Below are 1153433 nucleotides of genomic sequence, written 5' to 3'. Positions count from 1 at the left end.
ATTGCATCCTTATATTTTGCATAGTTGAGAAATTATATATTTTTGAACTCATGCCTTTAGAATTCTTTCCCACAGCCTTAAGGGCTGTCCTGAAGATCTCAGTATTTACCATTTAGGTGAGACATTAGACACACTCTTGACTTGACTCCTGGACTCATGCCATTTGTAATTATCTATAACATTAAAACAAAAAGACCAGGCCTTTAGGCCCAGACTTGAGAATGTGACCTTTGGGACTCAATGCTCCAAGGCATGGTAATCATAAAACAGTGACATTCATCCCCACCGCTTCCTGGGTTCACCCTGACCAATCCTAGAACCTGCTATGCAAATGTGCTATTGTTAGAGGCTCATAGAAACTGTCTTGAGAAATAACCACACAATTACCAGGTATTTTTTCCTCCTGACTTTCCACTTCCTCATGACTCTTTTTTTTTTTTTTTTTTTTTTGGTTTTTCGAGACAGGGTTTCTCTGTATAGCCCTGGCTGTCCTGGAACTCACTTTGTAGACCAGGCTGGCCTCGAACTCAGAAATCCGCCTGCCTCTGCCTCCCAAGTGCTGGGATTAAAGGCGTGCGCCACCACCGCCTGGCTTCCTCATGACTCTTAACTGGTATTTTCAGTATTTTCCAATAACGCCCTCCCTGCCCCCTTGATTGTGGTTTCTTCCTTTAAATACCCCCTTTCCCAGCTACTCGGAGCCCACGGTCCTCTACCCCTACATGGTGTATGACTCTGGGCCCCAGAGCTTGCCTGGAATAAAAGTCCTCTTGCGGTTTGCATCAAGACGGTTTCTCATGAGTGATTTGGGGTGTCGCCTCTCCTGAGTCAGAACATGGGGGAGTCCTCACTTTGTGGGGCTTTCATATCATGGAATCCTTAACCTTGGCAGAGAGAACATTTCCAATAACCTTGGTAGGGAGAATATTTCCTGAAGAGTAAAATAGATATGAAGTAAATGAAGTAAAATAGATATATCTTTATACAAACAAGACTTATGCCCACAGCAACCATCAGCACTTCTGGAGGCCCACACCGTGATAGCTCTGTTCCATGGAACATGTCACTCTATCCTTAGGTAGCCAAGCCAGAATTGGCACTGTCCCCAGAGAAAATATTTTCCCCATTATTATTTTACCCCTCCCCCATGACTAATATTCTAGGTCAGGGAGAAGTCTAATCAGCTGAAGGCAGAGGCATGTGTGGTTACTGGCGGGGATGGCTGTCAGGCAGGCGAAAGGCAGCTGTTTTTCTGAAAATGGCTGTGAGTAGGGTGGGGTTTTGAAGTGTCTTTCCCTGACTAGTTATTGGTAAATATTACCTTTTGAACTGCCTGCTGGTCAAGGGGGGTCTACTCCAAATGAACCCCGTACCTGCTGTGTTTCCCCTTCATCAAGAGCCACATGGAGGAGCAATATCCACAAGCTTCAGACTACAGACATCAGGGAAGACAGCCAGCCAGCCCAGAAGTTCCAGAGGCTGCTGCTACAGAGAGGAGTCACCACAGCAGCATGATGGGAAGAGAGGGAAATGGAGATGCAGCCCAAAATAGGAAAGTGTGCTTTAAGTGGATAATGGATAGGAGATCACTATGCCCGAGGTACCCTCTCCTGAGTCACCTTTTAGTGATTTGATTTCACTGCTAAACTGTTTGCCTATAAGATAAAAGCTCAATTAAGGCAAAGAAGGAGTGGTGTTGGGAGAGATTAATGTTTTAGGCTTTGAAATCTCAGATGGGGGGTGGAGCAAGAATCCATTTGTTTTACCTGCTTCCTTTCCTCTGCCTAATTGCTGGCTGCAGGGAAAATCCAGTCTTGAATTAGTATCCGACCCAGGCTGCTTTGCTTAGAGCTGATTAGCCTGGAGGCCAGAAAGGGCAGCTTTGGAGAGCCACTGAAATGGAATCAGGGCATTTCCACAAAAAGGTGACACACTTTGCCCTAGGAAAAAACCAGAGGGTAATTTGCCTGCGCACTCCTTGGCTTGTTGGAAGTCTTTATTTGGCTGTTACACCCATAGGTCACAATCTCTGGGGCTTTGGTACCTCGACTCTGGGAAGTAGGATCCACTTAAAGGGTGGGAATTAGTATAAAGGAGAGAGGATGCGCCTCTCAGCGAAGGGTGATAGCTGTTTAAATTGGCATAGTGTTTGTGTGGCCTTGACTGTTACCAAGTCCACCCTGCATGTCCTGGGGCATTTACTAAAGTATAGAATCTGAAGGCAGAACAGTAAATAAAATGGTAGGCACAAAATGCCAAGCACACAGAGGATTCATCTGTCTCTTGATTATTCTGGCTGCTTTGACCCTCAGGGGGAACTCGGAAGTTTGCAGATCCCAAAGTGGAACTAACCACACCCCTTACCCATTTGTAGTTCCAAAAGCAAACTGAACCCCGGAAGCAAACCCCACCCATGGGTTTTTATGGCCAGCAAGGGTGAAATAGCCTGTTGATGGCACATTCCAGGAAACCTTGAGGTGCTGAGCAGACAGGTGATTTATTGCAGTAGAGAGGGAGCAGTCCAGGAGAGATCCACAGCTAAACGATTTCCTAATGGCCTGAATCTCAGGACACTTTCTGCACTGACTACTCCTCAGAGGGGACGCACTTAGAGGGGGCGGGAATTTACATTGTTAACATTATTGATTTGTTACATTGTTAATTTAAGATAATAGGAGAAAGGACAGAAGGCTATGTTGGGGGTACACAAGGTTGGAAAATTATTTTTCAATAAAAGTGACATCGACACTTGGGATTTCTTTTTCACTTGTGTGTGCTAGTGAAAAGGTCAGCTCAGGAACTTTGGGAAGGTCATGGAACGCTTGCCCCTCTGGAAGGGAGAGGCTAATTAAGATTCCTCAGACCACAGGGCAGGAACCAACCTGCGGGTGGGGACACATTCCACAGGAGAGACTGTTGTCCACCTTCAGACAAGGGAAGTCTTTGCTACCTCATTCCCTAAAGACCAATATGTTTAAAAAGTCACACTGTTCTGCCAATCACATTGTGCCTATATGGCTGCTGCCCTGAAAACGGTATAAAAAGCTCTCTTAATAATTTGCGCATGGTCTCCACCTTTCCTTCCACTCTGGGACTATCCTGGTGCACTGGAACAATAAAATCCTCTTGCTTTTTGCGTTGATTCTGGCTCTACATGGTTCACTCAGGGGGTTCCCTGACAAAGTAAGGCTTCCTGGAGGCTTACATTAGTCTGACAGAACAGTGAGTCCCTGGGACCTGCCAATCTCTGCCTTCCCTCCAGCACTCAGGTTACAGATACACATGACCTCAATTTCACATGGGGATTGGGGACCCCATCCAGAGTCTCATACTTGTGCAGCATGCATATCACCTGTCTCCCCAGTTCCCCCAAACAACTCATAAATGGAAAGTTTAAATCCTTGTGTGAAAGAGGGACAGCAGTCACAAAATCCCATGAATAACTTCTTGACCATGTGAGGGGAGGTCTGCTCTCTTCAGATGAGTGATCTTGGGTTTAACAAGCACTTTCCAGGCAGGCCCCACACCCAGGAATAGATTGTCGAAACAAATTAGACTCAATGATTTTTAGTGACTTTTAAATAAATTTCTTTCTTCTTTCTTTTTCTCTTTTAAAGAAAGAAATGAAACATGAAAGAGGGTGACTAAGGAGGAAGAGGATCTTTGAGAATTTGGGAGATCAGAAAAAATAAATATACTATATGATATCCACAAATAATAAACTAAAAATTAAATTTAAAAATTACACAGAAGACCTCAAAGGAAGAAGGGAAAGGATGAGGTCAAGAGGAAGAAAAGGATTAAGAGGGGGAAGAGAGGGGGAAGAGAAGGAGGTAGAGAAGGAGAAGAAGGGGTGAAGATAGAGGAAGAGGAAAAATAGAATGTTTTTGTCCATACACAAATGGATTCCACACCATTGCAGAGTTTACTGGTCTTAAAGAGTACCATTGAAGTGTTAGAAAGTGCTACCTTGTATAGTTTGGGAGGAAAATCCTTCAGTCAATTCAAAGTGAGTAGAAATTCTTCCCTGAAATACATATTTTTTTTTCTCCTATTTAAGTAACTTCCTGAATATGTGCCTCTAGATTTTCCCGAATTCCCTTGTTAATTTGACACTTTCTGTTGTGTAACAGTTTCCTGGGAGATTGAAATGTTCCATCCTGCAGGGAAGCTCCTTAAACAGGAAGACAAGCAACTCAAAAGAGCTTCAGGAAGTTCCTGAAACTGACCAGACTCACCAGGACTTTCCTTTTGAGTAAAAGCTGAAAGTCTCTGAGTCTAAACAAACAGAGATACTCTACAAACACAATCTCAGACAAGGCAAGCAGCAAAGAAGACTGAGATGGGACTTTGTCTGGAAGAGGTTTAAAGCAGGTGAGTCACCTAGAAAAGTCTGTTCCAACCTGTTGAGCAGCATGCAGTGGGATCTAGATTCCCAGCTTTTGTGAGCTGTTACCCATGTTGGGGTACCGTAGTGATGCAGCTCTTTGTATCATTTCTACCCCTGTGCCCATACTCCTGGAAGTAACCCCAATAAAAATCATGGGTTCAGAGCTCCATCTTTCTTCTGGTCCACAACCAACCTGCAATCACATATCATTACTCCACTCACCAGCCCACAGCTCTGGCTGTCTTTAGGAGGCCTACTACTACCCAAGCCAACAGTTCCATAGGCTTGATACTCCCAGGGACTACCAGGCCAGCCAGCACCAGAAATAACCAGATGTTTAAATAAAGGTGCAAGAGCAAAATCAACAAAAGCCAGTGCAATATGGCACCATCAGATCCAGCTCTCCTACTACAGCAAGCCCTGGGTATCCTAACATATCTGAAGAGCAAGACCTGAAATCTCATCTTATGAAGATGATAGAGACCTTTAAAGAAGAAACAAATAAATCCCTTAAGATCTAGAGGAAAATACAGTAAGCAGGTGAAGGAAATGAATAAAACTGTTCAAGACCTAAAAATGTAAATAGAAGCAATAAAGACCACACAAACAGAGGCAACCCTGGAGATGGGAAACCTAGGAAAGAGAACAGGAACTACAAGCACCGCCAACAGAATATAAGAGATGGAACAGAGAATCTCAGGGTAGAAGATTATTACAATAGATTAAATTGATATGTCAGTCAAAGAGAATGTTGAATCTAAAATGTTTCTAACACAAAGCATCTACGAAATTTAGGACACAATGAAAAGACCAAACCTAAGAATAATAGGAATAGAAGAAAGTGAAGATTCCCAGTTCAAAGGGCCAGAAAATATCATCAAAAAGTCATAGAAGAAAACTTTCCTAACCTAAAGAAAGAGATGGCCATAAATGTACATGAAACTTACAGAACACCAAATAGATTGGACCAGAAAAAAAATCTTCTTGAAACATAATAATCAAAACAATAAATGTACAGAACGAAGAAAGAATATTAACAGCTGCAAGGGAAAAGTCCAAATAACATATAAATGCAGAAAAAAACCCATAGGCAGACCTATCAGATTTGCACCCAATTTCTCACCAAAGATTCCAAAAGCCAGAAGATCCTGGACAGATGTCTTACAGACCATAAGAGACCACAAATGTCAGTCCAGACCACTATACACAGTAAAACTTTTTATGTCCATAGGTGAGGAAACTATGATATTCCATGACAAACAAAATTATATATATTTATCCTATTCCAGCCCTACAGAGAAAACTAGAAGGAAAACTCCAATGAAAGGAGGGAAACTACACTCAAGAAAATACAAGAAATTAATCATCTCAGAGCAAAACCCTAAGAAGAGAAACACACATACACTCACACTCACACACACAGAGTACCACCACCAACCTCAAAATATCAGGAACTAACAATCATTGGTCATTAATATCTCTCAAATCAATAGACTCAATTCACTAATAAAAATACACAGGTAGTCGGGCAATGGTGGTGCTCGCCTTTAATCCCTGCAGTTGGGAGGCAGAGGCAGGTGGATTTCTGAGTTTGAGGCCAGCTTGGTCTACAGAGGGAGTTCGAGGACAGCAGGGGCTACATAGAGAAACCTGTCTCAAAAAACCAACCAACCAACCAACCAACCAAACAAACAAACAAACAAACAAAACCCACAGGTAACAGACTGCATAAGTGGACAGGATCCATCATTATACTGCATACAAGAAACACACCTCAGCAACAAAGAGAGACAGTTCCTCAGAGTAAAGGTCTAGAAAAAGGGTTTAGAAGCAAACCCTTTTTGTTTTTTGTTGTTTCCAAACAAACTAAATCAGAAATAAAAATGGAGACATAAGAAAAGAAATTTAAAAAATCATTAGGTCTTATTTCAAAAGCTGGTGCTTTACAATACTGGGAAATCTAAACAAAATGTATGAGTTTCTAGACAGATACTACTTATCAAAGTTATATCAAGACCAGGTGAGTTATCTAAAAAGACCAAAAACCCTTAAAGAAATAGAAGCAGTCATTAAAAGTCTCCCAACCTAACCCAAACCAAAAACCCAAACCAAAACCAAAAAAAAAAAAAAAATCCAAAAACAAAGCCCAAAAGAAAAACCAAACCAACCAAACAAAAAACAAAAACAAGAACAAAAAAAAAAAAAAAGAAAAAAAAAGAAAAACCCCAGGGCTAGATGGTTTTAGTGCAGAATTCTAACAGACTTTCAAAGAGGAGCTAATGCCAACAATTCTCAAACTACTCCCCAAAATAGAAACAGAAAGAACACTGCTAAATTCATTCTATGAGGCCATAGTTACCCTGATACTGAAACCACATAAAGACTCAACAAAGAAAGAAAATTTCAGAAAAGTTTGCTTATGAACATCAATGCAAAAATATCCATAAAATTCTTGCAAACACTTTCCAAGAATGCACCAAAAACATCATTCACCATGATTAAGCAGGCTTTGTCCCAGGGATGCAGGATAGTTCAAGATATGAAAATCCATCAATGTAATTCACCATGTTAAACAAACCAAAAGAAAATAATCACATGATCATCTTATTAGATGCTAAAAATGACTTTGAAAAAAATCTAACACTCTTCATGTTAAAAGTCTTGGAGAGGTCAGGGAGACAAGGCACATACCAAAACATAACAAGAGCAATATGCAACAAGATAATAGCCAACATCAAATTAAAACTTAAGTAATTCCACTAAAATCAGGGACAGGACAAAGCTGCCCATTCCCCCCCCCCATCTATTCAATATAGTGCCCATTTTCTTCATATCTATTCAATGTAGTATTTGAAGTTCTAGCTAGAGCAATAAGACAACAAAAGGAGATCAAGAGGATACAAATTGGAAAGAAGGAAGTCAAAGTATCACTAGTCTCAGATAATATGATGGTATATGTAAGCAATGTATTCTACCAGAGAACTCCTACAGCTGATAAACAACTTCAGCAAAGTGGCTGGATATAAAATTATCTCAAAGAAAATTACCTCAAAGACTTAACATGAAGAGTGTTAGATTTTTTTCAAAGTCATTTTTAGCATCTAACAAGATGATCATGTGATTATTTTCTTTTGGTTTGTTTAACATGGTGAATTACATTGATGGATTTTCGTATCTTCAACCATCCTGCATCCCTGGGACAAAGCCTGCTTAGTCATGGTGAATGATGTTTTTGGTCCGTTCTTGGACACTGTTTCTAAGAATTTTATGGATATTTTTGCATTGATGTTCATAAGCAAACTTTTCTGAAATTTTCTTTCTTTGTTGAGTCTTTATGTGGTTTCAGTAGCCTACTTTACACAAATGATAATTGGGCCAAAAAAGAAATTGGGGGAAAAACCACCAATTACAATAGCAACTAAAATATAAAATATCTTGGTGTAACTTTGTACTGGCTGGTTTTGTGTGTCAACTTGACACAAGCTGGAGTTATCACAAAGGAGTCTCCTTTGAGGAAAAGCCTCCATGAGATCCAGCTATAAGCTGTACTACAGAGCAATAATGATAAAAACTGGGTGGTATTGATACAGGAACAGACAGATTGATCAATGGAATCGAATCAAAGATGCAGAAAAAGTCGCACAGACCTCTGGACACTTGATTTTTGACAAAGAAGCCAAAAGTATACAATGGAAAAAAGAAGCATCTTCAATAATCAGTGTTGGTCAAACTGGATGTCTGCGTGTAGAAGAATGCAAATAGATCCATATTTATTACTTAAGTCCAAGTGGATTAAAGACTTCAACATCAGAGATGAAGGCATATTCCTTAGTGTTTAAGTGGAATGTTCTGTGGATGGTTTCTCGTTTTTGGATAACCTACCTGTTGGTGAGAGTGAGGTATGAAAGTCATCCACTAACATGGTATGAAGATCAATTTGTGTTTTTTAACTGTAGTAGTGTCTTATTGAACTCTGGTGCCTTTGTGTTTGGTGCATAAATATTTAATGTTTAGAATTAAAAGTGTCTTAGTGGATTTTTGCTTTGATGAGTATGTAATGGCCTTTCCTATCTCTTCTGATAAGTATTGCTGCTGCTGCTGCTACTACTATTCATAAGTTTGGTATTTTTATAGAGTCTCAGATTTCCTGGATGTCTTGTACCTGAGGTTTTCTTTCCTAGGTTTAATATTTTCTTTGACTCAGCTATCCATTTCTTCTACATTGTCTTCAAGATACCTGAAATTCTCTTTAATGTCTTGTAATCTGCTGGTGAGGCGTACCTCTTAGGTTTTTGTTTGATATCTCAAGTGTTTTATTTCCAGTCTTATTCAGTATGGTTTTTCTTTTGTGTTTTGATTTCTATTTTTATGTCTTGAATTTTTTTCTTCTTTATGTCTTTCTACTGTTAGCATGTCTTTTCATGGTTTTTGTTAAGGCATTTATCCATATCTTTATGAAGGCCCTTGAACATATTCATAATTGCTCTTTTGAAGTCCTTATCTTGTGCTTCTGCTAAATTAACATTTCTCTCAGTAGGACCCGTGCATCCTATTGCAGAAGGACCCTTGCATCCTATTGCAGGAGGATTTCTAGCTTCTGGAGGAGGCTTATTGCCTTGGACATTCATGTTCGTGCGTTTGAGCTGGCATCTAGGAATCTGGAATTGTGACGTTTGAGGTGTTCTTGGTATAGATATCTAGCTTTGTCTTTGGTGAGTGCTCTGTTCTTTGGTTGCTGTTGCCTACCCTGGATCATAGGCACCTCTGTTGGCCGTGGGGTCCTGGTATAGAGTGCTTCTGTGGGTTGGCAGGTGATACAAACTAACCACAGACTTTTCCACCCATGCCCCAGTTCCCAAGTAATGACTTGAGGCTTATGATTTGTTAATACATGCCTAAGCCTTAAAGTAGGTTTGTTCTTCAACTAGCTCTTATCTTATTTAGCTTGTTTTTATTATTCTATGCCTACCACATGGCTGGTTACCTCTCCTCAGTTTCACATGTCTGACTTCCTCAGGGTCTGGGTGATGAATCTTTCGGAGCCAGACTATCTCCCAGAGTTCCTTTCTCTCTGCCGATGTTCCACCTTCTAATCCTGCCTCAGCTTATTGGCTGTAAGATTTTATTGACAGGTGATACTTCCACATGGTCCATAAGAAATTATCTCTACAACAAAGAAATGGAGATGGGGTGGGAGGAAAGTCAGAGAAGGACAATGGGAAAAAATTTAAGTAAAATTATCCTTTATTGTTTGAAATCCCTGCTATTTAAGGTCAAAATCTGTCATGTCAGGATAGGTCCTCTGAGCTCAGCTACAAAAAGCTCTGGTACCTTTGTCCACCAGGGCTTCCCCTTCTCTGATCTTGTCTGGGGAGCCTGACCACCAATATTCTACCTGAGAAAGTTCATGTAGTCCTTGGCAAATCTACGAGTTCAATTTCCTCTTTCCAGAAAAGAACCCATCCAGCAAGTATATCTGATTCCTGGATTGCCTCTCCATCAAAATAAGGCATTCACATTACTTTAAACTCTAGCCAATGATTTTTCAATCATTCTGAAAAATCCTTCCCACTCCTAGGTTCATATGTAGTCCTTGGCCACCCTGAACAAAGTATATGCACACTAGACGTTTCATTGAAAATTGGCTAAGAGAGCTGCTTCATTGATTATCGTCTAAAAGGGCTGTAACACTACTGTCCCCTCACCTCTAGCACTCACTCCCCACTGGACCAGGATCTTACAGAAGACACAGAAGCACAGCTGGTCCCAACATGCACACCACACTTTATATTTAACCCTGAATCTAGTTTGGTTATCCCATCCTTGATTTGGGTTTATATCAAGGAGTAGAAATTCAGTTCAACTCACAAGTGACTGTTGAAAATCCAGGTGCTTTCATGCTCAGGGAAGCAGGAGGAGAATCATATAACAAGAACACTGGCCTCTGCAGGTAAAGCACCGACTCGGTAATGAGTTGGTGTGTGTTTGTCTGAGGGGAATAATTAAGCACATTTTATCTATTCTGTGTTGATATAGCTATAAAAAAGCTCCTAAAGAGTTCACCTTCCTGACACAGAGTCAATTATTATTGTCCACGTTAGCGATGATTTATAAAGTTGGGGTGTACATACGATTAGCAGCTAGTGCATATTTCTGCCTCAGGGAGACACAGCTTGAGTTTCCCACGAACCTCTGCGCTCACAACAAATTTGTCAACTGCTCAGAACATCACCTTCCCCGCTGGTGTTTTCTGGTGAGGGGCACTTTATTTAGTACTTGCTGTTTCTTCGATGATACTGAACCTTTAGCCATTGTACCACAACTCAGGGTATAGCCTGAGACTCTGCTACCGGTGCTGGTATAACAGGCTGGCCATCTGAAAGAGATGAAGCTGGACTCCCCCCCCCGAAAGAGCTGTGAAAATGTATTTATCTTTATGAAAATAAAATAAATGTACAAGAAGAAACTCCACATATTTGTGTGTCATTGTTTAGGAGAGAACTCATTCAGACAAGGGAACTCGAAAACCACGCAGTTAAAAATGTGTGTGTGTGTGTATACATACATACACACACACATATATATATATACATATGTGTGTGTGTAAAAAAGTATTTTAGAGTATTATGAATATATCCTGAAGGTATATCTTAAATCAATATTGCAATTATTGAAATTCACTACCCCTTCACACTTGCAATATCCTGAGGATTCGGATTCTTTGCATGGTCCTCTTCTGCTGTCTTTCATACTTCACTGACTGGCTTTCTCAGCCAGATTCACGTCTCTAGCTTAGAGAGCCCAAGAACTCATTCTCAGCTGCCCCTGTGTCTCCAGGTGCTCTTTGTAAGCCCATAGTACCAAATGTTTTCATGCTTCGATGATTCCAACTAAATACTTCCACCTTTGCTGATCCCTGGAGAGACAGATTCACCCTTCCAACCACCAGCTGGCACCTTCCTACAGGCTCTGAACCTCCGAGTTGGAGAAGACTTTTGATGTCCATATCTCCTACCCCATACTAGTTTGGCCACTAGCACAAGCTTTTGTCCAGATCCCAAACCCAAGACATACCCTGACTACTGTAAAAATCTTGCCTTCAAGAAAGTTGCTTTTACCCTGTTCCAAGTTCTAGTTTCTGCTTAACCAAGTGGCATCCTTTTCAACCCTGTATCAATATATATCTACCAGATCTTTCCTTTCTATTTTATTTTTGTGGTACTGGGACTTAAACCCATACCCTTGTGTGTTGACCATTGACCTTGATACAGGGTCTGGCTACCAGGATCCTGCTGCTTGGGTATCATAATGAGCTGTGTGCTTCTTACCAAACTCCTCAATTCACATCTTACATACTGCTTGGTGTCCTCCACATGCTACCCACACAATTGATGTAAATACAAAAATCACATAACTCATTGTCTTAGGGTGTTACTGCTATGAACAGAGACCATTACCAGTGCAACTCTTATAAGGACAACATCTAATTGAGGCTGGCTTACAGGTTCAGAGGTTCAGGTCAGTCCATTATCATCAAGGTGGGAAGCATGGTAGCATCCTGGCAGGCATGGTACAGGAGGAGCTGAGAGTTCTACATCTTCATCTGAAGACTGCTAGCAGAATACTTACTTCCAGGCAGTTAGGATGAGGGTTTTAAAGCCCATACCCAAAGTGACACACCTATGCCAACAGGGACACACCCTGTTGTGTGTTCTAACAGCGCCCCTCCCAGGGCCAAGCATATACAAACCATCACACTTGTCTCCCTATCTGTCTTACATACAATAAAATCTAATCATTTTTACTATGACCTCAACAGCCTGTGGCCTGACCTCATCACTTTCCGGTCATGCCACCCTGCCCATCACTCCCACTTTCAACACTAAATCAGTGTGTTGCTTTTTACTGTTGTCATAGTCACTGCTATTATTCTTAAAACTAGCATGGAAACCAATGGCTTTCATCCTGACAGTCTTATACATACTTTGTTTTTGCCAGTTCTCTCCCACAGACTCATCCTGCCCACATGCTGGCCCTCTTCTCTACCTCCCAGTGTTCTTGCTGCTTCCCATTGAATTCCATGCTGTTCTTCAAACACACAGATTCAGTCATCATTATTTGCTTTGTGTGCAAACTGTAAATTGTGCCATGACTTTTACCTTCATATCACTGGAAATGTTGTCAATGTTTTTGTTTTTGTAATGAGGCTGTCTGAGTAGCTTGGTTGAGATCCTCCACCCCTGACATTTTCTGCATTTCTATGTCTTGATATTTCCCAGTGTTCTTGATGTGCTGAAGTTTCAGTGCATTCTTGACTCTTGTCTCTGGAACATGTGCTGAAGAGCACATCTTGTGTATTGTTCATTCATGAAGTCAGTAGTAGGTGCTTCATGGATATAAGTGAACAGATAAATTGCCTATGTGCCATATCCATCTCATGTCCATAGCCACCCCATGAGTCCAGGAACTGAGGAATGTGGCCCAGAGCATTTATGAGCAAGGAAATGTAATGGGTCCTGTGAATAGAAAGGTCAGTATCATTAGTAGTTACATAAATGTGTGTTTAAATTCTGAGATAACATTTTCACTCCTGATTGGTACCAATTAAAAGTTATTGGTAATAGTCACTGCTAAAGGGGTTGTGAGAAGGGTCATTATTTTACACCATTGGAGAAAGTTTAAATTGCCACTCAAGTAATTTGATAATAAATATTAATGAGAAAAATGTAGATTGCTGGCAATGTGCTTAGATGGCTTCTGTGATATAGATTTAAAACCACACAGCATAGCCTTTGTGCAGATTTTTTGTCTAAAGAAAACTTGGGAAGAGTTTAATATTTGAATGAAATCAGAATTAGGGTAAAAGCAATGATAATCTGAAATTTTCCATAAAATTCACTTCTATAGAACTATGAGTTATTAAATAAAAGAAGTAGAAAGTTAATAAATAGTAACTATTTATTTTAGTATATTTACATATACTTACTATAAATGGTAACTAGAACTTATATTTACTATACACAGTAACTAGAACTGACTCTAGAAATGGTAACTAGAACTATCACTTACTATAAACAGTAACTAGAACTCACACTATAAAGAGTAACTAACTAGCACTGGTACTATAAATAGTAAGTAAAACTTACTCTTACTATAAATAGTAACTAGAACTGACTCTATAAATGGTAACTAGAACTATCACTTACTATAAACAGTAACTAGAACTTAGACTTACTACAAATAGTATCTAGAAATGATACTATATAAACTAGAGCTGACACTATAAATATTAACTAGAACTTACTCTTACTGTAAATAGTAACTAGAACGTACACTTATTATAAATACTGACTAGAAGGGACACTTACTATAAATAGTAAATAAAACCTATGCTTACTATAAATAGTAACTAGACAGTACACTTGCTATAAGTAGTAACTAAACCTACACTATAGTGACTAGGACTTACTCTTACTATAAATAATAAATAGAACTTACACTTATTATAAATAGTGACTAGACGTTTCCCTTACTATAAATAGTAAATAAAACCTATGCTTACGATAAATAGTAACTAGAAAGTACACTTACTATAAATACTAACTAAACTGACACGATAAATAGTAAGTAGAACTTACTATAAGCAGTAGATAGAACTGACACCATAAACAGTAACTAGACCTTACACTTACTATAAATAGTAGTTAGTACCGATCCTTACTATATAGAGTAACTAGGACTGACATTTACTAGGAATAGTAACTAGAAGTGATACTTACTATGAATAGTAACTAGAACTTACACTTACTATAAACAATAACTAGAACTGACACTATAAACAATAAGTAGAACTGATATTATAGTGACTAGAAGTAACACTAGAAATAGTAACTAGAACTATCGCTATAAATAATAACTAGAACTCACACTTACCATAAATAGCAACTATAGCACATACTTACTATAAACAGTAACTAGAACTCACACTTACTATAAATAGTAACTATAGCACATACTTACTATAAACAGTAAATACAACTTACACTTACTATAAATAGTAACTAGAACTGACACTATAAATAGTAACTAGAACTCACACTTACTGTAAATAGTAACTAGAACTTATACTTACTACAAATATTAACTAGAACTGAACTGGCACTATAAATAGTAGCTAGAACTCACCCTTCGTGTAAACAGTAACTAGAACTTACACTTCTCCAATTGTAAGCTGGATGATTTTACCAGCAAGTGTTCTGATCAGAAAAGTTCCATAGCACAAGAAGAGACAAACAAGTAGAAAACCATAAACACACTTTACATGGTTCAGAGAGATGGAGATATTTGTGTGTGCATGCTAAACACATTCACATGCACAAACACCATGGAAAAGACTGTTTGCCTCTTACTGGGAAAATGAAGTGTGAAACCAGAGAACCTGAAAAATGGAGAAGTATTTGGAAGAAAAAGCAGACAGGATGAGGAGGGCAGAGAAGCCAGAGAAAGAAAAACAGTCCTCACAGAAAGGACGTGTGCAGACCCAAAGCACACTTTCCTCTGGGAAACTTGGAAAAGATCCCTTCTTTCACTATGTAGTATGGACTTGGAGTTCCAGAAGGAACTATTTTAATCTTATGCTGTGAATAATACATTAGTAAACATTAAGGTATTGTAAAGTGACAGAGGTATAAGGACAATTGACAGATAGGTTGCTATGCTGAGAGACAGAAAAGACATGGGTTTGAAATCATGTAAACAGTACGTGCAAGGCAAACCAGCGGTGCTGAGATGGTTGCCTGTGTCAGGCAAGAGGCAGCCAAGGAAAAAGAACCCACTTTAATTATTTAAAACTGGAGTGGCAGTGGGGTTTAGAGTAGAAATTGGTTCCATGTGTGATGTAAGATTTGCACTGACAGATGGATATCACTGCGCCAAGAGATTAGGAATAGCGGGAAGCCACCAGCACTCCGTAGCCAGGGCAGTATGAATGCAAAGCCGTTTCAAGGAATTCTACCATAAATTAACTGGACAGGAACTCGGGGTCAGGGTTCTGTTTTGCTTTTCTAGGGGATCTCATTGCTTGCTTTGGAGGAAGATTTTTGAGCTCCGGAGGATGGAGATTTGAGGTTCAAGAGAAGAAGGCTGCCTAATGAGGAACACATGGCAACCGGTCAAATTCTTTATTTCCTAAAAAAAAAAAAAAGTCTCTAAATAGATTACAGAAGCAGAATTGTCTGAAATGCAGATGCAGATTGAGATTGGAACATATTTGGCCTCACAACCCATACTATAGAATGCTGGACACAGATGTGCCCTGATGAAGTGGTCGCATTTCCACGGTAAGGATTGCTGCGGGCGTCGGGCAGTGATCTCAAATGACATAAACAGGGATGTGCGTCGGCTGACCTCCAACTCATCTTGGTAATGTTGAATTCCTGAAGGTATTAGAACTGTGTTCTGATGGAGGAAAGAGTGATGAAGAACGGCTATGTCCAAACATCTCCCAACCGAACGAGGTCCCATAGTTTGTGGGGCCCAAAGCAAAATGAAAACAAGATGCTTTTGGTTTAAAAATATGGGGATTTTAAGACAGTAACATTTGAACACTAGCCCATCTGGGAGGTCTTTCTCAGTATGAGACCCAGTACTGCCACACAAGTTGTATTATAGTGGAGCCGATCCTGCTTCCAAATCTAAAGCAAACACTGAGGCCTGCCCTCAGGATTTGGTGTAGCCTTGTGCAGCAAATCGCTAGGCAACAAAAATCAGAGGTGAGGACAAACCCGAAATGTGGAGACGAAGACTTTGCTCTGGTGCTGTGAGCCTTGCGTAGATCTACTTAGGAAACAAATGCTAAGTGCTATTGGAAATTATGGCTGCAGGATATTAATGCAAATAGGAAGAATGGTCTTGCTAATGCATTTATCTGTCTCTGCAGGTAATTGGCTGGCACTGTCTAAAATCACATTGTGCATTTAATCAGAGATAATGACTCCCTACTTGCAATGTTTTATTCAGCAGCTTCCCTTAATTTTAGAGGGGCCTTTGGTTGGGAAACATCTCAGGGAAGGGAGAAACATTTAGGTGAAGGTTAAGTGGTCTCACATATCCCACTTCTGTTTGTTATTTTTCTCATTGAATTCAGACAAATTATATTTAATACTTTGTATTGAAAAGTACAGGGTTCTGTTTCCATGAAAACCACTGTTGTTGATTATGTCACAGGTAATAATTGCATTTCAGACTGTGAAATTTTATCTCTGCTTCTCATACACGTATGGGATTCTTTATAAGTGGTTCTGAAATTCAGAAGCTAAGTTTATTTTATGCTTTAAAAGTAGGGAACTACTACCCCACCCCATGACACTAGTTCTCAGTATTTACTGCTAAACTTCAAGACCTTCTGTTTCTGTATGGACATTATTTGAAGTTACACGAATCTAGAGAGACTCCAGCTCATATTAGAGTGTGCTATTGATATGGAAATGTGACAACTTACTAAAATAAAGAGATGTCAGTCATTTTGAAGCCAAATAAATAGATGTGGTAAGTAAAATGTTCCCAGCAGTCTAGCTAGCAATATCTCACTTAGCTTGTGTGTATGTGTATGTGTGTGTGTGTGAGAGAGAGAGAGTGACAGAGACAGAGACAGAGAAAGAGAGTGACAGAGAGAGAGTGAGTGACAGAGAGAGAGACAGAGAGATAGGGAGAGAGAGACAGAGAGACAGAGAGACAGAGAGAGAGACAGACACACACAAACAGAGACAGACAGAGAGAGAGAGAGAGAGAGAGAGAGAGAGAGAGAGAGAGAGAGAGAGAGAGAGGCTGTCACCTAAGAGGTTGGATATGGACAACTTTGCCCTTTTGGCATGATGGAGTTGTTTGCTCTTTGAGCCCCACCCTCTGCTGGGCTGCAGGAAGTGGAGAGCCCTGGCCACCAAAGAGGCCCAGTGATGGCAAGAGCTAGCTAGGTTGGACTAGATGGCTCTAGTGTGCTTATGGTATCTTAGTTTTTCTGTGTGCTGGGGAGGTAGCTGCTGGAATGGGCTCATCTAAAATCTATACAATCACAAGGTTACTGTGTAGACATTTTTAAAAACAACAGTAGGAATAGCCGACCCTTCATCTGTTGATAGTACCCTGTGTGTCTATAGTTAATCAACATTAGAGTTAGAGTGATTCTTTACAGGGATAAAAATCAAGTCCTTCTCAGTTTAATTGCATGCGTGTGGACTTATCCAAATTTATTTATTTTTCAAACTCCATAGCATAAATTATATTTCTGATAGGCAGCAAAATATTTTGACATGTATATACATTGCAGCTGAGTTTAGCTCACTACCCAATACGTTATCTTTCCTGGTTACCATTTCTGAGTGTGTCGTTTAACATTTCCCAAATCATCTTTATTTACGTTCTGGTTTGTCTTTATTTATTCTAATTGGAAAATTGTCATGTTTTGTTATGAAACTCGCTGTTTGATGTCTTTGTTTTGATATATTTATACTGTATATTATGGAATGATTGACTGAAGCTAATTAATATTTCATCCTACACGTCCTTGTCATCTTTATGATGAGAACATTGTAGGTCTGCTTGCTTAGCAGTTTGCAGACATCGTACCTGATTAATTATATTCAGTAACCCAGACAACAGACCTTTGCGTCCCTTCAGCTGGCATTCCCCCTTTCTCTTTCAAACTTGAAAGCCACCGTTTATTACTCGTGCTTCAATAACATCTACACTTTACACAGCAGTGAATTCAGAGGCCTTGTGAGTGTGCAGTCAGCCCTCAGTGTGTGTGGGAACAGCTCCATGGGGCCTGTTCAAGAGGGAGGCTCTAACAGTTAGGAGAGGTTTGAGTTGGTCATCTTTGTCACCGACATCATTGCTAGTGTACATTCCTGCATTTCAGCAGCACGTCCAAAATAGATGCCAACAAAAAGCCCAGTGAAGAGCCAGCACACTGTTTAGTTTGATAAGTTTATGTTTTAGTTCACATGTGAAATATATTCAATTTACTTCATGGCTTCTACTAAAATTGATTTTGTGGTATAGATAGGGCATGTCACTAAATAAAAACAATCCATGTCTGGTGTGAGACCCCGAGCTTCTTGTGAATGTGGCGACGTGATAGCGTCCTCAAGGACAGCAGCTGCCATGGGGGTTCACCAGTGGTCATGATTCCCCCTCTTACTGAGGGCAACAGAAGCCAACAGCATCTTCTCCAAGAGTATGTTATTTGTCTCAGCGTTGGGATGACACACCCGACAAGAGACAATTTAAAGGAGGATGTGTTTATTTTGCTTACAGCTCAGGGTCTCATGCTATCAGGATGTGGGAAGGTAAGGAGCACGAGGGGAAGTGGGAGGCATGGCAGAAGTGGGAGGTGTGGCAGGAGCAGGTCCAACAAGTTAGATCGAATCCCCAGGCATGAGACAGACCGAGCAGGAAATGGGACCAAGCTATAAAGCCCACAGTGACCCACTTCCTCAAGTGAGGCTCCACAACCTTCCTGTCTTAGGGTTTCATTGTTGTGAAAGAGACACCGTGACCAAGGCAACTCTTACAAAGGAAAACATTTCATTGGGGCTGGCTTTCAGTTTCAGAGGTTTAGTCGGGTACGGATCGTCACAGCAGGGAGCATGGCAGCACACTGGCAGACATGGAGCTGCAGAAGGAGCTGAGAGTTCTACAGCTTGATTTGAGGGCAGCAGGCATGAGGAATTAAAGGGGGTGGGAGAGTCCGGGGTGAGCATCTGGCTGTTGGAAACGACAGAACCCCAATCTGGGTGGGGGTAGGGGATGGAGAGGGAGCAGTCTGGTGTTCCCGAGCCTCACGGAGGCCAGGGATGACAGGTTCTAGCTCCTGGGCATGGCAGGACGTCACTGGACACCACAGAAGAGCTGAGAACAAACTGAGGGCCCAGGGTCAGCTCAGTCAGCCCCGGGGCTGAAGGGAGAAGTGGGCAGGGGGAGAAAGTGCGCTGGGTGTTTTCCACGATGCCGAGAGTTCTTGGTCCAGTCTGGTGGCTGGAAACCCTGGGAGGCCTTCTCTCAGGAGAGTAGACTTGGCTCTTTAGGGGAAGGCCTATTCCATCATTCAAGCACAGTGGGTCTCGATGAGCAGAGAGAGTCCATGGTTTTAAAGCTTTATTGTAGAAAGGCAGAGAGAAAGAGAGAAGGCAAAAGATATGGAGGGGCAGGCCATGGCCACATGGAGAGAAGGGGGAAAGAGTGGGGAAAAGGGGAGCTAGAGATGAGAGTAAGAAAGGTGAGAGCTTAAGAGAGAGAGAGAGGAGGGGCCAAGCAGCCCCTTTTATAGTGGGCTGGGCAATGTTGCAGTTGCAGGGTAGCTGTGGGGAGGAGCTTACCTGGCTATTGTCAGATAACTGTGAGGGTGGAGTTTAGCCAGAATGCCAGGAGTTTGGGACATTGTTTGCATGACTGATAGTCACAGGATTATGGAGTTAGCGGCTCTGTTGTGTCAGGTGCTTATGTCCGAGGTCGTGGCTCGCTGCTCCATCCCTTGTAGAGTTTTCTCATGGGTCTCAGGAGTAAGCTTCAGTCAACCAAAACACAGGCTGCCTTTCACGGTCCCACACAGAAGGAGACTGAACCACAAAGGGAATTATTGAGTATAGGAGACTCCACAGTGACATCCTTCCTTCAACAAGGCCACACCTCCTAGTAGTGCTACCCCCTATGGATCAGGCATTCACACGCATGAGTCTATGGGGGCTATTTGTATTCAAATCTGCACAAAATAGTGCCACTGTCTGAGTTCAAAGTGTTCAAACATGTGACCTATAACGGCACATTTAACATTCAAATCCCAATAGCCAGCGTTCATATTCATCTGGAATTTTTTCTTTTTGGGGTGTGTGTGTGTGTGTGTGTGTGTGTGTGTGTGTGTGTGTGCACGTGTAACATTTCACAAATGTGAAATATCTCCATTGCACAGAGCACATGATAATATTATTCGTACATTTCTTGTAGTTACAATAGATGCTTCTGAAGTGAGCACTCGTCTGGATTTTCTGTAAGGACTTCTGTTCCTGGCATAATGAAACAGGGAATGAACTGACCTTCTTATTGTAAACAAATAGATGAAAGAGATGAGGTAACTGTAGTCCCTGTGGTGAGGTAGCTTTGGCAGAACAGCAGCTTTCTTTTTGGAGGCTTTGAGTCAGGTAGGGAAAGAGACCCAAACGAGGGCACAGCCCTCCCCACAAGTGAGGCACAGTGACTGTGGGGTAGGTGAAGCACCTAGAACTTTTCATAAAGAAGCGAACAGAAGAGAGTGTTGCATAGAATGAACACCATAGCAATGTGCTGGGAGCCTACCGAGGCACCAAGTACCACAGTGATGCACTGGCAGCCTACGAAGCCAATGAGTATCAGATCGATGCACCAGAAGCCTACTGAGGCACTGAGTACCACAGTGATGCACTGAGAACCTACTGAGGCACCAAGTACCACAGTGATGCACTGAGAACCTACTGAGACACCAAGTACCACAGTGATGCACTGAGAACCTACTGAGACACCAAGTACTACAGTGATGCACTGAGAACCTACATGTTGGGTTGCACAAGCAGGAAACATGAGCTGGCAAAGAGAGTGTAGAGATGAGCAAACCTCAGAGCTTATAGACCAGGAAACACAACAAATTACAATACGCCAGAGCAGGATGCCTTTGCTTCCCTTTCAGGGATGCAATAAAGATGCTCAAAGCATCTATCTTTATCCTTGGGCCTAAGCTAGTCCTAGTGTAAAGGGTGCCACAGAGCCTGCTACTTGGTCCTGGAGGCCCACTAGGTGTGGCAAAGGAATGAAGACAGGATGCACATACAGAAAACCCAGGGTTGAGTTGGCTGTGTTCTCTGCTAGAGTGTATCTACTATGGGGCAACCCAGAGCTTCTGAGTACACCACAGGTTGAGGGGTTAGGTAGCCTGTATGGGAGCAGCCTCAGGTTGCTGCTGTTGGTATCAGGAACTGGTGTGGCAGATCATCTCCAAACCCAGTGACATTACACAGGGACCTGCACATCTGTTGCCATGGCAACTGCCACACATTCCCAGAATCCACTCGGCTTACTTCCCACCTAAGAGTGGCTACGTCACAACCCAAATAAAAGGCGGACCCTTCTGACCTCTGCTCTCTCCCTCTGCTTTCCCTTCATCTTCATCGCCACCTTTGCCCTCTTCCTCCACAATAAACCGCACGTGGAACTGTGTCTGGTGTGGTCTGTCTGTGATTCTAACACAACAGCTGAGATCTGGCTGGGTGAAAGAAGCTATAGTTTCCAGGCTTGGCTAACACTGGTCAATCATTCGTAAACTCTGTATATTGTCAGCGTGCATGACCAGAGGGGGTCTTTCCATCCTTCTGAGACTTCGCTGAGGAAGCCTTGCACCTCCTTGTGTATGCCCATGATACACACTCCCTCAGGACTTCATCTGCTCTTTATACATTCAGTCAAAGCTTCCATTTACTTAAATGGGATTTTAAAATGAATCTCAAAACCACCTGTTGGCCCCAAATTATCAGAAGAACATGTATTTGTTATTTTGTTGTTGCTGTTGCTGTGACAAAATACAGCTTAAGGAAGGAGGGGTTTATTGTAGCTGATGATTTGGAGAGCCGTCCATCACAGAGGGAAGACATGGGTGCAGGTATGGTGCCTGCTGTGCCAGCAAGGGTGTGCAGCAGCAGCTCGGCCATGTCCCATTAGCAGCTGGAGAGTGAGCAATGCTGCTTACTCTTTTCCCCACCTTTATTCATCCTGGGCCCCCAGAACGCCATCGGATCGTACACTTTAAATGACTACATCATAGAGTCTGAGAATCCCAATCAAACTATAATGACCAGATACCCCCCCCCCCAATGAAAAAAGACAAGAAAAATTCAGATACCACGAATAACTGCGTTGAAGAAAACACCGTGGAAAGGTACTGTAGTGTCTACAGCAAAATAAGAAGTCCTGTGCCCCGTGTGACAAATTACCCGGTAAAACAAATGAAAAGGGGAAAAACTCGTTTTTGGCTCACACTTTCAGAAGGCTTAGCTGCCCTTGCCTGACTCCCTGATGTCAGGCAGAACATTTTGGTTGGGGAGGGGGATGGCAGGGGCAGAAAGCAGGAAAAGGAATCTGGAGGGGGCCAGTGCCAAGACATAGCATGCCAGTGAGCATTTCCTCCGGCTGGGTCCTACCTCAGTTTTCCCTCTTCTCCCACTATCACTATGTTATGAGGCCATCCTGCTAGTGACTCATTGCTTAGGTCAGCCTCTTATCACTTCGCTTACCACATCTACCCAAACATACAACTTACGAGTATGCTGTACTCAGTTCATGCTCCGGGGGGCCCACTGACTCCAGGCTTAAAAAGCTGAGCCTCAACGTAAACTCAGGCATGATCCCTCTCTTGAGGGAGACTTGCTGTAACATGTAGAAGTACATTTGAGCTATGTGGCATGACTGAGCTTATTCTGCACAGACTTCTACCTGACGGCGGGTGGTAACAGTGTGCAAAATGGGTCATATTTTAAGATTCCAGTCTGAAAAAAACTAGCCTATATACAAAGGAACATCACCAACTGTTAAGATATATTATACTGGGGCGAGTGACTAAACAAATTGCAGAATATTAGATAGATAGAATATAATACAGTCAGTAAAAGTCATTCTGTGCATGCTCACACGGAGATCTCAAAATACTCGGAGTTTTGAACATGAGAAGAAAGATACAAGATAGCAGACGGATTTCATTCTTAATAAAGATCCCGTCTCTGTTTATATGGGTGGATACATTTTTGTTATACTACAAAATGTACAGGAGATTCCTGGCAAAAGCTAAGCTTGGAGGGGAGTGGACACCATGTAGATGAGGGAAAGCAAGCAGAAGGACTTCCAGCTTTACACAGAAGCAAGTAGTGCATTTCCTTTTCAAAAATATTTGGATTAAGTATATCAAAATAGTAACAGCTTTCGATCAACACTCGGTGATAGGTAGGTTCATGCTTACCGTTTGTGCTTGTCTTTATTTTTACACTTCTCAAGGAAATAAACACAGCGAGGTGACTAAGTTTAGTCAGTTTATGGCTATATGTTGTCCAGATATCTGCCTCCATAATGCTGAGAAACAGGACGTGTGAAGCTCTGCCGTCTGCTAGAGAAAGCCCCAGTGTTCATGGGCAGCACAGAAGCCCTGGTGTCAAGACGGCAAGGCAGGAAGACAGTGAAGGCTTGCTCATGGCTTTCTCAAACCGATGGTGTCTCCCAGGACTGCTTTATACATGAGAACAAGGCATTTAAACTACTTGTTAAGTGGATAGTATCTCCAAAGAAATAATCATGTGTGTTCCAAGCTGTCCTACAGAGTGAGTGTGTCGGACAAAGGAGAAACAAAAAATTTGCAGTCTTGGTGTAGCAGGCCCATCCTTGCTAGGAAGAGGAACTCGCATTCCAACTGATCCTTTGTGCAGACTGAAGTTCTCTGATGGCTGGGAGCATATTTCATTTTTAAACTTTGGCTCTGGACCTGCTAAGCACAAACTATGGAGGAATTTCCAAATGTAGTCCCTGGCTGTGCACATGCTCCAATTAGTAAATCATTGTTTGATTAAAAATCATTGTGGTGCTAAAAATGTTGTCTACTAGAGGTAAATTAACATTTTATTTCCTAATATGGATCTAGATCATCCCACAGATATGAGAACTTGAAAGATTTTTGCTTTATTTGTTAATTTAACTTATCCAGCATCTATATTGTTCTTCCTAAATTCCAGGTACTTTGTAAGGCACTGAATATACAAATGTGGAGCCTAAGGTTTCTATATTCTAGATGCTGTCCAAACATCAAGAAAAAACACATATGCAAACCATTTTTGTTTCAATGTAATGGTAAATGTAACATATTGTGAACAGTTTTAAGCTTTACAAGACAGGACACATTCTCTCTTCTTTACCTCTTCCTTCTTTCTCTCTCTCTCTGTTTCTGACTCTCTGTCTCTCTCACTCTTGTGTGTGTGTGTGTGTGTGTGTGTGTGTGTGTGTGTGTGTGTTGAGATAGGACATCAAATATTCCAGGCTAGTCTCAATTTCACTGTAAAGCAGAGGCTAGCTTTGAACACATGGTCAACACCCCCGGTAATGAGCTTACATGACTGCACCACTATATCTGAACTTACATTTTCTTTTTACACAACCATCTCAGAATTTAGCCCAGTATGAAGTGCTGCATAATTTGAATTCATAATTAGATTATCTTATTTCCTTTGGATCACTAAAGCAAAATATACCAACCAGGTGGCTTATAGACAATAGCAGTTTGTTTCGTTAATTTCCACAGTGGGACCAGTAGCTTTGCAGAGGCTTCTGTGCTCCTTAGATGTCACCTTCCCATCACATTCATGGTCGGGTAGATAAATATGTTTCCCCCGGCTTCTGGAAGGGCATCCTCATGACACAGTCCTCTCAGAGGCCCACTGCTAAATCCACTGCTCTGGCCATTGGGTTTCACCACAAAGACCACGAGAAGTCCTGAGAGGCAGGACTGACCGGGGAAGTATGGGTCATTTTTCTAGAATCCGAAGTTATCATGGGCGGTTGGCTAACCCAAGACCTTAGCTAACTGGATGCTTCAAGTTAAAAAGGCACACACAAACATTATACATTTAAAATAAACTTTTATGGCTTTCTGTCAATTCTGACAGAGTTCCTTCGAGCTTCTTTCTTATATAGCATCTATAAAGTCTGTTCTGTTTGGGGTTTCAGTGTGTGACAGAGCAGGCTCTGAAGAATCATGGCTGCTGTCTAGCCCTCTGTTTCTTTCTCCGTTGACTAGTCTTCCAGTGCTGCCATGTTGCCCCCCAGATTTCCGTCCTGTTTTGGCAAATTTGCATAATTTTGAAGATTTAATCTGCATCGAGTCTCAAGAGAAGATTTGAATTTGTTTTTAAAGAAATGTATTTTCCACCATATGCCTTTTTTTTTTTTTTTTGGTAGAAGGTTCAATTGAAGTTGTAGTATTCTGGCACCAGAAGCCACACACATAATGCGTTGATGGGAAAGCAGCTGTATCCTGAAAACAACCCAGCAGAAGTCCTTGCTGCTTAGCTGAAGCATCTGACTAAGACTGGGGATGTTGGGTTGCTAGATCTGGCGATGGCAGAGTCGCAAGAGAAGCCACTAGTACAGAAGAGTTGATGCAAAGCCACTTTGAAAAGAAGGTGATATACGAGGTAGACAAGGGAGGGAGAACACTTACCAGACAAAGAATAACCCACGAGAAATTATGAAGGTCTAACTTTTAATTATTTTTATGTGTATGCGTTTTACCTGTATGTCTGGCTGTGCACCCTGTGCCTGCCTAGTGCTTATGGAGATAAGGAGTCAGATCCCCTGGAATTGGACTTACATATTGTTCTGAACAACAACGTGGGTGCAGGGAACTGAACCCCGGTCCTCTGCAAGAGCAGTAAGTGCATTTAACTGCTTAGCCACATCTTCAGACCCTTGAACAAGTATTTTTTTTCAATAGAGCTATAGCTAGGATTACCAACCTATTCAGTAAGTTCATTGCGCCAGTCGCCGTGTTGTTACTACTCAAGGCACATAAATTGTAAAGAAAAAAATGATTTTTTTTTGTTCACTGTTTGGTTGGTTCAAAGTCTAATGTTGGAAATCCCACCTCTGGGTACAGGTAGCAGATGGCAGGACACTTGTGGAAAATTGTGTAGTTACGAAACAGTTACATCTTTAAAAAGACAGAGGAATAAGCCCAGTCCTCAAGATCTCACAGTCCCTTACAGTCTTCAGAGGCATACATTGCTGATGACCTAAGGCTTTTCCTATTGCTCCCTATTTGTGATGGTTCCTCCTCCATTAGTACAGCCCCCATTGGCCCCTCTTTGTGATGGTTCCGCCTCCCATTGGTACAACCCTATTGGCCCCTCTTTGTAATGGTTCCGCCTCCATTAGTATAACTCTGGGGACCAAATCTTTTAACATGCAAACCTCTCGGGATAAATTCAACATCCCAAGCACAGCAGTAATTAACGGAGATAATCAATGTGGCTGTTCTTTTCATGAGCCCGTTATTGAACATACTGTCTCGACAAAGTTAACATTCGATCTTACATGGACATAAAGGTGGGGGAAGGAAGAATTCAAAAATCGAGGAAGAGAAGGAGGAATTGCCTATAGATCAACTCTGAGTAGACCTTGTCTGCAACAATAATTCTGCTGATATAATAACGTGGGCATGCTAGGTTTATCAGGGCCTCTTCCACCTCTTTAAAATTGAAAGTCACCAATTTTAGAATTATTTGACTTATTCATGAATTTATTCAACACACATGGCTTCAATCCTTCTTGCGAAATATACTTTATTTAAATATATGAGCACTGGATTTATCATAGTCACAATTTCAATATTAAATTCTTAAAAATACAAATGACTACTATATTATAATGATATTAATTTTTAAGAACCTTCCCAGAGAAAGTGGCACTTAGCGAGAGGACTCATATGATTTATAGTTATTTCTATCAAATTATTAAATAATAGAAGTAGAAGATGTCACGAAGTGTATTTTTTTTTCTTTTACTGAGAAACTGCACACGATTTTATAGTGGTTATAGAGCAGGATATTTCTACACAGACTGCTAAGTTCTTTAGATTTTTTTTTTCCAGTAAATTCGTCTTACGGATGCTTACAGTTCTCTGGCCAAAGCCTTTCTAAGTTGAAAGCTTTTATGGCAGGAGCTAGCAGGCCTGCTTCACACTGATGAGAAATATTCTCTGGAAAAACTGAAAACAAACAGAAATCAGGTTATGGAAAGAGTCTCAGTAGCCGGCACATCTGATTGGAGGATTCTGTTATTGCAACTGAATGATCTCTGATGATCACTGTCACTCAGGGAGAAGGGGGTGTGTCCTGGCTTGAGCTGTAGCCACATCTAACAGGTTCATACCTTTTGGACTCACGTCTTCGACGAGATTTACAAGGACAAGTCATATTGCATGCGACTTCCCATTTTCATTCTGAGCCTTATTATAATCTCTTGACTCATTTTAGGAGTTTGTCTCATGTTTTAGGATAACAACTTAATTTTTCTTTTTTAATTAAAAAAAAAGTTCAGAAAACTATAGGTTTTTACTATGAAATCTTCAAACGTAGTTTTCTATCACTTCTCAGGGTACGCTCCAATACTGTTCCCTGTTTCTCTTTGAGTTGGGTGGCACCTCTCCTTCTGCGATGCTCCACATTATCACAGCTGACCCACCCACATAGCGCAATTTCTGCAGTTCTTTGTCCACAGGTCTTTCTGGGTAATTTTTTTTAAATGCCTTATTTTTACTTTTGTTTGCCGAGTTGGTTGTGTGTCTACTCTCCTGCCCTTCCTTTAAACCCTCCATGAGTCCATGAGAAAGGCTACTCTTTTTGAGTCTTTCTTCCTTCCTTTCTTCCTTCCTTCCTTCCTTCCTTCCTTCCTTCCTTCCTTCCTTCCTTCCTTCCTTCCTCCCTCCCTCCCTCCCTCCCTCTGTCTCTCTCCCTCCCTCTGTCCCTCCCTACCTCTCTTCCTTCCTTCCTTCCTTCCTTCCTTCCTTCCTTCCTTCCTTCCTTCCTTCCTTCCTTCCTTCCTTTTCCTCCCTCCCTCCCTCCCTCCCTCCCTCCCTCCCTCCCTCCCTCTCTCTCTTTTTCTTTTTCTTTTTTAAAGGTTCTATATTTTATTACTGGAGAAACACCCTAATTTAAGACATAAGCAAGTCTCCAGGTTAAAAATGTTGAAATATATCTGGTAGAACTGATCGATAACCACAATTTAGTATAATTCAGTCTTGCCGTTGTGTGAATCCTTATGGACCCAGCTTCATTCTCCTCCAGTGTCTTCTTTTAGAGTTGTACCTGATTTTGTTACCAGTGTTCATCTGGATCTACTGAAGAATAGGACGATTTTGCTTGTTTCTTGGTCAGGAATCGCTTGATTCTGAAAGTCTTGTGAGAAGACATGGCGAGAGGCCGAATCAGTTGGAGGAAAGGAGAAGAGCTGAGGCATCCTTTTTTCCCTTCCAAGGACTGGGGAGGACGCTGTAGAGGGGGAGGGGTGTGGGGAAACCCGTGTCATTTTCTATTTCCCCTGCTCTGGTGAAGAAGCGATTTTTTTTTCTTTTTCTGATGAATTCTGTTCTCCTTTCTTCTCCGTTTGTTTGTTTCAGGTAGCTACAGCATGGAATTCAAGGCTAGAGCTCATTCCCTATGGAAGGACAGATTTCATTATTTTCTGGCTTCCGCTGTTGGGAAGCAGGCCAGTGCCTGTTGATTCTTCACTTTGTGACGGTGTTAGCTTGTTTGTTTTAACGTGGCTAAGTTAGTTTTTTTTTTTCTTGGTTGCTTTCAGATAGTTTAAAGTCAGAACTGTTGATGGAACTCTAAATAAGAATCGCGTCTGTGTTTAAACATTGACTTCAGGCATATTACAAAGACCAAGAAGCTATGTAGCTGCAGTTTTGTCTGAATATAGATACTTCCCAGACACAGCACATACGTATTAACATTCTAACAGGTTATGATAGATGTCAATCTATTCTAGAAACCCCCACTATGGGAGGTCATAGTGGTAAGAAAACAACTGTTCTATTATGAAATACTTCTTAAATATTACACAAAATTCTTAAACACAAACATCAAAGATGAGAACTGCAAATGAATGAATGAATGAATGAATGAATAAATAAATAAATAAATAAATAAAATAGAGAAATAACAGAGGAAGACTGAAGGACCACCTGATACAAAGGCTCAGTTTGGTACCATGAGAATGACCAGGAAGGGACCAGGCCTCCACATCTGTAAGGCAGGGGCCCCAGAACATGCAGATACCAGGGCTCTAGAACTGGGAAGCAAAGTTGCATTGCAATGATGTATAAATTATTTTTAAAAGATCAAATTTTTCATAAAACATATGCTTTTCCTGACAAGCATATTTTTTTCTACTACACATTGGGGTCACAATTATCATTGTATTCCAAGAAGAAAGACGACTGAGGGCCAGTCTTTGAGGAATGCACGAAGAATTGCTTGATTTACAGCCTGGTTCTTTTCCTTTTAGTTTTATCAGCCGGAGAAAAGGTAAAGATTGTGTTGTATCACCACCTTGTGGCCATAATCTATAAAATTTAGCATGAGGATCTACAGTCACATTTTACACATGCATCACACACCTGGACACATGTGCACATACATGTGAATACATGCACAAATGGTTTCAATAACTACTGATGATTTCGTTTCGGTAAGCTTTTCCAATTTTCAGTGGGCTAAGATTTGTGTCTTTGCCTATTGTGATCTGAAAAAATGAAATTCCAAGTGTATCTTAAAAAACGTCTCGTCTATACCTTTCCTAGTTGTACGGTCACTTAGTTACAACATATCATGACAAAAGGCAACTTCAACAACTTAAACAAGAGTTTATTTTGGATTTGGTTCCTGAGGGCTAGATGTCCACGATAAGTGGTGACCCTGATTGGTTCACAAGTGACATCAGCTGGAGGAGGATGCTGGGAAATCACATTGTCACCTTGTGCCAGACACAGAAAACAGAAACAAGAAATTGAGCCTATGAAGCAAGGGTTCTCAACCTGTGGGTCCCGACCCTTTTGGAAATCCTCTCTCTCCAAAAATAGTTGCATTATGATTCATAACAGTAGCAAAATTACAGTTATGAAGTAACTAAAAATAATGGTGTGTGTGTGTGTGTGTGTGTGTGTGACCACATCACAAGGAACTGTATTGAAGGCTGAGAACCACTACTATAAACACTGAAAGCCTATTCTCAGATTGATAAGTCCTCTAGAGAGACTCCAGGTCTGAAAAGTTTCATAATCTCCCCACACTGCACAACCAACTGGGAGCCCAGTGCTTAGGTGCACAAGTCTATGTGGGACATTCACTTTCTAACTACCACCCAAGGTTTCTCCTCACCCCTTCTATAATACAAAAGAAAAACCACTACTTGAGTTTCAGAGCTTCTGCAACCTTCACTTTCTCAAAAGCTAACGAATGCTCTGATTTCTGTGAGATTTCTCTTTGGAAAGCCATGGGTAAGACTAAGCTTTAAAAACCACAGCCCTACAATGGCTTGTACAGTAAGCAGTGAGTGCTTTAGTTATCTCTCACAAGTCCCAGAATGATAGCAGAGACAGCTCAAGTGGCAACTCTTACAAGGACAACATGTAATTGGGGCCGGCTTACAGGTTCAGAGGTTCAGTCCATCATCCTCAAGGCAGGAACATGGCAGCATTCAGGCAGGCACGGTGCAGGAGGAGCTGAGGGTTCTACATCTTCACCTGAAGGCTGCTAGCAGAAGACTGGCTTCCAGGCAGCTAGGATGAGGGTCTTAAAGCCCACGTCTATAGTGATGCATTTCCTCCAGCAGGGCCACACTTCCTAATATTGCCAGTCCCTGGGCCGGGCATATACAAACCATCACAAATTAAATAACATGCAATGTGTCGTTTCTCTTAGGTGTCAGAGATGCTGGTGTGTGTGTGGGATCATTCATGATTCCTGAGGATAGGCAAGCACTTCCTTTTGAATCATCAGGGGTGCCCGTTGAGACCAGCAAGATGACCTAGAGGGAGAGAGAAGGGGTGGGGGGTGAGAGGGAGAGGAGTGGGTAGGGAGGAAGGGGGTAGGACTGGGTGTAGCAGAGGGAAGGAAGAAGAGGGAAATATGATTAAGGCACATTGAATAAAATTATTAAAGATTAAAAGTTATTTTAAAAAATATATTATGGGCTGGGAAAATAATTCAGTGAGTCATCACTGTGCAAGTGTAAGGACTGGACTTCCAATCCCAGGCCCCATGTAAATGCTAGGCAGCCTACATGTAAATGCTATGTAAATGCCATGTAAATGCTAGGCAACCTACATGTGAACTCAACACTAAGGAGGCACAGACAGGAGATCCTTAGAGCAAGCTGGCTAGCCAGGCTAGCGGAGTAGGCAAGCTCTGCTTCAAGTAGGAAACCCTGGTTGAATATATATGGGGGAGTCAGATCAAGAGAGACACCAGAAGTCAACCTCTGGCTTCCATAAACACATGCAGAGGCATTCATACATGCAACCAGCACACCCACCCACAAGCATGCTAAAGTGCATATATACAGGCATAAATCCGTACCAAAAAAAAAAATGTGCTGATTATTGGTCTTCCCATCCTTGAATTCTCAGCACAACCCATGGCAGTGTGTAACTCAATGAAGATTACTTTAAAGTTTGATGATGAACAATGATATGGAAGTAAAATCTAAAACAAAGAAACAAAACAAAACAACAAAACAAAACCTGAAACCCTTTCTCCTCTCCAAGTTGCTTTGGTCCTGGCGTTTCATCAGAGCAATGATAACTTTCAGGCATTTTTTTAAATTGACACTGATTCTGGGAGACTCTAAGAAATGTTGTGCCCCATCCCCACCCCCCGTTAAAGGTAGGACCTGTGGGAGTCAGTTGACTAATAGAGTTTTGGTTGAAGTCTGACTCGAATAGGTCTAGTTTGTCCTTGAATGCATCCTGCGGTTATTCCCCTAATCCAAGGGTATACATCTCCCTTTAATGCTCCTATTTGGATACGGCAGAAGATAAATAGATTGTGGAGAATGAAGGTTAACTATCAAATACTTAATCAAGTAGTGACTCCAATTACAGTTATACCAGATGCGGTGTCCTTAATTCAGAAGACTAACATATCTCCTTGTTTATGGTATGCAACTATTGATAGTAAATCAATACTTGGTACCTGTCCATAAGGACTACCAGAAGCAATTTGCTTTCAGTTGGCAAGGCCAGCAGGATATATTTACACTTTAACTCAGAATATATTAACTCTCCAGCTCTGTCATAACTTAGGAAGGACTTTGTTCATCTTTCTCTTCCACAAAATATTACATTGGTGCACTATATTGACGACATTATGCCAACTGGACCAAGTAAGCAGGAGGTAGCAACTGCTCTGAACTTGTTGGTAACATAAATGTGTATTAGAGGACGGGAAATAAACCCAATCAAAATTCAAGGGTCCTCTGTCTCAGTGGAATTCATAGGAGTGCAGTGGTGTTGAGCAGGCAAGGCTATCTTTTCTAAGGTGAAGAATAAGTTATTGTACCTGGTCCTTCCCAACACTAAGAAAGAAGCATAATATTTAGTGGCTCAATTTGGATTTTGAAGATAGCACACCATGAGCTGAGTATTATCTGACATATCGTGCCATAAACAGGCCATGCATAGCAACAATCTGTTATCAAATGGAAGTAGTATGTTCATGATTGGACCTGAGCAGGTCCTGAAGGCACAAGCAAGTTACATGAAGTTGTTCAAATTCCTATGGTTTCTATTCCTGGTCATCCCTTTTGCTGCCAAGTATTCACCTATAGTCCCATGGGCTATGCTGTATGATCGGTTGACTGTGAACGAGGAGAATTAAGGACTGGTTTACTGATGGTTCTGCACACTATGCAGGCACCACCCAGAAATGGACAGTTGAAGCATTAGAACCATTTTGGGGGATACAACCTGAAAGACACTGCCGAAGAGAAATCTTCACACTGGGGCAAATACATACATTTGTTCATACATTTTTGTTTGGAAGGTGAAATGGCCAGATGTGTGACTGTTCACTGATTCATGGACTATAGCCAATGGATTGGTTGGATGGTCAGGGACCTAGAAAAACTATAGTTAGAGAATTTCTGTGAAAGACATTTGGGAAGAAGTGTGTGGCTAGATCTCTCCAAATGGCTAAAGGATATGGGGATACTTGTGTCCCATGTCAATGCTCATTAAATGACTTCAGCTGGGGAGGAGTACCACAGTCAAGTGAACAAGATCATCCATTCTGTAGAGAGTCAGCCTCTTCCTCCTGCCATCTCTGTTACTGCCTAATGGGCACATGAACAAAGTGGCCATGGTGGCAGAGATGAGGGTTGTGCATGCACTTGATTACATGGACTGTCACTCACCAAGGACAACATGACTACCTCTGTGACTGAGTGTCAGATCTGCCAACCGCAGAGACCAACAATGAGCCCCAGATATGGCACCATTCCCTGGGGCACCTAGTAGCTGGATTATTACATTTGACGGCTTCTGTGGGAAAGAGAATCCTTTGTCCTCAGTTATTCTAGCTACAGGTGGTCTCCTCTTCACATAACACTTCTGCCAAAAGTACCATATATGGACTTACAGAGCGCCTTATCCACCCTCATAGTATTCCATACAGAGTTGCTTCTGACCAAAGAACTCACTTAAGCCCTTAAAGCAACAGACTAAGAAGGAAATAACAGAGTCAGAGAGCATGACTGATCCAGATTACAGGGGGAAATTGGATTGCTTCTCCACAGAGGAGATAAGAAAGATTATGTCTTACACACAGGAAATCCCTTACGGCATCTCTTAGCGCTACCATGTCTTGTGCCTAAAGTCAATGGGAAACTACAATAACCTAATTTAGACATGATGATAATGGGTACAAACCCTTTTGGGTTTGACATGGGCCACTCCTCCAGGAAAACATCTTCTGAGGTGCTTGCTGTGCGTAGAGGAAATATAGAATGCCCAGTATTTAAGATACCAAAGGCATGTTCCTCAAGGGAATTTGACACCTATTCTAAGAAATATGTATTTGTAGATGTACAGGGAATAGGGGGATACATATATCACAGTAGACATAATTATGACCAGGTTAATGTTTTCATCTGGAAACTAAATATAACATAAGGTGATATATGACTGTGTGTCAACTTGACAAGGGGTGGACTTGTGGTGGCTGTTCTTGTTTGACAACTTGAATATGGCTGGAATCAACTAAAACCCAAGCAGCTGCTGGCTACATCTGTGAGGAATGTTTTCTTAAATCATTTGAAGTGAGGAGACCCACTTTTAAGGGCATCTTCTGAAAAGATCTTTTAAGATCCTTAGAGGTGGGATGATATATCTTGAATCCAGATCCTTTGAAGCAGGACGGTCCACCTTTAATCTGGGCCAAATCTTCTGCCTGTCTCTCTCCTTCTGTCTCTTGTCTGTCTGTCTGTCTGTCGCTCTCTCTCTCTCTCTCTCTCTCTCTCTCTCTCTCTCTCTCACACACACACACACACACACACACACACACACACACACATGCACACCCACTCAAACCACACTATCAATTCTGCTCCTCCACAGCAGCTGTCCTCAGCCTATGGATCACAACTCTGTGTGTGTGGAGAGCTGAGCAACCCTTTCACAGCAGTCACCAAAGACCATTAGAAATATCACATATACATTACAAATCATAAGAGTTGAAAATTACAGTTATAAAGTAGCAACGAAAATAATGTTATGGTGGGGGGTGTCACCACAACATGAGGGACTGTATTGAAGGGTCACACAGCATTAGAAAGGTTGGGAACCACTGACCTGGAGCGCCTGACTGGTTAACTAACACAAGGGGTGAGAGCTACATTTTGTGGCGGGTATAGGGATATGCATATATAGTGCAGTTAAACTATACTGACTCGGGAAAATGGCAGGAGTAGGTCTTCCTCTAGGCTCCATGGCTACGGGCGGTTGGGTAAGCGTGCAGTGTCAGGTGTGAATTTCCAACTACTGAACAGGCCCTAAGCACAGTTAGGTGGGCGTTGGTCCCTCCTCCTCCTTGTCAGTGCCATTACTGCATCTTTCAGAATAGCCTGCCGTTCGGATCATTGACCTGGTTCGTAGGTGTTACAGCTGGCTAGAGCTATTGATTGTCTTTTTCCCTTGGCAGCTTACATGGCTTCAGATACTTTGAGAGTTAGTTATCAGGGAAGAGGGTGTAGTTCTGGTGCAGATTGAATCTTCCAAGTATCCTGTCCACAATGTGTCCTATCTTCAGCCATGACCTCTCCCCTTCTTTTTTTGGAAGGAGCTTTCTCAAGCTTGACATTGGGGGTTTTACTAAACAGTCTGAGGTTTTGGGGGAAGTATTGTCTCTTCAAGTGGTGCAAACTTATATATATGTGTATATATATATAATGCAATATATAATATAAATATAATATAATATAGTGTTATATATTATATTATGTTATAAATTACATATATATTATATATTGCATAGACATAAACATATATGCAATTTTAAGTAAACAAAATAATATACATTTTCAAATGCTCTAGTGATAATTACCCCTTACCTTTCCCTCCATGTTTCCTTTCATCCTATAATAGTTTTAAATGAAAGGTAAACGACTACTTTGTCATGTAAAACATACGAGATAAAATACCGAAGGAAACCCGTTGTGAATGTTGGCTAAGAATCTGTAGGGAGGAGAGCGCACACTCAGATTTTCATATTTATCAAAACGAGACAAGCATGAAACTATTGAGAAACATTTAAAAAAAAAAACAGACACCTTACGTTTGTTTTACACTTCTTGATTTAAAAGGTTCATTTGATCGACTGCTAGAAAGTCGGTTGGTGACGGTTGGAGAGGGAAAACTTGGACTGCAGAATAATTTCCTATCCAAATTGCCAAGCTGCACAGAAGTTAGTTAATGCTCTATCTTGTTTCCTCAGTGTTATGACCTCTTAACCTTGGTTTAAAACTCATTTTAATGTTCATTTTACAGAACATGCTAATGCCTTTTCTGAAGGCCATTGTTAGGAGAGGCATTTAAAATATTCCCCACCATAAAGGAAACACTATTTAGTAAACACTATTTAGTAAAGAAACTTCAGGTATATGGACTCGCGACATAGCTTAGCTGTATACCACTTCCCTAGCATTTGTGAAACCCTGGGCCCAATTCTAGAACCTCAAAAACCAGACATTGGTAAGGAGGAAATTGATGCTTCACACAGAATGAAAGAACAGGTAGGGGCTGGTACCTAAAGCACAGTCTGAGAGGGCCAACTCCTTAGAGTTCCATCGGAACTGCCTTTGCTCAGTCTTAAAGGGTCCTCTCTACAGTGCACCTCCCAAGAGCCTGACGAATATTATAGAAGAGGAGGAAGAAAACCTGTAAGAGCCCGGGGTTCAAGGGCATTGCCAAGAAACACCGCCTTCCTGATGTGCCGGGGTCATTGTATTCACAAACACATAGCAGCTGTGGTTGCCTGCTTGAGACCTTCACAAGGGCAAACGATTCGGAATTCAAGCACGGTTGGGTAGAGTCTCACCAGGTTCCATGTCAGAAGCCGTAATTTCAGCTGAGCTGTTACTGGCAGTTAATGGATGCTAGAGAGTAAAATTAAATTTTACTCAGGGATGTGGCCCCTTTTAGTTTGCCTGCATTAGAATGGATGGCCCCACTCTCCTGTACATATGGACGGCACGAATTGGACTCCATCCATTAAAAAAGAGAGGTTGTGAAGTTGGGGAAAGTGTTCGAGGTGGGGAGCCTGGGAGGGGTAGTGGGGCGAGTCTTACCAAAATCATTGTGTACATCGATAAACGTCTCAAAGAACAAAGAATAATTTAAAAACACCGAAATCCAAAACTCGAAAAACAAAGCTACTTCTGCCAGGATCATCAGGCAGCCACAAGGGGGCAGGCAAAGCTAATTTTGCAGCTGAGCCTTCTGGACCCAGGATGGAAGTCATATTCTGCAGATAATGATTCAGAAACAACCCCAAAAGTAACTCACCAAATAACAAAAGCCTCAGTGCTCAAAACCAACTTTCCCTCACGGGGCAATTTCTTAAAATAAGAGCAAGAGCGGGAAAGACTGGCGAGAGCGTGCGGTTGAGCTTGCTTCAGCGAAAAACGCTGGCCCGTTGGCCATTCTTGTGTGGACGCAGGGAGCAGAGCATCCCAATGAAGAGTCCCGAGTGACTGGAAATTCCATTTGAAAAGAAGAGGGAATAAACACTGACCTTCCAGAAACTTCCCACTGGAGAAGGTGGCCAATGAGGACAGAGCAACACTTTACATAACTGTATGAAAGTCCCATGCGTAAATGTAGCCGGCTCTGAAAGGTAGGGCGATTCTATATGTGTATGTAATATATCTGTATAATCTTTATTTTATTTTAATATATAGTTGTTATGGGTTGCATTCTAGCAATTACTTAAAAAAACTTGAAGTGCTGATATCAAAATGCATCCAATATTTCTCACCTCCTGGTCTTGCGACACTGTACTGTGGGGTAGGTGTTGTTTCCCCTCTGATCCAGAACTGGCCCAAGAGCCAGGGCTTGCTCCCATTGCCCAGCCATGCGAAAGGTTAAATTTCCTAAGAGGAAACCTTGCTTCTGTCGAACACATTCTTATTTCACACTATCATGAGGCAAACCCAAATCACAAATCAAACCATTCATAGACATTATGATGGTTGACCTGGCTGGACATAGCATCATTGAAGATATTGGCAAGGGGGTGCATCTGGGTATTTCTGTCAAGGCATTTCCACAGATAATTAAAGAAGGGGGATGCAGGCAACACCATCCATGCACTGGGAATCAGTGAGGAATAAAGAGAGGAACAGGACAAAGATAACAGACTTGTATTCATTTCCCTGTTCCCAGGTCTCTAACAACGCTCACTGCCCTGATCCATCACCTCTTCCTTGCCATGATGTCTGGACCTTCCAGAGTCAGAATAAATCTTTCTTCCCTGGAGCTGATTCTGTCAGAAACATCTGTATTGGTAATTCCCCTTTTTAATATCACCCGGGAATTATTCATAGATCTCTACTTCCATGGGCTCAAAGGGTCAAAATGTATTACCTGAGGCTTCACTCCTTCATGGCTTAAAACCTGATAGAAGGGAAAGAGAATGGCACAGTTACATATATGCATGTGTATTTGCATATATGTAAATGCGTGTCTATATAACTCAGATTGCAACCATGAGCAAAACGAACAAGGCACAGTGTGAAGAATAACTGGAGGGAAGTGCTTTCTGTAGTGAAGTAGGTAAGGCCTCTACTTTCCTCCTACTCTGAAGGAAAAGGCCCAAAGGACACCCCAGCAGTGCAGCAAGGCCACGTGCGTGAAACTGATGTGGCCAAGACAGAATCTCAGGGTAGAGTATCCATGAGGGCCTGGAAAGACGATCCAAATCGAATCTCATGAGATCCTGTCATCCAGCGCCACAAAGGTTGGATTACCTCGTTTGTTTGTTTCCTGCTACATGGACACTTTTGCAAACCTCAGGACATGCCACTGGGACTGGGGAACATGAGATTGGTCACAGGCACAGGAAACGTCATTGTGGCTGCAGTGGTGGTGGAAAGATGCCTCAGTGGTTAAGACTGATGCTCCCTTGCAACCCCATACAATGAACAATATCAATTAACTGGACCATCCAGAGCTCCCAGGGACTAAACCACCAACCAAAGAGTACACATGGAGGGACCCATAGCTCCAGACACATATGTAGCAGAGGATGGCCTTATCTAACATCAATGGGGGGAGTCCCTTGATCCTGTGGAGGCTTGGTGCCCCAGCATAGGGTAATGAGGCAGGAATGTGAGAGTGGGTGGAGGAGCGCACTCACAGAGGCAAAGGGGAGGGCAGGGGTGTGGGATGTGGGGGTGTGTGGAGGGGTAACCTAGAAGGGTGATATCATTTGAAATGTAAATGAATAAAGCGATTAATAAGAATTGCAATGCTCCCTTTTAGAGGACTCGAGCTTAGTTTCCAGCACCGACAGGTCACAACCACCCGTAACTTCATATCTAGGGAATCTGACATTCCTCTGGCCTCTGTAGACACCTACATGCATGCATATACACAGACACATAAGAAAGTGAATCTTCCAAACAAAAGAGAAAGAAAGAAAGAAAGAAATGAGTAACGTTGTGGGTGCCAGGCAGAGCCGTCAGAGTTATTGTCGCCAGCACGTCACACTGACAAGGACTGCTTCATCAGGCTACCAAGGTAAACAAACGTACAGGCCTAAGTAACCGACCTTCAAAGTACATTAGCAAATGAAGCCAGTGATAGAAAATACAAATTCAGTAATTAGCAGCACTTTCTGGGAATCTCACGAAACCGAACAAAAACATTAGTACTTAAACTCGGCACAGCATTGGCGACTTTGCTTCCGATTCAGAAAAGGAGAAGAACTCATCACTTAAGACTGTCAGAGCTCGGAGTCTAACACAACGGTCGGCTGGCTGCCTGGCGGTTTTGAGGCGTTGGGTTTGAATCCTAGCTCTGCAGAACAGATGCTGTAAAATGTTCAGCAAAAGAGACCACACTCAAGTCCTTTGAGGAAGTAAAAGTTCAGAACATCGAAACTTAGTTTAAAAAAAATGAAAAACCAAGGTAATGAAGAGTAAGATGTTTTTATTGGGAAAGGCGATGGTTTTAAAACCAATACTTCGAATGCATCTGACAAAACTAGAAACAGAACATATCCAGTCCATGGTAAGTATGAGAAACAAAATAGCACAAAAGCAGAAATCAGCAAAAAAGGAAAATATTAGTTGTCTATCTGCCGAAACAAAATAGCTGAAAAAAGCAAGTTAAGGAAGACTAAGGTTGACTTAGTTCAAAGGTACAATTCTTCATGAAGAGGTGCTATGGCAACCAGCATTGAGGGGGCTGCTCACACTGGACTTGCTATTGGGGAAAAAGGTTGAGTGTTACTGCTCAGACATAATCCTGCTTCCAGTTTAGTCAGGTCCTCTGAGTGTCCTCTGCCCCACCCATGGAATAGAGATGCCCACAGCTAAGGTGGCTTCACCTTAGTCAACCGAATGCAGACAAACATGGATGTCATGCCCAAAGATTTTTCCTCTGTAGTGATTCTAGATCTTATCTGGTTGACAAACAATATTAATCACCCCAACCAACAACTGAGAAAATTCAAGTCAAAGTAAAAAAAAAAAAAAAAAAAAGGTGTGTGTGTGTGCCTGTGTGTGTATGTATGTGTGTGTGCATTTGTGTGAATCTGTGTGTGCCTCTTTGTGTGTGTCTGTGCATGTGTGTAACTTTGTGTGTGTATGTGTGTGTGTGTGTCTGTGTGTACATATGTGTGTGCACGTGTGTGCCTCTTGGTATGTGTTTGTGTGTGTGTCTGTGTGGGTATGTGTGTGTGCATGTGTGGGCCTCTGTGTGTGTGTGTCTGTATGTGCATGTATGTGTGCATGTGTGTGTATGTATGCATGTGTGCCTGTGTGTATATGTATGTGTGTGTACAAATGGGGTTCATAGAACAATTTCCAGAAGTCTCTTGTTTTCTTTCACCATGTGGGTTCAGGGGATCCATCTTTCTAACCCCTCCCCTTTCTCAACTTTTAAACAGTGCCAGAATTTATTGATTATGTTCCACATCACTTTTTTAAAAAGGAGAATGGCTTAATTAGTGTTCTATTCCTGTGTAGAGACACAATGACCAAGGTAACTTATAGAAGAAAATATTTAATTAGGGGCTTGCTTGAATCTTCAGACGGTTAGTCTGTTAGCATCATGGCAGGGAACTACAGGCAGAGGATGAGGGAAAGAAAGATAGAGAGAAAAAACAGACACATACACACACACACAGGCATGCACAAACACACACAGAAAGAGAGAGAGACAGAGACAGGGAGAGAAACCGGGCTTGATCTAGAGTTTTAAAATCTCAAAACCCACCCTGAGTGACACACCTTCTCTAACAAGGCCACACCTCCTAATCCTTCCCAAAGAGTTCCAGTACTCGGGGACCAAGTATTCAAATGGCCTATCAGGGCCATTCTCATTCAAATCACCACAGAGGGCATAAAGATTTTTATCACGTATAGGTCCTAGAGGGTATTATACCAAGCTTTGTGGTCACATAGACCGGAAGAATCCTAGAGAGTGGAGAGAGAGAGAGAGAGAGAGAGAGAGAGAGAGAGAGAGAGAGAGAGAGAGAGAGAGAGAGAGAGAGAGAGAGAGAGAATGAGAGGTGGAGGGAGGGGGGATACAGAAACATGGGCAGGAGGCATACCCTCTTGATTGGGAGTTTTACTGATGTGGTAGGCACGCAGGCATGAGCTATGCCCATATCACATCTGCCTCGGTGTACCCTGAATATGATGCTTTCATTCTGTGAAGATAGCCACCTGTTCTGACCCAGGCAACCCAGAATCTTCTCCTTATCTGTGTAACCAGTCGTATCTGTGGTCTGTCTGGCCAAAGAGGACCAAGTTCATACCAAGCTCTTTGTGATTAGAACAGGAGGTCTTGGAGGTCATTATTCTATTTGTCACAAACCGTTTTTTTGAAGATGATACGCCCATCTGCTTCCTTTTTGTTGAATTAGTTTGCATTTTGTCTTTTTATTTAAAAAATTTTTTATTTCATTTTGTCCCAAGTATGTCTTTTGCATATTAGTCTTTTATTCTTGTAATTAATTATTTTAGTTTCTTACATTTTGAATGTTACTTTCCTTCCCGGCCCCTGCTCCATGAGTTCTTCACCCTCTCCCCTCTCCCCTTTGGTTCTGAGAGGGTGCTCCCCCCCCCTACTCCCATCTTACCCCACTAACATTCTCCTTCCCTGGAGCATCAAGTTTATACAGGGTTAGGTGCATCCTTTCCCACTGAGGCCAGACAAGGCAGTTCTCTGCTACATATGTAGCAGGAGCCATGGACCAGCCCATATATGCTCTTTGGTTGGTGGTTTAGTCCCTGGGAGCTCTGAGGGGTTTGATTAATGGATATTGTTGTTCTTATGGGGTTGCGATCCCCTTCAGGTCCTTCAGTCCTTCCTCTAACTCCCTGACTTCAGTCCAATGGTTGGCTGTATGTATCTGTATCTGTCTCAGTCAGTGATGGTAGAGCCTCTTAGAGGACAGCCATGCTAGGCTTCTGTCTGCAAGCACAGCAAGGCATCAGTAAAAGTGTCAAGGTTTGGTGCCTGCACATAGAATGAATCCCAAGTTAAGCCAGTCTCTGGATGGCCTTTCCTTCAGTTTCTGTTCCATTTTTGGCCCTGTATTTCCTTTAGACAGAAACAATTCTGGGTCAAAAAATTTTTAAGATGGGTGGGTAGCCCTATCCCTCAACTAGGGGCCCTGCCTAACTTTTGGAGGTGGTCTCTTTCTCTCCACTGTTGGGCATTTTGGCTATTGTCATCCCCATTGGTTCCTGAGATCCTCTCACATCTCTGGTGTCTGGGACTTTCTATAGGTTCCCTCTTTCCCCCAGTTCCCACTGCTACAGATTTCTATCATTTTCCTGGCACTCTGGGCTTCTCTCCTATCTCTCCCCATATGTGATCCTGCCCCCTTCCTCCTCCCACCTAGATCTCTCCCTTTCTCTGCCTCCTTTAGAAAGTTCACTTAAAATCCCTTTCTTTGAATAGATAAATGTAATAGTTTCTCAGATTTATTATTTTTTAAAGTCATTGTATAGAAATGTCCTTTTCTCTCTAGACAAGTTTTCTCTATTATCATCTCCATTTTCTGAAGCTATTTTCTTCTCTTGGGATTCATGGAAAAGTTCAAGTAGAGAAAATTATAATCTGCAAAACTTTTATCATTTCTTTTTTTTTTCCTTTAAAGACCAAGTATTGACTGTTCCCTGGAAATCTGACTCTCTTTCCAGACACAGGACTGTATTTATTTGGACACTAGATCTGTTTTCTTGACCTTATTTTTTCTAAATATTTATAATTTATTCTTTGAGAATTTTACACATGTATGCAATATATTTTGATTCTACCTATTCTTCAACAACTCCCAGACCCCTCAAACATGCAGCATATCTCCCTTATATTCTGTATGACCTGTTCTGATTTTATAATATTCCATTGAGTTCAATTAGTGCTACCTATGTGCAAATGGGCATGGGGTCATCCACTGACACATGTAGTGTTACCTGTGCACATGAGTGTGGGCCATCTACTGACACATGTAGTGCTACCTGTGAGTACATGGGTATGGGCCATCCACTGGAACATGTAGTGCTACCTATGTGCACATGGGTGTGGGGCCATCCACTGACACACATACTGCTATTCATGTGTACATTATGTGTGGGACAATTCAGTGGAAAATGGACAAACTGCCAGCAGCCATTCTTTCTCTTCCCACAATCAGAAACTGTAAATAGCTCCATAGGTAGGTATAGGGCTTCCCAAACTATTTCTTCATTATGTTTAGATTATTGCTGTCTTGATCCTGTACAGGTCTGGTACAGCTACTGTGAGTGTGATGATTTGAATGAAAATGGCCTCCCTAGACTCACATATTTGAATGCTTAGTCACTAGAGAGTGGGCTTGTTTTTGAATAGTTAGGGGATGTGAACTTGTTGGAGAAGATATGTCACTGGGGGTGAGCTTTGGGGTTCCAAAAGCCCATGCCAAGCCCATTTTGTCTCTGTCTCTGTCTGTCTGTCTCTCCTACCTTCTGATCAGCATGTAAGATTCTCAACTGCTTCCATGTGTGTCTGTCTCTCAACATTATGATCATGGAATTGCTCTATAAAACTGTCAGCAATGGCCCAATTAACTGCTTCCTTTTACAAGAATTGTCTTGGTCATGCTGACAGTTCCCACCAGCAGGACAGTAATTTTTTTTTTTTTTTTTTTTTTTTTTTGGTTTTTCGAGACAGGGTTTCTCTGTATAGCCCTGGCTGTCCTGGAACTCACTCTGTAGACCAGGCTGGCCTCGAACTCAGAAATCCGCCTGCCTCTGCCTCCCGAGTGCTGGGATTAAAGGCGTGCGCCACCACGCCCGGCTTAGGACAGTAATTAAGACAGAAGGTGGTATTAGGACCTGGAGTATTGCTGTGATGAGCCTGACCATGCTGGTTTTTGGACAAATATGGAGGAGGTTGGGATCTTAGAGCTGAGAAGTGGTTGAACACTTTAAATAGGACTTAGCTGTCCCCGATAGTAGCAGCATGGAGGATGTGCTGAGGGCCATGTCAATAATGCAGGCCTTGTTCAAGGGGTATCAGAGGGGGAGTACAGTTACAGCTGGTGTTGGTGGGGTTTGTGGTGTTTTGACAAGGAATATTTCTGCTTTTTGCCCTTGTTCTAAAAATATACCTGAGGCTAAATTGAAGAGTTCTGGATTAATGGCACTGGCAGAGGAGATTTCAAGACAGTCTAAAATTGAGTCTATTCCATGGTTATTAGTGGCCACTCTTACAATAGATCTGCAATGGAAAGGATCAAGCAGGGTAAAGAGAAATACAAAATAGACAGTTTGAGGATAAAAGACCATCTGGAAATCTAATGTTGGAGCCAAGTCCTGTGCTCAATGAGATAAAGTTTGAAGAAAGGCCTGGTTTAAAATGGAACAAAGGGAATAGGGCTCTCAGGGCAAGACTCCACTCAGCTAAGCTTCCAGCTTGTGCAAAGGAAGTAAAGGAAAGCTTAGGCAGCAGAGGGAACTATCAACAATGGAGAACTAACTGCAAGCAAGCCATTCATTACACGCTTTCTTTTATAAGTCACCTTGGTCACGGTGTCTCTTCACAGCGATAGAACAGTAACCAAGACAGTGAGTTCATGATACAACAGCCTTGGTGTATCCACACTACAGTGTTTCCCAGCATCCCTCCCTGTCTTCTGGATCTTAATCATTTCTCTTTCTTCTCCACAGATGTCTCCCAAGCTTTGGGGGAAGAGGTGGATTTAAATTCCCCATTAGGGCTGAACAGTTGCCTACTGCAGAACAAAGGTCCTCCCATCAGAGAAGAAAGCTGCATGGATATATGGGCATGGCCATAAATATGTACAACACAATTGGACAACTTGATCCTTTTTCTTTAGAAAAATAACAATACTAGGTATTTCCTATGTAGTAAAACCTATGCCCTCTGCTTCTATAGGCTTTTCCATCATGAATTCCTTCCTATCAACCATGCCTTAAGTTGAATCATAACATGGATGGTTACCCATATTAACTTGACTTCAGTTTTGAAACCTTAGATCTAAAATCTACAAGAATGGTGAAAACCTTGTATCTATTGAAAAGACAGATAAAACATGAAAATACAAACATCACATATCAGAGAGAAATATAGAGAGCCATGGGCTGGTGCCTAAAGAGAATTTAGGGTTCTAGCATTAGCTATGCTGACTGACTGAGTGCAGCTTTGGATAAGATGATTTGTTGCATCAAGAAATTTCTTCTCTGGGGCTGGAGAGATGGCTCAGTGGTTAAGAGCACTAACTGCTCTTCCAGAGGTCCTGAGTTCAATTCCCAGGTGGCTCACAACTGTCTGTAACAGGATCCAATGCCCTCTCTTGGTGTGTCTGATGATAGCAACAATGTACTCACATATGTAAAATAAATAAATAATAAATAAAAAAGAAATTTCTTCCCTGAAGGTAGGAGAGGTGATTGAATACTTAAAGGTGTTTACTTTGTAATCATGAGGACTGGTACTAGAGTCTGGACCCCAGCACCCACCCATATAACAAGATGGACATCACTCACACCTTTGTAACCCAGGCTCTGAGTGAAGCAGAGGCCACAGGGTAGGTTTAGAACACAGACAAAATTGATTTCAATGTTGTACTGAAACTTGCTCTCATATTGCTTTATCTACTCCCATTGTTGTTGTGTAGTGAAAAATTACAACTTTGTACACGAAATACCCATTGCAACCACCACATAATTGTTGATTTGTATAGTTTCCTTGTAACTCCCACAGGATACAGAAGAACCCAAAGAGTTAAAATAAGAATAAATGTATGCTATACCTTGTATTTATCTGTGTTTGTAAGTGAGTATTGATTGGCAAATTCTATTTCCACTTGAATCCAAATAATAGGCCTGATAGTTCTAAGCAATATGATAGATCATAATATTGTTTCTGCTTTTCCCCCATAGCATTTATGTGAATAATTCATTGATAAGCAGTGGATATACTATATCAAAAAACCATGCATTGACATCCTGCAAACATTTATTGATGCTCACACAGGGCACGGAGTATTCAGATGCAAAGTCTCTCATCAGAGAACTAACCTTCAGGGAAGAAACCAACAAGTAAGAAAGTCCAGGGTCATGCTCTAAGTGAATATTTAGAGGTAGATACAATGTATCATGGTAAAATACTTTACAGTTCTAAAATATCAGGGAAGCCTTCCCAGAGAGAGTTCAGAGAGACGGGAAGGCAGTTAGAGAGAATTAAACAGGCAAGAAGTTATTTTCTAAATGATCACCTTGGGTGCTGCGGAGATTGCTCAGTGGGTAAAGTGGTTTCACTGTAGGCATGTGGACCACAGTTTGGAGCGTACAGAAATGTTGGGTGGGCACAGCTTGGAAGTCAGAAATAGGGGATTCTCAGAGTAAGAGATCCAGTAAGACTGGACATTTTTGAGAGCTCGGGGTTTGATTGGTAGAACTTGCATCATGATAAGGTGGAAGCATGATTAGGGATAACTCCTAACATCAACCCCGCACAAAGCATGCATGCACACATTCATGTATACACCACAAACACATAAAATCATGCAATAGATACAATGCATACAAACCAAAATACACATACACAAAAGCTTGAATACATACACGCATGCACATACCATGTAAACACACAGACACACACACACACACACGCACGCACACACACACAAAGAAGAAGAAGAAGAAGAAGAAGAAGAAGAAGAAGAAGAAGAAGAAGAAGAAGAAGAAGAAGAAGAAGAAGAAGAAGAAGAACAGGGGGATAAAAAAAACAAAACAAGACATCACTTTGTCTACAAATATAAACTGATGCTTACAGAGGCCAGTGTAGGATAGAGAGGTAGGGATCCTGGAAGGAGAATGTAGGAAGCTGTTAGTAGCAGGAAGGCATGCTGTCCCTGAGGCATGAGGGGCATGAACACAGAGGCAATGTGGGCAAGCCATTAGCTTGCTTAGATTACAGAAGCAACTGGATGTGTTGATCAGAGGTAAAGGGCAGGGGTGATGAAGAGCAAAGCCTGCAGGATGTCTGTCCTGCAGGATGCAGTCTGTCCTGTGCAGGGCACGAAGAACACTGACTTCAGTGAGAGAGGCAACCAAGAGGGAGGAGCAAATGGAGACGTGACAGCAGTCATGGCGCATGGACTTTCATGGGATCAGAGATGAACTCTTGGTGGGTCCCACTAGCAGCTCTGCCCAGAGGCCTTCTCATTGTCCCCTTTCTTTGCATGTTAGAGGCAAGCACACACTTTCCCATGTGCCAGGTGGCCTGGCTAGGCCCTAGGAGTACCAAAGATGTAATGAGATATGTATGATTCCTTCCCTGTGGGATTTAATTGGAAGGAAAAGCCTTTTCATTCCACCACTGTGACAAACAGACATCACGATGAAGCCTATTAGATGGACTGGCTCTATTAAATCCCAGGAAATTTGATCATAGGCAGAGATCTAAGTCATACTGAGTTTTCAGGGAATCAAGGACTTTTCCTTCTTGTCCTTTTAGTAAATGAACTTCCAGGATGACAATACCAAGGTAGATGAGGATATTAAAACATGTTAGATGAGAAACCTGGGGGAGTGGGGTGTGAGACTGGTGCCACATGGTTGCTTCTGTGACAGGGTCAAAATACAACTCCAGGGAAGCTATGGACCTCACGGGAGAACCTTCTGAGGTTGATCTGCTAAGTGGTCATGTAGTCAAACTGACCTCTGAACATTTATGTTCATATCCATATGTTTGAGCTACTCTCAACTTGACTCAGAGAGACTTCTCATTTGTAGAGTAGTGGTTGATGCAGAGACTCATAGCCAGTCAAAATAAGTGACTGTAAGTGTTCAGACAGAGACAGAACATTTGCATCACCACCACCACCACCACCTGCTTCAGCCACAGATGGAGCATCTGCACCATCACCACTGTCTGACTCTGGGATGCCACAGAGAAGAAGACAGAAGGAATGAAGAGGAAGAGTGAGGAGAGGAAATGCTGTCCCCTGGCCACAGCGTGACTCTTGTATACATGAACTCGCTGCTGCTGCTTCGTGGAATGGTTGAGGTCATCCGTCAGAGCCACACTGAACATTAAAGCCTTGTGGGAGAGGGCAAGAAGTTATATACAGTTGTACCTTTATGCCTTCACATTGATTCCAGGACAAAAAAGAGACAGCCTATCAAAAACACTTGCCCTGTCAAAAAAAACCCAATCCAAACAAAAGAACAACAACAGCAATAAACCTCATTGCTCCAAAGACGAGATGACACGCTGAAGTTTACTCAGTCTTTAGAATATTTCAGAAAAGTCCTGGAAATAGGGAACTTATTACTTTACTGTCTTTATTTCTGTGAGGGACTTTGGTCTACATTCAATAAAAACATATCGTGATTGCCTTTGCCAAGTACCTCATGGCAACACACGAGGTATGTTAGTTTGTGAGTTGTTTCTGATGACACATTCTCAAGTGGGAAGAGAGAAGGGGATAAGAGATCAGCAGCAAACGCTGACTGGAAAGCTATAGTGGTCCCTGCTTCATCCAGCAGAAAACCTCTTTTTTCTGTAGAACAACAAATGGCTGATAAACGTCGAACAACTGATAAAAACTTTTTCTAAAGAAGCAAATAAAATTATCCCTAAGTGAAATACCTGACCATGTATAGACTTCCTGCTCCTTTGCTTGTCTACCTGGCCCCCAAATGCATAAAGAGGCAGGAGAGACTTAGTGCTGAGGCAGCTTTCAGTGGTAAGAACGCCTGCTCCTCTTGAATTCCCAGCACCTACTTTGGGTGACTTACAACTGGCTGTAACTACAGCCCTCAGAATCAGACACCATCTACTGGCCTCTGTGGACATTGCACTCACCTGGTACACACACACACACACACACACACACACACACACACACACACACACTAAAAATAATAAAAGATATATTTACAAGAGAGATGAGAGACTAGTAGTAGATACAAATATATTGATGAAGTATTAGAAAAGAACAGCTAAAACAGTAGCAGAAACTCTAAAGCTTTATATGTGCACATTTTAAATCATCATAAACTGAAAAATTAGATGTCAACGATACCTTTCCAGCAAAACTGACAATAAAAACACAAAATCAAAAGCACAGAGGAGCCAAAAGCTACCTGGAAAATTGATGATGTAATAACCAGAAGCCTCCCGCCCAAACCTGCAGAGTCGTGTCTCAGATAGTGTTAAGGAACACACAATTGCCATCTTCCACAAATGAGAATCAGTGTGGCTTTCAGAGTGCCACGTGGCCACCTTTGAGTCTCTGCTAGACTCACCAATGGTAGAAACTATAGCTCGTGTTGAAGACTGCTTCAGTTTTCCCTGCAGCTGGCACATCTGCATCTGAAAGCCTGACACCATTCTAGACTTTTGCTTTCAGATGAGGGGGAAGGCCTGGTTCACACTGGGCTGGTTGGCTGCAGAGGTGATCAAAGCCAGTGGCTGAGCCCACAACCAGGTTTCCTTCTGGTGCCTTCCTGACCTGCACGTGGTTGGCAGGAGGTGGGAAGGCTTTGCGTATATGCAATAGGTTTCTCCTGCAGGCTGTGGTGGCTCAGCCTGCCTTCCCAAACACAAGGCAGCAGGCAGGCCCTGGCTCTGGTTAATTCCCATGTGGATCAATACAGACAATTCTCAAGGCACTACTTTATCCGACTTGCTGTGGCCACAGAAGATGTTCTCCATTGTCTGAATCAGGCAGTTTTCTTATTATGGGATTGTCTTGGACCCGATTAATCGGATATAGCAGAGAATGTGTGTTATTACTAACCATTAAGATGCGTTTGAAGTTATAAACATTTACTCATCAAATCCTTTTGTATCACCAGTCCTAGACCAGAGAAAAGTTCAAGAGGCCAGGGAGAAATGGACGGAGGACTTGGGAGAGGCCCTTTCCCCTCTGATATTTACATCTTAATGGAAGAAAAGTGAGCATAGCAACCAATAATACAACTTCAGACGATGCTTAAGGTAAAAAATAAAAAATAAAAAAACCCAAACCAAACAGACACAGGAAAATAAGAATGATGTAGGGTGGACCAATGACACAAGCCTTGGAAGCAATGTAAGCAATGCTGGGCGAGACTGCACTTGTGTGCGTGTGTGTGTGTGTGTGTGCGTGTGCTATGCATGCATATGTGTGTGCTGTGCATGTGTGTGTGTTCCTGTGTGTTGTGTATGTATATGAATGTGTGATGTGTATGTGTGTGTGCGTGTGCTATGCATGCATATGTGTGTGCTGTGCATGTGTGTGTGTTCCTGTGTGTTGTGTATGTATATGAATGTGTGATGTGTATGTGTGTGTGTGTGTGTGTGTGTGCGTGTGCTATGCATGCATATATGTGTGCTGTGCATGTGTGTGTGTTCCTGTGTGTTGTGTATGTATATGAATGTGTGATGTGTATGTGTGTGTGTGTGTGTGTGTGTGCGTGTGCTATGCATGCATATGTGTGTGCTGTGCATGTGTGTGTGTTCCTGTGTGTTGTGTATGTATATGAATGTGTGATGTGTGTGTGTTCTGTGTATGTGAGTGTTGTTTGTGTGTATGTGAGTGCTGTGTATGTGTGTGCATGTGCTATGTATGTATGTCTGTATGTGCCTGTGTGCTGTGTATGTATATGAATGTGTGTGCTGTGTATGTGTGCCTATGTGCTGTGTATGTGTGTGTGTGTACTGTGCATGTTTATGTGTGTGTGTATGTGTATGACTGTTTGTGTCTCTGTGTATGACTGTGTGTCTATCTGTGATGTGTGTTTGTGGGGGGGGTTGTATAACTGCTCTATCACTGACACACGTTTCTAAAACAATTTATTATTTCTCAAAAATTATTGAAAAGAAGACAGAGGCCCATTGGACACACAAACTTTATATGCCCCAGTACAGGGGAATGCCAGGGCCAAAAAATTGGGAATGGGTGGGTAGGGAAGTGTGGGGGGGAGGGTATGGGGGACTTTTGGGATAGCATTGGAAACGTAAATGAGGAAAATACGTAATAAAAAATATTAAAAATTTTTAAAAAATGAAAAAAATTTTATGCATGGCTTCTATTTCTCTATCATCTTTCTCCCTCCCTTTTTCTGCTTGGACTTCTCAATTAGCATCCTCCAATTACCTTCACTTCATGACCTCTTCTCCTATATATACTGTTGTGTACCCACACCCACACCCCTCACCTACTGAGCCCATTTAGTATTGTTAGGTATATGTGCATAGGGCTCACCACTTGGAATTGGACAATCTACCTGCAAAATCCTTTTACTTAGGTTTAAAGTTAGATGAGGAGCAAAGATGAAGTTAGTCAAAATTCTACCATGGACAGGAGGGGTCTCCGAGGACGGATGGGCAAGCTATGACTGCAGTGAGTGAGGGAGTGGCTTGCTTTAGGGGGTGTGGCCACTGATAGGTTACTCATGCCTCATTGGACAGCCACCCGGTGCATATGGGCATCATGAATTGGTCTCAGATGCTAATTAATAGTGAAAGCAAAACTAAGAAGAAGAGATGCAGTTGTCAGGTGGGGCGGGGGGGAGGGGCGGGGAGGGAGGGACTTGGGGGAACTAAGGGGAATCCGAGGAAAATAGTGGTGAACAGATATGATCAAGTCGCATTCTGTTGATGTATAAAACTGTCTAAGAACCTAGGAATGTTCCTGTCCAAAGGAAAAACAGGGACAAAAACAGAACAGAGACTGAAGGAAAGGCCATTCAGAGACCGCTCTACCTAGAGATCCATCCCATCTGCAGACACCAAACCCAGACACTATTGCTAATGCCACAAAGCACTTGCCAATAGGAACCTTGTATGGCTGTTCCCTGAGAGGTTCTACCAGCACCTAACTAACACAGATACAGGTACTCACAGCCAACTATCAAACTGAGCCCAGGGACCCCAATGGAAGAGCTAAGGGAAGGGCTGAAGGAGCTAAAGGGGATTACAACTCCATAGGAAAAACAACAATATCAACTAACTGGACCACCCAGAGCTCCCAGGGACTAAACCACCAACCAAAGAGTACACATGGAGGGACCCATAGCTCCAGAAACATATGTAGCAGAGGATGACCTTATCTGACATCAGTGGGAGGGAAGGGAGGCTTGATGCCACAGTTTAGGGGGATGCTAGAGCAGTGAGGTGGGAGTGGGTGAGTGGGTGGAGGAGCAACCTCATAGAGGCAAAGGGGAGGGTGGAGAGGGAGATGTGATGAGGGGTTATTTGAAATGTAAATGAATAAAATGATATATATATATATCATATATAATAGGAATAAACAAGGACGTCATCATGAAACAATTACCACAAGATTACAAGATTGATAAGATGGCTGGGAAAACCTCAGTACCCCACAGCACATTTAGCTAATGGTTTTAGATGAATGCATGTTTTATCCACATAACAAGCCATTGTATTAATATGATTTTCTCGAATAGAAGTTTTTTGTCTCAGCGATACATATCAAAAGTCTTTGGAACCTAAAAGTAAATTTTAAAATTGCTTTAAACATCATCGTCAAGGTCCTATGCTTGGGATTTGAACAATTGAGTGGATGCCAACCAAGGAAGTTGAGGAAATTCTGTAGGTATGGAAAAAAATTAAAAATTATTCTCTTTAGACTCATCAACATCAAGATAATACATATCAATCCTGTGTGTTCAGTGACTAAGGAAGGCTTCTTAGAAATGTGCATTCACACAGTGAGATTTTCCTAGGGTTGGGATGCAGATAGAGATGAGAGCTGAAGATTTAACCCTGCGTCCTTTCAGCAGTGAAAGAGCCCCTGAAGGACCCAACGGTTGGAAAGACAAAGTCAGTGGTGCCAAGTGTTGTGTCTGGCCAGCCTGGAAAGGCATTTTGGAAACCTGGAAGAGAAGAGGGGCTAGGCGACAAGAGAAAATGATGCAGCTAAGACAGGCATTCTGATCAAAGCTCAATTTTACTGTTCCGCACGCAGTTATGAAGCAGGAAAAGGTGGCCCGATTCCCGCCCAATAATCTCGGGGTCCAGTAGCAGGGTGACCACATGTATGGCTCCAAACAGCAAAGCAGCAGGTTCCAGCAGTGGGCGTGGCAGAACAATTGAGCGGGAAGCTCCACCTATGAGCAAGCAGGTTTCAGGCTGGGGGAGGGGAGACTACAGCCAAGAGCATTGCTAGGAAGAGAGAAGAAGAGTGGGAGGTTGGAGGATTGCAGAGGGCACAGGCCCCACGTTTGCTAATGAAGCCTGTGTGTTGCTTGGACAAAAGAGCCAACAGTCGGGTGTGTCCTTTAATCTATGTGCACAGTGCAGGTGGCTTGTGTGTTCTGCTCCCGGGAGCCTCTCAGGTTCTCTTTAGACATTGCTGTCATGTGACAAGACAGATAAATGTACAAGGTCACTTCAGGAAATAAAGCTCTACTTGGAAAGGGCATAGTGCTCCTCCTTCATTGGCCAGACACAGTCATGACGTCACTGGTGTTGGAGAGAAAGCCCTGGCAATGGTAGTATTGTGCACAAGGAATCTGTCACTCAGTTCTTTAAAGAATGGAGACAAAAATGACTTCTGAGTTTGGGGCTTGACCAATTGAGTGGATGCTGTTGCCAACCAATGAAATGGGGAACATACTAGGTATGGGGGAAAAAATTAGAAAATAATCTTTTCAGAATAATTTAGGGTGCGAATGAGGAGAGAGTGGTGGCGCTCTTCAGCCTTGAGCTGTACACAGCAACAGAGCAATTGTTGGTAAGTTGGAAGGTCAATGAATCAACTAAATTGAAGCGTTTACAATTTAGTTGATTCATTGACCTTCCAACTTACCAACGGTGGGCAGTGTTCTTCATGTCATTTGCCAGTGTGCTTCCTCCCATGACACAGCTCAGATGTTTATCTCGGGCACACAGGTGTGAATTCCCAGGCTACCATCCTGTGCACTACCCAGTGTTTCTTTGTTTGCCTCTAAAATTTTCTTTACTATGATATAATTAATTTAAAGAAATGTGGCACATGGAGATACTATATAAATTATTAGTAGATAATTGATAGAATTCTCTTTAACAATGGGCATACACCAGAGATGTCAAGGATTCTAATATGCTATATATACATTTGTTATAAACCACATAAGGTAACATTTTCTGAACATAGCCCAGAAAAGGGTCTTCCTTACATTTTCTTGGGAACTTCCTAGGACTCAATCATTTGGTGGAGAGAATGTCATGGTTGGAATTGTTGACAATGTCACAGATGACTAAATACCAGAAAGGCAAAAGAGAGTGCAGAGGGTGCCTTTCTGCAGGCAGAGGAGTCACAGTTGTGCGGTTTCCAGAGGTCAGAGGAAGACTGTGTGGCACTCGGGTATAGAACAACTGATGTCACCAACTGGGCACATTTTCTCAACACTGGGCTTCACTGTGTACAATATGCATCTCTAATGCCTCCCAGGGGTGTTCAGAAGATAAATGAGAAAATGTGAATAATTTGTTTACTCCTATTCCCTGAAAAGATAGCACACATTATGCAGCCACATCATATGCCCATACTTCCACAGAGATGAAACCAAAGGGAGAGTGTGATGATCCACTGACAGGGTAATATGGGATATCTAGCCTTCCACATCTGGGGATGAGAAAGAAAATGTTACAGCCCAGTGTTCCCTAGCAAACATCAGGAGGCTCCAGTCGTAAAGCCTGGACGGTGGCAGCGAGCGCTGCACGTGAGCGAGCGCTTTAGACTGCCTCTAACCTGTTTGTGTGGGAAGGAAATTCCCTCCACCAAAAGATTGAGTCCTAGGAAATCCCCAAGAAAATGTAAGGAAGACCCATGACTTTGGTGCTTTTCTGGGCCATGTTCAGAAACTGTTACCATATGTGGTTTATAACAAATGTATATATAGCATATTAGAACCCTCAGTGTCTCTACTGTATGCCCATTGATGAGAAAGGGTAATCCCCATAAATAAACTCAAATTAGAGTCCACTTTTAATAGTCTCCAACCTAAATCCAAAGGAATGTAAACAGTTAATATTTTCACCACCCTTAGAAACATACCAAGCCTGAAAGTGAAAACAGAACACGCAGTTAAAAGGAATGTTATAGCACAATGTTCCCTAACAAGCATAGCAGCCCCAACAGTAAACCCTGGACGGCAGTGGCGCTGCATGTGAGTGCTTTCGGCTGCCTCTAACTGCCTCTAACCTGTTTGTGTTGGACGCTTTCACTGTTTTCTGGCCACACAAAGTTTAAGGGTCATCGGGGGTAATTTATGCTGGATACATTAATAGGCTAGGTTTTAAAATGAAAATAATGAAACTGAATATAAACCAGGACCCATACTAGAAGACACCCAGACTAACACGGAGTCCACGGCTCCAGGAAACGGTCTTTAGGAGGCTGTGGGCATAGGAGGAAGTCTCATTTCTTTAAGCACGTGATTCTTCAGAGCTCATAAGAGTTGGTCGGGAGGAGAGGAGCAGCGACTTGAAAAGCCAGAATTCTGCCAAGGTACTGTGCAAATTACAAGGCAATTGATGGGTTCTTCTGATGCCTTAGCAGTTTGATCACCAAAGATGTTGACTCCCTGCGTTAACTACCCACCTTGCATGGCTAGGGAGCGCTAAATACTGGAACAGGCAAAGCAAAAAGAAAAACAGTGTATGTGTATGCATCATGCATGTGTACAGATCAGGAGTTAATCTCGGCTGTAATTCCTTGAGAGCTCTTCCTATTGATTTTTGGGGGACAATGTTTCTCACTGCAAACTTAGGCTCCCTGATTAGGTGGCACTGGCCAGCTCAAGAGCCACAGGGATCGGCCATCTGCTGCTTTCCAGCCCTGGGAGCCTGATTGACTAGACCTATCTCCAGGATCTCAATAGTAAATGAAAGCTCACTACAAAACTCATAAAGACATTGGCAGAGAATGGCTCATTTTCTAATATCAGAAGTTTTATGGAGTTTCAAAGTTGCTGCCCAAGTTCTTAGCATGTTCGGAAGCATGGCTGAGCTGAGATAAAGACAGTCATCAGGGAAGTCTAAAATGGGGCATCGTGTCAAGGTTGTGCTGATTTTAGCAGAAGTCACTGAAAGGCATCAAGTTGTGTCACATCCTCCTCCAGAAAAGTCTTACTAGGTCAACTGACATTTTTCTTTATTTTTAAGAGGTTTATTTATTTTATTATATCTATCTATCTATCTATCTATCTATCTATCTATCTATCTATCTATCTATCTATCTACCTACCTACCTACCTACCTACCTACCTACCTACCTACCTACCTATCATCTATCTATTTGAATGTTTTGCCTGCAAGTAGTACCACACAGTAATCTTCAAGGTTAGACGAGACTGTTGAATCACTTGGAACTGGAGTTACAGATGGTTGTAAGCCACCATATAGGTACTGGGACCTGAACCTGGGTCTTTTTCAAGATTGAGCATGTGCTTTTACACACATAGCCATCTCTCTAGGCCCAGGTCATTTGTTCTTTCTTTGTTTCTTTTTTTTTTAAGATCTATTTATTTATTTAGTATGTAAGTACTCTGTAGCTGTCTTCAGACACACCAGAAGAGGGCATCAGATCTCATTACGGATGGTTGTGAGCCACCATGTGGATGCTGGGATTTGAACTCAGGACCTTTGCAAGAGCAGTCAGTGCTCTTAACCGCTGAGCCATCTCACCAGCCCTCATTTGTTCTTATTGTATGACTATTGTGTTCAAATCCCTTCTATTGTCTTACCCTCTGTCCCAGTCCTGTTAGTCAGAAAGGATTTTGTTTCTATTTCATACATGACACAAATTCCTGCTTCACAGGATCTATTCAATGGTCCAGAACTTTTGAGTAAAGCAAGTCCCTATAGGATAATCTACTAAATAGGGATGAGTTGACTGCACCAGCCCTGAATAGCTGGGTCGTTGTTGTCTATGTCACAGGTCTTGAGACATTCTTAGAGGTCATCTCCAGTAGGAGTCAGGGAACTCTATCTTCAGTGGTATGTGAAGGCCTTCACAGAGACCCGTGCGTCATGAACAGGCTGACAGATGCAGAGAATTTGAAGAGATGAAGCACAGTAAGGAGTGGCTCTGATGCTTGGGCTACCGCAGCCCCTTCATCTACCTCGAGATTAGGACACCAACAGGGAAGACAGTCAGAGAGAGAAGCCTTGGGAGGATAATCACGCTGCTCTTTTCAGAAGCGAGGCTGACTGTCGTCGTGTGGAGCACACACACATTTAGTGACAGGAGGAGGGCAAGTCACAGAGCCATGGTGAAGTTTGAGCTCTTGACTCCATCTTCACGGCTTTCATAGGTTAGATCTGTCCTTTTCAATGCCAGTGCCAGGTGCCTTATTACCTCACGTGTAAGACGAGAACAAGGGTAGACCCGACATCACAATGTCAAGTGTACTTGCAGTTAATAACAGATACTGTATTGATAGGAAATAAAATTAAGTCATGCATCGGATACTTCTGGACAACTAAGTTGTGAGTTTGTCACAGATAGGCATGGGACCTTGCATGCTTTGATTCCCTGAGGCCTGACTTTGTTATGGACTCATGGTGGTAGTACCTCTCATTACAATGGTCCTTAAAATACTTTCCTTCTACTGTGTTTTAATGTGGTTTTAAAACTTGTTCCATCAGAATACAGAGACACTGGCTTTCTACAATGTCATAGACTCAGCCCTGCCTGCTGGGCTCAGCCTGCTTCAGGCAAGGAGCCTTTGGTACCCTGCTGCCTGCAAACTACAGGCCACACAGAGACTTGTCAAGGATACCAGGGGTCTCTGCATGCATATGTAGTTGGAGACATTGCACAAAATCGCAAAGAGAAGGATGGTCAGTAGGACTTGCACCTTGGGACCTACTACTCTGTGCTTCCAAGAAGGGGTGAGGCTTTGTGTCCCAAGCTGTCTGTGGTGCCCAGGGAGCAAGATGCAGATGGGATGCAGCTCCCTGGAGGAACATGTTCGTAGCCCTCCTGATGGTCTCTATTGATAGGTAGGGAGAACATTCTATGAAATGACAAAGCAAATACTGAGTCCTTGGTGACTGTCCTACTGTGTCTGAGAACTGACCGTCTGTTACATCACAGTGTCTTTTTGGTTTGAGACATTCAGTTTTTAAAAATCTCGAATCATAGCTGGGTATGATGGTCCATACCTACAACTCCAGGGACAGAGGAAGGAGGACCAATAACTCGTATCCACCGCTGACACAGAGCAGTGCAAGGACAGACTGGGCCATGTGAGACTCTGTCTCTTTGTTTATATACTTAGTATAATGGAAGGGCTATAAAACTACCTTTGTCACAGACTTAACCCTGCTTTGCCTGTGGGGCACTTGACACCCTGCCTTCAAAGAACTCTGTTACGGTTTTATGTCTCAGGCCATAGCTACCTATGTCAACTCCCTATGAGAAGAGAGCCATCCATTTCGGTTAAGCCAACTTTTATGTACATGTCTATTTGCCATATTCCAATCAGTCATTCACCATGCCCAGTGCTGATCGACAGTGAAGCAGCCAGCAGTGTGTCAGCGTTTCAACCTGAAGTAAGAGGCATTGGAAGCTTTTGTGCATCGGGAAGTTAGTGGTCAGTCATCCCAATAGGCCAGAGCTTTGCAGATGGTTCTATAGCCTAAGGAGCTAAAGGTGACAGATGCTACCCAGACGATCTCAATGATGACCAATTTCTATGTCTTTTTGGTCTACAAATTGTCGAAACAGTGATGTATGCTTTTTCCACTTGACATTTGTGAAAAGGTTAAAAAATGTGCTTACTTTTGATAGCACTCAGATTGAACTCAGATTTAATGCTGATCACTCAGATTGAACTTGAGTCGGTCAAACACGATTCCTTAACTCAAGCCCAGGTCTAACCCCCTGACTGTGCAGCCTGATCCCAAAGCTTAGAGTGGTTCTTTGCCTGAGACACTGTTGCCTAGAAATTCTTCATGATGTCATCTTTGAATGTAGGTTTGTAAGTTAAATATGATGGGATGGTGGGACATGAGTAGAGAGAGCAGGTATATTCAGTGTGTATATCTAGCCCCGTTCTCAAGTAACATTCATTGTGCCCAGTGAACAAAGGATTCTGATACCACAGTGCTTTAGAGTTAAAGGGAACAGAGAGATTCCTAGGTAAATATGTGACTTAAGAAGGTACACAGACAGTCTGCACAAGCTATGTTTCCTGTGTAATCCTGTGCTTCCTTTGAATAAAGAAAGAAGCTAATGTCATCCTAAGAGGTCTTTGTGAGCAAGGATTCATACTGCAGCGTGTCTTGTGAGCTCCCTGACTGGCCAGGCCATTGGCTTACAGAAACAATGGTGTCACAGAAGAAAGGGAAGGGTGGAGCAACCCATAGCTGCTGTTGCTTTCAGGTTCTACTTGCTCATCTATAAGTCAAAGTTGGCTTTAGTAGGGGATGCGAATATGGAAAATGAAAAAAAAATCAGCATTAATTTTGCATAGTTCCCTCGTTATACATGCATGGGCTTTGGAGAGAGACTTGCAATTATCGGAACAGGGTGGCTGTTTGTTAAATGATTGCCTGACAGACAACACAAGGGTCTGAGTTAGAGCCCCAGGTGAGGTGCATGCTTGCAGCACCAGAGTTGGGGATGTAGAGACAGGTGGATCCCTGGAGCTCTCCAGAATGGCAATGTATCTAGCCTAACCAGTGAGATGAGACTCTGTGTCAAAGGAGGTACACAGCACTTCTGAGATGGACATCCGAGGACAGGCCTCCCTGTGCATGTATCCATGTATCCATACATTTATGTGCATCTGAACACATAGTGATGCAACACACACACACACACACACACTGAACAAAAGAAACATTACGTGTACCATTTTGAGAATATTTCCTATAGGTTAAACAAATGGTCTCATATTTACATTTAAAGACAGCTTAGCACAGTAGAAAGCTGGGTAGTAAATTGAACGTTAATAATTTAGAATGCTAATTTTGCTTTCTGTTAGAATGGCATAAGATGAACTAAAATGGGGGGGGGGGAGCACATGATGATAGGTGCCAAGACAGACTGTGAAGAAGGGAAGCTTTGTATTTAATTCAATGAAGATACTCTTCTGAATTTTAACCTACGAGCTTACATTTTCATTTTGCAGTTACTTTGCTGACCCTGCACTAGGCCTAAGTAAGTGCCCAAGTCTCCGGTCCAAAAGATACCATGTGTAGTCCAGGTTCAGTGTCAGAAAAAAACACTGTCCAGAGCTCAGCTCCTTTGAAGGGAAAGTGGCCGAAAGCCCAGGGTGCCCAACATCACAGGCCTGTGCTCCCCTGGAGATGCTCTTTCATCGTAATTGCTCTGGGAGGTTGGTTTCCAGGAGCACACTCTTGCCGTGCTCCCTTTTACCTCCACACACTCTCATGCCCACTGCCATCCTCCCTCGTGAGAGTCACGGGGACAGAACTGCAGAAGCTACAGAAAACCAGGCTTGAAAGCAAGTCCAAGGGAACAGAGCATCAATGTAGCCCTTTTCAAATAAATACATAATACAGTGACAAATAGGAATCTGCTTCTTCAAAGAATAATGCTTTGGAGATTTGGTGACCCGGTGGCCCTTAGTTAAAAATAAAGATTGAAAAGCCAGGTACAGAAGCTGGGAGGACTTCTGAGACCACAGCCATGGGTCTGCTCTGACATGGGAGAAAGGGTGAGGGGGGGGTGGTCAGGAGTGGCCAGAAATAAACCATCTTTGGAAATGGGCTTATGTCCATGAGCCAGTGTTCTCTGAGCATAGATTACCCAAATGGAGCACACACTGTGCCTTAAATAATCATCGCGTAGGCACAGACTGTGACTTCAATTATCAGTCTGGATTCAGTTAAACTCATAATCTGGATCAGAGTAGGATTTGCAATTTGAAAGGATGTCTTTTTAAAAATCCAATTTAGTGAGATACCATTCAGAAGCGATGAGGGAGGGAGGAGCAATAAACAGCTTAACAATTATAATTAACAATCATATGCCAGTATAAAAAGCAGAAAATGGGGTAGACTCTTGAGGACTGTAGGAGAAGTCAGAGAAAGCAATAAATAGGGACTGCAATTAAATTGCCTGTGTTTTTATTCCACACGTGAACGTCCAGGCAAACCGTGTCGGGATTGAACAGGATGCTATCTCTCCTTGTTGAGTTATACCAGTTCTTGTTTTAATTGCTCGCCTCTGCTCATCCACACCCAACAGAGATGGACACCCCATGTGATAGACTGCCGATGTATTGTTCATAAACTCCAGGCTAGTTGAAAACTATTTTGGGTTTCTTACTCAAGTCAGATTTCAACTTTGATTTTTTTCAAAGGTTAATAGGTTGGTACAGTGGTCTGTTATGTCAACAGAGCCCTGGGAAAAAATTAATCATGAAAGCTATACAAAAGGTCAAAAGGAAGAAATTGAAAAATCCCCCAACAAAGAAACTGCAGACCAGGTTTTGTGTGTCCCTAAACCCATTTTTATCCAAATGTAAGATGCCAGGCAAAGATGGTTAGAGGTGATGGTAAGACCTGGCTGTGGTCACTGATGGAGAAGACTGACAGAATTTCAGTAGGACATAGAAGCACATTTCAACCGCCTACTGTGATGCTATGCTCTCAATGCAATAGAAATGGAGAAGGGATCTCTCAGTGTTATTTCAATGTTAGGTGAAACTCATGTGGTAGGTATTGGCTACTGTAGAATGTGCAAACACTGGCTACTCTACAGGGGAGAATCTTAAGAGCTGTGCATCACACAGAGCACAGTGTGTCTGTTGGTCTGCTCCTATAGCAACAGGACAGGTGGGGTTAGGGAAGCTGGGATGGGCAGAGCTCTGTGCCATCCTGGGCTGTGTCAGTAATGACATTTGTGGCTCACAAACTTCACACATTACTCTATGTGTATCTTGGCAATGGAAGGAATAGGGAGTCAGGTCAACACTGGGGAATGTCTGTGTGTGTAGAGTATTCTAGAGGCAAAAAGAAGACTGAGATATGCTAGTGTTGGCCAAGCTTCCAATGTAGAAGACAGATTTAGCATTGGCTATTGAATCTGTTCCTCTCCCATTTAAACTAGGTGATGGTTTAAGTAATCCAGATCATTCATGCTAATGCGAGTGCTACAGCTTCAAACATCCAAAAAAGGAAATAAGTAGAAAAAAATGTAAGTAGAACACCAGAAGATAAGAAACTGAATAGATGACTAAAACACAACAATTAATTTGTATGACTCAAAATATAAGTAGTGGAAGTCTACACATAAAACTGTAAGTATGGAAGAGTCATCTTCAGAATGACAGAAGATCTTAATTCCCTTTTTTTTTTTATTTCCTAGGACATGGTTTGTTCCTTAGTGGAAACTTGCTGACACAACATTTGAGTTAATAACATGCTCAGCACACACTCTAGTGGAAAATGAGTTGCTAAACACAGTTGAGGCGGCTTTGTTACCCATCTCCACTCCATCACTTCCAGGGTCTTTTTGAAGCCACACTGATGTTCTTGCTGTCTCTGTGAATTCAGGAATAATGCTGGCTTCACTGATACTCTGGCTCGTACCAGGTTATAGTCAAGCTGTTGGTTGAGACTGGGTTCCTGTCAGTGTGGGAGGATCTGCCTCTTAGTGCTCTATGTGTTGTGGAAGGATTCATGACACTTTAGCTCTTAGAGCCAGGATGAGGTGAGAAAGAATCAGTCTTCAAGTTCTCTGTGTACCTTTAGAACTTGTCTCTCATAAGAGGAAAACATTTTTTCGACTTTAAGCTTTCATGTTTTTGCATAAATTAGTATTGTATAAATTTGTCATCTATCTATCTATCTATCTATCTATCTATCTATCTATCTATCTATCTATCTATCCATCCTTCCATCTATCTACCAATATATTTCAAAATAATCATCTTTTTAAAAGTACTGGAGGCTATCCAAAACACATACATTCGTCCATGGATTGACCCAAGACTCCAAGTTCCTCCCTTCTCTTCCTCTTGATTTCCCAAGCTGGTCTATTTACATATTACACCTGTATATCCTCTCCTCAGGTTGATGTGGACATCTGTCTATCTATCTATCTATCTATCTATCTATCTATCTATCTATCTATCTATCTATCTATCATCTATCTATCTATCTATCTATCTATCTATCTATCTATCTATCTATCTATCTATCTATCTATCTATCTACCTGAGACAGGGAATGCTTATATAGCCCTGCCTGTCCTACAACACAGCATATCAACCAGACTGGCCCGAAATACCCAGAGATCCACCTGCCTCTGCCACCTGGTTGCTAGGATTAAGGTGTGTGCTACCACACTTGGCTCTGAGATTTCTCTTAAAAATTACTTCCACTTTTGTAAAGTTTCCTCAAGACCCATCTCCAATGCATGTTGGGTTCTACTTGTACATGTAACATTTTAGTAATTTTTTCCCATAAAAATTGTCAGTCTTCCCATCTGTTTTTGGTCCATTTCAAAGAAATCATCTTTTAAAAAGCCCTGGAGGCTGCCCAAGATGCACATATTGGTCCATGGATTGACTGGAGGCTCAAGTTCCTTCCTTCCTTCGCTTTGTCTTGATTTCCTAAGCTGGCCTATTTACATTTCACAGCTGTCTATCCTCTCCTCAGCTAGATGTGGACACCCGTCTGGTCTGGTCTGGTCTGGTCTGGTCATTATGTGACTGATTTTTCCAACTTCTCTCCTTGCTCAAAAGCACAGCTTCCCTCATAGTCTGTGGATCTCCTACCATTGATCCTTACCCTCTCCTGACAGGCTGTGGTTTCAGCCTCAGGTGAGCCCTTTACTCTGTAAGTGCCCTAATGTTAGAGTAGGAGAAAAGCCAAAGGGATTCATTGATATGCAAATCTCCAGGCTCCATTCTGTGGGTCTGCAGACAGCCTTAAGAATTGGCTTTTGTTTCAAGCACCAAAGTGTTCTCTGATGCCTGCAATCCACAGTTATGCCCCAAGAGACAAAGTTGTAGCTATTTAACCTCCCTTTCTAATTCCAAACCTTCTTCAGTTTTCACAGGTTTCCTTCCTCAGCCTGCCTCACTCAGTCCCTACAGAAGAATTACTAGTCCTCCAGCCTTCATATAACTACCTGGAAAGCTTATTGGAATCCCTGTACATCATCCACTTCCCTTTTATGTCTGTCTTGGAATTAATTAATTTTTAATCATTGTATAATTATATACAGTAGGCACACAGATATCAAGCACCTGGTTCATTGAGTACTAACAACTGTAATTTTTTTTCTGAGTAATTCATACCATAATCAGGCCATTGGACATTATATCAACGTAGAAGGCTTTCTCTTGTCCCTTCTGGTCAACTTCTATCCTCTCCTGGAAGCGAGCTCTGTGCTCATTTTTAACTTTCTAGATCAGCACCCTGCGTCATGATAAAATTAAGATGGAAACATACCATTTTAGTTCCTTTGCTTCTGTTTTTTTTTTTATGCTCCACATGATGTTTTTAACATTTGTCAGTGTTTGGCATCAGCAGTCTTTAAAATGTCTATGTCTTTATGATCTGTAGTCCACTACATCATGTTTTTTTCAATTTGTCCTGTCAGTTGTGATAGCTGGTTGACTGATAACAAATATTAAGACTATGCCCACCTTCAAAAGTTCTGATTAATGGGTTCTGCAGGGAAGGAAGCATTTGATATTGTCCAAAGCTTCCCACCTAGGTCTAATTTTGATATTTTGTGAGGGTAAAGCTTCTGGGTTGGGAGCAGATAGCACAGCCACCTGTACTTACAGACCTTCCCACTCTACTCTCCTGTCTCAAAGGGAGGGAGTCCTCCCTTCTGCCTCTTGTTCTGGACCATGTTTCATGAGTGTGAGCTTGTCTTGTTGTTTGAAGCAGTTCATATTTCACTCTCACTGTGTGAGCTAGTGGAGGATGTTGTGGAGCCTGTAAAGGTTTGAAGCAGGTTTGAACACAAGCGTTTCTTCTTGATGTTTCCTACCCTGTATCTTTTATCTGGCTGGTTTCAGGCTTTCTGCCTCCACTGGCTTATTGATCACCCTCTATGTAGAATTATGATGAAGTTTCTTCTGTTTAGAGGAAAGAAAAAATTAGCTTTTTTTTTTCTTAGAAACATGTCAGTCACAAAGCAACATTTTTACTTATTTCATCTTTCCCAACAAACTGTAGTTTCCCATGTTACCCTTCAACTCACTTAAGAGACTGGCATTGGCTTATACCACATGAGTGAATGGTTTCAAGGTCCCTAAAGATTTCTTAATCTCCTGAATAGAACATGTTAGTTTAACTTTTCTTCCCTCCTGCCTTCCTCCATCCCTTCCACCTGTCATCCTTGCTGTCTCCTTTCCTCTTCCTCCTCTTTCTCTTCCTCCTCCTTCCCCTTCTGCCTTTTCTTACCTTCTCATTCTTGAACCAAGGGCCTAGAACTTCCTAGGAAGTTGCCCTACTTTACTCCTGAGGTAGCTCTCCATTACACAATTTAATTTTTATTGTGATAAATTTCTTTTACTTAACAAAGTAATCATTTTTAAAATTGCAATTATTAAGCCACATTAAGTTTCTCTGAATTCTTTCTGTGTATTCTTCTTCGTCTGGTCATTTATTGGTGTAGGGAGGGGGAAGCTGTTTGATGTCAATCAAAAACTAATATCTGAAGAGTTTTGTGTTAAAGACAAAGAAAGAATAAGATTCTAAGTTCTAGTCATTTTCTAATAATGAAGGTTGATTTTTATTGTATGTTGTTGTAAAAATTTTCTCTTTGGGCAATGTCTATACTCTTTAGGTCTCAATAATAAAAAAAAAAAATCTAAAGTTTGATTTCAACGAAAGTTCCTGCTGGGGAACAAATGAGCTTATTAGATTTACTTACAGAGCACGGGTGACCACAAAACAGACACACTGGAAAGTCTGCACCCAGCACTTATGATGGCTTCCTCACATCTGGGCACTGGAGCTTCACGTCCTTCAGTCTTCTCCAGCCTAGAGACCTGGAGGTCATGTGCAATTTAAGCAAAATCACATAGGAATGACTGAGAGGAGTAGCTGGATACTCAGGTGTGAGTCCAGTGACTCTTACTTCTACAAGGGAGCATCAACAATCCAGCAGGCCCTCTGTGACAGTCTTTTGCAAGCATGAGCATCAGAACTCACAGAGATGGAGGACAGAGCTGTGCACCTCAGGTTATACCTATTTAAGGCGCTGTGTAAAATCCACGGAAGAGACTATAAACGAACGGCCTTTTCAATCTTCTTGACTGGGCAAGTCTCGAGTTCAGAAAACTATTTTTGTGTTTAAAATCAACAGCTCAAGCTTCAATAAATGCTATATTTTATGGTGCAAAATTCAAGGAAATTTAATATTTGGAAGAGGTAAAAGGATTTCTAGGAAAACAGTATTTTATTAAGTCTGAGGAAATCATAGGGCTCATGAGGAAGAGAGGGTGGGAAGGATCTTCTGAACAGAAAGTCTGGTGTGAGAAAAAGCAAAGGGCTCTATTCCCTTGCTAACTTTCTCTTTCTGTGCTTGGGGAATGGAGAGGTCTAAGGGATTTTCTGTCCCCTAAAAAGCCACAAAAAATCTAAGGTGATGTAAAAGTGATTCAAGGAGCCCAGGCTCCATCCCAAGTGAGCCACTGAACTTGGCCTTGCTGTCTGCATGGTTCTGGCCTTAGGGGTATTAAGGAGCTGTGGAATCTCATGATTACGAAGAGCTGCTGCAACTGGGTGATGTGTGCAGAAGTGTCCTTGAATAGAGGTCTTGAGAGGCCATGGCTACATTGCAGCTCTCCATATCTCTAGTGTGTATTCCTTTTTCTTTTCTCTTTCCTCTCTCCTTCTTTCAGGGATGGATCAACTAATAGAGTTCTTCCCCAGTAGATTCTAAGCTGTCTATATGAATCCCTTTTTTTTTGTAATTAAGAACGATCCACAAAGACACATCAGTTTAGAAGTGTTTACATATACACAAACGAAGCTGACGAAGTCATAAGAAGTGATTCATCATGCATAGCAACAGCATACTCACTTTCTTGGAAGACAAATCTTTAAGATTTTGTTAGAAGCTGACATCTAGGATCCTCTCACTTTGGAATTGTCCTCAGAGTGTGTAGTGGTTTAAGTGATACAGCCCCCATAGATCTCAGGCATGGTTTTGCTAGAAGAAATATATCACAGTGGGTGGACTTGAGAATTGAAGCCATCCCCAGTGTGTCTTTCCCTCCTGTTTGTGGTTCCTGAACGCCAGCTGTTGCAGCCTTCCTCCTGCCTCCTCTGCTCTGCCTTTATAGACTCTAGCCCTCTGAAATCATAAGCCCCAGATAAAGCCATCTTCTGGTACATTGCATTGGGCATATTGCTTCATCTCAGCAAACTAAAAGTGACTAATGTACACCATGATTTGCCCATCCATTAGTTTCTTGGATGAATTCAAAGATGTCTGACCATAGTACCTTCTCTTCCAGTAGCTCAACTGGTTTTCAACAAAAGCTCAGGCCTTATGTTCAGCGTCTCCTCCTCACCAGAGAACTACCACAGGAACTTGGAATCCATTACAAGGAGGAATTTATTCCCTGTTATGCTGAAAAAAAAACCACCTTAATTTATCCTATCAGTACATTTTCTCATAGCATCCACCAGAAAGATATTAATAAATGACAATTATTTTCTCTAGACCATGAAGAATAATCTCCGGAGACTATTTCTTCACCAGCACATCAAACACAGCAAAAGCTACCAAAAAAGCAAGAGCACAAATGGCCAGGCACAGTTGGAACAATGGAGATAGGTTTAAAGGTCATATAAAATTTGGGTACAAATAGACAGAGGAGAGAGAAGCAGACTGGCCTACATGTAGACCTGCCATCTCTTTCTGTCTCCATAAAACTCAGAATAAAATCTAAGGCTATTTCTCATGGTTTAGTCTCCCGTTCTTTCCATCCTGAGCCCAGATTGATAATTAATGACCCTTGAGAGAAGGCTACTTAACTTTGCCTTTTCTGCAGACTTCGGGGAACAGAGGACACCAAGATGCCCTTGCTCTCTAATTAGAGAGGTTGGAGCCTATTGATCATCATGGAGATAAGCCTGTGACCTACTTCAAAGGAGCAATTTCAGCACATGGCAGGTGACACCTGGTCTTCTACGGGGCTGTGACTGTAAGTGCAAGAATCTTGTGCCACTGGGGGTTCATTTTAAAGAAAAGAGTGCTCTCCAAATCAGAGCAAGAGACCAATCTTAAGTAGGAGCTGTCTTCTACCCTCACATAAATCCTTCACGTTGATCCTCCAATCTTAAGCTGCATATCTGGTCTAAAAGAGTGTAATTATTTTGCAAAGTGTTGTTTTGTTTTTAAGATATAGAAATTATATTTTCTCCTTTAATTTGTACTGATTAATTCTTTGTCCTTGCAAAGCAATATAATGGTTTTGGAATTTTGAGTTACAGTAAGAAGTAATTTTTATAAACATTGAAAGTTTTTTTTTCTTTTTAATATCCCTGACAATTCGTTTACAGCGATTGTCTTGTTGATTGGACTGGTTTAGATTGGATTGCAGTGCTTTGTTGTTTGATGGAGCAATAGTTCCATTACGACAGTCCGGGTGCAACCAGAACGGCTGTATCATAAGAACAGGGGCTTGGTGCGTTGGCTTCAGATGAGCCTGCATATTGGACTGCTCTAATTTTCAATATCCTTTCTTAAGTGATATATAAACAGTGAGCTTTAATTTTTTAAAATTATGATAAAATACATGTAACATAAAATTTAATCTCAACTCTCTGAAAAAGATACTAAGTGAATCTGCCTTGCTGTGGCTACTGCCCCTCCCATTACCAGAGCTCTTTTATCTTGAAACATCCAAACTCCATCCTTCTAATCCATTGAGAACCCCCTATCGCCCCTCCCCCCCCCCCCCCCGCCTCCCCGCCACAGGAAACTGCCTCTTGACTCTTACTCTATGTGTGTGAACTCTACAGGATTTAGAACAGCAGAACTACACAGTATCTGTCCTTTCTTAAGTAGCTTATTTTCTTCCATGTTGTTATATGTCAGTTCTTCGGTTTTTAAGGACAACATACACACCATTGTCTACACAGCCACAGCATGTACTGCTTATGCATCATCTGCTGGTAGTCATTTGGATGGCTTCAGCTTCTTGGCCATTGTCTATCTTGCTGCCGTGAACACAGGTGTACAAATATCTCTTCAAACCCCAACTCTCATGGAGTATATGAAGGGTGCATAACCTGAAATGAAAGTACCAGGTCATAACTCTTCTTTGACCTGGATTCATATATACTATAGACAAGGGGTAAAGAGAGCCACGTCCCTTCTTTCACAGGAACCGTCATGAAGGTTCTGGAGGCAGGGGACCAGGAGGGGATAAAAAGCAGACCAAAAACCTAAGACTTGGAGATTTATCTGTGAGAAGCTTGAGGCAGATGAGGACTGCCTGTCACCCTGAACAAGATCACTAGGAAGTATGGAATCTTTTGGGGACCATGGGGAAGTTCTTATTCCATTCTCAACCATAACCACCCTCCAGGGTGCACTCCAAAGCTTGGTGCTGCATGGTGCTGCATGGTGCTGCATGGTTCCACACTTTAATTTGAATGTGGGAACTGTAGGAAGAAAATAGAAACATCTAGAAGGGTTAAGGAGAGGGCTTCCTTCTGAACTTAAGGATGAAAACTCCATGCCACACATTTTGGGGGGATTAAACTTGTTCTTTTCATCAGTTTACAAATATGTAGAGGGGAAAACCAAGAGGCATGTTTGTTTGTTTGTTTGTTTGTTTGTTTGTTTGATCTCGTGAATGACATTTCTGTGTATTCTTTTTGGTCACCAACAGTGAGCCCAGCAGCAGAGTTTCTGAGGCTGGTGGAGGAAGTCCCATGGTCCAGGTATTCACCTGCCTGGTCCCCAGGCAGATCTCCACAAAGAAGAGACAGCTCTGCACCTGACATTGGAGCAACACCAGAAATGCTTAGGGTGAGAGGGGACTCAGAGGGGAGCTGAAAGAGATGGTTGGAGGAGGAGTTAGTATTTACCCTGGGAGAATCACTTGTCAGAAGTGATCTCAGTAACAGCACAGAGATAGACACTGTGCGTGCGGGTAAAGAGGCAAACTTTCTTATCTACAGAATCTCAGAATCCTCAACTGTCGGATCAGGGGTGGGGCAGGAGAACAGTGGTTTCTCAGCTATGTCTTTCTAAAATGTTCTTTCCAGCCACCCTCAAATAGTAAAGTATCATCTTAATCTCAGAGGAAAACAGATGCCAGAAATATGTTTTTTCTATGTAAAATTGTGACAGGTATTGGGTGTTTGCTTTCATTCACTCCCACCTATCCATGCATGACAGAATTCACAGTGTTGACATTCACAGCCCCAATATTTCCTGATAATAAAGAGCCCATTAGTTCTAGGTGTCCAACAGCCTACTCAAGTTTGGGGACCACCATGATGACATAAGACAGTGCCTACATCTGCTGTGCTGCCATCTTATTTTCTAAATCTCCCAAGTTTAATGCCTGGGTATGGACCACCGGATGCCTTAGATTTCAGTAGAGGAATGTGCAGGATCCTGGGCTTAGGGGGAAAAAAAAAGAAACTTCGACCTTTACCCTGCTCACTGCCCGGACTGGTTTCTGTGTGCTGTTTACATGTAACACATGTTTTGCAAACTCAGGTCATAATTTTGGTGAGGTTTTATGGAAGGGTTTCAGTTTAGAAGGCAACCCCCATTCTCTTACAATTAAATCAGCCTCCCTTAAATTCCAAGTTGAGTTGTTTTGCAAAACACGAGGGTGGTTGTATCTACCTACAGCTTGCCTTTCTCTGATATGATTGTTGTTAAAAATGTTCTCATAACATCACCTGGGGGTTATTTGGCAAAGATAGGAGGTTGTAATTCTTTTCTTACTTTAAGTTATTAAAGAGCCAAATTCTATTTTTTAAGCAACAGTCATTGCCTCCTCTCATCTTCAGCGTTTATGAGTTTTGCTGATATTGCTGATCGCTCTTTAACATTGTCAAAAATATTTGTTGAATCCCTCTGGATAGCTCCCTGTTGGGCACAAATGAAGTGACTTGTGTTCTGGGTTCAAAGAATTAACATGTTAATGACTAGAAATTTCCCTTCTAAGTCCTTCTCCTTCTCTCTCTCCTCTTACTTCTCCCTCCACCAACTTTCTCTCTCTCTCTCTCTCTCTCTCTCTCTCTCTCTCTCTCTCTCTCTCTCTATATATATATATATATATATATATATATATATATATATATATATATATATATATATACTCACATACTTACTCCCTTCCCTCTTTCCTCTTTGGAGCCAAATTGCATTGAGAATGAAATATCCTGGAAAATCCTTTGGGTGCTACAAAAACTATCTTTACATATTTGCTCTAGAAATAGCGTGAGCAGGTTGGTGGCCGTTTGACAAGAACTCTGCAGGGAGAGACTTGAGGGACTCCAAGATAGGATCAATTCCTCCCAGGTTTCAGTAACTGCCTGCTCTTTGAACACAGACCCACACAGGACATGGATGGAGGAGGAGGAATTTCCACTCCAGTGCCTGACTTTCTAGCCCCAACACTCTTGTCACTCTGTAGCATCAGATACTGTGGGACTGGCTCTGTGAATACTTCATTTATATTGCGTTCCCCATCCCAGGAGAAGCCTTCCTTTTCCACTGGCAGTACGGGGCCTCAGAGACACCAGCTTCTTTTCTGGGTCCTAGCACCAACCAGAGGCAAGTCCCCTGTCTCTGGACTAGTCTTGCTCCAGCAGAACATAAAGTGGAATTAATGAACCTAAAAGTGCTTCTTGTTCTGTCCTCTGCTCTCCTCTGGACCAAGTGAGGTCTGCGAGAGTGAGATTGAGGCCAGATAACAAGGGAGAACTCTGCGGATTCCTGCTCTGGTTAAGCTGGCTCGTCTCAGTACACTTGTACAGTTGTATGAGGAAATGGTTGATGGACTAGATTCAGTGTCAGACAGATAACAGTGATGTCAATTGCTGTCATCGTGTCAACATGATATGTCAACACTCAGAGTCACCATGTTGCCAGGAGCCAGGCACCCTACTAAGACTTGGCCTAGAGAAATAGGTATCCCAGTTATTCATATTTAGCTCTATGTCACACAATTTTATTGTTTGGATTCCCAAGCTCTTCTGGGACAACACCTGCCTTATCTTTGTTCCATGGCATTTGAGAATTTCCTCTTGCCTACTGGCTGTGAGACAGCCAGGGCCTGTAACTAATCTGTCTCAGTATAGATCCTGGCTCACCATCAATTAGCGGTGACCTTGACACATAACTGTCTCCTCTATGTCTCAACTTCTAATCTGTAAAATGATAGGCCACCTCAGCACCACGTTAGCTGCTGCTGCTGCTGCTATCAGTGCTGCACCCATAATTATTTTCTTATCTGTCATTCCTTTTTTAAAAAAAGACTTATTTTATTTCTAAATCGTGTGTGTGTGTGTGTTGTATTCCTCTGGAACTGGAGTTACAAGCAGCTATGAGCCCCCCATATGGGTTCTGGAAACCCAACTCAGGTCCTCTTCAAAAGAAACAGAGCACTATTAACTGTCAAGCCATCCATCCAATCATTAGCCATAAATACACACACACACACACACACACACACACACACACACTCCCCTAACATAGAATCATCTAGTGCCCCCTAACATAGCAGCCTGTCTTAGTTAAGACTTCTTCTTTTTTTAATAATAATACATTATGAACAAAAACAACAAGGAGGAATGGGTCCATTTGGCTTATAGATGCTGAATCCCAGTCCATTGAAAGAAGCCAAGGCAGAAACTCAACCTGGGCAGGATCCTGGAAGCAGGAGCTTATGCGGAGGCTGGGGAAGAAGGTTATCTATTGGATTGTGCCCCAATTTTCTTAGATATTCCAAGACTCTAAGTCTTCACTGCTCCTTTGAAATGATAAGCACCAAGTTACAAGCACATGGTTATGACTTGCCCTGGTCATGGTAATCTGTCATGGAAGAAGAATTCCCAACTGAGACATTTAATTAGGGAAAAATTGTCCTTCTTGCTGGGGTTCAGACAAAATGTTCCTACATTGGCGACTTTTCTGGACTTCTTTCTCTTTCTTTGTGATCTCAGTAGTCTTGAACTCTGGTCTACCAAATTATTTACAGGTTAACAACCATTTAGTGTTATTGATATGTTGCTGAATATATACCAGCTGTTTTTCTTGTTGTTGAAACAATATGTGCTTGTTTACCTGTGATAAAGTTATATTTTCTGTGTCCATTTCCTGCATCAGACTTTGATAGTGTATAATAATACATTTGTGTGTATTCATCTTGTGGAAATGGAAAACTGCTGAATTAGTATACAGTGAGTACCCTACAAATGTACAAGTGGGTATATTTTACATCTAAGACATTTACTTTCAAAGAATAAAATCATAAATAATTACTTTCTTTTTTTTTTAATAGTCATAAGGCCACACTTAATTTGCTGTCAAACTTTTCAAAGGAAAGCCAGAGAATCCAGAACAATGAAATTAAAATGGTATCCAACCCAGGCCTAGAGAGCTGAGGAAACCTTCCTAGGAGCTCACAGTGACAAAATGGTTAAGGTGACATCATGAATATGATTTTAGAGTTCAGGCTCTTAACTATCACATTACACCGAGGAACTCACCCATAAACCGACAGGAACATTTCTTTGAAGAAATTAAAACAGATTGGGAGAGCTGGAATTTGACTTTGAGTCAACCCCACATTCTACAGTGTTGCAATTCATGACAGATTCATTTTTGTGATTCTACATTTGTGTGTAAATGCGTGTGCGTGTGTGCATTCATTCACCGGTGTGCCTGTGGAAGTTAGAGGTTAACCTTGAGTGTCCTTCCTCGGATATCATCAACCTTGCCTCAGATATCATCAACCTAGCCTTTGTGGTCAGGCTATCTCATTGGCTTGGAGCTGCTAGTACCTTCATGGGACTCAGTCTTTTCTCCACAGATTCTCTTTGGAGATTAAAGAGAAAGAAAGAGAGACATAGTAGGGTGTCAGAGCTATGCCTACGAGTTGATCGTTGTTTTCATGAATGCTTTCTGCTTTCTTTCAGCTAGTTCATTTTCACTGGACTCACATGGCCAAACCAAACCCTTCCCTTTCCTTGCAAGATGAAAGAAAGGAGCCATGATTGAGCCACTGGACAGTCCAGCCAATGATTCGGATTTCCTGGATTACACAACTGCTTTGGGAAACTGCACTGACGAGCAAATCTCATTCAAGATGCAGTACCTTCCCGTCATCTATAGCATCATCTTCCTCGTGGGCTTCCCGGGGAACACAGTGGCCATCTCCATCTACATTTTCAAGATGCGGCCGTGGAGGGGCAGTACAGTCATCATGCTGAACCTGGCCTTGACGGACTTGCTGTATCTGACCAGCCTCCCATTCCTCATCCATTACTATGCCAGTGGTGAAAACTGGATCTTTGGAGATTTCATGTGCAAGTTCATCCGCTTCGGCTTCCACTTCAACCTCTACAGCAGCATTCTCTTCCTCACCTGCTTCAGTCTCTTCCGTTACGTTGTGATAATTCACCCGATGAGCTGCTTTTCTATTCAGAAAACTCGCTGGGCAGTGGTAGCTTGTGCTGGGGTGTGGGTCATTTCTTTGGTAGCTGTCATGCCCATGACTTTCCTGATCACATCAACCACCCGGACCAATAGGTCTGCTTGCCTTGACCTCACCAGTTCAGATGACCTCACTACTATCAAGTGGTACAATCTCATTTTGACAGCCACCACTTTCTGCCTGCCATTGGTGATAGTGACACTTTGCTACACGACAATTATCAGTACCCTGACTCACGGTCCTCGGACCCACAGCTGCTTTAAGCAGAAGGCTCGGAGGCTGACTATTCTGCTTCTCCTTGTGTTCTATATATGTTTCTTACCCTTCCACATCTTGAGGGTCATTCGGATCGAATCTCGCCTGCTTTCAATCAGCTGCTCCATTGAGAGTCACATCCATGAAGCTTACATTGTTTCTAGACCATTAGCTGCCCTCAACACCTTTGGCAACTTGTTGTTATATGTCGTGGTCAGCAATAACTTCCAGCAGGCATTCTGCTCTGTAGTGAGATGCAAAGCCAGTGGGGACCTTGAACAAGGAAAGAAAGACAGTTGCTCAAACAACCCTTGAGTAATGCCATTTTCGTCAAGGCCAGAGAGATGGCTCAGTGGTAAAGCTCTTGACATGCAAATGTGAGAGTCTGAGATAGACTCTTCAGAGCCCACATAAATTGTGTGTGGTAGCAACTATCTGCAATCCCAGTGCCTCTGTGGTGAGATAGATATGGAGATAGAATCCTTAAAGGCTCGAATGCTAACTGGCCAACTCTACACAGTGACTAGCCTCAAAGAGACCTTCTTTCCAAGGAGATAAAAGGGAAGGACCAATGCTTAAGGCTGTCCTTTGAGCTCTACATGTTCACTGTGACATGTATCAGACCCTGACACAAACAGCCACGCATCATTCACACATACATACTTATCAAATATCAATCAGTCTATCCTTCCATCCATCAATCAATCAATTAACATGCCCTGATAATTTGTATATAACTTCCAAGAAATCCTTAATACCCTCTCAGTTGAGCCCCCAGTAACTACAGAGTATTCAGGTCATTATGAACCAAAGCCATGAGTAAGGGCCCTTATGAGATCTTTGCAATATGTTTTTTGATATATTTGGGTAGAGAATGGGCTACACAAGTATCAATAAAGTATATAGAAAGATTAGAAACTATGGAACTCAGAGAATTTCTGTTACCACCAACTAATTGCCTCCACACATAAACTAGTGTTTGTACACCAAAGCCCGGACCTCCTACTGCTTTAATGCCAAGATGGGAAGGCTCAAACAAACCAGAACCAAGCAAAAGTCAAGACACAGAAGTATGTGGCTGAGCCGGATATACCGCTTTCTGCTACCAGTAAGTGGATATTTAGTGAGGATAACTCCCTGGAACACAGATGCATGGAATCTGCGAAGATCTAAGCAAAGTATTCCAACCTGGTGATCGTGGAAAAAGTCTCTGGCTCTCAGATTGTTGACACTGACAAGAGGAAGTACTTGGTTCCATCTGACATCACCGTGGCTCAGTTCCTGCGATGATCAGGAAAGGCATCCAGCTTCCCTCCGAGAAGACCATCTTCCTGATTGTGGACAGGACAGTCCCACAGTCCAGCCTAACTATGGGACAGCTTTACAAGAAGGAAAAAGAGGAAGATGGATTCTTGTATGTGGCCTACAGTGGAGAGAACACTTTTGCCTTCTGAGGCCCTTGCTGGGCTAGGCTCACCCTTCCTGCTTGTGTATCTTGTAAATAACTGGCTGTTCTCAGTTACTCCGCCAGAGCCTTCACACAGACCTGCTAGTGCATTTGTAACTGGATTTATTTCTTACTCTATGGGAAGGTTTTGTTTCCTTAGATTAGTAAATTATCATACAGGGAAAAAAAAGAAGAGTATTCTTTCATGCCTAGTTTCCTGTGCTTTCAGACTTTGGGGCTTGTGTTCACTGGAATCCTAGATTATCCAAGGGCATCTTGTGCTTTTTAATGTTTTTACAACTCATTATCTTTATCTTCCTTTATTGGTCTGAGTTGTCCTTTCAGTTCTGGCTAGTTCTCTAGACTGAAGGAAGACATTAGTTTTTTAGTCAGAAGAAAGACTGTGGAAATGGCCCAGTCAGCAAAATGCCTGCTATACAAGCACGAAGGCTTGGGTCTGGTCCTTAGAACGCCCACACAAAAGCCTGATGCAAAGACATGCACTTGGAAGCCCAGCTCTGGGCCGGCAGGAACAGGCAGGTCCCTGGAGGGTGAGGGCCAGCCAGCCTAGCCTACTTAGTGAGCTCTAACACAAATAGAAACCCTGACTCCAGAACTGACGAACCACAGCAAGGTGGCCCTCTGGCCTGAGTTTTCAGTGTCGTAGGCCATCTTAACAATTACTTAATTTATAAATCATATTAAGTTTTATTGGTAATTGTCAACATTTCCTGGGGAAGGAAATTGGTGAAATAGAACTACTCGTAAGTATTATATATATATATATATATATATATATATATATATATATATATTAGGTGCTAAGTCAAATCTAACATTGTTTTGATTTCCATGGGATAGTTCTCCAGGAAACATTTATTCTCTTTAGGTATTGTAATCCTTTAGTACAATAATAAAAAAAAATTATAACTGTAGAAATTGCTAAAGTTATTCTTGGGCTATGTCGTGCTTAATTAGCAGTAAATATAAGTCAGTTAATATAAATATTTGAGGAAATGCATGGTCTAGATCTTTTAAACCTTAAAGAATGTGTTGCTATGACTAATAAACTTACATACAATTACTCTCTGAACTGATCATTTGTTCCCATAAAAATGCGTCTTATACATTAGTATATTGAAAATAATGGTTCTAGAGCAAAAGGAAGCTTGAAAAATTAGACGTTGAATAATGGTTGAGGCACAGGGCTTCTTCATAGGAAAGCGATTATCAGATTCTGTGGTTCTGCATTTCGCCCTGCCTCTGGGCAGACAGAATTCGGAGATGCTAGACTGCATTTACCCTATGCCCGCTGTCAAGTACTAGCAAAGAGCCAGGACACTACTGAGGACCTGGGAAAATGCAACCTAAGATGTGGGAGACCAAAGCTGGGCTTCTCTGACTCCCCGGCGTCCAGTCGCTGATGGAAACTGCACAGAGGAGTTGGAACGGGGGGGGGGTGCGGGGGGGGTCCACGGACCTGCCATGAGGAATCGGAGCCTGGGGGCTCTCAAACTCTTGGACATCCAGGCGCCACTGGGTCTCTGGGAGTTGGGAATGGAGTTGGGTCCAAGAGCTGAGGAGGCTGGGACCAGCGGGATGGAAAATTTGGCTTAGATCATAAGTGATTTTTCTTACCTTAGCAGTGGTTCTCTGAGAGAGGAGAGGGGCCTTCTGAGGGAGACTCAGATGCAGCTCTGTAGATGAAGGCAGTCTCCATGCTCCCCATGGTGATTCTTGATGAAAGAGACAGTCCTTGTTTACAAGCTTTTTATTGATTATTCATCGTGGAAAATGGGTGCACACCACCTCCTCAGGGTGGACCAGAAATGGATTACCGTTTGTAGGAAGGAACGTCCAGGAAGGAAAACTTACTAGCTAACTCTCGGGGCCGCTAGATCATTAGTATGGAGAACTCTTTTCTGATCTATGTGACCATAGTTCATGTTTCCATGTAGGGAGTGTGGTCATGTGACAGGAGCTTGCACACACACACACACACACACACACACACACACACACACACACACACCTATTATGAAAATGTATAGAGAATTTCTTTGGCCCTCTTCTCTCCCCACCAAAGTACAGGGATATAAACATTTTTTTTTTCCTTCCTGGCACAGATTGGCTGACTGTATGTTTGGCCTTATTTTGTTATTTCAGGGACCTGACTCCAACACTTAATCCCACTTCCTCCAATTTTTAACATTTTTATTACCCTGGATAATTGACCCTAGCTCTAGGGCATGCATGATTTTCCATTATCCCTGAACACCTCGCTTGATTCAGCTTTTTGTCACTCTGTTAGCTGACCTGTATCCCGCGGGGACAAGCAAACACTGATGACAGTCTGCCCTCCAAGGCCCTGCTTATTGAGCATAATCACAAAGGTCCACGCAAAATTGAATTCAAAAAGTTGGTTTTATTTTCCAAAGTATCAGGTTCTGGACTAATTGGGCTAGAGGTTGCATTTTGAACTGAATCCCCTCCCCTGCAAAAGGACAGATAATGATACGGGCTACAGTAGGACCATCAAGACCTAACTTCTTACAGACCTCCACCAGCAGAGAGTAGATAAGAACAAAAGAAAGGGATCAAGCTGTGTGTATCACAAGGAAAGTGACATGCATGCTCAGCCATGAGGGGAGTGGCGTGGCACTCAAGTCTGGATGCACCTGAGAAACCCAAGAATAAAGAAACTCTGAATGCTGGGTTTCTTTATACAATAACTCTCCCATTTTGATTGTATGAGTGTCTCACAGAAATGTTCAAAACCACAGTTAAAGAAAATCAGAAAATGGATGTTGTACCTTAAACATACATGTCACAGTGATTAATGTCCTAGTGTCTTGTTCTTGTCTTTATCTGTCTCTTCCTATGTCAATGTATTTAGTTTTTGCAACAGTATTTAAGGACAAGATACACACACACACACACATATGGAGAGAGAGAGAGAGAGAGAGAGAGAGAGAGAGAGAGAGAGAGAGAGAGAGAGAGAGAGAGAGAGAGAGAGCTTTTCTTTTTAAAAGTCAGTGGTAGAACCTGGGCATAGTGGTACATGCCTCTAATCCCAGCACCTTTAATTTAAGGCAGATGCTGATAAATCTCTGAGTTCAAGTCTAACCTGGAGTACATGGTAAATTCCAGGCCAAGTTGGGCTGCATAGAGACACCTATTATTAATAAATAAATTAATTAATTAGTTAATTAATGAGTAAATAAATAAACATATAAATAAAATAAGTAAGTTGTGAGTGGTAGAAAATTGCCTGGCCTGTGTGAGGTCCTGGGTTCCATTTCAAGACCACAAATAACTTCTAAATTTTATTTACTACTAATCCATATTTCAATCAAAAGTATGTTTTACAGTTCTCCAACTCAAATAAAAGTCAGTAAACAAACACATTTTACAGGTTGTTTTTGGTATACCACCCCTTGAAGATGTATTTATATATTTGAGTGTATATGTGTACATGTGTGTGTTTGTGTGTATGCATTTGTGTTTCTGTTTGTGTGTGTATGAGCATGTGTGTGTGTGTGTGTGTGTGCATGCTCACGCTTGACTTGTGTGGATAGGTGCTCCTAGTGACTGAAAGGTGTCAGATCCTGAGGCAGGAAATTTGACATCTTCTCTTATGGGTCAAGTTCTTGTTCCTCTGGGGTTAACAGCCAAGCTCAGAAACTCCAGGGAGGAAGACTGTTGCTTTTCTGTTCCATACCTTCCCAAATCTATTTTAGTCCTTAGTCTCTTTTTGCATTTTCTTCAACCAGTAAAGGCCATTTTCATTTTCCTTAGTGTGGCTCTGAGGAATGGGACAAGATATCAATTAACTCCAAGGCCTGGGAGCACTGAGTCTAAACATTCACTTCTGGTGCCAGCTTGCCTGATACAGAATGAACATGAATGTTGTGAAGATGGAATCATAAACATGTTTAGAGATGAGAGATCCTTCCAACACTGAGATCTTAGAAGAAAAATACACCATAATATGCACTGATAGGTTTTAAAAATATATTTTCCTTAAATTGTAAATAAAGTACTAGCTACATTGATACAAATTGCATCTATGTATTTTAAGGACCTAGCTACATTTATACAAGTTGCAACTGTGTATTTTAAGGACCTAGATACATTGATTCAAGTTGCAACAGTGTATTTTCTGTTGTTCTGTCTTCTATTTCTCATCCAGTCTTATACTTGCTGCCAAATGCATCCACTGAATTCTTAACTTCAGATATCACAATGTTCCATGTGTGGAATGCAGAGATGGTTCTCTCAGTTGACTGAGTGGACGTGTTTTTGCTTTTAAGCTGTTTGTCCATGTCCTGCATGTTTCAGAATGGAGTTTTGTTATTTTAAATAAGTTGTCTGCACTTCTAAGATTTGGATTACTTCCAGGTTGGCTTTTATTTTGCATATTTCCCTCAAATATATTGGTCACATGTAGTGATCTTGTATGACTATGTTTTCTTAATTGAATAGTAGATTTTTATTGAATAATGTCTAACTTCTCCAGGACCTGCCTCCAACATAGCTCCCTCTCAATATTATGTCTATATTTTGTCTTTTGTTTTAGCTCACTTAGTCAAATTCTTGCTGCACCTATGTATATGTATTTAAGACCATACACTAGACCAAGAGCAACCTACTGGGAACCATATCCCCAAAGGAAAACGACTGTCCTTCCTCCTGGTACCACTGAAAGCTTATGTTCACATTTCTTAGCATACTGTTGGTGAATTCTTCTATAAGAAAAAGGAAAATACAGCAATGACAGATACATCTTATCCAGTACTAAGGATAAACTTGGATTTGTCTGAACCTGTAGGCTTCATGTGTAGAACTACAATACTACACTGCAATGTATATGAGAAGAGATCTCTAGGTGCTCACAGTGATGGAAAGACCAAGTTACTCAGTCCACAGTGATGTCCCCATTTGATATCTGTGGCAGCAAAACAGGAAGCCAAGAGAAAGGTACCAAGATTAACAAAAGAGAATTAAGTTGGCAGAAAGACTGGAAACTCCTGTCTATCAGGGCAATCTGTAAAGTACAGAGAATATGCAAAAAAAACAAGTATTTTACAATGCAGGAGTAGGCAGGCATTATGAGAAGAACCTAAAGAGGCTCATGAATCTGTGAACCAGGAGCTTTTGAGCCTTGGACTTGTTATAGCTGGTTAGGCCATTTCTATTCTTGGGAGTGTCATTTTCTTTCTTTATAAATGGTCTACATTTCTATTATCTACATGTCCCTGATCTAATATTTTTGTTTGAAAAATCGAATCTGGAAATCTCACTGTGCACCACTGAAGTGGAATCCACACTTATAACAAGTCAACTGCCCAGGCAACCAGGTTCTCGCTGTCCTCTTGAGGATAAAAGTTAGGGGTCATGAATAGCAGAGCAACTGAAGAAAGTCAGTGGGACAGATTAGAGACTCCAAAATGAAAACAAAGGACAGAAAAATAAAAAAGTTATAAAAACAAACAATGCAGGAGACAGACATACCATCACCAACAGAAGACTGTAATTAACGTTTTCGGCAAGATGCAGGAGCAAAGACAAAAAGAGCCCTGTAACCACCGAGCAGGGGAGACTGGGGTCCTGCAAATGCCCTCTGTTGATTGATTGCCCATGGTCAGATGGTGCATAGCTCTGTCCTGGGGATCTGCATTGATTGCTCATGGTCAGATGGTGCATGGCTCTGTCCTGGGGATCTGTGCTGATTGCCCGTGGTCAGACAGTGCACATCTCTGTACTAGGAAATCAGGCTTCCTGACAACTTTGGCCCATTCGTTCTGGCTGACATTTAGAAGGGCATTTTAGAAGCTGGTGGTAGATGATAGCAATGTTATTTCTAGACTTCAGTTCAGAGGAACAGCTCTGGCTTCTGTTATTTTGTATGTGATTCAGGGTTTTAGAGGAATGGAGTTCTTTTGTAAATGCCCTCCACTGTCATTTTTTAGAGCTGTCCTGTCTTCTTACTTTTATCTCTGTGATTATTGTGCCATATGGCATATGTACATGTACCATACATAACAACATGCAATTTATTTTCTATGGTTTAGAGATGTGCTTATCACCTAACACAACTGAAAATGATCAATCACACTAAAGTAATATTTTAAAATAATGCTTTGAGTAATCATGGCAGCTTGGAACTTAAAAATCCAAACACAGAAGCAGGAATTTCTGTTGAGTTTGTATCATGGCTTTCTCCATCACAAGATTTATAGAACAGAGGGATATATGGCCTACATACCTAGAATCATAACATAAGCTTTAACTTCTAGTCAGAATTAAAATCCCTAGTATGTGCGAACTACTGTGTAGCACACAGCTGTGCAAGTTTCCTGGGAAAGTGACATGGGAAGTAGCCTAAGACATGTCTACTGTTTTCATAGGGTAAACATGTCAATCAAGTTTAGGGGCAGTAAATTTCAGTGTGGAAAACATAAAGTATTTTAAAAGCCCTGGACTAATAGGCTTGGGAAAATATACATAGCACAAAACAAGCCAAAGGAAGGAGCAATCCAAAGCCTGGGGAGAGTTAGCTACTGAGAGTAGTTAGCTATTCAGGAGTGAAGGTAGCCATGAGTGTCTCTTGTCTTAACAGACAAGCAAGGGCATAAGCTAGGCAAAGGAACATTTTGTGAAAGACATGGCCATGAGAACCACCACACACCAAGAATTACAATTAATCCAATTTTGTCCCCTTGATAGTAGTAAAAGATCATCATTGCTTAACTAGTAAAAAAAAAAATCATTTAGTCTAGATGGAACCAAGAATGAGAAAAGGAAACAGAACTGTGGCAAACAGAAACCATGAGGTGAGATGGAGCGCCAGCTGCAAATATGTCATTAATCATAATAACTATAAAAGGAATAAATATTCTCGTTTAAAAGTGGCTTCAAACAAGCTGGGCACGATGATGGAAGCCTTTAATGCCAGCACTCAGGAAGCAGAGGCAGGCAGATCTCTGTGAGACCAGCTTGGTTTGCAGAGTGAGTTCCAGGACAGCCAGGGCTACACAGAGAAACCCTGCCTCAAAAAAACCAAACCAACCAACCAAACCAAAAAAAAATGGCTTCAAACTATTCCTCGGGTATAGATTTACATGCATTTGTAAGGTTTTGTCTGTTAACTGTTGACACGTGTAAAATGTAAAACACCAAGCTTAGGAAGAAATGAAATAAAACACACAGCACTAATGGAGGAAAAGTCAAAGCTCAAACAAGCCTGAGAGCAACTTCTGTCAGATATTTTAAAAAGCAGATTATTTCATTTATGCTCATAATATTATGAATAGAAAAATAGGGGGTAGTTTATCTTGGTTAGAAATGACAAGAAAAGATATAAAAGGGAAAACTTATAAGCTAGCTCCTACAGACAGATGTCAAAAGGGTGAAAAGGAAAAAAAAAGCTGAATTCAATAATATACTTCTGAAAGATAATATTATAACACAACCAGAATGAGATTATTTTCAAGAATTTAGGATTAGATTGATCTTTTAAAACAAACTCACATAATTTACTTTGTTATTGAGAAAAATGTAAAAACAATATAAGCAGCCTAATAAGCATAGACATTTAATAAATGCAACAGACTTCCATGATGCACGCTCTTGCAAATTTCTTTAGCCTGGCTCGCTTCTGAGAAACCTGCTACATGAAGACAAGACTGAGTTATGTCTGTCTGGGAGTATTATGCTAGCGGTTTGTATGGACATTTTAGTACAAATCTTCGTTTTATTTTTTCCTGGAGTAAATAACGAGAAACCGATCGCTTCCTAGAAGCTGGTTACGATATATTTGCTTTTATTAGATGCTGGCAACGATTTTCAATGTGTCACTATGTTTCTCCCATATACTTGGTTTTGGAATTCAAGTTATATCGTGCTATTAGACTAACGCTGTGTGCGTCTACTTGATAAAAATCACTGCTACCCTCTGCTCCCCATTTTTGCAGTTCCTGTGAATTAAATACAACACTTGCACTCTGCCAATGAGCTGGTATTTTTATTTTTTGATTTTGAGGTACAGTCTCACCAATTTGGCAAGCCTTGAGTTTGCCATCATTTTGCGTCAGTTCCTGAATTGCTCGGACCACTGGCCTGTTTGAGGAGGCCGGGTTCTTGTTTTATGTGTGCTGGTTAATTGTGCATCCTATTCAGTAAAGCTTATCTGGGTGTAGTCACAGATGGCGTTTCTGTCTTTTATGATATAGTCCTTTGAAGAGATAGCCATTTTAGTCTGGATACAGCTTGATTGGCAGGTATAGTCTGTATTTGACTGGCAGGTGTAGTCTGTATTTGACTGGCAGTTGTAGTCTGTATTTGATTGGCAGGTGTAGGCTGTATATGACTGGCAGGTGTAGTCTGTATTTGATTGGCAGGTATAGGCTGTATATGACTGGCAGGTGTAGTCTGTATTTGACTGGCAGGTGTAGTCTGTATTTGACTGGCAGGTGTAGTCTGTATTTGATTGGCAGGTATAGGCTGTATATGACTGGCAGGTGTAGTCTGTATTTGACTGGCAGGTGTAGTCTGTATTTGACTGGCAGGTGTAGTCTGTATATGACTGGCAGGTGTAGTCTGTATTTGATTGGCAGTTGTAGTCTGTATTTGATTTGCAGTTGTAGTCTGTATTTGACTGGCAGGTGTAGTCTGTATTTGATTGGCAGGTATAGGCTGTATATGACTGGCAGGTGTAGTCTGTATTTGACTGGCAGGTGTAGTTTGTACTTTCTGTTCCTTTAAGAAATCAGTGGTTACAAAGTTTTTCTTGATTTGTTTTTCTGTCTAGAATTTCTAGGTTTAGCCCTTATGCCTAATTAAGCTTAATTGACTATTATGTTTAATGAACAATTTCTAGTAAATTTTTATGTATGATGTGAGGTAAGGATCAAGGTTCCTTATTTAGTACATGAATATCAAATCATTAAGGCAAAAACTAGTGAACACACTCTCCTGATCCTCACTTAATTACTGAGTCATTTTTGTAAATAAGTAATTATCCTTCTGGGTCTATTTATTCACTATCCTGTTCTGTCCTCAGCCTTTCTGCCATATTTGGCTAAGAATCATATTTACATATTAAGTAGTTTTGCAGAAAAGTCTGAAATTACTTAAGGTGTTCCCAAATAGTTGTTCAAAAAAATTTGAGTCCCCTTATCTCTCCATATAAATATTAGAATGACCTTATAATATTCTCTAAAAGTCCTACTAACATTTAAGCTGAGATCACACTTAATTAATTAGTTAAGAAATATCAACACCCTTGACAATATCTAACCTTCTGATCCATGTGTTTTCCTTGTTATATAAGTCATGTTTAATTTCTTTCTGAAACCTTTTTGTTGTTGTTGTTGTTGTTGTTGTTGTTTTGTTTTGTTTTTAGGATACACGTCTGCTACTCTATCCTGAATAGAAATCAAAGAAACAATGGATTTGCTTGCAAAAACATAAACAAAACTAAGCTTATAAAAGACGAGAACAGTCAAGAGATGCCCGAAGAATGTAACTATGTAGGAATGATCCATCTCGGCTGCAAAGCTGTACAGAGTATACAAGCCATGCCTCAGTTCAGGGGTGGAAACACGAAACATTAGACGATCATGGGAAGTCGAGAGGCAGATCTCTGTGCATTTGGAAACTTGGTCTGAGTTCTAAAAATGAATTATTTATTGTTTAAGACCTAAACTTGTTTGTTCATCCAATGGTCGCATGCTAGCACAGATAGCTGCGGATACAGGCCAATGCAAATATAAACTTGAAACATTATTGGCTTTTTTTGTTGTTGTTTGTAAATTTTTGGTAACTCAATTGATTGGTTCTCGATTCTGAACAACTGTACAGATGACAGTGACCTGTCAAACTATTAGCTGTGCACAAAAGGATAAGCTATCTGGCTGGCTGTGTTCCCAACTCTAACACACAAAGGCTATTAAAGTTAAGATAAACACAAATTAAGCCTGGCTTTGAAAGAAAGGAAAACAAGGGGAATAACACTCACAGGAATTTTCAAATTCTGCATTATAGGCATTTTGCAAACCTTCCCCCCTGGTTCTCTGGCTGTGCTGGAGAGTGTGTGATACAAATTAGAGCCCCACCCCTACTTTCTTTCCGCAGTTTTCTACTTTGCAGGAGGCTCTTTCTAACTCTTTCACCTCTAAAGCAGTGGCTTCAATAGCAAGCTGGAGAGCTTGCTTTAACAGGGTGCCAGGTCCTCTTTCTAGAATTTTTGAGTGAGTCCAGCAATGTACACTTCCAATGATGTCACTGCTTTGAGGCTACACTCAGAGTCATTTCCCAAGGTTCCATTGGAAATAAGTGCTTGGCATTATGCTCCACTGGAGGGGTACACTTCTCTTTCTTACCTTTTGGCCTGGGTCAGTTTGGTGGTATGACATGATTTTATCATTCCCAGGTTTTGAAATAATGCCTTCACATAGTGATGCATTTCCCACTAAAACTTAGTAGATCTCATACCTCTCTGTTTCCAGTAACTCCCATGTGTGAATAACCAGAGTTCTTCTCTCGACATAATTCTCATTTGATTCATATCTTTGCTCTCTGCTGTCTACATCCTATGGACACCTCTTTCAGCACGACACCGTTCTCTTCAGGTCACCTCACTAGAGAGCTCTGAGTTGGAGAACAATCGCCTGGGTTTGATCTTAGCTTCAGAGCCCCGACCTTCTGCAGAGCCTTCACTCCTGAGGGGCCTTTGCTGCTCTAAGTATTTTCTCACTCTGACTTTGTATTGTTGGTTTAGAGGCTAGAAATAGTTTTGATAATTTTTTTAAATCTCTTAAACTTTGGTATTTCTCCTTCTCTTTTCCACCTCAGCTCTCAAGACTACCTCTTCATGCTTGGAGACAGCTTTTTATACTTTGTAATAGCAGCAAGGATAATACAGCATAGAAGCCAAAGGAGGATAATACAGCACTCATGACTGATTCCTGCAGAGCCCCCTTCTTCACGACATGAGGTCTGCTTTCAGAATTACAGTAGGCAACATTTTATGCTACTGCACAATAGATCTCCACATTTCTAGATTTCTCTTTTCCTTTGTCCAGTCCTATCTGCCCTGAAAATGTCATGTATTTTCAGAATTTTCTAAGTTAGCTTCCCATTAGGTATATCAATTTTTGTATTTTTTTTCAGCTAACAAAACAAACACCCACCTCCAATTTAGTGGCTCATACAGTAGGGCCCTTTTCTTGTTAAGTGGAGGCTGATTCCAGAAACCCTGGCTGGTAATGTCTTATTGTAGGTGACATAACAAGGGACCATAGACTGGGATATTTATGAGTTACGGATGTGTATCTCTTTCCAATCTGGAGACTTAAAGTCTAAGATTAGGGAGTCAAAATGGCCAAGTTCTATGTGATCTTGTTTTTTGGTGATAAGTGCCATCTTTTTGCTGGGTGTTCTTGAGTTCTTTTTTTAAAATTTCTATCTATCTATCTATCTATCTATCTATCTATCTATCTATCTATCTATCTATCTATCATCTATGCATTTATTTATCTATTATCTATGTATCTATCTATGTTTCTATCATCTATCTATCTATCTATCTATTGGTTATCTATCTACAAATCATCTATCATCTACCTATATCTATCTACTATCTATCTATCTATCTATCTATCTATCTATCTATCTATCTATCATCTGACTATCTATATCTATCATCTGTTTATCAACATTTATCTATCAATCATTTATGTATGTATGTATCTATGGTCATTAATCTACAAATAATCTATCCATATCTATTTATCTACTATCTATCTCTCTATCTATTGTCTGACTATATCTATCATCTATTTATCAACATTTATCTATCAATCATCTATGTATGTATGTATCTATCTATCTATGAGGTCTATCTATCTATGAGGTTGGTCTGATGCTGCTGTATTCAAATGCTAAATTTTGCACCCCAAAATCTGATTGCCCTCTCCCCATGAGGAGATCCTCAAGGATACATGTATCAGCTTTTGTTGTATAAACTTTGACCTCCCCCACCCAAGTTGTTTCTGATTGGTTAATAAAGATGCCTACAGCTTGGGTTGGGCAGAAGAGATGAGCCAGAGTAAAGGTTCCCAGGCTTGGCTTCTCAAGCAGAGACTATGAAGAAAGAGAAGGAACAAGGCAGAAGTCACCATGGAATCCACCATGTGAATTGTGATTTCTTGGGATTATAGACAGGGAGTAGACAAAAAGTTGACGTTTGCCCAGCTCTAGTGCTTTAAGGCTGATTATAAATATAGAAGTTTTGTGTCCTTTATTTCAGAACTATAGGATCTAAGTGGGGTAAAAAAACCCAAAATAATATTTACCACAATGTATGTATGTATGTATGTATGTATGTATGTATGTATGTATCATCTATCTATCTATCCATCATTTATCTATTATCTATCTGATCTGTGAAGACAAGGTCTCAGGCTATAGCCCAGGCTGGCCTATAACTTATGGCAATTCTATTGCCTCATCCTTCCAAGTGCTGGAATTATGGAGATGAGGGACCCTACCTAAATATCAATTTATGTTGTAAAGACATAGATCAGACCTTATGACCTAAAAGCCTCCTACAAGGCTCCCTTCCAAATGCTTTTGGGAGTTAACACATGGCTTTTGGTAGTTACAAACAAGACATTTATGGCAAAAGGCTATTTGCTTCCATGCAGTGACTCAGACTGGGCTACTTTTAACTGTGGCTCTACCAGCTCTGACAATCTCAGATTGCTTACATATTTATGGAAAAGAGCTCAACATGCAAGCACATACTTCTTTTGTAAATTCTATATCACTTACATTTATGCTCCATGGAAAAGAATTGGCCACATGGCCTCTTGTAGATGCCAGGAGGATTTAACTGCATCAGTGGCTAAGTAGCTACTACTCATAGCGCTAGGGTGCTAGTGCAGCAGTGGGCTGGAGAGGGTCGTGGTGACACGTTAGCTTTCTTGGCTATAAACATGATAACATAGTAACACTTGAGATATTGGAAGAGACAATGTGTAAGATTCCTATAAGGCTCTTTTTCTTTCCCCTAACAAGCCACAACAAATAAATATTGAGAAATTCAGCTGCATTAAAAACATTGAGTTTATATTCATCAAAATATATTGCTAAGAGAGTAGAAAGTTCTTGAGCTGCCCATGTATATGTAGAATGTGTGAAGATTTCTCACATGGGTAAAAAACCAACGAGTTCAGAAGAAAGCATAGGTAAAAGTCATCAAGATCAGAAAGTAAGAAAAACAACAACAAAAAGACAAAAATAAGAAAAGCTGCTCTTGTTTATTCAAAGTCACAGAGATGTAAAACTTGAGCCAGTTGCCTTCAAAGAGAAAACAAAAAACAAAAACACTTAGAAGGGCAATGCAAAGAGCTCTATGGGTGGTGTCAGCAATCTAAGGAGAGGCACAGCCACCACAAGGATACCTTGGTGTTAGCTTGTAAAGGCAATGGGCGCAAAGACATTCATTTTATTACTATCTTCAACACACACACAGACACACTCACACTCAGACACACACAGAGACAGACATAGACACATACACAGACACACAGACATACAGACACACACATTGCACCCCAAGATGTGATCAATTCCACAATATATACAGTTAAGAAAGTAATATTTTAATTATGATGCAAGAACTGTAGAAAAGTTGGTCTTTTGTTCTTTGTTTTGTTTTATATTTCTTTGTTTGATTCCCTGCCCCCAAGTCCTCAAGACAGGGTTTCTCTCTGTGTACCCCTGGCTGTCTTGGAACTATCTGTGTAGACCATGCTGTCCTGGAGCTCACAGAGATTCTCCTGGCTCTGTTTGTTGCTGTTGTTGTTCTGTTTTGTTTGAGGGGTCAAACTGTCCCTGCCCTAGAGACATTTTGTCACTTCGGGGGCTGCACTGTTTTCACTGCCTGCACAACTTTGTTCCGGTCCTGCATTCCTGCATTTATCTGAAGCCATGGCTGTCTCATCACAGATCAATGGGAAATGCCAGCTCTGAATGTGCCCACATCATCATTTTTATCCTTTTGTGTTAAAATGATGTTGCCAAGAGAGGTTGGAAGTGCAGAACCACATAGTCCTCTCCACTCCTCCACCAGGCCTCTGGAGGAAGCACGCACCTTCTGTTTGTGTCAGAGGGGTTAATTACCAAGAGCTGATGTCACTTCCAATAATTACTAGAAATCAAAAATATACAGAAGGCACCACGAGGGCCTGGCAGCTGCACTGAAATCAGTCTGTCTCTGACTATGTAGTGCAGCTGTTCCCGCTCTGTATGTTTCTCAAATCACCTTGGATTTTGGAAACCCAACTATAAGAACCAACAGATTTCTAGAGCGCTCATGGAGCAGGAAGGAAAAGATGACAGCACAACCCTGCATGTTACCCACATGACTGTTTCCATTTTCTCACTGGACTTCAATTCTAAGACTCTCCTTCAAGAGACAAAACGAAAGGAGGAAAAACCAAAGAAACAAAAGCCCGACCCTTGCCTGCACTCTTTCTGATGGAAACAATCCTTTGTTGTAATGGAGTATGACACGGAGCCTAAAGGAACAGCCGGCAAGCAGCTTCACGCTGTGGGATGTGGGGAGGAGAGTGGGAAAGCAAAGCCTGACTGGATGCTTGCCTGTTTGGAACTAGACTTCACATCATCTTTAATGGCTCTTTAGACATATCTTTAAGTATTACAATGAGAGACCACAGTTCTTCCCATTTCCCCTTCGGCAAAAGTTGTTCCCCAGTTGTACTTAACCTTGACTCAAAATCCAGGTACAAAATGACCAGTAGAGGGCAGAGAAAACTGTGCTAGAAACCCAAGTGCCTCTGATGCCAGTTACTCTCGAGAAACAGAAGCTTGGGCTGCCCTAGCTATAGTTAAGAGGCTGCAGGCTTTATACGTCCTCTCTCTTTGAAACATATCTCCCCATCTGGAATAGGGATCCAATAGGTAAAACTCGTAAATGTATACATTTGCCCACAGAGGTGAATTGATCCTTCATTTAATATACAACTTAGGCTAGCCCAAGTCATCAAATCTTTTATATTATTGGTGTTGTTGTTTAAATCTTTGCCCATTCGAGTTCTTCATGAAAAGCCACCTATGGCTGGCAAGCAGGTTAATTGGTAAATGTACTTGCTACCAAGCCCCTATACCAAGGGCCCACATAGTGGAAGGGGAGATGGACCTTAGTGAGCTGTCATCTGACCCTCCCATGTGTGCTATAGGATGAGTAGGCACACATATACACAGAAACCAGTCCACAAAAATGAAGGTAATGAAGAATGTAATCTGTATAGCAACCTTGAAGATGTTTTATGATGCTGCCACTTTTCTAACTTGCTTTGGTTGGGAAAGAGTCCAGGGGAAGGAAAAGAGGTGATGGGGTGTCCTGTTTTGAGATTTGATTTGACAGGATAGCCACATCCTGGTTTCATGATGTGAGACGTCCTGTGGCCTGGGCTTGCTCGGATGAGGGTTAAGGAATCGCTGTGGTTTGCCTATCTGGTCAGTTGGTCAGTTTCTCTCCCCCACTTGTGCTGATGAAAAGGATTGTGACTGGCTGCTATTTACCTTCAGGTTTTGTGTGTCTTCCCAGAGAAACAAACATGAGCCTTAGAGTCCGGTTGCACCATGGGTAGAGTCCAGCTGCATGATGGGATGGACGGGAAGAAATGTTGCATATTTCTTTGCTAGAAACAGTCCCTCTGTGTCTAGTGAAGTATAAAACACCTCCATATGATGAAAATCACTGTGAACTCCTAGCAGACTCTAATAAGCATTGGTGCATAAAGAGAAAATAACCTACCCTGAGGCTGCACCTGCCTGGAAAAAGGATAGAGAGAGCGTGCGGGCTACAGAGGAGACAGAGGGAAGGTTTTGTTTATTATAACTCACAGCCATTAACTTCAAATCTGTAGGAAGAATAGAAGTCAAGAGAGGCATTGTCAAGGAAGAATAGAAAATTATCTTGTGAGTTATTTGGTTAAATGGAGCTTGTGACAAATTAGAAGGGAAAGCAAGCCTGAAAAAATGAAGTGGAGAAGGCACCCGTTTTAATAGTGCACATGGTAGGACTTGAGGAGGCAGCCCTGTTGAATAGTGCACATGGTGGAAAATGTCATCACGGCCATCACTGTGGTCTTCTTTCCTCACAAACAGGAACACAGCTGGATGCAGTGGGATGCAGTGGGATGCAGTGGGAGCCTTTGAATGAGATTTGCATCTCGACCAAGCGGTCAGGCTTCAGCATCCCAAAGTTTAAGGACTCTTGCTTGCAATTACAGTGATCCAACTCCAGTAAAAGAATCAGTTCATGTCATTAATTATTTACGTGGGCATGGCTTGGAGCCTTCTGCAGTGAAGGCACTTCAAGTCAGAATTCACTAGGAGTTATGAATGAGATAATGATGAACTAGATAATGATGACGGTCATGAGTGTAGTAACAGTGACCACACAGCAGGCATCAAAGTGGTACTTTATAAGAACACTTTGCATACATGCACTGAGCTAACCTTTACAACAGAAGACTTCTCCGTAAAACTGGACACTATGATTATGATTGCAGATGGAGCTAAGGGACCTGTCCCAGGTCCCACATGGAGCCAAAGCTTTGTTCAGGGCCTACAAGGTTGGTTACAGGTTGAGCTGCATCTGTAAAGCAAGGAGGATGCTCCATTAGCATTTGCTGTTCTAGCCCCCCCGCCCCCCGATGCTTATTATGGGAAGGAGATGAGGTCATCTGTAAGGCCATGTTTTCAGGAGGCCCAGACTAGACCTGGATCCCTACAGAGGTTATGAAGAATGCTCCATTAATGCCAACACCAAACAGATGCCAACACTCACTTTTCATGAGCCTTACCTTCCAGACTGTGGACCTGGGAATACACAGCATTACCTCAGGGGGTTTATTGTAAGGGAATCAGACATCTGTGCAATCCCCTCTGTGATAAAAGAAATCCTCCATGCCTTTGAAGATTCTAAGCACCTGGAAGATGTTGCTTGGAGCCCTATTAGGAAGTCAAATTGAGCCCTGACCTGATGGACCCAGGACTTCCTGCCCCTCACTTCAATCTCACAACCACCTAGATGTTTTCTTACAGTAAGTGATCATGTCAGGCTTGTTTTCACTCGGACTCAGTTAAAACGATGTCTGCCGTACAGTGCTGAGTATTTCTATGAAGGTTAGTTTTCATCCTATTAATCATTTTAAAACTAAAGCTTAATTGAAAATTCTGTGGCTTTCAGCACACACCAAATCCAAAGAAACTCCTTAACTAGAAAAGAGTGTGGGCGGGCCCTGGCAACAGTGTTTGCTTGCACATAATTTGCTCATTATAGTGTTCCAGTCCCTAAGTTAAACACTTGGAACAGTCTCATATTGAATCAAATCGTATGCATTTGGCCCTGGGCTTACCTGGTTTATCCGAGCACTGGCCTGAAACAGTTTAATGATTTGCTTGCCATGATCCCTTAAGCCTTGACTCTAAGGCTGTGATCTGCAGATCTGGGCTTCTGTCAGTCCTATCTGGGAGTCTAGCTGTCACATTTATGTTTATGATGTCACTTGCCTTTCTCAATGTGTTGTATTTGTTCTTCAGATGTAAATGGAGCAGATGTAAACTGTGGCAATAAGCTATACATATATAGTCATTCTATTTTTATATCTATATGGACTTGGAAGAGGGAAACTCCTGACTCATCAAGAATGTTACTTCTTCTTCGTCTTTACTTTCAGAAGAGTTTCTTCTTCTTCTTCTTCTTCTTCTTCTTCTTCTTCTTCTTCTTCTTCTTCTTCTTCTTCTTCTTCTTCTTCTTTTCTTCTCCCTCTCCCTCTCCCTCCCCCTCCCCTCCCCTCCCCCTCCCCCTCCCCTTCTCCTTCTTCTAACCATCATTTCTGAGTTGCATCTTCTAAAAACTGCTATTTGGACCGAGCTGGGGATGATCTGGCAACAGCTTCAGCATCCTGAAACCCATAGCTGTCTGTGTGAATGCAGTTGTGCAGATGCTTGAGTTTAAGGCTGAAACATTTGCTTTCCGCTGGGCACCCCTTTCTCTGAAAGGATGGCTGACAGACAAATTGTGACGATTCAATGCTTGTCAGACATTCCCTGAAACCCATCAAAATGCACCTGTCATTTCTAGAAGCCCAACTGACAATACTTACTTCCAATAATAAAGTTCAAGGTTTTAAATGAAAATTAGAATACAGCCAAGTTACATTTAATGATGTCTTGATTCATGAAGGTGTTTTTTTTTTAATTTGTGGTCATAGTAATAAATAATAGCATTTTTGGTAGAGAATAACAAAATGTATCAACATTAGGAAAATATATAAATTAGTGAATTTCCAACTGGCTGATGTATGACATCTGAAAGTCAACGATGAAGATCTAATCTAGTCACAGACGAACTCCTGGGTTTTAATGTAAAAGAAATGAAAAGGTTGTTGATATGATTCCAGATTTCACTTCACAATACACCTTTAAAGAACTGTTATCCATTGAGTTTCAGTGTGATGTAAAATAGAAACACCCAAAATTATCTGAAAAGCCTTCAAAATATGCCTGTCTTTCCCAGACATGTCTGTGTGTAGATGGATGTTCTTTATAAAATTCAACCAAAACAACATATCAAACCACATCAAATTGGAGGCTTCTGTCTTCTACAAAGCCAGATAAGAAAGAGGTTTTACAAAAACTGTAGAATAAGCCTTGTTCTCATTACCTCCTCCTTTGGTATTTATAATTATTTTACATAAAAATGCATTATTAGTGTCAATGTGCCTGGAACCTCCTGGTCTAGAGCAGGTTGAAACAGGACACAGAGTAGGACTCTGGTGTGGTTTTAAAGACTGATGGTGTCTGGATGCTCTACCTCTCTAACTAAACTGAATGCTGATGATGTCTACCAAAAAGTCCTACAACTTTCTTGCTCATTCTGAGGGGTTAAAAGCTGCTAGTTTAGGGGACTAACACCTGCAGCCTAACAGCAGGGGATTAAGTAAGGTAGCCTTTGTTCTATCTCCACAGGAACTGTGTGGTTCTAACTTTCAGCCTGCTAGTGGAAGTCTCAGGAAGGAAGGGGGTACTTTGAAAAGTGATTTTAGCATTTATTTCTAAGTTGCTAAAAGTTACCCATGAAAGCTCTCTAAATCAAAGGGGAACAGCAGAAAGATCCTAGGTGGCACAAAGGAAGTTCATGATATTCTCTTTGTCCTCAGCACTTACATATCATTCAGAGAACATGATCACATGTTAAAAAATTCATCACGATTTATCCATAAATTCAAACCATAAATCGAATAAGAATCTTACAACAGTGAATGTTTGCATGCATATCCATTAGGAGTAATTATCTGGCAAAACATTCATAAGCTGTCACAGCTCCACAGTTGCATTGAGGGTTAAAAACATAACTAAGTTATTAGTGAAGTTTTATATAGATAAACCCAGTCAACATTTTATCTTCTGTCCTAGCACTTATAATAAACTGTTAGTTCCCTTTTTATGACCTTAGGTTAATGGTTTTTACAACCTCTTGGAATGTTCTCTGAGTAGTAGAAAATCTATTTACTATCTAAGAGGAAATCAACTGGTGACACATGGAAAATTGGCAGAGTTCTTACGGAAGTTTTGAATATCAGAAAAGATGTAACAGCAGTCCCACTATAAAAGAGTTTCATAAATACTGATATAATTTCAGGAAATTTCATAGAATCATCATTAAGAATTAAGAAGTCATCTATTTGTCTATTTAGCATCACTACAAGTTAGTACATTTTTGTAGATCTACAGAGATCTGCTCCAAAGGGGTGGGTTAATACCTAGTGATTGTCATATATGTTTAATAATAACAGGAAAAGAATATTAATAGCAAACCCCTTCAGCTCCTTCAGTCCTTTCTCTAACCCCTCCATTGGGGGTCTCTGTGCTCAGTGCAATGGTTGGCTGAGAGCATCTGCCTCTGTATTTGTAAGGCTTTGGCAGGGTCTCTCAGGAGACAGCTATATCAGGTTCCTTTCAGCAAGCATTTCTGGGTATGTACAATAGTGTTGGGGTTTGGTGACTGTATATGTGGTGAATCCCTAGGTGGGACAGTATCTGGATGGCCCTTCCTTTAGTCTCTGCTCTACACTTTGTCTCTATATTTGCTTCTGTGATTATTTTGTTTTCTTTCTAAGTAGGACCGAAGTACCTACACTTAGGTCTTCCTTCTTCGTGAGCTTCATGTGGTCTGTGAATTGTATCTTAGGTTTGCGGAGCTTTTGGGCTAATATCCACTTATCAGTGAGTGCATACCATGTGTGTTCTGTTGTGATTGGGTTACCTTACTCAGGATGATATTTTCTAGTTCTATCCATTTGCCTAAGAATTTCATGAAGTCATCATTTTTAATAGCGGAGTAGTACTACATTGTGTAAATGTACCACATTTCTGTATCTATTCCTCTCTTGGGGGACATCTGGGTTCTTTCCAGCTTATGGCTAATATAAATAAGGCTGCTGGGGGTAGCTAGGGCGCAGGGTAGGCTGACACCCGCCAGCTACCAACGACACCCGCCACAGGATCTTGAGACTTCTGGTGAGTGGAACACAGCTTCTGCTCCAGTCCAATCGTGCGGGACCTGAGACTGCTTTGGTTGGGGAGGCAGAAAACCGGCCTGAGTAGGGCCACAAGCCTTTTCCGGTCTGACCAGCACCGGAGTAGCTAGGGCGCAGGGTCAGCTGACACCCGCCAGCTACCCACGACACCCGCCACAGGATCTTAAGACTTCTGGTGAGTGGAATACAGCATCTGCTCCAATCTTTAAACAGTGACAATGATAACAACTAACCCCAGAGATTACCAGATGGCGAAAGGTAAACGGAATAATCTTACTAACAGAAACAAAGACCACTCACCATCATCAGAACCCAGCACTCCCACTTTGCCCAGTCCAGGGCACCCCAACACACCGGAGAAGCTAGACCCGGATCTAAAAGCATATCTCATGATGATGGTAAAGGACATCAAGAAGGACTTTAATAACACACTTAAAGAAATACTGGAGAACACTGCTAAACAGGTAGAAGACATTAAAGAGGAAGCACAAAAATCCCTTAAAGAATTGCAGAAGAACACTGCTAAACAGGTAGAAGACATTAAAGAGGAAGCACAAAAATCCCTTAAAGAATTACAGGAAAACCAGACCAAACAGGTGATGGAATTGAATAAAACCATCCAAGACCTAAAAAGGGAAGTAGAGACAATGAAGAAAACCCAAATTGAGGCAACACTGGAGATAGAAACCCTAGGAAAGAAATCTGGAACCATAGATGCGAGCATCAGCAACAGAATACAAGAGATGGAAGAGAGAATCTCAGGTGCAGAAGACTCTATAGAGAACATCGACACGACAATCAAAGAAAATACAAAATCCAAAAAGATCCTAACTCAAAACATCCAGGAAATCCAGGACAAAATGAGAAGACCAAACCTACGGATAATAGGAGTAGATGAGAATGAAGATTTTCAACTCAAAGGACCAGCAAATATCTTCAACAAAATTACAGAAGAAAACTTCCCAAACCTAAAGAAAGAGATGCCCATGAACATACAAGAAGCTTACAGAACTCCAAATAGACTGGACCAGAAAAGAAATTCCTTCCGACACATAATAATCAGAACAACAAATGCACTAAATAAAGATAGAATACTAAAAGCAGTAAGGGAAAAAGGTCAAGTAACATATAAAGGCAAACCTATCAGAATTACACCGGATTTTTCACCAGAGACTATGAAAGCCAGAAGGGCCTGGACAGATGTTATACAGAAACTAAGAGAACACAATTTCCAGCACAGGCTACTATACCCAGCCAAACTCTCAATTACCATAGATGGAGAAACCAAAGTATTCCATGACAAAAACAAATTCACACATTATCTTTCCACAAATCCAGCCCTTCAAAGGATAATAACAGAAAAAAACCAATACAAGGACGGAAACCACGTCCTAGAAAAAGCAAGAAGGTAATCCCTCAACAAACCTAAAAGAAGACAGCCAAAAGAACAGAACACCAACTCTAACAACAAAAATAAAAGGAAGCAACAATTACTTCTCCCTAATATCTCTTAATATCAATGGACTCAACTCCCCAATAAAAAGACAGAGACTAACAGACTGGCTACAGAAACAGGACCCAACATTTTGCTGCTTACAGGAAACTCATCTCAGAGAAAAAGATAGACACTACCTCAGAATGAAAGGCTGGAAAACAATTTTCCAAGCAAATGGTAGGAAGAAACAAGCTGGAGTAGCCATTATAATATCTGATAAGATTGACTTCCAACCCAAAGTCATCAAAAAAGACAAGGAAGGGCACTTCATTCTCATCAAAGGTAAAATCCTCCAAGAGGAACTATCAATTCTAAATATCTATGCTCCAAATACAAGGGCAGCCACATTCATTAAAGATACTTTAGTAAAGCTCAAAGCACACATTGCACCTCACACAATAATAGTGGGAGACTTCAACACACCACTTTCACCAATGGACAGATCATGGAAGCAGAAACTAAACAGGGACACAGTGAAACTAACAGAGGTTATGAAACAAATGGATCTGACAGATATATACAGAACATTTTATCCTAAAACAAAAGGATATACCTTCTTCTCAGCACCTCACGGTACCTTCTCCAAACTGACCACATAATTGGTCACAAAACAAGCCTCAACATATACAAAAATATTGAAATTGTCTCATGCATCCTATCAGATCACCATGGACTAAGACTGATCTTCAATAACAAAATAAATAATAGAAAACCAACACACACATGGAAACTAAACAACACTCTTCTCAATGATACCTTGGTCAAGGAAGGAATAAAGAAAGAAATTAAGGACTTTCTGGAGTTTAATGAAAATGAAGCCACAACATACCCAAACTTATGGGACACATTGAAAGCATTTCTAAGAGGAAAACTCATAGCTCTGAGTGCCTCCAAAACGAAACTAGAGAGAGCACACATTAGCAGCTTGACAACACACCTAAAAGCTCTAGAACGAAAGGAAGCAAATTCACCCAAGAGGAGTAGACGGCAAGAAATAATCAAACTCGGGGGTGAAATCAACCAAGTGGAAACAAGAAAAACAATTAAAAGAAACAACCAATCGAGGAGCTAGTTCTTTGAAAAAATCAAGAAGATAGATAAACCCTTAGCCAGACTCACTAGAGGGCATAGGGAAAGTATTCTAATTAACAAAATCAGAAATGAAAAGGGAGACATAACAACAGACCCTGAAGAAATCCAAAACACCATCAGATCCTTCTACAAAAGGCTATACTCAACAAAACTGGAGAACCTGGATGAAATGGACAAGTTTCTAGACAGATACCAGGTACCAAAGTTAAATCAAGATTAGGTTAATGATCTAAACAGTCCCATATCCCCTAAAGAAATAGAAGCAGTCATTAATAGTGTCCCAACCAAAAAATGCCCAGGACCAGATGGGTTTAGTGCAGAGTTCTATCAAACCTTCAAAGAAGATCTAATCCCAGTTCTTCACAAACTATTCCACAAAATAGAATCAGAAGGTACTCTACCCAACTCATTCTATGAAGCCACAATTACTCTGATACCTCAACCACATAAAGACCCAACAAAGATAGAGAACTTCAGACCAATATCCCTTATGAATATTGATGCAAAAATCCTCAATAAAGTTCTCGCTAACCAAATTCAAGAACACATCAAAAGAATCATCCATCCTGACCAAGTAGGTTTCATCCCAGGGATGCAAGGATGGTTCAATATACGAAAATCCATCAATGTAATCCATTATATAAACAAACTCAAAGACAAAAACCACATGATCATCTCGTTAGATGCTGAAAAAGCATTTGACAAAATCCAACACCCATTCATGATAAAAGTCTTGGAAAGATCAGGAATTCAAGGCCCATACCTAACCATGATAAAAGCAATATACAGCAAACCAGTAGCCAACATCAAAGTAAATGGTGAGTAGCTGGAAGAAATCCCACTAAAATCAGGGACTAGACAAGGCTGCCCACTCTCTCCCTACCTATTCAACATTGTACTTGAAGTCCTAGCTAGAGCAATTAGACAACAAAAGGAGATCAAGGGGATACAAATCGAAAAAGAAGAAGTCAAAATATCACTTTTTGCAGATGATATGATAGTATACATAAGTGACCCTAAAAATTCCACCAGAGAACTCCTAAGCCTGATAAATAGCTTCGGCGAAGTAGCTGGATATAAAATTAACTCAAGCAAGTCATTGGCCTTTCTGTACACAAAGGATAAACAGGCAGAGAAGGAAATTAGGGAAACAACACCCTTCTCAATAGTCACAAACAATATAAAATACCTTGGGGTGACTCTAACTAAGGAAGTGAAAGATCTGTATAACAAGAACTTCAAGTCCCTGAAGAAAGAAATTAAAGAAGATCTCAGAAGATGGAAAGACCTCCCATGCTCATGGATTGGCAGGATCAACATTATAAAAATGGCTATCTTACCAAAAGCAATCTACAGATTCAATGCAATCCCCATCAAAATACCAACTCATTTCTTCAACGAATTAGAAAGGGCAATCTGCAAATTCATCTGGAACAACAAAAAACCTAGGATAGCAAAAACTCTTCTCAAGGATAAAAGAACCTCTGGTGGAATCACCATGCCTGACCCAGAGCTGTACTACAGAGCAATTGTGATAAAAACTGCATGGTACTGGTATAACGACAGACAAGTAGACCAATGGAACAGAATTGAAGACCCTGAGATCAACCCACATACCTATGGTCACTTGATCTTTGACAAGGGAGCAAAAACCATCCAGTGGAAAAAAGACAGCATTTTCAACAAATGGTGCTGGCACAACTGGTTGTTATCATGTAGAAGACTGCGAATTGATCCATTCCTATCTCCTTGTACTAAGGTCAAGTCTAAGTGGATTAAGGAACTCCACATAAAACCAGAGACACTGAAACTTATAGAGGAGAAAGTAGGGAAAAGCCTCGAAGATATGGGTACAGGGGAAAAATTCCTGAATAGAAGAGCAAAGGCTTGTGCTGTAAGATCGAGAATCGATAAATGGGACCTCATAAAGTTGCAAAGCTTCTGCAAGGCAAAAGACACCGTCAATAAGACAAAAAGACCACCAACAGATTGGGAAAGGATCTTTACCTATCCTAAATCAGATAGGGGACTAATAGCAAATATATATAAAGGACTCAAGAAGGTGGACTCCAGAAAATCAAATAACCACGTTAAAAAATGGGGCTCAGAACTGAACAAAGAATTCTCACCTGAGGAATACCGAATGGCAGAGAAGCACCTGAAAAAATGTTCAACATCCTTAATCATCAGGGAAATGCAACTCAAAACAACCCTGAGATTCCACCTCACACCAGTCAGAATGGCTAAGATCAAAAATTCAGTTGACAGCAGATGCTGGTGAGGATGTGGAGAAAGAAGAACACTCCTTCATTGTTGGTGGGATTGCAAGCTGGTACAACCACTCTGGAAATCAGTTTGGAGGTTCCTCAGAAAATTGGACATAATACTACCAGAGGATCCAGCAATACCTCTCCTGGGCATATATCCAGAAGATGTTCCAACCGGTAAGAAGGACACATGCTCCACTATGTTCATAGCAGCCTTATTTATAATAGCCAGAAGATGGAAAGAATCCAGATGCCCCTCAACAGAGGAATGGATACAGAAAATGTGGTACATTTACACAATGGAGTACTACTCAGCTATTAAAAGGAATGCATTTATGAAATTCCTAGGCAAATGGATGGATCTGGAGGGCATCATCCTGAGTGAGGTAACATATTCACAAAGGAACTCACACAATATGTACTCACTGATAAGTGGATATTAGCCCAAAAACTTAGGATACCCAAGATATAAGATACAATTTGTTAAACGCATGAAACTCAAGAAGAATGAAGACCAAAGTATGGACACTGTGCCTTTTCTTGGAATTGGGAACAAAACTCCCATGGAAAGAGTTACAGAGATAAAGTTTGGAGATGTGAAGAAAGGATGGACCATCTAAAGACTGCCATATCCAGGGATCCATCCCATAATCAGCTTCCAAATGCTGACACCATTGCATACACTAGCAAGATTTTGCTGAAAGGACCCAGATATAGCTGTCTCTTGTGAGACAATGCCGGGGCCTAGCAAACACAGAAGTGGATGCTCACAGTCAGCTATTGGATAGATCACGCGGCCCCCTATGGAGGAGCTAGAGAAAGTACCCAAGGAGCTAAAGGGAACTGCAACCCCATAGGTGGAACATTATTATGAACTAACCAGTACCCCAGAGCTCATGCCTCTAGCTGCATTTGTATCAAAAGATGGCCTAGTCGGCCATCACTGGAAAGAGAGGCCCATTGGACTTGCCAACTTTATATGCCCCAGTACAGGGGAATGCCAGGGCCAAGGGGTGGGGGTGGGTGGGTGGGGGACTGGGGGGGAGTGTATTGGGGACTTTTTGGATAGCATTGGAAATGTAATTGAGGAAAATACCTAATTAAAAAAATAAAAAAATAAATAAGGCTGCTATGAACATAGTGGAGCATGTATCCTTATTACATGTTGGAGCATCTTCTGGGTATATGCTCAGGAGTGGTATAGCTCAGTCCTCAGGTAATACTATGTCCAAATTTCTGAGGAACCACCAAACTGATTTCTAGAGTGGTTGTACCAGCTTGCAATCCCACCAACAATGGAGGAGTGTTCCTCTTTCTCTACATAGAAAGGACAACAATATCAACCAACCAGACCCCTCCCCCCCCCCAGAGCTCCCAGGGACTAAGCCACCAATCAAGGAGCACACATGGCTCCAGTTGCATATGTAGCAGATGACGATCTTGTCAGGCATCAATGGGAGGAGATCTTATGAAGGCTTGATAGATGCCCCAGTGTAGGGGAGTCGAGGGAAGGGAGGTGGGAATGGGTGGGTGGGCAGAGGAATACTCTCAAAGAAGCAGAGGGAGGGGGAATGGGATAGGGGGTTTCTGGGAGGGGGGAACAGGGAAAGGGGATAACATTTGAAATGTAAATAAAGAAAATATTCAATAAAAAAGGAAAAAATAATATTATTAGCAGGAATCTTTCTTAAACTTATTTTCTTCGGGCCTTTCTTATCAGAGGGCCATTGTAGAGGTTGATCTAAGCCAGTCATCTCAGGAAGATCACAAGCAAGCAAGTTATTAGCTTGTCCTATGATGGCTTCTGACATCAATGTGTAGATTTCTTATGGTCATTCTAAATAAATAATTAAAGAAACTTAACAATGTCAATTTTAATATCCAAGATGCTTTATCCACATTAACAAAGCATTTTTAATACCCAAGTGCTGCTTTTATGAGACTAAAGTTCTAGGACTTTGGTAGAGAGCTAGCTTTCACAACTGTCACAAACATGCTCTGTCATGATGGAGTACCAGCTTGCATTTTCTAATCAAATATCTTCCAGCCAAACCAGTGATTAGCATTAATAGTCCTTTCTGTGCACCAAGAACACCCTTGGGTGTTTATCTGTACCAATTCAGTTAATCCCTGCAAGAAAGAGTTAGATGTCACTTATATTTGCACATGATGTGTGTGTGTGTGTGTGTGTATGAGAGAGAGAGAGAGAGAGAGCATGCACATGCATGTGTGTATGTTGTGTATGATTGTCTGTCTGCCCATCTGTCTAGATGATCTTATAACTAGTAATCGATAGAAGCAACACTTGAGGTCATGATAGAATTCTGTACAGGATTCTACTGGTTCTAGGTCCATCCATTTAATATACGGTAGAAAATTGACGTAACCACATTAAAGTCATTGTAGAAATGATAGCTGTTCCCTTCTTCCCTCAGATAAACATCTCTATTGCAAAATAGAACTTGTGTCTGTCACTTAGATGGGTTGGTCCAGTCAGCCTCAAACTCACTCCCTGCTACCCCCTTCGTGAGAGGAGTTACTTAAACACAATCAGATAATTGCCTCTGGCAAATAAACAGAAACAACTCAATATTTTCCTTCCAAATAATTGCATGCTAATCAATTGATTGGAGCAATTTCTCAGCATCAATAGCTCTTTGACAGCCTATGTTAACTGTCTTTAAATTGCCAGGTTTGGGAAGAATTTGAAGTTGCTGTTAGCTTATAGCAAGCATGCCTGTATCCTTAGGTACAGGGGCTATGTTATCGGTTTGTTTTGCTGTATTTTAAAAATAGTCTAATGACATAAATGTCCCCACACTCTTGTATCTAACCCTAGTAGTAATCTCAAAGCACATTATAATTTTTAGAACATGTTACAAAATTGTCAGAGGAATCGAAACAAGCCACCGTTTGCTGCCCTGAGAACGCCTCTCTGAATTTGCTTTTTTCTGACTGAGGTGCTAAACGGTTATCATTTGTGTAGTCTAGAAGATTTGTAGACTATTTGTGTAGTCTCCTATGTGTAAATGATCTCTCAGGTTAGTCCATGTCACCAAAGATTTTCTTCAATAAGACGTAAGTCATTGTTTCTCCCCACCTCGGCGTAAGGTTTAGATTAATAGAATATCAATTCAGGAGTAGTCCCAGGAGACTGAGAGGTTACCCTAATTTTCATACCCACTCCCATGAAATTAGGGAGTGGGAATGGGTATGGAAATGACCTACATTATGTTTTCTTTTCTCTATGTCCCTTTCTCTCAGATCTGGTGTTAGTTGATGTACAAGAGAAAACGTTTTTCTTTGTGTCTCAAAATTTCTGCTCCTGAGCTGCCAACATAGAATGACTTAGTCAGGGTTTGTATTCCTGCACATACATCATGACTCTAGTGGCTATTCCTGGTTGTCAACTTGACTATATCTGGAATGAACTAAAACCCAGAATTGGAAGGCTCACCTGTGATCCTAATCTGGAGGCTGGGAGATACAAGTTTCTGACCTGGTTCTTGGTGTGGAGATCTTGAGTGGCTATGAATCCCAGAAGATTAAGACAAGGAGATCTCTGAGTTCAAAGCAAGTCTCAGATCCAGGCCTGGTGGCACACACCTTTAATCTGGGCCACACCTTCTGCTGGAGACCTACACAAGAAGGGAGATTTACTCTCTCTTCTTCGACTGCTAGCCTTGTGGACTGAGCAACTGCTAGATCCTTGGATTTCCATTCACAGCTGCAGCTGACCATTATTGGGAGTTGGACTACAGACTGTAAGTCATCAACAAATACCCTTACTATATAAAGACTACCCATAAGTTCTGTGATTCTAGAGAACCCCGACAATGACCAAGAAGCAAGTCGGGGAGGAAAGCATTTATTCAGCTTACACTTTCCAAACTGTTGTTCATCACCAAAGGAAGTCAGGACAGGAAGTCAAGCAGGTCAGGAAGTGGAGGAGCTGATGCAGAGGCCATAGAGGGGTGCTGTTTACTGGCTTGCTTCCCCTGGCTTGCTCAGCTTGCTTTCTTATAGAACCCAGGACTACCAGCCCAGGGAGGGCACCACCCACACAAAGCTCCCCCCCCCCCCCGCCCCATCACTAATTGAGAAAATGCCTTACAGCTGGATCTCCTGGAGGCATTTCCTCAAGGGAGTCTCCTTTCTTTGTGATAATTCCAGTTTATGACAAGTTGACACACAGCACCAGCCAGGACAGTGGCCTTACATCAAGATAAGCTGAACAGTGACATACAAGGATTGTCTTAACATAGGTTGAACATTAGACTTTTTCATTTCATGTAAATCTCTCTCCCTCTGGAAACTTCCACCATGTTCTCTGTGTATCTGTGTGTATTTTCCACCCCCACTGCCTCCTTACACCCTCACGTCCCTTTCCCCCATAGCTTCATAATGTCTTCTGGGGCCGTATGCTTTAACATGTCCCTATGTAGTTTCCGTTACACTACTACTACCCCTGGAGGCCCTAATTTCTGTTAGCTTCAGCTTTTCAGTGTGTTTTTCTAATTAAAAACAGTTCTTTCCTTAAGAGGAACTCTGGTGTCAATGACAACATTATACATTTTTAACCATGTTATAGCTAAAATATATTTAATTAAAAAAGCAACAAGCAGAGAAAGTGCTCAGCTCTGCTTGGAAAGGGTCATTTTCTCCATCAATCTGAGTTGATGTCACAAAATTATCACAGACTGGGTGGTTTAAGAATAACTAATTATTTCTCACAGCGCTAGGGCTGAGGCCTTCAAGGTCAAGGGACAGAAAACAAGGTGTCTGTTGAGGGCCTCTTCCTGGGTTGCAGAAGTCCATCCTCTGTGTTCTCCCTCACGACTGAGGGAGACAGAAAGAAAGATGATCTTTCTCCCGTGTCTCCTTATAAGAACACTGATCTTACTCATGCAAGTCCCACAAGGGTCCATCTTATAACCTGTTCATCTTCCAAGTGCCTTTTCCTCAAGTCCTTTGTTGTTGACTATCAGGCTTAAACATATGACTCTGGACAGGCAGGGGCTACGTTCTATCCACCGCAGTCAGGGAAGGAAATATCATTCTATTTTTTTTTCCTATGGGAAATAAAGGAGCCAAGACTGGGGAGAACAATATATTAGGCAAACAGAGCCTGAGGACAGTGAAAATAAAATAAGCGGCAGACTGTAGGGTGCAGACCTTTCTTATTGCTAATATACCCAAACAGAAACAACTTCAGGATGGAGGAAAGGCTTACTGTGTCTTTCAGTTTGGGGGATACAGCCCACGATGCGAGGAAGGCATAGCCAGAGACCGGTTGTGAATCATCAGCTGATCCTCTGTGCCTGTCAGAGAGCAGAGAGTCAGGAAGCAGAGAGGATGGGAAGTTGTACCAGTCTAGAAAACCCAAAGGCTCATGCCATGACCCCATGGCCATTTATTTCCTCCTTCAAGACTCCTCCTTCAAGACTCCAACCCACAATGACTGGGTAGAAGCGGCCATTTCATGGTTCTTATAGCTAATAATTAGTTCAAGGAAACAAGAGCGTCTTCGTAAATCATGCGGAGAGATCTAGGTGCGAGCACATCCAGGATGTGTTCCTCTTTTTCCTTTCCCCTTCTCTCTTAAGCAGACCAACTCTCTATCTTTGGTTCCACCTTACTTGAGCTGCCATGCTCCTTTCGCCCCCAAGCTCTTACGTAGTTGTTTTAACAACGGACTGAGACAAAGGACACACTATATGCGGCTGTCGGCTCAAAGAGGATAGAGTAAGATGTTCGGACGAGGGGCAGGAAGCTGTGTGAAGTCTCGGTGGGGGCAACGTTCTTGCTTTACTCTTCACTCAGCTGTTTTTTCAGACTGCAGCTAACTAGTGAGCTACCCAACTTTACTGATTTAGTCTGTAGGAGGAAACGCTCTCACCAGGAAAACCTCCCTTTCACGTCCCTCTATCAGGAACATGTGTAGTTCAGTTTCAGCGACCTTTCAGCGTAGCGTAGGGCTTATTACAAAAATGGAGATCAAAATAGCAATATTTTATTGATAGAGATCAGAAAATCTAGTTGAGAAGCTCCACATTCAGGAGAATGGGTTGTAATAACGTTTAGTTATTCCGGACCATCTGTGCGAACATGGAAATAGCCTCATTATATGTAAACACATAATAATAGTAGTTATTAAAATTTGATTCTCTTTGTACTGTACTCAAACAAAAAGGGAGGCAGAGAAACTTAAGTGCATCTCCTCTGAATTCAAAATCAAAGAACTAGTAAGATATAAAAGGAAACGGCCGAGTTTGAAAATCCTCTTCAAAAATCTCCAATTTTTTTGTGAAAATATCCAAGATGCCCCAGAGATAGAACAAGCTGTTGATCTTAGTTAACATCACTGCCCAGAGCCGACTGGGTCGTGTACGAAGAAAGCCACAGTCGCTGTTGCAATCAGCATCTCTTGGAAGTGCTTTCTGCCGTGTCCTGCCACACCCCTGCACTGATTGAATGACATTGTGCCTGTCAAAGACCTGACATCTACTAGGCCCCTAATGAACTGCAGCATCCATCCATGATTGGGCAGGCAAAGTGTTCGCTGATCACGCTGGATTGTCACATCTATGAGTTCTTCCCTGGTCTACGTAGTTGTAAAAATGATAGTGTTGTTTTTGCCCTAATGTCTTCCAGGGACTCAGGGACTGTGTGCAACACTTTGTGTCAGGGGCTCAAGGACTGTGCGTAGCACTTTGCATACTCGCACATGCATGGGTTTGCTCACGTATATGTCTTCTGCAAAGCATCTGTCACCATCTTCATTTCACAGAGGAAACCAAAGCCAGTGCTCAGGACTGGGATCTATAGGTCAGTTCCTTACCTCATGTTCTGTCCAGTCTGGAGAATAATCTATGAGTGCTGTAATTTTTTATTTTAATCCAGTGATCTTATTAAGTATATAGCAAGCCAAAGTAAAAGAATGAAAGTACATAGTAGGTACACATCTATAAGAACAACCACACAGGACACAGAGAGTGCACAGCGGAGAACTGGCAGGGAACCCCTTCATGGTGGTCACTTGGAGTTGTCAACAGAGCAGAAGGCCCCCAGATGAGGCTGCCAAGTAAAGGAAAACATATTAGAAAGGTAGCTTCAGGGCTGGAGAGATGGCTCAGTGGTTAAAAGCACTGACTGCTCTTCCAGAGATCCTGAGTTCAATTCCCAGCAACCACATGGTGGCTTACAGCCATCTGTAATGAGATCCAATATCCTTTTCTGGTGTATCTGAACACAGCTACAGTGTACTCATATAAATATAATAAATAAATAAATAAATAAATAAATAAATAAATAAATAAATAGGGAGACCAGGCAGTCAGCTGGAGTTTTTGAACGAACTTGCTCTCTGTGGCTGGATTTCCCATGGATGAACCTGAAGGACCACTGTGGGGTGAACACTCGTGTCTGTGGGGACTTTTCCACTGTGAGGGGTGAACACTCGTAACCGATGTTGTAAGTTGCTTACCTTCAAGCTGTTGTGACTGGAGTCGTTTTTCTCTTCTCTCCTGTCACAGATTTTGGGGGTCAGCCCACCCCAGAAAGGAGGCATGGAGATCACAAAGCTTAGTGTGCTTGCCTGCATGTGCCTGGTGGGTCCATTCCCACTCTGGAGCTAGCTTTTCAGTGAACTCAGACAACACACTACAAACCAGGTGCATTCCAGGTCAGGCTCGCCGCAGCTGGCTCCCTTCTGACCTCCTCATCGCTCTGCTCTTTTGACATCGGATTTTCCTGGGAGGCTTGTGACTGGTTAAACAACTTTAAACCTTTCTTTCAGTGAACACTGCAAAAACCTAGCAACACATGGAGCCATTACCTCCAGTTTCATTATCTAAACAAACAAACCATCTTCTTATTAGGTTTAGTTGTCTTGTTCGTTTTTCTTTTTTTCCCCCACATTTTATTTATTTATTTATTTATTTATTTATTTATTTATTTAATGACGTATTTTCCTCAATTACATTTCCAATGCTATCCCAAAAGTCCCCCATACCCTCCCCCCCCACTCCCCTACCCACCCACTCCCCCTTTTTGGCCCTGGCGTTCCCCTGTACTGGGGCATATAAAGTTTGCAAGTCCAATGGGCCTCTCTTTGCAGTGATGGACGACTAGGCCATCTTTTGATACATATGCAGCTAGAGACAAGAGCTCTGGGGTACTGGTTAGTTCATAATGTTGTTCCAACTAATGGGTTGCAGATCCCTTTAGCTCCTTGGGTATTTTCTCTAACTCCTCCATTGGGGGCCCTGTGATCCATCCAATAGTTGACTTGAGCTTCCGCTTATGTGTTTGCTAGGCCCCGGCGTAGTCACACTAGAGACTGATATATCAGGGTCCTATCAGCACAATCTTGCTAGCATATGCAATGGTGTCAGCGTTTGGAGGCTGATTATATGATGGATCCCTGGATATGGCAGTCTCTAGATGGTCCATCCTTTTGTCTCAGCTCCAAACTTTGTCTCTGTAACTCCTTCCATGGGTGTTTTGTTCCCAATTCTATGAAGGGGCAAAGTGTCCACACTTTGGTCTTCATTCTACTTGAGTTTCATGTGTTTTGCAAATTGGAACTTAAATCTTGGGTATCCTAAGTTTCTGGGCTAATATCCACTTATCAGTGAGTATATATCATTTGAGTTCTTTTGTGATTGGGTTACCTCATGGTCCATGTTGTCCTGGAACTTGCAGTTATGGTCCCAGTCTCCTTGGTGCTGAGAATACAAGAACCAAACCACCACACCCACCTCCATCCAGTAGCCTTTAAATTTTATTACCCGAGTGTGTGTGTGTGTGTGTGTGTGTGTGTGTTGCATGTCTATCTGTCTGTGCTCAGCCAAGTCCAGCTTTTTATGTCTGTGTATATGTGTGTCTCTTTCTATGTGTATCTGTCTCTGTGTGTGTGTCTTTGTATGTCTGTCTATCTGTCTGCCTGTGTGTGCTCAGCCAAGTCTAGCTTTTTATGTGTGTGTGTCTGTGTTTGTGTGTCTGTCTGTGTGTGCTCAGCTAAGTCCAGCTTTTTGATGCGGTACTAGAGATTTGAATTGGGTCACCCTGTCTGTACTGATAGTGATTTTACCCACTGAGCTATCCTCAGTCCCAGTAGTCTTTAAGCTGGGTTGTCCCCACTTTACTGAAGCCCTACAGAATGATCTTCACAACCAACAGACACTGTGATTGTTCTGTGACCCTCATACATTTTTCATCAGAGCTTTAAGCATTCTTGCCATCCTTTGCAAATATGTGTGGAAGTGAAGAAAACAGGAAAGCTACATTTAGTAGGTGAGACCTAAGGTACTGGAAACATGGAGATGAAGGTGTTCAGCGCCATTGTAAAACATCATCACTAATAGCTTAGATGATACTTAATTTCTTCCCATCAAAAGCTTACAGCATAGAGCCAGCAGATATTCAATGGTTTTGGTGAGGTCCAACCTCTGGGTCCTGAGATTGAAGGGGATCATGAGAGGCTAGCAGTTAAAAAAGATCAAAGGAGCCATGGGCAGGTAAGACACACTGTATTTACTGGGCACAGGCTGCCAGATCTAGGTCAGCAGATGCTGAACGGCACCCAAGCTCATGCCAACAAATATAGGCTATGGACAGACAAGTGCAGGAACACATGCAGAACATCACACACACACACACACACACACACACACACACACACACACACACACACACACACAAAAGTAAACATACATCTTTAGAAATAAGATTTTCTTTGAGTTATCACTAATCGTTGATTGTTTTCTTTTTATTAGATATTTTCTTTATTTACATTTCAAATATTATCCCCTTTCCTAGTTTTCCCTCTGAAAATCCCCGCCCTGCTCCCCAACCCACCCACTCCCATTCCTGGTCCTGGCATTCCCCTATACGGGGGCATAGAAACTTCACAGGACCAAGGGCCTCTCCTCCCACTGATGAATGACTAGGCCATCCTCTGCTACATATATACCTAGAACCACAAGTTCCACCATGTGTTTTCTTTGGTTGGTGGTATAGTTCCAAGGAGCTCTGGGGGTACTGGTTAGTTCATATTGATGTTCCACTTATGGGGCTTTAGTCCCCTTCAGCTCCCTGGGTACTTTCTCTGGCTCCTTCACTGCGGACCCTGTGCATCTGTGTTCTCAATGATGGCTGTGAACATCCACTTCTGTATTTGCCAGGCACTGGCAGAGCCTCACAGGAGACAGCTCTATCAGGCTCCTGTCAGCAAGCTCTTGTTGGAATCTGCAATAGTGTCTGGTTTTGGTGGTTGTATATGGGATGGATTCCCAGGTGATGCAGTCTCTGGATGCTCTTTCCTTCAGTCTCTGCTTCACACTTTGCCTCTGTAACTCCTTCCATGGGTATTTTGTTCCCCCTCTAAGAAGCATCCACACTTTTGTCTTCCTTCTTCTTGAGATTCATATGCTTTGAGAATTTTATCTTGGGTATTCCGAGCTTCTGGGCTAATATCCACTTATCAGTGAGAGCATACCAGCAGCCTCACCTCAGGCTGGTTGGCGAGCCTGGTGGTTTCTTCAGGATTGAACTACAGTTGCTGGTTCATGCCTGGTGTCTGCCAGCTAAGAGGACTATACTGTAGCTGCTGAGTCATATCTGGTGTTTGCTATGGGACTGAACTGCTGCCAAAGAAGATGGAGCTCGCCCCCAAAGAACAATGCTGACCAGGTCAACTTCCCCCATATCCTAATAACTTTTCTCTTCCACTGCCTCCTGGGTGCTGGGCTAGAGGAGAGGTTGAACCCTATTAAAAGTAGGGTGCCAAAAATGTATGCCTACAGTCACTATTGATGTGAGGAACGAGGTTAGGCAGGGTAGAAATCGTTACCTGTATCTGATCATCATGTGGTGATGTTTAGAATACAGAACTTACAGAACACTCAGGCTTCATGTCCCCTTACTGGGACTATAACATGGCTGGTGAACCTGGCTACTATGGAGGCTGAGGCAGGAGAACTCACAGGTTCAGCATTTGTGTAGGGAGTTAAAGGCTCTTTTGGGTACTATTGGAAAGGCCTTGCTTCGAGATAAAGATGGAAACCTGGAGAGCTGGTTCAGCGGTTAAGAGCATGGGCTGCTTTTCCAGGGGACCCGGAGTGTCGCAGATATCTTCCCTGCCTTGTGTACCATGAAAAGAGTCACGTTTAGTGTTCCCCACCCCAAGACGGTAAACCTTCTCTTCAGAGAATTATCTCCACAATCATGTACTCACCCAGTTCTAGAAGTCAAAGGAAAACCTGCATCCACCAATATTTACTTAGTGCTGTTAGCCGATCTAAACATTGAGCGGCCGTTGGCAACCTTACTGCCTATCGGGAGCGTTTATCTTCCTTAGGAGGCGAGTTTGTTTGACTGTGTTATCTCAGACTTTCTTCATTATAAGCGAAGGTATTTGCTCATATAAATATTTCAGGATGCAATCTAACGAGCCTCGGAAGGAACGCTTGAAGGGAGGTGGACTTGTGTCCAGACTCTCTTCCTCCAACACTTAATTTGGATCTTCCTGTTCTTTGAACAGGAACCACAAGGCAGAATTCTAAAAATACTCCCTGCCTACAGTCTTCCCGATCTGCAGTGTGTTTTAGAGAGGGCCCAGCGGGGTTCCAGTGGGTGCTGAAGGAGAGCTTTAGAAGTGGTCAGAGGAGGTGGCTCTTGCAGTGCAGGGCCCTGCTGGGCCATGGGAGGAGGCATGCACAATGAGTATCTTGGCATTTTGAAGTACATTAATCTTTTTTTTGTTTGTTTGTTTTTTCATTAATCATGGACAAAAGTAGTAGTGGTTTTTTTTTTTTTTTTTTTTTTTTTTTTTTTTTTTTTTTTTTTTTTGTCGTCGTCATTGTTGTTGTTGTTGTTGATTATTTTGTGAACGATGTTGAGGAAAGCAGGCTGGAGGGTTGGAGAGTCTAATAGCTTATTTTGCTGATTATCCTAAAAGGCTATCTGTGTCGCAAAAGTGTCCCAGAGGAGCCGGAGCTTTCAAGAGAAGGGGAGGTTCTAAGCATCACAAGGCAGAGCAGCCAGAAGCTCCTTAACAAAGGGAATGATGTGGGCCAGACCACCCCACAGTGGTCCTAACCTGTGCTTCCAAACGCCCCCAGCTTTGGAGCGATGCGTTGGGGGCCTAAGTCGGCAGAACGAAGGGCAACTCATCTGTCACAGAGCCCAGAGTAGGAGCCCGGTTTCAGTTAGAATTCCATCTGCTCTTGGTGGGCCAGGAGGGCATCAGACAGGGGGAGGAGACAGGGGGAGGAGACAGGGGGAGGCGGATAGGGGGAGGCGGATAGGGGGAGGAGTCAGGGGGAGGAGACAGGGGGAGGGAGAGTTTTATGGCGAACTTCTTGGCAAATGACAGTGTAATCATCTTTAGAAAAGTTTGTCTGTAGGGAATGTAGTCTCTAAAACACTAAAATTTCAATTAGTTGTAGAGCTACAAAGGGGTGAATTTTAAAGTCAAAGTTCATCCTATATGTTTTCATGACCAGGTCATACATGTAAACAAAACATCGGGATCATATTGTCCCTCCATTATTTCCCTTTTCCTCTTCCGATCCCCGCTGAACTTGTTCTTCTTCCTAGATAGTCCCCCTCCTACACGTGTCACATGTGTTTAAGCGTCTATGCATGCATGTGTATATCAAGTTGTTACAGAAAGTGTTAATATAATTATTCTGAGACTTTTGCTCTAAGACACACAAAACCATGCAAGTATCATATTTTTAAAGCCTCCTTCTGTTCTTGAATTACATTGTGGAGTCATTAAGTAAGAGATTTTTATTTCCTTAGAAAAAACATTTTAATGACCCTTTTTGGTGATAGCAGGTAAGGCCCCAAGGGGTAATCTGAAATGGGGAGATAGAGACATAGGAGTCAAATAATGCTACTATGAACTAATAAGAATTTTCCATTTCAGCTGCTCAAGAAAGAAAGCAATTTGAGGAAGGCTGAACTCTGAGGAAAGAGACAGCAAAATGAAGAGAAAGGTCTGTGGAGAGATGAACAGCAGGGAGGACGGCTGGGGGCTGGGAGGAAGATCTGCCCCACCCTGCTTATGCCTGGAAGCAGGTAAATATACCCAGATATAAGCTGATAGCATCTTCACAATGCCCTTCTATAGTGTATGCATCTATAAGCAGACCTCCTGGAGCATTAGCTTTGTGGTAAGCTGAAAGGATGGCTGTTTCCTTAGACCTTTCAGAAAAAGAAAGGTCTGTGTCTCCTCTGTGGTCTGACTGTGTGTTAGAGTCAGTGCTGGAGGGAGCGGGGAGAAGTAGTGAAGGCTAGACAATCTCTCGTTTTTTTTGAGAAAAGCTGAGGAGAAGGCAAATCAGTGGCAAGATAGCCTGAAGGTTCAGAGGAGAAGAGAGAAAAGACAGGGAGGTTGAGATGGAAAGGCAGAGAGTCAGAGAGACAGAGAGGTAAAGAGGGAGAGAGGGAGAGAGAGAGGGGGGGAGAGAGGGGAAGAGGGAGAGAGGGAGAAAGGGGAAGAGGGAGGGGAGAGAGAGAGAGAGAGGGGGAAAGGGAGAGGGTGGAGAGAAGGAGCTAGAGGGAGAGAGGGGAAGAGGGAAAGACAGAGAGGAGGAAAGAGGAAGAGGGAGAGAGGGAGAGGAGAGTAAGGGAGAGAGAAAGAGGAGGGATATTTCCATTTAAGATTAAGCTAAGGACTGAAGCTCAGTAGGTAATGTGTAAACCTTGCAAGCATGAGGGCCTGAGAGTGATTCCAACCTCCCAGAACTCATTAAAAACATGTGGGTGTGACAGCACACTTGTAATCCCAGCAACAGGCAGGTAGAGTCACATATCCCTTGGCTTCACTGGCCAGCCATCTTTCCCATTAGACCCTGGTCCTCCCTAGCTCACGGATAGGAGAGTAGATGGTACCTGGGGAGCAACTGCTCAGGATGACTTTGGGAAGCATTTAAACACAGGCGCCTGAACACCCAGGGCCGTGCACACATGCAGAGGAAATGTGCAGATCATGCTGAGAAGTGTGTCCTGGGAAAAGCGTAACACCAGATCACAGTGACACCACTCTGGGTGGAGTGAGAGTCAGTTTCAGGCACTCACAATAGCTCCAAGTGCACACCTATGGATTTAACCCCAGCTCTGCTCCTCCTAGCGCTAGAAGCCTGGAAACGTTGTTTAATGTCACAGAGCATTCTCAGTTTTCTGACACACCTCCCTCCCCTCCCCGACCCCATTTGTTTGTATTTGACACACTACACGGTAATGGTTGGCTGTGTCGGCTCTCAGCCCACACTCAGCATGTACAGCAACAACATGTGAGGGCAGCTGCCCAGAGGCAATGGGCTTTTGTCTCAATCACTGCTTCTCAAACAAATCTAGATGAAGAATTTGACAGTGGGAAGTAGGTGAACTTCTGCTCATTCCTAAAAACCCCCTTTCTCTCAACTCTAAGTGAATCCTTTCTTGACATTGCCTGTCTTCAGTAGTCTCTTGGCTGCAGTCATGGTGGAGTGACGTTGGGCATATGACATGTTTTCAAGTCTGTCTTCCTCCGGTATAACCTGCCCCCACAAGTCTGAAGCAGGCTGAGCCAGACCTTGACTTTGCTTACCACTAAGGAGATCACCTAGGGTGGAGCCTGCCTCCCTAGATCACTCTATTGTTCTGCCATTGCCGCTGCTGCTACCTGCTGGGAGTCGGCCTAGCTGTTCTGAGTCTACATCTGATCCTACACGTGGTCACGTCCAGCTTGGCTGGAATGGGCCTCCCCTCTCCTTTATAAAGTGTGTCCGCCATTAAAAATTTGAACCTTGAGCAGACTAGCTTGTCTTGGTTCCATTATTTCTCTAACCGCCTAGATTCCCTCTTCTCTTCCAGTTCCAAGATGCCTCCCAGGCTCGAACCCGGACATGATAGCTGTAGGCTGGCCCCCCACACTCCAGCAAGTCTAGGAGAATGTTCTTGCGCTGTGCCTGCTTGCCTTGCGCAGCGAATCATCTGATGGTGGCCACTGTTCCTAGACAATCCTTCAATTATTAATGGCAAGGGAAGAGGACTCAGACACTACCTAGGGGATCTACCAAGCATGACTTACTTACCACATGACCAAAATCTTTGCAACTTCAGGCGTATCTGAAGTCTTAAAGTAATATAGAGCCAGTCCTTGGAAAGAGAGGATTGGACCTTAGAGCTGAGCACTGGTAACTCATGTCTATGGGGTCCTGTTTTGCAGTGCTCAGCCAGTCCTCTGATGCTGTGGGCTGAGAGACGCCTGTTACGTTTGAGAGAAGTTGGTCTTGTTCACTAGGGCAAGGAGCCTTTTCCATTATAAACATGAACTACAGCTCTCTCTGGGTTGCTACCAAAACTTTTCTCAGGAACATCCATCACAAAAATGTGTTTTCCTAATTGTTTTAGCACAAGGATTTCCCAGCATACTAACAAAACTGATTTCTCTTTGTTTAAATAAGAAGTTGCATCTTAAAACAGAACAAAATCCAACAAAAGAAACCAAAGCCAAACTAAACCAAAACACTGATGGCTGGAGACTGACTATATCTAGTGGAAAAGGAATTTTCACTGTGCAATCATTTCCAGAGGTCACTGTTTTCTCAAAGGCCATCACCACCTCAAACAACTACACACACACACACACACACACACACACACACACACATACACACACACTCACACACACACACATACACACACACACACACTCACATGCATGCTTGTACACAAACACATACACACATAAATGTACACTCACACATATACCACACATACTTTCTCACACCACACACACACACACACACACACACATTCTCACACATGGATACACACCCTCCCACACACACATGCATGAATGCAGTCTCTCTCACACACATACACCACATACATACACAAACACAATTCATATGCGTGCAGTCATGCACACATACACACTGATGCAGGCATGAATCGGAGGCACATACCCAACATACACATGCAAAAGGAACAGAAATATTATTTATGCTTTATTTATTCTATTTTAATTCTCTCTCTTCTGTCTCTCTGTGTCTCTGTTTCTCTGTGTCTATGTATCTGTCTCTCTCTGTCTATCTTTCTCTGTCTCTCTCTCTCTCTCTTTCCGCGCGCACGCACGTGTGTGTGTGTGTGTGTGTGTGTGTGTGTGTGTGTGTGTTTGTGTGTGTCCACACAGGAGTGTGAGTACCTGTAGAGGCCAGAAGAGGGCATTGTATTGCTTAGAGCTGGAATGACAGGTGATTGTGAGCTGCTGCTGACTATTGGGAACTGAACTCAGGTCCTCTGAAAGAGCAGCAAATGTTCTTAATCACTGAGTCATCTCTTCAGACCCTAAATAATACACATTTTAGATGACATTCTCATATCACTGGTTTCTTGTTTTTGCTTCCTTCTCCCTCCCCGCCTCAAATGACAGTAAAATGTAAATAAAATAATGAATCTCTAAAATGTAATATTATCACAACAAAACAGGCAGAGAGTTGCTAAGCCCATCGTTTTTTTTTTTTTTAAATGATTATATTGCTAAAAGCAAAAACACTAGAATCAACTTGAGGATACTGTAAGATAGAAACCAGAAAAAGAACAATATTGTTTCTTTATTGTTTAGAGTTGACTTTGTGTTTTTTATAAGTATACATGTAACAATAATACATGAAAATATTGAATGTATGGTTTGGGTTTGGGTGCTAATGTAGGCAGCAACCCAGCTCATGCCCAGCATGCTATGGGAGAGCTTCCATTAGTCTTTGGTCTGTCTGCTTTTGGAGCCATAGCTTCTTGCAACTTAGAGGAAGGGTGTCAGCTTGCATTCTGGGTGCCTTAATTAGTGTTTCCAGCAAATCGATATGGAAAAGCAACTAAAGGGAGAATGTGTGGGAATGTGAGCACTCTGATCACAGAGGAGGAAAGCTGTCGGCCAGACAGACGCAGCCTCACTTGACAGGCAGACGGGAACACTGATGGAGCAATGGGATTGCCATTTCACATTGCCCAACAGATGGGCTCCAAGTTAGAAGTCTGGCCAGCAGAAAGTGGGGACCAGTCATGAGATCTCCTCTCAGCTTGTGGGGTTACAAATTAGCATATGTGTTTTATTCTATTCCAAATTAGCATTTGCATTTTGAATGACAATTAGACACCATTCAGAAGAGCAAATTTTTCTTCTGTCTTATTAAAGTTTTCAAGTTATTAAGAAAAATATCTTGCTGTCTTTCTCTGTGTGTTGTCTCTGTGTCTCTATGTGTCTGTCTGTCTGTCTCCGCGTGTTCGTGTGTGAGTGTGTGCACGTGTGAGTGTGTATGTGTGAATACGTGGATGCAGGTTGCCTCACAGCCCAGAAGAGGTGGTGTCAGATCCTCTGGAGCTGGAGATATAGGCAGTTGTCCATTCCCAACATGGATACTGGGAACTGAACTCAGGTCCTCTGTAGGAGCAGAATACACTCTTAATTGCTTGAGCTGTCTTTTTAGCTCTATTAGGAAATATTTTGTGTGTATAAAATCTATGAGAACATGACAAACATCTGTATGCTTTCCACCAGCATGGAAACCACACACTAAAAGTGTCCTGTGTGTATCTTCTCTTCAGCATCCTATCTCTGCCGAGGTTTCTATCTGGAAGTCCATGCTATTTTACTCCTCCTATGTACAGGAGGACTTTGGCCCTTACACAAATGAATAATGGTGTTATTATATTGCATATTCCTTTTTTCTCCTTGAGTTCAACAGTATCTTTTGGGAGAATTAATTCATCTATCCATTTATCTCTATATCGATGATATATGTGGCTGCACCTAGAAAATTCTAATTTTGTCAGCGTTTCCTTTGGTAGCACAATAGCTGGCTTCTTAGGTCCTCACAGATGATCAATTCCTTTTATTTACCCAAGTTTTCTCTGTTTCTTACTCTGCACAATGTAATAATCATTCTTGTGTAGATATTCCCTGTGAAAATGTGCTTTTCTGGGAGCATGTGGCACGGTGATATGGAGTATTCTAATTATCCTAATCCAAGCTCTCTTATTATCTATGTGCATTTGAGTCTTCTTCAAATGGTGACTGACTCATAAGGTGTGTGGTTAGAATGGATGTTCTGTACTGCCTGTATGATCCCGGGTGGTGCTGATGCTGCCCACCCATCGGTTGCCTGGGGGGCTTATGAGATCTTGTAGCTATCTATTCCTCAGACTCTTATTGCATGCCTTTTTTTTTTTTTTAAAAAAAGGATTTATTTATTTATTTATTGTATCTAATGAGTATACTATCACAGTCACTGTCTTTAGACACACCAGAAGAGGGCATCAGATCCATTTACAGATGGTTGTGAGCCGCCCTGTGGTTGCTGGGATTTGAACTCAGAAGAGCAGCCAGTGCTCTTTACCGCTGAGCCATCTCTCCAGCCCCTCTTATTACATTACTATGTCCATCTACTAGTCTGCTACAGGCCCTTGTGTCCAGTATAAACAGAGCCGCTTTGTTTTATTCCTTAGTACAGAATGGACTATTTGTTGCAGCACACCCCTCCTTCTCTAATGAATTAGATATGATACTTTCTCTACAGAGTCTTAAAATGGTCAAGAAGCACTTTGAATTTCATATACAGGCAAAATGAAATGTAAGTCTTGGCTAGACACTAGCTCTGAGCTGTCAGTGGGCACACTGTTCTGGAAGAGAGAACATGGCCGGCCAATGGGAAGGAACAGTATGCCATGCCCCTGCATGTTGTTTTTTCTCGATTAATCGGTGGAAACTTGTTTGTTCTTCTTTTGTTTCTGATATATGCACATTTTGTTTTATCAAGCAGTAGTAAATGTACTTGGTGGGACACATATGAAATGAAAAGAACTCTTCCCACTTTCAATCCGACCTTCCTCGGTGGCATGTTTCCTAGTTACCGTGGCAGATAGACCTGCTGGGTGTCTCCTGTGACTCCTGTCTGCTCTGCCAGTAGACCACACATGACAGGTAAACCTGAACTTGTTCGCATAGGCTACGGCAACAGTTTTGATAGGTTTATTGCTCTTTTGTTGGCATTGGAGAAGCAAAGAGCTATGGTGGGTGTTGCGAAGTTGCGAACCACTCACATTCCAGAACTGGGTGCTCCACAATGCTTGCCTTCAGAAACTTGAACCAGTGGCCACATCATCACCAGCTCCCAATAAATCTCTCAAATGAGGTCTGTTGCATCGTGTAACTTTGTGGCACTTCGTCCCTCCAGTTGCTCTAAAAACCCCTAACAGTGGGGACTCTATGTGGCAAAGTTCTCCCTGTGCAGGCAAGCTCTCAACAGCTGAAATAAAGTTTTCAGTCTTCAAGCTACAAGGAGCTGGACTTTGTCACAACCTGAATGTTTGAAAGTGCCCACTGTAGGGTGGGGACCATACGAGAATACTGCTGTGGCCTTAACCTTCCTCATAGCCTTACACGTGGGTGAACCAAGCTATACCCAAGCTCCTGAATCTTGAAGGCTGAGATAATACTCAAAGCATTTTAAGCATCTGCCTTTGAGGGAACATCTCTGCACAGCAACAGAAAATTATTTCAGGACCCTTCCATAAACACTATACATGCAAAACTCTATGCATGCGGTGATATTTAATTCTGATTGCTAGCTTGGTTAGATAAATGTCTAAGGCAGTTTTTAAAATGTGATTGACTGGGGGAGGGACACACCCTGAATGTGTGCAGCATCATCCCACGGACTGGGCTCAGGGGCAGAATAAAAACAGGAAATGGAAAAAGTCAGCTGAACACAGCCTTCCTCCTCTTTCTCTGTGCCCTGGGCTGCTGACATCTGAGCAGGGAGTCTCATGCTTTCACAGCCACAACAGTAAACAGCTGTACTGTCATGCTTTCTGTGCCATGACAGACTGTCCACCTCAAACTGTGAGCCAGATTGCATCATTCCTCCACGAAGTAGCTTTTCCTTAAGGGATGGCCACAGTTGTTCATGAAAAGTAATCTCTATGTATGACTTTTTTCCTCTCTCTCTTTCTCTCTCTTTCCTCATTCAGAGAGACTAAGAGTTAGACAGATTCCCTGGTAGACAGACAGACAGACAGACGGGGAGTGGCTAGGTAATGAAGGTGGCGAATTTTCAAAGTGGCCAGCTTCTTCACCCCCTCTTAGTTGAAACAAAAGCCTGGTGGATTTAAAAGAAGGATTTGCAGCCTTTTGTCCCCAGTCAGTGGACCGGCTCAACTAGTTTAAGCTTGGTTTGATGTGACATGCATGACATAGAGTCCTACTCAACAATCCAATAATCCTCAGTTTCCTCAAACTGACCAACCCTAAATTAGGGGAGCACAAGTCTTCAGGAACATTAAAACTCACAGTCCTGAGAAGTCTGTGATTTTCTGCTTCCCAAGTCCTCCCTGTAGTTCACAGGGAGCCCTTTCTTTGTGTTTCCTCACCCTAATACATGCCTTTCTCGGGCTGCTGCTTCTGCCTCTGCTGTCTGTGGTGCTTGAGACGTCTCTGCTACATCCGTTGTGCTCCCAATTTTTCTTGCCTTGTAGCTCTTCAACCGGCAGAGGAAATGGGCCCAATCAAGACCCCCTAGACTGCCGCTTTCTTCTTTCTTTCCTTTTACTAATTTCGACACCATTCCACATGCTTATTTATACATCTGCACTTCTGTCAGGTTCTATAATATTCCAGGGAGCCAAGGAGTAAGTTGCATTTAACCAAGCCCCATTTAAGGGATTTTTAAGGTGCTTTCCCTGACCCTCAAAAGTCCCCATTCTGTCACCAGAAGGGTATGAAAGTGACCTGAGCTCCACTTTTCCTGAGTGCAAGTTATTTTTGTAAGAACCCCGTGCTTTATTTCCTGTTGATTTGCCTTCACATCTTTGAAGCTCTTCTTCCAGCTGGGGTTTTAATAGAGTAATTAACTGCCTCAGTATGTCCAGGACTGGGGAGTTTCCTTGGACACAGGATATTTAGTTTCCCAAGAGAAACAGCAGGACAGCTGATCACTCTGCAACATCAAAAGCTCAAATGAAAGAGTCAGGGCAGAGGCCGTAGTAATGACAGGTAACTCCCTAGAATCTTGGCCAGCAAAGAAAGCAGTCTCCAGGCCTGACTCCTCTGGCCAGTACCACTGCCCCTTGTCGCTGCTCTCAGCTTGGTGTTCTCTTTGAGGCCCCTCCTAACAGTAAATATGCAAGTGTCTTTCTATAATGAGAACCAAAGGAAGATTTTGGATTTTAGAACAATAATCTGCCTCTCCTTTCAAAGAGATAAGCCATTCCACCTAGAAGAATGGCGATCCACACAGGGGTTGGATTATCTCCCTGTAAAGCTGCAGGCCCCCTTTATTATCACCTAAAGAAAGCTGCCATCAAGCTGGAACAAACAGCCTAGGCAGACCGTCTCCAAGAACTGAGAGGCTGTGAATTATAAAGGCTTCAGAAATGTGCTAGACAGCAGATGCCACCCTTGTGTGAGCCAGGCCGGGAGGGGCCTCTGTGGCTCCGTATTCTCATCTGTAGACACAGTGTGTAACAGGTGCTCAATAGACAGGCTCCGCCTCTATCCTCCCAGCAGAGGGCAAGGGTGGGGGCTCATCCCAAGAGTGCCACACATGTGCACTGTGATTTGATATGACCAGGGAATGAACTGCTCTGGGATAGGGGTGATGAGGGGAACCTGGAAGGGGGCGGGGCATGGCTCTGTATCATCCCTTTGTGTCAAACTGAGTTTATTGAGCGCATGTTATTTTTATCCAGAACCACAGACCTGACAACTCTTACCATTACAGGAGGAAACATGGTCGGTCTGATGAGGATTTTTCTTGCCCACTGAAAGATCTCCCATTATCTGTTTACCTGGTTACTCTTTTGTGTTTCAGGGTACTTGCTGAAAACTATCGTAGTCTCTTTGCGGGGGGTGGGGGGGATTAACTTTCACACACTCAACAACTATAAATTAAAGTACCCCTTTAGTTTTCTTTTATCCTGGGCTTTAAAAAAATTCAATTCACATACACTTTAACCCAGAACAGCAAATGCATCTATGTGGCAGCTTTGGACCCTCCAAGCAGAGCTGTGATGGCAGCCATGGCACTCAGAAACTCTCGGAGACACCCGTTCCTGGAGCTTGCTATTTCAGCGGTCAGGGTGAGTGAACTGAAAAGGGACCTAGGCAATGGCAGCAGACATGCAGACATTCTCCTTTCATTTGTGACACTTCTAAATTGACACATAGATGCCTCTGTGTGTGTGTGTGTGTGTGTGTGTGTATGTGTGTGTGTGCTGTGTTCATTTTCAGGCATCCTGTTTGCAGAGGACATGAAGAATGTCTTTGGGGGAAAGGACAGCAGATAAAACACATGACAGCCAGGAAATGGTAATTACAAAAGACCACTGAGAAATTTTAAAACCATCAAGAATGTGGAGACTCAACTATTTCACACCCAAAGATGTTTCCAGAAAGAGCAGCCATTATGCTACTACTCCTGGGAGTCATGGCAAGAACGGAACTTGGACAACACAGCAGGTACAGCACATAATTTCCCTGGGGATTCGAATAGTGGAAGAAGTACAGTGGCGCACTGGGCTGTCCAGGAGACTTTCGTTCTCTTACTTAGCAGCTTCCCTGCTCTTGGCTCAGTTCTGTGCTGATACCTTAGGGAGCCAGAATATTAAGCCTTACATACAATTTGCATGATTGTCTTAGGGAGAAACCAAGACTGCGTGTCTGAAGTGCCATTCACTCTTTTCATAGGACTCATTTGGTCTCCTTGGTTACCTCCTCCCTGGTGAGTTCTGAATCTTTCACAAATAAATGGTGCAAGGTGGGCAGGAGAGAACTCTGAGGCCTTCCCCCCACAACACAAATATAGATTATCCAGGTTTAGTGATCAAAGTAGAAAAGACAAGCTTAAATAGCGAAAAACCACTCCACCGTGATACATGTTCCCACCGTGCTCTTCATTCCTTAGCTCTGATTATCACCTCCTTCACAGTCTTACTGTCTTTACAATACTTTCAGTTTCCTTTTTCTCCTGAGCAAGGCTGCTCACACCAACACTGGACAATGAGCCCTTTGCTTACTCCATCCCAGCAGCTGGATAGTCAAATGCCAGTTTAGCCAAGCACATGTTTTGGTCCGTGTGTTTTTCTTGCTTTATTACATGTGCACACATTTCAAGTGGGCATGCGAAACCACCCAGAGATATGCTTATCAATTCTTAGTATACCTCCTGTCTTCACCTTTAAAATGATGTTTTGATCTCTCTTTTTGTACCTCTCCTCTTAAGCCTTTCCTTCCCCACCTTTTGATACTCTAGTGATAGAACCTAGCTATAAGGATCTAGGAAGAGAATAGGAAGCAATCAAAGGGGAATTCCATCTCCTTCTCCAATTGAATGGACCAGCCAACAGAACACAAGCCTAAATTTTTCACCTTTAAGTACAGTGTCTAGACTCTGCTTAGGTCTCTCTACCACTAATCAACCACATTATCTCTTTTCCCAACAACCACGCACATGGAAGGATCTCTCTTGCTTCCTGTGTGAACTCGTCAATGTGAATTAAAGCAGGATAACAAAATAGTTGGTAGTTCTTGTCCTCTCTGTAGCTACAAAGGCATCACTACCCTCCCAGCAGACATCTTAGGGGAATGCCCAGAGCTTCAGACTTCCACATTTTACTAAACTGCATGGAAAGCTAAGGACCACCATCTTGCCAAATAGCTTCTCTGGTTTTCCCTTACCTAATCTCTCAGCAGTTAGATGGAGTGCAGCATTCATCCCTTCTTCATACATTTCCCCCTCAGTATCCACGATGACGACGTCCTCTTGGTTTTCCTTTACTTCACATTATACCATGGCAGTTCATGCTAAATCTCTTGCACGGATCTTTTCTCTCTAACCAATGAAATGCTGACATATCCTTAGACATGATCCTCTCTTCCCAGTTTGTACACTTCCTAAGTAGTTTGGATGCCCCATTTACATGCCATGTGTCATTCTTGGGAATATCAAGCCATTTTCAATGGCAGAGAGTTACATTAAAGACAGATGATTGGGTGCTTTTGAACAACATGCCTCCCAGTCTTTCCTAGTCAGTGTTTGGCATTAGAGGTGAAGGTCAGCGCTCATATAACTCAGACGTGACTGTGTTCAAGGTATGTGTTTTCTGATTCACGTATCTCATATATAATTTACTGGGTCCTGAGACTCTACCTGGGAAGTTTACCCTTAGTTAGCCCGCTTCTCTCTGTTCTTCCTGCCACATCTCCTTACACCCAAGCCCCATTGTTATTGATTGAGATGACTCTACTGATACTTCAATGGGTCTCCTCCTGCTTCCATGTGGGCATTATCCTCACTAACAAAGGAAGAAACCAAAACTCAGAGGAGTCCATCAAATGATTTGATTCATTTAAACATATTTTTTTTTTGTACCTGATTTATCTCTCAATGGATGCCTGAAGTAGTAAGGTGTCTCCGTTAGGGTTTTCATTGCTGTGCTCGGACACCATGACCACGAACTCTTCCTATAAAGACAGCATTTAATTGGGGCTGGCTTACAGGTCCAGAAGTTCAGGCCATTATCATCAAGGCAAGAGCATGGCAGCATCCAGGTAGGCATGGTGTGGGAGGAGCTGAGAGTTCTACATCTTCATCTGAAGGCTGCTAGCAGAATTCTGGCTTCTAGGCAGTTAGGATGAGGGTTTTAAAGCCCATGTGTGCAGTGACACATCCACTCCAACACAGCCATACCTGCTCCAACAGGGCTATACCTTCTAATAATGCCACTCCCTGGGCTGAGCACATACAAACCATCCTATAAGGTAAAGGAATAACTGTGTCATACCTGACACCAAAACCTTGTTCTTGGTCTTACTGATCATAGTACTTTCAAGAATGATCCAGAACACAGACCATTCTATTTAATGTGGACAAATTATATATATATATATATATATATATATATATATATATATATATATATTCCTAGTAAATTACATGAATATATAACATGCTTCTTAAGACCCCCAAACACAGCCTGACAACCATGGGGTGCTTTCTTAAAGATGACAAACAGAGCTATGGAATTTCTCACAAGGAGCCTGGCTCCTTTTTCTTTACTATTATGTCCCCTTCCCTAGGAGTCACAGGCCTGGCTGTTGGCACCTCATCTCTGCAAACGTCACTTTGACTTTGAGGCTTCAGCCCCTTCACCTCCCTGAAGCAAAGCCTCCCCCTGGATTCTCGAGTCGTCTGTGATTATATTTGTTGTCTCACTGCATTGCAATTTTTATTTTCTGCAAACAGCTTTGTTATTGACATAACTGGTATAGTTGATACATCTGCATGTACCTACTTAGAAAACCCATAGGAATAGTCTAAATATTTAACTTCCCTTTGTAAAACTTGACCATTTTCTTCTACTAGGTTTGTTTATGGCGAATCTGGGTGAAGGAAATTGAGTGTTAGAGGGAAGCTTTCCTTCAATGCAGCCGCTGAATGACCATGCATGACCTGTTTGTTAACTTTTGTAAAAGATGTTACAAATACGATCCTGTCCGTACAAGTTAAAGCCCATCTTCTACTTGTATAGCTTGCTCATTCTTGCCCTTAGCCCTGGGCAGTGAGACTTTGTATTTTACCCACCACAGAAATATTACCTGAGTCAGAACTACAGTTCCTATCACTGGAGGCCTATTGGTTAGGAACCCAGAACATGCAGCATCTACTCTTGAGACTGAGACTGCTCAGGGCCTGAAATGATTTTCCATTTCTTGCCCTATAGGTTCTTGGGAGCCACAAGGGCATCATTGTTACCAGTCGAGAGACACATGCTCTGCAGGAATATTTTAATATGAGAAGCACTAGGCAGAGAAGGAGGAGGAAGAAGAAGAGGAGGAAGGGGAAGAGGAGGAAGATGAGGAAGAGGAAGAGGAGGAAGAAGAGGAGGAGAAGGAGTTGGAGAGAACAAACATGCTAATCTTCTCCAAGAGAATGCTGTGTGGTAAGGTCTGGAAAAACAAAACACTTTTGTAACATCTCTGGTGCCAAGTGTTTACCTTGCTGTGTTTCTGGGTGTTCCAGTTCCCAGTTCTGAGACACTTGTGAATTAACAAGATTTTCTACAATTGTACATGGTTGACCCTGAGATATTTTGCAATACTTATAATTTACATTACTGTTAAATGTACTGTTAAATGAAGACTTAAATTTAATCCATGAAGGGTCACTCCAATTCTTTGTATGACCTATAACTTTAACTTTTGTAGTTTAGGTAATCCTTGAAGCTTAATCTCTAGATTATATTTAGAGCACTATTAAAATATTTTTAAGTTTATGTGACTCTTTAAGGATATTATGAGAGTTACAGTTTTGTACATTTTGCTTTAATAGGCACATTTAAAATATTTTAAAGAAAATAACTGTGAGGATAAGATTCAATTTCTTACATCTAACTTATTCTTTCTATGAATATATATTAAAATTTAATGCAATTACATACAAATTTTATTTACTCAGAAATTATTGTCAAAGTAGGATACAAATGATGAGAAAATATTAATTACAACAGCACCATCTGTAAATTTTGCTAAAGTAAATTAAAGAAAAATACATTTTTAAGTACACATAGAAAACCATGAATTCATTTTCTCTTTAGTTTTTTTACTAATCTATATTGCCAGTCGGGCAGAAGCTGTGTAAGGAGGATTCTGATAGCTTGTGGGAAAATGCTTAGAAAATAGGACAAGAGACCCAGGACCTCAGTCCTCCAAACAGAATGGTCCTCAGATATGTTCTCATGCCCTCTCAGGTACAGTAAACCATACTGCATGTGCTGTGATCATCTTAGTATTATTCAAATGATGTTCCTAAGTATGGTGTCCTTGTGACCGTGTACAGCCAAGCTCATGTGAACTTTGCTCATATGATCTTGCTTAGTCTCAGAGTAGAAAGCATCTGACACCCTGGATAGAATTGGCTATTGCAGGAGACTTTAGTGATCCTCAGTTTTGGCTCCACTCTCCCAGCTTCATGCTACGTACTAGAGTGTTCACACTGGTTCATTAACAATATGTGGGCTTGTAGAATGGAATGGAATGACATTCAGTGACTTTTATCCTTATTTATAATCATGCTTTGTATCTATATCATAGCTTTGTATCTGTTTGGTTCATATAAGGAAAACTATGCCTGGATAGGATAATAAAGTGTGTTTTATTCAACAGATAGCAAGAATAAGTAAGCAATGCCTAACTATGAAAAAGCTGTATGAAATATTAGGGCCTCTGTTTGAACTGTAACACAGATTCTCATGGCTTGGAATATGTGCCAGCCAATAACATTGCTTGAGTGTATAGTAGTGAAGATGAGATTCTGGCTAAAAAGCCAGAAGGCAGAGAAAGACAAGTTTATTACATTTTTTTCCCCAGGAGCTGAGGACCTAACCCAGGGCCTTGCGCTTGCTAGGCAAGCTCTCTACCTCTGAGCTAAATCCCAAACCCTGACAGATGGGTTTAAATGATGGCCACCATACATACAAAGATAAATGGTGCAGCAAAGAAGGGATGCAGGGTACAGGTCTAGAAAGATGAGTCACACATTCAACCTGGCTTTGGAGTCTACCTGATGTCAGAAGGAATAGTCACCATATGGAGAGCTGATGGTCCGGACAGAGATGATTTCAGTGAGAGATGTCCTCTCAAAGCTTCTGTCCTGGAACACGTGATCCCTGGCTGCCAGAACTATTCAGGAAGGTTAGACAACTTTTAGGAGCTGGAGCCTTTCTGGAGAAAACAGGCTTTGAAGATTTCTAGCCTGGTCTCACTTCCTGCTCTCACTCTCTGCTCCCTGTGTGCCGATCTTGGATCTAGGGCAAGGCATCTGAATATATCCTTCCTGTTTCCTGCATTCAGCATGTGGTACCTAAGGTAGACACAGGGAAACAGAGCCAAGCACAGTGGGTGGGAAGTGCTATTGCTCAAGCTTCTTTTCTTTCTCTGAAATCTTTTTATTATTTAAAATTGTGTGTGTGTGTGTGTGTGTGTGTGTGTGTCTGTGTGTCTGTGTGTGCATTTGAGTGTAGGTGCCTATAGAGGCCAAACTTCTAGAGCTGAATTTATAGGACATCATGAGGTACCTGGTATGGGTGCTGGGAATCAGACTCAGGTTCTTGGCAAAAGCAGCTGTGGTCTTAGCTGTTGAGTCACCTCTCCAGCCTCACAGGCTTCATTCTTTCAAATGAGCACTTTCATACACGGTAAATCCCCAAAAAGGCCGAGAAAATAACACAAGTTTTCCATTTTAAGAAGGGTCAGCATGCAATTACAGGGAGGGGCTGTAGGCAGCAAGAGTGGAAGCTGTAAATCAGGAGGATGGGCTCTGTATGCGTGAGCCCCTTACTTACGAGTGTTTAATGTCTTCCTCCGACACTTTAGAATACAGTATTTACTCACTGCAAGAGCCTTGGCGTCTGCCCTTCTCCTGGCCATAAAAAATAATAGACAATGTTTGTGTAAAATGACAAATGAGGCAAGGCAAATACTACACCTGTGGAGTACAAATCCACCCACGCTCCTTTTGATCCCTTATCACAAGGATATTTGGATGGGTCGGAGTAAAGAGGATTTAGTTCTGTTTCCTTATCACAGCCAATCGCACAAGCAAGCAAGAGAAGTAGGCAAACACAGCTTGATTTCAGAGGAGCAGGGCAGAGACTCTATCCAAACCCTTATCCTTTGCAAAATCTATCTCCCTCTTTGGTCTATTGTGTGATGTCAAATGCCATCCTTGAAAGTATTTGCATTTCAAGGCATGACCGAAGGTGAAGGTGATGGAATGAATCTCTAATTTGAACAGCTTAATGCTAGTAAGCCTGTGGTGGGGCTGTTGGTGTTGCTCAGCATCCAAAGGGTACTGGTTCCCGGCACCTCTTGGATTCCAAAAATCATGAATTTTCAAGTCTCCTGTATAAAATGAATCCATAATATAATGTAAACACTGCAAATAGCTGTTGAATGACACTGATTAGGGGGAAAGCTGCACATTTTTAAGTTATTTTCAGTCTGTGTTTGGTAGAATCCAAATGCTCAGAACCTGTAGATAAAGGGAGCAGAATTTGTCTGCTTCGTCCTGGTAGCCTGAGGTCTGAGGACTACCATTTGCCAAGTGTGGGGAAGCAGGTCAGAATGGACCTGGATCCTAATGACACAGATGATCCCCTTTGGATCAAATGTTACACATGACCACTGCACTCTGCTGTGGTTCTGTTGGCTTCTCATGATTCCACAATCTGAGCAAATGTTCCCAGCATGGGTCATGATGAAAAGTGCTTAATTAGCCACTTAATGAAAGACCACTAATCTAACATCTCACCTCCTATGTCTCCCGTGCCTGTTCCTAGGAATAAATTAACCAGATGGACGCTGTAGGAGCCTGGAGATGACTTTTTTGGAATTAGATTCTAAGGGAGCATATGCTCTGATCTGGGGAAAGAAACTTTAGACCAAGACTAATGAGCAGTCAGTGCTCCAGAACCATGATAAGGACAAGGATGGAGCTGAGACACTTGACTGGAGGCTAGGGGAGTCTACCATGTCCTAGAGTCTGAAAAAAACCTTTCGAATCCTTTGTCTTTAAACAGTGAGAGCCTGTGACTGTCTGGTAGAACACAGCTCTTGCTTGCTAGGCAAGTGACTGGGTTATTCAAGGGCACTCAGTCTCCAGGAAGTCAGGTGGCACCACCCTTAGGCATGGATGGTTTCAGAGCCAACAAGGAAGTGCACTTCCAGTAACCCAGTTTCCATCAACCAGTACTCTACGCGCTACCCTACTGAATGTCAGAAATGGGCTTGTTTTAATGAAAAAATAAGAAATTCTTTCCTACGATATGGATCGTTCAAAATGTGATTACATGGGAAAGGTTCAGGGCTCCTCAGAGTCACTGAGCAGCAGGGAGATTTCTAGAGGTCCCTGCTTCAGCCCCTACATCTTACGAGAGAAAAGTACAAAGTCCAGTCATGCCTGTGGCTTATGTGTGTCAGCCATGTGAAATGACCAACTGGTACCATCCGGACAGATTTCTAGTCTGAATATTGTCTCTAGAATGCAATATTTAGTTTGGCGGAACCTAGACTGCATAGTCAGGAAGGTTAGACAACTTTTAGGAGCTGGAGCCTTTCTGGAGAAAACAGGCTTTGAAGATTTCTAGCCTGGTCTCACTTGGACTAAGTCAGCAGGTCACCGAATGCTGGAACACTGTGTGCATTGCTTTGACTGTCTGTCGGCTTTACTAAGTGATTTTCAAGAGGGTGACTGCTTATAGCACTCTTTGTAATTGAAGAGTGTGATTTCTTCAATAGTTATTCTTCACTCTCCTCTCTTATTTTTCAGGAGTGATTATTCTTTACAACCCAAGGAAAACTACATTGCCCACCCTGTACATATCATTGTACATATACACAATGCATATACATAGTAGGGTCAATGTGTAGGGAACAGCAGCTGTGAAACCTGGAGGTGGCTTTGGCATGGAAAGGAAAGAGAACACTGAGAGGATTTGACTTGCACCTCCCCTGTCACCTGTGATGAGGTTTTCTTTTTGGGTCAGTCGTTCCCAGATCTCAGAGCAAGTAGATGAGTATCAGCATCTCAAAGTTTCCTTCTGGTCTTCAAGGTCAGCGGTTCACATTTCCAGGGTCCTCAGAACACAAGGGAAAAATGATCTTTCCCCTTCTTTGACACGTCACTAGGAAGTCATTTCTGTTTCAATAGCATCAGCTCATCTATGGTACCATATTGGGGGTGAGTACAGTTTTTTTTTTCTTTCCATATCTTGGTAAGCCTGTAAACATATTTCATTTATTTTAATTAATAATGCAACATATATTGATGAAATACAAGGTGAAGCTTTGGTATTTGATGTTTGCATACATGGAAGACTGATGAAACCAAACTAATTAAATTTTCATCACCACCAAATGCCTACATTTTATCTAATGAGAACACTTGAAATCTACTTTTATGAAATCGGTAACTTACAGTATGTTAATATTAGTTATACTATGAGATACACTCTGAAATATATTGGTCATGTGGAAGTGACTAATTGTGCCTTTGATTGATGCCCCTTCATCTCACAACCTCTCTACCCCATCCTTGCTAGCCACGACTCAATCTTCACCAGCACAACTTGACTTATTTAGACACCACACAGGAGCACAATCATATAGCGTCTGCTTTTCCGTGCTTAACTTTGTTCATTTGACACAACGAATGCCCTTCATGTCATTTGTGCTACTCTTAGTTATTATTAGAACAAAGTACCTGTGAGTAGGAAGTTCATGAAGGGGTTTATTTAGCTTTCTTTTGCAAACTGATAAGGCCAGTACTAGCTTTGATATGGTGAGGACTTCAAGCTGACGGTATCACAATGGAAGAAAACAGTCTGGTGACCCCCAAAGGAAGAAGAGAACAATTTCAAGGCCACATTCCCAGGGACGAGTGTTCGGGGCCCAGGAGGGTTATATAATGTATTTAAAGGCAGTTAGAAACTCCTGTGACCCAAAGGCCTCCCAGAAGCCTTCATGTTTTCAAGGTCCCATTGCTTGAGTGACACACTCGATCTGTATCCAAAGTTTGAGGAGAAGTGGAGAGTTTCAAACTCTAGCTCAGTGGGGGATGAATTTAACTGAACGTATTCCTTCTTGTAATTGGAGAAAAAACTCACAGGAGCTCTTCTTCCTCTGTGGGAAATGGAGATGAGGAAGGAAAAATGTCAGAAGTCACTTTAATTTGTAGTACAGAACTGAGATGAAGAATGGGAGAGAGGTTTCCTGAGAAGGATACGTGGTATAGTGAGTGTTGTTTTTAAAAATCCCAAAAATTCAATTTACCAAATGAAGGCTCAGGAGCTGGCTGCTGTGGTGAAAGCCTGCTAGCTCAGGGAGGCAGAGAGAGCACCCAGCTGACCTTCCTCCTCAGCTGATGTCCCGGAAGAAATAAGATCCTGCTCCATGCTGTCTTAAACGCCCCGCAGCTCAGACTTTCCTTTCTCTTTCCTGGTTTTTTGTTTGGTATTGTTTTGTTTTGTTTTGTTTTATGTTTACTCCCTGTTAACTGGTTGCTTTCTCTACTTCTTGACTTTATTTACTCTTGTTTACAGAGAGCTTTTCTAGGGCTGAGCCACACTACAAGAAGAAACAGGTTTTTCCAGTTCACAATCTTGAGGTTCACAGTGTGATCAAAAATATCCTGCAACAGGTGAGTATCACAGAAGGTGGGGCACGAAAGAAGGAGAGGAAAGTATCTGCTTGCCTGTGGAGCTTTCTTAGGGGCCACTACACTTCCCATGGGCACAGAGCCTTTACAAAAGCTACAATGACAACTGAACGTTGACCTCTCAGACTTTAGAGCAGAAAGCCCCTTTCTTTTCTGAAAGAGAAGCCTCTCCTGTCAGGGTGTGATTAGTTTTCACAAGGAAATAGAGTTTTTGCCTGGCTGTGCTTCTTCTTTTGCAGATTAACATCAACACTCAAGAACTATTTGAGGTCACTTATAAGACCTCAAACTGGTATTCATCTCCAGTGCCAGAGCTGGGCAGTGGGCAGTTGTATGTTAGTTCCAGAAGCCAGTGGTTTCACAGTCAAGGAGACCTGGAGAAAAGCAAGGGGAGATGTTAGCAGGCTCTCTGAGAGTCAAAAAAAATTCATATATGCACTTTCCTGTCCCTGTAGACTCAACTGTTAAAGGAAGAGTGTTGGGGAGGCTGATTCTCCCTGGCATAAGAACTCTTCCTGTATTTTTAAGTCTGTCCACTGGGAAATCTGATTTCAGCAACTAAATCATGAAGGAGATGGTTTGACAACTCCTGAGAATCTCATCTGTTCCCTAATTCCACTCCAGAGAGACAAACTTATTTATTCCATCAAGACCAAATATTTCTACCGGTATAATAATATTGAGGTCTCATAGCTAGGTTATCACACATTTGGGGATTTCTTCCAAGGACATAAGTTTAGAAAAGAAAGTATGGTTTTTACTTATTCTTTGCAACACAGTTATTTGTAATTGCAAGGCCACTGAGGTAAACTTTAGCATCATAAAAATGGAAATAGTATGGAAACAATGTACTTTCTCAATGGATCATTAAAATAATCACAGTTTAATCAATAGAATAATAAGAAAAGAGGTTTAAAGTTAAAGCATAGTCAGAAAATAAAATACAAAGTATCACCCATGTTATGCTTACAAGATTTTAAATGTGTCTATATGGACTAATATGAAAAAAAGATTAAAAGGAAAAAAATAAAAAGCTACAACAAAAAAATAAGGCAACTACCCACTGGTCAACAGTTGGTCCTAGATGCTCAGTTCTTCTCATGTGAGGAGCTTGCAATCTGATTCTAGGGCATCTGGCCTGCAGATAGGGGGCTGGCAAGCTCTGGTCTCTGACAGTGGTTCCTGAGTGTTCCATGGAGCAGTCAGTGGATGCACTATGATGTCACAGCATGCAGTATAAGCAAATAATAAAAGACAGAGATTCTTGTGATTCTTGCCAAACGACTGTTAAATCCATCTCATCTTCAGACCATCAGTGGGGTTCTGACAGCTCTCAGTGTGTCAGTATAAAATAAGATCTCCCATGAGGGAAAAAAACACGCATTGCCTATGCAGAAAACCTCTCACCACAGACTCACACATCTTTATCCTCTACCACTCATGGCCATTTGATGTGAGCAGATCCTGTGCTGCAGAGATATGTAATTTCTGATCCTGACTCACAGTTACTGTGCTCTGCTAGCTATAAAGAAATACTTCTCCACTGCCCAGGGTGCAAGCTGGAGGCTTAGGAGTTTCTTTTCTTTTAAGATCTGACCAGAGCACTGTGCCTTCTTTGACCTTCCTGACCTTAGATGACTCCCACCTCACCTCAGCTTCTTCTGTTTGCATTTTCCTTTGGTTACGCACACTGTATTCCTTGACAGTTAGGAATGTCTCCCAATCATTATTCACTGTGTTTCAGAATCCACCTGAAGACAACAGACCCTGTGTTGTCAGCCCTGGGATCTAGTCTCATTCAGTCTGAGATGAAATTTTCCAACAATCTGGACCCCTAGAGCCTCTTTGAGGCAGATCCAGTTTTGACAAGTGGATGTTCACAAATAATTAATACAGTATTGTGAGAACCAAAATATGTTTGTCTCAAAGCTGATTCGTTCAACTCCTCTTAATAAAATAATACATGTTGGCTAGCTAAGTTTCCAAATTTGCTATTTTGACTATAAAATAGTTTTCAAAAACATTCATGGAATGAAGGGAGAAAGAACATAAAATTCTGTGAAGGACCCTGATGGGTCTCCCTGAGTATGATGGGATGCTTGATGTCTGTGCTTCAATACAATTCCTTCTATGGTTCTTAATCCATAAGGACTGAGAGCTCTCCCATAATAGCCTGCTGTGCAATCTGCTAGAATCGGAGCTGTTGGTGACCCTCAGATGACTTTCTAAGATGAAGACGAATTGGAGCCCAGACTAGAGCAAACATTATACATGTTGTGTCCCAAACTCGGGAATCAAGTTTGACGGTATCTAACGTAATATTTTAGAAATAAAATGTAGAGCAAAAAAAAAAAAGGTCATCACTGACTGATAAATATCAACCTTTTAAATGCAGGCATCAGCCGTCACGGTGGTACGTCTAGCAATATCGAAGCCTAAGGCAAAAGGAAAATCAGTAATTCTGATCCTGACTTTATTGAAAAGTTTGATATTAAGTTCCTTACAGATTTTTGCATTTGTTTAATATTGCCTTAGTTACAATTTATCAACATTTTATTTATCTTAATCAGTTAATCAGTGTTTTGTACTCTGCCTGTTGTTACTCTTATAACAAGTTCCTCACCAATTTAACCTCCCCCAAACCCCTACATCCTACCATGAAATGGACACTTCAGTTCTTCCCTGAAATTGGACTCCAGCTTTGCCAAGGAAACTGAGAACACCATTAATTCCAAAGAAGCAAGCTAACCAAAAAAATCCTTCCAGCCCAATCTTCCAGAGCCACATGCATGCTGATGGAATTGGTCAGAGTAGAACACGATTACTTTACGAAGATGGAAAGTTTGCAGCTGATTGGAATAGGATCCCCTGTGCCTCAGATTGCTGATCCAGACCAATACAACCCCAGTCTTGGGATTGCCTTTAAGAGAGTCAGAAATTGAGGAAGAAATCATTGAAGCAGTGAGAAATATACCCAGTGTGCGTGTATGGTGGCAATGTCCAGTCTCCAAGACAGAAACGCACAGAGCTTGTCTACTGACGGTGTTTTGTACTGAGAACTTAAGGAGTTCAACATTGTGAAACATTTGCCTAATATCCCATAAATGTCCATAATGGTGAGATATAGTCAGGGCTGATAGACACAAATTTTAAGTGTAGAGTCAAAAATGTGGGCAGGGTATACAAACTGGCAAGACCACTGGAAAGGAGAGCATAAAAGGATATCTAAACAAAGGGAGGACAAAAGATTTCTGAAAGTATATATTATGAAGCGCCCCCCCCCCCCCCGGAATAAAACAAACTGGTTAGTATGAGAGTTTTACAAATTTCCTTATGTGTTGTTGCCAGGGAAGTTAAATCAGGATGAGGGAGTTTAAAGGGCAAAATTAGCTGCTCTTACAAAGGATCTTGAACAACAGCATCAGCCCCGAAAACACAAAGCGGACATAGGTGACACTGGAGGTGACATTTGGTACCAGAGGCCATATCCTTGACAATCAGAGAGAAGTCCTGCCAATCTTCAGTCAGGGTGTTGTCTTTGTAAGACAGTGAGACCATAACAGTGACTTACTAGGTGACCAGGGTCTTGTACAAAGTAGAGAAAAGACACAGGAAAGTGGAACCAGGGTACTCAAGGCTCGGGGGCTCAGCCCTGACCCAGAGATGCCTGGATAGTGATCCAAGCAGGGAGGAAGAAGCAGGGGTCTGGATGAGAAAGGCGGGCTTGGCAGAGCACCCAAGTAGGAGCATTGTCGTCCTCTGAATGCGGATGCTCGGCAGGGCAGTTTTGGGCACAGAGGGAAACTACTTGGCCCAATGCGAGGAAAGTTCTTGGCTCCAAGCCCTGGCACGGAAGGAAGGCTGAATACCCATTCTTCCCTCACAGAAAACCTGAAGTAACTCTAAAGCAGTATAATAGACGTTTCCTAAGAGAAAGAAAATAGGAGCTGTACTAGGAGTGACCTGCCGTGGGAAGGATAAGCAATCCACTTGCAGTTAGGCTTAAACGCACGACTCCAGGTATAAAATCACAAAGCGTGGGAGGCATACATGTATTGCTATAGGAAGATCACATTTTCTTAGGGATACTCTCGAATAATTATTTATAAATCCCAAACAAATAATGTATTCTGATCTTTCTTCCATCCTCACATGTTACTTTGGGTAAAATTTGAGAGGTGTTGACAAAGAAACAGACTGGGGTGGGTGGGTGGGGGGAACGACAGCAAGCAAATGCGCATGCTCCATCGCCGGCAGCGAGGGCGTTCCTACGGAGACAAGGCATGGTTTATAGTAGAATTCCTTGATAAATCATTTTGGTCCAGTTTAGTGAGCACCCAGTTGAAGAAGCTGCACTGCTCTGCCTTGTGGAGTGGGAGACATCTAAGTTTCAGGGAGGTTCATTGATAAGAGACAGCCTGTTAGTGACAGGAGAGCTTACGGGAGGATGAAACCCGCGTGGAGACCTCTGGGTGCTGAAATTGTAAGGAAGAAAGTCACTGTTGTGTGGCCTGCCTATGCTGAGTTTCAACTGATTCTCGGAAGTCCCTGTAGGATAGGACAGCAAGGCTGCATTTAAAGTTATCTGCTGCGCTTCGTGAGGTTGGCATGGATAGCCTCCTCCCGGCTCACCTGACCACCAGTTAATCATCTAAATCCCCCGAGGAGCCCAGTAACTACATTTATGTAAGTCTTAACCTTCTTGGGTCCTCTCTGAGATGCCAATGGCCAGGCTCTGGGGCATGTCTCTAAGTGCCCCTTTTCCCTCTTAATCCTTGATCTTAAGCCTATATTAAAATATCTCCGTTAACCTCCAACTCTGCTTCACAAAAATAATTGACCCAACTTCTTCAAACACAAATGGCTGCAGTGAATGGTATTTTGAAGACAAAACAAAACAAGCCCCCACATAGTCAAGACTGTGAATGTGCACAGAGGGCGAGAAGTGAACAGACCGGGGAGGGAATCTAAGCTGCCGAGGGACTGAACCAGAGAGGCCACTGAGATGAGGCTCAGTCACAGCCCTTGAAAACCCTTGGTTCCCATGGCCGTGGCAGGCAGAGAGAGGGATGTACCACTGGGCATCTCACGTGCGAGAGGCGCTCCAGCGCTACACTTCACAATTACAGTGAAAGGTGACCCTTTAAGGCTGCCGAGAGGAGGGCTTAGAGGTGACTGACATCGAAATGAGGGCGTAAATGCCATCATGAACCACATAATGGCATAATAGAGTTTCTTTTCCCAGAGTAATAATAATGCACTTGAGAGAAAGCTTTTATATGAGTAAAGAGACCATTATTTCTGAATATTTAATGCAAAATTGCCATAGAATAAAATGATCATTAAATATGTAAATGCTATTTACGTGTGCTTATTACTTCGATAACTCATCTCTTATATAACGCGATCTCTGTGCCCTAATTTGTCACTTGGTCATGAGCCCCACAAATCAAAATCGAGGACAGCTTTACACAAAGAAAGCAAGTTGAAGAAATGTACACACAAGAATCTTTCCTCGCCGCCAGCAGCCGATTCTGGTTGAGGGAGAAAAGATGGAAGCTTGTACCCCCACAGAAGACTGATGTAATACCAGATGCTAAAGGATTATTTGGATTAAAGCTAACTTCAAACATCCAGTCTCAAGTGGAGACAACTGGTTGCCATAGTCTCTTTAATGCACCATTAAACCAAAGATTAAGACATCTTAAAAAAATGGGCCTCTGTTCATCACAAATGAGCCAATTTTCTCTTTTTCTCAGGAGTGCTGTTTAGGTTTCGTTTGTTATTGTTAAAAGCAAATAAAACGGAAGCCAAGGTCTGTGAAAGCCCCATCCCCCACCACAAGCTCACTAATGTGTGTTTCTTGGTGTAACAAAGGGACCAAATCTTGTTATTCTAAGAAAGGTCTGGTGCTTGCAGCCCTTGCTACATTCCTAGAAAGGCACGTGCTGGCCAAAGCCAGAGTGGCAGTGTCAGATCTACATTTGAATAGATTTCTAGGTGGATTGCAGACACAGTGGTGGCTTTTACATTTGTATTGGCAAGCTGGAAGTACCCTCCCTAGAGTCTTTGTCCCTGAGAATTCCAAGTAAGAATTGTCTCAAAGGAACATTGTACAAAGGTGTGGTGAAGCCTTGCCCCAAACCCTCTTTAGTCATCATGGCTTCAGAGACAAACACACTCATGTCCGTGAGGTCCACCTTTCCCCGCATCTGTCCCATGCAGTGCTCAGACTGTTAGGTCTTCTGGCATAAGGATTCCTAGTCTCAGTCTCCACCCTCCTCACAGACACAGAGGCAAGGGCATGCCATACAGTTCTCCAGGTCACCTCTTTTCAGTCCCAGTGGCTTCTGAGATTTTTCTGAAAGCTCTGGCAGGTCCCCTCTAATGTACAATGCCAGCTAAAAGCTTTGAAGGGCTCTTGGATCCTTTTTCTAGCTGGTCCCAAGTCATATGAAATGTGAGATTCAATCCCTGTAATAAGCCCAACTCCATCTTCTGAATGGTGTTTGGGCTTTTCTGTTGGCACCCTTTGCAAATCCTGAAGTTTGGAAACTAGGTTGCATTCATGATGAATGAGAAATGATTTTTTAGCAGGGCCACTAGCTCCATCATTTTAATGTCTGTCTGAATGCTTTGCAAATAATGTTGCAGGGCACTTCCAACATCCCTAATGCTTTCAGGGGAGTGTGCCTTTTGATGCTATTAGGACTCAGTAAGTGGAGCCATTGCATCCTGGGAAGTGCAGTAAGGTGTCTTCAGATTGGTTGACTTGTTTTACCTCCAAGGGGAGGTGAACAGATCCGTGTGGAAGACTTACCTGGGTCTTCCAAGGCTTTCCTGGTCCTTTCCCAGTGATCTCTTGCAAGCTTTGTAGAGTCACTGCTGTTTACGTTTCCTTGTTTACAAGTAAGAGACTCCAACTCTAGCCAACACCAGGAGTGCTGATTGTTTGTCCTTGCCTAACTGAAACATTGTTTGGCTTGTTACTAGGGTTGTTATTGTTGAAGGGCAGACTTCTGACATGAATTGATAAGGAATTAAGTTACATCCTGGACACTGCCTGTTCTCTTCTCTTCTTTCACGATGCATTTTTCCCTGGCTGCCCCATTTTGGAGAAGGATTCATTTCACTCTTAAATCTAATGACATAAACGTGAAAATACTTTTTTTCCAGTCACCCAAGAAAACAATTTTGAATGAGTTCAATGGAACCCAAAGGATTGGATTGTGTTCCTGACCTATGCATTAGCTGAGAAATGGATGCTCCAACAGCCCAGAATCGCATAATGCCTACATCTATGCCAGCATTTGCCACTGGCATGAGGGCCCTGCAGTCTTGAGGCAGGGTATGGGAAAGACACTGCCTCCCAGATGTTGTCGATTAGACACTTTGAGTTTTCTGCCACACATTATAGGGGGAGAATATGACAGGACATCACAGCACCTAAATTCTAACTGCATTAAAGGCTCATTGTTAAGATGTGAGTGCAGAAAAGCATGCAAAAGAGAAAAAAAACAACAACACAGCAATCTCGCCACCAAGAGAAAATCATTGTAATTATGGAGATGTGTAAACTTTTAAAAAGTAATTTTCTAAAGAGCATTTTTCCATATCATTAAATACACTTCTATAATGTCCTTTCCAATGGTTACATAGTTTCCCATTGTATTGTAGTGAATTGTGTAACCCATCATATGTCTATAGATCTTTAGCTGAACTAAGTTATCAACATTGTACATAGATGACTTACATATAAATCTCTGTGGTCATCTGTGATAGTTGGGGCTTGTTAAATGCCAAGAGGTGAAGATGAGATATGCCTGAACATTAATGCATGAATGTTTTCCAAATTCCCAACATGCTGTCGTCTCCAGTGCATTAATTTATGCTTCTGTCAAATGCACCCTTTGTTTCTTCATCAGACACACATCTTCTGCTTGCTTATTTGATGAATAAAACCGATGCTATTGTCGTATGCTTGAGTGTTTTTGTGAACTGACAACATTTATCAATGTGAATACTTACACTTTTAGATCACTGTTTTGTGAACTACATCCTCAGGCCATCTCCTCCCTTTTAAGTTTGCTGTCTTAGTTTTATCAGTGACTTTGCATACTAAAAATAGTATCAATGATATTCTGTAATCCATATAAAATTTTAATGAGTTTGATTAATATTTTCACACAGTTTCTAAATGGAAATTCTTGTCTTCACTGTTTTTGTGGCCTCGCTTTCCATTTATGTGTTTCCGCCTTCACGCACTTCTTACAAGTACCTCTGTCACGCCACGAAGGAAAGGAGCAGAGGGAAGAGGAGAGATTCCTATCTCTGTGCCAGGCAACCCCACGACTGGGAGGCCCATGCTTGGCTCTGCTCAGCAGCTGGCATGCCTTATGGCAATCACACAGCTGTCCTTTCCAATGCCATACCCAAGGGACAAGGTGATAGTAACTTCCGATTCAAAGTGATGTCATTTACAGTGCGCTTCCCATATGGACTCATGTCCCTTTCATTTGGCTTGTTCATTTCTGTTTATAATATGTGTGCCCGCACTGGTCTCGGAAATGCACTGCATGAAAACCGTTGCTTGGTAGCATATTTTCTCTTTGGCAGAGTGAACGTTATGTCTCACCGTCTTGCTCACTCTGAATCTGATGACTATTTTATTTATTTTATTTTATCGTAACTCTTGGATGCATTCTGGGGAAACCATGTAAGACCTTCGGAGTTTTTTCCCCTTTCTTTCCTGTTTTTTTAAATTGGAATTGCTCTAATATGTCAATTACAAAATATTTTCCCATCTCAAAAGGACCGTCTTTCTTCTGTGTGGCTGTTTTGGTGTTTCTGGCATTGCCACAGCTTTCTAGAGAGCTTTGAGGAGCTCCGACTCTGGCATTTCTACCCTGCCAGGAGAAAGAGGGTGGCTGATAGCTCCCTCTGTTGTCTTCTATCTTTAAAGAAACGGGGGCGGGGGGAGATAATTTGCAGGCATGAGATGAAGTGTGTTCCTTCAGGAAAATGGGCCAGAACTCACAGTGGTGGAAGGGGTCATTTTCTCCCACCTCAAAGCAAATTCTTTTGGAGCAGCAGGAAATGAAGTGGTGTTCACACTATCAATTACACCAGCTGTTTACCTAATGAACTCAGCTGCAGAGACAACCATGTTCAAGACCAAAAGAATGTAATAAGCTTCCGTAACCCTGCGGTAACAAGCACCTTGGCAAACGCAAGGTCTGAATTCATGTGATTACAGTCTAGCTGCCAGGAAGGTGCCATCCTATTATTGACTTATAATACCATGTTGTTTATTGGGATAATTATGCTTTGCCACCCCTCAGGGGCTCTAAATCAGAAAGAGTAAGCAATGAATTCTCATTCATTCAGCATGTGAACAAATTTCAAGTCAGAATAGATCTCGTCAAGAGCTATTATACCGTGTGGAGCCGTCTTGCAGGCTTTAGTCCCTTCCCCCCCAAATTATAGGGTCTCAGAGGGCATTGTATGAATCAGTGGGAATCTGGTTCTTCTAAGTTCAGCGAAACAAATTTCTGTTTTGTCAGAGCAATTTTGCCTGGAACTTTCACTCGCCCACCCACAAATGTTAGCATCTTGCCCTTCATGCAGAGACTGTAATAGCACATACATTAAAATACATTTTTGTATGCATTCTGTATAGCCCTGCAAAAAGTTATTATTATAAATGAGGAAATGGAGAGTCAGTGTAGAGTAGAGGTGCTTTAATGGGGGATATACATTAAAAATTATTAAAATTATCTCTATTGACTATAATGTGTTTACTTATTAGATTTCTTAATAGGTTTCTGACCCCTTGGTGTTAAACATCTTTTTTAGTTAGCTCTCCATTGCTCCAGTCGCCTGCACAGATCAATACTGATATATGCTGAGGATTTCACCATTGTCCACTGAATGGTTGGAAAATACAAGTCTAGAATCTAGGAAGTGTTGGGATCCGATATAGGGACCAAAATTAAAAATTAAAAACTAGAAATTTGGACCTCTCATTCATTCCTGATCTCCATTTTTTTTAAAATTCAGAAATATAGACTGCAATGTTAAATAATAGTACATGTTAAATAATAGTAGGTTTTTGTTTGTGTGTTTGTTTTCACTTTTTGTCTTTTTTGTAAGGATTAAGTGAAATTCAGCTTAGAAGAGGGCATTTGAAATAAATCACAAAGTATTGATAAAATGAGTTATATTTTCTTAAATATGTGTTAGTGAAAACCAAGTAGAACAGAAAAAATTCATATTCTACAAGAAACACACACACACATACACACACACACACACACACACACACACACACACCGTAACTACCACAAAGTATTAGAGAGTCCTGAGAATGCCTTTGAGTTTCCATCTTTCCGATTCCTGGTTTTAAAGATTTAGGGCACTGTGCAGTAAGAATAATTATTAAAAAAAAATGGGTTTAATGCTAATTTTTTCAAGGAGGAAGCCGTGTCATCAAGCTATGTAAATCTATTTATTTGTTTATTTACTTATTTACATCCCAGAGTCTATCCTCCCTCCCAGTTCCCCTCCTCTTTCCATTTTGATTTTCTTTTCTTTATTAATGGTGGTGATGGTCCCAGGCCAAGATTAGGTTATCTCACAGTCTCACTGTAGCTTCAGAGTGTGAGTTCTGTTCATAAGCATGTAGAGTGATCTATGTAAATTAGAGTCATGTAGAGTGATCTATGTGAATTAGAGTCATGTAGAGTGATCTATGTGAATTAGTCATGCAGAGTGATCTATGTGAATTAGTCATGTAGAGTGATCTATGTGAATTAGAGTCATGTAGAGTGATCTATGTGAATTAGAGTCATGTAGAGTGATCTATGTGAATTAGAGTCATGCAGAGTGATCTATGTGAATTAGAGTCATGTAGAGTGATCTATGTGAATTAGAGTCATGTAGAGTGATCTATGTGAATTAGAGTCATGTAGAGTGATCTATGTGAATTAGAGTCATGCAGAGTGATCTATGTGAATTAGAGTCATGTAGAGTGATCTATGTGAATTAGAGTCATGTAGAGTGATCTATGTGAATTAGAGTCATGTAGAGTGATCTATGTGAATTAGAGTCATGTAGAGTGATCTATGTGAATTAGAGTCATGCAGAGTGATCTATGTGAATTAGAGTCATGTAGAGTGATCTATGTGAATTAGAGTCATGCAGAGTGATCTATGTGAATTAGAGTCATGCAGAGTGATCTATGTGAATTAGAGTCATGTAGAGTGATCTATGTGAATTAGAGTCATGTAGAGTGATCTATGTGAATTAGAGTCATGCAGAGTGATCTATGTGAATTAGAGTCATGTAGAGTGATCTATGTGAATTAGAGTCATGTAGAGTGATCTATGTGAATTAGAGTCATGTAGAGTGATCTATGTGAATTAGAGTCATGTAGAGTGATCTATGTGAATTAGAGTCATGCAGAGTGATCTATGTGAATTAGAGTCATGTAGAGTGATCTATGTGAATTAGAGTCATGCAGAGTGATCTATGTGAATTAGAGTCATGCAGAGTGATCTATGTGAATTAGAGTCATGTAGAGTGATCTATGTGAATTAGAGTCATGTAGAGTGATCTATGTGAATTAGAGTCATGCAGAGTGATCTATGTGAATTAGAGTCATGTAGAGTGATCTATGTGAATTAGAGTCATGTAGAGTGATCTATGTGAATTAGAGTCATGTAGAGTGATCTATGTGAATTTGAGTCATGTAGAGTGATCTATGTGAATTTGAGTCATGTAGAGTGATCTATGTGAATTAGGAACCTTACCTGCCTCTCAAGCAAACGTCCTGCTGCAGGGCTACAGTTCCTTCTCCTGGGGTTCTGTTTGAGCTCCCATCTCTCATCGAGTACCTGCTAATTAGTTGGCTTCCTCTCCAGTGAGCCCTTGGGTAGCCTTACTGTCCTGTCCCAGTCTGAGTTGTTCATCTCTTTAGAGAGGGACAAGGACTCATGGGAAGATTTTAAAGTAGCACAGAGCATCACTTCTGCCCAGATCTGGCTGTGACTCTTCCTGCGTGTTTCCCTCTTGAAGGTTTCCAAGGCCCTAGTCTTCTGAAATCCCCCCATTCAAAGATGCCCAGAAGAGGCACCTCCCCTGTCAGACCTCTGAGAATTCCAAGCCTGTAGCTTGGCACTGGGCTGTAGCTTGGGGCTACGACTTGTTTAGCCGTGAGAATAATACAGATTTTGTTAAGTGTTGGTTTCTGTCTTCACAAGTTCCCATACGATTTGCATGAATTGCCATATTTTATCCAAAAAGCTTTATGCTTCCTGAGGAAAGGATGTCTGAGTGCAAGGTTTGTGCAAGGTTTGTGCATTTTCCTGCATCCGGTCATGCTCCGTCCCTTCTGAGAACTGGTTAGTTACAGACTCTGCCGAGACGGAGACGTGATTCATATTCATGCTCAGAGCAAACAAGCCCTCAAGACATCCTTGAATTTGAGGGTGAGGAAGACGCCTGGAGGAGGCATTTCAGTGCTGCCAAAGTGCAGCTGAGAGCCACCACATCTGCGAGAGAGATGAGGAGGAGGACAAAGATATTTCTCAGCCATGGGTTTTATAAGCTAAACCCTGGGGATTAATTCCCGGTAATGGAAGAAGAAGAGGTATGCTGGCCATGGGCCTCCTGAATAATTTTAGTGACTTTCCTATGAATAAAATAATTCTACTGATTTGTATCTTTACTTAGGACTAGGGTCTTGCAAAAGGCAGGCACTGCAGAAAAGTACACCTGGCTTTGGTTTCCATGGTAGAAGATATATCCCCCAAATGATAACACTGGGTGTGCCATGGTAAGGACTCTTTAAAAGACAATAGCAAAACTCTGAGCTACGCACAAATATTGTAAACTAAACAAATTCCACCTCCACTGGGCCCCAGCACTGTCTCATGCTCTTCCTTCCCCTTCTGCTATTCAGCAGGGTAATTTCACATATCCACCAGTGTTAGCATTCTGTCTAGGCTCTGTCCCACAGTTACCTGGCAACAGCCAGGTTGCCTGAGTCACTATAAAAGGGGCTGCTTGGTCCCTCCTCTTACACTCTTGCCTTCCTGTTCTAACTCTGTCCTCTCCCTCCTGCTCCCTCTTTCCTCATTCCCCTCCCCCCTCTCTCCACATGCTCATGGCCTGCCTCTCTCCTCTCTCTCTCTCTCTTTCTCTCTCTCTCTCTCTCTCTCTCTCTCTCTCTCTCTCTCTCTCTCCCTTTCTCTGTCTCTACTACCCTCTCAACTCCCCTTCCCATGCCCTGAATAAACTCTACTCTATATTATACAGTCATGTGGCTGGTCCCTCATGGTGAAGGGATGCCTCAGCAAGGGCCCTCGTAGGCACCCCATTCTCCACACCTGACTACACATCCATCAAACCTATTCTTTTTCTCTTTATTTTTATTAAGCACAACAACCAATCTCAAAGTTACATGCAAGCACAGCAGCATTGTCTCACCCTCTTTGGGCAGGTGACATGAAGCCCAAATGCACGGTCGAGCAGCACTGCTAGGTCAAGACTCTCTTGGCACCTTGTCTTTCAACCTGGTGGCTGACTTTTGCTAGTGCTGTGTTAGTTTTCTAGGGCTGCAACTGTAACAAGGCACTATTAGAAAGAATGTTGCTTGCTTTTTGATAGTAGTTTTGCTTTTAGCAAAAATATCACCCAGCATTCCCAGGAGTGTGATTATGACTGCAGTTATCCTCATTTGGCACAGGATGTGAATTTCCCCTTTGTTCAGAAAGAATGACATCGTCCTTTTGTCTAGTGTATGCATACTCTATATAGTATTCACCTTTGAATCATATAGAATCATTTTTGGCTCCAGATCAATTTTCCCAGGCTGAGACAAGGTATTTAATTCTATCTGTACTTTCAAGTATTCATTAAGGGTCTTGGAATGCCTGGTTGGGACTGTTATATGCTGGACTGTCATGCTTACACACAGAAGTATGGTCATACAGTACTAGAGGCAAGAAGTATGGAATTAAGATTTGATTTCTTTTGGAGGAGCGTATGAAAGACCTGTTTCATACATCCTCCAGGCTTCTGATTCCTTGTTGACAAACGTGGGCATTCCCTGGCTTCCTGGTACCATCTTGGTCTGTCTGCATTGATTGGGCTCTATGCGATGCTGTTTAAGTCCCCCACTTTATGTGGGTACTAAAGCTACTGAATTATGCACTCACTGGCCTCTAGTGTGACCTCATATTTTTGTTCATTTGTTTTCTGAAGCAAAGTTGGTTTTTTCCTAAGAGGCAGCTTGAACATAGATTTAAGCATGGGCATTAAGAAAAGAGAGAGGCTCTTTGGAAGAAGACAAGTCACACCCAAGTTCTGACAGGAATGGGGGGAGACAGGTAGAGACAAAATCATGGACAGAGATATAATCAGAGACAGAGGCAGAGGCAGAGGCAGAGGCAGAGGCAGAGGCAGAGGCAGAGGCAGAGGCAGAGGCAGAGGCAGAGGCAGACGCAGACACAGACGCAGACACAGAGGGAGAGCAAGTCCATGACACCATCTGAATTAATAACAGCTGTAATGGCCATGCTTCTAAAGATGGTCACATTCTGAGATTGGGGTTAGGATTTCAAGATGTGAAATCTGGAGGGTACAATTCAGTTCATAACAGGCCTCTGTCTTTACTCTGTGATTGAGCTTTTGGTATATTTCCCCTCTTCTTTAAGGCTATCCCTTTCACAGATGTATTAGAGCTCACCTAATATTTGCCGCCTTGGAACGCCATTCACCCAGACATTGAATCCAACGGCTTCTTTTACTCTGACTCTGAGCAGCCTCCCAGTGGGCACACACCCTTCACATCTCAACAACAGACGCTTCCCATGGCCTTTGAGCCCCAGTTTTGTTCTGGCTGCCTTCCCTTGTCCTCTACGAACTGGCCCAGCCTCCTCACTTGGTTAATTCTACAGACCGCAGTCTGTCTTCCTCTGTTGTCACTTCCCTGATGCTCCTGCACGGAAGGTATGTGAACCACTTGTCTTTTGCTGGATGTGACAGTTGCCCTTAGATTAAATGTTAAACTGGGCAGATTCTGGAAGTTCTTAGATGCTTCACGTTAGGCCTTGTCACAAGCTCCTACCATGACGTTTTCTTTCTACCTCACTGGCTGCTCATCTCCATCTTCTTTGCCTGTCTCTCTGTGAGCCCTTTAAAACGTCAGTGTTTCTCAGCAGCCTCTTCTGAAAGCTCCACACTTGCTCCTCTGTGGGCTTTACTACCATCAAAGTTCCAACTGCCATCTGTCTGCTCTGACCCTCAAATACATTTCGAGTGAGCATGGCTCTCTTGAGTTCCAGGCTGACATGAACTATTACGAGTGGACATTGTCAGATATGTATCCACAGACAGCTTAGACTCAATTTGTTCCACCTGAATTCATCACATGTCACCCAAGTCCATCTCTCTATCTGTATAGGATATCTCAATCAATGGTACCAGTATTTGACCACACGTCTCAGCCAGATTTGATTTCTTCCTTAACTTTCCCTCTTCCACAAGTCACATGCAATCATTCCTATTCTTTATTATTATTATTATTATTATTTTAATCTTCCAATTCTACTTCTGGCAGTAGCTTATTTCGGGCAATTAACATCATTGTCCCATACTGTGGTGGTGGCAGCAGCAGGTCTCCTTGTCTAAGGTTTTGCTGTAATCTGATCCATTCACATCACAGCCAGTGACCTTACTTGAAGCAATACCACTCTCCTGTTAGAAGACATTGCCAGTGCCTCCAACTGCTTCATGATAATTAAAATGCAAGCTGCAGGTGTGGCGAGTCAGTCAGTCCAGCACATGTGCCTGCCGCTCCCTGCTCACAGCTCTTGTAACTGCTTGCTGATCTCACAGTGATTTCCAAGTATTCTCAGGTTTCTAATGCAGTGTCCTGATTCCCTCATCCTAAAGCTTTTGTGAATACTGTTGTCATTTCAGACAACCATGCTCTTCTTGTTACACCAATGCCTGCCTACAGCTGCAAACTTACACCCCCAAAATGGAGTACAGAGTTAAACAGAGAAACGTCAACAGAGAAATCTTTAATGTCTGAGAAGCACTTAATGAAAACTTCAGCATCCCTAGTCACCAGAGAAATGCAAGTCAAAATGACTCTGAGAGACTATCTTACAGAATGGCTAAGATCAAAAACCCAAGGAGCAGCACATGCTGGCGAGGATATGGAGCAAGGTGAACACTCCTCCATTGCTGGTGGGAGTGCAAGCTTGTACAACCACTCTGGAAGTCAATTTGGCAGTTTATCAGAAAATTGGGAGTAGTTCTACCCCAAGACCCAGCTATATCACTCTGGGCATATACCTCCAAATGCCCCACTATACTACAAAAACACTTGATCAGCTATGTTCATAACAGCTTTATTCATAATAGCCAGAAGCTGAAAAAAAAACCCAGATGTTTCTCAACTGAAGAATGGATAAAGAAAATGTGGCTCATTTACATAATGGAATACTTCTCAACAATTAAAAAAAAGGCATCACTAAATTTTCAGGCAAGTAGATAGAACTTGAGAATATCGTTTTGAGTGAGGTAACTCAGATCCAAAAGGATATGCATAGTATGTACTCACTAATAAATGGATATTAGCCATAAAATACAGGGCAACCATGCTACAATCCATAGACCCAAAGAAACTAAGGTAAAAGGAGGACCCAAAGGAGGATGCTTGAAACTCACTCAGAAGGAAAAATAAAATAGACATCGGAGGTAATTGGAGGGAGGGAACTTGGTGGGAGAAAGGGTGAGGAGGAAAACAGAGATCATGATCAGGACTGAGAAGAGTGGGGCAGAAGATGGCTCAAAGAGGAAATAGAAATCTGTAGGGGGCATCTTTGGGACTAGCAGGAGACCTGGGATGAGGGTGGTTCCCAGGAGTCTATGGGGGTGACCCTAGCCAAGACTCCTAGCAGCTGGGAATATGGAGGCTGAAGTGCCCATCTCTTGAAGCCAGGTAGGACCTCTAGGGGAGGGAGGGGAGCCCCAACTCACCCATAAAATCTTTGGCCCCAAATTTCTCCTGCCTAAAAGATGTACAGGAATAAAGATGGAAATGAAGAAATTGATAACCAATGACTGGCCCAATGTGAGACATACCCTATGTGAGAGCTCCAGTCCTTAACACTGTTACTGATACTGTGCTATGCTTGCAGACAGAAGCAAAGCACAGCTGTCATCTATGAGGCTTCATTTAGCGGCTGCTGGAAATGGGTGCAGAGATCCATACACAAAACTCAGAGATCATGATATTCTACAATCCATAGACCCAAAGAAACTAAGTTAAAAGGAGGACCCAAAGGAGGATGCTTGAAACTCACTCAGAAGGAAAAATAAAATAGACATCGGAGGTAGATGTCTCAAAACTCAGAGCTCAGAGAATCTTGTGGAAGAATAGGTGGAAGGATTGAGAGAGCTGGAGGGGTCAAGCACACTATAAGAAGACCTATAGAGTCAACTAACCTGGGACCATAGGGGCTCAGAGGGAATGAACCAATAACCAAAGAGCATGAAGAAACTGGTCCTATGCCCTCTACACATACGTAGCAGATGTGTAGCTTGGTCTTCATGTGGGTCCCCCAACAATTGGAGGGGAGAAATAATGGGGAAAAGGGGTTGTGAGGGCAGAATTGGAAGGAGAGTAGGGAAGGGGGCTGCTATTGGGATGTAAAATGAATTTGTATGCATGTATGTATGTATGTATATGCATGTATGCATGCTCAAAGTAGGAAAAGCAATCTGTGGAGTGGGAGAAGACAGCCTCAGTACTGCAAAGAACTATGGAGCCAACATACACATGATTTCTTCTGAGTAAATATCTATGGGTGAAATGTCTTTGCTTTAGGTTAAGACCTGTTCAGCTTTATATGAAAATAGAACAAATAAACCAGCCATGTCTTCCCAAGTAGGTGTGCTGTTCTGCCATAAGACTGTCTGAAGATACCGGTCCTTCACATCTGGGCCCATGTGCAACATCATCTGGAGTTTTAATCACTTGTGTGATTGTGAAGAAAAGTCTGTATTTGGGTTTTGTCTTAGTCAGGGTTCCTATTGCTGAAAACAAAACGAAATGAAACAAAACAGAATAGAACAGAACAACAACAAAATAAACCCAACCACTATAACCAAAAAGCAAGTTAGGGAGGAAAGGGTTTATTCAACTTACACTTCGACATTGCTGTTCATGACCAAAGGAAGTCAGGACAGGAACTCACACAGTGCAGGAACCTGGAGGCCAGAGCTGATGCAAAGGCTGTGGAGAGCTGCTGCTTACTGGCTTGCTTCCCATGGCTTGCTCAGCCCTCTCTCCCATAGAACCAAGGACTATCAGCCTAGGGATGGCACCACCCACAATGGGCAGGACTCTCCATCTTTGATCACTAATTGAGAAGATGCTTTATAGCTGGATCTCATGAAAGCATTTTCTCAAATGAGGACATTTCCTCTCTGATGACTCTAGATTGTGACAAGTTGATACACAAAGCCAGCCAGTACAGATGTGAACCTGCCCTTCATTTGACTGAGGACTGAGAACCTCTTCAGTTGCTTATTGGCCATTCGTACAGTTTCTTCTGACTTGTCTACGTGGGGTAATCAATCATCTCAGTCAGCTGTCAGCGCTCCCTACAGATTCTGAGGAAAAGTTCTTTGTCAAATATTTACAGAGCAAATATTTTCTCCCTATGCCTACTGTGCATGCCTGTTTTCTTCTCTGGGTCTTTTGATGAAAAATAAAATTACTGTGATGAACTCCAGTCATCGGTATTCCTTTTCTTCACAGTGAAGTGTTTTCTGCACCCTGCCTCAGAAATCTTTACCTAATTGTAGATTGGAAACAGACACTCATTTTCTTTATTCTTCAGTACTTGTCTCTTGGAGCTTTCTAAATTTATTCTTTTTGTAGATATTCCAGTCATTCTGTGAGTGCAAGAAGATAGCAACTGTGGCTTTTCTTCTTTTTAAAAATCTTTTGTTGCCTATACAATACAACTTTTCATGTAAATCTGTTCGAAAGACTTTCTTTGCCCATTGAATGACTTGGCAACTTTGTTGGAAAACAATTGATTGTGTGTAGTTCTGCATTCTGCTCCACCAGATCTATTTCTATCCTTGTGCCAATAGGACGTGTCTCTGATTAATGGAACTTTGCATTAGGACTTGAAGAGTAGAGTAGTATCAACCCACAACTTTGAGTTTCTGTCAAAGTGTTTTGATAATTGATTGTATTGTTTTAAACACACACACACACACACACACACACACACACACACACACACACAAAGCCTTGTTGCTTCCATAGATAGGGTTGTAAGTGCTTTGTGATATCATTGACTCACACTTGGAAAGACTTGAGGTTTTATTTATTTATTTATGTATTTATTTATTTAATGTATTTATTTATTCACTTTACATTGCAATCTCATCCCCTCCCAGCATCTTCTCACTCAGATCAGTACCTTCCCCTTTTCCTTCCCCTTCTGAGTGTTAGCCCTCCCAAATGCCCCCTCCCCCCACATATACCGAGTCGATGCAGGTCTAGACACACCCTCTCCCACTGAAACCAGACAAGACAGGCCATTCAGAGGAACAGGGTCCACAGTCAGGCAAGCAGCAGACTCAGGTACAGCTCCTGCTCCAGTTGTTGGAAGATCCACACGAAGGTCAAGCTGCTCATCAACTACATATTTGCAAGGGGCCTAGGTCTGACCCATGATCGCTATTTGGTTGGTGATTCAGGCTTGAGGAATCCCCAAGGGTCTAGTTTAGTTGATGTGTTGGTCTTCTTGTGGAGTTCCTGTCCTTTTCAGGTCCCTCAATCCTTCCCCTTACTCTTCCATAAGACTTCCCCAAGCTCCATCCAGTGTTTTGTGGTGGGTTTCTCTTTCCATTGGTTGTTGGGTGGAGCCTCTCAGAGGACAGTTTTGACAGGTCCCTGGGTGCCAACATCACAGAGTATCACTAATTGTGTCAGGGATTAGTTCTTGCCCGTGAAATGGGTCTCAGTTTGGGGGGTTGTTATTGGTTGACTATTCCCTCCATCTCTGCTCTCTCTTTGTCCCTACACTTCTTGTAGACAAGAAACATTTTGGGTTGAAGGCTTTGTGGGTGGGTTACTGGCTTTATCCCTCCACTGGGAGTCCTGCCTGGTTAGAGGAACTGGCCACTTCTGGATTCCTATCCCCCCACTGCTAGGAGTCGCAGCTAGAGTTGCCTCCATATACCCACTGAGGCCTCCACCCATCCTAGGTCTCTGGCACATCTAGAGATTGCTCCCTTCCATATTGTCCTCCCCCTTTTTCCCCTGCTCTCCCTACATCTGATCCTCCCACTATGCCCCACTCCCCTCCCCATCTCTCCCCAAAAGTTCCCTCTTTCCATCAACCTCAGATATCCATTTTGTTTCCCCTTCTCAGAAAAATTCAACCAAACTCCCTTTATCTCTTCTTTTTATTTGGCTTCTTTGGCTCTGTTGATCATGGTGTGGTTATCCTGAACTTTATGGGTAATATCCACTTATAAGTGAGTACGTACTGTAAATGACCTCACTCAGGATGAAATTTTCTGTTTTCATCCACTTGCCTGTGAAATTCATGATGTCCTTGTTTTTAGTGGCTGAGTAATATTCCATTGTGTTAATGAACTACAATTTCTTTATCCATTCTTTAGTTGAGGGAAATCTAGGTCGTTTCCAGTTTCTGGTTATTACAAATAAGGCTGCTATGAACATAGCTGAGCAAGTGTTCTTGTGGGATGCTGAAGCATCTTTTGGATACATGCCCAAGAGTGGTATAGTTGGGTCTTCAGGTAGAACTATTCCCATATGTTTAGAAACTACCAAATTGATTTCTATAGTCGTTGTACAAGTTTGCACTCCTACCAGTGGAGAAGTGTTCCCCTTGTTCCACAACCTCACCAGCATGTGCTGTCCCTTGAGTTTTTGATCTTAGCCATTACCATGGGTATAAGTAGAAGGATCTGTCATTTTGATTTGCATTTCCCTGATGACTAAGGATGCTTAACAGTTCTTTGTGTGCTTCTTAGGTATTCAAGAGTCCTCTGCTGAAAATTCTTTGTTTAGCTATGTACCCCATTTTTAAATTGGGGTATTTGGTTTCTTGATGTCTAACTTCTTGAGTTCTTTATATATCTTAGATATTAGTTTTCTGTCAGATTGACAAAGATCATTTTTCCAATCTGCTGTTTTGTCCTATTGATGGTATCCTTTGACTTACAAAAGCTGTCCCGTTTTATGAAGTCATACTTATTAACTGTTGACCTTAGTGCCAGAGCCATTGGTACCTCCTATATGAATGAATCAAGACTTTCCCTTGCTTTCTGTTCTATTAGATTTAATGTATCTATTTTATGGTGTAGTCTTTGATCAATTTGGATTTGAGTTTTGTGCAAGGTGATGAATATTGACCTATCTGCATTCTTCCACATGCAGACATCCAGTTAGACCAGCACCATTTGTTGGAAATGCTTTCTTTTCCCCACTGTATAGTTTTGGCTTCATTGTCAAAAATCGAGTGTCCATAGGCATGCAGGTTTATTTCTGGGTCTTTGATTTGATTCCATTGATCAACCTGTCTGTTTCTATACTGATACCATGTAGATTTTATTACTATTGCTCTGTAGTACAGCTTGAAGTCAATACCTCCAGAAGTTTTTTTTATTGTTCAGGATTGTTTTAGCTAACCTGTGGTTTCTGTTTTTCCATATGAAATTGAGAAATGTTCTTTCAAGGTCCATAAAGAACTGTTTTGGAATTTTGATGGGGATTGCATTGAATCTGTAGATTGCTTTTGGTAAGATGGCTATTTTCACTATGTTAATTCTACTGATCCATGAGCAAGGGAGATCTTTCCATCTTCTGATGTCTTCTTCAATTTCTTTCTTCAGAGACTTGAAGTTCTTGTCATACTGGTCTTTCACATGATTGGGTAGTTACCTCAAAACATTATAAACTATTTGTGGCTATTGTGAAGTATATTATCTCCCTAACTTCTTTTTCAGTCCATTTATCACTTATATAGAGGAGCACTACTGATTTCTATGAATTAATTTTGTATCCAGCCAGTTTGCTGAGGGTGTTCATCAGTTGTAGTCTCTGGTAGAATTTTTAGACACACACACACACACACACACATATACATATATATATATATATATATATATATATATATATATATATATGTCATAACATTTGCGAATAGCAATACTTTGACTTTTCCCTTTCTAATTTGTATCCCCGTGATCTTCTTTTGTTGTTTTATTGCTCTAGTTAAAACTTCAAGTACTATACTGAATAGATAGGAAGAGAGTGGGTAGCCCTGTCTTGTCCCTGATTACAGTAGAATATCTTTCTTTCTATCCGTTTAATTTGATGTTGGCTATTGGCTTGGTTATGCACCTTGTATCGCTGCTCTCTTAAGTCTTTCAACATGAATGAGTGTTGGATTTTGTCAAAGGCTTTTTCAGTATCTCATGAGACATGACGATATGGTTTTTTTTTTCTTTTTGTTTGTTTATGTGGTGGATTACATTGTTGGATTTCAAATGGTTTTCACATGGATTTCATATATTGAACCTCCCCTACATCCATGGGATAAAGCACACTTGATCATGGTGGATGATGTGTTTGATGTATTCTTTGATTTGGTTTGCAAATATTTTATTGAGTGTTTTTGCATCAATGTTCATAAAGAAAACTGTTCTGAAGTTCTCACTCATTGTTGAGTCTTCTTGTGGTTTAGGTATCAGGGTGACTGTGACCTCATAGAATGAGTTTGGCAGTGTTCCTTCTGTTTCTATTTTGTGGAGTTTGAAGAATATTGTTTGTTAGCTCTTCTTTCAATGTCTGGTAGGATTCTGCACTAAATCCATCTATTTGGCTCAGGGCTCTTTTTGTTGGGAGACTTTAATGACTGCTTCTATTTCCTTGGGGTTGTAGGACTATTTAAATAGTCCTATATCTGATCTTGATTTAGTTTGGGTAATTAGTATTTTTATAGAAAATCATACATTTCAAATAGACTTTCCAATTTTGTAGCATACAGGCATTTGAACTAAGACCTAATGATTCTTTGAATTTTCTCAGTGTTCATTATTCTGTCTCCATTTTCACTTTTTGTTTTGTTAATTCAGGTACTATCTCTCTGTCTTTTAGTTAGTTTGGCTAAGGGTTTGTCTATCTTGTTGATTTTCTCAAAAACCAGCTCTTGATTTTGTTTATTCTTTGTATTGTTTTCATTGCTTCTAATTGATTGATTTCAGCCCTGAGTTTGACTATTTACTGCCTTCTACGCCTCCTGAGTGTGTTTGTTTCTTCTTCTTTTTTTCTAGAGCTTTCAGGTGTACTTTTAATTCATTAGCATGCAAACTCTCCAATTTCTTTATTTGTATACTTAGTGCTTTGAAATTTCCTCTTAGCATTGCTTTCATTTTGTAGTACATATTTGTATATGTTGTGCTTTCATTTTCATTGAATTCTAGAAAGTCTTTAATTTCTTTCTTTTTTCTTCTCTAACTCATTGATCATGAGTAGAGCGTTGTTCTGTTTCTACAAGAATGTATGATTTCTATTGTTCTTGTTGTTGCTGAAGTACAGCTTTAAATCATGGTGATCTGATAAAATCCATGGGTTATTTAAATCTTGTATCTGTTGAGGCTTGCTTTGTGGCCAATTACATGGTCAGTTTTGGAGAAGGTCTATGAATTGCTGAGGAGGTATATATATATTTTTTTTTGTGGGGGTATGTGAAATGTTCTATAGATATCTGTTAGATCCATTTGACTCATAATCTCTGACAATTTAGTTCTTTATTTAATTTCTGTCTTGATGACCTGTCCATTGGTGAGAGTGGAGATTGAAGTCTCCCACCATTAATATGTGGTTCAATGTGTGATTTAAGTTTTAGTAGTTTTTTTTATGAATGTGGGTGTTTTTGCATTTGTGGCATAGATGTTCAGAATTGAGGCATCATCTTGGTGGATTTTTTTTCTTTGATGAGTACGAACTGTCCTTCCCTGTTTCTTTTGAATACTTTTGGTTGAAAGTCTAGTTCTTTGGATATTAGAATGGCTACTCCAGCTTGTTACCTGAAAAACGTTTTCCCAGCCCTTTACTCTGAGATAGTGTCTATCTTTGTTGCTTGTGTCTTTCTTGCTTTGTGATATAGTGTCTATGTTTCTTGTTTGCATCAGAATGATGGATCCTGTTTACTTATTTAGTCTGTTAGTCTGTGTCTTTTTATTGGCAAATTGAGTCCACTGATGTTGAAAGATATTAATGAGCAATAATTTTTAGTTCCTGTGATTTTCATGTTAGTGGTAGGAGTGTGTGTGTGTGTGTGTGTGTGTGTGTGTGTGTGTGTGTGTGTTTCTCTTCTTTTGGTTTTGCTGTGAGATGAGTAATTTCTTGTGTTTTCTTGGGTGTAGTTACCCTCCTTGTGTTGGTTGGAGTTTTCCTTCTAGTAATCGTTTTGGGGTGGGGGGTTAGTAGAAAGGCATTTTTTAAATTTGGGTTTCTTATGGAATATCCTGGTTTCTCCATCTTGGTAACTGAAAGTTTTGCTGGGTGTAGTAGTCTGGGTTGACATGGTCTCTTAGTGTCTACAATACCTCTGCCCAGGCCCTTCTAAATTTTAGAGTCTCAGTTGAGAAACTGGGCCTAATTCTGATAAGTCTGACTTTATATGTTACTTTGTCTTTTTCCTTACAGCGTTTAAAATTTATTCTTTGCTCTGTAGATATGGTGTTTTGATTATTGTGTGGTGGGTAGATTTTCTTTTCTGGTCTAATCTGTTTGGTGTTCTGTAAGCTTCTTTTACATTTATGGGCATTTGTTTCTTTAGGTTAGGAAAATTTCTTTTAAGATTTTGTTGAAGATGTTTTCTGGTCCTTTGAACAGGAAGTTTTCTCCTTCTATTCCTAATATTCCTAGGTTTTCATCTTTTCATAGTGTCCCAAATTTTTTAGATATTTTGTGTCATGGACTTTTTAGATTATGCACTCTTTGACTGATGGATTGACTTCTTCTATTGTATTTTCTATACTCCCATCTCTCTTCCATCTCCTCCTGTATTCTGCTGGTGACATTTACATCTGTAGTTTGTTTTCTCTTTCTTAGGTTTTCCAACTTCAGGATTTCCTCAATTTATGTTTTCTGTATTGCTTCTATTCCCCCTTTCAGGTCTTGAACAGTTTTATTCATATCCTTTACCTGCTTGGATGTATTTTCTTTTTTTTTTTTAATTAGGTAATTTCCTCAATTACATTTCCAATGCTATCCAAAAAGTCCCCAATACACTCCCCCCCCCCCAGTCCCCCACCCACCCACCCCCACCCCTTGGCCCTGGCATTCCCCTGTACTGGGGCATATAAAGTTGGCAAGTCCAATGGGCCTTTCTTTCCAGTGATGGCCTACTAGGCCATCTTCTGATACATATGCAGCTAGAGGCATGAGCTCTGGGGGGTACTGGTTAGTTCATATTGTTGATCCACCTATGGGGTTGCAGTTCCCTTTAGCTCCTTGGGTACTTTCTCTAGCTTCTCCATTGGGAGCCCTGTGATCCATCCAATAGCTGACTGTGAGCATCCACTTCTGTGTTTGCTAGGCCCCGGCATTGTCTCACAAGAGACAGCTATATCTGGGTCCTTTCAGCAAAATCTTGCTAGTGTATGCAATGGTGTCAGCGTTTGGAAGCTGATTATGGGATGGATCCCTGGATATGGCAGTCTTTAGATGGTCCATCCTTTCTTCATAGTATTACTTTATTTTTTTCTTTAATTTCTTTACCTGTTGAAATTTATTTATCTGTATTTCTTAAAGACCTCTATCATCTTTATAAGACAGGATTTAAGATCCTCTTCTTGTGCTTCATTTTCTTTAGCATATTCAGGGTTTGCTGTAGCAGGATAGCTGTGCACTGTTGGTGCCATATTGCCCTGGGTCTTGTTCATTTTCTTCTTATGCTGTCCTTTAGGCATCTGGTTTTCCCTGGTGTTGTCTGGATGGTCTTAATGGCAGCAGATCTTTTTGGGAAGGTATGTGTGTGGGTAGGGGGGAACCATGAGCCAGATCATGGAGGTTAGGGTACCTGACTCTGTTGGGCACCACTGGCAAGGGATTGGTGGGGCAGTGTTTCAAGATTGTAGTTCTTGGGCTATCCCAAGGTCTCCATGGGGATTCAGGACAGTCTTGGCATCCCGCAAGGCTTCTTGGGACCAAAGAGCAAGTCTAGCACTAGACAATGGAGTTCACAGGACTGTGAGCAACTCACCTTTGCATGCTGTGTCCCAGAAAGACCAGGCTGGGGTGGGATTTATAAAGTATGGCTTCAAGCTGGGGTCCCTGAAGGCTTCCACAGGGGATCAGGATGCTCTAGCAGTCACAGAAGGCTCCTCAAGACCAAAGAGCAAGCTAGACAATGGGTTTAGGGAACTGCTCGCAACTCATCTCTTCAGGTTGTGTCCCAAGCAGACCCACACCTTAAGGTTTTATAAACCACTCATTTACTTCTTCATCTTTGCTACCTGTTGCAGAAAGATATGAGGAAGTCAGAAGTCTCAGTTACACAAGAAAGTTTCCATGGCGGATGGAGTTGTCTCTCACCATGTCTTTCCCAGAGTTATGGATTGTCTTCCCCCAAACTGTGAGCCAGAACAAAATATCCTTTCACCCTCACACTGCTTTGGTTGGGGATTTTGTTGAAATAATGAGGGCAGTAGTTAATATTGCGCAGATGTTTGGACTATAGTGACAGGTAGTGAAGGGTAAATCGTGATTTTCCAGTGATAAGTATTTTTAAAATTTCCAGATGTCTATGTCAAGACAATCTACAACTCAGGAGTTGACCAGCTTTGTGATGGGGGCAGAAGTGACCTGCATTCAGTGGAAGCTGTAATTCACATTTTGATATTTTCAGGCTACCAGCAATAATCAGTGTGACACTCCCATGATATTGGGCAGTGGCAGCAGGTCACATCTCCTGCCAGCTATGCCATTAAGAGGGGAAACAGCACACACTCTACAGCCCACTGTGCTGCTTACATTTTTTACACAGATGAACAATAAACTGCAGAAAAATTTTCAACATTTATTCATAAAACAGTTTTTGTATTAGAGAATTTTCCCAACTGTAGGACAGTATAAGCATTTGGGACATATTTAAGGTAGGCTAGGATAATCTGTGATGTTCAATAGGCTAGGGCTGTTAAATGCATTTTGACTCACAATAGTTTCAACTTATGAGAGGTTTATAGAGATGTAATTCTGTTATAAATTAAGGCACACCTGTAGAATTCCTGCACTTCACAGTCAACAAAGAGTGCTTGGAACTGGGCAGAAGATTGTCTCACTGTGGAATGGATGAAAAAAAAATCACCTGAGAAGTTTCATTTAGTTTGAATGCTGTGTTCTGTAGTCATTTAGCTAACAGCAATCAGCTAAATGACTCCATGCTCCATCCTTTCCCAGGGGCAAGAGGAAGAGAGAGGTGGAATGTCAGCTCGATGGCTACATGGACTCATGATTAGCCTCACACATGTCTAGGCCAAATGTAAGCAGGAACATTGGTCACGTGTACTAACAGTTCTCTGGAGGTTAGTGCACTGCCTTTCAGAGGAACCTGACAGGGCACACTACACTAGCTGGTCACCACCTGCTGAGAATACAAACATGCTTGGAGCAATAGATCTAATTTAGAAACTAAAGAAAATAGGATGGCAGGGGATGTGCAATGAAGAGGTAAAGCGAGAGGTGAAACAAAGGGTGACTCTGGATCCCATTGAGAGGACACCGTGGCCTTTTAGGTGATTCTCTGGTTTCAGCAAGTCCAATGTTACTTTGTGACTAGAGACACATATAGATTTCTTTTTGATATCTGGTAGAACAATCCACTGTAATTAGGTACTCACAGAAGGCAAGCTCCAAACAGTCACCATCTTCAGAAGTATTGAAGCATTATGGCACATCACAACAGTGGCCAACAGCCGAGTAAGAGCCCTATGTAGATAAAGAATTCCTGCAATCACTGATGTAGCGAAGCAACCCGGAAAAGCTGAGCAGAGCGAACAGATCATTGTTGCTCATCTTTACATTTACATCAAATGCAAATCTCTAGTTTATGTTAAATAGGTCTAGATAGCACTAAAGGGAATTGTTTTGTCTGAGTTAGAGCCCCTTATGCCTGAGCTTGGTGACAATTTGGAAAATATCTGGAGTGTTTAGGAAGACAGATACTCTTACTGTGCAGCCCCTAATGGAACTGTAAATGGTGCGCCCTTTCTCCAGGAGCCACTTGACAGTATGCACTAAGAGACTTCAGGATGTTTTATTCCCTTCAAATCAATCATGACATGAATCAATTTTCCCATTACATGATCCAAAGGAAATAATCACCCGTGTAGAGAAGATTTCATATACAGGAACGTTTATCAGGGCTAGAAAAATCACAAAGCTCGCAAAGGTTTAATAAAATAAAAGAATAATAGTTAAACAACATATGGAATTCTGTGAAACATTATATACCCATTATAAATAACGGCATTGAGGAGTATGAGGAGATATTTAGGATGTGTTGCCTAGTGCAAAAATCATCTGAATTTTATCTAACAAAACTGATAAAACTGTGAATATAAATTTCAAAGAGGGGCACACTCAGATAAGTTCGGCTCTATAATAATACTTTACAATTTCATTGTAATTATTAAAATATGAAGAAGAAGAAGAAGAAGAAGAAGAAGAAGAAGAAGAAGAAGAAGAAGAAGAAGAAGAAGAAGAAGAAGAAGAAGAAGAAGAAGAAGAAGAAGAAGGACAACAACATCATACAGGTTTGTAGGCATTGTGATAGTAAATGTGTAAGGGCATACAATTCAAAATCTGAAAAACGTGGGAGGGGGGGCTTGGGTAATTCTGTGGAGCAATAGGATGGAACGTGCAGAAGCTCATGCCCTATGGCTAGGTAACCCCATGCTGGAATACGCCTCCTGGAGACATTCTTACACTGGACCTGAGCAGCATATATGTGGTTGACAGAAAGCAGAGCACTTGGCACATTCGGCAGTGGAGGAGAGAAGGAGTCTGTGATCATTGATGACAAGTAAATGGCATATGCCTCGATATATCTGAAAAACAGAGCTCAGCAAAAAAGCAAAATTAAAATGAGACTCTTGAAAAAGGCCATGTATATTAAAGAATACATAAAACAATTTAACCCAATGTACATATTAAGTGGTATGTACTTGATGCAGCATATTGTCTATTTTTACCACTAAGCTACATTCCTACCCTGAAAACAAGACCTTCTTATGTTGACAGTCATTGATGAAGCTGTCTGTGACTAAAGGTGTATATATTTAATGTGCTGTACCTGAGATTAGAAAATTAAAGCCATATATTAAGATTTTACATCAACACAGTGCAACTTTGTAATAAATATGCAACGGGCATCAAGAGGAATGAAAAAACTTAAAATGTTAACGAAGAGACACTCTAATAATCTGTCAAACATTTTAAAAATTGTAGGTGTGTTATGGCACAGAGCAGGGTGAGGGGAGTATAGGGGACATTGTGTGGAGACAGGCTGTTTATATTGCTGTAGCAAAATGCCTCACATGAGGTCACTTAGGAGCAATAGAAATGCTTCAGCCAGAGCTCTGCAGTCTGGGTTGTTCAAGATCAAGTCCCTGGCAGATGCCTTGTCTGCAAGGGAAGAGCTTGTCTTCTGACTTATAGAGCCTAGAATCTTGGTGAGTACTCACATGGTGAGGGAGCAAGACAGCTCCCTGGGGCCTCATAAAGAGGGCATTAATTCCAGTAACATCGTTGGGTGTCATGATTTAGTCACTTCTATCTTCTAGTTCCATCAAGCTGGTGATTACATGTTAGCTGAATTCAGGTGACAGGTAAAAAGCATCCAGACCATGTAATAGAGCAAGGAGCTCAAGGCTCAGTCATTGAAGGGCCAGTGAGTGGACTCTGAATATCCACCCTATGGTCATAAAGTTCAGCTTAAGAGATCTAGGAAGTACAAAGATGAGATCAAACCTCCTTAAGCACCACTAATATGGCTTGGGCTAATACCTGTGCCTACATGAAGTCTCTCAGAGCCTTGGGTACATCAAGAGTTCTTTGGCTAACAGAAGCCTCTAGAGGTCCAGTTTCCAAAGAAAGGGGAGTTTGGAGCAGTTACGTTAAGGTGAGCACAGGGTCTTGTCCTCAAGTCTGTAGGTAGCTGACTTATTTTGGGTGTAGATAGAGTTGTGAATGGAGAATGGGTCAAATGTCCCAGATAACGTACCAACCTATGTACCCTAGTCTTCTGCACTCCTCCTTGGTGGTTAGCTTTGTGACAATATGTCTGGGACACAGAGTGCTCTGAATACACAAGGTTTCCTAGTATGACCTGAGGGTGTTTCTGGATGAGATTTGCATTGGACATATGGCATGGATTCTCCATGGACTTACTAGATTGCCCTCCTCGTTGTTGGTGCACATTATCTACATTATTATCTACATAGAGGTATCTCCCATAAACCACTTTACTGTCAAGCGGGGTTGGGTGAACATTGGCATCTGGCCTCTCACTAGATGGTTACTCCCATCTTCCCAGGAAGAGCTTCACAAAGCCCTTCCATTAAACACCAGAAGAAAAAATGCTGAGAATGGAGGGATACATCCCCCTTCCCCCTCTCCCATCTTCCCAAACTGGAATATTTCTCTTCTCCTGCCCTTGAGTTTAGGTTTACATCATTTACTGCCTGATCTCCAGGTTGACTACAATAGCATCACGTGACCTGCTTCTTCTCAATGACAGACGGACTTAGCTGCCTCAATAATTAATGTGAGTATATACTCTGCCATTCTTTCTCTCTGAATGATCCTAAGTAATACAGATTTCTAAAACAGTGTATAAATAGATGGGCTACAGGAAAATGGAAGCAGTAAGATGTTTGTCAATAGAAAACTAGAAAATGAAAATATGGTGCACACAGATGCACGCATACAGAAGCATACATACATGTGTGCACACATATATACACAGGGATTTTACAGAGATTTTAAGAAAAGTAAAATTATTAAGTGGGGAGCAATAGCTATATAGAGATTTGAGGACATGCCTTAGGAAGAAAGAGAAAAAAAACAGTGAATTTTTTAGTAGGCTTTCAAATTACCTGAACCAAACAAATAGATTATATATTTCCCTATTTTCTAAGCATTGTGCATATAAAGAAAATGTTACTTTATACTGAGAAAAATGTTATCATAAACGAAAAAAGAAGCCCTCAAGTAAAAGAGGGAGATGCAGAGACAAGCTAAGGTATTTCCAAAGCCTTAAATTCTCTTCTTGTTCTGTGCTTACATGGTTCATGTTGCTCTGCTCCATCACAGGCCTTGGGCTAGAGTCTGCAGAGGAAAGATAGAAAATGCCACCCTGCTTTAAAATAGCTCATCATAGCTCTCCACGGTAGCAAGAAAATGGAACCAGTGTCTTTCAATATAAGAATAAATAATAAAAATATAGTATGCACACATACATGCACATGCACACAGGAATTTTACCGAGATTTTAAGAAAAACAAAATTATTAAATGTGCAGAGAACTGTGTAACTAGAAAGTATTACTCTAAGTAAGGTAACTCAGTCTTGGAAAGACAAATATTCCATGTTTGTTGAACATGGATCCTAAGTTTTAATGTTTCCTCTATATGAACAAGGAAGTGGGTGTGAGTACAGGAGCCTATGAGAAAGGATCAAAGGTATTGTAGCAGGAAAAAGCCATCTGTAACATGAAGTGGGAAGGGTGGTATGCGGGGTGGAAGGGGAAAGGATGGGAGGGGGTCGAGTCTCAAGAAGAGGGGATAAACATCAAAGGCAAACGTTGTTTTAAAAATTCCATAAAGAAACTTAATTATTTGTAAGCTAGCATGAAGAAAAAGAAAAAGGAAAAAGAAAAAAAGAAAAAGTTCATAGTCTGTTATGAAAGGGTTTCAAACAGTACTTATCCTGACACTCAGGTTTGTATTGAATTTATTTCATTATTTTGTTATTATTATTATTTATTATTATTATTATTGTCTGTGTTGAATGCATATATCTTTATCTATGTGTACCTGTGTAGAGGTCAGGTTAATTTAGGTTATCTTCATTAGTTCATCTCTATTTAAATATATTTTTATAAGTTTTCTGAGAATTTCATACAATGTACTTTGACCATATTCACTGCAACTCCTCTACCTAACTGCTCACAGATCCATTCCCACCTCCCCTCTCCACTTGACCTGTGTCTTCATGTTGAATTCATTTTATATTTAATAACCCATTACTTCAATTTCTGATACCCACTTACACATGGCTGTGGGGCCATCTACTGAGTGTGATCCACCACCAGCAGGCCCACAAGTTACTCTTCCTCAGAAACCATCCACTGTCCATAGAACCTTAGATGGAGGTAGTGGCTCTCGAGGCACTCTCTATTCCATGCTAGAGTGTTGGCTGCCTGGATGGTGTGCAGGTTCAGCTCCTACGAATCTCATAAGTACAGTCATTCATCTCTCCTATTCACAAGACACTGTTTTGCCTGTGAATACTGTTTTCCTAAGTGGATGCTGTGTTAAAGTGTCTGTCTAGTGTATTTGAGGCAGGGTCTCTCAGTGAACCTAGGGCTAGCTGGCCAGTGACCTCTCAGTATTTTCTTATCTCAACTCCCTCCCAGCTAGTACTTGAGTTACATGGAGTCATAGAGGCAGGCAATCGTATCCTGCTTTTATAATGGGAATGGGAATCTAACAGGACCTCATGCTGGCACAAGCAAGCATTTTATTCACGGAGACATCCACTCAGTCCCAATATTTCATTTTTGTATTTGAAATTAATGGAAGACTTCCGTGGGCATAATGCCATATCTGATGGAGGTCTGTTTACCAACCACTGCTTTTAATGTAAAAATTATATCCTAAATTCCTTTTGTGCTGTAGCTGGGGAATGGCAGGAGGTGTGGTGGCATAGCATTGGTCAGAAAAGTGTCCTTGGCTACTTCCTTTAAAAAGGCCACTCTCACACCGGCTCACCTCGGATTCCCCCACCAAGAATTTGTTAACATTACCCAACTCTTGCACTTTGCCTCTCTTTCTCAATCCTTCCAACCTCCCTAGTCCGCCTACCCCAATCCTCAAGGAAACAGCCATTCTTTGGATGCATCAAATCCCTTTGTCCCAACATTTCCATCAGAGAACCATTCTGCAACTTAACATTTTTTTTTGAAAATAGACTTTTTTTCCTCTGTTCCCCACTCCTAGGGAACTAAGTAGATCCTCCCACACAACCTTTCTTCTTCACCTCATCCCTTCTTGCCAGTCTCCTGAGACCCAAAGGGTGTGCTGCTTAGGAATCAGATGCTCCTGGAAGACCCAACTTTCCGACCTCCCGTGGACCCTCTCATATCCCTGCTCTTCCAATTCATTCCCTTCCCTGTGTGTCAACTCCCAATACCCAGGATCCCCAGGGGTCACATTTGGCAGAGACTCAGATCCAGGGCTACCCAGGAAGCTACCAGGTAATCTATAACCATCACACACTCTACTAAGATGTAGAGAAAGCAACAGGAACTGTAGCTGTCCAGCAGCCATGGATGCACTGCGTACCTGAGAGGGAGGCTGGAAGTGAAAAAGGATGGTTGGGCGAGAGAAAGATGAAACCAAGACAAAGGTTTCTGATCAAGGCTCTCGGAAGTTTTAATTTTCAGCTCTGTATTTATATAGGCAAAACCCACAGACCTATCCTTTCTTTCAGCTGGATTGAGTTGCAAAGCAAGCTCGGCAGGCAGTCAACTTCTCAAAGCTCCCATAGGAAATTGCAAATGCAGCGAGGCCAGGCTAAGTTGTAAAACCATCCATGGTTTGTTTAGCTTACTCAAGGCTAGGGGAAGGGCACAAGGAATTAAGGAACAGAAAACTCATTTAACAAATACCAGTCCAGATAGCAACACCTAGAACAACAATCATTCTGAACCTAGATGCCTACATGCCAGCATAAAATCTGATAGCCAGGTCAATATGTCTCCACTAGATCCCAACCACCCCACTGCAGTAGGTCCTTGGAATTGCAATATAGATGAAGCACAAAACTAACATTTCAAATTAGCTGTTATGGATATGATCAAGGACCTTAAGTAGGGTACGCATAAATCCATTAACGAATCTATGAAAACTCACAGAACCAGTGGAATGAAATGGACGAAATGGTTGAAGACATGAAAGTGGAAATGAGGCAAATAAAGAAAACCCAAACTGAGGGAAATCTAGAAAGGAAAAGTTTAGGATCTTGAATAGGAACCTCAGAGGAAAGCCTCACCATCATAAACCAAGAGCTGGAAGAGAAATCTCAGGCATTAAAGACAAGTTATCAGAAATGGATACCTTGGCAAAGAAAATATCAAATAGAAAAAAACATCCTGGCATAAAACATTCAGGAAATCTGGGAGACTACAAAAATATCAAATCTAAGAATAATAAAAATAGAGGAAGGAGAAGAAATGGTTCAGAGGCACAGGAAAGGTTTTCAACAAAACCACAGAAGAAAATTTCCCCAGCCAAAAGAAAGGAGATGCCTATCAGAGCATCAAATAGACTGGACCAGAAATATACCTGGTTTCTCAATGGAGAATGGCATCCTAGATTATTATATCCAGCCAAATTTTCAGTCCTAGTAGATGGACAAAGAAAGATATTCCACTAAAAACACATTTTAGCAATATTTTCTACAAATCCAGCCCTTCAGAGGGCATTAGGAGGAAATCAAAGCTATCGTTTGTTCTCCCCGGATTGATGGCAAGGCTAAAGATAACTCCTACACAATTCATTGAACACAGAGAAGTTGAGCTGGTGCCTACAATGAGCCTTCACCCCTACTGAGTATTGTTTATAGTACTTGTAGATATCCTGCACCTTAGTAAGGAAGAAAGGTAAACACCAAGCAGGCTAAAAATCCTTTGGTCTACAATAGTGACCTGCAAGCAAAATGTGCTAGGACATCAGTGGTACAAAGCCTGTGGAAACGACACGGAAATCGAGGCAGAAAGATTGTCAGAGTCACAGAGAATGAAGGACAGCAAGGTGACAAAGCCTTTTCCACATAACAGGGCCTGTGTTCCTGTGAACTCTCAGAATCGTGTCAGCATACACAGGCCCTACACAGCTTTGTACCAGATAGGGCCCCAGCCCTGAGAGAACTTGACATGATAGTCCCCATCCCTAACCTAAAAGTTATCTCCAACTAATAAAATCTGGTTTTCTTAAATAAACTCTCACGGGGCATAGAAAGCACTCCTAAGGGTAGGCCCCACGCTCTGCAATAGCTGGTGAACATAAAACATTCTGTGGTAGTTTTGGAGGGTTCGATTTTTTTCCCGTTATACTTTGGGCTTTTAAAAAGTAATATTTTTTCTGACCCTACACATCTTTTGTTTATATGTTATAGTCTCCAATTTTGCATTTTAGGGAATTTCTTTGTGTACCAATTGCAATTGCATGTGTCTCTACATCTATGTTTGCTGTTTGTTTTGTCTTATTAAAGATTGCTTTATTTCTTTTTCTTCCCCACATCCCCTTCCTCTCCCTCTCCTTTTTCTTCATCTTCTATTTTATTATTATTATTATCATCATCATCATCATCATTATTATTATTATTATTTAGATGATTGTTTTCTAATGAGAGCAAGAAAAGTTTTGGATTGGGAAGGGTGGAGATGTAGGGAGGATCTTGGGAGAAGGGCAACCATTATGTTCTGATTAAGATGGGGGTATTCCAAGGTCTCTCATTGTCTCACTGTCTGCACATTGTCTAGCCATGGGTCTGTGCCAGATTTCAGTTATTAGAGCACATCTTCCTTACTGCCAATGCTTTTGTAAAAGATACTGTAACATTTATTTATTTTCTAGTTCTTTCTCTTTGTCTTCCAAGTCTCAAGTATAATATATCCCCCCACAATTCACTTGATATGTGCCTTTTACTCTCTCTCTGGTAGTCTTGAGGTCAGTGTCTTGCTCATAGTGAATACACTTAAAATATTTGTTGAAGGGATAGCCACGTCACACAGTTTGAGGATTCAAGTAAAATAATCTGGGTGAAGGGAAATTGTAAGTAGCCTTCAGATACGAGTTAGTAGATGATTGGCCGGTCCTTTCTCTCGTTCATTAGATATTTCTGCAATGCCATTGTGTGTCAATCATTGGTGTAGGAGACTCCAGCCAAGCAGGGCAGAGTTCCTGTCCTGGAAGAGTCACTGTCTACAAGGACAAGGCCAGTGGGAGTCATGTTGGGAGACACATGGGCAGAAGCATGGAGGAAAGGCTCCCAGCCTCTTTCCAGGGGCTGCGTAAAGGTTTACATGTCTACCTATGTTGAGACCAAGTCCTAAGGTGAAACTCCGGAAGCATAGGAGGCAACAGGGTCTGAAACAGGGAGTTTCCAGTAGAAAATCCTGACATGTCAGGGAGAGCACAACATGTTCAGGGCCTGCTGCTGCAGGACCTGGGGCACCATTTTAACCTGTGTTTAGAGAGCAGCTTCCTCAGGCTCTATGATACGATAGGAAATGGCTTTGATCAACGCACAAGAATTCCTTAATGCCTCTGATCGGGATGCCTAAAGATGGCTAGAAAACATAATTTATTTCATTATGTTTTCACCTCAATTAAAAACTATTTGGGTTCAAGTAGTACAGAAGTAAGTCAGCCTGTTAACGAATAACATAGGCTTTATTCCATTTGGATTTTTTAAATGATATTTGAGCTAATTTTATAACCTGAGTTTCTTGTTTTGGCTAATTTTCATTAAAAAGAAAAAACAGCAAATCTACTTGAGAAGTAGCTCTCTGTGGATTTCTGTCTGCTCTGCTCCAGGTAACACAAGCTGAGCTTGAGCACTTGAGAGGGCTTTCTCATGGGAGAGATGAATGGGTTCAGAAGAGTGGGACTTGCCCACAGAACCCAAGCAGAGGGTCTGCCTGGTCTGTTTGTATTTGCTATTTTGTCCTTCACGGCTTCATACTCAATGATCTACTTTGATCACTTCCTGCCCCTTCAACTTCGCTCATGCTCTGTTTCATCTCACTGTAATTTCTTCCCTACACCACCAACCTCTCGGTCTTCTTTGCTGTGTGGGGCAGGGTTCTGTGCAGTTTTACAGTGCCTGAATGACACTGTAACTTGTTTGAAAAGGAATGGAATATATCACAGTTGAGGAAAACAAAGATCACACTTATTCTGTAGAAGAGTACCTTCTTAAGACAAATATGTGCAAACAGTTAGAAACTTTCAGGCTGCAGAAATGAACTCTCCCTCCAAGAGAAAAAGCTGATGTTCAAGCCTGGCTCTGATGCTGATCGTTGCCCCAGAAAAACCATTTAGCTGCTTTGGGCCACAGTTACAGCATCTGTCAAAGCCAAATCAATAATATTTACCGAGTGGCCACAAGGCACGAGGACCCCCAAGTGAGGCTCTGAGGTTATTGAGTCAAAAGCTTTGCTCACCAAGCACTCACGATCTAGCTGAGCAGGACTGAGACCCAGGGCAGGCAATAGCAGCCAGAAGACAGAGCAGTTGCCTGTGTCTGGGGAGGTACCATTTGAAACAGGAGAAGGAAACTCACGTGTCTGTGACTGAATCATCAGGATTGATGTCTGGGGACTGGAGCAACTGTTTCCAAAGTAGTAAGTGAAGATGGCTTCTCAGTGTGGGTGGCTGGAAAAATCCCTTTTCTCTGTTCACTTTTCATGGTTTACATTGAATACTGTCATGTGTCATGTGTCATGTGTCATGTGTCATGTGTCATGTGGGATTGTAGGAGAGGTGTGCTCTCCATCCTTTGTATAATACATGGATAGACACACAGAGTCACACATAAATGTAAACACACACACACTCACAGTCACACATAAATCCATACACACTCATATATAAATACACACACTCATACACTGCCACATAAATATATACTCACACATAAATACACACTCCCTCACACACACTCACACATAAATACACACTCACACATAAATACACACTCACACAACACTCGCACATAAATATACACTCCCTTACACACTCACACATAAATACACACTCACATAACACTCACACATAAATAAATATACACTCACACATAAATACAGACTCACACAACACTCACACATAAACACAGACACTCACACATAAGTATACACTTACACTCACTCATACTCTCACACATAAATACATACTCTCACAAATACACACTCACACATAAATATTTACACACTCACACACACGATAACAGCTAAAGTACACACTCACATACACTCATAACACATTTACGCACACACATAAATACACAGTTATACATAAATACTCTCACATTCACACTAACACAAAATAGCGGGGAAAGTACACACTCACACACACTCACACACACTCACACACAATACAAACACCCATAGACACTCTCACTCACACATCCACAAAAGCAGGTAAAGTCCTTGCTCCTTGTTCTTAGTGTCATATGGCTACTGCCCAGGGCCAGGGAAGATGTGGGCTGTGAGGAGTGGAGCTCTGTTCTACACTCAGTCCTGTATCCATCATTGACCCTTCACAGTGGTTGTCCCATCAACAGGCATGACTTGTTCTTTGTCTAGGAAGTCTCTGCTTTCTGTAGTCCTTCCCATCTCTGGGGTCTTCCTCTCTGCTGTTCTTGTCAGCATTTCCTCAGCTGTTTCCATGTTCTGAACACCTCAGAGTGAGATCTGAGCACTGCACTCCTCTTTGCTGTGCTTCTAAAAATGGGGTTGTGGAGCTGGCCATGTGGGAGCTTCAGGTTTTCATGGTAGACGAAGAAAGAAGGTTAAAATTTAAAGTCAGACACTTAGTATTTGTGCCTATACCCAGATAGGTGTAGGTGTCACCCCTCACCAAGGAAACCTCTCTTTTCAACAGATGGAGAGACCTCTACAGAAAACAACTAATAGAAACAGAGAGTTGTGGAACTCAGCCCCAATGGATACATCTATGAAGCACTCCTGCATCCAGAGTGCATCCAAGGCTCTGGGAACAGTTCGGGAGAAGGGACAGAATATTGTAAGAACCAGAAGATCAGGGAGTTTGCTGTATCTCCTAGTAACATAAGAAGCTATGCCCATAGCGTCTGACCAGTGTGACTGCCCAAATGTGAACTGAATGAGAACAACTCCAATAGACATGCAAATATGGCTTGGGGAATTCTCAAGAGCTTTCATCCCTAGACAAAGAATTATGCAACTAGGCACTAAAGTAATGTTGATAGTGGGAGAAATTATCTTTCCCAGGAAAGACCATACCAATTGTGTACCTAATGCCAAATGGATAGCCCTGAAAGCATATATATATATATAAAAGTAACATTATAGAGACTTAAGCAGGTTATATTTAGGAACAAATATGTAGATACATGTATGCAACAACAATTGATGAAAAAGGAGGCATGAATTTGAAAAAGGAAAGGGAGGGTTTATGGTAAGGTTTGGATGAATGAAAGGGAAGAAATTTTGTAATCATAAGCTCAGGTTTTTTTTAAAGATAGAGACTAGGAATTAGAACCCCTGTCTCTTCATAAAATTTGATTACATCCCTCAAAAGTATTACATTAACTTTGCTCCTAAGTCTTGATCTTTAAATAAACTGGATTTTAAAGAAAAGACAACCTTGTCTAACACACTAAGGCTAGGAGGTTTTCAATGGCAGGGAGCTCAGGACAACCAATGAAGACACTGAAGGGCTAGTAACACAGAAAAGGTGCAGATATGGTTTAAGGTACACAACCAGTATGCTGCTGGTACACAGACGTATGAAGGGAGACTCAAAGACACTCCAGCTTCTCACATAAATGCCATGATAGATCAATGGGATAGCAAATGTATGGTGGTTTGAATATGTTTGGCTCAGAGAGTGGCACTATTTGGAGGTATGACCTTGGAGTAGGTGTGTCACTGTGGGTATGGGCTTTAAGACGCTTGTTCTAGCTGCCTGTCTTCTAGCATTCTTCTAGAGTAGTCTACAGGTCTTCTAGAATAGTCCTAGCTAGTCTTCTCCTAGCTGCCTTGAAGAGGTAGAACTCTCATCTCCTCCTGCACCATCCCTGCTTAGATGCTGCCATGTTCCCACCTTGAGGCTTGAACCTCTGAGCCTATAAGCCAGTTCCAGTTAAGTGTTGTCCTTATAAGAGTTGCCTTGGTCATGGTCTGTTCACAGCAGTGAAACCTTAACTACGACAAAATGGTACTGGCAAATGGAATCATCATTATTTTGCTGTACATGGAAGATGATCACTGTTGGGTTATTGACAAATGATGTTAAAATACCGAGTTTATTTTTTGTTTCTTTGGATAGTTGTGTAGAATAGGAGAGAGAATGTAAAAATAAAGTGTGATTATTTGTTTATTAAAATGTTTAAATGTGTCTATAATACATTGAGGGCTGTGCTATGTGGTAGGAATACATATGGAGCAAAATGGACAAAGGATCCTATTCTTGATGAGCCTCTGAGTTGTCAGTCATAAGACTGTTAGACTGCAATGGTCTGAAGCAGAGAAAAGACAAAAGTCCTAGATAAACATGTAAACACAGCTTAAGTGATGCAATTGATACAATTAATGTGAAAATCTGGCTGATGGCTGTTAACTAAGGCCTGGAACAGAGAATTAGACCTTTCCCTATCTTCAAAAAGACATTCTGTAGATGCAGGAGTAAGGGACTTTTCCTAGGTAACTTCACTAGAGGTATCCACAGGAGGCATGAGAGAAATACAGACTTGAGGGGCACCTGAGTGTGGGAGGAGAGGAGGTGACACAGATAATAATATGCAGGATGAGGAGCAGAGATATTGGTCACATTTAGTAAAATAGATCTTTGAGAAACTGGTGAAGGAATGTGAGAGAGCCAACAAAGGAAAAGCAACAGCTGAAGAAGTTGGAGTTTTGAAACTCACAGGAGGAATGCATTTGAGGTGAATGTTTTAGTAGGTAAAGTAGGTTTTAGGAGACCCAAACTGATTCAAGAGAAGTTGACAGTAACGTAGACTCTTGTGAGGGAAGTTTCAATATGAAAGGCATCTGCTACTTTACTGGAGAAGCTGAGTTTGGGCCTGTCTTAGTTACTTTCCTATCGTTGTGATAAGATACCATGACCAAGGCATCTTATAAAATTTAGCATTTAATTTGAGGCTTATCATTCCATTCTAGAGGGTTAGAATCCATGACCATCATGATGGGGCGGGGTGAGGGGGTGGCATGGAGACAGGCGAGTTGACATGGTTATGGAGTAGTAGCTGAGAGTTACTCTCTTGAGACACAACCATTAAGCTAACTGGGAACAGCATAGGCTTTTGAAACCTCAAAGCCCAACATCCAATGACACATCTCCTTAAACAAGACCACACCTCTAACAAGGCCTCCTAATCCTTCTCAAATAGTTCCACCAACCAAGGACCGGGTGTTCTTTTTCATTGCACCACAGGTTCCTAGCAGGCAAGTCCAAGCACTGGTGTCAGAGAGGACAGAACCACCTGACTCGGCTTCATGAGATTCTGGTGCTCTCTTCTGGCCTCTACACACATGCCGTGTTACCACACAGGTCTCTCTCTCTCTCTCTCTCTCTCTCTCTCTCTCTCTCTCTCTCTCACACACACACACACACACACACACACACACAAATACATACACACACATATACAAATACTCACACAATTAATAAGGGGATGTAAAGAGGCATTATAAGGCGTTTCTCAACTGTGCATGTCCCAAGCCTGGATACATAACAAAGAGTAATTTGAGCACTTTGTGACTCTCTCATGACTCTGGTGACATTTTTTCCCCTATGACTTTTCATATAAAGCCCAGGATGTAATGTGAAGAGTAAAAGAACCCAATAGCAGAAGCAGTCGGATTGAAGAGAGCACTAGTCTTAAAGGTGGTATATCATACTTTCTTACCACTGTGCACACGGAAGGATTAAAGAACAAAATGCCCAGTGCTGTCTTGCTATATTAAAGCAGGGCCTGGCACGTGCTCTTTCTTCCATAGTGCTAGTAGGAACTGGCTTTTTAAGAACAAAACTCTAATGAACACATCTTTGTGGTCAATGCATTTAAAATCTCTAAAGTTCTTGAACAGCCTGTTGACAGCAGTTTCTGGGGCATCCATACCTCTGAGGCACCATAAATCATGAGTAATCTCCTTGGATCAGAACAGTGTGGGTGAACCTCAGCTGGACAAGGCCTCGAGGAGATTTAAGGGATTAATAACTCAACCTTTCCTCTGTCCACATGATGACACAGCTTGAGTGTGTCTGTGGCACACCCAGCTTTCCTCTTTTGTTGACTGGAGTCAAATGGCCTCTTCTCTCCTCCTGTGGTAGTTTTGCCTGGGCCTCCTGTCAAGCTCACACTAATTTATTTGTTCGAGTCTGCTCCCATCCAGCTCTCCACAGAGGTTACAAAATTAAAACTTGTCAGTTCCCATAACTGCCTGACCTTTTCAATTGGAAAAGTTCAGAGACTGGCCCTTGGGAGGCTCCACAATAATTCTGCCAGGACCAGCTGTGTCCTCAAAGAGTCAATGTAAATATTTTAACAGGTAAATAATCAGTCAGAGGTCTTGGGCCAACAAACTACCAATGTGGAGCAGGGAGCAGGCTATCCCACGCAGAGTTGTCATGAAAGAGAAACCCTGTGGCTGGAGGCATAACTCACCCGCTAGGCTGCTTGTCTGGCTGCAGGTAGCTCTCGGCTCAGTTCCCAGAACCTCACAATCCAGGTTCAGTGATGTTCACCTTTAATCCAGGTATTCAGATGTTCAAGGCCATTCTTGGCTATATAGCTAGTTTGAAGCCAGCCTTGGTCACATGAGACTCTCCACTTCCTGTAAAGAAAGCAATGGATGTGCCATTCATACAATAAAACCTTGCTGGCCGAGGAGGTTTGAGGTAGGAGGATCGAAATCCTGATAATTGGTCTTTGAAGGGGCCTAGAGAGAACAAGTGGGAGCATGCACGAGGCTGCTGTGTTTCCTGGGCTCTGCACCGGGGAACTCTCTCAGCACTGTGGTCAAATGTAATCTTTGAAAGGGACTCAAAAATGGAGTTTTTCTCACCCTCAGAAGTCAAGAAGTGTTTCAGTGAGAGAGGGAAGAAAAATAACAGGTGAGCTTTCATGTTCTGAAGTTATCAAGAGACCTGAATAAAACGGAGCTTGCTGCGGTTGAGATCTTTGTCAGGAGTCAGGATAGAAAAATGATGCTTATATCTGGGTGGTCAACAAAGACGCTGGAGCCACAAGTAGGGAGAGAAAGGTTGTATAAACACCCAGTTCCAGAGAATGGAATATCCAGCATCAAGTTTCTATTTCAAACTGGGTGAGAGATTAATTTAAAATGGACTGGAAAACTAAATAGAAAAGAAGCTTAGAAACCCCACGAAACTTAGAAAAAGAAAATAGTCTTTGTGACTTTGCATCCAACTTTCTTGGATATGATACTGAAATTGTAAAAATAAGGACAAAAAAAAGAGAAATGGAACCTCACCACAGTGAAAAGCATACATGCCGCAGGGATGTGGCCACAGGAGAGGAGTGGTAGCCTGCAGAAAGCGGGAAAGATGCAAACATCGGGCTTGACTTTAGAGTGATCCGTGATCAATATTTAGGATATGAAAAATATTCTTAGAATTCACCTGACATGATGAGCAATAAGGGCTAGGAAGATAGCCTGATGGGCAAGTTTCCGTGGGGCAAGGGGGAGGACCGGAGCTCAGATCGTCAGGTTGTCAGATTGGCAGATTGGCAGTGTGAAAGCCTGGCTGTGAGTATTCAGGATCCCAGTGCTGGAAAGGCAGGGCAGAGACAGGAGAGTCTCAGAGCTACCTTCCAGCCAGTCAGTAAATGTCAGTGGGAGATTATGCTCAACAAACAAAGAAACAAACAAACAAAACAGAGTGTGAGGTCAGCGAGATGTGTTAGCAAGTAAAAGTACTCAGAACTAAGCTAATGACCTGAGCTACATGTCAGGAATCCACAGGGGAGAACTGACTCCCCACATGAACAAGTGTGAGAAAGTACACCCCCCACAGCGCCCACACACAGAACACACACGCCACATACCACTCCACCAACACCCACATGCATGTACACACATACACATAAAACATACACAGAGCATGCACACTCACAGCACAGCTCATGCACACATAGCACACACACACACACACACACACATACATCACATATACACCACACATACACCACACAATACACTAACACTGCTCTACACACAGTATGCACACACACACACATAGCACACAAATGGCACACAAACACACATACCATACATACACACACACATAAAACATACACAGAGCACACACACATACACACACAGAGCACAGCACACACACCTATAGCACATATCCACATGTACACATACACACACCACATCTACACCATGTATACACCATACATACACACACAAACACCCTCCCCCACAGCACACAAACATTACACGAACACACAGAACATACACACTAACCACAAATAGCATATACACAAAGCACACACACATACACACAGCCTACACACACACACTATTATCCATGAAAGTCAATTAAAAGGAACTATTGATGCATGGGAAACATAAAGTTAACCTCAAAAGCATTAGCCTAAGCAGACAAAGCTGAGAACAAAGACTGTGTATGCTATGATTTGATATGATTCTATTTAAGGACACTATTCAAAGTAGAGAAATCTGAGTGTAAAAGCAGAAAGTAGTTTGTAGTTGGGAGAGAGGGGTTTGAGAAGAAACTGCTCAATAGGTGTGGGGTGACTTTGGGGTGATGAAACTAGAATAAAAGGTAGAAAACTAAAGAAAGGCAATGTTTTGCGATGGAGCTGTCTCCTTTAAATAGCTTGTTTTATCTTATGCAGATTTCACTTAGGAGTTAAAATGCACACTGTTTACAAATTCTCAAATTTTTACAAATACAGCAAGTTCTACAGAGCAACCCACAGTTTTGGGAAGCATTTAAACTTCACAAGAGAAGGACGCATGCTTCCCAGGGGTCAGCCATGAGAAATCCAGGAGGTCATGTGTGAGGCATGGCACACATATTCCATCCTGTGCAGAAGTCACGCACCTGTAGGGCTCCTCTGCCCACTCACCTTCCCAGAAAAGCCTCTGGCTACACCCCGACTGTTCAGTTACTCCCCAGACAAACTTACCTGCATCGTATGTTCTCAGCTGGAGACTCTGCAGAGTGAGGACGGACAGTGAGCAGAGCATCAGATAATGAAGAGACTTCATCCCTGCTGTAGGGAGTCCATTCTCTAATGCATTAATCAGACTTGTTCTTCAGGACTCAGCTTGGCCAGTAACCTCTCTGAGTAGAAGTCTCCCCAGTGTCCTTAGCAGAATCCTTCATCCCCAATGCTAACTCAGCCTGTTCATGCCATCATCCTCATTTCCCCCAGCCATTGTCAAGGCTCAGTGCCCAGTACAATGCCTGGCCTGTAAAGAGTACATGCCTGGGTGGCAATACCCTTGTCAGGTCACAGCTACTCTCTGTCTCTGCCTCTATTTCTGTCTCTATTTCTGTCTCTCTCTCTGTGCTCTGTGTGTGTGTGTGTGCTGTGCTGTGCTGTGTGTGTGTGTGTGTGTATGTGTGAGTTTGCATGTGTGTGTGCTGTGTATGTGCCTGTGTGTGCACCTGTGTATGTGTATGCTGTGGGTGTATATGAGTATGTGTGTGTGCCTCTATGTGTGCCTGTGTGTATGCTGTGTATGTTTATGTGTGTGTGTGTCTTGTGTATGTGTGTGTGCTATATATGTGTGTGCTGTGCATGTGTGTGCTAAGTGTGTCTGCCTGTATATGTGTGTGTGTGTGTGTGCTGTGTATGTTTGTGCTCTGTATGTGCCTGTGTGTGTGTCTGTGTGTACTGTGTGTGCATATATGTACATGTGTGTGTGTGCCTATATGTATGTGTGTATGTTGTCTATGTGTGTGTGCTCACAGAATATAGTGGCTTGTAGAAGACACTTTCTGTGCATATCATTCATCTCACCAGCTCACTGCCTGTCAGTTCCTGTGGGGACATCACTCTTACTGTCACCAAATCTTTATTCCTTTGAAGAATAAACTTATCATTCAGAAGTCAATTACTTCAGGCTAATTCTGTCAGTGGAATGCTCTGGGACCTACTTTATTTTTGGGCAGCTCCCTGACTTTGAGGTAATGGCGGCTGATGAAGAATGGAGGGCAAGCCGCCAGCTGCTGGAGAACTGAGGAGGGTCACTTGGCCCTTGATACTTGGCAGTGACTCTCTCACCTCAAAGACATCAGTAAAGACCTTGAAAGCCATCAGTTCTTTGTAGCATCACTCTGGGAGAGAAATGGGAGAGACAATAGAGAAGACAAGTAGTGACACCAATCCAATCCCAATCCGGAAGTCCAAGTCTTCATGTGTGTTTGTTAAAAGGATTCTGTAAATGGCCACAAAATATCTGGGAAGTGAATTAAGAATTTACCGTGGAGAGAGGCCCTTGGTAGTAGAAGCCTTCCAGGTGCAGCTTAGAAGGGCTGAGACTGAGCCACACAGTAGAGTAGACATTACAGGCTGGTACCTGCAGTAAGTGGTACACACTTCAGGAGGCCAGCTTGCTCCAACTAACATTTAAGTTTTGAAATATTTTTCTTTCCTTTTGTATTGCTACCACCACTGGTTAGAGCACTTGTTCTAAGAACTTTCAAATAATTTTGTCATTTATCTCTTTTCATAGGATGAGCCATAATGTGTGTGTGTGTGTGTGTGTGTGCATGCTACAATTGTTTTCATTAATGACTTGTGTTGAGCCTAGCCTGTCCAAATGCAAGAAGCTATTTACTTACAAGGCCTCTACTTTACCTCACCTAGCTGCTTTCTATTAGGAAAGCTGTTATGGAATAAATATTAACAGAGTGTGATGCTGCAAAAAATATGGAAAGCTAGAATTCGTCACTCAGGTGTCGATCACTGGGACAAGTGAGCTGCCAGTGAGTGGCTGCATGATCAATATGCAGTCTAAAACGATCCTAAAATCAACATAAAGTTAGTCACTGAGCGTCATCGTCGGCTTGCCATTTTAAACCGTATCAGTGTTCAGATTTTCTTTCTCTGTAGGATGCGCTACTTTCTTCCCCACCCCATGTCTGTTAGCAAACTGCTTACTTGGGTGTGTAAACACATTTGGCACACTTCCAAACGGCTCATTAGGAAACGTTATTAAATGTAGATGCAGAGTATTTAGGTCAAAGGAGAAGTTAGACACCATTTAGTGGCATCTTTTCCATAATTCATTTCTTGACTACTCTAGATTATTCTTGCGAACATGCCCACCTCTGAGACACTTAGGTCAGAGAAGGAGTAGCTAAGCTTGGTATGACCAGCTTGCTCCAACTAACATTTAAGTTTTGAAATATTTTTCTTTCCTTTTGTATTGCTACCACCACTGGTTAGAGCACTTGTTAGTTCTAAGAACTTTCAAATAATTTTGTCATTTATCTCTTTTAGTAGGATGAGCCATAATGTGTGTGTGTGTGTGTATTCAAGGTCATACCAATGCTAAGTTTGAACTGAGGTCAGGATATCAGCAAATGATTTTTGTACCAAAGGGTTTTACAAATGGTGGACCCTGTGAGTCACAGAAGAAGCACACCACTGGAACGCTTTCAAGCCTGTGACAAACAGTTTTACTTTTTTCTGTGTGATTCTCCTTGTGGATAACTTACTCTGGGTTTGTCCCCACTGGACTCCTGGCTGTTTTGGAGCTTTGCAGTAGCATCTTCTATCCTCCAGCACTTCGCACAGAGACCTTCAAGCACCAGGATGACATTTTGAGGCCTGTACTTCAAAGCTGATCCCACCTTGGTCTCTCGAGGTGCCCAGGCAGCAGCAACCCCCCAACACCATCTCAAATAACGTTTCCTTAAACTGCACTCATTCAGTCATGACTTGGGATTTGTATTTTTGCTTTTTGTATCTGCAGCTCTACTTATAAAATTCTTCTTAATCACGCGGGCTGCCAGATTAGAGTCTAATGAGAGCTGGGAGTCACAATATGGTTGCTCCAAACCTTTGCATTCAGCTCACATGAGGAGGGCTGAGTTAATTGCTTAAGAAACATCTGTTGCTTTCTCCCAACCCCCACATTTGCCTCCCGATTCCAACTCACGAAGCACTGTCTCCAAAAGCCCCCAGCCACAGTCTACACCTTGAGCACTCCACTTTGGTGGATTATGTTTTGTAACTGAAGTAGGTGGTAGGTATCATACACAAGCCAGCAGCCACCGTGGACTTGAAACGCGGTTTATGTAGGTTCCAGTCGGAACAATAGGCTATCCATCGCCTTGCAGTCTGCTGGTGGTATCGGCGTTCAAAAGTCTGGGCTCTCTTCTTGCTCCATTTTTTTTTTTTTTTTGGATTGAATCCAGGATTCAAATAAAAGAATAAGAAATAGAAATCGAATAGAAATTCGACCACTAGAGTCAAGGGCAAGTGAAATTGATTTTAAAGGTCTGGCTTTAAGCCACAAACATGGGGACGCTAGAAGGAGTCTGTGCTTGGAGTCTCGGTGAAAATCACAGCCACTACTGAAGGAGATGCATGTAGTAGAATGCAGACCTTGGAGGTTCATTTTTAGCACGCCGAGTGTGGTGGAAGCTCTGATAACGACAGACTCATGGAAATTAAAGAGAAATTGCTCGCAGAGAAGTTCTGCCTGTCTGTAATGTAGGCAGAGGTACTCAAATCTGGGAACGCAACAGAGTGGGAGGGAAAACAGCTTATATCCAGTAGCTACGCCCCCCGCCCCAACCTAGTGCTTCGTAAGTCATGAAATCTGTCCTGTGTAAGCTGGCTGCCCAAACACAGATTTTGTAACTTGACCTTCATAAGGAAAGGTGCGCTGTAGGAGATTTTTCAAGAGGTCGTGTGGTCCTGTGTCTGAGAGAGGTAGTTCTATAACTGGAATACAGAATGTCTAATGCGGGCTTTCCACCATCTGCCTATAGAAAACTGCTCATCATCTCTGAGCCCTTATTTCTTCACCTTCAAGATGGGAACTTATAGTATATAAGTGGTACACATGCATAAAGTCAATTGTGTATTAAAGATGTTCAAGGCAGTATTTACATTTAAGATTATATATAAAATTTCAGCTATGTTCTTATTAAATATTAATACTATTTTATCCACATATTCTAGCTATCGACTTAATTGCTGTCAGAAGCCATCTCCCTAAGATAGCCAATGAAGAATGAATTTTTTTTTTTTTTTTTTTTTTTGGTTTTTCGAGACAGGGTTTCTCTGTGTAGCCCTGGCTGTCCTGGCACTCACTTTGTAGACCAGGCTGGCCTCGAACTCAGAAATCCGCCTACCTCTGCCTCCCGAGTGCTGGGATTAAAGGCATGAGCCACCACGCCCGGCTGAAGAATGAATTTTCATTCATAAATAGTGTCAACATAGAAATTAGTTTCAGTCAAATTCTAATCATAAATTCTAAAGTTTACATAATTAGTCTTACAAAGGAAAATGAAACAAAATGCCCGTGTGGCTATGGGTAAAACTCAAACCACAGAAGAAGGCTCTCCAGAGAGCTGGGCATAGAAAACATAGAAAAGCTGGACTACTTGAAAATTAAGACATTTTTAGACATACAAAAAGATATGAGGAGAGGAAAGTAAGCCAAGTAGGGAGACATACTTGTAATACTACAAAAGATGCCTGTTCAGGCCCTGTGACGAATGACTCCGAGAAAGTGTGAGACTACACAAGACAGGACAAAAGATGTCAAGAGGTGCATTAGCGCAGTTAATAGCCAAATGCTCAGTCTAAAGAGCTCTCAACATTACTAGTCACCTGAGAAGCATAAATGGCCCATTTGCCCAAGCGAAATGCAGTAATGGCTAAAGATGAAAAATTACGAACAACAAGTATCATTGAGGCTGTGGAGGAGGTGCGGGAGGCAAAGAGAGAGCATGCATGATGGAAGCCACTAGGCAGCACACTAACCCTGGGCCTACACACCTCCAGGTGCTTATTTCAAAAGCCATGGCCTCCAAAATGTCTATGTAAGAATGTCCATACAGGGCTGGAGAGCATGTCTCAGCTGTTAGAGAGCTTGCTGTTCTTCCAAATGACCAGAGTTTGTTTCTGAGAACCTGTATCCTACAGGTCACATAACCACCAGTAACTCCAGCTCCAGGGGACCCAATGCCTTCTCTTTCATCTGCAGATATACTTAGATATACACAGCCCCATAGACACACAGACCCTCACACACTCATTCTCATAGATAAAAACAAAATAGATCTTAAGAAATAATGTCCATATTAGCATTAACAGCTACAGACTGCAATTTAAACAGTCACATTTACAACACAGAATCAAGGAATCAATTGTGATGAATCATGACATCATCCTAATGAGTATTGTGGGCTCATGTATAACAGTATAGAGAGATCACACGCGAGCACACACACACACACACACACACACACACACACACACTCGACTCACATATATTTTCTTAAACAAACCACCGAGAAAGGAACACACTTCAGACCTTTGTTTGGTGGTCATATGTAGAGAAAACGGTTACTTACCAGAGAGGGCAAATAGGAATTTTATGGTAGGCAACAGTTTTAGCTACAGATAATGCAATGCCATTTTTCAATTACATTTTATTTATTTTATTTTATTTTATTTCATTTCATTTCATTTTACTTTGGATCTTTTCCTGCATGGGTGGCTATGCACCATTCATGTGCCTGGAACCTGTGGAAGTCAGGAGAGGGCAGTGCACCCCCTGGAACTGGAGTTACAAAAGGCTGTGAGCTTCTGTGTTGGTTCTGGGAACCACACTTATGTCCTCCGTAACAGCAGCCCTGTGCTCTTACCCACCAAACCATCTTGCTTGACCCATAATGTCATTTTCCTCTTTATCCTCTTCCTTCTTCTGTTAGTGACAATTTTTCAGCATGCCATGCTTCACTAATGATAAGATAATTACAATAACTAAGGGCAATAGAGTTAAGAACAATAACAAACTATAGAACAGCTTAACCTGTTGAGTGTTCGCATCGGTTACCCCGTTGTCGTTTCTAAACTCTGAGTGTGTGTGTGTATCTGAGTGTGTGTATACTCACCTGGGTGCATCTTGGAGGGAAAAGAGTGTCACTTGTCCTTTGACTTGTCCCTCCTGTCTCCCTGGACACGTCAACAGTGGCTGATATATAATAGACACTCAATAAATATTTACTAGATGCACGGATGAATAAATGGCTTGCATTTGATAAATTAAAGGAAAGTTAATTTAATACTGTATGTGAGGGCCAGGAAAATGAAATGGGCTCCTTCCCAGGGGGTGTAGATATTATGATTGATCTACTTTTATGTGTCCTCCAGCCAGTTCTTCTCAAGCAGGGTTTGTAATTGGAGAGTGTGATATATGAGCCACAAGCCACAGTGGGAACCGGCATGTGAGACCATGAGACGTAAAGGAAATTAATTTCTGAGCCCACCAAGTTATCACTGAACAGGATGCTCACATTCTTGCAAACACGATTCTCAGGCAATTTCTTTGGAAAACAAGAAATATTCTTTTTCCTACGAGACCTCTCCAAAATAGTTGAATGGGGCTTCTTACAGGGAGAGGCTTGCAGCAAATGAAAATATTAATAAAAAAAAAATAACAGAGGGAAGAGCTTCCAAGCCAGAGACAGTAGTAGCTACCTTCTTGACTTCCCAGAGGCCACTCCATCTTGAGCAGCCAGAGTGAGCTTCCTTCACACTGTGAGTTCAGCCTCATTTATTATTTGCATATCGGTATTCCAAACCATGGCTTCATCTACTTCCATCGAGAACGTACTCCTCTCTGGATTTCTATGGCAGCATCTTCATCCTCTTCTTAAGCTAAATGTGTGCTCTATGCACTAGAGTCGCAGTGTGATAATGTGTGAAACTGTGTTAAAAGTTCCTCAAGCTGGGCTGTGGAGATGCCTCCATGCTCCCCCATGGGTAGAGCACTTGGTGTGAAGATGTGTACACTTGAGCTTAGATGCCCAGAAACCACATAGAGCTGGACATGGTAGCTCTCATCTGTAATCACAGCTCTGCAAGATGAGGGGTGGCAGGTGAGTCCCCAGAAGCTCACAGGCCAGCTTGCCTGACAAACCCAACAACACCGAGAAATCTTGTCTCAAACAACGTGGAAGGCCAACCCCAGCATTGCAGTTTGTCTCTTGATCTACCCACATGTGCTATGTCAAGTAAGTTCTCATATTCTTAAATGTAACCATGGATGCATACACACACACACACACACACACACACACACACACACACACACACACTTAAATGATAAATATTTTTTGATGCTTAAATTGTGAGATTTGATCAAACAAATTTTTTAATCTGGTGAGTGCAAAATTAAATATCTTAATTTTTCTAATAGATTAATGTCCATAATATGGGAGCATCATAGCTTCAAATGCAGTTAGATCAGGGTTGGTAATGGATTGTTATAGTTTAATGTTAGCATCTTAGGGGAAAGGGTGAGTTAAAAGCAGACTAGACTCTGAACACATGTTCTTTTGCTCTGGCTTAGTGTGGTTACAGGTCTCATTTTCTTCTTTTGCAAAATTAAAATTCTTAGCTTGACCAACAAGTTAATATTTGGTGTGACACAGAATAAAAGGTCAGGAAATGGCTTTGTCATCATGAACTTGTAGAAAACCGCATTTACCAACTCTCACGAGCCAGCAGTTAGCTGCTATGGGATCAGAGTGGCGTGGCTTTCACTTAGCTCTGATTGTGCTGGTTCGTAGAATGCCCTCACTCATTCACCAGCTGTGGAGAAAGCTATGCTGACTGCCATCGCTGACCCTGTCTCTGTAAAGCAACTTTGCCCCGATGCTTCATATTTCCATCTGCACAATGGATCCTAACACCATGGTGTCCCTGACACCAGCCATTGTTTCCACCTCTGGTTGTCTTGGAAACTGGAAGCAAGTGTCATTGGATGGCAGGAGGCAGGGAGGAGGTCCTTGGGTTGCTGGTTGGGAGCTGAGAGATGGAAGAATGTCATGCGCCAGCTGGCTCAAGAAGATAAGAGGATTGTTCTTCTCCAGGCTAGGAGGTGTCACACTTAACAAGGACATGGGCAAAAAGCTGTGTAGGCAGCATTTTCACTTGGTGCCAGGGAGTGCACATTTCTTCTGGATTCCTGTTTTTATCCATTACCATACTTTAGAAATTATTCTCTTTCTTTCCTGGAGGAGGTAGTCACAATTTCTCTAGTTCTTTCAGACATCTCATTCTAAATGCAAAGTGTTAAACATCGGGATGGAAGCAGACATGGACTTAACCATGGCTGAGGCTTGATAGGGGTGCTTGTGCTTTGAAAAGCAACTTAGAGTTTCTTTGAAAATAGCAATAGTTTTGCATGTAGATTGTGTCATTATGCCTCTGCTTTGGCCGTCTGCGTGTGTTTCCTTGCTTACTTTCCCATCTTACTATTTATTTAGGCAGAGTTTTCTGTAGGTCAGGCTAGACTCAAACTTACCTTGAACTTACTGTATAGTGAATATAGCTCTTGACTCTTGATCCTCTTATTCTTACCCTAAACATGCTAGGGTCACAGGAATGTGATATCCTATCTATCTGTGTCTTACATCTTTGGTAGAAAAGCCAAGGGTGGAATTCTGAGCAGCAGAAACAACTGGTCTTTCTCTTGCTAAACGGCAGTAGCTTCATATGGAATTGAACATTGGAATGGGAACTTTTCTGTGTCAGGGTTATATAAGATATTTATTTTTAATCACATATCACTAACATTTAAAGATGATTTTAAGAATATTTGATGAATAATTAAAAAGGTAGCTTTTGAGTAAAGTCGTGCTCCTCCATGTGTGAATAGGTCTTATCAATCCAGTCAGCTGGAGTCTTAGAAGGAAAGAATGAAGTTTCCATTTTGTGTAGAACTGAATCTAAAACCCTTTCTTTCTTCTTGTTCTTCAGATTGGAGACTCAGGACCACGAAATCAGCTCTTACCCAGGGTGGTCTTATTTCTGTCTTCCCATGCCTCAAATTTCTGAGCTTGTTTCTTTTCTCTTTTCCTGGCTGGTAAAATCATATTGTCCCTGGAATCTCCTGTTTCCTAAGAGGAGTGTTTGGGGAGATGCCCCAAAGATAACCCCTCCTGGGGAGTGCATCCCTGCAAATTCATTTTTTGAAAACCACTGAAAGGGACATGACCTTGTGTTATTGAGACCATGGAGCATTCCTTTCCTATGAGACCATTAGCTTGGCAAATTTTGCATATCTGAGGTTGCTTTGAACCTTGGGAGAATGACCCTGAAAATTGAATATTATTCAGATGCTCTCAAGCTGTGGTGAGTGTAGTCTAAAAGGCAAGGAGCCTAGCTGGCTTTCTATTGCTGTGACAGACATTATGACCAGAGGCAATTTGGGGAGGGGACAGTTGACTTCACTTTATGACTCTCAGGTCATATGCCATCACTGACAGAATTCAGGGTAAAAAATCAAGTCAGGGAACTGGAGGTAGGAACCAAAGCAGAAGCAATGGAGAGCTGCTGCTTCCTGGCTTGCTCCGCTCCCCATGGTCTCCTCAGCTGCTTTCTTATGGAATTCAGGACCATTTGCTCCGGAGTGACACTACTCACGGTGAGCTGGGCTCTCTCACATCAATTATTTTTCAAGAAATGTCCCACCGAGGTTGCTACAGGCCAGTCTTATGAAGACATTTTCTCAATTATGAGTCCCACTTCACAGGTAACCCTTACTTGTGTGTTAAGTTGGGAAAGCAAAACCAGGACCATTTATCCCCTCGCTGACTTGACACAACAATACAACACTGCTAACCAATAAACTTCCTTGTTTGTAACCAGGATCTCATATTAATACCATGATATAAACATAACTTTAGAAGTCTTACAATCTTAAAATGTTAACACTGTAAAAGTGAAGTCTCCTTTAAAGTTCAACGTCTTGCTAAAATAGTTTCTCCACCATGGGTTTCTGTAGGATAATAAAACCAAGTAAAATTGTTTTTTTATTCCAAAAGGGAAGAACCAGGGCACAGCGGCATTCAAATAAAAGCAAAACTAAACTTTCACACAGTAGGAAGCCCAGGGTCAGACATCTGGGATTTACTCAAGATCTAATATGCAGTCCCAACGTTCATGATCTACCATTCACAGCACGCATAGTTCATCTATAGACTTGGCATTGGAGCTCCACAGTGTGGGAGCTTCTAGCTATGAAAACTGGGAGGTTCTTTAATCTGTGAATTTAAATGCAGATATGACATTAACGGTAGGATAACCCAGAATGCTAACTCATAGCTTGCTCTTAATTAGATCTTGCGTGTCTTTACTTCTTGACAGATGCAAAGAATTTCAAACTATAATTAAACTTCCAAATCCCCTGTGAGGAGGTGGCTTCTTATTCATTTTACAGATGGGTGAACTGAGGCCAGCAGAAGACACATCACTGGAAGTGAACTTGCAAATCTATGAGAAAACATGAACAAGAACCTATGATTCTTTGCTCCCTGGGGCCCAGGAAACCACCAGCTCAGAATTCTGCTCTAAAATTTTGAAAGAAGGAATTGGTGCTGAAACACTTACACCCCCGTGCAGCCAAAAAAATATCTAAAGTAAGGGAAAGGAATAAAGTGAATCTGTGTGAGTTTCAAGGCACTGCTTCAAGTACTGTTTATAGCAGCCTACATTTGCCCTAAATTTTACATAGTCATAATACTCCTCTGCGGTGTTTGTTAGTAATAAACCAAGTTTTCCGGATTCTTTCCTGGCAGAATTTTAATCTGGAAGATTGGGAATGCATCCTGTAAAAAGACATTTTAAAATAATATATTTTCAGGCAACATTTTGTAATGAGGTAAATTTGCGAAATTCTAGATCAATCACCATTCAAACATCTCTGGAATTTGTTCTAGATTTGCCTGGAGCCATGCTCACTTCTCTGATATACTTAGAATACACAAACCAGTCTTCAAAGTCATTCCTTCCCCATTACAAGGACTCAGAAGTTAGTGGAGACCAACACTTGCGTGATGACCCGAGTAATCTCAGAAAATACAACAAAGGTCTGCATACAGGTCTATGGCGAGAGAGGTAGGGAAGAAGTACGTTAACAAGAAAGGAAAGTAGCCTCCTACATCCCTGCTGTACAGGAAAGGATATGAATGGAGCTTTTACATTGGGGCATGACACAGGGTAAAATACCACAAGCAAGGGAATATGTATACAATGCTATATGTGCATATGTGCTTCAAGTATGGAGATTTGGGAAAAAGGCAGCAACACAGCACGAGAGCATGCCCAGGCCAAGGATGAACGAGGTATGATCTGCTACGGGGGCTACACATTTATGCACAGGTCACACATTTGTTCAGGGTGTTAATTTCTCATTAGGAAATTAGTGATATGTTAGGTTCTGGGATTCTTCAATTACGAAATAATTCATACGACGCAAAACACTGAGTGTTTTGCTTGCCTGAAGGTATGTGTGCCATATGTGTGTCTGGTGTGCAAAGAAGCCAGAAGATGTTAGATGATCTAGGACTAGAGTTAAAGATGCTTATAAGCTTCCATTGGGGGTTGGGACTGTAAGTGCTACTACCAGTTATGGTATCCCTTATGCCCCTTACAAAATAACTTCTAAAGATTCCTTTCCACACCATGCAAACTTCTAAGGGATAGAAACAAGCAGAAGTACCGTATAGCTTATGAACTGCAACAGCTACCAACGTGGCATGAGATCCCTAAGGGTGCAATAATCTCTCTCTCTCCTCCCTCTCTCTCTCTCTCTCTCTCTCTCTCTCTCTCTCTCTCTCTCTCTCTCTCTCTCTCTCTTTCATGCACACACACACACACACACACACACACACACACACACACACACACACTGGTGATAACCAACAGCTTCCTAATTAGACTTCAGCCTGCTTAACAAGAAGGAAGTCAAGTCTGGTGCTAGAAACCTATCCACCCACCTAGGACTAGTGAAGCCATGGATCTTAGAGAGAACCTATAACCACCACTTGACTAAACCAGCATAATTTCTAAACACATTCAAAATATTTATTCTTATACTTACAGATAATTAGAGGTCTCAACACCCACCAAGGGAAAATTTCCTTGCAACAGATGTAGAACAGAACAGAAAACCCACATCCAATCAAGATGAACAGAGCACGGGGTATCCAGTCCCAACTGGTATACCTATAATACAACTCCAACAGCTAGGGTACAGGAATCATATAGCAGAAGCAGGAGCAGAGCCATTGTGAGAACTAGAGGCAAGGGAAGGGCATTTAGACGTTTGTCTCCTAGAAATGTTAGAAAAACTGTACCCATGATGCATCATCAGCATGGCTGCCTAAGCAAGACACGGACTAGGATGATAGCAATAGGCAAGCTGAAGTGAACGGGGGAGGGAATGGGGTCTCAACCCTAGATAAGAAGTACAGGCAACCAAGGAATGCTGAGAGTGGGAGAAGTTATCTTCCACAGGTAAGAATCAATGCCACGTAGTCAGCCTTGAAATCAAATACATGCAGTTAATACTGTACAGACACATCACGTTCAAGTTATATATTTAGTAGTAGTGTGTGGGGGGTAGGGGTGCGTGGGAAAACTTAAAGGGAAGAAAAGCAAGGAAAAGTGGCATAATTACTTTAATTCAAAATATTTTAAAACTTAAAAAAAAATAAAGCTGCAAGCAAATCAATAATACAGAGAGAATTTATGGTCTGTCAGGTGATAATAAATGCCAAAGAAAAGAATCAGAGGGAGAAGTCTTGAGACCTGGCAAGGTTGGAATGGTGTGTTGCTATTGAGGTGGTATTTGGTTATTTTTTGACAGGACTAAAGTAGGGAGAATCTTCCAGACAGAAGGAAAAGCATACACAAAGGTCTGGGTCTTAGAGTGAACCTGGGTACCTGGGAATGGATAGGAGCTGGGTATGACTGGCGTGAGGGAGGGTAACTGGCTGACAGTAGGTAGAGGGGTAGGCACAGATACAGATGGGCTTCTTGAATCATTATATATACATATGTTTTATATATATATATGTGTGTGTGTATGAATATGTACATATATATTATACTATATATGTATATATCATTATAACATATGTATATATGTATATGTACATATATAGTATTATAGATTTAAGGGGTGTTTTGGAGAAGGGAACATTTTGGAGGGTTTTAATTAATGAGTAATATGATCTGACTTTTGTTTAAAACAAAATGGAAAAATAAACAAAATAAAGCCTTGCTTTCTGTCTACTCGGATGAAGACAGCCTGATATAAGGGCCAAAACTGAATGATTTGAAACCAGATGGAGGATACTGCAGGAAACCAGGCATGATGCTCTGAGAAGTGCATGGGGGCAGGAACGGAGGGTTGGTACACAATGATAGAGTTCTTGGTTATTTCAGGACTTGCTAACTGAGTTCTATAGGGATAGAAGAGAAAGTCAAATCAAGCATCTTAGGTCTCATTCCAAAAGAGATTACAATGGTATTACCTGATCTGAATCCCTGTGATTTCAGAGCACATGGGGCAAATGGTAGGTTCTTATAACAAGGCAGGAAGGAGGAGACGTGTGCAGACCAAAGCTAGGAAGCACACACTATGGGAGTTGGTGACGAATGAAATGCATTTGGTGTGATCACAACATGACAGGAGGAGGCAGATCAGCCAAGGCAGGAGGTGAGAAGGTTTTGAGGTCTCCCTCTTGAGATAGCGCTGGTCCCTGGAAAGCAGTCATTAAAACCCACACTTTCGCTCTGTTGCTTGGGAGGTTGAGTGTAGCTAGGAATGGGCGGTAACAGTGCTTCTCATTTACTGCATGCTTTTATTTTCACCTGTAAGTACTCTGGTTTATTTTAGACACATGTATGTGTGCACGCACATGAAAATGTTGAATTATGATCATCTTAACCAAAAAAATATTTACACTGGACCTTTGATTGGTGTTTCACAAATGTTTTGGATAGGTGGTTTGAGGCAGGGTCCAAACAAGATACGAATGCTATATTTTATTTATTTATTTATTCATTTATTTATTTATTTATTTATTTGCTTGTTTGTTTGTTTGTTTTATGAGGCAGTGTCTTCATTCTTGCTTCAGACTGGCTGTGTAGTTGAGATGACCTTGGATTCTTGACCTCTAGACACCAAGCCTGAGCCACTACATCGCTTTTATAGTGAGGATTTCTAGACCTTTCAAAGGATGAGTTCGACATTACACCATCCTAGGATCTCCAAACCTGAACAGGAGGGGAGTAACAAAATGTTTGGTGATAAAACAGACCAGAAGAAACACATGTAAATGTGGAAGATGGGTAGTGAAGGGTTGTTTGGGATATGGGAAGTTCAGCAGCTTCCTGCGGTGGCCACATTCTAGAAGCGGGCTCATTAACTAGGCGTTTTGTCTTTGCCCCAGTAAGAGTGACAAATACAAACCACCCTTTGCATTTAATGTATAGAATGAGGACACAAGAAAACCCTACAAATACATTTAACTTCATTTAAGAGTCATGTGGGATAGCCAGGCAGTGGTGGTGTGTGCCTTTAATCCCAGCACTTGGGAGGCAGAGGCAGGTGGATTTCTGATTTCGAGGCCAGCCCGGTCTACACAGTGAGTTCCAGGACAGTCAGGGCTACACAGAGAAACCCTGTCTCGAAAAAACCAAAACCAACCAACCAAACAAGGAGTCGTGTGGTGTTTTCCCTTAGTTTTCCTTAGAAGATTAGGGATTATTAGTATTATGTTTCTTAGGGATTATTAATTAGTATTATGTTTCTTAGGGATTATTAATTAGTATTATGTTTTCTTCACAAAGGTACTTTAAGGTCAATTCTCTTGCTTTCCGGAGACATATGAATGATATGTATGAATTCCTTCTTTGAGTTTCCTTAGCTTAGCTAGGTGTCAGCTAAATTTGCAAAGGAAATTTTCTTTCTCAAATAAATTAGAAGAAATCTCTAATGGAAATTCGGCTTGAGCCTTGTAAGATTAAGCATGGGGAGGTTATCGATAGATTTCATCGTGGGCAACAACCTTTGTCACAGGACATGTTATTAAAAAGGACCAGCCTGTAGAAGGAACTCCTTTGGATTATTCAGATCAGCTTGATTGTTGCTGGAGATAAAATCTCTTTGTATCTATCCTTGTCATTTTGCCGGGGACAGTTCAGAATACCTGTGTTCAAGACCTGAACACTGTATGTCATATACTTTAATTTCCATCTCAGTGCAATTAAAAACATCAAAGTCACCCAGCTGGGAAGGTGAAGCCTCCTTAATTTAGGAAGTCATGAATCAACCACTCTCAGCATTTGCAGGGAGACTTTATTTCCACTGACCCAGATGATCCTACCAATGGCCTGAGGCAGGATTCCAGGCAGCCCTGAAATGTGCCTGGTGATCTGAAGACGGGCGAGGACAGATGGGAACCTAAGCCGCAGCCTTGGCCTGAGGCAAAAACCACCTCCCTTGAGTTTATAAAAAGCACTTCCCACTCTGTCGCAATTACAGGAATTGGGAAAGGGAAAGTAAAAATGGTCTGAAATAATTTGAGCAAGAAAGGGGCTGCCTCTGTTTACTGAAATGGGAGAAGGAATTTGCTGATAAGTTTCGAGAAGAAAAGAGGGAGGAAGATTAGGGGAAATTCATGTGGAAAGAGTCTCAGAAACGGCGGACGACAGCAGGCTAAATATTCTCTGGCTAACCATAGTAGGCAGTTCTCCAAAATGCCTGCTAATGATCTCCCCATCCCTTGCATGCCCTTGGTTGTTAGTCCCTCTGATAAGCTTCTTTGATTGAGCTGATACAGGTGAGGAGATGGGTGTTGCTTCTGAACTTGAATTGTAAGACTGTAGCTTCCATCTGGCTAACACTTTCTCATTGGGGTGTTCACTTGGGTGAAGCCAGCTGTGAGTGAGGCTGTAGGCTTCCCTAGGGAGAGAGACACACGCAGTAAGGAACCAGAAGCAGGGACTGCAGGAACAGAGGCCTTGGGTCCAATTTGCAGTGTGTTGGGCCTGTACCACACTTGACATCCACTGACCACCACTGATTGGGAAGCAGTTTCTAACTTACTAAGCGGGCAGAAGATCCTAGTCCCTGGGGGATCTTGTAGCTTTGAGGGATCATGAGAACAGTAGCATTGGGCTCAACAACACACATGTTCATTAACACACACAAGCTAAGATAAAGCTTCGATAATATGGGATGATTTTTATCACAGTCAATGACTAATGTACAAAGTAACCTGGGATGGCTTTGGAGAATATGAAACAAAGAGTCATTAGTAACGAGCCAGGACGTTATTAAACCTGGGAACTTGCTCTCATGGGAAAGATAATGGCTACTGATTCAGAACTCACTATAGTGTGAGAGGTATCAGCCGCCTTCACCAGCATGTGATGGGAACTCAGAAGCACTAGAGGAGGAAGGAAAGGGGGTGGGTGTTAAAGATGTGACCTGACTTAGAGGCTGTTGGTCTAGGGTAGCTGTTCCAGTTACCCAGATGCAGGGGGGCATATGTGATTGGTTACAGTATATGTTGTCCTTCCTTTTGTTGATCCTAGATTGGAGTGGATTAACAATGAGTCGAATTCCCAGTTATCAATGATATCCTGGACATTTGTGGTTAAATGTTATAGGAGTATTATGTATGGCTTCCTGGGTTGCAGAGAGAGAGATCGTGGTTTGAATTATAGGTAGCAAGTTAGCCTCCTGGCCCAATAGGATTAGAGAATGGGGCAGGCTGAAGCACGTTGTGAGCCTGACTTCTACACAGACTAGCCATGGTCTACTGGACAGTTTGTCTCTTGGAAAGGATAGGTATGGGAAAATGGTATGCTGAGCTACGCTAAGAAGGACTCCACAAATGGACTTGACACTTGACCAGAGAAGGTGTGAGTTAGTTTTGGATTGCTTTGTCCTGGAACACAGCAGCAACTTAGAGGAGGAAAGATTTATTTTTGGCTCATGGCTTTATTCTATCCTTGGCTGGCTGACTCTATTGTTTCTGGGCTGCGTTGGGGCAGAAGCTCATGTCGAAAGGAGAGAGGAGCAAAGCTGTTCACACGGTGATAGCTGGGAATCAGAGACAGATACAAGATGGTTCTGGGAGACAGGTTATAGAGTTCTAGACAGGCTGCTGTTGAACCACTTTCTACCTGCTCGTTATCCAATCAAGCTTTGAGCCTGGCAATGGATTAGCCAACTGATAGAGTAAAAGCTCCTATGATATTCTATACCCACAAAACATTGGGAAGTAAACTTTTAACCTGTGAGCCTTTGCCTATGTGGTACCCATGGCAGAAGGGAAAGAATTGATAGAAAGTTTTGCTTTTCTCAAGGTCTTTGGGAACACCATGAGAAATGGTGGGGTCACACTGTGCTTCAGAAATGGGGGCCTATGACCGATCATTGCTTGTGGTCACATTATAGCTCTGTGGTCACAGTATAGCCCCATTTCCTGAACCCGGGAACAATTTTGTAAAGCGTTTTCTCTAAGATGCCCCTCTATAGATTTCCATGTGTTTTGCTTGGCTCTCTGTCACGTTCATCTCCAGAGTCAGTGTTTCTGTGAACTCGGACCACTGAGGTGATTTTATTCTCCAATCATTCTCAGGAGAGCCTGTACGTTACAGTCTGTATGAGTAGAGTAGACCCTTTTCATATAAATAATTTTTCACAGTGAGACATTGAGTGGTCTTTCTTCCTTTGCTTTTTTACCTGCTGCTTAAATAATAAATTGCCCTCGTGTGTGTGTGTGTGTGTGTGTGTGTGTGTGTGTGTGTGTGTGTGTGTGTGTATAGCTTTTCTCTTCGGGTAAAAGTCTACATAGACTCAACAGCCCCTTTTAGGAAGTGTTAGGAAGTGGTGGCTTTCAGAAGGGGTCCTGGGGCGTGGATAATAGCAGCAAGGCTTGTAATCTTCTCCTGTGTTAATGAGGGTCACATCCTACCTGACTCTCAGGTCTTGCACACCAAGTTTAAACAACTCTGGCCATAATTAGCAAGGGCTGAGGGAGGGGAAGGCCTGTACCTTTAAAAGTAGACATAGTTGTGTCATGAACGGTGCTGCGGCAATTATTTGCAGGCCCGATGGCAAAGATGGTTAATTAAAATATCGATGATGGCTGTAAGAGCGATGACAAGTGGGGGGTCCTCTGTTAATGAGAATGGTGGCCTTCTCGCTCCCTCTCCCCTTACTCATCAGGAATAGCAGAGCAGAGCCCCAGGGAGACTCCAGCTCAATTAGGCCCCACAGGCACTGGGAGCTGCCAAAGGCCTGGGTGAAGAGAAAATTTAACCACCTAATTTGGGAGAGAAGCAGAAAGGGCATGGTCTTTAATGGAATACGCCACTGGCACTTGAGGTTCGTATGTGATGGAAAATGCCACTTCAATGCTGTCTTCAAAGAAGCTGAAGTGAGGCCAGCCAGAGGGAGATGGGCTTTGAAGTCACACAGGCCTGCTTGGATTCTGATTACAGAGGTGATGCTACTGGACATGTCAGAGCCTTTGTTTTTTCATTGAAGACATAGAAAGATGACAATGACCTCAATAGGGGACATTTGAGTGTATGTGATATATGTGTATAAATATATATACACACATATATCATATATAATATGCATTACTATATGTGTGATATATAATATTTAATTTGTATATATCATACATAATATATTTGAGAGTATGTGATGTATTATATATATGATATCAGATATATGAGAGTATTTGAGATACGATATGTAAGAATATATATGTATATAATGGATGGTTTAGTATGTCAACTTGACAGAAACCGGATTTATAACAGAGAAAGGAACCTCCCTTGAGGAAATGGCTCCATGAGATTCAGCTGTAAGGCATTTTCTCAATTAGTGATCAAGGGTGGGAGGGCTCATTGTGGGTGGTGCCATCCCTGGGCTGGTAGTCTTGGGTTCTATAAGAAAGCAAGCTGAACAAACCAGGGGAAGCAAGCCAGTAAGTAACATCCCTCCATGGCCTCTGCATCAGTTTCTGCTTCCTGACCTGCTTGAGTTCCAGTCCTGACTTCCTCTGGTGATGAACAGCAATGGGGAAGTGTAAGCTGAATAAACCCTTTCCTTCCCAACTTGCTTCTTGGTCATGATGTTTTCTACAGGAATACAAACTCTGCCTAAGACAATGCATATAAGTAGTACATATATGTTATAATATATATGTGTGTATATACATTAGAATCTATCTATCTATCTATCTATCTATCTATCTATCTATCTATCTCTCACATACTCTCAAAGGGCACTGTAACATTGTTAAAGAACATATAGTTGTACTACCTTGTGTCCCAATACACCTAAGCTCATGGCTCCCACTGCTTTTTCATTTCCTATTCTAGCCATCCTCATAGCGGATAGTTGTACTCTTATCTCTACCCACTGACACATTGAAAATGTCTGCCCCATACCCTAGGCTTTCTTAACACTTTTGTATTATAGCCCTTAAGGTACAGCCCCTCAGGGAACAAGGACCATTCATTTTTATCTTCTTATCTACTTCCTATCAATATCCTTAGTCACCCTCAGTTAACAGATCAGTCCTGCCTCAACTGCCCATAGAGATGCAGGGTCATTGTAGCTGGGATCCGCCCTTTTTACAGAGCAGTGCTTGTTACTATGTTACTATGTTACTATGTTACTATGTTACTATGTTACTATGTTCCCATTCTTCCTAACGGCTCTGTGAATCTGCCTAATTAAAGAAATAGGCAGTACTGAATCTAGGTCTTCCAATTAACTTCAGTTGTCAACTTGACACAGCCAAGAATCACTTGGGATGAAAGTTTGAAGCAAGGAATACATCCTGGCTATGGGGATGTCTGTGAGAGATTGTTTTGATTTTTAGTTGATACAAGAAGACTGAGCCATCATGGTGAGCACCATTCTCTACTCAGGGGTTCTTGAACTGTATAAAAGAGGAAAAAAAGAGATGAAAGCAAGCTGCGTGCATTGATTCACTTCTTCCTTCTCTAGACTATGGCTGTGACCAGCCTGTGCTTTGAAGCCCTGACTTTCTGGCAATGATGTGCGTAGCCTGGGATTTTCCCTTCCTTTCCTAAGTTGCTTTCTGTTACTGTGTTTTTATCACTGCCATGGAAATGAAACTAGAACATTAAGCAAAGCTATGATATATTTATATTTTCCATCCTTCTGGCAGTCATTAATGTCTGATTCTGCATCATGTGTGGTAAGGTACGAACATTTCAGTGCCAAAATAACAAAACCAAAAATCGAAAGGCATGCTGTCTTCTGTTTGCCACAGGTCAGCTGAGGCTCATCCCACCATGTAACTTTCCTGTAGTCACCCAAACCTGGGCAGTCGCTGGTGCCTCAGACATCCTCTGAACATCATGAGCTGTGGGAAAAAGGAAAGACAAGTAGTGCTATTTTTTTTAAATTCATTTATTTTATTGTATGTATATGTGTGTACCTGTATTGTATGTATTTGTGTGCATCCCATGAATGTAGGTAGATGGAGTCAGAAGAAAATTCCCAGGAACTGAAGTTACAGGCAGTTGGGAGCTATGGGTGCTGGGAAGCAAACCCAGGCCCTCTGTAAGAGCAGCTGAGAGCTATGGGTGCTGGGAAGCAAGCCCAGGTCCTCTGTAAGAGCAGCTGAGAGCTATGGGTGCTGGGAAGCAAGCCCAGGTCCTCTGTAAGAGCAGCTGAGAGCTATGGGTGCTGGGAAGCAAGCCCAGGTCCTCTGTAAGAGCAGCTGAGAGCTATGGGTGCTGGGAAGCAAGCCCAGGTCCTCTGTAAGAGCAGCTGAGAGCTATGGGTGCTGGGAAGCAAGCCCAGGTCCTCTGTAAGAGCAGCAAGTACTCTTTAAGTGTTGATCCCTCTCCCGGGCTCCTAATACTTGCTCTTAATGCACCCGCCTAGAAGTAACACACTGATGTAATTTGCATTCCATTGTTCAGTGAAGCTGTACAATATAACCTTTAACTCTCAGAGAGAGAGAATCATGACAGTCTAACTTCAGTCTGGTGTTGTTTGCTTCATTCAGTTGGTGGAGAAATGCTTGTGTGTGGTAGAGATCTAATAAGCCTGAAAAGTGATCATAGACATAGAAGAAGGATTTTTTTGTTCTATGTTAGATGCAGAGGGAAAAAAATGGACATTTACAACAGTTTGTGCTTTGCAAGAGATTATTTAACAAGTGATGTTGGAGCTTAATCATCCATAGCCCATGGCTGGATTATGGAAAACTACGAACTTAGCAAGAAGAGAAACGTGTGAGCTTTGTTTCTGTTTGTACATTTACCGTTGATTGTAAAAGTCTTAGTCAGGCTTACTGTTGCTGTGATGAAACACCATGACCAAAGCAACTTGGGTAGGAAAGGATTTATTTAGCTTATACCTCTATAGCATTGTTCATCATTGAAGGATGTCAGGACAGGAACTCAAACAGGACAGGAACCTGGAGGCAGGAGCTAATGCAGAGGCTACGGAGGGGTCCTGCTTACTGGATGGCTCCCGATGTCTTGCTTAGTCTGCCTTCTTATAGAACACAGGATTATCAGCCCCAGGGCCACCCACAATAGACAGGGCCATCCCACATCAATCACTAGTTAAGAAAAAATGTTATAAGACTTCCCTCCAGCCTGACGTTATGGAGGCATTTTCTTAATAGAGGTTCCCTCCTCCCAAGTGATCCTATCTTGTGCCAAGCTGATGTAAAACTAGGCAGTAGAGTAAACCACTGGCAAGGACGCATGCAAGCCTCTAAGAGTCATCCATGGGATGTTGGGCTGCCGTGAGCAGCTATGCTTGTGTGCTAAAGGGGATGAAAGAACTAAAGGACTTTAAGGTGGTAGGGATCTTTATTTTCTAAGAAGAGTAGAGAGAGCATTTTGTAGTGACCCAATACCATTAAATAAAGTTGTCAGTGGCTGAGTTCTTGGCTAGATCTGTCCCAGGGTGTCACACCGACTCCTATTTGTATTTCTAACTATGTATGTTATTGTATTGTTTACAAAAAGAAAAAGAATGTTTAGCCCTATACATTTTCTTCTAGTTTATGTAGCCCATATAAATGAATTTTAGCCATCTCCTTATCTAGTGGCGATTCTTACTCTCCCTGCTACGTAAAAGATATGAAGTAGGCTCTGTTGGGAACATATAATGTAATAGAAGGGTTAACACTGAAACCAGGGCAGAGATTGCAAGATTTAGGGAGAGTGAGCATGTCTCCACATCCATAAGAGCAGTTGATTTGTGCTAAGATGTGAATTGGTTGTGAAGTTGGAAGGGACAAGAAGAATGTGCAAGCTTCTTTGAGAATACAGTACATCTGGGAGGTAGATGGTTGTGTAGGTGAAGCAACGTTTCACAGATTTATGACCAGGATAGATGTGGAACAAAATCTGTAGCATCATTTAGCTCCCCAGTGATGTAAATACTGCTAGTCACAATATGTGCTTTTAAATAATATGTGATTGTCAAGTTGTCAGATTCTATGATCACATAGGGAACATGTGTATGTGTGTGTGTGTGTGTGTATGTGTGTGCATGTGAGACAGTTTCTAGACTAGGTTAGTTGAGGTTAAAATATGGGTGACACCTTTGGCTGAAGTTTGGGCTGAATTAAAAGGAGAAAGAGGTAAGCATCAACTCTCAATGTCCTCTGGTTCTTGAGGACAAAAGCCATGTAACTGTCTATCTCAAATTTGCTGCCATGATTTCTCTGCCCTGATGTCTGCACAAACTCTGATCCCCCTTTCCTGGAATTGCTTTTCACTTGTTCTTTGTCACAACAATGATTAAGTAACTAATATACCACTCTTCCATCCAGCTTACTCTCATATAAGAGATAAAGTCTGTTACATGTTAGTCTTGCAACATGACCTGAGCCAACGATTTTGTTCAGTTGTGTTCATCTTGATATTCTTGTAGAGTTTACATTTTCAGAGCTTGGAAATATAGAGATGAAGATAGAGTTCCTGGTCATTCATATTTCAGTAGGATTCTTAGAAATCCATAGATTTGCATGCATCTAAAAGAGGCCAGCTGTTTGAAAGAACGTGAGACACATCCCATGCTAATCAACGAAGATTATCACAAGTAGATGCCAACTACCTTCTCTACCTTCTCCAGCAGCCTCACTCTCTAGTCCTCATCTTTAGGTCTGGGGAGGAAAGACTGTCAGCTACTTCTCTATAGCTGAGGTCCACGGACTGAACATGAACATCACTTGGCAGAATAGCTTCACAGTCCTCCTGGGCTCTATGGCTTTCCTTTAGCTCTGGACCTTCCACAGAAGAGTATTCTGAGAGACAGGAAGATCGGTTCAAGGAAACTGATCTGAGCGATGTGTGTTTAGAAGTGGCATTAGTCATGGCTGAGACTTTGAGCCGGAAGTATTCATAGAGTTGAGATGAGTTTCCATATTAAAGAGTGGAAACAGAAGAGTGGACAACTACCAGAACCTTCTATTGTGATTATGATTCTCAGTACTAAAAAAGGCTGGTGGCCTTGTGAATAGGTCTTCTCGGAGATAATGGTGGGACTAAGTGAGCATTCTGCAGTGCTTCTGCCTAAGAATGACTTCTTTTTGCTAGCAAAGAGTTAATCCATCACATTTGCCCATTTTTGATTGTTTACGGGAAGATTTGATCATGAAAAGCCAATGAGAGTGCTCAGGAGTCTGATTCTCCTTGTCTATCTAAATTACCATCTCAGGAGGTAAAGTGAACCAATTTACCTTGAGGCTTTCATCAAAGAAATCCATAGACAGTCAAGGAATCACATGTTAACAAGATAGTGAGTCCTGAAGTAGGAAAACAAACTAAAAAAAAAAAAAAAGGCAAACTCAAAATGAAATCTTTTGCTTCGTGATAAGCTCCTATTCAATTCAGGAAGAAGAAGAAAAAAGCAAAGATAGCAGTAGGAGAGACGTAGATATTTCGGTTAACCAAATATTAGCTTAGTGTTTCATGTCCTTTAGAATTAGATATGGAAATGCTAAAATTACACAGGACAAACAAATATCCCCAACTTCAGTCCCTTGGGTGGATGAACTCTTTTGAGGTTAACAATAAGTAGTCAAATACATTCTCATTCCAAAAGTGAGTTGAGAGCTGGGCACAGTTTCCCCAGAGCACCGGATGCACAACTTCTCTGTTACAACACAAGACAATCACACAAAACCTTACAGTCACTATCTTCTGTGACTTCACTGTTGTCTCAGTCACTGTTCTATTGCTGAGAAGAAACACCATGACCAAGACAATCGTTATAAGAAAAGGCATTTAATTAAATGCTTGCGTATAATTTAAGGCATTTAGTCCATTATCCTCATGACAGGGAGCATGGTGGCATGCAGGCATATGCTGGAGCAGTTATCTGAGAGTCATTGGGATTAGCACGTGCTTTTGAAACCGCAAAGTCCACCCCAAGTAACTCTTCTAACAACACCACACCCCCAACTCCTTCTAATGTTTTCAAATTATGCCACACTTAATGACTAAGCATTCAATATGTGAGCCTGTAGTCATTATTCAAGCCACCACAATTGTGACAGTACCTGAATGTCCAACTGAATTGTCTTCATCTGGGATCATTGCATGGTGTGTAGTACACTAGACTCCTCCTGTAATCCCTGCATTTCCCCCTCACTCTCCCTACTATACTGGATGAAGAACTGTGTGCTCAGTCAATGTGGCTACTTTTGTAGTAGAGAGCCTTGACTCCGCAGGATACCAAGGTCACTGGTGCTTTCACATTCTATCATCTTAACTCCGTTCCCACCAGTTCAATGAATCGCCTCATTAACTTCTCCCTAGTCCACGTGGGATAATTCTCCAATAATTCCATAAGAATTGAATATAACACAGATTTATCAAGAAACAAATCTGAGACTGGGTCTATAAGGAGAACATGCAGTGTTTGTGTTAAGGTCAGATGTTACCATTAAACAAGGTTAGACTTCAAAATACATGAAGAAATACTTATAAGGGTGAAGTTGGGCTGAGAGATTTTGGGTATTGGGGGAACAAAGGCTTCATCTTTGAAGTAACTGCAGATTATATTGGATTCTAATTCTAGTATTGATCTGCTAAATAGTCATTAGGTGATTCTTCTTTTTATTTCATTGTCTGTGGTAATTTCTAAATAGGAAAATAGTTTATAATACCTTGGTAATTCCATAATGAATAAAAATAAAACAACTATAGAAAGCTCCATTGGTAAACAAGGTGAGTCAGCGAGAAAGTCTACATGGAAGGTGGAGGATATGGTACAAAGAGCAGGACAAGAGCTCTGGAAACAATGGCACCAATGTGCTCTTGGGTTGTTGTTAGAAAGTATTTCAGGCAATCCCATTAGTTTATAGCATATGATGGAGCTGGGTGCCAAGATGTCACAGATAGGAGGGTAGAATCTTCTCACAAAGTGAACTTCAGTTTGGATACATTGTTGGGGTGTAAGGAAGGCATTTGGGTGTAGCTCTTCTTTAATTTATAAGTAGGAGCTTAGCTATCACTCTCTAGTTGTTATCCATCAGGAAATAGGACATAGATTTTATGGGATTTAAGTTACTCCAAAAGAAGTGTTTCGTTCATTTTCCCATTGATGCTTTGGTTTACCCTATTCACTCATCAGATATGCATCCATAGAGAGCCCCTCTTGTAGGCACCAAGGTCAGTGTCATTCATAAGTGAAGACCATGCAGAGGCTCAGCCTTCACTCTTAGGATCTTCAGCTTTTGGTACAGAATCAAACATGGCAGAGAGGCCTCTGATCTTCAGTACTCTGGAGCCAACAGTCCAGACTTGAGCATGGGCCAGATGCCAGGGCAATGAGCTGGTGTGAGGTCAGGTAGAGAAGATGGTCTTTGGTCATGGTACAAGGAGAAGGAAAGACTGTCTCAGCTTAAAGGGCGTAGTAGGAAGTGAAGCACAGAAGAGTAAACTGGGTACAAAATAAGACAAGAAAGGTGGGGTATGCATGCTCGTATTATTGAAAGCTCCCATGAGGTTGTTCTAGCGGAAGAAGAATAGTCTCTTCCTGCGTCCAGATTCTGAATTCTGAAGAGAATTACTAAACACATTTGAAGTAGTTTTGTCCAGATAGACCCTATTCTTTTAGCTTTGCATTTAATTACTGACAATGTCTAATGAATGTTTTGAAAGTGGGAAGGGAAGATGCTTGTACTGGCTGGTTCTGTGTGCCAACTTGACACAAACTGGAGTTACTACAGAGAAAGGAGCCTCCCTGGGGGAAATGCCTCCATTAGATCCAGCTATAAGGCTTTTTCTCAATTAGTGTCAAGGGTGGGAGGGCACATTGTGGGTGGTGCCATCTCTGGGCTGGTAGTCCTGGGTTCTATACGAAAGCAAACTGAGCAAGCCAGAGAAAGTAATCCAGTAAGAAACATCCCTCCACGGCCTCTGCATCAGCTCCTGCCTCCAAGTTCCTGCCCTGTGTGTGTTCCAGTCCTGACTTCCTTTGGTGATGAACAGCAATGTGAATGTGTAAGCTGAATAAACCCTTTCCTCCCCAGCCTTGCTTCTTGGTCACAATGTTTTGTGCAGGAATAGAAATCCCAACTAAGAGAGTTCTCAACAAGAAACAGTAGAGGAAAATAACGGGAAGGCTTAAATTGTGATCACCGCAGACAACAGATGGAGAAAACGGTAGAATCCTGTGGAATCTCTACAGATGCTCTGCCAAGTCATAGATTAGTGAGTTCTATCAGTGCGCATGGATGTGGGTCACCCACTGGGGCATGGGCACTCTTCTAGGGGCCAGACTGCCAAAGCAAAATGTGTCTCCTTATCCAGCTGCCCTCAACTGCCAATACCTCCTCAGCTAGAAGTGGGGCTCTGTGAGCTCCTTGTTGGAGTTGTTAGCTGGCTTGATTTTGTGAGGTGAGCACAGCTTCTGGGAGTTCACATGTGGAACAGCCATGTCTCATTCAGAGGACATCATCTTACAGCTCTACTCTCCATCCAATGAGCTTTAAGAAAATTGTTAATAATGCCAAGCTATGTGTGCTGCACCGTGGCATGACAACAAAGGCACCACATATCTTCCTGAATTGTTTAATCTCATTTAAAGATGGCTTTCTCTCTTAGACAGTGAAGACACTAGCGAAGTCTGAGCTAACCCTTGTGTTCTGCTTCTGTGTTCAGGTTGGGAGCAGTGAGGGGTGGCAAGGGATCAGAGGCTGTACACGTGACTCACAGCTGTACATGTGGAAGCAACCATTACCAGTGACTTCTCAGAAGAACAGTTATATATGCACTTCTGCTTGAAACTTAACTGGCAGGCTTCCTGGGAGTGATGCCCTGATTTGCAAGGATTTAATGACTTCTTGTCATCTAACACCTGTAGTGAGACAGGCAAGGAGGGCATTAGCACCTGGCAGTGCCCTAGATAAAGGAAGTACTGTGGATTTGTAAAGTCACTATCTCTCCTGCCCAGGAAATAACTTTCTGTTCTGGTGCTATATTCATTGGCAGCTTGATGTCAAAGCCACTAGCGATCTTACTCAGAAATAATTTAAAATTATATTCCTCAATTAAGAAAAAAAATGTTATCTATTCCCAAAGATTTCTTCTTCATTTCCTTTGCAAACACTACAATGAGTTTAGCTGGTCATAAATTAACCTTGGAAACAGTTACATTTCTGAGGTTCTGATAAAATTTTCATTTCTTTATTATTTTCCTCCCGCTGAACAAACATTATTCATAGGAACTGCTGACATCCTGAAAGCAAGCCGTCTCTTCAGCTTTCAAACACTAATTTGTGAGGTATTAATTTCCTCTTCATCTTCATGTCTCCTTATTTCACATGCAACAACTGTTTGAATAATTTAAACGATCAGTCACAAGCAAGCATTCACCAGAACCATGAGAACTTTGGCTTTGAAAACTGTTTCTGACTTAGGGTGGCAGATGTCAGTTGCTGATCACTCCCCATCCTACCTCCTTTTGCCACAGATATGGTGTTAAGGAGTGTAATATAACATATTATTATATATCACAATTGCAATAATGATATGGACCTAAAGTCACAGATCATTTGAAGTGTAAAGATACTATCACAGACCTGCAATTAGAAGTAGGCAAACAAAAGCAGATACATCTACACATCTTCAAATCACATGAAAATCCACCTAATGTGTTGGATTTATAATTCTGATCCCAAGGAAATCACTGCCTATCATAACAGAAAATAAAACTGAATGAGAAACACAGAAAGCCAAACCTCTAGGAACCATAGTAATTATCAACAATTACATTGATAATTGTAATAAATTTCAAACTAAAAGACAAAGAAACATATGTTAAGAAAATTAAACTATATGTTTATTGTAAATTAAGAAATGTTTAAAATAAAACTAAAATTGAGTGTAGTTCAGTGATAGAAAATTGGCTTACTATATGTACAAGGCCCTACTTTGATTCCCAACATTGTAACTTTAAAGTAATAATAGTAATAATAATACAGAGGATTTAAGATAAAATGATGTTAAATGATACAAAATATAATTTTATATTGAGAAGGGGAGTTTCACTAATAAATGTTGTGGAAGTAATGAACACCAACAGGTAATCAAACACATAAGATAAAAATGGTCATTAATTAGTAGATTCTCAATTATAGCTGCGACATCTCTGTCTTTGATATGGTACATTTACATACACAAATAAATGTATTCTTATCATTGATGCTAGTAGAATTAAACAATTGGATATAAAGATGTATAATACACTGTAGTGAACTGTGTAAAATTATACATGTGTCTATAGGTGACTGTAGAACTTAATAAGGTAATATGACAATAGATGGCATTTCCAGGCATCTATGAATGCTTCACCACAATGCATCACGTGCAAAGCTCTAAGGGAGGCTCAATGTAGTCCAAAAATTAAAAGTTGTGTAAGAAGAGATACTTAAACCCAATGCATTGGTTAAAAGTAATAAAACCAAAACAGTTTTGCTTTAAAATAAAGTAAAACAATGGTTAATAGATAACACCAGTCCATACTGGGATAAACTTTAATAGAAAGTGAATATAAAAATGAAATGCTAAAATATACAAGGCTATAGTCAGTAAAAGATACTTGAAATGGAGACTTAAAAATGAAATTAACAGTGACAGAAATTGAAGAATATTAAGCTGAGAAATCCAATGCTTCCAACTATGGAAGTCAGTATTGATATTTGTTGGAAAACTAAAATCAGAGTCAGGAAGTAATCTTACTATACCATTGTCTGGAATATACCCTGGGGGGGGGTCTAGGCCAGCATACAGCAAAGACACCTGCCTTTCGTCCAGGTAAATTGCATGTACCTTAATTAGCCACAATTTGGATTCAGTCTAGATGCCTATCATTTGATGTACGGATAAAGAAAACCAAGTTTTGCACAGATACCAAGCAGAAAGAAATAATGTCATTTGCAGGAGACAGTGGATGGAATCGTTAACCCTGATATTACATAACATATGTCAGGTCTAGAATGACAACTAACACACATTATTTTCTGATATGTGGGACCTAGATTACTATATACACATGCACTCATATATGTGAACTGAATGCTTTCAAAGATGCATAGGACTGCTAGAAGAAGGGTGGACAGGAGAGGGTAATATGCAGTGGTGTCTCAGGGAGTAAGAAATACTCATGAAACAATGTCATTATGAAGCTCATCAGTTTATAGAAGGAATGCACATTAATAATAAAATGTTTTAAAGGGAAAATTTAGATGTGAAACAAGAAAAAAAGTGTCTTTTACTATACATATATATGAATATTAAAATATATATGAATAAAAATATATGTATATAATATACATATATACATACAATATTAGATACATATATTCACATATATCTGAATACAAAATGAAAATGTCATTAAAAGGAATGAATAAGATGAGAATGTTTTATGAAAAAAGATGAAACAAAAGAAAAAGGAAAAAGATGAAACAACTTTAAAAAATACTTGAAAGTTAACTAGGAAAAATTTCTAGAATCTAGAAAGGGGGAAGAAAATGTACTGAAATCCAGACAACAAAAGACTCAAAGCAAAGATTAAAAATGTAAGAACAGCCACTTCTCTGGTAACTTGACCCACTGAGCTCTAACCTCTTTGAGCCATAAACAAGTGGACATGTTGGATAAAATAATGTGAAAATAATGTCTTAAAACACAGCAGAGTCCAAAAGACTGAAGGTCAGTCTCTAAGCTCTAGAACAAAGAGAAGACGCAGGCAGAGGCTACAGAGGCCAGGCCAGTGTACTGCAGAGGAGAGACGGGATGAGGAACAAGTGGAAAACTGTTGGGGATCATGTGGGCAGGAGCAGGAGCAATTACAGGAGAGAGGCAGAGGGACAGGGATGACTGCTGGGAAGCCCCTGGGGCAGAAGAAAGTACAGCAAGGAGACGGGAGCAGGATGTTTCCAACAGAGCTGTCAGTTGTGCCCTTAAACATTTTAAAGCTAAACTAATCTTCTGGAAGTGGTTTTGATAAAAGACATGGAATCTGCTCTTATGGAAGATTTCTAGTGTGGCCCGAGTCCCCAGCATATAATAACTGTGTGGGGGAAGTGTCTCTCCGGTTGAGGATAAAGCTTGATAGAGACTCACCTGGGAAACACCAGCCAATAGCCATGTTGGGAATGTTGGATACGTCCATTACTCCTGAGGAAGGAGGGGGTTCTGGAGTGATGCGTATTATTTTCTTTTATTTAAGGGTAGATCTTTTTATTTTTTTTCCCTCACATATCTTTTTATTTTGACAATATTGAATATTTTTCTTTGCAAGTTTTTAAAAGTTGTCACCAAAGCAGCCCTCTGTCTTCTCTGTTAGATGATGTAAAATATGGATATGCTGGGTATGGGGACGGATGCCTGCTAGTGTGTTCAAGGCTGAGGCAGTAAGGTTGCAAGAGTTGGAACCCAGCTTGTGCTGGACTATTTAGTATCAACAACAAACATATCGATGCTCCTTAAGTATAGATATGTTCATTTCATGGACACCTATTTTCTGGAAAATATTCTGAAAAACCAACAACTACTGAAAAATGTAAGAATAGTAAAATTGCATGAATCTATTAAAATTATATTTCATATCATGGTTAATATGTTAATATATGCATTTCCACTGCATGAATTATATGATGCCAATTTCCCAAGACACATATCATTTAAAACTTTACTTTAATTGCTACTGCATAAAAATTTGGAAGTAGATCAAAACAGTCTTAGACTCTATAATGTATGGATTCTAAATACCTTGTATTTTCCAAATTACCTAAAATCATCATAAAAATTAACATTGTTTATAGAGCAAATTACATTGGATTATTTTGTTTTTATTGGTTCACAAATTTATACTCTATATAATTATACTGACAGATTTTCAATAAATCCGTCACATTTTCAGTGTTATTTTTGGCACAATAATATACCATCTTATCACTATTTTATATTTTATGGGTTTTAGTTACTCATGGTTGATAGAACTCACAAATATTAAATATTGTCTTCAGTAATCATACTGCCTAGTGTGAACACAGTCCAAGAATGGAAGAGTGCGCTTATTTTATATTTCATGGCTTTCAGTTACTCATTGTTGTTGGAACTCACAAATACCGGTGTCTTCAACAATGTAGCCATATTGTCAAGTGTCAGAACAGCCCAAAGATGGAACTCTGTGAGGGGAACTCTGAATGCTTGTGAGAAAACTCCAAGAAAATAAGACAAGACTCTTGTGAGCTCAGTTTCTTCAAAACCATGGAGTTGTCCTTGGAATGCTCTTTGGTGCCTTCCCAGATGTAGCAGAGAAGAGAGAGGTCAGTTTAGATTATCTGGCAATTGTTATGTTGATTTGCCTCTATGGAGAAACACGTTTTTGCCCTGTGCAGCTTGTCCTTGTGATTATATGTAGCTTGGACTTAGGAGAACTTTACTCTGGGGACTTTTCTTAACCTCCAGAGTATAAAATTACCCGATGCAGCCGGGCGTGGTGGCGCACGCCTTTAATCCCAGCACTCGGGAGGCAGAGGCAGGCGGATTTCTGAGTTCGAGGCCAGCCTGGTCTACAAAGTGAGTTCCAGGACAGCCAGGACTATACAGAGAAACCCGGTCTCGAAAAAACCAAAAAAAAAAAAAAAAAAAAAAAAATTACCCGATGCTCTGAACAAAGTTTCATGAGACTTAAGTTTAATTCTCCCAAGTCCCAATGTCTTCAGAGTGACAAATAGTCTAAAACAACAGGGCAACCATGAGGAATGGAAAGAGTACACGTTTTGAAGGTCTTTACACCCTACTACACCATACACTTTTGTAGCAATATATGAAGAAACCGAAGCTGTAACTGAACTGTAAACATCTACCCCTGGTGCCTGTCTTTCATAGTGCCTAAGGTTCTCTTTCTGGATGAGAATAGATACAATTGGTCCTACGCAGTTATGAAACCTACAAACTACCATACTAAGCTACCAGGCAAGAATTTCTCAGAGATTTAATAATGTTATAAATGTCATAGAGGTAACCAGCTATTCTCTGAGTGGATGTGTGCCTGTTCTACCAGAAGAAATTCATGTCTACTACTGTAAATCCAGTCAGGAACTTATCCCTAAGAAGAGGGACCTGAAGTGACTTACTATTATCTTATTTTATTCTCTTTTATTTACTAAGTTGAAACAGCACTAAGCTTCCTTCTCAATACTTATATTTATACCCACACACGAATGCTATTTTATGTCTTAATTAAAGAAGTGTTCTCTTTGTAATGAGCAACAGTGAATGTAGAGACTCATAGGTGCTCGAGTGAGAAATCAGTGATTGAGGGCTGAGCCTTAAGCAACCTATTTAGTTCAGCTTCCCTCATACTCAGAGATCATTGTAGAAAAGCGATTGAAAAGAATCTAAGATATAGAAGATGGCAAAAGGGGCTAGGAAATGCTATTTGGTGGTGGTGGGGGGGGGCGTGACACAGCTGTTGAAGTCGTGGTCTCAATGGGAACTGAAGTGACCTCTACTTGCCTGTCTGCGGTCAGGCATGGGCTAGGGAAGGCATTGTGAGGTTGAACCACTGGTTACTTGTTGGTTCTGGGAGAGGCGCAGTCATTGTCTTTGGTTGTAGGCTCACCAATGGGGCCACAAGACCCCAAAGGGCAGTTCTAAGCCCCTGATGATACATGTGGCTCTATCTAACTTCAGTGGGTCATAAAGCACAATAAAAAGTTGTAAATGTGGAAAAGAGATTTGTAAGGAGGAAGAAGAGGCTGCATAGAGAAGAGAGGAGAGAATGGGACCAGGGTGGGTTACGAGAATATCCATAGTGCATCACATATATACAAGAGGTTATTGAAGAGCCCATTTGCTTAGAGGAAAATATGGAATGGGAAATTCTAGAGATAAGTAGTTTATTAAATATAAGCTGGATGCCATTCCAAGCAGTGTTATGAAATCTTACACCTGCTTCACCTTGCCTGGGATATGAATCACTGCATACCGAGTATTCATATACATATACTATCTCCCCATTAATTTCCTAGCTGTATTAGCTGCACTTCTCATTGCTCTGACAAACACGACCAACAGCAACGCAAAGGAGGAAGGATTCATTTTGGTTGATGGTTTGAAGGTGCAGTCCATCGTGGCAGGAAAGGCATGACCTCCGGAGTGGCTCTTACCTGTCGCAGCAGGAGTGTAACCAGTTTGTGCACCGCTGGGTCGATTAAGGAGTAAAGAAATCATGCTTAGTAGGTTCTCAGACATCTTTTCCTTTCTCACTTTTTGTCCAGCTGAGCCCTAAGCCCAGGAGATATTGACCTTTACATTTCGGGTGGATCTTGACCTTGTTCATCCTCTTTAGAAGCTTGTCACAGATGAACCTACAGATGTGCCTCACTAATGTTCTTGGTATTCTTGCTCAGTCTGATTGAAATCACAGTAGGCATCATAATTGTCAGGCCCACTGCACTTGCATCTTGGTGCTGGGCTCAACTAATTCTTATTTTACCTAATAATAGTCCCAAAGATCAAGTGGTGGTTTGACAATTTTGAAACATCAAAGAGAAACTGTAAGATACCTCATTTACATGAAAAAAGAATGAGTTGGGTCTTGTCATGTGTCCCCATAAACCTGAGGACTTGTGTGGGGCTCAAGGCAGGAAGATTGCTTAGAGTTCAGCAAAAGCCTAGGACATACAGTCTACAAACATGAAAATTAAAAGTGAAAATAGATCACTGAGATCTACAATAAGAATGAGATGCATGTCTAATCTTCACCTACTTGGAATCTCTGATCGTAGCTTCCAGGATAAGGGCTGTGTGTGGGGAGACTGGGTGCACTGCTAAGATGAATGAAGAGTGAACCTTAGGGTTTCTGGGTTTTTCTCTTAGATTAGGTTTTCCTTGGAAGTCTGTAAAAGCTCCCCCCTCTTTCTGTCTGTCTGTCTGTCTGTCTCTGTCTCTCTCATGTGTGTGTGTGTGTGTGTGTGTGTGTGTGTATGCGTGTATCTGTGTGTACATCTCTGTGCTGCCACACATGTATGCCTGTCAGTGTATGGTTCTGTGTTCTGAGGGCACGGGATTACATGTGTTTAATTCTCACTGTTTTCTGTAAGAGATACAGTTGTTAGAAAGTCAAGTTCCCCTTTTGTATGATTCCCACTAGAGAGGAATTTGGTCAAATGGCATTTTCTTATGGATAAAACAAACAAAAAAAATCTCACTCATAAGCAATACAGGAAACTGCAGTTTCAACTTCCATGGAAGAAAAAGAAAATGACAAATTGTGTTACTTGAGGGACTTGTATATGAGGGAAAATTTTCTACCCTGGAATTTCCCTCCTTGTTACATTATAGGAGCTATTTGTTTGTTTGTATGTTTTTTGTTTATTTATTTGACTCTCAACCACATCACAGTTTAAATGAGTGGAGAGGATGGCATTAGCAGCCATTTTTGTTTGCTTTTTTTCTTCTTCTCTGGCTTCCTCTTGACTTTCCTTCCCTTGTCTTTGGTGGGATTCACAGGTCCTCCAATACACTCCTTGTTCCCTGCACAAGCTTCATCTAGCCTTTATCTCCCCACTCCCCCCAGCAGGTGGCATTCCTTATTTCATGTACAATTTTAAGGTTCTCAGAGGGGTGATGCAGAGAAGCACATTTTTAGAAGTTGATGTGTTTGAGAGCCTGTGAAAAAGTCCCTGACCTCACAGACTCTAAATGGCTTCAATACTCATATTCCTCTTCTTTTATGGCTTTTGCTGTTTCACATTCAATAACCACATTCATATCCATCACATGACTTTCCAGAGTTTGACTAAGCTGATCCTGTGGATTGGATTTCCATAAATCTCTTCAAGTACTTAACTTTTTTTTTTCATTTTGTATCAAAGTCTGATAAAAACACCATGGAAAAGAATTATTCTTGACATCACAACAGTTTAATATGTTAACTTATTCATTAAATTGTGCTTCACATCAATGGGAATCCTCGGTTCTACAAACTATCATTTTTAAATAGCAATAAGGGTTGATAATGTCACAATATAGTCTCCTAATAACCAAGTTCATACATATTGCACAGAAACAAAAGAAAAAACACCTCCTAGGAGAAATAATTTGCATCTATCGAATGACTATCTTACACCTAAAATGGGGCACCAGATAAAGATTTCAATTTTTTTCTAACATTGATTTGATACATTAAAAAAGATGAAGGAGGAGGAGGAGAAGGAGGAAGAGAAGGAGAAGGTGGAAGAGGAAGAGGATGAAAAAGAGGAGAAGGAGGAGAAAGAGAAGGAAAAGGAGGAGGAGGAGGAGAAGAAAAGAAGAAGAAGAAGAAGAAGAAGAAGAAGAAGAAGAAGAAGAAGAAGAAGAAGAAGAAGAAGAAGAACAGAATGAGAAGAAGAAGAGAATGCAAGCAAAATCCAGAAACTACTTCTGAGAGAAAAATCATGGTCACATGATTCAAACAAATCATGACAGGAGATGGAGGATGTGTAGTCATGACTAAGTCACACAAAGCTGCTTGTCAGGACATTGTTTTCCCAGCAAGAGCACAGGATTTGTAGTCCTGATCTCTGGCCTGTCATGAGTTCCCACAGTGAGGCAGAGCATAGATCTTAGAGAGTCCCTGTCAGCGTGCTGAAGATAGACAGTTGCAGTCTTTCAGGTGGAGATTGAAGAAGGCTGGCTCCGTAAACACCTGCATGTCTGTGTCTGCAGATTCAGCATTCTACCAGGCTATCCCAGTCTTCATCTAGAAGTGCAGAGGCTTGCAAGCCTGGCTGGTGTTCACAACAGGCCAGTCCTCAGGATCCTCCGCAGGGGAGGTCAGTTCTGTCAGTAGATTGGGAAGATGGGTCCATGGATGTTCTGAGAGGCTACAAAATTCAGAATGCCCCTGTTTGCCCAGGAGTGCTCATTCATTCAGTTTCAGAGAATTTGTCCAGATGTGTCCTGGTGAATACGGCGAGAACAGAGCTGATGTTGGCTAGTGTCCACTAGAAACAGAACAGTATAAAAAGGGAAGCCAAAAGTGTTGAAGAAGGAACCACTGGATGCTCTCCAGAAGTCATGAAGTAGGCAGAGCTGACAGCCACAGCCAGCCCAGTTACTCAGCCTGGAGGCATTCAGGTGAAGTTCTAGTGACTGATAGAGGCACAACAATGACGGAAAAGGAAAGCCTAGAATGGCGGCTATGTTCACATCAGTGCATTCTTGCCAGCCTCCAACACAGCTCTCCATGTAATCCAATCCCTTCCCCCAGTCAGTCTTCAGACCCTCAAGCCTACCTGAGCCTCTGATCCTGCCTCATGGCTGACATCCCTCCTTGTGCTTTCCTAAGTGGCTAGAAGCATGTAGTCATGTGTTTCAGGGCTGCCCTTCATCCTGAGGCCGAAAGCTGCATCCTGCCCATGATCCTATATTACACTGTTGCCCGGCATGAATTTTAACCATCATCTTTCTATCTCTGGGTGGTCTGCCTCTTGCAGCCCTACTTTCTTCTATAGTTGCGATGTGATCCGTAGTCCTTAGTCTCCGATCCGTCAGCCAGATGTCAAGTCTGGGAAGGAATCTGATAGTCTGAGTGAAGTTGTTTATTTATTACAGCTTAAAGCAGTTCCTCTCTCCAGCAATGGCCAGAGGAACCCAGTGAAGAACAAATAAAATATATAAGAACTGTCACAATGTGTTGTTGATGAAACATCAGTGACTCGGGGAAGTAGAGAGGTGGTGGGATTTCATGAGCAGAGCTCCTATTGATCACCCTATCAGCTTTCCTAGGGGTCAGCTACTGATTCTGAGTTTCTGGAAGGCTGAGTGCCCCATTGGAGTTATATGTTTATCCCCTCAGTCTGCATATTGGATTGTTTGGGGGTGGAATAGGGTTGGTATCCAGCTAGAGGTGTTTGAGTGTCTCCCCTGAATTCATGTGCCATTCTCGGACTCCCCTCTACTACACTCTATCTGAACATTTCATTCTAGTGAGAGGCCCCATCGCTGGGGGCAGAGCTAAGAGTACACTGGACTGGTCCATGGCATTTTCTAGGTCACTGTAGCTCTACAACGAGTTGGAAAAAAGAGAGGCAGAAATCAATAAAGACTTAATTTCATATTCTTGCAATTCCCAGTCCCAGGGCTGATGCCAGGCAGCATACAGTAGTGGGAAAAACTCCAAGGCTGAAAGACCAGGGGCTCTGAGCAACTTTCCTGTAAATGAACGAGAACTGGGAATCCTTTCAGCATCTCCGAATCCTCCCTCCAAATGATCAAGTGTAAGAGAATGAAAATGCCAGCCAGTCTATCACAACATAGGCAGGCCAATCAAGAAATGGCTGAACAGCATTAAATGCTGACACAGCAAATCTCAATCTCCTCCTATGTCAAATTGATGAGAAAATATATGACATTGAAAAGGACTAGGTTTTTATTTCCTTTTATACTTATGGACTAATAAATTTTATCAGTATTAATTTTCCATTGTTTCTTTAACAATAGACCTTTCCCCACTTATCACAACAGCTGGCAGTGAATAATAAATACATTTTCTAGTTTTTCTCGGCAGCTAGATGTGGCTAATGTTTAGATTTCAGCCAGTGAGACAGGACTGTAAGCAATATCTGCGATTCCCTCTGCTTCAACTCCACTATCTGAAGTAAAGGTAAGATGGCTGCAGCTACAGCAGCCACTGTGGGCCAGGAGGTGGATGCCGTGTTAGGATGAAGAAGCAATAGGAGACGGTTAGTCCCCTCTCTGCTCAGACATTGTGTTAATCGTCTGACTAAATGAAGACTTTTACTTCAAAGTTTTGAATACGGTTTTGATAAAGAAACGCACCCCCAGAGCTCCCAGGGACTAAACCACCAACCAAAGAGCACACATGATGGGACTCATGGCTCCAGCTGCATATGCAGCAGAGGATGGCCTAGTTGGTCATCAATAGGAGGAGAGGCCCTTGGTTCTGTGAAGGTTCTATGCCAGGAAATGGGAGTGGGTGGGTTGGTTGGTAGGGGGAGGGGGAAGAGGATAGGGGGTTTTCAGAGGGGAAACCAGGAAAGGGGATAACATTTGAAATGTAAATAAAGAAAATATCTAATAAAAAAAGAAAAGGAAAGAAAAGAAAAGGCAGAAAAAGGGCATCAAAAATTTTTTCCCAAGGTCTCCCAGCTAATAATTAGCATGAAGAGAGTTTATACTCCAGAATTCTGGTGTCATAGCCAGGACCCCTGCCAAGCATGGCATCTGCCACATGTAACTGGGGGTCTCCAGGAGGAACTTGTTATTTCTTTCTCATTTAGACCTAAAGATGAACATTTCCACAAAAATAAAACAATAACCTATTTTATCTAGATGTAAACCCAAGTATTCAAAGTAAAAGTGAACCTTGAAATTTTTTTTTAAAAATAAATATCTTCATGTTTTCAGTAACATAATTTTCTTTAAGTGTTGTCAATATTAATTTGGTAAGGTTATCAGTTATTTTCTCCAGTATCAAGGAAACTAGAAGGAGACAAAAATAAATGTGTCTGTCTTAGTCCATAACAAAATGTGAATAAAATGTGTGTGATACACATACATACACATACACACAGAGTCAGACACACCACACTCTATAAAAATAGAAACAGGCAGACAGACAGACAGACACAAACTCACACACACATACGTAATCTCATAATATGTAAACAGACACCCCCTACACCTACCTAAACTGTGAACACACACACACACACACACACACGTACCATATACACGCCAATCCACTTTCTCATGCTGCTTCTGCCAGGAGAAGGGAGGGAGGAAATGCCTGGGTGGGAACTGGAGGAGTCACAGGAAGTGGGGGGCAACCTCGGGATTGTTGTTCCTCTTCTAAGGAATCTAATGCAGTTAGAACTAATGTGTTTTGGGACATAAGACTTCTCACACATCCTTAGCTTCCTGGGCCTGTCACTGCTTCCTACAGCAGCACCCATCATGGAGCTGGGCATTCGGTCTCCAGGGAACACTTTACATCCCCACCTCTCCATTTCTATCAATGCAGGACCCTGGGGACATGACGACTGTGATGCTCCTGAATGGAGCTGTATGGGCGCAGAGGCCATGCTAGTCTTCCCAGTTCACTTAGCACTGGCCTGAGCATAACATGGAGATGGCGTCTCCTTCTCACACCGTCTTGCTCTCTGCTCTCACCCAGAGGGAAGTCCATACCCTGTGCATTCAGCAGTGAGGTGTCAGTGAGCCTTTTGATATAATCCCCAAGGTCCCAGAGGAATAGTGTGAAGGTAGTAGGGGCTACCTCCCAGAAGTCCTTGCCAAAATGCACAGTAAGTTTAAAAGAATCAATCAGATGCTTTCTGACCTGTTTTGATTTTCTGTTTGAAAAAATACTGAAGAGGTGTGTGTGTGTGTGTGTGTGTGTGTGTGTGTGTGTGTGTATGTTTAGCACTCACACAACTAATGGAAGAGGTTAAGTTTTTAGGTTTCCCTTTCTGGCAGACCACTGGGTCTTAACCACTGAATGAGTTCTCATCCGTGCCTGCTATCCGCTTCCCTCTCCGCTCCTCCAGAGCCAATCATCATAAAGAGACCTGCATGTTTTGAGAGGTCTCATCTCTACCAACTAAGTAGCCGTGGTTAATTGTCCACTTTAAATTTACATCTGTGTGTAGCTCAAAAATTACCAGAGAAGTCATCCATCTCTCCAGCTCACTAGTGCGATGGAGAGGAGGAGAGGCTCACCCTGAGGAGAAGGGCTCCCGATCACGGCAAGTGTGATCTCATTACATTGGGCCACCTTGGTGGATCAGGAAGAACAGGTACTTCAGACTGATAACATCTGGCTTCTGGTATAAATGGCAGGGTGATCTGCACTACATGTGAAGCAGAATGTAGATATGAACCATGTGCTGTGTCAACAGTCAGGTCTGTCTTGTGACCTCCATGGGAACCTCATTCCATCTGTGGTCTTCATTTTCTCAGCTATATAATGAAGACCTGGAAGGCCATGCAGTGATGTCATTTCCTGCTGCACAGTAGATGCCAATCACAGTGAAAGAGATACCAAAGCCACTCCTCTGCTGCAATCTACAAGAGATGCTGGCCTGCTGCGTCAGGCACTCCATAAACACTGGGGCATGATGGCTTTTGCAGCCCCAGAGAAAGCATTCTTAAGTCTGAGAAGTGGCTTATGTAAAGCTGGCTTAAACATCAAACATGTAGGACATCAATAAAATAGGCTTTCGGATCTGATTTAGGGGGTCTCAAGCCTTTGGCCTTTGGCTGCTTAAAAGGATTGATCTTATCAATGTGCTGTAAGACTTCTACCCTCTCTGATCTTCTGGAATGTGAGAGGAAGACTTTCTATTCCCCCCTCCCTACTCCTTTCCAGAGCAGTGGTTGCTGCTGTGGATTGAACGAGCAAGCTCACGGATCCTAGGGCAGTGCAGTGCGGTTTTGGTTCAGTTTTGTGCACAGTAGCTTGGTTCTCTGGTTGTAGCCATAGAACAGGCAATAATCATGTAGGAAGGTAGTGGTTTAGAGACACCGCAATGTTAAGCGCAGCATCCTTCTGAACCTGGATATAATGGTCTCATGGATGCTTTGCGGAATCTCCTGGCCCCACTCATTTACTGACCGGAATGTATTACATGTGCTCAGTGTTTTAGCTCCTGTCCTTCAAGCCAAGTTCTTTGACACATCTTTTTGTGATAGCAGAATTCTGAACCTGGCTGAGAAGGTATCTGCTCCACAAAGATAAAAGTCTGCCATTCTCTCAACAGCTAAGGTCCTAAAGCTAGTTTAAAAATTGAGGTGTTTCCTCCTGGTTTCTTTGCTGTTGCTCTTTGAATTTTTTTATTTATTCTTTATCTGGAAGGTGAACGGTAATAAAGTGCAATCCCGTTGGTCATCACTAAATGAGTGTACTCCCCAAGATGTCCTGCCAGTGTTCATTTCTCAGATCCACAACCAGCTCTGCCTAGTGTGCACTCCTTGTTCCTTAAAAGGTAGAGTGGACATGCGGCTTAGGGCTTTAATCTTGGAGGTTGTAGCCTAGCAGTCTCTAGCTATGTTCAATGTTACAGGAATTTTTGTTTAAAAACAACTGTAGAGACGAACCATGTTATGCATGATTCAAACCTCATGTTAATGGTTCCCAAATTCAAAACTGGGTGAGAGGCTCATCCAAGGACAAAAAGATCTCTCTTTCTTTAAATAGACTAAAGTTCAATTGGGCGAAACGCACTGCAATCAGCAGAGCATCCAAACTATGGATTTGGTTCTCCTGTGCGCTTCTGTGGGTTCCAGGTTCCCAAACTGACCCACTGGGAGTGGCAAAGACACTACAGACTTTCGCCTCTTGGAAACCTCTTTCCTGACCCCCTCTACAGTGGTCTTTTGGATATATTTCCACCCCCACTTAATATCAGTGATCAGAAAATGTCTAGAAAAGAAGGAGAACAGGACAAAAATTCCCAGCTGGATTGAAAATGAAGATAGAGGGGAAGCATGTGTCCAAATGAAGTCACATAAAGCCAGAGGTTCTCATCATGGCCCAACTTCTTCCACGTAATCCAAGAGAAGGAGGAGGGGCCTGCTTATCCCCCATCATAAAAAGGAGCAGGCAGAGGGTCACCATCTGACCACTTGGCTGTTGTAGTCCTCAGTGACAGTCCCCTCCATGGCCCTATCCTCTTTGGACCACCGGTGTGCTCTGTGCTCTCGCTGCAGCCTCCGCTCCTCACGCCTCTTTTGGCGGTCCCTCTGGTGCTCTAGCTGTTTGGTGTGATGGTAGCGTTGCTGGAAGAGATCCTTTGCATACTCATAAAGCTGCATGTCCAGGAAATTCAACTCCTCGATGTGCTGACGGGCTCCATCATTGATGTCCACGTTGGATGCCCGTGTGATGTTGAACTGTGTGAAAGGAGAGATGAACTTCAGGTTGAATGTCCTCTCAAAGAGAAACTGTGTCTTCCTCTGGAATTCAGTGAGCCCAAAGAAGGCCATGTTCTTCAGATTGTTCTTAGCGCTCTGCAGCAGGATGGTGTTCCGCTCGCTCTCATTCATGAAAGTCAAGTTGTAGCAGCCCACCAGGCTGAGGTCGGCCAGCATGCGCACTTGGCGGTTGTTGGCCAGGTTGTAGCTACAATCCATGAACTCCCGCAAGCTGACCCCAGACCAGTCATCCCCAGGATAGCAGGTAGGCAGCTCATCTGGGGTGGGGCTCCTTCCGTCGCACATATGGAGAGAGGTTTTCCATGTGGCCCCTCTCTGGACATGCTTCCATTCGCTCAGGTAACGTGACACTGGGTCCCGCAACATCGTGATGTAGTAGAAATTCCTGGAAGAGATTAGAGGAGAAGGTCAGCGGCTGACAACAGTTTATGGAGACGTTTTTACCCCCATTGAATGTGGATAGGGGTGCGTGGGAGCTGAGTGAATCCTCCATTCACTGCTTCATTTCCTGAGCACTTAGTCTGGATAAATACTGATGTCTTCAGTAGTAAACACAAATCACCCATCTGACCTGGAAAGGTTCTACCCTACCCATTATCTGTTTTATTTGAGCCTTATACCAAACTTTTGTATTGTATGTATTGTGCGTATGGGAAACATACAAGGTCATAGAACCAAAATTGCAAGACCAAAACCTAATCCTTCTTCATATTTTCTCGTGACATTGATACTCGGATTATAAGCCTTGAAGGGGAGAGGTTAAGTGCCCATCATACCCTTGTCACTTGAAGTGATTCAGAAGAAAATGGAGGTCTGTTTGTCACAGAAGCCACAGAAGAGACTCTGCAGAAAAACAGGGTACACACAAGCCCTCTGAGCTCCATTTCTGAAACCCTAATTTACCCATTGCCTTTCCACAGGAGATAGTTTGATTCTAAGTCAGTCCCAGCCCAGTCCTGCCTCACTGCTACAGGCATGCTCTAGGAATAGAGGGCCAATCAGATTAACTCAGAGTTGCTCTGGAGACACAGGTTTGGTTTCCATGATGCTCTGGGAAGAACCTCAGACAGCCCCAGTACAATGCTTTGCATGCTTCCAAGTGGACAGAAAGTGGCCTGCTATGCCCTGAAGGGAAGGAGAATTGTGTAGTGTTTCTGCCACCTGCTTGGAACTCAGAGGAGAAGACACAGTCACAGGAGCTTCATCTGTCTTAGTGTATGTTCTCTGAAGAAGCTTGGAACAAAGTAAACAGACATTTTGACATGGATACACACACACACATACACACACAGATGATGCATAGAAAGATCAATACATACATATATACGTACATACATATATAGATACATAGAGATAGATACATGATAGATAGGTGATAGATAGATAGATAGATAGATAGATAGGTAGATAGATAGATAGATAGATAGATAGATAGATAGATAGATAGATAGATAGATGTGATAGATACAAGGCAGGTGATAAATGCATAATGGATACATAGATGTGACAGGTTATTGGAAGATGATAGTTACATGGCAGGAAACTAGATATGATGGATATATAATAGATAAATTGGTGATGAATAGATTATAGTTACATAGATATAGATGATATATAAATAAATGACAGGTGAAAATAGCTGGTAGATATTTAGAGAGTAGATAATCTGTTGAATAACATCTTACTACCTCTGCATCATGTATAACTTGCCAATCACTGCAATCAAGCAGCTACAGATATTATTTATTTAGACAGAAATGGCAAGGTCCAGCCCTATTTCAAATAAAGGCTGTATGTTTGTAAAACTGAAAAAAAATTAGGAGAGGTTGGGACACATCTCTGCCTCTCTGTGTTGTTGCAGCATTCTTCTCCACTGTGGCTGCAGGTGGACACTTTCACATCAGGGAAAACTCTAGGACCCGGTTGGATGTACTGTCACAAACTCCAAACAAATTGCCTTTAGTAGGGGAATATTATCACTGCTTGTGAGATTTTGAAGAGAGAAGACAAAAACTAAGCCACATTTTATGTTTATAAGAGCTCAGTGTCAACAAAGAAGATTATGGAAAGAAACCTCACAGCAAACCAAACTCATAGAAAATAAGAAACTAGTATTTTTTGTTTTAAGCAAAAAGCCCAGAGGTGCTTGGTGAGGGTCTGAAGAAAGGATAAAGTATGGGAGGCTGGTGTCCAATTAACCGAGATACCATGCTCTCCTGTACCACTTAGGCAAAGTATCTTTCAAGATTGGGGCAAATTTTTTTCAGTGTTGTCTTACGTGGCAATGATAAATGTTTTTATTTAAATAAAAATACTTAAATGACTGGATGCTATCTCTTTTTTCATAGGCTAACACTGTAAAATGCCTTGCATGCTTTCAAGTGGTCAGAAAGGGACTATCCCTAAAGGGAAGGAGAATGGTACAATGTGTACCCCTTGCTTGGCACCAGAGAAGACTCACATGAGCTTGATCTGTCTTAGTGTGTGCTCTTTGAAGAAGCTTGAAAATAAAGTAAGCAGCCATTTTGACATGAATACACACAGGATAGATAGATAGATAGATAGATAGATAGATAGATAGATAGGGACAGATTTGAGTATACACTAGTTCTTTTAGTATTTATTTAGTGTTAAATTATTTGAGAAGAGAAGAGATTGTCAAAGGTGACACTGGTAGCGAGTTACAGAACTTGGATTTAACCAGATCTGCCTTAATCCATGAGAATTCTTCCTTTGTCATCATAGCACAACAGGAAAGAAAGCTTCTGGAAGCAACATTCAACTTAACTTAGAGCTTGCTCTACTTAGCCGAGGTTAACGAGATAGAAACTCTCTACATACTCAGCTATAACAACAAAAACAAATAGTTTGGAGGCAAGTTATTTTTATTCTGATTTTTAGAAATAATTGATATTTTCTTTTAAACTATACCTTTGTCTTCTTTTTTTCAATTCAGATCCTTAGCAGTAGGTAAATCAAACGGTTCAGAATGTGCTAAAGAAACGTCAGAATCTTAACTGACACTCAGAAGGAGAACCTTTAACTCCAGAAGGAGAATTTCTTGAATCTTCCACCGGCTCTCCAGCCTTCACCCGGCATTGCCTGTCACCGTTTTTCATAACTTTTTTATTTCACATGATGTTCAGACGGTGCCCCGGTGGAAGAATGTGTCCTAAAGTGTTGGGAAGGAATCAAGAAATGCATGACATGACTTCCATGCATCCATGGCTTTTCAAGTTCAGCCCAGAGTAGGTTTCGTTGACTCCAGCTGGGTGTCAGGGCTCCTGGGGAGCCATTGTTGACCAGGTTCAGTCCAGAGTGGGTTTCCTCCCCTGAAGCTGGGGTGAGATGACCTCACTTTGTGCCTAATATGGGAATGCTTGACCTTTCACTCCCACAGCAGGGTGATCTTTATTCTGCAAATAATTTATAGTAACTGTTATGAATATGGTAATGACAAGGATGTAACTCAGGGGTTATGTTTGCCAAACACACCAGAGCAAGAGAGTTTAGAGGTGTTCAATTGAGCCACAGTAGAGCACAAATGGACTATTATTAGCTTTCCTGTTATTTAAGCCAGCCAGAAGACAAACAAAAGTACTTCAACAACAGCAAGATCCAATGACAATAAGATTCAAGTTCTGTTATCTGTTTCAAATCTTTTATTAGACAATATTTAAAAATAACAGAGTTGGTGATGTGGTACGGAAGACAGAATTCCAAAGTTAGTGATATCCAGACCCGAGTTAATCTGCGGAACTATGAAGGAAATGTTTTGATCTCACTTGAGAATACTAGGCATAGAATTCTTAGTAACTTTGCTTTATTAGGCATTGAGTGGACACATGATCTTAAAGGAAATTTAAAAATGATCTTATATTCAAACTAAATGTTTTAACTTTATATTGCATTTAATAATGCCTAGTGATGTTTAAACGAAGTCTCAGGCAATTTTGAGGTTTCCTAGACAAAGGAGTCAACTTGTAAATAAATTTAACCTGACACTGAGACATAAATTTACAACACAACTCCTGTACCTATGCCTCAGGGACCACTTGGAAAAGGAGGCAGAAAGATGACAAGAATCAGAGGAACAGGAAATTTGTTGACAGACTGTGCCTGTTCTACGGGTGTTAGAAAAGCTACATTCATGGGGTTTCACCAACATGGATGCCCAAACATGACCTGAATGAGGAAGACAGCAACAGACAAGTTAACTTGAATGCGGAATGCTCACAAGCTCTAAGGAATGCTGAGAGCTTTCCTAGGAAAGAACATGACAATTGATCATCCAATATTAAATAGTCAGCTCTGAAAACACAAAGATAAGTGATGCTATATGGACTGAGGTGATTGTATTCTACACACACACACACACACACACACACTAAAGAAAAGGAGCCATGAATTTGAAAAGGAACAAGGTCACTATATGGGGAGCTTGAGGAGAAAAGGGAAGGGGGAAGTATGTGATTATATTTATAATAATAAAAATTAAATTGTAAGGTACAATATAAGAAACTAGAACACTTTCTCTGATGTGTTCCAAGTTGTCTTAGCTGGCAACTTTGGACGCCAGAGGCTAACAGATTTTGATAAGTCGTTTAGTCAAAATTTTCACATGTATATTTCATCACTTTTGTTCTGTAATTCAGCTGTATTGGTTGGTTTTGTGTGTCAACTTGACACAAGCTGGAATTATCACAGAGAAAGGAGCCTCCCTTGAGAAAATGCCTCCATGAGATCCAGCTGTAAGGCATTTAGTGATCAAGGGTGGGCGAGCCCATTGTGGGTGGTACCAATCCTTGGGCTGTGAGTCCTGGGTTCTATAAGAGAGCAAGCTGACTAAGCCAAGTGAAGCAAGCTGGTAAGTAACATCCCTCCATGGCCTCTGCAACATCTCTTGCTTCCTGCCCTGCTTGAGTTCCAGTCTGACTTCCTTTGGTGATGAACAGCAATGTGGAAGTGTGAGCTGAATAAACCCTTTCCTCCTCAACTTGCTTCTTGGTCATGATGTTGGTGCAGGAATAGAAACCCTGACTAAGACTGCAGCCAAAACACAAATCAGAAAAACTGTAAAAGTAAAATTATAGAATTGAAGGACATCCAACTAATGAAGATAAAAAGCAAATTGAAATTATTTTTTATCATCTGTAAGTTTTCTTTTTTATGGTTTGTTTCTTTGTCACATTCAAAATTTAGTAAATTGTAGTGAAATGATGTCTGTATCTGGGCTGCACACCTGTCTGACTTTAACAGAACAAAGTTCCATAGCAGTTGTCCCTTCCTGCTGTAGTTTTGATCTGGAATGCTTTCCTTCCCCCAACTCCCATGTGTCCACAGCCCAGTTCTCACCACAGTGTCTCTGCAAGATGGTAGAACTTGTTCATAGCAAAAAAGCTAACTCCTGGCAATGTGTCCTGGGATGGGTGTGTCCTTAGATAGTTTTGTCCTGGGATGGGTGTATCCTGGTATGGCTGTGTCCTGGTATGGCTGTGTCCTGGGATGGGTGTGTCCTTAGATGATTTTGTCCTGGGATGGGTGTGTCCTGAGATGGGTGTGTCCTGGGATGGCTGTGTCCTGGGATGGGTGTGTCCTGAGATGGGTGTGTCCTGGGATGGCTGTGTCCTGGGATGGGTGTGTCCTGAGATGGGTGTGTCCTGAGATGGGTGTGTCCTGAGATGGGTGTGTCCTGAGATGGGTGTGTCCTGAGATGGGTGTGTCCTGGGATGGCTGTGTCCTGGGATGGGTGTGTCCTGAGATGGGTGTGTCCTGGGATGGGTGTGTCCTGAGATGGGTGTGTCCTGGGATGGCTGTGTCCTGGGATGGGTGTGTCCTGAGATGGGTGTGTCCTGGGATGGGTGTGTCCTGGGATGGGTGTGTCCTGGGATGGGTGTGTCCTGGGATGGGTGTGTCCTGGGATGGTTTTGTCCTGGGATGGGTGTGTCCTGAGATGGGTGTGTCCTGGGATGGCTGTGTCCTGGGATGGCTGTGTCCTGGGATGGCTGTGTCCTGGGATGAGTGTGTGGGAAGTTGGGTCGCTTCCTGTTTCTCTGTTACTTCCTACCCATTGTATTTGAGTAACAGTGATCTACCCATGCTCTCACCACCACATTCCACCTTCCCACAGGCTGAAAATGAGCAGTGTAACCAACAACGGCTGAGACCTCTGAAATGGAGCCAGAATCAACCTTCCTTACTCCTTTTAAAGATTTTTGTCTCAGGCACTTTGGTTTACTGATAGAAATCTAGGGCATCTCTGTATCTGAACACTGGAAACTCGTTTTCTTCTGCTCCCATAATTGTCAATTCAGGTGCCAATAAAAGTATTCACTTTTTTGAGATGTGAAACTTTAGTTTTTAAGCCTACTTGTTTAGTAGTGGAGTAGAATATAACAGGTGTTTTGAAATGATAAATAACAAGGACAAGCCTAGGTCTGTGGTGGCCATAACACAAAGGCCTCTTGGTGATTTCTGCTCCTTTAACTCCATCGCCTACACCTAGACTGAATAGACTGAATATTCTCCTCCAACATCTCAACCCTCCCCCTCTCTCCCCTCCCTCTCCCTCTCCTTCCCTCTCCTCTCCCCTCCTTCTCTCCTTATTTGCTAATAAGTAATCCACTTTCCTTATTTCACCTAACCAGACATTCATATATAACCCACCAAACATTATTTGAACCTTCCCTCTCTCACATAAGCACTGTGGCTAGGTACTGGGAAATCTCTGGGATTAAAGATATTGTTCCCACTTATTATGATAAAGCGAAAGACGTTCTAAATACCAATTAAGGGGCAGATCTGCCAATGTCCTTGAACCAGAACAGTTCTTAAGAAATGTAACTCTGTCTTGTTGGGAGCATCCTTTCCACAGAGCTATTACTTGCCATCTACTTCATCAAAACTTGGGTGAATTCACTTAAGAAAGCTTAGAGTGAACTCTTTAGAATTGCCAGACGTGTAGCCCCAGGACAATAACGACAAATTCATGTGTGTACAGAAAAATCGGGAAATGGATGCTGTTGTCAGTTCAGTAATTATTTTACTTGATCACAAGCATATGGTATAGCATGGTTTATTGAGGTTCCAAGGCAACAGAACACACATTTTTCAGTGTTCTCAAATATTAAAGTATTCTAAATACAACACATGGGAATTGCTCTCTTCTTTCACATCGAAGACTCTTTCCTGTGCTCACCTCTGCTGCCCTAAGTCATGGCTCATACCCCTTTCCCTTGACCTTACTGCCTATATTGTTTCTTTGCACTTCATAAATTTCATGAGAAAATAAGCCTTATATATCTCTAAGACTTCAACTGCCTTTCTGAAAAGCACCCATTGTACCTTAGATCTCACAGCAGCTAAAGGCAGTGACCAGCTCATAGGAGATGCTCAATAATTGATTGCTGGACATTGCTGGACCAAAGACATTGAGGATTGGATGGAGTGCATTCGTTTGGGTAACTAAGGCCAGCGATACCTTTAATAACTCTGCCTTTCCCCTCTCACATAAAACAGGCTTTCATTCTTTTTAAAGACAAAATTGTGCACAGAGAGTAGAATGGTGTGGCTTTGATTTTGTTGGTTGAGACAGAGAAGGACAGTCAACACAGACAAGGGGCAACATGTTGACGATTTCTAATACAAGGGCTAATTAGTAACAATTTGGTTTATTTTAATTATTATTAAGATAATGGTTTTCCTCCAACTGCTTTAAGAAAGCATTTCACATACAAGTTTATTGTATAAATTGTTCCTTTTTTCAAATAGTCAATGGTTTTATTGATACATGCATATTAACAGTTTGCTGTGTGCAAGGAACATTTCTGAAAAGTGTGGAGAAGATGGTTTTAAAATGCCCTTAAGTGTTGATGACTTAGGTTTGCTGGGTTAGAAAATTATATTAATTGACAAGTTATTGGTGTAAGGAGTGGACCAAAATATTTAAGAATGTTCTCTTCCTTGAAGAATCACTAAAGTAGCTTGTCCAGGCCATGGGGATCATGTTGTAGATTAATAAATGTTTGCTTTGCATATAGTATATACAAAATATATATAGTAGAGACTACAAGCTCACGCATGGTGTTGAAAACAAAATGTTCCAGGCTCTGAATCACACTTCTAACTGTTAAATCATAAAAGCACTGTCTTAGGAAGATGTGTTTAGCAATAGTATTAGAGATTGGTTAAAGTAGCTAGAGGCACAGAGAGACATTCTGAAGCTTCAGGAAGAGACCAGCAGAGAAAAACTCCTGAGGGTATGGTGATGGGTTCAGGACAAATTCAAAAACCTGACTTGGTGGATGGGTTTCCTCTGCCTTTGGTAGCCACTAGCAACACCTCTTTTCTCGTAGCTTCTATTTAATATTTCTCATTCAATGTTGTGATGGAAGCACAGTTAAGATGGCACGTGGTTGTAATAAGGAGTTTAAGATACTTGAATTGCTTTGTCTGGGGTGACTGAAACAACATTCATTCTTGTCTAAGACAACGACTTGACAATTCAGTAAGAAAGCAAGGGAAAAAATTTACAAAACACCAGGCTCCCAAATTTTAATGATTACACTCCTCCCATATCTAGCTTAAACCATATAAAACCAAACAACAAAATTATTGTCATAGTATCATACTTCAATAAAAGCCATGTAAGTGGGAACTCCCCTGCTCAGGTGTCTTTGTTGTGGGCTTTCATCCTTGTCTCCCCAGCTAAGCTTGAGCCCTCCTGTACACTACCTGTACTTGTAGCAGCCAGTGAATGCCTTCTAATCTCATAGGCTTCATTATAACCTGAAAGAGAGAACCTGGCTCTACCTGTCTTTCTGCAGAACTTAAGTCACATGACCAAACAAATCATGGATGCTCCATTGGCCAATGTCTATGGAAGGAATAAATATACAAAATTTATCAGCCACTATTTTATTGATTCCTCGACTGTGTAAGATACGTGGGAAATAAGAAATTTCTCCTTCCTTGTCTTGCCCTACAGACTTTGATATGAGTGTTTTCTATGTAATCAAGTTTGTTCAAAGTCAGTGTCACCTGAACACCCGGAGCTTTTGTAAGGGACAGACTTGGGGGAGGGGGGGCTACTAAGGGGATTCTTGTTCTTCACTGTGGGACAGGCATGGGTGAAGTGTCCATTCTCAATATAAGTTGACACATGTCTTCTAAAAGAGGCCCTTAGCCCTCTCTGCCCTTCTATGTGCTGGAGTTGTTCACCATACTCAGAACGGGATCAATTTCTCTGCTCTCTTTAGTGTCTGTCATATGGTATGGTGGGATGTCTATTCTTCATGGTCTCTGTGTAGCATGATCTTCGCAGTACTTCCAGGGATATGTTCATCAGCGAGTGCTTGACACTCAGTCTGTCCTTTGACTAGGTGATGAAAGGGTCCTTTATGGAAGCCTTGAAAGCAAGTTAAGGGATATAAGAGTGTGCCAACCCTGTCTTTAAAGCACAGTGCTGTGGGATTCAGATGTGTGGCTCAGGTTATCAGTTTTTTTTTTAATTGTTTTCCCCAGTAAGAAGCTCAAGAGATAATTGTTATATACAAACAACATGGAACTTGTGAGACAGGAAGTATGGAGATATTTAAAACAATCTGCAATTACTTACTTCATGTAAACCAGTCTGCCCGTATATTCTTACTCACTCTCCCATCCTCTCTTCCTCTCCCCTTCCCTCTCTCTCTCTCTCTCCCCCTCTCACTTTTTAAGAATCTGATCTCATTTAACCTCTTTTCAACTTCATTCTAGATGAGTTGTGTTTTATTCATTATTCTTCTATAGAGTACAATGTTCTTCCATAAAACCATAGCATTTGAATTATGCATGTCTAATACATGGGGATGGTCTCTCCACTTTGCATAACTAAGCAGTACGATTATTATTATCAATAATGTGACGAGACTCCCAAGCCATAAATAACATGATGCTAACAATGAATTACAGGAGTAAAATTTCCCAGCCAAGGATATTACATTGCAATACTCCCCCCCACCCCCGTTTTTTTCCGTTTTGTTTTGTTTTGTTTTGTTTTTCCAGACAGGGTTTGTCTGTGTAGCCCTGGCTGTCCTGGAACTCACTCTGTAGACCAGGTTGGCCTTGAATCCAGAAATCCTCCTCCCCCTGCCTCCCAAGTGCTGGAATTAAAGGCGTGCATCACCACCGCCCGGCTACATTGTAATACTCCTGTTACACCGTCAAAATACCTGGATGAAGGTACCACCAGTGTACGTGACTTCAGGGCAGGACGAGAGGGGTCATCCTCACGGCTGATATTCTTGAGTTCCGGTGTGCATGACCACCTGAAGCCGAAGGGAGCTGACACCAGGCTTTGGCCACTCCCTCTGGACAGTGCCCAACTGTGAAGATGAACCTTCCAGGGACATTCCAGGACAGTCAGGTGGGGCTTCGTGACATGCGGGTATGGCAACATTTTCCTCCAAAAAAGATTTATTCTTCACATAATGAGCAGCTGGGATATCAAATTAAGAGACTCGACACGTGGGCTCTGGTCCCACTCTCCGGGGTTGCTGCAATATTGAAGCTGGCATCTGGATCACCGAGACTCCAATCCCCCACCCGCTCCATGTGGGCCTTCAGAGAGTGAGCCACTGGAGATGCAGCTTGCTAACTTTAATTATGGGAAGCCACGGATGCTAAACTAACCAAACAAAAGTAGGAAATAGGAGGCCCCAGAACCGTAGGTCATTTCAGTCGCCGCTAACTCCTCCCTCCCTTGAGTCAGGGGATGCATTTATCAGTACGGTGGATTTTTAAGTCCTGTCACGTCAGTTTCTTATATTGACGTGAACCTATGAGCCTCAGACTCACTAAAATGCCATGATTTTCTGGTGCTTGTCACATTTGCTTTCACTGTACCCCAAGCGGCTGCCGCAAGCATAAATTTCAGGGAATGCATGTTCCAGGGGCTTGTTTTTGCTATCTTGCCAAGCACAGATCCTCTCAGTACAGTTTCAGATGTGCGGAGGAGGGTCCTGCTCTCATGCATTATTCAGAGTCTTCCGTGATTGCTTGGTTCAGAGGCGCCCTGCTTTGCCCTGCGTCTCTGGGATTTGGGCACGAGGACTTCTCAAGGCATTCTGCAGAGCTGTGGTTTATGCATGCGGGTATCCACCTGGAGCCTTGGAGCCACCCTGGAGTGAGATAAGGCCCCATTCAGTCTCTCTAGCAGCTCTAATCCCAGCCGGGCAAAGCTGAACAGCAGATAGTACACTCCGATTGTGTTATCAGGCCTGAAGTGTTCAGCCGAGCGCGCTTCTTAGCTAATTTCTCAGGCGCTGCTTTTAGGGAATGTGAGAATTACACGTGGTGCGAGCGATGAGGTGTCTATTTGTGATTTTTTTTTTAGCGCTGGCCAATTTGGAAAGGAAAAGAAGTGAATCAGGGTATTTAAGAGCCAGGCACGTGTTCCAATATTTAGATTCACATTTGACAGCTTTGATGCCGATTTTTCCCCTAAAACATCACAGGGTTTTTTAAAGAAGCGAGAGAGAGAGAGAGAGAGAGAGAGAGAGAGAGAGAGAGAGAGAGAGAGAGAGAGAGAGATCATCTCTGTCTAGATTTTTGCCTTATATATTCTGTTTTGTTCTTACGTATTCTGCACCAGGGCTTGGTGACCACTGTAGCATGCTAAGCAAAATTACAGAGCCACCCACGCCAGATCCTTCCCCCTTCTTACCCTTCAAAGCAAGCACTCTGGAGGACATTCCCCAGACAATTACTAGGTGGGAAGCTGACTGGAAATGTGTAAAGTTCATGGAAAATGGAAATCCTTACTAGGAGCAATATTGGGTAGCATTTCTTGAATGGCTGCTGTGTTCAACTATGGACCAGTTTAGCCACTCAAACACTTCTTGGGCTTCCCAGACTTTCAGACAGTGTTTGCGATTCCAGAAAGTGGGCTGGTTTTGACATGCTCTTCCCTCATCTTGTCAAAGGCTGCTGAGGAGATGCATTTTGTGACTAAATAGCGTAGTGGCCCAGGTTTTGTTGAACTCAGAGCTCTAGAAGCATCTCAGGAGAGATGTCTGTTTGCCCGTGGCTAGGTCACAGAAGACCCGAGCCAGGCAGCACAGTGCAAGGACCAGGTGGACAAAGCTCAGGAGAGGTGAAGGGCTTCAGTGTCACATGGCTCCAGGGAGTCCTCCAGCTTCCTAGAGCTCTGCAGAATTCAGTGGACTGATTTCTCCAGCTCGGCACACCCCACGCCCACACACCATTGTCCCACAGACTTACACTGGAGAAAAAGGACATTGAGGAATGCAGAAAATCGCTGTAAAAATGTCAGCTTCTAATTTTACCAAGGAATCCAGAGGTCAAAGCTTCAGTGATAATACAACAGCAAGGCTTAGAAATGTCTGTGCAAGAGAATCTGGGAGACCTCAAATACCCCACAATGGTATGGTTTTCTTTTGGATTTAATGTGAAGTCTCCCCTTCTCTCCTCCCCTCCCCTCCCACCACACCTCAAAATGCTGCAAAGTTTCAGAACAGTATTTTACACTGCTGGCTGGATTCTTAGCTTGGCTATTGCAAGTCCTTCATTGGGGAAGAGGAAATTCAAAGGATACGTGAAATTCCCCTCATTTGGACAAGGTATGGGCGCATCCTTTTGTGAATGTTGGAAAATTCCGTTGAGATGCAGTGAGAAGAAAACAGAGAAAGATCTGGGCTGGGCTCCCGTTCAGATCCACCTGCTTTCCAATGGGATCTGGGAAAGTGGTTGTAGAAAGAGGAACCCCTGCTCCTCCATCTTATTTCCTGGGCTAGCTAAACTATAAATAAATCCTTTGTATGATCAACTAAACAGAGAATCACAAAAGGCCCAGGGATACCTAAATACCTAAAAGATCAACCTATGCAGATTTTACACTTAAGGTCCTCCCTTCCTCCATGAATATCAGAGCAATGTAAGCTGCTTAAACACAGGGGAATTGTAAATATTGAACAACTTATGATAATGATTCTTAAGTCTAGAGTGCTTTTTTATTTGCATAATACTTTCAGTTTTCAAAACACTTTGCTCATCCACTCTTTCATTTTGTCCTCAGGATGTGAGGATGTGAGAGAGAGTCAAGGACACACTTGTAGCCCAAACAGACACAAGATGAAGCTGATCAGAAGAGATGAAAGGATTTTCCTAAAATTGAAAACCAAGGAAGGAGTAGTAGTGACAGAACCTCCTTTTCCCTCTGTCATCTATGCTGCCTTACTCTGTCCATTTGAACATATTTGTGATCATGCAATTCACAACAACTGCTCTACTGGGTCATTGGGGGAGTAATGGACATGGGGCAGACATGTCAGATGAAGTCCGAGCTCAAGGACACCTGGGGTCATTTGTGACTACCCCATTTCCTTTACTTTGCCCCAAAAGAAAAACTCAAGATTAGCATTATGCACACACACACACACACACATGCACACACACATGCACACACACGCACACACACACACAATTTTCTCTTTAAAATTAAGAGAGAAAAGAAGGACTCAGGGAAATGAACAAAGATGGCCAAGAATATGGATGCTCCTTTTGGAATCTTCACAGACTGTGGACAAAGCACTCTGAAGGGATAGCCTTGCATTCTTAAAGAGACAGTGCTATGGATTTTGAGCTGCACATGTGTGGAATGTCCAGTGGTCTTTCTTCTCTGGATGCAAACAGCTATCCACGGTGAGGAAGTCATGGATGATGATGGTGATGATGATGATGAGACATTGCAATCCTGTTATTTCCTCCTTGGTGCATTGTAATAGAAAAGATGAACTTTCCCTTATCAACTCAGTTGTTACTTGGAGGTGTAGTTCACATAGTAAAGATAGATGTTTGATTCATTTTGTTTCTTGGTTTCCAAATAGCAGGTTATTGTCCTATCTTTTCCAAATGGCGCTTTCTGTTGTTATTGTTGACTTTAAAAATGTTTATATCATTATAAGCTCATGAATCTAAATACTTTAAATACACTGAAGACAGTGTCCTGGTTGTTCTTAGGAAGACTGTTTTAACCATCGGCAGCTTTATTCAAGATGGGTCCTTAATCCTTCTGATAAAAACCCTAGTTGTATGCAGTGGAGATTTTTCACCATGCTTGCACATTGAAAACGCTCCTTCTAAAATTAGACAAAGGAAGGCAGTGGCAAAGCTTGAAAACTGCTTCAGTTCCCAAAGAAGGAAGTGACTTCTGCTCAGCTCTCCTCCTGGCCAGCACCACCTTGTGCCACAGTCTCCTTCAGCATGTTCTTCCAGGCAGCAGGACTTGCTGTTTATGCTAATCGACCTGTGCACAGAAGGCAAGTGTGGTAGACAAAATCTTTAGCTTTTGTACGTCCTCTTGAGCCCCAGAGCCTCATGGGGTTCTCTCATTTCCGCATTTTCCTTTAATCCTCAGAGACCATCTGATATTTGTCTCTGTGCTAGGAAGCATAGGCAGGGGGAGTAATTCATTTGTGACTAAATGCCAGTGTCATTCCACAAACTAATCTAGGAGAAACCAAATTATGCTGGAAGTAATGTGGAGCTCTAATCAGGTTCTCTCCAAAATCCACTTACTCACGATAATTAGCATGAGTTCCTTCCAGAAGCCCAGCGTGCCACATGGACACTCAATGGGATCCTTTCAGCTGCAGTGGGCTCTGGAGCACTGCTGTAATTTTGTCTAATTAATAAAGCAGTGACAGAAATCTAAAGCAATATATGCAGTGTGTGTGTGTGTGTGTGTGTGTGTGTGTGTGTGTGTGTGTGAGCAGTTCATCCTGGTTCCTTTGCCTTCGGTGTTCCTTTCCTTACCCCAAGTGCCAAGCAAAGTGACATTAAATTGCAAATATTTCTCTTCAGTCATGTCTGATGCATTAGAGAGGTGACACCTTTCAACATTTGTTTCTTCAAGATTTTAACAAACTAAAAGGAGAACATTCACCTGTCTTGTGTTCTCTATGATACGACGATCTGAGAAAATAATCTTTTTAAAGATAAATGTAGCTTGTGACTGAAAGAGGTGACTTGTACGTTTGTGTGATCAATAAATAAATGGATTAAAATCAGGAGGGGTATCTTCTTGAACAGAATAATATCCTATAACCCCTGGCCATTTGCAGTGTCCCTAACGTTATTCTGATTCGTGATAATTTCTTTATGTGATTATCAAGGGGAAAAATTCATCAGTCCGTGTGTGTGTGTGTGTTTGTGTGTGTGTGTCTGTCTGTCTGTTGTGTATCTTTGTGTGTCTGTGTGTATGTCTGTGTGTCGCTGTGGGTAGGCCACAGGCCAGCACTAGGAATATTCCCCACTTCCTCTCCATAGCATCCGAGGCTAAAGCTTAGCTTAAACCAATTTGTCTAGAGAAGCCAGCAAAGGCACTCCAGGGATCTGCCTGTCTCTCTCCCTGCCACTGTTTTCCCCAGCACCAGTATCACAGATCACTCAGATACCCATGTGTGCTCTGCAGACACTTAGTGATTTAACCATCTTTCCAGCACCACCAATTCTTTTAACATTGACACCTGACACCTGCAACTATCCCTGCAACCTCTATGGAGATGATGTGTATCATGCGATGTTCAACCGGATTAAAAAAAATAAATCAAAACCATCAAAGTAGCCATCATTAGCAAACCAGTTAGAAGCTAAGTGCTCATTTTCTGTTTTGGTAGATTACAGCCACAAGAGGGCTCTAGAATCTTCCCAAACACGAGATGAGTCCTGAGAACTGGTGTTTTAGTAATTAATTTCCTCAAATCAATATTACCTATTAATGTACATTACAGAGACAAGCTATAGACTTCTGACACTTTATATTCAAGCTAAGGGGAGAATTTCATATAGAAACTCAAGGGGCCCACAGGGTTTGTAAGTTAAAACCAAAATTAGCTGCACCTGTGATTTCCTGTGTCTGCTCTAGCATAAAAAATCCCAACACTGCAAATTTCACCAAAGGTTAAAACTGCATCTGAAGCACTGTGCACATGAGGGAATGCGATGACCTCCAATGGATTTGAAAGGCTGCCTCCCTCCTCTGCCACAGGATGCACCCCAGAACAGCCATGGAGGGCGGCACAGCAGTTAAAATGCAATGACCCCCTCTGGGGTTCTGGGAGTTTGCAAGCCATTAGTTCTGGAGGCATTTGGCTCCTGCTGAGAACCTGATCGTGTGCGTGGTGTTTGCAGACTGAGCCAGAAGAGTGCTTCCAACCCAAGGCAAGGCGCGAGCGTTAATCTCCTGCTCAGCCCTGTTTAGACCGCAAGACTGGGCAGACTCCAGTGCTGCACTTGGGTGGAGTTGTAACAAGTAAGGACAGACGGGGATGCAGTCTCAGCAGAAGAGAGAAGAGCACCTACCCTCTCTACACAAGAAAAATCTGAGAAACATCCCAAAGCATTTTAAAAGAGTAATTTAAAATCTCCTCAGCACAAACTCAGCAAAGTCCTCTGCGTGCTGACCTTAAATGGCTTTTTTTTTTTTTTTTTTTTTTTTTTTTTTTTTTTTTTTTTGGCAATGGTGTCTTCTCAGACAGAATGGTAAAAGAGTCCCACAGAAAGTTCAGCTTGGGTAACAGTGCTATTCTTCTGGGGACAAGGAGCTTCTGTAGCTTTGGGACCCAGTACATTTCTTTCTAGGTAGCTTGCTCTCAAGGAATGCATCTCCATGGAGTTCAGTGACCTGGACTCCTCATATCTGCTCAGGTAGCTAGCTGTGATTCTCCTGATCATGGACAGATAGGATCGACAGGAGCTGTTCCCAGGTCCCCAAGGTGTGTTCCACACAGCAGAGCTCTTTCTCATAAAACCATTTATTATTTGGTAGACACCTCCAGTTTTAAAATAAACTTATTCTCGGTGCATTGAGATTTTTTTAGCAAACACATTGGAAGGTCAGTGGTTCACTATGTCCAGGTACCAGCTTCACAGCTCAGTACTGCTCCTTGTTGTGGCCAGCATGTCTTCTGAGAAAAGGTGCCACACATATTTTCAGGAACATGCCAACAATGACTGAAGCTGCTGGCCTTTCATGATAACCCATCTTCTTAATCGCGTTGTGAGTCTGCACTCTCCCAGTCTATCCCAGAATAGTTTTTTCTTTCAGGTATCAATTCTAATCTTCTCTCGTGACCTCTCTTGCTAGAGAGCTCCAAGGACGACTCGACTCGGGGATTTAGACTAGCCCATGGCTGCTGAGAATACTGGCAAACAGACTGGCCCTTCTGAAAGGCAGTTAGGACTGAGGGAGCCAGATTAGGAAAAAGAGAAAGGCTCAGACCCAGCAATTGAACCACACAGTATTGCTTTTGAAAAAGGCACAGCTACTGAAGTTCAAGTTTATTTCTTTGAAATACATTTTGACTTTAAACTAAATTAACCTAAGTCACCATTGATCTCACTAGTGAGAGGTGTTGTGAGTTAGGCTGGCCGACCTCTCCCCTCTGCCAAAGATATTAATGTTCAACTAGTGTCTGTGAATGGAGCCTTACTTGGAAATACTAGTTCTGCAGGGAATGGGGTTAAAGGAAGGCTTTAGAGTGGACCTTAATCTAATAAGATGGGTCGCCTTAGGAAGATGTTTAGGTAAAGACAGGCACGCACAGAGGGAAGATGAGAGATGAGGATACAGAGGAGTTCAGAGGTCTTTATGCCAAGGACTGCCGGATTGCCAGAGGCCTCAAGGGAAGCTGAGCAGATTTCCTTCCTCATGGCCCCCATAGGTACCAATTGTTATATAATATCTTAATTTTTGAACTTCTGTGAGTGAATAACTCCCTGCTGTTTAGGTTTATAATGCTTTTGCTGCAGCAGCCTTGGGAAATGTTTATTGGAGAGAAACACGAGAGAAGTAATCCGCCCTGACTGTCCACATGAGTGAACCACCGTTTATCAGTGACTATAAACAGATCTGTCAACAATTATTACACATATTAAGGGGAAATTAATAAGCAGACTAGTTATCTGGAAGAAATAGGTGATTTGATACAATGAAGGGAACTTAGGGATGTGATGGCTGCCCTGAGACATCACTGCATCTATTAAGAGTAAGAGGGCAGGCAGAGCAGAAAACGGTTCTTAGAAAGTGGTTTGCATTCATATCTACATGTGTGCAATCAGCCTAGAAAATAATCAATAGATAAGGTAAATATTAAGATCCAGGTAACCTACCAGATAGAAAGGGAAAAAGATATAGAAAATTAAGATTTTAATGTAAGAGACAAAGATACTGACTCTATACACCAAAATTCATTTTGAAGAAAATTCCCCAAAAAGAGAAACATGAAACCAACAGGGGAAAAATAACAAATGTAAAAATATAATATTTCCAGAGCCTGAAACAATGTGTTCACATCGAAAAGGCTTAAAGAGCTTAAAAGTGTACATAAATTTTTAGAACCCAAAAGGGAAAAAGTGAAGATAGAAAATCTTCCAGAAAAGAGATTAATAACAAGAAATAAAAATCAGATTGCTCATAATTTTCTCATAAGACTCCCAGAGCCTGGAAATTATTTACAGCTCCAAACATCCAAGGGAAAAAGTTTGAGACGTTGAATTTTATACATGGCCAGGTTATTGATTGAGTACACAGTCAAAATAGTAATAATAAAAAAAGATATGCTCAGAAAGTTTATCACTCCTACATTCCCTATAGAAAACAATTGTTTGAAAAAAATACCAAAATTTATTTAATGGCAAGATGAAAGACCCTAGAATTGAACAGTGATATGCAGGGATGTCTCTAAAAGAGGAAGACCTGCATATCTTTAAGATAAAATATATCTGAGAGGATGAACAGCTATGAAAATCCATAGGCTGAGTATTTTAAACAATAATGAAAAAGGCAGAAAGTTTATCTCTTCAAATGATAAAAACAAAGGGAACAGAAACTCCAGGGAAAATGAAAAGCTAAAAGGGGAAGCTACAGCGAGAGTCCAGCAGAACACAGCAGCACAGATGGACGGATGGACATCGTCCTCATTGGGCAAAGGGAGACCTCCACTTCTGCATGACATAAGGACTCGGTGCAGTTCCTGTTAGTCCAGTCTGCACTTGGGAAGTAACCACACAATGACATTATGCTTGCTGTTTATTTATTTTTTTATTTTTCTATAATAACTCATTCCAGTGCATGAGCTCAGAGATTTCACCTGCCTTGAAGGCCCCATGCAAAGCCTGAAAGGCTTTCAGGTTGAGGGTAAAGTGAACAGACAGAGGGCATAAAATGAGGTGAGCACACTTACTTGACTCCCACACTGAGTGGGAGTTTACTGTCTCATTTTTCAACGTGGGGAGTTGAGAGACTGTCCATTGTTGGAGAAAGAAATATAGCTTTTACTCATAAAATAAAACCTGGTTGTTTGGCCCATATTCCCTTGCAGAGGCACTCGTGGCAGGGAGGGTGAGTGAGCGGGAGCTGAGTTACAGAGAGTGCTATACTGACGTTTCTTAGTACCCTCAAGGCAGTCTAATTACACTTTGTAAGGCCAGCTGTCCTAAAGTTGGAGGCAGAGTCCATATCTAGCTGCATCTGTGTCTCTAACATTACTTCCTATTTTGAGGTTTCTTCCTTTTTGTCAGATGCTAAGATAGTTGTGGGATTGGTTAACCTGCCCTTAAGCTGCTATCTTTCTAGGAGTAAATTACAGAATTGATCTTGATGCCCAACTGTTTCAGAAGCAAGGGCTTTAAATATTGTTCCTCTGCCAGACCAGGACAGAAAATAACAAGGAGGCAGAGCTGATCCCCCAGATGGCGGGCTCTGAGAAGAGCGTCAAAAAGATGTCTGTTGTGACTACCTGGGCTTCCAGCAACTTTAATGATGGAAAACTCACAATCCTAATCCAGGTTCCAGGTTCCTCAAGGTTCTGATGTGTAAGAATCACTTGGTGTAAAGAACTTTAAAGAAAATCCCAAGACAGTTATCAAAGATGTGCCCTTACTGTTCAAGATTGAAGCCCAAGGTGTGTATGTATGTGTGTATGTGCCTGTGTATCCATATGTGTGTGAGCATGCTATATGCTTTTGTTGCCATTTTTAACACAAAGATAACTATTTATATCCAGAAGAAGAAAGAACACCATAATTATTGGAACACATGACTATGTGCAGAGATTCCCCTAATACCTAATGCAAATTTGTGTGTATGTGTGTGTGTGTGTGTGTATGTACGTATGTATGTGTGTGTGCACATGTGTATGCATGTTATATATTTCTGTTGCCATGCTTAATACAAAGATAATTTAGATCCAGAAGAAGAAAGGACACTATAATTATTGGAACACATTACTGTGTGCAGAGACTTCCCTCATACCTGGAGCAACAGATGTCTCCGTGTTAGAGAGCAGAAGGAAAGGGCAGATGAGGAAGCTGATGATTGTTACAGCAACCTGCTTTTCTGTGCAGCTCGCCATTGTCCCCACACACTAGCAAGGAGGAAAAATGCCACTGAGAGGCATCTTTAGACTTCGCAGGGAAATACCTTCCAGTCAACAATGTCTGGATCAGTGGGTTTTCACAAGAAGTTCTGCACTTCATACTGAAAGGCTGGGGTCATATTAAAGCAAGTGCTGGATTGTTTTCTGGAAGACATGAAGTTGAGGCTGGAAAGTGGGATTTCAGAGTGGAAACAGAGAAGAAGGGAGAGCTGTGAGAGACGAAGGGTGATCGTGATAAGCCAAGTATCGTGTGGAAGGCATGGCAGGAAACCCTAGCCATGGGGACATTGCTGGACGCAGAGTAACAGAGATCTGAAGACAGACATGCCTCGTGATAACCGTGTGCGTCTATGACGTAAATCCTCTCAGCACATCTGCTCTTACACATCAGGAAGTTGTGCTACCTGAGTAAACCCTGTGTGTTAGGGAAGAATGGAGCATAGAAAGGAGGCTGCATTCCTCAGCTGAGTCCTCACATCAGGGGCAAAAATGGCCCCCAAATTAGAAACCCTGGCTTCAGAACAACCTTGGGAAAGGCATGTGCTACAGTGCAGGCATGCTCGGGTGCTAAGTTAGCTCTCTCTGAGTCCCACCCAGGAGACATAAGCCATCCTTTGAACACAGACACTTCCCTGAAGTTGTACCCATGACTCATGTCTGCTCTGGACACGTTCTTTTTGCTTGCTTGCTTTCCCCACCTCCCCTTTATTGTCTAAGGGAATGGTGTTGGCTTTGTTTCCTTTTGAGGCAGGAGCTCACGCATACCAGGCTGGCTTTGACCTTCCTTTGTACCCAGGAAGGACTTGAAACTGTAATCTTCTGGCCTCTGCCTCCCAAGTGGTGGTAGAGCACCCTATCTATCCCATTAGTGAGTACAGGAATCAACCCAGGCACCCAAATACATGTGTTTTAATCTAGTAGAAATACATTACAACGGTAAGTACACTGGTTATTATGTATGCATCATGTTCTCATTTGTTTTTAATGAAGTCTCCTATTCATATGTTTTTAATTCCTTAATCCGTGGAGGAGATTCTTAGATACTATGTTACAGCCCCTGACTGTTCCATTCCATTAAATTATTCCATATTTTTTTGGTACTATGCAATGAGTACATTTGCTTCCCAACATAGAAAAAGTTGAATAATATTAAGTTCTTCTTTGATATTCTTTTCACAAATAACTACATTTTTTCCTATTTACATAGAGCTAAAGGCATTTATTAAACATTTCCCAAAGAGGGTTTTTTTTTTTTTAAACACTCCAGCCAAGTGAGTAAAAAAGAATTGCTATTCTGATTCAAAGATGATTCGGGAATAGGTCCCACATCACATCAGAAGCAGAAAAAACACAAGTCCATTTCTCCTTGGTCCTCTCTGCCAAGACAGCACGCCTGAAGGTGTCTTATCGCTTCCCAGCTAACAAGGTGCTGAATGGATGTTCCTTTCACAGGCCTAAGGTGAGGAGCAAGAATGGCTTTTCACTTCTGCAGTTGGCTTTTATGTCAGTAAAAATGTTTCTTTTTACTTGATTAACAAGTGACGACTCACACACCATTGCGGGCGGGCGGGTCCCTGGCTCCCTGGCTCCTTATCACCGCTCCTAAACAGACCTCATGCCGTTGGGAGGTCTTCAGAGAATTTAGTCTTATTTAGTCTCTATTATTCAATGATGAGTGTATTGTTTGCAGTATAGAGGCAGATAATTAGACGACGGGAAAATCTGAATCTTCATTTCTTATTTTTGACTTACACACGTGAAAGGGAAAGAGCCAGAGCCCTTGCCTACGGCTAGGCTCCATGGGTTCTCACCCCTCTACATACGCCCCGGTACTAACTCGTCAGCAAACACACAGCACTCCAGGCAACTCAAGCCTCCTCTCTATGATCAACTTAACTAGAAATCCATTTTAAACATGGTTTTTAAGATTTGCTCATTAGCCAGAAGCCAAGCTTTGACACCACTTACTGGAGTAAATGACTTAATCCTCTTGGAGGTTTGCTTTTCTTGGGTCTAAATGGTGATAAAAATAATACCAACCTCCAAGGGTTTCCAGTGAGAACTCGGAGACAACTCAGGCTCGGCACAGTCTGTCACCATCCCAGAAGGCTTAGCGGCAATGGGAGGACGCAGCAAAGCCCAGAGGCTGGCGTCTGTGCAGCCCTGGTTTATGGGTAAGTGGATGACGTCACCTGTCTCTTTCCTTTCACTTCTATACCCTGCTGCCCTGCCTTATATTGAAAGACAGAGGGGAAGGATTTCTAATATTGATCAGAGCCCGGGACAAGATATATCTGTCATTTAGAGGAAAGGATGGATAGTGACCTTAAAATTAAACCAGCCATGTGGGGCTCCCCTTCACACTCTTTCTCTTATGCCGTTACGTAGGAGTGTCTCACTGTGGACTCCAGGTCTAAATCATGTTTCCCAGTCAGCTCGTACCTAATTTCAGCCACTTCATCCCTAATCAAATGGAACTTGGTTTTTTATCGGGCATTTTATCCTCCTTGACTGAGAGTCCCACCACCAACATTCTTATATCCCAGCTGTGATACTGTCATAACAATCCCCAAATCTCACACTAACTTCCTGGCTCTAAACACTTAGAATTCTGTGAAGGCCTCAGAAGCCCAGAGAAGGATGGTCCGTGGTCTTCATCTTTCAGGGGGCCCAAGGGCTTACATCTTCTCACAGACCCCAGCATGCTGAACCCAAGATCCAAAAACATTAGTCCCACTGCAAAGCAAATGTGCTGAGGCCTTCTATAGCTGTGTCTTGTGTGCAGAGGACTTGCAGTTAAGTTCAGAACCGTAAATCGAACTGTCGTGCCCTCTTGAAGCTTGCGGCGGTCAGGTATAGAGCTTGGTGCCTTGCGTGTGCCCTTTTGGTTTGGCCTGTGAACCCTTTACACCTCACATGCCTAGCATCAAGCATTCTGAGTTTCTGCTTTCCCAGACACGCTGGGGTCAAGGGTCCCTCTGAGCTGGATCTGAAGCTTCTACATAGAAATTCTATTACAGTTTGCATATACAAGTGCGTGTGCGTGTGTGTGTGTGTGTGTGTGTGTGTGTGTGTGCATACAAATGCCTGCCACACTTATAGGGAGTCAGGGGGCACATTGTGGGAGTGGTTTCTTTCCTTTCACCATGTGGGGTTCAGGGATCTAACTCAGATTCTCATTTTTTTCTCCAAGAACCCTTATCTACTGAGCAATCTCTAACTTCCTAATGAATTGCCAGATCACTGTTAAAGTCAAAAACTACAAGCTTCAAGTTAAATAAATATACATTTATTATTTACTTATATGATTTCATATAATATCTACATATAAGTATTATATATTTAATTGGAAACTTTTATTCATATATTATGACAGGATAAAAGATACCATATTTTTTAGAAATTCTAAATATTCCCCCATAAGGGAGCTCTTCCTGCCAATGTTACCTCTGTGAGAGCTTAGCCTGAATCTTTCTAGGGCTGCTTAAATACCAAGCATAATTCTTGGTTAGGAAGAGTCATGTTAGCATTGGATTACAATAAAGATTTTATTACTAGACTTCACTTTTAAAAAAGAAATACATTATTACAGGGCTAACCAGAGCTATAACTCACACATGATGCATGTTCCGTTCCTGGCTCAAGAGCCTTTTCTCTGTGTAAATTATCAGGGCAATAGCTCACCGAGTTAGGGATGAATTCACGTGTTTTCAGTTAGAAACTAGCATGGTTCTTGTTGCATTCTGTCCTGTGGCTTCAAGAAGAGTACTGTCACCAATGTGGGAAAGGCTTTTTTCTCTTTCCCCACTCAGTCCCTACACTGTCACACTGCAGCTACAGGCCTGGCTTCCTTCCTTCTTCCTTTTGAATCCTTCATAGAAATTGTCTCACCATTGACTTTCAAATCTGCCTTATCTTCAAGACAACAGCAGGCTCCCCAAAGACGTTCTTAATCTAGTGTGAGGTTCTCTGGAATGTAGGTTACCTTCTTTTTATTTTTTGTTTTTGGTTTTTAAAGCCTACTTTCAAAATTATACTTTTCAAAAAAGTGACCTATTGATGGCTTCCAAATGCCTGAACCCGTATTTTCCCTTTCACCTGCTCTGTAAGCACTGAATCAGTCAGGATTGGCTGGCTCCTGTGCACTTCCTAGCCTGCCTGTCTCTGCCTCTCAGCATCTTAATGAAACCAAGGCTGCATTTATGCAAGCAATATGGTCATCATCCCTTAGCAGAGTCCACAGCCCTCTGAACCAACACTGGCTGCTAGATCCAGAGGTAAGGAGAGCTCCAGATGCGCATTAGTGGTGACATGCGTTGACCTGGAGGGAACGCAGGCGACTTTCATTCCCACTCGTTCATCAGAAGTAGCCATGTGGCCCCACCCAACCCTAGTCAGGTCAGGCCAGGCAGTTCTGTGGCTCCTATGGGGGAAAAATGGTTAAAAGCGCTCATGAGCATCAAACGTTCTTTTCTTTGAATCCTTTTAATATTAAATACTGAGCTCAAATCATCTGTTTTCCAGCAGAGCCCAGCTGGATGGCAGTGGTCTCCTTTTTCCTTTGTTCTTATTTTCTGTTCCATTTGTTTGGTACTGTCAGACTGATACATATTCTAAGTTATTCTTTCACGAATATATGTCGTACATCCCCAGAGACCAGGAATTATATCTTTTTGGAAGTCATTCAACCACAGTTAAGAACCCATAATAGATATGTAATAGCACATCCAGGCATTGATCACCCTTCTAAATCACAGTTAAAATCTGACATCCATAATACCACACTTTCACTTCGTACCAGTGATACAAGCGCTCATGACTCCTCGAAGCTGGAATCCTGGAGTAGTCAGTTGACTTCTGCTGGCAGTCTTTGCCAACACCAGTTTACGAGGCTCTTGTTAGAATTTCACATGCATCTCAAATACAATGCACATTGCCTGACATGTCTACTGGCTAATGCTTTCTATGTTCAGGACAGTGCTACATTAAATAACCTTACAGATGAAGACATTGGTTGTCAGTGAGGGAATTGTGGGTTTTTTTTTTTTAAGTGGAATCCAACATTCTAATATAACGCTAAACTTTTGTCAAGATTATTGAAAGAGCTGGGTACGAGGTAGCATATGCCTACAGTTGGGAAGTATTTGGGAAGCTTAGCGAAGAGTGACACAGAGTTCAAAGCCAGGGCAAGCAGCAGGGTGAGCATCCTATATCAAAATGCAACACAAAACAACTGTGATTTTTTTTTTTTAATCACAGTTTTGGATAACTCTACTTAGTCAAAAAGGGATACTTATGTTTGGTGTGAGAGAGACATAGAGAGGATAGATAGGCAAGAAAGCGGAAATGGTGGGATTTGAAAAACAAGATAAAGAATGAAATTCAGGAAGCAAATTAAGGCGGATGAGGAGGTACTGAAACGTTCAAGGAAGTTACACCTTGGATTGGGGATGAGGAATGTTTATTTCCCAACTTACTGCCCACAAGATACCACAAGCTGAATGGAGTACACAGCAGCCACTACCAGGTCACAGATCAGACTCAAGATCAACATGTGGCAGAGAAGGGTACATGCCAGTTCAGATGGTTTTCCATATAGCTCCATACTCCCAACCTTAAATCCACATTGTGTGCAAGTCCTGTGTCAGTGCCTCACCTAGACCACGTGACTTCATCCCATCCTGTTGCCTACATCAGCCTTCTTTCCAAAGAAAACCATATCTTGGGGTCATAGAGTCTAGTACTTCAGCATAGGGATTCACAGAGGTCACCATGTGACACACAGTGATTCTAAAGGGGATCCAAGTGTCATGGGGAAGACAGGATTTGGCACAGAGGGTAATCAAAGCAGCCATGTAAATTTTTTTTTATTTAATTTTTTTATTAGGTATTTTCCTCAATTACATTTCCAATGCTATCCAAAAGTCCCCAATACACTCCCCCCCCCAAGTCCCCTACCCAACCACTCCCACTTTTTGGCCCTGGCATTCCCCTGTACTAGGGCATATAAAGTTGGCAAGTCCAATGGGCCTCTCTTTCCAGTGATGGCCGACTAGGCCATCTTTTGATACAAATGCATTTAGAGTCAAGAGCTCTGGGGCACTGGTTAGTTCATAATAATGTTCCACCTATGGGGTTGCAGTTCCCTTTAGCTCCTTGGGTACTTTCTCTAGCTCCTCCATAGGGGGCCCTGTGATCCATCCAATAGCTGACTATGAGCATCCACTTCTGTGTTTGCTAGGCCCCGGCATTATCTCACAAGAGACAGCTATATCTGGGTCCTTTCAGCAAAATCTTGCTAGTGTATACAATGGTGTCAGCGTTTGGAAGCTGATTATGGGATGGATCACTGGATATGGCAGTCTTTAGATGGTCCATCCTTTCTTCACAGCTCCAAACTTTATCTCTGTAACTCTTTCCATGGGTGATTTGTTCCCAATTCAAAGAAGGGGCACAGTGTCCACACTTTGGTCTTCGTTCTTCTTGAGTTTCATGCGTTTAACAAATTGTATCTTATATCTTGGGTATCCTAAGTTTTTGGGCTAATATCCACTTATCAGTGAGTACATATTGTGTGAGTTCCTTTGTGAATATGTTACCTCACTCAGGATGATGCCCTCCAGATCCATCCATTTGCCTAGGAATTTCATAAATTCATCCCTTTTAATAGCTGAGTAGTACTCCATTGTGTAAATGTACCACATTTTCTGTATCCATTCCTCTGTTGAGGGGCATCTGGGTTCTTTCCAGCTTCTGGCTATTATAAATAAGGCTGCTATGAACATAGTGGAGCACGTGTCCTTTTTACCGGTTGGAACATCTTCTGCATATATGCCCAGGAGAGGTATTGCTGGATCCTCTGGTAGTATTATGTCCAATTTTCTGAGGAACCTCCAAACTGATTTCCAGAGTGGTTGTACCAGCTTGCAATCCCACCAACAATGAAGGAGTGTTCCTCTTTCTCCACATCCTTGCCAGCATCTGCTGTCAACTGAATTTTTGATCTTAGCCATTCTGACTGGTGTGAGGTGGAATCTCAGGGTTGTTTTGAGTTGCATTTCCCTGATGATTAAGGATGTTGAACATTTTTTCAGGTGCTTCTCTGCCATTCGGTATTCCTCAGGTGAGAATTCTTTGTTCAGTTCTGAGCCCCATTTTTTAACGGGGTTATTTGATTTTCTGGAGTCCACCTTCTTGAGTTCTTTATATATATTGTATATTAGTCCCCTATCTGATTTAGGATAGGTAAAGATCCTTTCCCAATCTGTTGGTGGTCTTTTTGTCTTATTGACGGTGTCTTTTGCCTTGCAGAAGCTTTGCAACTTTATGAGGTCCCATTTATCGATTCTCGATCTTACAGCACAAGCCTTTGCTGTTCTATTCAGGAATTTTTCCCCTGTACCCATATCTTCGAGGCTTTTCCCTACTTTCTCCTCTATAAGTTTCAGTGTCTCTGGTTTTATGTGGAGTTCCTTGATCCACTTAGATTTGACCTTAGTACACGGAGATAGGAATGGATCAATTTGCATTCTTCTACATGATAACCGCCAGTTGTGCCAGCACCATTTGTTGAAAATGCTGTCTTTTTTCCACTGGATGGTTTTTGCTCCCTTGTCAAAGATCAAGTGACCATAGGTATGTGGGTTGATCTCAGGGACTTCAATTCTGTTCCATTGGTCTACTTGTCTGTCGTTATACCAGTACCATGCAGTTTTTATCACAATTGCTCTGTAGTACAGCTTTAGGTCAGGCATGGTGATTCCACCAGAGGTTCTTTTATCCTTGAGAAGAGATTTTGCTATCCTAGGTTTTTTGTTGCTCCAGATGAATTTGCAGATTGCCCTTTCTAATTCGTTGAAGAATTGAGTTGGAATTTTGAAGGGGATTGCATTGAATCTGTAGATTGCTTTTGGTAAGATAGCCATTTTTACAATGTTGATCCTGCCAATCCATGAGCATGGGAGGTTTTTCCATCTTCTGAGATCTTCCTTAATTTCTTTCTTCAGGGACTTGAAGTTCTTGTCATACAGATCTTTCACTTCCTTAGTTAGAGTCACGCCAAGGTATTTTATATTGTTTGTGACTATTGAGAAGGGTGTTGTTTCCCTAATTTCCTTCTCTGCCTGTTTATCTTTTGTGTACAGAAAGGCCATTGTCTTGCTTGAGTTAATTTTATATGCAGCTACTTCACCGAAGCTATTTATCAGGCTTAGGAGTTCTCTGGTGGAATTTTTAGGGTCACTTATGTATACTATCATATCATCTGCAAAAAAGTGATATTTTGACTTCTTCTTTTCCGATTTGTATCCCCTTGATCTCCTTTTGTTGTCGAATTGCTCTGGCTAGGACTTCAAGTACAATGTTGAATAGGTAGGGAGAGAGTGGGCAGCCTTGTCTAGTCCCTGATTTTAGTGGGATTTCTTCCAGCTTCTCACATTTACTTTGATGTTGGCTACTGGTTTGCTGTAGATTGCTTTTATCATGGTTAGGTATGGGCCTTGAATTCCTGATCTTTCCAAGACTTTTATCATGAATGGGTGTTGGATTTTGTCAAATGCTTTTTCAGCATCTAAAGAGATGATCCTGTGGTTTTTTTCTTTGAGTTTGTTTATATAATGGATTACATTGATGGATTTTCGTATATTGAACCATCCTTGCATCCCTGGGATGAAACCTACTTGGTCAGGATGGATGATTGTTTTGATGTGTTCTTAAATTCGGTTAGTGAGAACTTTATTGAGGATTTTTGCATCAATATTCATAAGGGATATTGGTCTGAAGTTCTCTATCTTTGTTGGGTCTTTATGTGGTTTAGGTATCAGAGTATTTGTGGCTTCATAGAATGAGTTGGGTAGAGTACCTTCTGATTCAATTTTGTGGAATAGTTTGTGAAGAACTGGGATTAGATCTTCTTTGAAGGTTTGATAGAACTCTGTACTAAACCCATCTGGTCCTGGGCTTTTTTTGGTTGGGAGACTATTAATGACTGCTTCTATTTCTTTAGGAGATATGGGGCTGTTTAGATCATTAACCTGATCTTCATTTAACTTTGGTACCTGGTATCTGTCTAGAAACTTGTCCATTTCATCCAGGTTCTCCAGTTTTGTTGAGTATAGCCTTTTGTAGAAGGATCTGATGGTGTTTTGGATTTCTTCAGGGTCTGTTGTTATGTCTCCCTTTTCATTTCTGATTTTGTTAATTAGAATACTTTCCCTATGCCCTCTAGTGAGTCTGGCTAAGGGTTTATCTATCATGTTGATTTTCTCAAAGGACCAGCTCCTCGATTGGTTAATTCTTTGAATTGTTCTTCTTGTTTCCACTTGGTTGATTTCACCCCTGAGTTTGATTATTTCTTGCCGTCTACACCTCTTGGGTGAATTTGCTTCCTTTCGTTCTAGAGCTTTTAGGTGTGTTGTCAAGCTGCTAATGTGTGCTCTCTCTAGTTTCTTTTTGGAGGCACTCAGAACTATGAGTTTTCCTCTTAGAAATGCTTTCAATGTGTCCCATAAGTTTGGGTATGTTGTGGCTTCATTTTCATTAAACTCCAGAAAGTCCTTAATTTCTTTCTTTATTCCTTCCTTGACCAAGGTATCATTGAGAAGAGTGTTGTTTAGTTTCCACGTGTGTGTTGGCTTTCTATTATTTATTTTGTTATTGAAGATCAGTCTTAGTCCATGGTGATCTGATAGGATGCATGTGACAATTTCAATATTTTTGTATATGTTGAGGCTTGTTTTGTGACCAATTATGTGGTCAATTTTGGAGAAGGTACCGTGAGGTGCTGAGAAGAAGGTATATCCTTTTGTTTTAGGATAAAATGTTCTGTAGATATCTGTCAGATCCATTTGTTTCATAACCTCTGTTAGTTTCACTGTGTCCCTGTTTAGTTTCTGCTTCCATGATGTGTCCATTGGTGAAAGTGGTGTGTTGAAGTCTCCCACTATTATTGTGTGAGGTGCAATGTGTGCTTTGAGCTTTACTAAAGTATCTTTAATGAATGTGGCTGCCCTTGTATTTGGAGCATAGATATTCAGAATTGATAGTTCCTCTTGGAGGATTTTACCTTTGATGAGAATGAAGTGCCCTTCCTTGTCTTTTTTGATGACTTTGGGTTGGAATTCAATCTTATCAGATATTATAATGGCTACTCCAGCTTGTTTCTTCCTACCATTTGCGTGGAAAATTGTTTTCCAGCCTTTCATTCTGAGGTAGTGTCTATCTTTTTCTCTGAGATGAGTTTCCTGTAAGCAGCAAAATGTTGGGTCCTGTTTCTGTAGCCAGTCTGTTAGTCTATGTCTTTTTATTGGGGAGTTGAGTCCATTGATATTAAGAGATATTAGGGAGAAGTAATTGTTGCTTCCTTTATTTTTGTTGTTAGAGTTGGTTTTCTGTTCTTGTGGCTGTCTTCTTTTAGGTTTGTTGAGGGATTACCTTCTTGCTTTTCTAGGACGTGGTTTCCATCCTTGTATTGGTTTTTTTCTGTTATTATCCTTTGAAGCCTGGATTCGTGGAAAGATAATGTGTGAATTTGGTTTTGTAGTGGAATACTTTGGTTTCTCCATCTATGATAATTGAGAGTTTGGCTGGGTATAGTAGCCTGGACTGGAAATTGTGTTCTCTTAGTTTCTGTATAACATCTGTCCAGGCCCTTCTGGCTTTCATAGTCTCTGGTGAAAAATCCGGTGTAATTCTGATAGGCTTGCCTTTATATGTTACTTGACCTTTTTCCCATACTGCTTTTAGTATTCTATCTTTATTTAGTGCATTTGTTGTTCTGATTATTATGTGTCGGAAGGAATTTCTTTTCTGGTCCAGTCTATTTGGAGTTCTGTAAGCTTCTTGTATGTTCATGGGCATCTCTTTCTTTAGGTTTGGGAAGTTTTCTTCTGTAATTTTGTTGAAGATATTTGCTGATCCTTTGAGTTGAAAATCTTCATTCTCATCTACTCCTATTATCCGTAGGTTTGGTCTTCTCATTTTGTCCTGGATTTCCTGGATGTTTTGAGTTAGGATCTTTTTGGATTTTGTATTTTCTTTGATTGTCATGCCGATGTTCTCTATGGAGTCTTCTGCACCTGAGATTCTCTCTTCCATCTCTTGTATTCTGTTGCTGATGCTCGCATCTATGGTTCCAGATTTCTTTCCTAGGGTTTCTATCTCCAGCGTTGCCTCAATTTGGGTTTTCTTCATTGTCTCTACTTCCCTTTTTAGGTCTTGGATGGTTTTATTCAATTCCATCACCTGTTTGGTCTGGTTTTCCTGCAATTCTTTAAGGGATTTTTGTGCTTCCTCTTTAATGTCTTCTACCTGTTTAGCAGTGTTCTCCTGTATTTCTTTAAGTGTGTTATTAAACTCCTTCTTGATGTCCTCTACCATCATCCTGAGATATGCTTTTAGATCCTGGTCTAGCTTCTCCGGTGTGTTGGGGTGCCCTGGACTGGGCGAAGTGGGAGTGCTGGGTTCTGATGATGGTGAGTGGTCTTGGTTTCTGTTAGTAAGATTATTACGTTTACCTTTCGCAATCTGGTAATCTCTGGGGTTAGTTGTTATCGTTGTCTCTGTTTAAAGATTGGAGCAGACTCTGTGTTCTACTCACCAGAAGTCTTAAGATCCTGTGGCGGGTGTCATGGGTAGCTGGCGGGTGTCAGCTGACCCTGCGCCCTAGCTACCCCTGTGCTGGTCAGACCGGAAGAGGCTTGTGGCCCTACTCAGGCCGGTTTTCTGCCTCCCCAACCAAAGCAGTCTCAGGTCCCGCGCGACTGGACTGGAGCAGAAGCTGTGTTCCACTCACCAGAAGTCTTAAGATCCTGTGGCGGGTGTCGTGGGTTGCTGGTGGGTGTCAGCCGACCCCGCGCCCCAGCCACTCTGGTGCTGGTCAGACAGGAAGAGCGCCATGTACATTTTTAGCGCTTTCCTGGAAACTGCGCTCATGACTCTTCAGGTGTCATCTTCTTTGTTCTTCACAAGTGATTGAGGTTGTCACCTCCACTTTTCAGAAGCTTAGAATTAGAGACATAGAGAATCTGAGTCCTTAAGCCTAGAACTCATAACTTACTGAGACAGATGTCATGCCTGACCCAAACCCCTTGCTCTTGCTTTTTTTTTTTTTTTTTTTTTTTTTTTTTTTTTTTTTTTTTTTGAGTTTACTCCGGTGGCAAGCCCACAAGCAGGGATCTCAGGGCAATCATCTTGAGTGAAGATCCAGACATAGCAGAAGTCGGGTTAGAGAATGTGGAGACCTACAGGAAGCTGTCCAAGCCCAAGAACAAGTCTCACATGAACTCAGTCTGCAACAACAAACTGACTCATAATTATTAATCACGTACATCGGTCAGCTCATTCGGGTGCCTAAAACCACACCGTAAAACTGGTTACGAAGAGCTTGCATGCAGCGTGCATGTGTAGGCACTTTCAAATACTGATGTCTTCTATTAATCTACGAAATTGTTTTATAGTGTTCCCTTTGATGTTTTCCCAAGTAGATTACAGGGCTGTAGCCTGGCTGGGCTGCAGTGCTCTTTCCAGTTTGGCCTGAGATGCCATTTGCTGGGAACAGTTTTTTCTCCTCTGCCCCCAGCTACCTACCCTCAATGTCTGTAAATTTATGTTCCAGGGCGTTTCTCTGCTTTATTCCGTTCACCTTTTTAAATACTGGGGTGTAATTCTTGATTATATGCTCTGGGATGGAAGGGACTGGGTCTATTTGTTTCTCCATGTGTCTCTAAGATTTGGTGACTATTCTATAAAATTTCTGTGAGTTTATGAATATAAAAACAAACTGAACTTCAGCTCTCCATTGTCCTGGGGCTTAGAAAGTATTTGAATTGTTCTGTGAGGGATGTATTGGTGACTCTCTTGGGAAATGTACAGTGCCCGGTTTTCTTATGTATTCTGTTTTCCACCCGGGTTTGTAAGGTGGGATCACCCACATCTCCAGCCATAATTTTATAGTTAATATCCTATAGAAATACCCATAATTCCACACATTTGCGAGATAAACAAAATGTTAATAGAGGACCTGAAATAGATATTTTTCAACCTTCTTTTAAAGGCCAGGACCATCCAGACATGTAGACATCACAAAACATATGCAAAGTATTAGAGTCCCTGCATACCTGGAAAACAAGTGCATAGTTTCTTCAGAATTATTTTTAATTGAACGTCATCTAGATATGAATGTCAAACAGTAACTTTATAATTTGGTGGATGCTGTCTTGCCTCCACAGTAAACATACCTTTATGGAAATTGGTTGCTACAGTGCATTAACCTCTTATTGGGGAGCCAGGGAGAAATACCAAGGTCTGTATTTTGCTTCTGTGGAAATATGTAATTTTTTTCATATAATTAAGTCTTTCTTGTGTTGAATGAAAGATGGGGTATCACAGCCACTATTTCCTTTAAGCAGGGGGAGAATGTAATACAGAATGTCAATGAAAAGCTGATATAGGAGTTTTTAGCACACAGTGAGATATAGCTGGGTATGGTCCATTGTGCTGTCGTTATAATCATCTTCACTATCATCACTGTCATCACCATCATCATCATCGTCATCAACTTATTCTCTTGGCATTACTTAGGATCATAAATCTCTAAGACATGTTCATGGTCAGAGATACCATGTAAACTTACTTTAGGTAAACAGCAACCTTAGCTTCATTGGAAAGTTTCCCCCTACCCTTAGTTTCCCCGTAAACCGATTTCCTCATTCACATATTTCTGAGGTCGTGTCTGTATGTGCTTTAGCACAGCAGCTTCCGATCTTTGTGAGACAAGGTAAGCTGTCCATGCTTGTGTGCACTGGCATTTGTGTTTGTACGAGGGAAGATGGACTATGAAGAGGCGAAGTGATCTGTACCTAAAACGGCGGAGTTGGAGTCATCTCTGTGTCCCAACTCTGATAAAACACCACCAAAGCTGCTGTACCCGTGGATTTCTATATAAAACACTCAAAGTGGTTCATACGGTTTGTGCTCCCTTTTCTGTTGCAGTGAAAATGTCCCTTCCTACACTGTAGAGAAGGCCAGACCCTGAGAGAGAATTCAGACAGATGGGGAACAAAACAAAGGATTCCCGGAGTGGAGTGCTGCGCAAAGCCTGGGCAACCGCAGAATCACAAAGCACACTGACTGAAGGAAGGAGTCTGATATCGTTATTAAGAAAGACAAAGTCATGTTCTCTTTATTCCCGGTCGTGGCAGTGATTAATCTATGGGCTTAATAAAGAGGAGCAGCCGGACACAGGACAGTTCATTCACAGAGAATGGATGAGTCTCTGTGCAAGGAACACAAATTTTAGGATTAAATCTTGTAAGCCCCTGTCTCTGCCCCTAAATATTAAGGTGTAGTCTGCACTCCTCTCACCTCGCACCACACAGTCTCAGAAGGCCCACAGACGATCTCTGGGTTCCAAGCACCCCACTTTTCTCTATAGAGTTCAGTTGCCTATGTTCTCGGGTTGCATGATTCTCCCTGCTGACTCCCACCTCCACTTCCGGCCCCACAAGAATTTGCTTCTCTACTCCAAGTCTTACTCAGCACAACGTAGAGGAAACCCCTGGAGGGATGCAGATGCAGCAGCTGCCCCATCACTCCAGCCTGCGGGTTTGGAAGCCCTTGGATGCTAGCTTTCACGCAGAGGACCTGCAACAGCTGAGAGCAGGACCCAGCTACCTTACCACCGACCCGTCCCCTCGCAGAATGACATCAGAGATGTCTCTTCAGGAGAATCCCTTTCTACCTCAATGTAGAAACCAGCGAAGCATATTCCATCTCCTTTACTAAGTGCTTGTTTAGGAATATTATGGGCTAGAAACAGAATCAGCACTGTTCCCTCACTGTAAAGATTCCGGATGCTGCCTGTTGGGCAGGCCCTAGCACGGAACCTCTTGTCCTTTCAAACTGGACATAAAACTATTAATAAAAACCAAACTGTGGCAAGATTTCAAATTCAAACATATGTCTGCTTCTGCTTTTTTTTTTCCCCAGAAAAATTGAGTCCTAATTTTGCCTTTAACTCTGAGTCTTTGTGTGTGTGTGTGTGTGTGTGTGTGTGTGTGCGTGTGCCCTCTGGGTACAGTGAGGATTGATGGCGCCTGTTTCCTAATAATCCTCCAGTCCCTCCCTGGTAGTAAGTTAGGGATATGAGCCCATTAGCTGCAAATGTTGCTCCAGTGGCCTTCAAGGATTAATGCTCCCTCCCAAAGCTCAGAACTTCCAGGTACAAATATGGTTCAGTGAGTTAATGGGCTAATTAGGTAACTGTCAACTCTGCAAAGGTGAGAAGGGTTATTGTTTCTGTGCTTTATTAAATTCCAAGAAGTAACAGCCATGAAAAGGAAACACCTAGAGGATTCCAGAAAGGTAGACTCATGTCATCTGCAAAAAAGAAACCAAGAACCAACTGATTCCCGTCCGGCATGAACCCAGGACAGAGAAGCCATCACTGATGATGTCCCCTGGGTAACCCCAGCACCAGTGAAGTTGGGCAAAGACTGGCAGTCATGATTTAAAAGTCCCTTTGATGTGCCTGTCATAAAGAACAATTCAAAGTCAGGAGAGCAGGGTTGTGGTTTATTTCCACGTTACCATTGCACAAGAGATTATGTGTGAGCTGCGAGCCGGGCACAGTCTAACATGCTGTGTAACCAAATGGGAAGCAGAGTGAGCTATTTCACAGAGCGGCATCCCGGTGCCTTTTTGGAAACGAGACAGTTTTATGGGCATAGAGAAGAGCAAGGTGAGCATATTCGAAAGCGTGGATTTTCTATAAATAAGAGCAAGGCGAGCCCGGCGCAGAGCATCTGAGTCGCTGCTGCCATTAACAAGGGGAGACATGGAAGATGTTCAACTGGTTGGTTACCATCAGGGATTACACAGCTCAGACAACCTGTTTCTAAGGAGAAAATTTAAAATTGCATGAGCCTCCGCATGGCTTGGGAATATGCTCAATCCCTCGGCATACCAGCACATTTTGAAGAATTGGAAATCCTACACAGAACAGCCACAGACGGAATGATGGATAATTAAGCATTCCCAGTTCCATAGGAAGCATGTTTAATTTAAGATTCTCGCCAACATAATAGCTAATAAGACTTCTGGAAAGAGAAAAAGTGTGTATGAAGAGCCGATGAAAAGTTTTCCTCACACAATGAGTTTCGGTTGAGAAAAGAAGGAAGTTTCTCAGTGGAACAAAAAGGTTGCTCTCACCCTGCAGTAAAATCTCCCCTTGGCAAGCATGGTTGCTTTGGACTTTGTAAGGGTGGGGGCTGAGCCTCTCTACTGTCTCTGCAATAGTGGTAGTTCCTTCTTTAATAATCCCGTGTCCACTCTTCCCACAAATCAAGAACTCTTGAGAGATCTGAGATATATTAATAATTGGTCATTCCTGCAAAATACCACAATTGGGTGAGTCAGGACACAGCCAGGTTTGTCCATGAGATATAAAGCAGTATCTACTTGGGGAAGGGTTTTCTCAACTTTTCCTTCCTGTTAATTTTTTTTTTGGTCAGGAGTCCTTTCTTAAATAAAATATTTTGAAGTGTTTCTTAAGCTAACTTGTAATCAAACGGAGAAATGAGGTTTTGAAGACATTGAAAGACAGCCCGAGTCATTAGTGACATTCCCCAGGTGGTCTGGCCATGATAAATATGTGGAGTTCTGCTCATATAAGATTGCACATCTCATTATTATTAAGTACACTTGACTTGAGTTCTCTGTTTGCAGCTAAGACACTCTTATAATTCACAAGAGATAGCCATGTTCAGATTCCAAGGCCCGTATGTTTCAGAGATATTTACATGTAAATCTATATGTTGACTAATCAGAAACAGCACCAGGCCTGGGAAATGATCCTGTCTGCTGACAGCAAAGACTCAGGCGAGTCAGTCAGACTCTGTGTATGACAATAACCTCAAGGCCAGTGAGCTGAACACCCACCATCGCTTTCTCTTGTTAATGCTCTCCTAGATGCCCAGCTGTGCTCTCACCTGTCTTAGTTACTGACAAGATCACAAGAACATCTCTACAACTATGTAGGAGGATGCTCAGGAAGTGAAAGCTTAATAATAATATGCAAAATACAAACACAAATACCATAGAAAAGGAAGTCTGACAGCTGTTTTCAACTACGAAATCAAGTGAGAAAATAAACACCTCTCAAGCAGCAAGATAAACCTCAAAAGGCAAATGGTATATTGGACAGCATTTGTGTTTATGATGTAAAGCCCTTTATACCTAATCCGTAATTATGTGCAAAAAATATTAGTATTCTTTCAGACCTCTTAAGAACCTGGACCCTGAGGTTTCTTCCATATTTGGGTTCACTGAGATTGCTGGAGAAGGATCAAACAAGGACAACTGGAGTGGCCTGGAATAAAGGTAGGAAAAGAAGAAATTGGATGTTCTGATGCAGAAGCCAAGAGGAACAGCTAATGGAAATGGAGTTGAGAGCCATGCTCCTGAAACAATAATGCAAGAATGGAGACAAGCCATGAAGACTTTGTGAAGAAGGAGATGAAAACATGACTTATTGTGCTAAGGGTTAGGGATTTTATACTTTGCAAAGACATGATAAAAAGAGATATGGCCAGGATGAAAACTCTAAAAGTGAGGTTATTTTCTTTCTCTTAAGGAGATGATAAGACATGACTGTGCACCATGCAAATGATACAAGGAAGAAAGAAGTTGGTGTATCAGAGAGAAGCAAGATGGTGGCAGGAAACCAGTTCTTGAGAATGGAGTTAACAATAGAGTATTTGACCTTCAATAGGGTTCAGAAAATGTTATTTATTATCCCAAGAAAGGGTGGAGGAAGGGTGCATTGGTAGGGAGGTAAACTGGAGATTTACTGATGAGAGTCTAAGTGAGTTGCTGTCTCTGGACTGCTATCTTAGACAATACAATGAAAAAAAATCAGCAAAAAAAGAATTTGCCAGAAAAAAGCAAGTATCTTCTATATTTTCCTTGGTGTAGATTTCAAACTGTTAACCCTTAGATAAAAGCACAGAATGGGATAGAATTTGCCTGTGATTGGAGGACACTCTGATTGTTGAGTGAGCCCCTAAATGGCTTCTTTAGAATCAATGGGGCATGCTTTGGAGCAGTGCAGTCCTGAACTTCATAAGAAAATCAATTCTATGATCATTGTTGGAATAGTTGGTTGTGTGCAATGGGAAGAAAGAACTATGGGCTCGGGAGACACAAGGTGCACACCCTGCCTAAAATGGATACAATCATCAACAGTGATGACACAATTATCTTGTCACCACCCTTTCCCCATCTGTGTACAAATTATCAAAATAATAACTTCATGTTACATATTTGATATGAAAATAAAATTGTGTGACAACAACAGCAAAAATAATAATGCCCCCCCCCGAAAGGAAGAACAATTGTTATTTGTGTAATATCTGCTATGAATAATAGTTCTAAACTGTAACACATTTTCTATTTTTCCACATACACATATCACATACTCATAGACACACTGTTATAAACTCATCTGTGTCCTTCAAGAATTCACATTTGTGATCTCAGTACATTAGTAAGTTACTGTGTTTCAGATGCCTTAAAAATCAGAGTCAATTAAATTAAAGCTGTTAGTTGTGGGCACTAATCTCATGCCCTATGTGTCCTTATCAAAGGAACAAATGGGTGCTCAAGAGACATCAGAGAAAAAATATGCAAGACCAGAGGACCCCATGAAGACACAGGAGAAACTGGCTTTGACAAAGTTAGGAGAGGAACTTCAAAAGAACAAAATCTATTGACACCTTAATCTTGGTCTTCTAGTCTCCATAAATATTACCATATGTACTTTATTAATATATGTAATATGTATTATTTAAGTCTTCCTATGATAGTTTTTTATAGAAGCCCAAGCAAGCTAACAACAACAACAACAACAACACACACACACACACACACACAATCTCTTATTCCTTCTTAATCTTACAATGTGGATGTTAGAATTCTCATCTTACAGTGAATGAGGACATCACAGCTCAAAGAGTTCGGTAACTTCCTTAGGGTTAATATGCCCAGTAAATGCTTACACAAGGCACTGTAATAATAAGTTACCCTTTAGTTAAAGATAATAGTAGAATATTAAAACTGTGGAAATACAACTTTCTAGAAGGCTGCTTAAGTTATTTCTCACAAGCCCCTTCTAAGTGGGATCCCAGCTAAAGTGCTATGATGTCATAGGCTCCCAGCTAATATGCTATGATGTCATAGCTTGCTGCTGGTGTTTGTGTTGCTGTTTGCAGGGCTCTATATCCATTATCTCTCTGAGGCTTATTAGCATTTTTAAATGTCCTTATTGCACATTCTATTGGTCCCTTATTGAAATTCTGCCTTTCAAACTCAATTAACCAAATTGTTTATTCTTGCTGCCTTTGTTCTCATCTCAGGCAAGATAATTCCAGGGAACAACAGTTTGCCAGTAGAGCAACCAGGTACTCATCTGAGGACTCCAAACAGGACCACACTGAACAGGACAACGATGCCATCAGAAGGCCCCTGTGTCAGCACAGCCGAATACTCTATGGCCTTGCAAACATCTGGTCTCCCTGTTTTGCCCTGCAGCTCTCTACTTCCATTAAAAGAGGAGCCAAAAACCTCCCTGGTACATCTTCGCCAGGAACTGGGTGACTTCCAGCTAAAGGGTCAATAAATATAATTAAAGGGCTCATCCAACTGGATCTTTCTCTGAGTGTCTTCCCATGGAGGGCCAATCGTCTCCAACTCATAAACGGATTTTTAAAATCGCAAGGTCCACGAGAGGTTGCTGATGTCCTCAGCCTATCGATTTGCCTAGTTTGATGTTTGGTCAGTTGTAGTCAATCCTCAACCAACGAAGGGCATGCCTCTATTTGTAGAGAGTTAACAAATAATCTTCATTGCATTACTGTCTGACTAATAGGCCCTCCCAAAGGCCTGCCTGTCTGCTCCATTCTTATATACAAGTAACAGGGTGATGATTCAGGTTGACAACAGAAGGTCAGGGTAGCCACCTTCTTGGATCACTACTGCTCGAGAGCTCTTTGCCTTCTTCCACATACCACTCCTATTTTTGACTAAAGCTGTCAAAGCTGCTATAGTTTATTTCTCATTATTAAAAAAAACCCTAAATTTGATGAATTCAAGCCCACAGTCTGAGACTACTGTCCTATCACTCAATTACATCACATCTTACCAAGTCAGCATGGACACGGTATGCATCTGTTTGTTTAGAAGCGCCTCCACATTTCGTGGTGCATCTGCATGGCAGAGTCTGAACTGTTGTCTGTTTTTATGCATCCAGTGCCCAGTGATCCTGAGAACTGCTGCCTTATTTTCATATTCTTCAAAAAAAATGACAGTGTGGTTCATCTAAAAAAGGTCTTCTGCGTCTGAAGTCCTGCTGAGATCTGTTTATCATTGTCCTGTGAGAAGGGAAAATATGAGCAGGTCTGAAGCCTTCCTAGGTAAAGTTTCTATCTCCTTCACACAGGGGTAGCAACAAATCAAGATGTCATTCTCAGTGATTGACTTAGATAAAGTGAAGGCTGGACGAATTAGGTGTGTTGGCTGCTGGATCAAGTGGATCTCAAAGGCTAGAAATGGGAGGGAGGAGCAGCTGGTAATATCAAGGATAAACCCAAGCCAATTTGGCTTTATGTTGCTTTTTTTTCCTTCCAAAAAAAAAAATCCCCAAGTCTACAGATGTGCCAAAGAATAGACCACAGCTGGACATACAGTGACGTCCAGTGGGCTAGGCTACTCTGCCTCACTGCCGTGGAGAAGCAGCCCCTCCAGAAATCAGCTTTGTGCCATTGGGCAGAAATTACCCAGGGGATGCTTGTTGCCAAGGAGACGGGAGTAGAAAGATAAAGTTCTTCAATGGAAACTGGTCTCTCAACACAAAATCTTTTCTTTTCTCTTCAGGCCCTCTGGAGACCATACTTGAAGTAATTCCCCAAAAATAAAAAAGTCAGAAACTTGAGTGAATACAAGCACAGCCTTTACACAAATTCTTTATAGTCACATTTTTATTGAGTGTTTGTTTGAAAAACTCAAGGGTAGTGTTAATGACGGAGTAATAAATTTCAGTGTGTTGCAGCTAAGACGAGCTGGGGCTAAAGAAGAGCAGCTTTCAAATCCAACCTCAGTCCATTTTGGCGATGTGACCTTGACGAATTTATTTAACCCCCCTTGTCTTCCAAACCCCTCAGATATATAACAGAAACAGACATGTTGTGGGGATGGAGATGGTTTAATGATCAAGATGTCTAGTAGCTCACCACTGCTTTTGACTAGAGATCTAGGGGATCACATGGCCTCTTACAAACACTGCAGGCACGCATATACATATTAGTGTTTGTGCACACGTACATGTCCACGCAATACATGTACATTAAAAAAACGCAAAAATATAAATGGCTTCCTTTAGCTCATAGAGCTAGTAGAGGAATTAAGAAATGCTTTCATTGGCAGCCAGCATATTCAATGTACTTAAAAAATACATCAAAATAGATTTTAAAATTAGATTGAATCATTAGTATGACCAATCATTATGACGGTGATGTCACCATGATGAAGTATCCAGCTACTTTGATTGGCAGTGAGTTACAAATCTAGGGCTATGGAATGCACTTGCAAAGTTACCAAAAGTGTGAGGATCTGAGAGATAACGAGGGAGTTCATACTAGCAGGGCTTTGCTATAAATAGTTTGGGGTGTGGTGGGAAGAAATTTGAAAGAATCTTGGGTGAACATCTTTTTTCAAAGAAACACTCCAGTCAGTTCTTAAGGTGGAAATCACAGACAAAAGACAGTATGATTTGTCAAACTATAAATAAGAAAACCCATCCACCGGAAGAAGCTTCGCTACAGTGTGTGTGTGTGTGTGTGTGTGTTTGTGTGTGTGTGTGTGTATGTGTGTGTGTGTGAGTGTGGTGTGTGAGTGTGGTGTGTGAGTGTGTGAGTGTGTGTGTCTGTGTGTGTGTGGTGTGTGTGTGAGTGTGTCTGTGTGTGTGGTGTGTGTGTGAGTGTGTCTGTGTGTGTGTTTTTGTGTGTGTGTGTGGTGTGTGTATGTGTGTGTGAGTGTGTCTGTGTGTGTGTGTCTCTGTGTGTGTGTGTTTGTGTGTGTATGTGTTGTTTGTGTGTGTGTGTGTATGTATTTCTTCCATCTGGGAGAGAAATGCTGGAAAGACACTTAATATTCATGACTGACACAGTTTCTCTGTATTGTCAGTCAGCTGGAACCAGAGCACACAGCTGGTTAGCAAGCACAGCTCTGCGTCACGGTTCCTCTGGTGACCTTAAGCAGCGAGTCAGGCATGGAACACTGGAACACTTCCTGCTGGCTTACTTTTTCTCTTCAGAGGTGGGGAAGTGACCAACATCTGCCCCGGAATAGCCAGCCTCCTTTCTTCGCCTTTCAAGTTCTTATCAGAAGCCAACACCAGATCATGAGACTCTAAATCCAATTATCAGTCTCCAGAATAAGGGAGAAAAAGGCCCACATAGCCGGTAACATTTCTTATTTGCAGGCAAAGTAATTTGTTAGATAGAAGCATCACTCTTGTTTTTACAGCACCAAGGTGATGAACAGATACTTGAAAAGGCCTTCTTTGAGAAAATTTGCCATAAATATTCAGGAAATCTAAACTTTTGGGGAAAAAGTCATTATTAAAATACATCTATTTTTTTTTAAAGGCTATACATTTCTTGAGTCAGATCCTACTAGCTTTTATGACACGCTTGCTTAGAATTCTAATCTGAACAAACATATTTATCAGATTTTTTTTTTTTTTGCACACACATAGGATATTTCTGGATGCCTAATTACAACCTCAGGATTTTAGCTTTTTATATACTAAGTGAAAGCCCAGAGCTTTCCGCTTTCTTCCCTGATCAGAGTTTGGAATAGAGGCGCTGGCACATGAGAGGACGCCACTGATGTGTCTTACTCTTCCGGAAAGAAAGTCAGTGACCCGCTGCCATTTCTTCCGGGAGCTTGAAATCTGTCAGAAATGTGAAATCAGAAACAGAAGGAAATGCACGCCTCAGATCCCCTTCTATAACTAATTTGCCTTGGCACATCGCAGTATTTAATCAATAAGAAAATATTTGGGTGGAGAAGACTCAACAAAAAAGAAGCATATTATCATTTTTAGACAATATATTATGAGTTGGATGACTCTTAGGCCATATCAATGCCCTTATTCCCACCTGAGGGATCACTTAAAACCAGCTTATATGTCCCTGGGCAACACCGTGGCAATAAATTCCCAGTGCTCCAACCTTCTGAGAATTGATCGCAGATTTATCCATCTCTGCCTTTTGGTTATGGAGCAGACTCTAAAGATCAGGATGACGGAGTGTGCTTGTGATCCTGCAGTACGAGAGACTTAATTAGACATCAAATGTGCACTGCCTAATGATGGCTGTTTAAATTATGTAGGCACACACTACAACTCTCAGACCCACACATGGGTAGGAAGCATGAGGTAAAAATACAGTAAATCCCCCTTTGACACATCGGGACGTGGGGGGAAATACCTCGTCACCGGTGGCAGCCTCCCAACTCGCCCCTCTCCTCTAATAGTCTGGGCTGTTTCGTATTTCACAGTTCATTGCTGCTCATTCTGTCTCCTCACAACCAAGTCTGCTCCACTTCGCATTTATCAATTTAATACCTTGGCTAATTTCGTCCTAGAATAATGTTTCTGTTTATAGAAGTCTAGCCCCTGTGGCAGGCAGTGAATACTCAGGGGTTTCCGGGAAGCAATGTTAATGCACACTGAAGTGGTAGGAGAGGCCCGCCAATCACAGCCCAGCACCGCTTCCACTGCCTAGTCCCTCCCCCCCTCCCCAGCCTTGGGGGTGTGATTAGGATCCTGCCGTGTGCAGCTGTTCTTAACACATCCTGGGACAGAGAAGGCAGGGGGTACCTCAGGACCAGACCCAGCGACCCCAATGAGAGGAACAGCACGTAATTAATTATTTCAACTGAAGGTCAAGGACCATCGTGTGTTATCAGGACGCAAGGCACTGATTGCTCAGGGCCAAAGACGCCTTCCATTCCCCTCCACGGCTTGAACCACACATGACCAAGGTGAAGCAGGATTTGATCTGCTCAACAAATTGGTGTGTTGCCGAGAAGGAAGAACTCTGGCTGATTAACGGAGGATTGATGACTGCGTATGTTCCCAGGTAGAACCATCTGGGCAGGTGTCTTTTAACTAAGATTAATAAGCATATGTCACCACACGTTAAGAGAGGCACAATGGTGGAGAATCAAAAATTTCTGAGTCCCAACTGTCACGCTGCCACCGAGCAAAAACGTTTTTTCCCAGATAAACAAATCATTGTTCCAGCTTGGATAGAGAAAGGTGACCTAGACGCACCCAAAATAGTTTATACCCAAGGTAGATAGCTCTTCACATCCCTGGAAAAGTGAGCATAAACCAGAGGCTTCTCTGCCCAGGCTAAAGTATAGGGTGTAAGATTTCCTCTCAGCCAGAAGTCTGCATGCATATGGCCGCAAGTCAACACCCAAGCTTATAAGGTTCTGTCTACTGCCAAGCAGCAGGGCATTCACGGGTTCTTCTCAAAGATTGGAGGATGAGGGACCACGGGGACCTGTAATTGCCAAGGACAACTGCAGATAAGTTGAAGATCATGAAGACAAATCGGGAGTGTCTCAAAGCACGCCACAGATTGCCCCACGATGCCAATTTAAAGTTTCTTCTACAATATGAACTTGGGCCAGCGAGCCCTGAACTGCCAAGGAACTCTGAGCCCACATTTTGTTTTCGTGTCTTTTATTTTTTTTTCAGTTTTTCGAGGCAGCATTTCTCTGTATAGCCCTGGCTGTCCTGGAACTCACTCTGTAGACCTGGCTGGCCTTGAACTCAGAAATCCGCCTGCCTCTTCCTCCCAAGTGCTGGGATTAAAGGCACGGGCCACCACACCCAGCTGCATTTTGTTTTCAAATGCAGGACCAAAGTATGTTTCCTCTCTGTAGCCGATGTGTGTGAATATTATTTTACATCTTTCTGGGAAACTGTGGGCAGCACCTTCTCACAATGACTGCAATGACTGCGAAGTCCCCGGGACTTCTAATCTTCTTGTCTACAAAAAATGATTATATTCATGTGTAAACCATATATTAAAATAATAAATATATAAGAAATAATAACTCCATCTGTATTCCCTGTGAAATCTTGATATCAATGAAGACAGATAGATCTCTTAACATACACCTCTATGTCTCCATGAATTGAAAACAGTCACCTCACTGGAAACAGAATGCAAACGTGAAGTCCAGGCACACCAGAGAGAAGACCGGACAGAGAAAGGTCTGGACAGGGCTATGTTTCCAAGCTAAAGCATATTATTTTTCCCCCATCAGGTTGCAGTCCTTAATGTGTCTCACATGAGACATAGGAAAGGTGTTATTTCCCTAGATTATATACATTTTTACTCTTTATACTCTGCCAGAGTTCACTCATGTCTCGCGTTTGATGGCTTGGAATTAACCCCCTGCGTGGGTGGGAAGGCTGCATCTAGGTTATCAGAGACCAGGGATAATCAATCAAGAACCCGGTCATGGGCAAAAGCTAGCTAGGTAGTAATTACATCGCATGCACTTGTCATGCCTCACCCTACACAGAACGGAGAGTCATTAAGTATTTGTTATTGATGAAGAAGGATCGAGAATTGGCAGGGACCAAAAGACCAAAGGTCAGAAGGGCAGAAACCAGCCTAGCAAAAAGAAGCATCCTAAGCATCCTCATGAAACAGAAGTTCCGCAAGGTCCAGTCATTTGGAGAAGCAATGCTGTTGCAGGAGGGAGTCATCTCTCAACCTACGCAGAATCTACTGTACTCTTTCCATTACCAAACTCAGGACCTGCTGCTAGGAGTGCCCGTAGAAAAAAGGTGTCTCCTTGACAGCATCTAATATCGGTCAGGAGCAGAGAGGACGGAGAACATCTGAGCACTGACTCACGATTGACATGACCAGTAAGGGCATTCATGGTCCCCTCAACTATGACTACATTTCTCTCTTCCTCTTTCTCCTTTAAAACCCACCCATGTACCTACTTCTGTACATCTCCTTCAAATTCATGGTCTCTTTCTTCAGTGTGTGTGTGTGTGTGTGTGTGTGTGTGTGTAATGAGAACAGTAACAAAATTCTTTGGGGACTAGTGTATAAGCCAGTCAAAGTCTTCATGAATAGCCTGTTGTCAGCTACTGAATCCTGGTATGCAAGCCTTCATGCCCAGGGATAAAGGAAGTCCACTTCATTATGTCCTCGAGACATACTTACCAAGTACACAAAACTGAAAAGCCACCTCAGGGTTTTTTTTTTTTTCATTTTTCTGTGATGTGTGCACACACACGTGCATACATATTGTGGGTTTTGTTTGTTTGTTTGTTTGTTTGTTTAGTGTGATGTATGACACATCACATGCCTATTGAGGTCAGAGGGTGACTTGTAGGGACATAGTTCTCCATATCCACCTTGTTTTGAAGCAAACTCTTTCTTATCTGTCATTTTGCCTATCCTCCAGGTAAAGGATCCAGGAATACCTGGGCAGGAATCCTGCCCACCCAGAAGGCCATCTGGGGCATTTCAACACTGAGCCATAGCCCAGTCCTGTAAGCATCAAAGTTCTATCTCAATGTATTCTGAGGTTCGCTTAAGAGGGGTAAGTAGGTTTTAGAATAATTTGATAAGAAACTAAGTAAATAAATAAATACAAGTAAGTAAATAAATAAACGTGCTGATGAATGTTTGCATAGTTCTCAAATGTGGCAGACATTAACAAGAATGGCTAAGTCTGATTATCAAATTAGATTGTTCTCAAACTTTCTAATTCTGATACTGCCCCCTCAATTTTAACAGTGTTATAAATATTATATACGGCATATAATTGATTGTGTAATAGAATATTAGTTCAATTTGAATCTTGATTTTATTTTTAAGATTTAATCATTTTAGAATTCTAATTGAGTTAGTTTCTGGTGTTCTTTCACGTTTTGCTTTTTTTTTTAATTCATCAGATTGTTTTAATTTTAAGGTTTTCACAATTTCCAACAATAATCTCAAATGTTGCATAGAGCCTTGAACAATGTGTCTTAAACGTGTGCTGTCAGCCCATTTGAATGTGCAGGTCATGAAACTTTGGCGACAGTGAAAGGTTTTTTTTTGTTGTTGTTGCTGTTGTTGTTTTATTTTCAATGGAAAACTAGCAAAAGTCAACTGTGAATTAGCCGTGTAATGAGTGTTTGAGGAATCCAGAAGCACCTGCCTGTGTTCTGTCATTCAACTTCACAGAAGGCCTGGTTCTGAGCATGCAACTTCACTGAGGCCTGGTTCTGAACATACAACCTCATGGAAAGCCTGGTTCTGAACATACAACTTCATGGAAGGCCTGGTTCTGAACATACAACTTCATGGAAGGCCTGGTTCTGAACATACAAGTCCACAGAAGGCCTGGTGCTGAGTGTGTTCACTTTGCACTATGCAGCTCTAATGTCACAGGACGTCAATGGACATTGGTTTACAGACATCAGCTCAGATCCAAGACTATTACTGGTTATGAGCTGTAGTGATTTTCCTATGCACAGTCTTAGGATTTGGACAAAACTTCCAACAGTTTCTGAAACATAGCCTTAAACATACCTCTGCAGTTTTGTACTAATCATTTGAAGCGGCATTCTTAGAGTCAACAATTTTAAAATCAAAATATTGACCCACTCTGAGAAACTGAAAAGACTTGTCATCCCATAGGGCCGGCAGTCAGCTCAGGTGACTCTTTCTGTAAAAGCAAATGAGCACAACTCTCTCATTTGTATGCAAATTTGCTTTTGCATTTAGTAAGTGGTAAAAATTTATGCCTACAAAGGAATTGTTTGAAAATGCGCTACTTGATGATTTATCATTGGTAAATGTTTATTTTGTATCTATTTTTATATACCTTTATATATACCTATATAGCTGAGGTAGAATCAAAGTTTCTCAGGCAAAAGCAAATTGTGAGTGGGAAAATTTTAAGACATGATATAGGAGAGGGCATTTGAGTGTGCATGTGTCTGTATGTGTGTGTGCATGTGTTTCTAGTGTGTTTGTGTGTGCATGTGTGTAGAAGTGTCTATGTGCATGTGTCTGCATGTGTACATGCAAGTGCATGTCATTTTTGAGTTTGTGAGCAGACAGAAGGGCTGTCCAAACAATGAATCTTAAAAGACTATACCACTCCTGGGAATATACCCAAAAGATGCCCCACTGTACCACAAGGACATGTGCGCCACTATCTTCATAGCAGCTTTCTTTGCAATAGTCAGAAGCTAAAAACAACCCAGATGTTCCTCAACCAAAGAATGGATACAGAACATGTGGTTCATTTAACACAGTGGGGTGCTATTCAGTTATTAAAAACAAGGACATCATTTTTGCAGGCAAAAGGATGGAACTAGAAAATATCATCCTTAGTGAGGTAACCCAGACCCCAAAGGACATGCATGGCATGCACTCACTGATAACTGAATATTAACCAAAAGTACAGAATACCTAAGATACCACCCTCAGACCCTAAGACGTTTAACAAGCAGAAAGGCCCAAGTGAAGATGTTTCCTTCATTCCCACCTTAGCACGGGGAAGAAAATAGACATGGGAGGTAGATGGAGGGAGAGAGATGGGTGGGAGAGGGGACGGGGGGAGGGGGGAAAGGATCAGGTATGGGGGAACAGGAGAGAAGCCCAGAAGGCCAGGAAAATGAATGGAAATAAGCAGCCATGTGTGGGTGGGAGAGTAGGATGTGGGGGTACCCTCTAGAAAGTACCAGAGACCCAGGATGTGAGAGACTCTCAAGACTCAATGGGAGTGACCTTAGTCAAAATGCCCAACAATGGGGAGAGAGAACTCATTTCCAGTAGATAGACAGGGCCTCAAGTGGAAGGATGCGGCTACCAACCCAGTCAAAATTTCTGATCCAGCTTTGTTCCTGCCTAATAGAACTGCAGGGACAAAAGTGGAAAGAAACTGAAGGGAAAGCAGTCCAATAACTTGCCCAACGTGGGATTCATCTCATGGGGGCGGGAGCGCATGCCACCAAGGCCTGACACTATTAATGATGCTATGATGTGCTCACAGCCAGGAACCTAGCATGGCTGTCCTCTGAGAAGCCCTACCAGCAGCTGACTGAGACAGAGGCGGATACTTAGACCCAACCAACCAACTGAAGTGAGGGACCCCTTAGGTTGAATTAGGGGAAAGATTGAAGAAGCTGAAGGGGAGGGCAACCCGTAGGAAGACCAGCAATCTAACTAGCAAGGATCCCAGAGATCCCCCAGAGACTGAGCCGCCAACCAGGCAGCATACAGGGACTGGTCCTAAGCCTTTGGCACATATGTAGCAGAGGACTGTCTGCTCTGGCCTCAGTGGAAGAAGATGTGCCTAATGCTAGAGAGATTTGGGGACCCAGGGAAGGGGGAGCCACCCTCTTGGAGGTAAGGGGGAGGGTGAATAGGATGAGGAACTGTAGAAGGGGGCGGGAACAACCTCTGCAATGTAAATAATAAAATAATTTTTATAAAAACTTGACAAATGGGACCTCATGAAACTGTAAAGCTTCTGCAAGGCAAAAGACACCATCAATAAGACAAAAAGACCACCAACAGATTGGTAAAGGATCTTTACCTATCCTAAATCAGATAGGGGACTAATATCCAATATATATAAAGAACTCAAGAAGGTAGACTCCAGAAAATCAAATAACCCCATTAAAAATGGGGTTCAGAACTGAACAAAGAATTCTCACCTGAGGAATACCAAATGGCAGAGAAGCACCTGAAAAAATGTTCAACATCCTTAATCATCAGGGAAATGCAACTCAAAACAACCCTGAGATTCCACCTCACACCAGTCAGAATGGCTAAGATCAAAAATTCAGGTGACAGCAGATGCTGGCGAGGATGTGGAGAAAGAGGAACACTCCTTCATTGTTGGTGGGATTGCAAGCTTGTACAACCACTCTGGAAATCAGTCTGGCGGTTCCTTAGAAAATTGGACATAGTACTACCATAGGAACCCGCAATACCTCTCCTGGGCATATATCCAGAAGATGTCCCAACCTGTAAGAAGGACACATGCTCCACTATGTTCATAGCAGCCTTATTTATGATAGCCAGAAGCTGGAAAGAACCCAAATAAATGCCCCTCAACAGAGGAATGGATACAGAAAATGTGGTACATTTACACAATGGAGTACTACTCAGCTATTAAAAAGAATGAATTTATGAAATTCCTAGGCAAATGGATGGACCTGGAGGGCATCATCCTGAGTGAGGTAACACAATCACAAAGGAATTCACACAATATGTACTCACTGATAAGTGGATATTAGCCCAAAACTTAGGATACCCAAGATATAAGATACAATTTGCTAAACGCATTAAACTCAAGAAGAATGAAGACCAAAGCGTGGACACTGTGCCCCTTCTTAGAATTGGGAACAAAACACCCATGGAAGGAATTACAGAGACAAAGTTTGGAGCTGTGACGAAAGGATGGACCATCTAGAGACTGCCATATCCAGGGATCCACCCCATAATCAGCTTCCAAACGCTGACACCATTGCATACACTAGCAAGATTTTGCTGAAAGGACCCAGATATAGCTGTCTCTTGTGAGACTATGCAGGGGCCTAGCAAACACAGAAGTGGATGCTCACAGTCAGCTATTGGATGGATCACAGGGCTCCCAATGGAGGAGCTAGAGAAAGTACCCAAGGAGCTAAAGGGATCTGCAACCCTATAGGTGGAACAACATTATGAACTAACCAGTACCCCGGAGCTCTTGACTCTAGCTGCATATGTATCAAAAGATGGCCTAGTCGGCCATTACTGGAAAGAGAGGCCCATTGGACACACAAACTATATGCCCCAGTACAGGGGAACGCCCGTGCCAAAAAAATTGGAATGGGTGGGTAGGAAAGTGGGGGGGTAGGGTATGGGGGACTTTTGGGATAGCATTGGAAATGTAATTGAGGAAAATATGTAATAAAAAAATTAAAACAAAAACAAAAAACCACTGAGTTTTGAGTGTCTGCTCAGCAGCTGGGCTTACTGCTGAAGACACCAATGTTTCTGACACTTTAACTTGAGTATGCAGAGTTGCAACTTAGAATTCCCTACTCAGCCAACCGCTCATTTCCTCTTCGTGGTGATAGCACCCACAACTGTTCATGTCGGTTTGAACTCAGTCTGATATTTTTAAGGTTGTATCTAGTTTGAAAACAACACAACTTACTACGTTTTACTCGAGGTCCTGCCCCTAATTAAGATGGACTTAATAGTGTCTTCCTAGTCTCTTAGTTAATATAACGGCAAACATTGGACAGAACACACAGGGAAAACTATACAACAGTTCTGAAAAGTTAATAATGGTAGAACTGGAGTGAGAAGTGGAGCTCAGCAGAACATGGCTTCCCCGTGTATCTCTGTCACTCCGCAGAGCATGGCTTCCGGGTATATCTCTGCCACCCAGCAGAGCATGGCTTCCCGGTGTATCTCTGCCACCCAGGAGAGCATGGCTTCCCGGTGTATCTCTGCCACCCAGCAGAGCATGGCTTCCGGGTATATCTCTGCCACCCAGCAGAGCATGGCTTCCGGGTGTATCTCTGCCACCCAGGAGAGCATGGCTTCCGGGTGTATCTCTGCCACCCAGGAGAGCATGGCTTCCGGGTGTATCTCTGCCACTCAGGAGAGCATGGCTTCCCGGTGTATCTCTGCCACCCAGCAGAGCATGGCTTCCCGGTGTATCTCTGCCACCCAGCAGAGCATGGCTTCCCGATGTATCTTTGCCTTACGTTTCTTCTCATTTGTGCTCAGAGAGCCCTCATTCACCTACACAAACGGAGTATTCTGTGACACGGCAGTGGGGAAGCTGATCCTTGTGGGACAGATTGTAGATGGAAGACTTAATTGTTGTTGCTGTTGTTGGAATTGTTGGTCTCTCCTCCCTAAGCATTCAGAAAAATGTTCCCGTTCTAATGGGAGCCAGAAATTGGAGAAAGAAACCTTCCTTCTAACTAAGGAATTATGACCCTAAGAATACAAACAGGAATGGATAGTTATTGTGTTTACTTTGTTTCCTGGACCCAAATCAGGACTTGAACAGAGAAGTGAATACAGTCCTGAGTTTCTTACCTCCTCGGCATCCAAGGGAACCCTTGTGAGCAAGAAAGTAGGAGAAGGGCGGGGCTAGAGAGAAGAGAGCCAGCTAAAGCAATCTCAACAAGCTATGTATTAACTCTGGGCTCACCACCAAATCATGTATGACCATAGCCGAATCTAGAGAATATTAAAGTATCAAAAGTTCTGAGAAGTGAAATATCAGGTAGGCAGCTGCCTGTCCAAGACAAATAGTGATGAAGAGACCCACAGATGTTGGAAATGATCAGGTATTTCAATCAAAATCTCAAAATGGTGTATAAGAACATTTAGCCTATATACAATAGGGCAATTTGCCTGATAAACTATATTTTGTAAAGGTCAGCAGTCTCCATAGCATCCCATAATGTGGCATTCAGAATCCTTAGGACCCAAAGATGAATTCTACAACATGGAAAGAAACCTGAAATGTCCCCAAATACCTCAAGGAAAACTATTAAAAATGAAAAATCATGAAAAGAAACAATGACTCTATTTATCATGGATTCAACTGGAAATAATCTTAAGATTCAATAAACTCATGAGTCCCCAAGAATGAAAATTCAAAAACAACAACAAAACAAACAAAAGCAAACAAACAAAAAACCTCTACACCCACGGACACTTCTAAAAATTAAGGAAAGAGAATCTTACAACCAACCAGAGCAAAGAATTCAATTATATTTAGAGAAAGACTTACCCAAATGGCCACTGTTTTCTTACCAGAAACTATGGGCACCAGAATACATTGTTTAAATGTGAAAGGAAAAGAATTGTCAACCTAGAAGTATAAATCTAGCAAAATAAATAAATGTATACTGTAGACATAAAGTTGAAATAGAGATCATCCCAGAAGAAGGAAAACTAAGAATATACGTCCTTGGCAGACCTGTTCTAAAGGAATATAGCTTTTCTAAGGGGGAAAAATATCAGTATGAAATCTGGAACACCATAACACAGGAAGAGCAAGAGAAATGATTGACGTCTGAATAATACAGTATAGTGCTTTTTCCATACCAAGCATTAAATTTGAAAGATAGTTGAAAGCAAATGGTATAAGAGTGTGGCCAGAGTTGTACAAATCACACACACACACACACACACACACACACACACCTGCATGCAATACAGGTACAGTGGGAAGTTAGATCGTTGCAGACACGTCCTTAAAGGGAATATTGGAAGCCCAGTCTCCTTTGCTCTGTATTTCTTGGGGCCATTGTGGGATAATTTTGTCTATCACATGCTCACACTGCCATGATGTGTTGCTATATTATGGGCTCAAGTCCTTGAACAGCTCCAGTCCCCCAACCCCACCCCCTCGCATCAGTCTTCCCTCCTCTAATTTGATCTTATCAGGTGTACTGGCTATTCCTGGTTGTCAACTAGACTATATCTGGAATGAACTACAATGCAGAATTGGAAGGCTCACCAGTGATCCTCATCTGGAGGCTGGGAGATACATGTTTCTGACCTGGATCTTGGCATGGAGATCTTGAGGCATAGTGGCTATGATTATCTGAAGATTAAGACAGGGAGATCTCTGAGTTCAAGGTCATCTGGGATTAAAGGTGTGGAGGCACACACTTTTAATCTGGGCCATACCTGCTGGAGACCTATATGAGGACATTGGAAAAGGGAAATTTTACTCTCTCCTTTGCCTGGTTGCCTTGCATGAATGAGCAACTGCTAGATCATTGGACATCCATTTACAGCTGCTGCTGATCACTGTTGGGAAGTTTTGGACTAGAGACTGTTAAGTCATCAACAAATTTCCTTACTATACAGAGACTACCCATAAGTTCTGTGGCTCTAGAGAACCCTGACATCAGGTGTTTTGTCAGAGCAGCGCAGGTGGAGCAACACACCACTTTCTCACGCAATGACTAAGACTGGATCACCCACGAAAGTATGAAACGCAAAATTAGAAAATTTACAGAAGAAAGCAAGTATAAGGTTTACCAGACTCAGTTCAGTCCCAGGAGACCCATAGGATGACACATAAGGAAAGTGTCGAGCAATTGAACATCAAACACCCGAATCCGGCATTTGTTCTGTGAGTTATGCTGTCAAGGGAATGAACAGATAAACTACAGCCTGAGAAAAAACAAGTGCAAATTGCATGTCACTCAAAAACCTTGATTATGATATAATAATGAGCTCTCACAATGCAATCTGGAGACAAACAGCTCAATTATAACAGGCAAGATATTTGAGTGGACACTTGATAAAAATACACAGATGAAAGTAAGCATACAACGGTTCCCCAAATTAGTAGCCATTAAATGAATGTAAATCTGAATCATGAGATGTTGTCACACAGCTGTTATAAAGGCCATTACAAAGCACCTATCTATCACATATGTAACACACATGAACGCATACATACACACAAGAATGAAAATGCCAGGTGCTAGCAAGCTGGGAGCTACTGTAATTTTCACACTTGGTGCTGGCGGGGCGGAAACTGGTGCAACTTTTTTTTAAAAAAGAAAATGTTGGCAGCTTTTTTTTTTCAGGGTCTTTTATTTTATTAGATATTTTCTTCATTTACATTTCAAATGTAAGTCCCCAAAGTCCCCTATACCCTCCCCCTGCCCTGCTCCCCAACTCATCCACTCCCGCTTCCTGGCCCTGGCATTCCCCTGTACTGGGGCATATGATCTTTTGTTGGCAGCTTTTTAATGCTAAATGCAAAACTGCACTTGCTATTTCTTGGCCTGATCCACCCCTCTATTCCTAGGTATGTATTTCAGAGAAATGGGGAACTTTGGTTCATGCACAAATGCATCCACAAATGCTCACAGCCATTCCATCAGTAAGGGTTAATAAACATTAAAAATAGTCAAGGGTCCAGGAATGACTGAGGAAACAAATGCCGCACCTTTCTTTCCATGCTGAAACACGAAATAATCGATCTTTACTGCAAATTGGATGGATTTCAGAGGAACTAAACTAAGTGGACGAGAAGCTGACAATGACACACATTGCATTCTTCCAATCTTGGGAGCATGTTTCAGGGCTTAGAACAAGGAAAAGTTTTGATCTATTAGGATCAGCATAAGGGATATCTCAGGGCTATGAGGTACTTTCCTTTTCTGATTGTCAACGCCATTACAAGGATCTTCAGCTGTGTAAACAGTCAGTGAACTGTGTAGCCTCCAGAAGTCAGTGCTACCACATACAAATGTAAAAACTGGAAAATAAAGTCCACTGTCACCTCTTCAAAGTAATGCTAAATTTGTAATATTACCCCAATAAGGATGTGGTGTGACATGTGTGTGTGTCTCTCTGTGTGTGTCTGTATTATTACTGCCTGTAACTCTCCATTTTTCTCTAGCCAATCATAGGGGATCCATATAATGTCAAGTACCTGTCGTGACAGGCTGCATAAATTACATTTTTATCTGACATGAAGGCCTCTTAGGGAAAGAACAACTGGGAGACATGCACTAACGAACTGCAATTGTAAGAGTTTTCGAGAGGGGGCGTGCTTGAAGCAGCTGCTGGGGAAGTGCAGCGTCAGGTAGAGAGGGCTGTAGGAAAGAGACATTCAAGACCTGAAGGGAGCAATGAATCATCTGTGCACAGAGCTACCAAAGAAAGCATGCACATTTCAGGAAACAGGAAGGGAAAGACAGCAGAGGTAAGAAGGGCCTGGCACTGTGGAAGCAGAAGGCGGGGCCAGCAGGCCCGGGTGGAGAGGCAGTGGAGTTAGACAAGCAAGAGAACTAGGGCCACCTGGTGAGTTTGGAATTATCCATTAGAGGTAGAGGTAATCGGCAGACACACAATGAAAATTCTGACTCTTCCTAGCGTGGGAATTTACATACCACATATGCACGTGTGTACAGATGCAAATTTACAGTCATGCATATTTTATATTCTATGCATTATATTCACATCTTTGATGTCTATAATGATGCCGGTTGTGTAGAAGGTGTTTGACTTCTTATGTGCTTCCATTTGCCCCTGTCTACTCTTCTCTCTACGCCTGCTGCACTGGTGTCTGTGAGAGGCTCTCAGTTCCATGTCTTTTCTTACAACCTGGTTTTTCTTCATCTGTCCTATCTAAAACTGCCAGTCATCACGCATAACCCAGATATTAGCTGTTAGTGACAACTCCAACAGTGGGTGAGAAGGAGAGGAGACCAGAGTGGATTTGGTAGTGCTTTCACGATTGGTTGTTTTTGGAGTTCACAACCAGAAGAATTAGGACGAACCAACCTTTTTGTGGTTCCACAGGTAGAATATGGAAGTTTGCCCTTCACTAGTCTGACTTGTCTCTTTACTTGATCAGTGACAATTAGGTATTTGGGGGAGATTTCCATCCTTCCTCCTGTGATTTCAACACACACTTTCTCACTAGTGCAAGTAAACACACACCTCTTTGCACACTGCTTTCCCACCAATAAACTGCTTGAAGGTCTGTTTGTTAAAAATAAGTACCAATCTTCAAACACAAGTTTTCAATATTGGGGATATGTGGGAGGATTTGGATGGAGGACATAGCAAGGGGAAATGTAATTAGAATCTGAAACACAACACAGTACAACCAGTGACAGAAAGATAACCTTGCTGAGTTCTGTAGTTAGGGCACTTACACTCTCTTATCTTCACATGGGGGGGGGGGGTGGGAATCTATGATTTCAAAATATGGAAGACAGTTTTTTTCCACTTTTCTGAATATTAGCTTGCTGGAAGGTACATCCAATTAGAAAGGCAAGCACAGCTCTGTGGATCAGCTGACAGAGTTCCATTGTGGGAGCTCTTTTATGTCTTCTTGACGATAGGTATCGTTCGCCAAATGCCTTTTGAACAATACTTTTAGCTGAGTAATTAGTTGCTTCAGATGGAAATCCGTTTCTCCAATGCTTCCTATGCAATGCCAAGTCATTTCATCTGTCTGCAATAAAAGAATAATGTCATGACCATGCTCTGGCCAAATTGGAGCCTAAAAGAGCCCCACCATGTTGCGTGAGCACATGAATGTACGTGATAACACATTTGCGTATGGTATTTTATCCTTCTCTCTCACTACTGACTAAAGGTCTCTGAGGCCCAGTTCCTGTGGAGTGGGTGGCTCTTTCTTCTCTTTTCTTTGTTGTTATGTCTGTTTATTGTGTCTTAAAGCACCAACTTTGAGTCAGGCTAGTCAAGTCGGCCATGCCATTTCTAAAGAGTTTTCATTGCTGCAATTAATAGTCTCCCTAGATCCCCCCCAAGAAGGCTCAGCAGATATCGATACAGTAAACATCTACTTATTTATTCATATCAAAGAGCCTTTTTCTCAGCAAGAAGCAAGTTTTAGCCCCAGCCTCCAATCTCCCAGTAGTGAGGAATCAAAGCACCACAGCTGCTGGAAAAGCTTGGAAATATTAAAATCAAGGGAGGCCTCCAGGGCCTCGCTGTCCTCTGCTCTTTCAACTGAGTCTTTCTTTCTTTAGGGTATTGTTAAATTCCTTGATAAGCGCCGAGCTGTAGCCTGGTGAGATATTCTGAAGATCACTGAGTGTGAGGGTTTTAAGGCACACTTTCCTCAAGCTAATCAATAGCTGCTTTCATGGAGTCCTGTAATGCAAATTTCTCATCCACCAGGCCCTTCCAAAACTTCTCTGGTCTTTCTATTTTAGGGTTCTTATTTCTACAAGATCATCTCCCAGTAGAACCCGTTGCCTCGCCTTGTGTCTAATTGCTGTGCAAGGCTGCGTTCACTCCCATTGTCCATAGACTAGAGTGTCAGTGACTAGGCACTGAGACTCTCTCTGCTTCTTCACAAGGCAGAAGGCATGTCTTTGTTTCTCTAACATCCCACGTTAGAAGAAGACATCATTTGAAGGCCTCACCACTTCTCAACAGAAAAATATAAACTACTTCAGATTTGAAACTTAAAAACAACAATAGGAGTTAAGACAAGGTAAAAAAAAATGTGCACAAGTTACTACAAGCCTGTGTGACATTAAAGTACTGCATCAAAAAGTAAAAAAAGCCAGTCATCCTTCTAGGATGTCAGATAATCTCACGGGATGAGAAGTAAAGAACAGCCCATCACCTTCTGCAGTGGCAAAGCCATTTAGGTCAGGAAGAGACTGGCCACGACACCTGGATTCCTAAGGTGAAAATGGATCGATTCAGCATTGTTCCGCGCATACAGAGAAAGTGTGGAGCAGGCTGTCCTCTACATTATACTCCTTTCTGTGATTCAGTCTGAGTCTAAGTTTCTAAAATTCTTTTTCTTCAATAAATAATAACCTCTATTTTGCACTCATTTGATTACCTGGCTCAAAATAATTTCCTAAACTATTTGTATATTACTTCCGGTCTGGTGTTTCTGTCTGTTCTTCCAGATGACAAGTTCTGGCTTCTTAGAGTCTGTCTATCCTGCCATAGTTAATAACTGCTCATTTTCTTCTTCTTCTTCCTTTGCTAAGAGAAGAAAAATTGCCCACTTGAGGTGTTTGGAGGGTTTTTCTCTCTCATTTGGACTGAAGCACTTTAAGTGAGTGTCAGAGAAGCTGTCCTCTACAGGCCGGGGGGTGGACAGGAAGGTTCTGCCTGATGTCCCACCTCTCTCTGCTCACTGGCAGAGCTAACTATCTGTTGGAAATAAAACATCATGTATCAGGGAGTGATAATAAGGTATTTATGTCTCACTATAGATAAACTTATCCAGTGGCAAAGACTTGGGAAGAGATAGCCACATATAAGGAAATTAAAGGCACACCCAAGACAATAATATACTCTGTTTCTCTATTTGTTATTTATTTCAAGTCCAAGTTATTATTTTAGAAGCCCTTTGAGTTCCAAATATCCCTTGGTATAGTCTCACTGTCACATCTGATTGGTGGCCAGTTAGTAGCTTGCAGCTTCATATCTGTGCACAATGAAAGACTCTAGAAGGAACAACGTTGGTGTGATTGGTATACGGGCACCATGGGCGGAGGAGGTACAGAAGACCATAATCCTCAACTCTTGGATGATTTTCATTCCCTCTCATTTGTTAAATAATTCAGAAGCCACCTTTGCTTGATCATTGGCATATATTACTGAAGGAAATTGGGGGCAGCCTCGGGGCTCCATGGGTAAATTGATTATGTTCTCTGAAGAAAGCCACCAGTGCTTGGAAAAGAAAGAAAAAAAAAGTGGGACTTAGACAAGCTCTAAAGTTCACAATCAATGCCGAAGCTAATATATTGCAAAATATGCCTTATCTTTCTATTTGTTTGTCTGGCAGATTTCTAAGCCATCTATGTATGGCCATTTCTGTTTCACATGAGAAGTTTATAGTAAAGCTGAGTGGATATTGGACATAATTATTTGGCAACATATTTATGAAAATAAGATTACGTTTTTTTCTGAGTTTCAGTCCATGATTTTTCCTTCAAGGTTTGACAATGACTAATAATAATGCCAATAAACACCAGCAATAATGGGTTTGTCATTCCAAGATAATAGCTAAGTGGAAGCAATTTTAGCTAGACATGATCATCTTTTGAAAACAAGATTTGAATTTACTAGAAATGAAAAAAGGACTAGCATTTTTCCTTAATAATGGGAAGAAGATTATTTCTGAGGCCCAAAGACAACATAAGTTGTTTTGAATTGCGTTTCATTTCATTATTGATATATTTTCATTTGCTGAACTGCCTCCAAGTTACAACCTGCCCCGGTTTTCTGTTGAGAGCTTTATCTTTCCATTTTTTATAGTGCGTTCTCTTCAAAAGAGGAAACTTTCAGAGCAATTTGTTTAAGAAGGCACAGCTAGCGAATATCTAAATAGTTGCTAGGCTGGCATCATCAGGGCACAGTTTTCCTCGAAAACAAAGCTTGGCCCTTGGCCCTGCAAACCCAACAGCTTTTGGAGAACTTTGCTCAGGACTGCTGTGTGAGGCTGGGCAGGTTGGTTGCTTCATAGAGATAAAGGGCAAGGGGGCTGAAATCCAGCCTGTGTGTTCCACTTGCCAGCCATGTGCCCTGGCATAGGATGGCATCCACCTGGGAGGAGAAGTGCCTTTTTCTAATTCACACACAGATACTTTAAAGGGCAGCGGCAGCCCGATTCAGCTTGGCAAGTAACCTGGAGTAGGAAAACTAATGTTCAGATTAACGTTTATGAAGAGAAGAAAAAGAGACACATCTCTCTATGAAAGGGATGGAAGTGACTGAATAATGAATCTCTCCACAGTCACACAGACGTAGCTGCTTGGTATGACAGAATCGAAGTCATCTTTCCCCAGATTCAGCTTGTTCATCAAGAAGTTGGGTTAATAATATCTCTGGAGAAGCAGCTGCCAGTTACTAGGTTGTGGCACTCGGCAGCCTTTGGCATCAGCTGACAACTTTGAATGCAATGATGTCATCTTCCCTTCCTGCCCAGTGAGAATGCCACCCTGTGAGAACCAGTGCAGCTACACAGGCACACGCACACATGCGTGCAACCAGGATTACTCATGAGGCCGAAATGCCAGCTTACACCCAGGCTGCCTTCTGCCTGCTGCACACATGGTCAAGGTGTGGCCTTGACCTTAATCCACGTGCAGCGGCAGCAGAATCAAACTGTCCTCATTCCACACGCGGGTTACCAACCCAAGAGGAGTCAGGGGACTCTGATGATTGTGGGAAATGGTGCAGGAGTTGTATGTCTGTGCAGCTTTCTGCTGAGTGACTCTGTAGCACTCACTCGGGTCTCAGAGGGAGCCACTCCAAGGCTAAGAGCTTCATCCAGATGGATGAAGGAAGGAAGGAAATGATTTTCAAGAGGATGACTTCAGCTTGGCCCTAGGAAATGGACTTCTTATCAGGAATTAATGTCAAGAACTGCCTTGTCCAATTCTGTGCCTCCCGTTCATTTCTTCCTATATCATTTGGACTTCGTAACTAAGGCTGCCAGCTGCGGGGTGGAAATCACTCCTGATGTGAAGTGAGCTGGGGCAGATAGTTACCACACAATCTCTTCTAGTAGCTCATCATCTCTCTGAGCCTAAATGCCCATAGTTCTGGGCCAATAGTAAGCTACATATACTATGCCTGCCATTGAGACCAATCCATCACATGATGACCTCTGTTCACGTGGCTTCTGATCTCTTTCTCCCATTACTTCATGCTAACATCCTTTTTTACTCATCCTGATAAGATCAGATCAAAGCTTCAGGAAATAATCTTGTCACTTAGTCAAATATCCTAATAGCATTTTCTGTCTGGAATTGGCCAAATGTGTGAGTTCACAATCTGTCATGGCTTTTTTCCAGTTCTCAATGTTAATAATGGTCTTAGTAAGTAGGACAACAGGGATCAAGACAACATATAGGCAAGACTGCAGTTTTGGGAAAGAAAATGTCCATGATTAATCTTGGGTTATGCCCCAAAGGCAAGCAGGCATCCAGGAGTGAATCCCCAGTGCTTTCTGATCTGATGTCATACTCACACCTGTGGAATACATTTTGCCTTCCTCAGGTTACTGTTCCATCTCTGTCCTTTCTTCCTATCAGACCCATCCTGGCAAAGGTCGGCTCCTCAAAGGCCACAGTCAAATGGTACCCAAGAGAAACTTCACCCCTCCCCTGTGCCTTCAGATGAGCTGTCTTTATTCCCAGAGGTGTTTTTTCTCATGTGCCACTCTAATACAGTTGTTGGTGTCCTCAAAAGGCTTCGGCAACACCCATTCTACTGAACAGATTTCCATGCAGTGGATGCTAATTTTGTTCCTAGAGAATGAATCCCCATCGGAGGGATTTCACATGACCTCCATTACCTTAGAGCAAATCCTAAACTTCTCGAGATGGCACTTGATACCATCATCTATGTGAGGGAGAGGAGCCACCTTTGAGTCGAGGTTACATTCAGCAATGTTTTCCAAATCCAATGCTATTTTTACATTTCTCCATAAACAGTGACATGCCTGGATGTTTTGAAGGTTTGCTTGACCATCTATTAGTCACTGTATGTATGATGCTTCCAGGACCACCTCTGCCTCTCTCTGCAGGACCACCAGAGAAGATACTTGATAACCACCCCTTCATCTCCTCTCACTGGTGTCCCTGAAGAAGTTTTTAAAAAATAGGCTTACTTAACAGTTTATAGATATCAGTGCATATACTGAAAGTCAGATTGATCTCAAATAACTTAATGAGATACCTTAAGACCTTGGAAAAGCTAAAATCATCAACCACAAATTAGTATATGGAAAAAAAGCAACAATTAAGATCAGGAGGAAGTTAATGAAACAGAAATGAAAAACAACACAAAGGGATAAGGAAACAAAGTTGGTCGTTTGGAAAGATTAAAATGAATGTGCAAATATTTGACCAAACGAAACAAAATATGGAGGAGGAATATTCAAGTTAATAAAATTTGAAATGGAAAAGACACATTGCAAAACTTTGCTGCAGAAACTGAGAAAATAACGAGGAGACACCCGAGAAATGTATGTCCCAATGAATCGGGGAATCTGAAATAAATGGCATTATGACCATAGTTTCTAGTCATTTATGACCTAAGCAAACTAAACCAAGATAATAGAAGTTATTTATTTAGATCTATAACATACAATAAGATTAAAGGAATAATAAAAATTTATACCTGCTATAAAAGCCCAGGCCGAGATGTATTACTCAGTATTACCAGACCTTCAAAGAAGAACTATATCCAACACTTCACAAACTATTCCATAAAATAGAAAAGAAAGGAATCCTACCAAACTGTTCTCAAGGAGCTAACTAATATCACCCTGATACTAACACCAAACAACAAGCACTCTCTCTCTCTCTCTCTCTCTCTCTCTCTCTCTCTCTCTCTCTCTCTCTCTCTCTCTCTCCCTCCATTATTGGCTAACATCCTTGATAAATATAGATGTAAGAATTCTCAATATAATGTTTGAAAGCTTAATTCAAGAGCACATCAAAAAGGACTGAATGGAAACAGGCAACTTTGGGGGATAGGAGGTTGGGGGTACCCTCCAGAATGCACCAGAGACCCGGGAGGTGAGAGACTCTCAGAACTCAAAGGGAGGGACCTTAGCTGAAATGCCGAAGAGTAGAGAAAGGGAACTTATAGAGCCAAACTTTCAGCAGGAAGACAGGACATTAAGTGAGGGGTGGGGTTGCCATCCCACAGTCACAACACTGACCCATAATTTTTTCTATCTGAAAGAATTACAAGGATGAAAATGAAGAGGACCCTGAGGAAAAGAAAGTCCAGCATCAGGCCCAAAGTGGAATCCAGCTCAAGGGAAGGTCCCAAGGCCTGACATTATTACTATTTTTGGCCTGACACTATTTTTGTGAGGCTATGGAGCATTCACAAAAAGGGACCTATCATGACTGTCCTCCAAAAGACCTAAGCAGCTGGAAGAATCAGATGCAGATATTTGCACCCAACCAATGGACAGAAGCAGCTGACCCCTGTTGTTGAATTAGGGAAGGCTGAAAGAAGCTGAGGAGAAGGGTGATCCTGTAGGAGGGCCAGCAGTCTCAGTTAATCTGGACCCATGAGATCTCTCAAACTTTGAACCACCAAACAGACAACATCCAGCAGCTGATATAAGGCCCCCAACACACATACAGTAGAGAAGTGCTGAGTCTATGTTCATTCAGAGATGATGTACTTAACCCTCAAGAGACTGGAGGCCCCAGAGAGTTTAGAGGTCAGGTGGGGTGGGGGGTGGGAACATCCACATGAAGACAGGTGGGTGGGGAGGAGGTATGAGATGTAGAACAGTTGGAGGGTGGATGGGGGGTGATAAAACATGGAGTGTAAAAAATAAACTATTTAATTAATTAAAATATAAAAATGAAAAAAGAACACATCAAAAATGTTATTAGCAGTGATTAAGTTGGATTTATTCCAAAGATATCGATCTGATTCAACATATGCAAACTAATAAGGCAAACTTTATATGCCCCAGTACAGGAGAAACACTAGGGCCAAGAAGTGGGACTGGGTGGGTAGGGGAGCAGGGGGTGGGTAGAGGGGACTTTCGGGATAGCATTTGAAATGTAAATGAAGTAAATACCTAATAAAAATTGGGATAAAAAGAAATCGACAAAATCAAGTCTCCTTAAAAATGCCTAAAAAATACCCTAGAGCAGATGTAAACAAGAAAGTTAAAGACTTTATAGTGAGTGCTCACACCACAGACGAAAGCACCTGAAGAGGGAACATCATCCTTCATCACGAATACGGTATATTATTATGAAGAGTTAATATGGAAATAGCTATAATACTAAAACACGCAGATATGATAAAATATCTACCAAAATCCCAGTGTCATTTTTTAAAGAAATAGAAAATACAAACTTAAAATATATACAGAAGAACAAAATATCGTACACTGCCTAAACACACCCGACAAAAAGATTAATCCTGGAGGTCTCACTATACCTGAATTTAAGCCATACTTCACAGCCATGACAGTACCAATATGGTAGTGGCACAGGAATGGCTAAGTGGAATAGAAGAGAGAATTAGATATAAACCCACACATTTGCATCCTTCTGTTTTTGACAGAGATGTTAATGAAGATACACTGGATAAAAGGCAATCTTCTTCAACAAATGGTGCTGGAAAAACTATATAGCCATATTCAAAATAATGATACCGGATCCCCACTTTTACACTCTGCAATGCCTACTGGATCTAGCACTTCAATTTAAGACCTAAAATTCTGAAACTGTCAGAGGAAAGAGTAGGGAAAATACTTCAAGATATAAGGAAGTACTTTGGAAGATGAGTCTAGTTGCTCCAGAGACAAATTATTGATTGACAATTAATTAGGATCTTATAAAATTAAAAAGCTTTTGAACAGGAATGGATACAAGGAAATGAAGAGGCAGCCTGTGAAATGAAAGGAAACCTTTGCTTCTTATATATTTGGCATATGGTTAATATATAGAATATAGAGAGAACTAAAAATTATATCTAAAGGAAATTAAAAAAGACACAATGCATGAGATGATGAAATGAACAGACAGTTCTCACAGAAGAAATATTCATGGTCAAAAACATGAAAAACATTATACTTCACTAGCAGAGGAATAATTGGATCATATTTCACTGTACATAGATATTAAATGGTCACAGAACAAATTGAAAGAGACTGCAGAGATTTTCGCTCACCCTTGTCAGATGGCAGTCATTAAACGGGTGGTGCTGATGATGTAGACAAACAGGAACCATTATTTATCACTAGTGGGAACGAGAATTTGTCCAGTCACGGTGGAAATTAGTATAGATCTTCTCAGGAAACAAATCCTAGATCTATCATTTACCATAGCTATATCATTCTTGAATATTCTCTCTTTTAAAAAAAATTTTTATTGGATATTTTATTTATGTATATTTCAAATGTTATCCCCGTCCCTAGGTTTCCTCTCTGCAAACCTTCTATCCCATCTCCCCTTCTTCTATGAGGGTGTTCCCCCACCCACCCACCCTCTCCCACATCCTCACTCTCAAATTCCTCTACACTGAGGCATCGAGCCTTCACAGAATCAAGGGCCTCTCCTCCCAGTGCTGACAGACAAGGCCATCCTCTGCTACATATGTGGCTGGAGCCATGGGTCCCTCCATGTGTATTCTTTGGTTGGTGGTTTAGTCCCTGGGAGCTCTGGAGGGTTTGGTTGGTTAATACCGTTGTCCTTCCTCTGGAGTTGCAAACCCCTTCAGCTCCTCCAGTCTTTTCCCAAACTCCTTCCTTGGGTTACCCATCTTCTCAATGAACTCAAAGGTGACATATTACAGAAATGTTGGCCCCAGTGATCTATTGTTGCTCTACTCACAATAACTAAGCTATGGCATCAACACCAGGGTTCATTGGTGGAGAGCTGACAACATCCAACCAAATTAGATGGCTCACATCGCTGTAGCACCCGGGGATTCCGTAGTCCCCTCTGGATCCAATAGGCTGGGACGAATTTGCACCCTCTCCCCACACAAACACAACTTAAAGAAATCTTTTAAAAATATATATTAGATGTTTTCTCTCATTTGGGAATCTTTATACATATAAACAATCATCACGGAGCTAGAGTGGTAAAGGGAGAGACAAGGCAGGAGAAAGGAGAGGGAATGCATTATGGGAGGTGTAAGCTTCTACTGGCTGGTTTTGTTTCAACTTGACACAAGCTGGAGTTGACAAAGAGAGAGGAGCCTCCCTTGAGGAAATGCCTCCATGAGATCCAGTTGTAAGGCATTTTCTCAATTAGTGATCAAGGATGGGAGGGCCCATTGTGAATGGTACCATCCCTGGGCTGCAAGTCCTGGGTTCTATAAGAAAGCAAGCTGAGCAAGCCAGGGGAAGCAAGCCAGTAAGTAACATCCCTCCATGGCCTCTGCATCAGTTCCTACTTCCTGACCTGCTTGAGTTCCAGCCCTGACTCTTTTAGTGATGAACAGCAGTGTGGAAGTGTAAGCTGAATAAACCCTTTCCTCTCCAACTTGCTTCTTGGTCATGATGTTTGTGCAGGAATAGAAACCCCGACTAAGACAAGGTTCAAAATATATATGTATGAAATTTCCCTATGAAGCCATGTACTACATATAACGAATACATATCAATTTAAAATTTATTAAATATGTATTTCTAACAATATAACCTTTGATTTATTCCTATTTTATTTATTATAACTATGTTTGTACCACAATAATCTATATATTGGATGACAGCTTTTATTCTTCTGGGGCTTATAGTTGCCCGTGCACTGAAGCGTGGCATACCACAAACCCAAGTAAAGTAAGGCAAATCTTTTTGCCTCTGGAAAACAAATATCCAGATTCTGTGGGCAGGAGAATCAAGCAGATGATTTATGTGGCACCGATTCTGAAGTCCTACCCAGTTTCACACCCATCTGGGGTGTGTCTTCCGTTTTAATTTAAAGGGCCTACGCTGCAGGTTGGTTGCTCAGAGGTTTTTGACTAGGATGTGAAAATCTATCTATGTGTGAACTGAGATGTCCTCACCTGGGTTTCCTTAACAAAGCTCAAGCATGGGCAAAGGGAGAGAAAAGACTTGGCCAAACATAGAACACATAAAACATAAAAATTTCAAACCAGACAGTAGCAAAAGCTTAAACAGAATCTGATGAAACCATGTAAGTTTTTGATGTGTCAGAGCTAGATTTCATCGTATCACAAAGACCTTAAAGACCCTTGTTACAGCTGCAAGGTAAATGAACGACCATGTGGGTGTTGTTGATGTTGTTGTTGTTGGTGGTGGTGGTGGTATGTGTGTGCGTGCGTGTGTATTAGGTTCATTCTATTTAGTCTTTTGGTTGACATCTAATCAAGTTGTGATCATGAGTATGGAGATCAGCTTAGTTAGGCTCTGCTCTGACTGCCTGGGAGGGGATAGAGAGCCTGCTGTGCAACAGGACAGGGCTGCCAAAATCTTGAAGGCTTGGCACCTCGAAAGAGGCAACAACGCTCATAGTCTATTACAACATCCCTAAAATGTACATATGCTCTCTCAGCTCCGAGCTGGGATCATTAGGTTTCTCCACCCCTACCCCGTCAGTCATTTTTGGTCTGCTCTGAATAGGTTAAAGATGACATCATGGTTACATCTAGGTCTCCTGAGTCCTTTGAACGGTGCCTCTTGCTTACCATGCACCATCTGATTTGGAGCGGTGGGTTAAGGAGCTGACGGGATGGCACTTCTTTCGGACATTCACTGATTAAATGTGTGTGTCTACCCACAGGCTACTTTCACTACCTGGATGTTTTCCACAAAAAAAGTCTCTGTTTTACCAGTTTCAACAACTTCCGCCTGGGCTGCCTGCCCTAGTACACTGTTAACGGGATGAGTAAGGCTGAGAGCAGAGAGAAGAAGTTCAATCAGCATAGCAACATTGAGAAAATTAACAAATAAAATGGTCCGGGGACCCCAGGTCTGTCTTGGGGTACTGATAGGAAGGTTACGTACAAATAGAGAGCAAGAGGTACATCACAGCTGTCCTGGTTTATGAAGGAGAACTCCTGAAAACAAACTGTGTCTACAGAGACTGACTAGATTCTCAGTCCCAGGGAGAGACTGGAATGTTAGAGGTCCAGAGCCTTAGCTTAGAGGAATCTACACCACTGAACAGCCATTCCTTGCTTAACTCTGTGTCTGAACTTACGTCTTATGATTGATAGGTAGAAACCAGTTGGCATCTATTGATTTGGCCAACCACTTGCTCCTGCCAACTCAAAAACTGAAACTGCTTTTGCACTAAAACATGGAATTTGGGGTAACCTAAATCTGTGTTCTTGTTCTATGCTTACTCAAAATGGCTTCAAAATAAACTATCTTCTTTTCCCTTTAAGAAGAGAGTTGGGAGTTTTACATCAACATGGTCAAGGTGTGATTCTGCCTATCACTGATCAATGATGACTGTCTTCTCAACTCTGATCTTGCAAGATGTTTTCATAAGGTTTTTTTTTTTTTATATTTTAGCATCTTTATTTTCACAACAATTTTATACATGCATAAATTTGATCATATTCATCCTTGGTCCCTCTCCTTCCCCCACTGAGCACCTCCTAATTCCAGAGTAGTCTTTCTTCCTCCCCATCCTCTCATGGTGTGTGTGTGTGTGTGTGTGTGTGTGTGTGTGTGTGTGTGTGTGAGTGTGTGTGTGTGAGTGTGTGTGCGTGTGTGTGTGTGTGTGCGAATGTGTGTGTGTCTGTGTGTGTGTGAGTGTGTGTCTGTGTGTGTGTGTGAGTGTGTGTGTGTCTGTGTGTGTGTGAGTGTGTGTCTGTGTGTGTGTGTGTGAGTGTGTGTGTGTCTGTGTGTGAGTGTGTGTGTGTCTGTGTGTGTGTGTGCGTGTGAGTGTGTGTGTGAGTGTGTGTGCGTGTGTGTGTGTGAGTGTGTGTGTGTCTGTGTGTGTGAGTGTGTGTGCGTGTGTGTGTGCGAATGTGTGTGTGTCTGTGTGTGTGTGAGTGTGTGTCTGTGTGTCTGTGTGTGTGTTAGTGTGTGTGTGTCTGTGTGTGAGTGTGTGTGTGTCTGTGTGTGTGTGTGCGTGTGAGTGTGTGTGTGAGTGTGTGTGCGTGTGTGTCTGTGTATGTGTGTGTGAGTGTGTGTGTCTGTGTGTGTGCGTGTGCATATGCGTGTGCGTGTGCGTGAGTGTGTGAGCGTGTGCGTGTGTGTGAGTGTGTGTGTGTGAGTGTGTGTGTGTCTGTGTGTGTGTGCGTGTGTGTGTGAGTGTCTGTGTGTGTGTGTGCGTGTGTGTGTGTGAGTGTCTGTGTGTGTGTGCGTGTGTGTGTGAGTGTCTGTGTGTGTGTGCGTGTGTGTGTGTGAGTGTCTGTGTGTGTGTGAGTGTCTGTGTGTGTGTGTGTGCGTGTGTGTGTGAGTGTCTGTGTGTGTGTGCGTGTGTGTGTGTGAGTGTCTGTGTGTGTGTGTGCGTGTGTGTGTGTGAGTGTGTGAGTGTGTGTGTGTCTGTGTGTGTGTGTGAGTGTGTGTGAGTGTGTGTGTGTGTGTGAGTGTGTGTGTGTGTGTGTGTGTGTGTGAGAGAGAGAGAGAGAGAGAGAGGGAGAGAGGGAGAGGGAGAGGGAGAGGGAGAGAGGGAGAGGGAGAGGGAGAGGGAGAGGGAGAGGGAGAGGGAGAGGGAGAGGGAGAGGGAGAGGGAGAGGGAGAGGGAGAGGGAGAGGGAGAGGGAGAGGGAGAGGGAGAGGGAGAGGGAGAGGGAGAGGGAGAGGGAGAGGGAGAGGGAGAGGGAGAGGGAGAGGGAGAGGGAGAGGGAGAGGGAGAGGGAGAGGGAGAGGGAGGTGTTTGACTTGGACTGCTTACAGGACCATGGGTGGGAGACTATTTACTAAAGCAGTGGCCAGTGGTCACACCAGCAACTACCAGTTGCTAAAAACTCCTCAGGGAAAAATAGGACTTCATGAATACCTCTCCATGATAGATTTTTTTTTCTTGTTATTGTTTGAAAATCTCATATGTGCATATGAAATGTGTTGATCAAATCACTCCCTATTTCCCTCTCCTACAATGTCACCCCTGTGTCCCCCAACATCCCTCCTGTGTATCCCCCAAATCCCCTATATCCTCCCAACACTCCCCATCTCCTCCCAATGTTCCCTTGTGTCCCTGGCTTCCCAAATGCTTCTCCTGCATAACCCCAACATCTCCGTGTTCCCCAACATCTCCTGTGTCCCCTCAACATCTCCCCTGCATAACTCCAATGTCCCCCTGTGTTCCCCTAATATCTCCCCTGTGTACCCCAACATCTCCCTCTGTCCCCCCTGTGTACCCCATGTGCTTCGTTTGTGTCCCCCAATGTTCCTCATGTCCCCCCAATGTCTCCCCTGCATACCCCCAACATTCTTCCTGTGTCCCCCCAATATCTCCCTGTGTCCTTCCAATGTCCCCTTCTGTGTTCTCCCAACATCTCCCCTGCACACCTACAACATCCCTCCCCCAACCCCGTGTCCCCCTGTATTCCCCTTGTCCTTCTCAGGAGTCCTTCTCAGTTTCATGTGCCCTTTATTTAATTTTAAGCACAGAATCAGTATGATGGATGCTGCCTTTATGTTCACAGGCATAGGAACCCATGAAGGTGGATGGGCAGCCTCTTCTGAGACTGAATCCCTGAAGGAAATCTACTCTCCTCCCAGCAGCCATAACTGACAGCAGCTCCTTGCTCCGCTAGAGGTGAAACTTGTGGAGCCCCTGTCCTGTCTGTGCTGGGATTTTGTCTGGCTTGATCTCGAGGTCTTGTGCATGCAGTCACAGCCCCTCGTGAGTTCATGAGCTCAGTAGCACTGAAGTGCTGGAGTTTTGAGGAGCCCAATCATGAGCCAAACTGTGCTAGTAACCACTAATGCAATGCTTCGAGCTCCTGACTGCAATGGCTGTGTAATTCCTAGAAGACAACATTCCAAAACACTTCTCCCCATCAGTGGCTCTTGCTTTCTCGCTTGCCTTCCGTCTATGGCGCTCTCTTCCTCTTGACGTGGGCTATAGAGACATTCAATCTAATGCAGAGTACTCAGGTACTCACAGCGTTCTGAGCAGTTGGAAATCTCTGCATTTTACTGCAAAAATAAGATTCTATGATCAAGGCTAAATGTAACACTAATCTCTGGGCATAAACACAAACATTTAGAAGGTAGTTTGGTGGGAGTAAGAATTAGGAAATCAATGGTTGGTTTGCTAGCTTTGAGAACAGCACCTGTGGCTTCTCTATCCAAGGGGGTTTGACCAGGTTTATAGTCCCACACATGAATTCCTTCCTGTGAAGTAGTGGAACTCACATACAATCTGTAAGCTGTTACTTCTATAACAGGGACAGCCAGACATTTCGGTTGTACAGCAGTACACAACTGGGTAAGAGTGTTGACGCCTTCCTCCAGTAGGTGGGATACTACCTTCCTTTACCATGAGAGTTAGTCACCAGGAAGGGAGCTTCCAGCTGGATTTCTCTCTGCAACCAAAATATCATCAGGAATGGAGTTTGCTAGCTAGTACCTAGTTCTGGCAGGCCACCTCGAGCAACGTTAACTTTGGAGGCCTTGGAAGACTCTCTGACACCTTGAAAGATATTCCATCTCTGAGACTGTAATTTTTGTTTCATCCGCTACATTTTCTTGAGTCAGCAATATTCTCTCACACAGGGGACTGTCCAAAGTCTTTCTTCACTCATGAAGTTTACATTAGCTTACAAAGTAGCTTTTCTTATATTCTTACTATTGGGTATTTTCCCCCTAATCCGATTCTGCACCATTCCCTGTCCCTACTCCATCTAAATGACTCTACTTCCAGTATGTATCCTCTACCTTATATCTCCAGGTCTCAAGAACTTTTCAACAAATATACACAACACCTCTTCTCCCCACCATGGTTCCATTATGAAACTTTCCTGTCCTGATAGGTCCTTCAGCATAAGCACAGAAAACTAAATGTTTTAGGCTAGGCTCCTCAGACAAAAAGGAACATATAGCCTTTGTCTTTCTATGCCCAGGTAAACGCACTTATCACAGTATTTCCCAGTTCATTCCATTTTCCCAAAAGTTTTACATAGTTTCATTTTCACTTACAGTTGAGTGAAATCCCATGCATATATGTGTCATAAATTGTTAATCCATTAGTCAGTATATTGCTGAGGAGACTAGCCCGGTCCCTATGAGATAATGACTTCTGTTCTAGGGTGCAGCTTGCTCTCATGAGTAATTATCCATCTGCATGGTGGCAGTGTTTTGCTCTTATAATTTAAGGTAGCTCAAGAGGAGAGGTTAAAGGCAATAACTTATCTGGTGCCTGCAGCCCAAGTAAAGGAGACAAATAGTAAATGAAGGCATAGATGCCTGGTTTTTTTCCCCTGCTTCAGTTACCTCATGGACCCAAGAGAGGAGTGCAATGCATTTTAGCAGAATCAGCCCCTACGTTCCTGTTTCACCATCAATGGGAAACATTCAAAGATGATTGGGCAACCACAGATCTCAAATTCTAATTCATGCATGATAAAAGTGACCCTGTTTCAAATTCATATTAACTTTTGATAGTTAATACTAAATCAATAATCAGCATCGACTTACTGATTGTTAGGTATTCCACAGAACACACTAGCTCCCTTTCAATCTCTCTTCCTATTTCATTCCTTCTAAGAAAACCAAGCACTTTGCATTAAGTTCTTTTTTTTTTTTTTTTTTACATAGTGCTATGGGCAAAAGTGTGTCTTATAGGCCTGCCATTCATGTCAAATAAATATAATATCCAATTAAAAGTCACTTGGTTCCAGAAGGCAGACATGTAAGTGAAACATGAACATGTTAGGTCTGTGTAAGTTTATAGCCGTTTTAAGAATGAGAGAATAGAAGTATTAAAGTTACACTCAAGAGAAATTGTTTGGGGATTTGTAAGTAGCAAAACACATAATCTAGATCCACTTTCAAATAACAAGTCCATCCATGAGAACTCCAGTCTGGCTCAGTGGGCAGGAACACCAAGGCTCAGAGTCAATAGCTGGGCACACCTGTTCTGCACAGTGTATCATTCTGTACAGTAAGTGGTTGGCCCCTAACTCACAAACTGAAAGTTAGTGAGAATGTCTGTCCCTAATACCCGTAAGAAAGATTCAGACTGGTGTGATGAGTTTTATCCAGTACTTTTCTTTTATTAGATATTTTCTTTATTTACATTTCAAATTTTATTTCTTTTCCTCATCTCCCCTCTGAAAAGCCCCCTATCCCATCCCCCCCCCTGCTCACCCAACCATCCACTCCCACTTCTCTGTCCTGGCATTCCCCTACATTGGGGCCCTTCACAAGACCAAGAGCCTCTCCTCTCATTGATGTCCCACAAGGCCATCCTTTGCTCCAAATGCTATCTTGTACTTCCGAATCTTTCAAGGGCAGAATTGAAAGCCACTGACAGCCAAATGCAACAAGAAATATTGCACTGACCTACAGACTTCTTCCTTTCCCATTAAACCAACCCATGTGTAGACGCATTAAGGAACAATTCATTCTCAATAACTGTTCTCAAATAACTAGATCCTTTTTAATTGCTGGCATAATTAACTTAATGAAGTCATTGTGCAGCTCCACATAAGAAAGGGCTAGAGTGGAGTAGTAATTTACTTTTCTCAGGGAAAACTAGGACACACATGTGAGCATTCACACACACACACACACACACACACACACACACAGACAAACATGTGTGCACAGAGTCAGGAGCAAGACACAAATTAAACATAGAAAAGCCCCCCAAAGACTAATTGTCTATATGTTTATCTGCTTTTATCACCAACCTTTAGAAAGTAAATATATGCTAGGGATTTCATCAGAACAGTAATAAATATTAATAATGGGCAATTGATTAGAGGTCTTAAACGGCTCTTCCAAAACAACATGTCAGCAATACTGTGGTCCTGGGATGAACAGAATGGATGTCTGCATTAAGGGCTTCCTTTTGTTTGGGTCTTTTAAGCTAGAGATGTGCTCAATGGTCTATCTAATGGCCCTTTAACTCTCTCTGCTATTTCTGTGAAGGCAGCTAAGATGTCTTGTAAAGAAAATAAGTGTTTTCGTCCTATGCTGAAATGATCCTTCCAAGTCCCTTGCCTTACATAAAAGCTGTGAATGTGTGTGTGTGCATGTACACTCTCGTGTGTGCGTGAGTGTGCATGTGTGTATGTCTGCCTTTATCTTTATGCCTTTATGCCTCTGTGTGTGTCTTTGAGTGTTATCTGTATGTCTGTATGTCTCTCTGTGTATGTGTCTGCGTGTGTGTCTATGTCTATATGTCTTTGTGCGTGCCTACATGTGAGTATGTGTCATTATGTCTGTGTATGTGTGTCTGTGTGAGTGTGTATATGTCAGTGCACGTCTCCATGTGTCTGTATGTGTCTGTGTGTCTGTATGTGAGTGTATGCATCTGTGTATGTCTCTGTGTCTGTCTCTGTGTCTGTCTGTCTGTTTCTCTGTCTGTCTGTCTGTCTGTCTGTCTGTCTGTCTCTCTCTCTCTGGGTGCCTGTGTTAGCTTGGCTACCTGGAAGTGGGGGTTTCTTAAGGCTGCCCTTATTCAGGGCATGGTCAGGTACAGCAGTGACACTAGCATCTCAGAGCTCTGACATTGCAAACCTACTACATTTCTGAAGCAGAGCTTCCCAAATTACACTTTCTGTTCACCACTCTTGAGGTAAGGAAGGGTCTAGAGCTTTGCGTGACTACAAAGGGCTGTGGATGCCCACCAATGAGTAGCATGTTGTAGATGGCAGGAATGCTGGCATTTTGGAGTCCACATATGTGGCTCACACAATCCCTTCCATGGTTGGCAGAGCACTGGAGGGGGTTGTGAGCTGCTTCTTATAAGGGAAATGCTCTTGGTGTCTAAGAAAGCAAAGTGGTATGAAGATGCTTTGCCCCGCCAGGCATTTCGGCTTACGTGGTCAATAAGAAATCACTCTTCCCGAAGTTTTATCACACCACGGTGAGAAGACAAGAAATGGAATTTGAATATTTGCGTTTGAATTCTATAACCTAACAACCGTGTCTGAGGTGAAATGAAGAAAAAGCTAGATAAGAATAGGAAAGCGACACAGAGTTTGTAATCATTTGCTAAGAAAGGCTTATGCGTGTACTTAAATGTACTGCTTGCAAAATGCCGGCCCCAAATCACCGCTGGCAATTACTTTTCTGCACGGTCAACTAGCCGAGGGAGTGACAGTAAGCATTCTTTCTTCTGCATTCACAGTATTCATTTCCCTTTGCCTTAATCGGTAGCTTCAGAGGCTGTCACAAATGGTATCGGCATGCCAAGCAAGTGAGCCCAACCATATAAGCACCTTCGAGGTAAACAAGGAGTGAGGCTAGGGCTGGTGATTACAAAAATAATGAAAGCATCCTTCCCTCCAGACCTGGGAGAAGAGCATGAATCTGAGAGTCTACTGTGTCTGTTGGCATGAGCAAAGACAACAGAAAACAAGGTGATAGATCTCAGGGCATTTATTCCCAGTGTCCAGCTCATACACGGCTATCAAGAAAAGCATCTAAATCATGACTTCCAGTATGGAGTGGAAGAACAAGGAACTGGTCTGATTTCAAAGTTAGCTTCTTTCAGTGACACAAGGCTCTCTCCCTCTCAGTCTGGCCTTGCTGATAAGAATCTATTGGCCAGAGCTCTCCTTTTACACCTTCAGGTCCTGAATGCTACGTTGCCAACTTCTGGGTTCACCGAGGTTTGGTAACATCAACCTGACTGGCATGTGCCAGGAGGAGCATTCCTCAGACTTTGACCTAATTTCTTCATCCTGATCCCTGTCACATCCACCTGCTCCTCCATCCATGAGCACTCATATTATCCACGGACACAGATTTCAACAAAGTCTGTTCTTTCCAACATCTACAATATCTATCATATTTTATGGTTATGACTTGAGAGGTCATCAGGTCAACTTGGAAGCTGGAAGCTGGGAACAAGATGTAGAATAGGTTATAACCTTATAACGGGTAACATTTTATTTTTATATTTTGGCTTTTTTTTCTTGCAACAAAAACTGTACTTTCATGACGGCAACTGTCAGACCCTTTCCCAAATCATCCATAGCATGAAATAGGTGTGGCTTCTGTCCCGTGGCTATGGACAGAAGCAGTCTTCATTTTCTGAAATCTGAAGTGCGGGGATGCCAATATGTCCAAGGTTTTGTTGGTGTGCAATACCATAGTGACTAAAGTAGTCATGCCATGAAGTGCATAGGAAATACTTACTAAAAATCCATTGAATTGATCATTGAAACTTGCTTCTGACTACCTGCTATAAAACTAGCATTATCTTCTTATAGATATGTACCCAGAAGCCACCTGGAGAGGATCCTGACATGTGCCTGGGGATTCCAGTAATAATAGATGTTGTCTAATAGTTGATGGTTACTTATTAACTAGACATTTTTTAAGTTATCTATCTCAAAATGTTTGATTATAGCTTCCAAAAATAGAGAGTATTAACTTTACTCTGCACAAAAATATGTTAATATCAAACGTGCTTTAGAAAACTTACTCACAAATTAGCTCTATTCAACAGCAAGCTCCCGTTGGCAAATGCTGTGCCTGTTGGCTAAGTGCACTGATTCTTTCAGACCAGCAGGGTTCTGTTGGGACATAATTCCTCGAATGCAACCAGAAGAGGTCTCAAATAATCTTGTTGAAGGGCAAGCATCCTAGCCAGCAATAGCTTGGTCACTATACATTAAATTTGGGTGACAAAGGGGGATGGTTTTCATCAAAAATGAAGAAAGAGGGAATCTGGTACGAGGTCACCTCAGAAATATCTCTCCATGATACCCCAAAGGGAGGTGATTCTTAGAGAAGGATGGCGGTTCTTCTGACAGATTGATTGCAGGCGAAAGGATTCCCTTCAAAGATGTCAGAGACTTTCCAAGTCCCACAAACAATTAGCTGCAATCACACCATCAGTCATCTACAAATGGGATCCCACCTAGGCTCATAAAACCGCTACTTAACGATTTTGTCAGGCAACGCCCCCCGAGGGAACCTCTGACTGGAGAAAGCTAAGGAAAATAGACATATGCTTAAGACCCATCCCACTTAAGGGATTGAAATAACACGGAAAACACAATTAGCACGTATAATGAGTGCCTTGGAAATTTGCCGTATTTGGGATTCTGCGTTTTCTTTTTTTGAGATGACTAACACCGTATTGTCACATTTACTTTTTCACATTGTATGCTTTCTTCTTAATCATTTGTTTTCCTTCGTGAACTAAGGCTTCTAAGTGTTTCTCGGTGGATAATTAATTGTTAGTCTTCCAAGTAGTGAGAAAGTAGGAGAAAATCATAAATCAGAAATGTAACCTCTATTTTTCTCACTTTTTTTACACTGTTAGGGGTGAAAAATAAAACAAGAATGAATCAGAAACCAAGCTGTGGTTCTGATTGACTAACACATCTTCTCTCCCAAGTGTCTGCTCAAAGATTATATGCAAAAATGTGGAAGAGTTTGCATCCTATGATTAAGGAAGAGTCCAGAGCTGCTCAGATTTCACAAACAGCAGCGCATTCCTTACAACACCATTGGTACCCATCAAATGATCTCTCATTTTAAAATAGGACATGTCCTCGCCATTTTCTGAAGCCTGTTTCATAGTAAAACACCTGCCAATGCTCATGAAAGGGAAAAATTGCTCCTTAAGGCTCTGAGTCTATATTTAGTACACAAAGCTTTTGTTGAATACATTACCATATTCTCTGTCATGCGTTTGGTTCCAGCACGTTGGGTGAGCATAAGAGGTACAGCAGTGGGAAGCAGAAGGCTCATCTGCCAGGGGAAGCTCTCAGGACTGAACCTGAGGTCAGGGTCGAAAGCCCAGGGAAGGCCTTGGGAATGAGAGAGGATGTGTGCTAGAGCTTCGCACTTAAGAATCCAGCCCCTCACTCTAGAGAGGTGTAGGACAAGGCTGAGAGCTCTGAGTGGTCAAACGTTTGCAATATGGCCAGTGCCACGTAGGGACTGAATTCTTAATTTTTATGACATTTGGTTTCAATGAACTGGACTCCTATATTGCTAATGATCACCCTGCTGAATGGCACAAGATCTCTTTATTTATCTGCTTTTTTGTTGAAGTTAATCTTTTTTTTAATGTTCTTTTTTTAATTGGGTATTTATTCATTTACATTTCCAATGCTATCCCAAAAGTCCCCCACACACTCCCCCACTCACCCACTCCCACTTCTTGGCCCTGTCATTCCCCTGTACTGAGGCATATAAAGTTTGCACGACCAATGGGCCTCTCTTTCCAATGATGGCCGACTAGGCCATCTTCTGATTCATATGCAGCTAGAGACATGAGCTCCAGCTGGGTACTGGTTAGTTCATATTGTTGTTCCCCCTATAGGGTTGCATATCCCTTTAGCTCCTTGGGTACTTTCTCTAGCTCCTCCATTGGGAGCCCTGTGATCCATCCAATAGCTGACTGTGAGCATCCACTTCTGTGTTTGCTAGGCCCTGTCATAGCCTCACAAGAGACATCTCTATCTGGGTCCTTTCAGCAAAATCTTGCTAGTGTATGCAATGGTGTCAGCTTTTGGAAGCTGGTTATGGGATGGATCCCTGGATATGGCAGTCTCTAGATGGCCCATCCTTTCGTCACAGCTACAAACTTTGTCTCTGTAACTCCTTTCATGGGTGTTTTGTTCCCAATTCTAAGAAGGGGCAAAGTGTCCACACTTTGATCTTCGTTCTTCTTGAGTTTCATGCGTTTAGCAAATTGTATCTTATATCTTGGGTATCCTAAGTTTCTGCTTTTCTTCTTAAGGACGTGGCCAGTGGAATAGACACTAGAGATGGATTGAAGAAAAAGTCGCTTTGCAGTACTGAAAATTTCAGAGACTTCTGCGAGCGTCCACAAACAGGTCAGGCATTCACAGAGAGGTAATCAATGAGGCAAAGACCTAGCAAAACCCAGAAGCACAGGCCGGGACCTGATTCCTTCCATGCGAGCTGGAAGTAGGAGATAGCGCCAAAGTAGAGTAAAAGAGCAGACAAGAAATAGACTTGTCATTCTGACCTCTCAACTAGAAAGAATTCTGCAGGAACAGAAGCCAGCCGATGATGGAAAGCTTGTTCAGAGCAATCCCGGATGAATGGGGGAGGGGCGCTGAGCAAGACGGCGGGTGTGTGTGAGGGGGTAGGTTAGAAGTACTTCCGAGATCTCCCTATCCATCTGCTTTGTGCACCACACACCCAATCGATGCGAGGGGATGAGTGGGCAGCGGGCACTTATCAGGGATATTGGATTTTTATCGCTATGTTAGCAAGCAAGAGTGTGACCTTGGGAAGCGCGCTTAACTCACTATCTCGACGGCTTCATCTATTTAAGGCAACGGTAATGAGAGTTGGTTTCAGGTGCTTTGGGAGCCTCCGATGAAAGCGTAGATATAATCCTCACTAGCTCCTCTTCCCTTCTCCATCGGGCCATGCTGAGCTGAGCTCTCCACTTCCTAAGACCAATCGCTTTCGAACCAGTCTAGTTTCTGTTATAGAATTTCTTTTTTTTAAACAGTCCAACTCAACCCTTTGTAAGGCTTCTTTGGACGTATAACAATTGGAGCTAAAATTAGTGTTATTCCCTTTTTCCATAGAACAGGCTTTGAAATGGTTCATGGGAAGCTATGTGTGAGGAAGCGCTTAGACTCTGGAGCAGTGAAGGAGGAAACGTTAAATTAACACTACTACAAAGTGCTCGCCGTCGTCAAAGGGCACGCGCATGGTTCTGTTAGTGTGGCAGTAACACAGTCTGCGTTTTGCATTCCTCCAGTTTTGTTCTTTATACCGTTTGTCTTAGTTTCCTTCCTGTTACTATAATGAAATGCTTCGTCAAGAGCCACCCAAAGCTCGATTCTGGATTTCACTTTGGTAGTATAGTCCATGAAGGGAGTGTTGTGCAAGCAGGAGCTCAATATAGCTTGTCACATCCCTTGACTCAGGAGCCAAGTGCCAAATACACACTGCTGCTCAGATCCTTTCTTTATATAATCAAGGATTCTAGCCAGGAAGTGCTGCCATCCATAGTGGGTGGGTCTTAACACACAAATTAAGACAATCGTATTATGCCTCCACCTAGATGCATACAGAGCCATCTCCCCTTGATATTTAGGGATAATTATCACACCACTTTTAAATCTAATTTTTTTTTGTAACCTCACAGTTACGTGAGAATAATTATGTTTGAAATCCATACTGGAATATTGTGCCTTGCAGTTTACTTTCTTGCCCAAATTTATCTCTCTCTCATATATATATATACATATATATATACACACACACACACACACACACATATATATATACACACACACACACACACATACCAATGTATGTATACGTACACATCTGTGTATGTACACACAGACACACACACTCCTTATAGTTAGGAAAGCTTACAAAGAACTGTGAGATTCCAGCACTGTTCTAAATGTATTACAAACATTGACTCATTTAATCAACAACAACAATACAATGTAGCTACTTTTAGCACTAATGCATCTGTGACCAAACTGAAACAAAAGAAGCTTTAAAATCTTTGCCAACTCCTGGAGTTCTCAGTGGGGGAGTCAGATTGGGGATCAGGGGTCAGAGTCAGCTCTAAAATGGTGGCTCCCATTTCCTTGTGTTTATATGAAAGCAAACGTCTGAAATCAGTTTTAGAGAACTATCTGGTTTGGAATCTTTTCAGTTTGTAATTTTTCCACCCCAGAATTGCTTTTCCATACCCTCCGGCTCTGCTCAGACCTCATCTGCAAAAGTCCCAGGAGAGCACTGTGCACCATTCCATACACTGGGGTCCCTTTCCTCGGTTCGCTTACTGAGTTATTCCTGGAATAAGGATGACACTGGGACACAATGTTGGTTCAAGTTTCCATTTCATGAAAAACAAGTAAGAGAAATAGAGAGAAGACTGGGGAAGGGAGAATGGAGAAGGACAGTGGAGGGAGTCAGGAAGTGTGGGGAGGAGCTGTCAGCCTTGAAAGCCTCCCTAGGAGCTCAGTTCTCACAGGGTAAATTTAGTAACTGCTAATTATTTAGAGTCAGTGACTTGAGTGGTTAAAGAACAGGTTGGACTTCAAATAAATATACCTTGTTCTGCCAAAAAGAAACAGTCTCGAATAAGGCCATTGAGCCCATGAATAATCTTTTGTTAATTTTATCCACAGGGTGCAAGGACAGAGAAGAGCAAAGGATAAATCTCCAGCTGGAGTTGACACAGAGCCGGCCTACAGAGAACAGCACAGTTCATCCGTCACGCCTCCTTCTGTTCTGAGCACGGGCAAGGGGAAGGTTCAGGGTCACGTCCTGACACTCTCCGTGGACAGAGCACCTCAAGGGATAGTACTCATTCAAATGTCTGGAGATTGCAATTGTCGGCAGCATAACTGTTAGTCTCTTCATAAATACCCCATGGTGTGCTTACTAGTCTCTGGGTTTCTTGGTCTTTAAACCTCACACTCACTTATGTGGGTGTATCTGTGGGGTGGGTGTGTATGTATGCGTGCAGGTGGGTAGACGAAAGTGCTATAGCACTCATGAGCGTGTCGGAAGAAAACTGGAACAGTTGGTTTTCTCCTTCCATCATGTGGGGAATAAAATCAAAGTGCTGTCCTTGGGTCACTCGGTGTAATGGGAAAACCTTTACTTACTGAGCTGTCTCAGCCTGGTCTTTAGTTTGAAAGGTTCACTGGATTCCCTGTTCCAGAAGAAGACAGAAAAAAACTGCCTACATCTCATTTATCCTGTGGCCACAAAAATATGCCAGAAAACAAAAGTTGTATGTGTGTGTGGGTGTGGTGTGGTGTGGTGTGCTCTGTGTGTGTATATATGTGTGTGTACATCTGTATATGCACTAGCATACCAAGACATGGGATTGAATGAAAACAAAATCAAGCATCTGAAAATTGTGTACTTTCAATATACAATGTAACATGTACATAACTGGCAATTCTCCAAACAATAAGTGTCTACTTTTTGTGGCAACATTTGAACTGAAAGGTGAACATGGGGACAAGGGTTACATCACAGTTTTGTGAGGGACAGTCTCTGGGAAACTCTAATGTAAGAATGGCGACGTCACCAATAGGCCTTCAACTTCATCCCTTTCTTCTAAGGAGGGTGATACACTGATGCTGTTCCTGGAAGGTGGGTGCAGAGATGACTATATTTATCCGGAGTTAAAATGAAGATGGAACAAAGTGCATGCAGAAAATGGCAGTGGGATACAAACAAGTCAGTCATCCAGGAGAGAACTTTTACCTGCCCCAGTCTCCCTGACTCAGAGACGACAAGACTGCCTTACCTGAGGACTCTCCAGAGAATGCAAATAGATAGAGGAGAAAATGAAACCATCAACGTAATAACAACACGACTACTTATGGAGTATTTGGATACGGACACGCCCTTGTGGTCAGTGAAAACCTGGATGTTTCTAGAATAAAATTAAATTAGATAGCTTACAAAGAGTCACTATCAGCCATCTCAGCAGGAATGCTTGAGGCTGAAGGAGAACCATGCCTTAAGAGAGAAAGGGAAATGATTTTCAGTGTGCATCTTTCTACCCACCCTACTCAACAACAGGAGGCTGGGGAGGGAGGGGGCACAAATTTTAGCCACTTAATTATGGAGGTTTTCAGCTACAAAGAAAGATGCTCAAAATGGGGAGAGGGAGGAGGGGGAGGATAAAGAGAAGGAAGGAAATGGGGGAAGATGCAGAGGAGGAGGAGGAGGTAGAAGAGGAGGAAGAAAAGGGGTAGAGATGTCAAAGCTTTCTTGAGAAGGAATACAAACATTAAAATATCGGAAATGATAATTAGGTGATATAAAATTTAAATTTAAAAAGAGGGCTCATTAGATTGAAATCAATGGAAGATTTTTTCCCCTCTAGCAATGTAGTGATTTACGATGCAAGATTTCATGATTTAAAGGTATATGCTTAAATTATTTTCACAATTAAATCTGAATATTCTTCTTAGTTTTATATCTCCTTATGTAATCCTGGCACTGAAATGGAGATTGAAAGGCTAAAACCTTCTGTCATCATTATTTGGATAAAGCATTCTCTAGCATAGCATAAAACTCAACAATGCAGTCATGTAACTCAGTAGTCAGAGGTAAAATGGAGAGACGGGGGCCTAGTAAGTTCTTCAGCTTTCTTTGCAAGTCAGTAATTCTACGTAAAGACAATAGGTCAGGACCTGAAGACAGGAGTACACAGTCGGCTTCGTAACTGTGATCATAAGAAGAGAAACCATTCGGTGAGAGCTCACATCTGAAGCTTGAGAAGGAAGCCTTTTATTTCTATTTTTAGGTTCCTACAATTAAAAACTAATAATTTCCCATGGAAATGTAGTACTTTAATGAAGTCAGAAACTTTGAAGATTTCTGACTCTTAGGAGGGCAGATAATTGCCTTTCAGAAGTGCAATAGTTAGATCATTAAAGGTTCTTCCACAACAGCACACTGATTTTGCTCCTGACAAATATTGTTGATAACCTCGAAAAGGAACCGTTCCAGAGGGCAATAAAGGACACTCTAAATGCCCCTTTGTTTTCCTTTGATGGTATTTATTTAGTGTGTGTGTGTGTGCATGTGAGCATGTGTGTACCTGTGTGTAGGGTGTGTGTATGTATGTCTGTGTATGTGTGTGCACGTACATATTTGTGCCTTTCTGTGTGTATGTGTAGTTAAGAGGACAGTTTTCAGGAGTTGGTTACGTTCCTATGTAGTCTTGGGTGTTGAGCTCAGCTGTGGCAGCAAGCATCTTTAGTTACCCCATTGAAACACCTCACTTGCCCTCACAAACATTTTTAGCAGCGATGTACTAGAAACAATCACTTTAACGCTAACAATGAAAGAACCATATCCAATATATATATATATATATATATATATATATATATATATATATATATATATATATGTATAGGCACACACATATATACACACACATATATATGTATTTTTATATATAATGCATATATGTACACCTTGGTGAACACATTATGAATACACATATGTGGAAGTACAGTTTTTGCTGTTAAACATAATATTCAGGAAAATGATTGCATTGGTAGTAATTAGTTATACAGTTATATACCTTAGAAACAAAACAAACAAACAAACAAATCCCAATAAACCATGCCCTGGCACTGGGAACTCCTCATAATGACTTCATTTATGTCAGGTTCTATGAACATATCAGGATATTAGTTTCCTGGGACCCTCATAGATGGCTTAAAAAAAAGAGAGAGAGAGGACTTTCTTGTCTTGTTGGATGGTTCTGGGTCTGTGCTCTGTCTCTGTCTTCTGGTGGCTGACCCTACAGCAGGTCTATGGCTGCCCCCTTCCAAACACTGCCTCAGACTTTTCATCCCTTTCTCAGAATGGCAAATTGGAATTTGCGGCCCATCCAGATATTTTAATTTTAGTTATATCTACAAAAACTCGATTTCCAAATAAAGTCATAGGTTCCACATGGACACTTGCTAGAAGAAGACCTCCCTTCAATAATTACAGTAATTTGGCTTTAGAATTTTGCAATTTTGTTTTAAAACCCGAGAAAACATTCAGAACAGGAGATGGGAACAAAACATCCTCTGTGCCACTCCCTTAAAGCAAATGCACAGCCAAGTGAGCCAGAGGCAAAGAGATGGAGAGAGGATGAGGACTTGATGTGGAATTTGGTCTGTGGAATAAAGCAAGGAATTTGAGTTTTAGGTTTTTTTTTTCCCACATTATTCAAAGATGTTCCCGGTGGTGCTTTTAATTTTTGTTTAAACAGAAAAATATTAAGATATGAAGTGCTCACCATGTTATCCTTAAAGAGCTAGTGGCTAGGTTCTCTTGAAACTTTGTAATGCTTATTCAGATTCCCACCTGGGTTGCCATTTCCGAGGAAATCTAAGGATCTTTCATAGTTTCCAGCTGGCCTGCAGGGTGGTGGCAGAGTCTCTGTTCTTTCCTGAACTTCTGTACGGATCTATTCCTTCAGCAGAAGGGGCAGTGATCTGATTCACACCTGACTCTAAGGACTATGGGATGGTTGGTCTGTTAGAATAGAGTTTCTTCTCTTCCCAAAGGCCTGGGAAACACTTTAAGCAATTATCTCAGTAACACATTTTTGTGTCTGTGGAATGACAGAGCCATGGCCTAGGCCATGTGCCCTCTTCTTCACTTCATACATTCAGATTGGTGCAGCTGGGATGTGGCTCAAGCAAGCACACACCTGAGGATGAGGACTTTGGGATGATAAAAATGCCAAGAGGTGCATGCTGACAGAAGCCTGATATAGCTGTCTCCTGAGAGGCTCTGCCAGAGCTGAACATATACAGAGGCAGATGCTCACAGCCAACCATTGAACTGATCACTGGGACCCCAATGGAGGAGCTAGAGAAAGGACAGAAGGAGCTGAAGGGGTTTGCAACCCCATAAGAAGAACAACAATATCAAACAACCAGAGCTTCCAGGGACTAAACCACCAAACAAGGAGTACACATGGAGGGACCCATGACTCCAGCCTTATATGTAGCAGAAGACAGCCTTGTCGGGCATCAATGGAAGAAGAGGCCCCTGGTCCCATGAAGGCTTGATGCCCCAGTGTAGGGGAATGGGAGGGCAGGGAGGAAAGAGTAGGTGGGTGGGTTGGGGCACACCCTCATAGAAGCAGAAGGAGGGGGGATGGGATAGGGGTTTTCTGGGGAGGGGGGAATCAAGAAAGGGGATAACTTTTGAAATGTAAATAAATAAAATAGCCAATAAAGAAAATATCACAGTCATGAGGACTATGTCAGTGGAGGCTGGGGTGGTGGGACACTCATTCCTTACAGGGTCTGGTTTCCTCTGAGCTTATAGCCATGGGTGACATATCTATGGTAAGACAGTTTCCCCTGGAAGTCTGTGACTCTTTCATCAGGTGCCAGCCTGACAATGAGTGATAACTGCTTCAAGTCACTTTCCTGGCATTGGGTAATTTACATATCCAAATGAGGAACTTTGAAACTTTGCAGTTGCTTCACTCATTTTCTTGTTATAATAAATCAATGGTAATTATTTTTGGCAAAACACTTCTGGAAGTTCTTTGTTCTTCCTAAAAAATGCAACACAAAATAATTTCTTCTTCAATTTAACTGCTGAAAGTCAAGAATTGCAACTATGGTTGCTTCCATGCCTGTGCATGGACTAAGACAGTATTATACAAATCTATTTATGTATATTATACAAATCTAACTATGGATTTGATACCTAGAGATATTATAAACTAAATAATAAGAATGGCAAATGGAGATAAAGATAACAGGGGAGGACAATTTCTGAAAGGAAAGAAATCAATAAAACAGGAGATAAGCAAAAAATAGATCTGAGAGATTAAATAGAAAACGTTTTCACTAACCTGGTAGGAAGAAGAGACTGAGAACTAGTACTCATAAATGCGTCTTTTATTTTGCCCCAAATGGAAAATGGTGGACTTATGTTTAGCATAGAACATATTTCCAATAGTATTGGTAAAATTCAAATTTCTAATTTTTGTTCATTTTTAGTCAGTTTTGATGGCTTCTTTAGTATGAAAGGTGGCTGAGGCTCTGATGAAATCCAAGTATTTAAGCAATTGAGTAATTTCGTTTGTCTACCAGAGGAGATGCACTGTTAGAAACACCCAAGAGTTTCAGGAGGCAACCAAGTGCTTACTTCAAGGAAGGCTGTTAAATCTGGGGAGAGCTTGCAGCACTCTGGGGCATTGGGAATTTACCATTTGCTCTTTAAACAGGAGAAATAAAACCCATCATTTGTACTTTATTCAGAAAGTTTTTATTCTATCTTACAAAGAACAAGTAAGAACAGTATGCAAGATTTGTCCCCCTAAGAAGGATGGAAACTCACTGTATAATTCCTGGAGAAGACCAGGAGAATCTGTGTGGAAAGGAGGAACAGAGGAGGGTGTGCTCAAAGACTGAACTTGAGACCTTTAGACACTGGCTTAGCCCTGGGCAGCTAACATAACAACAAAGCCGGTATTGATTGGTTTTTATGTTCTGGTCATGGTTATCTCATAAGCTAGGGCCAAGAGATCTTTCCAAATCAATTGAGAACTTCAGCTCTTAGCTTGCATTCCTTGCCTCCAGTGTCTTCAAGGTATCCATTTGAGAGACTCTGTTTAATATCGTCTCATCCACACACAAGGAGCATGCAAGCCTGAGTAGGTAAAGCAGGCACGCGGCCTTCATTTCTCCATTACAGTCATGGGTTCAGATAGTGTATCTTGTGGGATTTGTGAGACATAGGTCTGCTTGTACTCACTAAATAGGAAGCTCACAGTCTGAAGATGCCCAGGAGCAAAGGGAGCAGGAGCGGCTTTCGCCCCATATCAAGGGTGACCTCTGAGGTTCTGCGGAGCTGGAGGGAAGGCTTGGTGGTTACGAGCACTGGTGCCCAGCATGTACCCACACACATGGCAGCTCACCACTGCCTGTAACTCCAGCCCCAGGAGATTTCACCCCTTCACACAGACATGCACAAAAGGCATAATATCAATGCACATAAAATTAAAATAAATAAATCATAAAAAATTCCTTTGAGAGCTTGTGGTCAGATATCTCCCATCTCTCTAAAACTTACCTTACTCCTAAGAGACTTCCATGTCTGAATGATCGATGTAGCATTTGTGTGTGTGTGTGTGTGTGTGTGTGTGTGTGTGCTTGTGTGTGATGTGTTTAAGTTTTCTAGTTAGTTCAGAAATAAAGGCTTTCACTGTACCAGGGTCCTGCATATACATTATTACTCTGTATCTTATCAATACAGCTCTCTCCCATTCCCCTTCCTCCCTCTTGATGGTCCTTTTCAACAGTTTTTGATCATACTGTCTCTTTTAGCCTCTGTTTCCCTTCTTAAAACCACAATAAAAGTCTCTCATTACCCTCAACTGCTACATTAGGGAAGTTTGCTCTCTAATAAGCAAACATATGTTGATTACAGATAGATAGATAGATAGATAGATAGATAGATAGATAGATAGATAGATAGTTGGTGGTTGAGCTGAAAAAGATCAATGGTGATGTATTACCAAGAACAGCTATGCCATTTGTTACAAAATCATGAAGAAAAAAAAACCTGAGTTACATAACATTTTAAAACTTTTTTTAAAAAGAAAATTCTTATTTTGGTAATAATATTGAAAACATCTCAAATTTTCTGTGTATTCTCTAGCTAATTATAGGTTATATAAAAGAATAGATCTTACAATCATCTGTATTAGACCTATTTTAAAATACAATATAGTCATATATATTGGTCACTCAAAACGCAGAAGAAGACAGAAAAGAAAATGCATATTACTACAGTACCAGCAAACACAAAATACAACTGTGCCTGCCCCTTCCTATGTACTCTAGCAGCATGCTGAATTTTGAGGGCGCATATAGGATTAATTGAATCTGATGGGCATCCGCAATGCTCTGAGACGGCTCTGGGATAGCAGAGAGGTGAAGAGCTGGACCACTGTTAATCATAACATCCCACTTAAAAGCTGGAAGGCATCAGCAATCTGCTCCTGCCATATTGGTTCACTTAGCCCTTCTGGATGGGATACCGGGGAGACTTTCCAAAACAGCATCAAGACAGATGGCAGGGAGGCTGGGAAAAAATAGTCTCGCGGTATAATGGAAGTCAAACCAAAGCCTTTTGAAAAATATTATTATAATTCCTTGACAAACAACTGACATCAAACCAACAACATCTATCAGTAAGCATGGGAAGAATCCGCGGCACAAGGGCCCTCCAGGCCTCTGCCAGGCGCACAATCTGCTCACTTCTGCTCCAGCCCGCAGGAATATTGACTCCTGTGTCAGTCCGTTCCTAATGCCACTTTGTAAATCAGATAGTATGACTCCATTCACAAGACTAGAATTTTTTAAAAGATATTTCAGTCTGAAAGTAGATCTTTTTTTTTTTTTTTTTAAATCGCAGTTAATGTAGAGCAAGTATTTAAACACTATGGTTAATTTATAATGATAGCTCATGGTTTCATTTGGGATTCGTATGGAAACTCAAATGACATTTTTTTATTGGATATTTTGTTTATTTACATTTCAAGTGTGAGTCCCTTTCCCAGTTTCCTCTCTGGAAGCCCATCCTCCCTCCCTGTGCTTCTATGAGGGAAGCACATACACTACTCCCTTTCACCTCCCCACCCTGGCATTCCCCTACACTGGGGCATTGAGTCTTCCCAGGACCAAGGGCCTCTCCTCTCATTGATGCCGGACAAGGCATCCTCTGCTACACATGCAGCTGGACCATGGGTCCCTCCATGTATATTCTTTGGTTGGTGGTTTAGTCCCTGGGAGCTCTTCGGGGTCTGGTTGTTTTATACTGTTGTTCTTCCTATGGGGTTGCAAACCCCTTCAGGTCCTTCAGTCCTTTCTCGCACTCCTCCATTGGGGACCCCATGCTAAGTCCAGTGGTTGGCTGGGAGCATCTGCCTCTGTATTTGTCAGGCTCTGGAAGAGCGTCTCGTGTAAAACAATGGAATACTGATGTCTAGTGGGAACACCTATCGCTTTATTCTACCAAGATTATGGGAAACAAGACGTTTCATTTGTTCTATGGGTTCACCACAGTTGGTATTCACTGCGCATCTCCCAGTTATAATTGTTTTTGTTCTTATTAAACCCTGACTTCAAATATTAAGCTCTATCCAGTCCTTTGTATTTAAAAAAAAATTAAATTCAATTCTATGTATGTTTATTTCTGTATGTGCGCGCGCATGTGTCTGCAGAGGACGACAGCACCCAGAATAATACGTCATCAGATATCTTTAGGAGTTACTAGTGTTTGTGACCTATTCAACGTGGGAGCTGGGAACTGAACTCTGGTCCTCAGTCAGAACAGCACATGCCCGTAACTGCTGCGCCATCTCCCTAGACCCTGCTTAGCTTTTCTTTAATTTTACAATTCCAGAAGGCAAAATGAGGACCATATGGAAAAACTTAGGGCCTGCATGTCTGGGATAGGAAAGGCACATTATAGAAGCACAGTGGAGGTTACCTGCGCGTGAAGAGAGTGGACAAAAGCAGAAAAGGTTCTCAGTGGGCAATGAGCAAATTAGAAGAAATGAGTTCTCATGATCTGTTGCATGGTACAGTGATTATGCACACTGCATAGTTTGAAAATAGTGTAATAAGAAATGTGAATATTTCCCCCAGTTCATCCCAATTCTAGCGCTGTTTGGGGATAGTATGTGTTACTCTATAATTATGTGTAATTTTTATGTATCATTTAATAAGTTAATTTAAACGTGAAAAATGTAGATGGGATGGGTAATTACGTGATCGTTCCTGGCTAGTCTTCTTACTTCCCCTGGGTTTCGGAAAGAACAGACATGCTCTGCTTACAGTTGCACACATCTAGTTGTGACATGTAGAGTGGATGATGACCCTCACAGTACAATTATTTTAACTAGACAAGTCATACCCACTATGATGGTACGACTGTGTGCTACAAAGTAATACTCATGTTTCCTGGGCTTCCTCCCTGTGAGGCACTGAAAGCATCTGCAGATGAACACAATACTGTGAATAACATCATCCAGAAGGAAGCTGTGTCCACACCAGAGTCAGCTGCCAGGGGCCTCTGGAGTAACACTAGGCAGGAGGTTTCAGGGGGGACCAAGGGGCCTCCTCCAGAGTCAAGCCAGACAAAATGCATTCACATGCGCCAGAGATATTAAGAATGTGTTACTGTAAATTAGTCTTAGCTGACCATAAGAGATCATAAGAAAGCTGATCTTTGCTTTCTATAGGTCGGCTCTTGCTGACTTCCCTTTTCTCCATGCTCAAGCCTATGTGTTAACCCAATGAAGGAGCTAGAGAAAGCACCCAAGGAGCTAAAGGAGGAACAATATGAACTAACCAGTACCCCCAGAGCTGTGCCTCAAGTTGCATATGTAGCAGAGGATGGCCTAGTAGGCCGTCAGTGGGAGGAGAGACCCTTCGTCTTGTGAATATCATATGCCCCAGTACAGGGGAATGCCAGGGCCAGGAAGCAGGAGTGGGTGGGTTGGGGAGCAGGGCAGGGGGGAGGGTATAGGGGACTTTGGGGATAGAATTTGAAATGTAAGTGAAGAAAATATCTAATAAAAAAAACAGTGGATCAATTTGCATTCCAAAGAAAAGAGGTAACTTTCACCTTGTTCCTTGCTGATACTTTAGCTTCATGGGAGTTGATTCGTTGCTTTTGAAGGAACACAGGATTGTATGTGTCATAAGGAAGGGGACCAACACTTTACAATGACTGGACTCTTTTTTTTTTAATTGGATATTTTATTTATTTACATTTTAATTGTTATCCCCTTTCCTGGTTGGTTGGTTTCCCCTCCTCAAATCTCCTATCTCACCCACTCCCCCTGCTTCAATGAGGGTGCCCCCCCCACCCACCTGCCCACTCCCACCTTACCGCCCCAGCATTCCTCTACACTGGGGCATCAAGTCTTCACAGGACTGAGGGCCTCCCCTCCCATTAATGCCAGATAAGGCCCTTTCAGTCCTTCCCCTAACTCCTTCATTGAGGTCCCTGTGCTCAGGCTGATGGTTGGCTGTGAGCATCTGCATCTCTATTGGTCAGAATCTGGCAGAGCCTCTCAGGAGACAGCTGGATCAGGCTCCTGTCAGCAAGAGCTTCTTAGCATCCATAATAGTATCTGGTTTTGGTGTCTGCATGTGGGATGGATTCCAGGTGGGGCAGTCTCTGGATGGCCTTTCCTTCAGTCTCTGCTCTACTCTTTGTCTCTGTATTTCCTTTGGACAGGAACAATTCTGGGTTAAAATTTTGGAGATGGGTGGGTGGCCCCGTCCCTCAACTGGGGGCCATGCCTAACCTCTGGATATGGTCTTGAACAGTTCTCCCTTCCCTTTGTGGGGTATTTCAGCTAATGTCATCCCCATGGGGTCCTGGGAGGCTCTTGCTTTCCTGGACTCTGGACTTTCTGGTTGCTACCACCAAGGTCCCCATCCCCCATTGCTACTCACCTCTGTTCAATTTCCTGACCCTCTGTACATCTCCTACATCTCCTTCCATACATGAATCTTCCCCTTTTCCCCCTTCCCCTCTTTTCGTCCTCTCAAGTCCCTCCCACCCTCTACTTCCCTTGATTATTTTGTTCCCTCTTCTAAGAAGAACTGAATCATCCACTCTTTGGTCTTTCTTCTTGAGCTTCATGTGGTCTGTGAGTTGTATCATGGGTATTCCATGCTCTTTTCACTTATCAGTGAGTACATACCATGTGGGTTCTTTTGTGACTGGGTTACTTATCTCAGGATGGTATTTTCTAGTTCCATCCATTTGCCTAAGAATTTCATGAATTCACTGGGTTTTTTTTGGGGGGGGTGTTGCACATTTTTATTAGATATTTTCTTTATACATTTCATATATACATTTCAAATTTCAAATGCTAGCCCGCAAGTTCCCTATACCCTATCCCCGCCATGCTCCCCTACCCACCCACTCCTGCTTCTTGGCCCTGGCATTCTCCTGTACTGGGGCATATAAAGTTTGCAATACAAAGGGGCCTCTTTTCCCAGTGATGGCTGACTAGGCCATCTTCTGCTACATATGCAGCTAGAGACACGAGCTCTGGGGGTACTGGTCAGTTCAGAATGTTGTTCCACCTATAGGGTTGCAGACCCTTCAGCTCCTTGGGTGCTTTCTCTAGCTTCTCCATTGGGGGCCCTGTGTTCTGTCTTATAGATGACTATGAGCATCCTCTTCTGTATTTGCCAGGCACTGGCATAGCCTCATATGAGACAGCTATACCAGGGTACCTTCATCAAAATCTTGCTGGCATATGCAATAGTGAATGGGTTTGGTGGCTGATTATGGGATGGATCCCCGGGTGGGGTCATCTCTCAATAGTCCATTCCTTTGTCTTAGCTCCAAACTTTGTCTTTGTAACTCCTTTCATGGGTATTATGTTCCCTATTCTAAGGAGGAACGAAGTATCCACCCATTGATCTTCCCTCTTCTTGATTTTCTTGTGTTTTGCAAATTGTATCTTGGGTGTTCTATGTTTCTGGGCTAATATCCACTTATCAGTGAGTGCATATCTAATGACTTTTTTGTGATTTGGTTACCTCACTAAGGATGATATCCTCCAGATACATCCATTTGTCCAAGAATTTCATAAATTCATTGTTTTTAATAGCTGAGTAGTACTCTATTGTGTAAATATACCACATTTTCTGTATCCATTCTTCTGTTGAGGGACATCTGGGTTCTTTCCAGCTTCTGGCTATTATAAATAAGGCTGCTATGAACATAGTGGAGCATGTATTCTTATTGCCAGTTGGAACTTCTTCTGGGTATATGCCCAGGAGAGGTATTGCTGGATCTTCCAGTAGTATTATGTCCAATTTTCTGAGGAATCTCCAGACTGACTTCCATAGTGGTTGTACAAGCTTGCAATCCCACCAACAATGGAGGAGTGATCTTCTTTCTCCACATCCTCACCAGCATCTGCTCACCTGAATTTTTGATCTTAGCCATTCTGACTGGTGTGAGGTGAAATCTCAGGGTTGTTTTGATTTGCATTTCCCTGATGATTAAAGATGTTGAACTTTTTTTTTTTCAGGTGCTTCTCAGCCATTCGGTATTCCTCAGTTGAGAATTCTTTGTTTAGCTCTGTACCCCATTTTTAATGGGGTTATTTGAATTTCTGGAGTGTAGCTTCTTGAGCTCTTTGTATATATTGGATATTATTCCCCTATCAGATTTAGGATTGGTAAATATCTTTTCCCAATCTGTTGGTGGCCTTTTTGTCTTATTGACAGTGTCCTTTGCCTTACAGAAGCTTTGCAATTTTATGAGGTTGCATTTGTTGATTCTTGATCTTAGGTCCTTAGCTCCGACCACATTCTGTCTCTACTACTCCTTTAACCACTTCTGTTCCCTTTTGTTCTTTCCGTCTATGCTGGCTTCCTCCTTTTTTTTTTACTATTATTTTTTTATTAGGTATTTTCTTCATTTACATTTCCAATGCTATCCCAAAAGTCCCCCATACCCTCCCCCCACTCCCCTACCCACCCACTCCCACTTCTTGGCCCTGGCGTTCCCCTGTACTGGAGCATATAAAGTTTGCAAGACCAAGGGGCTTCTCTTTCCAGTGATGGCCGACTAGGCCATCTTCTGCTACATATGCAGATAGAGACACGAGCTCTGGGGGTACTGGTTATTTCATATTGTTGTTCCACCTATAGGGTTGCAGACCCCTTTAGCTCTTGGGTACTTTCTCTTGCTTCTCCTTTGGGGGGCCTGTGTTCCATCCAATAGCTGACTGTGAGCATCCACTTCTGTGTTTGCTAGGCCCCGGCATAGTCTCACAAGACACATCTATATCAGGGTCTTTTCAGCAAAATCTTGCTAGTGTATGCAATGGTGTCAGCTTTTGGAAGCTGATTATGGGATGGATCCCTGGATATGTCAGTCTCTAGATGGTCCATCCTTTTGTCTCAGCTACAAACTTTGTCTCTGTAACTCCTTCCATGGGTGTTTTGTTCTCAATTCTAAGAAGGGGCAAAGTGTCCACACTTTGGTCTTTGTTCTTCTTGGGTTTCATGTGTTTTGCAAATTGTATCTTGTATCTTGGGTATCCTAAGTTTCTGGGCTAATATCCACTGATCAATGAGTACATAAGAACTCAAGAAGGTGGACTCCAGAAAATCAAATAACCCCATTAAAAAATGGGGCTCAGAGCTAAACAAAGAATTCTCACCTGAGGAATACCGAATGGCTGAGAAGCACCTGAAAAAATGTTCAGCATCCTTAATCATCAGGGAAATGCAAATCAAAACAACCCTGAGATTTCACCTCACACCAGTCAGAATGGCTAAGATCAAAAATTCAGGTGACAGCAGATGCTGGCGAGGATGTGGAGAAAGAAGATCACTCCTCCATTGTTGGTGGGATTGCAAGCTTGTACAACCACTCTGGAAATCAGTCATATCAGCCTTATTTATAATAGCCAGAAGCTGGAAAGAACCCAGATGTCCCTCAATAGAGGAATGGATACAGAAAATGGAGTACTACTCAGCTATTAAAAAGAATGAATTTATGAAATTCCTAGGCTTCCTCCTTGATAGGTTGGGAAGTTCACACTGGGGAGAAAAATGTGTGATTATTTATATTTATTTTAACCATACTTATTTAATAATTACTTTATTTATTTAAATGTATTAATTATTAATATTCATTTTAACGTATTTATTTGATAACTGTTTGATTGTTCAAGCTATAATGGTTGAAAATACCTTGGAAAATACTTATATCTAAATTTCCTTATTTAAGTAAGATATCAGGTGGTTCCCAGTGATCGTGAAAGCGTAGATGCAGTTGAATCCAAGTGTGGGGAGGATCTCTGGCACTGAGTAGAGAATATATTGTCATAGATCTATGTCACAAATATGTGGATACGTAACAGGCCTTCAAACACAATGCTGCGTTATTTACTGTTTCATACGTGATTCCTATGCAAGGTTCTGAATCAGTCACAAAGCAGATCTGCCATGAGACTGACACATCGAAGACAACAACCTGATTTATACGTCACCATGTTCTCTCTTCTCCTTCTGATTTGAGAATTATGAGACCTAGCACCAGTAACTGGGAAGCCTTAAGTAACAGGAGCTGGAAAGTACAGTGGCGGCAGACTTGGTGTTGCTGGGACAGGCTGGTCAGCCACAAGTGACCCTTTCATCTTGGCCACCCTGGAGCCATGGACAGCTCCGAGCCTGGGCTCCAATGCTTTTGCTCATACTAAATGGAGATTAGAAGACTGGCTCATCCAAAGGGGGGAAAAACAGAGATGATTGTCACAGAAGGAAGGTTGCTCAGAACCAGAGACAAGCTGCTCCTTTCCAACTGAAAATGTCAAACCCTTCTTCATATGGTTCTTAGCAGACGCGATTTATGTGAAGCAGCTGCCAATCCTTAACCTCCCCCTCCCAGTGCAACTGGGAAGCTTGCTCACACAGCCATTAATATCATGTTAGCTTTGTTTGATATCCTGACTAGAAAATCATCCTTTCCCTCCATGTGGGAGTTATTGATTTACCCTGTGGTTTGCTTTAAAATCTCCTGGTTTCTAAATATGATTGCTGTTTCCCTGCAGTGTCATAGAGATGTGATTTTTTTTCTGTTTTTCTAGAATTGTGGCTTTAAAAAATGAACGCCGATATCATTATTTTGTATAATTAATATATGCTAATAAAATTTATTGAAAACAACACTGATTGTAACCTAACTTGTAATTTGAATTGATATTTTCCATGTTCGATGAAAATCGCATTAACAGAAAAAGGGAAAATAATCAAAATGAGATCCAATTTCATAAGCACCAGCACAATGGCTTATCCACCAAATTAAATGAATTTTATGAACAATTCAATGTTTGATTTTATTATACTTTTTCCTCTTCTTATGTGATGTACAACTAACAAAAGTATTTTTATTATATCAGAATTAATAAGAAAAAAATGGGCAGGATTGGGGTGGATCCAAACAACAGTGTCAATGGAACTATTAAAAAGAAGAAACAGAGATGAGAGAGCCTGGCTCCACAGAGTGACTCGCTTATTTCCAAAAGTGGAATCAAAGAGCATGATTTATAACGCCATGCTCCAATAGATCATAGCTGGAGAAGAAGCTGTAAGCACCAAACATTACCCGTGATATGACTTTTCTAGCACCAGATTGATAAATCTTCAAAAATTAGGCCTCACCACAATGTATATTACAACAGAGAAGTGTTAGGCAATCTCCTGACTCACAGCCCATCCGTTGTCAGGCTAACAAAGACAAGACCGCAAGCTGTGGTCTGGTTTTACTGCATACAGTACACGGGCTGAGAGCACTAGAAAGACTATAAAGAAACATGTCCCCCTTCCACACTTCAAAAGCTAATAGACGGGCTCTTCAGTAAGCAGGATTTCTGCCGTCATTACCGGATTTCACTCACAGTTCCTACCAGGGCACAATAGGACTGCTTAACGGCCTCATCCCCCCTTGAAGCTGGGTCATCTCAAATGAGTTCTTTCCCAAGACAGGTGCTGAGTGCAGGGACTGCAGCCAGACCAAGGTGAACAGGTAACTGGTTTCTGAGTGGCTTTCAACACCCTGCATGTTTTGGAACCACCATTTTGAATTTCTCAGTTTTGCAAAATTGTTTTTCCTTTTGCCTGGCTTTCATGAAACAACTCCGGGGAGGTGGGGGAGAGGGAGAGAGAGAGAGAGAGAGAGAGAGAGAGACTCAGCCAAGGATGACCCTAGACAATGGGAACAAATCACTGTCTTGACCACAAGGAGACCGATATCTGATCTCTCTCTCTCTCTCTCTCTCTCTCTCTCTCTCTCTCTCTCTCTCTCTCTCTCTCTCTTTCCCTCTCCCCATGTTCATACAGCCAGACTCTCATGTTCAAAGCTAGTGATGAGGTTTGGAAAGGACATGGGGACCCTTATTTCTATAATGTATCTCTGTAACTGCAACCGATTCTTGTTTCTTGGCAAATCTCTTTGAGGTGAAGTTGAAAACTACAGAGGATATATCCTCTATTCCCAAAGAAGATCTCTCTCCTCCCAGCTCTGTAAATCTGAACCTGGGTCAGTCCATTTCATTTTCCTTTTATTTATTCTTTGAAAAAGTTATACATGTGTCTATTTTATCACTGCCCACCTCCTCCCTTGCTATTCCTCTACCACCCACAAAGATTTTCTTCCAGTTTCATGTTTGCTTGAGTTTACATCCCTCTAAGTCCGTGTAGTGTTGCGTGCGCATGCCTAGATGCAAAAACATGGAAGGCTTTTCAGGAAGCACATCCCAGAAGAAAACTGACTTTCCACCTCTCAGGAGCCATCCGTTGACAATAACTCCCAACCTGTGATTGGGCCTTTGTGACCCACCCACTACCTCACCCATGCTGGGATTTTCAATGGGTTGATTTTGTGCACACAGACACAACTCCTACGAGTTCTTGCATGTAACTGTCCTGTATGGTCCAGAAAACAGTGTTTCTTTGTAATTCTTCATTACTCCTGTGTTTTGTAATCTGTCCACTCCCTCTTCACAAGGATTCCTCAAAGCCTATTCAGGGATGTGTGTGACATAAGTGTGTCACTCTCATTATCTGCCACAATGGTGACCCATTCTGTGTCTTTGTATAAACTGGTATTTACTATGGAAAGAAGCCACTCTAGTGAGGGTTGACAGATGCACTGTTACATGTATAATGCTACGACCTCCTCATGAGATGCTTTGATACTATGTCTCAATCGCAGATTAGCAATAGGATGTTTTAGAGGATGCTGCCTCTTCCCTGAGTGTCCTTGACTAAGGTTTTAGTAGTCATAGGTTGCAGCATTGGGACATTCTCGTAGGTTCATGAACAGCAATGGAAAACGTTATGTTACAATTTCCTACTGAAACTTAGTTCAAATAAAATATATACTCACTTCTAGCACATTAGTAAGACAATAAAATATCTTGGCGCATAGGAACAATTATTTAAGGGAAGTACACATAGAAATCAGCATCCTTTTATGAAAAAAACATGACCTCAGAATTTAAAATAAGTCTGAAGATTCACCTGAAATTATCCTGGGTTATTGGAACCTTGGTATTTAATTACAGGCTCGTGTTGCTTTGAAACATGTCTGAGTTAGAACTCCTATAGCTACAGGTAAACTAATTACTGCCTGCCCTGGCCTCAACCACAAATACATTCATAGTTACATTTGCCTGGTATGTCTTTCCTGTATGCTTTAATCTTTCAATGACCTAATATTTTAGGTGTGACATTTGTAATCACAATCTAGCTGTAGTTTGATTTTCATTTCTTCAAAATACTTCTGTTTACAAGCTAGAGCTTTGGTTTCATTACTAAATATTAACATGGAAATACTTGAAAAATTAAGCATTATATAGTATTGTTCTTAGCGATTCTGCGTTTTATTCGTGTTTTCCTCCATTTACATTGAAATTTGTAAATCTACCCCTGTGTTCTTTGCCAGTGGTTGGAATGTGAATTTAAAATTTCTGAAATTTAAAAGCTTTAGGAGCTGTCGTTATTAATTAGCAATCATTTAAAGCTAGTGAAACATTTTACTACCATCAGAATTACTGTTTTCATAACCTCCTCTTCTTTCTCCTCCTCCCTCTCCTCTTCCTTCTCTCCATTTTTGTTTCCCAGCTTATGGAGTTTTGACAAACTCCCTACAAATGAGGCTATAACCCAGTTCCACATAGGGTGTTTCAGAAAGGTGGTGTTTTAACTTCAAAGACAACCAAGCTCAGGCTGGTTTGTATAGATAAGGAACATTTTGTTAATTTTTAGAAAGTAAAGCATCACATAGGAAATACAGCGTCATGAGACAGGAGAAGAAGAGAAGACAACATGGCCTCTGAATATTCAGTGTGTGGTGAGCTCATCCGTCTCTCAACCCACAAGTTTGACAAACAGATCTCTGTCGACTGCCTGATGTTTCATTGATATATTGCTTGCTAATAAAAATCAAGTTGCCTTATTGGTAAGGCATTTGTCTTCACTGACCACATCACACATTTCAGAGGAACCAACACATCCTTTTCCACTTACTTTCCATCTTCTCACTCAGCAGGACTCAAAACTTTCTGAGCATCCCAGCTACAGGTAGGTCAGAGGTTGTGGGTCAGTAGAAAGACTTGGAATCCGAAGCACAATCAAGCCCTCTCAGTTGTTTTGTTAATTCTGCACCCAGAGGTCTTTAGTCAGTGTTGTGGGGGAGGAATGTGGTCATATCTGACGGAGAATATAGAGAAACCTACAGAGAAGTTTCAAATTTATATTTCATATTTTAGTTGGCCAAGTCTTGATGGTATGGTACCCCAGAATGAAGTTAGTCAAAAGAAATAACAACCATGGCACATTAGTTACGTTCTGCTTTGTGTGACAAAGTATCTGCCAAAAGCAACTTGAAGAAGGAAGGGCTCGTTGAGCTCTCGTTTGGACCTGTATGCCATCATGGTGGGGAAGCATGTCAGCCGGTCTGAGAGGCAGCCGGTCCTTTTCCATCCACAGTGAAGCGTCAGTCGGGTCTCAGGTCGATTTCTCCTTTTTGTTCATCTGAAGAAACTAACCCGTCAAACAGTGCTGTCCACACTAAGGGTGGATATTTTCTCACCAGCTAAACCTCTCTGAAAGCACTCTTAAAGACACACCCAGATGTTGTTTTTTTAGGTGGTTCTAAATCTGGTCAGATTGGCAATGTGAAGATTAGCTATTTTATCTGTATATTAAGTCTGAATCATTTAATCCCATGAAGTTGGAACGAAATCATCTCTGATTAAGAAGCTCAGACTAGACTAGATTAAGTAAAAGAACAAGGGAATCTTACAGACTGAAGATGTTGTTAAGAGACAACGTAAAGGAAGGTACATTAAGCGAGCTTCAAGGCTTTAATAATGCCACATAATGTCAAATGCCAGCCAATTACACACTCTTCTAAAAAAAAGACACATCTCTGGTGGCAGTGGACTGTTTTCCAGATAGAAAGTTTCTTTAAAAACAAGAATGGGCTGTTTGCCCTTGTGCATTTATATTTCAGTGGAAGGGAAGATGCTTAAGGCTAACCGAGTGCTTTTGCTTAGCAACATCACAACCGTCTCTCCTAACCTCCCAGAGTTGGGTGCTAGCTGGCACCTGGCACCTGGCACCTGACAGCTGGCACCTGGCACCTGGTTAATCAAGAATTGATTCAGTCCCAGTCTTGCTGCCAGGAACTGAGTTGGTCCATTTTCTGAGCACTTACCGTCTCAGCTGATCTCGGGCCAGCCTCTATATTAATTTAGAGAAGATGAAATCTGCTCATTATGGCTCAGTGTAGGTTTGACTTTAATCTCAGGAAAGCCTACCTTCGTGAATACTATGTATTTTCTTTAAATGTGAGTGGGTCAATGAGATAAGAAGCAATGAACCATTTGTGTTGAATATAGTTATATTCCATACACCCAGAGGAGATACAAATGCATCCAGAGCAAAAGAGGTCATTGGGACTCCAAATGTGCATCATATTCTTGGTTGAACAACTGGTACTCCATCCCAACTTGCAGTGGATGCTATATGCCCCATCCACTCTTTTATAATTATCCAGTAATAATCACAACTGGCTGCCTCAATACACAACAAACACATAGAAACCAAAGATAGGAGCCATGTGGGATGAATACTAAGCTTTCTTTCATCATTGTCTCCATGAAGCCCAATTCCTCCAAAGAGGGGCTTTTGTTTCCTTCCAAATCAATGTTGTGAGCACCTGAGTCATAGATAACTCTTCCAACAACATTTTATGTCAGGAATTAAATACAACGCATATAGGAATGCACAACAGAGTCAATATTCCATGCTTACCAGGAGTGTACATCTTAATGTGTAGAGACAGATAATAAGTAAGGTAAATATATTAATCATATAGCTTATTAAAAGGTAGTTTGTTAATATAGAGAAAAGTCAAACAACAATGAGAATGAAAAAGTCTTGGGAAGGGAGACACATGGGTGGCAAATTTAAAAGCGATGAGGAAAGAAATAGACAGCCTTCACAGCCTCGGATGTCTCAATGCTTGGTCTCAACCAGTGGAACTGTTTGGGAAGGAGATTTGGAGGTGTGGCCTTATTGGAGGAGGTGTGTCTTAGTTATCCCCCACCCCGTGTGTATGTGTGTGTGTGTGTGTGTGTGTGTGTGTGTACACGCGCGTGCTGCAGCTAGATCAGGATGTAAATCTCTCAGTTAATACTCCAGAACCATGCCTGTCTGTTTTTTGCCATGATCATCATAGAGTAATAACTGTCTAAAACTTTAAGTAGCTCCCCAATTAAATGCTTTCTTTTGTAAGGGTTGCCTTAGTCATGATGTCTTTCCCCGGGATTAGAACAGTAACTAAGGCAGAGCCCTTACCATCCTGCTGTCTTACTGTCTGTTCATGGTGTTCATGGATTTAATAAATTCCATACCACAGAGTGCAATCCATCTTAGTGTCTACCTTGAACCCCAAAGCCAAGACGTTTCATAAATGACTCACAGTTTGGAAGAATATGCAGGGTGCTGTGTTGAGCATAGCCTAATAGAGAAGTAAAGGAGATAAATTTTGCAGAAAATTGGTCACAGGATGAATGCTGTCTTGGACTGAAATGCCACGGGTGGCAATAAAAGGTTAGATTCCTCATATACTTTGAAGGCAGAGTCAGCAAGAAGAGATTGGGGCTTTCATGCAGACTTCAAAAGGAAGTATGAAGTCAAGAGGTTTTAGCAACTCAAGTCAGGACAATGGAAAGGATGAAGAGGCATCACTGAATGTATCAAGATGGATGAAGGATGGTTTCCCCCTATATCAGAGCTTGAGATGTTTACAAACCTCAATTGGAGATGCAGACCAGGCAGCCGGTTTTCTTAGCAAGATCAGGGAATAGATCTGAGCTGAAAGATGGTGAGTGGTAACTGAAGCTGTGGGATTGGAGGAGAATTCCAAGGTGCCACTGTAACATAACACACAGGCCATGTTCAGTAAGAGAAGCAAAAGGAAACAGGGATCCTTCAACACAGAGGTGAAAGAGAGCCAGAGGGAAGAGAACAAAGACTGAGAAGGAGCATAAAGAGAGAGAGGAGGTACCAGCAGGTGGTCTTTGGGAAAAAAAAAAACACTTCCAGCAGGAGGCATGGCAATTGTGACTAACACTTCTAAAGGATCTATCAAGATCTAGGTCAATAGTAATATTGACAAGAAGAGCTTTAGTGGAACAAAAATGAATTAGAATTGATTTAAGAGAAAGGAGAACAGAGAAAATAAGCATAGATGAACACCACTGGGTTTTGCTGAAAAGAAAGCAAGAACAGGCACTTAAAAGGCATATGCAAGAGATTTCTTTATATTTACATATATATATATATATATATATATATGACATATATGATACACCGTTACATGTTGAAACTCAAATTTCCTCTCCCTCCACTTAACTAGTGTATTTCAACAAAGTTCTGTTTTCAGTGACTGTAGGAGATTTTAATCTTACCAGTAAGGGGAAAAAATACCCAACATACCTGCCATTTAAAGCATGGCAGGCTATTATTATTTGAAAGACACATCCTGATTTCAGAGGAGTTAAAATGCTTAATTGTTGTTTTCTAAAGTGCCTACTGTAAGGAATTTAAAAGTATCCACGACTTGGAGATGGTTTTTCCATCCTGATACATACAGAACCAGTCTTTCCCTTTTAATGGTGATTTACCTCCTTGCAATGAATTCATCTATACTACAAAACACAGCAATACACACCCATGAATATACATTCACCTTACTACAGATGGATGAGTTTGTGAAAGAAGTTTCTGGAAGTGTAAGTGTGATCATGAATAATCACAGTGGTCGTGCATAAAGACAGGACTAGCCTCCAGAATGTCTAAGAATCTGGCATGGCCCATATCCTTGCCCTTCACATGAAGCTGATAAAATGGAGTATCTGATAATATGGGAGAGGAAGCAGCGCAGTGGTCCCTAAAGACTTCTCCATCGTGATTCACACAACCTGGTACTCTATTACCTATCCTGGCAAGAAGAACTCCGTGACGAGTGACAGCAAAACTAGAGATGACGTCATGCTGGAAGTTAGGAGAGGCTCACTAGCCAAAAATGTAGGCTAGTACCTGGAAAAACATGGAACAGATTGCCCCTTAGGGACAGACGATAGGCTTATTATATAACAGATCATTTCCTTATATTCTGAGACAGTCTGACTAATACAGGAGTTATCTAACATTCAGCAGACTTGTTCTTTGAAATAATTTCTTTTATATAAACCATTTTATGTAATTTTATATAGTCTGTTACTAACTCTTTTCTCTTTAGATGTGTCATTTGCAAAGGGCAGATAAATAGTAATTTTCAATTTCTACTGCATTCACATACATTGTGTGTATTTTTCTAATTAAATTAGTTAACAATTTATCATTTTCCTTTGGCCAACCAGTTATGGACTTGCCTCTCATGAGTTCTATAATTTTTCAATTTGCCAGTTAATAAAATAACTTTTATTCTTTAAACATTATTTTTCTTTTTCTCTTGGAAGTGTAAATTATTTTGCATGTTTGCCTATGAATCATTTCGTGCTTGAATGTCATTTGGATGTATATTTTTGTTCCCGGCTTATTATCTAATGAGTTAAGGAATGTATTCGAGGTTTCCTGAAACCATTCTAATTGTATTTTCTGTGTTTTTCTTTTTTCTTTTCCTTTTTAAACAAACTTTGAAATGTATCTTTTTTTTCCAGACTTGAACATAACAAATTCTGGATCTAGTTCAGCTTCGGTGGATGGATGGACGCTTTGTTTAGAGATGATTTAGCACGTTTTGTAAATGTTTTGAGGATTTGAAGAATAGAATTTTTTGGTGTGGGGAAAGAGCCTGCTGTACATGTGTACATTCAGTCCTTGTTGTTCAACTTCTTATATTCTCTATCATTTATTTTTTATTAAAGTGTATTATTGACACATTACACTCTAATTTTGTCTTATGTGTCTGACAATTTCTCTAATGAATCTTGGTGCTGAGTTTTTGGGCAATTAGACATTCCTCCTGGCCATAATTTCATTTACCCTATTTTCTTATGTACCGCTATTTTTTGTCTATATTTGGCCTGGCTTTCTATCCACTTGATGTCATAATTTCTATTTCTGCCTTGTGCTGCCTCTGGAATGTATCTGTCGGCTTGGTGACTTCTCTTCACTAGTTACCTTTGATTCCCTTTGTGAAGTATTGCAGGAGGCCTTTGTGTGGTCTGAGAGAGCCTTTCTCTTAGATGACCCTGAACTCTAAGCCCAGTTATACCATGGAAATAATCTGTCTCTGCTCCTCTGCTGTCACCTTTACCTTGTCTTCGTTGGTGTCCCCATAGGTGGCAGGGAGATAATTTCCCTCTGTGGGGTGCAGAGCAGCCAAAACTTTGAAGGTGGAAGGGCCCTCTCTTCCTTGGCGGGAGTGAAGCTCTGGGCTTCTATTATTGTTTGTCTCCCCAGAATCTAGTGCTGTTTTCCGAGACACTGTCATAAGATCATTTTTATTTTGGATGGGTTTTTGTATTTCATGTCATTCATAAGTCTGAAGTTTCTGATACTGTGAATATTATAATCACTGTCAGATGGTCTACAGCTGTGACTGGAGTTACTGACACATCCCAGCCCAACAACTTTCCAATGTGATTTCTGGACCTGCACATTTTCCTCTCTCCTAATCTCACCCCAAACACATCAGCCCTTCTCAGATGCTTTTTTTAAAAAAAATAAAAAATAAAAATACTATTACCCGATTACCCCGAGGGATTCTGTGCACTCTGTGTTCTTTCCGGGGGGTGATTTTTTAAAAAACATTTATCATCATTCACATAAACAGCACACTGGAGCCTTATGGAAAACACCCTCAGATAAATGGCCCTCTGTTCAGCGTGTTGAAGGTCTGATGACTTAACTCCTGTTGTCAGCTTCATATACTATGTTTCTCATTTGAATGAATATAAATGTCAAAGCCCAGCATCCCAAACAGCCCTGCAGCTTCGGAACCTTTCAGCTTTTGGGAGGGAGGGCCAGACTTTGTTCTACATGATGCTTCTAAACTGCTAATGATTAGCACCTTAAAGCTTAAAGGCACTCATGGCTCCTTGTGTAAAAAAAGCCACCCATTAGCAGAAGCTGCAGCCGGATGTGTGAATGAAAGGAAACAAATTTCTCCAGACACCATGTCCTGGTGAGAGAATCAAACAGAGGGTGTGCTTTCACTTGATCGCTCCATGCTAATGCTGCTTCAGGCATTGCTCATTTTAGTTTTGCATTAGCAAATAATCTTATTAAAAAGATGGCCACAATAATGCTGATAGATGGGGAGGAAGCACGCCTGGTTTAAAATACTCATAATTTATAATCAACTGTGCTTTAACAATGTAAAAATGTCATTTAAAATACTGTGTATATTTAATCTATTTCTGAGGGAGTAATTACATCTATATGAAATTCTAATGATTTGGATGTAATGTTCATCAAAGGATTCTCCATTTTAATTCCATCTCCTTCCACTTTAACAAATAGTTACTTTAATCTATAAGAACTTCATTCTTGAATACTCAATGATTATTAAATGTCAAAGTCAGGATAATGAAGGTGGGACTGTGTAGAAGGAATTGTAATTTTGCCATTTCTCACTGCCAGATGGAGGCCTTAAAGCACTGGCCCTAGGAAGGAAGTCCACGGAGGAGCTGGGAGGAAGTGAGCTCTCATTGTTTCTTGCAGCAACGGTTATGCAGCATCTCCTACAATGTATCATGCACTCACTAGATATCTTGGATTGTTGTCATGTGTCAGTCAAAGAGACACAGATTTCTGGGTATATTTGGGGATGGCAGAGCTGGTCTCTGTTCCTGTGGAATTATCATCCAAAGGAAGTGGACAGGTTGGAAGTAAACAGGCCACAAATAAAATTCACTAATAAAACCTGAATTTATTTTAAGTGCAGTCAGATGCCATGACACGGTGGGCACATGCCAGGAGGATGGCCAGACCTGTGTCATAGCGATGACCTCATCTGGGTGCTTCTGTATGGTTACACCCAGGCTAACTTCATCAGCGAAGAAATCTCCCTTTCTTCCCTGAATTTCGTGGGGTTATCAGATCACCCTTCGGCGTGACTAACATTAAGTTTACTTTAGAATATGGACTGACTGGTTTTATTATTATATCAGGACTTGGATTTGGATGAACTCTAAACTGCAAGATGCAAAGCAGGCTCTTTTAAGTGCAGACAGTCTCTAATCTATAATAATTTCATTTATGATATTTCAACTTCTCCAGGGGGCAAAGCACTGTGCTTTCTGTGGAACTTGTACTTCAGATTTGGAACTTTAGTCTCTTTGTAAGGTAGAGATATGCGCGTGATAATGTCTCACGGTGCTAAGAGAGAGAGGTAGCCTGAGATCTCTCCAGCCTCTCCATAATGAGAGTCCATGTGTGACTCGCCACCAACTGCCCGATTGCTAAGCTAGAATCTGTAAAGATTTGATATTTAACTACAATTTTTACTTATATTCTCAACTAATAAATTATAATTGTAACTTAGGCAACAACTATATTTAGCAGAACTAGAGAACATGGCTAGCCTACTTATGAAAATCTGTCCTCCAGGGCTGGTGAGATGTCTCAGTAAGTAGAATATTTGCCACTCAAGATGACATATGAGCTTGATGCGCCAAATATTGAAAAAGTGGAGAGAACCAACTTTATAAAGCTGCTTTTTGACCCATAACACACATCACATACATACATACATACACACACACACACACACACATACACACACACACACACATACATAATTCTGAAAGTAGACTTTTTAAATTTTCAAGATATGTATATGTATATATATATACATATATATATATATATATATATATATATATATATATATATACATATATATATATATAAAGGAGAACCAATCAGTTATAACTGGATAAAACTAATGTTTGACCGGGTGAAATAATTTAATTCTAGTGATTTTTATCTAATGCTTATTATGCACAAGACACTTTTCCGGTTCTAAAAACCCAATTATAAAGTTAATTTTAAATGGCTGGATAGGAGACACATTTGGGGAATTGAGCAGGGCTTGATAAATCCTAAGAAAACATTGAAATAAAAGGCAATGAGTTGAAATGAAAGATGACCAGAGAGGAGCCTGGGGATGGATGTCAGACTTAGTTTGAGCCACTGCTTTATTAATGATCCAGAAGAAAAGCTGTATTACTGAAATTTCCAGATGATTCGAAATAGGGAATTGTCATGCTCATCAGTGAGAACAAAGATGGTAATATTATGAGCAAAGACAGCAGCCGCAGGAAGCAAAGGTCAGAGTACATATAAAGTATAATTTTATAAAATTCCATGCGTGAAAATCATTGTATTCCACATTGGGAACAAGTTCTCAAGAATAAATGAATCCTGAGTTGAGTACCAGAGATAAACTGACAAAATAATAAGATGTAGCCAAAGACTATTACATATGTATATATATATATATATATGTATATGTATATATATATATATATATATATATATATATATATATATACTTTAGAAGTCATATTGTTATTCAAAAAGACAACTATTTCACAATGCTTTGGGCATAAACCATTTTTGTAAAGTTTAAAACCAAGTGTCTTAGACAGGATCTCTATTCCTGCACAAACATCATGACCAAGAAGCAAGTTTGGGAGGAAAGGGCTAATTCAGCTTACATTTCCACACTGCTGTTGATCAGCAAAGGAAGTCAGGACTGGAGCTTAAGCAGGTCAGGAAGCAGGAGCTGATGCAGAGGCCATGGAGGGATGTTACTTACTGACTTGCTTCCTCTGGCTTGCTCAGCTTACTTTCTTATAGACCCCAGGACTACCAGCCCAGGGATGGCACCACCCACAATGGGCCCTCCCACCGTTGATCACTCATTGAGAAAATGCCTTACAGCTGGATATCCTGGAGGCATTTCCTCAAAGGAGGGTCCTTTCTCTGTGATAACTCCAGCTTGTGTCAAGTTGACACACCAAACCAGCCAGTACACCAAGCAAAACAGCTTTCACAATGGAAGAGGAATGCTGACCGCTGAGATCATATGTGGTCTGCTCCGGTACCACCACCACCACCACCACCTGCCATCTTGCTTCAACTGCATTTGTCTCTAATCAGATAATATATATGTATATATATCTGGATCAAGACTGAGGAGATATAAGGATATCATTGATTAATGATAAGCCTGAGCTCCCAGAACCTCCAGAGCATGGATTTAATATCCTAATGGCAATTCTTTCAGGCTAGTGCCAATGAAGCCATAGGCATGCCACCAACCACTCCAGCCTTGCCTTTGTGTTACTCAGAGTATCCTTTTATGTCCATCACTGACCCCAGAAGAGATGGTGGGATGGAAGGCTGCTTTAGGGTTTTCTCCTAAGACATGCTCTGTTTCTCGGGAGATGACCCGTCGTGTAAGGTAAGGTCCACATTACTCAGGAAATGTGAAAGCACACATTTGCTAATGGGCACACTTAGGGCTCTTTCATTCTCTTCCCGACCCGGACCAAGCAGAGGGAACAGAGCTCTCCTATCACCACTGCCATTACTTTCACAGACCCTGAAGAAAACTGTTCCCAGAGCAAGTTTATCTTGTAGGCATGTACTGAGATATGGAGTCCTGATTGACATCATGATTGTGGAAGGCGCCTTGCATGCGCTGTGTTCTCCAATATCACTTCAGACATTGATGAGGCCACGTTCTGAGATCCATGACACAGAGAGAGGGGACATCAACAGCTCCCATCCCTTCAAGGTCTACCTACTAAGTATTTTGATTAGTATAACATCTAGAAAGTGTTTGTTTCCTTGATGAATACTTAAAGCATTCCCCGAATTATATCTAACACAAATACTGTCTATTTATATTTTAAGAAGCCAGAATTAAGCTGTGAAGATCATGTTAAGGAAGAGGACCCAAATGCTAGACATGCATCTGACAATGATGAGTTAAATATTAGTCTATCAGCTATTATTGAGCACTAACTAGAAGTAACCTCTCTGTTCTCTAAACTCATATAGTAATAATAATAATAACTGTATCTTGCCTAACTATTATGCTGTGCTTCCTAAATTATTTTATGCTCTTATTTAATGAATTTGTACTGATCAGAAACCTTTTTGTGGAGCAGCATGGTGGGTGGGCAATGTTACTGCTGTCAAAATGCTTGGAGCCAGTGGGCAGGCGAGGAAGAAGAGAATTGCAGCCAGCCTTGCCAGAGTTAAGAATTCTTAGCAAGGTTGTAGGAAACATATCAAGGGATGTCTGCTATGAACATGAGCAGTCAGGGAGACTCCCGGGGGAAGAGCAGCTGAGCTGAAATTTGAAAGATGTGTAGGAATGAGTCTGTGATGAGGTCATGCAGGTACTGGCTAGAGAGGCAAGAGAGAGTGTGTGACTCTTTGGGAACAAGAAAGAATGTAAATCTACAAAGACTGGCTGGTATCAAAGTGGGAAGTGACCTAGCCATGAGGGCCAGGGTGAGAGAAGGGGAAGACTGCCCTGCAGCTGTTCATACCTAGCTGGTTAAGAGGCCATTTTCTGAGAGCTGGGTTTTGAGGGAAGGGGTGGTTGCTGAAAGAGAGACACACTGAAAATAAAATGGTCATTTTTCTGTATTGAAAATAGATTTATTTCACATGGTATATTCTGGAGATGGTTTCCTTCCCCCTTCAGTCTAGATCTAAACCTTTCCTGCCTCTCATTAGAAATCAAACAGACATCTAAGAAATACTAATACAATAAAACAAAATTTTATTTTTACAATGAACATTTTTGCTTTGGTATAGAGGGCAGACTGGAGAGAGAACACTAAAAGCAAGTCTAATGATCCGGGTACAAAGCAATGGTGAGTTTGTCTAGCATTCTGCAGTTACAAGTCTCCAACACAGATGTGGATGCTTGCAGCCAACCATTGGACTGAGAATGGGGACTCCAATGAAGAAGTTAGAGAAAGGACTGAAGGAGCTGAAGGGGTTTGCAACCGCATTGGAAGAACAATAATATCAAATAACCAGTACCCCCAGAGCTCCCAGGGACTGAATTACCAACCAAAGAGTACACATGGAGCAACCCATGGTCCAGCTGCATATGTAGGAGAGGACAGCCTTATCTGGCATCGGTGGGAGGGGAGGCCCTTGGTCCTATTAAGGCTTGATGCCCCAGCATAGGGGAAGGCTAGGGCAGTAATGACGGAGTTGTTTGGTGGGTAGGGAAGCATCCTCATAGAAACATGGGGAGGGGAGAGGAGATAAGATGTTTTCAGAGGGGAAACTGGGAAGGGGAATAATATTTGAAATGTAAATAAAGAAAATAACCAATTAAAAAAAAACAAAAACAAAAAAATGAGTCTTCCTCTTAATGCACAGGATTGGTCCTCCTGAGCGTGAATGCACACCTAAGATCTCCTGTGTGAAGGGGCTATGGTGAATATTCCCATAATGCTTTCTCTTATTCACAATGAACTCTTAAAACAGGCATACCATGTGACAAAGAAGAGCGAGCGACAAAAGGAACGAATATCTCAGATTGAACACTGTAAGTGGGAAGGTGAGTGGTAGTCCTAAACAGGTAAACACATGTTAAAGCCCCCTTGCTACAATCAATAAAGACATCTTTAAAACTAAGCCATACTCAAGATGAAATGGTCCATCACCAGCAGAACCACACTTCGAGAAAAGTTAAAGAAAAGAAGGCGTGTTCTACCAGGCAACTGTTCAACGCACGGGGAAGAAAAGACAAGGTTATTTCTATTGGCAGACAACATCGTTATGCAGGTAATTCAACAAATTCTCCAACAAGAAATATGGGAATAATTGAGTTTGGAAAACATGGGCCTGAGGGCCGGGATTTGCAGTTAAGAGCAGCCCAGATGAAACATAGTAATAACTCGGGGTTATCGATAGAAAAATAGATTTTAATACCACAGAGGGTAGCTATCTGCCCAACTCTAGTGCTGTTTAAGGATTACTGTAAACATAAAGGTCGTGTGTGTGTGTTTTATCCAAGAACTAAATGGTCCAAGGTAGGGTAGAAAACCTGGATTAGGATTAAAACTTTCTACAACATAGCTACATGATAAAAAGCATATACTGAAAACCCACATATACAGTACAACCCACATATTAGTAATAAACACATGGATTTGAAATTGAAAACGAAAAGCATCTGCAATGATCAAAACTATGCAATACTTGGACATAAATCTTAGCAAATGATGCAAGACGTCTGTGAGATCAAACAAAATCGGAGACGTGTTAGGATAGGAAGGGCCTCCTTACAGTTTAAATGATCTCTAAGTAACCTATGGATTTTTCAAAATGCCAGTCAAAGCCTTCAAGACTTCTGAAGGAATTCTAATGCTCTTTTAAACTTTATGTGGAAATGTAATGGACTTAGAACAGCCAAACCTATTTCAACCAAAAAATATCAGATAATAAAAAATGACCATTTTTTAATTAAACACAAGAACTTAATAATAATCTAAAAATTAAAGGAGGGTTCTTGACATAAAAGTAGGGAAATGCATTTACAGAGCAAGAGTCTCTCTCTCTCTCTCTCTCTCTCTCCCCTCTCTCCCCCCATCCCCTCTCTCTCCCCCCTCTCTCTGTCACTCTCTCTCCTCTCGCTCTCTCTCTCTCACCATAATGTTATACACACACACACACACACACACACACACACACAAAAGAAAAATCAGTGAAAACTTGTATTTCAAAGAATGGGTTTTTTTGTTTGTTTTTTGTTTTTTAATTTTTAATATTTTTTAGTTATGTATTTTCCTCAATTACATTTCCAATGCTATCCCAAAAGTCCCCCATACCCTCCCCCCCACTTCCCTACCCACCCATTCCCATTTTTTTGGCCCTGGCGTTCCACTGTACTGGGGCATATAAAGTTTGCGTGTCCAATGGGCCTCTCTTTCCAGTGATGGCCGACTAGGCCATCTTTTGATACATATGCAGCTAGAGACAAGGGCTCCAGGGTACTGGTTAGTTCATATTGTTGTTCCACCTATAGGGTTGCAGATCCCTTTAGCTCTTTGGGTGCTTTCTCTAGCTCCTCCATTGGGGGCCCTGTGATCCATCCAATAGCTGACTGTGAGCATCCACTTATGTGTTTGTTAGGCCCCGGCCTAGTCTCACAAGAGACAGCTCTATCAGGGTCCTTGCAGCAAACGCTTGCTACTGTATGCAATGCTGTCATTGTTTGGAGGCTAATTATGGGATGGATCCCTGGATATGGCAGTCTCTAGATGGTCCATCCTTTTGTCTCAGCTCCAAACTTTGTCTCTGTAATCCTTCCATGGGTGATTGTTTCCAATTCTAAGAAGGGGCAAAGTGTCCACACTTTGGTCTTCGTTCTTCTTCAGTTTCATGTGTTTTGCAAATTGTATCTTATATCTCGCTTGTTGTGGTTCTTTAGCTCAGGTTTTGGGTTTTTCCTAAAGTTCTCACAACAGGAGTGGGAGTGTCTCTGACTCCCTTGTCCGCTCTTGGGCTTCCTTTCCTCTGCTGAGTTGCCTTACCCAGCCTTGATATGAGGGCTTGTGCCTAGTTTAGTTGATAGCATTTGGAAGCTTGCCCTTTTTGGAAGGTAAGCAGAGCAGGAGTGGATATGGAGGAGAAGGGAGGTGGGGAACATTGGGAAGACAGAAAGAAAGGTAAGCTGCTGTTGGAATATGTTGTATAAGAGAAGAAAATAAAATAGAAAAGACACTACATCTTCCTTGTCTACTGGGCAAGGCAAATTAGAAAAGGCAGACACTACTACAAGTCTGTGAGACTGTAGAATCCAATACCCAGTACTGAGAATGGCTCCTAGCAGAAGTGGTTCTTTTGCACTGCAGACACCTTGAAAGGCATGTTGCTGGTACAATCTAGAATATTCCAAAGCTCCTACTTCGGGAAACCTATAGCAGTGAATGCATGCATTCATGACCCGTACAGCAATGCTTTCAGCAATTTCATTGTAAGACACACAACTGGAAAGAACTGGATTGCCCACCAAAAGGTGAATGGATAAGGCATAGTTGATATACAGAGTAAAATACTACTAAGCAGTAAGTAGACTATTTATTCCCACAAAATATGGAGAAGCTACCAAATGATAGTATGAGGTGCTAGAATCCAGACAGGAGAAAGGTCTCAAGGATATATATTTTATGATTTTACTCATATAATACTCTTCCAAATTGAGACTAACCTATAGTCAGAGAAAGGAAATCAAAGTTTGCCTGAATGAGGGTAGGCAAGTGAAGCTAAGGAAAGAAATTATGGATGGTCCCAGGAGAATTTGGGGACAACAGATATGTTCACTGTGTCCATGTGGTGACTGCTTTCTTGGTCACAAATATGTCAAAACGTATCACATGATACATTTTAAATATGTCTAGAGGTATGGCAAGAAACCTGACAGATTTAACCAAAGGTCCTTTGTTTTATTTCATTTTCCTACTGACATCTGCCTATGGCAGCGTTATTAAAGTCAACATGTATCGTGTCTGCTTTGTAAAACTTGCAAGTTTTTTCTGTGTGTTAGGTGCCTACACATGTGTGTTCTAAATGTTTATAAGTGTTACTATAATGCTGTTACTATAATGCACACACCGACTTGTATAGAAACTCTCTGGAGTGTCATGAAAGGGCTTCGGGTACGGAATGGAGGAGTCTTCTTGGGGAACGCCAATGATCTCTAGAGGGGGCGAAAGCAATTGAGAAAAGTGTTCTCTAAAATAAGGATGTAAAGAAGAGAGGAGAAGAGAGGGAAGGGAGGAGAGGGACTCGTGGGGATGAAGGGTGAGGGAGGCTGTGAACGGCTGAAAGAAAACCTAGAAAGTATTTTGCAGTGGGTTATTTATTATTATTATTATTAATTATTGAAAAAGTTCTGTAATCATAAAATAGGAATTAAAGGAATTTATGATGAGACCATTAAAATGATCTTGAAGCAGTACAGGAAATGAATGTAGGATAAAATAGAAATGTCATGCAAAATGCCTTCAATCACCAATTCCTGCCTAAACCAAGGCAACACTGATGGTGTAGGGAAAGAGGGTGCTTGCCAGGAATGAGTAAGAAGAGCAGCCTAATCCCAATTGGGCTGTGGATGCACAGCGCCATAAATCTGAAAACCCCAATTAGAAAGCTCAGAGGACCATCAGAGTGTCTACAGGTGCCGATAGAAGGTAGGACCTAGGGGTGAGAGGTGAGCGAACCAACATCGATCGAAAACGTTATCACTTAGAACCAGGTTCAGCTTAAAACACCAAAAAATGTACGGTGACGATGGCTTAGACAGACAGACTTAGTAGATTCTTCCACTCAAACCCAGGCACGAAAGCTGGAGGGGTCTTAACAGGCTTCACTGGGCTGCCAACTGTTCTGCCGGTCACCACACCAGGGATGAAGCCTTTCACACCCTCCTGTGTGTGTCCATGTGTGTCTGAGTGAGAGTTTTAGGGACAGGGGAGATGAAGAAGCAAGAAGAGCAAAGGCTAATAATGTACAGGGTTCCAACCTCTCTATCTTTGCACCACTGGTTATGGTAAGGAGTCCACCCGTGCTATTTCTTAGTTGCTTTTTCTGCCCCGCGAAAAGGTTTGTTTTAACTCACAGTGTTTGTTCATCATGGCAGCAGAGCCATGGTGTCCAGGGCTAGAGTCAGTCACACCGCTTGCTCAGTCAAGTCCAGGGACCAAGGAGCTTGAGCTTAGTTCCTCTTTCCTGTTCGTCCAGTCCAGGCTCCAGCACTTGAAGTAGTACAACCACATTCACGGGGGTGGGGGATGGGGTCTTCCCAGACCAATTAAGCCAATGAAAACACTCCTTACAGAGATATGCAGAAACTCCCATTCTGAGTAATTCTCGATTTTGTTTACTTAACAACACTAAACATCATATTGTAATTGCAAGGGCAGCTTAGGAACCGGCTCTGGCATGCTGTAACACATTATGTAGATATGGCCATGCACCTGCTAAAAACTAAATGTCTACCATGGAGCAGAGGGCACCGAGGATTCTGGGAAAACAAATAGCATTTCAACAAAGTTCTTTAGGCCACACACCTTTGTGCTCACATTATAGTTTAAACTTCATATACACCAGTCTAATCCCCTTTACAGAGCGTGATAAAAGAAGCTCTCAAGAACTCATGTAAATTATTGAACGTCACAGCAGGATTAAAATCTAGATCTGCCTGGACCCAAAACCTGTGTCCTCGCCACTGGCCCAAATAAGAACTAATAAGAGGCAAGGCCCCGACAGGGAAATGTTCTTAGGAAAGCATAGCTAGGAATGTAAATGGAGTCTGGAGACTTGTGCAGAATACTCCACAGAGAAGAGCAGAGTGAACTGGCAGTTGTGAGGTTGTGTTTTTAATGAGAATCAATGTCTGTGGGACAGCTCTGGCTTCTGCTACTGAACATTCAGACCATTAACATTTATTTCTTATATATGAACAGCGCCTCAGCTAGCATCCGGAGTCCCTGGGCTCTGAAAACCAGAAGTTTTTCCTAAATCACTTATTGGCAAACCATGATTTAAATTGAGCAGAGGCTATATTTGTTATTTAAGATATTTTATTTTTCTATTCATAAATTCCGCTGCAGTGGCATTAATGAACTCCTCTAGTGAGATGTCATACCACCCCAGGGTGCTATGGAAGGGACGTAGGATGCTCAATATTGTCTTTAAAATTCTGAGACTTTTGTCTAAGAAATATAACTTCCTAACATTTCCGATGAGCTAACACAGTCTCTATAAAAAATATTTCTCCTATTGATCAACAAATAAGGCCACATTCCTTGTAAAGGTTGGAGACATCCTGAGACATTGGAGTGCAGAATAGAGCACTATTAGTCCATGGCCAAACAGACTTGTTTGCATTTATCTCAGAAGCCAGCACATGAGCTGCGTTTCCTTTCTGTAAAATGAGTATCTCTAAAGACACCCTGGCTGTAAAGTTTCAGGAATTATCATTAGGGAAATACTGTGATAGATGCAATCATGCCAATGCACTCCTTTCAATTTAGCCATGGGAGTGTCCCTCAGGGACCAGGCTTTATGTATGGCAAATCCCTTGAGACGCAAGCTGACACCCACACAAATTCCCACTCACCACAGCAGAGGGGACACGGCTATTAAATAGTCGATAATATAAAAGCAATAGGCCTTGTTATAAAATAAAACATCTATGTACCCCATAGTCAGGTGACACATCACAGGAACATCAACTGTTTGCTGTGCCATCATAAGAGGGATGACCACTGGCTGGCAACCACCCTGAGAGGAGCTCGAGGAATGCAAACCAAACCACACAGCTTTCTGGGTAATCGTGTTTCCGGAGCTTCCTCTGTCTACTCACTACAACACTACAGATGGTTTGGATTTTCTTAGATTTCTGCCATATTTATTTTATCATTGAGATCAACCGGACGTTGCGCTATCGCTACATTGTTTTTCAAGGATCGTCATGGAAGTGTGGTAGAAATGGCAGAAAGCATGACTCTCCAAGCGATATACCAGTGTCCAAATACTGCAGGGCAATCTATGCTTCTTCAGATTTATTTTATATGAATGAGTATTTTTTTCCTGCGTGCATATCCGTGCACCTGGTACTCACAGAGTTCAGAAGTGGGCATCAGATACCCTGGAACTAGAGTTAGAGGAGAGACGGTTGTGAACCACAGTGTGGGGTATTGGCCCCAGCCAGAAGATTATAAATAGAAGAAAAACGTTACTTCTGTAGTGTGTTGTGTCGATGAAAAAGCAACAAACAAAAATCAAGAGTTCGTTCAAAGAGAGCAGGAAAAGGGATACAGGTCTCTGGGGGCTTGCTTCTCTCTCTGTCTCCCCAGTGGCTCTTGGGGATTCAGATCCAGAGGAGATAACTTAGGAGGTTAGCATGGATTTTTCCTGTGCGTAAACACTGCCGTTGATGTCCATATTGCTGTGATCAATTCCAAAAGGAAGGGACCTTGGCTTGGCAAACTTACGATGTGTTTTCGTTCATAAAATAGATTCTACACAAGGCTGAAATGCTTGGTGACCCATGACTGCATCTTAGAACCTGTGCGTGCCTTCAATGCCCAAGTAGCCCGTGACCAGAAAGAGAAAGAGTAGGCAAACACAGGCGAGCCAAAGGGAGGTCTTGATCTCTGGAACCCTCAAAAACAGACTCCAAATTTGTTAGTGTCTTGTCAGGGAGGGAAGGAGAGGAGGGAAGGAAGGAATGGGTGGAGGGAGAGAGAAAGAAAGGGACCGAGGTACTGAACCTCTCCCCCACTCTCTCCGGAGGCTGGTCCGGAGCTTGCCACCCTCTAGCTTCAGCCTCCTGAGTGCTTGGGTGTGTGTATATACCAGTTTGTCTAGTTCACAGCATCCTCTTTAACCCTGAGGAGTGCAGCCGCTTGAGAAATCACAAGTACTGAGCAGACAGAATGCAAAGACAAGACTGAGAGGGAGACCATGCGCGCCCGTGGGATTCGGGGTCTTAAGCATTCAGGTGAGAGAATATTCTCTCTCAGAGCTTCACTCACTGCTAGCTCCGGCAGAAGCAGCTCTGGTAGAAGGGCTGCTCAGTAGAAGACAGATGTACAGTCAGGAAAAGTCAAGGCACTACATTATTTAACTACATTTTCTCTAGTCCCGTGAACAAGAGCATCTGCCGGAAGACTGATTCACCAAAAAAGCTGAGTGTGGATCTCATAGTGTAAAACAGTAATTACCATGGCCATTACTCATTTTAAAGTCTAAGCAAGCTGGCTTTAATAAACCACAAACCACATATCACCAATGCTCTCTTTTTATTACAATAAAATAGCACTTTCAAGATTGTAATTGCTTTATAGTCCTGAAAATAGAGTGTTCATGAGATTATTTCCACAGGGTTCAAATATTTATGGAAATCCTAATAATTTTAAAAGTCAAAACATAAACATAACGAAAAGAAAAAAAATAAAGCAACCTGTTTTGTTTTCCCGGTTGTCTAGAAACCAAGAATAGATGTTGGTACCACTTTTATTGGCTTCTTGAAGTAGTAGTCTGCTTGTTGATGTCTAAGAGGGCATTTTTGAAAAGAATTTGCCTGGGATATTTCTATAGTAGCAATCTCCTTCAGAAAGGGACAACTTATTAAAGCATTTCTTATTTCACAAAGGCTTTCTTATTTAAGAGAAACTGTTATAGGTGGGAGGAAAGAAAGGAACAAGAAGTGGTAGGGGAAAAGGATACAAAAGACCATGACAAAATAGAAAACAGTAACTGGCCTAATACAGATAGAGGGAAAATCCACCTTCTGTTCTCTGACTTGATACATTTTAATTCATGTCTCCTGCATCCCCACTGTTGTTATTTGGAAGTTAGACTAGACACTATTTACTTATTTTTCAGATTAACTCGTAGTATCTCAGGACATTAAGCAGACCAAGTACATAACATACAAAGATGGATACTGGCCACAAGTTCACATTTGTGAACTTCATTTTGAATTCAAACCCTGGACACTACAGCTGTTTTGACAAACTGTCCAAATTGAAATTGGTAGTTACAGAAATCCAGCATCCAATTATTTTTTTGACCTTTTCCCCCACTGTCCCTATCATATAGGAAAAAAAAATGTCTTGACTGTCACTGGAAGGGAGTCACAGTTTCTAACAGTTCTTTACCAGCATGTTGGCATGTCTTGCAGTCTCAGGATCCTCTTTGATTAAAAAGCTGCCATGTCAGGAGAACGTTGATCTGTGGGATGCATACAAATGATTTGGCCTGGCATTTACTTATAGACTTAATAGGTCACCCTAAGAGATAAGGTTTCAGAAACAGCTAGCTACACTCATGGCATTAAATATGATGAGGGTGATAAACATTAAATAAGTTGATAAATTAGGTAGTAATCATTGTGGTAATGCTTTAGTGTGTAGCTGGGATGATGGTCTAGTCTGTGGTGTTCTGGCAGTATCCAAGGCTGCAGATTATGAGCTGTGTGAATGGCAGGCAGGAGATTGAAGCCCCAAGAGTGTCAGGAGCCTGAGACAGGAGTCTGGTGAGCAGTAGGTTGTTTTCTTTTTCATTTTATTAGATATTTTCTTTATTTACATTTCAAATGTTATTCCATTTACTGGTTCCCCCCCAAACCCCTATCCCCTCCTCCCTCCCCCTGCTCACCAACCCACCCACTCCTGCTTCCTGGCCCTGGCAGTCCCCTTATTGGGGCATAGAATCTTCACAGGACCAAGGACCTCTCCTCCCATTGATAACCGACTAGGTCATCATCCTCTACTACATATGCAGCTAGAACCATGATTCCCACCATGTGTTTTCTTTGGTTGGTGATTTAGTCCCAGGGAGCTCTGGGGGTACTGGTTAGTTCATATTGTTGTCTTCCTATGGGGCTGTAAACCCCTTCAGCTCCTTGGGTCCTTTCTCTAGCTCTTGCACTGAGAACCCTGTGCTCTGTCCAATGGATGGCTGTGAGCATCCACTTCTGTATTTACTGTTTTCTACTGAGGTGCAAGGAGAGTCTAGCATGATGATCTCCCACAGGTTAATATTTAAAATGGCACATCTCTGAGCATTTTCTTAAACTTTATATATTTACATGGTACATACAAATGAAATGAAATGCACTTTATCCACAAATATGTGAGAGTGATAAGTACTTTTGTGGGATTCTACATTATCCTCCCATGAGTATTCTTAGGCATACACATCAGCCTAAATCTTTTACTTCCAGATCGTCACCAGGGAAGTTTGGTAACATTTTGTAATGCCAATTTCTTTGTGAGATGATATCAATGGGTCTCACCTCATGGCACTTGGAGAAAAAAGAAATCAGCCATGTAAGGCTCCTTGCTCGGTCCTTATTGGTTACGATACAGCACTCCGTGTAGCAGCATCTCCTCACCTTGTTCTCTGCTCCAAGGGATGCAGGAATAAGGACACATATGTGTGTGTGTGCTTCCATGTAAGGATTAAGTACCACTGTCTCTATGAGTGTGCAGTGTATGGCATAAATTTAAAGTGCATCAGAAAGAAATCTACCTAGAGACCACTTGAGAAATATGGTTCTTCATACCCACTTCAGACCACTATTTATTCTCTCCTGAAATTGCTCCCTCTGAGAGAGCCATCCATCCATTACAGAGGACCCATTGTGCTACACATTTGGCTACCTATGTACACAATTTACTTTATACAAGTGGGCAGCAGAGTCATATGAGCCACCAGGGCCCTGAGCTATAAAACCATCATTGTGTCTTCTTCTTAACACCATCTCTTTCAGATTTGTGGGTTAATTGGAGTGGTTTACACTGCTCACAAACTATTTCTGGATGGTCTCAGACACCCCGTGGTTAGTTGTTCTGTTTTTTATACATAACTTTTTATCCAATCCCCATATTTCATGACAGTTTATTCACTATGAGACCAGGTTGTCATCTTGCCTATTGGAAGAAGGTGCTACCACAGGTATCCTTCTGCTCCAGACTGGACCTGTGGGTCTGGTTTCACTGGGGACTCGGTTGTGTCATGTGATATTTTTTTCTGGAAACTGTCTTAATGAGAGGATATTTTGCTCAAGCAGACACTTCAGAGGATGTTTAGCTGAGAACAGACACATGATGTTTTTCGGGAAGCTGTTGGGTGGAAGGGCGTGTGATGTTTTGTTGACGTGGATATTTGAGAGGACCCATAATGTTTGGAAAGAGTATACATACAGCCCAACAGAAAGTGCATGATGTTCTGACATTGGTTCACCTTGTTGATTTTCACTGGGCTTCGCTGACACTGGTCCTTGCTGACAATGTTCTGGCCTTTCTTTGACTTGCTGTCTTCCTTGAACTTTGCTTGTCATGACTTCACAGAGAGAAGCACACCAAAGAACTTCTGGTGGCATTGCGGGCACATGTTGTGAACTCTGAGCTGATCGGTAGAGCATTGCAGTTATTCTGGATCAAGCCTCTGCTGCTGGTTCGTGTTTGGTGTTTTGCTAGTGGACTGGACCGCAGACAACGAAGATTGGAGTTGCCTCAAGAAATTACTTCTAAACAGGTCTACGTTCCCCCTAGTACTATTAGTCATTTTCCTCACCTACCTTTTGTTGGTGAGCTATAAGTGAGGTTGCAGCACTTAAGAACCCTTATTAAAGTAGGTTTTGAAAAATAAACTTAATGCCTCGTTAAAAATATATAAAACTAAATGTATCCTTCTTGGAACAACAATAGAATAAAATAGTCAGAGATAGTTGTTAATTTAGATTGTAGATGGAGAGATAGATGATAATGATGATAGATGGATAGATAGATAGATAGATGATAGATAGATGATAGATAGATAGATAGATAGATAGATAGATAGATAGATAATAGGTGATGGATGGTTAATAGATGATAGATAGATTAGATAGATATAGATATGAATAGAATAGATAGATGATAGAGAGATATTACAATCAGCATTTTTCTTCAGTTAAAATTATGGACTTGGTGACATGTCACAGAATGACCATCTAATGGTGAGTCTGGGTTGAGCTCATTCCTTGATCTTGCTCATTGCTGGAAGTGAAAGGTAATTTCCTTCATTTAGCTTCCCAGGGTTTCTTTCTCTTGTAACTTAGATTGCTATGGGACAGCTTTATTTATCTGTTCATGTAAACCTGTACTTAAAAGTTATTAGCCCACCATTTCTAACTATCTGTAGAATGTTTCATATAAGAGGAGATTTGAAAACTGTGAGTAAATTAATTATGTGTGTAGTTCAAGACATAACTGACTCTGCATAACTCTCAGGAGGAAAATATGATCACTCACGCTACTTAGAAGAGGTCTTGACAAACTGAATCACTGAGAGAGGGTGGCCTTTAACTCATAGACGCGCTTACCGATGTGCAGTGTGCTCCTGGTGTCCAGATTTCATGGTCTATATCTCATTCTGGTTTGAAGTTTCATGATGGCAAATATCTTTGAGTCCTTTTGGCTCTAGTAATCAACCCCTTCCCCATATTCCCATAAGTAGCTCTAGTAAAGTTCATTGGTCCAACAAAAAAAAAAAAGGAAAGGGAAGAAAGAATTAAAAATTTTAGGAAAAAAATAGTATGAGAAAGAGGACATCAAATAATCATAATGATATAAATTGGCCTTGTTGAATTTGATCTTTTATATTCACCCAGTGATGAAGCACAAATTTCATTATTATTAAGAAACAGGATGCACATTTTATCAGTTTGAATTCAAAAGTGCAGAGAGCCCAGGAAAGACAAGGAAAGAAAGCAGTAAGATGTCCCAAATTAGAAAGGAAAGGAACAAGGAATCCCATCTATAATTGATAAAGTGGGAAAGTTTTAAGATTTCACCACACGTGTTTCTGAAAACACAATATAAATCAAAGAAGAAGCTAAAGAAGTGCTCTATGTAATGATCCGCTTAAAATTTGCTGAGGGCAGCCAGAAGTGGTAAGAGAGAGCACAACTCTCAACGTTCATTCTGAGGAATAGATAATGACTCCATCAGCGGGATGTTCACCCTCAGTAGCCATGTGGCAGGTAGGTGCTTGCAGCAGAAGCAGCCCACGGTGACTCACAGTGGCTGCTTCTACGAGACAGAAGCAACAGAAAAACTTTCTTTTAAAATTGAGATAATTTTATAAGGTTTTGAAATACACTCTGATGGTTCCAATTAAGAACTTTGCCATATTTTTAAAACAACATTTTCAGTTTTAGTCTTTTAGTGTATAGCTATTTTGGGTCCTCTGGAGAAGTAGCCAGTGCTCTTAACTGCTGAGCTGTCTCTACTGCCTGAATTCTGCCATATTTTATCTGGTTTTCTTTTTTTCTTTTCTTTTTTCTTTTTGGTTTTTTGAGACAGGGTTTCTCTGTATAGCCCTGGCTGTCCTGGAACTCACTTTGTAGACGAGGCTGGCCTAGAACTCAGAAATCTACCTGCCTCTGCCTCCCAAGTGCTGCTTATCTGGTTTTCTTAATTAAAAGCATTTTCTCAGGTTTTTGTGTTTCTGTATGTTCATCTATGTGTGTGTACATGTATGTTGGTGTGTGTGTACATGTATGTTGGTGTGTGTGTGTACATGTATGTTGGTGTGTATGTGTGTGTGTGTGTATGTATGTGTGTGTACATGAATGTTGGTGTGTGTGTGTGTGTGTGTGTATGCAGCATCCACTGACGATGTGAGCATGCACATTGTTTTGAAGCCAAGGCTTCTTATTTTGCCCTAGGATCTATCTGTCTTTACCTCCCCATTCCTGGGATTATAAGAACAAGACACCACATTTGGCCTTTTTCATATTCATCCAGTAGGTTAAACACAAGTCCTCAGAGTTGTATAGCAAACACTTAATGGCTGAGCTGCTGCTTTAGTCCATGGTTTTAGAAAGGGTCTCGGAGTTGCTAACTGCTGAAGGAAACCTCAGATCCCTGATCTGCCTGCCTCTACTGCTCAGCTTCGACGATTATAGGTCATGATGATTGGGAAACGAACTCAGGGCTTCATCCTGATCCTCACTGGCAAGCACTCTTTCAACTAATCACAGTCCCAGACCCCAATACTCTTTTTAGCTTAGAAAGAGAAGAAAAGTGTGCATAGCTAATTCATGCTTGGCTCCCCAGAGTCACAACTGTGTTAGTTGATGCTGGTGTTGCGTTCTCTTGATTTTTTTATGGGTTTATAAATCATAATCCTATAGCTTTTATATCTGAATAGCCAATGATCATGCATTTCTTTATCAGCATTTAACCATGCCCATAGACATAGCTCAAGATCATTCTAGGCTCTTTTTGCTATTTGACCCCAGCAGTTTGGGGTCAACATGCTTATGAATCCTTCCATTAATGGACAGTTGAGCTCTTTCCAACCCTCGGTATTTTAAGTACCCATATCCTTATGTCCAATGACCTGAGACATCTGTATCCAGGTAGATGTGCATGCACAAGTGTTCTATGCCAGCCAGGTCTTACATAAACTAAGATGTTTATTTTTATTGCAGCATTATTCACAGTAGTGCTATGGATAGAAGAGTGATCTTCAGTATTAATCATCGTCAGTGGACAAGGAAAATGGAGTATAAGGGAAAAGGGAATACTACCCAGCTGTACAGGGATACAAGCTTGTCATTTGTGGCAACATGGGAGAGCCTGCCACATTACGTGAAAAACGTTAAACACAGGATAGAAATGCTGCTACCTTACTCAGATGCGGAATCTGAAGACTTCATGACATGAAAATCTGAAAATGGAACAGGGTGGCCTAGAGGCTGGACGATGTGATTTTTTAGTTTACAGGCAAAAAAACTGATGGGTAAGTAAAGAAATTCTGCGGTTTATGAAACTAAGGAATGAGCACAGTTAATACTCATTCATACTGTGTGTCCTGGCTAGTTTTGTGTCAACTTGACACAGCTGGAGCTATCACAGAGAAAGGAGCTTCAGTTGAGAAAATCCCTCCATGAGATCCAACTGTAAGACATTTTCCCAATTAGTGATCAAGGGGGAAAGGCCCCTTGTGGGTGGGACCATCTCTGGACTGGTAGTCTTGGTTCTATAAGAGAGCAGGCTGAGCAAGCCAGGGGAAGCAAGCCAGTAAAGAACATCCCTCCATGGCCTCTGCATCAGCTCCTGCTTCCTGACCTGCTTGAGTTCCAGTCCTGACTTCCTTTGGTGATGAACAGCAGTATGGAAGTTTAAGCTGAATAAACCCTTTCCTCCCCACTTGCTTCTTGGTCCTGATGTTTGTGCAGGAATAGAAACCCTGACTAAGACACTGTGTATGTAAAATTAGTGAAAGAAGAGAATTCTGTATTTTTTCTCAAGAAAAAAAATGATAAAAATTTATGGTGGCAGATGTGTGAATTGACCTGTGTAATACATAATATGAATAGTTACTATGTCTCAAAAGAGACATCTCAACATTATGAATCTTAGTGGGAATTCACATTTCTTTTTATTGAACACTTTCTTTATTTACATTTTAATTGTTATCCCCTTTACCATCCCCCCCCCGAAACTTCCTATCCCCTCCCCTCCTCCTGCTTCTATGAGGGGGTTCCCCCTACCCACCCACTCCTGTCTACCTGCCCTCGCATGTTCCTACACTGGGGTATTCAGCCTTCACAGGACCCAGGGCCTCTCCAGCCGCATATGCAGCAGAGGATGGTCTTGTAGGGCATCAAAGAGAGGAGAGGCCCTTGGTCCTGGAATGCACATATCTAAGAAGTATTCTTTATAAAGTTTTGTAAGAACTTTATGAGTACTATTTTTACATCTTTTCTATTCATCCCTCTTCTTCCTCCAACTCTTTCTAACACACCCTGTCAAATGTATGACTTCCTTAATTATTATTATTGTTTTACAACACCCTACTGAGTTCATTCAGCACATATATATGCTATATATATGTGCTATATATATGTGCTATATATATGTGCTATATATATATGCTATATATAGCCATATATATATGTGTGTATATATATATATATATATATATATATATATATATATGTATTCTATCAGAGTCACCAAAATAGAAAAAAATACAGAGTATATAAAAAAGTGGGCAAATCTATCACTTACTGATAATAAATCAGCAATAACTTTATCTTAAAATAGTTGTTTTCTATTCAGGCAAATTTACCATTTATTAAGATGAAAGCAGTTTTTCATACCAATGAACTAGATGTGTTTCTTGTTCTTTCAAAATACAACCCAAGGACATCACAACCTGACACATGCCGAGGGATGACTCTACAAAATAATGAAAAGTCTACATTTTCTGCAACTAAATGGTTATATTTCTTTAGGAGCAAAGAAATCTTTCATGTAAAGACACTGCAGCTCATAATGCTCGTGTTCTCACTGTTGTGTGCTGACAACGGCTACACTAAAACACACTGTTGACTGCTCACATCGGGGCTACCGTGAAGTTGCAGGATGCAACATGATAAGGCCTGCCAGAATGCATTGTATGTTTGATTTTGAATTAAGTTTTGGTTGCTACACAAACACAGAAACCCTTTTCTCTTGCCAATTTTTCATGATCCTCACATTCAGCGACACAGCACATATAGGGTTGTGACCCAGCGGGATAGAAAGCCTTGTCTCTGCTGTGGTGTTAGGGTGAGTTGCTGAGTTTCTGGAGCACACACCTTCGGCTGTGCTGTCTACCCAGTGAATGTCTAAAGCTAATTAAAGTTTCAATCAGCAGCATATGAGTGCTCCTGTCTCTGTACCATTTATGATGCAACATTCTTGGGCTTTAGTTTTACAGACTTGATGAAGCAGCATGGCTCTGCGTCTCTGAATCTCCTCTCACTCAAACACTTGGCTTTATGTTGGTATGTCCTTCTTCTAATATTCTTTGCTCCACTTCAACAGTGGAGTTTATTTTTCTGTAGTATATTTTGTGTAGAAATTGTCTACACAATACCAATCTCCTGTTTTAACAGGCATTGAAAATATTGCTTTCTAGGTTGTCTTAATATTTTGCATATGCCATGGCTTTACTCAGATGTATCAGTCTGTTCATGTTTGCTCTTTCTCCCTTACTGAAACTCCTTCTGGGGCCCTCGGAGCACAGCTGTAATCTTAGCTATTCCAAAGGTAGGGAGATTACCATCTTAGGCCTATCCAGGCAACACAGTGAGTCCCTGTCTCAAACTATAAATGGAAGAATGGATGGATGGATGGATGGATGGATGGATGGATAGATGGATGGATGGATGGATGGATGAATTAATGAGAAATAATTTGGCTGGGGACATAGCTCAGTGGTAATGATGCTTGCCAGGCATGGACATGGACAGGTTTTAATTTTATCCTAAGGGGAGGGAGGGAGGGAGGGAGGGAGGGAGGGAGGGAGGGAGGGAGGGAGAGAGAGAGAGAGAGAGAGAGAGAGAGAGAGAGAGAGAGAGAGAGAGAGAGAGAGAGAGACTGAAGCCATAAAAATCGTTAGGATTTTTTCCCCCTTGAAATCTTAATTTTCCTGGAGGTCAAATTTTACTTTACCGATAACCAATTATTCACCATCACATACCAGAGAGCTCACCTTTCTCACTGCATTGCAGATTACCAACAGATGTCCATGTTTTCAGATGTGTGAAAGTTGTAGGCCCTTTATAGGTCCATGTTTATTTTTTAGAATCAGATCTTTAAAATTATTTCTCTTGACTAGTATTATATTAATTTAAAAAATAAATAATAGTAAATTTCAGAACCTGAGATTTTTTACTCTGAAGGCTGGGAAGTTTTCAATTTCCTGTGTTGCTGAGTCCCCTAGGTTCTCTCAGGAAAGCCATGGCTGCCTCCACCAAAGCAGCAAGCTGAGTAACTTACAGTTACAAAGAGTCACAGGGATGTTGAATGCCAAGGCCATCAACAGTGTTTTATTTAAAACATTGGGAAAATTACTCAGCAGCATAATCTCCCTCGTAGAAAATCAAGTTCACATAGGAGTAGTGCTCACGTTCTATTCCTGGAGAGGAGTTAAGAATGGCTTTAATGCATCTTCTGGAGCCATTGTGCCTTGCCAGGTAAATAATGTGCATTTTAAACAACCCTGAATCTATATTTACAGTCATATGATAAATGGTAATGGCTCCAAAGAGAAATATTAAGATCTAATGGACATTTAAAACAGCCCCTCAATATGTATTTATGTATGGGACCCAAAGAGACTCAAAGGCAGTTTAGTTCTGTTTGATCAATGACAATCAATGTTTTTGAAAGATGTAGAATATTTAGGGTCCATATTTAAAACTCCTATAACAAGCAGTCCTACATGCTGTGATTCTAAATGCTTCTTGGTAGCTTGGGACAGATGTGGAATTCTGAAAATTTTCCATTAGCATCGCACCAAAGAAAGGCCAAGAAAATCTAGCACAGGAAAATCAGATAACTCTTCATAGCAATGAAGCCCTGGTTCAAACAGGGAAAGCCGCTATGTCCCTTTTATGTCTTCAAATGGATTTTCATTTTATGTTGCTCAGTAAGAATGATTTTGAAGACAATTTCTCCTGAAAAAAAAAAAGCTTTGAAGCATCCCTGTTTTTAAAAGTCCCATTTGATACAGGTTGCAAAGCTCTGCTTTCCCTCTTGGCTTTGTCTCCCTGTAAAGTCACTCACTTTGCATTGTTTGAATGGAAGGATCCACTACTCACCCTGAGGCCTTTCACTACCCTCTGTACCTGCAAGGGGGAAGCCATGTACATGGAAGAGCCATGGATCCAAATTTTGCATCAGATTCTTGGAAAGCCTTCACTGGTTAGAGTGCCAGGAACCTGGGTGAGCTTTCTGGAAGCCATCCAATATTCGCCCATCAATATGGAATGGAGTCACCTTGATTGATTTTAGTCTTACGCCAACTTCTTACTCTGAAAAAATAAACTGGCTTTTGATACTCTCAGAAGCCTGAGAAAACAACCCTGATGACTGGCTCATTGTCTTGCTATTTGGAAGTACAATGTGACCTTCAATTCAGAGACTATAAAAAAATAGAGACATATGGTTTTATTCCAGATGAGCCTTGTATTTCATAGAGTTCATCAAATGGAATTACAGTGTAGGAGGTCACCATCATGACGAACTCAATACCGCAAAACCATTAAGTGACGTAAAGACATTTGTTACCCTCTTTACCCCTACATTCAGAATCCTTTCATGATATTTAAACAAAAACCATCTATGGAAATACCGATGTCAGGGGCGTTGCTTTCATACCTCTTATATAAGTGTTTATTTCTTAAATCTCTGTATAATTCTCTCTGCCACTTATCTGTGTGGTCCATCATTGCCTACAAATGTAGGCAATGCTAGATAATCGGCCATCTCTTGGCTACAAAGTAAAGTGAGGCGCAAGTTGGCTCACGGAATGGATAAGAAATGAAATGAGACTACTTGATCATGTTACTGCTGTATAAGTACACTATATTAGAATTAGCTCTCTGCATTACAGAAGCTGGACTCCTACACAGTTTATATATCCAATAGTTATAAATCTTCACCTCCCAGAGAGAATAGAAACTCATCTACTCAGTCTACTATAATTATCATCATTGTCATCCTTTTTACATAGAACATAGCAGAGATGAGAAAATAAAAAAAAGAGGTTGATCACAATGTAGATTATGAGTTCAGAACATGGGACCATAAATAAAGGTGGAGTCATAAAGAGGTCACAGAGAGATTAGGACACCAAATATACTGGGAAATACATGTAAAGTCTGGAATGAGACTTAAGGACATAAAGAGAAGGTGTGTGGGCAGGCAGCCCCTGAAGAAGTTCTGTGGATGTGCAGGTGTTTAAGTGATACTTTCCATGTTGGCTTAAGTAGGAGACATCTTCAGAAGTGAGGAGAAAAAAATATGTATGCATCCATGGTAGAAACCAAGAAGTTCACAGAAGGACACAAGGGAAAAAAGCCAAGAGGAATGAAGACCATCTTGGAAAAAAAAAAAACCTGCTCAAATTCTGCTTTTAGAGAGAATTACCTAATTCATTTATGTGCTTTCCACACCAAATGATTCATGTAGATGTTCAAATGTTAATTCTTCTTGTTATTTTATTACCATATTGCTAAATTATCTGCATATGTAGGGAGTTAGGAATTATGAATCATTTGAATGCTTGGATTTTTATTTTTTACTGTATAACCATTTGACTTCCAGGTGCTGTGGCAATCCAGGCTCTTGTAAATCTTGGGCTGTGTAAGTTAGGGGTCATAGGCAGAGGTACGGTCAACTAGAGAGGGAACTGAGCCTCACAGCTGAGGTAACTGCCCAGTACAGCTAAAGAGCTAATTTGATGTGGCATTGAACAAGGAGAGAGCTTTCCCACCTCATATTTGATCAGGCATTTGGTTATATATAAGGCAGGTCCAGAAATAAAATAGACTTAGGATCAATCAAGTCATGGAAGGAATGATAAATATCAGAGAGATGCACTGCTCCAATAACACCATGAAGATTCAACCCAAGCAGCTGAGTCCTATTTCTTCTTCACAGGGGATCAGTTAACTTAGAGATGATTTTACTGGGAAGAGGAAGTGAACCCCCAATCCAGAATTTTCTTTCTTTTTAAAATTTTTTTTTAATTTTAATTTTATTTTTTATTAGATATTTTCTTTATTTACATTTCAAATGCTATAGTTCCCTATACCCTTCCCCTGCCCTATTCCCCTACCCACCCACTCCCACTTCTTGGCCCTGGCATTACCCTATACTGAGGCATATAAAGTTTGCAAGACTTAGGGGCCTCTCTTCCCAATGATGGCCCACTAGGCCGTCTTCTGCTACATATGCAGCTAGAGACACGAGCTCTGGGGGTACTGGTTAGTTCATATTGCTGTTCCACCTATCAGGTTGCAGACCCCTTTAGTTCCTTGGGTACTTTCTCTAGCTCCTCCATTGGGGGCCCTGTGTTCCATCCAATAGCTGACTGTGAGCATCCACTTCTGTGTTTGTCAGGCACTGGCCTAGCCTCACACGAGAGAGCTATATCAGGGTCCTTTCAGTAAAATCTTGCTGGCATATGCAATAGTGTCTGGGTTTGGTGGCTGATACTCAAACCACTCTATATTAGCTACGCATTAACTTTTTAGTCATCGAACCATAACTAAAACCATGCCTCAACTCATCTCTCAGTTAGGCTGACTTTGTGGGAAATCATTTTTTTGCCATCTGCTATCAACCTACTTCTCTTCGTGATGTGAATGATTGGCAGGGGATGTGCCTGGCACAGAGGAGCAATGGTGCAGCATCCTGCTGCATAGTGAATGCAATGTGTTATCTGCCCCTGTGTCTCCACTGCTGTCCATGTCCACCCAGGACAAGCCAAGCCTCTGCATCAGTTACTTTACATGTTGCAGGAGCTAAATATAAGACAATAGTAAGTTGAGAAAGGAAGAATCTGGCTTGATTTACAACTCAGGGGAAAGTTCAGCATGGAGGGATGGCATTGTGGCACAAGCGTGAGGAAAGAGGTTAGCTTACATCCAGGAAGCAGAGGAGTGGTGACAATTCATGTCCTATTAGCTTTCTCCATTGGGAGTCTAGGACTAAAGCCCAAAGGGTGTCTCCCATATTCAACGGGATCTTCCCACCTCAAGTAAACCTAATCTAGATTGCCCTTCAGACAGGGTAAGAGATTGATCTATATAATATAACCTCAGGAGCTTGCCCAGAGGCTTCTCCTAAGGTGATTCTAGATCCTTCAGGTTGACAATGTCAACCATCACAGACATCACTGTCCGATTTTACCACTCTAGTGTCTGGAGCCTAAAGATATCTTCATAGGAGGTGATGTATCTACTTTATAATGCCACCTCTACCTCTCTCCTTCCCCAGTGGCCTTGTCACTCTGTATCATCCACAGCCCCTTGCTAGATAATATTTCTACCAGTGAGTGAAAAATAAGAATCACATTTCTCGTAGCTCGACTGATGTCCAGTGGTCAGGTTTGGTCACACATCCATCAGGTAGTCTTCCAAGGTGGACCCACATTATTTCTGACGACTCGGGCTCCTGGATATTCAAGAAGGCTGTAAAAGCCTGGCCTACAGGTATGGAGATGAAAGACTTCCTCTGGCGTGGGAGAGACAGAAGAGAGAAGGCTGGTGATTTGAAAATAAGTGAAGGATGTGTGAAGCAAATTGAATATTATTGATTTCCTACATCGATATTTTTCTGACCTTCATCTTTGAGACAATTGGTCTGAAGAGACAAGATAGAGGCAGAAGTGTTCTTAGCATATGCATGATTTTGAAAGTCGGATTATCAACATCCAAAGCTCCATGTTATGTTCTATTCAAAACAAGGGCAACATTTTCATATGGCCTCACATTTTATAGAAAAACCAATCTGAAGTCATTAGCTGTGTTCAGATAGCTATGGCCAGAAGGAAGAAGAGGAGCATCTGCGTGTAATGTTGATTCCCTGGACACACGATACACAGTGTGAGCGTACAAACGGGAGTCTTGGGATGATTTCTACCCGCTGTTTTCTTGAACTTGTGACACCAACACTTAGTGCTTTTCTGCAGAATGGCTGAAAGGTTCACAAATCCAATATCCCCAGGAGTTATTTCATTAGATTTCCTAACTTTCCAGCCTGTGTGGAATGCCCTCATGCCTCTGTGCCTCTTATTGACTGATGCTGATTATGCCTTCAGCAGCCCTCGCCAACTCCAGTTCTTCATTTAGATTATTAGTGGTCGATAGAGGGCTTGGGATGGTTTACTGTTAACTGTTCATTCAGAGGACTGACATTGAATTCTTCTCCTCTCTACCGTGCTGTGCTTAGCCTGGCTTTCAATGAGCACAGGAAAGGGAGAGAAACATGCGAACCTTGGCTTTCTCCTTCACTCTTGCTGCATGCAGAATAGCCAGAGTATCACTGTAGCCGAGCCTACAGACAGTGCTAAGGGGGAAACGTACAGAGTGCGCCATTTCTGACTCTGTGCCGCTTTTACTGTGGGTTCTTGTTTTCAGATCTGCTCGGGAGTGTCACAATGCCAAGGGAAAGCTTGAAAATGTGAATGCATATGAGCTATGGTTAAGCTTGACAACTGGACATATGTGTTTCCCCCACCCTTCCCTGAGATATGGATACAGCAGGTCTGGAGTGAAATATCTACCACTCTCCTCTAGTGTTTAAAAGTTATTCCGGTTATTATAATATAAAGCTGAGCTGGACTGTAGTCTTCTCTGAGCTGTTTGAAGATGCTTGAAGTTATTTCAGGTCCAAGGACAAGCTCAGCTGCAGGGTGAGTTTAAGTTCTGCCCTGGCAACTAGTTGAGACTACAAGATTATATTTCAAAATTAAAGGGGAAAAATAAATGTGTTGGAGGTATATCTCAGTGGTACAAATAGGAGAGAAGCAAGGATAGAGGGGAGACAGAAATCAGGAAAATCTTGAGTCTAATTTCTTGCCCTTCCTTCCTTCCTTCCTTCCTTCCTTCCTTCCTTCCTTCCTTCCTTCCTTCCTTCCTTCCTTTCTCTCTCTCTTTCTCTCTCTCTCTCTCTCTCTCTCTCTCTCTCTCTCTCTCTCTCTTTCTTTCTTTCTCACTACAGTTACTAACAAATCACAACTAACTTCCCGAAATGACCAATAGCTGTCCCCCTCACCTCAGGGCCCTCACATTTATGTACCCCCTGAAAAGTTCCCAGAATTCCAAACATTACACAATTATAGAAATCATCTGCAGGAGGGGGAACCCAGCTTCTGCTAGAGTACGAAGCAAACCATAGTCACCTGTTGTGGACAATCTGACGCAGCGCCACACCCCACACCTGGGATTAAAACGGAAGCACACTCTTATAATAATTAAGCACAATTATAATCTTCTGTGCATGAGAAGAGGGTCATGAGACTGCCCCATTGTCAAACGTTGTCTGGTGGGAGCACCAGGGTCACCTCAAGCAACACATCCTTTTGTGCCGCACACTATGTGCTGGCAAGCACACAGTTGCTTTTCCCTCCTGTTTCCATTCCAGTGGTGTTTAGCTTCCCCCAATCTTTTTCTTTTGGGGGGACTGGCGACTCAGGCTAGTAATGCCTTTGCCTTCTTCTCAGCCTATACAGAACCTTGAATCTTGTGTACAGGAACTGGATCATCATGTTCTGGAGTATGATTTGACATGTTCAAGAGAAACATGCTCATTTTCTTATGGTTTTATATCTTACACATGTTTAAAAAAGCAATTTGAGATGACATGCATGTTTATTGAGGACAGGTTACTGATGGGGTATTCTTCCAAGAAACTTCTGACAGACAGGCATGGGAATAACAAACACTGGCAATGAAGTATATTCCAACATCTAGGAATAAGTCAGTGAGAATTATTTGTACTGACTAAATGACCGGCTTGGTTCATATCAACTTACACTTCGAAAAGTTACTTCTAGTTGTGTTCCCATGCAACTTTCAGAACCCTAAGAGATCAAAGAGGAGACATGGGGGATGACTAAACGGGATAAAATGAATTATTGAAGCAGTGAAATCATTCAGGGAGCTAGTACAATGGGTGAGAGTGTGTCTTGCTACATTTCTACATCAAATGTGTCACATCCCAGACTTTGGGCTCTGATGGTATTGCAACACAGGTTCATGAGCTGTAGCAAAGGTGCTACTATGATGTGGGGAGCCAATGATGAGAGAATGAGTATGTGAGAGCAGAGGACACATGTGCTAGCCGTGCACCTAAGGCTACAACAAAAATAAATTTCTTAAGTGCCCCAGAGTCTCTGAATGAAACGGTCATGCTTAAATGGTTTCCTAAAGGAAAGCAGTTGATGATACCCTAGGTAAATCCCAACAACTTGAACTTTTCACAGCTTCATTTCTGTCCCCAAAGGAGACATCAAGCTATGCATAAAACCCAGTTGGATGCTTGTTTAGGAACTGGAATGGCTTCTCCATCCTCCCATCCTCAACTCAGTCTCCTTGGGGCTCGATGTCCAGTTTTCGCAGGTTTTGTCTTGTTCTCTGATTTCTTTCTGGCTTCTTGTGTGCTAAACTCCATGGAATCAACTCTTACATACGCTAGATCTGGTTTGTTGTCCAGGAGTTCTTTGCTTCAATTCTCTGAGTCCTCAACTCAAGAGCAGTATGGCAGATCCAGTGCAGACTCATGGTACTGCTTCGGCGTCAGCTCAGTCGTCATCACTTTTGACTCTGCTTCTCACCAGGTTATAGTTCATTAACCTGGAATTATGGTATCACATCCCATCAATCTTCTCACCTAGCTGCTGATGTTTGCATTTGGCAAGGGATTTGGAGCTGAATAACTTGGGAAAGAAACCTTTATGCTAATCAGATTGGATGCACATGTGCGTGGAGAAAAGCTGACTTCCATGTCAGGGCTTATACTAGAACAGAGGATGATCATTCTAGGGATGTCAGACATAGACTACCACATGATCTGCTTAATGTTAACGAGAGACGACGTGGAAAGCATCAACAGGCAGGATACATTGACGTCGCATCCACCCTGACCAGCAGGAAAGATGCAACACCACATTGTCCTTCTTCAAGCAAGTTTATTCAGGAGCACTTCGCATTGCAATGCAGGAACAGGAATCCCCCGAACAACCCTGGGGGCGTGCCTTAAATACCCTACTGACTCCTCCCAATCACCCCAGTCATATAACAGCAGTCCATTGGTTCACAGCAAGTGACGACACCTCAGGCGAGCTGGCGAGGCATGGCGTCTGAGCTGTGCAGGCGGCTGGGATGTGGCTAAGTCTGAGGTAATGAGGAAGTCAGGTGCAGGTCATAAGACCTGGCAGCCATCCTGGGTGCCATCTTGGGGCGGCGGCCCCACCCGCTCCTCACACATTGACTTCTTTCTGCCTTGGATAGGGTGTAGAGTACAGAACTGCCTAAGATATTTAGGGTTATTTAGGAAATGTTTCTTTTGAACCATTTTGTGGAAAGGGCTGGTGTCAACATTCTGAAGCCGTGCTCTTTGTGACAGAAGGTAGCCTTGCAATAAGTAATTCCAACACCAGGAACATGATGGAGCAGTTTCCAGTTGAGATAGGGTAAGATTGAAGTCTGGGAAGTTACTGCATCTTCTTTTGTGATCGCCACTTTAGACACACACAAACATGCGTGAGCATTTGATGCTGAACAGAGAGCAAGTGCTCAGGCAGGCTAAGTGTGAGCAATGAGCACACAACTTTATTTTCATTCTTCACTTTTAATTAGGATGCACTGGAAAAAATACACCTCAGTTCCTCGTCTCACAACCTCAACGAACACAGATGAGAAGAACTGTGTCTGGGGTTCACACACTCTAACACTCACAGTTTGCCATGCCATTGGTTAAACACTGCCTGTAGGCTGCAGCCAAGCAACAGATTCAGTGGAGGGCAAGGCCAGTCTCAATAGAACATTAGCAAGGTCTGTCCTAAGTGAAAGTTATTCCAAAGACACACTCAGTTTGCAGTTTAGAAGTAAACAGTTTTCCTGGTACTAGAGCAGAGTATTAGAGTTTGATTTTAAAGTTAATAGATACAAGTCAGGGGGCAAATGCGATCGATAGCATACATACTTTAGTCTGGGAAGATATTGGATAGTGAAGATCCCAGAGTTCCATCATTTTATAAAACAAAGAAAGAAGCCACGGAGCCACTGAGTGGGAAGAAAGTAACAATAGCAACGCCTTATACATTATTAACTTTTATAGCTTAAAACCACCTCCATGTATATCATTGCTGCTGCGTAACTCGAGTCTTCCAGAATTTAATTGAATTGCCCAGGTCTCCTACCCTGTTCATCTTTCATCTCCCTTTCCTCGTTTCCTACTAACACACCTTACGATTGGGTACTCAGGGTATTTTATGTGTAACATTTAAAAGCCCCTTAAAGAGGCTTAAATCAAATGATCTTAGTTTTATTTCTCCTGCTTCTCTTCTAAAACTAAAACATTATAACCTCTTTGCTGGAGTTCTAGCTTAGTCACTAAGGGGTTTGACTCACAATCAGGAGGACCTGTGTTTGGTGTCTGGCTACCAGGACCTATGTAGAAGAGCCAAGACCAGTGACACATTCATACAATCCCAGCACTGGATAAGTGGAGAGAGATGTTTTGCTGGGGTTCACTGTCCAGTTGGTCTAATTGGTTTAGTAAGCTTCAGACCAGTGAGAAACTCTGCCTCAAGAAAAAAAGACGATATTGTTCCTAAGGAAGTGTTTGAAATTGTTTTCTGGCTCTACATGCACCTGAATATAGAAGTGTACCTCTATTCATGCAAACATGAACACATACACACGCACGCATGCATGCACACACACACACACACACACACACACAAATAGTAACCTCTGCAGTTCCTTTTCTCTATATTCACAAGCAACTGATTTCACTATGTAGATTTGTAGTAGAGAAATGGACTGTGTAGTTCACTCCATTGTGTTAATGCCCAAGGTGGATGGCTTAGTTAGGGTTTTACTGCTGTGAAGAGACACCATGACCAAGACAACTCTTATAAAGGACAACATTTAATTGGGGCTGGCTTACAGGTTGAAAGGTTCAGTCCATTATCATCAAGGTGGAAGCATGGAAGCATCCAGGCAGGAATGGGGATGGAGGAGCTGAGAGTTCCACTTCTAGTTTTGAAAGCAGCTAGAAGACTGGCTTCCCAGTAGCTAGGACAAGGGTAATAAAGCCCACACTCACATTTATACACCTACTCCAACAAGGCTACACTTCCTCATAGTGATTTCCTGGGCTAAGCATATACAAACCATCACATGGCTTCTGCCAGAAAGTATTGGGTAACCCTCTCAGCACTCTGACAGGTTCAACATTGGGCTTTAAAACCAAGAAAGGACATGGCATTTGTTAACATTATTCATTTAGCTTATTTGCATAGTGTTGGCAATGTTTCTTTTAAAATGTGTGAACATGGGATTATTGATCCTAGAGGTCCACAGAGGATGCAAAACCACCATGGTGGTCTTACAGACTAGGGAAGAAGTTGGAGGAAGTAGGGTGGGTCCTCTTTAGTGACCTTCCCTGTCTTCCTCTTTCCCTTGGAACTCAAATGTGCTTGTGTGCTAATGCTGCTCCTAACTGACTTCAGCTGGAGCTTTCATTCCATAGACACTGAACATCTCCTCTCAGCATCTTCCTCTTCACTACTCCAGTTCATCTGCCTATGAACTCCAATGGCCTCTTCATTCTTCTTCTGTTATTTATTGCACTGTATGGTGATATGCTGTTTTCTTCAGTGTCTTTTCAAGTGTAGTGTGTGTGCGTGTATGTGAATGTTTGTGGGTTTGTATTTGTGTGTTGAATGTGTGTGTGTGTGTTTGTGTGTGTGTGTGAGTTAGTGTGTGTGTGTGAATGTGTGCATTTGTGTGTGTGTGAGTGTGTGTGAATGTGTTTGTGTAAATATATGTGTCTGGGTATGAAGGTGTATGTGTGTGAATGTTTGTGTGAATGTGTGTGTGCTGTAAGAGTGTGCAAGTGTGTACTGACAGAGAACAAGGATGACCTCAGATCTCTTCCATCATCACTTCCCTCTTACATCTTGTGTTTCTCACTGACCCAGGGGCTGGCTGCTTGGGTGAACTGATTGGCCAGGAGCTCCAGAGATCTTCCTGTCTCTGCACTGTCTCCTGCCTCCTACCACAAATGCTAGTGCTATTGATAGGCAGGGTTGCATTAAGCATACTTGCACAACAGGCACCACACTGACAGAATCACTCAGCCCTGAATTCTTTTTCAATTGTTATTCCCTGAATTTCTGTTAACTACTTGATAAATTATAAGCAATTTGGCCACTGGGGACTCCTTTTCAATCGCAAAGTATGTGCTATATAATGGAGCACTCTGAATATTAAATCTTGACTAACTTTCCTTCCCATATTTGTGGGCTCCATAATGATGAATTTTATTTTTGTTCTCAGGAAAAAAAACCCACCAAGGCAAGTTAAACTGTATATTTAACCACTTTCAGTAGTTATTTAAAATCTAGCCCCTTCTATTTTTATCCTTAAATACCATAATTAGGATTTGTCTATACATTCTGTAGAATCTCAATGAGCTACCATATTATTCTATTAGTCACTCTCTACATTGTCAGGCCAGTAATTAACATTTCACCTGTCTTGAATTGTGCACAGTGTCTTCGAGGAGAGGCAAACAAAGTGAAAAGCTGGTTTTAATAGCACACCAAGCCAGCTGTCAGGAGAGAAATGTTGTGACTTTGGTAAGTATAGTGCTTCTTTTGTTAGATGGTAATTTTGATTGATAGATCAACCCAACTATTTAAAATAGCTGATTATTATCCAACACATTTCTTTTCAGGAAATCAGCTAAAAATTATTCTGCTAATTATCTGTTCAAAACCGTTTTGTGAGTAAACCATGTATACTTAATTATGACCATATTATTCTATGAGGCAAGTATATCTCCTAGAGCAGAAGTGGTGTTTCTTCCTCTGATCCCCATGTGACTCAGAGTCCTGATGCCCTTGTCTTGTGTGAGAAGAGAGTTTTCACTCATTAAGTCATTATTCTGCCTAAGAATTAAATTCAACTACACAGGAGTGAATCACTGGGTCCAGGAGAAGGGTAACATCTATTTTAATCCAGAAGGAAACAGTTTTGTAAGTGTCCTTTTCCAGTGTGAGAAGCACACCCTTTGGAACCAAGGGGAATTACAGCCCATCCCCTCCTACCGTGAATACTTCTGTCTCACCCTTTCCTACAGTCTCAGACACCCACAGATGTCAAACACAGGACTCAACATGTATCTGTTAGCTTGAAGACTAACTGATCCATTAGGTTAGATTTCACTTATAAGATAAAGTCACCACCCACAAAAGCTGGAACTGGGCACATGATGAGAAGGTCAAGTAGAAAGCATCTAAGGAAACTGCCACCGAGCTGATGCCCTAGCAACAGGCAGGTAATTAAGAAAAGAACGGTCATGTCCCAAGCAAGACAAGAAAGCTTACAGAGACATGAATGGAAAGCAGTTTAGAACCAGACTTCAGAAGTTCAACTGCACCCAACAAAACTATTCTTTGAAGTTGCTAACAGGACTTGACTCTCTTTGTTCAGTAGAAATATGGAATTTACCTAAAATCTGATTAGAATATAGGTAGTGTTTGTGTTGGGTTTGGTATACTACACTTTGAACACTCTAAAAATTCGTTTCATAAGTCTGTAAAAACATTAGAGGATACAAGCCTGTAAAGACAAATGAACTAATGGCTTACTTTTCCAACAGTCGCTGGTATTTTCCTTCACGTATTTGTTTTAAAGCCTTTATATGCTTCTCTTCAAGCATGTTTTATCATTGATTAAGAACTTCATTACAATGGACACACACATATGCACGCACAGATACACACACATAGACATATAGATACAGAGACACACACAAAGATACACAGATACACACAGAGAGACATATAGACACACAGAGACACAGACACACACATACACATACACACACACAAACACACATTCATAGACACACACAGAGACACATAGACACATAGACAGAAAGACACACACACAGACACATACAAACACACACAGGTACACACACACAGACACCTACACACATACACACATATACACACAAACACAGAGTCACATATACACACACAAACATACCCACGCTGTGTCAAAGAATAGCTTTGAATTTAAAAAAAAATTCTGTCTGGAAATTGTTAGTACTTTCTGTTTATTTTTGGTCATGAAATCTCACAGTGGTATGCCCAGCTGTGGGTGTTTTCTGATTTTATTCAAGACTCAGTAGGAATTTTTAATTAAAAAGATCTTGTATGTTTTGTCTCTAAAAAAACATTTTATAATTGTCTGTTTTCTAGTTTGTTTTTTCCCTCTATACTTTCTCTTCTGTTAAAATGAAATTTTAAATTGCTATATGTTTGAGTATATATATTGATTATAATTTGCCCAATATTTTAACTCATTTCTCAACTACTTATTATTTGGGGATTATGTTTCTTCTCTTTTTAAAAACTTTTTAAATTTAAAAGTTTCAAACTAGAACATATTAGCTTAGTGTCTATTTGTATAAATAAATGGTTTTTTAATTATACACATAAAATTCCTCATAGTCCTCCTCCCATTCTGCACTATGTCTTGTTCTCATTTTATTAATGTATTATCTTTTGAAATCTTTGGAGTTTAATAACAGAATTGTTCTAAGGGGTTTTCTGTTCCTTGAATTCTCTGGGATCTTTTTTTGTGAGGCAGTTTCTCTATTTTTTCAAAAAAATTAAATATGTATTTATCAAATATCTGGAAGGCCTGTCTTTACAGTTCTATTTAAGAGGAAATGCAAGGTCGCCTGGGAGTGTGTGCATGTGTGAGCACATGTCTTGTAGCGTGTGCATGTGTGTGCTCACACTGGGACTGTCTGCATGTGTGAGCTGCACTCCCCATGCTTTGGCTCATCAGGAACAGAACTTGAGTCTCCTGTCAGGCTTCAACCTTGTTCTAAAGGCTAAAGGAGGCAATGGGGCACTCAAACAGGCTTCCCTCCCATCTGCCGGTGCCCTGATCAGTTGTCCCAGTTCTACCCAGATTTGAGGTCTGCTTCCTGAGAGAAAAACATTTTCACGCTCTCGCTCACTATGTGCTGGTTTGCAAGCACACAGCAAGGACGACGTGAGGACGTCTATAAACACACTTCCTATCTCCCTTTCACTCTTGTCTGGAAACTGCTGGCCAGGGGCCTTCCCTGCTGTCACGTAAGCATTTGATTATATATCCTCAGGGGGTTTCACTGAGCCCGTTCTGCCATCCATGTCTGGTCTTCAGTGGGAGAGCTCTGTCTGCCATTTGGCTGTGTATGGTTCCCGTGTGTCCAGTCACACCAGCATAGCCGTTTTGCTGAAAGTGCTTTGTGGGCGAGGTTCAAGTCCCTCACTCAGACTTTAGTATGAGTGGCCATTCTCGACCCTCTGAAATGGGACTGACTGACTCCTTTGAAAGGCTCTAGGGACAACCCGGGAATTTCTAAGAAAGACGATCTCTACACGTAGTCTTCATGTTTCGAGTACCCACCCACCCCTCCTGCTAGCCTGACCTACGAATTACAAACTTTCCACGCCGACCTCACACTCCCACAAGCAATTCCTTAAAGTGAACCGCTCAGTGTACGTGTTCTACAATTCGCATGTACACTTGTAAATGAACATGGCAAATCTTGAAACTTCTCATGCCCTGAAAGGTTCTCGGCAACGATTATAATGCCTCTGTGGCTGTAAGTTCATGGTAATAGATTTCGATAAGATGGGACATGGACGTGGTTGTAATATATCATTGACAGAAGCTTTGGTTAGTTATCATTATCTATTACTTTTAGATAATTATTTTTCTATTATGTTTCATCACTACTATTATGAATGTTGAATTAAATATCACATGAGCCTTCTATATCCAAACAATTTTATGTATGCATGCATTATAAATATATAATTTTGCATTTTTCTTTCAGAAATGTGAGAAATATTAAAATGAACTGCAAGTTCCTGTGCTGTGCTGGGCACCTGTGGGTCATATGGCTCCAGCAGGGTGTTCTCAACTCGGTGGCCTCTCTTGGTTCAGAGCTCCTGAAGTGTCTGTACTGGACTCGCTAAGTTCCTTTGGTGGGTCATTACCACACCAGCCCCACTCGATGACAACCCACCCTTCTAGAGAGCAGCCACAACACTCAGCAACCCGGTATAAATAAAACTCTTGAAATTTATAATTAATCAGCCAGATTTATAGATCAATAAATTCTCAATTCACAAGATGCCCACACCAAAATTTCTGTCAAATTGATAATTGTACAAGCTGCCCACCTAGATTAGACAAGTTACCCCATTTCTTCTATCGCTACATGACAACACAGCTACCTGTGGCTGTTTAAAACCACACGGATTCTGAATCATCCTGCTCCTCAGACTCCATCTTGCTTCCTCTCCTCCTCATCACCCTCTGAGTCTCTGCAACTCTTCGCTCTGCCTCCCCTTTCCCTGTCCAAACACAGGCTTCTTGTTATATAAATAATTAAGTTAATTAGATTAATTAATTAATCAATTAGGGAAAAATCCAGCTACACAGGTATTTTATGCTTATTTTTTGTTGTTCGCCTCACTATTAAACATTTTAAAGGACAATGACAACTGGAACACCTTCAAGGAGCATTGTCTACCACAAATAACATTATCAGAAAGTTCCCAAGTTTAAAAGAACTATGGGTATTTTATCTATCAAAGACTCTGTTGACATATGAAAGTGGTTTTACATTCTGTCCCAAAGAGACAGAATATAAGAAAAGTTTTGGTGCTTGCTTATTTTCCTGTTTAACATAAACAAAAACACTACATGAATTAATAACAGTAAGAAGCATAACAGATATGGGGGTGCATGCCTGTGATCTCGGCATAGAGACAGAGAGAGGACCTGCTTACAAGTTCCAGGGGAGCCCTCCACAGAGTGAAGTCCCACCGTGTCAGAGGTGTGCAATGCAATGCCATCTGAAAAGATTTTAAATTGACAGAATTATACTGAGATGGCATGGCCTTAATACATGTTCTTACCACCAGACACCGAGAACTGCTTGGCTCTCAGGCACCAAACATCAGGAACACAAGCATTTGGAACCCTGTTCCAAAGATAGTCCCAATACTTCACCTTCTAGCTATGGTATTTTTGTTGAAACTAACCTGTGAATGCATGCCTTCCCCTAATAAACATCTTCCATATATCAAGTTTATGGAGTCCCCCCCCCCCCCCCATTAAATGTAAAACAATACATATGGTAGTCTGTAGACAGGAGAAGGCTCTGACTAATTCAGTTCAGTTACTTTTAGCATTTTGGTTCCTAAGTTATAAAAGGTTTCTGAGAAGAGAAATGTATTGCATCTAGAGTGAAATTGGAAACCCTTTGATGTCAGTCATGAGACAACTCTGGATACAGGGCTGGGAATTGGGAAAGAGAGTAAGAAAGGACCAACCTGCAAGCCCGCATCACACAGATGTGTGTGTGTGTGTGTGTGTGTGTGTGTGTGTGTGTGTGTGATGCAGGACAACCAGATTTCTTACCTATCAACTTTGCAATAAGAAAAGAAGTGTTATCTTTTACTTTTCTGAATTGAAGCAGTAGAAGAAGTGAGTTTCCTATGAGGATCTAAAATAAATTTGAATTAGGAGTATTAATGAACTCCAGTCCTGGGGGAATCACTATACTTGAGTATGAAACCTAGGTTCTCAAATCGGAATCACCATCGAGTCCATTGGCCTTCTCAGGCAAAGGCTCCAACAGGAACTTGGTGAGGGAGAGATGGAATAGCTTCTCTCAAATAGCACATCAGAAAACCCGCCCGGCAAATAAAGGTGCCTTTTGTCCTACACAGTCACTTTTACAGTAGCAGTTGCAGTTGCATAATTCTGACTACAAGTCACAGAATAAATAAAACACAAAAGAACTAATAGGAGGCCAAAATTAGTAAACAAGTGAATGAAAAATATACATTTTTTATTTACACACTTGACTAAGAATAGCTATGCCAGAAAAAGAAAAGATAAATGAACATCTGTTATTCCATGAAATGTTATTAATATTCATATAGAAATAGATGCTGCTGAATCATTCAGTATAGAACCTTAATATAGTTTAATTATTTTCGTCTTCAGGATTTGCACAAGCCCTCTGAAAGCAATCTGTGATTAGAGTCCCCAGCAGATTTAGAACATGTGGGCTTCCTAATATTGGTGAGTGTCCTTGGTTATACTCTGGAATCTAAAAGATCCCCAAGGCTACATAATTCCTAAAAATTAAGAAGCCATTTCTTCTTTAACAATGTTTTTTAGTGAATCTGAAAAATATCAGTCTTAGCTAATTAGCAATGGAGTAACCTTTGATGTTTTAAATATTTGTCTTGGTCTTAGTCACCATGGGCATGATTCTGCTTGGTAAGGTGATAGAATTCAAGTGTATTTTCTGAATGCCATTCTCTTCCTCCCATGTCCTTGAAGATGCCCTGAACGCCCACCTCCACCACCATCACCTGGTGGCAAACGGCTGGAAAGAGTCCAGTGAAGTAAAACAGCACCCCAAGTAAGAGTAAGAGCCAGGGTCTCATTTGGGAATTTATTTCTTTTGCATAAATTCTAAATAAAAAAACTTTTCTCTAATATCATCTCACTAGCTAGTCGGAGTTTAGGATATTCCAAAATTTGAACATGGAACCACACCAGCCAAACAAAACCTCCAAAATGGGAAAAGTAAAAGAACAGAAAAGAAAATGAAGAGAAAGAAGCATAGGCCAGGGTTGCCCGATCTGGCCAACCCACTGTCACAAGAAGCTAGGCCAACTGTGCCATCTCACAAAGTCAAAACCTTAAATCATGTGGTTTATTTAAATTCTGAGTGCTTCTCCCATCCTTCTGTTTCTCTTTTTATAATGATCAGTTGTTTAAAAAAAAAAAGAGGTATTTCATTGAACCAGTCAACTGTGCAGAGGGGCCACAGAACTCTTGTCAGAGTGAAGGCAGTGCTGGCTACTGTCTTTCGTCTACTGCTTCCTCTCCTGTTCAAATCCCTGATCTGTAGTAGCTTGTCGCCAGCACAATCATTTACACATGGCCCTCTGACAACTTATCAATCACGAGCAGCTGCAATTTAAATATTTTGGCTTAAAACACCCCCTCCGTATGTCAGGACACATTAGGCTGAAACAAACATTTTGCTAAGATGTGAAATGAAGCAGGCACATTAAAGCCTACGATCATGCATTGGGATTTATCACTTTCTGATGTACTGTTTAGGTGACCAGTGGGATAGATGATCTAGGGTTCCAGAAGAAAATGGAAAATGCCCAGAACCTGCTGGATACCAGGAACGGTTAGACTCTAGATTCTTTGTTTTACATTTATTTGTTTTGTTTTATGTATATGTGGGAGAGATGCAAGCATGGCACAGTGCTTCCCTGGAGGTTGGAGGACAATTTGATAGAACTAATCATTCCCTTTTACCACATGGGTCCTGGGGATCAAACTCAGGTCACCAGGCTTGATGGCATGTATCTGTGCCTGCTGAGCAGTCATACCAGCCCAACTTCTTTTATGTCCCTATTATGCTTTACATTGGCATTTATTCCTAACTTAAGGAATAAAACCTGTAAAAATTGTCATTGCTGAGCAGTAACAACAAGAACAATAAAAGACAAAATCCAACTTATTTTCTTATATCTCCAATATGTGTTCGTTTCACATGAATACTGTTGCACGTGCTTGGAATAGATTTTCTCATTTCTCCATCCCTGGGTAGTTTCCAAGAAGACTTGCGATAGTTATATAGAAGCACTTTGGAAAAGTGATCAAAAAATGCACTTCAACAACTTCAGAAGTCCTTGGCAATGCCGGAAGGGTAGTCTCTGCCCAAGCAATTGCAGGTAAGTATTATAAGATGCCAGAGCCAACATCACTTTCTCTGCGTTCCCTCCTTGCTTGGGAGATGGCTTTCATTTCAGATGATCCATGCAGGTCCTGGGGCTCACCCTGGAGAAGCCTGTGTTATATTTATAAGATATCCCATTATCTAGTTTCAAATACCAAGTCGGAAGGGAGTCGGGCAATAGTGTGCAGAAAAGCTTTTGTTATGAAAACTCAAAATACCAATCTATCAAACAAAGATGATTTGATTGCATTCTGAATAGTAAATCACACACAGCAGACTATGTCTGCATATAAATTATAACCTGAGTAATGAAACCAAACGTTTTGGTATGCTTGCACTTTTGCCTAGGGTTCAGAATCCATCAGTTACTCATTTCCAATGTTTTTTTTTTTTAAATGATAGCTTCCCTTTAAGTTTCTATTTCATTTAATGCAAAGGGGAGTTCATGCTTGAAACTTAATATGGTAAGGATGGGAAGGCATTAGTCTCTCTCTCATAAAAGCTCAAAGACTGAGTCAAATTTCTCAATCCAGGACCTAACAGTTTTCAGTCCTTGTGACATAATTTCTGCCCACCGCATCCATCTACACTTTTCTCCCCTGCAATTCAGGACTTGAACACTTATAAAGGGCACCCAGGGCCTTCCTCAAACAGGCCAATTTTTTCCTACTTGTATCCTTTCCTGGGAATCTTTCGTCGGGCAACTAGGCTATCAAGCAGCCAAGTTGTCAATACCGATATAGAAATCAAGCTGGACATGGAATAGCAACATAAGGAAGAGGGGGCCATGACTAGCACTATCTGTAATTAGTATTCTGCTTCTCAACACATATCCACCGACAAACATATAATTCTGAAGAAAGGAAGAAGAGAGAAGAGACCAGTCTTCCCCCTTGTTTTTCCTACAGATCTGTCTCTAAAAATGAACCAAAGATAAACACAGAATCCCCTCCATGCCTGTAAAGTAGGTCTTCTCATTTACATATGTCAACCCATCACACAATTACACTGGGGAAAAAAAAACCCTCTCGACACAATTGATGATCCTGGCCTTAAGAAATGAATTAACAGACTTGCAAGGCCCCTTTGATATATTAGCCCTGCATTTGTACCAGTTCCCATATCATGGTTACACCATGAGCGACAGAACAGTTACACAATCTGCATCAATGATGACAGTTTATTACAGAAGTTAAATTGCTAAAGATCAATAGTTTAGCAATCTAGAAGTTATGGGAGGTAGGGGAGGATTTGGACTTGATTGTCTCAAAAAAAAAAAAAGGATTTAAACTCTTGATCCTCTATATTCTATCTACAAAGAGGCTAGTTTCCAGCACCCTTAGAGTGGCCTACAAGCGGTTAGAATTTGCAGGGTTGGTATTCCACGCATGCCACTGTAAGCAGCTCTCAGAATATTCCCATGAAGGATGCATTTTGATTAAGTTCATTTTACTGAAGATGAAACTACCTGGGGCAGTGTGCTGGGTGAGTGCAGAACCCTGCGGGACTCTGAAGGATGGCAGGACTCACTGTGCTGTCTAGTCTCAAGGTACTGAGCTGGGTGAACAGAGAATGCTGTGTGACCCTGAAAGGTGAGAGTACCCACTGTGCTTTCCAGCCTTGTAACTGACCTAACCACATCATGGGCACCCAGCAGAGGCTCCAAATAGTAGACACTGCTTCTTCTGACTGGAAGACAGAAGGGGCCTCATGACAGAACTTCAGCACACTTGGGAACATAAGCCAATGGTCAGCTCTATGAAAGTGTCTTTGCATCTGCTCACCTCAACTTGTAGGAGACAACCTCTCTGATGACAACTGCTCTAGGCACTGGTCTAGATCTATGAGTATAACAGAATGATTTTATTTCTTTTCTTTTCTTTTTTCTTTTTGCTTCTGTTGTTCTTTTGTGTTTTTGTTTTTGTTTTTGTTTTATTTTTATCAGTTGTGTTTGATTCCAGCCTAGGTCTCTGAGATATTCATCACCTGATTCCTAGCTAACCAACATGTCTCAGGTATGCGCTCCTACTTGTGGCTTAAGCCTCAAGTTGGACCATTCACTTCTAATAGGGGAGTGTCTGTGAAAGTGAGGATTATTACAGCATGCTGTTACCTCCTATGCTAACCACGGCGAGGGCTGAGGAGAGCATCAGTGCCAGGAACATGACATCTGGCCCTTTGCAAGGTGACAGACAGCTTATTTTATGAAAACTATGAACACGGTTCCTCACGCCAACGCAACCTCAGAGGATGTGGAGTGCATACACTCGGGACACAGAAGAACTCATGGGCAAGAAGACTTTCAGATTCAGAGGTGGTGGATCTCACAGCTTGCAAGCTTAGAACAAACTTCTACATCAAGGAAACATCTTCTCTCTATTATTCTTTAAGCAGCAATGTCCTTCATAAGGCTTGAAAAGGTTTAGGCATCAGTTAAAAATGGAAAGCAGGAAGTATCTTTAATCTGCCACTCTTTGTATGCAAGGCATTCTGAGTTAGGGTCTCTCTCCCACAACCAGCCACGTGGCATCAGTCACACAAATCCTTGTGGACTCACAAGCACACCACCGGTTCATTTGTTAAAGTTTGATTTATTTTATGTGCATATAGATGTACAGTGTGTGTGTGCCAGTGCCTGTGGGAGTCAGAAGTAATTAAATTTGTAACTGGAGTTATGAATGGTTGTGAGCCACTGTGTGAGTGCAAGGGATCAAACCTGGCTCCTTTGTAAGAACAACAATGTTCTTAATTGCTGAGCCAGCTCTGCAGACCTCAGATTCATTTTAAAGATGGCATTTACTGCAGTGTTTTCAAAGATGGGCTCGTGTTGACCTTCTGACCTTCATTTCCCACAAACACAAAATGCCAAAGTCAAGGCAACTCTCAACCTTTGAGTTAACCCTTTCTGAGTAGCATATGAACATAAGCTGCCCAAAATCAACATAATTAACTTATAGTCAACTTTACACACACACACACACACACACACACACACACACACACACACACACACACACACATACACCAGCTCTACAATGCGTTGCATCATAAAAATTCATCCTAAACTCAGAACTTCCACCCCAGGGAAACTTTTAATAGACTGTGTTAACCCACACAAATATGCTGTTATGGATAAAATAATTTATGCACTGGGGGTGGAGGGTGTACATTTGTTTCACTGAGCATACTATATTTTTCCTGCAGAATTATTTTTATATTCATTATGCTGGAAATATCCACAAAATGAAAATTTTGTGCAATCAAATTTATAAGAAAACAAAGTTTCGTCTGGTATTTTCAGTATATATTTGGTATTTGTGGCGCTTCTTTAATGAAAAAGAGGAGAGAGCCAGAGGACAGGAGACAGCAAGCATGCATAAATTAAATGGTGCTGCTACCTGCAGGGAATGTTAAGTACCCCAAACCATATTTTATATATCTGGTTATCTCATATATTGGACTACATAGTTGTGGAGAGCACCACAGGTAACTATACACAACAGATGCCTAATAAAATATCTCTACAGAGGCTGGAGATGATGGCTCAGCAATTACAAGCCCTTGCAGAGGAGCAGAGCAACATTGGCTGGCTTGTCACCACCCGTACCTTCAGCTCCATGCTATCTTATGCTCTCTTTTGTCTTCTGAAAGTCCCTCCAAGCACATCATTTGGGTGGCCCTGGCCTCTGATTTTTACTAAGCACCGTTTCCACAAAATTCACCAGCCAATAGAGTATAATCGTTAAAGATGTATAAATAATCACTGTGAAATAAACAACAGTCTGTTCTTTGCCTCTATTGAAACAAACCCCTTTACTTGTGACGGTTATCTTGAAAGGTCATCAATTGCTTCAATTAATAAACGAGAAAGAACACATTTCAGGCAGGCAGGCGCCACTATGATGAGCTAGTGTGTGTTAGAGCGATTGGGGGGCGGGGGGGGGGGGGGGAAGAAAGAGAAACCCAGTGGTTTGTGCACTCTGAAGTCAGCTGGAGCTAGAACTGGAAATGGAAGGCGGGGAGGGGCAGCCTGCTGTGAGTAGCCTGCACTGCGCTCCTGAGGCCATGGTGATGTCTTAGCTCATCCTGCTGCCCTGCCGAGGTCCATGTCAGGGTCCATGGCTCTGGAGCAGCAGGGGCTGTGTCGATGTCCATGGCCCATGTTACCACCAAAGGCCATATAGACACTGGAGGATGTGAGAGGTTAACAGGTGGCCCTGCTTCTTGTCAGCAGTGCACTGGTGTAGGCAGAGAAGAGATGCCATCACTCAACACCTCACCACTCCCAGCATGCAGAGAAGCAGCCCTGCCCCTCACCTGGGCAAAGTGGGAGAGCTAGCCCTGGTATCCTGGGCACAGGAGAGCTGGCAGGCCCAACAACTCAACTCTGCTACTACCCAGGCCCAGATCCAAGGCATTTATGAGTTGACCCAGTCCAATATTTATCTCATCTAGAAACTGCTAGAGTTTGCGAAGTCCTACATATTCAAAGCTGTGAGAGCTCCCTGACACACGGTAACAACAGGATAGCCAAGAGGATCCCCAGTGGGTGAGGATCCAGTACGGAGAGTGTAGCAGAAGCTGAAGGCTATAAACCAGACCAATGACTTATTTGCAAGTAAAACTGTTGGGACAGTAGTGTATACTGTGTGGCACACCATGACACACAGCAGCTCCCATGGTGAGATATTTTTATTTTATTTTATTTTACTTTATTTTATTTTATTTAGTTAGTTTTTGTCAGGGAGGCTACAAGGGGGGAGGGGAGATATGTCAGGGATGGGGAAACTCGTGGGATTGGGGTGCATGGTGTGAAATTCACAAAGAATCAATACAACGTTGTAAAGAAGAGGCACAAGTTCTAAAGAAGAGGCAAGCTGTACATTCCAAAAATGAAGTGATTTTTTCAATTTTAAATATATCCCCAAAACTATATCCCTGTAATTTTTTTTTCTGTCAGAATCATAAATTGAGCACCTTACATGCTTTTTTGACTGTGTCTCTTCTGACTTTTGATCGGTTCATTGTGACTTTCATACTATGTGCCCGAGTCCCTCTAATCTCCCCAGTCCCTCACATCAACTCTTTGCCCTTGCAATATCCCCCAAAACAAACACACAAAGCATGGAAACCATCTCATCGTGGAAGCTGTTGTATGTCGTCAGTGTGTCCCAAAACACACCCCTCTGTCCACACATCTTCACTTGCAAGTGTTCACTGCAGTGAGTCGCTGGTCTGGCTTGAGGTCTCTGACTTCTGGGACACCATCAATACTGGATCCTCACTGGGACTCCTTCTGATTATCCTGTCGTTGCCCCATGTCATGGAGATCCTGCAGCTTTGGAATTCCAGGACTGGCTCTTTCGTGCAGTCAACCATTTGCAGATGATATAGGTTTTGGGTTGGGCTAATTCAGAGCCCTAAATGTGGACCTGGGTCTTAGATGAACTGGTCAGCCTGCTGGCTCTCCCTCATCTGCACCACCAAGGCAAGGCCACCCAATGCTATCATTGGCCAGAGGCAGGGTCAACTCTACTGCTCTCATGTCCTCTGGGCTGCTCACATGCACCCATACCTCCAGAGTCAGCTCCAATGTGCTGCCTAGTCAAGTCACTGGGCCCACTTTCCCAAGTGCTGCAGACTGTGAGGAACTGCCCCACACCCCACACCCCTGGGAGTTACCTGTGCCTTTGCCATTATGTCAAGTTCCACTGTGTAATCCAGGCAAGGTTCAGGGCCAGCTCTCCTGAGTGCTACAGCCAGTAAGAGAGCAGAGATAGCTCTCCAGATTTCATGACCCTAGGGCCAGCCCCTCGAGGAGGCATCACCCTCACACCAACTCCATTTCACAGCAAATGAGTTATGGGGGTAGCTCTCCCATGCTTCCACTCTTGGGCCTGGGTCAGCTCTACCGTGATGTCCAGGTTAAATACAGGGCTCACTCTCTCAAGTGTTGCAGCTTGGATGGATCAGGGCTAGCTCTTGATTGCTGGAGGTCACAAGGGGTCTGGACAGGGGGCACTACCTCTGTGTCTGTGCCACCTCATGCAGATTCAGGGCAGGGCAGGCTCACCCCCATCCCCACCACCAGGGCCTGTTTCACTGTGCTGCCTGGGTGAGGTACAGGACCTGCTCTCCTGAGTGCTGCAGCTGGTGGCAGATGAGGTCAGCTCTCCAGAGCACTGCATCCAGTGGGGGGCTGGGGCCAGTTATGCCCAGGCTCTGGACATCCATGTGGTCTCTGTTGGCTAGCCTGACCACGGACACCCCCATGTTCTCCAGGGGTAATATGAACCACTATGAACATCAGCACTGACCCCTGCCTCTGCATAACCACAGACTCATAAATAGCCCTTAGCAGCAGCTTTGGCTAGTATATCACTACGCCCCAAGGAGGCTGGCCACTCACAGCTCCTCTCTACCCCGAGTCTCCAGTTCCATCTCACTTCATAATGCTTAAGTTGTTCCACTTTTTTTCTCTCCCATCTGGCCAATGCATACTGGCACATTGTAGTGGCTACCACTGCAGGCTGGCTATGCAGCTGGCAGGATCTGGGTGACATCCTCCATCCATGCTGTGTGGTGTGGCAGCAAGCTGGTGTCTATGGTCCGCCTGTGCCAGACCCTGGAAGGCAGGTCTGTGGTTGGCATGACAGTCTACAAGTCTCTGTCTGTCTCCCACAGGCACTGGAGGGCAGGTCTGTGAGTGGCATGGCATTCCACAGGTCTCTGTCTACCCCCTTCCTCATTTTGATGCCTGGATTTGATTTTATCTGATTTTTATGAGTCCTAGGCATAAAACAGCTTTGGCCACCATCAAGATAGGATGAAGAAAGGACAGCTATACGTTCTGCCCTTGACTGATATAAGATCAATACCACCAACACCATGGTGTCTCTTTGCCCATTGCCAGGGGGTGGGTGGGGTAGGGGCTACAACTCATTTTTAGCATTCCATTCTCTGACTCACTCTCTAGTCCTTGAAAGTTGTCAGAGAACTTAGCATGTCACCAGTGTGGATTTATGCACACTGTCCTGGAAGTTGAGGAAATTATGGACTTAAATATCATAGCTGTTCTTTTTCCCATTATACCTTTATTATCAGTTAAGAGGATATTTTGGGGCTGGAGAGATGGCTCAGCAGTTAATAGCACTGGCTATTCTTCCAAAGGGCCTGAGTTCAATTCCTAGCACCCACATGGCTACTCACAACCATCTGTAGCTCCATTTCTAGAGGATCTGGCACCCTCACACAGACACACATGCAGGCAAAGCATTAATTAATGAATCAATTATTAATTAATTTTTAAAAGAGAAAGGATGTTTGATCTGTTAACATATGGTTTTGCTTTCTTTGTCTCTTGGATCCATCACATACACACATACACACACACACAGACTGACATAATGTTTGTACTTTACAACCTACAGAGAGGATGCTTCTCGTTGTGGAATGCATTGAGTTAGTGTATGTTCCATATATCAATCAAATTAGTGACCTAACTCCACCTTTATTCTCTTTGAGGTATGAACACTGCACACTAGTGATATGGAGCCAACTAGACAAGTGATTGATCAGAACTGCAAACACATGCTCCTGACGCAGAGCTGAGTACCACAGTTGCATGCCGTGTAGACTTGGGTCTTCTGTCTTTCTGCGACAAATACTTAAGAGCCAACAGCAATTCTATTTCTATCTTTTATGTGTCAAAAAACTGATGTAAGAAGAGAAATAAACTATGTACCTATAAATCCCTTTGACTTAAATCCTTTTAACTTAAGTAAAATAATCAATATCTGGCCTATTAACGCGAAAATGATTGGTTCAACCTCCGCTATCACTTTTCATTGGTTTTTTCTGGCATCCAAGAAAACAGAATAGTGGTCATGATACTGATCTACTAAGCAACAGAAAACTGTCAGATTAAGGAACCAGCCCTGCCAAACAGGTCACTTGTAAACGCTGTGTGCTGTGTCATGAATTCTCTTTTTACGTATTGATCTTTTTTTTTTCATATGCCTTTGCTTCAAGCTAGAAAACAAAATCATCTATGTTGTGTAAGTATTTTTGTGTGGTATGCAATGTATTCACATGGATTATATGCTCGGGGAATATCTAACAGTCACTATCCTGGAAAACAAACCGTTCAATACATCTTATATGCTCAGAGGGTATTTAACAGTCACTATCCTGGGAAGGTAGCCCTCCAATACATCTCACAGTTTCTTTCTCAGGTGGGTCAGCTGCTACCAGGTGTGCTGACGCACACCACTGTGAGGTGCACTGTAATTAGCCGTACACTTCATGTCACAGAGCTCCACTACAGAATGATAACAGGTTAGAGCTATCAGTTAAACTATCAAGTGTATGAAAAGATGTCGACCGTGAGAATGATGTCACCATGGGAATATTCCAGCTCTCGAGGAGTCAACCAAAGTCTGGTCTTAGCTGAGGCAACCGGCTACTCTCAGACAAGAATGTATTTCTATGAGACATTGACAGTAAGCATCCCTCATCCATAAGTGTGCGTTTAGAGTTTGTTTCTTAGCTTTAAACACCAGAGCAGGCCCTCGAAGCAGCCAGCCCGGCTCTCAGACCTCATTCCTTCTCTTCTTCTAACTACAAGTAAATAATCCGCTTCAAAAGTCTTGCAGGAAGTCAGATATTAACACCGACACTCAAGTAAGTTACTCAGCAGTTAGAAAGTTCAACGACCATAAAGATGGTGTCTCTGGCTGTACAGAGACATAGTTTAAAGAACACCATTTTCTGAAACTCTCATGCAAAATGAACAAAAGCACATTCGGAAATACAAAATAAAGATGATAAAACATCATTATTTCACCCATATTTTCAGATATAAATTCTAGAGTAGGAAATACAGAACCTCGACAGTCACGGTTCAGTAGTTTATTGTGACAGAGTGTATGTATGTGTGTATATGTGTGTGTGTGTGCATATGTATGTATGTGTATCTGTGTGAGTGTGTATGTGTGTGCATATGTATGTATGTGTGTATGTTTGTGTATGAGTGTATGTGTATGTATTCAGGTATATGTGTGTGTATATATGTGTGTGTGTGCATATGCATGTGTGTATGAGTGTATGTTTGTGTGTATGTGTGTGAGTGTATGTGTATGTATACACATGTGTGTATATATGCTTGTGTATATATGTGTGAACATATGTATGTATGTGTATATGAGTATATGTTTGTAAATGTGTGTAAATGTGTGTGAGTATATGTGTATGCATGCATGTGCATGTGTGTGCATATGTATGCATGGGTGTACAAATGTGTGTATGTGTGTGTATGTGTGAAGTTGGACTTTTAACCCACTTCACCAAAATCTAATTTTTCCAAAAGTACACCTGTCTAACTACCTCTAGATAAGTAAGGTCTGTTAGAAATGTGCTTAGTCCTCCAGCTTTACTTTGCCCATTTGTTAATATGAAAAGATCATTTCAATCAAAAAATGTACGTGGAATAAATTGGCCCAGAAATGCCTATTCCCATGAAAACCAAACATACTGTTCAAATGCAGCCTCACACATCTCAGTCCCTTCAGAGTCTCACTCCATGGCTTGTGATTTTACTCCTACAAAGCTCTGTAAACCAGAGGCAGGAGTTCTCGTCTTCTCTTGTGCTCAGTGATGTGGATTTTATTTGTTTGTTTGTTGTTGTTGGTAAAGTTACTTTCTGCTAGAGAACAGAGACAGATCCCTCCCTTGTGCACATGATAGGTGGTTTATTAACAGCCGTATAAGTTAAATATGAGGGGGTTTTCTTAGAAGCGGTGGTTTTCTTATCAGTTTGTATTTGTACATGTATAGGTCCCAAAGAAACCTAAATACATATGTGTGCATATGTAAATATGCATGTTCTGTGTGTATGTATATGTAAATATCTATGTTCTGTGTGTATGTATATGTAAATATGTATGTTCTGTGTGGATGTATATGTAAATATGTATGTTCTGTATGTATGTATATGTAAATATGTATGTTCTGTATGTATGTATATGTAAATATGTATGTTCTGTGTGTATGTATATGTAAATATGTATGTTCTATGTGTATGTATATGTAAATATGTATGTTCTGTGTGTATGTATATGTAAATATGTATGTTCTGTGTGTATGTATATGGAAATATGTATGTGTGTTAGGATAGATGGCTAAACTCTGCTTCTGCTATGCTTTGGCTGACATTTGCTTCAAACAAAATAACAGCAATCAATTAACTGTGCATGTGTCAGAGTAATGTCAGAACCTTAATACCTGGTAATATCTAGGCTGTTACAATGTTGCGATGGGCATACAAAATTAGGAAGACTACATTCTAGGATAGTGTCCATCAGCAACAACTCTGCCAAGGCATACCAGGTTTAATTAAAATATCAAAATGTGGGAGGAAACACAGTTTGACAGATAAATGTGAATATTATGGTATTGTCATTGTGTTTTACTAATGAGATTAGATTCCTCCTTTAATTGACATTTCCATCTGAGTCACAGATAAGACAGATTTTATGGGAGAAGTTATATATAGCTGGACTCTTGCTGGATAAATGAGTGACATTTAAATATCATAAATAATATACCATTCAACTCCTCTCACAAACCCATGGCAGTATTCAAAAGAATACACTGGTATTTTCAGTACATGAAGTACAGAAAACACCACGTATAATGTATAGTTACCTCATGGAAAAACTGTTGCAACAAATTGTTTCTATGCAATGCATACAGAGTCTTAGATAGAAAAGAGAAAAACATAAGACTCCCTGCAGGTAATTTAATTTGTGGTTTATAAAAATGAATGGGGAGGGTGTAAAGTTGCCTCTGACAGTGTGTCAATGATTTTCTCTTTCAAATAACACTAATAAGGTGCTTTTCTGGAATTATTTTCATTGGGTACTAACAAAAGACATGAGAAAAAAATCCATCAACTGATGCAAGGCTGCATCATGATCAAGACAAAAGAAATAAGCCCCTCATTTATTTTAAAATATCAGTGAGAGGGCTTCTTTCTCCATTGGCCTTTAATGAGGTTTCCGCCAGGAATTCACCCCAAGCACTTTAGCTTAATGAACAACATTTGCTATTATGAAGTCTCTTTTGTATCAGGTCTACACTCCAGGTGCTGCAGCTGCCGGAGCCTGGGCATGATCCACAGCACGCCTTTCTCTGAGAGTCGTGGCCAGCCTCTAGAGTCAAAGCCGCTCTCCCCCACTTACCCAGTTTACAGCTGGCATTTTGATAATTCAGCATATCTCAAAGAATCATTGTGGCCCTACAAATCTGAAGGCACAGAGGCAAAGGATAGACTCAGAAGAGGAGAACAAAGCATTTGACTCTAGCAGGCAAGATTTTACCAAGCATTGTGCATATAAAGAGAGAATAAATGACGTGAAATGCTTTCAAGATTATTATCCTTCCTAAATATTTATGTACAAATGCCATTTCACTGAATTCCATAAGTATCTGTGGCCATAAAGAGGGGTTTATAAGCCATTACAAATACATATGTCTGAATATGGGCAAGAGTCTTTATAAACTAGATGAACCTGTGTCCTGATTGCTTTCAAAAAAGAAAAGTAATGTGTATACCATGAATTGTATATTATTAGTTTCAAATGTTTATGAAATACTATGGCTCAGACACAAAGATGAATACTAAATTTTCCTGGCCTCCAGAAACTTAGTCTAAGGAAGAGCTAAGATTCTACCCCAGCAGTCACATTAGATAGAGCCCTGGCTTAAGTAGTGTGCAGCCCTCTCACTGGAGGAAATAGTTGTCCTATCTAGTGAAGGGTGGGGATCCTTCATCATAGACTTTGGAAACAAAGAGGGCTTTTAGCAGATGCACAGGAGAACAAGCATACTATCGAGAGCAAACAGAACCAAGTTCTGCAAACCCAAACATCATGCTTTAAACTCTGGGCAACATAAAAATCACTGCACTGAAATCAAACAGGAGGGCACATGAAAAGCTATGTTGAAATTCTAACCTGCACCCTAGAGCAGCCTGGCTTTGTTCACTTTCCATACCAGGCTTTAAATAAATTGGGTTTCCTTTGAAGAAATCATCTGTCACTAAGAATATGTATCTGAAGGTCTTTCATTGAAAGCACACAGTGTTTGTGGGGATATTTGGGGATTGGCGTTGAAGGATAATTAGAGACTAGACATGCCCTTCAAGCCAGGGCAGACAGTATAGCAATGGTTCCATCCGGTGGTGGGATTCATCAAGCTTCTGCAGAAACAGAGGACAGTAACGGGACAGGGAGAGGGAGAGGACAGACAGGCAGAGATGATCAGTATAGAGCTGTGGAAGCAGGGACGATGGGAAGATACTGTTAAATGCCTGAATGTGGGGAAGGAGAGGTGTGGCCTTGCTGGAGTGGCTGTGGCCTTGCTGGATGGGTGTGGCCTTGCTGGAGTGGGTGTGGCCTTGTTGGAGTGGGTGTGGCCTTGTTGGAGTGGGTGTGGCTTTGGCTGAATAAATGTGTCCCTGGGGGTGGGCTTTGAGGTCTCAGAAGCTCAGACCAGTTCTCTTCCTGCTGTCTGCCTGTGTGCCACTGTGCTTTCTGCCATGATGACAGTGAACTAAACTTCTGAACTTCGAACCAGCTAAATATACACACTATCCTTGATAAGGGCTGTCTAGGTCACAGCAATGAAGCCCTAACTAACATAGGAAGCAAAGTCTCCATACACCATCTTCCCATATCCCACAGAGGTGGCTGCAGCAAACAGGCCTCACTATCTGACACATCATTCTTATTTTGATCAGCAGAAAAACATTCCTGGGTCTTTTATTTTTGACATCTAGTCAACATAAATACAATTTCTATAATTAAATCTAATTATTCTTATTAAGGGAAAAATTACAGACTCCAGTATGCATAGTCTCAAGAAGCCAAGAGGCCAAATTTTAAAATGGCACCTTCAAAGATTAAAAAAAAAAAACAAAACAAAAGAAAACAAAACACAAAAAAACAGGGGAGGAGAACTTAACAAATAGTTTCCTTTCTACTGCAAACTTTTGAAGAATTAAAGCGATGACTACTAATTTTAAACAGTGTATTTAGTGTCATTCGGCTCTCCCCTAATGAGGGCAGCAATCCAATCTGTTTTATGGACTCTGAAACAGTCAAGCTCTTGGCACTGTCTGACTTGACCCAGTTGTTCCCAACCGTTTTTCTGATTTTGTTTATTTTTGTTTTGTTTGTTTTTTAGCATACCTATGACTCGAGCAAATAGTTATCCTTAATTCGTTATAGAGATTTCACTAATGTAAAAGTCCCTGAAGTGAGTAGACGAGTGTGTCATGTTGCTGACTCAACACACATCTGGACTTCATACGGATATGGTCCAGAGCTGTGGGAAAGCCAGGACAGTCCCCAGCTCTGGGAGAGGACTATCTATGGCCCTGCTAAAGCATGCATGATCAGACCTGTGTCATGAAAGTGTCTTCTTCGAATTCTAAGCAGGGGCAAAGTGTCCACACTTTGGTCTTCGTTCTTCTTCAGTTTCATGTGTTTTACAAATTGTATCTTATATCTTGCTATACTAAGTTTCTGGGCTAATATCCACTTATCAGTGAGTACATATCATTTGAGTTCTTTTGTGATTGGGTTACCTCTCTCAGGATGATGCCCTCCAGTATCCAACCATTTGCCTAGGAATTTCATAAATTCATTCTTTTTAATAGCTGAGTAGTACTCCATTGTATAATTTGGAAACAATCACCCATGGAAGGAGTTACAAAGACAAAGCTTGGAGCTGAGACAAAAGGATGGACCATCTAGAGACTGCCATATCCAGGGATCCATCCCATAATTAGCCTCCAAACGATGACACCATTGCATACACTAGCAAGCGTTTGCAGACAGGACCCTGATATAGCTGTCTCTTGTGAGACTAGGCTGGGGCCTAGCAAACACATACGTGGATGCTCACAATCAGCTATTGGATGGATCACAGGGCCCCCAATGGAGGAGCTAGAGAAAGTACCCAAGGAGCTAAGAGATCTGCAACCCTGTAGGTGCAACAACATTATGAACTAACCAGTACCCCGGAGCTCTTGACTCTAGCTGCATATGTATCCAAAGATGGCCTAGTTGGCCATCACTAGAAAGAGAGGCCCATTGGACATGCAAACTTTATATGCCCCAGTACAGGGGAACACCAGGGCCAAAAAATGGGAATGGGTGGGTAGGGAAGTAGAGGGGAGGGTATGGGGGACTTTTGGGATAGCACTGAGGAAAATACGTAATAAAAAATATTAAAAAAAAAAAAAGAAAGTGTCTTCTTTGTCCTCAGACAGGAGTTCCTCAGGTGTGAACTGAGCCTAGCACTTAATTCCTTGTCTAACTACACACCCTCTCCTCTGGGCAAAGGGCGATGACCTCCACTGTTCACAGAAGACTGGAGGATGTCTGGACTCCTTTATTCATTGGGGTTGAGCTGCACAACACTTTTAGCCTGACAGGGTTTGGTGACCATGCAATGAGGCGACAAGGTTCCTGGATGCCACCCAAAAGCAGAGAAATAATTGAGGAGCCAAGGACAGTGGGTCACCTGCTTGAGTCACCTGCCCTGCTAGGGTGAGGTACTAGGAGAGGCTCAAGGTCTTTCACTGTGGCAGTCTTCTCCATCAACAAGAGATGGCTTCATTCAGGCAGGGACCGTCCTGGAGGGTCAGGTGAATAAGACAAGGAGTCATTTTTCTTATTTTCCCAGAGTCTAACCTCCTTGTATTCTTTACAGACTTTTTTTTTTCATGTTTTTACCTCCACTTACAGACGTAAAGCAGAGCCTTTGGGGTCCAAGGTATCTGTATTTATTTTATTATCTCCCTTCAACAAAGCCTCAAGACCTGGAACATGACTCTTGGTCCTTTTAATCCCACTCCTGAGTCCTGGAACAAGACATGCCCTCAAATGGTTGATGAATGAATTGTGATATCTATCTCAAGAAAAGCACTGGGCAAGAACATGGACTGCATGAAGCTCTGTTGCCACAGTAGCCAGCATGTGACCTCAGAGAGTAAAGATGGCTGAGGGGGCAGACAGCACGTGAGTTATTCATGTTAAATACAAAATGAAACACGGCAAGAGCCCAGTGACCGGGAACACACCAAGAATCTACTGTCTTGGGCTTTACTTTGCATAAATTTCTGAGGAAGGTTTGCCTTTAACCACTGCATTATGGGTAGGAAAAGTAGAATAATGTGGGGGATCCCATGTATGGGTGTCTCTGTCCTGTTCCTTGTTCACATTATAAACTTCTATAGCCCTTGGAGGTGAGTTCAGACTTCCTTGGTCTGCTTATCTTGGGATTAGCAAGGAGGGATGTTACAGTAAGCTTAAGGAAGCCAAGAGAGATATTTTTATGGGATGATATGTTTCTCATTGTAATGGACAGTCATCAGCCAACTTTGGAGATCTCTGTTAAGATGCTAAGAGGTTGGCCTCCACCCTTTAAATGCTATCAAGACAATGCAAACCCAGAGATAAATGTTGGTCCTATCCAGCAACCTAACAAGAGAATAGATTATATCTGTAAATCATGTCACTACATAGAACTGAAATAATATGCATAGAAGAACATTGTGCTGAGGAGGCAAGCCAGACAGCCGGTGTTGTGATGACCAAGCACACAGAGCCACAGGGCTCATTTTCTTGCTTGCTTTGGGATGTTTCTTTTCTTCTATGACCAGCTGATGAGAGGGATGTAATTTTCCTATCATCTCAGAGCTCAGGGTGAGCTTGGGGTTGACATTTTAATACATCATTTTGCAAATAGGAAAAGCATCATGCTGAAATTCTGCTCTCTTCCTACCTACAGGAGATGGCCCTCATGCAGTAACAGTGAGAGTGCCTGAACTGGTCAGAACAACAATGGGCAGTGTTGTAACCAGTCATTGTGCACATAATGAGAGGAGTCAGAGTCTGAATCGAAGCAATTCCGTCCGGGTCAATCCTCCACATGGCTGCTGAACTGAGTTTGGTTTAGATTTGAGTTTGAATATTACCTAAATGATACAGTATCTTAAAACAGGGACATTATCTGCCATTCTAGGACCAAGTCCTAAGAAGCATTTTTCTAAGTTAGAAAACTCAAAATGAAGCCATAAATAAGTAAATATTTGACAAAGTACAATATTCACTTAAATCTAAAATAAGAATCCTATGAGTTGGGTGTGGCATATGTGGAAGAGCAGAGGAAAATAAATGTAGTCAAATATTTACAAAGCAATGTCATAAGATGTAGAAAGGATTTTCATGCAGTTATCACATGGGCACAGAGTTGCTCATAACTTCAAAATAAATCATTTTGGTACAAAAATAAAGCCCAGGGAACTAAAATTATAGAGAGCCATCTGTTTTACTTCACTTTTCTTGAATAAAATGTTATGTGTATGTATATATGTATTTGTATATATACATATATATGCATGCACATAACATATGAATACATGTATACATATATAGGCTGTATCTGTATAGACACATACATACGCATGCCTAAGTTATATTTAAAACATCAAGAAATATGTACAGCCACTGTAGAAACACCACTCCAGCTGTGCCCTGTTTGTCGAGTAGCTTTTGATCCAGACAGCTACTACATCTATTGTCAAATGCATAATTGACAGACACCTGAGTCCTCTGACTCCTCTTTTCATGGCGGTTCTTATCTTCCATTTTGCTTCATCTCGGTTGAGAAAAATGTAAGCCATGGAAATTACCTGCTTTAATACAGGAAGATTTGATGCTCAAAGGACACTATTACATGCGTTCTTATGCTTTTTCTTCATGTCCTAGAGCCCAAGGCCAAGCTGATGGGATCCCAGCCATGAACAGAGCTGACCCTCGCTCTGCTCCATCGCGCCTGCATCATGATGCGGTATTTGAAAACAGGCAAACAGGAGACCGCCTTTGCTCTTGCTCTGTGACCTTGACTCCCCTTTTTGTTTCTAGCTCGCTGGGAGAGTCTCAAGCTATGCTATGCTGATTACCACACCCAGGGAGAAGGTGCCGCAAGAACCAAAATAACTTTTCCGAGGAACAAGTCGTAGGCATCTAAATTACTCCTTTGACAGAGTAATGGATCTTGCCGATGAAACGGGAGCAGAAGGCGTCATTTATCTTGACTTCACAAGACCCGTCAACGTTTCTGGCTCTTTTCTGAAGAACGCATTCATAAATAATTTGGAAAATTATGAGTTAGACCTTAAAACCTTTAAGGTAGACTACCACACCTGCGAATGGCACTCCAAATGTAAATATTCATGGCAAACATTGGTCAGTATAGGGAAAGGAATCTTAAGGCAGCTTATCCAGGAAATACCTTGAGCCTGGTGCTATCAACTACTGACAGGAGCATCTCATGTCTTGATGATTCAGTTTTACCTAACTCAGTAACTACACATGTGTTCAGTGGGACCATGATGGGGCTGGGCATGCCAATGATGGTGGCTGTCCCTGAAGTGTGGGGCCTCTCCTAAATCTATATGTCAAAGTCCTTGTCTTCAACACTTCAGAATAGAACCCAGTTTCAGGCTTGTTTTTTTTTTAAATGAGAATGATTGAGGCCCTTAGGGTAAGTAGCCCCCCAGTATGACTACTGCCGTTATAAGCAAACACTTAGATGTAGACATATACAGAAAGAAAACCTCGTGAAGTTATCAAAGGAAGATGGCTATCCACAAGCCAAGAAAAGAAGCCTTAGAAAAAAACCAGCCTGATTTTCTTGGATTTAGAGACCCTGAAACTCTGGAGAATAAATTCGTATTGTTAATGCTGCTGGGACTATGGTGCTGTGTCCCAGTGGCCTGGAAGAGTTTATGGAGATCCCCATGCTAAGAAGCAAATACCTACGGAATGCCTATGGTATTCAGGTAGCTCGCACTGGGCCAAGAAAAAGCAAGCTACAGGGAGAGTGAAGTACAGGGTGGACAGGTGCATGGCTCTCTCCAGGACTGGATCTGGCTGATGCAGGGGACTGACCCCTGATATAAGAGGGCTGGAGGTACCCAAGGAAAAGACTGTCAGCACAAGGGGAGATCACAGGGGCTAAGAGTGACCGTGGAAATGTGTACTCCAACCTGCTTCCAGCTGGTTTCCAAATCCGATTCTAGTCCTCATTTAGCTTTCGAATAACCTCTCTGCCTCATTCCTTGTGTTCTTAAGGCACACATGCCCAGCCACATGCCCAGAGAAGACCACATCTTACACCAAGCAGAAGCTGGAGAAATGGATTCTTCCACAAAATGGTAGAAGCAGAAGCTTCCAAAGTGGAAACAGCACATCCTTTTGGGAGAGGTGATTAATCAACGAGAAGCCTCTTTTGGGACATTTCCATTCTGGAAATATGAGAATATTCACACTCATTTGGTCCTTCAGGAAGCCTGGTACACAGTGAAATAAATCAAATGTCCATCCTTTAGAATTGCATATAAAGTAAACTTATGTTGCTTTTTTTTTAAGTGGCATATATTCATTGAACATTGTAGGGAGTTTCACAAGACGAGTTCGTACAGATAGCATGCTGTGTTCATGTCCCTCCTCTGCCTCCGGTCTCTCCTGATCATCTTTCAGTGTTGACAATTAAGCATACATATTGGTTTCCCCTTGATTTCAGTTTATCAATGAATACACATCTCTATGTGTATACCAGGTACACATGCCATGGCCCGTGTGTGAAGGTCGGAGGACAGTTTTGCTCCTTGTACCTTTTCGAAGGAGAGCCTATTTTCCTCCTGACATGCCAGCTAGCACAGCCCAAGAGTCTCCTGTCTCTGTCTCCTGTCATAGCATAGGAGTGCTGAGATTTCAGATATAAGCTATTGAATCTGGCTCATGATGTGACTTACACGGAAAAAAACTCAGGCCCCCAAGGCTTTCTCACATTCCTTTACCTGTACAGACATCTCAGTGGCCCAAAAGTTATGCTTTTAAAATTTTAAATCATGGTGATTACATTTTTATATAAATCAGAGTTCAGATATAGATTTAAGAGGATGCAAACATAGAGAATTAAATTTGTATTTTTAAAATTACAATTTATAGTTGGGGAGTGTTGTATGTGTGTTATGGTGTGATTCTTGTTTTCGTCTGTAAAGAATTTACTCCCAGGGTAAAGTCAGGACTCCTGCAAAGACAAGCAGAACAAGGAACTTCACCTTGAACTGGAGGGATGACTGGGCGTGGCGAAGCATTAGTTAGAAAACTGCAGTATTTCATCGTGAAATCTTGGTTGCTTCGTGGGGAAGCATGGTGAACTGAAACACGACAAAACAGTAAGGCGCAGACAGATATAAACTCACAAAATCTTTCTCTGGAGAGCGAGAGGATACAGTAGCACACAGAAGAGCTCAGTGGCACGCTTGGATGAAAGGTGAATGCAACAGGCCAGTGAGATATGGGGATAGGGTGTTCAGAGGTGAGGGCGGGGCGTTCAGAGGTGAGGGCGGGGCATTCAGAGGTGAGGGCGGGGCGTTCAGAAGTGAGGGCCGGGAGTTCCCAGATGAAGCTAGGCTAACATATTCCCAGTAAGCACTACTAAAAACCCCCAAACACACAGAGATTAGAGAGACTCATGTCTCTTAGGCTTCCCCAAAACGTGTTTTTTACTTTTTTGCTTTCCTTTTTACACAGTCCTTTTGACATTGTGACATGAGATTGCCACTATATAACATTTTCACCTACAAAGTTCAGACTCATGATCTGCACAATCAAGTTACAAAATGCACTGCAAGAGTCTCATAATGTTTTGAGACTTTACCATTTCATGTTGAGCCATATTATACCCAGCTGTCCTTATCTACATGGGACACTTAGGCCACAGGTTGAGCACATCTGGAATAAAGTGAACCAAGGAATATGGAGCCCATTTGAAAGGTTATAGGGAGGGAGTCTTCTTAGCCAGGGGCTAAGTCAGAATCTGCTCTCGTGAGGGTAGCAGCCTGCTATTTTACACTTAGCTCCCAGAATGCTCCAGGCTGGTTCATTCCTTCAGGACAAAGTTTGGGGGGAAAATACCAGAAACTTGGAGAATTTGGCATTTCGAGGTCATCCACTAAAGGGTGACTCACTGTGATCAACTTTTAGGATCTGATAACTTTGCTGTTAAGTAAGAACAAGTCTCCCAATATTAGATGATTCCTTGCCACATGGAAAAGGGAGGAAAAACAGTTTAAAAAGAAAAATAAATGAAGAAGAAGAAAGAAGAGAAATATTTCAGAAAGTTTTTTTTAAACCTAATATTAAAAAGTCCTTGGAGAAGAAAAAAATATATTATGGTCATGAAACAAGAATTGCCTACTATAAAAAGGAAGAACACTATATTAGACATTAAAATTTTAATATCACAAATTGAAACTATCAGTAGGAGTGTTAGAAAATATAGGAGAAGCTTAAAACCTGTCCAAGGTACTATGACCAAAAAAGTCAAGAAGTGTAGGGCTCAAGAGAAAACACAATTAAATCAGAGGATTCACTGAAACAGACTTGGGAGGGTTAAAAAAATGACTATCGGAAATTATTTTAAAAGAGAACAAAAGAAATTTATAGGACAGAAAGTCACTTCAAAATCAATAAAGAAAATATCTCAGAAATAAAGTGCAGGGGTTCTAAATGAAATTGTCCACGAACTGCCCACTAAGCAAAATGATAGATCAAAAGCAACGCTTAAGTATATCGTTTGGAAATTTTAGTGAGGGAAAATTCTACAGGCTAAGAACCAGGACGTCACAGTTTACCCCCTATATACAGCTGAACAGTGCCTCCCAAAGATGGCTGCTCCCAGTTTTTGAACTTTATAAATGATAGCACATTTATAAACGGAGCTTTACAAATGTGGTTAAGAATCCTTTAGGATGAGACGATTCTAGATTGCCTGGTGGATATTAAATGCCATCACTGGTGTCCTTAGAAGAGACAAAGAGAAAGAGAAATGATGATGAGGTGGAGCAGATACTTGAAGATGCTGGCCTTAAAGCTGCTATGGGAGGTTCACAAGCATAAGAAGCTGGGAGCCAAGGGCTTCTGGGAGACACATGAGCGCTGATGTCCAGTCTCTGCTGCTTTGGTACCAGTGTTAGTCCTCTGATGTTCAGAACTGTGAGACCATACGTTTCTGGTGTTTAAAGATACCCTATTTGGCACAACTTGGATATAGCAAGCAGAGGGAAATAGTGTGCCTCTGAAAGCCCATGAGACAAAATTAAATAAGGATTCTTAGATATTCTAGGACATTGGGCGGCAAAGCACGCCCTTGTACGGCATGGGATATGATTTATCATCAAGTAAATGAGTAAGAAAATCATAAAGTGTCTGCAATATTTGTCCTCTATTTGAATATTTGAATATATATTTGAACTCTTCTTACAGAATGTGCCGGAGTATGTGTCCCCACCCACACAGAGGGATCTAAAAGACATCTGGAATCTAGACGTGGAGGAACCAACACAGGAGGGCCATGAGTGGTTCTCACTGGATGGTAGAGGAGAAAGGCTTGGGAACAGCACCGTGAAACAGTCTTCAGTCCTGCCTAGGCTGGAAGTCCTAGCTTGAAGGAGAAGTGTTGCCAAGGAAACAGGTGGGACTCAGAGGTGAGCTGGTGTGTCTGGCCGCTCTGTGAGGCTCATAGAATGGTTGAGGAGGCAGCAGTGACAGGTGAAAAGCCGAGTCAGGGAATAAAACAACGTTAAACTCTGCATTAGGCCAATATAATGCAAGAAAGGAAAGAGGCTAGAGGCCTGAGCCTACTCGAACAATGCATGATACAATAAGGTAATTATTGCCAAGTCCTTTGGTAATGTATCTGTACTGTGGCAGGCAGGAAGTGTATAGGAGGAGGTCCAAGGGACAAAACCCTCCTCATATTCCATACTGTGGAGCTAGGGCATAATATTTATCATGAAGAATAAATATCAGCATGTGCCTGGTATTTAGAAATATGAAAATAAATGCCAGAGAAACATTTGAAAGAGGTTGTTGTCAGGGAATAAACATTACAAACAGCACCGGTGGCATTATAATTCATGGAATATAATTTTTTTAGGTATAACTTTGCTTTTAAAAAATTAAGATTGGATAAATCCCTCCCGTGTGGGATGGGATGCCCTGTGGCCTTCCACACTCCATTTTCTTGTGTCTAAAGCACAGTCCAATAGAATGTGTGCATTTGTGTGAGAGACTATTCAGAAGTGGCTACGTTCAAACAAGATCCAATATGGTTGGTATGTTTATAACCTGGGTAGGGGGTCTAGAACATGGGTCTAGAACACAGGAAAACATCAAGAAAACTACTGAGCAGGGTCTGAAAGAGACATTGTCTCCCAGAGGAATTCACTTCTGCAGAGACTCTAGTCTTAAACTCCTGGTCTTCAAATCTACACAAAAATACGTTTCTGTTAAACTCTCCTAACCTGTGACACTTTGTTAAAGCAGCCCTAGGAGAAAAACATGCTGTAGTTACTGTGTAGCGATTGTCAAATTTAGGAAAGGGATACAGCATACATTCTAGACGTGGGTTGAATTGCTGCTGTCAGTCACATGGGGGGCCTGGGGCAGGAAATGAGAAGTCCTTGAAGAGTATAAAGGAGAAGTCCTGATTTGGGTTGAGCATAAACGGCAGCTTTGGGGCTAGTACACATGGAACTTTCCAGACGATGAGTCGAGCTAGCTGTTCTCTACCATAAGGAATCAAGAAGGGATGTGGTCTAGAGAAGATTCTCTTGAGGTCAGCTTTAGACAGAGGTATCCTTCTAGTCATGACTGTCTGATCCTTAGTGTTTGGTGACACCAAATTCATAGCCTCCCCTTGGTTATACTTGGCCCTGATGGGAGATTTCAGGAGGTTCGACTAAGGAACAGACGGATCAGGGTGTCAGTGTCTCCAAGGAGCACAGCTTTGATCACGTGACAGCAAGCGCTTTTGGGTTGCACAAACAGCATGGTCTCTAACCCTGTTCGCTTCCAGAGGCTAAGGGGATGATGCTTAAGAGCCTAAAATGTTCCTTTGTTTTTAATGCTTTAATCAAAATTACATCAAGAATACAAGATGAGAACCATATAACATTTCACTTGACTAAATGTTTAAAGCACACTCCCATCTGTACATGTACACTCTATCCAGCACACACGTTTTCCTTTGTGCCATGAATTCCATCTCTCAGGTACTTCCTGCTTCTCAGGTACCACCATTTCTCTTTTCCCCTGAATTATTATTCTCACTAGTACACATTCCTGCTAGGAATTCTCATATCTTAACAAAAAAATTTTTTTCTCTTGATCTCACATTCTCCTCTGTTCTTCCTTCTATCAAACTCCCTGAAAAGGATGGCTGCCTTCACTCGCTTTGCTTTTTATCTGCTATTCTCTCATGGAGCTGCCTTAAACAGACTTTTGTCTCCATCGCAGCACTAGAAAAGCACCCTCTAAGGGCATGGCCAACAAGGACCTCCTTGTTCCTGACCTTAACCTCTCAGCAGCACTGGCCACGGCTGGCCCCTCCCATCCCCTTACAGCCTTTCCTTCTCTGGTTTCCAGGACACCACATTCTCCTTCTTTGTCTCTTTCATCTCTAACCTCCCTTTCTCCGAGTTGAATTCTTTTTTTTTTGTTGTTTTCTTTGTTCTGCTGACTTTTCTTCTTTCAGATTGCTAAATGCCCAAGTAGCCCCAGGCTCTTTCTGTATTATATTCCGTAGGTGAGCTCACCACGTCGTTAAAAATAGCCTATGAGTTGATGATGACTCTCAGATGTAACTGTCCTGCATCTCCTTCTCTGGAATCCATGTTGGAGAGCATGAACCTAATTAAGCTCCAGCTTCATCCTCTTCCTCACAAACCCCATTCTCTCCCGTTCTTTCTTGCTTTCAGGAAGGGAGGCTGAACTGTCGGAGTCAATCAAACAGTCTTGATGATCCTGTCTCACTACTTTATGCCTTAGGACAGACTGTCTTTATTATACATCTCTTTTATTAGAGTTTTTTTTTGCTATTTTTAAACACTATCTTTTTCCTAGCAGGATTCAGAGCCAAAGATGATAGGAATACAAAATTAATAGGAAAAGCCACTAAAGAGAAGAAAAGGTTATTTTCCTCCAAGAATAAGTAGAAATCAGGAATATAAAATAACCATCCAATTGTGCCTCATTCTCTGATTACCAACTCCTCAGAAGTTAAAGATGAAAATGGGGGTGTACGCCATCACTACAGAGACTAGGAGAGGCAAGAAGTTCTTCTGTGTGGGCTCAGATAGCCCCTGGATAGAGCCACTGAGGAGGGAGCGGTGACATCTTTTCTCCAAGTACTTATAAGACCCAAGTCATCAACAGTCTGTTCTGGAACATGTCAAGGCAAGCACTCTAGGGAGAGGGGGGAAGCATCTAATTACCTCCCCAGGGTCCATATAACTGAGATTTATAATGCCCCATCCCATCACCACCATCCTTTGGTTACATAGCATTAAACATAGCACCATCTGGGACTTAGCCAATGCCAATCAGTGTCAGCATGGGGTACTTACCAGAGAAGGTGGTCACACATTTGTGGGCCTCTGGCATAAATATTTTATTTTCATACACAGTGCCCTTCAAGTTTCCTTCAGAAAGCACCACAAATAACAGGTTTTAGCACATCAGGTGATATTTTGCTTCCTGGAGCATTTAAATTAATTTTCTATTACCAATGCAAATGTGTACCTTCCAATTTACCCACTGCACAATAAAACCTAATTTAAAGCAATTAATGTTCATTAATGGGCCCATCTGCATGTTTATCACTTTATCTTTAAATACTTGAGACATGGTATCCACAGCTTATAGCTCACTTCTTATCAGCATGGATTCGTCTGTTCAAGGGTAAGTCTAAAGCTTTCTATGCCAGGGTTTCAAATCTTTACAGGAAAATCTCACTGCTATTTGCTATTACAAGAAAAAGTTGAATACCAAGATGATAAACATACTTAAATGCAAAACAGGGCCACACTCCTGTCTCTTGTTCTCTGCCTCTTTGCCCACGACTGGATTGGCACATCAGTGACATCAGTGAGCCGGTGCTGGCCACCGGCAGTGGCAACCACCTAAGCTTCTATGTTATTCTCCATGCCACAGAAGGGCACTGAATAGGAGAATGGTTCAGAGAGGGTCCCTGTGTCAACAAGTGGATCTGAGAGTCACTGCGTTACCACTTAGTAATGGTCCTAACCGTATGCACTGGTGAAGAGTGTTCGAACTTCGGGAGCAGGAGGATTTTGTTTCCATACTAAAGGAAGGTGTTCCCCCACCGCACCCCCAAAGTCACTCGTATAATGTTAGAAGATAAAAATAGGCTGTAACAAACAAACAAACCAAACAAGGTCTTCCTTATCTCCCCCCACCTCTCTCTCTGTGTGTGTGTGTGTGTGTGAGTGTGTGTGTGTGTGTGTGAAGACAGAAAGACGGCATGCTCTGTAACTGCTCTGGGTTCTACAGAATGTATAACATAGCAGCAGCTGTATGAAGGAAACTGCAAGGATTACAACGTGTTACTCTGCATAAATTCTTTAATGCAGAGGTTGGTAAATGGCAATGTTTTATAGGATGTTATAGTGAGAAAACCGAAACAGTAGGTACCTTGGAAAGAACAGACATTTTCACTAAAACTTTCTCCAGGAGCCATGACTAAGGTGCTAAAATGGGGCCTCTGGGTGTAGAAACATGAAGGCTGGCAGGAAGGCACAAGCAGGTGGCTTCTTGTCACCGCCTCTTACTGTCCTAGAGGAATCATAGCAAGAACTCTTTCTGCAACACTACCGTGTCTGAAGCCTAACAGTCAAGTGTATGTGCGATTCTTAGGGGGAAAAAAGAGATATGTTGATATCATTGTAACAAATACATTTGCATTTTAAAAACTAATGGTACTGACTATAGAGCAACACATAAGACTTCTATTTGTGAAGGGAAAATAGCTAAACATGTCCACATGTGTGATTTCAATGAAATTTACATTTACCAATCATTATCATTTCTGGAGAAGGCAAAATGCTATTGTGCTTGTCACCGGAGGGACAGATGGAGGAGTGCTTAGGAGGCTGACAGGCAAACTGACTGAAATGAGTCAAATTTACGTTCCTACCAACCTAATGGCAAGCAATTATCTCTGAACTAGATAACAAATGCGCTTCTTTATCCTAAAACTTGACATACGTTATAGAAGTTTCCAGAAGGCATATTTTCTGTAAGGAAGCAGCTGCTTCGGTATTCAACACTTAGTATAAGAGTTTAATTGGATACTGACCCTCCTGGACTCTTTGGTTCTAACTGAGATATTAAGAGAATAGAACATTTACCTGAAGTTGTCTGTTGCCTTCTAGATCTATTTCTCTGTTTAAATATTGACTTACAAATGCAGTTTTACTTCATATTCAATACCATTTACAGACTTGGGCATTGGTAAAATATGAATTACTTTCTATGAAATCCATAGTCATACTAATTTATTAATATCACAAATAAAACAAATAGAAGTGGGAACTTGGTGTTTACCTTGAATTGAAGATTGTTGGCTTGTCAAAGAATGTTACTCAGACATGACTAAGTGTCATCTTATCTATTAAAAGTGGGAATTTATTTTGGTATATATCACCATAGGTGACAATATGTAATTCAATTTTATTCATATAAATTTTGTGGTATTTAAGGTTCTCTGTATTGTCAGTTTTGAATATTTTGTTTCATAAACATACTCTGTAAGATACAGTAACCAAACAGAAAACTGTATCCTATATAAAACTGCATTTATTGAAATAAAATACAAGACCAATTTGAATTATTTTCACATCTTTCATAAATGCATAATATATAGGCAATTTGGCAAAGAAGTAAACACATAAAATAAGGTAAGTGGAAAATATGAATATATATTAACATGTTTTTTATTACAAATACCAATATATTTATAATACAATTCACTTATGTTTGAAATAAGATATTAGAATAGAGCACATTGTTTTAAGATACTTATTTTGATACTTTGGTATCAAATAAGAATAGAGAAAGTATCTTCGACCACCTAAAACTTATTATAAAACTAGTTTCATGGTATAATAGTCTTAATCTAGGAAAAATAGAGAAAGAAAAGACAGAACTCAGATGAAACTGTGACATTCCACTGGGTTGATGATGCATAATTTTAGTTCCAAAGGCAAGGCAAAAAGGAAAGAGAGTGTAAAGAAATAAAACGAGTCATCTACTAAGCATGGCCAGATACGAAAAGTGTGGAGAAGAATTTGAGTTGTCCGGGTTTTATTTGGCATTAGAGATTAATGACAAAATAATGCAAAAGAAGGTAAGTGTGCAATCGCATGCAGCAGAGAATGGGAAGCAGAGACTACATTTCCAGGATATTGACACCTCCCCCCCCCCTCCCGGCTAAGGAGTAAGGTAACACTAGCTGGATAGAGGATGGGAAGATAGTGTCAACTCCCTGTCCCTTGATGTGACACTCTCAGTAATCCCGGAGGAGTGTTTACTGGTCAGAAAGAGTGAGGGATGAGTTCTTAGAACACAGAGGGGTACTTAGTGAGGCACAGATCTCCCAGAAAGCACTAAGCACACAGCCCAAATCAATCACTGAATTTTGGGGATTGTCAGTTGACTCTGTCTTGAGCAGTCTTCTCTGTGACAGAGCTCAGAGGTGGGGGTAGGACTCAGATAAGGATGAAGAAGAGGGTGGTGAAGATGCCATGATGATAATTGCTGCCAAGAGTCATGGAAAGCTATTTGCATGGATGAGGTCACCTTCCATCTACTGTCCTATTCTGTATAAATATCCCTCCTGTTACAAATGAGAAGGTGGAGATGTCCTTTTCTGCCACTGTCTGTATTTTTATATGATTTGTTTTGCTCTGCTTTTTGAAACACAACTTTACATTGTATCTACACAACCTAATGTATCTCGGGCTGGGCTGGAGTTTACTTTCTAGCCCAATCTGGCCTTGAACACACGGAACTCTTTCTACTCTGGGCTCTTCAGGGCATGAATTATCACATTAAGGCTGTGGATTCTTTTTTATGTAACTTTATTGAGGCATAATTATATATCATAAAATAAACTTGTTGCATGTACAGATTTGGATTGTATTTAATAAATGTTTAAAGTGGTCAGCTCTCACCTCATCAGTTTTAAAATGTTTTTGTCGTTCTAAAATATCCCCTTAAGGCTTGTGTGTACTGAGTACCGTTCCAGCTCCCTAAAGTGGCTTTATAAATCTTTCTGGTATAGAGATCTCACACAAACAGATTCATGCAGTATGATGGTTCTTCTCATATGTCCATTTCCCCCTTAGAGTAACATTGTGCTGATTCATTCATTCTGTGGTATACATTAGTAGTTTGTTATGCTTTTTATTGATGAATACCATTTAGGTGTGAATATGGGTTTTTTATAGATGGAAAAAGAATTTGGGGGTTTTGTTAATAGGTTTGTATACATTTATTATGTTTTTCTAATACATTGACTTTATAACATGAAATGTCTCTACTTCTAGTAAAATAATTTATCTTAAGATTTATATTATTGGATATTAATATAAGGACTCTAGTTCTAGTACTATTATTGATATATATTTCACATATATATTCATCTAGAAATGTTTATAATTTTAGGCTTTTATATTTAAATTTTTATGCTTTTTTGTGTGGGCTTTTGTATGCAGTAAAATAAGAACTAAGGGTTCAATTTTACTCTTGCCATGTGGGTATTCAGTTTTCCCAACATAATTTATTGAATAGATTTTCTTTTCCCTGCTGTGCATGAACAAATAGTAGCTGAGATCCATTTAATGTTTGTTAAACTTTTACTATTTGTTGAGTAAAGTATTTATTTTCCATAGCAATTTACAATTTTCAAAACACTTCTGTGTCTATTAACGTTTAATTCTTACAGAAATTCTGACTTAGGTGTTGTTCCACCCAAATCCAACTGATGATGATTTTGTATCATAAATAAATGGAAGAAACTTAATGGGAATTGTGTTCTGATGTATTGATATACTCCACACTATAAAAAGGAGATTCTCTTCATTAAAAATTTAATTGTCTTTTAATTCCACAGCTTTTGTGTGAAATAAAGGTACATAATGATTCAGTACAGTTAACAGAGAAAGCAAATTTCTAATTGAGTTCACAAGACATAAGGGATTAAATGAATGTTAGTACATCCATAAATTACATGCTCTCTAGTTATCAAGAGTGGCATTATGTTGAATATTTGTATGAAAATATATTCACAATATAATAAGTAGAAAGAAGTCTCAAAAGACTAGGCATAAACAGAATCAGGTAATCCAGAAATGGATGGACGCATAAACAAGTCAATTGATGTTGGCAAAGATACTAATGAGAATCAGTAGGAAAAGCATTCATATCCTCTGAATGCTGCTGAAGCATTAGATATAAACAGAAGAAAATATGTGGGCCATTATTTCATATACTGTTTTGAAATTATTATAAGATAGACAATAAATATAAAAGCAGAAAGATAAAACATCTAACAAAATTCAGAATATTTTAATGCCTTAAGACAATGGTTTTCCTTCATTAGTACATAAAAAAAAGCAAGAAAACAATGTTCACAAAAACCTCCACAATACTATAGTTACTTAATTTAAGAAAAATAATTAATGGTTACTAAATGCTATTATTCTGCTAAATGGATAAATTATTCAATTGATCCCTAAAAACTTGTCATTATACCCACAGATAAACACTTCTTTCAACCCTCGTCAGAAAAGCTTCTTTTTGCAGCACATGGCAATTAACACAGAGAGCCATCACCATTCAATGTGAAGAGAGTAAAAGTTGCTCAGCTGTAGTTTTGACATCTATGTCCCAACCCTCGCGCCTTAAGAGTCAGGGATCATTGAGGAAGTGTGTGGAAAAGACTGTAAGAGACAGACGTAGTGAATGACCAGAGCAAAGCAGTATTTTTTGGACACAACCAGCACGTTTCAAGTATGAACTGACAGCAGTTGTGACTGCACAAAACCTGCACAAGACCAGGCCAAGCAAAGCTCAGACTGGAAGAGGGGCATGGTCAGGCAGCCTCAACACAGAGGAGGGACATTGTCAGACAGGAGGGGCATAGTCAGGTAGTCTCAGCATGGAGGAGGGGTGTGGTCAGGCAGCCTCAACCCAGAGGAGGGACATGGTCAGGCAGTCTTAACACAGAGGAGGGGCATGCTCAGGTAGTCTGAGATGGAGGAGGGGCGTAGTAAGGTAGCCTCACACTCAGTTGAGTAGTTACTGGGGGTTGAGTCAATTTTCTTCAGAAATATGTTAAGAGTCTAGCCAAACTGTAATAGATGACCCTATGTGTGTTCACACCCAAGCAGCATTAAGTGCATCTCATGTGTTTAAAAGAGAAGATATTATGTGGGAGTGAATAGTGGTGGATATGCGAAGAACTAGATCCCTACGGCAAGCCTCAACACCACAATATCACTTGTTACCCAAGAATGTGAAGAGGAGACACTGTTGCAACAAGTATGGAAAACTGTTTGTCAATATATATGAAGGCTATATATATTCACACTGTGCATAAGAATGGACTCAAGAGAAAGAGAATCTTTCTCTCTCTCTCCTTTCATCCCTTCTTTCACCACTCCTCTCTCTTTGTCTCTTCTCTCTCTCACGCATACACACACACATACTTGCACAAGTGCACTCATGCACATGTATGTGCACATGTGTATACATGTGCACACACACTGAGAGAGAGAGAGAGAGAGAGAGAGAGAGAGAGAGAGAGAGAGAGAGAGAGAGAGAGAGAGAGAGAATTCAAAGAAGAGTAATCTTGGGCCATGCTACATCCAAGTTTTGACAGCATGTATACAGTCATTCCTGATTCCATTTCAGAGCAGGTATGTCACTATTCTATGTATATTTTCATTAATCTAGTCAGTTTGTTCTGAAATCCAGTCTGTGGAATGTGCTAAAGTCTTGAGTTGCAGAAACATCAGTTCTGGTTCTCAGAAGGTACAGTGTGTGGGAGGAGCCTCTATCTCTGTTTTTGCTGCTAATGTGTCCCACTTCTTTTAATGCCTCCTCCCGTGTCCCACTAAGAAGTTCTCAACATGGATCCATGGCCAGAGGAATTTAGCAACTCACACCTGCAATCCCCAGGACTTGGGAGGTAGAACCAGGAGAAGAGAGAGTTCAAGGTCAGGCTCAGGTATATTTTAGTTCCACATCTGCTGGGACTGCATGAGCTTTGTACCATAGAACCAAGCATGTTAAAACAAAACCAAGCCCTAAGATCCCAAGGCTATTCACATTGTCTAATAGTCAACTTGTATTTGGGAGGCAGAATCAAAGTGAATAATCAAAACATAATCCAAAAAGTTCATGGCTGAAGTCTCCCAGCAATTGGGAAGTCTCTCTTGGTTTCTGACTGGGAGAAGCAACAAAATGGTGTCCTCAGGATCCGTGTTCATCTCAGCAAAGGGTTAAAGGGTAAAATCTAAAATAAAAAAAAAAATGTGGCCTGATTTGAAACTATTTTTAAACACTTTCATTTTCTTTAAGAACAAACAATTGACAGCCCAAAACTGGTTACCAGTTTCCTGGTGACTATTATGAGATGGTTTTAGTTTATTGAGACAATGAGACAGCCCTTAGTATATAACACTTGCTGTGGTGTTCCTATAGCCAAAGTTCAGTCAAATATGAGTTGAGCGTAGTCAAATCGTACATCTCAAAACGTGAACCTTTACAGCAATTACCAGTGGTATTGTTAACTGCAGCAATGTTTTCAGAGAGCCTTCCCTCACAAAGGTCCTTAAAGACTGGAGGCAATTCACATCACAGATTCCTAAACACCTGTGTGACTGAATTCAATCTTCCTTTCAAAGAAACATACAAAACAATTTGTTCTGATGTTCTGCACAATCAGGAGCAAATAGGTGAGATGCTTTCAAACCAGAAACGTGTACATCACTCATGCAGTACAAGGGGCAGATGGTTTTTATACCATCAGTATCTTTCCTTGTGCACACCAAGTACATCAAAGCAAATCGCAGCTCAAAAATAAGAAAAAAAAAAAACCAGAAGAAAGCAAATGACAGAAAAACATCAAAGAGAGTGGAAGACATGAGGGAAGAAAAAAGGTTAAAGGAAGGAAGGTGAGAGAAGGAAGGAAGAAGGGAAAGAGGAAGGAAGGAGGGAGGGATGGAGGAAGAAAGGGGGAGGGAAGAAGAGAGGGAGGGAGGGAAAATGGAGGGAGAGTGGGAAGGAAGAGGAAGAGAATAAACAAAGGCAGTAAATTAGAAGAAAGAAGTGGGAAAGAGACTGCACACACACATACACACACATGCACACACATGCACACACACACTTATACACACGTGCATATGTTTATAAACCATTTTACACAGAGGTGTTTACATACATATATGTGTCTATCTAAAGATATTCAAATATGACTGCATTATGTATAATAGTAGAGGTTTAACAAAATATGTGTGCATGTAGGAATATATTACTTTAGCCCAAAATTTAGTGTCTTATTTTATATGAAGAGAGGCATATGGTATTTGAGTTTTCTCACAAGTTAGAGCACTACCCTGCTACAGTTTTGCTGAATCAGAGGAGATTTTATGAGTTGCCCAGGTTACCTGAGGTCCATTGTTGATGCAAATCTATTACCTTGTTTCTGTGAGTATGATGGTGACTGGGATGAACAGGAAAGGCTCTCTGATTTCATATTACATCTGACTCCTCTGCTGCCTTGGCCTTTGGATCAGTTCCTAATCAGCACTGTCTGTGGACCTGTTGATTACCATGGAACACTTATCTGGAATATAATATGGGGTTACTTATCCAAGACTCGCCCAGTCTCTCTGCCAAGCTAATGATACTCTTCAACTTTCCATAACTAGATATCTAAATTCAAATAGTCTTTAATTTACACCAATTCAACGTATATTTTTACAACAGAAATTTAAGCCAGACCTTTGCAGCTGGTAGTCACAGCTCTCACATCTAGCCTCAGACTCCTGACTCACAGTGGTTTGGCCTTACCATGCTACTCAGTAGAACTAACACTTCAGATTTTGATATTTGATCTTTATCAGGGTAACAGAAGGCAGTTGAAATTCTCTTCTGATACTGATCACAAGATCAAGAGAAGGAGCCTTACACTTACTACAAAATGGAAATTAAGGAAGGTTAGTTCTATTAAATGCATTTTCAATGAACTTCATTTTCAATAAATGGATTTGTAAGAATGGAATCCATTATATGTCAAGAAACATCTCTATGATAATATACGTGTGCGTGTCTGTAGAGAATGAGAGAGGATGTGTTATAAGGATGTATTATATTAAGGGTAGAAGTTTAATATAGTAATGTGCAAATCCTGATATCCATATACAAAGTTAATATCTGACATAGTCTTCAACAAACATATATATCAATTATTATGCTTCTAAACCTCTGGTTTGTATCATGAATCCAAAGGTGAATATATTAATCATTCCAAAAATCACAGAGAGGAGACTTCTAGTAAGAAAGAATGTACTGTGGAGATGGAGAGCCAGGGAGAACACGGCTTCTGTGGGCATGCGAACTTTAGTCCTCAGCAGGAACAGACATATAAACAAGTAATTGTGTATAAATAAAGGGGTAGAAAGATAGCTCATCACCTGAAGTCTAGGCATAGGGGTAAGGTTGTTAGGGACAGGAAGTCTTCTGGGGCTTGGTGTCTGCCAGCCTAGCTTTATGTTCAAGGTTTATGAAAAACCTTGTCTCAAGGGAAGAATATAGTGAGTTATGGAACAGGACACCTGTGTATGTGCAAGGTACATGCTCTCTCTCTCTCTCTCTCTCTCTCTCTCTCTCACACACACACACACACACACACACACACATTTATACCAAGCACACATACACACTCACACACACATTTATATTAAGCAGACACACACACATATACCAGACACTCACACACACACATTTATACCAAACACACACACACTCTCACACACACATTTATATTAAGCAGACACACACACATTAAATATAAGTACAATCAGTCTGAGCAGGTCCAGGACTAAAGAGAACAGAGGAAGGAGGGAGGACCACAGCACAGCTGATGGTGGGAAGAACCAGGGAAGTGTGTTTTAAGAGGGACCCTGTTTAGCTCTCTTTAACAGATGAATATGGCAGTTCTGCAAGCAGATATAGAAATATCAGCTATGGCATAAGAGAGCATTCTATGGCACTCAGAGCAATGGCAAGTTGATTCTGGTACTTGGGATGCAAACAGGAAGAGCATCAAGTCTGAGTGTGGATGCCATGCTGAGGCTGCATCTGAGGGCAGGCAAATCCTGAGATCATCTGTGATGACAGTGTGGAATAGAAGGACTCTTCCTGGATTCCTAATGGACAAGCATAACTTCTATGATCAGAAATGTATTCCTTTAATTAGAAAATAAATAAAATGGTACAAAGGCATAAGAAGAGACTGAGATTACAGTAATGAACTAAGGGACACACAACAATAAGTAAACATTTTCTCACTTCATGCCACATAGTAATGGCTGAATAAATATCTATCATAGGGGCATAGAAAGGAAGGGGGTTTTAAAATACAGATTGCATCTTAATTATAGTTGGTGCTATAGAATAAAGTTAATAATATGTGGGGAATCATAGGAATTAAGTGTACAGAACACATGGGTAAAATATCAGAAAAACATTACCACCTGCCTGTGTTAAGTTTGTCACTTAACTTCTCTACACACAGCAAGAATTTACAGGATGGTGAACACACAAGATTTGAAGTCCATTTATGGCTTCACACTGTGCTTCTCTGAATCGCTCTCCTGTTTCAATCTCTCCTCCTCAGTCAGATGCAGTTGTCTGCTTTGAGTTAATGCTCCACCCGCCTTTGGATTTGAAGGGAGTTCTACTGCCCCTCTTCATATTCAGAATTCCTTTCCCAACTGTTTATGCTGTTAACTGTTTCAAGGAAAGCCTCAACCTTGCATCCCAGTAGTGACTCAGTGATGTCTCCCATGTCTGAGGAGTACTGCACAGGACCTTCACAACTTTACCCCACCCCTGGGGAATCTTACAGGTGAACAAGGAAGAACTTAAATGGGGGGCAGTTTTGCCAGACTTTGGACGTTCAAAAGAAATGAAAGCAATGATGAATTGTCTTTCAAGACAGGTCAATCACTCAAGAAAACTCATAGCATTCTAGCCACATGCCAGCCACTGCTCTTCCCATGCTGACACAAACAAGAGAGCAGGCTGCCAGCAACCCTGGTCCCATGCAGCTGAACTGCTAGACAAAAAGTGCACAGGATAAACAAGAACATGATGAGTGTGTAGATTAGAGGGTATGTAATGTGGGAAACTCAGAGCCGGGTACAGGTCACATCTGAAGAATGGTGTGACTAGACACGGAATAGTGTGGTCTGTGTAGTACTCCTTAGACATGGGAGACATCACTGATGACTTGATGTGAGTAGAGTGAATTAGCTATGTGAGCTTGGGTTTCAGGAGAACATCTGGGAAGGAATAACTAGCAGGGAGATTTCTGGGAAATTTAAAAAGAGCAAGGACAGGGTAATGCACAAGACGGGTATAGCAAGTAATAACGGAACATGACGGTGAACTCTACAGCATATTTTAAGTCATAGTAAGCACAGCTGCTTTCACTCTGACTAAAAGGATCCATTTGGTGGTTCATCTTTCAGCTACCTGAGCAGATGTGTTAAACTGATAACTGAATATCAGTTATCTGCAGAGTGGTTAGAGATGGAAATGGAAGGCAGAAGTATTTGACATATTAACTGTAGGGTAAGTCATGAAACATGATGGGAATTTAAAAGGACTTAATTGTAGAGCAAGTAGCTCTTCAAAAGAGAACTATGGATTCACTGCAAGCCATCCATAATAAAGGAACGAGGACATTCATGGTGATGTTCCTATGGCATAGAAGCATCTGCACATGGTGAGAGACGGCAAGACAGACAAAGACTTCTACTTCATGGGTGCTTTATTTGAAGTGCATTTTCAAAATTCAGCTGACACCCGATCCTGTACTGTTAAATGTTTAATCATTGGCTCTGTAGGGGAGGAAAGTAAATCTTGCATTTGCCAATTTCTCTGGTGTAAATACTACATCACGGCCAATTGTGAGACAAAGATGAAAGCTATATTCAGTTAAAAGGAGCTGGAACTATAGCAGCCAACACAAGAATTTTTAATGTATTTTGGGGGGATACATTTTAAGGGTGACCCAATTGAATCCACCTAAAACATCTTTTGGGGGATACAAAAGGATAAAGAATAGTAAAGTACAGGCAGGATGTCAATAAATGCCTGGTTAAAGGGCCAAGAACATCTCTTTTTTTTTTTAACTTAAACCGAGGGTAAGCCTGAAGATACAGTTCAATGGTACAGCACTTACTTTGCACATTTGCAGACATTGGTGTCATCCACACTACTGAAAAATAAATAAATACATAGAAAAATAAAATGTAAAAACAAAAGGAAAGAAAAGTGTGACTTTAAATGGCTAAATAGTTTTCAAACATTTCTCCATTCATTTGTTACTGGGGTCAAGTATCTCCTTCCCTCTCTCTTTCTCCTTTTTGTATAATGTGATAATAAACCAGGACCAGGTAGAAACTTTTCTTTATAATCTTTTCCAGAATGGATGCAATGAGTAAAATGTTCATGAAATTATGGAAGGATTTCAGTTTGTATTTAAACTTGATTAAAAATAAATTGTCCCCTTTCAGCTCTCCTTAAAATATCATGTCTACATGACCAACATATGTTTTGACGATTTAATTTGGTTGTCAACTTGACCAGATCAAGAATAACCTAGAAGACAACCCTGTGGCTGTGCCTGGTATAGATTTTCCAGATTCTGTTGGCCGAGGTTGGAGGACCCACTGTGAATGTGAGCCATCCCCTGGGCTGAGATGCTCTACTGAGCAAAAGGGAGATGTGGTCCAGTGAGGACCAGCACCTATCTCCTTATCCTTCCTAATGGCTGGCACAGCACGGCCTGTCTCCTCAAGCTCTTGCTACCATGTCTGCTGAAACAAAGACTTCTTTCAGCTATTCTTGCCAGGCATTTTGTCAATGCATTGAGAAACCTAATGGAAATGCATGCAGTTTGATTTTTTTACAAATGGTTACAGTGGTGTTTCACACTTGTTTAATTCCTTTTTCATCTGTCAGAAATCTGAAAGACAATGACGTCGGTCACTGTTGAGGGGTTTGCTTACCATGGGTACATTTAGACAATCGGTCTTTTCTATATAACTTTATTTATTAACAGTAGAACAAAAAGTATATGTTCTTTCTTTGCTCTTCTTTAGTTGGATTTAAGGTTTGGTGTAGACAGGTCCTAATCTATAGCTCAAAGTAGGTGACTGGTACTTGCCCAGCACAGCCTTGAACTCGTGGCAATCCTAATTTAGCATTATTCTCCAGAGTGTTGGTTATTCAGCACCACACCTGAAGAGCCTATCTTCTAGTATGAATTCTTAATTATCTCTACAAACCATCCATGTTATGTTAACTAGACATAGGATTTAACATTCAGAGTGACAGGATATTTAATAAACTCCACTTAACTTTGATGTGCCACACATACATGGAAATAATATGTCTTTGAATTTTATAAGATAGTCTTATTATCTTCCTGAATATATTTTTATTTATCAAACTAAGAACTGCATTGCTGTTGTTGTTTTTTAAATATATTTCACTTGAAAAACATAAACACTGTTAGCAGATTTGCTTGGGGTAAAATTAAATTTGGAATCCACCCACAGTGTCTGCTGCACGCTGTAAAGAAGCCCACCTAAATCTAAAAATTCTGAGAAAAATCTCTGCATCCCCTACCCACGTGTTGTTAGGACAGCTGGCTGGTCTTCCTGGTCCTCAGCTCAGTACTGAGTGTTCTCTCCCGATGCAACCGAACGTTCACTCCAAATCCAAGGAGTGTTCTGCCTTCAGGATGTCAAAATTATGACTTGAAAGAAAGAAAGCTGTTATATTTTCCTCAAGTAAAGCCAGGATGGAGCCTGTGAGGCTCTTCCAAGAGGCATCGCTCCATCCCAGCACTGGGGAACCTCTCCCCCAGGGCCCATCTATGAAATGAGGACAATACGGAGAATTATGCATTCACATAATTGATCCACTCTCATCCGCATAAAGGGATGGAAAAGTCTCAGATTATTAACAGTTCGGTGCTTTTACAGCTCCCACCGACCACCCACTTACCGCTGTCAGATTCCCCCCTAATTGAATTACCGCGAGCAGCCCGGATGACCTGAGTTGTCCAAGCGCTATTTATCACATTTTGTTTTAAGTGAATTACATTTTAAAATGAAAATATTCTCTCCATCTATTCTCCCTCTCATAGTAATTATATTCTTCGTGCTCTAATGTCCTCGTGACTTTTATTTTCAAGAAACAACTATTAACTTTCACATAGTCAGTGACCTTGCTTGGATGACTCTGCCCCACTCAGATGACCTTGAAGCAAAAATTATAGAAGCTGCGATTGGGAAGCTCACCAGCATCCAGTAAACTATGAAGAGGCTAAGAGCTCCTCATTCCTCAGCGCTGGCATCCATCATGGAAAGACACATAAAAAAGAAGGGCAAATTCCAATGACATACATCCAATAAATTGGAGACTCTTGTCACGGTAAACGCCATTTCAGCTGTTCCTAATCACAATGCATAATGTGCCTACGTTACTGATTATTTATCCCCCTTACTTCCGCTTTTATGAGAGATTCTTCCATTCTTGGTATGCATCTTTGCATGTCCTCAAGTTTTCTCTGTTACAGGATTTTCTGAGTCTGTCGGATGGCATCTTAAATATTAGCAGCACATTGGTTTTGCAATGGCATATGATGAATACTCACAGATGGAATAATTCTGAAAGGGCTCTTAGCTCCAAGTAGACTGTTGAACATCTCTTCAGTTGTTCATGAACTGTCTTCAGTTCAGGGAGCTACCACTGGGCAGTTTGTATGACAATTCTTCCCTCTTTATGATAATAGATGAGTTCAAAGTTCCCTTGCCTGGATCTAACTCTAAAGTGCATTCACAATCAAGCATGAATACCTAGTTTGTTTGTGAACAGAAATGGAGTGGTTTAATATGGAACACATTTGTGCCAGCCCTAGTTTTCTCTATTGGAAGTGTTCTGTTAAATATTAAAATCATAGCACACAGATATGAAGTTTAGCACACAGAGATTCTCACGCATGTCCAGGCCCTCACATTTAAACAGCACATCTCACGTGAGCATGATACAAGAAGTTCAGCAGTAACTCGGGGCAGACACGGCATGGAAGAAATCACAGCATGAGATTAAAGCCCATGGCTCAGATTCACATCCTGTTAGGCAGCTGCTCACACTCTGTGCCGTCACATGATCCTATAGGCCTATTTGGCTAAAAGTAGATGTCATGTTAACAGTAGAATTTTGCTCCGGATTCTTTTAATACTAACCCCCCTTTTTTAGGAGAAGCAGAAGAGACGTCAGCAGCTTTGTAATATCCCTGAGATGCCCATGGGTTTTCCTCTTTGTAACCCTAGCTCCCTGATGACCACTGTTTTAACCCATGTATTGATGCCAGGAAGTCTTTTAAATAGTAGTTTAAACAACTTTATGTCTCTTGATCCTTTTCCATTTCCCCCTTCAGATGAATTCAGCACACGGATTAGAACCTGAAGTGAGCGTTTTGGAATCAGAATGGATTAGGGTTACATTATTTACCCAAAATGTAATTTTCTTTAAGACCATCCATTAAATGATTGTCACATGTGGAACATGTTTTCTCTGCAGAGGAAAAATCCTCCCCAGAAGTTTCTTTTCTGAAATTTGGTTTCTGTAGTTGCCGCACTCATAAACAGGTGGCAGACTTGGAGGCTGGTTTTCTAGACTTACATTTTCATAAACTGTCTCTGATCCTAAGTCAGAGCGAGCCACTGGTTTTGGCTATTCACTCTGCCATCATACCCTCCATTTGCTGGACACATGGTACAAAGCCAGCCCTCATTCCATTTCTCCACGAACATCAGTCAGTTTCCTCGGCTGCCTGTATTTTCTGTCCTTCATGCCCCTGGGACAATCTCTCGGTAGACCTCCATGTTCAGAAGCGATAGCGTACTTTAAGCTACCAAGAAAGGAAGGATCCACTGCCTGCTAATACTTTTTAAATGGGGTTTAGAAGATCACTAAGCCTTAAAACTATAATTTCATTTCTTCTTGCTGATAGTTCTAAATGCTGTTAATTGGGTAAAGACGTGTTTCAGAGCAGGGTGCATTTCTTAGGAAGAGGTAACACATGATTAAAGTCTATATGAAATACTATCAATTACTTTCTAAGAATGGACTCGACAGCCCCACTGGCACCTGACATGGAATCGTGTTGAAAAGAGGAGGGAGAAGAAAAAATATTTTTGTTTCCTTTTGCATCATTATCATTTACAATGTTATAACCATAATGATTGTCTCCTTGGGTTGTCTTAGACAGTTTATAACAACAAACAAACACCATTATTTGAGGTGGTTCTCAATCTTCCTAATGCTGATACCCTCTAATATAGTAATATAGCTCCTCATGCTGTGATGACCCCAACCATAAAATTATTTTCATAGCTACTTCATAACTGTCATTTTCCTACTATCATGAATCATAGGGTAAATTTTTTGGTGTATTTTTGAGTTAGAGGTTTATCAAAGGGGTAACAAGCCACAGATTGAGAACTGCTGGTTTATTGAGTCTTCAATAATTAGGACTTACATTTAAAAAAAAGAACAAAACCATTTACTGGATATCTAGGAAGACTCTCCTCCACGAGGGAAGAAAACACCAGAGAAATCAGAAAACAGCAATCGCTTCCGCAACTCAGAGGACATTTTAAGCACAAAGCTCATTTTTAAACATTCACATTTTTCTACATTTTTTCTTTTTCTTTTTTTCTTTCTTCTTTCTCTTTTTCTTTTTTCTTTCTTTTTCTTTTTCTTTCTTTTTCTTTCTATTTTCCTTTCTTTTTGATTTTCTTTCTTTTTTTCTTCACGAGCTCTTTAGTCGACCTGATTTAGAGCAAACACTTTCTTAAATGGGCACACATGAATAAAGTACTAGAGTCTATACCTCATTAGATAGAAATGGTAATAGAAGAAAGAAAAACTCAAAAGCAAAATATAACTAATGAGGCATAGACAGAAAAAAAATATGAGCCCTAAACTATTTCTTGAATTTAGATGCTTGACTGACGGTAGGGATGTGAATATTCTTAGGGTGGGATGGATGATCAAGGAGACCTAAAACAGTCGAATCCGAAACTCTTAGGTTTCTATGCCAGGAGGAAATAACAGTGTGGCTAGGTGAGTGCTAAAGGTTTTCCACAGCATATCTACATAGTTAGGGCCTTCAGCAGGTCTGAGGGTTCTAACTCGACAGTGCAAGTTAGATTAAGGAAATCTCTGACTAACCATGATCTGGTCATTAAGTATACACTGGACAGTATAGAGTACACACACACACACACACACAGAGTTCATGAAATTTGCTCAGAAAAGTCACCAAAGAATAAATAAATAATAGAAAACTCTGGTGATATAGACTCTCATTTTCAGATTTGTTATTAATATGGCAAATTAATCTTAAACATATTAATCTTAAACATATTGACTTAAGTATTCAGTTTACAACAAACATATGAAAAATAAGCAAGCACATATGGCCAAACCTAGGAGGAAAATACTTTTAAAACTTGACAAAGACACCCTCAAAACCTCACTTGTTGCTAAATATTCTAAGCAACAAGTGTTTTTAAAAACAACAGTTTAAGGCAATACGCAAACAACTGTCTAAGGCAGTGAGAATTTTTTTTTAATTTAACATAATAAAAGACACTTTCTTTCAGCAAAAGAGACTTAGTTAGCTTAAAGACTTTTCCAATAAAAATGAAATGTTATTTAATAATTTGGGGGAGGGGATGTACTATCAGTTGAGTGGTGCTGGCTGGAAGTGCCCTTTTCAGGATTCTCATTCACCTAACTGAGATAGGTCCTTGTTAGCCACTCTAGATCTATACTACAGACGGTATTTTTAGTAATGATGAATTCTGTAAACGTGTCTACTCTGAGTCATTAACTTCTTATACAAGGAAAGCTGGCTGGCACTAAGAAACACCCTGACGCAGGATTCTATGGGTCGAGGACTGGGTGTTTGACTTAAAAATTAAAATCTAAGAGACATAGTTGCATAGGTGAGTTCTTAACAACTAAGCACACGTTAAACCATTTAAAATTTAAATATAATTACACCATTCTCCCCGCTCCCATTTCTCCTGCCAGCCTGTCTCCAAAAATAGTAGACGAGAGAAATTCGGAGAATATAACTTTAAATTTAAAATTGCCACATGACTCAGCATGTGATTTCATCAGACAGAAGAAAACATAGTGAGCATTAAGTATGTGTTAATTAAAATTTTTTAGCTAGAGGACTCAAATTAAAAGAGACGAAGGACAATTAGCAATCCTTGAAGGCCTGTATATACAATCAAGTTAACCAACATAAGCATAACAGGAATCCTAGGAGAAAAGGAAAAGAAAAGATATTCAAGGTCATAATGGTGAAAACTCTCCAAATTTGATGGAATCTATTAATCTATATAGCCAGTAAGATAAAATTTGTGAGACAAACTCAAGAAGATCCATACCTAGACAAAGAACAAACAAACAATAAAACTTAAAGACAAAGAGAGCCAAAAGTAGCAGGAGATACCATTTTATATTCAAGGACACACATTATATTCACAGCTGATGTATTAGCAGAAATGGTGGGGCCAGAAGGCCGTGGGATACAGGTAAACAGCTGACTGTCAAACAAGAATCCTACATACAGTGAGCATATCATTCCAAGATGAAGTGAAATTAAGATACGTCAAGAGAGAAATGGAAAGTTTTGGGTTTTTTTTTTTTTCCTGACCTACAAGAAATACCAAAAGAAGTTCAAGTTGGAAGGAAAGGACACTAGATTGTAATTTAAAACACTCCTCAAGAAATTAGTTAAGAAAAATAAATATAACCACATGGGTAGGTATTTTTTTCTCCAATCTAAAACACGAGGCCTTAAACAGCTACCATAGTCTATACTGGTACACACAATAAGTAGACACAGCTCTTCAACAGTGATAGCACAGAGCACAGAGTCAAAGCCAAGCTACATAGCAGTAAGTATTGTGCACTTCAGAGATTACGTTGGTATAAATCCTAACTAGATTGTCCTACCTTAATATCTATGTAGACCTCCTGCCAACTATTAAGAAAATAATTCAAGACATAGTGAAAGAACAGACAAGGATATTAAAATTTCACAGTGGAAAATATCTATTTATTACTTTTAAAAGCCTGCAATAGGGAAGACATCCGTGATCCAAACTATACAAGAAACAACAAAATGATATATGTGAACCCTACACCATTAGTAATTTTGTTAAAACTATATATTTAAATGATATGCAGAGATTTAAAGAGTTTTTATGGTGTCTCAGACATCTTTCAAAAACACATATATATGAAGTATTGGGATATAAAAGATATACCAAACACAGGAAGGTACTCCAATAGAGGACATGGGTGGGGTTATCAAACAAGTTTCAATAATTTCTTTTTCTGTTTGCTGTTTTGCAAAGCTATGTCCATGTTTTCCTTCTGTCTTTCTGTTAGGTACAGATCACAGGCTGAATGCGCTTCGTCTGGTACTTTAGGCATTTCCACTCATTATCAAAAGATATGTTCCCTTCCTGTGACTGTTACCCACCACGTGGCTGTTTCCCACCACGTGGCTGTTTCCCACCACGTGGCTGTTACCCACCATGTGACTGTTTCCCACCACGTGGCTGTTACCCACCACGTGACTATTTCCCACCATGTGACTGTTACCCACCACATAGCTATTTCCCACCACGTGACTGTTTCCCACCACGTGGCTGTTTCCCACCACGTGGCTGTTACCCACCACGTGACTGGTTTTTACCCACCATATAACTGACTCCTTTACCTAACTCAAATATCTTGGCTCTTTTTCTCCTTTTAAGCTCCCATTAGAATATATATAAAAATATTAAAATGTATAATATAAAAATATAGTAATTCTGTAAAACTGATGATCTGTAATTGGTGATTTTCATACTTTGGATACTATGCCGCAGAATTGTAACTATTAATAATTATAATATTGATATGGAAATAGTTGGGTGGCCTTGAGAACAAAGAAATCCTTCTCTAGAAGCTGGGGGCCATGATGAACAACAAAAGCCATCCTAACCCAGGGGCTTTCCGGTTCATGCTTATATAACTGTGAGTGTATTCCTTAAATGGTATAAATTAAAAATAAATGGCTAGGGACTCTTCAAACTTACTTTTACAACACATTCCATTTAATCCTCAAAAGTGTAGGGAGAAACTTCAGCAGTGAGGATTGCGGCGCGCCTTCCTAAGACTAAACAAGAAACAAAGCTAAACTTCATGTGCTACACTGAATCACCAATTTAATGTTGCCTTATTACAGAGATACTTTCATCCATGGAGACTATATAAGGCCCTAATGTGTCTTAGTTATGGTTTTACTGCTGTGAACAGACATCATGACCAAGACAATTCTTATAAGGGTAACATTTAATTGGGGCTGGCTTACAAGTTTAGGGGTTCAGTCTGGGTGGGAACATAGCAGCATCCAGGCAGGCATGATGCAGGAGGAGCTGAGAGTTCTACATCTTCATCAGAAGGCTGCTAGCAGAATACTGGCTTCCAGGCAGCTAGGATAAGGGTCTTAAAGCCCATGCCCACAGTGACACACCTACTCCAACACAGTCACACCTTCTAACAGTGCTACTCCCTGAGCCAAGCACATACAAACCATCACACCAGAGAATCTCATTCTTCTCTATGATAATTTTCTAGGTTGGAGTTGTGTATATCTGGGGTAACCAAAAGAAAAGGGTGCCATACATTAGATGAATAATACACCTGTTTCCTTCTGACTTTTCTAGGATAGATAGTGAAAGTCCCAGGTATAAGGATTGCTCTCTACCCTGAGTAAACCAAGATAGTCAGACACACAAGCTACAGAAATCTCTCCGACGACTGCATATAACTAGATTCTCTCTACAGATAAAGCTGTCACCCAGGAGACAACAGTGCTGCACCTGAATTTTTCTTCAACAATCCTAAGTGACCGGGTCTCAACCAGTGGATGGTCTCCATGTCGACACATTAAAAGCTACGCTTCACAGGCACCATGGAAACACCATGCAGAGACAGAACAGAACAAGATCTCAAATGAGGCTTTAAATAAACCCAGGAACTCTGCCACAAGGCCCCATCACTCAGGGGAAAAGGGAGGATGGTTTATTATTTGTTTACATGTTTATATGTGTTTAGTCTGCTTTCTCTCATAAGATATCTTGCCCATGAAACCATGGGTCTTCTCTTTTAACTCACGACTGGATATGAAGCATCTTGCCAACATCTGGCAATTGGAGAGTATCCCATGCATGCTTTGATAAACTCATGACCCCATGACTTCTGAGGATTTATCTTAATTGCCATCTATAGTCTGCCTTGCTTGTCCCTTGTCTTAATCCAGATGTTAGTCAGCAATACATGTCACTGCTGTAACTAGGCTTGACACTATCCCACTGACTCCACAGAGCATGCCTTTGAAGTCGATAGCCCCCTTTTCCAAAGAAGGAACGAAAGGTGAGCTAGATGAAAAGACTTCTCTGGGTCTCAACGTTAATCTCTGCTCAGCACTCACAGGCTGTCTTTCCATCATCTGTGCTATTTGGGCAGAAAGAGAGACTCTAGCGCTCACACAGTGTGGGGCAAAAGATATCAAGAGCTCCACAGACGCTCCATAACACCGGCCACTTGTCCATGTTTGCTACCCATATTGCTTGTCCTACCGATGTGATAAGGTAAATATTTTTCCTACCTGGCGTATGAGGAGACTCACCTGGGCCTCTATCCAAATGAAAAAGTTCAAATTAACACAGGGTTTTGTGAAGCTGCAGAGACTATAATAATAATCTTCAAAATCACCAAATACTAGCATTTTTTAAGTCTACAAATAATATGACATCCTGAAGAATTTTCGTCTTTTAATTTGTAAGAGACAACCAAGACAGGGATTTTCATTCATTTTCTTTAATTTTTAGTTTATTTGTCCATAAACAATAGTTATGAGTCCTTCCCCCCCCTTTTAAGTCCCTCAGGATTCCATGCATGATATTTAAATTTAATTCCCTAAAGCAGAATAGCTTTATCTTCAAACAGCAGAAGGTAAAAGACTGGAGCAAACATCTTCAAATATATATAAACTCATGGCTGGCTTCTCCTGAACTCCTGCCCTCCCCAGCTCGTTTAGAACACAATTTTCCAAATGCCACTGCTTTCTGGGATCTGAGGGAGGGGAAGAGAGCAGTTTCATTTCATTAGATTTATGTCAACTCCATTCTGAGTTTCTAGCATTAGGGACTCTTGGAAAACCACGCTGCTTCCCCCAGAGCTGCCATGCTGAGGCTCTGGCACTGTGAAGCACCAAAAGTAAATAAAACGATCCTGTAGTGCTGTGGGCCAGAGGAGGCCAAAGAGATGGGACGAGGAACCCAGTTGATGTGCCCAAACCCCTACCCCAATGGCGTGCTGCTGGCTTTTTCAGTAGTGACAGCTGAACAAAGCCAGATTCTCGCCTCACTCTGCACAGGCAACTTCATCCAAAGTCAGTTGGTGCGGGGGCCATGTTTGAGAATGAGGGCTGGCAATGGTGGGTGCCGCTGAGTTCTCCGCACTGCACACTTGCTATGCATTAAGGACCTTCCTACCCATTTCTACACAAACCAGAGCCCATTTGCCACCATCACACAGCAGCCCATGTTGAATGACTTCCTCGCTCGCTCTTTGAAGCATTTTGCGTGTTGCCAGTGAGGAGCACATTTTGCAAGTCCCTGGCATAGACACGTGTACTTTCTTCTTGGCTTCGGCATTGCGGGAGCCAGATGAGAGAAACTGTGCCCAGGGAAAGCTTTAGATTTCATCAAATCGTGGATGAAGTAGTCTGTGCTCCTGCAGTCAAGATTTTAAGGGATTGTTTTTCCTTAATTAAAGGAGCAGAAATGCAGATGAGGCTGAGCAGAGCACAGGACTGTGGATGAAGCTCATTTTATGGTCTTTTCTCTCTGTTTTTTTTTTTTTTTTTTTTTACCATTGCCTGATGGCCGTTTCTATATCCTGTGAGCAGACCCATGTCATATTCATTTGGGGTGAGTTTTACATGGCTTGTATGTCTCCTCTATCCTACACTAGAATGGGGCCATCATATAATATTTCTGACATACAACAATGAGTCTAGAAGTCGGGGCAAGGAAGGTCCATTTATTTATTACCACACCTCCATTCTGTGACCATCTAGCTGCCATGGAGAAGATGGGGTGGTATATGTTCTTTCATGAGAAATCTAGATTCTAGCCATTGGGCACATCTGTTTACATTGTTATTGGAAGCCCATGAACTATACTCAGAATGTGAGGAGAACACAGCAGACAGGTGAAAAACTCTGGTGGCTATAGCTGGAAAGGCTGACAACGGAAGACCACGTCAGAACTGAGTCCTTGCAAAGCCACTCGTAATATCTGAACAATTAGTGAAGCTCTGGGGGTGGTTCTAGCGGGGTAGTGACCCAAAAGAAGGGAAAGCATAGGAAAGCGTGATGTAGCAAGGACAGATAGGACTTCCAAGCAGTTTGCCCTGAAGATTTAAGGGCTATTCTGAGAACACTAGAGTCTTAAACTGAAGAGGTACATAAGGTCTAAGCAAGTCAAAATATAATAATTATCTGTTTTCTTTCTTTTTTATTCTTTAATTCTTTTTTTTGCAGTCCAGTCTTTATCCCCATCCCTGTCCTCCCTCTGACTGCTCCTCATCCCATACCTCCTCTCCCCACCGTCTCCAAGAGGATTTTTCTCCCCAATCTGACTCCCAAGCCTCCCCACTCCCTGTGGCCTCAAGTCTCTTGAAGGTTAGGTGCACCTTCTCTCAGGGGTCTCTCACTGAGTCCAGACCAGGCAGTCCTCTGCTGTGCATGTGTTGGGGGCCTCATATCAGTTAATGTATGCTGCCTGGTTGGTGGCTCATTGTCCAAGAGATCTCTGGGGTCTAGGTTAGTTGAGATTACTGGTCTTCTCTTATGGGGTCTCCCTCTTCCTCAGCATCTTCCAGCTTTTCCCTAATTTAACTACAGGGGTCAGCAGCTTCTGCCCATTGGTTGGGTGTAAATATCTGCATCTGACTCTTTCAGCTGCTTGTTGGGCCTTGTGGGGGTCAGTCATGCCTAGCATAATTATCTGTTTTCATACAGCAAACATTGAAAAAAAATGTATCCCCGAGAGAATCACACTTGCTATTCCTTTTTAATTAGCTTAAATGGGGAACATAATAAAAACATTGATTTTCTATGTGCAAATGGATAACAAAGAATGCACAAGGGAACCAGTTGTGAGAGCCTTGCTGAGAGGCCATAGAGGCCCATATTAGGGCATTGTTGTTAGGGCCAAGGGAAAGATCTTCTCAAAACTCTAAGTAGGCTACAAAGGAAGGACATCGTGCTTGGTTAAAGGAGGGAGAAATGAGCTTCCAGTAGTGTCTGGGCTCTGAGTTATATGAGCCTGAAACTAAGTAGGAATCAGAAACTAAGGTTAAACTATATGATGCATGATTTTATAGACATAGAAATAATCTCGGAAAGTTGACGAAAAATCCCACAAAGAACTTAAAAGACAAGCTAATCAGTGACTGGGAGAAGACAGAGAAGCAACACAACACGGTTTCGGAGCACGGGGCGCAGCTCCTCTGGCTGTGTTCCCTGCTCTTGGGACTCCTTTCCTCCTACTGGGTTGGAGGGCTTGTGCCTAGACTTATTGTAATTTGTCATGCTGTGTTCAGTAGATATCCCTAGGAGGCCTGCTTTGTTCTGAGAGGAAATGAGGGAGCAGTGGATCTGGGTCTGGGAAGGGCTTTGAGGAGGGGAGGAAGGGGAGTTATCATGTAATATATGAGAGAGGAAGAAACAGAAAGGATGTAGAGGGCATGTCAGATCCGTGTGTGAGCTACAGGGTGGGAGGACCTAGGATCTTAGTAGGAAGTTTTCTCATAGAAAAGGTTAAAAAAAACAGAGCCCATATAACACTGCTGCTTAGTAAATCTATCACAGCATATAAACATTTGTCCAAAGCAAAGACACTAAGGAAATTATTAATAAATACTTAGGGCAGAGTGAATGCATGAAACTTAAGTTTTCTGTATTCCTATGACTACAGCTGTCCTGGCAGGTGCAAAGCAACCCAAGGAGAGACAGAAATCAGCCCTCCCTTTGACTGTTATACAATTGAGACGCTGGGAACCAAGGAAACCTAATTTTCTCTAAGAGTCTCATACTGGGATGTGAGAGGTGGGTTGTGACTTGTCTCTTGGAAGAGGTTTCAGACAGTAGAGTTCAGTCTGGAATTAGGAGCTGTGATAGTGAAGGCAGAGTTAATGATAGGCAGGACCATGCAATGGACAAGTTAGTGATGGATGGGACCATATCATGGACAAGTTAGTGATGAACAGGAAGAACCATGTCATGGGCAAGTTAGTGATGGGCGGGGCCATGCTATGGGCAAGTTAGTGATGAACAGGAAGGACCGTGTCATGGACAAATTAGTGGTGTGCGGGGCCATCCTTACCAAAGACTGCTTTCTTTTGCCTCCTACCGTCAATGTAAAAATAAACTTACTTTCTGTATCATAAAGATAGAGTGGTGTTGTATGTCCTTATCTTTTCAAATATGGCTACATTAAAAAAATCTTCATTCTCTGCTTTATAATATCAATTATGCCTTTAATTGGCATATTGAAGACAGGTAGCCACGCCTGACTCAGTAGAGCTATCAGAGCTCCAGTTTTGACCCCACCATTTCCAGAAATATTATCTTTGGTTATAAGAGAAGCATTTGTTGGACAGCATTTAAGTTGTAAAGGAGCCCAAATCTCTAGGTCATTTAGTATCGATGACATTAAACAACTGATTCTCTCTCTTTTTCTTCCCTTACTAATAACTTTTCTCCATAATTCCATGCTTCCAGTGTCAGCAGTGACACGGGGATGGGCTTGGCTCAAATGCAGAACACAAAGGCAACTTCCCCTTCCCACTCACCACAAACACCTCCTACTGTGCTCACCACAAACACCTCCTACTGTGCTCACCACAAACACCTCCTACTGTGCTCACCACAAACACCTCCTACTGTGCTCACCACAAACACCTCCTACTGTGCTCACCACAAACACCTCCTACTGTGCTCACCACAAACACCTCCTACTGTGCTCACCACAAACACCTCCTACTGTGCTCAGTTTGAGGACAATAAGAAAGTAGCATAGAATAGAGACTTGTAAAGAAAGAAACATGGACTTCTTGCAACTCTGGTTTTAGTTTTGTTTCTATTTTTATGATCGAGATCATGACCTGGGCAACTTGGGTATGAAAGGGTTTATTTGGCTTAAAAGTTTCAGTTTATTATTAGGGGATCCTAAAATAGGAACTCAAGGCAGGAACCTGAACACAGGAATAGAATCAGTGACTATAGAGGAATAATTCTTACCAGTTACTCCCATGGACTCCTAAATTTGCCTTCTGATACACTCCAGGACCACCTGCCCAGGGGCAGCACAACACAGAGCAGGCTGAACCCTTCCCTGTCAATCATTAATCAAAAACAAAAAAATGCCTCAAAGATTCAACGACAGGTTAATCTGATGGGATTATTTTCTCAATTGGGGACCCCTCTTCTCAGATCACTCCAGCATGTGCCAAGTTGACAAAAACTGACAAACACATTTCTAGAGGTGTGAAAACCAAAATCAAGAGCAATGGGGTCAGAGTCTCTAGTCAGTCACCTCCAGGAGGATCATGTCTCTTTTATGCTTCTCCCCCTCCAAAGCCCTGCATCAGCCACCTTTCTCACCCCACGAACAAGCATCTGTTGAGAAGCGAGTTCAGAGAGGAAAGGCTTATTTTGCTCCAGTCTGAGCGATGATGTCCATTGGCACGAGGAAGGCATGGTGAGGTGCCGCTTATGTGGCAGCTTCTTCTTCACATCTCAGCAGAATAGGAAGCAGAGAGATGGGGCAGGAAACGGTGCTGAGCAATAAACCTTCAACGACTGCATCTAGTGACCCAATTCCTCAATCTAAGTAATTAGTCCCTTAAAGCCTTCCTTGCCTTCCCAAACAGCGCCACCAGCTGGAGATGAAAGGTTCAAACACAGAAACCTGTTGGGGACATTCTGCACCCAAACCGTAACAGACGCCATCTCTAAATACTGCCACAATGAATATTGAGAGACTCAAACACCATCTCCTTACCATCGGTCTCTGCAACATGTGTACTTGCGGCATACAAAGCATCAGTGGGCATCTTGAAGTAAACACTAACAAGAATCACAGCCTTAGAAGCAGCTCCTTTATATACAGTGCCTAGATCTAAGTCCACAGTATTGCTGGAACTCCAGGCCCCCATGTTTGAATGTAAGTAACAAGCTAATAAACAGCTAATTGTTTCTCCAACTCACAGTATTTCTAGAGTCACCACTCTCTAGTTCCTTCGGGGGCACGGAGCATTCTTTCATTCGACAGACACACAAAACTCAGTGCCTAAATCAACCTTTGTGACTAAGGGTTTCATTCCTAAACAAAGAGAACTGTGTGCCGTTTGTTCCTGACCCAAGCTGAGATTTGTTTTGCTTTCTGCAGAGGTTCTTCACTTCTGCTTTCCCTGTTGTGTTGGTACATATGCCTTCTCTTTATATTCCTGCCTTCCTGTGTGGAGGTCTGAGGAACATCAGTTCCATGCTGGCTGCTTCGTCGGGTGGGGTGGGAATCTGCTTCCCTGTGTTTTGACTCACTGCAGGAAGGAAGGAGGCACAGTGCCAGCTCTCTGGGTGAGAGGAGTGACAGGGAAGCAAGATGAAAGGGTAGAAAAGGAATTAGGAGAGGTACTGGCTGTAAGAGTGGCTTGCAGCCCAGTGAGGGGGAGACACTAGCAGATATCAGGCTGATTCTGCTGTAAACATGGGCTGAGCATTCATGTGTGCCCAGCTTGGCTTGTCTATCGATGCCTTGCCTGATGTAGTCAGACGATGCACCATATGGGCAGAGGCACTCATTCTCTTAATCCTTACTGTAGTGTACAGCCTGCACTATCAAAGTGCCACCAACACTGAGGATAAAAAGAAGCTGTATTGTCACTTACAGTAGTGACTTCCTTATGGAAACTTCTCAGGGCCAGAATCCAGTAGATGCTATATAGTGTTCAAAGAGCTCACAGGGCAGACACTGAATGGCCAAAGCAATGGCTGTCTTCCTTTACCAAAGCATAGACTTCATAGACCCCTTAGAGGGGGCCTAGCTTCTTTTTGTCCTAAGGTCTGTGCTTGTAACTGCCTTTTGAGGAAATGTCAAAAGTCTGACTTGTAAATAGCAAACTATATTTTGGTATTCAGAAATTATATTATTACTCTGGGCCTCTTCAAACCACTTTTTATAAACTGATCTTTTAAATTAGAAAAGCTCAGCTTTAGGTCACAACTTAGTCGGTTCCTGCAACTGTAACAAAATAGCTTAGACTAGGTAATGCATAAGGAAAAAAAAAACTTACTTCTCATAGTCTATAGGTTGAGAAGTCCCAGCAGTATTTAGTGTGTGTTCAGATCCACGCTCACTTGGTGAAATAGAAAAGAGGCAGAGCAGACAGCCATCTTTAAAGCCCTGAACTCATTCAAATGACAGAGCTTTGGCTGCCAAATTATTTCCTAAAGTTGCCACCTTTTAATTCTGATTTTTGGACATTAAGTTTTATCATGAGTTGTTCAAACCATAGTAGCTGCAATCAACAGAGCAAGTCCGTCACCCTTGACTCCACTGACTTCGTATGCGTTTCTAGGTACGTGGGCATTATGGGACTCAATGGCAGGACTCTCTCCACCTTCTGGGAGAGTCAGCATCATTTTTTTAAGGTAAGGATTTTATGAGCTCTAGAGCATTGGCTCAGGAACCTTTTCATCTATGGAAATGCTTAAGAGATACATTGCACACTCACTGAAGTAAATTGAAATTAATTATGGTTTTGGAAATTTTGTTACAGTATCTGGGAAAACAAACTTAAGAGATATTTAAGAAATACAATATGGCTTAATTTTACTGATAGTAATTTATTGGGGGAAGTCTGCACTATGCCTTGGGCAAACCTATGAGCTGCTATAGACTGGGGCTGAATAATCTCTAAATATAACAGACCCTTTTTAGGGATTGGAAGAGAACGCCAGAGAAATGAAGTATTTCCTCTTCCATGGGGATTGCATTGTTCACCCTTAAAACTTGCTTTTTCTTCTCATTAAAATTTAAGACTATTGGACACAGTGTCTTCTGTTATTCTTTGGAGAGAACACATAGCGTTTATGGGTGATCTTTCACAATAAAACCTTTATCAATCCACCACTCATTGATATGAGTAGGCCATAGGGTACTGGTGTTAGATTCAGGAAAGCGTTGATAGACAATTACCAGGAACGGTGGAGAGGAAAAGTCCACTAGCCATTCTAGAAAAGCAAAACAACAACAACAACAACAACAACAAAACCCCACTGGGTTTTTAACTAGTTTTATCTATTTCCAACCCTGCCACTGAAACTAAAGGAGCTTGGTTGAAATATTGACACTTCCCCAGCAGACAGCTGACTTGCTTGTCACCTGTGTCTAAAGACACATGTCTCACAGTAGCAGAGTCCATCTCTGGTGGTTCTTTGAGCCAGTCCTATAAACTGCTCCTTTCACGTGTGAACACTTCTGTTTTTAGAACTTAAAAATCATTCATTCCTAATCATAACGCTGAATTGAACTGTGTCTAAAACATAAAATTCAAAGTGATATTTTTTTCTTCCTATCTCTATTATAACTGTCACTATAGAAACAAAACCTTAGAGGAGACTTCTGGTTTCTGGATCTCTCAATTTTCTCAATAATTGTATTTTTAATAATGTCAAAAATGGGGACTATAATTAAATCCCAAAGCTTATGTATTTCAAATCATCTCTAATTGGTAAGGGAAAATGAGGAATTCAGATTAAAGTAAACCTCAAGGGACATGAGAGTCCAATCTCCGAGGAGGTAAGGCCATTTCAAGTCACAGGTGTCCCCCAGGTATTGATCAACTTCTGTTGCAATGACCACATTTGGATTGCTTATTAGAGCACACAAGGTGAGAGACAAGTCTGCTCACAGAGAGAAATTTTAGAGAGCTCTATATGAGGCTCAGGCTCCAAAGTAGAAAAGTATAAATAATTTGTAACCCCAGGAAAAGAGCATGAGACTTTGCCATCTTGTGTGAGGGAGAAACTCGATTACTTATTAATTAATTATCATGATGAAGAAGGCACTTGTGACCGATATCCATACTTGCACTGAGAACTAGGAAATATCAAACAAAGAAAATAAACGTATGCCTCATAGTCTAGCACATTTTCTCTAGAGGTATATAACAACCTCAAGTTATAAGGCAAACCGTTCTCAAGACAAAAACACAAGGAACCTACAACTTAACACCCAGCTCACAGACACAGCACAGACGCGATGAACAAGAAACCTCAGAGTGTTCTAGAATGCACAAGGCCTGGAACTATGCCAAATCAAAGCAAATCACATTTTAGAAGCATAACTTAGGTATGTTTCATTTTTAAATTAAAAATACAGTGATATAAAACAGCAGTAAGTTCAACTTCAAATGACAGAGGCCATAAAGCGAAAATCAGTGAACTCAAATGCAGGCCTCAAACAATCAACTTGAAGACAGAAATACTGAAGAGAACAGTAGTTGACAGGGTTAAAAAATATACAGAGAAAATGTGAATTAATAAACATGGCATGCCGGATCAAACTGAGAAAAGAGAACTTTGAAAGCCCATAATAACTAATATATCTAACAATGTGTTGAACACACCGACTTCTTATCCAAAATACTCAATGACATCAAAGCTAAATGAGCTTTTAAAACATCTATGTTCATCCATACCAAGAGACATGGAATAGAAACAGAAGAAAGTGAGTATCACTTACAAGCAGAAAATCATATTGATGAGTGATAATTTGATAGAGCTACAGATATCAGAAGACAGTGTCCAAACCCTGGGAAAGAAAAACACCACCCTAGAAACCGTCAACACAAGGAAAAGTAAGTTTCTGGAACAGAGGCAAGCTAAGGACATCCTGAGAAAAGCAAGTCTGTGCGTGTTTATTATATACAGACTCTCCCTAAATGAAATTCTAAAGGACATGCTTCAGGAAGAAAGAAATTAGACCAGATGGAAGGGCTGAAATGTAAGATTGGGTTCTGAGTAAAAAAAAACTGGCAGATGCGTGGTACACGCAAACAAACATACATGGATGTGCAAAATGGTCTGCCCTGCGAGGGCCTAAGGAAATTACAGCAGAACGGGTTTGCAAAATAATGGTACATAAGTAGGGAGGGAGAATCAGCAGAGTCTAAAGAGACCACTATAATATCTTCTATATCATTTAAGATAAGGACCAAATAATGGCTAGCTTTAAGCTGTGTTCAGTACCAATGTCAAAATAATCCATGGAAGCAATGAGAAAAATAGTTAATGAACTTCAAATATAATTACAAAGTTGTAGTGGAATAGGAGGCAAAGTGAGAAAGCGAAAAACCAACAATGGCGAAAGATACATTGAGAAGGAGAAAAGGGAAAATAAACCCATAATGAAGCATCCTGTTCCAGTATCTCAAAAGTTGGGTGAATACATACAAATATACAAATGCCACTCGTGTACTCGCCCGTGAGTGTGGATATGTGTATGTGTGACTATGTGTGCATGTACGCATTTTAAAAGGATGGACATAGTTACATCTACAAATATTAACTCAAAATATCATCAAGAGTACAGGATTCCAGGAAATCAAACCTATGAACATGGACAAATAAGGCCTCTATCCAACAATGCAAATATTAATTAACCAGCTAAAGTCAAGGATAGAAAGCCGGTAAGAAGGACACATGCTCCACTATGTTCATAGCACCCTTATTTATAACAGCCAGAAGCTGGAAAGAACCCAGATGCCCCTCAACAGAGGAATGGATACAGAAAATGTGGTACATTTACACAATGGAGTACTACTCAGCTATTAAAAAGAATGAATTTATGAAATTCCTAGGCAAATGGATGGACCTGGAGGGTATCATCCTGAGTGAGGTAACACAATCACAAAGGAACTCACACAATATGTACTCACTCATAAGTGGATATTATCCCAGAAACTTAGGATACCCAAGATATAAGATACAATTTGCTAAACGCATGAAACTCAAGAAGATTGAAGACCAAAGTGTGGACACTTTGCCCCTTCTTAGAATTGGTAACAAAACACTCATGGAAGGAGTTACAGAGACAAAGTTTCGAGCTGTGATGAAAGGATGGACCATCTAGTGATTGCCATATCCAGGGATCCATCCCATAATCAGCTTCTAAACGCTGACACCATTGCATACACTAGCAAGATTTTGCTAAAAGGACCCGGATATAGCTGTCTCTTGTGAGACTATGACGGGGCCTAGCAAACACAGAAGTGGATGCTCACAGTCAGCTATTGAATGGATCACAGGGCCCCCAATGGAGGAGCTAGAGAAAGCACCCAAGGAACTAAAGGGAACTGCAACCCTATAGGTGGAACAACAATATGAACTAACCAGTACCCCGGAGCTCTTGTCTCTAGCTGCATATGTATCAAAAGATAGCCTAGTTGGCCATCACTGGAAAGAGAGGCCCATTGGACTTGGAAACTTTATATGCCCCAGTACAAGGGAACGCCAGGGCCAAAAAGGGGGAGTGGGTGGGTAGGGGAGTGGGGGGGTGGGTATGGGGGACTTTTGGGATAACATTGGAAATGTAAATGAGGAAAATACCTAATTAAAAAAAAAAGAAAGATGCAACAATGTAGCCTTACATCGACACTCTACTGCTACATAATGAAAGAAATGACCAATGCACCAATATTAGGAGGTGTTTTCATGCTCTCCCAGGCACTGAGAGACTAGGCAAACAAAAAGTCAGTAAGGTGAGAGAGATTTAGATAGCACAAACTTGATTAAAATGTACCAAACAGCTCAAAACTACACCTTAATTTTAGGAAGGTATGAATTATTTATGAAAATTGCTGTCAGGAGAGGCCATAAAACATGCCCTTTAAATAAATATGCATTAAAATGTTACAAATTCTCCTCAGCATTTGTTAGCTGAATCCCACACGATTCAAAACAATTACAAGATCGCTAGCATGTAAGGAATATTCTTTATACAGAAAAATCGGGAAATAATGAGAAAATTGCTATATTACCGAAATTCAATGCAATGTCTATCAAAACTTCAATGATAATCTTCAAAGTTTAGGAAACATCCCAGAATTCATTGGAAAGCACAGACCACAGAAAAGCTGAACATAGCGAGCAACAAAGGTGTCGCAACCCAACCTCAGATTATACCTCAGAGCCATTGTCATGAAAACAGCGTGCCACACGCATCAAGCAGGTTAATGGCAGAGAGTAAACATAGCCTGCATTTCTACGCCCACCTAAATTTTAACACAGGCATCAAAATAGACATTAAAATCGGTGCCAGCCTCTTTGACAAGCAGGGCAGAGAAGTCAAAGGCTACCGACTGTCATCCCTTTCACTTGGTGCAGAAATGAATCCAAACTGGAACTAAGACCTTATAATGCTCAAAACTTTGAAACTGCCAGAGGGAAAATATAGGCAAACTATTTCAAGTTGTATGCATAGGTAAGGTGTTCTGAACACATCCAAAGGAAGTAGCGGCAAGAGTTGAAATGAGGGAGTGGAGGGAACGGAAACGGTTCTGAAGCGGGTGCAGATGGATCCTGGGCTTGGCTGGATCGTCCCCTTAGAGAGAGTTCTTGCTTAGGATGCACTAAACCCTGGGTTTAATCCTAGGCATCCCAAAATCCAGGCATGCTAGCAAACACTAGTCACCCCAGCACTCAGGAGGGAGGTGTAGGAAGAGCCGCGGTCTAAGATCACCCATGACTATATGACAAATCTGAGACTTGGGTGCACACACAATAACCAAACTCCAAGGGAAAAATAGGGGGGAAAACTCTTTTAATTGAATGTTAGAGAAAAATGAGTCAGTATGTAAACTCTCACAAAATACCGGGAATGTAAGTTTATATAATCATTTTAGTAAATGCTTGGGTATACCTTGTAACATTGACTATAAACATGGCCTATTGCCCAGCAATCCTATTTCTGGATTCAGATCTAAAGAAACTTCTACATGTGGGCACAAAAGTATTGGCTCAAAAAATTTAACTGTCCAAGCTGGAGCGAAATCCAACCTAAGTTAAGAACAGAATGAACCATGAGCATGTTATATTCCTTCAATGGTATATTTTCCAGCTGCGTAAACAGTCAATACTCTAATCGCATGCTTAAGTAATAAGTAAAGCTTAGCATAAGTAATGCTTAGCAAAATGAAAGCAGGTAAGAGAGAGAATGCACCATTCTACTTACCTGAAATCAACATATGATCAACACTAAAAATACGTATCATTATGGTCATAATTGTGCCAGCACAAAGAAATCTATGTTAACAGTACAGGTGCCTGAGGTATTATCTCTGAAGACTACGCGGATCCTGGGATCAGAGAGAGTTTTTCTAGAGTACTGATATGGTGCTAGCTCTCAAGTGGATTATAGCATGCATATTTGCAGTTTGTTTTTATCTTGATAGCTGTATACACATTATTCAAATGCATACATAAGATATATTTACATCAACACATATCCATATGTATAATATTTATATAAAATAGTTTTCACAATAAATACAAATTTTACCAAAAATAAACAAGCACAAAAATCACCCAACATTTATATAGCATTCAAGAACCCAGCAACCACAATCCGGCCAAAAGTGAATAGATACTGAGTACTGGTGATTTCCTTCTAAGACAGAAATGTGATGCCCAAAGCCAAAACATTTCCCCCCTCATAGAAAATATATATGATATATATACAAATAAAAAATATGATAAATAAAAATATATGTGACATTATGGAAAACATAAATCTTAGCAATGTTTACTTGGCAACAATATTTTATTTTTGCTTGAGTTTTTGTTATTTTGAGGAAGGTCTCTCTCACTATGAAGCCCAGGCTGGCCTTGAAACTTCCATCCTCACCTCCCGGCCTCAGGAGTGTTGAGTGGCAGATCTGTGTAACCACAGCTGGCTCAATATTCTATTCTTCACTTAGACTTACTTTCCTCCCTCAGGTAACCCATATGTTACTGTGGGAACCTATACCCTGCTACAGTAAATTGTCAGGCACAAATCACTACAACATATCTGTGAGATGTAGCCTCCATAGAAGAGTTATTCACATAGACCAGTGCATGCCCAGTCCTCATGGAACAGGAGAGACACACAGGTAGTCTACACCTTGTCAAACTTTTCAAGTAGACTGAATTACAGTTTTCTAATGTTTTGCCGACCAGAGATAACATTAAACTCTTAAAAGTCAAGGTAGGTACTGATCCTGATACATGCAACATTAGAAAACTGTAACTAGTCAATCGGAAAAGCTTGAAGTCTACCCAGCTAACAAGGTGTTGACTACCAACACATCTATTCTGGTCAATGAGAACTGGGCATGCCCTGCTGTACTGGAGTAAATGTACTGTTGTGACTACATCTCAGAGATGTGTTCTTGCAGCAATTCATACCTAAAGTGTTACCATGGCAGGATATTTTAATAAGCAATATCCTTGGCTAAGAATTTTCCTGAGATCCTGTTATCTATCCCTAACCCCACATGAAGGCTCAGCCAAGGTTGTACGAAGAAGGCATGTTATCCAAAACTATCAAAAGAAGAAGAAAAAGGAGAAGGAGAAAGAAGAGGAGAAAGGGGAGGAGGGAAAACAGAAGGAAGAGGATACAGAGAAGGAGGTGGTGGTGGGGGTGGTGAAGGAGGAGGAGGAGGAGGAGAAGGAGGAGGAGGAGAATTTACCACTCACTGGAGAGTCCACAGATAAGACTAAAGGGATCTATTGGATTACTAGGGATTTCAAGTGGTAGAAATCCAAGATGTAAAGGAAAGATTAAGTGATTTAAAATAATGAATGACACAACAGAAGATGTACAAATTATGCAAAAATTCATGAATACTATCCTGGAGCCAGGAAAACTTGAAAAACACCCACCTGGAAGTAATAGATATAAAATACTTGAACTGTCAAGCTTCAAAGATAAATTAAACGGCTAAGGATCTGAATGGAGAAAGACTGAGGAGCTGGAAGATGTGGAAGATACAATCTGTAAGAAAGCAGAGCTGAGATGAATGTGTTAATTAAGTTATAAATTACACAATATAAAGTCAACCTTTTAATCATTGTGAGCGTCCAAAAAAGCTATAGTTAATGCGACTACAAAACTGGTGGTAGGAAGAGCCATAGGGAGAACAGAAGTAAGACATTTTAATTTTTATTTATTTTTACCCCACCTACAAAGCAACAGAAACAATTTGTGATTTTTTTTTTAAATGTTGTCTGATCAACCCTTATCTGAAGTCCACCATATTCTTTAGCCTGCCCATTTTGGTTAACAGTTTAATCCAGTTCTTCTGAGAACTTGGTTCTTGATGATAAACTTAAGCTTCACAAAATGATACTGTGGAATAGGAAACAAACATGGGAATGAGTAAGTCAATGAGCCTGAGGAGTCAGTGAACTGGGGTAGACACAGCTGGAACCAGCAGGAAGAGGAAGAGGAAGGTACTCCACCCACCCAAGTAATGGCTCCCTTGCACAGCTGCTGACCAGCAAACCAACAGGCAAACACCAGAACCTCAGTCAATCACTCACTTTTGCTTTCCAAGGCCAGGGGAATCACACAGATGCAAATAAATAAATAAATAAATAAATAAATAAATAAATAAATCTGTAGTCCCATTGACACGGAAAGCCTCAATTTCAAATAAAGGCAGCAAGCTGAAACAAGGGGGTTAATGGACACGCCATTCTACAACTCTCTTAACTGTAGTTTCCAAGGAAACAGGACTCTTGATCAACTTCAAGGTCTAGATTTGATGATAAGTCCGGTACTCACAGCTTTGCTTTGTTTTGAGCCTATCCAAATACGTCCTTATTTAAAATTCACCTAAACTCTTTCCTCCCTCTAAGTCCTATAAGAACCCCTATCTTTTCCTTTGTTTAGAAAGATGCACATAGCTTCCATGGTTTTCAGCAGTCTCCTTTGTTGTCATGGTGCAGTAAACTTAACTTTGCTGAAAAAAGTTCATATCTGGTGCTCTTAGATGGATGGAGTGGGGGAGGTGGGCGGGTAGGGGAGATGATCAGTTAAGGTCAATCAAGCTAACCACAAAAAAAACCATGATTTAAAAAAATGTTTGCCAGGAGATATCTAGAGAAGAGTGCAAACAAACTGTGAAAGATTCATTGGAGGAGTATGGTTGGTCTGACGATGAAAAGAGATGTTCACATTGTTGATGGTAGCATGAAGAAAGGCCAGGCTGAGAGATGGGGGATGTATATGCCTCAAGTGCCAATAATGACAAGGAAAGAGCTGGAGGAATGTGCAAAATTAGGAGACCTCTTGTTCTTGCTGTAGCTACACTATACTGATAGACAAAGCTTTGTTCAATCCAGGAAGCTGAAGGGACTCCTAGGAAACTGAGCACAGCTTAAACCAAGTGCCAGTGCACAGCCTAAGATCCAGCTGCCTCCCAGGTCTAGGGCTGAGTGCCTTTGGCTGTATTTCTAGCAGCCAACTGGCAGCCATAAATGTCAAGCCCTGATCAGTGTAATCCGTTCAGTTCTTCCTGCTCAGTTCACAGCCAGGAAAGGTGGCATCAGGACAATTTCCTATGTTGGGGATAAATAATTGCGGGTCTCAGGCAGGCATTCTATCACCAGTGTTCTTGTCACAGATGGCTTTAGGTCTAGCTTGTGGATGACCACTTAGGTATCTGTGGAAATTAGACCTCTCCATAATTAACACAAAACACAAAATTGAGCATCATCTCCAATTAGTAAGTTAACTTAGGCTTTCTGTTGGGCTTTTGATTAATGACAGCACATCCTGTATAATATATTTACCAATTGATTAGCAAAGCATAATAAAACTGTAGCTCCTGACAGACACGGCTCAAGAGACTTCCACCGTGAACTGATTTTGGGTTTGAGCTTCCTGCTCAACCAATGAGAAGGAAGATGGCTTTCAAAGGCAACTTTCAAGGCACAGGACAGTGTAAGAATGTGCTTATTAGAGTGATGAGCTACCTAAAAACGACTTTCTAAGTATCTTGATAACTGTGGGTTAACCGGCTCGCTCGCTTATATCTTCATTTTGGGTTAATTCACTTTTTTTTGAGAGCGAGTCTCCTAAGTTGGATTTGGTACTACAAAGATGCCCTTTCCTTGGCTTCTGATTACCAGGGTTACAGGTGTCTGCTATCATGCCCAATCACTAACTAGTTAATCTTTAGGTTGCTATAATTACCTGGCTTCTGTAGGTCCATTTATGCTACCATACAAACAACAACCACATGTTGATTTTCTCGACTAAGCCACTTTTAGCAATCATAATGACAACAATAATAAATAATAATTAAAATAGAGCAATGTTGAAATAGAAGAGTGGGGTGATTGTTCTAAATTTACTACTCAGGAAAGTGCCCATGAGGACAGCGTTTTCTGGCAACGTTAGGAGTGCTTTCTTTCTCCAGCACAAATAAGCCATGCGTGGCACCTCTCCTCATCCTCGGTAGAAAGCTCCATCATCCGTGTCTGTGAACTTTGAAGACGGTGCCAAGTACAATTCACCTGCCAGTCTCCACAGGTGTCAGCTAGGCATGAAGAACATGACAAGGAGCCTCTCAGGAAGGGAAGGAACCTGTCAATCCAGCTGCCTTGGATATTTCACAGGCAGGACATTTAAAAATGTTTGGCATCCCAAAGTTTGGTTGTTTTCACAGATACTGCCAATGATATGTTGCTAGGGTCTGCCACCTGCCAACCTTGTCCAAGCTACCTAAAGAGGAAACCATGAGGGTGTATGTGCCATCCGTGTAGAATATAGGATATTAAAATAAAAAATATTCCAGCTCTTTGATTTCCTCTGATTTTGTGGGTAATACAATAACCAGAATGAGATAGCTGAAACCAATAAAATCTGATTTATAGCATTAAAGGCAATCTTTATAGCACTTATTTATGGTACATTACATCTAAAATCCAATTTCACAGGCTGCTGTTTGAAACTTTCTGTTCAATCATAAATACACCACATACACTGCACCTCAGCCCCGTGGAGTTAGATTATATAAATGTCTGTATCCCCAGAAGGTATTAAAATTTGGTCACTATTGTGGTGAGGGAGCTTGGCAGTCATTTTCCTAACCAACTCTTCAACCAAAAAGATCCAGTCAGCACTCAATAAAGACTGAAAATGATAATGTTATTATCACTAAACCAAAGGAGAACTAAGCCAGCTAACTCTCTATTGTGGAATGAAACTAATTGAAAAGAAGTAATATAAAATGGGGCAATTGACGATCTTCAAGGATACCTGCATTAATATCATGAGGTACATTTTCAGGCCAGTGAACAAATGTACTTGCTTGCGTGACATCAATGGTGCTAACAGGAGGCTCATGGGTAAGTCTACCCATGGCACTTTGGGAATATAACCTAAGTGCCTACCTTCATACACTTCAGTGGAGAAGAATATGCTCTGTTCAATTACTATAATCATTGTCAAAGAGAGGGCAAAGGATACAATTTGACTTTCAGCAAAGAACTGTAATTTGAATCTTAAGCAACTTCACTTTGGTTTAAAAAGAGTTTTGCCTTAAAAAAAAAAAACTCTCCATATGTCCATATGCCTTTCTTGGCAGGTATTGGATAAATGCAAATGGAGTGGCCGGAAGCCTCACCTGGACTGACAAGCAGGCAGAGTTCTTTGTGAGAGACTGCACCCTTTGACACTTGAGTCTTGTTTTCTAAACATGGTCATCCATAAATGGGCACCGTGCGTCCATCACATTGCTTTCTACTTGTGCTGCTGAGTCTATCCAGAATGCCATCCAAGGTTCAGAGGTGATAAATGATAAACAGCAGCAAGGACTGGCACGTAGATGCTGAACCCAAAGAGCTGATATCTACTAAGCCTTTACGATATGGCAGGAATTGTTCCACGGCAGCACCACAGAAAGCTCAGAGCACCCTGAAGCTAATACAGTCTGAGAGTCATGCTTTAAAAGAAGACACAAGTTTAAAATACAAAATGACACCCACATTTACTGTTATTCAGATAATAAGGCCCCAAATTAAGGGCCTTGGGTGAAACTGAGAGAGCCCTACTTTAGGCTTAAATGGGCTTAAGGCTCATTAGTGATGGGAATCAGCTCGGATTCTGGCTTTTTAAATATAATTTCCAATGTTCTAGCCATGAATGGAGGGAAGTTACTTTCTTTTCTAATTTTTTTATTAGATATTTCCTTTATTTACATTTAAAATGTTATCCCCTTTCCTGGTTTCCCATCCAGAAACCCCTTATCTGATCACCCCTCCTCCTGCTTCTATGAGGGTGCTCCCTCACCCACCCACCCACTCCTGCTTCCCCATTATGGCATTCCCCTACACTGGGGCATAGAGTCTTCATAGGACTAAGGGCCTCTCCTCCCAGTGATGTCTAACATGGCCATCCTCTGCTACAAATGTGGCTGGAGCCATTGGACACTCCATGCGTACTCTTTGGTTGGTGGTTTAGTCCCTGGGAGCCCCGGGGGGTCTGGTTGGTTGATATTGTTGTTCTTCCTATGGGGTTGCAAACTTTCAAAATAAGGAAGCCAAGTTTCTTCAATATGATCATGTTAGGAATCTGCTCACTGGGGTACTGAAAGCTTGAGAGTCTCTGAAGAAATTTGAGTTTCAGTTTAAGCGAGTTGGGATTTGGGCTGTGGTACCTGGACATGCTACCCTGAGTTGTCCTAATAAGATATAAACAGAGCTGCTGAAACAAGAGTGTTCATCAGCATCTTTCAGATGAATCGTATGAGAGGACTGTGGATACTCCTCCAGGAGTTTACACTCAGAAGATGAGTCACGTACCCAAGAATTTTCCAAGTGATGAAAATTGGTACCTTCCATTCATAATCCATGACCTAGAGAAGTGGAATCCATTCTTCAGTCTGTTCATCCCAGTTTTCCCCCAGTGCTGCCACAAGTAAAATTCAGGTTTACTTTATGATCTCAGCGAATCCAGTGAACAACCCACCCACCCCTTCTCGATAGCCTGGGGCTGGATTGACAGCAGCCACAAAATCCCAAAGGTGATGAGAAAGAATTACGGAATCGTTATATGAGATGTACAGAGTGATTCTTAAATTGTAACTCAATCATGATAAACACTATATTTACATTAGCTTCACTAGTATTACAGGATTTAAAATTGTTCAGTAAGTGTAGTTAACATTAACTCATAAAGGTACCCACATTTTCATAAACTAATAGAAAAATGGAATCAATGAATATGCTAAGAAGCCGAGGAAAGGACTTTACTGCATAGGGCAAGAAATGCTAACCACTAAGGGCATGAAGTGGCATTGGAAATTGAGTTAGGAGGGTTTAATCAAGGTATTTAAATGCATTCTACAACAGAGTACAACCTACACTGTCTATTTAAGTCTGATTCAATATAATAATGATGGACTTTTATTACAGGAGGGCTATTCAGTGATGTCTACAAAATGATGGTAGACAAATTATCTCCATGACATGCTACAATAGTCATATCCATAAATTAGCTTAAGATGCCAGTGCTAAGTATCGTAAGGTCTGGAAGACTTCAGTGCACTCTGAACTCTCATGTCTTAGAAATACATTTACAGAAGAGGAGATGGCCTTTTGCAACCATTGCAAGATGAATTATCACACAACCATTATCCTTTGTATATGTCCTTTGTTTGAAAGTCTATAATGCTCTATTTATTCAATAATAATTTTAACACTTCCTATGTGTCCATCAAGAACAAATTAATAAGTTCCTAGTCCAATGTTAAAAATTTCACCAACTTCCATCTGTGGACTTAGCTTGAAGAAAGCAAATAGAATTAATATAATCACCCACAGATAGATAAAATACTAACTTGATCTTGGGGTTCATGAGGCTCTTCTGGTAGGTCTGTGTCATCTATAGAAATGTTGATCAGAGGTCCACAGTTCTCTTGTATAATCTTGAATAAAGTGAGACTTCCAAGATATTGAAAACTTGGCCCAGAATTGAATGGTTTCTGTTTCTTCTGTCAAACACTCTCAGTTAAGTTATGTGCACTGACATTTGTACAAGATTTGTATAGAGATCAGTGATTGATGAGCGAACATTGGCAGCTTTGCTAAATAAGAAAACAAAATTTTAGGCACAAAAACTTCTGAGGATCTTGTAATAAAAGGCAGTCCTTGATCTTAGATGACAAGAAAGAAAGCCCTTAGCAAATGCAGTAGCAGGACTCCCTCTCAACTCTGGCTTCTACTCCATCATCTAAGCTGATACCTCAGAACACAGAGCAACAACTCCATTCAATGACCACGGGAAGAAGGCACCTACAACCAACTGTCTGGAAGATTTTAGAAGAAAATGCATGTTCTGTATTTTCAACATTTGATATGATAGATTGCTAAGCATGAATTCCCTAAGTTTATTTCTCACTCCACATTCCATAGGCAGATGGCTCAGAAAATGCGATCTAACACAAAACAAGCAAACAATAACATTTCTGTTAGTAAGTGTCAACTTCGTTTATATCAGTCCCTGAAGAGAATAGTTCTGATATTCTTTAATATTTTAGCATAAAATTTATCTACTACATGAAAAGGTTTTTAAAGGCCTAATAGAAGCAAGTCATTTAAAAATCATCTTACCAAAGAAAACTTGGTCGCATGCATGGGACAGCTGTAAATATGAAAGTAATTCTAACTACATTCTGTATAAAGAGATATGCTCAATCTCAGACTTCTTAGTGTGCCATGTCCCAGTGTACTCTGTGTCTGAAAGTCTTAAAATGATCATGGTTCACCCAAGTGAAGCCATGTTCTCATGAGTCTCTTGATTATATCTATTCAGCTGCCTTTATGTCATTCTCTTAATATTGACATAGAGGGGACCTTAGAGTTGAATTTGTCTCTTCTCTACCAACTCATTTTTAGATGTGATTTATAGAGACCCAGAGAAGTCTAGCGAGACTATGGAGTCCACATCCTTCTGATGAATGGCCAACAAAATGAAGCTACTGTCCTGGGGACCACTGTCCATCCCTGTTGCTCTCACTGTGCCATTTGACCCATTATCCTGTGTGATGCTCTGCCTGGTTATAGGAATAGCATGCTCTCTAAATAGCTACCCAAATACATTGTACCTGCTTCTTTGGGTAGTCATGGGCCTATATATGATATTATGAACTAGCTTTCTTTGGTCTAGCCTTCTGCACTATAGCTGAGATCTGCTGAAAGAAAACTGAAAAAAAAAAAAGCCAAATTCACAAACCATAAAGCTTCATCCTAATGTAAGAAATTTTCAGAATCACTCAGCTTAAGTATGTTCTGTGATGTTTACCCTTAAGGAAAATGCATATGTCTTGTCAGGAATCTGCGCAATACTAAAAGATCTATGCCACAATTTACTCACAGAAAAAAAAATTGAACAGATTATAAAGACATAGGATATATCAATGTTAAGTGTGATCTTATTAAAATATTACTATGAAGCAAACCTGAAAGCCAATAAAAATTCATCAATATTTATAATTTTTTTTCTAATACCAGGGGTTGGAGAGATGGCTTAGAGGCTAAGAGTATGTGGTGTCAAGAGTATATCTTCCAAAGGACTCAAGTTTGATTCCCAGCACACACATTCTGCAGTCACAACCTCCTGTAACTCGAGCTCCTGGGTAACTGACAGGCTTTTCTGGACTCCTCAGTCACCTACACTGAGGTGCACACTGAGTCCACACAAAAATGTACAGATACATTACATTTAAATTAATAAAAAACAATCTTAAAAGATACTGTACCAAAATAGCAACTGTAAGAAGAAATGGTTAAATAAAGCTAGAATTCTCTGTTTGCATAATTAAAAAAATGGATTTTAAGGAGCCAACAAAATGGGAACACATCAGTTCAATTCCCGACAGTAATTTTTACACAGATGCACTTCTGAGTTTTCAACAGTCTTATAGCAATTTATGGTACTAATAAGAAATTGGATTTTCAGAAATTAATATACTTTCCCTCCATGAAGCACCATTCTGTATAAAGATACACAACATGAATTTTTTCCCATTTTTCATGCTTGTTCCTGTGTCAGGGAAGACTTGGAACACGTACCTGTCACCACTGGTGATACCACCTGCTTCCATACCACCCTTGAACACTGAGGTGATTTTCAGATTCCGTTTATTCTTGTTTTGTTTTTGTTTACTTGTTTGTTTTAAAACAGGGCTATGCTACATAGCCCTGCCTGGTGTGAACTAAGTATGCATACATTTCTGCCTGGCCTCAAACTAACTACAACCCTCTTGGTTCTACTTCTGCAATAGTAAGATTACAGGTCCCTAAGCTCATTCAATGCTAACACACTCTACTAAGCCTTTCTTGACACCCCTCCTTTTGTACCCAGTTATCCAATGTTCTTTGTGTTCCTGTCAGTCTCTAGCTCTAAAGGTTACTTTTTTTGCTATTCTAAGGACCTTGAACATCTTAGCTAGGTGAAATTCTTCCATGTCTACTCACAGCCTAGCACCCACCATGACAAATACGTTGTTGCTCAGTTGGACTTGACTAATATTCCTCATCAAACATCATTTGATTGGCTGCCTCCCACAATGCAATTAAAAGAAAGAAATTTCATAGTTAAGCCTTGTTTTGATTAATTTGCTCTACACAGCACAGGATGAGGAGGAGGCAGTCAAGGATTTAAAGTTTAGTATTTACTGCTGAGTTCACAATACCAGTGTTCTAATAGAAAATGAAACCATGCAGGCAGGTTTTTGTTTTTGCTTTTTTAACCCAGAAGACTTCCTTAAAAGAACTGCAATGACATTCTTATAGAGGCAAGGATATGACGATTGAGTGGAAGGAGACTTAACAGTTTTATATGTTTATGGTTCCTTGGGTTTGTAGGCACAGGAATGAAGAAATTGTCTTATCACCTCACACCACTACAACAAAGTTTTTTTGACAAACTAAGTTCAAAGGTAGGTCACATTCTAGATGCTGGAAAACAGCAGAGGAATGGACAGAAGCAGCAACACTCTTGGTCGTGCAAAGTCAGATTATTTAAGTTTGTGATCCAGCTCTGCCACAGCTGAGCTGTAAGGTCCCAGTATGTGATTTAACCACCGTGTACCAAAATGTCTTGATCTGCAAGAATACCATCAGCATCATAGGACTTGCCATGGATATTGTAAGCAGTAAAATTGCAAAGGCATTCAGTATATGTATAGCCCATATTGTGAGTGTAATCAATAAGATCTCAAATTCCTGGAGCTATTCTTAAAGAGTCAGTCGTGAATCAATATCCATGTAATATGCAGCATATCGATATGTGTTGAAATGTAAGGGAGGCCTGGGGTGTGAGGAGATAGCTTGTTGTATAAGGCCCATGCTACACACGAATGGGGGCCTATTTCAGGTCTCTACCACCCAATATAAAAGCCAAGCACAGAACTGCACATCTGGAACCTTAGAGACAGAGAGACAGAGACAGGCGGGTCCAGGAGACTTGCTGACTAACACATCTAGTTGAATCAGTTTGCTTCAGGCTCAGTGAGTCCCTGACTCAAAAACACAATAAGGTGGATTGCAACAAAGGAAGACAATCAACACTGACTGCACACACACACACACACACACACACACACACACACACACATGGAGAGAGAGAGAGAGAGAGGGGGGAGAGAGAGAGAGAGGGGAGAGGGGAGAAGGGAGAGGGGAGAGGGGAGAGAGGAGAGAGGAGAGAGGAGAGAGAGAGAGAGAGAGAGAGAGAGAGAGAGAGAGAGAGAGAGAGAGAGAGAGAGAGACCTATCTAACAAGGTGACTTTGGAACAGAGTAACAGAGGCCTGACTATATAAGTCTCTACAGCATTATAGAAAGAGGAACCAACATGAGTGAATGTTCATAGAGGGAAGATGGCATGACATTGGAATATTAAAGGAACCAAGTGTCCCAGTTTCATTTCTATTTCTGTGATAAAGCACTACAAAAGAAAGTACCTTAAAAGGGAAAGGGGTTTATTTCAGCTTATAATTCTCAGTTATAGCCCATTATTTTAAGGAAGTTAAGTCAGAACTCAAAGCAGCTAGTTACATCTGGTCAAGAGTACAGAGAGATTGAATGTGTGCACTTTCAATTGTCTGTTTGCTTGGGTTCAGCTTAATCTTCCACTCTCACACAGATCGGGATCATATATCTAAGGTATGATGCCACCCACAGTGGGCTACATCTTTCCTCACCTAGAAATGTAATGGTAACAATCCCTCCCAGATCTGCATAACCTGATTTATATAATTCCTCATTTAGGTTTTCTGCACGTTCTAGGTTGTGTGTGTCTAGTTAACAGTTAAAGTTAAACATTGCACTGAGGAGACCAAGAAGAGCATCTGAAGCAAGCCCCTGAGGATTAGTGTCAGGATTCCAGGTTGAGGTGAGATGGAAGAGTTGGTCACACCAAGGCTTATAAGTAGGAAGTGGAATTCTGAATTGCATTCCAAGTGCCATCCTTAAGGTCAAAGAAGTGGCTTTGAAGACAGGAACTATGTTATTAGATGTCCACTTTAATCCCCAGAAGACTCTGTTTTATTTTTGTGGGTACTAGAGAATCAAATGCAGGACTTTTCACAAGCGTGGCACGTGATCTATCACTAAGTTACATCTACAGCTCTTTATATGTCTCTTTGAAAAGATACATCTAGGTGCTGTGAGAGAGGAGTCCAGTTTGACTCAAAGGTTTTGGTCTTCCCTCATTAAACCACAGAGTCATTATCAATTAAACCATACAAAGTGGGAGGAAAACATACAGGAAGTGTTAGTTTGACTTGTGTTGGGAGAATTTTCAGTTTGAGATACCCATGAGGAACCTAGCGAGCAGATGCATGGTTGACTCCAGAGGCAGCTTGAAAAGCTTGCACCAAAAGCTAAATTTATTATAACCGAGGAAAACCTTAAGAGCTATAAAATTTGGGATGAGTGGGGACATGGAAATTAAGACAAGTACCTTCTTTCTCAGCCTTAGAATACAACACACAGATAGAGGTGGGATAGTTGTGCAAACTACAAAAAGGACCTTGAGGGAAACACCGAGAAGGTGAGAAAAGGGTAGAGTCAAGCAGATTAAGTGCTGCTCGAATGCCACTGTGGCTCTTATGCCAAGCCCCTCCTAGTTCTCCTCTATGAGCTTTTGAAATCGTTTTCCTATTTCTTAGGTGATTAGTTAAGATTCTTAAATCCTTACCACATTGTTCCTTCTGGAGGCTATTTCTATAAATACTGATATAGTCAAATGACTTCCCTCCTTAGAAGTCTTCGGTGTCCACTGCCTGTATATGCAGCCCAATGCCTTACCTTCAAAGCCTTACCTATTAATGCCCTAATTTTTCTCTACCTTGTGCTCATGATATTTTTAGTTCAGTCAACAGTCAACATAGATCATCATGATCCCTAAACCTTCATAAGCTGATGTCTTTTCCATGATACCTCTGGAATTTAATTCTTCTTTCTGTATACCCAAGAAAAGGTTACTTGGTTCTTCCATGATTCACTGAGACACTGCCACCCCACTCTCTGACATAATGCTTTTATTGTTTTCTGCAGAAGTCTCTGTGATTTATACTATTTTCATTGTGTTTTGTTTGGCCTTGAATTAACTTAACATTTGTTCCCTGTCCTATTTCACTAAATAGATAGGAAGATCTTTGCAAATAGAGCTGCTAATGTGAAGAATTTGATAGGTCCTAGTATACTGCTTGCACTAAATAGACAGCCATACCTTTGTTGACATAAAAAAATATTTCTTTTAATACTGCTCAAGGTGGAAACAAACAGATAAACTCTCTGGTGTTCTCTTTAAAATGTTCAAAATGGCTGTCCTGCCGAAAGCAATCTACAGATTCAGTGCAATCCCCATCAAAAACCCAACTCAATTCTTCACTGAGTTAGAAAGGGCAATTTGCAAATTCATCTAGGATAACAAAAAACCTAGGATAGCAAAAACTATTTTCAACAATGAAAGAGCCTCTGGTGGAATCACCATCTGTGACCTCAAGCTGTACTACAGAGCAGTTGTGATATAAACTGCATGGTACTGGTACAGCAGCAGACAGGTAGATCAATGGAATAGAATCGAAAACCCAGAAATGAACCCACACACCTATGGTCACTTGATCTTTGACAAGGGAGCTAAAACCATCCAGTGGAAAAAAGGCAGCATTTTCAACAAATGGTGCTGGCACCACTGGCAGTTATCATGTAGAAGAATACGAATTGATCCATTCTTATCTCCTTGTATGAAGCTCAAGTCTAAGTGGATCAAAGAACTTCAGATAAAACCAGAGACACTGACACTTATAGAGAAGAAAGTGGGGAAAAGTCTCGAAGATATGGGCAGGGGAAAATTTCTAAACAGAACAGCAATGACTTGTGCTGTAAGATCAAGAATTGACAAATGGGACCTCATAAAATTGCAAAGCTTCTGTTAGGCAAAAGACACTGTCAATAAGACAAAAAGGCCACCAACAGATTGGGAAAATATTTTTACCAATCCTAAATCTGATAGGGGACTAATATCCAATATATACAAAGAGCTCAACAAGCTGGACTCCATAAATTCAAATAACCCCATTAAAAATGGGGTACAGAGCTAAACAAAGAATTCTCAACTGAGGAATACCGAAGGGCTGAGAAGCACCTGAAAAAAAAATGTTCAACATCTTTAATCATCAGAGAAATGCAAATCAAAACAACTTTGAGATTCCACCTGACTCCAGTCAGAATGACTAAGATTAAAAATTCAGGTGATAGCAGATGCTGGCGAGGATGTGGAGAAGGAGGAACACTCCTCCATTGCTGGTGGGATTGCAAGCTTGTACAACCACTCTAGAAATCAGTCTGGCTGGTTCCTCAGAAAATTGGACATAGTACTACCAGAAGATCCAGCAATACCTCTCCTGGGCATATATCCAGAAGATGTTCCAACTGGTAATAAGGACACATGCTCCACTATGTTCATAGCAGCCTTATTTATAATATCCAGAAGCTGGAAAGAACCCAGATGTCCCTCAACAGAAGAATGGATACAGAAAATGTGGTACAATTACACAATGGAGTACTACTCAGCTATTACAAAGAATGAATTCATGAAATTCCTAGGCAAATGGATGGACCTGAAGGGTATCATCCTGAGTGAGGTAACCCAATCACAAAGAAGTCACTTGATATGCACTCACTGATAAGTGGATATTAGCCCAGAAACTTAGAATACCCAAGATATAATTTGCAAAACACAACAAAATCAAGAAGAAGGAAGACCAACATATGGATACTTCATTCCTCCTTAGAATAGGGAACAAAATACTTACGGAAGGAGTTGCAGAGACAAAGTTTGGAGCTAAGAGAAAAGGATGGACCATCCAGAGACTATCCCACCTGGGATCTATCTCATAATCAGCCACAAAATCCAGACACTATTGCATATGCCAGCAAGATTTCACTGAAAGACCCTGATATAGCTGTCTCATGTGAGGCTATGCCAGTGACTGGCAAATACAGAAGTGAATGCTCACAGTCAGCTATAGGATGGAACACAGGGTCCCCAATGGTGGAGCTAGAGAAAGCACCCAAGGAGCTGAAGGGGTCTACAACCCGATAGGTGGAACAACAATATGAACTAACCAGTACCCCCAGAGCTTGTGTCTCTAGCTGCATAAGTATCAGAAGATGACCTAGTCAGCCATCATTGGGAAGAGAGGCCCATTGGTCTTGCAAACTTTATATGCCCCAGTACAGGGGAACGCCAGGGCCAAGAAGCAGGAGTGGGTGGGTAGTGGAGCAGGGCAGGGGTGGGAGAGGTACAGGGAACTTTCGGGATAGCATTTGAAATGTAAATAAAGAAAATATCTAATAAAAATAAAATAAAATGTTAATCTTACTTTTATTTCACAGAAAACTTATATAGGGATAGATAGATGATAGATAGATAGATAGATAGATAGATAGATAGATAGATAGATAGATGGATAGATAGATAGATAGATTCTTCTCGTTTACAAAATGTTGATAGGTAAGTTGGAGAGGAAGAGAAAAGGTAATAAAAGAAAAGAAAAAGAACAGATAAGCAATAGTAATAATAAAAAGTGGAATTGACACATCTCTTCTCTTCCCTTGTTTGTCAGCCTGATATGTTTCTGTAGATGATCATATAGGTAATACCCTCGAGCTTTACTTGATAAGGTTAAAAAATTTCTATGATATTCTAGTGTAGTTCAGACAATATGTCTTAAGTTTTTATTTTTTCATTTCTTTTCCAGCACAGCTATAAGCTTCTCTGGGGAATGAGCTATAAAACAAAGATCTGGTACTATCTGTCTCTTCCATTTCAGGGAACTACAAATTATGTGCTTTGAGACAGGAGGAAGTGAAACATTGATTGTATATAGTATTCAAGAGCTAAGAAGGTATTCTCATTAATACCATAATCAACACAGTACTTTTATTGGAACATGTTTCAAAATCTTTTTTTTTTATGATTTGACAAATGTAATTTATTCTCTAATGGATTTCAAGCCACAGGCATAATTTGTGTTTTCTGTACACCAGACTATGCAATTACACACAGGAACTCAGGAAACGCCAATAAGTAACTTAAACATTGGCTATCAATGGATTGATTGAGAGAAAGAATAACACCCAATTCCCAACACTCCTGGGTGTTAAGATAAAACCACATTGGGAACAATGGAATCAGCAATGTCCTGAAAAACCCTCTAACATGTTTGATATTTAATACATAAGCTTCTCTTCTCACTCCACATTTTTGTTTAAGATGAAATAAATAACTCTATCTTGGCATAGAATTACTATAAAAACTGTTACTGGATTTTTTTTTCTTTTAGCCCAAACTCTGCCAGGCATAGAACTGGGAGTTTTAGATTTTAAAAGTTTAATTTTTCAAAATAACATAAAAGGGTAGCAAATTTTGTACCCAGATGCACATCAATCACTGTAGGTCAAGGCACAGCCTCTCTTACCAAGGCCAGAGTAGCTGGCCAGATAGGGGAATGGGATCCTCAGGCAGACCACAAAGTCTGGGACAGCCCATGCTCCAGTTTTGGGGGACCCGCCTGAAGACCAAGCTGCATATTTACTATTGTTGGTGGCTCAGTCTCTGGGAGCCCCCGTGGGTCTGGGTTAGTTGACTCTGTTGATCTTCCTGTTGAGTCCCTGTCCTCTTCAGGTTTCTAAATCCCTCCCCCAACTCTTCCACAAGAGTCCCCAAGCTCCACCTAATGTTTGGCTCTGGGTCTTTTCATCTGTTTCCATCAGCTGTTGAGTGGGGCCTCTTAAATGACAGTTATGCTAGGATCCTGTCTGCAAGCATAACAGAGTATCATGAATAGTGTCAAGGATTGGTTCTTGCCCATGGGATGTGTTTCAATTTGGGCCAGTCATTGGTTGGCCATTCCCTCTTGTCTCCCCTCTTTCTTTGTCCCTGCACATCTTGTAGGTAGGACACATCTTTGGTGGAAGGTTTTGTGGGTTTTGTGGTTTTAGTCCTATTGTTTCGCCGAGAATCCTTCCTGGCTACAGTAAGTGGCCACTTCAGGATCCAGAATCCCCCACTGCTAAGAGTCTCAGCTAGAGTCACTCCATAGCCACCCTGGGGCCTCTCCCCATCCCAGGTCCCTGCTATGTCCTAGAGATGCATCCTCACTGCCAACTCTCTCTCTTGTTCCCCTTATACCTGACCACCCTGCCCTGCTCCCCACTCCAGCTCCTCTCCCAAGCAATTCTCCCCTCAATCTATGTCTAATATCTATTTTATTTCCCCTTTTGAGAAAGATTCAGCTCCTTTCGGCCCCCTTTGTTATCTGAGTTCTTTTCAATCTGTGAATTATAATCATGGTTTTCCTGTGCTTTATGGCTAATATCCATTATGAATACACACCTTGCATGCTCTGTTTTTGTCTGGGTTACGCCACTCAGGGTAAATATTTTCTAGTTCTATCCATTTGCCTGTAAACATCATGATGTCTTTGCGTTTAATAGCTGAGTAGTAGTCCATTTTGTCAGTGAACCACAATTGCTTTATCCATTCTTCAGTTGAGTGACATCTAGGTTGTTTCCAGCTTCTGGCTATTATGAATAAAGCTGCTATTAACATAGTGAGCGCATGTCCTTGTGGTGTGGTGGAACATCTTTTTGGCCTATGCTCAGGAGAGGTATAGCTGGGTCTTGAGATAGACAGAGCTATTCCCAGTTTTCTGAGAAACTATGAAGTTGATTTCTAGAACGGTTATACAAGGTTGCACTCCCACCAGCCATGTAGGAGTGTTCCCCATGCTCTACATCCTTGGCAGCAAGTGCTGTTCCTTGAGATTTTATCTTAGCCATTCAGATGAGTTTGAGGTTGAATCTCAGCGTTGTTTTGATAGTCCTCCTTTATAGAAACAGTAAATGCACTGAGCAAGAAATTAGGGAAACAACTGTTACAATAGCCACAAGTAACATATCTTGATGCAACTCTAACCAAGCAAGTGAAAGATGTGTATGACAAAAACTTCAAGTATTTGAAGGAAAAAAATTGAAGGTGATACTAGAAGATGGAAAGACCTCCAATGCTCATGGATAAGTAAGATTAACATAGTGAAAATGGCAATCTTACCAAAAGCAATCTACAGTTCAATGCAAGTCCCATCAAAATTGCAACATAATTCCTTACAGACCTTGAAAGAACAATTCTCAACTTCATATGGAAAAAACACCCCAAGACACCCAAAACAATTCTGTACAGTAAAAGAACTTCTGGAGGTATACCATCCCTAACCTCAGGCTGTACTACAAAGCAATAGTAACAAAACCTGCATTGGTATAGAAACATACAGGTTGATCAATGGAATTGAATCACAGCCACAGCAATAAACACACATACGAATGGACACTTGATTTTTGACAAAGAATGCAAAATCATACAATAGAAAAGGGAGAGCATCTTCAACAAATGGTGCTGGTCTAACTGAATGTCTCCATGGAGAGGGATGCAAATAGATCTATATTTATCACCCTGCACAAAAGTCAAGTCCAAATGGATGAAAGACCTCAATGTAAAACCACATATACTAAATCTAATAGAATGGAATGTGGGGAATAGCTTTGAACCCATGGGTATAGGAGACAACTTTCTGAACAGAACACCAATGGCTCAGGCACTAAGATCAACAATTAATAAATAGAAATCTCATGAAACTGAAGACCTTCTGAAAGTCAAAGGACACCACCAACAGGAGAACACAGCAACCTACAGAATGGGAAAAGACCTTTACCAACCCTGAATCCAACAGAGGACAAATAGCCAAAATACATAAAGAACTCTAGAAGTTAGACAACAACCACCCAAATAACCCAATTCTTAGAATGAGATATAGAGTTGAACAGAGAATTCCCAACCAAAGACTTTCTAACAGCCAAGAAACATTTAAGGAAATGTTCAACTTCGTTAGTTGTCAGGGAAAAGCAAATCACATTAAAAATATTTATGTTTCAAGCTAAAGCGTGTCTTCATGAAATTGTTTCCATTAAATTCATAGGCATATTTTCATGTAACAATGATTTTCTATGTCATATGCTTTCCTTATAACTGGTGGACATCTTTCTATGGTCTTATATAAAGGAGGGACCAGTCAGCACATGTTGGGATGCTGTAGTAGTCTTAGTGATGCTTTGATTGGCACAGTTCTCTATTCTCATGGGTCATCACAAGATGTTATAGTTTGGTCTATTGCCAAACCAAATTCAAAATAATATAGAAAACGAGAAGTAAAAGCTCTCCAAGATAAAGCCAGTATGGAAGACCTTTCTTGGCCATTTGGTACCAGTCATTTTTGTATTTATAGTCACCAGAAATAGAACACTTACACACGCAGCTCGTTTAATTTATCTGAGTTGGGTTTGTTCTTTGCTTGTTTGGGGGCAGGGATTCTGGTTTCTGTGTTTGTGCATTTGTTTATGGGGGCTTTGGTTTGTGTGTTTGTAATTTTGTGTGGGGGTATTATGGTTTGTTTTTGTTTGTAGGTTCTGTCTGTGTGTTTTTCTGGGGCTTTATAATTTATGTGTTTGTTTGAGGGTTCAGGTTTTGCTTGGTCTTCAAGCAAGGAAGAATATTCCTTGTCAAGGAATATTCTCTTAAAATACAGAAATCATTTACTGTATACATGGGGATGGAATAATTTGGATTTCACTAAATACTCTAGCTAATAATTTGAGTAAAAATAGACTGTAGAACCCATGAGCAATGTATGGGACCAAATAAGTATATAATATGAGTATATAAGTATATAATATTATCATATAATATGAGTTTATACATATATAATGAGTATATATGTATATAATATCATCATATAATATGAATAAATAATATGAGAATATAAGTATATAATACTTCATAGACAAACTCTGAGGAGTGAACTTCTATGGTGTCAATTATGTAACCCAAAAGGCAAAGCTACAAATAAGGTCTGATAAGATTAACCTTTGGCTCTCTGTGTTTGTTCACCTACTTTTACACATCATCACTGGTGCATTAGGCCACAATTTTTAGAATTTAATCATTCTTTCAAGACAATATTAATGTATTTTATCCTCTTCCTATCCATATGGATACTGTTAAATAATTATCTGCTATTCTTTCTTCACAAAAAATCAGTATCTTTGTAGGAACTGATAAATCTCCGCTGATAGGTAGGAACACCCTGAGGCCAAAGAACTGAGAAGCGGCACAGTAGAAGCTTTAAAAATTTTCTGTTGATAAAATATTTAAGACTGACTGAGCTGGAAAACTTCCCAGAGAGAAAATGTTTAGTAAATGATATAGAAATCTTTAAAACTGTCAATATTGGGCTATTTTAATGACCCTTCCCTTTGTGCACCCCTCACTGTAGCCATCAGGTTTCCAAATGTCAGTTTGAACCCTCTGGTCAAACCCTGTTTCAGGAAATCTACTTATGGAAGTGGCACAGCAGGCCTTAAAGACCATTAAACCTGCATCTGCTCCCAGACACACAAACCTTAAATAGCCTGAAAGCATATAATGTCCTATCCCAGCATACGAGAAATAAAGACAGAAGCAACAAAACGTGGAGTAAAAATATACTTCGGTAAAATTTTAATTTAAATGTGTGCAGGTATATGAGTGCATGTGCGTATGTAGTCTCTCTGTGTGTCTCTGTCTCTGTCTCTCTGTCTCTGACTCTCTCTCTCACATGTTCAGATTTACTGGAGATTCACAGCACTTAGTACAATGTTGAAACACTATAAGCTCAGCTCGTTAGGGACGTGTGTTTTACATTATTTATAAAGAACTTCTTATACTCTTTTTAACAGGGTGTTATCATTGAGGTCATATGCACCTGTGCAACCTTTAGCTGGACAAATGTTCTTTTACTCCAAAGTATAGGGATGCATGTGTTCAAAGAAATGATATTTAGCAAAAGTAAAGGGAGGAAGCAGCCCACATACGCTCGATGCATCACTGTGGTGGATTTATAAAATGGTATTATATAAGAAAGCATGCACAAATGGACAAAAAATTCCAAAACACTTTGATTGTAAACTAGAGATAGCTATCTAACTATCACTCAGTATGTGTCACCATCCTCAGCTAAAATCATTTCCTGGTACCTTGACTCAAAAGACACTCAGCATCTCCATCATCGAATGCACTTAAAAATTAAAGGAAAGCTGAATTAAACCCACTGTTTCTATTTTTAAAAAATGTTTTTACAAAATAGCAAATTGTTTCCACTCAGTAAAAATGATGGATTATTGTATAGTGCAAAAAAATTAATGAGCAGATGGAATACCAACCCATTATTCATTAAAATATTGCACTGGGTTAATTCAGCAAATAAAAATGGAGAACAGACCAGATGGCCATTTATAGTTCTCTTGATTTCTTAAGCTACTTCTTTACAGCCAGAACCGCTCCTATATTTAACTTGAAATGCACAGTTCCTACCATATGCACAGTAAGCAAGCATTCATGTGACCTTGTAAACTTCTTGTGTAAAGCGGCAATGATTTTTATGATTTACTTAAAGGCATACCACATACTTACAGCCCAAGTTGCTCTCATAGTCCCAGGATCCCAGTGATAGCTTAGGCTTTCTAGACTTGGTAGATCCTCACCATTATTATCTGGTTTCAAGTAGGCTTAAGTAGGCACAGGGGTAAAATTGTGCCAAAGGAAATGATCAGCTTCGTTAAAAACCTCTGAAGTATGCCAAGCACACATAAAATTATTAGGCTAGCTGGCATTTCTCTTAAGGCAACACTTTTATTTTTATGAGACCTTAATTCAACAACTTAACATGTTTTAAGAATCTTTCTGCTGGTGTAGAGCAATCAAAATGCTCATCTGTGAAAATAGAATCAAACACTAGGAACCTATTTTTGAAGCCTATATTGCAGCTCAACATACATGCAACAGCTTCTTTCTTCCAAGTCTGCACATTTACCTCCAAAGCACAAGGATGCATGTGTTCAAAGAAATGATATTTAGCAAAAGTAAAGGCAGGAAGCAGCCCACATAGGCTCCATGCATCACTGTGGTGGATTTATAAAATGGTATTATATAAGAAAGCATGCACTGTCATGGCAACCGGGGTGATCTCTGCGAGCTGGGAGGGAGCAGGATGGAGAGTCGGTGCTGTATAATTTCTATATGGACTTCAGAGATTGTAATGCGCTCTGTAAGGATGGAAATCAGCACAGAGCTTGCTTTAGAGGATGGTGAGAAAGAAGGGGTTCTCTGGCCACAGTCATTTCTAAGGGATTCATTCTTGATCTGTTAATTACAAAAACTATGCAAAGGTTGACAGTCAGCATTTATGAATTTCCTAGCAAGCTGACCATGCTTTCATTATTTACAATCTTAGAAGATAAATAAACACCATAAAAAATAGTCCTTCATGTTTGGTTCATATACAGTCCTGAAAATGAGTATGTGAATATGTGACTTTATAGTTAACAATGTGCAATGCAATCAGTATATGTCAACATACATTTCTCCTAAACCTTTCTCTAACCTCCATGTGCAAATAGAGTCCTTGGTAGCTTCCCACTGACTATTACCCTGGCAGAGAAGATGTATTCTATGCTGTGCTGATTCTCCTAAGCATCATACTCCCATACCCTAATTTAACTTGTGGAACCCCTTTCTACAATTCTCTGTGTGGTTTGTGCCCAAAGAGTATTAGCTCTGTGGTGAGATCTGAATAGCCGAGACACTGTTGTTCCTAGGGAGCAGAATGGGTTGCATGAGACTAACAGACCTCTTCAATCAGCATCCCCTCCACCCTGGAACCTTCTAGCAAATGACAGTAGCCTTTTGATGTTGTGCTTCTTATTATGTCTCTTCTGGAGTTCATGACTGGTCTTCTCTGAGACTATGGAAACAAGGGGTCACCCTCTTGCTTGCTGTTACTTAGCCTTAGCCTATCAGTACCAGCTATGTGATTTCAATCAAGCCTCTTATTATTATTCATGTACGCTGTAACCATTTTTTGAGCACATATATATGCCAAGCATAATTCTAGAAAAGAAAGACACAGTAGTAGTGAATAAAACAACCAAGGTTCACAGATATGAAGTGTCTCTTCTAGCGAGAGTGAAAGGGTTGATTGGAAGTTTACAAATGCAAATAGAGTAACTGCAGATATTCACAGGGACTGTGGGTCAGGTCAGCAGAGCGATGGGATGGAACACCTGTAGAAGGAAAAGACTCCTTCAGGAATTCCCAAGGATGATTTACCTCTAGTTATAATTTGTAATCTCTAGCAACATACTTTTAATTGGCACGGGTTGGGTGAGAGATGCCACAGACCATGTTGTAATATATAAGACATTCTTTTCCCACAAAGCATTATTCAACACAAGGCATTCGAGGTGAGAAGAAGACATTCTAGGATGACCCATAGCAGCTTCTTTGAGGAAGTCCCACTGAGGTCACAAAAACTCACGTAAACAAATGTGAAAGTCTTAAAGTATGAACTAGTCAGAGTGACTGAAGAAAGTTGAGAAGAGTAAAGGGGCTAAACTTAGCCAGTGTGGAGAATAAAAGCCAATGTGTGGTGAGGTTAGGCAAAAAATACAAACTCTATCGTTCCCGGTCATAATAAAGGGTCAGCATTTTATGCTAAGGACAAAGATAAGCCATTAAAAATTTTAAGCCTCAACCAAAGAACAAAAATGGGCTATACCTACCTAGGCTTCCCTATACATATGTAGCAGATGTATAGCTTGGTCTTCATATGGGTCCCAAAGAACTGGAACAGGGGCTCTCACAAAAGCCATTGCCTGTCTGTGGGATATGTTCTATTAGCTGGGGTGCCTTGTCTATCCTCAATGAAAGGCTATGCACAGATTTGAAGTGCCAGGGTGGAGGGATACCCAGAGAGGTCCCTACCCACTCAGAGGAAAGGGGAAGGAGGATGAAGGAAGGATTGTGGGACGGTGTAGTCAGGAGGGGGCAGTGAGCAGGATGTCACATGAATAAGTAAAAAAATTAAATTAAAAGTTTTAAGCAAGGAAGAGGGAGATTCTATACTCTTCACTCACAGTGTTGGCAGAGAACAGCTTACAGAAGGAAAAAGGTAGACACTCGTGGGTCAGAGAATGGTAGGCATGGTTCTAGAGACACAGGGTACCCGGAACACATCCCTACAGAATTGTCAAATGAAACGCAAGAATCCAATCGGATGTGGATTTCAATGACATTTTTGACACAAATAAGTCCCGAGCAATATTCATGATTTAGCTATAAAAAAAAATCCATTGTTTTTTTCAAAGTCCAAATTTAACTGGATTTCCTATATTTTTATCTACAAAATTTGGCAACATTCTGCATTCATGGGTGGATGAATATGCACATATGCAAAATGGTACATATTTAGAAAATGAGCCAACCTGTTACATTTCCCAAGTTCAAAAACAAAAGGATCTGCATAAGTGATTTCTATGTGTGGAAGAGGATTATGTATAAATATACATATTTTCATTATTTTTAGATAGATAATTTGCTAAAGTAATCTATTTTGATTTTTATTTCTTTTCATTATTTAAATGACTCAAGTTAAGTTTGAAATATCCTTCTGATGATTCATAGACATACACACACATATATGTATATTATATTTTCTTATACATATTTTTAATTTTATATGCAATATATATATCTTACCATATATATATATATATTGCACTTTATATGTAGTATGTATTATATAATATCTTACCATACATATTTTGTATTTTATATGTAGTATATATCATATAATCTTACCATACACATATTTTGTATTTTATATTTAGTATATATTATATAATATCTTACCATATCTTTATGTGTACCTTCCTGGTTTTGAACTCTATCAACCTAATACCTAAATTCAAAATTCTCAGATAAGTTTCTTCTCCAATTTTATTTTCATGTGTAAAAGTGATATTTTTAAGTTCTGTCACTTCTTTCGAAATTTCTCTTTTATACAGGCATGTGTTTAGTTCCCCTAGGTTTGATTTTTATCAATATCTGATTGTTGCTAATTTCTTGCATGGTCACAAAGACTTGTGTCCCATTCCCTGTAAACGTCAGGCTGTTCTCTAATTTGAATGTCCCAATTTTGTGTCTCATTGTATGGAATTACAAACTGGTGAGTCCAGACCAGCAGGCACCAACCTTGGACATTCAGAGTACTCTTTTTACAATGTAAGCAATGCACAGCATCATTTAGAACCTAAAGATGCCAGTCAGACTGCTGTGCATTCCTCCTGGCTGCTACTCTTGGAGGCAGCGAGACCCTCAGCCAGGAACCAGTCAAGGTCACTAAACTTTTTAACTGCAGATAAAAGGCAACAACTTCAGTCACTTCATTTAGGAAAAACAAACAAACAAACGAACAGACAAAAAGCCCAACAACAACACTAATATTTATTGACTTAGATGAATGACTTTTGCCCGGATGACAGCTTTTGTTGATGCATGTTTTTGTTATCATTGCTGTTAGTTTCTTCCTTTTTAAATAAATGGTATTGCTATGTTTTATGCTGTTGTTTTAAAAGTATACAAGTAACGGGAGCTATCAGATAGAAGCTAAAAACTAGCAGGTGATATTCTTGAGATGGTTCTGACATGGATTAAAATCTACGACTGATTTGCTCCTTAAGGCAAGGTTGAGGAGAATTTCAATTTAGGAAAGGTTCCTGCTGTTAATATCCTTTTCCTGTTAATAGTATATATATTCACTAGGAATTAGCCTCCCCTTTTGAATAGATTTCTGCAGAAAAACAACAATGTACTTACTGTCTTGTAGTGATGCTACAAATCATGATTTCTTAATTCTTAATGATGATCCTACAAGAATTTCTAATAATACATTAGCAATTATTAAGCTCTTTTATAGTGGGACGGCTATTAAGTTCTCTCTGATAATCAAAACTTCAATGAGAACTCTGCCAGTCTTCAAGTATCATGAGTTAATTGCTTCTGAGATAGCAAGCAGGCATCTGCAACTTAGCACACATTTCAAGAGACTGTAAAATCATCCACCCAAGGTCATAAAATGGTAACTATTTACTATAGGTTCAAGGACAGAAGATAAAATATTGATTAGGTTTATCTATACAAAACATCACTAATAACACAAAAATTATGGCTTTTACCTTTCCATGAACATGTAGAGCTGGTGACAGATAATGAATGTTTAGCCAGAAACTTCACTCCTAATGAATATGCATGTAAACATTCTAGGTTGTAAACTCATTCAATTTATGATTTGAATTTATGTGTTGACTTCTGGTGAACTTTTAACTATGTGATCATGTATTCTGTAAGACTTATAAGTGCTGAGGACAAAGAGAGGAGACAGAACTGAAGAGAACTTTTTACAGAGACCCGAACTCAAGAGGAACTTAGAAGTAATGGCATTGTGACATCAGAGCAGGAGGAGGGAGCATGACTGGAATGCAGAATGCAGAATAACTTAGAAATTATAAGGCAACTTAAAAAACTAACAGAGCAATGTGCAGAATGCAGAGGGAAAGAGGAAAACAAAAAGAAGCTGCAGAGAACAGAAGGAGCAGGCAGGCTTCTCCTTACCATGGGACAGAACAGGTCTTTCCTTAGTAGCAAGACAAGCTTAGTCTTACTAAAGAGAACAGAGCTTTCTTCCTACAGACTTGAGTTTAATTCATTTAGCAATAAAAGGGTAGAAATTTTTTCTTTCTCTATGCAATAAAGATTGGAGCTCATTCTTCATCCAGAATGAATGAGTTATTTCTGCACTGGTGCTTGGTCTTGTGCTCCATATACATATGTAAGTATGGATGCATGTGTGTAACTATGTATGAAATTAAAAGATAGCATGAAAGCTGGACCCAACTGGTTTAATGGAGATGTATAAATGCGTATGCATGAATCTGTATATGAGTTTATGTGAGTTCAGTCCATATTTGCTTGCATAAAAGTTTTTCTTTCTGCAATCATGACTCTTTTCTCCTGGTTTGATAGACATTTATTGCTTCAAACTTCCCCCAGCCTGACAAGTGAGAGACATCTGGACAGGAGAAGAAAGGCCCTAGCAATTAATCCATTATTTAATCCCTTGCTGGTTTTTCGAGACAGGGTTTCTCTGTATTGCCCTGGCTGTCCTGGAACTCACTTTGTAGACCAGGCTGGCCTCGAATTAAGAAATCTGCCTGCCTCTGTCTCCTGAGTGCTGGGACTAAAGGTATGCACCACCACGCCTGGCTATTCCTTGCTAATGACAGAGACTTCAGCTTCTGGCCTCAAAGAAACTCAGACAGGCAGGTCAGCTACTGCAGCAAATTGGTGTAGACTTAAGGCAGGTACATCTGCATTTAATACAGGTAAATACAGCAAGCTTAAATATCTTGCTCTCACCAACCTTCCTCCCCTCCAGCTTACCTTCAAGAGAGAACCAAGAAAGAAATAAGAACTGCCAGAGCTGATCCCTGGACACACAAAGTAAAAGATTATTTGTCTCATAGATCTAAAGAATAAAGAGCAGGGTGCTAGCTTTCTTCATTTTGGAGAGAGTCATTGGCTGAATAGACAGGAAATAAGCCAAGAGAGACCACATTACTCTGTTGTGAAAATTAAAGGGCCTCTGGACAGTACACTGTAACAACCCATTCTCCTGAGAACAAGACAAACACAAAAGACTAGCATTATTGCTCTCATAGGTTAGAGTCTCAATAGCCCAAGGAACCTCACTAGGCCACAGGGCTAATGTTTGTATCATCCCACTGACAGATGAGGACCTGACTTCAAGCACGTACATCACAGGGGATACAGTCAAATCATATGTAAGCAACAACAACAGGATAAACAGACTATCTGCCCATTTCAAGATTTTTTTTTCATAGTTTAGCAATAAATTATGTTGAGGGGAGTGAAAAACCTTTTTAGAATAGACTGGGAAGCCGGGCGTGGAGGTGCACACCTTTAATACCAGCACTCAGGATGCAGAGGCAGGAGGATTTCTAGTTCAAGGCCAGTCTGGTCTATAAAGTGATTTCCAGGACAGCCAGGGCTATACAGAGAAACCCTGTCTCGAAAAACCAAAAAAAAAAAAAAAAAAAAAAAAAAAAAAAAAACCAAACAAAACAGAATAGACTGGGAGGGGTTACGGGGAGAGTAGGACCAGGAAGGCGACTCTGAGAGCCTCAGTTGCACTAATCTAAGTGAGGTGCGGAGAGCTGATACACTGGCTGAGTGGAATTTGAACTCAGTACAGCTACTTAAGGTCAGAGTCTTTCGTTTACACCATGTTCTCAAGTCACACACTCAGGGTGAGGTGCCATTGTAACTCTGAAAATAATTTCTCCCATGAATGAGATAATAAAATTAAGTGTAAATGTAAAAGCAAACATTGCAAAGTCATACACATACATGCATGCACCCCCCACACACACCATGCTGCACATACACACCACACCATACACACACCACACCATACACATACATACACACACACTCCACTTACCACACAAACCACACCATACACATATATACATACACACTACTTACCACACAAGCCACACTACACACACACACACACATACACACACACACAGTTATAAAATATATCACATTTGCTTTTGATTCTTGCAATTGGAATGGAGATGCCATACTACACCATGTGCATTGTGAGTAAAGTCTTATGCCTCTTGGAAGGTAAAGAAATACGGTGTTACAGCATTTTTCTTCTACTTGTCTTTAAAACACTAAAGGAAATCCACAGACTTCAAAAACAGAAGTATTTCAACAACTGGATAAACTGAGGCTGGAGGATTGCTCAGTGGTTAAGGAGCTTGATAGTCAAGCAGGAGGACAAGCATTTAGGTCCCCAGAGCATGAGCAGATTCTCGGCCTGCAATTCCAGCCTTGAAATGTAGAGAAAAGGCACCCCATGAATGAGCTGGCCAACAAGAGCTACCACCATATCCATGAGCTCTGGGTTTGATTGAGAGACATTGCCTTAAATGAATACAATGGAGAGCAGTTGAGGAAGGTTGTGACATCAACTTCACATGCAAGGGCACAGATAGACTTGAGTGAGCATCCTCATACATATGTGTTCACACACATGTGAACTTGCTTACATAGACACATGTACAGCACACAGGCATACATATGAAAAGCAGAAAAATAAATAAAAGAATTGTTTAAACTAATGCACTAAAGACTCATTGATTCAGAATATTTGAGAAAGATAGTATACAAAATGGAGACAATTGGTTAAAACGTCTAAATTGAAACACTTTTGTACATTACATATCAATTATTTTAGAAGTAAAAATAACAAAATGTAAGTACTAAAAGCTGTCAAGCATATTCCCTTTAGGGGCTATTTTAATAACTGAATAATATCCATAATTAACCAACAAAATTGTTTATATGCAAATGACTTTGGAAAGCATTTGAAAATATTTTAGCACATTAAAAACGTGCTATTCTTATTTAGCTCAAACTTCATGTGGCACCCCTTTCTCCACAGAGAGCAGACAGGTGAAATGTAACCCAGTCCTAGTTAAATTATCAGAAAAGTCACAGTGGTAATAATTTACTACTATAATCAATGATGATGCTAGCAATTATTTATTTTCATCTCCCCATAGGAATTTTCTTAATATGTTTTAGGTATTATTTGATGTGTATTGGTGTTTGCCTACATGTTTGCTTCTGTACCACATACATGCCTGTTCCCTGAGGAAGACCGAAGCGTCAGATCCCTTGGAACTGGGACCCTCCATGAGGATGCTAGGAATCGAACCCCGGTCCTCTGAAAAGGAAACCAGTGCTATTAATCCCCCTTCCATCCCTCCAGTCCCGAAGAACATTGTTTAATTTGTGTCCAACAGACTCTGTGCACAGAGGAAGAAAAAGGCCAGGGTAGTTGCCTAACAGCAATTTAATAGCCCAGCTTGGATTAGAACCCAGGTCTTCTGATCCTGAAGATGTCACACCCCTCTACATTCTCTTTGTGATAGACAGACCACAGTGATGCATGCACCTCAGGTCAGATTAGCACTGAGGTAGCTTTCAGTGCCAGAGTCTATATTTCAGTGCTTTCATACATCCTGGATCTGCTCACACCTTACTCTATGGTCCCAGTACTTCTACTGTGTATCTCATTTAATACTGCTGTTGAATTGGTCTGCACGTGTCTCCGTAAGAACTTCCCAGGTGGTGAGTGCTGACTCTTCTGCGCTGTGGAAGATTAATATTTCGTTCTCTCTATCGATGTCTGTGCACGTGCATGATAGCGCACACATCACAAATTAGGGTGCACAATCAAGCAGTAACTGAGCAGCAGAGCATCCTGATACATGTAGAGAGGAAGGGGAGCCTCCAACACTGCTGTAAGTTAGCGTTTTCATCCCGAGTTCTCCTTATGTGCTACCTCACTCATGCTTTGCCAATATAACTTTCTTGCCAATATAAATTGAGTTTCTGCCCCTCTTCTCTTCCATATATGAAGTTTATTCCTCTTTAAAACTCAAGCTTACACATCACCTCTTCGGAGAATCAACAGATAAGGGCCCTCTTCTTTATGTTAATGACACCTTGGCCAAGTCATTTCTCTATGATCTATAACAAGGCATCTATAATGAGGGGCAAGATCGCCTACCTCATCCAGGAGGCTGTACCTCCACCCCTGTTGTACATGGTCACTTTGATGTTTTTGTTATCCTTCTCTCATCTGGGCAAGCATGTTTCCCATCATTTCACACCCAGCGGGACACCTGGTGCAGCAGGTGATCAATACATGATCATTGGCTGAGCCAGAGTGGGGAAGCGTGTGGATCTCCAGGAACTGATGGGTGGTTAGGCCTGACTGTGACAGGGGCCTTCCCAAGCAGCCTTTCACCACGTCTCAGCTCCTTGACCTGTAATGGAGGCTGCACACCAGAGCACGTGCAGCTTCGTGCATTCTTTAAAGTGCTACACACTTCCATTTCGACGTCATGCTCGTCTGCAGTGATAACTCCACCAGCCTTGCCGATGGAAGGTGCGATTTATATCAGTGAAAGCCTTTCTGAGACTTGATATTTAGAGGTGCAGGAATGCAAATGACATTAAGCCGTAAGTGGGCAAAGAGGTATGAGTAAAGAATCTGTGTGGCATAAAAACTTACAGCTACAATTAGGGCTAAAATGTTCCACAATTAAATCAGGATGAAGTGAGCGAGTGGCAAAGGTTGCACATTAATCAGTAAGGATATGCAAACCAAAAGCATGTTTATTGCTTACAAAATCCCTGACTCCCCGAAGCACCTATAATTATTAGTTATTTATAACAACACTGAAAGTGTTGACACTGTATACTACTATAAAATGAAACATAAAATAATAATGCCTGTCTTAGAGAATTCCTTCAAGTTAATGAGGTGGTTTTATAAAGGACCTTGTGGAGTTTTAGGTGGATGGACTTTGAGAACACAGAAATAATGTTTATAATCTCTCTCTCTCTCTCTCTCTCTCTCTCGCTCTCTCTCTCTCTCTCTCTCTCTCTCTCTCTCTCGTTAATAAAATGGAATCATAGAGGCTCCAAGCAATTGCTGGAGAATGGATGAATTTCAGCTCCCAGAAGACCAGGAGCCATGTGTGTTCTCTCTCCATGGGAAATTTGGATTAACAAGCATAATGGTTCCCAAGAGCAAAGACTTTACAGTGCTAACAGCCATGGACATCTCAAGACAACAGGCTGGTTCTTGACCCACCCATGCTAAGTTAACCAGTCAACAAAGCCACCCAACGTACAGAGCACACAGTTCACTATGCCAGCAAGCTTTCATAAGAATTGGCTAGGATTATAACATTCTTAAGAAAACCCTCATCTGTGAAATAGCAAAATTTAAACATTCTTCTCATGAAAGCAGGAAAAGGATATTTACCTGAACACTATAGGCTTGGAAAGGTACCTAAAATATCTGCCATGTCCTTTGCCCTACTTGGTAGCCTAGAGAGTCAAAGGGCAGAAATTTCAACAGATCCCATGAAGCAAAGTGGATCACAACTCGCTCATCCTCCCATGTGTAATATATTGTTGTGAATCTGAAACTCACTTCTGTGTTATTCAAGTGTGATACAGCCGCTCCAGTTCTTCCAATACTTTTGAAAATACCACAGCATAGGGTGAGGTGGGGGTGGGTGAATGGGTGGGGGAGCTCTGTCATAGGGGCAAAGGGGAGGGGGGAGGGGAATGTGATGGGGGTTGATAGAGGGGGTATCATTTGAAATGTAAACAAATACAATTAATAAAAATAAAATAAATAAATGTTATTTACCTCTTAAGCAGAGAGAGAGAGAGAGACCCATGAAAGCAATAGATAGCTCTTTAAAACCATGATTTTTTTAACTGATAAAATGTCCATGTCTCTATAGGCAGACGGATCATGAAAGGAGAAGGATACAGACCCCTCTCGAGTGGAAGAGCACACCTCCGAGAATGAATGAGCAGCACAAGGTGGACTTGATCGATTAAAATAAAAGTGGACAAAGTTCTTTGCACAGAGAAAGGTGAGGTGGGTGACTCTGGGCAGAGATGAGGAGGAAAAGTTTATCTCAAGACACATTGTACAGGATTCCGAAGAAGCCAATAAAAATGAGAAGAGGGAAAGAAAATAGCACAATAGCTGTTGCCTCCTGCCTCATTGCTCCTATGAGTGTGAAACTTTGAAGATGCAGCTCACACCACTCCTTGTATCTGACAGTTCATCTTTGATCACAGCGGACAACCAAGCAATGTGCTTCTCCTGTTCTAGGGTCAGGAAAATGCATAAGGCCATAAGCCAAACGTGAGCTGTTACTGCTGCTGTCTGAAGGGGCTACAGCCCAATTATATTATGGGCTAAAGACATTTTAATCCCTTTCCTTTTACTTTAGAGGAGGTGTAGATACGGATGAATGATAAATGTGCGTGGCAAATCGACCCGATGACAGAGTTCTGAGCTCTCCGCACAGAATACCCTCTTCGCTGTTTTATGTACTTGTTTATGTACTGCGCATGCACTTGTAACAACATCATGGCCTCTAACCTTATCCCTTGAACACGTTGCACCACAGGACTTGTAGTTTCTTCTCTCTTCCAGGTTGCAGTTAGAAGAGAGAATGCTTTCTTAAAATGCACGTGAACAGATCGGCCTTTCCCCACAGATTTAGTGGGATATTTAATCAATGTACGTTCTTTCAGTTTGGAATTTGTATTTAGTCTGATGTTCTAGCATAAGCATCCCCAAGGTCAGCTATTCCCTATACAATTTATGAAGAGGGGGGGAAAAACTATACTGGGAGAAGATTTAGGGTGGTAAACCCAGTTACCATTTCTGCAAACTGAATTAGGAACCCTTGGCTTTGGGGTATCCACATCGAAGCAACCCCATACCAACACTCATGACCTTGCCTTTCTCCTTTGCTGTGCTTTTAGCATATCTGCCATAGTCTTCAAGAAATCAACTCCTAGGTAAACAAGGAGTGTCTTCCAGTATTGTGATTAAAGGACGCTTAAGCAGTATGACAACAAGACATTCGTTACACAAGGTGCTAAGGTAAAGCAGCCAATGGTCTGTGAAGGAAACAGAACCTCATCCTTTGCATTTCCAAAGTGCTTTCCAAGAGGGACTTTAGCCATGAACTGAAAGGGGAAAATAGACTCAAGTAACTTTATAAGACAAAAGGATGAGAGAGGTGGACTCTCATCACTTTAAAAACACATGAAGTGCTCACAGTCTGAGTTTTTACCAAGCAAAGAGCTCTTGACCAGGTAGAAGAAAGGTTCTTCAAAATGCAGCAGCCAGAAGCACTGTGCTAAATTGCCTGATTACTCATGCTCTGTAGAAACTTTGAAGATGCCGCTCACACCACTTGTTGTATCTGACGGTTCATTTTTTTACCACAGTAGACAACAAAGCAATTTGCTTTTCCTATTCTAGGTTAGGAAAATGAGTAAGGTCATAAGCTAGACATAAGCTGCTACTATTTGTACCTGAAGGGGCTACATCCCAATTTTATTATTATTTTCTCTTATTTGTAAACAGATAAATAAAGGCAGGAGAAGAGTCAAGACAAGATTGTCACAGGGACCAGCATGTCAATAAGCTCAAGACCTTGGCTTGGCACAAAGCCAGAGGATTAGAGTGGGGAGGTGGGACTGGATAATGGCATGGGAAGGTACACATGAGGCTCATTATCTGTTTCTCTTTCCAAAGCCCAGAGGCCTCCTAATGAAGCTGCATCAGGAAAGAAAGTGAGAACCATTGGTATCATGCACGTCTCCCCCAGACATGGCCACGAGTAAGAAGGAAAGAGAAGAAAGGAAAAGATACACTAGTGCATAGTATATCAAAAATGTGTGTGACTAAGTGACATCATTCATGTCACATGGGCCATCTAATGAGTAAGGCATCCTAAGTGTACAGTTAGGTTTGTGTAAGTCACCACTTTCATGTCACTCAGCCCTACACACTCAGCTGAGACAACAGAAGCGGACCTTGCTGCTTCTGGAGTTCTGACATCGCTGCCTCTCCCTCATCACTACCTGCTCCTACAAAGCTCATAGGTCTTCTACGTAAGAACAGTGAAGCTAAAAGTAGGAACTAATCTCAGTCTAGCTTCCCTTATGCATATTGTGTGCACATGATGAAACACAAATGATCTTTTTCTGGAACACAGTTGCCGGAATGGGTTCTCTTACGCTATTATACTGCAGATAAAAAAAAAATTCCTTGTGCAACCATGTGTTCTAGATTTTAAAAATTCAAACAGTTAAAGACAGTGTGAAAAGGGCAGTTGAGAAATTATGGGTAAAGTTATTTCTGCATAAGCAGGAGTCCTGAGATTGGATCTTTAAGACCCATGTGGAGAAGCAGACACAGCTATGCCAGCCTGTAATCACAGCCCTGTGAGCTAGAGTCAAGATCCCAGGGACTTGCTCAGCAGCCAGGTTCAGTGATGAGATCCTGTCTCAAAAAAATGAGATATGGAAGCAATTAAGAAAAGCATTCCAATGTTGACTGCTGGCACATGCCCACACTCATATGCAAGAACATATATACATGCATATGTCACACAAATAAAGAACTTAGACTGGATGTAAGTCTAGGCTTGCTGGTTAAACATTATCTCAGAAGTTCTGCATATCAAAGAGCCTCCATCTACTGAGAATGTACTGAAGGCTTTGTGCTAAAAGCTTACAGAATACAAATCGTCTTGTTGAATTACCGTAAAAAGGTAACATTTTGCTCTGAGGTATCAAGTCATCTCCCTAAAAGATGGTCACTGGTCAGTACAAAAACACGCCTCTGAGAACCAGCAAGCATATTGAGCAGCACACACTCAAATTCCTGCACCAGTACCTTTCACCAGCATGCCGTCCCTATATTCCATTATTTAAACCTCAAGGGTGGCTGGTTACACAAGACACAAGCTATAAGGCTGTTTCTGACTATAAGCCTGTGGAGGGTCAGGAATGAAACCCACACATCTCAGTTTAGGAATATGCACAAAGGAACCGTGAATACATGTGTTTTGATTAGGATGGCAATAATTAAAAATGAAATCATATGAATGATCTTACAAAATAATGATTAGACCAATTTAATGAAGACCTCTATCACCACTCCACTAAAAATACATTTCTACATGTTGATGATTTAATCGAAGATTTGCTGTATTACAATTCCCAGCTGCACAAAACCTATTCTCCAGCATGATCATTATAATCTCGTGCTTTATTAAACATCTGAAAGGAATGGTATAACGGTCCTTCAAGGACAGCTCTATTAGAAAAAATATAATAATCTACAGCATAATGTGCTTAAAATGCCTTTTAAAACAGTTTTGTCATTAAGGTGATCAGTGCCTGGTTATTTTCACTGAAAGAGCCTGAGATCAGCCTGATTGAAGGGACAGCTACACACCATTTTCCTGGCCCATGAAATGAACTGAAGGAACATTCCTCGGTGTTGTCTAGCAGTCTGATTTCACTAGAATGGGAATCTTTAAAATCAGGAACCCAGAGTTCTCAAGAGGAGAAGAATCAATAGAATGTGGGTGCATTAAAGAGGATTCGTTAGACTGGCTTGAAACTGGGCAAGGTAAATCTAAAACTAGCCCCATTAATACCAAAAAAACAGAGAACTCAGGGGCAGCTCAGTTCACAAAGATAAAATACCTTAAAAATGCTTAGACACTGAGGTCAAGAAGGCCCTTGGAGAGCTAGTGACATTGAGTTTACATTGGAAAGCCACCAAAGTTGGAGTTTGGTGTCGGTGAACAACAGCAGTAGCAAAGTCCCATGCACTTACATAGCAAGAGGAGAAAGGCATGCACGAGATACTGCTCTTTTCTCGAACATCCTTGTATCTGGGCCACTCACTCGACTCCACTCAGAAAGAAGGTCTTCCCCAACAGTAAGATTGCTCAGGAAACACCCTCAGAGCTGTCTCGGGAGCTGTGTCTCTGAAGTGACTCCAAAACCAGGTACTTGACAACAAAGATCATAAGGAAGTCTCAGCACAACACACACACACACACACTCACACTCACACACACACTCACGCACTCACACTCACACACACATACACACGGACACACACTCAAACACACATACATACACACTCACACACTCTCTCACACTCACACACACACACGGACACACACACACTCACACACACACTCAAACACACACTCACACACACATACATACACACTCACACACTCTCTCACACTCACACACACACACGGACACACACACACTCACACACACTCTCAAACACACACACACACTCTCACACACACTCAAACACACACTCACACACACATACATACACACTCACACACACTCTCTCACACACAAACTCACACACACATACATACACACTCACACACTCTCTCTCACACGCACACACACACACACCTAGATTAGGAGGAATAATGACACAACATTATAGTCTAATAAAATTCAACTCAAATATGATTAAACAAATATCGCCTAAACTAATCTCATAATTCAGGCTGATGCAAGAAAAACTGCCTTCTGAAGTCAAAATATGATTTTCAAAACCACAAGTCTGTCACCTGGGCCCTTGACTCTTCATTGTCTGACTCTGCCTGCCCTTGGGGGTTGGAGGTGAAGTGACATGGAGTCAGTGCCACAGACTCTGGGAACAGGTGAGAAAAGCTGCTGCAAGCTCATCTGAACACTGCTCCAAGCTCCTTTAACACCCTCCACCCTTGTCCCATTGGTCCCAAGAAAGCATCTCTCCTAAACAGCAGTTCCTGATTGGCTGGCATTGTCTGTGCCAGCAATCCTTGATCTCTCAGGCCTTGGTCCTCAATTAGATCCTCCTGTAGGAGATGTCTTTGTGGCTGTGCAGCCCCCAGCATTTGCATAGAGGTGGCCCCGTGATTTTGCCACACAAGTCCACCATGCACTTTGGCTTTTTAACAAATATATTATCAAGTGTTTAAAACAAATTTTGTCTCAAAGTTTATTAACATTCCTCAATCATGCCTGAGATCATGAGGGACACTAATGGTCCCCCAGGGGAATTACAGGTTAACATAAGCTAACATTTCTCTGATGGCTGATGATCTGTAGGTGCTTTTCAAGTCCAGAGCCTTTAAACCTCGTGTTGACAATAATTCCCATTCTTCAGGTGAGGAAAAGAAAAACTGAAAAGATCAAGTAACTATCCAGAGATGACACAGGACCTAAATGGCTCCAAGATGACTGAAAGCCAGATTTGAAACAGGCCCGGCCTCTTTGTACTCCACTTCAGTCTTTGTTCAGCTCAGATTCCCTAACCCGCTGCTTGCTATGCTGCCTGAACTCTCTGTAAATGAGCCTGTAAGTGGTTTGAGAAGATCATAATATGGTTCAGCAGGAAGCAGGTACTGATGACTGCTATCCACCTGCTGTGAGACTGAAGGCAACTTAGTAAATCTCCATGAACCTTAGCTTTCACTTCTTAATATGAAAATAATGGCATAGTCTCCCTTTTGAGGAAAATCAATAAAATACATGTAAAGACCCTATTCCAAAACTTAGCCCTGAGTAAGTGTTCAAAGCAACTCTCTGGCAGGAATCTCAATTAGAATATTATTACGTGTCAATGAAGATATGTTTTTTCAAGAATGGACTCTTAGAGCTAAGATCAAAGGAGAGTGGGTTTGAATGTCATACTTGTTTATAAGAACAGGAAACAAAAAGAGCCCTGGGGTAGAAAACAGTCAAATAGATCAGAATGCAAAGGAAAAGCCTAAGAAAACTGGAAAAGAATTTAAAGCAAAATGATAATGATAATAATAATAATAATAATAATAATAATAATTAATAATAATAATACCCAGATGCACAGCAACATCCGCTGGAATCCCACTGCATGTTGAGCATTTGTATAGACCATAATCATGAGGTAGCCATGAGTATTATGATCATTTTCCTACACAGTCAGTTGAGAGACAGAGAAGTTAGTGTCACCCCCAAGGTCACACAGGGAGGGTAGGAAACTGAGACTTGAACCCTGGCTTCTGTACTGCTTAGTATGTGCTCTTGTGACTGCATTGCTCAGCATTCGGTAGAAAGGGTCAAATCACCCACGCATCCTATGACTTAAGGCACTGCCCAATATAGCAGGTCACTAGGTCCATGGGTGGCTAAGATCCCAATACAGACATCATTACCCTTGTGTTTGCAGAAACTGTGGAGAGATCACTTTGCTTGAGTGGATGTGGGAGAAACAATCCAGGGCAAACTGGAAGAGATGCTAGGATACAGTTTGTATTGGAAGCTCAGTGGAGACAGTTTTTCTTCAGCACATTCTACTGGACAGGTTTTACCTTAGCTTGTCTTTTGCTTTCCTGCTCATAAGCAACACCATTCTTGTCAATCAATAGCTATACAGAAACATTTTATTAAGATTTTCATACAATCTTGATCATATTCCCCTCCCCCAACTCTCCCCAATTCCTCTCTACCAACTACCCACTCACATTTATGTTCTTTCTGATTTTACATCTAATTATATATAACTTCCCCTAACAGGTGAGCCCTTCAGTGTTCGCTCTGGTCACAAACAATTCAAACTTGTCTTTGTCCTGGCTATATGACCCTTCCCCTCCTTTAGACATCCTCATCTGTGAAAATTGGTACCCCAGGATTTACCAGGCAGGGTACTTATAAGGGAACGAGATTATGCCAGTCCAAACGTCTGGTATTCTGTAAGTGTTTGTTGACTCTACTCTTCAATAGCCAGTCTGTTTCCAGAACATCACTGTTGGCAAATCCATCTTAATGTTAAAGATCACCTATAAATCACCAGGATTAAGTAGTTCTAAAAATTGGATATGACAGTGGATATAGGGCCATCTCTTTTCAGCATACCCAACAATGCTGTGGCCACTGCTGTCAATGAACCCGAGCGCAGCACAAATATCGGGAGCCATTATATACGATTAATGTCACTTTCAGCAATAGAAAACTGCTTTTCTGTCATTTTTATGAGCAATGACTAGTCTGTACCTGGGCCACAGGTACTATTGTTCACCTTTTTTCTTATAGAAGTGCATGGTCAGGAACACACACACACAGAGAAGAGTTGGTGTCAGAATCAAGATTAAAAGGTGCCTCACACCATGGCTGGAAAACCAGCCCAGCAGTTAAGAGTGCTTGCTGCTTGTCTTAGTCAGGGTGTCTATTGCAGAGATAAAACACCATGACTATAGCAACTTGGAAAGGAGAGGGCTTATTTCATCCTACGGCTTTTAGTTCATCATCCAGGGAAGGCAGGGTAGGAACCTGGAGGCAGGAACTGATACAGAAGCCAAGGAGGAACACTGTGTACTGGCTGGATCTTCATGGCTTTCTCATCTTGATTCCTTACACAACCCCAAACTCCTACCCAACGGTGGCACTAACCCATGGAGACAAGGTCTACCTACATCTGCATTAATCAAGAAAAAGCACAGCAGGCTTGCTTACAGGCTAATTTTATGGAAGCATTTCCCAGTTGTAGTGTCCTCCTCTAAAATGACTGTAGCTGGTATCAAATTGACAACCAAACCCAACATGGATTCTGCTCTTTCTGAGTGAGAACCCCAGTTTGGTTCACAGCGCCAACATGGCTTGCTCACAACTTACTGTAACTTCAACACCTTCGGCATCCTTGGGTACCGTGCTCATACAATGCCCTTACATACAGGCAAAGCATCTATACATGTAAAATAGACATAGATAAAATATTGTGAACATACCTCACCTTTATGGCATAGTCTAATCAAAACTGTCCCACAAGGATTAGAATAAGGTAACCTTTCTGAATAAATAATGTTTTCAATTAGCCCCAAATTACATTCAAATGGGTTCTCTCCTAAAGGTTAAAAAAATTAATGTTCTCTCTCTCTCTCTCTCTCTCTCTCTCTCTCTTTCTCTCTCTCTCTCTCTCTCTCTCTCTCTCTCTCTCTCTCTCTCTCTCTGTGTGTGTGTGTGTGTGTGTGTGTGTGTGTGTGTGTGTGATATCCTTGTGCTGAAGTTATAGGTAGTTTTGAGCCATCCAGTTTGGATCATGTAACTAAGCTTAGATACTTTGGACAATGAGTAAAAATGGCCATAAAATCTATATAAAATATTGCTTTTCATCAAGGGGAATTTTAAGTTAAGGAATCAGGTCCATAAATTTAATGATCCATCTATACCTGTAGCTACTGCCCTGGTAGTATAGGAAGCCATGTCTCAGGCGGTGTCACTGTTGACTGGAGAAATTTGCTGTTCTGATATGCACTGTAGTGTGGAAGGGTCAGGGCACAGTTTGGAGAGATACATTGCAAGCTCTCTAAATGGATAGAAGAGAAGGCTTCTTCAAAGAGATGATAAATATACTTAAGGTGAGCGATATCATCGTCATCTCAGTTGACTACTCTTAAATTCATACATGAATTGAAATGATCAGTGTCCTAGAAGTGCATACAATTTCTATTATGACACAATCAAATTAAGAAGCAGCAAGGAAACAAACAGACCCTTGTAGCCTGTTTGTTCAAAATATATTATAATTTTGGCAGTGTAATTGCAGACACATGAAAACCTCGGATGGTTCTCTTAGTTTACGAGTAGACAGATCCACTCTCTCCCCACACTAGGCAGAGTCCAGCCATACCGTTCTCCAAATTTATTTCCATTGACATTAGAATGGCCCAGGTTCCAGAAGGTGAATTCTAGAACCCTTTCACCTTGATAATCTCTCTGAACACAACCATTTCTCTAATTCAGAGACTCGGCAATTGAAGGGTACTATGATCTATGATAGTAACTGAAAAGGCTAAGATTTGGAGAAAATAAATTGTTTGAAGCCATTTCTTGCTTTACAGACACCTCCTAATTTATTTCCTCTGTCCAGCATTTATTGTTGGTGACATCTGTGAAGCATCTGGTGCAGGAAGTCACATCTCTTTCCAGCTGCGTACGTGTGCTCCAGTGCATGGTCCCATCGCATTCCCTTTGGGTGTGCTGTGCTCCATTCAGGGCCTGACTTTTATTTTTAAAAAACCATCTGCTTGAAGTGACTTTATTAATTCACTTTGCTGTATTTCTTGACATGTCTACAAATTACAGTTCATAAATTTTCTGATAACAAATTGTTCGCAGGGCTCTAGGCAGAACATAATGTGAGAGTCTAAATATAGAAGTGGTGTTTACATCTGTACACAAGTAATTCATACATAATATAACCATGTTTGCCAACACCATGAGCATCAGTGAAGGAGCCAGAGCAGCACAAACCTGATGCTGTAGGTTTCCCAGCAAGCACCCAGCAAGCCCTGCAGGAAGGGCTACGACTTTATTCTCATTAAACATTTCTACATTATTTTACAATTTTCTTTAGAAATAGTTAAATTGAATATAGAAGGGACCTTACTGCGGGAGTCAGCACCAGGCTGGCTGCTGGTCCTGAAGTAGTCATTCTATACGCTGTTTGTTTTTATTGAGAAAAAACGCTGACTCTTTAAGGTGTAGGAGAGGGTAGCTTAACTAAGGGATGCTGAGAGTGGGGAAATCATCTCCCTCAGGGAAGCACACAACTGGTTATCCAATACCATATGATCAGCCCTGTACACATACATGCAAGCAACAGTACCCAGACTAAAGAGTTTCTATTTAGGAATATATATGTGGACACATATAGGCATATAACAATGGTTAATGAGAAAAGACCCATGAATTTAAAAGAGATCTAGAAGAAGTATATAGGATGGACTGGAAGAACAGGAAAATGATGTAATTATACAATACTAGCAAAACCAAAATGAATAACTATAAAATAAGATTATTTAAACCTAGATATACCGTAATGTACCAAGGTTAAGTTGCTTAACATATGCATCAAATCATCTTCCTACCAATTATAATTTTGTTTGTATGCTTGTTTGTTTGCTTGCTTGCTATGGGAGACCCTTACCATATACTCTTAGCAACTGTGGAGAGTGTGCAACACTATGATCTAATATAACTAGCTTGTTGTAAAGTAGACCATTGGTCTTATGCCTACTGTCTGTTTCCTTTGTGTCTAAGTTCATCTGAAGACAGTCACACAGCATCCCACTCTGTCTAGAGACTGCAAACTTTGCAATCAGTACACCCTTACTCTTTCCCCTGGGAGCCATGTAAGGGAGAGTGGGATGCTAGAGAAAGAGGAGGAACCCTTGTATCTCACAAGCTTATGGCAACAGGTTTCCATCCAGACTCACAGGTTCCCCACAATTCACCCTCACATAGGAAGGTGATGCTAGGATTCCTAACCAACACATGAGCATTAAAAATTACACGTGGGTTGACAAGATAGCTCAATAGGTAAAGGTGCTTATGCCAAGCCTGAAGATGTGAGTTTGTTCCTAGTAGTGCACATGGTTGAAAGAGAGAACAAATTCCTGTAAGCTGTCCTTTGACCTCTCCAAGTATGCTGTGACATACACACTAGCACACATACCACAGACATGTGTGTATATACAATCAATCATCAATCAATCAATCAATAACTTACTGACATTTACAAAGTGAACTTCGGTTTTGTTACAGCTAGCCTAGGAGGCTTCACCTTAAAAGCTATTTATATTCTGAAAATGGATATTCAGAAATATATTTATACTTGTATATGTATTGGTACGACGTAGTTGTCTTTTTATCGTATTATTGGCTTCTGTTACCATATATGCATTAAATTGAAAAATATTTGTAAAGAAATAGAGGACTTTTATTTTCTTTTTCCCTAATTGGAGGGCAGGCAATGATTCCACCTCTATGAAACTCTCTCTCTTTGGTTTTCCAATACTTCATTACGATTTATTTATTCTGAATGATTGTTTCTTTCTCCTGTTCTACACTTAACATCCCCTTTAAAAAATAAACGTGAAACCTAAGTCTCACTCTCTTTTCTGTCTCGCTCCCTAGCTCCCCTGGGCTCTGAGGTTCACTCTACCTACCTACCACATTCATATCCAGCTGGCTGCTAATCCACTTTGCATTTGTAGGTTCAGGCTTCTGTTTTCCTTATGGAGGCAAGTCAGAAGATTACATTTGGGGTATATTTACACATTCTTGCAGAGGCCCAAACTCCTCCTGGTGTTTCTAATATCATTAACCTGGCCACCATTTTCAGAATTATTCAGATTCGAGACCACAGATATTATCAATATTTCTCCTTCCCATCATACTGTCACTGGCATGGTACTGACATCGCGGTGGTGTAACTGTCTGTATCCTTGGCATAGCTTTCTTCTTCAAGTCACTATTTAACTTATTGTGGATAAAAGTAAGAACCCCGTTCACTGCACTAACCTCCTGTATAAAATATTCAGGAGGTTCTCTGAGTCAACCACATGATGCCTCAGTGCAACGTAGAGAAATTAACTTGACCTGGAAGGGTCTATCAAATGAGTGCACAAATGTGCAAGGCTATCTTCTCAGTTGAAGGGTACCTACCCATCCTAAGTCCAGAAAGCATAGACGATGTCCTAGATGTTCATTTGCTTTTACAGCTTTGGGTTTTTTTGTTTGTTTGTTTATTTGTTTGTTTTGTTTTGTTTTGTTTTTGCCATTGATATCAGAAAGCCAGTCAATCCTACTGAATGTTGAACTCCAGTAAGATTTCCCGAGTCCCCTTCCATGAATGCTTCAGGGGGGTCTCTAACCCACCTACAAGTCACTCTGCACTCTAGACCCCTCCTTAAGGCATTCATAGGGATGTGCCTTGATGAGTTGATCTGTGGTCCTACCATACTTTGGATCACACTGCCGGCACTACGGTACCCAGGTGATCACTGCAGGCCTCCACGCATCAGCACAATGACTTGTGTAGCATAGGCGCTCACTAAGTAAGTGCTGAGTGTTGAACAAGGATGGTCGCGTCTTCAGAAGGAAGTAGTGCTATGAAGCATATGCAGAGCTCAGCAGACATGGAGGACAACCTGCTCATGGGGTTGACTATAAGGAGATTATCCTGTAAATGCCTCCTTCAATGAAACTTGGTGTGTTATGGAATCTCTCTCTCTCTCTCTCCTGCCCCCTCTGCTGACTGTCAAGATCTCATGCTCAGAAGTAGTTCATGGCTCCTTGGTGTAAGCTTTGCCCTTTCCCAACCCTACATCCTCCTCTACACAATCAGACTCATCTAAGCCTTATGAGACTCCAAGGTCATTTATTATGAGATCTGCTTGGAATCCTAATTTCATCCATCACAGCTGAACTTTTCCTCCACCACACCCCAATACCAGGGGCTGGATGGATTCCCTTGCTATATATCCCAAGGCTTCAACGTACTAATCTTGTCTCATATTTGACTGTGCTTTAAACACTATGTTCTTTCTCAATATTGTCCCAAATCTTCATATATACATAGGCATCACCCTTCCTAACCAAATGCCAGCTTCCTGTAAAACCAGTGCCAAGATGCATCCAGGTGTCTAGTGTCTGCTTTTCAATGCAGGAGAATTTCCCCTTGTGTCCCTACTGCCACAGACATGGAGATTTGACAGGTCACTTGACTTGGTCCAACAGTGAGCAGCTAGTATGTATGTAAAATACCCTTGTTCCTTAGGAAAGAAGGTCTGAGTTAGAGTCCTGTTTCTTCCTCTCTGGCCCTCTGGGTTTCAGTGACCTTGTTTCTGACCATAGATCCAATGTGTGGTAGGATGGAGCAAGCTGTGGTGAATCCAGAAGGCACTGAAGCACCTTTGGAGACATTGGATTAAGCTTCTGCCTGTGAATATTCCTGTGTTGAGCATGTAAGTCAGGAACCACAGCAAAAGAGATCTGCCCCTGGTGATGCAACAAGGCCATGGTCAGAGAATGAGCAAAGCACTTCCGAAGGACGGCATCCTTTTAAGAGGAGAGACTCTGAAAACGTCATCACGGTCCTCTCCGCGTCTCATACGTGTGTAGTGTGCATTGAAGTAATAAATACACCCTGGATTGCTTCAAAAATCATTGAAATAAACCAAATTTCACTTTTTAATGTAGGCAATAAACTTTTTCCCTAGGATATCCATTAAGATTCCTCTAACTTAAAAAAAAAATAACAGCTGACTTATTCTGTATTCCTATAGCTCAGAATAAATAGATCAACTAACTTTAAAGTTGGCAGGTTTACAGTTCTCACAGAGAAGAGAAATTAAAGCCAAACTGAAGATAAAAAAGTAAGTATCTTTTTTTTATATTTATGAAGTCTTAAAATTACAGAGCTGAACATACAAGGTCAATACAGCACTGGCAGAGAGCTGGAGTTAAACATTTCCTATATTAGCTTTATTTCCTCCAGTGAGGAACTCCTGGGAGGGGAGGCAATGGGAGCTGGGCAGCAGGCAGACAGCAGGCTATGGCCTGGTGCTCTGTGCAAACGCACTGCCCTGAGAGAACACTGCTGTCTATAGGTGCCCCCCACCCTTGTCTTCTTGCTTTTCTTCCTTTGTGCCGGAATAGACACACGTCACTGTGCATGTGTGGAGCTCGGAGGAGAATCTACTAGAGTCCTCTCCTTCTATCAAATGGATGCCAGAGACTGAATTCAAGTCATGAGCCTTGGTGGCAAATACTTTCCCTCTACCCTGACTCTCTTGTTACTCTGAACAAACTCAACTCTTGACCAGATTTTAATACCCCATAAAATGTACAATTATCTTATGTTAATCAACTGTAAAGAGGTGTCAGATTTACCTTGGATGCCATGTTCTCTTAAGTCCTTGCAGACTGATACACCCCTCAATCCTTTCTATTTATATCCCATGTGCTTGTGTTTTTATGACCTCCGTCCGCTCCCTGAGGCAAAGCCCTTGCGTTTCTAAACTGTCACCTCAATGTGGCTCACTTCTTCCACAAGCTCTGTATCGATAAAAACTTGTTTTGTGGAGGAACAATGCATTTTCATTCGTCCTCTGACCTTGTTCAAAGGGGTTCACCTGACACTAGCACCTGTTTTGGTGCTGAGAGAAAAAAAAATCAACAATGCCGCTTGTTCACTAAGTAGATAAGGCCTGTCTAGCACATCACGGAAGGTTTCACCCTCGGGGGAAACATTTCAGGAAATGTTAAGGACCTGCCTCTAAAGCATGACTGAGAATATTAATCTTTGTGATATTCGTCTCTATGATCACTGGAAATTTATTAACATTTAATTGTCTTGAATTTGAGTTTGGTTTCCAGGAAGCCGCAATAAATTAGCATATTCTAAGTAAATCCTTGTAAGATATTAGTTCTTGATCTCAAAGGATAGTTGATTTAGGTTGTTTACATGACAGATTTAGACAGAGTTAAAGGTTAAATTATGCCTTTGAAGTATAACTATATTTGACAGCTGATATTCATAATTTTATAATTACTAAAACTATGATTAGAATTGTCTAAATATTTTATGCTAGGAAATGTGCCGTGTGATTTCTACTCTCCTTCCCTGGAAGATGACCTGACTCTTGAATTTTCATTACCCCCTAAAATTATCACCTTCAAAACAGCATTTATGAAAAGAAATTAACATAAACATTTAAATGAGTTTTTTCTGAAAAGTTACTTGTTCATATAAAATTGAAAGTCAACAATGAAATTACTTACATTAATCATTCCTTCATTCACTCAACACATAATTATGCTAAGTTTGGGGGAATTCAAGAAATAAACTCAAGTCCTGTCCCGATCATTAAGGAATCTAGCGAGGGAAGCCAATTTGTATTTGTTGACTTCGGGAGCGTATACACACCAGTGTGTTCAAAGATGAGAAACCTTATATCGGCATTGAGCTGGAAGCTCCGTGAGTCTGGAGCCCACCTGGGCAGCTCACTGTGATTGCCTGGTATTAGAAGCATAATAGTAACAGGTACATATTAATGTCTGATGTTTTCAAAGGCAGCTGGAGAAAGGCAATGCTGGAAGCGAGGGACAGCACACAAGGGTGGCAAATGAGCTGGAATCAGCGCCCCCCACGCTTCGCAGCCTAGGAAGAATGCTCACCTCAGCCTGGGGAAGGTAGAGTCGACAGCACAGGGCTGAAGCGTGGATAAAGAGGTGTCTCCGAGTTGGCAGGCTTGACAGTGTGTCCCAGCGAGACAAGGAGGGGGTTGTCAAGACATGCAAGGGTGAGACAGTGTGGCGTGTCAACCCATGAATGCCTTGGTGTAGCTGGCAATGTAATAGTGCAATGGATGCCGTGAAGGCTTTTCTATAGACTGTCACCAAGGATAAAACAAGGCTTCTGAATTCATCACAGCGAGAGTCTATCATTAAACCGGTCAGTTTTTATCATGTTAGCGCTAATTTTTGTCATGTTAGTCAGAAGGTAGAGAAGCCTGGAATTTATTACTCAAAGTTAAGAGTTTCTGAATACTGAAATTTTTGTTGCATCCAAGAAAAGCTTAATAACTTCTGTAGAAGACTCATACCAGAGCCATAGTTGTTCTATAGCATGATGAGGTTGAACAGGCTAGTCCTCTGTACTGATAGGGGCTGCTTCAAAAGCTCCAAACTCCATGATACTGTTCTCCTCATCTGAGCAACTATACCAACTGTGCACTGGATAGAACAACTTAACACACACATCCAGGTAACAGATAAACGATACCTTGGATGGTACAGAGTCGGTTGTTCTATGAAGGCACTTGGGAATGATTTCTGCTGAGTGCTTTGGAAGAATAAGACCACAAAGACAAGAGGCATTTGCTTCACCCCAGGAGAACTGAGAGATGGGGAACTGGCCTTGTTTGTAGCATAAGCCTGGGAGCAATGCACAGCGTGGACAGGCAGATTCTCTGAAGGGCCAGCGCTGACAAGAGAAAATATAATAACGCTCAGAGAGGATAATCATGAATGGCTTCAGAGGTTATAGGGAAAAATGTAACTAACCGCTAACTACATGTGTCAGTATGACTGCTCTCTGAAGGCTCCAGGTACCTGATCAAAATTTTTGACTATGTGTGGGAGCTTTATATAGAATAGTTTTTTTTTTAAATAAATAGCCTGAATAAATTAAAGGATACTGACAAGTCTTTGAAAATGCTCTAACAAACCCCACTACTTTGAATGCTCATTTTAAAATATTGATTTAAACCTTTTGAAGAACAGTAGACAACTTAAGACAGATTGCCCTTCTTGTAGGTCTCATCCAAACACTTGAAGTTCCAGTTGACCATAATCTTTTGCCAAATAAGACTGCACCTACGTGATCTGATGGCTGGCTTCAAACTACGATGCTTATTCTCTCTGATTCTAGAGCGGATTACTGTTCTCAGTCCCCAACTACATGATATTGGCTTGGGTAATTTTGCACTGAGGCATCTGCTTACTTGATGCGTAAATACATCAGATATGATAGATGATCTATAAGGAATAGATATACATACTTACTATATGCACAAACATAGGTCACACATACACCTGTATGTGTGGCTTTATATTATTATATTAATATATCATATATTTATAATTATATGTTTTCATTAAGTTCTGTTTTTCTGGTGAGCCATAATAGAGAATGCAATTTTAAAAGGGTGGGGGGGTACTGGCGAGATGGCTCAGGGGGTAAGAGCATTGACTGCTCTTCTGAAGGTCCTGAGTTCAAATCCCAGAAACCACATGGTGGCTCACAACCACCGGTAGTATGATCTGACACCCTCTTCAGGTGTGTCTGAAAACAGCTACAATGTACTTATGTCTAATCATAATAAATCTTTGGGCCAGAGTGAGCAGGGACTGAGCAAGCAGAGGTCCTAAAAATTCAATTCCCAACAACCACATGAAGGCTCACAACCATCTGTTCAGCTACAGTGCAACCATATACATAAAATAAATAAATAAATCTAAAAACAAAACACAACAAAACAGGGGACTACTGTGCGAAAACATGAAAAGTTGACAAAGGACTTTGCTGACAGACAAGGGAAATGCCACTGTACATGACAAGATTGTGAGCAACTTGGGCAAGAATGGGGGGAAGGTTAAGCTAAGGCCACAGGTGACTCCTGCAAGCACTGCAGCTCTGGATGTCCGAGATCCTGTAGTCAGCGGCCTGAGCTGTATTGATACAGCTTGTAAACCCTTGGAGGAGAAGGAATCTGGAAGCTTTGGTTCCAGGCATCATGCAGAGAAAGGGTGAGCGCCGCTGTCTGAACCCAATTTCGAATAAAAAAAACATTAGACAATACTTTCAATTAAACATTAGCTTGCCAGGGTGCAGGTGAAGGGGCGCAGGGAAGCGCTATTTGTAAAAGGAAGTAATTAGACACAGTTTGAGGGGACAGAGCTCGTCTTTCTATAAACTTCCCACCGTGTAACTTTTACACTTTCCCCTAAATCCGGCTTCACAGTGAATGAGAGCAGAGAAGACTTCCTTGGGTGCCTCTGTGACAGCTTCATCTTTCAAGCAAATCTCCGGGATAAGAAGAAGGATTTGTGGGCCTTAAAACACTCTGTGCTATTGTAAGACATGTAAGCCCAGAACAAACCGTGGCCAGGCCGTGGCAAGGCCTCAAACTCCAACTTCCTCCACCTCGCAGGTAAACACATTACTCAAGCTCTGGCAGAGCTCCAGACAACTTGCCGAACAAAGAAAGATGAGGCAGAAACTATCGAGGCAACAGAAAAGCACCAAGACTATACAAAGAGCAGAATTAATTAAAACGTTCTTCAGCGAACTCTCTTTCCTTTCCCTCCCCTTGCTCTCTCCCTCGCACCCTTGGCCATTTACATTTAGTAACAACAAGAATGCCATCGTGGTCAATCTTAAGAAAAATAATCTTGTCTTGTCTGCTTAAAAGGCAAGATTTAAAAAATCATAGCTATCAAATTAATATTTTGCCTCTAATGTCAACTCTAATGAAAAAAAATGCCTTACTGAAGGGAAAGCTGTTTCCCGTGCCTCTTAAAAAATAAAGAAATGCCAGACTGAGGGTTTATGTGAGCCCACCAAGGAGGAAAGGGCTGTGAGAGCTGCTGAGGGATTTGCTATGGGCTGATTGGGTACCAACCTGACAACCTGAAAACCTGAGCCTAACCTAAGAGCACCTTAACCTTCTCACATGCCCCATACCACCCAGGGGTTTCTTGGCTTGGTGTCTTCTAGAAAATTGCATTCACCTGAGATACACAGTATCTACTATAGCTCTCAGTAAGAGCAAGGCTTCCCTACTGGCTCCCACTGAGAGAGCCCAGGTTTCTCCAAGGACACGATGGTCTTCTGAAAGATGCCTTGAGTCATGAAACAGAACACTGTGTCTTCTTGCTCCTGGAATTCACCACTTACTGCCTGGGAGTGAAGCTGCAGCTCCAGGTCCTATTCTTTTGTACTGTTTGGAGAAAGAGGACACAAGAGCCCAGGAGCTAGAGTAATGTGAACATCCTCAGCCCTCCAGGAACTTGCTTTCCATGGCTCCAGGCTTGGTACTGAAGCACACATTCTAGGGTAAATGCCTATTGTGACTCGAGAGTTTATTTTAAATTGAATCTTTAATATGCAAATGTGAGATCCACCTGGGGCATCATAAGAATGAAATCCATCCTGCATCCTGACTTGCACTCTTACATTAGAAGGAAGAAGAGTAATTTTTTAACCCACCCCTATGATGGTTTTATGCAAATTCTTCAAGCTAGGCAAATTATTTTTGTGTTAAAAAATTTCAACCCCATAAAAACAGGAGTGAATTTATGTGGCATTTTAAAACGATGTTGGGCACATTGTAAAGCTATTTCATCTCATTTATAAAGAAGAGTGAACATAAAAACAGGCCACAGCATAATTAATAGTGAAGTGATTTATGGCACCACATCCTTCGCCATGCATATTTATGTATTTTGTGTAGACGGGTGCAAGTTTTCCCTGCCCGCACTCCCCTACCCCCATCATTCCTTTCACCACAGAACGGAAGTGGAAGCACCAAAACTCATGATGGAGCATTTAGGTTCTCTCTGACACACACGTGTGCGTACAACCACGAGGTTCACACTCACCTTACTGTGACAATTCCCGTTTCTCACTCTGGAATTCCCCAAAGGCTCCTAACAGTGCCAGTACCTGTTTATCTCAACAGGTTCTGCCCTGCTCCATTGAGGGCACTGGGAATTTTTGCACATCCCAAGTGAAGCTGATACACTGATAGATTAAGGCCTAACCTATAAAAAGTACTATCTGATTGGCAAAGCGAGTGTGTACCTAGCTACTATTATTAAGCTCGGTCATTGCATGTAAGGCTCTTCTGTTTTTAGATCCTCCTAAAAGGTTTGAGTAGTAACAATTTAATGGGTATGTCTTGAGCCCCTACTATGTGCCAAGGCCCAAGAAATTCAAAGATAACCCAGGCACATATTCCTTGCCTTTAAGGTGTTAGATTGGGGGCGGGGGTGCCTTTTCTGTCCTACCGCACAGATTTCTACTTGTTCACGATGTACGCAAACATGTTTTCCTAAAGAGGTTTTTGATTTTCCTACTTAGACTCTCTTTTACAAATTGCATTATGGATATGGGTAGGAACCAGTAGGCTCATTCATTTATCTTCCTAACATCTGTAAGAATACTAGTAACAAACTGATTTTAAAACTAATTAACATTTCAAAGAACCCACTGAAAATAAGTAGGACACCGTCCGTCTTTCCTTGCGGAGAAGCGGAACATCAGCGCTTACCAGGCTTAAGATAATGGCAATTGGATGCCATCAGCACCATGTCACACCATCGGGTCTGCCTGGAATCATTGGTCTGTATCTCAATATTATTCGAGATAAGGTCTGAAATATTTCCCAAGCTTTTCAAAGGAGACATTGTGACTAGAGAAGTACAGAACAGTAAATATGCCTGCTTCATCTTGGAGCTGTACCATTTGCTTTCTCCTGACTACATTCAGCCGAAGTGTCTGCTGACAATGGTTTGATGAGGTAAATTGACATAATTGTCCTCTTCTTCCACGGGAGAACATGAGCACAGTGAGCTGCCTTATCCGTCTCACAAGCCAAATAAGGGGCTGAAATCGGAGCAAAACTTGACCCAAAAGATCAACTTTAATCATGCATGGAGCTCAGCACAGCTGATACAAAGCAGACACGGGCTTTGTGCTTGGTACTTTATACACAGCGACATTCAGATTGTGTCAACCAAATGTGTTTCCAAACATTTCTGTTACACCTTTCACTCTAGGAGTATACGTTTCCACGTTTTAGTTGACAAAGACACATTTGATTCTCCAGGGGATATCAATTGTAAAGGAGTTTCATGATTTTTAAAAGTTTCACGGATTCTTCTAATAGAAAATATCTTTCAAAGAAATACACTGGTGACTATCTAACAAGGTACATGTTTAAAACAGTATGTCCCTATTTAAGACTAATAGCATGAAACCATCTTTTAATGTGTTATCATTATATCCATAGAACAACACATCTCTTGGTCCTTATCGGAGAAGCCTCTATTTGCAGGAGAGGCAACTAACATAGAGACACAAAACTTGCCAAGATTCTGAGACTAAGAGACCATAGGATGCTCAGCCTTAAGCGGGACATCTAAATCACAAAACCTCTTCCCAAGGCTCAGAGATCATGGTGGAAGAGAACAAGAAAGAGTGTAAGGCAGAGGTGGTGGAGGGCTACAAGGCGGTGTGTGCCTCCTAGACACAGCAAGGCAGCTGCACACAGGAACACAGGGCAATTATGAGAGCATGCATAAGATCACCAACTCAAGCCTGGCCAAATCCCATCTTGATGAGAGGTAGTAAAACTGAAGTCCTTTCTTTTGATGGGGAGTTGTTGGCAACTTATAGTGACTATGGGAGAGACAGATTGGGGAATTAGTTTCCTTTAAGCCTTTGGTAAGCAGAGCTTCCGGTGGAAAGCCACACAATCCAGGACATGTGAACAACACAAATTGAACTTAACAAGCTTATTAAAAAAAAACAAAAACAAATTTGAGGCAGTGGGGACAGATGTGGAAAGAGTTGGTGGTAGGGATAAATCGGTTCAAACCACACTGAGTGAACTCCTCAGAGAACTCATTAAAAATACGACTTTAATCCAGGCTTACTGAGGTGCCCACCCATGGTTTCTAAGCCATCCAGGACAATCAGAGACCCTAACATGCATGCCCTCCAGAATACTAGTATTGACAAGCTAGTGACATGGTTGGTTGTGCACAGACAAGAGGAAAGGGAGACAAGGAACTCAGTGTTAAATAAGTATGTGCACTCAGATCTTTCCACATGGCAGACCACAGAGGAAGGACAGTGAGGGGTGATGGTGATGGTCATAGTGTGCTTAGTCGAGATCTGCATCTTACATGTCCGCTTACGTTTTTAGTTCGTCATTTTCAGGGACAGTTCTAGATCATCTACTTTACGATAGGAGTGTTCTAGGTAAGACTTCCTGTCCATGCAACGAGGAGCTCTCTATACAGCACCCCTCCCCATCCTTCCGTGAGCCCACATTCCTCTCGTATGTAAAGTGTTTTGTTGACTCTTAAGTCCTCTCTTTCTGGGCTAAGTTTCTGACTTCCAGAAGTCTTGCATTATGGTATTCAGTGGTACAGACTTGTCCACAGTGACCAACCTGCTTTGCCTAGCCTCCAGTTCAGTGCGTTAGTTCTCGGGTTAAACACAAAATCCCAGGACTGATCTCACTGTACAGATGCAGTAGGGTCCAATTCTCCCGTGCTCTGAGGACTTGGCCTTTTGTTTCTACAGCTCATTATGAGCATTGTTTGGGTACACGGTGTACAGAAGCCTGTAGGGACTTTTTCACATCAATCAGGATCACGTCATGCCTGGACTCCCTGAGTCTGAACTAGTGAAGACATGGTTCATGGTTCACTCAGTAGTTTATATTTATCACTGTCAGGCTTCATATCTGTAGTTGGAATACATCATTCCATATTATTAGAAGAAAAATGATTCTGTCATCTATTCTTGGCCCGGGCTAATGAACAGTTATTTAAATAACTCACATGAAGACATGTTTTAAATTTTATTTTCTATTCTTCATACTTGTGTCATGCATAAAACTGATGAACATCTTTTTATGTGATGAGAGTATAGCTGTATGTACTTCCACAGAAAAGGAGAAAATGGGAGTCAGATAGACTAAATACTGAAGAAGACAGCCCTCATAAAATGATGAGAAGAGAATGTCTTGGCTAGGAAACTGGACACACTTCAAATTGATTACAAAATATAAAATGGCTTGCAGAGCTCCTGCATGATATTGTACAGCTAAGACTTGGCCCGTGAGGAGTCAATAGAACTGTTGATGGCTTCTTCCTTCATCTCCCTAATGATTTTTTTCTAGAAGGAACAAACTTGCAAACACACATGACCTGTGGCATTGTAAAGTGACTTCTCACAAGCAGGATGGGTATCTATAAAGATAATGCTTCCGAGTCTCACCATCTTCTGACTACGATGTCTCTGGGAGGATTGTTCTTGGGGTCTTGTGAAATCTGAATTCCAGGACGACCCAATGAGTAGGGGTTAAGGTAGCACCAGAGGCCTTATTCTAACCAGACTTGGCAGGAGACGTTAATTCATGTCTTTCAGGAGTTTGTTCTTAACTGGATACATGAGGTATTCTTTAATGCAGCATTAGAAAAGATCACCCAAATCACATGTAGAGGAGATGGGAAGAGAAAGAGTCATGCCATGAATGATCCCGCCCATGACAGCATTCTATCCAAAGAGCCAAACTATGGAGAAGTGAAGGATGAAAAGGCATAGTGTCCTCTTCCTGAACTAGTTGCTTATTTTATTATTTTCATTTTTTTCTATGGCAATAGGTGCCTATCTAAGCAAGATTCACCATTATCATTTTTGTCTTTGACATTTCCTCTCTCTGATACCATCATTGGCTAGAAGGACATGAAGGACAAGTATCAGGAATATTCTAGAATATATATGGAAATATCTTGAAATTTTGAGCCTCAGTGGTCCTTTTCCTCCTTAGTACTTTACTCAACTTACTTGAACAGAGGTCTTGTATGCACTTAGGAGACAGGGGGGCTATTTCCACACTGACTGTTCTGCTGGAGTTCCTAAATAAGAGACTATAACAAGTGCAGGGCACTGGAGTTGGAGAGTGTCAGAGAGACCACAGAGGCCAGGCTTTTCTTTCTTAATATGCCAGAAGATGCCCTTTACTCTGAAAAGGGGAAAATGATATTTTTTTTTCTAGATTGTGTGCTTAAATAATCATTAATGAAAGTGGCAATAGGGCTGAAGATAACCTTCTGGGGTGACATAATCTTAAACCTTGCATATGGACACTATATCATCATGCTGTCCAACATCCGCCTACATGTCTCCCTACATCCCCCAAAAGCTGCTGGATAATGAAAGGAAGATATGCTGTATCCATGGCTTATGACGTCCCCCTTTGTTTGCAAGTCTGGCAATCCTACCCACAAACGTGAGGGAGTAACTCTGTCATGTCATATTTTTAATGAGTCAGTCACCATGCCATTTTCTGTTGCCATACAAACATAATTTGCTAAGTATTTGTTCTAGAGGATTTCCTCCCCGCAAGGATCCTTTGAGTCAAAGGTGTAAGGCCTATGAAGACAGTGTAACACAGAGGATTGATGCAATATAGAGAAAGAAGGCAGGAAGTAAACATGTGAAGAATATGTAAACACCATGACAGTCTTCACCCCGGATGTGTGGTCCTTTAATTGACCTAAGTGAAGTCCTGGGTAAATCGAAGAAGTACTTCAAGAAGGACTGATTTAATGAGTGAAAGCTTACGAAGACAATGGTCGCTGGTAGGTTTAGCACAGAGGACAACCACTGTGTGTTTGGCCTCCTGGATGATCGCTGTGAGCATCACACATGTTGCTATCATTCTCATTACAGCTCACAACTGTACAGCTCCTGTTCCTTGCTTCTGGGCATCATGCATTGTTCTTTTATTATCATCATTTGAATTTTTCTGCTTAATGCTCAGTTCTCCTTATGTGTCAAGCCCTAGCATCTGCATGAAGACAGGGTACTGTTAAACACTTAAACACGGTGTGTTTTCAGACTTGGGTTCTGTAGCCAATAATTCTACCAACTGGTTAAGTGATTATAGTATGCAACGTTTTGTTTGAGAGTCTTCTTGTACATAAAATGCCAACCTTGTAATGAACAGCCTCCACTAACTTCCCCATCACCAAGGATTTGGTTGAGTATATCCAAGATTTCAAGGAAATATGTGGCAGATATCCGTGTGTAGATGGAGATTAATCTGTTTCTGGGGTCACTCTAACTTTACTCGTGGCTAGCACATGATCCATCATGTTTTTGCCCGCTGCCAACTCCCTTGGGAGGACGCCATGTCAACTCTAATACCATAAAGTCCTCAGAACAAGAAATAAATAGGACTGCCTTGGGCTAATTAAATGGTCCAACACTGAGCAAGAAGAAGCAATCCCTTCATGAGATTTATTATAAAACAAAGCTGGTTCCACAGAATGAAACTTGCATTGAGGTTAAGGTTGTGCTCCTTGGTAATTAATGGCACAGCTTAAAATGTCAATTTAGGAGATTATCTCCAACTGGCAAGCCCTTGACAAATGTAAACAACACTGAACTAGTCTCCTGCGGCTTGAAAGGCATTGTGAATACTCAAGTAGGTGTCAATGATGTAGGAAGACATTTCTCTTTTCTCTCTTTTTAAATTAGAAAGCATATATATGTGTGAGTGTGTATATGTATATGTATATATATGTATATATAATGCAATATATTCTGATTATGGTTCTCCTCCTCCAGGTCATCCAAAACCCTCCCCTCTTTCCCACCCATGCAAATTTCCACACTCTTGTTTTCTCATTAGAAAACAAATAGGCATCTAGACAAATGTAATAAGATAAAATGAAAACAAACAAGCCAGGATAGGACAAAACAAATAGAAAAAAAATCCCATAAAAACATAAAACTGGAGACCATAACATATAAACAAAAGACCTGCAATATAAAAAATAAAATGCCTGGACAAAGCATATTGAGAGGCAAACCCTCCAAAAGTGCCACTGAGTTCATTCTGTGTTGACCATTTATGGCTGGTCATGGAACCTGTGCGCTTTCCTGTGGTTTGCATACTCGGTGAGACTCCCTCCTCCCTTGGAGAAACTCATTTGCAAGAGATTACTGTTTGGAATTAACTTCTGTGTTAGGAATTATGTCCACTGTGGACGGACGACATTTCTAAATGCAACCAACCATTCATATGCTTAGAACTTAAACAAATATTCTAATTCCAACATACATATACACAAGGACAAATTTTAAAGTAAGAAAAATGTATGAACTCCTAGGGACATGATAAAGATTTGACACTTGACTTAAGCCTCATAACTACATTGTATAAAGATCTGAGAGTGGGTTTTCAGGGGAAAGAATTTATTTCACAAAAGTGCTTATAAGAAATAAATACAAGCCGGGCGTGGTGGCGCACGCCTTTAATCCCAGCACTCGGGAGGCAGAGGCAGGCGGATTTCTGAGTTCGAGGCCAGCCTGGTCTACAAAGTGAGTTCCAGGACAGCCAGGGCTATACAGAGAAACCCTGTCTCGAAAAACCAAAAAAAAAAAAAAAAAAAGAAAGAAATACAAAACTTATACTAGAAAGTCTGTGGCAAGCAAGGCAGTCAGACTGAATCCGCCCAAGTCAGTTATGCATCCAGACCTAGATCTGAACTGAGGCAGCAAAACTCAACCCACTGGAAAATTTAAAACTTCTCCTGACTACCCAGGAGTGACTTTCCAAGTCCTGATCCTGTAAAAAGAATGCTCTGTAGAGATGATGGAGAGTTTTACTGTCCCTTTAATGGGTCTCCCAATGACCCATTGCCAACACTCCATGCATACTATGAATTAGAGAGCCTGAGAATGAAGCAATAAAGTGTGTTCTTAAAAAAGAAAAAAAAAAAAGCATATTCAGACCCAGAGCTACAGGAAAACACTTGCACACACATCATTTAGGCCACAAGAGAGAATGTGTGACCAGCATGGGCAGCGTAAGCAGCGTGGTCAGTGCGGGCAGTGTGGGGAGAGTAGCCAACGTGGGCAGTGAGGGCAGGGTGGGCAGTGTGGCCAGAGTGGCCAGTGCAGCTAGTGTGGTCAGTGGGCAGCGTGGGCAGCGTGGGCAGCATAGGCAGCGTATGCAGTGGACAATGTGTGCAGTAATGCGGGCAGCGTGTACAGTGTGGCCAGTGTGGCAGTGTGGAGCCAAGGATGAGGAGAGCAGTCAAGGCTTTATCCAGGGAATGTGCTCAGACAGAATATTGCGTTGCTGTGGCTGGGTGAAATAAGAGGATCTCGAGGAGCACTTAGCATCCATCTCCATTTTCATTGGAGAAATGCATTAAGATGGTGGAAAAGCAACTACAAACCAGTTTCAAAAGGCCTAGCATGAGCACATGGCTAACATGTGGGCACCGTCACCTCGGCAGCACTGGGTTTGGAATTGGCAGTTAGGAGAGACACAAATTTGAGTTAAGATTAAACTTTCCAGAGAAAAGCAGAAACACCATAAACAGGAACAACTTACTCAAAATCCATAGGTTCTTCTTTTCTCTATTTGCCCACCCTGCCATGTATGCTTCTCTGCAGAAGGAGGAGACATAATTTTCTGTTGAAAGACTCCTTTAAGAAACAACTTCCCTTGTGTTTTGCAAATTGTATCTTGGGTATTCTAAGTTTGTGGGCTAATATCCACTTATCAGTGAGTGCATATCAACCAAGTGATTTCTTTTGTGATTGGGTTACCTCACTCAGGGTGATGCCCTCCAGATACATCCATTTGCCTAGGAATTTCATAAATACATTCTTTTTAATAGCTGAGTAGTGCTCCATTGTGTAAATGTACCACACTTTCTGTATCCATTCCTCTGTTGAGGGATATCTGGGTTCTTTCTAGCTTCTGGCTATTATAAATAAGAGTGCTATGAACATAGTGGAGCATGTGTCCTTATTACCAGTTGGAACATCTTCTGGGTATATGCCCAGGAGAGGTATTGCTGGATCTTCCGGTAGTACTATGTCCAATTTTCTGAGGAACCTGCAAGACTGATTTCCAGAGTGGTTGTACCAGCTTGCAATCCCAGCAACAATGGAGGAGTGTTCCTTTTTCTCCACATCCTCGCCAGCTGTCACCTGAATTTTTGATCTTAGCCATTCTGACTGGAATGAGGTAGAATCTCAGGGTTGTTTTGATTTGCATTTCCCTGATCATTAAGGATGTTGAACATTTTTTCAGGTGCTTCTCAGCCCTTCAGTATTCCTCACTTGAGAAAACACAAGAAAATCAAGAAGAAGGAAGACCAAAGTGTGGATACTTCATTCCTCCTTAGAATAGGGAACAAAACACCCATGGAAGGAGTCACAGAGACAAAGTTTGGAGCTAAGACAAAGGATGGACCATCCAAAGACTACCCCACCCGGGAGATCCATCCCATAATCAGCCACCAAACCCAGACACTATTGCATATGTCAGCAAGATTTTGCTGACAGGACCCTGATACAGCTGTCTCAAGTGAGGCTATGCCAGTGCCTGGCAAATACAGAGATGGATGCTCACAGTCATCTATAGGATGGAACACAGGGCCCCCAATGGAGGAGCTAGAGAAAGTACCCAAGGAGCTGAAGGGGTCTGCAACACTATAAGTGGAACAACAATATGAACTAAGCAGTCCCCTCAGAACTCGTGTCTCTAGCTGCATATGTAGGAGAAGATGGCCTAGTTGGCCATCATTGGGAAGAGAGGCCCCTTGGTCTTGCAAACTTTATATGCCCCAGTACAGAGGAATGCCAGAGCCAAGAAGTGGGAGTGGGTAGGTAGGGAAGCAGGCAGGGGGAGGGTATAGGGAACTTTTGGGATAGCGTTTGCAATGTAAATAAAGAAAATATCTAATAAAAAAGAAAAAGAAAAAAACGAAAAATAAAAATCACAGATTTCTCGTCAGGGCATGGGTCACGCACGCGTTCGTGTGTGCACACACACACACACACACACACACACACACACACACAGATACACACAGGAACATGCACAAAACACAATGCAAGACAACGTGTCTAAACGGAGAGGACAGCAAGCTGGAGAGGTGGGGGAGCCATTGATCCAAACCAAACCTTCTGCAATCCACAGCCACCAAAACTGCAGGGCCATTAAAATTCCATCGAGAAGAAAAAAAATGCAAATTTCAAATACTCACAAACACCCGGATTTTTTTTAATTTTAAGTCTTGAGTTTTCTATGTGATCTTAATATTGCTACAATCAGCTCCATGTACTCAAATATTTCACCAGTATAGTTCCTAATATTTTTAAACAAAGCTATTTTGTTCTCTCAAGTTCCTAATAAATTTATAATGCAGCAGATCTCTATAATTAATATATAAAGCAAGAGAAAGTCACGGCCATCATCTTTTTTTCCCTCCAACAAGTATGATTAGAATTGCTTCATAAATTATTCACATATTCTGTTAGAATAATAAAAGGGCATCCCTTCCTACAAGAATCGCATTATTTACTGGGAGTGTGAATCAAGTTCCTTGCAAATTTTGTTTTGATAACAGGTAAGACAAGTTACTTCTAGCAACTAGGAATGTTTGGTTCATCCTATTTTGAAATTTGTGGCATAAGCATCCAAGTGTCATATGCACTGGTTTCAGTTGCATCTGTTATAGGTGACACACAGCCTTTAAGGCATGCCAGGCTTGCTGCAGAATGATAAGGCAGACAGAAAAGAGTTTTTATCTCCATTTTCCTCTTAACTTCTCTTTTCTCCTCTCTAAAGCATCAGCAAGTGCCCAACCCACCCACCAGGATGAACAGGTCTCCTACTATGGGCTTCTACACCCAGAGCACACTTCCTCACACGATCATTTATAAGGCAGACTTCCGGCGTTCCACCCACCACTACCAATTTATCAGTCACAACACTGATGGATTTATCGGTGTCCTTGCATTTTAAAACACATTAATTAAACTAACCGATTTTGGCTAACAGAACTTTTTCCTGTCATGTTGTAGTTAATATTTAATGATGTTAGTAAGCCTGGCCATTTAGTATCTCCGGGAACATATTCTCTACCACCAAAGGCATTTAGCGTCTTACATGTAACACCATAGGAAAGGGAGTCCATGTATTTAAGTAATATAGTGGGTGTTTGAAAGGCAAACGTTGACACAGAAGAAGAAAATGTTATCTAATGGAGGAAATACGGAAGTGACCATACGTGGGTGAGAGAATACTTATCACCTTTAACCTATGGCACGCAGTTCTATCAAAGTCTTGGAGATGAGAACAGAGTTTTCATCTACAGACCAGCCTATGAGCTGCAGGACGGACGAATGGCTTCTCACATCTTAGCACACAGAGCAAAGGGCCTGATGAATGTTTAAAGGTTGATTACGTGAACACAAAAGGCTAAAAAATAATATGAAGGTGCTCAACCTGTACGGATACATGAAAATCCACTCCCACCCTGATGGTCACTCTGTTGGCATCTTTCCAAAGCCACAAAGCTTTGCTGCATTCTATAGGACACAATCTGAGTTTTCTTACTTTTTTATTTTCATTTTTTAATATTACCTTCTAAGGAAAAGGAATTATTCATCACTGACTTGAGATACCTCATGACCACCGTTTACCTGACTGCACTTCAGATCATTCTCATAAGACATGGAAATTGGCCAATACCAACTGAGTAGACCCTAGCTTTGACTTTTCATGGTCAAGAAACTCCATACTTGTTGGAAGGGGAGAACCAGCAAAATGGGATGAAGGGACCAAGAGCCTCCAAATGTCTAGAAAAATCAAACGCCCCTGTGGAGAAAATCCCCTGTACTTGCTCATTCCGATCTGTGCAGAGATTTCTTCAAAGAGTGCTGATGTGTGTTATGCATGCAGAGCTAGCGTCTTGTTTTTATGTTGTCTATAATAAATTATAAGGGTAACAGCAGGAGCTTTTTCAATACTATTTGTAAATGCAGCCAGAGGCTATTAAGTGATTGGTGTATCAAATAAATATAATTAGTAAATAGCAAAATAACATGTTTGTAAACTGCCTTTGGAAATACGTGATTAGACCAAAGGCAACGATTTCTGCCAGAGCTTCTAAGTGTTTCTGAGAGATACCAGAAAAATAATTTAACAATTTTCATAACGACTTCAAGAAAATTTCTATGTAAATCTGCTACGAAGGTAGGTATTTACTTCGTCCAAACTTTTTTCAATGTTTTATGTGGAAAATTTAAGTGTGTGTGTGTGTGTGTGTGGAAGGGGGGGGGGGTGTGCTCAAGTGCACACCATAATTTTTCAGGAGAGTTAAAATGTGCTTGATTATTGACTATAAGTTTTTAAATTGGCATTTGATGAGGTTCAAAAGGAGCTATAAATATACCTCCACATGCAGAGTGCTCTCAGACTGTGGAGTTATTCTCAATTAGTAACACTTAAAATTATTGCACCAAGTCAATCAGTTTGAAAAGAGGTGAGAGCTCTTTGCCCTCCCCCACCCCAGCACTGGGAACATTTGCTCTTGAATGGCAATTTGCTCCCTCCCATGGAGCAGTGAGACCCCAAGGCCAAGGGCACTCTCCCACTAATCAACCAATCATACCCTCTCCTCCTATCTCAGCTCTCAACCCCCAACCTGCATTGCCCACTTACATGTGACTCCAGGTCCTCAAGTAGATCAAGACAGCCACACCCAGCTTTCAAGCTCTACAACAGTTAGCTGGGCCAATGTGAATTAAATTTCTGATCCTTTCCAAAGCTTCCTTTAGGAGGTCTCCCCCTAATATACAACTAAACATGTCTTATGTTGAAATGCTCTATCTTTTTGACCTGCTTTGCATTTCTTTATACATAGACTCTTTCGTATCTTTCTAGACAATATCAAACTATGCTGAGCAGAGAATGCACAAATAATGATGAATGATAATGGAACTAATAGTCACTAACACATATTCTTTATTTATTAACACATATTAATATTAATAAAAACTTGTACTTATGCCTAATCAATCCAGATGGAATAGCTGATTAAATATAGTTTTTGAAGCACAAGGAACAGAGGTATCTAAACGTCAGTTTAGTCAGCTAGGCAATAAAATCTGAGTTCATAAAAGGTAGGTACACATAATTACCCTTGAGATATTTAACAGTTCATTCAGGTTATGTACTTAGAATATATTAAAAAGGGATGTGGCTCTGATACCTGCGATTAGATGCTTGCTTCACTGAACTTCGTAGCCACACACTTTTTAAATCTGATTTACTCAATAGGCATAGAGTCCTGACTATAAGTCACATAATCATCCTGGATCCTATTGATAAAGAAACAAAACAATAAAATATGGTCCCTGCCCTCAAACAGCTCCTGGTCTTGGCAACACACAAGATCACACCTATATTTTTATCTCCCATAAGTTGGAGCCTGGAGAAGAATCATATGTAATACAGGAGAATAAATAGTTTTAAAACAGCCAGAACTAGCTCTAAGGGGTTGGTTAGAAATGCCTGATGTAGGAAAGAGTGCTGAGAGAGAGGGAGAATATTGGGTAAGTGACTAGGAGAGCGCTTATGGAAATTTCTGGACAATCCAAGACCAAATAAAGATCCCTAGAAGAATAATCTCCATTCCCCTGGGGCAGTATGCTAAAGCCCATATTTATCTGTGCACTGCAGAGGTGTGAATGCCTGCAAAGACCTCGGGGCCAGATCAAATGAGACTGCTGCTTTCCAGTCTGGGGGCCCCTGGGGACGACTTTAGTACTGAGCACTTAGTCATCGTGTTTGATGGCTTCTGTGGCCTCATTTATCAGGGATCTACAGTTAAATTTAATTTTCGTGCGAGCAGAGGACAGCCATGGGAGCCGGGCTCCTCGGTGCTGATCTGCCCCCGTGGATGTCTTCTGAAGTGGAAATGATGGATGCCACATGTTCTGGCTGTGATTAAATTTGCTTTGACAAAGCAGCATGGAAATCTGATTTTCAATAGACTTCTGCATTTCACCTAGTGCTGAGCAAACAGATACAGAACATACTGCTTGCATGGCTGTCAGGCCCCTCGCTAATTCATTGTGCCCATCTAATGAGCCTGTCCATTAAATTATTATTCGTCAATAACACACAGAATCATTTTCTCAAACTCTGAGGAATGGGGAGTTTGTGTTTAAGTAAATAAACATGGAGGGTTTGACAACCAACGTCTGGAGTTTTTTCCTAGGAAGGGCCAAATAACTCATCAGTCTGGATGTCTCAGTTCTCCTGCAGAATCAAAGCACCATTTAGGAAGATCTTAGTTTCCCTTCACTTAGCTCCCATTTCCAATGCAAACAACATCATCCAATTACAACAGAGAATGGAGCTACAAACACTGACACTTTAGCTCCCTGGTTTATCTTTAAAGGAAAGTGAAGCAGAAAATCTCATTAAGTATGCATCTTATGGTAAAGTTTTTAACCTCCTGCCTAGAAGCGCTGCCTATGGGCACCTCCTGGAAAGGGGTCCACTTTGAGGAGAAGCCACAGAACCCTCTAAAACAGGTGAGTGGAAAAGAGGGCGACCATGGATGTTTTTTCCCTCCATGCTGTCTTTCTCAATGGTTAACAAGCTTTGCTTTCTCATGACGTTAGGAAAGGACGTCTCTGTGAACCTGCCATGGTTTATCTTCAGAAAATCACTACTCAAATTCCAAGTGTAGTGAGTCCTTCAAGAACAGCTTTGGCTTCAAACAGCACTATCCTTTTGGACCTTCGTGGTCACCAAAAATTTTGCCAATGGAATCCACAGGTCTTAAATATTCCTCAGTTGTTAAGTAGCTTGGCTTTGCACTGCACTTGCATATCCAGACAAGCAGGGAAAGCTGTAAAACTTTTAACTTCTCATTAAGGAAAACGTGCTGGGTCCAAATGTATTTCTAAGGATTAAATGAGACAATGTCTGTGTGAGTATAACCCTATTATCTTTCTGTGGACACCCACGTACCTCATTTTTAAGAACTTGTTTCTTAAAAGTATACGGGAACTTGCTATCAATCTTCCTGCTACAGTCCTTCCCACCTTTTCACAGAATAAAAGGGGATCCTCATGAGACTGTGGTGTGAGTTAGGTCTAACCCAGGATAGTCCATCATACTCCTGCTTGGTATACATTCATTGCCCAAAGGTTGCACTCTGTTGTAATTTATATAGCTTTGGATATCACATTGGCCTCAAATTCCACAAGTATTTCTTGACTAGCCTTACCTGGAACAGAAGTGACAATCTCCGTGGTACACTCGAGGAATCTGTTTCATCGATGATTGGTGATTTGTTCTAGTTCATACAATTAGCAGGGTGTTCCACAAGAAGACCCACAGCCAGTCAACTGTGTCTTTGAAATACAGCCCTACAGTATTTTCTTAATCCATGTAGAAGAGACTGAGAGCCCTCTGGCCATCTTCTGGGTGCTGAGAGTCCTTCTAAGTTTTCAAAATAAGCTTTATTTTTAGTTTCCTTGACCTTGGGCCACCAAGATACTTTACTTACTCAAATGCATTTTTGTTGCCAAAACACTTGTGCCCTCAAGGAAGCTGGCATTTCCATATTACTTGCTGTAACGTGGCCAGCGGGTTGGCCCTTGACCTTGTCTTAGCAAAAGGATGATCCCGAGTCCAAGAGCACTAATGGATCACCATCAGTCCTCTGCCCTGCTGACCTGCACTGCAAAAGCAATAAATATAAGAAGCAGTCCAAAGCTGAATAGCATTACCATGGGTTGAAATACATGTTCACCGCATCTAGTACAAAGGAGACGGTCTCACGACACTCTTCCAAACCTGGGTGTCATAATGGTCTGACTGTTGAAGCAGGAAAACAACCTTCCTCAGCTTGCTGAAAAGTGGGAAGTGGGTACCTATAAAATACAGTTTTAACCAAGGGAAAGCTCATATATGTTAATATTAAATTGTCATCCAGCCAGGAAAATGGAAATCTCTTAAAATCTAACAATTTAACAGTTAGGACAACACAGGAGGAAGAAGGATTTGTCAATATTTACTTTTAGCCAATAAGTTCACTGCTTGCTAGAATGAGTAACGTAAGTCTGAGGCTACTGAGAATGGTAAGCGGAGAGAGGGAATACAGATACAGCTAGAACCCAGACACAAGGCAGTCTCACTCTGAACTAGCCAGTGAGGTTGTCTGAACACTTGCCATCTGAAATGTGATCAGTGGGCCATTGGCATATAATCATGAAAACCTTGCCTGGGATGCAGACGCATCACATCTACAGGATCTGCAATTTGACAAGATCCCAGATGACGTCATGCATCTAAAACTTGGGGCGATGATCATTAGGTGAAGATTGGTTGTATTGAATGTGTCTCAAGAGGGGGATGAATGGCAAAGAACTGCATATTTCCTTAGCAACAAGACCAGGAGAGCAAATTGGGATATTGGTTCCACTTGCATCAGTTCTTGATTATAAAGATCAAGCCGTATTTGGAAACAGGATGATGGGAGTATGTTTGAAAGCCATCAGAAACACAAGAACTGGGTCTGGAGACGGAACAGCTCTGTGTAAAGGCAGAATTAAGATGAAGTTCTGAGACTTCTGTGAAATAAGGAACCATTCTGCTTGTAACTACAGAACTATTCCATATCCAGAGATGACCAAGCCAGCTCCGTCACCAGCAGGGTCTCAAGGGAGGGAGTGAGGATTGAAAAGGCAAAGACAATAGGCAAACATTATAACCTGACTCCAGCCAGGGCTGAGGCTGAGGCAGCTTTATGTCGCTCCAGCCTGCTTTTCTATCATTCTAGGTGCATTCAAAACACATGGTCGGTTCTTAGATCAAAGACAGAGTCATCAAGTGAAGTAGTAAACAAGGAGATCACACAAGAAAGTAATCAAGCAAAGTAGCAAGCAAAAGGACCAGACAAGATAATAATTAAGTAGAGCAGTAAGCAAAGAGATGACATAAGGTAATGATTCAGCAGAGCAGTAAGCAAAGCCCCATGGCCGCTGTTTCTAATATTCTTATCTGAACCTACATCCTTGTCCAAGCCCAGTGACAAATGCCAAATTTCCAGAAGCAGCACCAAAAGCTCTCCACACAGAGACAGTGCCGCTGTGCACAACACATGAGCTGAACTCATGCCATCAGAGCCATGAGGTTTCAACTCCTCTCGATGAACTCTAGGGAGCTTCAGAAAAAGAAAACAGCAGGGCAGGCAAGAAGAACAGAGCTGGACCGTGTTTCAGGTCCTTAGTCACAAACTTTATTTGCAGAAGAAACAAAAACCAAGCCTATCATATTTTGTCAGTTAAAAATCTTTGAGTGATTTGACTTGTCTAGTCATTGGTTTATGTAGGGTTGTACTACTGATATTTCCTATGTTTTAAAAATGAATTTGACAGATGTTATAAAATCTTGACAGATGTTATAAAATCTTTACTAATTCCTTTACAATAGAAAAACCTCAACTTACTATTAAGCTGAGGTTTTTTTGTAATAAGAAGGCACACTAATCTCTCCAACAAAAATAATTTTCAATGCCACGATTCATATTTTGAAAATTTCCTTAGTAGTCGACTTAATATAGGACAGCTAAATTTTTTCATGCATACTTCTGCATTAAAAAAAAAATTAAAGTGTTATTTTTGTGGAAAGCTGACAAGAAAATGTATGCCAGGACGGGAAAGCTAATAGTGTTATCAAATAATTGTTGATAATTTTCTTTGATTTTGTACAAAGACTTACAAGGATCAGATTATCCTAAAGGTCTAAAAAACGCAGTCTATCTTTGTTACACGTGTAAATGTTTGCACACGAGAAGTCAGAGGGCAACCTACAGAAGTCAGTTCTCTCTTCCCCCATGAGGGTCCCAGGGATGGAGCTCAGCTTGCCATGCCTGTTGCGAATACTTGAATACTTTGACACTCAGAGATGCACGGCCAGCCCCGTATTTCACAAATCTTTAAATTTAATGAATAGTTACCCAGTGATGATTCTTGACACTATCCATCAGTCACTGGGAACAATTGGTTCACTGACTTATAAAGACCTTCTCCATGTTTGTACATGTTATGACATACCATAAAAATTACACTTGTCAATATCTCCACTAATCTAATGAGTAAATTCAAAATATCAAATATCTTGTATGCTTTAGGAGCTAACATTTTTTTTCTAAAAAAAAAAATTAAATTTTCTCAAGACAAATTTTATCATTTGCAGCAAAATAAAATCATGTGTTTACCCTGAAGTCATCAAACTCGGTTTGAAAAGATAGGTTTGAACTCTTAGAAGAATGCCTTCCAAATATCTGAGTCAGAGGGATCATAATTTGTAAAGTGTTGTTTCAAGGGAAAATTATGTTTTATGTATTCTATTCAAAGTCTGTTGCCCTGGTGATGTTTCTCCGCTATAGCATTCTATCTGGATAGCGGGGAAGTATTTATCATGTATTTCCTGCTTTCCTGCTTCATTACAAGGAACGTTAAAAGATGTATAATCACCACTCAAAATGTAATACAATTAGCAATCTCACTACTTTGTCAAAGTCATCCTTAAATGAGCCGGGCACTGTGGCACCGGTCCTGCATCACAATGCAGAGCAACTGTCCAGCAGAGGCTTGCGCCCACTGTGATGGAGAGTAGGGCTCGCCCACTGTCTTCCATCATCAACAGACATAGGAAAGCATTAAGACTTGAACCTGAGGACAGTTGGAATGTCGTGGGCTCCACTGGGCATCTGCAAGCCACTCTGACAACAAACCACGTCCCCATGGCATCTCCTACGACATCTCTACCTTCCTCCACTGCCACTTTCTTACACCACCTTTCTTGCATGGTCTTCACCTGATTCGTGATGTGTTCCTGTTTCTTCTTCTCAAACCACTCTTATTATCTCAGCCTTGAACTCACAGCCCTACAAGGGGCCCCAGGTTTCCTACAAGTGCCTTGGAGAAATCTCTCCCCTTCCTCCTACTTTAATTTCTGCCCTGTATGAATCATAACTAGAGAGATATTACATATACATTTGTTTACCTCTTGCTTTCTTCTTTCACCAAAACTTATGCACCATGGGATCTAAGATCTCATTTCCCACTACAGTACAAATATATTGAATAAATGCTTGCTATCTGACTGACTGAACTATGGCTTTAAAAACTTATTAAAATACTGGTTTTTACATTAATTCATAAAAAGCAGTCTTTGAAGCCAGTGATATAAATCATTATATATATATGTGTGTGTGTGTGTGTGTTATGTTTAATGATTTTGACATGTGACCAACACAAAATTTCCCCAGATATCTTATTTTATTACTTGTTATAATAAATCTTTGAATTCCTGTGTACATTCGACATTTACAGAGAATTAGAGAATCTCTATCCCACCACAGTAGTAGCCACTGTTCCAGAGAGTGCAACCTAAAGAAACTTGGGGGAAGTGACTACAGTATCCGAGATAGTGATCAATAAGGGCTGAACCAACCAAAGAGCATACACTGATGAGACCTGAACAACAACTATAACAATGATCACTATTACCAAAAGTAACCCAGGGAGGTAGAAGTCCAACTCACTACCATGGGACACAGACATGGTGACCATGATCAAGGAATCATTTTGTCACAGCACTAGCTACTCAATATCAGCCTCTGGAAATGGTAGGAGCAGAAAAGTGAATGACTGATTTTCTGAGTGTTGTCTTTGACACCTCCTAATTTGGGCAGGATTAGAACATACTGAGTTAAGCTGGTTTCTAGCCCTTCTCTATCACTGCTGGGTCACAGCAGAAATAAAATAACAGTTCCACAGCGCCCTGCTGGTAGGAAGGCATCATTCTAAAGTCTCCATGTGACACCCAGAGTGGCCTTTCTAAAATGCAATCTTGACCATTCCACTGACCTTGTTTATTGTTATTATTATTATTATTATTATTATTATCTTATTTATTCACATCCCAAATGTTCCCCCCTCTTGTCCTCTTCCTCCATTCCCTATCCTCTTCCTGGATATCCTCCCACCCAGGGGCATGAATTCTCTACAATATTAGGCCCATTTTCTCCCACTGAGGCCAGACAAGGCAGTCCTCTGCTACATAAGTGCTCGGAGCCTTGGACTAGCCAGTGTATGCTCTTTGGTTGGTGGCTTAGTCTCTGAGAACTCTCAGGAGTCCGGATTAGTTGGGACTGCTGGGCTTCCTATGGGGTTGTCATCTCCTTCAGCTCCTTCAGTCCTTCCCTTAACTCCTCCATAGGTGTCCCTAACCTCAGTCCAAAGGTTGGCTATAAGTATCTGCATCCATCTCAGTCAACTGCTAGTAGAGCCTCTCAGAAGACAGCCATGCTAGGCTCCTCTCTGCAAGTAAAACATAGAATCAATAATAATCTCAGGGATTGTTGCCTGCCCATGGCTTGGATCCAAAGTTAGGTCAGTCAGTCACTGATCAGCCATTCCCTCAGTCTCTGGTCCATTTTTGTCCCTGCACGTCTCTTAGACACAAGCAAGTTGAGTCAAACATTTTGTAGATGAGTTGGTATTCACATTCCTCCACTGGGGGTCCTGTCTGACTACTGGAGGTGGTCCCTTCAGGTTGCATGTCCACACTGTTGTTCATTTACCTGTTTTCAATCTGTACTTTTGTATCTCATCGATGCTTAATCCCAAGCATGGCAGCAGCACAGCACCCAAGACCATGGTTGAGATCTTACGCTCCTGCTGGCTCTTTGCCCATCAAACCTTCATCTACCCTTGCGTCTTAAACACTTTCACACACAAAGCACATTTCCATCCCTTGAGCTAAGATTTTTCACAACTTTAGCTATGTGCTACTCTATCTGTTTAGTGTTTATCCCAGCTAATGCTAAAATCCCACGAATTCAATCCAGCCACTGTCGTAGTCAGGGTTTCTATTCCTGCACAAACATCATGACCAAGAAGCAAGTTGGAGAGGAAAGGGTTTATTTGGTTTACACTTCCATACTGCTGTTATCACCAAAGGAAGTCAGGACTGGAACTCAAGCAGGTCAGGAAGCAGGAGCTGATGCAGAGGCCATGGAAGGGATGTTCTTTACTGGCTTGCCTCCCCTGGCTTGGTCAGTCTGCTCTCTTATAGAACCAAGATTACCAGCCCAGAGATGGCACCACCCACAAGGGGACCTCCCCCTTGATCACTAATTGAGAAAATGCCTTACAGTTGGATCTCATGGAGGCATTTCCTCAACTGAAGCTCCTTTTCTGTGATAACTCCAGCTGTGTCAAGTTGACACAAAACTAGCCAGTACAGCCACCTACCGAAGCCTTACCTCTTCATGCACTTTGTCTAATGAGGTGTCCTTATTCTTATTTTTACACACTGTCCCCAAGATACTGGTAGCATATGCATCTACAATTCTGTCACCGTGGATTTACTGGTATATCCTGCAAACTAAAGCCCAAAGTCCTACAACCAGGACCACTGCCCCTGGTTTGTCACTAGAATCAAGTGTCGTGCCTGGTCTAAAGCATGTGAAATCAGGAGCTATAGAACAAGTGGATGAATAGACATAGACATGCATCTCTGACTGCTGCTCTCAGCTCTCCAAGGCATTCTAGCTAGGCAGATAACCATTCTACAGAAGTCTTTTCAAAGTCACACAAGATTACCTATGGAATAATGGAGAGCAAACAGATCTAACAGACCCAACCCATGCCTGTGCGTTTGCATTGAAACACTAAGAAGCTGTTTATAACTTTGCTTATTCCATATTCCAGTGGCTGGAGTAACCTGGTGTCTATAGAGGTGAAAGTTATCCTTCTGGAGAAGACCCAGGGTATTTACAAAGTACAGAGTCCTCCTCTAATCAGGAGGGCAGAGTTATGAAACCAACCAACAAACAAAAAATGGGATGGAGATTATGGTACAGATATATTCCAATTCCTAACCTGAAATCTCTTCTTAGCAGCTTAGAAGTCACCTCTAGGCGAAACAAAGAAGACAGTTGCCTTTCCTTCTTAAAATAAATTAAACCATTTGCCTGTGGAAGATTGGTGTGGGTAAAAGTGGCATTGAGAGTAACACTGGCAGGTCCTTTCACACCTAAACACAGTGAAGTTAATTAATGCTGGAGGAAACATAACTCAAGCAAGAAATGAGAACTTAAAAAATGAATAACATCCAAGCGAAAGTTCAAAAAGGTATTTCGACCACCAAATAAGAATGAGGTTCTATGAAAAAAATAAATATTATGAAATAACATGATTAAGGTGCATAATTAAAACTGTATCATTTCAAAGTAAAACCACAAATAGGGCCAATTCTTAACATTTTTAATATTTAAGAACAGAGGGAAGGGAAACATAAGTCATAAAATAAGGTTAGAGAATATATCCAACTGAGGTGAGGACCGCCAATATTTTTATCAATAGTCCTAAAAGGAAAAGAAAAACTAAAAGAATCAAACAACAAAAATAATGGGAAAATATAATTAAGACCAGGTTAAAAATCAAAGACTCAGTATCTGAGCATGGCCTTGTGAGATTTCAGAGCAATCAACATTAACAGAAAATCTTCAGTGTTCAGAGAAAAATTAAAGAAAATTACCTACCAAGTTATGAGTGTTAGACTTCTCACTGTTGACACTAAATGCTGAAAGGTAATGGGATGATCTGTCCAGAGCACCAAAGGGACACACTTAGAATGCTGTGCCAGCCTAAATTATCAGTTAAGTGTGCAGATAAAACTTTAACGTGCTCAGGGATCCCAGGGTTCAAACAATGTTACTCCTAGGCATGCTTTCAGAAGTTATGAGAGATGAGTTCCACGGCAGGGATATCCATTGCTTGCCTTATTAAAAACTGTAACACTCAGTAAAATGATATGAGGTATCAAGCTACGAAAAGACATGGAGGAGTCTTAAATGCGCTTTTATGAGTTAAGTCAATATGGGAAGCCTACAGACTGTATCACTCCAGCTGTGTGGCTTTCTGGGAAAGAGGAAGCAATAGAGACAATGAAAAGCTCAGAGGTCACTCGGGCTTCTGGGCAAGGGGAGGAATGGGGGGCAGATGGACATGGGACTTTGTAGGCAGCAAATTCAACATTGTAAGGGTGAAGAGACATGATATGCTTCCGAAATTCATAGAGGGCACAACACAGAGATTGAGTCCTGAGATAAGCTGAGTCTTAGCTAAGGATGATGTAGCCGTACTTTTCATCAGTTGTATCCGGTGAACCACGAGAATGCAAACTGACAGTGAGGGAAATGAAGGACAAGGTGGGAAGGCTGCCTGCCCACTCTGTGAACCTGTTCCAAAGCCTGGGACTATGCAACAGAACCCTCTCTTAAAGAATAACATTTTTTCACCCAACTGCTCTTCCGAAGGTCAGGAGTTCAAATCCCAGCAACCACATGGTGGCTCACAACCATCCGTAAAGAGATCTGACGCCCTCTTCTGGAGTGTCAGAAGACAGCTACAGTGTACTTACATTAAATAAATAAATAAATAAATAAATAAATAAATAAATAAATAAATAAATAAACTTAAAAAAAAAAAAAGCCCCACAGGGCAAGAAGCTTTCTAAAAAAAAAAAAAAAAAAAAAAAAAGAATAACATTTTTTCAGGGGACCAATCACTGGGTGAGTAGGCGGGACTTCTGGGTTGGAGAGAGGAAGAGAGGCAGGAGAAGGGTGCTTCCTTTCAGACAGGGGAGAGCATGGAGGCACAATGTAGGTAGCTGGAGGCCCCTGGGTTAGATGGCTGATCCGCCAAAATCTGCCACCCAAGGATTTATAACTTAGAACATCTTATAAAATTAGGATGCTAGTTTCTGGCCCAGCTACTGTGTTACTTGTTCATTCTAAACTAAGATTGTGTGGTGTTTCCCTTCAGGGGGTGACTCATCTGGGTTCTACAAAAAGGTATGGCAGGGAACCCCAGCCAGCCACAGGAATTTGGAAGCATGGAGCTTGCATGGCAACAGCCTGCCATGGGAACTTAGGGAGCGGGCTGGAGAGATTTCGGAGCTCTAAGTCAGAGAGTCTGTGGGGCTGAGAGCAAGCCAGTCTGTCTGTGCCTAGCATGGAATCCTTTTTTTATATTACACCCATTCTAAATTAATCTGTCAATCTTTTGTTTTCAAACCACAACTTTGACCAAGCTGTGCTGTCTATGGTCTTTACTCTGCTTGATTACTTTATTTATCTAGCTAATTATTTTCTTTTTCTATGAGTCAACATTGTCTAAGACATTTATGGAATTCACCTGTTGCTTTTTATTGTTTTCCTGGTAGCAATGCAAGCTCTACAAAAACAGTGTTGTGTTTATTTTTATAAACAAGCATTATATTAGCGCCTACTGCAGTGTCTGGTTATTGGATAAGTATAAAAACAAAACGAGTCTCTCCTCAAGAGTAAAGAAATATGAGGTCAAGGATTCTGGGAACAGGAAATATTATTCAAGGTATTTGTAAAAACTGATTCCTAACTGAAATGGAGTCACATGCCCATTCATATTGGGATAGAAACCTCGTAGGGTATAGAAAAAAATTTCAAAGATATTCAGTAGATATAGAAACATACACAAACACACACACACACACACACTCCACTTGGTATACTCTTATCCCTGCTAATATGATACAGTAGAAATACATTAATGAATGTCCCCAAAATATACAATAGAATATTTCTAAGTAGTATAAAATGGCAAATACCAACTTCCTGATGTCAGTACCATCATCAGTTCTTATGTCAACCTCCAGAAAGATCAGGTATGCATAAGACACATATACTGAAAGTAAATTAAGTTAGTTCAGAATGGTCTTATAGGTAAACCAAATAATTACAATTTTGTTCCATAAGGCAAGCAAATATAAATCTTGATGGTATGAAAATAACTAAGCACAGGGCCCCCAGTGGAGGAGTTAGAGAAAGGACTGACGGAGCTGAAGGAGTTTGCAACCCCATAGGAAGAACAACAATATCAACCAGAACTCTCAGAGCTCCCAGGGACTCTGAAGTACAACCAAGAAGTACGCATGGAGCATCAATGAGAGGAAAGCCCCTTGGTCCTGTGGAGGCTCGATGACCCAGCATCGGGGAATGCTAGGACAGTGAGGTGGGAGTTGGGGGGCGGCACCCTCATAAAAGAAGGGGTAGGGAGGGATTGGATAGGGGATTAACAGAGGGGAAACTGGGAAGGGGAATAACATCTGAAATGTAATTTATTTATTAAAATAAAACAAGAAAACAATGGACTCCAGACTCAGGGAAATGGAGGAGTACAAGCAGAGAAGCCTAAAGATTTCTATTCCCTCCCCTTTGTTAGACATCATGGTTCAAATTTCACAAAATAAAGAGTAAGCGGATTCAAATGGAATAGTACAAAGTAATCAATATAATTATAAAATGCAACAAATTCACCATTTTAAAGACATTGAGGGGAAACTGGCAAAAATAATAATAATAATCACCTAGCTCTTCACTTCCCACACCACTGAAGACTCAAAACGTAGCATCGAAGCTTTCCAAACCAAGATCTGGGAGCATCCATCTGTAAGTCAACATGATTCAGAAAGTAGAGCCAGGAATTTTATTTTGAGAACATCTTCACCGTGTTATTATTTCTCATGCTTTGTAACTGAGAAAATTGAGACAATGAAATTGAACAATTCTGTTAAAGTTGCACAACTAATGACTTGCACAGGTGGCATATCAGCTCATTGGGCCTGGCTCCAGACTCTGTGTGTGTAGCCACGTTACCTCTCAGTCTCCTAAGCTGCTTAAAGACAAACAAACATCATGTCATCAACCAAGTTTAAATTGCCCTAGGGCAGAACTGTTTTCACTCATCTTTAGACCATACGTTCAGTCATGCCCTTAGAAGACCAAGATCTGAAGTGCCCACTCTTTCTTCTTATGCCCCTCAGTTATTACATGAGGGTTATCACATGAGGGCTCTGGATAAGTACAGAGATAAGACCTATAAGTCACTATAAGCCAGTCTTAAAGTTAATTTAGGATAAGAGCATATGTCCTTGAGTGACATTCTCCAGGAGACACTACTAAACACTATACCAGGATTTCTTTGTTTTTCTATTTTTCTTTTGTTGAAAATAGATTTTCATATAAATATGTATATATATAATGTTCTTATTATGGTTTCCCGTCTCAACTCCTCTGAGAGCTACCCTCCATCTTCCTTCCATCCAAATCCACCTGCTTTATCTTTCTTCTTAAAAAATAAACAGCCATCTAAAATGACATAAAAACCAAACAAACCAACTGAGATAGAAAATAGAAACACAGGAAAAGTAGCCAGAGAAAAAGCACAAGAAAACACACATAGACCCAGAGACACACATACTCACCTACACAGCAATCCCATAAAGATTGCCAAACCAGAAGCCATACATAGCATATAATCAAAGGACCTGTATGTTTATAAAATGCTCTGACAATACATTATAAGACAAAGAAGCCAGAATTCATTTTGTGAATTCTGGCCATCTACTGCTGAGCATGGGGCCTGCCCTTAGGAGTAGTTTGTATCCCCGGTTTGTTTAAGAGAACTGATTTTTCATTTGTGAGTGGTTATCAGTTGGAGATAGCTTCTGAGTTATGGATGGAAACTTGTATCCCCTTCTGCCCTCAACACTGCGACCCCATCTGACACAAACCAGAGAGGCCCTGTGCATACTGTCAAGGTCTCTGAGTTCATATGTGCACTGGCGCTGCTGTGCATAGAAATTCTTGTTTCTTTGGTGTCTTCCATCCCCTCTGGCTCTGGCACACTTTTTTCTACCTCTTTTTCTGCATGGGTCCCTGAGCTCCCAGAAGAGGGATTTTATAGTCTTCCTATTTAAGGCCGGGTGTTTCAAGGTCTCTCACTCTGCGCATTATGTGGTTGTGGGTCTCTGTATTTGTTCCCATATATTACAGGAAGAAAGTCTCTGATGATGGCTCATGAAGGCATTGATCTATGAGTATAGAAGCATGTCATTAGAGGTCAGTTTATGGCTATGTTCCTTTAGTAGTGTTTGGTTTTCCCCTAGGTACCTGGCCTATATGATTTAAGATTCACGGCCACCTGAGCAGTACCAGGGGTGGGTTCCATCTCCTGAAATGGGTCTTAAACCCATTCATATAGTGGCTGGTTACTCCTGTAAGCTTTGTGCCACTATTGTACTAGTATGCCTTGCAGGACAGTTATCATGAAAGGGTTGGGGCTACCTTTCTCTTTGGTACCATGTGAAGTTCCTTCCAGTACCACTAACACTGGGAAGTAGGGGTGAGGTACGCTTCAGATAGGCACCAACTTGACTTCTCCATGTTCAATGAGTTATATAGATGTTTTCTATAACAATAGGGTCTTATTGTCAATTTGTGGAAAGCATCCAAGAGCCTTGGCAACAGCCTGGGTTGTTTGGGTGTGTGTGTGTGTGTGTGTGTGTGTGTCATGGTGCCTCTTCGGTCAAATATTTAATTAGATATCACAAATTCCCAGAACTGGAAACTTTATTTAGTAACTAGAGATGTCTTTGGGGCTCTGTTTCTCCCATTATTTTGTGAGTGCATTTATATCCCCTGTATATATTTTAGGAAGCGTCAACTGTTTCCACAGAACCCCTCAAACGGCCCTGAGTTTTAGCTGTCTTGTCCTCATATCTGCTCCCTCACTTACCCCTCTCTCTTTCATTTTTACCCTTCCATCCAGTCCTATTCCCACCTCTGTCCATCTCTGCATATGTATTTTAGGTCTTCTTCCTAGGGAGATTCCTCTCCTCTCCCACATTCCCTTAGTCTATACCTAACCTCTGTGGTTACGAGAATTGTAGATTGTAATAAAGACTTAGCTGCTGACATTCACAGTAAGCAAATACACACAATTCTTTCTGGGTCTGGTAACTTCACTCAGGATGATTTCTTCCTTCTAGCTCCATCCATTTATCTGAAACTTTTAGGATTCGTTTTTTTATATTTTATTATTTATTATTTTTACAGCCCAGCTGCTGCCCACACTCCCAGTCCCCCCTCCCACAGTTCCTTATCCCATTCCTCCTCCCCTCTGCATCACAGCGGATTTTATTTTTTAATAGCCGATTAATACTCTACTGCTAAAGTGTACCACATTCTTTTTCTCTAATCACATCTATGGACTTCTATGTTGTTTCCAGTTTCTGGTTATAATGACTAGAGCATTAGTAAGCACGGTTGAGCAAGTGGTAGGATGAAGCATGCTTTGGGGGTATAGCTGGACCCTGAGGTAGATCAGTTCCCAAATTCCTGATGCACTGCCAGCTGATTTCCACTGTGGCTGAACAAGTTTGTACTCCCAATAGCAGTGGGTGAGGGTTCCCCTTACTCTGCACCCTTGGCAGCATGAGCTGTCATTTGTTTTATTGATCTCAGCCATTTTGACTTGTGAAGGATGAAATCTCAAAATAGTTTTGATTTGCATTTCCCTGGTGACTAAGGATGTCGAACACTTCCTTAAGTGCTTCTCAGACATTTGTGTCTCCCCTTTGGAGAATTCCCTGTTTAGAGCTATACCCAAACTTTTAATTGGCTCGATTATTTTCTGAAATACCTGTTTTGTAACATGTGATAGGGAGAATGGTGACATCAATTAGAGTTAAGATCACCATTCACTAATGAAGTGATTCAAATGCACTGTTCACCTTGTACATACCAAGGATTCCCTGCTTGCCGATGCCCTTCCCCTAAGAACACAGAGTAAGCATGAGCTTCACTACCTAGGGCTAAGTAAATTGCTTTTAAACAAGTGCTTTATCATTTTAGACAACTTACCAATAAAATGGTAAAATAGAAAGCACATATTTGGATCATAAACTCCTTCTCTATTCTAAAGTCATCTCAGCCAAAAATAAATGTTTTCTAAGGGAGGGGGAGGGACTGGGATAATGTTCCAAAACAGAGAGACCTGTCTGTTTTTAAAACATGAGAAATGATTTTAAGCATGAATGCTGTTTCACAAAACAGAAAAATTATAAGACCACCTGAAGGGATTTTTTAATGGCCATTATAAAATGGGCTTTATCACCAAGGTGTTCAAATCCATTTAGACATGGTTGTGAGATTCTTAAAAAAGAACAACATGGGAGAATAATTAACATTTTTTTCTGTTTTAATATGGACATTCTAACACTTAAAAATGAACATATCTACCTAACAACTCAGTTAAGATAAACTGTTGTTTAAAGGAAGAAGTTAATATAAAGAATGCGTGCCAAATTGATTTTTACCATGTGGAAGCAGGACAGGGGACAGATGTATATATGTGATACCTCTTATGTTTTGTAAGTAATGTCAAAGGTATGATGTGGCACATAACCTATAAAACCTAAAAGTACTTCTACAAACATAGTCTCAGAGATATTTAATTATTGGTCCTATTCTGTTTTCCATAAATAAGGAATACAAATTAATTTGCAGTCATGTTCACTACTTCAAGCAAGACATACTTAATATTGCCTGACCTTGACCTGAATGGCACTCAAAATGGTTTCAGTCTCATTACCTTTATTTTGTGAAAAATTTGTCTTATTTTAATAAAGACTTATTTTGGAAATTGTATCTCCTCTAAGAGGATTGGATCTCTTCAAGGAAGTCCGAAATGATGAGGCAAAGAGAAGCTTGACATCAGATGTTCAATAGCTATGATCAGAGTAGGCATTACAATGAACCTTCCATGCCAAGGAAAACTAAAAGCTTAGTGTGGTAAGCCAGGTCACTCTCCTCCTTTATGGACTTTACACTAAGACAACAACCTCACTCTGGGAGGCTTTAGTTCCCTGTCCCAATGCTGGGGACATGTTCACATGACTTTCTTTGCCCAAGAGATGTCTGTGCTAAGCAAGCTTTTTAATCACTGATCTAAATAGAACCTGCCCTAGGAGCCTAGAACAAGGAAAACATGGAGCAGACCTGAATCAAGAACACAGTAGCCCAGATGTGACCACAGAGGCCACACCCACCATGAAGAAAGCCATCCTTCCTTCTACTCGCACTGGATCCATGCAACTTGTTACACACCACAGCTGGAGCAGCAACTGAGGGCAGCACTAACAAGGTTGTGACTCTTTAGATGGCCAGCCCAGCAAAGCCAGACAAAGATGTATGTCAAGATAGATCGAATCCATGCTAAATTTCAGAAAGGCAACTGCTCTTGGTACATAATCATTTTTACCTTGAGGAAGAAGTGAATTTAATTGCTGTTCTAGGCTTGTTTGTTGTTTGTTTTTAAATAAGTCCATTCACTGAGTTTCTGATCAAAGTTAATATTCTGAGGTTCTGCCGTGGCTTTAACCTTTTCATAGGAAACTGACAACATAAAGTAAATATCTATCAAAAAACTACAAATTTAGAAACATTTCTATTTTAAAGGAATAGAAATGATTTCCTATGTGTTCTCATCCAGGCTGTTAAATAATATGTAATCATCTAATAGAGTATTATCAAGTATCTATTAATGCTCAATAGATGCTAGGAATATAAAAATGAGGAAATATAGGTTAAGTTGTCAGTCAGTCCACATAGCAAGTATTAATGTTGATGATATTATTATCTTCCCCACTGTCTTCTATACCAATAATAGTATACTACAATATAGACACAACAAAGTAACTGCTAAAATAGAACTCTGCAGGCTATTCCTATAATATTCCTACGTTATATTATATAAAGAGTCCCAACTCCTTTTAGGGAGTCTAGCCATTGTCTTAGAGTGAAAACATGCCTAGTGGGAAGAAATGATTTTTGAGATGGAGGACCATACGTAAGTAGCCCAGCACACATAAAGGCACAAACCCTAAAGAGATACTCAGTCAGTGCAAGGAAACCCACCCCATCCTCTCCATTTTCATGTTGTCAAGAACCTTACTTGCTAAGTCACTGCCTTGAATTATTCTGCAATCCCGTTCAGTTCATTTACACTAAAAGGAACCCCTTTCTAGGCTGCATCCCTAGTCACTAAGTATAGGTCATCTCCTTGATCATTACAAAGAAATGATAGGAAAATCCACAGATATTACATACTCATTAGTTACATATAAGCCATTCACTCAAGTTGTCAAGTAATCGGTATTCACAGACTAGTGTCATATTCTCCCCAAAGTTCTCATGAATGTGGCTAACCAGTGTGATGAGGAGATGCCAGCACCCAACCCCTAATTCCAGACAAATATGTATGTCAAGATAGATTGAATTGATGGTAATTTCAGAAAGGCAACTGCTTTTGGTTCATAATCATTTTTGCATTGAGGAAGTGCTGAATTTAATTTCTGTTCTAGGCTTTTCTTTTTCTTTTTCTTACTACTAGTTTATGCTCATCAATGTTAGTATTTTCCCCTGGACTGGTTGCTATTAGAAAATAACATTTGCATGCCTAATTTAATTTCAAATTTAATCTGTCTAAATTGAAACTATTTGATTAATAACGCCTCCTCAAAATAACCAAGGATGTAACTAAAAGATAAATTACTCTTGATTGCTATCCTAACCCTATTGGAGTTTTCATAATGAGTACTATATCCTGGTTCCCTCAACAAAAACAATCTTATGTTCCATAGTCTGGAAGCTAGAAATCCAAGGTCAAAAAACCAGGGAGGTAGGTTTCATTCCCAAGCATCCTCTTTTCTTTCGGTTTGTTAGTAGCTACCTTGTCTTGGTGCACACATGACCCCTTATGTGTGCACACAGAGAGATGGGATAGAGAGAGAAGAAGAGTCAACACCAGGGAGAGGGAGAGCATGAGAACAAGGCAGAGAGATCTGTTCTTATGAGGCCACTGGTCCACTCAGATAAAGATAAATAATCTATTTGACCTAAAATAACCATGATTGTGTCCTAAAGGACAGCTATGTTGGAGACTGGGGCTTACCATTCTGAGGAAGACACAGTTCAGCTCACCACAACCACCTACTGTAGGCACACACATCACTATTCACATCAGGAATTGATCTAAGAAAACGGTTGAAATTGGAAGTCTAAAACTTGCATATCTCCCATCAAATACAACACAACATCCTGCTGACTCTGTCTATAATAAACACCCCAACCCAATCAATTCCACCGTGCTCTACTCCATGACCACAGTTCTGAAAGTTACCAGGGTTGTCACAATGCAAAGCAAAATGCTAACCTTCTTCTCCTCCTTCTCATTGTCTTGTTCGTTTCTCCTTGATCTAACTACTCCTTATGTTTCTTTCTTTCAAATGTATCCTTACTATCTAAACGTTACCTAGTTAATTAACTAGACTATATTCTCTAGTAATTAATATATGTTGGATACAGAAATGCATGTAAATTATAAAAGATCTTTGGTTAATCTTACAATAGATACTGAGGTATATATATATATTTTTTTTTGTTGGTTTTTTTTTTTTCCAGACAGGGTTTCTCTGTGTAGCCCTGGCTGTCCTGCACTCACTTTGTAGACCAGGCTGGCCTCGAACTCAGAAATCTGCCTGCCTCTGCCTCTCGAGTGCTGGGATTAAAGGTGTGCGCCACCACTCCCGGCTAGATACTGAGGTATATTATATCATGATATTAAATCAAGTGTTTTTCAATGACTTAAGGAAGGTATTTATGGGTTCTTTGTCAAATGAAAATCATCTGGTTTCTCAATATTAAAGTGATAGGGCTATAATAAAGCACCCTCAGTAATCAGCTTCGTAAGACAGCTTGACTCATGGTTTACAGGCCTCCAGTCTGTGGTTGGCATGGTGGTTAGCCTCATTGCTTTGGTTATGTGTCAAGGCAGCATAATACAGCAGGAATATACCACATATGAAAACCATTTACCTCATAGCCATGAAGAAAGAATGAGTATGAAAATATCCAAAGTTTCACAATCCCGGTCAATGCAAGGCTGCAGTGAACGGAAAACCTCCCACTACGCTCCATCTCTTAAGCATCCACAACCCCCAGTAGCAGCAAAACTGAGAACAAAACTTTTCACAGATGGGTTTCAGGGGAATCATCAACGTCCAAACCGGAACACAATTTTAAGCGTAGATTTTAGTAGACAACCTTTCCACTACTAAGCTAAAGTTACAAAACTAATTCTTTATCACTGTGTTTCTATTGTCCAGATACCTCTCCACTGGCAGGAGAACATGTGAGCATGGGCCAAAGACAAAGCATGTAAGGAACATGGTATAAACCTGAGCGGATAAACTTGCAGAAAAAAGGCCAATGGGCAACACCTGACAGCTGCACATAAACATGTCCTTATTTTCTTAGCACAACTATAGTTACAGCAGATAGGCAATTAAACTTTACAAATGCATATTATATATGATCTCAAACTCAAAATAAAGGATCTGAGACTCCTCAGACCATAAGTAGGGCACAGGCACTATCTAGTTTTCTATATGGACATGAACAGGGACACTTTGACTTGAGAAATGAGCTCTAAAGTCAAGCTATTCCCAGTTTCTGTAAGTCATATGAGAGACCATGGGCATCAGGAAAACCAATGAAGACATTTAGTTCTGTGGTTTACATTCTGCCTCAACATCAGGGAGACTGCCATATTTGCAAAGAGAATGGAAAAGATGCTCAGGCAAGAACCATGTGACCATACCAAGTTGTTACAAGTAAGGGATGGTTCTAGCATGTGAACACTTGTACAGCTCTCAGTGTGAGAGGGGCAGTTCCAGAAGATCTTCGGTATCCAAAGTCCCATCACCCTGCTGCCATCAGAAATATGGCCCCCCTCAATAGACGTTTGATTTCTCTTCACATGATCTATCATCTGAAAGGATACAGTAGAACACTTAAGCAAAATATACTGGGGAGAGAGGAATATATGAATGAAAGAAGGAGAAGCAGCTAGTGCCACGTAGTATGATAGGCAGGAGCCCAGCAACAAAGACAGAGAACAGACAGTTCGCTGTTGCCATAAAGAGGTTGCAGTCCAATGACTCCAAAGAAAAGAGGCAAGAAAGAGATAGAGTTCAAAGATGTGTAAGGTGACATGAAGAAAGAAAAAGTCAAATGGCTGCTTAGACAAGAAGTAACGGAACGATGCACAAAGACCCACTTTGAGTCGATACACATATAATATTCAAAGTCAGGCTTATACTTAAATAAAACAAACTGGAAACAGCAAAATTCTTTAACTGTCTATAGTAGTGAGAATAGACATGGAAAGGAAGATGAAGTACCCAATGAATATTATTGGTACTCAGAAAGAGGAGTGAAAAAAATGTTCAAAGCTATGATAGGAGAATGAAATGACCAAAAAAACCCAACCCCTCCCCCCCCCCCCAAAAAAAAAAAAAACAAAAAACTTGACTCTTTAGATCTTTTCCTGGGGGTTGAGGTGAGGGAATACAGAAAGATCAAGGCCAAAATATATTGTGGAAATCCACTGAACTTCAAGAAGAAGGAGAGACACTAAAGCTATCAGGTGAAGGAGGGGCAAGCAAGACATTTAGAGGGGAATGAAGAGTTTGCTCTCAGATTTATCTGAGACAACGCATGCAGCTGTGTAATTCAGGAATGCATTTCAGGGGAATGGGTTTCTTTTTTGTCTTTTAAATCATTTTAGAATTATGCAATTAGAGAAACAGACAGCTATTCAATATTTTCAAGTTTATCAAAACTAAAGGAAGAAAACTCCCTCGAAATCTTAGAGCCACAATATTACTGTACGAAAAGATCTGTCCATACAATGAGGAACACCCTAAAGTGTGCACATACAAACATGGAAAAGTAAAAGAAGAGAGAGAGAGAGAAAACACATCATTTACAGATGATATAATTGTCCACATTGGGAAACCATTGGAAGCAGCAAACAGCAAACTAATGACATTTAAAACGATGTTTGATAAAGATGAGAGAGACAGAATTGACTCAGAAGGTCGGCATTTTTCTATAATGAACTACTACTAGCCTAGGAATTAGAGGGCTGTTCACTGTCAATAGACTCATGAAGTGCATAGAATCAGAAGAGAATTCCTAAGTGGAATTCTATAGGTGGAAAACCTATAGGTAGTAATGGGCCTAAAATATAATAAATGTATGGTATATACACATAGATGGGATCAGATGAGGTAATTAATCCTTCTGTGACAAATTTAAAATTCGATAAGACCACAGTGAGAATCCCAGTTGGTGTTGTAATGGATACTAATAAACTTAATCTAGGATCTAATTCGAAAGTTTGATTAAATTGTAAGAATAGTAATTTTAATATTGAAAGAGAATAAAAAACATACAGAGCACTTCCCTTAAGAGAGAAGTTTTCACATATATCAATATTATAGTAATGAATACAATGTCTTATGAGAAGCAAAATGGGACAAATACACAATTGTGTCTTTTTCCATACTATAGTTGGCATCCAAAAACAACCGAGAAAGTGTCCAGGGATTCTGATAAAATTGGGTCACTATTCATTAACATGAGCTCCACTCCATCAAACAATAGATGAAGGTGTGGGTTCCAAACAAAAATATACAAAACATAGTAAAATTAACAAAATAATATGTAAGTAGACTTCCACCCTTGGGACTAGGGACTTCTTTAGCATAAGCTGCAAGGTACTGACAAAGTACATTGATTGATTTGATTAAATAAAATAATGACCTCTGATCAACCACAGAAACCATGTGCAAACTTAAACAAACAAACATGATGGATTAGGAGAAGTCTGCGATTTAACACCGACAGGAGACTACTGTCTAGCATGCTAACAAATCAAAATATAGCCAACAGAACTTGGAAACTCAATAAACAGAAAGCAGGCTGGGACTCTGCGCAGGAAACGCCATGGAGGAAATAACTCATCAGCTAGAAGGCTCAAAGGATAATAACAACAGAACAATTAATGTTTTTCTTTTAACCTAGAAACGATGCTGCCGCTCATGTTCATATTCATAAGCAGGGACAATGCATTTTATAGACCTAAGATTCAAAATCATGCACGAAGCAAGGGTGTGGGCTATGGCTCACCAGGGCCAAACAAGTATAAATGTGAGCAAAGCCTGAAATCAGAAAACCTGCACTAAAAGGACTTGAGCTGAGTCCTCTCTTGACTTAAATATCCAACACAGTAATGGGAGCCTGGGATTAATATTGCTCAGAGGAGGATGCAGAATATAAGCCTTAATAACATACATAATTGTTTACGTAATGGTGAGCTTCAGTAGACGGAATGGGCTGGTTTCCTCATCTGCCATAGCAAGAAGCCAGTAGATAAAATCCAAATACCAAGCCTGGTGCCTCAGGAAACACGGGCCATCTGACCTTTAATGTTCGTCTGGTCTCATTTTTGGCTTTGGCTATGTCTAGGTCCCTTATTTCTTAGCAGGAACAAATCCGACTTTCAGTTCTTTTAGAACTAGCATTCCTTTTTGTTCACGTGAAATAAAAACCAAGTGAACCAACAGTCTTCAAACCACATACGACACCTTAAACTTTAACCTTGTTTCAGTTTATTGAAATAAACTTTTGTTTCTTTTGTTCCCTGTCTTTTGCTCTGTCTCACTGAGAGCAACACCTGAAATGATTCTCACCAAATAATAATGGCTCCTAAACATGAAAATTTATGCTCACTTTCATTATATTTTTCAAATTGAACAATTTTTAAAGATGCCTGACCCCCATAAAACTGAATTTATTATAATTAACAAAATAAGATAGAAATACTAAGGACATGACAGTGACGATTGAGACCACTCTTATTACCTATAAAGCTATACAATAAGTCAAGAGATGGAGGAGGGGAAACCACACTGTCAGTGGTAAGACTTCCTAGGATTGAATTTACGTGTGGAAACTGAAAGCAAAATCATTATTATTCCTTGTGAAGTGTATCTTTCTCTTGAGAGATCAAAGCTTCCTTCCCTCCTAGAGTTCAGAGAGGCACAGGCCCACGGTTTTCCAGCCACGTTCCAAGGTCAAGCCTTTGGGACAGTAAATGGAAACAACTTCACATCTGTTGCTGGCAATCAGTCACCCCTATTTGACTCAGGGTACATACCATTACCTTTTACATTAAAAGGCAAAACTCGCCAAAACATTGTTCATGGTGCACCAAACTGCTGTGCAAAGTCCCCAAAAGGCTACAGCCGAGCAGTCCTTGCTATCTGTAGTTATTTGAGTTAAATGAAGTCTGACATATCCCCTCATGGAAATAGTAAGGAGAAACCTAATTTTTTTCAGTCTATTAAATTTAATTCATTGTGTATGTTTTCCTTCCTTATCAGCCATTCAAATTAATTTTTCTCCTTGTCAACAGACTGACAGTCTCACACATGTTTAAATCTGAACACACAATATTTGTGAGGAGTATCCATACCCACGGGTCTGGAAAACTACATGTGCAATTCCAGTGGGTCTTTGCAAGGCTCTAACAATTACACAAAATAATTTATCCCTGGGCGATCGCGTACAGCTGTAGCTAAGTTCTCCTGTCAGTTTCTAACTCGGCAGCGGAAACGGTGCCATTCTCAGGGGAGGAGTGATTGTTTCTCAGTTACATGCTACAGCACAGGTAGAAATAGTCTAGATGCCAGAACATCAGCAAATACAAATACGCGTCCTGTATAACAGAGGAATAGCACTGGTATACACTGTATAACTGTTTCCCAGGGCCGGGAGACAGTAACCATGTCACAGAGGCAGAAATGACTTGCCTTCCTGGTCACTAACTGCAGGTGCTATGAGTCAGTAGTCACCACCTAAGCGAAAGATGGTATTTGGTAGAAAAATAAGTAATAATTGCAAAGGGTGGGTTGTTACTCCATTTAAGCGATGAATGAATTCCGGATTCGACTTGTGGAGGCAGCCTTTGTAGGGCGTTTCTCTGCGCACACAGCATGGGATTCGTGTTCCTCACATTCTGAAGCTAACAAACATTCCCAGGATCCGAAATACTGCTCTTGGAAGGTAAAACTCACTCCAACATCCTCTTATTTCATATTTATATCTGCAAAAATGAGGGAGCTGATACTTTCTCATTCTTACATCTTAAGGGTATTTTGAGGACAGAAGGAAGAAAAAAATGTGAACGTGGTTAAAGCCTTTGGAGAAGTTCTGTTAATCCAAGCTATTCCTATTATTATCACCGCCAACTCTGCAGCGGTTTCAAGCCCCAAATCTAAAAGCACTTTCAGACATCCATTATTCAAATCTGATGGGGGAAAAAAAAAAAAAAAAAAAAGGTCCTGCGTTATTTAGCTATGTATTAGAGGTGGGTAAACTGAGGCCCGACTAAGCATGAACCACTTCCCCAAGGTCACACAGTAGCAGAGCAGGCTAAGAAACAGAAATATTGATCTGTGTGTAACAGCTCACAGACACAGAGGCAAAAAGAAACTCAGAACTATTAATATCAGAGGGAACCTGAACCAGCAGCTTTACACTTAAAAAATCCAATTAAAGGCACCAGTACAGCAAAAACCTTGAAGAAATGCCCTGTGCTGGAAAAAAAGATATGCATAAAATCCCTTTTCACCATTTCCTTAGTCGTATTTCTTGATATGATGGGTATTTATTATTAAGAGTAAACCAGAGGTGTATATTTTTTCTCTGTGTGCTTAGAAAGAGCTTTTTTAAAAGAACTTCTAAAGTTCCTGCATTAAATGTCAACGTTTAACCCTGAGAATTTCCCCCCAGTGCAATTTTAGAACAAATGAAGGCAAATACATATCTTCCTCCCAACATGCTTTGCCTAATTTATTTAAATATAAGTGCTTCCTGGGTGTTTTACATCTGCCAATATTTCTGTAGGTGACATAGAGCAATGTAAGAAAATGTAAGTGCTATAGCACGGGCTGGACAACCCTGATCCAGCCTGAGCCGGAGCGACAGCATGAGAACTGGCAGACACTTAGCTCCAATGCAGAGCTTCAGGCAGAATGTTCTATGCCACACTGCTGTACACAGTGTGAGAGAAGAGTCCAAGGAAGGGTTCCATGGGACCGCATGGAATGTAAAATAGCAATGACAAAGGAACAAATGTGTTCCACGTTAAAGACGTTTTCAGATGCTTTGGGGGTATCATTTTGGCAATTTTGGAAACATTTTTGTCATGCTGAAAAAAGTCAGTGTTTACACTGGGATAGGAAGGATCCATTTGAAAGGCATAAATGCAGCGTAGTACCTTGGTCAGAATGTTAACATTGGAGTAATTACTCAACAGTGGTAAGAAAGAAATAATGATTTCACTCATTTATTATTTTAATTTCAAGTCTTATTTTAGCAGTTTCATCAAATAAGTCTAGTGTTGTTACTTGTTTTAGATTTAGGAAACAGAGAGGGCCCCCCCAGTGTCAGAGATTTAGACGCAGATACGGGAGATTAAAGTTCAAGGCAAGCCCAGCTACAAAGTAAAATCAAAGGCAATTTGATGAGACCCTATCTCAAAAAATAAAATGGCGATGCCGCCTTATTTTTGAGCACCTGTTTAATATGTGTAAGGCCCTAGATCCATTCCCCAGGGATTCAAAGAAATGCATTTACAACAGATTTTATATACTTCATCTACTGGGTAAGCTGACACCTCATCCTCCAGTATCTAGGTCTTCCCAGCCTCCAACACTGAGGCTGAAATACATGTTTTCTACACACCACCTATCCTATGACATTCTGTCATAGTAAGCCAAAAACCCAAGACAATGTGTTTGCATATAAACAGAATTAACACCTGACATTGCTCATAGTGAGTGCTCAGTAGATATGAGCTGTTAGTATTGATCCAAGCATCTCAACCTTGCTCAGGCTGCCCTTCACTTGATATTGATGTTCTAGAAAATTCTCTACTCATCCTCCCCTCTCCCCCACGATGATTCCCGAACCCACCAATGTGGAATGCCCTCCCATGGCTGTTCCTATCAGATCCCCTTTAAGATCTAGTAACACCTTAGATTCTGGGTCCTGTTTCTTCATTGTTTGCTCCTCATTATACCTATCTCTCTGAGTCATCTCACTGAGAACTAAGCATACTGTTTTCTCATTGTTTATTGTTCATTCATTACCACAGCACAATCTAATACTACATGCATGCACAGATATTGCCCTGACTTCACCCGCCTGCAAAACATACAGAGAAAGGGGTTGCTCTAAACAGGTGCTGACATACTGTTACATAAACATTCTAGAGATGTGTACTGTGCAGTTGACAGGAAAAAAAAAAAGGAACTACCTCAGTTTCTTTTTTTATTGTTTATATCCACTCAGTCCATTGGACTTGCAAACTTTATATGCCCCAATATAGGGGAATGCCAGGGCCAAAAGAATGGGAATGGGTGGGTAGGGAAGTGGGGGGCGCTATGGGGGACTTTTGGGATAGTATTGGAAATGTAATTGAGGAAATTATGTAATAAAAATATATAAAAAAAAAAAGAAAAAGAAAACATGCCATAGTGCAGGAGGGGTTCATATCTTCACCCCTAACCACATCCATAAAGCCACTAAAAGCACTTATAAAAAGAGAAGAGAAAACGCCGTTTTTAAGACAGCCTTACATTGTGGCCCAGGGTAGCACCGGACTCAACATCTTCCTGACATAATGCTGGTGTTTAGACAAGTGCTACCATGCCAACTAAAAGGAAAACACATTTTACTACCAAAATAGAAGCTGAAGATCTATGCTGGTCAGAAGTTACCACACAACAGTGGGAGCTCATTCTAGTCTTAGTCCTTTACGGAGCAGGTTCTGTAATCTGGCCCCACCAACAGTTGGAGCTTCGTTAATTTAATGTCACTAGTGATAGAAAAAAAATCATGGTTTTTAATCACCCACATTGATGATGCTAAAATGGTGTTCTCGGTTGTGTTTAAGGCATGTGGTTTGGCTAAGATATTTTTGATGGGTTTTACTCCTTGTCCCACATCAGAGGGCTGCCATTTGTCCTTGTTTCAAGCATGGACACTTGAGGACCCAGTGTAGCATGAAGCCATCTGTCTGTAAACATGTCCATAAACTCTTCTTTTCAAATATATGTTTGATTCCTTTGTCTCTTTTTTGCAATTTTGTAATGAAGTCACAAAAAAAGGAAAAGAAAATCTGGGGCTCCACCAGACTGCAGCATCTCTGTGTCTGCTCTGATCTTGCTTCATAATAAATAGGCGTCTAGAAGGCTATCATAGGAAAACTCTCTTGTGAGAAAATGCCAGGAGAGGACCATGCTTTGAACTACTGTTTCTGCTGTGTCAAACTGGCTGCTCTGTTCCCCATTTAGAGAACCCCCAAAATGCCAAGCATGGGAAAGAATATGAAATAGCTTTGAGTGTACAAGGACAAGGTGGGATGGTGGGCACCTGACTGAGTAGTGAGTTGGACACATCAAAGTAGCCTACCAACTAATAGTTACCGTGTGGAGCCTAGGTTACCAGAATCATGAAACTAGTAGAGATAATAAATTAGCATGCCCTGTGTTAACCAAAATTAAGAATTCAATTTGGTGAAGAACAGTAAGCCATTTGAATCCTGCCATCAACTCACTGAGGTAGGGTTCCTGAGAATTACTTGAAAATTGGTACCCATTATTCCAACTTGACTTAAGAGGAGGACATTAGGTATAGCTCTAAACCAGCAATCATGATTTATGATCTATGTATTTGGTCACCTGTCTAAACAGAGAAAAGGTAGAACAGCAGCAAAGGTATAAGGAGCAACATGAATGAAGGTTCGAGTCTTTTTTTCTTTTTTTTTTAAATTTTGCTTCAGGCACCACTAAAATTATGTTAGATGAAAACTTTCACAATACATGTTTGTCAAAGGTCCAGGTCACCCACTGAGTAAAATCCAAAGCAATCAAATTCAGGTACCACATTAAATTCTGTTTCTTTTGGGTTTTTTCCTACTAAGTATGTACTAGATAAATAAGGAAAGAAGATACTCATATATAGCGCTTTTGTCTTGTTTTGTGGTCAGTATGCAAGCAAGATGGCAAGAACTTGAGCTCTCCGCAGAGTTTGGTTCAAGTCCTAGTTGGTGGAGCACTCGCCAAGGGCTAAGATCTGCCCTAAATGCTTTGAATCATTAATGTTCACAAATATTCTCTGAGGAAGGTAATTAGTGTGTCCACATTTATAGACAAAGACAGCATAGCACAGTTGCACAGCATGCCCAAGGACAGCACCTAATAAGCAGAAACAGCCAGGTTTTGAACCCTGGGGATTTGGTTCCAGAATCTCACCCCCGAAGCACATCATCTACTCAGAAAGAAGCAACGATTAATGTGAAAAGTACAAGTGACAGGAGGCATGGAATCCACTTTCACTTCCTCAGAAACCAATTTTACATAATATGGGTGTTCAAAGAATAGGCACCCTTCTGTTAAGCAAACAGATCATTAGCTTCCAAACAGCAGCATAGGCACAATTTACTAATGATCTCATCAGCCAAAGGCATCAGCAGTTTGACAGATGTAAGTTTTCCATCTCTCTCTCTCTCCCTTTCCCTCTACCTCCCCCCTCTCCTCCTCCTCCTCCTCCTCCTCCCCCTCCTCCTCCTCCTCCTCCTCCTCCCCCCCCCCTCCTCCTCCTCCTCCTCCTCCCCCCCCCCCCTCCTCCTCCTCCTCCTCCTCCTCCTCCTCCTCCTCCTCCTCCTTCTTCTTCTTCTTCTTCTTCTTCTTCTTCTTCTTCTTCTTCTTGGCATTCTATATTCAGAATTTCTAAAAGTTCACTATACCAAATAAAGAAGTTGCCAAGACATATGATGATTTGTAACTCATTTCATTTACTGATGTCTATAACCTGGTAAATTGTTGAAGTCATGCTATATTTTAGGGTTTTGTTATTAGTGGAGCTTTGCTTTGATTTACTTCATGTTGATCCAATACAAGTATGATTACATCTATGAATAGAAATTATTCTCACACACGTGGTCAGAGTGGTCACTCTTCAGATCCAGTCCTTTTTACAACAATCCTAGTGTATCAGGGCAACTTATTAATGTATTATGATACATTCTTCCTAAGTAAAAGAAAAATGTTCAAGATTACTGAGTGTTAGAAAAAAAGAGATTCTACTGTAGTCACCATCTTCTTCATCTAGATTCCTGCAATAACCAGCTAACATGCTCATATCTATAACTAACACTGACTCTCAGTCTAGTTTTTCTACAGCAGACAATATGCTCTCATGCTACATTTGAATATATGCACAAGAGTACTGATCACATATTCACTACAAAACTTGCACAGGATCACTACAAACGACTGTGGTAAGATCTACTAGTTCTTAATCTTAAAATGGCGTGGATGTATATAAAATGAAGTCATGCTTTGGGTTTTTAATTTTTATCTTTTTTTTATGGTTAGCCACATGTAGTATGATCCTGAGTAACAGCCACCAGGCAGCTGGCTAACCTCTGAGCAAATGTTCACATTCCACAGCATACCATAGACCACAACCATATGTATGTTCTGCACGTTGTATATTCTCAACACACTTTCAACTTCACAAGAGCTGTATCAGTCATATCCACACTGGAAGCCATGGAACATCTACAGATGAATGTTCGGACCAACATTGTTCACTAATCAATGAATAGAAATGATAAAAATTTCTATTGAGAACATATTCACAATATGGTTGAATTATAGAATATCACTCAGCAATAAAAATGACGAAGTGCTGACCTATGGCACAACCTGAATGATAGGCTCAGAAGAGGAACGTCCACAGAGGCCTTACAATAGGTGAGTGATTTCCAAGGACAAGCAAGAGGGGAGTGGAAACTGATACTTACCCTTGAGAAATGTAGCATGCATGCCATGAGGGGTTCCTTCTTGGTGTGATAAAAACGTTCTGATATTTGGTAGGAATGTTACACAACAGTGACTCTAAGTAAAACCACCAAGCTATGTACTTAAGAGACATAAATTTGTGATACCTGATTTGTATCCAAATAAAGCTATTAATTAAAAAACACAACAAGTTTACCACAGAGATGGCTCAGAGACTAAATATATTACCAAGTGCAAATGGAATGTGCCACCAAGACTAAAGACCTGAGTTTGATCCTGGAGCCCTACATGGTAAAAGGAGAGCACCAAAGCCCTCAAGCTGTCCTCTGATCCCCCCCATGTGCAGCCTGGCCCATGCATACACACACAGTCACATGTTCATTCACACACAGAGATGTGTTCACATGCCCACACACATAATAAACAAATAAAAATATATATTTTAAGGAATTTTATTGATTGGGTTGGAAGTATAGCTCAGTTAGTAGGCCACTTGCGACCATGTAAGAAGCTCTATGTTCGGTCCACAACGTGTGCAATGGGTATGGTACTATACATCTATAATCCTGGCACTATGGAGGTGGAGACAGGAGGACCAGAAGTTATCCTCAGCTACATAGTAAGTTCAAAGTATGACTGAACTACATGACATTTATATAAGTTTGATAATGATCAGGGAGTGGTTTTAAAAAGGTAGCAACCTCACAAGAGACAGCTGTATCAGGGGCCTTTCAGCAAAACCTTGCTGGCGTATGCAATGGTGTCTGCATTTGGAGGCTGATTATGGGATGGATCCCCAGGTGTGGCAGTCTCTAGATGGGCCATCCTTTCGTCTTAACTCCAAACTTTGTCTCTGTAACTCCTTCCATGGGTGTTTTGTTCCCAATTCTAAGAAAGGGTGAAGTGTCCATACTTTGGTCTTCATTCTTCTTGAGTTTCATGTGTTTTGCAAATTGTATTTTGGGAATCCTAAGTTTCTGGGCTAATATCCACTTATCAGTGAGTGCATATCATGTGAGTTCTTTTGTGATTGGGTTACCTCACTCAGGATGATGCCCTCCAGATCCATCCATTTGCCTAGGAATTTCATGAATTCATTGTTTTTAGTAGCTGAGTAGTACTCCATTGTGTAAATGTACCACATTTTCTGTATCCATTCCTCTGTTGAGGGACATCTGGGTTCTTTCCAGCTTCTGGCTATTATAAATAAGGGTGCTACGAACGTAGTGGAGCATTTGTCCTTATTACCAGTTGGAACATCTTCTGGGTATATGCCCAGGAGAGGTATTGCAGGATCCTCCAGTAGTACTATGTCTGATATAGCTGTCTCCTGTGAGGCTATTGCCAGTGCCTGGCAAACACGGAAGTGGATGCTCACAGTCATCTATTGGATGGAACACAGGGCTGCCAATAGAGGAGCTAGAGAAAGTACCCAAGGAGTTAAAGGGGTCTGCAACCCTATAGTTGGAACAACAATATGAACTAACCAGTACCCTCTTAGCTTGTGTCTCTAGCTGTATATGTAGCAGAAGATGGTCTAGTCGGCCATCATTGGGAAGAGAGGCCCCTTGGTCTTTCAAACTTTATATGCCCCAGTACAGGGGAACACCGGAGCCAAGAAGTGGGAGTGGGTGGGTAGGAGAGCTGGGGGGGGGTATGGGGGACTTTCGGAATAGCATTTGAACTGTAAATGAAGAAAATACCTAATAAAAAATTGAAAAAAAAGGTAGCAACCTAGAACACTTCACCATCTGCCTGCCACATTCTTTTCCCCAGGACTATCCTTTCTTGTAGTGACTTACTAAGACTGGTGGCAACACTGGCAGCATTGAATATATTAGCTACCATGCTGTATGAAATTGTTCTGTGGCTGTGTTCAGAGCACAGGCTATCTCCCCTTTCAGGTCCTCAAGAGTGTTACCTGATTTCATGTCTACTTTTCATTTATAATGCAGCTCCCTGCCAGGTACTATAATTCTGGCTACCACACCACCATTACCCTGGCCTGATTATGGCTGTCCCTAGCTATCTCCTCCAAACTACAAGATCTGAATACTTTGGTGTTGCCACAGAGTGGATGAAGTCCACATAGCTCTGACTTTCTCATTTTCCAGTTTATTGAAAATAGCATTTTTCTTATATAATATACCCTGATTACCATTTTCCATCCTTCTACTCTTCCTACTTTCTCCCTACCTTCCCTCACATCTGGATCCATCCCCTTTCTGTCTCTCATTAGGGAAAAAAAAAAACAGGAATCAAAGGGATGATTAAATAAGGCAAGTCAAAAATAAATGAATTAGAATAGGACAAAACAATAAGAAAGGAGCCTAAGAGAAGGCACATGAAACAGATATAGACCGAAAGACATCCTCACACTGAGGAATCCCATAAGAACATTAAACTAGAAGCCATAATATGCAAAGGACCTGTAGAGTAAAAGGAGAGAAAATGAATATATAGATATAAGAGTTTAAACGCCCTGACACAACATTATGGTCATCTACTGCTAAGCATGTGGATACTCGGGCTATCTTAAACACCATCAGGCAGCAGGTGACTCCCTTTCAGCATTACGAATTTCTATTAGTTCCAAATGATATTCAAGTCTTACCCCAATGGCCAATACCTTTGAGAGTTTAATTTTATCAGCGCTATCAGACATACCAGGCTCTTTCACTTTTATGTTACTGTGTGGTAAAAATTACTGCAAAGTAATTGACTCTTCTGGCCACAGTCTGGACTGTGAGCTAAGATAGCATGAGCTATATACTTCCTTTGCTGTGTAGTATCGTGGACTTGGGATGCTAAAACAGTATTTTGTAAGTCTGACATCTCACATTGATGGTTGGAAAAACCAGGTAGAAATAGGTACAGTTGCATCTCTTTCCATACAACCTCTGATGTGAATTTGGTCATGGCAGTCTCAAGGAGTCAAAGCGCCTACTAAGAGGGAAAGGAACTCAGGTTGTCATTTCTGAGACTGCTCCAAGTCAATCAGCAAGAAAGTCTGTTCAAGGAGCCAAAAGGGACACTACCTGTGGGTGTTTATACAAGCATACTAATAAAAGAGATGAGGGGCTGGTATTGGCCATCTTGCAAACATGTCTTCCATAAAGTGGTTTCATGAATATTAGACCTTGTCTCTTCACTTCCCAGACTCCAGGAAAAAGAAAATAGCTCAAATCAGAGACAAAATAAAGACCAAGAACAAAAGGCAGCCAGTGTCACCAAAGGCAGATCATTTATAAACGTGATACAAGGATTTTAGGCAAAGCTGGATTTCAGAGGTCTGGTCTCTGGGATGCTCTGTACCACAAAGAAAGCTGCTGGCTCACTGCCCTTACTTTGCATGCTCTTTCCTCAGTTGCAGGGAAGCCTCAGGATGCTGCCATGCATGCAAGTCCCTCTGCTTCTCTTCAGTGCCTTGCATGGCACAGCTAAGCTGAGAGAGTTAAGGACTGTGTTCTCACCTTACTTCTTGGCATCATACCAGCAAGAGAAATTTCTGCATTACAAACAGCCCTCAATGGATTCAATTAAATCTGTGCATATATCAGATATATGTGCATATATCTATGTGTGCATATATACATATACACATGTATATGCATGTATATTTAAAAACCAAGTATTTGTGCAATGTAAAAGAACATATTTAAAAAAACACAGATGTTCAGATCTTGGCCAAACATTTACACAACTAACAATTTGTGGCCCTATGAAATCTCATCAATTATACTCCCCCAGCCCCAGGCAGGAATGATATTGGAGTATTCATTAAATAGCTCTTTAAATAAAGAGGCAATATGCTCTTTTCATTAAGCCCTTAATAATCTTAGCATGAATGGGACTAAAGAAATGGCTAAAAGAAGCCATCAAGCAAACAAGAAGATCTCTGTGTTCAGTCTGTGACTATTTCCCTCATCAACTTTTTCCACCTAACACAGAAAAACACCAGATTTCAGTGTTTAAGGCATTGTTAAAATTCTGAAGAGGCAACATCAGAGAAAAGGCATTTTCTCTTAATGAAGTCTATTATGTCATATTGATAATAAAGAACTGGCTAACTGATCACATAATAAATAAACAAAAGCAAAAGGTTTGTAATAACTCTTCCAAGTGGCGACCATCCTAGAGATAAAAATTGATGACACAGCATCTCTTGTGCTAGTGTTGAAAGAGACAGACTTTCAATTTCAAAAGAAAAAGACATTCTCTTGCCATTATCAAATTCTACCCCAATAAATCCTTGGACTCATTTAACAAGAACTAGGTGTTATAAATGGGCTGTGTATGTTTTTTGGTTTTTTTTTGTAAAGACATAAAAAGATCCCTCAGGGTTCTTTTGGCAAAGGGAAGAACATAATATCAGTCACAAAATAAAAAAGATGTCAAGAAGGAATAGGAGAATAGAACAGCTGCCAACTGAGGAGATGAGCAACCTCGTGAGGGGAAGAAGGCTGGAGCCATGGGAACCTACGCTGTGTGCAAGCTAGGCTTGTCTCAAGGCCACAGAATGTTTTCAAGATCACACTTTTACTTTTTATTTGCGTGTGTTGCTATGCTTTTGATGGCTTCAAGACTCAATATTTCCCAATTTTCACCAGAACTTCATAACATGAACATTTCTAGACTGTGATGGTTTATTGTAACCAATGCCAGGGATATGAAATTACTATGGGAAAAAGTTCATTGTGTGTCAGAGCTTTGAAGGTTACATCTCATGCTTACATCTCATGCTCAATGGACCTTATAGCACTGGGCCTGTGGCCTGGCAGCCCATCAGACTAGGAAAGAACAATTGAAGGACCTACTCACACTGCAGAATCCAGGAATAATAATAAAAATTTAAAAAGGAAGATAAGACAATATCTCAAATTCTCTCTAAAAGCATGATCCCAAAGAAGCAAAACTTGCCCAGATGCCCCATCACCTAAAAGTTCTGTCACCTTAAAACAGCACCAAGCTTAGGATAAAGTGTTAATAAACGAGGCATTGGGAAAATCCTAGGCTAAGCTGCAGGAAGAATACCACATTAAGGACATTATTTAGGACATGTCCATATGCCCCACATATCTTTAGTTATAATGAGCTCTGAGTTTTTCTGATAAGTGGTCATTGTTGATATACTGGCAAGACTCAAACAGAAATTACAGACATGATAGCCAAGTTGTGACTCTTAACTGATGGCTTTTAGTAATAATCAAGAAATATATGGATGATGTCTTGTGTACTATTTGGAGGTATCACCTGTCAATAAAAATCTGATGGCCAATACATTGAGGCAGGATTAGAAGGAGGGACATCTGGCAAGGATAGAGGAACTCTGGGATAGATTCAGCCACTAAGTGAGTTGCCATCTAGACTCAGAGGATGTCAGACATGTGGAGCTGAGGAGAGTAAACCATGTGGCAGACATAGAATAGAATAAATGGGTTAGTTGAGTTATGACAGAGTTGGGGAATAAGTCTAGTTTGAGGCCTAGGCATATATTATTAAATAAATAAGCCTCTAGGTCATTATTCAGGAACTGGGGCATGAGTGGAAAAACCCAAGCATACAATTAGATAATTTATTTAATCAGTCTCTAGAAATAAAATAAAAACTTTGTCCTTAAATATATATTTTTATTTCTTAGTTGGTTGATTGGTTGGTTTTGAGACAGGATATTAAACATCTCAGGATAGCCTTGAATTAATTATGTAGCTAAAAATGACCTTGAGCTCCTGATCTTCCTGTCTCTCCTTTCTCAGTGATGGAAGTACAGGCATGGGCTACCATGTGCTGCTGAGGATGCAAATTGGGGATGAAACCTGGGCTTCATGCTTGCTCAGCAAGCATCCTAACTTAATTACAGCTCCAGCCTTCGTATATGCTTTACATTTGAGCTATTTAGATTTTGCTTTAATAAATAGTAACATTGTTCTGTATTTTTTGATTGTCTCTGTTTAACATGTGCCATTTGAAGTTAAAAAGATATAACCATAAAAAAAACGAGCATTCTTTTGTAGAATTCTTTCAGCAAAAGTGTCCTCACACATTTAATATTTTGCTATGAAAAACAGCACACACATAAGGATATCTTATCACTCTTATCATAACTAAAGTTTAAGAGGGCAACGCAACTTATTTGAACAAGTGAATCCCAAAGTGACTCCAAAGAAATGGTGACCTACTTTATGCTACATATTGTCACAAAGAAAAAAAACAGTGACCTTGAAAAACAGTTATAACATTTAACTTCAATAAGCCACTTTAAAGCCCATTAAGTGTGCTAAACTTAAATAATCATGTATGTGTGTGAGAAAGAGAAAGAGTATGTGTGTGTGACACAGGGTTATATATGAGTATGAGTGAATGTGTATGTGAGAGAGACTGTGTGTGTGCGCGCGCGCTCGCAAAAGTGTAACAAATTGTTATGCTTAAGACTCAACTCTCATTTTTACTAAAGTTATACTTAAAGAGGTGTTAAAGATTTTGTTTGAAGGGCTGGAGATAAAGCTTTGTATGTAAAGGATTTGCCATGCAAGCATGAGATCCTGTGTTGGATCCAGGTTGATCATACATGCCTGTAAACACATTACTAGGGAGACAGACACAGGGAGGTCCACAGGACACTTGGCCTAAGAGTTTAGCCTAATGAATCCATAAGCTCCAGGCCAAGAAATGGTCCTGTCTCAAAAAAACAAATGCCCAATGAATAGCACATGAGGCACACACACACAGCACACAAATGCACTTGTGGATATATGAACATGCACAAATGCCAAATCTTTCACTGTAATCCTTGAAAGAATCTGAAAATGCTGAATGTTTACATAGTCACTTACATAACCTCCTCTACATGGTTAGGATTTCTATAAAAAATAGCTATAGTTAGATTTTCATATTTAAGAACAGAGAGAGGAAGAAAGAGAAAGACAGAGAGAGAGAGAGAGAGAGAGAGAGAAAGGAAGAAAGGAAGAAAGAAAGAAAGAAAGAAAGAAAGAAAGAAAGAAAGAGAGAGAGAGAGAGAAAGAAAGAAAGAGAGAAAGAAAGAAAGAAAGAAAGAAAGAAAGAAAGAAGGAAAAGAGAGGAAGGAAGGAAGGAAGGAAGAAAGAAAGAGAGAGAGGAAGGAAGGAAGGAAGGAAGGAAGGAAGGAAGGAAGGAAGGGAGAGAGAGAGAGAGAGAGAGAAAGGGAAAGCCAATTTGACCAACTTGTAGGTTTATGTCTCCAAGAACAGAAAGGAAGCAGAGTATTCAGCTTTAAAAGGGGCCTCCTTGAACGCAACAAAAACCATGACCTTGAAAACTCAAGTGAAGGGCAAATTTTCTGAGCAAAACGCTGAGAAATCCAAGTTGCCTCCCTCAAAAGTCAACACTGGCAGCATGCCCTTGGCCAGCATGGAGACAGAACTTAGCAGCATCTGTCAGAGTGGAGGGCATGATTTTGTCCAGAGCCACCCCAACTTGGCAGCCACAAGCAAGCAATGGCATTAGCAAATTGGAGAGAAGTCAAATGTTGTTCTTCTCTGGGGAAACTGAACTCTTTCAGCTCCCGTTTGGAGAGTAGAAGCTCCTCCAAGTCCCCGACTTTGTCAGAGAGGAAGGATTTCCAAAAGGAAGCTGCTACACTTCCTATCAGTATATAGTATATATCAGGATGACTCAAATCAATTTTAGTTTGTGCTTAAAAGTCACAGAGAAGTTCAAATTAAAAAAAAAAAAAGAATCCTTACACATGTACAAGGATCTCAGTAAGTGCCCTTCTTCCAAAGATAAACTGTCCATGTTTAAATGGTAAACACACTCTGAGACATCTCACATGAGGGAGGAGCTCCGTGCAAGTAACTCTCTCAAAGGAAGGATGACATGTGGAACTCCCAGAAGGGCAGCACACTAAACCTACTCAAGGATATGGATGCTCACACAGGACCAGGTCAGGCAGAGAAGAAGATATGCCTATAGCATAGTAAGACCACACAGTAGCCTCAGCCACACGACTGAACAACTGGGATATGCTCCTTAAAAGAACATTGTTGGAATCCAGTGGGATTCCATCCTCAGTGATGTTGGTTAGGACATCTGAAATTCTCCCTAGTCGCTGGAGAAAGAATGTTAGTCTGTGGGATGGGTGAATTTAGGAGCAATAGCAGAAAGAATGGCTGTACTGGCTGGTTTTGTGTGTCAACTTGTCACAAGCTGCAGTTAACACAGAGAAAGGAACCTCCCTTGAGGAAATGCCTCCTTGAGATCCAGCTGTAAGGCATTTTCTCAATTAGTGATCAAGGGTGGGAGGGCCTACTGTGGGTGGTGCCATCCCTGGACTGGTAGTCTTGGGTTCTATAAGAAAGCAAGTTGAGAAAGCCAGGGGAAGCAAGCCAGTAAGGAACATCCCTCCATGGCCTCTGCAACATCTCCTGCTTTCTGACCTGCTTGAGTTCCAGTGCTGACTTCTTTTGCTGATGAACAGCAGCATGGAAATGTAAGCCGAATAAACCCTTTCCTCCCCAACTTGCTTCTTGGTTATGATGTTTGTGCAGGAAAAGAAACCCTAAGACAATGACCATAGCACCTGGAGACTAACAGAGCAGCTAGAAACATCTGTGAACTGGGGGCCCACATTTAGTGGGAGTCCCCAGCACAGTGCAGGCTAAAACAACCATGTCTACCTACAGTTCATAGGTGAGAAAGGACGAGGGAAATCAGGTTTCTCCTCTATAGATAATATATGCAGCCACTGTGATTTAAACATTCAGTATCCCTCACAGGCACCTATGTTTAAATCCCTACTGATGATGCTGTTTAGGAAATTTATAGAACCAAGTGAACCTTTACATTTAATAGTCCTGTCTCAGTTCTGCGTGTTCTCAGCTTATAGCTGTGAGCCTCGTACTCCCGCTGGCATGTACTCCCTGACATAATGAACTGTGTGTGTCCCCTTGACTTGTAAGCCAAATAAAACCATGCCCTCCTGAATTCCTTCTTGTTGGGTCACAGCAACAAGAGAAGTAACTGAGGCAACACCCTTGAAATTGGTAAACACAGGAGCGCTGAGAATCATCCAGGCCTTGCTCATAGGGTGAGATGTTGTTCTATAAAGCACGCAATCCCAGCCGTTCAGTTTTACTAAGTGAAGACTCAGGAGCCTAATGCTGTGGTGAAAGCCTGCTAGCTCAGAGAGGCAGAGAAAGCACCCAGCTGACTTTCCTACTCCAATGATATTCCAGAAGGAAAGGCGCTTTCTCCTTCTGCACGGTGTCTTCCTTAAATACCCTTCAACTCAAAGACCCTCCTTTCTACTTCCTTATGCTCACTTCCTGTCTGCTTTGTTGCTTGCTCTGCCTCTTGGCCTGGGGTTGACTTTATTTAGCTCTTGGATTAATGGTGTGTGCTAGGGCTGAGCCACACCACACGTAGTTGTGTGCATTAAACCGAAAGCTCTTGCATAAAGTGTGTGCTAGGGCTCAGGCACAACACAACGCGGTTTTTTTTTGAGTTCACAATATTGGGGTTCACAGTGTGAGCCGTGAGATAACAATTCCTAAAGTGGGATAAATGGAATGGGAGCCTTAGTAACAAAATTTGGGTTCAAACCAATTTCCCCAATTCATTTTAACAAAGATCTACTAGCTCCCCTAAGTTATATATAGGCTTAAAATTCAGAGCTGAGTGTATCAATGATGACAATGTTGTCTTCTGACCTACCAGGAAGAGCACCATAAAGGGTCAATTATATAGTAGCTACATTGGACTGGACCAGTTGTTCTCAACCTCCCTAATGCTGCAACCCTGAAATAGAGGTTGTGGTGACCCCCCCAACCAGAAGTTATTTGGCTGCTATTTCCTATCTGTGATTTTGCTACTGTGATGAACCATAACATGAATACCTGAAATGCCACTGAAAAGAGTCAAGACCCACAGGTTGAGAACTACTGAAATATAGAGATATTTCATTGGTTAAGAGTACTGGCTGCTCTTCCAGGAGATCCAGGCTAGATTCCCATCCATAACTCATAGCCATTTCCAGTTGCAGAGGATCCAATGTCATCTTCTGACCTCCAAAGGCACATCATGCCCGCAGCACATAGACAGTCATGCTGACAACACACTCATACACCTAAAATAACAGAATGCCATTCTTTCGCAATAGTAGATAATCAAACACAAACAAACGCTTCCTAAGTGTGCATATTACCTACTAACAGGACACAATGCATCTGTGGATCACATGCTACCAACACGGAAGGCAGAAAAGGAGCACACGGTTTCCCACTTCGAATCATTACACAGTGTCTAGATTTCCAAAGTGCTGGGAAAGAACATGAATAAGAAAGATTCAATTTTAGTTGAACTCAATTAACTTTTATATGGCAGGCAGAATTAGCTATGCACCAAATACTTTGGAAAGAGCCAGAGCAGCAGTGGAAAGAGAAAACAAACTTACAGCTTACATAAATCCTGACTTATTGGGAAGAACTTCCAAGGAAGCCCGTCCTCGGGACATGTTAGATGTATGTTGTCTCAAGTTGTTTACTTGGAAAGAATTATTAACAGGCATTATTCATGATTCACACAAACAGTGAATTAGTCCTTTGGGTAGGTGATAAAGAAGAAATGATAAGGTTGTCCTGGAGGAACAGGTGGGGTGGTTTGAATGGGAATGGCCCTCATAGACTCGTAAGCTGGATTACTTATATCCCAGCTGAATTGTTAGGAAGAATGTGTGTTAGGAGGTGTGGTTTGTTGGAGGAGGTGTGTCTTAGGAAGTGGGCTTTGAGGTTTCAAAAGCTCACGCTATTCTCCTTGCCCCTCTCTTCCCAAGCTCCCAGCCTACCCCATGCCTCATTCTTGTGGATCAAGATGTAAGCTCTCAGGTACTGCTACAGCTCCATGGCTGCCTGCCTGCTGCCATGTTTCCTGCCATGATAATTATGGACTCTAACTATGTGAAACTATAAGCACTCAAATACAAACTTTTCTTCTATAAGTACCCTGGTCATAGCGTTTTTTCTCAGCAATAGAAAAGTAACTAAGATGCATGGCAAAGGTAGCTAGAACTTAGAGATCTAGCCATGAAAGCAAAAGAACATGGGTATTTATTATCTTTTTATCAGTATTACCAAACACCCAGGAAAAACAGCTATAAAGGAAGTATTATTTATATTTTCTCAGTTTCTAAAATCCTTGGCATTGTTGGTTCTGAGTCCACGGTAAGGTGGATTCTCACAGTGATTGGAGCATGCAGTACACACCAACGTCTGACAAGAAGCACAGAGAAGGTATATAGGGAAGGGTCCATGGTAAGAAACAGTTGAAAGATACTCCATTGACTTCCTTCCTTCACTAGGCTCCACCTTCTAAAATTTCCAGAACTCTGTAGAATCACCACGCTAGAAGGAGATAGCATCCTCAAAGCATAACTTATATGCCTGACTATGCCTTCAATAAAGGCTTTAGTACATAACTGAGTGTAAAAGAGATTATATATAGACATGTGGCCTGATGGGGAATGGGATAATAGGGGATAGTTTATCATGAGAACTTGTCACAGGGGTCCATATGCAAGCTCAAGACTTGAGTGCTAAGAGATAACCTACCTACTACCACTGTTATACATAGGTGCACACGAGGGGGAAGCCCTGTTCACCATGGTCCTGTGAAAGCCCCACACACTTGCAAGGTTCCAGATGTTTTACTCCCTTTAAGATGATCATTATAAAATTTGCAAATGGCTCTACTGTCACAATCCTTTGGACCCTTTGGAGACACTGCATGTCTCTCCCTTCCTTGTTCTTTTACAGATGGCCATATGAGATGTGTCCCAAAGTCCCTGTGACTTCCTGTGGCACATTGAAACATTGACAATGGGAAGAAAGACCAGATGGTATACATATGGCTCTAGGAAGAAGAAGACAGAAAAAAAAAAACTTTCAACAATAGCCAGATTTTTTTTTAAAGCTTTATAAAATGTGTTAGCAAAAATATAATGGGGGTAATGTCCTCAACTAAATGTTGTCTCCATGGAAATGAATTAGTTAAAGTTTGATATTGAGATGAATGTGAGCCTTCTTTGGAACTTGCCCAAGATGGCAATTTCTTCTAAAAACTAACTTAATCCCTCGTGATTCCCCAGCCTACTTATCAAGGAAGCCATTCAAAATGTAATGAAAGCAAGGGCAAATGCTGAGTGCATGGGAGAACTAAGGGTTCTTGCATGGTTCACCACGGGCTCAATCAGGCTCTCTCGATGTGGTTCAACACTGACTGTAGGAAGAGCAAATCACACAATGTGCTCACAACTTGGAGCTCCATAGAAGCTCACTGTATTCAGATAATAATAGAAACTGAATGTGGGGTTATCAACAAGTCTGCCTACTGCCCCAAAAAGGCTGTGAAAAAAGACCTATATTTAATGCATTGACACTTTGTGGATATTTTGGGGGAGTTCTATCTTTGGACCAGATGATGCGGGCGTTCTCAGAAAATATTCCTCTCAGATGACATCATTACCATGAGAAGCAATTGTTTGATATTTGGGAATAGAGTCTGTACCAATATCATTTAAATATCCTAACCATTTTCAACACTGTAACACTCATATTAATATTTTAAATGCGTTTTCATTCTAGTCAATGCAAAACAGTCATTTCATAAATCATTCAGCATTATAACACTGTTCTTATTTTAATAATCCTAATGCCACTAGAATTCAGCCCTGCACATTTATTTTTACTTTTGTCCCTTAAAAGTATGTGGAAAATAATTTGCTTATGGTTGAGCATCTCACTCTTTATAACCATTCAGACTTAGTTCAGTTTCTGAGGTTTATACGTGTGTTCTTATACTTTACATTTTTCTTGAGGATTCAACCAGTAATAACGCCAATGAGCCACAATGACCAGCAGGACACAATCACCATATAGGTGCAGAAATGGTACACATGCCATGGCAGTAACCATCAGCCCTCTAATTGGACCTAAGATCCTCTCATAGGGAAATCCTACCTGGTATTGGAGACCTACCTAACTACTCAGAGATAAACTAAACCATACATCCTAGAGAAGTGTAAGGAGCCGTCCTCACATTTGCCATTATAAGATGGCACTGACACCTGTGTTCTAAGTAGTAAACAAACCATCTGCACATGCGCTGGGGTAGTTTCCCACCCCATGTGCTCTGCCTTTCCCGTGATGACAACTCTGGCTGATGGGCTGCAGCCAATCAGGGAGTGACACGTCCGAGGCGGAGGACAGTCCTCCATAAAAGGGAGGGGGCTCCGCCATCTCTCTCTCTCTCTGGCTCTCTTCTCCACTGGCTCCTGATGGGGTAAGCAATAAAGCTTGTGCCGCAGAAGATTCCGGTTGCCCTGAGTGTGTTCTTACCAGGGGGAACAAAAGCGGCGGGCAACAAATGGTGCCGAAACCCGGGAGCTACTACATCACGGGGAAGGAGCGGTTAATGAAGTGTTCCCGGAAAACAGACTGTTGAGAAGGATCCGGTGTGGATTCAGAACTCTTCAGCTGGGGAACGGATGTGCGTTCATTACAGCTTTACAAGGTATGTCTGGTCTTGAACTTTCTCTAGTGTTAAAAGCCCTTTTATTTCTTTTCACATGTCAACAAGTGGTTAAGGCAGGATGGAGAATTCTGGACAAAATTCAAGACAGTCTATCAGAAGTAAAGCGGGGAGAGAGAGCAGGAAAAAAGAGAAAGCATGGCGCGCCAAATAAGTATACAGGCCTTTCCACGGGTCTTGAACCCGAGGAAAAGTTAATGTCAGGGAAGAATACCTGGGGAGAGATTAGAAAGAAAGAGGAGAAAAAACAAAGGAAAAAAGAAAAGTTAATGTCAGGGAAAAATACCTGGGGAGAGATTAGAAGGAAAGAGGAGAAAAGAGATGAGTTTAAAGAGCCAGTTCTTAGTAGCTGTAAATCAGATGAAAAAATTAGCCCTTCTGAGAAAACAGACTTGGAGGAGGGAGCAGCTCGTTATGAGAGAGAAATGCGAGCTTATAGGTCAAGAAAGAAGCCAAAAGCGGCTGGCAAAGGCCAGCTTGCTGCTCGGCCTCTGGGCAGTTGGCTTCAAAGTCATAGTGCACCTCCGCCCTATGCGGAGCCCCCACCCTGCGTAGTGCGTCAGCCCTGTGCAGAGAGGCAGTGCGTGGACTCGTTCATTTCAAGAGAGGCACAAAGGAAGATACAACAGGCATTTCCGGTCTTTGAAGGAGCTGAGGGTGGGTATGTTCACGCTCCGGTAGATTATACACAGATTAAAGAGCTTGCCGAATCGGTTCGTAAATATGGAGCCAATGCTAATTTCACCTTGGTGCAGTTAGGCAGGCTTGCTGGCGAGGCATTAACTCCTGCCGTCTGGCAAATGATTGCAAAAGCCGCTCTCCCCAGTGCGGGCAAATATATGGAATGGAGAGCTCTATGGCAAGAGGCTGCACAAACACAGGCCCGAGCAAATGCTGCCGCTTTGACTCCAGAGCAGAGAGATTGGACCTTTGACCTGTTAACGGGTCAGGGAGCTTATACCGCTGATCAAACAAATTATCACTGGGGAGCTTATGCCCAAATTTCCTCCACGGCTATTAAGGCCTGGAAGGCGCTCTCCCGAACAGGTGAAGCCACTGGACAATTAACAAAGATACAGCGGCTGAACGTCATTGTTCAGAGCCAGATAGGCCCAAAGAGATGGTTAAATGGAAAGATGTTTTAAATAACAAATGGAAAGGCCCGGATCCTATTTTGATAAGATCCAGGGGAGCTGTTTGTGTTTTTCCACAGAATGAAGACAACCCATTTTGGATACCAGAAAGACTCACCTGAAAAAACCAGATGTCCCTCATCATGGTGATGCCCAGGGCGACAACAGCAAAGGGAAAGCAGCGTTGGGAGATACAGAATTGGACGGCTAAATTTGAACAGACCCTTTGAAAATTGAGACTTGCCCCACGCACTTGGACCTGTCCCTGACCTAAGGACTATCTTTTCAACATTTTCCTTCTTTAAAGAATGGGTGGGGGTGGAATTATTTGGAGCTGTTCTTTGCTGTGGATTAGTGTTGCTTCTCTGATTGGTCTGTAAGCTTAAGGCCCAAATTAGGAGAGACATGGTGGTTATTTCCCAGGCGCTTGCAGCACTAGAACATGGTGCTTCCCCTGATATATGGTTATCTATGCTTAAGCAATAGGTTGCTGGCCACTCAGCTCTTGCACCCCACGAGGCTAGTCTCATTGCACGGGATAGAGTGAGTGTGCTTCAGCAGCCCGAGAGAGTTGCACGGCTAAGCACTGCAGTAGAAGGGCTCTGTGGCATTTATGAGCCTATTCTAGGGAGACATGTCATCTTTCAAGAAGGTTGAGTGTCCAAGTGTCCTTCCCCCAGGAAAAACAACACGGGAGCAGACCAAGCCCCCTTCGGGTGATGAGCCTGGGAGGAGGTTTTGTGTAAAGCCCCTATTTTACACACTGGGGATTTGACCTCTATCTCCACTCTCATTATTATGGGTGGCCTATTGCTCTTAAATAAAAGAAAAGGGGGAGATGTAAGGAGCCGTCCTCACATTTGCCATTATAAGATGGCACTGACACCTGTGTTCTAAGTAGTAAACAAACCATCTGCACATGCGCTGGGGTAGTTTCCCACCCCATGTGCTCTGCCTTTCCCGTGATGACAACTCTGGCTGATGGGCTGCAGCCAATCAGGGAGTGACACGTCCGAGGCGGAGGACAGTCCTCCATAAAAGGGAGGGGGCTCCGCCATCTCTCTCTCTCTCTGGCTCTCTTCTCCACTGGCTCCTGATGGGGTAAGCAATAAAGCTTGTGCCGCAGAAGATTCCGGTTGCCCTGAGTGTGTTCTTACCAGGGGGAACAAAAGCGGCGGGCAACAGAGAAGAACATATAACTGCCATTTTATTATACCAGCACGAACCCTAACTACACATACTAAATTTCTATCTTTAAATCCGCAGACAAATGTAGTCTTCACCCTGCACCGAAGGAGCTTCTCTTTGCAAAAAATGGAGACCATTACAAAAAAAATCACAACCCATTAAAACACAAACATAGAAGCTCACTGATGGAACTCTAGGCTTCTTTCATGTGACAAGGAAGCCCAAGAGTTGAGTATGAGAGGAAGGGCTGCATGAGGCCACCCTGTCCTGTAGAAGACAGCAAAGTGCAATTTGCTTTTGCACATAGGAATCAACATAAATACTAAGTAGGGGAAACAGAGTGCAAAGGTTGATTGAAGGAGCTCTGCAAGCAGAATTATCTGATAAACAACTGATTCTGTCAAAAATCCCAACAGTGGTAGTACATGCCTATATTCCAGCACTTGGGCAGCTGAGGCAGTGCACTGGAAGACAGCCTAGTTCATAGCAGGCTCTAGGACACCTAGGGTTACACAGCAGAAGCAAGAAAACAAATTCCAGAAGTCTAGGAGGGGAACAAAGAAGAAAGGGATTAAGAGTTTCAGGGAGCTGAAAGAGTAGAGAGAGGAAGAAGGGAAGAGGAGGAAGAGGATCGAGTGTTTACATGTCTATACACAAATTATTCTGACACTAATGACAGCGAACTCTCATAGAATACTAGCTACTGTGACTCATATTAATATTACTTAACACTTAAACCTCCCCAGAAAAAGAGACACAATATCTTAGTACTTGTGAGCCATGCTACTGAAAATGAGAGCTTTTTGAATTTTATAAAATAAAAAAAATATTAGGGAACAAAATGAGTTTCTGCAGAAGTTAGGGTGAGAACTATCATAGTTATGCACAAGATTTAATTCTGTTTCGTAGTTGGTGCCAAAATAGAAACAGTGTTTTATTTTATTTTCTACTAATTTGAGAAAATGTGTGTTTGTATATTTAGAAAAATATCCATAGAACAGCATATTATGAGTTTGGTGTGTGCCTTGATGAATTAAGAGCTACCAATTAACATGAAGAGCAATTTATTAACTGTAGATTGTTCTTAAAGCATTCGCTTTGCTATAAAAAGCCTGGGCAAAAGCTGAAGTTATAATGTCAAATCATAATTTCAAAGGCTGCTCTTTGGGGGGTAAAAGCTAATAAAGGCTAGAACTGCTATTGTCTTTTGTGCCAATAATAGAAAGATATCTTTTAGAGAATCTCTAAGAATGCTTTGGTTAACACCAAAGCCATTGTAATATTATTTCATTTAACTCACAAGTACCACTGAGAATTCCCTCCTTTGCTGGCTTGGTACAGTATGCCTGAAGTACTAAATCTTAGGAGGTCTATATAGGAGAGTCAGGAGTTCAAGGTTATCCTTGGTCATCCTTGGTACCTATGGCGGTTGAGTCATTTGGGGGACTCAAAGATCCAAGGTAAATAAACAAACATCTAAATATGATATATGCTGCTAATCTGCATCTTCAGTCAATAAGGCATATAAACTATTGTACATACACAGTCCCAACTAATCTACTAACATTTTGAAAAGTGACAGCTTACACTAGATTGCTGTGACAAGGTAAGTATGTCACATTGCTTGGGTACTATAATCCCTGATGTTCATGCAATGATGAAATTCTTTATGAGTCCATTCCTCAGAAAACAACTCCATCATTAACTTACATATGACAGCAGTACTATTGTGTACCCATTCTTGAAAAGTAATCTACCCCCCACAAAATCCTAGGGCACCCTACATTAAATATACTTACATGCAAGAGACAGAAGATCAAATGAATGGAGTGAAATGGAGGCATTCAAACCAGTCATGAGAATCATTTTCTACATGTGTTCTACTTCAACAAGAAAAAGTGCCATACAAACTCTCCTGATCTTTCATCACCAAAATGATGATTTGATTGACAAAAGGTTTCTTGGCCCAGCTATACCCACCAAGTTCATTTTTCTAATCTTTATAAATAATCAACCACTTGACAGAGAAGAAACTAGAATTCATCATTTGAAGGCATGAGGCAGAATTGCCGTTCAATCAGAAGTTAGGCATTAGTCAATGGGGAACAATGAATCAATTTACAGACTAAGTTTGGGGAACTCATTTCTCTTACTGAAGTGCCTTGGTGTATAAATATCAACAAATGCATGATTCAAACTACTGTCTAATGTATGTCACCAATAATTTAAAGTTTTCGTTTTAAGAGGTATCAGTTTTCAAGCAGAGTTGTGAATTCTCAGCCACGTATAATTAATGTTTGTAGTCGTATGTCACTCCAACACAGGGCAAAATATAAACAGCAAAATCTCCATTACTTACCTGAGATATGGGACAGAAGCCAAGTTCGCCGGATCCATGCACATCCAAAGAGAGGAAGCCAAAGAGGGGAAACAAGAAACAAAAGATCACTTGGAGTACAATAAAAATGAGCCATTTAGAGCTAAAACCATCCACCCCCTGTTCAGAAAGCTTTCAGTTTTTATGAATTTGTTGAGGTAAATCATTTTTTTCCTGCCAAATAAACATGAGTTAATTTTTCTGTAATGTGGCTGACCACTCAAATTCGACACTCTAGGGAGCAACACAGCTGCTTCTGTTCACAGTGATGGATGGACACAACCTGCCTCACATTTTGAACATAGTTCAACAAAACGGAAAACACTGAGCATGGTCGCATTTCCAGTGCACACACAGCCAGCCAGCGGGAGGACTCTACAGTCATGTGCAAGCTCATGTTAAAAAGGGAGAATGATGTAAGTTTACATAACATGGACATGACCCAGGATCTCATCCACTTCTGTTCCACTTGCTCAGTCGGGTATTGATTACAATCAGGAAACATGTTACTCATTATGGCACAAAACACCAATAGTGGCTTTTGCAATTTAGTGCCTAATACCCTACAAGACCGTGATGCCTGTCTTGGTGAGCTAAGGCTTCTGCCTCTACCAAAGGTTCTCCTGATGTGAGGATACCAGAGAATACCAGTCTCTGTTAGGATTTAAGTTTGTTTGCTTTGGAAGGATATCTTAGTAGAGGTGAAATTTAATCACAAAATGTTTCTTAAAAATAAAATGCAGGATAATCTTCGAAGGTGATGGGTATATACTCACAACTCTATGTTTCCTACCACATCAGCATGCCATGCCATGAAAACCCTGCAGGATGTACACTACCAAGAAATAATCCAAAGCGCTACCAATATGTCTATGTAGATCAATAAGCTAGAACAGCATACTGCACTGTTGGGGCAGAAGATGTATGCATAGGTGAAATATACAGTTCAAGGTTACCAGTGAACTTACTGTTCAGTTTGTCTGGACCTACACTGCTCTAAAAATTAAGTCTATTTCAATATAGCAATATACACGGGACAAAATTCCCTTGTGATAAAAGCTTATCTAATAAGTGAGTCACATTATCCACAAAGATACATAGTAATCTAATGTGATGTGTGATGGTATAATATGAGCCACAACATTTATAAAAACAAAATCTCAAATTTATAGCCTAAGTGTGAAGTCACGATGAATCCTTTACTTACAATCAGGCTATTTTTTTTTCCCAAACTAAAACTCTGACAGTGTCACATTATTTAAATTCTTTAGTTACTATGAATGGCTTTGGACATATGATGTACACAACCTTAATAATGTGTTCTGTTGCTTCTCTCGACCCATTGCCTTCCCATTCTGAGTTGTTAACATACCCTCTCCTTGTCAGTTTAATAAAGGTACCATCTCCCTCCTACCACCAAGCCTATGCGTGTGCTCTTCTCTGAGTGAAACATTAACTCAGCTTTTCATTCATGTATTACTATTTACCCTTCAGACTGGGAATATGGCTCCAGGGTTAGAGTGTTGGCCTAGCATAAAAAAAGGCCCAAAATTTGACTCCTCAGGACCCCCAAACCTGGGAGGTGCCATACAGGTCTATAATCCCAAATATTTCCAGAGGTAGAAGCAGATGGATCAAGAGTTCAAGGTAATCCCTACCAACCAACTCTTGATCCACTTGGGCAACAGATAACCCTAATTCTTTTGAATATCATCAATAATCTCATCATCTAGTATCCAGGACACTAAATTACTAATTAAAAAATAAGCATTGCTTATTATATAACCAATTGGTAGAGTAAGAGATTATTTAAATATGTAACATGTTGAAATAGCCATTGGTTGTGTAAATAGGTTTTTGGCTTATTTGTGGGATCTTCTTTCTTCTACCCTTTATCAACCCTCTACTTCTTCCCTTTCAATCCCCTAACGCTAGGTTGGAGAGAAAAAAAAAAGATAGAGGGGAGACAATATTGTTAGATTACTTCCTGCTGCTTAGAGGGGTCGATTTCCTTGGGGCCAGCTTGATCATTACCGTCAGGATATCTAATTTTTTTGTGTGTCTTTGCACATGACTACTTAGCAAATTGCAACAAATCACCACCAACAGCGTGCAGCCAGCCATTAGGCCACCCAGCCCTGGCTGCAGAATTCCAAGCACCACACATTCGCAGAAACTATCTGCAGCTGGCAAAAACAAACCCTAGCTAGAGCATGGGGCAAATCATAGTCACCTGCTGTGAAGCAGCCCCATGTCCCTGCACCTGGGATTAAAATGAGACTATTTTCCTAAAATACTTGTGTGTGTGTTTTTCAAATAAACCCCAAATTCTCACTTACAGGTTGAGATTCACCAAAGTCATAAAAAGTTATCAATAATGTCACAAAAATAACAAACATTCCACTTTCCCTTGAGTATAACGGTGATAGGAACTGGAATATGTCTATGCAGATTAATCTCTCTCATTTATACTTTCCTACAGATCTCTTTTCCCTATGTAATTATACTTAATGTTTGACTGACCATGAAGTCAGGGGAAGGAGCCGCAGTATGGAATTGACAGAGAGTCATTCTTAAACTGGTCAGGATGTAGACAGATTAAGCTGTCTCTGTCAGCAAGTGACCTTCATTGAGTCATTTGATCACTTTGGGCCTCTAACAACACTCCAAGGAGCCCAGAGAAACTGTTAACCCTATAGAGCAGAAAACCATATCCAAGCCAATTTTCCTAGAAAAGTTTTTTTTTTAATAAAGAAAAGAATGTAAATCGAAAGAGATTGTAAATTACTATCACATGAACAGGAGGTAGATTCTGTTTGGCTTCAAGGAGGCAGATTTGAAAGCTAATGATCTCAGTATCATAACTGCTTTCTTGAGCAGTCTCCTCTGGGAGACCTTACAAAGAGAGTAGATTGACAGTCCAAAATAATGAGCTTTTGCCTGCCCCAGGGAGAGGACCCTGGATAGCAGTGCCATAGGTAACTAGTAAATATCACCACTGCTGTAGAAATAGGCAACTCTCCTGTTAGTATTAATAAGGATATTTATAAAGTGTCGCCAGCACATGAAGCTGTGACTGGCACGCTTGAGGACACGAGTGTGAAGGGAAGAGAGCTTTGCCTAGACTTCCAGAGATGTTTTATTGTGCCCCTTACAGCCTCGTCTTTTTGGAGTTGATGAAGCACAGAGCATGATGAGCTGAGAGCGAGGAAGCAAGCATGGTGTGAGGAGGATAGAGGAGAGCGAGACATGAAGAGAACAAAGGAATGGAAGGACGCAACGGCAAGGGAGGTGAGAGCCTGGCCACAGAAAGAGGATTTGGGGAAAATAATTAGTTTCCCTTCTGAGTTCATCACATGGCACCTGCTGGTTTCTACGGCACTTCACACGCAGGATGCCGCCCCTCTTCATATCAAGCCTGTGACACAGGTTGGCAGGGATCATCGCGCTTGATTCATTTCTCTCTGAGTGACCACCTCGGGTTCTGCAAGTTTTCTCAAATCCCAGAGTTGGTCGGTAGAGTAGCAAGAAGGGCCTGCATGTGTTTTCTGAGGACAGATGGCATGGGGAAAAGCAACAAAGACAGTCCAAGTGCAGAGGTTGGGGGAGGAGGGGCGGGGCATGAGCTCCTGTAACTCGCGTGGCTCTAACTCCTGAGGGGAACAGAGGTGTTCGGAAAAGCAGACATCCGCAACTTCTCTGAACTCATTCCATTCATGTTTACTTGTCACCGGTCCCTTGATAGAAAGAATGAACCACTTCCTTGTCTTCTTACATGAGAGGAAAAGGTAGATACGGCTCCTATTGCTGACTGCCTGTTTAAATCAATAAAAATGATTTTGAAAGCTTTCACGGTCATAAACTTCTCTTAGCATCTGTGATAAGGGTTCTAGGGTTCTTTGATTTCAGACAGTTCTTTTTTGCAACTGAAATGGTGTCTAAGACAGAATACACAGCTGTATTTGTTGGTCTCCTCTGGTCCTGAATTCATTATATAGGAGAATTCAAGAAATCTCCATTTCTTATCAACATCCCAAATCCTTTGTTATAAAATTTAAAAATTAATTATTTAAATTGAAAAAGATCTTTTTGATATAAATTAGTATTTTTCCTTTCAACTGAATCTGAACCACTTCAGTTGTCTTTTAAACTGTGGGTTTTTTTTTTTGGTGTTTATTTATTTATTGTGTATACATGCACAAGTGCAAGGTACATGTGTAGAAGTTAGAGAACAACTTTTAGTATCAGGTTCACGCCTTCCAGCAAGTCGGCTCTGGTGATTGAACACAGGTCCTTGGGCTTGGTGGCAAGTACCTGCATATATTGAGCCATCTTGGGCTTGGTGGCAAGTACCTGTATATATTGAGCCATCTTGTTTGCCATTTAAACACATTGCCGTCTTCAAGAGAACCTAAACATTTATTCACCATACTGAGAGCACTTTACAATGAACTTGCCACCTAGGACACTATACACATGGATTGTCAACTGCTGGCTGTCACTTCTTGTAATCACTCTGGATTTTCACAAAATGCAGAAGAGAGACTGGTATTAATCATAGAAAGTCAGGGCCAATGAACGGTCAAGTTGAGAGAAGCTGAAAGAAGACAGTGGCAATGTGAACTCCAGAAATCCAGAAAAGCTTAACATTGGTTTCAGGACAAACAGCAGAAGTAATGAAAGCCACCAGGCATAGCTATCTTCCTCATCTTATGAGTCACTGGTCTGAAACTGGTTCTTTGGGTCCATTACCAACCAACCAACACACACACAGTCACTCACATACAAACACACACTCACACACACACACATGTACACATTCATACACATGTACACACTCACACATACACTCTCCCATATACATCACTGGAGTAATCATCTCATCTCTCCCTTATGGGGTTGTTGGAAACAATAGAATTGGGAACCTGAAACAAGTACAGAGTGGGAGACACAAACTGCATTTTATCCACAGTAGTATCAGACCATGTTTACTTGTATCAATCACATGACAACTGGGACAGCGATAGTGACTGACAAGCACTTGTTTGAAGTAAGGTCAGATTTCATCCAGACAGGAAGTGGGTAAGCAATTGGAATGGAGATGAGTCTAGGAACTATGTGGGTGTTAATGGGCTGCTATTGAGCAGCTCTCTCAGCTTCCTCTGTCCACCTCATCCTTTGTATATCTCTAAGCAATGCATTTTAGAGCTATTCCAGCAAACACCCTTCTCCATGTTCCTGACATCCTTAACCCTTCTCTGCACATTTACCTTTTCATATCTGCAGGCAGTTAATGAACACATATCAATTCCAGTAATCTATCCTCATTTAAAATACAAAGTTTTAATTCTAGTTTCTCAAATGATCACATCAGTTATGCATTCAACACGTATCGACTGAGCACCCACTGTTCTGAGCTTCGGGCACTGAGCTAGGTATTTTTTTTCTCCTCTCTAAGCAAACATTAATTAGTTACAAACTATTAGCCATACCTAATTAGGATAAAATTATTTATAGGAAAAGTTAACCCCACCTTTTGACACTTGAGCCTTCTTGGCACTCAAATAGAAACTTTTTGTCTTATTTTTTTTTCAGTTGTTAATGAAGCATGCAAAAAATGGATGACATAGTACTTTGTTTTCAGCATGCATGAGCCTCTTAATCATAAAAATTAGTTATTCCTTATGTCCAAAGGTATAAGGTTCACATGGTTACCAGCTCTTGAACCAAGATAACCATATCCTATAAACACACGCGAGCTCTTTAACCACCAAGTCTCACAGTTGTCAGTGAACCCCAGAGCACATGGAGGGTACAGAAATTGTAACTTTTGTTATCAGTTAATTGCAGCCAACATGCTTTTCTCTCTTTTGTATTTAAAGATTTTCATTTAATATATTTTGATCATAGTTTCCATCTCCCACCTCCTTTCAGGATCCTTCCCACCTCCCTATAGAGTTCTTACTCTTAAGGGTGTCTGTTGACTGTTCAGTTATATCAGGCTTCATGGTGCATTGTCTTAATGAATTATTGAAGCAGTAGCATCTTGGGGTTGGGGGTTGATGTTGGCCAGGAAGTGTAAAAGCTTAGCTTGTTGGGAGTGATAGATAAAGAAGAAGGAATGAGGTGGGCAGGTCTGAGCTGTTGCCTCTGTGTCGTCACAAGGAAAAAATCAAAAGAAATGCTACATGAACAGTGTTATGATAAAACACATGAGTTCTTGGAAAGCAAAACATACAGGATGATGAAAAGAAACTCCCCTCTCCCAGGAGCTCATACCCAACATTAAGTATCTCTGACTTGCATGAAATCCTCCCCCCAACAATTTACTCTAATTGCCCCTCCGTGTGAAATGCTCTGAACTAGTTACAGAAACCTGAGGACACCATCAAATCAAGGCTTTGTCATCCTCAGCTCCACTGCACGAGCTTTGGATGTCAGCTTTTCCTCAGGGATTGGCTTTCTATCGTTACCAGCACAAACCATGTATCTCTAGCCCTGTGGTTCAAGCCAGGATACCACAAAAGTATCCCATCCAAGTGAGCAACATCTGCACACACTCACAGGATGTAATGTCACCACAGGTGCTAAACCGTCTCAAGGAATTATTCCAGGCCCTGTTGTCGGTCTTCTTCCACAGACCAGTCATTGGCTATGTCTAGGAAACCCAAAGGCTGTCAAGAGAAGTCGATCTAATTATGTATGAGCCTGGGGTCTCAAGGCCCCAGCAAGATAGAGATTAACACTGCCTATCATCTTTCTCTCTGCTTCATTTCTTACATCTAACAGTTTAGCAGGCTAGGATGATGCACAATTGTCCTTTAAATGAAGGTAGGGCTTACTCTTCTTGGATGTTTCCTCTTATCAAGCACATGTCTACCATCTGGGAAGATGTTGGCGAGCATTGGAAGGCAGGTGAACCTCTAAAATGGTTGGAGTCTTTTTTTTTTTTTTTTTAGACTTATTTATTTATTATATGTAAGTACACTGTAGCTGTCTTCAGACACTCCAGAAGAGGGCGCCAGATCTCATTACGGATGGTTGTTAGCCACCATGTGGTTGCTGGGATTTGAACTCTGGACCTTTGGAAGAGCAGTCGGGTGCTCTTACCCACTGAGCCATCTCACCAGCCCGGTTGGAGTCTTAAGACAGAAAATACTGAGGTTTTTTTGTTTTTGTTTTTGTTTGATTTGCTTCTTTGTCTGTTTTTATGGCTCTCTTTGCCTTTCCCTCACTTCCTCACACGAGGATTTTTAGAGGGCGTGAAGCTAATTATGGTAAGTTTTATTCCATCTTGCAAATTTGTTTTGGCACTCAAGCACAGCTATCTGCTGCGTTTGCGGTGCTGAGCCACCCTGCTTACCAGAAGACAACATTGAAGTGATTTCATATTTTTTTCCTGAATGACAATTAAAGGATAACTTCAGCCTCCAATTATGTAATATATACCATTAACAAAGAAAAAGAACTAGTCGGAAAGGCTTTTCCTTTGTAATGTTCCAGTTACTGGAAATGTGCATTTTTTTAGGACTATATTGTGTCCAGTTTTTTCCATACAGCAACCTTAACAGATTCTCATGGTCGTGGAGAGAACAGAGGTTTCCAGGGCAATGGAAGAAAACATGTGAGAAGTGGCTTAAAGACACATGCATCTTTATTACCAAGCAACTACATTATTTTCCTTGTGTTAATGTACAAGGCCTTAAGGAACACATACATTTGCGGAGCCTATTTTAATAGCTCTGTCAGCCGACTGTCATTGCTGATTAGCATGCCCAAAGTTCTGTCAGCACAGGCTTCCCTGTTCCAAGGCATTGCTAAGACCACGAAGCATGCTTGTAAGTCATTGCTCATCTGCGTTGTCCCAAACCAAAGCAGTAGAAGCCTGAAGAGTATAAATAGCTCGAAGAATTGAGTCCATTTAGAATCCAAGAGCATTCGAGATTCTCCATTGGGTTTTGGAGCAGAAATTTTCAGATGCAAAAAATATGAACTGGAAAGTTAATTTAGAAATAACAAAAACAGTTATTATCAATTATGCCAGGGCAGATCTGCATTTTAAGTCTGCCTTTTCTTTTTGGAGAAATTCCTGGAACTCTCAACTACTTTCCTATAAGGCAATAAGCTGAACACTCAATCAGCGGTCAAAGCAGGGTCTGTAGGTCTCCCTTGGGCATTGTACTCAACTTCTATTTGAGTTTATGCATTTTTAAAAAGGCCCATGCCTTAGTTTCTCACCCAAATGTTAGAAATGTGAAAAGTACCTGGGACATTACTCAAAAGCAACAAGTGAAATAAATCTGAGAGATAATAATTTCCTGTAGCATAATTCCCATTTGAACAAGCCTGCCTGGAGCAACTACCATAGAGATGTCCTCTCTCCTGCCTTTCTAATTTCCTTTCGTCACAGCCAAGTTACTCTTTTGATTAGTCTGATGATTAAAGATAGGCAAATAGCTCCCAATTATTAACTTATACCTGTACTACTATATGCTAAATGCTGGGATTCCTCTTTCATTCTCATGAAAACTGCAGAGAGCCCGCCATTCCATGAGTGCAGATTTCCTGCTGTTCCCTGGTGACGGCTGCCTACCTCTACTTCATCTGTGGAATCTGCTGTCATACATTTTTCAACAGTCCCAGGACCATTTGAACACAATCACTAAGCTAGTTTACTCCGTGTTCATGCCATCTCTCTCCTCCATCCTTCCCAAAGAACCCTCTGGGGTATAGACACAAGTATCATTTTCCCCAGGCCTTGTTCTAGCCTCATACAGCTATTATACACTGTCGCTATTAACACTAACACCTCACCCAACTCAAGCAAGCATCTGTCTCAGTACAGTGCCCAGTGCAGAGCACTGACATTAAGATGTGTCCAACAGAAAAAGAGACAGGAAAAGATACATAAAATGACGAGGATCCATTGAACAGGAAAAAAAATCAATGAAGCAAAAATGGGCCACTTCCCTCCCATCGATTGCCACTGTTCATTGTATATTGACAGTCAGGTCCACAATGTTCTATACCTTTTATTGTTCACCCAAAGGCTATGGAAGACCCAAGACCATGCCCTTCCTATTCTATTGGGTTGTAGCCATATAATGGAGAGAAATTCACATTGGAATTTTTTTTCTTTTCAAAAAAAGAGCATTATGATTTCTCACTTAGCATGAATTTCAGCCAACAAATTCTCGAGTAACATCATGCATACTCTTTTTTTTTCTTTATAAAATATGGTAGCTCTCATTCCATGACCTCTTGACTCCCTCCAGCCACATTGTCAGTTATGGCGTCCAGTGGAAACCAAACTCCACACTTTCCTGAATCCCAACTCCCTATTCCAGAGAAATCACATTTCTCAAAATATGCCATCATCCATCATCTTTGAAAGCCAGGAGGTAGAAGTCCCTGCCAGGAGCAGACACACATTTGGGGTAATCGTTCACTGCCTCCAAACAGCAAACTGCTCCCTACCACTGGAGCAGAGGTGAAATGAGGAGACGTCTTCCCCGGGAAAGGTTGCAAGCCAGACACTTCAGATTCCATCGCAAAGGCAATCAGGTGTGTGTCAAACTCCGCACCTATTTTTAGCAAATGCGCATGCATTTTAAAAGAAACCAGTGTCTACATTTTAAGGGATTATTTACTGTGATGTGCTATGCAGTCAGCTAGGTTCCGGGGCGTGTTGGCACAAATGCTCAGATAAAGATAAACTCCTTTACATACATGTGTGGAATATGAAAGAACTCAGATCTGGAAACATACATCATCCTTTATCTTTTAAATAAGAAAATGGACAAATAACATGAGTCCCCATTTCCTTGTTACCATTCCACTGTGGGTACCTAGAGCTGAGCCTATAATGTCACCATCAACAACAGGAAAAGAGTATCCTTTGTGTCACTAAACCCACCCATGTTCAAGCAGACACTGCTTGAAAGACAGCATTCCTGATGCCTTACAAGGAGATAGAACAGGACACAGTTGACTTTGGAAGGGAATGGTAGTCTGAGATTGAGCAAAATATCCGGATGGTCGGAATAAAGGAGTAACAGCTGCAAACTCAGCCATCGGGGTTGTGTTGGTTAGATGTTCAGTAGACGATCTTCTGAACTGAAGCTTATTGGCTACAGCAGAGAGTGTGTTCTCTCACAGAAGACCAGTCACCATCTAATCCTCCTGAGCATATTCTCACCTTATATCCTCCTCCTAGTCACAGCCCTAGAGGGTGTGGCAACTAGGAACATCCAAGCTGTGTTTCCTGCCTGTTAAGACAGTAAGTTAACAGATTTCCTGTAGCCCCCAAGAAACCTTTGTTTCAGTTAGAAGAGTAAGTTAGAACAGCAACACAGTAGACTGGCCAGCGACAGATAGTGGTAGTCCAGGGTGCTCAGAGGCAGAGAGAGCCTTCCTGTGAGTTTGGGGAAAACATGGCTGAGTTCCCAGAATAAAAGCCTCTGTTAGACTTCATTTTTAAGAAAAATAAAATAAGAGAGTCAGATCAAACAATGAGAAGAGAGTCAGAGAAGAGAGATATGAACCAACACCCTGACTTAAACAGACATTATCTGGCTGAAGATGAACTGCACACATAAACATTAGGAAGAAATAAGACTGGACAGATCCACCAAGAGGCAGCTGCATACCTAGGCTCCCTAGATTAAGAATTTGAACTTGTGTTCCATCCAATAGCTGACTGTGAGCATCCACTTCTGTGTTTGCCAGGCACGGACGTAGCCTCCCTAGAGAAAGCTATACTAGGGTCCTTTCAGCAAAATCTTGCTGGCATATGCAATAGTGTCTGTGTTTGGTGGCTGATTATGGGATGGATCCCTGGATGGGGCAGTCTCTGGATGGTCCATCCTTTCGTCTCAGCTCAAAACTTTGTCTCTGTAACTCCTTCCATGGGTGTTTTGTTCCCAGTTCTAAGAAGGGGCAAAGTGTCCACACTTTGGTCTTAGTTCTTCTTGAGTTTCATGTGTTTTGCAAATTGTATTTTGGAAATCCTAAGTTTCTGGGCTAAATCATGTGAGATCTTTTGTGATTGGGTTACCTCACTCAGGATGATGCCCTCCAGGTCCATCCATTTGCCTAGGAATTTCATAAATTCATTGTTTTTAATAGTACTCCATTGTGTAAACGTACCACATTTTCTGTATCCATTCCTCTGTTGAGGGACATCTGGGTTCTTTCCAGCTTCTGGCTATTATAAATAAGGCTGCTATGAACATCGTGGAGCATGTGTCCTTCTTACCGGTTGGGACATCTTCTGGATATATGCCCAGGAGAGGTATTGTGGGATCCTCCGGTAGTACTATGTCCAATTTTCTGAGGAACTACCAGACTGATTTCCAGAGTGGTTGTACAAGCTTGCAATCCCACCAACAATGAAGGAGTGTTCCTCTTTCTCCACATCCTCGCCAGCATCTGCTGTCACATGGATTTTTGATCTTAGCCATTCTGACTGGTGTGAGGTGGAATCTCAGGGTTGTTTTGATTTGCATTTCCCTGATGATTAAGGATGTTGAACATTTTTTTCAGGTGCTTCTCAGCCATTGGATAATCCTCAGTTGGCCCCCAATGCAGGAGTTAGAGAAAGTATCCAAGGAGCTGAAGGGGTCTGCAACCCTATAGGTGGAACAACAATATGAACTAACCAGTACCCCCAGAGCTTATGTCTCTAGCTGCATATGTATCAGAAGATGGCCTAGTCGGCCCTCATTGGGAAGAGAGGCCCCTTGGTCTTGCAAACTTTATATTTCCCAGTACAGGGGAACACCAGGGCCAAGAAGTGGGAGTGGGTGGGTAGGTTAGCAGAGTGGGGAGAGGGTATAGGGGACTTTCGGGATAGCATTTGAAATGTAAATGAAGAAAATACCCAATAAAAAAGTGGGAAAAGAAAAAAAAGAATTTGAACTTGTTTCTTTAAGGTCTGACCACTGGGAGTTTGGCCATGCTCTCTGTTTATATATGGGCAAAACAAATTGGATTTGATGGGGTTTTTGTTTGTTTGCTTTTTGTTTTTTGCTTTGCTTTTGTTTTTGAGGGGCAAACACAAGGGCAGGATGGTGGACCTGAAAGAAAAGGGAAGCGAGTGTGATCAGGGTGAACTGAACAACAACAACAAAATAAAATTAAAAAAATAAATAAAAGCAAAACCAAAAAAAGAATTTAAACTTGACCTAAAAATGCTTGGAAATCATGTAACTGGTTTAGGACTGGCAGATATGACTGTTGCTCTCAAGAATTTCTCATTTTCTTGTAAGGCTAAAACAGAATGGAGCTAATGCATGCAGCCCCAGCCCTCTAATGCTTGGGTTGCCCTGGGCTTTTTCTTAAACAGTAAGATGCAAGTAGAAGTAGCATCTAAGCCAAGATCTTCAAGACTCTATGCTTCCACAGACCCTCAGAGAAGCAAACCCCAAGTAACCGCTGCACCTTCAGCCTTGGCTCTAGGAGGACCAGCTACACACCTGACTGCACCAAACTCAAGGCAGCTCAAGCCTCAGTCCCTATACAGTCACAGCCCAGAAGATTAAATGCGTGTTGCTGTAAATCCTTGAGGTCTGGGGTGCTGGTTATCAGCTGCTGTATTACACCAAGAGCCAAGTAGGGTAATACTCACATCTCATGACAAGCCCGGCTATGATTCATTAACCAAAATAGTAAGAGAATGGTCAACTCAGACTCCATTAGGATGGACTTCAGAAAGAAATTAGTTCTTTGGGTAGGGTTAATATATCACACTGTGTTGATAAAGTAGGGACAGGTTCTGGATAAAGTCATATTCTAGTAAAAGTCGTTTGAGTGTTTAGATTGCTTGAGAAAACAGAAGACCAGAAGAGGGTTGACCATCTGGATCTGTAGGTTGAAGTGAAACGGAAGCGCAGGAGTGTCTTCCTGCTCATGACTCCCTCCCTCTCTGAGTGCCCCGTGACTCCCTTTAAAAGCACTCAACAAAGAAGGGAATCTGCTCTGTAGATGGCTGAAATATAGGAAGAAGCAGAAGCTAGTACTTATTTGACCCTGAAGGCAGAGTGCACCCTAGATAAATTGTCTTGGTTCCTGCAGCTGCCGCTTCCGATTTTCAATCCTCCAAGGCCTGGCAGCTCTTGCTGCCTTTTGCCCCAAAGATGTGATTTTGAATCATAACAATAAATTCCCCTTTTTGCTTACACTTGAAAAAAGTTTCCCTGACTTGAAACCAAAAGAGATTAGGAAAATTCACGTCTGCTATGGACCATATATGTGCCAGGCAACAGGGAGGCAAGGGAAATAGAAGTATAAATGGATAAACATTAAAAACAATTCCCATGGTACAAAACATCACAGACACTATGCAAATCTAGTACTGGAGGAGCATAAAGAGTCATCTTGGAATAGATGGTTTTTAAGCAGAAAGTTAGAGTGATGGGAGATGGCCAGGTAAATAGTTTCTCCAGGAGAGTATAATCAATAGGTACAGATTCCATGTTGGTGGCCAGTCAGACATTTGATGGATGGCCTAGGGCTTCATAACCAAGGGATTGATAATATTTGGAGAAATTTTAGTGGAGTCATTAAAACCAGAAGAAGACATCAGTTGGTTCAGGACATAGAAATGGGCAATTCATTCAGCACTGTCAGAAGAAGCATGAGGGAAGAGGTGAGGCTGGACGTGGAGGGCATGCAGGGCGCAAGTGAGGACCATTGTTTGTTTTTGTTTGATTAAGCGCGAAAGGCTTCCTACTGTAGACATGAGGGATGGTGACATGGACTGACATATCTTAACGGGGATATCTTTTGTGGGAGAGAGCTAGCAGGAAGAGAAGCACAATGAAATTGGGAAATAATGTGTCAGGAAGATAAAGACAGCCCATTCAGAATGTGCAAATTTAGTCAAACTAAACTGTTCTTATTATAAACCAACTGATTGGGAGGAAATTATTTTGGGGGAAAAATGCATTGCCATCCTCAAAAGGAGTTCTGCAAACTAATTACTATTCCTAACTTATTCATCCCCAATGCCTCTCGCCAACATGGGCCTTTGTAATAGATTCATATTTCAAAATGTGGAATAAAAATTATGTGCCAACTAACAATGACACAGAGCCTATTCTCACAGATGGGGTCACGTGGGGAAGCCTTAGGACTGTTAAATTATAGACTTGGCTTCCCGTTACAACCTGTGTTTCTATCCTGTGTTGAATGGGTACCAAATACTGAAAAATTAATTTTTATTAGCTTTAAAGTTTCTTCTTTGTGCCTGTCATATTCACTAGGAATGTGGGGTTCCTTAGCTAATTTTAAAGGAAGGAGCATGTTAGCATGGAAAGAGGACTTACTCTCTGTTATATAATGGCCAGTGCACTGGAAGTAAAGTGTTTCACGGGCCAGCCACTTTATAGACCCCTTATAGGGATGCTTGCTGTTATTGATAAGTCTCTCTGCTACTATTATAATTGACATTGCTACCACTATTCCAACCATTTCCTTCATCTCTGTGACCAGCAACATCACCACGATGACCTTCACAATCTCCAGTGCCACAACCACTATAACCACCTCTAGTTCTGTCGCCAGGACCAAAGCTCCACCTGGTGCCATCACCAGTACCACCACTACTACAACCACCTCTCAGCCCATCCCCCTCATAAAACATCCTCCACAGACATCCTCACCAAGAGCTACTTTCTTACCCTGATTTAGAACCATGAGTTGGTTTGATTTAAACATTTAAAACCTGGATCTTTGCGTTGCAACCAGGTTCTAGGCTTCTTTAGCTGCCATTATACCCGTTTCATTCTTTGTAATGGATACTCATTATATGAATGTGGGCCGTTGGTAGGATGGAAAGTAGAAAATCCTTTCTCAGGGTGGAAAGTAGAGTAAGTAGCCACGCTGCTGTGATGGTAGTGACCTGCCTCTCAAAGCACATTGGCTGGCCGCGGGATGGATTTTTAGATATGAACTTCCAAAAATAGCATGTGCAGCCAGGATTTTATCTTTAATGTTCCAGCATTGATCAAAAAAGGGGGGATTCAACTAAGCCAATGACGGAGAAAACTAATTTCATGGTAAAATAATTCTAAAATGTATTTAAGGTGTACAGGCAAGACCATTTTCAAAGAAATCTGCATCACAAAACATGCATGGGAATTGCAGACTCCATTCAGACAACCCCCAGCTGCTAAAGAAAAACTGTTATTCTGCATCTCCTTCCCACCACTTCATGTAAACAATTTTATGAGCCAGAAGAAAGGGGAAAAAAAACCCAACCCCTAACCATATAAGCCCTTGTCAAAAAAAAGCAGCACAGTATGTTGTAAATATTTTGCTTTGGTTCTTCCATTAACAAACATTTCTTCTCTTTAGTAGAAGACATGAATAAACAACAAGAAAACAGTGGTGGTGGAATTACTCACTAGATTTCTTGAAGGCGATCAATACAAAAAAGTCATTTAAAATGAGTCTCTTCTTAGCTCAGTGAAGCCATATCTTCCTGTGAGCTGTTGTATTTTATGTCTAATGCCAAAAGACCCAAACTAAAGATTTTGCTTCTTAAAAATGTCCCAAATTCTAAATTATGTCTTCCACAGCCTCTGCAAATAGGGCACCATTGCATGTGTATGGTAGATTTTTCTTATTTATGATGACAGCACCCTGCCCCAGCTGGTGATTGTTGGCAAGGACTGAACGTGCAGGGGAGGCCATCATTCAAATGCAGCTTTGCACGACCTGCCTTCCGTTTTCAGTTCTCTTTCCCCTGCAGAAAAAGGAGCGGATATGGAAAATATCATGTTTTATGGTGTGTGTGTGTGTGTGTGTGTGTGTGTGCTTATATGTAAATCTGTGTGTGTAAGTCTGTGGGCAAGTGTGTGTGTAAGTGTGTGAGTCTGTGTAACTGTGTGAATGTATGTGTGTGTACATATGCATGTAAGTCTGTGTGCAAGTGTGTGCAAGTGTGTACATGTGTAAGTGTAAGTGTGCAAGTGTGTGAAGGAACATGTGTGTGGGTGTGTGTAAGTGTGTGTGTAAGTGTGTGTGTGTCCTGTTAAATGCTGCATAAACTGAAATGGACCATACATACTCACACAAACACACTCAATAAAAAATTAAGTGATCACAAAACCAAATAAATGTTCTCTACATTCAATGGTTTGTTTTCTACAAAATTAATTCCATAAAGGAAGGCATTCTTTTCAACCTTTCTAGGACTGAAAGTCTGTGAGAAAAAGAAATGATGCTCACTTCACCTGCCTACAATAACACACCAACATGATCTTTCCCCTAGCTCCTAAGTCCGAATTGTTCATCCTTTTCCTTGAATTTAAGGTGTAACGTTGTCCTGGTGGATTGATGGATTTCATGCAGCCATTTATGCCATTTTAAAATGCAAATGGATGCTTAGGAAAGTCAACAACAAGGAATGTTTAACTAAAGAAGTTCTGGTCATCAGGCAAACACTGCCCTTGGGTGTCAATATGCAGAAAGGAGAGGCTAAGGAGCACTCACTCCCTTAGACCAGGACTTGGGGTTTGATGAAGTGATCTTTGGATTTCTGATTCCTAGGCCAGTCTTACCAGTGACAAGGATGTCTGTTCCCAGTTCAGACTCAGCCCAACCTCACTCGCAGCTTCATTTAAAGGAACACTGGAGTCAAGATTCACTCTGCCCGACTTTCTTTTCCATTCTGACTGTGCCATAGAGTAACCTCATGGCTTTGAACACAGGACATGCTGTCTTTGCCTCAGTGTCCTCATTTGTAAATGGTACCAAGCAATAGCACTCTAAGTCAGTCTTGGCTAGGATTAGGTGAGTTAGTAAGTAAGAAAGGGTTATTAATGGAATGCAGAGTTAGTGCTATAGCTATCGTTATCACAGTTTACTATGGAAATTAGTTTCATTGACATCAGATATCAGTCATTTAGATTATGGGTTCTTCCTGGTGAAGGGTCAGTTCTGTATGTCCACATAGTATGAGCACTGCCCTGCACTTGGAGTAAGGGGGATGAATTAAACATATCTAGTTTCTAGTTTTTACTAGCATCCCTCCGAAGGTGAAGATAAAAAATGACCAGAGGCACAATTATAAAAGAATAATGAGAACTCCAAAAATAACCCATTTTTTCAGCATGATCTTGCTTGCCTTTTCCTATGAGACTAATTAATGAGGAGCAGGGCTCAGGACGGATTTAAGCAGAGAGGGACCAACTGCTAATGTGGCAGCACCACAGGCTGTCCTGAAATCTTGTCCACCGTTCTGGTGTTGACTGACAATACCATGAGGGTTTCCTTCCCATTCCCACTCAGAGGCAGCATACAGGGCGTCACTCAGAGGCATACAGGGTGTCACTCAGAGGCATACAGGGCGTCACTCAGAGGCATACAGGGCGGGCGTCAGAGAAGTCAGAAAGGATAACCAGCACTTGGAATTTGCAGGAGGCGAGATGGCCTCCTAGGGAAGAACACGTGTGTGTAATGGAGAGGATCTGAGGTCAAAAACCACAAAACCCATGTCAAAATCCACATGCACAGCAGTTCCAGCCCTAGGTGAGGGGAGAGGACTGAGATAGGCCAATCACTAGAATTTCCTACCTTCCAGCCTGGGTCCTGGTTTAGCGAGAAACTCCAGCTCAACAGAGTAAGGTTGAGAGTGACAAATATCCTTGCTTGACACATGTATGTTCATCAAACACACATACATGTGTGCACATACATTTGTGTGTGTGTGTGCATGCATGACCACCCAAACACACAGAAACGCAAACATACAGACACCATACCCTCACACACACACAAAACTTGTGAGTGATATGAACAGACACTGTAATGTGTGCTAGGCTGAATTCAAGCAAGCACAGCCATCATGCAAAGGACTGACTGTGTAGCTGTAGGTACGCATCAGGAAGCACACACTGAGAACAGATGCATGAAGGTAAAAGGATGGAAGCCAAGGAACGCCATAGCTTGGGCAGCTTAGGCATATATTTTCCTACCTGTTTTTATCTAACTGCTTTATTTTTCTGCTAAGAAGTACAGAAAAATAGAATTTTCCTCAAAGGCTGCTGTGCCCCTTCTACTGTGGCCTGGATGTTCTATAGGCGACACCTGCCCACTTCCCATAACAGACGTCTCCAGCTTAATGGCAACAATACAGTGGATGTCACTTTTTGGCTATATTAAGATATAACTGAAAAGATGGAATCCTTACATTTGCAGCATAAAATTTGATCTGTGTGTGCATGCAATATGAAATGATTGATAAAATCAAACTAATAACAGTCACGAGCTTGGTTCCCTTCCAGGGTCTCCCTTATTCTCTCCTCTCTCTTGTCTCTTTCCCATATCCCTTTCTTCCTCCTTCCTCTCCCTCCCCTTTTCCTCCTACTCCTTCTTCCTTCTTTTCTGCTCCCTCTCCCTCTCCTTTATCTCCCTCCATCCCTTCTTTTCATTGCTTTTGCCTCTTTGTCTTGAAAAATGAAAGAAATGCTGACATTGTAACATGGACAAAACTGAATGCTATTAAATTTAGTTAAATAAACCGGATATGGAAAACCAAACACAACGTGACCCACATGTGTTTGAAACTTAATGAATCAGGCACACCGAAGCATAAAGCACAATAGTACTCACCATGGCCAGGGAAGAGTTAAAAATGAAATGGTTTCATGTGGGAAAAATGGTCTGGAGCCCACCCTACAGTAGAAGTGACTATAACCAACAGCATTTCCTGCTTAAAACTTACAGAGATAGCAGACATTAGGTGTTCCCAAAACAAGACACACACAAACAAAGGATCCCTGAATTTTCTTTTAGACTCCCACTGTACGTTGAAAAGCATAGGAAACTGAACATTTCAGGGAAAATTTATAAATTGATTAATTCTATGATCCCAAGGGATTATCACTGATATTTTGGTTTATTGCCTCATTATTTTGGTCAATGCAAAACTTGAACACGATGCATAGGTCACACTGTGGGTAGAGCACAGGAAGAGTGAAGAAGTGGAACAAAGTGAGCGCCCTTGTCAGCACCGCCATGAGCGAGCAAGAGACCTGGGCCTGGCCTCAGACCTTTGCCCTGCCCACCGTCTTTCACACCATGTCTGCCTCAGCTCTCCTTCTCTGGGCCTGAATACATATGATGTGAGTTCCCTCTCTAAATAAAACAGTTACAGTTCATCTCCAAATGTTACATAAAGTTGCATCCTTAAAGGCTTGGCGTTTATTCTTCCTGTCCCTGTGTGATCCATCAAAGTTCAAGACCAACCCAACTAGGATGATTTTCACTGTGGTGACTCTTCCGTCCTATCAGGGGAGCTCCCTATATTTCTTGATCCTGTTGTCAGTGAACATTTTACATATCTTCATGATTTTCTAATAATAGTGTTTTACAAGGCATTTGCATTGCATCCCAGAGTTTTAATCTGCTAATAGAAATTCTGGGTTTGCAAAGTCCAAGTTACAAGCAATCCTCGTGTGTTCTCCATGCTATCGATGCTTCCCACTAATATAAGTGGCTAAGAGCACTCTTCTAAATGGAACACTTGGTGTTATACACACCCTGATTTCTATTTATGTATTTATGTATTATGTATGTATTTATTTTTATACTTTTGCCACTGAAGTTGTTGTTGTTGTTGTTGGCCGTCTACTTCTGGGCATGCAGTGTGACCTTCGGCATGGTTTGTCTCCCTAACAAGACTTACTTGAAGGAAACTAAATTTTCATTTGCAAGTGGTTATCAGTTGGAGATAGCAACTGTGTTAGGGAGGGGGGGTGTGTGTTCAAGTCTCTTCTCAAATCTAGGACCCCACTGGATACACACTTCATTTAGGCCTAAGTGTTCCAAGGTCTCTTGCTCTCTGCATATTGTCTTGCTGTGGGTCTCTGTGATTGTTCCACTCTGCTGCAGGAGGAAGCTTCTTTGACGATGGCTGACCAGGATGGTTATCTGCCTCCTAGGCCAGAGTGCCACTTCTTAATGTTTGCCAGCATGCTAGACGTGTTTACTGACACTCGATATATTCCTTGCTCCTCGCCTTCTCTTTCTGTGCTCAAGTGTCTTGCCAATATATTATATTTATTGTAGATAGTCTTGAAAACTATGAGCTGTTTTCAAGTGACTTGAAGACCGTAAGAACCTCTCAGGGTGTCTATCTGTTCTTTGTCGTTTACAATGTTATTGCAACGTCTAGAGAAACTATCCTGGTCAATAGCATCGCTGGCCACATAACTGCCCACATCAGAACCTGCCAACCAGACTACTTCTCTCATGTTCCACTAGGCTACCTACCAACAGGTGATGAAATTTTACTGAGAACACACTTAAATGCACAGCAATTTCTGGAAAACTTGTTCTCTTTCCACTAGAGTCTACATTTAGAGCCTCTACCTTGTTTCTACTCTTAGCTCAGACAACCTATGATACCACGGATATTTCTGTACAACAGTGTACAAAAGTTTCTTCAGAGTATTTACTCAGAGCTCTTATTTTGGATCTTAGGGGTGTGAACGCTTAAATTTCCCAAGAAATTCCACATCTGAGAGAGAATTCTTTATTGCTATTAAAAAAAAAAAAACCCAATTCTTTGGAAGAGTTGCTTTCGAGAGTACATATATAAGATCATTTTACTCATGGTTCCTCACTTCCAACCACTGTCTAAGCTAGAATAACAATATGGAAAAGTCTGAATATTTTAAAAAGTTGGTCTACTTCATCCTTTAAGGGTATCTTAATATTTCTTTTCTAAAGAAATCCTTAAACAGCATTATCTTCATATACAAGTTCATACAACCCTTTAGATATTTTTATTAATGTTGAATATACAAACCAACTCATGAAAGCTGATCCCCTCCTAACTAGGACCATAATATAGGTTACCATTTGTTTAGATTGCCTTTAGAACTACTTGCAAAACAAATTAAATCTGTATGTGTTTTTCTGTCTGATCTCACACATTGCCTGATAATACAGTTCATATACTTACTACCATGTCCTTATAACAGAACACTTGTCACTTGTATCCTCTTGACTCTGCACATGAGACTTTATGAAATTCTTAGTGCTGGACATAGAAGGCAGCTCACTATATATATATATACATATATATATATATATATATGTATGTATATGAATACATATATATGTATATGAATGTATATATGTATATGAATATATGAATATATATGTATATGTATACACACACACACATATATATATATATATATATATATATATATATATATATATATATATTGCAGCAGATCTCTAACCTGTCTTCTCTACTCAGCTGATACAGTCACAGGCATTTGGGGGCTTTCTTTAAAGGTAAGTTTTAACAATGAAAGTCTGCTTCTGCCCCCATTTAAACTTCCCCTTTGTCTGAGCATACCTGACTAAATCTGTACTACAATGCTGAACAGGGGCTGGCAGCGTCCATTTCCACAACGCTCTTGGTCTTTAAGAGTCCTGTGATCACTTAAGTATTGGGGGTTGGTTTACAGTTTCTAATTACACTTTTTCATCTAGTTTACTCAAAATTGCTCCTTGGAAATCTTTTTTGTTGTTGTTGTTTTTTGATTATTTGTTTTTCGAGACAGGGTTTCTCTGTATAACCCTGGCTGTCCTAGAACTCACTTTGTAGACCAGGCTGGCCTCAAACTCAGAAATCCGCCTGTCTCTGCCTCCCAAGTGCACATTATTCAAATTCCTTTTAATTAGCCTATTAAGAGTCTAAGTTCTTGGTATGTTTTGTGATATAGTGAGTTAATCTACTTCCTAATATTAAATTGGCTTTGTTTTCCTTAAATAATACAATTTACTCATTTCACATTATCTTTTTGTGCTATGATTTGTTTACCTCTCATATATATATATATATATATATATATAAAATCTTGCCTTGCCATATTTCAATCATAAGGCTATTCTTGCTTCATTGCGTCATGCAGTGTGTTTGGGATCAGTTACTCTTCTTTCATTGATCCTGCATAATGTTTGCATTACAGTTCTCTAAGTACCTTGTAGAGCGCTTGGCCCTGATGTAAAGTTTCAAAGTTGCCTACAGTGGTGAGAACTCTGGAGAGGGCCAGCTCCTGGTGTTTAAGGGTTTGATATTCTCCATACCTGTCTATGTGTCTTCTCGTCCACTGTGCAGCACACAAAGATACTGAATGGGTGAGTGAGTAAGTCCCAACATAAATCTATCCCTATTGCTAATTTGAATAAACGTAGGTTAAATCCCACCCAGATGCTCTTTCAGCTGCTTCCGAACCAGTAATTAATGCAAGGGAACCAAGATGTAAATTATTCAGTGCTGCAGCAAAGTAAATTTACTCTCCTCTAATTGGGCGATTCTCCCATTTTGCAGAGTTGCTTATGTAAAGCTCAGATAATTAAAAGCCTGCACGCAGTCAGTCGCTCCATTGCCCCTATTATGTTCTTTTCAGTGCTGACCCTGAGCAGCTTGTACTTGGCAGTAGATGCCGGACTCACATGAACTCTCTGAAAAGGCATGTTCCTCAACAGTGTTCTCAACTCCACCACTTGCTTGGAAATAGTTACGCGGGCCTGTGCTGGATCACCCAATCACATCAATAACCCTAACCACAAAGGCTGCCTGCAGATAGTAACTGGAGTCAGACGAGCAGTTTACTTCACCATTGTTTGACATAATGGCTTCCCCAGTTTATCACTTAAGAATAAAGATGTCAAGGGCAGTGCCCAAACTGATTGACTTGGAGAGGCAAACCAGGGGCTCTTGTCTGTCAGGTCCTTGTTCCACCACTGAGCTAAATCTTCGGTCTCCTTAAAGGCTGTTTTTAAAGTCTGAAAACACCAAGTTGTTTCCTAAACCTAAGTGCTCAAAGGATATGACCCAATTAAACAAACAAAGTATAACAGGACCGTAGAAAAAAATCCCAGGCCCTAAGAAGGAAAGAATTGAAGGATAAAGGGTTAAAGAATGGCTTTCCTCTACTTTACACCATCATGGACTGAGAATGCAAGTAGCAATCCAGTGGGGCTCAAGGGTACATGCTTATAATCCCAGCATTGGGTGGCACAGGCAGGAGAGGTGTCAGGAGTTCAAGGCCAATACTGATTACACAGTGACTTCAAGACTAACCTGGGTTACATGAAACTGTTCTCTCTCTCTCTCTCTCTCTCTCTCTCTCTCTCTCTCTCTCTCTCTCTCTCTCTCTGTCAGTGTATGTTTTTTGTATATGTGGAGAGAGAGAAAGAGAGAGATCAAAACTAGAAAATGATTTTCTGTACTAACTTGCTAAATTCAATGTGTTTGTATGAAGTCAGATTTCTCTATCCATTGTTAGGTTTGCTTTCTACTCTGTCACTGAGCTTGGTTAATGAAGAGTGGGCCTTGTGCCTAGACTGGGCATCACAGTAGAGCTGGCTCCGGAGTCATGGATGCTGGTGACCCCCAGAGCTTGGGAGTGGAGGAGCTAACCTGAGAATGGCAGCATTGGATGGCCTGGCCAGAACAGTGCTGGAGAGTTAGTCCTGGTGGAGCTGACAAGGGAAAGTCACTGGGCTGACCAGCTCAGCTGCCACTCAGGCCCAGTTCCAGGGCTCTGAGTTGGCCCACACCCAAAGTCTACATCATCTGTGAGCTGTTGGGATGGTTAAAAGGGCTGGTCTTGCCTACACCAAGCTGCAAGATCTCTAGGACTCTGGGCATAACCAGAAGTAGTCCCAGGAGGGTCTACTATGGATGCTCATACTGATGGTGTCACAGAACCCAGAGATTTCGTACCAAATCAATGACTCTTTGCAATCAACATTGGGAAGTGAAGATGTGTGGACAGACTGTGACACACCAAAGCTTCCATGATGAGATGTTTTCGATGCTTTGCTTAGCTTTGTTTGGCTTTGGTTTTTGTGTGTTGGTTGGTTTTACCTATTTCTGTATCTTCTAATTTTTGTGTGGGGAGGTTTCAAAGGCAGTGGTGAACAAGAGAGGGCAGGAGATGAGTGGGACAGGGTCCAAGATGGGAATCTCACAAAGAATCAATACAAAGATTTTTTTTAAAGAAAGAACCAAAGGTGGGAGGGGATATGAGAAGGAGTAGATCAGGGAGAAGCTGGGAAAAGAGTGGGGACTGAATGTAATCAAAATACAGTGTATACAATTCTCAGATAATTAGCAAAAAAAAATGTATTTTAAAGGAAAAAAACACAGAATGATCCTGTTCTGAGAAAAACAACATTGTTTCACAGAAATTAATTTTTAACTCCGATGTCATGTATAATATCTTGGCTCCATCCTTAGATGCAAATAAAAGATTCTGATTCCAATGAAACACATGCTTTTAATAACTGCAATATAGTGAATTTAGCCACTCAGAACTCTTTAAAGTAAACCAATTTGCTCATTAATCATCATTACACTTGCAAGGAGAATCAAGCAAACAACCTTCCAGAACATTTCTCAGGTCAGACTTCAAATCGTTCCTGCAACTTTCACACACTGAATTTTAAAAGGTGGCTTACAAATATATGCACACACTGTAGCCAGTTAATTAAAGCATATTTTAATTACACCCTTATTCATTTATCATTTTAACATTACCAGAGTAAATGTGAATACTGATCTGCTCCTATACAGCTTGGAGGGCATCCATCTCAGGAAGGAGCTATAGCCATTTATGTGCACGGAGCTAGAAAAGGCACACACGATGCAATCCTAACAGGAACTGGGGGGAGGAGGAGGGGGGGGAGGAGGGGCAAGAGGAGGAGGAGGAGGAGAAGGAGGAGGAGAAGCCTTTCCCCAGTGAATGCACAGGGTGAACACCCCGTGACAAGGTGATAGCAGAAGAATCAGCAAAGCCCATCTTCTTCCAAACCACAGGCTTAGTCCTGATATCCAGCATCTTAACGGAGCTATTTAAGATTGAAATTCTAGGTTTACATCTTTTTAGATTGCTGAACATTGATTTATAGGCCACCCTGGAAACAATATGAGCCTCACAGTGGACTTAGCTCTTTCTAGTAGAGATGATCTTCAGCACGTATTTTCTCAGTTCATACTAGGAGGAAAGCGTCTCCCTTTCTTTGGTGACTCCTATAGAATCAGTCTTGTGAGTTACAATCTTGGAGGATTACTGGCTGCCAAGCCCAGTGTCTCTATATCAGGACCCACTGGGAACTGCAAATGCTCTCTCTTTTTCTCACCGTCTCTTTCTTACAAACCTCCTCACGGTTACCAGTGTCTGTAGCGGTCTCCATTTCCCTGGTGTGTTCCTGCTTGCGTGGAACTCATATATCAGGAAATGGAAATAAGATTCGGGAATTTTAAATCTCAAGCTGCAATTCGAAAATCATTCTCTTTCTCTCTTGTCTCCGGAACATGACAATGTAACCTATTAAGGAGGACAAGATCTTAGAATCCATTCCAATTATTTAAAAAAAAAAATCAAGCTAGCCAGAAGACCTTGACTGCAAGCTGCTCCGTACCACATACTGTCCTTGTGCATGAACCTGAACTTGCTCACCATGCAGAGAAATGGACCCATTTGAAGAACTGAGAAGAAAACAGTCTTTTAAAAAAGACTCTAGGGATCTTAAATTGTTTGCTATTTTTTTGCATATGTGTATGTATGTGTGCATGCTCTCGTGGATGTGGATGTGGGTTCCTGCAGAGTCTAGAAGAGCCTGCCAGATCTTATGATGCTGGAGTTACAGGTGGTCCTCAGCCACCTGGTGTGGTGTCTGTAAACTGAATTCAGATCTTCTGCAAGGGCAGCAAGAGCTCTGACCTCTGAGCCACCAGTCCATCCCTATCTGCCGGGTGTGTTGATACCAGATGGACTATCACACGTGAGTGTAATACTGTGAGTCCTCACATTTCAATCATTTTTACCCTAAGCAGAATTTGTATGAATACATGGTTAAAACAGAAAACTACAATTTGACCTTCCCAGTCCCTAGCACTTCCATAAGTTCTTGTTGCCCTCCAGTTACACTTGAGCCTAGTTTTGACTCAGTTACTGACTTAGAAACGAATCAAAGTGAGGCCACACCCGGCACATAGAATATTAAGTGGGAACTACGCTCGCCACATACAAGAGTACGGGGAAGAAAAGCCTGTAGCTATGCAATATTATTCCCTTTTAAATATTATTCTTCTTACATTTCCAAAAGTGTTGCTCAGTGGCAGCAAGCAACCACAAACCTCCCACAAAACAAGAGTAAAACAAAACAACTATAAAAACACGTTACCTAGAAGACTGGCAAAGCAGTTTTAACCACCAAATGCTGAAGCCAGTAGGCTAAAAAGTATTCTGACCATTCTTATTGAGAGAAAATAAGTAAGCCTGAGAAACAACTGACAGGACACCTCACACACACACACAAAGATAAAAAACAAACAAACAAAAAACCAAAAAAAACACAAATTTTACTGCAAAAAAGTGCCCACGTGCAATTTATATCTGAAGTAAAATATTTTAAATCTTCTAACACAAGAGTATCTAATGATGAGATTTCCAGGCCTAAATTAACAGAACCACTTCTCCTTGATACAGAAATAGACTCCTATTGATCAAAGTCTGCAGAGGGCAAACCAGGCAGTCTTGTCTGCCCATCTGCATGTGTTTTGCCAGCTCAGAATATCCCTAAAGAGGAACAGAACTGCTGGGAATCAATACTGTCCAATCCAATTCCTTTTCCTGGCTATCAAGGAGAGCTTGGTAATTAAGAAGCAATTCCATTAAAATGTCTGGTACCTACACTACAATCAACAGGGACTCCAGTGATCCCCGTTCATGAAATCTTATTTGTTTGTTTGCTTTATACATCACATTTATGCAAGTGCCACATTGTTACCAAGCAAATAACAATTTTCTCTTTTTGCCACCTGGGCAACAGAAGTTGTAAGTTGAGAAAAATGGCATGTAGTGTCTGAGGCTTGAGGGTTTTGCCTTTGTGTTTGTTTTATTCAATGACTACCCTGGGGTCGGAAGCTGGGAGTATTAAGCATTTTTACAATTCAGTTTTCATCAACTAGCTAAAGATAATATTAGTCTGGTCGTACTTGTATCAGAGACTTCTGTATGGAGAGGATAGGTCAGGAGTAGGTACTTGAAATATGGAGAATCCACTTAGACTTGAGCTTTGTACAAGGAGATAAGAATGGATCAATTCGCATTCTTCTACATGCTAACCGCCAGTTGTGCCAGCACCATTGGTTGAAAATGCTGCCTTTTTTTCCACTGGATGCTTTTAGCTCCCTTGTCAAAGATCAAGTGACCATAGGTGTGTGGTTTCATCTCTGGGTCTTCAGTTCTATTCCATTGATCTACATGTCTACTGTTGTACCAGTACCATGCAGTTTTTATCACTATTGCTCTGTAGTACAGCTTGAGGTCACAGATGGTGATTCCACCAGAGGTTCTTTTATTACTGAGAATACTTTTTTGCTATCCTAGGTTTTTTGTTATCCTAGATGAATTTGCAAATTGCTCTTTCTAACTCAGTGAAGAATTGAGTTGGAATTTTGATGGGGATTGCATTGAATCTGTAGATTGCTTTCGGCAGGATGGCCACTTTTACTATATTGATCCTGCCGATCCATGAGCATCTTCTGAGATCTTCTTCAATTTCTTTCTTCAGATACTTGAAGTTCTTATCATACAGATCTTTTACTTCCTTAGTTAGAGTCACACCAAGGTATTTTATATTTTTTTTTGTGACCATTGTGAAAGGTGTTGTTTCTCTAATAGACCTCCACATAAAACCAGAGACACTGAAATTTATAGAGGAGAAAGTGGGGAAAAGCCTCGAAGATAAGGACACAGGGAAAAAATTCCTGAACAGAACAGCAATGGCCTGTGCTGTAAGATCAAGAATTGACAAATGGGACCTCATAAAATTGCAAAGTTTCTGTAGGGCAAACAATACAGTCAATAAGACAAAAAGACCACCAACATATTGGGAGAGAATTTTTACCAATCCTAAATCTGATAGGGAACTAATATCCAGTATATACAAAGAGCTCAAGAAGCTGGACTCCAGAAATTCAAATAACCCCATTAAAAATAGGGTAGAGAGCTAAACAAAGACTTTTCAACTGAGGAATACCAAAGGGCTGAGAAGCACTTGAAAAAATGTTCAACATCCTTAATCATCAGGGAAATGCAAATCAAAACAACCCTGAGATTCCACCTCACACCAGTCAGAATGGCTAAGATCAAAAATTCAGGTGACAGCAGATGCTAGTGAGGATGTGGAGAAAGAGGAACAAACCTCCATTGTCCTCTGGCCTCCTAACATGTCATGTGATACCTGCATGGTCATGTGACGCCTGTGTGGTCATGTGACACCTGCATATCCATATTCACAAACACAAACACATATACACATATACTCAAACACATAACACACAAGGAAGAAAAATTAAACTAACACTATTAAAAGTATCTAACTGTTGAAGTTAAATGATTACAAGCAATGATTTTCTTTTCAACTTATTTCATCCATCAGTTCATTTGATAGAGAATCAAATCCATGGCCCACACAGTGGACACTTGGTAAGCATTTATGTAAATGTAACTTTTATCCACCAGATAATTGTCATCTCAGAGGCTAACTGCTGAATGACCTCACACTTTCTAGTTCTTTCTGAATTGTAGCTGACTGGCTCAACTCAACTGTTCTGGCTCAAAATTCCTCTCCAAGCTAACTGATTCAGTCCAGCTTCCCTCTTAGCTCCTGACTGAACTGCTTGGCCTAACCTCATACTAACTTTGGCAATATGTTCTAATCTTTTGGTTCCTTTGGCTTGTTCTCATTCTCTGGATTATTCTGTTTTCACTTGCGTGTCCTAGGAATATCCTATCTGTGACTCAGTCTGTCAAATCTCTCTCTGGTTTGTCACTTTGTCTGGCCTTGATTAGACCTCACTTTCAAATATAGCTACTTCTTTCTACATTACTTTCATTGATTGGGATTGAAGGTATGTACTAAGGAGTATCCATATTCCAGCCAGAGGCATTGAAGGCATGTGGTGTGTCTGCATTCCAGCTGGATCACACAGACCCAGGTCTTAGATGTGATCCTTAACTAGAGCAGCCATGTTGTGGGAATAAAATTCCTCTACACATTTAGTAGCTGCTATGTACCTTGTAGGGCTGAAAATATTACGCTATGGGACTAACAATTAGCAGAGAACCGTTTTCTATAATATTCTTTGCTTTCCGTGGTTTATGTTGTAACTCCATGTCAAATCAATCTATTTTAAAGGAAGGTGACACTGGCTAGTAGATATAAGTAAAGTCAGTCCTCATACTGGCAGACAAAGAGGTAGAGAAAAGGGACAGTACTAACCCAGGAAACAGGAGGGACTTTCATCATTCTCCCTGACACAGCTATTTCCTTTTAGATCTGTTTATGTCAGTATATCAAGGATATCAGTAGGCCTTTGCTTGGCTGGCAATAAGGTTCTTATCATATTTGGGAGTGTGAGAGTTTTCCTTGCTGATAACAAAATACCATAAATAAAAACAAATGCAAACTAGTTGTTGTTAAAAAATTAATGTTAAAATATCCCTTCTCCTTAGGCCTAAGCCTGGAGCTCCCAGTAAGGACTCCATGCCTCCTTCCTGACTCACACTCAAGCCCACTGCAAACCTGATTTTTCTGATGCAAATAAATAAGTCTCTTTGTCCATCAAAAATAAACAGAAATAAGTAAGGTTTTAAGTTGCAAACCGAAAACTCTGCTATGTCAGCAGATGTCCAGCCACCTGGAGACAGAGCATCACACACAATCAGGATTCAGTGCTACAGCAACGCAATATAAAAACATCGACCTGACAAGTATTCAGCATTGTGAATAATCAGTGAGTGGTGTGGTAATTAGAGACAAATGCAAACTTGTCTACATAAATGTGTGCAACTAATGTTAGGTTTATACAGCAAAATCAAATTTCACATGATTATATTTTTTTCATTAAATCACCCACAAATCAATGCCTATTCTCCCTCACTCAAACTCTCATCCTTGCATCCCACAGGGGTTGAGAGTGAGGCAAGTGTTGATACATATAGGACATCTTCTAATCTCCAGACCCTTGATCTACAGACTCCAATAAAGGACCTAATAAAAGACTTCAGGTCTGCTGGCCAATGAGTTAATTCTACAGGACCAGGGGAAACTGGGGATAAGAAGGAGAATCCAAAAGAAGGCAGAATGGTAGAAAAGACAAGTGGAATTATCTGTAGGATACACTTTTCATATCAATTTTCCAAGTACCTTAAATTGTTTTATTATAGCAACAGAAAATGCATTAAGGCACTACATACAGCCTTAGGGGGGAAAAAAAACCACAATGTCTCTATCCAGGGGCAAATTTGGTCAGGTTTATACATATTCACTTACAAAATACTGAGATAATTAGCAACGGAAAGCCAAGTGTTAAAATATCCCTGTTCCTACTGTTTAGGAGGCCAGATCCCCCAGGAAGAACATTCCACACCCCACAGTGACTAATATTCAAGCTACTGCAAACCTGAGTTTACAGGTAAGAACAATTCTTTCAGTTCATCAGAAATAAGCAAAGATAAGCAATGCTTTATGTTGCAAACAGGAAATGTTGAGTCCCCAGCCCTGCCACAATTCCCTGTTCACATATCTACACAGGCCAATCATTCCTCATCTCCCCCATGAGGCTTGGGGAAGAGGATAATACCACCCATCATGCCTGCAGAAGAGACATCTTCTGTCTGCAGGGTCTCTCAACTCCCACAAGCATCTATAAAATGACACCAGGCCGACCAGTGAGATGCAAGTGGAGTCAAGCCTCATCTTTGCACTTCCTCCTGTGTGGTAAAGCATGGCGTTCCTGTGCCTTCTCTCATCCTGTTGGGAGGAAAAGGAGGAGCCACTTATCATGGTCGGGGCAGCTCTGGTTCTGAGGGAAGGCAAGCAGCCATGCAGTAAAACAAGTCTGCAAGACTTTAGAGACAGCCACATGCCATAGATAATGTAAAACCTTTTCATTGTCCCGAGGAAAAAAATCTATATGGCATATGGCTTATATTTTTGTTTTGTTTGTTTGTTTGTTTGTTTGTTTGTTTTGGGGGGGCTTCTAATTGAATTAGAACAGTTGGAAATCCAAATAAGACAAAGACACTCAGAAAGCCAAAACGGCCTCCTAAATATTCACTTTTTTTTTACAAAAGAAAATGTCAATGACTTCGAAAGTCAGATTTGCCATCGTGCCTGTTAATTTACAAGCTGTCCACAAAATATTAATGTTAAGTTTCATTGCTTTACTGTGCCTGGATTTTTGTCAATGAGGTGGGGAGGCTTTATAACTCCTTTGCACCAGGAGAAAATCCCTCCTTCCATCGTTGGGTTGCTACTGCTCAGCTGTGCCATTTACTTGTGGCACATAGTCAACGATATGGTTCCAAACCGTGGCTTTTTATCCTCTGGTTCCAAACCTCTATGAATTTAAAGGGTTTACTGTAAAGATTGTTCTGATGTTTATGTTCTTCTTGGTTAATTAACACTCTGCAACATTTAATTTTGCATAAATACCAGTAAAAGAGAGGGGAAAAATAAAACTGGATGTAAATTTTATGCTTATTGCAATGTGAAAATTAGGCCATAGGAAAAAAAAAAATCCTGGCTGGATCCAAACTCTCCTCATGCCAGCAAGAGGCTTGAAAAAAAATGTGAAATTAGTTTTTCACAAATTCAACAGAGGTAAAAATGATCACATTAAACCACACTAAACAAAAACAAGTCAATGAGGCTGCTGCACAGGACGCTCTGTACAAATGAAGAACCTGTCAAAACATTCCAGCATGTCAGAAATGTACAGGATCCTAGAGGAGAAAGGAAAGCTTTCCTGCTATAAATCTGCTATTCTGAAAAAATCAAGTCCCAAGCTCTCATTATCATGAAAACATAGGTCTTCTCAATTTCCAGGACTGTATCCATGATGTTAATTTGCAGAAAGTACGTGCCTGCTAGTGCCTTATCCCAAGGTGCCTACTTGATTACAGTGTTTGAAGAAGATGCCCTAGAAGGACGAAACTGTACACAAAACAATCAATCCTGCACAAGACGGCTTTGCAGAATCATTTTTAGACATGCATAAATCAGAAATGCATTTGTGTTAGCTAATCACTACTAATGAGGCTTGAGCAGTGAATTCAAACTTCAATATTTAGCTAAAAATTTGGAGTACACCATCTGAATTCAATCAATAACACTGCTTAGAAAGCTATGTTACTCTGTATTTCTAGTTTCTGTACAAAACACCCAGGGCTGATTGAATATTATGGGATATTAACCTTTAGACTAGAACGAAACTAAAATACGAGAACATGCAAATACAATCTTTGCTGATACCAAAACTGCAAAAGAGAAATGTATTTTGCCAGTTGAGAATAAAATTAAATTATCAGTTTTAACATTATTAGGTTGATCTTTAAGTAGTTGAAAAATAGGAACCATGACTAACTCCCATCAATATTTATTATTCCTTATTCATTCATTTTTATTTAATCTCACTTCAACAACTGCATGCATGCATCATAGACTTCCATACTTTACTCAACCCTTCCTTATCAGGAGGTCCCCAGCACAGCCAACCTCGCTCCTCCCACCAAGTCCCCTTCTCCATTACTCTTCCAATCTTCCCATTTCTCCAACAGCAGGTAATTTTTAATGTTATGTTAGAAGAAGAATAATCATGAGAAAGAGTCAGAAAAAAATAGCTTAGGTATAGCTGCTTCCTTAACCCTCTAAACCTTATGTTCCCATAATAGCATTTGGTTGTTAGGACAGAGAGGCACTGGTGTCCACTGAGGCCTTCTCATGGAGCTATGAAGAGTCACCATTGTGACTTCACCAGCCACAGGCAGATGCTTATGGAACACAGGATAATTGAGAGCTACTCAGACTGTTTGGCCAGTATCATGATCCCACGCCTTTAGAAGACAGGTCAAACATTCTACAACTGACTACATCTGTACTATGACCACATTTGTTTCATTTTGGTCAACGACATTCACTACCTTATTTCAACAATAAAAACACTGCTGTGGCATAATTTCTTATTAATCATGAGTATGTTTCTATGGATGGGTTTGTAAGGATTGTCTTGGGCAAAGATTATCACCTCTCCTTATTCTGAAACTAGTAAATATTTGTTTTAAGAAAATGGCTAGGCAACCACATGTAGTTGGTAAAATAATTAATAATAATAATAATAATATTTCCTCCTTAGTCATTCAAATATCAACCATAAAAAGAAACATACAGGTAAGCAAGCAGTGGGTCTCTATTGAACACAAAATATTTAAAGATATTTTTATCTAAAAAGAATGTCTTACAATAATTCTATTAAAAAGTCAAGTATGGTGAGATTTTTCTTCACAAACTTCAGTGTTCTATTGAGATAAATAGACAAGTTTTTAAATAAATCTCAAATCAAATCATAGAAGTTCTTATGTCAAAAGCCACTGGGGAAAGAACAAAGTCACCATCCATCAGAAAGACCCATGAAACTGATAAAATAGAAAATTGTCTACCCCTTCAAAAGGCTCTTCATCTCATCCCAGCCAAAGTGCACCTGACTCTGAGCTAGTGTGTCTGAGCTGGTGTGTCTGAGATGGTGGGTCTGATCTAGTGGGTCTGAGCAGGTGGGTCTGAGCTACTGGATCTGAGCTAGTGTGCCTGAGCTAGTGTGTCTGAGCTAGTGTGTCTGAGATGGTGGGTCTGAGCTAGTGTGTCTGAGCTAGTGTGTCTGAGCTAGTGTGCCTGAGATGGTGGGTCTGAGCTAGTGTGTCTGAGCTAGTGTGTCTGAGCTAGTGTGCCTGAGATGGTGGGTCTGAGATGGTGTGTCTGAGCTAGTGTGTCTGAGCTAGTGTGTCTGAGATGGTGGGTCTGAGCTAGTGTGTCTGAGCTAGTGTGTCTGAGCTAGTGTGCCTGAGATGGTGGGTCTGAGCTAGTGTGTCTGAGCTAGTGTGCCTGAGATGGTGGGTCTGAGCTAGTGTGTCTGAGCTAGTGTGTCTGAGCTAGTGTGTCTGAGCTAGTGTGCCTGAGATGGTGGGTCTGAGATGGTGGGTCTGAGCTAGTGTGTCTGAGCTAGTGTGTCTGAGATGGTGGGTCTGAGCTAGTGTGTCTGAGCTAGTGTGTCTGAGCTAGTGTGCCTGAGATGGTGGGTCTGAGCTAGTGTGTCTGAGCTAGTGTGTCTGAGCTAGTGTGTCTGAGATGGTGGGTCTGAGCTAGTGTGTCTGAGCTAGTGTGTCTGAGCTAGTGTGTCTGAGATGGTGGGTCTGAGCTAGTGTGTCTGAGCTAGTGTGTCTGAGCTAGTGGGTCTGAGCTAGTAGTTTTCTAGACTCACTGATCTGCCTCTAAGAGAAGCATTCTATGGAGCCAGGAAACTTTCCCCGATGGTGAATAGCTGCATTTTGGCCAGTAGAAGCCATGACTATGGGGGATAAACAAGAATAAAATTTATTCTCTATGCTGGTATTACTCTTGGATTTGTTTTCAAAATCCAGGGTTTGGACTTCATCTTTACATTTTATAGGCCAAATTAGCAATAAAATATAATTTATAGCACCTTTAATCATATAGAAATCTTAAATTTCAAGTTGAATAACCCATTTTTCTAAAAAAAAAAAAATAGTGGAAGATATCCAACACTGCCCAATATATATGGAAAGTGCTCTGAAAACATATCTATACAAATAACATTATATATGGTTTACTTAGGTGTATTTAGGAGCACACACACACACACCACAGACACAGCAACACTACCACCACCACCACCAATAACAACAACAACAACCACAACAATCAATGAAAAAGTGGACAAAAATTTAAAAGAGAGCAATGAGGGGTATATGGAAGAATTTGGAGGGAGAAAGGAGAAGGTAGAATAATATTAATTAATATCACAGCAAACAACTCTTAAAAATATATGGAAAGTAATCTATATTCTTTATTCTCTTTTATACAAAACCTAATTTCAAAAAGCATAGCATAGTCTTATAATGTTTTCAAAGATTTTCACGATATGGATTAAACATGGAATGTACAGACCTGACTGAACACACACACACACACACACACACACACACACACACACAAAGGTATTATCATTGGAAGGTAAATCTATCTGAAATTTCACATAAGTCCAGTTCATTCTATAAAGAGGTGTTTATAGTGTTGTAACAATGGAGCCGCTGTCAACCAAGGGGACACAGCAGGACTATGGAAGACATGGCAGCAAACATATCCAAGCAGACCTATCACCAAATCCTGCATTTTATTTTACTCAGACTGGAGTGATAGATCACGAAGAGCTTCGCCTCTTTCTGTGGTAGAGAAGCAAATCTCTATGAGACGATCTCCTGTACTCAACCATGTGAAAGGTTTCTAGACTCTATTTCCTCAAACTAATAGTGAGAAGCCATTCAAATAAACACTAAGGCTCGTCTAAACTACACCCTCATTCTGTGCCCTTTAAAGCACACGCAGGACATGTAAAGATGAAATAAATGTTTTTCTAGTCTCATGAGGAGAAATTTAATTTCAGAACAGCTTAAGCCCTGTTGAAGAGCTATGAGAGCAAGGAGAAAGACTGCCCGGGTAGAAATGAGTTGGGGAGGGGAAAGGGAAGGTAAACCAGCTAAGTGGATAAGGAGGTAAAACCACAACAGCCTGATGAATGGGGAGGACACGGGAAGATGAGAATGTGACTCACTGGAAGCCCAAGAGGTTGACGCTTGCTAAGGTCTTAGCTGTATCTATTAGGTGCTCTGTACTCCACTCCGTATGGAATACTCAGAAGTCAGCTAGAAACCTGATGGTGATGGAAAGGGGACTGAAGTTAAGACCAGAAAACACATGTGTACTGGGCATTATGCTAAGTAGATTGTGTATATTGGGTCCTATGCTAAGCACGTTACATATACGGGGTGCTGTCCTAGGTATAGTGGTCTTTAGTTACAGGTCATTAGAAAGACCACAACTATGAGAATGATAACTCAGTGGATAAAACACAACAGCTTGTTACACAAATCTGTTGATCAAAGGTCTGATCCCCAAATGCACATGAAAGCAGCCATGAAGGGATGAACAAATACGGTGATCCCGGAACTTGGGAAGTAGACATAGACTGTACTTAAGTAGCCTCACCAGCTAGACTAACCATAGTTGTTTAGCTTCAAATTCAGCAAGAGACCTTCCTTACCTCTGTAAAATTTAGTGAGAGCAATATATGCTGGACATGGACTTTGGGCCTACACCCAAACACAGCACACACACATATAAACAAGAACACAAATGTGAACATAAATACATGCTTGCATGCACATCACACACACACACACAAACACACACAAGAAATTAAAAATATAAACCAGGAAAGAGTTATATACCTAGAAAGAATGTGCACAGGCTACTACTAGAGAGATATTTCAACCGTCTAAAAAAGGACATTGATGGTAATTACCATCTGAGGAACTTTGCAATTATATGTATCCATATTAGAAGCACATGATTTGATACAATAAGATGTGTATTTAGGTGGCTGAATTTCATATGCAGCCCAGAACTTTCATGCTAACAAGGTCAAACGCAGCGTATATATTTGAGGTTTAAGTCAGAACTCAGGACAAGTGATAATAGCTCTGGCTTCAACAGCTGCATTGACTGTGCCATGGACAATTAGGAGAGCCTCCACAGTGACAAAACTTGCTAGCATGCTCAGGGAGAAGTATACCATCGTCGTTGATGGTAATAAAATGGAAACAACAAACCGCAGTGCTCTGGAGAGAGCCACACAAAGGCCAGTCATCTACAAAAGGAGAGGAGGGAGAAGGAGGGGATACAAGAATAGCTTGACTTTACATAGATATAATGGAGAGGAATGCATCAAAGCTAATGTATCAGTGAGCTTTGCAATAGGACACAGCTCAGCTGGCAAGCCTGTCAAAATGCTTAGGCTGGTGTTTGCTTGAGTTATAGAAAATGGAATGACAGCGATTCCTAGAAAGTTATACCTAAAATAACTTATCATTTTAAACTTCTGATTCCTCCCAATTGAATATAGTTGTCCTCATGTACTGTAGAATTAGTTGTCTTGGTGCATTATAACTAACCAACAACATTCTACTTTCAAACAACAGGGCTTACCTACAAGACTTTCCCAGGTATATCGTCAAAGGGAACTTTTCAACTGCCAAGACTGTCTATGAATCTGGTAAGAACAGAATGGGTAGAATAGGACCAATCAGGTTCAGATGGAGGGAGTGAAGAATAGTAGACAACCTATCTAAGAAGGTCACACCTCAGACCGTCTACATCCTGACATGGAAACTCCCCTCCCTAGGGATGTGCTGACCCATTCAGAGAGCACTTTCTTTATTAAATAGAGGTCATCATGGAAAAGCATTCATCTTTGAAGCTGTTTGTTGGAAAAGTCAACATGCATAGTATGATGTTGAAGATCAGACTCAGTTCATCTGTCTAAAGTACATAAATGACCTAAAATGTATCAGTTAAGAATTCATTTTTATAATTGTTACAAACATTTAAAATTGAGATCCTACCTATATAAACTCAATACATTGAAAAACATTTAAAGCGAGCTTTGTAATCTAAAATTATTATTGTTTGTAACAGGCAATTATGAAATAAAATAGAAAAGTACTCTACTCTCATGGGACCAAAGATTTTAGTGAATTTTTATTGTGGTTTCTCTTTTAATGGAGCCAAAAAAATCCATAATCTTCTAGACTTCATTATTTCCTCCTAGCATATGATAAGTATAAGTGCAAAAAAACCTTAATTTGCTTGTCATATAACTTTGTTGTGCATTCTAATGTCAAGTGGTTCTTGACACATTTTTTATTTGCCAGCTGATTGTGTTATTTTGTAAAAAGATGAAAACATTATAGCTTCAGCGATTTCTTCCTCAGTAAACACTGGTGATATCTGCTTCGGTGCCTTTCAGCACTAAATTACACTGAAGAAAAGCCAGTGTAATAGGTTTGACCTATTATTTTTACCTATTTCTTTCCAATTTCCACAACCAATTGTAGCACTGAGCTTCGCTAATGCGGGGTAATTCATTTCTGACTCTCTACGGTCGACCTTTAAATATGCTGAGGTCAGGCGCTGCATTCGATACCCCTATTTTGAACAACCTCCCCTTACATTTAGATTATGGTTTTACTTACAGTATGGTGTGCACTAAATCTTAGGATCTGCAGAGAATATGTTTACAAGATTCAAGAGCAATTTGAAATGAGAGGAGGAAAAAATAATAAACTTCAAAAGTGCTGTTCCAGCGGACACCATCCATCTAATCTGTTTATTACAGACAGCCAGATCAAACCTATGGTCTCACATCACCATCCTGAGAGATGTCACGTATAGACGTAGCACAGTAACAATATCTGTTTTATAAACCGTATAATTGTGTACTTTATCACATTCAACCCTTTTTGTTGCTCATAAAGAGGTGAATGGCATTGAACATATTCCAACATTAAGAAAGCCTATCATTTAGACTTCATGCTGAACTCAGAAATTATGGTAAAAATTGCCATTTATGTACAAATCCATTTGTGTTCTATTACAAAAATAACAATTTTAAGATTTTACCATTCTCAAATCGAGATCAATTGCACAATTATTAGGCTGTTATGATTGCAAATTTCTGTTCCACAGACAGAAACAAGGAAACCCTCACTGTTTAAGTGAGTTTTAATTAAACATACAATGAGTCTTCATTGTAATATAAGTCACCTTTTGGCCTGGTGCAACGTCATGGGCCACCCAAAAAACTGTGTGCCACATGGTGAAGACTCTTTCTCCTAATTTCCCCCAATGACCAGGAAAGACTGTATCAAATAATACAAAAGCTGCCTTGGACGACCCCAACCCCAGGCACCGGGCTAGAGCATGTAATTAACTTGCTATTTGCCAAACCATTTATTTAAAATCAGATTTGAAGTGTGAAAACGAGGCTCCTTTCCACGGCCTCTGCTTCCTCCAATGCCTCCTCATCCTCTTCCTGCAGTTGCTATACAAAGGTACGAGGTGGGAATCTGCAGGGAGGAAGCAAGCCACAGGAAGCTTAAGTGAGGTTGTACATGTACACACTAGATAGCACACACCGGGAGAGTAAAGCTTAAGGGGAGGGTTAATTTTACAGGGTCTGAGAGGATAATAGCAAGTCCAAGGGTGTGCTCTGCTCCAAGAATGGAATTAACCCTTTGCTCACAGTTAGGGCTTGCTGTCCACGAAACAAGGCTGCACATTGATGTTCTTTCTGGGAACACAGGACTGAACGCATCCCAGTTAGCACTTGCATTCTAGTATAAAAGGAACACCAGTAGACAGATGCTATACAATTCTCAACTGAATTTAATGGTGCAGTCCCTATAATCTATGATTTTTGAAGAAAAACACTGTAAGAATTATTATCTTTAATACCTCATGATTAATCAAAATCAACCTACTTTTAGTTTGTATCCTGTGAAATTTTCTTGTTTCTTTCTCCTTCCTTTAGGCTTACTGAGAGGATTGGGATATTATTATTATTATTATTTATCTTTAATTCATTCTTAGTATCTTTTTTACTAACTGAAATTATTTTCATTACTTTTGAAATTAGTCAATATCCTAACCTAATTTAGTGTTGAAATTTACATTTGGACCTTGGTTTAAAACAAACAAACAAACAAACAAATAAGGAGCAAAAAAAAAATCCATTGCTTTTATCTAGGATTTCATATTTTGCTTATTTTCCTTATGAAATTTTATCATTTATAATACTGTCCAAATTAGTTTCCTTCTGGTTGTACCCTTTATTTAATTAGATCTAGTGTTTCCTGGTACCCATCTCCAAAGTCTCACCTCCATGGGATGCCACAGAAATTCCCATGATTCTCACCTTCCTAAAGTTATTTTCTGAATTTTTTAGTTACATTTGCAAAAATGACTTCATGTTAGCCTCTAGACTGATAATTTATAGAAGATACAGATCCTGGTTGCAAGTCTTTTTTTTTTTTTTTTTTTTTTTGCTTGTTTGTTTTTTGCTTCAGGTTTAGAAGTCAATTTTCTATGGTATACTATACACCCTGGGCTGAAGAACAGTGCGGTGTGTAAGATCTATCTTTCCACTTCTTTTAAGCAGTAAGGTTTTGGGTTTTTGTTTGTTTGTTTGTTTGTTTTGTTTTATTTGTTTGTTTTCTAGACAGGGTTTCTCTGTGTAGCCCTGGCTGTCCTGGAACTCACTTTGTAGACCAGGCTGTAGACCAGGCTGGCAAGTTTTATTCTTTATTCAACCTCTCCGCCCACAAATTTTAAGAGATATTGCTGCTTTGATCAGGCTTCTGTATTTTCAATGAAATGTGTGAGATCCTAACACCGCAAGCTACTCTTTTATTGTATGACATTGACTCTCATCACTTTCCTGATTCATCATTCCTAGGATTCCAGGTTGTACGTGGAACAGTCTCTGGCCTTCCATTGATATTTCTCATCTATTTTGTGATACTGTGTTAAATTCTTGAAGATGGGAGTCTTCCCAGTTTATGCCATTATATTTTACATATCAAAGATGTTTTTTAACTTGGATCCCCTCTTCCTTATGTAGTAATCATCTTTATAACTGTGATCCTGATTACGGATATAATGTATCATATTTCTCTAAAGATATCAATTATATCTTTTTAACAGACTGTCAATCGTTTACTTCATTTAGAGCTAGCTTTTAGGTGATGTCATACATCTTTCTATTAGCTATTTTGTGCAACATGTTTGTTCACTTCAAATAATGGGAGATCCCCTGGTCCTGCTATTTTAGGCTTAGAGAAGAGCATGCATTATGCCAAAGGCTCCATGCTGCTGCTGTGCGGAAAACGTTATCCTGAGACACAATCTCTTCCATTAATGTTCCAGATTCTTGCCTCTAGCTCCCCCGAAGTGTATTTAGTGTTTTAAGTCTTTGTACTAGTTTTGGCTGCTGTGAAGCATAGACTTAAGTGGTGTCTTATTGACAACATGCATTTATTACCTTTTAACAGATTTTCTAATGCTGGAAGCTGGATGTCTGAGATCAGAGCCGGAATGATAGATCTCTTGGAGGTCATGGTAGGCCTTTGGAGATGGCTGCTTTTTGGGTTTTTTTGTTTTGGTTTGGTTCGGTTTGGTTTGGTTTTGGTTTATCTACAGAAAGCAGAAGCAGAAAACTGGACTTCTGGGCGCTTCTTGTAGGGGCACTATTTGCTTTCCTGAGGGAGCCAGGACCACAGTGCATGACAAAGTATGCACCTGCAAACATCATTAATAGTGAGATTAGAGCTTCAACATGTGGATTTGGAGGCACACAAGCACTGCACACATCCATATTCTTAATCTGTCACTCAACACCCGACAGAGAAGGAGGGGCACTAATCATTCCTCCCTACATCTTGTTTCATATGACTCTCTCACTCCTGAATATTTCTTCTATGAGTATCTTGAAGGCAGTGGTCTCTAGATTCCATTGCAGACTCTGCTGCTCCAATTAGCTAGTTAATCCCTTCTATTTATATGGGTCAGATTGCCCAGCTATCCACCATCTTTTCACTTGACTTTTATACCTTCAGTTTTGTTAGCAAACTCAATGGATTAAGAGTGTGAAGAGTGTGAGGGGGCTAGGACCCCTCTCTGTCTCTACATGAGGGAAAATGCTAACTTTGCAATCAGAACAATTCCTGTTTGTGCTGTGGTATTTTCCTCTGTGTGTCTGGGTGATTGTTTTTCTCTTGTCACCACCAGAGAGTACCAGAGGTAATATGATGTCTGACCTCCAGTTTTCATGTGCTGCTGCTCTGTTAACAGCGTTATCCCTATCCTTTCAAATTGTTATTAAGTAAAATAGGGGTCACTGGAACGCCAACTTGGTGTACCTAAAACCTCTTATCTGGTAGTCAGAATGACTTCTGACTAATGGACTCTAGCACGGACACCCTGGACCAGGAGATGATTCATATTCCAGGTTGGGTGAGGGAGAACGGCGTGGTATTTCACCACACCATCTGTTACTAGAATAGCGTTCAACCAGAGAGTTATTGTTCACTTCTGAGGTCCTTCCATTTAGTATTTTCAAATTCCTGATGGTTAGAGTAACTAAACCCTTAGAACAGGAAATGGTGGGTAACAGAGTCTACTGAGTATCAGCTTATCAACTGATCAGCACTAGGTCATTTGAGTTTGTTGTAACTTGCCGTGCTGTTCATTGTTTTCTGCCTCTTTTCTACTCATTTAATGGGAAAGCAAACTGGCTGCTCAACACGACCCAGGTTGAGGGCATGAATTTGTCAAACAACTAGAGTCCTTTTGATCCATTGTTGCTAAAATGGCAGCCCTGACTCTGGATACCACAGAGGTCTGTGGTATCTACATACACACATGCCTAATTTAGGGTTAGGTATCACACCTATTGTGAGACATATTCCATTCTATTCATGCAATAACTTAGTAGTCATCACAAAAAGCTTACAGGGTAGGGCTCTGATTCAGTTTACAGGAAACTGAAGAGCAGGCCAGAAAACTAACTTCCCATTATAGCAGAGACAAGAAGTAAACACACACAATCCGGTTACAGAATCTGCACCCTCACTCCCTAAGCCCGCCGTCTCCTTCTTGTAACTTACAATGGATATTTTTGAATTGTTTCACAAAGTACTAAACATATGTCCTTTTGTAATTACACTAAGCCTTTCCCTACATGTGTAGAATAGAATAATCTTGCTATAATTAAAGGCATTACTACATTCAGTTTAAAATTAATATCATGTTTTATGTTTACAAATGCACTAATTATTATCATGTCAATGGAACCATTAACAGATTTGCTTTTTGTTTTTTAGCCTTCATATTTATTTTACTGAATGGGTGTTTTGTCCACCTGTACATCTGTGTACCACGTGGATACAGTGCCTGGAGGCCAGCAGAGAGAGATGAATCCCCAAGGATGGGATCTACAGACGGTTTTTGAGCTGCCACGTGGGTGCTGGGAATCAAACCAAGGTCCTCTGGGAAGAGCAGCCAGTGCATTTTACTGCTGAGGCCTCTCTCCCTCTTCCACAATCTTCTATGTGTTTCACTACCATGAAATGGGTGAAGGAAGTGTGTGGGGTGATGGTACCTACACTGGACTATGCTGTTCTTTCCAAAACCTAGTTTTGCCTAGTACTCAAGGTTTTTAGGAGTCATGTATGACAAAATAACTTTCAAAGAATTGCGTGAATTCAATTGTACGAGTTTCTGGAGTACAATATGTTAACTAAGAACATGTGTACTGTCTATGTAAAATGATCAAAGCAGGGTAGGGGCAATATTTCAACATCCTTAGACATTTTTGATTAACATAATGGTCATACATATTTATATAGTACAGTGTCTTGTTCAACATACATTTACACATGTTGAAATAATGAATATGATGCTTCTACCTAGATTTTAAAACCTGTTCTACTAAAATTTTTAGAACAACCTACATGCATATAAGGTATTTTGATCATATAGATCATATACCTTTCTATATTCACTGTGACTGCTCCCAAATATTCTCCAAACCCACCATGCTCTCTGAATCTCATGTCTTCTAAGTTTTTTTTTTTTTAAATAACCCATTAAGTCCAATTTGTGCCACCCACATTCTTGTTGGTGTGGAGTAAGGTCAACAACCAAGGTCCACACTCTTAAAGAAAACCAACCCACCACCCTGGAAGCCATCAAATATCAGCAGCTCTTCAGCTTAGAGGGGAGGATGCTGATCCCTGTCCTCTTCCATGCGAGAGTGCTGACAGGCTTGGTCTTGTACAGTTCGTGCTCAGGCAGGTGCTGTGCGTTCATGACTGCAGCTATACTGTCATGCACAGAAGATACTGTTTCACTCTGGTTCTCTCCTCCTTGGCTTCTTATACTCATTCCATTCCTCTTCTACCATGGTCCCTGAGCCTTGAAGGAATGGGATGATTGATATCTGTGCCCCATTGGGACTGAGAATAGCAAAACCGTTCTTTGGACTTTGTCCACTTGTGAGTTTCTGTGTTAACTGGTGTCTGACCAGGTCTGAGAGCATCAACAATCTATAGATATTGAGATAAGAATCCATAGGACAGCTTAGTTTACTATGTCCATGTACCAAAGCAATAGGTTCACCACAGGGGAAGCATTACTGGAGTGGAACCATTGTGAAATCTTCACAGAGTCAGGATGTTTGTATTAAAGTGGCCATCACTCCTTTGAATAATAATTGTGAATCACATTAGAATGTGTTAGTTATTCTATGACGAGCTACAGCAGCACACATAAGAGAAAGTGAGAGAAGTTTTAGAAAATTAGAAGTCGGCATATCTACTATAGATTCTGGTTCTTGGTTCTACGCAGATCTCACTGTGTGAGCTCTGAATGTGTCTTTACCTCCCTGGCCTACTCAACCCATATGCTAAGAATTCCACACGAGAGTGTGCAGCAGAGTGAAAGGTGAGTCAGGATCCAAGGGTCTCAGCAGAATATAATTATAACTCCTGCATGCAATAAAGAATCAAAAGGTTCCCACTGCCTATATCACAATGGAGGAAGAGGGAAATCAAAATCATTATCATACAATGAATAGAGTATACTAAGACACCGGAATGAGCTAGAAGTGAAAATATATATCACTCCTTGGGCACAGTGGGATCTATATTGAATGAACAAACACTCGGCAAGAAATATATATCCAGAGCAGTGAACTCTTCAGAGATGAATGCTACTGACATTTGCAAAGAGTAAGAAGCCATGACATCATAACTGAGTGTCCCCCAGTGAGCTCACTGTGAAGTGTTTCTCATCATTGAGACAGGTTGGAGGTTTCTAATAACATTCATCTATTCTTCTGACTGTCAAAGGAATTTACTGGGCATTTACACAAGCAAGAAAAAAAAATTAGAAAAGAGAGCAGTTCTCACTCCTCTTAATACAAAAACTATCCCCTGTAGGGCTTCCGGGCCAACAGAAGTTCCCCTCAAATAATTTAAGCACCTTTTCATCAAACATATTGAACCATCAATAACAGGTTCTCTTTTTCCCTTACATATCATGAACTGACTGAAGCAAGAACGATACCGAATGAGACAAGGCGAAGGTTTGATCCATAATAATAAATTAGTCCTTGTATTCAAATCTCTCTCCCTTTATCAAAAGTGGTTTGGATGGTTTTTATAAACCTTGTTTGTGATCATATTTTTTTTCATACCCAACAGACAGTCATGAAGAATCACAGTTGTCCAATCATCTGAATGTCATTTTAAACATTAAGCAGCCACTGTGTTCAGTGATGCAATAGCCCTTCTGGTTTGAAGACACAGCGGAGTCAGAGGGAGAGAGACTAGAAAGAAGAAAGTATTACTTTTTACTTGTCTTCAGAAAATGTTAAATCATCCAAGCACAGACGAGTGAGAGAGAACAGTGAAGAGGTGGAATAATGAGCTGATAATAACACTCAGTAGTTCGTAAGCAGCTGGTGAAGATCATGGTGTGGTGTGGAGGATGGAGCACCCTGGGGAATGTCATAGTGTGGTGTGGAGGATGGAGAAGGAAATCACTGTGGGCTGGTGGTCAGGGAGAGCCACAAGAAGGGAAGGGATTACCAAGACCAAGCAGGAGAATGAGATTGACATGATGTGCAGAAGAAGGTGGGAGGCATCTTACCAAAGCAGGCAAAAGCCCGTACAGATCAAAACTGCAAGAAGCTGGATAAAGAAGCCAGAAGGGTGTAGACCACGGTATGGCTTCATTTGTTTGAAGACTCTTGATGACATGTTTGGTAACTATCCTGTCTCTCTGGAACAACTCCCAGACGTGTATTGACAATGCATTTGTGAGGAGCAAGATGTGTTAGGAGAAAAGAGACAAAGCTTTTGTTCCACATTCCAGTCTCCTGCTTACAACTTCAGCAAAAAATAGGTTTAAGTGATGAATGTAGCTATACAGTTCTGTTATCTCTTGCTTCCTAAAAATTAAAATTGATAATAGTAATAATGATAACACAAAAGGTTTAGAGAATGAAGACGCAGGGATTTATTTCTTCACAGTGCTCCAGAGTAGAAGTCCAAAGCTAAGGTTCCACACAATAGTTTTGATGCGATCTCTCCTGTGGCTTATTATAGTCAGCCATCATCTAACTACATATCCTGGTTCCTTTCTCTCTGTGTGAATGTGTATACCTTATGTCTTTATGTATACTCACTTTTGTGTTCTTGTGCAGACACAAGTTGCATGCAATTAGGATTCACACTGATGACCTTATTTTAACTCTGTCATTTCTTCAAGGAAATGACATCTGAATAAGTTACTCTCTAAACCAATGGGTGTTCATTCTTCAGCAAGTGCAGTAGAGAACTAATGTAACTCATATGAGTAACATGGGAATGTATACAAATCCACATATATTGAGCCATTTAAGCAACATTGCAACACTGTGACAGACATGCAAGCAACAGATATGTTAATAAATGTTATACTTAAAATAAGGATTTATACAGTAAGTACATATGAAAATTTAACCTCCAACATTCTGCAATACAGGGGAGTTGTAAATTTGCATCAGGAAATGAACATTGATCTTTCTAGTCTCTCTATAGGACTGAAGAAATATATCTGTAATTAAACATGGTGGCGTTTTGTTAAAACATAGTAATAACATGAAGAAGATAAGGCAGAAAGTTATGGTCAAACATCTAGGACTTGGATACTGACTTCTAGTTCTGGAAGAAGTCACATCCAAAGAGAATGAGAGTGGGGGGAAAACTAGGAAGGACCAAGATTGTGGCTTCTAAAGAGATCTGTTCCAAGGAAGAACAGCCAGGAGTTCACACTTGTGAGCAATCAGCTAAATAAGGCCTGAGAAGGTCCTATTTGATGTGGTACTTCTGAGTATTCCCACGGATTTCAGAAGAACAATGTGTATTGGTACAGGATCATTAAATACAGATCTAGTGAGCTGAAAAATGAATGGGAAATCAAAGATCAAGAAATTCTATTTTAAAAGTCTAACAGCAACATAAGGGAGACTTCGGGGAAGTAAAACAAAGAGTTTTATTGTCTGTCTGTTTTTAAAAGATAAAACTAGAGTTTTAGTCAGCAGAAAAAACTAAGTTCTGTCAGATGAGTGAGACAGTGTTCTGTGGAGGTCTGTGATACCTGGGCATACTTGCTGGGTACTGTGCTTGTTATCCTTGCTCTCAGTGAACACTAAATTTAGTGGGAACATGGACAGTTACTCAAACAATACTTACTATAATCTTGATTTATCCAGGGAAAAGGAATACAAAGAATAAGAATCCCAACACACCCTTAGGAATCTGGAAAGCTCGTTGAAAGGTGGAAGCTGGCACTTAGACTGGCAGGGTAAGTTAGCCTGGGCTAGCAAGGCAATGAAGTGTTTCACTCAGAAAAATATGTCCAGAGCTATGGGTTAGTTCACCTAAGAAGACACGGAGAGACCCCCATCCCCATAAGCAAAGGCAGCAGAAATACTAGCAAGGTTATGCTTTAGGAATGGTGCAGTAACAAGAAAAAAGATCCCATGAGTTTGAGAGACAACAATGAGGGGCCCAGGAGAGGAAGTGGAAGGAGGGAGGGGAAGAGAGAGCTATATTGTAATATCAAAAGTAAAACAAATTAAACAAATGGAAGATCCTCACTATGGGTTTCCACCCACTCAGTCGTCTCCTGAAACCACACCATGCATTGGCCACATTTCCTGGCCACAGTTTTCATTGTCACTGTGGATCTCCCCAGTAGTCCAGGGAATTTTTCAACATCAAACATGGACACCCCATGGAGGAAATAAAAGAGACTAAGAAAAAATGGGCTGAGTTTGAGGGCAGATGGCAGGATTGAAAATATAACTACAGAAAAAAATGTTTTATAAAAATCAAGTCATACAGGCAAAAAATGATTTTGTTCACCAACACACATAACTACCTTACAGGCATCGTTTGATCAAAAATGGGGCACAAAACCTAAAGTCATTTCAATAAGCTTGTAATTTGTGAATAAAGGTAGTGAAGGGGGCTAGTAATCAATCATGGAGAAAAATAAAATGTGAACAAAAGTGTTTGTGGGTAAATTAGATAATGATGAGAGTATGCAAATGAATGCAACTGAATTAACACAAATGAAGAAAGGTTAATTCTAATAAGGGATCCAAAAACCAGCCGCACATGCTCAACAGTGAAGGCAGTAGACTTGTAGAGAGAAGCATGAAGCATGGGAGACAGGTCTAGACCTGGTGAGAGCTCTGGCAAGGCTAGCAGTAAGAAAGGACTGTGCTCTGGTACCCACTGTAACTTTCCTCCATGCCCTTGGTACATGCCTCCTCCTTAGAGTGAACTTTAACTCTATCTTGAGGTAAATGAATCATATAGATGGAGGGCAGAGTGGAGGTGTTTAGAGAGCCACTGGACCAGACAGCTAAAGTCAATTCTGATCCTGACATTAGTGAAGAAGGAACCTGAGTCATTGCTATGACAACAGAGCAAAACAAGAAAGTAAACAATGGTGCAGTGTGTTTTTCTGGTAGAATTCCTGTAACAAGTCACCACAAGCTAGATGATGAAAATAAGAAAATATATTTTCCGCACAACTCTGGATCCAGAAATCTAACACCACAAACGGAAGTCAGAATGTAGTTTCTTCTCAATGAGAAAGAAACTACTTCTGCCTTGGCAAGGTGGAAGGCAAGGCTTGATGCCTCAAAGATATCCTCTGAACCGCTCCCATGCATCATGGCATGTGTGTATATGTGTCAGTGTGTAAACACACACACACACACACAGACGGAATGGCAAATGGCAGTCCTTGGATTACAGATTGTTCCCTCTCTGTTCGTGGTATCCCTTTTATACTCTGCTCTGTCCACAATTCCCTATCTATGGGACAAAGGTCTTACTAAATTTGGTTGAGCCCTAATGACCTTCCTTTACCTCATTCACTTCTATTTCCAAATGCTGTAACAGTCTGAGGTATTGAGTGTTAGAACTTCAATATATGAGATTATGGGCTACTCGGTGTAGACCGCCACACACCAGATTCCAGGACTTTCAAAAAAATGCACAATTGATTTAAACATTGAATAAAATACAGCCTTCCATACATTTGCCTGTATTTGGAAAATATAGCAGTGTAGCAGTGTTCGGGTGATAGTCCCCCCATGGGAGCAAATCTCCTTGCCCCTTGAGAAACTATAACAAAGATAAAATTTTATCTGATTAGAACTAAGAGTTGTGCCAGACATTGGTGGCACATGCCTTTAATTCCAGCACTTGGGAGACAAAGGCAGGTGGATTTCTGAGTTCAAGGCCAGCCTGGTCTACAGAAGGAGTTCAAGGACAGCCAGGACTATACAGAGAAACCTGTCTCGAAAAACCAAAAAACCAAAACCAAAAACAAAAACAAAAACAAAAAAAGAACTAAGAGTTGTATTATTGCAATGTTTGCCATTGCCATTATATGGAAGTAAACCATTTCCCAAGACCCACACGCTTGAAGTCTGATCTGCAGGGTAGTACTACTGAAAGGTGGGAGGCCTATAGTTTATTGTGGGCATTTCCTCTAAGTGGATTGTGGGCTGCTGGCTCCTTCTAAGTCTCTTTTGCTTCCTGGATCTGGTAAGGAATTTTGTTCCCCATGCTCTAGGACAAACATGATGTCATAACTCAGGTCCTATCAAAGGTGTCATGTGATCATTTACTGGAACTTCTAAAACTATGAGCCAAAGTCAACCTTCTTTCTTTTGTAATTTATCATCTGGGCTATTTGTTGCAGTGATTGAAAACTTACCATGACACATTATTGTACCTCAAACAAACAGAAGGAACACAGAATCAGAAAAACATACAGACGTAGAGTTATATATTTATTATACATTAACTATTATATATATATATATATATATATATATATATATATATATAGAGAGAGAGAGAGAGAGAGAGAGAGACAGAGACAGAGACAGAGACAGAGACAGAGACAGGAGAGACAGACAGAGACAGAGAGACAGAGAGAGAAGAGAGAGAATATGCTAATTTAGTCTGTAGGTTTGCCTGGCTTTTAACTTCATTTTTCTTACTATTTATTAGCTAAATAGGTCTGCCCAGGATTTAAAGCCAAAAACGAGGTGGAAAATTACCATGCACTCTTCACTTATGATTTTCAATATTTTAAAAAGAACTTAAAGACCTTTTATTTTATACATTTGCTAGTAATTGTCTTTATAGTTTTATTGGTATTAATTTCACACAACCCATTTAGAATGTCAAGCCACATATGCAGCTTGGTAATAAAGTTATTATTGCTTCACAGAGATATAATTATAAGTAATTTTGCCTCCTTCACGTCTGTCCTCACTCTCTTCTTGTTTCTGCCCACATCTTACAGAATGAAGATAGGCTTGCTGACCTTTTGCTGACGAGCATTCAGCATGAAGAAACCTGGTCGAAGCTGGTGCAACTTTCATATTTTAGCTCCATTAGTTTCTCAGAGCTAGTCTGGGCGCGATATTACTGCTATGCAAATAAACTTCTAAACTCAGAGGAGAGCACAAATGCTACAAAACAGTAAATAATTCACATAGTATACAGCCCTGTCCAGCCAATGAACCATGTTTCAATGCAATAGATTTTCCTTTATTAACAATATAGCAGAGAGGATATTATTTAAAGAAAACGAACAAAAGGATAAGAATAACTTTTTTTAAAACCTCATGATTAAAGATCTGGCAATATACATCAGTAAATACAATACTATAAAGTTTCTGAGCATTAGGTGAGCAATTTAAAATATGCAGGAGATGGGATCTGTCTCCGTAAGTTAATTTGTATAGTTCTGCAAGCTGTGTTCCCACAGCTCTGAAGGGCTTTGTGACTCTAAGTCCTACACACTAGAGCTCCCAACTGGCCCACATGGAAGGCAAACATAGCATTTTTGCAAATATTTTAATTCCAAGTGTCAAAGGAGGGGGAAAAGAAACATGTGAGCATGGTTCTAGGTCAGGTGCTAGGAAGAGGCAGAAAGGAAGTGCTTTGTGGTTAAAGAGTTCAGAACCGAAGACTATGTGTCCCTGTGTTCAGGAATTTTAAGCCTGGGCAATGTACATGTTCATCACATGTCTTACCACTAGAGTACAAAACCCATCCAGAGCCTGCAACACAAAGAGGGAGGACTGCCTTGTCCAACTCATTTCAAAGTATGTGCGCTGGAGAAATTAAGTCGAATTTGTACAATGTCCTTTTAAAAGTGCCATTATCTTGGTAGGGAGTGGGTGGTCTGAGAAGGGCTTTGAGTATCCAGCTGTCCTGCAATTAATGATCTATGAAGTCTCCTGTAGATAGTTGGAAAATTAATAATTTCCCATGATTGCTTTCTCCTGTGTGCAAGTGTTGGTTTTACTCAGGGTGCTTGGTTTTTTACGCATATCCTGAGTTCACTGGTAAAAAGATTTTGAAGGCAAATGCAAGGCATTGTCATCCTCAAACTAGACTGTCAACAAACTTCCAGCATCTGGAATCATATTAAAACAAATTCTACTGATAAACGAGAAATGCCCAAATTAAACAACTCATCACTCCACTTTGTAATTTTGAAGGAGATGTGAACAGGTTTATAGACAAATGACTTTTGATGGGAAACGTTAAAACCAGTTGGAACTTCAAATCTGAAGGAATTGGATAGCTCCACTGTCAATCATTTTGGAGGCTAGCCAATGAAACTAGAAGGTGGAACTAAATGGTGAAAAGAGCAATTATACTCTCTTGAGGTTCTTTATTTAGCCCTGGGCTTTACAGAATCTACCAAAGGAATGGGGCTAGGTGTTAGGGGGGAAAAACGCTTTTGAAACAGAAAGACAGGAAAAGATTCAGCAAATGTGATCCTGTGATTGAGCAGGGAAACGTCATGTGGCAGGGCAGAGAAGCAGCTTGAGTGGGAATGGCTGAATGCATCTATCACTTTTCAAGGATACTAACTAGTGATTGGTCTCCATGGTGTTAAAACAGACATCCGAGCCTCTGAGAGAGGAAGGGAGAAGCACTTTGAACTCAAGCTGACCCCTTGAGAGGAGTCTCTAACTGTGGCAACAGAGACTACCCAACAGTAAGTCTTGAAGACTGCTGGACCCACCACAACAAAGGGCTGCCGAAGACTGGGCTTGACAGCTTATTGTGATGTCATGTCATTTGTATTCCCAAGTGGTGACGCATTGTTGATGTAGGCAATGCACTTAAGATAAATAACTCCCCCAGAGCCCAGGATTAAGTTTATTCTAATTAGAAAGATAGGCAACCAAAATCCCGAGGGACTTTGAGCCTCAAACTGAGAAGGCACGGTACCTGGATCGAGAACTCGAGACTAAGGGCATAGATCGCCATGCTGAGGCATTAGCTACAGGGTAGCCTTACACAGGAGGCACACAGCAGGTGCCCTATATCGAACAGTGAAAGCACAATCATGGACATCCACTGAGATTCTATGAAGGACCCCTCTATTTTACTGTGCCTTTCTATCAGGGGTTATTATTTGTTAAGGGGTTTAAATCTACAACAGAAAAAAACATTTCTGTGAAATTCAGTAACATACAATGGTTAACAACGGAAGAATTTTATAAACTATGATTTCTCAAATAATTCCTGCTTTTTCTCCAACACAGCCCTTGCATTAGTCTGACAGAAAAAAACAAAAAAGAGTCTACCTTTTCTCTATAATTTTCTATTGAATATACACCATATCTGCGTTACCTGAATTTTTAGAGGGTTGGGAATTTAAGCCTAAAAAGCACTTTGTGATTGGAATTGTAGCCTTACAGCTAAAGGAACCAGAGATATCATCTTCTTGGTCTTCAAATAATGTTGTCGCATGTGCACCAACTGGAAGTGAGCATATTATACTGCACTTTTTAGACATAACCTGGGAATAAAATTATATACAGGAGAAATCACAGTCAATCACATTAACAACTATTGAGGTTAGTAAGCTCTGTATAAATCTGTTAATTCTATATAGCGGAGTTGCTAAAGCAGCTTATATAATGTCCTAAATAGCAAGTATTATCCCAGAAGGCAAGGCATTCACTCCAAGTTCATCCTTTTGAGGCATTGAGCATATATTATTTTATCTTATTGATCTGTGAATTCAGATCTTCAGGATTGCTTGCCAATGCTGTTTGCTACATTCTGAGCCATCGTACCAGCCAGCTAGTATTTGCTTTTACGAAACCGTGTGTTTCTTCCATTCGTAACCTTTCTAGTGTTTAGTCACTGCTTTTATCAGGACATCTTTATTCCGTCTTAGTTGGAATTTCGTTCATTTCCTTCCAAGACTGTTTACTTGAAATCTGTTCTTACAATGTCGGAGAACAGCTGGTCACTGCCCTTGGTTGAAGAACTCTCTCACATACAGGGCTCCAAGATAAGGAAAGCCCTCATCAGCAATTTCATCTTCAGGCTGAATAAGCCCCTTTTCAATGTTGCGCTAAAAAGATTTCCATACCTTTAAATATCATGCAGCATCTCCATGGACTTCTCCATCTGGAATTGGGGCACACAGCTTGCTTATGGCCCCTACATTCTCGAGGACCACTCCCAACCCTTCACTGTCCTTCACAACTGTCTTCTATGTGATGCTGAGGATGCTGAAGCAGCTTTCTCTTCATAGTGAGTGCTTTGGCAGCATGGGGCATCACTGGATTCGCTACAACCATGGTGTTCTTCCTGATTTGCCAAGAAATTGCTATACTTGTAAGAATCCTTACAGATCATTTCCTGTCCTGGCCCAACCCTTTGTCTCTTTCCTTTCTCTGTGTGTCCCTGATTGATAGGTTATCCTCCCTATGGTGAATGCCCAATCCCTGGTGTGATGGTTTGTGTATGCTTGGCCCAGAGAGTGGCACTATTTGGAGGTGTGGCCCTATTGGAGTAGGTGTGTCACTGTGGGTGTGAGCTTTAAAACCCTGGCTTCCTGAAAGCCAGGATTCTGCTAGCAGCCTTCAAAGGAAGATGTAGAACTCTCAGCTCCTCCTGCACCATGCCTGCTTGGATGCTGCCATGTTCTTGTCTTGATGGTAACGGACTGAACCTCTGAACCTGTAAGCCAGCTCCAGTTAAACGTTGCCCTAGCTTGTATTGGTCATGGTGTCTGTCCACAGCAGTAAAACCCTGACTAAGACACCTGGTAACTTTAATGTGACTTTATTTGGTAACAGAGCCTTTAAAGAATGGTAGAGGTTAAAGCAAATCTTTGAGGTCAACCCTAATAAGACTGGAATCCTTCAGAAAGAAGTCAGAAAAACAATTCAGGCATGACTTAAGACACCACAAGAAGACGCCAATTATAAGGTAAGTGAGAGGCATCCACAGCACTGTTGAGGATTGGATCTCAGACTCCAAGACTTTCCAGATCTCGGGAAACAACTTTCTTATTTCTAAACCTCCCAGCTTCTGAACTTCCATGCCTTAATCTTATAAAACTCATTTCTCTGATGGTGTTTATTAAAAAAAATACCAATACCACATGTTCCACAGTACTGGAAAGGATTCAGTAATTCTATGTTGTCCCAAACACCTAAACTCAACCTATCCATGAGTAAACATTATACAATCCTAAATTGAAAGATACCCCATGACATGATTAGTGGGCTAGAACTTAATCTATAAAGGGAGTCTGAGAAAGTCAAGACCTACTGTTGATTGTAGAAAACCAGAGGAATATGAAAACAAAATATATGCATGCATTGGACTCTCAAATAGGAAAAAAAAGCCTTAGGGGGAAATTGGCAAAACTCATATAAAACCTATACTCAATAATATTATACCAATGTTAATCTCTTAGTTTTGATAAGTTATGCAACATGCTAACACCTAGAGCAAACCGAGCAAAGGTGTCCAGAAACACTCAGTTCTGGGTTTGCAATGTTGTCGCAGGTCCAAATTTATTTCAAAGTAACAAGTAAAACAGTAACACATCAGGCTATAGAGGATGCATCCTGTGGCGCACATGTGAGAAAATAATGCGTGCTGTCAAACATTTAATATTAAATAATAAAATAATCGAGCTAATACATCACCAACAGGAGAGAGAAGCAACACATTTCATCGCTGGGTAGGATCTGCTCTATATTAAGAGAAGAAGAAGAGAGGCAGCGACATCCTTGATCTACCGTGTGATAACCACGCACCGGGCACTTGACAAGCATCTCCTTGAATCCTCACTATAGCACTGCCATTTGTAAAGTGTGACAACTGATAAAGAAGCTCAACGACATTTAAGTCGCTTATCCAAGGTCACACAACAACTGACAAACCCAGATCTCAGACTCAGGTCTGCATAATGCTAGCACACTACCCTTGATCTACTGGCTAAAAATGAGTTATTTGTCCCCACTAAATTTGAATGAGCCTCATTTTGTCCGTTTGTCTCCATGGATCACATTCTCAGCTGTGTGTTGGAATGACTCAGGGGACATTGAGACCTTCTAGGCCTGGATGCCATATGTAGTTGACATGATCTGACATCAGGCCTTTAATAGTGCTGCAGGGTATTTTGCACGTGGAGAGAACAGCTCCACCCCTCGCCCCTGCATCCAGTCTCACCTCTCCAGTTTAAGGTTAAGGTCACAGGGCCATGAGCACTGAGGCCTTGAGACCTTCTGAAACAAAGAACCACGGCTATCAGCCGTCTGGAGTTCGCATATAAAAATCAATTCAATTAAATATATGTAACATTTATTTATAGAAATACCAAGTAAAGAAGAAAGTCTTGTAAAACTTGCAAAACTGGGATGTGGCTCATAGGTCCTGCCATCAGCCAGCTATGGAGCACGGACGACTTAGAGGCCGTTGACTTAGGGGAGAACTCTCACAGTCCTTCAAACACAGAACAGCAATCTTTGACTATAGGAGTCAAATGAGTTATAGTCTCTGATTTTCATTTCCTCTGATCTCTTTAAAATGGCAAGGGGAAACTATCATGCTATGTAAGACTCTAATTGAAAATAAACATTTCCCTACTTTTGAGTGGAATTAAAGCTGGGAGAACAGAATAGCTTCAAGGTGAGGAATGGAACGGAAAGCTACAATGGGGATGTTTGGAAGCCATTCCACTTGCTGAATTGTCAGCCATGCAAGCACTTATAGACAATTACAACCTCAGAAAAACAAATAAAAAGTGTGTAAGTAGGCACTTCGATACTTCTTCCTAATTATAGGGTTTATGAGCTGGATTCAAAACACACAGACAGAAGCACTGCAAACAATAGTAACCCCGAAACGAGGTTATGAAGTTGACTAGCTTTAGGTAATGACACAGCTGGGACAGGCTGAGAAGCCCCCTGTGTGTAGGACTTCCTCTTCTCTTCACTATCAGGGCTTGGAGGGAGCGGGCCACTTCTTATTTCAGCTTTCGGTTGTTCCATTCACAACAATTTACTTCTGACATGATGCTTTTCCACTTTGATTTACAGTATAGAGATCTTCTTTCTCTGTCATCCTTGGTACCCTCTTCCCCTCTCCCCCTCCTTCACCTCCATCCTCTCACTCTCTGGCCTTTGAAGCATCCATTCCACAAGCCATGGGAATGGGAATAAGAGCATGCCGCTTGACAGCCAATCCCAGCCCAGTGAAACACCCATCTACCTAGCAAGCCCCTGAAACGTCCCCTATTGAACAGCCCCTAAAAAATCAGCACCAGAACCACACGTCCTCCTGCCCTGAGACTTCATCTGGCAACTGGGTTTTACGTCACACCTTCAATTCAGAGAGTGATTTGGTGTTGAAGGAGAGCGTTATCTGCTTCCCCTCTGAATGTACGTGAGCAGGGATATACAGAGGGGGAAGGTGTGAGGATCCTCACAACCATATATGCACCCACCTCTACACACACAAGCCAGAAGATTTACAATTAACATATGCCCATCTATCCCAATCTGTCATGTTAATTGACAATAGTACTCCACACTTACATAGCCTGATTCACTATTCCGACGTGCACAGTGCTTGTTAGAAATTACACTGAAGGTGACGATATTTTTTTAAGACTCATATAGAACCATGTCCTCGTTCTTTTGACACAGCCTAGAGTCATCTTGACAGGAGAGCCTCAGAAAGTGATGATGAAGTCCCCTCGTCAGATTGGCCTGTGGGCATGACTACGGGGAAAGGTCTTCATTATTAATGGGCATAGGAGGCATATTGTGGGCAGTCCTCTCCTTAGGCAGATGGTGTAAACTATGTAAGTAAGATGGCTGGATCTAAGGCTGGCCTGGGAGCTGGCACACAGTTTCCTGTATGGTTCCTGCTGTTCTCCATCAGTTAGCTGAGTTCCCTGGTGGAAGTAAGGCTCTGTACAATAGCAAGCAAGCCTGCCTTCGAGTTCCTGCCTTGCATTTCCACCTTGACTTCTCTGGGTGACAGACAGTGAACTCAAATTTAAGGCTGAAATAAACCCTTTTCTCTACCAAGCTACTTTGGGCTAATCATCACATAAACAGAAACTAAAATAGAATAAGATATGATATCAATTTCCTATGTGATTACTTGCCAAGGACAGGAGATATGTATATACCATCTCCTAACTCACATGCCAGATCCTCATGCCCAGTTTGATGATATTTGTTATGAGAGATTAAGCTTCCTCAGTGGACTCTGAGGTTTTATATGAGGTTTTAAGCAAACATCCTCGCTTTTGCCACCGTGCGATGACATGGTAAGAATACTCCAATGTGTAAACCAAGAAGGGGGTCTTCACCAAACAGAGATCTTTCTTGACCTGAATCTTGAACTTCTCAGCCTTCAGAGCTGCGAGGTATAAACCTCTGCTGTTTAAAAGGCACCCATCCCTTGGATTTTTTTTATAGCCACTTGAATGGATTATGATATCACCTCAGGATTTGCAGCACAAGTTCATTGGATATAAAGATGTTTTTCTGAGAACATGAAGATATTCCCACAATTCCTTACAGTGTTTCTAGGTAAAGTCCTAGACGATGACATTAGCATTTATAATCCTTTTAATTTGTGTGATCACAAGTTGTGTTTGGAAACTGATTAAGTGAAACCGTTTGCAGGCACAATCACCGAGCAAGGATTTGTTGGAGCCGAGTTTACTGTAATAAGAGTAACTATAAATCGGGAAGTATTAATTTTAATTGAATGTTGCCATTGTTCTAGGATTGATTTGTTTGGCGATGTCTCCTTTGGGGAATGGAAAATTTTCGCTAATAAATATAATCATTGTAATGGGATTTCATATTGCTGAGCCAGTTTCCAGCAGGCTAACACATCACAGAAACATATACTCATGATGTGAATCTGAAAAGTCCCCAGAGTGGCTTTGCATCTAGTCTTCATGAAGTGTAAAATTGGCATAACAGACTTACATTATTTAGCACACATGGATAAGTAGGATTAGCAGAGACAAGTTCTAATAGCATATTTAGGGAATGGAATGTCTGGGAAACACGGGCAGAAGGAACACTCTATTAGCTCCACCGTGGGTCCCCTCATCTCTTTTGTTCTTCAACTCTGGTCTAAGCTCAGCCCCAAATCCAAACTGATCCTAACAATACATGAGTCAGATGAATCACTCTTCTGAAGTGGACACCACAGGTAGAATAAAGAAAGATCCCTAAACTGGCTGATGAGTATCAGTCTGTGCTCTGCTTCAGTGTTGGCCCTATTGCTAGCCCCCATGCAGACACATTTGTGATGCAACAGCTCATCCCTCTCTCTGTGTTATCATCTTATAGAAACCCACATGGTGGGTGACTCCAGCCAGATGCCCTGATGTCACCTTCTCAGAGAGTTCACTTCTCTTACCATCTTTGTCGGTCACTTCCCCCAACAGCAGCACAGCCTTCAGCCAATAGACACCACACGATTCATTTTATCCCATAACCTGAGAACAATATTGGTTATTATCATTGCTTTCTATCGTCTCCTTTTCTAACAAGCTGCACTGACTGTTGTGCTTTCAGTGTGAAATGTTCTCCCACAAGCTCTTGTGTTACACATTTGTTTTCTGGCTGGTGGCACTATTGAGGAAAGCCATGAGATCTTTTCAGATAGACCCACTGACTGGCACTGGAAGGTGACAGTGGGGCTGATGGATAGGAGTCAGTCACGCTTCCCATAGCTCTTGTCTTCCTGAATGGCAGTACAACATAGCTAACCATCTCACGCTTCAGCTGCTACAGCTGGCTGCCACTCCCACTACCACGTCTTTCTACCATGATGGGACTGCACTCTTGCAAACTGATCACGGCTGCACATGGACCTGTAATCTCAGCACAGTAGGGGCAAAGACAGAAGAGTGACTGGGGCTTTCTGGCTACCAGCTTACTGTGCATTCCCTTGCACATACAGACCACATGCAAGAATGTTGCTTCTATTACAATAGTGTTGAATAAATTATACTGTAGGGCTAGAAGCTTAAGAAAGCAATTGAAAATCAGGAGATGGAATTTTAAAGTCACGGATGAATGGGAAATTTTGTTTTATAATGTTATGTCTTTCTGATTTCTTACTTGGAGCCCCTTATACTATTTGTTTTATTAGTTCCATATAATTTCAAGCATATGTAACATAGCTCATCGAGAGGAAGTGGAAGCTGGGTTGAGTTCTCAGAAATAAATGTTCTAAGAAATTATTACCTCCATCACAATTCACATGGCATGAAGTCATTAAATCCTTGTTCCCATGGCTATACATCACTCACTGGCAGTCACTCCTTCATCCTCTTCAAAAATCTCACAAAACTATGACGTACTTTCTACCATAGTTCCTTCCAGACACTATTTGTAACTGTTGAACTGTACTCTGCCATGATATACATGCACCCTTCATAGAGTCAAGGGATTTATACCAGTCCCTCACACCTTGACATATTGTTGTACATATCCTAGAACATCTTTTGGAGAACTTTCAAGTCAATCCAAACCTCATATTGCACCATTCAAAATGATACTTCTGCTTGGTAAAACTATTCCTCAAGATATGGTCAAAGAGACACAGAGACCATGACAGAACAAACTACATGTGCTGAGTAACCCAATAATTCAGAATAGTTGGGGTGGGTTCCCGGGCTGAGGGCATGCAGCCCAACATATTACACAGCATAGCCAGGCGTGTGTGGTACATCTGCCATAGCTCCGACCCACTGAGACTAAGAGTACACAGAACGGCAAGGAGTGCAGATTAGCAGTGCACTGTAATTTTGTTTTAATTACCAAAAAAAAAAAATATGTCTAAGATAAATAATGTTAAAAAGAAATCAGTGTTATTCAGGAAAGCATGAAATGTGCAACAACATATTCAGAAGGAGGTGATAATTATTTCATGAATGAACGATCAAACAAATTATTTAAAGATACGGAAAGCTGGATTGTGAAGAAAATTAGCCAAAGTATGAAAGCATCTTTTGTTCGGTAAACCCACATTTATGTACCCAAGAATTAAACGTATAAACTGGACATGTAAAGATGAAAAGACACTGTTCTTAATCCCAGAGAGCGTGTAGTCTAGCTTTGGGGATGTATCTGCAAATAAATAAATATGTCGACTCTTTTGCCAGAACTGTTTTTAAAAAATACCATGGGAACACAAAGATAGAAGACATCAACGCTGCCTGGTGAGCACCCTGGCTAGCTTTAATGGTCAGTCAGGCAGAAGCTGAACTCATCTGTGGAAGCCGCAGCTGAGGAACTGCCCAAAGCGGATGCTCTATGGTGTGTCTGTGAGGGATTGTGGTGGTGACTGTTAATTGATTCAGGAAGCCACGGCCCACTCTGAGCAGTACCATCCCTATGTAGGCAGTCCCAGGTTGCACAAAACAGAGAGCTAAGCAAGAGTCAGTGAGTGATAGAGACAGCAGCAGGATTCCATGGTTCCTGCCTCAAGATGGAATGTTACCTAGTAGTGTAAGATGAAATAAACCCTGTCATTGCCCAAGTTGCTTTCTATCAGAGTATTTTTAAATCACAGCAACAGAAAGGAAACTTGAAGAGTGAGCTAGAAGCACTTTTACTCGTGGCTACAAAGAGAGAACTTAAGGCCCAGGCGTGGAGTTGCACACCTGCACCAGCAGCACGTGAGAACAAGAGTTAGGAAATCATGAGTCCTTGTTTCAAAAAGAAAAAGGAGATTGAATTTAAGAATCAAGAGAAAGTCATTGGGCTATCTGAGCATCTTCGTGAAGACACCAAGTGTTGCAGTGAGAAGGAAAGTCACTTATTTGAATAAGTGCACACCACTGAGTACCACAGATATGAAATCATAGAAGGCCTGGGTACCATGCTCAGGAAGAGTCTCATGTTTGCTGCACTAGAATATATATATATATATATATATATATATATATATATATATATTCCAGAGCAGATGTTCTGCCCAGGAAATGAAGACAGGAATGGGCTAATGGGTGATTTGATACCTGTCCATTGTATTACTATACACGGCACAGGAAATAAGCATAACAAACAGGTCCATGACTGGATTCTATAACACATCGGGCCATTGGTGATCAACTTCAGAATGAATACTTGTTGTTCTCCATGTAGAAATTGTGTGACTCTTCAACAAGCTGACAAAGTATGCCAAGGACATTTTCAAGATTGAAATGACTCATCTACTAGAGTGCATGTAAACGGCATGTTAGGGTACATCCAACATATCACAAATGTCACTGAAACATAAGACAATGGAGGATGGTGAGAGCCCTAGAGAGGCAGACATCACCCAAGAGCTTTCTCAAACCCAAAAACATGACTCTCTTTCATTGTCTTCAAAGATGGACCACAACTCCCCCATAGAAATCCTTGTAACCAGGAGAAATGCCCAACACAGTCCCTGCCGATGCAGAATGAGATTAGCTAGAGCTGGCCATTGGACAGGCAGGAAGTCACTGTGTGGTGGCTGCTATAGTTCACTCGGAAGTGTAAACTGAAGCCCCAGCTGGAGCAGAAGTCCACAGGCTATTTGTGAATCTGAGCTATGGCTGTCATAAGAACTAGATCATCAGGCTCTCTGTCTTAGAGGTTATAACTCTTGATCCAATGGTTCTTTCTTTGCTTTGTGTCACTGAAGAGCTAATACATGACCAAGCATTTGCTAGAATATTCCATTCCCAGGAGAAGAAAGGAAACATGAGGGAGAGACTGGATTTCACAATACCTGGAGGTATCCTATAAGGATATAAGACCTCTGATTATGCCCTAATTTTTAGGAGGTTACTCTGCTCTACCATAGCTCCAAACTGGGGAGGGACTACGTCTTTAAGAGACATTCTCCAAAAGACAGCATGATCTTCTATGCAAATCCATGTCTACACACCCCTCCCTCTCTTTGTTTCTCTCTCATCAAAATACCTTTCGTTCTGCCATAACTATACCTCACCACTCTGCCTTCTCTGTCTAGGTCCAGTGAAATGCAAAATAGGCAGCTTTGCTTCCTGTGTTCCACTTTTCAAACTGATCTTCTCTTTTCTCCCACACTTTTATGCAGCTTTAGTACTAACGTCTCTTCTTGCCATAGACACTTGAAGCATGGCTTCACATCAAAACAGAAAAGAAACTCATAATTAGTGATTTACATTTGTTGACTAATTATATTTCAACTGAAAAGCATTCATACTAAATTGTTACCACTGAATATTTTTATGATCTTTTCTTTTCCTCTATAATTACAGAATAAAAGGCTTTTCTGCTCAATAAAGGGATTTCAGGCATCTGCCTATTCAATTGACACTAGCAGAAATGTTGGACTTAGAATCTGCAGAAAGCCTCAAGACAGCCCATCAGTCAAGGAGGCAGTTATTGAGGCGCTCTTTGCCCCCATGCCAAGCTCCAGGCTTCTGGAGGTACAGACATGGGTCACGTCTCTCCTGCCTCAAAAGGACAGCCAGTCAGCAAGACAAGGTCTGATCTTTGCAAGGTGGGGGCCACAAGGTTTCTGAGGTGTGGAATGACTCACGCAGCCGAGAAGCCAGAACCCAGCATGAAGCTAAGAGCGTGGCCCTGATGCTGCCTGGCTGATTTTCTTGTGTGCCTGCAGGCTCGACTTGCCTCCCCTCCTCCAGCCATTTCTTCTCCTGCTCAGTGTTTGCAGCATTTGAGTCATAGCTGAATCATCCAACTCCATGCAACTCTAATGACACTTGCCTGAAACAGGCAGAGAGGAGGTTTGCATGGTGGAACCCAGCAATGGAGCAGACTTATCCCTGCTCACAGCCTCAAATTCCATTTCCAGGCTTTTTATTAGAGCTTCTTAAAGATGAAACTCAGAACTCACTGGAAAAGACAGAAGGCACATAATCACAACTACAATTACAACTATACAAACACAAAGAGGGGGGCTGGACTCAATCTTCATGATTTGTAGATTGCCTCTATGTAAAATAACTTACCCAATAAATTTATTTGCAACACCAAAGCACTTTTGAGGTCAGTCATGACATATACTCAATGTGGCAAAAAAATAAGAAATAAAAATAAATGTAAATTAGTGGATGCTTATCTTCCCAACAGAGATCAGCAGCTTTCCTCGTGGCTCCATATATTAGTTGACTCCGTAAGCAAGTGTCCTCTTTACAGTCTACTCAGTGCCATGTTTTCTGCAGTCCTGAGCTTTCTCTTAGCAATTTTACTGTTGGAGGTGGTGTGAGGAGTCATATTAAAACCGTTGTCTGATCTTCCCCAGCTCACCAAGGCAAAAACGAGCCTTAGGGCAAAGCTCTGCGTTACATGGCTTCATTCACGCCTGCGTACAAGTGAATCTGTGCTGTCACTTAATCATAGCACACATTTATGTAAGGCACCTCTGCAAAGAAACACACAGGAAGCAAGGTCTTCATTCAGCAGCGGATGAATATGTCATGACCCAAAGAACTAAACCAATATTCTCCCTAGAAACATTGGTATGCACTAATTCAGAGATTAGGGAGACTGCATAGAGCATAACAGCTATGAATAATGAAAATAGACCTTCTCTGTATAAAAACATATATATGCATATGTGTAAATATGTATGCATGTACAATATATTTAAGTCATTGTGTATTGTTATATAATAAGTAATATTGCATTATAGATATTTTTAGTACATTGGATTCTTTACCAGTTCTTGCAATCCATATGTGGATTTATTCAGTAGATAGCAGCAGCCATTAAAGTAGTACAAGATAAAAGAGCAAGCCCATTTGATAAATTATGTGGAAGTCCACACACTCTAGGATCTCTACCAGTAGCACAACCCAGGGTTTTTATATTCACTTATTCTTTTCCCAGCTAACAAGGAGGAATAATATTGCATCAGAATTTAGGCTCACAAAGGCAGATACCTCTGCCAGTTTTGCTCAGAGCTCCTGGGTCCTGACATGCGCGCCTTACTGGTAGTAGTCACTCGGTAACTGAGTGAGAGTATTGAGAGTATTAATGCACTACGCGACATCAGCTCTTACCTGCATAAAGATAGAGCAGAAGCAAACTGCACAATAAAGCTGCACACTCTGCTCATTTCTCGGCTAATAATTCTTCCAATGCCTGCCTCCTGGCTAAGAATTGCTGAGTGTGAGCAGGCAGGAAAGAAAGAGGCCCATGCCTCCCCAACAATAAGCAAGCCGGCAAGCCCTCAGAGGGCCAATGAGAGTGTGTGAGAGAGAGCCATCAAAAACTGTACTTGGGAAGTTTATTGTTCCACCGAAGGATTCTTCCCTGAAACTGTCTAATACCTTTATGTTCTCCAATCAATCCATTTATGGAGTTCAGTTGTTCAATAAATTTGGCTTGTAGAACTAGCAGCAGAAATTCTTTAAGTGCTTCAGAGACGGTCAGTAGCAGGAGATGCTATGAAATGAAAAGATCTCCCGCAATATTGAGGTTGCTCATTCCTAGCATTGTTGCAGTGGATGACAAAATTTCTACTATTCCAGCTTTTTATATCTGTCTACCTGGGACATCAGCCAATCCAGCTCTGTGTGTGATTAAAACACTTAACAGGATTGTTTTTGGTTTGTTTTTTTTTTCCAGTTAAATGTGACTATGCTTTAACACATGCATCCCAAGATATTGGCAATACCAACTGGATGAGAAGAGTCAGTTTGGGCAGGTGCCATGATGCCACTAACTGAAGAAGCTAAGGACTGATCTGCAAAGCTCCTAAGTAAAAAAAGCAATCTAGTTTCTGGCAAGGAGATCAGCAATGGCCATTTCATATAAATGAATCTGTCATGATTTCATTTGAGCACAAGCTTGATCATCCAAAATAGCAGGAAAAGCAGACTATGCTGCGGCTTTTCTTTATCTGTTTTTGATAGACTGCTTCTCCTTTTTCCCACCCTACACGATGAACTCCAACTATGAAAAACTGTACTGTGAAACGGCAAGAAAATTATTCTCAATTTTAATAGTCAACTAACCCAGGGAAGAGAAATTGCTCCCTTTATTTTGTTAGTGCTTTACAGATTCCTAGCACAAGATCAAGCACAAATATGATCCTCCCCGTATGCATCTTCATCAACATGAGATAAGCGGAGGATGACAGCCTATTGAGCACATTCTTTGCTTATTGGTATGCCCACCTGTTCCAGATCATTTGCAGGGCTGCCAATAACAGAAGGAAGTCACACAAACGAAACATGTCTTTTCCAGTAAGATTCTCTTGCAAGATTCACAGAGAAAATCAGCCATTATGTGCTAAAGCCAATCACAGATCATCACCGTGCCAACACACACAGCAAGTCCAATATGCAAGCTGCTCCTGTCTCCCTCTGTGCTGGATATTCCACTCACATGGTATCTCCACTGCTTCATTAGGCAAGAGCAGCAAAGAGAGCCTTCTGAAATGGTATGCCATTCACTCCAAATAAGAGCAGAGCGCTTTATTCTTTTTCTTTCCTTCAAAGGGCAATGAAAATCGCTGTGGCTTGGCAAGTGGATAATAGAAGTGCATCACTGGTCTCTCAGAGGCTTAAGAGTTACATTATCCTGTATGCCTTTCATCAACAGATGAGGGAGGGGCTCCAGGGCCCCTCATGGATCCCTAAGACTGCTCATCACCATCTCCCGGCTCAACTGTACCCGACATTATGTACCAAGGCACATTCCCCGAGGAACTGTAACTTTTTGATTAATGTTACCCTGTGAGATGATTCAAGATGGTGGCACAGGTCACACCATTGCCTAAAGAACCACAATTGTAAAACAGCAATGTCTGAGCCTCTGTTTGCTTAGTTGTGCGTAAAATATTCAATTTTGAAAGCTTCCTTCTTGAGCAATTGACTAATATAATTACAAGGGCTGAGGGAGAAATTTGCATCTTCAAGTCATATTTTTCTCTTTCTGGAAAGAGTTTTCCTCAAATTCTTACAGGGTTCTAGGAAAGGCATTTACCAAAATACGAATACTTTAAATATCTCAAAGTCAGATTTTTGTACAAAATGAGAACCCATATTTATCTAGCTAGAAACACCATTAGAACATGAAGGTTAGATTTTAAATATGGACGGATTCCCTGTGTACAATTACATGCAGCCTATTTAGGGAGTGTGTCTGAGAACACTAGTAAATGAATCAGGAAATCGGAGCCGAAGTCAAAGTCCAAAGCTAGCTAAGATGGTCCTTACACCTCTCTGGGTCCATATTTTGATCCTCGTGCATATCTGGGTTCCTCTGTTGATGCTTATATTTCTCTGGATCTCACATTTTGCACATGACAATTAAAAGACCCGACTAAGTAACATAAAAGTCTGTTAAACTATAAATCACACCTTCTAAACGGACAAGGAATGATATAATTGTTTTATTTAATATTTAATATACTACATCAAAATAATTTTCTTTATTTGGAACTGGCACAGATAAATTTTCTATTTTAAAAAAAATCCATATGATATACCCTCACATTCAGAATGCCGTATTTAAGTTATGACTAAACCAGACCATTAGTTGAGAACTTAAGGACTGTAATAAAGTCGGTAGAAGTCACCGTGCGGGTGTGAAGATTCTAAAAGGCTTGCTCTTGTTTTTCAGTTTGCCAGTCTTTAAAGGAATCTGCCTACTGTCCGGGTTAATCTACGTAACACTTTTCTGCTTGTGTTTAACACAATTGCAGTCATGATATGCACTCACGATCTGAACCTAAGCTCCAAAGGTCTATTTCTCATCTTGGATTTTGCTAAGTCAAATACTAGACAGCAGTAGGAGTCAAAAGCTTCATAGGAAATTGTCTCTGCATCATCAGTGCACAGGAAGGTTGTAGACCTATGATGGCTGCACATCTTAAGAAATAAATTTGATAAGTGTTTGATTAAGAAATAAATTTATTAAATAAATCTTAAGAAATAAAAAACAAAACACAAAATGGTAACAGCACATGTTATCTATACGAGTCTTAAACATTTGCCAAATATTACTTAATTTACACATTACTCGAGTATTCAACAAAACATTCATGGAGTAAATACCTATACCAATCCTATTAAATGGTATTCTAGTAAAAATCACTCTGTCACAATATCTCCCATAAATTATCAAGTGTAATGTTTTGTAAATATCAATGGATTGTTTGAAATTCTTGAATTCAATGCATTGCCTTTTCTCTCTTTTCCACCTCCAGTTCTGTTTCTGAAAACACAGGACATGGGTGTCAGTTGCTCTCCTGATCATTCTGCAGTTAAAATACATTTTTTCACCTAACCGTCTTTATTTTTCTTTGTAATTTATATCCATTCACTTTGCTTGCAGATACAAAATGCGGCTATTCTGAAATTGAAGAAATCACGTCTAAAAGCGATACTGTTGCCAGGAAGACGAGACAATACTGAGTCTGAAGCCACATCTCAAAATCCAATTTAAAACCAATGTTATCTGATAACAGTGCCCAGAAGCATCTCTCCAAAGAGGACCTTCAGCAGGAAGTGCTAATGCATAGATTGAACTTGAAATGTCTAAGTCGAATGAAATCCATTTCTTTAAAAGGGTGTTTAAAAATGAGTGTGTTTATCCGGTGTCTACGAAGTATCAGAAAAAAATCCAAAAGTAATCCATTCAATATTTTCCCATTCATTTCTCTGTGATTACGATGCGGTTTTTACTGTTATTAGTTTCTTTACTCCTGCTTCTATAATATAAGAATTTCTTCTTTTTCTTTCTGCTCCCTAATGCTCCTTTTCCTCAGATTTCTCTTCCTCTTAACTATGAGCATTGTGACTGTTTCAACCCAAGGATCTTTTAAATAAACCTTCGTCTCCAAAGGTCGGTGTTCTCTCTCTGCTAGAATTACAGTAAGCCTTTAGGATCAAGGGCTCCCATATCTGAATATTCAATGTTTCGAGTACACAGCTGCCTTAAGAGAAGGGACTGAATCTTTGTACTGTAACCCAGCCAAGGATCCATGGTTGGTGAGGTCATGGATCCTTGTGAAGAACTCACTACTGCCTCTTTCCCAAGCCAGTATAACCTAGCTGCATTTGAAATACTTACTCCTATACACAGACAAGTGTAGCGCTCACCCCTCATCAAAGAGGCTTCTGTTTACAATGGACAGAGACCATTACAGAAAGCCACAACTGATAAATGAAGAAATCTACCGACAGTGGAGAGCCAACCCCAGTGGATACACCTAAAACACAATCTCTATACTCAAGGTTCAAGGAACATGGTGGAAGAGGAACAGAGAGACTATAAGAGCCATAGGACCAGGAAGTCTGCCATGGGATGCTAAACCCAGAAAACTATGTCTGCCTCAACCAGGCCTGAAGAAATCTAATGCCAGCTAACATGCCAATATGGACAGGGGAAATCTCACAGGACTCTCACTCCTAGATGAAGAGTTACAGACAAGAACTGACTGCTGAGAGGTGGGGAGTAGTCTTCCCCAGGGATGAGCCCCTAAGTGTTATCCAGTACAAAGTGGTTAGCCCTAAAAACATATTTATAGAAACAACACTAACAGATGCAGCAGATTGTATTTATATATTTATTCCCTCCTTTTCCCTCTTCCTGTCACTTACCCTATCTCTCTGTCTTTTTCTCTGTCTCTCTGTCTCTCTCTGTCTCTGTCTCTCTCTCTCTCTCTCTCTCTCTCTCTCTCTCTGTCACATACACACACACAAACACACACACAAACTAGTCATTGATATGTATGTAATAATAGGAATTAAGGGAAAAAGAGGTCATACATTTGAAAGGGGATGAATGGGAAGAGGAAAAGTTGAAGGGGGTAAGGAAGGGAAGAAATTGTATAATTGTATTTTTTTATTAATCATTTTATTCATTTACATTTCAAATGATACCTCCCTACCAGGTTATCCCTCCACAAGCCCCCCTTCCCATCTCCTTCTGCCTCCTTCCCTTTGCCTCTATGGGGGTGCTCCCCCACCCACTCACTCTTTTCTGCCTCACCCCTCTAAGCATCCCCCTATGCTGCAGTATCAAGCTTCCACAGGACCAAGGGCATCTCCTTCCATTGATGTCAGATAAGGCCATCCTCTGCTACATATGTATTTGGAGCCATGGATTCCTCCATGTATACTCTTTTGTTGGTGGTTTAGTCCCTGGGAGCTTTGCGGGGTCTGGTTGGTTAATATTGTTCTTCCAATGGGGTTGCAATTCCCTTCAGCTCCTTCAGTCCTGTCCCTAAGTCTTCCATTGGGGACATTCCGATGGTTCGGTGTGAGTATCTGCATCTGTATTGGTCAGGAGCTGGTAGAACCTCTCAGGGAACATTGAAAGAGTTCAGTCATTTCTCCAGTGGGCTTACCCTGACCCTTGGGATACTGATAGAAAGCATTCTGTTCATGTTCCCCATACCTAGCTGAGTTGTCTCTCCCACCCTTTCGTATTTCAGATTCACACTCTCTCCACCCCTATGACCACTTTCCTCCTTCAGATCCTCATCTTTCAACACAAATTCCATTTGGGGCTTTGCAATGTCTGATTGTTTCCTCCAATTCTCTATAGTTTTTCCGCTAACCTGTTTTCTAGTTTGATGCTGTGTAGCTTTTCTAACATTTAGCCCCATGTACGACTCTTCCTCCTGTACTTGCTAGACGAATTCTCCTTTCGGGCCAGGATCTGAACCTCATTCACTTCTTTGCCTCATCACCCACCATCTGCTCAAAACACCCATTGGATCCAACATCCTTACCCTTGAATCTGCCATCTCATCTTAGCTGTATCAGCCTGTGCAAGCTTCTTTCCTGAGGGATGTTTTCTCCACTCCAGCTTATGAAAGTCCTAAGCATTTCCTTAAAATTCTTCTCTGCCGCAGACCCTCTGGGTCCCTGTGTCTGCGTGGAATGGGGTCTCTCGACGCGGGTGGGCAAAGCGTGGATGAATGAGTGACAAACAGACACACACAGGAGAGTTCGTGTGTAGAATCTGAATGTAATTTTGTAACTCGAGCATCAGAGTTTTTATGCAGAGGACAATAAGGAAGTTGGGTGACATATTCGCAAGGTACAATTGAGGTAACCGGAATCTTACATAAAACAGAGGAATGCAAACACAAAAGGTCTAACGAGAACCACCTGGGATAAAATTCATTGATAACAGCTGGGATCAACAAGGGCTCCACCTAAGATTAGAAGCTCCACTAATCTTAGAAGCCAGGGTCAAGGGCTTCGAGTCCTTGCCATAGTTCCTATTTTAGTCTCTCGTATAGTCCACCTTCCCCTTAGGCCATTGTAAATACGTGTGTATGGGTGTAACTCTGCTATAGTATCTATTCTGGTTTCTCCTTTGGTCTGAAACTTCCTTCTTCCTTAGTGATGGTAAATTCCTGTGTAAGGGAGTGACTTAGCTTTTACAATCTTGCTGAATTCTAAGCCCATGATCTTGCTCAAGGACATTTCTAGGACTGTTGGAACACTGGTGGAAGGCTTAAGCCATGTCAGAATTCAATTTTAAAAAGCACTTATAATAGGAAAATACTGAAAGAGAGCACGTGGATCCATACACTAGACTAACTCGGGAATGGAACACGGGAATGAAAAATTACTGTATGGTTAGGGAACGCTAGACTCCAGGAGGAGAGCTTCTTTGAAACTCTTTTGCCTCATGAGTGACTTTTAAGCCTCTCCAGTGACTTTTAAGCTTGTCCAGTTGACTCGACCGGGGCGTAGCACTTCTCACCTCTGGGGCTCGCTTAGCTGTATTTCTCTCAGTGTTTACCAGATCCTGATGGACAGTGGGCTGAAAGTTGAGATGCTAGAACTGTAGCGTATTCATTTCTAAATGCATCTGTTGATCTTAAAAATGATTAAACTATCAACACACAATATTTATTTTAGAATATATTTAATTATACTTTCTGGAATAAATTGAACCACAGATTGTTTTGTTTTTCTCTAATTCTACCAAGGATATTTTTTTAAGTCCTCTTATGTTGAGGTTAAAGAGGAATAATAAAAATATTTCAAAACCCTCATTTCACAGTATAGAGTCAGAACTCAAAAGAATAAATTTTAATATACCATTGTGTCATTATATTTTAAACCTATAGAATTCAGTGATTTCCAAGTTGTAAGAAATTTGAGAAACACAGCATTCATATTATAACTAGACTTTTTTCATTGTGAAATTAACTCATTATCATTATGGTGCCTTTTATTTCAGTCTTATTTGTCTATGAGTATTTTAACAAAGCAATATTACTCTCTACACATGTGCCATTTGTTCATTAAGCTGTTACTAGGTACTTTATATACCATTAACTATCATGTCTAAGTATGGCTAATATCCCCTTGGGTGTAACTGGAATGATTTGACTAACAACAATCACAATTAACAACAATAGAATTTTTCAAAGTTTTAACTTTTAGATGTATCACCATGAATGGAAGAGAACAGTATCATATTTTGTTTCATTTCCTATCCCAGGAAAGGCTTGGGTTTTTGTTTTTGTTTCTGTTTTTGTTTTTCCGGTGTTATCCTTACTTGTCTGGCAGGTGGTAAAGCCATTTCACCACAGCTGAACTTTTGCTTCTGTGAGAATCGAGAAAGTTGTCCATGGTTGCAAATGCTCAATTTCTGTTCTGATTTCCTTGGAAAGTTGCTCAATGCCTCTGCTTATTTTTAATTGCAGAATTTTACACTTTCCTTACTGATTTACAACAGTTGATCATATTATGCTACAGCGAGTCTCTTAATCTCTCAATGTGTTTTTTTTTTCTTTTGTGTGTGTGTGTGTGTTTCTCACAAGTTACTGCTTGCTCTGTAAGTTTGTGCATGTTATCTTTGATTGTTTTGATTTATAGAAGAAGTAGTATACATGCATCAGAATCCATTCTTCTTTGCGGTGGTTCTTCCTTTGGCTTGGGGAGAAAATGTCTGTCTCCACGCAGACATGGATAAGTAGTGATAAACATTACAGGACTTCTGAAATGTTTTTAAAATGTTCAGCAGTGTATCCCATGTGGCATCTATATGACATGTTCCCTGTGGGCTTCTTCCCCACACATCCAAAATCCTTTGGCTTCTGCTTCTGCACATAGCAAAGACTGTGTGCAGATGATGGCACTTTGTTTATCATTCTGTGTTCTTTTCTGACTTCACACCCCTGAGTAAGTCACTTCCCAACATCTAATTCCATTACCCATGAAACAGGGCTAGAGCTATGTGCAGATTGTTTTGAAAGATTAGAGATGATTTGCTGAGCGATGGTTATCATGGCCTAGGGAAAGGCAGGAGTACTAAATAGAAGTTCCTATTCATTATTTTTATTGACCTGTACTTCATCTTGTGTTAGTTGCACAACAGCAAACATTTGGAAATTGACTCTATGCCCTGAAATATCAGCCAGAGGAACACCCTTCATACTTACTTACCACAGGAGCCTAATTACCGGCAGAACCCGCCGAGCTCTTACAACAGGAGACATGAATGACCAGGTATTTGCGCCTGGACAGTGAATAAGACACTATAGAAGATGCAATGATAAAGAATAAGACTGTTTAATTCAAGTCTTCTAATCCCAGTGAGCATAATGTAAGAACCTTCGTTCATTAGGCAGTCATCAGGCTCTGTAGGACCGCACTCAGTTCTAGGACTGGACTCATCCCTGTGTGCTTTCTTCAGGCTTTCCCACTCAACGCTTCCTCAAAACATGTCGGATATAGATAAACGTAACAAGTTAAAAGATTGTTCATGGAGTGATTTGACTCTCCAGCTTAAATGCTCTCTCCCTTGTGAAGCTATCCCTGTTTTGCCCCCATAAGGCCACTCTGGCTCCCTCATTATCATTATCTCCCTGGTAGGGTTCTTCAGTCATTCTGTCCCGGAATCTAAGAGACAGACATTTCTAGGTTCAGAGCATTTGCAGGTTTTACACAAGTACTTTGCCTCCAAGTGTCTGTCCATCCCTCACAGGCCTTCTATGACCTTCTGCTCTGGACTGGACCCAAACTCCTAGCAATCACAATGCCCATTCAATGAGTACATGCAAGTGGTAGCCAGTCTCTGTCCTCACAATACACTGATTAGCTGAACACACTTGCCATGTTGCAACTGGTATTCTGTGATCAAACACTGTGATCCAGTGCAATGAATGCTTTCTATTCATTTTTAATGTCTACCCAGACCATTCTGGTCCCAAGATAGTAAAACACAGTCCCTAGAAAGATGAAAATGAACTAGATAATGTAGTTTTATGAAATTTAGTAAAATGTAAAAGAAGTGGTAATGCTTACCCTGGTTAGGAGATCATTGACTCTGTGCTCATACATCGTGGTATAAGTCTCACGTAAGTCTAAGGATGAAGTGAAAGTTTTACACTGTGTTCATATTATGATCTATATGTGATGTCAGATTAATGTCTGAATAAAAAAATAAAACTGATTTTAAAAACAGGCTGAGACTGCAATTAAACTGAACTAATCCAAAATAAACATAGCAGTTTAATGCCATTTGTATTTCAGCTCCCTAAACAGACTTGGTTCTCGGAACAAAAGAATTACATGTTTCAAGGAAGATACCTGAGCATGGAGTCGAAAGTTGAATGGGAAAAATTAATCAGCAGTCTTTTAAATCAAATGCAAGCATTTCCTCTCCCAAACTCTCCCATTCCTCCATGAGGTGATGAAAGAGGAGATAAGCTGGCTCTAAACTCACCTCTACAATGTCCACCCTGGAGTTAAAAACTCTTCAACTCTTTAAACAAGACCAGAGGAGAGAGTTGCATGAATACATATGCCATTCTCTCACACCAACAGTTCTAGACTGCTACTATTGCACCCCAGTGGAAACAGCCATCCCTAACTTTGCCTCTTAGCTATGCCACAGGGAATCTGAGAGCAAAGGAGGTGGACACTGGAGGGTGCATGGGATAGCTAATAAATGGGTTTGTAACATTCCGTCTAAAAACAACAACAAAACCAAAAACAAACAAAAGAAACAAATGAAAAAAATCATTGATACAAGTATCCGCGTCTGGGAGGAAACTTCATAACTTGCTCCTATTTCTTCGATTCCTGTGGGCACCTCTGGAAGCAAGCCATGGAACTAAATACAGAAACTAAAAAGGGGCAATGATGTGGGACCTTTTCTCTAGGCACTCTGGCAGCCATGATTAAATAATATCCACATGTTCCAGTATCTTCATGACCCACCAGTCCACAATATTTGTAAACTTGACAAAAGCTTGTCTGTGTAAAATAATGCATCCTGCTATTCATAAGAAGCAAGTATCGAAACTGTTTGCATGGTAGTATGTATGGATATAAAGTAGGAGAACTAGCTTTCATTTTACAGGGGAATTGAAACATGCATGCCAATTTGGCTTCTCTGCTGTTGGTTTTCTGTTTTAGGGTCTGTCTGGAGCAGCTGACCTGACCCCATCTCCTAGCATCCCACTATCCTGTTGTCATGTGTGTTATGGTTTATTTTGGAATGTGTCATAGGTTTGTCTTGAACCCTTGGTTCCCATCTGATGGAGCAGTTTTGAGAGGCAGATAGAACCTTTGGGACATGAGCTATACACAGCATGCGGAGGCATGGATCTCTGAAGGTTTTATTCTGTTCAGGTTCTCATCTAGGTTTTTTTCTTCCTGGTCCCTCTGCCATGGTAGAAAGCCTCCACACTCTCCAGATAGCAACTTTACCCTGCCCACCCCCCCAAGATGGACTGAGTCCTATGAAACTGTGAGCCAAAACTTCTCCTTTAATTTACATCTGCTGGGGATTTAATCACAGTGATGAGGAAACCAGGGAATGCACTGTGGGTGAGGTTACTGCAGATTTTAGAGTATCCATCTTTGGCCAGCTTCTGGCCTTGTTGGCCCAGTTTGATATTTGAAAACATCCCAATATTTTCCTCTAAACTTGTTTCCCTATATTTCTATACAAAATATCTCCCATTCCTCTCAGGCCACATCTTCCGATTTAAAATTGTCTCCAAATCTTTCATCACAGTGACAGGTGAGAATCTGAAACAAAAGGTTCAGAAATATAACAGCCCACTCTAAAATGTTAAGCAATCACTCACTGTCATCAAGGGAAGAGGCATATTTAGCCAGGTCTTTCCAGGACACACACACCTCCTGAGAGCATATTAGACGCTTTTGGAAACAATTTAACATTTTTGGGTCACACAGTATGAAGTGATTTTTGTGTCCTGTGGACCTATAAGACAATGAGCATCCTGCAGAGAAATTTATACTGGTTCCAGGAGCTAGTTGGCAGCCCACTCTCCTCCCCTCAAAATAAGGTGTGGTTGCAAAGATAACTTCTTTATCGTTTATGCGGGGCTAGAGAAAGGGCTGGATGTTAAAAGCGTTGGCTTTTCGAATGTCTCAAGCTGCGATCCTTCTCATACAAACAGCAGATGCTGAAGGAGTCACTGCTTTGCAGAAACAGTTCATTTTAAATAAATCAATTAGAAAATGTTACTGAAGACAAATAAAAATATGGAGGCATTTCTCATTTATATTCAAAGCTAAGGATTAGGAGAGCAACCCAATTATTCATCCAATCTGCCCATTTAAGCACCTGTCAACTAAAGGGATTAATATGCCTTCTGTTTATGGAATTAGGGGCAACTCTGTCACAGTCTATGCCTGAAAACCATTAACAAACACATCTTCCAAGTATGTATTAGCATTTCTTAGCTGTCGCTACTGTAACAACCCTGATACAAGTTAATGAATGTATTCACATTTCATAGCTACATTGTTGCACATAGAGGGTGAAGCCTCCCCTGCTCTCCTAAATTAAGAGGTATACCCCCACAAAATGAGAAAGGCGGAATCAAAGAAGAAAGAGTTGCTTCAAATACCCAGTTCATAAAAGTTAATTATTCCCACATCGATATGTTTTTTTCTCCTTGAAGAGACAAATTAAAACAAGGGTAGGAAGGAAATGATTAAGTTACAAAAGTGTAAAAATGTAGAGAACGCCATAATGTGGGGTAGGAGTTACTGGAGACACCATATGGAGCGTCTGCAAATGAGTATCACTCAGATGGTAGCAACACCTGCTTTGGCCTTCATTTTGGTGTGAAATTTTAGAAGAAAGGTATCAATACTTTACAGAGTCTATTTGAGGATAAGTGAACCATTTTGGCAGGGGTTTATTTCCAGTGACAAGTAGATTAAATATATAAAAATGTCCTGCACATACAAACAGTCTGATGGTTAACATAAGCATTCAAATCACAATGAATAATTAATAATTTTAAAAAATGAGCCTATTACAAATCAGGAAAAAACCCATGAACAGGTACCTCACTAATAAAGATGGATGAATGGCCAATGAGCGCATGAAAAGAAGTAACTCCCCTGTGTCCCCTCATACACACACACACACACACACACACACACACATACACACACACACACACTGATTGAGAGGAAGCTGAAGGCTGGGGAGAGGTAATTATTACCCCGCCTAGGAACATGAACTAAACAGGCCCTCTTACCCCAGACCCACTGCTGAAAGCAAAAAACCAACTCCTGTAAGTTGGAATCATTTTTTTAAAGATGTATTTATTTACTTTATGTATATGACTACACTGTAGCTCTCTTCAGACACACCACAAGAGGGTAATGAATCCCTTTACAGACAGTTGTGAGCCACCATGTGGTTGCTGGGAATCGAACACAGGACCTCTGGAAGAACAGTTGGTTGTAACCCAAGTGAAGGAATACTTCAGCCACAGGATATGTGAACTTCCGAGGGAGAGTGGGGTGGGCTGGCCAGAAGTAAAACCTGCCTTCTTTCTGTTCCTTTTATGTGGGCTGCCACCAGATGGTGTGCTGCAGAGTTAGGGTGGGTCTTCCAGTCTCGAATAATCTGATTAAGAAAATCCCTCATGACCACATCCAGCAGTTTGGGTCCCAGTTAATTCCAGATACAACCAAGTTGACAGCCAGTATTAGCCATCACAGAAACATATGTAGTATTTATTATATGCAAAAGGTTGTCCTAAGTTATATGTTATCTCATACAATCCTCATAAGTGATTACTTTGTGTAATGGCTAAGTTTTTGTGTGTGTGTCAACTTGACACAAGCTGGAGTTATCACAGAGAAAGGAGCCTCCCTTGAGAAAATGCCTCCATGAGATCCAGCTGAAAGGCATTTTCTAAATTAGTGATCAAGGGGTCAGCCCATTGTGGGTGGTGCCAGCCCTGTGCTGGTAGTCTTGGGTTCTATAAGAGAGCAGGCTGAGCAAGCCAGGGGAAGCAAGCCAGTAAGTAACATCCCTCCATGGCCTCTGCATCAACTCCTGCTTCCTCACCTGGTTGAGTTCCAGCCCTGACTTCCTTTGGTGATGAAAAGCAGTGTGGAAGTGTAAGCTGAATAAACCCTTTCCTCCCCAACTTGCTTCTTGGTCATGATGTTTGTGCAGGAATAGAAACCCTGACTAAGACACTTGGTTTTTACATTGTTTTAATTTTTTGTTTAAAGTTCATTTTATAGATAAAGAGGTGAATGGCGTTGTGACTGGGTCTACATCTCATAGCTGATGTACGCACCCAGATTTTATATAGACAATTCATGAGTGTAAACATAGTTTGCAGCAAATTTAAAGAATTCTGGGTCAATTAGAGCGTGGGTTAATGAGTATTTTAATCACATACTCTGAACTGGTGCTGCACAAATGTAAATAATAAGATGAAAGTCCATGGTAAAGTATTTCTGATGCAGGAATGTGTATGTCTAGATAGCTACATGAACAAAGCGATATGAATCTAAGAAAACGTGGTTTTAGTAAGATTCCCTGGGCTCACTTAGACCCTTTTAGAGCACAGACTTATGGGTGACTTGGGGGAAGTTACCCAGCTAGGAGGGCTAGGTATCTCACAGCTGACATTTGAATAGGGAGACAGATAATGAGAAAACAAAGATGGGTATTAAATCTGTATTGACATCCAACTTGAAGGGCTTAGAGGGTCAGACACAATTTCAAAGACCCCTGCCGGCTGGAGCTAAAAATAGAATCGTGCTCAATAGCAACAAAGGAAGTCTTCTGTTGAAAGGCACTCAAATAAAAGAGGGCTGGAACATTTTGGTATCCGGTCAATCTCCACTCCTATTTAGCTACTTTCATATGATATATCCTTTATGTTGATGAAAATAAACACCCATGATCTGCACACTTTATTTTGTGTTGTTTTTGTTTTATTTGAAGATATGGCCTGAGCGCTGGAGAGATGTCACACCTAAGATGTCACACACAAAATCTCAGTGACGATTCTGCATGTTGTGGGGACTGGACTACAGATAGGGGAAGACTATGCATAACCTACTGTGGGTTTTCTTGTTCTATCATTTGTCAAAAATATTCCTCGACCCCAGGCAGAAACCATGCACCATTGCTGGGGTTGATTGCTGTCATCTAGTCCCAGCGATCTCTGATCTCACGATTCCCTCCTGTCCTGCTCTATCTGCCAGGTTCCCCTGTTACTAGATTTCTACTTCAGCCCCTCCAGTTCCTATCAGCCATGAAAATTCCTGCTATCAAGCCTCTAATGATATCTGCTACCTACTCTCTAATCCACCAAGCCAAATAATCAACTAACAAACATCAGATTAAACTAAGGCATGTTACTGGATATTATTTAGGAAATATATGATAGTCCTCTTTTCTGCTGTGTGCATGTACACATATGTGTGTCTGTGTGTATTTGTGTGTGTTTCTCTGTATGTGTGTGTGTGTTGAATCCAGAATCTTCAGAATGACGAATGTGCTCACCATTGTAAAAAAATAAAACATTAAGCGTCCCACGCTGAAAGAAAAGTAAGAGTCAAATATTTAGTTAACTGTGTGAACAAACACCAGAGGTGGAAAACGGGATTCCCTTGAGTAAGTTTCAAGCCCTGAAGTAGAAGGTCTGGGAATCAAACCTGCAAATATGGCGAGGTCACTAAGTACAATCCTTCCAAAGCAGGAAGCCATTCTTCCATCTTCGACTGCATTGTGAGTGAAGGAAATGTGTTTCTGCTATAGAAAGCACACAAGGAGGGATATTAAATGCGTGCCATTGTCTGTTTTAGTTACTATTTTACTGCTGAGAAGAGACACCATGACAAACATAATGCAACTCTTATAAAAGGAAGTGTTCAGCTGGGGGATGGCTTACAGTTTTAGAAGATTAGTCCATGATCATCATGGTAAGGAGAGACAGGCATAGTGCTGGGGCAATATGAAAGATGTATATCTTGATCCATAGGCCTGGGGAGACAGAGACAGAGAGACAGAGACACATACATAGACAGACAGAAAGACAGGCAGACAGGCAGACAGACTAGGTCTGGCAAAATGGCTTTGTTTTTTATTGTTTTTGGTTTGGGGGGTTTTGTTTGTTTATTTGGGGGGGGGTTGTTTGGTTGGTTGATTTTTGTTGTTTTTGTTTTTTATGTCTCCCTAAGATTCTGCTGTAGGATTTTCCCTTTTTTAAAAAGAAATAATTTGTTTATGTATTTATACCCCAAATGATGCCCCCTCCTACTCACCCCATCCCTGATCCCTTCTCCCTTTCACCTCTGTAAGTCTCTGCAGGATTAAGCCTATCATGGAAACTGAGCTGAATACCAGCTAAGTATGTGCCAGGGACCTTGGTCCAGTCCATGTATGCACTGTAGGTGGTGACTCAGTCTCTAAGATCTCCTAGAGGTCCAAGTTAGAGTGAACTCTGTTGGTCTTCCTGTAGAGGTTCTCATTACCTTCAGGTCCTACAGTTTTCCCCTGGACTGACTCTTCCATGAAAGTCCCAATATGTTCTGTGGTTCATACAATATGCTGTTTGTATCTGCATCTGTTTTAGTCAGTTGCTGGGTGGAGCCTCTCGGAGGACGGGTGTGCTAGGCTCCTGTCTATATGCATGACAGAAATACCATTAATAGTAGCAGGGGTTAGTGGTCACCCTTGAAATTGGTGTCAAGTTGAGTCTGCTATCGGTTGGCCATTCCCTCAGTCTCTACTCCATCTTTATCCTTGCATTTCTTTTAAACAGGAAAAATTTTGGGTTGTAAGTTTTGTGGGAAAGTTGGTATCCCAATACTTCTATCATGGGCCCTGCCTGGCTACAGGAGGTAAACTCTTCAGGATCCATGCACGGGATGGATCCAACTTGGATAAGGTGACCCTCATTGACTCCTGGAAGCCTTCTCTATCCCAGGTCTTTGGAACATACTAGAGATGTCCCCACCCTTACCCACAATAGGTGTATATTTATATTCATCCTCTTGGCCCTCTCTCCTGTCTCTCCCCACATCTGATTCCACCCCTCTTTTCCCATTCACTCTCCCACCCAGTTCCATCCTTCCTATGATTGTTTTACTCCCCCTTCTAATTGAGATTTAAACATCCTTACTTGGGCCTTCCTTCTTGTTTAACTTCTTTGGATCTGTGGGGTGTATCATGAGTATCCTATACTTTATGGCTAATATCTACTTATCAGTGAGCATATACTATGCATGTCCTTTTGGGTCTGAGTTACATCACTCTGGATGATATTTTCTAGTTCCATCAATTTGCCTGAAAAATTCATGATGTCCTTGTTTTTAATAGCTGAATAGTATTCCATTATGTAAATGAACCACATTTTCTGTATCCATTCTTTGGTTGAGGGACATCTGGGTTGTTTCCAGTTTCTGTCTATTCCCAATGAAGCTGCTATGAACATAATGGAGCAAGTGTCCTTTGTGGTATGGTAGAGCATCTTTTGAGTATATGCCCAGGAGTGATATAGCTGGGACTTCATAGAGGACTATTTCCAGCTTTCTGAGAAACCATCCAGAGTGATTGTACAAGTTTGCACTCCCCCCAGCAAAGGAGGAGTGTTCCCCTTGACCTACAACCTCACCAGCATGTGCTCTCCTTGAGTTTTTTATCTTAGCCATTCTGATTAATGTAAGAGGGAATCTCAGGGTTGTGTTGATGACTCAGGATGTTGAACATTTCTTTAAATGTTTCATGGCCACTCAAGATTCCTTTGTTGGGAATTCTCAGTTTAGCTCTGTACCCCATTTTTAAATTGGGTTATTTGGTTTATTGGCTTTTGAGAGCTCAAAGTCCACCCTCAGTGACACACATCCAAAAAGGCCATATCCAACCCTTTCCAAATAGTTCCACTAGCTGGGGACCAAGCATTCAAACATATGAACCTATAGGAATATTCTCATTCAAACCACCGTACTCTCCTAATTCAGACTCTAGCCATTGACATCCCAGGGAAGAGGGAATGCACCACTGGTGGGACCCATCACTACCTGCAGAAATCTCTTAAATATTTTGTGGGTTGGCTCATATCTGACTATACTCCTTGAACTTCTAGAACGGGTAATGATCCAGTTTAGGCTAGTCATTAAAGTGTTTTCTACTTTAGATATTTCAGCATCTCTATAAATAAAATATAAAGAATAATTACATGAATTATGGCTGTCTTTTATGGCAATCATATAACTACCTCAATAAAAAATTCACAATGCACAGAGGCAACGCAATTCACTGTAAAGATATCAACTAATTATAAACCCTATCACAGATAAATTATATGTGATTAAATTTCCTCATCTATAAAATATAATGGTTAGATTAAGTCTAAAGTCTTTTGATTATAATCTAATCAGTTTTAACTCTGTAATCTTACTTACATATGATAATTAAAAATATGAATGCCCTTTTAGAAAATTAAAAACAGATTTTATTTTGCTCTAATTGTAAATTAAAGATGCTTAATAATTGGTAAAAAAAAATAGATACATTTTCAGAAACTCAAATTGATGTGTGTGTCAGTTAACAACTGCCATGTAACAAAAGATCATAAATTGTGTGGCTTCAAACAGTCCACACTGATCACCAGGGAGTTTCCACGGGTCAGGAATCCAGACTAGAAAGACCTGGTTTTCTACTTGGTGCTCCCTGAGACTATAGTCTAGGGACCAGGTAAACAGAACACTGTTCTAGAACTTGTTGTGGGGAAGGTTGGGTAGGTCTTCCAGGCTTTAATAATGAAAATCTGGTCTTTATATTGTGCCACGTGAGTTTTCTCTGTGTTCTAGATCTTTTTCCCCATTCTCTGAAACAAACCAAGTACAACATGATATACCAAATCTGCAGGAGGAATATCCTCCCATCCTCCCTCCAGCACAGCAGCAAGAAGCACGTCCTAAGTTCCAGCCCATCCCCAAGAGCTTCGGAGGGTACAGAAGCCAGCCTCTCTTAAGTCAGTCATCATTCCCAGAGGATCTCACAAAGAAATACAAAGTAGCTACTAAAAATAACCTCACATCCTTTAATTGATTTAAAAATAATAGACAGTTAAGAACCAACATGACAAGGAAGGCTGCTATAGGAAAAATTTCTTATTCTAGAAGCCATGGCAAGGACATGCGTGGGAATCACACAATTCTTGTCAGGAGACACTGCCTGTCACCACTTTCCACAGTCACAGGGGCCTACGAGATGGGGTCGTGGCCCTCACCTTATAGTAAGCAGAGTGAGCAAGAAGGTAAGTGGTTTCTACACAGTTAGAGTGAATGGGGTCTGATCAAAAACATAAAGGACATTTCCTGTACATCACCAAGGGGAGTGTTGCTTCCTTTCTTCCACATCGACTGACTGTGACCTGTTGAAGAGATTACTCAGCTAATGCTTACAGCCTCCAGCCTCAGTTTGATCTAATCTAACAGGCGTGCTCTTCCAGCAGCCAGAAGGATTAACTACAGCTGCGCTGGAGGGCGCTCTGTGTAAGTCTGAAGATGGCGACACAAGTGTGCACACGACAAGGAACATCTCACGGTTTATCTGGTTTGAGGGTTTTTTGTTTGTTTGGTCGGTTGGGTTGGTTTGGTTTGGTTTAGTTTTTCGTTTTTACATTTTTTTCTAGCAAGAAATGTTCAGGATTGCTTGGTAATCAACTTGCTACTTTGCTCTGATAAAAGGCCCTGGAGGCCTGAGAGAATAAATACTGTATGTGTCTTTCTTATGGAAGACGCAATAGAGTGCTGCCTGCTAATAAATTGAAATGTAAAAGACACTTAACAATTCATAATGGTTGATCAAAAGAACTGGGCTATTTATATGCTTCTTAAGGGGGTTTGACTTAAGTATTGTTACGATGTAGTGAACTGAGATGGAAGGAACAGATTATAAAGAAGCAGATCGAAAGGAAAATGGAATTCTAGAAATATTTAATAGGGTAATAACTTTACAGACTATTATGGAAGGTGGGTCTTAAAATCGGATTATAAATTGACTCCAAGAGCAGTAATTCCCGAGACTCGGGTGACCTTACACCTCCAGAACACCCTAGTTCCTCATATGTTTTCCAGTCAGATCCACATTGTCACCATTTTCAAGTGTTGAATTAAAATAAGCTCATCACTAATAGGACACTCACTTGTCACCCAAGAGCCCCTGTAGCTTAGAGACTGGCATACACAGCAGTACTCAGCCAGTACGGTGCTGACCAGCCAAAGGGGAAGGAGATTGCTACTTTGTTTCCACAACAGCAAACCTGTTGATAGGATGTTGATAGGGCTGTTGATAGGATGCCCTTGATCTGGATTGGGGAGAACAAGAGACCAGCATCTATCATACCATAGGGCCCACATGAAAAGATCCTGTCAGGGCCATCCAAAGGATACTTAGCCTCAGTTTAACACAGTTTAACCTAAGTATCTAAATGCTAAGGCCTTGGGAGTTATAAATGAAGGAGGAATGGGCAAAGGGATCAATTTGTGAAACCTTTCGGATGAAGTATAGGATTTTTTAAGGAAAGGATTAGAAAGAAATAATTAGCTGCACCAAATAGCCTCTAAGTGTTCTCTTGGGAGGAGCCTGGTGCACCATAAAGCTAGACATCACTTTTACAATTTTACAGGTTAGAAAAGAGAGACTCAGGAAACAGTTGTCAATGCCCACGCATGTCAGACCCTTCCATTTCCTTCTTAGTCTCTCCTATGGCTTCTTCCTTCCCTCTCCTCTTTCTCCCACTGCATGCAGGCATTGTGAATATCATACTACATAATACTACATAAAAATATGAAAGAATTGTAAAGTCTTGTCAACAAGAGGTTAATATTGTTGGAAATGAGAGTCACCCCTGTTATCAGCCAGGTATGATTCATGGATGCCTAAAATTATTAATAGTACCAAATCCTCTACATAGAATTAGTTTTCTATACACACAGTAACCATGAGTTTATTAATTAGGCACAGTAAGTAGTCAGCAGTAGTAAATGATTAGATGAAACAATGAGAAGTCTACAGTCATAAACCTTACATAAGTAGGCTTTCTCATAATACTTTGCACTATTTTACTATCCCGCTGTACTTATGATAATGTAAGTGCCTTTGATGCCCACGTAATGAGGATCAGTGAGGCAAATGATGCACAGACAGAGGTGTGTCCCTGGGCTACCTGAGGACAAGCACAGTGCTAGAGCAAGACTGTGATGATGGTAATGAGTAACATTGTATCAAACAAGGGCAAGAATTGATGGCAGTATTGAGTAACATTGTACCAAATGAGCAGGGAGTACACACAGAGTGGGTAGCTGGTCAGAGTCTGAAGAAGATGGAGCAAAATTTAAGCTTTCTATTGAAAAGGTTATAAACAGCTTAAAAGGCAGAAATTATTTCTGGAATTTTCCATATTTTGAAATCTTCTGGCCATATGTACATGATGCCTCAGAAAGGGAACCATGGGTGAGGTTGTAACATGTAAGTCAAGTCAACGTTGGAAACCAGGTTTCTGGATGCTTTACTTTAGGGCATTGTTAGGAGATATTTGACTCACTGAGGGTGGGGGAAGGAAAATATGTGAACCAAGGAACATGGACAGAAAGCAGGAACAAATCCATATGATAACACCAGGCTCCGTAACACAGCGTCTACTCAGTATTGAGTTTAGCAATTTGACTTCACTGATATGTATTTATTTAATAGAATCAGAAATAATTGCATCTGCCAGAAGCTTCACTGGGATACCATAACAGCAACAAATACCTTCTGTGTCCATCTCTAGGAGTTTATAATATTATTGCCATTATAAAAATACACTTTATTTCTCAAATCAGTGGCTGGCAAAAGGAATAATCTCTCTCCAAACCTTCCTTTCAGTCAGCCATCTCTCGGATAATATAACCACATGAGCCAAAGCCTTTCTTTACAGAAGACCATAAGGAAATAGATGAGCAAATGAATGCTTAATAGAAAAATCTTGGTATGAATAGGGGGAGATGGAAATCATTTTAATGTTTCAGCCACCTTCAGCACTTAAATTTTTCCTACAGTGAATAAAATAAAATAATAAAATATCTCTATTAGTTTTCGCACAGTACATAAAGCTGAATGATTTCGAGTATTTGCTATTACAATTATCTCATCTTCAAGAACATTTTTCTCTTTAGAAGATTCAAGCCTCACTTTGTACAAAAATGACTTTGAATTTTGAGCATCCTGATAGTCTCCTGTATCATAACCCTCTACAATGGATGAAAAGACAGAGCACAAATTCCAATAATAATATCATATCCTAAGTTCTTTATTTCAATAATTATTGGAAATAAATAAATAAAAAGCTGTGGTCATGCCTTGCTTCATGTTTTACTCAATAAAATAGAGACAATTTCACACAAACCTTATTTCTACTGGACATGCACCATGTCACTTCTGAAGTTAATTCTTCAACATGAGCTGTGACTTTATAGAAATGATTTAGTCCCGGGAGGACAAAGTCTTGAAAGGATACTACCACATCCAAAGCTAAGGTCAAAGCTGGGTAGGAGGAAGAATAAAGAGAGGCATAAGTCTTAGCTATAGCTGAGCACAGTCCCATAGCCACTTTCCCCAAATTGTTTAGATACTGCTGTACTAGTTATGCCAGGCTCATTCCATTCTAGAACACACTGGAAGACTGGCTGTCTCTGATGGTTACTGACGTATTCTCTCATGGAAACACTAAGGTCTATGAGGAAGCAACTAGGAAGTAAAGAAGCTAACATACTAGACAGTTTCTACTTTTCTTCTTTGTGCAGATGCAGGCCACAAAGAGAACCTGGTGGTTATCGAATCCCCAGATAAATTGAAAATACAGCATGGGGTGGGATGTAGCTCATCTTCCATCTGTGTGAGTCAGATTTCCACCACTGTGACAAAGGAATGGAAAAGCCAACTTATAAGGAAGGTCACTGTGTTTGGGTTCCTGATGTCAGAGGCATCATGTTCCTGTCTCACAGTCCTGTTGCCATGGGCAGGAGGACTACTGTGTGAATGTCTCAGTGCAAAGCAACTGACCTTTTGGCAGCTGGGACACAGTTGGCAGGTTCCTATTAAGGAAGGGCAAGCGTCCAGCATCCTAACTCTCTTCCACGAAGCATCACCATCTCTCGGTCGCTACTGACTATCATCCAATCCTTTAACACATTGAACTGTGGAGGACATTAAGATACAAATATGGTGGTTTCATTTGTGAGTGTTTGTGTGTTTATTTTGTTTTTGTTAATTTGTTTTTTTTTTTAAAGAAAGAGAAAAGGAAAATTGTGTCGATAGGGAATTGGGAAGATAGAAGAGGAACTGGAGGAAGAGAAAATATGATCAAAACATGAATTTTTGAAGTTAGATGGAAAGCATATAGATATATTTGCTTAGTCATTTAAAATTAGTGTTCTATCCAAAATGTCCTAGACTACATGACTAACATCATACCTGCCATAGTTACTTTATGTTGTGCCGCTTTCTCTTCTCAGTTGAAACAGCCCTTGCTGGACAAAGGTTTGTTAGCACTTGGGAAGCAAATGAAATTTATAAGGCTCAGGAAATACACAAAACCTCACAGATGCTGAGAAGTTCCTAAAACATACAAGATTCACAAGGTGATATGAGCAATAACAGAGAAGGCACCTCTATGTGCCCAACGAAGCTGCCTGCAAGCATGGAAAGAGCTGCACATCCGTGGGCGTGGGCATTGCAGTGATGCAGCTGTCGTGTGATGCAGTCATCCATGCTTCTATATCATTATAGCCCCAGCAAACTCACTGGCACAATGAGTGAGATGTGAGTAGAAGACTTTCTCTGCCCTTTCATCGATTCCCTGCTTGGGGTGGATGGACATTTGGGCATGCCTCCCCAAGAAAGCTCACACTTTACTGTACAGTTGTCACCCTAAGAGCTGAAGACACCAGCATCTAAGATGCCCAACATAGTGATTTCAGCCATGGAAGCGAAATCCAAGTCTGTTTAAATCCAGGGCAGTGTTTCTTCATCTCACCCTATAACAACTCAGAAGCTCTCGGCTATTTTATAAAGGATGACAGGGTTTCAGTCTTGTTCTCTAAACAAGCCAAGCTCCCAGCCTTGTCACTGGCTCTTGAAGACAGATTTCTGGTTCCAATAGAGAAATTCAGCCCTCCTGCTCTCACGCCTAAAGACAGTCAAAGTGCAGTGCCACAGAGTTGAAATTCATAAGTGCTTACTTCTTTAACAACGAAACTGACAGGACTTTTACCACCAAGCCAGCAAACATTTTACACTCTGAGCATTGCCAAAAGAATGTGCTTGCCCTATAAGTGAACATTTGTTTCCAAATTCATAGCATTCATGCAAAGGTAAGGGCTTTAAAGAAAGGATTCAGTGTCCTAAATGGAAGGGAAGATATTTAACTTAACTTGAACCAATTATTTCTAAGTTGGCATGCTACAAATTTTAGCATATCTCCAGACAAGCAGAAATCCCCTAGATGACGATAACAGTCTCCTCTCTCTTCTTCGGTTGCCTCTGGGTTACTCTTCCATCCCAGTAGGAGCTCTTCACGCTGAAGACAAGTGATCCTCTTGCAATGCAAAGCTGCTAGGTTAACTCTACATTGAAAATCCTTGAATGGCTTATGCAGTGCTCCTTAGATAATAGCCCACATCATCAGCAGTCACAAGGGGGCTGCTGCTTCTTCCTCCAGCATCTTCTCTCCTCCTGCATCTTCTCCTCCTTCCCTTGTCCTTACGGCTCTTGAAACATGTTTCAGTTCCTCGATGATGTCATCCTCCATCCTACTGCTGGCCTTTGTATAAGGAACATACTCAGTTGATGTTCTCAAATCTCTCTCCCAGCATCTCTCCAACTTCATTGGCCCGCTGATTGATCTCAGGTCATGCATCTCTCTTCAGGACGGGGTCACTTTTCTGAGACTGTCTTGGTCTGCTGTCTTTGTCATATGTGTTCACAGAATTGTGGTCCTTCTCGGCACTTCCTGTTTATTTTAATATTGTGAAGAGTTACCAAGAGTCCACCTCAGCTGTCTGTGAGCTCTCCAGGGAAGGAACTGCCTCCTTGTCCCTCTCCTTGGTGATCATTGTGTTCTCTTCCTTGAGAACATGGAGTAGTGCAAAGCAGGTGCTCTTCTGTATTTAGTGAGAGAATCTATTCATAAATGGGATGAGTATTCTCTTACGTAGTTTCACTATGCCAAAGGATAACGATAGAAAGACAAACTGGAAATTTAGAGAACAATTAGCATACAGTTATAGACCAAAGCAACTGCTAAATACAGCATACAAGATGCCAATAAAATGTTTACATGAAGCTAGAATTTCTCTTAGAGAGAATACCAGAAGCAGGAGGAAGAGAGGGGAATGGACAGAGTTGGAAATGGAGTTGTTACAAGAGAGAACAGATCTTGTTTGCACTGGCAACACTAAATACATTGTGATATATGTTTCTGTATTCATTCTACACTTTGGACAGTGTGCTTCACTTCTGTTGTTCCTCACTTCATTTTCTTCTTAATTATGAAGTGATGTGGACAAGGTAGATAAGATTCACATCACTTTACAATTGATCAGGAGTGTTCCTGAGAGAGATGTCCCTGAGAGCTAAATGGAGAACCTAGGGCTATAGTCATGTCCCCAGTGCCATCCTCACACTATGCTAACACAGTGGCTGTCTCCTCTGATGAAATATAAAAACTACTACCATCAAGTCAACACAAGAGTGCTAATAAGGTCTTACATGAAAATTTCTTGGAATGAAATCTGATGCCCTCAAAAGCCTTTCAACTTTGATGGCAGAGCTATAGGTATATATCATTTATTTGTTTGTCCTTGTATCCTATTCTTCCAGTCAATTCTTACTGCTTGCTGTAGTTAGGTTCTATAAAATCACCATAAAGACTGAATTAACAAATATTGAACCATTGCTCCTGGGGAAATACAGAATTAAAATCCTATGGGCCCCTGCCCACACTTCTATCAGCTAATCAATGTATAGTCTATTTTATGTGTGCTTCTATTAATGGTATATCACACATTGAATTCATGACCAGCTACACCATTAACTGAAGCCTCCATGAGTGCATCTTAGACATGTGTTTTCTATACTAAGTCTACTTGCATTTTTAAACATTAGCCAGCACTTTGGGATGAAGTGTGCTATCATATTAAACAGAAAAAATATACCATCAAAGAAAGGAGGGACACGTGACAAAGCATGGACTAAACAGAATATACAAAGGATACTATTTACATTTTGAGAGATGAGGCAGGAATACAGAACAGTTCCCTTTTTTGACACCTCTGGGAATATGCATATCCAGAAATTCTACATATTTGATATTCTTCAAAATATGATACTGTACTGACTGGTTTTGTGTGTCAACTTGACACAAGCTGGAATTATCAGAGAGAAAGGAGTTTCCCTGGAGGAAATGCCTCCATGAGATCCAGCTGTAAGACATTTTGTCAATTAGTGATCAAGGCGGGTGGCCCCAGCCCATTGTGGGTGGTGCCATCCCTGGACGGGTAGTCCTGGGTTCTATAGAAATGCAAGCTGAGCAAGCCAGGGGAAGCAAGCCAGTAAGTAATATCCCTCCACTGTTACTCTGTGTGAGTTCCAGTCCTGACTTCCTTTGGTGATGAGCAGCAGTGTGGAAGTGTAAGCTGAATAAACCCTTTCCCCTCCCCGCCCCCCAGCTTGCTTCTTGGTCATGATATTTTATGCAGGAATAGAAACCCTGACTAAGACAGGGAATATGACTTAGAAATTAGAACTCCAACACATTTGAGTATGCAGACAAATTCTCATCTACAGAACCAGCAAGTATAAGCCTAAGTTATTAAAATCCATAACCAGTGAGTAAAATTGAAAGAAAGAGAAGACAAAGTAAAAGGAAGTGGAGAATGTCAGCCCACATATCCCCAGGATAAATATTCACATGTAAGAATGCAATGCCACCAGGTACATATATATGAAGAAGCAACTTGGAAGATAAAACTGTTTAATAAATTCCCTGAGAATGGCAAAGAAGGAAATGAGGAGAAGAGGAAGTGCCCCAAATCCTATGAGTAATGGTGTCAAGCAGCTCAGAAGGGAGGTTTCAGAAGTCTGGCAGCAGGAAGTGAGTGGTCTGGAGCTAAGCAAGCAAACTGCAGTGTGAAGAGACAGTAGACCTACAAGTTCAGACTCTAGCGCGACAGGTATTAAGCCACATGTATCTGGTACTTCAGGAAAATAACAATATTGAGAAAGTTGGGCCAGTGGTTCTGAGAATGTATACTGCCTCCTCAGTGAGTATAATTCATTTCCTTGCATCTAAGAGGTGGCACACAACTGTAACTCCAGTCAAGGACAATGCAAGGCTCTGGGCTCCACAGGTGCATGCACATAAAGACTCGAGCACATAAAGACACATATGCACATTATCTTAGGGTTTTACTGCTGTGAACAGACACCATGACCTAGTAAAGTCTTATAAAGGACAACATTTAATTACAGGTTCAGAGGTTGAGTCCATTATCCTTAAGGCAGGACCATAGCAGCATCCAGGCAGCATGGTGCAGACAGAGCTGAGAGTTCTGCATCTTCATCTGAAGGCTGCTAGCAGAATATTGACTTTCAGGCAGCTAGGATGAGGGTCTTAAAGCCCACACCCACAGTGACACACCTACTCCAACAGGGTCACACCTTCTAATAGTGCCACTCCCTGGGCCAAGTATATACAAACCATCACACACATAAAGACAAGTGCCTATAAAGGCACATGTGTGCGTACATAGACACACACACAATTAAATATAATAAAAGTTAAAATTACAAAAAAAGTTGGCCTATACCAGATTGGAAGAGATGGACAGAGACCAATGGCTAGGTAACAGGTCAACATTCATCCAGAAGGGACTCATTAGCCTGCAGAACAGTCCTGCAAACTAGTAAAAGAGGAAGCATGGGTTGGTGACCATCATCAACCATGAGCTCTAACAGGATTTGATGACAGATTAAGTTAAAGGAAAGAGTGGGCAGTAGTAAGACAACCCCAGGCTCTTATGTGCCACCTTTGTTCTGTCCAAGCTGCTATAACAAAAGACCACATTCTTCACACCTCATGAGGAAAGGCGAACAGCTTTCTTCGACCTCTGAAGGCCAGTACGATGAAGATCAAGGCTCCAGCACATTTGATGTCTGATAAGGGCTCTTCCTACTTCAAGAAATGCCTCTTCCCACAGGAACTTCATGCTTCGGGAGACAGGGAAACTCAGGGGCCTCTTTCTTTTTTCTTTTTTTTTTTTGGTATTTATTTCATTTACATTTCCAATGCTATCCCAAAAGTCCCCCACACATTCCCCCACCCACCCACTCCCACTTCTTGGCACTGGCATTCCCCTGTACCGACGCATATAAAGTTTGCACGACCAATGGGCCTCTCTTTCCACTGATGGCCTACTAGGTCATCTTCTGATGCAGCTAGAGACATGAGCCCCAGGGGGGTACTGGTTAGCTCATATTGTTGTCCCACCTATAGGATTGCAGATCCCTTTAGCTCCTTGGGTACTTTCTCTAGCTCCTCCATTGGGGGCCCTGTGATCCATCCAATAGCTGACTGTGAGCATCCACTTCTGTGTTTGCTAGGCCCCGGAATAGTCTCACAAGAGACAGCTCTATCTGGGTCCTTTCAGCAAAATCTTGCTAGTTTATGCAATGGTGTCAGCGTTTGGAAGCTGATTATGGGATGGATCCCTGGATATGGCAGTCTCTAGATGGTCCATCCTTTCGTCTCAGCTCCAAACTTTGTCTCTGTAACTCCTTCCATGGGTGTTGAGGTCACCAATACCATGTAGGAGCCCTCTGAACTAATGGCCTAACTGACTCCCAATCAGTTTATCTATCAGCTGATGTTTTTGAGAAGACCTGATAAAATCTGCCTATTCAGCAAAACAAACAAACAAACACCCAAGCAAGCAAGCCCTGATCTCATACAGTTTCTCAGCTGTTACAGTCCTGCTTTGGACAGCGGGCCGGTGGCCAGACCCCTGTGGATGCCCGCAGGCATGTATGCTTTAGAAACCTGTGATTTGTTGTCTCTTCCATCCTAACTACACTGTTTTCCCAGTCTGAGGTCTTTGCAGCCTCAAACTCACACCATTCACTGCCCCACCCTACCCCTATTTTACAGATTACTTCTTATTGTAGTTGTCACCAATTTCATCTTAAAAACAGGTCCCTTCCTCATTTTGTAATGAGCTCTCATAGGCAGCACATTCCAGCTTTTCTCTCCTGCATCTTGACTTTTAGCATCACCACTCACACACTTTAGAGTGATTGTTAAGTAAAACAGGGGTTGCTTGAACAAGCTCTGTGATGGGCAGCAAGGGATCTGAACAACTTAGATTGTTGCTGAGTCACTGCAAGCTGCACACAGTGTGGCCACACTGCGTAAAGGCTGGCTTGAGTCCTTAGACCGGCTCACAGTGTTATCATGCTACTCAGAATACCATGTGGCATTATCAGATATTTGTTTCTAGAATCCTCTGTTATTGATCAAGCAAAGGTAACAGAAATTATGGAGAGCAAGCCCTTGAATGGGCATGGTGGTGCCACCTGTTTTCCTATTGTAGGTTTCTCTTCTATGCAGCACACATGCCTCGTCCATGCAGCACACATGCCTAATCTATGGTGCACACACGTCTCATCCGTATAGCACATATGTCTCGTCTGTGTAACACATGTGCCTCGTCCATGCTGCACACACACACTTCATCCATGTAGCACATATGCCTTATCCATGCAGCACACAAGCTTCATTTATGCAACACACATGCCTCATCCATGCAGCACACATGACACATCCATGCAGCACACACACTTCATCCATGTAGCACACAAGCCTAGTCTATGCTGCACACATGCCTCATCTGTATAGCACACATGTCTCGTTCATGTAACACATGTACCTTGTCCATGCTGCATACACACTTCATCCATGTAGCACATATGCCTCATCCATGCAGCACACAAGCCTCATTCATGCAGCACACAAGCCTTGTCCATGCTGTACACATGCTGCTTTGTAACCTTGATCTCCACTCCCACATCCAGAATAACCACTATATCCACCTTTGGTTTGTCATTCTTTCTAACAATGAGGTTATGGAATACTTAAGTGATCCATAATTTTCTCACAAAATTAACCCTAATACGTTAATGTTACTTTGTTTGTTCATTTGTTTGTTTAGTTGATTAGGAGAGGGGAATGTGGTTCAGAGCATAAGACGCTTGACCTAAATTCTGAGCACAGGCGTGTGGATGTCCAGAACCTGACAAAACCTAGCAGGAGTGGTGGACAACCTTCAATAGCCACAGACTTAGAGGCAGCTGCTTAGGTAGACTAGCTAGCAAGCTCCTGGGTCAGTGAGAGACTTTGTAACAAAAAATATGATGAAAGCAAATTAAGGAAAATATCTGCTATCACTTTTGAGCCTTTACATATAAGCGCAAACATAGTAAACAGATACACATACACACACGCACACACACACACACACACACACACACACACACACACACACCACGCGCAGAAACAAAGAAAGAAAAAGGCCAAGTGCAGTAAGTATTAGGAACTATAGAAAGGTATGGAATAGATGGGATTTTCATCTTCTTATTATCAGGATCTCAGCCCAGCTCAAGCTCTCACCAGCTTTAGGCCCGTGGGCCCACACTAATTTGGAGGGTTGTTTGACACAATCTGCTTTGTTTGCAAAAGTCTATGAAATTGTTTTAATTAATTATTCCTTATAACTACCATCTTCTCTGGGAATTAATATTGCCTAGCATATTCATGAAAAATACATTTATTAGGCATAAATGTAGTGTCAATCTGTCAGAAACTATACAGCATATCATCCCTGTGAATATTAAATTCTTTTCATTACAGTCCATGGGCTCTACCACTCTTGGAACTATAGCCAGCTTGTTACTCAGATAACTCAGATGGTGATTTTGACTCAGTCTTCATAGCCATATAGAATATCCCCATACTTGCTCTATGATTTAACTTTTTAATTTAAGTGTAACACACACACACTAAGTTTGATGTGGCCAAATTATATGCTTAAATACCTCAAGTTTTATTTTCTGAAATGCAAACCACAGACAAATCTATGGCAGCCAAGGCAGACCAGAGGGTAGTTTCAGTTTAAAAGCTATCAAAGTCAACCAACTGGTTGTTTATTGGAGAACTGGTGGCAACTTCACTATGGAGACTCAATAGTTCTAAGATTGGGAGCCCAAGGCCACAGCAGATACAGATGGCCAGCAGTCAGGAGACCTGGCACAGGCCAGTGGAACTCATCTGTGCAACATTTGTGTGGTATGCACAAGGGTGTGGGGTTGATCCCTAATGAGAGAACAGATAGACAGCATCACACACACACACACACACACACACACACACAATCACACACATGGGAGGGGGAGAGGGACGGGAGGGGGAGGGGGAGGGGGAGGGGGAGGGGGAGGGGGAGGGGGAGGGGGAGGGGGAGGGGGAGGGGGAGGGGGAGGGAGAGGGAGAGGGAGAGGGAGAGGGAGAGGGAGAGGGAGAGGGAGAGGGAGAGGGAGAGGGAGAGGGAGAGGGAGAGGGAGAGGGAGAGGGAGAGGGAGAGGGAGAGGGAGAGGGAGAGGGAGAGGGAGAGGGAGAGGGAGAGAATAATCACCTGTAAACGACCTGAAAGCACAAAATAGAGGAGACAGGCTGTAGAGACCTCCCTCTTGGATGATGATACAGAGTCCCCTGACACTGGTCAGTCCAAAATAAACAGAGAAGCAAATGACTGTAACTGCAGGTCCCATTGGTCTGGGCTTATCAGCATGCTGTTCCCAAATGTAGAAGAAAAGAATGCAATACAAACTTTAAAAGTCCTTGTAAAATATTAGCATCCCCCACCAGATTCTGTTCAGTCTACATGGATTTTTAGCTGTATTTATAATTCTCTACAATTTTGAACAACCGTTTTGATTTCTAAATGAAAAAGAAAAGTATTGAATCAATATATACAGACATGATAAACAGATCTGTGGGAGAAATGATTAGCACAAAGAATAGGCTGATGGTTCAACCATCTAATCCTTTGTGTAGAGAAAAGGATTAAATTATTAATTTTGCAGGTGTGGATTATTTGCTTTGAAGATCATCCATGGTTAATTTAAAAATCAGAACCATTCAGTACACTACTGATTATCTTCCCATAGTGTCAAGTTTGTACTCAGGGAGCATAAACTGATCATAGTCTTGGACAAACATAATAAGGGCGTTATGAAAGGATGATTTTCACAAGTCATGGGTGCATCCCAAAGCTATATATTAATGTATTAGCTATGCTAGGGCTCCTTTTCTTCACGGGAGGCTGTCAAGAATTACCTTCATTGGCAAGAGAGGCAAAGGCTTTAAAATAAAAGCCTTACAAACATCCAATCAACTTGGAACTACTTCTTAGGCATTTATATTTAGTCTAACACAATGTGAGGCGCTGTAATTGACAAGAAAAAAAAAAGAAGTAAATAAATGCCATGCATGGGCCTTCTGGTAACTTAAAGTGGAGTTGAACAAAAGATCTCACAGCATCGTGTAAGGTTGTAAGGTTGAGGTCAAGTGATGAAGCTTGCAGGTTAGAAACTGTATTTCCATAGAAATACATAATTTCTGCAGCTGATTCAACGGGTGAGGTTTCCTTAGAGGGCATTCCTCACGGAATTGCCCCAGAGGGAGAATCTTCTACTCCTCTGCCTGCACAAGATCATCTGTCATGCCACATGAGCATAGATTGGTGTTTTCAATGTAATTGAAAAGAATATAGGGTTCCTAAAAACCTAATGTAAGTGGTGAAACCATCAAAGCAAGAAGTAGAAAGCAAAAAACAAGAGGGGAAACCTAACTCATGGGGAAACATCAGACAAATCCATAGAGAAATGTTCTAGGAAGCACTTTGATCCGACTCATCAAAGACCAGTGTCATGCAATCACCACACAGGACTATTCTACACCAAGGTTACCTAAAAGGCTCAAGAGCCTTTCCTGGACTGAGAGAAGAAAGCTGGTGAGTTCAGTACTTTTTAGAAAGAAAACTAAAGACTGTGAATAGAGCTTCACACAAGATTCAGTCTCAGTCACTGCAGAAGTCTTACATATTACAGTAGAGGTAGAGTTGCAGAGGAGAATGTTTGTTCCCAGGAGATGCAGCTGTTGAATTTAGGGGTGATATGTCATGTCTGCAAATGAGAAACAAATGGAGCAGAAAATAACCTAAATACACACATACCACAAAGCCTTAAAGAGAGAGGAAGCAAATTTGACCTTGGTGAATCACAGTGGAATAGTTGTGGGGAGAAACATCTCGAGTCAGATGGGACAGGGTTAGGTGGTAGATGGCACTCAGATGTGATGCGATGGGCTGACTACACTTTAGCTTTGAAATAAAACAACTTTATGTACCAGAAAAATAAGTGATGGCATTAAGAGACAGAAATCACAGAATGTTTAAAAGGATAATTCTATGAGTCTCATGGTTACCAAAGAGAGGAGATGGGAAGATATGGTTCCATAAAAAAAACAGAATGAAAGAAGGACCTGTAGTAAACTCAGACTGTAGATGGATTATTCAACTTTTTAGAATCACAGTATGATTATCATGTACAAACATGTTCAGCTGCACCAATAGTTAGCCTGGGAAACATGCAGCCATGGATACAAGTTGGACATGTTTAAATAGATGTTTCCCCAGTCAGTTCTCTTCCAACAGATCAAGGCACATTCCATTACCTTTCTGGATTCTAACAAAATTTGAACACATCTATAACCTTTCATGGCTGGGTCACTTATTTATGGGCTACAAAGCTCGCTAGTAATGCCCAATAAAGAGCAAGTTATGAGAGAACAAGGATAGTGTTTGTCTCACTGACAATTAATATCCAGCTCCTATACAGAATCCAAAACAAAACTGGCAAACACATCAAAGGAGAGAAGGTCAAAGTGTTCATGAACGCATTATTTGGAATAGTCATTGTAGATCAAACATAAAGCATGGTATTGAATGAATGCATGTCCCTATTATTCATTTGCACAAATATGAACATACACCTCTTTTTCTCTCTCTTTTCTCTCTCTCACACACAGGAGAGACAGAGTCAGAGACAGAGAGAGAGAGAGAGAGAGAGAGAGAGAGGGAAAGAGGAAGAGAAGGAGGAGGAGAGAGAGAGAGAGAGAGAGAGAGAGAGAGAGAGAGAGAGAGAAAGAGAAAGAGAAAGAGAAAGAACTTTATAAGCTATGGTTTGAGTGTGGCTTGAGGGTTCTTCACAGTGTCCGTGACAATTAATGGCATGATCTCCTAGGGTAGTACTCTTGTAGGGAGAAGAAGACGCAAAGCCTAACGGGAGCTTTTCAGCTAAGTGGTGTTCTGAGGTATTTCTTCTTCAACCCCCCTGATTGCTCTATTGACAAGGTGGTTATTCAAGAAGAAAGCCAGGCCCAGGCCCATCCTCTTTCTCCCTGATCTGAGTTCATAACATGAACTACTTGCTCTAAACATGCCCTCATCATTGCAGACCACCATGATGTGCACATTTCTCAGCAGGGCCGTGTCGCATCAGTAGCCAGACTCTCAAACCTCCAAATCTATAAGCTTAGCATACTTCCTTTACTTCATAAGTGGCCGATCTTGAGTATTTAATTTGAACATCAAAATAGTGACTGATACATATATGCATGGTAACCATTTACTGTATAAAGAAGTGTCAGTTCTTGTTTTTATGGTTGAAGAGAAGGGGATTTTTGTTTGTTTAGTTGGTTGGTTGGTTGGTTGGATTGTTGATTTAATTTAATTTTTATAGATATGAGGGAGAGGTCAGCCAAAGCCATCTAGAGGAGTTCATAGTGAACATAGCCAGCAGAATAGACCCGGCCACTGGATGGAGGGGACAGGGAAGTGAGAGAGAAAAAGGAGACAGACAAGAGAGGGGACCAGGTAAGGAAGAACCAAAGAGACAAAGAGAACCAAAATGCCAAGAATAAGAAATACTGTTTCATATAGCATGAATAACTTGTATGACATTATACTGTGGGAAATAAGACAGATGTAGGTTGACAAATATCATAAGGTCTCACTGCCATGTTGAATCTGAAAAGTTTAAACCCACAGACGCAGAGAACAGAACAGAGGTTGTCACAGTTTGAGGCAGTAGTATGGTGGGCAGAAATGCTGACAGAGTACATTTAATTATCAGATAAATAAAGCCTGGGGTTCTAGTGCATACTGTGACTACAGTTCATAACACACCACTTCAAATTGCCAGTTATCTCTAAATAAACATTAAAGGTTAAAGGTTAAACAAATGTTCACCAGGTCAGGCTAAGGAGAACGGACCCACTGGCAGGGGCCGTAGTCTCGGGGTGAGCACCTCCTCTCTGAGCCCCTTCAGAAGTGAGTCCCTGTCCATGGAAGGCAGAAGCCCAAGTTATCAATGTGTTTTCCCCTGATGTCTTTTTATGCTGCTCTGCTTAAAATACAGTAGCTATACTTGCTCGCATGATTACTTTGTCTGACTTCTGTCAAATCAATATTTATTCACAAAAAAAAAAAAAACCTTCTTTTCTTGTCCATAATGGCATTGGGTCGATCCATGCCACTCTAAAGCAATATTACAAGGGTTTTTGTTTTTGTGTTTTTTTTTTTTTGTTTTTGTGTTTTTTTGTTTTTTGTTGTTTCCTCCCTGAATCTTTTTTCCTAGTCTATACAACGCACACCTACTGCTTGTGTGTTGGTTGGTTGGTTCTTTGTTGGGATTTCAATTTCTTTTATAAATTTATTTTTATTATTTTAAAGTCATGAATATGTATGTGAATAGGGTAACCTAGGAGACCAGTTGCATCGGATGCCCTTGTGCTGGAGTGACCAGCAGGAGTGACCAGCCTCACACACATGCAAGGGAGCGACCTCAGCTCCTCTGGAGGAGCAGGATGTGCTGCTCACTGCTGAGCCATCTCTCTCTCTCCTCTCTCTCTCTCTCTCTCTCTCTCTCTCTCTCTCTCTCTCTCTCTCTCTCTGATTTCAGGTTCTTTTATGCATCATGGTTTTAGACCCACATTGTTCTATAGCTTTGTTTTGTTTTGTTTTTAATTTTCCTATATGCACCGCATGTACCAAATAGGAGCCCTAGTGAAGCTATGCATGAATCTTAGATCTCATACCTACTTGATGAAGGTCTTGGACATGCTACTTGACTCTTATAAATGGACATTGCATTATACTTTTCTTATGTAATTAATTAAATAAGATAATTCATGCAAATTATAGGACATGAAAAATAGAAAGATCTAAAAACCATTCTTATTACTATAATTATCATTAGTATTTTTATTTCACTGTAGAAGATAATAACCCTGAGACTGATGATAACATTAAATATACTCACTGATAACAGTACTTAAGAGACAAAGGGGTTCAGTGAATAAATTTTGGGAGCCAGTGTATCCCTTCTAATTCTATAAATATTCATGGAGGAAGAGAGTAACATCTCTGATGACACAGCCCATCAGTGGATGAGACCTCATCTGTGCAGGATCTTCTGGCTTCCCAGCCAAGAAGAGTTTCTACCTACTTTCTCACAGGGTTATGACACAATGAAAGGGTTGAAAACCCTTTGATGGCCACTGTCATTGTGATGTCTTCCTACAACCAATGTCCTAACAGCAGCAAGTAAACAAGTCAGGAAAACCAAAAGCTGGATTTGAGATCCTGTTGCCTCAGAGAATCTAGGAAAAAACCTCTTGTAAATATTAAAACATATTCTTTCATTGGACTTATAGCTTCTCTACAGGAAGTAGCCTCATTTGTATTTGGAAAGTACTCCCTGTGAGAGTCGCTTTTGTTTATGCAAATCTGAAACATGTTTCCAAAGCTTTATCTCTGTGGCATACAACAGGAATTTTGACCTTACAAGACTTCAAGTCTGAGTTAGTAAGTGAATGTGATTGCCTTCTTACACCTCTGAAATCAGCATGCAGAAGCTGAGGGTACTGGGAAGGGTTCCACTCCCACTGCATTGAGACTCCTTCTGAGACAGACAGTATTAATAGGAAGCCTTGGAGTTCAGCTGAACTACACATAAGTCTTGAATGAGGTCAAGTTACAGAAGCCCATGATGTACAACTTACCACAAGGAAGAGAAACACTCCTTACTGGGTCTGACCATGGGGTGCAGATGCTAAGACCGAACTGTGTGAAAGCAGCAGCACGGGAAGAAGCCACTACTCTCCCTTAGCAGAAGGCGGGACTCCACTCTCAGTGATCCATGGGAATCCTAACGGCACATGCAATTCATCCATATTTTTCTCTATCAAGGATGACATTTATAGTCATGCTAACATAGAAAGGGGAAATCTCACAGGACTCCAACCCTATACAAAGGACTGCATGCCAAGGAAAATGCCAAGAACAGAATTGGGTGGGTATAGTCTTCTCCAAGGAAGGCTGTACCTTCCAATCAGTTATCCAATACCAAGTGGTCAGCCTAACATCATGTACACACGAGTAGTGCCATAAAGGCTGAGAAAGTTATGTGTATACTCTAGAAATATATAAGATACCCCTGTGTGTGTGTGTGTCTGTGTGTGTGTCTGTGTGTGTGTGTGTGTATGTGTGTGTGTATGTGTGTGTGTGTGTGTGTGTGTGTGTGTGTGGTGTATGTGTAACAACAATAAAAGGAAAACAGACCATAAATTTGAAGGTAAAAAGGATTATACATGAGAGGGGTTGAGGAAGGAAAAGAAAGGGGAAAATGATGCAATTATATTTTAATTTCAAAAACAAAGACAACGTTAATATAAAATATGCCATGCCTTAGTTAAGCCTTGGTGGCAAGTTTATTTTGCTCACTTAGCTTAGTGCCTACAGTAATATCATCCATGTTTCAATTCCATCTGTGCTTATGGCTGGAGTCTCACCACTTACTTGGTGGAAGCCTGATTATGTTGCTCATTCGGGGTTCCATATGCCTGTGGGGCCATACTTACCAAACTGTCTAACTTCCAGAGCTTCCAAAAAATGCATCATTAAAGAAACTAAACGCTTTGATCTCAAAACACCGAAGACGAAATAAGTAAATACATCTAGGCACAAATGCTGAGTTAAATTGTTATGGAAAAAAAGAGTCTTGAAAATGTGGGCATAAAAAACTTGTTATCTTCCAAGGTCCTCTGGCACCACTAATTGGAACTAGGGTCACACACAGTGGTATTCATAAATAAAATCTTTATCAATAGCATATAACTTGTTAAGTCTCTGGATGACATCTTCTATATTAAGCAAAATGCTTGCATTCAATATTCATTCAAGGTCAAGTATAGTTAGCATATTACAAATTTCCAGTGATTCCATGGCACTTGTTAATTGGCTTTAATATCATTAAGATATATTAATAAGCAATAAAGGCAAATAATTGAGAACCAAATTAAGTATTCTGCTATATACACGCTGTGACCCTGTCACAAGCTCAAAGAGATATATTCTTAGAGAAATTATGGCAAGACATTGAATGTGTTTTATTGACAAACAATCTGATCTGCTCAGGGGCTAGATATTGATTCATTGTCTTAATTTTTTTGCCCATCCACATATATACTCTTCCAGACATCAAGATAGAGTAGAAATAATATAAAGACGATTCCTATCCAGATGGTGGGTGCCAAACGCAGACAAACAATGAAAATAGACCAAAAAAAGATTCTCATGGTAGACCATGATAAATAAATATGATACTAAAAGACCTGAGGGTGTGTGAGGAGAGAAGGTAGAAATGCAGGGATTTACAGACTTGTCAGGCAGTGCCCATTGGCAGGGTATCATTTCTCTTTAGGTTTACGTAAGAATAGAAAATATAAGAACTGTCAGAAGAAAAGCGTGTGTAGCCGGAGGAGGGGCAGATGTACAGGTGCTGATGGGAGTTTTCTATGAGAAAGAAGAAGTGACATAGCATGGCTCTAGCATGGTGCTCGAGGAGGCTCACAGTCTATAGGGGATATGGAAGAGCTGGGCAGGGCACAGCTACTAGGATTCATGTGATACAGAGGACTTAAAAGTAATAAGATTTATAGAATTTCTTGGAAATTAGCTGACGTAAGAAATTAATGACAGACCATCTGGACTAGAGAGTCAGCAACAAGAAAATGATTACACAATTTTAGAGTGGGATAGGGGTTTTTCAATTTTGTATTTCATCTGATATTTTCCAGGTACTGGTCATGAAGCGCAGAATGAGGACGGGACTCAGAACTCCAGAGGAGCCAATGAGGAGGGGCCTCAGGGCGCCTTTATCTCTAAAGTCTTGTTCTAAGATGACTGAATGCTTACAGCTTTTTCCATCTAGCCTTTACTGGCTTTTTCACAGTCCTTGTTCTATGATGCACACCTGAGAGCTGAAGAAAGCTCTCCTCAGAGTAAATTTAGAGGATGTACTGGCCAGTTTTGTGTCAACTTGACACAGCTGGAGAAAGGAGCTTCAGTTGAGGAAAGGCCTCCATGAGATGCAACTGTAAGGCATTTTCTCAATTAGGGACCAAGGGGGAAAGGCCCCTTGTGGGTGGGACCATCCCTGGGCTGGTAGTCTTGGTTCTATAAGAGAACAGGCTGAGCAAGCCAGGGCAAGCAAGCCAGTAAAGAACATCCCTCCATGGCTTCTGCATCAGCTCCTGCTTCCTGAACTGCTTGAGTTCCAGTTCTGACTTCCTTTGGTGATGAACAGCAACATGGAAGTATAAGCCCAATAAACCCTTTCCTCCCCAACTTGCTTCTTGGTCATGATGTTTGTGCAGGAATAGAAACCCTGAATAAGACAGAGGACAATGCACCTTCTCATAGGATGAATGTGCTGAAGGTCCTCCAGCCTCATTTCTGCTCAGCCTTTCAGAAGAAAATGGGAATGGAGGCAAAGTAGGTCCTGCAGAAGGGAGCGCTGAGGGAAGCCCAGGCAGTCACAGTCACGGGAAATATTCTCAGAAATGTAGCCTTAGCAGTGAAGCTTAAGGGGAAGTGTGAATGACTTAAAGTTTGCCAACTACACAAGATAGATCTACAAAAGATTAAATAGAACTTAATATTTTTAAATAATACATGAAATTCAATTTCTAGTGTATTTGATACCATTTTCAATTCTATTGAGACCAATCAATTATAAACTAATGAAAATTGTACAGAGACAAAAATGATAATCATATAAGGATTCTTAATAGAGTACTGAACCATTTAAGGCTCTTCTCTTTGCTGACAATGATTGGGCTGGCTGACACAAATCATTTTTCTGCTTGTGTGCAGGAAATCAAAACAAATGGTTCTGTAATGCTCTTCCTCCTTGTTTGGTAATGATGTGTTCCCCGGAATATAGGGGTGTTTGGTAATATCAGAGCCTAAAACAGAGGAAAAGAAGATCTGAATTGATACCATAATAGCATCAGATAACTGAATCCAGAAGTCAGTGATCATCAGAGAGCATTGGTTCCAATGTTGGTATCTGTATTGGGCCAGCCATGATTTGTATGCCCCCAGGATAACACTGGGAAAAACCCAGGCACTTATTTCCATCAAACTGATGGGAACAGACATGATGGAAATGAGCAGAGAATGCTTGAGGAAGAATTTGCTTAACATTCAGTTTCAAATAAACACTCTTCTTGCATCGCCTTACATCACATATTGGTTAACAACATGCACAAAAATCTAAAACAGCACCATTTTCAAATTGGCAAGGAATGCAAGGAATGAGACGCAAGAAATTGGATGCTGAAGCCTCGATAAGCATCACGTAAATGTGAGATTTATAGCATATATAAGCGACAATTACAATTTATTTTATTTTAATAAAAATAGTACTCATCCCAAATGTTTTTTTTTCAGTCTGAGGAATCAAGCCCAGAGCCTTGAGCACACAAGGCAAGCAATCTATAAATAAGCTATGTGTTATTTTAAGGCATTTCTACTCCTGTTCAAAGTATACACTTTATGCATGCCCTCCTAATGTTGGAATATTTGAAGATCATGTCCCTTAAGTTTCCAGAATATGAGTGTTGTAGTGGGTTAATGATGGCTCTTGAAATAACATATATGCATCTTACCCCACAATTACCTTCACAGGTGTGAACATTATAAAAACAAAGATTTTTAGATAATTAAAGATCTCAAAATAATGTCATCCTGGGTTTTCCAGGTGGGTTCGGCATCCAATGGTGAATGTTTTTATAATAGACCACAAATGAGGGATATGAAAAGAAGAGGCTACCTGAAGGAAGTAAAACAAATGGGAGTGGCCCAACAGCTATTGGCCATGTAGCACAGCGAAGTTAGAAAGTCAAGCAAGGCCTAAGCCGTCTGCAGAAGCATGGTCCTGTCACGTCAGACACGGTTCTTGATAACTGTATGGGAATAAATTTCTTTTCAACACAGTAATAAAAAGGAGAGAGAAAGAGAGAGGAGGGAGAGGAATTTCAGTGAAGAACTACAGAAATGACTGAAGCTAAGGCAAACAATCATGAGACCAGAGGGAGGAAAAGACCTGGGATGAGAGAGAGGAGGGAGAGGGGAAAAGGGAGACATGATCAGATATTGGGGGGACAGGAAAGAAACCCTGAGGGCCAGTAGAATTAATGAAAATATGCAACCTTGTGGGGAGGCGGAGGGGAGGGCCCCTCTAGTATATACCAGAGACCTGGGAGGTGAGAGACTCTCAGGACTGAAAGGGGAGGGACCTTAGATGAAATGCCCTCCAGTAGGGAGATGGACTTTATAGAGTCCAATTCCAGTAGAAAGACAGGGCATCAAGTGGAGGGATGCAGTTACCATCCCACAGTCAAAATCTCTAACTGAGAATTCTTCCTGTCTAAAGGAATTTCAGGGACAAAAATGGACAAAAGACTGAGTAAAAGAAAGTCCAGTGACAGTCCCAACTCAGGATCCATCTCCAGGAAAGGCTCCAAGGCCTGACACTATTACTGTTGCTATGATGTGCTTACAGACAGGACAGCATAGCTGTCCTCTGAGAGGCCCAACAAGCAGCTGACTGAGACAGATGCAGATACTTACACCCAACCAATGGAGTGAAGTTGGAGACTCCTGTGTTTGAATTAGGGAAAAGCTGGAAGAAGATGAGAAGGATGGCAACTCCATAGAAGACAGTCTCAATTAACCTGGACCCTGGAGATCTCTCAGACACTGAGCCACCAACCAGGCAGCATACACCAGCTGATTTCTTCACAGTAATAAAAAGGAGAGAGAAAGAGAGAGGAGGGAGAGGCTCCTAACACATATACATTCGAGTACTGCCTGGTCTGGCCTCAGTGAGACAAGAGGTACCTAACCCTCTAGAGACTTAAGGCCTCAGAGAGGGGTGGGAGTCTTGTTGGGGGTGGAGGTACCAGGGTTGGGGACATCCTTTCAGAGACATGGAGAGGAGGAATGTGATAAAGAACTGGTGGAGGGCAGACTGTGAGGGGGTAATGACTGGACTGTAAAATCTCAGTAGAGAAGTCTGTGAGCATTTTCATAAATGGTGCTTGGAAAACCTGATATCTACAAGTACCAAATGCAAAATCAAAATGTAATTTCTTTCTTATACATGTGTAAAACTAAACAACATCTGTTTTGTACTTTACATAAAAGTCAACTCAGAATTAAAGACTTAGATGTGATACCAGAATCCACAAAACTCACAGAACAAATGACAGAGGTGAGGCTCCATGGTGATAATTTGGGGAATGACACCAAAACCACTAAGAACAAAACCAAAAGGCAAGCCAGCAAACCCTCATCAAACTAAGATGTTCCCTTACACTGGGGTATAAAAGGAAACATCAGGGAAATATACAGTGGTTTCTGCACCACAATAGCAGTAAAAGCAATAGGAACCTGTCATTAAATGGGCAACAGACAAGGTGCAATGATGTCTGAAGAAGGCAAAAAGGCTCAATGGTTGTAGGAAAATCAGCTCATCACTGGTCACCAGGTAAATTTAAATCAAGACCCATACAAAGTATCACTCCACACCTGATAGGATGACTTCTCATCAAATTGTCACAAGTGTTTTGGAGGATGTGGGTGTGGAGAAGGGGGAATGGTTACATGTCATTCAAAGAAATATAAATTGCTTCAACCACCATGTAAAACACTGGGGAATTCTCAAGAGACCTAAGATTGGCACTACAAAAAGACCTACCAATCATACTTTTGGACATATATATGAAAGAAAAAAATCACCATCTCAAAGAGACATATGTACCGCTGTGTTCATGGCAGCCTCACAATAGACAAAAAGTGAAAAATTCTAAATATCCCCTGACAGATTATTAAAGTCTTTGACTAATGCCCCATTTTCCCCATCGGACCCTACAAACTTATGTTCTCTCTCTCTCTCTCTCTCTCTCTCTCTCTCTCTCACACACACACACACACACACACACAAACACATACACACATTCTAGTCTATAAAAAGAAAATCTTACTATTTGTGAAAATGTACATAGAATTACAAGACATTATCCTAAGCAAGCCAGAAAAGGAAAGACAACATGAATAACCAGACCTACATGGAGAGGATAAAAATGATCAAACTAACTGATACCAGGAAAGGAGTGACAACAAAGAACAGGTAGAGGGAGGGAGGGGATAGCCTGTCTTCATCACAAGTACAAATTTGTACTTCCAAGGTGAGTAAGTTACAATGATCTAATACACAGAATGGTGACAATATAATGTCTCAGATAGATGATATTTAAAGCAGTCAATCTTAAATATGCTTTTAAAATTTTTTATTAGATATTTTCCTTATTTACATTTTAAATGTTATTCCCTTTCTGGTTTCCGCTCTGAAAACCCCCTATCTCATCACCATTCCCCTGCTCACCAACCCACCCACTCCTGCTTCCCTGTATTGGGATTCCTCTACATTGGGGCATCAAGCCTTCTCAGGACCAAGGACCTCTCCTCCCACTGATGTCCAACAAGGCCATCCTCTACTACATATGCAGCTGGAGCCATGGGTCAGGCTGTGTGTACTCTTTGGTTGGTGGTTTAGTCCCTGGGAGCTCTGCAGGTACTGATTGGTTCATATTGTTGTTCCTCCAATGGGGCTGCACGCTTCTTTAGCTCCTTCAATCCTTTCTCTAGCTCCTCTATTGGGGATTTTATGCTCAGTCTAATGGTTGGCTGAGAGCATCTATCACTGAATACGTCAGGCACTGGCAGAGCCTCTCAGGAGACAGATATATAAGGCTCCTGTCAGCAAGCACTTGTGGCCATCCACAATAGTGTCTGGGTTTGGTGACTGTATATGGGATGAATCCCCAGGTGGAGCAGTCTCTGGATGGTCATTCCTTCACACTTTGCTCTGTAACTCCTTCCATGCATAATTTGTTCCCCCTTCTAAGAAGGACCCAAGTATCCACTCTTTGGTCTTCCTTCTTCTTGAGTTTCATGTGGACTGTAAATTGTATTTTGGGTATTCTGAGCTTCTGGGCTAATATCCAATTATCAGTGAATATACACCATGTGTGTTCTTTTGTGATGGGGTTACCTCACTCAGGATGGTATTTTCTAGTTCCATCCATTTACCTAAGAATTTCATTAATTCATTGTTTTTAATAGCTGAGTAGTATTCCATTGTATAAATGTACCACATTTTCTGAATCCATTCCTCTATTGAGGGGCATGGTGAATGATCATTTTGATGTGTTCTTGGATTCAGTTGGCAAGATTTTTATTGAGTATTTTTGCATCAATATTCATAAGGGAAATTGGTCTGAAGTTTTCTTTCTTTGTTGGTCCTTTATGTGGTTTACATATAAGTGTAATTGTGGCTTCATTGAATAAATTGGGTAGTGTTCCTTCTGTTTCTATTTTGTGGAAATTTTAAAGAATATTGGTATTAGATATTCTTTGAATGTCTAATAGAATTCTGAACTAAAACCATCTGGTCCTGGGCTTTTTCTGGTTGGGAGACTTTTAATGTCTGCTGCTATTTCTTTAGGGGTTATGGGACTCTTTAGATGTTTTAACTGATCCTGATTTAACTTTGGTACCTGGTATCTGTCTAGAAAATTGTCCATTTTATCCAGATTTTTCAGTTGTGTTAAGTATAGGCTTTTGTAGTAGGATCTGATGATTTTTTGAATTTCCTCAATTTCTGTTGTTATATCTCCCTTTTCATTTCTGATTTTGTTAATTTGGGTACTGTCTCTGTGTCTTCTGGCTAGTCTGGCTAAGGATTTATCTATCTTTTTGATTTTCTCAAAGAACCAGCTCCTGGTTTGGTTGATTCTCTGTAGAGTTTGTCTTGTTTCAAATTGGTTAATTTCTGCCCTGAGTTTGATTATTTCCTGCCACCTCCTCCTCTTGGGTGTATTTACTTCTTTTTGTTCTAGAGCTTTCAGATGTGCTGTTAAATTTCAAGTGTATGCTTTCTCCAGTATCTTTTAGGAATCACTTCTCATGATGATGATAGAAGAATTTAAGAAGCATATAAATAACTCCCTTAGAGAAATACAAGAGAACACATGTAAACAGGTAGAAGACATTAAAGAGGAAAAATGAAACTCCCTTAAAGAATTACAGGAAAACACATCCAAACAGTGAAGGAACTGAACAAAACCATCCAGGATCTAAAAATGAAAATAGAAACAATAAAGAAATCACAGAGGGAGACAACACTGGAGATAGAAAACATAGGAAAGAGATCAGGAGTCATAGATGCAAGTGTCAACAAAAGAATATAAGAGATAGAACAGAGAATCTCAGGGGCAGAAAATATCATAAAAAACATTGACACAACAGTCAAAGAAAATGTAAAATGCAAAAAGCTCCTAACCCAAAACATCCAGGAAATCCAGGACAAAGTGAAAAGACCAAACCTCGGGATAGCAGACATAGAAGAGAGGGAAGATTCTTAACTTAAAGGGCCAATAAATATCTTCAACAAAATTATAGAAGAAAAGTTCCCTAACCTAAATAAAGTGATGCCCATGAAAATACAAGAAGCCTACAGGACTACAAATAGATTGGACCAGTAGAGAAATTCCTCCTGTCACACAATAATCAAAACATCAAATGCACTAAACAAAGAAAGAATATTAAAAGCAGTTAGGGAAAAAGTTCAAGTAACATATGCAGGCAGGCCTATCAGAATTACATCAGACTTCTCACCAGAGACTATGAAAGCCAGAAGATCCTGGACAGATGTCATACAGACCCTAAGAGAACACAAATGACAACCCAGACTACTATACCCAGCAAAACTCTCAATTATCATAGATAGGACAACCAAGATATTCCACGACAAAACCAAATTTATACAATATCTTTCCACAAATCCAACCCTACAAAAGATAATAGATGGAAAACACCAACACAGGGAGGGAAACTACACCTTAGAAAATGCAAGAAAGAAATTTTCTTTCATCAAACCCAAAAGAAGATAACCACACAAACATAAAAATAACATCAAAAATAACATGGAGCAACAATCATTATTCCTTAAAATCTCTTAACATCAGTAGACTCAATTCCCCAACAAAAAAAGATATGGACTAACAGACTGGATATATAAACAGGACCTAGCATTTTACCGAATACAGGAAATATACCTTAGTGTCAAAGACATACACTACATCAGAGTAAAGGACTGGAAAACAAATTTCCAAGCAAATGGTCCAAGGTAACAAGCGGGAATAGACATTTTAATATTGGATAAAATCGACCTCAAACCTATAGTTATCAAAAAAAAAAGAGAAGGAAGGACACTTCATACTCATCAATGGAAAAATCTACCAAGAAGAATTCTCAATTCAGAACAGCTATGCTCCAAATGCAAGGGCACCCACATTCATAAAAGATACTTTAAAGATAAAAGCACACATTGCACCTCACACAATAATTGTGGGGGGACTTCAACACCCCACTCTCATCAATGGACAGATCAGGGAAACACAAACTAAACAGAGACACAGTGAAAATACCAGAAGTTTTGGACCAAATGGATTTAACACATATCTATAGAACATTTCATCCTAAATTAAAAGAAAACACCCTTTTCTCAGCACCTCATGGTACTGTCTCCAAAATTTGCCATATAATTGGTCACAAATCAGACCTCAACAGATATAAGAAAATTGAAATAATCCCATGCCTCCTATCAGATCACTACAGATTAAGGCTGGTCTTCAATAGCAACAAAAACAACAGAAATTCCACATATACATGGAAGCTGAACAATGCTCTACTCAATGATAACTTGGCCAAGGAAGAAATAAAGAAAGAAATTGAAGACTTTTTAGAATTTAATGAAAATGAAGACACATCATACAATGAAAACAGTGCTAAGAGAACAATTCAAAGATCTTAATTATTCTATTCCAATCACACACTCAAAATAGATAATACATGAGGTGGTAGACCTCAATTAACTTGAATGGGATAATCAGTTCACAATGTATGTGTATCAAAATATTAAATGTATGTCTGGAATATATGTTTATGAATTCAAGTAAGATATATATATATATAGTTGAAAATTATTTTAAAAGAACATGTAAATATTAGATTAGCAGAAACTTTGAAGGCTGATAAAATCATGTATTCATAATTTTGAGGAGGATGGAGTAACACATAACCAAATACCCATTCACAAGATAATGACTAGATCAGATTGGGCTACATTCGCAGAATGTAATGAAGTGAAAATGAATAACTATACAGTGCTCTATATGAGAATCTCAAGTGTACAATGGCAAGAAGATAAGTGCCTTGTTTTCCTACTATAGGAAACCTAGCAAGACCAAGCACTACATTGCACTGGGTAATAATAAAATTTGTAAAGAGAACCGGAATGGTAAAGAGCACACCTGTGTACTAGGTAATGTGGAGGGGCTCATAAGCACCCCAAATGTATGAGGCCATAGAGGAACACTCCTAACTTCAACTGAAATGACTGTAGTCTTGTACTTTAGCTGGGCAAAGGGTAGGCTTTTCATATCAATATTGTACTTCAATAATTAAATATATGTTGTATAAAATTTGCACACATGGAAAATTATATATATTTTTTTTTATTAGAAGAAAACTTGAATATCGATCAGAACATTGGCAATTTCATTGTTTGAAGGGGAGAGAGAGAAGCTACTGATAAGCAGCTCCCAAGTGTTTCTGCTGAAGGTAACATTAGCAACCAGGGCTCTGGGCGTTCAACCCATAATATATTAGACTCACATGGTGTGGTGGGAATTTTTTCAAGGAACAATTTTTAGATATAACCAGAGACCAGATAAATCAGAAATTTTGAACCTGGAAATTAGTCATCCTTTTATTTTTTTCCTTTCATTTTTGTTTCTAGCATCACCAGAAGGTGCTCACATGCATCCAGGATCGCACATCAGTCGTGTGCACCAAGCTTTTGATTGTACATTGAGAAAATGGGGGCAGAGAAGTGCTTGTAGTCTTAGTTAAACACCAAACTTCAAACCACCACTCACTCATCAACACAATTTGATTTTAAGGAATTATTTTTTTCCTCAAACTTACATTTAAAATGAGAATAGACTTATGTGGAAGGAGTAAGTCAGAAAAACAAGTCTCTGAAAATAGCCAGCATTACCTTGGCCTTTCCTTCCTCCCCAGTGTTCTCCAAAGCAATATTAACCTAAAGTATCACTGTCTTTCCTTTCCTCTCTTGGACAACAATGCCCCAACGCTTCATATCTTCTGCTCCACTTACTGATGTGCAGAAAAACCCAAAGACATGCTGGAAGAGGAGCCCCAACCTTCCATTCTAAGTTCTTCAATCACCTGAGCATCTGCTTCTGAAACGACAGAAAGAAGGATGCTGCCAGACATGCAGGCTCACTGTGAGGAGCACGGATTAAAAGCACAACCCGGAGAGTTTTCTTTCCCTGAGTTTTGCCCGTACAGAATCCCGTGGCAGCTCCAGTGTCGGCAATATCATGGGTTCCCATATTATATTCACACGGCGTCATCAGACAGCTGTTAACAACACCTCAGGCAGTGGGGTGTTTTCAGGCATCTGCTTTCTGCTTCACAGGGCAGAAAACCTGGGAAAGGAGGCAGCGGTCCTTTGATTCGATAACCAAGTACCTTCTGCAGTTGGCTGCAGAGGGAAATCCTCTCTGGTTGCTGCCCCCATGTTCTGCCAACAGCAATGCTGGCCCCTCTGTAATAGACTGCGAATCATTTCACCCCGGGAGCAGAGTATTTGATTTCAGCTCCAGAGAAGGAAACAGACCTAATGAAAGGTACTGAAGTCGGCTTATTCTATTTCAAATAAAGGGCCCCTCCCTGGGGGACTACTACCAGTTGGTGAATGCCAGGAAGCTGAGATCTGTCCGCTGGTGTAGCCACCAATGAGTTGTTGATTCTCTGGTGTGTAGCTCCACATCCATGCCCACTCCATATGGGTGGCTTTGGTTAAATGTGATACATCACAAAACAAAAGACTAGCTTGTAGGAAGAAAAGTTTATAAGACAGGGATTGGTGTAGTTAGGGGAGATGGAGGATAAATTTGACAAGGATATATATATATATATATTATATATTATCTTTCTAGATTATATAGATTCTATATTATATAGATTCTAGATTATATAGATAGATTATATAGAATAAGATTATATAGATTATAAAGATTATTAATAAAAATTAATTAAGGAGTATTTGCACTCTGATTCCTGCATCCCGTCATTGCTGCAGAACATAACATGAAGGAGGTACTCTTTTCTTTCCAGACTCAGTCCTTCTAGGTCCAAACACAGAGTACACTGTAAGGGGGCTCTGTGTCTCTCCTAGTCCACAGCAATATTAAGACAAATGTACCCTAGTCCTGAAAGACATCTTCCCTATTTTCGCATCAGTAAATAGAGATTGGGAAGTTTGTCAAGACTCCGAGTGTTAATCATGTGAAGCACTGGGGCTGGACACAGCTCCCCACTGCTGCTGTAGCAACTGTCCCGTGTGACTTTGTGACTCTAATCATCTTCCATTTCCTCTGTGATCCCCGAATGTTATATATAGGCTGGGAAACGATAAAGAAGCAAACAGACTACTTCCCAGCACATACAAATGCTAAATAAGTATTAGTTGAGGAAGGAGGAAGAGTACATAAATATGACTGACAAAAACCAAATTGTTACTCAGTTCCATTATGTTTCTGTTAAAAAGAATTATGTTATAAATGCAGAGTTATGCCGTACAATTTAAAATGAAGAAGGACATTATGTTGTTGTTGTTTTATTTTTTTTAAAGCTCCTAGCATCAAGCTCTGTGGCTCAAGTATGGATTAATGCTTATGAGGTAAGAATGCCTTTTTTCATCAAATGACTCTCAGCTGGATGGAAAATATGTCTGGTTCAAGTATAATGAAGCTTACTGTAATAGGCTTTCACATGCGACATTCTTTGGAATAAAACAGCCTTTCTTGAAATGTTGGTTATTTACAAACACCCTCGTCTTCAGTCCAAAGAGAGCAGTGTTCCTATGGTTGGAGATTCTGTGGTATTGAAGTGGGTAATAAGTTTCAACCTGAGAGAGTAGAATAAAGAAAAATCTAGATTAGCATTATTATGAATTAGTATACTAGTCAGAATTGGTATATTAGAGAAGAGAGACACTTGAGAGAGAAAAACTGAAACCGCCAGTAATGCTGGGCTCTGTGTGCTGGACTTGGTGGGCAATACTGTATGCAGCTGTGTGAGTATACAGTAGAAATCACGAGAAGAAAGAAAGACAAGGCATGAGCAACTAACAAACAGACTGAGCTGTGAACACAATTTCAAGGGCTCAAGCAAGACCAGTGGGTCTCATTGCTTGCTCCCTCTACTGTGACTTGCATGCAACTGAGATGTAAGCCCTGAGCTGTTTGTAGCAGCAATAATAATGGCTAAGGTGCCTCTTTTCTTCTTTACATTTTGCAGAGCTCCACACTACTCATATTGTTCTAGGTAAGGTTGGCCTCCAAGAAACAGAATCAGCCTAAGATAAGAGAAAGAATCAATAAAAGCTGAGAATTAAGAAACAGAATTTATTCTTAAAAGTCCGCGTGGTAAGACTGTCTTGGTGCCATAGATAACAGCTTTGGTTGGAGCCAGCTGCAGATAAGTATTTAATTAAACATACAAAATACAGGGAACAAAATGCACAAAACTTTTGTAGGAAAACAAATTTGAATCCTACCATTCTGAAATCAAGAGATTTCGGAATACAAGTGTGCTCCTTTAAACTATCTATCTTTGATTAAATATTATTTTAGTCCTGGCATTGTTGCTTACAAATTTTATTTCTGGATCAAATAATGTTTAGCCATATAGAGTCAGGGTATTTTGTCTTCTTCAAGTTAAAAAACTATGGTTTTATTCCATATTGCTTTACCTTGTCATAACAAGCATCCCCCTCTGTACCCAAGAGTATAGGTAATGACTGCTCATGGCTTAGTTTCACAGTTCATTCTGACAATCTTTTTTTAATTTATTTTGAGTTGTCATTATGCACTGTACATTTTGTATTTGGCCCAGTGTTAAATAATGACATTTCCCTTCGAGAATACATTGTACGTTGTGCAGATTCTGCCTTATGCCTCCTCTTTCCCACTTTCTACCCCTCTATTGGTCCCTTGCACCTCTACGCAGTTTTACTTCTATCCCAATGTCTTATGCACACACACGTTATTTTACACATCTATATAAAATCTAGGACCCACAACTGAGAGTAGACATATTTGTAACACCTGTCTTTCTGAGAAGGGATAGCTTCACGCTTCATAATTATCTCTTGCTGCATCCATTTTCCTGCAAGTGGCATAACTTTGTTCTTTTTGGCTGAAGGTAAGGCCTTGTGTGTGTGTGTGTGTGTGTATGTGATATGTATATATGTATGTGTGTATATGTATATGTATATGTATATGTATATGTATATGTATATGTATATGTATATGTATATATGACACTATGCTAATTTGGTTAACAGTCCCAGAAGAGCCATATAATATATGAGAAAATTTTAGTACCAGGCATGAGAAACTTCCTTTCCAGTTGTTGACCATGGGAACTCAAGTGACTCCCTAAACAATAAACGCTATTGTTGTCAAAGTTGGTTGCCTCCCAGAGATGGAAAGTAAATGCCTGCTAGTGAAGACACAACACATTTCAGCCAGAGGACATGGAGGAATTGCGCTGGATCTAGCCCAAAAGCCTCCTCCCTGAAGATTGGCTTTCATACTACCAAGAGATGCTAGGCAATCTTACAAGCAAGAAAAGAGGTCAGTGGTCTCGACTAGCTATGAGGCCTATGAATCACAGCAATGATCAGCACAGCAAGATAAACTAAGAAGTCTAACAGTGACACTTACATTTTAGTAGTAGCAAACAGCCCTCTAATTGGACTTAAGGTTGATCAACAGGAGAGAAATCAAGTCTGGTATTGTTTTCCTGGTCAACAACATGTGGCCAGTGAGGTCATGTATCTTAGAGGAGGACCCATTACTTCCACTTTCCTAAACCAGTGTAACTCCAACTTGCATTCTAAATGCATATCTTTAAACCCACAGACTGTAGCTCTCATCTCTCATCAAACAAGCTTTTCTTATAACAGAGCCCTTTATAGAAAACTACAACTTTTCAAAATGTAGAGAGCAATTGACCATGAAGTATGCAGCCCCAAATGATACATCTACAACACAACCTATGCATCTAAGCTTCTGCATGGGATGTATTAGAAGAGCTAGAAGAATTGTAAGAGCCAGGGTACCATAGAGACCACTGCAAGATTGTGTCTTCTAGATTTGACAGCAAAGGTATGTGCATGAAATCCAATACCAGTTGACATGCCAATCTCATATGGCTCCAACCACAGATAACAAGACCAATACTCCTAACAATCCAATATCAGCTGACATGCCAATCTCATATGGCTCCAACCTTAGATAATAAAGTTGCAGGTATCAATGGCTGTTGGGAAAAGAAGAAGTAGGCAGGAGCTCTATAGCAGGTTATCCAATCAAATGTGGTCAACTCTAAAAACAAAAGCAATGTTAAATGCATTCATCAGATCGTGTTTGGAAGTTTATTCTGTGAGTGTGTGTGTATTTAACAATAATAATCAAATGCAAAGAGGCCATGAATTTTAGAGGGAGCAAGGGGGACACAGAAGGGACTGGAGAGAGGACAGGGAAGAAATGATATGATTATGTTTTAATTAAATTTTTTTAATTTAAAAAATGCAACATCTTCCACTCCCACCTAAGGAAGGAGCAAGACCAATTTATTAGTAGATAATCATTAACAGCATCCCCTTAGGATGCTCTGAGGTTTCCCAAGGGTTTTTTTTGTTGTTATTTCCTGATTAATGCAATAATAGTCTCATAAAGTAGTCTTACTATGGTTCCCAACTATCATTAAATTTACCTTCAGGGCTTTTGACCCACCCAGGTGTATTGGCTTATTGGCAGTGAAATCTATAACACAAAGTCTCTAATTTCTTCTGAGAAAATTTCTTCTTCCCTGTGTATGAATAAAGATCATATTTTCTAGAAGAAAACTGTAGTAATTAGCCTTACTAAATTTAGAAATGTTCATATTTCTTATGGCTTCATTTTTTTTCCTGTTTAGAACTACAGATCATAATCAAAGTGACATTTGTATAATGTATGCAATGTAACAGTTGACAAAATGTTTTGACAAAGAGGAATCGTAAAATACAAGTGGACAAGGACAATTATCAACTCCTTATTAGAGATCTCTATTTACCTATGAACTGCCCATGCTCAGCACAGCTAAGGGAAAGAGGAAGTCCACGAGATTCTCCTTAAATGGCTTGCCAGGCTGGTAAGAACCTGTTCAACACCTGCACAGTGCCAAAGGGGCAGTGTGGCATGAGAAATTAGATAAGAACACTTTAGGAGCATATATAACCACACATTAAAAACATACTTATAGATGAAATCATACCAAGATTTCTATATCCCATCTCTCAACACGCTTGTATGTATATTTGGGACAAATATCCCATGGGTAATGATAGGTGTCTTTCCTTGAACACAAGCTACATCTATAATGCTGTTACCCAGATCCTGCCCTTGGACCATGGACAGTCTGACCAAAGCTTCACCCGATTTTGACCTAGCAAATAGAGTGCCTGAAACCTACTGAGTCATATTGTAGTGAAAGTAAGAGTCGGTCTTAAAGGTTTAAGTATTAACTTTGAAGAACTTGGGGCTAGAGAGAAGGCTAAGAATGTAGGATGCTTGCTGCCCAAGCACGAGAATGTGAATTTGATCCCAGATACCCACGTGAAAATCCAGGCATGGTGGTCTTCATCCTAGCACTGGGCATGCAGAGGCAGACAGATTTCTGGGGATTACTGGTCCAACTGTCTAGTCCAGTCAGCAAACCTCAAATCTCAGTTAGAGAGTGTCTCAAAAGAGAAAGGCAGACAGATATCTCCTGACCTATGACCTCCATGAATACCCCCCACACAACAAATAAACAAACAAATGCCAGATAAATAAATAAGTAAGAGGTTTTATTCGACCTTGTGTCAGTAGCCATTTTGCCTGCTAGGCAGGGTCAAAACAGGTCAGGGTTTGCAGGCCTGGCAGCTGCAGGCAGGCAGGTTTCCTGGCCTGCTGAGGCATGGAGTGGTAAGAAGAGATATACTTGAGCCTCAATGTGAAGGACCAAATGTTCTATGAACTTTCTCAGAAGGAACAGAGAGGCCTCTGGATGGCGACAGATATCCTATGTGTATGTCAGCCATTGTTTCTGCTAGCTTGTTATTTTGCTTCCCAAGGCACTGTGGAGTATAAAAGGGTTTTTTTTAAAAATAATTTCAGAGCTGGGCATGGTGGCACATGCCTTTAATCCCAGCACTTGGGAGGCAGAGGCAGGCAGATTTCTGAGTTTGAGGCCATCCTGGTCTACAGAGTGAGTTCCAGGATAGCCAGGGCTACACAGAGAAACCCTGTCTCGCAAAACCAAAAATAATCATCTTCATCTTCATCATCATCATCATCATCTCAGGGCAGCTGTATTTACTGGACATCCCTCCCAAATCCATCTGTGTGTCTTCTTTCTGCCTTTCCTCTTGTTGATCCTCACTCCCCCCTCAGGGGACTGTTCGACTCCGTGCCAGCAGGCATTGGCACAACCTTGGTAATTATAAATTATGAAACATTTATTATCTTCAAGGAAGAACATGAATGTACATTAAACTCAATCGTGATAACCTGCAACTGTGAGCAATAGCCTCTGAAATGAAGGGAAGTTCCCTGATAATTTAGAAAGTAAACACAACTCACAAGGCTCAAGTAAGTAGCTCACATGTCCTTGGTAGCTCATGGAACTTACACAGTTCATGAACCCCCTCCCTACGGATCTGTAACCAGTAACGATTGCTGAGGAGAGACTCTCTGACAGTGGAGATGCCTTCAGGTTCAGACCTGAGTCCGAGAAATGAAACTTCTGTACATTGTTGCCCATGGTGGGGGGGGGGGGCGCTTTCTGATGACATAGCTGCTTTACATTGAACCATTCATGTTCCTGTAAGTAAACCATTACCTGCACTTGTGTGGAGTTCTTTGGTTTGTCATCAGTATCCAATCTTGGATAAATAAACATCATGGATGCCAAGGAAAAGTCACATGACACCTGCCCCTCCCTTGATCTCATAGAATCTTATACAATGTCTAAGAGCATAAACATCTGTTAATATAAATATCCATTAGAATATAATCTTAATTTTCCAACATCATTTATTCTTAATTTTTATTGTATGAAAGTATACTTAACAATTTGTCCAGTTTCACGATTTTTATTAATTTTTATTTTGGAGGTTATAATATGATTGCATTATCTCCTCCTTCCCTTTTGTCCTCACAAACCCTCTATGTACCCCCATGTACTCTCTTTTTAAAATTTTAACCTGTTTTTCTGCCATTTTGTTGTTGCATATATTTCTAAATATGTAAATAAAACCTTCTCAGTCTACATAATATTTCCTATGTCTTAAGAACATATTCAATGACATTAAGTATACTCGAAAGTGTGTAATGATCACCACCATCCACGTCTAAAATTTGTTCTTTACCCCAAACTCTGTACCATGAGGTACTCATGAATACTATGAGTGGGTGATTGTATCTGTACTGGGTTTATAAACAGCAGGACCACCAGAGAAAAACAAGGAGAATATAGTATAGATTTAACATTCAAATCATCATTATTGATGTGGCAAAGGCCTGTCTGTCTATCATGGTTTAGGGCTGGCTTGTTTCCCTAGGACTTGTCTGCCCACAACTTGTCACTGTGAAGGATAAGGATAACATCACCTTTGAGATGTGGTCTAAAGGAACCAGGAAGGTCACTGCTCTTTGTACCGCAGAAGGGATTAAGGAAGTTGTCTCAGTTAGTCATCATGTGACTGAGGGATCATAAGGTGAGGTCACCACACAGCTAACCTCTTTGGCATGGGATGCCCCTCTCAGTAGTCAGCCTTCAAAAGCATGCAGTGCAAAACCATCTTTGCTTTATAAAGTGCCCCCAAATGGATATCTTATAGCACAAGAGAATACAAATTAAGACACTGTCAAACTCCTTTCTCTTTTTCCAATGTTCCCATGCTTTCGCCTCCCTGTGATGATGCCATTAGACAATAAAATCAGAAGGAACGATGCGTGTCACTTCTGCACAGCATCCTTTAAACTTCAAATTTTGAAATAGCAACAGGTTCCTAGAGAGTTGCAAGGAACCTACAGGAAGACCGTATATACACTCCTGTGATTTGTAATGCATAATGTGTGTTACATTCATGCAGAATGTGACATACCATTCAAATCCAAAGTTCATATTTACACAATCCATAGCATCACTCACTACAATCATTCATGCACGGGTATATAATATAGATCTATTAATTTTATTCTGTGAACAACTTTAGATAACTGTCATCCATGCCCTGATGTGACCCCACACCTAAACTCTTCCAGCCTCAAGTCGACACTTCATTCCTACGATCTTTAATGTCAGTACTATAAGTAGATTCATACAGTGTGTGATCATTTAGGGATGGCTCACTTGGTATATTCAGCATGTCATAGCATAAGTCTGAGAGGGCTTTTCTAAGTATTAAGGCTCTGTATAACATCTGTTGTGTCCTGGTTTGGGAGCTAATAAAGCTGCCAAGAACATCCATCTGCAGGGTTCCTGTAAGCGCATGTGCTTGCAAGTCCCTTGAGCAAATGTGTATTAGTTAAACATTCTAAGTAGCTGCGTCTTCTCTACTCCTCTTCTGCCCAACTACATCAGTGCAGTGGAGGCCTGTGATTGGACAGGGGAAAGGGAGGCAGAGCTAAGAGTTGCCGATACATAAATCTGATTGGTTAACCATAATTATAAGCTTTAATAAGAGTCTTGATTTTTACCGGGTTACTGGGTATTGTGATATGCAACCGCGAGGGTGGCGGTTCCATTTGGTTACTAGATTGTGGGACAGAGCCGATGGCAGAGAGGGAAATAGCGGCTCCAGGGACACTTGAATGAGAGCAATCAGGCGCAGAGGGGGAGAGTAAGCTGGAGAGAGTAGCTCGGCGAGAATACACTGGTGCCTGCACTAGCGCGGGGACATACAGGTTCACTTCTTTAATATTTTTCGCAACACTGCATCTTGTACCAGTACGATGCAAATAACAACTCACAAGGAGATGGTCAGTTGAGGTGAAGAATGCCAGAAGCCTGGTTCCTGAATCACTCGATAGTGTGGCCTGCTGTTGCTCAGAAAATCCTACCATAGAAAGTTAAACTGGAGGAAAAAATTTATCATATGCAGATCAATGCACCTGAGCAGTTTGACCTATCAACCTGACACCTTTAGCAAACCAAATAAAACACAACTGGTGTGATGCAGTCTAACCCAAATACTAAACACATACTGTTACCAAATTATGTTCAATAGAAAGAGTTTTAACAATTTATATGTGGGTGTATGCAGATAGATCTATTAATTTTATCCTGTGAAAAACTTTGAATTACTGTCAACCATTCTTCATTCATGCTCTAACCTATCCGCATACCTAAAATCTTAGAGCCTCAAGTCTGTTCTTTCCTTCTACAATTATTAATTTCAGTACTCTTTTTCAAATGGATTAATGCAGTGTACGATTGTTACTGTCTAGATATTTTTCCCTTGGTATGATGCTCTTCTTGAAAGATAAAGCAATATCACTGTATCACCACACTAACGTAGATTGTACAGAGAAACCTTAGTGACACTCAGAAGATGGCTCGCCCACACCCTGTTTCCGGGCTTTCTCTCTCTTACTTTGTTTTTCCACTGAATGTAACGCATAACTTTTTTTTTAGCAGTTTTTTTTATTGGATATTTTCTTTACTTACATTTCAAATGTTTTCCCCTTTCCGGGTTTCCTCTTCAGGAACTCGCATCCCATCCTCCTTCCCCCTGCCTATATGAGGGTGCACCCACTCCAGTCTTCCCGCCCTGCACTGGGGCATCGCACACCCTTTGTTCACCAGTTCCCAAGTTCCCAAACACGGTGTGGTTGTGGACATAGGCTATAATGGGGTTACCCAGAGGGCTTGTTACAACCAGTTACTGGGTCCCATTCCCAGAGTCTGGTTCGTTTGCGATTTTAGCAAGTTTCCCAGGTAGTACAGATGCTGTTGTGTCTGGAAACCACACTGAGAACCACTGGCCTCAAAACTCAGAAGCCGCCATGTACAGTGTCTTCAAGCAAGAGAATCAGTATCTTCAAAGACCACAGCAAGGAATGCCAAGTGTGAGCCAAATGAGTTGAAGGAGCCCCACCTTGTAGCATTACTTCTGCTGTGGCACAAAGGAGCTCCGCATTGTTTTCCAGTGAAGCAGTGGCCTTCATTTTCTTTGTCTTTCACTTCCGGTGGGACCTTGGCTGACACGTTTTAAAAGTTATCTAATTTAATCTCTTCCAGAAATAATGAACCTCCTCCATACCCTAGATAAATAGCAGCTCACACTCTAGCACCCTCAGAATAGGTAACTTACTTTTAGTATCTTCATATAATTGCCATTTCTGTTGGGGAAAGTCCAGTGAAATGATACCTGACAAATACAGAGGTGGATGCTTGCAGCCAAACATTGGACTGAGCACGGGGTCCCCAATGGAAGAGGTAGAGAAAGGACTGAAGGGGTTTGCAACCCCATAGGAAAAAACAACAATATCAGCCAACCAGACCCCTCAGATTTCCCAGAAACTAAACCACCAACCAAAGAGTACACATGGAGGGACCCATGGCTCCAGCCGCCCCAATGTAGGAGAATATACCAAGGTGGGGACGCAAAAGTAGGTGGGTGGGGGAACGCTCTCATAGAAGCAAGGGGAGGAGGGATGGGATGGGAGCTTCCCAGGATGAAACCAGGAATGGGGATAACATTTGAAATGTAAATAAAGAAAATATACACTAAAAAAAAAAGAAAAGAAAAGAAAAGAAATTGATCCTTTTAAATGACATGAATTAGGATCCAAACTCAGATATGAGAGGGTTATTTCTCCAACAGTCATTTAAAGTTATCTTTTAAGGCATCTCACGTCATTTCCTATTACATATTGTTTTTTTAAAAAAGAGACAGGAAAAAAATCAAGTCAGTTACAACTTTGGGGATCCTTATCTTCTACTAAGGAGTCATGTTAGTGGGTATTAGCCTGCACACCCTCATTTGTACTGTGAGAACAGGGGACTCTGAGCCCTCCTAAATATTCCAGATCAAATGACACATACCAATTCCTCCCCAAAATGGCACATACCAATTCCTCCCAAAAATGTATAATTATTAATCTTCCCACTTTCATTTACCAAATATCCTTGCACGAGGTTTCCAACTTTGTTCTTTTTTTTTCTTTTTTTAAAATTAGGTGTTTTCTTCATTTACATTTCCAATGCCAACTTTGTTCTTTTAAATTCCCAGAAGTATCTAGTATCCAAACGTCCCTTTACCTCGTTCCATTGAGCTTAAAATAACACAAGAACACCACAATCAGAGAAGTTCTGGCCTTTACGAAGTTTAAAATCTCTATAATGTCCCTGCCCACTTAATTCCCCAAGAGGAGGGGATGTGACAAGATATGGCCAGTTCTGTCCCCACTGGCCAGGGCTCAGGGGTCGCCATCTCATACCTGAACTCTGCCTTGGGAGTAATAGAAGCTTAGATTGATGAAAAAGTAGCAACCTTGGAGGTGTAATCTTTTCTCAAGTCTCATAAAATTAATGTCATTTGTCCTGTGTTGCAACAAAGAGACGCTGACTAGCAAGTTCGTCCTCCCTCTGTTTCGCTCACCAGTTCACCAGTTCGCTCACGCTGAAAAGTCCTGACAGTTCCACCCTCTGGTCCATCCCGATGCTGGTTGTAGCATCCCTGCATCATGACATCCTTTTTCACTTGAGGTTGCTTGAGAATTCCCCAGGCAGCCTTGTAGCTGGGGCCACTGGCCAGTCCTTTGGTATCAGCCTCAGTTCCTGTTCCTCCAGCCTCTGTTCCCATCTTAGGAACAAGACCTACCTGGTTGAGCATCTTCCCTGCTCTCTGCACTGGCCTGCGAGGAATGTTTTTCATTTTGAATGAGACTGCTCAAATGTGGATCTGGGACCCTGGCAAACAGACCTTGGTGTTGGTAAAATTCAGGTTCCCACTCACCTAACCTTCTGAGGGTATTCATTCACAAGCACACTGCCCTGAACATGGCCTGCAAAGGTGACAACAAAGTCATCACCCAGTGCTATAGACTGCATCCAGAGCCAGAGCAGAAGTCATTAAGCCACGCTTAGTAATTTTCCTTATATTTAGCAAATTATGAAACCTAGGAAATATATAGCAAATGTGTGTTCTTTCTCCTAGCTAAAGCCCTTCATGTCAAAAGTCCATATACATTACTTTTTGTTTCCTAAGAGCTTTATTGGGCGGGGGCAGTAATAGGGTCAGAACGCAGGGTCTTGAGTTTGCTCTATTAAGTAATATATACCCGATCCGAAATCTCCTAGTTTTTTTTTAATTTAAATATTCCTCATCTATTTTTGTGTGTTATACTGCTAATTCTTCCTAAAGAATCCAGGCCTGTCTGTCAAAATGTCTAATTTTGCAGGCTTGTCTGATTACTTCCTCTGATTAGATTGGGTTTACTATATTTGGCAAGAACATGACCTGCGTGACACCACATCCCAGCCAAGGACACCTAATGCAAGATTGTTTCCCTCCTGGTGAGTCACCTGTATAAGACCCATCACCTCTGCACAGGCACAACCTGCCAGAGAGCTTGGGGCCACCTGACTGCCTTGTTTCTCAGCATCGTTCTCCAAACGAACCTACTGATCTTTATGCCATGAATTACAATGGTGCCATACTTTTTCTGCTTTGTTTATTATATTTCCTGCAAAGATAAGATTGTCAATTAAAGTCATCTAAACATCACTCCAGACTTGTTCTCTCAAGTTTTTATTTACTATCGTTTAATCTAGTATTGCCAGTATTCGTTTTTGACATTGTAGTTGCCCAAATTTGGCAAGTTGTATTTACTTAATGCCACCTCCCAGGGGCAGACACACTTGCAGGTTGAGTGGCTTTCCCTTGGGCTGCTTTAATAATTCAGTGGGCTTTCTCTTTTAAAGGAATTTGAAATTGCTATATAGTTTAAGTAGTTAGGAAAATAATTGTTCACCTGGTGGGAGCTTGAATACAAACAATACAGGACATGCACTTGGAGACATCGCCTCATACTATGCTGCTATATTTGATACGAAAGAGCTCTTTAATTCAACTTTAATGGGGTTTATTTCAAGACACTGTTTGTATAAATTAATAATGCTATGATAAAAGGTAATGTTAGAAAAATTAACTAGAGTCTCAAAGCCTCAAAAACAACATCAACAAAAAGATTTTTGTTTTTAAGCTATCCTGTTTTTTTTATTTTTCATTATTGCATGCTTACTAAATGTATCATTATTTCTTATTTCCAACTAATAAACTATGATGTCATTCCATTTTCTTGAGACGCACATATGAGTTTGAAGAGATATGAATTTAACAAGCTATACCATAAAAGCAAGTGGCATCACAAAGACAAAGCTTACGTATTAATCTGTGCTATTTCAGTAATATACACATGATGAATGAGGCTTCCAACACCAGGCAGAATGTCATTAATGCTTTTTACCACCCGAACGTACCTGTGCTCACATCTCTAAATCTTCTCTTCTTCACACATAGCTTCTGAGCTTCATTCCAGGAATTTCAAATTCTCAAAAACAAAGTCAGTGAATCCTTCATGGATGTAGCTGGTATAAAAGCAAATGTATACCCATGCTCTGCCTGTGACTGGTCCCCACGCCATATTTGCATAAACATTCATATCAGCACATGTCTGTTAGCTAACTCTCTTGAATGAATATATTCATAGAACTTCATTGTGTTGTCTTCTCACACTTTAATTAACTAACTCTACATTGTTTGGCACCTTTGTTAGGTGACCTTTACTGTTTAAAGCAGCAGGCAACAATGTACATGTATGTGTTTCCTTGGGGACATGGAGAACATGCACTAAGATCAACCACTTATAGTAGAATTACTGCATCAAGAAACCAGAGTGTGTTGGATTGTGAAATTTGTCCGTAGAGTGTGAACCACCAGCCTTTCCTCTGACGCTTGGTAGCATAGTGATGTAGAAATTATTTATCCCTACATACTTCAGGATGACAGGGGAAAGTTAAGTTTAATTTTTCTAAATAAGAGATTGGGAATCTTTCAATGCTTATAAATTTCTACATTTTTGTCAGTAGCTACTGCTTTGTATTGTTATTGAATTATTGGCCCTTTGTTTGTGATTTTGTAAGAACTGTTTATAAATAAGAAAACAAGAGCTGTATCTGCAGACTAGATTTATCTCTTCTTTAGTTTGTTATTTGTCTTTTGATTGCTTACAATGCCGTCTCCCTGTGCAGTCACATCGATCACTCTGTCTACACGACAGTGGGTGACTCTTTCCCCATTTGTTAAAAAGCACTGTTGGATAACACTTTATTTTAATATTTTGGCAATCATATTTTTACTTAAGAGCCATTTATTTCTTGCCCTTTGGTATAAACAATAATGAACTCTATCCTCACTTTTCTACCGAATATTTACATATTTATATGAACATCTGAACAAATAGTACATATCTCATTCTTCCCGCTAATGTAAACCATCATTCATAGTTGCACTAAATTTTCATGTTTTGTTCCATTGATTGGTCTCTCGATTGATACACAAGAACTCCTTTTATTAATGTAATCTATGCATATATTGGGTCTCATAGTCCATCTTCTTCCCCTAGAGTTAAGGATCTGGGCTCTATAGCTAGAGACTGAGTTAGAATCCTGTTTTAGCCTCAGACTGTGGAAACTTTGCACAGGTAATTTAAATCTTTCTGTGTCTCCACGACTTATTGTCTTGAGGATAATAACTTCTCCACAGAAATGTCTGGGGAAATGCCTGATAGGTTCATACAGAATGTTTATAACCATGTGGGGTGGGTGGTACATGGTTAACACATGTTGACTTTTTCATCTGCAAACCTTCTCAGGCTCTGTTCTTGTTATTTAGCTTTTTTTCCCCTGGACATCGGGAATGACCTGATTATTTGCAAACCTTCCTTTATAATAAGCAGCCTCCAGGATGACAACCCACAACTTCTAAAATTCATGTTCTTGGCCAGTCTTCTCTCACATTGACTAACCCTGATCCATGTAACCAATAGAAGATTTCAGATGAAGTAGCATGTGGCAATCAAAAGTTGATTAACAAACATGTATGCTTCCCCCTACTCTTTCTCTGGATCGCTCGTTCTAGGGAAAGCTAGATATCATGCTATGACTATTTAAGCAGACTTTTCAAATACCACAGAGAAGGAATTGATAGCCCCCATCAGACCTATCTCTACCCCAACACCCAGAGGTAGACCTCATGGGACACAAGGGAATTTTCAAGACCACCTCTAGGCTTTGAGTGAAACCTCACAGAAACTTCAGATGAGACTCATTGTGAACCATCCAACTCTGCAGCAACTAAATCCGTGGCACACTAAAACTACGTGAAATAACAAATATCCCCCATCTTACAACACTGGGTCGGAGCAGATTCACTCTACAACAGGGTACAATACATATAGTTATAGACCTTCTTACCCATAACATTGTTTCTTGGAATGACATCGAATTTATAGATTGATTTATGGAAAACGACCTCACAATTTAATATGTTCTTGCTACTCAGGAAGAAATTCTGTCTTCCCGCTTGTCCAACATATGTTTAAAAGATATTTTCACGTTTGTTTTTCTAGGTCTAGTATATTTCCCCCGTTGTTTTGTAGCTACTTTAATACTTCTCATTATATTCGTTAACTTTACGCTTCTGTTATCAATTTCAATGCAATAATTTTATTAAGTTTGTATCTAGTCAGCTCGATAAAGATTGTCATTTTTAGTAGCTAGATACCAAATAGATTTTCTTTCTTTTTTTATTCTTCTCTCATACAATACATCTGCACCACAGTCAACCCTCTCTCCATGTCTCCTCTCTCTCGCAGATCCACTGCTCCCCCATTTCTCCTTAGAAAGGGGCAGGCCCCTCAGAGATATCAACCAAACACAGCACAACAAGATGCGATGCGTCTAGGGACAAAGCTGCATAGACACAAGTATATATTTATGGCGTTTAAAAACAGTGTGGGTCCACAGTTCCTTTTGACTGCTGTATTTTCTCCTTGGTAATTTCATTGGCTGAGGTAATGAGAAGGACAGTGTGGCAGAAGGCTCTACACAGGACCAGGATCATCACCGCTTTTCCTTCTTCCTTTCCCATAGTAGTTGCCTAGCTCAAGATTGCCAAGTACCTCATTCTGGATGAAATATTTAACATTTTCATTTTATAACCTATCGTCTTCATAAAAGTATAAATAATTAAAATATTAAATTGTATCCGATAAAACCCTGCTGTCAGGTTCTTAATGATATAACTAAAATTTTAAGGCATGGAGGTTGTTTTCACGATTCATCGTCTTTCATTTGTTGTTCTTAATCCTACTTACCCTTCAATCAAAAGACTTTCTAAATTTTATTTTATTGTTTTTTAATACACTTTTTAAATTTTTAAAAATATTTTTATTAGGTATTTTCCTCATTTACCTGCTATCCCAATGCTATCCCAAAATCCCCCATACCTTCCCCCTCCTCCCCTCCCCACCCACTCCCACTTCTTGGCCCTGGCATTCCCCTGTACTGAGGCATATAAAGTTTGCATGTCCAATGGGCCTCTCTTTCCACTGATGGCCAACTAGGCCATCTTCTGCTACATATGCAGCTAGAGACACGAGCTCTGGGGGATACTGGTTAGTTCATATTGTTGTTCCACCTATAGGGTTGCAGATCCCTTTAGCTCCTTGGATACTTTCTCTAGCTCCTCCATTGGGGGCCCTGTGTTCCATCCAATAGCTGACTGTGAGCATCCTGCTCACTGCCCCACTGCTGGACACCTCCTTCCACAATCCTTCCCCCACCCCTCTCCTGGCTATCCACCCCCCCCCAGATACTGTCACACTTTCTCTCAGTGAAGGAGACAAGGCAGCCAAGCTAGAAGAACCCCCTACACACAGACATAGCCAAAAGACATTTATCTCCCTCACCATGAATAGCTGAATTTGGAATCACAGAAATAAATAAATAAATAAAATGTTTCTAAACTTAAAGAGTTTAAAATTGAAAGGTAACAATATCTTACTTAGGAAAAGAAAATGTGACTAAATAATTCTTTTGTTTAATAACTTTAAAAGTAATATGACTTCTCAAATGTATTGAGAGATAATTTTCAACAGGAAACTAGATAGAGAGGAAGCATTAGGGTGCTTTTTTGAGGGCCGGGAAAATGAGCAAGCTACAATGCAACTGAGAAGTTGATTTTTAATAATGTTAGACGCCTACAAACCTTCTCTCTTCAATGCACTGCATTAAGGGGATACACAAACAGGTGCTGGACACCCTCTGAGAAATTTCAATTTCATTATTATATCCGTGTGAAGGAGAGACAGCAAACATAACAACCAGGTAGAGTCAAAGGTTCGTTATCACCTGGACTTGTTTACCGTTGCCTTTTCCCCTCCTTATCTGTGGCTAACAGAACAACTGAGCACTTCATACAGAAAGCAGAATGAACGTGGGAGCTTAGAGCTGCAGGCACAACATTTTACAGATTCTAATTCCAGAAACAAATCTTGTGCATAAATGATAATGCTCCTTGGGAAGACCCTTGTCTGTTCTTTGCAGACAAATATTGTGCCAAGCCTTTCCAGAGTGACTTATCACAATGCCAGGTTTATAAGCAGGTTTGATCAACACTAGCCAAAACATCTCACACTGAACAGCGCAGGATTTACGAGAGTACCAACCGTGACGATAACACATAAGCTGGCTTTTTCTGTGCTTAACTTGGAACCACAGACACGTTTGACTCAAACCTTTGCAAGTCTCAACATCTGTTGTGAACATTGAGAAAAACAATAGACTTGGGAAACTGCATTCATTTCAATACTAATTTCAGTGGCCTGACTTAATGCAGCTACATGATCTATATGAACACTGGCAAGAACTGGAAAGGTTATCTCATCCAGGTAAGAAGTGTTGTGGTTGCTGAGACGGTAGATTTAGATACACACTTGGATGCTGTAACCATGTTCAAATATCCTGCTTTGCCCGGAAGCAGCATAGTGTAAAATTTGCTCCAGTGCCTTAGTACACAACTAGAGTTTCCACTTTAGTTCATATGCCCTCTGTCTAGGGTTTGCAGAATTCTCTTTTGAATAAATGCTATTAATTTCCTGCATCCACCATAAAAACACATTTGACATTTACATCAATAATACTATGAATATTTTTATAACGTCAGGTTTATCTTAATATTTTGCTTATCAAACATGATGATGTATTGACAGGAATACTTCAGCCTTCTTTTCTTGTTCTTTTTTTTTTTATGTTCCTCTTTAATTTTGCTGACCAAGTTTAAAAGACTGGGTTTAAATTATTGATATATGTTGCAATCAAGTCCAGCAGCCCATGATGAAAAATAACATATGTGTGAGAAAGATGACTTTCAAGGTGAGACTTGCTTTGAGCTAAAGCACCACCATGCTTTCAGAGGCTAAGTGAACCTGTATACCCACTCTTCCTGGGGATTATACATGATACTTTCAGGATACCTTCTTCAAGAAGTCTGTGATATTCTACTTAAATCCTTACAAGGTCTATATTACCTATTGTTTTTTAAGTTCATTCATGTATGAAGTATCTTCTGATGACTCTAAACTCCTCGTTGTCTCTAGTCTCACTTCCACTAGTGTCATGGCCCTCCCATAAGGCCTTTCCTCACATTAATGCCTTTAATTTTTTTATTCTTTTTTTTTAAATATTTTTTATTACATCTTTTCCTCAATTACATTTCCAATGCTATCCCAAAAGTCCCCCATACCCTTCCCCCCACTTCCCTACCCACCCATTCCCATTTTTTTGGCCCTGGGGTTCCCCTGTACTGGGGCATATAAAGTTTGCGTGTCCAGTGGGCCTCTCTTTCCAGTGATGGCCAACTAGGCCATCTTTTGATACATATGCAGCTAGAGTCAAGAGCTCCGGGGTACTGGTTAGTTCATAATGTTGTTCCACTTATAGAATGCCTTTAATTTTTAAGAGACACTGAGTTTAACCAGGATTATCTGTATGTCCATGAGTCTAGAATTATCCATCAGGGCCACATAGGCTCTTCAGTAGGTACACAGCTGAAGACAATACTGTCCTACCCAAGAATTAAACAGAAAGCTCTTACCAGCTCATGGTTGGTTGCCGATATGCAGTCTTGTATAGGTTCCTTATAGGTTGCTCCTTATAGATTCCTTATAAATTATGACTCCACTCGCTGTGCCAGAAGACAGCAATTCCCAACATGTCTTCATATTTTATAAACTTTGACTCCTCTTTCACAATGACCCTTAAGCCCCAAAAAGGATGGTGTAAATGTCCTGTTTGGGACGGTGCACTCAGCTACCACTTATTCTCAGAATCTTGAGCAGTCTTTCATTGTAAAGAGGTGCTTCTTTGAGACCAAGAGTAGTATTTATCTATGGTACAAACCAATGTCTAAAAGGCAGCTTGGTGCCAAGTCATCTCACAAAATAACAGTATTAAACTCTCCCTGTGGCCTAAGACCTCCTGAGCCATGCTCTTTAAAACTAACTAACTAGATTGATAGTACCAAGTATGAAATCCTTCTATAGTGGGCCTCAACTCTAATCTTGGAATAGCAGGTTACATCTGTAACCTTGATACCACGGCTGCATTCGCAGGGATATCTCGCCTGGCAGGTTGGTATTGTTAGCATAGTGCTCACAGCTGGATTCAACTGTTCTTTTCCCCTGCAGTAGTCTGTGCAGTAGCATCTGGCAGGCAGGAAGTCTCTGACTCAGAGCTGCTTGATTTCTCTATACTTGGTAACCAAAGTGTTGTCATTTACAGCAACAGTATTATCAACTAGTTCTAAAAGACAACAAGAAGAGTAACAAGAATCTGCATGAACCAATCCTGGGCAATCCCCAGCTCTCTGTCCTAAGATACATATACATGATCAAGCACATTCATTGTTGCTCTGTTCACAACAACTATGAAATGGACACAGTCTAGACGTTCATCAGATGATAAATGGCAAATGAAAACATGGTGATACACATGAACTAACTCAGAGATTTGCAGGTGAATATGTGAAACTATAACAAAATTACACTGAGAAAAATTACCCAAGCTGACAAAGACGCTCCCTCATATGCACACCCCCGCTTCAAAGCTTTTACAGTTGTGTATTTAACCTGGGGTACCTGCTAAAGGAAGAACACATGGAAGGATCCACTGCGAGGGGCAGTGCCTTAAAGGAAAAGAAGTAGCAGAGCGTGGGTGATATGAAAAGAGAGAAGATGATTTTGGAGCTGGAAAGTTGAAGTAGACTTTGAGGGTAGAGAAGGTGAAAAGGAAAGGAGGTTTAAACAAAATTATTATCATTATTTTAATGTTAGCAGCACTGATGGGCAGCAGTATTTGAGAAGGTAAAGAAAAATACCTAATCTAGCATCTACATTGTTGAAATGTGGTCTGCTGCTATGTATTACAAAGCTAAATTCTGTCCACGAGGGTCCAGTGGCCTATGAGTGAATTCTCACATTTACCCGCTTTTGTTGTGCAAGCCCTGTTCCTTAATTTAAATCTGTTCCTCAATCTAAATCTATAGGTTAAATAAAATATGGTACAGCCAATTACTGGAGGGATTAGAGGTAGACGGGTTTTGAGTCACCCGGTTGGGTGTTGCCGAGAATAAGGAAGAAGAAAGGGAGAGGAGGATGCCACCACAAGAAAAGATGGACCATGAACATGTGACCAATAAAAATAGCAAGTAATAAGGGACATATGGATGGGAAGTCAGTTAGAATAGCTTCAAACCTGCCCAGTCTAGGTTTACATCTTGTAAATAAAACACCTGGATTATGTCTCTTTTATAAGGGCTAGCAAGGATATAGAATCCCTACCACACTATACAGTTCTGGAGAATTTTCTTATGTGTGAACTAGATATGGATTTCAAAGTCTTCCAAGCATGTGATCCATCTCTGGGATGTCCCTTTAGCAAGAAAACCGTGACTTTGTACCAAATAAAACCAGGCAACTGACAAGCACCACAGTCATTTTTGAAAACCTCCCTTAGGAAGGAAGATGAAGAGAACAAGCACAGTCGAGTCTTGACTGGCTCACTCTAGCCAACGCAGAAGATAGACGTGTGAGTGAGAATGGGTTATTTTGATGTCTGACTTAACTTATTAGACCAATCTCTACTATGATTATGTGTGAGCTTGAAATTATGTTTTACTTTTTAAAAATGGCTGAAAATTTAAAAATGGAATCAGAATCAAACATTGGTTTGCGTATTATGAAAGTTTGAATTAGAATGGCTCCCATAGGGTGGTATAACTGAATGCTTACTCATCATGGAGTGGCATTTCTTGAGAAGGAATAGGAGATGTGGTTTTGTTGAAGGAAGTACGTTACTGGGGTTGGGCTTTGAGGTTTCAAAAGCCTGAGCCAGCCCACTGTCTCATCGGGCTGACTGTCGATCCAGATGTAGCGTTATCATCTACTTTTCCAGCACCACATCTGCATCTTGCCATGCTTCCCACCATGATGAAAATGGACTAAATCTCGGAAACTGTAAGCCAGCCCCAAGTCAATGCTTTCTCTTATAAGAGCTACCCTGCTCATGCCGTCTCTTCACAGCATTAGAACACTGGCTACAACACATATGAAATCAAATCTTCCATTTAAATTTCGTTGGCATTTGGGGAAAATGTGACATTTAGGGTATCACTAGTCAATTGAGAAAATACTTGAATAATATAACTTGGTCAAAGATGTTTATTATTGTTTTTAACCCATAAACTTGTTGAGTCTTTCTCTAAGGGTTGTCCATATTTAATCATCTTTTCGCTTTCATTATTAAATCGATCAGGATTTCTCTTTGATCTTATTTTTCTTTGAAGAAAAGGTCTGGCTGCTAAGAACACAGGTGTTATAATGATCTTAATGAAAAGGGGAGTCCCCCATAAGTGCCACCCCCTTTTAGTGTGCTTTGGAACTTAGCTACTGGGTGAGCTGTAGATGCTTCTCTGAAGGCAAAGTAGACACAGGGGTGGTCTATGTGAGGATGGCCTCAGATGCCAGTGAGGGAGTGGCCCCTGAACAACAACAGGACGCTTTACTGACTCCAGACGTACTTGTGTTAGCTCTAGTAACCTTGAAAGATAAACCTTGGAGGTAAAAATGCTATGAAAGTATGTCTGCCATTTATATCCCATCCAGATTTGTGTTTCATCTTACACAGTCATTGATTCGTACTATTCCAAATACTGGAACAACTTCCCTCAGGCTCCGAGGCTCTCTAAATATGATATGACCACTGTGGATCTTGGTGTTATATGAATATCCAACACCTCCTGATGCAGAGTAATTGGAACTTCAATAATGAGTCCTCGACTTGACTCTAATGGATTTCCGAATGTTACACCTCCCTAGATGGCCTCTCTTTGGCAGAATCTATATATAGCATTCTTCAGATTTCTGGGAAAGGGCTAGTATCATACTGCAGAGAAACAAGTGTAAGTGGGTTTCCATAACAGGATTAGTATATGGGGATAGCATGTCTTCCCACATTTCTGCTGACTACAATAATAAGAAATCACTGTCTACCTATTACTGATATTTTATTTATTTATTATAAAATATTTGATGAATGCTTACATCATGCCAAGGAATGCGTAGATGCTGGAGATTAGGATGAATAAGATTTGGTCTGTATTCCTTAGTGTAATTGCCCTGATAAGCCTACCAGTAGCTGATACCAGGAACCAAAAACTCTATTGTATTCATGTTCTGGGATAGGAAGCACCTACTGGAGAAACATAACCTAATCATGAAAACTATGACAGAGTGAAGATAGATGCAAAGTAACAGTCATTAGCTGAGAACTAAGACATGACTGCGGAAAGGGGATATAGCATAAAAGAACAGAGAACGGAAGTAGAAGTGTTCCTATGCCCAGCATGCATAAGATTACATAGCTAAAGCTAAAGTAACCCTGTGGCCATCCTTTCTAATTAAACTGTTATTTTCTATTAAAATTAACTGTATCATGATCAGAGAAAGTGATTTATTATATATTCGTAGTTATGAAATCACCTTACATTATAAAACTATAGTATTAGAAAAGGTCCACAGACGTGAATTTGTCATGCTATGAAGTTAATAACCAAAGATTATTTCATCAGTATGAGTTCTAAGAGAGGTAGCTGGAGACCAGTAGAGAGGACAAACTGGAGCTCACGTGAATGATTGGCCTTAACGTGCTTGAAGTGGTATTTCCATCATATGTTTCATAACAAAACTAAAACTTCAGCATATAAAGACTGGAAAGCAGGCTTCATAAATTATGTCTGTGAAAGTAATTACCAAAAAGCTTGATAGCTCAATACAATGCAGCTTTGTCATCTCACGGTTTCTGTGGTTCAAAGTCAAAGTGCACCTTATTTGTTTCCTCCACTGAAGATTTGACTCACGGCCACAGTAATAATGATAACCAAAGCCTTGGAGCAAAGATCTGTCTGTATTAAGCATTCACACATCTGCACAGCTCAGTTTCTTCCTGGTTGTTGGATTCAGATGGCTCCCAGTTGCTTACTGTGTAAAACTTTCCAATACTACAAGTTACTTTATCCAGAACCCAGAATGCAGTCATGTCTCCCAGCAGTACGGGAATTCACTATTGCCTATAACATAATCATAGAAGTAAATTCATTTTAAAGTTATCAAATCTTAAATATTAGAGAAAAGTTATTCTAGATGAGAGGGTATATAAGACCACTAATAAATACCAAGAGGCTAGGGTCACTGGGCATCTAAGAGCTTGCTTACAGGATGATGGATGGTCCATTTTGCATGTCTTGGTCATGTTAAACACACTCAAGCTTAGCATATTTACTTCTTTAGCAAAGATATATAAACACAGAATTGCAGTTTTTCATAACAGTATTTAAGTCGTATTTAGTGTATTCACAAGCATACGTGACTCCCATAGGAAATTGCTCTATAGATAATATATTAACTAATCAAAACCACTCTCCCTGTACAGAATACAGTATGTGGTGCGTAGTAAAGCACTGTCCTGTGGTACACAGCAAAACAGCAGTGGCAAACGCACGTGTGTGCATCAGCTTTCCTGATGCTTTGACAAAAATGCAACAAAGCAAAAGAAGAAAAGAAAGATGTAGTTTTGGATCACGGTAGATGACACAGTTCTCTCTGTCACAATGAAGATCTTGTGGTCAAACAAAACAGTTCATCTCACAGGGACCAGAAAGTGGGGACTGAGAACATGTGTGTCTCAGACTTTCTCCTTTTCCCTTTTCATTCCACAGGAGCCCCAGACTATTGGATGATAACACATTCACAGTGGATCTTGCTTCCTTAATCCTCTCTAGAGACCCCTCACTGCCACACTTAAAGGTGTATTAATCTCCTAGGCTTTTCCCAACCCAATAAAGTTGACAATCAAAATGAACCATCGCAGTGGAGGTAGCAGACATAATTCCTTCTAAACAAATCAAATGACTGCATACCTAATGGTTTTTAATCCATTACCAACATCTGTACACTACTTCAATACATAACATCAGACTCTTGGTGGTATAGGCACATCCACTTAGATATTAATCTAATCTCTAAGACAAGCACACATTTTAAAAAGCTATCTAGCCTGATACCAGCAATGCCCTGAAACTACAATATGAACTGGAATATTTCAGGTAAATTGCCATATTTTGTTTTCTAAGTAATTGCATTTCTCAAGAATTGATGATTGCCCTGTGAAAACAGGCTGCAGTGAGCACACTTTAAGGAGGATTCCTCCTGCATGCTGCCTGCCTAACTCAATGCAAATAAATCTATAAAACAGAGCAAAGAGCGAAACGTTCCCAAAAACCCCTTGTCCCAATGTGTGTCACCAGAGATGATTTCATCTGTGCTGTGGGAGAGATCACTACAAACCCAAATGTTTCTTCAGTATGAATCCTGAAAATAACTTTACTGGAAACTATGACCGAGTTCTGTTACTTTTGTTCAAGTCTGATTCTCAGACAACAGGGGAGAAAAACACTCTTATTATTTATATGTGGGCAAGTCAGTAGTAGGAGAGAGCAGAAAGATCATGTAATAGCATTTCCCATCTAGCTATGAGCAAAGCAGACCTTCATATAATACCCTAATCAGCAGCTTGTCACAGTGATGGCGCTCCAGGAGACCAACACTCTTCACAAGCAATGACCTTCACTATGTGGAAACATCCAGCATGAAAGACACCTCAAAAGAAGGAACTAAAAAAGACACCAGCTGCTTCTTTGTAATAGGGGACAGCTCAGGGCCACAGGTGCCCCTCACCACTGCAGAAGAGGAATGAATTCAGTGAACAAACCAAAATGCAATGGACCACTCACTATGTTTAAAATGTAACCAATCAATAACAAAAGTAAAAGCAGCAGCAAGGCATGGATCTATAAATATTCATCAAGCAAGACAATGAGGTACAACAAAAAAACCTCATAAGCTTTGGTGTCTCAGCTCTGTGTCAGCTACCAACTATTTGACCTTGGGGAAATCCTTAGACTCTGAGATCCAGTTTCATCACTGCGGATGAAGATACCTACTTTCCAGAATATAAGTACGTAAGCATATCTTCCCTTCCATTTATTCCAATTCCAAGTCAAACTAATGAATAAGAAAGAATTGTATCGATTGTTAAGAATCAATTTGAGAAATTGCAATTTTCTCTCTACCAAATGAAAATACAGCCTAACTCGGGACAGCCTTCTACAGTTCTTTTGAAAATTAGAGCATTGGTATGTTGAAAGATCATTTTGATGGCATCCTCCTCATCCATGTCCCTATATACCACATCCTGGAGATACAGGTAAAACCTAAAGTAGAATATATCCATAGCAAAGGATCCTGTAACTAAGGAGTTGCAGGGAAGAAATAGGAGAGTGAAAACATAAACTAAAGCTAGGCGTTGGAATGGAAAGTTAATGGGCTGTAATCGGGAGACAAATATATCCTATCCCCACAAAGACACAAATGCCCTCTCTCTGAACCAGACAATGTGCTGTACTATATGACAAAGGGAAGCACAGGCTGCTTGTTGGCTCTCATAAGTGAGGATATTATCCTATCAGGAGTAGAAGGAGGTCTGAGTGGCAGGATGTGAGACCCAGCTTGCAGATTGAAGATAGCCATAAACTAACAAGCAGTTTCAAGACACAAGAAAAGAAAGGAACATGGCTTGTCCTCTGGAGCCACAAAAAAATAAAGAGTGTGGCCCCTTCAGCACTGTGGTTGCTGTATCCCATCTCCAACTTACAAACAACGCATTTCTTTTTGGTAACACTTTTTGACCCCACGATTTTCTGTTTTAGCGGCCATAGGAAACTAACACAGAAGCGGTGACTGGGTAACAACATGGCTTATCACCGTGGCAAAAGAGTAACAGATAAGACCCCATGGCTGTCAGTGATGCTGATGGGCCAGAAACCCCCTTTATTAATACACAATTATCTTTAGACAAGAAGGAAGTGTCTGAGAGCTTGGCTAGGTTAATTTTTACCTTTTACGAGGAAGATTTAGTGTCAAACTAATGACACAGACAGAAAAACGGGAGATACAGCGATCAGGAAACACTGCATTCCGTCCTGAAAGACTTAGAAATACTTCTGAAAATACATCGATTCCCTTCAAATTAGAGCCACAGAAGAAGCACTCCTTCCTGAATGACACAAGCCCATGAGTAGCGAGAAGACAAAACCTGCCCGTAGAGATGATTTGCACTTGACACAGCACAGCGTCTCTCTAGACAGGGTGGCATTTTAACTAATAATTAAGCATCAAATGAACCATTTGAACATTTCAGTGCCATGAGCAGAAGAAAATTAAATTAAATCAGAATTAACATATTAGGTCCAGGCTGAGTAAAGACAGATTATTGCTTTGTCTAGATTCTGCCTCGTTAAGAAGCTATTCTTCAAAACATCCAACTCCGGAAGCACACACGATAGCCTGGCATTCGCAAGGAAACATGATAACTGGATCATCTGAGCTCAGACACATGCAGAGAAGGATGTTCCACTGCTCACAGGGGTGAAGGGAAGATATGGATGTATTTCATATTTAGTTCAACTCAATCTATACAACTGATGGACCAATGCACATTAGATGCCTAGACTTTGTGGTGTAAAAGGCACAGTCCCTCCCTTTCCTGACACTCGGTTTAGAAGAAAGAAGCATAGTGGGGAAGTAAGTAAACATGATGAAAATATTCCAGAAATGTGAGCTACCGATAGATCTCAGATCACTGAATCCAACAACTGATGGACTTCTGGCATCAATCCTTATCTCTTCCCTGGGAGAGTTGACATTCCATCCTCCTCTTTTTATGGGATTCCAGTCACTACTGTCCCAATTTTGCCTTAATTATATCCGAATTTAGAGGAGGGGCATAATTAAGTCATCACATCTTAAAAATAAATAATAAATAATACTAACTGCATCCATAAATAATAATAACCCAGAGAAATTATTAGAAACATGGAGTTAAGTAGTACAAACATTTTCAAGACCTTCTTCTGACTTGGTTTCTCTGTTGAATGGGCATCTGGCAAGCTACAGAGACACCCAGGATTACCTCTCTCTTGTGTGGCACACCACTGCCATTTTTAAAAGCCCATATATAAAAATAGTGGGGAAATAAGCAAAATTGGAGTCTTTTAATAATCAGTAATTATGAAGATGTAAGTAGCACACAGAGTCTTTGCTGAGTTGTTAAAACCTGTGTGCTAAGCTTAAGTGTCCATTACTCTGTGACATTTTCATCATAAATAGCCATGAAAATGGCGATAAAGCAAAAAGAACTCACAGTGTTCTGGACACCAAACACACAAGCTTACTCCATCCCAGGCATCAATAGTCTGAAGAAGGGCTCATGTGCACAGGACACAGTGAGCCCAACTAAATAAGGGACAGAGCCACTGCTGGGCCATGGATAGGCTTTGTTCTTCCATTGTCTTCTATTTCTATTTGTAAACTTGAGAGAGTGGCTTGTGCAAGCCATTAGTGGCCATCAATGGAGACCCTGCCTTCGGGGGAAATCAAATCCAAGAAGAGGCATCAACCCCCACCCCCCTGAATTTATAAAGCTATAGCTCTGTAGGCAGCCAACCGAGACAACTGGCCCCAAGTGCCAGCCAAAACTGCCCCCACATAATTACAGACTCCAGAAGTCAGAATTGTCATGGAAACACTCATCACAACTATAGCTCAAGAGATGGGTGTGGGTAGAAAGTAGACTCCTTTTTTCAGTGGGACTGGAGAGCCAGGCATGCAAAGGTATGATAATTTCTCCTTTATCATAAGGTATTGGACTGTGCTGCTGACAAACATCAGTCAGGACTGTCATTGGAGCTGGTTGTAGCAGGAAGGCCTACAACCTGTACAGTAGGAATCCTCCATACTTTGGAGGGCGAAGGACTGAAAGTTCAAGGCCAGTCTGGAACTGAGCAAAAGAATGTGTCAAAAGAAAATGAAAGGGAATAACAAAGCTCAGTGCAGAATGTTTGCCTTGTGTGTACATCCTTCAGTATAACAAAAACAGAATGTCACCAGGGACACAGTGCCACCCACGTGATAGGTAAATCACTACTTGAAACATCTGACCCTCCTTTATCAATAATAGACCTAGGAGAATCTAGATACTTGTCAGCCTTTCCAAATTATAGGCAATCCTGTGACACCTCACACTGGATACAACCTTGGCCTTCTCCCTTGGCTTTTCCTTAGTTTCTTCTGCTTACAGAATCCTAAATCTTAACCATCATCTCCCATCCCAGCTACCCAGTCATCAGCAACAAACAACTTCTTCCCATCATTAAGTCCTCATCCTCCACAGGAACATTAGCCCATGGGTATCTGTTTAGGAAAGTATGTCCTAGGCCTTAGTACTCCTAACGATCTAGCCTCCTACCAAGCAGACAGAAGAGTCAAGCAGCATCAACTGAGTACTTGAAGATTTACGATAAAGAAGCCCTATCTACTATAGCATAGTCATTTTGGTTCGTTCTTGACAGTCTCAACCTAGCTTTAAAGCCCTGTGATGTGTAGATTGTGTAATATTAAGTGAAGCTGTAAACTCTCAGGCAGAAAAGCACGGTCTCCATCATATGCAGAACTTAGACAATAATATATGTATATATGTAAACAAATGTACATGTAGATACAGTATAACATGAAGGAATGAGAACAAGAAAAGCTATCAGGGGATGAGTAGGTCATGAGCATGAGTTATAAAAGAAAATATAAAGTTAATTATGATTATCTAATTCTGACTGTTATGGACATTCCTTCTGGACTGGGAGTCAACTCTATAAATATATTTGATATTGAAAGTATGAAATCCAAATCAAAGCTCTACAGCTTCCATCTCAAATCGCTTTCTAACTGAATATACACTTTTTTAATTGTATAGTCCTTAGGTCTGGTTGACTTCAATAGATGGTGGTTCCTCCCCACCCCCACACACACATTTTTTGTAATACACTTTAAATCATAAAGTATTTTCCTTTAAAAAAGACTCTGGATGGATGTTCTGAAGCTCTCCTGTTTGTAAAGCTAATCAAATCCATAGCCAATGACTGTTTTATGGGCCTGTAACACCTGGGTCACTGTGTACTTGCCCTTTCCACCCCATTGCCAAATGCTGGAGAATTAGAAAGAACATAGGAATCCCCGAGCCTGTGGAGTCACTTAAATTTGTCACTCTGTACAAAACTCACATATTCTCATTAATTTCATTCCTTTTGCCAAACATAAACTGGTCTCTAAATTCCAACCCTCTCTTGTCCCATGTCTGGGTACAGCCCCTCTAAGGCTCTACTTAACAATCATCTTCCATTGTAAGTAACAATGTTCTGTCATCATTCTATCAATGTGACAAAATAGCATGCCCTGACATCAAGAGAACTTGCAGTTCTTACAACGCACCTATCAAAGACCACACTTTGCAGAACTCATTTGTGAGGACCCACTGCCTTCTTATTCCCCAGATAGAGCCATGGCTTCCATTCCCTCCTATTTCTTCTGTAAACATTGGAATTATTGCTGTCTCAAAAGCTTGTTAACAAGAGAAAGAAAGGGACAGGCTTCACCAAAGCTTCCACCCTTGTCCTTAATACAGAGCTACAAAAAGAGAGGGCAGACTCAAGGGCCTAAAGGCTCCCTATACACGGTCATGTTTGCTTTGTCTTGTACTTAACTTTAACACCCAACAGAAGGCAATTCCAGAGAATAATCATTTCGGGTTAATGATTTGCCAAGAAATAACATGTGTATTCAGTGGAAGTGCCTCCGTACCTTTTGCCTTATTTTTTTTTTATACATGTCTGCTCTTTCTAGAGAATCACCTTAGCTTTGTCTGAGTCCAGCTGTTCTAAAGGGCAGACACGGTGATAAATATTAACCTATGTCTCCAATAAGTACAAGCAACATGCCCAGATTTGCATTTGCTTACATAAACAAACCTAAATCAATGTTTGTCTGGGTGGCTGAGTTAAATGGCTACTAAATAAATTTCACAGTCCGAGTTATAAATAACAGAAACTTCCTTTGCACAGTCCTGTGTGCTGGATGTTCAAGATCAGGGTGGTGTAAACAATGTCTTATGAAAACGTGTGTCTGGATCAAGAGATATAAGCAAGAAGCTTATGGATATTGTTGAATGCAATTCCCCAGGGGCCTCCCCTCCTTACTACTTACTGTAGATTTCAACCCATGAAGCCATAGTCCTCCCAGTTGGGAATTAAGGATTAGTTTGATGTGAGAACTTTGACTAGATTTAGGGATGGCTGGAAGGCTGGTGGAACATTATTTCTGGGTATGTTTCCAGAAAAGATTGGTGTGTGGTCAGTTAACCGAGTAGGGAGGCTTCACCTTCCATGTAGGTAATCACTATTCAATCAAGTGAGAAATCACATGAAAACAGAAGAAAGGAGAATTTGCCCCTATCCCTCCTTTCCAGAGTAAGTCATACGTTTCCTGATGTTGAAAACCAGCACTCCAAGTGTGTTGGCTTTTGGAACATGTGTCTTGCCCCAGCTGCCATGCAAGTTCTCTTGGGCACTGGGTCTTGAAGTCAGGGCTGAACTTTTGGCTTCCTATTTCTGAAGCTTCTAGACAGAGATTAAATTGTAATAGTGGCCTTTCTTTTACTCCATCTCACAGATTGACTATCATGGGCCTTTTCAGATTCTATAATCATTTAAGCCAGTTTCCTAAAAACCTCTCTGTATGCATGTGTCCTGTTTGTCTATCTCTCTGGAGAACCCTGACCGATATACAAATAAAACATAGAAAGCATTAGTAAGCAAGACAACACCCATGTTTTATGCTAAGCAATCACCACTACCTACGTGCAATGCCTTCATCTTGTCTAGCTACAATCTAGCTGATCACAAGACTATTCTTCAAGATTTACAGGTCTTGCAGAACTTTTCAAATGAGATGGCCAAAGAGATCCACTCAAGATTAACAGAATTAAAGTCAATTGTCAATGAAGCACAAAGATCATCCAAAACAAGGGAACCTTACAAATAATGTCACACAGAGAAGATTCTTGGGGGAAATAACCACATACTCAAACTCTGTCAAATCCAGAAAAGATTCTAAGAAACAAACTAAAAGCCCATTAGAACTTTACAGGTAGTGGAAAAAAAAATATCAAGATGGTGAAAATTTTTTATCAAAGTCACCAGTTAGTCCACAAACCTAGAGCTAAAACTAAGATTCGAAAGTGTATCCTACTGTGGCAGGTTGAATAAGAATGGGAACACAGGTTCATATATTTGAATAATTGGCCATTAGGGAATAGAACTACTTGAGAGGGATTAGGAGGTGTGGCCTTGTTGGAGGAAGTATGTCACTGGAGATGGACTTTGGTTTTCAAAAGCCCAAAAAAGGCCCAGTGGCTCTGTCTCCCTGCTGCCTGAAAATCTGGATGTAAAACTCTCAGCTACCATTTCTGCCTGTATGCTGGCATGCTCCCTACCATGATGAAAATACACTGAACATCTCAAACTATAAGCAAGACCCAATTAAATTTTTTTCTTTTCTAAGAGTTGCCAGGGTCAGAGTGTCTCTTCACAGCAATAGAACAGTGACATCCACCATCCTATAAGAGAGCACACACCCAAGTCTTCACTACTTTTAAGCATTATGAAAATTGTGATATATCTTTATATAGCAACATTTTAAGTTTTGGCATATAACTTGAGAAATTGAAACATGGAAAAATTAAAGAATATATGTCAGCCATGATTAAAATTGGATTTTGATAAAATAAATTGCATATGTTTAACATTATTATTTGGATATAGCTTCCCTCCTCTCTGTAGACTATAATCCATTTAGTAAACAAGGTTCCCTCCAAGTTCATCATCACTGTGAAATTTTAATCCAATGATCTCCTCTTAGATTCCTTTCTCCTTTCGTACAATAACTTTAAACTAAAGAAAGTATTTTTAAAATAAAATTATGTGTATATATTAGCATATCATAAGGTAGATAACGAATACAGGGAGATGTTTTAACATACAAAAGTTGTTACTAACATTAACGTCTGTCAACTTAAATGAATTTTATAATATCTTAAAAATCTGTCTTAACCAATTTAAATGACCAAATTTAAACACTCAAAAAATAAACTTTTCTTTTAAATTCCACTTATAATCCCTATAGTTCATTTTAAATGTTCAAGATTATATAAAAACATTTCCTTAGGTCAGAAAATTCTGAAAGGACATAATTTTTATATATTGCATTCTAGTGCACTATTTACCAAAACGTTTCTTAAAGTATAGCAGTCATATATAATAGTTAAACACAACCTGTCACTTTATTTGTAAAGCAAGTCTTCTAAATTATACATCTGAATTAAGTAGGAAAACCCTCATTTCTTTTCATTAAATGCCTGAGATGTTATGATACACAGCAAAACTGTAGTAGTGAATGAATAGTAGATGGAAATTTTTCTTTAGATATTTAAAATCTAACTAAATCCCTGGGATTTTAAGTAAATCATCAAATCCCAGCTGTATATATCAGAAAAAATAAAAAGTAAAGAAATGCAATACAAAATTAAGAAACCACAAACAAGTGGTTTAAAATGGCAGGCATGCGTTGCCCCCAGCTCTGGATGTTAGATGTCTCAGGTCAATGACTGTGAGGGGGACTCTTCCCAGATGTCTACACCAGCTTCTGATAGCCTCGTATCTTAGTACCTATCTCTATGTCCACATTTTCTACCTTTTAATAATAAAAAAACAACAGTTGTGCTAAGTGAGGGCTCTTTTTAACATCATAACCTCATCTATAAAGACCCCAACTAAATAATTCTGTGGTCACATGTACTGGGGGTTAGAATTTTACCATGCCTTTCAAGAGAAGGCCACAATTTATCCAGGAAAAGATTCTGAGTATTAGGAAATCCTGAAACTATTTTACTAGAATTTCTGAATTTATCAAAATTACAAAAGGGGTACAGGGTACAGTATACTCCTACCTTGTAGATACCGTCCTAATAATGAGGCTGTTACAACAGTAAAGATTTCTGAGATGCTCAAATGGGTTTCAGTCACTCTTCTGGCTTGTTAGTGCTCAAATGCTACGGCTGTTAGATGCTATGGCTGTTAGCGTCATCTGAGTAGCTTACTGCCCTCTCCTGAGGTAAGCCTCCTTTCATAAACACGGAAGCTTTGAGTAGTGTCCAGTTTCCCCATGCATTTCATTAAAATGTGTAATCTTATGTCTTTTGTGTTAAGGTGGTGGTTATAATAAATAAATAAATAGATAAATAAATAAATAAATAAATAAATACATCTCAGTAGAGATTCACATGCAGTAACTACTGACTGAGTTCTTAGCTTACAAGGTACTATCCCTGGTTCTGATGAAATAGAGAAAATTCTCTATCCTTGTGAACCATGTATTTTGCTGGTGGAGGAGATAGGAAACCCAAATGAAGCATAAAATATATATCAGGATAGATGGTTATAAGTGTGACACAATATAAAGAAGGGAAGAAAAATAGAAAGTGCCAGAAGGCAACAGATTGAGATTTTTAAAAACTTCTTCAGTAGAGATAATGCTGTGTGCAGACAGGAAGGAAGCATGGGGTGAACACTCTAGACAGAAAAGGGGGTAAAGCTGAGGTCCCAGGTGAATGTGTTTCCATTATATCAAACACATAACTGTGGAAGAGAGAGCACCTACCAAGAGACGAAAACCAGAAAAGTGCTACGTCATTGGTGTGCAAATAATGAAGAATGAGATGAACACTGTTGGCAGTCATATCAAGAAAGAGGCAGATGGCTTAGCCTGGGGGAGGCAGTGATGGTGACCAGAAGTAGTCACCTCCACCTTACGTTTCCTAGAACTACAGAATTTGCTTAAATAGTCACTTCACACATCAGGAAAAGAAAAATGTTGAAAAATCAACTTAAGATTTGAAGCCTGGACCACTGGGAAGTAAGGAGGAGTAAATCTGCAGGGAAGTAAGTTCGGAGGATTGCTTTGAAGGTGTAAAAGGAAGTGACCCATCAACTACCTGCCTGTGAAAAGTTGGTGAATATGCAATGAAATATGGGAAGTGGTGGAGAAACAGGCATGCCTGAATGATTGGCTTGGAAGTATAAATTATAGCACTGAAAACCATGAGTACCGGGAGGTCATCAATGGGAGAAGTGGAGGGATGCTCTAAGGGCTGAGCCCTGTGACATGTCAACACTAGTCGTCTGTAGAGGTGAAGGGGATCCTGTGAGGGAGACAGAAGAATCAACTGTAGGTTGGTGAAAGCCTAGGAGACTATGATATTCTGAACATAAAGTGAAGATTGGGCTTTGAAATGGAGAAAGTGATCCTGCATTGAATATTACTGTTAGGTGAACAATATGAGAGTTGCCAAGTGCACTGGTCCAGTCCCATGCAGGTTGTCACTGACTTTGATGAAGCCGTTTTAGTTGAGTGATAAAAAAGTTAGTCTGGTTGTCGTAAGTTTATAAGAGAAATAAGGGAAAGAACGGAAGCAATAAATTGATTTAGTAACTTTACTGTGAATCAGGGGAAAAAAAGTATATAACCTTGAGAGTAGTGTTGTGTCAACCCAGTACTTCCCTTATAGTAGGGAAGAGCAACAGCAATCACAGTTATTGATGAGGATTAGGAAACAATGAGGACATTTTGATTATGAAGCTCAGAAAGAAGGGAATTGTTACACCAATGGCCGTAGGGAAACAAAGCAATAGGCACTCCTACTTAGGCTGAGGTATTGGTTTGCTTCAGATGCAAAAGCATTTGCTCTTTCAGAGTTTGTGAAGGTGTATGCAGGTTGCTGAGAGGTAAGGAAGTCATTACTAGTCTTAACTAGCTGTGAACCCTGTAAACTTTAATAACATAACGACTGGTATGGTAATATATGCCCACAAGTGCAAAACTAGCAAAATGGTATAGGTGCAACCAATAGTTTCCAGGTTGGATTTAAAACTTGCTCCTCAAGAGAAAATGTATACCCAGCACTGTAAATATGGTCAAGAACCAATAGATGAGGACTCAAAGACCCTAAGGTAAACCTATAGATACTATTCTGCAAAATAGAGAATGCAGCAGACAGTAGCTAATTTGGAACTTCACAATTGATCAAAGTTCACAGAATAAGTGTTCTTAGAGTGTCCAGTTGCAAATCAGACCTCGCTATCACTCCTCTCACCAAGGAATAGGGACCATTAGAGGGGAGGAAACAGAAAAACTTTAAAAGCCAGAGATCGTAGAGGAGAACAGCAAAACCCTGTCTTCTAGGCATGACAGAACCATTGCATTCAAAGGTCATAAAAGCCCTGGTTGCTTGTATAATGGCTGCACGAGATCAAACAACATTCTAGCAGAAAGCAGGGAGGGCCCACAGGTGACTACCTCTAACAGAGGAGCTACTGACAGCCACTGGATTTTGGAAGATGGCAACTCAGTTTGATTTAAGGATGTGCCCTCCCCCAGACAGTCATACTCCAGTGGACAGCCCCACACCCGTAATTACATGGGCACTCCAAATTTGACTTGTTGACTTATTTTTTAAGAGGACATGAAATTGGGTAGGTAGGAGATGGATCTTAGAGAAGTAGGGGGTGATTAAGATACATCGAATAGAATCATCAAAGAATTAATAAAGATATAATATTTTAAAACAAGATCTAGACTAGAATTCTGAGGAAGGCTAAAAGGAAAAAAACTTAAGAGAGGAAATGGCGGTAAAAGAAACAAGAAGAAGGCAAACAAAGTATATAATTCTTGTGAAATTGAAGCCACCATATCATGGCAGGAACGGTGCTGGTGATACACAGTAATGTGGGGTCTTCGTTTCAAGGGCTGGGGCAGAGTCAGCTGGGTATCAGCTTCACCATGGAGGGGGGGAGCTCCAGCATATTTTGTATCATAATTTGAAACTATAAGCAAGGGTGTGGAAGGGCTTGCTTCCTTGATCTTCCTTTTTCATTAAGTAAGAAAGCAAATGAAAGCAATCTTACAATGCTTTATTTTTTAAGTGTTGAAATTACTAGATCTAGCCAAGGTATATTCGTTATTTACCATAATCAGGATGAGATGAAACCGTGTCATCTGGCCCAGGGCCACCAACATTGCTGCAAACCTGTGCTCTGGGGACGAGTCAGGAATCCATATTGTAACAAAGGAGTGAGACATGCATTGGTCTGACCTAGATCACTTTCTACACCAAACTGACGTGATGGGTCATGACACAGAAGCAGGAACGGCTGTGTGGAAGCAGAATCATGGTGAAAGACAACAGATGGGCATGAGGTCCTGCTCACATAGGGAAGAGGGGTCCCAGCATCCTCACTGTGCCCTGACTCTGGGGATGCTGGAGCCAGCTCAAAATTCTCCACACCAGCTGCGGGGCCATGCTGAGGCTAGCAGCTGCCAACAGTGTTGAAGTCAGCTGAAATGCCTTCTCGAACAACAATAAATAAGGCACACTTGAATGTCAAAAAATATTAAACTGGAAAACAGCAATGCGGTGAATCTCTGCCTTGTCTCAAAGATTAAAAAGGCCCATTTTTTTGCCCTTCTGTATTGTTTCTTTCTTGGCTTTTGGGACACATTCATGCCTTGACACAGTCTATTTCCATAACAACACTGCTAAGTACAACCTTGAAAAGCAAGTCAAACTTAAAAGGTTGGATGTCCTCAGTTCTCAGGCAAAAGCTTGGAGGTGAGAAACAATAAAGCAGAAGGTGGTGTGATGGTTCTGAAGCTCAGCATCAGGAAGACAAGTGCGCACGCAAATCCAAGTGATGGGGAGCAATCCCAGAATTCAAAGGGAGACAGTAAGACAAGCTTCAGAAGAAATACAGGAAGTGTCAAGATTCCTGAGAGTGTAACACTGTGGCCTTTCAGGACAAAGGAAAACAAACTCTTTGGAAATTGTATATTCATTCTCCAAAGCACTGAGTAGAGGATAGGAGTCCCTTCGTCTGACTCCATCTTTTCCTTCCCGCACATATGGCGAAAGGCATCACGTGGGCGTAACAGCAACAGCACTGGAGCCTTCAGGCTGTGGCATAATCCGAAGTCCAAACCACAGCTCTACCTCTGACATCGAGAAAAGCTTGCCAGAAGCAGAAGTTTTACTTCCCAGTATTTACAGAGTTCGAGTATGGTGTATGTTTGTGTGTGTGTGTGTGTGTGTGTGTGTGTGTGTGTGTGTGTGTGTGTGTGTGTAAGAAAAGTGCTGTAGAAAAACTATTCTTGATTCCTTCACAACTAAATCCTATAATGTCTCTGCAGAAAGCAGAACAATTATTTCCGGTATCAACATTATATATTGAGGTTAAACACAGATGTCTTTATCAACTGTAATTCACCAACCAAATGCCCTGTTGAAAGATAACATCAGAGAGTGGCTGGAACTGTCATGTACTTGGGACAGTGGCCATACACTAGGACGATGTGGCAGCCACTTTGATAATGCCAGTCTCCTATTATTTAAACAGAGTTACACATGACCTGCTGATTTCACTCCTGAGACATACTCAAAATAAATGAAATACATGCTCACACAAACCCTCCTTCATAAATGCTTATAAAAGGGTTTCAAAATAGGCCAAACATGGAAGAAAACCAGAGTAAGTAAAATGTGGTAGATCTACACAGAGGAATATTGATTATAAAATAAAATAATAAATACCTGCCATATTAGAATGCATCCTGCAATAATAGTAAAAGAACCAGTTATACAGCACTCCATGTTTTTTTTTTTCACTTACATGGTTGTTCAAAATATGCAAGTGCACACATACAGAAACTGGTTTAGTAGTTGATAAGAACTAAGGGAAGCTGGGAAAAATAGGAATTGACTGCTAATGGGCACAGTTTCAAGGTTAAGGAAGAACTTTGAGTGAAATAAAGTCTGAATTTGAATTCTAATGAAACAACAACTATGTATTATAAGTCATTGCACTGTGCACTTGAAGTAGACAATTTATACCTCCATAAAACTATTAAGACGAAGAACAGATATCAAGGCAAAAGAAACATTGCTATTCATGAATCTATATAACAAGAGTTAAAATGTGAGTGTTACAACTTGGGTATAACGTGTGACCAAAATCTAAACAGTAATTATTTGTGACTTAAGAAGGTCTGTCTGCGTTATTTTTTCCTATCTTGCTTCATATAGAATAAAGGAAACAGAAAGAATAGCAAAGGGGGGAGGCATGTTTGTTAAAATGAGGGAAAGAAATGTCCAGGAGCCAGAAAAGCAGCATCTGCTCCTGCTGGCTGCGCTGAAATTAAACTCTAATTTAGCTTTCAGCTAAAATTATCATAATTGAAATAAAACTAAGAAACTACACGTGACTTGCCATTTTTGCATCGTTTAGTGGGGAGGAGGCCAAATGGCAACTTTAGAAGAATGGGTTTCTTCCTCAGATGTGAGATGGACAAAGACCTCTGGCCATCCCTATCCTGCTGAAAGTACCCAGCTCTTCCAAATGCAGAATAAATAATTTGGATTTGGACAAAACCCAAGATGGTAATAGAGCTGAGAACCCTGGGATGACTTGGGACTTCAGAAATGATTTCTTCATCTAACCATTCTTGATTCTCACTTAAAACTTTCACACACAAAAAAACCACAGACGCCCAATGTACATGTATGATTATAAATAGTATATATTTTGATGTTGTGGTCTACTGTGTGTGTATGGATATATCTATAAAATAATATGCATAATACATATAGATATGCATATCTGTCATATTATACTTATCATTCATAATATCTGACTTCTCATAAATGTGTTTAATACAAATTGTAAATATTAAGGGAATAAGGATAATTTTTAAGTACAGCCAGAAGAGAGAACTGCAAGATTCTGGGAATTAGCTAAGTAAGTCTGCCTTGCTCCACGATGTTGTCAACTCCTGTGTTTCTTACAAAAGGCAGAAAGGAAACACTGTCTTATTATAAAGAAAACCCGCTGACTTCACACACAACTTTGAAAAAGTCCCATCTCTCTTGAGTATCTATTTTCTCTATTTAAAGAAGTAACAACTGCACTTGCTTTTAAAAAATGAGGAATACAAACATCCTTAGTTAAAGGCTTGAAAAATACACATAATCACTTCATTACCACAGAGCATTATTATGTTTTAATATAGTCTAATTAAAATAGTTACATCTCGCCCTCCTCCCTGTACTCCAGAGTATCCTTCTCAACCCTCTGCATAGCTTCACTATCGTGTTCATAGCCTTGTTTTATTGTCTTATTATTTTGCACAAGTGCGCGCGTGCACAAACACACACACATACACATACATATGTAATTTTAAATGGTGTTTTATGTTTTATCAGGTGACTGAGATAACTGAGTAAAAAGAAAGGACAATGTGCATATGACAGATATATATATGTATATATATATATATATATATATTACACAGAATTTAAATTTTATCACATGCTCTAATATAGGCATATGTCAATAAATATTGTCTTCCATTTTTAATTTCTGAAGGATATCCCATATTAACCTAAAAAAATGAAAGAAAACCTCAACAGTGTTATGACTTTTAATGTCAATAAGAGTTTAAAAGCATAGAGTCTTATTCTGAATGAAAGTTCTATTTTACCAGGCAAAAATATGCTATGGTTTTTATTTATTCTGCAAGTAGTGGTAATAATTGCTTATATTTAAACATTACTATTTCCACAGAAATAAGTCTCTTTCTTCGGTTCATTTGTAAATGCTTTGGTTATAACCTTAATATCAGATGTTAAGCTCTCACAGAAACATGTCTGAACCTCCCAAGAATAAGTCATCTAAAGCCTTTGTGCAGACACTGGGTGTACAATGTTATGAGTCGCTGATTTTCTCCTCTACAGTTGATATATATTCAGCAAGAAGAAAGACTTCGTGTTTAGTAACAATTGTACCTAATTTCTTCTCAAGGTCAAATGCACTCAAATAAAAATGTTTTCTGTAACAGACCTAACATTAGACCTTAGAAACTTAAGAGTTTCTGATATGTTCTTCTTTGTTGATGTTATGATTTGGGGTTTTAATATTAAATTTACAGACTTAGTACATTTTGAATTACAGAATGTATGCTTAGAAACACATAAAATAAATGCACAGTTGAAGGAAAAGTAATGAAATGAAGTCTTGGCATCTAAGTCCCAGACCAATAAACACATGCCTTGTTGATTCCAAATTTATCTGCTTTCAATGTGCAATTCAAAATAAAGCATGATGGAGCTGATGTGTTGCTCTATATGCATGAAGTTTATTTCCATTTAGACTATGTTCCCAGTGAGAAGAGTGAGCACTGTCGAGATGACAGATGTTGGTCCAGTTCTCACAACCTCTCCATGACACGTAGTCTGAGGACTTGCTCTGAAATAAGGATCAACAGGTAGTGAATGGGTTCTGTCTACTAAGGCCAGCAATGGATCTACACGCAAAGCTTTACAAAGATGAAACAGGACAGGAAAGGGGTTCAATATCTAAAGGCATTTGCTACTAAGCTTGACGACCTGAGTTTAATCCTCTACGCGGCAAAAGGGGGAGATCCACATTGTCCTCTGACTTGTACATACATTTCAATGTACACACACAAACACACACACACACACACATACACAAAACATCAAAATAAAATAGTGGAAGAAAATTAAGGTCTGAAGCAATCGGTTCTTCCCCTTCTACTGCTACCCAGACTCCCCCTCCCACATGACTAGTTCAGTGTGGCTATTCTAGCATTGCTTACCAACAAGAACTGCCTCAGCAGGAGTCAGGAAATCTGTAGAATCATAGGGGAATGGGAAGGAAAGACATCACTCTATAGCTTCTTTCTCCTTCTCAGCCATGCCACACGAAATATCTAGCAACAGCCGCAACTTGCCACCAGGATTCCTACTTCTTATTGACCACATTGCTGAAAGGAGACCCTAAGAGAACATGAGGCTATCTGTGAGCTAATGGAAGACACATTGCACTTTGGCAAGGCTTCCTTCTTTGCAGCTGTCCTAAGACACTGCTTCCGTGTAGATTTGAGTCAGGAAAATATCCTGAAAAAACGGATTAGATGATCCATGTGCTCTCCACAGTGTCAAACTGCATAAGAGAAGCAAGGATGCTTTTCTAAGGCTGAGCATGAGAGATATATAATCAGAAATTGAAGGTGTGAGAAGAGATGCTATGGAAGAAAAGCCATAAAGTTGGTCTAAGCCTAGAGCAACATTGAAGGTCAAAGTTTCAAAAAAAAATCACTCATGATAGTGAAATAGATGATCTCTACTTAGGAAATATATGCAAAGTAATAAGTTCCTTTTTATTGTTAAAGCAAACGTCCCCCAGAGTTTTAATGATGAGTGTTATAAATAATAACTCTATGAGTAACTTTTTTTGAAAAACAATCTAATGAACCTGCACAGAAAGTACAAGCATGCTGTGTGACAGCTAGCCCCCACACAGCTCAGCCTATAGAAACAGGAGTCGGAGAGAGATGGTGAAGCTGACCACTGCTTTGTTCTGGAGATTAAACCCCAAGTCCCTGGAGACACTGGACAAAGGCTGAGTACATGATGGTTGTTCAGGTTTATCTTGTTTACAGAAAAAGACACGAAGACACAGTAGCCAGCATGGTGGTTAGCACAAAAACATATTAACCTGCTTCTGGTTTCCACTTGGAATCATTACAAAATTAGAGAACAGGCAACACTATGGATCTCAGGCAAGTGAGTTGTGTCAGCCAGGATGCTAATAAATGTTCAGAAATAAAACTCATCAATGAGAAACAATATATGCAAGTCCACTAGGGGCCCAGGTAATTTATATTGAACCTGGCAAGGGTCTATAGTGTCTAGGAAGATAGATGTGGAAGAGAACGCACCTGAGTGAAAGTGAAAAAGACACTTATGAACTAAGGTAAATAGATGAGAATTGTCTGAAACAGAATCAAATCAGTGTCCAATGCAAGTATGAATAATATGGGGATATTCAGAGCTGGGAATTGATTCTTCCTGGCAGCAAGCCACGAGAAGAGGTAGTTTTGGAATCTCAAAGAATGAGAATGATTTTTAAACTGACAGAGAATACATGTTTCTCACCCTAAACCAACCAAAACGAACTTCTCAAAATGTTGGATACAATTCTTTCTCAAAACTCCATTCTAGTACATGACTGATCTTGAAGAAAAGAAAAGAAAAAAAAAAAAACTCTTAGAATTCTGAGAAAATGAAAGGGCATAGGAGCCATGAGCTAAAGTGCCTCTCAATCTAACACCTTCCCGCAGGTACCAGGTAATAGCTGGTGATCTAGATAATACTGGGCTATGGGCAGCACCACCCAAAAAGGAAGGGGATATTTTTTCTATTGACAAATATATTATACAAGTGGGAAAGAAGAAGTCAAAGTATCTTTATCTGCACATGACTCAATATTATACATGAGTGACCCATAATATTTCACCCAGAAATTCCTACAGCTGATGAGCACTTTCAACAAAGTAGCTGGATACAAAATAAATGCACAAAAATCAGTAGCTGTCCTATAAACAAATGACAAATGGACTGAGAAAGAAATTAGGGGAACAGGGGAACATCTTTTTTTTACAATTGTGTCAAATAACATAAAATATATTGGGGTAACTCGAACCAAGCAATTGAAAGACCTAGACAATAAAAATTTTAGGACATTGAAGAAAGAAACTGAAGATATCAGAAGATGGAAAAATCTCCCATGCTAATGGATTGGAAGGATTAAGATAGTAAAATTGCATCCTACCAAAAGCAACCTATAGATTCTGTACAATCCCCTTCACAATTACAACACAATTCTTCACAGAAGTTAAAAAGACAATCTTCAAATGAAAACACACACACACACACACACACACAAATGCTAAGGTAATCCTGAATAATAAAAGAAATTCTGGAAATATCACCATCCCTAATTTCAAGCTGTACTACAGAGACACAGTAATAACAACATAATGGTACAGGCAGCACAAAACTAGACACTTCAATCAATGGAATCAAACTGAAGGCCCAGACATAATACCATACATGTATGAACACCTGGTTTGTGGCAGAGAAGCCAGAAATATACACTGATGAAAGACAGCTTACTCATCAAATAATGCTGGCCTACACTGAATGGCTATAGGTAGAAAGATTCAAATAGATCTGCACTTGACACCCCAGAAAAAAACTCAGCTCTAAATGGATCATGGACTTCAACATGATACCAGGTACACTGATCCTGATAAAAGGATAAAGTGCAGAATAGCCTTGAACTAATTGACACAGGAAAAGTCTTTCTGAGGAGAACACTGTTAGCACAGGCAGTAAGATTGACAACAACAACAACAAAAAAAAAAAAAAGGAAAAAAGAAAACAAAAACATGGGACCTCATGAAACTGAAGTTTCTGAAAGTTAGAGGATACCATCATTCAGATAAAGCAGGGGGCCCATGGGATGGGAAATAGTTTTCCCAATTATGCATCTGAAAGAGGGCTAATATCCAAAATCACAAAGGACTCAAAAAATTGGATATCAAGAAAACAAGGAATTCCTTTAAATTATAGGATACAGATCTAAACAAAGAACTCTCCAAAGAGGAAATTTAACTGGCTGAGAAACACTTTTAAAGTTGTTCATCATCCTTGGTCATCAGGGAAATGACAATCCAACTACCTTGAGATTATCACCTTACATCCATCAGAATGGCTAAGATCAATAAAGCAAGTAACAGGTCATGCTGGTGAGGGTGTGGAGCAAGGGGAACATATTTCCTTTACTGATGGGAGTGGAAACTTGTACAACCACTATGGCAATTAGTGTGGCGGTTCCTGACAAAGTGGGGAATAGATCTAAGTCAAGATTCAGCTATGCCTCTCTTGGGCATATATAAAAATTATTATTCTTCCTACTACAGAGACACTTGCTTAGCCATGTTCAGTGCTGCTCAATTCATAATAGCCCAAAATAGCAAACAACTTGAATGTCCTCAACAAAAGAATGGATAAAGAAAATGTGGTACATTTATATGACATCATGAAATTCACAGGTAAGCAGATGGAATTAGAAAAAAAAAAAAGTCATCCTGTTTGAGGTAACCCAGAACCAGAAATAAAAGTATGTTATGTATAGACTTACATATAGATAGTAACTGTCAAGTCAATGATGACCAAGCCACAACACCTAAGACAACAGAGGTTAGGTTTAGAGTAAGGGACAGTTTAGGAGAGTATATCTCCTTAGGAAGGAGAAATAGAATAGTTTGAAATGAATAAGCAGGGGGTTGAAATGAGAGGATTGAATGGGTAGGAGGAGGGTAGAGGAGGGCTATGGAGGAAATATGGGGAGAGATAGTAAAAATTAAGTGCCACTTGAGGGGTAGTATGAAAAGCTAATATAAAGAAACTTCCAGATAGGCAGGCAGGCAGGCATGCAGGCAGACAGACAGACAGACAGACAGACAGACAGACAGATATGTACATACATACATGCATACATATGTAGATACATAGATGATAGATACACACATAAATGGTACATACATACATAAATGATAGATGATAGACGGTAGATAGATGATAGATGATAGATAGATAGACAGACAGATAGATAGATAGACAGACAGATGCATATATAAGTGATGAGAGAGAGAGAGACCTTCGGAAGAACAGTCGGTGTTCTTAACCGCTGAACCATCTCTCTCCAGCCCGCAGCTGGTATCTTAATAGCTATTGCTCTAGTTGGTGTGAGAGAATAGCAGAAATAAACACAGGGATGAAGGATTAACTATCTCATGGTTTAATGTGATGAGTCACCTTTGGCTGGCAGAGCAGTGGATCAAATATTTAGCACATGAGCACATGTGGGCTATTTCACACTCAAGCCACAAACATCGTGTATGCTTGTTCCTCTTTTTGCTGCCATTTCATGCACTACAGCCTCTACACTTGGAGTCGCTGTGCACATAGGCTTGAATGTCATAAACACACATTGGGTTGACACTAGCATCTGAAGGGACACTTTCCAAAAGGTTTGAGTGAAGATGGAAAGTAGGCACTGAACTTAGTCATTCACGAGGTCACCGTCTCCACTCATATTTGTTGCACTGAGTTGTCTTTCCACAAGAGGGTTGTGGGGTAGCAGAAAACAACTCCATTTCAGACTAGAGAGTTCATACACCCTGCCTTCACAAAGTAAACTGGGTTATCTTTGAGAAGCCACACCTTTTCTTCTACACATATGTAATATATACAATGTACATACATGTGGGGCCTTGCCTACCTATCCAAATGCAATTTTGCAATGTTCAGTTAGAAAGGATTGTCTCAGGGATGGATTTTCCCGGGGCTGGCGAATCTGGTGATGATGTGGATTTGTAATCCCCGACGCTTGTGAAATGAGACAATTCATTTTTCTTTGGTTTTTAGTCTTAATCTGAAGCCCCTGTTGATCTTGAACTCATGATATTTTGACTCCACCCTCCTGAGTGTTCTACATATTTCCTGGACCATGAAATCGCTTTGAGTTGTTTTAACTGGTCATTCAGGACAAAAAGATTACTAACCGATACAACAGCCATCATCTCCAGAAAATCACCATTGCCTAGTAACTGGAGAGAAAAGCAGCATTTTTTGATGTTCTGAGATAATGCTTTAACCTATCCTAACACCATTGTAAGTCTAGGTGTGTTTTGTGTGATATCCTAAACTCTTGGCTGGGGATATATAGCCAGAGGTAGTATAATTGTCTAGTACCAGTGAGTCAATAACTTTAAGCCCCTGCTCCACAAAGATTACACATTCTTGTGTGCTTAACTTTTGAAAATTAAATATAAACTTTTATGGTCGTGCATTTCTTACTAATAGTGACTCAGTCAAATCTGTCAGGTGGTACTATATAACGTTTTCTGACTTCTGTCATGAATGCTGCTACATGATCCTTTTACGTGTTTAAAAAAAATAACGGGCTGGAGAGAACACTGACTGCTCTTCCAGAGGTCCTGAGTTCAAATCTCACAACTATATGGTGCCTCACAACCGTCTGTAATGGGATCTGATGCCTTCTTCTGGAGTGTCTGAAGACAACTACAGTGTACTTACATATAATAAATAAATAAATCTTTAAAAATAAAAAAAAAGATACCAGCTGCAGCAAGGTGCCTCATGGAGTCACACTGCCTCCATGGTGACTCCCTAACTGTGGGCTGGTATCACCATTGATGGTTGCATAGTAATGCACATATATGAATTCCTGTCATAAATATGGTGCACAAGGCCGTGGGACATGTTTTGCCCCCTCCCACCCCTAAAATGAACAGTGAAGTGAACACAACAAAATTAAAACCAGAAAGGTGATATGCATTAAGTCAGGAGTAAACAAAGGAGCCATGAGAACCCAGGGCGCAACCTAGAACAATATTGGAATAAAATTTGAGGAGAGTCAATATTTGCTAACTATGCCAAGTGTGTATTTGATCAGAAACTATGCTTAGAAATTATTTTAAATTGTTTTTCTCTGGCAGAAAACTATGCAAATATTTTGTACAAATATAGAAGAAACATGCCAAATATAATTTATCTTTCTTTCCCTCTAGACAAAGGTTAATTTTCCTTATCATTCCAGTAAGTCCCTTGATTTTCTATCAACAATAGTCTCTTCAGTCAACATAGGAGCCTGTTCCCATTGTAACAGACTATTTCATGTACAGTGTTCAGCAGAAAACTGTCAACAGAAAACTTCCCAGAATGGGAGGTGAATTCACAAACTGTGAACTCCAAAGAACAAAGTCATCGATGCAAAACTGTCTGTTTGGAGGGGATCATCCTAGACCCCATACTCAGAAGTACACAGTTGTAAATGGGTAAAAGTAGTAGGTTGGGGACTTCACTCAGTGGGTAGTGTTCTTACCCCACATGCAGGAGGCCAGGGTTCAATCCCCACGGGTCATAAAATTGGTCAGAGTGGGGCATGGTCAGAGTTGGACATGGTCACAAGTGGGACATGGTCAGAGTGGGACATGGTCAGGAGTGGGACATGGTCAGAGTGGGACATGGTCACGAGTGGGACATGGTCAGAGTGGGACATGGTCACGAGTGGGACATGGTCAGAGTGGGACATGGTCACGAGTGGGACATGGTCAGAGTGGGACATGGTCAGAGTGGGACATGGTCACGAGTGGGACATGGTCAGAGTGGGACAAGGTCAGGAGTGGGACATGGTCACGAGTGGGACATGGCCAGAGTGGGACATGGTCACGAGTGGGACATGGTCAGGAGTGGAACATGGTCAGAGTGGGACATGGTCAGAGTGGGACATGGTCAGAGTGGGACATGGTCAGAGTGGGACATGGTCAGGAGTGGGACATGGTAAGAGTGGGACATGGTCAGGAGTGGAACATGGTCAGAGTGGGACATGGTCAGAGTGGGACATGGTCAGAGGAGTGGGACATGCTTTTGACCCAGCAGTTCCCACCCATTCTCAGTCCCATAGCGAGCTCAATGCCAGCCCAGACTAATCAAAAACTTATCCCAAAAGAAATAAAGGAAGGAAGGAAGGGAAGGATGGAAGGAAAGGAAGGAGAAAGAATATCACCTTGGAAATGGCTTTCATTTCTAACTGGCTGCTGTGAAACAGATAGTGTTAGTCTACACTACCTTTCATTTAAATCTCCAACCTAGTATTGAACTAGTATTAGCTAGTTAATTACAGGGAAAAAAAAGGTCAATAATTTAACTAACCATCATTTCATTTTTAAGGTATTGGGCCAACTATTATTCCCATGTTCTTCATTGATAGCCTTTTTCAAGGACCAGCCAGCGTTCATTCTTCTGACTGATTCAGCTTATTGGAATAAATAACAGAAATAGAATCTCTGTTATTCTTTAGTGATACAGTGAATAGCACGTTTGAAGATAAAAGCATTTGAAGATGGGAAGATTGATCACATTGGCGATTATGTAACTAAAACGTTGTCAGTTAAGTGAAATGAAGGCCAGCCTAAGGAGCATGAGAACATTCTCTCAAAGACTGAAAACTATCTATGAAGGCCAGCACTCACATTTTATTTTTTTTTTTTTTTTTTTTTTTTTTTTTTTTTTTTTTAATATTTTTATTACATATTTTCCTCAATTACATTTCCAATGCTATCCCAAAAGTCCCCCATAGCGCCCCCCACTTCCCTACCCACCCATTCCCATTCTTTTGGCCCTGGCATTCCCCTATATTGGGGCATATAAAGTTTGCAAGTCCAATGGGCCTCTCTTTCCATTGATGGCCGACTAGGCCATCTTTCGATACATATGCAGCTAGAGACAAGAGCTCCGGGGTTCTGGTTAGTACATCATGTTGTTCCAACAATAGGGTTGCAGATCCCTTTAGCTCCTTGGGTACTTTCTCTAGCTTCTCCATTGGGAGCCCTGTGATACATCCAATAGCTGACTGTGAACATCCACTCCTGTGTTTGCTAGGCCCCGGCATCGTCTCACAAGAGACAGCTATATTTGGGTCCTTTCAGCAAAATCTTGCTAGTGTATGCAATGGTGTCAGCGTTTAGAAGCTGATTATGGGATGGATCCCTGGATACGGCAGTCTCTAAATGGTCCATCCTTTCATCACAGCTACGAACTTTGTCTCTGTAACTCCTTCCCTGGGTGTTTTGTTCCCAATTCTAAGAAGGTGCACAGTGTCCACACTTTGGTCTTCATTCTTCTTGAGTTTCATGCGTTTATCAAATTGTATCTTATATCTTGGGTATCCTAAGTTTTGGGCTAATATCCACTTATCAGTGAATACATATTGTGTGAGTTCTTTTGTGATTGTGTTACTTCACTCAAGATGATGCCCTCCAGGTCCATCCATTTGGCTAGGAATTTCATAAATTCATTCTTTTTAATAGCTGAGTAGTACTCCATTGTGTAAATGTACCATAATTTCTGTATCCATTCCTCTGTTGAGGGACATCTGGGTTCTTTCCAGCTTCTGGCTATTATAAATAGGGCTGCTATGAACATAGTGGAGCATGTGTCCTTTTTACCGGTTGGGACATCTTCTGGATATATGCCCAGGAGAGGTATTGCTGGATCCTCCGGTAGTACTATGTCCAATTTTCTGAGGAACCGCCAGACTGATTTCCAGAGTGGTTGTACAAGCTTGCAATCCCACCAACAATGGAGGAGTGTTCCTCTTTCTCCACATCCTCGCCAGCATCTGCTGTCACCTGAATTTTTGATCTTAGCCATTCTGACTGGTGTGAGGTGGAATCTCAGGGTTGTTTTGATTTGCATTTCCCTGATGATTAAGGATGTTGAACATTTTTTCAGGTGTTTCTCTGCCATTCGGTATTCCTCAGGTGAGAATTCTTTGTTCAGTTCTGAGCCCCATTTTTTAATGGGGTTATTTGACTTTCTGGAGTCCACCTTCTTGAGTTCTTTATATATATTGGATATTAGTCCCTTATCTGATTTAGGATAGGTGAAGATCCTTTCCCAATCTGTTGGTGGTTTTTTTGTCTTATTGATGGTGTCTTTAGCCTTGCAGAAGCTTTGTAGTTTCATGAGGTCCCACTTGTCAATTCTCGATCTTACAGCACAAGCCATTACTGTTCTATTCAGGAATTTTTCCCCTGTGCCCATATCTTCAAGGCTTTTCCCCACTTTCTCCTCTATAAGTTTCAGTGTCTCTGGTTTTATGTGAAGTTCCTTGATCCACTTAGACTTGACCTTAGTACAAGGAGATAGGAATGGATCGATTCGCATTCTTCTACATGTTAACAACCAGTTGTGCCAGCACCATTTGTTGAAAATGCTGTCTTTCTTCCACTGGATGTTTTTAGCTCCCTTGTCGAAGATCAAGTGACCGTAGGTGTGTGGGTTCATTTCTGGGTCTTCAATTCTATTCCATTGGTCTATTTGTCTGTCACTATACCAGTACCATGCAGTTTTTATCACAATTGCTCTGTAGTAGAGCTTTAGGTCCGGCATGGTGATTCCACCAGAGGTTCTTTTATCCTTGAGAAGAGTTTTTGCTATCCTAGGTTTTTTGTTATTCCAGATGAATTTGCAGCACTCACATTTTAATAAGCACATCCTCTCATCCCACAGATCATCCTATCAAAGTGCATTGGATGTTATTACTTTTCAGTGCCGATGCCCTCAGACACTCCATCTTATCTCTGCCTTTAAAATAAATTAGTCCTTCATTTCTCAACAACTGAAGGAAGAAATGTACATCCAAAAAGCAGCAATTATACAAAAACTGAAGTCAGAACCACTTTCTGTTCTCCCCCTCTCCAACAGCTTGTAAGCATAATTAATCAAATCAAGCTTCCCTCTCATCGTGGAGAGCTGTAATTTAAAAAAAAAAAAAAAAAAAAAAACAACCAAATTACAGCATCCTTGGAGCAGCATGTATAAAGTATATTAAGAAAATGTGTACATGAGCAGGAGCTCATGCCTGGTGATAAATTTTATTTTATCATGACTTCATATTATATATCATAATTACTATATTATATTATATTATATTATATTACTTACTGCCTGTGAAGGAGATAACTTAGGGTTTGAAATTGTGAATAACTGCAAATATTCACAACCAATTAAAATATTTCCTATGTCTCAATAAATTAAAAGACTAAAATCAATGGACACTGTGTGCTCAGGGTTAGTCTCAAATATGTCTAAATCAGCATTTTAATAAACAGACATTGGCACCTTCCTAAGCTCATCATACATGTATAAAAAATGGGGGGAGAAGGAGGAGGAAAAGGAAGGAGGGGCAGGAGGGAGGAAAGAGAGGGAGAGAGGAAGGAAGGAAAGATGCAAGGAAGGAAGGAAGCAAGAAAGCAAGGAAGAGGAGCAGCTGCCACAGTGGAGGTATTAGATGAGAGCTGTCTAACTTGTTCCAAATGTCCAGATATAAAATGTTACCGGCTCCTGCTAAGATAATGTTTTTCTCACTTGGCAGGAATTAGTTAATCATGACTTCTGTTCTTCCAATTAATGTATTGATACTATTTCTTCAGTGTTGAGGACACATTCTGTCTACGCACACATAATTGCCAAAGATTATGAGTGCAGGGAAAATTACCAATACAATTACAAATATTACCAATAACAATTTGCTCTCCAAGACCCACTGTGAGGGAGAGACCTTTAATTTCACTGACACATTTTTGCACACAGCCCCCTCGAACACACACCCTTTCTTCAAATCCTCTTAGATTAATTGAATTCAGAGACTGAGGGAAATTTCCTTCCCTGTATAATTATTCCTCTTGGAGAATATAATGCCATTAAGCCATCAGTTTGATGTCCAGGTTTTTAAAGCACAGATAGAGATGTCTGACTCTCCTTTATGTTGATCTGAATCAAGGTCGCCTGTCTGTTTTGTACCCAATCCAGGAACAGCTCCTGATAAGGCCCTTTCAACAGCTGCTCCGTATAAATGATGGTGACAAAAATTATTTGTTAGAGTCAAGATTTCTTATCATGTAGAATCCAGTTTTTCTGGGGAAGTAAATATTTTTTTTTCTAAAAGTAAAGAGCTAATTTATTTGAGTTAAGCACTTCCTGACAGCGATGTAAGGATGTTAAAGAAACGATCAACACGCACAGAGAAGCAAGAAGGGCAGACTGCAGGACAAGCAGAGAAACTGACATACACGATGGAGCACCTTCACCGGTATCAGCAAGATTCTTCCAGCTCTTTCATGGGAACATTCGACCTGTGGGGCTGTGTGAAACTCAATTTCACAGGCTCGCTTGAATCAAGAATAATTTGGATGGATGAATTTTTAACTCGGGTAAATAGAAAACCTTGGGATAGGGTAACAACTTACATTCAAGCTAGTAACAAACCAACCTTGAAACAATCATGTGTGTCCAGGGAATGGTATGGACTTTGTGTATGTTCTGTGAGGTACCTATTACCTACAATAGAAATAACATGTGATAACTTTGATGTATAGAAATGTGTGAGGCTGGGCCTGTAAAGGCAAACGGGCAGCTAAGAATTTATGCTGCTCCTGCAGAAGCACCAGGTTTGGCCCCTGGCACCCACATGGGAGAGCTCTCAACATCCTCTGACCTCAGCTCCAGAGGATCCAATTCCCCTGGCCTCCACAGGCACCTGCAGTCATCAGGCACATAGTTAAAAATAAAAATAATCTTTAATAGAAATTTCTATGGGTTAAAAACCCACTAACAACTTTTATGGGACTTGGTATTCTAAAATTAGCTTTAAGAGATTTATATGAGTATGATAAGACAAAAGTACAATATTGTCATTTAGTACAGGTTTGACATTTGTATGCAATGTGTGTCTGTGTATAATTATATAGAAATCCCATATAAATTCTGTAACATAAAACATGGAACTTGTCCAAAGTATTATACATCCACGTTTTAAAAGTCCACAAACGATACACTTTTGGATCATTTACATTTCAACTTAAAAAATATTGTCAACATATGTTGCCTGACAATAATATAAGGGTTAAGATATTTACAAAATGTCGCGAACCTAAATGTTTACCTAAGGAATAAATATAGCTTTTCCCAGAAACATTTATGAATATTGACTACATCAAACAGCTATGAATAATAACATTTGATAGTCATGTTCAAATTATCACTAGTGCTCCCATGAATTCTTTTTCCAAATACAGAAAGCCACTTGATCTTCCATCAGTAATAAAGATCTAGGTTGATAAGGCTCACACCTGAACATAAAAGTCTGAACTTTTGATAGATAAATAAAGATGAAGTAAGGTAGACAGAAAAAATACCGAGCATGAATATGTGGAGTAAATTATCCAGGAAGGGTTCTCAGCAGGTGAGCTTTGCACACTCACACTATATGTACAGTCACTCAGTCTCTCTCCCCCGGTGCCCAATCAATGAGCTCATAATGCCCCCCAAAGACATCCCAGCGCAGAGATGATTATGTCTGCACCCCTCCCTTGTCACTCCCTGCTATTTACTAAGGCAGATCTCCATTAGATGGTCACTTGACGAGACCTTGGCACTGATTGCAACACATACTTTAATACTCCTTAGGTCTAATCACATCTTAGATGCAAAGAAAGGCATTTTGAACCCCATTAATGTCTAATTGAAGAACTAGGAAGGAAATATTTAGAAGCAGAGGGGAGCAGTGTGCTGCCCTTTGCTGCTTACTTATTCTGGATGAGATGTAGCTTCAGTCTCAAACACCAGCCACTAGGGAACTCCATTTCTCAGCAAGGATTGAAGTCATAGGGGAGTCAGTCAAAAAGGAACTGGTGTAGGCCAAATGCTTGAGCCAAAGCTGGATATGTTTGAAAGCAAAGGAGTCTGTTTTTAACTAAATTGTCCTGGTACCAGTCATTCAAAATTTAGACGACTAAAATAAATAAAATAATTATAAGCAGAGTGGCAGAATAGTGGCTGGGCCAGTCCACTCTTCACCTGATTAAACCATGAGTGTGTGTGGTCAACTTCATCCTTTTCAAACACCTAATCATTAGCATACTCCCACTCTGAGCCCTGCAGGGTCCTCTTCCCTTCGCTCTTCCCTCACCCACAGTGTGTAATCCTTGAGAGTTTGTTTCTAACGCTCCATAGATCTCCTCAAAACACCTCCTGCAAACTTATATGCTTCTAAGTGAAAGAAGCATTGTACCACCCACTAATCCAGCCCTACAGAGGATACTAGAGGGAAAACTCCACAAGGAGGGTAATGACACCCAAGGGGGGTTAATATAACATATATATTATGATTCCACACCAGCAAAACCAAAAGAATGCACATGTGCTTACACGCACACATGAGCACACATGTGTACACACACACACACAAACATCAAAATAACAGGAACTCAAAAATAAATCATAGCTCGGGCTGCTGAGATGGTTTAGTGAGTAAGAGCACCCGACTGCTCTTCCAAAGGTCTGAAGTTCAAATCCCAGCAACCACATGGTGGCTCACAACCACCCATAATGAGATCTGACGCCCTCTCTGGTGCATCTGAAGACAGCTACAGTGTACTTACATAAAAAAAAAATTTAAAAAAAAAGAAATCATAGCTCATTAACATCTCTCAACATCAAAGGTCTCTAATGCCCAATTTAAAAAAAAAAAAACACAGGCTAACTGAGTGGATGCATAAACAGGATCCACCATTCTGCTGCATACAAAAAAACACCTCAGCAATTAAGATAGACATATCACCTGGAGGGCATCATCCTGAGAGAGTAATCCAATCACAAAAGAACTCAAATGATATGTACTCACTGATAAGTGGATATTAACCCAGATACTTAGAATACCCAAGATATAAGATACAATTTGCTAAACGCATGAAACTCAAGAAGAACGAAGACCAAAGTGTGGACACTTTGCCCCTTCTTAGAATTGGGAACAAAACACCCATGGAAGGAGTTACAGAGACAAAGTTTGGAGCTGAGAGGAAAGGATGGACCATCTAGAGACTGCCGTATCCAGGGATCCATCCCATAATCAGCTTCTAAACGCTGACACCATTGCATACACTAGCAAGATTTTGCTGAAAGGACCCTGATATAGCTGTCTCTTGTGAGACTATGCCGGAGCCTAGCAAACACAGAAGTGGATGCTCACAGTCAGCTATTGGATGGATCACAGGACCCCCAATGGAGGAGCTGGATAAAGTACCCAAGGAGCTAAAGGGATCTGCAACCCTATAGGGGGAATAACAATATGAACTAACCAGTACCCCGGAGCTCATGTCTCTAGCTGCATATGTATCAGAAGATGGCCTAGTCGGCCATCAGAGGAAAGAGAGGCCCATTGGACTTGCAAACATTATATGCCTCAGTATAGGGGAACGACAGGGCCAAGAAGTAGGAGGGGGTGGGTAGGGGAGTGGGGGGAGTGTATGGGGGACTTTTGGGATAGCACTGGAAATGTAAATGAAGAAAATACCTAATAAAAAATAAGAGTAAAAAAAAAAGTATGGAAAGAGGTTTTCCAAGCCAGGAGACCCAAGAAACAAGGTGGAGTAGTCATTCTAATATCAAATGAAATAGACTTTCAGCCAAAAGTCATCAAAAGAGATGGGAAGGACATTTCATACTCATCGAAGCAAAAATCCACCAAGATGAAGTCTCAAATCTGACCGTCTAAACATGCTCCAAATGCAAGGGCACCCACATTCATAAGAGAAACATCAGTAAAGCTCAAATCACACATCAAACCCCACTCATTAATAGTGTGAGACTTCTACAATCCCATGCTCGACAAATGACAGGTCATACGGACAGAAACTAAACAGAAATAATGAAACTAACAGAGGTTATGTTTGAATCAACTGGATCTAACAGACATCTACAGAACATTTCACCCAAACACAAAAGATTATAGCTTCTTCTCAGCACCTCATAAAACCTTCTCCAAAACTGGGCCTAAACAAATACAAGACAAACTGAAATCATTCTTTGAATCCCGTCAGACCACCATGAGTTAAAGTTGGACTTCAGCAATAACAAAAACAACAGAAATGACTGGCCCACACTGAGACCCATCCCATGGAAAAGAACCAATCCCTGGGACTATTCATGATACTCTATTATATATGCAAAAAGGATTCTAGCATAACTGTCCTCTGAGAGGCTCCACCCAGCAGCCATAACTTCTGTGTCCCTGTTTAGTTTCTGTTTCCACGATCTGTCCATTGATGAAAGTGGTGTGTTGAAGTCTTCCACTATTATTGTGTGAGGTGCAATGTATGCTTTGAGCTTTACTAAAGTGTCTTTAATGAATGTGGCTGCCCTTGCATTTGGAACATAGATATTCAGAATTGATAGTTCCTCTTGGAGGATTTTACCTTTGATGAGTATGAAGTGTCCCTCCTTGTCTTTTTTGATAACTTTGGGTTGGAAGTCGGTTTTATTCGATATTAGAATGGCTACTCCAGCTTGTTTCTTCAGACCATTTGCTTGGAAAATTGTTTTCCAGCCTTTCACACTGAGGTCGTGTCTGTCTTTTTCCCTGAGATGGGTTTCCTGTAAGCAGCAGAATGTTGGGTCCTGTTTGTGTAGCCAGTCTGGGTTGGGAGAGTTTCTATTGACTTTTTAATAATTGTTCTACTCTCATTACATACAAGTCTCATGTGTATAAACTTATCTTTATATTGTATATGTACTTTCTGGTTAAATAATTTACATATGTACCCTTGTGAACTATTTATCTACTTATCAACTTTCCATAAGCATTTACTAATGCCCTTTAAAACCTTCATTTTTAAAAGTTATATAAATTAACAATATAATTCCACAATTTATTAATCAGTTTTACTAGGCATTTATCTCCACTTGGTAGAAAAGATACAAAGTCAACCAATATCCAACTTCATTAAACTTCATTTGTGTGTGTGTGTGTGTGTGTGTGTGTGCGTGTGTGTGTGTGAAAGACACTCTCTTCTGGTGACTTAAATTGTCTAGATATCTATAGTGATATAGATATCATATTCTATATCACTTCATATTCATATTTGAAAAACTTTAGTATCTGATTTATCCCATTAATACCTGCCCTCCAAATATCAATGTCCACAGCTTTAGTTTTTAAGCAGATTTGCATATGGCGTCCTGCTTGCCAGAGTGGCTAACCTTCTGACATTGCAATATGACATTCCCACATTTATACTTGTCTTGGGGCATATGTGGCCTGTGGGATATCGAGGTTTCCCTACATTCTTATCTTCTGAAATTCTATCCAACACACACACCTATGATACCCACATGTGCCTGTATCATACATACATGTCTGTGGCATACACACATGCCCATGGCATACATACATGCCTCTGAGATACTCATACCTGTACATTCACACATGCCTGTGCACCTCATCTGCCTTGATTTTCCTAAACAATCTTCAAAACCAGTGAACACGAAATCTACAAACAATGAGGGGTTTGTTTGTCTGTTTGCTTCTCTCTATCAGGTGATATTAAGAATGGGAAGTCCTTCATTAACTAGGTCAAGAATCACTTCTTCAAGTTTTATCTCCATATTTTCCCACATGACATGTAACACATACTTCTTCTGCTCCTGCCATTGGCAGGGCGGGCATTGTGTTCGGTAACAAGAACAAACCAAGAAGGAAGTCAAGTGTAATTCGGCTTTCATGGAACTTTATAATCTCAGTTTGTCTCAGCCAGTAGGCTTCAAATTCCATACCAACAGCTTCTGTGCTGTCCTTAAATCCTCAGTGCCTTAGATGAGCTTAGAACCTAGTAGAGGTTACACTCAGCAAGAGATGTGCCCCAGTGAAACAGGACATGAGGTTCCAGTGTCCCTAGGGGAAGAAGTTCAGAAATAAGAGCTGGACAGCAGAGTCGGATGAGTGAAGCACATTGATGTTTCATACTTGCTGATTAGATTATTTCAAATTTTAAATGCAATTAAACTTAAAGGGCGTTTTGCTTTTCCCTTGTCTCCAGAGGATTTTAGCAATCTTTACTTTTTCTTCCTGTAGTGTGGATCTCCTTCACTTGCTTCCTAGCGTTTGGTAAAAGTGAAACCTGCTGAACTAAGAGCCTGTCTTCTGCTGAGCTGTTACTTCGTGCCCTTAAAATAGGCAGAGGACAGAAAGGTGAGGCACAATAACCTATTCTGTGTGACAGGTCAACTAATATCTATAAAGTTGAAATGGAACCCAGTAATAAAACAATTTTGCCGTGGCTGTAGAACAACGTGGCCGCTGCTTCATCTTGATTTAGGCAGCAGACGATTAGGAAAGTCTCAGGATTCAAGAAGGTGCCCAAGAAGATGGTGTAGCCTCCAGACTCCGAGTGTGCTATGAAGTGAACCAGCACGGACCCCTGTGTTCAATTTAAAAAGCGATACTCCTAGTTGATGATCTTAGAAGAAAACGTGCCTTGCGATACTTATCTTCCCAGAAAGCCTTCTAATGGCACCCAACAGCAGGTTCTGTTGTTATTCTTGTTCTTGTTTGGGACGTTTTGTTTTATTTTCAGATAAGGTTTCATGCATGTAGCCCAGGCTGGCCTTGACTTCCCTATGCACATAGCCCAGAATGACATTAGCTGATCCTCCTGCGCCCACCTCCCATGTACTGGGATTACAGGTGTGGGCTGCCATGAAGAAATCGGTAGATTCTTTTCTTTCCCACCCATTTGCCCAGTTTTCCATGTTTACCTTTCTTCTCCAATCAAATACTGTGTTTGAGTATTCACAGGCAACATTGAGTTTATTGGGATGCAGACACATCTCATTTCAAAATTTCTATTTCAGTTCCATTAAAAATACTAACACGTTAGCCCTCTTATATAGAGGCAAAAAAAAAATCCATAAGTGACTATGATTAAGAAAGATGTGTTTAAATGTAGCAAAGCTGGACATTTCCATTATTCTCTAAACATCATATCCAACAACTAAAATAAGAAATTTGTCATTTCCTCATTTTAATACAGAGTTCATTCGTTGAAGCGTCAAAATAACGACTCCCTATAAGTTTTCCTAGGGGTAGTTTTGTAAATAGTTTTTAATGGAATTTTAGGCTTGGAAATAAGCTATTCCATTCATTTATACCTTCAGAATAACGTCTCAGTTTGTGTACAATGTATGTGACAGTATGCCAGGCTTCGTAGGGAATAGAAGCTGAACCAGTACTATCTGGTTGCCAAGGAGTGCCTCTGTGGGTACGAGAGATTACGGATGCCAGGGTGATGATAAAAGGTTACGGAGGTGCAGAGAAGGAAATGAGTGTCAGACACTTGGGAATCAGAAATGTCTTTATCCAGGATCCAGCTCTCACATGCATGCTCAAAACTAACTCCAAACGGACAGAGAGGACAGCTCAATCTCTAAGCATGAACATCAGACAGGGCGGGGCATAAGCAACGTGCAGTACAGGGAGTATTCTGTTTCCCTGGGCCTCCTAAAAGAGGAAGACTGAGAACTAACGCTCAGAGAGCAGGCCCTGCTGATGCTCGAGTACCTGGAGCATGGGCGAGCCATGCTGTGGGGTGTTTGGAGGTTTCTGAATGAGATTCAAGACTCAGCTTTGGTTAGTTAGAGAAGAAACAAAAAGCAACATTTCTTTCCCAGAGAAGAAAGGCAAAGAAAAAAAAAAAAAAAACAGGTGAAATTCAGGGTCTGACGAACTAGGAAAGAGGAAAGTCAAGGCAATAAAAGGGCTGTTGCACCTCAGCTGGGTGTGTGTTCGTGGTTAATCGCCCTTTACTGACAATAGAACCTTTTCTGATGAGAGCTAGGTTAAGCCTAGATCTTTTAGAATAATGACAACATTGTTAATATTAATAACTAACATTAAGTTCTCACCTAGGGATATGGCCTGTCTAGTCCCAGATTGGTGGTCAAACAATGGTGGCGGGTATGGGCGGTATCTTGTGGAATGGTACCTAAATACAATCAGAAAGTGGTTGGTGACCCCCACGAACACCGGTGCATCAGTTAAAATGTCTTGCCAGATCAGCCATGTTTGCATCTTGCAGAGTTCACATCTGGAAATACTGATGACTGCTCTTATCTTCCAGTAGTGTGCATAGCACCTTCTTCCACTGTGAAAGCTTCCCAGGAAGATGTTTCTAAGTCAGCATTGGCTTGATATCAACAGAGACTATGCCTCAAGGGTGTGGCGTCTTCACCAACAGAATCTTACCGTTAGGCTCTCCAGGGTAACCCAGAGTGAAGGCGATAGATAGCCTGTGAAACTTGGTGAGCCTGTGCAATGTCCACAGAGAACTCCAAAAGTCATTGTTTATTCCTGGGCTTAGTTTTATATATGTTAGTCTGTGGAACTAGCTAACATGCAAGAACAAGAGACTACAGAATTCTCATCCCTAACTGGGACAGCTACAGCAAAAGCCCTTTTTCTTAGGCTCAGGGATCATTGGTGAAGAGGGGCCAGAAAGACTTTAATTGCCAGAGGCAATGGTGCCTTCCAGATATGGCAGGACAACTGTACATGTGAAATCACAGGGACTGTGACAGCATGCCCAAGCCTGTATAATGTCAAGCCAGACCAAATTCCAACATGAAAAGGAGAGGTGGCATGAATTCTTACCCCTAGCTAAGAAGCCTTTGGAAACTGATGGCTGCTAAGAGACGGAGAGTCGCTGTGAAGACTACAGGCACTGGCCAGGCTGCTGTACTCCAGTGGAGGGCCATACACCCAAGAACATGAGGGTAGCACAAACTAGACTTAATGAGTATTTAAAAAATAAGACACAAAGTTGGGTAGGTGAGGAACAGGGCTGCATCTGGGAAGAGCCAAAGGAGCGGGTGAATATGGTCAAACACACTGTAGGGAATTCTCAAAGAACTAACACAAATGTTACTGGTCACAGCAAAAACCCAACTGTGTGGGGAGAGAGCTAGGAAGCTCATCAGAAAGGGAACAGCCCTAGAGACTGACAGATTTGCTAGAAATACATTCGATAAGAAAAAAGGATTTGGCCAGGCGTGGTGACACAGGCCTTTAATCTCAGTACTCGGGAGGCAGAGGCAGAGAGATTTCTGAGTTCGAGGCAAGCCTGGTCTACAAAGTGAGTTCCAGGACAGCCAGGACTACACAGAGAAACCCTGTCTTGAAAAAACAAAAAAAAAAAAAGAAAAAAAAAGAAAAAAGGTTTTGCACTGTCATATATATATATATGTATATATATATATATACACACACACACATATACATATATATACACACATATATACATATATATACATATGTATGTATGTATACAAAGATAGTATACATGTATGTGTATAATAAGTTTGCTAATTTGATAATATACAAACAGTGTTTTTCTAAATAACAGGAATTTGGGACAGTTTTTCTTTCCTTTTCTGGAGTTCACAATATGCAGACAAGCCTCAACTGTGCACTCTCTCATCTAAAGTTATCTAACTATATAGAATTAATAATAATAATAATAATAATAATAAAACAAAGCTATCTTCCAAGAACCCATTCTGAAACCTCAAAGTCTAACTCTCAGATATTCAATGCTAAGCTACAGGTATTGGGAGCTGATATTTCTGCAGAGAAAAGCCGATATATTTGATTGTAAATACGATCAATTTTAAGGAATCAAACCTGATGGGAAATTCCTTTTAAGAACGTTGAGTGGGGGAAGCTGGCTGCGTGCTTTGAGGGAGAAGTTCATGCTTTGCCCCCCAGGACTACGGAAGCAGAGCCTGGAAGCGACTCCTGGAACCCGGCACTGGGAGGAACATTCAAATATCCGCAGCTCCTCAAGTGAAGCCCAGCAAAACCTCCTGCGCTCATAGAGATGCCCTGTTTGTATCATCCCACCTAGCCACCACTGGCCACACACAGCTCCTATCACCTGACACGTGGCAGGTATGATTTTAAACACGGTTTTGATTCCTGCTTCACATATACATTAATTTTTAATAGCTACCTATGGAGAGTGGCTTCTAGGTTGGGGACGGTTGGGGACTAGACTACAACCACTCACTTGGAAGCTCAATCTCAAAGATTTAGTGAAAATAGAACATTCTGTTAACATCTCTCGTGGGAGAACAACAAAGGCCCACAATTAGCAACTTGTTCTTGGAAAAATCAAAGCCCCTCCTCCTTGCAGAAGTACAGTTATATTTCCCGGACAGTTGGTGGATCAAGCAGTAGGCGGGATCGTTCCCACTCCCGGCACAAGTGAGCAGCTCGCATCAGAAATCCTCGTTAGTGTAGGCTAATGATTTCCATTTGATACTTACTAAACACCAAAACCTATCCATAGAACAAAAAGTATAAACACGAGGTTCAATAAAGCCCGTCAGGCTTTTAATAAGACACATGGGAACTTCCTAATCCAGATTTCCGTAGGCAAACTCTTTATAAAAGGTTAATCAAAGTGCCGGGCCAGGCGGCAGCATCTGCATCAGGATCAGCACAATTTTTTTTCCAAGCCAGCAGAACATCTGTACAGGGGCAAGATGGGTCCGCGGGGAGAACTCTGAGCCTTAAAACACGAAGATTTGCAACGGCACGGACTGTGGTTGTGTTAAAAGGCTTTTCTTTAGCGGGCACTTCTAAATCACAATGACATTTTGGGGGGCCAAAAGACAGGAGAAAAACTACCTTGATGCCCTGATGTTTGGTATTCCCATTAACAAGAATAAAGACCTGAACGTGGCTTACTCCATAAGGACTAAATACTTCCAGTGTTAAATTTTGAAAAGCAAAAGGTTTGAGAAGGTATCATCAAAACCACAAGGCATAAGTGGAAGTATTTTTATTGTGTTATATGTAGTCTGTTTAAAAGGTGCAAAATGCCTTCTGTGGACATCTGGCGAAACAGCTGGTAAGGAAAGCCTGTGTTGGTCGCCCTCCTTGTAACTTACTACAACCTTAGCTCTGAGCACACACTATTTACTGAAACAACAACAGCAAAAATAAAATGAAGTAAAAATAAAAAGCACAACTACTAAATCCCGATGGTTCTTGTTTCTTGTTGTGACTTCTTTAAAATAAATCCCATTCTGGTTCACACAACTGAGAGGAAGTTTAAAATCATACAGAATTACAGGGCTGCCATTCAGGACCAGGCAGGACTCCTGGCATAGCCTTCACTGCGGATTTTATTTATATAAAATCATGGTTCTCGCTCAGAAATAAAAAACCCTGTTTCTATTACCAACAGTCATATTTCCATCTTCTAAACATGTAATATATAACATCAGAGGAGCCTTAAAACAATCTGAAAGATAAACCTTGCCGACAAACGGTCAGAGATAATAAAACAATCTAGCTTACTCTATTATATATAATTATCTAAGCTTATACCTGTGGCCTTCTTTCACAAAACTGTAATTTGAATAATGTTTCCATCAACCCCTTCAATAGTCTTGATCTATTTACATTAACTCCTCTGGGATCAGCAAATTACTTTTTTCTTCCTTTAACTTAAAGTATCGCTTGTCAACAACAACAACAAAGACCACTGTGATGACCCCAGCAATTCCGAACAATTACCTTGCACTTCGTGTCAGAAATATAAACACATAGAAATTTCCTGAAATATCAAAGAGGTGGAAATCAAAATACTTACACAGAAACTGTTCTGAAATTAACCAAACGCTGGGCTGGTAACAAATAAAGGTGATGATGGTAGTTTCCTAAATAACCCCGTGGGTTTGAATAAGACTTACAAGAAATGCTGTGTATACTGTTCTCTCTGTAGCAAATATTGCCTAGGGAAAGAGAGGGGTGCCAAGTTTGGCTTCACTGAACTCATTTCAACTGGAAAACCCAAAGACCACGATGCCATGCCCCCTAGGCCTTGGTAGCTGCATTAGTGGCTTCCAGAGCAACTGTGGCTCTACGTGTCTTGAACTGTTATTTAAAGACTACAACCCATTATTCTCAGACCCATGGGAATGTCAAAGCCTTCCCCCGTAGTCTTTAATACCACCCAACTCCAACATTCTTGAAAAATCCAGGTAAGAATGGTGTGGTGTGTGGGTAGCTGCCACCTTCCCAAACTTTGTTCTCAATTTATAGAATTTCTAATTAGACCACAAGACCATCAGGTTCCTGTGAACTCTTATCTCTGTCAGTCCCCACGTAGTGCCTAGTTCAAGACAGTGTTCAACCCCTACCTGTCACACGAATTTTTTTGTTAACTAGTACCGTATTTGTGGGGAACAACGGTGAATGTGCATTGGTGACATGGGTGGTCGCAGTCATGCCATTGACCTCAATGCCTCAGACCCATGGGAATGTCAAAGCCTTTCCCTGACAAGCTCAGAGGAATGGCAAACTGCTCCTTGGTGCAGTGATAAGATGTTTTGAACAAATGACCTTTAGCTGAATCCAGTGAATGAAGAAGCTAGCAACCATGATGATAGTTCCAAATGATTGTAACCTGAAACCGCTCAATATAGAGACCTGTGTGTGTGTGTCCTTCTTTTAGTTCCCTATTACCTGTCACCTGTCACCCTAGTTAACTCAACCCCAAAGTTGTGCAGGTCACAACACATACTGATACTTCTTTTTTAATTTTTAACAAAACTTCAAATAAACGGGAATTTTAAATTACATTTATTTCTCTCTGCAGGGCAAACATGCCCTGAATAAATGGTTTGGCTTTACCAATGTTCTTTACTGAATTTACCTTACAAAGATAAAGTAAGTGGGGCTGGAGAGATGGTTCAAAGGTTAAGAGAATTTTTACTCTTGCAGAAGACCAGGGTTTAGTTCCCACTGCCTACGTGGTGGTGAATGGTGGTTAATTTATAGCAGAGGACACCCTCTTCTAACCTCCCCAGGCAACAAGCATGCATAGAGAGTGCATACATATATGCAGGTTGAACACTCATAGTCATAAAATTAAACAATAAATAAAAATAAATCAAGCAAATCATCCTCGTATTTAAGCCTCAGTGCTTGATTAATACCAAGAAGTCAAAATTAACTGTTACTGTGAAGTCGGGTAAACATGGTTGGAGAGGCTCAGCAGTTCAGAGCCAATGTTAACTGCAGAGAATGCAGCTGTGGTTCTCAGCTCAAAACCATAACAACTCCCATGTCAGCAGGATCAGATGCCCTGAGCATGCTTCAAGCACACACAGCAATGCACATACATGCTTTCAGACAAAATAGCCATGCATATAAAATAAAAATAAATAAATAAATAAATAAATCTTCAAGGAGGCAGAGAGAAGCCTGAGTGGTTAAGGGTGTGCACTTCATTTCCAGAGGGCCTGAGTTCAGTTCCCAGCATCCACATTCGACAGCTCATGCATGCCTTGTACTGCAGATGCGCAAGGAGCCATCATTTCCAGAGGCACTTCAATCACGTGTGCATACCTATCACACATATAAAAGAATTAACTAAAGAATGCAAAAATTTTGAATGAGTATGAACCTTCAAATGCACACACACACACACACACACATATTCCTCTGTGCACATTATATTGTTCTCTGACTTTTGAAGACTTCATATTAACATTCCATGAGAGTGTGCCCTAAGTTCACGTTTAGAGAATAATATTCCCAAATCACGTATAGGGTATTTTATAAAACAGGTAGCCCAGGACTGTTGAGTTTCAGAAACGAAATGTTCTTAGATATTTACAGTTTCAGAAGTCGAGGCTGTCTGGAATGAGTTTATTTGTGGAAAATGCAGCTTTGTTCTTAACACCCTGTGATACAGCTTTCCATGGAACACCAGTTTGACAAATGGGACAAAGTTAGGTGATCAGCTACTCAATAAGTATTGGCTTTATGAAGAAGAAGAATGTTGGTTTTTTTTTTTTTTTTTTTGGTTTTTCGAGACAGGGTTTCTCTTTATAGCTCTGGCTGTCCTGGAGCTCACTTTGTAGACCAGGCTGACCTCAAACTCAGAAATCCGCCTGCCTCTGCCTCCCGAGTGCTGGGATTAAAGGCGTGCGCCACCACGCCCGGCTTGAATGTTGGTTTTTCTGAAATAAAAAATCAGTCATTCACATCTTCCTGGATAGTGAGTCAAATCATTACTTTATATTGGATTTATTGGAATGAAATCCTGCCTTAATGCACTTCTCAAAATCAATCGTGTTCTTGTTCTTGATCCCCCAGCAGCCCTTTTTCTCCCGGTGGTACGTCACTAGCCAGAAATTCTGTCGCTGCACAAAGCATCGTTTCCACAGTTCTTCCTTGTTAGAGCAAAGCATCATAATTGCTGGGAATGTGCTTGCTAAATAAATGCATATCTCCTATTCTCCTTTCCAAAACAACCAATATTTGTACTGAAATTGAAATTTTATTATTGAGACAATTGTGGCGGTGCCTATTTACACTCCCAGCCTTCAGGAGACTAGGGCAGGAGGATTGCTGTGAGTTTGAAATCAAGCTGAGTTCCACACTGAGTACCAGGTGGTTCAGAGCTAGAGCAAAACTATCTCTAAAGTTAATTATAAAACTAAAGAGAGACACTTACTTACCCAAGACTCATTCATCATCTCCCTAGCACAAAGATTTGCCTTACTGCGTACTCTACACTAAAGAAAGCAACAGTCCTATCTGCAATCTCAGACCAGCCCATGAACGCTGAGAACACAGAGTGCCTCATATTTGATCTTCATCTAATCACCAACACTATGAGAACCTGGCTGGAAGTATCCAGCCTTCGTTACTGTCTCACTGGATAATTATCACTTAACAAACATCAAAAAATATCTCAATAAATGAACAAAGAGATATCTAAATAAAAAAACAAACAAACAGATATATCTCAGGGTTTTTTTGTTTGTTTGTTTGTTGTTTTGTTGTTTTTTGAAAATGGACCACAGAAGATCCATAGTCTGTGGAAGAAGAAAAGAATAAATAAAAGTAAAGTGTACAGACTGTTGTGTTAACAAATTTTTAAAAATTTAAAATGTGTAGATAGAGCCAAAAGGTATCAATTGTCATAGACACAAGTCTGGGAGGTTTTGAAAAGTCCTCAGAAAGAGCCTCTAAGCCAGTGTTGAAAACAGAAACAAGACAATGGCTGTGCGTAAGGCCAGGGAGGTGGTTATCCAGCGACAGCATAGGCCTGAGAGTCATCAGCTCACAGGGTCAGGGAGGGTATTACCCATCAGCAGCTTCCGCCTGAGAGGTGTCAGCCGGCAGGACCATCAGTCTGAGGGTCATATGAAGCTAGAAGGACAAGGTGCCAGAGGTGACATATGAAGTCAGGGTTAACGTTCTGCTCGGTGGATGTTACAGGTCACTCTTACGACTTTAGCTCTTTCTAAGGGAGATTATAAGCCACACGTGCACCTGAGCAGAAGGAAGAAACGCTCTGGCTTCTGCTTCAGTGGTATTGGCTTTCTGTAAATAGGTCTGAGGATGGGAAGACAGAGGAGGCCAGTTCTGTTCTCTAATAGAGGCAGGAAGCAGTGACATCTTTGACCTACAAGGAGGTGCAAAGACCTTGTAGATGGAAACGAGTTCTTGACTGTTCCACGCCGACCACGACAAATGCCTGGAGTACTGGGTCCACTACAGACCGCTCAGCTGTCACAGCATCCTCGCTACACCTTCTCTTGTTGTATTAAGTGTTATTCTCCTGCCCCTCCTCATATTCCCTTGGCCCTCCCAGCCACTAAACCCTTTGACACTGCAAAGAAAGCAGAATATTCATCACCATGGATCATACTACAACTTTTTCTCAGCTATTCATATTTCCTGAGCTTTTTATTTAATTCTAAAAATAAGGTTCCAAATGAAACTGTGTAGATAAGTATTCACATATTTATATTGTTTATATATTAATTGTATCTTATTTTATATCCTTTAATTCTTTCATCTTTTTTTTTCATTTAGAATCTGTGCCTTCTTTCATAAAATTAAACTTAGTCATTTACATTGATTATTTTCGTGTTCAGGTATATATCTCAGGCACAGATCAAAATCACCCTTGGCTTTAAAAAAAAAAAAAAAAGATTGAGTAGCCCTAGCAGCAAACTTCTGATTCAGGAAACCTAAGAACGTGTATTTTTGAAGAGTTCCCACCTGATGGTAATTCTACAGGTCCGGGAGACTCCTGAAATATAGCACACAAGGCTTTAAACTTTTTAATTACTTAACTCTGAGGCTTCAGCCACTACATCTACAAAACAGACATAGCCATCACTTTTTATAGGAAAACTGTGACAGTCAGATACAACATTTACCAACCACAGGGCCCCTAGAACGTAGTAAAGATTAAATATTTGCTGTTATTTTTCATAAAGAAAGCAAAGATTAAGAGAAAGAAAGACATTGAAAAAAGTTAAGAAGGAAAAAAAATAATACTTAATCCCTATTAGCTATTTTTACTTTCTTATAATATTTAACATATAAATTAGCAGCATGGAATATTAATAATTATGTATAGTAGAAAATTGATTTTTGTATGTCATGAAGATTTGAAAATTATCACAATGATTTTCAGCATGTAGCTAAATTTCATGAAAATAAAAATAAAACAAATCACCCATATTACTGGGAATGAGGTTAGATTTTCTTCCATTTTTAAGAGTCTCCCTAAATTACTTTACACACATAGTTTTATATTAAGGAATGATTTATATTGAGCTATATACGGATAATGCTTTTTAAAGATCTTAATATACCTCTAAAGATATAAAGCTCCATAAGAATCTTAAATTAGGCAAATATTAAAAATTATAATAAAGTACTACAAGATTTCTTGTCTCTTCTATTGGAAATAGATTCTTCTCTCATACAATATAGTCCACCACAGTTTCTCTCCCTCCCTTCCTCCCAGCACCCTCTACCTTCTCTCTTCCCCAGATCTACTCTCCTCCATTTTTCTTCAGAACAGAGCAGGCCTGCAAGAGACAGCAACCAAAAACAATGACACAGTAAGAGAGGACAGAGCTCTGTATCAAGGCTGGACAGGGCCACCAATAAGAGGCAGAGTTCCAGTAGCTGGCAGAGAGGGTCAGAGACACACCAGACTCCCACTGCGAGAGGAATCTCACAAAACATCAAGCCAACCGCTGTAACATGAACACAGAGGCCTGCTACAGACCCACGCAGGCTCTGTGCTTGCCGCTTCAGTCTCTGTGAGCCTGTGTGAGCTTGGTTGTCAATGGACCATATTATCCTGGTGTCCATCATTCCTTCTGACTCCTACCGTCTTTCCTCCCCTTCCTGGGTGGAGTTTCCCAAGCTCCAAGGAAATAGACCTATAGAGACCCCAGTTTAGACTGTCTCTCTGTATAATATCTGGCTGTGGGTCTCTGGATCCATTCCAGTCTTATGTCTGAGAACACCTCTCAATGAGGAGGGCATATGGCACTGACCTATGAGTATAGCAGAATATTGTTAGGAATCATTTCATTTGTTTTCTTCAGTCATGTTTGGCTTTACCCTAGTTCTCTATGCTATCCAATCTCCTTTTCCTAGTTATCCAGGTATGTATGGCATGGGCTTTCATCAAGGCACGGGCTGCAAGTTAAAGCAGACATTGGTAGGCCACTCCCACAAGTTCTGTGCCACCATTGTCCCAGCATTTGTAGCAGGCAGGACCGATTGAAGGTCAAGGGTTGTGTGACTGCGTTGGTGTCCAGGTTTCTTTTTGTAGCCTGCCGAGGATCTTCCTGGGCCAGAGGAGAATTTAGTTGTAAAGACTCCATACAGGCATCAGCTCTACCTCTCCTGCTCAATGAGTTGGGTGCTGTCCTTGGCAATACATCGCACCCCTGTCAGTTTTGAGAGAGCTATATTCTACAGTAACATAAACCTGGATAGGTTAGGGATCTCCACAAGATGCCCTCAGCCAACAACTCAATTGAATGTAACCCAGTCCACCAGGGGAAGGAAGCCTTGTCTGCAGAAAAAAAAAAGGGGCAGCTAGCTTAGACTGTGTATCCTCCAGTACTAGGAGTCCTCATTATGGTCACCCTCATAGATTCCAGGGAGTTTCCACTGAACTAGGATTCCACACTACTTACACTACCATCTAAGTCCAGCTGTCTCTCCCCAAACCACACACACACACACACACACACACACACACACAACCTGATTCCTTCTGTTCCCATCCTCCCCTACTTCCAATCCACCCACAAACTCTATTCTATTTCCCCTTCCCAGGAGGAAATGTGTATTCTTATTTAGAACCTTCCTCCTTACCTAGCCTCTATGGGTCTGTGGATTATAGATTGATTATCATTTACTTAACACAGCTAACCATGCACTAATAAATGAGTACATACCATATTTGTTTTTCTAGGTCTAGGTTACCTCTCTCAGGTCAGGATGAGTTTTTTTCTAGTTGAATCCATTTGCATGTAAATCTCATGATGCCAAGTCAGTTTGTTTGTGTGTTTATTTGTTTTAATAGCTGCGTGATACTCCCTTGTGCAAATGTGACACATTTTCTGTTTCTATTCTTTAGTTGAAGGACATCTATGTTGTTTCCAGTTTCAGGCTATTATGAATAAAGCTGCTATGAATATAGTTAAGCAAGTGTCCTGGTGATAGAATGGAGTGTCCTTTGGATAAGTACCCAGGGGTGGTATAGCTGGGTTTGAGGTAGATCAATCCCGAATTTTCTGAGGAAGCACCATATTGGTTTCCATAGTAACTTTACTACTTTTCACTCCACCAGCAATGAAGGAGCGGTCCCCTCACCCCATATCTTCCCCAGCTCGTGTTGTCATATGAGTCATTGATCTTTGGCCATTCTGACATGTCTAAAATGGAATCATAATGCAGTTTTTTATTTTCATTTCCGTATGACTAAGGCTTACAACATTTAATTGCATCTTAGTCATTTGAGATCCTTTTATTGAGAATTGTCCGTTTAGATCTGTATCCCATTTTTAACTGGATTATTGGTTTTTTAATATCTAGTTTCTTGAATATATATCTATATATACATATATGTATATATAATGAGAATATATTATATAGAGAAAATATATATTACATGGAGAAAATATATATTATGTATAACATATAGTATTATATATACCATATATAATACTATATTATATATATATATATATATATATATATATATATATATAATTGGATGTGGAGTTTGTAAAAATATGTTCTCATTCCATAGGCTGCCTCTTTGTCCGACTAACAGTGTCCTTTGCCTTACAGAAGTTTTTCAGTTTCCTGAGGTCCAGTTTATTAATTGTTGGTCTTAGTGCCTGAATTATTGGTGTTCTATTCAGGCAACTGTCTCCTGTGCTAATGCCTTCAAGGCTATTCCCAACTTTCTCTTCTGTCAGGCTCAGTGTACCTGGTTTTTTGTTGAGTTCTTTGATCCACTTGGACCTGAGTTTTGTTCAGGGTGACAACTGTGAATATATTTGCATTCTTCTTCATTCAGACATCCAGTTTGATCAGAACCATTTGTTGAATATCCTGTCTTTTCCATTGTATAGTTCTGGCTTCTTATCAAAAAATCAAGTGTCTATATTTGTGTATATTTATGTCTGGGTATTCAGTTTGATTTTTGAAAGACTTAATATAAATCAGGTTTATTGTGTATTAAATATTTAGAATTATCCCTTAAGAAGAAAATTTCGTTTGTAATTTAAATTGTGAATTGGTCAGGGACTTCTTGGATGTCATATAGACACTCATCTGACTTACGTTAAAGAAAATGTTGAGGACTAGGAGATAGGTAGGTAGGTAGGTTAAGTTGAGTGTGTCATATTCTGGTGCAGAGAAGTTTGTCTTTCTAAGGACCTTCCCAGGATAGCTCTACTCTAGCAGCTGCTGGGAACGCTGTATAATTCAGTATAATTTATCTCCGAAAGGTCGTTCCTCCCGTTGGGTAGCACAGTCTAGTAGCTAGTAGGTGCTTCTCCCTCCCTAGTGTGTTCTCTCTCTCTCTCTCTCTCTCTCTCTCTCTCTCTCTCTCTCTCGTATTTTTGAGGGCAGATTACTACACACTGTGAACACTCTCACAGCACTTCCCTCAGACCTAGCAAAGATGGCCATGTCCTGATGAAAACAGAGGCACTGGATAAAAGTTTACACACATTGTTTTTGTTTTGTTCGGTTATGTGTTTTTATAAATGTGCATTTTTTTTCTTTATACTCTGATTTCAGATAGCGGGGCCACATATCCACAAACTTCTATCCAATAAAGAGATTAAAGGGCCTTCTCTGTGTACTGTGAGCTGCTTAAGGAAAAGTTTAAAATGTGCTAAGGTACAATTTGGAATCAAACCATCGCCAAGTCAACGTTGAATCTTTGGATAAACCCTACTGCTCATTTTTATTGTTATTCTGCATGTTACATCGAAGAGGTTCTCCTGTATGTTTTATGGGTTGTCACCAACTACAGCTACTCAACATTGTTTTCTGCCTTAATGTGGTGTGAATATTTTCCTATGGTATTAAATTTTTACATGGTTTAATTTTACACATCTACATAAACAAACTCTACCTCCTTACATGCACCCAGCACTTTTGAACATCTTAGGTGTATAGGGAAGGAAAGAGGTAATTAACAGAGGGCATAGGAGGACATTCTAAGTGAGAAGGACTTTGGAGGTAAGTAGTTAAAAGAGATGAAGCATGACAAGTTAAAGGAAAGGAGGAGAAAACTAATTAGTCAGGTTACATGGCTATCAGCTCCTGCTGTCCTTGGAGATTGCCACTCACCCACTTCAAGATGTGGGTGGCCTGTCTGGTCTCCGGCTAGAAAGAAGAAAACATAAGAGGGAAGGAAATGGAGACAGGAAAAGAGAGAAGGGAGTAGGGGTTAAAAGAGAAGGATGAAGGAAGAGAGGAATCACATGAACTCAGAAACCCACCGTTTTGCTGTAACCAGCTAATGGTAAGTCTCTCTTGAAATGGAAAGATATTTTTGTCTTTAATCTGGAGCAATTCTCAAGACACCACCATCATCTTCAAACCTTGTCAGATGCCCACACTTGGGTGCATACTCACATACCTAAATGAACACACAAACACATAGATGCTGCATCACACACACACACACACACCTTCTACCTCTAGCAAGACAGATTCTCAAACCCACAGCACACCTATTAAATCCATCATTATTTAAAACAATGGTAAATACTACGCAAAGAAATTGATGACATACAAGCCAAGACACTAATTCCTCATACAAGGCAGACAGATACTATAAACTAAAAGCCCAATTACTTATCCTATACCATTTTTTAAAATCACACATCATATGTGACCAAATTTCTCCATGACTAAATCACTGATTTGAAGTAAGGCACAATTTTAGTTTCAAATTTAGCATTGGAAAATCCAGTAGAATAAATGGTACTAGATAGCAAGCATTCCTTACTCTCCTTGCAAGTAAAATTATTGCTAAAGAGTATATCTTAAAGGCCATGGAAAGTGCCAACTGCTCCTTGAAATGTGTATGTCTGCAGCCCAGTGATGATAAATCACCACACAGCAGAGCACCACTTCTATGCTCTGAATTCCACTGACAGAGTTCTTGAAGCCCTTCCATGCCCTTCCTGTTCTTTCTTTATGAGTCGATTACCTAACTCTACTAAGACCTCACAAGATTCAAGGATGCACAGAGTGATGAAGTGTGGAGCTAAAGTAAGAATACAGATTCCATTTCAGAATCCTTATGATAATCACATGATTGTGATACATATACCAGCACACATTATCATTGCCTGAAAACTCTTATTCTTCTCTAAAAAACAAAACAAAACAAAACAAACAACAACAACAAAAAGCATTTCGACCAGAATCCTCTGTACTGGACCTATGAAAGAAAAGCATCAAACCGAAACCAGTAGCTGGATAGGATCCAGCATCTTTTAGGTTACAATACTTCCCATCATCATGCATAGCATAAGATCAAGGGAGCCAGAGCCTGGATTCTTTACCCAATCTTTCTCTTTCCGGTGAGATTTTAGAGAAGAAATAAAATTGGGTGAAAATGAATGTCTCCAGGGAGATATGCCTGGGTCAGATAAACAAACAAGTTATTTCGTAGAAAGACATAATTTATCAGTTGGGAATGCTGTGTCTCCTAGATAATCCTGCTAGTCAAACTATTAACTAAAACCAGGAACATCAATCATCAAACATAGAGCTGTCAGAACTGAAGAACCTCAGCTAGACAGACAGACCCAGAATCCATGCTTTACCAAGCTGCTAGGGTCATATGTACACACGTTAAAGTTTACAAAGCATCACTCTACAAGGGAGAAAGTCATGAAAAGTTCTTAAAAACTATATAATATTGTCTGAAAAAGCAAAGTGTAGAAATATCATATACGTATTTGTTTTGATACTACAGAGTATATAAATTGTTATAATATTCATTGGTTCTGAAAATAAAACTATAAATCTAGAAAGTGGTTAGTGCCTTAGTTAGCGCTGGGGGTGTGGGGTATACAAGGACAAAGAATAGGCTTACACATCCTTCTGATTGGGATGTGACATATATTTTGTATGCTCAAGCATATTATAATAAAAATCTTGAAAAGTGCTGAAACTAACTCACAGAACTGAAGGGCATACTCTGGAGTTGAATCATAGCTTGGCTCATCTTTTCTACAGTCCAGGTACACAGAGAATTGAAAAGGACTTATTTAGCTACTCGTGAAGTTACTAAGCAACGTGGACAATGGCTAATGCACGTGGGTAATAAATAATGCTTCAACCCTTTGGAAATGCAAAGCTATAGACATTAAACATAAATAATGAGCATGTAGGTCAGATATTTTCTTACATGAACAGTATAGCCTATATCCTATAGAACCATCACCAACGTCTCTCTGGAGCACTATAAAGGACGTCAATGTAGACCACAAGATGCTTAGGCACCACAAGGAGACTGTCAGGACTGACAAGGCCAGCTTACCCATGAGAGATTTTTGAAACTAGGGTTATCTAGTTCCAAATTGATACCCACAGATAACCTGGCTTATACTCTTTATTTGCAATTTTACATTAAACAACTACAGATATTAGACATTCACGCTGACCTACAGATTCTAAAATTCTGTTAACAAACACATATTTGGTTCAGCAAACAAGCAATATTCAAATTTAAGCGAAATCAGCTGATTATGTTTAGAGACCTCAAGGCAACCATTAACCAACTTTCAAGATATAAATTCCTGACGCGCCACAGGAATGCTTAAGAGGGCTGGGCTCATGAGAAGATGCCCATCAAATCCAGCACCCAAGATTCCCAGTGATGCGACTTACACTCTGAATTGATTCTTAGGCTCAAACGGTCACTTGTTTGCTACAGATGTATGACCTTGATATCTGTGGTTCGTCTCTCTGTCACATAGACTTCTTATTCTATCTAAGTATCAGTAGTTGTTCTAAAAAAAAAGAATGAAGAAATGGAGGGAGAAAAAAAGGAAGGAAGAAAGGAGGGAGGGAGGGAGGGAGGGAGGGAGGGAGGGAGGGAGGGAGGGAGGGAGGGAGGGAGGGAGGGAGAGGTAAGCTCATGGAGGTATACAAGCAGAAATTTGCATGGGCCTCAAACTGCAAAAGAAAGACTAGGTTAAATCTGTCCTCTAGACAGTTCTTTTGCACTGAAAATAAATCTATTAAGGCTTGACATCATGTGGTACAAGAGAGACAAAAACATAATTCACTTTGTATTGATTACAAAACACATACTGTCTTCAGAGAGTCTGACTCTGGTTGTTCAAACAATTTAGTGAAAGTCTACTTTCTATTTCATTTCTTATTGAATAGAATGCATCCTGAATCTTTCATCTCCTCTTTTTTTTTTTTTTTACACTGAATCTCTCATGTTGTACGCAGTCATTCTGTAAGTTTACAGAGGAGACCCTGATGGAGCACAGTTATGCCCTACTTCACTGATAGTGATAAGTGTAAAAAAGGAGAAGAGATAAATTTTATAATGGATGAAACAATAACTTTCATTGGCAATCTTTTTGTCACAAACACCGTCAAAGGCTAGAACATGTGGTTAAGGAAAAGTGGTTCATTTCTTGAAGAAACGATATTTCATTGCAGCCATTAACCACCAGGTAAGAGACTTGTCAAAAAAGGAAATCCCTGTGACACATTAGTTCCGTAGAATCACCTAGGAGCTAGCACTGTACACAAACAAGCTTGGTGTTGATAGACAGTGGGAAGCCACTGTGATAATAGGCTGCCAACCACCTGACTGAAGACACCATGACAAGGAATTGAAGAGATCCAAAGCTATGGCCTCACACTGTCAATGCCACAGGAGCAGAAATTTCCAACATTCTAGGGAGTAGCGATCCCTAGGCCTTTTCAAATGCAGCTTAATCGCTTCACAAAACATAGTAGCACTCTTGTAAAATCACAGTATTGGTAACCTTAAGACATAAGATTTAAATGAGAACAAAGACAAGGCTTCATGGGGCAGCTCTGGGATGTCTCAGAACACAGCAGAGGCTCAGTGGAGGATTTCCAAACTGTACCAAGCTACTCCCAACTCAGAACAAAAGATACAGCCTGACCGAATGCCAACGAGCACTCTTCTGTGAATATTCAGATCATAAAAAGAAGGGGTATAAAGTAAAGAACTCAAGATCCAGGTAAACTGAACTCAGTTTTCAGTTCCCAGTTTGGAAACATGATTTATGAACCAAAACGTTTTCTAGGTCACTATGTGATTTAGATGCCTCTGAGGTGAGTTTAGATGCTTCTGAGGAGTGTGCGTCTAGCACTCGGAAAGTTCCCTTCTGCACCACTTAGGATCTGTGTAGGAAAGTATGTAATATTTACATCCTTCCACTCTTCAGCTCTAAGTTCTATGGCACCACAGCAGACATATCTCTTGTTAACTGCTATATTTACCATGGCCTAGAATATATCATACACTCAACAAAGATCAGAACCAACAAACTCAATAGAATCATTAAGTTAAATAATTAAGCTTGTCCCTTCCTTCACTAGTTAAGTGTAGAAACTGACAACTCTGGTTCACTATGCTAGGCCCACCAGATCCACTGTGTGTGTTCTCTCACACAGCCATGTTTATTCTGCGGGTCTAAAACCAGTGTATCTATATTCATTAGGATACAGATTTGGTTATTCTACCAGGGAAGCACAAATAGCAATAGCATTTTTTATTTTTATTTTTTTTAATTAGGTATTTTCCTCAATTACATTTCCAATGCTATTCAAAAAGTCCCCAATACACTCCCCCCCCCAGTCCCCCACTCACCCACCCCCACCCCTTGGCCCTGGCATTCCCCTGTACTGGGGCATATAAAGTTGGCAAGTCCAATGGGCCTCTCTTTCCAGTGATGGCCGACTAGGCCATCTTTTGATACAAATGCAGCTAGAGTCAAGAGCTCTGGGGTACTGGTTAGTTCATAATAATGTTCCACCTATGGGGTTGCAAATCCCTTTAGCTCCTTGGGTACTTTCTCTAGCTCCTCCATTGGGGGCCCTGTGATCCATCCAATAGCTGACTGTGAGCATCCACTTCTGTGTTTGCTAGGCCCTGGCATTGTCTCACAAGAGACAGCTATATCTGGGTCCTTTCAGCAAAATCTTGCTAGTGTATGCAATGGTGTCAGCGTTTGGAAGCTGATTATGGGATGGATCCCTGGATATGGCAGTCTTTAGATGGTCCATCCTTTCTTCACAGCTCCAAACTTTATCTCTGTAACTCTTTCCATGGGTGTTTTGTTCCCAATTCCAAGAAGGGGCACAGTGTCCACACTTTGGTCTTCATTTTTTAAACTTACTTAGATTATCAATGAGATTCTCAGCAGGCGTGACAGCTCTGATAATGTTGACAAAGGTTCAGTCAACTTCTATCTAGAGACATAGATATAGAAGAAGCTATGTTCACACCAGTGCAGTATAAGTCAAAGATGTCTGTCTACCTTTGGCCTGAATTACTTTACTTCTGACCCACCTAATAAGATGTATAAAAATAAAGAAGAAATAAGCATAAGTATTGCCTTAATGGCATGACTCCAAAGTCTCACACACACACACACACACACACACACACACACACCATTTTTGCTCTGTACTCTGTACTCTGTTGAACAGTACAGAATTCCAGTGCAAAGAGCCTGAATATTCTAGCCATCAACAGATTCTCTTCCTATCTAAATAAAGAATATTTATTGAAGAAATAAGCATTCTCTACCGTACTATCATTACTCAAATGCCATATCCTCTCAGGAGTCCAGATATTATCCACATTTTCTCCATATTCTAAAATTATTTAACTATACACAGATACCATGTTAAAATACAATGTTTTTTTTTTAAATAAACTTTGTACTATCTCTCCATTCATTCATATCATCAAGTCTTTGAGAATTTCAACCACATCCAATCCCATTCGGTACTAACTGTTCCACTTTGATAAGGCCTGACAACATTCCTCAGCATAGTGGGCATTATAGGTCTACTTGATGGTGAGCATAAACAGGTATAATATCTGAAAACCACCAAATTACATTAACATTTCAATACATTTATTCTGAAGATGTTGTAAAAGTGTGATTGCTGATACTCATGAGAAAGTTGATAAAGTGTAACTCCCCCAAAGTAATGTTCAAATCATTTATAAGACTTTGAATGAGGTTAGATCACCTATTATTTATATTATTGCAGTTACCTTTTAAAAACTAGGGTTAAAATCACAGCCGATTCATTTTACAAGCTGATTAATTACAAGACTTGATCAAAATTAAGCAGTCAATGTGAAACTTCAAGAGAAATTATTGATTCTTCTCATGAGCAGCAGCCAATTAAAACAGTGTGGTGCGAGACAACGCGAGTTCTTAGTGTTCTAATTTTGGGTTTTTTTTCCCTCTTCATTTTCTAAAACAAAGAACATTTATATAAAGACTTCAAATTAGCTCTTGACTTTTCCTATTCAATATCAACCACTTACCAAGTGCCAATCATTCTCGCTGAACCCTTCTTTTAAAAGGAGCCTTGCCAGTGGCAGGGCCCATGAAGAGATGAGGCAGTCACAGTGACTCTCACTTTGGTGGCTGCCATTTCTTCCCTGATAAAACCCGTGGGATATTGTTATAACAGCAAACTACATGATGGGTCAAAGACAAGAAATCTTCTTTTGCCGTACAGACAAAAGACAAGGAAGCCCCAAAAAGGTGTTTTTCTAGGGATGTGGGGTAAAAGACTATTTAGAATATTGATTGTCCTCAGTCTTTAGTTTCTGTTACCTTCCTGGCAGTTCTATAACCATTGGGAAACTGATATTGGGAATCATGGTATACATAACAGGATCCCAAGAAGGCTTTCCAGAGATGTGACAGCCATGTCTTTAAACTATTATCCATATTAACTGAATACTCATTGTTGTTTAAGCTGAGAATCAAGCACACATATTTATCCAAGTTAGTGTTCACATCAAACTGCAGAACCCGTGCCCTTGAGGCTTTTTCAGTTTCTATATAACCATCACTTTATAGCTCTAGAAACTATTATTTTCTGTAGCTGGCAACAGTCCAAACTGCCTATTGCCATATGTGCTCCAATTATTATGAAAGCAGTATCATAGTATTAAGAGAAAATAATTCACCTATTAATGTATGGTCCAAATATAACTACTTCCATATTTTAGTTTTTATTCTCTCTGGTTTTATTCATACTTTCCATAGCTACAGTTATAGCATAAGCATAATTTTATGTTCTATTTTCTTCACTTAAAATACAACTCATGACATTTTCATACTGATATATCATCTTCACAGTTATTGTTTTAATGAATGCATATATTCCAATTGATGAGTACAATATACTTAACCATCAACCTTTTCCAATGACATCTGGAAAACTCTGTCACCTTAATGAAAACTTGTATTATCTTATTCAGTAATATAAAAGCTCTATTACTTGTTTTTGTATCTAATTGGATAATAAACAAGAGGGCTGTTTGCACAGCACCTGGTGGGGACTCCATGTTGTAAAGGACGTGGTGAGAAATACCTAGAGGCATAAAATGCATCATTCTGGTGGTGACCAATTTATAGTGCATCATATACCTTACTACAAAATAGAAGATAAAATCAACTAAGCTTTAGGAGAAAATTATAGCCATATAGACCACACTATCCAAGGAATGTTTCCTGAACCTGAATACAGACAGCATTTGTATGACTGAAGAGACATAGGAGGAGGCATTTCAGAAAGGGAATAATATTGTTCTTAACTATGTCAAAGCAAGGCCATGGAATATGTCCCAAGCTGAATCAAGATGGACTCTGCAAGAAGAACATTTGCTTCTTTCCAGCTATCAGGATAAATGGAACTTGGTTGGCTAGGTCTGCAGTGCCTTTAACCCTTCTGGCTGTTTCCATTGAGCCTTCCGTAACCATGAGACAACCCGTGCCTATTGGTTAAGCACCCAGTGTGTGATTTCTCATTATATAGAATTCATAAAGATCTAACATATATCTGTTTTAAAACGAGATCCCTAGACACCACAGTTGGCCAATCACTAGAATCTGTGAACATGGACCGTGACTCTCTACAAATTGCCAGGTCATTGTGACACACTTGAAAACATGGGAGCCTTCCACACAACTGCTGCCAGTTGTTGTTATAATATCAGTGTGGGATTTTTTTTAGGCTGTGTTAGCTAATGACGATTGTTGAGGAGCTAGAGAGATGGCACAGCTATTAACGGTGGATAATGCTCTTGCAGAAAACCTGATTTTAATCGCCAGCACCCAAATCAAGCAGCTCAAGGCCACCCACAACTCCAGTTCCAGAGGATCTATTGACAACCTGATTTCCACATGTACTCATAAACACAAACCTGCACTCAGACACACAGTCAAATGAGAAGAGTTTAAAAGAGTATAGAGATTAATCTCCCAAAAGTACCTATGTGTGTGGTGTTCAGTAAAATTAAATAATGATGCTCCTTCTAGGAACATGATATTTTTTCACATCTTGCTATATTGGATTTTCTCAGTAGCTACATACAATATAAGTTGAATATTTACATTAGTGCACATTTCCCAATAAAGAATTGAGGTTCAGAATATTTCCAGTTTGCTGATTGTCACACCAACAGTGAGATGCCAAGCAAAACTAGTAGCTGTGTTTAATAAGTAGCTGCCCCAAAAGGGTACCCTGGGTGAAAAGGTCAACCCCAATGATCAGGAAAGACTGAGAGATGGAGTCGGAGAATAGCATTCTGTTGGATGAAAAGGATCAGACAGAGGAGAGTCCTGGGTGTGGCCCCCACGGAAAGGGGGATGGGTCTGGAAAGAAGAATAAAGGGTCTAAAATCGATTTTCTGCCTCTGTAACAAGATGCCAGGACACGTAGACAATAGAGCAGAAAATTGATTTTAGACCCTTAGAACAGTTACACAGATAGGTAAGTCCCTCATGCTAGTGTCTGAGGATCTGAAATCATGGTAGGCATGAGGAAATAAGGCAGGAGAAAGAGATACGAGAGAATGCCATCCCACATCCACAGCCATGTTTCAGAGATGACCTGACAGACACAGGGAGACTTGGCAATGTAATTTTATATGTTTGGGAAATTAATTGAGAACCACACAACCGCAACAAAGACAAGACAAGGAAAAAAATGTCACTAGCATTTAGATTATTTAACTTTACAACTACTGAAATTTCATGAGAGTCAGGATCGTCACCTTGAGCCTTACATGAAAAGCTGAAGAAAGCGAAAGGATGGGGTTTAAATAAACAAATATCTCAGAAATGCTTTTAAGCAGGATTGCTTAGAGACATATCAAACTATAAATTAATTCTCTACTCTAGATGCATAATCCCTTCTTAATAACATACAGGTAAATACAATAGGATGCAAGGCTGATGGCTTACAGATATTGTTCTTTTGGTCAGAATTTTCAATAGAAATAGGGAAATGAATCAATGGAAATTTTCCAAAATTGAGAGTGTACAGCTGAGGGCTGTATGATTCAAATTCCCCAGATGACTATTGGTAGGGCCCATTGTGGACTAGTTGTATAAACATAAATGAGTCTATGATAACACCCAAAGCTCAAAGAGTAATGACAGAGGTGGAAGAGATGGGCCAGTCAAGCATGAAATTGATTTTATAATAACAAATATCTGTTGCTGTCCAAGTGCTAAGTAAATAATTCTGAAGCAGGGGGTAAAGATAATAAAAACAAAATCATTAACTGCTTCCCCTAAATCAAAAACATAAATAAATCTATTGTCATGCTGACCCTGAAGCCTGTTTGACGGCTAATTAAGGCAATTACTTTCATCATGACATAGCTCTTAATCATAGCGTATACCTTCAGCACAGTTTGCTCACAACGTTCTTCAGAGTAGGTTCCTACTCCACTTCTCCCCAAAATGTACACTAAAATTGTGTGAAACACAATTCTCAAGCAATACAAGAGAGGGGAAAGTCAGAAGCCAGCCCAGGTTGTAGTCTACAAGTAGAACCACAGACCTTGGAAGACCTTTAAAGATCTTAAATGATGTCAATGGAATTTCAGTTTTTGTTGTTTAGTTTGTTTGTAAGGATTATGATAATCGTGAACTATGGTCAACCTTAAAAAGCCACTTTGAATGCCATTTTGTCATTTACATAGTCACGGGTGATTAGACTATGATCCTACCAAGAGAAGCATTTCTGGTTCAATGCTCAGGTGGGTTAGTTAATTTAGTCAGTGTCTTGACAGCACACCTAATTTTTCAGGAACACATTTATAAATCTGAGAATTTTGTCCCAAATGAAAGACAGAAAAAACATAGAGGAAAAGTATCAATGACATGTTTTCCACATTTAAGGAGAAATATCCAGGAAAGTACTTTATTCATTGTTTCTACATGCATGTGGGTGAAGATTCACGTATTGACTTTTATCTTGGCACCCTATCATCTTCATCTGTGTCTTGAAAATTTGTTTAAATTCTACGTACATATCTGTGTATGTCTATGGCACATGTGTGGGTCTCTGTGAAGTCCAGAAGATGCTATGCCCTGAAGCTAGAGTTACAAGCAATTCTGAGCACCAGAAGGGAGGTCAGAGAATCAGACTGTTCTCAGGAAGGCCATAAAGTGTTCTTAACCACTCAACCATTTCTCCAGTCCCCGAGGTATCCCTGAAGCTTTTCTCTCACTTGGATCTCTCAGCAGGGGACCCAGCTGCAGCAATAACAACCCTAACCTCAAGCCATTTGAAGAGGTAAAGGTCAAAGTCTAAGTGACCACATATCCCTGCATATTCAGGATAGCACAGGCTTAAACCTGTATGTTCTTGCCCTCCTCTGGTGCCTTACAAAAGTGCAGATTTGAACTAAACCTTACGTGATCACTCTACTTTTAGCCATCACATGCGATCTAGACTCGTGGAGCAACGCCATGGGATCATTGTCAATCAGTGTAGTCAGGCGGAAATAGAGTTCTAGACTCAGAGTCGCCAGAGTAGAAGCGCCATTCTAGAAGCGTCTGTTCTATCAATAACTCACGGGCCGCAACCTGTCACAAGCATGACTTATTGCAGGCCATCCTAGAAAAGCCATCTTACCTAGGTGGCCAAGAACTTGAATTGTTTGGTGACAAGCACTAGTGACTAAAGTCTCTGCCTCTTCTGAGCTGTATGTAGTTCTCTACCTCATGAACCCATACATCGCACTCATCTCATCTGACCAGGATATTGCACGGACCCTTAGGTTTGCCTTTATAAGGTGTTCACTGCGTTTCTTCTTTCTAAATTTAGCTCTTCGATGTATATGTTGCATGATGCCACTTGGCATTCATCAAATGTCTTCTTGTTAAATACAGGGCCAACTCTAGAAGGATAACTCTACGAACAGGACAGGCTGCCCAGTCCTGGAAACTCACAGTCATGCTTAGTATTCTTTAGGGTATCTTTTGCTTCCCTGTGGCAGTAATTTACTGAGTGATTCCTTCTAGAACTTCCAAAGCTAATATCCCCAAGGTATGGTTCACTCACCTGGTAAGACCTACTAAAGAAAATCTCATGCAAATTTAATATAGCTTATCCGTATAATTTAATTTTAACTATATAGCTTATAGTCTTTTTTTTTCAGTTCAAACTCTGGTCTTAATTAAATAAGCATGATACATAAAACCATATATAAACTACTGGCAATGTACCTTACATATTTTACTTTGAATTTACTTTCACATTATAGCTACTCAAATGTCCTCCCTTAGCCAGAATTTCTAATCTACTACTGGACCATTCAGAAATTAACCTTCCTTGTTCGGACTAGAACTGAAACCACATCAAGCTGCCCCTGCTCCTGCATCTTGAACTCTAAAACGGAATTAAGTAGAAGGAACATAGAGATGGAAATGCCGGAAATGTGGGCCAGCAACAGAGCTAAAACTTCAAATGCATTTCCTCATAGAATATTCCAGAAGGTGGCAAGCTATTACATTATTATTGCCATATTTCAGCAACACTGTGAGTTAAATGGCTTTTTATGGACTAGTCTAGAGACCACACTACCATTTATATCATTGTTATTAGGCAGAAATATGCTTTAAAGCCTAATATATAAGTTGCACATTCGCCTTCAGAATATGATTTCTTGAGTCAGGTTTATCTGAATGCTACAGGTCTGAGGTCAGGATGATTTATGAACTGCTCTGTAAATCCTTTCCTCTTAAGGCCATCACTCTTCATCGTGGCTGTTTTGGATTCTCAATAGCTTGCCTGCAGTCATTCAACCAACATGTACTGAAGATTTCATATCTTCAAGGCAGTGTCCCAAGTGATGGCGTTAGGGGGGTAAGTGAGAAAGCGCCTATGCCTAGCACTCGATTGATACCATCCCTGCCCTTCCACAGGTTCTCTAAAGGCAAACCAAACCTTAAATCCACAGTTTGTCTGTATGAGAGGTCTCTTAGAATGATATAGGCTCTTGTTAACGCCATTGGTTGCCTTCTAGAAAAAGAAAAGACTAATGCAGACACCACACACACACACATTTAGCTATAGAACTAGGAGAAATTGAAATGGGTCTGAACGAGAAGCCTATCTGGGGACTAGCTTTCATAGCAACAAAAAGAGCCATGTGAGCTGCCAAGGGAGAAAGGCAATCGACAGCCATACCCAGTTGCAATGTCAGTGAACTACAGCAATGACCAGCACTGCATGTATTCCAAAAGGGGTAATAGTGGCGCCTCCATTCTGGTGGTAGCCAGCAGCTGATTAACTGGACTGAAGTCCCATCTGATAGGAGCGAATTCCTGCCAGCCACTGTTAAATCTACAGTGTAAGCCAGCTACACATGGCTGCTGAGGCCATAGAACCCAGAGGAGAACCTAGTTCTAGCAATTTCTTTAAAGGTTTTACATCCTCACTGCATTCTCTACTTATCCTCGTACCCACAGACAAGTGTATCTCTCACCTGTCATCGGAGAAGATTTTGCCACAGATGAAAACAATCACAGAAAGCCAAAACTGATCAAACAACACGGAACAACTGTGCCTGTGATACCCGCCATGGTGAATACATTTACAGCGCATCCTCTTACACCTAAGGTTCAGAAAATATTTCAGAAGAGAGAGAGAAAAGATATAAGAGCCAGAGAACCAGCTTTACTGCTCTGAAACAGATGGAGGAAGATTAGGAGGGAGAGGAGGAAGAGGAGGAGGAGAAGGGGGAGGGGAGGGGAGGAGGAAGAGGAGGACAGTAGGAGGAGGGGGAGGAGGTGGAGAGGAGGAAGGGGGGAGAAGGAGGAGGAGGAGGAAAGCGGCAGCACTAGTAGTGGAGTGGTAGTATAGATCAATAGAAAGAGTATATTGATCCCGGAGTATTTGGAGTAGAGAGGGATGAGGACAAATATGATAAAAATATGTTGTATGGCCTCAAAGAAAGGTAAAAGTGTTACTTTAAAAAAAGAATAAAGTAAAGTTTTTTTCTAAATTTTTAGGGGTTAGGACACAGATCTGTGGTGGAGCATTTGCCCAAGAATGTGTCAAGACTTGAGTTTGACCCCCCAGTAGAACAAAAAATAAAAGCTATTGAAGAAATTCTCTGTAACATTTAGTCAGTTATCACCATATTACTGGATACAGGTTTGCCATATTCTCATGTTATATAAAACTGAATAATGCTGAATTGAAATGGTTCGATTTAAATATATCATTTATAGTATCTATATTATATATGGTGAAATGAAAAATCTGAAGTAAACAGCCAGAGAAAGAGAGAGAGACAGAGGCAGAGGGAGAGAGAGAGAGAGAGAGAGAGAGAGGAAAGAGAGAGAGAGAGAGAGACAGAGAGAGAGAGAGACAGAGACAGAGAGAAACAGAGAGAGAGAGAGAGAGAGAGAGAGAGAGAGAGAGAGAACATCACAGCTGGCCAGTTATGTAGCTGGTTCCCAACAGCATCTCTGCTTTATGGCAAGGCAACACTGCCTGATAAACAAAATACTAGAAATAAAAGCATCCCGTGATCCATCCACACTTGACTTCGGAGCTTGAGTGATCCTGTAGCTCTCATGCTATTCTTTTAATATGTAATATTATTGTAGCCTATCATTAATCCTATATGCCATAACAATAGCCCAGAATTCACTGAGTGCTCATGCTGCTCAATGTGTCTTCAAATCAAGAGCCAGACTAAAATTAGATAAGCTTAAAAGTTATGGAAAGGTTCACAGCTTCAGGGCTTATTATATTTGTGTGTTATTTTTACATTGCTTGATGTGTATAAAAGTATGTTTAAGATAAATCTATACTACCATTGAGCTAGATTTATGAAATCTTGGAGCACACATTATAACTTTTTACAATAGGAAATTAACGTTGAGTTGTATGAGTTTTGAAGAATGCAACGTCTCTATAACCCTATTCACACACAATATGACTCCTCACGTGTACAGCTGAGAAGCATCCCCCAGCTAGCACAGATGCAGGAGTGCAGAGATGCTGAGCTCTTTTATCACGAGCTGTACACCCCTGCATTTCACAGGTGTGCATCTCTGCAATGATTTAAACAATCTATAATAAAAATGTGTTTATTTTCTTTAATTAGCACCATGGTGGAATTGACATCATAATGATGGAAATTACTGACTCAGAAGAACACTGGGCTTCCAATCTCAAGAGACTGTTCCAAATGATCTGACGATATGTGAGACCCTTCCACAGCCACCATCCTAACCGTGTGATTGAAAGTAGAAAGGTACATGGGTTGATCAGATGCCCATGGCAGTCTAATGACTCTCCTAATTGTTGAGATTTCATCCTGTAGAGGCACTGGGATGCAGCCATGTCTTCAGCGAGCCCCCATGCGGCAATCCACCCCCTCAGCCACCTGAGGATTCCATCCTCAGGACATCTAGCTTTCTGTACACAATCCTTGTCTTCCAGAAAGACACCACACCAAGGAACGTAGCCACTGACAAACTATGATCAAGTACTGGAACTCAGAGGTATCTGCTTAGATTTTTCTAAGGCCTAATTCTTTTCTAGTTCCACTGCCAATTAGTATCCAATTAAACGCAGTTCCTTGGGCATTTTTATGGCTAGAATACTCAGAATCGGTTCCATGAAACTTTCCTATGAGGAAGAGCCTTATGTATTAAGCCAAAGGTAGCCAATATCCAGTAAAGATAATGTGTCCTTCACCACCACCCCTACATACAAACAACTCCTGGTTTTTTTTTCAGTATAATATAATTTCTCATCCTAGCCACATCAACTTTATAAATTTTATAGCATCATATGGTCATGCTATAAAGTCGGCATTATACTTTTAAATGAACAAAACAATTTTATGTAAGCATGAAGAGAATTAAAAGAAAAAAAAAGCTAGTAGTTCATTATAAAATTTAAAGCAACTGCACAGTCTGTCATGGCACAATGCCTTGACAAATCCTAATACAGACTTTAATAGCATAAATGATATTCAAGCAGGAGAACAGATTTTTTCCCTTTTCCCACAGAGGAAAAACAAAGAGAGTAGCTTGAGTTGAAACCACAGATAAGTTACACAGAGAGAAAATACTGTACGTTCTCTTTATGTGGAAGTTTCTTTAAAAGTCCATCTGAATAGAAGTTCCTTAAGAGTAGGAAGAAGGGGGATGGATGCACAGAGGAAGGGATGGATGCAAGGAGGATGGAGATGGATACAAGGAGGAGGGAATGGTTGCAGGGAAGAGATGATGGGTGCAGGGTAGAGGGAAATGATGCAAGGAACAACGGATGGATACAGGGAGGGAGGATGGAGATGGATACAGGGAGGAGAGGATGATTGCAGAGAGGAGGGGATAAATACAGGGCGAATGGAGAAGGATACAGAGAGGAGAGGATGGATAGAGGGTGGTGTAGATGGATACAGGAAAGGGGATGAATGCAGGGAGGATGGAGATGGATACAAGGAGGAAGGGATGGTTTCAGGGAGGAGGGAGATGGATACCGAGAAGAGGGGATAGATACAGGAGAGAAATGGATACAAGGAGGAGGGGATGGATTCTGGAAGGAGTGGATGGATACAGGGAGGACAAAGATGGATGCAGGGAGGAGGGAGATTCATACAGGGAGGAGGGTATAGATAAAAGAGGAAGGGATGGATACAGGGAGGGGGGAGAATAACAGATAATGGGTATCAAAACACAATTAAAGGTAATAAAATCTGCTTGTTCTAGTCTTATGATTCTAAATAGCTCTGAGTAACTTGTTACATATTTCATGAGTAACAAGAAGAGAAGAGCCCAAGAGCTCCAGATACAAAGTAATAAAAAAAAAAAAAACCTAGGGAACTACTAATTATCCTAATTGGATCAGTATATCATGTACACATACGCAAACATTTCACTATACTCTATAAGTATGAATAATCAAAATACTCATCTGTAAAAAAAAAAATTAAATCACACCTAAAGATTTAGAATCTGCTATACAGGGTTAGGTGAAGACATCTAAAATACCCTCCCTGTTAATCTATATGACATGAGAGAAGCCAGTCTCTTGGAATAGTTAGAATATATCTCGCTGCACTGAAGAGCTGATGTCACTCCTTGAGGCAGGTTCTATATTTATTTTGTTCAGTTTTGATTTATCAGTAACTGAAATGTGTCTGGCATGTAAAGCATTTATTGAATGGGTACTCAATAAGTGCTTGTGGAAAGAATGAATTTCTAATGAAAATCTAAAGCCAAGTATGTTGGAGTACATTTATCTTGGCTAATGCTGACAGTCACTGAAGGCAGCAGGATCCCAGGAACATGGAGGAGCGACATAGGAAGAGGAAGGGGGTTCATGGGAGAAGACAAGGGACAGAGTGAGAGTATCATTGCAGTGAATATGATCAAAATACAGGCATGAGATATCATCATGAGATACATTTTATATGACATTCTAATAAAATATTAAATAACATAAACTTAATTTACAAAAATTTAAATAAAACAAGAGCTATCAAATGACATGTACATAGTCAAACTGGGAATGAATACAAAGTTCGCATTTGGGTCTCCCACTCTGATGTCTGGTTAGGTAGAGTGCCATGGAAGACTGCCACCCTTCATATGTAAAAGATGAACAAAACATGAGTGTTTTGTTTAAGAAAACAACTGTTACAGTAAGCCATAGGCAATCAAATGCCGAGATATGGACCCCAGTCTCAACTGATACATCTCATATGTCAAATGCTTAGAGATCATTGCAGAAAAGGGGGTGGGGGGGCAGAAAGATTCTAAGAGCCTGAGGAACAGAAAGTTAGCTGTGAACAATTGTGTCTCGCAGAAATGTCAGAGAAACTGCACCCGTGAAGTCTCATCAACATGGCTGCCTAAACGTGAACTGAACAAGGTCATGAGGTCTCAATCCTGAACAGAGAACTACAGGCAACTAAGAAAGGCCCAGAGTAGAAGAAATTACCTCTCCCAGAGATGAGCACGCCAAGTGGTTATCCAATACCAAGGAGTCAGCGTTGGATTCGGACCGAGGTAATTGTATGCACATATTTAGTTATTTATCAAAAATGAAAGTAAAAGATGTCAGGAATGTGAAAAAAAAATCATTGTAGGCTAAAAAGGAAAGGGGACAGGGAAATGATGGATTTTTTAAAATATCTTAAAAGTGAACTTTAATTTTCAGTTTTTCAATGGGACTCTACGATTGTACAAGCCACGAAGAGACAGACACAGAGAGCCAGCGGCCATTTCCTGCCCTCCAGCCTGGATTCTGTTCTAGGTGGTCGCAGACTCTCTCCTCCCCAGTCCACATTCTCCAGGCAGGTGGTTTTCAGAGATGTGGACGACACTCTTGGGGACTATAGAGGCGTGTGTTTACCAACTGGAGAGCATGGAAGATCCGTGGATTTAGAAGGACAGCATTTCCTTGCAGAACATCAGATGACTCAGCAGACAAAGTGTTCCGAGACTTAATCTCCTCACTTGCTAAGCCCGGGCAAGAGCCCTTGAGCAGAGGATACAGTTTCTCTCACAGGCCTAGTCCTGATAGCAGGTTTTGTCACTCTGATTTACAGATAAGGGAAAAAAATGTCAAAGAAACTTAACAAAATGTCTACTGTTCCTCTGCTCCAAGGGATTTCAAGCCAGATGTGTTTGTGTTTTATCTCTTTACATCCTGCTGCTACTCTGGGAAACACTCAGGACTTGCAGGGCGACATCGCCGGATGCTTAGGTGACTATCTACGCAAAGATATGAACTGTGTCTCTGAATGACATGGGAGGACAGTCCCGAGCCATCCTTCAGGCCTCGCAGGTGTGGAAGTTCACCTGAATCCAAAGACACTCTGTCAAAAAAAAAAAAAAGAGTCTGATTTTGTTTGTATCAGATTATGCATCTGCTGTTCTAAAAATTCCTTAAGTCGGAACTTCCACCTTTACTGTGCAAAAATAGCCTGTGCATTTCAAGGGATGTTAAACGAATCACAGTCGACAGCTACATATTAATTAAACTGAGATGGCTTAAAGAAAGTTATTTTCTATTGAGAATGTACAAGGAAGAGTAAATAGGACTTTGCAAGGGAATGATAAGGGGTGGAGCGGGTTGGATGCTAAGACCTCAATTTTCTACACACGATCACAGTGTTGTTCCATATTTATATAATGGCTTCAGAGGGAGGATCTGATATGTGGAGGTTATTAGCTGGTGAACTTCTCAGTGAATGGTAGGAAATGTCAATTTCCACTTATATTTTTCTTAATTAAAACTTTTTCACTGTTGTTTTCAAATTTCAGCATTTTGAAATGTCAACTTGCCACCCTTGGAAAAAAAAAATTTTTTAAATCCATGCAAGTTTTACCCCTTTGCCTTTGAGAAGTGACCAGGGTGACAGAGGGCTGCTTTGGAGAACAAGAAAATCTCTCATTTACCCTAAGTTCTTCCTCCTGAACTACAAAATAAACTTGGGAGATGAGGTAGGAAATAGCTTGGATTAAGAGTCACAGAGGTTTGAGCTCAGAAAGGACCAGTTCTATTTGCAGCCTTTCTTGAGGGCAGGCTCTGCCTCACACACAAGGCATCTTTAAAGAGACCAAATTGTTTGGTAGTTGGCAACAGAAATACAACTAATTTTCCATGGCCACTGTGCTCTGTGAATCACCTCCCCAGTGTGGGCAAGACAAGGCCAGCCAGAACACTTTCCTACCATGGTAAAGCATTTCTGCATCACAAAGGCAACTAGCAGAACACCTCACAACCTCTGCAGCATCCTCTCCTATCACAGAAGATACATTTCCTCCTGTGGGCTCTATTCCGCAGGAAAGTGGAAGAGACCTCGCTCCTGACATTACTTCCACATCCCTTGCACATTGGCGGAGCCAGCCAAATGACTCTCAGGGACACCTGAGAAAATGCAGAAGACGCACTTTTAACATTCTTTGCGATGAAAAAGGACGGTATCTATTAAAGCAAAGATGGATTTATGTCCCAGAAACAGAGCCCCTCTGGTACACCCAAATGACTACCATGATGAAACCAGGAGGCCCTCCAGTGTTCTCATGCAGCTAGGGTGGGGAGAACCGGAAACAGCCGACCATCCCTCCTGCCTTTGGATCCTATGAGACAGATGAGTGTAGGTGGTTCACACACCACGGAAGACCAGGACCTACCCCAATGAGATGCATAGTTGCTACTGCAAGGAATTCTCTCGCCCTTCAGCAATGAGGAGATCCTTATCTTTAAAAACTCTTTGTCTATCAGGAAACATTATAAACAGAAATGAAATATTCAGATTTGAACCCAGGAATCTTGCAGACACCTATTAAAAACACAGATATTAGCTATTGCCACATATTTTTAATCCCTGCTAGAGTTTGTTTGATTTAAAATACTGAAGACTGCACACCACAGAAATCAAAAATATCTTCATTTTCTAAATGTTAGTTTGCATTTTCAAAGATATTTTTCACCCAAAATATACTAATTTTTTAAAAGAGAGTTTGGGCTAGAGAGGCATTTTCAGACATCAATACTTTCTACCAGGGGCTAGTATTCTAATTGAAATAAGTATTTCAGGATTCATTTAGTGTTCGATTCATTATATTAATATGGTTATTTATAGCTACTTTCCCTTCCTCTGTGAAAGTGGATCAACAATAGAGAATAAAATGAAGAAAATCTACATGATTCATTCTTAACATGGGTCCTTGGACCATTGGAGAGATGAAAGACTTGGGAACTCATTAATTTGAATGAGAAAAAATACATCTTTGTTTATCTCTATTGGAAATTTGCCATTTTTCTGAATTATGGGTGTAAATCTTATGTTCTCATAATGTTAGCCAGTCCTGTGTCATCAAGAGATTCCTATTCATTTGTATATTGTATTAGTTTATAACAGCTATCTACTTTATAATATCACTATTCATCATTGGAGGAAGTCAGGACAGCAAATCAAACAAGACAGGAACCTAGAGCCAGGGATGATGCAGAGGCCATTGAGAGATGCTAACGACTGGCTTACTCACCTTGCTTTTTTGTAGAACCCAGGACCACTGGCCCAGGGAAGACACCACTCACTATGGGCTGGGTTCTCCCCTGTCAATCACTAATTAAGCAAAAGGAAAGACCATCCAGAGACTGCCCCACCTGGGATCCATCCTATAAACAGTCACCAAACCCAGACTCTATTGTGGATGCCAAGAAGTGCCTGATATAGCTGTCTCCTAAGAGGCTCTGCCAGAGCCTAACAAATACAGAAGTGGATGCTCGAAGCCAACCATTGGACTAAGCACAAGCTCCCCAATGGAGGAGTCAGAGAAAGGACTGAAGGAGCTGAAGAGCTTTACAACCCCATAGGAAGAACAACAATATCAACCAACCAGACCTCCCAGAGCTCCCAGGGACTGGACCACCAACCAAAAAGTACACATATATAGAAGAGGATGGCCTTGTTGGGCATCAGTCAGAGGAGAGTCCCTTGATCCTGTGAAGGCTCGATGACCCAGTGTAGGGGAATGCCAGGGTGGGGAGGTGGGAGTGGGTCAGTGAGGGAATACCCTCATAGAAGCAGAGAAAGGGGGAATGGGATAGGAGGTTTCAGGGGAGAGGAGGTGAAACTGGCACAGGGGGATAACATTTGAAATGTTAATAAAGAAAATATCCAATAAACAAAAAAGAAAATGCCCAATAGGCTGGCCTACAGCTGGATCTTTTGAAGGCATCTTCTCAAATGAGTCTTCTTCCCTTCTGAAGACTACCCCTTGTGTCAAGTTGGCATAAAGCATAGAACCAAACGAACAGTACAAACTTCAGCTGTGGTAAAGGCTGAATGAGTAGATGGCTGTACTGCTTTTAGTAGTACTCATAACCAAACGTCAGAGAGACGTTTATATTCTCTCCTGCCTGAGCCTTCACTTCACCAATCTAGTTAATAAGTAAAGAATGGACGATGTCACAGAACAAATACAATATATATATTTGATCAAAATTTTCCTCATTTTGTCCCACAAGGATGTGCTTTACTCGGCAGGCACATAAATAAGCCCCAGGCACCAGCATAGACTGTTCATGCGTTTCACACTTTCTCCTTTAAATAAATAATTCTGTCCAGTGATTCAGCCTAAAAAGTCCAAACTATTTCAAAAGATTCCTGTATCCAACAGTCTGCAAAATATAAAAGGTTTAACTTCACTTAATATTTCCTTTTATATTTTTTGCCTTTTAATGACCATCTTTTTTTTTCTTCTCATCATCTTGATTAGAAACCACAGTTGGGGGCCTAGAAAATACAGGAGTGGATGTTCACAGTCAGCTATTGGATGTATCACAGGGCTCCCAATGGAGAAGCTAGAGAAAGTACCCAAGGAGCTAAAGGGATCTGCAACCCTATTGTTGGAACAACATGATGTACTAACCAGAACCCCGGAGCTCTTGACTCTAGCTGCATATGTATCGAAAGATGGCCTAGTCGGCCATCAATGGAAAGAGAGGCCCATTGGACTTGCAAACTTTATATGCCCCAATATAGGGGAATGCCAGGGCCAAAAGAATGGGAATGGGTGGGTAGGGAAGTGGGGGGCACTATGGGGGACTTTTGGGATAGCATTGGAAATGTAATTGAGGAAAATATGTAATAAAAATATTAAAAATCAAAAAAAAAAAAAGAAAAGAAACCACAGTTGTTGGCTCCTCTCTGTTTCCTGAGAAAGGAAAAAAAACCTCACAGTGATGAGGTTGCTATAGTACATTTGAACCACGCATCAATGACAGCTGTGATCCACCATTTTGATAACCTTTATATATCTGAGATAAACAGTCCCAGGGATAAATCTTGTCATTGTCATGGAAACACGCACTTATGTCCTACAAGGATTATATGATTCCGTAGTACTTTCATGGCGGTAGCTGATCCTGCTCCCAGCTCCTTCACAGAGACACTTGATTGTGGCGGCCCATGTGCTTGTCACAGCTTCCTAATGGATGGACCGGACAGGGCTGAAGTGGATTAGTCCAGAGTCATCCCGTCTGTTATTTTCATATTTCAATCTTCAGATAAAAAGCGCAAGAACCAACTTTCCCACAGAGCCAAAGCCTCCACATCTTTCTACTGCCGCATCCCTTACCAAGGAGAATGCCTTAAAGACCCCATTGTGCGGCTATTTCCAGCCTTTAAGATTTAAGATTAGAAAAGTAGACGTAACAGGCTTGTGACCCCTGCAAAAGTACCCCACAACCAGAGCAGAGGAAAGTAAGATTCTGATGTCTTTGTGCAAATGTACCATGCCACATCCTGGTGCACAGCTTTAAAGCCACCAAACTCATCCTCATGCCCATACAATGCAGAAAACAAATCTATAACCAAGTATATTACACACACACACACACACACACGACATCAGTATGTAATTCATTTTCCTTTTTTTCATTTACCAATCCATATGCTGTTTTGCGGTTTGGATACTCTGATATCTTATTTCATCACCCATTCATTTCAAGTCACCAATGACTTACAAATATGTACCCTTAGAATTATGGTATATTATTAAGTGGTTTGTAATAGTCTTCCAACCACTAAGGAAAGAACCAATTCTGGTTATATGTTATGAAATGTTATTCGTATTTAGTGATGAGTGTCTGGAAATTAATAATAAAGTATTTAGGATACAATTCAAGGCAGGTAAAACATTATTTTTAACTGAACAGTCTTATACCATAAAACATAACAGGCTCCAATATATAAACTTTCTTCTAAAAAGATCCCATTTCGGGGGGAAGGATAACATGTTCTTTGCCCACCATAACTTGATGGAAAGGCACCATCACTGAGCACAGCACACACTTTGGTCATGGGACAAAGAACAATCTAGTTAATAGTGACCTGAGAACTTTCTCCCCACTGGCTAGCTTTCCTATGACCATAAAGTGCTGTATATGCTGCTAGTTGCAAGGGAATCAATAGTCGGATCCAGCGCTGAACCTTATTGACTAAAAAAATGACCACCATGGCAATATATGCCCACGGTGCAATGGTGGTGTGAATGGAAGGAGCGATGACAACATCCTGTATTATTCTGGGGGTCTCTAGGTCACTTCTAACCAAAAACTCAAGGGAGGGTATTCCACACCCAGCATTGGGCTTTTGATTTGACAACCAATGAGTTCTCTTATGTAGAGCAATGAGCTGCTTGTTGCTCCACAGAAGAAACCAGGCCTGGGACTATAAGGCTGGTCAAGAACGCATGCTTGAGGAACTCACAGAGCACGTGAGTAAACCTGGTACTATTACTTTTGCTAAGCAGAGATCATAGAGAACTAATTTCCCATCTCTATAACCATAGATTATTGTAGCTCTCAGATCTGATCAGAGTGGACAGCAGTGAATACAGAAACTCACAGCTGGGTAAAGGACTGAAAATAAGTGCTGATGGAGTGCTCGGGTGCAAATGAGGCATTAATATCACCCCCCCAGAGTCTGGGAACCAACCATTGTGAAGTGGGGTGGAAAGATGAAAGAGCCAAAGTCTGGGGAGGTTAGAACCAAGCAGTGCCTTCCGGTCCTCACAGGACCATTGCACTCATAGATTCACAACAGATGTGGATGCCCACAAGAGATCAAGCCAGTCAACAGGGCAACATAGGGTAGGGGCAACTCACAGGTTATCACCCTTAACTCAGGAGCTATGGACAGCCAATGGCTACCTGGGGAGGAAGAATCAGTTTTCTTTAAGGAGGTGGGCCTTGATAGGATAGGCACAGCACAGTGGATGCCTCCACGGCCATGAGTACATAAGCAACACAAAATTAACTTGGTAGAAACACAAAAATAAGTAAGTAAAGTACAAGCAGTTGGAAGGAATGGGAGGATGGGAGAGTATGAATCTGGCAGGAATTAAGAGAAGAATAGGGTAAAAATGATCAAAGTATATGTAGAATTACCACATGATCAATAAAAATTACAAATAAAATATTTTTAATGTTTCCATTGCAAAGTAAAGAAATTTAGTCATGAATAAAAGTCTTAAAATAAGACACAAACAGACTAAAATACAAAAGAAAAAAAAAACCTAAAACCCAAAAGCACTTAAGTTCATCCAAGCTAGGACATGAAATACTGACCAAATGACTCAAACAAAATGGCCAAGAATATTCAGACAGCAGCTGACCAATGTTTCATTCCGTGTTTAGTGGTAGCAACAAAGGAAGATTCAATATGCAAGAGGTTCATAGTCTTTACTTACTCTGAATATCCCTGAAAGTCAAACAGAAATGATATCAAATCAACCCTGTAAAATGACTGTGTAGAAAAAATTGGTACATAACCAAACCATTGTTTAATGTAGCCATTGATTTAACGCCAGATTACAATACAAATTTAAGTGAAACAAAAATAAGAAAGGAGATATCTCTTTTGTATGGCTCTTCTCTGGCTTGATATGCTAATCAGTGCTTGCCCCATCCCAGTAAAATAGCTGCAGGTAAACTAGGAAAAGAAAAACAGACTGGGGCTGGAGAGATGGCTCAGTGGTTAAGAGCTCCAACTGCTCTTCTGGAGGTCATGAGTTCCAATCCCAACAACCACATGATGGCTCACAACCACCCATAATGAAACCTGATGGTCTCTTGTGGTGTGTCTGAAGGCAGCTACAGAGTACTTACAAATAACAAGTAAATAAGTGTTTGCCAGGCGTGGTGGTGCACACCTTTAATCCCAGCACTTGGGAGGCAGAAGCAGGCAAATTTCTGAGTTCAAGGCCAGCTTGGTCTACAGAGTGAGTTCCAGGACAGCCAGGGCTACACAGAGAAACCCTGTCTCAAAAAAAAAAAAAAAGAAAAAGAAAAAAGAAAACCAGACTGAAAACCCAGCAACTGCAGCTTATGTGTGTTAGGATAAGAATCTTAGGGAAGAACCAATATAGGTTACAAAGACGACATGCTATATAGTTGTATCTTCTATGGTCAGATACTGTTTTTATAGATAATTTACAGAACTGTAACACACACACACACATTTCCACAGCTCTACAATTAGAGAAAAATCGCTGTGAATACAGCTCAAGACTGTTCCCTTAGATTTTACATCTTATCTTTCCCCAAAGCTTGTCATTCAGGAATCCTAAGGTCTTTGGCACCTGCCCCAGTGGACTGCCACACCCTCCTTTGTTCTTACCTGGATGGTCACAGTGGTCACCTATGGCATCCAGAGGAACCTCTCCAAATCTGACCCAGTAAGACCTGACATAAAATCCTCAGATATTTCTATCACCTTTGGGTCAAAGTTCAGGTGATCAATAATGCCCTACAAAGATTGTCATGGCCTGACCCTACGGAATTGTTTACCCTGTATACCACACCTTATGCATGTGTGGACATAGATACAACGTTGTCTAGGTGACTGCAAATGAGTGCAGGTAAAATAGTTCACAGGTCTTTTCTCTTTCTGGGTTCTTGCACACAAGGGCCATTTTCCTGTTGATTTGGTTGACTTAGACTAGATAAACCTTCTTGGAGAGTTCCCCACTCCAGAGAGCATTCTTATAATTCACTCATTAGAATGGATGCCCTCTCGTCCTAGTTTATAGCAAAGAGATTTTGTGACTTTCATTTCTAGTCCTCAGGTCCCAGGCGTCAGAGCAGAGAGATTACAGGTATATGATCTTAAGTAAATGGGCTCAGTAAGGTCATTATTTATTCAATGTTGAAGAAGTATCTATTTAATATTTACTAAGGTAAAACACAGCATTGGATGTTAGAGCATACTAATAAAAATCGTGGTTTTTTCTGATCAGTAAAGAATTGAGGAGCTAGGGAGACAACCCAGTCACTAAAATCCTTGTCATATAAGCATTAAAAAAAATGTAGTTGTAGCTCCAGCACTCATGTGAAAACTCAGGCATGGTTGTGTGCATCTGTTTTGTTTTTTAATTGGTTATTTTATTTATTTACATTTCAAATGTTATTCCCCTTCCCCGTTTCCCCTCCACAAAATCCCTATCTCATCCTCCCTCCCTCTCTATGAAGGTGCTCCCCATCTACCCACGCACTCCCACCTCACTACCCTGGCATTCCCCTACACTGGGGCATAGAGCCTTCACAGGACCAAAGGCCTCTCCTCCCATTGATGCCAGATAAGGCCATCCTCTGCTACATATGCAGCTAGATCCATGGCTGATCCTCCCCTACCATGTGTACTCTTTGGTTGGTGGCTTAGTCCCTGGGAGCTCTAGGAGGTCTGATTGGTTGGTATTGTTCTGCCTATGGGGTTGCAAACCCCTTTAGCTTCTTCAGTTCTTCCACTAACTCCTCCATTGAGGTCCTTGATCCCTGGCTTTCATGCACACATGCAAATTCATACACATGTAATACCGTCCACACACATATGCACCTACAACTTACACAACAGCACTTACATGCAAAAGAAAAGAAAAAACAAAAAGCAAGCAAATTATCTGCTGAGTGCCTGGGAAACAAGACTGTGCCATGGACCTACTGAGTGATCTCTCCTTTTATTTATTCTGACTGTGTGAGACTAGATAGACTTGGAATTGACTCACAAGTTACTGAGGCTCATGAAATAAGTGCCACAGCCAAAATCTGAATACAATCCTTCCTAATTCTAGTCCCCCATGGCCCTTTATTCTGCATCCTCTGTTTTCCTATAAGTTTCTTCATGTTTTCTTTTCTCTCCCTGACATCTGTCAGGAGACCTGGGAACCAGATAACAAGATGACCTTGCTCATACCACTCTGTGACAGTGATTCGGAGGCCATTCTATCCAGGATTTAGACACAGTCATTACTGGATGTTGTTCTGTCAGGGCCACAAATGTTTCTATTTTCCTGCTTCATTCAGAGAACTCAACAACAGACAGGCTAAATCCCCCACAGTCTCATCAGGCTTCCGTAAGAAGAAAAAGAAAACAAATAAAACCTATCATTTCAAAACCTCTAGGCCTAGAAACCGAACCCACTGCATCTTACACACATAGGGAACTGCAAAAACCATCTAATGAAATGTATAGTTTATGGCAATGATTCAAATATTGGTGATTATGGTGGCAATACTAACAACATGGAAAGTGATTGCAGGAGAATCCCTGCAATATCCGATGGCTCCAAACAATAATAAAATGAAGGGAATCTTACAAATGTCTCTAGAGTACGTTGTACCCCAAAAGTAGCAGCCCTTATAACAGAGGTCTCACCTCACAGCCCCCTGAATGGATTTCCAACTGTCCCTCTATTGAACATCCTGTGGCCATCTCTAGACCTTACTTCTCTTTAGCCGTTTTCTTTATTAACGAATGTATGTTTGTGAGCACTTCACACGTAATGGAACTGGTACCTGATCACAGGGAGAAGCTGTCTCTGCATTTTAACATAAATATTTACATAGTTCCTAGCATGTGCCGTTGCTATTAGCATTTATCAAGCAGCCATTCAGTGTCCCAGCATAGCAACTAGGAGCTACTATTATCCTCATATTTTTGTTTTACCACCAACTAATAAATGAACACATTTATGGTGTTAAATGCAATGTTTTCACATATGTATGCATTGTAACAAAAGTCAAAGCAAGATAATGAGTATGTCCTTATCTTAAGCACTGATCATTTCTTTGTTGTGAAATTTTCCAAAATTCTATCTTCCAGCAATTTGGATTACACAATGCATTGTTGTGAGCTATAGTCTTCCCAGTTAGTCCATATTCCTATAGTATCAGTGGTCACAAAACCGCAAAGTAGACAAGCATACAGAGCAACATTCCAAACCCAGTCACCGGTAACAGCCTGTGTTCTAACATCCCGCCATACCTCTCACAGAGAAAAGCTAATCTACATAGTACACTTGAATAAGATGATGGGTGTGTTACTGAAAATCTGCAAAGGGTCTATGCATATTCTTTGAGTCACGGAGCTCTGTAGGTCATGTACAATTGCTCCAGTGGATACAGTAAACAGAAAAGAAAGTTCTGTGGATACTAGAGTACTAGGACTGGGAACATGGAATTCTCCTCATATCCCGTGATAAATCAATGTATCTATGGGTCCTGTTACCACTGCTTAATTATGTAGAATCAAGTAGGCACACTCTTGATTCCGTAGGATCCCCAACTCTCTGACAGCAACCGCCCTCTGGAAAACATCCACCGGGCAGGCATTAGAATGCAGCTACAATATTCGTCTGTCGTAAACAGAGAGAGTTCTTCTTTGTGAAATTCCCCACCTTCAGTTGAAGCAGATCCCAGAAGAAGCCAACATGAGTCAGAAGCTCTGCTTTCCTCATTTGTCTGGATGATTCCAGATCATACCTAAGGTCCAGATGGAGATACCCAGACATAGTTTCTGTTTTCAGAAGCATCCATACCGGTTTGGGTGATAAAATGCATTCACAGAGGGGAAGGCTGATAGAGTTCTTACTGCATCCAAGAGGGAATCTTCTCTGCAGAGAAGCAGGCACCATTCACCTCAAAAAAAAATCTCTGAATTTGCTTCACCTGATTTATGAGCTTTCATCTAAAATTCTGTTCATTTGCGAGGTCACCTCACAGACATCCTAGTGAGTTGGGAGGCGTTAACAAGCAAAAATACTAATTAACTATGGAAAACTCATACAAATCTTTGCGGGGGGGGGGCAGGAAACAGTGTCTTGGTCTCCAGGTATGCTCCATTAGCAGGTGAGACAAGGGTGGATTGTTGATGCCACAGCCCCACCCACAATCAGCAGGACACCTGAAACGAATAGCATTAAAAGAAGAAAGGTGTACCTCAAGCCCTAGGTTTCTGGGGTTTCATTCCTTGATCACCTGTGGGTTCATTGTGAGAGATGACACTGTGATAGGGGTCATTAAAGAGGCTGTGCTCCTGAGGGTGGTCCAGAGACTAAGAATGAACAGAGGAACTGTGGTCTTAAGTCCCCTTTCTAGGCACCCTTCTGCTGACCCACTTCCATCTCCTAGTCTGCCTTTTAGAGACCCCAAGACCTCCCAATGCTGCCCCACATGGGGGACCAAGCCTTCAGAACATGAGCCTTCCATTATCTCAACTACTGAGCAGGCTGCTAAGTCCTCGGGGTAGCCTGTGAGGTAGAAATCAATGCCGTGTTTTAACAAGAAGAAGAAGAAGAAAAAACGTCTGAGATTCAGAGGTCACAGTTGAATTGATTGAGTAATTTAATAAATCAAACAGGAGAATTCTAGTTCCAATGTCTACCGTGCTTTGGAGATGACAAAATGTTTTAATATACACACTGCAAGACTGTCCAAGTTCCAAATTACAACTTTTGCTTCCATTTATTATGCAGTGGAACTCCATTTATGTTCTGGTCCCAAGTGCATCACCTGATAAAACACCTTGCTGAACTGAACGATGGCTGGACCGTAGATGCCATCGTCTACAAAGCAGGCAGCACCTGTGTGTTTAACTATTCATTCCCTTCTTCTCTGCTTTATGAAGGACAATATCAAAATGAATGTGTCAACAGTGGCCCTAACTTAGCTTAGGAGAGCCATGCTGTCATTAAGCATGACAAACTCTCAGCCTCATCCTGGCCCAGCTGGGAGTCAGATTCGGACTTCCTGTTGGATAGAGTGTTTCTGGCTTTTCCTGTTCTAATCTCCTTTCTGACTGCTGTGTGGTAATCAGACTCCTAAACTGAATGCTCTGCCTTGCTTCAGCACCAAAGCCATGGCACCATCCAACCATAGACAAAGATGTCTGAAAGCCATGAGCCAAAGTAAGTCTTTTCTCCCTTAAATTGCTTAGTTTAGATATTTCTGTCACAGCACAGACCGACGAAACAGTGTAATTAGGACATAAAGTTTGAAAGTTATGTTGTTATCAGGATCTAACAAACCATTGGAGCTCTAGGTGCTAGGTGGGCAAGCTGAATGGCATTTTCCATGGCGCCTGGGTACACAAAAGAAATGCCTGAAAAGAATGAATGCAGAACAGATTTTGAAACTCATCAAATCACAAAGGAGAAGGCCGGCCCTGAAACTGCAGTCTTCAAATAATGAAACGACAATAGCAGCTTTAGTGCCTTTCAACAATCAAGCATGGCCATCCTTTCGACATGCAGCATGATGTTGTCATTGGCAAGGTTTTTATCAAAACGTCCTATGATGTTTTAAGTCAGTTTACTACCTTTTGTCGAACCAAATTCATTCATTTTTTTGGCTGTATGAGGTCTGAGTGCTCCAGATTGCATGGAGCAGTTGAATGGATTGCAAACAAGATCCAACTCCATCCTACACACAAGAGAAATGCTTGGACTCTAAGAACTGACAACGTGAAACTGAAGGGACAGAAAATTTTCCATGAAATATACATGTTTGTTAGATAATCAACTCAATTCTCAGAGCTTTTCATCTCAAACTGGAACTCTAAACTCATTAAAACAAAAACAAAAACAAAAAACCTCATCTCCTTGGCCCCATCTCATAGGAACACTGATCTTCCTTCCTTCTGCCTACTAATAGTACGTGACTATTTTAGGTATTTCATCTGAGTTGAATCATGTATGCATGGATATTTCATGTGTAGTTTATTTCATAACCATGATGACCTCAAGATTCAAGTCCTGTGCCTCAGAACTTTATTTTTTTCAGGCTGAAGAACATTCCATGTGTGATTATCTTTTGTTTACACGCATTGTGCTTGGGCGTAGGTGGATATTTACAGTACGTCTAACATTCAGCTATTGTAACTGAGGTTATTATCTCCAGATATTCCACAACAAAAGGAGTCCAAACCCCACAAGGCAGTTGTCTCTGACTCACTGGGAAGATGAATGCAGAGAACACAAGTAGCTGGATGACTGTCATGTCACTGTGTCCTTAAAAGCTCCTTTGCCCTCTTCTCCCAACTCTATTTGAAATTCTAGGTAAGCTTTCTAACCACTTCTCCCTCTTCTTTCTCCTTTTTCTCACCTCCTTCTCTGTTCATTATGCATTCAGAGTACCAGCTTCCCTTTTTACCTTATCTTATGTTAGTCTTTTCTCTCAGACTCTCAGTTTGTGGCAATAAATACTACATTTTCCTAATCGCTGCTGTCTCCTCTCCTTGCTAAGAATCTGTTGTTAGGAGTCCTTCTGGCTCTGTTGTACTACAAGGGGCATTGAGCCACCACAACTGCAGAAAAGCAACTCCTTAGAAACTGGTGGCAGGAAGAGAGCAGGATTCAAAATAAAGAGACCTGCTCCACCTCCCCAGAGAGCCAGGGGGAGGATTGAGAATAAAAGTGATCTTATGCAGACAAGTGGGGACCACAGAACCAAGACCAGAAACCAGGAAGGGGAAATGGAAGCAGGGATGGAAAGGACCTGCACGACATTTACAAAAGAGAACATCAACAACAACAACAACAAAACAAAAAACATATTTGTCATGCATGTGGTTTCAATATAAATTTATGGGCATAGAATTCCTTGTAAATTGGGGATGGCATGTATGTGTGTTCGTAACAAAAACACAATCCAATTTTAAAAGTATGTTGCACAGCAATTTCAGGTGTTGTGGGCCTATCATTTCTTATTTTCTATTGTTAAATGTTAATTTAATAATAAATTAAAGAAATATATTCCCGAGTGACCTGCCCTGCAGGGAGCGCCATCTTGGCTCCGGGACTCCGCCGAGCTTAGTCTCTACAGGTCAGAGTGGGGACCACGGGGGCAGACGGCTTCTGGGACAGGCAGGAGCCACAGAGCCGCTGAGGCAGCACCCTTTTGGGGCCGCAGACTTCCGGCACCCTCCCAGCCGGAGGACAGAGACCTGCCCTGCAGAGAGTGCCATCTTGGCTCCGGGACTCCGCCGAACTTAGTCTACAGGTTAGAGTGAGGACCACAGAGGCAGACAGCTTCTGGGACAGGCGGGAGCCACAGAGCCGCTGAGGCAGCACCCTTTTGGGGCCGCAGACATCCGGCACCCTCCCAGTCGGAGGACAGTGACCTGCCCTGCAGGGAACGCCATCTTGGCTCCGGGACTCCGCCGAGCTTAGTCTCTACAGGTCAGAGTGGGGACCACAGAGGCAGACAGCTTCTGGGACAGGCGGGAGCCACAGAGCTGCTGAGGCAGCACCCTTTAGGGGCCGCAGACATCCGGCACCCTCCCAGTCGGAGGACAGTGACCTGCCCTGCAGGGAGCGCCATCTTGGCTCCGGGACTCCGCCGAACTTAGTCTTACAGGTCAGAGTGAGGACCACAGAGGCAGACAGCTTCTGGGACAGGCGGGAGCCACAGAACCGCTGAGGCAGCACCCTTTTGGGGCCGCAGACATCCGACACCCTCCCAGCCGGAGAACAGTGACCTGCCCTGCAGGGAGCGCCATCTTGGCTCCGGGACTCCGCCGAACTTAGTCTGTACAGGTCTGCTGACAGAGGATACTCAGAATCCCCAGAAGAACAACCTCTGAACAGAGACAACTATAACAACTCCAGAGATTACCAGATGGCGAGAGGTAAAGGTAAGAATCTTACTAACAGAAACCAAGACCACTCACCATCATCAGGACCCAGCACTCCCACTTCGCCCAGTCCAGGGCACCCCAACACACCTGAAAAACTAGACCTGGATTTAAAAGCATATCTCATGATGATGGTAGAGGACATCAAGAAGGACTTTAAAGAACTACAGGAGAACATGGCTAAAGAGTTACAAGTCCTTAAAGAAAAACAGGAAAACACAACCAAACTGGTAGAAGTCCTTAAAGAGAAACAGGAAAACACATCCAATCAGATGATGGAAATGAACAAAACCATACTAGACCTAAAAAGGGAAGTAGACACAATAAAGAAAACCCAAAATGAGGCAACACTGGAGATAGAAACCCTAGGAAAGAAATCTGGAACCATAGATGCAAGCATCAGCAACAGAATACAAGAGATGGAAGAGAGAATCTCAGGTGCAGAAGATTCCATAGAGAACATGGGCACAACAATCAAGGAAAATGGAAAATGCAAAAAGATCCTAACTCAAAACATCCAGGAAATACAGGACACAATGAGAAGACCAAACCTACGGATAATAGGAGTGGATGAGAATGAAGATTTTCAACTCAAAGGACCAGCAAACATCTTCAACAAAATTATAGAAGAAAACTTCCCAAATCTAAAGAAAGAGATGCCCATGAACATACAAGAAGCCTACAGAACTCCAAATAGGCTGGACCAGAAAAGAAATACCTCCCGACACATAATAATCAGAACAACAAATGCACTAAATAAAGATAGAATACTAAAAGCAGTAAGAGAAAAAGGCCAAGTAACATATAAAGGCAAGCCTATCAGAATTACACCAGATTTTTCACCAGAGACTATGAAAGCTAGAAGATCCTGGACAGATGTTATACAGACACTAAAAGAACACAAATTCCAGCCCAAGCTACTATACCCAGCCAAACTCTCAATTAACATAGATGGAGAAACCAAAGTATTCCACGACAAAGCCAAATTCACACATTATCTCTCCACGAATCCAGCCCTTCAAAGGATAATAACAGAAAAAAACCAATACAAGGACAGGAACCACGCCCTAGAAACAACAAGAAGGTAATCCCTCAACAAACCTAAAAGAAGACAGCCACAAGAACAGAATGCCAACTTTAACAACAAAAATAACAGGAAACAACAATTACTTTTCCTTAATATCTCTTAATATCAATGGACTCAACTCCCCGATAAAAAGACATAGACTAACAAACTGGCTACACAAACAAGACCCAACATTTTGCTGCTTACAAGAAACTCATCTCAGAGAAAAAGATAGACACTACCTCAGAATGAAAGGCTGGAAAACAATTTTCCAAGCAAATGGTCTGAAGAAACAAGCTGGAGTAGCCATTCTAATATCAGATAAGATTGACTTCCAACCCAAAGTCATCAAAAAAGACAGGGAGGGGCACTTCATACTCATCAAAGGTAAAATCCTCCAAGAGGAACTATCAATCCTGAATATCTATGCTCCAAATACAAAGGCAGCCTCATTCATTAAAGAAACTTTAGTAAATCTCAAAGCACACATTGCACCTCATACAATAATAGTGGGAGACTTCAACACACCACTTTCACCAATGGACAGATCATGGAAACAGAAACTAAACAGGGACACAGTGAAACTAACAGAAGTTATGGATCAAATGGATCTGGCAGATATCTACAGAACATTTTACCCTAAAACAAAAGGATACACCTTCTTCTCAGCACCTCATGGTACCTTCTCCAAAATTGACCACGTAATTGGGCACAAAACAGGACTCAACAGATACAAAAACATTGAAATTGTCCCATGCATCCTATCAGATCACCATGGACTAAGGCTGATCTTCAATAACAAAATAAATAATAGAAAGCCAACCTTCACGTGGAAACTGAACAACACTCTTCTCAATGATACCTTGGTCAAGGAAGGAATAAAGAAAGAAATTAAGGACTTTTTAGAGTTCAATGAAAATGAAGCCACAACATACCCAAACTTATGGGACGCAATGAAAGCATTTCTAAGAGGAAAACTCATAGCTCTGAGTGCCTCCAAAAGGAAACTAGAAAGAGCACACATTAGCAGCTTGACAACACACCTAAAAGCACTAGAACAAAAGGAAGCAAATTCACCCAAGAGGAGTAGACGGCAGGAAATAATCAAACTCAGGGGTGAAATCAACCAAGTGGAAACAAGAAAAACTATTCAAAGAATCAACCAATCAAGGAGCTGGTTCTTTGAGAAAATCAACAAGATAGATAAACCCTTAGCCAGACTCACTAGAGGGCACAGGGAAAGCATCCTAATTAACAAAATCAGAAATGAAAAAGGAGACATAACAACAGATCCTGAAGACATCCAAAACACCATCAGATCCTTCTACCAAAGGCTATACTCAACAAAACTGGAGAACCTGGATGAAATGGAGAAGTTCCTAGACAGATACCAGGTACCAAAGTTGAATCAAGATCAGGTTAATGATCTAAACAGCCCTATATCCCCCAAAGAAATAGAAGCAGTCATTAATAGTCTCCCAACCAAAAAAAGCCCAGGACCAGATGGGTTTAGTGCAGAGTTCTATCAGACCTTCAAAGAAGATCTAATCCCAGTTCTTCACAAACTATTCCACAAAATAGAAACAGAAGGTACTCTACCCAACTCATTCTATGAAGCCACAATTACTCTGATACCTAAACCACAAAAAGACCCAACAAAGATAGAAAACTTCAGACCAATATCCCTTATGAATATTGATGCAAAAATCCTCAATAAAATTCTTGCGAACCGAATCCAAGAACACATCAAAACAATCATCCATCCTGACCAAGTAGGTTTCATCCCAGGGATGCAGGGATGGTTCAATATACGGAAATCCATCAACGTAATCCACTATATAAACAAACTCAAAGACAAAAACCACATGGTCATCTCGTTAGATGCGGAAAAAGCATTTGACAAGATCCAACACCCATTCATGATAAAAGTCTTGGAAAGATCAGGAATTCAAGGCCCATACCTAAACATGATAAAAGCAATCTACAGCAAACCAGTAGCCAACATCAAAGTAAATGGTCAGAAGCTTGAAGCAATCCCTCTAAAATCAGGGACTAGACAAGGCTGTCCACTTTCTCCATACCTATTCAACATTGTACTTGAAGTCCTAGCCAGAGCAATTCGACAACAAAAGGAGATCAAAGGGATACAAATTGGAAAAGATGAAGTCAAAATATCACTTTTTGCAGATGATATGATAGTATATATAAGTGACCCTAAAAATTCCACCAGAGAACTCCTAAGCCTGATAAACAGCTTCGGTGAAGTAGCTGGATATAAAATTAACTCAAACAAATCAATGGCCTTTCTCTACACAAAGAATAAACAGGCTGAGAAAGAAATTAGGGAAACAACACCCTTCTCAATAGTCACAAATAATATAAAATATCTTGGCGTGACTCTAACTAAGGAAGTGAAAGATCTGTATAATAAAAACTTCAAGTCTCTGAAGAAAGAAATTATAGAAGATCTCAGAAGATGGAAAGATCTCCCATGCTCATGGATTGGCAGGATCAACATTGTAAAAATGGCTATCTTGCCAAAAGCAATCTACAGATTCAATGCAATCCCCATCAAAATTCCAACTCAATTCTTCAACGAATTAGAAAGTGCAATCTGCAAATTCATCTGGAATAACAAAAAACCTAGGATAGCAAAAACCCTTCTCAAGGATAAAAGAACCTCTGGTGGAATCACCATGCCGGACCTAAAGCTCTACTACAGAGCAATTGTGATAAAAACTGCATGGTACTGGTATAGTGACAGACAAATAGACCAATGGAATAGAATTGAAGACCCAGAAATGAACCCACACACCTACGGTCACTTGATCTTCGACAAGGGAGCTAAAAACATCCAGTGGAAGAAAGACAGCATTTTCAACAAATGGTGCTGGCACAACTGGTTGTTAACATGTAGAAGAATGCGAATCGATCCATTCCTATCTCCTTGTACTAAGGTCAAGTCTAAGTGGATCAAGGAACTTCACATAAAACCAGAGACACTGAAACTTATAGAGGAGAAAGTGGGGAAAAGCCTTGAAGATATGGGCACAGGGGAAAAATTCCTGAATAGAACAGTAATGGCTTGTGCTGTAAGATCGAGAATTGACAAGTGGGACCTCATGAAACTACAAAGCTTCTGCAAGGCTAAAGACACCATCAATAAGACAAAAAAACCACCAACAGATTGGGAAAGGATCTTCACCTATCCTAAATCAGATAAGGGACTAATATCCAATATATATAAAGAACTCAAGAAGGTGGACTCCAGAAAGTCAAATAACCCCATTAAAAAATGGGGCTCAGAACTGAACAAAGAATTCTCACCTGAGGAATACCGAATGGCAGAGAAACACCTGAAAAAATGTTCAACATCCTTAATCATCAGGGAAATGCAAATCAAAACAACCCTGAGATTCCACCTCACACCAGTCAGAATGGCTAAGATCAAAAATTCAGGTGACAGCAGTTGCTGGCGAGGATGTGGAGAAAGAGGAACACTCCTCCATTGTTGGTGGGATTGCAAGCTTGTACAACCACTCTGGAAATCAGTCTGGCGGTTCCTCAGAAAATTGGACATAGTACTACCGGAGGATCCAGCAATACCTCTCCTGGGCATATATCCAGAAGATGTCCCAACCGGTAAAAAGGACACATGTTCCACTATGTTCATAGCAGCCCTATTTATAATAGCCAGAAGCTGGAAAGAACCCAGATGTCCCTCAACAGAGGAATGGATACAGAAATTATGGTACATTTACACAATGGAGTACTACTCAGCTATTAAAAAGAATGAATTTATGAAATTCCTAGCCAAATGGATGGACCTGGAGGGCATCATCTTGAGTGAAGTAACACAATCACAAAAGAACTCACACAATATGTATTCACTGATAAGTGGATATTAGCCCAAAACTTAGGATACCCAAGATTTAAGATACAATTTGCTAAACGCATGAAACTCAAGAAGAATGAAGACCAAAGTGTGGACACTGTGCACCTTCTCAGAATTGGGAACAAAACACCCAGGGAAGGAGTTACAGAGACAAAGTTCGTAGCGGTGATGAAAGGATGGACCATTTAGAGACTGCCGTATCCAGGGATCCATCCCATAATCAACTTCTAAACGCTGACACCATTGCATACACTAGCAAGATTTTGCTGAAAGGACCCAAATATAGCTGTCTCTTGTGAGACGATGCTGGGACCTAGCAAACACAGGAGTGGATGTTCACAGTCAGCTATTGGATGTATCACAGGGCTCCCAATGGAGAAGCTAGAGTAAGTACCCAAGGAGCTAAAGGGATCTGCAACCCTATTGTTGGAACAACATGATGTACAAACTAGAACCCCGGAGCTCTTGTCTCTAGCTGCATATGTATCGAAAGATGGCCTAGTCAGCCATCAATGGAAAGAGAGGCCCATTGGACTTGCAAACTTTATATGCCCCAATATAGGGGAATGCCAGGGCCAAAAGAATGGGAATGGGTGGGTAGGGAAGTGGGGGGCGCTATGGGGGACTTTTGGGATAGTATTGGAAATGTAATTGAGGAAAATATGTAATAAAAATATAAAAAAAAAAAAAAAAAAAAAAAAAAAAAAAAAAAAAAAAAAAGAAATATATTCCCTACCAGTTCAAACACCTCTACAATTTCCTCAAATATCAACAAAATACTTGTAAATCTCTACATAGCCATCCTAATCCAGCTGGGTCCTGGGGCATAAGTTCACTCATTTGAAATGCAATGATCCAATTATTAAACATTTAATGAACTCTGGGGGACAAGCTTGTATACAGTGCACAAAGTCTGTCCTCACTGTACAGGACAAACAGGAATTATATCTGCCTTGTAAGTGTACAAGAAATGCATGCTATATTATAGTGTAAATAAAAAAATGATATAATGTGTTAGAGATCTACTGAGGATTTCCATCTAAATCAAGTGTGTGGTTAGAAGGGCTCCTAGACTCTTGGCAGAAGAAATGTGAGAAACAAGAAAGACCACACACTTAGCGAAGAAAAAATTCAGAGTGCACAGAAACACACATAAGCAGCCTGAGCAAAGACTGCGACCACAGCCTCTTCACACTGCAGCTCTTGCCTGAACTCAGCAATAGAAGGCTGTGTTGGCTGGCGTGTCACTGATGTTGGGAGGGGTGGCACCTGGACCCTGGAGGACCAACAAGCCAATTAAAGTGACAAAACTAGGTGATGGAGTCAATGTAGCCACATTAAGGGATAAATGAAGGGTCCAAGAAGCCCAAGTCCCAAAGGGTCTTGCCAAGAGGTTTCATGGAGGACATAACTTAGCATTCTTGGTCCTTATCAACACTGTGTCTGCTTAAGTCTCTCATGTAAGGCAGGATGATAAGCTGTCAGACCAGTTCCTTCCTGGGTTGGTGACAGACCTCACTCAGCCTTTCCTTTTCCCCAACAGGGGACTGATGGAGAAATTCCAATCTTAGGGACCATTGTTTCAGTAACCAACCAAGCAAGGGGATATGGAAGGTTACAAATATGAGCACACTGAGAAAGGTAAAACTTTAATTCTGCCAGTGAGCCTGGGATAGAAGTCTCAGGGAGTCTATAGGATAAGCATTCAATTAACGCTTATTTTTATACTGGACATAACAGTATCTTTTTAAAAGAAAATAAATTATAGGGAATTCAGCGATAATGTTAATTATATTACATTCTCATTATATTCTTAATTAAATCCAAGTGTTACATTCTGTGACTGATTACCATTACATAGCTGCCATGCGAGAACCCAGTTAAAAGATTTATTGGAAATACACCTAACTCTATGAAAGTAATGCTAACACACTACAAAAGTGAGATGGTCCTTCAAACTGACTGATGTTTTAAAATAAAAAACTGGAGCATAAGGTAAATATAGTTTCTATATCTACATAGACTTCACTCTATAATGCTGTCATATTGATTTTGTTTCTTCAGTCATTCAGTCATACATATACACAGACACACGCACACAGACATGTACATATACACATTTGCATATACACACACTCACATACAGGTGCACACACTCTTACACATGCATACATGCTCATTTACATACATGCACACACAAACACACATGTATGTACACTCACACACATATACACACATTTACACATGCTTACATATACACTCACACTCATGCATACATATCCATTCACACAAATGTGTACACACTCACATACATGCACACACACATTTATATGCACACACACACATGTATATGCACTCACTCATATACATGCACACACACACACAGAGGGAGTTAGCAAGGGAAGTTAGAAGAGGCTGCACAATGGCAGGTGTTTCTTCTATCAAGAACCTACTAAAGAGACATAGTACTACCAAAGAGGAGGGACAAGGATCAGTGATGAGTTCTAGGGTACAGCACAGAGGAAAGACTCCGTGTGGAAAGACTTTATGTAATCAGGAAAAAACCTGTAAATGTCTGATTGGCTACTCAAGTTGTCACTCACTCAGCCCTGGAGTCACGAAGTACAAAACAATCTCCCTAATACTCATCAAGGCTGGCTGTCCCTTGTCCCCTGAGTTTGTTTTTAGCAGTCACTAAGCAAATCTACTACCATTACCAAGAGTCCCACAGAAATCAGGTGTTGAGGCTGCCACTATCTGGGCCATAAAGTTATAAATCTTTATATAAATGTAAATGCTTTCCCTCCCGAGGGGAAAGCCGAAGCTCTGTGTGGTCCCTTCTCTGGGGATCAGAAGACAGTCTCCATCATCTGTTTGCCAGTCTCTAAAAAAACCACTCCTTACATTTACTTGAAAGGGTGCATTCATGTTTCTTCCTCGCACATCAAGAAGGAAACAAACACTGAATTTTCTGGAAACCAGAGGAGCTTCAGGGGCAGAGTCTCTGGTAAATATTTCAATCAAGTCTGTATTAGGACACCATTTTTGAAGTATCTGCCTTAAAATGATGTCATCTGAAAACTAGGTGAGAAAATCACTTCAATCGTGTCTGATTCCACAGGACGGCGTCTGATCAGACTAGGAAGCGAAGCGACCTCACCATCTCTTCAAATACATTCTGTAAATGTCCTCCATAATGCATCCCAATCTACACCTCAGAAGTTCTTCCTGACAGCTAACTCATTCCCCTCCATTTCAAATAAGCTCATCCCTGGCAGGCAGGGAAGAAGCAAGCAAAGAATTCCAGGCCAACTCCTGGTTTCACTGGCTGATAGGCCACAGTGGCTGTGTGGGGCTTCATGTGGCTAGGACATTTTGTGTTTTAGTGGTCAGCACAATAGACTGGGCTAGGTAGTATTTACAAATGCAATCTTCACTAAGAGAAACTAGCTGTCACAACTCAAAATAGGAAGCCATATCAATGCACATAATATGTATGTTATTAAATTGAATATGATGTAGTTTCTTTGTACGCCATTCTTTTACTGATTAGGCCTAGCCTATCTATCTTAAAATTCTTAACTCTATTGAACTTGTTTGCACTTGTAGAGAATAATAATGTGTAATGTGGCTTTTCCATGCCCCCTCCCACATTATTGAAATCCAAAAAAACAGATAGACATGTGAGGACTTTTATTCATAGAAAAATTAATCAGACCATCCTTAACTTTTGTGTCATACCAAAAGCTAGCGTGAACAATACACTTAGTTGGAAGGCTATAGAATGTCTCCTAGGCTGTTTGTCACTAGTGATTTCTTGAGTTTGCATTAGTGGCTAAGACCCCTGTAGTGCCCGTGTAGAAGCCAAAGACTCAGGACAGTTGGAGAACCAGACTGCTGTGGGCTATACATAGAACAAGAATGGCCTAACAGCCTCTGCAGCGAACACCCAACAGAAGCCAGAGAGAAGACTAAAGTAGACCCTTGAGTCTTGGCATCTGAAAGATCTCTGTAAATTGGATGGTATGGCTGAGAACATCTAAACCATGAGCGAGTTAAGGAAATTCTGAATGGATGGCCTTGAGCTGTCAGAAGAAATGAAACAAATAATGAAGGTGAACCAGTTAAAGACACCACCATGTCACTGCAATGCTGTGTCCCTCTGAATCTGTGTCCTTCCGGCTTGTGAACCCTGTGCACAGCATCAGCATCCAACCTCAGTGTGATAACTGCAGGGCAAACTCTAAATAGGGTCCCAGAATAACCTCGCTGTCCATGGGAGGATTCCTTAGCAATGCACAGAATCAGGACCATAGCGGTCAGTCTCCCCTACAAGTGGGTTACGAGGCAAAATTTCGATATTATGGAAAGTGATTAAGATTAATCGTTGATACATGCTGTGACTTCGAAGCACAGAAATGTGAATATCACTGAGAGTTAATAAGTATTAGCAGCAGCAACAATAATTTTATTTTCAAACATGGTTACACCTACCTTAGAGAGAAAACCCAATGTATTTAAATTTCCCGTGAGAAAAACTGACAACGCTTCATTATCTGTGTAAGGAACGCATCATATCTGGAAGACTTCTGTTGCAGGCCACCCATAGATTTCAATCCCTGGCAGAGTACACCTCGATAATTAGCACCAGAGGCACCCGATTTCAATTTTCTTTCTTCCGGTAAAAGCTTAAAACTGGCTTGTGTAATGTTCTTGCCACCTGCAAACACCCACAACTGGGTGACAGGCACAGCCACTGATGTTTATGTTCACTGAATAACACCTGCATCGATGAAGTGCACAAGAACTCAACAACTTTGTACTGAGAAAGCACTTAGCATTGATGAGCTCCCACAATGGCCTCTCCTATTAAAGCTTTACAGAGGCTGGGTGGTGGTGGCGCCCGCCTTTAATCCCAACACTTGGGAGGCAGAGGCAGGCAGATTTCTGAGTTCGAGACCAACTTGGTCTACAGAGTGAGTTCCAGGACAGCCAGGGCTATTTACAGAAGCAGCTTCATCAATAATGTGAGTACAGTGGCCACCATGAAAGAGAAAAAGAAATTTTTTTTTTTTAAGAAAAAGATCTCTTGTCTGCAATTGCTTGCTTGGTTTTCTATGGCAGAACTGAGTTTGATACGGTACCTTCATTTTACTGTTATCATCCAAAGAGGAAGCTTTGTTACTCATCTCTCTACTTACTACAGACGTGAGGCTTCCTAATCCCACTAAGTCTCATAGCCTTCACGAACCTCCATCATACCAAGTTCCCCCTCTCCATCCACGTCCAGTGACTCTTTAGCGTCCCCTCTGAATGAGACTGGTGTATCCTCCCCTGGGAACTTCATTATTACCGAGTTTCTTTAGGTCTGTGGATTGTAGCATGGTTATCCTGCACTTTATGGATAATGTCCACTTATAAGTGATTATGTACCTGCCATACCTTTCTGGCTCTGGGTTACCTTACTCAGGATGATATTCACAAGTTCTGCCCATTTGCCTGCAAAATGTATTATGCCTTCATTCTTTAATAGCTGAATAGTATTCCATTGTGTAGACGTACCACATTTTCTTTATCCTTTCTTCAGTTGAGGGCATCTAGGTTGTTTCCAGTTTCTGGCTATTACAAATAAAACTGTTATGAACATAGTTGAATGACTGCCCTTGTGCTATAGTGGGGCATCTTTTCGGTATACGCCCAGGAGTGGTATAGCTGGATCTGAGTTAGAACTACTCCTAGTTTTCTGAGAAACCACCAGATTGATTTTCAAAGTGGTTGCAAATTCTTGAGTCATTTATGTATTTTGGACATTAGCCCTCTGTGGGATGTAAGGAACCTAGCATAACTGTCTCCTGAGGGGTTTCATCCAGCAGCAGACAGAGGCAGATACAGAGGCCCATGGCCAAACATCAGGCAGGGCTCAGGGAGTCTTATGGAAGAGTTGGGGATAGGCATGAGCAAGCCAGAGGGGTCAAGGACACCAAAAGACACTTACAGAGTAAACTAACCTGGGACCATGGAAACTCACAAAGCCTGGGTGACCAACCAGACAGCACGCAAGGGCTGGACCTAGATCCCCTACATATTTGTAGCAAATGTGCATCTTGGTTTTCATATGTGTCCCCTAACAAGTGGAGCAGGGACTACCTTGGTCTCTGTTCCCTGTCATTAGATCTCCTTCCTTCTACTGGACTGCCAGGTTGGACCTCAGTGGAGAGGATGTGCCTAGCCCTGCTAGGACTAGATGCCCCAGGGTAGGGTGGCACACAAGGTGTGCTTCTCTTCTCTAAGGAGGAGAGGGGAGAAAGGGAGGATGGATTTGTAAGAGTGGAACTGGAAGGAGAGAAGCCAGGGAGGCTGTGACTGGGATGTAAAGTAAATAAAATAATGATAATAGTTATTGGTGGAAATAAACTTGCATCAATGGGGCTGGAGAAGTGGCAGAACTGTGGAAAGCACTGGCCGCCCTTTCAAGGAAACCAGGTTTGATCCCCAGCGTCCACAGGGTTTCCCAACCACCTGTAACTCCAGTTCCAGGGGATCTGACACCCTCTCCTAGCTTCCAGGAAAAACATCTACGTCCATAAAATAAAAGAAGTTTTTAGATGTAAAAAGGAAGAACCCGCATGTTGAATGTATATCACTAAATCCACAAACATAGAGGCTAAGGTGAGGAAGGAAAGGATGCTATAATCTTGACTAATTACTCTTTGCTCACTGAGCTTCTGTGTAAGGATGATGTCACTTCCCCAAAGGAACAGTTAAACTATTTGTGCTGACATCCAGACCAGCTTTGTAAACCACTCTGTTATCTTTCTACATTAATCTTAATTTGAATGAATTAAGGTCCTCGGGGGGCATCCTTTTCAGTTTGTTTATCCTCAAGACCACCTCTCTGGGCATTAACAGAAGGAGATAGACATTTCTTAAAAATCTGGATAAAACCCCTTTTTAAAAAAATTCTGTGAGACTAATTAGTAAATCCAAGCCAATTTAATTTTGATCTATATCCTCAAGTAAGTCAAATTTAAATATAATCACTTAACCAACCTGAGAAGCACTCCAGGGAAAATTTACTCAAAAGTTTCTTTAGAAGCACCTCATACCTCCTGAAGAAAACGCTGCTCAGACCAGATGTAGCTAAAGCCACCTCCCCTCCACCCCTGGGATGCTCGCAAATTTAAAGGGTTGTCTAATTACACAAGCAGAAGCTATTAACAGCCTTGTCAATTATTTAAACTCTGACAGCTTTGTTGTCGGAAAAAAAAGAGCAACTCTATCCCCAAAGGCTCAGTCCATTGAGTGGTATTATTAAGGTGGTTTAACAAAAAGTTTTATTAGTTAAAATAATTCAATGAATGTAGTAGAGCAAGTTTCGTTACTATGTGGCTGAGCTCATCATGACTACTAGAGATGCCTAAAATCCAATCCTTGTCTTCAAAGAGCTTGCAGAATACCGTGAAAATCGAGAAAAAACATTCAAGGAACATTTTATAAATAAAGGTCAAAGCTCAGAGCTAATAATCACAGGAGAGATTTGTGCTACTCACCAGATTAGCTCCTATCTACTCTTGGCCCGACTTAGAAACTGGGTGCATCAAGCACACTCCAGAGCAGCCCCATGCCCAAGGACTTAGCTAAGGCAAATAGGAATCCATGTTTTCAGTAGCAATTTTCTTTTGGTCTTGGTTTCTTTTCTGTTTTGTTTATTTTGTTTTGTTTTAAGAGAGAGAAAGAACAGTCCAGTGGGTGAAGAGGGTGGCGGATGATGTGGAAGGGGTTTGGAAACAGGAAAGAAGATAATAAAAATATATTGAGTGAAATTCTCAAAGAATAGATAATACAACTTTTAATTTAAAAAAGAAATAAACAAACCAATAAATACAATGACAGTATTTTTCTTACAGAACCTATGTCTACTGGAAAAAAAAATAGCTGCAATGAACAGAGTCATGAAGATATCACTTTAAAGTCCAATTTCAATTATTTTATGTGTATACCAAAAGCTGAATCGTAGCCCATGGTTGATGTTTGGTAGAACTGTGATGCTGTTGCCCACGGCCACGACATCAGTTTTTATTCTCATCAAGAGAGTAGTAGTGTGTGTGTGTGTGCAGTGTGTGTGCCTGTGTGTATTGTGTCTGTGTGTTTGTGTAGTGTGTGTGTGAGTCTATGTAGTATGTGTGCTTTTGTCTGTTTCTCTGTGTCTGTGTATCTGTGTCTCTATGTGTCTGTGTATCTGTGTAGTGAGAGTCTATAGTGTGTGTGTGTGTGTGTGTGTGTGTATAGTATGTGTGTGTCTGTGTAGTGTGTGTGCTTGTGTGTATGTTTCTGTGTGTTTGTGTATCGGTGCAGTGCGTGTCTGTGGAGTGTATGTGTGTGTAGTGTGTGTGTGTTTGTTTGTGTAGTGTGTGTGTGTTTGTTTGTATAGTGTGTGTGTGTGTGCTTGTGTGTGTCTGTGTGTTTGTGTAGTGTGTGTGTCTCTCTGTGTTACTGTGTGTCTGTGTATCTATATAGTGCATGTCTGTGTAGTGTGTGTGTGTGTGTGTGTGTGGTGTTTGTGTGTTTCTGTAGTGTGTGTGCTTGTGTGTGTGTCTGTGTGTTTCCGTAGTGTGTGTGTGTATGTAGTGTGTGTGTGTGCTTATGTGTGTGTGTCTCTGTGTGTGTCTGTGTATCTGTGGAGTGTGTCTGTGGAATGTGTGTGTGTGTGTAATGTGTGTGCTTATGTGTGTGTGTCTCTGGGTGTGTCTGTGTATCTATGGAGTATGTCTGTGGAATATGTGTGTGTGTGTGTGCCTGTGTGTGTGTAGTATATGTGTCCATACACACATGGGCATGCATGACGGTGGAGGTCAGAAGTCAACATCAGATGTCTTTCTTCATTGTTCTATTCTCTGTTATATTTTTAAGACAGGGCCAGGGTCTGGCTGGATTGCCTGGCCATCAAGCTCTAAGATCCTCAAGTCTCTACCTCCCCAGAAGTGGGATTTCAAGCATACACTGTTAGTGTATCCTGCTCTGCACATGGATGCTGGTGATAAAGCTCAGACTCGTATGCTTACACAACAATCCTGGTCCACCTGAGCCATCTCCCCAGCTCTTCACCAAATTCTTATCACCACTTGTTATCTTTATTTAACCTAAAAAAAATGGTGTGGGGGGGATGTTTGGCCAGGAAAATGGTTCAGAAGATAAAGGCATTTGGCACCCAGTGAGCTGAGTTTGACCCCAGGATAACATAGTGGTCAGAGATAACAAACTCCCTTGGGTTGTCCTCTGACCCATACACATATGTGTGCCACATACAGACACACAATAAATACCTGCAATAGAAAATTCTAAGTAGGAATCTAGCCATTCCAAACAACATGAATGAACCTGGGAGACATCGTCCTCAGAGAAGAGAGCAAGGTGCAGGAGAAAAATGCTGTATGGCTGCATTGACAGGAGACACCTAAAATTGTAGTTTCAGAAACAGGCTAGAACAGTGGCTAGTAGAGGGGAGAACCAGTGGCTGGTACAGGGGAGAACCAGAAGGTTAGCATTAAAGTGCCAATAAGTTTAATCCTGCAGATGAGCAAGTGCTGGAGATCTACCATACTTTGGCTTCTCAACCATCATCGGATGTTCCTGTGTCATGAAACACAGAGTTCCCGGTCCCTTGGCTATCTGCTCTCTCATACCGTGCAATCTCCTACCCCACAACCAGTCTGTGATCTTACACGCGTTCTCTGACCCTTTTCTTATTATGGGGCTAAGGAAAGGAGACTCTTATCCCCACCACGCTCTTTGGATCCATCCTGCATCATCCCCTGTTCTCACGGCTGCCCTTCCCTGAACCAACAGTCCTCAAACTCTCATGATCATATACCCAGCAGAAAAGAATGCTCAGTTTAAAAAAAATCTCATATTTTAAAGTTGACATTGAAAAATATTCCACATAAAATATTCCTAGCAAAAATATTTTTTCTTACATTTGGGGAAATTTTATGACAACATTTCAAATATAGCTACTACCTCATTCTTTCAAACATGCCCAGTGCTTAAAGCATGTGAAATCTCTACAGCCATCATCCAATTAAAAAAAATGCACAAATGATTTCCCCCTTAACATCAATAAATTATGCATCATTCTTTTTCTCTTTGAGATCATAATTCTGTTCTACTTCCCCCACAAACTTTAAACTCAATATATTTTGTGTTGAATATGTTTATTGATCACCTTATCAAACATCTTTGCAAAAAGAACACTGGTCAATTTAATTTTTGTTAATCTCCTGAGACTATAAGGTTTTGAAGTGATAACATTTTTCTTATATACTAGGTTCCTATTAAATTACCTTCATATATAATTAATAAACACAACATACCATACTTTATACTTTGTCAAATATATTAACTTTTTAAAAGAGAATTTAGATGGAACCATTAATTAAAATAGTTTTGATTTTTCTCAATTATGTAATGGACTCATGGATAATAAAACAATTCAAGAACAAAACAATGTTTTCTATCAAGCTGACTTCCATTTTTCATTTTTTACATCAGTGCTTGGAACATTTTTTTTTACATAAATAGGAGATAGAAATGGAATTTTTATTAGGGTGATGCCACTCAATTCTTTAAACTCCTTCTGAAGCAAAAAAAAAAAAAAAATCAAACAGTGATCCAGCAACAACAATTATTTTTAATGATCTATCATCTGACAGTTCCATTAAGCACGCGTTTCACTTTATGGGGTGGGGGGCCTACAATGCACCTGAGTTGCAAAGGGATTTATGGTTCTTTCATTTGAGCTGCTCGCTTTCTTGATATAAATACTATTACTTCTCCATGGGACTCAGGGAAGAACAGCAGGCAGCAGAAATAAGATGCAGGTCTGCCCTCTTTTGTCACATATGAGGCCATAAATCAACCAGTCTATTCGGACCCACCTACCAACCTCCAGATTGGCCATTCTAACTCAACTCAAACACTTCATGAAAAAAAAAAAGACACCCTGGGCTCTTGATAGGATACCTTAGCCACCCCTACCGCATCTCCCTGCATCCCCTCTGCCTCACACATCGTCCACCCTGCAGCCAGAAGTGGCTAATAACTTAGGTTGTATCTGAATCTCCTGAGCATCTTTAGTAGTTTCTTGGCACCAGGATCAAGTGTAAGCTCCTACATCAGGGCTTGCAAGAAAACAGAAGTCTGTTCTCTGCCCAACCCTGAGCTCAGCTCTTTCAGTTTTTGTAACACTCTTAAGTTCTGGTCAGTCAGGGCTTGTTAACATTTTTCCAGGGCTCCAAGACCTACAAACATGCTCATTGCTCTATTTCCTTTTCTTATCTCCTACTTAACTAAGAAGTTTGGTTTAACCATCATTTCTTCTAGAAAGCCTTTCTATCATTAAGGGCATAAATGAAAGTCCTTGTGTATTTTGTAAATACATTATTCATTACAGTCATTCTTGCGTGCCATTACTAAGGCTTACTCCTAATGGGGAACGAAAATCTGTATTTTTGAGTCCCATTTCCTGAGCCTTCCCTCCACCCCTTTCACATCCCGCCATGCTCTCAATTCCTCTGTCAGAGCCTATGTGACATGTCATAATAGCAAGCTGTTTACTTCCTCATGCAACTTGGAGACTTTCAACTCCATGCAATGAGAACCAGACCTATATGTGTTTTCATGCTGGCAATATTGTAAGCACCATATAAATGACAGGTGGATTAAAACATTCTCTTATTACTTCACGAGAAAGATTTTATTATCAGGGTAGCCTCCATTGTCTGATCCCAATTGTTTGAAATACATCATTCCCCGTATCCCTTGAAGGCAAATTCGGGGCTCCTCTCTAAAGACTCATAAGAGTATCAAATGTTCCGAAAAGACTAACTCTGAAGATCTAAGCATCAAGAGATTGCTTGTCTTTGTGATAAGGGTCTCGGGGAAAGAAAAGAAAAACAAAAGAACAAATCCCTTGAGACGATGGGAATATGGCTTTACTAGAATTCCATTTAGATAAAATCATGTCATCCATCTAAGTAGCAAGTAGGAATTTAATTGCTTTAAATGTTTCCTTTCCCCCAAATGCTCCAAAGAGGCTTAAAATAGAAGTTATTAATTTCTGACAAATTTATATAGACTATATTCATGTCTGCCTTGCCTCATATAAAATTCTTTGTTTGATAACATTCATTATTTTTATCTGCATGCTCACAGTAATTGACTGTTAAGTACTTCAGATTTCTTTTGTACAGTAAAAATTAGCCAAAACAAATGTATAATTGGTTTTAATAAAACAAATGAGTGCATTGCAAAAAGCATTGTGTATGCTAAGAACAGTTAAATTGCATGCACTAAGAGTTCTCCTTATTAAACCACCCATTACAATTTATTTCATAGAGAGCATTTTTCATATCAAGTACAAAAATGTGATAAGCCAACTGCTATTAAATGATGGAGTTCATTCAGTGTAGCCAGGTAAAATGACATCATAGCAACACCATAAAACATATCACTCAGGTTATTTTTGACAATCAATAAGCCCCATGTAACCTTCATATTAACCTTTATACACCCTGAGTTCACAGACATAAATACAAATTCTGAAGGTAAAATATCTGTTCCGGCCTTCTCAACTTTAGTGGCTTTGTAGTTCATGTTTTGTATTCCAAGTTTATTACCACAGGTTTAATGAATTCTATTTTTTGAGCCAGGTTTCCTGAAGATACTGTGCAAAGATAAAGTTGTCCGTGCCTGGCAGAAAGCATAGAACTTGCTGTATTCCTTCTTAATCCTCTCCCCAGCCCCACCTCTTCATACATACAAAGGTACAATCAATCGCTGCCATTTCTTTGGTTCTGAATCTTGCTGTTGCCACATTTTGTGCCACTAACTTTTACCAGTTACCGTGTGTCACCAGGCTCATGCATAACCATCTTACCAGATAGGCAGCTTGTATTCTTCCTATCGGGACCAAAGAGAGTCAACCATGGTCTAGTCATTTACTGCACAAACATCTATGGAGAACCTACTGTGTGCTCCTGACAAGCACCGTGCCAGGCATGTGGCCAAGCAGAGACAGGAGGAACAGCGACCTGGACTCTATGCATCTCCAGGCATGCAAATCTACCTAAGTCATGACTGTTGTTTTAAAAAGCAAAACATAGGGTGGGGAGCAGTAACTACCAATGAGGATGCTTGAGAAGACACTCGAGAACCTACTATACTATAAGTTTCCTGGAAAAAAAAAATGGTGTTTTCAGGAGTTTGAATCGTTTCACCTTATACGGGAGGTGGTAATCCTTAGGTTATCATTCAAAAATATTAGAGCCAGGTATGAATACCTTCTTTTGTGTTATTTGTCAAGAGGATTCCAGAAAGGTCACTATACAATACAGGATATTGGCATGGCTCTTAGTGGCCTGACACACCCTGAGAGTAGCATCCTATTGTTGAAGATAGTGTGTCCTTTGGCAATGGCACAGGGAAATAAGCTAGTACTGACCATGAAACCTTCCCCCTGCTGCCTAGGTTTTATTGGGCCAGGAAGTGCTATGTGGAATACTGGGAGGAAAGCCATCAACAGGCTTACCCAGCTATGAACCCTGCAACCTGCAATAGCAGCCAGCCTGGCATGACGCCAGTGGGTGCATTAATGGCATGGTTGTTGTGGGAATAGCGAGCTGCTTTCTGGTTGGATTTAAGGGATCCTCCCCGGGAGGAACCTTGTGGTGCTAAACCGAGACAAGAGTGAGTGGCTGGTGAGTTCATAGGCGCTTGAGGAGACCCTGCTGCTGTTATTTGGCTCAACAGTATCAACCTGCCTTCTAAACATGTGCTTTAAACCCACATGTCAGCAGAGCTCTCAGTACTCTTAGGAAATCTTTTTGTAATGGATGGCAGTTAATGCGAAGATTCACAACTAGCCAACGTTTGGAGAATGAATGACTACTGAGCGCTTACCCCTAAATGGGACATCTTTATCACTCACACACACACACACATACACAACACACACAAACACATACATGCATATGCACACACACACACACATGCTCTGAAAAATATGTAAGCAGGCTACAGAAAGATCCTAAGACCCAGAGGCTCCAGGGGACGGCTGGGGAACAGTGACTTCTGGACATGACACAATTGTTGCACTCAGAGCAGCCATGGTTGCCTGAAAAACCTGCCCAAGATCAAGCCAATTGACATCACAGCAGAGATAGAGGAGAGGCTCATGAGTCTCTGCCCAAGTGAAAGCAGTATCAGATATAGTTGGCTGCAATGGGAGGAAAAGTCACTTTTCTTTGGGGACATAGACTTTGGCAAGTTGTACAAGTGCCAGTGAATGACCGTGCACATGTTTGAATATGGATTGCAGGGTGTTGGCACAGTGGGTTATTTTACAAAATAGAGCAAGATGCTGGGAGGGAGGAAGATGTAGATCAAAGTACATTGTGTGTATATATGAATGTGAAGTTCTCAATGAATAAATAGAAATATTATACTAAAATTAAAATAGAAAGTAGATATGCTTCCACTAATTTCAAACATCTCTGAATTAACTACATTCAATATGAACTCAAAAGAATGAAGTTGTCATAACAAATGGGACAAGAGACTCAGAAATTGTCTGGAATAACAGACAAAAGAGCTTTGAAGACAATCACGTCTAAAATTGTATCTTTTAGAAGCCCAGAATTTATCTACGAAGCAACCTTGGATTGAACTTTTTTTATAGGCACTTTGGCTCCCAAATGCATGAAGAGAGGCAAGAGTGGATCTAGGGAAAGCAAGCAGGTTGCTGAGGCTGTTCTAGAGGGCAATGATGTCTGACGTAGGATGAGATGAAAGAAATGAAAAGTAGTGTGTGGCTTTGAGATGCACAGGAGGTGAAAGGCATGCCAAGTGAATATGGCCAAAGTACATTATACGGATGTGTGTGAAGTAAAAAGAAGGTGCAAGATGGGTGACAAGTCAGAGTGAGCTGTGAACTGGACAATTCATGTGTGACTACAGCTGCTTTTCTCCAAAAACATCTGAAGAGACAGCAGCAGTTGTCACTGAGGCAAGGAGAACAGAGCCGAATGGGAAGAAAGAGGGTGCATCTAAAAAGTGCAACTTTAGACGGTAAGTCTTGAGACAGTTGACTGGAGATATCAAGATGGTATCTAGAGATAATACTAAATAGTATTATCCTGGGGTTAAAGGTCAAAGAGTGTTGCTGAGTGTTCTGAGAGGAAGAAGTACAAAGGTGTATCAGCCAGATGAGGCCAAGTGAGGGTTCCGGTGGCCTTTAAAAGCTGAGTAGTCGTGAGGTCAGAAGCAAACCCAGAGGTACGGCATCATGTTACAGATGCATTCTAAACATGATGATCACCAAGGACAGAGAACCAGAACCAAGAGTAGACAAACACAGGTCAAGGAGTTCAGGTACAGCTCTGGTAGTAAGAGAGGGAGAAGCTCAGCAGAGGGTAGAAAACCAGGAGTACACAACTAGTTTTGAGAGAAGTAAGATAAAGAGGAGACGAGGAGAGTGGGAAATGTCCCTGTCTGCGATAAACTAGGAACAATGGTGTGAATTTATAGATTTGGTCCAGAGAAAACAGCCAACGTCACTTTGATGCACTCCACCTTCTTGGTGTCGTAAGAGGCAAGGCTCCAGCTGATAGAAACTGGGGGAGTTGGGGATATGAAGAAGATTTAGAAAAAGGGGAACAGAGAAGAGGCCTGATTAGAACGTGTGACAGACTCCCACTGTAGCACTGATCTGAAAGGGCAGGTGTGAACCGGCACTTAATGGTAGACCTTGGCAGCCATTCTGTGTGTCCCCACTTCCCCGTCCCCCACAACCACTAGGAATACTCAGCTGCTTGGGTGCTCTCGAGGAAATGCATGGCAGACTCACATCAGAGATGTTCTATAACCAATAAACTACAGAGACTTCAGCATTCTACATAAAAAGTAAGTGCATGAAGATATTGTTTATTTCCCAGTCGTAGAGTATGGATGTCTTGTCCTTAATTTTTATACATTTCTCAACTTCATTTGAGTTGTTCAAAATTACTAAGTATGGGAGTAGAGGTGAAAACTCTGTGATGTAGAAATAATAGAGCGATTCCTAAAGAACACTAGACTTTTATTTCCAAAACTTTATCAATAGTGAGTACATAGGCAATACTGTATGTAACATGAAATGATCTGCTTTATTAAAATTTAAAAATTGCAGCAATGGACAAAATCCAGCAGCTCCGTTGGGCAATGCTAAGCTTTGGACAATGGTCTGTTGTCTGTTCTCTTATTTATTTTTAATAGATTAAAAAGCAAAGACCCAGAAACAAGAGTCATGCTCACACGTCGGCATCTCCTTTATAACCAAATGTGTCCATGAACCACACTGTCTTTCCTAGCAGACACAGTAGGCCAGATACCCACCCTACATGGTCCCCTTAAAGGGATTTCTAGCTTCTGTCTGTTTCTGCCTCCTGGATGCAAATTATCTTCCCTGCTGTTACCTTGCCTGAATCAATTCTTTCCACAGTTTTATAATCATCTATAGACTTGTTCAGACCCCATTGCCAACCTCCCGGAACCAAATAATTATTAGCTTCCTGCCCAACCTTTCCAAATCCCTCATCCCTATCAAATTTCATTTCTGGATGAAAGCTTCCAGGTAAACACAAATTGCTATCATCTCATCTTTTTTCCACTGTGAATCATTGTCTCTTTTATTATCGTCCCAATTTCCTTTCGTGTTTTTGTTCTTCCTCAAAACCAGCTCTATTTTGATTTGTTGGGTGTCTTCCTCCAGTCCTCCTCACCATATCTCTTTCCATTTCAGATTTATTTTGCTGGAGATCTTCAGACTATGGTTATTTCTTAGGTATTTCAAGCCCTTTATGATAAAATAAATGGCCTATATTTGTCAGGTTCAAAAATCACATTTCCCACTGGCTTTGGCTTTCAATAAGACAGTAATAGCTACTACAGAAAGCAAAAAGAATAAAAAGAACAAAGAACGAATATTACAACACTGTAACATCCTACCCATCTTGGTAGACATGACAGTCCTTTATGCATATGGTATGTTACATAGCTTCAAGGAAAACATGACATTTACCTGGATAAGATTCTTCTCTGGCTGCCCACACAGTTGTCTCACTGAGGGAGGAAGTTAAAACATATGCTGTTCTAATTTTTCTGTTGTTATTTTATTTCTTATTTTGTAGGAAAAAAAAAATAAAAATTTCTGTACCACAATTAGAGAAGACAGATTCTCTAAACAAAATGCAATGCTTTATCAAAGAAAAACAGATGTATTGATCAAGAAACAGATTCTCTTAAATTGGCATTTAAAATTAGTTGTTTAGTATACTCTCAATACCATGGAATCAAAGCTTTAATGCTTTCTTGTCTAGTATGCACAAAACGCACAGATCTCTTCTTTGGCTGACTCATGCCACAGTAGAAAAGATGGTCTTACACACCTAAGCACATCACTGTGGGAACAAATTTGCCATTTCCCTTCTAAACACTTCCTCTACAAGCCTCAGTTAAGACTGAAGACTTCATAAGAGTATCCATACAGTACTCTTTACTGACATATTCTTTAAAAGGTAACACATGTATGTATGTATGTATGTATGTATGTATGCATGTGAGTATGCATGTGGTGTGTGTGTGTGTGTGTGTGTGTGTGTGTGTGTACACACACACTCATTCCATAGCATGGATGCAGAAGACAAAGGATAGCTTGTGTGAGTTTGCTCATCCCCTCCACTGTGTGGATTCCACAGATACTACTCAAGCCATTAGGCTTGAAGGCAAGTGTCCATACCCAACAAGCCATCATGCTTCATCTTCAAGCACTGCCCAGAAATGATCATCTCTACAAACTTTCCTCCTGATTCTCTTCTGCTCACCAACAAGCATCCTTTACTGCAGGCTCCTTGGAAGTGCCATGCCCACTTCCTCTTTCTTCCCAACCAATTCTGACAACATCAGAGCACAGACTTCCTCACTGCCGCTCAGTATTTCCTGCCCATCTGTACTGAGTTCTACATGACCCCATGTAGGTCCTGTCATATCAAGGGTCTGTTCTCTCCCTTTGTTCCCTCCAGCAAGACTTGCTCATTCTCTCAGACTCACTGGAAACTCCAAACACAGCTCAGTTCTCAAAAGGAACACGAGATAATTTTTCTCAGAACCAGTTATGAGTGCTCATGGCCAGGAATACAGATTCAAGTTGCCCAAATACCATATTCCAACAAGAAGATGATTTCATTATGGTTTTATGATTATAGAACAAAGTAAGTTAAAAAATCAACACATTTTCAACTACACCAATGGGAATATGGAACTCTAGTTACAGCAAATTGGAGAAATCCCTGCTACAGGTTTCAGGTGCTATCTAAGGCCATTTTTGGAGTTGGGTTAGAGAAAGCCAGAGGTCTGTGAATGTACTACATATGGGTTTCATCTCACAGTCAGAAGGTTGTTCAATCAGACACAAGGGGAGGCAGTGAATGGCTCTTGAGGAGCCCATGATAATATGTCTTCCAATCTGCAACTGTATGAAGGGAATGAGGTTCTGAGCAAGTAAAGTCCTGAGGGAATGTGTATTGTTCAACACGAGCAGAACATGTCAAGGACCTGGGCCTCAGACTCATGGGAAGTTGGCAAGCACTTGCTAAGATCAAGCTCAGGTTGTTAATGAACAATAGACCAGTGTGTACAAAAACTCATAACTACAGCTTCCTCCCCCCAGATTTACAGCCTGAGACTGCTCATCTATGGATGCCTCTTACTGAGACTAGTTACCCCTTTCCCTGAGCAAGATGCTGATGTCCCAGGATGCTAAGGAAGTGGCGCCATTCCACCAGAGCATGCACAATGTGTCTGTCTGTCCTTCCTTCATTCCCTCACTACTCCAGTCAGGTCAAGTCTCAGCCACACTGGATGCAAGACTTCAATTTTCCATAATCATGAAGTTCTAGTCAATCAATCAATTGGCTTTGTAAATTTTTTTGGAGGATTCTACTCTTTGCTGCCATTACTGTAGATGATAGACAGACACGCTACAAACTGAGCTATATCTTCAAGCCCATAAACTTTTAGCACAATAAAAATTTTGAACACAGGCATAATTTTTTCATGGAATTTCACTTCTGTGGCCAACATTAAAGTGACAGAACTCACAAAATCAGAGGAAGAAAATCAGTACCTCTTCTGGATGCCACAGCCTACATTGAGGCACACAAATTGAGCCAACAGTTAATTTTGCCTCGAGAATATTTATGGCTTATTATATAAAAGAACAAAAATGGGTCCTGAAATGGTTCGGGCTTTTGTTTCCAGGTTGCATTCTGAAATTTCCTAAATTCAGAAAGCATCTTCTGCCAGCACTTGCCTGAGGTGTGTGGACATAGGACCACTGATTTTTCAGGTCTCCTCCCCAGCACTGGTGGGTCATGCCCACTCCATATTTCTTGATTCTTTGGCCTTCTACTTCCTTCTGAGGCTGCTTGGAGAATTGGTGTGATTTGGGGTCTAGAATTTAATAACTTTTTATTTTACTGTATCAATCACCTTTTTCTCAGTGTAAATATACAGTTCCTTGGGAAACACGGACGATACTTCATGGTTTCACAGAGCTTCGTACATGTGTTAGAGCGGAGAAAACGCAAGCTGTAGCCACAGATCAACAGCAGTGTATTGTCTTTGTATTCCCCCACATTAAACACGTCCTTTATATGTCTAATTTTTAATGAAGAAGAATATTCATGGCATCGGAGAGCATATGAAATCTCAAGTCTCAGGTACTACAAAGTTGTAATGGGGCACAGATGCAAGCCTATGTGTACGGGCATTTCCAATGTTTGCATTCACATCACAACCACGGGATTAAATGGCCGTGAAATATGGCTATGACCATCAAACCTGAGATAGCCCTTCAAAACCTGAGATAGCCCTTGCTTGACCCTTTATGCCAAAAGGTTGACAACCATACACATTATAAAGCTTGATGCAATGACTTCAGTTCTCCTGCATACGTCCTCTTCTCTATCCTTAGATGACTGAGCAGAGAGGCAGGACAGGGGGAATCAAAGTCTTATAATATTCAATATTGGAACTATCCGTGAAATAATCTAGTGCTATAAAATCAACAAGGGTTGGGAGTTAAAAAGGGAAGACTTGTCCCTATGTCATTGTACGCTAAAGAGTCTTTCTGACTGTGGAGTCAGTGTGCAGAGCACTCTGCTCTCTCTTTACCTAGATGGTCAGTATTGCAATTAATGTAAGAAGACATTACAGAGCTTTGCCCCCAGCAGTTTAAACCCATGTTGTGCAGAGGGGAGATGAATCATAGATAAGAAACAGTAAGCTTCCTGGCTAACTAATCATTTTAATGCACTTGTCTTTCACTGTAGAATAGGAATAAGGTTTTCTTTTTTTTTTTTTTCATTGTCTGAAAAGTTGAAATTTCCTTATGTACAATCCCTCCTGTAACCCTCAGATAAACTCAAGTTCAACCCATGAAGTCTCAGCACTGAGCTCCTTTGATCAAGCGATGGGAGATGCAAACCTGGAGACTTGACTGAGCCACCCGAGTGCTGCCTCTGTCTCACTGTGACATCTGTCCTCGTCTGGCCATCCTGGTGCCAGTGCATTAACTCAACCGGCTTCCTACCTGAGACCTCAGCTTAATTAGTACCATTTATCAAAATGACACCTGGTTTAGAGGCTAGATCAAATTGATTATTGTTGCTCTGCTGGTTCTCCACAAACGTTTAAGTCCCTAGTTTTAGAGGAAAAGATGGAAAACATTGATCCCAAAGTTACAAATACAGTCTGATGACTAGGGTTAGGGTTAGGTTAGGGTTAGGGTTAGGGTTAGGTTAAGGTTAGGGTTAGGGTTAAGTTAGGGTTAGGGTTAGGGTTAGCGTTAGGGTTAAGTTAGGGTTAGGGTTAAGTTAGGGTTAGGGTTAGGGTTAAGTTAGGGTTAGGGTTAGGGTTAGGGTTAGGGTTAGGGTTAAGTTAGGGTTAAGTTAGGGTTAGGGTTAGGGTTAGGGTTAGGGTTAGGGTTAGGGTTAGGTTAGGGTTAGGGTTAGGGTTAGGGTTAGGGTTAGGTTAGGGTTAGGGTTAGGGTTAGGGTTAGGGTTAGGGTTAGGGTTAAGTTAGGGTTAGGGTTAGGGTTAGGGTTAGGGTTAAGTTAGGGTTAGGGTTAGGGTTAGGGTTAGGGTTAAGTTAGGGTTAGGGTTAGGGTTAGGGTTAGGGTTAGGGTTAGGGTTAGGGTTAGGGTTAGGGTTAAGTTAGGGTTAGGGTTAGGGTTAGGGTTTGGGTTAAGTTAGGGTTAGGGTTAGGGTTAGGGTTAAGTTAGGGTTAGGGTTAGGGTTAGGGTTAGGTTTAGGGTTAGGGTTAGGGTTAGGGTTAGGGTTAGGGTTAGGGTTACACGTGTGCCTTTGAAAAGCCTCTGCTCCTGTGTGGTTGTGTGGGGCATATTCATTTCTAGAGAGTGGCCATAAATAGTCAATACCTTTGGTCAAGATAAAATGAATAGTAGCTGCTTTAACCATGAATTTCATGTCATAATGTTCTATCTTCTTTTTCAGTGTCAGGTTGCCCAAGGTAGCCTTGAAACATCTATGTAGCAAAGAATGACTGAGTACTTCTGGTATCCCTGCCTCCATCCACCTCCTGAGAGTTGGGCTTAGAGGCTTGTGCCAACAGGAAAGTTTTATGCTTTCAGGGGTTCTAACACAGTGTGCTAGGCTAACATTCTACCAACCAAACTATATCTTCAGCCCTGTATACTCTAAAGCATACTAGACACATAAAATCATCATGTAATATCAAAAAGGGGGCAATAGATTTTGTAGCTGTTAATCAGTCAATGTGAATTATTTCAAGACTAGATGCTCCTATAATTCTGCCTGCATATAAACTTAAAAACCTTGGTTTGAACATTGTTTACTGCTTTTATGTTCCATCAATGGGAATCATATCAAGATATCTATCTTCTATGGAAGACACCTCAAGGACACAGGCATGCCACTATATTTCTTTAATCAGCAAAGCGTTATACAAAAGCTGTAACTGTGAAGTGTGCTCTTCCATTTAAATCATATGTTAGGAGAGAGATCATAGAGTTTACATAGCAAAATTATAAACAACTACCTTTCAAACTTAACGACATTGTAATGGTTTTTATTTCTCCAAGTCCTGCAACCCTTCGAGGTATCTCCTCTTTAAAATATACTCAGATCCACTCATCACTTGGTTTCAAATGTTCTGAGCTATTTAAATTACGGCACCAAATCTGTTTCTAAGAGGGTCAGATCCTCTTGGCAATCAATCATCTCGCGCCGGGCTGACACGTCTCCTTGTTTCTTCTCTTCGGCTTGATTATTTTCGTTTTCACTGAACAGTGCAGGAAACCAAAGACCCAACACAAAGCACTTAAAGATCAGCTCCTCATTGGCTAAACGTCCAGCACTAACTTCAAACTCTCCGCGAATGACTGTAAGCCTAGCAGCTCGATACACACTTAAGTTTCTTTGTTTTCCACCCCACCGATGTTCCTGTTTTTGATATGTTCTCGAACTTTATGACATCTAATTATCGTCGATTTTAGTTGTAGGCAGAGAAAAAATATGGGTTTGGAAACTGAAACATCTGGGTATGAAGAATTGTCAGGTAGTCAAATAGATCCATCACAGTAAGATAAAGAGGAAAACAATAATCAGGTCACTTCCTAAAAAGGAAAGCAACATCTTTAAAGGGCTATGGCTGTGGTAGCCTGTTGCAAGGAGAGATGGATGGATGATAAATTTAAGATATATGGCTTTGTCTTTTCCAGCACTGCCTCCTCCACTGAAAATGAAAGAGACTCGGTCAACATGGCTGTCAAAACAATCGTTATCATTGCACTGAGAAAAACATTAGCAGGCAAAGTGTCTTGCCCCAAGAAAACTCTACCACCCTGTTCAAAACCATAGCCTTTAGGATATTAAATATATTATTTCCTTCCTTTGTAGTTATAAACACGTAAGTTGGTCCAAACTACTTAATGGTGGCTCTACTTTGCCTGGCATTGGAAATTCTTTTATTATTATTTTTTTTATTAGATATTTTCTTCATTTACATTTCAAATGCTATCCTGAAAGTCCCCTATACCCTCCCCCTGCCCTGCTCCCCAACCCACCCACTCCTGATTCCTGGCCCTGGTGTTGCCCTGTACTGGGGCATATAAAGTTTGCAAGACCAAGGGGCCTCTCTTCCCAATGATGGCTGACAACGACATCTTTTGGTACATATGCAACTAGAGACACGAGCTCAGGGGGTACTGGTTAGTTCATATTGCTGTTCCTCCTATAGGGTTACAGACCCCTTCAGCTCCTTGAGTACTTTCTCTAGCTCCTCCATTGGGGGCCCTGTGTTCCATCCAATAGCTGACTGTGAGCATCCACTTCTGTATTTGCCAGGCACTGCAATAGCCGCACAAGAGACAGCTATATCAGGGACATGTCAGCAAAATCTTGCTGGCATAGGCAATTGTGTTTGTGTTTGGTGGCTGAATATGGGATGGATCCCTGAGTAGGGTAGTCTCTGGATGGTCCATCCTTCTGGCTCAGCTCCAAACTCTGTCATTATAACTCCTTCTATGTGTATTTTGTTCCCCATTCTAAGGAGGGATGAAGTATCCACACTTTGGTCTTTGTTCTTCTTGAGTTTCATGTGTTTTGCAAATTGTATCTTGGGTATTCTAAGTTTCTGGACTAATATCCACTCATCAGTGAGTTCATATCACGTGTGTTCTTTTGTGATTGGGTTACCTCACTCAGGATGATATCCTCTAGATCCATCCATTTGCCTAAGAATTTCATGAATTCATTGTTTTTAATAGCTGAATAGTACTCCATTGTGTAAATGTACCACATTTTCTGTATCCATTCCTCTGTTGAGGGACATCTGAGGTCTTTCCAGCTTCTGGCTATTTATAAATAAGGTTGCTATGAACATAGTGGAGCCTGTGTTCTTATTACCAGTTGGAACATCTTCTGGGTGTATGCTCAGGAGAGGTATTGCTGAATCCTCTGGTAGTACTATGTCCAATATTCTGAGGAACTGCCAGACTGATTTCCAGAGTGGTTGTACCAGCTTGCAATCCCACCAGCAATGGAGTAAATTCTTTGGTAGTTCAACTGAAAGGCTCCAGGAAAATATACCCACAGTCATTTGTTGCGCCCTCTAGTGTGGGTGGCATGTAACAACAGTGTTAGCATTTGTGAGTACTTCCCTCAGATCATTTCATTTGCGCATTTACTTTTAAATGATTCTGAATATAGTCATACCTGTCAGGTGCAACCAATTAAGTTGACTGTCTGCAAAGAATGCCTGTGATCAAAATTCACATTTTAAGCTCCCAAAATACTTATGATGCTTGGCTGAAATATTTTATTCTTAGTGACGACGTCGATTGCTAACTTACAAGCTAATATACTGCTGTGCATAAACCATGCATTCAACTTCAGAATAATTCAATTACCCTTTGGAAAATTTAAATGAACTCCCAGTAACCATGCAAACACGTTCCACTTAAACAAACATAAAAGTCGGGCCACATTATTTAAGAATGGCCTAAAACAAATCTAAGTAAGAGAACAAGAGAGGATGGGCCAGGAATTCATTTTTAGAGTAAAGATACTAATCAGGAGGAATCTGTGCAAAAGAGCTCTTTTCCTGGACATGGTGAGACAATTAGAGGAGCCACACCCTTAGGCCAAACACTACCTTTCTCTGATAATATAATTATATTATATTATATTATATTATATTATATTATATTATATATCAGATATACATACTATATTTCATTTCTCTGATAATATATTACATGTATTATATATCATAATATAAAATAGATTATAAAAACCACCACTTCTAGTCTGTCTAGAAAAAAAAAAAGACCACAATGAAGCCTGGGTAAGTTAGTTCTGGTAACTTTAAAGATGCAATGAACACTTCATCTCTATGTCCTGGAATTAAATTCAGTGTTGACTTCCAGGTTTTACTTTCTCCTGTCCAAACTATCAGTGTTAACAGTGATGGGGCCCTGGAGCCTCGTTTGCAATCATTAGCCTTAAGAACCGCAGGATAACTGAAGGCACCGTGGAGGCTAATATCCTGACATAGACATTAGAACATCTTGAAAACCCACAGGTGACATGTAAAGGAATTATGAGAGCCACTAGGACAGACAGCTCGCTGCCAGAGCACTGAGACGTGTTCCGGCATGTTCCGTTAATTTAGACTGTGTGAAAAGAGGGGAGGGGAGGGGATCAGAAGGGAATGAAGGAAACTAGAATACGTCATTCAAAACTATGTTTAAAAAAAAACTAGCTAGTTCTGAGATAAATTGCTCATGGGTATAAAGAGAGGATTGATCTGAGCCCCCCAAAATATAAATTCAAGGACACCATTTGACCTCTAGTGTAGCAATCATCAAACGAGTTTTATGGTTATTATCAAATCTGTGGTGTAGAGGTTATTATAGAATCTAAGCAACCTTGTTTGCTTCGCTCCCTGTCCCTCAAGTTAGAGACTTAAAAAAAAAATTAAGAAAGGAAAAATTAAACATTTTCCTACATCCATTCCAGACAGAATATGTGAGGGCTTCTTTTGTGTTGCCACAAAGCATAGGAATTCTACTCTGAAAGCCACCTCTCTGGGCCAGTCATGAAGGTCTATAGAGAGATGATTCTTGGGTTCAGGCTTACACGTTGGCACCAAAAATGTTCTGGTAAGTGTTGATCGGCCTGCCTGTAATTCCACATACTTAAGCAACTGAGGCAGGAAGACCACAAGTTTGAGGCCATGCAGGTCATGGGGCCTTGAGTAAGCTCAAGGACAATCAGTCTCAAAATTAATACAGAGATGAGGACCAAAATACATAACATTCAACTTTACAATTTAAAGGCACGCGCGCGCACACACACACACACACACACACACACACACACACACACACGCAAAGGCTACAGCAGCTCCTAATCAGACATTCTTCGCCAAGTTCATCTGTAAAATAGTTGACTGAAATACACACACGAACTACATGGAGAGTCATACCCCCTCAACATAAAATAACTGTATCGTTAATCTATATGGGTAATGCATGCTTCCATGTAAATGAAAAAAAAAAGTCTCAAAGGAAAGGGATTAAAATGCAAGAAATTAATGTAAAGGTCTCAAGTTTTGAGTGTTAATTATTCATCTAAAATTCGCTAACACAATAATTCTCTATAAATAAGTTCATTTTGATTATTCCATACTGATTCAGACGTTGGGGCAATTACTACTTATTAGATCTGAATAATGTGTTACTATTTAAAGAACAGGGTTCTCAGAGACAGTCCTCAAAGAAGGCGGTGAAAAGAGCCAAGTTCATTTACCTATTCTTATTGCAGGGGCAATTTTTTTCTTTTTCTTTTCTTTCTTTCTTTCTTTTTTTTTTTTTTTTTTTTTTTTTTGTCAAGATGTATGCACATGGATGCTTCTCTGCATTATGTCTGCACATCAGAAGAATGCACTGGATCCCATGGTACCACAGTTACAGACAGCTGTGAACTGCCAGGGGGTGCTGAGAATTGAACTCAGGACCTCTGGAAGAGAAGCCAGTGCTCTTAAGCACTGATAAGAACCCTCTAGACAAAGGTGGGCAATTTTCATTAAGGAGAGATAGGCACTGCTGTTAACTTTAAAAACCTTGGTACCCCTTAGTTAGATACTGACCTTGTACCAGTAATTTTCCCTCCTTCTTTGAGCTTCACTACATCCTTTAATTTCCTGTAGTATTAATCTTCAGACTCAGGGAAATAAAGTTTATTTTGTATCACAAAACATGCTGCTCATCACCTTTCAACAGACGTCCGTAGCATGTGCTGAGGCTGGGGGAATCATTGAAGTCCATTTCAAGGCCTTTATCTGCTCTTTGTCTTCTGTGGTTTGTGCCTCGTTAGGAAAGGAAATCAATTTCTTCTCTGTTACTTCATAAAGTGGCTGGGAAGGGAATCGTATTTACCTCAGATTGTTTTCTGAAGGTTTAAATAAGAAATTTGATTAATGTTTTACAGTCTCCTGGGGGGGGGGGAGATAATCTTGTTTTTAACAAACCTTTCTCTCACTGCATGATCTGCATTTCAGAATATTAACAATGTTTAAGTCTACATTCAGAGTATTAACAATATGTAAGTCTACATTCACAATATTAATAATGTTTAACTCTACATTCTATTATTTATAACTCTTCCATCAAAAATCTAACATAAATTTGCAACAATAATTCAGCATCGAAAAAGAAAATTGATGTTAAAACTAAAGTTGGTTGGGCTTTTTTACCCTTTCGAAAGGGAAAATACAGTAACGTTTTTGATCATCTCTTTTAAGGGACAAGCTAACTCAACAACGCACCTTAGCCATGCATCCCAGGATGCATCATCTCCCATGCCATTCACATCTTACAGCTTACTGGTTTACCCTTCAACCACTGTTTGGAAGGCACATGATGAAGAGCATCTTCTCTTCAACACAGTTCTTTGGACTCACATCTTACCCCGCAAACTTCTTCAGACCACAGAACTACCCAGTGCTTGCATCATGCCTCTCTCTGTCCAAGTCTATCAAGCCCTCCCGCCTCCTCTCTCATCAAAATTCAAACAGCATTCACTCAACACGTAATGATTATCAGTTATCAGGAGAATTGTTCTTATTTCCTAGAAGAGCAAACTGTTTAAAAACCAGAATCCATAGCTAGAGCTCTGCAGATAGATAGAACAGGCCACAAGCAAGGAAACCAAAGTGTGAGAGCTCATTTGTGGGAATAGGAAGATCACAAAACCATCTTCCAGGATGGACGCTGCACTTTGCCCTCACAAATAATCTTAGGGAGAAAACTCAAGCCACTTAAAAAACGTCGGACAGATTGATAATTTAGATAATTAGCAAGTTAAGAGAGAATTGTCTATAATTATTTCCCCCAAAAAATTCTTCCCAACTTTTACTATTCCTAATCAATCAATAAGTAGGAGCAGGCCAAACTACTTTCCCCTTCCAGAGTGGCAGTGGCACCTATCCCTTCTATAAAATGAACATCCTTATTTTGCTTTGTTTCTATGGTATGGGGAGGGCTGGAGGACTGGTGAGACATGGGGAAGCTAGATTCCTTCTTTATTAGTTTGTATCTTCTAATTCATTTCATATGAGTTCAATCAGGAAGGAGCACAGAAGGAAATAGAAGAGAAGCTGAGTGACAGAGGGATCAGATACAGGGATTGCTTACAAAGACAAAGCAGGAAAATAGGAAAGCTTAGAGGTGGTACAATGTCCTAAGACCAGGCACCCTGGGACCATCACTAACACAGGGGGAAATAGCAGTTACACAGCCCAGAAGCCACAGAGGGTAGCCTGACAGCCTTAAACCAAGGGGTCCAGCCAGCCCTTGGCACTCTGGTCCCCCTCCCTATATTACCTGTTCTTGCTTCCCACTGGCCAAACTCAACCAGAAGCCAGAAGCCTTGAATGACTTGATATAGACTACAGAGGTCAGACTTCCAAACGTTATCATCTGTGGCACTTCTGAAGTCACACACTGATGCCCTCAGTGACTAAAGTGATAGCATTTAGAGATGTGATATTCAGGAAGTGTCTTGGTTAGGGTTTCTATTGCTGAGACAAAACACCATGACCAAGCCGGGCGTGGTGGCACACGCCTTTAATCCCAGCACTCGGGAGGCAGAGGCAGGTGGATTTCTGAGTTCAAGGCCAGCCTGGTCTACAGAGTGAGTTCCAGGACAGCCAGGGCTACACAGAGAAACCCTGTCTCAAAAAAACAAAACAAAACAAAAAAAAAACCCACCATGACCAAGAATCAAGTTTCGGGGAAATGGTTTATTTGGCTCACAGTTCTATATGTCTGTTCATGATCAAAGGAAACCAGGATAGAAACTCAAACAGGGCAGGAACCTGGGGGCCGGAGCTAATGCGGAGGCCATGGAGGGGTGTTGCATCCTGGCTTGCTCCCCTGGCCTGCTCATTCTGCTTTCTTATAGAACCCAGGACCACCAGCCCTCACTGGGATAAGCACTAACCATCAACCACTGATTAAGAAAATGTCCTCTGGCTGAATCTTATGGAGGCATTTTTTTCAATTGAGCTATCCCTTTCAGATAACTCTAGCTTGAGTCAAGTTGACATAAGACAATCTACAGGAGGCAATAAGTATGATGAGGTCCGATATGGAAAGAGTGGGTCTCCATGAGGAAATTGTAGTCACGTGAAAGGAGACTTTAGAATCTCTTTCATCCACAATTATCTACCATGATAAGGCCGTATGGGCACTCAACCGGACAGTGCCAGTTTCTAACGTCTATAGATCAGGAAGAGAACTCTATGAATCAACCCCTGTTAGACTTGATCTTAGATTTTTGTATCAGACAGAAACCAGGACTCTGAGAAAACACATTTGTGCTGGTGACGACGCCTCCAGCTTATTTTGATTGATACGGCAGCAGAGGCAAAGAAGGCAGAGGCAGGCAGCAAGTTCCCTCAGAAAGGCACACATACAGAATTGGACACTCAGATATCCACTTACACCCTACCAATAGCATGCTTCTAAGTAAAGGCTGACTGGTTTGTAATTGCATGCTACTGTTAAATACTTTGTTACCAACTCTGCTTTAGTCTCCTGAGGATAGATGGCCTGTGGGATTGTGTTTGTGTATTAGGGGAAGGTGGGATGTGCACTAGGGGAAGGTAGGTGTGTTTTAGGGGAAGGTGGGGTGTGCACTAGGGGAAGGTGGGTGTGTATTAGGGGAAGGTGGGGTGTGTATTAGGGGAAGGTGGGGTGTGTATTAGGGGAAGGTGGGATGTGCACTAGGGGAAGGTGGGTGTGTATTAGGGAGAGGTGGGATGTGCACTAGGGGAAGGTGGGTGTGTATTAGGGGAAGGTAGGTGTGTTTTAGGGGAAGGTGGGGTGTGCACTAGGGGAAGGTGGGTATGTATTAGGGGAAGGTGGGGTGTGTATTAGGGGAAGGTGGGGTGTGCACTAGGGGAAGGTGGGTGTGTATTAGGGAGAGGTGGGATGTACATTAGGGGAAGGTGGGGTGTGTATTAGGGGAAGGTGGGGTGTGTATTAGGGGAAGGTGGAGTGTGTATTGGGGAAGGTGGGGTGTGTATTAGGGGAAGGTGGGGTGTGCACTAGGGGAAGGTGGGTGTGTATTAGGGAGAGGTGGGATGTACATTAGGGGAAGGTGGGGTGTGTATTAGGGGAAGGTGGGGTGTGCACTAGGGGAAGGTGGGATGTACATTAGGGGAAGGTGGGGTGTGTATTAGGGGAAGGTGGGGTGTGCACTAGGGGAAGGTGGGGTGTGCACTAGGGGAAGGTGGGGTTTGCTGACAAATGCCATCCAGTCATGGAGCAGCTTTCTAAGGAGTTAAAGTAAATGTTCACTTTTGACCCTGCATTATGATAATTTTAGGAAGTGCATTATGATGATCAACTTCTTAATGCAATAACTGTGATGGTTTCAGTAACCATACATCCCCACGGCCCCAAACAGAATGCTTCCAACCAGAGACAGGCAAAGGGGAGGAAAATTCATGACATTGTCAGACTGCATGATTTCAACAATGACAGAATTAAACTCGTGAAACCAGCCTTAACATTTTACATCATAAGGCACAACCATCCAATTTGTGAATTTATAGAAGCTTTGGGCCAGATAAAATGCCATAGATTTACTACGGGATAAAAGCTATATAAAAGCAAAAGGAGTTGAAATAAAGTTTCTTTAAAGATTTTTTTTTAATTAAATTCCAAAACCGAGGTATATTCAAAACAGATCATCACCAACAATCTGGAGAGCTAAATACGCTGACAGAGAAAAGAAGTGCCCTGGTTCGTTTCCTGCTGCCATGATAAAACGCTGGCCAGAAGCAACTCGGAGAGGAATGGGTTTATTTCTTTACAGGTTACAGAAGGAAAGCAAGGCAGGAACCCAAAGCAGGAACATGGAGTGGGAACTTTTCATGGCTTGCTCAGCTTGCTTTACCATATAACTCAAGATCTCCTGCCCAAGGATAGTGCCACCCACAGTAGGCAGAGCCTTACCCCAACTAGGACATGTCCACTTGTATGTCAGGAAAAGCAAAGGTGACTTTATCTGTGTGATACACCGCTACTCCACCTTGCTTCCTTAAAAAGGTGGCTTCTCTTGGCACTGTAAAGGTAAGGAAACAAATCAGAAATTTGACAGCTTTAATAATGCTTCAAAACTATGTAAAGACCTACTGGCAAGGTTGGCTGATAGGAGAGTCTAATGGTTTGCTCTAAGAGTGTAGCCTCCGGTAAGCCAACCACAAGCCAGTGGAAGACCGTACATCTGAGACTCTTGGGCCTTGGTGTGATGTTATATGGTTAGCTATGTTATTTTAGTTATAAAAGGATGGATGGACAGATAATACCATCTATTTCACTAGATTATTAAATGGGTTGAGTAAGATAATACAAGCAAGGAGCTAGAGAAAGGACCCAAGGAGCTAAAGGGATTTGCAACCCTATAGGTGGAACAACAATATGAACTAACCAGTACCCTGGAGCTCTTGTCTCTAGCTGCATATGTATCAAAAAGATGGCCTAGTCGGCCATCACTGGAAAGAGAGGCCCATTGGACACGCAAACTTTATATGCCCCACTACAGGGGAACACCAGGGCCAAAAAAATGGAAATGGGTGTGTAGGGAAGTGGGGGGGGGGACGGTATGGGGGACTTTTGGGATAGCATTAGAAATGTAATTGAGGAAAATACATAATAAAAAATGTTAAAAATTTTAAAATAAGAAATAAAAAAATACAAGCAAATCTTTTAGTTTTGGGCTCCCAATAATCTCTGAAGAAATGAATTTGAGTCTGGGTACAGAGCTATAACATGTAGAGTCAAAGCGGGCTAAGTTAAAGCATCAATGCTTATGTGACCACCAGACTTCTGAGCTCTGAGACTATTTCTCTCACCCATGACAAAAATAAGCCTCTACTGTGCAGTTTGATGAGGAACTGAATGAGTGGATATGGGAAACATAGTGTAATTATTCAACCTAAGAAAAACTATTGTCTTCATACACTTGTGAATTCAGAGCTCTTGCTTCTTAGACCAGATCTGAGATTTAAAGTCAGTTTCCCCAGTGTGAGCTCCTAATAACGTGCTACCTTCTGGTGTCCCCCCTACATCCCACTCTTCCACTAAGGATGAAGAGGAGCAGCTGACAGGGAAGCAGATAAGGGATGTTCCAGAAACGCACCCCTGATTTGGAGAAAGAGCCCAGCATGACAGAAAGGACAGGGTAGGGACAGTGACGTATGTCCCAGAGAAGATGAGTCCCAGAGTTGGAGTTTATGGAGACAGGAAACAGGGAGGCAGTAATGGGAAAATGGACTCTTGTGCCTACTTTCTCTATCCCTCAAGCTTCTCCTTTACTTTTTGTAAAATTCCCCTTGAGTTCTGCAACCTGTCTAAGTATGTAAGAAAGTCATTCCAGATCACTGATCATCCAACAGTCAATACAGCAGCCATCTAAGCTATTCTCGGAACAACACTGAGTGCGGATATTATTTGCCTCATTAAAAAGATGATGCATTCTGCTTCTCAGAGGGCTGAGTAATTCAGAGATGGACATCGGGCCAGAAACAAAGGCTCCAAATCTCAGGTCCAGTGAGGTGGCTCAGTGGGTAAAGGTACCCGCTGCCAAGCCTGAAAACCTGAGGTCAGTATCCAGATTCCAACTGGTAGAAACAGAAAGATAAATCCCACAAGTTGTCCCCTGGCCGCACATGCAGCCCATGCCGCCTATGCAGACACATGTGCACACAAAGTAAATAAGCAAGAGATGAATGTCACCCCAGTGTGTTTGCCTTCATCATAACATTAAAGGCTAACTCCTCTTTGCACTGTTTCCCGAACCTTCTACAGTGACTGTGTACTTGACGAGTAGATTTTAAAAATAGAAAAGAAATCCAAGGGTTTAACAACAAAATAATCTATACTACAGAGCAATTGAACATTTAGATTTACAAAATTTGAACTCATGCCTTCCCTTTAAGTCTTTTTGAACACTAATTTTTCACAGTAGTATAAAGGAGCACATACAATTTTATGTTACCAAGAAATAATTTTGACCGGTAGCACTTGGGTGACATTTCTTTATGTGATTTGATGGGTAAACCCACAGCCGTCAGCACTAGCATTCGATTTAATGTAATGAACAATGATTTTTATCTCCAAGCTATCTAAGTTGTGTCTTGTTACCCATAATACTCAGGAATTACTAAGCCGCAGTTGAGCCAAAAGCTATCTCTCAAGATATGACACAGTAGACTAGAGTCCCCGCTGCCTCGGAGAACATCACGGACATGCAGTGCCTCAAATTGGGCAAAACAGGCCCATATTTTGATTTATGTCATTATGAGGATACAAGGAGACCAGGGCTCTGTAAGGCAGCTGCTGCCCAGCCCCCCACACACCCCCCCACCCCCCCCACCCCTCCCACCCCCCACCCCCCACCACCCCACCCCTCCCCCCACACCCCCCACCACCACCCCACCCCCCACCACCACCCCCCACACCCCCCACCCCTCCCCCCCCCACCCCCCCCCCCACTCTCACCCACTTCCAAGGCTCTGCTTCCTGAACTCTAACCACTCCGAGCCAGGACTCTAACCAAGCCCTCCCTCCCAGTCCAGGAAACCAGTCTCAAGATGAAGGAGTGGCAGAAGAGGCAGAAAGGGGTTGGGAACATCCCCTAAATAACCCACACAGAAGTCAGCCCCAACTGTTTGCTACTCACAGTTCACCCTGCATCAGGCCTCTCACAGTCTCGGGATTCAGCTTCCACGGACAGCACCTACCTCGCCAGCTCTTACTTTTGTTGCTAAGCTTACACCCTCTGCCGTTTACTTTCACATAGCAAACACCTCTGTTTCCCTTAGAAAGAAATGAGATGTAGGGTTTCATTAATTTATGTGTATGCAGATTACAATAGTGTAACCGGTCCCTGTTTGTACCCCAGGTAGGGATGCTCAATATGCAATCATCCTTCCTTGTCTATTGGGGGACTGTAACCAAAAATAGTACCCATCCCCACATAGATTGTCTTCTCTGTACGTACCTATAGTAGAGTTGACTGTAAATTGGGCACAGTAAGAAAGAGATTAATAGGTAAAATAGTAAAATGAATACCATAGACTATGAAAGCCATGATATGAATGTGTTTACTCTCTCTCCCTTCCTCCCTCCCTCTGTCTTTCTTCTGAACAGCTATGGTGTTCATAGCACTCTTGCAAGCTGATGTGAGAAGAAGCAATACCTCCATAGTGAGGTGGTGGCTACTGCTGACCTTCAGATGATGCTTTGCGGGGGGACAATTATTTACTTTAGATTTAAAATCACCAATTCATGATGACGTGGGTAGCTGGATTTCAAAGGCTAACAATGTGGATATTTGGAGAGCCTCAACATTTCGAGGGTTTTTGGCTGAAACGGTTTAGAAAGAATGTTGTAATCAAGGGTCATTTCCTTTTTCTTTCAACTCAGTCAAACACTGCCATGGAGGCTGTAAGTCTTCAGTGGACACAGGTTGGGTATAGTGCCCAGTCTCTGAGGATTGCATCCCTAAGTTTGTCCTTTCGTACCTGTGAAGTTTGAAACGCAGCAGCCAAGGTTGGCAGCCCTCAAAATGCTGTGCTGCTTCGTATCTTCACTCTCTCCTCCCCCTGTGAGTAACTCCGTGAGTCCCTCCAGCTAACACATATCAGCATATTCTTCACCTCTTCACTAGGCATGTCAGCAAGAAGGCGTTTCCACCTTCTTGTCTCGCAGCCTCTCCAAGAACTCTTATATTTTCAGCCCAAATCTGTTTCTGAATCTTCATGATTCACTCTTTCATGCAATAAATGGTTTGTTGCCACCTGTTTTGAGGGATCACTCGCTGAATCCTTCATACTGACTTACTGATAGCAGAAACAACACACCATGGTTAATTGGAACATTGTTGGTTGGTTATTTCCTCAACCCACAATTTTTTTTATATTTTCCATCTCAACCAAGCATCTTTCATATACCAGAGCTGTAACTTGCAATTTGAGGTGAGACTGCAAAATTAACACAGAAGTCTTTGCTTGGCAATTTCTCATTCAGAAGGCTTCTTCTTACCACAGATCTTAGCAATCTGAATACACATTTTTTTATCCTGTTATCATCAAGTCAAGAGTGTCCATCTTTTCATTCAAAAGAACAAGTTTAAGCTTCTCTTTGGTATATCTGAGTGATCAGCATGCTAATTCTCATATGCTGGGGCCACCATTAAATAAACTAAAGCCTAGTTGAAAAGAGATACTATGACACTATGATGGTTGATCTGATAGCCAAGGAAGGTGCGGGGAGACCACTAGGAAGACAGTACACCCAGCATGGACACTGTGTGGGAAGGGAGCATTCACATGCTGGACTAGCCGTAGCCAAACAAAGTGAAATGTTCAACATGGTGTGCAAATACAAGCCTCTGCAATATTTATTTTGGAATTTCCTCTTTAATATATTTGGATTCCAACTGCCCGTAGGAAACTGTAATTGAGACGGGGGTGGGGTGGGGGTGGGAGGAGCCTGTGGTGTGGAAGAACAACAACACTCTATAGATGAATATTCAAATCCCTTTAAAACAATATTTGAGAGATGGTAGCCCCCACAAAAGCCTAGTGTGGTTAGTACACAATCTATAAAAAAAATAATGCTTTAATTTTATTTATTGATTCTTAGGTTTAGGTACTAGCTGGTGTGTCAACTTGACACAAGCTTGAGTTATCACAGAGAAAGGAGCCTCCCTTGAGGAAATGCCTCCATGGGATGCAGCTGTAAGGCATTTTCTCAATTAGTGATCAAGGGTGAGAGGGCACATTGTAGATGGTGCCATCCCTGGGCTCATAGTCCTGAGTTCTATAAGAAAGCAAGCTGAGCAAGCCAGGGAAGTGACATCCCTCCATGGCTTCTCCATCAGCTCCTGCTTCCTGACCTGCTTGAGTTCCAGTCCTGACTTCTTTTGGTGATGAACAGCAACGTGGAATTATAAGCTGAATAAACTCTTTCCTCCCCAACTTGCTTCTTGGTCATGATGTTTGAGCAGGAATAGAAACCCTGACTAAGACACATGGTTTGGGGAGTTTTGTTTGGTTGATTAGTTAGTTGGTTGGTTGGATGGTTGGTTGGACGGTTGGTTGGTTTGGATGTTTGTTTGTTTGTTTGTTTGTTTAAGCGAATACTTCTACAGCCTAGACTGGCCTCAAACTCAGTATGTGGCTAAGGTTGGCATTAAATTCTTACTCTTCCTATCTCTATCTCCCAAGTGATCATATTAGTAGGTGCTTGACACCATATCCAACTAAAATAAAGCTTTAAAAACAAGGTGGTGCACAGCTGCAGCCACAGCCTTCAGGGAGCAGAGGTAGGTGCACAGCTGGGAACTCAATGCCAGCTGGTATTAAATCTCCAGGCCCAACCCTGTCTCAAAAAAACATTTTTAATTACTGTTAGATGGCAAGTGTTCGCTATAAGAACTCAAACTATCTGGGGAAAATCATCCAACATAGGGGCTACATCCCAGGAGAGAAGTGGCCACAGAGGATATGATATACCTCCTGGGGACTTGGATATAAATGAGCAACTGTGCCATGGTTGTCCTTATGATTATCCACATCAACCCTAGCACCAAATGCAAGCTTCAATAAGTGATGAATTTACAAATGAATGTAACTCAGGATCCTAACCCAGCTGATACACACTTATAAACTAGTAGCATGTGCTTTATAAAAATCAGGAAAGTAAACAGCCACCGAAGAACAAATGCAAGAAAGACTTGAAAGGAACGTTCCCAGGGGTCCTTTTAATGGCCCCAGGTTGGCAAACTCTATCTCTGTAAAGAGAGTGAGTTAATAAGAGAAATGAAACGAACAGTTCTAGTGAAAAATTCTTAATGAGTGTGATGGTTTGTATATTCTTGGACGAGGGAGTGGCATCACTTGGAGGTGTGGCCTTGTTGGAATAGGTGTGACCTGGTTAGAGTAGGTGTGTTACTGTGGGTCCTCACCCTAGTTGCCTGGAAGTCAGTCTACTAGCAGCCTTTGGATGAAGACGTAGAACTCAGCTCTGCCTGTGTCATGCCTGCCTGGATACTGCCATGCTCTCACCTTGATGATAATGGACTGAACCTCTACACCTGTAAGCAAGCCCCAATTAAATGTTGTTGTTTTTTATAAGACTTGCCTTGGTCATGGTGTCTGTTGACAGCAGTAAAACCCTAACTAAGACAATGAGTATCACAGATCACTACCAAAATAGGCAAAGGCCATGAAAAGCTTATTGGTGGAAAAACATAAACAACTAATAAACATGTGAAAATGTATTTAACCTTGTTAGTTATAGAAATCTGAGAATAAAAACTATGATTAGATACTACTTCATATGCGCCATATTACACACCAATGTATGAATTCTTGGTAAGAATCCAGAGCAGGCGCATCCTCGCACATGAGTGACTTAGGTATAACTGAAAGAATAATCTGTTAATAACTAGTAAAATTAAAGATAGAAAGGTCAAAGGTCAAACAATGATGCCCCAAGCTAGATGTCTTGGAGAAAATGCTCTCTCATGTGTGTATATGAGAATGTGAACAACATACCTGTTTGTATTTTAAAAATATATTCACCCATCACCAAGAAAAGAGATGTCTACTAATTCAATACAATACAGATCAGAGGACAGCAAAGAAAAACTGAGCATGCTCTAAGTGATCAATCTCCAAAACAGTGGTAAGCTGAGAAGCAGGCTGAGAAAGAACTGTGTGTGTGTGTGTGTGTGTGTGTGTCTGTGTCTGAGTGTGTGTGTATGTTTCTGTGTGTGTCTGTGTGTGTCTGTGTGTGTGTCTGTGTGTGTGTGTGGTGTGTGGTGTGGTGTGTGTGTGTGTGTGTGTGTGTGTATGTGTCTGAGTGTGTGTGTATGTTTCTGTGTGTGTGTGTGGTGTGTGTGTGTGTGGTGTGTATGTGTGTCTGTGTCTGAGTGTGTGTGTATGTGTGTGTGTGTCTGTGTGTGTCTGTATGTGTCTGTGTGTGTGTCTGTGTGTGTGTCTGTATGTGTGTGCTTGTGTGTGTCTATGTGTATATGTCTGTGTGTGTGGCGACTTCTCTGTAAATTTTCCAAATGGATGTGTTTTAGTTACTCTTCTGTTGCCGGGATAAAACCCCATGACCAAGGCAACATAGGAAGAACTTCTTGGGGCCTGTGGTTCCAGATGGTTGGACTCCACAGCTGTAGATCTGCCTGGCAGCAGGCAGCAGGCATATGTACTGGCTTGAGTTGGAACTGGAAGCTAGGAGCTCACATCTTGAACCACAAGTGCCAAACAGAGAGTGAACTGAAAATGTCATGAGGCATTTAAACCTCAAACCCCAACCCAGTGACAGGGACAGGGAAAGAGATTCCTAAACAACTATAATCTCAGCACTTGGGAGGCTGATGCAGAAAAAGCAGGAGTTAACATAAGCCTAGGTTATACAGAGATTTTGAAGCCAACTCATTTACAGTCAGAAGTCCGCTAAAGGTGGCCGAGGAGCTCTGAATTAAGTTACCTGGCTGTCACTACAGCTGCCGCAGCACACATAGACAAATAAAGACTTCACAGCAGCACAATCTTTAAGACAGAACAGCTAAGAATATATCCTCAAAAAGAAATCACAGGGAAACAAGGGAACAGGGCTCCACAAAGCAGTCGTGTGTGAAGATGCCCCCGTAGCACGTGAGCACCCGCTCATTACAGTCATGTGTGAGGATGTCCCCATGGCACCTGCTTCTTTACAGCTTTATGATGGGAACTTGATGTCAATTACATATACAAAGGAACAAAATTTTAAATAATATCTGTGGCTGTCTGTAGTGGGTTGGCCTAATGTCACTTGTATTCTGATGCTAATTTGGGGCCCCCAAGACTGGTTACCCCAAAGAGGAGTCTGAAGGAAAGACACCGAGGAAACCTGCCCCCAGTTAATTGTGACTGGTAAATAAAGATACCAACAGCTAAAACCTGGGCAGAAGAGGCATAGGTGGGATTGAGGATTGGTGGGCTTGGGGAGAGAGGATCATGAGGAGGGAAGGAGGAGGACAAGCTGCCATGGGTTAAGAAAGAGGAGGATACGGCCATAAGGGTTGCCCAGTTGGGGCTAAGAGCAGCCCAGATGAAACATAATAAGTAATAATTTGGGATTATCAATAGGAAAGTAGAATCTAACAGCACAGAGGGTAGACAGCAGGCCAGTTCTTGTGCTGCTTAAGGCATATTATAAATATATAGGCTGTGAATGTGTCTTTCATCTTGGAACTAAATAACCAATGTTGGGGTAGAAACTCCAGGCTGGTATTTTAATAATTTTTTACTACAGCTGTCCTGTGAAATCCTAAGGGGTTAAAAATCATGTCTGGGGGTAGAGGTGGGGGTGGGTTGATCTCTTTCTTTCTTTCTTTCTTCTTTCTTTTTTTTTTAACAAGTCAATATTTGTAAGGTTCCAGATAAGCCTGTACAAAATAGCATAAAAATCCCTTGACCTAACTCACAGTTTACACATTAAGTCAAACCAAAAATAAGTTATCAGCTGTTCTGTCAGTACAAAAAAAAATCAATATTTTCCTATCATACCATCTGCTTTAGCAGTGCAAGTTAATAAATTTAGGTGGTAAAATTTTCTTCTCTCTTTGGATTCTAGAGAGAGAAAATACAATTTCAATAGTTAATGTAGGCACTAGATGGAGGAATGAAAAATGAGATGCTATTATTTGAACATGTTGGTTTGTTATCAACAGTAATGGAATTCCTCATCTCTGAAATCACAAGCTATGTTGCATCTGTGATCTTGTGCTTTCATTTTCTGGAGGTCCTGCTTCTGAACCTCTTTTCCATTTACACCCCAAAAAGTCTCCAATCAACACACCAAAATACTTCAAATTCTGTAAGTAATGTAACATATTAAGACCCACGTTCAAACCTGGATGGATTTCATTCCGCATTGAAATAAAAAAAAAAAAAAACAGATGCCCACATTTATAGAACTTGAGTGTATATACTATATCTGTAAATAAAATTCAAAGAATTTTCTTAACTTTCTCTAATTTCACATTTTTTTTAAAAAACCGTCAGAAAGGTCCTACTGGTACATACCTTTTGAATAAAACAAGTGAAATATGACCTTAATTTTTGAACCACCAAAATATCCTCAGCAGAAACAGATTTTTTTATCTTGATAGAAAATTTCAAAACAAAGAAATGAAAGGCCTGGTGGCTGTCCTAGTGAGCTTCAGAGACAACATGACACTGCTCTGAGCCTTCCCAGGGGGCCCTGGCTGAGAGACAGCTTAGGTCAGAGGGCAGGGCCACAGTTGTGAAGGACTCTTATGATGGAGGACTGATGTAGGAAGACGTCACCCACTGAGGACAGCATCATCCTTAGCAGGTGGGCCTGGAGTGTGCTGGAAGCCTGCTGAGCAAAGCAGCAGGCAGAATTCCATCATGGTTTCTGCATTCAGGTTCCTGCCTTGGATTGCTTCCTTAATGATGGACCTGAGCTATCAGTGCAGACGGAATGTTATCCTGTCCTAAGTTGCCTTTGGTCAAAGTGTTTTATCACAGCAACAAAATGAAAACTAGGACAGTGGCTCACACTGTCATCTTGACATGAAATGAGAGAATTAAAGAAAATTCAAGGCTAGCCTGGGCTACAAGCCAAGTGTAAGGCCAGCCTGGGCTACTAAAAAAAATGATTCTCTGTCAATATCCAAGCCACAATAAAACACACAATAAGTTCCTGGAATGTGTCTGGTGTGGGTCATCCTATACTTTCCGATATGCACTGCTTTAGTACCTAGAACTTTAAAACTCATGTCTGCATTTAGTTCAAAGTCTTTTATACTATGTTTTTAAAAAATGCTACAAAAAAGGTTTTAAGTTTTCTTTACGTTAGTTTCCCACTAATGTAGCTGACAGAAACAACCAATTCAACTGATTGTATCCAACCACATGCTTTAATGGATTCGACTAGATTGTTCCATCCAAGTGGCAAGACCTACTAACAGGACCTACTCTGCTATGAGAGACTGTGACATTAGCAGACCTTGCCAGCTGCTGGCATATTTTATGGTGCCAGGAAAATGGCCCGTCCTTCCTGCAACTTTGCAGGTCCCATTTATCTCATGCTGCGTGGTCGTTGCAAGTTAATATCTATAAAAGGTTCTGTGTTTTCTGGACAAAGAGAGGGTGAGAGAGAGAGAAAGAGGAGGCGCACTATATCATTGCAATGTGCGGACATTTAGGTGAGTTCTGTGCAACTTGAGTGTAAAATTTTAAGTTTCCCAGAAATGCAATATAAAAGGAAAGTACCTACGGTGTCATACATCCAAATCCAAGCCACATCCACTTTATTATCTTCCTCTCCCCCGTTGGAGAAGAAAATAAAGGTTCTTGTAATAAGAAAGTTGTGTGGGGGTCAGGGGGTTGGATTTTTTTTTTACAATCTAAAAGAGGTCCGTAATTCTCTTCCCTGGAAACTGGAATAGGTAGTTCTTTCCAGAAAGGTACTGAACTGAGATTCGACAAGGCTATTTACATAAACACAAAGCATGCAGCTAAGATGCTGTCCACTGCACATGCTCTGAAGCCCAGAGAGGAGGATGTGTCAGTCTGCAAAATGTGGGCATGCAAGGCTGACTGAGGGCTGATCATCGATTGCGCTAAAGTACCCAGAAACCTCTAGGCCAGAAGTTTCTTACCGGGTGAATCATAGCCCTACTGTTAAAAAATGGAACTGTTTCCATTGGTGTTCATTTCTGGAGCGGCCCCAGAGTAGGGAGAAGGAAGGAGAGAGTGGGTGGGTGGGGAAGCACCCTCGTAGAGACGGGGGAGGGGATAGGTGGTTTCTGAAGGGGAGACCTGGAAAGGGGATAACATTTGAAATGTAAATAAACAAAATATACAATAAAAGAGAAAAAAAATGAAAATGTTGGCGAGAATAATAGTGACATTACAAACACACAATTAAATGGGCGATGTGAAGAAAGAAGGTAGAAAAAAAAACTACATTTACTCTCCTGGACCTATGAAGGCCATAGGTGTGAGAACAGGGGTTGCTGAACTATCCAGGCAGTCCCCCCAAACAAGCCCAAACCAGCAGGGGTCGACAGAAAATGATTTCTGCTTTTGAAAGTTTTTGTTTTACTACATCTCAGTGTCTTAGTTACGGCTTCTATTACTGTGATGAAACACCGTGACCAAAAGCAACTTTGGAAGGAACTGGTGTATTTCAGATTACAGCCTGTGGTCCACCATCCACAGCAGTCAGGCCAGGAACTCAAGTCAGGGACAGTGCCTGGACCCATGAACGCAGCAGGGGCCACAGGGGGATCCCTGAGCGGAGCAGGGGCCACGGAGGGATCCGTAAATGGAGCAGGGGCCACTGAGGGATCCGTGAGCGGAGCAGGGGCCACGGAGGGATCCCTGAGCGGAGCAGGGGCCACGGAGGGATCCGTGAGCGGAGCAGGGGCCACGGAGGGATCCCTGAGCGGAGCAGGGGCCACGGAGGGATCCGTGAATGGAGCAGGGGCCACGGAGGGATCCGTAAATGGAGCAGGGGCCACGGAGGGATCCGTGAGCGGAGCAGGGGCCACGGAGGGATCCGTGAATGGAGCAGGGGCCACTGAGGGATCCCTGAGCGGAGCAGGGGCCACGGAGGGATCCCTGAGCGGAGCAGAGGCCACGGAGGAGTGCGGCTTAGTGCCCTGCTTGCTCCCACTGTTTGCATTCGCTTAGCTTGGTTTGTTTGGCACAGCACCCAAAACCACCAGCCTGGAGTGCCACCACATACAATGATCTCCGCCCTACCACATCAACTGCCAGTCAGGAAAATGTCCAACAGGCCTGCCCACAGGCCAATATTAAAGAAGCAATTGTTTTCAATTAAGGTTTCGAATGGTTCTAACTTGTGTCAAGTTGACAGAAAGCTAACCAGAGTACTAAGCTAATTAAACTTGGGCCTACAACATTTTGTCTCTGATTTGTTTGTTTGTTTCTTTTTTTTTTTTTTTTTTGGTTTAGGTTTTTTTTTTTTAATTAAAATATACTTACATTGATTTCCCCTTCTCTTTCACAGCAGTCAGTCTCTCTCTCTCTTTCTCTCTCTCTCTCTTTCTCTCTCTCTTTCTCTCTCTCTTTCTCTCTCATATTCATTGCCTCTATTTCTTTCATTGTTATTACACACACACACACACACACATAAATATATATACATACATATATACAATATGCTCATGTGTTTTTTTTTTCATATAAACACATGTATCTACATGGTTTCCCACTTCTCCATCTGACCTAAGTTCCTTGGGCCTATTAAAAAACCTTGAAAATGTATTCTTGCTAAGCCACTAGCCTCCACTAATCTAAAAGCTAAGAGTCACCAGATAGCACGTAAGACCTATAACGAATCTTCCTAATTTGCTGAAACTCACCTACTTGCTGTTGCTAGCAATGTATTTGGAAAGTGTCTTAACTTAGAATTTTCTTCATTCCTGTACTATAAAAACTTTATGACATTATCATACTGAGACATGGGAATTGATGTAAACTGAATCTGTGATCCTAGGCCATGGTCACCCATATTTGGGTCTGTGATAAACTATCTTTCATTTGTTTCATATGTGTGTATATGTAAATAGATATGTGTACATATAATGTATATGCATATATTTTTACATACACACCACTGTGTAAATGTGTTTATGTGCATGTGTATGTGTGTGCCTGTATATGTGTATGTATATATACATATATATTATGCACATAAACACACACCACTGTGTAAATGTGTGTATGTGTATGCTTGTGTGTGTGTGTGTGTGTGTTTAAACAAGGGATTTGAGAGGCTTTTCTATACTTGGATAGCAAGAAAGTAAACATATGAATGAAGAAATTTCCTGAGAGTACCCAAGAGACCATGTGTGTTCATCTGCTCCGTGAAAATGTATTGAACATTTGCTGGGGCCTAGAGAAATAACCAAGACCCAGAAGATAGGCAGTCAGCAGCCGAAGAGCAGTGAATGGGTATGACATGCTGCACCATTGTAAATCCAGTGAAGGAAGTTGAAGAGGATGGTGTGATGAAGTGTCTACATAAAGGTAAAGCCACCATTACCGTACCTGTGGAACACTCATGAATGGCCTTTAAGAAGTGGTAACTGGCATAGATGCCTAAACAGTGCAGACGGAGCAGGGGCCCCATGCCTGAAGACAGAGCCTAGTCTGGATGGATAAAGACTGAAGTGTTCGAAGCCATAGGAGTTGTGGGAGAAGTGGTAAGAGGCACCATGGAGACAGACATCACAAACCACGCTGACACTGCCAGGGCCAACAGTTTCTTATTTGATGGTTACCAGTTCTCGCCAAATAAACACCAGACATTTTTATTATCACTAAATCCATCTATTCTCATGGCTTCTTGTCTGTAACAGAATACAAACTTGGAAAATAGTCTAGGGATAAACAGTATCTCAGGAATTGTTTTCCTGTAAGAAGCTATCAAAACAGTCAAAAAGCATCAAGCATACCTTGAACAATCATGTTTATTCCATACCTCCATCCCTACCTGCATGGGTAGCAAGGACGCTCAGTGGGAGGGACCTCATTGTAGTAAGACTCCAACTAACGCTAACCTGAGCTTGCTCGCATCAGCTCCTCCTTCCTCAGTTCTAACAGCTGGAAGATGGAGACACTTTATAGTGAACCCACACTGCCAGTTACATTCTTCTATCAATTTCCGAATCCCATCTCCATTGCTACCGTCAAAACCACACACCAAACACACTTGAATTACAGCTGAAAGTGCTATGGTAGCATTGTCTCAAGTTGTATTGATAAATCATAAATTACCTTTTGTGTAATGTTGAAATTCACAGGAGTAGTAATAAACTCAGGAAAAGTATGATTTAGAAAATGGTATTCTGGATCAACTGAGAGACCTTGCTTCAAAGAAAAAGGTAGAAATCTATCAAAGAGGATGCAGAACATCAACTCTGAGAGCACACGCGCACACACACACACACACAACACACACCCCAAAAGACCAATAAGAAAATAATAACAAAAAATGTATTTCCACCTTCCCCCAAAATCTGTTTCTAGCGCTGCTCTGAAAGTTCTATGCTTGCAACGTGTCTGTGTATGGAGGAAGTCTACCTTATTCTCTCGGGTATCAACTACTAAAAACATAATGGGAGTGAACAGAGGTTCTCAGCTCACCGAATAGCCTTCCCACCAAGAAATAAATATATGATATTTATCTAATTTCTAAACATAAAGGGCTTCCAGGATTTAACACCACTGTTTTTGAGTAAAATAGCAATTTAAATGGTAAATAAGAAAAAAAAATATGTCTCTCTTGTGTAGTGTTCTCTTCAAAATCAAACATATTAAATTGAAACGCATGCCCAAATCATCAGATCCTAGCAGTCATCAAAAGAAGAAAAGAGCCTTTGACTGAAGATATCTCTGAAGTCAGTTGAACCATAGGGCATTGGACAGATTATTATAATATTAAATGTATGCACATCCCACTCCAAGAATGCATCCTATAAATATAATCACTTACATATATTGTACTTAAAGATAATATGCACAACACAACTTCATTTGCAACAGTAAGATCACAGTCTCAAATCGTACCCACAGCAATATGATTCAAAAATGTGTGGTATATATGTTCCACTGGGCTCTTACCAGGGAGCTAGCAACGGCTTGCATCATAGTGTTTTAAGTGAAAAGTTAAGTTGTAAACTAATATATTTTTCAAAACTGAGAGTTCAGATGAACTAAGAATTTTTAGACAGGTAGGACAAGAGGTGTGATATTATTTTATAGTTACGAAAATGGCATATATTTGAAATCGTGAAAAAGAAGTCAACAAATAGAAGTATATCGGCGGCTGACAGTCACTTAGGCTTTCCATGGCTTGATATGTGCTTATTTTAAGCAAAATTACATTTTGTGACATTTTAACACGATACCTATCTTAAGCTTTAATACCACCCTCTTTTATTAGTCACATCACAGTTCAGAGTACCGATATACTCAAAGGCATTCAAACAGGCTCCATTTGAGGGGGAGATGTGTGTCTCTCTGTTTAGCAGCAGGAACCCATAATGAGCTATGAGAAAGAAGGCTGAAAGGGTTGTGGATGGCTTGGCCTGGGATCTAACATTTACTTCCTGCTGTCTGACACCTGTGAACACCACACAGGGTGAGGGACTGGCAGACAGGCTCTCCATAGGAGGTTTGCCATTATCTTTACTACAGCTGGGGAAGAAAGAGGCTGTGGCATGTGGGCGTGGCCTCCAGAAAAGTTCCAGACTTCCTGTTCTGGGAACCCAAGCAGTCTCCTGAGTGTGTCAGTCCTAAGTCCCCAGAAAATCAAAATGAAAGTGGACTTCCTAAAACTGTGAAAAGCCTGGTTTGGAGAAGTACTCAGGGGTAGTGTGTGCTTGGCTTTGTGAGGCCTTGGGCGTGCTCCCCAGCACTGAGCAGCCAAAGAGAGATGGAAATTACCTGTGCGCTCAGGAGGGTCTTGCAGGACAGAAAGCAACATCGTTTGCCACCTTAGTGGAATCCTGGATAGGAGCAGCTGCACCGTTGCAATCCAGTATCTCAGAATTATGTGAGAGACACTGATGTGAAAATTACTGGGCAGTGAGCCGAATGCTGTAACTTGGTGGGATGGAGGCTAAGACAGGCACTCATGGAGACCGGGCAGTGGTGTTGACGGCTGTAGATAATCGGAGCGGGAAAGAAGGACTGTGGTATTTGATGGTATCAGTACAGTTACACAAAAAGGAAGCCGGCTGCCAAAGGGACAGAAGCTAAAAAGCATTAAGTCTTTTGATAGGGAACTTCAAATGGATGTGAGGGGGTACCCGAATAAAGAAAGCATATTCCCCCTTCAAGCCCCAGAGTCATTTCATGGGACATCAAGGCATTAAATGCTGTTCCCTGCCATGATTCATTATAAAAAGTTTCATTGGTGTCAGGTCAATTCATTCTTTAAAAGACATTCAAGAAAGGATTTAAGGGTGAAATAATCTTTTATAGCTGCTGCAGTGTGTCACAGCAGTCAGCCACGTTCAGAAGTGAATCTTAGAATACTTGTAGTAAAACACACACTCTGGGATGGTTTGTCCACCCAGACGCTTCGGAACGTTCAGACAGTCGCAATTCTAATTTCAAAAATAATCTCTCATTTTATCCAAGTTCTTAATTTTAAGAGGGCATCTTTGATGCAAGCACTTGATAAATGGTTTAAAGGGTTTGTTTGTTTGGTTGGTTGGTTTTTTTTGTTTTTTTTTTTTTTTTTGGTTTTTCGAGACAGGGTTTTTATGTGTAGCCCTGGCTGTCCTGGGACTCACTCTGTAGACCAGGCTGGCCTTGAACTCAGAAATTCGCCTGTCTCTGCCTCCCGAGTGCTGGGATTAAAGGCGTGCGCCACCATGCATATTTATGACATAGAACAGGTTCAACTCTTAATATATACATATATATATATATATATATATATACATATACCTACATAGATAAGGAAAGTGATTTTATATTAAGGTATATAATGAAACTGTGCTATTATTACCTAATAAATATTAATATTCATTCTCATCAACTTTATGAAAAATATTCAGATGATCCCCGCACAGTACTTGGAGACTATTATAAAACTCTATAGAGCCCTGCACTTGTTGCTTAAAATCCTCTGATTAGATCTAAAACACCACATTCAAAAGAACACTAACACCAATGTATTATATGGTTCATGGGGCCATGTGTCTTGAGCACTGGGAGGGATCCAGTGCAATAGGAATTAAATTTTAATGTAGCACCAGTCACGCAGAGGCACCAAAACATAACTCTCCATGAAAAATGGTGGACTTTTACCTTCCATATAAAATTTTAAATTTTCCTATTTTGTTAAATTTCTTTGGGATTTCTCAAGCAAAGACCAATATTAGTCATCGAACCCCGGGGTAGAAGTTTTCATGATTCCAAACAGGCTAATCTAGCATGGTCTCCTCCATGCGAGGAATTTAGAAATCTGAAATGGAAGCTAATTAATTGCAAGGCAGATCAGCTCTCATCTAAAAATTCTGACGATGCCATTTTGCAGGCTGAGCTTCCTTTTAGGCGAGAAGGTTCACTCCTTCCATCGGGTCCCAAATCGCTCTATCTGTTTAGTCCCCAACATCAGTGATTCTGAGACACGCCAGAGCTCAGAGTGAAACAGGTGCATGCGAGCAGCTGAACAAGGGACAAATACCCAGCCCCGTGCACAGCTGGGGTGAGGTAATAGACGTTTGGCCTGTTGTCATTCATCAACTGTGTCTCTAATCTCAGAGACACCCAGGTTGACTACCACGGCCACCTGCCACGAACTCGCAGCCATACGTTTCTTAGCTTGGGCTTTGTCCTAACAGGCCCCATATAGAACTAGAACACATAAAAGTAAATGTGATCACAGGATCCATGCTATGCACGAATGAGAATTACAGGCCAAGGCCAAGTCGGAGCACATACTGAACACAAGCTAACGTCTGAAGAATTCAAAATGAAAGGTTAGAGGTATCTGAGCTGTATCAGGTATAAGGTACAGTCTGTGATCATCCATTCAATAAGCAGACATACTAAAGAAGTGAGAAAAGGGACATACTAAATAAGTGAGTTCATTATTTACTAAATGTTAGGTAAGGCAGCATAATGAAATGGTTAAATGGGGATAGCAAAGGAGATCGGGGTGCAGAAGAATGACCTCATGCTGAAAGTTCAGCAATAGTCTCTCAGATCATTTGCATAGATGTGACCAAAGCACACACACCGGAGAGAACAACTTGAAGGAGAAAGATATATTTTGTCTCCTAATTTCAGAGCGCCCCCCCCCCACAGGCCATGCACTTGAACTAAACCTCCAAGTGTGAGTGTGTGGCAAAGGAGTGTGAATTGCAGGCCATGCAAGCAGAGAAGCAGAGCATGAGGAAGAGCCTGGGGACCAGGGATGGCCTTCCAAACCAGGTCTAAATGCATCTAAATCAGGAAGAGTTTGAATACACAATCCATCTTCAGAGGTACCACCTCCAGCTAAGCAAGCCCCCTCTTCCCCAAATAATGCCAACATCTAGGGGCCAAATGTTATGCATATGAGGCCATGGGAGACATTTCCTCATAATGCAACATATCCACTATGAGTGCAAGCTCGTAATGCAACATGAGTTCCAAAATATTTACAATTCCAACAGTTAAAACTCCTAGTTACAGAATCTCTGATATTCAAAGCAATGCTTAGTTATGAGCCCCTAAAATATTAATATCAATTTACATACCCAACATAGAATGGAACAGAGTAAGAATTTCTAATCCAAAGGGGAGGGATGAGGTGTTGGCATCAGGGATAGAAGAACCCAGAGCAATATATATATATATATATATATATATATATATTGAGCCCATGCCCAATATCCAGGGACTACAGTGTTATGAGATGAGCTCCAAAGGGTTTGCACAGCCCCACCCTTCAACCTCTGTGTTTACAGGCCCATTATAATTTTGGCTGGCTCCACTCATTATTCATCTGTTTCCTTAACAGGCATTCCATGTTCCCAGTGAACATCTCCAGCAACTTCAGGTCTCTCCTGCAGCTAATGCTTTGCCTTTAAGCTTCATGTTTCACGCAGTCAAGGTCTGTCTGCAGGAAATCTGACTGAGTCACACATTCTCTGACCTCCTGGTCTCCTCTAAAATCTGTGGAGAAAATGCAACGGTCCATAACCGTTGCGTTCTGCATGACCGCACAACAAACATCACATGGGGAATGCCAAAGCCTACTGCCAGCCAGAGTCGCTGCCAAAACTGCTTGGACCACAGTGGCTTTGGGTTATGTTGGGCAGGATGGTAGAACAACTCCTGTGGGAATCATTCCGAAGGCATCATCTTCCTAATGGTGGGTTTTCCAAAGTGTTTTCTATTTTATAATTCCACGCCTGCAGTAGGTGAACAGGTAAATTCTTGAGATACGCTCAAGCAATGTCCCTGTTGTCCAAATATAAAGTGCTTAGATTCTTCATGATGACACAAACATCTTTTATAACCATCATTAGCCACCACAATTTTACGGTGTTTTTTACTTACCAAATTGCAAGTCTTTCATGCCTTTCTGCTGTGCACTTGACCACGGATTTTTAACTGTAAACCTGGTTAGCTAGCAATATTCATGCCACAGCCTAAATCTTAGACCATTCTGGAATTTTCTCTGACAGATTAGTTACCTATCATCTTCAAGTTCAATTTCCTGCAGAATCTTAGGATGTGGATAAACATATACAAGTTCTTTACCAAAATGTAACATAAATAGCCACTACCCCAATTCTTCCAGCCCATAAGCACAATTCTAGCCTTCTAGATCCCATTAAAATCATTTAGTAAATCCTGTTGGTGTTATTTTAAGTTTCCTCTAATTTGTTTCTACAAGACTCTCTGAATTGGTTCCTTCAAATAAACCAATTCAAAATGCTGAATAATTGGTGGTTTATTCATAGCTACAACTGTACTGCTCATACCAATCCTATGTGTCACTTACTTGTGTGTACTTATGACCAAAAGGGCTGAGAAAAAAATCTAAATCAAGAAACACTTGTGCATTTGTGTGATGTGAGGACTATGGGGGTCACTATAGTCAACCACTACTTTCCAATAGTTGAGCACATCTTTGGGCTCCAATCACAAGTCCATGAGACATGAAGAAGACATGGGGCTGGGCTATCCTTGTAAAGTTAAGCTTGAAAGCTTGATCTTAAGGGGAGCGTGTTTGAGAGAAAGCATGAAGTTCAGTGCGGTCTGTAGTTTGTGAAGACATTATATTCAGGGACTTGAAATGCATGGATGCCCTTCACTGAGGTGTCAGAAACACGTGATAGACCTAATACCCAGTCCATCATTTATATCATTAAGATAGGACACTGTCATCCGTCCTCACGAAAAGACTTGTAATTCTACATCTGACTTATGTCCTGGCTTTAGATTATATGCCATCTGAAAGCCACCCTCTCAAATCTGTTCTCTCAATGTAAATACCCTGGGTTGGCTGTGAGGCTATAAGTCTGCAGCCCTGTCAGAAATCTGAGAATGACCCACATGAACTGAAAACATATAGGAATCCTGACACAGCCCCCCTTCAAGCCACCACGTGAAAGAAAATGCAACACAAACTTAGTTCAGAAACAACGGTAACTTAATCACCGGGTGCAACAAATAAATCCTAACTTGTAAGCCTTATTAAATCTAAATCCTGAAGGACCCGCCATTGAAACTGGGAGACACTTGCAATTACATCTTGTTCTCACTCTATCCCCTTCCAAAATGACCGAACTCTCTCCTGCTTCCTCTCTCCCTCCATCCAACCCAGAAGTCCCTCCAACTCACCCAGTGACTGGCTCCTTTAATCATTAGGGGATTGGTTCACCAGAAACCATCGGAGTAGGTGACTCACTCCTTGTCCACAACCCCTCCCAGGAGACAGAGTTAACATCAAAATTCAAACAGTACCAGGCCCATCCGCAACACTTTCTGTTCCTAAAAAGAGATGAAAGGTCTGCTACTGTGAGTGGTGGCTTCTCTGAGAAAGTTTAATTTTAGTTGTATACTCATTTAGCTGGGTAGAAGCTATTCTTTTGATTATTGCCCTGGTTAGAAGGCCTTCCTAAGTTTACTCCTCATAACAGCTTTCTTGGGAAGGGTTCCCTGGTGACACCCAGTGCAGCTGAGGAACTTCTCTCCATGGGCACAAGCATCCCCTTCAGGGGCCATTCACACAGCACTTTACTAAGCCTGTGCTCCAGGCTGCACAAATACTTACCAAAGTTGCCAACCGTCACCAACATGGTTGTCAAAACCCAGTAAATCACACATCAGTTCTGTAGCCCTGGACAGGTATCTGTTCTCTTTGCTATATAAGAAGATATGCAGTGCAGGGATATTGTATAGATTTCAGTCTACATAGTACCTTTTCACTTCCTACCTGACTTGAATTTCAGACAACCAATCGAAAGCAGAGAGGACGCTGAGAATAGGTGATTTGGGAAGTGCTAGTCAAAACCCAGTGGACTATCCACGTGGGTCACCATCCAACCAAGCCAGCTCAAGAGTAGCAGAGCAACTAACAGGTAATAAAGTGATGGGCGTGGTCAGAACCAAAGAAGACGGATTTGGACAACAGAGAGGGAGGCAGTTTCCTAGGAGTGCTGGGGTCACCAGTACAAACTTCCAACATCTTTCCTAGGCTCTATGGAGGAAACCATCCGCATGCAAATACAGCATGACACTGCAAACTAAATCATTCTCTCATTTTCAGGCACACCTGTACTCCCAGGAATACACTCAGACAGCACAAAATTACACCATAGCTCCATGGAAAGAACGGAAGTAAAACTGGATCTAGAAGAAAAGAAGTCATCTGGTTCCTAGGATCTATAATCTCAAGGCTGTACAGGAGAACATACAGCTTGCATTAGCATTTATCCAGTCTTATCTTTTGCTATGTGGCAGGCACAGCTTTGAGATACCTTGGGTGTTTTCTTTTACTTACATTGATAATTACTTGACACAGACAATACAATGATATCATAGCTTGGCAAAGGAAGAAACTGAGGCACAAGAAGGAAAAGGTACTTTAAGCCATCGGTGAGCATCTACAAGGAAGGAGGCAGGCGAGAGTTTACAGAAACAGCTAGGAGATACTGCTCAGGAATCAGCTTGATGACAAATAGCCCTGAAAGAGTGGCGTGGACCACCCTCATGGAGAACTCCTATGAAATCTTTATTGTCCTAAAAGAGAAAGGGCAGCATGATCACCCAGGACCACATTTTACAGCAAGCTCTACGGCCCAATGTGTGATGCTGCTTGCCGTTATTCAGGACAAGATTGTAGTTCCTTCCTGACATAATTTATGGACACGCTTGAAGATATGCAGAGCTGCAGAGATGGAGCGAGCATGCCACTGGGAGTGTACTTATGCACAGAGACAGGATGATGTTCTGGAAAAGATAAAATATTTCTGCAAAGAGCTTTCCTCTCCTCTTGCTCCCTCTTTCAACCTTCAAGCTATACCATAGTTCTTTCCAGAACGCAGGGAGCTCAAAGATGGCATTAAAGATTTTTTTTTCTGTTACTCGTTGCTATTTTCAGGAAGCAGGGAAATCTGGGGAAAAAAAAGTTCAATCTTCTAACATGACATCCTCAAATAATCTAATTTCTTACGTGGCTCTGTTAATGCTATTTTTGTTTCCCTTTTTAGTTTTGACATTTCCAAAGAGAAAATCCTTGAAACTAGCAGACAAATGTTGAGCTACTAATAGTAAAAGCTTCGTTTTTACCTCCAATGTATTGCTCTCTTGAAAGAAGGAAGGACTTGGTATCTGGAATCAATAAAATTGCATTTCAAAATAACCATTCAACATAATATTCACATTAATTCCATGGGCAGCACATGACCTCTAAGTCTAGTCAATAGCAAAACATTAATTAAAGTCTGAAAATGGGATCAATTTACCTAATAGGAATGATAAATAACTGTTATAAGAGAGGCTAAAGGGAATTAAAAATAAAATGATAAACCTAAAAGTAAGCTTACAGTAACAGAATAAAACACCGTGCCCAGGATCTGGCAAAAAACAGAGATCTTTCCTTCCTTCCTTCCTTGCTTCCTTCCTTCCTTCCTTCCTTCCTTCCTTCCTTCCTTGCTTCCTTCTTTTCTTCCTTCCTTCCTTTTTTTCTCCCTCCTTCCCTTTCTTCCGTCCTTCCTTCCTTTCTTCTTTCCTTCCTTCTTTTCTTTCTTTCCTCCCTCCCTTCCTCCCTTCCTTTCTCCCTTCCTCCCTTCCTTTCTCCCTTCCTTCCCTTTTTCTCATCCTTTCTTCCTCATTACCCAACAGTTCATCCATATATCCAACACACTTTGATCAAATCCACCTCTTTCCCCTCTGATTCTTCTCGTACCCCACCCCACCCCCCAACTTCTCCTTCCCAGTTTCATTATTCTCTGATTTTAAACCCATGAGTTCACTTAGTGCCTCCGGTATGTGTGCAAGAGCAAAGCTGCCCACCAGCAAATGCGCAGTGAAGAGCCCAAAAGAGAACTGACTCCTTCCGTAGCAGCCATCACCTGCAGCAGCTCCTTACCCATGAGGGGATGTTGGGCCCTCCAACATTCATGTTGGAAATAAACTTTCGATTCTAAAGTAAACAATTTCTGGATACCTAATAAAGACCAAAGCTACCAATACTGTACTACACATTTAAACTTGTTGACAGGGCACATACTCCATGCACACAAATGGTAAGTAGGTTAGGTGATGAGTGCGTGACTCAGCACCAGCTGGCAATCTTCTCAGACTATGGACTGTATCAAGGCATTGCACTGTACACATTTATTACGTGAACTTGAATGCTTTTAAAATAATTTAGTGCGTGTGTGTGTGTGCATATGTATGTGCATGTGGGGGGGGTGTCTGTATGTGTATATGACTGTGTGTGTACATGTGTATATATGTATGTGTGTGTACATGTCCTCTGTGTGTGTGTGTGTGTGTGTGTGTGTGTGCGCGCGCGCGCGCATGCGTGTCACTGTATGCATTTAGATTCCAGAGGACAAATTGTGAGAATCAATCTTCTCCTTCCACCAAGTGAATCCCATGAAGCAAACTCATGCACCAGGCTTGGTAGAGAGCACCTTTACCCACTGAGTCATGTGACTGATCCTACATACAAGTTTCTTTGTCAATTAAACCTCGATAAAAATGGAGTAAAGTAAACTTAACATCAATACAAAGAGAAACACCCGAGCAGATGTGCACGTACCTCCTTGGATTTAAAACTGACAAAATTAGAGTCCCCAAACAAATTTCTTTAACTGCATTCTAACTTATATAAGACATTTTGGTCTGGCTACATGGCAAATAGGTTTTAAAACAACTCATTCCCTGGGAGCAGATTTGTGTGTGTGTGTGTGTTTCTTGGTTTTACATATTATATGCAATATGAGATGAAGATCCCAGAGGAACAGCTGGAGTCTGTGAAACTGCATTGAAGGATAGGAAGTAAGGTATGGTACGGATGGGGGTGAGCTAGGAAAGGTCTTACTAAGAATATGTGTACAGATTAGAGGATTACAGGAAGCTGTGAGCCGAGTGTCTGCTAAGTCGTAAATGTCCCACAACTCATGACTATTGTCCCTATTCCTGAAAAGTGAGAGAGTCGTCCCTAGAATGCACATTTTAAAGCTTCATGACCTCCTAAAGGAATTCACTTAATGAAGTAGCAGATTACCAAATGTATTAATTAGCTCCAGTGGCCTGAAAAAAATGTATTCAATTTCCAAAATAATAAGATGACTACCAAGGGTTATAAGAAATCCCATAAGACGCTCCCTGCCCATCCCTCAATGTCCTGTTCGAAGGCACCACACTCAGTCACGCCTACCACACCCAGTGCTAGCTCTGAGACACGGGATGCTGGGATGTGTCGGCTTTTGCTTTTGTTGTGTTTTTCTTTTTTTTTTTAAGTCTGCAACACCTTTTCCAGTTTTTGAGAGTGTGCGCATACTCAGCGTGAGCCTAAGCGCTTCAGCCACATCCCCCACACAGTTCCTGACCTCCTGTAACTGAAAGGCATTCTGGGAGCGCAGCATTTTTGTTTCCCCAGTTCCCCATTATCTGCATCGAGGCTCTGTTAGAAACATCCCAGAAATGTTCCGGTCTCTTTCGCATTCTCTGCATTCGCTCAACGATTCATTCCCTGTTTTAGTCATCTGCGCCATCTTAATGGCATTTCCAAGTAACAGGGAATCAAGAGTCCTGTGGGAGCTGAAAGTGCCGGCTGAAGGGAACTGAGCTGCCAAGCAACCATCCCTTCTGATTTCCTTAAGCTTTGGCGTCGATTTTACTCCACTAATAAAAACACAAGCCTGGGAGCTGGAGTCATGGCTCAGCAGTTAAGAGCACTTGCTGCTCTTCCAGAGGACCAGCGTTTAAATCCCAGTTCCTTCATGGCAGCTCACAACTATCTGTAAATCCAGTTTCAGAGAATCTAACACCCTCTTCTGGCTTCCACAGGCACCAGGCACACACATACTGCACAGGCATACATGCATGAAAAACAGCCATACACACACACACACACACACACACACACACACACACACACATACACACATACACACACACACACACACACACACAAGCACATTTATCTGTCATGGGACAGAGTCAAGAAACCCATTGGCTTTACCAGACAAAATTTAAAACCTCTGAAGAAGTGTCTGGGCCACAGAAACCTTCATTTGCCCCCTTTGGATTTAAACAAAAGCCTATGCCAGTGCCATCCGAAGAACCTACAGAAAAGGCTTGCTGAAGATAGGGCCAACGTCGAGAGTGATGAATTTGGAACTTCTGCCATCTGCCCAGAGGAATAAATCACTCTTCAGGACACTCTGGCACCCCTCAAGACCCCTTGAGCTACAGTGCTTCTCAGAGAGCGCAAGGAAAGGTAATCCTTCAAGCTGGCCCTGCATTCTGCCATTTTCCCCTTTTCTAGCCCTTATTTTCTTTCTGACTGAATGTATCTCTATTCTAAATCACTATCAATAATTTCTTTTTTTTTAAACTACTATATCTGATTGACCCCCACAACCCTTGATAAAAAATATTCAACTCTGCATTTCAGTAGTAATAACAGTACTGGCCTTTACAACACTCTTTTCTCTGGAGTTCCAGAAATAGAAGTAACCCCAAGTCCCCAACGTCAGTGTACTGTCTGCCGTGGAAGGCACATGGCCCATGACACAGAATGAGTACCAAGCCAAAGCCCGGAGTTCTGAGGCTCAGCTATGAGCAGCCTTTTGTTCCCTATGTTGGAGAGGCAAACCTTTTTCTTGGTGAATGCCCTACTTCTGATTCAAGAATAGCCTGTTATACTCCACACTTAAATCAGTCTTGTGCATAGCAACTTATCTGTCTGGTGCTTAATGGACTCAGGGGAAACAGTCCTCCACCACAGCCTTTGGCACCTGAATCGGTGAGTTAGCATATACTATTTAATCAAAGGACTTTGTGATTTTATTATACGTTCATTTATTTAGCATTGAAAGTGATGGCATTTTCACACTAAACTTCGTGATTATTAACTCCCCTGTCCCACTGCCCTCCATTGTTCCCCAGCACAACCCACTCACGTTAGACCCCCTGAGTGAAGTGCCACATTTTCCTTATCAACTCATCTGCTTAAGGGTACCACATTTCCTTGTTTCTTAGCTGCTGGGGGTGGTGTGGCAGTAAATATAGACATCTTCTGCTTTCCTTAGCACCTTTTATCTTCAAAACAATCGTTGGCATTTAGACAATCCTTTCTTATATCTTTGGCCAGTCCCTCTCATCCCTCTCACACAGACATACAAAGCGTACTCATTCAATTATCAAATTTTAAACATCCACTATTGTGCGTGCTATTGTTATAGAATTATTAGAGAGTGAATAAGCTGGAGCTCACAGAGAGAAGACAGGTGAGTGAAATATGTAATGGATGCTAAACTGAAAGGAACCTAGCCAAGGCAGTGAGCACCTGTATGATAGAGTAACCTAGGCCAAGTCGGTTAGGGGAGAAAAAGAGTGCTTTTGCTAGGTAGAAGGCGGGGCTCATGAAGGCATTCGGGTGGGGGCGTGAGGAGGAGGAGGCAGTGCAGGGAAAGGAGCAAGCTAGTCCCGGAAGTGAGAGGGACCCTTCCAGATGCACAGACCCACCGACATGAAGCACGGTAGAGCCACAGTGCAGAGCCCTTGAACACAGTGAAGAGTTGGGTCCATGGAAGCAATTGAAAGCGGGTTGAGATAGATTGCTTTATCAGGAAGGTGGAAGCCATGCTGATAGAGAAACTGAGATCAAAGACCACCCAGAAGCTGGTTCTGAACAGAGAGCGAATCCAGACGTGTGTCAGGGTGCTCGGAACTCTGTGAGAAACCCACACCAGAGCAGGCAGAGTGGGGAGGAGTCGGCTGTGAAGTGCACGAGGGTGGGGAGAAGTTTCTGAAATGAGGAAGTTTCTGGATAGAAGAGGACAGCAGCATCGGATGTGGAAGGAGCTTGGAAAACAGGAGGAAATCACAGGAGGCCACCTTAGAGAAGAACCAGGCACCAGAGGCAGAGCCACTTTCCTGTGCGCTCATCCCCAGGGCCTGCATTTGCTGCAGCATTGAAAGCTAGTACTTCTCGAGCACTGGCGGCCTCCTACCCTAGCTAGCTTCATACGACTAACCAGATGGCGCTCTTAGTGTTCCGAAACAACATACACTCGTCCCCCACCTTCAAACTTCATATGCTTCGGTACCCGCTTCCTGTGGCAGAAAGAGAGTCCCTAGATCTTTACATCACTGGCTCCTTCTTGTCACTCAAGTCCCTCCCCAAGGCCGCCTCCCTGAGAGGCCTTTCCTGGCCACCCTATATCTGTGTTATTTTCATTTTGTGGGGTAACTACATTTGCTTCTTTTCTGCTTAATACCTGCTTTCTGCTGTCACCCACCCCTGTAGTACAAGCTTGGTGAAACAGCTTGTTTTATTCATTATAGAATCGCTAACACCTTGAGCTGAACCTAGCATATAAATACTACATCAATATTTATTGAATCATAAATTAATCAATAAATACTGGAGTATGTCAATAAGTAATGAACACATAGGCACAGTGGGAAATTTTTTACCTTCATGTAATATAGATGCCTAAATTAAAATATTGCCTCATATTTCCCCTTTCCTCTTTCCAACCCCAACCACGGACCTTCTTGCTCCCTCATTCTCTGTGTGTGTGTATGTGTGTGTGTGTTGTGTGTGTGTGTTCAGTATATAAATGTGATTATACATATACGATTTGGGGCTGACATTTGGTAGTAGATAACCACTTAGGGGCTCATCCCTGGGAAGGACTCTTCCTCCATCTCTCCAAGTTCCTTAGATGTCTGTAGTTCCTTGACTACATGTTGAACCTTATGATGTTTCGGCAGCCATATGTCGATGTATCATGAGTACAGCCTTCCTGTTATTTCTAGGAGATACGATCTCACAGCAGCTTATATGCTTTCCACCCACGCTCCCCTGCTTCTCCCTGATCCTTAGCTGCAGGAGTTGCATTATAGGTGTATCCACTGGGGCTGACTACTCCACAATCACTTCTCTGCATTTTTTTTACAGATTGCTGAAGGCCTCTGAAGCCTGGAGTTGCACCTTCTAGAAACTGGAACAATGTAGACACCAAAAGATACTTAACAGAGGAGCAGATGGATACATGACAGTTACTTGCAAACACATCCAATCCTGTGAAATACTATGTAGCTTCCATTTGGATATCAGCTTTGGACCATTCATCTTTTAAACACTTAGAGTGTACTACCTGGTCCAATGACTGCAAAGTAAGGGACTGTCTTAGTTAGGGTTTTATTGCTGTCAAGAGTCACCCTGACTAAGACAATTCTTACAAAGGAAAACATTTAATTGGGGCTGGGTTACAGTTTCAGAGGTTCAGTCTTCCTCCAACAAGGCCATATCTCCTAATACTGCCACTCCCTATGGGTCAACCATTTAAACACATGAATCTGTGGGAGCCACACCTATTCAATATATTATGAATTTTATTATGAAATTTCTTCCCTTTTGTGGGGTTAAATTCGGGAATCCTCCATCAGAGTACATCACTATTCACTTTCCATGACTTTTTGTTACTTTCTTTTTTTTTTTTAATTTATTTTATTAGGTATTTTCCTCAATTACATTTCCAATGCTATCCAAAAAGTCCCCAATACACCCCCCCCCCAGTCCCCTACCCACCCACTCCCACTTTTTGGCACTGGCATCCCCCTGTACTGGGGCATATAAAGTTGGCAAGTCCAATGGGCCTCTCTTTCCAGTGATGGCCGACTAGGCCATCTTTTGATACAAATGCAGCTAGAGTCAAGAGCTCTAGGGTACTGGTTAGTTCATAATAATGTTCCACCTATGAGGTTGCAGTTCCCTTTAGCTCCTTGGGTACTTTCTCTAGCTCCTCCATTGGGGGCCCTGTGATCCGTCCAATAGCTGACTGTGAGCATCCACTTCTGTGTTTGCTAGGCCCCGACATTGTCTCACAAGAGACAGCTATATCTGGGTCCTTTCAGCAAAATCTTGCTAGTGTATGCAATGGTGTCAGCGTTTGGAAGCTGATTATGGGATGGATCCCTGGATATGGCAGTCTTTAGATGGTCCATTCTATCTTCACAGCTCCAAACTTTATCTCTGTAACTCTTTCCATGGGTGTTTTGTTCTCAATTCCAAGAAGGGGCACAGTGTCCACACTTTGGTCTTCGTTCTTCTTGAGTTTCATGCGTTTAACAAATTGTATTTTATATCTTGGGTATCCTAAGTTTTTGGGCTAATATCCACTTATCAGTGAGTACATATTGTGTGAGTTCCTTTGTGAATATGTTACCTCACTCATAATGATGCCCTCCAGATCCATCCATTTGCCTAGGAATTTCATAAATCCATTCCTTTTAATAGCTGAGTAGTACTCCATTGTGTAAATGTACCACATTTTCTGTATCCATTCCTCTGTTGAGGGGCATCTGGGTTCTTTCCAGCTTCTTGCTATTATAAATAAGGCTGCTATGAACATAGTGGAGCATGTGTCCTTCTTACCTGTTGGAACATCTTCTGGATATATGCCCAGGAGAGGTATTGCTGGATCCTCTGGTAGTATTATGTCCAATTTTCTGAGGAACCGCCAAACTGATTTCCAGAGTGGTTGTACCAGCTTGCAATCCCACCAACAATGAAGGAGTGTTCCTCTTTCTCCACATCCTCACCAGCATCTGCTGTCACCTGAATTTTTTATCTTAGCCATTCTGACTGGTGTGAGGTGGAATCTCAGGGTTGTTTTGATTTGCATTTCCCTGATGATTAAGGGTGTTGAACATTTTTTCAGGTGCTTCTCTGCCATTCGGTATTCCTCAGGTGAGAATTCTTTGTTCAGTTCTGAGCCCCATTTTTTAACGGGGTTATTTGATTTTCTGGAGTCCACCTTCTTGAGTTCTTTATATATATTGGATATTAGTCCCCTATCTGATTTAGGATACGTAAAGATCCTTTCCCAATATGTTGGTGGTCTTTTTGTCTTAATGACGGTGTCCTTTGCCTTGCAGAAGCTTTGCAACTTTATGAGGTCCCATTTATCGATTCTCGATCTTACAGCACAAGCCTTTGCTGTTCTACTCAGGAATTTTTTCCCTGTACCCATATCTTCGAGGCTTTTCCCTACTTTCTCCTCTATAAGTTTCAGTGTCTCTGGTTTTATGTGGAATTCCTTAATCCACTTAGATTTGACCTTAGAACAAGGAGATAGGAATGGATCGATTCGCATTCTTCTACATGATAACCGCCAGTTGTGCCAGCACCATTTGTTGAAAATGCTGTCTTTTTTCCACTGGATGGTTTTTGCTCCCTTGTCAAAGATCAAGTGACCATAGGTATGTGGGTTGATCTCAGGGTCTTCAATTCTGTTCCACTGGTCTACTTGTCTGTCATTATACCAGTACCATGCAGTTTTTATCACAATTGCTCTGTAGTACAGCTTTAGGTCAGGCATGGTGATTCCACCAGAGGTTCTTTTATCCTTGAGAAGAGTTTTTGGTATTCTAGGTTTTTTGTTGTTCCAGATGAATTTGCAGATTGCCCTTTCTAATTCGTTGAAGAATTGAGTTGGAATTTTGATGGGGATTGCATTGAATCTGTAGATTGCTTTTGGTAAGATAGCCATTTTTACAATGTTGATCCTGCCAATCCATGAGCATGGGAGGTCTTTCCATCTTCTGAGATCTTCTTTAATTTCTTTCTTCAGGGACTTGAAATTCTTGTCATACAGATTTTTCACTTCCTTAGTTAGAGTCATGCCAAGGTATTTTATAGTGTTTGTGACTATTGAGAAGGGTGTTGTTTCCCTAATTTCCTTCTCTGCCTGTTTATCCTTTGTGTACAGAAAGGCCATTGACTTGCTTGAGTTAATTTTATATCCAGCTACTTCACCAAAGCTATTTATCAGGCTTAGGAGTTCTCTGGTGGAATTTTTAGGGTCACTTATGTATACTATCATATCATCTGCAAAAAGTGATATTTTGACTTCTTTTCCGATTTGTATCCGCTTGATCTCCTTTTGTTGTCTAATTGCTCTGGCTAGGACTTCAAGTACAATGTTGAATAGGTAGGGAGAGAGTGGGCAGCCTTGTCTAGTCCCTGATTTTAGTGGGATTTCTTCCAGCTTCTCACCATTTACTTTGATGTTGGCTACTGGTTTGCTGTATATTGCTTTTATCATGGTTAGGTATGGGCCTTGAATTCCTGATCTTTCCAAGACTTTTATCATGAATGGGTGTTGGATTTTGTCGAATGCTTTTTCAGCAACTAACGAGATGATCATGTGGTTTTTGTCTTTGAGTTTGTTTATATAATGGATTACATTGATGGATTTTCGTATATTGAACCATCCTTGCATCCCTGGGATGAAACCTACTTGGTCAGGATGGATGATTGTTTTGATGTGTTCTTGAATTCGGTTAGCGAGAACTTTATTGAGGATTTTTGCATCAATATTCATAAGGGAAATTGGTCTGAAGTTCTCTATCTTTGTTGGGTCTTTATGTGGTTTAGGTATCAGAGTAATTGTGGCTTCGTAGAATGAGTTGGGTAGAGTACCTTCTGATTCTATTTTGTGGAATAGTTTGTGAAGAACTGGGATTAGATCTTCTTTGAAGGTTTGATAGAACTCTGCACTAAACCCATCTGGTCCTGGGCTTTTTTTGGTTGGGCGACTATTAATGACTGCTTCTATTTCTTTGGGGGATATAGGGCTGTTTAGATCATTAACCTGATCTTGATTTAACTTTGGTACCTGGTATCTGTCTAGAAACTTGTCCATTTCATCCAGGTTCTCCAGTTTTGTTGAGTATAGCCTTTTGTAGAAAGATCTGATGGTATTTTGGATTTCTTCAGGGTCTGTTGTTATGTCTCCCTTTTCATTTCTGATTTTGTTAATTAGAATACTTTCCCTATGCCCTCTAGTGAGTCTGGCTAAGGGTTTATCTATCTTGTTGATTTTCTCAAAGGACCAGCTCCTCGATTGGTTGATTCTTTGAATTGTTCTTCTTGTTTCCACTTGGTTGATTTCACCCCTGAGTTTGGTTATTTCCTGCAGTCTACTCCTCTTGGGTGAATTTGCTTCCTTTCGTTCTAGAGCTTTTAGGTGTGTTGTCAAGCTGCTAATGTGTGCTCTCTCTAGTTTCTTTTTGGAGGCACTCAGAGCTATGAGTTTTCCTCTTAGAAATGCTTTCAATGTGTCCCATAAGTTTGGGTATGTTGTGGCTTCATTTTCATTAAACTCCAGAAAGTCCTTAATTTCTTTCTTTATTCCTTCCTTGACCAAGGTATCATTGAGAAGAGTGTTGTTTAGTTTCCACGTGTGTGTTGGCTTTCTATTATTTATTTTGTTATTGAAGATCAGCCTTAGTCCATGGTGATCTGATAGGATACATGGGACAATTTCAATATTTTTGTATCTGTTGAGGCCTGTTTTGTCACCAATTATGTGGTCAATTTTGGAGAAGGTACCATGAGGTGCTGAGAAGAAGGTATATCCTTTTGTTTTAGGATAGAATGTTCTGTAGATATCTGCCAGATCCATTTGATTCATAATTTCTGTTAGTTTCACTGTGAACCTGTTTAGTTTCTGTTTCCATGATCTGTCCATTGGTGAAAGTGGTGTGTTGAAGTCACCCACTATTATTGTATGACGTGCAATGTGTGCTTTGAGATTTACTAAGGTTTCTTTAATGAATGTGGCTGCCTTTGTATTTGGAGCATAGATATTCAGAATTGATAGTTCTTCTTGGAGGATTTTACCTCTGATGAGAATGAAGTGCCCTTCCTTGTCTTTTTTTGATGACTTTGGGATGGAAGTCAATCTTATCAGATATTAGAATGGCTACTCCAGCTTGTTTCTTCATACCATTTGCTTGGAAAATTGTTTTCCAGCCTTTCATTCTGAGGTAGTGTCTATCATTTTCTCTGAGATGAGTTTCCTGTAAGCAGCAAAATGTTGGGTCCTGTTTCTGTAGCCAGTCTGTTAGTCTATGTCTTTTTATTGGGGAGTTGAGTCCATTGATATGAAGAGATATTAGGGAGAAGTAATTGTTGCGTCCTTTTATTTTTGTTGTTAGAGTTGGTGTTCTGTTTTTGTGGCTATCTACTTTTAGGTTTGTTGAGGGATTACCTTCTTGCTTTTTCTAGGACGTGGTTTCCGTCCTTGTATTGGTTTTTTTCTGTTATTATCCTTTGAAGGGCTGGATTCGTGGAAAGATAATGTGTGAATTTGGTTTTGTCGTGGAATACTTTGGTTTCTCCATCTATGGTAATTGAGAGTTTGGCTGGGTATAGTAGCCTGGGCTGGAAATTGTGTTCTGTTAGTTTCTGTATAACATCTGTCCAGACCATTGTGGCTTTCATAGTCTCTGGTGAAAAATCCGGTGTAATTCTGATAGGCTTGCCTTTATATGTTACTTGACCTTTTTCCCTTACTGCTTTTAGTATTCTATCTTTATTTAGAGCATTTGTTGTTCTGATTATTATGTGTCGGAAGGAATTTCTTTTTTGGTCCAGTCTATTTGGAGTTCTGTAAGCTTCTTGTATGTTCATGGGCATCTCTTTCTTTAGGTTTGGGAAGTTTTCTTCTATAATTTTGTTGAAGATATTTGCTGGTCCTTTGAGTTGAAATTCTTCATTCTCATCTACTCCTATTATCCGTAGGTTTGGTCTTCTCTTTTTGTCCTGGATTTCCTGGATGTTTTGAGTTAGGATCTTTTTGGATTTTGTATTTTCTTTGATTGTCGTGCCGATGTTCTCTATGGAGTCTTCTGCACCTGAGATTCTCTCTTCCATCTCTTGTATTCTGTTGCTGATGCTCGCATCTATGGTTCCAGATTTCTTTCCTAGGGTTTCTATCTCCAGCGTTGCCTCACTTTGGGTTTTCTTTATTGTGTCTACTTCCCTTTTTAGGTCTTGGATGGTTTTATTTATTTCCATCACCTGTTTGGTCTGGTTTTCCTGCAGTTCTTTAAGGGATTTTTGTGCTTCCTCTTTAATGTCTTCTACCTGTTTAGCAGTGTTCTCCTGTATTTCTTTAAGTGAGTTATTAAAGTCCTTCTTGATGTCCTCTACTATCATCATGAGATATGCTTTTAGATCCGGGTCTAGCTTCTCCGGTGTGTTGGGGTGCCCTGGACTGGGCGAAGTGGGAGTGCTGGGTTCTGATGATGGTGAGTGGTCTTAGTTTCTGTTAGTAAGATTATTACGTTTACCTTTGGCCATCTGGTAATCTCTGGGGTTAGTTGTTATCGTTGTCTCTGATTAAAGATTGGAGCAGACGCTGTGTTCTACTCACCAGAAGTCTTAAGATCCTGTGGCGGGTGTCGTGGGTAGCTGGCGGGTGTCAGCCGACCCTGCGCCCTAGCTACCCAGGTTCTGGTCAGACCAGAAGAGGCTTGTGGCCCTACTCAGGCTGGTTTTATGCCTTCCCAACCAAAGCAGTCTAAGGTCCCGCGCGATTGGACTGGAGCAGAAGCTGTGTTCCACTCACCAGAAGTCTCAAGATCCTGTGTCGGGTGTTGTGGGTAGCTGGCGGGTGTCAGCTGACCCTGCGCCCTAGCTACTCCGGTGCTGGTCTGACCGGAAGAGGCTTGTGGCCCTACACAGGCCGGTTTTCTGCTTCCCTAACCAATGCAGTCTCAGGTCCCATGCACAACTGGACTGGAGCAGAAGCTGTGTTCCACTCACCAGAAGTGTTAAGATCCTGTGGCGGGTGTCGTGGGTTGCTGGCGGGTGTCAGCCGACCCCGCGCCCCAGCCACCCCGGTGCTGGTCAGACAGGAAGAGGCCTGTGGCCCCACTCAGGCCGGCTTTCTGCTTCCCTAACTAATGCAGTCTCAGGTCCTGCAAGATTGGATTGGAGCAGAAGCTGTGTTCCACCCACCAGAAGTCCCAAGATCCTGTGGCGGGTGTCGTGGGCAGCTGGCGGGTGTCAGCGACACTGCGCCCTAGCTACCCCAGTGCTGGTCCGACCGGAAGAGGATTGTGGCCCTACTCAGGCCGGATTTCTGCTTCCCTAACTAATGCAGTCTCAGGTCCCGCGTGCAATTGGATTGGAGCATAAGCTGTGTTCCACTCACCAGAAGTCTTAAGGTCCTGTGGCGGGTGTTGTGGGTAGCTGGCGAGTGTCAGCCGACCCTGCGCCCTAGCTACCCCGGTGCTGGTCCAACCGAAAGAGGTTTTTTGTTACTTTCTTACCCCATTCCAACCCTGAGGTTGGCCACAGGATTTTTGTCAACCAATAGCCTATGCTCAGACATGATGCATGTCATGAAAGACCTCAGCTTTAATCATGATGGCAAAACTGATGCCGCACTTCTGGTCCACACTGAGTCAGTTCTGGAGTCTACAATATCCACATATGGATGAGACCCACCGTCATCCAGCAGCCAGAATTAAAGCAATAGCCAACCAGAGAGGTAAGTAACACGTGCAGATAGCAAATACTTCCTGGAATAAGTTGCTGGAATGTAAGGGCTATTAATGTGGGAAATGTCCATTGACTCTAGGACTCCCAGAGGACACTGAATACTCTGAGATGGGAGCAAAGATGTACAGACCATATGGCAAGCCTCTCACAGACAGACTCTATATCCACATCCTCTGTGAGAGACAGTCCTGTGGCCTTTACTTCCCCTGGTGGAATGTACCCACTAGAAAATGAGTGAATGAAATCTTCACAAATTTATTTTCATTATTAAATGGCATTCCACTGGAATCCACTATTCTGAACCCTGATAGAGCTCCCATGACCTAAGCAGAGCCACTTAATCTTTGATCTCCACTCACACCTACTTTAAATGCTTTCATTTAAACATAAAGGAACATTAAAATTATATTGATGATGATAAAATAGTCAATTTTTGTTTATTTTGCAATTCTATATAGATTTGATAAAGCCATGAAATGTTATGTCTAAAAAACAGTAGATGAAGAAAAGTGAACTCTAATGTATTCTTCACTCTTGTTTAATTAAGATTATTGCCTCAAGAAAGACAGTATAAATATGTGAATTTAAAAGTTTATTGTTGCTAGCTAGAGTTATGCATCTTTGCTGTGAAAAGTCATAATGTGGATATCAAAATTTAAATGAAATATGAGACAGTATATTAAGAGAAAGATTTTAATTAGCATGGAAGTAACCTAGCCATGCATACTCATGGTGTTAAGCAACTCTTCCAATTATGGACAGTAGATATCCTAAGTGCTGTCATCTCAAAACAATGGCAAGCATATATTCATTACGATAATGATAGAAACAGAAAAAAATGGTTTAAAATTACTTTGCTATGACTCACAGCTAATATTGGAAGAGAAATGACATTTTGAGAAATAACAAGGTAGTTACCATCCAACTCAATATACATGTATATAAGATAGCCTGCAGAGCATAACAATACCTAACTGAGGAAACATATACATTATTTCTAACTTACTAATAAATAAAAAGGCTTGGTTCTGGTCAACAGGGCAACTTTGGGCACGAATTTCACGGGCAGTCCCATGGTCCCCAGAGAACTCTCCACACCGCAGGTGCCCTAGCACACCCAGGATCTTAGGAACACTGGTGAGTGGAACACAACATCTGTTCCAAAACAACTAGAAGGGGCCTGTGCCAGCAGGAACAGGGACACAGGAACCCCCCACCCCCAACTAGCAGCTGGGGTTCGTTCTGATCAGCACCAGCCCCGGGCCACCTTGGGAACGAACTCGGCAGATGGTCCCACAGTCCCCAGAGGACTCTCCATGCCACAGGTAACCTAGAAGACCCAGGATCTTAGGATCACTGAGGAGAGCTGGCCTCCAGAGAGGGCTCTTACCCTAGGGCTCAGGTGAGAGAGCCATCTTGTATCCCAGGTCTCTTAGAGACCAGTCTACGCATGTGGGCCTCAGAAGCAACAGAGCTTCTTGGACAGAGTCCCTTCAGGCCTTCATCCTCAGCCAGGAGGCAGAGCTGAGACCCAGAACTCTGTGTACCTTCCCTGCAAGAGGAGAGCTTGGCTACAGAGAGTGCTCTGACCACTGGGACTCAGGAGAGAGTTGGACTCCCAGGAGTGCTGACAGAGGCTAACAGAATCACAGGTGGAACAAGCTCCAGCCAGAGACAGCTAAAACATCTAACACCAGACATTATCAGATGGCTAAAGGCAAACTTAAGAATCTTAATAACAGAAACCAAGACCACTCAGCATTGTCAGAACTCCAGTACTCCACCACAGCAAGTCTTGGATACCCAACACACCTGAAAAGCAAGATTCAGATTTAAAATCATATCTCATGATGCTGGTAGAGGATTTTAAGAAGGGCATTAATAACTCACTTAAAGAAATACAGGAGAACACTGATAAACAGGTAGAAGTCTTAAAGAGAAAACACAAAATCCCTTAAATAATTACAGGAAAACACAACCAAACAGATGATGGAATTGAATAAAACCATCCAAGATCTAAAAATGGAAGTAGAAACAATAAAGAACACCCAAAGGGAGACAACTCTGGAGATAGAAACCCTAGGAAAGAAATCTGGAACCATAGATGCGAGCATCAGCAACAGAATACAAGAGATGGAAGAGAGAATCTCAGATGCAGAAGATTCCATAGAGAACATCAGCACAACAATCAAAGAAAATGGAAAATGCAAAAAGATCCTAACTCAAAACATCCAGGAAATTCAGGACACAATGAGAAGACCAAACCTAAGGATAATAGGAGTAGATGAGAATGATGATTCTTAAAGGGGCAGTAAATATCTTCAACAAAATTAAAGAAGGAAAACTTCCCTAACCTAAAGAAAGAGATGCCCATGAGCATACAAGAAGCCTACAGAACTCCAAATAGACTTGACCAGAAAAGATATTCCTCCCAAGACATTATAATCAGAACATCAAATGCACTAAATAAAGATAGAATATTAAAAGCAGTAAGGGAAAAACGTCAAGTAACATATAAAGTCAGACTTATTAGAATTACACCAGACTTCTCACCACGGACTATGAAAGCCAGAAGATACTGGACAGATATTAAACAGACCCTAAAAAGAACACAGATGCCAACCCAGGCTACTATACCAAGCAAAACTCTCAATTACCATTGATGGAGAAACCAAAGTATTCCATGACAAAACCAAATTCACACAATATCTTTCCATGAATCCAGCCTTTCAAAGAATAATAAAGGGAAAACTCCAACACAAGGAGGGAAATTATGCCCTAGAAAAATCAAGAAAGTAATCCTCCAACACGTAAAGGAAGGTAACAGCAAGAACAGAATCCCAACTCTAACAACAACAACAACAAAAAACAGGAAGCAACAATTACTTTTCCTTAATATCTCTTAATATCAATGGACTCAATTCCCTAATAAAAAGACAGGCTAACAAACTGGCTACATAAACAGGACCCAACATTTTGCTGCATACAGGAAACCCACCTCAGGGACAAGGACAGACACTATCTCAGAGTAAAAGGCTGGAAAACAATTTTCCAAGCAAACGGTCCAAAGAAAAAAGCTGGAGTAGCCATTCTAATATTGAACAAAATCGACTTCCAACCCAAAGTTATCAAAAAAAGACAAGAAGGGACACTTCATACTCATCAAAGGTAAACTCTTCCAAGATGAACTGTCAGTTCTGAATAGCTATGCTCCAAATGCAAGGGCATCCACATTCATTAAGGAAACTATTGTAAAGCTCAAAGCACACATTATACTTCACAATAATAGTGGGAAACTTCAACACCGCATTCTCACAAATGGACAGATCCTGGAAACAGAAACTAAACACAGACACATGGACACTAACAGAAGTTATGAAACAAATGGACTTAACAGATAACTACAGAACATTTTATCCTAAAACAAAAGGATATACCTAATTCTCAGCACCTTATGGTACCTTCTCCAAAACTGACCATATAATTGGTCACAGAACAGGCCTCAACAGATACAAAAATATTGAAATTATCCCATGCAAACTATCAGATCACCACGGAATAAGGCTAATCTTCAATAACAACATAAATAATAGAAAGCCAACATTCACATGGAAGCTGAACAACACTCTACTCAATGATAACTTTCAACGAAGAAATAATGAAAGAAATTAAAGACTTTTACTGTTTAATGAAAATGAAGCCACAACATACCCAAACTTATGGGACACAATGAAAGCAGTCCTAAGAGGAAAACTCATAGCTCTGAGTGCCCTAAAAAGAAACTAGAGAGAGCACACACTAGCAGCTTGTCAGCACACCTAAAATCTTTAGAATAAAAGGAAACAAATTCATCCAAGAGGAGTAGAAGGCAGGAAATAATCAAACTCAGGGCTGAAGTCAACCAAGTGGAAACAAAAAGAACTATACAAAGAATCAACCACACCAGGAGCTGGTTCTTTGAGGAAATGAACAAGATAGATAAACCCTTAGCCAGACTAACTAAAGGGCACAGGGACAGTATCCTAATTTTAAAAATCAAAAATGAAAGGGAAGACATATCAAAAGAACCTGAGGAAATCCAAAACACCATCAGATCCTTCTACAAAAGGCTATACTTAACACAACTGGAGAACCTGGATGAAATGGACAATTTTCTAAACAGATACCAGGTACCAAAGTTAAATCAGGATCAGATTAACAATCTAAATAGTTCCATATCCCCTAAAGAAATAGAAGCAATCATTAATAGTCTCCCAACCAAAAAGATCCCAGGACCATATGGGTTTAGTGCAGAGTTCTATCAGACCTTCAAAGAAGACCTAATTTCAATTCTCTTCAAAATAAAAACAGAAGGTACTCCACACAATTCATTCTATGAAGCCACAATTACTCTGATACTAAACCACATAAAGACACGAAGAAGAAAGAGAATTTCAGACCAATTTCCTTTATGAATATTGAAGCAAAAATACTCAATAAAAGTCTCACAAACCGAATCCAAGAACACATCAAAACGATCATCCATCATGATCAAGTAGGCTTCGTCCCAGGGATGCAGGGATGGTTTAATATATGGAAATCCATCAATGTAATCCACTATATAAACAAACTCAAAGACAAAAACCACATTAGATGCTGAGAAAGCATTTGACAAAATCTAGCACCCATTCATGATAAAAGTCTTGGAAAGATCAGGAATTCAATGCCCATATCTAAACATAATAAAAGCAATATACAGCAAACCAGTAGCCAACATCAAACTAAATGGAGAGAAACATGAAGCAATCCTGCTAAAATCAGGTACTAGACAAGGCTGTCCACTTTCTCCCTACCTATTCAATGTAGTAACTTGAAGTCCTAGCCAGAACTATTAGACAACAAAAGGAGATCTAGGGGATACAAATTGGAAAGAAAGAAGTCAAAATATCACTATTTGCAGATGACATGATAGTATATATAAGTGACCCTTAAAAATTCCACCAGAGAACCATAAGCCTGATAAACAGCTCTGATGCAGTAGCTCAATATAAAATTAACTCAAACAAATCAGTGGCCTTTCTCTACACAAAGGATAAACAGGCTGAGAAAGAAATTAGGGAAACAACACTCTTCACAATAGTCACAAATAATATAAAATACCTTGGTGTGACTCTAACTAAGGAAGTAAAGTTCTGTATGATAAGAACTTCAAGTCTCTGAAGAAAGAAATGGAAGAAGATCTCAGAAGATGGAAAGATCTCCGGTGCTCGTAGCAGGATTAATATAGTACAAATGGCTATCTTGCCAAAAGCAATCTACAGATTCAATGCAATCCCCATCAAAATTCCAACTCAATTCTTCACAGAGTTAGAAAGGGAAATTTGCAAATTCATCTGGAATAACAAATACTAGGATAGCAAAAACTATTCTCAACAATAAAAGAACCTCTGGTAGAATCACCATGCCTGACCTCAAGCTGTACTACAGAGCAATTGTGATTAAAAAAAAAATGCATGGCACTGTTATAGTGACAGACAGGTAGATCAATGGAATAGAATTGAAGACCCAGAAATGAACCCTCACACCTATGGTCACTTGATCTTTGACAAAGGAGCTAAAACCATCCAGTGGAAAAAAGACAGCATTTTCAACAAATGGTGCTGGCTCAACTGGCAGTTATCATGTAGAAGAATGTGAATTGATCCATTCTTATCCCCTTGTACAAAGCTCAAGTCTAAGTGGATTAAAGAACTCCACACAAAACCAGAGACACTGAAACTTATAGAGGAGAAAGTGGGGAAAAGCCTCAAAGATATGGACACAGGGGAAAAATTCCTAAACAGAACAGCAATGACTTGTGCTGTAAGACAATTGACAAATGGGACCTCATAAAATCGCAAAGCTTCTGTAAGGCAAAAGACACCATCAATAAGACAAAAAGGCCACCAACAGATTGGGAAAGGATCTTTACCAATCCTAAATCTGATAGGGAACTAATATCCAATATATACAATGAACCCTAGAAGTTGCACTCTAGAAAATCAAATAACCCTATTAAAAAATGGGATATAGTGCTAAACAAAGAATTGTCAACTGAGGAATACCGACTGTCTGCGAAGCACCTGAAAAAAATGTTCAACATCCTTAATCGTCAGGGAAATGCAAATCAAAACAACCCTGAGATTTCACCTCACACCAGTCAGAATGGCTAAGATCAAAAATTCAGGTGACAGCAGATACTGGCAAGGATGTGGAGAAAGAGGAACACACTCCTCCATTGCTGGTGGTATTGCAAGCTGATACAACCACTCTGGAAATCAGTCTGGCGGTTCCTCAGAAAATTGGACATTGTACTACCGGAGGATCCTGCAATACCTCTCTTAGACATATACCCAGAAGATGTTCCAACCGGTAAGAAGGACACATGCTCCACTATGTTCATAGCAGCCTTATTTATAATAGCCAGAAAGCTGGAAAGAACCCAGGTGTCCCTCAACAGAGGAATGGATACAGAAAATGTGGTACATTTATACAATGGAGTACTACTCAGCTACTAAAAAGAATAAATTTATGAAATTCTTAGGCAAATGGATGGATCTGGAGGATATCATCCTGAGTGAGGATTGTAATCCCAATTACAAAAGAACTCACATGATATGCACTCACTGATAAGTGGATATTAGCCCAGAAGCCTAGAATACCCAAGATACAATTTGCAAAGCATATGAAACTCAAGAAGAAGGAAGGCCAAAGTGTGGATACTTTACTCCTTCTAAGAATGGGGAACAAAATACCCATGGAAAGAGTTACAGAGACAAAGTTCTGAGCTGAGACTGAAGGAAGGACCATCCAGAGACTGCTCCACCTGGGGATCCATCCCATAGGCAACCACCAAATCCAGACACTATTGCAGATGCCAGCAAGATTTTGCTGACAAGACCGTGATATAGCTGTCTCTTGTGAGGCTATGCCAGTGCCTGGCAAATACAGAAGTGGAACCTCACAGTTATCTATTGGATAGAACACAGGGCCCCCAATGAAGGAGCTAGAGAAAGTACCCAAGGAGCTAAAGGTGTCTACAACCCTATAGGAGGAACAACAATGTGAACTAACCAGTACCCCCCAGAGCTGTGTCTCTAGTTGCATATGTAGCAGAGGATGACCTAGTAGGCCATCAATAGGAGGAGAGGCCCTTGGTCTTGCAAAGATTATATGCCTCAGTACAGGGGAATGGCAGGGTCAGGAAGTGGGAGTGTGTGGGATGGGGAGCAGCGCAGCGGGAGGGATTAGGGGTCTTTCAGGATAGCATTTGAAATGTAAATGAAGAAAATATCTGATAAAAAAAATAAAATAAAAAGGCTTGAGAAGATTAAGAAACTTTAATGCTCTACCTAGTTTCCCAGAAAGACTACTATGGCATTACATATAAATTATAGTGAAAACCAATATTCAATGTAATCTTGACTACTTTGAAATTATACCTACTATATTATAGCCCATACCTCTAGGTTTTATAATATATCACATTCTCCAAGGCTCATTAAGTAGGATAGAATATTATGTAATGGATAAGTGATGACCCTAGTTGAACATTCAAAATACAAGTCTCCTCCCCTCACAGCCCCCATAACCCAGTGCTCCCGAAAGAAGAGGAAATACAACAGAAAATAGTTACGTACCCATATCCTTAAGTACGTGCTGTCAACATCAGTATGTACTGCCAACACTGCTTTACTAATGCAACATTTAGGATGGTAGAAAAAAAACTGACAGGGAAAAATGAATGCTCAGTGAATATAGACTCATTGGCAGGTATTCGTTATCAATGGAGAGAAAGAAATTAGCACTGAATTCAGCTATTCAGATGATAAGTTCTGTAGTCGCCGGTGGAAAAAGACTTGACAAAACAACTTGGAAAAGCTGACCCTTTGTGGAATGGATGGAGTTCAGAGCAACACCAAAGCAGCCACCCACCAATCAGAGCACAATTTCTCCACAAAACCACAGCTTGCCCAAAGGGGCGGGCCCACTGCAATAACGCATTTAGACTCTTGGAATTGGTCACAGAGTCACTGAGTTGTGCTTCATCAAGATTCATACACCTGTCAATCACATGCCAGAATCTCCCACGTTATCCAATGTGAAGTCTCAGGGCACTGTGATCTTATCATGGTAGAGTCGGAATTTAGAGTTACGGTGACCTGGATTCACTAAGTCTTTAGGCAGACTGTTTGAAAACTTGGCTCTTTTTTTCCCCCAAACTGTAAATTAGAAAGATGCCCGGCACTTAGGAATTTGGAGATTACGATTGTGTGTGGTGTTTGTCATCTGATGTATCACCAGGACATTGACTCCTGGGCAGGTACACAGTGAGACATGTAACATGAAAGTTGGTGAAGATGAATAGAAGTCAAGCAAGAACTAAAGAGAGCAGGAAAGTTTCCGACAGGAAGCGACCTCAAAAGTAGACTTTTATGTGCAAACTGCTGACGAAGAACAGTTTCCACCCTGATGCCCCAGGCCAGGGGCCTCCAGAGCAGCACGGGTTCTGGAGAGATGGGGAGACAAGATGGCCGCACCCTCGGTAAATCAGGTCTGACGCACAGCTAGGGCAGCTGGCAGCAGAAGCGGTCCTTGCAGAAAATTATGCCACAGAAAGTACTAATCATACTGTGGTGCCTTCCATCATCACCCGACCCAATGTGCCTAACAGCATTGTGGGGCCAACAACTTGGAACACCAAAGATAATAACACACACACACAAAAAAAAATGTCCTGTGGGCCCATTCTGAATAAAGGTGAGGAAGATACTCCTCAAGTTATGAGCAATCGCACATAGATCTAGAAGAGAGGAGAAAGGACTTACTGACCAGGAGAATCTGATTAGAGGAAGATATTTGAAGGAGTATTTGGAAGCAGGCAGGTGGGGATGGCAGTTTCCCTCTGAGAAGTGTTTTTACATGCTTGCCCAGGGAGTCTCGGGATGCATGTAATTTACCTGCATTTTCAAATATATTTTAGGCACTTTTTTAAAGTCCTTCGGTGTTTTATGTCCACACAACTAAGGACTCCTTTGTAGAAAGACATCCAGACTTGGAATCGCATCAAGATTTCAAGGCCAGCTACACAACAGACACCAAGAGCATAATGATGCAGAATCCAGTGTAAGCTTGCATCTGTGCGGTGCGGCTCAGGAGGAGAAAGTGCAGCCGAAGCAGGGCCAGGGCTCTTTAAGTCACAAGTGCAGCCTCCTCCTGAATTCTTGCAGCACAGGAGGAGAGGAGAGAAGTTCTAATGAAATCCCAAGAGCCCACTCTCCCCAGAGCATGCACTGCGAACTGTGGTTGAAGAAACTTGTGTATCTGAGACTTCTCCCTGCCCCCTTCCATTTTTACAGTCTGTTTTCATTTGTCTATGAAAGATGGTGATGACTGCAGGGAAGGGGCTCACTCACTTGCTCGACACTGGGAGGAAGTAAAACTACATGCACAGGCACACACACACATGTGCATGCATACGCATACACACGCGTACTTGTTTACACATATGCACACACATACACTTGCACGCACACATGCAAACACACATGCTCATGCATATAAATACATTCATGTGGGCCTGTGTATAGATGTATATGCACATACCCAGATAAATGTACATATTTTTGTGTACAGGTGTTTACTATATCTATTAGTCTACCTATAGTCATGCATCAGATGCATGAAGAAATGTGTGCTCATCAAATATCCATTTACTTCTATATACTCATACCTGTTTATACACAGGCATGAGCACATGCACATGATAAATAACTTGACTTAGAACTACTCTGTACATTTTGTGCACATCCACTCAATTTGAGGAGAGCAGATGGACTCTGCACATGAGAATAAATGAATGATAAATACTCTCCCATGACCAAAATAGCATGTTCACAGGAGGTAAGCAGAAAAAAAGAGACAGATTTAAACTCAGAAAGCAAGGTAACTTCAAGCACCTTGATTTCCTCGGTCTCCTGTAATAGAGGCATACAATCTTGTGTTGAGCAATTACCTCCCAAAAAATGACATGCAGTGTATGTGTTTGTGGGTTTATCCACCCAGATACTTGATATACCAATATGGAAAAATATAAATAGATATATATGTATTTATATCTCTATTTACATATATGTGCAAATATACATTTATATGTAATATATGTGTGTATATACATATATGTATAGATCCTCATATACATATCTGTAAATATACGTATATGTGTATTGTGTATGTTTAAATGTATATGTATGTGTATGTATGTATGTTTGTGTATAAATATATATATATATGTATATATATATAGCTAAAACACACCATGGCTAAAATTTATAATGACACAGAGTTTGTTTTTCTAACATTTGGACTATTGGAAACATTTTCTGTCCCTGATCTGTGAGGAAGCACTGAATTATACAAAAGTCAAAATAGTCAGCACACAGCAGCTGGTGCTTCTGAGCCCACCGTGGCCCTTCAGCTTCAGAACCTGGAGATAAGGCTCCTCTTCGATGAGACTCAGATCCAGTTGATAAGCGGCATAAACAAGAACACACACTACTGACTGTTGGGAGAAAGGGGGCCTTGATACCATCACGGAGATGAGTGGGACCAGTGTACAAGTATGCCAGTTTCACAGCAAAGACTTTCAGGCAACACAGATCCGTCTTCTGTGCTGGAGACTGGCTGACCGCAGGCTATTGCTTCTCAAACACAGTTCCTTGTTTCTATTATTACTTCTTAGGACCCCATAATGAAAATATCATCCATGTAAGCTACAATCCATGGTGTCCTCAGACCTGTGGTTCCACAATATCACAATGAACTTGTGATAGATTGTACGAAATTATTTTGATGTTTGAAAATGGGGAAAGTAAAACAAACCTCAGTCGAGGTCATTCATCTACTGAACTCCCCCAAGTCTCTGCTCTGTGCCAGGCTGCTGGGTTAATGTCAAGAGTGAGATCCCTGCCCTTATGCAGCTGGTGTTCTCCTGAAGAAGGGAGACTAGTTACAAAACAAAAACAAAAACAAAAGAGCAACGGTTATGTAAATGACCATACAATAAGCAATGGTTATGTAAATGAGCACACAATACACAACTGCTATGCAAATGACCATACAATATATACAATGGTTATGAAAATGACCATACAGTGTACAACAGTTATGTAAATGACCACACACTATGCAATGGTAATGTAAATTAATATACAATATACAATGGTTATATGCATGTCACATGAACATAGAAGCAAAACTGTCCAGATGAACAAAGGATACTAACAGGAGTGAGGGGTGAGAAAGTTTAGGGGGGACATGGGGAGATGTTCAAAACGCATTATATAATTGTATGATGAAGTCCTTATACATGAATATAACCTACGAAAGGAACTTTTATTTGCCTGATAGAATTGTAATCTAGGAAATTTACTGCTGAATAAGCTCACTCTTTTGTAGTTCTTTCTGAACTCTGGCTGGCTGGTTCAACTCAGTTGTTCTGGCTCAATTCTCTCCCCAAACTGACTGATTCATTCTGGCTTCTCTCAGCTTCTCACTGAAAGGCTCTGCTTGGCTTCAAACTTAATTCTGGCAATTTGTTGTGATCTTCAGGCTCCTTCTTGTCCCCTGGCTTCGCCTGCCTCTGCTGACCTGCCCTGAATTGCATGAACTCACAAAGGATCTCACTGCCTGGACTCCCAACTGACTGGTTCCTAATCTCAACTCCACTCAATTGGACTGAGGGAACTGACTCTCCTGCACTGCTCTTCAACAACTAGTGTTGAGCATATCTAATCTTTGACTCATTCTATCAAGTCCTTTTCACTTTGTCTGCCCCTCAATTAGAAGTCACTGTTCAGGATTAAAGGTATCTACTAAGGGTGTGTCTAGCTTCCAGCCAGAAGAACTAAAGGTGTATGCCACATTTGCATGCCACTCAGATCACACAGACCTGGAAGGTCTTTGGATGTGATCACAGCAGCCATGAGGCTGAACTAAAATTCTTCTACAATAACCCAATAAAATGAGTAGCATGCAATGAAAGTGTCATAAAATATAAGTAGATTAGTAAGATCAGCATAAGTGAGAGCAAGAGGAGTGAGGAGATAGAAGATAGGTGTCTGTGTTATTTAACCTCTTATTGGAGCTCAGTCCTTTTAGCTTGCATGATTGAGTGAAAATTTGTTTCTTCTTCTTCTTCTTCTTCTTCTTCTTCTTCTTCTTCTTCTTCTTCTTTTTCTTCTTCTTGTTTTTTGAGACAGGGTTTCTATATAGCCCTGGCTGTCCTGGAACTCACTCTGTAGACCAGGCTGGCCTCAAACTCAGAAATCCACCTGCCCCTGCCTCCCAAGTGCTGGGATTAAAGGTGTTCACCACCGCTGCCCAGCTAGTTTTTTCTTCTGATGCCTGGTTTATTTCACTTAACATGAGAGCCTCCAGTACTATCCATCCACACTGCCACAGATGGAAGGATTCCATTGTTATGGCTGAACAATATTTTACCGTGTACATAGGACACATTATTTAGGCATTCACTGGTCGATGGGCACTGAGGTTGAGGATTTGCATGACATGACTGTCGTCAACAACAATATTAATGTATTTCAGAACAAAGAGCCTTAACACATAGAAATGATAAATGTTGAGGTGGTATGGATGCTGAATACACTCATTTGAGTTTTACATATATGTATATAAATATATGTGTGTATACATACATATACATATATATACATATATATGTGGAACTAACATGTTGTACCCCATAAATATGTATAGATACTACATGCTATTTTTCAATTTTCAAAAATAACCTAAAAATGTTAACAGATAGTTAAAGAGGGCCTCTCAAGACATAATCTTTTGAAGAAGACCCAGGAGATGAGAAAGGCAGGCCAGGGAGCCTGCAAGGACAGTTGTGTCAGGCTGTCAGAAAATGAAGAAGAGGAAGGCTGGGAAAGGCTGGCTGTCGAGTGTTAAAGTGCTTTTCCCAGTGGTTCACAGAGTTCAGAGTAAAGAGAGTGACAGCCTGACTTTGGGACACAAAGGCAAAGTCTGGGAGCACAGGAGAAACGTATTCGGGGGGGGGGGGGGAATCACTAAAACTCACAGATTAAGATATCTGAGATAACGAGAGTAAAGACTGCATTTCAGGGCTCCAGTGGGTTTTATAGTTAATATCTAGGAATGATGGCTCTACCTTGATAAGAAAAGGAAAATGTAATCATTGAAGACTTTGTGAAATTATTTCTGAATGTAGTAAAATACACAAAACATAAATTTACCTTTTATTCATTTTCATGTGCGAGTATAGTGTACATATGCGTATGCCTGTCTCCACATGTGGGGTGCACATTGGATGTGGTACATATTCCCACACATATGTGCTCATGAGCCTACAGAGGTTGATGGCGGCAATCATCCTCAGTCAGTCACTCTACCACCTCATTCAGGGAGGCAGGGTCTCTCCATCAAACCTGAAGCTCGCCTGCATAACTGGTCTCCCTAGCCAGCTTGCTTTGTGGTTCCCTGTCTCTGCATTCTCAGATTGGAAATAGCGGTGAACCTCCATGTTCTCCTGACATTTATTTACAAGGTGCAGGGGGGCCAAACACATGGTTCTCGGCACTTTAATCATTTTACCGTCTTCTTAGCTTAAAATCTTCTATTTTAACCATGTTTGAACATATTCAAATGCTTGTAGGCTTCACTGACACCCATTTCCAGAACTTAAAGTACAAAAGTACATTAAAAAACAAGACCCCCTTTTCTTCCTTCCATCTCGCCCTGGCAACCACCAATCTCCTTGAATTGTGTGTGTGTGTGTGTGTGTGTGTGTGATGTGTAAGTGTGTGTGATGTGTAAGTGTGTGTGCATGAGCATACACATGTGTGTGCTTGTGTTTATGGATACACATGCATACCTATGCAGAAATGTAGAGTCTAGAGGACAGGTTTCAGTCTAAACTTTTCTACCTTGCTTGCAGCAGACTATCTTTGCCACTGTGTGGCCAGGATAGCTGGAAATCCTCCTGCCTCAGCCACTTATCTAGGATTACATGCATTAAGCCACTATTTTATATGATTTCTGGGGGTCCATTCTCAGACTTATATAGCAAGCCCTTTTACCCATTGTGCCATCTTCCCAGGACAAAATTTAAATGAATAATTTCCCTTTCTTCCAGGGACTGGTAATGGTGATTGAACCTTGGGCTTTATACACACAAGGTGAGAGTCTTGTCACAGAGCTATCCTGTTAGCCCTCTGATCACTCAAAGAATACCCTCTCAGAGGAGAAGGGGGTGGAGGGTATAGACTCTGTGAGTGGGAGGATGGGACAGGGAGTGTATGGGATGTAAAACTAACTAATTAATTAATTAATTTTTTAAAATATAAAATAAAGTATATATGTAAGCAAAATCGTATAACAATTTATCTTTTATATGTCTGGCTTATTTTGCTCAGCATAATATACTCAAAATCCACTTGTGCTGATGTGTCAGTATTGCCTTCAGAAGGAAAGACTTTTATGATGTGTCCATGGAAAGAGTAATGGAGCCCAAGGTAGAGACTGACTGGGCTCAGGAAGCAGAGGTGCCAGGCTAGCACAGTCATACTATTAGGAGTGGGAAGGGATCTGGAAGACCTGCCAATGTATTCACAGCGATTTCTTCTGAGACTCACGGAGCAAAGTAAAAACCATCCACAGAATAACTCAAGTCTCTCACAGTCACCGACACAGAGGTGGAGCCTCATAAAAATCACACACCTCAGGTCAGTGTCTCTCACCAAACGCGAAGCTACCTCAGACAACAGCAAAGGTGGAAGGAACATCAACTTAGAAGCTAGGTTCCCCCAGGCTCCAGCGTGGCAGTCTGTAATTTCCAGTCTCCTGTTTTCTATTCAATCATTTTCCAAGAAAATGAAGGTTATCAAAATGATAGTTATTATCCACAACATTTGGTAACAGAAAAAGAACAGGGCTGTGTCCTGTGCTCATTGCTAGAGTTGTCAGGAGTCAGAATTTAGGCCCTTCCCTTCGCTTCTTTAATGCAGCCAGGAGGGGTCTACTGACAACAGCTATCTTCCACAAAGTAGAAATCCTTAATACCCGAATGTTTGGCTTAAGAAAAAAATTGCAGAAGCCTTTAAGAGGGAATACAATAATTTAGGAGTGGAGAGTAGGCGGCTGATGCTTCTCCTAATCTGTGTGCCCTGATTTTTAACTACACAGACATCTCTGGCTCATCAGAGTGCCTTTGGAACCAAATTGAGATGATGACTGCTTCTCAACGAAGCGCCTGGAGAATTTTGTTAAGGACCTTATTTGGGTACACGAATATGGTATATTATATTTGATATCCTGTCTGTTGAGGGTCACAAAAAAAACATCGAAGTCTTCTACGTTTCTGTCTGTGTTTGTGTAATGGAAACATGTGCACGTGTGTGCATACATAAGGGAACCAGATGTCAACATCGGGTGTCCTCCTGTTTCACACTCCACCATATATTTTTTTTAAGACAGGATCTCCTGCTGAACCCAGAGCTCACAGATCTGGCTAGGCTGTCTAGCCGCTGAGCTCCAGGGCACTCTGTCTACTTTCCCAGCAATAAGACACAAGGTGCATGCCGCCATGCCTGGACTTTTCACGTGGCTCCTAGGGATTGAGCTTACGTCCTCGTGTTTCTGTGGCAAGCCCTTCACCAAAAGGATCATCTCCCCAGCCCAACTCTATGTCTTTCCTCACAACAGGAACTCAAGAGAAGAAAGAGGAAAGTAAGAAGAGACTCTTACAAGCTATGCTGCCACCTGAAGCAGGTATAACATCAAATGTAGTGGTAATAAAACTAAAATAAAATCAATACTTCTCTTCATTAACATGCTGCTTCACAAACAGAATATTACCCATGAATGTCTAATTACAGTTTTCCCTCGTGAAGTTCTATTTTGAAACCTCTGTCTGAGCCCGCTGATCACATTAGTGAGCAGAGTTATTTTAGGAGTAAAGGATTCTTGCCTTATATCATTAAGACATTGTCTTTATGGCCCAGAATACTCTTAGCAACTGCTGGAATGAGTGCCCGGAAGTCAAAATGCATTTCAGGGTCCAACATTATTCCAGTTGAAGGGGGCATTTAAAATCGCAGTTTCGGAATGGGTGAATTCCCAGGAAGAGTTCATTTGAAGTGTCTTAGGTGAACAACAGGGCCTTGTCTCAGAATGGGGAACTCAGTCAGGAGCCTTGAGCTGATGCTCTGACACCTCTGCAGCCACCTGACTTAGCAGACATCCCCACACTTCTCCAGTGGGTAGTTTCTCACCTAAGGACATCTCTTTTGGCTCATGCAGCACATAAAGCAAGCTAGAATATGGGAATGTGCTTTACTCACTAGGAATCCCGGGCCTACAGATCATTACTCAGTAAAGAGAACCACCTTATAAAATCATAAAGTCATCAAGTAGAAATACTACAATGGCTTACAGTTCAAAAATAAATATGTTAGAACAAACCATGGTAGAGGCACGGGTTATAAATCAGGGTTCTTTTTAGTCTAGAAAAAATAGCTTTAATAGGATTAAGGTTCTAGCCAGCTCTAGCCATTCTAAGACAGAGGAACCCTCAAAGAGAGTGAAGGTTGAATAGTTTGAGAAGCATGCAGAATGGCCAAGGAGCTCTAAAGTGGGTACAATCTTGCCTTCCTATGATTCGCCTTATAAGTATGGCAGCTCTCCTAGCAGCTGGCTGGGTTGAGGCAGAGGAAAGCCAGTGAGCCTCAAAAGCTGCCAGTGAACCCCAAAAGCTGCTAGCTATTGAGCTCAAATGAGGCAGAAAAAAAATCTTTCTTGCTTAGGGAAAATATGTAGAAAAGTTTTTCCAGTCATTGCTAAGTCTGATAATTGCGCTTGACATTTTAGGAGCATGACTCAATAGCTGAAACATGACAACGGAAACAACCTGCAGTAGGAAATATTTAAATGAGCATACATTCAAAGTCCAACTGCTCCTTTTGTGCGGAAAGACACCTCCAAAGTTTCCCACAGCTGTGAGTTTTTAAAAGTTCTAGGATGCACCATGAATTCTGAGCAGGAACCATCTTTCTAATCTAGGACCAAATATTATAGAAAGTGAAATTGTCACATTCAATTATGTTGAGTAATTTATGGAATGAGATAACGAAGCATTTCTCTACTACATGCAGAGTAACAGTTTAACAGCCCAAATTCAGCCAGCCAGCCCTGAATAAATAATAAATGCACACAAAAACATAACGTGAGTGTTATTACTTTAAGGTGGATGCTATTTTATAAAAGTATTTCCTAAAACAATGCTCCATTGCAACTCCATAACGCCTGACTAATGTAGTCATTCACTCCTATGCCTGTTTATAAAGTATCTCTATGGGGTGGGGAAGGGTAAAAGGTGAGTTACTTTATACAACTGACTTTGGCTCAAACCTTGGACTCACCAATCTACAGCTATAAAATAATAAAGCCTGAGCTTTAAGCTACTGGGAAATGAATGCTGAAGGGACTTGTCTCACACAACCGCTGCGACAACTAAGATATTCCATATGCAGGACTCGGCTTGGAGCCAATCGTGTACAGGTACTTAATCATTCTTATTGTTTCCATGTCAGATATTCACTATAAACCATCTTCTTTTCAGGATACTATTGATATCATTAAGAACAGCCAATGTTTTTTTAATAAATATTCATTCACCCTCTCTTGTTTCTTGTGCTGTCTTTCTAGCAGGAATCCATAACATTTAATGAATCAATCTATTAATTTTTCAAATGCACAAACAGCAAAACTTTGGTAATCAAGACAGAAGACTTCTAATAATTCTTAGGAATGGAGAAGAGACACACATAGTTTTCGCCATCCTCGCAGGAAAAACTGAAAAATATGAAGACATCAAGAGAAAGACTGAAGAAAGCTATTCAGTGGGGAACGGGCTGCGGCTCAAGAACAGGAAGCTGAACTTCTTGTGCGAGCATCCTCAGAAAATCCCAAGTCAGCAGTACACAACAATAACCCAGACCTGGACAGCACAAGGACAGGTGGATTATGGGGCCTTCCTGACTAGCAGATCTATCCAAAATGGTAAGTTACAGATTCAATGAAAGACTCTTTATCAAAATAATAATAATAAACAAAAAATAATCGTAGTAATATAATAATAGTAAGTTGTGGGGCGCCACCCCACATCGTCGCCATTATAAGATGGCACCGACATCGCCTGCCTCTGGAGATGAACAAGTGATCCGCGCATGTGCTGGCATTAACCGTTCATGGTGCCAGTTGCCCGCCTGACAACGTCACCTCGGGTGACAAGAATTTGGCCTATAGAGAATCGCCACGTCCGAGGCGAGAGAAATCTCCTATATAAGGGAGGCGGTTTTCGGGCTTGGGGTCTCCGCCTTGTGAAGCTGATGCTCTCCCTCTCAAGACGCATTAAAGCTTGCTACAGAAGGATCCTGTTTGTGTGCCGCGTTGTTTCTTGCTGGCGGGAAAATCAGCGCGGGACATTTGGTGCCGAAAAACCCGGGAATTGTGACCAGACCATCGTCAGCACCTTCGGAGACCCCTCGGCGACGGGGAGGGTTCAGAACTGTGGCTAGACTACGCATCGGAAAGGTATGCCTGAACATGAACTCTTTTCTTTAACTCTTTCCCAGGTATTGGGTTTGTCCGGATTGTGGTTTAGATTTCCAGAGGCCATTATCATCGCTATTTTAGCTCTTCTACTCTTCCTCCTGGCCAGTTATATCTGTGAACATAGGTGGTGGTGTTAACAAGTTTCCAACAGCACATCAGTCCGTTGTAGTTGTCGTTGTAGTTGTAGTTGTAGTTGTAGTCCGTTGCACTCCATCGCGGCGCCAAATTAGTCTCTTGTAAATGAAAGAGCAGAAAGGCGAGCCGTACTTTCGGTTTCTCGCTGTTGCCGTAAGTCGGACGTAGATAAGCCGTGGGCCGCGCCAAGACATCTTTTTGATTCTAACAGTGACTTAAGGCGGACGTAGATAAGCTGCGGTTACTTTTGACCCGTTATGGGGTCGTCACAGTCAATCCAAACATCACTTGAAAATCTCCTTAAGAAAAGAGACCTAAAGCTAGGGGACAAGGTTCTTAAGCACTTTGTTGAGGAGGTAGATAGAGTTGCCCCTTGGTATGCCGTTTCTGGCTCCTTGACCTTGGCCTCATGGAAAAAATTGGGGAAGGATCTTGATTTGTGCCCCGACTTACGTATGGGCACCAAAGCAGTTTGGAAGATGATCAAAAACTGCCTTGAGGATGAAACATGTGAGGAAGTCAGAAAAAAGGGACAAATAGCTTTGGAGACCGTTCAGGATGGCATGTCAGAATCTGAGCGTAGTGAGAGGATGGGTGCACGTGCACAAACTAGGAAGAGGATCCCAAAGAATAAAAGTGAAAAAGGACCTCCCAGGAAGCCTAAGAGGGCGGGAGAGAGGGGAACAAGCAGTATACCTGCCTCCCCACATGAGGAATCGGACTCCGAGGGAGTACCGATTTTTCAACCTATATCTAAGCCTGGGTTGTACCCAACCCAAGAGCTTGAAGCACTCAATATTCAAAGCTCTGAAGAGTCATCCGGAGCAGAGAGTGGGAGACTAGATACAGAGGAAGAGGAAGAACTTGATGAGGAAGCAACCAGATATGAGAGAGAGAGGTATTATCCTGATGAGAGGCCGTTAAATAAACGGACCTCTAAACCTGCCATTTCAACAAAACCTAATGCTTTACCCAGGAATCCCGTACAGACAGTTCCCTCTGCCCCACCACCTTATGAGATACGCCCTAAAGCTTTCTCATTGTTACCTGAAAAGGTGCATCGCAAGCTCAGGCTCGCTTACCCTGTCTATGAGCAAGATGGTGGGAGAGTATATGCTCCTGTTGATTATAACCAAATAAAGGAGCTTGCAGAATCAGTTAGAAAGTTTGGAGCAAATGCCAGTTTTACTCTAATGCAGTTAGATCGACTGGCATTAACCGCCCTGACGCCCAGTGACTGGCAAACAGTGGCGAAAGCTGTGCTACCAAGCATGGGACAATACATGGAATGGAAGGCCCTATGGCATGAGGCGGCACAGGCCCAGGCTAGGACTAATGCCGCAGCCCTGACCCCAGAGCAAAGAGACTGGACCTTTGAACTCCTTACAGGACAGGGTCCTTATGCAGCAGATCAGGTCAATTATCATTGGGGAGCTTATGCCCAAATATCCAGTACTGCTATACGAGCATGGAAATCACTCAACCGTAAAGGAGAAACTAGTAATCAGCTCACCAAGATTATACAGGGACCTCAGGAACCATTCTCAGACTATGTGGCCAGGATGATGGAGGTAGCAGGAAAGATTTTCGGGGATCCTGATTGTGCCGGACCCTTTATAGAGCAATTAATCTTTGAACAAGCCACTCAGGAGTGCAGAAGTGCAATAGCGCCGAGGAAAAACAAGGGATTGTCAGAATGGCTTAGAATATGTAGAGAGATTGGTGGACCGTTGAGTAACTCTGGGCTCGCCGCAGCCATTTTACAGGCACAAAGGCGACCTCCCCCTACGGGGGGCAGCAGTCGCACCTGCTTCAACTGTGGGAAATCAGGGCATCTCGCAAAAGATTGCCGAGCACCTAAGCAAAACCAGAGAACTCTTACCCTATGTTCCCGATGTAGAAAGGGTTACCATCCAGTCAGTCAATGCAGATCAACTAGAGACATTAAAGGCAACCTCCTCCCGCCTGCTATCCCTGTTAGACAGGAGCCAAAAAACGGGCCTGCGGGCCCCCGGCCCCGGGGCCCTCAAAAATACGGGACCCAATTCGCTGGGACCAGTCCCCTGAGCGAGGAGGCAGATCAAGCCAAGGCACAAGAATGGACTTGTGCGCCACCACCTCAATCTTATTAACACCTCAGATGGGGGTTCAACCTGTCCCTGCCATGCCCTTAGGGCCTCCCATACCGGACAACGCGGTGGGACTTATCATTGGCCGTGGTGCCCTTACCGCATGCGGACTAATAGTCCATCCAGGCATAACAGATAATCAACACATCCCAAATATGCAGATTCTATGCTCCAGCCCTCATGGTGTATTTTCTATTAAAAAAGGGGACAGGATTGCTCAGCTCCTCCTCCTCCCGCTGCTGGGAGAATTACCCAATCAAGATAAAAAACTTATGGGATCTTCAGAAATGGATTCGGCCTATTTGACATTGTCACTTGATTCGCGCCCGAAATTAATCCTTAACATAAATGGTAAAAATTTTGAGGGCATTCTTGACACCGGAGCTGATAAGAGTATTATTTCCACACATTGGTGGCCTAAAGCTTGGCCAGTGACAAAATCTTCTCATTCTTTACAAGGCCTGGGGTATCAATCCAGTCCAGACATTAGTACCAACCGGCTGGGCTGGACGTCACCAGAAGGTTTAAAAGGATGCTTTTCCCCCTATGTTCTACCCCTACCTGTAAATCTCTGGGGGAGAGATGTCATGACAGATTTAGGACTGACTCTGACCAATGATTATTCATTACGTCTTAGAGAAATGATGGAGAAAATGGGTTATCAAGAAGGCCAGGGTTTGGGACGCCATGAACAAGGCGAACCGCGCCCAATCTCACACAAGGCCAATAAGGACAGAGCAGGCCTGGGTTTTTCCTAGGCGCCACTGAGGCAGTACGACCTATACCATGGAAAACGGAGGATCCTGTGTGGGTTCCTCAGTGGCCGCTAACCTCCGAGAAATTGAGCGTTGTAACACAAATTATTGCAGAACAACTAAAACTCGGCCATATTGAACCCTCTACTTCCCCCTGGAACACCCCCATATTTGTAATAAAGAAAAAGTCTGGCAAATGGCGTCTGTTACATGATTTAAGAGCTATAAATGGACAGATGTCCCTGTTAGGGCCTGTACAGAGAGGATTACCTATGCTGTCCGCCCTTCCTAAGGGCTGGAACATCCTCATTATAGACATCAGAGATTGCTTTTTTTCCATACCGTTACACCCTGCGGATAGACCTCGCTTTGCCTTTAGTGTCCCCTCTATCAATCATACAGAGCCAGATAAGAGGTATCAATGGAGAGTCTTGCCCCAAGGGATGGCCAATAGCCCTACTATCTGCCAACTGTATGTAGACCAAGCACTCGCCCCGATAAAGAGACAATTTCCACAAATAGTGTCTATCCATTACATGGATGACGTCCTGCTTTGCCATAAGAATCCATCTGTACTGCAACAGGTTTTTCCTGTGTTACAGAAAACATTAGAGCAATGGGGGCTACAGATAGCCACTGAAAAGGTGCAATTGGCAGACTCTGGACAGTTTCTAGGTTCTTTTATACAGCCCAACATTATTAAGCCACAAAAAATAGAAATCAGGATGGATAATTTACATACTTTAAATGACTTTCAAAAATTGTTGGGAGATATCAATTGGCTTAGACCTTTTTTAAAAATCCCTTCAACAGAATTGAAACCCCTGTTTGATATCTTGGAAGGGGATTCTCATATCACCTCTCCTAGAAAATTGAATCCTTTGGCAGTGGAGGCACTTAATAAAGTAGAAAAAGCAATAAGTCAAGCGCAGCTTGTTAGAATAGATTATTCCAAGCCGGTTTTGTTATGTATCTTGGACACTCGAGGCTTACCAACTGCTGTCATTTGGCAAGAGGGGCCCCTATGCTGGGTTCATCCACAAGCCTCCCCTGCCAAGATTATCGATTGGTATCCGGCCGCAGTAGCACAATTAGCATTAAAGGGATTAAAAATGACAATCAAATACTTCGGCCTTGAACCTAATATCATTGTCATTCCCTATACCCCTAATCAAATACAGGTGTTAGCTGCTGCTTCTAATGATTGGTCCATTCTATGTGTCACATTTAGTGGAAAATTTGATAATCATTATCCAAAGCACCCATTGTTACACTTTGCCCTGACCCATCCATTAGTTTTTCCCAAAGTAACAAGTCATTTCCCACTTAAAAATGGTCTTGTAATTTATACAGATGGCTCCAAAACCGGGCAAGGGGCCTATGTAGTTAATAACATTACCCATATCAGACAATATTCGGAGGTTTCCCCTCAAATTGTTGAGTGTTTGATAGTATTAGAAGTTTTACAGCAATTTGATTGCCCGCTCAATATTATTTCTGATTCCTTGTATGTGGTTAATGCAGTTCGCCTGCTAGAAACTGCGGGCCTAATAAAACCTTCTAGTAGGGTAGCACAAACCTTTGAACAGATTAGAAACCTTCTATTACAAAGAAAACATCCCTTTTATATCGTACATATGAGAGCCCATTCTGGACTCCCTGGCCCCATGACAGAGGGTAATGAGCTGGCAGATCAGGCTACGCGACTTGTGGCCACAGCACTATCCTCACCACTAGAGGCCGCCAAAAATTTTCATAGTAAGTTTCATGTTACCTCTGAAACACTTCGCCGGCGCTTCTCTTTAACAAGGAAAGAAGCCCGCGAGATAGTCACACAGTGCCAAAACTGTTGTCAGTTTCTGCCCACACCTCATTATGGTGTCAATCCGAGGGGACTCTCCCCCCTACAAGTTTGGCAGATGGATGTCACTCATATTGCATCTTTTGGTAAGACGCAATATGTTCATGTGTCTATTGACACTTGTTCTGGTGTGTTATTTGCAACTCCACTTTCAGGAGAAAGGACATCTCATGTAATTCAACATTGCCTCGAGGCCTGGAGTGCCTGGGGTAGACCAAAATGTCTTAAGACAGACAATGGACCTGCTTATACCTCAAATAAATTCAAACAATTCTGTGCACAAATGCAGGTGACCCATATCACTGGACTTCCTTATAACCCTCAAGGACAAGGCATCATTGAAAGAGCTCATCGAACGCTCAAATCCTATTTATTTAAACAGAAAGGGGGAGCGATAACAGAGTTGCCCCCTGGCCCAAGAGTGGCACTATCCATGGCACTCTTTACTCTAAATTTCTTAAACCTGGACGATGCAGGAAGGAGCGCTGCAGAGCGCCACTGCTCGGAACCAAAGAGACCAAAAGAATTGGTAAAATGGAAGGATGTGTTGACTAATCAATGGAAAGGCCCGGATCCTATCCTAATAAGATCCAGGGGAGCTGTTTGTGTTTTTCCACAGAGTGAACAAAATCCTTTTTGGATCCCGGAGCGGCTAACACGAAGTATAAACCAAGAAGATGATCATTCTCCTGACCTTTCTGTGGATAACCCTAGCGCCAACGATAAGGACACATGAGTTTCGATGGGGAATCATGTCAACCTTCCCACTTCCAATGCCGGTGATGTATAACGCCCAAGTTTTCCCTCGCTTGTTTATTACTGATAAAGAATTAGGCCTTCCGTTTTTGCCCTGGGATTCTCAAATAGAACGAGTAGTGGATAATAGAACTCACTACCTTCTGGGTAGCCTATGCTTTAGCATCAATGGGACGGTGCCCAGTTATATTGGGTTACATACTCAATCTATGTCAAATATTATTAATGGATGGACAAATGCTACACATTGGGGCGGGAATTTTACAGAATTATTTGGGCTAATTATTCTGAAGGTCTCAGACAACCAAAGTTGGCCCCGTTCTGCCATGCAAAGGAGGACTCGCATTCCCCTTTGCCTTAGTCAGGATGCCAATATGCGTATGGCCTCCTTTTCTTTAGATTGTTAGTAATGCTTCCTTGCCAAGTAATTCCGATAAGCTTGATTGTATGATGCAACCATGTTATTATGTTCTGTGCTGGAATGCTTCTGAGTTCCCCTTGGCCCTGGTAGCACGCCTGCCCCGATTTGTGCCTGTTCCTGTGGAGGCCCCAAGTTCAATGGCATTATTCAGAGAAAGGAGAGATTTTGGAATTTCTGCCGTAATTGTGGGCATCATCGCAGCCACCGCTGTAACAGCATCGGTTACTGCTTCGGCCCTGACCCTTTCGGGCACGGTGCGGTCGGCTGCCACCATAAATAAATTGTCCTCTACGGTGACCACGGCCATGGAGGCTGGACATCTAGCTTATACCCAGATTCAAGGCAGGTTATTGCTAGTGAATCAACGCATAGATTTAGTCCAAGAGCAATTAGATGTTTTGTGGCAAGTTGCCCAATTAGGGTGCGAAAGAAGATTGCCAGGTCTTTGTGTGACCTCTGTACAGTATGACAATTTCACACGGGCTGCTAATCTTTCTAAAGTTTTATCCCAGCATTTGTTACAGAATTGGACAGTTGAATTTGACCAGACCCTGCGGGAACTCCGAACAGCGATATTACAAATCAACTCCACCCGCCTAGACCTGTCCCTCACCAAAGGCCTCGCCTCCTGGATTTCTTCAGCATTTTCTTATTTTAAAGAGTGGGTGGGGGTGGGAATGTTTGGAGCCTTTTTCTGCCTCGGACTGGGCTTTATGCTTTGGCTAATTTGCAAAATTTATAGTAAAAGCAAGAGAGAAAAAATTATGATAACTCAGGCACTCATGGCCTTAGAGCATGGAAGGTCAGTGGAAGTCTGGCTTGCGGCACTAAAACGGCAGTAGATGTTAGCAGCCGGTCGCCGGCCAGGCAGCTCTTGCACCCTCAGCATCTCTATGCGTCGCACGAGGATGAGTGCCCGGTTTGAGCAGCCCATGAGGGTTGTTGAGCTAAGCATCGCACAGAGAGATACCCCCGCTCTCTCTGGGAAGCATGCCGTCTTGAAAAGGGTTGCCTGTCCTAGTGTCCCTTCCTCAAGAAAAACGACAGAGAGATCGGTCAGGAGTATGTCGGGTCCCACCTAGAGCCTAGACAAGACCCCTGCACATATCTTTTGTTTTTAAATTATCTTTGGGGATTCGGCCTCTACTTCCGCCCTCCTTGAATGGGTGGCTGGCTTGCCTTTGTATAGAAAAGGGGGAGATGTGGGGCGCCACCCCACATCGTCGCCATTATAAGATGGCACCGACATCGCCTGCCTCTGGAGATGAACAAGTGATCCGCGCATGTGCTGGCATTAACCGTTCATGGTGCCAGTTGCCCGCCTGACAACGTCACCTCGGGTGACAAGAATTTGGCCTATAGAGAATCGCCACGTCCGAGGCGAGAGAAATCTCCTATATAAGGGAGGCGGTTTTCGGGCTTGGGGTCTCCGCCTTGTGAAGCTGATGCTCTCCCTCTCAAGACGCATTAAAGCTTGCTACAGAAGGATCCTGTTTGTGTGCCGCGTTGTTTCTTGCTGGCGGGAAAATCAGCGCGGGACAGTAAGTATAGAACCTCAACATGTGCACTGTGCAAACACAGTACACACACACACAATAACATACCACACATACACACACTCACACTAAAAAAAAATAAAGGCTGCCATCATCTTCAAATAAAGGAAAATATAATAGATAACACATAAACAAAGATTGAGAAGGTAGAAAAGTAAATCATAACCTACAATTCAAACTCAATAATCTAATGCAAAAGACAGACACATAACTCTAATTCAAGGGAAGACACTGTTGAGTATTAGTGTTACTATTAGTGTTACTAGTTACTACACTAATAACTAGTGTTACTAGTAATAACTAGTATTACTAGTTATTAGTGTTACTGTTCAAAGTAATAGTGACTTAGTAGTCACTAAGAGTCTGACTTAGTAGTCATTCCCATACATTAATTCAGGAAGAAGAGGCTGTGGATGATCCCTGCAACAAGGATGATACCTGCCTCTGTGCCACATACACACACTGAAGCCCAAACCCAGGGCATTGTGCTCAATGAGCTAAATCCTCAACCTATTGTAATGATGTCTCTCTTTTTATACAATATTTTTGACACACTGTAGCAAGTAGTAGCTCAGGTCTGCAAAACTGTAGCACTTTAAAGGCTGAGATAGAAGAATTACCAAGAATTTAAGGACAGCCTGTATCCCATCAAACAAACAAAACAAAAAATGAAAACCAAAAAACAAGCACATTAAAAGTATTCTTCATACCATGGATGTAGGAACCGTACATTCTAAGTCCTCACAGTGCACAGGCAGCATGAAGCACAGAGTCTGTAGATTGCAAATATGGAGTGTGTGACTAGGAAAAAAAGAATTAAAGAGGACCAAATGATGTGTCCAAGGCAAACTGACACCACTAGGACCTTCAATGCAAAGTAGAAACATTGGTACTATTTGGGACAATGGAGAGGATGGGGAATTTGGTCACTGATTGGTCAGTGTGCTGCTGTTTTCACAGAGCACAGAGGTAACAATAACCTTCAGAAATATGTCATTGTGCTGCTGGCATCAACAGGACGTGCTCTGATAAGAGCACAGTCTCAGCTTCTTTCATGAACGCCCTTTGCCCAGGGCACACACTCACACTCAACCATTTCCACCCACCTGGGTTTAATCTAATCATTTTTACCTTTTTCTTGTTTGTTTGGTCTAGTTTCTCATTGACCAATCTATGCACATCTCTACTGGAGAGCCCTATGATTAAGAATATCTGCTGCTTTTCCCAAAGACCAAATTCATGGCCTAACACCCACATCTCACAACTGCCTGTTATCCCAACTCCTAGGGATCTGATCTCTGCAAGTACCTATACACACAGGTATGCGTGCACCCACACACACACACACTCAAACTCACAGAGAGACAGACAGACAGACAGACAGACAGACAGACCGACAGAAAGACAGACAGAGACAGAGACTTACATTCACAAGCACATTAAAAAATAAAAGAGTGACTTAATAAAAGAATCTGCTATTTGGAGTTCTTTATATAAATTGCCTATGCAAGTATATTATAGTCTCCATCCAGTTCAATTTATGAAACTTCTTACTGCTTCCAGCAAAAGACCTTAATGTAATATCTCCATTTTTTGGCATTTGTACAAATACTGGTATAATGCAACTTTTTTAAAATATCACTTTTATATATAAAACCTTGTCAATAACTTCTAGTAATTTAAATAAAAGACATAAAAGTTCATGCTAACTTCATCAGGAATATTCTCATCAAGGAGAAGTGTCCCACCACCATTGGATAGTTCCAAACTTCCTCATTGTCTACACTATACCTATAAAGGTGTCCAGAAAAAAACCAAGGCCAATGTTATTGTGGATTGTGATGATGACCTGAAACAAAAAAATCTGACACCAAATAAAGAATTTTCATAGACAGATCTATTGATGGTAACCTGGCAAAGTTACTGAAGGTCTTCTCTAAGAGCGTTCCCCACTTTCCTAGCGAGGTACAACCAAGATATGTACCCCAAGAGGAGGCTTGAGAGCTGTTGTGAAGACAATTTATTGGGGCGCATTAAAGATCCAGCGCAAAGCAGCTGCCCCACAAGGGAAGCCCTCCTTTTTGATATTTCTACAAGCGGTGGAGGTGCTGAACCTTCTGGGGGCGGGGGGGGATGATATGTCTGAAGACTCGCCCAGCAACACAGAGCTCAGAGGTTGCCCTCACCAAAGAGCAGAGGCCTACAGGCCCAAACGCCTCACTGGATCCTGTCCTGGCTACCTACTTTAAACCAAACTAACTTTAAATCCTTTGTTCTACCTAGAGTCACCAAAATTCTAATTATATTTAAAGGTAGAAAGGGTGAGCACTGCTTCTAGAGAGGCAGTTCTCAACTCCAAAGTACCCACCATGGCCAGCATCACACCCTGAATTCCCCAACCTATTTCCTTCACCCAGGTAATTGCTCTGAAATTTCCATGAGACCACTACCCGCAACCTGGGCTTCGTAACAACTGCAATACCTAAGTCAAAGCTTCACTCACAAATGCAATAATACTTGCTATTATTGCTCAATTATATTATCACTTGACAGTCCTCCTTTTGCTAAAGTTTTTCAAGTACATGATCCTTACTCTGAACATGAAAATGGAAAAAAATATCACCAAATTATCTAAAAATAAAATAAAATAAAATAAAATAAAATAAAGCAAGCATAGATGATGGGAGGGAATTCAAAACTAACTCCAAAGGAAGGGGAAGTATTTGGTACCCACACAACCGAGAGGGCACTACACCCACTTAAAAGACTAGAAATGTGAAATAAATAATTAAAGTGCAAACTTTAAGCTGACTAGAAAGGACAAAAGTATCAGATCCTGAAACTCAAGGGAATGAGAACAAAATCATCGTGTTTGAATATATGTAAAAAAGGAGAAAGCCTGTTTCAAAATAAGAGAATCTGACAGTATCATGCGGCTTATAAACTGGCATCAGCTGATATGGGTGGTGTATGGATCCTTCGAAAAAATAGTTGAAGGCATTATATTTTTACCCACCCAAACCTCAAATTTCAATTGCATACTAAATACAATAGCAAAATAAAGATACAGAAATAGAGAGACAGGCCAGTGTCTTTTAAAACAATTACACAAAGCATTACCCCCAAAAATGGAGTATAAGGATCCAAGAAACTAACTCAGCAGCCATAAAAAAAACATTCCAGGAGAGCAGGTGTGCAGACCCAAAAATAATGTTCCCAAGATGAGAATAGATTCCATTGCATAAAGCTGTATTTTTAACAGGATGAAGTGGTGAAGAAGGGATATATCTTTTGCATCAACAAGCATCAGGCCAACTATTAGAAACTCTAGGAAAAGTAGAAAATATATTTAATAACTAAAAGTCAAGGTTTAAATTCCAAGTGAACTAATACAGAAATTTTAAGAGGAGACAGGAGAAAGACAGGAGGGAGGAGAAGGAGAAAGAAGGAGGGAAAAGACAAACCAGGGAAGTGAGGAGGGAGAGAGGGAGGGGAGTTACAGAATTCCTGATTGCCATTTGAGAAGCTGCTCTGTTCTGTGTATACCTTTCTCAAGGATTAAGTGCTAGAGTTGATTCCACACTAAATAACAGTTCCTTGATCATAATATTGTATGTGTTTATTGGTTTTCAGCTTTTGACTATTTAAATTCAGCTTAGAGGATAATTTAAATATTTCAATCCTGATAATGTATAAGTAATAGGGACAAAAGTGGGAAGACAAAATCAATTTATAATAAGATTAAAAACCCCAACTGAAGACCCAAAAATAGTCAACTATATTGAAGTCTGGAGAATCGAAGATACGATATGAGCAATAAATTCATCTCTCCTAAGAGTCAGTACAGATTATCTGAGATTAGCAGGGTGAAGAATATAAGCATTTACATGAGTATGCAATGTTACAGAAATATAAACACTACTATTAGGGAAGTGATTATACCGGCAGTTAGGCTGGAGTTCTGAAGCAAGGTGTTTTTCATGTAATACCATTGTGGTAGTCTGAATAACATTGGCCCCAGGATGGCTCAAAAAAGTGTGGCCTTGTTGGAAGAGGTGCAGCCCTGAAGGGAGGCTTTGAGGTATCAAAAGCCAACACCATCCCCAGCATCTATCCACCCCACACTACCTAACTCTCCTCCCTGTGGAGTTGTCTCGGATGGATGTTAGGGAGCATGCCATGGGCTGGCTCAGTCAAGAGTCCCTCAACCCATGGGAGAAATCAGGGTTCCAGTACTCAGGTGGGCAAGGAGGTGAGTGACAAACAGACACAAACACAAGAGAGTATTGATCTGAATGTAATTTCTCAAAACGAGTATCAGACTTATATTACAGAAGAAAACAAGGAAGTTAGGTAATACATTAGCCAAGGTACATCGAGGTTATCCAATACATAATGGCTCTTTTATACAAAACTGAGAAATGTATACATAAAAGCTGGCAGGAACAAGGCAGTGTTTACAACTGAGATAAGATCAGCCCTATCTAAAGTCAGCTATTCTTAGGAGCCAGGTGAGAGAGCTATATGCCTAGGTGCAATTCTAGTCTATTGTATAACCCACCACCAGGCATTCCTTAGTTAATACCTAATTATGCTATTCCTCTGGGCCTAATGAAAAACATGCACCAGGTGGGTTCCATTCTACAAACCTTTTCAGAATAATACAATACTCTAGTTCCTCCTTAAACCACAACCCACCTTTTTCTACTATTATGTAATGTAGTCTGCCATACATGACTGTAATGAGAATTCTAAGTTTACTTTGTTGAGATTTCTAGCTCCTATCCAGTAAACTGCAATGCCTGATTTCTTTCACTATCAACACTGGAGACATTTCGTCTGAATGAGTAGCATTCTTATGAAATTCTAAGCCCAAGGTCAGCTCAACAATTGCCTAGGATATTGGGACACCAGTGAAGGCCAGGAAGCAATGTTCAATCTAACTTAACTATTTGTCAAATCATTCCTTGGGGGGGGGAGGGGGCACCTATAATAAAACAATACTGAAATAAAGCACGTTAAACCCTTCACCGACTATCATAAGAACATATCTGGACCACATCCATGTTATGGGACAACAAAGACTCCAGAAGACCAGTTTCCATGAAACTTTTTACTCAGGACTTCGGCCAAGCTTTTGGACTTGTCACACAGACTCCACTGGAGTAGGTGTGGCAGGAGTAAGCCCCGATGCCTGCTGGCCTGCAGCTATTGTGCCTGCACTGAGGGCCATAGACTCATTCTCTGAAACCATATGCTCCAATAAAGTCCTTCTTCCAAAAGTTTCCTGGATCACAGTGTCTCTTCACAAAGATAGAAAAGTAACTAGGACATGTATACTCAGAAATGTTCATGACATTATCTTAAGTAAAAAACAATATAAAGGCGATTGACAAAGAGTGAGCTGCTGCCTGCATCAACCTCTCTCCCAGGGCGCTAAGGACTGAGAACTGCTCCTACCTGCTGAAACCTTCCCAGAGTAGTGCTATCATGGACCAATTAACTTTAATTCCTACAATGCAGTGTGGCCTGGAGCAAGCACATTCCCTCAGCACTTGCTCAGGTCACTCTGGCTCTCATTTCAAGTGATGGTGGTGATGTTGATGGTTATGATGATGATGAGGAGGAGGAGGAGGAGACAACAACAAATACATTACTATTCTTTATTTGTGGTCTTCATGGCATGATACCATTTCTATGCTTAAGATTTCACATATAGGAAATAGTTTACTTTTCTTTCACGGAAAAAGAAATCAAATTGCTTAATTGGCAATGTGAACCTCAATTCATTTTTTCTTCTTTTCTATCCATTCGTGAAAATGAAAATGATATTTGTGTACTAAATAGATATTATAACCCTCTATTTTACAAGAGCCACTGCCTCTTGAGCAATGTCCACTGTCTTCCTGTCTGCCCTTGGGAACCATTTTGTCCACCCACAGAAGGCAACATTTGCTTGAGAACTTCAACAGAATCTTCATAGAATAGACTTTATCTTCTTGATAAGAACAAGTTTGACCTTTTTGTGACTCTCATATTGGAGCAAATTCATAGTAGAAACTTTCAGATACTCGGACACAATGAAATATCAATTCCCATACCCCTGGCAAATAAGTTAATAATTTCATTTTTGAATTAACTCAAGATCCTCAGTTGCAACAATGTCAATGCTAGGTAGTCGTTGCCAACTGTGCTACCTAACACAGGGGACTCTAGGGGACTCACTCCTATCTGTGTGAGTAGAGATGTTCCCTGCACTGCAGCATCACTTCAGACAGCACTGCCTAAATGCAAGCTCCACCTTTCCCTTGGTCTTTGTCATAGATGCTCTTTATTACTGGTAGCTCACAACACCAGGCTTTCTGTGCATGGTGCTCCACATAATCCCGTGCTAACTTTGCAGCCTTGAGAATAATGCTGAGCCAGAGCATCTGCTCAAAAGAAACCGGTTCTTCAATGACCGCTTCCCACCTTGGCCAAACACACCAAATGCCAAAAATCGTTACTGTTGCCCTGTCTGCAATGCCCATTGTTTGCTTAACACTAAACAAAGGGAGACTGAAGGCAGAGGATTTATTTTGTTTTTCGTTCCTCTTTGTTATGCCTAGCTATCAAATCTGTCACATTGGGGACAAGATGTAACTAAATGAACTAAATAAGGACTAAACTTCATAAGAATTGTCTTAAGAACCTGTTTTAAATGTTTTTTAAGTGATTATAAATAGTAACTTAAAATACAAACAAAAGAATTATTATTTTTCTTCTTAAAAACTACAGGTAACATTTATCATATAAATCCAAGTATAGCCTATGTTTAAATACTACTGAGATCTCTTAAGTAGAAAGAAACGAACAAAGTGTGCCTTGCGCTAACTGGATCAACTCATGCCTGGTTCTCAGGCAAGTACTCCAAGCTACACAGGGGAACCCACAGAACTCGCATGGCTCTCAGTCCCTGAAGAGAGCAGGATAGAGTTCCCTGAGCAAAACTGCCTCCTGACCAGCCCGGGGTCACTAGCACCAGGCAGCTCACAGCTTCAACATGAGATTTTATCACATGTATTTTGAAATTGCTATGCTTTGAAGTGTTTGGCTTTGGCAATGTATAAGAAAGACAAGGATAGTGGGAATGTGAAAACAGAGCAGAAAATGAGCAAGGAGGCTCCCGACTTGATTTCAAGGCTAGTGAAGTTGGCAGTCCTCTCTCAAGGCACATATTCCATTGGTAAGAAGCTACTATCAGCCGGGCGGTGGTGGCGCATGCCTTTAATCCCAGCACTTGGGAGGCAGAGGCAGGTGAATTTCTGAGTTCGAGGCCAGCCTGATCTACAGAGTGAGTTCCAGGACAGCCAGGGATACACAGAGAAACCCTGTCTCAAAAAACCAAAAAAAAAAAAAAGCCACTATCATCCATGAATTAAATGATTTCTTTTTTTTTTTTTTTTTTTTTTTTTTGGTTTTTCGAGACAGGGTTTCTCTGTGTAGCCTTGCCTGTCCTGGAACTCACTTTGTAGACCAGGCTGGCCTCGAACTCAGAAATCCGCCTGCCTCTGCCTCCCGAGTGCTGGGATTAAAGGCGTGCGCCACCACGCCTGGCTTATATGATTTCTTTTCTTTGAACCTATATGTATTGATTTTTCAAAGGACTTATTCTTTAGGACGTAACTATTTTTCATTGGTGTGATGCAGGTGACATTTCCATGACATTAGATGCCTGCTACCTCTCTTTCCAAAGTTCCATAGTACTAAAGTAACTACTCATTAAGTTGACATCTGAGCGCTTCTTGTAATATCTGGTGCTAAAACTGTTATTTTGATGTCTCTGCTAAAACCATCTAATTATGGTGTTTCTTCATAAAAAAAAAAGGTAGTCCATTAATCAATATCTGAATGTACTTCAAGTCCTTATCTGAGATTAAATCTTTCATTTTTAAAAATAATTTCAATACAAACTCAGAGGCCTGTGTGTGTTCTACAGGATGAGCCACTTAATGAATCCTTTCTACCCTGGAGATTGATAGCTCCCCACCACCTCCCTGTGTCCTTTGCTGTCACCTGCTGATCAGTCATTTAAACTTGCATCTCCACCTCTTGCTGCCCCTATTGGGCATGCAGCTAAACCGGCTCTCTGCTTCCCCACCGTCCATCTCCTCCTATGCAGTTCAGAGTCCCTCCCACAGTTCCACTGGGGCTTTTTATCAATCTGAGGCCTACAGCTTTCCTTACCTTGTCAGCTTTTCTCCAGTCCTAGCATTTAAAACAATTAACTTTCCTACCATATTTAAACTTCAGGGAGATCTGCAAACTTAAGAAAATTCCTTGGCTGCCTCGCTGCCCCTGCAGGAAGTGCTTGCTATCGGGATCAGGATCGCATGAAGTGACTTTATTTTTAGGCAAGGGGAAGAAAATGTAAGTAGGCTGAGCCACAGTCTGCTGCTCCCCTCCCCCATTGAGAGGCAGCAGCCCAGGTTCAACCCTAGCACCACCGCTTAGCAAGTGTGCCTCCTGAAGGGGACACAAAAATTTTCCAAGATTCTCAGTGCCTTTACCTATGAGATGGTGACGATTCCTTCTTCAAGATGCAATTGAGGGTCAATGATCTCGGCAGGCAGTTCAGAGACAGCAGGCAGGTTGCATGCATGAACTGCTAACCAATTAAACACCTAATTTATTAGAATCATTATGTGATGGTCCCGGAATAAAGCCAGTGGAAACACCTCAAAATGTAAACCAAGTAGTTTGAGTTTTATTGTAAGAAAATTCTAATACTGCTTCGTAGCTATCTTCCCAGTATTCGACAACAGGCAATGATTTCAAACCAATGAATGTGCTAAGTAAGCAGAACAGGTGGGTTTGGGGAGCCCCGCCCTCTACGCCCTCACGTGTTCTAGGAAGAGCAGCAGCAGACAAGTAGGGATTAAAAACGCCCTGCTGAGGGCTCGAGGCAGAAGCTGAATTGCAGGCTTTAGCATCTGTAATTCCAAGTCATTGGGCAATTCTATTATTTCTTGTCATTCTACCAAGACAACTACTAAACAGCTTTTCTACTGTTCTGTTATTTAAATCAAGGACTGCAGTTTGCACAGGAAAGTGCGGTTTGTCTCATTTTAAAGTAGAATGGAAGGAAAACCGCTAAAATAGGCATCACATTCCCAGGTGGAATTTGGTCTGCAAAGCATGGGCTGAGCTCAGCTGGTTAACTCAGGTTCCGTTCCAGCCTGAAATTGTGATTCCAGGCCAGGCTGCAGTCCTCCTCAGCGCTCCTTACACCAGCACCTCACAAACAGGCAAGTGAGACTCGGTGGCGCTTCGGAAATGTTTTCCTTTCACCCAAGGCCACGCTGCGTCCCACGATGGCTATCTCTGTGACCGAGGTCCCAGCTGGAGTGCAATGTTAGAGAAACATGCATATGTATGCTGGATTCATGGGCTCGCCGTACAGTTTCTGGTGAGACGGTGATTTGGAGCAAGTGTTGTGGCTGAGGACATGGTTCAGAGGCTAGACTGCTTGCTAAGCAAACAAGACTGAATTCAGATCCCCTAAGTGCATACAACACTTGCACACATTGGCAAGTGCACACAAACACTTGGGCCTAGTGGCAGGTGCACACAATCCCAAACACTCGGGCATCTGGATGCTCACTAGTATTCACTATCCAGGTCATCTTGAAAACCTGGTGAACCCTAGTCCAGGAGACTCTGTCTTAATAATTAAAAAAAAAATGTAGAGAACAATAAAGATGGCAGACATCAAACTGTAGCCTCCACATGTGCAGCGTACCCTCACATATATATATGCACTATATATATAGACAGCGAGAGGGAGTGGGGGGGGGGAGAGAGAGAGAGAGAGAGAGAGAGAGAGGAAAAATGTTGAAGAATGTGACTTTGTATAAAATCTCAGGGAAAAATACCCTTGTACTAATGATATGATTCTCTGTATTAATGATGCCATTTCCTTTCAGGGCCACAGTAATTACCCACAATGCCACCTGCTTTAGCCATCTTTACTTCTAGTCAGCACACACATTTCCTCTCTGCCTGCCCCACAAGGTCTTCATTAGAACCATCACAGACCCAAAATAAATAAAGGCTAGCTCTCACAGCCTAGAGGCCCAGATTATTTTAATATTCCACAAGTAACCAAGGCAACTAGAGTTTCAGAAACACAATATTACTGCCAGTAAAACTTTTTGATTTGTTCAGTTTTTGTATGACAGTAATTCTTTAAAACTGAAAATAAATGGTGTTAACTTCTAATGACAATTGGAAAATTTTTAGTATTAACTTTCAGCTTTATAATCTAAGTCCACATCAGTAAAATCACCCTTAGAAACTTTATGTATACACACACACACACACACACACATACACACACACACACACACACACACACACACACACAGAGCTTATTTATATACTAGAGATATCACATCTTTGGGCATGTATTTATAAATAGGCCCAAAGAAATTTTCATGGAAATGTTAACGATTTCCATAAAAATTTCTCACATATTGCACGACACTTGCATATAACGTTTTAATTAATTACCTATTCACAAAACACTTGGGTACTTGCACATTTCAGCATGATTAATGCAGCATTAGTATGAGGACACAGTAAAGACTGTCTCATAAACCTCTCTTCAAGATGGTGCACACTTTACGGAGCACCACAGCTCAGTCAATGACCCAGCGGCCTGGCAGATAATGCTCCAATCTGTTCTGCACACGATTCGGCCTCTTCCGGCACTGTTTGATTTAGGCCAGATGAGTCACATGGGAGGTCCTCGGGCTATCAGGAAAGCTGGAGCCAGAGCACGTGGCACTTTGCAGCTCCCAGAAGCCAATTCAAAAATAGACTTGTGTGTGTCCTTCCTTCCTCCCGAGCAAATGCTGGGATTGCAACTGCTGTAGAGAAATAACTGGGAGGCGGGGAAGGAGCAGATTCTGAGGCTGCCTTTTAATAACTGCTAGGGGTGAACCGCGTACCAGGGCAGTGTACTCTTCAAACGTTGCCTGTAGATGTCTTCTCCAAAAGCACCCGAACACATGCAAAAGGAATTCCGGATGGGAAGCCAGGGACTCAGAGCAGCCAGTAGCAGGGGTCTGGGCCCCACGCTTACAGCTTCAAGGACTGAGAACTGCTGTTCCCTTTAAGGAAACAAGTTGGGAAATCTATAATATCCCTGAGCAGTTTTTATATTTCTAACTGACCAGCCCAAGAGATTCCCCAAAGGCTCTTCTCCCTCTAAATTTGTATAAAGATCTAATGAGAAACTGACCAAATATGGCTGAAACTCAAAAACATCTGCTATACTGTACCAGTGTACCGAGGAATCACAGCCGGAAACAAAAGTCATAAAGGTCCAGCTGATTGTTAGTCCTCAAAGGGCACCATAGAAGAGACTGCAAGGAGAAGAATACACGGCTGCAGGAACCTCCGTATGGTTGCATTCTACAGGCCTGACGCCACACGGTGGACATTAGAGGTTTGATATTCTTGCATGGTTTATTGTTTTGTGTTTGCCCCTCAGGTTGAGTGGGTAGTGGTTATCTCTGGTTACGTTCGGTCTTGATGGAACTCACCCCGTCACCTCCCATCACAGAAACCTAAGTTGGAGCCATCCCTCCACAGTACAAGGGGTGAGGACAAACATATCTATATGTGTCTCCAGTCAGGTTCTTGAGTCTCCCATCAATTCTATGAGCCACAAAGAGTTTCTGAAGCACTGTTCCTCTGCTGATGGCAGGGAACACCCATGACCTTTGCATGAAATCAAGCAAAGGACTGGCATTAGCACATGTGCGCACACACACAAACTTACCATGGGATAGACCACACATATAAGCCCACAGACACCAACCTATCCTAATAAACCACACCCCTGTTCAGATACACTGACCAAGATAACACTATGTGTCTTAGTCAGGGTTTCCAGTCCTGCACAACACATCATGACCAAGAAGCAAGCTGGGGAGGAAAGGGTTTATTCAGCTTACACTTCCACACTGCTGTTCATCACCAAAGGAAGTCAGGACTGGAACTCAAGCAGGAGATGATGCAGAGGCCATGGAGGGGTGCTGCTTACTGGCTTGCTTCCCCTGGCCTGCTAAGCTTGCTTTCGTATAGAACCCAGGACTACCAGCCCATGGGTGGCACCACCCACAATGGGCCCTCTTCCCCCTTGATCACTAATTGAGAAAATGCCTTTCAGCTGGGTCTCATGGAAGCATTTCCTCAAGGGAGGCTCCTTTCTCTGTGGTAACTCTAACTTGTGTCAAGTTGACACACAACACCAGCCAGTACACCATGGTTCCTCTAATCAGGACTGATTTCAGGAAGTCTTCTCCAGTCACTGGGTCTTTTTCAATCACTTGATTTACAAAGTATGTCATTATTCATGCTACCTCTCCGCTCCTTTCAGATGTAAATCTCAGCCAGACTCATGCCAGACTCATGCTACTTTTACAACCTGGGAGCTTGTGGGGGGGGGGGGACTGGGGTGCCTACATAAAATCAAGGCAGACAAGAGCCAGTCTTTCTGGCTCTTCAGGTGGGGCAGAGCCTAACATTGGTGAGCATCCTCCTATACATTTTCAGACTACCCCTTATCCTGAAGGGAACACCAATGGTCTGGACTTCACTCCAGCTTTTGAAGATGCTGGTACCCTTGTGTCAGCAGGGTTCAGGACATGGTTTGGTCTCTCTCCCTTCCCTACTACAGTGACCTTGAATAAAGTCTTCTTGCCTATTTAGCTGTAAAGCTCTCTTGAGCTTTGACATCATTCATTGTCCCTTACTAAGGGGAACTGTGATCCTCACCTCCAGTGACAGGGTTTGCTCCATATCTTTACCACGCTCAATGAAGATAACAGTAGGACTTGCTGCTTACAGGCAAAAAGCTGGGAATTAGCCTCTAACCCGTCTTTTCCTTCTTTCTAGGGTATCTTTCCCCATAGGATCTCTTCTGCCCATCTGGGTTCGGAAGTCGAGTCAACAAGAGTGCAGCTACAGCTGACCCCTTTGTGCCACAGAGAGTGAGCATGAAATGCACGATTGAAGTGGATGTGTTTATAAAAAGATAAAGAGATGTTCTATGGGGGTGGGGTGAGGTATGGGAGGAAGGAGGTGCCTCGGCGGGCCCATGTGGAAGCATTCTTTCCCCCTGAGGGACCAGTCATATGATGGTACAGTATAGAATAGAGTGTATTCGGGGCATGGAGAGAGGAGTTAAGAGAGTGGTAGAAGCAGAGAAAGGCAGAGAGGAGGAGAGAGTAGAGAAGTAGAGGCCAGCCATGACCATGAGCACATGGAGAGAGGGGGAAGGGAAGGGAGTGGGAAAGGGGGAGCAAGAGCAAGACAGAAGCAAGAGATCAATAGAAGGAGAAGGGGGCAAACAGCCCCTTTTATAGTGGGTCAGGCCTACCTGTCTGTTGGAAGGTAAATGTGGGCAGGAGCATACCTAGCTCTTGCCAGGTAAAGGTGGGGTGGAGTTTAGACAAAATACTAACAGAAGTTGTGAGTTACTAAAATTTGAGGATTATTAATACTGCACAAAAAAAAAACCAGCAAGCTTGCCTCCTAACACACCCTTTCTGGCTTTAACCCTGTGCTAGAGTTTAAATCTTAAAGGCCCCACTAAGTCCCATGTATTCGAGACACAGTTACCACCCACAATGCTACTGAAAAACTGTAGAACCCTTAAGGTCTAATGGGAAGAACCTAAGTCCTTTCGAGTATAGACCTGAAGGAAATATTAGCGCCTACCTTCCTCTTTGCTTCCTGGATGACATGAGGTAAGTAGCCTACAGCCCCAACATGCTCTCCCTGCCGTGACGGACGTGCAACCTCACCACAGACACAAACAGCAACAGAGCTGACCAAGCATGGACCGAGACTTCCAAAACTGTGAGCCAGTAAAGTCATTTGTACCTTTGCAACTGACTGCCTCGGGTATTTTGTTATAGTAGCGGCACTAAAGGAAGGACTAATTAACACACACTAAAATGTGGGATATTCAGAAGGCGTCCAATTATTTCTAACATTGACTGTCATAAAAAAATTATTTAGACAGTCCTCAGATCAATACCTGCCTGAGGATTATAGCATGCACTCCAGGACTTTAAATTAAGTATGTGTACTACACTAAGAGACATAAACTCTATGGAATAAGGAGCTAAGAGGGACCTCTGTTGAACCCCACGAGATGTTCAAGGATGTCTTTATCCAGTTCCCCATAACATTCTGCTCATATTTCCCTTAAAAGAATTTGGAGGGAGTATATTGTGCTACATTATATTTTTAAAATTATCATTCCAATTTTTCATTATAAGTTTAAAAGTTAGGTTCCTGCTAATAGAAGATTCAAGGTATTCAATATTTGATAAGACAAAATGATGTGTGGATCACCCTGAGCAGAGATCAGTATCTTGTCCGTGACTCACTGTGGTAAAATGGGCTCTGATATAATGGGCGTATTGAAGAACTCCTCCGAGTCCAAAAGGAAATGCATAAGACACGTATTTGTGGCTCTAGCTAATGTGCCTTGAAGTTTTGTTAGTCAGATAAACATGACTATGATTTTTTAAAAAGAATTACTTGCACAAATCTACTTCATGAGGCCAGACATACAGATACGGTCAGAAAAACAGGAAATGCTTGGGTTTAAGGCAGCTTGGTTATTTGTCAAAGGAGCCCCAAACTCTAATTTCTCATCACTTGAGTGTGTGAGAGGGGTGTAACCCCAAGTCAAAGGCGCTGTATCAGCCCTAAGAATGGCTGAAAAGTAGGATTTTATTTGGGAAAATGAGAAAATAAACATACAAAGCAGATAGTCAGAAGAAAACACATGTGGAAGTAGAGAGCTTTGAAAGCATCATGTTTATAGAAACCTTAAAGCTACGTGTGCCTGGGCACGCTTGGAGACACGTGTTGTGTGCATGTAGCCACACTCGGCACGTACGTGACAAGACAGCAGACAGGCAAGCTGATTCTCAGGAGTGCCTTTTAGGTTTGCTCAACAAGCTTGAGCATAAAGCGTTATTTGAAGTGACTTCATCAAAACCAGGGGACAAGCACCTGCCATGCTCAAGTAGAACACCGGGGTTCATGCGCAGACTCACCTCTGAACACTGAGGACTGAGTTTCCCAGAACTCCAGTGTTATACCTTAAAATGCCAACAGTACCATTAAGTGTTTTTCCAGTTTTGTGCCCATTTAAGAACTTGTGGATCACATATTTAAGCTCTCTGCTGAGACCCCTGCTAGCAACCACAGTTTGGAGTGAAGAGCTGTCAACACGGGCACAGTCAGAACATCTGCTTGGAAGAGTTTCCCACAGCAGCATAATCTGAACGCATCATTTCATGCAATCATACTGTGCTAATCATATATCCCCAGGTTCTACTGGGAAAGGTATCTTTATCAAGCCATGGCTTACATTAAGCACTATTGTGACTATCGTTATAAATTAATCCTATATTATTTCTTTTTTATATTTCCTGAACACATAACTACTGTTCAGCATACCCCCAAGGGCATTTCTAAGGGAAATATTGTTATCGGATCTGGCTTTTTAAATTTTCCCATCAATTTTACAACTATAATGTATAGCAATAATACTAAAATGTACTGAACTACATACCCACTGTCTGATGGAAGTGTTGTCTTAGTACACAGACTCAAAGATCTCCGTAAAGCCAGGAGAGTCTCTTTTCTCTTAAGAACTGATGACTGTTATGGCCCAGACTTGGTAGAAGTTTTGGTGTTAGGGTTAAAAAGTAGATTTTATAAATTTGTTATTATGAGATTATTCAGCATAATACCTTATATAATTTCAAAATTGCACATTTCTTTGGGGAGGGGAAATCTAGAACAACAATCCTTTTCAAATCTAATGAGCAGAATTTAACAGAACATTCAACCCAATTACTAAATAATACACATTCTTTTCAGCTGGTAGAACATTCTCCAAAATTGACCAAATATTGACAAAGAGCAAGCCTCAGCATACATATATAGGAAACCGAAGTCATATCCTGGGTTCCCTCTGACCATAAACAAATAAAGCTGAATATTCAAATTAGAAACTACATAAAGCATATAATCTCATGGAAACTACAGAAAATATACAATCTCGTGGAAACTAACCAACATACTGCCATATCACAATGGGACCAAGGAGGAAAGTCCTTTTAAATTACTATTTATATGGAAAACATGCTAAGCAAACACAAAGGTTAATTAACATATCAAACATAACTAAACAGCATAATCCAAATACAAACATGAGTAAGAATTGCTGGGTCATATGAAATGTGTTGTCTTTCATTTTAAAACATAATAAGATTTTTAATGGGGCCAATCTCTTGGTACCACAGTCAACTTTGATTTAGAAAACTTAAATCACGCGTGGACAATGGTTTTACCCGCTAGGATTCTCTGCACCATGTTGTATAGTGTTTGCATTGCATCACGTGCTTGAGTTCCGCCACATATGGCCTCTGCCATCCATCCTGTCTCTCTCCTGAACCTCCAAACTCATAGTCTCTGATACTGAATAAGAATGTCTGCAGGGCACTTCAGCAGTGTCTCTACATCAGCTCAATGCTTTGCCCATGGCTCTGTTTCTTCCTGCATCCAACAAGATTGCCACCTCCGCCTTCCTGTCCTGAGGTCCTTCTCAAAGCTTTCCTGTTTACACTTTGTATATTCATGTTTAATCAGGTGTTTCAAGACACTCACACATTTGACTCTTTCTTTCCTAGGGGCTGAGAATTCCTAATCTGAACATCTGAAACCAAAAGCCAGAAGTTGTTGAGCTTCAGGATGGCACAGACACTTTCCATAGCTCATCCTAGACATCAGGTTGCTGACACATATATTCCATATTAAAACCACTTAAAAAGTTACACCTCAGACTATGTGCACATGACATATATATTAAAAAAAAGAAGGATTTTTTTTTTTTTAGAGTTCAGGAACATTCCCAAAACATCACCCTAAATGTATGCAAATATTTGCAAACAAAAATCAGAATCATTTTCCCTTGATCTTGTCTTTTCTCCTCTCACCTTGTTAGACAAAATCTGAAGCTTGTAATAAAATGTCCATATTATGTACATTTTTAAAAATTTTGCCCACATCCTTCTCATTATATTGCATTTTGGAAAAGGAAAAAAAAACCCTTAGGTTGAAATTTCAAACAGTCAGTTCAGTATTGTACTCTTTCCAGGCTGTGACATGCTTAACATATTTTTTTTTCTCTTCTAATATTTTTAATCTGTATTTCAAAGATCTCCAAATGGAGTCTGTGTAACTTCCCATTCTAATTTTATAGACATTTATTTTTATTTCATCTATGTGAAGACACAGATCAGCCTGAATGTATCCTACATTTTCATCTTGGAGTCTTTTTCATATGCGCTTACATTCTCTGAGGTAAATCTTCTGTGTTTGGAGTAATGGTGTGTCACTTTAAGACACTAGTCTTACTCGGGTCTTCATAGCTCCTTATTTTGCGTGAGCAAATTGTTCCTCATTCTAGTAAATGCTCTGTTTAATTCCACTTGCTTTCTTCTTTCAGCAGAGATATATATTTGTTGGTTTTATATTTTCTGCATATTTCTCTGAGATTTGTGCTAAAGGGTAATTTTCAGAATATACTGTCTTTTTAAAACATTTTCATACATGTGTGTAGTGTATCTCGGTCATATCATCTCCGACTCACTCCCACTGACTTGTCCTTGAGTCACCTAAGACATCTCCCATCTCCCTTCCAATCTCAAATCTCATGTGTTTTTTAAATAACACATGCAGCTCATGTGCAAATGTGTGGGTCATCCACTGGGTTTGGGCAAACTAAAAATGGCCACTCTCTCCCTAAATAAATAAAGTCTTCCTCTTTCAGCCACCATCAACTACCATTTATTCCATAGCTAAGTCAAGAACCGCTCCCCAATCCATACCGAAATCTTTAAATCTCTTGATCTTATGAGGGTCTTATAGAGATAGCCACAAATACTGTGAGCCTCCTTATGAGGCAGCCATGTCACATTCAGAGGTCAGCCTTCATAGGATTCCTTCATGTCCTCTAGCTGGTACATTGATTCCCTCCCTAGTCTTCTGTGATGTCCCCTGAACCTTCATAGGATAGAGTTGGTTGATAGAGATTTCCAACTACAGCTGATAGCTTACAGTCACTTATTCCCAGGACTTTGAACAGTTAGGAGTTTCTGTGTTATCACCCACTTCAGTAAGGTGCTTCTCTGATCAAGGTTCAGAACAGCACAAATCTATAGACATGAACATAACTAGCTAGATGGGAGTATGACAACATGACCATTTAGCAAAGCAACATCTAAGGGCTTTTCCCTGAGGGCCTTCAGTATCATCAGCCATGGGTTTTGACCATGTTTGCAGTAGCCGCCATGAATTCCCTTCTGTGGAGGGGGTCTCAAATCCATCTATGATGGTAGTTGGATACCCCATAAACAGTCTTACTACTATTGCACCAGAACACACATGTTGCTTGTTAAGTCACTATTGTAGCATGCAGGGATGGGACCATTAAATATCCTTACTATTCTAGCAGTTTATATAGCAGCTTCTAGGGCTTTGAAAGCTATCTAGCTTAAAGAGAGTTTTCCAGTCAGTTCATGATTGATTTCTCTATGTCTCGCCACTAAAGTATGTAGTGTTTTCAGCAATGGAGTCATGCCATCTACTTATAATGGACAACAGAAAACAACAACAACCCAACTGCCTGTGTTGTTTACAGTTGTGTTGTCCTCTAAGACCAACAACTCATGGGAAAGTAATCTAAATATCGCTGGGATCTTTAATTAATTATATGTCATCTGGGAGCAGCACTGTTCATCCATGAGAAATAACTTTGTTCAAACTCCTGTTTTAAATCATGCTTTATTTAGCCTACACATCTCTCTTCAATCGCATTTAGTTTCTCATTAAGTTTATACATACTCTTACCTAAAGAACACTCAAACCTTCTTAGAGTCTCCACTTCCGAGAGAGGCTGGAACTCTATGGTAGATATCTTAGGAACGACTTGCCTTTACTGGGTTTGTGCAGTCCACTGTGGTGGAAAGCCCGGGGAAGCTGGCCGCACTGCAGCTGCAGTCAGGAGACAGAGATGGAAGCTCCTGATTGGCTCACTCTCTCTGTTCTATTCAGTCCAGGACCCCGAACTGTAGAAACATGCTGCCCACAGTTAGGTACTCTTCTCACTCCAAGTAATTGAACTAAATACCCGCCACAGGCGTGTCAGAATGTCGTCTCCTGGATAATTCTAGATCTTATTAAGTAGAAAACCAATGTTACCGATCATGACACTTCAGTGGATCTCCTTTTCTAATGTATTTATCTCTGTGTCTTTTCATGAGCCCTAACCACTAGGGTTCCTGGTTGCTCAGAGACTCTGCACCACTACACACTATCTGCTTTTAAAGAAGCTATTCAAGTCACTGCTGTGCCCAATTGACTTGTCAGAAATTAGCTAAGCAACTGCTAATGTCTTTGAAGTCTTCTAGGTTTTCTAAAAAATCTCCTTTAAAATGTCTCCATAAGGTACAGATTGAACAATCATTTGAAGATAGCCAGGATGTCCATGTGGAAAATTCCATGCTATGTGAGTAACTGCATACAGCCAAAATACACATGGACCAAAATATTGTATAAAATTGACTTTAGGGCAGTGGTTCTCAACCTGTGGGCCACAATACCCTTGGGAGTCACAGTCATATATCAGATATTTATATTATGATTCATAACAGTAAAAAATTATAGTTATGAAGTAGCAACAAAAAATGTATGCCTGGGGGTCACTAAAACCTGTGGAATTGTATTTAAAAGTCACAACATTAGCCAGGTTGAGAATCACTGCTTTAGAGTATCAAAATAAGGTTTATATTAAACAGAAATTAATTTTCTATTTAGACTGGAATTCCCCAATGCAAGGTATATTATTCTGTATGTGCGGGTATTCAAAATTCACACAAGAGTTTGCCACACTTCCATTCCAAAACACTTCAGACAAGGATTGCACGTATCCGTCTTGCTGACAGGCTAGCTCACTCTACCCCATCCGTTAGAATCCCTAGCGAGGTCGTGACATCTTGAGGACAAAGGGCCTTTTCCCTTTGTTTGTTTGTTTGTTTGTTTACAAATTTTAAAGGGCACCTGGCACAAGTCCCAGTTTATAATAGGCACTCTCTAGAATTTCTAAATAGATTTTCCTTGCTACAGTACCTAGAACTCAATTTGGTAAACATATATTCATAAAATTAAATTCAAGGAATTAAATCATTAAACTTTGGGGAAATGGAAAGTCACACCAGGACTCTGTTAGGATGTCCTTGGAAAACAGGGAACAGACATTTCTTTCTCCTGAAATCCTGAGGCTGCTAGCCTCCAGTTTTGCCCCTTCCATCTGAGATGTCACCAGTAGAAGTGTGGTACAGTGGGCTCTACTGAGCATCCTCAATCTTGTCCACTGTACTGCCACTCTGAGGTGTAATCACGTATCTGCCTATCCATCTCCCCCCACCCCAGATTATGTGTCCTCTAGGACCTGAGAATACATAAAAAGCGTGTTGACTAAATGAATGCTTAAATACCACACGTTCTCTCGTTTGTTCTCAGACTAGCCCTGAGCTATCATGAAAGCTCCTATTCTCATTTTCTAATTGGAAAACCATAATAAATGGAAGCTGAACGAACCAGGTTCTAGGAATTCAGAGAGAGAAATTTTGCAATAGAAATGAAGTCTCCTATAAATTAATCCTCTCTGTGGACGCTCCTACAGAATATGGTGTGTCTGAGGTCAGGAAGAGAGAAGGGGATAGGATAAAACCCTTTCCGCAGAGGAAACACAAACGCATCCTCCATAAGACTGGCCTTCAAGACAAACCAAAGTCACCATTCATCCCTTCTCCCAATTCAGAGAGCTGCAGAGCAATACTGCTACCATAAATAATGTGGTCATGTGCACACTGGTTGCCACAGTATTGTGTCAGAGTTTCTGCATGCCCAGGTGTGCTGATTAATTTTATGTTAACTTTACACAAGCTAGAGTCATATGGGAAGACAGAGCCCCAATTGCAAACATGCCTCCATAAATAAACTCTTTCCTCCCTAAGTTGCTCTTGGTCATGGTGTTTCTTCATTACAGTAACAGAAACTCAAGACAACAGGGAAGCCATAGGAAGTTAAGTACCTGAGGGGACCTCGTGTCATCAGATTTTGTGTATATGAATTTCTAACATCTTCAGTGTGTTTCATTAGACATGTCCTATACTATAATCACTATAAAGCTACAAAAATATCTCATGTATCTATGTATATCCTATGTTGTTGATATTTTTGTTCGTGTTATAACATATTTACTTAGTGCTTATACTATGTGGTAGGCAAGTTAAGACCTATGTGAGTCATCTCATTTATTCCTGAGTACTATGAGGTAAATAACATCAATGCTATATTTCTTAAATAAGAAGACCATGACTTAGACATGAGATAAAATGCCTGTGGTACTTTGTATATGCTCAACCCAGGAAGTGGCACTATTAGGAGGTATTGCCATGTTGGAGTAGGTGTGTCACTGTGGGTGTGGGCTTTAAGACCCTCATCCTAGCTGCCTAGAAGCCAGTATTCTGCTGGCAACCTCCAGATGAAGATGTAGAACTCTCAGCTCTGCCTGTGCCATGCCTGCCTGGATGCTGCCATGTTCCCACCTTGATGATAATGGACTGAACCCCTGAGCCTGTAAGCCAGCCCCAATTAAATGTTGTCCTTACAAGAGTTGCCTTGTCATGGTATCTGTTCACAGCAGTAAAACCCTAACTAAGACAGTGTTCAAGGTTATACCATGAATAAGGACTGCAAATGGATTTATTCTCTGACCATTTTTGTGTCTCAGTCCTTGCTCTTCCCTTCTGTATACAGTGTCCTTCAATGGTCTCCTATGGGCTGGTATGTTTTACCAGCTACTCTTACATTATCATCAGATTAAACTACACAAAATGCTATTTTTAAACACCAAAAAGTGGCAAAGCATTCAACCTAATAGACAAACTTTAGATATTAATATACATAGGTTTTGGTTTCTTTATCAACATATGATTTCCATTTTATGCCATACATATAGTTAAAACTGCTGAAATAATTGTTAAAAATTGCAGCAAATCCAATAAGATGTCAGCATAAATTAATCCTTTTAGAAGTTCTTTAATCTAATCTCATCCCAGACAGGCTGGATACAGATAAAAAGACAATCACCCTAGGAAGATCTGAGGAGAAATGCTTCCCCTTAGAGCAGCAGTTCTCAACATTTGGGTCCTGACCCCTTTGGGTCACTTTATATTATGATTCATTACAGTAGTGAAATTAGTTATGAATTGGCAACAGGATAACTTATGGCTGGGATCACCCCAACATGAGGAACTGAATTAAAGGTTTGCAGCATTAGGAAGGTTGAGAAGCACTGCCTTAAATAACACAGGATTGCTGTGGATGACTTCCTTCTACAAACCTGCAATGATCTGACCCAACAGCATCCCTAAACAAAAGGACCAAACAGCTCCGAGGAAAGAGAAGAAACTGCAGTAAACATTATCATTGTTCTCTGACAAGAGAGCTTCAAGGCCAGGGCTCTCGCTCTCTCTCTCTCTCTCTCTCTCTCTCTCCTTCCTGCTGGACTTCCTAGCCTGGAGGGAAACATATTCTCTCTTCTTCAAGAACTGGTCTGCCCATCTGTGATCTGTGCCCTCCATTCAAGTTTCTGCTACCTTCTCTGGAACATGCCTTTATCAACTTTCCCTTATCCCTATCCTCAAGTACTCAGCCCTACCTGGCTTGACTCTTAGAACACAAACAAGCTTAGGGGGTCTCTTATGTTGAGCATAAACACACATATATACACACACACATACACACATTCACATACACACACATTCATACATAAATACATACATACACACACTCATACAGGCACACACATACACACATAAATACACACACTTACACACAAAGACACACATATATACACACACATCACATACACTTACAAAGACATGCACATACATACATACACTTACACACAAAGGCACACACATAGTCACATACACACACTCACACACAAAGACACACACAGACATACTCAAATACACACTCATATTCATACATAAACATACACACAGAGACACACACACATACACACTCACACACATATAAACATACTCACACATATACACATACATACACATTCACACACACTCCCTCCCTTAAACTATATTTCCCTGCTTCCCCCTGTCTTCCTAAGAGTGACAGTGATTACTTCCCATGCTTTCTCACCAACTCCTGACTCATCTTCTCAAGGCAACCTGGTTTTGGACTCTCTGAAATCGTTTGCAGGGAAACCACGAGTGAACTCCTAAGGAATGTGCATCACCTACGTGATCTACTTGCTGCTAGCTTCAGGTTAATGCTATCTCTCCCGGCTTCCTGTACTCTGTCAGGTATCCATGAATGCTAAACTTTTATTTGGGTGTTTTCCTGCTTGAAGGTTGTCTCCATGGCTTTCTTTTTCATCTTTCACCATTCTTAGCGAAGCAACCATCAAACGATGCCAAGATTCTCTTTCTAGATGAGCCAGAGCCTTATGCCTTTCCACAATCATTTCCCTTACTCAGTGTGGCATTTAACCTTTAGATGTCCACTCATGTGTCACCCTTTAGCAATCAAATTCCCTCCCTCTGCACCCCTCAAAAGCAGCCCCCATTGGGAGCCCAGGCTCAGCCATGACTGTATACCCCCCAATCTGTGCTATCACTTGACTTCGAATAAATTTTCTTTGATACTTTTCCATCTGTATGAGATTTCATCTCATTCTTGAATAAGAGGCTAAGACCCCATAAACACCCAGTCCAGACCCACAACCATGAGTAACAATAAAGTGTTACAGTCCTGCCCGCCTTTGTTTCTGCCTTTGCCTTTAGTGTATCTTGGATAAGGCACTGTGTATTTCCCTGCCCATCTTCTGTGGAGCTGAAGCAAGCACCAAAGACATGGCTTATCACAGAGTCAAAATATCAGCCTGGCATGATTTATATGTTATTATTAGAGGTAAGAGTTTATATCAAGACATCTCTAGCGTCTTCTAACACTGATCATTCATTATGTAAGACACCAAAAATTTTCAAGAGGTAATTAACACGATACACTTTTCCTTGCTGAGTTAAATGTTTTCACAAAATATGACCCTTTAGGGTTCTTATGCAAGGAAGGCTCCCCGCACCGAACAAATAAAAAGAATTCTCTTGAGAACACCAATCAGTCTCCCAAGTCAGCCAGCTGCTTACTGCGGCTTTCTCGACTCCTACTTTAAAAGTCCAAAATGACAAATTATCTCGCAGGTGCCTGGGCAAATACTTCATTGCTCTCTGAAATGTCACTGCTGATGCCAACTGCTACTTGATTCTGCCTCATTTTAAACCAATAGAAATACGTCTTCCTGCCAGCTCGCGTTCTGTTTTATATAAAAAAACAAAAAACAAAAAACTTTTTCTTCTTCTTTATTTTTCCCAGGATATAATTTCTTTGATGAGCTTCTTGTCACTTCTAAACCTTGAAGAATTAAAATCTCTATAATTTCATCCCACTGAGGAGCAGGGAGAAGTAGGGGAAGAACACAGTAATGAATACCGAACTTGGGGAAAACAGAGCCCGAGGCACTTCCAGAGGTGCCACTTACTAAATAACCCTCAAATACCAACATGAGAAGAAGTAGGAAGTGATTAAAGACCTTATTATCTGACATGAATCCCCACCAAAGACTTGCAAAGCCAATGCCATTATCCTTAGTTAATAGATTAATAATGGAGATTCAGAGAGGTCCAGCAATTGCCCCCGGGCTACCCAGATAATAAGTGGTTGGGCCTCCACCGTATGTTGGAGTGACCTCCTAGAATTTTCTGAGGCGAGGTGGACTTGCTTCAGCGTGCACTGGTCAGGCGCCATTACTCCTCGGGTCAGCTGTGCCCCGTGCTGTGCCCCTTCCATACCTTTCATTGAATTAGTGAACGAGTCAGGGGCCGGTAGTAAGACTCATCAAGCTCTTCTCTAATCAATTATGAATGGAGCCGTTATTACCCTCTAGGTAAGGAGCTGGTGTTCCAGAGCACCACAGAGGGTCTGAGGATGCACCCTGTCCCCGACACAGGCTGTTTTGAAAAGCAATGCCTCTGCCTCCTTCTCTGTCAGCATGACTGATGTCTCCCTCAGTCCTGAAGATGTTGCCTGAGATAATCACCTGCAGCCCAATCTGCTCTTCTGAAGTCTGTGGTACAAAGTCATATTCAACCAAACTGGTCCCCTGGGTTCTCTAAAGTCATCCTTTACTACGCTACCCACATAGAGAGCCAGTGCCGCTCACTTTGGATGCCACTTAGGAATGGCTGTCCTTGCTATGCCATGTTTGAGTTTAAGGGGTTCTTGGCATCCCTTTTCTGCGCCGACGTATTTAAAAAGAAATAGCATAGTGCAGCAGAGAATCTCCTGGGCTCTACAACCAGAGACTGGGTTTCCATGGCAGGCCTGCGTCGACTCTCTGGGCCTCAGTATACATGTGACATGGAGATGGTGTCCCTTTGTCCCGCCAAGAATATCTATTTCTATTTAGTAGGCCCCTTCATTCTACGACTTGTCTACGCAACAATTTAGTGTCTGATTCCATTCCGTTTATCTTAGACTCCTAATCCTAAGTTTCATATATTCAGACAGGAAAAATTGCAGATCAAGATAAATTAATTGTACTTATTCTTTTGGCCCAGCAAATTAGAAGTATTTGATGTATAGAAAAATCTTTTTTTTTTTTCATTTTCTTATCAGGTTTTCATTTTAAAAGACTGTCATTCTCAGCCTTAAAATATTCCTTAACCTTTCTTAAGGAAAACTCGCCAGATTAGCAGGAACATGAATTTTCATTGTATAAATTATTCCAATCAAATTCTTCATTAACCTTTGACACCTTCATCTGCCCCTGGTGTTGAATCCAGGGCTAATTAATACCTGTTTAAGCATTCAGCTTTTGCCCTAGAGGCCAAAGTAAACTTGTCCACTGTGTAAGAATATATTTATTCAATAGTTAATCTCAATAAAAAGAGACTTCCCTTAATCATTTATTTAAGAATTTGTGTATAGGAAGGGCTGGGGAGAAGGCCCGGTAATTGAGAGCACTTACTGTTCTTGCAGAGGACCATGGTTTGATTCCTAGCACCCATGTGGTTGCTCACCACCAGTCATAAGTCAAGTTGCAGAAGGTTTGAAACTCTCTTCTGATTTTCATGGGAACCAGACCTTTATAAGATACCCATACATACATGTGGGTAGAACATTCATTACATTAAATAAATAAATCGTAAGAAAATGAGAAGGCTTAGTGTGTATGGGTGCCTGCTCTCAAAGTCAGATGTTCAATGCCCCAGGACCAACTTATGGAGGCAGAAAACTGATTCATCAGAGAACTGATCCCTGCCGGTTGTCCCCTGGTCTCCACATGAATACTGTGCCATGCACATATTCACACACATAACACACAAAGTAAGTAAAATACAATAAAACGTTTTTTTTAAAGGATCTGTGTATAAAACAAAGACACACAACAAATTAGGTAATCAATATTATCTGATGTTTTTCTCCATTTTTTTCCATGCATAGTTTTATAAAGCTCTGATTCTGATTTAGACAAAATTTTATCTTCTTTTTCTCGGTTAACATTACTGTGAGCATTTGTCAAGCTGGTACACGGTTTTACGTATCTTGCAATACATGTGATTTGACAATCACGTGCTGAGTGGTGGCTTTGCCAGTCCACTGGCGGTGAGTACTCATTTTGAATAATCCTATGATGTACACTCTACTGCGTATTTCTCTCTATCCCTGTATTCTTTTTTAGGTTTAATTTCCAAAAGTAAACTCATTATTAGTAGGAATAACTATTAGCACAGTTCTTGAGGCACATTTTCTAAACACACACACACACACACACACTCCATAAAATTTACTGTCAATGATATTCTAAGTGAGCAACAAATTCCACTAGCTTCTTTGTATTATCAAAAAGGGTTTCTGCCATTAATACCCTCGAAAGGAAAGAGTACCTCAATGTATTGCCGTTACTTTCCTTAGTAGAGAGGACATCTTTTCTCTTACCCCCTTTCTTTCTCTCTTGTGAGTCATCTGTTCATTACCTTCATCCGTCCATCCATGTGGACACTCATTTTCTTCTATGCTTTGTGTTGGGCCATTTATCTTATTCATAAAATTGATTAAAAGCAATAAGACTACTTAAAAATCCCCGACATTTTGCTGATGTGACAATAAGCTTAACAGCAAAGTCATGGTTGCTATAGAAGAAAATTGAAATATTACAGAACACCTCACCACTGAGTTTTGATATTACATGAGGGACCATTTGGAAACCTCAAAGACTTTACTTTCTGTGAAACTTAACGTGGCACTGCTTAATAATAAGATCATTATTAAATCACATTTATTCAGTGGAAATTCGCTAAGTGCCTGGTAACATGCTGTTTTGCATAAATTATCTCATTTTAGTCTCACAACAACCTTTGAGCCAGATGTTAACTTCTCTACTTCACAGCTGAGAAAATCTGGGCTCATAATGGCTCACTAGTCACTGAGCTAGTGATGGGGTAGAACAAAGTCAGGGCCCAAATCCCTCATCACTACAGAGCAGCATTGTGCTGTGGAGAACTTACTGAGGCAGGAGTATACATTAACTAACAGTGATTAAAAGAAATTTGAGAAACACATAATTGAGCAAGTGCATCTAGTACAGATGTTTGGATAGATCGATAGATAGATAGATAGATACTTAAGATATATAATCATATATATGCATCTAGTATAAGAATAATATGAATACCCAATTCCACCACTAAAGACTGAGCTCAACAAGCCCATACTTAAAGCTCAGTCTATATAAGTTACTAAAATAAAGATATGCTTTTCACACTGGTTGCTGTAATAGCAGAAGTGGCATTTATATAAAAATAAAATTCTCAAATTAAAAATGATGCTTCTTTGGGGACATTATTATATACAGAACATTAGGTTGTTCCAGATAAGTTATATGTCCTAGAAATTGATCCAATTGCACATCTTCTATTTTCAGAGAAAATACAACCTGTCTCCCATATGCCAGGAAGTTGAGGAGTAAAATTTGCCAGGCCTAACAGGGAATGGCTCCGAGTAAAATCCAAGATTTTGCCCCCTTCAACAATGTGGCAGCACCTCCCGTACAAGAATATCTCAAATATCTACTAAGTTCACCCAGTGGCTTTCTACACTTAGATATCTACCCCCTGCCTTCTTTTGATTAAATCTGTGCCGGTAAACTCCTCTTGAATGTTCTAACAAGTAGCAGCTCAGCTCCTGCACTGAGGCACCACGGAGTTTGGTCAGCCCCTGTGGAGGATGCAGAGACAGAACTGATATATGTATTGTATCTGCTTTGTAGGACTCTGCCCTTTAGAGGGTGACTCAGAAAAAAAAATCTGTGTGCAAATTATCAAATACAAGGCAGCAGAAGATACACTGCTGAAATCAGGTCCCCTCAAGTACTTGAGGTTCACCATAAGAGAGTGTCTGGATGGAGGTACTTAGGAAAGCCCTGAGAAAAGATGGTGTTTCTGGTGACAACAAACAGCCATTGGTCATTTAAAAGCCAGGGATGTATTGGTTAGCTGGGCATCACTGTAATAAAATGCCTGATCCAAATCACTTTCAGAGATGAAATATTTATAGCTTATTATGTTTTCTCTTAGCAGGGGAGGAGTCCAATGTTCATGATGTTTGATTTGACATCTGTTGAGGGCTGCGGACCACCATACCTCATAGCTGCATCATGTGTCTGAGTTAGCAGTCACATCCCTAACTCAAGTAGAGACAGACAGGCAGACAGGCAGATACAAGCACAGACAGAGACAGACAGGCAGACACAGACAGAGAGACAAATGGTTTTCACAATCCTATCCTAGGGTACACCTTCAGTGGTCCAATCATATCCCATGTCTTAAAAATCCAGAGAGCTTTCTGATGCCCCACCCAGGAACTAAGGCTTTGCAAGTATATCTTTGGATGGTGGTCAACATAAAACTTCAGGAGTGGAAACAAGGGGAGATTTCGATGAAAACAATGAGTATGATTTAAGCTGAAGTAGACATATCCCATCTTGACAACTCAGAGGGAAGCAAGTTCGATTATGACATGGAGTTGTGAGAACTGAGGATAAGAAAAATATTAAAAACATGAATAACCTTTACTGCCCCAAAGACCTTGAGATGTGATTCTGAGAAGGCACTGGAAACTCTGGAGCAAGGAAGAAACATGACCGGAAATGTCCCAGGAATAGACTAGAGACAGGCTAGACTGCCTAGAAAAGCATAGCGAATTGATGGTTGGGGGGAGGGAAGGCAAAGGGGGAGGAGGGAGGGGAGGAGGGACAGAGAAGAGAGGAGGAAGAGTGGGAGGAGGAACAGACAAAGGAAAAGGGAGAAGAGAGAAGGGGGAGGAAGAACAGAAGGAGGAGGGAGGAGGGGGAGGAAGGGGAAGCTAGAAATACATTCTCAAATCTCAAACAGAAACAGCAAGAGTCCAAGCTAGGAGTGGAAATAACAGCAAAAGCATTTTATCCGCAACCCCCCCCCCAAATCTCAATGATGTGGAGTTCGCTGTATAGAAGAAAACGTTTTAAACGCTTGCGTAACTTGATAACAGAGATATAAAACAAAGTGCTCAAAAACAGACTGTCTAGGAAAAAGATGAATAGATACGTTTTAATGTGATTATAGTTACGACTCATATTGCATCCTCTCACCAAACAGAGACACGCCGGAGTCTTAATCCCCACCACCCCTGAATGATATTTAGAAATGCAATCGTTTTTTTAGATGTAGTTCAAAGGGCATGGTGCTATCACAGAGCTGTACTTTCATCCGCTGTAAGGAATATCATAAGTAGAAAAGAAATACACAAGGTGGATGCCATGTGGCAACCAGGCACGTGGAGGACACTGCCATGCAAGCACAAGGGGGAAACCCAAGTGCTTACTACAATACCTGACAAGACACAGGAGAATGGAAATACCTCCACGTTAACAACCAGGCAGAAGTAAAATTGTCAAAGGCCTGTGTTTCTGAAGGTGATCTACAGATTCAATGAAATCCCCATCAAACCCCCCATGGTGCTCTCCGCAGAACCAGATAAACAATCCTAACATGGAAGAAAGCATAAAAGACCCAGAACCACCAAGGCAGCACTTAGAAGGGATAAAAATGCTGGACACGTGACAATAGTGACTCCAAACTTTACCACAGAGCAATAGTAGCAATAACCGCATGATGGTGCTGAAAAATGAAGATGCAGACACACTGGAGAGAATTTAAAAAAAATCAAAGTGAACCTATACAGTTTCGGCTGCCTCGTTTTTTACACAGGCGTCAAATTTCATTCAAGAAATTACAGCCTCTTTTACAAACAGTGCTGGGGAAACTGGATTGTAATTACCATATGCAGAAAACCGAATCTAGATTCATATCTCCCCTGCTTCAGGAAAAAAAAAGTCATTTCAAAGTGGATCAAAGACCTAGGCATAAGGCATGGAACTTTGAAATTGCTACAGTAAAACCTTCTAGATAGAGGCTTAGTCAAGGGTTTTCTGAAAATGAAAATTCAATAGTATAAGAAAAACTGAAGAACTGACAGACAGGGTTACATGAAATTAAAAAGCTTCACAGAACAGGAAATGATCAGAAGAAGAGACAGCCTATAGAATAGGAGAGAAACCATTGTCAACTGTGTATGGACAAGGGACTAATATCCAGGTTACATAAAGAACTGTGCAAGTTGAGTGTTTAAAAACTCCAGATCATCCAATAACAAATAACCCAATAATGAGCCAAATAGTTCTCAAAAGAAGAAATACAAAAAGCCATATAAACACTTAAAATATTTTATAACCCATAAGCATCAGAAAATTGAAAATTAAAACTTCCACAAGATTCTATCCACTTGTGGTCCCACTGTCAATGAAGGAGAAAACAAATGGGCAACATTTGCCGGAAAGGATGTGAGAAGAGACAATGTTGCTGGTAAGGATGTGAGAAGAGAAGGGACTTACTCACGGCTAATGATAACCTGAACTCGTATGGGAACTCTTCAAAATCAAAAGACAGAATTAGCACAGGACTCTGTATACACCCAGAGGATGCTAAATCAACATCCCTTAGAAATACCTGCTCATGTTTCACTATACAAATGGAATGAGCCTGGCTGTCCATCAACAGACAACTAAATGAACAAACTGTAGTACATGCTACTCAACAGAAACTCAAAATCACTATGGTAAGCAAAGTAAGCCAGACCCAGAAAGACAAATACTCCATGTTTTCTTTATGAGTGGAACCTATATTGAGAATTATACATGTATGTAAGCGGATACATGTATGTAGGAACAGAACTAGAACAGAAATCACAGGAGGGAAAAAAAGGGGTTCGAGGGAAGTAATGGAACTGAGGGAGCAATGAGACACACAGAAGAAGAAACAATAGAAAGACACTTGGAGGGAGATGAGGAGGCAGGGAGGGAGGAAGAAAGCCTGGAGGCAGCAGGCGATAGACAATGAATGGAGATAGCATAACTCCACAAAAGCGAGAGGACACCTGCCATAATGAAACCCATGATTCTGCATGCTAACTGAATACATTAATTTTTTTTAACTCTTAGATGAAATTTACATCATTCAGACTACCTCATAACCTGGTAGAAGTCATGTAGAGACCACTGAAATTGTCAGTCTTCAGATAATTATCTCCATGAAATCTGTTGTACATCATGTGACTCACTCATGTTATCCTAAAGAAACAATGTATGCTAATGTAGCCGAGCCATTAAAAGAAACAATGTATATTAATTTGCAAATAGGGGCCTTTCCTAATGATGAGTAAACTTTTAGTTCTTCCTTTAACATTGATGACTGATAAAAGTCCACATAGTTGTAATATGTAATATATCTCCAATTCCGTTGTGGACATCATTTTAAAAGTGTGCTATTATGGTAGGAGTTGATTATTTTTAACAATATATGTTTTTTTCTCAAGTTGGTTCAAATAAAATGTTCAGATTTTAAATATGCCAATGCTGACATGAGTTCATCTTTTAGTTTGGTCTTCTCTGTTCATAGTTACTGGCAGCCTTGGGGACACAAAGTGGCTCTTCCCACTTCAGACAAATTTGTAATTTTTACCATGAATGAGGGTCACAGTAATCAGAGGTTTGCGGGAATTGTGTTCCTCTGAGTAAAGGAACATAGGAACATCACATTATGGTGGTCATGAAGAAGTAAGGAGCTGGGAACTGGAAGCAGGTTTAAAGCGATGGCCATGACTGCTCTCCCAACGAAAACTAAGCTTCCATTCTCCTCCCTTTGGCCTAAGGCGTAATGAAGCAGGCGCTAACAGCTCACGGTGATCTAACAATCACTAAGCATTCCTCCACTGTAACAAAAATAGTTATTTTTAGAGCCTCCGAACAGTCAATAGTTGGCATTCGGATTTGAAGGTCATCGGGACCTGTTTACTTAAATGACCTGTGATCAATCCCTGCCGAGTCTGGTTAGTGTTTCTGTCCTTCAACGTCCGCACTGCTTCCCTTTCCTAGTTTAGATGCGGGGCTACATGATCTAACGAGGAAGGAAGGTTTCCTCAACGATTACATTCAGCGTTTGGTTTTGTTGCTGATCCTTCATGGTTGTGCTCGGTTTGCTTTGGTTTCTGCATCTCACAGAGAGGAGGTGCGCTCCCCATCTGAGCTATATCTCCCTCTCACGTGCAATAGGCCATGTTGTCCCTCTTGACTCACTACTTATGTTATGACTCACGGTTATGTTTCCTGGCATTCTCCCTGCTAGCCACACGGACACGCCTTACTCCTTTTTAGTGCTCAGCATCCTTACCCTTGCCGTTTCAAGAAGGCAGCAGAGAACAGATCCTGGGGTTCCTTTCCTGCCCCTTGCCATTCTTAGAGAACCTGTTAGGTAGTCTGAATTAAGTGGGCATTAGAGAAACAGCTTTCCTAGGAAGGCCAAGGAGGAGCTGAATGCACCACAGTCCCACCCCCTCCGCACCCTCTCTCCCTCTCCTTGCTTCTCTCCTGAGATCACCCTGCAGTTATTTCTATTGACCATCTTCTCCTGCACATTCTCCCATCCTTATTCCATTAGTGTTTCTGCAATGCTTTCATTAAATATGATTTTACCCAATCTGCACTTAGGATAATGGCAACAAAGTTTTAGGTCTGATGAGCCTATCATGAAAGATGAAATCTTGCAATATTCATCCCAAACAGTTAATAAATGGGCCAAAGTGCAGGTTATCCCTGGTTTGAGTGGTAGGAGTAACCTGAAAAGTGAGAATACAGAGAAAAAGAATAGTCCTAGTCTATTCGTGCAAGCGGATTTGTATGCACTATGTGTTTAGACACTAAAATAATCCTTCCCCGAGGGCTTCATTGACCAGGATCAAAACTGGCAAATTTCTTTTTACTCCAAATAAACACAGGTATAGAAGTTGGTGAAAGCAAAGTTTAACTTTTCAAACTTCCCATCAGCATCTCCCTTGCTATCTCCATGTGTCTGCAGTTCAGCTCGTGGGGAAAACGCACCCCTCCATGTGCCACAGTGCAACAATCTTTTGCAGCCTGAGTATTCCAGGCAGCACCATTCTCCCCTATATCCGTGGCTCAGCTCCAGCAACTACTTCACGCGTTTGCTTTGGAAAATGACTAAGCCTTGAGTTCTCTAAACATTTAAAACAGAATTTTAAATAAACTGCTTTGAGTAAACTTGAGATCAGCTTTATATAACTTTGAAAATTAATTTTTCTACTTGATTTGTACTCTATACAACTACAGGTGAGAAGGAATTAGGTTGTAAAATAGCTTTAGTCACTCCGAGAACAGGACCAGGAAACAAAACTATGGCATCATCTCCATGATGTATCCCACAACTGTATCTTAGAGGACCCCATGACAACTGCCAAAGGTTTCTCAAATAGAGCTGGAACTCATGGGCTTCACCCCCTTTCCATGCTGGGACGATTGCTTCGGGTCTTGTGCAAGCAACTACAGCATTTTCTGGTGTATACACCTCCACATTCACACACATGCACACACAAACACACACATACAAACACGCACACACACATATAGCCACAAACATGAATGATTATTCTTGAGCCTTCTGTCTTATCTCATATATATATATATATATATATATATATATATATATATATACATAATATTCTTAAAAGCAGTTAAAGCATATTAGGTGACAAATAAAATAGCTTCAATAACAAAATAAATGTTTATATATTTTTCAAGAGCAGAAGGTCGTTTTAAGAATATTGTCAGATCACTTTTAAAGTGGCTAAGAGGCATTTACACATCACTAATTTTACTCCAAGTTTTTATTTTGAGATGTAAAAAAGGGTTTTTTTGGAGCTCAATAAAATTTCTGAAAGCTCATTATCTTGTTTGGTACTGATATTAGCATCATTATGCAGTGACTGTGAGGCGCCTGGGTACCGCTGTCAGGGAGACCATGTTTATCCACAGACACATTTCAAACGGAGGGAGAACCATTTTCATTCATATTATGTTATGATAGTGAGTGATTTTTAAAGGATGTCAAGTTCCACTTACGGGGTTTTATACCAAGCAGCATTTATGTTACAGAAAGGCTGGGGGAAGTGAAATTCTAAGTCCTCAGAATCCCGCGTGTATTTAAACACAACTAAGCTCCCCAAAGCATCAGCTCTTCACAGTTCTGCAGCATCCATGTTAGTTTTTCATCTTTATTGCGTTCACTTTAATAAGTGGGATGGTTCATAAAGAACAACAGACTCTAAGCACGCACGAAGGTGGGATAAAGTGCTTAATTGCATGATGGGATTTCATTCCATGCATGATTTCTGACATATATTCACCAACCGCATTTACAACAAGGTGATCTCACACCAGAACTGCCCACAGCCACAAATACAAAGCAATGGGAGTGCAGTTGATACCTTCCAGTCACACAAAGTACAACCTGTGCTTGTGTGCACTCCGTTGGCTGTATCCCCTTCCGTTCAGGATGGAAAGCCTGCCTTAGCCGTCTCTGAATTATTACTGCCAGAGTTTTTCCATTGGTCTTACTTCACTTCCACTAGTTCCAAAACATGAACGCACGAGAATAAATTATTACTCCTTTGTGAAAAAAGTGTCTCTAGAATAATAATCCCATTGCAAACTGGAAAGCACGGTGTGACTAAAAACCAGCAAGATTAGAGATCATGGTTTTCCTAAGTTTTAATGAAATATATTATTTCATTATATATATTATATATTTAATAAATATATAATATACAGACACGGGCCTTACTGAAGCCTATAACTGTATTGATCAGCGGAGTCATGTTCCTATACTAGGAGGAAGGGAATCCTAGTATACCTGTGGCTGAGAAGACTTTATTAAGACTCAAACTAGGCACTTGGTTTAAAACCAGTGTGTTGATATTTGGATGCCAGGAGAACACACGGCAGCCTTTGTCCTTTCCGGTGTCTCTCAGGAGGTCTCGGGAAACTGCTTTTCCATTAAGTGAGTTCAAATAAGCATATGTAGCTTGCAATTTTCGTTTGCATTGTAGATACTATAGAATCTATTAAAGCTTAAGAAAAAATTATCCTTTGCTATGGACATTATTTATGAATGATTATATAATACTGCGACATGTAACAAATTATTGTAATTTATATATGAATATTTCTTTTGGCAGAATTTTAGGAGAAAAAGGTTTTATTTTGCTTTTTTTTATTCCCAGCCAATGCCAGGGAAGATCGGCTCATCCTTAATTCATTAAGTACCATTTTTTTAACCCAGTTACATTTGTCAAATTACGGGATTCATTATAGCACGGGTGTAGAGTTATGGCTGCAGCTCTTTCTGTCCTAATCCTTTCCGCCTGTGTTCTTCCTTGTGATTTGTGACCTTCATTACCAGGAGAGCTCAGGTAATGCCTTCAGTCCAGTTCCAGAAGGATAGGTCAGATAGTGTAAGAGTTATTTTACATACCATAGTTATTAACATGATTACTCAGAGAAATTATATTAATATCCAAGACAGTCCAACACTTCCAGAAAAAAAAATTGCTTCTTTATCTCAATTTTTCCTTTGGCTCAGAGAACACATTATTAACTATTCACAGTGAGAATTCTCAACCGAAAAAACCCTTGGCCAAGGAAATACACATTATGAGGGATTCATTGTGTGCACAGGTCACCTTACTTTTTCCTTTACATTTTATTGAAAATAATTTATTCTTATTATACTAGATTTAGAAAATATAGCCAAGTGTAAATTAAATTACCCATAATCCCATATACTCACTAATAACTAATCATTCCAATGGTTCCTTTATTTTTTTTCTACACATAATAAGGTTATTTTGGGTGTATGAAGTTAAGGCCATTCTGTATAATGTCACGTCATGTACCTGCCTTCATAAGTGTGTCTCGTGTAACAGTGAGGTAAGCATGATAGTCAAGAACCATAGTATACTGTCACGTTCCTTTGCTAAACCTGTACAAAGCGAGAATTACAGGCCAAATATGATCACCAGCTCCAGGTTGGGAAGAAGACAGGTCAGGAGGAAAGCATTTGGGTAGAATGTCAAGTCGAGTTTAAAAAGTTAAAGGGACAGGAGGAAATATGTAAAAAACCGCAGATGCATCTATTAGTTTTGTGATGGTCAAGGGTATCATGGCACAAAACTATGTAAAATGTGTCATATTTTATAAACTATTAGCATTCCCAATTATTAAATATCAATCATACATAGCTCAATTAAGATAAATTTTAGAGACTTCTTTAAATTACCTTACTTTTGTCTTGGAAGGTAGTTCTAAGGTGTGACTATCATAAACAGTAACAAACAGTCAACTCCTGGGTTGAGGTGAATAAGCCATTGTCCATTTAGAACCGGTTCATGGATAATGAGACATTCGACTCATGTGAAAATCACAGTAGACTTGATGAAGCAATCCACATTCCTCTGACAATCATATCACTAAACTATTTATTAATCCCTCATGGACTTCCAGGGCATTCTACTGCATCTGCTTATGTTTAAGACAAAACTATATTTGACACAAATTAGATAAACCATAAATGGTGCCTACTGAGGCTCTCAGGCTCGTTGAAGACTTTCCATACACGCTGTTTGCATTAGTATTTTATACTGCGTGTCATCTGTCTCCCGGCTCCACTAAAAATAAGTGGGCAGCAGTGAAGCTATACTAGAACCTTGTCACAAGGAGCTTTACCTGCGCCACTCTTAAAGTCCTCTGTGAGAATTCGGCATTGTTCCTGCAGAGGGTAGAATGAATTAATTATGTATTCATATACAATTCAATGCAAAGGAGCTACCGATACCTGTGACGAATATATAATGAGCCTCCAAAAACCATTGTGTAGAGCGAAGAAAGTCCTATGATTCCGTTTATATGCGGGCCCCAAATCAAATGATTCTAATGAATCTTTACAGAATTCACCAAGTGGCTTGTGTAAGGGGATGGGCTGCAGGGGAAGAAATCAAACAGGCATGCAGGAATACCCAGGAAGTGACTGCACAGATGGAACAATTATCAAAACTCCTACTAAATATTTAAGATTGCACAGCTTATTATGTATTATTTATACCACCTCTTAAAACCTTGGGATTAAGAGGTCTCTGGAATTCTAAGGGCTTAGTTCTAAATGATTTCAATCCAAGGTCCATGCCTTTGCCCGACATGACCTTCACTCACCTCTGCTCAACTGATCAGGGTGAACGTGGAAACAATGACCAATGCGCTGTGCGGCACAGCAGCAAGGCTGATGCCTCTCGCTATCAAAAGACATGATGGGGACACTCAGTGCAGACACAGTTTTAAACTATTCAGGTCACTTATGAACTTTTATTTTTTTTTCACTACAATGTCCATTTTACTATATTTACATATGTCTGCACATACATCTCAAAACATTATGTTGCATGCCGCCCCCAGAAAAAAAAAAGTACACAAGGAAACTTACTTTTTTGAAGATTCAATTTAAGTCTGGAGAAAACCGACCGACCATAGAGGAAAATCACAGTACCTCCCCTCCCTCTCTCCCCCCTCCATGTGTCTACCGAGCCGGCAACGTGGTCCACTTTGAAGCAGCAGGCTATGTGTTTCAAGTTTTCATATTTGAATTGTTTTTCTCCCTGAACACAGTCAAAGCTGGCTCCCTGTAAATTCTACCCATTGAGTCTAGTTCTGCCCCAGTTAGCAAACTTCTCTTCCATGGCAGCCCTAGGGATAGCTGCCAAGAGGAAGCAAATTTCTCCTTTAAATTCCTTTTATAATTAGGCTAACCTAGTCCCTCAGCCTTTCCTCATATAGTGTCATCTTTAAGTTACCTCATCATGCTATTTTTAAAGAATATGTCCTGGAGCTATGAGTCCCTATGTGGTATGACTAAGAGCGGTGGGTTCTACTTTCTTTTGTCTGTACTTGAATTTGAAGCTTATTTTTTATTTAATCTTATTTTTAATTCATTGTTTACACTCCATATTCCATTCCCTGCCCCCCATACACCCTCTGACCACTCCATGTCCCACACCTCCTCCCCACCCTACCCTGTCTCCACTCCACATGGATGCTCCTAGCCCCCACCTCACCTAACCTCTAAACTCCCTGGGGCCTCCAGTCTCTTGAAGGTTAGGTGCATCATCTCTGAATAAACACAGACCTGGAAGTCCTCTACTGTATGTGTTTTGGGGGCCTTATATCAGTTGGTGTATGCTGTCTATTTGGTGGTCCAGTGTTTGAGAGATATTGGGGGACCAGATTAATTGAGACTGCTGGCCCTCCTACAGTATCGCCCTTCTCCTCTGCTTCTTTCAGCCTTCCCTAATTCAACAACAGGGGTCAGCTGCTTCTGTCCATTGGTTGGGTAAAAATATCTGCATCTGACTCTTTCAGGGCTTGTTGGGTCTTCTGGAGGGCAGTCATGATAGATTCCTTTTTGTGAGCACTCCATAGCCTCAGTAATAGTGTCAGGCCTTGGGACCTCCCCTTGAGCTGGATCCCACTTTGAACCTGTCACTGGACCTTCTTTTCCTCAGGCTCCTCTCCGTTTCCATCCCTGTAATTCTTTCATACAGGAATAATTATGGGTCAGAGGTGTGACTGTGGGATGGCAACCCCATCTCTCACTTGGTGTAAAAGGAGCAGAGGATGGCCTTATCTGGCATCAACAGGAGGAGAGAGGGTTGGTTCTGTGAAGGTTCGATGCCCCAGTGTAGGGGAATGCCAGGGGATGGAGATGGGAGTGGGTGAGTGGTAGGGGAGCACCCTCATAGAAACAGAGGGTGGAGGAATGGGAGGAGGGGTTTCCAGAGGGCAAACCAGAAAGGGGATAACATTTGAAATGTAAATAATAAAAGAAAAACAAAAGGAAGACAAGTGAAGAAGGCCTATTGTGATGATCACAGCAAAGGCTTTGCTTGTAGAGAAAGAAAGAAGGAAACCCCATAGTCTGGGGCTTCAACACACTGTCTGGGCGCCGGGATGGGGGGGTGGGGGTGGAGGGTAGGGGGACATTAAGCTCCACTCGAAAAGCAGGCCAAAGTGGGCCAGACTGCAAAAGCCCGACAACCGGCTCACTACTCAGCCGCCTTCTACAGTGTTCTCATGTCTTGTGGGGATTCCTTAAACAAACAGTGGTTCCGACACCTCTGTAGAACGTGTCATGGTGTTGAGCAACTTGCTGGCCCCATTATTCTCAGGCTGGATGGATGAGGGAATACCGAGCTTCCCGTTAATAACTGGACCAAATGAGATGCAAGCAAAAAAGCGTGTCTAATACTAATATCAGTTCCAGAGGAGTCACTATGGCTGTTGGGTAAGAACTTTGTTAAAGACAGCACTAAGGGGCTCAGGGAGGCTAGTTTCTTAAAGGGTCAACTTTGTAGTGAAGAGAAAGACATGCTGGAACCTTCAACCAACAACACTCCAAAACACCCGATCTGTGGTCGCTGAGAAAAATTGTCCACGTTATTTTCATCCTCAGAAAAACGCTTGCATATCTGGAATTGTTTAAGCTAAAACAAATTAAGAAATAGAGTACAACAAGAAATAGATGAATAACATAAAAGAGTAAGCGGTTACCAGAAAAGTGCCAGAAAAGGAAGAAAATTAAAATCTGTAAAAATATAAAGGGGGGGTGTGATATTGTTAAAAATGGAGTCTGAAGTTATACCGAGAAAAGTTGCAAAAAATATAGTTGATATTGAAAAGTAAAGGAATGTTTAAAATGATGGAACTCTGACACCAAAAAAGAAGTAGATAGAAATAAAAGAGGGGGGGGGAACTATGATTAAAATACGAACAGATTTAAAAATACAGAAACCACACAGAATCATTCCTGGGATGTGCTTGTGTGTAACTCCTGGGTATAGCAGACAGGAGTGAGTTTACTTCGGATTATTCATGAAAACTGCCTACTGTTACTTGTTTCAATGGAAAAAAATATGTTTTAGAACATGTGGCTTGCCCTGGACACTTTACTCATGTCATTCTAGTTGGCCTCCTTTCTCCTCTCCATTCTCCCAGGCCCGCCACCAATAGAGTGGTGAAACAAACCATAGGATGTATACCAGATAAATGTAAACGAGAGTTCCGCTTTAAAATTAATGTAATAAAGAACTAAAAGAACCTCGAAGACGAAACAGAAATGAGAACATCAAGGTTCTTGCGTGAAGACAGACACATTAGCAGAGAGGACGAAACAGAGAACCCAGACATCGATTTATGAATTTTAACGAAGTCAAAAATACATAAAGGCGAGTCTCTCCACGAAGAATATTGAGAGGACTTGTCATTGTGTAAAGAAGAATTGAATTTATCTCAGACCATATATAAGAAGGAACAGAAAGATGAATTAAAGATTTAAATGTGAAAAATGAATCTGTGAAAGTAATCAGAAGAAAACAGGCAAAAAGCTCTCCTGCACTGCTCTGGGCAACGTTACATATATTTATATATAATGACTCCAAGATCACAGGCAATAAAGCTAAGCTAGACAAATGGGGTTTTATCAAACTCAAACGCTTCCTTACAGCAAAGGAACGAACCGGCAGAACCGGGAGGTACCTGTCAAATGGGGAGAGGTTGGAAAGCACACTTGTAATAAGAAGCTACTATCCAAGAAAAGATTTTTAAAAATCAAATAAATCAGCAGTGCATCTCTGTAAAAGTCACACACACATACATATAAAAGTAGAAAAACGGTTACTATAGTGAAATAAATTAAAACAGGGTGTTTATATGGAAACAAATAACCCAGTGAATATTGGGCAAAGTAACTCCGACACTTCTCAAAACAAGATATAGGCATCAGCAACCGAAACAAATTATTTAAAAGAAAGATGGTCTTTCTTCATGGTCTGAAAGGGTAAAATCCACCATGGTGGAGAAGGCCTGATGACTTCAGAGTATCCCATGGCTGTGAGGCTACTTGCTAACATCTCAGCTGGTGAGTCACTTAGGCCAAAGCCAAGAGCAATTAGAACTTACACACTTTGCCTCTAGAGCCCCGCATCTGCAAGCTGTGCCCCATATCCCCAAGCTGTACCCCACCCCAACCCTCCAACGCCCCCTATCCCAACCCCCGCTCCCACTGCCACACAGCCTCCCAGAACCCCTCCAGCTGGGGACTAAGGCTCAGAAGGAAGAGCCTGCAGGGAAACAGTTCGCACTCAAACCACAACAACTTAGAAATAGCTAGCAGAGAGATAAAAAGTGCTCGGAGTCACTAATCATCAAATTAAGTGTGTAATAAGATGTCATATCATGTCTGTTATAAAACATGAACAATAACCTAGCGTTCTAAGACACACGGCCAAAGGGAGAGCACAGAAACTGTTTAAACCGCAGAGGCCTCTAGTGAAGTAAAACACACTTCTCTTAGACACTGCCAAGGACTCGTTTTGAGCTTAAAGCAGAACCATGAGGGGAAGATCTGAATGTCATTATGGTGGCTATTGTCACTGTCTGAATCTCCCCCAAAGGTTCATGTTTGGATGGTGTGGCTCCCCAATAAAAGCCATCTTCAGAAGGGAGTCTTTGAGGAAGTGATTATGTCATGAATAATCTTTCCTCATCGACAGATAATTAATAGGTTCAAAACCTGTACAAACTACTGCAAAATATTGCAAATATGGAAACTGAGGTTAAATTCAAGCTATGGGGAACCGGGGATGTCTCATTAAAAGTCACTTTGTTCCAGGCCTCCTCTAGCTCCTTCCTCTTGTTCCCAAACACTGTGAGGTAACACTCTACCTTCCACACACACCCTCACTCAGAAACAGCAGATCTTAGCGACCAGGGACTGACACCGATGGACATTGGGGAAACTGAGGCACAGTGACTGTCTGTGCTCAGTGTTTTCTTGAGCATCTGTTGTAGCAATGAAGCATCTAACCAACAATACAAAAAGGGATGGAGATGTCACAAGACATTTAAAATAGGATCACAAAACGTTCCAAAAAAATCCCATCACCGAGAATACTTCCAAATAAAATGAAGAAGCCAGTGTGTCTAAGAAATATGTCCATCTGTAATCCCAGTGAAACATAGATCATAATAGCCAGCACATGGGATCAGCTTACATTCCCATCAGTAGTGAAACAACAAAATGCATGTCATATATAAACATGTATGCATGTGATTTAATACTACTGTGTACCATATATAAACATGTATGCATGTGATTTAATACTACTGTGTACCATATATAAACATGTATGCATGTGATTTAATACTACTGTGTACCATATATAAACATGTATGCATGTGATTTAATACTACTGTGCATCATATATATAAACATGTATGCATGTGATTTAATACTACTGTATATCATATATAAACATGTATGCATGTGATTTAATACTACTGTGTATCATATATAAACATGTATGCATGTGATTTAATACTACTGTGTGTCATATATAAACATGTATGCATGTGATTTAATACTACTGTGTGTCATATATAAACATGTATGCATGTGATTTAATACTACTGTGCATCATATATATAAACATGTATGCATGTGATTTAATACTACTGTGTACCATATATAAACATGTATGCATGTGATTTAATACTACTGTGTACCATATATAAACATGTATGCATGTGATTTAATACTACTGTGCATCATATATATAAACATGTATGCATGTGATTTAATACTACTGTGTACCATATATAAACATGTATGCATGTGATTTAATACTACTGTGTATCATATATAAACATGTATGCATGTGATTTAATACTACTGTGTGTCATATATAAACATGTATGCATGTGATTTAATACTACTGTGTATCATATATAAACATGTATGCATGTGATTTAATACTACTGTGTACCATATATAAACATGTATGCATGTGATTTAATACTACTGTGTGTCATATATAAACATGTATGCATGTGATTTAATACTACTGTGTACCATATATAAACATGTATGCATGTGATTTAATACTACTGTGTATCATATATAAACATGTATGCATGTGATTTAATACTACTGTGCATCATATATATAAACATGTATGCATGTGATTTAATACTACTGTGTACCATATATAAACATGTATGCATGTGATTTAATACTACTGTGTACCATATATAAACATGTATGCATGTGATTTAATACTACTGTGTATCATATATAAACATGTATGCATGTGATTTAATACTACTGTGTACCATATATAAACATGTATGCATGTGATTTAATACTACTGTGCATCATATATATAAACATGTATGCATGTGATTTAATACTACTGTGTGTCATATATAAACATGTATGCATGCGATTTAATACTACTGTGCATCATATATATAAACATGTATGCATGTGATTTAATACTACTGTGTGTCATATATAAACATGTATGCATGTGATTTAATACTACTGTGTGTCATATATATAAACATGTATGCATGTGATTTAATACTACTGTGTGTCATATATAAACATGTATGCATGTGATTTAATACTACTGTGTGTCATATATAAACATGTATGCATGTGATTTAATATTACCCATCATTGAAAAGAAGGAAAGTCTACTTTCAGGAAAACATGGATGAGCTTGAAGGATAGCATGTTAAGTAAAATCATCCAGACATAGGAAGACAACTGACACATGTTATCATTTATATTAAACAAGTAACCAAACTCAGAAGGTTAGGATGGAGGTCTCCTGTAGTTGAGAAGAGGAGAGGAGATTGGAGGAATACAAACTTTCAATCAGACAGAAGGAATAACTTCAAGGGACTTTACAGAGTGACCACAGTTGACACCAAAGTATTATACACTTACAAACTGCTGAGAATGGATTTTAGAAATTCTCTAAGCAATAGGCAGGCAGCATATCAGATAATATATATGCTAATAAGTTTCATCTAGCCTTCTACAATATACACATGTTTCAAAATATATTGTGTGAGGTGTATATATATATATAATTTTATCAAGTTAAAAATTCATTAAGTCTATAAAATAAATGTCAAAGTTAAAGCAGGAGGATTTAAAGCCTTTTATTTTTAATCCAAGCATTAAGTACATTAACAAAGTAAGGTGATCAAATGAAGCACACTAGAAATGACTGCTAGAAACCATCGCAGGCCACGAAGCACACTACCTCCTTCTGCACTGACCGTAAGGATGTGTGTGTTGTACGTTCAATACAAAGACAGCAGGTGTGGAGATTGGACCTTCCAGAACTGTTCCTGGCAATGCACTTCAAGGCAGTTGCACTGGGAAGTGGAAGACGGTGAGCCAGCCGATGAAAGCTCAGAGATCAGAAACAACGCACTTCCCACAGATGCTCATCCAAGCCCTGATGTCAGCTGGCCCTCAAATCCTTCACTTGCTGGTGGTGGGAAGGAATGGCATCATAAATGCAGTAGCTGAACTGCGCTCAGGGGCCATTAGAGGGTATTTTAGGATCTCTAGGAAATAAGCGAGGATTGAACATTTCTAATAACTATAGGGAGTGAGAGCCATTAGAGAGAAAGGTTGGGGATGCGAAAGCAGCCATAATTGAAGGGAGAAGCCCCAGACTAGATAGGACAGGATAAGGAGCTCAGAAAAGACTGTACCAAACTTCATTAGATGTAAATCCTTTCATAAGCAGTTTTTAATGCAATACACACAGCTCACTGAGAAGCCCAAGGCTTAGCCAATAGGGCCAAAAATGAATGCAGATTTGGGGCTATAGTTGCTCCTGGCATTACTTCAAGACAAAGGAATCAAGGGAAGGCGATCTAAGAAGGCTGGGTAGTAAGACATTCTTCCCTCAGGTGTTCCCTTCATGGTTTGTAGAGCCTCCCTGCCTCCTCCCCCTCAAGGCTTTGCCATCCAGGATCTCATCTACCACCCTGAATTATTGCATACATAAATAATTGCTTTCCCAGAAATGGTATTTTGCCTATAGGACAAAAATAACTCATTGTAATGGGCACAAATCATGACCCACAAAAGCCTCTAATTAACCCCTCAGGCATGGTTCAGAGTGGATGCCAATAATATCCCCACCATCTCTTACATGGTTAAAGCTGTTGCCTACCAAGGGGAAGGTAGAGTGAAGAGGGAGCAGCAGCCTATTCTCTCTCAGCACAGAGAGAGAGGAGAGAGAGAGACAGAGAGACAGAGAGAGAGACAGAGACAGAGACAGAGACAGAGAGACAGAGAGACAGAGAGAGACAGAGAGACAGAGACAGAGACAGAGAGAGACAGAGAGACAGAGACAGAGACAGAGATGGCAGAGGCAGAGGCAGAGGCAGAGACAGAGATGGCAGAGGCAAAGGCAGAGGCAGAGACAGAGACAGAGACAGAGATGGCAGAGGCAGAGGCAGAGACAGAGACAGAGATGGCAGAGGCAGAGGCAGAGACAGAGACAGAGATGGCAGAGGCAGAGGCAGAGGCAGAGGCAGAGGCAGAGGCAGAGGCAGAGACAGAGACAGAGACAGAGATGGCAGAGGCAGAGGCAGAGACAGAGACAGAGACAGAGATGGCAGAGGCAAAGGCAGAGGCAGAGGCAGAGGCAGGAGCATGTGTCTTGGGTGCTAAGGATTACATCAAGACCTTACACAGGCTGGGCAAGCATCATACCACCCAGCCTGAGACCCAGTACTGATTCCACAGGCATTCTGCAGATTGAACTCTCATTCTCCGTCAGGCAAGGAACGTGCCTGACTGGCTGAGCTGTCTCCCTAGCCCCTCATACTATTCCTAAAACAGAGATCTCCTGTCAAGTGAAACATTGAGACTCTGAGTAAGTTACTGTGTTTACCAGAAAGCTATCACAATTTTCCCCCAAAGTCATATATTCTGATTTGTAGCAAGGATATCTTCCAAATCCTTTGCAATCATTTTCCCTTCTTAAACTGCAAACCTAAGTTGCTGGCTAGTGTGCTGCTAAGGAATTAGGCATACTGTCTTGGTTTCATAATCAGTTGCTGAGATCCCCCTGAGCCAAGCACCATAAACGTGTGATTTAAATAACAAAAGCACATTGCCTTCCTATTCTGGAGAAGGCGACTGAGACCCAGGTGTCTCACAAGTCCAATGGGGACTTCCAAGATCCAGTGCCTGTTGGGCTGATTCCTTCTGGAGGCTGTGAGGATAGGACCTTTTTGAGATCTCTCTCTTGCACTCTAGACCTCTTATGGATGTGTGCCTTCATGTTCCCATGGGGTGCTCACAGCCTATCATCCTCACCACAACCCGAGTACCAACAGGCTCTTTATCAATCAAGGCTGGGATACAATTTACAGGGAGGACAGTTGTGTTACAGGTGTATAGTCCTGTGTTTGACTCTCAGAACTACAAATAGAATAGAAAAGAGAAAAGGGAAGGGAAGGGAAGGGAAGGGAAGGGAAGGGAAGGGAAGGGAAGGGAAGGGAAGGGAAGGGAAGGGAAGGGAAGGGAAGGGAAGGGAAGGGAAGGGAAGGGAAGGGAAGGGAAGGGAAGGGAAGGGAAGGGAAGGGAAAGGAAGGGAAAGGAGGAGGGAAGGGAGGAGGGAAGGGAGGAGGGAAGGGAGGAGGGAAGGGAGGAGGGAAGGGAGGAGGGAAGGGAGGAGGGAAGGGAGGAGGGAAGGGAGGAAAAGAGAATCTTTGGATAAATCTTTTTTTTTTTTCTATAATGAGAGTCCACCATGTGAATTTGAGAGACACACAACACCAGCCATCTTGCATGCTACTGTACGCAGGATCATAATTATTACTTGAGATAATATTTCAGACGGATCTTCTAAAGATAAGACTCAGGGCTCCAAAATAACTGACTGACCAAGTGGTCCTTGGCTCTCCACACCAGAACCTGAAATGATTTCCAAGGACCAAACTCATATTACAAGTTTCACCTTCTGTAACGTCTTCCACAAACTGTGTCTAGTTACCAGACGATCCTATGGCTTCCTGACCTGCTATAGCATCCCTCTTGAGACATTCTCATCAAACCAGAGCCAGAAAAACTGCTTCAAGAACACCTATACCACCACCCACACTGCCATGGTTTTTTACAAAATGGCTTTGAAGGAAAGATGAGATACAGACATTTTATTACCAAGATTCTTCTTAGAATAGACACACAACATATTATAATTCTCTTTAAATGAAAGGAAAAGTTTCCAAGTCTATTCATACTATAGATGACAGGTTTGGGCTCTCATTATGTAGACCTGACTAGCCTAGAACTCACTGTACAGACCAGACAAGGCCGTTGTCGCACTTACATCACAGCAGTAACCAAGAGAAATCCATTGGACATCTACTGCATTTAAGGTACTCTCAATAGGAGAGGATTTGTTCCTAAAACTGTAAACCTCACTAACTATATTGGCTGGTAATGTCATGAACCCTATAGGAGAACCTAGTACTGCCAACGTCTTAAAACCATTTAATTCCCGAGTTCTAAACACTCATCCTTATACTGACAGAGAAGTGTATCTCTCACTCTTCATCAAAAGAACAAGGAGTTGCTCCCACAAAATCCCCAAAATGTAATTGCCCATGGAGACTTCACAGTGACATCAGCTGACATACCAACATGGAGGAGGGAAATCTCACCTCTACATGAAAAGCGACAGGCAGTTAATGGCTGCTAAGAAAGGGGGAATCAGCTTTCTCCAGGGATGAGTCTCCTTAGATGCTAGCTAATCCCAAGTGGTCATCCTTAACACATACACACAGACATATACAGACACACACACACACAGAGACACAAACACACACGCATATGCACAAGTATACACAACACTAAGTAGGTCAAGCAGGGTGTGTGTGTGTGTGTGTGTGTGTGTGTGTGTGTAAAACAATAAATAAGAAGCCATACGTTTGAGAGGGAGTAAGGGATATGGGACGAACTGGAGGCAGGAGACAGGGTGGGAATAACATAAAAAGAATACTTAACATGATAGTAAGGAAGCTCTCTACCTCTGACAAGAAGAAGAACGTAAGTTTCTCCTGATGAGAAAGAGAAAATGAATGAGAGGAGATTAAGATGGTGGAAAAGACAAGAGAGGGGAACTACCAGAGGGGTAGGGACACTGAGATATCAGGCATAAGTCACACACCAATCAAAAGTCTCCCCAAAACTTGCAAATGGAACCAGGTTGTCTAGGCACTTGAAAGACACTGAGCTTCACACCCACAGCAGCCAAAACCATTCCACCTGCCTGGGGTGCCAACCAGGCCATCTTGCCTGGCATCTGGGCTACGGACCTTTCCTTTAGTTAGCACATTGAAGATAATCAACTGCAAGCGTCACTCAAAGTCAGTGCTTCTCACAAGAGGACAACTGCGAGGAGCACAATCTACTAACACCTATCCTCTGAATATTCTGGGGCCCCACGCTGCTCCTGCCCTTGAGACAGATCTTAGTGCATGGTTGACGCTAGTATGCATGAGCACACTCAAAGCTGATGCTCAAAGACCATTCTGCTGCTGTCTGGTGGTTTCTGGCATCCCAAAAGCTCACTCAGGCCTTGAAGAATGTAGATGAGAAGTTTACATTCCCATGAGGAAATACTGGTTTTGGCCATTTAGCACAGTGACTAATATACACAGAGTAGTGTTAATGTGGCCTGGAAGTTAGTAAGGTTGACTCCAGACCCCAACTCAATCACAAGGACCCAGAAGTTCTGGATTGGGACTGACCGGGCATTTTAAAGGCATTGTATTGCACAAGGACTGTAGATGTGCTTTCCATGGTACCTGAAATATTCTAACAGTCACTTCTTCCCCCTTATTTTCTAATAAAACAAAAGAGCAGTTCTGGGGCAGTGAGATAGTTCAGCAGTTAAGAATATTTACTGCTTCTCCAAAGGACTCAGGTTTGATTCTCAGAACCCACATAGCCAATCACAACTGTCTGTAATTCCAGGCCCAAGGAGTCCAATGCCTTCTTCTGGCCTCCATGGGCACCAGGCACACAGTTGGTACCCAGACATACATGCAGGCAAAACACTCACCGACGTAAAATAAAAGCTGAATTTTTAAATGTAAAAACTTGAGAGTACTAATGCTACAGGTTTAGATAGTCTTGAGTCGGCTCCTAATCAACCAAAGAGCACAAAATGGACAAAGGAAGTCATGTGACATCTTCCAGGAAGGGTATCTACAATGAGAGCAGAATTCAGGGTTGTGGGTCTAAGTAACAGAAATATGTGAAGGACATTTGAAGAGAAAACACAATAGTCAGAGGGAAGACACTGAGCAGACAATGATAACAGACAGTATCAGTCGGGATGAGTGAATGGCATGGCGGAGTTAACAGGTACCTGTTGGAATTGACATTCTGGATGTTGCCAGTGCCTTATATAAGCAATTTTACAGGATTACCAAAGGCTAAACTCTCAAGGTTTATGAGAGAAGACACAGCCAAGGCTCTGCCTGCAAGCACAGAAGGCTCAATAATGTAGAGGTGAATGAAATGAAGTCTTATGTTCAGCAAAGAGTGACTGCTACCATGCATCTTTTCAAAAGAAGGGCACAAGATCCTTTCAAAGAAAAGAGATATCAAGGAGTCGGAAGAGTAGCAGTTGGCAGAGGCAATGCATGAAGTGGGAAGAAGGTCCCATCATGGACAGGGTAGAGTTTGGTATCATTTCTAGTCCTTCCACTGCTGGGGGGGGGGGGTAGCTCTAACACAGAACTCCAGACTAGATGGCATAGGAACAGCAGAAATTTACATCTTACAGTTCTGAGAGCTGAGAAATCTCAAATCAAGCACTGTCAGATTCTATGTTTGCTGAGGACCCATGTCCTGCTTCAGAGATGACATGACTTACTGTGTCTTCAGGCAGGGAAAGAGGACGAGAGAGCCAGCAGTGGAATGAAGCAATACTCTTTCAAACAGGATGGAAGGCCAGGGCTAACAACAAATGTCTGTTGGCTTCTATGATTGTACCATGACACACACACACCACACACACACACACACAGAAATGCACACACACACACATTGTATACATCTGCACACAAATATTTGAAGCTGCAGTTGAGTATCCCACTCATATGTTGCTAAAAACTTTTTTTGGACTCCGCCTAAATGCTGTATGGGATTTGGGCCTCTTACACGGCTATGAAAATATAAGATGACGGGGACTTTTTGAATAAGTAAGACAGATGGGGTTATTAAGGCTAAAGAAGTACAACAGAGCTGGGTGTGTGATTTTATGAAGCTTAACGCCCTGTAAGTCAAGACCAATGCCGTAAATTCCTCTCAGAATCTGGTGTCAGATGGGAGTTGTCTCCTACAATACTCGAGTATTTCTTCTTATTAAATAAGGACAGCTACTTAACACACCCCATTTCCAGTATATCTGAACCTCAGAAAGCCTGGAAGAAAGTATTTCTGAGAGTTAACATGCCCACCTTAATCCAGGTTTTTCTCCTTAGACCAACAGCTTGCTTAATAATTTATACCATGCTATTTATCTTTTATTTAGTGCAATCCTGGTAGTTTTAATCAGATGCCAACTCCAACTCTATCGGAATAATTACTACATAAATTAAAAATAAATATTCAGAAACTCTGATCCTAATTATTTTCCGCGCAGCCCATGTTTTACTTAAACTTCTTAGGAACTTCAGAGCTGGGAATAAGGCTCGGGCGTTAGGGCGCTTACTTCTCTCGAAGAAGATCTGGGTTCAATTCTGAGCACCCACATCAAGGAGCGTGAAGTCGGCTATAACGCTAGTTATAGGGGACCTACTGCCTGCTGGCCTCCACAAAAACCCACAGGTACAGAAATGCATGCAGATATGCACATCTGGACATAAATAAAATAACAAGTACAATCTTTTTTAAAATGATTAATACCTACGCAATTTCAAACACTAAAAATCCATTGCTGAACTTTTCATTCTAAAAGTCAGTTTTCTTACGTTTTTATATATGGTAGAATGCTACCAGGTTAAAAAACAAAACTCCTGCGATGGGTCTGACTGAGAATGACATTTATTATCCCCAATTCAGGAGTGGAAAATCGTTACTAGCACACTTCAGACTAAACCTGTAATGCATGCTATTGCTTATAAGCACTCTACTTCACTTCCTGCCAGCTATTTTATCCTGCTTTCAGAAGCATGAATCTTTAATATAGCATAGTAAACCATGTGTGGTTAGGTAAGAACATGGCTTGACTGGGCTGTGTCTTAGTGTAGACAGAAACAGAACGTATCTGTACCTGGCTGTGCCTGAGCATATAATGAACACCTACTATCTGTTTCAGGAGCAGAAATCCAAGGTTGACCAAACACCATACCAGAGAATTACACATCACCGTTATTTTGGGGGATTTATAGAGGTCTTAGGTTAAAGTTGCTTACGAGTTGCAATACTGCAAGAAGAACCTCAAACACTGCTGCTTCATTGTCCCCTCTCTTACTCAATTGCACTAGACGAGGAGAGGAGACATAGAGGAAGTGGCCATTGTGCATGCCTGCCAAAGACACTTGGCTGGATGGTTTAGTCCATGGGGACATTTAATGCCTAGAATCAGTTCCCCAACTCAGGTCCCCCATGATGGCCTTGTTCTAAAGGATAATGCCCTCGAGATGGTCAATAACATCACACCTAAAGTCACTGTCCCTGGCAGTTCTGTGGAACTATGGACTACAAAGTGACACCCAGGGAGCAAGATGCCCAAGTTCTAAAAACTATTAAGGATTGACTCTGAACATTTGATTCAGTCCTCTTCTGAAAAATCTGGGAGCTTAAATCCAAGGTCTTCCCCAGGCCTAACCTTCCCCTGTCAGTCAAATCCTTACTCACCCATGCACGTAGTAAGTAATGTTTCCATAAGCTCTGTATCCTGTAACTTTCTAAGACATCCAGATAGTCATTTTCTGATTTTCAAGAACACACAGAGAGCATCCTTCCCAATGCTGCGTAACAGTCGTGATTCTCAACAAAGCCCCTTCTGCAGATCAAATGTCAAAGGTTCCTCATCAAAGAAATCCTTCACCAGGAGTCTTCACTCGTGAAAATGGAGGAACCATCAGGATTGAGAAGCAACAAACAAAACAACAACAACACAAACAGGTCTATATACTATTCTCAACTTTACTGTCGGATTTCTGGATATGGTTTCCCTAGTCATACAAGCCAGTTGAGAAGTTTCTCTATCAACTAAGCAGCTCTCTCTGGGGGGTGACAGGAAGTTCTTGTGAGCTGACATGAGGCTGTTCAAGACAAGCGCGCTCCCAGTACAAAGGGATTGAGCATTGGCCAAACTATCCTGTTTCAAGCCTTCCAAAAAATTCTCTACCCATCCAAAACCCCGTCCATTTCAAGCAGTAGTTCTCACCCTATGGGTGGAGATGCCTTTGGAGTTTGAGTGATCCTTTCATAGGGCTCTCCTAAGACCATCAGAAAATGCAAATATTTGTCATTCTTAACAGTTGCAAAATTACAGTTATGAAGTAGCAAAGAAAATAATCTTACAGTTGGGGGTCATGACAGCATAAGGAACTGAATTAAAGGCTCACAGCAGTAAGAAGGTGGAGAGCTACTGATCTAAGTTTACTTGTGTACTGAGTTCAAAACCCTACTCACGCTAATGCTAAGAAAGAAAATCTATTGTACTAGAATAAAGTGTGCTTGTTCCATTATTTAAGATTACTCAATCCCTCTAGAAAGATAAGCAACACCAATACAATACAATGAGTGGATCCTGAAATTTTTAAGGCATAAATAACAAGCATGCTAATAGCTTGAAAGGCAAAATCCACAGGGTATTATTACACAGAGATATGCAGACGCTTGTGAAACATGAGCACGCCGTGTGTTAATATAGATAGCAAGCTATTCAACTATAAAGCACATTGAAGGAGCAGCATTAACAAAATATGTCCAGGAACAAACATGAGTATTCCTTACTTTAGTAAGAGAGGCAGGATGGCCAGATCTTAAAGGACAATCAAGCCACTCTGAGCTGACAGCAACATAATCCTCAACTTAGCTATATAACCATTGTAGCCCCACAAGTTCCATGCCAAAAACTGCAGATAAAACCCTGTGCTACCCAGCAAGCTAACCAGCAGTCTGAAGCCTCTGGCAGGCGTGCTTTGTCTGTGCAGCTTTCTGATAGAGCAAGTGTGTCCTCCATACATCTTCTATTTCATCATGTGACCACTTCTCGTCGTCAGCTTAGAAAGCCAAAGAGTCAAGACATGCATACACTGCTATGCTGGCACTCTGGTAGTAGGACTCCATCCATCCTACGGACACAGCATTCTCAGTGCATGGCCACACCTCATCATTTGCCTTTATTGCCACTAAACACTTTCAGTTAATTTCATAAGCAGTTTGATTAGAGAGTTCCCATCTGGCCTGTTGGACTTCCAATTCAATGGTCTCTGGAAGTGGAGTTGCACTGTTATAATTTCCTAGACAACAATGAGAATGGGGGATATGTTGGGCAAAGCTGAGAAAGTATAGGTGGATTTATTTAGGGATTTGCAAAGCTATAATCCTGAGACTGTGTTGGACTTATCAGACACTGCAATCATGGATTTAGAGGAACATGTCCTTGCCTTGTAATAACCAACAATGACATGATAATAATGGACATGATGAGACAGAAACAAGTTTGTGTGAGTGTGTGTGAAAATGTGTGTGTGTCTTGTGTAAGTGTGATTGTGCTTGTGTGTGAGTGTGTGTGAAAGTGTATGAGTGTGTACATGTGTATGAGTGTGTGTGAGCATGTGTGTTAAAATATGTGTGAGTATGTGTGTAAGTGTGTGTGTGAGTGTCTTGAATGAGTGTGAGTGTACCTGTGTGTAATTGTATGAGTGTGTGTATGTGTGAGAGTGTGTGAGGTTGTGCTAAGGTGTGTGTATACATGTGTATCTGCATGTGTATGTGCATGAGAGTGTGTGTGCATGTGTGAAAGTGTGTGTGAAAGTGTGTGTCAGTGTGTGTATGCCAGTGTGTCTGTGTGAGTGCACCTGTGTGTGTATGTGAGTGTGTGAATATGAATGCTTGTATGTGAATGTGTTTGAGTGTGTGTATAAATGTTTGTGAGTGTCTTGTGTGAGTGTGTGTATGTGTGAAAGTGTGTGAGTGTATGTATGTGTGGGCATGAGTGTGTGTTTGTGAAAGTTGTGAAAGTGCATGAGTGTGTGTGTGTGTGTGTGTGTGAGTATGTATGTGAGTGTACACATGTGTGTCAGGGTGTAAAAGTGTGTATGTGAGTGTGTACATGAGTGTGTGTCCACTTTCAAGACAGAACTCTTGGGATCAGAACTCTATCACTTTCTATCTTTGTGACCATCTGGAAACTTCTTTTCTAGGTCTGGATTTCCCATGTACAATATGGGTATATTAATGATCCCTACGTGAAAGTTGTTTTCAAAACTAAAGGGACTACTGTCATGAAAACTCATAGCCAGCTCATAGGGAGTGCTTTAAGTGTTCTAGCTATTGGAGGAGGAAGAAGGAATGAGAGAGCATGACGTATCAGAACAAAACGCCTTGGGAGGAGAAGAGGTGCACAAGCTTTGGTCTCCACTGCCTGCAAACGGGAGTCTCTGCACTTGCTACTAACAATGCAGGTACAGCTTCAGCTCGTCGACGAGAGAGATTACTGTGGTTAAGAGCACACATGGTTCTTGCAGAGGAGGGGGCTCAGTTCCCAGCACACATGGCTCACAAACATATGCAACTCCTTTCGAAGAGATCTCCTGCCTTCTGATGTCCATAGGCACTAGAACACCTGTGGTATACAGCCATGCACGTGGGCAAAAGACTCATACTCATGAAAATAAAACTAATAAATCTTTAAATTTGCAGCACATAAAAAACAATCCTAATGAGTAGTAGCATCGTATAACATGGACTATTTTTGAATTCTTCTCTTGGAATGCAAGGGGTTTGGGGGGAGGCGTTTGTACTTACCTGGGGAGGGTTTATAGGTAGTAAAAGGAAAGATATTCATCGATGGTCCAAAGCAGCTGTGGACACTTGTGACAGCTGCTTCTCTAAATGGAGTGACAACGGCTAATAAAACAAAAGCAATGTCGCACTCATGACCGTTGCTGTCAGGAGGAGCCTTGGATGAGAGTGGGAAGAGTTCGCCCTGGGTGACTGCTATGAACTGGCCTGGGTTGTTAGCAAATGTGGGCATCTGCTTCCTCATCTGCTTTCTCCATTCTTCCATGGCATCAAGGCGACCCTAGCTGCCCTGAGGGAAGGAGCTGACCATGAAGTGTCAACATACATTAAAAGCAAATAATAGCAGCAAGCATTGGCCTCCTTTGTCACATCTGATTCACACCTCTCTGATGGCGCTCACCTCAAATGAGCCTCGTCTCACTCTCCAGGTGTTTGGCACCTTAATAAGCCTCTAATTAGCAGTGCAAAAAAGGAACAAAAAAAGAAAAAAAAATCCACAAAGACCACCTGTTTTGAGATGGCTCAATTCAGCTAAAATAAATATGTCAAAATTCAAAGTATTCTTAAATCAGAAACTCTAACTGCATACTTCTAAACTTCCCAAAGGGAAATAAAACCTCTTTTTCCCAACAAAAGCCTTAAGGCTGTCAACTTCCCTTGTAGGGCTAGCATCATTCTGTGCTGTAGATTTCAGTCTGTTGTCTTTTCACTCTTTTATGCGTGCAGGGATTTCTTTTTGACTTTTCTTCCCTTCTTCAGTGGCATGATCACCGTTCAGTTTTGAGACCATGTGCACTGGTACACTTCCCCTGCTCCAGGGGATGCCCCACACAGAGCATTAACAGGGCATACTAAGTAAATTCTTATCTTTTTATTTTTTTATTACTTTTATCTTTTACAGTCTAGTCTTTACCCCCCCCCAGTCTGTTCCTCATTCCATTCCTCTCCCCCCTCCCGCTCCAAGAGGATGCCTCCCACCACACCAGGCCTCACCATTCCCCCAGGCCTCGAGTTTCTCAAGGGTTAGGTTCGTCTTTTCTCACTGAGGCCAGACAAGGCAGTCCTCTGTTGTATATGTGTATATGTGTTGGTGGCTCAGTGTCTGAGAAATCTCTGGGTTCCAGGTTAGTGGAGACTGCTGGTCTTCCTATAGGGTCGCCCTCCTCCTCAGCTTCTTCCAGCCTTTCTCTAACTCAACAACAGGGGTCCCCAACTTCAGACCATTGGTTGGGTATAAGTGTCTGCTTCTGTCTCAGTCAGCTGCTTGTTGAGCCTCTTGGGGAGGGAGAGGGGGCGGGCAGCCATGCTAGGCTCCTGTCTGTAAGCACACCATAGCCTCAGTAATAGTGTCAGCCCTTGGGGCCTCCCCTTGAGATGGATCCCAAGTTAGGCCTGTCACTGAACCTCCTTCCCCTCACTCTCTTCTCCATTTTGGTCCCTGCAGTTCTTTTAGACAGGGACGATTCTGGTTCAAGTTATTCTTTTTTAGAAGCATCAAGTTGGGAGAAGATGTTGAGAAATATACAGAGAGAGTTGGAGGGGGGAAGTAACAGGTAGATAAAATACTTCATTGTATTGGTATGAAATTCTCAAAACTAACAACATTTAAAACCTCAGAATGACTAGGGACACCCTCACAAGGAACTCAAACGATTCCTCACATGGGTGTGCAGACAAGAAAATTCTCTGTGACTAGCCCAAACAGTTCTCCTTTAGAAGGGCTGGGGTTTGAGAAATCAGACTCTTGGTGATCAAGTGTGAAAAATGAGTCTGCCTCTACAGGGCATGACATCTCCTCAGACCCTTCCCCAGCTCCAGGTGAGACGGGTCTACTCACTTCTTGTGACCTCTTCTGTGCCATCAGTCAAGGCCCGATTGGAGATGTCACCCTCTCATATTTCACTTGTTAAAGTTAGGGTGTTCAATCTGCCAAACTCCAGGCACTGAAACTGAAAGAGAGAGACCATGCTACCCACGGAGGGGTTTACTAAGACAGTCTGCCATCACATAATACCTGGGAAAATCCTTTTATTCTCAAAAATTAATAATATTCATAGATTTTTTTAAACCCTCGTGATGTTTAAATAATTCCAAAAACTGCTGTTATGGGAATAAAGTCTAAACATTACTAAGCAGAGGGCAGCATCTCTGGGCTACAGTATGGGTTGCACGAGGTCAGCACAGACGGACTGTCTCAGCCGCTCTCAAAGCCTCAGCACTTCCCCATGTCCATTAATATTGAAGAATACACCTGAGACGTGGGCACGGACTCTGCTTGCTAGCATGCAGCAGATCCTGTATTCAATTCCAATGATTTTTCTTTTAAATATTTGCTTTTGAGGCCCCAGAGAGTGAGAAGGTCTGCTGGAGTGGGGATGGGGTAGGGACATCCTCTTGGAGCCCGGGAGGAAGACTGAAATGAGGAACTGTTGGAGGATGTACCAGGAGGGGGATAACGACTGGACTGTAAAAAACGATATAATAATAATAATAATAATAATAATAATAATAATAATAATAATAATAACAATAAAAAGTATTGCTTTCAGTGATGGCAGACTGTTTGTGGCTCTTGTATTAGTTTCCTAGAGTTGGCCAGAACTACAAACTAACTGACTGTATTGTATTGCCCCAAGTTTTTCTCCTCTTTAATTCCTTATCTCCAATCTAAATCTACTCCTTCTATCCACAGGTAAGTGTAGCCTTCACCCCTCATCTGAGTAGCTTTTCTCTACAGCAAACGGAGACAACTACAAAAAACACGACAAGGCACAATGCCGAGATCCATGGACTGTGGACACCCGGTCCCAGTGGGCACCTCTGCAGCGCAGCCCCTGACTGTGGGCGCCCGGCCCCAGCGGACACGTATGCAGCGCAGCCCCTGACTGTGGGGCCCCAGTAGGCACCTCTGCAGCGCAGTCCCTGACTGTGGGCTCCCGGCCCCAGCGGACACCTCTGCAGCGCAGCCCCTGCTTCTCATCTCCTGCAAAATTCATTCAGTCACACACTTCCATCATAAACAGTAACAAGGCCTAGCATCCAATTTTTTAGTTACAGCTTTTAAGACATAGAAAAATCTATTAAGTGTAATTCAATTTAATAAAAAGTTTCCTGCGTGTTAAGAACACTATGGATAAACTATCACTGTCATTTTCCCAGTTTTCTAAAATGTCACTTATTATTTAAAATTCCCTCAGTAGCTTCCATACCCTACACAGATTTAACTAAAGTCCTCTAACGTTACTTATGCTGTTTATGGAGATATTGATTTTATACTTTATACAGGCATGAAATTATCATTTTATTGAATTCATTGATACAACTGTTTTCAGTTGGTTTCTAGAGCTATACAATCATGTGGGTATTTACTGACATAAGTTATCCATCTCATCTTTTAGACTTTTCCATTCTTAGCTCTTGGACCAAACACCTTCAAATTATTAACTGGAAGGACCTGTAGAAGGCAATGCAGTATATTTTCTTGCTTACCTCTCCAAACAGAAGGAAGTCTCATCTCCTTCCTATGGTTTTTATAGTGACTGTCTACTCACTGTGCCCTGTGATATCTGTATTCATATTTCAGGGTGGCCATAACAAGGCACCACAAACTTGGTAGCTGAAGCAAAGGAAATCTTCTTTCTTACAGTTCTGGAAGCTACAAAGCCAAGACTCTGGTGTTGAAGGCATTGGCTTGAGTCTGAGTTTTTCTTGGCTTATAGCAAGATAGCCACCTTCTCGTTTTCTTTACATGATTTTCCTTCTGTGGATGTCTGTACTCTAATCCCTTACAGACATTGGATATATTGAACTAGGGAATGCTAGCATTTAGCGATAATCACTTCTTTAATACACTATCTCCAAATACAGTGATATTTTGAGATACCAAGGTTGAGGACATTGATGTAAGGGTGTTGTTGTTTGTTTGTTTGTTTGTTTTTCCGGTTTTTGTTTCCTTTGGGGGAGCAGGGGTTGCAATGATCCAATGCATCCCACAGGTATTTTTATTGCGAACGGATTCATCTCAGTCTATCTGCTGGTCCCATACAATCTGTTACGTATTTTAATGCAATCATACAATATCACACTTTACAACGAATGCAGACCTCCGCTGCTGGGCTTCCGGCCTGCCCTTCCCAGCCTGCCTCTATGTGGTATTTCTGCCGCATTCCTTGTACCGCAGCCATCCATCATCCAGCATATTTTCATAGATGTGCTCTCTAAACTGTCTTCTCCAGTGGATATCATCATTCAATCTTATCTCTCCGTGGTTGTTGGTATTTGTTTTCTGCCTCTAACAGTTGTAAATGCTTGGTCCTGAAAATGCTCTCTCCTCTCTGATGGTAAGATAATTTTACAATTAGACCTGGTTCTCTTCATCTGGATTTCCATCCCTTCTCTTCAGAGGCTAGTCTCCATGGGAGGTAGGGAGCAGGATTATGACGTTTTATAGTTTTTTTTTCAGTTATTTTGATATGTTTGGTCCATAGTGGCTTCATTCTATGTTAATCTTATTAGCATTTCCCAAAGGTTCCTCTCTTGTGAAATATTGGGACCAAAATAGTCTCTTTCATACACAGAAATCAGGACTCTTACGAGTCTATTCAAAATAGCTCCCAAAGCATGTAAGGAGACAGAAAGGGGAAAGAATTAAATTATTGCCGCTTCTCTCACACCATGCTCTTCTTCCTAATCCTAAAATCGGGTTAATTAATTATTTCTTTCATTTTGTAGATGAGCTTATTGAGGCTCAGAGAAGTCAGCAAGTTGTCAACTTCACATATATTATAAAGGATAGAGCTTGAAGTAAAAAAATTAATCTGTGTATTCCTGTGCTTTCTGCAGGATTCCACATACACTCTTAACTACTGAAGTAGATTTTTCCCACTTGGCATTTCCCTGAGCCACTCTGAGTGTGTGACATGAGGCGAGCAAAAGTCAGGTGCCGATAGAATCACAACCAGAAGAGGCTCTGCCACAAGTGCATGCACCGGCCTTCTCTCTTTCGTCAAGTTTAAAACGGTATTCAGGCATTCATTAGGAAAGTAACTACAGTGCAGTACCTTCTATAATGAGAATTTACCAGAAATCTAAAGGTTTGATTCAGTATATGTGTGTTGTGCACTTTCAGCATGCTAGCCTCTACCGCATTTGCATAGAATGTATAGATGAATACAGTCTGAGAATCTAGGGAGGAAGTCAGACTGTATCACGTGGCGGCACATTAAGCATGCTTATGGGGTTTCTGATGCTCTTTCCCCATGCCTTTTTGCTGCTAATATTGATATTAGCATTGCTTGGATAGAGTCTCCCCCTGTTGCTCAGACTCAACAGAAACTCAGTATGTAGCCCAGGCTGGACTGGACTCACAGTGAGTCTTTCACCCAGGTTTGAGTGCTCTAATACACATAGGAGGTAGTTTGTCCATTCTTACCAATCTCAGATAACCACCTCTACTGGTTAGGATACAGCTGTGAGTGACCATCTCATGTCCAGCATTCTGCCTCCAGGCATACACACATCAAGAGGGTCAGAGCAGAACAGACCCTTCCCTGTGGGCTGAGTGTCAGTCCATGGATCCTCAGAAGAAGGTGTCAGCCCATGAGATTGCTCAAACAAAAATATGCAACTCAGCTGTATAAAAAACAAACCAATAAATGAAGAGACAGTAGACTCATGTCACTGATGGAGAACTAGTGTGTTGACATTCATGGTATCCAACTCTTAGACTTGACCAGTTTTGAAGGCACTTCCTGATGCCTGCTGTTCTACGGTCTGTTTCCAAGACCTTGCTATGGTCTGTAGCATCTTTAAAAATAAACTCTGTTTCTAGTGTGAGGTACTTAGATTTCTGTCACTTGAGTGGAGACGTGCCAGTAGATGCAGGAATGAGACTGTCCTGCATCCAATACAATATACATATCACAATTGAGCCAAGGCATAGACTCAACCTCAATGGAACTAAAGAGCCACAGTGTGGAAAACAAAGACTTGGAAGACATACAGATAGGAGGAGAGAAGATGAAGACAAAGGAGGCTGCAAAGCCAAGAAGGAACAATGCCTATGGTTACTAAACCTGGGATCAGTTATGAATCCAAATCACTACATAGCTAATACACACACTGGTCACCGACTATGTACCAATGTGTTATAATGATGGCAAAATGGAGTCCATTACAGCCCAGATCTTGGGTTATAGCACTTCATGGAATCATAATTGGTTTACTTTAGTGTACTGGCTGGTTCTGTGTGTCAACTTGACAAAAGCTAGGGTTGTCACAAAGAAAGGAGCCTCCCTTGAGAAAATACCTCCATGAGATCCAGCTGTAAGGCACTTTCTCAATTAGTGATCACGGGTCGGAGGGCGCCATCCCTGGGCTGGTAGTCCAGAGTTCTATAAGAGAGCAAGCTGAGCAAGCCAGGGGAAGCAAGCCAGTAAGTAACATTCCTCCATGGCCTCTGCATCAACTCCTGCTTCCTGACCTGCTTGAGTTCCAGTCCTGACTTCCTTGGTGATGAACAGCAGTATGGAAGTGTAAGCTGAATAAACCCTTTCCTCCCCAACTTGCTTCTTGGTCATGATGTTTGTGCCAGAATAGAAACCCTGACTAATTGGACATGCAAACTTTATATGCCCCAGTACAGGGGAATGCCAGGGCAAAAAAAATGGGAAAGGGTGGGTAGGGAAGTGGGGGGAGGGTATGGGGGACTTTTGGAATAGCACTGGAAATGTAATTGAGGAAAAGAAGTAATAAAAAAATAGTTTTATATGAAAAAAAAAGAAAAAAAGAAACCCTGACTAAGACATTTAGGATTTTTGTAACCATTTAGGATTTATTAAAGCAAGGTTACACTAATGGCTAATTCTGTCAGAATAATTTTAATATTCAAGACATTTTTCAAATACTAACTTGTGCAATCCTGTTACCTATCTGCTAGGCTCTATTTTTATTGTTGTTGTTGTTAATTAGCCATCTTTATTTAGTCAGTGACAATGACTTTGCCTGCTTGTTCCTGCTTCTTTTTTATATTTTTAATATTAAATTTTTAATATTTTACTTTAATATTATTTTTAACTTTTATTGACTCTTTGTGAGGTTCATATCATGTACCCCAATCCCATTCAGCTCCCCATCCCTATATATCTGCCTTCTACTCTTGTAACACAACCCCCCAAAAAAAGAAAAGAAAAACAAAATTTTGAAAAAATGATAAACAAAGCATAGAAAACACCTTACTGAGGAAGCTGCAGTGTGTCACCCTATGTCCACAGTACACCCTGTGTCCACACAGTCTTCACTTGACAATGTTTGTTGCCATGAGTCACTGGTCTGGTTCAAGGCCTCTGGCTTCTGTGACAGCATCAATACTGGATCCTCACCAGGACTCCTCCTGGTTATCCTGTTGTTGTCCTATATCTTGGAGATCCTGCAGCTTTGGATCTGCAGGAAAGCCCTCAATCCTATGGGGCTGGCCCTCCCCCAAGCACGCCTGCAGAGACAGCCCAGTTGAGGTACAAGGCTGTCTTTCTCATGTGCTGCAGCTAGGCTCTGTTTTTATACCCGTATCACAGATGAATAAACTAAATGGCAAAGGTAGCATATACACCCAGTAAAAAGAAGACCCTGTAAGACTTTGATTCCATACCACTTTTGATTACAATAAAAACACAGTAATGGTACTGGATTTACCAGCAGTTCCATGAGATTCTTTTTTTTTTCATTTTATTATGTGTCTTGGTAGAATTTGACTGTATGAATGCACATAGCTGACGACCAAATAGAAATGATTTTGTGTCTTTCTAACAGTATGTTCAACATTTTCTAATCTGCAGATCCTCCTTATGGTCATCCTAATATTCCTCCAGTTTATCTTGCTATGGTTTAGACACCCCTATGATGGTTTGCATATACTTGGCCTAGGGAGTGGCACTGTTAGAAGGTGTGGCCCTCTTGGAGTAGGTGTGGCCTTGTTGGAGAAGGTGTGTCACTGTGGGCATGGGCTTTAAGACCTTCATCCTAGCTATCTGGAAGCCAGTATCCTGCTAGCAGCCTCCAGATGAAGATGTAGAACTCTCAGCTCCTCCTGCATCATGCCTGCCTGGATGCTGCCATGTTCTGCCTTGATGATAATGGACTGAAACTCTGAACCTGTAAGCCAGCCCCAATTAAATGTTGTCCTTTTTAAAAGAGTTGTCTTGGTCATGGTGTCTGTTCAGAGCAATAAAACACTAAGACACACACTGTTCCTGTCCAAACTCCTAGCTGTCTCTTGATGTCCCCATCTCTTGCCCATTATGCGCAGTGGGAAAATAAATATCTTGGTTGCATAACACTTCTTTCCTTCTCTTGAGTTATTTCCTTGGGATAAATTCTAGAAGTCAGATTTCTGACACAATCGTTCATGAATATTTTGTTCTTATTCCTGGCATTTATTCAGACTATTTTCCAAACACCAAAACCAAAAGGTTGTAAATCTGTAGGTGAGCCCATTCCCCAAGATCTCATTAGGAATGTGTTACATCTGTATTTTTAATGTTGACTCAGAAGGTATAAGTTGTGTTTTTTTAATTTATATTTCACTTCCATTGCTTACTGATGAGGTTAATATTTCTCAGTTGTTTACTTACTGGGGTTCTTAATGAGAAAATTCTCTGTACATAAGTTTTTCCCAATTATCTATTGAGAATGTAATCGTTTTTCTACCAGTCTGCATGCCTTTAAGAAAGTCATTAATCCTTCGCTGCCTTACTCTGTGTGTTTTTCTTCAATCTGTTTACAATGGGGTGAGCGATCTAACGTGCTGAAAAGCCAGCTTCCAGCACACCTGGCTCGAAGTCCACGTCATCAGCCTGACAGATGAAGATGTGACCTTGAAGACAATGTTTGCTTCAAGAACCAAACACCTCCTTATGTTTCAATGAATCCCTTGTTTGTGTTTTATCCCTCAACGGTGATGTAAACTCTGAATATAAAGAGGTTGAGGCCTGGAGAAACATAAGACTGGGGTCTCTTTCTCCCTCTGTCTGGCCCCAGCCCTGTCCTGCCCTGCCCTGCCCTGCCCTGCCCGGCCCCATCTCTATCTCTATATGAGCTCAGTGCAAGCAGAAGCATCCCTGATGTCCCATCTTACTAGAAGCCTCGAGGAGGGATGGACGCTAGTGGAAACCATTGCATCTGCTCCTGATCTTGTGACCTCCTCATTCCAATAAACCTTCCACCATGGCTATGTGAATCAGAACTAATCTCATTTTACAGTGTAATGTGTCTGTAGGGTTCCTGCCACCACAAACCCAGAGAAAGTATGTCCTCATCACTCTGCCACCAGGAACACGGTCTGCACTACACACCGCTCACTGTTAATACAGGCAGTTCTTCTATGTCTCAGATGTGCTTTCCTTCCCCCACACAACAGAAAGCATTGCTTTTCCCAAGGTACAGAAATAGCCTAATTTTACATTACTTTACATCTTATATTATTTTTATATTTATGCTTAATGATTAGACTCATCAGGGACATGGTTTATTTTATAGTAATATGGGATTTGCTATGTTTCTAGATGTTGCTGGGAAACTGGTTACTGAATGGACATTCTCCATGATGCTATAGTAACTCCTACACCACACACTCGGCTTATAATTGTATCTATTTCCAGGAGTCTGTCCTATTTGTGTGTGCTTCTAACAATATCGAGAAATGTAGTTTTAATTATTATATCTAAAATACTTTATATCTGGGACAACTTCTCCCTAGCCATTTTTCTTCTTTAATAATACTTCTGGTATCCCGTGACTTTTTTCAATATGCCTTAATGTAATTTTGTTATGAAAGGGGATATTATAATTCTTAAATTTATAAATTGACTTGATAAAAATGTGCAGTCTTTACAATATGCATGCTCCCATCCTAGGAGCATTTATCTACCTGTTCTTGCTTCAACCGTATCACAACAGAACGCTGTGGTTTGCTTTCTGTAGGTCACAGCCCTCCAGTGAAGTTTGTCCCTGTGTGCTTTACATCTTAGTCACCACAGGGAACGATTTTCTTTCTCATTATGGCCTCTTGTTCCTTATTGTTGATACACCAAGTCTCTATTTGATAGCGCTGACATGAGTAACCATGCTCTGAAGAACGCTTCTGGATCTTTAGCCAAACTATCGTGAAAACGTAGTTCATGGGGCCATCCCACATCCCTTTAGCTATACATTCCCTCCAGGAGTAAGGAAAAATGCAATGACTTTATCTTCTCAAACTTAACCCAATAACAAAGGCTCTCTAGGACATGACATTCTTAAAATCTAAGATATGAAAAAAATTAAATTCATATTTAAGTATAGAAATGAAATAAGCCTAGATGCTATTTCCTGTTCTTTTCCACTGGCTTGATTTTACTCAAAGTTTTAAGTGTTCTAGTTTAACTCTGCGGGCCACTTCAAACTGTCCCTGTAAGCTTAGCCTGGGAAGATTATGTACCTTAATGTGCACATTCACCAGGAAGTCAGCTATGTGATAACTGGATCGTATTGTTCATCTGTTCCCAATTATACATACTAAAAATGGAATACACAACCTTTCTCCTCTAGGACACTATCAACCTGTCCCTCCCCACTAAAGACAGCATGTCAAAGCATCTGAGTCTCCCACAGGGAGACTTCTCTCTCATGTACAAGGAGACAACAACCATCCCCATAGACTTTGGGACTTCCATTCTCTAAAAACAAATCACTTACAGTGTAGCTTTATGCTGGCCCATGTGGTACAAACACACACGTCCAGGCCTAAGACAACTGAGGAGTAGGAAGGAAAGATTTTGGACAGTATGTTAAGCAGTTCTTTAAAATTATCTCTGAGGTACTTACCTCGCCTTCCAGGGAATGTTAACCACACCCCCTGCTCTGAGTTCAGATGACCCACTCCACCTGTGATTCCACCTGCGGATCCATGGCGAGTCCCACTCACACCTACAGCTGGATTTTATTTTCTGGCAAGCCTTCCATCTACTAGAGAACTTGGATGTGGAAAATGACTTTTACGGAGGAGTGGATAAGGCAGGGGTGTGAGGGAAATAAGAGGGGGATGTGGTGAGAGTAATCAGAACTCACTGTATATATCTATCTATCAAACTGTCAATCAATAAGAGAACACACTGAGAAGACCACATGGATCTTCCATCTGATGCTAGCATGCTTCGTATGCTAAGCGTCCCTCAGAGGCACCTGGGTTTGAACGCTTCACCCCAACTTTGCGATACTGGTTTTGGAGACTATAAAAGTTTAGGAGGCACTAACTACAGGGAATGGGTAAACAGAAGAGGACACCGATCTGTACAGCCCATCCTTGCTTCCTGCCTGTTCTCTGCTTGCTGACTGTCAACTGTTATCAGATGCCTTATGCGCCCATCCTCTCAGCCAGGAGCTGCTGCCTCTTCCACACCTTCCCTGCTGTGATGGACTGTATAGTCTCAAACTGTGAGCCAACTAAACCTCCTCTCCTTTAAGTTGCTTCTTGGTGCATATGTGTGCGTGTGTGTGTGTGACTGTGTCATCTGTGTCTGTGTCTGTGTGTGTGCCTGTCTGTGTGTATGTGTCTGTGGGTCTGTGTGTGTGTGTCTGTGTGTGTGTGTGTGTGCCCTGCATGTGAAGGCAAGGGTATGACATCAATTGTCTTCCTCCACAGCTTCTCCATCTGGGGCTTTTGGTTTGGTTTGTTCTGTTTTGTTTGTTTGGGACAGTGTTTCTCTGTGTAACCCTAGATGTCCTGGAACTTAATCTGTAGACCAGGCTGGCCTAGAACTCAGAGATATGCCTGCCTCTGCATCCTGAGTGCTATGATTAAATGTATGCATCACAACTATCAGGTCTCCATCTTGTTTTTGAGACAGGGTCTCTCTCTGAACCCAGCTCTCACTGGGCAGCAAGCCCAGAAATCCCCCGTATCTTTCCCAAGCTTGAGGATGACAGGGTTGCTATGCCCTGTCTCTCACTTCAGGTTAAGGATTACAGGGTCTCTGTGTTCTTTCTTCAGTAGTCTTGGGCACTGAGCTCATGTCTTCATGCTTACTTACACTAACTAAGCTGTTACTGACTGACCCATCTCACCAGCTCTGAAGTTGCTTCTCATGTTTGGTCACAGCACTAGGGAGGTTTGACTCTGTCCTCTCTACCCTCCCTGCCTCTGCCCTGTAGCACACACTTCATGTTCTATTATAACTGCCCAGAGAAGAGCACAGTATGTGACATGGTTTGGTCTCGGGGCTGGCCCAGAACCAGGAGCCACCACACAGCTCATGTGCATCCCAGCAGTTGCTTGTCCTTTTCTCCTGTCAAGGAGGGACATGTGACATCACCAAGCATCAGTACAGGACCCAATCAACATTAGTAGTAGCCCATGCTCCACCTTCGGCGGCCTCCTGTCCTGGCTCTCTTGGGCCACTTTGATTGGTCATTCCTCAGCCTTTCTTGGCTTCCCGTGATGTCAGTGACAGTCAAGCAGCAGTGTCACTTGTGGGTCTGCCTCTAATACTCCTCCAGAGTGGAAAGACAGCAGATCCTAAACAGATGTGAGCATCTCTCCAAATGTAGAGAAGAAAGCTTGAGACCAAACCTGGAAGCTGTAAGCATCTTTTAACACCTCCCCCTGAGCTGGTCTAGTCCTATGCATCATCTCTTCCTGGCCTTGTACCTGTAATCCAACAACTGACTTCTACTCTCTTTTGGAAGTTGCTTACGTGACTGAAATTAACTAGAGTCCTGCATTTAACTTCTCTCCATTTTTGGAACCTGCTTTAAGAATTTGTGGAATCAGCTGGAGAGATGGCTCAGAGGTTAAGAGCACTGACTGCTCTTCCAGAGGTCCTGAGTTCAATTCCCAGCAAGCACATAGTGCCTCGTAACCATCTATAATGAGATCTGGTACCCCCTTCTGGCCGGCAGGCAAACATGCAGGTAAAATGCTGTATACACAATAATAAATATGCGGTTCCTCAGAAAACTGGTCATAGTACTATCGGAGGATCCCGCAATACCGCTCCTGGGCATATATCCAGAAGATGTTCCAACCGGTAAGAAGGACACATGCTCCAATATGTTCATAGCAGCCCTATTTATAATAGCCAGAAGCTGGAAAGAACCCAGATGTCCCTCAACAGAGGAATGGACACAGAAAATGTGGTACATTTACACACTGGAATATTACTCAGCTATTAAAAGCAATGAATTTATTAAATGCTTGGGTAAATGGATGTATCTGGAGGATATCATCCTGAGTGAGGTAACCCAATCACAAAAGAAGTCACTTGATATGCACTCACTGATAAGTGGATATTAGCCCAGAAACTTAGAATACCCAAGATACAATTTGCAAAACACAAGAAAGTCAAGAAGGAAGACCAATGTGTGGATACTTCATTCATTCTTCCTTAGAATAGGTAACAAAATACCTATGGAAGGAGTTGCAGAGACAGAGTTTGGAGCTAAGACAAAAGATGAACCATCCAGAGATTGCCCCACCCGGGAATCCATCCCATAATCAACCACCAAACAGACACTAGTGCATATGCCAGCAAGATTTTGCTGAAAGGACCCTGATATAGCTGTCTCGTGTGAGGCTATGCCAATGCCTGGCAAATACAGAAGTGGATGCTCACAGTCAGCTATTGGATGGATCACAGGGCCCCCAATGGAGGAGCTAGAGAAAGTACCCAAGGAGCTGAAGGGATCTGCAACCCTATAGGAGGAACAACAATATGAACTAACCAGAACCCCCAGAGCTCATGTCTCTAGATGCATATGTAGCAGAAGATGGCCTAGTCGGTCAACATTGGCTAACAGATCATTGGGAAGAGAGGCCCCTTGGTCTTGCAAACTTTATATGCCCCAAGAATATAATGCCAGGGCCAAGAAGTGGGAGTGGGTGGGTAGGGGAGCAGGGCAGGGGAGAGGTTATAGGGGACTTTCGGGATAGCATTTGAAGTGTAAATGAAGAAAATATCTAATAAAAAATTGAAAAAAATGCTACACTACAGCACTGGAAAAATATAATTTAAGAGCTAGAGAGATGGCACAGAGGTCTCGCTGGCCTTCTAGAGGACCCAGATTTGGTTCCTAGCACACACACACAAAGAATATGTGGAATCATATTTGAGAATGAACATTATGAAGGAAGACAGATTTTTCTTTTGCACACAGATCCTCAGAAACAGGAGAGATAGAACACCATGTATGATCACATGAGGAGCATCAGATGATGTCAGAAGACAGAAAAAAGGAGGGTAAAAACATGGTCCAGAGCCTCTATTAAAGTTTCCATGAGAAAAACAGTGAAGCAGGGTAGCTACTTTCTCTTCTTCATTTTAGCCTGCCCAGGAGCCAGAAACTGTCTCCAGTCGTCTGGTATCTACCGTTAGGGTGATTAAGTTAACAAGTGACAGTGGCATTGAAGAGTCCATTGAAGCACTTAGGTATGTTATCGTGCCATGCTGGTCATTAGTGTGCTTCACAGCCATCATGGCTGGACAGGACTATTGAGTGCTTCCTTCCTGTGGAAGCTAGGATACAGTAATGGCACCCATGCATTGGTGATAGCCAACTGCTCTCTACTTGGACATATGACCCCACTCAACAAGATGAAGATCATGCCCGGTACCAGAAACTTAGCCAAATACTCAGGTCTAGTGATGCCAGGTATCTTAGGAGGAAAACCTACAACCATTATTTTATTAAAGCAGCATAATCCTTAACTACATTCTAATTATCTGTTCTTACGTCCTCAGGTAAGTGTGGCTCTTCCCACTCGTCAAGGAAGCCTCTCTTTGCAAAAATGGAGACCATTGCAGAAAACTACAACCAGTCAAAATGAGAGTTGTAGCCTACTCCCAACTGATACACCTACGAAACAACTTCCATACCTAAGGGTTGGGGATCATGGTGAAAGAAAAAGCAGAAAGATGTTAAGAGCCAGAAGATGAGGGAGATTGCTGTGAGATTGTGTCTCCTACCAATTTCAAGAGCTACATCTATAAGTCTCACAAGTATGACTGCCAAACTGTGAGCTAAAGAAGATCAACAATAGATGTGCAAATGTGGACGAGGGCAAACTCAGCCAGCGTCAGTGACACACAATGTGCCGCAGGAAACTGAGGAATGATGAGAGTGGGGAAAGAGTCTTTCCAGGGAAGAGCACGCCAACGGGCCAGTCACTACCCTTGGTTCCTGAAAACGTATACATACAAGTAACACACAGTTGAGAAGGTTATAGGAAGTGTTTAGAGGTGTGTGTGTGTGTGTGTGTGTGTGTGTGTGTGTGGTTTTGTGTGTGGTTGTGAGTGTGTGGTTTTGTGTGTGGTTGTGTGTATGTGTGTGTGTGTGTAGTTTTGTGTGTGTATGTGTTGTGGTTGTGTGTGTGTGGTTGTGTATATAGGTGTGGTTTTGTGTGTGTATGTATGTGTGTGTAAAACAGCAATGAAAAGAAAAGAGTCTATAAATTTGAAAGAGAGGGAAAAACACATGAAAAGTTTGAAGGAAGGAAAAGCAAAGAGGAAATTATGTAATTATACTCTGAAAAATAAAAACTATATCTTTTGGAAGTGTTATGGGCTGTGTGATGAGTGGTTTTTCTTCTGAGAAGTGTGCCAGAACTCGAGTCATTTACTTTATCTACAAATTAGCTGAGTGGAGGAAGGCCAGCACCTCCAGGGACAACAGAATCCCAAACACTAAAGTATAAACATCACACTGAGGGTGAGTTCTCATCGACACATTGCTCTTCTTCCGACACTCAGCCCACACCAGGACCCTCACACACCTGTGGGTCTCATCCACGCAAACCTGTCACCCCAGCACTGCCCGCAAGTGCTCTGCAGTACCTCTGACATGCAGCTCCTCACCAAGCCAACTCTGCTCGGCTAACAGATCATTACTATAATGGGGAACAGCTTGCAGAAGATGGTTTCTCTGTTCTAAAATCACTTCCTGCTTTCTTTGCAATTAGCTTTGTCTGTACAAAACAGCACAGAAGGTCCTCCCCTCCTAAGTCAGCTCCAGAAAAGAAGTAGGGCCTGAGCTCCCTGTCGTGACATACTAACCCAAAGACGTAGTTTATCTCTGCCATATAAAGGCACAAAATTAAAAGTATCGATACTATGGGTGCTGGAGAGATGACTCGGCAATTAAGAGCATTTGCTGCTCTTACAGAGGACACAAGTTCAGTTCCCAGCACCCACACTAGGCAACGCACAAGCCCAGGGATCTGGCAATCAGCTCTGTGGGCACCTGAACTCACCACACATGTAAATGTGCATGCACACATGCATGCATGCTTGCACAGTTTTAGGATCATTTTCTCAAAACGGTAAAACAACAGAGAAACACAAAAACATTTTGAACCTAATTGTACCAACTCTCTGGAGTAGGGTAAGTGCCTATAGGTCTAAATAAAAGTATGCATTTAGAGCAGCCTTTTATGTCATGTGATTTCCGATTTTAAAAGAAGCTGGTCATTACTTTAGCAAGTCGGAGAGCCGAATGTGTATTTTCACACTTTCCACTTTCTCTCTGTCGTTCCTGGATTTTGAAACTCTATAAAAGCTGAATAATATATTCTTTGCATTTCTAAAGTCCAACTTCCCTTCCTCTTCTATTTTATATTAAAGACTTCCCAGCCTACATGTAGATTTAAGTTTCTACACTACTCTATACCACGCAAAGTGCTTCTGTGTCTATTTTCTTAACTCATAGCAACTCTAAGATAGAGAAGGACACAGATAGACTTATCTAAACGGCCTAATAATTTGCTAAATAAAGTTAGACATGCTTACTTTCATTTTTCCATTAATTCCGACACTGGTTTTGACAGCTATGTGTGCCAGGCACTATTCTAGACCCAGAAGAAAACAAAACAGGATCGTTGTCCTTGGGAGACTGACAGGAAAGAATTAATACAGAGAAGTAAGCAAGAACACATGGAAGCCCAACTTAAAACCAGGGTTATTTAATTTCACATTTGCAACTTTTTGTAAGATACAATTCTTTCCTCCTAATCTAAATTACACTGCGTAAAAATCCTCTTTCCCATTGCGTAGTTTAATTTCTGCAACTTAACTCTCTTTGAATTTCCAAAGGATCTCAGACTGTTGCAATTCTGAGTGATTCTGTTGGTAACTGTCAAAATATGATTTAATAACTCTCTGTCCAGGACAATAGTGTAGATAATCGGGGAAGGCTCCTCCAATCCCTTCAAACTCACAACACACACACACAACCCAGGTAGGGTGTGGAGAGAAGAGAAAAAGAATTAAAGAAGAGAGCCGGGCGTGGTGGCGCACGCCTTTAATCCCAGCACTCGGGAGGCAGAGGCAGGCGGATTTCTGAGTTCGAGGTCAGCCTGGTCTACAAAGTGAGTGCCAGGACAGCCAGGGCTACACAGAGAAACCCTGTCTCGAAAAACCAAAAAAAAAAAAAAAAAAAAAAAAAAAAAAAAAAAGAATTAAAGAAGAGAGAAGAGGAGGGGAGGGGAGGGGAGGGGAGGGGAGGGGAGGGGAGGGGAGGGGAGGGGAGGGGAGGGGAGGGGAGGGGAGGGGAGGGGAGGGGAGGGGAGGGACAAGAAGTTAATTCCAGTATAGAATAGTAAACATCAAAAGTTGGGAAAAGTTGATCCAGTGTATATTGTATGCACAATTTGAAATACTGCGGTGTGCTTCATTAATATGTAAAACTGTTAAATTGAAGGAAGGAATGAGAGAGGGAAAGAATGAAGAATGATGGAACAGGTGTGAGTTCAGGCAAATGCTGGTGCCATAGCTCAGTGGTAGAGTGCCATGCCAAGCACTGGAAAGGTGATAGACTCTATCCCCAGCACCAGAAAAGGAAAGAAAAGACATTCAAACCTGGAGCACAACAAACCCAGAGCACTGTAAAGCGGTTCTAATTGACATTGTGCACAAATACACACCCTAAATATACCAGTGGTCCACCCACACACATTTCCTATAGGAAAATGTTTCAAAGTATCCAGCCGTTCAGGCCACTCACTAGTAAGTTAACTAGTTCCAAGTATCGTTAGTCATTGATGACTTGCTCGTGAAAGTGCAGAGACAGCACTACCACAGACCTAACACAATGAATATCTTAGTAGAAAGAAATTAACAAATGAATTGTTACAGATCAATAGGTGTTGAAGAGAAAATTACAACGATAGTAAAGCTTAAATAATTTATATACCGTATTGATTTTTTCATTATATTAATTATTCTTTATAGCACACATAAGGAACTTGGGGAATAAAACCTTCAAAGCAAAGAGATTTATCTGCAGTGATGTTTAGGTTTCAACCTAAATGTAAAAGGCAAACTGTGTACCTTGATAGTCACACACACTTCATGTTAATAAACTCAATACTTCCAATGCACCTAAATTCCTCCACGCTGTTAAAAGTTCTCCTACACAGATGTCTTTTAGGGATGCCACTGGAATCGCGATAGAGAAATCTTAGGAAAAAAAAATTGGGAATAGAAGTCTGGCTTGGAACATTTCCATCATCTTGGCGCTGGAGCCAAAGGCAGGAGGATAGTGAGCTGAAGGCCACCCTAGGGAGATCTTGTCTCAAGCAAACATACAAAAATTACAGATAGGATACCTATGGATCCACCGCTCTGACTGTATATGGACAGCTTAATAAGAGGCTCTTTGAGGAAGAAAGAGTCCCTGACACCTTGCTTAGAATTTCTTAAGTAGCTAGACTTAAATACAGTTCAACAAGTACTTAGAACAAGGTACCTAAAACTGATAGGTTGTACAGCCAGCAGAAGTCACTTCCTAAGGCAATCTTATCATGATAGGACACAAGGGCCTGAAAGCAACCTTACTTCCGGGCTGCTCAGACTCGGGCTGAATCATAGTGCAGTGAGGGAAGGAGCTGAGGGGACGCTGTGTACGGAGAGGCAGGGAAAGATACTCTGCTCCCCACTGATGACTCAAAATCCCTCCTGTGGACGGGAGAACAGCACACTCACACGCATCCCAACAGGATAATGTGCATGGACCTTTAATTGGATATTAGTTTTACTCTCTATAAATAGTAACAGTTTGCTCATGGCATTTGACTCTCAGAAGTAAAGTAATAACTATATGGTTCCTGTGCCTACTGATTTTATTTAAAAATCTTCCAGAGTTTGATACTAGAATGTTTTTAATTTGTTTTTAATTATATACAAAGTAACAGATTTCCTTATAGCATTTTCTTACTTTTTAGCTTTAGTTGATTACACACACACACACACACACACACACCTCCCCATTACTACATTACTCTGCCCCTACATTACTCTGCCAGCAAGAGTGTGCCCATTTTCACTTTCATATCATGAGACTCTCCTCGGCTCTCTTCATTAAAGCATCTTTTCTCCCATGCCATGGGTCACTACCCTGTGTTTCGGCCTTCATCCACAGCGACTCTCACTCAAATACAAAATTTTTATAATAGTTTGCATAGAAAGATTCTGGAATGTGTACTTTAATGAATAACTTGCCTCCTGCAAATACATGCAACTGTATTTCACAAGCCTTTCAAAATTAAAGTAAATAAATTCAGATGATTTCAGATGACATTTCTATTTCTCCCTCTCCCCTCCTACTCTTCTCCCCCCTCCTCTCCTTCCCTCTCCCCGCGCTTCAAAGAAAGGATGCTCATAAATGTTACTCTGAAGACCCTGAACACACGCGAGAGACAGCGCAAGCAACAGTGAGCACCCAATCCCGGAAACGCGATTCTGCAGACTACAGCCACTTTTGCACACTGCTTGTCATGCTTTAACTAATATTGCCCTATAACTCTAAATATATAAAATGTCGCACACAGATGTAATATAAAATGTTACCTACTGTGCATCCTAATACAGATCTAACAGCTCAAATCTGTCACTATTAACCAGCTGGTTCAGGTGTATGCTAGTGACACGAATCCAAATTAGCATGATATTTATTTATTTATTTATTCATTCATTTATTCATTCATTCTAGCAGATGTTTCTGCAATGACTTTTCTTTTGTAAAGGACCCTTTTCCACTCTCGCCATCCTTTAAGGTCATACTGTGCTCTGTGTAGAGGACATGCATGCAATACAATTCTTCCTCTCATTCATTGACAAAGACTGGGGCGTCTGTAAAACAATGAGGAAACCTCAAACAATTTGAAGACACCGTGTAAGTCACTCTTCAAGTTTGGTCCTTCCACCCCTGAAACTCTGGGTTCATTTCCATCCTTCTCTGTCTGTCTCAAGGGTGTCCTTGCAACAGATCCACTAACTAGCTCCTGTGCCTGTTAGTTTCCAAGTAGAGTAACTCAGTGCAAGACAATGAGACAAGATAGGCAGTCAAGAGGAGAAACTGGTCAGACCTATCCTCCCAACTGTCTGTCTCTCTCTCTCTCTCTCTCTCTCTCTCTCTCTCTCTCTCTCTCTCTCTCTCTCTCTCCCTCCCTCCCTCCCTCCCTCAGGTCCACAATTCCGCAGAAGGAGACTTCCACAAAAGCTCTTGTCCATGTACCTCCTCTTGGATTTCTCCTACTGAGACAGTAGATACTGTTAGCTACCATCATACAACATATATTAAAAACATCAGTCTTCCCCATTGCTACTTCATATCCAGTTGGTATCCGTTCGGGCTAACAATCTTTCTTTGTTATTAATTAAAAAGGGTTTGGAGGTCCAATGTCCTTCCCTTTAAATTCCCATCTGGTGCCAGACCCTTACTAATAAAGCCAGCAATGCTGAGAAATTGCAACATGTTGCAAAAGAGAAGGTAGTTGTTAATAAGTACATAGCAGTAACATTTAAACCTGTAGCCTGTTGGATAGCTTGTAGCCTCTTGTAAATACACAAAGGAGACAGAGCCATGCACACAAGACAAAGTTTTGTCTTCTCCACTAAATGTCGCCTCCCTCTGCTTCCATTTTCTTTGGTTCATCATCTTGATTACTTTGGTCTTTCTCCTCCTGTGTCACCATTTACAGGCCACACCATCACTCTGTTCTTTTCTCCTTCCCATATGACCTTGATATTTACTGAGAAATGGATGTCTTCTCCTCAGTTTGCCATCCACCCACTAAGTTCTAACTCTTAAAAACCATGTTTGCATTTCTTTACATGTCTGGTATTGCTTTAGACATAAACCATAAAAATCCTACAGGTTTCTAATTGTGATCCATCAAATAGGCTTGTAATTACATACCCAGAATCTTGAATTCTTTGGAATAATACTCTGTAAATTTAATGAATAAATACCAAGGAAATCAAGGTGATTGACATTCTTATGTTCATAAGAAATTAGAATGCTCAGCCCAACATAAATCCACAGTGTTAGATCAAAGGTTCTTAAAACAAATGACAGTACTTACCAATAAAAGCATGGTTAGATATTAATAATAGCAATGAACTAAAAATATTTATGTGCCCACAGGCAACTAATTCAATTTCACTGCAGGACTTTTTTCATGTATGAATTTAATTGTGTATGTTTAAACATTCTATTGCTATTTCATTAATTTCCCATTAGAAAAAAGGGCAGCATGCTTGGGGGGAAACACTTCACTTTTCCATTTAACTAAGTGCCCACTGAGTACCCACAGTACCCTACAAGTCAACATTTACTTTTATCTTCTATGGCCATTTCTCTTGAATCACAACCTATCAGTTAACTTCTATTCTATTTAGATAAAGAGTCCAGGCTCCAAAAGGATACTATAGGTTTAGCTTTCATTTTATGTTTACACAATATAGGATGTCTTGGTGTGACTCCCTAACTCTGTTCCTAAGTCTGTTCTAAGGGATAATAACATGGGTTATTAATGATTAGCTAATAATGCAACATAGTACACTCTTACTACTCCCGATTTTCCAGAACAGAGAGGGAATGCAGAGCAGGTGATTGATAACACAAGGTCACATAACGAGAGGCTGAACTACATTAAAATTCCTGGCATTTGCCTTTGGAATCCACACTCTCAACCTTTAGGTATATAAATGAATAAGACAGGAGCACTGTTCTCAGTCACTATACGTTTCTCATTCCATTCCTCCAGTTTATCTTGAGGTCATTTTCCTAATTCATTATATCTTCCATTGATCCAACAACATCACATTCTCCAACCAGACCAAGTCAGTTCAGGCTCTACTATCAGGTTTGGCCAGCACTGATTACAATTCTAAATATGTATAAGATTATATAATCCTCTGTCCTCCACCCATCCTGATTTTTTTTTCTAAACTAAAAATATATAATGAAATAACAATAACCTTTCCAAAATTTAGTGTATTTGTGTGTTCCCAGATGAATCACTGATGTCTCTCTTATATTATAAGAGGAGAATCTTCCAGAAATAGTCCAGTAAGCCTTATCTTTCTTTCCTTCCTGTAGAGAGAATATTTTGTGTATTGTATGGATGTATAACCTATTAATTAAAAAGCCTATGGCCTTTAGCTTAGGCAGGAAATATAAGTGGGACATCTGGTAGAGAAAAAGGATTCTGGGATAGAGCCAGGAAGGATATGATGGGAAGATGTAAGGAGACAGATGCATGGTACCTGAGCACAGTTATGTGGCAAAAAAAATGTAGGCTACAACAAACAGGATATTTTAAATTATATCTAGTCAGAGAAGAGCTTAGTTATATGGTCAAGGTATTTCTAAATATATTTGAGTCTGAGTCTTATTTCTGTGAGCATGGGGCTGGGAGAAAGAACTGGGGCTAACTTCTATAAAATGGCGCCTAATGTGGGACACAAACCCACAATCCTGAGATTAAGCATCTCATATTCTACTGACTGAGCTTGACAGGCAAGAGGTCTAGCCTAGTAAAATGATGATGATGACGATGACGACGAAAACAACAAATAAACAAATAAATGAAAGAACAAAAACAGACCAAAGCCAAAGTTTCCCAGAAGAACACAAGATAAATGGCTGAGAAGATTTCTTAGCCAAGGAGCAAGAACCTGCAGAGAGATCGTACAGAGAGGCTTTTTAAAGAAGCCCCTACTAATCCTAAAAAACAAAACATAGAAGTTGGGGCTTCTCCCATGGGCAAAGCACAGTGGTGGCCAGCCAAGGGGAAGGAACCAACGCTGGGTTACATACAGGCTGAATGCAGCTGGTGCAGCAGCTAATGGCAAAACCCACGGAAATTTTCCAGAGACCACAGTTGTGGGATAAATCACTTCAGGTTCAGCTTGACATGTCAGGTAGGCCCAATCCTGTCCTATTAGAAATAACACTCTGAGCTCATGGCTTTCAAAAACTCAGCTCTAGTTTGGCTGCTTCAGCCAGAATTGGATAGAAGGCCAAAATTTTTTTTTTCCTGTAAATAAAGGGATGGGGATATGGCCAGGCTCAAAACAGCATCTGAGCTAAATAACAGCAGACACAAAAAACAGAGGCAGGCAGATCTCTGTGAACTCTAGACCACAATAAAGTCAGGGTGGGACCCTCTGCTGATAGATATGGCCACTTGCAAATGAAAGTGTAAAATTCAAATTGTCACTTTTTTTTCTTCAAAACTACTATGTAGGTTTTGGTTTAATAATAAATACAAATATCCTTAATAATTAAGAAATAAATAAACATAAATCTTGAAACTATTTTAAGAGAAAGGGAAATGTAGGAATATTTATTCACATATATATTAGTATCCAAAGAATATAGAAAGAAATGGGAATTGATACAAATGTTTTCAAGAATACATAGGTAATAATTAAATAAATCCAGACCTTTGATCTCAATACTTAGGAGACAAAGGAACTGACAGATAGGTTCCTTGTGAGTTTGAGACCAGCCTAATCTATAGGGCAAATCCAGTTTAGCCCAAGCTATAAGAGAAACCCTGTCTTAATTAATAATAATAATAATAATAATAGTTTTTAATTGTTCTATTTGTTTTAAATTATGAAAATGAAGATGGCTATAAGTTCTATGGTTGAGATGGTATTACAAATCCTCTATGAGAGAGATCAAAATAAAGCAGACCTAGATAGAAAAGAGGCTGCTTAATTGGATCAATCTATACTTTTAATGACTTCAGACTGCCAAACAAAAGACATGCTATGTTGGGTGAGAGGCTCTAGCTCTGTGTTTATAGGGGGGGGGGAGAGAAGCTTTTTACTCCTTCCAAACTAGTACAGATCAGATTTGATAGAGGGAGACCCCCTGAAGATCTTGACTGAAGACAGGAAGAAAGAAATCAAGAAGACCAATCAGGATAGGTAACATGATTGGCTGATCCCTCTACATGGGAACAGCCCTAACCTGGCTGGGACATGAAAATGTCTCTAACCAGAATGTCAGCTATACACAGCCAATGGATCTTGTTGGCTACAGAGTACTCAAGACTCATTATGCCATCCTCTCATGAATGGAGAATGATATTGCAGAATATATAACCAAACGAACTTCTAAACAAAAACAGTTGTCTTTCACTTGCTCCAACAAAGAGCAAGAAGTCATTCTTAACTGATCTGTGCGCCCTGCATGTTCCATACAAATGTCTTTTTAGCCCTATGTATTGCTCATAGGGTTTGTATATTGAGGAACAGAACACCAGGAGGGCAGCCCTGACAAGTCACCCTCTAGGATGCTGAGATGCTGAGACCTGCTGTTCCAGCTCCTGATCAATCCCCCTCAAACCAATGCTGTTTCTATGGACTTGATTCTAGAACAGCTTCAGAAAGGACTGCTAATCCCAGATGACCTCTTCATCCAGGCCTTCCAGACTGTTCTAGTTGAGATTTCTATTAAGCCCTGAACTTTCTCAATACATAAAGACTGAACAGCAAGTGCTACTGAACAGCTTTCTTAAGACTAACTGTTTTTTTTAACTTTCTTGGGCCCCAAATAGGAATTCTTCACCCAAATTCAATAGGAAGCAATTGTATGAAGACCATTGTGCCAGTTCCTTAAGTTGGGGTGGATAGTTTTGGTCATTTTATGAATTATATATATGTTGTCATTTTAGGAGATGACCTACAAATAATTATGGTCTTGGACAGGTAGCAAACTAAATAGGAGCTAGATTCAAGGATTTCTTTTCTCTTTCCTTTCCTCTTTTTGTCTTTCTCCCTCAAGTAAAGGAGAGGAGTTGAGAAGAAAAAGGGGGGATATAAAAATATTACAATATATTAGGCAAATAGGAGTATATTATTGAGTATACTCCTAGACAAACAAACAAAAAAAACAGCTTATACCCATAGTCTTACATTGGTAGAGCTTTATATTTTGAGCAGAATTGAGGTTATATGTTGTTACATTGGTACTGAATTGTGTATATTGATATAGGTTTGAGGTTTTCATTGGTATATAAATCTTTATTTTTTATATAAAATTTAAGGTTTTGTTACAACATACTGTATATTATGTTTCAACTCCTAAATAGACCCTGTGCCTATGAAACTCATTTAAAAAATACAAGTTATGAGCTATTACGGATAGGTTAAAAAATACAAATTAATAGTCAGGTAGTCATTCACATGGATATATTAAATAATAATTTAGTTAATTACCACAAAATGTTTTCAAGGTTAAGAATAAACAATGTTTGACAATTCAGACACACTGTAAACAAAGTCTTCAAAGTCTTAGAGATCCATAGAAAATGGCATTTTAAATTATTTCATTATTAAAAGATCCTTTGACTATGATACAGGTCTGCTCCTGAGAGTATCCCCATTCCACTTGAAAGATGATGATGAGCATCAATAACCTCCATATGGAGTTGCTCCAATTATGGCAAGCTAACCAGTGGGCAAAGAAAATAGTCATGCTTTCATTACAGACAGGACAAACAGGTGCACAAAAGTCAATTGCCAAGCTCTGCCAACACAGGGTAAGCAAGTCCTTCATATTTCCTGCTTCACATAAGTCTGTCAGATATCCTGGACCAGAAGGCTGGCAATGGATGCTCCAGGGTTGTAAAGAATATTGGGGACTGTCCAAGCAACCAGCGGTCTCTGTCATTTCTTAAATTTTGGAAGCTGTGTTCTTGTGCTTCCTTCATATTCAGATAATATTTACTCCTTCTCAGATCTCTAATGGGGTTGAAGACTAAATATTTATGGTCTAACAATTAAGCTTAGTTGTTTAGGACATAAGAAGATGTTTTGGTCTAAGAAGATGTTTTTTTAGATGGTAATGCAAATTAAGATAGAAATTGTGTTAGGTTACAAGACTTTAAATAGGATATATAATAGAAATTTTTCCTCAATTGCCAAATACTATGAACTGGACATTGTAAATGTACACCATACCTTATAGTTTTCATAATAGTTATAATTGTATTCAACCTATATTTGAAAGAAAAGAACTGTTTATTGGACTTAAAGGAGGAATTGTAGAAAGAATGTCTTGTGTATTGCATGGATGCATCACCTCTCAATTTAAAAGCCTGTGGCCTGTGGCTTAGGCAGGAAATAGAGGTAGGACATCCAGGAAAGATCAAGGAGTCTGGGAGAGAGCTGGGCAGGATGTTTGATGGGAAGATGTGAAGTGACAAAGGCAGGGCCCCTGAGTACAGGTAACCAGCCATGTGTGATGTAGGCTAAAGTAAATAGGATATTTTAAGTTATATCGAGTCAGAGAAGAGCCTAGCCATATGGCCGAGGTATTTCTAAATATATTTTGAGTCTGAGTCTTATTTCTGGGAGCCTGGGGCTGAAAGGAAGAACAGGGGCTAACTTTACACTTTCCCTTTTTTCTTTGGATTATCAGGAGATGTAGCACCTTGCTAATTGTGGATCTCAACTGCTAACAAGTAGAATTTACACCCAAACTAACAGTCATGAAGCTAAGTGTCCGATAATTTCCTAAAGGACCACAGTCTTGTCAGTTACACCATAATTTTTAAAGGCCATCTAAAAACAGGCATTTACTGAGCCTCTTCCATGGTTTAATCTCTGTGCTGAGCACTTCACGTGTGTTTTACAAAGCAACAGTATGTGCCACAGGAAGAGTAAAAACAAACAACATGCTCTAAGCTAACAACATTTTGAGTACATTTCCCAACATATTGTTAAATGCCCAGCTATAACTGATATAAAGGACCATGAGCCAATTAAAATCACCAGAGAATTTATCCATGCACTGCAACATCTAGCAAATTCAAGTACAAGGTAAAAGACCATATATATATATATATATATATATATATATATATATATGTATATGTATATGTATATATATGTGTGTGTGTGAGAGATATATATGTGTGTGTATATATATACATATATATACATATATATATATATATATATATATATATATATATATGAGTTTCCTGTTTAATTGCTTAAATAATACCCAATAAACTATTTTATAACTCTTAAAGTCACATTAGGTTTTGGCAGTCTCAAATTATTTAATTCATTATCAAGCACATATAGCTTTCAAATGCTGTACTTTCTGGTTGTCCCTAGTCAAAGTGAGATGATAATCATTAGCTTTGTAGTATCATATAAGAGTCTAAGATTAAGCAAAACCCCATTGTTGGCTAAATTTACCTATCTTCTAATTATCTCTCAAACACTTCTGTTTCTCTGAAGCTGAGCCTATCAAAAACCCCACAGTAACCAGCAGGAGAGGGCAAGGGATACATCGTATGCTACAATTAACTGCTTGCAGTTTTCATCCTCCCCACTCAAAAGACCAAAGGTGTTTAACCTCTTCCTGACTTGTAGCAAATATTGGTAATTCTAGGCAGAGAACTCTCAGGGAACTTGTCATGAACTCGTTATGTGGATGTGGTATGCAGACAGGACAAAGCCTTATCTGTTCAGTTGTACGCTACACACAAACCTTGTGGTAACAAAATTAACCTTCTTGGCAGTTCAACCTTTTTAATTAGAGGAGACGGCAAACTGACTGTGCTTTCTAAAGCAGGGCAGGCTGTGATATCCCAGACTCTCTGAATCAGAGCACTGCAGAGGAAGTATATTTTAGCGTGCTGTCTAAAGGCAAAACAGGACGAGGTTTCAAAGCAGTCCTGTCTGTTTGTCCCCTTGTTTGTCTTAGGATGAGTTGCGATATGTTTTCCCATCTTCTCGTTTTGTATTTATTAAGAAAACAATGTCATTAGTGAGCCTCACTGTTTTGATCTTTGAATGTGTCAAACGGTCTCTTCCTTCCAATTGTACTTTACCGACGTCCCCTAGTAGAAATGTTTACGAACGCTGGAGAGCTGAGTGGATCATTTATAAGCTCACTTGTTCTTTTCAGTTCATAATATAGAGAAGGGGAGAAGACACCTTAAACACAGCTTAGATTTGAACCAAGGCCTCTTAAAGTAAAAGGATGGGTTTTTTTTTTTCATCATTTCATCATTCAGGAAGGAATTTCATCGCAGTTAACCAGAAGCTGCTGAAATGCTCTCTGCTGAGGACAAGACCACTTCACAGAGGTCGTGCTCGCTGAAGACAGCTACCCATTTTATAAAACTCTTTCTCAAGTTGAAATCCAACCAAGACTCATCCTGGCTCTACATTTGGGGTTAATACAAAATGCATCTCCCTCACCTTCCTAGCCTTCTTCTTTGGAGCACTGAAGGCAGTTCTAATGGTTCTCCTCAAGTTCCCATCTTCACTGTAAATATTAACCAATGCCTTCAGCTGCCTTGAGTGTGGCTTTCAGGAGCTGTCAGTCAAGATGAATTGCCATTTGCTTGGAAGCTTTACTTCAATTGAATGCAAAGAAGACGCCTGAAGGCTCCTTTCTTTCTCTTTTACTAGAGCTTGTGCTTGAACACCATTGAAGAACCTGTGGTCTACCTACAGCATCCTATTCTCTGATCTCACACACTCATCCAGGTACTCACACACACACACACACACACACACACACACACCCACACACCCCACATATCATGGAAGTGGTTCTGTGGTACAAAGTGAGTCATAGAACCTTATCATCCTGACCACAGTGATTAGCTGAAAAAAAAGGCACACGGTCCAAGTGAAATTAACCAGAGGTAATTTCTCCGAGTTTACAAATTGGAGCCCAGCAACGGACTGCTTACCTCTTTTCCTGAGGAACATTTAGACATGAAAACCATCTTCCTGACTCATGTATTGGGGCGCTTCCCTAGAACATGCACAGGATGTGGGGAGAAAGATCCCATGTTTCAAGTCATTGCTAAAACCATCTCCACACTTTCCTGTTCTGTTGTATACTTTCATCCGTCAGCAACTCTCCTCGAATTGAAGTAGGCTTATATCACTTGCAGCCCAGAATACTATCTATTACCAGATCTACAGGACATCAGCCATCCTAGTAGGATCAATAGAGCATGAGTAATAAAAGACAACGATCCCTTCCTCATCCTACAGAGGGATATGGGAGAGCATCTTCTAGAATCTTATAAGAAAAAAGATAACGATACCCACTTTCAAGGTTAAAGCTACAGGCAGGCTCACACAAAATGGATGCTGCTCAAAACTCCACTCCCAGACTATCAGAGCTCCTGACATATAAGTAGGTTTAAGTCAGTCTTCTCAATGGCACATGGACAACGGAGAAGTTACAATAGTCAAAGCGTTGGATACAAAGTCAAAATGAAGACTTGAATCCCTGAAGGACACTGCAGGAACACCATCTCACCTTCTCAGTGTTAGAATGCTCATCAAAACTGGGGAGTGTGTTATCTCTGCAGTGGTTTTTATCTTTTTTTTTTGTCATAAGATGCTATGATTCCATCCATACTCAACAGTGGTAAAGAGGATCCTCCCTAAAAGACTGAGTCATGCAGATAAATGGGAGGAAATGCAGTAAAAAGGAGAACAGACTGGGGAGAGCACTCTCTGGGGCTTGAATTCAGGACCCCAGTCCCTGTATGAAGTCAGACACCACAGATGTAATTCCAGCATTGGTGAGATGGGAGGCACAGGCAGAAGAATCTTTTAAAGCTCACAGGTCAGTTAGCCTGGCATAGCATCTGCTAACAAGAGACTTGACTTGTAGAGGCAAGGTAGAGGCGAAGAACTGATACATTAGCCTGTCCTCTAACCTGCACAAGCACCCTATGGCATGCACATGCCCAACCCCCTCCACCAACTCTATGCCCACACACACACACACACACACACACACACACACGGGATTTTAAAAAACGCACAAGACAGTGAGAAAGGATAACCCACTGAGGAAATAATAAAGGGGAAAACATCACATGCAAAAGAAGAAATCCTTAGTAAGATGATTTTAAAGGTTGGTTTCCTATCCAGTCCCAACCATTGTTTGTGTCACATTCACCTTTGAACCACCCCCAGGATCTTGCCCCTTCCTGGGCCTATGAAATCCATATGATGTGTCCTTTAGTTCCCCATCTTCCCTCGAAGTCTGCTCTCCCTCTTCTGGCTCTAATCCAAGCACCCCCCCCTCTGCTCTCACTACCCAGTTACCATATACACAGGTATTAAAAATTAAGTACACCAGCATATTGTGCTATAAATACATACTATGTTATGTATACTATAGATTAGCTATTTAGTTGTCATAACAGCTATATGGGACATTCTAAGTGTTACTTCCATTACAAAGTAAGAGAGAATGTGCAACTCAGACTCGGGAAGAGTGTAACTTACTCCTAGTACGGAGAACACTCGAGATCCACTTTCTTACAACTCCAGGGTCTTACATTTACCCATTACGTGAGCCACAAGGGCATTGATCCTTAAGAGAAAGGGGGAGTTGCTGCCAAGAGGGGACCAGAAGCAGAGCGCCCAGGGAAATAAAACCAACAGGCGTTCCTCCGCAATTTTGCTTAGAGTCAGCCCTATTTGAAGTAGAACCTTGTTCCCATTATGTAGCAATAGATTATCTGCCATTTTGCATTGTGGAAATGTATCCTGCATTATCCAGGCTAATCTTGTTGACTGTAGAATGCTGTACACAGACATTACAATGACAGACAACTAATTCAATCTTCTCTGCCAGCGAGATGCTACTATTAATGTCTCTTCAATTCCTTCCCTATAGCTTTGGATGCAGGGCACTTCACATATATCACAGCTGTTCCTTCCTACAGTACGTGGAAGGAACGCCATTGAGACTCACTGGGGAAAAGAAGACAAGTTGGGAAGAAAGAAGGTTACACAACGCGACACAAAACGCCACAAAATGGAAAGCAAAGCCAGCCCATGAATGATGATGACCTCATAACTTGTGGAGCAAAAAAGGAAGGGATGTCTATGAGCCATGGGTAAACTGAGAACATTAGTCGCTTCAGATAGAAACCACATGTTTAAATAGTCAGGGTGAGATTTTCCTGTGTCAGAGAGCGCAGAGAGCGTGCACAGCTCCTAGAGAAGAAGACTCAAAGCTTGTGGCCTACACCAGGCCTCAACAGCAGGACCCTCCCCACCCATCCAACACCCGACTACTACACAACTCCCGTCCTCCTTCATACATGGAAATCTTCATTCACTCACTAAGACATTGCTCTGTTTGTTTGGGGGTTTTGGGTTTTTTTTAATACTGACACTCATTGAAGGTCACCAGGGGTTCTGATGTGCTGATGAAAGACTCCAGTTTTACTATAATGGACAAAATGAAACAGGCTCCCAAACTCTTTGGGATCAACCAGGAATGTCTAACATCTAAATCAAAGGCCACTCCATGGAGTGATGATGTAGAGCAGAGACAATCTCACTGAAGTCACGTGCAATGTAGTGGGGAGATTGAATGCAATACTTAATTTAGACGTTTTAAGCTGAAACACAATGGTGGGCTTTAAAACAGTGTACTCGGTGTACTATTAAAATATTTACAGGTGTAAAGCCCTTCAAGTGCACTAAGGGAAAAAGACTATCAGCTTCTTATTCTATCAATTTCTATCAAACACAGACAGTAGTAGCTGGGAGATAAAGCATTTAAAAACCTGCCAGAGTAAAAGGAAAAAAAAAATCCTATAATGAAAGTCTGCTCGTTCTCAGAGAAATGAAGTAGAATTAGATGCCGCAATCGTGGCAAAATTCAGAATCTGGGCAGTTTCCAGTAAATGAAGCTTCTCCGTAATGTCAAATGCAGAAAGCTATCTGATATCAACATATTGAGCTGACTGTTTCAATTCCTATTTCCTTACACCAAATTGTTTAAAACCTTTGAGATAAAAACTTCAATAAAACTAGTGTTCTGATCTTTTAATATTTTATTCCCTTGAGCATGTCAGATTAATCTCCAGATGGCAATGGGCAGAACGAGCCACCAACCATGTTCTTAAGCCCATGCTTCTCTGAAGGAACAATAATGTAATAAGCAGCTGCATTGGCAGCAGAGACCACAAACTTTCTCAATCCTCAACAGCAGTACTGTTTTTAACGGCTAGCTTTCCTCTCAGTCCTTAGATCTTTGTATCCACTCAGCACATACCCAGGCACACAGTAGCCATTTAACAAATAATGTTTAAATAAACTGTTGGAATGGCTTAAGGGGGAAAGAGGCAGGCAGTCTTACGAAGAACAGCATGAGTCCAAATCCTGGCATTGCCCAGCAACAAGGACCATCTCCAGAATTAGGGTTATCACAGTGGAGCATGATTTTGCACGTGTAGATCTTCAAAGCGGCATCAAGAGGATTGTTCTCTAAGCTGGCAAGCAGCCACCCAAGAGCCACTTAGAAGGGGATTATGTTCCAACCATACCATCCCTGAAAAACTAGGTGTGCACTCCCGGATCCCCTATTCTTTGGATTTCCACCACATAATTTAAGTTCAAGACTCGACCTCTCTGGTCCAACCCAGACCCTCGACACCCTAGTTATTCCATAGCTGTTCTTTAGTGTCTGCTCCAAATACCTCATCACACAATGCTAGGCACCTTGCAGAATGCACATCAGGATGGCCGTGGACATGGCTGAAGTTGACAGGGGGTGGCAAGAAACAGTGAAGCATAGGAAAGAAACCAACTCAAGACAACCACCCCCCCCCAAGGTGGGTATCCAGCGGTTTCTCGCCCTTCACCCAAATTCTCTGCCCACCCTTTGGAAACCACTGCCAAACAGCAAAGGGAGAGCGACGCGGGAATGGCGGGGTCAGGACTTGGGGGAAAGGAGTGGGGTTCAGGAAACCAACAGACGCGGGACAGTACCTGGTGTGGCTGTGGTTGCGGGGACAATCCTTCTTCTCCATGATGGCCGGCACGCAGTTGGTGAGCTCGGTCCAGTCGGCATGCAGCCCGCAGCTCCAGCCGGTGGAGAAGCGGGAGAAGAGCCAGGTCTCCTTCTTGCCCGGCCGGTGGCAGGTGCACTTTTTCTGGCCAGCTTTGCAGCTGCATGGCTGCTCCAGACGAATGTTCTTCACCAGGTGCCGGCCGAATGTGGTGCCCCCGGTCTTCTGGATGTGCAGGAACACGATCACATCCCGCCCTTTGATGTTGAAGTCCACGAAGCGGGTCAGGTCCTTGAGGGTGAAGTTGAAGCGAGGCACGAACCGGGGCAGGGAGCCGTTTTCGGGAGCCTCGGGGTCCGGCTCCTCCTCTTCTTCCTCCTCCTCTTCCTCCGGGTCCCCCGGATCCTCATCCTCATCCTCGGGAGCCGCGACCCCACGAGACCCCTCGGGCGGTCCCCGGGGTGGCGGTGGCAGCTGGGGCCGCCGCTCCCACTCATCAGGGGGTGCTTGTGCCCGTCGGGCAGGACTCGGGACAGCGGGCGGACGGGCCTCCCCGGAGCGGAGCTGCTCCCCGAAGTTGGTGCATGAGCTGGTGCAGGAAGGGGACACGTACTGGTACATGATGACCACGAAGAGGAGAGTGAGCACCGGCGTCAGCAGCCACTTGTTGAACCTTTCATCCATGGTCCCGTTCTCAGGCCGGCAGGTGAGGTGGCTGCGGCGGCAGCGGCGCGATCGGGCGCCTGCTCGGAAGTTTCGGGGACTCCGGGGCGCGGCTCGGAGCCCGCCGCTCCTCCATGCCCCTGCCGCCGAAGAGAACGGCTGTCTGGCTGCCCCGCCGCACTCCGGGGTTGGCAGAGCCCGGGCCTACGAGCGGAACCGAGAAGACGGGCGCCGGCGCCGGCGGCTGTGGCGTGAGGCTCCTCGCGATCCCTGGGGCGCCGGGCTCCAGCCGGCTCCTCTTGCACCCAGACGCGGCGCTCTCAGGCGACACGGAGCATCCCGCCGCCGGTCGGTAGACGCTCAGGCGCTGCGATGCGAGGTTCGGGTCCCAGACCTTCCCGGGGCAGCTGCGGTGGCGAGCACAGGAGCTGCATGAGGCTCGCCAGGGCGCGGGCCAAGGGCGAAGGCTCGGCCCGGCCCCGCAGCCCCAGCCCTCCGCGTGCACCGCGCCCCGCACCTTTGCCCGCGGGTCCCTGGGCGCCGGGAGCCCGCCGCAAGTTTGCAAAGCCGCCCCTCGGCGGCGGCGAGCAAGACGCCTCTGCGGAGCCGCCTCCCGGGCGAATCGCACTACTGCTCCGGGTCCGCCCGCCCAGGCGCAGGCAACGCGCACACACTCGCTCACGCGGGCTGGCACCGCCACAACCCGCCAGCCGGTGTGACAGGAGCCCTGCTACCCGCAGCAAAAAAACCTGCCCTAGGTACGGAGCATGCGCCAAAGCCTTCCTCAGCCCCGGAGGAGTTTCCAGGGGAGGAGTCCACGGCTCCGCGGGGCTCGCGGGAGGCAGCTGGGGGTGGGAATCCCTCCAGCCTGGAGCCTAGGGAGATCTGGCAGAAAGGCTACCGCGGAGCGAGAACAGGCCCCATGGAGGGCGTTGCTAGCGATGATCTGATTCCTCTAAATTGCAACATTGGCAGCTTTCTCAGTATGAAGAGTGGACAGAAACCTGGTTGGTCTTGTTTGCAGGAATAACACCCCTATGGCAGAAAGTCTCATGCAGACTAAACAGGCGGTTGCTTGTCCTTCCTCAGCAGGGTACATAGGTTCCAGACTTCATTTACTGCCTCCCCAACATGGTCAAACTGATGCTCAAGTTTGTTCCAAGCTTCTTCAGCTATGAACTTAGTGGGTCCAACACTACAACTTTATTCAACCAGCAACCATTAAAAGGCCTGCTCTATAAAGAGATTTGTGTTTGCTGCGAACTCCATTTCCATGGCTCCAAGATGCAGCCCTGCAGGATATAAGTCCTAAAATCCATTCCATTAACACAAAGTGGGCTCTTCGATGTTCAAGACCCGCCCTTTTCCCACCCAGTAAGAAGTAACATCAGCTTCCCTCACCCCTGATCCACAGTGAAGACCTCCTTCGTTGTCCACAGAGGTTTTCATTAAACTTCTATCGAGTGTGTACATTTTTAATTTGCCCCAGAATCCAAACTTCTTCGCTTAAATACACTTTATGATTTTTCAGATAATGCATTGATAACACCATTCAGTTCACATCAGTCTGGAGTACCAGCTAGGGCTGATTTCCAAGCTAAGAGTAGCCCTGTCTTGATATTTGGGGCAATGCAGTGTGAGTTCCTGACCCAGACACTAAAGGTGTCCCCAATAGTTACCAGAGCCACACAGACCCCAGCTGTGGTCTCCCTCACCAGTCGCACCAACCTACTGTCTCCTTGGGGGCGCTATGCGGGACTTGTTCCTTTCTGAGAGCAGTGTTGGCCTCTTCTGTCAAGTCCCCACGTACAACCACCACTTCAAATCCAGATCTCCTTCTCGAACACCAAAGCTTGCTCATCGGAGGTTATTTTTATTGTTCTAGACAGGTGGAGTTCTTCCCAACAAAACATTCTCCCTCTACTTCCACCCTGTTCTCAACTTTATGTGCAACTGCAGGACTGAGGGATGTCTATTCTGTAGAAGTCCAGGTTCCTAAGTAGGGTGCTAGATACAACGACTCCACTTCTCTAAAGCTTTTTGCGCTCTTTTTTTCTCTCACTCAAGTTTAAATTCCTGGTAAGGACATCATATGACACTCCAAAACAAGGAATTGTGCTTTTTTTAAAAGCAGAACCCAGTAAAACCCAGCAATTGTTTCCTAGATGCATCGAATTGACAGGGACGTTTTTTAAAGGCTGGAGATTGATTCCAGCCTTAAAACGCATGCACGGGTCCTGGGTTTCGATTTCCAGAGCTAATTTATTCTTAAAGCTGGACATGATGGCCAGTGCTCCTAATCTCAGCATCTCTGCTAAGGAAGCAGAGTCAAGAGACAAGCTGATCCCTAGGACTCTGATAACCAGCCAGCTTAGCCTACTGGGCAAGTTCCAGACCAATGATAGACTCTGTCTCAAACAAAAGGTAGATGGCATTTGAGGAACAACGTTCCAAGGTGTTCTCTGGCCTCCACATGCACAAGAACACAAGAACACATGCTGGAGTGGGGGTATTTCACTTCAGGTAAAAAGAGAGAGAGAGAGAGTCATTATGCCTTTGTACACTGTTTTATTGGAGAAATATCCTATTCTCTAGAATATTCTTAGTGTCCATAGCTAAGTAGAGCCTTTATACACAAATAAGTAGTGGGAGTGTTGGTGGTTATCTGCAGAGTGGAAAAGCACTTTCCTACCCATCTTCTCATTTGCTCCTCAGAGCAGCACTCTAAGGAGATTCTACAAAAAGAAGATGGATAATATCTCATTTCTGACGTGAGGAGACTGAGCCAAGGAAAGCCAGGTTAGAGTAAAGTCAAAGCTAGAAACATCTAACACTCTGAAATCCATTCAAATCACCACCCAAGAAATCCACAGAACAACAGAAACACAGCTCCCAGTTTCCTCTCTCCCCTCCCGAGACCCTGGGAGGCAGGAGGCAGGCAGAGACAACAGCATTGCTACACAACAATTAAGTTGTTCTCCCTCTCCCTATGGCTTGCCAGGCAAAGCAGAGCAATTTCGCATCCTGCGATGTTTGGGTATCTAGTCAGAGTTTCCAGATAAACAAAGGGAAGACAGTACCGATCATAAATCGACTGTGTCATTACTAAAATAGGTCATTTATGAGAATTTCAGAAGAAAATGTTGTAAAAATATAATAGTCATGCTGTTCATAACTTGTGTGTCCATAAGCATGTCTGCCCTCATAACAGTATTCAAAAAGCATCATCCCATAATCCTATAAAAATCTTTCCTGTTATTGTGGTTTGTACCTTCAGTAAAATAGATAACAGGGTGCCACCGTTTCCTTGAGATAATTGGTGGAAAACAATGCACAGATTCAAGGCAATTGCATAGATAATTCAGGCTGTGCTCAGAAACTCGTGTCTAATGATAGGTAACAACTGTGGATGGGTAAACACTGCGTCTGTCCCAGGTGTGATCTCCCTAGTACTCCAGCAGAACTTGCGGTAAACTTAATCAAAGCTCTTAAATCCTGCAATAAACAGGCTTCCTTATCTACGAGGGCAGACCTCAAATTCTGGTGAAAATGAATAGAAACTTTCTAAAACTGAATGCTCCCCAGGTGAAAGGAAAAACATATTTGGATTCAGCTTACTATAGTTACTCCACGATGACACCAGCTGGCAATTGTTTCTGGCTAACAGATTGCAGCTACTATGATTCCTACATAAATTATTAAAATAATAAAAGTAATGTTTTCAAAAGCTTTCTGCCACTTCCTCTGCCAGTCTAGCGAGTAAGCTTAACACTTAGCTGTCTGTGAGGCAGTGTGTTCTCCCAGTTTTATGCCTCAACGAGCTTTACTGATTATTTTCTTGCCCAATTCTTTCTCTACCTCCACTTTATTTTTTTCTTTCTTCCTCTGTTTCTTTCAAATACTCTCAAACCTGTTATCAGCATTGCATGCCCCCCCCACTTCCAGGATTCAAACTTTTGATTAGAACAGTCCTCCTTTAATCAAGTTCAATTGGGAGATAAAATTGCATCCCATCTTCTTCCTTTTCCCGTTGGTACAAGAAACTGCCTTTGAGAACGGTGAGGACACCCTGGGGAGATGGGTGATCCCACTGTCCCAGACAATGTTTAGGCCCCTTGCATTTGCACACAGGGATGCAGAGATGTGCACACCCTTCAAAGCAGATGGAAAACAAAATATCTCACACCGCTGATCGGTGATACGAATCTCTCTTTCAAAAAGGAGTCGGGGCTGGAAAGAGAAGATGGCTCCGTAGTTATGAGGACTGGCTGTTCTTCCAGAACTGGGTTGGATTTCGAGCACCACATTATGTTTGTAACAAACAGTCTACAACTCCAGTCCCCGGTCATCCAGCAGCACTTCCTTCAGGTACTGCAGACACAGCTGTGCACAGACATCTGTCCATGCACATACCATTTTGACACTGAAATAAAGGAGGAAAAGTGTTCTTGTCCACTGAAATGACTTCTTTCTTGATTTTGTAAACAAGCCCTGCCCCCCACCCCAAGTCCCTTGGTTAAGCAGTTTTCAAGTAACACTAACTTTTTCCGTAGGAAGTTATTAGAAGCATTTGTAGTGTCCATAGCAAGTGACAAGATGAACTATGATCTATACTACATGTACTCCAGTTCCCTGCATCACTGGGACTTTGAGGTAACTGTGCCTTTACATATTGCATTTCAAAATTCCTATTTCTATGAATGGCTGATTTTTTTTTCTTTATTGTATAACCTTCTTCACCCACCATAGATAGCAGCCTGTCAAGGAAACATGGAAACTGCTATCTGTATGCATAATATATATTCATTAACTCAGTATAATGTAAGTAAATGTACGAGTGTTTTCATAGTAGATGTGCAGTTATTTCTTCAACAAGATTGAGCATTTACCATATCGCTTCGGAGGCTTGAACTACACCATCAACCAAGACCAGTCAAAACAGGCCTTTATGATCCCTACATACTCACAGAGATGGTAAGTGATGAAGAAAGAAGAAATAGATATAATTAATCATATATATATATATATATATATATATATACATATACTGAGATGCATACATAATGTATAAAGTGCCAGGTACATTTAGGTATTTGGCTTACATTGGGAAGCAATGAAGATGACAACACTTGCCCTCCAGAATTTAAATGCCATAAAAACAAAACCAGTACTGAAGAAATTAGAAGAAACTGGGAGATTGGTCATATTAAAGCTGGTGGGGTATTATTAAAAAATTAATTCTGAGAGAGGGGAGAGGAGAGAGACAAGGAAACATGCAAATTATGTATATGTAGTCAATTGGCCTATTTTATTTGGTTAGGATAGACTCTAAGTGGTCAAATGTAGAAAACGAGTTAAGTGATCATTCCAGTAGCCCGAAGAAAGAAGGCAGTGGCTCCGGTAGAGACAGCAAAGTAGCAGAAGAGGTGATGGGAAGTGGCCAGATGGTTTGTATTTTTAAGATCAAAGAGTTCTTCATGTTCCGTGATGAGTTGACGTTTGAGTAAGAAAGAAAAAGAAGGGCTGAGGATGCCAGCAGGATTAAGCAACTGAAGGATGCACTGCGGCTGTTACCAGTGGGATGACAACCAATCTCACTGCAAGTACTGGAGAATAAACAATGAAGGTGATGACAAGCGGCACTCAGGCGGACAGGGAACGGAGTAATGGTTCCTGCAGCCAATTCCAGAAGGCTTAGGCTGAAGCAGACACCCGAGAACAGGGCTTGCTGCGCAGAACAGTAAATATGACTCTGCAGTTGAAAAGAACTTGGGAGGCATTAGGTAGAGCAGGACCTCAGATGGGGGGATTGAGGGCAGGTAACTAGAAATGTGACAGTGGATATAAAGAAAGTCCTCAGAGATGTGTGGCAATATATAGTTCATGAGCTCTGGGAATCAATTGGAAACGCTTGAAAAGAAAGCAGGGGACGAGGTCAAGAAGCCATTGTAGTTGTCCAAGAAACCGATGATGGAGACCTGGACTAGGGAGGCCGAGGTGGAGAAAGTATAAAACCACAGGCATGGAGTGGAAAGGTGTGGGTTGCCTCATTTCCCAACAACAGAACAGAAATTTCCTGCAGGATCGCGTTGTCTGGGGGAAACTGAAGCTATTGGATTTAAACAGAGCTGCCATGTCTTTGTGTTTAGAGTGCATTGTCAAAGTCATGGCCCTCCCTCACTCTCTTTGGCTTTCGCCCAAATCTATGCCTGGGGTCCTCTGGCATCTCGGCACTGGCTGAGGGAGTCATGGATCACAGAAGCCTCTGTTTTCTGTGGCGCTCCCGATCCCACCTGGACTCAGGGGCAGTCCCTGTTAATGTCCACCGGCCTTCCAGGGTTCGCTGGGAAGGTTGTCTGCCAGCTTTTCCTGCACTCTGACGGTCTTTTCAGGGCCTCACTGGTAGCTAACCCAGTGATTTTCCCACGAGCAGATGCAGCCCTCTTTACCAATAAAAAAAAAATATTTTAACTTCAGAACATTTAAAAACATCTGCTGTACTCCTTATTGACAGGCAACTAAAATGCGTTTAGTGCAGCCATGTTAGCGTGTTTTCCTTAGAATAAATACATTGCCACTAATAGAATTTGAGTTAAAAAGCATACATCATTAAATGTGAATAAAGACTGTATAACTTTTTCTCCAAATGTACTAATCTAACCTTCAATCTAACTAACCTTCAATGCATGCATGATTATCTTCCACTACAACCTGAACTTTTCTGGAAGAGCAAACAGGATGCTTCAAAAATGTGCCGCGTTCATGCAGGAGCCGTATATCTCTGTATCAGAACAATTTAGTATATTGAGGGACCAACCGAGAGAACAAATATTTTGAAATAGTCCCTTTAGATGGTAAGGAAACAGAAGAGGGCACTAAATCAGGAAGAGAAGAAATCAACTGGGGGGGGGTGAGCAGAGATGAGCAAATGAGAGCTATGAATAAATGGCGTGCATGTATGAAGATATCACGGTGAATCCCACCGCACTCTATGCTAACTGCAAAGATTAATCTGAAAAGTATAAAACCACAGTGGGGACAGCCAGTGGAGAAACCAAATAAATCGCTGGACCCAGGGTGTGGAGGTCATGTTTGAATTCTATATTAAAGACAAAAGTGTGTTAGTTCTAACATCAGGTAGCAAATAGCAGTGACGGTTCCATAAGCGTTTGTTGACAGAATCTGTGAAATACCAAGAAAGCAATTGGTAGGGTCTAAAGGACAAAAGAGGAGTTCAATAAAAAGAATAATAGAAGCCGAACAACTAACGAGGAGAAAAGTATTCCAGGGGTGGAGTCAGAAAGATTTAGTGGTTAAGGGTGAAGGGGATGGGGGGGGAGGAGCACTGAAAACGTCTCAGCATGCTCTGCCTTGGAAAGTGTCTCAGACACGCTATCATTATTATGGACGGCAAAACACGTATAGGATTAGGTGCAAAAAAATAAAAATAAATCAGTATGGGTAATTATTAGATCTCTTAGCAAATTAAAATGTTTGCATTTTCCAAATGGGTTTGAGTTTCAAAACGTTTACATTTCATTTTAACAAAGAAAGCTTTGAAAGTACTCTTCAATTTTTCTGCAGCCAGAGAGATAAACTTAGTTTAATTATAAGCTGGGGAAGGGAAAGCCTAGATAGAAGCACATTTTGCAAAGACTATTCTCTCTTTCTTAATGTTTCATATATAAATCAGGATGCAGGGCCCCTTGCTTGTGCATTGGCCACAAATCTTATTTGTCTCTAACTCTCTCTACTACAGATATATAACCCATACATGTGGATATATATTTTCAATCCCAAGAAATCAGATATCTAAAGTGGCTTCTAAGGGATATTTGGGGCAATTGCTGTTTGCTCCATTAGCCCAGCAGTTTTTCAACAGCACAGAAGGCAGATGGTCTGCAAGCTCCCCAAGGACAGACATTAAGTAGAACTCTTACCTTGTTACAGCTTCAGCACTCTGCATAATGCCTTGCACCTAGTAGGCATCTTAGCAACCACTCCTCCTAATGTGCCAAGAAGATGTTAGGGAGGCGGCTCCGTGGATAAAGTGCTTGCCCTGCAAACCCGAGGGCCTAAGTTTGATCCCTGGTCCCATGTTAAATCTGGCATGCTTTTACAAGGCAGTGAATCCTTGTTCTGGGAGAAGAAAAGTGGGGAAACAGGAAGAAGATTCATAGAGCTCGCTGGGCAGCCTGTCTACCGTTCTACAGGAGTTGGTAAGCTCTAGAGTCAATGAAAGTATCCAAAAAAGGAAATAGACAAAAGAAGCCATCAATAACTAGCTCTGGCCAACACATGCAGAAACTCATACATGCACTCACATACATACATACATACATACATACACACAAATACACACACGCACACATACATACACACATGCACACACATACACTCATACACATACATACACACATATGCACACACATCAATAAAAATAAAGAAAAGAAAAAAGGAAAAAAGATTGTAAAATAAGCAAATATATATTTCTCCTCTTAACTCACCAAGCAAACTTCACAGGCTCCCTGCCATGGGGTGCCTCGCTTCCAGACCCTGAGAGCACGTATACCTTATCTAAGGGGAAGTGAGTCTGGACTCCCTTGGTAAACCATTCAGTGTGTTCTCACTCCTGCTAACAGGCTTTTTAGTGTAACCTTTCCCTACCAATTAAGCTGATGCTCCCAGGGAAATGTCTAATAAATTATACCACACAAAAACAAAATCCTATTTTACATATATATATATATATATACATTTATTTATCAAAATAACCAGTCACCTTCTTTACAAGTATGTTACTTATCTGACAAAATTCATTATAGTCTAAATGTTTAAAGCAAACAAACAAAAGCGAAAACAAAAAATCAATAGTTTAGTGTAACTAAACTACACCAGCCCACGGAAACCCAAATCAACATCCTACACACAGCTCAGCAGTCCATACCCATTGTTTTCCAATTAATTAATATAATTATTTGTTTTTAAAGTCGTGCTGTGAGATTCATGGTTTTTATGCAATTAATTCGTAATTGTTCTCCAGACACCCAAAGTCATTGTACTTTTTCTGCACAAAATGTCATCTCAGAGCAGTTGTTCTTCTGTTTCCTCCTCCATGGACTGTAGAAATCTACTCCATTTTCTGTCCTGCAGTCGCCTTTAAGCAGTTAGTGTTAGTTCTTCAGAACAGTGGTTAGTTAAACGTTCTTGTGCGTTTATAAGGCAATGATACATCATTTAAGTGTCTAAGTCTAAGGTGCTGTCCTGATGTAGTAGATGTAAAAACATCTCATTCCTCTGGAAAAAGGAAACTGACACATCTGTTGCTGGGAACTTTGTTGTGAGGAGTTCTATTTGCTAAATACCTGGGATGGCAGAAAGGAAAAGACGCTCCTGCTCACAGGGTGGCTGGCCACTTACCCAATCAACAGCCCACTGGCAGAGGAGACAGTGATGGCAGCCAGGCTAGAACCTTGCCAGTTCACTTTCCTAGATGCACACGCACACACACATACATACATACACATATACATTCACATAAGCACACATGCACACACAGTCACACACACATCCACACATACTACACAGACACACACCACACAAACACATCCAGACACACACTCAAACACATACACACACATACTCATATATACACTCACATAAGCACACATGCACACACAGTCATACACACATACCACACATACCACACAGGCACACCACACAGACACATCCAGGCACACATCACACACACACATACAGACAGACAGACAGACAGACAGACAGAGACAGAGAGACAGAGATAAACAGAGAGACAGAGAGACAGACAGACAAAGACAGAGAGACAGAGACAGAGAGACTGAGCCAAAGAGAAACAGAGAGACAGAGACAGACAAACAGACGGACAAAGACAGAGAGACAGAGACAGAGAGACTGAGCCAAAGAGAAACAGAGAGACAGAGACAGACAAACAGACAAAGACAGAGAGACAGAGACAGCGAGAGTCAGAGAGAGAGAGAGAGAGTCAGAGAGAGAGAGAGAGTCAGAGAGAGAGAGACAGAGAGTCAGAGAGAGAGAGAGAGAGAGAGAGAGAGAGAGAGTCAGAGAGAAAGAGAGAGAGAGTCAGAGAGAGAGAGAGAGAGAGAGAGAGTCTTCCGTAAAGCAAACTGTATTGTCCACATGATGACTCAGCCTTCTCTTCCACACTCAGCTGAAACATCCCTTCTATAAAGGGTCTGGACCTGTATTCCACACACACAGAGTTCATCATCTCCTCCAATTTGCTGGTTACTAGAGCTGCGTGACTCAATTACCATAGTGTACATTTAAACTATCTTATGTGAACTCCTAGTGGAGTGGTATTCTTCTTAAATTTTTATTACATGTGTCTGTTTCTGAATGTCTATGGGTGGGCTTGAGTGTGTCATAGTATACACATGGGGTGTGTCACAGTATACATGTGGGGTGTGTCACAGTACACATGTGGTATGTGTCACAGTATACATGTAGGGTGTGTCACATATCTGGGGTGTCACAGTATACATGTGGGGTGTGTCACAGTATGAATGTGGGGTGTGTCACAGTACACATGTGGGTTGTGTCACAGTATATATATATATATGGGGTGTCACAGAACATGTGAAATGTGTTATAGTACACATGTGGGTTGTGTCATACTATACATGTGGGATACATGTAGGGTATGTCACAATATACATGTGGGGTGTGTCACAATATATATTTGGTGTTTCATAGAACATGTGGAGTGTGTTATAGTACACATGTAGGGTGTGTCACAGTACACATGTGGGATACACATGGCGTGTATCACAGTGTCCATGTGGGGTGTATCACAGCTCACATGTGGGGTGTGTCACAGTACACATGTGGGTTGTGTCACAGTATACATGTGGAATGTATTATAGTTCACATGTGGGGTGTATCACAGTATACATGTGGGGCGTGTCATAGCACATATGTGGTGTATCACACTGTCCATGTGGAATGTGTCACAGCACAGCACATATGTGGAATGTGTTATTGTACACAAGTGGAGTGTGTCACAGCACACATGTGGAATGTGTCACAAGACACATGTAGAAGTTAGAGACTATTTGGTTCTCTCCTTTGAGCATGTGGATTCTAGTATGGAGTTTTTTTGATTATTGATATGTGTATTGATCTAGTTGAGAAAGGCAGAATTCCAGGTTGACTCCAATGACACTTCTCTTATCCCTTCCTATGGAATGTCCACAAAAGGGACTGTGTAGGGTATTACTCAGACTGGGGTGTTATGATATGACCTGATGTAATCAGATGAGACCTTTCAAAGCATAATATGACTCCATATGGATTCAGAGGAAGAAGTTAGTGAGACGCATTTCTGCTGACCTTGAAGGAGAAGCTGGAAGCAGCCTGTTGTGGGAGCTTCAAGGCAAGGAGATGAGGCAGGGCATGTGGGAGCTGGGAGTTATCCTCACCAGAAACAGGAAAGAAAATGGGTCCAATCATTTACCTGAAGAAACTGAACTCTTCCCAAACCTGAATGATTTTGGAAGCAAATTTTTCCTTAGCACCTGCACATGGGAAGTTGGTCAGAATGAGATCTTGATTTTAGCCTTAAGAGACCAGACCCTAAGTGGAAAGCCCAGCCCTTTCACATCCAGACTTGTCCCCTGTAGGACTGTGAATCCATAAATGGTTTTTAAAACTGGATTACTCTGATGTTCATTTGTTAATATTCCAATAGAAAAGTACTCACTTAGCACCTTGTGCCTAGGAAAACAATTGGTGAATTGATGTTTCATTTGAATTAATAAAGGGGAGGATGAAAGAAAAGAAAGAAGGGAGGGCAGGAGGGAGCGAGAGAGGGAGGAACAGGAAGTGGAGGGGGGAAGGGCAGAGAGGAGGAAATGGAAGGAACAGTCAGGAGACCAGGAGATGAGCTGATCTTGACTGCTGGGTCTTCTTGAGCGGTAGGGGTGACACAGACACATTGTGCTGGCTTAAACTGGTTTCTCTCTGACCATGTTTCCTTACCTCCATCCCATCCCTCATTCCTAATCTTTCCATGACCCTTTTGTCATCCATACCTTGACTCCACTTGTCTGTGAGAAAAGAAAGACATGGCCTTAACAACTGTCAGCTGGTATACAGCTTCCAGGCTGCCAGCTAGGCCACAATGGTTTCCTAATGAATATAAACCACTTCACGCTGTGTTAACATCAGCTGGGGACTCTCCATGGTTACAAACAAGACAGAGACAAGGCTACTTCATAGACATGGTCAGAAACAGAACAGAAACATAGACAGAGATCAAAGCAGAGGCACCATGAAGCTATGGAATGAGGATACAGTCCCCCCCCCTCACCACCCCATGAATGGCCCCACTTACAGTCACCTCCCCATTCCTCCTGAGCCTTAAATTAGATCCCATATCCATCTTCAGTCGCTCAGGGAATCCCAATCCAAACCCTGTTTGAGTTCTTCCTGAAATAACTTGTCACCTTCCAATCTCATCCTATGACCATCCTAATATCTTCTCAAGGCAAGCCACAGTTCCCCTGTGTTATGAAGTATTCCTAAGAACAACGAGAAATAAACTGATTCTTGTCTTAGTGTGCTTCTGGTGGTCCCTGCCTTAGTGAGCCTCTGCACAACTGTGGGTAGCTATATTCATCATCCATTCAACACTGGGAATGTTTAACAACTCGTTCTTAGGATGTGTGAGGCAAAGTATCTGAATCCAGGAATGTGCATCAATAGGTCAAGTGCCATTGTCGCCAGCGACAGCACCTGAGCCTTGTCTAGAGCTGGCTTTGCTCGGTGGTGACTCGGTATCAAGCCAGAGTGCTGGTAATCTGGTCATACAGCAATGTATAATTGCTTACTCTTCCCTCTACCCAGTCGCCCTCTCCATTCCATCCCCTAAGCTCCAAAGCACAAATCTTGTTTGGACTCTGCCAAACATTATATGATGGGCAGGAGCTGAAATTCCTGGGGTAAACAAACATTGGACCACATAAAGTATGTAAATTTGGATTGAGTCCGAGGCTGGAGTGTAATGGCTGTTGGTTTTATTTAAAAAGAAGATGTAAAATGTACCTATGGGTTTTGCTAAGAATAAAGGCATAGTAGAATCAAGCAAGTGAAAGGCTGGTCAATAAGATATGTGGTTGAGGCAGACTTGGATTTGATTGACACTTCAAGGTTTGTTCCAGAAAAAAACCATACAGAGAAGAACCTGATAGGGATCGGAGACAATGAGTCTTTGGGTACCGATTGCTCTAAACCAGAAAATCTCACCTTCTGATAAATAGTGAGTGCTCTTGGGAATGTTAAAACAACTGCTAGCCTCCAAGCCATATTCCGGGCTTATTAAATAAGAATGTGGGGCACAGGAAACGATGTTTTAAGCAGTCCATATGGTTTCACCGTCAAGCCAGGGCTGAGGATCACAGCCCAAACAGAAATGTCCAGCCTTCTCCTTCTCCACCCCACTGCTGTCTGCCTCTTCTTCTGTACAAAAGGTCCAAGCACCCCCGCATGCAGGTCCAAGCACGCAGACAGATCCTGATAGCCAAGCTGACCGATAAGTACTTAAAGGGTCAGTGTGATAATTTTCATGGTAGCTAGTGGCACTATGTTTTAGTTGTGTCTTTCAAGACTGGGTGTGCGCTTCTATTTCGCCATGGTCCCCCACGCCCTTTTAAATCGAGGTAGGAAGCTACAGCTTGTATTCACGTCCTCATGGGAATCCACAGTCAGAGATCACACTCCTCTCTGGATCTGCATTGTCTATGACTGACTCTCAATAGAGGCCTTTCTATGACAGAACGACACCTGATTTCCAAATGGCTCTGTCCCACCTCACCCAGCACCATGCTGAAGGTCAGGTGACTTGTACAGGTCCATAATGATTTGAACTCCACAATTGCTCCCTTTACTCCTCCTACAGGTTCTCAAAGCTCCATCCCCACTCACTCCTCCGCCCACGCAATGCCTGCCCTGCCTAGCTGTCAGTGCAATGAATGAGCACCCCCATGTGGTCTTGGGTCAAGCTGAATACAGCTCCCTCCGTGCAAAAAATCAACTTCATGGACAGCGCTTGTATTTTATCTTTAAAACTTCAGGGTAGTGCTTTCTTTATCTTATTCCATAAAATATTCCATAATATTTTCACGTGCTTTAAGATGTTTTTGGTTATAATGTCTGTATTAAAATGATACCCCAAGCACCTGTGTTTATCTCCCAGTTTTGCAGGATCCTGCATGTTCTGCCTCTGATTTCTATTAGCCTATTTCAGAAGGAGGCTACAAAGTCACACTATATATTCATATCATATACAGGAATATATTTGTAACATTTTCTAAATGTTTCTAAAATCTAGAACCTAGCTTAAGACACAGAACAGCTGTGCCCGTGAAACTCCTGGCCCCACTCCGTCTGAGCGTCCCTCCCAGCTGAGAGTGTGCTGTTCGAAACTCGGATTTGCACTTTCTTTCTCTGCTTTTTGCTCACTTGCTTGTTTCCAGAGCTGGGGACTGAATCCAGACCTTGAATGAAGCTCTGCAGTCAGACTCTCTGCTTTATCTCCTTTCTTTCTCCCTTACTTTCCTATTGCAGCAGTACAGGGACCATGGGCTTCAATCAGGGCGCTTCATGGGCGGGGAGGGTCTTCGCAGCTGGGGTTCACAGAGGCTCGACATGTGCTATACCACTGAGGTAGCCCTAGCCCAGTTTTTTAGTGTTCCTGCTTTCTTTGTAGTTTTTAAAACTGTTTATGCCTTTCAACAATGCATCTCTTCTTTAATCGTTTTGGGTTTGTACCAGAAGACTCAGCAGAAACACTTCTAACCGCTTCCCTGGACTTGCCTTTCACCAAACTGTGTTTTCTGAGATTCAAACCAGGGGCATTTGTAGCTATTGTTCATTTATTTTCTTTGGAGTTTTATTATGTCTTTCAAATAGTGTTTCAACTCTGAATTTATTCTTTCTTAACAGAGTACACAGAGCCAATAAGAAAGCTAAGAAACAAAAGTACAAACGGAAGGAGTCATTTTTTTCTTAATGGCTACTTCTAATTACCAACTCGGGTTATATACATTTCTTAGATCTTAAACAATTAGCATTGGGCAATTCTTTGAGAAAAAGACAGCAACATTAACCCTGCCCTGTGCGTTATTTTTAGGTCTTTAGAATGTCATCTTGGCTGATTTTCATAATAATCTATAATAATTTAGTTACTGAAATAAAAGATAGTGTTCCCAGGCGGGGCTCAGAGTTTTCCATAGTGGCTGTTGAAATGTTCTATTGCCAACTTTACTTTCCAATGTTGTACTATGGAAAGAAAAATTTACCTACAAAAAAAAAAAAAAAACATGGATTATAAGAGAAAACTCAAGCAAAAGAAAAACCAAACAATGACAAAAAGATGCTGCATTTGATGAGCGAAACATGCATTGTTCTGTGGCTATTTAGTGAGCATACTTGAAATGTAAGACATTATTGACTAGGCTGTAGGTGGGGTCCACAGTGAATAGCATAGAATTCCTGCCTAGGGAAGGCTAACACATACCTGCTATAGAAAGCTGGCTTCCAGACAAGGCAAACCATTTTCCAAATTCTCTGTGGCTACCCACATGAGACAGGTATGAGATTAGGCCCAGTAACACTACATTGAGGGATGGCATGAAGCCTATAAGGTCCACCCAACCCCAAGTTGTCCAAGCCCCCTCCAGGATCTGCAAGTTTTAAATGGTTTCTTTGTTTCCGACTGTGGCTTCTCAGGACAAGTTCACTGAACATCCACCTACTTGTGGGGCTGTGAGACAAGACAGTGGGTGGTTGGGGACATGGAAGAATGACAGATTTCAGAAATAGAAATTTAAAAGGTAGTAACTTCAAACCAGAAAGTCAGAGAAGGCTTCAAGAGAAAGGGAGCCCCTGGGCTCTGGAAGACTAAGAGGGCTCTGACCCACAAGTAGGATGGAAGAAATGGAAGCAGCTTAAAGCAGAGATGTGCACAAGGTGCAGAGCTAAGAAGGGGACCTAAAGGACTCTGGAACAGGACCCAGCCGCATGGGTTGATATAATAAATAAATTGCAAACACATATACACGTGTGTGTGCACTCACACATGCACACTGCCTGTTCAATGGTTTGGTTGGAATTACAGATAAGACAATGACACCCTGCATTCCCTACTAATATTGCTTGGAAATGCTTATGGGGTTGTTGTCCCCTTCCTCCAAAAGTCCTACATATCAGTTAGCTCCACACATCTTCATCAACCCCAACCGGGACCTACTTCTGTTAGCCATGCATGTACTGCTGATAACTGCCTCGCTACCCTCTTAGCTTTTATCAGATGTTCCTTTCCTCTTTGCAATATCAGGATCCATCTGGTTCTCAGCTCTTTTGTTGAACTCCTTACTGAGCTGCAATGGAATCCTAGTATATACAGATAAAATTAATAAAAATAAAAAAGGGAGGAACAGGAGAGGGGAAGGAATCAAAGAAAGAAGGAGGGAAAGAGGAGAAAAATGAAGGAAAAGAAAAGAATGCCCCTCCCTGAAAATGATGTTAGGAAGCAATACACCCACTGTAAAGCCAGTGAAACACCATAGTCATGCTTTTCTCTAAACCAGGCTCCAAACTACATTTCAGTTCTAGCCATACTAGTTGGAACACTAAAGAATCAAGCTATTGGGGGTCCACAAAGTACTGAATTACACTCACATATGTTGCCATTTGTGTTTATCTGACCTAAATCCCCAACAAGTAACTTCTACTATATTTCTAGGTTTGTTTCTTTGTTTGTTTGTTTGTTTGTTTGTTTGTTTTAAAGATGTACTTTATTTTATGTGTATCTGTGTGCGCCTGCGTATCTGTCTGTATACCTTGTGCATGCAGGTGCCCATGGGAGCCAGAGGAGGGCACTAGATACCCTAAAACTGAAATCACAGGTGGCCATGAGGCCTGAGTGTGAGTGTGAGGGAATCTGTGTAAGAGCAGCAGATGGGAATCCATGTCTCCAGGCCCAATTCCATTTTGTTATGCCACAACCCTACTACTCCATTATCAGTAACCTCTACTGTCCATTAATTTCTGCCACACGCATTACTTCTTGTTGATTTTTCCCTTGGGTAAAATAGTCAGGCAGGCTATGTTTTGAATATTCATGGTTCAACCTGTGCAATGAAAATGTAAAACAAGTAAAACAGCTGTCAACAACTCTACAAATTCTGTCTCTTGGATTAGGACCACAGGATGCACCTGCAGATGAATGTGGTCATGTCTTTCTTTTTCCTTTGCACAGACCTATTAAGCAAAGAGATATTGTAGTCATTGATTGCTACGGCGTCTGTTAATAACCAACGGCATCAGGTGCATGCAAGTAGAAGATGGTTACGCACAAGCTGCTGCTGCCAGGAGCCATCCCCTTGAGCCTCTCCCAGATAATCGTTTACTCTTTCAAATACACAAGACAAGAAAGTCGGTGCAGAACTAATGTAAAACCCAGGGGGCAGAAAGTAATAGGAAACTCAACTACTTAAGCCTCCTGGATCTCTGGAGAAAATCACTTCTAAGCAATTATAGTACATTTTGTTAGCATTGTCTCCTCTATAGCTAAGAAGCAGAATAGTTTTTTAAATAATAAGCAAAAGAGAAACCAGAAATAATAAAATTAAAAGTGCAAACCTTGCATTATATGTGTGGGTTAAATCACAATCATTTTTTTCTTCCCTAAAATCACTTTCCATAGAATTAACACAGCTATCTGGAAGTAATTTCTAAATTCAAGAGTTTTCCATAAGATTAACTATTAGACCACTTCTACAGGAGCTACTTATCACTCTTGTTTCTGGTTTGGTTTGGTTTGGTTTGGTTTGGTTAGGAAGAATATCTTATTGAGTACAGTTCTGGAAGTTGTGGTTGTGAAGTAACTACTGCGCTGTGGGCACTGCAACACTGTAACTACTGCAGTGTGTGCATTGCAACATTGTAACTATCGAAGTGTGTGCGTCACAATGTCGTAACTACTAAACTATGTGCATCACAACACTATCTGTGAACATTTCTTGCCAGTTGTCATTCCTAAAAAGCATAAATTGACTCATTAAGGATACCAAAGATACCTTGGAATTTAGGTCTCACCAATTAACAGATCTATCTTAGGGAGGACGAGGAGGGAGAGAAAGAGTGTGTGCATTTATTTATGTTCCCTGACCTAAGAAAAGTGGTTTTCGCTGATTGCAAGAAAAATCAGCGGCATCTTGATGAAAACTGTTGAGCACCTTACCACCTCATCATGTACTATTTGGAAACATGTGTGATATCTATCAGAATATAAAATTATAAAAGATATAAAGGGACAATGGTGTGTTAATTTTCTTTTCTAAGACTTTGTGCAAAAGAATGAACATAACCGAGTCCCAGTGTTCACCTTCAATTTGCAATCTGACTGAAGACAAAAACTTGCTAGCCTATGTGCCTTCCGCACTAGTTCTCAGAAACAGGCTCTGCCTCTGGAAATGAATGACAAGTGATCTCGGAGAAGGGACTAAACATGGTTGCTTCTAAAATGCCCAATCTCTACCTTGTAATGCAACTGTGGGGAATTAGAAAAGTTAAAGCAGGTGCCCCTGCTTTGGTCCTCTGCCTCACCTCTGTGGGTGGGTTCCAAACCTTTGCGTTTTCTTGGTGAAGAGTGAAAGGCTTGAAGAACAATTCACACAGTGTTGGAAAATGTCCAGAGACACGGGAGCATTCTGTGGGTATGCAACTTGTTTGCTTGCTTGTTGGTTTATTTGAGGTTGAAACAAAGAAGACTGGTGAACTCTGAGTATCTTTTTCATTCTACTAAAAGCAAACCAAGAAACAGTTATCAGTTCCTCTTCTCAGAAAACAAGCTCAGATTTGATATTTAATTCTGTTTAATCAATATCACCAGGGACTGGGGCAATGCTGGAAATTCCTTGTTTTAGTTTATTTTATGTGTATGGGTGTTTTGTCTGCATATGTGCCTGTTCACCACATGTGTGCCTGGTACCCAGGGAGGTCAAAAGAAGGTGTTGAATCTCCCGGGTCTGGGCCTGGGCCTGAGCCTGGGCCTAGGCCTCACAAATGGTGTGAGTCACCATGTGGGTACCAAAAATCTAACCCAGGTCCTCTGGAAGAGTAGCCAATGATCTTAGCCACTGACCCATCTCTCCAGTCCTAATATCTTTGTATTGGACCTTTGATTGATGTAATGGAGCAGTTGATAAAGATTTTATATATATATATATATATATATATATATATATATATGGAAAATAAAGATTTTATTGATCCTGACTGAAAATTTTGAGAGAAATACTGTGAAGCAAAATGTAACTGTAAGATTTCCCCCCATGCCCCAGTTCCCCAATAACAACTCAGAGACTTATCTTTATTTACAATGCTTATGGCCTCGTTCTAAGCTTGTTCTCCATCTAGTTAATAACTTATTTAACCCATTTAATCTATTCTGTCTACCACAAGGCAAGATACTGCTCCTCAGTTTCACATGTCCAACTTCCTCAGACCCAAAGTCAAATCTTCCCATGCCTAAATAATTCCCAGAGTCCAAATCTCTCTACCAGAACTCCCATCTTCTATTTTCTGATTTTTGCTAATAGGCCATCACCTTTTTATTGACAAGCAATGCTTCCACACAGTACACAAGAGACTCTCTCCACAGTACAATCCTGTGCATTCTTTTGAGTACTTTTTAAAAGTAAGCCTCTTGATCATTGCTCTTTTGTATGTTTTCTTTTAATTTTACTTCAGACATGTGTGTGTGTGTGTGTGTGTGTGTGTGTGTGTGTGTGTATGTGTGTGTCTGTGTGTCTATGTGTGTTGTCTGTGTGTGGATACTTCCAAGGCATAAACGCAGTAATGTATGGTCTCTATGTTTGAACTATTCTGTAAAAGTCATAAAAATTAGATCTTAAACTTTTGTCTCATTTGCTAGTAGGCCACTTTAGCAAGATATTCATATTAAAATAAACTTTTTTGGAAATAAATCCTTCTTTGTTCCAATAGATACTACTCAGGGTAGACTATGAGGCCATTAGCAGGGAATTTGTTTGATCTTTAGCCTTAAATACTCACACATAATCCTCAACTTATCTGGTCTATTTGCACTTCAAATAATTAACTTTTGTGTAATTCACAATAAGCTGAGTGTTTTTTATTAATTTTTAATTACTTTTAATTGTGGTAGAATGTACATGATGCAAAATTGCTGTGCCCTTGAGTAAATCACTTGGCCTCTCCTGACTCTTGGAGCTCATTAATGGAATTCCAAACTGATGACTATGATCTAGCTTTCCATAGACATTTTCATTTCATAACATTTCATAATTTTGTTCATTTAACAGAGTTCCATACGTTAATCAGGAATTCAACTGAACTTTCAATTCTATAGATTTTTGGACCACATCTTTGGAGTTACAAATGCTCTCAAATACTTGCTTTGGGATCTTGGAATGATCATCTTAAGAGAGCAGGTTATATAGCTTCTGCACAAAGTGCAGCAGGCATATCCCAGGTATAGAAGGAAATCCCACCACTTCAGACATCGCCCCGTCACAGCAAACAGCTCACAGGGCCAGCATTTCTCATCAGAATTCATGGTAACAGCCCCACTCCTGGTTCCAATTCACTCTGATGCTTGGGCTGCAAGGAACACAGAGCTGGTTTATTTCATGTTCCGGGGAAATAAAGAGAATGTGAGGCCCAGTCATGTGGGAGTCTACAAGTCATATAATTGTTCCTCATAAAAGATAGGGAATGTGGCCCAACAGACACACAGACACTAATCTATTTTCATGGGAAGCTTTAACAAAGTTCCATGTTTGCTTTTGTGTTCTTTGTTTTTTCTCTTAAATTTACAGAAGCTATCCAGTTTTTATGGATAGAGAGGGCCTTGTTCTTGTGAACCTGTAGGGAAAATCCGTTGCTTCCTCTTTGCTGGTCGTTCTTCATGCTCCTTGAGCTTCTCCTGTAGCATTTCTATGAGTGCCTGTTCTTCCCTGATGCCTCTGACTCGGATGCCTGTCCTTTTTCTGCTTATAAAGACAGCATTCACATTGCTATTAGATAAGGACCAAAACTGGCAGCCTCGTCTACATGTAATAATCCCTGAACAGGCTCTACTCTTCCATACGGTTCAACGTGTCTTTCAGTGGGAATGCAATTTTACTCAACATAAGACTGGCTCACATAACTGCTACCTCAGAGGAAACAGCCTATGGAGGACTTCTGGTGTTTAGGTTTTCCAGTTTGAAACAATCTATAATTATCTGGGAAGAGTCTCCGTGAAAGATTGTCCAGCTCAGGTTGGCTTGCAGGCATGACCATGAGGGATTTCAATTGGGCTGAGGTGAAAAGACTCACCTGCAGCTGGACAGCACTGTCTTCTGGACTGGACCCAGAACTATGAACAACAACAACAAATAATCATCATCATCATCATCTTCTTCTTCTTCATCATCATCAATGAGATGAGCAGTAATGACGCGTTTGTTTCTCTCCTCCTTTGACTAGAGATGTGATGAGACTATCTGCCTTGACTTCATCACAGTGACGGACTGTAACTAGCAATTCTGAGCTAACATAAACCCTTTCTCCCTGCGTTGCTCAATGGCAGGGCATTCGTCAACGTCATAGAAGTGGGACTGTGAAATACTAGTGTGAGGCTCCCCTAGTGACCCTTAGGCTTCTCCCCACCTTCTATGGTAACTCTCTTCTCTGCCAGGAACTGGTTGCTCAGATTTCTCTGAATCTCATGTTGACAACCTGCATAGAGTAGGATATTTCTGTTATCACCTCTTTTGATCGATGTGCCTCGGACTCTTGAAAGTTTATAAACAAGAGAAAGCCAAGTTGCTTCTGCCACATACAAGGAAGAGGATTCGTGATCCAGCCTCACACGGTCTTCTAGTTCTACTTTGCACCGGGAAGGTCAACCAGTTTAACTACAAAGAAAACACTGCAATGTAAAAAATAATTGCAAAACTTGGAACTCTGCATAATAATTTGAAAATGTAAATTGTGAAATAAAACAATTCAAACATATATCATAAATCCACTTTGCCAGACCAATGCACTGTGAGATAAACAGAACATACAATTCAGTGGTTCATAGCTATCTGTATGTTGTTTAGGGAATAATTTTTAATTACCTGAATTATACATATTTAAATTTGCACATATATTATTTTATTAGTTCAATTTAAAAGACTATATATGTAGAGTATATATATGTATATATATATGTATATATATATATATATGAAATATTTTAATGTGTATGTGCCCTAATTATAATTGAACACAAGGGATGCCCATAATGATTTAATAAAAGGAAGAAAAAAATCAAAGCCCAAAGCAATAAATCCATTTTAATTATGTGTGATATCTTGTGGCTACAGTTGTTATATACATATCCACTCATGTGTGCCTTTTATATTATGTGTCGATTTTAATCTGCTTCTTTGGATGTTTTATAATTATGTCTACATATAAATCACCTGAGTTGAGGATTTTACATACTCATTAATGCAAAGGATATGAGATGTTCATTTGCATTATTGAAAGTAGTTTTTAGACATTTGTTACAGTTGTGTTCAATGTGGATGATCTTGTGGACTCAGCGATTAAATGCCTGTAACTTAAAACGCCTGAATCTTAAATACTCTATTTAAAATCATGGAAATGATATGTTGTTATACAGACCCAATATTTTTGAGGAGAAAGTATTTAATTCATGAAGGACTCTTTAGCTTAGCAATTTGGGATGCTATAATCAGAGAGTGATTCATTGTATTTCTCAAAGCATAAATCAAATACTGATTGCCTCGTAATGTTCAGTTTTAGCTACAAGTGAACTGGGTTTTTTTGTTTTAGTGCATTTGAAATGCATGAAAATTTGTTTCTAATAGAAGTGTAAGGCTCAATCCTAATTTAGTTAAAGCTGAGTATAATATTAAAACTCGGTCAATATGCGCTTCCTCTCAGGAAAGTCTGCACTCACAAAGTGCAGTGATAGATTGAATAGTAGCAAAACAGGAATGTAGCTGCCGGCTCTTACTTGAGCCTGGTGCAGGCTCCATTTATGCATGGCATGAGAGAGCCATCTACAGAAAGTTAGGAAAAGAACACAAGAGGTGCAAGTGCAGGTGTGTGGACCAAAACGACTCGATGCTGATAGTTTGAAGATTGGAAGTAGCATGAGCTTGGAATGAATGCAAACAGGGAGAGCTAACTCTTAGGTCTCCCAATCGCCTTTCGTAGTAATAAGCAGTGTTGGCACTGGCCTCAGCTACACATTGCAAGCAATGAGACATGAGCACCGTTCCTGGCTCTCTCTTACCTTTGATTCACACACTCCACAATTGAGGTGATGGTTGATGTGACATGTCAACTGTTCTGAGTTAAGGATGCCCAGGTAGCCAGTAAAATATTTCTGGGTGTCCCCATGAGGGTGTCACTTACATCAGGCTGAGTGAAGAAAACACGTGGTCCAGAGATGGAGAAATAGTTTGGGTCTTAAGAACATTTGCTGCTCTTGTAGGGGACCCTAGTTCAGTCCCCAGCACCCATGTGGCAGCTCAGAGTCATTTGTCAGATGCCCTCTTCCAGCGTTCATGCCACCAGGCATGCAAGTGGTGCACATAATACACACAGGTGCTCACCAAACAAACAAGATGTGAAAAACAAGCCTTGAAACACACTGCCCTGTGAGTGGATGGTAATTTCCCACTTGCAAGGAATGGTTCCTGACTTCTTTTCCCTTCGGACGCTGGTTCTCTCCTGGTTCTGGCCCTTTGGACTGTGATATTTATCCACAGCTACACATATTTTTAAGCTTTTGCCCTAAGTCTGAATCTGAAACACTATTTTCCTGGTTCTCTGGCTAACAGATGAGCAGATCATGGTATTTGTTAGCATCCATGATCTAACCATATGTCAATAATCATAATAAATCCCTTCTCTTATGCACACATTATTGGTCGTTTTCTCAGGAGAACTCTGGTGCTAGCAGCTCTTTGTTGGCTCCCTGACACTTCTTTTGGCAGAGTCTAAGAAAGGCAGTAGGTGAGAATCTTTGTTTAAACGATTACAGTTATAATTTACTGACTATTCGTCCTTCCCCCTAGCTTGGTCCTACTCCTTAAAGACAAAACTTTTGTGTTTGTGTTTTATATGGTTCGAGCTAGCTGATTGGCTGGTTGGCTGGTCACTCAAATACCATTGGCGGCCTTAGAATGTGGTGAACGTCCTTTACAAGTTCAGTGAGTGAATCCTCACAGCACACAGTGGAGCCATCTTCCTATTATGCCTAAATCTAAAGTGTTCCAATCCTGGGACAATTTGTCTAGGTATAACAGTACTGCTATGACTAGCACCTACATATGAACATTTATCATAAAAATATAAGCTTCGTGTGGCAACACACACCATTAATCCTAATGCTCAGGAGGCAGAGACAGGTGTGTGTCTGTGGGTCTGAGCCAGCCTTGCCTATATAACAAGTTGCAGTTCAGCTAAGGCTACATAGGAAGAAACACGAAAGAGACAGAAGAAGAGGGAGGGAGGGAGAGAGGACACTATAGTCTCCCAGTTCTTCCAGCCACCCTTGTTCCCTTGGCCCACCTATAGAGAAAGTTTAATGCCACCACCGGCAGAAATGTTGAGTGGTGTTACTATTAATGAAAGCGAATCTTTGCTAAGGTAAGGCTTGTTGTGCCTTTTCGGTGAACTCATTCACCCAAAACATCTCTGCGCATGCTCTGTGGACCAAGTGCTGTGAGGCGCTGGGAAGAGCACTGAGAAGAGCAAAGCCCTACTTGTGGGATTTAGAGACAGGAACAAGGGAACCTGCTCCAGAGTCTGCATGTTTACTTGGTCGTTGTGTCGTAAGGAACTCATAAGAATTGGTGTGCCTGCGCAGGGAAATTAAACTGTGCCAATAGCTGCTGTGGGGAGGGGCTGTGGTTCACATATAAACACTTTGAAACAGAAAGGGCACCAAAATTAGATATCTAAACTCCCTCCAAACTTTTTAAAATTTTTATTCTGAAACATTTTTATCATGAAAAGTACTAAATTCCAGTGGGACATTCATTTAATTTCGACAGTTTTTAAATTTAATTTTTGAGAACTTCATACATAGAAATGTATTTACCTCATTCCCATGCCTCCTTCTTCCCTCTCCAGCTCCTCCTGTATCTATGACTCCAAAGTGCATAATCTCCTCTAGAACCGCTGTTTTATATGTGCATACATACATATTCACACCTACACACGACCTACAGAGTGTATTTAGTGTTTCTTTTATGTCCGTGAGTTTAGGGCTAACCACTTGGGATTGGGTATCAGGAACCCGTCACAGAGAAGACGGATTCTCCCTCTCAGCAGACATTGCTAGCTTGTAGCACTTCAGGAGTGGTCCTCGTGAAACTTCCTCCAGCCACCTCGGCATGTTGGTCTTGGGGTAGGTCTTGTTTAGACAGCCAGGTTGGTGAGATTTCATGGGGCTGTATCCGTGCCATGTCCAGGAGACACTGTCTAGCAGCAGGTGTCCAGGTCCTCTGATTCTAACAATCATCCTGCACCTTCTTCCATGATGCTCACTGCGCCTCACACAGGGATCGCAGTGTAGATGGACCAGCTGGGGCTGCGCCTCACATAGGGATCTCACAGTGTGGATGGACCAGCTGGGGCTGCGCCTCACATAGGGATCTCGCAGTGTAGATGGACCAGCTGGGGCTGAGCCTCACACAGGGATCTCACAGTGTGGATGGACCAGCTGGGGCTGAGCCTCACGTAGGGATAGCAGTGTAGATGGACCAGCTGGGACTGAGCCTCACACAGGGATCGCAGTGTGGATGGACCAGCTGGGACTGAGCCTCACATAGGGATCGCAGTGTAGATGGACCAGCTGGGACTGAGCCTCACATAGGGATAGCAGTGTAGATAGACCAGCTAGGGCTGAGCCTCACGTAGGGATAGCAGTGTAGATGGACCAGCTGGGGCTGAGAACCCCGCACTCAATTACCTTCTGCACTGTGACCAGCTGTAGGTCTCTGAAATAGCTTCTCTCTGCTACAGAGAGAACTGTCTGTGATGGGCAGTCATAGCTACACATATAGGGTTGTACGTAGTTGCAATATAGCTAGGAATTACATTGGTTTAGGAAAACAACAGCAGAAGGTTCTCAGCTGGGGTCTGTGTCCTCTCCAGCCACAAGCAGTAAGGCTTCAGTACCAGGCAGGCATGGATCCCCACCTAGTGAGCAGGCTTTGCAATTTCAGCAATTTTAACATCCTGAGAATACATGCTTTTGCTAAATCATTTGACAGTAGTACTTTACAAAGTTTTATTCATCTCCTAAAAATGCTGTTTTATAACACCCTATAGTAATCAATTCTACAGTCAGATCTCCAGGTCATAATCTAATTTTCACCCAGCTCATCCTCAAACGTCCTTAATAGCTTCTCTGGAAAAAAATAGAAATCTATTCAAAGTTCACACAGCTTATTTTGTTGGTTTAATTCTTGAACATCTTTTTAAAAGTAGTTTTATTTAGTACTTTGGCTCTGATCAATTATCAAGCTGAGTTGAAGAGAATATTGTTCTTTGGTTGGTGGCCTCTTTGTCAGAGGTGAATAGACTTTTTTTTTCTCTTGTCACAGTTGAGAAGAAATACTTTTAAAGAATAAATTTAAGATTCCTTTCTTATAGAAAGGAATTGCCTCACATTTAAGACTTAGATGAATAATTACTGATGTCATACAGGCTGAAGTGGCTTCTAAGTCTGGCATGATGCCACTGTGACGGTGACAAAATGCTGATGTCTTCTTTAACCTTCACGAAGCCACAAATGATGCTTCCCTCTCGGCAATTAACCATGGGCTAATTGGAGATCACTCTCAGGGCCTATTAACCCAGGTCAACAAGAGAAGAACTAAGACTCTGGGGAGCACTTCAGACTTGGCAGTGTTCATCTTACAGAATTCATCTTCAAAGAGCACTCCATGAGTTTTATCTCAAAACCATGCATGCAGCTGTCCATACCGTCTTGGAGTCCTCAAAAACATCTCAAGCTCGGTATAGTGACACTCATCATGCCCCCCAGGATACCGACTGTTAACTGTTCACCAGCTTGTTCGGGCCACAGTCCTGATAGTTCACTCTCACCTTAATCTCTTTTCCATATCCTCCCCCCAGATGCCAATCAACAAAGAACTGTCACTTCCATGTCTCATTACCCTGAGTCTTGTCTATGTCCTTGCAACATACACACTGAAACTCAGGGTATCCAACCCTGGGCGCATGCCTTTTCCCTAAAACCAGCCCCAGACTTTTGATGAGTGTGCCATCCCTCCCCAGTTAGGTCACCTTGGCTCCCCAACGCTTTACTATCAGAGCGTGTGTCTGCTCTTTCCTCCTCAGCCCTGAGCCTTGCACCTTACTGGTGTCTCTCCTCTGTACTGTTTCCACCTTCTCTTCCCTGAGTTAATAGATCTCAGGTTTATTCTTCATACAACGGCCTGTCAGGTGTGCTAGATAGTATACCTCCCAATTTAAACCACTTTAAAAAGTAGCACAAAATTACAGCTCAAAACAACAACAACAACAACAAAAAAAAAACAAAGAAAAAAAGAAAGGAAAAGTAAATTTGTTATGGATGTTAGGTTAGTGGTTAGATTTGCAGGAAGAGGTGTGTTCAAAGACAAGACGGGTACTGGCCATTCATCTTGGAAAAGGTCACATGAATGTCAGAGGTATGAAAAAGCCATTCAGACTTATAATTGGGGGTTGGAGTTTTGTGAACATATTTTCTTCAACTAAGAAGTTAAAATTTTAACCAATTATCCAGTTATAGCTCTTATCCTTCACATCAGAACTGGGCAGCTGCTTCATGTCTTTCCTAAGCATCTCCAAGAGAGTGAGTTTTTTTTATTGTGTTTAGAACCCAGAGTGTTCTGGCCCAAAGCATTCATCCTAAACCACCGGCAGGAAGCCGTGGCCGCCCTTCCTGATATCTCTTGGTTTGTTTTTGGTCACTGTGGTAATGCACTGACTGCGTGCTTATTATCACCGGCAGTTGGGATCTCTTGGTTCCACCAGCAGGAAGCCATGGCCATCTTTACTTATCACTGGCAGTTGGGATCTCTTGATTTGCTTTTGGTCACCGTGGTAGCACACTGACTGACTGGGAGGATTACTGTCTGCTCTCCTTTGTCGGCACACACGTTGAACGCCTGTATGAGGCACGTTAGTAAGACAGAGACGCACTGTGGTGCCACTGGCATCGATGCTGATGCAGGCTCAACTGTGTGCCAGCTGGCATCATTGCTCAACTCTCCAAGACTGGCTAAGTCAGAGATAAGCAAAAGCCAAATGCTGAAATATAAATCCAGGAAAAAAAATCAGCAGAGAAATGGGTAAGCAGGAGATAGCTCCTGAATCAACAGCAGAGATGATTCTGACATTTCAAATTACACGACTTCAAACATAAATTTTAGGTAAGGTTATGGCTTAAAATTCTCAGTAGGATTTAATACCAAGTCTGACCAGTGCTCCCACCAGTTTGGGAAATTTATGAACAGAAAACTCTGCTACATGAACATTAAGGCTTGAAATGAAACTTGGAGACAAATTTACAAAGTACCTGTTAGTTAACTATTAAACTCATTAATGTCTAGAATTAATATAAAATGCAATACAATCTACTAGAAGTCACGGTACATAACAAAACAGGACAATAATTTAGTTGTATATTTTCAAATGCCATTGCTTCCCTAGGCGTTTAATTAGGATTATTTTATTAAATGTAATAGTGTGGTGCATTACTGTGAGTTTTGAACCTGTAAGAGGTTCATCTAAATGTATACAATTGCATTAGTTTTTATTTTTACAAATAGATTTCTCAGTCCCCATCAAGTGACAACATTGGCATTTTTATCTTCACTACTATCATATATGTTAACATGTTCATGAAATACACTAAAATGTTTAAATTCCCAATCCCCAGACTTATTGGCCAATTTTCAGGACATTTATTCTCTGGCCAGTGTTAATGGACCACTGAACCCCTCTCCTTTTTTAACTTCATCATTTCCAGCTCTATCAGCCGATCTTTGTTTTCAACGTTGGTTAACTGTCAACTTGACACAACAGACTCATTAAGAAGAGACTCAGTTCAGAGCTGTGTGGATCAGACAGGGCTGTACGTATGTCTGTGGAGAACTATCTCTATTGCTAATTGATACAGGAGGGTTCAGCCCACTGAGGGCAGCACCATCCCAAAGCAGGGGATTGTGAACTGTATGAGAAAACTAACTAAGTCCAGGCCAGTCTGAGTCAGCAAGTGGCAGTCCTTCTGTTTCTCCGTCGAGTTCCTGCTTGAGATCACGCCCTGGCTTTTCTCACCTGGAGGTGAGAGCTGAAATGAACTCTTTGCTCCTCTGTAAGTTGCTTTGCTCAGAGTCTCTTCTCACAGCAACGCAATGAGATTATAGCATGTCCCATTGCCTGTCTTCTCCGAGATGCTTCTGAGAAATGCAGATTCCGGGGTTGTGATGCAGGTCTACTCTCCTTAGACAGTTCCATCTCAGATAGTCTGGATGCCATATGACTCAGAAAGTAAGTCCCCGGAGGAGGTGTGAGAAAGGCTGGTTTAGACTGAGGTGGGACAGCTGTGGAGAAGGGAGCAGACCACTGAAGGGAAGGTAATGTGTGAAAACATGCCAGCATACAGGGGGAACAGTGTAGAAACCCAGGATCATAAAACGCACAATTACCCGAACCTTCTTGGGGTGTGCTGGAATTCCAATTTTCCTCCAGTACAGCTGCAACCCGGAGGAAAGGATGACCTTTGAGCAGACCATGTGGGTCCTTCAAATAGGGCTCTGCACCTCTAGCTTAGAGCTGGGAATGTATTCACACTGGATTAAAACGAATGGCATCAGGCTAATGGTGAAAGAGAAAACCATAAGAAGGAAGTGAGAAAAACAAAGAGATGGGAGCTGGGCCTCAAAGTGCAGTGGAGACAATGAAGGTAAATGAGAAGGTTTGTAGAGTCAGCTGACATTGTAAACCTTCTCGAGTTCACTCCATTTCTGGGCCCCGTTCTAATACCTCCAACTGGAATAACATGCAAGATGCAAATTCCCCTTCAATGTGGTCCTCGCATGGTCTCATGCTGTCCTTATCCAGAGCCTCCCCTTCACCCTCGAGCTGGAATAGGAAGATGAGAAGGCAAACAGGAAGAATGGCTTCTCACATACTCCTCTAGCCAGCCAAGAACAATGCAATTTTGGCCTTTGAAATGGAACACGTTGGTGTTTGATCCTATTCACGTCAAAGGCAGGGTCAGGAGACCTAGGAAAATACCGTAACTGGTGCAAAGTTCATTGTCTCATAATACTTATTAGATGTGATTTTAGCCCATCTAGCTGTAAATGCTACAGAGCAGAGAGAATGACTTAGTAGTAAATGTTGATATTTTGTTCTTTAGGACCACAGAAATAAAGGCTCTTCTTAACTGCAACTTGACTTCAAGCAATTAGGATTGAGTTTCTCCAACCTCATACTAGGGTGGTTATTTTAAGCTTGAAGATACAGACTCGGAGCAGGCAGTCCTTTTATTGGCATTGCCTTCCAAACTGTCTTTTGTCTTCTAGAATTTCAACCCATGTCTTCTTTCCGGATTAATTATTGCTTCAAAAGAGATACTTGGAGAAAAGACGTGTGAGTTTTGCTCTGAGTCCATGACTGCCATATTTCTATTCTGAGGGAGACAAAAGTGAGATTTTCTCACTAATTTAAGCTGTTCTTTACATAATTGTCAGTAGAACCCTATCTGTTCTACTGTGATGTTAATTTTTTTCTTTTGTACTGGACTTCAGCTCAGGGCCTCATGTTGGCTAGACAAGCACTTTCTTTCAGTGAGCCCTACCACCAACCCTTCATCGAGGGTGTCCTGCAGGAAGTAGCCAGGGGTCAGATGAAATCATTCTTTTAAATTGTGTCTTCAGAATGATTAGTGAAGAGGGACGAAGGTCACTGTCTGTTGTGGATAGCCCTGGGGCTAATATATTTGATGTCAATTCCATTCTCCTGTGAGGGGTTGTGAACAAGGAATGAGTTACCACTCAGGTGATTTCTTGTAAACCTGCTTCTCAAGGAGATCTGATGATTGGGCAGAGAGAGGGAAGGTGGAGCAAAAGGAGAAGAAGGAGAAAATAAGCTGTGGAAGATGGTAGTGTAGCCGTAGATCTGCCCAAACTAGGTGTACAGCATGGAATCATAGTAACTGTGGTGTTTTCATTGCCGGGGGGTCGGGGGGGGGGGCGTATTTGGGAGGAGATTCACTGCAACAACTGTCTTAGCCTTACGCCATTATGAAGAGCACTATCTTCAATGCAGAAGTCAGCTTTGAAGTTAATTCAAAATTAAAGCCACAGTGATATGTCACTTCACTTTGGCAAGGATACAGAGACATTGGAATCCTCTACACCAGTTCCCTCTGGGTGACAATGTTTTCGAAATGGTACAATCACTAAGGGGAACAGTTGGTGGCAGCTCATCATAAACCTGAAAGTCCGATTACATTTGATGCAGCAATCCCACTGCAGCGTGCAGAGCTGAGACCACGGAAGGCACAAGCTTGAAGAGGTCTTTCTGTAATCAGATCCATGACAGGGTTATTGACAAGGACTAAAGTTTGGAAGAAAAGTTTCCACGATGAATCAATTAAATGTCGCCACACGATAACAGAATATTGGTCAGCCCTAAAAGTGAAGGCAATTCTGAAACAAGCTAAAGCATGGAGAAAGCTTTAGAGAATTATGCTCAAACAAACCAGCCATAAGATACTGTATGACTTAATCCATGTGATTATCTAGAGGAATCAGATAACAGACACACAATGCCCAGGGAGAGGGTGAAAGATGAGCTATTGTTGTGCCAGGGAAGTGTTAGCAATCCCCCCAAAACAGACAGGAGCCCATCTGATGCAAAGCACAGCAGGGCCTTTATTCTATTGGGCCCCTCCATCCTGTAACGCAGGATGGTTTTGGTAGTGGTGGTGGGGAGCCCTGAATATCTATCAGAGCAAGGCTTCATAGTAAGCAGCAAGCAGGAGGTAAGTGTGCAAGCATCTGACTGGAAAGCTACGGTGGCCTTTAACATAATTGGCTGCTTCTCTGGAGTCATATCATAAACTTAATTTCTGCTTCCCTCTGCATTGGTGGTCGTAAGTCAGGAGGTGGGCTTGTAACCTGGAGGTGCAGGTTTGTTGAGAGAATAACCTGGAGACACTGGTCTTGTTGAGGGTGAAACCTGGAAAGTTTGGTCTTGTTGGGGATTAGCCTAGAGACTGGAGCTAGGCTCGGGTTTGGTTGGAGGGCAACTTGGAAACTAATGTTAGGTACTAGTCTGTTAGGTTACCTGAGTTCAAGCTTAGGTTAGGTTCCCTAAAATGGAGTCTGAACTTACAAACTTGGGCCTCTCACTATCCTAGGGATCGGCTGCATGAGTGTACTTGACACTGTAGACTATAGAAATCTATGTATCGGTATCTTTCACTTGCCTGGTGTAATTGTCACCTGGAGGCTCACTGCCTCCATCTGCTAACCTAGGCTTAGTCCTGGAAGCTTCCAGCCTCTGTGAAATTTTATCTAGACCCAGAATGTTTTCAGCCTCTGAGATTTACTGATGAATAAACTCACCCTTTCTTGTTCTTTCTGCTCTCTGCCTGGCTGGTTTGACTCAACTGTCCGGCTCAAATTCTACTCCAACCTGACTGGTTCAATCTACCTTCTCTCTTGGCCTCTGACTTTTTCCTCTGCTTGGCCTCAAACCAACTGTAGCAATCTGCTCAATTTTCTGGCTCCTTCTCATTCTCGGACTTGTTCTGTCTTCTGTGTCTCTCTTCAACCTGTCTCTGTAAAGTGCCTCCTCTCCTCTCCTCTCCTCTCCTCTCCTCTCCTCTCCTCTCCTCTCCTCTCCTCTCCTCTCCTCTCCTCCTCTCCTCTCCTCTCCTCTCCTTTCTCCTCTCCTCTCCTTTCTCCTCTCCTCTCCTTTCTCCTCTCCTCTCCTCTCCTCTCCTCTCCTCTCCTCTCCTCTCCTCTCCTCTCCTCTCCTCTCCTCTCCTCCCCTCCCTTCCCCCCTCCCCCTCCCCCTTCCTCCTCCTCTTCCTCTTCTTCTTTCTCTCTCTCTCTCTCTCTCTCTCTCTCTCTCTCTCTCTCTCTCTCTCTCTCTCTCTCTCCCTCTCCCTCTCTTAAGTAGCTTTTCTTTTTTTTCTCCTGAGAGTTGAGTATATCCTACTCTGTCAAATCTTTCTCTGATTCATCACTGTGTCTGCCACTCAATTAGACATCACTTTCAAATGTCTGCTTCCTTCTACAAACTAACTTTACCTTCATTGTTTTCCTTTAATGTGTGTACTGAGGGAGTGTCTGTACTCCAGCCAGAGGGATTAAAGGTGTATGCTAAGGCTAAGCCATACCACAACCTGAAACAGTTTTTCTCTTTAGTAAATAACACAATCGCAGTTCACAGTCTGGTCAGATATCCTGCAACAAATCTATATGGTTAAAATGACCAACTTTATATTTCATGCATTTTGCCACCAATAGTAAGTACTTCGACTTCACTAGCTATGTGTGAGAGCATAGAAGATAATTGTTAAATGTCAAGTTTCCAGTTCTCACATCGTCAAAATAATTAATCTAAAACTTACAGTTCACGGTCACTACCTGCTGTTTGAAGGCCCCCATGATGAACTGTACATGCAAGCATACACACGTGCTATGAGACATGTCCTTAGAGGTTGGGTAGCTCAGTTATAAAATGCCAGCTTAGTATACCCAAAGCTCTGTTTCAATCCTGGGACTTGAAAAACAAACAAATAGAATGGAGTTGGACATTAGTAACTTATTTTAAATAAAACATGGAAAGTTATAAAATTGGATTTGCTGACCCTTAGACACTCTCAACCATTATTCATTTGCTTATAATTTTGACACAATCTTGCCTAGGAAGGAGACATTACAAATTCCTTAAGTTTATGAATACTTCCCAATGAGAATGGGAGGATGCAGGATGCTCTTGCATATTTAAAATGTCCCATTTAAAACATGACAATAGGGTCTACTTTACAACAAAGGGTATCTAAAAACAAAAGGGGGTTATAAACTTCACTTAAACTTTAAGACTTCATTTCAGTTCAGAAAATTAAGATTCTTATTATCTAAAGTTATTCTCACACAGCATCATTATACTCACCGAATGAATGTTGCCCGCTCTGCACCTTAAGAATTCCAGATGATTTATTCCGTGAAACCCGTTTCTTATTATAAAGAACTCATTAATCACTTCTTCCACATATAATGAAAACGCTATCATGAATTTTACATTCATTGTACTCTGCAGCGACTAACCTTGGATTTCGTTTTCAAAAAAAAAAAAAAAAGGGGGGGGGGAATAATGGTTACATCTCTAAAGTCTGTAGCGTTTGTGGCCAACCCAGGGGTTATTGATTCTTAGAACTTATTGATCAAATTTTATAATTTACTGATTTCAGAGTCCCTGGCCATTTTGCTGATTTAAGTGTGCTTTGTTGGGTTTTTGCAGTTGGGTTTTTCTACCTGCACCAGGCGATTCCATAGAGAAAAAATGTGAAGGTCACCCACTTGTGTCCTCTTATCTTCAGGCAAAGAAACAACCCTGGAGAGATGGTCTCTGTGAGAAAATGTTCTAAAGTCATTTCAGTTCTAGGAAAATACCGTAAGAGATAAAGTGTGTCATTGTGTGAATGAATGGTCAGTATTAAGTGAATTGCATTCTCTCCAAACGAATGGTGTAGCATGTCCACTTCTCTGAATTCAACAGGAATTGGGATTCTTAGTATCTAACTTTAGTTATTATCTTATTAACTTATTTCTAACTTGAGTTTATTATGTCCTTTAATAATATATTGCATGTGACTTATACAACAAGTCTTTTTTTTTTTTTTTTTTTTTTTTGGAGTCAAGATTGGCATTGTATGAGACATGCTGCCATTTAAGGCTGGCTCTGTCAACATCTAATTTCCTTCTATCCCAGAACTCAACCAAAAATGAAAAAACAAAAACAAAACATGTTAACGATTCACAATATACTTTTCCTCAGGCTCCATGACTGGAAAGCAAGTTCGGCGCCCTTAGGTAAGCTTCCCGTTTACCTACCAAGGACCTTCCCAGGCCTTTTCCATACTTACTGATCCTCGACATAAATTGTTCCAGAAATGAGTGAGGCCTCAGAGAAAAGTGTCATCTACAGTAGGGAAGTAAGTAAGCTCTGCGTTCAGGTCCTAAAGTGAAAATCCAGCGACAGCGACGCGACAGCTGATGAAAGAGTCACTGGGAGAGAAGTCAGTAGCGAAGGTGCCACTTTGGCGTCGAGATTCACCTGAGCAATTTTTTGAACAGCATCTTCTAAAGAAAACTAAACACGTGAGGGTAAATGGAGTGCTTTCTCTGCCTCTCATCTGTCTCATCCGTGTGTGTGTGTGTGTGTGTGTGTGTGTGTGTGTGTGTGTGTTGGCAGCTGGAAGAGATGGGGTGTACCCACAGAGCAGAGGTGTACACAAATGGGAAGCAAGGGCTCTGTGCTCCTCCTGAACTACTTTTCCCCCACTTTTCTCTTACATTTCACTGCTATCATTTTCCGACTTTTTCTTTTCTTTTCCTATTCAGCTGTAATCTCTTGAAGCAGCGCCTCTCAATCTTGTCGGGGCACAGGAATCACCTGGGCCTTCCAAGGGGCTAAGAGTCAGGATCACACTTCTGCATCCAACTCCAAAAGCAAGTGGCAGGCCTGAGATGCCACTTCTGATAGCAGCAGGAGACCACTGAATCCTGGGGGGATTGGAGGGGTGGCGGGGAGCGAGGTCCAGCCCTGAGAACCAGCCAGAGAGCAGGGAAAGCCCACTGATAGATAAATCACAGCTCTCCCAACAGTGCACACAGAAGTCGCCTGCGCCTTTTTACGTCATTTTTGAGGCCTACTCTCGCTCCTGCTCCCCCAGGTGATGCTAACCGGAAAGTTGGCCCTCACCCAGGGTCCCCTGACCAGCGGGGCTGGGGCAGCTCCAGCTAGTGGTAGATTGGCATGGAAGGCTGGGTTCCCCAGACCCGGCGGCGGACCCTCCGAGCATCCTCGCGGCGGCCCTGCGAAGGCAAGGGGCCGATGTCCACCCGGGGGCTCCCCCCACTGCGCCCCTGGACCTCGCTGGCCACGCATGCGCACGCCCACGACCGGCGGACTAACGGACTGCAGCTCCCCCCACCGGAAGTGGACGGCGGAGCACCGGGAGGAGCAGACCGTAGCGTGGCGTCTCGCGCTTCCCTCGGCGTGCCTTGGTGCGGGCCAGAGCCACGAAGGGGATGAGGCTGCTCTTGCGCTCCGTCGCGCTGTGGCTCGCCCTGCTCGGCGCCAGCACGGCGACTGCGTCCAAGGCGGTGACCGCCCACTTGACTGCGAAGTGGCCCGAGACCCCGCTGCTGCTGGAGGCCAGGTGGGTGCCCAGGCCCGGCGAGCGCCGCGGCTGGGGAGTGGCGGCGGGCCGAGGGACCCGGCATCCCTGAGACACCCCCTCCCGCAAGATGCTGCTCAGACCTCGCGATCCAGGGTCGCTCACAGTCCCGTGTCCCCTCAGATCCTGTGTCCGCCCAGTCCTGACGCCAATCCGAGGCGTTCTCCCGCCCGACCCCAGCATCCCCTTAGATCTGCAGTCCTCTGGAGCGAGCCCGCGCCCCCTTAGCATCCCGTTCCGCACACTCCATCCCTTCAGACCTGATTAGAGGCTCTCAGATCGGGTTTCATCTCATCGTCACCCCCCCCCGCGCGCCCCCACACCCAAAGCACCTCTGCTCTAGATGGTCACTGGACAACTCTGCCACTCCCTCGCCCCACCTTCCCCATGCACCTACGATTTTTAAAACTTCTGTGTCCCAAGTTTATTCGTGTTCCTGCGTGTCTTGTTGACGTGGAGGGCAGAATGTGGCCTTTAGTGCAAGCTCTTCTGCAAAGTTCTAGTCAGCAGATTGTGCTTTGGAGCATAATTTTGATTTATATCCAAAATTAGCAGTGGAGAAGGCAGTTTCTCAGTTACACCCTCCTCCCCAAATATCTCATGCAAACGGATTTGTTTTCCGTTCTGTTTAGTTACCTTGTAGAAAGCAGACAACAGGTACTGGAGTTTGCTCTTTTCGTAATCCCGCAAGCAGCAATGGCAACTCAGCTTCTCGTGGTGACACACCATTGTAATCCCTGGGGATTACATGAGTCTGTGGCTAGTCTGAAGTTGCAAAAGGGAAACTTTGTCTCAAATTTAGTTCTTTAATATTGAGCATAAGCAGTTTTGTAACTGTTTTTTTTTTTTAAGTGAATTTACAAGACAACATCCCATGGTTCTAAAAAACAAAGGAAAAATCCATCACAATATTGCATTGCCTTTACTTGATGGCACACAGCGTTTATTGACTAAAAGATTCTAGCTCAAATGTGTCTGCTTCCTCTTATCTACAGTGCGTCCTGGCAGTGCACGGACCGGATCCTACATTTAGTCCCAGTCAGCCAATAGTTTTTTATTATGTATTTATTATTCTCTCCTAAACTATATATCCAGACTGCAGTTTCCCCTCCCTCCCCAACTTCCCATGTCCCCTAGAGCCCTGTTTCCTTCAGAAAAATAGCAGGCTTCTCGGGATATCAACTGAACGTGCATAGCCAGTTACAGTAACACTAGCCACAAAAGGCTGAATGAGGCCACACAGTAAGAGGAAAGGGTCTAAGAGCAGGCAGAAGAGTCAGGGACTTCCTCTCCCAGTGTTAGGAGTCCCGCAAGAACACCAGACTATACAACCATAACACATATGCAAAGAGCCTAGGGCAGACCCACAAGGGTTTGGTGGTTGCTGCTCCATTCTCTGCGAGCCCTTATGACCCTGTTTAGTTGATTCTGTGGGCTGTGGTGGCGGCCTCACCCCCGTGGCTCCTACACTTTGTTTGTTCGTTTTTTGTTTTTTGGGGGTTTTTTTTGTTTGTTTTTTTGTTTTTTAACAGTTAGCTGTATTGTTGGTGTTTTAGTTTCATGAATCCCAGATTATCACTTCTGTAGAATGTTCCTTAAAGCTTTTGACAACCTAGTCTAAGCCAAATTTGACACCCTCTTTACTTTGTGGTAGGTTGAATGGTGACTCCCACAAAGATATGTCCACAGCCTAACGCCCAAATCTGTCAGTGATCAAGGTTTTGCAAACCTAATTGAGAATATTGGGGCATTTTTAATTAACTTAGTGGGCCCCAAGTCCAGGGTCATGACACACAAAAATACTTAAGAAGGTCATGCAAGCTTAGAGTCAGAGATTGGAGTTAAGTAGCCTTAAGTCACAGCATCTGAAGCCAATAAAACTAGCAGAGGCAAGAACAGTCTCTTCTAGAGTCTTCAAAAGTACTAAAGTACTATCCATTCACTGATTTTGGACTTGTGACATCTAGAGTCATAAGAAGCCACCATAGTTTTGGCAACATGTTACAACAGCACTGGGAAATTCGTGTAGATTTTGGTATCGAAAATAGGATCTCAATGCAACAAGAACCCAAAACTGTGAAGTAGCTGTAAGTTTGGGCTACAAGAATTTTGAGAACTGTAGGAAAGGTCTATATCACCTTGAGGAGGCTACTAAAATAATGGTAATTCTGGTGAGGACTCTGTGAGTGTGGTAGAACTAACTGTTGTTTTCTGGAGAATGAATAGTCTTGAATAAGATTTTGGTAAAAACATGGGTATTGAAAGTAGTTATGGGAAGGATTCAAAAGGGATGTATTGGAAGCAAGAGAAAATGTGAGTCTTGATATACATCGATCGGATATACCGGCTAACTTAGGTTCAGCCACTTGTGAACACCAACTTGGACAGCTGTCCGATGTAACAATTTCCTGTTCGATTTTATATTAGGGATTTGATCTAAGTAATATTGTCTGTGTAAATAAGCAGTAAATAAAATTACTACTTTGGCTTCAGAACTACTTGGTTTTTATTTTTTATATAATAATATTTTATTCTTTGATAATTTTATATATCCATCCAATGAATTTTGTCCATATCTACCCACTGTTACCCAAAATCCTCCTGCCCTGCCTTCCCCACCCTGCCACTCATGTCCTCGCATTTTAAAAAAAGTAACCCTGTAGGTTAGATTTTTCAAAACCTACTTTAATTGTGGTTCTTTTACACTTCAGCCTCCCTTTTAGCCCACTTGCCATTAGAGGTAGGGGAAAAGAAAGGTTAGTAGGAAATGGTGTTGTGGACCTGTTTAGAAATAGTTCTTTGGGACAATTCCAATCTTTGTTGTCAGCAATCCAGTCCACTTGGCAAACACCAAACACGAATCAGCAATCCAGTCCACTAGCAAACACCAAACACGAATCAGCAATCCAGTCCACTAGCAAACACCAAACACGAATCAGCAATCCAGTCCACTAGCAAACACCAAACACGAATCAGCAATGGCACTCCAGTCCACTTGGCAAAAACTAAGCACGAATCAGTAGCAGTGGCTTGATCCAGAGGAAACCTCAAGGCTCAGTAGATCTGTCGATGTGGCAAGAAGCATTCAGAACACTGCCAGAAGTTCACTGGTGTGTTTTGCTCTGTGAAATCAAAACAAGTTATAATCAGTGAAGAAAGCAAGGTGAACCAATGCAAGAGTGTCCTCAGGGAAGACTGTCACCCACTGTCTGTTGGGTTAGACTCCTACTCTTTCCAAACATCACACACCTCAAGCCTCCACTCCAGGGTAACAATGCATGACCTTTCACCAGGCAAGTTCCAGAAAAGCACCACGGCTGTTCTCACCAAAACATCCTCTCCTAAGAGAGTTTGCAGAAAAACTATCACATGAGTCTCCAGCAAAACCAGAAATTTCCACTTCATAGCCCACTGAGTCTAATTAGTGCTACTAATATATGCATGGGTGTTCCGCCATTGCCTGAGCTTGAAGAGCCTATCAGGAGTCATACCCCCAAATAAAGCCGATTCTCCTTCCTCTAGAAGCCATCAGTTAACTGCTAATAGCCTCTCAGCATGGGTTGGGCCCTTATGAGCCCCAGTCCTATTCCTATTGGAATATTGGGCCAGCTTGATCTTATGCAGATCTTACTCAGGCAATCACAGCTACTGAGAGTTTTTGAGTTCAGTGCCCTGGTGTCCAGAAGACCATTTCACAACAGAGCTCCTCTGCCTCTGGCTTTTCCTGTCTTCCTGTCCTCTGCTTTACAGTGTTCCCTGAGCTTTCAGGGAAATGGTATGGCATAGTCTCTTGAGGGGTGAACACTCCACAGACGAGTCCTCTTTACACTTTGGCCAGCTTCAAGTTGTTGTATTAATTTCCCTCTGATGCACAAAGATTTTCTAATGAGGATTTGAGAGCTACATTAACCTGTGGGTGTAAAAATAAGATTTTAGAAGGCAGCTTGATATTATGTCCATTTAGCAAAACAATAATGGGTTCTCTCCTAGGATCTATAACATCCCCCTTGAGACGTCCTTCGCAAAGTTTATAGTACCAGACATGAGTTTCCTCCTGTCTAGTGACCCTTAAGTCCAATCAGAAAATAGTTGATTTCTCCCACACATTCATGCCACTCTTGAGACAATGGCCGTCCTTTTCCAGGCTGGTCGTCATTGCAGTGTGCAGACACAGACGGTAAGTGTTAAGACCGTTGATGAGTTTTCTCCCCAAACGGTCTGCCGTTTGATTTCTTCATGTCTCCTGGTCTTTGGTATCTTTAGCTATAGGCTAGTATATATGACTTTTACATAGTATTTATAGAGCTAATTATGCTAATGAACAATAAATGATCTCTATATTTACTATTTACCTTTAATATTCTCATTTTTTGTCACCTTAATGATATTTCATGTTGAGAGAAAAACAAATGGCACATTTCTAAGTAGTTGATAATGATAATGAAAAGTCAAAAAATAATATATAGTATAATCTTTTTGACATAATTATATATATAAAATTACTTCAGGTGAAAATTTCAATTCATTTTCATATTGTGTTATCAGTAATTTAGATATCAGTAATTTAATATTATTTTTGGAGGTTCATCATAAAATATTTTGTTCTATAGTGTAGTTTATAGCATCTAACTTATTTTTTGTTTTCATCTATGGATATTTTTAAACAGTGAATTTATGGCAGAAGAAAGTAATGAAAAGTTTTGGCAATTTGTGGAAACAGTAAGAGAACTGGCAGTTTATAAGCAGACAGGTAAGTGATGCGCACATTTTAGCATATATCATTTATACTTCTGTACATGCGTTAGCTTATAATTAAATATGAACGCCAATGGGGTTAATAAATCTGAACATTAAATCTGAAGGTTGGACACATCGTTCTGTTGTTAGAGTTTTTGCCTAGTACGCAAGAAGCCCAGGTTTGGATCACCAGCATTACCAAAGAAACAGGCATGATGCTTATGTTCTTGTAATCTTACCACCTGTGATGCAAAACGATGAGAAGGTGGTGTCATCCTTGGCTCTGTACTGAGTCAAACCTGCGTGAGACCTTGTCTCAAAGCAAGGAAAGAAAAAACCCTCTCTAAACATGAAAAGATGTTTCCATGAAAACTGCACTGCCTGGTTTTTTATGTCAGCTTGGCACAAGCTAGAATCATTTATACAGAGAACCTTAGCTGAGAAAATGCCCCAACTCAGATAAATCTGTGGGCAACCCAGTGGTACATACACCTAATAAGTGATTGAATGTTACCCAGGAATATTCTGGGTTATACCAACCTTGGGCAAGTGTTCCTGGGTATATATGAAAACAAACTGGGGTTGAGCATGGTGGTTGAGCATATCAGCCTGGTTGACACAGTACACTCAGGCCAGCCTAGGCTACATAACAGAAAAAGAAAGGAGGAGGAGGAGGAGGAGGAGGAGGAGGAGGAGGAGGAGGAGGAGGAAAGACTTAGGGAGCAAGCCTATAAGCAACTCTCTTCCATGGTCTGTTCCATGGTCTCTCTACTCCAGTTCCTGCCTCCAGGTTCCTGCCCAAATTCTTGTCCTGACTTCCCTTCATGAAGGACTGTGATCAGGACATGTAAACTGAAATAAGCCATTTCCTACTTTGCTTTGGTCATTGTGTTTTTTCACAGCAATAGAAATGCTAAGAAACTATTGTAAGATATAAAGGTATAAAACCTGTAGGAAAATTCACATAATTAGTAATTGTCACATATTAAAGAAAAAAATCAAAATTCCTGGGTTACTTTCCTTAATTTCTTTGATATGCCATTAGTTTTGCAGTGGGATTGTATTTCTTGTTTTAGGAGACTTTAAAAGAACTCTATGACTACAGCAGAAGTGAGGAACGGACAGAGATCTCTCCTGTCTCCTCCACTCACTCACATGATGAGCCTCCTTACTCAGCTCTTCACCCGAGTCCACTCACCTGTATCGACGCATTAGTATCATAAAGCCTGTTGTTAGATTCTAGTATTGTACATTCTGTGAGTCTGGACAAATGTTTACTGGCCTTGCTGCAATTTTATTGCCTGTGTATTTTGCTTTTAAGCTCTTAACGGTATTTCCAAGAATGACCCTTAAAATGTCAGATAATGTATCTCATATCATTATCTATAAAATATAATTCCTACTTTTATATATGCCAAAATGTATATATCTATTAACATGTATATCTATATCTATAATATATTGGAGAATATCAAAATGTTGAGGCCATTAAATCTAGGTAATAGCAACAGAAACTACAGGGCTAATTATTCTAAAGGAAAGATTATTTTTTTATTTTGAAATAAAGTAGATGATATGAATGTAGAATCCCATAAAAACTAAATGTTTAATCATATAGACACAGAAAACTTTTTACTCTAGGTTACTAAGTGGTTTTATTTTTACTCGAGTGTAAGTGGAAAATCATTAGTTTTAAGTATTCATCTGTTGCCCAGGCTGCTTGGCTGAAGCAGCTTTGAAGCTTAGCCGTTCTTGACTTTATAGATTCTAAATATAAAGCAATCAGATACACTTTTGATAGTGCTTTAGGCAAAATACTTGTAAAACATAGACATTTTTACTAAACGTATTTAATCTAGTTTACAACCCAGTATCAGCCCTTCCTCTCCTTCCAGTACTTCCTATGCAAGTCCTTCCCATTCCACCTTCCCTTTTCTTTTGAGAAGGAGCCTCCCGCCCCCTTAGGTTGTCCACTCACCCCATTCCCGCACATCAAGTCACTGCAGGACTAGGTGCATTCTCTCCCATTGAGACCAGATAAGGCTGCCCTCTTAGGGGCACAGGATCCACAGGCAGGCAGGCAACAGGCTCAGGGACAGTGCCTGCTCCAGGAGTTTAGGGAACCCACATGAAGGCCTCGCTGCTCATCTGCTGCATGTGTGCAGGGGGCCTCGGTGAAGGCTAAGCTCACTCTTTAGTTAGCTATTCAGTCTCTAGGAGCCCCAAGGATCCAGGTTAGGTGACTCTATTGGTCTTCCTGTGGAGCCCCTGACCTTTTTGGGCCCTCAGGGTTAACTTTCCTGAAAAGCATTATTTAATAACCATTATGTTTATATTAAGAGGTGGTAGGCTCTGCTTAAATGATGGTAACACAGGGATGAGTAAACATGATGGACACACTCAATACTTCATGATGTGGTGGAGGCGGCAAACCAGCTGTGCACACTAAGACAGGGTGAGCGTCAGGCATCTTTGCACGCTGTGAGGACACACAGAAGACAGCCTAGGCAATGCTTGGAGCACAGACGCGTAATAACGCATAACATCTTCTAGTTGTGACTGCTTTTTATCCAGAACATTTTTACATAATGCCAAGCATGTAGACATGCAAAATAGGTATAGAACCAAAGAACCAAATGTTTAACCAATAATAAGTCATAAGGAAATTGATTTCAAAACAAATTAGGCCTATAAATAATTTTACCATTTATTAAAGATGAAAGCTAACTTGCAATTGAGTTTTACCAGTGAAATTGGGTAACATACGATCCAAACATATGTAAATTGTTACTTACATGCCAAAGAATGACAGTAGGGAAATATTTAAGTTTTAGAACTAGGGAAATAGCTCAGTTAGCAAAGCAGCTTCCTGCTGAAGCATGAGAACCCAAGTTTGAGTCCAAAACCTGTGTGAAAAAGAAGCCTGTGTTGTGCTGTAATCTCAAAGACAGGAGGACCCCTGGGCTTCCTGGCCAGCCAGCCAAGCCTGCTCGGTGAGGTCAAGGACTCTGAGAGATCTTGTTTCAGAAACGAAGGTGGATGGTAACTGAGGAGTGATGCCTCTGATTGCCACATGTTGGCATGCACACACAGACATACACTGTATTCAGTAACTAAGCCATTCCATGTCTGGAAGTGCATAGAGCGTGTGCTGCAAACACTTCAGCAGTTCCTACAAACACCCTGAGTAGCATAGATCCTCAGCTGACTTCAGGAAGCGCTCATTGCCATTGCCTGGGTGCTCAGAGCAAGGCGTAGACCACACTCGGTGAAGCGGAAGTATGGAGGCAAGTGTGAACTCTTTGAAGACATTAAAGGTTGAGGAGAGTGAGGCAATGGCTGATTCTATTGGCATAAATGTATGGTTTATTAGGATCTAATAGACAAAGCTTGAGTTCAGGATGAAAGTCACTCACGTTTGAGGTGTGTGTCTTGGAGGGTTGTTGACGCGCTGACTGGACTTGGCTCACTGAACCACACGGTGTCTTTCTTACCTGTGGCCTTCTGCTCGCTTTACTGCCCTCCAGTCTTTTTCAACGGCAGATTGGATCCATAATTCACCTGAGTAGTAACCCACACGCTGGAATATTTTTGAAGTGCATCTTCCCAGTAGACTTTAATGGCAAGATTATTTTAAAATTATCTTGTTGATTGCTCAGAAAACACTGAAATAGACACAGTAATGTTTTCTGTAGCAGCTTACCCAAACTTAAAATATGATGTTTTGGCATTGATTCCGTTGGTTCTGTAGGTGGGATGTGCCAGGAAACTGAATGCGAAATGCTAACATCTTTCTCTCTTTGTAGAATCAGATTATTCCTACTACAACCTAATCCTGAAGAAAGCCGGACAGTTCTTAGACAACATACACATTAATCTCCTAAAGTTTGCCTTCTCCATAAGGGCATACTCTCCAACCATTCAGATGTTCCAACAGGTAAAAATACCCAGGCATCACTTAATGAGGATGCATTCATGATATATGTTAAGCTACTTAAAGTGAACCATTGATTCAAAACAGATGTATATTTCATTCCATAATATGTTATTATCTTATTACCATTTCTCTCATTGATTGTGGTTGAACAAAAAGAAATATAGTCTACTTGGAGTTAGGAAAATGTTGCCAGTAAAACTGCTTATAATAAAACTTTTATAGAATTAAGAAAAACTTGAATGCATGTATCTCCTAAGACAATGTTTATTCTATTACATACTGCTTAAATTCTACTCAGAAAATGATTTACCTTAATTAGAACAGTAATGTCATAGTAAAAGATGAGTTATTTCAACCGAAGTAGCATTTGAGTTTTAGGGCTGTATCATAGTGATGAGCTGCTATAACAATGTCATCTTTGGGGTTGTAGATGGCTGCTGGTGAGCCGCCCCCAGAGGGATGTACTGCATTTGTGGTTATACACACGAAGTGCACCTGTAAAGTTAATGAAATTAAAAAGCTGCTGAATAAGGCTGTTTCAAGGTAAAGTATCGTGGGGAGAATCAAGAGAAGTGATTTGTGGGGAAGAGAGTTAGAATAGAAATTTTAATATTCTAAGACATTGGACAAAGTTATCCGATCTTATTTGTATCTGTGTTTGTATGAAGCTTTTTATGTCTTTTAGCTCATTTTAAGGATAAGAAAAAAAACTATATTGCGAGTAATTTTGAGGAAGTTTTTCATTATCACTGTGTGAGGAGGCGTCTGCCATCCCTTACTTCCTTTCTTGCATATTTATCAGACACTGTGTAAATGTCTACATTTCTGTGTAAGGAAAGCTTGCCAAACATAGTGGTTTGAAGCAATGATTATTTTCTATGGAACCTGAGCCCTCTTTTTACCCGGTATCATCCTCTTTGTGCCGCAGAGACTGGAAGGGGTAGGTAAGCGATGGTACTAGCTTTGCGCGTGGAGGGAGAATTTACTAGAAAGTGTGAACAGTCCATCATGTGCCTGGGAAAGGTTGTCAGAACTGTTTGAAGTGGTTTGCAAACCTAAAGAACGCCTATGCTTCCCGAACCTGTCCATCTGTCCACCTGTCCACCCATCTGTAAGAAGCTCACTCATAGTTCTTTTTTTTCCAATTTTTAATTAGGTATTTACTTCATTTACATTTCAAATGCTATCCTGAAAGTCCCCTATACCCTCCCCTCCCTGCTCCCCTACCCACCCACTCCCCCAACCACCCACTCCCACTTCTTGGCCCTGGCGTTCCCCTGTACTGATACATATAATTTTTGCAAGACCACGGGACCTCTCTTCCCAATGATGGCCGACTAGGCCATCTTCTGATTCATATGCAGCTAGAGACACGAGCTCTGGGGGTACTGGTTAGTTCATATTGTTGTTCCACTTATAGGGTTGCAGAGCCCTTCAACTCCTTGGGTACTTTCTCTAGCTCCTCCATTGGGGGCCCTGTGTTCCATCCAATAGCTGACTGTGAGCATCTCATTCATGGTTCTTAGTATTAAACGCTAATTTTCAATGAAGGTGTGCTTTCATATGGCCTTTTACATATTTGGAAACTATTTTTAGGGAATATGAACTGTAGTGAAAGCAATTCTAATTAAATATAAATTTAATTGATTAAAACTATATTATTAAAATGTAATTGACAATGCACCATACTGGAAACCAAAGCATTTTTAATAACCAGTTTTGGATAAACCCAATTTCTTCTTTTTTATTTCTACTTTCCTATTTCTATAGTTATTGACATTATGAATTCTTTGGTAGCAGAAAATATCAAGTATCACAGTGTATCTCTAATACACTTGTTGACTCTCGCTTCCTTTGAAAGCGTGTGTTTTGTTTTTATTTTAGGCCCAGGCCTTACCTATTTGAAAGAGATCATAAGTTTCCCACAAGCAGCGAGAACTTACCAGTGATTATTCTCTATGCAGAGATTGGAACAAGAGCATTTGCTGAGTTTCATAGCGTACTGTCTAAGAAATCTAAACATGGTAAAATCCTGTATGTTCTCCGCCACTATATTCAGGTACATGTTTGCATTGGTTTTTGTGTGGTTTACTAATATTAGTAACTTGTGGTTTCTCTTCTTTTCTGACCCAGACTAAAGGTTTACTAATTTTATTCATTGTTTGTATAGAAGCCACTTTGATTTCTTGATTGTCTTGGGTTCTGTGACCGTCCTGTCTCAGCAGCGTTCTGTCCCCATATCTGCTGCTCCTTTCCTGTATCTTCTTTAGAGTTTAGTTTTCTATGCACATCTGGCTTCTTAGTGACCCTTGGGGTGCTGGGTTTCGAGCTTTTTCCTTTGTTGCTGCTGTAACATTTACTGTTAAACATTTGTAAGAACCGTTGAAGCGTACAACAGTTGAAGAGTAGGCCTTTTTAGAACATCTTACTAAAGGAGGAGAGCTATGAACAGAACCTGGCTGCTCCAGCCATTCCCTTCCTGTCTCAGGATGCTGTCCTGAGAGAATGCTTCAGCTATTCTAAGAATTACATTTAAAGCAGGGTGGCAGCTGTGGTCCCAGGCCAGCTGGACACATGCCTGGTCCATTGTGCATTTGTTACTGAAATGTCTTTCCAGTCTCCTCTCTAGTCTCAATTTTTAAATTTTATTGTATGATTTTAGTGAAATCCCTGCTATTTACTAGAAATGAGAAGATCTTGTTAAATAATCTTAAATTTTTTGGTAAACTAGAATATAGATATTTTAAATATCTGTAGTCCATACAAAGATTAAAAGACACAGCAGAAGCTCAGGTCCATTGAATGTGTATGTGTTTTGTAAATATTAACATACTTAAGTCACTGGTTCATGTGCCTCTAGGCCAAGCATTATTTACAAAGCAGTAAGATAGAAACAGTTCCTTTTTCAGAAACCTACATTTAGTGGCAGGTGGTGAGGAACCTATAGTACCTGTGTAAGTGTTTCAGTAGAAATAGGATGTTAGGAGAGGATCACGTGATGGGAGTGGAGTGTGCGGACCACACATTCTATAGAGCTGATTCCTTTAAACTCACAGTTCTCCATCACTTTCCTTTCTTTGCCAGAATAGCATCAGCACATTATGCATGTAGCTCTCTCCTGGGTGGAGCAGCCAGAGCTCACAGGCACATTAGCAGAGACTGGATATAGAGATAAAAGTATGCACTCATCTTAAGTTCACCAGGGACGCTAATGTGTCCCCAGAGGATACGCCCATCTGCTGAAGCTCTGTCTTAAACACTCTCTGGAGAATATAACCTAAAATATACTTCTACTGGATCATATTGTCCATGAGGATGCCTTGTACCATTAAATAATAACCTTCTACTTAATGAATGGGTCGTCTAAGTTCACAGTAGCTGTCGTGTAAATCGATCAACATGTGATTGTAATGAAAATAGACTTCCTTCTGCTTCCTTTTGACCAGACACCTTTTTGAGGGAGAAGAAGAGATAGGAAGATTTGTCTTACTTCTTTTGGCTATGAGTGCTTCAGTTAACACATCAGGCTTATTAAACCACAATTCAATTTGATTTTAATACTATTTCAAAAGAAGAAAGTACATAGAAATTTAATAAACATTTTTCTTTTATTATGCAGGAGCCAATAACTTTGTAGTACTGATAATAGGAACTGGTCGTGTGGAATTGTATTTCCTTCATGAACTCCAACAAGATATGTGGCCTTACAATTTCCGTTTCCCATAGCTGTATGGAACTGTAAATGACTCAGTTTCGGCATGCTTTCATTGCATCATTCCTGAGTTAAATTTTAGTGTGAGCAGTGGTTTTAAGTGCTGTGTATCCGAAGGTCATTCATACATGTTCTGATTTGGAAATAAAAAAAAAAAAAAAAAGGCCAGGAGATAGGCACTCTGCTGATATACTTAATTTTAAGCCTTAGAAAAACATTGGGAAGATAAAAGGGGTATGTAGGCATATCGAACTGTTGCTGTGCAGATTGTGTTTGGCAGAAACACATGGCTTCTTTTAAGAATGTGGTGCATGCAGACTAGTTAAAACTAGCCTCCTACCTGGAATAAATAAAACCCCCAATGCTGGTGGCTGCATCTCAGTCAGTAGGAGTTTCAGTTGGAGATGAAGGAAACTTAGACTTCATTCTACAACCATATGTATTCATCTGTGTTGCCTCTTGCAGAATGAAACATGATTTGCCTTGCTTATTGAAGGAATCTCTAGAGATACATTTTCTATTTACCCCTCCCCAGAAGAAAATTAGCTACCAAAATTCTGATAATATGAGTATTACAGATAGGCCATTAATTTGTGGTATTTGGAATTCTTTATTCATCAAGAGATCTGAAGAAAGATCTGAGCAGGGTTTCCAAAGTACTAAGCACTGGGTGCTTTATTGTCTGTCTGTCTGTCTGTCTGGTCTCAACGTTTCATTGTTTAGTTTTGCTCACTCTCTGGTTGTCCTGGAACTAGCTACCTAACGAATGAGAAGCAAATGAGGCTTAAGAATCAAGCTAAATTTCTATTAGGAACATGTCCTCAACCCAATTCTGGTTCTTTGATAGACTCTGTGCAGAGAATATAAGTGTTCCCCTAAATTATAATAACATTTCACAGTGGCTACAAGAGTTTTTGTCTTGGGAAGGGGCTGTAGCTTGATGTTAGAGAACTTGCCGAGCACTTGCCAGGCACTGGGTTCAAAACCTTTGCATCTAGTAAATATGCACACGCTTGCGAGGGCGTGTATGTGTGTGTATGCGTGTGTGTGTGTGTGTGTGTGTGTGTGTATGTGTGTGTGTGTGTCTGTGTGTGTGTGTATGTGTGTGTGTGTGTGTGCGGTGTGTGTGTGTGTGTGTGTGGTGTGTGTGTGTGTGTGTATGTGTGTGTGTGCGGGGTGTGTGTGTGTGTGTGTACATGTCTCCAGTATTAGCAATTTGCTATAGTATCCTAATATGACATGGTGTAGTTATATAAATGTAAAGCAAGATACTTAACTAAATGTTTCTTCTTTTTCTAAAATAAATATATTTTAACAGAAACCCAGCTCAAGAAAAATGTACTTATCTGGCTATGGCGTGGAGCTAGCAATTAAAGATACGGAATACAAAGCATTGGATGATACCCAAATTAAAAGTAAGGCTTTCACTGTTGAAATAAGACTTCTTCCTTTTCTGCTCGTTGGCATTTTTACTAATATATACAATGTATTTTGTCATGCTCAGCTTCCCTCTCTCCCCAGCACACGTTCCTTGTAACTCCACGACATCTGTTGCTTTTTGTTTATAACCCACAGTGTCCGTCTATTAGCACTTCCTGCAAGCACATGTATAATTATTTTAGTATAAATGTAAGCAGTGAATTCATTCAGCGGCTGTATTTCTTTACCTTTTGCTAGTCCCCAATAACCACACAGAAACCAAGATTTGTTTCAAGATATACCTCAGTAGCTGAGCAGTTAAATGATCTATCTTAACCTCTTATGCTAATCTGGCCACCTCCCATCCCATCCCAATAATACTTAGATATTTGCTTTAGGTGCGATCTCCACCATCTCTCTCCTGACCCTTTCCTCATGGGTCCAGGTCCTCCATCCTCCTGGCAGATCTGGATCTGGATCTCTCTTGCTCCTCTCTTGCTCTCTCAGTGGTGGGCATCCCACACCGTTCTCTGTTCTGCCCAGCCATTGGGTGGTCAGCATTTATTGGCAAGGCAGAGAATAAATGGTAAGAGCTGTTAACACAAACTTGAGACAGGAGATTCTTAATATAAATATATAAAATTACAATGTTGTATCCAGATTGAAACAAGCTATAAGGGCAGAGCTATCAGCATTTGAGTAACACAAGGGTAAACTTTGCAGTGTACAAAAACATTATGCCTGCACACGTGAGTGTGACATCATCTGCTGGGGAATGCTAGGCAGCTTACTAACAGTCATTCCACCTTAAAGAAAAGTGACTGTCACTCAGCAAGCCATCCATCACGAATAGCTGTGAGCTCGGGGTGAGACATGCCGGCATGTCTGACTAGCTTCCTCTTGTACGGGTGACTACAGGCTCCGTGGAGTTCCTGTGTGTGACAGCCATGTCCTGTCCAGAGCTGAGGGTTCCTAGCACTCCTCATCTGCAGCTCTTACAGTCTTCCCTCCCCCGCTCGGCACTGTTTATTGTATCTTGAATTGGCAGTGCATTGATACAGATATTTCATCTGTGACAGAGCACTCAGGACATTCTTTAAAAAACAAAACACCAAAAATAAAACTTGCTTAGTTTTTGGGAATTCCATGGAGCATGCTTTGATTATATTCATCTCATTCCCCAACTCTTGCAGGCATACACCTCCTTCTGTATGCACCCCAATTGTGTTCTCTTTAAAGAAAAAGAGGAAGAGCAGTTTGTATTCCCAGGCATTCTGGATGTATGACCTTCTACTTGAATAGCATCCACTTACACCCTAAAAGAAAACTGACCTGACCGAAGCTTCCCAGCAGCTACCTGTCGGGGTCTCCTCGTCTGGGAGTTACATTTTCAGTCTGTTCAGGGCCTGCTTGCCCCTTTCCAACCCATGCATTTCTGTGCCTTTGCTTGGAGATGCTTCGCTTACTTTACTAACGTTGTCCATCTGTCTTCCTCATTTCCCATCGAATGTGGTATTGATCATTAGTGTCTTTTTCCTGGTATCTATCCCAGCAGAGATCATGGTAGACAGCAAATTTTATTGTATCTGGTGATTAAGTGCAGCAGATCTTTGGCTAGCTAGCACATGACTAAATCTGAGTGCGCATCCTGCATTTCTGTGTAGCGTCAGGACCCAGAGTTTCCACAGACAGGCAGAGAGCATAGCTGCCATGTGTAACACAGGATGAAGGGCAAGCCCTTACACCCACCCTCATTCCACCCCAGCACTGTTTGGTAGAAGATAGGAAATGAGGATTACATAATATACCATTGTTGTGAGGTCATAAGTATCTTTCTAAATATCCCTTGACCAACTTTAAGATTGCTTGAATTGTGCAAAAACTCATAATTATTAAGGTATGGATCTACCATGAGACCTGAAAGCAAAAACTATGATTTGCTGTGGGTCCTATTTCTTATCATTTTTGGCATATAAAATAGAAAGTTGCTATAAAGTAATTTATATAACATTCATTGTGGTTATGAAGTATGCCCATTTTTAAAAGGAGTACATATTCATTTAGGATTATAATAAATACACATGCATATGTTAACCTTGTGCATGAAAGAAAACAAATAGAATTCATTATATTGAGAGTTTTGTGTTTCAGCCTACAAATGCTTATTTTTCCTTTAATGTAGCTACGACTGATACTGATATAGAAAATGAGACTGAAGCAGATGAAGTACAAGGATTTCTTTTTGGGAAACTGAAGTAAGTCTGAATAGAAATGCAATTGGTTTTATTTTGTACATTTGCTTTGAAAGTAGTCCATTTGGTATGCAATGTTGGCACATGCTCTTTTTATATATATATGCACTGTCTTAGTTTTCAGTTTTTATTATTGGGATAAAATACCATGTCAAAAAGCAACTTAGGGAAGAAAGAGTTCATTTGGCGTATCCTTCCACATCACTGTTCATCACTGAAGGTCAGAACAGGTGTTCAAACGGGGCAGGAACCTGGAGGCAGGATGCAGAGACCATGGAGGAGTGCTGCCTACTGGCTTACTCTCCATGGCTTGCTCAGCCTGCTTTCTTGTAGATCCCAGGACCACCAGCCCAGGGACAAAACCACCTACAATGGGCTGAGCCCTCCCCCACTAATCACTGTTTTTTAAAAAATGCTTACATCTGAATTTTATAGAGTCATTTTCTTAATTGAGGCTCCCTCCTCTCAGATGACTCTAGTTTGTGTCAAGTTGACATAAAACTAGCAAGGACACATACAATTTTATATGTACACCATTGTGTTTATTTATTAAATTACAGACAGTTAATATCAAAAAGGAAGAGAAAGCAGACAACAATAAAAAGAAACCTCAACACACACCCAGTGACACACCTCGTCCAGTAAGGCCATACCTACTCAAGCAAGCCCTCACCTCACCTTCTAACCCTTCTCAAGTATTGGCACTCCCTGGTGACTAAGCATTCAGATCTATGAGCCTATGGGGGACATTCTTGTTCACACCACCACACCCACTATGCATGTGCACCCTGTGTTGCTGTCTCCTTCTGAATTACAGTTACACACTTGAATGTATGTATGTACATGTATTTGTAAGTATGAATGCATACAAAGATTTGAAGCATAAAGGCTATATTGTAATAATGTTATTAAACAACAGTTTGTAATAATTAATTAACACTGTATGAATGTTTATTATAAATGAAGACAAGAGAGGCTTGGGCAGTGCCTTGGTGGGTAAGGATTGCTCACTATCCAAGCCTGAGGACCTCAATTTACCTCAATCCCATTTTACCCATGGAAAAAGCCAGGCTTGCCCACCCAGGCTTTCTGTGGGCCCAGTGCTGTGGGGGCAGGTTATAAGGAGTACTGGGTCTAACTGGATGTCAGCCTAGGTCCAGGTCAAAACACAGAACTTGTCAAGGAGTAAGGCAGACTGAGAGAGCAAAAGATGTGATGTCTTCGTGGCCTCTGTGTGCACCCTCGCACACATGTGTTTACCACATATATATACCACACATGTATGCTCTACCCCACACATGTGCAATAAATGATGTTTAAAATAGTTTCTAGTACTTGACACAGAGTTAATGGTTTACAAAAATCATGAATAATCTTGAAGTAACATATTTTACCCAAATCTTCTTATCCTAGATTGCCCTTTTAACATCTAGTCTTAATTTTTATGTTAATATATTTGTACAAGTAGCCTTTCAATAATTAAAAATAGGCCTCTCTGTTTTTTGCCATTCTGTTTGAAGATGAAGAATAGGCTGGAAAGTCCTCTGTGGATTCCCTTGCATAAGGCTAGCCATAATGTTATGTGTGCATACTCGTAACACAAGAAGGGGAAATTTTGTGAGTCCTGTATCCAGGCAAAATGAAAAGAATATTTTTATTAGCACCATTAGCTCCTAATATTACAAATATACTTAAGACACTAAAGTTGCTAATCTTGTTGTCTAGATAATGATAGATGCCTTGCGTTTTTACAGGTCGTGCTATAATTAAGGATCCATTCCTCCAGATTTTTTGTTTTATATATTTTAAAAAGACACACATACACAGATCTTCCTCATTAAGTTCAATGACTATAGCTGTATCATAATTTATTAGCTTAATTCTGAATTATTAGCCTCTTTCTAATTACAGGAAAGATTTCAAAAGTATACTGCTTGTATCATAACTTGTGGTAAGTGGTGAAAATTAACATTACTTAATATTCTCTTGCAGAGAAATATATTCAGATCTTAAAGATAATCTGACAATATTCCAAAAGTACCTGATTGAGAGCAGCAAAGAAATGACTCCTTTGAAGGTCTGGGAATTACAAGGTACAGTGCACATTTTATAAAAGGCCATAATTAATTATGATGATATAAATGGACATAACATGGTTAATTAAAACATTATCACACTTTAAGAAATATATGAAACATGGGTATTTGATACTATCATTGTAAAAGTAAAAATGTATTTACCTTCTCAAACACTCCACTCCACCTCAGTTCGTTGTATTGATTTAATAGGCCTGTAATTTTAGCAGTTGAGAAGCTGGGGCTAGAGGATTATTTTGAGTTTAAGGCCAGAGGCCTTACACAGAGTTGTAGACCAGCCTGATGTACAGTATAAGACTCTGATGCAGAGATTCTCCTCAGGGTGATGACGTTCTCCAGTGGAACAGTCTCTAGTGAGTTGTCACGTTCTCCAGTGGAACAGTCTCTAGTGAGTTGTCACCTTCTCCAGTGGAACAGTCTCTAGTGAGTTGTCACCTTCTCCAGTAGAACAGTCTCTAGTGAGTTGTCACCTTCTCCAGTGGAACAGTCTCTAGTGAGTTGTCACCTTCTCCAGTGGAACAGTCTCTAGTGAGTTGTCACCTTCTCCAGTGGAACAGTCTCTAGTGAGTTGTCTGTGTTCTGAAAACCAACCTCCCATCTGTGCTCCTTCAACCACACTGACTGAAGGCAGAGACCTGAAGGCAGGAGGGAGACTGTGGAAGAGAACATGTCCAGCCCAGTGCGGGGAGGACAGACAGTAAAGAGTAGACACCGTTACAGTTCATTGACACATGGAGGAAACTACCATGAAAAATTAATTTTCAAAAATTAAAAATCCACAATCTTCAAATTTTTCTGTTAAATTTGGAGAACTAGAACCAAATTTTACTTTGGGGGAGTGAGTCTAGCCATAATTTCTTGGATCCACCAGTAGTATAAATAGTCCAGGCAGGCTTCTAATAGTTTAGAGCTTAGGCCTTTTGCTAGCCCAGTCTTCCAGGTAGCTCATTTAACTTAACTCAGCTATCTTGCCCATGACCTATCATGTGGCTGGCATGATGGCACAGACTTATCAATTAAAAATGCACTGGCACACTTTATACAAAGTAGAAAGGGTCCCCAGCAAGGGGTGCTGGACTCAGGGTGTCAGGTCAGGCAGCAGGCGGTTTTCTCACCGGGTTATCTCACTGACCCTTGGTTAAATTTGGCCTCAGACAATTTTTGTTTCTTTGCCAGATTTTTAATGGAACCTTCAAGTGAAAGGGCCAGCTGCTGTAAACCTGGCCGTTTCTGTGCTCACAACCAAACCAAGGCTCTGGGACCAAGACTGGACCAAACTTTTACTCAATTTCACTTGATAATTTTCTTTCTGTAGTGTTTGAAAGCTGTGGGCATGTATTATTTTTATCCCCAACTTTCCTCATGTCTTTCACAGAATGTTTTTAACATAGCAGCTTTATTAAGACATGATTCATACATGATAGAGTGTCCCCTCTGACCTGTAATGTTTGGTGTTCTGCAGCAGTTACCACAGGCAACATGAGAGTATTTCCATTGCTCCAGAAGCCATGCGCACATTCAGTAGCAATCTCTCCCTTATTTTCCCCGGTCTCTAGCTATTGCTGAGGGGTTTCTGTTTTCAGCAATTAAAAAGCTGTTCATCAGAATCTACTTGATAAAATAGCATATGTAACACAAAACTGTTTCACATGTGACGGAAATTTTCTGCAGAGCCTCTTTATGTAAACTGTCCTACTTACTTTCATGTTAAGCTTCTGAAGATGAAAAAATTAATATTTACCAGTTTGATATGCTAATTAACAAGTGAAGGATTTTTTTTTGTTCAGCCTAATTCATATAGTGCATCACACCCAATCAAGTTTAAGTCTACTTAATAGACTTTTGAAGATCATAACTTACAACTGTAGTAGATGTTCGAAGCAAATACGTGTTCTGTCGGTCACCCGTGATCTCATTACTTTATAGAGTGTTGCTCAGCAGGAGGAGATATTCTAAACACATACCTAAGGGACACACACACACTGAGAGCTTTCTTTAAACTCATCCAAGCTCTTCTTTCTGGACTTTTTGTTTTCTCAGGTATTGATTCTCAAAAAGGAGCTCCCTCAGAGAGAGACCTGTAAGATGGCCCATTGTGTTTCATCATTAGGACAGAAATATTAGTGAGCACAGACAGTTTCACTGTAGTGCTGAGACTAGACATAAATGAGTAGGCTAAGGAAATTGTAATGAACAATCGTACGTGACATAGCTGGAGTGTCATAGATGATGCCCTCCCCTGGGATACTTGCCTAACTACAGATCTAGGCTTTGCCTCCAGCTGATTCATTTTTACGGGGATAGCATAGAAACAAAAGTAGCCTTGTTATTTTAAAGTGGATTTTTTAAGCACTCTGAGAAATGAAGACACTCTTTGTAGTGAGAGGCTACAAGCAGCCTGATTAAGGAAAGAATTTGACTTTAAAAAATCTCTTTGACTCTTGAAAACAATGAGAACAAGATGGCTGCTTCTAACAGATGTGAGAGCGGCTACGGTGAACCTCGTAGATTTTTCTTTCAACAGAACTATCATTTCAGGAAAAATAATGCTAAGTATAAATGTTAGTTTTATTTCTCCATAAATATAAACTATGCAAAGAGAAGAGTCAGTGGACTGAGTTAGATCCCCTTTAACAGTTCTTTCAGAACTAGCTCTTTTGAGCTGCTTCTCTCCTTTTGTTTTTGTTTGTTCTTAAGAAAGCAGTTGCTGCACTTGAACCCAGGTCTTTCCTGTGAAAGGCCAGCACTCTGCTGCTAACAATATCCCTATCCCTGTTACTGTCTGAAAAAAAACATATTTATTCTTTAACCATTTCACACCCGTGCACAGTGAGCTGTAGTCATCTCCAGTACTCACCCTTCCACTGAAGCCCGTCTTTCCCCAAGTAGTCAGTCTCCCTCTGTGTGTGTGTGGGGGGGGTGTGCATACATCTGGGTGCACGCATGTGTATGCATGTATGTGTGTGTGCATATGTTTCTGTGTGTGTGCATGTTTGTGTGCGTGTGTGCGTGTGTGTGAATATGGTTGTGTATGTGTGCGTGTGCTCATGGGTCCATCCTATTAAGTTTAGTTAAAGCTGGCCACATGAGCATGGGTGGACTGTTTGCTGGATCTGTGGCTGTACTGCTGAAGAGTATAGCACCTTCCACGAAAACCATTGGCACAATAATCTGGTTTCTCTTCTCATCATAGCTTTGTCCCGTATTTCACTCAACTTGAGTCTAGGAAAAGTAGCCTATGTTTTATGGCAGAAGCCAGAGTATCTGTGTTTGCATGGGTCTGATATATTTTAATTTGTGGAAACCAGATAAGTACTAAATTACTTATTCATTCATAAAAGTCTAAGTCATACCTTAATTTAACTTAAGGAGGAAGCTTTCAATGTAAAACGTTTAAATGCTAAATACAATGCAATGAGCATATGTGTGTGTATCTGTGGGAAGAGATATTGAGTAAAATGGTTGTACTGAGGGGAAGTGTTGAAAGCTGCAACATTACTCCACATGTCCTAGTGATGTTTTTCTTCCAGATCTTAGTTTTCAAGCCGCCTCTCAAATAGTTTCCACTCCTGTTTATGATGCCATAAAGTTAATGAAAGACATCTCACAGAACTTTCCTGTAAAAGCCAGGTATGTTAAAGTTTATTGGTGTAATTATAAGCAGATCTCATTTAGTGAACTCTATGAGAATAACTGATTTCATAAAATGAAGGCATCAATTCTAGTATATATAGCTTTTCAAACTTCAGGACTCTTCCTTGTTTATGTTTAGTTTTTGTTCAAGTAAACTGTTAGATTGTATATACAGGTATAATGTACTACAAAAAGAACTATTGAATTAGAGGCTAAAAGAAAAAATATTTTTAAAAATTGTTTTAGTAATAATTATGACTGAGAACATATTTTTGATCAACAAATAATAGGGAAATATTTTCCATTCTTTCATGGATGATAATAAGAGTTATTATTCTAAAGAAGTGATCTGTATTCACAGTAGTGCCCAATATTGTTTTTATGTTTTGGATTTCAAAATTGGTAATTTTTTTGCTAATAAGACATGTAATTTGAACCATTTCCAGGAAATATTGACTGTTGCATTAAGCATACTTTTCATTTCAATGCATAAGTTATTTGCATATGCATAGTGACCAGAATACAATTTCAGATTTTATGAGAACTTACAAAATAATACAGCTTTGATGCATATAATGTTCTACCTAATGTGAAATTAATCTTTATGTAATTACAAACCTGTGTTAAGCCAGAGCTCACCGTATGCACAACCCAGAGTCTCCTAGGCTAGAGCAGCCTGGTCTCTTGCTCCATCTTTATAAGGATTGAATGCTAAATCTGTTTCCTCAAATATATTATTTGGTCTATTTACTCATAATTCAGATAAAAGGTTATTAACTGAAGGTAACTTTACATTTGAAAGATAGATAAATAGATAAATAGTATCTGTTAGACACACGAGATCCCAAATACGTTTTATGGTCCCCTAAAAGTAGAAAAGTTTGTAATTTTCCTTTGTCTTTTTTTAGTTTTTTAGGGGTAGATTCTTTCTGTGCAGCCCAAGCTGATCTCAAATCCTCTCTTACGGCCTCCTCCTCTTAAGTAGGTGGGGCTGCAGGCCTTCACCACTATGTCTGCCTCCCTGACTAACATTAGTACAGTAGTTGTACAAAATGGGGGCTGTAGTTGTGACATTTTATAGAAATGTTTATATGCTGTGCTTTAATGACAGTCAGACCTCTGACTCAGCCAGTTTCACATGGGGAAGGATTTGAGAGGTTAACAGTCTTCATGTCTAAAACATGACATGTATGCACATGAAAATATATATTTAGTCATGACTTTTTTGGTTTTTTTTTTCTTTTTTGGTTTTTCGAGACTGAGTTTCTCTGTATAGCCTTGGCTGTCCTGGAACTCACTTTGTAGACCAGGCTGGCCTCAAACTCAGAAATCCACCTGCCTCTGCCTCCCGAGTGCTGGGATTAAAGGCATGTGCCACCACGCCCGGCTAGTCATGACTTTTTAATGTGGCTTTTGAAATTAGCTGAAATATAAAGTCAAATAATTTTAGTTTAAATAAGACAGTTCATTAACTAATGAATGCTGGATTATAGGTATGAGCTACCATACCCCTCTCACAGTCTTCACTTAGATAATTTCTTTTATGTACACATTGATAATATAATGTTAACATTTTAGGGATTTTATAGGTTAAATAAGTATAGCTATAAAAAATAATATATTTTTAATTCTATCTTTAAGTTATAAGCCAGTGATAAAGTATTCTAGAGTGGCTAATAAGTTAATATAATCCTTCTTCCTTATCTCTGAGTACTCGATCTAAAACTTTGATGAACCATGTCTGGAAAATACTCAAAGAATAGTGTGTATTCTAAATAGTTTATGTATGTTATTTATAATATACAGTAACATGTATAGATTATATGCAATTACAAACCATGTTTAATAAGGACCGTGACTACCAGGCACAGACTTTTTTCTTTTCAGGAAACCAATAAATCAATTTCTCATTTTTACCAAAGGATGACTGTGTTGGTTAATCCCAGTTTAATCAAAAATTTTAATTGAGTGTTTTGGAAACAAAAGTAGTGGTAAATACACTATGGTAATACTTGATGCATATAGTGAAAATGTATGATGTTTTGAGTCTTTATTTCATGTGAAGAGAATACAGTGTCAAAAACAGAACCATTCTCAGATTGGGCTACAGAAATGCCCTCCTGAAGCATTTGGAAAATAAGTATTTTCTAAAGGATTGTGTTCCATTGAATACGTGATTGTTCCTAAGCACTGTGAAGGAAGCCTGGGTGTGGCTGTTGTTACCTGTCCTGTTTGCTCTCTCAGGACTCTCACCAGGATTGCTGTGAACGAGCTAATGAGAAAAGAAATACAGGAAAACCAGAAGGTTTGCTTTAGTCTCATTCGATATTTTCACTTTTTCACAACTTAGATCTTCCATTTTAATAAAAAGGAAGGGTTAGTGATTTTTGGATGGTTAAAACAGTTCAATGCAAGAAAGTGAGGTTTCTTCAGTGGAGTAGCACTGGGTGTGCAAACACACTCCCAGGGCAGGCACCATGCTCGGGAGTTAGGAGGAAATGAAAGATGCCAACACTTTTTGTTTATTAGATATTTTCTTTATTTACATTTCAAATGTTATCTATCCCCTTTACCAGTTTTCCCTCCGAAAATCCCTTACCCTCTCCCCCTTCCCCCTGCTCCCCAACTCACCCACTCCTGCTTCCTGGCCCTGGCAGTCACATATACTGGAACATCGAGGCTTCACAGGACCAAGGGCCTCTCCTCCCATTGATGACCGACAAGATGCCAGCACTTTTATGTGCTTTTCTCTTCTTCCTTCCTTCCTTCCTTCCTTCCTTCCTTCCTTCCTTCCTTCCTCTCTCTCTCTCTCTCTCTCTCTCTCTCTCTCTCTCTCTCTCTCTCTTCCTTTCTCTCTCTCTCTCTCTCTCTCTCTCTCTCTCTCTCTCTTCCTTTCTCTCTCTCTCTCTCTCTTTCTTCCTTTCTTTTTTTCCTTATCTTTGGGGTTTTGTTGTCATTGTTCATTGGTTTTGATTTGGGGATTTTTGAGCTTTGTCTTTTGTTGGTTTTGGTTTTGGAAAGAGCATGAAGTCGGGTGGGCTAGCAGTTGGAGAGAATCTAGGAGTTGAACTTTGCACTTTCCAATGTGACCCTTGCAACTGTGTAGTGAATGCACTGCCACACCACTGCTCTTTCCATACCTCTGCGCTCTGGGCTCCCTGCCTCTGTAGCACTTTGCCCACCCTACAACATAGTGCAGTTGACTTGCTTTTGATTGCTAGTTCTGAGACTTAAAGAGAATAAACTAGTGCTAGAGTACTATAACATCCCTAGTATTCCATAGCAAGTAAAACATAGTTATCAATAGTCTGATAAGATTATTCCAAATGGTCTATTTAGAGTTAAACATCAACTTATACTAATTACGATAGAACTTTTGCATGTTTGTTAATACTTCTGACACTGGTCATTGACTGGCTCCGTGCTGTATAATGATTTCTCTCCTGTGTAATATAATGCCAGACTCATGGGGCCATAAACAGTGTTAAGTTTCCTCACATGAAAAGATGTCTTAAAGTCTCTATCACTGAAGGTATAGCTCTGGTGTCAGGACGTGTTTATAGAACACCAGCTGCCTTCCTGGGTAGTAAAATGGTAGCAGCAGCTCCAGCCTTCTTGTCTGTGCTCAGAGACAAGGAATCAAAAGTGTTAGTAACCACATTAATGTTAATAATGAGGACTGCAACAGACTTTGGCAGGGACTATGGACCCAGTCCTGGGACATCTCTGGCTGAAAGGAAAGTAGAAAAGCTTGTACTTACCCCTTCCTTTAGTAATAGAGGTGGGGAGAGAACTGGGCTAGGTCAGATGCGAGGTGAGTCAGCCACACGAGTCATCTTCTCAACATTCAGTGGGTTGGGTTTTTAAGGATGTAGTAAGTACAAGTACAAGGAAGAAAGTAATAGCCATTGACTCTCTAGATTGCTTTTGGCAAGATGGCTGTTTTGACTATATTAATCCTGCCAATCTACAAGGCTGGGAGATCTTTCCATCTCCTGACATCTTCTTCAATTTCTTTCCTCAGAGACTTGAAATTCTTATCATACAGATCTTTTACTCAATTGGTTAGAGTCACACCAAGGTATTATATATGATTTGTGACTATTGTGAAGGGTGTTGTTTCCCTAATTTCTTTCTCAACCTCTGTATCCTTTCATTAAAAGAAGGCGACTGATTTGTTTGAGTTAATTTTATATCCAGCCACTTTGCTGAAGTTGTTTATCAGACTTAGGGGTTCTCTGGTCGAATTTTTGGGGTCACTTATATACATTATCATATCATCTGCAAATAGTGATATTTTGACTACTTCCTTTCCAATTTGTATCCCTTTGATCTCCTTTTGTTGTCTAATTGCTCTGCCTAGGACTTCAAATACTATATTCAATAGGTAGGGAGAGAGTGGGCAGCCTTATCTAGTCCCTGATTTTAGTGGGATTGCTTCAAGTTTCAGTGCAATCACTATCAAAATTCCAACTCAATATTTCATAGAATTAGAAAGAACAATTTGCAAATTCATCTGGAATAACAAAAAAACCCAGGATAGTGAAAACTATTCTGAACAATAAAAGAACTTCTGGAGGAATCACCATGCCTGACCTCCAGCTGTACTACAGAGCAGTACTGATAAAAACTGCATGGTACTGGCACACAGACAGACAGGTAGATCAGTGGAATACAATTGAAGAGCCAGAAATGAAGCCACACACCTATGGTCACTTGATCGTTGAAAAAGAGCAAAAAGCATCCAGTGGAAAAAAGGCAGCATTTTCAACAAATGGTGCTGGTTCAACTGGCAGTCAACATGTAGAATACAAATCGATTCATACTTATCTCCTTGTACAAAGCTCAAGTCCAAGTGGATCAAGGAACTCCACATAAAACCAGATACACTAAAACTAATAGAAGAGAGAGTGAAGAGCCTTGAACACATGAACACAGGGGAAAACTTCCTGAACAGAACACCAATGGCTTATGTTCTAAGATCAAGTATTGACAAATGGAACCTCATAAAATTGTAAAACTTCTGTAAAGCAAAGGACACTGTCAATAGGACAAAATGGTAACCAACAGATTAGGAAAAAAATCTTTACCAACCCTGCATCCAATAGAGGGCTAATACCCAATATATACAGAGAACTCAAGAAGTTAGACTCCAGAGAACAAAATAACCCTATTAAAAAATGGGCTACATATTTTTGCAGAAGGTACTGTTACATTAAGTGTATCTGTGTATCCTGGTTAAAAAAAATGTAATCTTTTTGAAAATAAACCTTCATATTCTGTTAAAAAAAAGGGGGGGGGGCTACAGAGCTGAACAAAGAATTCTCAGCTGAGAAATACTGAATGGCTGAGAAGCACATAAAGAAATGTTCAACATATTTGGGAAATGCAAATCAAAACAACCTGAGATTAAACCTCACACCAGTCAGAATGGCTAAGATCAAAAACTCATGTGATATCATATACTGGTGAGAATGTGGAGATTGCTGGTGGGATTGCAAGCTGGTACAACCACTCTGGAAATCAGTCTGGCGGTTCCTCAGAAAATTAGACTACCTGAGGACCCAGCTATATCAATCCAGGGCATGTACCCAAAAGATGCTCCATCATATAACAAGTACACATGCTCCACTATGTTCATAGCAGCCTTATTTATAATAGCCAGAAACTGGAAAGAACCCAGATGCCCCTCAACAGAGGAATGGATACAGAAATGTGGTACATTTACACAGTACTACTCAGTACTACTTATCTTTTAAAAACAATGACCATGAAATTCTTAGACAAATGGATGGAACTAGAAAATATCATCCTGAGTGAAGTAACCCAATCACAAAAGAACACACATGGTATGCACTCACTGATAAGTTGATACTATCCCAAAAGCTCAGACTATCAGATACAATTCACAGAGCACATGAAGCTGAAGAAGAAGGAAAACCAAAGTATGGTCCTTCTTAGAAGGGGAAGGGGGAACAAAATACCCATGGGAGGAAGTATGGAGACAAAGTGTGGAACAGAGACTGAAGGGAAGGCCATACAAAAACTGCCCCACCTGGGTATCCATCCCATAGACAGTTACCAAACGCAGACACTATTGTGGATGGCAACAAGTGCTTGCTGAAAAGAGCCTGATATACCTGTCTCCTGAGAGGCTCTGCTAGAGCCTGACAAATACAGAGGTGGATGCTCACAGCCAACCATTGGACTGAGCACAGGGTCCCCAATGGATGAGTTAGAGAAAGACCCAAGGAGCTGAAGAGGTTTGCAGCCCCAAAGGAGGAACAAAATGAACCAACCAGACCTCCCTTCCCCGGCAGAGCTCCCAGGGACTAAACCACCAACCAAAGAGTATACATGGAGGGACCCATTTCTCCAGCTGCATACTTAATAGAGGATGGCATTGTGGGAGTGGGTCAGCACACACCTCAGGCTTGGGACACTTGCCTTGCGTGTCTGTATAAGGCCTTGCCTTTGATGCCTGCTGTACCACACAGACACAAAAATGCACACCTAAGTGAGCACGGGTGTGAGTGTGCAGGCTTGCACTCTTTCTCTCTCTCTCTCTCTCTCTCTCTCTCTCTCTCTCTCTCTCTCACACACACACACACACACACACACACACACACACTCACTCCCAGAAGCATTTTCTGAGGCATTCCTAAGAAGTTTCTTAAAGCCAATAACTAACTGGCTCTTGTTCCTATTCTAGGAGCACTGCACATATTCAGAATTCTGTAGTAGAGCTAAAATATTTATGACCATTGTGGGCAAACTGTTCTTTTGCTTGGGTTCTAGGACCTACGAGATAGATTTGAAATTAAGCCAGGTGATGCTCGTCTGTTTATAAATGGCCTTCGTGTTGACACGGATGTTTATGATCCTTTTAGGTAAGAGTTAAATTATTAATATGAACTATGATTTATATAAAGATAAACATCTTTCTGAATTTATATTTGTCAAAGTGAAAAACAAAATGTTTTAAAGATTAAGCAAATATTTTTGACACATGATTAAACACGTTTATGGCTACAGTAGGATTTTGATACATATATAATGTAAAATAATCAAACTGGGTGATTAGCATTTCTGTCACCTCACAGGTAATTTCTTCATGTGCAGAACATTACAATCAGCTCTTCTTCTCTGTACTTTGAAATAAATAGTTGTCAACTGTAGCAACCTAATTCTGCTGTACAACATCCTGACCACATCTCCGGCCCCTCACACAAAATGCAATGTGTCTGACTGTGTAGTTCTTCTGCAGTGGACCACAGCACAGGGTCTTAAAATGTCAGAACTGGGAGTGATGTTAGAGATACGGTGGGTGGTAGAACTTAGCTATTGTGTTATCCTAGACTGCCTTTCCTTTAAAACTAGGTCCGTGTTTCACATGAAATTCCTTTGGACTGGACTGCGCAGCTCCAGAAGGGAGCTGCAAACAACGTAAGGTGTTTTCCCAGCAGAAAGAAATGAACATAGATGGGTCAACTTGTCTGTGTCCTGTCAGAATGCTGAGTGCAGTCAAGTTTCTTAGGCCACACGGGATTCTCCACAAGCACCCTAAGGTAGAGGTTTTCTGTGCAGTGGTCACTCACTGTAAGTTAGAGTCCGGCTCAGACAGAAGAGAAGTCGGATAGAGTTGGTGCTCTTCTTATAGGGAAGCGTAGAACGACTTTGAAAAGTTGGTGCCTGGATCATAGGACAATCTCATGAATGTCTTACTTGACTTCCGTTATTCAATTTTAATTCACAGAATAGACTGTTGTTGAACTGAAATTTATAAAACTGTAAAATGTTTCAGGTTTAGAAGCATAGGAAACTACAGATCCTTTCTCACCCTACCCACCCTCTGTGTGTGTGTGTGTGTTAGTGATCTACAGGAAGTATGTCCTAGCACCTCCCTCCTTCCCTATAGGGCCTTACTCTTTAACCCTGGTTCTCTGTCCTGGAACTCTCTGTAGAGTAGGCTGGCCTTGAACTCACAGAGATCCACCAGCCTCTGCCTCCTGAGTGCTGGGCCTAAAGGCTTGAGCCACTGTGCCCTGCTAGCAGCTTTGTTTCTAAGGGATGTGATGGCAGGTTGTAGCTACCGGAATCCACTTAAAGGCAATGCAGGAAATTTGTAAAGAGTTGGGATTTTCAAGGGCATCACAAAAAGATTGTAAGAAAACGCAGGTTGCAGAATAATACCATTAATGTGAAGGGATAGATAGATAGATAGATAGATAGATAGATAGATAGATAGATAGATAGGAAAGGGGGAGGATATAGAAAAAGGAGAGTGCCCTATTACCGAGACATACATATGTAGGAGAGTTTCCTGTCTACTCCATAACTTTCTAGTCGAGTGGAGAGTGAAGAATTACTATGTTTGGCCGTACAGGTTTTGCTAATCTTTCTTTGTTCATTTTTGTAGAATTTTTTCTTTTTTTAAAAATACACTTGATTTATTTATTTTTTATTAGATATTTTCTTTATTTACATTTCAAATATTATCTGCTTCCCTAGTTTTCCCTCCGAAAATCCCCTAACCCTTTCCCCCTCCCCCTGCTCCCCAACCCACCCACTCCCATTCCTGGTCCTAGCATTCCCCAATACTGGGGCATAGAGCCTTCACAGGACCAAGGGCCTCTCCTCCCATTGATGAACAATTAGGCCATCCTCTGCTACATACACAGCTAGAGCCATGGATCCCACCATGTGTTTTCTTTGGTTGGTGGTTTAGTCCCAGGGAGCTCTGGGGGTACTGGTTAGTTCATATTGTTGTTCCTCCTATGGGGCTGCTAACCCCTTCAGCTCCCTGGGTCCTTTCTCTAGGTCCTTTATTGGGGATCCTGTGCTCTGTCTAATGGATGGCTGTGAGCATCCATTTCTGTTTTTGCCAGGCACTGGCAGAGCCTCTCAGGAGACAGTTATATAAGGCTGTCAGCAAGCTATTGTTGGCATCCACAATAGTGTCTGGATTTGGCGGTTGTCTATACGATGGTTTTCCAGGAGAGGCAGTCTCTGGATGGTCATTCCTTCAGTCTCTGCTCTGAACTTTGTCTCTAAAATGCCTTCCATGGGTGTTTTGTTCCCAATTCTAAGAAGTATCCAGTATCCATACTTTAGTCTTCCTTCTTCTTGAGTTTCATGTGTATTGCAAATTGTATCTTGGGTATTCTGAGCTTCTGGGCTAATATCCACTTATCAGTGAGTGCATATCATGTGGGTTCTTTTGTGATTGGGTTACCTCACTCAGGATGATATCCTCCAGATCCATCCATTTGTCTAAGAATTTCATAAATTCATTGTTTTAATAACTGCATAGTACTCCATTATGTAAATGTACCACATTTTCTGTATCCATTCCTCTGTTGAGGGACATCTGGGCTCTTTCCAGCTTCTGGCTACTATAAATAAGGCTGCTATGAACATAGTGGAGCGTGTGTCCTTGTTACATGTTGGAGCATCATTTTTTGGGTATATGCCCAGGAGTGGTATAGCTGGATCCTCAGGTAGCACTATGTCAAATTTTCTGAGGAAACTCCAGATTGATTTTCAGAGTGGTTGTACCAGCTTGCAATCCCACCAGCAATGGAGGATTGTTCCTCTTCCTCCACATCCTTGCCAGCATCTGTTGTCACCTGAGTTTTTAATCTTAGCCAATCTGACTGCTGTGAGGTAGAATCTCAGGGTTGCTTTGATTTGCATTTCCCTGATGACTAAAGATGTTAAACATTTTTTTAGGTGCTTCTCAGCCATTTGGTATTCCTCAGCTGAGAATTCTTTGTTTAGCTCTGTACCCCATTTTTAATGGGGTTATTTGGTTTTCTGGAGTCTTAACTTCTTGAGTTCTTTGTATATGTATTGGATATTAGCCCTCTATCAGACTTAGGATTGGTAAAGGTCTTTTCCCAATCTGTTGGATACCTTTCTGAATTATTGACAGTGTCCTTTGCCTTACAGAAGCTTTGCAATTTTATGAGGTCCCATTTGACAATACTTGATCTTACAGTACAAACCATTGGTGCTCTGTTCGGAAATCTTTCCCCTGTGTCCATATGTTCAAGGCTCTTCCCTACTTTCTCCTCTGTAAGTTTCAGTGTCTCTGGTTTTATGTAGAGGCCCTTGATCCACTTAGACTTGATCTTTGTACAAAAAGATAAGAATGGATCAACTCGCATTCTTCTACATGATAACTGCCAGTTGAGCCAGCACTATTTGTTGAAAACAATCTGTTGCTTTTCCACTGGATGGTTTTAGCTCTTTTATCAAAGATCAAATGGCCATAGGTTTGTGGACTCATTTATGGATCTTCAATTCTATTCCATTGATATACCTGTCTGTCACTGTACCAATTCCATGCAATTTTTAATCACAATTCCTCTGGAGTACAGCTTGAGGTCAAGGGATGGTGATCCACCCCCCCCCCCAGAAGACCTTTTATTGTTGAAGATAGTTTTTGCTATCCTAGGTTTTTTTGTTATTCCAGATGAATTTGCAAATTGCCATATCTAACTCTGTGAAGAATTGAGTTAGAATTTTGATGGGAATTGTATTGACTCTATAGAGTGCTTTCATCAAGATAGCTATTTTTATTATATTTTAATCCTTCCAATCCATGAGGATGGCAGAGCTTTCCATCTTCTGAGATCTTCAATTTCCTTCTTCAGCGACTTGAAGTTCTTATCATACAAATCTTTCACTTTCTTAGTTAGAGTCACATCAAGGTATTTTATATGATTTGTGACTATTGTGAAGGGTGTTGTTTCCCTAAAATCTTTCTCAGCCTGCTTATCCTTTGTGTAGAGAAAGGTCACTGATTTGTTTGAGTTAATTTTATATCCAGCTACTTCACTGAAGCTGTTTATCAGGGTTAGGAGTTCTCTGGGGGAATTTTTGGGGTCACTTATATATACTATCATATCATCTGCAAATAGTGATATTTTGACTTCTTCCTTTCCAATTTATATCCCTTTGATCTCCTTTTGTTGTCTAATTGCTTTGGCTAAGACTTCAAGTACTGTATTGAATAGGTAGGGAGAGAGTGGACAGCCTTGTCCAGTCCCTGATTTTAGTGGGATTGCTTCAAGTTTCTCTCCATTTACTTTGATGTTGGCTACTGGTTTGCTGTATATTGCTTTTATTATGTTTAGGTATGGGCCTTGAATTCCTTATTTTTCCAAGACTTTTATGATGAAGGGCTGTTGGATTTTTATCAAATGCTTCTGAGCATCTAATGAGATGACCCTGTGGTTTTTGTCTTTGAGTTTGTTTATATAGTTGATTACATTGATGGATTTCCATCTATTGAACCATCCCTGCATCCCTGGGGTGAAGCCTACTTGATCATGATGGGTGATCATTTTGATGTGTTCTTGGATTCGGTTTGCGAAAATTTTATTGAGTATTTTTGTGTCAATATTCATAAGGGAAATTGGACTGAAGTCCTCTTTCTTCGTTGGGTCTTTGTGTGGTTTAGGTATCAGAGCAATTGTGGCTTCGTAGCATTAATTGGTTAGAGTACCTTCTGTTTCTATTTGGTGGAATAGTTTGAGGAGTATAGGTATTAGATCTTCTTTGAAAGACTGATAGAACTCTGCACTAAACCCATCTGGTCCTGGGATATTTTTGGGGGTGGGAGACTATTAATGACTGCTTCTATTTCTTTAGGGGATATGGACTGTTTAGGTCGTTAATATGATCCTGATTTAACTTTGGTACCTGGTATCTGTCTAGAAAATGTCCATTTCATCCAGGTCTTCCAGTTTTGTTGAATATAGGGTTTTGTAGAAGGATCTGATGTTGTTTGGATTTCCTCAGATTCTGTTGTTCTCTCTCCCTTTTCATTTCTGATTTTGTTAATTAGGATACTGTCCCTGTGCCCTCTAGTGAGTCTGGCTAAGGGTTTATCCATCTTGTTGATTTTCTCAAAGAACCAGCTTCTGGTTTGGTTGATTCTTTGTATAGTTCTTTAGTTTCCACTTAGTTGATTTCAGCCCTGAGTTTGATTATTTCCTGTGGTCTATTCCTCTTCGGTGAATTTGCTTCCTTTTGTTCTAGAGATTTTAGGTGTGCTGTCAAGCTTCTAGTGTATACTCTCTCCATTTTTTGGAGGCACTCAGAGCTATGAGTTTTCCTCTTAGCACTGCTTCCATTGTGTCGCATAAGTTTGGATATGTTTTGGCTTCATTTTCATTAAACAGTAAAAAGTCTTTAATTTCTTTCTTTATTTCCTCTTTGACCAAGTTATCACTGAGTAGAGTGTTGTTCAGCTTCCACATGTATGTAGGCTTTCTATTTTTTTTATATTGTTATTAAAGACCAGCCTTAGTCCGTGGTGATCTGATTGGATGCATGGGATTATTTCAATAGCTTTTGTATCTGTTGAGGCCTGTTTTGTGACCAATTATATGGTCGATTTTGCAGAAGGTGCCATGAGGTGCTGAGAAGAAGGTATATCCTTTTGTTTTAGAATAAAATGTTCTGTAGATATCTATTAATTCCATTTGTTCCATAACTTCTGTTAGTTTCACTGTGTCTCTTTAGTTTCTTTTTCCAGAATCTGTCCATTGATGAGAGTGGAGTGTTGAAGTCTCCCACTATTATTGTGTGCAGTGCAATGTGTGCTTTGAGCTTTACTAAAGTTTCTTTTATGAATGTGGGTGCCCTTGCATTTGGAGCATAGATGTTCAGAATTGAGGATTCATCTTGGTAGACTTTACCTTTAATGAGTATGGGGTGTCCCTTCTTATCTTTTTGATAACTTTGGGTTGACAGTCGATTTTCTGCTATATTGGAATGGCTACTCCAGCTGTTTCTTCAGACCGTTTGCTTGGGAAATTGTTTTCCAGCCTTTTACTCTTAGGTAGTATCTGTCTTTGTCCCTGAGGTGGGTTTTCTTTATGCAGCAGCATGTTGGGTCCTGTTTACATAACCAGTCTCTTAGTCTATATCTTTTTATTGGGGAATTGAGTCCATTGATATTAAGAGATATTAAGGAAAAGTAATTGTTGCTTCCTGTTACTTTTGTTGTTAGAGTTGGAATTCTGTTCTTGTGGCTATCTTCTTTTAGGTTTGTTGAAAGATTACTTCCTTGCTTTTTCTAGGGCATAGTTTCCTATATATATAAATATATATATATATGTATATATATATATTTGTGTGTGTATATATATATATATGTGTGTGTGTGTGTGTGTGTGTGTGTGTATCTGAACCAATTAGTTTATTTAGTTTCTTTCTTTTATATTTCCATTTATCAGAATTTGTTAACAATTGAAAACATATTTTTAGTTAATAGACTTCCATCATGTGCTTCTCTCCCTTTTGTACCTCAGCTCATCCCAGAGACCCCCCCCCCACTTCAAAACCTGCAATACCTCTTGTTTTTTATCATATTCTTTAAAATTTATAAAATATTATAACAAAAATGAGTGTTATGAAAGTTTGTTATAAAACAAGAATCAATTGAACAGTCTTATGTAGATGCTTGCCTACAGAAATACTGAAAATACATGTTTTTCTCAATATAAATTTTAAATAACTCCACATATATTAACTGTATGATATTTTAAAATAATATATCACTATTGGTGTTTTAAATGAACATAAAGATAAAGTCCTTTTGTTTGTTTGTTTGTTTGTTTGTTTGTTTTGTTTTCAGTAGAGCTTAAAATCTTGGCTCTTACTGTGGTACAAACACAAAATAAGAAGAATTTTGGACATTTGGACATTAGAGTTCATTGTAATAAGGCTGTACTTGAATGTCCTTCACATCACCAAAGGATTTTACCTCCATAGTAGCTAAGCTAAGAGTTGACAGTTCTGCTGCACCAAGGAATGAACTGTAGGCATGATTTTTGGATACAAATTTCCTGCCATGGTCAAAGCTATTTGACTTGAGTGATTGTCATCATTCTCAGCCCACAGGGCACAGGTTACATTCATTTAAGAAATGGTGTGTGCATTAAGATGGTCTATCCATGAAGTCATTCATGAACTGTTTCAATGAACAGTTGATGAATGAACAGTTCAATGAACAGCTCTGCTTGGAGGGTGGCACAGACATTAGGTGAGGGTAGGATTCTGTTGCATTGGCTGTGAGGATTTTGAAAAGCATTCATCTCAGAATAAGAGTAACTTATAAAGTCCTCTTCAAAATTGATACAATAATTATAAATATCAAGCAAAGCCTCAGTCTCACTCTTTGTTGTTGTTTTCTTACAAGCCACCTCCCAAATTAATTGTCTATGTTTCTTTTGGCTGTATAAATAATTGTAAGCTATACTGAAGACCATAGTATAGTGTTAAAATATCAAATAAACAATCCTACTAATAGAGAGGCTGAGAAAGGAGAAGCATGATTTCAAGACTATTATGTGGCACAAAGAAAGACTTTGTCACATACAAACTTGCAGAAAGTGTACATGGGTTGTATAATATTGGACCTGTTTCTCCCATTACCACATTAGAGAGACCACTGGATGACAGCTGACAGATTTCTAATTCCTTATATTTTTGAATTTCAATCAATTAGGATATGTTGGTAATATTAATTTTCATATTGAGATATTAAAGAAAAGTGATTGTTACTTCCTGTTAATTTTCTTGTTAGAGGTGGAATTATGTTTGCGTGAGTTTGTTGAAAGATTACTTTCTTGCTTCTTCTAGGGTGTAGTTTCATTCCTTGTGTTGGTATTTTCCATCTATTGTCCTTTGTAGGGCTGGATTTGTGGAAAGATATTGTGTAAATTTGGTTTTGTCAGTGTATATCTTTTTTTCTCTGTCTATGGCGATTGAGAGTTTTGCTGGGTATAGTAGTCTGGGCTGGCATTTGCGTTCTTTTAGGGTCTGTATGACATCTGCCCAGGATCTTCTAGCTTCTTTCATTGTCTCTGGGGAGAAGTCAGGTGTAATTCTGACAGGTCTGCCTTTATGTGTTACTTGATCTTTTCGTCTTACTGCTTTTAATATTCTTTTTTGTTTTGTGCATTTGGTATTTTGATTATTATGTGACGGGAGGAATTTCTTTTCTAGTCCAAACTATTTGGAGTTCTATAGGCTTCTTGTTATGTTCATAGGCCTCTCTTTCTTTAGGTTAGGGAAGTTTTCTTCTGTAATTTTGTTGAAGATATTTATTGGCCCTTTAAGTTAGGAATCTTAGCTCTCTTCTATACCTATTGTCCTTAGGTATTGTGATGGTTTGTATATCCTTGGACCAGGGAGTGGCACCATCTGAAGGTGTGGCCTTGTTGGAATAGGTGTGACCTGGTTGGAATGGGTGTGTCACTGTGGGTGTGGGTATAAGATCCTCACCCTAGTTGCCTGGAAGTCAGTCTTCCACTAGCAGCCTTTGGATGAAGATGTAGAATTCTCAGCTCCTCCTGAGTCATGCCTGCCTGGATACTGCCATGCCTCCACCTTGATGATAATGGACTGAACCTCTGAACCTGTAAGCCAGGCCCAATTAAATGTTGTTTTTTTATAAGACTTGCCTTGGTCATGGTGTCTGTTCACAGCAGTAAAACCCTAACTAAGACAGGTATTATGTCCTGGATTTCCTGGTTGTTTTGGGTTAGAATCTTTTTGCATTTTCTTTGATTGTTGTGTCCATGTTCTCTATGGAATCTTCTGCACCTGCGATTCTCTCTTCCATCTCCTGTATTTGTTGGTGATGCTTGCACCTATGGTTCCTGATTTCTTCCCTAGGGTTTCTATCTCCAGAGTTGTCTCCCTTTGTGATTTCTTTATTGTTTCTCCTTCCATTATTAGATCCTAAATGGTTTTGTTCAATTCCTTCACCTGTTTGGTTGTGTTTTTCTGTAATTCTTTAAGGGATTTTTGTGTTTCCTCTTTAAGGGCTTCTACCTGTTTAGCTGTGTTCTCCTGTATTTCTTTAAGGGAGTTATTAAGTCCGTCTTAAAATCCTCTATCAGCATCATGACATATGATTTTAAATCCAAACCTTGCTTCTCCAGTGTGTTGGAGTATCCTGGACACACTGTGGTGGGAGTACTGGGTTCTGATGACACTAAGTGGTCTTGGTTTCTGTTGGTAAGATTCTTGCGGTTGCCTTTTGCCATCTGGTAATCTCTGGTGTTAGATGTTCTTGCTGTCTCTGGCTGGAGCTTGTTCCTCCTGTGAGTCTGTAAGCCTGTGTCAGCACTTCTGGGTTACTAGCTCTCTCCTGGGAAGACCAGTGCACAGAGGGCTGTGGAACAGCCCCATCTCCTGGGTGCAGATGTAGTCCTGTAGGACCCTTCTCTGCTGCTCTGCCGCTTCTGAGGCCTGTGTGCTCCTGAGTGGCCCCACCTTAGAGAATCACTGGAAAGAAAATGGGAATCTCACCTGAGTCCCTGGAGTCAGAGCCCTCCCTGGAGGCAAGCTCTCCTCTGGCAGGGAAGGTGCACAGAGGGCTGAGGATCAGCTCCGCCTCCTGGGTGCAGATGTAGACCCGTAGGACCCTTCCCAGCTGCTCTGTGGCTTCCATCTTACACACACTTTTTTTATTACGTATTTTCCTCAATTACATTTCCAATGCTATCCCAAAAGCCTCCCCATACCCTCCTCCCCACTCCCCTACCCACCCATTCCCACTTTTTGGCCCTGGCGTTCCCCTGTACTGGGGCATATAAAGTTTGCCTGTCCAATGGGCCTCTCTTTCCAGTGATGGCCAACTAGGCCATCTTTTGATACATATGCAGCTAGAGTCAAGAGCTCCGGGGTACTGGTTAGTTCATAATGTTGTTGCACCTACAGGGTTGCAGATCTCTTTGCTCCTTGGATACTTTCTCTAGCTCCTCCATTGGGGGCCCTGTGATACATCCAATAGCTGACTGTGAGCATCCACTTCTGTGTTTGCTAGGCCCTGGCCTAGTCTCACAAGAGACAGCTATATCAAGGTCCTTGCAGCAAACGCTTGCTAGTGTATGCAATGCTGTCATTGTTTGGAGGCCAATTATGGGATGGATCCCTGGATATGGCAGTCTCTAGATGGTCCATCTTTTCGTCACAGCTCCAAACTTTGTCTCTGTAATCCTTCCATGGATAATTATTTCCAATTCTAAGAAGGGGCAAAGTGTCCACACTTTGGTCTTGGTTCTTCTTCAGTTTCATGTATTTTGCAAATTGTATCTTATGTCTTGGGTATCCTAAGTTTCTGGAGTACATATCATTTGAGTTCTTTTGTGATTGTGTTACCTCACTCAGGATGATTCCCTCCAGGTTCAACCACTTGCCTAGGAATTTCATAAATTCTTTTTAATAGCTGAGTAGTACTCCATTGTGTAAATGTATCACATTTTTTTTTTATCCATTTCTCTGTTGAGGGGCATCTGGGTTCTTTCCAGCTTCTGGCTATTATAGATAAGGCTGCTATGAACATAGTGGAGCATGTGTCCTTCTTACCGGTTGGGACATCTTCTGGATATATGCCCAGGAGAGGTATTGCGGGATCCTCCTGTAGTACTATGTCCAATTTTCTGAGGAACCACCAGACTGATTTCCAGAGTGGTTGTACAAGCTTGCAATCCCACCAACAATGGAGGAGTGTTCCTCTTTCTCCCCATCCTCGCCAGCATCTGCTGTCACCTGAGTGAGAAAGAATTACATCACTTTCCCTCCTCCCTTTCCTCCTTCCATCGTCTCCCAAGTACCCCCCCCAAGTTGATGGAGCCCTTTTTCTTGATCATAATTGTTTTATATATGTATACATGTTAACATTATGTTTGTATATGTATGCATATACATATATCCAACCTGCTCAGTTTGTTTTTGATTGTTTGTGTGTATATGGTTTTAGGATTGACCAATCTGCACTGGGTAATTGATAATGGAGAAGCTAATTCACCTTCTCCCGGCTATAATTAGTTCTCTGTATCTTTGTCTGTGGGGTACCTGGCAGCACTTTTCCCCTTTCACCATTGATATTCCCACTATTCTGGTCTTGCTTATATAGAAGTTTCTGGGAAAGGGGGTTTCATAGCAGACTTCCTGAGATTCTGGCTCTTGCAGTCTTTCTCCCCACCCGCAACCCCCAACTTCAAACATGTTCCACAAGCTATAGACCTAGGAGCTTTGATGTGGACGTATTCTTTGGGGCTAGGCTCCCCATGATCTGTTGATGTGTGCATTGTGCCCAGTTGTGGTTTTCTGTGGTGCTCTCCATTTGTTATAGAGAGAGGACTCTTTGATGTGTGGGTCAGATAGATGCTGCAGCTGTGTAGGAATGTTAATTGCTTCTCTCAGTTGGCACCTTGCAGAATCTTTTCTGTCAATGTAGAGGCTAGACCACAGGAAAGAGGCTTTCAGGCCAGATTCACCTGAAATCATCCGGTGCTGAGTCCTGTGTGTGTGGTGTCTTTAGCACAAGGCAGCACCAGGCAAGCTGTGCTGTTTGACAGTCAGCTAGACTAGCCTGACCAACCATCCTTAGGAGGAACTCCTGCCTGCCTGGTACTGAGCTTTTGTTAGTCTGTGGCTTTGGGGGAGTTTTTTTCTTATCTTAATGGTTATCTGATTTAATTCTGTTGAACTCTTCAAATACTATATATCTACAAGCATTAAACCTCTAGAGTCAAAGCCCTTAAAGCCCTTTAAATTACTCCATGGTTTTAAGGTAACACCGTGCTATAATTAGTTTCTTCGAATTCGTTACTCTGTAGACTTCAAATGCTAGAAGCCAATCCAGTCTGCATTGTTAGGCCACCACTGAAGTGCTAGCATGTGATAGGTCTTACAACATAAAACTCAAGTATTTGCTTAGCTGAATTTTAACATTGAATTCATTTCAAAATGTTGAAATTCAATTTAAAATATTCAAATTACTGAAGTAAATTTTAAATATTAATGTTGACTTGTCTTCCACACTCATTCATACACTTGTGCATGTACACATATGAACTTGTACAAATACAAATGAAAATATATTCTCAAACTTTAGATTTCCAAAAAGTTTTGACAAACTAAAATGAAATTATTTCTTCTTTGAATGTGAAGTATTTTAGATATGCTGAAGTCAGAAGGAAAACTGCTGAGTGGCCTTAAAAGTCTTGGGCTCAGTGAAGAAGAGAGGAACAGATTTTTAAAAGTACATCCACCTGTGTGGGACCATGACTTTGTTTTAGACATCCGGCATTCTTCAATAGTGGTAAGTGCTCATGCTCTTCCTTGTCCTATGACGTTTGGAAGTTTTAAGGCTTAGCCTAGAACTATGAACTTGTGGTGTTTAGAGTCCATGTACACATTTGAATCAGCACTCAGAAGAAAGAACAAAAGCACGGACCCGTGCTCTCTGCTCTCCGTGGCTTCACATCCGGGTAACTGCTCTCACGAAGCATCCTCCAGCTTCAAGATAAAGCAGTCAGAAGGCAGAGCAAGCCTATGAGCGCTAGCAGTAGTCAAGCACCAGCTAGTAAGATGTGGGCATGTAAGAATGCTACCTGGTATTACATGGTAAGACTCTGCCTGCGCAGCCTGCTGAGGGCTCCTACCTGTGCAGCGTGGGCTGCAGCCTGGCATCTGTGAACTCTGTTCCCACCGGCTTTGCTGAAGCAAAGTTGTTCTTCAGAGACTGTGTTCTACAACTGACTGTTGCTGCCCTTCAGTTCTCCCGAGAGTTTCTCTTCATCTTGTGCTTCTTCCATTCTCCATTAGCTCTGACTTTTTCTTTCAAGTTCAGCTGAAAAATCCCTTACTGAGAGAAAGTTTCCTAAACAGTGTAGAGGTCATGGAGGGGTGGGGGGCTTGGTTTGGTCTGGTTTTTTTTTGTTTGTTTGTTTGTTTGTTTGCTTGCTTATTTGTTTGCTTGCTTGTTCGTCTTCACCTCTACTGCTTCTTACAGTGTTTCCAAGTGAGTTAAAAGTGAGGCCAGCGTTTCCTGTCTTCCCTAGGTATGTGCTAATCCCAGTGCTTATAGTGTGTAGGATTCCAGGGAAGGGCTCAGGACTTCAATGTCTTAGTCTTCTTTTCCCACGGCAGGCTGGGTGTGGGCTTCTCACTGTGTAGATGGAGCCGCCTCGTACTCCTCCACTAGCTTCCTTAATGCTGCATTTACCACCACGGTGTACCACCATATCTTCCCCATAATCTCTGTAGCTTTTTTAAAAATATGAGCTAGAACTTGATTTAAAAAAAAAAAAAAAAAAAAAAAGCACAGTTAAGAGTTGGCTGACAGTCCAGATGCCAGGTGCTCTGTTGTCTCAGTTGAACCTTGTCCTGGGCTTCCTGGGCATTCTTCTCTTTTGTCTTATTTCTAGGGGGTGGCCCTCACTCTCTCCAGTCACAGTCCAGGGTGTTTAGCACCTGAGCTCCACTCTGACCTATGCCTCTGTCTTCTTGGCACTGAGGTGCCTCTTCTCCTGAGCTTTTGGGAGTATGTTACCTGTCGGTGTGCAGCTCAGGAGCCAGCAAATGGATCCAGCACTCTCTGACCGCGGACTCAGGCCTTTCATGTAGTTTCTTCTCTTCCAGACCCTCTCTGCTCCCTACAAAGGAGAGCAGAGTCATAGCAGTTTGAGATGCTTAACTATAACTTCCAGACCGGTCTACCTTTTGTGTTGGAGCTCTCTTCCTCTAGGTTTGAAAATGTCCTCTGGAACAAAAGTGAAGTAAAAGTGGACCCTTCCTCTTATGCCCACCGCTCTCAGGGTTAGAGCCATTCCACTCTTGAATGCTGCTTGTTACACTCACACCATGTTCTTGCATGGTTTTCTTCAGCTTTTATGGTGGCTTCAGGATGGATGGTTAACATAAACTACTCCATGAAAATACATGAGGGAAAGCAATTGATAGTTTTAACTATAAGACTGTAGAGTGGCGGCTGACTAAGAGTGCTTATTGGTTTTGCAGAGGGCCCAAGTTCAGTTCCCACTACCTGAGTGAGATGGCTTACAAGGCTTGTAGCTTGTGTGTCCAGTTCCAGGAGGCTCTGATGGCTCTGGCCTTGCAGGATCTGCATCCATGTCTATCACATACCTCTTCCCTCCCCACCATCAGCCAATCAGTACACATAATTTTGAATGAAACAAACCTTTCCGTTTTTAATGAGCCAAAGTTTTTTTTTTTTTTTTGGAAGCATACAATTGCCATATTTGATATATTCTTTATTCAGTTGACTTTTTAATCTCAGAAGTATAGAAAAATCTATGCGTGTGTTCATTTGTGATTTAATACAGTAAAACACTCTAACTGTGAAAGCCATATAACTCTTCCCTTAATGAATGTAGGCAGTGTTAACAGGGTTGTGGATTCCTTTCTAGTGGGTTAACGACTTAGAAAACGATGGATTGTATATTGATTGGCCTGCAAGTTGTTGGGAATTTCTAAAGCCAGTATTACATGGAGCAGTCCCTTCTGTGAGGCGTAACTTTCATAATTTGGTGAGTTTTATATTTTAATTCTTATGTAATTTTTGTAAAGATGACAGTGTTTGCGATGACTTTCCTGTTGGCTAGGGGCACAGCGAGTGTAAGGAGTACTTGCCTGGCACACCAGGCTCGAAGTGGCTGTCTGAAACCAGAAATTTAATTTGTTAATTAGTATTCATCTTTCATATAGTTTCATAATGATGTTTGTGCATTATCTCAAAGGAATTTATAATTTATGCTATAGTTTGAAGTTTAGTAGTCAAGAGAAATAAGTAAATTCCATTTTCTGTAAATGTTGATTGGTTCATTATTACAGTTCTAAATTTCAAACAACCTTTCGGGATTCGGAAGTATGAAGAGAAACACCTCAGACTGTATGGTTTATTTTTTTCACAAGAACTCTGTATCTATTTCCTGTAAGGCTCCTTAGGAATATTTATGCTATTTTTAAAAATCTTCACAGAAGGGCCAATGAACATGTGAAATGAGGTCTTTAATTTTGTAGAAAATGTATACTTTATATTGTGTATCCACAAAGAATATCTTTAATTTTTTAAGGTTCCATGTATAATTATATTTAATATATAACTATAATAAAGCTTCATAAATTATAAAATTTTTATATACTCAAGCCAGTTTTTGAAATTTTGCATCTTTAATTTCATGCTTTAAATTACAAAAATTAGACTATATTTAATTTCATGTAAATTCTAATTCTTATAATAATGATTATATTTACTCTTCTAGGTTCTGTTTATCGATCCTGCTCAAGAATATACCTTGGACTTTATAAATTTAGCAGAATTTTTTTATTTTAATGAAATTCCTCTTCGGTAAGTGTAAATTTATATTACTAAATTACAAAGTCTAGTACTGCTTATAATGTGTCACAGAGAGTGTGGTTGTAGCATCTAAAGCAACAGGTATCATGCTGGGAACTAGGCCTGGATTGTACAACACCCTGTGTGCCTTCACAGGAGATCCCGCCCATCAGAGCTGAGCAGTGCTCCCGCCCATCATCAGAGCTGAGCAGTGCTCCTATGCATCTGTTCGCTTGCTGAGGAGATAGTGTGATTACTCTGGAAATATCTTAGGGCCACTTGAGTGTGTTTGACAGTTTTCAGGACTGTCATAGCTGTGAGTATTTAGGTGAATAGGCCTTATAACCAAATTTTCAGATAATATTCCCTTCTCCCATATCTAATACATTTCTCTGATCTGGATGCTGCAGTGTGATATTTTAAGTAGTAATTTATTGTTATTCAAGAAATGGTTGTGACATTGTTGATTAATCCTCTTTTTCCAGAATTGGTTTTGTGTTCATTCTTAACATGGATAAGGAGGTTGATGGAGCAACAGATGCTGGCGTTGCTCTTTGGCGAGCTTTCAATTATATTGAAGAAAAATATGACGTATCAGAAGCATTTATTTCTATGACACATGTGAGTTTATGTACTAGATAAGATTTTCAGAATCAATAATTTTCTTGTATCTCTGTATTTATTATTGAATCATTTTAAATATATGAAAATGTTCCTGGAAGTTAGTACAGATAAATTTAATTCCTCAAATAGTCTAGTGAAGTATATACCATTGTCCCAGTATTGTAAGCAGGCAGCTGAGCCTCTACCAAAGCATATCAGTTTACTTAGGTTAATCTCACCTCATAAGTATGTAACTTGTATATGTATGAACTAGAGAAAAACATAATAGAAAATGTTATTTTGAAATGGTTTCCTGAGCTACACCTTGATGCAATGCAATGACGAACGACACTCTGAATCTGTCGTTCAAACTTCCTAGCGCTGTCTGTGTCCTTTAGAGCACTTCCTCATGCTGTGGGGACCCCAACCATACAATTGTTTTGTTACCACTTCATAACTGTAATTTTGCTACTTTATGAAATGGAATATAAATATCTGATATGCAGGATATGTGATCTGTGACCTCCGGATGGGTGGAAACCCACATATTGAGAATAGCTGCTCTAAATGACCACAAATATATAAGTCCTTCCTAGATAATTTCAAAGGGCCAGATGGGTGAGTGACAGCAACCTGTGTGAGGAGAGATGATACCGAGTCTGGAGAAGATAATGTGAAGAAAAGGCAGACATTTCTAAGAACATGGCTAAGGAAAACTAACAAATCCGTGCTCTGTAAGTGGAGGGTGAAGTCACTTAGTAAAGCCTGTAGACTGGCTCACACACTTAGCTTTGCTCTGTAAGTGGAGGGTGAAGTCACTTAGTAAAGCCTGTAGACTGGCTCACACACTTAGCTTTGCTCTGTAAGTGGAGGGTGAAGTCACTTAGTAAAGCCTGTAGACTGGCTCACACACTTAGCTTTGCTCTGTAAGTGGAGGGTGAAGTCACTTCGTAAAGCCTGTAGACTGGCTCACACACTTAGCTTTGCTCTGTAAGTGGAGGGTGAAGTCACTTCGTAAAGCCTGTAGACTGGCTCACACACTTAGCTTTGCTCTTTGGGGTGCTTTGTATTAAAATTGTGCTATCTAAGAGTTTGTAGCAGCCACTGAGCACCACTGAAGATAAGTAAAAGGCAAGAGATGGACAAATATCCCAACAGGAAGACAGTTTCCTCTGAACTCTACTGCTATTAATAATGTGTCAATAATACATCTGCCTTCATTTTACTAACTTATTGGTTTCTATAAGGGTTTATAGGAAACTTAGTTTCACTTAGACCTTTCATTAATATGCATCTGTATTATTTTAAAAGTATCCATATTGTATTAAAAACTGAAACAAGGGGCTGGAGAGATAGCACAGTGGTTAAGAACATTGTCTGCTGTACCAGAGGACCCAGGTTCAATTCCCAGCATCCCACATGGCAGCTCATAACTGTCTGAACTCCAGTACAAGGAGACCTAGCACCCTCAGACCAACAGACATGCAGGCAAAATACCAATGCACATAAGAAATATATACATTTTTAAAATAAATTGAAACAAGATATGTACTGAGCTTAGACGTATATTGCAAAGAAAAGTCACAAATTGCTAAGAAGCTCATTAAAAGAATCCGTATCATTTAAAAAAAATCACTGAGAAAGTGAGGACATTACCATTATTGAATCTATATAATTATTATATTAGAAATTAATGTGTGTGTCATAGTTTATACCTATCACTTGCACTTGAATTATTTGCTATATATTGTCTACCATATAATCAGAATAATGCTATAATTTCTTAGAAAACCACATTATACTTGAAACCAAGGCTTCATCATTAGATCTGCATCTAAATCATAAAACAGGATCAGCAACATCTTTTTAAATTATATTTTTATGTAAAATAATTTTTAAATTGAGTATATTATAATCATATTCTTCTCCCTCCCAGTCCTTCGATCCTCTCCCCTTCCAAGCCCACCCAACTTTAAACTCTTTTTCAGATAAAAGCTCAATGATGACATTTTACTAAAGGAAGAGATGAGAATTGGAGATGGCTCAGTGGGTAAAGTGCTTGGTCACATGGAGGAGGGCCTGGATTCAGATCTTCCTCACCCACAACAAAGCTTTGTTTGCAGTGCTCACCCGTAACTCCACTGCTATTCTCACACTGCACCAAGAAGATCCCAGGGGTGCCTGGCCTGCTGTCGAGCCCAACAGTGAACTCTAGGTCCAATGTAGAGGAAGAGACAACGATATCCCAAGTCAGTCTCTGTCCTCCACATATGCACACACCAGAATCTCACTCACACAGACACATGCACACATGTGTATATACCACACAGACACATAAGATATCCCAAGTTAGTCTCTGCCCTCTACATATGCACACACCAGAAGCCCACCCACAGAGACACATGCCCACACATGTATATACCACACAGACATGCACACATGTGTATATACCACACAGACACATGCACACACATGATTGTGCCACACAGACACATGTACATATGTGTATACATCACACAGACACATGCACACACATGATAGTACCACACAGACACATGCACACAAGTATATACCACACACCCTTTTTAGAAAGGAGAGATGAGAAAGAGTGGGAAGCATACAGATGTGCTTAGAACAGAGTAGAAGATGTACAGTCATGTGTTTGCTGAGTTAAACATGGAGCATTTTTAAAATGTTATTCTTAAGAAATTTACAAGTAAATTTTAACAAAGTTACTAAAAATCAGTGTCTAATTTGACTAAAATGCAATTAACAGAAGTTGTTCTCATTTTGAAAATTATGCAATATTTTAACTATTTTCTAAATAATAATGCCTGGTATAAGTGACCCCTTTACCTGTATATAATGTGCATACTTAGTATCATTAGCATTAACAGGCCTCAGAGACAGATAATTGTAGCTCAATTGATGGAATACTTGCCAGCCAAACATGAACCCCTGAGATTACATACCTGTAGTCCCAGCATTGGGACAATGAAAACGAAAGGCACTTGTTCAAGGTCGTCCTTGGCTACACAGTGAGCTTGAGACCAACCCTGGGGTACATGTGACCTGCTTCAAAAGCGACAAACAGGAAGAACTTAAAAAGCATGTTCTTTGTTTTACAAATACAATTAATTAGATTCTAAAAGAAATAAAATTAATTGCCAGAAAAGGAAATGTATCTCTGTTCCCGCAGATGTATCAAGAAGTAAAGGATCATCGCATACTCACTGTGGATGAAGTGAGGAGTGTTCTGCAAAGTAGATGTCCTCATGCCGACCTTTCGGCTATCTTGGGAATCCATTCCAAGTATGATGGAAGAAGAACGGTAAGAGTGGTTGTAACATAACGCAAAATACCAGGCACAAGAGCAACAGTCTAGGGTCTGACTGCCCAGTAAAATCGAAACTACAGGGCTCAAAAGTCCAGTGTACAAAGGTGGTTACCAGAGGCTCTGGGAGGCAGGAGGACTGCAAAAGACTTACATAGTGAAGACTACAACATTCAGTTAGACCAGAAGTTTGAGAGATCTGTTAAACACAGAAGTAACTATTATACCAATATATTTCATATTTGAAATGCCTAATGAAGAAAGTTTTAAGATCTCTCATTATAAAAATATGAATGGAAGATAATTTCAGCTTTTCTAACCAGTATTTATATCTACTATGAGATGCCTGTGAACTTACAGATGTGTGAAATGATATATTGAATATCACTGGCTTATCTTTAGTAGTTAATATTTTGAAATATGTAGGTTGCTTAATTAGAGGTTGTAGATCAGGAAAAAAAGGAAGACCTGTATTTCCAGCAGGTAAATCTTTTAAAGAGTCAACACACATGCATTCAAGGCTGGAAGATGGCTCAGTGGGTAAAGTTCCTGCCCTGAAAGCATGAGGACCTGAGTTCAGATCCCCAGGTCCCATGTTAAAAAACTAAAACGTTGAGAACTGTGGCACGTGCCTGGAAGAGCAGCTGGCCTAAGGCTGATTAGCCAACCAGGTCAGTCAAAGTAATGAGCTTCCCGTTCAGTGAGATGCATAGGCACACCCAGAAACACAAAACACAGACACCAGTAAGAAGAGACGAAGAACGTTCGTCTGTCTGGAGGGTTTTCCATAAACATGAAGTCAAAAGCATCTAAAACTAAGTCCATCGTGTCTCTTGTTACCCCAAACCTGTTGGGTGACATGATCCTTCTTCATGTCTTACCATTAAAGAGTAGAAAGGGTCACTGCTCTTGCCAACCACCTCTGCTGAAAATGTGGTAGGCATCTGTGATGGTTTGTATATGCTTGCCCTAAAGAGTGGCACTATTAGGAGGTGTGCCTTTGTTGGAGTAGGTGTGGCACTGTGGGTGTGGGTTAAGACACTCACCCTAGCTGCCTGGAAGTCAGTATTCTGCTAGCAGCCTCCAGATGAAGATGTAGAATCACCAAGCTTGACTGGATGCTACCATGTTCCCACCTTGATGATAATGGCCTGAACCTCTGAACCTGTAAGCCAGCCCCAATTAAATGTTGTCCTTTATAAGACTTGCCTTGGTCATGTTGTCTGTTCACAGCAGTAAAACCCTAATTAAGACAGAAGTTGGTACCAGGGACTGGGGTATTGCTGTGATAGGCCTGACCAAGCTTTTGTTAGGAAGACTTTGGATTTGAGAAGCCATGGAATGTTTTAAATGGGGCTTAATGAGCCATGTGAGTAGGAATATGGAAGACTTTGTTGCTGTGAGTGATTTGAACTGTGCAGACCTGGCCCAAGAGGTTTCAATGGAGAAGAACTTCAGTGTGTGGCCTAGAAACTGTTTTTGTGTTATTTTGGTAAAGAATGTGGCTACTTTTTTGCCATTGTTTTAAGAGTCTGCCTGAGGCTAAGGTGAAAAGAATCAGATTAATTGCATTGACAAAGGAAGTCTCAGAAACACCCAACATAAACTTTGTTCTCTGGTTAAGTCTCATGAAGAGCATTTTAAACAAGCATAGGAAGCTGAAAAAGGAAAAATATAAAATGTATGGTTTGAGTATTAAAGGAGTACCAGGAAGTGAAATGGAACTGAATCCTATGTTCTAAGAGGTAACAAAGTAAGTGATTTGGGGGACAAGATCCTACCTAGGATTTAGATCCTGGGCATGGTGGTACAAACCTTTAATCTAGAAGACAAAGCCAAACAGATCTCTGAGTTCAAGGCCACCCGGGACAAAGTAGATTCTAGGTGAAAAAAAAGCTTAAATCCAGCCATGGTGGTACACGCCTTTAATCCCAGCATTATAGGAGACAGAGCCATGCACATCTGAGTGCGAGACCCAGGACAGCCGGACATAGACATTGAAGGAGTTAGAAAAGAGGAAGCTAGTGATAACTTAGTAGAATAAGGGGGACCATGTTCCAGCCACAGAAATCAGCAGAAGACCACAGCTTCTGTCGTGTGGTTCTGGCTTTAGAGTGAAAAATAGAAGGGACTACTGGAACAATTGATGTTGGTTAGCTAGAGCTAGGAAATTAATGGTGATTAAGAAGACACCAGCATCACTTAGGTGAAATCTTCTGGGAAGTGTTTTCTGACAGCACAAAGCTGTGTTCCAGAGATAGCCAAAGTTGTACTTCATGCTGCAGCTAGACTTGGTGATTGTAAGAGTCACCCAGGTGGTACTAGTTTTGAAGGCATGAAGTGTTCGTGAAGAGCAGCTGAGACTTGGCACTGTGAAAGGCCAGGGAAGGCCATTGGAGAACGTGCAGCCTCAGTTGTAATTGACTGCCCAGGACTGAAGGAGTCGTAGGCGTGGCACCATGAAGAACTATTTGTGAAGCCTAGTTGCAGTGGAAGACTCCAGTGTATTGGAGGTGCCAGTACCATGAGATGATGACCAAGAACAGCAGCAGCAGTGGAGTGGATCAACCTGACCTTAGAGTGCTACAGAGGGCAGAGCTGGAGAAGAGCTACCAGCCCTTTGAAGGAGCCCAGATTATGTGTGGATCCCAGACATTGAAACAAGAAGCTGTAACATTGAAGTTGCCTTGAAGACCCCAAGATGTTTGATATGCCAGAGTCATGGGATATCTGCTAAGGGAAGGTACTAACAGAGAGCTTTCCTCCCCAGAACTACCCCAAGAGAAAGAAGTTTGCTGCAATCAACAAAGATGAAAAAGGAGTTGGAGATCTGAAGACCATTTTTATATCAGACATGGAGATGCAGTTTGGAGTTTGTCCAGCTAGTGTCCTGTCTTGCTTTGGGGATTACAGTTAAGTGATTGGATGAATCTCGGAAGAAACTTTGAACTTTGGACTGTTAATGTTGAAACTGCTGTAGACTATGGAGACTTTGGAAGTTGGACTAAATGTATTTTGCATCATGATATGTTTAGGTATGGCCCCCATAGACTCATGTGTTTGAAACAAGCCTATGGGGGCCAGGGAGTGTAATATGGTGGTTTGTATATGTTTGGCCCAGGGAGTGGCACTATTAGGAGGTGTGGTCTTGTTGGAATAAGAGTGTCACTGTAGGGGTGGACTTAAGAACCTCACCCTAGCTGCCTGGAAGTCAGTCTTCCAATAGCAGCCTTCAGATGAAGATGTAGAACTCTCAGCTCTGCCTGCGCCATGCCTGCCTAGATACTGCCATGCTCCTATCTTGATGATAATGAACTGAACATCTGAATCTCTAAGTCAGCCCCAATTAGATGTTGTGCTTTATAAGACTTGGTGCAGACATAATACAGTACTATGGTGAAGCGCTCAGACTTTTGGGTCAGACAGATCTGGGTATAGGTGAAGTTCTAAACGATGATAGCTATTTGACATTGGAAATGACCTACTCTGCATCTGTCCTGTCATGTGTGACGTAGTGTAATAGTGCTACAGGTTGAACATCCCTACCCAATTTCCAAATGCTTCACAGTCTAAAACTGTATGATCCTGATTTAGTATTTAGATCCTGGATAAGACTAATGAAAGAAGCAGGACGCGGTGGCGCACGCCTTTAATCCCAGCACTTGGGAGGCAGAGGCAGGCGGATTTCTGAGTTCGAGGCCAGCCTGGTCTACAAAGTGAGTTCCAGGACAGCCAAGGCTACACAGAGAAACCCTGTCTCGAAAAACAAAATAAATAAATAAATGAATAAATAAGTAAATGAAAAGAATAATGAAAGAGTCTGCACATATTCCAAATTTAAATATTTATAATCCTATATCAGAAAAGGAGCACTTAATTTGCAAGTAATTTCCTAGGCTACTTGTGAGAATGTTGGTTGTAATAATAACCCTAACACTTAGTATCAAATGTCACTGCATGACTTCTTCACAAGGTAGAGCCCACTCCCTGCAGCCAGCCCCCTGTGGTCTGCCTTCTGACTGAGTCTCTCTGATGGCCATCTGATTGCCATCTGATTGTCGCATGTCACCTGTATTTGTTGCCATCATCACCTGAGCCGCCATGTTCTCCCTTCCCTTGCAGCTCTTGCCCTGCTCTCCCTTCCTTCATGTGGACTGTCATTCTCTACTTTGTCTCCCTGGAAAACTTTACTTCATCTTTTAAGGCTTTCAGTGCCTCTGTCTGACAGGAGCCTTGACTTAACCCTTGCTCTTCTTGCTCAAACTTCTTAAATGAGCCTTTTATGGACCCACCTGGAGCATTGCTTTCATTTGTAAGGAGTTAGTGGACTTCTTGAAGAACAACATTCATATTCCATTTTCAGTGTGGATTGAGTCAAGAGGTGTTTATTGAATAAATGAATAGTATAGTTTGTAGTTAGATAAGTGTCTTAGGTTTAAGTCGTATTGAACATCAAGCATCAGCAGGACCAACACTGCTTGCTTTTGTAAATAACTTTGGGGGCAACCAAAAAATGACTTTATGAATTGTCTCTGACTCTCCTACCACTAACAACAGAGCTCGTTAGAGCACAAAGAGTTGACAAAGACTAAAATATTCATAAAGTGACCCTGACGGAAGACATGGTCTGATTCTTGCTATTTGTAGATAAACAGATTTCATTTGCCTGCGCAGGTATAATTAACAAAATGGACAACTTTTCCTGTGACTTAAAAAGGTGGCACTGTTTCTTCTTATCTTATGTTTCATTTTCAAATACCCATATTTTGTTTGACACTGGTATCTTTAATATATAGGAAGGAGCAAGCTTTTATAAGATGACTGGCCTAGGTCCTTTGCCTCAAGCTCTTTATAACGGTGAGCCCTTTGACCTCAAAGAGATGAACACTGAAGAACTGAAAGAGGCTGTTGTGGAGAAAATGATGGGCACATTTGTGGATCTACAAAGAGATGTTTTTATGGTACGTGTGCATTTATAAGAAAATGACACAAATAATATGAGTATATTGAAATTTTTAATGGCATAAGTTGTATCAATTTTTTTACTGATATATTAAATTTATCAGATATATAGGTACGTGAAATAACAGGTTAATTACAATTGTAATTTTAGGGCACAATAACGGATGAAACCAGTGCAATTGATTTCCTGATGGATAAGAGCAATGTTGTATCCCGGTTAAATTCTTTGATTTTGCAGACTGAACCACAGTACCTGAACTTGTTGTCTTCATCAGGTAAATAACTATTCTTATACTGCACTACCGTGCTTATTGTGAATATTGTAGTAATTCATTATGAAACATTTGTTGTTTCAGTAACTGCTGATATTGAAGATTTCTCTACTTTCTCTTTCTTGGATTCACAAGATAAGAGTGCTGTCATAGCACAGCACATGCATTACGTAACTCAAGAAGGTAATGAGCATGCATTTCTGTTATTTATGTCGAAAGCAATAAAAGCATAACTTTAGTAAGGTGCTTGTGTAACAAGTGCTACTATAATTCTATTTTTGACCAGGGACTTGGATTTCAATTTGGCAGTTTACAATTCACTGCAATTTAACAGTTGTTACAGGTGGGCAACGTTGTTCCTCTTAACCTCCATGGATATGCAGCAGTTCATTTGTGGCCTTTTGTCCTTTTTTAAACATTTGTTAATGCATTTTTGATAACTTTTGGTTAAAAGTCCATTTATTAGATATTAGAATGGTGACTCCAGCGTGTTTCTTGGGTCTGTTTGCTTGGAAAACCTTTTTCTAGCCCTTTACTCTGAGGTAGTGTCTGTCTTTGTTGCTGAGGTGTGATTCTTGTATGCAGCAGAATGATGGATCCTGTTTACATATCCAGTCTGTTATCCTGTGTCATTTTAGTGGTGAATTGAGTCTACTGACTTGAAAGATATTAAAGGCCAATGATTGTTAGTTCCTGTTATTTTGATATTGAAGGTGTTACTGTGTTTGTATGATTCTCTTCTTTTGATTTTGCTGTGAGATGATTCGTTTCTTGTGTTTTCTTGGGTGTATCTTGTGTTTGAGGTTTCTTTCCAGTATCTTCTGTAGGGATGGATTAGTAGAAAGATACTGTTTGAATTTGATTGTCTTGGAATATCTTGGTTTCTCCATCTGTGGGGATTGAGAGCATAGTAGTCTGGGCTGACATCTGTGGTATCTTGGGGTCTATAAGCCATCTGTCCAGGATCTTCTGGCTTTAGGGTCTCTGTTGAGAAGTCAGCTATAATTCTGATAGGTCTGCCTTTATATGTTACTTGGCCCTTTCCCCTTGCAGCTTTTAATATTCTTTCTTTGTTCTGTATGTTTAGTGCTTTGATTACTATGTGACAGGAGGATTTTCCTCTTATCCAATCTATTTGGTCTTCTGTAGGCTTCTTGTATATTTATGACCTTCTCTTTCTATAGATTAGGGAAGTTTTCATCTATGATTTTGTTGAAGATATTTTCTGGCTCTTTGAACAGGGAATCTTCACCCTCTTCTGTTCCTTTTATTCTTAGGTTTAGTCTTTTCATAGTGTCCCATATCTCCTAGATGTTTGATTTGGGGACTCTTTAGGCACTTTCTTTGATCATTTCTTTTATAGAATCTTCTATGCCTGAGATTCTCTCTTGTATTCTGTTGGTGATGCTAGCATCTGAGTTCCTGTTCCCTTTCCTAGCTTTTCCATCTCCAAGGTTACCTCTATTTATCTTTTCTTTATTGCTTCTATTTCCATTTTTAGATCTTGGACCATTTTATTAATTTCCTTTGCCTGTTTGGTTGTATTTTCCTGTATTTATCTTTCAGGGCTCCTACCTATTCACCTGCATTTAATGTAGTTCTTTAGGGAGTAATAATTTTTATCCTCTTTAAATGCCTCTATCATCTTCACTAGATGGGATTTAAGGTCATATCTTACTCTTCGGGTGTGTTAGAATATCCAGGGCTTGCTGTAGTTGGAGAGCTGGGTTCTGATGGTGCCATATTGTGTTGGCTCTGTTGATTATGTTCTTGCCCTAGCCTTTCGACATCTCATTGTCTCTGGCATTGGAGCAGGCCTCCAGGAAGGCAGGTGGAGCTGTGTCTTTCAGGTTCCAGTAGGCTTCCTGTGTGTTTCCTGTTTGAGATGTCCTCTGGGGATGCAGGCAGAGCTGTAAGACAGTGTGCCATCATCTCTGCTATTGTAGGCACAGACCAGAAGTCCACCCACCCACCCACGTGGGGTAGAGCCCAGGGTTGCTTGGCTTGCTGGGGTTCCCTAGGTGGAGGGGGCTCACCTATCCCAGTCAGGTTAGAGCCAGACTGGAGATGTATACTTTTTAAAAGTTCTGTAGATTGAATCCAAATTTCACCTGGCTATTTCTGCATTACTTTCTAATAGATTTCAAAATTTTATGTTCAAAGGTGTTGTTTCTATAAGAAATCCAACATGTAATATAGTGTGTTTCCTCCCAGTGGTGGCAGGCCATGACCTCAAGTGTGTCATGTAAAGGCAAAAGAGTCAAAGATCGGGCTAGGTTATATCTCAGAATGACTCTGGCTATTATACCAGTTTATCCTAAAGCATGCAATTGGATGAAATATCTCCCAACTTAAAGGAATATTAACTGAAAAATCTTATGTCTATATTTATCATGAAGAAGAAACATACAGTTTTGAGGATTTAACACTTGAAATCCTTTTCCATTCCCGAGCTGTGGTAGTTACAATGGGCAGAATCAGTTTCCTCACTTCCTCCTTTAGAGAATGTTCCAGCCTTGCTGCTAACATCGGCTTCTGGCGGGTACTAAAGATTAAGCACCCGAAAGCGTCCAGGGTGCGTAGAGGAAGGGTCTCGATGCTGTTAGTAAAATCAGTGCCATCCTTTTATTACATTGTTTTTCTCATTTCTAAAGCTACTGTAAAAATTATATATTATAAATATTGCTACAACAGTAATAACTGTAGTTTCAAATATACTCAATTTTCATTACCTCAGGGTTTTTTTTGTTTGTTTGTTTGCTTTTTGTGATAATTATTTTGAGTCAGTCACCTGGTCTGAAGGAGCAGTTTTTCTGTGTGGCAGCCCAAGAAGGAGTATTTTGTATGCTGTGTACTGGTGCTGGATGGAATTGTAATCATTGAACTGTGACGTCAGAATTGAAAATGGAGATTAGGGAGAACTCAACCCATCATGTTGGAAAAGCAAGCACAGGGTCTTAGGTGTGTCCCCAGAGACACTGCTGTGTCTCATCTTGTGGAAGGGGGACAGGTAGACCCTTAGGCTCCCTGGCTAACTAGCCTCGTCTAATTGGTGAGTTCTATGCCAGAATGAGAGTTTGTGCCTCAAAAAAGAGACAGCCTGCACCTGAGAAACACACGAGGTTGTCCCCTGGCTGTTATACACGTGTGTCCATGTACCCACATACAGATGTGTGCCCACATACACACATTAAAAATGCTTTCCTTCTTTGGACTTCGGTTTTCCATTTTCTATAAATAGGGTTAATTACTATTGGTAGTAAACCTTAGTAGAGATTAAATGATGATAAACAGAAATTATTATCACTGTTATTTTTATTCACTAGAGATACATGGTAAACAATAAATATCATGGGGTCCCCCACCCCAGGAAAAACATATATGGAAGGCAGTTTACAACACTGGGTCTGTGAAAGACATAGGGCAGTTTTCTTTCCTAGTGAAAATATCTCACGACTGTCCCGGATCCTCCTCCTTTTCCTCCTCCTCCTCCTCCCCCCCCCTCCTCTTCTTCCTCCTCCTCTTCCTCTCCTGCTGCTGCTGCTTTTTTGCTGAGTTTTTGTATGTGTATATGTGTCTGCATTTCTATGAAATGTATTTAATATTCTCAAACAGTAACAGAGAGACAGAGAAGGTGCATATAAAACAGAGTTTTGGTTTTGTTTTTTGGGGGGGTTTTTTGAGACAGGGTTTCTCTGTGTAGCCCTGGCTGTCCTGGAACTCACTCTGTAGACCAGGCTGGCCTCGAACTCAGAAATCTGCCTGCCTCTGCCTCCTGAGTGCTGGGATTAAAGGCGTGCACCACCATGCCCGGCCAATTTTTTTTTTTTAAATATCTTTAGGGTACTTATTTTGTGGGGTTTTTAACTGGAAATTTTCTTTTTCTTTTAGTTTGATTTTAGAAAAAAAATAATTTTACTTGACTATTTGAAATTTTCAGATGCTGTAATATCTCCAGTCACTCTGTGGATTATTGCTGATTTTGATGTGCCGTCTGGGAGAAAACTGCTTTTTAATGCATTGGAGCACATGGTGAGTATGAAATTCTGAGTCAAGGGTCAGTGTTCAGTCGGTCAGTACATAGACTGAGGAGACTACGTCAGGAATCTGCACTCCATTTAAACCAGGTAACTACCCAGGAGAAAAGCTGCTGTCTCCAGTGAGCTGAGACTGCACTGCACTAACAGCAGCCGTGGTGGCAGCTTTGTCACACAGTTTGTCAGCTCACCATGCTGGTCAAGAGAACTTCATCTATAAACTGCACCAACCTTCACTGTTATGTTAGAAGTCATTATAAATCAATTCTTAGCAGTGGATTCTGTGTTTCGGGATATTTTTTAAATGAATGTATTTCTAAGTGAGTATGTATGTGTATATTTTAAAAATTAAGAAATACATCAGCATGTTTTATGACATTTTTATGTTAGCTAGTTGTAAGTTCATTACTATCCCACAAGTTCCTGAAACCACGATGACAGTGATTTTCCTCTCCCGTTTGTGAAGTTCAGTGTGGGAAGAGCATCTCAGATAAGGACTAAGCCGCTCGTGAGGAGGTGACTCAGCTGTGTCTTCAGCTGCACCGTCTGACAGGGAATAAATGCCAGCCCGCTTAGATGGCTCACTTACGTGCCTATTGACAAATGAACCAAGTGCTTCAGTCCATTGCCACATAAACCTAATGTGTGTGTGTGTGTGTTTGTGTGCATATGTGTGTGTGCATGTGTATGCACATGTGTGTGTGCGAGTATGTATGTGTGCGCATGTGTGTGTGCATGCATGTGTGTGCATGTGTGTGTGAGTATGTGTGCGTGTGTGCATGTGTGTGCGTGTGTGTGCATGTGTGCATGCATGTATGCGTGGATATGTGTGCATGTGTCCATGTGTATGTGCCTGTGTGTGTGCACATGTGTGTGGGTGTGCATGCATGTGTGTGCGTGTGTGTGCATGTGTATGTGCCTGTGTGAGTGTGCGTGTGCATGTGTGTGCATGTATGCATGTGTGTGTGCATGTGTGTGCATATATGTGTGTGTGCGCGGTGTGTGTGTGTGTTGCTTAAAACAGTCAAGTATCTTTATAGTAGTTAATTTAAACTCTTAAAGATAAACAAGTCAGGCCAGATGATGTGGTGAGTAAGGGCACATGTTGCCAAATCTGAGGACCCAAGTTCCAGCCACAGGACCTGCATGATAGAAGCAAAACCCCAACTCCTGCAGGGTGTCCTATGACCCTCACATGTATGCCATGGGGCATGCCCACACACATTAAAATAAATGTAGAATAGAGCAAAACCACTTTTCTTAAGAGCACTAATTTTGAGTAATGGAAATATTTAGAATTGTAAAAGAATATATTGGACACAGAAAAAATGAAAAAACGATAATCTTTGTTTAATAACATTATCATACATCTATAGTTTTTCCTGATCTTTAAATTTCTTTTTGATTATTTAAGTAGTTAGAAATGAAGTTACTTGAAATCCTATGACTAACGAATGCTGTGTAAGAGGATTATATCAATCCTTACTCATGAGCATGAATGCAAAAATGCTCCAAGTGTAAACATTGAAAACAAATATTTATATGGGCATACTTTGCATATTGTGAACATATAAGTTATTAGAATTAATTTTTCTGTTTAAATAGTTTATTATTAGGTCTGTTTATAATCATGAAAATTACAACAAATAAGAAATTAAATTTTAGTGAATATACCATGCTTATTCTGGCATCAAAACTATCAAGTACTAGAAACCAACATCACAGAGTTTAATGTAAAGTTTAATGTAAAGCTTTAGAGAACTTGTGGGAGTCCTGTGTGAGTACAAGTGTGTACCATTATCATGAGTGAAATGTGCCAATACTAAACATAAACATACCGATAGTAAAGACATTGTCTCTCCCATTACGGTGGAAAGCCTTATTACAGCTCCAGTAGGAACATCTGCATCTGTTCAAAATTGTCACACTAAGTTGCAAACATAGGCAAAGATTCCAAGGACTAAGAATTGCTAAATACTCATAAAACAAAGAAGTGGGGAATAACTAATTCATCACTTTCAAGACCTTCTGTAACGCCTACGTAATTGAAAGCATTTTCTTTTTAAATTCAAGAGTAGGAAAGAGCAAGTCAATAGGAAATAAAGACCCTAGAATGAGAGCCATGCCTATCTTGTTAGCCGTGGGATAAAGTCAGCCTGTGAGACAGTAAGAATGGTTCTTAAAATCCCTCTACATTTGGTGCCACATAAAAAACCAACTCCAGATGATGGGTAAAGAGTAAAACAGTAAGCTCCTGTGACAGATACCTTCATAACATCAGAACAACAAATCCTAGTAAAAAAGGAGGAGGGGGGGGGAGGGAGGGAGGGAGGGAGGGAGGGAGGGAGGGAAGGAGGGAGGGAGGGAGGGAATCTAATTAATTTGAAGGCTAAAAGTAGGGCAAAGAGTTTAGGGGAAAGGCAAGTAACATAGAGAAGGAGGCTTAGTGTCATTAACGAGGACGGAAAGAAAGTAAAACCTTGGTGCAGAGTCCTCGGCACTGCACAGATGATTTAGCCTTAGGTGACAGTGCAAAGGGGCCATGGTCTCTAATGTGATAAAACACTGAGCTGCTGCTCCTGGGAGTGACAACTAATTTGTATTTAAAATTGAAGATCAAGAAAAAATTAAAAAAAAAAATAAATAAATGTCTGTTTATCCTGGTGTGGCATCCCAAACTGTAGAGGCTCAACTATCCAGCAGCAACTAGATAAAGAAAGTATTTATCTCATGGAATTTTGTATACTACCAAAAATAACCACACAGCAGCCATATTCATGAGGCTCCCGTTATGTTGACTGATAAAGAGCAAGAACATCACATGCTATGTTAACTCACTTACATGAACCGTGAAGTACTTCAACGTTCAGTGCTAGAAGTACAGCTAGTAGGACATGAAGAGACTGCCTCTGACAGGAGGGGTGATGTTAGGAGAGAGTGCATGCTGGCTGAGGATGAGGCTGTCTGGGTCCCTGGCAATGCTCTAGTTCTTGTCCCATATAGTTATTTATGGTAGTTTAATTCACTTGAATTCTATACTTTTGTTTTATATATTTTATGCATTTAATACACTTCCAGTGTGATTAAGTATTTTATTACCAAAAAGTCTTTGTACTCGAAAGGGAGCTGACAGAGTTACTAATGGTTGTTTCTCCTGCTACCGTGCTGAAAGCGCGTTCCTCAGTGCAGTCATCGCAGAGAGCCTCCCAGCACTGAGGCTCGGTAAGTCAGGGACCTCGATGATAACGATGATAACGAAGAGAATGCTCAGCTGGAAAGGGGGGATCCAGGACTGGTCTAACCTGTCAATGTGGTTTTCAGGAAACAAGTTTTCATAGTCGATTAGGGATTGTTTATAATCCCACATCAAAGATAAATGAAGAGAGCACAGTCGTTTCTCGAGGAATTTTGGCAGCTTTCCTTACACATGAAAACAAGCACTTGAGAAGCTTTCTCAGGAGACTGGCAGAAGAAGAAACTGCTGAAGCGATTTATTCTGGAGATAAAATTCAAACATTCCTTGCTGTGGTCAGTAAAACAATTACATGTATCATCTGTGTGCACATGTGTATGTCTGCTTTGTATTTCAAAAATATGATTTATATACTTAGAGTACCATGTTATGGAAATATGTTAATAAGTATAAGAAGTTGGGAATAACATGTGGTTGTACGATGGGGGAATTGGTGTCAGTGAGCTGAGAGTGCCTGGAGCTCCTGTCAACAAGATTTCAGCCACTGGCTCCTTGTAGCTATTGTATACTTAACATTCAAATTTGTTTCTCAATCATGCTGACCGTATTTTAAGTGCTGAATATCCATGTGTGGCCATAGTTACGGAACATGCAGTAGATAATTTCTATCCTCATAAGCGTGCACGGCAGCTTGCCTAAACCTTCAAACCCCAAAGCCTCCTGGTGGTACTCAGATATAACTCAGACACCAAGGCAAAGTGTGTGTTTCATAAAGTTTTGAAAGTACTGAGAGCGAGAAGTGTACCTCAGTGTGAAGTTGAATAAAAGCTCTTCCTGATTTTCTAGAATATCCTTATAGTTGTTGACTCTGGCCAAGGGCCATTGTTTAAATACAGTTACTGTGTTGCCCTTTTGTAATTGGTGCACTGAGGGGAGATGGTGTGTTTTATCTTAAACAGCATTTTTCAAGAACATCTAATGTGAGATTCTGAGTTCAGAATTTAATGAACATTTCATTTCCTTAATATTAAATTTTATTTAAACTGATGTTTACAAACATCTAATAATCTACAAATTCTTCTTACATGGTCAAATAATGAATAATTTATAACCATATATCTGTGGAAAAAGATTTAAAGACTTTGTGAATGATTTGGCAAAAGAATATCATTTCTTTAAAATATTCCTTCAGAAGAAAATAATATTATAAACATAATTTGCATAATTTTATTAATATTAATAAAGTAGAACTTAATTACATAAATGAATCGTATTCTATCACTTCATCTTTTGATTCATTTTAACCTCAGGAGATGGATAAGAATGCTTTTGAGAAAAAATATAATACCATTGGAGTAAATATTTTCCGAACTCACCAGTTATTCTGTCAAGATGTTCTTAAATTGCGACCTGGCGAGCCTGGGATTATCAGCAATGGGAAAGTAAGTGGAGGGGGCAATGTGTCATGGTTTAGTGGACACTAATGCAGTGCACAGAGAGCCAGCGTTAGGATGTGGTGTGATATACAGTCCATGGGTGGCACTCAGGTTTTGCACACTAAGCAGGGGCCAGGATAAATAAAGTGATGCAAGAATCCACTGTGCACTCAGCTGCGACAACACCTTCTAGTCATCTGTGTCTCCAGGCATCCAACTTTATCTTGTTTGGGGACATGTTTTGTTATGATAATAGCATGAGACATTGTATAAAGCATATTTTTATGTCTTTTTCTTCTGTGCCTTTCCCCTGCAGTTTTTATGTCACATGACACTAGTTTTGTAAATTCTGAAGTATGTTTATGTAGATTGTCATGTCTTTTGACATGCTGCAGTCCTTTACAAGCTATAAAAAGCACAAATTCTCATTGCGTTATGAAAATGTACTATTATAGCTCATTATTTTATCTGTTTCTCTGGAAGGCGTGAGCATGGCTTCATCTCTAGCTTTGTCTGATAGTCTAGTTTGATATTTCTTTGTATGTATGTTGTCCATGTGATATTTCTTTGTATGGATGTCGTCCATGTGATATTTCTTTGTATGTATGTCATCCATGTGATATTTCTTTGTATGGATGTCGTCCATGTGATATTTCTTTGTATGGATGTCGTCCATGTGATATTTCTTTGTATGGATGTCGTCCATGTGATATTTCTTTGTATGGATGTCGTACATGTGATATTTCTTTGCATGGATGTCGTCCATGTGATATTTATTTGTATGGATGTCGTCCATGTGATATTTCTTTGTATGTATGTCATCCATGTGATATTTCTTTGTATGGATGTCGTCCATGTGATAATTATTTGTATGGATGTCGTCCATGTGATATTTCTTTGTATGGATGTCGTCCATGTGATATTTCTTTGTATGGATGTCGTCCATGTGATATTTCTTTGTATGGATGTTGTCCATGTGAGGGGCAGAGAGACAAGTTGTCAGAGTCAATTCTGCCCCTCCAGCATGAGTGTCCTCAGCATTGATTGGGCTCAGGCTGTCACGCTTTGCAGAGAATGCCTTGGTCAGCTGACTTGTTTCAGCAGTGTCACACGCTGCTTTTCTTGTGACTTGCTGTCTATAAACAAATACAGAATAAGCAGATGATGCATACTTCTCAGTAATTCTGAGGAGGATAATCTGATTTTACTTTTTACCAGTTTTTTCAGTATACAAAATTAGAATCTGATCAATAAGTTTATTAAATGAACTAATGTTTGAAAAATATCTGCAAATCACCAAATTATCTTAAAAGTTGTAGTGCATTTTTCTACATTTTTTTATGAGCTCTGTTCACCTCTGTTAAAATCATTCATTGGAGCTGGAGAGATGGCTCAGCAGTTAAGAGAGATTTCTGCTTTTGTAAAGGTGTATTTTGCTTCCTAGACCCACACTGGGTGACCCACAACTATTTGTAACCGCAGGTCAGAGGATCCAGTGCCATCTGCTGGCCTTCGCAAGTACTTCCAACACACATAATATGTAGTAGTCACACATAAAAATAAAATAGCCCTTCTTTTCATTAATTAATTAATTTATTTATTTACTTTACATCCTGATTCAAGCCTTCCCTCCCTTTTCCCCCCTGGCCCTCCCTCTACCCTTTCCCTCTATTTTCACTTCTTTTTCTCCTTAGAGAAAGGGAGGCCTCCCATGGATGTCAACCCGCCTTGGCATCTCAGATTGCAGTAGAAATGGGCACAACTTCTCCTGTTGAGATTAGACTAGACAGCCCAGTTAGGGAAAGGGTTCCAAAGGCGGGCAACAGAGTCAGAGAAAGCCCCTGAGGACCAGGCTGCACACATTGGGCCTCTGTCTGTCCCATGCATGCTATCTGGATGGTGGCTTGCTTCTGTGAACCCCTGTGGTCTAGGTTAGTTGATCCTGAAGGCTCGCTAGTGGTGTTCTTGCCTGTCTGTCTCTAGAGTTCTTCTTCCTTCCCCATCTTCTGCAGGGTCCTCCTAACTCCACTTGATGTTTGGATGTGGGTCTCCACATCAGTTTCCACCAGGCACTCCTCCCTGATGACAGTTATGCTGGCTCCTGTCTTCAAGTATAGCAGAGTATCATTAACAGAGGTGTGGTCTTTCTCTAACACCGCATAGGTCTCAAGTTAAGCCACTCATTGGTTGGCTACAGCCTCCATTTCTGCTCCATCTTTGCCCTTGCACATCTTGTATGCAGGACAAACTATGGATTAAAAGTTTTATGGCTGGCTTGGTGTCCCCATCCCTCCATTGGCCTAAGCCCTTTTTTCCTTTTTTTAAAGAATCATAATCATCTCTGAATAGTGCCATTTTACAAATTGATTGCAAACATTACTAATTATTAAAGTAAGTATTGATCAAATTTGATAGTGAGCAAATGCAGACGCCCAGGGATGTCCTCCCTTCCATATAATGGAAAGAAATACAGCTTTTTAAAAAACACGTGTCAAGTATATGACCATCTCTGGCTCCCCTATACTGTCCCCTAGGCAGAGAGAATGTTAGGGGTGAACCAGTAACAGAACTCAGCTGTCACCAGGATGCATGTCCTGGGGCAGCTGAATACAGAAACTGGAGCAAGTCAGAGTGTTTGATGTGTACTGGCTAATGGGAAAGGTGATTTTGACTTTTGTGCAGTTTGAGTGGAAATGTACTTCAGATGCCCAGCATGGCAGATGCTGATGTGGCAGTGCCGCCCTCATTGCAGCTTCCCAGAGTGTGATTATGTAGTAGAGTAATCTGTGGGTCAGATCGTTAGCATTTTGACAGTTTGATATTTGAAACAATTTCTGCATTTTAGCATAGAACCTGTCCCAGTGGTAAAGCTGGAACATATTTAGAGTCATTTAATTGTCTCTAAATGACTAATAATGTGAAATGTAGTAATGGTTATATAATTTCTGCAAGTTTTTGAATTTTAATATTTGAGACAATGTTTCACTGTGTCCTCTGGAACTATCTAGGGCAGTCTGGCTTTGGACTCAGAGATACTCAGAGAGGCTCGCCTCTGCCTCCCAAATGCTGGATTTAAAGGGGGGCCGCCCTGTTCAGCTAATGGTCACATGATTTATTGCCAAAATACTAAAGAATTACATGTTTACATGTTTGTATATGCTGTTATTATAGTTGTTGTATTTACCATGTCCCCACCTTTCTAAGCCATAGTGACCTAAGTTCAGACTCAGTTGTCCCACGAGTTGTTTAAATTTGGTGAAACCTGGCTGCATTGTTTGTACAATATGAGCTCTAATCTTGCCAGAGGCCAGCTCCAGCAGTGTGTTCAGCAACCCAAGCAGGAGATGTGCGGCGGTGAATGATGTAAAGCAGCCGCACACAGGCACACGCACTTGGTGGATGAAGCAAGGCTCTACCAACTTTAATTTTTCTCTTAGTCCTTATATACTTTAATGAAATCCCCCAGGTAGGGAAAAAAGCACATTACAATCACTTAGTCATGAATTTCAGTTACACATAATGACTAAAAGTTTCATATTTTTAAAAACAAGTTATTCTAAGTTCCATACCTGATTACTAAGTTTCCCCTGTGGTTTCTTCCCTGTGTGTGTGTGTGTGTGTGTGTGTGTGTGTGTGTGTGTGTGTGTGTGTGTTACAAGGGAGGAAATAGACGTCATGTTATTCTAATGTAACACAATTCTTACCCATCTAGCATAGTTAACCATCTACCTGTTCTTATATTGTTTTCATAGCAACATAAATGGATAGTCAGCTGGAGAACTTTAGGTCAGCGATCTTCTACTTTTCTTGAGACAGCAGAAGAAGAAAAATCTCTTCAGTGCTCCTGCTACACAGCACTAAGTCCTTAAGGCACACCACACCCCATCAGCAAATTTATTGTTAAAATACAGGAAAATCTGATTTTACAATGGGCACAGAAGCTCCGTCTTAACAGTGGGCACTAAGACTCAGTTACTGCCTCTGATCATCAGCCTGTCCCCTGCAGGTGAAACTCAGAAGCCCTTAGCAACCAGGCTCACTTTGTTCTTGTCCTCTGACCTTAGCAGGCTAGTCACTAGGTAACCAAGAAGGTGGTTTGTTTTTTTTTTTAATGTTGTGCCCTAGGTTTTCTGTTACAAAGCAGCTATCAAAACACCCTGACCTGATTTAATTCATTGTACATTAAAAACACACACACTTTGACCTAATCTTTTTAACCATACATATTTTTAATTTCTCAGGAATCTTCAGCTAAATCATTAATCTGAGTGGCACTGCTTTTTTGGAAAATCACCACTATTGTTATGCATTGTGACTGCATTGCAAAGTGGGGAATTAGAAACCCTCCAAAGACAAGGCGAAAACAGGGTGTCCAAGGCAGCAGCAAGTGCAGGAGGGCCAGCAAGGGTCTTGAGGAGGCAGGACCTGACCGACCCACAGGGCTTGCCTCTCTGAGGTAAACTCATCCTGCCGCCCCAGTGCTGACTGCAGCGTCTCCTGCTGCATGGCTGCTGCCAGAGTCTGTTCTGGAGATTGTTAACAGGCCTCCATAGTAACAATATTTGACATGCTCAGACAAGCTAACTTTTCAGTAAATGGGTTTTCTCTTGAAATATCGAGAACTGCATGGAAGTTGTAGGCCCACGTGGACACGTGACTTATGCCGCAGTGTATGAACATACGGGAACCAGCCTAGAGAGAGGGGCTTCTACAGTGTCAGCAAACCTTCTAGTAGAGTTTGGTAAACTTTAATGTTTTGTATTAGAGAAGTCTACATTAATTTAAAGTAATCACATCTCACCAGGCGGTGCTAGTGCACACCCTTAATCCCAGCACTCAGGAGGCAGAAGCTGGTGACTCTTGGTGATTGTGGGTTTGAGGGCAGCCTGGTCAACAGAGTGAGTTCCAGGACACCCAGGGCTACACAGAGAAACCCTGTCTCACATAAAGGAAAAAAAAAAAGAAAGAAAGAAAGAAAAACGAAAAGAAAAACTTTTTTTTAAAAAAGAGCAAAAGAAGCAAAAAAATAATCACAGTTTTAAAATTATTGCAATCGAGATTTAAATAACAGATTTTATCCTATTTTTGCTTAATTTTAAAGCTTAAAGATTTTCCCCACCTTGAATATTATCAAATCTTATACCCTATAAAGTACAATATTTGGGAGATGCATCCAAATTTACGTAGAAGGATAGATACTGAAGGCTCAGGCTTTGTCTACTGTATCTACTGTTAGATGCTGTGCTTGGTTACATAGATGAAAGCAAGCCAGTTTTCTTGTGCTTAGACAGAAGTATAGCCAGCCTTCTACTCAGGGATAAAAACAAGCAAACAACAACAACAACAAATTGAAGCTACTTTTAAAGTTAAATTGATATCAAATCTTAAAAGTTTAAAAAAAGTTTTCATGAGTGCTTTTAGTATTGCAGTGCCTGTTTTTGTGTTAAGACCCTGTGATTTATATTTACAATGACACATTATTTGACCTCTGATGTCACCTCTGAAAGAGTCCAGTAGAGTGCTTACATCACTTGTAAACAATGTTCACAGTAGAAACAGCTGGAGAAAAGGTGTGGAGAACTCTCTGGAAACATTCTCTGAAACCTCTCGAAAGACAGCAACACTCTACTTGCCATGGTCTAATTGTTGTTAATGTAATGTTTCCACTACGGGATGATACCAGCCCCATTCGCTCGCAGGACTTTGTACACGTGACACAGTACTGGCTGCGTGGCGGAGCTCCCTCAAATGCTCATGGTGCTGTACGTACACAACTGATGGTAGTGTTGGAGGAAACGTGAGAAAAGAGAGTGTTCTGAACGTCTCCTGGAAGATATCTGGCAGTAACGTCACCTTCCTTTTCAGTTCTTAGGACCTTTAAGCGCCGAGCTCTACCAAGAAGATTTCCACTTGCTGGAAAAGATAACGTTCAGTAATTCAGTGCAGAAAATCGCAGGCATTGCTGAAAGTCTGGACATGACCTCAAGACAGTGAGTATTCAAAGGATTAAAGCAATCAGTTTGGAAGTTTTGTGTTTTACATATATTTTATCTCCCTCTCTCCCTCCTTGTCTCCCTCTCTTCCCTCACTCCTTCCTTCCTTCCTTCCTCCCTTCCTTCCTTCCTTCCTCCTTCCTTCCTTCCTTCCTTTTTGGTTTTTCTAGACAAGGTTTCTCTGTATAGCCCCAGCTGTCCCAGAGATTCTCCTGCCTCTGCCTCCCAAGTGCTGGAATTAAAGGCCTGACCCACCATTTTCTGGTTATCTATTTTCTTTTAAAGTTAGAAATGTTTTGATATTTAGAAAAGTAAAGATATATAATAATAAAAGACTTGGAGAAGGTGAGTGATGAATCACATGTGATTAAACAGCAGAAAATTAACCATTCCCTCCCTTAGCATCCCTGACTAGGAACAGTGCTCCCCTCCCTTACATCCCTCCCTGACTGGGGACAGTGCTCCCCTCCCTCAGCATCCCTGACTGGGGACAGTGCTCCCCTCCCTCAGCATCCCTGACTGGGGACAGTGCTCCCCTCCCTTACATCCCTCCCTGACTGGGGACAGTACTCCCCTCCCTCAGCATCCCTGACTGGGGACAGTGCTCCCCTCCCTCAGCATCTCTGACTGGGGACAGTGCTCCTCTCCCTCAGCATCCCTGACTGGGGACAGTACTCCTGTACCTCAGCATCCCTCCCTGACTGGGGACAGTGCTCCCCTCCCCAAGCATCCCTGACTGGGGACAGTGCTCCCCTCCCTCACATCCCTCCCTGACTGGGGACAGTGCTCCCCTCCCTCACATCCCTCCCTGACTGGGGACAGTGCTCCCCTCCCTTACATCCCTCCCTGACTGGGGACAGTGCTCCCCTCCCTCAGCATCCCTGACTGGGGACAGTACTCCCCTCCCTCAGCATCCCTGACTGGGGACAGTGCTCCCCTCCCTCAGCATCCCTGACTGGGGACAGTGCTCCCCTCCCTCAGTATCCCTGACTGGGGACAATGCTCCCCTCCCTCAGCATCCCTGACTGGGGACAGTACTCCTGTACCTCAGCATCCCTTCCTGACTGGGGACAGTGCTCCCCTCCCTCAGCATCCCTCCCTGACTGGGGACAGTGCTCCCCTCCCTCACATCCCTCCCTGACTGGGGACAGTGCTCCCTTCCCTCAGCATCCCTCCCTGACTGGGGACAGTGCTCCCCTCCCTCAGCATCCCTCCCTGACTGGGGACAGTGCTCCCCTCCCTCAGCATCCCTCCCTGACTGGGGACAGTGCTCCCCTCCCTCAGCATCCCTCCCTGACTGGGGACAGTGCTCCCCTCCCTCACATCCCTCCCTGAGTGGGGACAGTGCTCCCCTCCCTCAGCATCCCTCCCTGACTGGGGACAGTGCTCCTCTCTCAGCTTATTCTTTCTCTTTGTTTGCATTTCCTAGCTCCATCCCCTCCTCTCACAAGAGGAGTCATTTTTGTAGACTGTGCAGCGGTCTCGTGGGTTTTGTTTATACCTTGGCTTCAGCTGTGAGGACCCAATGTAGGTGCTGCTTGTGTTGAGTGCTTTACCTTTGCCAGAGAGATGTGATTACACTGTGTGTCCTGTGTAATTCACTTCTGTAAGATAGGAGCTATAGCTGTATTACAGCCAGAGCCTCTCTGCAGTTGTTAACTGTAACATGGAATATGAAATCGTCTCTTCGTGGATGTCTCACGCATTGCTCTCTGCTTGTACAGCATGAGTGACCTGGTGATGAAAATAGATGGGCTCATGTCTTCATTGGCTGTGCGTGCCTCTCGCTATGATGTCACATTACTCAAAGAGAATCTCAGGTAACCCTGTAACAATATCTGACACTTTTCCTTCTACTGAATCATTTCTTGCATTCTTTCCACTTGCCATGAATTATTTCCATTTTTTATAGCATAATGAAAATTAAAAGTTTTCTGTTTGGTAAAAAAATAATAATACAAAGAAAAATATATCTAGGACGTAGCTCAGTGGTAGAGGATGTGTTTGACTTTCATGCATGAGGCCCTAGTACCACATGACTAACATACACACACAAACTACAGACACACACACACATACTCACCAAATGCACATACAGACACACACACAAAGCACATGTACACATATACACACACAGATAAAACACCACACAAATCTAGTTGTACAGCCTAGCGAATAAATACGCACTTAGAATATAAAGCTTAAAGTTATACTTAGCATGGTGTTTATATTGATGTCCAATATTATTAATAACTTTAAGCATCTTCAATCATTATAAATAATACTGTGTATTTTCAGTATGCGAAAGAAGTATTTTCTAAGTGCTGGGCTTTTAACTGTGTAGCACCACACATAGTTCACATAGTTAAGTGATATCTTGAGACTAAAACACAGTACAGACTTATAGAAAGAATCAGTAGTTGTCTAGGGAAAACTTAAAGCAGCAGGAGACAGATGCATAGTTAAGACATACAAGTCACATCATGTTGTAGCCATTGGACAACCAGTTTCTACAGGCGCTGCAGTATGGTAGTAGCTCGTAGAATTTTTGCAAGAGAACTAAGCAGCAACAATCGCAGAGTCATGTTACCAGGTCATCTAACTCATAACCCTGTTTCTAACAGAATTATCAAGGACCTGTTGACTCTACTACTCTTGTTACAACACAAATCATAACTTCAAGGAAAATGAGTTTCACTCAATAATTGTGTTTGAAATAAATATTTTATTTCATTGTTGAGCATCAATTTTCTCACTGCAAAGAGCCTTTCTGTAGCAAAGATGACTATTCTTATAACTGCTCATGTATAGCCCTTGATTTAGTAAGCCTTTTTCTACTGTCAAAATAAAGTCTTCCTTCATCTAAAACAACAACAACAACAACAAACCCCAAACAAACAAAACGCATTTATAAAGCAGTAATTATGTTACATAGTTTATACTTTACAAACACACATATTATTGGTTATCTCCCACTGGCCTCTTTGTTTCCATTTCCCTTTAAATTAAGTCCATCTCTTAACTTAGGATTTAGGTCAATGGGAGACAGATGGGGAGAACAGGAGGGAAGGAGGTAAAGAGAGGACCCTGGATCCAAAGAAGCGATGATGATGCCTGAGAGGCTGCTCGTTTCTCAGTCACGTCTTTCTGTGATTGATTTTGTACAATTCCAAATGGGATAAAGTACTAAGTAGTTACCTCTTGAATCTAAGGAGATATGTTTACCTAACATAAAACACATTGGTTTTATTTTTCATATAATGCAATCCATGAAAAACTATCAGAATTTTTACTGTAGTATTCTCATTCTTTAAAGTGTACTTTAATTGCATATTTATAAAATATTTCATTTTATCAAATTCATTATAACTTTACAACATATCACACATATTTCAAATCTGCAATTTTATTTTGTGAAATACTCAGAGTTTTTTAACTAAGCATAAGAATATATGTAGCTAAGATCATGATGATGGATGTATTTGTATAAACTTAACCTTCTATGCTTCTCTCACTTTTTGTTGTTCTAGTGTTATAAAGATAAATCCCCCAGAGAATGATACGTTCTTTGATGTCTTTGCTATTGTTGATCCTTTGACAAGAGAAGCTCAGAAGATGTCACAGTTCCTGGTGGTAAGATAAGATTAATTGGACTAAACCTTTCATTTGAAACTCAAGTTTCCATGTGTTTTAAATGTAAGGAAGTATTAGGGCTCTTCTCTGTTCTTTACATCATCTGACATTTTAGACACAAACATACGTGTGTGGAATATATGTATTTCAGTATTTTATAGTAGAACTGGGCACAGTATTGCAACAGTGCTAGGCTGGGGGCTGCTATGGCTAAGTTGCTGTTCCCTACAAAGTTTATGTTGCGGCACATGAAGTGTGCTTTGATGAATTCAAGCTCTACCTATCAGCATGACTGGAAACAGGGCCTACAAAGGTAAAGCTAAATGAGTGCTTACAGTAGAGACCCTAGTCACATCACATGCGGGCGGGGTAAGGAGAAATTCTGCAGTCTTCCGCTCTTCACATCCTCCATCCCATCCCTGAGCATGCAGGGAGGCCTGGGAGCATAATAGCAGGACAGCTGCCTTCTCACCAAGAAACCCAGGAGAGAGCTCTTGCAGACAGACGCCAGGTAAATAGACCTTACTCTTGGACCTGTGAGGAAGTACACTTTTATAAGTGAAGCTTGAAGTGCAGTAAGTGATGCTACCCACACAGGCAAAGCTCAGGGAGGGAGGAACACAGAGATTGTATTCAGAGACTCAGCTTCAGTAGTTAGGGTCTCCAACAAGAAGAAGTTACTGTGTGTGGTGGTTTGACAATGCTTGCTCCAGGGAGTAGCACAATTAGGAAGTGTGGCCTTTTTGGAGTAATGTGTCACTGTGGGGGTAGGCAATGAGACCATCCTCCTAACCACATGAGAGCCAGTCTTCTCCTGTTTGCCTTTGGAACAAGATGTAGAACTCTCAGCTCCTCCAGAGTCATGGCTGCCTGGATGCTGCCATGTTCCCACCTTGATGATAATGGACTGAACCTCTGAACCTGTAAGCCAGCCCCAATTAAATGTTTTCCTTACAAGAGTTGCCTTGGTCATGGTGTCTGTTCACAGCAGTAAAACCCTAACTAAGATGTTATCTAGCTGGGCAGTGGTGGCACACGCCTTTAATCCCAGCACTTGGGAAGCAGAGGCAGGTGGATTTCTGAGTTCGAGGCCAGCCTGGTCTACAGAATGAGTTCCAGGACAGCCAGGGCTACACAGAGAAACCCTGTCTCAAAAAAACAAAACAAAAAAAAAAAAAAAATCTGTCATCTCGCAGTCAAGCATAAGCTGCTCACGTTGCTGCGTAAACAAAGATCACCGCCACAGTTCAGAGGTCATCTGTATATCACTGTTAGCATAAAGGGAGAATAGGGCCACACCACCAAAGTGACAGGGAATAATAATAGTGAGAGGCTGGGAACCATGCCTAGCAGCCTTTCATAAAGATGAGAATACAGGGGAAGTCTAGTGATTGACTTAATGTCTGTATCCCAACTCTCAAAAACAGACACAAATACTGTAAGTTTATGGCCACACTGGGCTGCTTAGCCATATTCTGTCTGAGACAGAAGGGTGGAGGGAAGATGACAGAAGGAGGGAGGGAGGGAAGAAGGAAGATAGGAAGGAGGGGAGATGAATGTTCAAGAAATGTTCTCAACTACAGGCAGCTAAGCAATGCTGAGAGCAGCAGAAACAGAAGAGCAGACCAATAGAGCAAATATCAGCCCTGCAAGCACATCCGTGCGGGTGACATTTGGACTGAGCGGGGTCTAGTTTACATGTCTGTGTATTGCTTGTGTGTACAACAAAATTTAAGGAAATGAGGCCATGAATTTGGAAGAGAACAAGATGTGTATAGAGGGATGTACACAGGAGGGCTTGGGAGAGGAAAATGAAGGGAAATGCCATTATACTTTAATATCAAAAACTGTTAAAATAAAGAAATAAATGCTGTCAGAATTGGATACCTCTCTGACAGTTGGGAACCAGGCCAAAGGGTAGGAAGTCACTCTAATGGCTAATGGTAATTATCAAGTAAGGTGATATTGCTGGATATTCCATCAGAGCTCCGTGTGTAGCTTCCTCAGACAGTAGACTATCTTAGGGGAATTTATTGTAAAGTCTTTCTATGTGTGCATTTATTGATGTAGACGATGGTCTTAGACTTTGAGGTTGTTTGGCTCCAGAGTATGCATATCACAAATTAACCCCATGGCTGTTTCACCGTTCTTTCTTAGCATTTGTAAATCCTTCATGTGGGAGTTTCTTAAAGTATAGAACTCAAATTATCCTTGATTTTTAGTGTACAACTTCCCTGATCCCATGAAGAATCATTATTCAGAAGAAAATATTATTTTATGTTTAAGACCTATGTCAAGATAGAACTTATAAATAATAAATATAAAATTATAGAGATAAGACAGAGGAATTATACATCACTTTATTTCTTTGATTAAAAATAATATGCTTTATTTTTGAGCAACTCTATTTTTACTTTATAAATTATTTATAGAATAATATTTTGCATATTGGTTGTAGTTTCTGGCTTCACTTGTCACTCATTCTTTTTTTTTACTATTTTTTTTTAATTTATTTTTTATTAGATATTTTCCTCATTTACATTTTCAATGCTATCCCAAAAGTCCCCCCATACCCACCCCCCCCCCAATCCCCTACCCACCCACTCCCCCTTTTTGGCCCTGGGGTTCCCCTGTACTGGGGCATATAAAGTTTGCAAGTTCAATGGGCCTCTCTTTGCAGTGATGGCCGACTAGGCCATCTTTTGATACATAAGCAGCAAGAGATAAGAGCTCCGGGGTACTGGTTAGTTCATATTGTTGTTCCACCTATAGGGTTGCAGTTCCCTTTAGCTCCTTGGGTACTTTCTCTAGCTCCTCCATTGGGGGCCGTGTGATCCATCCAATAGCTGACTGTGAGCATCCACTTCTGTGTCACTCATTCTTTATAGTTAGTGACGGGCTCAGCTGTACAGTGCTGATCTAACATTGGAAGGGGAAACAACTCACCCCCTGGTCTCCATGGCAGCAAGTATGTGTGACAAGATGGGAACTAAACCCCAGAGCTCTTAAGAGTACACTATGTCTGTTGTAATTCCTCGATAAGTCTGTGTTCTTGGTGTTACATGTACATTTCTGTCTCTGCTTTTATCCTTATTTTTTTATTAATAGCTTTTGATTCATCTGTGGTTCGTTCCCTGTGTAGAGACGAGGGAGAACAAAATTCATTTTCTCCCTCTTGTTACTGATTTAGTGATAATTAAGACAAAGAACAACCTAGAACTTTCTGCATCTCTTATGGCACAGAGGGAAAATGTAAAAAGAGCAGACTGTGCTAGGCAGTGTTGTGAGGCCACCACTTTATGTTTGCAAACCAAGGCTCTGGTAACTTTGGATGTTGCTTGAATGTCAATCTCTTCTCTAGCTTCCTTTGGCCTTGGGCAGGGAGGGCGTTTGAGGGTTAAATGTGACATAAATGTAACTGGCTGATGCAATGCATGCTGTGTTATATATGCTCAGTAGCTGTTAGCTGTGTGTCATCTAAACATCAACATGAGTGTTTTCGACAGGTGCTTGGGAAGATTGTAAATGCGAGGATAAAGCTGTTCATGAACTGCAGGGGTAAACTCTCAGAAGCCCCGTTAGACAGGTGAGTGGGCCAAGACACTTACACATGCATGGAGGAGACAGACAGGATCGGCTGTGGACTAGCTCTCTTTGTCACTTCACTTAGTTGCTGCAAAACTACAATCACCCACCTCAGTAAATACATCTTAGCTACTGCAGAAGTTACATGAAATCTTGTTTCCAGGCATTGTTAGAAACTTGATACAGGAGTATTTACTGAGAGGGGTTTCCAGGGGAACACAGTGAAGTCAAAGGTTTCTGGGTTAACTGTGTTTCCCAGGCCCGCACTTCAGCATGTCCTCTTGCACGTCACCACAGTCACTATTTGGGAAAGCAGTTTAGAGTCTCTGTCAGTGACATGCGTGAAGGCTGTGACTTTGAATGACACACTGCTTAACAGAACACTCTTTCTGCTTCGTGGTTCAGAATTGCTGTCATTGTAATCACTTCTCTTAATAGAATGTTCCATATCCTCTTGTACCTTGGGTCAGAAAGACAGTGTGCCCTTCCTAGGCCTTTCTGATCTCTGGCTGGCTGGTGCAGTTCAGTGTTAAAACTCCTCTCCCAGCTGACTTCTTCAATCTGCCTCTTCTCCTGTCCTCTGTGTTGCTCTTCTTAGCCTCAAACCGACTCTAGCAATCTTTTCTAATCTTCTGACTCCTCATTCTCTTGCTTGTTCTCTCTTCAACCTGTCTCTGTAAAATTCTCCCAGTGACACTGCCGCCTCCTCCTCCTCCTCTTCCTCCTCTCCCTCCTCCTCCTCCTCCTCCTCCTCCTCCCTCTGTGCTGCTCTGCTCTCCCTCCACTCTACTGTGCTGTTCTCCATGACATCTACTGCATCCTGGACTGTACTCCCTTCCTCCTCTGCTGTTGGTCTCTCCCTTAAGTAGCTTCCTTTTCCTCTCTTTTATCTTGAGCGTTGAACATATCCTATTCTGTCAAATCTTCCTGTGATTCATCACTTTGACTGCCATCCAATTAGCCATCACTTTCAAACATGGGTGCTTCCTTCTACAAACTAACTTTACCTTAATTGTTTGGGATTACAGATGAATACTAAGAATGAGTCACACGACAGCTAGAAACAGGTTCAGATTCCTACAGCACTGGTCTGCAGTAGCTCTCCTTCACTGCAGGGTCACTACATTTGCCTGTAACACCTTTCATTTTCTTTGTCACTGAAATTATTTTTACTGAATCCTAAGAATGTTCTATTTCCAACATTTCTAGGAAAAAACTCTTGTTTAGTGTTTATACTGTGTTGGCGTGCTGAGTGCTTGTTTTGTGCATTTCCCTCTGAGCGTTCTCGCTCATATGTCTCTTTGTACCTTCTTTGCTTTGCTTTGAATACAGGTTCGTCTACGTCTTCTCCACTGAGTCTCATCACCATAGTGTATAAATTCTCCTGGAGTAAGGGTTGAGCCAGCCAAATGTGGCCAGATTAACTGCATAATGTCTGCAATTTAAGTTAAGCAGGCTAGTTTTTCCCTTGTTGTCTTTCTCTCTCTGGCTCAGGTCAGGGCCTCAGATGAAGTACACTAGAGATGCCCTTAGTGGCAGGCAACTGGGGTATTTTTCAGCCTACCACTAGAGGGCACTGCAGTCCTTATTCCCACAGCATCACAACAGCGTGCGCTACAGAGCCTCTCTTGAGAGCTGCAGCAAGGCTTACACAATTTTTACTCTTAGTTAAAAGTACATTTTAAGAAAAGTCAAAATAGCAGCTGAATAGTGAAAATATAGACTTCACAATATGAGTTTGAGCTTAACACGATTGTAAAAATGTATTAGAGAATCGAACCAATCATTTTTATGTTCTGATATTGGCGCAGACTATCTTGAGTATTTGAAGAATGAGGATGTAACATACAATAAACGTGCAGTTATGTCTAATGATCTGAGCAGGTGCATTTAACTCCATCCCATTTGTTTGATTTTAGTTGAACTTTTAAAGTTAGTATCAAATTTCCTTTTGAATTTTACTCATTTTCTGGCTCTCATTGTTTCTCTTTGTAGTGGGAGGAGGTCATAAAAAAGCCAAAATGTGGACTGAGAACAAATGTGGAGGGCTGCAGAAAGGAGCACAGAGACTCTAACTCAGATCGCTTTTAAAGGATAAAATATATAATACAATATATATTCATATAAAATAATCTCTTAGCTCTTGTGGCATACAGTATATATGTAACTTTTAATTTAAGATTTTATACTTATGTATGTTAAGCCATTGGCAGTTTTAAAATGTTTGAGGAATAAATAATCATTTTAATTTTAGTCACAATATTTCTTTGTGCTTTTTTAACAGCTTTTACCGTTTTGTTCTGGAGCCAGAGCTGACATCAGGGCCTAACAATCGTCCTTTTCATGGGCCAATGGCAAAGTTCCTGGACATCCCAGAATCACACCTTCTGACTCTCAACATGATCACCCCAGAAGGATGGCTGGTTGAAACAGTACATAGCAACTGTGACCTTGATAATATTAACTTAAAAGACGTAAGTTACTGTGGGAGGTAGCATGAGGAGAAAAGAGTAGGGCGGCTGCTGGCCTGTTAAAGCTGTCGTCAGTGAGCAGGCACATGTGCGGACCAGCGAGCATTTCAGCTCCTGGGCTCAGTGTGCTCTTTCCTAACTTTACATTTGCCTCACTTCAGAATTCACCATCTCCCCACCTCCAGGCTTATATGTGCCCTGCCTCACCGTTTCTATTGCCATCTGCCACTATCCCAGGATGTCAGTCTAGACAGTCTGGAGATGAGATGCGGCAGTGTTAAGTATCTGCTTTGCTTGGCAAGTTTACCTTCTAGAAGTTTCATTCAGAACACATTTTGAAGGTCATGGCTCATAGCTAGCAGAATCAGTCTGGACCAACATAAGATAGAAAGTGGGAAACAAACGTCAGTGGGCTATTGGCCAGGCACACCTGCTTCCCAACACTCCAGTGAAACTTCTGGAATCTAAATACCAAGACTTCTCACCTGTGCTCACTGTCCGTGGAGAAGAGAACTTTTAAAATTTTATTGGCATCTATTCATTCTCCATGGTGAAAATACCATAAGGACATTTCCATTCAAGACTATCATGTGCGCTAGCCCTAAGTGCAAAAGTGCGCTAACCATAAGTAAGTGCGCTAGCCGTAAGTGCCTCCCAGAAACTCCGCTTTCTCGCCCTGTTCTCTAGGGCCTCCTTTCTTCAGGCTTACTTCTACTTTCAAGCCATGAGTGTATGTACATATATTACATGTATAATAATTTTAGGTACGTATAGAAATGTAGAAACCGTGGCGCCCTCTGTTGGCGAATGCACAGACTGACTTGTAATTTGGCTCAGAGTAAATGTACATTGTGGGCAGGCTGCAGTAAATGCAGATGTGCAGCCAAGTCTGTCTGTGATGTTGTCTTCAGGCTTCCTCTGATATATACATACTCAGAGGCTGGGTCTCATGAGCATTCTGTTGCTAGCATTTTGAGGGCTCTTCCTACTGGTTTCCAGAGTAGCTCCACAGCTGAATTTACACCACGGTACCTAAATACAGCTGCCCCAGCTTCCCACCAGCATCCCTTGTCTGTTTTCTGTATGGAAAGCGTTGGACTGGAGTAAGATAGAACATCATAGTTTCTATGTGCATCTCCCAATGGCTAGGATGCTGAGCATCTCTCATGTTTACTGGCCATGTGTACTAATCGCTCAACTACTGCATGCTTATTTCATCAGCCCATGTACTGATGTGATTGTCTCAGCCCACGTACTGATGTGATTGCATCAGCCCATGTACTGATGTGATTGTCTCAGCCCACGTACTGATGTGATTGCATCAGCCCATGTACTGATGTGATTGTCTCAGCCCATGTACTGATGTGATTGCATCAGCCCATGTACTGATGTGATTGCATCAGCCCATGTACTGATGTGATTGCATCAGCCCATGTACTGATGTGATTGTCTCAGCCCATGTACTGATGTGATTGCATCAGCCCATGTACTGATGTGATTGTCTCAGCCCATGTACTGATGTGATTGCATCAGCCCATGTACTGATGTGATTGCATCAGCCCACGTACTGATGTGATTGCATCAGCCCACGTACTGATGTGATTGTCTCAGCCCATGTACTGATGTGATTGCATCAGCCCATGTACTGATGTGATTGTCTCAGCCCATGTACTGATGTGATTGTCTCAGCCCAAGTACTGATGTGATTGTCTCAGCCCATGTACTGATGTGATTGTCTCAGCCCATGTACTGATGTGATTGTCTCAGCCCACGTACTGATGTGATTGTCTCAGCCCATGTACTGATGTGATTGTCTCAGCCCACGTACTGATGTGATTGCATCAGCCCATGTACTGATGTGATTGCATCAGCCCATGTACTGATGTGATTGTCTCAGCCCACGTACTGATGTGATTGTCTCAGCCCACGTACTGATGTGATTGCATCAGCCCATGTACTGATGTGATTGTCTCAGCCCATGTACTGATGTGATTGCATCAGCCCATGTACTGATGTGATTGTCTCAGCCCACGTACTGATGTGATTGTCTCAGCCCATGTACTGATGTGATTGCATCAGCCCATGTACTGATGTGATTGTCTCAGCCCATGTACTGATGTGATTGCATCAGCCCATGTACTGATGTGATTGTCTCAGCCCAAGTACTGATGTGATTGTCTCAGCCCACGTACTGATGTGATTGTCTCAGCCCATGTACTGATGTGATTGCATCAGCCCATGTACTGATGTGATTGCATCAGCCCATGTACTGATGTGATTGTCTCAGCCCACGTACTGATGTGATTGTCTCAGCCCATGTACTGATGTGATTGTCTCAGCCCATGTACTGATGTGATTGTCTCAGCCCACGTACTGATGTGATTGCATCAGCCCATGTACTGATGTGATTGTCTCAGCCCATGTACTGATGTGATTGCATCAGCCCATGTACTGATGTGATTGTCTCAGCCCATGTACTGATGTGATTGCATCAGCCCATGTACTGATGTGATTGCATCAGCCCATGTACTGATGTGATTGTCTCAGCCCATGTACTGATGTGATTGCATCAGCCCATGTACTGATGTGATTGTCTCAGCCCATGTACTGATGTGATTGCATCAGCCCATGTACTGATGTGATTGCATCAGCCCATGTACTGATGTGATTGTCTCAGCCCATGTACTGATGTGATTGCATCAGCCCATGTACTGATGTGATTGCATCAGCCCATGTACTGATGTGATTGTCTCAGCCCATGTACTGATGTGATTGTCTCAGCCCATGTACTGATGTGATTGCATCAGCCCACGTACTGATGTGATTGTCTCAGCCCACGTACTGATGTGATTGTCTCAGCCCATGTACTGATGTGATTGCATCAGCCCATGTACTGATGTGATTGTCTCAGCCCATGTACTGATGTGATTGCATCAGCCCATGTACTGATGTGATTGTCTCAGCCCACGTACTGATGTGATTGTCTCAGCCCATGTACTGATGTGATTGTCTCAGCCCATGTACTGATGTGATTGTCTCAGCCCATGTACTGATGTGATTGCATCAGCCCATGTACTGATGTGATTGCATCAGCCCATGTACTGATGTGATTGTCTCAGCCCATGTACTGATGTGATTGTCTCAGCCCACGTACTGATGTGATTGTCTCAGCCCATGTACTGATGTGATTGCATCAGCCCATGTACTGATGTGATTGTCTCAGCCCATGTACTGATGTGATTGCATCAGCCCATGTACTGATGTGATTGCATCAGCCCATGTACTGATGTGATTGTCTCAGCCCATGTACTGATGTGATTGCATCAGCCCATGTACTGATGTGATTGCATCAGCCCATGTACTGATGTGATTGTCTCAGCCCATGTACTGATGTGATTGTCTCAGCCCATGTACTGATGTGATTGCATCAGCCCACGTACTGATGTGATTGTCTCAGCCCACGTACTGATGTGATTGTCTCAGCCCATGTACTGATGTGATTGCATCAGCCCATGTACTGATGTGATTGTCTCAGCCCATGTACTGATGTGATTGCATCAGCCCATGTACTGATGTGATTGTCTCAGCCCACGTACTGATGTGATTGTCTCAGCCCATGTACTGATGTGATTGTCTCAGCCCATGTACTGATGTGATTGTCTCAGCCCATGTACTGATGTGATTGCATCAGCCCATGTACTGATGTGATTGCATCAGCCCATGTACTGATGTGATTGTCTCAGCCCATGTACTGATGTGATTGTCTCAGCCCACGTACTGATGTGATTGTCTCAGCCCATGTACTGATGTGATTGCATCAGCCCATGTACTGATGTGATTGTCTCAGCCCATGTACTGATGTGATTGTCTCAGCCCATGTACTGATGTGATTGTCTCAGCCCATGTACTGATGTGATTGCATCAGCCCATGTACTGATGTGATTGTCTCAGCCCATGTACTGATGTGATTGCATCAGCCCACGTACTGATGTGATTGTCTCAGCCCATGTACTGATGTGATTGCATCAGCCCATGTACTGATGTGATTGTCTCAGCCCATGTACTGATGTGATTGTCTCAGCCCACGTACTGATGTGATTGTCTCAGCCCATGTACTGATGTGATTGCATCAGCCCATGTACTGATGTGATTGTCTCAGCCCACGTACTGATGTGATTGTCTCAGCCCATGTACTGATGTGATTGTCTCAGCCCATGTACTGATGTGATTGCATCAGCCCACGTACTGATGTGATTGTCTCAGCCCATGTACTGATGTGATTGCATCAGCCCACGTACTGATGTGATTGTCTCAGCCCATGTACTGATGTGATTGCATCAGCCCATGTACTGATGTGATTGTCTCAGCCCACGTACTGATGTGATTGTCTCAGCCCACGTACTGATGTGATTGTCTCAGCCCACGTACTGATGTGATTGCATCAGCCCATGTACTGATGTGATTGTCTCAGCCCACGTACTGATGTGATTGTCTCAGCCCATGTACTGATGTGATTGTCTCAGCCCATGTACTGATGTGATTGCATCAGCCCATGTACTGATGTGATTGCATCAGCCCATGTACTGATGTGATTGTCTCAGCCCATGTACTGATGTGATTGCATCAGCCCATGTACTGATGTGATTGTCTCAGCCCATGTACTGATGTGATTGCATCAGCCCATGTACTGATGTGATTGTCTCAGCCCATGTACTGATGTGATTGCATCAGCCCATGTACTGATGTGATTGCATCAGCCCATGTACTGATGTGATTGCATCAGCCCATGTACTGATGTGATTGTCTCAGCCCATGTACTGATGTGATTGCATCAGCCCATGTACTGATGTGATTGTCTCAGCCCACGTACTGATGTGATTGTCTCAGCCCATGTACTGATGTGATTGTCTCAGCCCATGTACTGATGTGATTGCATCAGCCCATGTACTGATGTGATTGCATCAGCCCATGTACTGATGTGATTGTCTCAGCCCATGTACTGATGTGATTGCATCAGCCCATGTACTGATGTGATTGTCTCAGCCCATGTACTGATGTGATTGCATCAGCCCATGTACTGATGTGATTGTCTCAGCCCATGTACTGATGTGATTGCATCAGCCCATGTACTGATGTGATTGCATCAGCCCATGTACTGATGTGATTGCATCAGCCCATGTACTGATGTGATTGTCTCAGCCCATGTACTGATGTGATTGCATCAGCCCATGTACTGATGTGATTGCATCAGCCCATGTACTGATGTGATTGTCTCAGCCCATGTACTGATGTGATTGTCTCAGCCCATGTACTGATGTGATTGTCTCAGCCCATGTACTGATGTGATTGTCTCAGCCCATGTACTGATGTGATTGCATCAGCCCATGTACTGATGTGATTGCATCAGCCCATGTACTGATGTGATTGTCTCAGCCCATGTACTGATGTGATTGTCTCAGCCCATGTACTGATGTGATTGCATCAGCCCACGTACTGATGTGATTGTCTCAGCCCACGTACTGATGTGATTGTCTCAGCCCATGTACTGATGTGATTGCATCAGCCCATGTACTGATGTGATTGTCTCAGCCCATGTACTGATGTGATTGCATCAGCCCATGTACTGATGTGATTGTCTCAGCCCACGTACTGATGTGATTGTCTCAGCCCATGTACTGATGTGATTGTCTCAGCCCATGTACTGATGTGATTGTCTCAGCCCATGTACTGATGTGATTGCATCAGCCCATGTACTGATGTGATTGCATCAGCCCATGTACTGATGTGATTGTCTCAGCCCATGTACTGATGTGATTGTCTCAGCCCACGTACTGATGTGATTGTCTCAGCCCATGTACTGATGTGATTGCATCAGCCCATGTACTGATGTGATTGTCTCAGCCCATGTACTGATGTGATTGTCTCAGCCCATGTACTGATGTGATTGTCTCAGCCCATGTACTGATGTGATTGCATCAGCCCATGTACTGATGTGATTGTCTCAGCCCATGTACTGATGTGATTGCATCAGCCCACGTACTGATGTGATTGTCTCAGCCCATGTACTGATGTGATTGCATCAGCCCATGTACTGATGTGATTGTCTCAGCCCATGTACTGATGTGATTGTCTCAGCCCACGTACTGATGTGATTGTCTCAGCCCATGTACTGATGTGATTGCATCAGCCCATGTACTGATGTGATTGTCTCAGCCCACGTACTGATGTGATTGTCTCAGCCCATGTACTGATGTGATTGTCTCAGCCCATGTACTGATGTGATTGCATCAGCCCACGTACTGATGTGATTGTCTCAGCCCATGTACTGATGTGATTGCATCAGCCCACGTACTGATGTGATTGTCTCAGCCCATGTACTGATGTGATTGCATCAGCCCATGTACTGATGTGATTGTCTCAGCCCATGTACTGATGTGATTGCATCAGCCCATGTACTGATGTGATTGTCTCAGCCCATGTACTGATGTGATTGCATCAGCCCATGTACTGATGTGATTGTCTCAGCCCATGTACTGATGTGATTGCATCAGCCCATGTACTGATGTGATTGCATCAGCCCATGTACTGATGTGATTGTCTCAGCCCATGTACTGATGTGATTGTCTCAGCCCATGTACTGATGTGATTGCATCAGCCCATGTACTGATGTGATTGTCTCAGCCCATGTACTGATGTGATTGTCTCAGCCCATGTACTGATGTGATTGTCTCAGCCCATGTACTGATGTGATTGCATCAGCCCATGTACTGATGTGATTGCATCAGCCCACGTACTGATGTGATTGTCTCAGCCCATGTACTGATGTGATTGCATCAGCCCATGTACTGATGTGATTGTCTCAGCCCATGTACTGATGTGATTGCATCAGCCCATGTACTGATGTGATTGTCTCAGCCCATGTACTGATGTGATTGCATCAGCCCATGTACTGATGTGATTGTCTCAGCCCATGTACTGATGTGATTGCATCAGCCCATGTACTGATGTGATTGTCTCAGCCCATGTACTGATGTGATTGCATCAGCCCATGTACTGATGTGATTGTCTCAGCCCATGTACTGATGTGATTGCATCAGCCCATGTACTGATGTGATTGTCTCAGCCCATGTACTGATGTGATTGTCTCAGCCCACGTACTGATGTGATTGTCTCAGCCCATGTACTGATGTGATTGCATCAGCCCATGTACTGATGTGATTGTCTCAGCCCATGTACTGATGTGATTGTCTCAGCCCATGTACTGATGTGATTGTCTCAGCCCATGTACTGATGTGATTGCATCAGCCCATGTACTGATGTGATTGTCTCAGCCCATGTACTGATGTGATTGCATCAGCCCACGTACTGATGTGATTGTCTCAGCCCATGTACTGATGTGATTGCATCAGCCCATGTACTGATGTGATTGTCTCAGCCCATGTACTGATGTGATTGTCTCAGCCCACGTACTGATGTGATTGTCTCAGCCCATGTACTGATGTGATTGCATCAGCCCATGTACTGATGTGATTGTCTCAGCCCACGTACTGATGTGATTGTCTCAGCCCATGTACTGATGTGATTGCATCAGCCCACGTACTGATGTGATTGTCTCAGCCCATGTACTGATGTGATTGCATCAGCCCACGTACTGATGTGATTGTCTCAGCCCATGTACTGATGTGATTGCATCAGCCCATGTACTGATGTGATTGTCTCAGCCCACGTACTGATGTGATTGTCTCAGCCCACGTACTGATGTGATTGTCTCAGCCCACGTACTGATGTGATTGCATCAGCCCATGTACTGATGTGATTGCATCAGCCCATGTACTGATGTGATTGCATCAGCCCATGTACTGATGTGATTGCATCAGCCCATGTACTGATGTGATTGTCTCAGCCCATGTACTGATGTGATTGCATCAGCCCATGTACTGATGTGATTGTCTCAGCCCACGTACTGATGTGATTGTCTCAGCCCATGTACTGATGTGATTGTCTCAGCCCATGTACTGATGTGATTGCATCAGCCCATGTACTGATGTGATTGCATCAGCCCATGTACTGATGTGATTGTCTCAGCCCATGTACTGATGTGATTGCATCAGCCCATGTACTGATGTGATTGTCTCAGCCCATGTACTGATGTGATTGCATCAGCCCATGTACTGATGTGATTGTCTCAGCCCATGTACTGATGTGATTGCATCAGCCCATGTACTGATGTGATTGCATCAGCCCATGTACTGATGTGATTGCATCAGCCCATGTACTGATGTGATTGTCTCAGCCCATGTACTGATGTGATTGCATCAGCCCATGTACTGATGTGATTGCATCAGCCCATGTACTGATGTGATTGTCTCAGCCCATGTACTGATGTGATTGTCTCAGCCCATGTACTGATGTGATTGTCTCAGCCCATGTACTGATGTGATTGTCTCAGCCCATGTACTGATGTGATTGCATCAGCCCATGTACTGATGTGATTGCATCAGCCCATGTACTGATGTGATTGTCTCAGCCCATGTACTGATGTGATTGTCTCAGCCCATGTACTGATGTGATTGCATCAGCCCACGTACTGATGTGATTGTCTCAGCCCACGTACTGATGTGATTGTCTCAGCCCATGTACTGATGTGATTGCATCAGCCCATGTACTGATGTGATTGTCTCAGCCCATGTACTGATGTGATTGCATCAGCCCATGTACTGATGTGATTGTCTCAGCCCACGTACTGATGTGATTGTCTCAGCCCATGTACTGATGTGATTGTCTCAGCCCATGTACTGATGTGATTGTCTCAGCCCATGTACTGATGTGATTGCATCAGCCCATGTACTGATGTGATTGCATCAGCCCATGTACTGATGTGATTGTCTCAGCCCATGTACTGATGTGATTGTCTCAGCCCACGTACTGATGTGATTGTCTCAGCCCATGTACTGATGTGATTGCATCAGCCCATGTACTGATGTGATTGTCTCAGCCCATGTACTGATGTGATTGTCTCAGCCCATGTACTGATGTGATTGTCTCAGCCCATGTACTGATGTGATTGCATCAGCCCATGTACTGATGTGATTGTCTCAGCCCATGTACTGATGTGATTGCATCAGCCCACGTACTGATGTGATTGTCTCAGCCCATGTACTGATGTGATTGCATCAGCCCATGTACTGATGTGATTGTCTCAGCCCATGTACTGATGTGATTGTCTCAGCCCACGTACTGATGTGATTGTCTCAGCCCATGTACTGATGTGATTGCATCAGCCCATGTACTGATGTGATTGTCTCAGCCCACGTACTGATGTGATTGTCTCAGCCCATGTACTGATGTGATTGTCTCAGCCCATGTACTGATGTGATTGCATCAGCCCACGTACTGATGTGATTGTCTCAGCCCATGTACTGATGTGATTGCATCAGCCCACGTACTGATGTGATTGTCTCAGCCCATGTACTGATGTGATTGCATCAGCCCATGTACTGATGTGATTGTCTCAGCCCACGTACTGATGTGATTGTCTCAGCCCACGTACTGATGTGATTGTCTCAGCCCACGTACTGATGTGATTGCATCAGCCCATGTACTGATGTGATTGTCTCAGCCCACGTACTGATGTGATTGTCTCAGCCCATGTACTGATGTGATTGTCTCAGCCCATGTACTGATGTGATTGCATCAGCCCATGTACTGATGTGATTGCATCAGCCCATGTACTGATGTGATTGTCTCAGCCCATGTACTGATGTGATTGCATCAGCCCATGTACTGATGTGATTGTCTCAGCCCATGTACTGATGTGATTGCATCAGCCCATGTACTGATGTGATTGTCTCAGCCCATGTACTGATGTGATTGCATCAGCCCATGTACTGATGTGATTGCATCAGCCCATGTACTGATGTGATTGTCTCAGCCCATGTACTGATGTGATTGTCTCAGCCCATGTACTGATGTGATTGCATCAGCCCATGTACTGATGTGATTGTCTCAGCCCATGTACTGATGTGATTGTCTCAGCCCATGTACTGATGTGATTGTCTCAGCCCATGTACTGATGTGATTGCATCAGCCCATGTACTGATGTGATTGCATCAGCCCACGTACTGATGTGATTGTCTCAGCCCATGTACTGATGTGATTGCATCAGCCCATGTACTGATGTGATTGTCTCAGCCCATGTACTGATGTGATTGCATCAGCCCATGTACTGATGTGATTGTCTCAGCCCATGTACTGATGTGATTGCATCAGCCCATGTACTGATGTGATTGTCTCAGCCCATGTACTGATGTGATTGCATCAGCCCATGTACTGATGTGATTGTCTCAGCCCATGTACTGATGTGATTGCATCAGCCCATGTACTGATGTGATTGTCTCAGCCCATGTACTGATGTGATTGCATCAGCCCATGTACTGATGTGATTGTCTCAGCCCATGTACTGATGTGATTGCATCAGCCCATGTACTGATGTGATTGTCTCAGCCCATGTACTGATGTGATTGCATCAGCCCATGTACTGATGTGATTGTCTCAGCCCATGTACTGATGTGATTGCATCAGCCCATGTACTGATGTGATTGTCTCAGCCCATGTACTGATGTGATTGTCTCAGCCCATGTACTGATGTGATTGCATCAGCCCATGTACTGATGTGATTGTCTCAGCCCATGTACTGATGTGATTGCATCAGCCCATGTACTGATGTGATTGTCTCAGCCCATGTACTGATGTGATTGTCTTAGCCCATGTACTGATGTGATTGTCTCAGCCCATGTACTGATGTGATTGCATCAGCCCACGTACTGATGTGATTGCATCAGCCCATGTACTGATGTGATTGTCTCAGCCCATGTACTGATGTGATTGTCTCAGCCCATGTACTGATGTGATTGTCTCAGCCCATGTACTGATGTGATTGTCTCAGCCCATGTACTGATGTGATTGCATCAGCCCACGTACTGATGTGATTGTCTCAGCCCATGTACTGATGTGATTGCATCAGCCCATGTACTGATGTGATTGCATCAGCCCATGTACTGATGTGATTGTCTCACTTTGGGTGTTTAGGGTTTTGTGCAATTCTTTATTCTCGACGTTCATCCTCTGTAAATTGTACAGTTAGCAAAGACTTTGTCTTTTACTCAGTGGCTTCCTTTGCTGATCACCTTTTCACATGTCATTGAATCCCATTTGTCACATCTGGAGATGAATTCCTCAGCTGTGGGAGGTCTTTATCTGGAGCGCCTGTCTGCTCACACCATCTCTCCATACTATTATATCCATTTCAGAGTATCAACTCATATAGTAAGGGCTTTGATCCTTCTTAATTTGTTTTGGTGCAGAGTGAGAAATAGAACTTTAGGTATAGTCCAGTCCAATCGTGCGGGACCTGAGACTGCTTTGGTTGGGGAGGCAGAAATACGGCCTGAGTAGGGCCACAAGCCTCTTCCGGTCAGACCAGCACCAGGGGAGCTAGGGCGCAGGGTTGGCTGACACTCGCCAGCTACCCACAACACCCGCCACAGGATCTTAACAATTCTGGTGAGTGGAACACAGCTTCTGCTCCAATCCAATTGCGCACGGGACCTGAGATTGCATTAGTTAGGGAAGCAGAAAACCGGCCTGAGTAGGGTCACAAGCCTCTTCCGGTCTGACCAGCACCGGGGTAGCTAGAGCGCAGGGTCGGCTGACACCCGCCAGCTACCCACGACACCCGCCACAGGATTTTGAGACTTCTGGTGAGTGGAACACAGCTTCTGCTTCAGTCCAATCGCGTGGGACCTGAGACTGCTTTGGTTGGGGAGGCAGAAATACGGCCTGAGTAGGGCCACAAGCCTCTTCCGGTCTGACCAGCACAGGGGTAGCTAGAGCTCTGGGTCGGCTGACACCTGCCAGCTACCCACGACACCCGCCACAGGATTTTGAGACTTCTGGTGAGTGGAACACAGAGTCTGCTCCAATCTTTAAACAGTGACAACGATAACAACTAACCCCAGAGATTACCAGATGGCGAAAGGTAAACGTAATAATCTTACTAACAGAAACCAAGACCACTCACCATCATCAGAACCCAGCACTCCCACTTCGCCCAGTCCAGGGCACCCCAACACACCGGAAAAGCTAGACACGGATCTAAAAGCATATCTCATAATGATGGTAGAGGACATCAAGAAGGACTTTAATAACACACTTAAAGAAATACAGGAGAACACTGCTAAACAGGTAGAAGACATTAAAGAGGAAGCACAAAAATCCCTTAAAGAATTGCAGGAGAACACTGCTAAACAGGTAGAAGACATTAAAGAGGAAGCACAAAAATCCATTAAAGAATTGCAGGAAAACCAGACCAAACAGGTGATGGAATTGAATAAAACCATCCAAGACCTAAAAAGGGAAGTAGAGACAATGAAGAAAACCCAAATTGAGGCAACACTGGAGATAGAAACACTAGGAAAGAAATCTGGAGCCATAGATGCGAGCATCAGCAGCAGAATACAAGAGATGGAAGAGAGAATCTCAGGTGCAGAAGACTCCACAGAGAACATCGGCACGACAATCAAAGAAAATACAAAATCCAAAAAGATCCTAACTCAAAACATCCAGGAAATCCAGGACAAAATGAGAAGACCAAACCTACGGATAATAGGAGTAGATGAGAATGAAGATTTTCAACTCAAAGGACCAGCAAATATCTTCAACAAAATTATAGAAGAAAACTTCCCAAACCTAAAGAAAGAGATGCCCATGAACATACAAGAAGCCTACAGAACTCCAAATAGACTGGACCAGAAAAGAAATTCCTTCCGACACATAATAATCAGAACAACAAATGCACTAAATAAAGATAGAATACTAAAAGCAGTAAGGGAAAAAGGTCAAGTAACATATAAAGGCAAGCCTATCAGAATTACACCGGATTTTTCACCAGAGACTATGAAAGCCAGAAGGGCCTGGACAGATGTTATACAGAAACTAAGAGAACACAATTTCCAGCCCAGGCTACTATACCCAGCCAAACTCTCAATTACCATAGATGGAGAAACCAAAGTATTCCACGATAAAACCAAATTCACACATTATCTTTCCACGAATCCAGCACTTCAAAGGATAATAACAGAAAAAAACCAATACAAGGACAGAAACCACGTCATAGAAAAAGCAAGAAGGTAATCCCTCAACAAACCTAAAAGAAGAGAGCCACAAAAACAGAACACCAACTTTAACAACAAAAATAAAAGGAAGCAACAATTACTTCTCCCTAATATCTCTTAATATCAATGGACTCAACTCCCCAATAAAAAGACATAGACTAACAGGCTGGCTACAGAAACAGGACCCAACATTTTGCTGCTTACAGGAAACTCATCTCAGAGAAAAAGATAGACACTACCTCAGAATGAAAGGCTGGAAAACAATTTTCCAAGCAAATGGTAGGAAGAAACAAACTGGAGTAGCCATTATAATATCTGATAAGATTGACTTCCAACCCAAAGTCATCAAAAAAAGACAAGGAAGGGCACTTCATTCTCATCAGAGGTAAAATCCTCCAAGAGGAACTATCAATTCTGAATATCTATGCTCCAAATACAAGGGCAGCCTCATTCATTAAAGATACTTTAGTAAAGCTCAAAGCACACATTGCACCTCACACAATAATAGTGGGAGACTTCAACACACCACTTTCACCAATGGACAGATCATAGAAACAGAAACTAAACAGGGACACAGTGAAACTAACAGAGGTTATGAAACAAATGGATCTGACAGATATCTACAGAACATTTTATCCTAAAACAAAAGGATATACCTTCTTCTCAGCACCTCACGGTACCTTCTCCAAAATTGACAACATAATTGGTCACAAAACAAGCCTCAACATATACAAAAATATTGAAATTGTCCCATGCACCCTATCAGATCACCATGGACTAAGACTGATCTTCAATAACAAAATAAATAATAGAAAGCCAACACAAACGTGGAACCTAAACAACACTCTTCTCAATGATACCTTGGTCAAGGAAGGAATAAAGAAAGAAATTAAGGACTTTCTGGAGTTTAATGAAAATGAAGCCACAACATACCCAAACTTATGGGACACATTGAAAGCATTTCTAAGAGGAAAACTCATAGCTCTGAGTGCCTCCAAAAAGAAACTAGAGAGAGCACACATTAGCAGCTTGACAACACACCTAAAAGCTCTAGAACGAAAGGAAGCAAATTCACCCAAGAGGAGTAGACGGCAAGAAATAATCAAACTCAGGGGTGAAATCAACCAAGTGGAAACAAGAAGAACAATTCAAAGAATCAACCAATCGAGGAGCTGGTTCTTTGAGAAAATCAACAGGATAGATAAACCCTTAGCCAGACTCACTAGAGGGCATAGGGAAAGTATTCTAATTAACAAAATCAGAAATGAAAAGGGAGACATAACAACAGACCCTGAAGAAATCCAAAACACCATCAGATCCTTCTACAAACGGCTATACTCAACAAAACTGGAGAACCTGGATGAAATGGACAAGTTTCTAGACAGATACCAGGTACCAAAGTTAAATCAAGATCAGATTAATGATCTAAACAGTCCCATATCCCCTAAAGAAATAGAAGCAGTCATTAATAGTCTCCCAACCAAGAAAAGCCCAGGACCAGATGGGTTTAGTGCAGAGTTCTATCAAACCTTCAAAGAAGAACTAATCCCAGTTCTTCACAAACTATTCCACAAAATAGAATCAGAAGGTACCCTACCCAACTCATTCTATGAAGCCACAATTACTCTGATACCTAAACCACATAAAGACCCAACAAAAATAGAGAACTTCAGACCAATTTCCCTTATGAATATTGATGCAAAAATCCTCAATAAAGTTCTCGCTAACCGAATTCAAGAACACATCAAAACAATCATCCATCCTGACCAAGTAGGTTTCATCCCAGGGATGCAAGGATGGTTCAATATATGAAAATCCATCAATGTAATCCATTATATAAACAAACTCAAAGACAAAAACCACATGATCATCTCGTTAGATGCTGAAAAAGCATTTGACAAAATCCAACACCCATTCATGATAAAAGACTTAGAAAGATCAGGAATTCAAGGCCCATACCTAACCATGATAAAAGCAATCTACAGCAAACCAGTAGCCAACATCAAAGTAAATGGTGAGAAGCTGGAAGCAATCCCACTAAAATCAGGGACTAGACAAGGCTGCCCACTCTCTCCCTACCTATTCAACATTGTACTTCAAGTCCTAGCCAGAGCAATTAGACAACAAAAGGAGATCAAGGGGATACAAATCGGAAAAGAAGAAGTCAAAATATCACTTTTTTGCAGATGATATGATAGTATACATAAGTGACCCTAAAAATTCCACCAGAGAACTCCTAAGCTTGATAAATAGCTTCGGTGAAGTAGCTGGATATAAAATTAACTCAAGCAAGTCAATGGCCTTTCTGTACACAAAGGATAAACAGGCAGAGAAGGAAATTAAGGAAACAACACCCTTCTCAATAGTCACAAACAATATAAAATACCTTGGCGTGACTCTAACTAAGGAAGTGAAAGATCTGTATGACAAGAACTTCAAGTCCCTGAAGAAAGAAATTAAAGAAGATCTCAGAAGATGGAAAAACCTCCCATGCTCATGGATTGGCAGGATCAACATTTTAAAAATGGCTATCTTACCAAAAGCAATCTACAGATTCAATGCAATCCCCATCAAAATTCCAACTCTATTCTTCAACGAATTAGAAAGGGCAATCTGCAAATTCATCTGGAACAACAAAAAACCTAGGATAGCAAAAACTCTTCTCAAGATAAAAGAACCTCTGGTGGAATCACCATGCCTGACCTAAAGCTGTACTACAGAGCAATTGTGATAAAAACTGCATGGTACTGGTATAGCGACAGACAAGTAAACCAATGGAACAGAATTGAAGACCCTGAGATCAACCCACATACCTATGGTCACTTGATCTTTGACAAGGGAGCAAAAACCATCCAGTGGAAAAAAGACAGCATTTTCAACAAATGGTGCTGGCACAACTGGCGGATATCATGTAGAATAGTGCGAATTGATCCCTTCCTATCTCCTTGTACCAAGGTCAAATCTAAGTGGATTAAGGAACTCCACATAAAACCAGAGACACTGAAACTTATAGAGGAGAAAGTAGGGAAAAGCCTCGAAAATATGGGTACAGGGGAAAAATTCCTGAATAGAACAGCAAAGGCTTGTGCTGTAAGATCGAGAATCGATAAATGGGACCTCATAAAGTTGCAAAGCTTCTGCAAGGCAAAAGACACCGTCAATAAGACAAAAAGACCACCAACAGATTGGGAAAGGATCTTTACCTATCCTAAATCAGATAGGGGACTAATATCCAATATATATAAGGAACTCAAGAAGGTAGACTCCAGAAAATCAAATAACCCCGTTAAAAAATGGGGCTCAGAACTGAACAAAGAATTCTCACCTGAGGAATACCGAATGGCAGAGAAGCACCTGAAAAAATGTTCAACATCCTTAATCATCAGGGAAATGCAAATCAAAACAACCCTGAGATTCCACCTCACACCAGTCAGAATGGCTAAGATCAAAAATTCAGGTGACAGCAGATGCTGGCGAGGATGTGGAGAAAGAGGAACACTCCTCCATTGTTGGTGGGATTGCAAGCTTGTACAACCACTCTGGAAATCAGTCTGGCGGTTCCTCAGAAAATTGGACATAATACTACCAGAGGATCCAGCAATACCTCTGCTGGGCATATATGCAGAAGATGTTCCAACTGGTAAGAAGGACACATGCTCCACTATGTTCATAGCAGCCTTATTTATAATAGCCAGAAGCTGGAAAGAACCCAGATGCCCCTCAACAGAGGAATGGATACAGAAAATGTGGTACATTTACACAATGGAGTACTACTCAGCTATTAAAAGGAATGAATTTATGAAATTCGTAGGCAAATGGATGGATCTGGAAGGCATCATCCTGAGTGAGGTAACATATTCACAAAGGAACTCACACAATATGTACTCACTGATAAGTGGATATTAGCCCAAAAACTTAGGATACCCAAGATATAAGATACAATTTGTTAAACGCATGAAACTCAAGAAGAACGAAGACCGTCGGGCGGTGGTGGCGCATGCCTTTAATCTCAGCACTTGGGAGGCAGAGGCAGGCGGATTTCTGAGTTCGAGGCCAGCCTGGTCTACAAAGTGAGTTCCAGTACAGCCAGGGCTATACAGAGAAACCCTGTCTCGAAAAACCAAAAAAAAAAAAAAAAAAAAGAAGAAGAAGAACGAAGACCAAAGTGTGGACACTGTGCCCCTTCTTGGAATTGGGAACAAAACACCCATGGAAAGAGTTACAGAGATAAAGTTTGGAGCTGTGAAGAAAGGATGGACCATCTAAAGACTGCCATATCCAGGCATCCATCCCATAATCAGCTTCCAAATGCTGACACCATTGCATACACTAGCAAGATTTTGCTGAGAGGACCCAGATATAGCTGTCTCTTGTGAGACAATGCCGGGGCCTAGCAAACACAGAAGTGGATGCTCACAGTCAGCTATTGGATGGATCACAGGGCCCCCAATGGAGGAGCTAGAGAAAGTACCCAAGGAGCTAAAGGGAACTGCAATCCTATAGGTGGAACAACATTATGAACTAACCAGTACCCCAGAGCTCTTGACTCTAGCTGCATTTGTATCAAAAGATGGCCTAGTCAGCCATCACTGGAAATAGAGGCCCATTGGACTTGCCAACTTTATAAGCCCCAGTACAGGGGAATGCCAGGGCCAAGGGGTAGGGATGGGTGGGTGGGGGACTGGGGGGGGAGTGTATTAGGGACTTTTTGGATAGCATTGGAAATGTAATTGAGGAAAATACCTAAGAAAAAAAAAGAAAAAAAAAAAAAACTTAGGGCTCCAGGAAACTCACAAAACTTAGAACACTCAGGAAGCCCATAAAGTTACAAGATTCATGAGGCTGTTCCCAAGGTTATGAAAGCAGCAAACAGATGGGAGCCACTTAAGTGAAGCTGCCTGCAACTTGGACAGCTTCAAAGATGCCCCTTTCATGAGTCACTGCCCCAGCACGACTGGGCTTTTTGCTGATATGGCCAGCTTGAGATCCTCCTGTTTCTGTCTTGCGTTTCCCATGCACCAGTAAGTAATTCCAGTAAGTTCACGGACTCACCAAGGTAGGCTTAGGTGGTGAACAAATATTTGTTCATATCCCCCCCCCAAAAAACATTATACAACAACTGTGAAATGAGGAACTATCAAAAAGACATATATTAGTTCAATGAAAACTGAATTTTGTAAGAGAGAAAGTCAGGTCAGGAATTGCTTATTACTGATGATTTGAAATGTCATGATCCTATACCATTTTTTAATTGGTTTAATATTACAGCTAAGTGAAGTAGCTAATATTTGGGCTGGTGAGATGGCTCGGCAGGTTCAGGTATTTCCCACCAAGAATGATGACCTGAGTTCAATCCATAGGACCCGCAGAGTGTATTGAGAGAACCAACTCCTGCAAGTTGTCCTCTGACCTTCACAAGCATGCTATACCATACACATGCATGTGTACATGGACACACACACACCTGCATGCTTATACACACAAACAGAAATAAAATAGGATGAAAATGAAGCCACAACATACCCAAACTTATGGGACGCAAGGAAAGCATTTCTAAGAGGAAAACTCATAGCTCTCAGTGCCTCCAAAAAGAAACTAGAGAGAGCACACATTAGCAGCTTGACAACACACCTAAAAGCACTAGAACAAAAGGAAGCAAAAAAAAAAAAAAAAAAAAAAAAAAAAAAAAAAAAAGAACTTTAGGTATAACTTCTGCATCAGGAGACCTAATTCTCTTGTTACAATTTGTTGTAATTGAGGCTACTATCTTTTCTATAGTGGATATTTGGCTATCTTTGCCAAAAGCAGGTCAAAGGCCATGTTGGGTTAATTCTGGGTTCTCATTGCCAAGACTTCTTAAACTTTTCCACTCATAACCCATTTACTCGTAAGGAAATTTTACATGAGCCATGTACTATAAAATCGGTCTATAAATCCAGCATTTATTACTAATAAATCATAACTTTATTTTTAAACAATTGATAATTTTTCCATTTACTAAAGATGAAGGCAAATCTGCATGCTAGTAAGATGGATGTCCTTGTTTGTTTTATTCTTTCAGTTTTATATTATGAGTGTTTTGTGTATGTGTGTGAGCACATATACCACAGGATATGTATACATGTCAGAGGGCAGCTTGTGAGAGTCAGTTCTCTGCTTCCACTGCATGGGTGCCCCATGGGCACCCACTCATACATGGACAGAAACTGAAATATAAATTTTTTTTAGGTTTTAAATATGCATTTATAAAATCATTTACTTGCTTATGTGCATTGCTGGGCATTTTTATTTTTTCATTATTTATTTATTTATTTATTTTGGTTTTTCAAGACAGGGTTTCTCTGTATAGCCCTGGCTGTACTGGCACTCACTTTGTAGACCAGGCTGGCCTCAAACTCAGAAATCCACCTGCCTCTGCCTCCCAAGTGCTAGGATTAAAGGCGTGCGCCATCATGCCCGGCATGCTGGCCATTTTTATTATATGTAAGTACACTGTAGTTGTCTTCAGACACTCCAGAAGAGGGCACCAGATCTCGTTATGGATGGTTGTGAGCCACCATGTGGTTGCTGGGATTTGAACTCTGGACCTTCGGAAGAGCAGTCGGGTGCTCTTACCCACTGAGCCATCTCACCAGCCCCATGCTGGCCATTTTTAAACTGTTATAATTGGGGCTCTTTTCCTGATTTCTTTCCTAACAGGATTATTATTGGTGCGTATGGAAATCTACTGAACTTTTTTTGTTGATTTTTATATTCAACTATTTTTCTGAAAGTGTTTGTGAGGTCTAAGGGCTTTCTGCGTAGGCTGTAAGGTCTTTTCTAGAGAGGACAGTGTTGTCCACAATAGAAGGGATGGACCCCCTCCCCCTTCCTATTATAGACCATTTCTTCCTTCTCTTGTTTCATTGCTCAGCTAAGACTTCAGTGAGAAGTACTGAATTAGAAGTGGAGTGGAGACCCTTATTTTCTTCCTGGTTTTAGTGGATATACTTGAGTTTCCCCAGTTAGTACAATGTTGAAGTTAACATGTTGAGGTATGTTCCTCCTCTTCCAACTTTCTTGAAGGTTTTTACCAAAGCTCTTTTCTGTATCTATTGAGATCAGATTGTGTGATTATGAACAGTATTTTCCATGTGTTGCTGAATTCAACTGGCAACTGTTTTGTAAGAATTCTTAGACCATGTTCATTTTCTCCTCTGTTGTGGACATCTCCACTTTTGATATCCGTGTAATACTGGATTCATAAACTGGGGCTAGTAACCATCCATCCCTTTCCTTGTTGTGGAGTAGTTTGAGAAATGTTAATGATCTTCCTCAAAGGGCTGGTGGAGCTCAGAACCATGTAGGTTTGGAATTTCCAGCTGGGAGACTTTACATCTCCTTGCTCACTGTGCAGCAGCCCTGAGGGTTGCTTATGCTTAGTTAACGTTAGCAGGGCATGTGTGTCTATGATGTATCCATGTCTGGATTCTCCACATCTGCTAAACTTGAAGAAGTGATGCCATGGATATCATTGGTATTTGTTGTAAATCTTTTTGTTTGTTTGTTTGTTTTTCATTTCCAATTTGTGTCTTTCTCTCTTTTTGTTGGTTACACTAATGATTTCTGAATCCTCTTCATTTTGTTTTCAAGAATGAGCTGTTTCAGTTATTATATCGTTCTTTCCATCTCAAGTTCATTCATTTCTTACTTGATTCTTACTTTTTTCCTTCCCACCTATCGATTAGGGTTGTCCATTTTTTGTTTTCCTAAGAATCTCAAGGTTTAAGATTTCTCATTCTTTTACTTGATATTTCTTTAACATGTATCGTTACGAGCTTTCTTCCCTCATTAAACTTCTTTCACTGTGTCACCTTATTTCATTTTCATTCAGTTGTAAGAATTTTTAATTCTTCTCATGAGTTCTTTGGTGACCACCTATTCAACAGTGTGCTACTTGGTCTCCATGGGTCTGTGTATTTTCTACAGTTTTATCCTGTTGATGAGTCGTTTCACTGCATTGTTATCAGGTTTAACATAAGAAATTATGTCCATTTGCTTGTATTTGTTAAGACTTACTTTGTGTCCTAAATGTGATGTTTCAGAGAACATGGGCTTCTAAACAGAATGCTTGAGTGGAATGCCCTATAGTGTCTGTAGACTATCTGATAATGCTTTGTTCAGTGCTGATGTTAGCCCATCTTTCATCTGGATGACTTGTCTGTTGTCTGAATGTGATATTGAAGTTATCATCTCTGTGTGGAGATCAATCTGGGTCAAGACTTGCTATTTATTCATTAAATTGGGTACACAAAGGCTCAGCTCATACATTTTAAAAATTTCAGAATTCTTATGATATGTTGTTCCCTAATCATCATGAAGTGGTCTTCTTTAATTCTTTAGTGTGTGTGTGTATTTCTGAATATTTTACTTGTTTGAAAGGTCTTATTCCATCCTTTCACCATAGCATTGTGTTTATCCTTACCAGTACAAGTATGATTTTTGCAAGAAACAAATTGTTGGTGCAGGGATCTTTTTGTAAATGGCTTCTTACCATGATTTTGGTTGTCAAGAAAGGAGTTTCACAGACTTGGAGGATGCAGACCCCAGAGTCCTGTCTGTTGAAATGCAGATCTGCTTAGTGACAACCCCTGTGCTGATCTTGTGTTTGAATACGTCTTCCCAGCTTTGGTCTCTGCCCTTCTCTCCACTGATACAGATGCTGTGCAGATTTTGCCTCTTGGGCTATTTCCTTCTTTTCTTCCCTCTCTCCAGTGCTTTTTTCCCCTATCTCTTGTTGGTGTTTAAGGTATGTGCAAAATTTCTGATACTATCTTTGGATTAAGCTGTTGTTCTGACTGATGGAATCATATGTTAAAATATACTGGATCTTTCCAAATGTTGAAGTAAGAAAGTTTTCATGAACAAACTAACAAATATATAGCACTCCAAAAGAGGTTGACTAAAATTTTGGAGAAGTTAGTCCTTATTGTCTTCCTTCAAAACTGTTCCTAGCTTCTGTATTTGTCATCTTCATCCTAGAGAAAGGCATGACCGTGCACCTGCAGTACGAAGCCATAAATGCTTGCCTGTAGGAATTTGGTTCATTCTGTCATTGTGTGTACTTTTATCTAATGGCTTTCCTTTCTAGTGAAATCTCTATTGATCCACTCATAGATCTGTGGGCTTTCTCTCTAACTGATCCCTGGTGGCATCATCATGAACTGCTATGCAAAAGGAAGAAGGCTAGAACTGTGCTGTTTTCATCATAAGAAATCAACCATTAGGTACAAGTAAAGAATAAGAAGATACAAAATAATGAAATGTGTGAAGAAAGGCTTAAAAAAGAAGTTTAGAAAAGGGAAGTCCCTTTTGTCTTCATGATCAGTGAGATCTCTTAAAGGGGTCTACTGGAGTCCCATAAACAGAATGAACACTGTGTATTTTTAATATAACTTTAAAGATCCAAACTAAAACTGCGAAAAGCTTGCAATGGGAAAATTACTAGCAGAGAGATAAAGTGCTGCCTGACAGGGACAGTCTTGTCATTCTTAGACACCGAGTGCGAGGTAACGGAATGCTTCTGCAGGGAGTAGCACAGCTCATGATTTTTTCAAAATATATGGATGAGCAATAGCTGTGACTCTGCAGCTAGAAAACGGGATCCTCAGTTGTCATAGATGAAGGGCATAAGCAGAAAGAGCTCTAGAGTCTGCCATCTCTAGAGTCTGCCATTTCTAGAGTCTGCCATCTTAGAGTCTGCCTTCTTAGAGTCTGCCATTTAGGACTGATACAACCCTTCCTGACTCTGCTATTTCCATGGTGTAATATAACATTTAAAGTATCTGTAACTATACCAGAATATTTTCAAATAATGTGTAGAGCCATATCCTGGAGTACAAAGGAGATTAGGTAAAGGGCAGAAACACAGAAAATGAGCTAAACTTGGTCATACTTTTAATCTCAGCATTTTGAAGACTGTGGCAGGAGGATTATTTTAATCTTCCAGCCAACCTGGGCTACACAGCAAGAGATTCAGACGCTACTATAGTACTTGTGTATAACCATTTCTTTCTTAATAACTGTTAGCATAAAATTGTGGTGCTTGTAAGAACAAAAATAACATCTTTGAATTAAGTTCCTCCCTCTGAATTTCTACCATTTTTAAAAAGTTGCTTTAAGGGTTTTGCATATGCTTAGAAATGAAGTTCATCACAAGATTAGCAAAAATTTGAAATTCAGAACCTTAAAGTTGATTAAGTAAATGCTATCTGAAAAGTGTTTTCCTTTTTAAAAAAATACACAATTATATATCACACAGCATTCTAGTTACTTCTGAGATAGTTACACCAAAAAAAAAATAACTATATAATTTGGAATATTTCTAAAGTTTACTGAAAATATTTCTTACCATATTACAGTAGCATTGAAATCTTCCTGTTGTAAAATATTCCAAACATTAACACCATCTACTCTCTTTATCTTGCTTAGCAAAATTTCCTAACTGTAAAAATCATATATAATTTTGTTTATGTTCATATTGGATCATTCTGTACATGTGAGGGAGAGAAAAGGGTTAATCTCTAAAATATAATATTTACAAAGAAGAAAATTTACAAGATGTTAAAATTTTCAAGTCTTTCAAAAATTTATTGTGAATGGCAGACACAATGTTATGTACCTAATTGTCCGGGCTCCCTGAGAGTCAGAACAGAAAGACAATAAATTTAAAGCCAATACAGTACCACAGCCTATTCAGTGAGAGAGGACCATAGTCTATTCAGAGACAGACAGACAGACAGACAGACAGACAGACAGAGACATAACCTATTCAATGAGACCCAGTGTCAAAACATCCACAGAGACATTGATTCTGAGAAAACTATATTTAATAAAACCATAAGCTATGCATATTTGCTTGGATAAACCCATAAAAATTCAATGTGTTCATGTTTAAACGAATGCAGGTACTTTCTCTTCTTTCTGCTTTGTTCTGCTATGGAAAGGTTGATTTAAAAAAAATACATGGCATTTACTTGTAATTAAATAATGAACATTGATTTTTTTTTAATTACAAGAAAGCCAATAGGTGATAACTTGGCTTACATTCCCAGTTTGAAATGAACGCTACATAAAAGCTGCAAAGTGAAACTGTATTTCATAACAGTCCCACATACACCAGCCTGGAAGAGAACTCCGAGTTCTGCTAGTTAGGGTCACCTTTCCAGACTCACTGCCTTCCTTCGCACTTGCTGTTGGTGGTGCAGGCATCGTGAAGTTAGGAAAGACCTGGTGTGGAAATGAAAAAATGAGTCATGACCGTTTGTCTTGAAAAAATTGGTGGTTGGGTCAGTACACTTATGTGTTTAAGAAAGACTTGAAGTTATAAACCAAAGAATATTGTTTTACTTAAGAATCATCTTTCTTGTTCATTACAAAATGTATAGGATCATAACACCTAACCCATAACCTGTCCCCCCAGACTGAGAGGAGTGTGACAGCAGGGTATGAACTAGAGTATCTGCTGCTTGAAGGACATTGCTTCGACATGACCACAGAACAGCCCCCACAGGGCCTGCAGTTCACGCTGGGCACAAGAAGCACTCCTGTTGTAGTTGACACAATAGTGATGGCCAATCTTGTAAGTATTCTAAATATTGAATTAATGCTATTTAACTTTGGAGGGAAATTTCTTAAGTTTTTCTGTTAGTGAAGATAAACTCCTCTCTACTCTTAAGATTTATTTTACTTTCATTTCTGTGATGTGTCTATGTAAACATCTGTCATGTATATGCAGGTGCCTATAGAGAAGATAGCACCGAACCCCTGGAAGGGAAGTCTAGGTGGTTGTGAGCCGCCCAAGTGCCTGCTGGGACTCAGACTGCAGTCTGCAGCAATTGTTGTTAACCACTGGACATCTCTCTAGTCCCTAATGTTGAATCTTTAAGTAAGAGAATTGCTTTTAAAAATTGGAAGAATTAAGTCAGGAATAATGAAGTCCTATCTCAAAACATGGAAAAGCCATACTTTAGAATATATTTTTATAGCTTTTTGTAAAATCTTCTTCCTTGGAATTTGTTTGTTGAATTTTCTTCTTCCATTCCTAACAAATATTTTTCTTGGCTAATTCATTTATAAGCTTTAGTGAATAACTGGATATTCTTACTTATGTAAATGAATAGTTTCCCCCTTTCATCTTCAAAGGGATATTTTCAATTAAAAGCAAACCCAGGTGCATGGATACTAAAATTACGTGAAGGAAAATCAGAAGATATTTATGAAATAATTGGGTGAGTGATCCAAACCACTTTTAAAGCTTATATGTAAATACATGTTTAGTGTTACATATCAGATTATCAAAATGGTAATTAAAACTGTTTTGCTTAAAAACTATTAGATCTGGTTTTCTACAGGATAACAGAAAAAAAAAATGGCTTTTCAGGACTTATGTATTCCATAGGATTTTAGCTACTATCCATGCACAATAGTGAGATTACTAACACACAACTGTGACAGACAAGAAATAAAAACAAGTTCATAGAGGACAATAGGAAGGATGGGTTCCTATAACCTGCCACCTCCTCCAACTGCTTGCAGCATAACCTTGAAAACTCCTTTATCTGATATACTAAGAAGTAAGCACAGCCCTCTTAGAGGCAAAAGGGAAGGGGATGGGGTGGAGGGGAGACCAGTAAGAGGGATAACATTTGAAATGTAAACAAATAAAAATGATTAATAAATAAAAGAAGAAGTAAATACAACTTTGCCCTGGGCCCCAAAACCATGCCCACCCCAACACACCTAGCACCTGAGAAGGTCCTCATAGCGCCAGACTTTAAGCTATAACCCAAAACTAAGCCTCTAGGCCTGTTATCAGGTAGGTCTCACAATCCCAACACCTAGATCTATCTGGTATTCTCAGCCTTTATGTCTGACCCACTATGAAGCCTACTCAAGAAATTACTATCACTCAACTCGTCCCTCCAAGTTCAGACTCCACTTCAAAGAGGCTCAAGAGCTGTCTCCCAGGAATAACACACAAGGCAAAGCTAAGAACTTTACAGGAAAAGAACCCTACCTTGTCATGATTCTAAAGTAAGAAAGCAAGAAGCAGCATGATATACACCAGTTGGATTTCTGGGCCTAGAAAGCTAAGCAAATGAACCATAGATTTTCTGTAAAACATTATGTCTCCGTGGCTGTGCTTATTGAAAAAAAAAACTATCAAAACAATAGCACAATTTCCCCTTCAAGTTCTAGGCTCCGTGAAAATGTATCCATTTGTTCAGCAGAATCTAGCAGAATCAGCCAGAACCATAGCTGCAGAAGAAAAAGGAGGAGGAGGTGGAGGAGAAGAAGAGAAGAAGGAGGAGAAGGAGGAGGAGGAGGAGGAGGAGGAGGAGGAGGAGGAGGAAGAAGAAGAAGAAGAAGAAGAAGAAGAAGAAGAAGAAGAAGAAGAAGAAGAAGAAGAAGAAGAAGAAGAAGAAGAAGAAGAAAGAAAGAAGAAAGGAAAAAAGAAGAGCGGAAGGGGGAGAAGGAGGGGGAAGAGGAGGAAGAAAAGTTTAGTAAAACATTTATGCTATCTCCTCCAAGGCTCAGGTAACATAGCAGAAGAGAAGGCAGAAAGAATACTAAAGCCAGAAGATGGGCTGTGACATGTCGTCCCCTGAACAATTCAGTGTATTCATCATTTTTCTGTTGCTGTGATGAAACACCATGGCCAAAGTTTACAGAGGAAAGTTTCTTTGGATCATAGTTCCAAAGGGAGAAGCACAGCAGCCGGGCAGGGCAGATGCTGAAAACCCCTTCCTCGTCCTCTGCAAAGTCTAGGAAACCCATGTTTTCCTCCCGGCCACCCAGTTCCCGGCAGTAATGACTCTGAGACTGATTACTTATTAATAAATGCCAGACCATCAGCTTCAGCTCGGCTTGTTCTCTGGCTTGCTCTTAACTTAGTGTACCTTTTATTCTAACCTGAGTTCAGCCCTGTGGCTGCTTTCCTCTTCTGAGAGTTCCTGGGGTGAACCTCCTTTTATCCTTTCCTGAGTTGAGCTACCTGCTGGTTTACATCCATCTCCTCAGCATTCTGGTGGATCTACCACACCTCTATTTCCCAGAATTCTCTCTCTCCTTGCTGGATGTCCCACCTTCTAATCCTGCCTCAGTTCATTGACCATAGGCTTTTTATTGATGATGATGCTTCTAAGAGATTCTCTCTACAGTCCTCAAACATGAAACTGATAGAGCACTCTTTCAGACTGCCCCTGGTGACATTGTTCCTCTAGCCTGCCTCCCTCTCCCAGACAGCACTCCCAGCTAGGATCTGCATTTCCACTCATGAGTCTATGGGGGCATGTATCATTATAACTGTTGCAGTGATGAGCATTCAGCACCTGGATCTACATAAGAATGAGCCTCTCAACCCCTACATGTGACTGGAGGAGCCCAGGTAGCCTTGCCTCTGCCTCTCAGGGACATGCTGTGCTCTTGCTTCAGTTGTATTTGCACAGATGACCCCACTAGGTGCCAATGGATACTCCTAGTCCACGGGTCTCTCAAATGGTCCTGGCTAAATTAAATGGGTCACACGACAAAACCTCAATTCATGAATCTAGGAAAGGACAGGTAGGGACTATTAGAGGTGGGAGGGAGATGAGGGCTGTAACAAGGATTTAGTGAATATATATATATATATATACACACACGCACAAAACTATCAAAGAAATAACTTAATTTTATGGTAAAAATGTTTTTAGATTCCTGCAGTATCTGCAGTATACCACATTTCTACCAGGCTGTAGGCAACGAGGGCTCCTGATCTGATTACTCCTTGGGTGATAGCCCACTCTGTAGTGCAAATTTATTGCAGATCAACATGAAGATGAACATGTTTGATATAATGCTGTTTAGATCAATTAATGACTTTATGGAATTTCTGATTTGATTTAAGCAGTTTTAGGAAGTTAATTTGATTTAAATTCTTTGGCGAAGTTATAGCAGTAGTATATGGAAAGTTTAGCTAGAATCAAGAATAGAGTGTGCTCCTTCCTCATAGACTGTCAAGAGCTGCAGGAACTAGAGAAAGCAGTAGAGTGAGCTCTTGTGCATTGCAAGCACGCGATTGGAGGAGCAAGGAAAATCCACCATAAAGAGGAAAGTTATAATTCTAGTGTGAATGTAAGAGCCGAGAAGAGATAATTACTCAGTTTAACTGATCAAGACTTCAAAAATAAGATGTAAGATAGATGATGACTAGTTTCTTGGTAAATATAAACTGTTGTCAGCTAAGCCTAGGGAAAACTTGCTACTACAGACTTGGCTTAAACTTTGTTAACCAGTAACAGAAGCATCACTGCGTTAGGCTTAGGTTAAACTCGTGAAAAGAAAGATGGATGGGAAAATGGTTAGTTAGGTATGAGTTTCAAAAGAAGAATACATAATCAATAATCCTGTTGTAATTTCCTTTTGTGTAATGATTTTAATCTACTTTTGAAGACTTATGTTTTTGTGATGGTTGTTTTTAGAATCTGTGTAACTTGTGGCTAGGAGGTAATTTTCTTCTTGCATAGAAAATTCTCTTAGGTGGCATGAAAATGCTAAGAGACAAAATAAAGTGATTGGGGTCTGCTTTGCTGCATCCGCTCGGAGAGTGCCGCGTGTGCGCGTGCGTGTGCGTGACTCGCCCCTCTTTCTTTTCTCTAACTGCCAACTGCCATGGGCAGCAGCCTCCACCTCACCCCCTCCGCCCCCCTGTCAGTCAGCTGCTATTAACACCAACCCCAGTCACTGATTCCACACTCACCTTCCTTGGTTTGCCCTGTGGTATTGAAGCTGGCCTTTGACAGATAATCTTAATTTATATTAATAGAACCTTAACTAAATATCTAATTTTAATAGTTTGGCATATATAATTTGAACACATAACACAAACAATTTTATTGTAAAAGAATTGCTTTTATAATCACAATTATAGTGTATTCTTGAATAAAATATGGACATTTGTGTTCTTCTGCCTTAGGCATGAAGGAGCAGAACCTGAGACCGACGTAGGCAATGTCATTGTCGTGTTAAACACATTTAAGAGCAAGATTCTGAAAATACAGGTGCGTGAGGCCGAAGCTTCTGTAAGCTTTCATGAGCACCGCTTTTCCTCTTTATATCAACTAAGAATGGTTCCCTAAATTCTCACATTGTCACTCAGTGAAAAGATGGAAACTTTACCTGTATGAAAGGGGAGCTTGAGACAAAAGGCTGGGGTTTTTTTTGTTAGATTTTGTTTTATTAGAATATTTACTGTCTCTACAGCCAGAGAATACTGCACACCATGTCAGCCTCTGAGGATGGGCCAGGGACGGAGGGTGAAAAGTTAGTCCTGGGAAGAAATAATAGCATTTGTCCCTTAGAGAGACACAGAATGGGTATCGTATTGTTCTTGCCGGGTGGTCATGTTTTCTTTTGTTTTGTTTTTGAGATAGAGTCTCATATGTAGCCCTGACTGGTCCATAATTTGCTGTATGAACCAGGCTGGCTTTAAAATCAAAGAGACCCTCCTGCCTCTCTTTCCTGAGTATCTTCTGTCCCTGTCCCTTCCTCTTCCTCATTAAGCCACCTCACAGACTTTTTATGTCTTTTTTTCTATTAGAAATAGAATTTTAGCCAGGCAGTGGTGGCGCACGCCTTTAATCCTAGCACATGGGAGGCAGAAGCAGGTGGATTTCTGAGTTCAAGGCCAGCCTGGTCTACAGAGTGAGTTCCAGGACAGCCAAGGCTACACAGAGAAACCCTATCTCGAAACAAACAAACAAAAAATAGAATTTTAACCAAACCTTTTGAATACTTAGTATTTTTAATTGCATGTGTCTGTGTCATGATCAGGGCAGCAGCAGAGGCGTTGGCATTGCACCCCCGTGGGAGTTACAGCAGCTGCAGAACTCATAGTGCAGAACAAGATTTGTTAACTACCGTCTTATATTGCTAAAGGCTTCTTGCTTTGTATGGCACAGTTTATAATTAATCAGTCCAGTTCTAAATTTTCTCTTTGCCATGTTATCCAGGTAAAGAAAAAGTCAGGTAAAATTCAAGAAGACGTCCTTGCTGATAAACATGAAAATAAAGGCATGTGGGATTCAATTAAAAGGTAATTACCAATAACTGGCAATATTTTAATGACATGACTAGGTTGACAAACGAGGAAACCTGCAGGTAGTGAAGAGCTAAATAAATAAAGCACAGACTCTCTCTCCCAGGAGCCATAAGAGAGACATAAATGCTGACATCAAAACGTGGAGCTGGCAGGAAGGAGGCTGAGGGCGTGAGAGGAGGGGGAGAGGTCGGGTGAGAGCAGTCAGAGCATGGTACGTGCAGGCATAGCGCTGCCGGAGAATGATAGGGATGTGTGCGCATGCGCGTGTGCGCACTCGATATCGTAATTGGTGGATCCTGACAGTGCTAAGAGACCACAGGCAGCAGTGAGCACAGCAAGAGCTCTCTTCGAGGCAGCTTCAGTGAGGCAGCTCATTTCAATAGAGAAAGCAGAGGCTGTTAAACCTTCCGGGTGAGTAAGGGCTACTGCTGTTGGGGGAGTGTGCATCACTGGCTTGGGCCAGAGCGCTGGGGACGCCTCATTCGCATAAGGAATTCCAGGTGCTGCTGGACATGACCTTCTAAGAGGGGAAGAAGTTTAACCTGGCTACCAGGCTGTGTGACCTCCTCCAGTGGGCACGTGCTGAGTAGGGCACAGGACTGCGTGCACTAGAACACGCAAGTCCGGCGTGGGGATGGAGATCCTCCTGCCAACCTCAGGACAAGATTTTCCAGGGTGTGAACCCACTGTAACCCTACTCTTGCCCCAGGCATACCCCTCCCAGTCCCATGGCCCAGGCGTACCCCTCCCAGTCCCATGGCTCTGACTTCACAAACATGCGTACATGTGTGCATGCGTGCACACGCGTACATATGTGTGTATACATATATCTCCAGCTGAAGGAACCTCAGGAAAGACTTCATAGAGTGTGGCTAAGATTCTTCCTCTGGAAAGATGATGTTCAAAGGTTGTGGTAGAGTGAAGGCACCTTGTTAGTTGAAGAAACAGTAGATATGATCCTCAAAGAGCAGAGGTTGTCCAGCATGGCTGTGACATGGTGTGTGGTAGGATGTGTCTGAGCTATGTGGGTAATTTAGGGCTTTGGGTGTGGGTCAGCAGTAGAATGCTTACCTAGGATGTATGAAGCCCTCGGTTCAACCTCCAGCACCACAAAGGGGCAAGGGGGTGACCGACCTGGAAGAGAGGGTTTGGTTCATAGAACCCAATAATACAAGTCTAGACATGACTGACTCACGCTCTAGAAAAGCAGGGCTGCCAGCAGCCCACCAGTAGTAACTTTAGTGTGAGGTACTAGCTGTGTCATGCACAAAGTCAGTGTCACACAGCCATGTCAGTGTCGCACACCCATCCATCAGTCCAATGGGCCTGCTCTGCCGCGGCTCACCTTGTTTTCTGAGACAGTTACTTACTGAGCCAGAGCACACTGTGTGCTAGACTTGCCAGCACCAAGTCCCCAGGACTCCGCTTTCCTCTGCCTAGCCCTGGGATCCCATCGCTTGACCTGGGCAGGGTTCCACAGAGCAGGCCCTGTGCCCAGTGAATCTTTTCCTGGACCTCTGCAGGCATGTTAAATAGTGTTTTAGAGGCGCATGCTTCATGACCAACATCCACACTCCTACTGGAAACCCAGAAAGCCTGTTGTCCATGACTAACACTTCTGCTTAATGTATTGTTGCTTCCCACACTATTGGTCATTTAAGATCCAGCACACGAGGTATGAACATGGCAGGCTGTACTTCATTCTTGATTCTCAAAAGAACTCTTGGAAGTCACAAAACTTCATGTAAATATGGAGAATGGAAAAAGTTTAATTTCATTCCATGTCTACAAAAGCTCACAGAGCTCAAATGATACCCCCAACATTTAATATACTATAATATAGATATCTCCTAACTGTCAGCACAGGTGGCTAGTCAATGTAATGGTGTGTTGATGCACATGACTTACGTGTATACAGTTATAATATATATTAAATATGTACTAATAAATACTAACAACCCTCTGTCATGTATTTCTATTTCAAGCTTCACAAAAAGTCTGCATAAAGATGAAGAAAAGGAAAATGACATCCTGAACATTTTTTCAGTTGCTTCTGGCCATTTATATGAGCGTTTTCTAAGGTAGGTGAGAAGGTTCTCATAGTTTCAGAAAGTTACACATTTACACAGATCGGAATTCAGCAAAATGAAAGAATGAACCTCAAAAGGAAATGAACTTTTTTCCCGTTTCTGCCAAGGTATTAGCTTATTTTCATACCTGCCATTATTATTATTATTTATATTCTCTGCCAAAGGCCCCTGGAGGAGCAAATCCACTGGGTTTGTGCGTTCTTCTTGCCTAAATGCTAACAAGGTATACACCAGTGAGCAGCTTGCTTTTTATATGTAAGTTTTAAAATACATTTAAATTTTATTAATTTGATTTGATTTAGAATAGTTTTAATTAATGTTAGAAATGCATTGAATTTAACAAGATAATGAGAAAAAATATATATTGTAAATTTTCCTTTCCCATGAAGGAATATCATATTTGGAAAAAGAACGAAGTCAGTAAAGAAGAAGAAGATGGTATTCAGAATTTAAAGAATATTTTTAAGAGTTTATAAAAAGGACCACAAAGAATGCCTCAGAGATATTTCAGTTATGATCCTGATGCTTTAGAGAGTACTTTCAGGGACTTGCCTCTCTTCTTCACTGAGAGGCCTGGGTAAAGCAACCGCATGGCAGAGTTCCAGAATGCACCAGTCCCTTCTCTTCTGAAGGCCTTGTATTGATCACACAGACTCAGAGCCAGACAGGGAGTCAGTTCAGGGACAGACTGCCTCACAGTGGCTCTGTGATATTTGCACCCTTACATCCTTATGCACTGCCTATTGTCACAGCCATAATGTCTGAAGGTGTTTTAGTTTAACTCTACATACTTCACAATGTGTATTCATAATTCATCATTTAAAGGCCTTTGAATATGTTACCCTATATTTGTTTTCATGCCCTTTTACTTAGGATTATGATGCTTTCTGTTCTGCGGAACACCAAAACACCAGTGAAGTTCTGGTTTCTGAAGAATTACCTCTCGCCAACATTTAAAGTAAGCACATTGCTATTTTACAATATGGCTAAAGCTTGATACTAAATTCTTTGTTACCATTGTAATCTCTTAAAACATTTCCCTTTTCAATGTGAGGTTTTTAAATGTATATTTGCCAAATAGGGCATAGGAATGAAAACATGTGGACTGAGATGATACAGTACAGGATCCGTCCTAGCAGATGCTATCACTAATTAGAAAAATCATTCTCTGGATAAAAAACCTTGCAGCACTCATGGCAAAAGTAATGCCTGTTCAAAACGGGGTTTTCCTCTCTGGGTTGCTTTTTCTCTCCGTTTCTTCTTTGTACGATGCTTTAGTGCATAGCACAAACACTGGAGAGTGCACAGTGTAAGCCTGTAGCTTTGCTCTGTTCACAGTAGCCAGGCCTCCCTCCAGCCAGAAGGTCAGTGCCCTAACTACATGTCCGGCTCAGTTCCAGAGCAGTGTGTTTGGGGAAGCAAGGCAGCAAGCAGGGGGCGTGACCTGGAGCCAGAGGCTGAACCACAAGCTTGAAGCAGAGAGGATACCACTGAAATGGCCCAAGTCTTTAAACACTCTCAAAGCCCACCTCCAGTGACACGCTTCCTCCAACAGACACGTCTGCTCAGGCCCCCTCTGCTCCCACTTCACACACTCCCATTCAGCTTGGGAACAAGTTTACTAGAATAGTATTTAAGCAGTTTTCAATTTCTTCATAATGATCTATAGTAAGCTTCTTCTAAAATGTATTGTTTGATTTGTTATCTGTGTCTAGGAGGTAATTCCTCACATGGCTAAGGAATATGGATTCCAGTATGAGCTTGTGCAGTATAAGTGGCCCCACTGGCTTCATCAACAGACTGACAAGCAGCGAATCATTTGGGGTTACAAAATCCTTTTCCTTGATGTCCTTTTCCCACTGGCTGTGGACAAAGTCATATTTGTTGATGCTGACCAGGTAACAAGAGCGATTACTTTTATACTGAAGCTTGCTTTGCATCTAACTGAACATGAACATGAGGATTTGCATTGCTCATTGATTGTCACTGTTAGTTTTTAGACGTACACGACACGACATTTATTCTATCTACTAAGTACCTGGAGTTTAAAACCCATTAGCAGAGCGTGCGCAGACGGGAAAGTGTGACAGGAAGCACCGTACAACATGGCAGTTCCTATCTAAAACAGCCATTATCATTGGATAATTTGGCAAGTAAAACTAAGACGTGTGCATTATTCGTTATAAAAACAGTTCCGTGCACCTGTGTGGGTATGCACGGGTTTTGCTCTGAGCTGCTGACTTGCTGGGAAGGTTAGCGGTGAGTGGTGGCTGTGACCCTTCTCTCCTGGGTCCACCATCGACAGTGAAGCCATCAAGTTTCCATCTGTCCATGACTTACTTAGGAAAGGCTCTAAATTTAGCTGGAAAAAATTAAAAGCCACCTTAATTTCCAAATGTATGTATAGAAGCTGTGGCTCTCCTATTAGCTCATTTCAGGACATTTGTCATCAGTAATCATGAAAATATTTGACAAGTGTACAGAATTTCTAATGCAGGAATATTTAAGTGTTCGTGTATATAAAGTGAATTCACAGGATATAAGCGACATATCAAGGACAAAGGTGTATTTTCAGGTTTTATATTAGAATTTGCTGATAAGCATGGAGTGGGGTGGGGGGCAGTTTTTTTTTCTAAGTCCAGCACTGGAGAGAGTGAGGCAGGACGATGAAGAGCTCAGTGCAGAAGCACAAATGAGGTCACCTGGAAACAAAAGCCAACGGGGAGGAAAAGGCGGCAGAGAAGAGAACAGGGCCCTTGCCTGGGTGAAGTCTAAGTCACTGCCTTCTGAGCACCGAGGCTAGAGACTATTTACCACCGCATTGTAGAACAGCAGGGGACTAAATGCAAGAATTTATTGCTGGGCTCCTTTCTCGGGTGAGTCGGCCAGAAGCCTCTCTGGCTAAGCTGGTTAACTCTTTGTGAACCAGAGAGGAAGAAAAGGAAAAGAATTAAGCTGCTGTATACAGGCAAATGTACACAGACGCACATACATTCAAACATTCATACACCCACACTCTGGCCGGGCCTGACTCTTTGTCACAGTCAACTCTGGAAGTATTCATGCATGCTTACATATGTGCATATGTACCTGCACACATGCATATAAACAGACAGACCTACACGTTTGGATGGATGGATAGGGCAAAACTCCCCAAGCCAAACCGTTCATTCAACTAAACAACTTTATTTCTTTTCTCTGGCCTTTTTATACTGTCTTTATGGCCTTATTATACTTTTAAAAATATTAATAAATTTTTACATTTCAAATGTTATTCCCTTTTCTGGTTTCCCCTCCGAAACCCCCCTCCCCCCTCCCCTTTACACTGCTCACTAGCCCACCCACTCCTGCTTCCTGGCCCAGGCACTCCCCTACACTGGGGCATGGAGCCTTCACAGGACCAAGGACCTTGCCTCCCACTGATGACTGACAAGGCTATCTTCTACTATATATGCAGCTACAACCATGGGTCTCTCCATGTGTGCTCTTTGGTTGGTGGTTTAGTCCCCGAGGAGCTCTGGGGGTACTGGTTAGTTCATATTGTTGTTCCTCCTATGGGGCTGCAAACCCCATCAGCTCCTTGGGTCTTTTCTCTGGCTCCTCCATTGGGGACCCTGTGCTCAGTCCAATGGATGGTGGTTCCTCCAGAACTTCTTTTATTGTTGAGAAGAGGTTTTGCTATCCTAGGTTTTTTGTTATTTCAGATGAATTTGCAGATTGCCCTTTCTAACTCAGTGAAGAATTGAGTTGGAATTTTGATGGGGATTGCATTGAATCTATAGATTACTTTTGGCAAGATAGCCATTTTTACTATATTAATTCTGCCGATCCATGAGCATGGGAGATGTTTCCATCTTCTGAGATCTTCGATTTCTTTCTTCAGAGACTTGATGTTCTTATACAGATCTTTCACTTCCTTAGTTAGAGTCACGCCAAGGTATTTTATATTATTTGTGACTATTGAGAAGGGTGTCGTTTCCCTAATTTCTTTCTCAGCCTGTTTATCCTTTGTGTAGAGAAAGGCCATTGACTTGTTTGAGTTAATTTTATATCCAGCTACTGCACTGAAGCTGTTTATCAGGTTTAGGAGTTCTCTGGTGGAATTTTTAGGGTCACTTATATATACTATAATATAATCTGCAAATAGTGATATTTTGACTTTTTTCTTTCCAATTTGTATCCCTTTGATCTCCATTTGTTGTCTAATTGCTCTGGCTAGGACTTCAAGTACTATATGGAATACGTAGGGAGAAAGTGGGCAGCCTTGTCTAGTCCCTGATTTTAGTGGGATTGCTTCAAGTTTCTCTCCATTTAGTTTGATGTTGGCTACTGGTTTGCTTTATATTGCTTTTATTATGTTTAGGTATGGGCCTTGAATTCCTGATCTTTCCAAGACTTTGATCATGAATGGGTATTGGATTTTATCAAATGTTTTCTCAGCATCTAATGAGATGATCATGTGGTTCTCCCCCCCCCCCCGAGTTTGTTTATATAGTGGATTACATTGATGGATTTCCATATATTTAACCATCCCTGCATTCCTGGGATGAAGCCTAATTGATCATGATGATGATTGTTTTGATGTGTTCTTGGATTTGGTTTGCGAAAATTTTATTGAGTATTTTTACATCAATATCCATAAGGAAAATTGGTCTGAAGTTCTCTTTCTTTGTTGGGTCTTTGTGTGCTTTAGGTATCAGAGTAATTGTGGCTTCATAGAACGAATTGGGTAGTGTTCCTTCTGTTTCTATTTTGTGGAATAGTTTGAGGAATATAGGTATTAGGTCTTCTTTGAAGGTCTGATAGAACTCTGCACTAAACCCATCTGGTCCTGGACTTTTTTTGGTTGGAAGACTATTAATGACTGCTTCTATTTCTTTAGAGGATATGGGACAAGCACAAACACACAGTTTAGGGAAAGAAAAAATTCAAAAACTAAGATTTTAAAATAAAATTCTCTTACCTTCCCTCAACATTTTCACTAGTATTCTTTTGGCAAGCTTGAGACAATTGAAAAGTAAAACTGGACAGGAGAGAGGCTCAGGGGTTAGAAGGACTTTGCTCCTCTTGCCTAAGACCCACAGTCAACAACTCCAGTTCCTGGGGATCCAGTACCCCCTTCTGGCATCTATGGGCATTGCACCACATGGCACACAGGCATAACTTGCAAACACCCATATATATATATATATATATATATATATATATATACACATTAAATAAATAAATATTTTTTTAAAGACTGAAAAATTAAAACACGCTAACATTTTCATTTAAGCTACTTTTTAAATCAAGACTGACTTTATGATTCAAATTAATATTTTCCAATATAAATTTATACGTTGAGGAACTAAGTGTTGTAAGCTATTGTGATAGTTCACCCCTTCCCGAAACATATGCTTTATAAACTAGCTTGCCTATAAATGATATCACTATGTATTCCTACTGGTAAGACCACAATTATTCAGGTAAAGAGCATAAAAGTGTATTTATTTTATTTGTAAGAACAAGGAGGAAAAATTAATGTGTATGATGTTGTACAAGAAATGCACCTGCTGTCTCTGTGCACTGAGGCAGTAACGTGAGATTCACATGGGAAGAGTCTGTGCCGCTGTGCAGTCTGCACTGTACAGAGACACTGTTCTCATTCCTTAGATCGTGAGACATGACCTAAAAGAACTTCGAGATTTTGATCTGGGTGGAGCTCCTTATGGATATACTCCGTTTTGCGATAGCCGCACTGAAATGGATGGATATCGTTTCTGGAAAACAGGATACTGGGCATCACACCTTGTTAAAAGGAAATACCATATCAGGTAAGATAGTGCGTGTTCTCTTCATGACCGATCATCGTGTACACTCACCCTCATAACTGAGCTGCATCTGTGAAGCCCCTGGTGTACATGAACTCTTGAGAAGTCTCTCACAGTCTTGATGCCCTGTTGTCTGTTTCATAGGTAAGGAAACTGAGGCAGTCCACGTTTAGTGACCTGCCCAGGCTTTCCATGGCTAGCACTTAGTTGAACCAAGAATTAGAACCAAATGACTCCAGTTAGGTCCAGGAGTGTACACCTAACTGCTGCAGGAAGTAAGTTTGGTTTGTCCATTACAAAGTGCAGAAGCTGTCTTCCAACAGTTACTTGTTTATAGGGCTATGAGTTTCATGAAAACCTGAAGATGTTTGAGATGACCCTAAAATACATAGATCTTTCCATAGTTATACAAAACCTCAAAGTAGGCAAAAATACCAGAACACTGGACTCAAATTTCTGAAAGAAATATTTGTAGCCCTAAGGTATCCACTTTAGTTTGCTTTCTATTGCTATGGTAAACACCATAACCAAAACCTACTTAAGGAGGAAAGAAAAGTTTGTTTGATTTTGCTGCTTACAGTCCACCATAAAGGGAAGTCTGCACAGGAACTGCAGGCAGGAACCTGGAGACATGAAACACTGCTTCCTAGCTCACTCTTTCTTCCATAGCTTGCTTTTATAACCACAGACCACCACCACCAGCACAGGGATGGCACCACCCACAGGGGTCTGGGCATTCCTACATCAATTATCAATCAAGAAAACACACCACAGACTTGCTCGCAGGCCAGTCTGATGGAGGCATTTCTTTACTCATCCCCTCTTCCCAGGTATGATTGGGAATTCTCAAGTTGACCACAAAACTAAACAACACAGCCTGTGTAGCTAAGCACTGCTATAAAGGGGAGAGCTACAGAAGCCACTCGGACTACTAAGGAGTGTTCCTTTTTCAGTGCCTTGTATGTGGTGGATCTTAAGAAGTTCAGGAGAATCTCAGCAGGTGACAGGCTCCGGGGCCAGTACCAAGCTCTCAGCCAGGATCCAAACAGTCTCTCAAACCTCGATCAGGCAAGTCAACTTTTATGACAAATTTTAATGACTAAGTATATATTTGTGGATAAAATGTTTCAGTCCTTCATACAGAGTTGTTTCCTTACCACCTCTTTTACAAACTTATTATCTTTATACACAAACCTCTACTTACCCAGAGCTTCCTGTTTGAAGCTCAGAGTAGTTCTTATCCTAGCACTGTTCTCACTTTTCCCTTCCCAAATCTACTTATTCCTCCTTCTCTGATCAACCTGTCTCATTTCCATCTCTAAGACCTGTCTCATTTCCATCTCTAAGACCTGTCTCATTTCCATCTCTAAGACCTGTCTCATTCCCTTCTCTAAGACCTGTCTCATTCCCTTCTCTGCAGCCTGTCTCATTTCCTTCTCTGTGGCCTGTTCCATTTTCTTCTCTGTGACCTGTCCCATTTCCTTCTCTAAGTCCTGTCTCATTTAGTTGCCTTCCTGACCTTCATTCCAGTCATGACATACAGTCCTTTACATGCAATAAGGCCCCCTGTCCCTCTCATCTCTTTCGTGTGCCCATTCATCTTCAACAAAACTCATTCTCCAGTGTCCCTGAAGACACCTGTAAAGTGGGAATTTCTGGGTTCTTCGGAGACTCAGTTAAGATGTAATGTTTTGCTGGAGCAGAGGTGAAAGAATGTTTTACAGAAGCAAACACAGGTGACGTTTAGGAAGAATATGAATATGACCTTACAGACAGTGGGAGCTCAAGCTTTGCTCTGCCCTTCTAATCTTTGCTGATGACAGGCATGTATTGGTTCACCTCACTTTGTGTTGTTGAGCTTTGCTTGTGGTGACGTCATAAACAGAAACTCACCAAAGAACTTGACGTGAGGTTCCTGTAGCTTCTTGATGCTTCCCTAGACTTGGGCAATTGGCAAGCCTCTCAGTTTCTTCTGGATTGACCTGTCCCTGCTGGTTCATGTGGTGTCTGTCCAGTGGACTGGACTGCAGCTGCTGGTTCGTGTGTGGTGTCTGCCGAGTGGACTGGACTGCAGCTGCTGGTTCATGTGTGGTGTCTGCTGAGTGGACGGGACTGCAGCTGCTGGCTTGTGTGTGGTGTTTGCTAATGGACTGGACTGAGAAAGACGAAGATTGGAATCGCCCCAAAGAACTCTTTCTGAACAGGTCTACTTCCTCTGGATCATAATCACCTTTCTTTCCCACTGCCTCTGAGAGGTGGGGGCTGGAGGGGAGGTTAAATTCCTATTAAAGGTTGTGAAAATACATGCTTACCCACCTGACAAGCACCTTCCCCTCACATTCCATTCAATTATTCATCATTGCCCTAAAATATTTCAGATAATTTAAGCAGATATGAAAGACAATGCAACCAAAATTCCTTACTATTTCTATTTACTAAAACCATTCATATTCATTTAGAATGCTTTAATTCTAGCTACAATATGTGTGTATATGTGTGTGTACCCATGTGTGTATGGTTGATTTTTGGAGAAGAAATAAAATAGGAAAATGTGGTAGAAAGGAGTGCAGAATGGCCAGTGAGGTTAGGGTTTTCAGTGTAAAGTAGGTACCCATTTGTTCCTGTGAAGGCCGAGTTTGAGTCGGTTTCTTATGGAGGCCAAAGAATCACTCACATTGCTGTTCCCAGTGCTGAAAGTGGGCATTTTGTGTTTGAGGAATATACGGATCTTGGTTATTTCTTTCGAGATTAAATGCATACCTACTTGCATGTATACATTACCCATGGTCTTGTACATGATATTCATGGCTTTTTTTCAACAGACCGAACCCAGGAACAATTTTATATTAGATGTCTACTGGTACATAATACCTTAGTGTAAAGCCTAGTAGCAAAAATAAAAGGCTGTTTGTATGTGTCAGGAGTCTGAGCAGGCACAGCTGGCATAGCTGGATGCTCCTTTGCACTTATCAGCATCAACTCCTTTGGTGCTTGATATCACAAGACCGTCCCCTGAGTTGTAGAACTTCTTCAAAAGCCACTGCACTACTTATTCATTCCTCTCCCAGCTGTGGGCTGTAAGCAGTATTTGCCAGATGGCCTTATCACCAGGGCACAAAAAAGGTCAGAGAAAGAGGGAAGACCAACAAAAATGAAGAAACAGTCTATAATGTTCTTGGTTTTGTTGCTTTAACACATTGATTTTTACATATTAATGGGATTCAATGTGGTATTTTCAACAATATTGCCTGACTGAAGCCAGCTTCCCTGCCTTTCACTCCTGTTTGCTCGCCCTTGGCTGCCTTCCCAGGCTCTAGTCCATCCTCCTCTTCAGGTTGGACTTCATTAGTTCCTGCACATAAGGAAAAGTGTGAGATGTTGATCTCTGTACTGATGGCCTGTCTCACTTAATATGGTGTTCTCCACCTCTCATGTGCTGCAGACGACAGGATTTCACTTTTCCTTGTTTCTCTACTCAACTTTTTTATTTTCTTTTATATATACATGATTTTATATATACAAAATATAGAAACTCCATATGAGATACAACATACTTGCCTTTCTGAGACGGGCTTAATTTGTTTAGTGTGATGCTCTCTGGTTGTAGTCATTTCCCTTCAGTATAATATACTTCAATATAATTTCCTTCTTCCTGTTGCAAGTGATGTCATTTCCTTCTTTCACTGATTTACAAGATCTTCTGAATAACAGTCCTTGCAGATAACAGTAGCTTCCTCCCGTCTTTTCAGTCTACGCATTTCCATTCCCTTTTCCTGATTTACTACACTTTTCTAGGACTTCCTCTAAGGTATTTAGTAGGACTGGTGGGAGTGGAGCCCTAAAATTCTGAAGCATCGGATACGTCGGACATCTAATGCAAAGTACTTCCATTAGGTAGGTATTTCGTTCGCCTAGGTAGTATGCTTAGAAATCTACATTTCTAGGAGAAGGAAGGACTCAATGACTGGCACATAAATAGATTTCTCAGTAACAATACACTAAATCTCTCTAAAAGACTCTTTAGCTACTAGGCCCATTTTTTTTTTAAAGATTTATTTATTTATTATACATAAGCACACTGTAGCTGTCTTCAGACACTCCAGAAGAGGGCGCCAGATCTCGTTACGGATGGTTGTGAGCCACCATGTGGTTGCTGGGATTTGAACTCTGGACCTTCGGAAGAGCAGTCGGGTGCTCTTACCCACTGAGCCATCTCACCAGCCCCATTTTTTTTTTTTAAATATGCTTGAAACCATGTGCCAGCAATCCTTGCTTAGAAAGCTTGAGCATGCAGAACCGGGAAATTGTTTCCGCAACATCTTTACCAACAAAGCGATAAGAGTGTGGCAAATGTGATGATGCTCCACACAGGCACTGAGTGGGGTCTCAGAGGTTAGGAAGTTAAGTACTGCTCTTCCAGGCGACCTGGGTCTGTTCCCAGCACCTACAGTAGTGGCCTATAACTGCCTATAACTACAGTTCCAGGGGAAGCTGGTGTTCTCTTCTGGCCTCAGCAGGCACCACTTCCATGCAGATAGACAAAGCACCCATACACATAAATAAAGGTAAATATTTTTTAAATTTAAAAATGAGGTAAGCAACAAGAGCGGCACATGTCAGTACTGGTTGTGTTATATCCTGGTTCTGATATCAAGAGAGTCGAGAGAATGAGGCTGTGCAGAGCAGGCAGCTGAGTGCTGGTTCTCAGACCTTCCTCTTCCTCTGATTCTGGATGTGGTTCTTGGTCATGAGTTCATATATGATGTGACACAAAATTATTAGCTGCAGTTAGGCATGTGAATCTTAACATTTGGAGAATCTGAAATTGGATGGATTTTTATGATAATATAAAGTTTAAATGGCAACTTCAATCAGTCTCTAGCATATTGTTTTGTGCCATAGGATCTTCCCAACAACATGATTTACCAAGTTGCCATCAAGTCTCTTCCTCAAGACTGGCTGTGGTGTGAAACCTGGTGTGATGACGAATCTAAACAAAGAGCCAAGACAATCGATCTGGTGAGCGCCTGTGTCCTCATTTGAATATAAACCACACAGAATGTTTGAGGTTAAGTATGTTGTTTAACAAGTCACATGGCACGCACATGTTGCCTTACTTGCCAAGCTTTGTCTCTTACACATTTAATAAAGAGCTGTGCTCAGGGTCCCTAAGCTACCCGAGCGTGTGCTGGTTGTAAGGACAGAGGTATGAAGGTAACCCACGACAAAGATAAATTCAAAAGAAAGTGCAAATGGAACATGTGAGACCCAGGGGATCTGTGAGAAGAGCATGTCTGTGAATCGTGGGTAGACAAGAGAAAATGGGAGTTTTCAGTCAATCAGTATACTAGGGATAGAGAATAGGCAAGACCAAAGGAGAACTTTACCACAGTATATTATAGATAAAACACCAGCTCCTTTATACAAGCAGACCCATCAGAACAAAAGCATATTTCTCAGCAGATATTTTAAAACCATGAAGGCTTTGAACAATGTCTTTCAAACTCTGAAAGGCCACAGCTGCCAAGCCAGAATACCAAATCCATCAAAACTTTCAAAACTGAAGGAGGGAGAAAAACTTTTCTGAGATCTCTTTACTGGATTGTCTACTGGATAGAAGAAGTTAAAAGGTAAACAGGAGTTGGGAACACATCTTGAATCCTGAAGTCCTCCCTCTTGGTAGGCGTTGGTGATGTGTCGATATCCAAAAGAGGGGCTTTTGGTTTTGGATGACAGGTCTCACCTAGCAATAGCCGTTGCAGTAAATCTCCTCCCAGAAAAGCCCCGGCAATGAGAACACAACACACTTAGTATGAATACAAGCTGTGCGCCTAGACTGGGCAGATCTACCACTACACTACCATCTTCCACATCTATGAGACCCCTTAGAACTTGCGGTTTCTCCAGGCCATGTGCTTCTGCTCCACTTTGCTTCCGCTTCCTCCTCCTCCTCCCCCTCCTCCTTCTCCTCCTCTCTCCCCCATTTTCTTCTTCTTCTCTCTTCCAACCTTCTGCTCCACCTTCCCTTTATCTGCCCAATCATCAGCTTTCCTTTATTTTACAAATTAAGGTGGGAAGCAGGTGAGTGCTGACTCATTCCTTGTTCTCAACCACTCACAGGAGAACAGAATTGACATCAAATATAATTAGCCCCAAGGCTATCCACAACACAGAGAAAAGGATAACGTGAATTTTAGTGTTGGCGCAATTAAGCTCTTTTTCAGAAACATTTAAAAATTAAGGAACATGGGGCTAGAGAGAGATGGCTCAAGGGTTAAGGTGGAAAGCATCTACAGTATTTGCCAAAATATCACAAGGATGGTCTCTAGCCCAGTTGCCAATACTGTTTGCTTCTGAAAGCTCTTGAGCAAGGGCTACACAGTCACATTACTTCCAGGACCCTACCAGGAGGCCCAGTAATTCCCACTTTCAATGTCCAACCACGTTCTAATCCAAAGTCCCAAAGTGTTCCATACTTCTCCAAAAATCAGATAGGACAGGCCTGTCACACCAACAGCCAGCCCCCTGGTACCAACTGTCTTACCTGTCTATGGCTGTGGTAAGACACCATGTTCAAGTCAACTTAGAGAGAGAAAAAAGCATTTACAGGGGGTTTTACAGGTAGCACAGTGTTAGAATCCATGACCATCATGGCATGGAGCATGACAGCAGTCAAGCAGGCAATCGCTGAGAGCTCATGTCTTGTACAAGCACAAGGCAGAGAGAGCTAACTGGGAATAGTGTGGGCTTTTGAAATCTCAAAACCCATCCCCAGTGACACACCTCTGATAACCAGGCCACACCCCCTCATCATTCCCAAACAGTTGCACCTACTAGAAACCAAGCATACAAGTACATGAGCCTGTGGGGGCCATTTTCATTCAAACCACCGCATGAGCTTAATAGAAAGAGAAAGTAAAGTTTCTGGTAAGGGCCTTGGAAAATAGGTTACCACTGAGCTGCTAGTCAGGGCATTTTATAAAGGACATGTGCTTGGGCTGTGTTCTAGTATGCCAGGTTGGGCCATCCACAAGGTGTCCAGCTGCCTCCTCTCAGTTTCTGTCACATCCTTACTTAGAGCTCCCAAGCAAGGGTGGGAGATAGCATACAGCTGTTCAGCAACGGCATTTCCAGAGCTGGCTTTGGGCTCGCTTCCCTGGCCAGCCATATTTTCTCGACAGTCATCATCTGTAGTAAACTGAAGCACACGATTGCATCGCTAAGATCTGAGTCCAGGCTTGTCTTCCAGTCTTAGTGATCCTCATTGAGAGAGTTGGGCAAGACTCCAGTGTAATAAAGATTGTTGTGGCATAGAGCAGTATAATCTTCATTAGGCAAGAGTAGACAATTGCCAGAGAAACTACTGCTCCAGTCTACATAGAAGCATGTCTGTATTACGTTCTCTGAGCTGTATCAATGTTAGGCCTTTGCTTTGTGCAGGTGAAAGACAGGTCTGTCTTAGAGCAGAAAGGGACAGAGTGACGGGATGCATTCCATAGCAGAGCGCATGGTTGTTCTTTACCAGAAAGCGTCCTGGTATGTTCTGTTCTCAGACTTATAATCAGTAGTTAAATTCATGTTGTTCTGCGCCTTCATTTCACAGCCTTTGATGATAAAGATGTGGACAGGCCAGCCCCAGTGTCCGATAGGCTGGCTCATATGCAGCCACCCAGTACAGAGTAGGCTGTGTTTTTCATGGTGGTGTTATACCATGTCTGCCTCGTGACATACGACGGCCCCCAAGAGTTTCCTGTGTTTCCTGGAATGGGGTCTTTATTGTTCTTGTTGTTTCTCTTTTACTAACAAGTTTTGTTTGAATTTTAGTGCAATAATCCCAAAACAAAAGAACCCAAACTAGAAGCTGCTGCAAGGATCGTCCCAGAATGGGTCAAGTATGACACAGAAATCCGGACACTATTAGACCATCTTGAAAATAAGAAGAAAAGTGCGAGTAAGTGCTTGTCCCGCAGTAAGTGCTTGTCCCGCAGTAAGTGCTTGTCCCGCAGTAAGTGCTTGTCCTGCAGTAGTGCTTGTCCCGCAGTAAGTGCTTGTCCTGCAGTAGTGCTTGTCCCGCAGCACCGTGTGCTGGCTGTGCTGTGCTGACGAGCTCAGGCTGGTCACAGGCTGCTCTTAGGGAGCCCACTAAGTTATGTTAGGGTTTCAGTAAGAACGTATGTGATGGGATTCAGACTTCATTTTAGGGACTGGAGAGGTGGCTCAGCAGTAAGTGCACAAGCTGCTCCTGAGGGCACTCAGGTCCAGTCCCCAGCACCCACACGCTGGTTCACAACCATCTGTAGCTCCAGATCCAGGCGTCCTCATGCCTTCATCCAGCCTCCATGGACACTTCTCACTCACATGGCACACACAGAAATATGCAGGGAAAATGCACACAAAAAGTCAAATCTATAACCCTAATACATTTAAATTTTATTTTACATAGACTAAGCTCACAAGTTTTTAATAAAATGTATATAAATTGCATATACTAATGACTTTCTCTGCAACATTAAGACCACTTAAGACAGAATACAGCTTTAATTTACTTATTTATGTCAATGAGTAGTAGATTTACTAAAACAGAGAATAGAAATAAAAGAAATTTTATTTCTAAGATTATACTGAATTTTCCAAATGTGAAAGTCCAAACAAGCCCTCAAAACTAGAAAGAAAAAGTCATACATAGCTCACAGAAAACCTCTTCTCCCACCTTGGGAATTGTCATTTTTGACCCACACTTCCCTTGATCAGACCTAATATCTTTAGTCATGAGTTAAAAGTCTTGGACTAGATTTTCTCCCACTTGTATTTAAAAGTTGACATTACCTTAACATTTTTTTCACCCAAACTAATCATTCAACAAAAGTGTTTGTCTTTCTAGGAACTTAATCACTTCACCCAGGGTATCTAATGTGTGCCATTCGTTGAAAATTAATACTTATTCTCTCAGCTCTCCCCTCCCCCAACTGCTCCAAGACACACACACACACACACACACACACACACACCCCAGCACACATACACAGAGAGAGATACAGAGACAGACAGACAGACAGACAGACAGACAGACAGACAAACTCCACTTCTTCGGAAGAGAAAGACCTCCCAGGGATTTCAACATGATTTGAACAGTCATAGAGAGATGCAAAATAAGACTAGGGACCTCCCCTCTTAAGGCTGGAGGAAAAAGATCCCAAGAACAGACAAGAGTCAGAGACACCCCACATGCACTCCCAGTGCTGTGTGAGTCCCACAGCAAGACCAAGCTACAGAAGCATAACGTATATACAGAGGACCTAGATCAGACCCATGCAGACACTGGCTTGTGAGCCCCTATGAGCCCTAATTAGATGATTAGCCATGTTATCCTGATGTCCTGGTGTCCTGAGTCCTCTGACTGCTACACCCCTTCCACCCTTGGTTCTGAGTTTGTGCATCTGCTCTCACCAGATGTTGGAGGAAGCCTGTGGTAATGGTTGGGCTAGACACTGATCCATGAGTGTAGCCGAATATCATTAGGAACCCTTCCTTTGACCTTTTTGCCAGTCATGTTTGGTTCTGCTCTGGGTCTCTGGGCCATCCAGTTTCCATTTCCTGGACATCAGGCAGTTTTAGGCATGGGCTCTCAGGGTTAGGCCATTTCCACAAGCTCTGAGCCAGCCACCATTGCCCCAGCACATCTTGCTAGCAGGACAGGTTGTGGGTCAAAGGTTTTGTAGGTGGTTGGTATCCCAATAACTGGATGCCTTGCCTGATTACAGATGATGGCCATTTCAGGTTCCGTATCCCCCATTACCAGGAGTCTTCACTAGGGTCACCCTCATGGATTCCAGGGAGTTTCTATTACACCAGGTTTCACATTTCACACACCCCCCCCAAATCCTCCCAGTTCTAGACATTCCTCCCTAGATTCTCTCCCTCTACTCCTCCCCCTGCACCAGACCCCTCATCCCTACCCACTGAAGCTCACCTATGAAATCTATTCTATTCCCCCTCCCCAAGGAAAGCCTTGTGTCCCCCCTTGAGCCCTCCTTGTTACTCATCTTCTCTGGGTGTGTGGATTGTAGCATGGTTGTCATTTACTTCACAGCTAATGTCCACTTAAAAGTGAGTACATAACAAGTTTGTCTTTCTCTGTCTGAGTTGTCTCACTCAGGATGATCTTTTCTAGTTCCATTCATTAAACTGCAAATTTTATCATGTCATTTTAACAGCTGAGTAATACTCCAATGTATAAATGAATCTCATTTTTTTATGCGTTCTTTGATCGAGGGACATCTAGGTTGTTTCCAGTTTCCAACTATTATAAACAAAGCTGCTATAAGCATAGTTGAACGTCCTTGGGGAGTCCTTTGGATGTATGCCCAAGAATGGTATAGCTGGGCCTTGAGGTAGATGGATTCCCAGTGTTTTGAGGAACTGTCATATTGATTTCCAGAGTGGCTGTACGAGTTTGCACTCCCACCAGCAATGGAGGAGTGTTCCCTCTGCTCCACATCCTCGTCAGCATGAGCTGTCACTTGTGTTATTGATCTTAGCCATTCTGGCAAGTGTAAGATGGAATCTCAAAGTCATTTTGATTTGCATTTTCCCAAGGAATAAGGATGTTAAACATTTCTTTGAGTGTTTCTTAGCCATTTGCATTTCCTCTGTTGAGAATTCTGTTTGGATTATTTGGTTTGTTGATATCTAGTTTTTTTTTGTTTTGTTTTGTTTTGGTTTTGGTTTTTCGAGACAGGGTTTCTCTGTGTAACAGCCTTGGCTGTCCTGGAACTCACTCTGTAGACCAGGCTGGCCTCGAACTCAGAAATCCGCCTGCCTCTGCCTCCGGAGTGCTGGGATTAAAGGTGTGCGCCACCACGCCCGGCTTGATATCTAGTTTCTTGAGTTCTTCATACATTTTAGAAAGTAGACCTCAGTTGGTTATGGAGTCGGTAAAAATCTTTTCCCAATCTGTAGGATGCCTCTTTGTCCAGTTGATAGTATCTTTTTCCTTACAGAAGTTTTCAGCTTCATGATGTCCCATTTATTAGTTGTTGATCTTAGTGGCTATGCTGTTCTCTTTGGGAAGTTGTCTCCTGTACCAATGAGTTCAAGAGCATTCCTCACTTTCAATTCTGTTGAATTTAGTATCTAGTTTTAGGTTGAGATCCTTGATTCACTTGGACTTGAGTTTTGTGCAGGGTGATAGATATGGATCTCTCTGAATTTTTCTATATGCAGACATCCAAATTGTCCAGCACCATTTTTGAAGATGTTGTCTTTTTTTCAATATGTATTTGTGGCTTTTTTATCAAAAGTCCAGTGTCTATATGTATGTGGACTTATGCCTGTGTATGTCTTTGATCTGATTTATGATAATACTATGTGGTGTTTATCACTGTAGCCCTGTAGTGCAACTTGAAATTGGGAGTGGTGAGGCCTCCAGCAGCTCTTTTATTGTTCAGGGTTGTTTTAGCAATCCTGAGTTTTGTTGTTGTTGTTGTTTTGATTTGTTTTTTTTTTTTTCCATATGAAGATGAGAATTGTCCTTTCAAGGTATGTGAAGAATTTTTCTTTTTTTTTCTTTTTTCTTTTTTTTTTTTTTTTTTTTTTTGGTTTTTCGAGACAGGGTTTCTCTGTGTAGCCCTGGCTGTCCTGGCACTCACTTGTAGACCAGGCTGGCCTTGAACTCAGAAATCTGCCTGCCTCTGCCTCCCGAGTGCTGGGATTAAAGGCTTTTTCTGGAGTTTTGATGGGGATTACTTTGAATCTGTAGATTGCTTTTGGTAGGATGGCCATTTTTACTTGGTAGTCCTACACAGGTTCATGAGCATGGGAGGGATCTCCATCTGAATTGTTTACTTTCTTTCTTTCTTTCAAGACTTTCTTAAAAGCTCTTGTCATACAGGTCTTTCACATGCTTAATTAAAGTTACCCTGAGATATTTTCTATTCTTTGAGAGTATTGTGAAGGGTGTTTCCCTAATTTCTTTCTCAATCTGTTTGTCATTTGTATATAGGAGGGTACTGATGTTCCATTTTTGTTTTGTTTTGTTTTGTTTTTAATTAGTCTTGTATCCAACTACTTTGTTGTAAGAGTTCCCAGTGGAATTTTTAGGGTCACTTATGTGTATTATTATATTAACTGCAAATAGAGATGATTTGACTTCTTTTTGTCCAATTTGTTTTGTCTTGATCTCTGTTAGTTTTCTTATTGCTGTGGCTAAAACCTAAGGAGCTATATTGAATAGCTAGGAAGCGAGTAGGCAGCCTTGTCTTGCCCCTGATTTTGGTGGAAATGCTTTCAGAGTCCATGGAGAGATCAGGTGGACTTCTGATAGTTCTGCCTTTGTGTGCTACTTGGCCTTTTCCCTTGCAGCTTTTAATATTCTTTCTTTGTTCTGTATGTTTGGTGTTTTGGTTATTTTAATATTCTTTCTTTGTTCTGTATGTTTGGTGTATTGGTTATTATGCAGTAGTGGAGAGGCTGTGTGAGGACTTTCTTTTCTGGAACAATCTATTCGATTTTCTGTATGTTTCTTTATAGGCATCTCCTTCTTTAGTTTAGGGAAATTTTCTTCTATGATTTTGTTGAAAATATTTTCTGTGCCTTTGAGCTATGATTCTATTTCTTCTATTCTTATTATTCTTGGGTTTGATCCTTTCATGGTGTCTCAGGTTTCCTGGACATTGTTTCAGGAATTTTTAGGTTTAACATTTTCTTTCTCCATTGTATCGATTTGTTTTATCGTATCTTCCATGCCTGAGATTCTCTCTTCCATCTACTTTGTTCTGTTAGTGACGCTGTGTCTGTAGTTTCTGCTTGCTTACCGAGATTTTCCAGTTCCAGTTCCCTCAGTATGTGTTTTCTTTATTGCCTCTCTTTCCATTCTCAAGTCTTGAACCATTTTATTCATTTCCTTCTACTGTCTTTTTTCTTGACTTTCTTTAAGGGATTTACTCATTTCTTCCATTTTTGTTTGTTTGTATTTTCCTTGATTTCTTTAAGGGATTTATTCACTGATTCTATAAGGACTCTGTCATCTTCATAAAGTTGGTCTTAAGGTCTTTCTCTTGTGCTTAAGTGGTGTTGGAATAGCCTGGCTTATTTTTGTAAGATAGCTGGACTCTGGGGATGATGTCTTGCCCAGGATATTGTTAATTATGTTCTTACTACTGGCGTCTAGGTGTGTAGCTTTGAGGGGATTATAGGTGCCACCTTCTGGGTTGGTCATCGTTGGATGTGTGTTTGTTGTCGTGTTTTATCTCTGGCCTTCTGGTCTATATGGTGTGTGGTTGAGCAGGGGGGTCTCTGCCTGAGTTTGGGGCTGGAGATCTGGTGGCCAGTGTGGCCTCTGCTTGAGTTGAGGGCTGGTCTAATGGCAAGTGTGACCTGTGGTTGGGCAGGGTATATCTATCTGCCTACGGCAATCCAGAGAGTGCAGATGGTTCAAAGGTGTAGAAGGTTCGAGGGTGTGTGTCCCCCCTGGACTTCTGATGAGTATGGCCTGTGGCTGGACAGTGGGTGTGGTGCCAGAAATCACACTCAGAACTTAATACATGCCAGATACACACTCCACTACTAACCTGCACCCCAGTTCCACTTCCCAGCTAAACAGTAGATAGAACACATATGCCCACGTTTCATTTATCTTTTCTGCCTTGACAACTGGGCTGTTTGTATTTCTTAGCTATTATAAATAATGCTGCTCTGGGCAGTGAAGTATCTCTTTGAGACTCTACTTTCAATTCTTTTGACTATGCAGAAATGAAAGTTGATGAATCAAGTGCTAGGTGTTAAATTTTTGTTATTCTCTATACTATTTTCCCTATTGTTACAAGTAAACCCGTTTTCTGGCTCCACCCCATCCTCACCAATGCTGTTCCTTGTTGGAAGGTTTTAGGTTTTGTTGCTTTTCTTTCTTGGCAGCTGCCACCTCAGTCTCACTGGGGGTTTTGTTTACATTTATCTAAGTATTGATTATATTGAACATCTTTTTCTATATTTATTAGCCATTTGTATACCTTCAAAGACAGACTTGTTAAAATCTTCCCCATCTTTGAATCAGTTTGGGTTTTTGGTGGTAGTGGTTTTGGGTTTGGACGGGGATGTTGTTGTTGTTGTTTGTTTGTTTGTTTGTTTTTGTCATTGAATTCTGAGAGTTCTGTATTTAAGATTAACCCCTTATCACACCTTACCACATAGTTTGTGCATATGGCTTTCATCTTTTAGATTACATTTGAGAATGTGCTGTTTAATGCAGTTTTTAAGTTTGGTGCATTTTTTGCTTTTATTGTTTATGCCTTTGGTTTTATAATGGAAGAAACCATTGTCAAGCCCAGTGTCATTCCATTCCATTTCCATGCTTTCCTTCAGGTCTTTAATATATTTGAGTTAATTTTGGTATGTAGAGTAAGATATTGACCAACTTTGCTCTTTTGCATAAGAGCATCAAGTTTCCCCACGTCATTTGCTGTAGAGGCAACCTTTCCTCACTGACTGAGTACCTTGTTATGCTGTAGAGGCTATCCTTCCTCACTGAGTACCTTGTTACTCATATTGAAGAGTAGTGGATTATATGTGTGGGTTAATTTCCCATCTTTCTTTCTGTTGTCTGTCTTTGTGCCTGAGCCATACTGATTTGATCATTGTGATTTCATAATTCAGTAACCTTGTCCTTCACAATTGTTTCTCAGGTCCCATGAGAATCCATGGGAATTTTTGAAGGAAATGTTGGCGCTATTTTAACTTGTTTGCGTTGAATCTGTGGATTGCTTTAGGAGGAACAGAAGTCTTGAGTATAGCAAGTCTTCCAGTAATGAACAGGAGATATTTTTGTTTTCCTTTTATTACGTTGGCAATTTGAGGGGGTAGATTTAGATATTCAAGTGCTTTAATTTCTCACATAATTTTCTTCATAAGTATTTTATTCTGAGGATGCTACTGTAAACAGAACTGTTTTCTTAATGATATATACCTAATTAATATTTTTAATTTTCTCTTCCTTAAGACAATTCTTTGATTTTATCTTCAGTTCTTCTGTTGGTGTTTAGAGAGTTAACCCCTTGCTTTATTTCCAACAAGTCATTGGGCTTTTTTCTATTTGCTTTTTTGAATTTTACTTTTGTTCTGATTTTATGGTTCCATTGACTTTTCAATTATCACTTGGAAATAATAAATCTTATTTAAGTATTACTTTGGTTCTCTTGGTTATTGGTTTGCATGTAGTAAGCTGGTTTGTGTAGTTAACTTGCCTTTTGTCATTTTCTTCAAAATTTAAAGCTTCCTTGATATTAGAATATACTTAAGAACAACAGGGCTGGGCAGTGGTGGTGCACGCCTTTAATCCCAGCACTCGGGAAGCAGAGGCAGGCGGATTTCTGAGTTCGAGGCCAGCCTGGTCTACAAAGTGAGTTCCAGGACAGCCAGGGCTACACAGAGAAACCCTGTCTCGAAAAACAAAAAACAAAACAAAATGTGGGAATCTCTGCTTTCTCCTTCACTTTGTAAGCATTTTCCTTCAAGACTAGGGTTACATATGGGACTTTGGAATACACAGCCCTCCATAGGGCATCTGTGTCATGTTCCTCCCCTCAAGAGGCTCTGCAGGAAGAATTGGAAATTTATAAGAGTCAGAGATAGAAACAGTTCAAGGAGACACTGTTGTCCACATGCAAGGCATTGCATATATTAGCTCACACTGTAGGAACTGTGACAGCATCCACAAGACTTCACAAATGCACAGAACCCCAGCTTAGACCGGGCATGGTGGAGCATGCGTTAATTCCAGCATCTAGTGAGCTCATTGTCAGCCTGGACTACATAGTGAGTTCCAGGACAGCTAAGACAATCTATATAGAAAGACCCTGTCTCTAAAAAAACCCAAAACAACAAAAATCCCAGCATGGAGAGGGGAAAGTGGGCATGAAGTCTCACCCTTAGCTGGGGAGCTATTGGTATTTGATAGCTGGGGGGAGGGTATATTCTTCTTTAGTGCTCTGATATGGTACACACTCCAGGGCAGGCCCCACAGCCAAAGGGAGCTGGGACCACAAGCCGGACTGGAATTGATCAACAGTGTTAATGACTTAATAAGCATGTTTCAGTTTTCCTCTTAGCTATTAGGTTTACTTAACAAGCTTCAGGGGCACAACTGAGCAATATTACTGTTTTGATCCTCTAAGCTAATGTGGCTACCTCCTAGCCAGAATCCCCAGGATACTTAATTTTAGCACTGATCTGGCTCTCTTGCCTCTAGAGTTTCTCATGAACTCTCTCCCTTGTCATCTCTACTTCCTCTCTCTCCTGCTCCGCCCCTGGCTGGAAGGAGGTCCAGCCCTAGTCCAGCCCCTGCTTTGTCATTGGCTGATGAGCTAGATTTATTGACCAATCGGACTAATGTTCATACTACACTGGGACAGGAGAGTCTCTGGATTGCAATCAGATATCAGAACACAGAAATCAGCATTTAAATAATACAAGAATAATCTTTATACAAAGTTCAATAACACTATGCCTATACAGTGGATTCCACCTTTTATCTTGGAATAAACACCTGCCTCTCAGTTTCTCTCTGATGTAGAAGGATCGGTGTGTAGTGATAGGTCTGAGTTTAGCACAGACCCTCTGCACCCATCACTTCCCTGGCTGACTTCTGCTGAGGTTCTCTGTTGAGCGCCCCATGCCACCATCAGAAAAGACAGCTTAGCACCCTGGCCGTGTATTCTTGACTGATGTGTATATGTCAGCACAGGTGTTTTCTAGATCAAGATGTACAAAACTAAGGTATACATGGTCCTTTTCTAATACAGGAGGACAGAGCATTCACACTTACACCAGGTACCATACAGATGCAGGTTCAAGTGTAATAAAGACGCCATAGCTCCAAAGGTCTCCTGTCGTCCATACTGGTGTAAGTGTGAATGCTCTGTCCTCCTGTATTAGAAAAGGACCATGTATACCTTAGTTTTGTACGTCCATCATAGTAATGGCAGGCACATTGTGCATGGTGCATAATCTGCCTGTATTATTTTAAGGCTTATTAATTATCTTAGTACACTGTAGCTGTCTTCAGATGCACCAGAAGAGGGCGTCAGATCTCATTACGGATGGTTGTGAGCCACCATGTGGTTGCTGAGATTTGACCTTCAGAAGAGCAGTCAGTGCTCTTAACCACTGAGCCATCTCTCCAGCCCCTGCCTGTATTCTTAAAGACCTCTGTCTAGTATACTTAATTTTAAGTAGCATGGGGTTTTAATCTTGTCTTATTTGATTATATAGTATTTTAATGTGATTTCACAAAATGCTAATTACGTGTGTGTGTGTGTGTGTGTGTGTGTGTATTCACTTCCATAGGCTTGTGTGCATTCACATTTATAGGTGGTTAAAAAGACGTTTATGGTGCATGATAATGGGTACCAAAATGTACAAAGAGCTATCCCCACAGTGAATGACAACATATAGATAATACATTAATAAGCAAGATTATCTGTCAAAATTTAAATGTTTTATATTCCTTGCTGACATTTTAGGTTAATTCTGTATTTTGAGATTTCAAATACTAAGCCAACTTTCCATTCCCTGCAGTTTCAGTTCATGATGAACTATAGCGCCGGTCCAGAAGATGAAACGTGATAAAAATCTGCCACCTGCTGGAGACCTGTGGAACTGCCATGACTAGTAGGCCATTTCATTCAAGTTGTCATGAGGTTGACTGCTCATAAGCTTTATTTAAATACATGGAAAGTTGTAAATAACCTCATTTATGTGATTGGTGGACTAGTCCTCTTCCCAGCGCTTAAGGTGCCGCTGCTGCTGCTGCTGCTGCTGCTGCTGTTGTTGTTGCTGTTCTCACCAGCTAGTTTGATGTTGTCAGATATCCTTGAAGGTTTTTGAAGGTCCTTGTTGGTTTACTATTCCAGTTTCAAGTACACCTATATCTCCTTACTCAAAAAATGCATTTAAAATTACAGAAATTTGTACTTTTTAAGAAAAAGAACTCATAGCTTTCTCTGAATTATTTAAAAGCAAGCCCATTTTATACTTTAACAATCATTAAATGGAAGTCATATTGCACTGTAATCATTTATCTTAAGTCATAGATTTTAATCTTGTGCTATATTTATGTTCTTCTGAATGTTTGGTAGGCATAAGCCATACTGTATGTTTATTTAAAAGGACTAGATATATATTTCACAGAAATAGGGTAAAGGACGTGAAACTGTGTATGCCTATAGAAACTAAGTAAAAGTTTTCCCTGCTGTGTTTAAATAAATAGGAATACTAAATATTTTTAAACTACTCAAATACTCTATATTTATAGCATCTTGGGACTAAAACATACCTCAGTGTCCTTTAAATGCCATCCGCCCAAGTGTGATCTAGATGTATAACCTGTAGCCCCTTGGCTACATGTGTGTGCTGGGCTGTATACATCCCAGGGATAATTCTGAGTAAGGCCCAGCATGGCAGCAGATGCAGCATCATGCTGCAGTAGGAAAAAAATGGACACCTCTGACAGGTCCCATGTAACCATGGGAATTCCTCCTGTTTAAAAAGCTCTCCAGATCCTTGAGAAACATCTCATAGAGCCTCGTGGCTGCCCAGTTCCTTACCTAGAGATGGGCTGGCTCATCTCGGGGCAGGTGTGCACACAAGTTCCATACTGAGACGGAAGCTCTCTGTGCCCTGGCTTCTTTCAGCTCTTCAGAATTAAGATTGTAATCCTGAGTATCTGATGGTGTAGCCTATAGAGAACTTGAAAAATACACATATTTATCCATTCTCTGTGACAAAATATCCAAAATAAACAGTTTACGGAAGAAAGGGTTTTTTCACTCAGGATTTCAGTCCATGGACACTTTCCCACATTGCTTTGGGCTCCTCCCTTATGAGGGGGAGGAGGCTCACCTCAGCACTGCTGGGAACCAAGAGATGAGAGAATGGGACTAAGGTCTCTGTGCCCATGAGGCCATGCCACCAATAACCTTCTTTACTGGGTTTGATCTCTTACAAGGTTCTATCTCCCGCTTCACAGTAGCACCAAAGAAGGCTGGTAGGCGGCCTTTCAGCATGGAGCCTTTAGGGTCCAGTTACGGTCCAAACCTGAACAATCCCTTCCCCTGGCCATTCCACTCATTCCAATTGACAATACCTTCCATTCCCTCCTCGCTCACTGTATTACTTAAGACATTTCAAATTATATTGCAATTAATTTCTGACATAAAATATCAGATGTGAAGCTGGGTGGTGGTTGTGCACACCTTTAATCCTAGCACTCAGGAGTCAGGGACAGGTGGATCTCTTGAGTTCAAGGCAAGCCTGATATACAGAGAGAGTTCAAGGACAGCCAGGCCTACACAGTGAAACTGCCTCTGGGAAAAAGAAACATTTTTTGATAGCTTCCTTTTCTTGTGATTTGAAAGATTAATTTACATGTCTCATTTCTAGATGAGTAACATGCTGGAAAATCCAGATTTTTGAATTATGTCTTTCTTTGCAAGGCTATTTTTTAATAAAATGACCTGGGTTGGATATTTTTATGTCAAGCTGACAGAACCTAAAGTCATCTGAGAGGAGGGAGCCTCAATTTAGAAACTGTCCTTATAAGATGGGGCTGTGGGCAAGCCTGCAGGTAAATTTTCATGAGATTGATAGTGGGAGGGCCCAGCCCATTGTGGGTGGTTCCACCGTCCCTAGGCTGCTGGTCCTGGGTTCTGTTAAGAAAGCAAACTGAATAAGCCATGAGGAACCCTTCCATTGCCTCTGCATCAGCCCCTGCCTTCGGGTTCCTGCCATGTGAGTTCCCATTCTGAAATTCTTCAGTGAACATTGTGAGAGTGTAAGCCACATAAACCCTTTCCTCCCCAACTCGCTTTGGTTATTGTGTTTCATCACACCCATTGATAACCCTAACTAGGACAGAAATCGGCACCCGGAGTGGGCTAACGCTGTGGCAGACCTGACCACATTGTCTTAGGGGAAATGACTAGAGGTTTTGGATCGCTGAAGTGGTCTCGGAGGAAGTGTTCCCCGTGTCACACACAAGCTGCTTTCTAGAGGCTGTACAGCCTGCTGGTAGCCAAGCTCAGTAATGTCCATCTCTTGCTGAAAGGACCCAAATATAGCTGTCTCTTGTGAGACGATGCCGGGGCCTAGCAAATACAGAAGTGGATGTTCACAGTCAGCTATTGGATTGATCACAGGGTCCCCAATGGAGGAGCTAGAGAAAGTACCCAAGGAGCTAAAGGGATCTGCAACCCCATAGGTGCAACAACATTATGAACTAACCAGTACCCTGGAGCTCTTGACTCTAGCTGCATATGTATCAAAAGATGGCCTAGTTGGCCATCACTGGAAAGAGAGGCCCATTGGACTTGCAAACTTTATATGCCCCAGTACAGGGGAATGCCAGGGCCAAAAGAATGGAAATGGGAGGGTAGGGAAGTGGGGGGCGCTATGGGGGAGTTTTGGGATAGCATTGGAAATGTAATTGAGGAAAATATGTAATAAAAATATTAAAAATTAAAAAAAAGTAAAAAAAAAAAAAAAAGTAATGTCCATCTCGCAGGTGCTGCTCCTCCTAAAGACATGGAGTGGTCAGGAGAGCAGCTGAGGCCTGGCACCATCGAGGGCACCGGAGAGGCTAAGGAATGTGCAGCCCAGATGGAGCAGAGACCCGTGTTTTAGAGTCAGCAGTAGCATGGGACAAACAGCAACAGCAACAGCTGTGCAGCGGAGCTGCTCTGAGCCTAGAGGACAAGCTGTGTGTGCAGCAGAGAACAGAGCCAGGGGAGTGACCCAAGCCCCTGCAGGAGTCCAGAAGATCACGAGTGTACACTGGGCACTGGGTTAGTTATACAGGCAGAGTTGTGTCTTACAAGATCACGAGTGGACACTGGGCATTGGGTTAGTTATACAGGCCGAGTTGTGTCTTACAAGATCACGAGTGGACACTGGGCACTGGGTTAGTTATACAGGCAGAGTTGTGTCTTACAAGATCACGAGTGGACACTGGGCACTGGGTTAGTTATACAGGCGGAGTTGTGTCTTACAAGATCACGAGTGAACACTGGGCACTGGGTTAGTTATACAGGTGGAGTTGTGTCTTACAAGATCACGAGTGGACACTGGGCATTGGGTTAGTTATACAGGTGGAGTTGTGTCTTACAAGATCACGAGTGGACACTGGGCATTGGGTTAGTTATACAGGTGGAGTTGTGTCTTACAAGATCACGAGTGGACACTGGGCATTGGGTTAGTTATACAGGTGGAGTTGTGTCTTAGAAGATCACGAGTGGACACTGTGCATTGAGTTAGTTATACAGGCCGAGTTGTGTCTTACAAGATCACGAGTGGACACTGGGCACTGGGTTAGTTATACAGGTGGAGTTGTGTCTTACAAGATCACGAGTGGACACTGGGCACTGGGTTAGTTATACAGGTGGAGTTGTGTCTTAGAAGATCACGAGTGGACACTGGGAACTGGGTTAGTTATACAGGCCGAGTTGTGTCTTACAAGATCACGAGTGAACACTGGGCACTGGGTTAGTTATACAGGCCGAGTTGTGTCTTACAAGATCACGAGTGAACACTGGGCACTGGGTTAGTTATACAGGCCGAGTTGTGTCTTACAAGATCACGAGTGAACACTGGGCACTGGGTTAGTTATACAGGCGGAGTTGTGTCTTACAAGATCACGACTGAACACTGGGCACTGGGTTAGTTATACAGGCGGAGTTGTGTCTTACAAGATCACGAGTGGACACTGGGCACTGGGTTAGTTATACAGGCCGAGTTGTGTCTTACAAGATCACGAGTGGACACTGGGCACTGGGTTAGTTATACAGGCCGAGTTGTGTCTTACAAGATCACGAGTGGACACTGGGCATTGGGTTAGTTATACAGGTGGAGTTGTGTCTTACAAGACCACGAGTGGACACTGGGCACTGGGTTAGTTATACAGGTGGAGTTGTGTCTTACAAGATCACGAGTGGACACTGGGCACTGGGTTAGTTATACAGGTGGAGTTGTGTCTTACAAGATCACGAGTGGACACTGGGCATTGGGTTAGTTATACAGGCCGAGTTGTGTCTTACATGATCACGAGTGAACACTGGGCATTGGGTTAGTTATACAGGCCGAGTTGTGTCTTACAAGATCACGAGTGGACACTTGGCATTGGGTTAGTTATACAGGCCGAGTTGTGTCTTACAAGATCACGAGTGGACACTGGGCACTGGGTTAGTTATACAGGCCGAGTTGTGTCTTACAAGATCACGAGTGGACACTGGGCACTGGGTTAGTTATACAGGCCGAGTTGTGTCTTACAAGATCACGAGTGGACACTGGGCACTGGGTTAGTTATACAGGTGGAGTTGTGTCTTACAAGATCACGAGTGGACACTGGGCACTGGGTTAGTTATACAGGTGGAGTTGTGTCTTACAAGATCACGAGTGGACACTGGGCATTGGGTTAGTTATACAGGTGGAGTTGTGTCTTACAAGACCACGAGTGAACACTGGGCACTGGGTTAGTTATACAGGCCGAGTTGTGTCTTACAAGACCACGAGTGAACACTGGGCACTGGGTTAGTTATACAGGCCGAGTTGTGTCTTACAAGATCACGAGTGGACACTGGGCACTGGGTTAGTTATACAGGCCGAGTTGTGTCTTACAAGATCACGAGTGGACACTGGGCACTGGGTTAGTTATACAGGCCGAGTTGTGTCTTACAAGATCACGAGTGAACACTGGGCACTGGGTTAGTTATACAGGCGGAGTTGTGTCTTACAAGATCACGAGTGGACACTGGGCATTGGGTTAGTTATACAGGTGGAGTTGTGTCTTACAAGATCACGAGTGGACACTGGGCATTGGGTTAGTTATACAGGTGGAGTTGTGTCTTACAAGATCACGAGTGGACACTGGGCATTGGGTTAGTTATACAGGCGGAGTTGTGTCTTACAAGATCACGAGTGGACACTGGGCACTGGGTTAGTTATACAGGCCGAGTTGTGTCTTACAAGATCACGAGTGGACACTGGGCATTGGGTTAGTTATACAGGTGGAGTTGTGTCTTACAAGATCACGAGTGGACACTGGGCACTGGGTTAGTTATACAGGTGGAGTTGTGTCTTACAAGATCACGAGTGGACACTGGGCATTGGGTTAGTTATACAGGTGGAGTTGTGTCTTACAAGATCACGAGTGAACACTGGGCATTGGGTTAGTTATACAGGCCGAGTTGTGTCTTACAAGATCACGAGTGGACACTGGGCATTGGGTTAGTTATACAGGCCGAGTTGTGTCTTACAAGATCACGAGTGGACACTGGGCATTGGGTTAGTTATACAGGCCGAGTTGTGTCTTACAAGATCACGAGTGAACACTGGGCACTGGGTTAGATATACAGGTGGAGTTGTGTCTTACAAGATCACGAGTGGACACTGGGCACTGGGTTAGTTATACAGGTGGAGTTGTGTCTTACAAGATCACGAGTGGACACTGGGCATTGGGTTAGTTATACAGGTGGAGTTGTGTCCTACAAGATCACGAGTGGACACTGGGCATTGGGTTAGTTATGCAGGTGGAGTTGTGTCTTACAAGACCACGAGTGAACACTGGGCACTGGGTTAGTTATACAGGTGGAGTTGTGTCTTACAAGATCACGAGTGAACACTGGGCATTGGATTAGTTATACAGGCCGAGTTGTGTCTTACAAGACCACGAGTGAACAATGGGCACTGGGTTAGTTATACAGGCCGAGTTGTGTCTTACAAGATCACGAGTGGACACTGGGCACTGGGTTAGTTATACAGGTGGAGTTGTGTCTTGCAAGATCACGAGTGGACACTGGGCACTGGGTTAGTTATACAGGTGGAGTTGTGTCTTACAAGATCACGAGTGAACACTGGGCACTGGGTTAGTTATACAGGTGGAGTTGTGTCTTACAAGATCACGAGTGAACACTGGGCACTGGGTTAGTTATACAGGCCGAGTTGTGGCTTACAAGATCACGAGTGGACACTGGGCACTGGGTTAGTTATACAGGTGGAGTTGTGTCTTACAAGATCACGAGTGAACACTGGGCACTGGGTTAGTTATACAGGTGGAGTTGTGTCTTACAAGATCACGAGTGAACACTGGGCACTGGGTTAGTTATACAGGCCGAGTTGTGGCTTACAAGATCACGAGTGGACACTGGGCACTGGGTTAGTTATACAGGCCGAGTTGTGTCTTACAAGATCACGAGTGGACACTGGGCACTGGGTTAGTTATACAGGTGGAGTTGTGTCTTACAAGATCACGAGTGGACACTGGGCACTGGGTTAGTTATACAGGTGGAGTTGTGTCTTACAAGATCACGAGTGAACACTGGGCACTGGGTTAGTTATACAGGTGGAGTTGTGTCTTACAAGATCACGAGTGAACACTGGGCACTGGGTTAGTTATACAGGCCGAGTTGTGGCTTACAAGATCACGAGTGGACACTGGGCACTGGGTTAGTTATACAGGTGGAGTTGTGTCTTACAAGATCACGAGTGGACACTGGGCACTGGGTTAGTTATACAGGTGGAGTTGTGTCTTACAAGATCACGAGTGAACACTGGGCACTGGGTTAGTTATACAGGTGGAGTTGTGTCTTACAAGATCACGAGTGAACACTGGGCACTGGGTTAGTTATACAGGCCGAGTTGTGGCTTACAAGATCACGAGTGGACACTGGGCACTGGGTTAGTTATACAGGTGGAGTTGTGTCTTACAAGATCACGAGTGAACACTGGGCACTGGGTTAGTTATACAGGTGGAGTTGTGTCTTACAAGATCACGAGTGAACACTGGGCACTGGGTTAGTTATACAGGCCGAGTTGTGGCTTACAAGATCACGAGTGGACACTGGGCACTGGGTTAGTTATACAGGCCGAGTTGTGTCTTACAAGATCACGAGTGGACACTGGGCACTGGGTTAGTTATACAGGTGGAGTTGTGTCTTACAAGATCACGAGTGAACACTGGGCACTGGGTTAGTTATACAGGTGGAGTTGTGTCTTACAAGATCACGAGTGAACACTGGGCACTGGGTTAGTTATACAGGCCGAGTTGTGGCTTACAAGATCACGAGTGGACACTGGGCACTGGGTTAGTTATACAGGCCGAGTTGTGTCTTACAAGATCACGAGTGGACACTGGGCACTGGGTTAGTTATACAGGTGGAGTTGTGTCTTACAAGATCACGAGTGGACACTGGGCACTGGGTTAGTTATACAGGTGGAGTTGTGTCTTACAAGATCACGAGTGAACACTGGGCACTGGGTTAGTTATACAGGTGGAGTTGTGTCTTACAAGATCACGAGTGAACACTGGGCACTGGGTTAGTTATACAGGCCGAGTTGTGTCTTACAAGATCACGAGTGGACACTGGGCACTGGGTTAGTTATACAGGTGGAGTTGTGTCTTACAAGATCACGAGTGGACACTGGGCACTGGGTTAGTTATACAGGTGGAGTTGTGTCTTACAAGATCACGAGTGAACACTGGGCACTGGGTTAGTTATACAGGTGGAGTTGTGTCTTACAAGATCACGAGTGAACACTGGGCACTGGGTTAGTTATACAGGCCGAGTTGTGGCTTACAAGATCACGAGTGGACACTGGGCACTGGGTTAGTTATACAGGTGGAGTTGTGTCTTACAAGATCACGAGTGAACACTGGGCACTGGGTTAGTTATACAGGTGGAGTTGTGTCTTACAAGATCACGAGTGAACACTGGGCACTGGGTTAGTTATACAGGCCGAGTTGTGGCTTACAAGATCACGAGTGGACACTGGGCACTGGGTTAGTTATACAGGCCGAGTTGTGTCTTACAAGATCACGAGTGGACACTGGGCACTGGGTTAGTTATACAGGTGGAGTTGTGTCTTACAAGATCACGAGTGGACACTGGGCACTGGGTTAGTTATACAGGTGGAGTTGTGTCTTACAAGATCACGAGTGGACACTGGGTTAGTTATACAGGTGGAGTTGTGTCTTACAAGATCACGAGTGGACACTGGGCACTGGGTTAGTTATACAGGCCGAGTTGTGTCTTACAAGATCACGAGTGGACACTGGGCATTGGGTTAGTTATACAGGTGGAGTTGTGTCTTACAAGATCACGAGTGAACACTGGGCACTGGGTTAGTTATACAGGCCGAGTTGTGGCTTACAAGATCACGAGTGGACACTGGGCACTGGGTTAGTTATACAGGCCGAGTTGTGTCTTACAAGATCACGAGTGGACACTGGGCACTGGGTTAGTTATACAGGTGGAGTTGTGTCTTACAAGATCACGAGTGGACACTGGGCACTGGGTTAGTTATACAGGTGGAGTTGTGTCTTACAAGATCACGAGTGGACACTGGGTTAGTTATACAGGTGGAGTTGTGTCTTACAAGATCACGAGTGGACACTGGGCACTGGGTTAGTTATACAGGCCGAGTTGTGTCTTACAAGATCACGAGTGGACACTGGGCATTGGGTTAGTTATACAGGTGGAGTTGTGTCTTACAAGATCACGAGTGGACACTGGGCACTGGGTTAGTTATACAGGCCGAGTTGTGTCTTACAAGATCACGAGTGGACACTGGGCATTGGGTTAGTTATACAGGTGGAGTTGTGTCTTACAAGATCACGAGTGGACACTGGGCACTGGGTTAGTTATACAGGCCGAGTTGTGTCTTACAAGATCACGAGTGGACACTGGGCATTGGGTTAGTTATACAGGTGGAGTTGTGTCTTACAAGATCACGAGTGGACACTGGGCACTGGGTTAGTTATACAGGCCGAGTTGTGTCTTACAAGATCACGAGTGGACACTGGGCATTGGGTTAGTTATACAGGTGGAGTTGTGTCTTACAAGATCACGAGTGGACACTGGGCATTGGGTTAGTTATACAGGCCAAGTTGTGTCTTACAAGATCACGAGTGAACACTGGGCACTGGGTTAGTTATACAGGTGGAGTAGTGTCTTACAAGATCACGAGTGAACACTGGGCATTGGGTTAGTTATACAGGCCGAGTTGTGTCTTACAAGATCACGAGTGGACACTGGGCACTGGGTTAGTTATACAGGTAGAGTTGTGTCTTACAAGATCACGAGTGGACACTGGGCATTGGGTTAGTTATACAGGTGGAGTTGTGTCTTACAAGATCACGAGTGAACACTGGGCACTGGGTTAGTTATACAGGCCGAGTTGTGTCTTACAAGATCACGAGTGGACACTGGGCATTGGGTTAGTTATACAGGCCGAGTTGTGTCCTACAAGATCACGAGTGGACACTGGGCACTGGGTTAGTTATACAGGCCGAGTTGTGTCTTACAAGATCACGAGTGGACACTGGGCACTGGGTTAGTTATACAGGTGGAGTTGTGTCTTACAAGATCACGAGTGGACACTGGGCACTGGGTTAGTTATACAGGTGGAGTTGTGTCTTACAAGATCACGAGTGGACACTGGGCACTGGGTTAGTTATACAGGTGGAGTTGTGTCTTACAAGATCACGAGTGAACACTGGGCACTGGGTTAGTTATACAGGCCGAGTTGTGTCTTACAAGATCACGAGTGGACACTGGGCATTGGGTTAGTTATACAGGTGGAGTTGTGTCTTACAAGATCACGAGTGGACACTGGGCACTGGGTTAGTTATACAGGCCGAGTTGTGTCTTACAAGATCACGAGTGGACACTGGGCATTGGGTTAGTTATACAGGTGGAGTTGTGTCTTACAAGATCACGAGTGGACACTGGGCACTGGGTTAGTTATACAGGCCGAGTTGTGTCTTACAAGATCACGAGTGCACACTGGGCATTGGGTTAGTTATACAGGTGGAGTTGTGTCTTACAAGATCACGAGTGGACACTGGGCAATGGGTTAGTTATACAGGCCGAGTTGTGTCTTACAAGATCACGAGTGGACACTGGGCATTGGGTTAGTTATACAGGTGGAGTTGTGTCTTACAAGATCACGAGTGGACACTGGGCATTGGGTTAGTTATACAGGCGGAGTTGTGTCTTACAAGATCACGAGTGAACACTGGGCACTGGGTTAGTTATACAGGTGGAGTAGTGTCTTACAAGATCACGAGTGAACACTGGGTATTGGGTTAGTTATACAGGCCGAGTTGTGTCTTACAAGATCACGAGTGGACACTGGGCACTGGGTTAGTTATACAGGTAGAGTTGTGTCTTACAAGATCACGAGTGGACACTGGGCATTGGGTTAGTTATACAGGTGGAGTTGTGTCTTACAAGATCACGAGTGAACACTGGGCACTGGGTTAGTTATACAGGCCGAGTTGTGTCTTACAAGATCACGAGTGGACACTGGGCACTGGGTTAGTTATACAGGTGGAGTTGTGTCTTACAAGATCACGAGTGGACACTGGGCATTGGGTTAGTTATACAGGTGGAGTTGTGTCTTACAAGACCACGAGTGAACACTGGGCACTGGGTTAGTTATACAGGCCGAGTTGTGTCTTACAAGACCACGAGTGAACACTGGGCACTGGGTTAGTTATACAGGCCGAGTTGTGTCTTACAAGATCACGAGTGGACACTGGGCACTGGGTTAGTTATACAGGCCGAGTTGTGTCTTACAAGATCACGAGTGGACACTGGGCACTGGGTTAGTTATACAGGCCGAGTTGTGTCTTACAAGATCACGAGTGAACACTGGGCACTGGGTTAGTTATACAGGCGGAGTTGTGTCTTACAAGATCACGAGTGGACACTGGGCATTGGGTTAGTTATACAGGTGGAGTTGTGTCTTACAAGATCACGAGTGGACACTGGGCATTGGGTTAGTTATACAGGTGGAGTTGTGTCTTACAAGATCACGAGTGGACACTGGGCATTGGGTTAGTTATACAGGCGGAGTTGTGTCTTACAAGATCACGAGTGGACACTGGGCACTGGGTTAGTTATACAGGCCGAGTTGTGTAATACAAGATCACGAGTGGACACTGGGCATTGGGTTAGTTATACAGGTGGAGTTGTGTCTTACAAGATCACGAGTGGACACTGGGCACTGGGTTAGTTATACAGGTGGAGTTGTGTCTTACAAGATCACGAGTGGACACTGGGCATTGGGTTAGTTATACAGGTGGAGTTGTGTCTTACAAGATCACGAGTGAACACTGGGCATTGGGTTAGTTATACAGGCCGAGTTGTGTCTTACAAGATCACGAGTGGACACTGGGCATTGGGTTAGTTATACAGGCCGAGTTGTGTCTTACAAGATCACGAGTGGACACTGGGCATTGGGTTAGTTATACAGGCCGAGTTGTGTCTTACAAGATCACGAGTGAACACTGGGCACTGGGTTAGATATACAGGTGGAGTTGTGTCTTACAAGATCACGAGTGGACACTGTGCACTGGGTTAGTTATACAGGTGGAGTTGTGTCTTACAAGATCACGAGTGGACACTGGGCATTGGGTTAGTTATACAGGTGGAGTTGTGTCCTACAAGATCACGAGTGGACACTGGGCATTGGGTTAGTTATGCAGGTGGAGTTGTGTCTTACAAGACCACGAGTGAACACTGGGCACTGGGTTAGTTATACAGGTGGAGTTGTGTCTTACAAGATCACGAGTGAACACTGGGCATTGGATTAGTTATACAGGCCGAGTTGTGTCTTACAAGACCACGAGTGAACAATGGGCACTGGGTTAGTTATACAGGCCGAGTTGTGTCTTACAAGATCACGAGTGGACACTGGGCACTGGGTTAGTTATACAGGTGGAGTTGTGTCTTGCAAGATCACGAGTGGACACTGGGCACTGGGTTAGTTATACAGGTGGAGTTGTGTCTTACAAGATCACGAGTGAACACTGGGCACTGGGTTAGTTATACAGGTGGAGTTGTGTCTTACAAGATCACGAGTGAACACTGGGCACTGGGTTAGTTATACAGGCCGAGTTGTGGCTTACAAGATCACGAGTGGACACTGGGCACTGGGTTAGTTATACAGTCCGAGTTGTGTCTTACAAGATCACGAGTGGACACTGGGCACTGGGTTAGTTATACAGGTGGAGTTGTGTCTTACAAGATCACGAGTGGACACTGGGCACTGGGTTAGTTATACAGGTGGAGTTGTGTCTTACAAGATCACGAGTGGACACTGGGTTAGTTATACAGGTGGAGTTGTGTCTTACAAGATCACGAGTGGACACTGGGCACTGGGTTAGTTATACAGGCCGAGTTGTGTCTTACAAGATCACGAGTGGACACTGGGCATTGGGTTAGTTATACAGGTGGAGTTGTGTCTTACAAGATCACGAGTGGACACTGGGCACTGGGTTAGTTATACAGGCCGAGTTGTGTCTTACAAGATCACGAGTGGACACTGGGCATTGGGTTAGTTATACAGGTGGAGTTGTGTCTTACAAGATCACGAGTGGACACTGGGCACTGGGTTAGTTATACAGGCCGAGTTGTGTCTTACAAGATCACGAGTGGACACTGGGCACTGGGTTAGTTATACAGGTGGAGTTGTGTCTTACAAGATCACGAGTGGACACTGGGCATTGGGTTAGTTATACAGGCCGAGTTGTGTCTTACAAGATCACGAGTGAACACTGGGCACTGGGTTAGTTATACAGGTGGAGTAGTGTCTTACAAGATCACGAGTGAACACTGGGCATTGGGTTAGTTATACAGGCCGAGTTGTGTCTTACAAGATCACGAGTGGACACTGGGCACTGGGTTAGTTATACAGGTAGAGTTGTGTCTTACAAGATCACGAGTGGACACTGGGCATTGGGTTAGTTATACAGGTGGAGTTGTGTCTTACAAGATCACGAGTGAACACAGGGCACTGGGTTAGTTATACAGGCCGAGTTGTGTCTTACAAGATCACGAGTGGACACTGGGCATTGGGTTAGTTATACAGGCCGAGTTGTGTCCTACAAGATCACGAGTGGACACTGGGCACTGGGTTAGTTATACAGGCCGAGTTGTGTCTTACAAGATCACGAGTGGACACTGGGCACTGGGTTAGTTATACAGGTGGAGTTGTGTCTTACAAGATCACGAGTGGACACTGGGCACTGGGTTAGTTATACAGGTGGAGTTGTGTCTTACAAGATCACGAGTGGACACTGGGCACTGGGTTAGTTATACAGGTGGAGTTGTGTCTTACAAGATCACGAGTGAACACTGGGCACTGGGTTAGTTATACAGGCCGAGTTGTGTCTTACAAGATCACGAGTGGACACTGGGCATTGGGTTAGTTATACAGGTGGAGTTGTGTCTTACAAGATCACGAGTGGACACTGGGCACTGGGTTAGTTATACAGGCCGAGTTGTGTCTTACAAGATCACGAGTGGACACTGGGCATTGGGTTAGTTATACAGGTGGAGTTGTGTCTTACAAGATCACGAGTGGACACTGGGCACTGGGTTAGTTATACAGGTGGAGTTGTGTCTTACAAGATCACGAGTGGACACTGGGCATTGGGTTAGTTATACAGGTGGAGTTGTGTCTTACAAGATCACGAGTGGACACTGGGCACTGGGTTAGTTATACAGGCCGAGTTGTGTCTTACAAGATCACGAGTGGACACTGGGCATTGGGTTAGTTATACAGGTGGAGTTGTGTCTTACAAGATCACGAGTGGACACTGGGCATTGGGTTAGTTATACAGGCCGAGTTGTGTCTTACAAGATCACGAGTGAACACTGGGCACTGGGTTAGTTATACAGGTGGAGTAGTGTCTTACAAGATCACGAGTGAACACTGGGCATTGGGTTAGTTATACAGGCCGAGTTGTGTCTTACAAGATCACGAGTGGACACTGGGCACTGGGTTAGTTATACAGGTAGAGTTGTGTCTTACAAGATCACGAGTGGACACTGGGCATTGGGTTAGTTATACAGGTGGAGTTGTGTCTTACAAGATCACGAGTGAACACTGGGCACTGGGTTAGTTATACAGGCCGAGTTGTGTCTTACAAGATCACGAGTGGACACTGGGCATTGGGTTAGTTATACAGGCCGAGTTGTGTCCTACAAGATCACGAGTGGACACTGGGCACTGGGTTAGTTATACAGGCCGAGTTGTCTTACAAGATCACGAGTGGACACTGGGCACTGGGTTAGTTATACAGGTGGAGTTGTGTCTTACAAGATCACGAGTGGACACTGGGCACTGGGTTAGTTATACAGGTGGAGTTGTGTCTTACAAGATCACGAGTGGACACTGGGCACTGGGTTAGTTATACAGGTGGAGTTGTGTCTTACAAGATCACGAGTGAACACTGGGCACTGGGTTAGTTATACAGGCCGAGTTGTGTCTTACAAGATCACGAGTGGACACTGGGCATTGGGTTAGTTATACAGGTGGAGTTGTGTCTTACAAGATCACGAGTGGACACTGGGCACTGGGTTAGTTATACAGGCCGAGTTGTGTCTTACAAGATCACGAGTGGACACTGGGCATTGGGTTAGTTATACAGGTGGAGTTGTGTCTTACAAGATCACGAGTGGACACTGGGCATTGGGTTAGTTATACAGGCCGAGTTGTGTCTTACAAGATCACGAGTGAACACTGGGCACTGGGTTAGTTATACAGGTGGAGTTGTGTCTTACAAGATCACGAGTGGACACTGGGCACTGGGTTAGTTATACAGGCCGAGTTGTGTCTTACAAGATCACGAGTGGACACTGGGCACTGGGTTAGTTATACAGGCCGAGTTGTGTCTTACAAGATCACGAGTGGACACTGGGCATTGGGTTAGTTATACAGGTGGAGTTGTGTCTTACAAGATCACGAGTGGACACTGGGCACTGAGTTAGTTATACAGGTGGAGAAGTGTCTTACAAGATCACGAGTGGACACTGGGCATTGGGTTAGTTATACAGGCCGAGTTGTGTCTTACAAGATCACGAGTGAACACTGGGCACTGAGTTAGTTATACAGGTGGAGAAGTGTCTTACAAGATCACGAGTGGACACTGGGCATTGGGTTAGTTATACAGGCCGAGTTGTGTCTTACAAGATCACGAGTGAACACTAGGCATTGGGTTAGTTATACAGGCCGAGTTGTGTCTTACAAGATCACGAGTGGACATTGGGCATTGGGTTAGTTATACAGGTGGAGTTGTGTCTTACAAGATCACGAGTGAACACTGGGCACTGGGTTAGTTATACAGGCCGAGTTGTGTCTTACAAGATCACGAGTGGACACTGGGCACTGGGTTAGTTATACAGGTGGAGTTGTGTCTTACAAGATCACGAGTGGACACTGGGCACTGGGTTAGTTATACAGGTGGAGTTGTGTCTTACAAGAACACGAGTGGACACTGGGCATTGGGTTAGTTATACAGGTGGAGTTGTGTCTTACAAGATCACGAGTGGACACTGGGCACTGGGTTAGTTATACAGGCCGAGTTGTGTCTTACAAGACCACGAGTGAACACTGGGCACTGGGTTAGTTACACAGGCCGAGTTGTGTCTTACAATATCACGAGTGGACACTGGGCACTGGGTTAGTTATACAGGCGGAGTTGTGTCTTACAAGATCACGAGTGAACACTGGGCACTGGGTTAGTTATACAGGTGGAGTTGTGTCTTACAAGATCACGAGTGGACACTGGGCACTGGGTTAGTTATACAGGTGGAGTTGTGTCTTACAAGATCACGAGTGGACACTGGGCACTGGGTTAGTTATACAGGTGGAGTTGTGTCTTACAAGATCACGAGTGGACACTGGGCACTGGGTTAGTTATACAGGTGGAGTTGTGTCTTACAAGATCACGAGTGGACACTGGGCACTGGGTTAGTTATACAGGCCGAGTTGTGTCTTACAAGATCACGAGTGGACACTGGGCACTGGGTTAGTTATACAGGTGGAGTTGTGTCTTACAAGATCACGAGTGGACACTGGGCATTGGGTTAGTTATACAGGTGGAGTTGTGTCTTACAAGATCACGAGTGGAAACTGGGCATTGGGTTAGTTATACAGGCCGAGTTGTGTCTTACAAGATCACGAGTGGACACTGGGCATTGGGTTAGTTATACAGGTGGAGTTGTGTCTTACAAGACCACAAGTGAACACTGGGCACTGGGTTAGTTATACAGGTGGAGTTGTGTCTTACAAGATCACGAGTGGACACTGGGCATTGGGTTAGTTATACAGGTGGAGTTGTGTCTTACAAGATCACGAGTGAACACTGGGCACTGGGTTAGTTATACAGGCCGAGTTTTGTCTTACAAGATCACGAGTGAACACTGGGCATTGGGTTAGTTATACAGGCCGAGTTGTGTCTTACAAGATCACGAGTGGACACTGTGCATTGGGTTAGTTATACAGGCCGATTTGTGTCTTACAAGATCACGAGTGGACACTGGGCACTGGGTTAGTTCTACAGGCCGAGTTGTGTCTTACAAGATCACGAGTGGACACTGGGCACTGGGTTAGTTATACAGGTGGAGTTGTGTCTTACAAGATCACGAGTGGACACTGGGCACTGGGTTAGTTATACAGGTGGAGTTGTGTCTTACAAGATCACGAGTGGACACTGGGCACTGGGTTAGTTATACAGGTGGAGTTGTGTCTTACAAGATCACGAGTGAACACTGGGCATTGGGTTAGTTATACAGGTGGAGTTGTGTCTTACAAGATCACGAGTGGACACTGGGCATTGGGTTAGTTATACAGGTGGAGTTGTGTCTTACAAGATCACGAGTGAACACTGGGCACTGGGTTAGTTATACAGGCCGAGTTGTGTCTTACAAGATCACGAGTGGACACTGGGCATTGGGTTAGTTATACAGGTGGAGTTGTGTCTTACAAGATCACGAGTGGACACTGGGCACTGGGTTAGTTATACAGGCCGAGTTGTGTCTTACAAGATCACGAGTGGACACTGGGCATTGGGTTAGTTATACAGGTGGAGTTGTGTCTTACAAGATCACGAGTGGACACTGGGCACTGGGTTAGTTATACAGGCCGAGTTGTGTCTTACAAGATCACGAGTGGACACTGGGCATTGGGTTAGTTATACAGGTGGAGTTGTGTCTTACAAGATCACGAGTGGACACTGGGCATTGGGTTAGTTATACAGGCCGAGTTGTGTCTTACAAGATCACGAGTGAACACTGGGCACTGGGTTAGTTATACAGGCCGAGTTGTGTCTTACAAGATCACGAGTGGACACTGGGCACTGGGTTAGTTATACAGGTAGAGTTGTGTCTTACAAGATCACGAGTGGACACTGAGCACTGGGTTAGTTATACAGGTAGAGTTGTGTCTTACAAGATCACGAGTGGACACTGGGCATTGGGTTAGTTATACAGGTGGAGTTGTGTCTTACAAGATCACGAGTGAACACTGGGCACTGGGTTAGTTATACAGGCCGAGTTGTGTCTTACAAGATCACGAGTGGACACTGGGCATTGGGTTAGTTATACAGGCCGAGTTGTGTCCTACAAGATCACGAGTGGACACTGGGCACTGGGTTAGTTATACAGGCCGAGTTGTGTCTTACAAGATCACGAGTGGACACTGGGCACTGGGTTAGTTATACAGGTGGAGTTGTGTCTTACAAGATCACGAGTGGACACTGGGCACTGGGTTAGTTATACAGGTGGAGTTGTGTCTTACAAGATCACGAGTGGACACTGGGCACTGGGTTAGTTATACAGGCCGAGTTGTGTCTTACAAGATCACGAGTGGACACTGGGCATTGGGTTAGTTATACAGGTGGAGTTGTGTCTTACAAGATCACGAGTGGACACTGGGCATTGGGTTAGTTATACAGGCCGAGTTGTGTCTTACAAGATCACGAGTGAACACTGGGCACTGGGTTAGTTATACAGGTGGAGTAGTGTCTTACAAGATCACGAGTGAACACTGGGCATTGGGTTAGTTATACAGGCCGAGTTGTGTCTTACAAGATCACGAGTGGACACTGGGCACTGGGTTAGTTATACAGGTAGAGTTGTGTCTTACAAGATCACGAGTGGACACTGGGCATTGGGTTAGTTATACAGGTGGAGTTGTGTCTTACAAGATCACGAGTGAACACTGGGCACTGGGTTAGTTATACAGGCCGAGTTGTGTCTTACAAGATCACGAGTGGACACTGGGCATTGGGTTAGTTATACAGGCCGAGTTGTGTCCTACAAGATCACGAGTGGACACTGGGCACTGGGTTAGTTATACAGGCCGAGTTGTGTCTTACAAGATCACGAGTGGACACTGGGCACTGGGTTAGTTATACAGGTGGAGTTGTGTCTTACAAGATCACGAGTGGACACTGGGCATTGGGTTAGTTATACAGGTGGAGTTGTGTCTTACAAGACCACAAGTGAACACTGGGCACTGGGTTAGTTATACAGGTGGAGTTGTGTCTTACAAGATCACGAGTGGACACTGGGCATTGGGTTAGTTATACAGGTGGAGTTGTGTCTTACAAGATCACGAGTGAACACTGGGCACTGGGTTAGTTATACAGGCCGAGTTTTGTCTTACAAGATCACGAGTGAACACTGGGCATTGGGTTAGTTATACAGGCCGAGTTGTGTCTTACAAGATCACGAGTGGACACTGTGCATTGGGTTAGTTATACAGGCCGATTTGTGTCTTACAAGATCACGAGTGGACACTGGGCACTGGGTTAGTTCTACAGGCCGAGTTGTGTCTTACAAGATCACGAGTGGACACTGGGCACTGGGTTAGTTATACAGGTGGAGTTGTGTCTTACAAGATCACGAGTGGACACTGGGCACTGGGTTAGTTATACAGGTGGAGTTGTGTCTTACAAGATCACGAGTGGACACTGGGCACTGGGTTAGTTATACAGGTGGAGTTGTGTCTTACAAGATCACGAGTGAACACTGGGCATTGGGTTAGTTATACAGGTGGAGTTGTGTCTTACAAGATCACGAGTGGACACTGGGCATTGGGTTAGTTATACAGGTGGAGTTGTGTCTTACAAGATCACGAGTGAACACTGGGCACTGGGTTAGTTATACAGGCCGAGTTGTGTCTTACAAGATCACGAGTGGACACTGGGCATTGGGTTAGTTATACAGGTGGAGTTGTGTCTTACAAGATCACGAGTGGACACTGGGCACTGGGTTAGTTATACAGGCCGAGTTGTGTCTTACAAGATCACGAGTGGACACTGGGCATTGGGTTAGTTATACAGGTGGAGTTGTGTCTTACAAGATCACGAGTGGACACTGGGCACTGGGTTAGTTATACAGGCCGAGTTGTGTCTTACAAGATCACGAGTGGACACTGGGCATTGGGTTAGTTATACAGGTGGAGTTGTGTCTTACAAGATCACGAGTGGACACTGGGCATTGGGTTAGTTATACAGGCCGAGTTGTGTCTTACAAGATCACGAGTGAACACTGGGCACTGGGTTAGTTATACAGGCCGAGTTGTGTCTTACAAGATCACGAGTGGACACTGGGCACTGGGTTAGTTATACAGGTAGAGTTGTGTCTTACAAGATCACGAGTGGACACTGAGCACTGGGTTAGTTATACAGGTAGAGTTGTGTCTTACAAGATCACGAGTGGACACTGGGCATTGGGTTAGTTATACAGGTGGAGTTGTGTCTTACAAGATCACGAGTGAACACTGGGCACTGGGTTAGTTATACAGGCCGAGTTGTGTCTTACAAGATCACGAGTGGACACTGGGCATTGGGTTAGTTATACAGGCCGAGTTGTGTCCTACAAGATCACGAGTGGACACTGGGCACTGGGTTAGTTATACAGGCCGAGTTGTGTCTTACAAGATCACGAGTGGACACTGGGCACTGGGTTAGTTATACAGGTGGAGTTGTGTCTTACAAGATCACGAGTGGACACTGGGCACTGGGTTAGTTATACAGGTGGAGTTGTGTCTTACAAGATCACGAGTGGACACTGGGCACTGGGTTAGTTATACAGGCCGAGTTGTGTCTTACAAGATCACGAGTGGACACTGGGCATTGGGTTAGTTATACAGGTGGAGTTGTGTCTTACAAGATCACGAGTGGACACTGGGCATTGGGTTAGTTATACAGGCCGAGTTGTGTCTTACAAGATCACGAGTGAACACTGGGCACTGGGTTAGTTATACAGGTGGAGTAGTGTCTTACAAGATCACGAGTGAACACTGGGCATTGGGTTAGTTATACAGGCCGAGTTGTGTCTTACAAGATCACGAGTGGACACTGGGCACTGGGTTAGTTATACAGGTAGAGTTGTGTCTTACAAGATCACGAGTGGACACTGGGCATTGGGTTAGTTATACAGGTGGAGTTGTGTCTTACAAGATCACGAGTGAACACTGGGCACTGGGTTAGTTATACAGGCCGAGTTGTGTCTTACAAGATCACGAGTGGACACTGGGCATTGGGTTAGTTATACAGGCCGAGTTGTGTCCTACAAGATCACGAGTGGACACTGGGCACTGGGTTAGTTATACAGGCCGAGTTGTGTCTTACAAGATCACGAGTGGACACTGGGCACTGGGTTAGTTATACAGGTGGAGTTGTGTCTTACAAGATCACGAGTGGACACTGGGCACTGGGTTAGTTATACAGGTGGAGTTGTGTCTTACAAGATCACGAGTGGACACTGGGCACTGGGTTAGTTATACAGGTGGAGTTGTGTCTTACAAGATCACGAGTGAACACTGGGCACTGGGTTAGTTATACAGGCCGAGTTGTGTCTTACAAGATCACGAGTGGACACTGGGCATTGGGTTAGTTATACAGGTGGAGTTGTGTCTTACAAGATCACGAGTGGACACTGGGCACTGGGTTAGTTATACAGGCCGAGTTGTGTCTTACAAGATCACGAGTGGACACTGGGCATTGGGTTAGTTATACAGGTGGAGTTGTGTCTTACAAGATCACGAGTGGACACTGGGCATTGGGTTAGTTATACAGGCCGAGTTGTGTCTTACAAGATCACGAGTGAACACTGGGCACTGGGTTAGTTATACAGGTGGAGTTGTGTCTTACAAGATCACGAGTGGACACTGGGCACTGGGTTAGTTATACAGGCCGAGTTGTGTCTTACAAGATCACGAGTGGACACTGGGCACTGGGTTAGTTATACAGGCCGAGTTGTGTCTTACAAGATCACGAGTGGACACTGGGCATTGGGTTAGTTATACAGGTGGAGTTGTGTCTTACAAGATCACGAGTGGACACTGGGCACTGGGTTAGTTATACAGGTGGAGTTGTGTCTTACAAGATCACGAGTGAACACTGGGCATTGGGTTAGTTATACGGGCCGAGTTGTGTCTTACAAGATCACGAGTGGACACTGGGCACTGGGTTAGTTATACAGGTGGAGTTGTGTCTTACAAGATCACGAGTGAACACTGGTCACTGGGTTAGTTATACAGGCCGAGTTGTGTCTTACAAGATCACGAGTGAACACTGGGCACTGAGTTAGTTATACAGGTGGAGAAGTGTCTTACAAGATCACGAGTGGACACTGGGCATTGGGTTAGTTATACAGGCCGAGTTGTGTCTTACAAGATCACGAGTGAACACTAGGCATTGGGTTAGTTATACAGGCCGAGTTGTGTCTTACAAGATCACGAGTGGACATTGGGCATTGGGTTAGTTATACAGGTGGAGTTGTGTCTTACAAGATCACGAGTGAACACTGGGCACTGGGTTAGTTATACAGGCCGAGTTGTGTCTTACAAGATCACGAGTGGACACTGGGCACTGGGTTAGTTATACAGGTGGAGTTGTGTCTTACAAGATCACGAGTGGACACTGGGCACTGGGTTAGTTATACAGGTGGAGTTGTGTCTTACAAGAACACGAGTGGACACTGGGCATTGGGTTAGTTATACAGGTGGAGTTGTGTCTTACAAGATCACGAGTGGACACTGGGCACTGGGTTAGTTATACAGGCCGAGTTGTGTCTTACAAGACCACGAGTGAACACTGGGCACTGGGTTAGTTATACAGGCCGAGTTGTGTCTTACAATATCACGAGTGGACACTGGGCACTGGGTTAGTTATACAGGTGGAGTTGTGTCTTACAAGATCACGAGTGGACACTGGGCACTGGGTTAGTTATACAGGCCGAGTTGTGTCTTACAAGATCACGAGTGGACACTGGGCACTGGGTTAGTTATACAGGTGGAGTTGTGTCTTACAAGATCACGAGTGGACACTGGGCATTGGGTTAGTTATACAGGTGGAGTTGTGTCTTACAAGATCACGAGTGGAAACTGGGCATTGGGTTAGTTATACAGGCCGAGTTGTGTCTTACAAGATCACGAGTGGACACTGGGCATTGGGTTAGTTATACAGGTGGAGTTGTGTCTTACAAGACCACAAGTGAACACTGGGCACTGGGTTAGTTATACAGGTGGAGTTGTGTCTTACAAGATCACGAGTGGACACTGGGCATTGGGTTAGTTATACAGGTGGAGTTGTGTCTTACAAGATCACGAGTGAACACTGGGCACTGGGTTAGTTATACAGGCCGAGTTGTGTCTTACAAGATCACGAGTGAACACTGGGCATTGGGTTAGTTATACAGGCCGAGTTGTGTCTTACAAGATCACGAGTGGACACTGTGCATTGGGTTAGTTATACAGGCCGATTTGTGTCTTACAAGATCACGAGTGGACACTGGGCACTGGGTTAGTTCTACAGGCCGAGTTGTGTCTTACAAGATCACGAGTGGACACTGGGCACTGGGTTAGTTATACAGGTGGAGTTGTGTCTTACAAGATCACGAGTGGACACTGGGCACTGGGTTAGTTATACAGGTGGAGTTGTGTCTTACAAGATCACGAGTGGACACTGGGCACTGGGTTAGTTATACAGGTGGAGTTGTGTCTTACAAGATCACGAGTGAACACTGGGAAATGGGTTAGTTATACAGGTGGAGTTGTGTCTTACAAGATCACGAGTGAACACTGGGCATTGGGTTAGTTATACAGGTGGAGTTGTGTCTTACAAGATCACGAGTGGACACTGGGCACTGGGTTAGTTATACAGGCCGAGTTGTGTCTTACAAGATCACGAGTGGACACTGGGCATTGGGTTAGTTATACAGGCCGAGTTGTGTCTTACAAGATCACGAGTGGACACTGGGCATTGTGTTAGTTATACAGGTGGAGTTGTGTCTTACAAGATCACGAGTGGACACTGGGCACTGGGTTAGTTATACAGGTGGAGTTGTGTCTTACAAGATCACGAGTGAACACTGGGCATTGGGTTAGTTATACAGGCCGAGTTGTGTCTTACAAGATCACGAGTGGACACTGGGCACTGGGTTAGTTATACAGGTGGAGTTGTGTCTTACAAGATCACGAGTGGACACTGGGCATTGGGTTAGTTATACAGGCCGAGTTGTGTCTTACAAGATCACGAGTGGACACTGGGCACTGGGTTAGTTATACAGGTGGAGTTGTGTCTTACAAGATCACGAGTGGACACTGGGCACTGGGTTAGTTATACAGGCCGAGTTGTGTCTTACAAGATCACGAGTGAACACTGGGCATTGGGTTAGTTATATAGGCCGAGTTGTGTCTTACAAGATCACGAGTGGACACTGGGCATTGGGTTAGTTATACAGGCCGAGTTGTGTCTTACAAGATCACGAGTGGACACTGGGCACTGGGTTAGTTATACAGGTGGAGTTGTGTCTTACAAGATCACGAGTGAACACTGGGCACTGGGTTAGTTATACAGGCCGAGTTGTGTCTTACAAGATCACGAGTGGACACTGGGCATTGAGTTAGTTATACAGGCCGAGTTGTGTCTTACAAGATCACGAGTGAACACTGGGCACTGAGTTAGTTATACAGGTGGAGTTGTGTCTTACAAGATCACGAGTGGACACTGGGCATTGGGTTAGTTATACAGGCCGAGTTGTGTCTTACAAGATCACGAGTGAACACTAGGCATTGGGTTAGTTATACAGGCCGAGTTGTGTCTTACAAGATCACGAGTGGACCCTGGGCATTGGGTTAGTTATACAGGTGGAGTTGTGTCTTACAAGATCACGAGTGAACACTGGGCACTGGGTTAGTTATACAGGCCGAGTTGTGTCTTACAAGATCACGAGTGGACAATGGGCATTGGGTTAGTTATACAGGTGGAGTTGTGTCTTCCAAGATCACGAGTGGACACTGGGCACTGGGTTAGTTATACAGGCCGAGTTGTGTCTTACAAGATCACGAGTGGACACTGGGCATTGGGTTAGTTATACAGGCCGAGTTGTGTCTTACAAGATCACGAGTGGACACTGGGCATTGGGTTAGTTATACAGGCCGAGTTGTGTCTTACAAGATCACGAGTGAACACTGGGCACTGGGTTAGTTATACAGGTGGAGTTGTGTCTTACAAGATCACGAGTGGACACTGGGCACTGGGTTAGTTATACAGGCGGAGTTGTGTCTTACAAGATCACGAGTGGACACTGGGCACTGGGTTAGTTATACAGGCCGAGTTGTGTCTTACAAGATCACGAGTGGACACTGGGCATTGGGTTAGTTATACAGGTGGAGTTGTGTCTTACAAGATCACGAGTGGACACTGGGCACTGGGTTAGTTATACAGGTGGAGTTGTGTCTTACGAGATCACGAGTGAACACTGGGCACTGGGTTAGTTATACAGGCCGAGTTGTGTCTTACAAGATCACGAGTGGACACTGGGCACTGGGTTAGTTATACAGGTGGAGTTGTGTCTTACAAGATCACGAGTGAACACTGGTCACTGGGTTAGTTATACAGGCCGAGTTGTGTCTTACAAGATCACGAGTGGACACTGGGCATTGAGTTAGTTATACAGGCCGAGTTGTGTCTTACAAGATCACGAGTGAACACTGGGCACTGAGTTAGTTATACAGGTGGAGTTGTGTCTTACAAGATCACGAGTGGACACTGGGCATTGGGTTAGTTATACAGGCCGAGTTGTGTCTTACAAGATCACGAGTGAACACTAGGCATTGGGTTAGTTATACAGTCCGAGTTGTGTCTTACAAGATCACGAGTGGACATTGGGCATTGGGTTAGTTATACAGGTGGAGTTGTGTCTTACAAGATCACGAGTGAACACTGGGCACTGGGTTAGTTATACAGGCCGAGTTGTGTCTTACAAGATCACGAGTGAACACTGGGCATTGGGTTAGTTATACAGGCCGAGTTGTGTCTTACAAGATCACGAGTGGACACTGTGCATTGGGTTAGTTATACAGGCCGATTTGTGTCTTACAAGATCACGAGTGGACACTGGGCACTGGGTTAGTTCTACAGGCCGAGTTGTGTCTTACAAGATCACGAGTGGACACTGGGCACTGGGTTAGTTATACAGGTGGAGTTGTGTCTTACAAGATCACGAGTGGACACTGGGCACTGGGTTAGTTATACAGGTGGAGTTGTGTCTTACAAGATCACGAGTGGACACTGGGCACTGGGTTAGTTATACAGGTGGAGTTGTGTCTTACAAGATCACGAGTGAACACTGGGCATTGGGTTAGTTATACAGGCCGAGTTGTGTCTTACAAGATCACGAGTGAACACTGGGCATTGGGTTAGTTATACAGGTGGAGTTGTGTCTTACAAGATCACGAGTGGACACTGGGCACTGGGTTAGTTATACAGGCCGAGTTGTGTCTTACAAGATCACGAGTGGACACTGGGCATTGGGTTAGTTATACAGGCCGAGTTGTGTCTTACAAGATCACGAGTGGACACTGGGCATTGTGTTAGTTATACAGGTGGAGTTGTGTCTTACAAGATCACGAGTGGACACTGGGCACTGGGTTAGTTATACAGGTGGAGTTGTGTCTTACAAGATCACGAGTGAACACTGGGCATTGGGTTAGTTATACAGGCCGAGTTGTGTCTTACAAGATCACGAGTGGACACTGGGCACTGGGTTAGTTATACAGGTGGAGTTGTGTCTTACAAGATCACGAGTGGACACTGGGCATTGGGTTAGTTATACAGGCCGAGTTGTGTCTTACAAGATCACGAGTGGACACTGGGCACTGGGTTAGTTATACAGGTGGAGTTGTGTCTTACAAGATCACGAGTGGACACTGGGCACTGGGTTAGTTATACAGGCCGAGTTGTGTCTTACAAGATCACGAGTGAACACTGGGCATTGGGTTAGTTATATAGGCCGAGTTGTGTCTTACAAGATCACGAGTGGACACTGGGCATTGGGTTAGTTATACAGGCCGAGTTGTGTCTTACAAGATCACGAGTGGACACTGGGCACTGGGTTAGTTATACAGGTGGAGTTGTGTCTTACAAGATCACGAGTGGACACTGGGCACTGGGTTAGTTATACAGGTGGAGTTGTGTCTTACAAGATCACGAGTGAACACTGGGCATTGGGTTAGTTATACAGGTGGAGTTGTGTCTTACAAGATCACGAGTGAACACTGGGCATTGGGTTAGTTATACAGGTGGAGTTGTGTCTTACAAGATCACGAGTGGACACTGGGCACTGGGTTAGTTATACAGGCCGAGTTGTGTCTTACAAGATCACGAGTGGACACTGGGCATTGGGTTAGTTATACAGGCCGAGTTGTGTCTTACAAGATCACGAGTGGACACTGGGCATTGTGTTAGTTATACAGGTGGAGTTGTGTCTTACAAGATCACGAGTGGACACTGGGCACTGGGTTAGTTATACAGGTGGAGTTGTGTCTTACAAGATCACGAGTGAACACTGGGCATTGGGTTAGTTATACAGGCCGAGTTGTGTCTTACAAGATCACGAGTGGACACTGGGCACTGGGTTAGTTATACAGGTGGAGTTGTGTCTTACAAGATCACGAGTGGACACTGGGCATTGGGTTAGTTATACAGGCCGAGTTGTGTCTTACAAGATCACGAGTGGACACTGGGCACTGGGTTAGTTATACAGGTGGAGTTGTGTCTTACAAGATCACGAGTGGACACTGGGCACTGGGTTAGTTATACAGGCCGAGTTGTGTCTTACAAGATCACGAGTGAACACTGGGCATTGGGTTAGTTATATAGGCCGAGTTGTGTCTTACAAGATCACGAGTGGACACTGGGCATTGGGTTAGTTATACAGGCCGAGTTGTGTCTTACAAGATCACGAGTGGACACTGGGCACTGGGTTAGTTATACAGGTGGAGTTGTGTCTTACAAGATCACGAGTGAACACTGGGCACTGGGTTAGTTATACAGGCCGAGTTGTGTCTTACAAGATCACGAGTGGACACTGGGCATTGAGTTAGTTATACAGGCCGAGTTGTGTCTTACAAGATCACGAGTGAACACTGGGCACTGAGTTAGTTATACAGGTGGAGTTGTGTCTTCCAAGATCACGAGTGGACACTGGGCACTGGGTTAGTTATACAGGCCGAGTTGTGTCTTACAAGATCACGAGTGGACACTGGGCATTGGGTTAGTTATACAGGCCGAGTTGTGTCTTACAAGATCACGAGTGGACACTGGGCATTGGGTTAGTTATACAGGCCGAGTTGTGTCTTACAAGATCACGAGTGAACACTGGGCACTGGGTTAGTTATACAGGTGGAGTTGTGTCTTACAAGATCACAAGTGGACACTGGGCACTGGGTTAGTTATACAGGCCGAGTTGTGTCTTACAAGATCACGAGTGGACACTGGGCACTGGGTTAGTTATACAGGCCGAGTTGTGTCTTACAAGATCACGAGTGGACACTGGGCATTGGGTTAGTTATACAGGTGGAGTTGTGTCTTACAAGATCACGAGTGGACACTGGGCACTGGGTTAGTTATACAGGTGGAGTTGTGTCTTACGAGATCACGAGTGAACACTGGGCACTGGGTTAGTTATACAGGCCGAGTTGTGTCTTACAAGATCACGAGTGGACACTGGGCACTGGGTTAGTTATACAGGTGGAGTTGTGTCTTACAAGATCACGAGTGAACACTGGTCACTGGGTTAGTTATACAGGCCGAGTTGTGTCTTACAAGATCACGAGTGGACACTGGGCATTGAGTTAGTTATACAGGCCGAGTTGTGTCTTACAAGATCACGAGTGAACACTGGGCACTGAGTTAGTTATACAGGTGGAGTTGTGTCTTACAAGATCACGAGTGGACACTGGGCATTGGGTTAGTTATACAGGCCGAGTTGTGTCTTACAAGATCACGAGTGAACACTAGGCATTGGGTTAGTTATACAGTCCGAGTTGTGTCTTACAAGATCACGAGTGGACATTGGGCATTGGGTTAGTTCTACAGGTGGAGTTGTGTCTTACAAGATCACGAGTGAACACTGGGCACTGGGTTTGTTATACAGGCCGAGTTGTGTCTTACAAGATCACGAGTGGACACTGGGCACTGGGTTAGTTATACAGGTGGAGTTGTGTCTTACAAGATCACGAGTGGACACTGGGCACTGGGTTAGTTATACAGGTGGAGTTGTGTCTTACAAGAACACGAGTGGACACTGGGCATTGGGTTAGTTATACAGGTGGAGTAGTGTCTTACAAGACCACAAGTGAACACTGGGCACTGGGTTAGTTATACAGGCCGAGTTGTGTCTTACAATATCACGAGTGGACACTGGGCACTGGGTTAGTTATACAGGTGGAGTTGTGTCTTACAAGATCACGAGTGAACACTGGGCACTGGGTTAGTTATACAGGTGGAGTTGTGTCTTACAAGATCACGAGTGGACACTGGGCACTGGGTTAGTTATACAGGTGGAGTTGTGTCTTACAAGATCACGAGTGGACACTGGGCACTGGGTTAGTTATACAGGTGGAGTTGTGTCTTACAAGATCACGAGTGAACACTGGGCACTGGGTTAGTTATACAGGCCGAGTTGTGTCTTACAAGATCACGAGTGGACACTGGGCACTGGGTTAGTTATACAGGTGGAGTTGTGTCTTACAAGATCACGAGTGGACACTGGGCACTGGGTTAGTTATAAAGGTGGAGTTGTGTCTTACAAGATCACGAGTGGACACTGGGCATTGGGTTAGTTATACAGGTGGAGTTGTGTCTTACAAGACCACAAGTGAACACTGGGCACTGGGTTAGTTATACAGGTGGAGTTGTGTCTTACAAGATCACGAGTGGACACTGGGCATTGGGTTAGTTATACAGGTGGAGTTGTGTCTTACAAGATCACGAGTGAACACTGGGCACTGGGTTAGTTATACAGGCCGAGTTGTGTCTTACAAGATCACGAGTGAACACTGGGCATTGGGTTAGTTATACAGGCCGAGTTGTGTCTTACAAGATCACGAGTGGACACTGGGCATTGGGTTAGTTATACAGGCCGATTTGTGTCTTACAAGATCACGAGTGGACACTGGGCACTGGGTTAGTTCTACAGGCCGAGTTGTGTCTTACAAGATCACGAGTGGACACTGGGCACTGGGTTAGTTATACAGGTGGAGTTGTGTCTTACAAGATCACGAGTGGACACTGGGCACTGGGTTAGTTATACAGGTGGAGTTGTGTCTTACAAGATCACGAGTGGACACTGGGCACTGGGTTAGTTATACAGGTGGAGATGTGTCTTACAAGATCACGAGTGAACACTGGGCATTGGGTTAGTTATACAGGTGGAGTTGTGTCTTACAAGATCACGAGTGAACACTGGGCATTGGGTTAGTTATACAGGTGGAGTTGTGTCTTACAAGATCACGAGTGGACACTGGGCACTGGGTTAGTTATACAGGCCGAGTTGTGTCTTACAAGATCACGAGTGGACACTGGGCATTGGGTTAGTTATACAGGCCGAGTTGTGTCTTACAAGATCACGAGTGGACACTGGGCATTGTGTTAGTTATACAGGTGGAGTTGTGTCTTACAAGATCACGAGTGGACACTGGGCACTGGGTTAGTTATACAGGTGGAGTTGTGTCTTACAAGATCACGAGTGAACACTGGGCATTGGGTTAGTTATACAGGCCGAGTTGTGTCTTACAAGATCACGAGTGGACACTGGGCACTGGGTTAGTTATACAGGCCGAGTTGTGTCTTACAAGATCACGAGTGGACAATGGGCATTGGGTTAGTTATACAGGTGGAGTTGTGTCTTACAAGATCACGAGTGGACACTGGGCACTGGGTTAGTTATACAGGCCGAGTTGTGTCTTACAAGATCACGAGTGGACACTGGGCATTGGGTTAGTTATACAGGTGGAGTTGTGTCTTACAAGATCACGAGTGGACACTGGGCATTGGGTTAGTTATACAGGCCGAGTTGTGTCTTACAAGATCACGAGTGAACACTGGGCACTGGGTTAGTTATACAGGTGGAGTTGTCTCTTACAAAATCACGAGTGGACACTGGGCACTGGGTTAGTTATACAGGCCGAGTTGTGTCTTACAAGATCACGAGTGGACACTGGGCACTGGGTTAGTTAAACAGACCGAGTTGTGTCTTACAAGATCACGAGTGGACACTGGGCATTGGGTTAGTTATACAGGTGGAGTTGTGTCTTACAAGATCACGAGTGGACACTGGGCACTGGGTTAGTTATACAGGTGGAGTTGTGTCTTACGAGATCACGAGTGAACACTGGGCACTGGGTTAGTTATACAGGCCGAGTTGTGTCTTACAAGATCACGAGTGGACACTGGGCACTGGGTTAGTTATACAGGTGGAGTTGTGTCTTACAAGATCACGAGTGAACACTGGTCACTGGGTTAGTTATACAGGCCGAGTTGTGTCTTACAAGATCACGAGTGGACACTGGGCATTGAGTTAGTTATACAGGCCGAGTTGTGTCTTACAAGATCACGAGTGAACACTGGGCACTGAGTTAGTTATACAGGTGGAGTTGTGTCTTACAAGATCACGAGTGGACACTGGGCATTGGGTTAGTTATACAGGCCGAGTTGTGTCTTACAAGATCACGAGTGAACACTAGGCATTGGGTTAGTTATACAGGCCGAGTTGTGTCTTACAAGATCACGAGTGGACATTGGGCATTGGGTTAGTTATACAGGTGGAGTTGTGTCTTACAAGATCACGAGTGAACACTGGGCACTGGGTTAGTTATACAGGCCGAGTTGTGTCTTACAAGATCACGAGTGGACACTGGGCACTGGGTTAGTTATACAGGTGGAGTTGTGTCTTACAAGATCACGAGTGGACACTGGGCACTGGGTTAGTTATACAGGTGGAGTTGTGTCTTACAAGAACACGAGTGGACACTGGGCATTGGGTTAGTTATACAGGTGGAGTAGTGTCTTACAAGACCACAAGTGAACACTGGGCACTGGGTTAGTTATACAGGCCGAGTTGTGTCTTACAATATCACGAGTGGACACTGGGCACTGGGTTAGTTATACAGGTGGAGTTGTGTCTTACAAGATCACGAGTGAACACTGGGCACTGGGTTAGTTATACAGGTGGAGTTGTGTCTTACAAGATCACGAGTGGACACTGGGCACTGGGTTAGTTATACAGGTGGAGTTGTGTCTTACAAGATCACGAGTGGACACTGGGCACTGGGTTAGTTATACAGGTGGAGTTGTGTCTTACAAGATCACGAGTGAACACTGGGCACTGGGTTAGTTATACAGGCCGAGTTGTGTCTTACAAGATCACGAGTGGACACTGGGCACTGGGTTAGTTATACAGGTGGAGTTGTGTCTTACAAGATCACGAGTGGACACTGGGCACTGGGTTAGTTATAAAGGTGGAGTTGTGTCTTACAAGATCACGAGTGGACACTGGGCATTGGGTTAGTTATACAGGTGGAGTTGTGTCTTACAAGACCACAAGTGAACACTGGGCACTGGGTTAGTTATACAGGTGGAGTTGTGTCTTACAAGATCACGAGTGGACACTGGGCATTGGGTTAGTTATACAGGCCGATTTGTGTCTTACAAGATCACGAGTGGACACTGGGCACTGGGTTAGTTCTACAGGCCGAGTTGTGTCTTACAAGATCACGAGTGGACACTGGGCACTGGGTTAGTTATACAGGTGGAGTTGTGTCTTACAAGATCACGAGTGGACACTGGGCACTGGGTTAGTTATACAGGTGGAGTTGTGTCTTACAAGATCACGAGTGGACACTGGGCATTGGGTTAGTTATACAGGCCGAGTTGTGTCTTACAAGATCACGAGTGGACACTGGGCACTGGGTTAGTTATACAGGTGGAGTTGTGTCTTACAAGATCACGAGTGAACACTGGGCATTGGGTTAGTTATACAGGTGGAGTTGTGTCTTACAAGATCACGAGTGAACACTGGGCATTGGGTTAGTTATACAGATGGAGTTGTGTCTTACAAGATCACGAGTGGACACTGGGCACTGGGTTAGTTATACAGGCCGAGTTGTGTCTTACAAGATCACGAGTGGACACTGGGCATTGGGTTAGTTATACAGGTGGAGTTGTGTCTTACAAGATCACGAGTGAACACTGGGCACTGGGTTAGTTATAAAGGTGGAGTTGTGTCTTACAAGATCACGAGTGGACACTGGGCATTGGGTTAGTTATACAGGTGGAGTTGTGTCTTACAAGATCACGAGTGGACACTGGGCATTGGGTTAGTTATACAGGCCGAGTTGTGTCTTACAAGATCACGAGTGAACACTAGGCATTGGGTTAGTTATACAGGCCGAGTTGTGTCTTACAAGATCACGAGTGGACACTGGGCACTGGGTTAGTTATACAGGTGGAGTTGTGTCTTACAAGATCACGAGTGGACACTGGGCACTGGGTTAGTTATACAGGTGGAGTTGTGTCTTACAAGATCAGGAGTGGACACTGGGCATTGGGTTAGTTATACAGGCCGAGTTGTGTCTTACAAGATCACGAGTGAACACTAGGCATTGGGTTAGTTATACAGGCCGAGTTGTGTCTTACAAGATCACGAGTGGACACTGGGCACTGGGTTAGTTATACAGGTGGAGTTGTGTCTTACAAGATCACGAGTGGACACTGGGCACTGGGTTAGTTATACAGGTGGAGTTGTGTCTTACAAGATCACGAGTGGACACTGGGCATTGGGTTAGTTATACAGGCCGAGTTGTGTCTTACAAGATCATGAGTGAACACTAGGCATTGGGTTAGTTATACAGGCCGAGTTGTGTCTTATAAGATCACGAGTGGACACTGGGCATTGGGTTAGTTATACAGGTGGAGTTGTGTCTTACAAGATCACGAGTGGACACTGGGCACTGGTTTAGTTATACAGGTGGAGTTCTGGGTTAGTTATACAGGTGGAGTTGTGTCTTACAAGATCACGAGTGAACACTGGGCACTGGGTTAGTTATACAGGCCGAGTTGTGGCTTACAAGATCACGAGAGGACACTGGGCACTGGGTTAGTTATACAGGCCGAGTTGTGTCTTACAAGATCACGAGTGGACACTGGGCACTGGGTTAGTTATACAGGTGGAGTTGTGTCTTACAAGATCACGAGTGAACACTGGGCACTGGGTTAGTTATACAGGTGGAGTTGTGTCTTACAAGATCACGAGTGGACACTGGGCATTGGGTTAGTTATACAGGTGGAGTTGTGTCTTACAAGATCACGAGTGGACCCTGGGCATTGGGTTAGTTATACAGGTGGAGTTGTGTCTTACAAGATCACGAGTGGACACTGGGCACTGGGTTAGTTATACAGGTTGAGTTGTGTCTTACAAGATCACGAGTGGACACTGGGCATTGGGTTAGTTATACAGGCCGAGTTGTGTCTTACAAGATCACGAGTGGACACTGGGCATTGGGTTAGTTATACAGACCGAGTTGTGTCTTACAAGATCACGAGTGGACACTGGGCATTGGGTTAGTTATACAGGTGGAGTTGTGTCTTACAAGATCACGAGTAGACACTGGGCACTGGTTAGTTATACAGGTGAAGTTGTGTCTTACAAGATCACGAGTGGACACTGGGCACTGGGTTAGTTATACAGGCCGAGTTGTGTCTTACAAGATCACGAGTGGACACTGGGCACTGGGTTAGTTATACAGGCGGAGTTGTGTCTTACAAGATCACGAGTGGACACTGGGCACTGGGTTAGTTATACAGGTGGAGTTGTGTCTTACAAGATCACGAGTGGACACTGGGCATTGGGTTAGTTATACAGGTGAAGTTGTGTCTTACAAGATCACGAGTGGACACTGGGCATTGGGTTAGTTATACAGGCCGAATTGTGTCTTACAAGATCACGAGTGGACACTGGGCATTGGGTTAGTTATACAGGCCGAGTTGTGTCTTACAAGATCACGAGTGGACACTGGGCATTGGGTTAGTTATACAGGCCGAGTTGTGTCTTACAAGATCACGAGTGGACACTGGGCACTGGGTTAGTTATACAGGCCGAGTTGTGTCTTACAAGATCACGAGTGGACACTGGGCACTGGGTTAGTTATACAGGCGGAGTTGTGTCTTACAAGATCACGAGTGGACACTGGGCATTGGGTTAGTTATACAGACCGAGTTGTGTCTTACAAGATCTCGAGTGAACACTGGGCACTGGGTTAGTTATACAGGTGGAGTTGTGTCTTACAAGATCACGAGTGGACACTGGGCACTGGGTTAGTTATACAGGCCGAGTTGTGTCTTACAAGATCACGAGTGGACACTGGGCACTGGGTTAGTTATACAGACCGAGTTGTGTCTTACAAGATCACGAGTGGACACTGGGCACTGTGTTAGTTATACAGGCCGAGTTGTGTCTTACAAGATCACGAGTGGACACTGGGCATTGGGTTAGTTATACAGGTGGAGTTGTGTCTTACAAGATCACGAGTGAACACTGGGCACTGGGTTAGTTATACAGGTGGAGTTGTGTCTTACAAGATCACGAGTGAACACTGGGCATTGGATTAGTTATACAGGTGGAGTTGTGTCTTACAAGATCACGAGTGAACACTGGGCATTGGATTAGTTATACAGGTGGAGTTGTGTCTTACAAGATCACGAGTGGACACTGGGCACTGGGTTAGTTATACAGGTGGAGTTGTGTCTTACAAGATCACGAGTGGACACTGGGCATTGGGTTAGTTATACAGGCCGAGTTGTGTCTTACAAGATCACGAGTGAACACTAGGCATTGGGTTAGTTATACAGGCCGAGTTGTGTCTTACAAGATCACGAGTGGACACTGGGCACTGGGTTAGTTATACAGGTGGAGTTGTGTCTTACAAGATCACGAGTGGACACTGGGCACTGGGTTAGTTATACAGGTGGAGTTGTGTCTTACAAGATCACGAGTGGACACTGGGCACTGGGTTAGTTATACAGGTGGAGTTCTGGGTTAGTTATACAGGTGGAGTTGTGTCTTACAAGATCACGAGTGAACACTGGGCACTGGGTTAGTTATACAGGCCGAGTTGTGGCTTACAAGATCACGAGAGGACACTGGGCACTGGGTTAGTTATACAGGCCGAGTTGTGTCTTACAAGATCACGAGTGGACACTGGGCTCTGGGTTAGTTATACAGGTGGAGTTGTGTCTTACAAGATCACGAGTGGACACTGGGCATTGGGTTAGTTATACAGGCCGAGTTGTGTCTTACAAGATCACGAGTGGACACTGGGCATTGGGTTAGTTATACAGGCCGAGTTGTGTCTTACAAGATCACGAGTGGACACTGGGCACTGGGTTAGTTATACAGGTGGAGTTGTGTCTTACAAGATCACGAGTGAACACTGGGCACTGGGTTAGTTATACAGGTGGAGTTGTGTCTTACAAGATCACGAGTGGACACTGGGCATTGGGTTAGTTATACAGGTGGAGTTGTGTCTTACAAGATCACGAGTGGACACTGGGCACTGGGTTAGTTATACAGGTGGAGTTGTGTCTTACAAGATCACGAGTGAACACTGGGCATTGGGTTAGTTATACAGGCCGAGTTGTGTCTTACAAGATCACGAGTGGACACTGGGCATTGGGTTAGTTATACAGGTGGAGTTGTGTCTTACAAGATCACGAGTGAACACTGGGCACTGGGTTAGTTATACAGGTGGAGTTGTGTCTTACAAGATCACGAGTGGACACTGGGCATTGGGTTAGTTATACAGGTGGAGTTGTGTCTTACAAGATCACGAGTGGACACTGGGCATTGGGTTAGTTATACAGGCCGAGTTGTGTCTTACAAGATCACGAGTGAACACTAGGCATTGGGTTAGTTATACAGGCCGAATTGTGTCTTACAAGATCACGAGTGGACACTGGGCACTGGGTTAGTTATACAGGTGGAGTTGTGTCTTACAAGATCACGAGTGGACACTGGGCACTGGGTTAGTTATACAGGTGGAGTTGTGTCTTACAAGATCACGACTGGACACTGGGCATTGGGTTAGTTATACAGGTGGAGTTGTGTCTTAGAAGATCACGAGTGGACACTGGGCATTGGGTTAGTTATACAGGCCGAGTTGTGTCTTACAAGATCACGAGTGGACACTGGGCACTGGGTTAGTTATACAGGTGGAGTTCTGGGTTAGTTATACAGGTGGAGTTGTGTCTTACAAGATCACGAGTGAACACTGGGCACTGGGTTAGTTATACAGGCCGAGTTGTGTCTTACAAGATCACGAGAGGACACTGGGCACTGGGTTAGTTATACAGGCCGAGTTGTGTCTTACAAGATCACGAGTGGACACTGGGCACTGGGTTAGTTATACAGGTGGAGTTGTGTCTTACAAGATCACAAGTGAACACTGGGCACTGGGATATTTATACAGGTGGAGTTGTGTCTTACAAGATCACGAGTGAACACTGGGCACTGGGTTAGTTATACAGGTGGAGTTGTGTCTTACAAGATCACGAGTGGACACTGGGCA

The 1153433-nt window shown here is 41.4% G+C and overlaps 3 protein-coding genes, 2 long non-coding RNA genes and 2 pseudogenes across 6 annotated transcripts; 3 read left to right on the top strand and 4 right to left on the bottom strand.

Annotated features, from left to right (window-relative positions):
* Positions 1 to 28259: 28259 nt before the first annotated feature.
* Positions 28260 to 28413, bottom strand: LOC110309012 (large ribosomal subunit protein eL39-like; annotated as a pseudogene).
* A 27158-nt stretch (positions 28414 to 55571) lies between these two features.
* On the top strand, positions 55572 to 76604 carry Oxgr1 (oxoglutarate receptor 1). Its single transcript, XM_029468730.2, has 4 exons — positions 55572 to 55752; positions 68252 to 68404; positions 70100 to 70239; positions 74373 to 76604. The coding sequence occupies exon 4, from the start codon at positions 74447 to 74449 to the stop codon at positions 75458 to 75460; it is 1014 nt and encodes a 337-aa protein (XP_029324590.1). The 5' UTR covers positions 55572 to 55752; positions 68252 to 68404; positions 70100 to 70239; positions 74373 to 74446; the 3' UTR covers positions 75461 to 76604.
* On the top strand, positions 76020 to 76599 carry LOC110309011 (gamma-aminobutyric acid receptor-associated protein-like 2 pseudogene; annotated as a pseudogene).
* A 56058-nt stretch (positions 76605 to 132662) lies between the features above and the next one.
* LOC147001946 (uncharacterized) lies at positions 132663 to 135513 on the bottom strand. Its single transcript, XR_015044762.1, has 4 exons — positions 135423 to 135513; positions 133974 to 134732; positions 133405 to 133823; positions 132663 to 132922 (listed from the first exon to the last, which is right to left on the bottom strand). It is a non-coding gene; the product is annotated as an uncharacterized LOC147001946 (long non-coding RNA).
* A 79508-nt stretch (positions 135514 to 215021) lies between these two features.
* On the bottom strand, positions 215022 to 946409 carry Hs6st3 (heparan sulfate 6-O-sulfotransferase 3). The gene is made up of 2 exons (XM_021182252.3): positions 945706 to 946409; positions 215022 to 222443 (listed from the first exon to the last, which is right to left on the bottom strand). The coding sequence occupies exons 1-2, from the start codon at positions 946407 to 946409 to the stop codon at positions 221735 to 221737; spliced, it is 1413 nt and encodes a 470-aa protein (XP_021037911.1). The 3' UTR covers positions 215022 to 221734.
* Positions 780930 to 798119, bottom strand: LOC115029242 (uncharacterized). Of its 2 annotated transcripts, none has more exons than XR_015044706.1 (4): positions 797708 to 798119; positions 794980 to 795088; positions 790728 to 790906; positions 780930 to 780974 (listed from the first exon to the last, which is right to left on the bottom strand). It is a non-coding gene; the product is annotated as an uncharacterized LOC115029242 (long non-coding RNA). The 2 variants fall into 2 exon arrangements; XR_003834813.2 differs by having other exon boundaries at positions 790728 to 790871.
* A 36162-nt stretch (positions 946410 to 982571) lies between the features above and the next one.
* Uggt2 (UDP-glucose glycoprotein glucosyltransferase 2) lies at positions 982572 to 1118564 on the top strand. Its single transcript, XM_021181642.3, has 39 exons — positions 982572 to 982989; positions 987675 to 987757; positions 991551 to 991681; positions 992112 to 992224; positions 993566 to 993740; positions 996712 to 996808; positions 998995 to 999067; positions 1001057 to 1001157; positions 1004691 to 1004790; positions 1007038 to 1007098; positions 1011592 to 1011683; positions 1023778 to 1023928; positions 1026039 to 1026158; positions 1026894 to 1026979; positions 1027453 to 1027588; positions 1030770 to 1030901; positions 1035701 to 1035865; positions 1036018 to 1036141; positions 1036223 to 1036321; positions 1040079 to 1040170; positions 1043497 to 1043703; positions 1044679 to 1044810; positions 1050670 to 1050794; positions 1052522 to 1052617; positions 1054328 to 1054430; positions 1057937 to 1058016; positions 1060300 to 1060489; positions 1085120 to 1085278; positions 1085842 to 1085927; positions 1089656 to 1089740; positions 1090692 to 1090774; positions 1092766 to 1092861; positions 1093744 to 1093828; positions 1094586 to 1094768; positions 1098526 to 1098686; positions 1099637 to 1099751; positions 1103586 to 1103702; positions 1106508 to 1106634; positions 1116252 to 1118564. The coding sequence occupies exons 1-39, from the start codon at positions 982859 to 982861 to the stop codon at positions 1116272 to 1116274; spliced, it is 4515 nt and encodes a 1504-aa protein (XP_021037301.1). The 5' UTR covers positions 982572 to 982858; the 3' UTR covers positions 1116275 to 1118564.
* The last annotated feature ends 34869 nt before the right edge of the window (positions 1118565 to 1153433 follow it).

The sequence above is a fragment of the Mus caroli genome, unplaced genomic scaffold, assembly GCF_978045245.1.
Source record: "Mus caroli unplaced genomic scaffold, Mus_caroli_1 scaffold_12, whole genome shotgun sequence".
Taxonomy (NCBI): Eukaryota; Metazoa; Chordata; class Mammalia; order Rodentia; family Muridae; genus Mus; species Mus caroli.
The sequence above is the reverse complement of the archived record's forward strand: the minus strand, read 5'-3'. Positions and strand labels throughout refer to the sequence as shown.

Coding starts and splice junctions, on each gene's coding strand:
- Oxgr1 (XM_029468730.2), top strand. CDS start 74,447: ATGATTGAGCCACTGGACAGTCCAGCCAATGATTCGGATTTCCTGGAT.
- Hs6st3 (XM_021182252.3), bottom strand. CDS start 946,409: ATGGATGAAAGGTTCAACAAGTGGCTGCTGACGCCGGTGCTCACTCTC. Junction 222,444..945,705: donor CGCAACCACAGCCACACCAG/GTACTGTCCCGC, acceptor AATCTCTTCCAG/GAATTTCTACTACATCACGA.
- Uggt2 (XM_021181642.3), top strand. CDS start 982,859: ATGAGGCTGCTCTTGCGCTCCGTCGCGCTGTGGCTCGCCCTGCTCGGC. Junction 993,741..996,711: donor TTCTCCGCCACTATATTCAG/GTACATGTTTGC, acceptor ATATTTTAACAG/AAACCCAGCTCAAGAAAAAT. Junction 1,023,929..1,026,038: donor TCCGGCATTCTTCAATAGTG/GTAAGTGCTCAT, acceptor ATTCCTTTCTAG/TGGGTTAACGACTTAGAAAA.